Source organism: Dasypus novemcinctus, chromosome 3, assembly GCF_030445035.2.
Source record: "Dasypus novemcinctus isolate mDasNov1 chromosome 3, mDasNov1.1.hap2, whole genome shotgun sequence".
NCBI lineage: Eukaryota > Metazoa > Chordata > Mammalia > Cingulata > Dasypodidae > Dasypus > Dasypus novemcinctus.
In genome coordinates, this window is record NC_080675.1 from 103457861 (window position 1) to 104471437 (window position 1013577).

The following is a 1013577-nucleotide window of genomic DNA, read 5'->3' on the forward strand; positions in this document are numbered from 1 at the left end:
CCCCACTCTAAATTCCTTGAGGGCCGAAGCTATATGTTAATCATCTTTGATTCCACAGTGTTTAGCCTATTATTAAATAAATGTTTAGTGAATGAAAGAGTAAATTAAATTGAAAGTAAATATTGTAGTGTGAGTATGACAGATTCCAGTTATGTAAAAACAGTAAGAATACACAAGCTATATTAATGTTCTAATCAAGTAGTGATTTTCATGAAATTTTGTTTGATTTTCAAACTACTCAGGTTTCTTTAATAAGTATTATACTTGTTAATAAACACTTTTGAAAATGCTAAGTTGATCATTGGAGTCATATATTCCTTTTTTTTTTTTTAGGTGCCGGGCGGGGATTGAACCCGGGGCCTCCTTTGTGGGTAGGAAGTCAGTGCTCAACCACTGAGCCACATCCGCCCCCTCCTTTTTTAAAGTACTCCCTTACTTGCCATAAATTTTTTTAAAGTATAATCCAAATTAAAGTAGTTTTGGCCTCAGTGGGGTTTAGCTCACTTATTCCTTTATCCTGGGAATCCTTATAGTGGTATTTTCTGAAATATGTTCCAAAGAACATGAGGATATTGGGATTAAACTAAGGAAGGGTTCCAAAGTTAAATGAGTTTGAAAAAGTCAGCGTGTTATATTCTGCACATACACCCTGGAGATTTTCAGTGCGATCAGTATAACATATTAACCCTTAGAAATGGTGCAGTAAATCATTTCATTTTGTTTTCCCATAAGGAGTCCCACCCCCTTCCCCATATTTTTTCTTATCACAGCCTTTAAATCCAATGGAATCAGGGTTCCATGGAGGACAGTATGTGCATCTGTTTTTTGAATGTTAGAATTCTTCAGAAGAAAGAAGCTCCCTGTAAAGTTCTGTTTACTATACTTTTTAAAAAGATTATTACAGGAAGCGGACTTGGCCCAGTGGTTAGGGCATCCGTCTACCACATAGGAGGTCCATGGGTCAAACCCAAGGCCTCCTTGACCCCTGTGGAGCTGGCCCATGTGCAGTGCTGATGCGTGCAAGGAGGGCCGTGCCATGCGGGGGTGTCCCCGGAGTAGGGGAGCCCCATGCTCAAGGAGTGCACCCCGTAAGGAGAGCTGCCCAGCAGGAAAGAAAGTGCAGCCTACCCAGGAATGGTGCCGCACACATGGAGAGGAACTGAACCAACAAGATGACACAACAGAAGGAAACACAGATTCCAGTGCCGCTTTCAACAACAGAAGTGGACAAAGAAGAACACGCAGCAAAAATGGACACAGAAAAGACAACTGGGGGGTGGGTGGGGGGAAGGGGAGAGAAATAAATAAATAATCTTTTTAAAAAAAGATTATTAGATCTTTAGATATAATAAATACTTTTTGGAAATGTAGTTGCAAGTTGAAATTAAGCTTTTGAGGATTCAAATTTTCGCACAGATTGTGTTTTGCAAGATAAAGATTTTTCTGGAAGTCAATGTAGAAAATTATTTTACAGTGGGTCAAGAACTGGTTCTGGAGTTAGGAAACCTGGATTTTAATCCTAACACCATATGTACTACCTGAATCACTTTGAGTCAGGGACTCTCTTAGCCTTAATTTCTTCATCTATAAAATAAAGGAATTATACTAGATGATTTCTAGAGAGTACCTTGTACTTCTAAAATGTATTATACTCATTTTGTTTTTCTTTAAAAATATTTTGCATATTTATCTTATGCAGATCTATTCATAGAACAAAAACTCATGATATAGACAAGGAGACATGGATTTTCTTTTTTTTTTTTTTTTTTTTTTTTGTACTTTTCCACACTTTGCCTGGTTTGCTGCGTTGTACAGGTAATATTTTTAGAGTTAGAAAATTTAGAGGTACTCTGTTCTGGATACCAATGAGAGTCACCTTGGGAGCACTTAAAAAAATACTGATGCCTGGGTCATACCTCCAAAGATTCTGATTCATTTGTTTAGGGTGGGGTATAGGCACCAGTACTTTAAGGCTCACCAGGTGATTCTCCTATGCAGCAGGTTGAGAGCCACTGGTCTTAAACATTCTGTTGCTCTAAAATACACGGTTTGAATGTACACAAACTAATTTAAGCAAGCAATCAGTTTTTGAGAGCCTCCTGTGTGCCTTCACCTGGACTAAACAAGATTTGGAAGGTGATAGAAATACATACATTGTAAAATAAATATTAAATTTCTCTTAGTTTGTCTTTGAGTAAATATTATTTTAATTAAAGAAACTAAGAAAGCAAACTGATTCCATTGGTCATATGCATTGGCTTGTCTTTTACAATTTATGCCACCTGCAGTTTTTGTATTTGTTTTTTTAAAATACGTTTTTATTGAAATATACATGAACATACATAAATAAGTGTATAGTAAAAATTGTGAACATATAAAATTAACATGCATAACATCATACAGGGGTCCCATACAGCACCCCCCACCAACACCTTGAATTGTTGTGAAACTTGTTACAAACAAGAATCGTCAAAATATTACAACTATAGTCCATATCTTATATTTGGTGTATTTTTCCCCGAACCCACCTGTATTAGTCAGCCAAAGGGATGCTGATGCAAAATACCAGAAGCCTATTGCTTTTATAAAGGGTTTTTATTTGGGGTAGGAGCTTACAGATGCCAGGCCATAAAGCATAGCTTACTTCCCTCATCAAAATCTATTTCCATGCATTGGTGCAAGATGGCAGCCATGTCTGCCAGGGTTCAGGCTTCCTGGGTTCCTCTCTTTCCAGGTCTTGCTTCTCTCTGGGCTCAGGTTTTTCTTCCCAGGGCTTGCTTCTCTTTCCACTGTGTGCTTACTTCCTGGGGCTCCAGCTTAAGACTTAAACATCAAACTCCAACATTAAAAAACCTCCAACTCTGTCCTTTGCCATACCTTTTATCTGTGAGTCCCCACCCACCAAGCGGTCAACACCCTACTGATGTAGCCCAATCAAAACCCTAATCATAATTTAATCACATCCAGGTACAGACCAGTTTACAAACATAATCCAATATCTATTTTTGGAATTCATAACTATATCAAACTGCTACACCGTCCTATTTTTTAAAATGTATTTTTATTACAGAGGTTGTGAATTTACAACAATCATGCACGTGTAGAATTCCCATACAACACCCTTCACCAACACACCACACATGGTGGAATATTTGTTACAAATTATGAGATAATATCATCAGACTGTTACCACCAACCATGGTCTATAGCGTACATTTGGCACATTTTTTCCATAGCTCCCTGTTATCAACGCAATATATCTTGGGCATTAATGCAAGAATATTACAGTATTGTTGTTAACCACAGTCCATAGGTTATACCAGTTGTATTTCTCCCATGCTTCTCCACATTCCCAGCACCCTGCAATAGTGTTGTACATCCACTCTAGGTTATAGAAGACACTCTTGCATCTGTACCATCAACCACAATTCTCATCCACCTCTGGGTTCACTTTGTTATTCAGTGCCTAGATTTTTCTCCAGCTTTCTTTCAATTGACATTTATATCCCCAAACTACCCTTTTCAGCCACAATCCCATTTATTATAAACCAGCTGCTACTCACTATAATGTGCTACCATCAACTATCCATTTCCACAGTTTTACAGTCAAGTTAATTAAAACTTTTATATACATTAAGCATCAGTAGTTCTTCTCAACCCTCCCATTATCTCCTAATAACCTATACTCTAAGTTTTAACTCCATGGGTTTATTCTTCATATTTAGTTCATATTAATGAGACCATGCAATATTTGTCCATTTGTGTCTGGCTTATTTCATTAGCATAATGTCTTCAAGATTCATCCATGTTTTCATATGTGCCCCAATTTCATTTCTTCTTACTGCAGCATAGTATTCCATTGTATGTATATACCACATTTTGTTTATCCATTGATTGGTTGATGGACACTTGGGTTGTTTTCTTCTTTTGGCTATTGTGAATAATGCCATTATGAATATTTGTGTACAGGTGTCTGTTCACATCACAGTTTTTATTCTTCTGGATATATTCCTAGTAGAGGAATTGCTGTATCATATAACAGTTCTATATTTAGTGTCCTGAGGAATAGCCAAACTGTCTTCCACAGAGGCAGCACCATTTTAAAACCCACCAACAGTGAAGGAGTGTTTCTGTATCTCCACACACTCTCCAGCACTTGGCTGTTTTCTGTTTTTATAATAATGGTCATTCTATGTGGTGAAAAATATCTCGTTGTTTTGATTTGCATTTCCCTAATAGTAGTGATACTGAACATTTTTTCACGTGTTTTTTTTGGCCATTTGTATGTCCTCATTAAGGAAATGTCTAAGTCTTTTGCCTAGTTTTAAATGGGATTGCTTGCTCTTTTATTGTTGAGTTGTATGATCTCTATATAGAATGGAAATCAAACTCTTGTTGGATATGTGGTTTCCAAATATTTTCTCCTATTAATGGGCTGCCTTTTCACCTTCTTGTTGAAGTCTTTTGGGTCAAGAAGTGTTTAAGTGTGCGGAGGTCCCATTTATCCATGTTTTCTTTAATTGCTCATGCTTTCAATGTAAGGTTCAAAAATCCACCACCTACCACCAGGTCTTGCAGATGGTTTATTTAAGGAGATTTATGGCTCTAGCTTTTATATTTAGGTCTTTGATCCATTAAGTGAATTTTTGTATATGCTGTGAGATAGGGGTCCTCTTCCTTTCTTTTAGATATGGACATCTAGTTCTCCAGCACCATTTGTTAAATAGACTGTTCTGCCCCAGCTGGGTGGGTTTGAAAGGCTTGTCAAATATCCCTTGACCATAGATGTGAGGGTCTGTTTCTGAACCATCAATTCAGTTCCATTGATGTATGTGTCTGTCTTTATGCCAGTACCATGCTGTTTTTACCATTGTAGCAGGTAATATGATTTAAAGTCCGAAGTGAGAGTCCTCCAAGTTTGCTTTTCCTTTTTAAGATGTTTCTGGCTGTTCAGGTCCCCTTACCCTTCCAAATAAGTTTGATAATTGTGTTTTCCATTTGTTTTAAAAATGTTGGTGAAATTTTTATGGGGATTGTATTGAATCTGTATCTCAATTTGGGTAGTGTGGCAGTTTGGTATTGTTTATGAACTGCAAAGATAGATATTAGATTGTGTTTGTAAACTGGTCTGTTCCTGTGGGTGTATTAGATTGTTATAGATTCTGAGGTTTCATGTTTACTTTATTAAATAAGATTAGGGCTTTTATATGATCTTATCATTAGGGTGTGAAAGGTTGAGTCCCCATCCCCTTGGTGAGAATAAAACAGACTTTCACACAGAAGTAGATGCATAGAAAAGACACACAGAGGATCCTGCCCCTGAGAAGAGAAGAGCCTGATAGTTTACAGCTGACCTTGTGAAGAGACCAGAGCAGCTGAGCCTGGAAAGAAACGAGCCCTTGGAAGAGAGACAAGCCTTATGCCAGCCTATAGCTGAGAGAGGAAGAAGCTGGGACCATGGAGCCTTAAAATGAAGAAGGAAAGCTTAACCCTTGCAGACACAAATGACTTTGGGTGAGACTGTACCTCTTATGGTACCTTGAGTTGGATGCTTTAGGGCCTTGTGACTGTAAGCTTATACCCTAAATAATATCCTTTATAAAAGCCAACAGATTTCTGGTACTTTTTATCAGCACCCCTTAAGGCTGACTAATACAAGTAGAATTGAAATCTTAATGATATTTAGTCTTCCAATCCATGAGCATGTAATGTTCTTCCAATTATTTACGTCTTTTAATTTAACAACGTATTGTAGTTTTCTGAATACAAGTACTTTACATCCTTGGTTAAGTTTATTCCTAAATATTTGATTCTTTAGTTGCTGTTGTAAATGGAATTTTTTCCTGAATTCATCCTCAGGTTGCACATTACAATTGTATAGAAACACCACTGATTTTTGTATGTTGATCTTGTATCCTGATACTCAACTGGAATCATTTATTAGCTCTAGCAGCTTTGTTGTAGATTTGGGGGGACTTACTAGACATAGGATCATATCACCTGTTGTACTTCTTCCTTTCTGATTTGGATGCATTTTATTTCTTTTTCTTTCCTGATTGTTCTAGCTAGAACCTCTAGCACTATATTGAACAACAGTGGTGACAGTGGGCATCCTTGTCTTGTTCCTGATCTCAGTGGGAAAGCTGTCAATCTCTCACCATTGAGTACAATGTTAGCTGTGGATTTTTCACGTATGGCCTTTATCATGTTGAGAAAGTTTCCTTCAATTCCTTTTTTTTTTTTTTTAAGATTTATTTATTTATTTAATTTCCCCCCCTCCCCTGGTTGTCTGTTCTTGGTGTCTATTTGCTGCGTCTTGTTTCTTTGTCCGCTTCTGTTGTCGTCAGCGGCACGGGAAGTGTGGGCGGCGCCATTCCTGGGCGGGCTGCTCTTTCTTTTCACGCTGGGTGGCTTTCCTCACGGGCGCACTCCTTGCGCGTGGGGCTCCCCCACGTGGGGACACCCTTGCGTGGCACGGCACTCCTTGCGCTCATCAGCACTGCGCATGCCCAGCTCCACACGGGTCAAGGAGGCCCGGGGTTTGAACCGCGGACCTCCCATATGGTAGACGGACGCCCTAACCACTGGGCCAAAGTCCGTTTCCCTTTATAGTATTTTTATCAAGGAGGGGTGCTGTATTTTTTCAAATGCCTTTTCTGTGGCAATAGATAATATCATGTGATTTTCTTCTTTGATTTATTATATGGTGTATTATGCTGATTGATTTTCTTGCATACCTGGTATAAAACCCACTTGAACATGATGAATAATTATGTTAATATGTTGTTGGATTTGATTAGCAAGGATTTTCTTGAGGATATTTGCATCTGTATTCATTAGTGAAATGGGTCTGTGTATTAGTCAGCCAAAGGGGTGCTGATGCAAAGTAACAGAAATCCATTGGCTTTTATAAAGTGTATTTATTTGGGGTAGAAGCTTATAGTTACAAGGCCCTGAAGAGTCCAGCTCAAAGTTACTTTTCTAATCAAAGTCTGTTGCCACATGTTGAAGCAAGATGGCAGGCAATGTGTGCAAGGGTTGCCTTCTTCTCTCTCTTAAGGCTCCGTGGGCCCAATTTCTTCCATTCTTAGCTGTAGGCTAGAGGCTTATTTCTTTCCAGGTCTTCTTTGGTGTTCAGGGCTCTGGTCTCTTCAGCTGCAAAAGCATCAGGCAAATGGCTCATCTCTTTCCTGTGCTCCAGGACCAAGTTCTCTCCCCTGCCATGTCTATGGAATGCTCTCCATTCCCATATATCTTCTGTGTTCTTGATGGTCCATTTATATAGTCATCAGCAGGTGGGGACTCAACCCCACATACCCTATGATGTGGTCGAATCAAAGCCCTAATCTTGATTTAATCAAGTAAATATAAAACCTTTGAATTTAAATCAATCAAAGGGTATCATGCCCAGAGGAACAGATCAGTTTACGTAGTCAATATCTCTTTTTGGAATTCATAAATAATGTCAAACTGCCAGTCTGTAATTTTCTTTTTTTGTAATATCTTTATCTGTCTTTGGTATTAGGGTGCTATTGGTTTCATAGAATGAATGTGAGGGAAGCGGACTTAGCCAATGGATGGGGCATTCACCTACCACATGGGAGGTCCGTGGTTCAAATCCTAGGGCTCCATGACCCGTGTGGAGCTTGCCCATGTGCAGTGCTGATGCGCGCAAGGGGTGCCATGCCATGCAGGAGTGTCCCCCGCATAGGGGAGCCCCACGTGCAAGGAGTGTGCCTCATAGGGAGAGCTGCCTAGCGCAAAAGAAAAGTGCAATCTACCCAAGAATGGTGCCGCACACACGGAGAGCTGACACAACAAGATGACGCAACAAAAAGAAACACAGATTCCTGGTGCTGCTGACAAGAATAGAAGTGGTCACAGAAGAACACACAGCGAATGGACACAGAGAGAAGATAACTGGGGGAGACAAATAAATACATAATAAATCTTAAAAAAAAAAAAAGAATGAGTGTGATAGCATTCCCTCTTGTTCAAATTCTTAGAAGCACTTGAGTAAGATTGGTATTAAATCTTTGAATTTGAATGCTTGATAGAACTCACCTGTGACATCATCTGGTCCTAGACTTTTCATGTGAGGAGTTATTTGATAACTGTTTCAATCTCTTTATTGTTATTAGTTTGTTGAGGTCTTCTATTTCCTCTAGGGGTCAATGTAGATTGTTTATACATTCCTAGGAATTTTTCCATTTCCTCTGCATTGTCTAGGTTTTTGGCATACAGTTGTTCATAGTATTCTCTTATCTCTTTTATTTCTGCGAGGTCAGTAATAATGTCCTCATTTTCATTTTTTATTTTATTTATTTGCATCTTCTCTCTGTCAGTCTAGCTAAGGGTTTGTCAATTTTGTTAATATTCTCTAAGAACCAACTTTTGTTTTTGTTAATTATCTCTATTGGTTTTGTGTTCTCAGTTGCATCTATTTTTGCTCTAGTCTTTGTTATTTTATTCCTTCTACTTGCTCTGGGATTGGTTTGCTGTTCTTTTTCTAGTTCTTCCAGCTGTGTAGCTATGTTATTGATTTTAGCTCTTTCTTCTTTTTTAATGTAAGCATTGAGAGCTCTAAATTTCCCTTTCACCACTGTCTTTGCTGCATTCCATAGGTTCTGATATATTGTATACTCATTTTCATTCATTTCAAGATATCTATTAATTTCTCTCAAAATTTCTTCCATGACCCACTGATTATTCAAGAGTGTGTTGTTTAATCTCCATATATTTGTGAATTTTCCCTTTTTCTGCCTCTTGTTGATTTCCAGCCTTACTCCTTTAATATCAGAGGAGGTGCCTTGTATAATTTTGATCTTGTTAAATTTATTGAGATCTGCTTTGTGACCCAGTATATGGTCTATCCTGGAGAAAGATCCATGAGCACTTGAAAAGAATGTATATCCTGCTGTTTTGAGGTGCAATGTTCTGTATGTGCTATTAGGTTTACTCCATTTATCATATTATTCAAGCTATCTGTTTATTGATCCTCTGCCCAAATGTTCTAGCCAATGTTGAGAGTGGTGTATTGAAGTCTCCAACTGTTATTGTAAAGATATCTGTTTCTCCCTTGAGTTTTGTCAGTGCCTGCCTCATGTATCTTGGGGCATCTGGGTTAGGTGAATATATATTTAAGATTGTTATTTCTTTCTGGTGAATTGCCCCTTTTATTATTATATAATATCCTTCCTTGTCTCTAATAACAATTTTGCTTTTAAAGTATTTTTCATCTGATATAAGTATAGCTACTCAGCTTTTTTGTTTGTTTGTTTGGTTGGTTTTTTGTTACTGCATGTGTGGAATATCTTTCAGTCTATTGGTATCCTTGGATCTAAAGTGAGTCTCTTGCAAACAGCATACAGATAGCTCACATTTTCTTATCCATTCCACCAGTCTGTGTCTTTTATTTGGGAAGTTTAATCCATTAGCATTCAATGTCACTACTGTAAAGGCAGTTCTTATTTCATCCATTTTGAGCTTTAAGTTTTATCTGTCATATTTTATTATCACCACTTGTTTGAGACTTTTAGTTACTGTTATTGATACAATCTTCATTTCCAGACTCCCTTCCAAATCTCTCTCTTGTCTTGTCTTTTCAGGCTGCAACACTCCTTTTAGTATTTCTTGCAAAACTGGTCTCTTTGTTAGAAATTCTCTCAGTTTCTGTTTATCTGTGAATAATCTAAACTCACCCTCATTTTTTAAAAAAGATTTATTTATTTATTTATTTCTCTCCCCTTCCCCCCCCCACCCCGGTTGTCTGTTCTCTGTGTCTATTTGCTGCGTCTTCTTCTGTTGTTGTCAGCAGCATGGGAATCTATGTTTCTTTTGGTTTCGTTATCTTGTGTCAGCTTTCTGTGTGGGTGGTGCCATTCTTAGGCAGGCTGCACTTTCTTTCCCGCTGGGCGGCTCTCCTTATGGGGCGCACTGCTTGCGCGTGGGGCTCCCCTACGCGCGGGACACCCCTGCGTGGCAGGGCACTCCTTGCGCACATCAGCACTGCGCATGGGCCAGCTCCACATGGGTCAAGGAGGCCCGGGGTTTGAACCACGGACCTCCCATGTGGTAGACGGACACCCTAACCACTGGGCCAAGTCCGTTTCCCCCTCATTTTCAAAAGACAATCTTGTTGGATATAAGATGTATGACTGGTAGTTTTTCTCTTTCAATACCTTAACTATATTATACCAATGCTTTCTTGTCTCCATGGTTTCTGATGTGAAATTGGCCCTTAATCTTATTGGGTATCCCTTAAATGTTATGCATCACTTTTCTCTTGCTGCTCTCAGAATTCTTTCTCTTTGGCATTTGACATTCTAATTAGTATGTGTCTCATAGTTGGTCTGTTTAGCTTTATTCAGATGGAGTCTGTGTGCTTCTTTTATATGGGTATCTATGTCCTTCAATAGGGTTGGGAAATTTTATACCATTTGTGGCAGTTTGATATTGTTTATGAATTCCAAAAATAGATATTGGATTATATTTGGACTGGATTATTGGATTCAGAGGTTTTATTTTTACTTGATTAAATAATGATTAAGGCTTTGATTAGGCCTTAATCCCCACCTTCCTGGTGGGCAGGGACTCAAAGAGACAATGACAAGGTACAGGGTTTAGTTGGAGTTTTGAGCTGGAGCCCAGGAAGCAAGCTCAAAGAGAAGCAGAGCAGCTGAGCCTGGAAAGATTGGAGCTCCAGGGAGAGAGACGGAGCTTTTTGCCTGATAGTCTACAGCTGGCCTTGTGGAGACAGCAGGGCAGCTGAGCCCAGAGAGAAACAAGCTCTGGGAAGAGAGGATCTCAGGAAGCCTGAACTCTTGGCACATGTTGGCAGCCATCTTGCGCCAACATGTGGCAACAGACTTTGGTGAGAGAAATAATTTATGCTTTTGGCCTGGTAACTATAAGCATCTACCCCCAAATAAATACCCTTTATAAAATTCAGCAGATTTCTGGTATTTTGCATCAGCATCCCTTTAGCTGACTAATACACCATTACTTCTTCAAATATTCCTTCTGCCCCCTTTTCCTTCTCTTCACTTTCTGGAACACCCATGACACATAGGTTTGCATGTCTGTTGCTGTCATTTATTTCCCTGAGACCTGTTCAATTTTTTCCATTCTTTTCTTCATCTGTTCTTTCATATGTTCACTTTTGGAGGCCTGTCTTCAAGCACACCAGTCATTTCTTCTGCCTCCTCAAACCTTCTATTATATGCCTCCAGTGTATTTTTAGTTTCATTTACCGCACCTTTCATTACCATAAGATCTGCTATTTTTCTTTGTATGTTTTCACATTCTTCCATGTGCTCACCTACTGTCTTCTTAATATCCTTAATCTCTTTAGCCATCTCATTGACTTTATTAAGGAGATTTGTTTGAACATCTATGATTCATTGTCTCAACTCCTTTATGTCCTCTGTAGGCTTAGCATGTTCCTTTAACAGGGCCATATCTTCTTGTTTCTTGGTATGGATTGTAGTGTTTTTGTTGGTGTCTTGGCATCAGCTTACTAGATGTATTTATTCTGGGTGCAGTTTCTCTCTTTAGTGTAGGACTTTCTTGCCTTTTCTCCCTTGCTGGTGATGTAGTAGGAGCTGAGGATGTAGTTGGAGCTGTAAGCTGTGGAGGTTGAAGCTACCCATGTTGCCCCAGGAACTGATGAAGGCTCTCCCACCTTTCTCCTCTGCGAGGGGTAGGGACAGAGCTGCAGCCAAGTGTAATAATCTAAGTTGTGCAGAATGTAAGAGACCAATGAAACTTCACACCCTGTCCTCCCCTACCTGGGGCAGGGATGGAGCTGCACCTGTGGGTAGCATAGCAGTCTGTGCCATGTGGGTCTAAGATGACTGCAGTTGCCCAGGTAGACTGATGTAGCACTACACCCCCACTCCCTGCTAGGGGTGGGGATGTACCCTCTGGAGTGCTCAACAGTCTAATCCATGTGGGCTGACTACTTCTGCCTTTTGGGGGCTGCGAATGGAAACACCAGAGGTCAACATTTCAGTCCCTGTAGGCCAAAAGTGCCTGCCATTGCCTAGAGAGGCTGAGGAAACACCGGACCCCTCCTGTCCTATTAGGGGGTGGGGTTTGATCCACAGGCACCCAATAGTTCAGTTCCTGTAAGCCAAAAGTACCCACTCTTGCCCAGAAAGGCTGTGGAGACTTTGAACCTCTCCTCTCCTGAACCTCTCTGCCTGCTGTTGCCCAGAAAGACTGTGGAAACACCAACACCCTCCTTTCTTATTGGGGGGTGATTGGTAGATCCACCAATCCAGGACCTGCAAGCTGAAAGTGTCTCTCATTGCCAGGAAAGGCTTCCCCTCCTATCCTACTTGGGAGTGGGGATGGTGCTACAGGTGTCCAACTATTCAGTCTGTGTGGGCCAAAAGCACCTGCCCCAGAGAGGCTAGGGAAACACAATCCCTCTCTTGTCCTATTGGGGGTGGGGGTTGAGCCATAGGCTCCCAACAGTCAAGTTTGTGCAGGCCAAAAGCACCTGTAGATGCCCTGAGAAGCTGAGGAGACACCAGCCCCCTCCTGCCCTATAGGGGTGGAGGGATGGAGATGGAATAGAAGGTACTCAACAAATAAGTTCATGTGGGGTGAAAACGCCTTCAGTTGCCAGTCCCTTAACTTCATTGTGATTTTAGTCAGCCCTACTTCCCCTCATGCTGGGGGCAGTTAAAATAGTAGCTGCCGGCCTCTTTCTGACTTGGACAGGTTCAAACTTTAGCTCTTCTTAGCCAGCTGAGTCTACTAATCAGTAGCTGAAGTCAGTGCCCAACTGTCTCTTCCTCCCCTGTTTTTGGGAAATGGGAGCTTATAACTCCAGTCACGGAATAGCTCCTGAGGCAGCTTATATCACAGGCACTGGCCTCAGTGGCATGGAGTGCTCTACTTATGAATCTTCTCTGCAGATGGACAGTCTCCTCCTTCCATACTTTCAAGGATGTTGCAGGATACTCTTCTGGTCTTCTAGAGCCCCCAAACATGTGCTTTAGACAGCTCTGGGTGATTACTAACTGCCCTGTAGGAATAGCTTACTCTAGGAGCTCCTTACTCTGCCATGATCTTGTCCCTCCTTCTTTGTATTTGATTTTGTATCTCACCCTCCTCCTTTTCCAGGGACTAAAAAACTAACTATTTCTCATACTACATCATTCTATTCTGAGCTGTTGGATTTGGATTGGCACCTAAACAAGGACATTTTCTGTTCAAACAAGCAGATTTGCAAGAATAGATCCTTCCAGAAAAAACTTTTCCAGATGTGTTAAGTTTTTGGTCTATGCCATTTAACAATGTCTCTAAATAATTCTATTTGGCTATCCTTCCTGGTCCAATCATTTTCTGAAGTGTGCTCGAAAAAGCCTTTATGCAACTTCAAGGAGGGCTTCCATTGCAAATCCCCAGTTATTTGTATTCTTTTAATTCTACTATTACCTTCTGAATAGGACCATGTCATATTATTTTATTCATGACACTTTATTCTGTGTCGGTAGAGAGGTCTTAACAAGAGGAAACTCCATTTCCTCTTTATTTCCATTTCCAAGCCCCTTTAGTGGGAAAAATTTTTTTGGTAAGATCCTACCTTGCTGGTAATGGTGGGTTATTGCATCATTTCCATGTGGATTAGTTTTTTTCAATTTTGATTCATGGCTCAGGAGTGTCATAAAGTATCCCTGTCAGCAGTGACATGAATGAGTAGTATAATACCAGGAGAAGATATTGGTTAGTGAAATCTTTCTTCCTGTTTTTCATTAGTGAATCATTTCCTTACCCTTTCTTCATTTCAGGAGGGTTGTTGTGTAATTCACAGTTTCACAAATTTCCTTTATAGTGCTTCCCTCCAGTACTTGCTTAGGAAACTCTGAAGGTTATCATTCCCACAGATGTCATTAAAAGATAAGAATGACAATTACCATAAGTCATAATCATAAGTTACTGATGGCCTAACAGGTCTCTCCAAGCTTGGTTACTCTAAATTCATTCTGATGAGTAATTTCAGCTATCTTGGAAGATGTAAACTTTCTCCATCAATTGTCTGAATAACCAAACCAAATCCTTTGGGCATTTTTTCCTGTGTGCTAATTTTGAAAAGCCTCAATCTGATCTGATTAAAGCACTGTTTTATAACTTGAGCTTTGTGTAAGGATAATGAAGTGGGATTGAGAAAAGCTGAAAAGAGTAATAGGTACCTTTTAGTACTTGAAAGGCAAACTAAAGTTATTCCTTAAAGCACATACATCAGTGTAGGGTTGTTTGATTTGTAGGAATGTTCATACAATTAGGATTGCTTACCCACAAAGGGTACAGAGTTAAAATGTTGATAAGTTAAAATAGGCCCTATTTACACTTCTAAGTGTTAGGGTTTATGAAGTAAATTATTTCTAGGGTCTCTTTCTAAAAGAGAATCCATTCAAATGAATTAGTAGGGTTGGCCAATTTATTATTATTATTTTTAAATTAATTAATTTATTTTTATTTATTTCTCTCCCATTCCCCGTCCCCCCAGTTGTCTGCTTTTCTGTGTCCATTTGCTGTGTGTTCTTCTGTGTCCTTTTTAATTCTTGTCAGTGGTACAGGGAATCTGTGTCTCTTTTTGTTGCATCATCTTGCTGCGTCACCTCTCCATGTGTGCGGCGCCACTCCTTGGCAGGCTGCACTTTTTTTGCACTGGGTGACTCTCCTTACGGAGTGCACTCCTTGCGCGTGGGGCTCCCCTATGCGGGGGACACCCCTGAGTGGCTCGGCACACCTTGCACACATCAGCACTGCGCATGGGTCAGCTCACTACATGGGTCAGAAGGCCCAGGGTTTGAACCTTGGACCTCCCATGTGGTAGGTGGACGCCCTATCCATTGAGCCAAATTCACTTCCCCAATTTCTCTTAAATAAAATGATCTTTTAAAATAACTTTAATTAAAAAATAAAATTAATTGTAAAACTAAGCATTTATTATAGAAAATGGAAAATATAAATAGGCAAAAGAAGATAATCAACAAATCCTACTGTGAAAAAAAAACATGAATTTTTAATTTATACTTCAAGACTTTTCTTGGTTTATATTTAGACTTATTTAACATACATTTTAATAACCTATTTCATGAGGAGCCTTTTATGTCTTTTTGAAGAGAAAGAGGGGTGCAAAATGTGATTAATTCTCAATTTCAGTTTTAGAAAAAATGTCTCTTATAGTTCTGTTAGATTTTCAGGCTGCTTCATCAAGTGCTGGCCAAAATCATGAGATATCATCTTCATCCCAACTTCCATACTCTTTGCCCATCTCTGCCTGCAGCTGGAGTCACATGCCTTTCCCCAAGACCCCAACTGTCCTGAATGTCTTGTTAGATAAGAGTACTTCATAATTCACAATACTCATGTTCTCTTAAAAAGACTCCCAGAGTTCAAGTAAGTTTCAAAAGCACTGCTTATATCTTTCTTTAAGAGCTTCAGAAGTATTTCAAAGCTCTGTAAAGAAATTTTTGTTTAACCCAGCAGTTCCCAAACTTTTCTGATAAAAGAAGCCTTCTTTTTCTTTCTCCTTTTTTTTCCTTTCTTTAAATATTAACATCTTGTAGAACTAGTGTTCTGAAGAGCACCAGTTCTTTGGCCTTCTAACCAATTTAGGTTCAGATTAAATTTTGTTACTACAAGAGTGGTTCTGCCTTTCTATCCAGTGCCAAGAGATGAATTCCAGTCTTGGTCATCTCAGTGCTCTGATTTCTTGAAACTGGACATTTGCTTTGCACTTTCAAGTCCCCTCCTAAGGACATTACCCTGTTTCTCATGATTGTTGCCTTCCAACCTGCTGGCCTACTTCATTTCTTGCCTACCTGCTTACCCCTGGATTACTCTTCACAATACCTTTTATATGAAGCCCAGATGTATTTAAGGCCTCTATCAGCTGATGATTGGACTTATCTTGTTTATAGAGATAACCTGCTCTGACTAGCAGGACATCAGCTCCATAGTAGGATCTGTTCCCCCAGCACTCACTTCCTTCTGGGAGCTAGACTAATTATCCATGGCAGCAGTAACCATGTTACAATCTTCTCTGTCTTGAAAAATTACTTGAACAGGTAAAGTTAGGGGAAGGAGTGTCTTTGCAGAGAGAGACACAATCATACTGTGCTAAGCACTCTTGTAGGTGTTTTATAAATTAGCCTATTTCACAACATCCCCTGAGAAGTATTATTAAATTATGCAGATAAGGTAAAAATGGTACAGAAAAGAGCACAAAGGCAATGATCTAGGCTCTCAGTAGAAATGAGCATTGCTCTAAAGCTAGTGTTCTTTCTCCTTGGACATGCTGCTCCCTACCACTTACCACTTGGTGACAGTATACCTTAATTGCAGGAAATGTACTTGGGAGAGGAGAGAGATGGTCTCTTGGGATTCAAATTTGAAAGTCTACAAATGTCAAATATTGTCATCATCATAAATGTTTTTGGTTCACCTGCCTCCCAGGTATAGTGGTATAACAGTTCATATCAGAAAGAAACTATCTTAACAGGAGTAGGGTGCACTACTCAACTCGCCTCTACCACTTCTCCTTCTAAACATATCCCCCTCCAAAAACCAAACAAACAAAAAAAGCCCTGCATATGCCATGAGGAATGAGACTGGCTCATTTCTGCTTCTACTATTTTATACGATATGTTCCCTACTGTCATTACTTCCTTCCACAATCTGCACAGAAGATGGGGGGGAAGGAATTCAAGGCACTGACATCTCACATTGACTGCCAGAGTTACTTCGATGGAATTTTCCAAAGGTAATGAGGTTGAGCAATGTCTGTATTAACATATGGAAGAGCTATTAATGTCTTTAGGTCTCTTCAAGCATTGCCCTCTATTGGCTCAGCACCTCCAGCCTGAAATAATTCAACACTTTCATAGCTGAGGATCTTGCCGTCAATCCTTCCTCCCTCTTCCTAGCCACCCTGCATCCTGGTGACAGAATAATCCTTCCAAAATACTGATTTAATCCTGTCAATTTCCTACTCAAACCTTTACTGTTTCAATACCTACAGGATAAACTCCAAATTATTTTGATTGATAATCTGAGATCTTTACAAACTCAGTCTTAGGTTTTCAGCCTTGGATCCTGGATACTCTTCAAAGCTCTCTCCACTGCAGTCTAAATCAAAGTAAACAGTGGTGTTGAAACTCACATTGTGATTCCCCCTCTCTGCATTGAACACCTGCTTGGCAATATTCTGTTTAGCTTATTAGGCCCATCTCAAACTTTCCTCCCTGGTATCTCCCCTGATTCACCACTTGGAGGTGGTTTGCATGAGGGTTCTTTTTTATGTGTTGTTTATGGATCAGGGTTACTCTGCACATTGTCCCTGAATGATGGCCCTTACAAAAGTGGTGTGGGCAGAAAGAGTAAGTCAGCTCCTCTTCACTTAGAAGAAATATTTAAGGTAGTCCAAAGGAAGGAACTGGCCAGAGTGGTAGACACCTTACGAGGCTGCCTACTGTGAAGGCTAGTGGTGAACATCTTTTTGTGGACAGGGATAACAAAAATATGTGTGGGCTGCAAAATTATTTAAAACATTTTTTAAAAATTTATTGAACACCAAAGGAAAAATATTCAACATTATTGATTAGAATAGTGTCAACAAAGAAAACTGACCTTAATTTTCATCACTACAATGGCAATTCTTGTACATATATTTAAAGTACCGATATGAAGGCAGTTTTTAATTTTTATCTTTTTCAACTTAAAGCTCATTAACATTTGGCAGCCACATGAGGTCTGCAGGCTGCTCATCAATGGTGTAAGCCTCAAAATGGTTCTAGAGACAAACCTGTCTGAGACCCTGTGCATAGAGAAGCTCCAGAACATTGAGGTTCTGCTTTGGCCTTTGGCAACCTGAGGCCTGTGTTAACCGAGATTCTTCTATGTTAAAAGCAAATTGCCATTAAAAAAAAAAAAGAAATAAAAAGCACATTCCTTATCACAAAGTAGAGAAGGACTACTGGCTTAAGAGTTACCTTTCTGCCAATGCAAAGACATTACTCCAGCCACACACACACACACACACACACACACACACACACGGACAAAAAGAAAATTCCCTAAAAATCCCAGAACTTCATTCATTACTTGTATATCTTCAACACCCAGCCTCCCTTGAGGGTAAGTACCGTGTCTTACACTCTTTTCTTCCTCTTCTAATGAGAGCCCAAGACAATGCCTTTTGCACAGTGGATCACCAAGAAATTCTTGTATATGACAATAATAATGAAGAAATTATTTAAGAGAAAGTGACTTCACCCAGGTGAGTTTTTATTATCTTTAAAACAACACACCTACTTAGGGGAAGTCATTGAGTTATACTCAAGGAATATCTTACATTGCACACTCCTGTGTAAGGCTCCTACTCCCTCCACACACTCACTCCACTGGACACTCTTCAACAGTTCTACCTGTTAACAGGTAGGGGCTTGTGTTTGGCACAATCTGAGAGGCTCTCAAAGGCATTACTTATGCAAAATACATCCTAAAAATATTTCTCCTACCAGTCCAAAGTGCTGCCCAAAGTTTCCACCATTACTTAATAGTTTAGATTAATTAAGGACTTTGTTAGGGGAAAAAATACATTACGTTATTATCGCCTAATAACACCCTCTGATTAGTTTATCTGATAGGCCTTCCCATTGCTTTGAACACCCATAGCGTCTAGGATGTACCTTTTTTCATTGAACTCACTACAGTATGTTGGGATGATGTCTTTCCCTGTTTATCCAAGCCACTTGTGAGCTCCTTCAAACTATCACCTGCACCTGGCACAATGTCCTAGCACAGCATAGCCTCCCAAAAATATTGAACCAAACTTAGGTAAGCCCTGTAGAGTTCTGAAAGGAGTTCTGAAAAAGTCAGGGGACACAGAGTTTTGCAATGAGAAAGAGTTACATTAAATGCACTGCTTGTTTGGCTTCTACAAGGGTTTAGAGGTCCACAAAAGACAAATTTGCTCCCATCGTAATTTGGTTAATCTTGACTGGTGTCTTAGCTCTGAAAATGGGTAGTCTCTGGTTCCACAAAGATGAAGAGAATTACCCTTAGTAATTACAAAAGCATGTCAGGGACAGACCCAACCCTAACCTCATAGTCTTATTAGTGTTCCCCTTACCAAAGAGACTAAGCCTGCTTCTTGAGGACAGGGACTGTGTCTCATACATCTCTTATGTTCTTCAAAGTTTAGTGCAGAGTCTAGCACCAAAAAAAAAAATAATAACTAACAATTATGTAGTGTTTACCATATGCCAGATAGTCTTCAAAGCATTTTATAAGTATTAACTCATTTAATCCTCACAACAACCCTATGAGGCAGAGACTTTTTTATTATTGTTCTATTTTACAAACCAAAGGAGTTTGTGTGACTTGTCCAAGGTCATGTAAGTCCAGAGTCCATCCTTTTAAATAATATGCTTTACTGCATCTACATTGGAGTATGGATAAATCTCTCCCTAGACCATATTTTTATAGTAGATTGTTTGCACCTCCTAGGTCAACAACAAGGCACGATCTCGCCACTAGAATGGGTCATCCATTTGACTTTTATGCATCCTCAATTCCTACAGCACAGTATTACTTGCCGCGCCGTAGCAAGGCTGCCTTGCGCACCTGTGACCACCAGGGGGCACGGTAGCCACGCGTCTTCTTCCCCCGCCGCCGGCCCGTCCCCTGTAGGATGACGTTGGGCGGAGCCTGCGAGGCGCCCTGAGGGGAGGTATCCCGGCGGGCCGCGCGTGCGGCCGTATTTGAATGGCTCTGAGTGGGGCCCGGCTCGGAATCCAAGGACTCCAGGCTGCGGGGCGCGGTTCCTCAGCTGAAGGGCTGAGCTGAGGGCCGCCGTACCATGAGGCGCCGGTAAGTGACGGCCGGGTCTGTGCTGTCCTGCGCCCGCCGCCGCGCCGGCGGGCAGGGCCCCTCCAGCCGGGCCTAGACGGCCCTGGGCCCACCGGCAGGCCCGCGGCGGCTTCCGCTCGGGCGGGCCCGCGGCGCGGCGGCCGGGCTTGGGAGTCGCCCGGGCGGCGGGGCGGCAAAGCCGCCGTCTCCGGAGTGGGGGCCCCAGGTCTCTGCGGAGCCCCCTCCCTGGCCGCCGTGGGGAAGGGCCGAGTCGCGGGCGCTGGAGGCCGTCGGGACGGGTTCGAGGGGTCGGGACCCGGCGCGGCGCGGACAGAACCCGCTGCCACTTACTTGTCGTCGGGTAGAGCCGACGTCTGCCCCCGGAGCAGGGAAGGACGATCGCGCTGAGGCAGGTTTCCCCGAGACCTTGTAGGCCCGGCGGCGGCATTTCCTTATTTTCTGACGGGTCCTTGGTTTCCTGACAGATGAGCATTTGTTTAGTTGGATAAAAACTTAATATAACAGCATAAGAATTGCTGTTTGCAACTTTTAAAAACTTCATTGTGTTTTCTAGAAAGTTGTTCTCTAACAGTACCTAGGCTTTTACTACGCTCTTAAACTGGCTTTAATATGGAGATAAAGAGTTGATTTGTTTTCTTGTGGTTTATAAAGTTCCTTGAAAACAGAGGTGTCTGTCAAGTTTTTGTGTTTTTTTTTGTGCAAATTTAAGAATACTTGCAAGAGAAATTATTTCTGTAAACCAGTTTAACTCTTCCAAAAATTCTGAGAAACTAGTTTACCTAATAGCTTACACTATGTAAAATAGCTTATCCTGCTTATTTTTAAAACAGCTTCAGGCTCGAATCGGAACTTTATACATTGAGGCTTTTACTAGTCTAATAACTAGTATTGCGATCATAATAATGGTTACTATTTCTTGTGTGCCTTCTATGTGCTAAGTGCTGTTTTGAAAGCTTTGCTTTGAGACAGATGCTATTATTATCAACAAAGAAACTGAAGCATAGGAAAGTTAACTTACCCAAGGCTGCACCGCTGACAACCATGGGACTCAAGCAGTGTGGCTCCTGGCCTTCAACGACGCTGCTCTTCTCCCTCCATAATATGCAACTTTTTAGTTTACAAAGAGCTTTCATTTCATTTACTTCTCTCAACCCTGCTGATATAGTATGTGTAAGAGTGTGCTTTTTGTGTGCACATACATACACACACTATTTAAATTTTCTACTCTTGTTGACCATACTTAAGTTTTATGCACTGAGCAATAAAATCCATTGAGTATTATAAGATAAATGAGTTCAGAAGGTTGGTACTTGTGTAGTAGAATATAGTCTAAATAACTTTGTATCATTTTTAAAGTGTAGAAAATAGAAACCTATGTATTTCTTAAAATATACATTTATTTATTAAAATGTCATTCTAAAAATTTATTGAATGGTTACTTTGTACTCAGAATGGTTATACCTAATAGCTCCAAGACAAGAAATAAAATTCAAGAGCAAAATCACTTCATAAGAAATCAGCATTTTACACTTATTTTACCACAGAGTGTTTATAAATTTCTTTCATCAGTTATCTAGTTTTAGATTGCCTGTGTTCCGTGCTTTTGTTTATCTTTATGTCCAGCAGAGTTAGGCCCTGTTAGTTTTACAAAAGAAATGTGCCAGGGCATCAAACCTGAAGGTTAACCTAGTGAAATATAAGGTTAACCAAAAATCTATATAGTCTTCTTCATTAGGATATTCGGTGTATGTGGGACTGACTGGAGTGAATCAGTAAAGCGTCTGCAAGGAGCTGACAAGGAGCTGATAGTTGAAAAATCCATATGGAAAATTTAATGGAGAAGTGGAAGGGAAGTTTAAACGAGGGAACAGTGTGTTCTAAGATTTGGAATTGGGAATGAAAATGATGTTTCTAGGGAATAGTAAGTCTGGTGTATTTGGAAAGTTTCTGTTAAGGAAAAAATAGATTATATGCGGCAAGACTATGAGGAATGTTGTGTAAGACTTGCGCTTCCATGAGGTTTAGGGCTGATGCATGTAAGTAGAAAGAAATAATTTTAGGCCTTTTAAAACTTTTAAGTCAATGGTTCTCAACTGGGGACTATTTTGCTACCCTCTTCTCTTCCTCCCTCCTTCCTCCCCATACCCATCATTGGGCAATATCTAGAGACATTTTTTGTTGTCACAACTGGGCTAGGGAGTGCTAGTGACATCTAATGGATGCAGGCCGGGAATACTACTAACATCTTAGTAGGACAGCGCCCCATAAGAAAAAACTACCCCAAATGTCAGTGCTGCTGAGATTGAGAAACCTTGTTTTAAGTTGCTTGTTTATATGGCTAGCCTTTGCTTTCTTCTGTTGTCTTAGGAAAATAAGTATGAGTAATTAATTTTGGCAGCATAAGTACAGGCAGTATTAAAGTTTGGGAGAAGTTGGTTTAAAGACCTCAGGAATGAGGCTGTTTGGAATCCAGGAAGAGGGAAAAGGCAGCATGGAGATAGAATGGGATCAGTGAGAGTGAACAAGTAGTGGTAAAACATTTATTTAAATAACATTTTTTCTAAATTTAAAAATAGTTTATTGTAGGAAATTTAGGAAATGTAGAGAAAGTGTGAGGAAAATAAAAATCGCTTATAATCCCTTAAGCAGAGAGAACAACTTAACATTTTTCTGCTCTGGTTCTTTTCAAATCTTTTTTATGCTGACAGCTACTTTCCTTTTTATAAAACTGAGATTATACATTTTTCTCAGTTTTGTTTTGTTTTTTTGACTCAGCATATCATGAGTGTTTTCCATTCTTTGAAAAATGTTCTTTTAATGGTCATTGTATTCTTCTGAAATTGGAAATGTTTTATGCTCTGTTATTCAAAGGAGACATTTTGAAGGAAGATATATTAGAACACGATGACTGATTATAATAAACAGTGGAGGTAAAAGTCTATGGTATCTCTGAGGTTTTAAATCTGGAAGCTGAAAGAATGGTGGAAATGAATTGAGTTCTCATGATAATTTTCACCGTAAGTGTGTAAACTGCCATTCACAGAACTACACAAGATTCCCCCCCTCCCCCCCACCCCCCTCCCCACAGGATAACTAGCTTTAGGTGTTTTAGAAATCTAACTTGTTATACACATCCCAGGGTAGTTGGCAGGGCTTTTGCACATTTAAGCTTTAAAGCTTAATCATATTTCACACACAGGTGGAAAGCCTAACTCTTTTAGAGTGGATCCTCCCTACCATTCCAGTCTTCACCCCAGCTAGTATAATTTCTAGCTGGAATGTGGGGGGAAAATAGAAATAAAACAAACCTACCCTAGGTTGGAAATATTAAGGCAGTAGAATGTGGGTATTTTGCTATATATATATGTTATTGACATCTCACAGATTCTTTGGATAAACAGATGCACTGATCAGAAAAGGCCCATTCTTATAAACACTAAAAAGAATTTGGTTCTTGTGTGTCAGAGAACACAAATACAGTTTTTTGTTTCTAATGCAGGGTTTTCTTCCTGGTTTAGCTGGATCCCTTAAAATATATATGTGTGTGTGTGTGTGTGTGTGTATACATACATATATATATATATATATATATATTTTTTTTTTTTTTTTTTTTTTTTTTTGAGTTACTAGGGCTGGGGATCAAACTTGCAATCTCCTGTATTGGAAGCTGGCGCTCAACCACTGAGCCACATTGTCTACCCTGAGTTGGTTTTTTCGTTTGTTGTTTGTTTTTTTTTTGTTTTTTGGAGGCACCAGGAACCAAATCTGGGACCTCCCAGCTGGGAAGCAAGTATTCTACTCCTTAAACCACATTCACTCCCCTCACTCCCTTAAAATAACTAAATCATTATGTTTTACAAATGTGGAACAGGATGCAATTTCTGATCTTGGACTGTAGGCACTTAACCAAACTATCAAGCTAGCTAAGTTGATGGTATATTTGGAATAGTTTTCTAGAGTGTGAGGGTTCTTGCAAACATGAGTGAGTACTTAAATGGGGGAGGTAAAAAAAAAAAAAAGAACTTGTCAGTTTGAAAATCACACAGTTTAGCTTTCTGTAATTAAAGTAGGGGAAAAATTAAGAACCCACCAATAGCAGGAAAAAGCAAGAATCTCCTTGGGTCTGGCATTTGATGAGATAGATATTTATTTACTATATATTTCCATTATTTTTCTATGGCAAAGACCTAGGAGCATGCATATCTGAAGCTAGGTAACTGCTGTCTGCAGGGCTGTTGGCCGTGCCCCAGACGTATGTGGTATTGGTCTGTTCCCACAAATCTTTATCCCAGTCTTCATCTCAAGGAGGGCACTGTCATGTGCTCTCAGCCTGATCTTTTGTCCAAGATTCCTGGTTTGGTTGACAATATCCTGCTCAATACAGCTTTTATCACCATAGCTTGAGATATGATGGCTGATTTCAGCCTGACGAAGCTGGTAGTGGGCATTGAAGAGTCAAGTAGTCAATTTGTTTGCAACATCAGGATGATTTTTTTTCTGCACTTGATATGATAAGGAAACCTGCAGGCCCTGATCTGATGGTTTTTTTCATAGGGGCATTGCAATAACTTTTCGGGGTCCCGGGAATTGATGTATGTTTCTTCCATGTTGGAAATGAAGGAGCCAAATCCAACTACATTTCCCTAGTACAAAATAGCAGTGAAATGGACACATTATGCAAAGCAGTCAGATTTGGGGGCTGAATTTGTTGGAAGCAACTGGTTAAACACAACAGAGCTTGAGGCCCTTGTAAAAGAAGTGGTTCCTTCATGGTTTTTTCCTTGGTTGAGACTCTTCCCATAGTCACCTTCGTCCCACATCAGCACCCCAACAACCCACAATATGAGGACCCTTCATGTCTGTTAACTTACATTCTTCCTAAAATGCTTACAATTACTCTTCCTATGATTTTTTTTTTACACCCCCCAGCTTTTTTTTTTTTTTTTTTTTTGCGTGCTGTCTGCTCTGTGTCCATTCGCTGTGCATTCTTCTGTGTCTGTATTTATTTTTATTTATCCCCTCCCCGCCTTGCGGCTTGCTTTGCTGTCTGCTCTCTGTGTCTGTTCACTGCACACTCTTCTGCATTTTTGCTTGTCTCCTTTTTCTGTTGTGTCACCTTGCTGAGTTAGATCTCTGTGGCACTTGAGGGCTGGGCGGCATGCTGTGGCACCCGGGCCAGCGGTGGGCAAGCCTGCCTTCACAAGGAGGCCCCAGGACACGAACCCAGGGCCTCCCATATGGTAGGCAGGAGCCCAACTGATTGAGCCACAGCCACTTACACTTCCTATGATTTTTAAAAACTGTCTTTGTTTTTCAGTACTGAACTTATTTTTCAGTTCTTCCTTAGGAAGCCTTTCCCGTTTTGAAAAGGTTTTTAAAAATATATTTTCTATTAAAATATTAAATATGATTCATTTGTTGCTAATGAATCTTTACTGAGAGATTAGTTTTGGTTTTTTAAATGTATAGATTGTTGTATTTTTACAAGCAAGATGTGGTTATAACTCTTTTGGGGGGGGAAGAGGAATTATCTTTAAAGCTGCTTGTCCAGTGACAGGATGGCTTATAACATCACCCCAGTCACTATTGCATTTTATCAGTCATCATGCTTATTGACCTTTTTTAGTTAATTTGCACTTTCTGAGAAATATATTTAGAGATGGAAATTTTTTTAAGGAGCCTTAAACCTACAAATGATTCTTTTACTGGGAGCAAACACTTTTCAAATAGGATAGGGTCTAATTTACTTTCATTGCTGGCTCCAGTTGCTTTGTTTACTATTTGTATCTCATCTCCAGGTATCTCATTAACAGCTTATATCCAGCAACCTTGGAGAAGTTTTTTATCAAATTTCCCATGCTTGTTTTTGGGGTATGATGAGGGTAGAGATGGGAGAAAGGGTATTCTGATAGGTTCCCTCTAACCATCTCCCTTTTCTTCAGTTTTTTTTTTTTAAAGAAATTATTTATTTCTCCCTCTCCCCCTTCCCATTTTTTGCACTTGCTCTCTGTTCTCTGTGTCTGTTGTGTTTCCATCTTCTTTTTTTTTAGGAGGCACCAGGAAACGTACTCAGGACTGCCCATGTGGGAGGCAGGTACCCAATGGCTTGAGCCATCGCTGCTCCCACTTGTGTCTTTCATTGTGTTTCCTCATTATATCTCTTCATTCTATCATCTCATTGCATCATCTTGTGGCGTCAGCTTGCCACGCCAGCCTGTCACATCAACTCACTCTCTTGTTCGTCTTCTTTAAGAGGCACCAGACACCAAACCCAGAACCTACTGTGTGGTAGGTGGGTGCCCAACTGCTTGAGCCACATCTGCTTCCCTCTTCAGTTTTACACATTGCTGCAATTTCTTTTAGCTTAAAGAAGTCACTCAGGAACCTACCACATATGTATGAGTCATGCTTATTCTAGCATCTCCTCCTCTTCCTAGTATCTTAAAATGGGCACCTTGTTAAAGTGGGAAAGGCACTAAAACTAGAAGTCACAGTTCTAAGCCTGGCTTTCCTCTTTGTAATTGATTCTTCTTGGACATGTCCCTTAACTTTATCTGTAAATTGAAATGATCTCCAGAGTCCTTTCCAGCTCTCAAATTCTATGAACCTGTGAAGTATTTGCTTTTCAAGAGTGATTACCTCTGGGAAATCTATTAGTCTTTCATATCTCAGTGTCCACCACAAATAGATTACTTTAAGGCTTTTGTAAAAGCTATTTCCATATGGTAGGATTAGGGAAAGGACTGTAGAGAGGAATTTAAATGCCATTAGAATATAAACTGCAACAGGGCAGGAATCTTTGTTTTGTTTTGTTTTCCCAATGCCTTGAAGAGTAATTAGCGTTTTTTTTTTTTTTAGAGATTTATATATTTATTTTACTTCATTTTATTTAATCCTCCCCCCCTTGTTTGCGCTTGCTGTCTGCTGTCAGCTCTCTGTGGTGCCACGGGCCATTGGACCAGCTTGCCTTCACCAGGAGGCCCTAGGAATCAAACCCAGGGCCTCCCATATGGTAGATGGGAGCTCAGTTTCCTGAGCCACATCCACCTCCAGTAATTAACTTATAACAGGTACTTAGTATTTGTTGAATGAGTAAAGGAATGAAGAATTGGGTTGTTGATGGAGAAAGACAAGCTCATTGGATAACTGCACAAATGCTCTGAGTACTTTGAAAGAACTCAGACTATTAACCAACTAGGTTGCAACGCAGTCACTCCCACAATATAAAAATACCTCATAGTGGTAATAAAGCATCCATTACTTATTTGGTTGCCTTTCAGAAGTATTAAGCAATTACTGCCTTGACTACTCATAGTCAAAGTAGTTTTGTCCATCACCCAATTTTGTTTTAGAGCCAGCTTGACACTCTAGTATGCCTTTTACTGTTATTTACAGTAACCTATTCCCTGCCATTTTCCTATGCAAACCACAAAAATCCTACTAACCCCTGATGAAGACAATCACAAGATATTCAACATATGTGTTATGACAACATAGTAATCAGAATGTCAAGTTCTCAACATAACTTACAAAACACAAAAAGAAACAGGAACAAATGTCTCATTCATAGGAAAAAATATTTGGCAGAAATCATTCTTGAGAATGGTCATATACGAAGCTATTACTCAAAGACTTTAAATCAACTCTGTTAAATATGTTCAATGAGTTAAAGGAATCCATAAACAAAGAACTAGAAGAAATTAGAAGAACATTGCCTGAATAAAACAAAGATATGGACATCATGAACAAAGATTCAAACAAATTTTGGAGATGTAAAGTACAGTCATTGAAATAAAAAAACTCATTAGCCAATTCAGCTGTAAGAAGAAATGATATTGGGATGCATATGACAATATGGATGAACCTTGAGGACGTTATATTGAGTGAAATAAGCCAGGCAAGGACAAATACTGCCTCACAGAGATAAACTCTAGCATATAGGTTACTAGGAGATAGAATGTGGGTTGAGAATGGGAGCTGATACTTATTGTGTATAGAATTTTTAATAAAATTTATTGTAAAAGTGTGGAAATGAATAGAGTTGATGGCAACACATAATGAGTATAACTAGCACTGCTGATTTATAAATGTGAGTGTGGCTGAAAAGGGTAGTCTATGGATGTGTCAATTGAAAGGAAGCTAGAGGATAATCTAGGGACACTAACTGATTTTGGTGGTGGATGAAGATTGTGGTTAATAGTATAAATATAACAACATTCTCCTTTCACAAAGTGATAAAAACATGGTGATACATGGGGAAATTACAACCAATATAACTTGTGGATGATAGTTAACAGTAATATTGTTGTATTTTTGCAGCAATGGCAAAGGATATATATCATTTCTAAGGGACAAAAATAGGAGGGTATAGGAGCAGAAAGAAGACTGAAGCAAAATGAACATAGCTTGAAGGACCTGTGGGGTACCATCAAGTATACCAACATATGAATCTTTGGAAAGAGGCAGAGAAAGGGATAGAAAAAGTATTTGAAAAATAATGGCCCAAAACTTCCCAAATGTGAATGTAATGAAAATAAAACTTAGATGGAAAAAAAAATGTACATGTATTGGTTAAAATTTGATTTTTTTATTTATTGAAGATTCATGGCACAGCAGTTGACATCTAGCGCTCTTGGCCTTCCTCTTTTGATCATTCTAATTCCACATCTGCCATATAAATAATCTTCAAGAGCAGTTTTAAATCATGTGATTCCTTGGGAGCAGGTGTAGCTTAGTGATTGAGTGATTCACATGTATGAGGTCTATGGTTCAATCACTGATACCTCCTGAAAAAAAGAAACTTAAAAAAAAATCATGGGATTCCTATACAAAGCTTCTTATAAGCCTGTTTTGTCTACAAATTGAAGTCTGCATTCCTGATCAGCATTCCGGGACTTCTACAGTTTAGCCAATCTACCTTTCTAAGTCAAGTTTCCTCTGCAGTGACTCGAAGTCAATAATTATCTATTTATTTATTGAAAATTGGTACAGAAAATAAGAAAAGAAAAAGCACAGTTACTCTCACCTAGAAAGTTCGTTTCTAGATGAGGAAAGGCTGGCAATGTATTTCTCAAGAATTCTATATAGGGAGCATTCATTGTTTGAGAGAATTATTAATTTATTGAAAAATAACAGGGATGAGAATCCTTAAAATGTCATGTAGCAGTTTTGTTTTGTGTTTTTTTTTTCCTCACTCTGTTGGCAGACCTATTTGGGAAACATAAGTAATAATCACAAGACTGTTACAAGAAGAATTGAGGAAATTAAGGATATATATTAAGTACCATCATTTTATATTGCAAGTGACTAGTACTGGGACTAAATCATTCTGTGCCCACAACATTGCTGGTATGTTTATCAGTCTGGATAGGCTACATTATGCTGCAATAACAACAACAACAAAAAACAAATGTCAGTGGCTTAACGGTTTATTTCTTCTCAATTCATGTTACTTGTTAGTTGACTGGAAGTTCTACTCTAGGTTATCCTTGTTCAGGGATGTGGATAGACAGAGCCTTAACTTTCTGGCTTCTAGCTGTCTACCATGATAGAGTGGGGTGAATCACACAAACTGGGTCTTTAAAGGCTTCTGTTTATATTTCATTGACCAGAGCAAGTCAAATGACTTCAGGGTGGTGGGGAAGTGTGAACTTACCATGTACGTGAAAGTAGAACTGAAATATCAGCACAGTTCTAATGTCCACCATAGTTGGAATTTAAATGCCTCTAGAATATAAACTCTTTGGGCACTCTCAATTGATATTTTTGTATATTTTGTTACTGTTATCTCCTAGCTGCCCGTTATCTTTTATGGTTGACATAGTCTTTCTTTCGCTATGCTCCTTCGTTCAGCATTTATTAAGCACCTACCATATTGCCAGCCACTATTTTAGGAACAGTGATCATGGCCTGTGCTCTTCAGGAGCTTACATTCTGTTGGGAGGACACAGACAATAAGCAAATAAGCTAATTTCAGGTAGTAATAGGAAGAGAGAAAGGGAACAAAAAGCTGCTATACAAAATGATTAGAGGTGAGAATGGGGTTACTCTTGATTAAGTAGTCATGGAAGGCCTTTTGGGAAGGTAACATTTGGACTGAGAAGCAGCAGCCCTGTGAGTTGTGGGGGGACTATTTTTAGCAGGAAAAAAATGGCCATAAAATGTAAATAAACTTGGTGTATTAAGGACAGAAGCTCAGTGTGGCTCGAACATTTAGGAAATTGATAAACTCTAGAGCAGAGAAGGTGGTGGATTGGTCTAGGATGATGGTATTGGAAATAGACATAAATTGTTTAGAAATATTTTATGGAGGGAGAGAATTGAGATAAAAAAGGAGAACCAAAGATGCATCCTTTGTTTTGGGCTTAAACAACTGTGAGGATGATGGTTCTATTTACTGTGTGAGGGACAGTTGGGAGGAGCACATTTGAGAGAGTGGATATCAAGAGTTCCAATTTCAATATGTTAAATTCAAGTATAGATGACTAGTAGGCTGTGGGAGATGTAGGTCCAGAGTTTAAGGTCAACACTGAAGCTAGGGATTTAAAAATTTGGAATTACAGTTAAGTCTTGGAGCTAGGAATCCTTTTATCTCCTTAAGGCAGTGTATGATTTCTCTGCTGGAGAAGGAGGTGTTCCCTAAGAGAGGGGCATTTTCAAACGTCAGCATACACTTTGATTTCAGCCCAAGAGAGAGTGCACTGTAACTGATAAGGATTTGCTATAATCCTCACGTGTTGGAGAATAAGAAGAGTTAAGAACCATTGAGGGGAAACGGACTTGGCCCAGTGGTTAGGGCATCCGTCTACCACATGGGAGGTCCAAGGTTCAAACACGAGGCCTCCTTGACCCGTGTGCAGCTGGCCCATGTGCAGTGCTGATGCGCACAAGGAGTCCCGTGCCACGCAGGGCATGGGAAGCAGATGCTCAACCACTTGAGTTATATCCACTCCCTGATGGTGAGAATTTTACAAGAGAAAAATCTAGAAATCATAGATGATGCATTATTTTTAATTTTAGGTTAAAATGTTTAAGCTATGTGTGTAAAAATTTTTTTAATGGATCCTCAATTTAGATTATTTTGACCAAACACCACTCTCAATCGCATTGTGTGATATATTTCATACAATGCATATATTTCAAGAGCTTTGTGGTCATATATATATATTTTTGCCTAGTAATAGTTTTATCTAATGGAAATAATCAAGATATATATAAATATTTATATATATGGATGTTCATCACAGTGTTTTCTGTAATAGCAAATATAATAAGGAGTATCCATGTGATAAAATACTATCTGTGCATTTAAAACACATTTTCAAAGTCTCTTTAATATGTATGAGAATATTTTACAATGTTAAGTGACCAAACAAACCTATAAGACACATAGGAGGAGAAGCACCAGAATATAATTGGTGGTAGAATTACTGGTGATTTTTAAGTTTAATTTTAATTTATTTTAAAGTAAGTAATACTTGTGTGATACACAAAATTTGATATAAAGGGGACATAAACTAAATTTAAAAATTCTCCGCTACCTTGGTGTCCCAGCTTCATGGTTCACATCCATGGAAACATTCATTGTTTGTTCAGGGTAATTTTTAATGACAGAGATAATTTTTTTTCCATGTTTATTTTGATTTTTTTTCCCCTTTCATGCAGCCCACTTTATCCTGTCCCAAATCCAAGGATATAAAATGAGAGAGGAAGGGACAGGACGTAGTTTTTCTGCACATATTTGTTTTTGGTTCTCTTTGTGATTTCCCTTTTCCCTGACCTTAATTACTTTGTTGAGAGAAAGTTGACTACCTCTACAATCGTTAAAGGAAAAACCACCTCCAACTCAAAGGAGAGAGGAGCTATTTTCCCTATATTGTTGTAGAACATTGCTGTAAATAGCCCATAAATTAGCTTTACTTATTGAAATAGTCTGATATCCTATCTTTTTTTTTTAATGTATAGAAAAACAGAGGATAGTATAATAAACCTCCCATACACCTGATACCTAACTTCCAACAATTATACATGGCCAGCCTTGTTTCATCCATTCCCTCTATTTTAGTGCAAACCCCAAATGCCGTCTCATTTCATCCACAAGATGTATGCATCTCTAAAAGAATCTCCTTTTAAAAAAAAACAAAAAAAACCGTTTGTATTAATCAGCCAAAGGGGTGCTGGTGCAAAGTAACAGAAATCTGTTGGATTTTATAAAGGGTATTTATTGGGGTAGCAACTTAAAGTTACAAGGCCCTGAAGAGTCCAATTTAAGGTTACTTCCTCAATGAAGTCTGTTGCCATGTGTTGAAACAAGGTGGCAGGCGATATCCCTGAGAGTTCAGCCTTCCTTTTTCCTGTTAAAGCTTCATGGTCCCACCTCCTTCTGATCTCAGCTATAGGCTGGAGGGCTTGTTTCTTTCCAAGCTCATCTGCTCTGTTCTCTTCACAGGGTCAGCTATAAACTGTCAGGTGAATGGCTTATCTCTTTTTCCTGGGGTGGCAGGATTCTCTTCCTTGTCTCTGAAACTCCTTTCCTCTGTGTATCTACTTCTATGTTCTTGATTGAGTGTCCCTTTATATAGCCCACAAAGGGCTATAAAACTTAAACTGAGTCACACCCTACTTACATGGTCAAATCAAAGCCTTAATCTTAACATAATTTAATCAAAGACATCTCAGCTGAATCTAATACAGTCAAAGGGTAACATGCCCAGAGGAACAGACCAGTTTCCAAACATAATCAAATACCCTTTTATAAAATTCATAAATGATATCAAACTGCCACACCATTCAATTAAAAATATTTAACAATGATTACTATTAATTCCTTTACTCTCAAGCAGAGCCAGTGGGAATATAAAATGGTAGTCACTCCCCCCCCTCCCCCCATGGCTCTCTCATTTGTTTGCACATTGTTTTTGCCCGTTGTCACTGCATTGTTGTTGTTGTTTTTTTAATTGTTTTTACTTTAGGAGGCACTATGAACTGAACCTAGGACCTCCTGTTGGGAGGTGGGTCCTTAACTGCTTGACCACATCTGCTCTGTGCTCATTTTTGTTTTTGCTCATTGTCTGCTAGTTGTTTGCTCATTGTCTGCTCATTTTTTCATTGTCTTCTTTAGGAGGCACCATGAACTGAACCTGGGACCTCCCACGTTGGAGACAGGCGCTCAACTGCTTGAGCCACCTATGCTATCCGCTACCCCAGTACAGCCACTTTAAAAACAGCTTGGCAATTTTCTATTTATAAAGTTAAACATACACCTACCAGATAACCTAGCCATTTCACTCCTAGGTATTTACCCAAGAGAAATGAAGCATGTGTTCATGCAAAGACTTGTACATGACTGTTCGTAGTAGCTTTATTATAGCAGCTTTAGTAGTAAGAGACAAAAAGGGGGAATAACCCAAATGTTTAGATAAACGAATTGTGGTATATCCATACAATAGAATACTGTTCAGCAATAAGAGGGAATGGACTATTGATATATGCAACAACATAGACAATTCTCAAAATAATTATGCTGTTCGCAAGAAGCCAGACCTCTCCTCCCAAAAAGAATACATACTATATGATTGATTCAATTTATATAAAATTCTAGAAAATGCAAATTAATCAATAATGATAGAAAGCAGATCAGGTGGTACCTGGGGCTGTGTAGGACTTGGGAAGAGAAGGAGAAGGGACTACAAAGTGGGACAGGAAACTTGTGGAGATAATTGTGGTAACGTTTTTTTTTTTTTAAGATTTATTTTTTATTTATTTCTCCCCTCCCCCAAGTTGTCTGCTCTCTGTGTCCATTCGCTGTGTGTTCTTCTGTGACCACTTTTGTCCTTATCAGCGGCACCAGGAATCTGTGTTTCTTTTTGTTGCGTCGTCTTGTTGCATCAGCTCTCTGCGTGTATGGCATCATCCTTGGGCAGGCTGCATTTTCTTTTGCACTGGGCGGCTCTCCTTACGGGGCGCGCTCCTTGCGCGTGGGGCTTCCCTACACGGGGGACACCCCTGCATGGCAGGGCACTCCTTGCATGCATCAGCACTGTGCGTGGGCCAGCTCCACACAGGTCAAGGAGGCCCAGGGTTTGAACTGCAGACCTCCCATGTGGTAGGTGGGTGACCTGTCCATTGGGCCAAGTCCGCTTCCCTGTGGTAATGGTTTTATGGCTGTACATGTATGTCAGACTCATCAATCTGTATGCTATAGATGTGTAGTTTATTGTATGTCATTTATACCTCAGTGCAGAAAAAAAATTTATTCCTTGATATCATCATATGTCCAGTCAGTATTCAAAATTTCCATGATTCTTAGACATTTCATACAGTTTTTCTTTTTTAAATTAGGATCTAAGCAATGTCCACACATTTCATTTAGTTCATCTATTTTTTGTCTCCTTTAATATATAGGTTCCTCTTTCTTTTTTTTTTCCTGCAAAGTATTTGTTGAAGAAACAATCATATATCCCAAAGAATTTTTCACTTTCTAGGCTTTTCTAATTGCATCCCCATGGTGGTATTTAACAGCTTCTTCTATCTTCCTTATTTCTTTTAAATTGGTAGTTGATGCTTGATTATGTTTAGGTTAGATTTTTTTTTTAACTTTTTACTTTGAAATATATTCAAATTTACAGGACAGTTGCAAAAGTAATACAAATTTCATAGAAAACACCAACATATCCCTCACCCAGGTACCCAAATCCACCAGCTTTCTACATTTGTCATATTTTCCATATTTCTCTATTTTCTAAACATTTAAGAGTAGGTTGTATGTATCATGCTATTTGAACTCATAATACTTCCATGTACATTTCCTATGAACAGAATATATTCACTTATGTAACACCTCAAATACATTTATCAAGTTCAAGAAATTTAACATTGATAACAAAGCTCACAATTTATATTCCAATTTTTTCAAGTCTCAATAATAATCCTTCTGGGCATTTTCTCCTCCATTATGAGATCCAGTCCAGGAGTATATATTGCATTTGTCATTTTCTCTTTAATATTGCTCTCTTTTTAAATTATGGTAATATATAACATAAATTTTCCCTTCTCATCCACTCCCAAGCATACAATTCAATAATATTAATCACATATCATTTTACTGCTAAATAATATCTCATTGTATATATATTCTGTATTTTGTTTATTCATTAATGAGTTGATGGACACTTGGGTTCCTTCCAATTTTTGGCTGTTGTGAATAATGCTGCTATAAACATTGGTGTACAATATCTGTTCAAACACCTGCTTTCAGTTCTTTGGAGTAGAATCCCTAGATTACTAGATCAGGTTAGATTTTGGGCCAAGAATATTTAATAGTAGGGTTGTGTAGTAGTTCTTATTGTATCACATCAGTAGGCAAAAATGAAATAATGGATGGTTGTCTCCTTTTTTTATGGTATGAAGATTGATCCATGAGTTAGGAAGGTATCAACATGATCTATCCATTTAAACTTCACCAAAAGTTTCTGTATCTGTTTATACTTTCTATTCATGACCAAATTGAACAACCTTTTCTGATAGAAACACTGAAAATATGGAAATAAGGAAAATTCTATATTCCATTTCATAAGTACTTAGGAGTTGTTGCTCCTAAATAGAGAGCTTTCCTTCATTTTATTCTAACTATTTACTCTTTGTCCTTCAGGGATCAGATATAGTGTGACCTGATCTATATTCCCAGATGCTCCTTTACCCTTCAAATTAGATGCACTGCTTCTGCTTTTCCAATAACTTGTTCTATCTGGTCCCCTTTTTACCACTGAATGTACTCTTTTATATTTATTGGCTTTCTTGTCATGCTTCCCCACTAGTTATTAACTTTTTAATTAAAAAATTTTTTTTAATTAGAGCAGTTGTAAGTTTACAGAAAAATCATATAGAAAATACAGCATTCTCTTATATCTTCTGCCCCCATTATTAACACTTTGCATGAGTGTGGTACCATTGTACCATTGATGAAAGACTATTATAATTGCACTGTCAACTATAGTCCAGAGTTTACATTAAGGTAAATTTTTTCCCATGTACTACCTGTATTAGTCAGCCAAAGGGGTGCTGATGCAAAGTACCAGAATCTGTTGGTTTTTTTTAAGGGTATTTATTTGGGGTAGAAGCTTACAGTTACAAGGCTCTAAAGATTCCAGCTCAAGGTTTACTTCCTTACCGAACTCTGTTGCCATGTATTGAAGCAAGATAGTCGACAACGTCTGTGAGGGTTTGGTCTTCCTCTTCCCTCTTAAGCTCCGTGGGTCCACCTTCTTCCATTCTCAGCTGTAGGCTGGCAAAGGGCTCCTCTCTCTTCCTGGGGCTTATTTCTTTCTGGGTTCAGCTGCTCCATTTTTTTCACAAGGTCAGATGTAAACTATCAGGTGAACCGCTAATCTCTTCCTGGGCCTCCTGGACCCTCTTCCATGTCTGTGGAGCTCCCTTCCTCTGTGTATCTCCTCTTTTGTATCTATTTCTGTGTTCTTCATTGAGCATCCGTTTATATAGTCTACCAAGGGGGTGGGGACTGAACCTTGCAAGCCCTAATGATGTGGTTGAATCAAAGCCCTAATGCTGATTTAATCAAGTAAACATAAAGCCTTTGCATTTAACACAATCAAAGGGTATCATGCCCAGAGAAACGGAACAGTTTGCAAGCATAATATCTCTTTTTGAAATTCATAAATAATATCAAACTGCCACACTACCCTATTAACACCTTGCATAAGTGTGGTACACTTATAATTTGTGAAAGAATATTTTTATAATTTTACTATTTGTTGTAGTCCATTGTTTACCAGTAGGGTTCACTATGTTGAATAGTCTTGTTTTATCTTTCAATTTTTATTTTAGTAACATACATATGACCTAAAACTTCCCTTTTAACTGCATTCATATATATATATATATTTTGCAGTGCTGTTAATTACATTCACAAATGTTGTACTACCATCACTACCATTCATTTCCAAAACTTTCCAGTCAACCCAAATAGAAATTCTGTGCAATTAAAGCATTAACTTCCCATTCCCCACCCCTAACCCAGCCCCTGATAACCTATATTCTAGATTCTAAACTTATGAATTTGCTTATTCTAATTATTTCATGCCAGTGAAATCATACAATATTTCTCTTTTTTGTCTGGCATATTTCACTCAGCATAATGTGTTCCATAATGTTGTCACATGTATCTATTTTATGCCTGAATAACATTCCATTATATATATATACCACATTTTGTTTATCCATTTATCAGTTCATGGATGCTTGGGTTGCTTCCATCTTTTGACAATTGTGAATAATGCTGCTGTGAACATCAGTGTGCAAATATCTGTTCAAGTCTCTGCTTTAAATTCTTTTGGGTATATTCCTAGTAGTCTATACTTAGCTTTTTGAGGAACTACCACATTGTCTTCCACAGCAGCTACACTATTTCACATTGCCACCAGCAATGAATGAATATAAACTATTTCTTCACATCCTCTCCAGTACTTGTAAGTTTCTGTTTTTTTTTTTTTTTAATAGTAGCTATTTTACTGGATGTGAAATGGTATCTCACTGTGGTTTTGGTTTGTATTTCCCTAGTAGCTAATGATGTTGAGAATCTTTTCATTTACTTTCTAGCCATTTTTTTTATCCACTTGGAGAAATGTCTATTCATGTCTTTGCTCATTTTTTAATTGAGTTGTCTTTTTATTGTTGATTGTAGGATTTCTTTACATATTCTGGATATTAAACACATAACAGGTATGTGGTTTCTAAAATATCTTCTCCCATTGTATAGTTCATCTTTTCATTTTCATGATAAAGTCCTTTGATGGACAAAAATGTTCTCATTTAATTTTTCTCTTGTTGCTTATGCTTTATGAGTAAAGTCTAAGAAACCATTGCCTAACAAAAGATCCTGAAGATGCTTCCCTACATTTTCTTCTAAGAATTTTATAGTTCTTGTTCTTACATAGTCTTGGTTCTCAAAATGCTCTTTGATTCATTTTGAGTTAATTTTTCTTTGTGATTTGAGATAGGGTTCCTCCTTCATTCTGTTGCATGTGGATATCCAGTTCTCCCAGTACCATTTGTTGAAGAGACTATTCTTTCCTAAAGGACTTAGATCCTTGTCAAAATCTATTTGCCAGGTTCACAACTATTATATACTTATTGTTTATGTATGTTTATGTATGAGTGATATATTTCAATAAATTTTAAAAAAAATCAGTTGGCCATGGGAGTAGGTGTAGCTCTGTGGTTGTGTGCCTGCTTCACATGTATAAGGTCTCCATTTCAATCCCTGGTACCTCATAAAAAAATAAAAATCAATTGGCCATAGATGTGAGAGTCTTTTTCTGAGTTCTCAGTTGGATTCCATTGGTCTTTCTATCCTTATTTCTGTACTGCTGTTTTGACCATAGCAGCTCTGTAATAACTTTAAAGTCAGGAGGTGTGGGTACTCCAACTTTTTTCTTTTTTCAAGATGTTTTTGGCTACTTGGGGTCCTCATACCCTTCCAAATAAGTTTTATAATAGCCTTTTCTATTTCTACAAAGTAGGCTTTTTGAATTTTGATAGGGATCTTGTTGAATGCATCCTTTTTGGTAGAATTTGACATCTATCTTAACAATATTTAGTCTTCCAATCCATGAGACTGGAATGTCCTTCAATTTATTTAAGTCTCCTTTTTTTAAAAAAAAATTCTTTTTTTCTTTCTTTCTTTTTTCAATGTTACATTAAAAAAATATGAGGTCCCCATATACCCCCCACCCCCCTCACCCCATTCCTCCCCCCATAACAACAACCTCCTCCATCATTCTTGATTTAGCAGTGTTTTATAGTTTTCCATCTATAAGTCCTTTACATCTTTGGTTAATTTATTCCTAGTTATTTCTTTTTTTTTTTTTAATTTTTTATTGTCTGTTTTTTAAAGATATATCACACAAAGTGTTACATTAAAAAATATAAGAGGTTCCCATATACCCCACTCTCCATCCCCCACTCCCACTCCTCCCACATAACAACCTCTTTCATCATTGTGGCACATTCATTACATTTGATGAATACATTTTGGAGCACTCCTGCACTGCATAGATTATAGTTTATATTGTAGTTTACACTCTCCCCCAGTCCATTCAGTGGGTTATAGCAGGATATGTAATGTCCTACATCTGTCCCTGCAGTATCATTCAGGACTACTCCTGAATGATAGTTGCTTTTGTAAATGGAATTTTTTTCTTGATATCCTCCTCAGATTTTTCATTAAACACTACTGATTTTTGAATTTTATTCTTGTACCCCTCATCTTTGCTGAACTCCTTTATTAGCTCTAGTAACATTGTCGTTTTTTTGTACTTTATATAGGATCATGTCATCTGCAAAGAGTGAAAATTTTACTATTCCCTTTCCAGTTTGTATTCCTTTTAACTGCTCTGGCTAGAACTTCCAGTACAATGTTGAATAACATTGGTGACAGTTGGCGTACTTGCCTTGTTCCAGATCCTAGAGGGAAAGCTTTCAGTATTTCACCATTGAGTATGATGTTAACTCTGGGTTTTTTCATATATGCCCTTTATCATGTTGAAGAAGTTTCCTTCTAATTCCTAGTTTTCCAAGTGTGGGGTTTTTGTTTTTGTTTTTGTTTTATCAAGAAAGGATGCTGGATTTTGTCAAATGCCTTTCTGCATCTATTGAGATACATGGCTTTTTTCCCTCTGTTTTGTTAATGTGATATACTAAATTAATTGATTTCTTATCTTGAAACATCCTGCATACCTGGGATGAAACTGACTTAATCACGATATGTAATTCTTTTAATATGCTGTTGGATTCAATTTCCTAGTATTTTGTTGAGGATTTTTGCGTCTATATTCATAAGAGAAATTGGTATGTAATTTTCTATTTTTGTAGTATCTTTGTCTGGTTTTGGTAGTAGGGTAATGTTGGCCTCATAAAATAAGTTAGGTAGTGTTTCCTCCTGTTCAATATTTTGGAAAAATTTGAGCAGGATTGGTATTAATTCTTCTTGAAATGTTTGGTAGTATTCGCCTATAAAGCCATCTGGTCCTGGCTTTTCTTTGTTGAGTGTTTTTGATGACTGATTCAATCTCTTTCCTTGTAATTGGTCTGCTTAGATCTTCTATTTTTGATAGAGTCACTGTAGGTTGTTTATGTGTTTCTAGGAGTTTGTCTACTTCATCATGGTTGTTGAATTTGTTGGCTTACACTTGTTAATAGTATCTTCTTCTGGTCCTTTTTATTTCTCTGGGGTCGGTAATAATGTCCCCCTTCTCATTTCTGATTTTATTTATTCACGTCTTCTCTCTTTTTTCCTTTGTCAGTCTATTATCTATGAACTTTTTGAGAAATTAGACATACAACTTCTTGTTCATCTCAGCACATAGAAGGTGTGCGATAAATGTGTGTTGAATTGAATACATATACTTTCCTTTTAATATTTTTTAAATGGACCTTAATATATTACTTTGTGATAATACTCATTTGCTTACTGGATGGAAAATATATATTTTTTTAATTTAATATTTGAATTACCTTTTAGTTTGTGTATTTAAAGGTATGAAATGCAGTCCCTGCCTATTAAAAGTTTTGCAGCCTTGTTGGCAAAAGGAGACACACCTGAATCCGTGAGTGCCCAGTGGTGTCTTGCATTTAAATATGCCCTCAATTATTTGTTGGTTGTTCCAGTCCTAAACTGTGTGATATCAATTAAGTATAAAAGAGATGGTGAAAGAAGAGATCAGTGAAGACAAGAATCAGCCAGAAATGCTTCAGAGAGGAAGATTTGTACTCAGTCATTATGGACACAGAAAATGTAACTCATTGGAAAGTAGGAAAATGTAGAAATATTGCATTTCCTTAAAATTGAACATCAAGAAAGGCAGAAAATACTAATAGTAAAAGCATCAAAAACGAGACCTAATTTTATGGTTATGCTTTTTATGTTAAAGATGCTATAATGAGCATAGGAGCCCCTACCCTTTTGTCTTCCTTTCCTTTTGTGAAAGTTTTAATGTGATTTAATTTTTTAAGTTTTTGCCACCTTTTCATAAACTGGGTTCCTTGATCTCTTTGTGAAGTTCAAATATTGGTGCAGTTTTCTTTCCCCAAACTTAGCCTATCACTTTGAAATACTTTGATCACTCAAAACATTTTCTCTTGGTGGCAGACTTGGCCCAGTGGTTAGGGCGTCCGTCTACCACACGGGAGGTCCGAGGTTTGAATCCTAGGCCTCCTTGACCCAGGTGGAGCTGGCCCATGCACAGTGCTGATGCGTGCAAGGAGTGCCCTTCCACGCAGGGGTGTCCCTGCGTAGGAGAGCCCTACGCGCAAGGAGTGCGCCCCGTAAGGAGAGCTGCCCAGCGCAAAAGAAAGGGCAGCCTGCCTAAGAATGGTGCCGCCCACACGGAGAAATGACACAACAAGATGATGCAGCAGAAAGAAACACAGATTCCCGTGCTGCTGACAACAGAAGCAGACAAAGAAGACGCAGCAAATAGACACAGTGTGAACAGACAACCGGGGTGGGGGGGGAAGGGGAGAGAAATAAATAATAAATAAATCTTTGAAAAAACCAAACCAACACAAAACATTTTCTCCTTAAGCATTAACAGTAATTGATCTCTTTATCACCTTTTCTCTTTATCCTACTTTCCTTCAGTTAAAACAAACAAACAAAAAAGCCTATTCCTTGTCTACAGTTTTCCTCATTCTTTTGAGTGAGGCAGGGTAAATATAGAAATATCTTCACTTTTATAGATAAGGAATGTGAGGGCCAGCCATGGCCAGGGCCTAATAAGTGGGGAAGCAAAAAATTCAAGGATAGGTCTGTTTGAACGGATCATTTAGCTACACCAGACTTTACAGTTGCATGAGTCTTAAATTTTTCACGGAGGTAGTGATTTGTGATACCTACTCCATAGTGAGCAGAAAGCTTTCTGGATTGCTGGAAGGGGGCAGGAGAATCCTGGAGGCTTTTGTAGATTCAGTTTCTGACTCCTACTGACCTCTAAGTGAGAGCTCTCACCTTCCTGTAAGTGTGTACAGAGGGTATCCTGTCCTCAGAACCAGGCCCAGCCTGCCATATAGCTAAACAGAGCAAACAAAACCGTCAGGGCTGGCCTTGGTAATCACCAGTTGAAACAAATAAATATTCCAGGTGCTTTGAGGAATGTTTCTGGAACCTCCAGGATGGAAGGATAGACTAATTTCCTGTAGACAAAGCAATTGTTGTGGGCCAAAGGTAATTGTATTTCTAACCTCTGGCAAGTAAGTACAAGGTAAGTGTCCATGGAGCCTAGTGAAAGGTCCTGGATGACCCAGTTATTTTAAGCCAGGTTATCTGAGTTTGAACATGCACATAGTCACATAACCGCGTCCCCAATGAAGATATAGAATGTGTCCATCAATCCAAGAAGTTCCCTCTTGACTCTATTTGTAGACAACTTTTTATCATCCCCCAGACTCTGCCATCCATTGATTTTTCTTTCCCTATAGTTTTGCCTTTTCTAGAATATCATAAAAATGAAAGCGTGTAGTGTATAGCCTTTTGAGTCTGGCTTCTTTCACTTAGCACTTAAGATGTATCCATGTTGTCCTGAATATTTTTAATTTGATACTTTTTGTTGCTGATCAGCTGACAATTTTTATAGAAAAAGCAATCTAGGAAAATAAACATTTTGACTGAGAGGGAGTGATCATACATCCCAGTTTGCTTGATATAAACCTGTTTTATGCCTGTTGACTCAACATCATTTTTTAACAAGTCAATTTTATTGATACATATTATTAAAGCATATAGTTCATCAGAGTGTACAGTCAGTGGTATTTGGTATAAATACATGTGCATTTACTACTTCAGTCATTATTAGAGCGTTTTCATTATTTCAATAATAATAATAAAAACAAACAAGAAAAATCTTCACCTCTCAGTCTCTCTATGCTTCCCCTGCTATACATAGCTGCTGTTTCTGGCTTTATTCTTGTGCATTTACTTATTCATTAAGCAGTTTTATTAGATATATTCACATACCATATGATTTATCAAAAGTGTGTAATCAGTGGCTATTAATATAATCACAATATTGTGCATTTATCACCACAAAAAATTTTAGAACAATTACTCCAAAAAGAAAAACTCCACACCCCTTAGCAGTACTTCCCTAGACCAACATAACCACTAATCTAATTTCATCTTATAAATTGGTTTAAATTTACCTTTCATATAAATGGAATCATACAATATGTAGTAGTTTGTGTCTTGTTTCTTTCCCTTAGCATAATCAACATAATTTTTAATAATACCTTCATTCACCCTCACAAGTGTTCTATTTAGATAATAAATTATATGGTTACTCTAAACTGAGACATGGTCATACCAAGACATTATTCTACAATGTTGCCAAGTTGTGCCTTCCATTATGCACCAGAATTGTATGTGTTTATATTTTATATAAATGTTATGGGTGGTAATAGCAATAATGACTTACATGTTAGCTCATTTTGATCTTCAAAACAATATTCTCATTTAACATTTGAGAAAACAGAGTCAGAATAGATTAAATGACCTACTGAAAATCATGAGCCAGAAAGTGATTTAAAAAAACAAACAAACCTGGCATCATCTGTCTGTACATTTAACTGTTAACCTATTAGTTGGGAGGCAGTATAGTGTATTGGTTAAGAGTACAGGCAATGGAGACAATACTGACTCTTACCACTTTTTTTGTCTTTTTTTTTTTTTTTTTTTTAAACATGGACAAGTTATTTAAATCTTTCTATGTCTCAGTTTCCTCACCAGTGAGAAAGGGATACTATGACATAATCTACAATGCCTATATTTGATATATGATAAGCTTTCAATAAAGGCTTGCTATTATTTTTATGATATTATTGTTATTTGATTTACACCATTACAATGGAAATCCATGCCCCCATCCCTCAAAAAAATAAAAACCTCCCTTCCCCCCTGTATTAGCCAAAGGGGTGCTGTTGCAAAATACCAGAAATTTGTTGGCTTTTTTAAAGGGTATGTATTTGGGGTGGAAGCTTACAGTTACCAGGCCATAAAGCATAAGTTACTTCCCTCACCAAAGTCTTGTCATGAGCTTGAACAAGATGGCTGCTAATGTTCAGCCTTCCTCTTCTTCTTAAGGCTCTGTGGTCCCAGCTTCTTCCAATATCAGTGGTAGGCTGGGATAAGTCTTGTCTCTCTCCTGAGGCTTGTTTTTCTCTGGGCTCAGCTGCTTTGTTCTCTCCAAAGGTCAGCTCTATCAGGGTCTCTAGGCTTTGTCTCTCAACCTGGGGCTCGATTTTCTCCTGGCTCAGCTGCTTTGCCAGCTCTACAGGGTTAGTTGTGAACCATTAGGCAAGTGGCTCATCTCTCTTCCTGGGGCCTCTACTGTGTCTGTGGGGCTATCTCTGTGTTCTGTGTGTATACCTCCTGCGCTCTAGATCAAAACTGCCAACTTCCTTCTCTGTGGTGTCCTTTCTCTGTGATACCCTACCCACCAAAGGGGTGAGGACTCAATGTCCTACTGACTGGCCCAATCAAAGCCTCAATCATTATTTAATCAAATAAAAGTGAAACCTCTGAATCCAATATAATCTAATATGCCCAGAGGAACAAACCAGTTTAAAAACATAACCCAATATCTATTTTTGGAAGTCATAACCAATATCAAACTGCTATATCCTGAAATAAAAATAGTGGGGAATGTTGCATGTTTTCTTTCTGATTACTAATGATTAATTATTAATCTCTATTAGTATGGGGTCTGATAATGAGCCTTTGACATTTAGGTAATAGTTTAGAATTGTAGTAAATCAGTTCAGCAAATTCTGTTCCTTGGAACATCTGAGAAGGCATACCTCAGATATATTGCAGGTTTGGTACGAGACCACTGCAATAAAGCAGATATCACAATAAAATGAGTCATACGATTTTTTTCATTTCCCAGTGCATATAAAAGTTAAGTTTACCCCTATACTGTAGTCTATTAGCTATGCAACAGCATTATGTCTAAAAAAACAATGTCCATACCTTAATTTAAAAATACTTTATTGTTAAAATATGCTAAACATCATCTGAGCCTTCTGCGAAATGTAATCTTTTTGGTGGTGGATGGTCTTGCCTTAGTGTTGATGATTGCTTACTGACCAGGGTGGTGGTTGCTGAAGGTTGGAACGGCTATGGCCACTTCCTACAACAAGACGACAGTGAAGTTTGCCACATCAATCGACTCTTCCTTTCATGAGTGATTTCTCAGTAGCATGTAAAGCTGTTAGATTGCATTTAGCCACCTTAGAAGTTCTTTCAAAATTGGAGTTAATGGTTTTAAAGCCTGCTGCTGCTTTATCACCTAAGTTTAGGTAATATTCTAAATCTTTTGTTGCCATTTCAAAATTGTTCACAGACTCTTCACCAGGACTAGATTCTCAAGAAACCACTTTCTTTGCCTGTCCATAAGAATCGGCTACTTATCTGTTCAAGTTTTATCATGAGATTGCAGCAATTCAGTCACATCTTCAGGCTTCATAATGGTAAATGAACATTGGCTTCAACTTAAAGTCACCACCTTCATTGGCCCCTAACAAGAGAGTCAGCCTGTCCTTTGAAGTTTGAAGCAAGACACTGATTTTTTATTTCTGGCTATGGAGTCCTAGATGGTATCTTCTTCCAGTAGAAGTATATTTTGTCTATATTGAAAATCTTTTGTTTAGTGTAGCCACCTTCATCAGTTATCTTAACTAGATCTTCTGGATAACTTGCTGCAGCTTCTACATCAGCAGTTGCTGCTGCACCTTGCTCTTTTATGTTATAGAGATGGCTTCTTTACTTCAACCTCATGAATCACCCTCTGCTGGTTTCAGACGTTTCTTCTGCCACTTCCTTACTTCTTTCAGCCTTCATAGAATTGAAGAGTTAGAGCCTTGCTCTGGATTAGGTTTTGGCTTAAGGGAACGTTGTGACTGGTTTGATCTTCTATTCAGACCACTAAAACTTTCTCCATATCAGCAATAAGGCTGTTTCACTTTCTAATCATTCCTGTGTTCACTGGAGTAGCAATTTTAATTTTCTTCAAGAACTTTTCCTTTGCATTCAGAACTTCTTTACTGTTTAGCACAAGATGCCTAGCTTTTGGCCTGCCTTGGCTTTTGATATGTCTTCTTCATCAAGTTTTATAATTTCTACCTTTTGATTTAAAGTGCGAGTCATGTGATTCTTCCTTTCACTTGAACACTTAGATGCCATTGTAGAGTTATTAATTGGCCTAATTTCAATATTGTTGTGTCTCAGGAAATAGGGAAGCCTGAGGAGAGGAAGAGAGACAGGGAATGATCAGTCAGTGGATCAGTCAGAACATACAGAACATTTATCAGTTAAGTTGGTGTCTTATATGGGCATGGTTCATGGTGCCTCAAAAGAATTGCAATAGTAACATCAAAGATCATAGATCACTGATCATAGTAACAGAGTAACAGATATAAAATGAAAAAGTTTGAAATATCGCATGAATTACCAAAATGTGAGCACATGCTGTTGGAAAAAAATGGTGCTGATAGATTTGCTTGACACAGGGTTATCACAAATCTTCAATTTGTAAAAAGCACAGTATCTACGAAGTGCAATAAAGTAAACTGTGGTAAAACGAGTTATGCTTGTTTTTTTCAAATTGTTCTTATTGCTCTGTCAAAAAAAATAGTAGGGCGGTGACTTAGAGTTCGGGCATCACAGAGTTAAATAAAATTATGCAGGCTTTTCAGAACCTTTTTAATGTATTTAATTAATTTTCAAGAAATTGTTTGACATGTAGCATATCCAAACTTATTTGAGCAGAGTGAAGCATCCATTAAAATCTATGTGGAAACTCCAAAGGGCTTGGAAGACTGTAAAAAAACAGTAGGGAACTTTTGGAGATTCAGTGATGTTGCTATGTACACTACAGGCAGTGATTATACAGGAGTCTGGTCAAATAATTCTTACAGTAATTTAGGTTTGAAATGATACGGGTAGGGTTCTGATAGTGGAAAACGAAAGGTCAGGATAGAGCCAAGGAAGATTTAAGAAGACTAGTGATTGGTTGAAAGAAAGGGTTGAGGAATCAAAATACTCCCAGGTTTCTAGTCTGGGGGAAATGTGTTGCCAGTAGTTTAAAATATATTAGCTAGGAAGGGGCAGCTAATTGGTTTGAAGTTGGAGGAGACTGAAGAGATTTGTTTTAAATTTGCTGATTTGATCTAGCAGTGGCATACATAGAAGTTAGGGGAGAGGCTGGGTGTAGATAAATAGCTGAAGCCCTGAAAGAATATTTTCCTATTTTTATTTCAAAGAAGAGTTACTAAAGGGAAAGGAACCAAAAGAATGGTAAAGGAACAAGGAGAGTCAGGATAATGCTGTCATGTGAACAAAAAGATTCAGGGAGGGACCAATGAAGTGATAAAAGATCTTAAGTGGTGAGGAGATTGAGAAGTCTTCAGAGTTAGCTTGCTTCAACCTTGATGAACATCCTCAGTGGTATAATCTCCCTCATAGCTTCAAGTGACCTTGAAGATGCAATTTTTAATTTTCAGATGAGATTGCAGAATTAAATCAAGATTGCAACAGGTTAAAGAGAAAATGGAAGCTGAAAAGCACTCATTGTGGAAATTTGGCAGGAAAGGGAGGCCGAGAAAGAATATAGGAGTTGATAGGAGAAACCTGAGTATGTTTTAAAGCAGAAGGGGAGGAATCAGTTCAAAGGGAGAAACTGAAGATACAAAAAAGTATGTGTGGGAGCAAAGTCCCAGTGGAGATGAGAAAGCAATAATTGAGATGGAGTTGCCCTAATTTGGAAAGAGTTAAAATAGATTCATCCTATGAAGTGTTTCCTCTGTGTATTGGCATTTATACCTTTTTCACCTTTTATCTATAAGAGAGTTACACAATTTAGCCATAGTAATCTCATTAAATTATTTATATTTTCAGATTATGGAAATAGTCCATGTTCATTGTAGAAAATATAGAAATATACAAATGAAGGATTAAAAAAATCACCTGTAACGCCATCAACAATAAATAACTTCTGTTAAATTTTTTTTTTGGAGCCTTTTTAAATATCTTTTGAAAAACCAAGATCATTCTATGCATATAGTTTTTTATTCTGCTTTTTAAACATTCCATTATTTTATGAGCCTTCTTCCACTTCATAATACATTATTTGAAAAACTGCGTTTTTAAATATTCCATTGTGATATTGTAATACTGCAATATTTTTGTAGCAGAGACAAAGAAGGTACTATATCAAAGCTAAAGTTAAAAAAAAGAATATGGGTTTAGTTTTATGAGATATGAATATGACCAAGCATTTTTTTTCTTCACTTCTATTTTTTTAAAGATTTTTTATTTTTTAATTTTTAAATTATTTATTTCTATCTCCCCCCAGTTGTCTGTTCTCTGTGTCCATTTGCTATGTGCTCTTCTCTGTCCGCTTCTATTCTTGTCGGCGGCACTGGAATCCATGTCTCTTTTTGTTGTGTCATCTTGCTGTGTCAGCTCTCTGTGTGTGCGGCGCCACTCCTGGGTAGGCTGTACTTTTTTCACATAGGGTGGCCCTCCTTTTGGGGTGCACTCCTTGCACGGGGGGCTCCCCTATGCGGGGGACACCGCTGTGTGGCATAGCACTCCTTGTGTGCATCAACACTGTGTGTGGGCCAGCCCAGGTGGTAGGCGGATGCTGTATCAGTTGAGCCAAATCCACTCCCCTCTTCACTTCCTTTTTAACAAGGAGACCTTGGTCATATCATTTAACCCCTCTATGCTCATTTATTTATCTTTCTGAACACTGGAGAAACAATTGAGTTTGTTTTTAGGATTAAACAAATAAATGTGCCTGGATGAAATATTTTAAAATAATGCTTCCATAATTTGTTAAGCTGCTTTTTTTTTTTGTCTGTTATTTTATTTTTTGAAGTTGAAATGAAGTTTACTTAAAAAAAATTCCATTTGTGAATACCGATACCATTTGTACCAGCCTTGGCTTTTTCAACTCCCTTTTTTTATAAAAAGATTTATTTTTTTATTTTTCTCCCTTCCCTCCATTGTTTGCTCTTTGTGTCCATTCGCCGTGTGTTCTTCTGTGTCTGCTTGTATTCTCATTAGGCAACTCCAGGAACCTTCTGGAGTGGGAGAGAGGCGATCGATCATTCTCTTGTGCCACTTCAGCTCCCTAGTCTGTTGCATCTCTTATTGTTTCTCCTCTGTGTCTCTTTGTTGTGTCATCTTGCTGTATCAGCTCTCCTCGTGGACCAGCCCTTTTGCGTGGGGCAGCCCTCCTGTGTGGGGCAGCCCTCCTGCGCGAGGCAGCACTCCTTGCATGGGGCAGCACTCCGTGTGAGCCAGCTTACCACACGGGCCAGCTTGCCTTCACCAGGAGGCCCTGGGTATTGAACCCTGGACTCCTATATGGTAGATGGGAGTCCAGTAGCTTGAGCCACATCCGTTTCCCTCACCTCCCTTTTTATCACCTTGTTTTTTAACTTGATGTAAATCACATTACTAAAAATATAAACATATTATTAAGTACAGCAGTTACTGAGAATCTGGCAGCTGAATTCAGGAGGAAGGAATCAGTATTTGTAGGCCCTAAAGATGGTCCCAGAAAATGCTTTTATATTTGAAAATCTCATCTTTACCTTCTCTTCCTCTTTGCTTTACTGAAATTCTTGCTTGGAAGTAAAAGTACATGTTCACTTCTTGAATGGCATCTGCCTCAAGGGGAAACCTGTGAAGAAATGTCTTTAAGCCCTATAGATGCCGAAATGGGCCTTTAGAAGAAAGGAATGAGGGAAGGATATAGAGTAGAGGGCTCCCTTATGTCCATCTATTATCATCTGAGAAAAATTAGTACTCTCACTGCTTTGGCTAGAATAGGCTTCATAAAGTTTGTTTATTCAGGACTGAAAATACTGATTCTAACTGTAAATAAATTGGATTCAATTAATGAAAGCAAAGATGTGGTAGAAAGGCATGGATTCCAAGCATTAGCTCTGCTACTACATAACAAAGTGACTGAGCAAGTTACTTGATCTCTCTGGGTTTAAAAAAAAATGAGGCTGACACTTTAAACCCTAATGCCTCTTTATTTCTTATTATGTGTTTTATTATTATAAGACAGTGGTAGTGATTGGTGGAGAATCATTAATACAAGGAATATTAGTCATCATGATTCTTTGACACAGCCATGCTTTGTTTTTCAAGAAGAGGAATGAAATTGCCTGGAAAAATTGCAGAGTTAAATACAATGTACATCATCAATATACTATAATAAATTATAACTTAAGAAAGCTTAAGTTAATGTGGTATTGAGATGTAACTTAAATTGTTAGAGACAAAAGTCTAGACATGTTTCATTCCTGTATGATGAGTTTTTCTTACAGTTGTGAATAGAACTGTTAGAAATATTTAATCTGTTGATTTGGCAGCTATCCCTTTCATCTTTCTGGTAGGAGATAGCTATTCTGTAAAGAGAATTCATCCCTCCAATTCCTTTAAATGCCACTGTTTTTTCTACCTTTTCAAGAAAATACCCATAGCAATCACTGTATTGTCTTTATTTAAGAAAATATTGTACTATATGCAATGTTCAGGATAGTTAAAAGTAAAGTTAGTATTTTACTCCCTTCTCAATGTCTCCTAGCCACTGCTTTTATTCTATTAAGGCCTATTTCCTTTATTCTTTTTTTTATTGAAAGCTTATCTTTTCTACTTTCTGTAATCTTTGTTTCCATCCTCTCTTAATCCTATTTATGATGAATGAATTTTGAGTGTTATCAAATGCTTTTTCTACATCAGTTGATATGATCATGTAATTTTTCTTCTTTTGAACTTGTTAAATATGATGGATTACACTGGTTGATTTTCACAATTGAGCCAGTGTTACATCCCTGAAATAAGCCCCACTTGATCACTCTGTATAATATTTTCTTAATTGCTGAATTTCATTTGTTAATATTTTTTCAAGGATTTTTGCATCTGTATTCTTGAGCAATATTGCTCTGTAGTTTTCTTCTTTTGTGTACTTTTTCTGTCTTGTTTTGGTATCGGTAATAATATCTTCATAAGATGAATTGAGAATTGTTCTATTTTCTTGAAAAGATTATGTAGAATTGGTGTCCATTCTTCTTTAAACATTTGCTAGATTTTTCCATGAAACCTCTACATTTGGAGATTTCTGTTTTGGGATATTTTAAATTATGATTTGAATGTCCTTAATAGTTGTAGGGCTAGTCAAACTATTTCATATTGAATAAATTGTGATAGTTTGTGTTTTTGTTTTTTGTTTCTTTTTGAAGAGTTGGTCAGTTTTATTTAACTTGTCAAATTTATGTGTGTTTAGTTGCTTTTAGTATTCTCTTATTGTTCTTTCAGTGCCTGTAGTCTGTAGTGACTACAGACTGTTCATTCCTGTTATTTATAATTATTTTGTCTTGTTAAAGGTTTATTTTATTGATCTTTCCAAAAAACTAGTTCTTTGAAACCATAAACTCTGTATGTTTTTTAATCTAATCTACCTATCCCTGTCTTTTTTTTGTGTAGTTAGACCATTTATATTTAATAATTTGGCTGGATATAGAATTTCTCTATTGGGTAGTTCGTCTTTGAGTTGTAAGCGTTCTTTTTATATTCTAGATACTAGACCATTACCAAATATGTGACTTGCAAATATTTTCTCTCATTCTGTAGGTATCCTTTTTACTTTCTTAGTAATGTCCTTTTATGCACAAAAGCTTTTATTTTGAATACATCTACATTGCCATATTAATCAAGGTCATGAAGATTTACCCCTGTGTTTCCAGTCTAGGACTATGGTCTTAGCTCTTACATTTAGGTAGTTGATCCATTTTAATATGGTATGAGATAAGGATCCACCTTCATTCTTCTGTATCTCGATAGCCAGTTATACCAGCACCATTTGTTCAAGAGACTACTTTTTCTCCACTGAATGGTCTTCGCACTCCTGTCAAAAGTCAGTTGGCTGTGGATGTATAGGTTTATTTCTGAACTTTCAGTTCTATTCCATTGACCTATAAGTCTATCCTTCTACTTAATACTATACAATTTTGATTACTGTAACTTTGCAGAAAGTTTTGAAATTAGGAAGTGTGAGACCTTCAACTTTGTTCTTCTTTTTCAAGATTGTTTTGACTATTTGAGACCTCTTGCAATGCTATATTAATTTAAGGACTGTCCTTTCTTTTTCTGCAAAAAAAAAAAAAGGTTATTTTGATAGGGATTTTTTGTGTTGAATCTGTAGATAACATTGAGTAGTATTGAATAATACTAATCCTCCAATCCATGAACATAGCATACTTCTCATTTCTCTAGGTTTTCTTTAATTTCTTCTCAAGTGTTTTAGAGTTTTTAGTATAAAAGTCTTCCAACTTGCTTAAATTTATACCTAGGTGTCTTATTCTTTTGGATTGCATTGTAAATGAGATTGTTTTCTTAATTTCATTTTTCTTTACTGGTGTATAGAAATAGATTTTTGTGTATTGATCTTGTACCCTGCAACTTTGCTGAATTGGTTTATTAGCCCTAGTAGCTTTCTTGTGGATTCTTTGAGATTTTCTGTATATAGTAGCCTGTCACCTGCAAAGAGAGATAGTTTTATTCTTCCTTTACAATTTTGATGCTTTTTTTTTCTTTTCCTTGTTTAATTGCTTTGGCTAGAACTTCAATACAGTGACATCATAATAATAGTAAGTCTTCCTACCAATGAACATGGCATGTCTTGTCATTTATTTTGGTCTTCTTTTATTTCTTTCAGCAGGGTTTTGTAGTTTTTAGTGTACAGTTTCTTCACCTGCTTGGTTAAATTTATTTTTAGGAGGTAACTATTGTGGATAGGATTGTTGTTTATTGTTTTTTGTTTGTTTATTTTTAGGAGGGGGCATTGAACCTGGGACCTCGTACATGGGAAGCAGGTGCTCAACCATTGAACAACTCCCACTCCCTGGGATTTTTTTAAAATTTCCATTTCAGAATACTCTTTGCTGGTGTATAGAAATGCATTTGATTTTTGCATGTTAATCTTGTAGCCTGGAATTTTGCTGAATTCGTTTATCAGTTCTACTACTTTTTTTTCGGATTCTTCAGGGGTCTTCCAATCGAGATAGTTTTACTTCCTTCTTTACAATTTGGATGTCTTTTATTTCTTTTTCTTGTCTAATTACTCTTGCAAGGACCTCTAATATAACGTTGAATAGCAGTGATAAGGGTGGGCGTCCTTGTCTTGTGCCTAACTTTTGGTGGGGAAAACATGTCACCTATGAGTTTTTCCAAATATGCCCTTCATCATGTTAAGGATTTTAATTCCTGTTTGAAATTCCTATTTTAAAAACTCCTATTTTTCTGAGTGATTTTTATCATGAAAGGGTTTTATCATAAAAGGGTTTCAGAGAAGGTTAGAAGTATTTGCATATGTTCAATCCATTATCTTCAACTAAAGTCCCCCCTCCACCCTGCCTTTTTTCACAATATACACACACACAAAGGGACTTACTTGACCCCTTATGATGTAGCTTCTTCCTATCTCTCCAGCATCATTTCATTCCTTTGCAACTTGCCTCCAGCCTAAAAATTTCCCAAACGAACCATGTTAAGTCATGCCTTTCAGTTCTGTACATGCTGTTTTCTCAATGTGTTGTCCTTCAAGACTTTCCTCACTGAAGCTTTGCCAACTCACCTGGCTTCTCCTCTGTCAGAGTGCTTATTAGTATTATTGCTATTATTATTTTTTTTAGTCACACTCTAGAGCAGGGGTTCTTAACCTTTTTTGTTCCACGGACCCCTTTGCCATTTAAGTGAAAACCACAGACCCCTTCTTAGAATGTAGTGGCAGATAGTTTTATGACATTCAACATTGGCATGTCTTTAAATTAAATTTTAGGATTCTTCAAAATTATGTTTTACAACTTTCCCATAATTTCAATACCTGATAAGCTAATGCAGTTCAACATCTGTTCAAATGGTCATTTTTGGCAAACATTTAGAAATTTGAGTTTTCCCACAGCGTCATAAAACCATCTCTGCCATCCTTATCAACCTTTTGGCAGACAGTTATCCACTGTACTCAGAACATGCTATACCAAAATAAAAGTCATACTAAGTCCACACTCTATTATTTAATAAATGTATCACACCTGCACCAATACGTCCCCACAAGATTAATGTTTTTAGATGCATAAAATAAAATTACAAATGAAATTATATATATTGAAATACAGATACTAAAATAAGAAACGTGATGTAATACTATACATATGTGCTTCTTTCTTAACACATTGAGTAATAATCCAGTACATCAAAAATATAGGAAAGTTAAATTTTACTTTTTAAAGACATATCAGTGTGCAGGCTGTTGTTGTTTATCTTGAATAAGAACATTCAAGATAAACATTGTTTATCTTGAATAAGAACAATGTAGTATTTGATAAGGCAACACGCATATCATGTTGGACATCTAATTGAGTTGATTTTTTTCAATTCAAGCTCACGGACCCCCTGAAATCTTTCCACAGACTCCTGGCTAAGAACCCCTGCTTTAGAGGTTTCTTAGCCTGTGGGTGCAGGTGGAAGCACTGTCAGTGTATTCACCTCAGGAAATCTTAGAAAATTCTAATATTAGCTGTAAAATTTTGCATGTATGTGCATATTTTTAGAGAATTATTTAAGGCAGGTTACCAAGGGTATGCATCAGAAGTACTTGTGCAACTTTTAAAAAATATTGCTGTGGGCTCCCTACTGAATTATTCTTTAAAGTTAGGGATAGGGAAACGGACTTTGGCCCGGTGGTTAGGGCGTCCGTCTACCACATGGGAGGCCCGCGGTTCAAACCCCCGGCCTCCTTGACCCGTGTGGGGCTGGCCCATGCGCAGTGCTGGTGCGCGCGGGGAGTGCCGTGCCACACAGGGGTGTCCCCCGCGTAGGGGAGCCCCACGCGAAGGAGTGCACCCATAAGGAGAGCCGCCCAGCGCGAAGGAGGGAGCAGCCTGCTGAGGAATGGCGCCGCCCACACTTCCCGTGCCGCTGACGACAACAGAAGCAGACAAAGAAACAAGACGAAGCAAAAAGACACAGAAAACAGACAACCGGGGGAGGGGAGGGGAATTAAATAAATAAAAATAAATCTTTAAAAAAAATAAAATAAAATAAAGTTAGGGATAGATAGATTTATATATACATTAACTTCAGGGCCTGACATATATTGAACATAAGTAAACATTAAAGAAATAATAAAGGAGGAACTTGTGTTTAGGGCATAATCTAAAATCTCCTATGTGGTATCAGAGTGCAAGTGAGGAAATCACTGATTTCCTCTCTTATATAAATGAAGGCATAGCATCTATTTTTCCTTCTTTGGATATAATAGGGAGAATCAGAGAGAGGATTATTTTTTCAAGGTAGACAAAAGCTTTGGCGAACTAGCTGAAGAATGAAAGAAAAATGTATTAAGCTAAGAAAAGTTAGATGTATATAGTTCAATTTTGGTTCCTCTGGCTGCTTAGGGTTGTGTTTGACCAGTAATTTGGTTCCAAATTTTTAATCTTCTATAAATTTGGAAATCAGATATCACTATTATATAGTAATGATTTCTTAACCTGGAAATTTAATGCATGGTTATTGATATGGCAAATGGGGGGAATGACATGTGACTATGCCAAAAACTATATGCAATATTATTATAACTGGTTGAGACTAAAGAAAGAACAAAAAAAGCCTTGATTCCCTAGAATGCCCTGTCTTGGTGTTTCCTGAATATTTAAGATTTTAAATTTCAAAAATTAGAACTATATATTGTGCTTCACTGTAAGCCTCTTACTTAGAGTGAAGCTTCTGTTTATGTATTTGTAAGGAAACGATCGGACTCTTGCTTTTTGTGTTTTCTATTTGTTACTTTTGTTTTTTTTTTTAGATATTTAAGAGATTATGGCATCTGAAACCCACAATGTTAAAAAACGTAACTTTTGTAATAATATTGAGGATCATTCCGTTGATCTTCCTAGAAAAAGGATCTCTAATTTCACTATTAAGAACATGAAGGAGGTAAGTTCATGATTTCTAGGTAACAACCAGTAAGATAATTTAAACCTGTCATGGCTATGAAAGTTCTGGCTAAATTATCTAAACATTGGGAAAGTAATATTCTGCTTTATCTCTTAGAGTTAAGTAGAATTAATAAAATATTAAACTACTTATATTCTTAAAGTTCTAAAAATTATTTTGATAGGACATAATTTTGGTATTTTACTTTAATAAAAACACAGAGGTGCTTTATGTTGAGCATTGCAAGGCTAATTAGCACTGATAGAATTTCTTTTAAACCATATTAAAATTCAAATCAATTTTTAAGCACCCTGTAAGTATGTGACTAATGGCATGGAAAATAGGGAAATAGATATGTTGCTTTGCCAAAATACTTAAATAAAATGTTACTATTATGATGGAAACTACAGATTAGAACAGAAAAGACTTTTATCTGAAAATTTTAACTGTTGAATTTTAGATTTATCACTATCAATCACAGAGTTTGCATAACTACATTTAATAATATAAATATATTGCAACTATCTCTTTTCATTTTCAGGTTAAGAAATCTCCAAAACAGTTGGCTGCTTATATAAATAGGTAAGAATTACTTTAAAGTTTGTGGGAAACAGCAAATATTGAAACATTAGTAAGGGTAAAAGGGGAAAAACTAAATATTCTCTTTTATTGTAACAGTTGCTTTATAATGAAACCGCTCCTGTGTGCCAGGCACTGTGCTAAAAAACACATTATTTATATTATTTGTAATCCTTACAGCAATCCTCCTAGGGTAGGTATCATTACCCCTAATACTTGATGAGAAAAGTAAAACTCAGAGAAGTTAAGTGATTTTAATGGTCTTAGAGCTAGAAAGTAGTTAAAAATGCTTATGTCATATGACCATTGACTGAATAACAACTTTTGATCGTTGATGTTGGTAAATAATATTCAATTTAAGCCCAGCTATAAATTACTTGACTGTATCAAGACCTTTTATAGGCCATAGCTGAGTTGCAGCAATTTCCCCACTTAAAAATTTAAAAATACCAAATATATGACACCACAGTTATATGTGATCATGGGCTGATTAGTCATTAATTCCTAGCGATGTCTTATTTAAGAGGAATGAATGGGCCAATTTAGGTGAGATGGCCCTGAAGAAGGAGCCAGATACCATTTATAGTTTCAGTTTAGAAATCTGCCACAGTTAATGGTCCCGGAGATAGAAGGACAGAACCCTAGCAGGTTGCTGGTTTCTCAAAGGTTGGTGATTATGGAAAGATAAAAGATGTGGTTAGCATGTTGACAAGGACTTCGCATAAGAAAGGTGCTATGTACGATAAGGATTTCTTGTCTTATATAATATTGATAATATATAATACATAAAAATATTCATGGGGAATATAAATGTATGCTCAGTAAAACATATACTGTCTTGTGTGATATTAATGTACACACTCATGTATAATGTAGTTTCGTGTAATCAGCAGTGTACATGTATAATTTAAGACATTGTTTTACTGTACATGTTTATATTCCTCATGAATATTCTCTATATACTACATACTTATATGCTTATATAAGACATTATAAATTTTACTGTGCATACATTTATATTCCCCATGAATATTCTCAGGTCTGCGAAACTCCAAAGCCAAGGTGATTTTTACTAAACCACTGGTTTTCAAAGTGGTCTTAGGACTTCCTGAGATCCTTTTAGGATATTTGTGGGGTCAAAAGTATTTTCATAATAATACTAAGGCATTATTCACTTTACACATTTTCATTCTCTTTTTTTCAAAGGCTACATGACATTTGATATCACAGTAGACCAAATGCAGAAGCATATATAAGAATCTGGTTATCTTCTGTTCAGCCAGATATTAGAGGTTTGCAAAAATGTAAAATAGTGCCATTCTTCTCACTTTTTTTTTTTTCATTTTGGAAAATACAGATTTAAAACAATATTTTATATACATATGTAATAAGTCTATTATTTTTTAAATCAATATAATTTTTAATTTTCTCAGTTTTAGTCTCTAATGCAGTGTATTTTAACAGCTAATACCCACATAAAAAAAGTTCTTCATTGGCGTTCTCAAAAACCTTTATGAGTACAAAGGATACTGAGACCAAAAAGTCAAAACAGCTATATTAAACCATGAAAGTTGCTATATTGTGTTTTATCTTACTCAAACAAAAATTAAATGTTTCAGTTTAATAAAAATAAATATATTCATACTTATGTAGTTTATGTATCATTTTGTTAAAAAAAGATTAGGTCGTTAGAAATTGTTACAATATTCTTACTCCTGAAATGGCCTTTAATATTTCAATTTAAAAGCATCTAGTTATTGTGTCTCTCTTCATTTTCATTTGCTGTAAAGCATCATCATTTTCATTGTTTTCCAGATAGTTTCTAATTTCCCTTTTGCTTTCCTCTTTGATCTAAGAGTTAAAATTTTAAAAAATTATTCTGTTTGCTTCTAATTTTAGTGGATTATGATCGCAAAATTCAGCCTGTTGAATCTGTTTGAAAACTTTTAATGGTTTTCATGTGTTTCCTTTTAATCTAAGAAAAATTAATTCTTTTTACAGAACAGTTGGACAAGCTGTGAAAAGTACAGATAAACTGTATAAGGTGATCTATCGCAGAAAGAAAGTTCATCATCCTTCTCCAAATCCTTATTACAGAAGAAAACAGTCCCCAAGAAGTGGGGGCTGTGACATGGCAAATAAAGAAAATGAAGTGGCTTGTGCCAGCCACCTACCTGAAAAATTACGCCATGATAGTCGAACATATTTGGTTAACTCCAGTGATTCTGGTTCTTCACAGACAGAAAGCCCATCATCAAAATATAGTGGGTTTTTTTCTGAGGTAAATGATTTCTATAAGTTTAACTTTATTCCTTTACACTTATTGTTTGCTCTTTGCTATTTTCTGAGTCCATGGAATATAGATTCATTTAAGTGATTATTACTCCCTGGGACAATTTTCTAGATTTATTACATTTGAAGCAGTAACTTATTCTGTTTCTCTAAGTTATTCATATCTAAGGTAGAATGAAATGGTTGGCAAACTACTGTAAGTATCCAGAATAGCAAGTTGGCTAATAGAGATTTAAAGAAAGAAGGAAAGAAGAAAAAAAGGAAAAATCGTAACTAAAAAGTAGACTAAAGGCCAATTTTCTTGGTACAATTTTCTAGGCTCCCAAAGTTGTTTAGTTAAAGTTTGGTCAGGTATACCTAGTAAGGCTTACTGTTCTCCTGGCACAGGCAAAACTGATACTTGAAACAGATTCAAGAGAATTTTTGTCAGTGATAGAAATATTCTAAGACTGAATTGTGATGATAGTTGTATAACTCTCTAAATTTACTAGAAATCATTAACTAAAAGTAATACCTTCAGTGGGTGAATTTTATGGTATATAAATTATACCCCAGTAAAGCTGTTTTAAAAATTTTGATAATTTGAAGGAATGGTTTGATAATTTACAAACACTCACATGAGTTTATAATTATCATTATTACAACATGTTAATTGTATATGTTTTAAAACCAAGAGAAAAAAATTATCCATTATCTCAACATATGGAAATAACAATATTAAATTCTTAATGTCCTTTTTTTGGTATACTGTGCATATTATAAGATAACTTGATTTTTGTATTTAAAAAATTGTAGGTGTTTTTCCATGTGATTAAATAATTCTACAATTATTTTAAATGGATATATGGCATTACATTAAATGAATATACCTTAAATTTTTTACACTGATTTGGTAAACTTAGTGTTGTTTGTATCTGGTGTGACAGCTTGAAAAGCATTTTCTGTGACCTAAAAGCAGAAAAAAAAAGTCTTTGTTATTTAAAGTATTTTGTGAGTGAATGAAAATGAGCATCATATTTAGGATAATAATTACTGATAAATAAGATGAAAGAAAGGTAGAAAAGAAACTTTGTAACTAAAACATAATGAAATGATGTGAAGAAAGATTCCAGTTCCAATTGAAAATATTCTTTCTTAACCAACACTTTCATGTAGTTACAGAAATGATGAGGTGAACACAAATGAAATAATTGTAGAAACTAGAGGCCTGCCATTCTTATTTGCTGTAGTTATGTTCTATAAAGTTTCTGTGAACAATGAATTAGTGATTAATTTCCCTAGGGAAAATAAAGGACTAGGTTCCCGTGCGTCTCTGGTCACATTTTGTCATCCAGTCAATATATATCTTTTGCGTCTTTTTTAAATTTGTGTACAGTGATTCCTTAGGAATTTATTTTACCAACCTTTTAGAGACTCCTCCATTTAACCCCATCTAGAAATAGTATCACTGTCTTTAGAACATTTTAGAGCAACATTTAAACATTAAACAAAACCTCCAAATATAAGTGTAAGGAAGTTTAATCATAAATCATGTTTAAACAGTGAAATCACTAACAAAAAGCACAAAAAAATGTGAAAAATGTGTTACTAAATATCTTACAAAAAAGGATACTTGTTTGCCTTCAACTGGGAGCATGCATGTCAGGCAACTCAATTTTATCACTGTTTTGTGTACATTTATAAAAGACCATTGAAAGCATAATAAGTACTGATTTGGGGGTTACAAATAAATTCTAGTGAGTAGATAAATTCACAAATACAAATCCATGAATAATAAGGATTGACTGTAGAATGTACATTATTAGAAAGAAAAGATGACGATATAACCCAGAAATCCAACCTAGATTGGGACCTATGTTGGTTCTTCAGTTGAACTGAGGGAATAAACCTGAGAATAAATGCTTAAAGAAATAGTATCAGTTACGCATTTGAATCACTGTCATACTGAGACATTTTTTTCAGGGCCCTCTTTTACTTTGATCTCTCATTTTCATATCCTTTCAAAAAACCTTCCTTAATCTCTCATTTAAGTTACAAGTTTATTGATAATTCCTTTTTTGTTTCAAACCCTTTTTTTCCTGGTTCTCAGCAAAAAAGTTATAGTATACACAGAGAAACAGGAAAAGAAGAATGTGCCAGAAACTATCCCTGAGGAAATTCATACGTTGAAACTATTAGTCAGAGACTTTAAATCAACTGTCTTAAATATTTCAGTGAGCTAAAACAATCCATATACAAAGAACTAAAGGAAATTAGAAAACTTGGTCTTGAACAAAATGAAGAGATAGCACAATTTTGAAGTTGCAAAGTCCAGTAATTGAAATGGAAAACACATAAATGAATTCAACAATGATTTGAATAGATGGAAAAAAAGGATCAGTAAACCTGAAGGCAAGACAATTGCCATTATCCAGTGTGAGGAGCAGGAAAAAAAAAAAATGAAGAAAATTGAACAGAGCCTGAGAGACCTGTGAGGCACCTTCAAGCCTACCATACATACATAGCATTGGAGTCAGAAAGAGGAGAGAGAGAAAAGGCCAGAAAAGTATTTAAAGAAATAATGGCCAGGAATTTCCCTAATCTGATGAAAGACATGGATATATACATCCAGGATGCTCAAAATACTCCAAGCAAGATAAACTAAGAGATTTACATCAAGACACATTAGAGTGAAATTGTCACAGTCCAAAGACAGAGGGTTTTGGAAGCATCAATAGAGAAGCAATTTGTCACATACCAGGGATCATGAGCAAGGTTAACAGCAGATTTCTCATCAAAAACCATGGAGTAGGAAGTGGATGTGGCTCAAGTGATTGAGTTCCTGCCTACCACACAGGAGGTCCCTGGTTTGGTTCCCGGTGCCTCCGAAAGAAGACAGCTGGCACAGCGGGCACGGTAAGCTGATACAACAATAAACACAAAAAGAAAAACATAAGAGACACAGCAGAAACAGGGAGCAGAAGTTCCCAGTGCTGCCTAAATAAAACAGTGAGCTGATGCAATGGCAGGCATGGCGAGCTGACACAACATGATTACACAACAAGAGATATGGGGAGGAAAAACATAATGAGAGTCTCAAAAAAGCAGGGAGCAGGAGTGGCTCAAGCAATTAGGTACCTCACTCCCACATCGGAGGTCCTGGGTTTGGGTCCTGGTGCCTCCTAAAGAATCAAGGAAGATGAACAGACACAGCAAGTGCAAACAATGAGAGGGGTGGGGTGAAATAAATAAATAAATCTTTAAAAAACAAAACAAGAAATAGAAGGTAACTTCCTCAATACAGTAAAGGGCATTTATGAACAATCCACAGCAAATATACTCAGTGGTAAAAGACTGAAAGCTTTTCCCCTAAGATCAGGAGTAAGACACGGATACCCACTGTCACCACTGTTATCCCACATTGTACTGGAAGTTCTAGCCAGAGCAAACAGGCAAAGACTAAAAGGCATCCAAATTGGAAAAGAAGTCATCACTTCTTTTTTTCTATTTGCAGATGACTTAATCCTATATATAGTAATTCCCGAAAAATCCTCAAGAAAGGTACTAGGACCAATAAACTAATTCAGCAAAGTTGCAGGGTATAAAATGAATACACAAAAGTCACTTGGATGTGTATAGACCAAGAGTGAATAATCAGAAGAGGAAAATTAAGAAAACAATTTCATTTAAAATAACATCTAAAAGAATAAAATAGGAATAAATTTACCCAAGGAGGTGGAGAACTTGTACATTGAAAACTATAAAACATCATTGAAAGAAATAAAAGAAGGCCTAAATAAATGGAAATACATCCCATGTTCATAAATTGGAAGATTTAATACTGTTAAAGTGGCAACACTGCCAAAGCAATCTATAAATCCAGTGTAATCCTGTCAAAATTCCAGCAGCCTCTTTGCAGAAATGGAAAAGCTGATCTTCACATTCATATGGAGTTGCAAAGGGCCCAAGAGCCAAAGCAACCTTGAAAATGAAACATAATCTCTTCCTGATTTTGAAACTTACTATAAGGCTACAGTAATTAAAACAATTTGGTACTGAGACAAGGATAGACATAGAAACCAGTAGAATAGAATTTAGAGTCCAGAGATAAATCCACACATCTATGGCCAGTTGATTTTTGACAAGGGTGCTAAGTCCATTCAATGGGAAAATAGTAGTCTCTTCAACAAATGTTTCTGGGACAATTGGAAATCCACATGCAAAAGAATGAATGTGGACCCCTCCCTTTCACCATATAGAAAAGTTAATTCTATATAACCCAGCAGTTCCACTCCTGGGTATATACCCAAAAGAAACAATGAAGGCAGGGATTCAGACAGATATTTATAAACCAGTGTTAATCGCAGCATTATTCACTATAGTCAAAAGGTATAAACAAGTCAAGTGTCCATTAACAGGTGAATGGATAAACAAATTGTGACATATCCATACAATGGAATATTATTCAGCCATAAAAAGAAGTGAAATTCTGGTACATGCTACAACACGGATGAAGACATCACAATGAGTAAAATAAGCCAGTCATAAAAGTACAAATATTGTATGATTTTGCTCATTTGGAATACTTAGAATAAGCAAATTCAAAGAGACAGAAAGCAGAAGAGTTGTTACCAGGGATAGGAGAGGGGATGGGAATTATTTAAAAAGTATGACTTTTAGTTTGGAATGATGAAAATTGTCTGGAAATAGTGGTGAAAATTAAACAGTATCGTCAGTGTACCTAATGTCAAAGAATTGTCCACTTGAAATGGTTAAAATGACTTTTGTTATGTATATTTTACCACAATTTAAAATAAATTTAAGTTAAATAAATAAATTTAAGTTAAATAAAAAAATATTAGGATTTAAAAAGAGAAATTGTACCAAATTAGAAAAAAGCATTGGGAAAAAATAAACAGGTCCTAAATGTGTTCAGATCATGATTATTTTTTTACTGTTTTCGTTTGCAGTAATCTTTTTTGTGGTTCAGAAAGAGGAGTAACTTCTACGTAATTGAAATGTCTGCAGGGATGAGTTGATTGAGGAAAAAAAATGTCTTCATATAATGTTTCAGTGCTTTTGAACTAATTAGATTTTTCACCTTGTAGGTTTCTCAGGACCATGAAACAATGGCACAGGTTTTGTTCAGCAGGAATTTGAGACTGAATGTAGCTTTAACTTTCTGGAGGAAGAGAAATATAAGTGAACTTGTAGCCTATTTGGTGAGGCAAGTGTTACCTTTTATACTTTCTGTTCAATAAAACTAATTTTCAGTGTGATGTCTAGAAGTGCCTTTTCTTTTTTATGTTTTTATTGGCTAATATTTTAAGCTCCCTATTTTAACTTCAGTTGAGACAGTATGGTTTAAATTATATTCACCAGTCTGAGAGTAACCAAAATACAGAAACCCATCTGTTTTATCCTCATTTTCGGTTTTAGATTATATAAAGCTGTTACCTTCTCTAATTAAGATTCTTACTTGTAAAACTAACAGATACCAGTATGGGAAAACAAATCTTAAAAAACAAACAAACATGGGATTTATGAAAATTACCTTCTTCATCTTATTCAATCTCTGCCTAAATGTTACTTTATTGGAGAGGCCTTCCTGGACCATCTTATTTATAAAAAACATTTCTTCACTCCCTGTTTGCCTTTCTTGCTTTATTTTTTTCTCTATACCATCTACCACCACCAATATACTCTGTTTTCTTGTTTATTTGTTTATTGTCTATCTCCACCCTTCCACATACCTTACGCTCACATACACACTGGAATGCAAGTTCTATGAGGCATGCATTTTTGTCTCTTCATTCACTAGTATATTACTAGCACCTGGCTCATCATAGGCACTCTAATTATTTGTTGAATGAATGAATTTCTTAAAAGCAGTGTGAAGATCATAATATGAAAGTAAATAAGGAAATGAGCTTTTTAGGTAATGCTGTTCTTTTTGTACTCACAGGATAGAAGATCTTGGAGTTGTGGTAGATTGCCTTCCTGTGCTCACTAATAGGTAAGAAGAATATTTTTCAGGAAAAAGTCAGTTTGTAGAAGGAAAAATTGTGGCCTGTTCATATTGTTATAATTTAGTATTTCTTTATTTTAGTTTACAGGAAGGAAAACAATACATCTCACTTGGCTGCTGCGTAGACTTGTTGCCTCTAGTCAAATCACTACTTAAAAGCAAATTTGAAGAGTAAGTGCTAATCTGAATTTCAGTTCATTTTCTCTTTCAATACCCTTGATTTTGTGCCTTGGGCTCCAAGAATCATACATAGTTTCTGTTTTCAAGGAATTTAGTCTGACTAGGAAAGCAATGGGAAAAATCTAAAGAACTGTTTCAAAAAACATTTATAAACACATTTATTAAAACATTTTGGTGAAGTTGATCATGAAAGTAATGAAGTAAATTTTTAAGAAGGGGAAAGATCAGAGTGTATGTGTGTGTGTGTGTGTTTTAAAGGGGATTTGGGAATATTGTTTTTAAAGTCTTCATGGATAAAAGCACTTGAATTTTGTAACAAAATATCATTCCAGATATGTAATAGTTGGTTTAAACTGGCTTCAAGCAGTCATAAAAAGGTGGTGGTCAGAACTATCATCCAAAACAGAAATTAAAAATGATGGGTGAGTATACCTTTGAAAATAAAACTTTTTTCAGTAAAGCAGCTTGAGGGTAATGGAAAAGTTTTAGTAATGATGGATGGTGGTGATGGTAGTACAACATTGTAATGTAATTAACACCACTGAATTATACATTTGAATTATATACTTAAAATGGGTTGTTTATGTTGTATATGTGTTACCACAATCAAAATTTTTTTAAAAACCACCCATTCCCCCCGAAAAGAAAAGCAGCTTGATTAAACTAGGTGGTAAGTTATTTTACTCCATAATCATCAGTATATAAAATATTTACTCTGTTGATTTTCATAGAAATGTAAAATTGGGTCACTGTTCATATATGAGAATCACACATGAAAATTGAATTTCAGACCCCAGTAACTCCGTGTATCTCTTCTGATAGAACTATACCTCTTTATTTCAAAAGGAAAGCATGACAGTAGTTTAACCTTCATATCCATTTTAATCAGTAGGAGACAAGAGATGGCCCTTAATGAAATAAGAGTTGAGGCGCAAGAATAAAGGCATCCTGCAGGGTTCTTTGGCCGCCTAGACATTTACCTGAGAGTCCATTATTAATGATTACAGTTTTAAAAACTGTATTATAATCATCATAATTTGAGTACTGCCATAGTGTGAAAATGTGATTTAGAACAGCCAGATTATCATGAGGCCACAAAAAAAATCTCAACAGTTTCCTTAAAATCCATAATTTCCATTCTAGCTCTAAAAATTACCCACCTCAAAAACAATAAGAAATTAATTTTAAAAAAAGAAAAAAAAAATTTACCCACGTCATACCCAAGAACAGGTTGTCCAAATTCCTAGTTGTTTTCTTACAAGCTTTGACAACTAAAGTAACATTTAGTTACCATGATTGACATGTACTATCTTATCTTAATTGATTTTCATAGTATATTTTTCTCCTGATAAATACTTGAAAATTTAAAAGCTGTTTTCATGTACTACCAAAGTCTATGTCCTAATATAGTTACATTCTTTTTTTTCCTCCTAGAAATATTCAGATTTTAAAACAACAATTAAGTGGATTGTGGGATCAGGAAAACCATCTTACTTTGGTTCCAGGATATACCGGCAATATAGCTAAGGTAATCTATATTTAAACTTAAAAATTATGCATTAAAAATTAGAAATAGTACATTACTATTATGTATCTATAAATGAACTATTTCACATCTCTAGACAAAATAATTCAATACTATTCTAATATAGTAAATAAGAGATGAAAATCAATTTCATATGTGCAAATGCTTACAGTTCTCTGGGTATGAGTATGACCTAGGCAGAGAGCACATTGAGTATTTTTCAGATACAACCCTAGAAATGCTGTGATAGAGGGTATGTAATGACTCCTAATTCCAAATAGAGAAAAATATTTGAAAACAAAGTTGAAAATCAGAGTATGAAAGGCATCAGGAAGGAACAGTTGAAGGACACAATAAAATGGTTTTGGAGTATTCATTTCGGCTTTACTTTTACTCATGTTATGCTTTTTGAGAAGGTAAACTATTTATATCACAGTATCAAAATAACATTGGTTTTTATTGATTTATATATCTCTTAAAGGAAAAGGTACATTACTATTTTGGATTTTAATATTTAAACTCCAGAAAACTTCGATAGTTAAATTATAATTGTTGGAGGAAAAAATGGTTGCTAAGAAATATTTCCTTCCTGTTTGGGGCATACTGTTATCATAAAAGGGCTTTTGCCAGAAATAAGCATTTTTCATTTTAAAAATATATATTCTAATAAAAGGAATTATGTCCTATACTTGTAATACAAGGAGATATGCCTGGATACTTCAAGAAAAGAAACAAAATGTTATATCAAGCAAGTGTGTTATACTGTGTAATTTTACTTTTGTAGAATTCGTGTGAATAGAAGTCAATTCTATTCTGGAAGATTGTTGTTTTAGTTATTTTTGTTCTTTTTGATAGTAAAAAAAATGAAATAAAATTGAAAATAGAATATTTTTAGAGCATGCAAAATATATAACCTTACTTTAAAGAGACTTTGTATTCTGGGTAAAAGACCTGAAAAATTATTTCCTTAGTAATTAGCCTTCAACTATAATTTTTTACAAAGGGAGAAGCTATATTGTGAATATGACCTTAAGATACTATGTTTATTAATGAAGACTGTATTGAGTGATTAAGTTTTATGTGAAATTTTATAAGCTATAATAAAGCCTCTACATTAAATTCTTAATTAACATAGTTTTTTGGAAGGTAGAAAACAGAAAGACAGGCTATGATAAGATTAGATAGAGTTATTATAGCTCTGAAGGAATTGCTGTGATTGATCTAATGATGTTAACTATGAAAACAGAATAATTGAGCACAGAATCAAAGTATCCACTCAGCACTTAGCTGCTATTTATTTGGACCTGCTTTGTGCTAAACAAATGCAGATTAAATGAGTAAAACACATCTTTTACCTTCAAAAAGGTCAAAAAAGGAAACTAAAACAAGTTTTAAATCAAGTGATAAAAAGGAAAATGGGTTACATATATGTATATTACTGTACTAGCTAATGAAATGTTTCTGTTTTATTCTCTAAGGATGTAGATGCTTATTTATTACAGTTGCATTGAGAGATTTCATCTTTTAAAGGAATGCTTGGTTATTCAAAATATCCCTGGACTATCTGATTTCCAAAAAAATGTCTCATCTGAGAACTGTGAACTGTGAAAGAAATCAAAATCATTTTTTTTCTTTTAAAAAGCTACGTAATGAAACCACTAACGAAACCCTAACAATCTACTTCACATTGAAGTGGAAAATATCCAACAGCAGCAGCTTCAACTTCAATGAGGTGAAAGTGCACTAAGAAGAGTGTTCGCCTTTGCTGCATTTGGGATTTATATGGTTATTTGGTAACATTGTTTAAGAACTACTGAGTCTTAATGCAGTCCTGCATATTGCATAAGAATATAATTTATACTATGTGAAAAAAATAAGACAGTGGAACTACAAAGACCAATCATCATTAATTTTTTTAAAGGTTGTGTTTTATAAGAAAACACATGTGTGCAGCTATTTTCTTATGTTGAAAAGACTGAAAGTTTAAAACTTCATAGCAAATCAATATTAAACATTTTTTTGTTCACACTGAGATACTGTGTTTGCAAAATGCCTTAATTATGAGTAAGCCAATGTGTTATATACCAGTAAATGTTCAAAAATTTAAAACCAACCATGTTTCTGGCATGAGAAAATCATGGAATTAAATCAGGAGTTTACATTCACGTAGGATGTTGATGTTTGAAACCTATTCCACACCATTTTTAAAACTTTAGAATATTTTTAGTATCTCTGATTTTTTTTTTGCCAGAATCATCATGTTATGTATGTATGTGTTATGCCTATATAAAATTTTAAAAGGTGAATATATATTTGTATGAATGCTTAACTGGAAATGTCCATGAAGTTGGCTAATTTATGTTCACTTTTTATTGTATATAGATTTCTAATATTTTCTGTTCTGTATCATTTAAGCTTCCTTCATTTAAGTAAATCACTAAATGTTTCTTTTTGCTTTTTTAAATTCTGATTTTATATGAATTCTAATTCTTTTTCACTACATATGTTTTAAGAATTACATACAATGCTTTAGAAATGTTTACAGTTAGTGCTGACCTGTATTTTAAATTCCAATGCTTTACTACCTCCTTCAATGGTTGGTATGAAATGCCAGCAGACTGTATGAGGTCTTTAAAAAAAATACAATTTTTAGTATCAATGAAACCAATTCTGAAATGTCTTAACAGCTGTATATCTTGCCTGTTTTGAAAGTGATTGGGGTTTAATACCACTACTGGGTGGTTTGTATATCATTTCATTTTTAATAAGCCTGACAGGCATCTGAGCAAAGATTATTAATAATCAAATTTCTTGACAGTAATTCTTCAGGCACTTGAATGTAAATCCTTAGCATTTGCCCATTTAGTGACTACTGATGTGATACCAACAAGCATCTTTGCTGCTTTAAAAATGTTATATTTAACTCAGTTCTATTTTTGTGTGGCTGTGCTTCATATAGCTAAGTATTCCCTGCAGTGAAAACCAGTTGTAGTAGTTGGTTATTTTCTTAAGTCTTTAGATTAGAATCATTTCAGGTTAATGCACTTCTGTGATTCTAGAGATTTTTCAGTAGGTGGGAATTTGAATCGGGAACCTGCATTATCTCTTGTGAGACCTCAAGCTGATGAAATATAACCTTTCTTTTTTCCTATTCCTTTAGTTATTGCTATTTTATCTAACAGTTTGAACCAGATAACTTGGTTGGAGCATGGTGCTAATGAAACTAAGGACAAGAGTTTGATCTTTTTACGGGTTTATTAACTTTAGACACACATACAAACTTTATTCCATACCTATGAATGGCACCTTTCCTCAAATACCCATCTCACAAATTCAGTTCTTGGTCACAAGGAAGATGTTTTGTGTAACTTAGCATAAACCCTTCACCCAAATGGAAAAATGACTCTAACTGATATGTATAATACTATTTACTTTTTTGTTTTTGTTTTGAGTACCAGGTTAAACACCTTGTATGTGGGGAGCCTGTGCTCAACCACTGAGCCACATCAGCTCCCCTGAGTTACTTTTTTCATTTGTTTGTTTGTTGTCTGTTCTTCCTTCTTTTTTTTTTTTTTTTGCTCTTGTTTTTGTTTTTTTAGGAGGCTCCAGGGACCAAACCTGAGATCTCCCATGTGGGAACCATGGTCTCAACTACTTGAGCCACATCTGCTCCCCTACTTTTTAATATAATACTTAATATACTATTTAAATTCTCTTGTCAGTATAATTTCATCTAGGTCAGATCATTGACTAAACAGTATCCTATTAAATCAAAACAAATTTCACTAAAAAGTACATACAACTACAAATGAAACATAATAAGAAAAGGTATTATCCTGTTAACACTAAGTTCTTGTGCCTAAGTTTGGGTTTGTTGAAAGAGGGAATATAACACTCCATTTTATATACTCTTAGCTATGTAAGGCTGCAGTCTTTAGTTCATGAAGATTATTCAATAGCACACACTCCAAATTTCTATTCTCAGCCTTTGCAGTTGTTTCCCTCAGTACCTACCTATCAGTTACTGAGTTAGTCTAGTGTTAGGCAATTTTAACATTCTTGGATGGAAATTGTAAAGGTAAGTATTGTTGAACACTTTTGTTGCTACTGAACTTTTCTTATACTACATTTTAATCAGCACATTGTTGATCTTCAGACAAAGCCAAAGAAAGTGTTTACAAAGTATTCTGGCTAACATATCGACCTAGATTAGAACAATTGCTGTCTGTTCATGCTCATATTTTGCTGTGCTGCTAAACTATAAAGAACTGAAAGATTACATAAGATCTCTATGCCTTTTAACTCCTCTACTTTCTTAGATTTTCTGTACTTGACTTTGCTAACTTTGCAAGTCCTAGAAACAGGTAGTTTATTGAGATGATAGAGAGCTATAATTATTTTGCTTCTACTAGGGATAAATGGAAAGAATTTTTAAATGAATGGTCAAGAATAACAGTTAAAAGTTAGGGTTCAAGTATTATTATCTGGCGGCTTTTAAAAAATTAACCTTATGGCAGTAATTTCAAAGGTAATTGGAACAGACTATTTACATGAATCCTGAGGTGGGAGAATTTAGGTACATGTCTCTATCCACTTCAGGGAATCATTACTATCTACACTGAACTTTAAGGACTATATTTGGTAATCTAGTGTTACAGTTAACATTAATGGATAGTGAATTCAAAAAAAGTCTTATTTAAATGTTTATTTAAATTAGTCAAGGAGCCTAACAGGGCAAGATTTAATTAGCATTTTATCTGGCATTAATAGAATAAAATAAACCCATTTAGCTTTTTTTCCTCTTTAAAAACATGATAAATGTTTTAAATTGATAATGTCAGTTGCTGTTGTTGGTTTTTTTAAAAATTAGAATCATAAGCAACTGATTGAACTGGAGTGATCCATTTGGATGCCCTACTTCTAATATTTCAATACAGACTTTTGTTTTTTTGGTTTACTTCAGATGGAAACAGTATTGCTGGACAATCTGTTGGTAGGCATTTATTCTTATGGTATTCTTTCTCCCTTAACTACTAATTCTTCTGGCTATGATTATTGTCATATGTCTTTGTGACACTCTTCCCCCTTTTTTATTCTCTAACAGGAGTATAAAACGAAAAAGTTCATCCCTAAACACTGTATGCTTCTAATTTGTAAAGCAAATTTATTGGTTCAGTAACAGAACCAACTATTATAATTAAAAAAATGAATCTGCACATCACATAACCCAGACACTAAGTATATTTTCCAATGATGTATTTAAAGTAATTTAATATTTAATATAATACTTTAAATATTTTTATTATAAATTTCTTTGGGTCAGTATCTTCTAAAATCACCCTTCAGTAAATAAAACTTCTGTAAAAATAAGTTACATCTACAAATGAAACATAGTATATCTACAGTATTTTCTCTTATCAAGTATAATTAAGCATAAAACACAAAAAGATGGTTACTCTGTACCAGTAATTGCATGAGAGGGCAGTTCCATGTCTGCCAATATATATATTTTTTATTAATTTTTTATATAAATGTTACATAGTACTAGTTAATGCAAGATAATAACTACAATAACAAAAACCACTAGTCACGGGTTATACTACCACCCCGTATTTTTTGTTCATTCCTTAATTTCAAGAAATTTGGGATGATGTCCTCTCTGTCTCATACTGAGAAGGGATGTAGATATTATGGGGCAGAGAAATGAAATTGTTTTGCTTGCAGTTGAAGATTCTCCTTGCTTTTGGGATCAGGCTGGTCTATCATCATTGTTTTATTCGTCATCTAGGACAGGCCCAAAGAACTGGAGAGTGCAAATTGACCAGTACCTGCTGGGCTTTAGGGTTCGACCAGCATAGGAATAATCCAGAGGCTTTAAGTTTCTGAGAAATAAACTTAACAAGTAAATTAAAAATTATGGGTTCAAATAAAAGAAGTAGAAGAATCATGATTAGGGGATTTATAAATGATTATAACTATATTATATTGGGGAAATAGCTTTTCATATATTCCCTGATAGAGCCCGACAAGAGGGTGTTGATTTCATGTAGCCTTGACGCTTGCCTATGGTGTCTGAACGTCCCTAGGTCCCTCACGAGCACTTTTGTTTGAGGCTTTGTTTACTGTGGCAGTTTATGAAATCTGACTGAGACCTGCATAAGCGTAACCTCCAGAATGACCTCCTGACTCTTTGAAATCTCTTAACCATAAGAACTCTATTTTATTTAATATTTCCCCCCTTTTGATCAAGTTCTTTCTTCAAATGCTTTGCTGATTAATGCTTGATAATAATTCTTCAGCACTAGGAGGGCTTATCCCTGGCTGGCCAATGTTTGTTTTTGTTTTTGTTTTTTCTTTTTTTTCCCTAGGGCTAATGTATTTTTGACAGCATAGCTTGTTATATATTATTTCCTTGGTATACAGAATTATTATTCTCTGCACAAGGAAGGTTTTTTAAAAAATTATTGTCTAAGATGGGGGTTGGGTACCAGGTATCTTGATGAGGATTGAGCCCCAAAATACATTGAAACTATTGTTGATTCTTACACGTTATATTATTCTGCCTTTTCATTCAAGTCTAAATCAGGATTTATTTTTTTTTAATGTCCTGAAACTGGCCAGATCTATTATGACACTGTGAATTTACACCAAAACAAGGAAGTATTGTTCTAGAGTTTTTTTCTAGAGTAAGAAAGAATTGTCCTAGGAGTCCTAGAATGCACTGAATCACCAGAATTACTTGCCTCTAGAATAACTGTACTTCATTTCTTATCCAATTTATAATGTGGACCCTGGATTGGAATTAGATCCAATCCAGGACTCAGGAACAGAGTTAGCATCCATTTACTTTCCTACTTCCATTTAAATAAAAAAGAAAGAGAGAAAGGTTTCTTAGCCTGTTGTATAAAATTAGTCTGTGGGAATAAGAACCTAGCTCCCCTCTCACTTGCTTGCAGTACACTCACCAGCCCTACTCTGTACAGTTGCAGCTTGACCTCAACAAGAGCAGGCAAAATGAGGATTGATACCTTTCTTTTTGTTTGTTTTTAAAGATTTATTTCTTTCTCCTCCTCCCTTCCCCCCATTGTTTGGGCTCGCTCTCGGCTTGTTGTGTGCTCTCTGTGTCTGTTCGTCTTCTTTTTCAGGAGGCACTAGAACCAAACCCTGGACCTCCTATGTGGGAGGGAGGCACCCAATCACTTGAGCCACCTCTGCTCCTGATAAACTTTCTTGTAGGCAGATTCTAAGACTTACAGGAGGCTTAGAGGAGGCTTATCCTTTTGCCTTAGTGATCCAGATTTCTTTTCCTCTATGTAGAATTGGAATAAGAAATCAGCATCCTCCAAATGCTTCTTATCCTATAGAGAGTATTCCCCAGTTTAAAAATCTCAAGTCTTCTGTAGCCTATTTCAAGTGGAAATTTTATTCAAAGACTTTGTATGGTTGGTCAGCTTATCTGTGTTTTCACTTGATAAGAAATGTTTTCCATTCTATATTCAGCTTGGCTGCCCATCATATGTCCTCTGCCTTTTCTTTCAGTTTTAGGTGTTGGTGCTCTTCACAGTTCTGTTTTAAGGTCCCTTCTCACTCTACCATTTCCCTGAAAATGTCATGTATTTCCATGGCTTCCTTTATCATCTAGTAATGGTTCTGATTTTGGGGTTGGAGGGAAGGCCAGCTTTTTGTTGGTCAAATGGACATGGGTTTGAAAGGATGAGAAAAACATTGAATACATATCCTGCTATAAGCCTAGCTCTTGGATCTAAAATTAAATATATAATTGCCTACCAGAAATATCCACTGGGATATACTGTAGACATCCTAAGTTCAAAATAATACAGATTTTACCTCATTTTTGCCACTTCCATCCCTCCCCTACCCCTACACACATATGGACACCCCCCAAAAAACAAAACTATATATATATATATTCATTCTAGATCCTGGATTACAGTTCTCATTAAATAGCTCTAATATCGGCAGTTGTCAAGCCACAAACCTGTGAATCGTCTCTGAATCATCTCTGAATCAGCAAATCCTGTTCATGCAACCCCCTAAGTTTCTCTCATCTTTCTTTTTAAAATTTTTTAAATTTTTAAATTTTTTCATTAAATTCTCTTTTTTTTAAAAAAAAGATACATAGATCACAAAAAATGTTACATTAAAAAATATAAGAGGTTCCCACATAACCTCCACACCACCCCACTCCTCCCACATCAACAACCTCTTTCATCATTGTGGCACATTCATTGCATTTCGTAAATACATTTTGAGGCACTGCTGCACTGCATGGATTATAGTTTACATTGTAGTTTACACTCTCCCCAGTTCATTCAGTGGGTTATGGAAGGATATATAATGTCCAGCATCTGTCCCTGCAATATCATTTACGACAACTCCAAGTCCCGAAAATGCCCCACATCTCATCTCTTCTTCCCTCTCTCTGCCCTCAGCAACTACCGTGGCCTTTATCCACATCAATGCTACAGTTTCTTCCATTACTAGTCACAGTAGTTCTATATTAGAATACCAGTAAGTTCACTCTAATCCATATTTTATTCATCCTGTGGCCCCTGGGTTGGTGATGTCCACTCTGCCACCTCTCCTGCCATTTCCTTAGTCCAGGCCATTGCCTAGTTATTCCAACAGCCTCCTGACTAGCCACTCTAGCATTGGTTCTACATCCCTCTACTCATTCTTCATATATACTGTCCAGAATAATCATTGTAAAGCACATATCTTACTGTGTCATTTCTGAGCCCTCTTAGGAAAGTCTAAAATATGGCTAAAAATCTCTCAACACCTTCCCCCAATACTCCAGCTAGAATGCATTTGTTTCAGTTTCAAAAACATTACACTTTATCTGCAATTGTTTCCTTCTCATCACACTCCTCTCCCCCAGTTAATCTTTTTCTTAACCTTCAGCTCTTAACTTTAACACCAGTTCCTCTGGGAAGCTTTCCCTGAAGTCTCTGACTCTTTAGAGGTTTCTGCATACATTCTCATCTCAATCCTGTTCTCTAACATCACTGGTCACTGTTTGGTCACTGCTGATTACCTGTCTTTCCAGTTAGATTGATAGCTCCATGAGACCAGACACCATGTTATCTGTCACTTGCAGTACTTAGCACAAAGCCTGGTAAGTAAGCATTTAATATTAATACATTCTTATTGAATGAATACGAGGTTGTGACATCTTTGAGCACATATTGTATGAGGAAGTAATTTAGTAATCCAGAGAGATGTTTCTATAGTGTAGCAGCTAAAATTGAGTAGCTCTGGAATAAAAATCTCCAGATTTTTTTGTTTTGTTTTGGAGTTTTTTTGTTTTTGTTTTTGTTTTGCATTGCTTTTTCTTGTTGTAGAAACTTGGTTTATAATATTCATCCCATAATAAAAACCTAGCTAAAATGTGTTTGATCCTTAAAGGTGGTTGTCTTTGTTTGCTAGCTGCCAAAACAAATACCATGCAATGGGTTGCATTAAACAATGGAAGTTTATTGGCTCATGGTTTTAAGGCTAGGAGAAGTCCAAAATAAAGGTGTCTGTCTTCAAGGTGATGCATTCTCTCAGAAGAATGTGGCATTCTGGGACTGGCTGCTGGCACTCCTAGTCCTTAACTTTTCTAGCACATAGCAATGCATGTGGTACCTTCCTTTGGTTTCATGGTTCTGTTGACTTCCAGCTTCTGGCTGTTCCCTGTGGCTTTCATTCTGTATGTCTGAATTTTATTCTTACAAAGGACTCCAGAAATGGTAAAAAGACCTGTCATTCAGTTGAGCCACACCTTTGCTGAAGTAACCTCATCAAATGGTCCTGTTTACAAGTTCATATCCACATGAATGGATTACTTTTAAGAACTTGTTCTCCTGAGGTACATAGTTCTAAGCCCCCAAGTTTGGTATATTTGTTTTTCTATTGTATGGTTTCTTTATTCCACATAAGATCCCTACAAATAAGGACCATCTATAAAGTGAAAAAGTAATTTCATGTAATATGTGAAATACATATATTTTCTTGAAATTGAAGGCATCCCCTGGGTGTTCTGTTTCTCTTCTGCTTTCATCTTAAAATGATTGAAAGTCATGTGAGATAGTGTGGGTTTTTTCCCCTACGAGTTCCTTTTTTAAAATTTAAGAAAGTAATGCATAATTATTTCTGAAAACAGTAACAAAAAGAAGAAAATTAAGCACACACAATCTCACCCACCCAGAAGGAATTATTTTGTCTATCTTACCAGACTTTCTTCTATGTATATGTTTGGTTTTAATCTAAATGGATTCCTATTTAATCAAAATATTCTCCACATATTTATATTTGGCGTATTGAATCCTATTTCGCATACACTGAAAAACCTTGAAAGGTAACTGAAAAACATTTTTGCTGATTAAAGCTGTATGTTCTGAGCAATTACTGTTAATTTCTTTGTAGAAAAAATATTTGAGAATTACTTTTGAAGCATTCTTAATAAGGTGTCTGTTTTCTTTGACCATTGCTAAATACTACCTTTTTTTTTTTAATGGCCGAGAAAGGGCTTATCAGAAAAAAACAACATAATTCTGTATTTGAAAAGAAACACCCTGTAGGATGGTTTAAATTATCTTAAGTACTGGAAATAGAATTTCAACTTATACTATTGTGTATTTCTTTTAGCCATCAAACATAATTTTTAAATTATGTATAAGACTGATGTAACATTAAGTAGTACTATGGATATTCAGTTGATATAGAACTAAGTTGATTTTAAGGTTGAGCCTTATTCAAATAAATCAATTCTCAATAACCTGACTCTTAAACATTTTCTACAGTTCATTTTAGTGAAGCATTTCCTCTGCCTATATGTTGTCCTTGAGATTATATGTTCTTAATTTTAAAATAATTGTATTCTGTCCTGGAGGAAAACCACTTGATGCTAGAAATGGAAAAAAATTAATGGTAATAAAAAAAACAGAATTAAGTAAAACTAATAATGATCTATATTTTATATGTATGTATACACATACTCGTGTATTAATAGATGAAAAAGTATCTCAATGTTAACCTATGCCTAGATATTTGCCTTAAAATTTATATCTTTATGTGGAGTAAAGGGAGGAATGCTACTGCTAATAACTCCTACTGAAGGATCATTCTCCTATAGCATATTAGTGTTTTTACTATACTAACTAGGCAGAATTCCTTAGCCTTTGTCAAAGATCAGACTTTACTGTCACACAGCATGTATTTAAATGTTATTAAAACTTGCAATAAAACTTCATTCTCCACATTATTTGTAATGTTATTGGTAATTTTAACCTGGTAGAGTTTTGTTTTCTTTGACTCACATGTATTAGACCAATTAGCAAAACAGGGCAACAGAAAGTTGTTAGCACCCTTCTAATTATCTTTCAATTAATAATTTTTAAAATCCAAATATTTTGTGTTTATTTTTGTTTCGTCATTTATGAGCTTTAAAAAAAAAAAAAGATAAAATTAGTTTGTTAAAGCTGTCTTTGTACAAGCATAGCAGTTGAACCCAGTAAAATATACCTAACATGTTCAGCTTTTAAGAATGTATCCTAACATTGATTCAGGGCCATGTCTAATTTAATCAATCATTTCTGCTTTTCCAGACTCCATGTAGTTAGTTTTCATATTTCTTCAGTGAATGTGACAACTTCATTCTATACATCTGCAAAATGTGAAAGAGCAAAAGTTTGTTTTGTTTCTGATAACTAAAAAATTATACTTTGGAAAATTAAACTCGGTTATTTTCTATAAATTCCATCAATTATCTAAATATTGACAGGTTGGAATTAAATAATCAGACTATAGATATTATGATTGGCATTTTTCTGGTATAATCTTTGAGTAGCTAATATTTTAGAATAGTATTACATGATATATCCTTTTATAGGTTTCTTTTGTAATTGGAACTAAATGAAAATAACATGACTTACTTTTTCCGTATCTTTTTTGGGCCATGAGTCCTGCTAATTCCTTGAAAATATAAGTTGATATGTATGGGAGGGCTCAGTTATACATTTTGTCTTTGACAAGAAACTTAGCACTTTTAATTGCTAAAACAGCTGTTCATCAATGTTATATTTGTGTACCTGCTTTATATCTTTGAAATCAAATACTTAAAAGATATTTATACTATATGAACAGCTTCCATGAGCTCCTTGTAGCAGCTGGCACAATCCCATTTGCCATATTACTAGTGGTGTGAATTTCATGTCTGCTACTTTTATCTCTTGATCAATCTTTTGTTCTCTCTTTTAAGAAAAAGCAACAGCTGACATTATTGAAGTCAAATGCTTCCTCAAGTAAACATTTTAGTAATGTTTACCATCAGCAATCTGAGTAAATTGTAACACTGCAATAGTTTAGAAATATATATACACAGCCAATGTAAGCCACATATTTAAATATACTGTGATGGTTAGTCTTATGTATCAACTTGACTAGGCTGTATTACTCAGTTATTTATTAAACACTAATCTAGGTGTTGCTTTAAAGATATTTTGTATATGTAGTTAACATCTACAATCAGTTGATGTTAAGTAAAGGAGATTACCTTCAATCAATTGAAGGCCTTAAGAGCAAAAACTGAGGTCTGGAGAAGAAATTCTGCTGCCAGACTACATCACTGCCTTTATGAGTTTCAGTCTGCGAGTTGGCCCTACAAATTTCAGACTTGCCAGTCCACCTACAATCATGTGAGCCAATTCCTTAAAATAAATTTCCTAATATATGTAAGTGTATTATATGTAAATGCATATACAAATGTATATATGTAAATATGCACACACACATATCCTATTGGTTCTGACTGATACAGATACCAAAGGAACATGTTTGTGTAAACATTAAGCAATTAAGTTGTTAATAAGTATTTAAATTTATATATAAAGAACAGATCTCCAAAATTAAAATGGGATTTATGGGATTTTTCTTCTTCAAGTTAGACTGGAGTAAATCTTTTCTCCTTTGGTCGTTCTAAATATACAGCTCACTAAAATACATATTTCAAATAAGTTTCCTGAAACACTTACTGGAAAATTAACAAGGTGGTTTTATGTCCCAGTTGATGCTAACAGGTATTTACAAAGATAGGTCTAAAATTTCTCTGTTTACAGCATGTCATTGTTCCAGGATGCTGAGCAGAGGCACTGAGCTCCCCTACAGTGGGAAATAAGGTATCAACTGGTAGAGGAATCAAGGCTGTCCATAGTCAGCAGATTACTTGCTATGTGTTTGTTTATGTTAAACTAAAGACTAAGTAGAGTCCCTGCCCTAAAACTTTGTTCCAAAATTGTAAATTTATCATGACTTTAAAATCATACCACTGAAAAAGTACTTGAAAGCTTAGGTAGTTACCTACACTTTTAAGATCCAGAGCTAAGCAATTTCGTACTCAAATGCATAAGGTGGTATATTGAACATTTTAAAACCAGTTTTTTGTTACTCTTTACTAGATAACTGGCTGCAGAAGGAAGCTATTTGTCCTAGTGCCAATAGCTCCTCACATCTTTATAATCAAAACTCTAGTAATTAAGTTTAATAGGAAATTTTGTATGGCATGGCCATCCCAGTTTATTTCTGATTAGATAGATGATACTCATATTAGTTCATTATCCATACTGTGACGTCTTTTGAGAATAGTCACTTTAGTGATTAAGACACAAGTTTCTCAGGGAAAAAAAAAAATATTTTTCCTTTAGGAAGTATAGGGGATTGAGCCTGGGACCTTGTACATGGGGAAGCAGACACTCAACCACAGAGCTACATTCAAGGAAATTTTGTCATGAGTTCTTTCCACTCTTCCCTGCATAATGTAAGTTGTAGAATGGGTAGCTGCTGGGAAGATTTTCTCATGAGAATGTGAGACAGAAGAATTCTGATTACAACATTTCCAGATCAACTTTTTTCCTTTTTGGGCTAGGAATTTCAAAAGTTACAAATATCTTAATGTTCTTTGATGTCACACTGTTACTGATTACACTGAAATAATTACTATATTATGTAGACATTGATACCTTTGAAAGCAGAAACAAATGTTCTGTTATAGTTTGTTTTGCTAAAAATAAAGTTGGTTTTATGATGCTTTGCTTTCTTAATTTCCTTCTGTATGCCATGTATATCCTTGCTCCTGTTTAATTTAGATTGTAAAACTGCTAGACTGTACATCAGTTCTTGTGTCCTGCATCATACTGAGTAAATGGCTTCTTGGTAAATTCTAAGAGTCTGTTTTTACTTTTCCTTTTGTGAATTGTTATAGCAGCATTCATTACCAGTTGTTACTTTTGGCTCTTCATGAAAAAAGTTGCATTTTAATTATTAATAACATGCAAAAGCAAAACTGTAGATATCCTTTCAGTTTGTGTTGCCATCATCTTGTATAGAAAAATAAATAATATGTAAATTATGTAAAATAATAGCCTTTAAATATACCTACTCCTTACCACCTCCTCCCCATGAAACCATTTTAGCTAAAATAACATTACTTGGTATAATTGGCATTGTATGGTGGTTAGGCAATGATTGCATTCCTAATGCACAAGAAAAACCCATATGCATATGCCCAAAGTACTCCCTTTGTAGGGGTGTGGTTAGCCTAAAATAAACACATTCCTTGAACTGTGTCAAATGAAGTTTCTGAATTTTTAGCTCCAGACAAGTTGCTTAGATCCAGGATGATTTTAGTTTTTCCTTTTAAGAATTCAGAAGAAACCTATTTCTTAGCACAAGCAGGGTAACAGGTGTGGGAAAAAAACAGGGGAAAGAGCAGTGGACTAGGATCAGGGACCCTGTGTTTTCAACACATAAGAAAACTAATATATTACCTGGTACAGTCGGTTTTATTTACTTGGATCCTGAGAAATAAAACCTGTCTTCAGTTTAACACCACAGAATAATAATTAGCTCTGGCTCATGATGATGATAAGTCCTCGGCATACTGTTCAACTTCTGCTTTGGCACTGCAGCAGAAGGCTGTGTTAATAAAGCTGCATAAAATTAGGCTTGGACAGATAGACTATTTTATGTCAACTGAAACCCTATTTGAATATTCCTGAAGGCTGGGCCAGAAGTATAGGTGAGCTAAATCCTTAATAAGCTTAAATCCTTCACTAACGCCTGACCTGCCCTTTTTTCTGTATACTTAAAATATTAAAAAGATCTCAATAAATATACAACAACTAGGTGATTATAAGTTTTGAATTTCTGTTTTTATAAAAATTTTGCAACAGTTTGGAAGAGCATTCAATAAATGCATTGCCTCTATTAACAAGACTTGCTGAGTCACTTGATGGTTTGTGATAGATGAAACTTACTATTTGTATGAGGGGTACCAAAAAACTAATAGTGCCCCACAAGCACATTTTGGACTTCTTTACTCAAATCTTGATTTCCATTCATGAGCTCTTCCAACATTTTATACCAATTTACCAAAGACAACTTGCCTAAATCAGAGCTTTTTAATCAGGTGCTTTTTTCCCTCCTCTCTCCTCCCAACAACCCCCACCTTTATTTTTCTCCCAAATTGTTGATTGCAGTGTTATATTAAACATTTTTCTAATCATTTGGCTTCTTTGTTGATATTGTGTATATATATATGTTATTACAGATCAACAATAATGCTAAGGCACATAAACATTTCACCCTTTCTAGAAGCTCATGAAGTCCTCAGAAGAATGTTACTGGAGATGATAATGGCTAACACTTATTTAATACTAACTGGTCAGGCAGTGATCTGAGAACTTTACGTATATTAACTCATTTCATCCTCACAACAATGATACAATTGCCTTTTTGAGGAAATGAAAGTACAGCGAGTTTAACTGATTTGACCAAGGTTCCACAGCTAGTAAGTGGCAAAGCAGACAGCCTGACTCCAGAGCCTGTGCTCCTAACCATTAAGCTATGTTCCTGTCCCAGAATAGTAACAGAAAGGAAGTAGGAAACGGGGATAGGAGTGCAGCAGTCTCAGCAATTTGCCCTTTGAATTTCGGCATTTAACTAAACAGATACTACCATTACCTTGACATATTTCTGAATTTTGGTTGTTCAAAGAATCTCTCAGGATATAAATGTCTTTTTTTTTCTTTGTATAATACATATTTACTCTTAACTGGATGCTTTGTTCAGTTTTTACCAACTCTCAGGTATCCTTAATAGCAATCATTTCTCTCTAAGATGTAAAATATATCTTACATGTTGATACCTGTTATATAAATACTTAGAACTATATGTCTTTGCTGCTACAGCCCCACACAAATTTGTTCCCATCGTGTGGCACCTTTCCAGTTACAGGTGGATCAGGAAAGTTAAAAGTTCCATTTAAATTATTTTTCCAAATTTGTAAGAAATCAAAGGTGTTTTCACTTACATTTTTCCTTAACTGTGGATGATTAAGTTTTTAGATGATAAAATCAGGTCTAATATGAGCTAAATTATAATCCACTGATACCCTAATAAGATAAGCAAAGCTGTTTAAGAATATTTTTGCTAAAGTAACCCCAATAAGCTTGTGTTTTCCAATATTAGAGAAAAGAAACAATTATACAATTATACCTAAAGCAGCATTATTCATAATAGTTAAAAAGTGAATACAATCCAAACATTTATCAACTGATGAGTGAATTAATAAAATGTGATATATCCATGTAATGAAATATTTGGCAATAAAAAATGAAATACTGATAAGTGTAATAACATAGATGAGCCTTGAAAAAATTATGCTAAGTGAAACAAGCTGAGCACAAAGGACCACACATTGTATGATTCAATTTATATGAAATATAAGGCAAATCTCCAAAGTAGGCAAACAAAAGAGACAAAATAGATTATTGATTGCCTAGAACTGGGATGAGGAAGTGTTGGGGGTGACAACGAATGGGTATGGGTTTGGATGAGGGATAATGAAAATGTCCTAAAAGTGATTATGATCATGTATATACAACTGTATGAACACACTAAAAAACACTGAATTGTACACACAATGAATTGTATGGTATGTGAGTTCCATGTCAATGTTGGAGATTGAACCATGTCCCCCCAAAAAGGGGATTATGAACCCATTTGTAGATAGGGCCTTCGAAGACATTATTAGTTAAGGTGTGCCCAAACTGAATGAGGGTGGACCTTACTCCAACATGGCTGAAGTCCTTATAAGCAAAGGAAACGGAACATGGAAACTACAGGGAGCAGCCAGAAGTTGGTAGTTAACAAAACCCAGAAGAGAAAAAAAGGTGCTGCCATATGCCCTGTCATGTGATGGAAAAGCCAAGGAACTGCAAACATGGCTGGTCAGCCAGAGATACCAACCCCAGAAGGAAGCAAGTCTTTTACTCTCTGAACCAGTGAGCCAATAAACTCCTGTTGTTAAGCCAACCCATTGTATGGTATTTGTTTTAGTAGCTGCTGAACTTGTAAAGTGGCTGTCTGACAAATTTGGCATTTGATATGCAGCATTCTGTCTCAAGTTGCTAGACTGAGGGTAGAAACCATGTTTTCCCAGATTCCTCCAGATTAAAGTAATCAGTCCTACCCAGATACACTCAACAAAATGAAGAACATAAACAAAACCCATAAAAACACATAACCACACCCCTCACGCCACATGCTCTATGCCCCTTATTTCTCTTCTTTTTTCGTGTCTACTACCTTGGGGAGTGACAAAACTGTACACATAGTGGGTATATAATGGCCTTTTTTTTTCATTGAAGATATGGTTTTAACAATAAAGCTGTTTAAAAACAGCAACAATTTAGAGACGTGAAACAACCACCATTTTCTTATGCTCACAATTTTCAGAGTCTGGAATTTGGGTGGGGCACAGCAGGGACAGCTCATTTCTACCCAGTCATGAATGAATCCTCAGCTAGGGTGACTCCACTGGCTAGAGTTGTCTTGTTTGGCTCAACTATGGCCATATGTATTGATGTGCTGGAATCAACTCTTTGAAATTTAAAAGAGCTGATTGTGCATATCTGCTCCTAATTCTGAATTTAGTGACATTACATTGGTAGTTGAAATTGGTCATAATGGGAATATTTATACCATGGAAACTGGAAAGGGCTGCAAATCAGGGTTTCCTGATTTGAGTAGTATAGCAAAATAAAAAGATGAAATGGAAAGCTATCAGAACCTTCTCTAAAAGAGGCCTGCAATCATTTGTTCGTGTGTGTGTTTAAACTGAGGTTTTGACCAAAAAAAAGCTGTTGGGATGTGTCTTTCCCTGAGATAGCAGAATAAAAATACTAGAACATTCTCAGGCTGCAGTAAGGCAGCCTTCCACCAGCCTGTATCCTTAGGCTTTTCATGTGATTATTATCTCTTGCTCTGTCAGAGAAGTGGAGTACAAGAGAGTGCCATGAAAAGCCCAGGAATCTGTCATTTATCCTGCAAGGACAATAATTACACCTTCAATTATTTTAAATGATGTTTTTGGAAGGGAGGAGGCACATGAAAAGAGCATAATTAGGGTCCATCTGGTGACCCTTTTTTGTCCATCTTTAGAAAAGGAACAGAATGAAACACTTTGAGTTGATGTGTTTTAAAAACTCTTCATTTTTCTCATCTGTCTCAATTTAAAAAGTTTGGGAAAGTAAGAACCCTTGAATTAATCAAATTTTCAAATGTATTGTGATTGTATGCACATAAATGCATATCTTCACTGGGGGAAAAAAGGCCCTGTTGTATACCCACTATGTGTACAGTTTTGTGACTCCCCAAGGTGGTAGACACGATAAAAAGAAAAATAAGGGGCATAGAGCATGTGACGTAAGGGGTGTGGTTATGTGTTTTTATGGGTTTTGTTTATGTTTTTCATTTTGTTGAGTGTATCTGGGTAGGACTGATTACTTTAATCTGGAGGAATCTGGAAAAACATGGTTTCTACCCTCAGTCTAGCAACTTGAGACAGAATGCTGCATATCAAATGCCAAATTTGTCAGACAGCCACTTTATAAGTTTACTGTGAGGGAGAACTCCTTTATCTTTGCCTTATAATTGGAATAGTTTTATTAATGATATTGAACCAAATTGCTGTGTTCCTTCTATTTTATTGTTATTTGGGAATAGATACTTGCTGGGAAAATAAGGAGTAAAAGTACCAATACCTAGAGTAGAAACAAAAAAGAGCTTAACCTTCTTCACCTTGGCTCAGAATCTGCTCAGATTTAATGACTTTGACTCATTGCTGTTGGTGACCTAACTGAAGCTTCCTGACACCTTAATCTGGTTTTAATAAATTTAGGAAATACTATGTATAAGCTTCTATTTTTGGATGATTAAACTTTATGAACCTATTGGTAGGCTATCTTTGAGGCTAGAGTTTAAGAGAATTACTATGTTTTCTTCCTTTTGTGAAAAAAGGTCACATCATTTCACAATTTAAAACACTTGTGCAAGAAAAGCATGTCATTTCACAATTCAGAACACTTGAGTAGTTGTCCATTGCCTTGGGATGAAGTTGAAATTACTCACCTCTGCTTACTGGGCCTTTCATATTTTTGGCCTTGCTTTTCTTTCTGTTCTCATCTAATCTCAGTGTCATACACACACACACACACACACACTCACACACTCACCCCACAGCTCACAGGGTACCAGTGTACTCTTCAACCAATTTGTCTGACAAACTCTGTGATGTCAATTCCAAGCTTTCAAATTTGCTATTCCCTCTGTTGTGAGCACTCCTTCCTCCCTTCCTACCTTTTCTCTCCAACCATCCACCTTACTTCCTCCTAATTTAATTCTTCCTTGAATCTTTAATCTCAGCTTATTCTTCACTTCCAATTTTTGTTTGGGTCAGGTGCCCTACTTTGGAACCCTGAGGATATCTTGTATTTCCCCCCATCACAGTACATTGGTATAATTAACTGGACTGCATTGTACCTGTTTACTTGTCAGTAGCCATGGGTAGGTTGGCTGTTTATCCAACTCACCATTATATCCTCTGCTCCCAGTTCCATGCATCCTAAACCAAGAAGTGTTTGACATAAATTTGTTGAATATGTGCGTAAGCAAAGGAAGAGCTACGAGAATTTTCAGACCAGAGCTAGGTGCCTGTACTTATCAGTCATCCATCCTTCTTGGCTATAGCCACTAACTAGCACCTGTTTTTCTACCAGGTGGAGATGCAGTCAGTGATAGAACTCCCTGTAACAGGACCCTTCTGTGCTGTCAATGAGCACATCTGCAACTCGCTGTTACTGTCATTGGGATTCTCTGCCTTACACATGGATCATTCATTCTAAGAGTAAATATTGTGTTACAGAATTAATGTAAGGCTCTCACTCACTAAAGGTACCCAACATGGTACTCTTGACAATTTCCTTGTTTTGTAGATGTGTTGATAATTATGATACAACCCAGGGGAGCTCCAGCAGTGATCTCTACCAGTGGATCTGGCATGAACTTTGTTACCCCTACCATTTGGCTGCTCTTCTGCCCACTTTCTAGAGAGGGATGTGAGTAGGGAGTTCAGCAACTCTATTGTCAACACTGCCTACCTCTATTCAGGAAGTTCACGGCTAGCCTCTGAGCCGCCTTCTGCCCTGACCACCCCTATCCATGCCCATGTGAACTTATAAACTGTCTGGGAAATAAAAATTTGTTCTTATAGAAAGAGATTTGGAACCTGTGAGAACCAGAGTTAGGTCAGTCTGGGATAAGGGGATTGAACTGCTCTATTAGAAATATAGTTGCTGAAGATTCTTTATGTGAAAAATTGTTCAAATTCATTTTAATGTAATATGTCAGAGCGCTCCATCTAAAATAACTATGATTAATGTTTGCTGATTACTGTTATAACTTTTTTTGTCTGGAATTAGTATATATGCTTTCACCACTGTAAGACTAATTTGTTTTTTATTTTAGAAAAGCATTGTGGTTTTGGCCTGGGATATAAAATCAGCTCCCACATCTTGGATTGTCATAGCTTGTGCCTGCTATTTGGCCTAGAGTATGACACAGGTGACCATTTGAAACCATTATTTTCTTCTGTAAAATGGTCTATGTCATTATAGGAGAGTTTATTTCTGGTTGAATGACAAACAAATGAGGAACAGAAGAGACTAGATATTAATAAAAGCTTTAGGAGCAGATGTGGCTCAATCAGTTAAGTGCCCACCTCTCACATGGGAGGTCCCAGGTTCGGTTCCTGGTACCTCCTGAAAAAAAACAAAAACAAGAAAACAAATGAAAAAAACAACTCAAGGAAGCTGATGTGGCTCAGTGGTGGAGCACTGGCTTCCCACATACAAGATCCCAGGTCTAATCTCCGGCTCCCAGTACCTAAAAAAAAAAAAAATTACAGTAGCTGAAACATTTGAAGGTAGTACATGTAATAGAAACACAGGTATGTTTCACCCTCCCCTGGAACTAATATATAGTCATAGAAAGCTCAACTAAATTGTTCCTATTTCTAATCCTGCATTAATCACAGCAAGGTCATGCTGAAATCAATCTAGTGATTAATAACCATATTAGTAAGGTAGTTTCCTTTATTAAGGGCTTCCCACATGTCTGAAGCTGGCTAGGTGCTTCACTCACTGAATCCTCACAAGAACCATGTGAGATAAGTACTCTAATTCCTGTTAAATTTTTCCACGTGAGGCAACTGAGGCTCAGCAAGGTGAAGCAACTCTGCCAAAGTCGTAAGGTTAATAATTGGAACAGCCAGGATTCAAACCCTGATTTGATCCCAAAGCATGTGTGTGTGTGCTGAGCCTCTACACTGTTTTAAGTGTAGAATTGAAGCTAAAGAGAAAATTGTTAGTATACTTATTGTGGTGGCTTGAAGCTGTAGGTACCTCAGAAAAACATGTTCTTAAATTTAATCTGTTCCTGTGGTATAAACCCATCATAAGCGGACCTTTTGATGAGGCTACTTCAAGTAAGGTGTGACCCACTTCATTTAGGATGGGTCTTAATCCTTTTACTGGAGTCCTTTATAAAAAGAATAAAGAGAGAGGAAGAGAGGAAAATAGGGAGAGGGAGAAAGGGGGAGGGAGAGCGAGAGAAAGAGAAAGGCTTGGAGGCAAGACTGAAACCGCCAAGCGCCTTGCCATGTGACAGAGGAGCAAGGATGGCCAGCCAGTCTTTGGGAAAAAGGCATCACCTTTATGATGCCTTGATTTGGACATTTTCCTGGCCTCATAACTGTGAGCAAATAAATTCCTACTGTTTAACATGACTCATTTAATGATATTTGCTTTGAGCATCCTAGTAAACTTAAAACACTGATATAAAGACATAATAATTTTTGGTTCTGGAATATTGCTAATGATTAACAGCCATACAGGGAATACTGTGCTTAGAGATAAAGCTCAGCATTTATGTTATGCTTTGTTTTCTAAGAACTTTATTAGGCTATTTATTTTATGCAAATTGCTATTCTCATGAGATAGGTCAATAGCACTCAAACTTGGAGCATATCAGAGTTACATCAGGGAAGCGGATTTGGCTCAATGGATAGAGCGTCCGCCTACCACATGGGAGGTCCAGGGTTCAAATCCGAGGCTTCCTGACCCGTGTGGTGAGCTGGTCCACAAGCACTGCTGATGTGCGCAAGGAGTGCCATGCCTTACAGGAGTGTCCCCCGTGTAAGGAAGCCCCACAGGCAAGGAGTGTGCCCTGTAAGGAGAGCTGCCCTGTGCGAAAAAAGTGCAGCCTGCCCAGGAGTGGCGCCACACACACACAGAGCTGATGCAGCAAGGTGACCCCACAAAAAGAAATACAGATTCCTGGTGCTGCTGACAAGAATGCAAGTGGACACAGAAGCACATGCAGCGAATGGACACAGAGAGCAGGTAACTGGGGGGGGTGGGGTGGGAAGGGGAGATAAATAAAAATAAAAAACCTTTCTGATATCAATTGAAAAAAGAAAAGAATTACATCAGAATAGCTTATAAACATATAAATGCCCAGGGCCCCATCCCAGCTTCACTGAGTCAGTCTTTGTGGTTGGGAGCCAGGCATCTGCTGTTTAATAAGCTTCAGGTGATTCTTACGCGCAGACGTTTGAGAATCACTGGGGTCTGTGAATGGCAATAGATTTATTTTAGGAATGATAATTCTCAAGTTTATAGATTTTCTCATGGCCTCACAGGCTAAATTATAACTCATAAATTCTGAATCATTTTCCTTTTTAAATTTATAGCACAATTATTAACCGGCAAATCTGTGGTATGACGAATCCTAGTGGAACTGATTTTCATTTTCTTTTTTCCTGTATTAATGATAATAGCTAATGCTTTGCTTTGTATGTGTTCAGTCTGTTTCACTTGGTATCTGAGACATGATGGTTGTTTTTCCTTTAAACGCTATTAATACAATCTCAAGCAGTTTAAAGCAACAACTGTTCAGACTCCAAATAAAGAATCACAAAATCCCAAGATTAAAGTCATATGGACAGCCATATGTTACTTAAATTCACTCCACCAAGTGGCTAAGTGGCTTATTCCTGTTAGGTAGCTCCTCTGGGAACAGTCTATTCTTCTTCCTTATAATAAGGTAAAATCTATTGGTGATAGTTCTAACTCCCTTAACAGAACTTCTTACTCATGGGAAATGGACTTGGCCCAGTGGTTAGGGCATCGTCTACCACATGGGAGGTTCGCAGTTCAAAACCCCGGGTCTGCTTGACCCGTGTGGAGCTGGCACATGCCCAGTGCTGATGCGCGCAAGGAGTGCCGTGCCACGCAGGGGTGTCCTTGCTTAGGGGAGCCCCACGCACAAGGAGTGTGCCCCGTAAGGAGAGCCACCCAGCGCAAAAGAAAGTGCAGCCTGCCCAGGAATGGCACCACACACATGGAGAGCTGACACTACAGGATGACACAACAAGAAGAAACACAGATTCCCGTGCCGCTGACAACAATGGAAGCGGACAAAGAACATGCAGCAAATAGAACAGACAACTGGGGTGGGGGGGAAGGGAAGAGAAATAAATAAATCTTAAAAAAAAAAAAAGCCACTCCTTACAGAGCTAACATTCTAAGAAAGGAAAAAAAAAGAAGTTCTTACTCATATCGTCCAAAACCTTTGCTTAGAAAAGTGACCTCCTGATTACTGTTCTCTTACACTGTTTGCTATAAGCTGTACTGTTCCATGGCCAGGTTACCTGTCAAGTTATTTTCTGCACAGATGCACATACAATTATAGGACTAAAACAATTCCATGATTTGTATTGCTTTTTTTTTTAATTTATGTTTTGTTTATTTTCTCCCCTCCCCCCGTTGTCTGCTCTCTGTGTCCATTCGCTGTATGTTCTTCTATGTCTGCTTGCATTCTTGTCAGCGGCACTGGGAACCTGTGTCTCTTTTTGTTGCATCATCTTGCTCCATCAGCTCTCCATGTGTGCAGTGCCATTCCTGGGCGGGCTATGCTTTTTTCACGTGGGGCGGCTCTCCTTGCAGGACGTTCTCCTTGTACGTGGGGCTCCCCTATGCAGGGGACACCCCTGCACGGCATGGCACTCCTTGTGTGCATCAGCACTGCGCTTGGGCCAGCTCACCACACAGATCAGGGAACCCTGGGTTGGAACCCTGGACCTGCCATATGGTAGGTGGATGCTCTATCAGTTGAGCCAAATCTGCTTCCCCCATATTGTTTCTTCATAAATTTTAGTAATGCTATATAGGGAGATCTGTTATGGTGAATTTAAATACAGAGACCAAAATGATAGAAAAAGGAATATGATCTTGAGTTCTGCCAAAGCATTCTGAAGTGAGTGTTCCATTTCTATTAATAGCAATAGCATGACATACTGTTAACTGTAACAACCAGATTTAAAGTTTAAGAAGTTGTTTGCCTTCCCTGTAAGTTGTTCAGGATCTTCTAAAAACCAAGTGGTTGTTAATAGATCCCCTCCAAATGATTACTCTATTGTACAACAGGTTCTTTTAAATTCATTTGTTCTTTTGAAGCTCATTAAGTGAAAAAGAGCACTGTGTCCTCACCGCCTGAGAACTTGTGGTTCCAACACTCTGTCTTGTTAGGGATATAACTTCCCACAGACAGAGCTTAATCTGGAGCCCAAAAGAGAAACACACGCATCACCACCAGATAGTTCAGCAATCATCAATGTTAATTTTCAAAGCTCTGGATCCAGTTAGAGTCATAAACCAACAGCAGCTAAGAAAACAGGTCAGGTCGGTGTTGGGAAGAGGCCTTTCATGGTAGGTCTTCTTTAGTGTCAGTACTTTTGGGTATAGGGTCCAACTATTAGAGGATAAGACATTTCTCACAAAGGCTCTCTTTAGTTAATAACTTACTGCTTCCATTCCCTTTCCTTTCTTGATCTCCTTATGGTCTAATCATCAATTAACTTCTGTATAAAAAACATCTTTTCTTAGAATTTGAAAAGCAAAATAAGAAAACTAAAATTATAATAAAAAATTGAGAATACACAATTTCTTAGGTTTCTGAGTGTGCCATGTGGCACAGTTTCCTTCATGTTGATCTCCCTGATTCCTAACTCACTAAACTAAACTTCATTTTTCTGGTATTTAATTGGGTTGTTTGATGATAACATTACTTGAAAAGTAAGACAACATAGCCACAGATGCCTGGGTCTGTAATAATATTGAGTCTTGGTTTCTATGTTATCTTGTCCGAATCATTGTGCCCCTTTCTCTCCTTTAAAAAATAGGAATGACTCTGCCACATCTACTGAGAGAATGAAAACCATTTGCAGCAACCAGACTGTTAACATTCCAGAAAATGTCAGCATCACGCTGAAGGAAAGCACAGTTATTGTGAAAGGCCCCAAAGGAACCCTTTGGGGTTCAGTAACATCAGTATAGAACTCAGTCTACTTAGGAAGAAAAGGAAGAGGTTTTAGGTTGACACATGGTTGGGGAAATAGGAAATGGCTACAGTTTGCACTATCTGATAGTCATGTATAGAACATGATTAAGGACCACTTCAATAATAGCTGACGCTTTCTAATTTCACTTAAGGGTTTAATATTATTAATATATTGCCTCCCTCCCCGCAAAAAAAGTGGTCACTATCTCTTCCACATGGTTGCTCCTAATGTCCTATGCTACTTATCTGCTAAAGAGTGAATTAGAGAAATAATAGGTCTAATCGCATGGCAATAAATATCATCTAAACAAAATATTTATATGAGAAAAGGATGCCCAAAGACAGAAAAGTCAGGAAAAGTTTCTATGCAATCCAGTGTAATGTCTACAAGCTTCTCCAACAGCATAGAAGCTTCATGGGCACTGGTAACTTCAGTTCCTGTTTTTAAAAACAGTAGCCCCATGAATGGAGAAAATAACCCCACTCTTGAAGGATTGTTGACTATCTATCTATCTATCTATCTATCTATCATCTATATCTATCTTACAAGAAAAGAATATGAATTTACAGATATGTTCTGACAACTACAAATTACCCACAGGGGGGGAAATTATGCATACATCTGCTTTAGCAATAAGCAGATGAATGATTGATATTGGAACTGCAATAATACATAGCTTTTAAAAATAACAATGCATGTCTTTAGACTAGATTTTGGAAAATTGTAGGCAAAACTATGTCAGTTTATATCACTAAATTTCCTAGGATTAAACCCACACCTAAACTAAACAATAAGGCACACAAACAGTAATTTATAATTAAAAAGCAAGAATAGCAGCAGTTAAAAACCTATGACCAACTCATAATACTGCTGATTCAGATAGTGTTTCAGATAGTATCCTGTAATGTTGTAGGAATTCTGACTATCTGCCTCCGCTTGTTAATTGTGGGAGTTTGGCAACCTGCCAGTCTTCTTCATGGAATGCTAAATTAAGAGTCCTCAGTAAACCAAGGCCTATTTATTTATCAGACAAGACAGACACAGTGCTAGAGCCCACAATACTTTTAGCGGGCCACAAAAATGTTTTAATTTTAATTTAAAACAAAAAAAAAGTGAATATAATAATATGTATATACAATAATGAATCAGCCTGGATTATATTAATTTTTATGCCAATATAACCATAAAATGTAATTTTTAAAACTTTTTTTATGTTGGAAGGAGTCCACAACAACAAAAGTACCTAGGGCACATGAGAATAACAATGCTATTAGTGGTAAACTTAATACTGTGTTAATTTAGCTCATGAATACCAAATTCTGATGGTCCTTAACTTCTCTTGTGAATCATAAGAACTAAAGAAAGTACTTGTATTTCAGCATCTGGACTGAAGGATTCTCATTGCCTATCCATGAACAAGGGACCATACGTTGGTGATCACAGCTGTGTACTTTTCTTATGCACATTGTAGCCCGTGGGCCAGCAACATATGGGAGCATGTTCGAAATGCAGACTCTTAGGCCCTACCCCAGACTTTCCTAGTCAGAATGCATTTTTTGTAGAATCCCCAAGTGATACATATACATATGAAAGTTGAGAGGCACTGTCAGTTTTAGAAGAATCTGTGCTTGAGGAAATACTGTATATTCTAACAGGAAGGGCTGCCACAGAAGTGATATGATTGAGGAAAAAGAAAAAATTCTTGATCAACAATTCTAGTCCTATAAAAGGAGTATTCCAGATTCCACGAGAAGTAGAGGAATTTCCCAACGAATGTGGAAAAAGTTGTGATGAAAAGACAGTAAGATTGAAATCAAGACATGAAGAAGAGCTAGCTGTCATACTTATTATGCACAGATGTAAATAAAGGGCAATACTTCATAAGGGCTGGCCACACCCAACAAATAACATAAGGATTGCATAAGAAGGGAAAGAGTGAGGTCTGGGGGAGCCTTGTGTGAAGATGGAGTTCAACTATTATACTTCTCAGGTTCTGTGGCTTATCCTGGGGCCTAGGGCCCTAAAGTGCCTTTAACATTTCTATACCACAGTTAACAACAGGTGAGAAGCTGGGTCAGAAGTAGGCCCAAAGAGCCTGAAAGCTTAACGCAGCATAGTGTAACATAACTTCTTCATTCCAACTCTTTAGCTTCTTATTCACTATTGTTCACATACAGTGACTAAAAATAGTTATATTTTAGCATTTACAAAGTACTTTTGCTAGACAATCCCAGAGATGTTTAGAGTTTTGCACCATTTTTTAATATCAGTGATGATTGTTTCCCCTTTATGTTTGTAAGTTATATCTTCATGCTTCCCTCAATTTATTTTACTTAAGTTTTTTACAGAATTTGATGGAAGTGATGAGAATTTAAAAGCAAAATGAACAAACTGAAATCTTTCCATTGTAATTTATTTTTGCACGACATTGAGGCTAGTTAGGTAGCCTCTTGACTCCCTGAGAGAGCTGTGGATAACACATCCCACTTCAGAGGACATCCACAGGAAACTTCAGAAAGCCAAAAGCAGGGTCCTAACAGATGACTGGCATTTTTGAATATTAAGGGAGTTGACTCTGGTTTACTTCAGTGAAACAATTAGCTCATCTACTTGAAGCATATGAGATTTGAAAACTCACAGGGCAAAAATCACAATGTAAATAGCATATATTTGGGTATTTGGGGATTAGATCAGCTGAAATTTCTCAAACATTCTGCTAGTGTTATTTTAAAAAAAACATGGACTTAAATATAAAAGAGATGTATGATTATCATTATTTTGTAGTTACAATGTATAATCTACTACTGCTTTTTAAATAGAGAGCTGATGAGTGAAGAATAGTTTGAGAGATGCTTACAGGCAGAATACTGAGATGTGGGTTGGGGGGTGGGGGTGGGCAATGAGACCAAAACCATCATCAGTGCTTCCACTAAAAGTGATTATAAAAACTATAGGTAGGGGGATGACAACTGTTTGTTTTGTTGATTCAAATTTTAACAGTTCAAAGTAATTTCTATGATTTATTTGAGCAGTTTCAGCTTCTCTATTTTAAAAAATAACTTTATTGATTTTTCTGATTATAAAAGCTATTGCAAAAAATCAGAAACATAGAGAAGAATTACTTTAAAAAGATAATCATTACAAGTAAAACTCAGAGTTAACCTCTGTTGGTTTAATCCAACATTTAATTCCTGAAGGGTGGGGGTTTCAGTTTTGTCTCTGTCTCTATCCTTGTTCACCCCCTTGTGGCCATGATATGAAGAAGCCAAGAACCAGGCAGAAAAAAAAGGAAGAGGAAGAAAGCAAAGGGCCTGGATTGAAAAATAAAATAATAATAAAAACACCTGATCTGTTTTCACTTTAACGTTATTTGCCATAATTAAAATAAGTAGATCTGCTTGAATTCTTAGGGGTCAGGGTATTGGCAGGAAGCAGATGGAACACTTGAAAGGGGTGATTATTAATTATTCCCTCATCAAACTTTCTTCAAGTATGGGCAGTGTTAAGGGAAACTGAATAGGATAGCCAACTTGACACCTCCAATTGGTTGAACCCAACTGGAAGTCAGAAGGCAAGAAATCCAAGTCCTTAGGCGTCCAGCTTTCTAGGGAACAAATCAGAGAGGAGGAAGGTAGAAAATGGATCTGGCTGAACAGAGAGAGCAAGTCCAAATATTTCATTATAATTATTGTTTCTGTTATAAAGTATAAATTCAAAGGCTTCCTTATGGAATAACTCTTTTACAATTTAGAGTTGAGTATCTATGTAATACCTGTGTACCTCTTGGAAAACGGTAGAGATAACAGAATTGTACATTGCCTAAAAACATTATTTAGGCATCTCTCCTCCATCTAATGCCCATGAAGTTATAAGCTTAGCATTTAAGGGGTTCAAATAATTGGATACTTCAGTAATTGAGTAACAATAAGATAGGATAAGAAAAGAGGAAGGCAGAAATGGGGATCCAGAGAACTCAGTTGCTGTATGCTGCTGGTCCTCTTCCACCACCCTTTTCCCTGACAAAAAGAGTAAACGTCCCAATTTCTACGTGGGGTATTAGAATCAACATTAATTACCTATTAGTCAAACTGAACATCTGCCTAAGACATCAGCAAAGCTGGAACCCTAAAAATTTATGAAGAAAAAACCTTGAAGGTATTTTTAAGCATGGGTATACATTTTAAAAATCATTTTAGGAAAATGAAATCTTATTTCATAGTTTAGCATAGTTTTTGATAGTTGGTAGTGGCAGGGAGGGTTGCAGCATATCATCTTTTTTTTTTTCTAAGATTTATTTTTTATTTATTTCTCCCCCCTTCCTCCTCCCCTCCCTCCGTTGTCTGCTCTCTATGTCCATTTGCTGTGTGTGTGCTTCTGTGTCCACTTGGATTCTTGTTAGTGGCACCGGGAATCTGTGTCTCTTTTTGTTGCATCATCTTGCTGTGTCAGCTCTCCGTGTGTGTGGTGCCACTCCTGGGCAGGCTGCACTTTTTTTGCACAGGGGGGGCTCTCCTACGGGGTGCAGTCCTTGCACATGGGCTCCCCTATGTGGGGGACACCCCTATGTGGCACGGCACTCCTTGCACGCAACAGCACTGCACAAGGGCCAGCTCCCCACATGGGCCAGGAGGCCCTGGGTTTGAACCCTGGACCTCCCATGTGGTAGGCAGATGCTCTATCAGTTGAGCCAAATCTACTTCCCTCATTATCTTTTTATGATGGTTTCAAAAGTGCTTAATCCTCCCAAGATTGGTACTGAAACAAGGGCTTGTCTCAGAGATCAGCCCAATATTTCCTGTGGAATGAACATACTAGGCAGAGACTTATATTTTAAAATCAGCATTTTAAGGCTTGTGTCCTTCATGAAAAATGTCTTTGGTGAGTGCAAGGCTTTATCCCCTTTAAGTTGGTCTCCACTATTCTCATTGTACATCTTAGATCCAATTCTCTGTGTGCCAAGAAATGGATGAAAAAATGGGGAGGGAGACCTTTTCCAATGATTCAGTCATTAAATATGTGGGAGGTAGAGGCAGGAGAGATCAAAGAAGCACTCTCACAATGAGGACTAACAAACATGTGGAATATAAAAGCCTCCAACGACACATTTCTAATTCTAGACTAAACCCATAAAGAGAGCTCCTCTTTTTTCCCAGCTTCTGTTTATTTTTAGTTATGTTATAATTCTATTAGAAAGTGAAAGATGAAAAGGGGGATAAAAATTGGAGACCAGCAGTCAAAATACAAAGAATAAACTAGTAGAAAATATTTGCCACTCATTTTACAAATATTTAATTCCTCTAATGTTTAAGAGCTCCTCCAAATCATTAAGACCAACAATTCAAAAGAAAATGGACAAAGAATACAAATTAGGCATGTCACAGAAAGGAAATATAAATGGCTCTTAAACATTTGAAACAATGCTCCATCTCACAGTAAGAAAAATACAAATTAAAATTGAGATGTCATGTTAACCCATTCATTTGGAAAAGATAGATTTTGATAATACACTGTTGGTGAAGGTATAAGGAAACAAGGCATTCCCATTGCTAGTGAGAGAGAAAGTTGGAACAAATTTTGTGGAAGGAAATTTGACAATATTTTCAAAATTAATAAATTCACATACTCTTTGATCCAGCAATTCTACTAGGAATTAACTAGATATATGTGGAAATCACACATGGAAAAGAAATTCACTTCAGCAATATTTGTAGTAACAAGACTGGAAACAATCTTGATTTTCCTCAGTAGGGAATCGGTTAATTGATATGGCATATCCCTTATACTGGAACACTGTGAGTCATAAACAGGAATGAAGCAGTTCTTTATGTCCTGATACAGGATGATTTCCAATATACATTAAATAAAAAGAACAAAGTGCAGAGTAGCATTTATAGTATGTTATCAATTGTGAATAAAAGGTGCAGAAATTATATATATTGTATATAAAGAACATTTATATGTATACATAGTGTATTATGTATTATCTAGTAGGATTATATATTAAGTTATGCTTTTCATTTATGTATATTACATATTACTAGATTATGTTCAATATATACTTTTAAGTATATAAAATAATATAATTTTATATAATTATGTAAATATATATTTATAGATATATATTCTCACTCCCTTTTTATACAATTGGTAACATACAAGATGCATATATATTTAAATGTATGTATTTGCTTGTATATTATTGACTTTCTGGGATAAGACTCAGGAAACTGTTAATACTGATTGTATTTGAAGATAATTGCCTAGGTGGGTATGCTGTTTGGAGCTTTGTACCCGCAGAAAAACATGTTCTTAAAATTAATACATTCCTGTGAGTGTGAACCCATCGTAAATAGGAACTTTTGATGAGGTTACTTCAGTTGAGGTGTGGCCCAAACCAATCAGGATACAGCTTAATCCTAATACTTGAGTCCTTTACAAGCAGAGTGAAATTGAGACTGATAAGGAGAAAGCTATGGGAAGCAAGAAGCTGAAGGACAACAGAAACCAGGAGAAAAAGGAAAGGCCAGGAGAGGCCACCCATATGACTGAAGAGTCCAGGATCAAGGATCACTGGCAGCCAGCTCCAGAATACCATTCTTTGGGAAGAAAACATTACTTTGGTGACACGTTAATTTGGAATTTTTCCTAGCCTCAAAACTATGTGTTAATAAAATTCCTCTTGTATAAGTCAATCCATTGCTTGGTATTTGCTTGAGCAGCCAAGGAAACTAAATCAAAGAGTCGAATGCTGCTTTTGCAAATAGCTGAAAATGTAGAAAGAGCTTTGGAATTGGTAATGAGTAGAGGCTGAAGAACTGTGAGGTGCTTGACTGAAAAAGCCTAGATTTCTCTGAAGAGATTGTTGGTAGAAATATGGAAGCTAAAGCTGTCTCTGATGAGAATTTAGAAGGAAATTATGAATGTGTTATTAAAAACTGGCGGACAGGCAATTCTTGTTTGAAAGCATCAAAAACTTGGCAAGGGAAAGAGATGTGGCTCAAACAGTTGAGTGCCTTTCTACCTCAAGACAGGTCTGGGGTTAAGTTCCTGGTGCCTGCTAAAGAAGACAAGTAAGACAGCAAGCTGATACAACAGGCTGGCGAGGTGAGCTGACTCAATGAGATGATGCAACAAAGAGACACAACAAGGAAACACAATGAGAGATACAACAATCAGGGAGCGTAAGTGGCTCAAGTTTTGGGTACCTCCCTCCCATATGGGAGGTCCCAGGTTTGGTTCCCCAGTGTTTCCTAAAAAGAAGATGAACACATAATGAACAGACCTAGAGCAGACAGTTAGTGCAAACAGTGGGGTGGGAGAGGAGGGGAATAGATCAATAGATCTTAAATAAAATTAAAAATTAACTTGGCAAAATTGAATTCTGATGTCTGGTAGAAGGCAGAACTTGAAAACATGATCTTGGAATATTTAGCTGAGGAATTTCCAAGCTAAGTGTGGAAGGTGCAGCCTGGTTTTATAGTGAAATGAGAAAGGAAAGGGAAAAGCTTAGATCTGAACTCCTGGGCACAAACCAGAAATTGATGGGTTTAGAAAATTCTAAGCCTAATCATATAGTGTGCTCTGAGACTTGGGTTCGAAGTGGCTATATCAGTAATTTACCTGAGCTTCCAGAAAGCAAGTGCCCAGAGAATAGGGATCCATGTGGGAATTTCATTGAACATGGCTCTGATCAGCCATTCCAGTGGATATCAGGATTGGAAAGCAGTTACCCAGGAAGGATCTGTGGTAAAGTCCTTTTGTGTAAAGGTTTAGATCTGTGTAAACTACAAGCAAAGTTGGAAGTATTTTTTGCAAAATTTATATGAGAAGAACCACTGCCAGTCTGGTCTGAAAGGGACAGAGAAGGGACAAATTGAAGGAAGAATGACTTCAAGGGCAGAACCATGGATGTCAAGGTCTGGACTGAAGGTATCTCCTTGTGCCAAGACAGTGGGCTCACCCATGTGTGTAGAAAGAGTGGGTCTGCCCCAGTGCTTGGAGAGTGTGCCCTACTGTTCAGGAAGAGTGTTGCCACCCCAATGCTTGGAGATGGTGGGGACTGCATTCCACATTTGCTGAGAGACTGGCCTCTAACCTGATGCTTAAAGAGGTTAGAGCATTTACTTCAGTGTTTGGGGAGAGCTTGGCCACTGCACAAACACTTGAAAGGGGTGGGGCTACTGCTCCATCTGGCATGTAGGATAAAACACCCATCCATAGATGACTATCAGACCTTGAATTCTGATGGAGTTTGCCTGGCTGGCTTTCAGAATTGTTTGGGACCCGTGACCCTTGTTTTCCTTCCAATTTCTTGTTATTAGATTAGGAATGTTTCTCTTATGCCTGAAACTCCATAATATATTGGAAGCAGATAACTTGTTTTCTAGATTTTACAGGTCCACAGAGGGAAATTGTGCCCCAGAACAGACCACACCCATGACCAACTTAGATGAAACTTTCTTCTTATCGTTGTTACTGAAATGACTTAAGGCTTTTGTGATGGAATGAATGTATTTTGCATGAAGAAACATGTCTTTTGAAGTCCAAAGAGCAGAGCATGGTGGTTTGGAGCTATGTACCCCCAAAAACCTGTTCTTAAACTTAATCCACTCCTATGGGCACCCAGTATAAGTATGACCTTTTGATGAGGTTACTTCAGTTAACGTGTGAGGTTAGGAAAACAGTCGGGTCAAGGTATCATCAAGGTGTTGTTTCTTCCCAAAGACTGGCGTTCTGGGCCTGATCCTTGGTCCCAATCAGGATGGGTTTTTTTTTTTTTCTCTCCCCTTCCTCCCCTGTTGTCTGCTCTGTGTCCATTTTGCTGTGTGTTCTTCTGAGTCCACTGGCATTGTCAGGTGGCACTTGGAAACTGCATCTCTTTTGTTGCATCAACTTGCTGCGTTAGTTCTCTGTGTGTGCAGTGCCACTCCTAGGCAGGCTGCACTTCTTTTCATGCGGGACATCTCTCCTTGCAGGACGCACTCCTTGAGCAAGGCACCCCTATGCAGGGGCGCCCCTGCGTGGCACAGCATTCCTTGCATGGGGCAGCACTGCTTATGGGCCAGCTCACCACATGGGTCAGGAGGCCCTGGGTATCGAACTCTGTACCCTCCATATGGTATGCGGATGCTCTATCAGCGGACTCTATACGTCCGCTTCCCTAGGATGGGTCTTAATCCTACTACTGGAGTTCTTTATAAGCTGAATGAAATCCAAAAAAAGAGAGAGAAAACCACAGGAAAGAAGACACTGAAGTTCTATGGAACCGGGAAGAGAAGGGAGAGGCCAAGAGAGGCCACCAAGGGCATAGCCATGTGGAGGAGCCCAGGACCAAGGATCAGGCCCAGAATGCCAGTCTTTGGGAAGAAACAACACTTTGATGATACCTTGACTTAATGTTTTCCTAACCTCAAAACCATGAGCTAATAAAATTCCTATTATTTAAGCCATCCTATTGCATGAGGGAAATTGGAATGACAAATAATTTTACTAATCATCTTCATTTGCTTGAGCTGCCATTTTATTCAGGGAATTACAAAGAAAAAATAGAGGCTCAATGAAGCAGGCTGATACCAACGATCCTTTTTTTAAATTTTAAAAAAAGATTTATTTATTTATTTCTCTCCCCTTCCTCCCCCACCCCAGTTATCTGTTCTCTGTGTCTATTTGCTCTCTGTTCTTTGTCCGCTTCTGTTGTTGTGAGTGGCACAGGAATCTGTGTTTCTTTTTGTTGTGTAATCTTGTTGTGTCAGCTCTCCGTATGTGCGGCACCATTCCTGGGCAGGCTGTACTTTCTTTCGCGCTGGGTGGCTCTCCTTAAGGGGCGCACTCCTTGCGCGTGGGGCTCCCTCTGCATGGCAGGGCACTCCTTGTGCGCATCAGCACTGTGCATGGGCCAGCTCCACACGGGTCAAGGAGGCCCGGGGTTTGAACCACGGACCTCCCGTGTGGTAGACGGATGCCCTAACCACTGGGCCAAGTCCGCCACCCCAATGGTCCTTTGTGGTGCTAATAAAGACCTCTGCCCCTTGAAAAAAAAGGGGCTGTAATAAAGCTGCTGTCTGAAAATCTGCTGACCCTCACCAGATGGCAACAATCTTGCAAAAATACTCTGCTGGAGGAGCTTGCTGATTAAGGAGCTGTGCTGTGACACTCCTGCATGTGCCAGTTAACTGATTAACAAACTGTTGCCCAAAGACACCCTGCCCACTCACCCCTTCCCATCTCCCCTAATCCCTTCTTTGTTCAAACAGACATAGAAGCTGCTCCTCCAGCTCAACCTTTTGAGCGGAAACCCCTTCTGGTACTGTTCTGTATCAATGCTACTTTAACTCAATAAACTTGTACGGTGCCCTTTTTTTCTTTCTTTTTTTTTAAATTTTAGAATAAGGTCTGTCTGATTTGGTCTGTCATCTATTTTTTAAAATATTTTATTTTATGAGGTCCCTGGTTTGATACATGGGAAGCAAGTGCTCAATCACTGAACAATACCTGCTCCCCATGTTCTGTGCCTTATTAAGTCTGTTCATTCTGTTTTCAGTACAACACATGGTATTTGCTTAAGCAGTCAAGGAAACTAAAACAGTGGATTAGGGAGAGAAGTGGGAAGGAGACTTTAACTCTATATATTCTTTTGTACCATTTGAATTTTCCACCACATGATAAGATAATATCCAACAGATGAAGAGCGCCAGAAACATATCTGTTGTCAAACAAAGTTAGGTTTACTAGCTTGCTGCAGCTAGGACTGCATACTGGAGAAAACATGGCTGTTTCAGTAAGAGAGATATTATATAGAATTTAGGCCTGTGCTGAAAAATTCTGAGGAAGGTCTAGGAGAATCAAGGATCCACTCTGGACTGAATATATCAATATCTTTATTCAGGAGGCAAGTGGGCAAAGCTGGGCTGGGGAAGTCATTGGTAAGAAAGCAGAAATGACTGAAAAAATAATGTTGTTAGTCATTTTGTAGCTGTGGTACGGCTTTGGAGAAACATTGTTTTCTGATGGCCTACCTACTGGCCCTGTGTGTTAGGTATATCACAAACTGATTATGAGTAGCGCTCCTTTCTACTCTCTCACATTTGAATGTGTTATTCATTCAAATGTTAAACAGATTTTAAAGTAAATCTAAAATCTAATAAATTTTAAATTTAAATAAATTTAAAAATAAACATTTTAAAAGAAGAAATCCTACAGGTAATTGTGACCTTCCTGAACCTGGTTTACCAAATGAGAGATTTATCTAGCAGACAAGCAGTCAATTTTGTTTTGTTTTTTCCTTCTTAGCAGCCCTGGTTTTTCCAAAGATCAATAAACAATAGTTTTCAAAAGATGAGGTAAAGTACTCCTAAGAGGCAGTTGCTGATACTTGGGAGAACAGAGTATGGGGTGGTTCCAGGCGCCTCTTCCTCTGCCTTCTCCTGGTGCTTAGCTTGCAACACTTCTTGACATTTTTGTTACTCTTTCCTAGAAGGCTAAAGCTAAGACTGAGCAGAGCAAACACTTCAATAGGGATTTGCAGTAGAGAGGGCAATGTTTAAGGCCAGCAGAAACCTTAGGCAAGTCACTACCACCCCCTCCGTTATAAAAAATAAAGAACTGGAAAAGATGATCTACGAAATCTTGGCTTTAGCCCCTGCCATCAACGTCGGCGGGTTTCTCCCCTAACGCTGTTATGCTCACTGTAAAGCATTAAAAACAGTACGAGTGGTGTAAAGTGTCAGGTAAGTGTTCCCTAACCCTCCTCTCTTTTCACCAGAGGCAACAGTTAACTGTTAATATATTTTTTCATATATTTTCTGTGGTGAGACAAGAATATCTCCTTTAAATACATACAAACTGGAGCATTCTATACCCTTATCTGCAACTTGCTTTTTCCTTTAATACGTCTTGGAGAAGCTCTATAAGCTTTTAAAACGCTGTCTCTGAACCTGTTACTCTCGAAACCAGAGTCTCATTTGCAGACACTTCAGATCCTTGTCCCTCTCAGTCCTTTACTCTTGAGGTCCTTGGTCTCCGTGGCCGCCACAACACCACCTATTCACCACTTTCACCATTTGGGCGGCCCCTTTCAGCAACACTTGACAGACTGGTCGCACAGCCTGGCAAGCCGCAGCCGGGGAAATTCGACCCAGTACTACAGCTTCACTTCCGCCTCGCAAGCCCATTGGCCAAGACTTCTTTCACTCCGGATGGAGCTCACCACTCGCGCCAGGATCGGGCGCTCAGTGATGACGACGGCAGGTTGGCGGCTGCGGCTGCGGAGGCAGCAACGGAGCAGAGTCTCGGAGACCGGGAGGGCTTCCGGGGCTGCCGGCCTGACCGCTGATAGCTGCTGTCATGGCGGTTGCTCCGTCACGTTTCATTTTCGTCCTGATGCTGGTGCTGCTATCGCGGGATGCGCAGAGTTCGGAGGTGCCCGGAGCTAGCGCCGAGGGGTCTGGAGGGAGCGGAGTCGGCGTAGGAGAGCGCTTCAAGATCGAAGGTCGTGCAGTTGTTCCGGGGGTGAAGCCCCAGGACTGGATCTCGGCCGCCCGAGTACTCGTAGACGGAGAAGAGCACGTAGGCTTCCTTAAGTGAGCATCCTGAACGCAGTGGGAAAGCGGGCGGGATGGGAAGCCCCGAGGGGGATTCCCCTAGGATTGCTAAGTGTCAGGATGTAACCAAGTCGCTGTCGGAGGATGAAGGGGCGGGGGTCGCTAGCGGTCTATGCGCCTTCCTCCTCCTGACCCTGTACTTCAGAAAAGAGAAGAGCCAGACAAGTGTCAGTTGTTTTCACCCCCGTTTTGGCTCTTTATGGGTACGACTGCGGTTGGGTCTTGAGACAGGTAGACCCCCTTATTTGTCTCTTGCTGGATTCTTACCTTGACCTCTCGTTTCCCAGGAACCTGGCAGCCTTTTGCGTTCACTTCGGGCTTTGAGTAGCTTGGTGTTGCGTAGAAAGGCTAATAAACAAGTGGGAATTCTAAAAGCCCAAAGGGCTTCTAGTGATTACATAGTCTTGGAGACTAATGCTGCTGCTTCTAAAATTAATGGGCCCTGAAGTCCTTAATCAAAGCTTTCTGTGTGTGTGTGTGCTGGAGGTGGGATTGTTGTCCTTTTTTTTTTTTTTTTTTTTTTTTACATTGGAATTCATTGAGGGATTTGCAGCCTCACACTTGGCATTTATGGGTTTCTCTGCATTGCTGCTGTCCTTCACCTCTTAGTAGAAATGGTATTTTAACCAATTTTAAAAGACGTGGTGAATTTTTTTATCACTCTAGTTTTTGCAGCAGACTGTTTTCAGATGTCTGAGTTCAAATATGATGTTTTAAATCTTGTCACTGCTGCTTGGAAAGTGAAATTGCTAATTGAAAGAGATTTAAGAAAGGAACATTTTTGGGTGAGCTTGTCCACCAGTAAGTGGCACGTAAAAGCCATGCAACTTAAATGCAGACACTTAAGTCTTTTTATTTACACATTTGTTCAGATCATCCAAGTGCCCTTGAATGAGAATACCAACCTAAAATGAATAATTACAAGAAATTTACAACCATTATCTTATGCTCTGACATTAGTAATCTAGCATTAGGGTATTCATTAGGATCCACCTTCATTAATGATACTTTAATGGTAAAACTCTTATTAAGCTTTGGAAAATTAGCCTTAATTAACAATTTGGCTTTTTTTCTGTAGTATACAGTTATTTTAATAAGCACTTATTGTTTATATTTTGAAATAATGTATAATACTATATATGCTTATTGAAGAGGAGATAAAAAAAGTAAAGATAATAACCTTTAACATCTTATGGTATCTTTCCCCAGTCTTTTAAAAAAATCATATGAACAAAGATTTTTTAAAACCCGTTTTATTGGTACATATAATAAAGCATATTATCTATCCAAAGTGTACAATCAGTGTTATTTGATATAATCACATAGTTGAGTATTCATTAATTCAATCATTATTAGTTTCATTATTCCAATATTAATAGTAATAATAAAAAAACAAACAAAAACCTGTACCCTTTAATATTCACCTCTCAATCTCTCTAAGCCTCCTCTGCCATACATAGCTGCTATTTCATTGTCTCTCCAATTTATTTTGTACACTCATATTTTTCTTAAGCTTTTTTTTACAGTTTTATTGGTACGTATTAATAAAGCATAAATCCATCCAAAAAGTACAATCAGTGGTATTTGGTGTAATCACATGTTTGTGCATTCATCACTGCAATAACTCCCAGAGCACTTTCATTATTCCATAATAATAATAAACACAAAACAAACAAAACTCATCACCTTTCAATCTTTCTGCGCCTCACCTGGCGTACATAGATGCTATTAACAAGAATTTTTAATGGTAAAATACAGTGTACAGTACTTTGTAAACTGCTCTTTTCACTTTTTGTAAATAAACCTCTTTTCATATTTTGTAAATAGCTTTGATACCATTTAATGTTCTTCCATTTGTATGTAAAAAGGCTGATTGAAAATTAATATGAGGAGCTTATGGTGGCAGTCTTGTTGGAAGGAAGTACGTAATTTGTCTTGTATCTGGTTTTAAATAACTAGCACAAGATTTTACTTCTGTTTATACTTATTGGAGGTAGCTTGGGGAGTTGGCTAATGTAGATGCAGGGAGTTGTGGCTAAGGATTCCCCATGCCACTTCTTGCTATCATCACTGTGCACATAAATCTCTATTCATCCAGGCCTCTGTTATTGGACATTTACGTAGTTCTTAGTTTTTTTGATTATATTAAGATTATGCCTTGTACTTTTTGGCAACTTCTTATGATGGAAATGTCCAGATATACACTAAACAGAATTACTTAAATACGTGTCACAATCTCTTGTTTTCTTTCATGTCTCCTCTGCACATCAATTTTTTTCTGGAAAATTTTAAAATATTATAATAGTAAATGATAAAACGAGATATATAAATTAAATATCTCTTCATCCGTAAAAGCATTATTACATATCTCTGACAGATAAGAGCTTTTTAAAAATATACCCACTTTACCATATTGGTTAAATTAAATAATTCCTTAATATCTAATACCCAGTCCATTTTTATGTTTTCCCAATTATCTCAAAATGCTTTTATATCTTTGTTCTTTCAAATCAGTATCCAACAAGGTTTTTACATTGTAGAGTACATTATGGTAATAAAATATATATCATAAAATGCCATTTTAGCTATTTTTAAGTATAATTCATTAGTATTTTACAATGTTCTGCTACCATCACCACCTTTGTTGCTGAAACTTTCCCTCACCCAAATTAGAAACTTTACTCTTTAAGCAATAACTCTTACTCCCCCTTCTCCTAGACCCTGGTCATCCACTTCTGCATCTGTGAATTTTCTTATTCTAGATATTTCATATAAGCGGAGTCATACAGTATATGTTCTTTTTTTCTAGCTTAATTCACTTAGCATAATGTTTTTTCTTTTTTTTTTTTTTTTTTAAGAATTTATTTCTTTCCCCCTCCCCCCCTCCCACTGTCTGCTCTCTCTGTCCATTCGCTGTGTGTTCCTCTGTGACCTATCCTTAGCAGCAGCACCAGGAGTCTGTGTTTCTTTTTGTTGTGTCATCTTGCTGTGTCAGCTCTCTGTGTGTGCAGTGCCATTCTTGGGCAGGCTACACTTACTTTCGTGCTGGGTGGCTCTCCTTCTGGTGCACACTTCTTGCGCGTGGGGCTCCCCTATGTGGGGGACACCCCTGCATGGCAGGGCACTCCTTGTGCGCATCAGCACTGCACATGGGCTAGTTCCACACGGGTCAAGGAGGTTCAAACCCCGGACTTCCCATGTGGTAGGCAGATGCCCTATCCATTGGGCCAAGTCCGCTTCCCTTTCTCTTTTTTTTTTTTTTAAACCCAGGACCTCGCACATGGGAAGCAGGCACTCAACTGCTTGAGCTGCATCCACTCCCCAGCATAATGTTCTTAAGGATCATCCATGTTGTAGCATGCATCAGAACTTCATTTGTTTTTATGGCTGAATAGTATTCCATTATATGAATGTACTGCATTTTGTTTATCCATTCATCTTTCAATGGACATTTGGATTGTTTCCGTCCTTTGGCTATTGTGAATAATGCTGCTGTCAATATTTATATATAATTATCTGTATGAGTCCCTGCTTTCAGTTCTTCGGGGGTATATACCTAAGAGTGGAATTGCTGGGTCATATGGTAAATCTATGTTTAAATTTTTGAGGAATTGCCAAGCTGTTTTCAATAGCATCTGCACCATTCTAAAGTGCCACCTGCAACTTATATGGGTTCCTATTTCTCTGCATGCTCACAAGCATTTATTATTTTCTGTATTTAATAATAGCCATGGTATGGAGTGATTATTCATTGGGGTTTGTTTTGTTTTGTTTTGAGAAATTGTGAGTTTATAATACAGTCATGCATACTATATAGGATTGCCATGGATTGCCCTACCATCAACACCTTCTGTTGTTGTGACACATTTATTACAATTGATGAAAGGACATATTACTGCTAGCTATAGTCCATATAGATTATATTTGGTGTATTATTTCCACAAACCATCTTATTTTTAATTCTATGTGTGGCAGTTTGAGATTATTTGTGAATCCCAAAAAGAGAAAGATTATGTTTGTAAACTTATCTGTTCCTCTTGGTGTGATACCCTTTGAATGCATTAGATTCAGCTGACATGCCTTGATTAAATTACCTGTTAAGATTAGGGCTTTGATTTGACCACATCAGTAGGCATAATTCAGATTGAGTCCTTGGCCCCTTGGTTTGGCTGGTATGTACAGACTCAAGAAGAAACAAGGAGGATAGAGAGCTCTGTCGTTTTTTATCCTGGGGCCCCAGAGGGAGATGATCCATTTGCCTGTTAGTTTGCAGCTGATATAGAAAGCCTGGAAAGACACAAGTCCTATGCCGAGAGGACTGGAAGCCTGGAGGGAAAGGAGAGACCAGGCAGAGATCAGCAACCATCTTGCTTCAACATGTAGCAGCTGACTTTGGTGAGAGAGCAACCTTGAGTTGGACTCTTTGGCACCTTATAACTATAAACTTTTACCCCAAATAAATACTCTTTATAAGAGCCAACAGATTTTTGGTACTTTGCATCAGCACCCTTATGGCTGACTAATACAGAATTTGGTACCGTGAGTGGCGTACAGTCTGTTGCAATTACCAAAAATGCTGGAATGGTTTTATAAATGGAGAAGGGTATTTTTTGGAGTTATTGTGAGATACTTGATTGAAAAGGCCTAGATTGTGTTGAAGAGACTGTTGGTAAAAATATGGACATTAAAGAGACTTTTGATGAGGCATTAGAAAAAAATGATGAAATTATTATTGGAATCTGGAGGGAAGGTGATCTGTGCTTTAAAGTTGCAGAGAATTTAGCAAGTTTGACTCCTGTTTTATATGGAGGCAGAATTTGAAAACTGCAAGCCGGGACATTTAGCTGAAGAACTTTTCAAAGTAAACTTGGAGAATACGGTGTGGCTTCTCCTTGCATCTTATAGCAAAATGCTAGATAAAAGAGATAAGCTGAGAACTGAATTGTTGGGCACAAAGAAACCAGAAAAGCTGATTCTGGAAATTCCAAGCCTCTGGAAATCAAGTCCCCAGACGATAGTGCCCCATTTGAGGAATTAATTAAACTTGGAACTTGTAAACCTGGATGGAAAATACAGTTATCCATGAAAGACTTGTGGAACATGTTACTGCCTGATGCATGGACCCTTGCTTCCTGCATGCTAAACCAACAACCTTTTTGTGAGATCTGTATGAACAAAACTGTCAGCCTGGACTAAAAGGGACATGGAGGAAAGAGATGGAAAGGGAAATGACTTTAAGAGAAAAATCATGGAAGCTGAGGTCTGGAATTAAAACATCTCCTTGCGCCAAGGGAGGGACCCAATCCATATGTACAGAGAGGGTGAGTTTGCCCCAGCATTTGAAGAGGGTGGGTATTCCAGCCTTCTGTTCAGGGAGAGTTTTTGCCACCTCAGGCTACAGAGAGGGTGGAGCACATTTCCCAAGGGTTGGGGAGAATCAGGTCACCACCCCATTGCTCTGAGAGGGATGGGCCTGTTCCCCATAGATTAGGGAAGGTCAGGTTATCACCTCACTGTTCTGAGGAGATTAGGCCCGTATGTCAGAGATTAGGGAGAATGTTGCTTCTGCCTCACTCTACTAAGGGGGTTGGGACTCTACCCCAGAGATTGGGTAAAGTGTGGCCATCACCTCAGTGTTCTTGGAGGGTGAGGTCTGGAGCTTGGTAGCCACCCAGATGCTTGATGATGGTGGAACCAAGAACATAGCCATTGGGTCAGCCTGTGGGAAGGGTGGCCCCCATGAGGCCCCAAGGAGGAGAAGAAACCACCAGTTGATGAATGCTTTTGGACTTTGAAATCTACTGGAGTATGCCCTGCAGGTTTTCAGAACTCTTAGGGACCTGTGACTTATGTTTCCTTCCCAATTTCCCCTCATGGTAATGCAAATATTCATCCTGTATCTGTCCCTCTATGTGCTGGAAGCAGATAACATGTATTGTAAGTTTCACAGGTTTACAGCCAGAGGGACTTCACACCAAGAGGAACTAAGTTTCTATAACTGATTGTGATGTGATTTTATATCTAACATTGCTAGCTGAAAGGTTTTAAGGTTTTTTGAATATTGTAATGTCTTTTTGGGATTCATAGTGTGGAGTGTGGCAGTTTGAGTTTATTTATGAATCCCAAAAAAGAGAATCTATTCCACTGGGTATGATACCCTTTGAATTCATTAGATTCAGTTGACATGTCTTGATTAAATTACCTTGGTGGACCGATATAAATGGACACTCACTTGAGAAGGCACAAGGAAGAGAAAGAGCTCTGTCTTTTTTATCCTGGGGCCCCAGAGAGGGATGAGCCATTTGCCTGACAGTTTGCAGCTGATATAGAAAGCCTGGAAAGACACGAGTCCTGTGCCAAGAGGACTGGAAACCTGGAGGGAAAGGAGAGATCATGCAGAGATCAGCAACCATCTTACTTCAACATGTGGCAAGTGACTTTGGAGAGATAGCAACCTTGAGATGGACTCTTTAGGGCTTTGTAACTGTAAGCTTTTACCCCAAATAAATACCCTTTAAAAAAGCTAACAGATTTCTGGTACTTTACATCAGCACCCCTTTGGCTGGCTAATACACCATGTATTAGTACTGTATATTTATTGTAGTTGATGAGAGCATGTACTAATATTTGTACTGTTAAACACAGTCCATCATTCACCATTGGGTTCTCTGTGTTATAGAGTCCCCTGCTTTGTACATTCCATCCAAAGTGTACCCTCTTTGGCTCTCAGTTTCATCACAGAGATATGTGGTCATCAACTCAGTCCACTTCAGAATGTTTTCATTACTCCAAAAGGAAAGATAAACCCCCTTCTATACAGCCATTATTGACACTTAGCATTGATATTGTACCTTCTTTGCCATTGCTGTAAAATATTACAATGTTATTGTTAACTATTGTATATGTTATATTAGTTACATTTTCCCATGTATCTCTATATTCTTAACACCTTGTAGGAGAGGAACATTCTTGTGTTTGTATTATCAACCACAATCATCATCTACCACTGAAATCACCATGTTAAAATAGTCTCTGGATTATCTTCTAGCTTTTTTTCAATTGATATTAACTTCCCTAGACTATCCCATTATATCACTATAATCTATTACCGTTAACTTTCCCCCTTATTATTTTTTTTAAAGATTTATTTTATTTATTTCTCTCTCCCCTTCCCCCCCTGCCGTTGTCTGTTCTCTGTGTCCATTCTCTATGTTCTTCTGCATCTGCTTGTATTATCAGACGGCACTGGGAAACTGTCTCTTTTCTGTTGCATCATCTTGCTGTGTCAGCTCTCCATGTGTGCGGTGCCACTCCTGGGCGAGCTGTGCTTTTTTCACGTGGGGTGGCTCTCCTTGTGGGACACACTCCTTATGTGTGGGGCTCCCCTACACAGGGACACCCCTGCGTGGCATGGCACTCCTTGCGTGCGGCAGCACTAGCCATGGGCCAGCTGACCACATGAACTTTCCCCCTTATTAAACAGCCTGCATATTTAGCATCAGCTTCCCCTTTCTTTCTTTTTTTTTTAATATTTGTTTTATTTATTTCTCTCCGCTTCCCTCCTTTTGTCTGCTCTTTGTGTCCATTCGCTGTGTGTTCTACTGTGTCCACTTGCATTCTTGCTTTGTGGCACTGGGAAACTGTCACTTTTTTGTTGTGTCATCTTGCTGCATCAGCTCTGTGTGTGTGTGTGTGGCGCTACTCCTGAGCGGGCTGCACTTTTTTTGCACGGGTTGGCTCTCCTTGTGGGGCACATTCCTTCCATGTGGGGCTCGCCTACATGGGGGATACCCCTGAGTGGCACATTACTCCTTGCATGCGGCAGCGCTGCGTTTGGGCCAGCTCACCACACAGGTCAGGAGGCCCTGGGTATAGAACCCTGGACCCTCCATATGGTAGGCAGATGCTCTGTCAGTTGAGCCACAACTGCTTCTCAAGCTTCCCCTTTCAACCCACATTCTATTTCCTCATAACCTATACACTAGAGATTACTTCTGTGCATTTACTCATTTTATTTAATTAATATTAATGAGACCATACAATATTTGTCCTTTTGTGTCTGGTTTATTTCACTCAACTTAATATCCTCAAGGTTAATCTGTGTTGTTGTATACATTCTGATTTCATTTTTTCTTACAGCTGTATAGTATTCCATTGTATGTACGTACCATACTTTGTTGATCCATTCATCGGTTGATGGACACTTGGGATGGTTGTTTTTTAGCAACTGTGAGTATGAACATCAGTGTGCAATTGTTACTTTGCATTTGTATTAGTCAGCCAAAGGGGTGCTGATGCAAAATACCAGAAAACGGTTGATTTTTATAAAGGGTGTTTATTTGGGGTAGAAGCTTACAGTTACCAGGCCGTAAAGCATAAGTTACTTCCCTCCCCAAACTCTTTGCCATGTGTTGGAGCAAGATGGCTGCTGATGTCTTCCAGGGTTCAGACTTCCTGGAATCCTTTCTCCCTGGGGCTTGCTTCTCTCTAGGCTCAGGGTTTCTCTCTTTCTAGGCCTTCCTTCACACTGCTCTTTTCCCAGGGCTTGCTTTTTCCTCACAACCAAGCTCCTCTGTGTGCTTACTTCCTTGGGGATCCAGCTCAAGACTCCCTTCCCTTCCCTTCTCTGCAGTGCAGTTTCCTGTGAGTCTCCACCCACCAAGGGGGCAGGGACTGAACATCCTACTGATGTAGCCCAATCAAAACCTTAATCATCATTTACTCTCTGAATCCCATACACTCTAATATGCCAGAGGAAAAGACCAGTTTACAAACATAATCCAGTATTTCTTTTTGGAATTTATCAATGATATCAAACTGCTGCACTCCACCCTCTGAATTCTAAAAAGACATTACAATGTTTTTAAAAATCCTTAAATCAGTAACAATACTAAGTATAAAATTACCATATTTGGTTTAAAGAAATACAGTTTGTCTTGGGGCAAAGTCCTGTCTTCTGTAGACATCTGAAACTTACAAAACCATTTATCTGCTTCCACTATACAAATGGACAGACAAGGATAAACATTTTCATTACAATAAGGAGAAATTGGGAGAATAACATGAGTTATGGGTCCAGAACAGTTTAATAAACCTGTAGGGTATCCTCCATTCGATTTCAAAGTCTGAGAGTAATTCTTAAGAGGATAGGTTTCTTTTCCTTGGGCCTTATGGGAACCCACCCTTTCCACAGGCTTGCCCAATGGCCATTTTCTTGGTTTCATCCTCATCAAGCATCTGGGTGGTGACCAAGTTCCAGACCTCACCCTCGAAGAGCATTGGGGTGATTGCCATACCTTACCCAATCTTTGGGTTAGAAACTTAACCCCCCTAGTACAATAAGATGCAGGCAACATCCTCCCTAACCTTTGGCATAAAGGCTCAACTCTCTCAGAACAACAAGTTGACCACCTGGCCTTCCCTAATCCATGGGGGACAGGTGAACCCCTCTCAGACCTACTGTGTGCTGACCTTAACCGCCTTAACCTTGGAGGAATGTGCTCCACCCTTTCTGTACCCTGGGATGGCAAAACTCTCCCCTAACATTGGGTGGGAATATCCATCCTCTTCAACTGCTAGGGCAAACTCACCCTCTCTGTGCACATGGGTGGGGTTCCTCTCTTGGCCCAGGGCAAAGTCTTAATTCCAGATCTCAGCTTCCATGGTTTTCCTATTAAAGCTATTTCTCCTTCAGTCTCTCCTTTCCATGTCCCTTTTAGTCCAAGCTGACAGTGGTTTTATTTAGACAGCTCTCAAAAACTTTGTTGGTTTAGCAGTAAGAAGCAGGGATCAAAGCCATCAGACAATAAGACTTTCCACAAATCTTTCCTAGATAACTACATCTTCAATCCTGATTTCAAGTTCCAAGTAGTCTTCAAATAGTGCCTTGTCTTCTGGGAGCTTGATTTCCAGAGACTGGGAATTTCCATAACCACTTTCTGTTTTCTTTGTGCCCAGCAATTCAATTCTCAGCGTATTTCTCTCATCTAGCATTTTGCTGTAAGCTACAAGGAGAAGCTAAGCCGCATTCTCCAGGTTTACTTTGGAAAGTTCTTTACCTAAATGCCCAGGTTCGCCGGTTTCAAATTCTGCCTTCCATAAAACATTAGGAGTCAATTTTGCTAAGTTCTCTGTGACTTTAAAACAGATTGCCTTTCCTCCAGTTTCCAATAATAGTTTCATCATTTATTTCTAAGGCATCCATATTGTTATCAAGTCTTCAGAGTGATCTAGGCCTTTTCCATCAAGCATTTCACAATTCCTCCAAAAAATACTCATTACACATTTATAAAACCATTCCAGCATTTTGGTAATATATGCCAAAGCACTTCCCTACTTCTTGGTACCAAATCCCGTATTTGTCAGCCAAAGGGGTGCTGGTGCAAGATACCAGAAATTGGCTGGTTTTTATAAAGGGTATTTATTTGGGGTAGAAACTTACAGTTACCAGGCCATAAAGCATAAGTTAAGTCCCTCACCAATGTCTTGCCACGTGTTGGAGCAAGATGACTGCCAATGTCTGCCAGGGTTCAGGCTTCCTGGGTTCCTCTCTTCCTGGGACTTGGTTCTCTCCAGGCTCAGAGTTTCTCTCTTTCCAGGCCTTGCTTCTTTCTGGGCTCAGGGTTCCTCTCTTCCTGGGGCTTGTATCTCTTTCCTCACAGCCAAGCTCTTCCATGTGCTTACTTCCCAGGGCTCCAGTTCAAGACTCCAACCTCCCTTCTCTGCAGTGCTTTTTTCTGTGATTCCCACCTACCAAATGGGCAGAGACTGAACATCCTACTGATGTGGCCCAATCAAAGCCTTAATCACTATTTAATCAAGTAAAGTAAAACCTCTGAATCCGATACACTCTAATATGCACAGAGGAAAAGACCAGTTTACAAACATAATCCAATATTTCTTTTTGCAGTTCATCAATGATTAATATTAAACTGCTACAGCATCCTTGCTTTTAGTTCTTCCAAATATATTCCTAGTAATGGGATTGCTGGATCATAAGGCAGTTCTATATTCAGCTTCTTACGGTACTAGCAAATTCTTCCACAGAGACTGCACCAACATTTCTACCAACAGTGAAGGAGTGTTCCTAATTTTCCACATCCTCTCCAGCACTGGTAGTTTTCTGTTTTCTTGATGATGTCCATTCTGTAAGGTGTGAAATAGTATCTCATTGCAGTTTTGATCTGCATTTCCCTAATAGCTAGTGATGTTGAACATTTTTTCATGTACTTTTAGGCCATTTATATTTCCTCTTCGGAGAAATGTCTATTCAAGTCTTTTTCTCATTTTTTAATTGGGTTGCTTGTCTTTTTTATTGTTGAGTTGTACAATCTTTTAATATAACATGGATAGCAAACCCTTATCGGATATGTAGTTTCCAAATATTTCTGAATTCTCAATTTAGTTCCATTGCCAATATTTATATTTTTATGTCATGCTTTTTTTACCACTGTAGCTAAGTAATATGCTTTAAAGATAGGAAGTGAAGAGTACTCCATCTTCATTCTTTGCTTTAAAGACATTTTTTGCTATTCGGGTCCCTTGCCTATTCAAATAAATTTGATCATTGCCTTTTCCGTTTTTGCATAAAAGGCTGTTGGGATTTTTATTGGGATTGTGTTGAATCTTTAAATCAATTTGGGTAGAATTGACATCTTAATAGTATTTTGTCTTCCAATCCATGAACATGGAATGTACGTCCATTTATTTAGGTCTTTTTGTTTTCCTTTAGCAATTTTTTTGTAGTTTTCTGAATATAGTTCTTTTATGTCTTTGGTTAAGTGTATTCCAAATATTTTATTCTTTTCATCACTATTACAAATGGAATTTTTTTATAACTTCCTCTTCAGATTGCTCAGCAGTAGTGTATAGAAATGCTACTGATTTTTGCATATTAATCTTGCAGCCCACCACTTTGCTGAACTCATCTGTTAGTTACAGTAGCTTTTTTGTAAATTTTTTCAGGATCTTCCAGATGGAGAATCATATCATCAGTGAGTAGCAACAGTTTTACTTCTTTCCTATTTGGGTGCCTTTTATTTATTTTCCTTGCCTAATTGTTCTAGCTAGAACTTCTAGCACAATGCCGAATACCATTGTTGAGAGTGGGTATCCTTGTCTTGTGTCTGATCTCAGTGAGAAAGCTTTCGGTCTTTTGGCATTGAATACACTGCTAGCTGTGGGTTTTTCATATATGCACTTCATCATGTTGAGAAAGCTTCCTCCTATTACTGTCTTTTGGTGTGTTGTTATCAAGTAAGGATGCTGTCTTTTGTCAGATGGCTTTTCTTTGTCAATTGAGAGGATCATGTGATTTTTCTTCTTCAATTTATTAATGTGATTTATTACAGTAATTTATTTTCTTATGTTAAACCACTGTTGCATACTCGGATAAAATCCATGTGATCATGGTGTTTAAGTCTTTTAATGTGCTTTTGCATTCAGTTTGCAAGTATTTTGTTGAGGATTTTTGCATCTATATTAATTAGAGATATTCGTCTGTAGTTTTTTCTTTTTTCTTAGTATCTTTATCTGGTTTGGGTATTAGGGTGATGTTGATGCCATAAAATGAGTTTGGTAGCATTCCTTCCTGTTCACTTTTTTGGAAGAACCTGAGCAAGATTGGTTTTAGATCAGGGGTTCTTAACCTTTTTTGTTCCACAGATCAGGTGAAAACCACGGATCCCTTACTAAGTCCACACTATACCATGTATTATTTAATAAACATATCACACCCACACCAGCTGTCCCCACGAAATAATATTTTTTTGAATTTCAGTTCAAGCTCATGGGCCCCTTGTTAAGAACCCCTGTTTTAGATAGTCTTTGAATGATTGGTAGAATTCACCTGTGAAGCCTGGGCTTTTCATTGTTGGGAGGTTTTTGATGACTGTTTCAATCTCTTGTGATTGCTTTGTTGAAGTCTGTTTCTTCTGGGATCATTGTAAGTTGTTTAGGTATTTCTAGGAATTTTTCCATTTTGTCTAAACTGTCTAATTTGTCATATAGTTGTTCATATTATCCTTTTACTATCATATCTATGGGGTCAATGGTATTATCTTACCTCTCATTTTTTATTTATTTGCATCTTCTCTTTTTCTCTGTTGTCTAGCTAAGGGTTGTCTATATTGTTGAACTTCTTGAAGAACCAACTTTTACTTTTGATAATTCTCTGTATTTTTGTGGTTGTTGTTATTGTTGTTCTCAATTTCATATATTTCTGCTCTGATCTTTGTTATTTCTTTCCTTTAGCTTGGTTTGGGATTAGTTTTTTGTTGTCCTTCTAGTTCCTTTAGATGTGCTGTTAGGTCTTCAGTTTTAGCTTTTCTTTTTTAATCTAAGTATTTGGGCTATAAATTTCCCTCTCAGCACTGCCTTCCTTGTGTCCCATAGATTTTGATATGTTGTGTCCTTGTTTTCTGATATTTATTGATTTCTCTTGGAATTTCTTCTTTAACCCACTAATTATTTAAGAGTGTTTTGTTTAATCTTCACATATTTCTGAATTTTGCCTTTTTCCATTTGTTATTGATTTCCAGCTTCATTCCACTATGATCAGAGTGTTTTATATAATTTCAGTCTTTACAAATTTATTTGAGACCTGTGTTGTAACCCAATATGTGGTCTGTCCTGGAGAAGGATCCATGGGCACTTGAGAGAAAAATGTATAGTCTTCTGTTTTGGGGTGTTATGCTCTATAAATATCTGTTAAGTCTAGTTTATTTATCATATTATTAGTCTTTCTGTCCAGATATTTTATTCAGTGCTGAGAGTGGTGTACTGAAGTCTCCAATTATTATTGTAAAAATATCTATTTCTACCTTCAGTTTTGCCAGTGTGTGCATCATGCATCTTGGGGCACCTAGGTTAGGTGCATAGATATTTATTACAGGTATGTCTTCTTGGTGAAGTGCCCTTTTATTAATATTTAATGACCTTCTTTAAACCCTTTTAACATCCTTACATTTAAAATCTATTTTGTCTGATACCAGTATCACTACTCCATATCATTTTTGGTTACTATTTGCATGGAATATATTTTTCCAGCCTTTCACTTTCAACCTGGTTGTGTCCTTACATCTAAGGTGTGTCTCTTGTAGGCAGCATAAGATGGCTCAACTTTTTTCATCCATTCTGTCAGTCTGTGTATTTTATTTGGGGAATTCAATCCATTAACATTCAGTGTTATTATTGTAAAGGCATTACTTACTTTGTCCATTTTATCTTTTGACTTTCCATTGTCATATCTTGCTGTTGTCTGTCTTTTTACCCTTTAAGTTACCCTTACTAATAATCTTCATTCTACACTCATCTTCATTCTCTTGTCCTTGTTTTTTCCTTTCATGCTGTAGCACTCCCTTTAGTATCTCTTATAAATCTGGTCTTTGGTGACATACTCTCTCAGTTTTTGTTTGTGAAGACTTTAAACTCATGATCATTTTTGAAGGACATTTTTGCCAGATAAAGAATTCTTGGTTGGCAGGTTTTTTCTTTTCTTATCTTAAATACATCTTACCACTTTTTTCTGATGAGAGATTGGTACTTAGTCTTATTGAGGTTCCCTTGTATGTAATGCATTGCTTTTCTCTTGGTGCTTTCAGAATCTTCTCTTTAACTCTGGTATCTGTCATTCTGAATTGTAGGTTTCTCAGAGAGGTCTATTCAGATTTATTCAATTTGGCATACATTATCCTTCTTAGATATTTACATTTATTTCTTTCATAAGAGTTGAAAGTCTTGGGGCATTATTTCCTCAAATAGTCTTTATGTCCCCTTTCTGTTCTCTTCTCCTTTTGGGACACCAGTAATGTGAATGTTTGTACATTTCATGTTGTCATTCAATTCCCTAAGACTCTGTTCAATTTTTTGCATTCTTTTCTGTTTGGTCTCTCTTTTCAAGTTCACACGTTCTGTTCTCAAATTTACTTATTCATTCTTCTGCCATTTCAAATCTGTTGTTTTATGCCTCTAATGTATTTTTAGTCTCATCCTTTGTGTCTTTCATTCCTATAAGTTCTGTTACTCTTATTTGTGGTCTTTCAATTGTTCTTTATGCTCTCCTAGTATCTTCTAATATCTTTTATCGCTAGTCATATTCAACTCCTTGAATTGATTTTGTGAGATTTATTAGTTGTCTTAAATTCTGTATCTTGTCAAGATTTTCGTTTTTTAACTTTGGCTGGACCATTCTTCCTGTTTCATAGTATGGCTTATAAGTTTTTGCTGATGTCTAGACATCTCATGTGGGTGAATTTACTCTGATGCCCAATTTCTCTCTCTTGCCTCATGGCTTCTTTTATTTTTGATTCAACTTTTTCAGAGCCTTTAACATTGCTCAGCTTAAGTTATCAAAATGGGCCACAGACCCACTAATTGGGCACAGACCAGATCCAATGGGCCTGGGACAAGAGATTCCAAAAAACGTTTTTTTCTTCCTGCAGTTCCTCAGTCTGCAAGCAGATGGCACTCTTCAGCAATCTTATTGTGGAGCTGTCTTTTTCAGCCTCCACTTGCCTATCATTCTGGTCTGGCCAGTGCCGAGATTCAAATGGGGCTCTGTGGCCAAACTCACTGAAAAGAAATCACTCTTTGCACTGTGCAGCACCAGGAACTTCTGTTCCCATCTTAGTTGGCTGCAGTGAGCCATGGGTTTTATCCAGGCTGTTTGCTTTGAGTGTGGGGGATGGGTACCATTCTTGGTTGTGGGGGCTGGTAATGCTTGGTTTTTGTTTTGGCTTTTTTGTCTCTTTGCCCCTTACCTTACCATCTTGGATGATGCACAGTACTCTCCTGGTCTGCACGTATCCAAAGCAGCTTCGTTAGACAGCTTTTTGCCCTTCCTCCATTGTTTTGTAAAAGAGTTGAACCCTGTATTACCTACTACAATACCATCTTCCTGGGAGGCCTTTCATTGGGTTTATTTAGTTAGTTAGTTATGCACCCCAACCCCCCCACCCCTTGTTTTGCACTTGCTATCTGGTGACTGTGTCCATTCGCTGTATGCCTGCTTGTCTTCTCTTTAAGCAGCACTGGAAACTGATCCTGGGACCTTCTGGAGTGGGAGAGAGGTGCTCAATCACTTGCGCCACCTCAGTTCCCTGGCCTGCTGCATCTCTTATTGTCTTTCCTTTGTGTCTCTTTTTGTTGTGTCATCTTACTGCACCAGCTCTCCACGTGGGCCAGAAGCCCATGCAGGCCAGCACTTTTGTATGGGCCAGCACTCCATGTGGGCCTGCTTGCCACACGGGCCAGCACTCACATGCAGGCCAGCACTCTGCACAGGCCAGCTTGCCTTCACCAGGAGGCCCTGGGAATTGAACCCTGGAACTCTCATATGGTAGACGGGAGCCTAATCCTTTGAACCACATCTGCTTCCCTGTTCATTAGGGATTTTTGGTTTTTTTTTTTTTTTAGAAATCTCATGAGCTTTTAATTTCTCATTTACCTTTCATTAGGGATCCTTTTATTTTAGTATGCCAAGGCTGCCAATACAAGAGCACAGAAGTCTGTTGGTATTTATAATGGGAATTTACTAGTGTAAAAGCTTACAGTTCCAGAGCCACTAAAATGTCCAAATCAAGGCATCATCAGAGATGCTTTCTCATCAATTCCTTGGGTTTTTGATTTGCATTTTGCTAATGTCTAATGACGGAGCATTTTTCTTGTGCTTAGTGGCCATTTGTATATCTTCTTTGGAAAAATATCTAGTCAAATCCTTTGCCTCTCTCCTCCCCCCCCCTTTTTTTTTTTTTTTTTTTTTTTGAGGAACTGGGACTGGGCATTAAATCTGGGAGTGGGAAGCCAGTGCTCAATCACTGAGCTACATTGGCTGCACTGAACTGGATTTTTTTATTTTTAGTTTGTTTTTGTTGATTTTAGGAGGTAGCAGGGATTGAATCTGGGACCTCTTATATGGGAAGCAGACATTCAAGTGCTTGAGCTTCATCTGCTCCCTGCCCATTTTTTAAAGGAAGTCTTTGAGTTTAGAAGTTCTTTATATATTCTGGATTTTAAATCCTTATCAATATATGATTTCCAAATATTTCCCCCCTTTGTTCTCTTCTGTTTTTGTTTTTGTTTTTGTAGGTACTAGAGCTGAGGATTGAACCCAGGACTTCATATGTGGGAAACCAGCACTCAATCATTGAGCCATGTAGCTTCCCTGAGTTGGTTTTTTTTCTTATTTGCTTGTTGTTTGTTTTTGTTTTTTTTAGGAGGCATCAGGAACCGAACCCCAGTATCTTCCATGTGGGAAGCAGGCACTTAACTGCTTGAGCCATATCTGCCCCCTCCCCTTCTGTTCTTGATAATGTCCTTTGATGCATAAAAATTTTTAATTTTTATGAAGTTGAATTTATCTATTTTATCTTTTGTTGCTTGTGCTTTTGGTGTCATATCTAAGAATCTGTTGCCTAATACAAGCTCTTGAAGATTTTCCTCTATGTTTCTTCTAAGAGTTTAGTAGTTCTAGCTCTTATGTTTAGGTCTTTCATCCATTTTGAGTTAAATTTTGTAGATAGTGTGAGGATATGGTCCAGTTTCCTTCTTTTGCATGTATGTATCCAGTTGTCCCAGAAACATTTGTTAGAGATTATTCTTTCTCCATTGAGTGGACTTGGTATTCCTATCGAAATCAATTGGCCATGATGTGTGGATTTAGAAAACATTTTTAAAACCAAGAGATAAACATCATTTATGGATTTTCATTATAAAATTTGTGTTATCTTTCTAAAGTAAAAGTATTTACCTTGGAGTAAAACATGTATTTGCATTTTCTTTAGGCACTTAGGCCTGGGTTCTTAACCTTTTTTTCCCTGAACCCCTTTGCCAGTTAGGTGAAAACCACAGACCCCTTACTATAATAAGTCCACACTATTCTGTGTATTATTTAATAAATATACTACACCTGTACCAACATGTCCCCATAAGAATGATTTTTTTTAAACAAATCAACTTTATTGATACATATTAATAAATGTACAATTCATCCAAAATGTACAATCAATGGTATTTGCTATAATCACATATTTAGGTGTTCAACACTTCAATTATTATTAGATCATTTTCATTATTTTAGTAATAATAACAATAAACAAAAAACAGACAAACAATAACATTCTTCACCTCTCAATCTCTCTATGCTTCCCCCACTGTACATAGCTGCCGTGTCTGGCTATTCTGTCCAAAGTGTATAATCGGTGGCTTTTAGTCCAATCACAATGTTGTACATTCATTAGAATAATTTGTTTTGAATATCAGTTCAAGCTCGTGAATTCCTTGTTAAGAACCCCTGCACTTAGATTTTTTTTTCTTTCCATTTGAAAAGTTTTGAGTTTATAAAACAATTATGTATACCATGTAAGATTCCCATACGTTGCCCCACCACCAACACCTTACATTGTTGTGACACATTTGATACAGTTGTTGAAAGAATCTTTATTACTGTTTAGACAGTTAGTTTTGATATCATTTGTGTTGCGTAATCATCAGTTTAATTCTTTTTTCCCCTGGACCTAGAAAAATGTTTTGATTTAACTTTATTCAGGGTCCCAGTAGCAAGCAGATGGCATACTCAAATTAGAATAATTCTAGGAGAGTTTAAGAAAAAAGATTTAAACATTGTGGTCAGGGTATAGAGAAACAACCAGATTGTACAGTACCTTGGTGCTTACAGCCTAAGGATTATACCTCTGAGTCTGAAGGGAAGAAAAGTAGAGGTTAATAGAACCTAGAGAGAAATGGACTTGGCCCGGTGGATAGGGCGTCCATCTACCACATGGGAGGTCCGCGGTTCAAACCCCGGGGCCTCCTTGACCCATGTGGATCTGGCCCATGCGCAGTGCTGATGTGTGCAAGGAGTGCCCTGCCACGCAGGGTGTCCCGCGCGTAGGGGAGCCCCACGCGCAAGGAGTGCGCCCGGTAAGGAGAGCCACCCAGCGCGAAAGAAAGTGCAGCCTGCGCAGGAATGGAACCGCACACACAGAGGGCTGACACAGCAACAAAGAGACACAGATTCCCATGCCGCTGACAACAGACGCGGACAAAGAAGACACAGCAAATAGACAACCACGGTGGCGGGGAGAAGGGGAGAGAAATAAATAAATCTTTAAAAAAAAAAATAGAACCTAGAAAGGAAGAAAAGGCTGCTTGGAGAGGAGCTGTCCCCCAGTGCAGCCAGCCAGAGATGACCCCCCTGGGAAAGAGCTAAGGGGAAAATATATTTACCTCATTTTCTTCCTTCCCTCCAGTCTGCAGAGGTTCCCCATTAGCCAAACCTAACTGGAAGCTACAGTGCAAAGGAGCCTATTTATATATCCAAACAATCCAGTTTTCTTGGGCAAAAAACAGGGTGGATGTCTGCGGAGAGTGGGTCTGGAGGGCCAAAGGAAGACATTCAGCCTAGGACTAAGTGAATTTGATGTTTACATTTCATTTGTTTAGTGTGAACTTTGAACTAGCAAGGAGTAACTTTTCCTCTTTTTAGTAAATACTGTGGATGTGATCATTATCAGTTCCTTTAAGTGTGAAAGTCTAATGATCTAAGAAGCATGATTTACTTTAAAATTTTATAATCAATTTTATTGAAGCATATTCATAAACCATACAATTCATTTAAAGTGTATAACCAGTGGTATTTGGTATAATCAGAGTTATGCATTCATCACTTCAGTCAATATTAGATCATTTTTATTACTCCAACATACACATGCAACCCTACCTCTTTTTAGTCACCTCTCAATCTTGCTAGGAGGCATGATTTTTAACATATTATTATAATGCTAGGGATTCTTTAATGAAGTTGAGCCTTTACACTACTTTGTTTTCTTAAAACTGAAACTTCTTTTTCCTCAGAGTAGCAATTTCTTATTTTCAAAACTAATTAAGATCTGTGAGTTTTTTTAAATGAAGGGTACATTTTTAAAACTTAGAATAAAATGAAATTATCAGCTTTTGATGAGATGGTTTTCTAAGTTTAGAAGGTTTAAAAGAAATCAGAAAGGAAAAGATGGATGGTTTTAACTACATAAAATTTTAAAACTTCAGTGTACTGTGAGAAGAAGTAACCAAAGTTAGGTGGGAACTATTTGTAACAAGTGGAACAAAAGGTTCTTAAATACCTTTTATTATTTCTATTTAAAAAAAGGAAAACAAAATGCAAATTAAAACTAGAACAAAATGCCTATTTTAGTAGTAAATTGCTAAATGGAATTGGTAAAATTAGAACCCTAATAGTGTAGTAGTAATGTATATTGATATTTTCCTTTCATAGGAAATGAAAACATGGCTTCATAATTGAAACTGTGCTCCTGTCACTGGTCATCTCTATTGCAGAGAAGGAATAGAAGTACTTTCTATGTCAAGGGGTTTTTGGTGCTCTGGAGTGGTCTGTGTTATTTTCAGAACAAATGTGGGACAACTCTTGCCAATGACTTTTTTTTTCCTTCATATGATAAACTTTATTTTTTTTTAATTTTTAGATTACAGAAAAGTTACATTGAAAATATGGAGGATTCCCATACTTTCCCTTCCCCCTCCCACATTTCCCCTTATTAATAACATCTTACATTAATGTGGTACATTTGTTAAAATTGATGAACAAATATTGAACCATTGCTACTCACCAAAGTCTATAGTTCACATTATTGTTTACATTTTGCACCATACAATTTTATAAGTTTGACATAACATGCATAATGGTCTGTATCTGTCATTGCAATATCATGCAGAACAATTCCAGTGCCCTAAAAATGTCTTATGTTTCACCTATTCTTCCCTCCTCCTTCCCTCAGAACTTCTGATAACAACTATCTTTATATCAATGTTACAAGTTCTTCTGTTACTACAATAATAAGTCTATTCTGACATGGTTACATTCCCCCCCTTATGTTTGTTTATTCCTCAATATTGAGGATTTGGGGATGGTGATTCCCACTCTGCTTCCAATTGAGAGGGAGCTTAGGGCCCATGAGGCCAATGGAAGGTTCTGTTTTGCTTTCAGTTGTAGATTCTTTGTTTTTGGGGATGGGGATTGCTCATCAATATCATTTCCTTAGTTGTCCTGGGCAAGTCCAATGAACTGGAGAGTAGGTGTTGACCACATCTCTGCTGAGATTCGGGGCTCAACCGGCATACGAACAGACCAAAATTTAAGTCTCTGGAAATATGTTTAACGGGTATAGTGATAATTATAGGTCCAAATAAAAGGGATAGGAGAATTATATGTAGGGAAATTATAAATTAGTCTAATCCTGTTTCTTTGGGAAGATAGGTTATCATATAATTCCAAGGTAAGGCCCACCAATGGGGTGCTGATTTCATAGGGTTGTTTGCCTTGCTTATAGTGTCTGTATATCTCTAGACCCCCTGTTTGAGAGTCTGCTTGCTGTGGCAGATAGTGAGATCTGCCTGAGACATGCATAAGGGTAACCTCTGGAATGAACTCCTGACTCACTTTGAAATCTCTTAGCTGTAAAAACTCTTTTGTATTTAATGTTTTCCCCTTTTGGTCAAGGTCTTTTCCCAAAATCGTTGGTTAGCTCATCCTTGGGAGTCATGTCCATGCAGGGGTTGGGAGGTGGGAAGAAGGTAGTGAGTTTATTTGCTGAGTTTGGCTTAGAAAGGGGTCACATTTGAGTAACAAGGAGATTTTCAGGAGGTAACTCTTAGGCTATAGATATTATTAGGCTAACTTTCAATTTTACAAGAATGAGTTTCATTAGTATAAGTATTAATATCGAGGGCTTGGCATATTGGTCTGTTTTCTTTTATTAGGCATTGCCTATATATATACTCTAGAGATTCTTGTTCCTCTCTTTGAGCACATAGCAGGACTTTCCAGGATGATTTAATATTTTGTTAATTATTGTGTGGGTCTCAACCCACTTTTTAAAAAAACAACTTTCAGATGTTCAATTGAATTATATTAATTACATTAGTAATATTGTCCTACTTTCCCCAATATCCAGAACTTTTTTATCACTTCAAGTAGAAGCTCTGCACTCATTGAGTAATAACTCCTTCTCCCCCTTCCCCCATCTCCAGTTCCTGGTAGCCTGTAATCTACTTTAGAAATTTGCTAAAACCTTATATTGCGTATATGACTTTTTTTTTTTTTGAGGTACTGGAGCTGGGTATTGAACCCAGGACCTTGTATGTGGGAAGCCATTGCTCAAACACTGATCCATATTGGCCCCCCTAAGTTTCTTCATTTGTTTGCTTGTTGTTTGTTTGTTTGTTTGTTTGTTTTTCTTCAGGAGGCACTTGGAACTGAACCTGGGACCTCCCATGTGGGAGGTGGACACTCTACCACTTGAGCCACATTCACTCCCCACTATATGACTTTTAATGTCATTTTTATTGGAATTGATTTGGGAATTAACCAGTTGTGATTTAAAACATAAGTGAAGAATAAACTGTTGATCAGAAGTGCCTAAATATGATTTTCATTCTTCTAGGACAGATGGGAGTTTTGTGGTTCATGATATACCTTCTGGATCTTATGTAGTGGAAGTTGTATCTCCAGCTTACAAGTTTGATCCTGTCCGAGTGGACATCACTTCAAAAGGAAAAATGAGGTGAGGAGGGTGCCTGATTTAATTTTTATCAGAGGCTAGGCTGCTAAATACCTCATTATATATTTCTTTTAGAATTTATAGTTCAAATTCAAAAAATTCTTATTTAAACTACACATATTCCTTAAAACATATAAAACACCCCTATGTTGTTTTATTTCTGAACATTGATAAAATTGTAAAGCTGAGCTTCCTCCTGCTCTGGTTAAAAATGTGTTTTGAAACTTCAAATAAAATTGGAAGAGGTAAGATTATTTACTATGGGAGCAAAAGCACTATAAAAGTTCTAGTTGAAATGTGATTGTGTTTTTCTGTAACATCAGTCCTTTTTTTATTATTCTAATTGGTTTAATTTATTCCATAAATATTGATTGAGCAATTATTTTGGCCAGGGGTTGTGTTAGACTCTGAGGACATAATAGCAGGCAGGACTTACATGATTCTGTCCTGAAAAATGCTTAAGATATAGCAGAAGAGAGGCTAAAGCAGTTGCAATAGCATGTGTAAGTGCTTAAATACAAGAAGTAAAGGTTTTATGACTTGGACTCCACATTTTTATAGCCTTTTAAATTAAAGTTGGGGATATTTAACCTTTTCTAAATTGGAAACACTATTCATCACCTGTTTTTCACTGGGATATTTTGATACTATCTCTTAGCATATATTTGATACTTCTTTGACCAAGACATTTCTATACTTCTTTTCTGAAATATTTAGTGAGAAATGGAAATTTAGGATTTCTGGGAAATTTAGGATTCCAGGTAACATAATGGAGTTTAATCTCCAAGTGAGTATCATGATACAATGAAGAAAAACATAGTATTAGAGCCTGGCAGAAGATGAAAGAAGTTCAGAATTCCTAAGTTGATACACACATGCTTTGAAGTGAAAAGAACTTTGGACTAATTTAGGCTGTAAGTATGTAATTGTACAATCCCTCTTGAAGTTGGAATCCATTATGTAGATATCACAGTCTGTTGGATAATTTATTTATTTTTTTGTTTCATGCCAATTACTATTGGTCTTACCTGACCCGAAGTATGAAGCAATTTTAAATGGGTATGTTCTTTGTTTGAACTAATACAGTATAACTGTATGTTGCAGTTAATAAAGCACAAGTTGTGCAACTACATAAAAAAGCGTTGGGAGTGGTGGAGCTCTTCATTAGTGACCTTTTTGGTATATATCAAGCATTTTTAGGTTGATTGGTTTAGACCCCAAATTCAGCAGATATAAAGAGATATATTCAGCTAATACCATAATATTTACATTTGAGTTAGTGTTTACTCCTAAAAATTTTCCTTTTCTTGATTTTTTTTACATTGAAAGTTTTAAAAATGTATAAAATGTTTTAAAAATGTATAAATGTGCTACAATTCAAATAAGAGTATGCCATGAGTAGCGCATGGAGCTGTCTCATCCATTTATCAGTAGCATATTAGTACATTGGTGGATTTGCTGTCATTGTTATAACTGTCTCCTGTTGAAGGACAACTATGATTTTCTTTCCCGTCCTTTAGCATGTGTGATGATTCCTTTTTTTTTTTTAAGATTTATTTTTTATTAATTTCTCTCCCCTTCCCCCCCGCCCAGTCCCAGGTGTCTGTTCTCTGCGTCCATTCGCTGTGTGTTCTTCTGTGTCCACTTCTGTTCTTGTCAGTGGCACCAGGAATCTGTGTCTCTTTTTGTTGTGTCATCTTGCTGCCTCAGCTCTCCGTGTATGCAGCGCCACGCCAGTCTGAACTTTCTTTCACGCTGGGCGGCTCTCCTTATGGGGTGCACTCCTTGCGCATGGGGCTCCCTATGCGGGGGTTACCCCTGCGTGGCACAGCACTCCTTGCATGCATAAGCATTGCACGTGGGCCAGCTCCACACGGGTCAAGGAGGCCCTGGGTTTGAATCTTGGACCTCCCATGTGGTAGGTGGACACTCTAACCATTGAGCCAAGTCCTCTTCTCTGATGATTACTTTTTTTGTGCCAACTTTGCAAGGTTACAGTGACCAGTTGTTTGGTCAAACACTGGCCTAGATGGAGGTGAAAAGGCAATTCGTAGATAGGATTAGCATCTATAATCAGTTGACTTTAAGTAAAGGAGATTACCCTCAATAATGTTGCCAGGCCTCATCCAATCAGTTAGAGGCCTTAAGATCAAAGAACTGAGGGTTCCAAAGAGAAGAAGAAATTCTGTCTCACCTTCCCTTTGAATTTCCAGCCTGCTAGCCTCCCTTTCAGATTTTGAACTTGCCATTCCTACGATTGTGTGAGCCACTTCCTTAAAATAAATCTCTTAATACAATACACATACACGCATATCCTGTTGGTTGTGTTTCTCTGGAAAACCACGACTGATATACAAGGTTAATTTACAAAAATCAACTGCTTTCCTACAGCTAGCAATGAACATTTGGAGTTTGAAAGTAAAAACAAAACACCATTTACATTATTAGCACCAAAGAAAGAAAAGGAAAGAAGAAATCCTTAGGTATAAATCTAAAAATAAGTATAAGAGCTATATGAGAAAAACTATAAATTCTAATGTAAGAAATTGAAGATATAAATAGAGAGATTTCATATGGTTTGGAAGATGATACATTGTTAAGATGTCATTCATTTTTCCCCACTTTGATCAGTGGATTCAGTGCAAGTGAAAATCAAAATCCCAGCAAATTATTTTGTGTATATCAGCATACTGATTCTAAAGTTTAAATGGTAAGGCAGAAGACCTAGAATAGCCAACACAGTACTGAAGAACAAAATCAGAGGACTTAAAATCTCCAACTTTGTGACTTTTTAGTAATCAAGGCATATGGTATTGGTGAAAGAATAGACAAATAGATCAGTGGAACAGATTAGAGAGCACACAAATTGACCCACACAAATATAGTCAACTGATCTTTTACAAAGGTGGAACAGTAATTCAGTAGAAAGAATAGTCTTTTTCAACAGATGGTGCTGGAACAACTGGACATCTCATTTGCAAAAAAAAAAAATGCCTTGGGCTTACTTGAGGTCTGAATTAGATCTAAAACTTTGTTCCCTTTTGACCCTTGGCACTAAAATCCAAAAGGTCAGAACTCCCAGGCTGGACCTTTAGAAAGAAAAATCTCCCCTAAAAATTGATAGTCACCATCTGCCTTCTTAGAAACTTATTACTGTGTACATGATCCAGGAACTTCCAAGCTGATCAATTAACAGGATGCTCCCTGGTCATAATCCCTCAACTCCTGGCATAGCCAAATGCATCACTTCTCTGGAGGACCTATGCATAAATAAAGTCTACTTCACTTATAAATTAACCCAGGAAAATAATCTATATTGAGTCATAGATGAAACAGACCTCCAAGAACTTTAGGCTGTAGACTTATTTGGTAAAGACTGTAAAATAAGTTTAAAAAGACTTAAAATGCTTTAAAAAATGAAAGAAAGATGCCATAAGAAGTGAGATAGTACCAAAATATACCATAGACATTTGAAAGAAGGATAAAACAGAACTTCTCTCATAAATATAGACACTAAAATATAAAACTAAATGTATGTGTTGAGCAACTGAAGAGAGAAATGATGAACTGGCAAATAGATCAGAAAAAAATCACCCAGAATATAACACAGAGAAATAGACAATGTGAAAAAGAGAATTTAAGAGATGTGGAATAAAGAATCAAAAGGTTTTATACATCTAATAGGAGTTCTAGAAGGAAATAATAGAAAAGAGAGGCAGTTTTCAAAAAGTAATGGAATATGTGTACACATGACTGTGTTTTGATTAAAATTAGTGGCATCTCTGGTTGAAAATATAGCATTAATGGCACTCTTTTTTTTCCCCCCCCATTCTTAAGCTTTTTATTTTGAAATAATTTCAAACTTACAGGACAATTGCAAAAATAATACATCCCCATCCAAAGAACTCTAGCATACCCCTATCTCCCCCACCCCCTGCACCGATATCCACCAACTTTTAATATTTTGCTACATTTGTACGTACAGCATTCTTGTAGGATTCCCTCCCTCCCTCCCTTACTTTCTCCTCCCTTCTTTTTTTCCTACATATCTTCCTCTTTTTCTTTCATTCAAAATTTTTATGATGGAAACATATACAACACTAAATTTTCTATTTTAAGTACTTTCATTTCTTCCCAATTTGATCCATAAAATCACTAGTTGTACACTTTCATGTGATTTTAAATACATTCATGATATTATGCTAGTTACCGCCATTCGTTACCAAAACTTTTTTATCACCTCAAACATAAATTCTGTTTCCATTAAGCAATAACTCCCCTCCCTCTTCCCCCTCCCTCATCACCCTCCACTGCAGTGCTTTCTTGAATCATAAATTTTTCCTTTAGTATATAGCCTTGAAAACTAGTTGCCCAACAACACGTCTCACCATCAATAAAGTAAAATCCATATTTTTGTATGCTTATAATAAAATGATTCATTATTAAATATAATCAAATAATTTTAGCAGTGGAAGGATTTTTAAAGAACTTGATATAATGAGAAGAATATATAAGGAACTTGCCTAACTCTACAGGACTGGTGATAATAGAGCTACAATAGGAACTAAGTCTCTTGACTTATATTCTTTTTCTTATATTCTTATATTATTTTTCTCTACATTTTGCCAAATATTTTAGACATACAGATAAAGCTACTTTGATTAGATTTTCAGGGTCAGAAGTTTAAATGCCAAAGCATTTTGGAAAAACCTCTTTTAATTACTAACATTTTTAATAGAATTATTGATGCCTTTTTTTTGTTGTTGCTTCATCAGAGCAAGATATGTGAATTACATCAAAACATCAGAAGTGGTCAGACTGCCCTATCCTCTCCAAATGAAATCATCAGGTCCACCTTCTTACTTTATTAAAAGGGAATCATGGGGCTGGACAGACTTTCTCATGAACCCAATGGTATGTATCAGGGAAAAATAAAACATCTCTGCTAATTCCTAATTTGCTCCCCAGTATTTAAAATTTTCTATCCCTATGACATAGAAAGCCAAGGTCAGATTGTGTGATGAAGGGATAATGTGAGTAATTTATGGATTTTGGGAAAATAGTGGCTTTGGGAAAATATAATGAAAAGAATATATTGAGAATTGCATTGCAGATTTGATGTTGAAATGTGCAATAGATGTTGGATAAATACTTATTTAAGATGAAATGTTTTAAGATTCAAGTAGACTAATAGTATACAATGAGTCCCATCCCTTATACCACCTACATATTAATAGTCTATTGATGAGTGTGCCATCATTTATTTAACTGGCCTTTTTTGATGGCATGAGTAAGGTTTCTTTTTTTTAGCATGTGTAATAAGAAAAGATATTCTGTGGTGATTTAAATACTTGGTGTTATCATGAAACCAAAGTTATGATGCCTACTAATAAACCACTAATATAATATTGCTTAGAAACAAATTGGCCCTTTCTTCCTTCCTCCATCTCTCCTTCTCTCTCTCCCTTATTTCATTCATTCATTCTTTCTGCTGTTTTTGAGAGTTGAATTATTGTCTTAGAATTGCCTAAGTTTTTATCGCATTCCTTACTGATAGCTATTTAGATTGCTAACAGGAATGGTCAGATGGCTGTACATCCTCTGGAAAGGAATCAGTTAGAATCTAGAACCTATTATAAGGGATAACGAAGCAGGAGGGTAGATTGGATGGGAACAATGAGACTCCAAAGTTTATTGAGAACTATCTTCCATGTTGTCATGTTTGTAATTCCATGGAAATGTATCTAGATCTAGAGGCTTCTAGATCATTTTTCAAAACAGATCTGCTAACGTAATTGCTTGGTAGTATACTGAAGACTCTAAAGGGTGTACATTATTGAAACGGGTGATGTAGAATATTTTAGAATATTTTGATAGGAATCCTACCTCCATCACTTCATGTGACTTGGGCAAATCTTCCACTCTGCCTCAGTTTCCTCATCTGTAAAGTGGTGTATATTATCTATCTGATAGGGTTGTTGAGAACGTTAAATGAGTTTGTTCCTGACACACAGGAAGTGCTATATGAACGTTAGCTATTATTATCATTATATATTCACTAGCCTAATCATGGTAGATAGAAATAACTTCATTCATACTGTTTATGTCTACACATAGTAGGAAAATAAAGATTTTTAAAAAGCCAGAATGTAAAAAATTGGAACATTGGTTATGGTAACAGAAAGAAAACAAAAGTATATGTTCCCCAGAAACTTTTGGAAGTTTCTGCTATCCATTTTCAAGGAGCTGGAAGTGCTGCTGATGTGCAGTGAATCTTAGCATGCTAGGATTGCTCTAAGAATGTTTTCTCTAGGAATCACAAAGTAATCTGGAAGGTGCAGCTCAGATGACCATCAGGACCACCAGTCCCAGTGCCAGGCTGCAAATTGAAGAACATCAGTAGTTAAGCTGTGTTTGCAAATTTGCTTGTGTTGAATCAATGAACTCTGCAAAATGATAGATGGTGCCAGTAAGAAGTGAGGTGTTTCTGAAGTCCAAACACGCTTAGATAAGGCTCTTACATTCTAGGAATACTTTGCTATCAACAGAACTTGTTTCAGTACAGTTGAGTTGGTTGCTGCTGATTTTATTCTGTATATAATATTTGAGTCTGTAATTTCACTATTGGTTGTTAATAATGTGCAATTTTTGTTCTGTTAACTGTAAGTGGGAAAAAATATTTTCTAAGATGTTTATTTCTCCCACAGGTCATGATGATGGTTCTTCCATTATTGATATTTGTGCTTTTGCCCAAAGTGGTCAACACAAGTGACCCTGACATGAGACGGGTAAGCTGATTGCTCAGCTTTTGGTCTTTAAACCATATCCTTAAGCCTGTGTTTTAATCCTGGTGTACCTAATCCAAAGATTTTGTGAAATGATAATCATATAATCTGTCTTTACTTTAAAAAACTTGTTTCATAGTACTTGTTCAGTTTATGTGTTTATATACACAAAAGAAATTCAGATAGATGAGGAAGTAAAAATTAGAATAGTGGTTTTCAAACTCTGTACCACAATCCCGTACTGGTTCTGCAAGTGGAAGTGGGATTGTCAAGTAGAAGCTTCAAATTTAGTGCCACCATTTTGCCCCTTTTAAATATTAGTGTCTATATAAGAATCTTTAGACTTTTTTTTAAACCCTTGTCCATTCTTCCATCCAGCAACCATCAACAGACATTTTCTGAGTTCCAATTTCCTCCATTACATTTCGTATAATTGATGTGTTGACATCTTTTTCATGACTCAATGAACACTTACTAATCAATACAATGCCTAGGTTTGGGATATTGTGACTACAAAATTGAATTATAGACCATCCCTGCCACCAGCAAGCTCATGGTCCAGTTAAATATAGGACATAGATTCATAAAATTCTCTTCTTACCATCAGGAGTTTTTTTTAATAGAAAAATAATATGTACATTAAATGACTACCTGAAATAGTAAATGTTTGCTAAGGTAGTAGTAGGTGATTAATTTCTGTAGAAGATATACCCAAGCTGTAATGTCAGAGAAAGCTTAAAAAAAAAAGAAAACTTTATGATATTTCAGAAAGTTTTATTGCTAAATTTTGGCATCATTGCTTCTGGATTAGTCAGTAACATAACCTATGCAATCCTTGTATCTGTTAAGCCAATTAACAGTTGGTGAAATTAATAGACGAAAACACCAGAAGTCACATTGGATTAAAAGTCCATTCCTTGAAAAGTGTTTTTAATATTGTAAGTTCTCTATAAAGAGTTGTTGATTGAAGAGCTTTAAAATAGAATGGATTAAAAAATAGAGTTGATGTATTTCTGCAGAGGCTTAAGACCTATTACCATATTTATTTAATTCTTGATTATCAGAGCACATTAGCACATTTGATTTAATTATAGTTTTGGCAGTCTAGAATCTTAAATGCTCTACTCCCTAGCAGATACTCTACAATCTGCAATTATTGATTAGCAGTTACAAGCCTGAAGAGGGAAACAGCTGAGCTTTGAAACAGGATGGGGTGGGAGAGAAGAAAGAAGCAACAGACTATCCAAGTCACTTTGATTGAATCCAGAGGGGTGCAGAGAGCCAACTGTTCAGTGCCTTCGTGCCTTGGCAGACTTTTCTCCCCTCACTTTGACTGGTACTTTCAGTAAGCAGTAATTATTCCCTTACTACTGGGCTTGCCTGGGAAGATTATGAAGTCCCAGGTTCCTTCAGGGCCTTATCTTTTGATAATAACTAGGGGTATGTTTTTATTGAGATTTGGGGACGTTATTTGTGATTCTTCTCTACCTCCTCACCTCCTATAATAAAAGGGAACCACTTTAAATGTTACTGTAAATTATTTTTATCTTAATTATCATTTAAAATTAACAATTACAATTACCCCTAGCCCTTAGCATTTGACAGGTAATAATTCAATTTATTGACAGGTAATAATTCAATAATTCAATTTATTGAATAAATTTATGTGGCTATCTTAAAGAATAGCTATTTTGTTTGATTGCTTTGAGTTTGAGTGAGAGAGGTTGGTAGGTGAGAGCACGGGACTGGAATTTCATCTGAATGAATGGCATCCAGGATAAAAATGGAAAGAGTTCAGAAAAATGTTTTGTTTCACACAATGGACTATTGACTCAGAAAAGTTTGGCATTAAAAAAAAAGTTATTTATTTATTGCTTGTTGTTTGCGCTTGCTGTCTGCTCCCTGTGTCTGTCTGTTGTGTGCTGTGTCTGCTCATCTTTTTTTTTTTTTTTAAGGAGGCATTGGGAACCGAACCTGGGATCTCTCATGTGGGAGGGAGGTCCCCAATCACTTGAGCCATGCTTGCTGCCTGCTTATTGGGTCTCTCACTGTGTTTTCCTCATTGTGTCTCTTCATTGTGTCTCCTTGTTGCGTTGTCTTGTCATCTTATCATACTGGCCCATCATGTCAGCTTGCTTTCTTACTCATCTTCTTTAGGAGGCACCAGAAACTGAACGCAGAACCTCCCATATAGTAGGTGGGCACCCAATTGCTGGAGCCACATCTGCTTCCTGGCATTTTTAATTATATCTAGATGGTTTGATTTTTAGCTTAGTCTTAGGGAAAGAACTAAAGTGAGTCCTGATCTGAAGACCTTAGAGATTTGATGAGGCAGTTTTTCTTTTTAGGGCAATTGTAGGATAATTTTACATTCATCTAAATTATTAGGGACCCTGAGTTGATTCATAATTATTCATGATCTTAAGGTTATGGATAATAAGCCTGGTTTAGACTAAGTATCAGAGTAAGAATTTGAAATTTACACCAGCTTATTATTTGCTTCTCTGTAGTGGGCTAAGGTGCATCCCTGCTTCTAATCTTCCCAATTACCGGCATCTTGAATTTTGACAAATCACTTAACTTTTTTCCTCTTGTTCTTAAAGTAATATTGGCATGCTATATGGCATGCTTATGTTTATGTCTAAAGTTTTTGAGAGAGTGGATTTGGAGGTTGGGAAGTTCCTTTGGTCTTGTTTTTTAAAACTCTAAACATTGTTATATGACCATGCACTGATTTTAAGATGGGAAAAAATTAAGTATTATCTCTCAGCTATTGGGTCATATATTAAGTTTGTATGGGTGTATTATATAAATTTTTAAAAATCGTTATAAATTTTCTCCTTTATTAACAAAGATGATGATCATGAAGTATATTCTTATTACTCTTCAGTTTGCATTTTAAGTAAAAACTGTTTCAGTATTCTTTCTTGTATGCAAAATGAAACAGAAGTCACAATGGCAGTTTTAAGAGACACTGTTATTTAATAAAAATTATTGGGAAGAAAAAATACATAGATACACCTAATTTTTTGCCCTTTGCTATATTGCATTTCTCAAATACTGCTTTTTTTTTTTTTTTAAACTTGAGGTTTGTGGAACCCTTCATTGAGCAGGTCTGTCAGTGCCATTTTTCCAACAGCATGCGCTCACTCCATGTCTCTGTGTCACATTTTGGTAATTTTGGTAAACTTTTTCATTATTATATCTGTTATGGTGGTCTGTGATCAGTGATCTTTGATATTTCTATTGCAATTGTTTTGGGATGCCACAAACCGTGCCCATATAAGATGGTGAACGTAATCAATAAATGTTCTCTGTGTCCTGACTGCTCTACCAAGTGGCTGCTCCCTGTCTCTCTCCCTCTTCTTGGACCTCCCTATTCCCTGAGACACAACTATATTGAAATTAGGCCAGTTAATAATCCTTCAAAGGCCTCTAAGTGTTCAAGTAACAGGAAGAATCACATGTCTGGCACTTTAAATCAAAAGTTAAAGCTAGAAATGATAAAGCTTCATGAGAAAGGCATGTCAAAAGGCAAGATAGGCCAAAAGTTAGGCCCCTGGTGCCAAGTTAGTCAAGTTGTGAATGCAAAGGAAAAGTTCTTGAAGAAAATTAAATTTGCTACTCCAGTGAACACATGAATGATAAGAAAATGAAACAGCCTTATTGCTGATATGGAGAAAGTTTTAGTGGTCTGAATAGAAGATCAAACCAGTCACAACATTCCCTTAAGCCAAAGCCTAATCCAGAGCAAGACCCTAACTCTCTTCAATTCTTTGAAGGTTGAGAGTGGTGAGGAGGCTGTAGAAGAAAAGTTTATAGCTAGCAGAGGTTGGTTCATGAGATTTAAGGAAAGAAGTTGTCTTCGTAACAAAAGTGCTACGTGAAGCAGTAAGTGCTGATGTAGAGCTGCAGCAAGTTATCCAGAAGATCTAGGTAAGAAAATTGATGAAGAACACTATACTAAACAACAGATTTTCAATGTAGAGGAGACATCCTTCTGTTGGAAGAAGATGCCATCTGGGTCTTTCATAACTAGACAGGCTGACTCTCGTGTTAGGGTCTAATGTAACTGGTGACTTTTAAGTTAAAGTCCGTGCTCATTTACCATTGTGAAAATTCTAGAGTCCTTAAGAGTTATGCTAAATCTATTCTGCCTGTACTTTATAAATGGAACAAAAAAACCTGGATGACAGCACATCTCTTTACAATATGATTTACTGAATATTCTAAGCCCACTCTTGAAGCCTTACTCCTAAGAAAGAAAGTTTCCTTTCAAAATATTATAGCTCATTGACAATGCACCTGGTCATCCAAGTTCTTAAGGAGATGTGCATGAGATGAATGTTGTTTTCATGCCTGCTACCTCAACATCCATTCTGCAGCCTGTGGATCAAGGAATCATGTTGACTTTCAAGTTTTATTATTTAAGAAATACATTTCATAAGGCTGTTGCTGCCATGACAGTGATTTCTTTGATGGATATTGGCAAAGTAAATTGAAAACCTTTTGGAAAGGATTCACCATTCTAGATGCCATTAAAAACATTTGTGATTCATGAGAAGAGGTCAGAATATCAACATTAACAGGAGTTTGGAAGAAGTTGATTCCAACCCACATGGATGACTTTGAGGACTTCAAGACTTAAATGGAGAAGTAGCTGCAGATATGGTAGAAATAGCAAGAGAACTAGAATTACCAGTGGAACCTGATGATGTGACTAAATTGCTGCAATTTCATTATGAAATTTGAGTGGATGAGTAATTGCTTCTTATGAATGAGCAAAGAAAGTGATTTTTTTTTAAAGATTTATTTATTTATTTTAATTCCTCCCTCCTCCCCCAGTTGTCTGTTCTCTGTGTCTATTCGCTGCGTCTTGTAAGAAAGTGATTTTTTGAGAGAGAATTTAATCCTGGTGAAGATACTGTGAACATTGTTGAAATGACAACAAAAGATTTAGAATATTACCTAAACTTAGTTGATAAAGCAGCTGCAGTGTTTGAGAGGATTGACTCCAATTTTGAAAGAACTTCTGCAGTGGACAAAATGATGTCCAACGGTATCACATGTTACAGAGAAATCATTTGTGAAAGGAAGAGTCAACTGATGTAGCAAACTTCATTGTTGTCTTATTTTAAGAAATTGCCATAGCCACTCCCGCCTTCAGCAACCACACCCTGACCAGCAACCACCCCCTGGTCAGTCAGCAACCAATAACACCGAAGCAAGACCCTCCACCAGCAAAGCCATTACAACTCACTGAAAGCTCAGATAATTCTTAGTATTTTTTAGCAAGAAAGTATGTTTTTTAAATTAAGATATAGACATTTTTTTAAGACATAATGCTTTTGCACACTTAATAGACTATAGTACAATGTAAACATAACTCCAAATGCACTGGAAAACCAAAACATTTGTATGACTTGCTTTACTGTGATATTTGCTTTATTGCAATGGTCTGGAACTGAACCCACAATATCTATGAGTTATGCCTGTATTGAGTTAGTTTAATGACTCATATTGGGTTACCAGTTGATTATTAAATTTTCAGGAATTTTTGTAAGTTGGTTTCATTGATAAGTTGAAATCAGCTATGACCAGAGTTTACACATGGAAACTGGCAACTGGTACAAATCAGTGCTTTTTTTCCCCCTTAGAAAAATGTTTTCTATTTGTTAAATGTTTATCAGTACATCACTGATTAGGTTCAAAAACATGTGTTTCATAATAGAAAGGTGGTTGGTTTGTAACCAAAGCTCATTATTTTTCACAAACATTTGTAGTCATTTGGTACTTTTAAAAATTTCTAAGGTTTATAATGTTCCTTTTCTGGGACTTATCTGTAAAAGCATGTTCTCTTTAAAAACCTTTGTATAAATTCTATCTTTGGGGAGAAAGCCCAAGCTAATACCCTAATTATGTTCATTTTAAAATGACATATAATAATGTTCGCTGTTTTCTTTTATATTTGAATTAATATCAATTTTAAGTACACCTTTGGAAGGTCACATAAAATTCAAATGAAACAGATATTGCATTAATATAGTGGAAAGTGGAACAGTGCTTTCAGATTGTTGGCTCAATAAGGGGGAGGACAAACACTCAAAATTAAAATCCCAAATCCTGTCCTGCCAGTAACTTGGTAACATTTGTGTTGGTTACTTTATTTATTTATTTATTTTTAAAGATTTATTTATTTATTTAATCCCCCCTTCCCCCCCCCCCCCCCCCCCGTTGTCTGTCTGTTCTCTGTGTCTATTTGCTGCGTCTTGTTTCTTTGTCCGCTTCTGTTGTCAACGGCACGGGAAGTGTGGGCGGTGCACTTTCTTTTGCGCTGGGCGGCTCTCCTTATGGGGCGCACTCCTTGCGCGTGGGGCTCCCCTACGCGGGGGACACCCCTGCGTGGCAGGGCACTCCTTGTGCGCATCAGCACTGCGCGTGGGCCAGCTCCACACGGGTCAAGGAGGCCTGGGGTTTGAACCGGCGGACCTCTCATGTGGTAGACGGACACCCTAACCACTGGGCCAAGTCCGTTTCCCATGTGTTGATTACTTTAAATAGTGTCATTGGGGTCATCCAAGACTACGTTATTCAAAGATTTAGTACTAAGGGACTTAGAAATCAATTCTTGGAGATACAACATAGTTATGATATGTTGTAAGGGTGACATGAGCTCATTGTCAGACCCAGTACCTTTTACTTGTTCTACTCCCCTCCTTTTTCCTATAATGAGAATTGTTAAAAAGTTAAATTACTTGAAGGATCCCAGTGCATTTCATATCGTTGTGCTTTGTCTCTCTCTGCAGGAGATGGAACAGTCAATGAATATGCTGAATTCCAATCATGAATTGCCTGATGTTTCTGAGTTCATGACAAGACTCTTCTCTTCAAAATCATCTGGCAAATCCAGCAGTGGCAGCAGTAAAACAGGCAAAAGTGGTTCTGGCAAAAGGAGGTAGTTGGGCAGTTCAATGCTGGCATTTGCACAGACACGGCAGCGCTGGGTGGCAGCCAAGTCTTGAGGGAAAACCATGTGAAGCAACTACTGTAAACTTGAGTCAACCTGAAAGTTGATCTCCTGTAACTATTGTATGTGATAAGTTTTTAGCACATGTTTTGTACTTGGTACACAAGAAAACCCAGTTGTCATCCTTTATCTTTATGAGGTCAATATCGATGTCACTGAATTAATTACAGTGTCCTATAAGAAATGACATTAATAAATTATATGAAGTACTATACATTATGTATATTAAAATAAGTCTTAATTCAGAGATAAAATTATCTTCTGTCATTTTTTTTCTCTATTTCTTTTTTTCCTGATAGTTGTCATCTTTCATTTATTTAAGGTTTGGAGTTGATCTTTTCTGTTTAAAAAGAAATGGTTGGTATTCTTAAATCAGCATGCACCAGTATTTTTTTTTTCCACTAGAGGTGTGATCTTTTTTTTTTTAACAAATAAATTTTATTGATATATATTAATAAAGCATAATTTCATCCTAAGTGTCAATGTGTACAATCAGTAGTATTTGGTATAATCATATAGTTATGCATTTATCAATTCAATCATTATTAGAGCATTTTCATTATCTCAATAATAAACAGAAAATAGACAAACAATCAAGAAAATTCTTCACGACTCTAACTTTCTTTGCTTCCCCTTCCATACATAGCTGCTATTTCTGGCTATTCTTGCACATTTATTTTTAAGCAATTTTATTGAGATACATTCACATATCCTACAGTTTCTCCAAAGTGTATAATCAGTAGCTTTTTTTTAATCCTTTTTTATCTTTATAAATTGATTTATATTTACATTTTATATAAATGGAGTCATACAATAAGTTACACAGTCATACAGTATTTGTCCTTTTGTGTCAGGCTTGCTTCACTCAACCTACTGTCCTCCAGGTTCATCCATGTTGTCATATACGCCACAACTTCATTTCTTCTTACAGCTGCATAATATTCTATCATATGTATAAACCACAATTTGTTTATTCATCAGTTGATGGACACCTAGGTTGCTTCCTTCTTTTGGCAATCATGAATAATTCTGCTATGAATATTGGTGTGCAGGTGTCTGTTCATGTCACTGCTTTCAGTTTTTCTAGGTATATACCTGGTAGTGGTATTGTTGGGCCATATTTCAACTTCCTTGAGAACTGCCAAACAGTCCTCCACAGTGGCTGTACCGTTCTACATTCCTACCAACAGTGAGTGAGTGTTCCTGTTTCTCCACATCCTTTTCAACACTTGTAGTTCTATACCTTCTTAATAGTGGCCATTCTGATAGGTGTGAAATGATATATCATTTTAGTTTTGATTTGCATTTTCTTAATCAGTGATTTGAACATTTTTCCATGTGGGTTTTTTTTTTCTGCCATTTGTATTTCTTCTTTGGACAAATGTCTATTCAAGCCTTTTGCCCATTTTTAAAATCAGGTTTTTCGTCTTTTTATTGTTGAGTTGTAACATCTCTTTATAGATCATAAACCCTTACCGGATATGTGATTTCCAAGTATTTTCTCCCATTGAGTCAGCTGTCTTTTCACCCTTTGACAGTCCTTTGAGGTGTAAAAGTGTTTACTTTTCAGGAGGTCCCATTTATCTATTTTTTCTTTTGTTGTGCATGCTTTGGGTATAAGGTCCAAGAAACCATCACCTACCACAAGGCCTTTAAGATGTTTCCCTACATTTTCTTATAGTAGGTTCATGGTCCTAGCTTTTCCATTTAGGTCTTTGATCCATTTTGAATTGATTCTTGTATAGGAAGTCAGATAGGGTCCTTTTTCATTTTTTGGTTATGGATATCTTGTTCTCCCAGCACCAATTGTTGAAGAGTCTGTTTTGTCCCATTAACATGGACTTGGTAGGTTTGTCAAAAACCAGTTGGCCATAGAGGTGAGGGTTTATTTCTGGATTCTCAATTCTATTCCACTGATCAATAGGTCTTTGTTCATGCCAGTACAATGCTGTTTTGACCACTGTAGCTTTGTATTATGTTTCAAGATCAGATGCTGAATTCTTCCCATGTCACTCTTGTTTTTTAGAATGCTTTTGGCTATTCAGGTGCACTTTCCCTTCCAAATGAATTTGGTAATTGCCTTTTTTATTTCTATAAAATAGGCTATTGAAATTTGATTGGTATTGCAAATCAATCAGTATGGGTAGGATTGACATCTTCACTATATTCAGTTTTTTAATCCATTAACACAATGTCTTTCCACTTGTTTAGGTCTTCATTGATTTCTTTTAGCATTGTTTTATAGTTTTCTGCATTTAGGTCCTGTACTTCTTAATTGCTTCCTAGGTATTTGAGTCTTTTTGTTGCTATTGTAAATGGAATTTTTCCCCCTTATTTCCTCCTCAGATTGCTCAATATTAGTGTACAAAAATGTTACTGATTTTTGCATGTTGATCTTGTATCCTGCCACTTTGCTGAAGTAATTTATTAGCTCAAGACATTTGTTTGTAGACATTTCAGAATTTTCTAAATATAGGATCATGTCATCCACAAATAGAGTTTCACTTTTTTCATATTTGGATCCCTTTAATTTTTTTTTTATCCAATTGCTCTATCTAGAACTTGTAGTACAATGTTGAATAACAGTGGTGACAGTGGTCATCTTTTGTCTTGTTCCTGACCTTAGAAGGAAAGCTTTCAACATTTCCCCATTGAGTACGATGTTGGCTTTGGGTTTTTAAATATATGCCTTTTGGGAAACGGACTTGGCCCAGTGGTTAGGGCGTCTGTCTACCACATGGGAGGCCCGTGTGGAGCTGGCCCATGCGCAGTGCTGATGCGCTCAAGGAGTGTTGCCCCACGCAGGGGTGTCCCTCACGTAGGGGAGCCCCACGCGCAAGGAGTGCACCCATAAGGAGAGCCGCCCAGCGCGAAAGAAAGTGCAGCCTGCCCAGGAATGACGCTGCCCACACTTCCTGTGCCGCTGAGGACAACAGAAGCGGACAAAGAAACAAGACGCAGCAAATAGACACAGAGAACAGACAACCGGGGTGTGGGGGGATTAAATAAATAAATAAATCTTTAAAAATAAATAAATAAATATATGCCTTTTATCATATTGAGGAATTCTCCTATTTCTGTCTTTCAAAGTGTTTTTATCAAGAAAGAATGCTGGATTTTGTCAGATGCCTTTTCTGCATTGATTGAAGTGATCATGTGTTTTCTTTCCTTCAGTTTGTTAATGTGATGTGTTCCATTGATTGATTTTCTTATGTTGAACCAATCTTGCATAGCAGGAATAAATCCCATTTGGTTATGATGTATAAGTTTTTTGATATGCTGTTGGATTTGATTTTCAAGTATTTTGTTGAGAATTTTTCAATCTATCTTCATTGGAGAGATTGGTCTGTAATTTTCTTTACTTGTAGTGTCTTTTTTTTTTAAGATTTATTTATCCCCCACCCCCACCCCGGTTGTCCTTTCTCTGTGTCTGTTTGCTGTGTCTTGTTTCTTTGTCTGCTTCTGTTGTTGTCAGCGGCACGGGAATCTGTGTTTCTTTTTTTTGCGTCATCTTGTTGTGTCAGCTCTCCCTGTGGGTGGCGCCATTCCTGGGCAGGCTGCACTCTCTTTGGCGCTGGATGGCTCTCCTTATGGGGCGCACTCCTGTACGTGGGGGACACCCCTGCGTGGCACAGCACTCCTTCGCGCATCAGCACTGCGCATGGGGCAGCTGCACACAGGTCGAGGCGGCCCGGGGTTTGAATTGTGGACCTCTCATGTGGTAGACGGATGCCCTAACCACTGGGCCAAGTCCATTTCCCTGTGGTGTCTTTATTTGACATTGGTATTAGCATGATGTTGGCTTACTAAAATATATTGGGTAATTCTCCATCCTCTTCAATTTTTTGATAAAGTTTAAACAGGATTGGTATAAATTCTTTTCAAAATGCATGGTAGACATGTTGAGCTGGCCCATGAGCAGTGCTGATTCACACAGGGAGTGCCGTGCCACATGGGTATCTCCCGTGTGAAGGAGCCCCACGCACAAGGAGTGCGTGCGCCCCGTAAGGAGAGCCACCCAGCGCGAAAGAAAGTGCAGCCTGCCCAGGAATGGTGCCGCACACATGGAGAGCTGACACAACAAGATGATGCAACAAAAAGAAACACAGCTTCCCGGTGCTGCTGATAAGGATAGAAGCGGTCACAGAAGAACACACAGCGAATGGACACAGCAGATAACAGGGGTGGGGGAGAGGGGAGAGAAATAAAAAATAAATCTTTAAAAAAAAAATGCGTGGTAGAATTACCCTATGCAGCCATCTGGTTCTGGACTTTTCTTTGTTGGGAGATTTTGGATGATGGATTCAGTCTCTTTAAATGTGATTGTTTTATTACGTTCTTTTATTTAGGAATTTGTCCAAGACATCTAGGTTGTCTAATTTGTTGGCATACAGTTTCTCATATTAACCTCTTATGACCCTCTTTATTTCTGTGGGTTAGTCTTAACTTCCCCCCTTTCATTTCTGATTGTATTTATTTGCATCTTCTCTCTTTTATTCTTTGTTAGTTTAGGGGTTTGCCAATTTTATTGATCTTAACAGAGAACCAGCTTTTGGTTTTATTCATTTTCTCTATTTTTTTAATGAATTTATTGAAGTCTATCACTCATACATAAACATACATAAACAATAAGTGTATAATAGTAGTTGTGAACTTACAAAACAAACATACATAACATCATACTGGGATTCTCATAACTCAACACCAATAACTTGCATTGTTATTAAACCTTTTTAACTAATGATTAAAGAACATTATCAAAATATTACTACTAACCAAAGTATTTTTCCCCCAACAACCCTCTTATTATCTTTATATCATGAACACACATAAACAATAAGTGTATAGTAAAAGTTGTGAACTTACAAAGCGAACATGCATTACATTATATAGGGGTCGCATACCTCAACCCTCCACCAACAACTTGCATTGTCGTGAGACATTTATTACAAATTATGAAAGAATATTGTCAAAATCTTACTACTAATCATAGTCCTTATGTTACATTTGGTATGTTTTTCTCCCAACCCATCCTATTATTTTTTAATTATATTTTTTATGACAAGTTGTAAACTTATGAAACAATCATGCACATGTGCAGAATTCCCAAACAATACTCCTCCATCACATGGAGGAACATTTGCTATATCTGATTTTCACCATGTCCATAGTGTACATTTGGCTCACGTTTTCCATACTGCCTCAGTATCAATACAGTACATCTTTTGCATAGATGCAAGAATATTATATTATTACTACTAACCACAATCCATAGGTCACTCCAGCTGTATTTTTCCCATGCTTTTCCACATTCCCAACATTCTGCAGTAGTGATGTACATTTACTCTAGCTCACAAAGGACACTCTTGCATCTGTATCATCACAATTCTCACCCACCTCTTGGTTTCCTGTGCTATTCAGTTTCTAGGTTATTCTCTAGCATTCTGTCAATTGGCATTTACATCCCTAGACTACCATTTTCAGCCACATCCCCATTTATAAACTAGCTATTACTATTTGTGAGTAATAGTGTTATACATTTCCACACTTTTACAGTAAAGCTATTTAAAACTACATACATTCAACATCAGTAGACCATCTTAGTCCTCCTATCACCTTTAAGAATCCATCACCTACCACCAGGTCTTGAAGATATTTTCCTACAATTTCTTCTAGGATTTTTATGGTTCTTGCTTTTATTTTTAGGTTTTGATCCATTTGGAGTTAATTTTTGGATGAGGTGTGAGATAGGGGGGCCTCTTTCCTTCTTTTAGCTATAGATATCCAATTCTTTCAGCACCATTTGTTGGATGGACTGCTCTGCTGAGCTGTGTGGGTTTGACAGGCTAGTCAAAAACCACTTGACCATACATGTGAGGGTCTGTTTCTGACCATCAATTTGGTTCCATTGGTCTTTGTGTTTGTCTTTATGCCAGTATCATGCTGTTTTTACAACTATAGCTAGGTGATATGATTTAAAGTCTGGAGATGAGGGTTCGCTTTTCCTTTTTATGATGTTTCTGGCTATTCAGGACCCTAACCCTTCCAAATAAATTTGATCATCGTGTTTTCAATTTTTTTTTTTAATGCTGGTGGAATTTTTATCAGGATTGCATTAAATCTGTATATCAATTTGAGTAGAATTGACATCTTAATGATATTTAGTCTTCCAATCCATGAGCATGAAATGTTCTTTCAGTTATTTAGTGCTTTTTTGATTTCATTTAACAATGACTTGCAGTTTTCTGAATACAAGAACTGTACATCATTGGTTAAGTTTATTCCTGACTATTTGAGTTTTATCTGTCATATTTTATTTTCACCACACTTTTGACATGTTTAGTTACTTTTATTGATATAATCTTCATTTCTAGACTCTCTTCCAGGCCTCTCTCCTGTGTTTTTTTTTTTTCAGGCTCTAGCTCACCCTTTAGCATTTCCTGAAACTCTGGTCTCTTGCTTAGAAATTCTCTCAGTTTCTCTTTATTTGTGAATATTCTCATCTCACCCTCAATTTTGAAAGACAGTCTTGCTGGATACAAGATTCTTGGCTGGAAGTTTTTCTCTTGTAGTAACTTAAATATATCAGACCATTGTCTCCTTGCCTCCATGGTTTCTGGTGAGAAATCAGCACTTAATTTTATTGAGTATCCATTATATGTTATGCATTGCTTTTTCCTTGCTGTTCTCAGAATTCTCTCTTTGTCTTTGGTGTTTGACATTCTGATGAGTATGTGTCTTGGAGTTGGTCTATTTTGATTTTTTTGGATGGAGTACGTTGTACTTTTTGGACATGGATATCTATGTCCTTCAATAGGGTTGGGAAATTTTCTACCATTATTTCTTCAAATATTCCTTCTGCCCCTTTACCCTTCTCTTCTTCTGGGACACCCAAAACATGTGTGTTTACATGCCTTTTGCTGACATTTAGTTCCCTGAGACCTTGTTCAATTTTTTCCATTCTTTTCTTCATCTGTTCTTTTGTATGTTCACTTTCAGAGGCCATTTCTTGAAGCTCACCAATCCTTTCTTCTATCTCCTTTAATCTGCTATTATATGATTCCAATTTTTAAAAAATTTCATTTATTACACCTTTCATTCCCATAAGATCTGCTATTTTTCTATATAGCTTTCAAATTCTTCTTTGTGCTCATCCAGTGTTTTCTTTTTTAAAAAAAAAAAAAAGATTTATTTATTTCTCTCCTCTTCACCCCCCCACCCTGGTTGTCTGTTCTCTGTGTCTATTTGCTGCATCATCGTCTTTGTCCGCTTCTGTTGTTGTCAGCGGCACAGGAATCTATATTTCTTTTTGTGCGTCATCGTGTTGTGTTAGCTCTCCGTGTGTGTGGCGCCATTCTTGGGCAGGCTGCACTTTCTTTCACGCTGGGCAGCTCTCCTTACAGGGCGCACTCTTGCGCATGGAGCTCCCCTATGCAGAGGACACCTCTACGTGACACAGCACTCCTAGCGCACATCAGCACTGCGCATGGGCCAGCTGCACACAGGTCAAGGGGGCCTGGGGTATGAACCGTGGACCTCCCATGTGGTAGGTGGATGCTCTATCCATTGAGACAAGTCTGCTTCCCTCTCCTATAGTTTTTTTACATTTAAAGTCTGTTTTGTCTTAAGCTAGTATTGCTACCCTCTACTCTTCTTTGGGTGCTCTTTGCATGGAGTACCTTTTTTCCAACCTTTCAGTTTCAGTTAGTTTGTGTCCCTGGGTCTAAGCAGCATATTGATGGCTCATGTCTTTTTAACCAATCTGTCAGCCCTCTTATTTTGATTGGGAAGTTTAATCCATTCACATTCACTGATAGTACTGTAAATGCATTATTTACTTCCACCATTTTATTCTTTAGTTTTCATATGTCATATCTTATTTTTGTCTTTTTATTCTTTTGATTATCCTTTCTGTTATCCTTCCATACTTTCCTCCAAGCCTCTCTCTCCTGTCTTTTTCTTTCAGCCTCTAATTTTCCTTTAATATTTTCTACAAAGTTAGATTCTTTTTACAAACTCTCACAGTTTCTCAGTTTTGTGTGTGTGTGTGAATATTTTAAACTCACCTTCATATTTGAAGGGCAATTTTACTGGATAAAGAACTCTGCTGGCAGTTTTTCTCTTTCAGTAGCCTCATTGTATCATACCACTGTCTTCTTACCTCCATAGTTTCTGATGAGAAGTCTGTGCTAGGTCTTACTGGGCATCCCCTGTATGTGATGGTTTGCTTCCCCCTTGCTACTCTTAGAATTTTCTCTTTATCTTTGGCATTTGACATTCTGAGTAGTTTGTGTCTTGGAGTATTATTCTGACTGGGCTATGCTGTGCTTTTTGGACATGTAATTTCATTTTTTCTGTGAGAGTTGGGAAATTTTCAGCTATTATTTCCTCAAACACTCTTTCTGTCCCCTTTCCCTTCTCTTTTCTTTCTGGAACTCCCATGACAAATATGTTGTTGTGTTTCATGTTGTCAAATTCCCTGAGCCCCTGCTCAAGTTTTTCCACACTTCTTTCTTCAATTTCAGCCATTCTGTCCTCAGTATCATTTATTCTTTCTTCTCTTATTTTGAGTCTGCTGTTGTAGGCCTCTAATTTGTATGTACTTTTTAAAAGATTTATTTATTTTTCCCTCCCCCCCAATGTCTGCTCCCCGTGTCCCTTTGCTATGTGTTCTGTGTCTGCTTGTATTCTCACTAGGCTGCTCTGGGATCTGATCCTGGGACCTTCAAGAGTGGGAGAGAGGTGATCATTCTCTTGCATCACCTCAGCTCCCTGGTCTGCTGTGTCTCTTATTATCTCTCCTCTGTTTTGTTGCATCATCTTGCTGCACCAACTCCCCATGTGGGCCAGCACTCCTGCATGGGGCAGTACTCTGCGCAGGCCAGCACTTCATGAAGCCCAGCACTCTGCATGGGCCAGCTTGCCACGTGGGCCAGCTTGCCTTCACCAGGAGGCCCTGGGCATCAAACTCTGAACCTCTTATATGGTCTTATATGGTAGATGGGAACCCAATTGCTTGAGCCACATCTGCTTCCCTCTTCTGTGTGTTTTTAAAAGATTTATTTATTTCTCTTCCCTCCCCCTCCCCCCAGTTGTCTGCTCTCTGTGTCCATTCGCTGTGTGTTCTTCTGTGACTGCTTCTATCCTTAGCAGCAGCACCGGGAATCTGTGTTTCTTTTTGTTGCGTAATCTTGTTGTGTCAGCTCTCTGTGTGTGCAGCACCATTCCTGGGCAGGCTGCACTTTCTTTCGCGCTGGGTAGCTCTCCTTACGGGGTGCACTCCTTGTGCGTGGGGATCCTCCACACGGGAGACACCCCTGCGTGGCACAGCACTCCTTGCGTGCATCAGCACTGCACATGAGCCAGCTCCACACGGGTCAAGGAGGCCCGGGATTTGAACCGCAGACCTCCCATGTGATTGGTGGATGCCCTATCCATTGGGCCAAGTCCTCTTCACTCTTACATGTTTTTCATCTCACCAATTGTGTCTTTCATTTCCATGAGCTTTGTTACTTTTCAGATTTTTCTTTGTGCTCTCCCAGTGTCTTTTTGTTTTTTAAAGATTTTTTAAAAACTTTATTTCCTTCCCTTCCCCCGCCCCAGTTGTCTGTTCTCTGTGTCTATTTGCTGTGTGTTCTTTTGAATGCTTCTGTTGTTGTCAGCGGTAAGGGAATCTGTGTTTCTTTTCATTGCGTCATCTTGTTGTGTCAGCTCTCCGTGTGTGCGGCGCCATTCCTGGGCAGGCTGCACTTTCTTTTGCGCTGGGTGGCTCTCCTTACGGGGTGGACTCCTTGCACGTGGGGCCCCGCTATGTGGGGGACACCCCTGCGTGGCATGGCACTCCTTGTGCACATCAGCACTGCACATGAGCCAGCTCCACACGGGTCAAGGAGGCCCGGGGTTTGAACCGCGGACCTCCCATGTGGTAGACGGCGCTCTATCCACTGGGCCAAGTCCACTTCCCTCTCAGTGTCTTCATGACGTCCTTTTTCTCTTTAGCCATATTGTCTTTCAACTCATTAATTTGGTTTTGGAAATTTGTATGAGTCTCATTAATTAGTTGTCTCAAATCCTGTGTCTCATCTGGGACTTTGACATAATCCTTTTCTTGGGCCATGTCTTCCATTTTCTTAGTATGGATCATAATTTTTTGCTGATGTCAATGCATCTGATTAGGATGGTGCATGTACTCAGATGCTGAATTTCTCTTTCATAGGGATTTAGAGGTGGGTAGCGTGTGTTACTGCTGTTCTTTGAATCTTGATTCACCCTTATCTTAAGGATTGTCCCAGTTGGTTGCTGAAAACCCAGTAATGGGTTGCAGACCTACTTCCTAAGGCCTTGGAGAGGGAGGCTATAAAGACTGGACAAAGCCTTTCTTAACTTATTTACTTTAATTTCCTTATGTGCACTTCCTTGGTCTGCCAGCAGATGGCATTCTTTGGCAGCCAACTCTGTTCAATGCCTGTTTGGCATGTGTTTGCTGCAACATGGACTGGATCAATGTGACAGAGGTTTCTGGCTGGGAGACTAAGAGTGTTGTAATTCAAACTTTCTCAGACAGTTCTCTGTCCTTCACTGGCAGTCCACTACCATCCCGGGTAGGAAATAATTCCCCTCCCCTTCTGCATCCTCAAGAATCAGTCCCAGTTAGTAGAGAAGGAGATTGAGAGGGTCAGATTTCTCTAGTCCTGAATCTCTTAAGTCCCAGCTGGCTCCCAAGGCAAACAATGGCATGGCTGCATCGGCCTCCACAGAAGACCAAATTTTTGGGTCAAAAGGTGAGTTAGCCTTAGGCTGTGTTCTTCTTTCACCCCTTTGCTGGGAAAGTGGATTTGTGGGTTTCCTTTGTCTGTAGGGATGACCAGTAAGACTTAGTGCATATTTCTCATCAGAAACCATGGCGGTGAGAAGACAGTGGTATGATACAATCAGGATACCGAAAGAGAAAAACTGCCAGCCGAGAATTCTTTACCCAGCAAAATTGTCCTTTAAATATAAAGGTGAGTTTAAAATATTCACAAACAGGGAAGCGGACTTGGCCCAGTGGTTAGGGCGTCCGTCTACTACATGGGAGGTCCGCGGTTCAAACCCCGGGCCTCCTTGACCTGTGTGGAGCTGGCTCATGCACAGTGCTGATGTGTGCAAGGAGTGCTGTGCCACGCAGGGGTGTCCCCCACATAAGGGGCCCCACGTGTAAGGAGTGCATCCCGTAAGGAGAGCCGCCCAGTGCAAAAGAAAGTGCAGCCTGCCCAGAAATGGCGCCGCACACACGGAGAGCTGACCCAACAAGATGACGCAACAAAAAGAAACACAGATTCCCGGTGCCGCTGATAAGGATAGAAGCAGTCACAGAAAAACACACAGCAAATGGACACAGAGAGCAGACAACTGGGGGGAGGGGGGGAGGGCGCAGGAAAGGGAGAGAAATAAATAAAAAATAAATCTTTGAAAAACAAATAGAAACAAATAGAAACCAAGAGAGTTTGTAAAAAAGCATCCACCTTTACAGGATGTATTAAAGGAAGCCTTAGAGGCTGAAAGAAAAAGACAGGAGAAGAGAAATAGAGGAAAATATAGAAGAAAGAGTAGCGGAAAGGATAACTGAAAGAGTAAAAAGACAGACAAAAATAAGATATGGCATATGAAAACCAAAAGAATAAAATTGTGAAAGAAAATAATGCATTTACAATAATATTAAATGTGAATAGATTAAACTCCCAAATCTAAAGATGCAGTTTGACAGAATGGAGAAAGAAAATATGAGCCATCCAAGTGCTGCCCACATTAGACTTACCTTAGATCCAGGGATACAAACTAGTTGAAAATGAAAGGTTGAAAAAAGATACTCCATGCAAATAGTAACCAAAAAAGAGCAGTAGTAGCTATACTATCAGACCAAACAGACTTTAAATGCAAAAATGTTATAAAAGATCCAGTTGGCCATTATACATTAATAAAAGGGACAATCCACCTGGAAGATACAATAGTCATAAATATCTATGCACCTTACCAGGGTGCCCCAAAATACACGAGGCAAACTCTGGCAAAACTGAAGGGAGAAATAGACATCTCTACAATAATAGTTGGAGACTTCAATATACCACTCACATTATTAGATAGAACAACTACATACGAGATCAACAGGGAAACAGAGAACCTGAACAATATGATAAGTGAGCTAAACCTAACAGACATATACAGAAGAACATTGCATCCAATTTCAGGAGTTATACACTCTTCTCAAGTGCTCATGGATCTTTTTCTGGATAGAACACATGTTTGGTCACAAGGCAGGTCTCAATAAATACAAATCTAATGAATCTGGCCAGTGAGAAAAGTACAGCAGATTGTCCAGAACAGAGAGCATATTGACTCCAGAGAATGAAGAAGTAACTGCCTGATAACCTTCCAGTTCTGAGCAGGTTCAGCTACTCATTTTGCAGTTGGATTTTGTGAAAACCTCTTAAGTGCCTTCACCACCACCTCTACCCTAACCCCTTATCATCTTTACTGACTGGAAGGTCTGGAGAAAATCTGACAGTTTTTATTATTCATGTTCTCTAAGAAATGATTCTATATGACTCATAACTATAGAACTTTAATTAGATCTAACTTAGGAGGAAGAACTAAAGAGTCTTAAGATTTTTACAGTTTGGTAAAGAGAAGGCTAAAGGAATTTTTCAAATGCTTGATAATCCCTATAGAGCAAATTTTGATCAACATACACCTGCTCCATGAAGTCTAAGGAAGAGAAAATGGACTTAAATTGCAGCAGAAGAAATTAAGGTTTGTTGTGAAGAGGAATTTCTTGGCATAGTAGAAAGATTGTGAAATGGAAGGTGACTATGAGATTTACTTTTCTTGGAGATCTTGGGATGGCTTTTATATGGACCTCAAATTTCCTGCCACCCCCAAAATATCAATTATTTTTATTCCCAGAATATAAGAGATGGTAGGATATATCCTTTATGGAAGAGAAAAATGACGTTTATCATTGAAACTGGACTCTGGAGGGGAGATGATCTAAACTCTGAGGATGATGGATCCTTCCTTGAATGTGTATCTGTTGAATTGTCACCCAAGCTCTTCCCTTGTGACTAGTCCTCTCCTAGGTGTAGGTGCAATGCAAAGGTGTGTTTTCCCAGAAGTCATATTTGTGGTATGTCACCCTGCCCCTGTTGCCACAGCTGATCATCCCAGAAGTGTAGACATCTAACCCAGGTTATACAACAGGCTGTTCCTTGTGAATTTGGAATTAAAATTAGGAAATGGAGGAGTACATTGCAAAATGTAAACTTGAAAGATGTTGATGTCTATATAGTCTATCATGTGGACTACGAAAAAGGAGAAAACAGACTTCCAGAGAGAAAATCGAATAAGGCAAATGCATAAAGAAGAGCTGAAATGAGAGAGGAAAGAGATTTGAGGATTGTTCCTTTGTTCAGGTCTTTTCTGAGATGGCTGCATTCCTACCCTTGGGTTTCACGGGACATTGTATTATGTTTATAAAGTATACATGTTTTATTTAAGCTGGCTCCAGTAGGTTTTCCTTTTCATCCAAGTGTCCTTACTTATATGCTTCTCCAGAAGTGACCAAAATGATCTCCAACCTGCTGAAACTTCCTCCTTGTTACTCAGTCAATTCAGTAGTGGCCCTATTACCTCCATTTCTGTCAGGAGTGACTAGGTGAGATAGATTTGGGTAAACACACATACCTGGGGTAGAGATCAGCATTTACATATAACTCCAACCTCACAATTCTCTTTTAGAAATGTCCCTTGGCCTGGCTTCCCCAGGGAAGGCAGAAAGTCTCTTACAAGGCTTCTGGCCATAGCCATAGAAAAGGACAGTTCATTTCAGAGGCGGCATTAATATTCAGGAATATGGAACTGAAGTCTTCCTACCATCTTTTCATCCACAGCCCAAGCTTCCCTCTAATCTGATGGAGGGGTGATAAAAATAATATTGCTAGCAGTAGCTAACCCTTATTGAGTTTTCAGGTTCCAGGTTCCATGCTAAGAACTTTACATAGAATAGCTCAGTTTTCCTTAGACCTGCCATGTAAGGAGTTGCTTTGTACGTTAGCTACAATAGTTCAGAATTGTGGCTCAGAAGTCAGATTGCCTTGGTTCAATTGACTGCATGGGCTTACTTGTGTGTTGGAAAAGTTACTTAATCTCTCTAAACCTCAGTTTCATCTTGTATAAAATGAATCAAAATTTTCATCTGTAAAATGGGGCAACTATTTACCTCATAGGGTTAGTATAAAGATTTAATGAGGTGGCGGACTTGGCCCAGTGGTTAATGCATCCGTCTACCACACGGGAGGTCCGTGGTTCAAACCCCGGGCCTCCTTGACCCGTGTGGAGCTGGCCCATGCGCAGCGCTGATGCGCTCAAGGAGTGCCCTGCCACCCAGGGGTGTCCCCCGAATAGGGAGCTCCACGTGCAAGGAGTGTGCCCCGTAAGGAGAGCCACCCAGCGTGAAAGAAAGTGCAGCCTGCCCAAGAATGGTGCTGCACACATGGAGAGCTGACACAACAAGATGATGCAACAAAAAGAAACACAGATTCCTGTGCCACTGACAACAACAGAAGCAGACAAAGAAGAAGACGCAGCAAATAGACACAGAGAAAAGACAACAGGGTGGGGGGGAAGGGGAGAGAAATAAATATTTTTTTAAAAAAGATTAAATGAGATAATACATGTATATGTTGCTCAGTATATATGTGTTAAATAAATGTTTGGAATTATTAAAATCCTTACTTTTCAATTGCAGATATAAGAGGTTAAAAAATTCCCAAGCTCACCAGCTGGTGAACAATCTTAACCTAGAGCAAACCTTGCTAACTGTTTCCCTCACAAACACTAAAAAACTAAGCATTCATAGACACTGTGTATGTAATGTGAGTAATCCTAAAGATTTCCCTAAAAGGCACATCATATCTGGTGGGATTACTCTTCTATTAAAACCATTTTTTGACTCTCCATGAACTTTAAGGTAAATATCTTTGACCCCAGACAACAGACCCTCCAGACTCACTTCCAGCCACCTCTTTCCCACATACATCTTGAGTTACTGGAGTTCCCCACTCAGAGTTCTACGTGCTCTCTCAGCTCTAGGCCTTTCTGAATATTTCTTTCTCTCAACTTTCCACTCTACCCCATCTCTTGCCTTAGTTTACTTCTTACATCTCCAGGACTTAGCTTAGAAATCACTTTCTATAGAAATCTTTCATATACCCTCAAATCTTGGTTAAGAGTTTTCTCGTTGTCCTCCTTCATGCCTGTGTTTACTCCACTATTGCATTTCATTTTATCAAATTAACTGTTTATTTCTCTGGCTTCCCCCTCTGGACAAACTCCTTGGACAGCAAGGCATTAGTAATATAACAGTCCTGACTTTAAAAGGGATAGGGTGAATCTTAGGTCTCTGCTCTAAAATCAGTTCTCGGGTGATTGCCACATGCAGATTGCTTCATGATGTATGGTCAGGATCCCAACTCTAAATTACTAGTCCTGGATAGAGATATCAGAGACCCATGGTGAATTAAGCTTATACTTCTTATAGGTCACAGTGGGAGAAAAAAATCCCACAAAACCGAGGACACTTGACTTGTAACCATTCCCTCTCTCAGGGCAGCACCTACTCATTTAGTGAAGAACACATTGAGAAGCACCTATATTATGTATGTGCTATTAGGTGAGGGGATACAACGATGAACAAAATAGACATGAACTCTATCTTCAGAGCTTAGCGTTTAATGGAAGATACACACGTTGATCAATCAAACACATAACTACCTACATGTAAGAAAACCTTTGATAAGTGCTACCAAGGAGAAGTCCAAGGTGCTATGAAAGTCTCCTAACAGAGAAACCTGGGAGGGAGGTGAGAGGGCAAATTTAGGACTACTTCCCTGAGAAAGTGGCCTATGAGATAAGATTGAAAGATAATATAGGAATTAACTAACCTGAGTCTGAGTATAAGGGGGATAAGAATGAGGAGCTTCCCTGACTGGGCTGAAGTGGGAGGAAGGTTGGTTCTTGAAGGAAATAAAAGAAATGACATGGGGAACTGAAGTAGTGCCAAGTGGTTGAGCACCTGCTTCCCATATGTGAGGTCCTGGTTTTAATCCCTGGTACCTCCTATAAAAAGGAAAAGAAATGAAAGAAAGAAATGGCATAGATGGAACACTTTCAAAAGAGGGGAGAGTACCTGGAGAGGTGACAGAGGCTGCCTGGACATGTTGCAGGTCTGAGTTTGCCTTATTTTTCAGAGGACACACCTTGCCTCACTCAGGACAAATCCTAAGGGAAAGTCCTAGGTGTGGAGTTTCAGGAGACTTGAGAAAATGAGTAGAACACAGACAGGCATATGAGGCATAGGGTACTTAATACAACTCTGGAAGGACTCTTATTTAGTAAAGTCAGGTGCACTTCTTATGGAGACCTGCACAAGGCTGTGACTTATTACTGATAATAGGTCTCTGAAGAAACTGTGGTATATAAAAATCATTGCCAAAAGCTTAGGATCTTTCATAGACGTCTCAGAGCCTCAGGAACTTTGAGATAATATGTTAATTGGGAAAAAGTTAGCCTTTCCTTTGCTCCTGCCTTGCTCCTTACCTACTGTTGGCCCATCCTCAAATCTTTAAATGACATGGCCCAAGAGAAACTTGGAGATGGTGGGACGCTGGAAAGGAGGTTCCTGCTTTTCAAAGCCTCTCAGCAGGCCCCTAGCTCCTGATAGTCTCTCAGTGCTCCCACTCTGAACTGGCTGCTCTTATCTTGAATATGAGGCCCTTTTCTGGACACAGGGCTTCACGTTATATGTATATAAATATGTGTGATTGCATGTATTTATTTTTTAAGTTTTCCTCTGGCTTCTGCATTTCTACCTGTCTTTTATTCTTGAGAAGGAGTTGGATTATGGAATTAGGAAGGTTAGGGTTTTTCCTGACAGGACAAGACTTATTTATGAAAGACATATTATCAGTCATGGAACCCAGTGATCTGGGAACCAAGATGCAAGGTGTCTTTGAAAGCTTCTAACTCAGGGATTCTTAACTTTTTTTGTTCCACAGACCCCTTTGCTAGTCAGGTGAAAACCATGGACCCCTTACTAAGTCCATACTATACTGCGTATTATTTAATAAATATATCACACCCACACCAACACGTCCCCACAAGAATAAAGTATTTGAATTTTGATTCAAGTGCATAGACCCCTTGTTAAGAACCCCTGTTCTAACTGAATATTGGATGCAATCCACATTGATTTTGTCACTCTCCCTGAACTCTTCCTTTTCAATTGTATATACATTTTGTAGTTCAGGCTTCAGTGCTAGTTTCCCTCCTATGCCAAAATGCAGGGGAACGTATCTGGAAAAAAGAGGCCCAGGGTAGGGAGCAGTGGGGTGGAGGAGCGCCTTCAACTAAACAAATGAGTAACCAAAGAAAAGGGTAATCAGGTTCCTGAATGGTAGTTCTTGGATCTAAAAAAGATGGTGAAAGAGAAAGATGTAAAGGTCTGAGGCATTTGGAAAAGATGGCTTTAGTGACAAGTATTCAAAAATGAAATAATTGTGAGTAAAAATGAAATAAGGATTGTTTGAATAGTGCCTATTTTCTGTGGCGATAAAAACCCAAACACTTTAATTAACTCTTTTAAGAAAATGGTCAGGGGAGACTGATCCAAGATGCCACTGGAGTAGCTCAGGCAGAGTGCAGCTCTCTTGCAAAATAGGGGAGAAGGCATAGAAGTAGCCCAAAGGCGCCCCTCTGCAGGCTGGGAAAGTGCCATATGCACCATCCACGAGGGACTCGGGACTCAGAGACCAGAGGCCAAAAGGAAAACTGTGAGTTGTTACCCCTGCTCCTGGGAATGCCACCCATACCCCACCCCTAAGCAAACAGCCTCAGTAAAACCTGTGGCTGAGTGGCCAATGGAGAGGAGAAAGGACAGATTCCTCCCTGGGAAGAGGGAGGAGGTGGGGGAGTGCTGCGTGTGGTTTCCCTTTGGCAAACGTAACTACCATAATTTGCTAGCTCAGAAGAGGTAATGGAAATTGAAGGATTTATCTCTGTGGGAGGGTTAGCTGAGGAGTGTCATTTGCTGGGCAACCAGGAAAATGATGGAAGACAGACTGGTTTCTACTGTTCTTTCCCAGGCATGGTAGACCTGGTCAGGCCCCATCAGCATCTCCCTGCCACTGTTTGGACTACTTAAACAGGGTACTATTAATGTTCTAGAAAAAAATAAAACTAAAAATCAAAGAAGGGCTGTGAAATAAAACCACTAGGTTAGAGAAACTGATCAACAGAGCAAAATCATATATAAGCAGGTACCTAGGTATCAACAAAAAATAACAACCCATATTAAGAAACAGCAAGATATGGCCAGGTCAAAGGAACAAGTCAAGACTCTAGATGAGACTCAGGATTTTAGACAACTAATAAATAATGCTTGAACAAACCTCCTTAATTAATTAAAGGAGATGAAGGAAAGTGTGACTAAAGAGATAAAGGATTTTAAGATACACTGTGTGAGCATAAAGAACAAATTGAAAGCTGTAAAAAAAAAAGTAAGAACTTACTGGAATGAAAGACAAAATAGAAGAAATAAAAAATACTTATAACAGCAGATTTAAAATGTTACAAGAATGAATAAGTCAATTCAACGACAGGACATTTGAAATTGAAAAGATAGGAGAAGAGAAAGAAAAGAATGCAAAAAATTGAACAGGGCCTAAGGGGACTAAATGACAACATGAAATGCACAAACATACACATTATATGTGTCCCAGAAGGAGAAGAGAATGGAAAGGGGGTAGAAAGAATATTTGAGGAAACACTGAGAATTTTCCAACTCTTGTGAAAGACATAAATATATAATATCCAGGAAGGACAAAACACCCCAAACAAAATAAATCAGAATAGACCTACTCAGAGACACCTACTATTCACAATGACAAATATCAGAGGTAAAGAGAGGATTCTGAAAGCAGTAAGAGAAAAACAAAGCATCATACAAGGGAACCTCAATAAGATTAAGTGGCAACGAACTTCTCGTCAGAAATCATGGGGCAAGAAAACAATGATATAATGTATTTAAGATAATGAAAGAGAAAAACTGCCAGCCAACGATTCTTTAGAAGGTGATTTATAGTCTTCACAGAAAAGCAAAAACTGAGAGTATGTTGCCAAGAGACTGAATCTACAAGAGATACTAAAGGGTGTGTTACAGCCTAATAGGAAGACAAGGGAGAGAGACCTAGAGAAAAGTGTAGACATGAAGAATGTAAGTAAGAGAAATTGAAAGGTTTAAGACAACAGTAAGATATGACAATGGAAAGCCAAAGACGAAGTAATACCTTATAGTAGTAACACTAAATGTTAATGGATTGAACTCCTCAATTGAAAGACATGGACTGGTAGATTGGGTAATAAACATGAGCCCTCTATTTGTTGTTTACAAGAGACTCACCTTAGACACAAGGACACAATCAGGCTGAAAGTGAAAGGTTGGAAAAAGATATTTCACACTAATAGCAACCAAAAAAGAGCAGATGTAGAGATACTAATATCAGATAAAATAGATTTTAAATGCAAATTTTTTATAAGACATGAAGTAGGTTACTATATATTAATTAAAGGGACAAATTCCCAAGAAGAAATAACAATAATAAATATTTATGCACCTAACATAGGTGCTCAACAATACATGAGACACATACTGGCAAAACTGAAGGGAGAAATAAATGTCTAAAAATAATAGTTGGAGACTTCAACACATCACTCTCAATATTAGACATATCTGGACAGAAGATAAATAAGAAAACCGAGAACTTGAATAATATAATGAATGAACTAGATCTAAGATATTTATAGAACATTACACCCCAAAACAACAGATATACATTCTTCTCAAGTGTTCATGGATCTTTCTCCAGGATAGATCATAAGTTGGGACATAAATCAGACCTCAAAAATTTTTTAAACATTGAAATTATATAAAACACTTTCTCTGATCATAATGGAATTAAGTTGGAAATTAATAATAAGTAGAAAAAGGGAAAATTCACAAATGTATGGAGATTAAACAATATACTCTTAAATAATCAGTGGGTTAAAGAATTACAAGATAAATCAGTAAATGCCTCAAGACAAACAGAAATAAGAACACAACATACCAAAACTTATGAAATATAGAAAGTCAGTGCGGAGAGGGAAATTTATAGCCCTCAATGCTTATATTAAAAAAGAAAGAAGATTTGGGGAAGATGGTGATGACTAACAGGCGGAGCTGAGTAATCTCACAAAAACAATGGAGAAAGAGCCAAAAGCTGTCCAAAGGACCTGCTCTGGGGGTCAACAGACCAGGACAGTGCTACACAACTTCCAAGAGAGTGAGGGACAGAAAGATGAAGAAACCCAAACAACAAATGTGAGTTACCAAACTCCCATGGCAGCTGGGAAGGGCTCTCCTCCCCCACCCCAAGATATTAAGCTGGGGTAAAACACCTGGCTCACTGTAGCCAACCAAGAGGGGAACAGATGTATGCCAAAAAAACTAGACAACATTGATGAAATGGACAAATTTCTGGAAACACATGAAGAAACCACACTGATCCTAGAAGAAATAGACTATCTCACCAAACCAATTACAAGTAAAGAAATTGAAATGGTCATCAAAAACCTCCCCAGAATGAAAAGTCCAGGACCAGAGGGCTTCACAGGTGAATTCTATGATCATTTAAAGATCTAATACCAATCTTGTTCAAATTCTTCCAAAAAATTGAACAGGAAGGAACACTACCAAACACATTCTATGAAGGTATCATCACCCTATAATACTAAAGCCAAATAAAGATTTTTTTTTTAAAACAAGGAAACCACAGACCAATTTTAAAAATACATATGGATACAAAAATCCTCAACAAAATACTTGCTAACTGAATCCAAAAACACATAAAAAATTCTACATCACAATCAAGTAGGCTTTATATTAGGTATGCAAGGGTGGTTCAACAAGAAAATCAGTCAGTGTAATATACCACATTAATAAATTATACAAGAAAAATCACATAATCATTTCAGTTGATGCAGAAAAAGCATTTGATAAAATACAACGTGCTTTCTTGATAAAAACACCCCATAAGATAGGAATAGAAGAAAACTTTCTCAATATTGTAAAGTGCATATGCGAAAACCCACAGCTAATATTGTACTTAATGGTGAAAATTTTCCCACTGAGATCAGGAACAAGACAAGGATGTCCACTCTCCTCACCTTGTTACTCAATATTGTGCTAGAAATTCTAGCTACAGCAATTAGGCAAGGAAAAGAAATAAAATGTACCAAGTAGGAAAGGGAGAAATAAAGCAGCTTTCATTATGATGTAATACTGTTCTTAGAAAATCCCCAAAAATCCATGATAAAATTATTAGAATTTATAGATGATTTCAGCAAAGTGCCAGGATACAAGATTAATACTCAAAAATCAATAGTGTTTCTATATACTACTAATGAGCAATTTGAGGAGAAAGTTTAAAAAAAATCCATTTACAATAGTGACTAAAAGAATAAAATATTTAGGAATAAATTTAACCAAGGACATAAAGGACCAATATTCAGAAAACTATAAAATGTTGCTAAAAGAAATGAATGATGATATAAATAAATGGAAGGATATTCCATGTTCATGGTCTGGAAGACTAAATGCCATTAAGATGTCAATTCTACTCAAACTAATCTACAGATTTAAAACAATCTCAATAAAAATTCCAACATTCTTCTTTGTAGAATTGGAAAAGCTGATTATTAAATTTATCTGGAAGGGTAAGAGCCCTCCAATAGCCAAAAATATCTTTAAAAAGAAGAACAAAGTTGGAGGACACTCACTCCAGACATTAAAGCATATTATCTAGCTATATTGGTAAAATAGCATGTTACTTGCATAAAGATAGACAGTTTCATACTAATGGAAGCAAATCAAGAGTTTGGAAATAGACCCTCACATCTATGGTCAAGTGATTTTTGACAAGGTGGTCAAACTCACTCACCTGGATTAGAATAACTTATTCAACAAATGGTGTTGGGAAAACTGGATATCCATATCTAAAAGAAAGAGAACCCTTATCTTACATGTTATACAAAAATTAATTGAAAATGGATCAAAGACCTAAATACAAAAACTAGAACCAGGAAACTCTTAGAAGAAAATGTAGGGAAACATCTTCAAGATCTTATTGTTGGTGGTGGTTTCTTGAGCCTTACACTCAAAGCACAAGCAACAAAAGAAAAAAATAGATAAATGGGACTTGCCCTTAAAAGTAAATACTTTTGTTCTTAAAAGATTTTGCCAAGAAAGTAAAAAGCCAGACTACTCAATGGGAAACAATCTTCAGAAACCACATATCTCATAAGGGATTGATGTCCATGTTATCTAAAGAGATCACACAACTTGAAGATAAAATGACAAGCAATCCTATTTTAAAAATGGGCAAAAGAATTGAACAGACAATTTTCTGAAGTAGAAACACGAATGGCCAAGACACACATGAAAAGTTGTTCAACATCACTAGCTATTAGGGAAATGTAGACCAAAACTACAATGAGATGTCATCTCAAACCACATAGAATGACCAGTAATAAAAGGACATTATTAAAAGAGCAGAAAACTTCAAGTGCTGGAGAAGATATGGAGAAATAGGAACACTTCTTCACTGTTGGTGGAAGTGTAAAATGGTGCCACCTCTGTGGAAGATGATCTGGTGGTTCCTCAGGAAACTAAATGCAGAACTGCCATATGATCCAGCAATCCTACGACTAGAAATATATCCAGAAGAACTGAAAGCAAGAATGCAAACTGATATTTGCACACCAATGTTCACAGTGACATTATTCACAATTGCTAAAAGATGGAAACAATCTAAGTGTCCATCAACCAATGAATGGATAAACAAGATGTGGTATATTCATACAATACAATATTATTCAGCTGTAAGAAGAAATCAGTTGGGGAAGCACATGACAACATGAAGGGAACTTGAGGATATCAGGTTGAGTGAAATAAGTCGGACAAAAAGAATGAATAGGGAAGAGGACTTGGCCCAATGGATAGGACATCCGCCTACCACATGGGAGGTCCATGGTTCAATCCCCGGGCTTCCTTGACCCGTGTGGAGCTGGCTCATGTGCAGTACTGATGCGCGCAAGGAGTGCCATGCCATGCAGGGGTGTCCCCCATGTAGGGGAGCCCCACGTGCAAGGAGTGCACCCCGTAAGGAGAGCCACCCAGCGCGAAAGAAAGAGCCGCCCAGCACCCAAGAATGGCGCCGCACACACAGATAGCTGACACAATAAGATGATGCAACAAAAGGAAACACAGATTCCCGGTGCCACTGATAAGGATAGAAGTGGTCACAGAAGAACACACAGCGAATGGACACAGAGAGCAGACAACTGGAGTGGGGTGCGCAATAAGTCTTTAAAAAAAAAAAATGAATAGTACATGGTCTCATGATATGAGCTAAATACAATGAGTAGCTTTATGGAGTTGGACTGTGAAGTGTAGGTTGGTGGAGAAGGAATGTGGGATGAGAAGGGGGGAGAAGATAATGGATGTATATAGAATGTTTAATAATGTCAAATGTAAATATGTGGTAATGGTTGGGCTTAATGGTAACACATTATACTGAATGTAACAAATACTGTTGAACTGAGACGGTTTCTGAAATCTGGGAAGATTAATGTTTGTTGAAGGACAGCTGAAAGATAATACTGGGAATGTATAACAATGTTTTTGGAAATATATGAGGATTGCGGTTAATAATATAAATACAGGAATGTTCTACTAGCGGGTGTTAAGAATGTGGTGATGCATGGGAACAATATTACTATTGTAATTTATGGACTATAGTTAACAACAACATTGTAATGTTTTGTAGCAAAAGCAAAGTTGGTATTATATTCGTTCTGAAGGGAAAAAAGAATATGGGGTTTGGTTTTGTGAGCTATGAATACAATTAAGCATTTTTCCTCTTCATTTTTTTTCAGTAATAAGGAGACCTTAATTATGTCATTTAATCTGTGTTCATCTGTGTATCTTTCTGAATACTAGAGACACTACTGAATTAGCAGTTGGAATTAGATAAAAGTGCCTGAAAAAGAACGTTTTAGGTGTAATACTTTCATAAATTGTTGAACTGCCTTTTTCTGTTTTATTTTTGTGAATTTGAAATAAAGTTGTTAATAATAATAATTAAAAAAGAATTGGTCAGGATCAAATTAATTGTCTATTCATCCTAGTTAATAGATAATAAGTGGCCCTTAAGTTCTTTACTTTGTCCTATTCTGAGATTTAAACTCTGAGGGTACCAGCCAAAAATGAAACAAATAACCAAAAAATTAAACTGAATCTAATGAGGAAACATCAGGTAACCTTAAATTGAGAGAAATTCTAAAAAATGACTACTGTAAGTACTCATAAAAAATGGCAACATCATGAAAGACAGAGAAAAGCTAAGTCTCTCGTCCAGATTAAAGGAGCCTGAAAAGACACGGCAACTAAATGCAATATGTGATCCTGAAGTAGATCCTGAACTGAAAAAAAAATTCCAATAATGGACATTATTTGGGCTCTTGGTAAAATTTGAATATAGACTGTAGATTACAAAATAATACTGTAGCCATGTTAAATTTCTGGGTTTTTATATTCGTATTGTGGTGATGTGTTCTTAGGAAATATGTAGAGGTATTTAAAGATAGGGGCATGATGTCTGCAACTTACTCTCAAAAGGGTGAGAAAAAAGCATGTGTATGAGAGAGAGAGAGAGGAGTTGGAAGGGAGAGAAAATGTGGCAAAAAGGGGAAACTGGGTGAAGGATAGAGTTCTTTGTACTATACTTGAAACTTTTCTGTAAAGTTTATTTCGAAAGAAAAATGAGGTTTTTAAAAAAATTTATTTATTTTCTCCAAGTTTGCTTCTGGCTTTTTCTATGACACTTAAAAAAACACATACAACACATTTCCCTTTCTCCTCCCATTCTCAATCTGGTGTTCTTATTGGGCAAGGTAAGAGTTTACATGACCCTAAACTTGACTGGTTAAATGGTGTGGGGGTGGCAGATAGTACCATTTACAAGGGGCACCAGCTCTTTGAGCAACTGAAGAGGAAATGCGTCCATTCTGTTTTGTCAGAGTCCTTGCCCTCAAAGCGGCTGTGGTTTGAGGTCTGCTCCTCTTTCCTTATCTTAGTAAGGAAAAGAAGAATTTCAGCCACATAAATCATGTCATCATAAAGGGAGAAATCACAAAAGTTTGCAAGGGGAACATGTATCCCCATTGTGTACCAACCCCTCCCTTCTTAAAAGCCCATGCTAAGAGAATGTGTGTAGGAACCCTAATAGAGACAGATTTGTCACGGTAACCTGGGACCATTTTCTTTTTTAAACACTTGGCTTTGGATTACCGTGTGGTTTAATTTCTTTAATATCCAGAGCAATGTTCGTACAATACAGGAAAGCGCAGTCCCCACAGTCCCCACGTCCTTACTGTATCCCAGTATTTACAGTAGACTTCAAGATCTGTCAAGTGGATATTTCAGTCCATAGGTTTAGGGACAGATTTCACAATTACACAAAGGCAAACATCAGCATGGCCCTCAGAGGCCATTCACCATAGGAGCAAAACAGAGGCCAAGAATATTGGCAAAATGCTTTGTTTAACCAAAAATTGTAAGGAAAACAAAGATTCCTCAACCAGCCATCAAATGCACAGCCAAGGAGAAACAAACCACAATATTAACAACATTACAATATCCAATAGGCAACAAGTCAATGCTGTACATGGTTTACCGTAGAGCTTGAGAGCTAGGTCTAAGATCTGTAGTCAGCCTGTGCCCCACCCACCCACTGACCACATCCCTATAGTTTACAATTGGGTCTGCTCATTCTGAGGACCCCACTAGAGATCCTATTCAAGAGAAATCTAGTTTCCATAGTATTCTGGGAAATTTGTTTCATCTATGTCAAAGGTCCTAGGGAGTGTGAAAACAGTGCTGTCTCCCAGTGCCAATAATAAAGAAGGCATAGGCCTTGCAATTTCATAAAACAATGAACAAAAAGGGCTAAATCCTAGGTGATTGTGGAGTGTGCAAATGTGTTCTCAGTAACCCTGGGATTCTGGGTTCTTTTGTTCAAATTAGCTTGTTCTCTTCTCTACTGTGAGCAATGAATGCCCCAAATGGGCTTCAAGTGATATTCTCACAGAGGGATCTTGTTTTTGACAAGAATCAGTCTTTACCTACAAAAGAAGCAGCTGTTTTTCTGGATCTGGTGGAGCAGGTTTGCTCATGGAGTCACACCCTGTTGATAGGTCTGGGAGTCTCTGTTCTGGAGAACTGAGCCAATTAATTAATATTCTCTACTTGGCTAGCATCAACTTGCCCTTCACAGAGGCCTCAGCAGCTGCATTGCTTCTAAGATGTTTAATTGCAATGTCAAGTCCCTACAGGGTTGGAGGAGAAGCCTGGGATGACCAGCTTTTTCATGCATGGGTTTTTACTGCCTGGAAGCCTCCTTGGGATTTCATGTAAGGAGCTGATTATGCTCTTCAGTGGTGGGTTGTACCTCTTTTGTACTGAGGTTCGTACCTTATAACTAGGCAACTAAACTAGACATTTTTACGCTTAGCAAATGATGCTGAGTAAGAACTGGCCTGAGTTAAGTAAAATGAAATCTGCAGATTTTTTTTTAAAAGGACATGTCTTTGTGTGTGTGTGTGCTTTTAAAGATTTCTTTCTTTCTTTCTCTTCCCCCCTGGCTCCTCCCCCCATTGTCTCCTCTCTCTGTCCATTTGCTGTGCGTTCTTCTGTGTCTACTTATATTCTAATAAGGCAGCTCCTGGAATCTGTGTCTCTTTTTTTTGCGTCGTCTTGCTGCTCCATGTGGGTGGCACCATTCCTGGGTGGGCTGCACTCCTTGCACAGGGGCACGCCTGCGTGGGGCCGCACTCCTTGTGTGTGGCAGCACTCTGAGTGGGCCAGCTTACCAGGAGGACCTAGGTATCAAACCCTGGACCTCCCATATGGTAGGTGGAAGCTCTATCTGTTGAGCCACATCCACTTCCCCATATCTGCAGATTTTTAAACACAGCCGAGGACATAATCAGGTCAAATAATGAACTTACGTTTGACCGGAGGGCTTCAGCATTAAAATCCTGATTATAAACTACAATATTGCTTTTTAAAAATCTTTATTAACTGTATGCACTAGTTTATATTTTTTATTTCTTGCATGTTGGTTTATTTTCAGAATTATCAATGAAACACTTTAGAACCACTCTGTTTATATGCAGAATTTTCAATTGAATTTTATTTTTTAAAAATAATTTTGGTATTCTAATGCATGTTGAGAGCTTTTATTTTTATGTGTTACTATGATCTACACTTTGATTTTAAAGATGAATCTTTCATTTTTAATGATTGCAGTCAGCTTACCGGACCCTCAACTGTACTTTTGTGGGCTTTCATCTTTGAGAATTTGAAGAGGAATAAGTAAGTCAGTTCTGGGCCCTTACTTAAAAGTTGAATCTATTTAAAAAATGAAAGACTCTTTCCCCCTCAGTCCTCACCCTGCCTAAATATTACTTCTGGTTTGAGGCAGTACAGTAACTTGCTTATACCTGGGTGTGAATTAGGGACCTGGGTGAGTGAAAGCCCTGTAAAAGGGCCCTAGAAGAAGTTCAAAAGTATGCAATGGAACCACATTTTGTTTTCCATAGTTTGTCTTAGGCTTGCCCTGTGAAGAAATTAGAAAATAAGAACTCTGAAAATTGTTTAAGAGAATAGCCTAGAGGAATCTTTACCTAGTGAACAGAACATGAAGAAATGGGTTCAAATGGGCTTAAGATATAATAAGCTATATTTGTTTAGACAAAATGATAAAGATACTGGTGGTAAAAACTAAAATAAATGACTGAGCAGACTTGATCAGTTTTACTAGCAGAAAAGAGGCCCCTCTAAAGGGCGGGGTAAGATCAGGTTTCAGTGTCCTTCCAGTCCCAGGATTCTGAGAGGAAGGGTGGTTCCTTGGGGTTCAGCATAGAGTTGCAGGTCCTAGGAATTGGCACTGGTTGTGAAAGGCAAGAACAAGACTTTCACTCAGAGGTAGGAACACAAAAACATACTACAGTACAGACCACACATTAGCTGCTTAATAAACACTGATGAGTTGATGAAAAAATATAGTCTTAGAAGCCAGTTGAATATCATTCTCCTAACAGGTGACACTGACTTATATTCTTCTCATTCTCACTGGTATGAGTTGATTTCAGAGACACATACATATTGCACAAACCCTGTGACATGTTTCCACAAGGGAAGGCTTCCACCTGGTTCCTGCTCTTCCCCACAGATGGTTAGAACAAGATTCCCTAAGTCATTATTCATTGTGACCTAGAAGGCCTCTTCTCATGAAGAATCATGGGTATGTCTTCTTACTTCAATAGCAAACTGCATTGGCATCGGTGACCTTGGTCATAAACAGGAATCATTCCATATGGCAGCAAATGCTACAGCTCCTACTTTTCTGGCAACAGAACTCAAGTCTTTGCAAAGTCCTCAGGAACACAGAATGAGAGACGTCTTTTTGAAAATAAACAAGCCAGAATGAGCTCACTCATCCTCAGAGGAAGTTGACTGCAGCCACTCTTTTGAGGGGAGTTAATTTTTCATGGTAGCTTGCTATTGCCCTGCCAGTACAACTTTTCTTCCACTTTTTTCCTTTTCCATCTGCAGAGAAGCAGCATCTTAAAAGTCTTCCTGAAGGTTCTGTTGCAGAGAGCATAGCAGATAGGGTTGATAGTGCTGTTGACATAGCACAGCCAGTAGCCCAAGTGCCACAGGGTGACTGGGACACACTTTTCACAGAAGGTGGAAACCAGGACCATGATATTATAAGGGGTCCATGTGATGATGAAAGCCAGAAGAATGGCACTCAAGGTCTGGGCTGCTTTCCTCTCTTTGACAAGAACCATTCTCTTTCGTTTGGTCATTTGATGGCTGAAGGTGAGATCAAGACCTTTTGTTGAAGGGTCCTTGGGCACTGGGAAGGAACAGGGCATGATTTTCACCTTGTGACAACCATTGTTGGTGTCCTGGGTTCCATCAGCTTTTACCACCAATCTGAACTTATAGGCCACACATTTCTGACTCTTGGGTCTATGAGCAGCAGCTGGAGACAGGAAGTATTTTTTGGTGTCACAGTCATTTTCTTCAGTTTGTGCTTTCACAAACGTTTCCTTGGTTTGATCATCACTGAATTCTTCCTTTGGGCTTTCCTTCATTTGACTCTTATAGACCACTTGGAAGACAGGGTTAGTGTTGGACTTGTCCTCATCCTCTGAGGAAGGGTAGCTGCTGCAGGTAGTGAGCTGCTCAGCTTTGGCCCAGTCGGTGCTTGGGTCAGTGGGTTTGGATGGCTTCCCGGTGGTGGAGGTGCTCCTGCGGGAGGATGACCAGGAGGCCTGGTTCCTTTCCCTCTGGGCCAGAGTGGGCTGAGGGCAGCTAAAGCAGGACCTGAGCAGAGCCTGGTGAGCTGGTTTTCTCTTTTCAGCTTCTGCCACAGAGTCAGAGCCCTGGAGGTCAGCCAGGTCCTTGGTTCGCTTTTCTGTTTCCCGGTAGATTCTGCAGTAGAGGATAGTCATAACAGAAACCGGAATGTAGAAGGCAGCAATGGCAGTGCCAAATGTGATGGTGGGCTCAGAGAGGAACTGGATCTGGCACTCATCTGGGGGCACTGTCCGCTCTCCAACCAAATATTGCCAGCAGAGGATTGCAGGAGCCCAGAGGATGAAGGAGATCAGCCAGGCCAAGCCAATCATGATGCCAGCCCTCTTTGGAGTACGTTTGGCTCGATATGTCAGGGGTCTTGTGATGGAAAAGTAACGGTCAAAACTGATCACCAGAAGGTTCATAACAGAAGCATTGCTGGCCACGTAGTCCAGTGCAAGCCATAGGTCACAAGCCAGACTCCCCAGAGCCCAGCGTCCCATGAGAATGTAGGTTGTGTACAGGTTCATGGAGAAGATCCCAATGATGAGGTCTGCACAGGCTAAGCTGAGCAGGTAATAGTTGTTAACTGTCTTTAGCTGACTGTTGACTTTGAAGGAGATCATGACCAAGACATTACCCACAATGGTAATCAGGCTTACCACAGCTGTCACGGATGCTATGGTGATTACTTCCCACAGTCCATGGTGTTCCAAAGACTGGTGATTTACTGGGGTATCGTTGACTTTGGTTATATTGTAGTAAGATTCTCCTTCCATTCTGGTGCAACAATTTACGTTAGGATTAAGTCTTAGGTACAAGGCTGTTTTCTTTTCTCTCTTACCTCTTCCCGGCCAGTAGCTGGAAGAGAGGGAAAAACAATAATAGCTTCATTTACCACCATGAATTTCTTTCCATCCATTGCTTACCATTTATAGCGGATTATTAATCATGGCCCAAGCATTTTCAGAGCAAGATGATAACACTTCTAAGGTTGTAAGGACAATTTTATCACCCCTTTGAGCATTATGGTTAGCAATTTCTCAACACCCTTCTTTTATGTGTGGTTGCTGCCCTCTTGTGCTTCCAATAGGAGATTTTTTAAAAGAAGGGCTGGGAAGATAAAGAGGGCAAAGGAAAGGGGGAAAAAAAGGAACTGGGGTTGTTGGGCAGCAGAAAAGAGGAGAGAGCAGATGCTGTTAAGTTACTTTAGATTGCAATGACCTCAAGGGCAAAAACCTGGTTTTTTACACTCCTGGTATAAATAACCTAGACTGTTATGCACTGAGCAAAAGACAAGTTTTGTCTACTCTATAGTAAACTTGTTTCAATGATGAAACAATATTGAGACTCTGTTATAAATTAAGCCTATACTACACCAGTTCTCCCTGTCCCAGTGTCCCAACTCCAGGTATATACCTCGTTTTCATCAAAGGTATGGGGTGGGGTCTGAAATTTTCCCCAGGTGTGGAAGATATTGCCCCTCCCAACATTGTCCCTCTCCCTTTCTCTTTCCTCTTGGACTATTTGCAATTTATTAGCATTTTTTGAATTATTTTTTCAGATTATAAAATAATATGCTCCTTGTAAAGTTCAAGCAAAGTGAAAATGCATAACTTAGAAAACAAAAGCCTCCTCTAATTTCACCCTGAAGAGGTAATCAATGTTAAGAATTGAGTATATATTTTGGCAGTTTTTCCCCTAGGCATATAACAAACATTTAAATACAATTATTAAATTAAAAAATGGATGCATTTTTATGTACACGCTCCGTACTTCGTTTTTTGCTTAATAATACAGCATGGAAGCATTTTTGTGTCTACATCAAGAGCTACCATTTTTCATTTTAATGGCTACACATTATCCCACTGTACTATAATTTATTCGCTCCATCTCCTGTTAATAAATATCAACTTTTAAAAATAGAGGCTTCTTTTTCTTGTTCAAAAATACATGCATATGATAAAAACATTCAATGTGCTAAAAAAGTATGTGGTAGAAACAGGTCTCCTTCCCACTCATGTCCAGTCTTCTGAGCCCTCTTTTCCAGAGGCAAGCAATGTTACCATATCTTATCTTTCTTTTCAGAGATATAATATTGTGTGTGTGTATATACATATATATGAGAGCGTGTATATATATATATATATATATATGTGATATCATATATATGATTGTATAGAAGATATTATCCTAATAGCAAAATTCCAAGCACCTTGACATGATGTTAGATAGTGAAGGGAAAAGAGGGCTTTAAAATTTTAATTTTGAAATGCTTTCAAACTTACAGAATAGTTACAACAATAATACAAACCCCACACAGAGAACTCCAACATACTCCTATCCCTCAGATATGCAGAGCCACCAATTCCAACATTTTGCCACATTTGCTGTATCATTCTATCTTTCCATCAATCTATTCATCAGTTTGTCTATCTGAATATCTATTTATCAATTCACTTTCTGAACACGTGAGTGTAAGTTGTGTACATCATGATCCTTGAATACTCAATACTGCCATGTACATTTCGTAAAAACAAGGATATTCACTTACTTAACCACATTAAGTGCTGTATAAGGTTCCAGAAATTTAACATTGATATTAAGCTTAGTCTGTATTCCAATTTTTTCATATGTTCCAAAAATATCCTTTTGGGCCTTTTTTCTTCCATTATGAGATCCTATCCAGGGTCATACATTGTATTTAATTGTCATTGTCTCTTTTGTTGCTCATACTTTTTCTTTTAGTTGTAAGAATATATGTACAACATAAACTTTTCCAAATCAACCTCTCCCAAGCATACCATTGAGTGAGAGTACTCATATTTACACTGATGGTATACACTCACCATCTTCAATTACTAAAACTTTTCCATTCTCCAAACAGAAACCCTATACCTGCTATACATTAACTCCTCATTCCCCCTGATCCCAACTCCTAGCAACGTGTATTCTAATTTTTGTCTCTGTGAGATTTCATATTCTGTGATATTGTCTTTGATCCTGTAGGAAGTAAAAAGTAGAGTTACAAACCAGAAATAAATAGTATTGGCACTTATATTTACCCATGTTGTTACCCTTACTGGAGATCTCTATTTTTTCATGTGGTTTTAATTTATTGTCTAGTGTCTTTTCCTTTAAACCTGCAGAACTCTCTTTAGAATCTCTTGTAAGGCAGGTCTAGTGGTGACAAAGTCTCTCAGCTTTTGTTTACCTGGGAATGTCTTAATTTCTCCTTCAATTTTAGAAGACAGTTTTGTTGGATATAGAATTTTTGGTAGGCAATTTTTCATTTTCAATACTTTAAATATGTTATGCCCTGCTGTCTTGCCTCCATGGTTTCCTATGATGATACAATTCTTCTAGGATTTTTATGGTTCTTGCTTTTATTTTTAGGTTTTTGATCCATTCTGAGTTAATTTTTGGATGAGGTGTGAGATAGGGGGGCCTCTTTCCTTCTTTTGGCTATGGATATCCAATTCTTTAAGCACCATTTGTTGGATGGACTGCTCTGCTGAGCTGTGTGGGTTTGACAGGCTAGTCAAAAACCACTTGACCATACATGTGAGGGTTTGTTTCTGACCATCAGTTTGGTTCCATTGGTCTGTGTGTCTGTATTTATGCCAGTACTATGCTGTTTTTGCCACTATAGCTAGGTAATATAATTTAAAGTCTGGAGATGAGAGTTTGCTTTTTCTTTTTAAGATGTTACTGATTATTCAGGACCCCTTGCCCTTTCAAATAAATTTGATAATCATGTTTTCAATCTTTAAAGAAAATGCTGGTGTAATTTTTATCAGGATTGCATGGAATCTGTATATCAATTTGAGTAGAATTGATGTCTTTATGATATTTAGTCTTCTAATCCATGAACATGGAATGCTCTTCGAATTATTTAGGCCTTTTTTGATTTCTTTTGAATTGCAGTTTTCTGAATACAAGTGCTTTACATCATTGGTTAAGTTTATTTCTATTTGAGTTTAATCTGTCATATTTTATTTTCACCACTCTTTTGACACTTTTGGTTACTTTTATTGATATAATCTTCATTTCTAGACTCTCTTCCAGGCCTCTCTCTCTTGTCTTTTCTTTTCAGGTTCTAGCATACCCTTTAGCATTTCCTGAAAATCTGGTCTCTAGGTTAGAAATTCTCTCAGCTTCTGTTTATCTGTGAATATTCTAATCATCCTCATTTTTGAAGGACAATCTTGCTGGATATAAGATTCTTGACTGGAAGTTTCTCTCTTGTAGTATCTTGAATATGTCATACTACTGTCTTCTTGCCTCCATGGTTTGTGGTGAGAAGTCAGCACTTAATCTTATTGGCTATCCCTTATATGTTATGCATTGCTTTTCTCTTGCTGTCCTCAGAATTCTCTGTCTTTGATGTTAACATTCTGAGTAGGTGTCTCAGAGTTGGTCTATTCAAATTTTTTTCAAATGGGAGTATGTTGTACTTCTTGGACATGGATATCTATGCCCTTCAATAAGGTTGGGAAATTTTCTACCATTATTTCTTCAAATATTCCTTCTGCCCCTTTGCCCTTCTCTTCTTCTGGGACACCCATGACATGTATGCTTACACATCTTTTGCTGTCTTTAAGTTCCCTGAGACCTTGTTCAATTTTTTCCATTCTTTTCTTCATCTGTTCTTTTGTATATTCACTTTCAGAGGCCATTTCTTCAAGCTCACCAATCCTTTCTTCTGTCTCCTCAAATCTACTATTATATGATTCCAATGTTTTTTAAAATTTCATTTATTGTGCTTTTCATTCCCATAAGATCTGCTATTTTTCTATGTATGTTTTCAAATTCTTCTTTATGCTCATCCAATGTCTTCTTAATATCCTTAATCTCTTTAGCCATCTAATTGAATTTATTAAGGAGATTTGTTTGAACATCTATGATGTCTCAACTCCTTTATGTCATCTGGAGGCTTATCTTATTCCTTTAACTGGGCCATAGCTACCTGTTTCTTGGTATGTATTGTAAATTTTTTTGGTGTCTTGGCATCTGGCCTACTAGAGTATTTATTCTGGGTGTAGTTTTTCTCTTTAGTTTAGGACTTCTTGCCCTTTCTCCCTTACTGGTTGTGCAGTAGGCTTCAAGGATGTAGTTGGTGCTATAAGCTGTGAAGTTCAGCTGCCCTCATTGTGCCAGGAACCAATGAAACTTCTCCCAACTTTCTCCTTTGCCAGGGGTAGGGACAGAGTCGCAGCTGTGTGGAATAATCCAAGCCATGTAGGCCTAGACTGTAGTTGCCCAGAGAGACTGATGAAGCCTCATAGTTCTTTCTCCCCTGCCTGGGGCAGGGATGGAACTGCAGGTGTGGGCAGCAATCTATGCAGTGCAGGTCTAAGATGATTGCAGTTTCCCCAGTAGACATGATTATTCGGTCTGTGCCAATCAAAGATACCTGCAGTTATCTGGATAGGCTAGTGCAGGGTCTGCCAGCCTCCTTTCTGCCAGAGGTGGGGCTGAAGCCTAGGCTAGGGCTGCAGGTCAATCTGGGTGAAAGAAACTGGTTCCTACCATCACTGTGCTCTTTGGTCCTGGGTTCCCCTCAGGCTGGGAGTGGAGTCAAAATGGGGCCACTGGTTTCCCTCTGACCTGGACAGATTCACACCCTAGCTGTTCCTAAGGTTAAACCTTAGACAGCTGAGTCCACCAATCAGTAGCCAAAATCAGTGGCCAACCATTTCCTCCCCTGTCTTTGGGAAATGGGGCTTCCAATTCCAGCCACAGAATAGCTCCTGAGGCAGCGTGTATTGGCATGGAGTGCTCTACTTACGAATCTTCTCTGCAGATGGGCAGTCTCTTCCTTCCATTCCTTCAAGGATGTTGTGGGATGCTCTTCTAGTCTCCTGGACCCCCAAACAGATGCTTCAGCTAGCTCCAATAGCCCTGGGTATTTACTAACTGTCCTGTAGCAGGAGGTGATTCTAGGAGCTCCTTTCTCTGCTGCCATCTTGCTCGTTGTCTCCCCTCCTGCCTTTTTGTTTTTTTTAGGAGGTACCAGTGATTGAACCCAGGACCTTGTACATGGGAAGCAAATACTCAACCACTGAGCTACACCCACTCCCCAATCCTACTGCTTTTAACTAGACTTTTTCTCGATCCAGTGCTTATCATGTTACTGCAGTCCTTCAACTTTTCTGAATCTTTGAGAAAGATGTTTCTACTAGTTCTTACTGGTTGTTCAAGGCTTCTGTGGGTGTTTTTAAAAAAAGATTTATTTTATTTATTTATTTCTCTTCTCCCCCCCCCCCTTGTTTGATGCTCACCATCTGCTCTCTGTGTCTGTTCGTTGTGTGCTCATCTTCTTTATTGGAAGCTCCAGAACCGAACCTGGGACCTCCCATGTGGGAGCGAAGCACCCAATGGCTTGACCCACCTCTGTTCCCTATGGGAACACCATATGGGCAATATCTGCTCTGCCTCTTGGTTAGTCTTGATACATCTTCAATAATAGTAATTGATATAAAGATGACAAATTCACGAAGGACTATATTGATTTCCTTGTTCTATATTTTCAACTGTATTTTTGCATGAATTTTATAACATTTCAAATTCAAGGTGGTACTGAATTGATGATATAGTCTTGTACCAGGAACCAGATTTTCCCTCCAGACTTCCTGGTCTTGTTTACTTCTTCAGTTCCAAAACCATATTCTTCTTTTAGGTGCCTTTTCATTCTTGCTGTTACTGCCCTTGACTAGTCTTGTTACTTCATATCTACAACCCTGCCCCCCCTCCTACAGTGCTATCAATGTCCTAAGAGCCAACAAGGCAAATCCCAAGGATACCAGGTTACTAGGCAGAGACTGTCCTGCACCTAAAAAGAAGCAAAGTTACTTTTTACCCTACAATTCTCTGGGCAAATGCCATCACAGATTGTCTTCTTTTCCTTTCTTTTTTTTTTCAAAGATTTATTTTATTTATTTATTTCTCCCCACCTCCTCACTGTTTGCATTTGCTGTATCTGCTTGTTGTCACAGATTGTCTTCTAGTTGTCAGATCTAAGCAGCACAGTGTAGGAAAGGACCCACAGTAATTACTTCCTCCTTTGTTCTTCCTTCCTTCCTCCCTCCCTCCTTCCCTCTTTCCCTCTTTCCCTCCCTCCATCTCTCCCTCCTTTCCTTCCACAATGTTTATTGAATGTCTATTATATGACAGCCTCTAATGCTGGGGATGCCATAGGAACAAAATGTGGTCTCTGCTTTCAAGATGGTAGTTGGGTTCTAGATAATTAGGCAGGAAAAAATAGCAATGGGTCAGTACAGGGTGGCATGAGGTACATGTGAAGTAATCTAACCCAGTTTAGTGGGAGTGGGGGAGCACTGAGCACCTAAGGAACAGGTGTCTAAGATGAGACTTGAAGAGTGAATGGGCCTTAGCTAAGCAAAAGGGGTTGGGAAAAATATGTGTCAGGCTCAGCAGGGAAGAGCTTGTTTATGAGCACAGGGACAAAAGAGGAGGAATGGAAATAAATACAACAGAGCTGGATCATCAGTTAGGAGGAAGTGTGAGAAGTGCAGTGAGACTGGAGAGGTTGGCAGGAGTAGGAGGGGCAGGAAAGAACTTGAGATAAAAATTCACTTTCTGGAAGGACTGTGTCAGCTTATTCCAGACTCCCCATCTACTCTGAAGGTAGTCCCAACATCCAGAGTGTCGTGGGCATTCTGGGGAGTAGTAATAAAATGAACCGACTACTTGCTGAATTTTTCTAGTCAATTCTTCAAAATAGAAATAAATCATATTCCAGAAGAATTTGATTTTCAATTTGATTTTGTTAGAAGGTTGTGAGCAGTTTATGAAAAGTTCTGGGACTTTGGGCATGTACATACTCCTGTGAAAATGCATTGTTTTAGTTTACCAAAGGGGTCTCAATGCAAAGTACCAAAAATGGGATAGCTTTTATAAAAGGAATTTATTTTGGATAATAGCTTGCAGTTCCAAGGTCATGGAAAGTCCAAATCAGGGCACCTTAAGTGGTGCTTTCTCACCATAGTCAGCTACTGTTCATTCTGTTGTGTGGGCACATGGCAAAGCAAGATGGCTGCTGATATCTGCAGAGGTCTCAGCCTTCTGCTCCAGGCTCACCATCTCCTTTTGAGCTACTTTGTGAGCCCAGTTTCTCTGTGCCTCTTGAGGTTTCTGTTTTCCTGAAGTACTCTCTCTCTCACACTGCAGAATCAAATATGCCAGCTTCCCTCTCCTGTGTCTGTCTGTGTTTGTTTGTATCAGACCTATCAAGGGGGCAGAGATTCAACCAGAGTCAGACTGCACTGATGTAGTCCAATTAAAAGCCCTAAAGTAATGTTATCAAGTAATCTAATCAGAAGACCCTCAACCAAATTTAATGTAATCAAATGGTATCACACCCAGAGGAATAGATTAGTTTACAAACACAATCTTTCTTTTTTTTAGGATTCATAAAGTAATCTCAAATTGCCACACAGATGTATAACCTGGCTACATCCTTTCTCTGGCCTATTTTTTCATACAAGAAACAATACAGAAATTGAAGTATGGGACTTAAGATACTTAAATTTCTATGATTTTGTATATTACAGAGGTATCATTTATACTAATGGATACACAATTTTACAATAGACACTTAGATAAATGGAAAAGGGAATCATTTGCAGTGACAACATCATGTCATAATTACATAACTGAATCTGGCATTAGGCAGTCTCAGCTTCAAAACCTAGTTCCATTATTTACTGTTTGACTTTGGGTATATTACCTAAGTCTCAGATTTTTTTTTTTAATCTTAATAGTCCTTACCTCATAGGATTGCTTTAAGGATTAAATGAGACAACCACATTGTGATAAGCAGTGTCTGACTCATAAAGACTGTTCGTTATGAAGTAGCCATCCAGCAAGGTGGACATAAAATGACTCTGGGGAGCAGAGTTATAGCTTATGTGGTTAAATGCCTGCTTTCCATGTATGAGGTCTCAGGTTCAATCCCCAGTACCTCCTAAAAACAAAAAACAAATGAAAAAACCAACTCTTATTGGCTGAGTGTCTGATTCCCACATACAAGTTCCTGGGTTCAATCCCTCATACCTCCTGAAAATAAGATGATTCTTCCTACTGTAGGAAAGGGTCTGAGGCATGGTATAGTATATGATGGGGTAGAATAAAATGCCTAAACCATACTGTTTTACAGTTCATGGACTAAATTGGCTGTTTTAGATGCTTCATGGTCCTAATGATACTTTTTCCTTTAGGTTTGTTTAAAACTTTATTTAAAAAAATTTTAAAGGTAATACTGGGGAATGAACCCAGGACCTCATACATGCAAAGCAGGTACTCAACTACTGAACCACACCCACTCTACCCCTTTAGTTTTTGTTGTTGTTTTTTTAAAGATTTATTTTATTTATTTATCTCCCCTTCCCCACCCCCCCTTGTCTGCGCTCTGTGTCCATTCGCTGTGTGTTCCTCTATGTCTGCTTGCATTCTTGTCATCTGGCACTGGGAAATTTTGTCGCTTTTTTGTTGTGTCATCTTGCTGCATCAGTTCTCTGTATGTGTGGTGTCACTCCTGGGCAGGTGGCCATTTTATCGCGGGGGACGGCTTTCCTTGCAGGGCACACTCCTTGTGTGCAGGGCACCCCTACGTGGGGGACACCTCTGCATGGCACGGCACTCCTTGCGTGGTAGCACTGCACATGGGCCAGCTCACCACAGGGGTCAGGAAGCCCTGGGTATTGAACCCTGGACTCTCCATATGATAGGTGGACACTCTATCAGTTGAGCCACAACCGCTTCCCCTCCTTTAGTTTTTATAGCTGGCGCTATATAGTATCTTTACCTCTAGGATCATGTATTAGTCAGCCAAAGGGGTGCTGATGCAAAATACTAGAAATGGGTTGGTTTTTATAAAGGGTATTTATTCGGGGTAGGAGCTTACAGATAGCAGGCCAAAAAACATGAGTTACTTCCCTCACCAAAGTCTATTTTTACATGTTGGAACAAGATGGTTGTTGACGTCAGCCAGGGTTCAGGCTTCCTGGGTTCCTCTGGGCTCAGCTCCTTTCGTTTCTCCACAGGGTCAGCTGTAGACTATCAGGTGAATGGTCTGTCTCTCACCCTGGGGTTTCTGCTGTGTCTAAGGGGCCTTCTCTATTCCTCTGTATTCTTCTCCTGGCTCAGGTCTTCTCTTCCCAGGGCTTGCTTCTCTTTCTCTTTCCTCTGTGTGCTGATTTCCTGGGGCTCCAGCTTAAGACTTCAGCATCAAACTCCAACATCAAAACTCCAACGTCAGAAAACCCCAACTCTGTCCTTTGTCATGCCTTTTATCTGTGAGTTCCCACCCATCAAGGGGTGGGGACACAATGCTGTCATGTCGTGGTGCAATCAAAGCTCCAGTCATAATTCAATTATGCCCAGGTACAGACCAGATTACAAACATAATCCAATATCTATTTTTGGAATTCATACCCATATCAAACTGCTACAGAACATAACAAATTGTTTCTAACCATTAAAACAGGATAACCTTGAAGAGAGGCCAGACTGTTGACCCAATCTTCCTTAAAGTCTGTTCATTAGTATAGGACAATTTCAAGATGCTTGATTGAAAAAAGAAAAATAGTTCTATAGTCAAATAAGCTTGAGAAAATACCATATATTTTACAGAGCTCTCAGAAATACAAGACATATGTCCAAGAGGTCCTACAGTAAAGAACAATATTTAATTTAGTTTAACCTAGAGGCAGGTTAGCTTATCCATCTTTTCCCAGAGGAATATCTGTTAATATCCCATAGACTACATGGCACACATTTGGGAACACACACTGAAGTAGGAAAATGGTGATCTGAGTTCTCCTTCCAGTTGAAATCTTGTGATATGATATGTCACATATCTTCTCTGGGCCTCAGTTTCCTTATAAATAAACTTAGAATTGATGATTTATCCTTTAAAATGCTTTCAGGCTTTTCCTACAAACTCACAATTGAAAAACATTGGACTATGCATTCATTTTAGACCTCAGATCTTTTCTCTTGTTCTCAGCTAGGTAAATAGCAGTTACATAGCTGCTCTGGAAGGTAAGTATAATGAAAACAGCTCCAGGCTAATTTTGAATCCTCAATTTTTCCATTTGTTAAATGGGTATAACAATACTTTACAGGGTTGTTTTGAAGATCCTAAATGAGATAACATAGGGAAACCACCAAGTCCTACACAAATGTCAGTTTTTGGTTTTAATTATTACAAAATGAAGGGTTAGTTTAGGGCAGGTCAATGGATTTCATCCTAAGCTGCTCATTAGAGTCATGAAATATTTTTATGAAAAATATTCATGTTTGTGACCCACCACAGGCCAATTAACTCAGAATCTATGCAGAAGGGATTTGGATATCCTTTCATTTTGAAATTTCTCCAGTGATGCTAATGTGAAGTCAGGATGGAAAACCAGTGACTTTTCTAGACCCTTATTACTCAAAGGGCAATCAGTAAACAGGTAACATTGGCATCACCTGGAAGGTTGGTTGAATTGAAGAATCTCCAGGTCTAGAATCAGTGCTTCTCAAAATTTAATGTGCATATGAATTACCTGCTAGATCTTATTAAATTGAAGATGGGTGAGGTTTGCAATTCTGCATTTCTAAAATGCTCCCAAGTGCTCCCAATGCAGTTGGACCATGAACCACCCTTTAAGTAGCAAGGTTGAGGATAATTTATGAACTTCCTAAGAAAAGGGAAGCTTAAGAGATGCTGTTAAATTGGAATTTTCCTTGAAATGGGCAATAACTTTTGGATCTCCCTCTGCCTTCCAAAGACATTTGAATATTTTTCATTTCTCCTATTTGAAATCAATTCAACCTTCCTTGCCAGCTTTAGCTCTCCTTATTCTTTTATTTTTTCTTTTTTGGAGAAAGATTTTTCCTCATTCCTAAACTATTGGGAGTGGACAGATCTTTGCACAGACAGATGTTTGGAATATGAAACAGATTCCATGGCAGAAGAACTAATTTCTCTTTGTTGATGATAGTTGAGTGTGAAAACTGAGTTTCAGGCATGATAGCTTTCCACAATAAAATTTTTGAATCCTTAAAAGGTTTTTGAGTAAAAGATTTTGTTTTACCATGGGATATATCTATGGATTTTTTTGGTTGTGGAAGCAATTAAAATATGAAGTGGGGGTGGAAATCCTTCTGAACTCTTATTTGGTTATTCATACTTTAAAAAGTTTTCATTTTTCATCCACACTATCAAAACTGTGTTTATTTCTAAGATACCAATATTAGCAGAGAGCAGTAATCTCTGAGGTTTATTTTCCACTACTAAACAGAGCCAAAGAATCCTAGAATGATACAAGTCGCTGAGTTCCCAATCTTGGCAGATTCTTCTTTGTTCTTTGTTGTCAATAAATTACAAACTAAGCAAAATAACATTTTTTTTTAAAAAAGGGGAACACTGATTATCAAGTGAATTTCTTTCCTTGTCAAGTGGCCTTGATGATTTCTGGAACTTTACATTAGGTGAGCTTAGACCTTGCTTCATTGAAATATATTTTCTTTGAGAAACTTTGTGCCTTAACTGCTCCAAGCTGCTCTTCATTGTTTCTATAGCAACCACAGTAGAATACTTTAATAGAACCTACTGTTCAATGACATCATCATAACCAGCCATGTTATTATCATGCAGAGAGTATTGATAAGCAGCTCATCCCCCTCCTTTCCTTTTAAGAACAAATCAAAGCTTAAAATACATGTGGTGAAGAATTAATACCAGTCCTTCTCAAACTTTTCCAAAGAATTCAAGAGGAGGGAACACTTCCTAATTCATTCTTTGAGGCAAGCCTTACTCTGATACCAAAGCCTACTAAAGATATCACAAGAAAAGAAAATTACAGACCAATTTCCCTTAATAATATAGATGCAAAAATTCTTGGGGATGGATGAGCCTCAAGCAGCTGAGCACATGCTTCCCACATGGGAGTTCCCAGGTTTGGTCCCTGGTGCCTCCTAAAAAAAACCCAAAACAAACAAAAACAAGCAAAAATACTAACTCAGGGGAGCTGATGTGACTCAGTGATTGAGAGACGACTTCCCACATACAAAGTTCAGGATTCAATCCCCAGCCCCTGGTACCTCAAAAAACAAGCAAACAAACTTCTGAGCTGTCTGCCCTGCCATAACGTCTGGGTATCTCTTAGGAGCTCCACTATTTGAGGTAGGATCTACTTTGGCAGTCAATGAGATCCTGCTGAGACATGCATAAGCATAACCTCTGGAATGACCTCCTGACTCACTTTGAAGTCTTTTAGCCATATAAACTCATTTGTCTTTACCTTATACCCCTATTGGTCAAGGTCTTTTTTCCAGTTGCATTGCTAGTTGGTGCTTGGTAGTAATCCTTTGGTACCAGGGCATCTCATCCCCGGGAGTCATGCCCATGCTGAGGGGAAGGTAATGCATTTATATGTTGAGTTTGGGTTAAAGAGAGGTCACATTTGAGCAAAAGGGATGCTCTCAGGAGGTAACTGGGGGCAATGGAATTGTACTAAATGATCTTGCAATGATGATACAAGCCATGTTAAATTTCACCAAAACTTATAAAAGTGTATGGTCCAAAATGTAAACCATAATGTAAATCAGTGACCATGGTTAGTAACAATGTTGCAATATTTGTACATCAATTGTAACAAATGTATCATCTACATGTAAAATATTATTAATAGGGGAAAGGGGAAAAGGGGAGAGGATGCTGAGTGTATAGGAATCCCCTATATTCTGTACATCACTTTTTTGTAAACTAAAACTTCTTTGAAGACAAAATGAAAAAAATAAGACACTGGGGAAATAAGCAAAGAAAATGTCACTGTATATACAAGACAACAGATCTTACAGTCACAAAAGACAAAATGTCAAAAAAATTTTTGAAAAATATTTTTTCATTATTTTTTATTCTAAATTTAAAAATTTTTTGTATTTTATTTCTTTTTTGTTTATTTTTTAAAGATGTATTTTATTTATTTCTCCCCACTCCCTTGTTGTTTTTCACTTGCTGTGTCTGTTTGTCTTCCCTGTTCCTTTAGGAGGCACTCTGGAGAACTCTGATGTGGGAGGGAGGTGCCTAATTGCTTGAGTCACCTCTGCTCCTTGCTTTGGTGTGTCTCTCATTATGCTTTGTCCTGCCTGCATCTCTTGTTGTGTCATATTGTTGCATCAGCTCACCGTGCCTGCCCATCACATCAGTTCACTGTCTTCTTTAGGAGGCCCTGGGAACCTCTGCTCCCTGCTCTATTGTGTCTCTTGTTGGTTTTTTTCTTCTTGTATCTCTTGTTTCAGTTTGCTGTGCCTGCCTGTTGCAATAGTTCACTGTCTTCTTTAGGAGGTACCAGGATCCGAACCAGGGACCTCCCATGTGGTAGCCCAGGGGCCTGAGCCACATCTGCTCCCCTATTTCTTATTTTTAAAACTATAATTATTATTTCATTTTCTTATTAATTATATTTGGTTATTTTGTTGGCTTCATTTTTGAAGTAGTTTTGGATCACAGACGGGTTACAACTATGACAGGGGCGGATCATTTGTGTGGGGTGTCAGTGATGGGGGATACATGGGAGGAGATTCACCTGGGGCATATCTATAAGGCATATAAATGTGTTTAAGTATTCATGGGGCATTGTCATGGTGACTGGAGCTCTACACAATAACCCTAAGAATATCTAATTCCCGTCCTGGGGAGCTCTGCCACATTCTCTAATGGAATAGAAAGAATCCCCTGAGTTGAGAGCCAGTGACTAGTGAAAGAGGATGAGTCTTTGATGGGCCCTTGATATTGATTACTGTACTTAGGAACCTTTACTTTTGACATTGAAACTTAGCCTAGTATTATAAGGTGCCTATATAGGTTTTTGAACGATCATATTTTCTTATTTTTCTACTCTTTAACCAATTATAATTGATATATATACACATGCATATATAAATTCTGAGATATTTGAATAGTTTAGGGTCCATTTACTATAGTTTTAATGAATTGTAGTTTGGGAGCTTAAAGTGTTATGAATTAAACAAACAAACAAAACAACCACTCAGAATACTAGGAATAGAAGGGAACTTTCTCAGTATGATGAAGGTCATATTTAGTGGTGAAAGACTTAAAACTTTCCCCAAAAGATCAGGACAAAGACAAAGATGTCTGTCTTCACCACTCTTGTTCAATATTGTACTAGAAGTTCTTGACAGAGAAATTAGTCAAGAAAAAGAAATACATGGCATCCAAATTTAAAAGGAAGAAGTAAAACTATCTATTCTAGATGACATGTTCTTATATATAGAAAACCCAAAAGAATCCATAAAAATCCTATTAGAGCTAATAAATGAATTCAACAAAGTGGCAGGATATATGACCAACACCCAAAAAACAATTGTGTTCCTATATACTAGCATTGAACAATCTGAAGAGAAAATTAGGAGCACAATTCCATTTACAACAGTATGTAAAGCAGTTTTAAAAATATAGGAATAGATTTAACTAAGGATACAAAAAACTTGTATATTGAAAACTACCAAACACTGCTGAAAGAAAGTAAAGAATTAAATAAATGGCAAAACATCCTATATTCATGAACTGGAAGAATTAGCATTATTAATATATCAATATTACCCAAAGCAATAAACAAATCTAATGCAACCCTCATGAAAAATCTAGCAGCCTTTTCTCTTCTTTTGCAGAAGTTGAAAAACTTATCCTTAAATTTATGTGGAACTGCAAGAGGTCCAAATAGCCAGAACACTTTTGAAAAAGAGGATTGGAGGACTTGCACTTCCCAATTTCAAATTGTATTACAAAGTAACATAATGAAAACTGTAGAACTGGTACAAAGATAGACAAATAGATATATGGAACAGAATTGAAAGTCCACAATTGATTTTTGTTGTTGTTCGTTTTTTTTCTACACTTTTTAAAAATTAAAGTTAATACATCATGAAGAACGTTACATTAAAAAACATAAGAGGTTCCCATATAACCCACTCCCCACGCCCCACTCCCATCATTTTTGTAAATCCTAATTTTTGGAAGATATATACATCACAAAAAATGTTACATTAAAAAACATAAGGGAAGCAGACTTGGCTCAACTGATAGAGTGTCCGTCTACCACATAGGAGGTCTGGGGTTCAAACCCAGGGCCTCCTGGCCTGTGTAGTGAGCTGGCCCATGCTCAGCACTGATGAGCACAAGGAGTGCCATGCCATGCAGGGGAGTCCCCCACATAGGGGAGCCCCATGTGCAAGGAGTGTGCCCTGCAAGGAGAGCTGCCCTACACAAAAAAAGTGAGTGGTGCCGCACACACGGAGAGCTGATGCAGCAAGATGACGCAACAAAAAAGAGATGCAGTTTCCCAGTGCCATCGGATAACGCAAGCAGACACAGAAGAACACACAGTGAATGGACACAGAAAGCAGACAACTGGAGGAAGGGGAAATAAATAAAGAAAGAAAGAAAGAAATCTTTAAAAAAAACAAAACATAAGTGGTACCTGGGGTTGTATCTACTTCGGCTATCTCTGGGGTCCTGCTGAGGTGTGTGTAAGCGCAACTCCTCTGATGACCTCCCAAATTTCTTTTGGAAACTCATAGCGATATAAACTCATTTGTTCTTCCCATTTCCCCCTTTTATTCAAGGTCAAAAAGCAGTTTTTAACACTTGATCCTACATGTACGCTGAGATATTCTGCTGGTCTGAGTTGACCCTTTTATTCAAGGTCTCTTTCTAGTTGCATCACCAGTTAGTGATTGGTAGTAATCCCTCAGCACCAGGGAAGCTCATCCCTGGGAGTCATCTCCCACACTGGGGGGAAGGTAATGCATTTACATGCTGAGTTCGGCTTAGAAAGTGGCCACATTTGAGCAACTGGAGGCTCTCAGGAGCTAACTCTTAGGCACCCTGCAGCTCTAGGCCTAGTTCATGTTTCAGGCACACAGGCTCATAAGCATAGTCATCAGAATCAAGAGTTCATTATTGGACCATCCTTCCTTGTTGTCTTTGCCATTGCACTTGGGGGCACAATTGATTTTTGACAACAGTGCTGAGTTCATGCAGTGAAGAAAGAATATTTTCTGCAATAAGTGGTGATGGGAAAAATGGATATCTACATGTAAAATATAAAAACTAATGTAAAAATCCATGATAAACAAAATATCACAATTTAAAATAAAAATTATCAGTATGACTGTTATTTCCCTTTGTGCCAAATTTCAGTATGGCTCTGCATGGCACTGCTGGGACTGCTTGTTCCCAAATGCTTTTCTTGGTGGTCTGGTGGTTTGGAACTGTGTACCCCAGAAAAACATGTTCTTAAGCTTAATTTATTCCTGTGGGTGAGAGCCCAATGTAGGTAGGATCTTTTGAAGAGGTTACTTCAGTTAAGGTATGGCCCAACTCGTTCAGGATGGGTCTTAATCCTATTCCTTTATAGGCAGAATGAAATTCACAGAGAGAAAAAGCCACAGAAAGCAAGAAAGACAGAATTTAAAAGAGTAGAGGCCAGAAGAGGCTTCCATGTATATTGCCATTTGACAGAGGAGACAAGGGCCAAGGATCACCAACGCCAGCCCAGAATGCCGGTCTTTGGGAAGAAAGCATCGCCTTGACTATGCCTCAATTTGGACTTTCTCCTAGACTCAAAACCATGAGCTAAGAAATTCCATGGTTCAAGCTAATGCATGGTATTTGCTTGAGCAGCCAAAGAACTAACAGTGGGAGAGGTGGTAATATGCTTCTTGTGGCCCTACAGAAGGCCCTCGTTCTCAGAGCATTCCAGATCCTTCATGGGCATGCCATCAAGATATGGACCTTACCTTTCATGTAACTGAACAGACACCATTAGGTCATGTGTGTTGGGCCCAGAACCCAGAACTCTTGAGTAGGAAGTGGGAGGCATGGGTGATGTCATATTGGTTTTTTTTTTAAATGAAAAGAAAAAAACATGTGGCAATGTTAGATTAGGCATCAGGAAGAAATTCAGCACAATGAAGGAATGTGTGAGTAAGGGAGATTTTTTTTTTACTTGCCTTTTTATTCTGAATACATACTTTAAAGTAAGGTATATCTTTTTTGACTGGTAGAGTAGAAATACTGCCCAAAGGTGATATAAAAGACTTCTCAATGCCTCCATAGCAATAATACCTGGAGCAGAATTTTAAAGCAACATATTTATTAGAATATCTTCTGTGTTCACCACTGTGCTAGATGTTGTGGGGGCATATAAAAGAGATAGAAAATAGTCCTTGAACTAAAGTAGTTCATCTTTTACAATTCTAGGAAAAGAAGACATAAGAATAAAGTTGAGTCTTCGGGTGAAATTTATGTAATAGGCATATTACTGAAGACATCAAATGCTTGTATTGTAGGACAGGAAAACAGGTAGGACTGCTTTACATGAAGGCATAAACTGGAGCCATTCAATGTGTGCACTGTGCCCCATCAGTCCTTAGGGTTAGCAGCAGCATTGGCTTGTTGTCCCAGAGTACTGCACAGATATTACCATATTATAAGTGTGATGTGACAAGAGAAATTTTGGGAAGTACAGCCACAAACTGAGTTATGTGAGAATCTGGAAGTCTAGAGCACTTTACTTTATTTTCCAGCTCTCCTGATAGATTTAGGACAAGGATCATCTATTCATCTTTGAATTCCCAAGGATTAGTCAAGGATAACATGTTCAGGAAGCAATAACAAGAAAACATTTCAGGGAAGATGAAGTGATTAAACTCTATCAATATAAGGCTGATAAATCATGTAAGATTAGGATTGAAACCTGTCTATTGGATTTAGTTACGATGATTGATTGTAGGTAAACTTGATAAGTCATTTTAGTGAAGTAGTGGGTATCGAAGCCTTATGGAGTGGATTAAGGAGTAAACGGGAGGAGAAGAATTAGAAATAACACTACAGATAACTTGAGCTTTGCATTAAAAGGGAGTAGATAAATGGGATAGAAAAATGAATTAGGATGTGTGGCCAAAACAAATTTTTTTTAAAAAGAAGGGCAAAAATATAGCATTTCTGTATGTTAATCTGAATGATCCTTTAGAGGGTGAAAACTGATGTGTAGAAGAGAGTAGGGCCAGTAGCTGGAGGGATGTTCCCATGTAGGCAAGCAGGGATGGGACCTGGTATAGTAGTGGGGGACTTAGCCTTGGACTGAAGCAGAGAGTCCCTTACCAGTAACAGGATGGAAGGCAGTGTATAGGTAGATCCTTAGGTGGACTGGGAGTTGTAGTGATGGCAGTGGTGGAAATTGTCGTCTGGTTGCTTCCATTTCTACGTGAAACAGAAAGCAAGGTCAGCAGCTGTGAGTGAGATTGAAGGAGAGAGAAGTTATCAAGTCCTGAATTCTAGTATTTTAGGAGTTTGCTCCATTCATTTTCTGGAGGTCTCTTACCCTAACCACAGTCCTTGAAGTCAAAGCATTATCATGACCTGACATGCTGTTTACAGTCTTTCATCTTCACCAGAATAAATGTGTGTATTCTGGGCCAAAAGAGTAGCATCTACCAAAATCCCTACCTTTGTAGCCTGTATTCTTCAATAGTGGATGCAGCTGTTGAAAAACATGTAAATAAAAGGACATCTTTTTGAGAAACCTTATTAGCGTTTCCCAGTTTGCACTGTTCATACACTAAGCACCAGAAGTCAGCTAAACTACAGAAACTCTGCATTCCTATGAGGAGAAGGAGAATCAGAAGGATGCAATTGTTTCACAAAAATTGCATTTCGAAGGGGACAGTACATTTTTTTAATCCTATTATAACATCTACTTTTCATCAAACACTGAAAGCCTGTAATATCCAAGGTCTTGGACTAGGAATTATGGTGTTGTGTTGACTGAAGACTTGACTATTATCTTGAGATAGTGATTCTCAAACTTAAACATGCATCAGCATCATCTGGTAGGTTTGTTAGAAGAGAGATTGCTGGGACCCGCTAACAGAGTTTCTGATTCGGGAGATCTGGGGTGAGGCCTGAGAATTTGCATTTCTAACAAGTTCCCAGGTAATGCCAATTCTGCTAGTCCAGGGACCAATTTTAAGAACCATTGCCTTAAGGAATTGGCTTCCTTTTATCCTGTAGTAAATTAGGTCATATATATTTAAAAATATGCAAAAAGTATAGTTTATTTTCTTAAGGAGCTACATATATATACAATTCTATACTTTGATATCTCATAAATTCTCATGAATATTACTCAAGGGAAAACTGAATTTTTTATTCATGCAAAGGCATACATTTACAATTAGGACTATTTAAATATAAGCAACACCAGAAAATCCTCCTTTTCTTTGTTATTTATGAAACGAAATGGTCTCTGGATTTCTTGCAAGGCAGGAGCTACTTGTGTGGTATTTGCATCCTTGGTAACAGACTTTTTTTTCGTGTGGATCAGAGCCACATGAGTAAAGCATATTCAACATCCTGGGTAAAAATACTTCAGCAGGTGGTATCCTCCAATTAAGAAGTGTTAGCAAGGGACCTCAGAATCCTCCATACTCTAAACAATCCTGGTTGAATGGAATAAGTGCAAATTAATAGATGGGGTTGGGTGGGTAATACAGTGGACTTCTGATGACATCTGCAGCAGAGATTTAAGAACACATGTATGTGTTCTGCAGTCAGACTGTCTGGGTTTGAATCTCAGTCCTGTTACTTAAGAGCTTGAGGAGATTATTTGACTTCTTTGGATTCAGTTTCTTCACTGTAAAATAAGAATATAGTATGTACTCCATTGGAATATAATGATGATTAAATTAGTATGTGTAAAGTGCTTAGAATATTGCCAGGCACAAAATAAATGTTAAATAATTGTTAGCTATCCACAAAGATGAACTGCAAAACAATCATAATAATACCTTTCTGTAGTGTTATTGTCTTAAATCAGTGCCTGTAAGTCAAAGTATCAAGCATAGTGAATGTGTCCCAATGTAATTTGCTTAATCTGAAAGCCACTTATCTTTTCAGGCTCCTAATTTTGGAGATTTTTGGGGGGCATAGTTAGATCAATTTGTGCAGTCCTCAACCAGGGCTGATTTTGCCCATCAGAGGACATGTGGCAGTGTCTGGAGTAATTTTTGGTTGTGACAACCAAGAGGAGGAGGGTTACTACCAGCATTTAGTAGTGAAGGCCAGGGATGCTCCTAAACATTTTGCAAGACACAAGACAGCTTCCCACATCAAAAAAAAATATCCAGCCCAAATTTGTCAAGGTTGAGAAATCCTAACTTGGGCTAATGTCTGGTAAAAGATTAAGATATGGATCTTGATCTTGATGAAAGCCAAACTCCCCCCATTCCCCTCAAAAAAGCCCTAGTTGGCAGTATTTGGCCACTTCTGTGGTGTAAATAATCTTACTAAAGCCCATTTAAAAGTACCACTTGATGTCAACAAATCACAGCATTGGGAAGAGGTGTTAAAAATCTCTCGAGCCAGTACAAGGTGGCTCTAGCAAACCACTGCAAATCTCATAAAATCTAGGTTCAGAATAGGTTTTGGTAGCAAAGAGGAAGAGAAGATGGGTATAGTGGAAGATGGGTATGGTGGTTTGAAGCTGTATGGACCCCAGAAAAGTATGTTCTTAAAATTAATCTATTCCTGTGAGTGTGGACCCATTACAAGTAGGATCTTATGGTGAGTGGTGAGTGGGATCTTAACTTAAGGTATGACCCACCTCATTCAGGGTGGGTCTTAATCCTCTTACTGGAGTCCTTTATAAGAAAATGAAATCTAGACAAAGAAAGAGAAAACCAGGGAAGCAAGAAGCTGGAAGCAATGAAACCTGGATGAGAAGGGAGAGATCAGCCGAGGCCGTGATGTGCCTTGCCATGTGACAGAGGAATCCAGGATCACCAGCAACCAGACTTCAGAAGAAGGTATCATCTTGATGATGCCTAGATTTGGACATTTTAACAGCCTCAGAACTGTAAGTCTGTAAGCAAATAAATTCCCATTGTAAAAGCCAGTGCATTTCATGGTGTCTACTTTGAGCAGCTTTGCAAACTAGAACAACGTTTACTGTTTCACTTCCCTTTACTTTGAAAATGAGTGAATCTCTTATTTGTGGACCATGTTGACCCTAGTTCACTGGAGTGGAAACTAAGAAGCCTTACCTCATGTTAGGTTTCCAGCTTTCACACATTATGTTGGGCTTTAGCAATACTCGGAGAGAAGTTTAGATTTCACCTTGTCATGTGTTTTAGTTTTTTAGGTGCTAAAACAAGTGCCGTACACTGGGATGGCTTTAACTGTGGGAATTTATTGGCTCATGGTTTTGAGGCTGGAAGTCCAAAATCAAGTCATCATGAGGGCGATGCTTTCTCCCTGAAGACTGTGGCATTCTGTAGCTGACAGCCTGCAATCCTTTAAGATGCTTGACTTTTCCATCACATGGCACTGGATATGGTACCTCTTATTTTGCTTCTGGGTTCCTGTTGACTTGCAGCTTCTGGTTGATCCCCTACCTTCTCTTTCTGTGGCCTTCTCTATAAGGCCTCCAGTAACAAGTAAAGAACCATCCTGGGGAGCAGATTTGGCTCAACGGATAGAGTGTCCACCTACCACATGGGAGGTCCAAGGTTCAAACCCAAGGCCTCCTGACCCATGTGATGAGCTGGCCCATGTGCAGGGCTGATGTGTCCAAGGAGTGCCATGTCATGCAGGAGGTCCCCCGCATAGGGGAGCCCCACACACAAGGAGTGTGCCGTGTAAGGAGAGCCACCCAGCATGAAGAAAGTGCAGCCTGCTCAGGGTGGCACTACGCACATGGAGAGCTGATGCATCAAGATGATGCAACAAAAAGATACAGATTTCCAGTACCACTGACAAGAATACAAATGGACATGGAAGAACACACAGTGAATGGACACAGAGAGCAGACAACTGGGGGGTGCAGGAAAGGGGAACTAAATAAATAAAAAATAAATCTTAAAAAAAAAAAAGAACCATCCTGATTCAGATGCACCATACCCTAACCCAAGAAACCTCATCCAAAGGGCCTATTTACACAGGAATGTATTAAGATTAAGAACATATGTTGCTGGAGTACATAACTCCAAGCCACCATGCCTCCTATTTTGGTGTCTCATTAGTTGAGCTATAAAAATATTCTTGATAAAGCCAGTGTAAACAATTTGAACATGCAATTCACAACTTATTGCTTTATGGGAGATAAATATAAAATTTTTCAGAGCTGGTCTGATAATATTTTCTTATTTTTCTTGGTTTACATTTGACTGGTCTGTGTCTTTCTATAATACTTTTACCCAGTACTTTTTTTTTTTTTTTTACTGCTTTGCACCAATTTATGTAAGTCCTTGTTTCACTTGCCAAGTCCAATCTACCACTGTTTCAAATCTTATTAAAAATGTTCTTTAGCCCATGCTTCATTCCTATGAGTTTATATGGGAAGGACTTAATTCTACTTTTATTTTTAAAAAATAAAGACCCATATCTTTATACATAAATAATTACAAATATATAATTTCTATTCTAGTAACATAGAACCAGTTCAAATATACAATTCAGTGGTGTCAATCACATTCACAATACTGTCATCACTATCCATTACCGAAATCTTTCCATGACTCCAAACAGAAATTCTGTACCAATGAAACATTAACTCTCCATTCCCTATCCCCTCCCCAGCCCCAGTAATGAGTATCCTAGTTTCTATGAATTTGCTTATTCTAATTATTTCATATCAGTGAAATCATACAATATTTGTCCTTTTGTGTCTGGCTTATTTTTCTCAACATGATGTCTTCAAGGTTCATCCTTATTTTCTCATGTATCAGACCTTCATTCCCTTTTTTGGCTGAATAATATTTCATTGTTTGTATATACATTTAATTTATCCATTGATCTGTTGTGGACACTTGGGTTGCTTCCATCTTTTGGGAATTGTGAATAATGCTACTATGAATATCAGTGTGCACATATCTGTTTGAGTCCCTGCTTTCAATTCTTTTGGGCATATACCTAGAAATGGGATTGCCAGATCATATGGTAATTCTATACAAAACATTTTGAAGAACTGGCATGCTGTTTTCCATGTCAGCAGCACCATTTTATATTTCTACCAACAATGAACAAGTTCCTAGTTCCCCAAATCCTCTCCAACTCTTGTTCATTTTCAATTTTTTGAATAGTAGACATTTGAATGGTTGTGAAATTGTATCTCAATGTGTTTTTTAAAAAAGATTTATTTTATTTATTCCCACCCCCCATTGTTTGAACTCACTGTCTGCTCTCTGTGTCTGTTTGTGTTCTTGTCTTCTTTTTTTCAGGAGGCACCAGGAACCAAACCCAGGACCTCCCATGTGGAAGGGAGGCACCCAATCACTTGAGCCAACTCTGCTCCCTGCTTGTTGTATCTCTCCTGAATCTGTCATTGCAACATTGTTCAGGTCAATTCCAAGGCCTGAAAATGTCCCCATATTACACCATTGATGTGCATATATCTGTTCGTGTCCTTGCTTTCAATTCTTCTGGGTATATACCCAGCAGTGAAATTGCTGGGTCATATGACTGATCAATGTTTTTTTGAGGAAGCACCAAACTGTCCTCCACAAGGGCTCGACCAGTCACCATTCTACATTCCCATTAGCAGTGGATGAGGGTTCCCATTTCTCCACATCCTCTCAACACTTGTAGTCCTCTGTTTTTTAATGGCTGCCAGTCTAATGGGTGTATGGTGGTGTATTAGTCAGGGTTCTCCAAGGAAATAGAGTCAAAAAGAGATATCTGTCAATAGTATGTGATTTTATAAGAGTCGTTCATGCAGCCAGGGGATGCACAAGTCCAGATTCTGCAGGCAGGCTGCAACCAGGGCCTACTGATGCAAGAATATTTTACAGTATTGCTATTAACTATAGTCCACAGGTTACATTAATTGTATTTTTCCCATGCTTCTCCACATTCTTACCACCTTGCAGTAGTGATGTAGATTTGTTCTAGTTCATAGGATATTCTTGTATTTGTATTATTAACCACATTTATCATCCATCTCTGGAGTCACTGTTATTCAGTACCTAAATTATTCTCTAGCTTTCTTTCAATTGACATTTTATATCCCTAGACTACCCTGTTTAAGCCACAATCCCATTAATAAACCAGCTGTGTTAGTTCTACTCACTATAATGTGTTACTATCAGCTCTATACATTTCCACACATTTACAGTCCAGTTAATTAAAACTTCTACATACATTAAGTACCAGTACACTTTCTCAGCCCTCCTCTTATCTTGTAATAACCTATACTTTAGGTTTTCACTCCATTTATTTATTCTTCATATTTAGTTCATATTAGTGACACTATGCAATATTTGTCTTTTTGTGTCTGGCTTATTTCACTTAGCCTAATGTCTTCAAGGTTCATCTATGTTATCATATGTGTCCCAATTTCATTTCTTCTTACAGCTGCATAGTATTCCATTTTATTTATATACTATATTTTGTTTAAACATTCATCAGTTTATGGATACTTGGGTCATTTCCATCTTTTGAATATTGTGAATAATGCTGCTATGAACATTAGTATGAAAAGGTTTGCATCACAGTTTTCAGTTCTTCTGGATATAGTCCCAGTGGAGGAATTGCTGGATCATATGGACATTCTATATTTAGTTTCCTGAGGAACTGCCAGTCTTCGGTAGAGGCTGCACCATTTTACATTCCCACCAACAGTGAAGCAGTGTTCCTATTTCTCACATTTTCTCCAGGACTTATTGCTTTCTATTTTTTCAATAATGGCCATTCTATCCAGTATAAAATCCTATCTCATTGTCATTTTGATTTGTGTTTCCCTAATAGCTACTGATATCGAACATTTTTCATGTGCTTTTTGGCCATTTGTATTTCCTCTTTGGAGAAATGTCTAAGTCTTTTGCCCATTTTTAAATTGGATTGCTTGCTCTTTTATTGTTGAATTTTATGGTCTCTTTATTTAGAATGGAAATCAAACCCTTATCGGATATGTGATTACCAAATTTTTTCTCCCTTTGAGTGGGCTGCCTTTTCACCTTCTTGTTGAAGTCCTCTGAATCACAAAAGTGTTTGAGGAGGTCCCATCTATCCATGTTTTCTTTCATTGCTAGTGCTTTCGATGTATGATTTAAGAATCTACCACCGGGAGCATGGGGGAGTCGGAGTCCTGCAGCGGACAGGGCGCTCGGCCCGGCTGCTTGGCGGCTTTCCCCGCCTGCCCCGCCCCGCAAGGGGCGCCAGGGACAAGGCCGAGGGCGCCAAGCGCGTCCTGAGGCTGGGCGGCCGGCACGAGGGCGCGAGCGCAGCCCCTGGGGCGCTGGGGCACCGCGGGGCCGCGCGCCCGGTCCTGGGGCCTGGGCTGGCCCGGCTGCGGCCCCGGAGCCCTCCGCCCCACGCGCCGGAGGAGGAGGCGCCAAGGAGCCCGCGGGCAGCGGGCCACCGCCTGAGGACTGAGACCTTCCCCTTGCTGGAAACCCAAACCAGGATGTCCTGACCACAGTACTGCGGAGCTCTGGGCCCCAGGAATCATTGGTGATCAGGGATATGACTGAGGCGCTCACCGGTAGGGGCAGCTGAACCCTCCTCAGGGAGATCTGCCCGAGAAGCTAGGAATCTGGTCTTGCTGGGGCTTCCGATTTCCAAGCCTGATGTAATATCTCAGTTGGAACAAGGAGAGGAGCTGGAGAGAGAAGACCTAAAAGCAACCAGTCCAGACTGGGAGACAAGTCTAGAAAGTAAGGCGCTAACTCAAAAGCAAGACATTTCTGAAGAGGAATCAGCTCCTAGGGTGTTTATAGAAAGATTTCCAAAGGAAGATTCCAGGGACTGCAAAGATTCCTTAGAAAGTCAGCAGGAAAATCATGAGAAACATTTAATACAAGTGGTCATCTCACAGAAGAGGTCTTCTGGGGAGAGAGGTTACCAGTGTGATGAATTTGGAAGAAATTTTAGTCGAAGGTCATTACTTTTTCAGCACCAAGAGAGACTAAATAATTGTGATTCACTTGAAAATAATTTAAAACAAAATTCAGATCTAATTAGGCATGAGAGAATTTACGTAGGAAAGAAACCTTGGAAGTGTAACCAGTGTGGGAAAGCATTCAGTTACTACTCAGTTTTTATCTTGCACCAGAGAATTTACACAGGAGAAAAACCTTATGAATATAATGAGTGGGGTAAAGCTTTTAGCCAGAGCATACATCTTACTCTACATCAGAGGGTTCATACTGGAAAGAAACCCTACGAGTGTCATGAATGTGGGAAAGCCTTCACCACCGCTCAGCCCTTATTCGGCATCATATAATTCATACTGGAGAGAAGCCCTATGAATGCAACCAATGTGGGAAGGCCTTTAACCAGAGCTCATACCACACTCAACATCAGCGAATTCATACTGGTGAGAAACCTTATGAATGTAACGAATGTGGGAAGGCCTTCAGCCAAAGCACGTTTCTTACCCAGCATCAGGTCATTCACACGGGAGAGAAACCTTATAAATGTAACGTGTGTGGGAAGGCCTTTAGTGGTTGCTCAGGCCTCATTCAGCACCAGAGGACTCACACTGGAGAGAGGCCTTACGAATGTAATGAATGTGGGAAAGCCTTTTGTTACTGTTCAGCCCTGATTCAGCACCAGAGAACTCACACTGGCGAGAAGCCCTATAAATGCATTGACTGTGCCAAAGCCTTCAGTGACCGCTCAGCCCTTATTTGTCATCCAAGAACACACATTGGAGAGAAACCTTACAAGTGCAAGGATTGTGGAAAAGCTTTCGACCAGAGCTCATCTCTTACAAAACATCAGAAAACTCATACTGGAGAAAAACCCTATAAGTGCAAAGAATGTGGGAAAGCCTTCAGCCAGAGTTCATCCATTTCTCAACATCAGAAAACTCATGCTGGAGGGAGAACCAAGAAATATGGGAAAGCATTTAGTGAGCATGCAGCCTTTGGCCAACAAAAGAGAATTCATACTGGATAAAGACCAAGTAAATGTAGTACAATCAGAACATATTTATTAAACATTTACTGTAACTATATATTAACTGGGACATCATTATTGGTATGGGACATAGCTTGCTTAGAATGTGAAAGGGGTTTTTACATTTTTTGAAATGTCCTAATGGAGTGCATATTGAATTTCCTTGGGGCAAAAGGAAAATTATTTCCAACACACTTATGTGTATGTAAGCTGCCAAATCTTTGAGAGAGAAATAGCGTGTGGTGGAAAGAGGACATCTTGAACCTCATAATACTACAGAGATAAAGTTTTAAAGAGATAAGGGGTTCTTTTAGGTGTACTGCAGAGGTAGAAATAAGAGATTGAGAGTTCACAGTTTGTCCAGTGTTGGGAGCGGTGATGGAAGGGAAATTGTCTTTTAGTCTTTAAGTATAAGAGTACAAGGGACGTAGATGGAAAGCTTAGTGAAAAAGAGTGGGGAGAATGAACCCACAAAATATTGATTGTCATAACTACACTGAGTACGCACTACCAAGAAAAATATTAGTTGAACATGTTACTGGGAAGAGTTGGTCAATCACAAAGTTGCCACGTAGGCAGCTTTACCTCAAAGCCAAGTTGGTCCACTTCTCTACTTTTTGTCTTTTGGATCTTGCTTAAGAATCTCATTTAACTCCAAGGGTCAAGACCTAAAGCCTAGAAAGGGAGAATATAGAAGGAACCTTTTAATGTTTTAAATCGTTTTAAGCTATCCAGTTCACTTTTGAAGGTGCTAATTTATAATTACCTCAGCTGAATGAAGTTTATACTATAGAATTGTTCATATCACAATGGAATTTAGTTGTAGACCTGAACTGACACTGCATATTAGATTGTGAAAAACTTGAAAAGACTGAAATACTTGCCTTTCACCGTTTTACTCTTGGGGAGAGGCAGATGACATCTTTGCTTATATATATGTATATATATTTATTGAAATCTTGATTATTACTGAAAACTTTTTGAGTGCAGTGTTTTTAGTTTTCAGAAGTTTTACTTTGACATGAATTGCTTTGAGTTTACTCTGGAGTTTGCTCAACTCCTTGAATCTATAAGTTTATGTCTCTTGCCAGGTTTGGGAAATTTTCAGCCATCAGGTCTTTGAATATCTTTTCAGTGCTCTGCCCCCACCCCCATCCCCTCCACTTCTTCCCTCACTCCAGTGATGCAAATGTTAGATCTTTGGTCATAGTCCCATAGGCTCCAAAGGCTTCATTCATTATTTTCCCAGCTTGCTTTCTTTCTGTTGTTCAGGTTGTATATTTCCTATTGGGTCTATCTTCACGTTCATGGATTCTTCTTTCTGTACCCTCCACTCTGCTGTTGGACCTATCATTAGGTTTTGATTTATTGTGTAAATCAATATTTTATTTCCCTAACTGTATTTTTCAGCTCCATTTGATTCTTTACATCATTTCTTTACTGAGGCTTTCTGTTTCTTTGCTGAGACTCTTATTTTTTTCATTTGTGGGAAGTGTGTTTGTAATTGTTCATGGAGGCATTTTTATAATAGTGCTTTCCTTTCCTGGATGTTGACAAAGCAAGTAATATGCAATGGGTTGGCTTAAACAGTGGGAATTTATTGGCTCACAGGTTTGAGGCCAGGACAAGTTCAAAATCAAGGTATCATCAAGATAGTGTTTTCCCCCATAGTGTGGTGTTCGGGGGCTGCTGGTGATCCTTGGTCTTTGGCTTTTCTGTTCCGTGGCAGTGCACTCAGCGACCTCCCCTGACTTCTCTTCCAGGCTCCATTGACTTTCAGCTTCTGCCTGCCACCTCTGGCTTCTTCGTGACCTTCCCCGCAGGGCTTTCAGAAATAGGATTAAGACCTGTTTCAGGTGAGCCATACCTTACCTGAAATAATTTCACCAAAAAGTCCTATTTACAAGAGAGCACACCCACAGGAATGGGTTAAATTAAGAACGTTTCTCTGGGTACCAGCTCCAAACCAGCACAAGTGACTGCTTTAAAGTCCCTGTCAGGTAATTCTAGCACCTGTAATCTCAGTGTTGGCATCTGGATTATTTTCTCATTCAAATTGAGGTTTCCCTGATTCTTGGTATAAGTAATTTTTGATTGAAACATGGATGTTTTGGGTATTATAAGACTCTGGATCTATTGACATCTTCTGTTGCAGCAGGCCTCCTCTGACACTGCTCTGGCAGGGTGGGGTGATGGCACCACCTTGTTACTTTCAGTTGGCAATATAAGTTCAGGTTTGCTCTCGGGCCTGTATTGGCATCTGGGCTGGGAAGGAGGATTCCTTGATACTGAGCAGGGGTGTCTCGTTCCTGCTCCCCAAGTGGCCTCCACTGACAGGGGAGTGGTCTCATTGCTGCTGGGCAGTGGTGGAAGTCCTGACTCTTCTCTAGGCCTCCACTGATATCACAGCTTTGGGGGGGGGGGGCTGTATTTTGTCATCTCTTGGGGTTGGAAGCCCAGTCCCCTTGTGCTCTAACCTGAAACTGTGAGTGGGGGTTGGTTAGAGGGGGAATTTTGTTACTGCCTGATGGATGAAAAGCCTGACTGCCCATTTACCTTCTCTGATACCACCCCAGTGGGGAGGGGGCTAGCAGCCCCCTTAAGCCTGGTGAGGAGTCTTTGTGGTGGGGAGGGGCTGCTGTGTTTTCTGCAGTCTTTGCCTAGAGCGGCAATTGTCTAAACATTCTGTGCCTCGCTAGGCTGCCCCTTTCCTGGTCTTTCCGTTGGAGATAGCAGGCATGCCTTGGACCTTTCCTGGCCTGTCGTTATTGGTATTCCTGTGTTGCTGGCTTTTCCAGCATGACCTCAGAAGGCCCAAGGAACCCACGTTCCAAAGTCTCGAGCTGGACTGCCTTCTCCCCCACCTTTCTGAGACTTATGTTTGTTTTATACATTATGTCCCGAATTTTTAGCTGTACTTAGTGGGAGAGTAGTGAAAAAGTATTTCCTCTTTTTCACAACGTCCTTGCATTTGACACCAGAAGGGCACATTGGGGTGAGTCAGTTGTAGCCCAGAGGTTTGTGGCATGATAGGTCATCTGTAACCAGTTAGTGCTGAGTATAAAGAGCTGTGTCCACTGGTTCCCAAAGATAAGCTGCTGGGTTGGCAGGTGGAAAGCGCCAAGCTGTGGGCTTCATAAAACTTTGAGAGAACCAGCATTTTAAGTTGAGAAAACATCAGTATTTAGTTGTAGATTACAAATGTGCAAATGGAAGACAGATATGACTGAGAATAAGGTTAAAATAGTTTCTTTGTATCTCTGTTTCAAGAGTGTGTGAGAACCCTGGAGAACTGGATTGAGAATTTTGTTTGATTCAGTGTGTATTGTCTATGTGAATATCTTCATTAATTTTTTAAATTTGAGAAGTGAATTTACTAAACAATCAGCATAACGTACAGGATTCCCATACATCACTCCACCACTCACACCTTGCATTGTTGTGGAACATTTATTACAAATGTGGATTTCTTTATCTTAATTTGATATATGACACATGATACCATAGAGAACTAACAAAATAAAAATGAAAATAATTGGGATTTAGAACAAGTCACTTTGTCCTTTTAAGTCTGTTTCCTCATTTATATATTTTAAAAATATAACTACTTGAGAGGGATTAGAATTAGATAGATAATGGATGCAACAGTGATTTGTAAGCTGTCGAGTGCTGTATAATATTAGGTACGGTTGACATATCACTTATAGGAATTGTCCATCATGTGTGTCTTATGATGGTGTAGCCTAATAAAAATGACTTTGATTAAAAAAAAAAAAAAAGAATCTACCACCTACCACCAGGTCTTGAAGATGTTTCCCTACATTTTCTTCTAGGAGCTTTACGGTTGTAGATTTTATAGTTAGGACTTTGATCCATTTTGAGTTAATTTCTGTATATGGTGTGAGATAGTGGTCCTCTTTCTTTCTTCTGGATATGGATATGTAGTTCTCCCAGCACCATTTGTGAAATAGTCTGTTCTGTCCCAAATGGTTGGGTTTGACTGGCTTGTCAAAAATCACTTGACCATAGTTGTGAGGGTCTGTTTCTGAACCACAAGTTTAGTTCCATTGATCTATGGTCTATCTTTATACCAGTACTATGCTTTTACCAGTGTAGATAGGTAATAAGATTTAAATTCCAGAAATGAAATTCCTCTACTTCACTCTTCCTTTTGAAGATGTTTCTGGCTTTTTGGGGCCCCTTACCCTTCCAAATAAAGTTGATAATGATGTTTTCTATTTCTTTAAAATTGCTAGTGGAATTTATTGGGGTTGCATTGAATTTGTAAATCAGTTTGGGTAGAATTGACACCTTAATGATATTTAGTCTTCCAATCCATGAACATGAAATGTTCTTCCATTTATTCAGGTCTTTCACAATTTCTTTTAGCAATGAATTGTTGTTTTCTGAATACAAGTGCTTTACATCCTTGGTTTATTCCTAAATATTTGATTTTTTCAGTTGCTATTGTAAATGGATTTTTTCGCCCTGACTTTGTCCTCAGATTGCACATTACTAGTGTATAGAAGTACTACTTATTTTTGCATATTAATCTTGTATTCCTCCAATCTGCTGAAATTGCTTATTAGCTCTAACAGTTTTGTTGTAGATTTTTCAGGACTTTCTAGGTATAGGATCATATCACTTGCAAATAGTGAAAATTTTACTTCTTCCTTTCTGATTTGGATGCCTTTTCTTTCTTTTTCTTGCCTGATTGCTCTGGCTAGACCCTCTAGCACTATATTGAACAAGTGTGATGACAGTGGTCATCGTTGTCTTGTTCCCAATCTCAATGGGAAAGCATTCATTCTTTCATCATTGAGTACACTGTTAGCTGTGGGTTTTTCATATACGGTCTTAATCATGTTGAGGATGTTTTCCTTCAATTCCTATCTTTTGCAGTATTTTTATCAAGAAAGGATGCTATATTTTGACAAACGCCTTTACTGTATCAATTGATATTACCATGTGATTTTTCTTTTTAAATTTTTAAATGTGGTTTATTAGCTGATTTTCTTGCATTGAACCACCCTTGCATTCTGGTATAAAACCCACTTGATCATGATAATAATTATTTTAATGTGTTGTCGGATTTGATTAGCAAGTATTTTTTTAAGGATTTTTGCATCAGTATTCATTAGGGAAATGGGCCTGTAATTTTCTTTTCTCATAATATTGTTATGTGGCTTTGGTATTTGGGTGATATTGGCTTTATAGAATGAGTTTGATAGTGTTCCTTCTTGTTCAATTTTTTGGAAGAGTTTGAATAAGATCAGTATTAAATCTTTGAATGCTTGGTAGAACTCACTTGTGAAAAATCTGGTCCTGGGCTTTTCATTTTGGGGAGTTGTTTGATGACTATTTCAGTCTCTTGTGATTGGTTTGTTGAGGTCTTCTGTATCTTTTAGGGTCAGTGTAAGTTGTTCGTATGTTCCTAGGAATTTTTCCATTTCCTCTACATTGTCTAGTTTTTTGGCATACAGTTGTTCATAGCATCCTCTTATGATCTTTTTTATTTCCATGGAGTCAGTAGTAATGTCCCTGTTTCCTTTTTTTTGGGGGGGGGGGGTACCAAGGATTGAACTCAGGACTTCATACATGGGAGGTAGGCACTCAACCACTGAGAAACGTCCACTCCCTTTTTTATTTTACTTATCTGCATCTTCTTTTTTTCTTTGTCACTCTAGCTAAGGGATTGTCAATTTCGTTAACCTTCTCAAAGAACCAACTTTTGGTTTTGTTAATTCTCTCTATTCTTTTTTCATTTTCTAGATCATTTATTTCTGCTCTGATCTTTGTTATTTCATTCCTTCTACTTGCTTTAGGATTAGTTTGCTGTTCTTTTTCTAGTTCTTCCAGCTGTGCCATTAGGTCACTGATTTTAGCTCTTTCTTCTTTTTTTAATGTAAGCATTAGGGACTATAAATTTCTCTCTCAGCACTGCTTTTCCTGCATCCCATAATTTCTGAAATGTTGTGTTCTCATTTTCATCATCTTGTGATATTTATAGCTTTCTTTCACAATTTCTTCTTTTACCCACTGATTTAAGAGTCTGTTGTTTAACCTCCATATATTTGTGAATTTTACCTTTTTCTGTCTATTGTTGATTTTCAGTTTTATTCCATATGATCAGAGAAAAGTGCTTTGTATAATTTTGATCTTGCTGAATTTATTGATATCTGCTTCATGACCCAACATTTGGTCTATCCTGGAGAAAGATCTATGAGCACTAGAGAAGAAAGTATATCCTGCTGTTTTGGGGAGCAATGTTCTATATATGCCTATTAGGTTTATTCCATTTATCATATTATTCACAGTTTCTGTTTCTTCTTTTTTTTTTTTTTAAAGATTTATTTATTTATTTAATTTCCCCCCCTCCCCTGGTTGTCTGTTCTTGGTGTCTATTTGCTGCGTCTTGTTTCTTTGTCCGCTTCTGTTGTGGTCAGCGGCATGGAAAGTGTGGGCGGCGCCATTCCTGGACAGGCTGCTCTTTCTTTTCACGCTGGGCGGCTTTCCTCATGGGTGCACTCCTTGCGCATGGGGCTCCCGCACGCGGGGGACACCCTTGCGTGGCAAGGCACTCCTTGCGCGGATCAGCACTCCTTGCACGGATCAGCACTGTGCATGGCCAGCTCCACACGGGTCAAGGAGGCCCGGGGTTTGAACCGCGGACCTCCCATATGGTAGACGGACGCCCTAACCACTGGGCCAAAGTCCGTTTCCCTCTGTTTCTTTATTGACCCTCTGCCCAGATGTTCTATCCAATGCTGAGAAGAATATATTGAAATCTCCAACTATAATTGTAGAGACATCTATTTTTCCCGTCAGTTTTGCCAATGTTTTCCTTATGTAATTTGGGGCATCCTGGTTTGGTGCATATACACTGATGGTTGTTATTTCTTCCTGGTGAATTGCCCCTTTTATTAATAATGTCCATTCTTGTCTCAATAACAGTTTTTTTTTAAAAGTCTATTTCATCTGATATAAGTATAGCTATTCTAACTTTGTTTGTTTGGTTTGGTTTGGTTATTGCATGCATGGAAGATCTTTTTCCAGCCTTTCATTTTCAATCTACTAGTATCCTTGGGTCTAAGGTGCATCTCTTGTAATAGTTTATAGATAACTCATAATTTCTTATCCATTACACCAATCCGTGACTTTTGATTGGGGCGTTTAATCCATTAACATTCAACATTTTTACTGTACAGGCAGTTATTACTTCAACCATTTTGACTTTTGGGTTTTATCTGTCATACTTTATTTTTATCATTCTTTTGAGATTTTTGGTTGTTATTGATATAATTTCAGACTTACAGAAAAGTTGCAAGAACAGTACAAAGAAACGTATGTATCTTTTATTCAGAGTCCCTAAATGCTAAAGTTTTACATTTTCTTGATCTCTCTCTGCTTATATAATTTCCCCTGATCTATATGACAGTAAGCCTTTCCTTTTATTTAAAGGCAAGCTGCTTCATGTACCTTAGCAGCTGGTCAATTCCAACTCCTTTGTACTAGTAACCTTTGTAGCATGCCATCATGGTTAGTAGGAATTATCAGGTTCAGTTCCCTCTTCCTTCATACTTAGTATTATATCCTTCTACTGCATGGTTCTTGCAAGAATTCCTATGGGATGGCTTAGCAGGAAAATGAGAATTTGGACCAAGAGATGATATTTCTGATGATAAAATTTGTAAAAGATAAAAAGCCAGGAGGAACATATCAAAGTGAATCCTCATAGAACCCTGAGATGTCCATCAGGAATTCCCAACAGGAACTGCTTCATGTTAGCCATTATGTTAGCAACTGTTTCTTATATTTAAAGGCACTGCTTTTCTAAACTAAAGGGTTAAAATTTGGATTTGTAAATTGGGTATTATAAAAGGAATCACCTCATCCTGTGGTGTAGAACAGGGATTTTTAAAAAAGTTTTTTCTTTCCCCCATCGCTGTCTGCTCCCTGTTGTATGCTCTCTGTATCTGCTCATCTTCTTTTTTAGGAGGTACCAGAAACTGAACCCAGGACCTCCCTTGTGGGAGGGAGATGCCTAATCACTTGAGCCACATCTGCTCCCTGCTTGTTGTGTCTCTCATTGTTTCATTTTGTCTCCTCGTTCCATCAGCTTGCTGTCTTGCTCATCTTCTTTATGAGGCAATTGGGGGGGGAAGTGGATTTGGCTCAATGGATAGAGCATCTGCCTACCACATGGGAGGTCCAGGGTTCAAACCCAGGGCCTAGTGATCCGTGTGATGAGCTGGTTCACATGCAGTACTGATGTGCACAAGGAGTGTCATGCCATGCAGTGGTGTCCCCCGTGTAGGGGAGACCCAAACACAAGGAGTGTGCCCTGTAAGGAGAGTCACCCAGTGCAAACAAAGTGCAGCCTGCCCAGGAATGGCACCGCACACATGGAGAGCTGACACAGCAAGATGATGCAGCAAAAAGAGACACAGATTCCCAGTGCCACTGACAAGAATGCAAGACGACACAGAAGAACCCATAATGAATGGACACAGAGAGCAGACAACTGGGGGTGGGGGTGGGGGGGGGAGGGAAAGGGAGAGAAATGAAAAATAAATCTTAAAAAAAAAAAGAGGCAATGGGAAAGGAATCTGTGAACTCTCATGTGGTAGGCAGGTTCCCAACTGCTTGAGCCACATCAGCTTCCCTAGTACAATGATTTTTAAAGTGTGGTCCCTGCAACTACAGTAATGGCATCACCTAGGAACTTGGTGGAAATGTAAATTCTGGGGCCATCCAGGTTTATTGAATTAGAGGGAATAGAGTTTCTTTTCTATTCCAGTTTCTTCTGATTGATGCATGTTAAATTTGAGAACCACTGGTCTAGAAAGAGCTTGAATTTTAAGACTAAAGGCCATGGGTTCAAGACTAGAACTGGTTATGTTTCAGAAGCTGTTCCTCATCTATTAGATAAGGATGTTGAACCTGAAGACCATTAAGACCTCTTCCAGTTCTAAGAGTCTGTGGTTAGATTCTTTCACAAATTCTATAACTCTGCTCATTCCAGCACATATTTCTAAATACCTGCATTTTTTACTGATCTTAATAAGGAGTATACTCACTCAGAGAATGAGACAGTCATGGGAAACCACCTTCTGGCAGGGAGGTCTATTTATGTTTATAAACTACTGCCCTTTTGTGGAGATACCTCTCAGTAAGACTGTGATCAAGCAAAATTTGTTTTTATAGACACCAATTTCCTAGTTCTGAGTGAGGGAAGCGATCTTGTCAAAATACTAACATTTCTAATGATGAGTAAGTGGTATAGCATTATTTATTTTTATTCATGGAGAGAACAAATGATAATTCTCTTATTATGAGCCTAATCATCACAAACAAAACCACTCAGCTCATGAAATCTGTACCAAACCATGACCATTCTTGGCCAAAAGGGGGATGGGGTCCAGGTTGTCCAGTATCTGTCTATGTTTCCTGTAAGTTCCTTGATGATGTGAAGGAAAAAGGATCAACCTCTTGTTCCTATTCTCATTCTCTAGGGGTGAGGCTATTCATTTTGAGAGTTTAACATGGGGATGAATAACTTAATCCTGAGTGCCACTAACAGTCTTAATTTTATACAGACCAGGGCACAAAAGGGAGAAAAATAGGGCATGGAGGAATAAAAAACAGGAAAGCCTGGGAAGGAGTAGAGGAAAAAGAGGAAAAAAAAAAAAAGCAGATGTACTGTGAGAAATAATAGCATCTACTGACAAAAATGTTTAGACAATGAAGTAACAGAAAATAGAGAATATTTGAATAATTCTGTTATCTTGAACACCTCCCTTGATACTCCTTCCCCTGTCCCCATATTCCCCTCTCATACTTACTGGCATCATAACTTTGTCACTCAAGCTAAAAAATCTTGGCATCATTCCCAGTTCTTTCTGACTCCCTGACCGTCTGTCCCACTTAAAATTGGACAATAAGTCCTATCAATTCTCCCATCTCATATACATTCCACCCTCTTTTTCCTTGGCTCTCACTTTAATTCAGGCTCTAATTATCTGTATCCTGGGTTATGACAGTGGTTTCCTGATGGCTCTGCTTAGCATTCTAATTCTCCTCCACCAAAAGTTTCTTGTCACAATAGTTAAGATTATTAACTCTGAAGCCAGACTGCCTGGGTTTGAATCACTCCATTACTTACCATGTGATCTTGATAAAGTTACTTAACATATCTGTGTCTTAGATTTTAGGATTGCTGTGAGATTTAAATGAAGTGATACATGGGAAGTACTTAGAAGAATGGTACATAATGAGTCCAGGTGTTAGTATATTTATGATGATCTCTCCAGCTTACAGTCCCTTAGTGGTTCACTGCATGGAAAACTCCTCCTCTTCCATTTATCAACCAAACTCCTGCTTAACCATCAGGCCTTGCTTTGGGGGTCTTTTTCTCATAAAGCCTTAGGAACCCATTTAAGCTGAGCCTAACTTTTCTTCCTGTGAGCCTTCACCTAGAACCTCTCTCTACACTCTGTAAACACTTCAATGAAATCAACTGTTCAAGGACTATCTCCTCCTGTGGGCCATGAGCTACTTGAGAGCAGGGAGTGTCCTTTTTTTTTTTTTTTCTATCTCCAAGACCTAGCCCAATCTGAATAATATGTGATATAGGAAAGGGCCAGAAAGGACTGGGGAGAAAGAAAACAGTTGTTTTTCTAGACTGATGCTGGTGGGCATTTTAGCCCTAGGTTTTATTATTTTAATGTAGTTTCTGTAATACAAAGTTTAAAATGACTCCATGCACCTGTACAACCAGCACCCTCCCTTCCTTCCAGTTAAAAGAATGGACTGGAGTGAGACTGAGTTAGTCTCTAAATGAGTCACTTTTGGCAATTGTTTAAATTCTCGAGGGCTGTTCCCTCATCTGTGAAATAAGGATACACAAGGACTGTTATGAGAAATAAATGCTTATGTGCTTAACATGTGTGAGATACAGTAGTCATTCCTATGAAAATCCTCATGAGGACCTCCGCCTCTTATCCATCTATCAATTCTGCACTGCTCTCTAGACTCTTAGAGCTGCACTTCACACCTCTCACCTGAGCAGCCCACCCCTTCCACTTCATCCATACCTCCTCCAGAGACCCCACTAAACTTAACACTTTAAAATGATACAGGGGAAACGGACTTTGGCCCAGTGGTTAGGGCGTCCGTCTACCATATGGGAGGTCCGTGGTTCAAACCCCGGGCCTCCTTGACCCGTGTGGAGCTGGCCATGCGCAGTGCTGATGCGCGCAAGGAGTGCCGTGCCACGCAAGGGTGTCCCCCGCGTGGGGGAGCCCCACGCGCAAGGAGTGCGCCCGTGAGGAAAGCCGCCCAGCGTGAAAAGAGAGAGCAGCCTGCCCAGGAATGGCGCTGCCCACACTTCCCGTGCCGCTGACGACAACAGAAGCAAAGAAACAAGACGCAGCAAATAGACACCAAGAACAGACAACAAGGGGAGGGGGGGAAATTAAATAAATAAATAAATCTTTAAAAAAAAAATAAAATAAAATGATACATATCCATATTTGGAAAATTAGAGCTATAGCCGAAGAAAAAAGAAAAATTAACTCACTGGGTGATGTACCATCACAGTTAACTACTGAAAACATTTCGGTACATAGTCTTTCAGATTTTTTTCCTAAGCAAGAAAAAAACATATTAGTTTTTCTATATTAATTTTTTCTTTTTCATTTTTACAAATATGGGTTTATATTGTCATACAAAGCGTTTTTGTTTTATAACTTGTCTTTTTACTTAACCATGGTCCTTCCTCACATCCGTCTCTGATACCTAGAGGCCCCTCCAGGGCCTTCCAGACCACCTGCAGCTCGCACGGGTCTGTCCTTTCCTGTGAAGCCCCAGCCTTTCCCGGATTCGTCCCCACCTGCCAGGACCACGGGCCGCCCCGCCCCCGCCGGCTGCGTTCCGGGTCCCGCACCCACACGCCTCGCGGGCGCCGAGCTCGGGCGCTTGCTGCTTCTCCGTGCGGCCCGTTTCCGGCGGGGCAGGGGCGTCTCTGCGGCGGCCCGGCCCCGGCGCGCTCCGCACCGCCGGCAGCGGCGAGATGCAGGCGGAACGAGGGGCCCGGGGCGGCCGCGGGCGGCGGCCCTACCGCGACCGGCCCGGCGGGGATCGCGACCGGGATCGGGCGGGAGCCGCTGCGACGGTGGCGAGAGGGGGTGGCGGGGACGGAGGCGGCCGCCGAGGCCGCGGCCGGGGCTTTCGCAGTGGCCGCGGAGGCCGAGGAGGAGGCGCCCCGCGAGGTGGCCGCCGGGAGCCGAGAGGCCGGGGAGCCTGGCCCAGCGCGCCGGTAAGAAGCGAGGGCCTGTGGGGCGGGGGACGCGTGGAACGTGAGCGCGTAGGGCCGGGGCCGTAGCTGGGGCCGCGAGGGAGCGTGCGGGGCGCGCGCGGGACGGGCGGCGGGAGGCGAGGGCGCGCGCCCGCTGTGCACGTCGCCCGTTTCCTGCCTGTGTGGGTGACGGCGGACGGCTGGTCTTCGGGCTTTCCCAGCGTGCCCCGGCGTTCGTGGCAGCGGAAAGTTCAAAACCCGGGGCCGAGGCTGTGTGTCTTGGCCGCAGGTCCTGGGGGCTCGTCGGGGCTAGGTGGGGTGCCTGTGGGATTAACCCTTATGGGGACGCGAACCGGTTTGTCTCAGGTGCCAAGACCGGGACAGCCTCACCCTGCGGTGGAACATGTCTGTATTAAGAGGGAAGGGTGTTTTTGGTCTGTTTTGTTCACTGCCTGTGCAATACCTAGCACACGGTAGGGGCATTAAAAAAACAGTAATGAAAGTATGCCCCCTACAGGTGTTCAGCTTTACACCTGATAGGTATCTTATGGGGACTTAGGATTTGTGGGCGGTTCTCATTTATTACACCTATGTTTAGAAATCAGGCGTCTCTTGGCCCTCATATTTTTGAATTTTCGACTTCTGAATGTTAGCACCAGGTCTGAATTTTAATAACAAAATGATTGATCTGATTTACACATTCACAGAAGGAAATTTCTTAAAGGTCAGAGCAAACACTCATATCCCTGCTATAGGAGCTAGCTTTCTGTGTAGATTTGTCTTTTTATCACCTGTTCTGTTATTTTAACATTTTCAGTACAAAACTACATTTATATGTAGAATCCTTATGTGCATAAATAAACCTTTTAAAATTTTTGATTGAAGCAAATTTTCCTGACTTATGTGCAGTGTCTTAAGGATATTAAAATGCCCCTAAAGATAGTTGTATACAGATATACAGAACTGGAAAAAATAATTTATGTAAAGCTAAAAGTTAAGTGTAATATACTCAACCTTGTTAAGGTTAAGGCAGGCAATAAAAATGGAGTGAGGTATAAAGGAATGCTTAGGGTCAGCTTCTTTGCCAGTTTGAGGAAGGTAAAGAAGGAAGCTAAGCCCAATCTAGTGTCCACATTTTGACCTTAGAAAAACTCTATAATATATATACTTGGTCATTTTTACAGGTTAACCAACTTGCCTAAACTTATATAGCTAGTGGTGGAGGTGGGATTTACACATAGAATTCACTGACTAGGTATGCCATGCTGCCTTTATTTTCTTTTGTTTTGTTTTCAAACTGCCTTTGAATAGTTGTGTATTATCTCATATTTATGAATCAATCACCAATTTACTGAGAACAAAGTAGGTACCCCTGGGATGCAGGGATAATGTTGTAATAATAATTGTAATAACAGTACCCTCATTACCTATTACAATGTCTGGCACACAGGTTACTAATAACAAGGGGCTTTAACTTGTTGAATTGAGTGAATGAAGGTGTTCTTGTCTTATTCATCTCTGTTGAACTGATTTGAATAAATTGATGGTAGATCATTTAGAAAGAATAAGACTTTTTTGGTTTATGGTAATATTGTAACCCATTCTACCAAAATTTTATGCTTTAATCCCTTGTGAGATGTTCGTAAAATTCCATTTTCTACTTTCTTGTAGGATTTTCTCACATCACAGTTTAATGATTAAATGTGTCAGCATCCATAAAATGCTTGGCACAGTGCTTGGGGAATAAATGGTAGCAGCATAGCAGCAGCCACCACCATTACTACCCCTGCAACCACCACCAGCATGGTTTCCACCAAAGCTGGAAGATGGGATGGTGGAAAGATTATTCCTTCATTTTTGTTTGGGTTGGTGATGGCTGGGAATTGAATCATGTCCCTCACAAAAGGTATGTTCCTGTCCCAACCCCTGATCCTGTGGGTGTGAACCCATTTCTAAATAGGGTCTTTCAAGATGCTATTAGTTAAGGTGTGTCCACACTGAATGAGGGTGGTCCTTAATCCAATATGGCTGAAATCCTTATGAGCAGAGAAATTGGACACAGTAGAAGAAGCCACAGAGAGCAGCCAGAAGCTGGAAGGTAATGGAACCCAGAAGAGAAAATAGAGATGCTGCCATGTGCATTGCCATGTGATGTGAAAGTCAAGCAACTCTAAAGACTGTCAGGCAGCCATACTGGGAGGAAGAAAGTCTTCTCGCCTCTGAATCCATGAGCCAGTAAATTCCTGCTGTAATGTCAACCCATTTTATGGTATTTGTTTTAGCAATTGAGAACTGAAACAGTGACCTCTAAGGTCTCTTCTACTTTTCAGAATCTGAAATACTGTTTATGTTTAGTTTTGGAATAACATTCTTATGCCTAAAGAGACAAGATTGATTGAACTTCCCAAAGCCTCTTTGTTCTCAAATCTAGTGAGACATGTATGCCCCAAATGGAAATTAATTGAAATGATCTTGAAGAAATTTGTAATAAGAGTTCTAGTTGTGTAAGAACCAGCTGTCCACTTATAGGATTCAATAATGTTTGCACATCTCTGTAGTTCTCTATGATGGAAACTGCTAGGTAAGAAGCCTGTATGAATGATGAAAAATTATGTCTTTTAAAGTTATCTCAGTCTATTTTTTTCTGTCTTTTGTCTTCCTCTTTAGACTACTCTTTAGACATTTTGTAACAGTTGAGCCATTTTCTTTCTCCTTTAGATCACTACATTTATGTTGTTTATCAGTGGAAAACAAAATAAAATAAAACTAAACAAAGTGAATTTTAGTTCTTAATGTGTCAAGGTAACTTAGTTAAGTACACTGCATTTTCTAGTTTCTTGCTTTTAAATTGGTTCTTAACAAGGGGTCTGTGAGCTTGAATTGAAATTTTAAAAAAGTTGTACTTGTGGGGACATGTTGGTGTGGATGTGATATATTTATTAAATAATACACATTACGGAGTGGACTAAATAAGGGGGCTGTGGGACAAAAAAGGTTAAGAACCCCTGTCTTAAGTCATCCCCTCTGTAGATGGCATAAGCCCTAAGCTCATGGGTATGCTCTCATAAGCGCAGTTATCTTCATTGAACATCTGCTAGAAGTATGATATTGTGCTTGATGCATTCATTAAAAATTTTTTTAGCAAATACTAGGATTAATCAGGTTTATATATATATTTTTATGAAATATTAACAGAGGAAAACAAGGCTTATTGGCAGCCCTTGGAATTTTTTTGTTTTTCTTCTCTGTAGTAATAATAGTAACTCATTATTATCAGAATAGAAAACTGAGGCACAGTTAAATAGCTTAGGAAAGGTTCAGTAAGGCCACTCAAATAACAAATTGCAGAGCCTGGATTCCACAAAGGCCTTTTGGCTCAGAACATATTCTTTCAACTATTACTCTTTAGTACTTTTGGGGTGACTTTGAAATTTGAAAAGGAGATATAGGTATGGACAAGTGTTGAATGATCTTTTTATATACCTTCTTTTTCCAGATATTTCAATATAAGGTATTAATGATGCTATATTCATTTATGATAGTAGATCCTTGCTTTCTGCTGTATGTTTATATGGCAGCTGTTTATATTCATTTTTTGATTATATCCAATAAAAGATAAGACAGCTGTTTATAGCTGTATTAGGAGAGTAGAATTTGGAGGCACTTTTTTTTTCTGACCAAATTTTTGTTTTGCAAACAAAAATATAAGCCCCTTGCTTGAGTTATAAGTAATACTAAGTGCCTTTGACATTTTCATTGTTACCATTTAACAAAGGAAATCTCTGACTCTGATGTTCAAGTTTAATGGGAACCTGGAAGAAGAAACTGTAAATTAAGTTGCTGACAAGTTTCTAAGGCACTTGCTCCTTTGGTATTGATGAAAAGAGTCACTCTCATCATGTTAGGCAGATAGATTGCAGGCCTATTAAACCTTCAGAATCAAATGACAGCCTCTAGACTATATTTTCCCTTTTTCCAGAAAGCCTGAAGCAAATTGGGTGAGAACGCAAACGTGCTTAAGTGTCCCAACAGAAAATTGCTTTAAAATTAGCTCTTGGTAATCCATGGAATTAGCTTCTCCCCTGATGCTCCAAACTGTTGTTTAAACATAATAACTTTTTTGGCATTCTTGTCCTTATTCACATATACTGTTGTGATTTCAGCTTTTCAGATGGATCATTATTTCACTTACACATTTCTGTTATTGACACAGACCACTGATCTTCTAAATTTTGCTTATTTTCTGCCTAAATTTTTTTTGAGAAACCATGTATCATGTTGTACTTTAAAGCTTATATCTAACATTTTATTTTTTATATTTTTAAATTTTTAATTTTTTTTCTAATTTTTATTTTTGTTTTTTGAAAGATGCTTAGATTATACAAATGTCACATAAAAAATGTAGGGGATTCCCTTATGCCCTACTCCCCGCACTTCCAACATTTTCCCACATTAACAACACCCTTCAATAGTGAGGTGTGTTCATTGCTATTGATGAGCACATTTTGGAGCATTGCCACTTAGCTTGGATTAAAGTTTACATTGTAGTTTAGACTCTCTCCCACCCATTTCTGTAGATGATGGCAGATATCTAACATTTTAAATCAGTGATTCAGATAATTGCAAAAGATATAATTTCCAGCATATGTATATATTCACAGTTTAGATAAAACTGTTACATCATTCTTATAAATGTCCCTGATGGATTCTAAATATTATAGTGATTTGATATTCACCATCATCCATTTAAGAAATACATTAAAAATCTCTTCAGCAGTCAAATTTATGTTGTTGCATATTCTCTATTTTTCCCTTATTCTCTTTAATTTGTATTTTTGTTTATATTTCCCACAGAACTTTATCCAATGTAATATACTTCTATTAGTTTTGTTTTGTTTTTTCCTAAGGAGGTTTTTTCCTAAGGAGATTGAACCAGGGACCTGTACATGCAAAGTAGATGCTTAACCGCTGAGCTACACCTGTTCTACCCAATGTAATATACTTTTGTTTTTCTAATGCTTTTAGTAAGTTTATTGAAATCAATTCTGATATGATATGCTTTGTTTATTCTACTTTACTTGACTGCTATAAGCAGTAGTTATATATATCAAGAAATTGTGTTATAGGCAAGAATGCACATTTAGTGTCATCAAGGATGATGTAGTTTTGGTAGAGGTTAATATACAACATTGGATTATTTTTCACAATAATTAATTGAGTTAAATTGAAAATAAATACAGCAAGGAAAAGAGAAGGGTGATTAAATGCACATTTCCAATCCATATATCTAAAAAAGCACCACATTATAATAGACTGGGACTGATATGCAATACAGTTTTCATATAAAGGTAACATACTTTTGTACTTCAAAATTTTTTAGTGATCACTCTTTCATGCTTCCCTGTAACAAATTTTGATTAAAAAAAATGACTTGTAACCGTAAAGCTTGGGTATATAATTTTTTGTTCTAGATTGAATTATGACATTTATTAATATATAATTGATTTTGATTAGCAATTATTAAACATAAAAGTAAAATTTTATTATAAATGCCTCTCATTTTCCCTAATAATTTCAGGTATCTATGGATTAGTATTGCTGCCTGAATGAGACAGGATTCTGCATCAATTTTTGTTCCTAATCTTTGTTTTTACAGTTGTAAGCACTGAGAAACATAGGCCACTTAAGTAGGTAGATTTCATTATATAAACGACAACTCTTTGAATAATTTTCTAAATATATGCCCAAATCACCAATATAAAAAAATTGTAATGATTTATCAGCTGACAAATGGATTAGGTCCTCCTTCAATTTTGTTGAAAGTAAGGAACTGGGCAGTACCTGATTTACAAAATTACTTGGCTACCTAGTCTTTAGAGTTATACTTTCTCAATATCGACATCTATATTTAAGATTGTCCCTTTGGATGGCGTCCAGGGCACCACAGTCAGATAGGGAATGCCTGGGAAGGGGTTGCCCTGTCTTCAGGTACCTTCTTTGGTAGACTGCTTTTAGAAAAGAGTATGGAAGTTGAGTACCTGGAACTTACTCCTTTAAAAACATCCTTGCTTATGTACTCCTTAGAAAATCCTCAAGAACCCACAAATGTATGCATACTCCATTTTGAAGACTGCTAAGAGTGCATTATCTTTCAAAAAATATTATTATTCAGATAGTTTATTGTATGTATTTATCCAGAATTTTTAATTTTGTTTTTTTTTTGGCTATGTGCCAGTTGGAGCATAGCCAAATAGTTTTCAATTTTTGCCATTCTTAGTAGTGTCTGATGTTTTAATTTTAAACTCTTCCTAGGACAGAATATAGCTAGCTCATAATTCAAACCACTGGACTTTTTGATGTGGCATTAGGCCCCAAGCCCCTGATGCTTTTTTTCTATTTTCTCCAGAAAAAGTGATTACTTTTCACAGCACTGGGCAAGTGACCTCTAGAGTGGTTGTATAGGTCATTTGAGCCTACCCATACTCACAGGTTTACTTACTAGCCTTTTTCTATTAAAATTAATTTAAAGTGGTTCTAAAGACATTTTCAATTCAGATGTTTCTTTCATGAAAGGGAGAAATAAAGACCATAATGACATAATTATTTGTTTTACAGAAGCAACTGGTAACTTATTAGGGCCCTGGATTCATTATCTTTTAACTTTGATTTTCCTTTCTTAGAAGCCATTTATGTATTTTTGCTAAGGTGCCAAGAGTCAATGCTTTAATAAATAAAAATTAATTCTTTTCTCTTTTGGGTGGAAATAATCAACACCTTTGTTTCTCTGAAGGCATCGTGGGGGCAGTGCATTTTGTTATCGTTATTTCTCTTTTGAGTGGGTTTTATCAAAAGATGTTGAAAGGACTACAAATTGATGTGCTCAATTTTATCCTGGTGTTTTTGCTAGGATGGCATTATTAGAATTTGATCAACTGATGTCCATTAGCTTTAATTTGTTAGAAAGGCAATTTCCATGAAGAGCCATGCATCCCAAGGATGATGTTTTTCTACCATCCACATAACATTATTGGTATCTGCATAAAGCATGAAAATTAAAATATATGTAGGAGATTAGTAGAATGAATTTCCTTTATAAAAATTTAATCCTACGTTCGTGCTCTCTTGCCATTAAGGAACACCACATATGTCTGATCCATATTTCTTTTCTAAGTCAAACCAATGTTGAAGGATAGAAAACAAGTTTACTATTAACTGAAGCAAGGGAAGATAGGCTTGTTGCAAAATATTCGTATATGCTCTTTTAGATTATTGGGGCTGTGATTCCTCCATTTCTGTATTTAAGTGTGGTAAGTTACTAAAGCTGAGAGACTTTGTTATTGAATGTGTCTATGAAACAAACATGTAATTACCATATTTAGACTCCTGTAATCTCTAAATTGGAAAGGACCATTCACAGCTACATTTTGTGAAAATTTAAAATATTTTGCAAGTATTCCTTCCCAAAGTCTAAATTGCAGTGGTGAATTTGGAAGGCAATCTAGAGTTCACATCCCATTGAGCTGAATTCATGATATTGAGGACTCACCATCATTTTGTTTTTCCTTTTACTACATGATAATAAAAATCATATGTTTGGTTTAATATTTGGACTAATTTAAGCCTAGTCTTGAGACTTATATTTTTGAAGAAGTCTTAATCTTTGCTAAAGAGGTACAGACTTCAAGTCCTTCCAAAGAAATGATCATTTTTCTGGGAGCAAAACTTGATCAACAATGGGGATATTCTAAAGACAAAGCTTGACCCCTGTTTTCCCTTACAGTTTTCTCCTCCTCTGCTGTGTTCTATTTGGTGTCTGGCGGGGTTGGGTGGGGTGGGGTGGGGGCAGTGCTCAGGTCTGTGCTGTTGAAGCCTGAAGATGAGTGTCCACTCTGATGAATGTCCTACAGCGAATTTATGCAGATGGATCCTTGAAAGTTTAAGGATTAGAGTTAAAGAATTATAGACAAAGTCATTGTTATTTGAAGGTAGGGGATTACATAAGTTTCAGACAAATTAATCATTAGGTTATAACCTCTAAAAACTACTAAACATTCTACCTTTTGTGTGTCTATCTCCCTTTCTTTCCTGCTCTTATTTTTCCTTGCCCCCATCGGTGTTTCTCTTTCAGGGGGAGATATAATAGAGCAGTCATTAATGAGTGTTTTGGAGTCTAGCAGGCTGGTTAGAATCCTACCTCCAACCCCTCAAAACTAGTTGTAAAATATTGGGAAAGTTACTTTACCTTCTAGAACCTCAGGTTTCTCAATTATAAAAGATGATTAAGGGTGTTTACCTAAAAGGGTTGTGAAGATTGAAATTAGGTGAATGCAATAAAAGGTAGTTCTTAGGGGAGTGGATGTAACTCAGTGGTTGAGCGCCTTCTTCCCATGTATGAGGTCCTGGGTTCAATCCCTCATACCTCCTAAAAAAAATGGTAGTTCTTAGGTTTTTAGTCACCTTGCCACCCTGCTGTCCTCCTGCCTCCAGATATCTTTTCTTTTAGGGTGTAGGTCAAAGACAACACCATACACTTATTCTCATATACACATGAACACACATGTAGACTATTCAGAATTTTTACTACTTATTGAATAAGGTACTATCTTTTTTCATTTAAAATAGGTGAATATAATGTTTTATGTTTTCTTAAAAAATGGGAATGATTCAAATTTAGCAAAGAAAGCCCACTACTTTTATTTTTTAACCATTTCCTCTTTCAGAAAAAATTTTCCTTTATTTTCTACCTAAGTAACTATAATTCATATCAAAGTTTGCTTTTGTTAAGTTTTCAAACAGGTTATATATATATATGTATGTATTTTTTGCCAGTTGACAAGTGATTTTTGTCATTTCTTTTGATGTAGAAAGTACCTGACCAATTTTACTTGGCTTTGATAAATGAGAAATTTGAAATAAGACAAATATGTTGATTTGAAAGTTACTGAGTAGAATATCAGATGAGATAAAATGAGATAAAGTCAATCAGTTCTCACTATTCTAAAAGTAACTTTTAAAAAAAGTGATATATTTTTATTATAGAAAATAAAAATATAAGCAAATTGATAAAATTGCTTGTAATCTATCAACTAGATAGTATCAATAACTACAGTTTGTAGTTATTTGGTATATTTATTTTACTTAATTTTTTGTGTATGTGTTATTATATACTACTTATAAAATTTAGATCATACCATGCTTTCTATTTTAAAACTTGCTTTTTATCCTATTAGTAGATAACAAACAGTTCACAGCCATGGAATATTTTTTCTATAACATCTTTTTTTTAACTTTTAATTTTGAAATAATTGCAAACATGCAGGACAGTTGTAAACATAATAAACACTCAATACAGAGAACTTTAACATACACCCACTGTTCAATCCACCCCAATTTTAACATTTTACTACCTTTGCTATATTTTATCTATCTCTTACCTATATCTATCTATCTATCTATCTATCTATCTATCTATCTATCTATCTATCTATCTATCTTCTGAGCATTTGAGAGCAGGTTGCACACATCATGCGCCCTAAACACATAATACTTCCATGTACATTTCCTATGAACAAGAATATTCACTTATGTAATTGTCTTAAGTGCAGCTATCAAGTTCAAGCAATTTATTGTTGATATAAAGCTTATATTCTATATTCCATCTTTTTCTTCTTATGTACCAATTCAGTCCTTTTGAGCTTTCCCCCTCCATTCTTAGATCCCATCTAGTATCATGTATTGCATTTACTTGTCACTATCTCTTTAATTTTTTTTCTTTAATTTTTAATTGTGGAAACATATATACAACATAAATCATCCAATCCCATCCCCTTCCAAGCATACCATTTAGTGAGATTAATCACATTCACAGTGTTTCAGTACTCTCACCACCATCCATTACTATCACTTTCCCTTTACCCCAAGCAGAAACCCAGCACTCATTTTGCATTAACTTCTTATTGCCCTGCCCTGCACCCCTGGTAACCAGTCCTCTACTATCTGTATCTATGAGTTTGCATATTCTCTGATTTTCTTTGTAATAGCTTTATTGAGATATAATTCATATATCATAAAATTCACCCATTTAAAATATAAAATTGTTTTTTTAATATATCCACCAAATACCACTATAATTTTAAAACGTTTATATCATCCCAAAAGAAACCTCATACTTAGCATCAGTCACCCCATTCCTTCCTGACCCAGGCACTGGCACACATTAATCTACCTTTTGTCACAGTGAATTTGCATTTTCTGGACATTTCATATACATGGGATGATACAATATGAGGCATCTTTTAATGTGCCTATTAGCTATTTGTGTATCTTTTTTTGGGGAGAATGTCTATTCAAATCCTTTGCTTATTTTTGAATGGGGTTATTTGTCTTTTGTTGAGTTGTAAGATTTCTGTGTATTCTGGATACTAGACCCTTATCAGAGATAGGATTTGCAAATATTTTATCTCATTCTGTAGGTTGTCTTTTCACTTCCTTGACAGTGGTTTTTGGAGTATAAAATTTTTAAATTTTGATGAAGTTCAATTTATGTCTTTTCTTTTTGTCACTTTTACTTTTGATGTCACATCTAAGAGAAGCCATTGCCTAATCTGAGGTAATAAAGATTTACTGCTATGTTACCTTGTAAGAGTTTTATAGTTTTAGCTCTTACATTTAGGGCTATGATCCATTTTGAGTACACATTTTTTTTGGGGGGGCGGTATATGGTATGAGGTAGGGGTCCAAGTTCATTCTTTTGCAGGTGCATGTACAGTTGTCCCAACACCATTTGTTGGAAAGACTGTTCTTTTCCCATTAACTGTCCTGGCACCCTTGTTGAAAATCATTTAACAATAAACATGACGGTTAATTTCTGAACTGTCAATTCTATTCCATTAATATGTATGGCTCTCCTTATGCCTCACTATTTTGATTACTGTAGCTTTGTAATAAGTTTTGGAATTGGGATGTGTGAGTCCTTCACCTTTGCTCTTCTTTGTTAAGATTATTTTGACTACTCTGGGTTTGCTGCATTTCCATAAAAATTTTACTATCAGCTTGTCAATTTCCGTGAAAGAAGGTAGCTGGGATTTTGATACGGTTGCTTTGAATCTGTAGGTCAATATGAGAAGTACTGAAATATTGATGATATTATGTCTTCTGATCCATGAACATGGGTTTGCTCCATTTATTTCGTACTTTAATGTCTTTCAAAAAAATTTTTTAGTGTACAAGTTTGAACTTGTTTTGTTAAATTTATTCCTATGTATTTTATTCTTCTTAGTGTGATTGGTTCTCTTAATTTCATTTTCAGATTGTTCATTTTTAATGTATAGAAATACAATAGATTTTTGTATATTGATCTTGTATCCTGCAACCTTGCTGAACTTCTTTATTCGTTCTAATAAGTTTTTTTAGTGGCATTCTTAGAATTCTCTCTATTCAAGATCATCTCATCCCCAACTAGAGACAGTTTTACTTCTTCCTTTTCAATCTGGACACCTTTTATTTCTTTTTCTTGTCTAGTGGCACTGGTAAAACATTTAGTATAGGCAGGGAACATGCAACCTAGGCCTTACTTTTAAAAAAAAATTAATTTTGACATAATATCAGATTTAAAGAAGAAAAGTATACTCTGTACCCCAGATCCCCAAATGTTAACACATTACTTTGTTTGCTTTATTCTCAACTTTCCCCTTCTCTCTCCCTCTCTCTTGTTCTTGCTCTCTATTTCTATATATGTAAATGCTATTTTTTTCTGAACCATTCAGAATAAGTGGCTGACATGATCCCTCTTCACCCCCACATACTTCAATGTGTATTTTCTAAAAACAAGGAAATACAGAACCATAGCACAGTTATCAAAATCAGGAAATTAACATTGATATAACCTTACTGAGATTTTGCCAACTGATCCAACAATGTTTTAATTAGGATTTGAATTTTGAGGCAATGACATATAGATTCAGGGCAACTAGAGATTATTCACTCTGGTGGTTGCATCCTAACTAGTGTATTTCACTTATATTACTGTCACTGAATTCTCAACTGCTTGTTTCCTGCTTATATTTTTAGCATGGTTCTATAGACTTCTCATTGATTTTATGAGCTACCTGAAATTCTTTTGGTAAATTCCTTGTCTGCCTAAATTAGCAAGAATTGGTTACTATAGTTTGTAACCAAGAACCCCAATTGCTATATTATAGTTTTCACACTTTCCATTTTTCAAAATCCTATTTATCTTCATGTCGTCATCTCAAATGCCACTTATCTTTGTGATACTTCTTCCTGGATTTCCTCAGTTAACAATTTTCTACTCTGTAAATATAGCACTGCTTTGTATTATAGTTAATTATTTACTTGTATAATTCCTTCTTTAATTGTAAGCTACTTGAAGGTTATGTACTATACATGATCAGCGCTGTGATTTTCTAAAAGAGCTCAATAAATGTCTGTTGAATGAGTAATAGAACCTGGAAGGTAATTTAGAAGGTAAATGGGGCAAGCTAGAGAGTGCTTTTAGGCAGAGTGTCATTTTGGGAGTACAGGTCAGGAAAGCCTTTATTTCATTAACTTTGTTGGACTATCTGAAGTACCCTTCTTTTGGTGATGACAGCTCAGTTAAATGAAGCTATTGCTTTCCTAAGGGCCAGATTTAAAGATGAGATTTAAGTTGTATTGGATTTTACATTCTCCTTGTTCCAGGTCTATTAGTTTTCCAATTTAATGTATACAAAATAGTTTTTAAACTGTGAGAATAAAATGGAAATGATAGTTTCCAGAGGTCTTACATCTATAGAACCCTTTTTCACTATTTTGTTTTCTTTTATGTTTTAAACTAATTTGTTTTATGTATTATTCAAGCTTGATTCTTACTTTGTCTGTACTTTGGATTCCTTGTCACTTTTACCTCTGTCATTTTTTTTTTTTAAAAGATTTATTTATTTATTTAATTTCCCCCCCTTCCCTGATTGTCTGTTCTTGGTGTCTATTTGCTGCGTCTTGTTTCTTTGTCTGCTTCTGTTGTCGTCAGTGGCACGGGAAGTGTGGGCTGCGCCATTCCTGGGCAGGCTGCTCTTTCTTTTCACGCTGGGTGGCTTTCCTCACGGGCGCACTCCTTGCGTGTGGGGCTCCCCCACGTGGGGGACACCCTTGCGTGGCACGGCACTCCTTGCGCGCATCAGCACTGCGCATGGCCAGCTCCACACGGGTCAAGGAGGCCCGGGGTTTGAACCGCGGACCTCCCATGTGGTAGACGGACGCCCTAACCACTGGGCCAAGTCCGTTTCCTGTCATTTTTTTTTTTAATCAACTATTAAACAGCAAAGCTTTTTTGGTTATCTGAATATATAATTCTATCTTAAATATGCTATTTGATTTGTAGTTTCCATAAGAATTTTTTGTGTTTATTATTTTTTCTTAACTATTTCCTAAGCTATTAGTGATATATTGGCAAGAGTACATGTTTGTTAAATTTAGACAGGAATTTAGTTATAAATATGTGCTGTGTTCGCTCTATGTATAGAATAAGGAAGCTAGGGAAATCTTTTTTTCCCCTTCTTCATCCTAGCAGGGAAAGTGCACCAGCTCTTTAGGAGAGTTCTCTGATAGCTACAGAATTAGATAGGAACTTAGTTAACCTAAGATTGAACATTTCTTGTACCTCAACTTAATAATAATTATTAAGTGAATCCAAATAAAATCCAAAGTGATTTTATTTGCTTCAAAGAGATGCTGGAAACATAAATTAGGTTGCTTGCAAATATTTAGAAATCTGTGTTAATTTCTTTGGAGGCAGACTTCTTATACAGAAGTGTATTCAGAATAACCTTTAAAACTTTTTAGAAAACATTGTTCATATTCATTATTGGTGAAACTTAGATACCCTTGTATTCTTTTCATGGGAATTGGTACAACCCATAAGTGAGGCAGTTAACATCAAAATCAAGCGTGGCCCTGCAGTTCTATATCTAGCAAGCTGTCTTGTCTGAACAAGTTAGCAAATAAATAAGTAGATGATTGTTCATTGTAGCATTGTTTAAAATTGGAAAACTTGGAAGCAACTCATAAATCTCTATTAAAAAGGATTGGCTAAATAAATTATGGTATGTCTATGTAGAGGAATACCATGTAACTGACAAAGAGTTGTGTAGGTAAGGAAAAATATCCAAAATAGAGGGAAAAAGTTACTTCAGAAAAGTTCGTATAGTATTATTCTATTTGCATAAGGAAAAGATATTCATATATATGCATAGAAAGTTTCTGGAAGGCTGTATAGGAAACAAAGTGGTTACTTTGGGGGAATAAGGCTAAGATAAGGAAGATTTGGGGAACTTTTCCTTTTTCCTTTATATTTTCTGTATTACTTGAATTTTTATTTTGTTGCTATGAGCATGTATTACTTACGATTAAACATAAAAGTTAATAAAAGTGAAATCAACTGAAATCAATTGCTTCTTCAGAGTATGTGCTAAAAGAACTCACATTTAGATGATTATTAGAACCTACCTGTGAAGGAGACAGTAGACAGTGTTAAATGTAGTTTTGCAGATGAAGATGTAGTAGTTGGGTAGATTTGGGTAAGGATTCAGCCTAGTAATTGATGGTGAAATCTGAGATTTCAGAATTCTAGGAGGAGATTTAGTTTTTCATGTATGAGTGATCAAAACAACTCATTATGGATTGTTTTTTCCCTCTTAAAACTTATTTGTGAACAGTTTTTCAAATTCGTATTAAAGTATCTTTTCTAAGATAGCAAATAAATTAAATTGTAGTTCATCCTAAAGATTTGTTGACTTTGCAGTATGATCAATATGTATCTTATAATCCTTAGTAACAGTAGAAGATGGAATAGTAAAATGTGGATAAAAAAAAAATAAAAAAACAAAAAAAACAAAAAAAAATGTGGAAATGAGGATTTAAAGTTTCTTACAAATAACTTAGAAATTAAGGTCTTTGGTGAGGATCCTAACTTTGGGGGTGCTACCCAAGCCATAAAACCACACCCCATCCTCAAACTTCTAGTTCCTTAAACATAAGAGTTTCTAAGTGGGCTCCTGTGATAGGTGAAATTAGAAAGGCTGGGAAACTTTTGCATCCTATTTGTCTTCCCTTCTCAATATTTTTTTTCTTTCTAAATCTGGCATTTCTTTAGTAAGTAAATATTAATTCAGTCTCACTTTTTCTCTCATGTAATAAAACATTTAAATGTGAAAAGCCTTTAAAAGACCCTTCAGTGTTAAAATGCTGTCATTATAATTTATAATCAATTAAATCATCCTTTATCCTTATAGTTTTTAAAAATTAAGTGTTAGATTCAATATTGCTCTGTAAGTATACATTCTAGGAGTGCAAATTGCTTAAAAGTGACTAAAAATGGTGATGATTCATTTTTTCTTTATAGAAGTTCTGATTAAAGGATTACTTTTTAAAACAAATGAATAGTGGAGTTGAATGCAAATGTGTAAATGCTATTTGGCCCTAATCAAATAAAGAACAACCGAGCCATCTGTCAAATGAAGGTTGAACTACATGTATTAACTCCAAGGCCCTTTCCCAGCTCCAAAATAACAATGAAAAGAAAACTTCATCCTATTTCCTGGAGTCATCTGCATAAACTACCTGTATAATCACAGGTAAAGTGAGACCAGCAACCAAAGCACAGTTTTAGCAGTGAACAGCAGGTGGGGCAAGTAGTCCAACATTTTCCACATGGGCATAACATTCATTTCTACTTTAATCACTTACTGAAGATTTAATTTTTGCAAAGATGATTGTGTCTAAACCTTAGCTGAGTACATTAAAACAACAATAGCAACAAAATCTTGTTAGCGATTATAAGTCTTTGCTCCTCAGTTTAGGCCGATTTCTGGATTGTTATTTCAAACCAGATGGAAAATCTGAGAAACGATGTACATGTACCATTCTCTCTTGTGCTTCTCCTCCCCTTCTTTTACTAGAACAATACAGTCTTCCCATAGGAATAAAAAAGGTGGGAACCAGAAAATTACAGGGGAAAATATACTTTTGATGGTGGGGTTTCTTTTGGATTTGTGAGGCATTTTCTCTTGATTGATCACCAAAGTGGGTATCATGGCCAAGAAGGGTTCAGCATGGATAATTAGCAACTATGTGAGTTGAATGTGTGACTTAATATTTTATCCTTAACATAGGTATTTCTAGATGAGCATGCCAACTGAAATTGGCTTGTAGTATAAACTCCAGGCCTGGTATGTACTAACATTTGTGGGATTGCAATATAATTTCATTTATTAGTGAGCATTAATGATTTAGGGTCAAGGCAGAGATCATGTCGATGGAATACATTTTGAGGAATAAACAGCAGATTTTGGGAGTTGTTCTTTTCTTTCGGGTTATTAGCTCTACTGATACACTGACTTAAGTCTACTCTGTTAGTCTTATGGGTGGTAGAAATAGAGTTGACAGTTGCAGTTTACATAAGTGGTGACTTCTCGGTTCCACAGTCACCTGCATTCCTCCCCCTACCCTTGCAAGAGGCATCTTTCTTTTTTAGTGCTGATAACTGGGAGCTGATTTTATATGTTATATTAACACCTACAATTGGCCATGGCCTCCTCCATAATAAATCTACACAATTATTAGTGTATTCATGAAGACCCAGTTTGGAAGTGCTTTACATACCAGTTTAATTTTTTCCTTTTTGTTAATGGTAATTTATGTGATTTTATAGTTTTTCTTAGTTGGTATTCTCTGGGCAAAATAGCTTCCCTTTTTCGTTTTGTTTTCTGATCTAAATAATGAATGTTGATGGCTTTCTAACCATAAGTAAACAGGTATTTTTTTTTTTTACCATCATTTATGTGAAGACTTATAATGAAGTGGCAGAAGAAATTGACAGGACTTTTAATGCTAACTAAAACTACCTGACTGTAAACGAAATGAATAGCTGAGCCTTTTTTGCTGTAGTTACTGAGATCACAATTCTTTTATAGTTCTTGATCTTTTGATTCTCTTCTTATTTATGATTGTTTACATCACATTTATGGGTGACATTTTTATTTTTCCTTTTCTTTCTTGGCATTTGGTAAAACACCACCTGATCCTGGGATAAAAGGGCTCTTCTGCTTGAAGCAATATTCTGTGTATAAGGCAGTGTAGTAGTTTTTTATTGCTGCTGTAACAAATTACCACAAATTTAGTGGCTTAAAACAAATTTATTATCTTATAGTTCTGGAGTTCAGAAGTCTGATTTGAGTCTCAGTGGGCTAAATTCAAGGTGTTGGCGGGGCTCCATTTCTTCCTTGGCTTTTCCAGCATCTGGGGGCTGCCCACATTCCTTGTTTCTTGACTCCTTCTTCCATCTTTGGAACTAACACAATAGCATCTTCTTGATCCTGCTTCTGTCCTTGCATCTCTTTCCTTGACTTTCCTTTCTGATTTCCTCTTTCACTTTTTTTTTTCAATCTTGTATTTTTATCCAATCTTGTATTTTTATCCTTTTTTTAAAAAAGGAGGTATGGGGGGTTGAACCTGGGACCATGTACATGTGAGGCAGGTGCCCAACCTCTGAGCTACACCTGCTCTTCCTCTTCTACTTTTAAGGACCTTTGTGATTACCTTGGGTCTACCTGGATATTCAGGAGACACTTGCTTTTTTAAAGTCAGTCAGTTAGCAACCTTAATTCCATCTGTAACCTTAATTCATCTTTGCTATATAACCTAACATATTCAGACATCTGGGGATTAGGACATGGGCATCTTTGGGATGCCATTATTCTGCTTATCATAGGCAGAAGGTGATACATTTAATAAACTATAAGAAAAGGTTTTTTGAAAATATTGGCATTCTTGTCTTTCTTTCAGCCTATCCTTTCATGGAGTAGTCATGTCTGGTCAGTGTTTCTCAATCTTCTGAACTCATGCCCTGTTTTGATAAACATAAACTCATTCTTTTAGGTTTTTTTTTCTCCTTAAAATATTACATAAGCACCCTACCTCATATCCCTACTCCAAGTGTCTGATTTACGTAAGGTTTGTCCCAGCCACACCTAGCCCATATCTGGACCATTGTTTTCGACTTTTGGATTATTTTAGATTTTGGAATATAGTATTCACACTTTAGTTTAGATTAAAATATGTGTAATATTTGTTTCATTCTTATCACCTGCTCCATTTCCCCCATAATAATAATTATGATATTGCTATTGTGAACCTATTTAAAGAAGTGAGCATGTCTAACAAATATTTCCTAAACATGTCCATATTTTAAGAGGTAGGTAGAATGTGGATAGTTTAGAAATAGTAAAAGACCTAGAACCTCACTTGCTTAGTTAATTAGAAGCTAATTGTCAATCTCGTTGTATAAACTGAAACAACTCATAGCAATAGGATAAGGTGATTGCTCTAGTTGTTCCATGGTCTTAGAACATGTATCCTGCAGATATATATATATATATATAAACACATACACACCCCCCCACACGTCTGTATGTATATATGTCTATACCTATCTATTTATATATAAGTAGACTTTATTTTATAGAACAGTTTTAGGTTTACAGAAAAATTGAGGAGACAGCATAGAGTTCCCATTTCCCTGTTTCTCCAATTATTGACATCTTACATTCATATGGTATATTTGCTGCAATTAATGAACCAAAATTGAGACATTATTATTAACTAAAGTCCATACTTTACTCAGATTTCCTGAGTTTTTACCTAATGTCCTTTTTCTGTGCTGGGATTCCATCCAAGATACCACATTACATTTATGTACTATGTCCCTTTGGGCTTCTCTTAGCTGTGGGTTTCTCAGACTTCCATTGTTTCGGATGACCTTGACAGTTCTGAGGACTACCAGTCAGGTATAATGTAGGATGCTTCACTCTTGAAATTTGTCTGATGTTTTTCTCAAGATAATGGTAAATTACTCTTTTGTTCCCTTTCCATACTATCTATACTCTTTGGAAGGAAGTCATTAAGCACAATCCACACTTAAGAAGGGGCAAGTTGTGTTCCCCTCTTTGAGGGAGGAGTAGCTATCTAAATTATTTGGAATTCTTCTGCATGGAAGATTTGTCTCTTCTCCCCCATTTACTTATTTACACAATTATTTACTTATACTAATATGGACTCATGGATATTTATTAACTACTTTAATCAAATATGACTTGAAATTGAAAGCAAAACAAAACAACAAAACACAAATGGATATATCTGTACTTGATAGATATATCAAGTATGGCTTACTTAAACAGAGAAAAATCATTTCAAGTAATTCTAAAATGGTAGTGGGACTGTGTATCCCTACTTGGATATATCCTAAAAACAAAAAGAACTGCAAAGAAATTTTAAACTGCAATCAGATTCCCTTCTGAATTAATAGTGATATTGCTATTATTATTTTGAAATTATTAAATGTATATTGTAGGGTAAAGCAATAAGTTATGTTAATGTTAGTAATTAAGGTTTTCAGAGTAGGAAAAGAGATACAATATAAATATCACTAAGTAATATAAAATATTAAACATGATTAAGTATATTTTATCTAATATATATTTATACTAAAGTATAAAAGATATTACAAAAATGTGAAAATTAAATAAGTAAAAATCCTGTAATTTTCAATTTGAATAGAAAACGTCCTTATAGACTCATGATTTACTTTTATCTTTCTTAAAAAATATGTATTCCACTGAAAAGACATAGAAGCAAAATAACCCAGGTACAGTGAGCACTCCTAGCACTAAGATTATAGTTTCTAAATACCATTTCTCATTTAAAGGAACTAGGCTTATTGGAGAAAAGGCTGATTCCAGGTGTGGGGCAGAAAGCAAGGATACCATCAAAGGTTACTGAAGCTTCCACTGGGTGAGACTATTTCAGCATCAATAAGAATAATAAGTGCAATGACTCAAAATACAAAAAAATGTGAGTTCTTAATTATACTAAAAAAAAAACCCTCACTGGTTATCTTTGGAGACTGAGTAATGATGCACAGTTCAGAACATTGAAAAATTAAGGAAAATAATTAAGCAATTATCCTTTCCTAAATGAACTGTACTTCAAGATAACCAAGTAGTTGAAAATTTCTAAAAAAGAGAATATTTGCACCTTATCAAATGCAGAAGAAATGATAGGATTAGAAAATTACCATATTTTCAACCCTTGATGAAATAATAGATGTGGGCAATCAGCATCAGTAGATGCTAAACTGGGGGGTAACCAACCCACTGGATCTAACTAGATGTTTGTGGAGATATGAGAGATAGAGGAACAAGTTAAAGGACGCTACAAAGAAGCAGTTAGTGAAATCCAGAATGTGGGATATTCTACAGGACAAATGTTTCTTTGACAAATAAATGGTGGGGGTAAAAAAGAAAGGAGAACTGTTACGGATTAAAAGAAATTTATTAGACATATCAACTACGTGTAAGATAATGGCTTTGTTTAGATCCTGATTTTTACAAACCCAAATAAAAAAAGGAAAGATTTGAGAAATTTGGAGGAAATTTGAACATGGACTAGGTGGTAGATAATGTCAAGGGATTATTGTTTGTCAGGCATGATAACGACGTATTTACATTTAAGAAAATTTTTATATTAGAGGTACATAATGAAGTATTATGGGTGAAGTGATAGATGTGTGAGATTAAAAAATATTTTAGAACAAAATACATTAAAAAGAATATGAGTTTGTGTGTTGGGGAAGGGAGGAAGGAAGAAGATAGATAAAAACAGGATTAGCAAAATTTCCATAATTGTCATAGCTCAGTTATGGGTAAGTGGGGGATTCAATGTAATGTATTTGAAAATTTTTATAATCAAACTACAAATAAGAAAACTAAATAGGGAAGCGAACTTGGCCCAATGGATAGGACATCCACCTACCACATGGGAGGTCCGCGGTTCAAACCCTGGGCCTCCTTGACCCGTTTGGAGCTGGCCCACGTGCAGTGCTGATACGCGCAAGGAGTGCCGTGCCACGCAGGGGTGTCCCCCACGTAGGGGAGCCCCACGCGCAAGGAGTGCGCTCTGTAAGGAGAGCCACCCAGAGCAAAAGAAAGTGCCCAAGACTGGCGCTGCACACACGGAGAGCTGACACAACAAGAAGACGCAACAAAAAGAAACACAGATTTCCGTTGCCGCTGATAAGGATAGAAGTGGTCACAGAAGAACACACAGTGAATGGACACAGAGAGCAGACAACTGGGGGGGAAGGGGGGGGAAGGGGGGGAAAGGAAGAGGAAAAAAAATCTTTAAAAAAATATTTTTCTTCTTTACTAGAAAAGGAATAATTTAGTGTTTGGGACTATTAGTTATGAAATATCAATAATGTTTTTTTTTCAATGGGTTAATTATGTTTTATTCATCTTTAAATTTGTATTTTGACTTTTGTATTGAATCTGCCTCAATTCGCAGAGTATGAAGTGGGTTTGAACATTAGTTTTAGCTCTGAATTTATTTTATTTTTTAATTTTTAAAAAGAATTGAGATTTTACAATTAAAAAAAATTATTTAATTTATTTATTTCTCCCCAACCCCTCGATGTTTTGCACTTGCTGTGTCTGTTCATCTTCCTTTTTTCTTTAGGAGTCTCTGGGAGATGAACCCAGGACCTCTGATGTGGGAGGGAGGAGCCTAATCACTTGAGCCACCTCCACTCCCTGCTTTTTTGTGTGTCATTATGTTTTTCTTCTTCTTGTGTCTCTTGTTGCATCATCTGGTTGTGTCAGCTTGCCATGCCTGCCTGTGGCACCAGCTTGCTGTCTTCATTAGGAGGCACTGGGAACCAAACCGAACCAGGGACCTCCCATGTGGTAGGCAGGAACTCAGTTGCTTGAGCCACATCTGCTTCCCTTAGCTCTGAATTTAAAAGTTAACTTTTTGGTCTGGGATTGAGGGTGAGAGAGATGATCAGATTAAAGCTTGCATCCTTCATGTCTCTATAGGTCTGGTTTCTTATGCTTTTAGACTAAAATTCAATTTCTTACCATGGCCCATAAGGCCCTTCATGATCTTAGCTCTTAGACTTCATTACCCTGCTCTCTCCAAGATTAATTCATTGTACCCATAATAGTGGCTTAATTCCTGAGCTGTGAATGTCACAGGATTGTTCTGTCTTGAGGGCCTGCACACTTGTTTCCTGGGATGTTTTCCTCAGGGCTAGGCCCTTGCATGGCTCCTTCCCTTATTTCATCTGTGTCTCTGCTTAAATGTTTTCTCCTCAGGGCTTTTTATGACTATTCTAACTAAGGGTGCCCCCCCTCCATTATACTCCATCCACATACCTTTATAGTACTTACCATTACTTGAAAATTACTGTATTTTAGGTTTTTATAAAAAACACTATTGTTCATTTGTTTGTTGTTTGGCTCCTCTTAGCTCCTCTGGAGAATGTAAGCTCTGCGAGGATGGGTAATTTGTTTTGTTCACTACTATGTTGCAGGCACCTTAAACTATTTCTGGTGTAGAATAGCTTCTTAATAGATAATTGTTATGTGACTGAATAATGAATTCTGTATTTAAGCAAGGCATTATTTCCAATCTTCTGGAAACATTCATATTCATTTTCTGATAGCAGGTTTTATGCTTTTCTTATTACAACTAAAAGCAGTGAAGGAAGGAGAGATTTAGCTGTATGTATATCTGAAAACCAAATTCACTCTCTGGTTTCCTCTCTGGATACACATCTATTTTGCCATCAATGAAAAGAGCCAGAATGAGTTTAAATGCCTCTGCCAAAGAAAGAAGCATCTGTCGGATTTCTTACATAAGCTTTCATTATTTGATGCCCTTACCAGCCTGAACATATATAGATTAGGTTTTCTCAGTCTTAATCAACATATCTAGTGAACAGCTGTTTACATGGAAATAGTTACCCATCTGGTCCTTAAGGGTGGTGAGATCCAGAGGGAAGGCAACAGACAAAACAAGGACTAGCACAGTGTTCCAGAGGTTGTATGTGCTTGTTTTTTCTTTCTCTTCCATTGTTTTTAAAAGGTACAAATGAATAGTGACAGCTATAAGGAGGATAAAAAATGAGTGCTGGATATCCTGGTTTGATAAGAATCAGTGAGGAAGTTTACTCTGGCAATATCATCAAGCTCTAAGGTAAGAAATGGGCTGGCACCTCATTACGGTGATGCTGCCTCAGCTGGTAACATTAAAATTATTGGGGAAGGTGAGACCAAGATGAAGTAAGTGACCTATGGCTGATTTCTCCTGCTGATTGCAACCAAAAACCATGGACAGAGTACCTGAGGACTTCGAAAAGTAAAGCAAAGCAGGCAGATTGGGAAGGAAATCAAACCTGTGAGATTGACCTCTATGGAGGATGGGTGGGATTAGTTTCTCATTTTTCCTTTTCTCTCAGGCCTTGAGCCAAAGGCAGGTTCTCAGCAGAGTTGCAGTGGTGATGCTATGGTAGCTAAAATCCAAGAGAAATCCCTATTTCTGGGCAGAATACTAGGAAAATGCAAGCCTGAGTATGTGGGGGAGAATCCCTCTCTTTTTTGAATTACAGTAGGCAGACCTCTTGAAGAGCCAGGCGTTGGGCAGCAATGGGAGCTAAAACAATATAGAAATCTGTCTTTTTGGCCAGAGGAACCAGAAAACAAACAGAAAAAAAAATGGGCCAGAGGATCAGGGAATGCAGGAATACTAGAGATAAGAGAGCTGGACAGTGGTGGTGTACAGCTGTCCTCTATTTGTATGAATTGGCCTAAGTTCTGTTATGCATGTGTGAAACAGACCCAAATCAGCTTTACAAAAACTCTGAGAACTGATGTTGAAACTCTTGCCCACAGAAGGTGAGGCAGAACTTTATGGTCTGAACCTAACCAGACCGATTGCCTGATAAAATGAACCAAACAAAAAAACCACGATACCCTCCAGAGGGGTTTTTTTTTAAACAGGACCCAGCATCTAAACAACATAATATTTAGAATATTATTCTGAAACTAAAATTTTTCAACATACCAGGAAAATGTGACCAGTTCATGAAGGAAAAGATAATCAACAGATGTCAACCCCAAGATGGCTAGATGTTGGGATTATCAGAGACTTTAAAGCAGCAATTATAACTGGGTTTCATGAGTTAAAAGTCAGTGGTCTTGAAATTAATGAAAGGATAGCAGTTCTTCTTTTAGAAAATAGGAAAAGGTTCATGATCTTGGCATAGGCAAAGATTTCTTAGATCTGGCACCAAAAAAGCATGATCAGTAAAAGAAAGAATTGATAAGTTGGACTTTGTGAAAATTAAAAACTTGTGCTCTGGGAAGGAAGAAACTGTTGAGCAAATGAAAAGACAAGCCACAGATTGGAAGAAAATATTTTCAAATCACTTATCCAACAAAGGACTTGTATCAAGAATATATAAAAAACTCTTAAAAGTCAGTAATTAGATAAGCAGTCCATTAGAAAATGGGAAAAAGATTTGAAAACAAATTCACTAGAGAAAATATACTGATGGCAAATAAATGAAAAGATGCTCAACATTATTTGTTATTAGGGAAATGCAAATTAAAACCACAATAAGAGAACATTGTATACCTACTCTGAACTCTCCGTTCAATTCCATTAGTGGTTCCTTGTGCCAGTACCATGCTGTTTTGATTACTGAGACTTTGTAATAAGTATAAAATCAGGAAGCCCGAGTCTTACAACTTGGTTCTTTATTAAGAAGAAAATTTATCCTTCCATATAAATTGATGATTGGCTTTTCCATTTCTGTAAAGAAGGCTGTTGAAATTTAGGTTGGATTGTGTTGAATCTGTAAATTGCTTTGGGTAGAACTGATACGAATATTTAGTCTTCCAATACATGAATGTCCTTCCATTTATTTAGGTTTTCTTTGATTTCTTTTAACAAAGTCCAAATTAAGGCACCATAAGAGGTGCTTTCTCACCAAAGTCCACTGCCACGTGTTGGAGCATGATGGTGGGCATCTCTGCCTTGGTCTCTGCCTTCCCCTCTGGGCTGTACCCTCTCCCAGAGCTCAGCTGTAGACAACTAAGCGTAGGACTTGTCTTTTTTTAGGCCTCCTTGCAGGCTCGGCTACTCCACTTTCTTCCTGAGTTCAGCTGCAAGCTGTCAGGCATATGGCTCATCTCTCCCTGGGTCTCAGCTCTTCGAGCCTCTCCTTTCGCTCACATGGCAGGATCAAATATGGTAGAGCTCCTTTTTCCTGTGTATCTCCGTTTATATCAGACCCAGCAAGAGGTGGAGACTCAACCTTAGTCATGCCTCACTGATTAGTCCAATTTGAAAGGTTCTCAAACCCACAGGAATGAATTTGGTTCACAAACATAATCTTTCTCTTTTGGGGATTCATCAAAAAATTTCATACTGCCATAGTCCCATGGAATGAATTATGGAGAGTTCCCTTCTCTTCAGTTTTTTGGAAGTGTTTGAGCAGGATTCTTCTGTGAAGACATCTGGTCCTGAATTTTTCTTCATTTGGAGGTTTTTGATTACTTAGTCTCTTTACTAGTAATTGGTTTGTTGAGATATTTTTATTTCTTCTTCAGTCAGTGTAGGTAGTTTGTGTGTTTCTAGGACTTTGTCCATTTCATTTAGGTTATCTAATTTGTTGGTGTACACTTTTTCATAGTATTCTCTTATGATCATTTTTGTTTCTGTGGGGTCAGTACAAATGTCTCCCCTTTCATTTCTGATTTTAGTTATCTGTATTGCATCCTCTTTTTTTTCTTTGCTAGTCTAGTTAACTGTAATTTTACTTTTCTAAGAACCAACTTTTAGTTTTCTACTCTCTTTATTCTATTTTATTTTTCTCTCATTTATCTCCACTCTCATCTTTGCTGTTTCCTTCTTTTGACTCACTTTGGGTTTTGCTTCTCTTCTTCTTTTTTTTTTTAAGATTTATTTTTTAAAATTTGTTTCTCTCCCCTTTCCCCATTCCTCATCCCTCCCAGTTGTATGCTCTCTGTGTCCATTCACTGTGTGTTCTTCTGTGACTGCTTCTGTCCTTATCAGTGGCACTGGGAAGCTGTGTTTCTTTTTTTTTTGTTGCATCATCTTGTTGTGTCAGCTCTCCGTGTGTGTGACACCATTCTTGGGCAGGCTGTACTTTCTATCGCGCTGAGCACCTCTCCTTCGGGGCACACTCCTTACGCTGGGGCTCCCCTACGCGGGGGATACCCCTGCAGGACAGGGCACTCCTTGCGCACATCAGCACTGCGCATGGCCCAGCTCCACACGGTTCAAGGAGGCCTGGGGTTTGAACTGCGGACCTTCCATGTGGTAGGCAGATGCCCTGTCCATTGGGCCAAGTCTCCTTCCCTGCTTCTCTTCTTTCTCTAGATCCTTCAGTTGTGAGGTTAGGTTTCTGATTTATGATCTTTTTTCTTTTTTTAAGGTAAACATTTAGAGCTACAAGTTTTCCTTTCAGCACTGCCTTTGTTGCATCCAATAAGTTTTGGTATGTTGTGTTTTTGTTTTCATTTGCCTTAAGATATTCCTAATGTTCCTTGTGATTTCTTCTTTGACTCATTGGTTGTTTAAGAATGTGTTGTTTGATTTCCACTTATTTTCGGATTTTTGAGTTGTGACTATTCATTGATTTCTAGCTCCATTCCATTGTGATCAGAGGAGATTTCAGTATTTTTGAATTTGCTGGGACTTATTAAATGACCTAGATATGGTCTATCTGGAGAAAGAGTCATGTGCACTAGAGAAAAAACTATTTTCTGCTGCTGTTGAGGGAAATTTCTATATATGTCTCTTAGGTCTAGTTGGCTTATAGTATCATTCAGGTCTTCTTTTTTTGTTTTTTTAAAGCTTTACTTTATTTATTTTTCTCCCCTTCCCCCCATTTTCTGCTCCCTGTGTCCATTCGCTGTGTGTTCTTCTGTGTCTGCTTGCATTATCTGGCGGCACTGGGAAACTATGTCTCTTTTTTGTTGCGTCATCTTGCTGCATCACATCTGTGTGTGTGCAGCACCACTCCTGGGCGGGCTGTGCTTTTTTCACATGGGGTGACTTTCCTTGTGGGGTGTACACCTTGCACGTGGGGCACAGTACTCCTTGTGTGCAGCAGCACTGTGCGTGGGCCAGCTTACCACATGGGTCAGGAGGCCCTGGTGATTGAACCCTGGACCCTTCATATGGTAGATGGACGCTCTATCAGTTGTGCTGTGTCCGCTTCCCCATTCAAGTCTTCTTTTTCCTTATTAATCTTCTGTCTAGATATTTTATTCATCATTGAAAGTGATGTATTGAAGTCTCTTCCTACTGATATATATAACCATCTATTTCTCCCTTCAAATATGTTGATATTTGCTTCATATATTTTGTGACTCTGCCTTTAGCTGCATATATATTTACTGACCCCTTTATCAGTATACAGTGACCTTTTTTGTGTCTTGTAACGTTTTTAACCTAAAGTTGATGTTTTTTGTTTTAGGCGGTACCAAGGATTGACCCAAGACCTTGTATATGGGAAGCAGATGCTCAAACACTGAGCTACAACTGCTCCCTTATGTTATCTTATATTAGTATAGCTGCCCTAGCTCTCTTTTGGTTACTATTGTTATAGTAGTTATTTTTTTTCATCCTTTCACTTTTCACCCTAGTGTCTTTGAATTTAAGTTGTCTCTTTTACTTTTTATAGTTCGGTCATGTTTTTTTAATCCATTCTACCAATCTCTGTCTTTTGATTGGAGAATTTAGTCATTTACATTTAAAGCTACTACTAATAATACAGGGCTTTCTTTTGCCATTTTGCTCTTTGGTCTTTGTAAGTCTTCTTTTTTGTGCCTTGATTTTTCTGTTAATACCAACCTTATTTTTTATTTGATATTTTTGTATTGTAGCATTTTGAGTTCCTTCTCCTTTCTTTCTGTGTCCCCCCCCCCAATATATTTTCTTTGTACTTATCATGGATCTTGTATTGAACAACCTAAATCTCTAACAATTATGTTTGATTTATTTTTAACAACTTAACTTCAAAAACATACACCTACGCTGTCTTCTCTACTACCACCTTTTTTTGTACTTGTTACACTTTATAACTTTATATTGTATATCCAAAATCATGGATTTATTGTTAATTTTTATGGATTTGCATCTTAAACCTGTAAGAAGTAAAATGTGGAGTTACATGCTATAATATACAATACAATAATGCTGGCACTTGTAATTGCCCATATGGTTACCTTTACTGGAGGTCTCTATTTATGCCACCTTGATACACTCTCTAATATCTTTTCCTTCAGTCTAAAGAACTCCCTTTAGTATTGTTCGTAGGGCAGGTTTAGTGGTGACAAACTGTCTTAGCTTTTGTTTATCTGGGTATGCCTTAAATCTGTTCATCATTTTTGAAAGACAGTTTTGCTGAATATAAAATTCTTGGCCAATGATTGTTTTCTTTAGCACTTTAAATATTTTGTCCCCCTGCCTTCTTGTCTCCATGATTTCTGATGAGAAATTGGCATTTGATTTTGTTGGGACTCCCTTGTATACAACATACTGCTTTTCTCCTGTAGTTTTTAGAACTCTCTTGTCCTTGGCTTTTGACTACTTGACTACTATGTATCTGGGCATGGTTCTCTTCTAGTTTGGCCTTTTTTGGGGTTTGCTGGGCTTATTGAATCTACATAATCATGTCTTTGGTTAAATTTGGGAAATTTTCTGCCATTATTTCTCTGAATATTCCTTTTGTACTTTTCTCTCTTTCTTTTCCTCTGGGACTCCCATAATGTATATCTTGATATACTTGATGGTGTCACACAGGTTTCCAAGGCTCTGTGCACTTTTTAAAAATTATTTTTTCTCTCTGCTTCTTAGCTCGAGTCATTTCAATTGTGTTGTCTTTGAGATCAATGATTTTTTTTCTCTTCCAGCTCCAATCTACTGTTGAAACCCTCTAGGGAATTTTTCATTTCAGTTATTATATTTGTATTAGTCTGCCAAAGCTCTGCCAATACAAAGTACCAGAAATCTGTTGTCTTTTTATAAAGGGTATTTATTTGGGGTAAAAACTTAACAGTTCTAAGGCTGTAAAAAGTCTGACTCAAGGCACCATAAGAGGTGCTTTCTCACCAAAGTTAGTTGCCAGTGTTAAAGCAAGATGGTCACTGATCTCTGGCTTGTCTCTTTTCCCTCCAGGCCCACCTTTTCCTCTTGAGCTCTGTGGGCCCAGCCTCCTGAGGCTTCGTCCTTAAGTGATTCTCTTGTCCTCTCTCTCCTGGCATAGGGCTTGTTTATTTCTGGGCCTCCTCTATCAGTCTTGGCAGTTCTGCTCTTTTCCTGATTTCAGCTGTAAGCTTTCGGGCAAAATGGCTCATGTGTCCCTGGGGCCACAACTGTTGAGTCTTCTTTCTGTCACATGGCAGGGTAAAAATGACAGAACTCTCTCTTCTTGTGTCTGTCTCTGTGAGTGTCCATTTATACCAGACCCAGCAAGGGAGCGGGACTCAGCCTGAATCAGGCCCATTGACATAGTTGAATCGAAAGCCCTCAATCAATCTTAACAGGTAATCTAATCAAACTGAATTTAATGCAATGAAAGGATATCATACCCAGAGGAATAAATTAGTTTACAAACATAATCTTTCTCTTTTTCGGATTCATAAAATAATCTCAAACTGCCACAATGGTCTTCAATTCCAGTAATACTGCTTGCTTGCCTTCTAAAATTTCTCTTTTAAATTGAGAGTCTCATATTGTTCATTCATTTTTTTCTCTCATTAGTTTTTCTCCATGTTTTCCTTTATCTCCTTAAGCATGTTGAGAATCATTTAAAAAAAATGTTCAGCATTCCAACGTCTGGTCTTTTTTTTTTTTGTTGCAAGCAAATGCCCTTTTTTAAAAAATTTTTATTTATTTCTCTCCCCTTTCCCCCCCCTCCCCCAGTTGTCTGCTCTCTGTGTCCATTTGCTGTGTGTTCTTCTATGACTGCTTCTATCCTTATCACCAGCACCAGGAATCTATGTTTCTTTTTTTTTGTTGCATCATCTTGTTATGTCAGCTGTCTGCAGGCTGCACTTTCTTTCACGCTGGGCGGCTCTCCTTACGGGGCGCACTCCTTGCCTGTGGGCTCCTCTACATGGGGGACACCCCTCCATGGCACGGCACTCCTTGCGCACATCAGCACTGTGCATGGGCCAGCTCCACATGGGTCAAGGAGGCCCGGGTTTTGAACCGCAGACCTCCCATGTGGTAGGTGGACGCCCTATCCATTGGGCCAAATCTGCTCCCCCAAAGTCTGGTCTTCTTTAATGATGATTTAAAAATTTTTTTCTTGTTCTTGGATGGGCCATCTTTTCCTCTTTCTTTGTCTTGTAATTTTTTGTTGCACAATGTACATTTTAATATTTGAAAGTATTAACTCTGAGATTTAGTCCTGGAACTGTTTCTTAAGTTTGTATACAATTAGTGATATGCATACATTTCTTGAGTGCCAAACAAACCAAGGCAAAAAACACCTTTTACAGTCTTTGCAAATTGATTCTTCATTGGATGGAGCTTAGCTCTCCTATCAAGATCAGCCAAATGTGAATGTGATGTCCAGGGTCCTTTTCTGAGCCTGTTTTTTGTCCAGGGCCGGTGATTGCTTATGACCTTAGGAACACTCTCATTTACAGGAATTTGAATGTGCCCTCTACTTCCTAAGAAATAGATTTTCTCCCGGTCTTGTTGCTCTGTTGCATCACTTAAAGCAGGCAATCCTGTGCCACAGGTCTCTTTGACTTAATTTTTTCTCACACTGCTTTATCTTTCTATAAGCAGCAGGAAGATAGGGCAGAGATGAGTTTCCTGGTTTAATCTTTCAGACTGCCACTGCCACCCAATAGATTGGAATTGACGTACAGGCACTGAAGTATGAACATAAGAGTGACTCTGCTGGTTCTCAATCAGGGCCAGGGAGCCATGATGGGAATGCAGGCTGGCTCTGGAATGAGGCTGGAGAGGGTCCAGCTAGTGCACCAGGAGCTTCTGCTACTGTCTTAAAACTCTATTTTCTTGATTTGGCACTCTCCCAGTTATTGTAACCCTTTAACTGTTTTGAGGAAAATGGCTCTGCCAGTTTTTGCTCAAAGATTCTGTTGGGGAACGGCATCCTAGTGTGTTACAGAGCTGTCTTGGTCTACTGCCTTTTTTCTCATTTTATACTCTAGGGCTACCTCTGAGATAGCCCATTCGAAACTATCTTTTTGACATTTTATGATTCAGACATTTTCTCTTTTTCTTTCCTTATCAATACTGTGAGAATGATAGGGTGTTACTCTCAGGGAAGGATTTTGAATTTCAAGTACTTGTCTAGTCAATATTGGCTCTCTGTAGAAAATTCCAGTGGGAGTGCTGTTTTGGGGCTGGTGAGTCTTTTTGGATTATATATATCACAGGAAGATACTACATCCTTGTTCTGAAAAAATGAACAAAGATTATGAACAAGCAATCTATAGAATGGAAAGTCCAAAAGGCTAATGAATATAAGAAGAGATGTTCAATTTTATTAGATATTATAGAAATACAAATTAAAACAACAATGAAATATTACTTCATATCCTTGTTCTACCGAAGCTGTAACTTTTGTCCTGATTGGGTTTAGCTCTTTCACTTTCATTCTTCTGGAGAGTTTTGATCACACCTTTAAATTCAAAGGCCTCCTTACTAGAGGAAAGCAGTGTTATAGTTTAATTTGTTATAGTTAATTTCTTCCACAAAAGAGTGCTTGTAGGCTACTAGTGGGGATCTAGAGAAGGTGAAATGAAGGGTTGCTTTAAATTTCTGTGAGGCAGAGATAAGTATCCTCACGCTTGTGCAAGGTAAGGCACACATGATATTAGTATTGCTAACCCCAGGGGAATTTTACCAACTTGCAGTTATTCAAGCCTAGACATCCCTTGGCCCAACTTTAAGGCCCTTAGCCTGTGTGTTCTATATAATCCAGGTCCTGGGATTTACATATTATTTTTGTGGATTGGGAGCTTTGAGAAAATCCACTTTTTAATGCAAGATAAGAGCTTTCTCCCTTCCTCAGGCGTCTTTGCTGCCCTTTCTTTAATTAAAGGTTTTTCCTCCCTAATGTTGGAAGAGCTTCCTAAAGGTCACACTTGAAAAGAGCTGCAGAAGGAAAGTGCAGATTATGATCTTCTGTCCTTTTGTGGGGGAAATTGTCTCTTGAATCTCTCTGACTCTGAAAAGTGAATTTTCTTTTTCTTATTTCTTAATTTTGGTTAAAGCAGTAATTGTTTGAAGGGAGAGGTTTTTGCTAATATGTAGCCATGATGTCATTCAGTTGATGGCTGAGGAGGATGAGAACACAGTTCAGCTGGGAAAGAAAAGTGTGCCAGCCGGATGAAGGCCTTTCATATGTCCTGTATTTTGTGGTCAAAGTAGGTTTCAGCTATAATGCACACACTGTCTTTATTGCAAACGATGCTATCTTATTTTATCTATAAAGTATTTGCATTTGATATCTCTATTAATTCTGCTGTAGTTGTCATTTAATTTTTACCGAGTTTCAAGGAGCCTGCTTATGAGAGTGCTATGAATGTTTACTAGCTTTTCTCTTCATGTTAATGTTGTTGTGTGTAAGTGCTTTTGAAGATAAAGAAAAGGTTTTAATATCAAAAAGAAATTCAGCCAGCCCACAAGAGATTCTCTTCATCAGGAAATAAATGAAAAGGAGAATAATTCAAAAAAGGAGCTTCAACTGCTGTAAAGCTAGAGAAGGTGGAAGTATACATTAAATTGTTTTATAAGTGTCAGATAAAATAAGTGCACAAAGAAAGACTTTTCCAGATATTTGGTTCCAGTGATTCACTTCTCTTCATTTGGTAAAATGTATATAGGGGCTGTCCTAGATAGGGTAGGAGTGTAAAAGGAGGAGAATTCTGGAAGGTCCCTTCATTTTTTTATTCGAAATGGCAAATCAAATGGCTTTTACTAGTTAGTGCTTGTGTTTGGCCCTTGTCTAAAAATACAGAACCACTAAAACCGTCTGTGGGGATAATATTTTAAGTCTTAGGAAATTTTGCCTAGATAATTAAATATATAGCTTTCTACTACAAGTATGAGAGTGAAATTGTAATTCAATCAAGGGATCTGAAGAATTTAATGTGAGGGCCTTTTATGTATCTTTTGTCTATAAATATGAAGGCAGAAAAATTTCTAGCTGCATATCTAACTTAGAGCAGTTATTAATGAAATCGCAGTGAAAATTGCAGTCCATTTTAGGGAGTTGTGAAGATGAGTGAGAAGAGCAGTATTTTACCAGCCATGAAGCCTTCCACTAAGAAGAACAAGTAAAGTTTAGAATGCACCTGTTCTGTATAGTTTCCTATTTTCTTTTTTCCTCACATTTGTCAGTTTGTAACCAGCTGACCTCTTCTCTGTCTAGACACTTGTTTTCATTAGGCTCTGAGGTACTTTAGACAATTTTTGCAAATGCTCACCAGCTCTTGGTTAATTGTATATTATTTCCTCATTGTCAATGGTTATGTCCGCCCCCTGTCTTTGATCATATTTATTACTTTTAAGTGTAAGTGGTTTCCTATTATCAAGCCATTTCCCTGTAGAGTAAACCTTGTTGTTTGAATTAGCTTCATTAATTATTATGGCTAGGTTGTGCTGAGTAAGTATTTGAGTCAGAGGTTTGTTCTTTTGCATGGTTGGTAAACTTTTGGAGAATGTGTGTGGATGAGAATGAGTTTTGAAGGGATATAAGATGGTGTCATTGATGTCGGGAAGATAGTTTCACAAATCAGCAAAGATTCTTGAATCATCAGTTTCTGGCTTGCTACACCTTTTTTGCCAGTTTAAACTTAAGCCTAATTTTTTTCCCATTGGTCACCAGAAGTTTTGAGTAAAACCTTCATAAATCTTTTAAAAGAGATTTATGACTAAGAGATGTATTTAGTGAGAATAACTTTATTTTTCTATTTTTCTCAGTGAAGAGACATTATTTCCAAAAGCACTGGATTGCATTTTCGGAGATTTTCATCCTACCTCCACTGTAAAGTAAGACCTTGGGCAAGTCCTTCTGTGACCTCAGTTGTCTCATCTCATCTAGGAGCTTAAACTAGATTACAAGGATCCTTTTAAGAGAAATGTGTTTGAACTGCCGCCTTAGATTTATATTTTGGAACAAGCTTGTATAGGCATCATTAAGAAGGTCTGTTCTAAAGGCAGAAAAGAATATTATTTAGTAGTAAACCCTCTATTTTGAGGCACAGAAAAGGGTTGATGATGTCATTAAAAAATCAAGAGCTTTTTGAAGTTATTATGTGTATTGAATATACTACATGAGTATACAAAAGAAATGTATAAGACAATGAAATTCCTTTTTTTTTTCATGGAATAACTAGTTGCCAGGTTACACTTCTTTTTAATCCTTTTAGAATCCCTGAATAAGGCTTAGTGAAATCACTTTTCTAGGGAAGTGGCACCAAGAGCAATACACCGTGACAGTGATAGTACATGAAAAATCTCAAATGATGGACATTTGAAAATAACTGGTGAGAAAGGACTTCTCTGAGGACACTGCTTTACTTTACTGGAAAAAGAATGAGATCTCTATTCTGTTTAAAATGGCATGTGGTGGAGTTTGTGCTTTGCCACACTTTGTAGGAATTGTTGAGCACTCAATTCTAGCCTTTCTGGTAAACTTAATAGAGGTGGGATGAGTTGGATTTGGGAAGTTAGGCTGGCTCATTGTAGGTGAAAAGATACTTAGAAAATTATATTATTTTGATAAACCCAAGAGATTATTTAGAAAGCAGTGGTCTAGAATTCTGTATTTAAAATAGAGAAACCTTTTTTTCTTTGACAAAACGTCTATGCTGTTTTAAAATGGAGCAACTCACCAGAGGAAGGAGTTCTCTAAGTATTTAAATTGTTTCTTCCTTATTTGATCCTCCATAGCATACAAACACTCAGAAACCCCATAGGTTTAGCTAACATTGGATTCACAGATTTGATGGAGAAAAAATTTGACTGAATCAAAAACTCTTCTTGGAAATATTTTATAAAAAATTCAGGATTAAAAAAAAAATTCAGGGTATATGTTGCAGCCCAGGTTGTAAATATTGCTGAGATACCTTTGACCTAAGTATTGTATGAAAGGAAAGGGAGAAACATAGAAAAGAGAATGCCACATGCAGAGACTATTAAGTCATAGGAGGGAGATAAGTCAACATATGAGACAGATAAAAGCTCATCAGAAACTGTCTCGGTGACCACCATAATGAGATTATTGCATAATATATATATATTTTTAAAGATTTATTTATTTGTTTTTTTTCCTCCCTTTCCCTCCCCTCCCCCCGCCCTGCTATATTTGCTGTCTGTACCCATTCGCTGTGTGATCTTCTGTATCTATTTCTCTTTTATTCTTTTCTTCTCATTTTTTCTCCTCTAGGATTCACCGGGATTTGATCCTGGGGACCTCCGATGTGAGAGAGGTTCCCTGTCAGCTGTGCCACCTCAGTTCCTGGTTTCTGGTGTGCTTCACCTTTACTTTCCTCTTCATCTCTCTTTTGTTGCATCATTATCTTGCCGTGTGACTCACTTGTGCAGGCACTGGTTCACGACGCGGACACTCGGCTTGCCACACAGTCAGTCACACAGGCACTTGGCTCTCCGCGCGGGCATGCTTTCTCTTATTTTTCACCAGGAGGCTCCAGGGATCAAACTGCCTCCATATGGTAGGCAGAAGCCCTGTCACTTGAGCCACATCTGCTTCCCGTAATAAGTTTTTTAAACCTCTTGTGTTTGATTGATCTGATAGTATTGTGATCTTCATTTTGATAAAGAACCTAGGAAATAGAAAATTTCCCCCCGTTTTTGTCCACATCATATTCACTGTTCAGCTCTGAGAGTGTATTGTTTGAAGGAAAGTTAAACAGTATGTGAGGTGGAGGGTCTGGAGAGAACAGCTGTACTGTCCCAGATTCTCGATTCTGCTCAGAAATGGTAATTACTTTTTTATGCCTCTCATTTTTATCAAACTCTCTGAAACAAAATAACATGTGAGAATGATATAAGAACTTGGAGAAGGAAAAGGATGGAGTGAAGATCCCGTTGAGATGTGTCATAGACCAGCTGCTTCGTGGGTTGCTTTGCTTTTTTTCTCTGTTTTCAGAGTCTCTTTACCCTACTTCTGTTCGTGTATTGATCATTCCGAGCTAGAGTGGGTCTGGACAGCTGCTTTTTTTCATCTGAAGACTGAGTGGTTTTCCGGTTAGTTGCTTAAAACGGTGAAACTGTATTATGATAAAACATTTTTAGATGTTTTGTGGAATTTATTACAAAAAATATACCTATTTTTCCTTATAACTTTATAGGGATTTGACCTTGACCCTTTGTTGTTGCTCATTTCCATGTGAAATAGATTTTCTGAAACTCTTAGAAGGGAGACAGTGTTTCAGATAGCTTTTCTAACTTCATGCCTCTAGAAGTTGAAAATATGGACCTTACTTCTCAAATCTTCTAGTACTGTTCCCCTAACCCATTTTATCCAACCTTTCTTTTACCTTAGTCTTTACTGTCCATGTTCTGTTCACTGTGATTTCTATCCCCAACAGTTTTTCTTCAGAAAAACTCCTCCTGCAGAGAAGCTTTGACCAGTTTGTTTTGAGATACCATTGAACTCAAACTTTCAATGTGTAGATTTTGCTGCAAATTCCTTGTGCTCACCTCTGTTGGAGTGTGTAAAACTCTACATTTCTAAATACATTTTCAAATTGGCATGCAAACCTTTCTAGTTAGTAGTGCTGTTAATTTTGGGATTCTTTGGTCTGTCAGATGCTCCATTGCATCACTCTGCTTCCTCTCACAGATGCTAGTACCCTGAAGGTCTTGTGACCATCAGTATTGTTTCTATCTACTCATATTTGGGGGTTTCCTGGAGATACCTGGTTACGGAGGTTTTTGTAGATGTTTTTCATGGATTTTTGACTTTGTTATCCCAGTTGCTTGGCATGTTTTTATGGGAAGATAAAAAACCATGCCAGTACTGCTACCATCTTCTCAGAATTCTCAAACATGTTTTTCATTTTTCAAATGTTCCCATTGTTAGCCTCCCTGGGTTTTGTTTTGAACAGCTGTTATTTCTTGGTCAGAAGTAAGTTCTTTGCTAATACCTGATAGGGGGACAATGAGGATTCTCTTTGTTCTCCTTGAGCCTGGGACCTGCTTTCATTAAGAGAGAGCAACTGATTACTCCTAGACTAATCTTAGGCTACTCATCAATAGCAAGAGCTGAATTTTTCCTAGACTCCATATTTTAGTTTCCTATACTGCTGAAGCAAATACCATGAAATGGTTTGGCTTAAACAATGAGAATTTATTAGCTTATGAGTTTGAGGCCAGGAAAATGTCCAAATAAAGGCATCAAGGTGATGCTTTCTTCCCAAGACTTGACATTCTGGGGCTGGCTGCTGGTGACCCTTGGTCCTTAGCTTGTCACATGGCAGCATCTCCTGGTCTCCCTTCTCTTCAGGATCCTGTTAATTTCAGTTTTTGGCTGCTCCGTTTGCTGTTATCTCTCTCTCTCTGTCTGAATTTCATTCTTTTATAAAAGACTCCAGTGATAGGATTAAGACCTGTCCTGATTGAGGTCCGTCACAGCTTAACTGAAGTAACCTCATCAAAAGGTCTTACCACACTGACCCTCTGGACTCCAAAAAGACATGTTCTGTTTTGTTCTCTTCTCTTTTACATCTGCTCCCAAACATGTTCTTTCTACATGCAAAATACATTCATTCCATCACAATATCCCAAAAGCCTTAAGTCATTTCAATAACAATACTTAGTACAGAGCCTCATCAAAATCCATTATAGGTTTATTCTGTCCTGGGGCATGATTCTACTGTCTGTGGACCCGTGAAACCTTAGAGAACATGTTATCTGCTTCTAATACATAGTGGAGGGACAGGTATAGGATAAATCTTCCCATTCCATAGGGAGAAATTGAAGGAAAACATGGGTCATGGGTCCCAAATAATTCTGAAACCCTGCAGGGCATACTCCATTAGATTTCAGGGTCTGCGAGTCATCATTGAAACAATTTTTTGTCTTCTGGGCCTGATGGGGTGGCATCCCCAATCTTTCCAAGTGTTTATGCAGTGGCTATGTTCTCCCCAAACACTGGGGTGAAGGCTCCATCCTTTTCAAATATTGGGATTGTAGCGAGGTTCTCCACAGTCCCAAGGGCACAGTCTCCATCCTCTGAGAACACTGGGGTGTTCTCTGGTGAGAACTCTTCCAGAAGAGTGGGGCCAAAGGCCTGCCCTCTCCAAGCACTGGGGCAGACTCACCCTTTCTACACACATGGGTGGGCCCACTCTCTTGGCCCAAGATGTCTCCAGAGACTTCAGTTACCATGATTCTTCCCTTGAAGGAGTTTTTCCTTCAGTTTGTCCCTTCTCTTCCCTTTTAGGCCAGGCCAACAATGGTTCTGTTCATACAAATTATGCAAGAAACTTGTCGGTTTTGCATGCACCACAGGGGGCTCCAAATGATCAGACAGTAGGACTTTCCACAGATCCTTCCTGTACCACTGCACCTCCAGTCCTGACTTGCACTAAAATGGCTGACAAGGTCCATGTTCAGTTAAATCCTCACATGGAACACTCTGGGGACTCACTTTCTGAAAGCCAGAATTTTCAAAACATCAATTTCTGGTTTCTTTGGGTCCAGAAGTTCAGTATTCAGCTTATCCCTTTTCTCTTGCATTTTACTATAAGCTGCAAGGAGAAACCAGGCTGCACTTTCAATACTTAGCTTGGAAGTCTCCTCAGCTAAATGTACAAGTTCATCACTCTCAAGTTCTACCTTCCATTTGCTATCAGAACTCAATTTTGCCATGTTCTTGACCACTTTATTTTTTTAAAAGATTTATTTTTTCTTTGTTTCTCTCCTCTTCCCCATGCCCACCCCTCCCCCCAGTTGTCTGCTCTCTGTCCATTTGCTGTGTGTTCTTCTGTGTCCGCTTGTATTCTTGTCAGTGGCATCTGGAATCCTTCTCTTTTTGTTGCATCATCTTGCTGTGTCAGCTCTCTGTGTGTGCTGCACCTCTCCTGGGTAGGCTGCATTTTTTTCGTACTGCGCGGCTCTCCTTACGGGGTGTACTGCTTGCACATGGGGCTCCCCTACATGGGGACACCCCTACGTGGCACGGTATTCCTTGTGTGCATCAGCACTGCATGTGGGCCAGCTCCGCGTGGGTCAGGAGGCCCTGGGTTTGAACCTTGGACCTCCCATGTAGTAGGCAGATGAGCCAAATCTGCTTCCCATCGACCACTTTAAAACAAGCATCATTTTTCTTCCTCTCCGTACAATGGGTTCACATCCATAGGAATGGGTTAAATTTAAGATCATGTTTTTCTGGGGTATCTGCAGCTCCAAATCACTACACACCAGATCATAATACAGCCCCTCTTGCTTTTGGTGTATGTATCTGCTGTTCCCTCAGCCTGGAATGCCTTCCTCCTTCTTCTCCCTGGCTCAAAAGCCTGGTTATTTTTTTTTTTTTTTTTAAAGATTTATTTATTTATTTATTTAATTCTCCTCCCCTCCCCTGGTTGTCTGTTTTCTGTGTCTTTTTGCTGCGTCTTGTTTTCTTTTGTCCGCTTCTGTTGTCGTCAGCGGCACGGGAAGTGTGGGCGGCGCCATTCCTCGGCAGGCTGCTCCCTCCTTCGCTGGGCGGCTCTCCTTATGGGTGCACTCCTTGCGCGTGGGGCTCCCCTACGCGGGGGACACCCCTGTGGGGCACGGCACTCCTTGCGCGCATCAGCACTGCGCATGGGCCAGCTCCACACGGGTCAAGGAGGCCCGGGGCTTGAACCGCGGACCTCCCATGTGGTAGACGGACGCCCTAACCACTGGGCCAAAGTCCGTTTCCCAAAAAGCCTGGTTATTACGACTGTCCTCCACGCTCTCTTTTCTCCTATTGGTGTCTTTTTTTTTATGCTTCCATAAGATCTTATGACTATTTCATCATAGTACATATCTGTTTTGTTTTTAAATTAAATTAAATTAAATTTTTTTCTTCCCCTCCCCCTCCCTGCTGTTTTTTGCTGTCTCTGTCAATTCGCTGTGTGATCTTCTGTATCTGTTTCTCTTTTTGTCTTCTCTTCTCATCTTTCTTCTCTAGGATTCACCAAGTTAGATCCTGGGGACCTCTGATGTGGAGAGAGGTTCCCTGTCAGTTGTGCCACCTCAGTTCCTGGTCTCTGTTGCACTTCACCTTGACTCTCCCCTTTGTTTCTCTTTTTTTGTTGCATTATCATATTGCTGCATGACTCACTCTTGCAGGCAGTTGGCTTGCTGCGCAGCACTCAGCTTACTGCGTGGCACTTGGCTCGCCATGTGGGCACCGGCTCACCACACAGGCAATGACTCACCATGTGGGCACTCACGTGGGCGCTGGCTTCCCACGTGGGCACTCATGTGGGCACTTGGCTTGCCACATGGTCACTCGGCTTGCCACATGGGCACTTGGCTTGCCATGTGGGCACTGGCTCACTGCACCAGGTATGCTTTCTCTTCTTCTTTTTCACCAGGAGGCCCCAAGGATTGAACCTGGGTCCTCCCATATGGTAGGTGGAGGCCCTATCACTTGAGCCACATCCGCTTCCCTGTTTGTTTTTTATTGAGGTACTAGGGGCCAGGAATTGAACCTGGGACCTCATATGTGGAAAGCCAGTTTTCAATCACTGAGCGACATCAGTTTCCCTGAGTTGGTTTTTTGTCTGTTGTTTGTTTTTGGTTTTTTCAGGAGGCACCAGAAACTGAACCCAGGATCTCCCATGTGGGAGGTGGGAGTTCAACCACTTGAGCCACATTTGCTCCCCTCACACTATTTTATAAATATGTTTACTTCTCTGATTCTTCTATGAGACTGTGAATTCTTAAAGTTAGAGATCTTAACTTACTTGTTTTTGTACTGCTAGAGCCTGAACAGTGGCCAGCCCTCAGTAACTTCTCAAAAGATGCTTGTTGAATGAATGTTGTCAGGGAACAAAAGTAGGTCTCTTTGGATATATTGCAGGATAGACAGATGGAAGGATAGTGTCACTTAGAGTTATATTTAAAGAAAAGAGCTTGTCCTGAAAAGGAACTGTAAAGATGACTGTTTTTATTTTTACTTATTTTTAAAACTTTGTTAATAAAAAGTAGGGAGAGATTAGTCAAGTCCTTAGTATACTAAGTTCATTTTGGTTGTGACGACTAAAAAAAGTATGGGAAATTTAAGACATTTGGAACTAACAATGGTAATATTTAAAAAATTGGAAGTTTGTGCTTATGAGGGAAGAAATATGATTAATTTTGGTGGAGAAGAGTAAACATAACCACAGAACCTGGGAATAGGGTAGACTGTGTGATTTCTACATGATCTTGCTTAAGGGCAGACAGCTGGACCAGCATTATCTAGGTTCCTTCTAGTTTAATAACTCCTCTTCCTCTAGTGCCTTGAGGGTTTTGGGAGTATCTTAAAAGTTGACCAGATAAACAACAACTTGTAACCTCTAAACTACTTTCTGTCTCAATGAACTCTCCTTACTTTTTGTTACTTTCTTTTCTTTCATATCTAATTATTTAATGCTATCACCCGAAGGTGGATCTGGAAATAGTAAGACAGAAAAATTCTGCATTCTGCTTGCTATATTGGTAAACAGTTTGATAAGGAAGGAGGGTGTTATTATTGAACGTGATGGCATTTTATCTGTGGATTTAAATGGGTTTGAATTTCATTTACCTAGTTAATTGAATGTAGGCTGTAGTTCCTTATGGTAAACTATAGTGCTTTCTTTAATAGAATTTTTAGAATACTCTTTTAATATCTGGAACATGGGTATAAACATGATGTATTTTACATTTGGGAAGGAAACTCACAGTCTCACATATCAGTCGCATCTGCATGTGAATGGTATAGATGCTCAAGTCCATGGTAGTTTTTTTTTTTTTCCCTTGCTCTCCTTGGAGAGTGTTCTGTTGTTGTCAGCTTTGAGTAGTCATCCACAGAATCATTTTTCTCCTTTAATTCTGCAAGGTAGGCAAAGTCAAATTGACCATTTCCTATTGGAAGAACGACAAAACATGAATCTGCTCTTCCTTTTGGGAGTCTCAGTTTGTTTTAAGTGTATATGTATATTTTTTAGTACCATTGAACAAGAAATAGCAATAATTTGATTATATCAGTCTTTAGCTAGTTCAACTGAGTTCCTGTTACTTTATGAACACTGCAACCAATGATCAGTATTCAAGAATGAAATATTACAGTGATAATCATCATATTTATTTATTTTTTAAAGATTTATTTTTATTTCTCTCCCTGCTCTCCCCATTGTCTGTTCTCTATGTCCATCCACTGTGTGTTCTTCTCTGTTCCCTTGCATTCTCAGTGGCACTGGGAATCTATGTCTCTTTTTGTGCATCATCTTGCTGCGTCAGCTTTCCGTGTGTGCAGTGCCACTCTTGGGTAGGCTATGCTTTTTTCATGTGGGGCAGCTCTCCTTGTGGGGTGCACTCCTTGCACATGGGGTTCCCCTACTTGGGGGACTCCCTTCGAGACACAGCACTCCTTGCACGTGGCAGCACTGTGTGTAGGCCAGCTCACCACACGAGTCAGGAGACCTTGGGTTTGAACCCTGGACCTCCTGTATGGTGGGTGAACCCTCTATCAGTTGAGCCACGTCTGCTTCCCCATACTAATTAAAAAAAAAAATTATGCCTTTACATTTACAATTTTCACATTGCTTTCATCTGTATTTTCTTATTTGCTCACTTGCTTCTTTTTATCTTGGTGCTTTGCATTTTTAAAATTTTGTCCCAGATCTTTGCAGAATGAAAACATAAAATCTCTAGGAATTTTAAAGATATATCTTTCTGTAAATTATATCAAGATTTGTTTTTCTTTAAACTTTATTACTTCTTACTACCCTCTTGTGATAGAGACTAATAACAGTTCTTATCTGGGCAGTTGGATGGGAGTAATAAGATCCTTGTTCAGTGATTCTTCCAAGTTGGGGATTAGTGAGTCATTCTGCTGTGTGAGGCCCAGCCTAGTATAGATACTTGGTAAGTACTAAATGATGGAAATGGCAGGGCCATTAATTCTCTCTAGATCTCCTGCTTCCCATTCCAGTGTTTCTTACTGTATTAATAGTTCCTCAGCTGTTTCAGGTGCATAATCCCCTTTTGCATCAAGATAATTATTTTCACCAGGATTATATTTCTTCTGTGTATTATAGCTATGTTCAGAGATTGTGTACTAATTGGAGAAGCTTCTCTGAACTCTCTTTACCTAGTGAGCCAATAAAAGAATATTGAATTTGCCCAGATTGTAGCCTGCTATTATTTCAGCCCTAGTTCTGTCCCTCAACTTCTCATAATTTGCAAAACTATTTTATTTAGAATGTTCCTGGTATTTGTTGTTATTTATATAGCAGACCTCATTTTATCAGATCTCATTTTTTTGATACCTTTAATCTGTCAGCATCTTTTGGTTTGGAGAAACTTGCAGGAGTGGCAGGAAACATATAGGCTTCCAGCAATCTTTGCAATCCTTAGATTATAATGTAGATTGCCAATTTTTTGTCCTGTCAGGACTGCTTAATGTACTATTCAAGGGCTGAAAGTAATCTTGAAAGGTCAATTTCTTCATTATTTCATAAACTCTTAGGAAGTTGTGATTCAGGTAAGGATCATTCAATTGTGTTAAGTTTGTTAGGTTAATGGTTGATGGAGAACTAGAAATTTGTAGTGGACAAAAGTAATACCCAGACAGACAGACAAGACCAGACTTCATCACCCATACCCATTGGTCAAGCTTATTGTTACTTATCATTATCATTATTGTTTGTTTTTTCAGGAGGCACTGGGAACCAAACCCGGGACCTCCCATGTAGGAGGTGGGCACTCAACTACTTGAGTCACATCCACTCCCTGTAAGGAATCCTAGCCACAAAACATTTAACTTGAATCCATCAGGCATTTACACCTTTTGGATTTGTTAATAGAAAGTATCAGAAATAAAAAGACTATAAATAATACCAAGAGGAGTCAGTCAGACAGAAGATTGTCCATTCTGCCCAATACCTGGCCTGGTCTCTTCAATAGATCAATATCAAAGGGAGTGTGCTAGATTAAAAGAGACTTATAGAACAAAGCTATCAGATAAAATGACCTGAATTGAATACTAGTTTGGACAAATCAGTTGTGAAGAACATTTTTTGGATCAGTTAGGGAAATTTGAAAATAGTCTAGGTATTAGATGAAATAACAATTTGCTGAAATGGAAAGGTGGAGAATATTGATGAAAAGAAGCCAGGTACCAGAAAAAAGTATATATAAATATATACATTAAAAAGGTTAGTAGTGATCCTGTCCCTGTGATGGGAATGTGAAGTTTTTCTTTCTTCTTTTTTTTGCTTGCCTTCCTCTCTGCCCCCTCCTTCAATTTTAATAAAAGTGTTACTAAAATGAACACTTTATTATAAATATTATAAATGTAAAAATATAAACAGTAAACTCCATACTAACTCATTCTGTGCAGATGGGTTTTAAAAATACAATTCACTAGTTTTTTTCTTGATGAGGATTTAATAATCTTTGGGATGCTTCTTTGAACCCTGACTTTAGATTCTGTATACCTCCTTGTAGCAATTTAATATTATTTATAAATTCCAAAAAGAGATATAGAGTATATGTGTAAACTGGTAGGTTCCACTAGTGTAATAACCCTTTGGCTGCATTAGATTCAGCTGAGACATCTGATTAAATTATTTTAATTAAGATTAGGGCTCTGATCCAATCACATCATTAGAGTGCAGCTCATTGTCGAGTCCCAGCCCCCTTGGGGATAAAACAAATGCTCACATGGAGAAGGAGAACATGGAAATAGATCATAGGAGAGGAACACAGAGGAAGAGGGGCAGCTCATTAGCCATGGCAGAGGCCTGGGAAACAGAGCTGAGCCTGATGGTCTATGGCTAACCTTGTGGAGAGACCAGAGCAGCTGAGCCAGGAAAGAGAGGAGACTCAGGAAAAATGACAAGCCTTATGACATGGCTGAGGTGGAAGAAGCTGGGACCATGGAGCCTTAAGAGGAAAGAGGAATGCTGAAATCTTGCAGACATTGCCTGCTATCTTGCTCCAACATGTGGCCAATGACTTTGAGTGAGAAAGTACCTCTTATGGTACCTTGAGTTGCACTCTTTAGGGCCTTGTGACTGTAAGCTTCTACCCCAAACCCCAACTAAATACCCTTTATAAAAGCCAACACCCCCCATCGTGGGACATGACTCCCGGGGATGAGCCTCCCTGGTGCCGAGGGATTACTACCAAGTACCAGCTGATGATGTAACTAGAAAATGACCTTGAATAAAAGGGTCAACTCAGACCAGCAGAATATCTCAGTCTACGTATAATACTGGAGTTAAAAATGCTTTTTGACCTGAACAAAAGGGGGAAATGGAAAGGACAAATGAGTTTATTTAGCTGTGAGTCTCCAAAAAGAGCAGGGAGGTTATCAGAGGGGTCGCCCTTATGCACACCTCAGCAGAGTCCCAGAGACAGATAAAGTAGATACGACCTCAGTATTGGTTCTTCTGAGGGTTACAGAGACCCACAGGTTCTACGGTCATGGCAGATGGACTTCAGTGCCATGTCAGTTGGCCCTACTTTGGAGTTTGTGTTTCTGTGTGATGGAGCTGGATTCAGATGTGATCTTTGTTCACAAGCCTCTCTTGTTACTTTTACCGGATCTGTAGTTGGCGCTGCGGTTTAGTGTATACCCAGGGAACCTGAATCTCTGTACTGACCATGTGATAGCCAGGCCCTGAGCTTCAACAGACTTGCAACTCCTACACTCTTGTTTATTGGACTTACCCCACTCAGCTAACATGGAAGTGAAGAAGGTCACCCACCACACCAGGGAGCCAAGAGTGCCTACAACTTAAAGCAGGAGAATTGCATCCAGCATCCATGTGGAATCTAAGACCCCTCTTGATATAGATGTGGAGTGGACACAACCATTCCAGGGTCCACAGGATGGAGGAATAGATATGGATTAGAGTGGACTTACTGATATTCTATTCATGAACTATTGTGATTAGTAATTGAAGAAAATGTGGTATTGGTGTGGAGAAAGTGGCCATGGCGGCTGCTGGGGGCAGGGAGTGGGAGGAAGAGATGTGATGTTGGGGCATTTTCGGGACTTGGAATTGTCCTGGGTGGTGCTGTGGGGACAGTTACCGGACATTGTATGTTCTCTCATGGCCCACTGGGTAGACTATGGGTGAGTGTGGGCTACGGTGTGGGCCATTGACCATGAGGTGCAGTGGTGCTCAGAGATGTATTCACCAAGCGCAATGAATGTCTCATGATGATGGAGGAGGTTGTTGTTATGGGGGGAGGAGTGGGGTGAGGGGGGTGGGGGGTATATGGGGACCTCATATTTTTTGAATGTAACATTAAAAAAAAAAGCCAACAGAGTTCTGGTACTTTGCCTCAGCACCCCTTTGGCTGACTAATATACTCCTTCATTTTTAAAATATAACTTTTTATTCTGGAAAATTTCAAATATATACAAAAGTAGAGAAAATAATATAATGGATTCCATGTATCCGTCATCTCGCTTCAGCAGTTATCACATATGCCCAGTCTTTTTTCATTGAAACCCAGTGTTGCTCCTCCAGCATTATTTTGAAGCAAATCCCTGAAGTCATATTTTTTCACTGATAATTACTTCAGTATTTATTTGTAAAAAATAAGGATGTTTAAGTAAATCACATTACTAGTATCACACCAAAGAATAAATAAATAAAAATAACAGGATTTCTTTAATAATCACATATCTAGTCTTTGTTCGTATTTCCCCATTGCCTCTCTTGTTAGATTGCTTGAATTATAATAGAATACAAATGTTTCCGTACATTACAACTGGTTATCTATCCCTTATGATCTTTTAATCTATAGGCTTCTTTCCCTGCCACATCACCAATTTTTTTCCCATTGCAATTTATTTGTTGAAGAAACTGACTCTTTAGAATTTCTTACAGTCTGCATTTTTGTGCATGCTGCTTTAACCTTTATAGATCCAAGGGCTGGGAACTGTATTCTGGAGTGCATCTGAACAGGGGCCCCTTTAAAGTTTATAAAGCATCTTTGTGAAGTATGTTTGTTAATCTGCAAACTGAAAGGGAGGGTTTATTTCTGTCCTAAAGTCCTCTGAGTTGAAGACTCTTAGAGCCTTGATTATTTCAACCAGATGAAACAACTATTAAAATAGACTGTTTTGGGAAGCAGATTTGGCCCAGTGGTTAGGGCATCCGTTTACCACATGGGAGGTTCGCGGTTCAAACCCCGGGCCTCTCTGACCCGTGTGGAGCTGGCCCATGTGTAGTGCTGATGCGTACAAGGAGTGCCCTGTCACGCAGGGGTGTCCCCCGCGTAGGGGAGCCCCACGCGCAAGGAGTGTGCCCTGTAAGGAGAGCTGCCCGGTGTGAAAGAAAGTGCAGCCTGCCCAGGAATGGTGCCACACACACGGAGAGCTGACACAAGATGACGCAACAAAAAGAAACACAGATTCCTGTGCCGCTGACAACAACAGAAGCAGACAAAGAAGAAGACGCAGCAAATAGACACAGAGAACAGAGAACTGGGGTGGGGGGGTGGAGGGGAAGGGGAGAGAAATAAATAAATAAATAAATCTTTAAAAAAAGAAATGGATTTCTCTTGAAATATTATTTAATATCCTCAGGCGACTTAGTCTATACATTTGCTCTTTATTGTTATACCTATATATACTGTTTTGCCTTGTTTTACTGCTAATGTCACTGAGGTCAAAATTTCCACTGCCTGCTTACTGATTTATCTCTAATGATTACAGCCTGAAGATGACAGTGATGCAGAGAACTGTGGAGAAGAGAATGATGAGCAGGGAAATTATTCTAAAAGGAAGATCGTCTCTAACTGGGATCGATATCAAGATACTGAAAAAGAGGTCAATAATGAAAGTGGAGAATCACAGAGGGGGACAGATTTCAGTGTCCTCCTTAGCTCTGCAGGTATGAGTTTCAGTTGCATGCATACTGCTTAGTGCTATGCAAATTGCATAGACATTTTATTGACAGTACTTTTAATTTGCTTTTTTATAACAGTTCATTCCTTTGGTCTTTGGATTTTAAATCCAAGTAAAGGACAAGGATTCTAAAGGTTTATAAGGGAAAAAAATGGTTGAATCTGTGCAAGGAAATATGTAAACATGACTCTAGTGATTGGAACAAAATTAAAAGATTCCTCAGGAAAAATTGCTCCTTTAATTTAACAAATGTACCTCAGCAACATCCAAGGCTCATGGGAAGCAAATCGATTATTTTAGGTTAAAGCCAAATGAATGTGCGTTCTCCATATTTTGTCTTTTTGTCGTTCAGCTAAAGTGAATTTTAAATATAGAAAGAATAAAAAGACAGAAAAATTTGTTTTAAAAAAGGCCATATGTATTTGAACACCAAACTTTGCTTTTTTTTCTTTTTTTCTTTGGAACACAGTATTACCAATAAAGTGAAAAACCCATTCCTTATATGACCAGCTGGTATCTTAGATAGATAGACTCTGCTTTGAGTGATGTGCAGCTGTGTGAATCTGGAGAGTAGTAACAGGAAATAATGGAGTAAGAATGGGTGTGCAAGTGAAATCTTTCTATATTATTTCTTAGAGCTGCATGTGAATGTACAATTATCTCAATAAAAAACATATTGCCAGGTTAAAAAATTTTAAGGCTGAAGATGTGAAGAGCAGGGAAATGAAACTAAATTAATTATTTTTTTGGATTGTTTATTTTGAACTCCCTCCTGCTCCCCACTTTTATGCTGTTATTGAGTTCTACCTTTCTTCTTTCTCATCTGTCTGTATTCTTGAATGCCTGTTGCAGACTGAGAATCCAAAGTGATCACTTTTCTTCCAAATTAATAAAATAAACCTCTGAGTAGCAAAGAAGGAGGTAATTGGAGATAGTATGAGATTCTGAGTCAGAATACCAAGATCCAGCCTGTTTCATTAAACCCATGAGGCATATAGCATAATTTAGCTTTGCTGACAGTATTCAGCTCAGTGACTGTTCAGGCCTTATAATACAAAATGATTTTGCTGGCCCACTGTCTGTTTTCTCTCTTCTTACCTGTATTTGGGCCACTTATGGCTTTATAATGTCTTTTCTTCAATATGGGAAGAAAGGAATAAAGAAAAAGTATCAGCCGGTCAGTGTCAGTTCTTATCAACTATTCTGCTAAAAGTTTAGGGCAGAAAATTGAAGTAGTACAATAATATCAATGCATGGAGTATGTGTGTATAAAGTTATGAGTCCAGTATTTGGCAAGTAAGAGATACTGTATAAATATTTAAAAATGACTCAAACTTCTAGCATAACTTGGCAGTCATATCTACTGGCTTATAGTTTAGAAAATTATTTCTATTTTAAAATCTGTCATGGTTTAGGTCTCATGTGTTTTTCTTATAGTCTGCCTTTGTTTAAAAAGCTCATTATCACTGACTACTCAAGTGGCTGGTTTATCTGTGATTGGTTTCTTGGAAAAATGAGACTATCACATCTTTCTGAAATCATGTTTACCTTTCTTCCCCACCCTGCTCATAACTGATCCTTTTCTTCTCACTGTACTACATGTGCTTGAGAAGAGTGGCTTTGTTTTCTTCATACAGGTTGGAGTAGAGCAATATTGGTTTACTTTTGAGAAGAGGTATTGATTCTGTGATCATAAAATCTTCAGAGGAAAAAAAAATCTTGCATACCTTATAGATAGTCTGACCATACTCCCTGAAATGATTTGGATTTTGGTATGCTGTCCTTTTTTGTATACATAAATTCAGAAAAATTATGGCTGTTAGATATGTGTCTTAAACTTTTCTAGATAGTGCCAAATTACTCTCCAAAGTAGAGATAAGCCATGGTTCCTAGTCTTCCAATCCTTGCCAGCATGTAGTGGTCAATCTGTTGAATGTGAAATGGTATCAACTGCCAGGTACTGTTCCAGGGGATGGGCAGTGAACAGAATTGACAAAATCATTGCCTCATGGAGTTGACATTCCAAGGGGTGGAGACAAACAATAAAACAGACAAACAGAAAAACAAAGGAAAGCATGTAAAATGTCAAGTGATATCTGCTTAGGATAAAAATAAAGCAGGGAGACCAGTGTGGTTGAAGCAAAGTGAGCAAGGAGAGGAGGCCAGAGGCACAGGTGGTCAGAGTTTGTGGATCCTTATAGACCAACATAAAGATGTTAGCCTTTACCCTGAATGAGATGGGAAGCCTTGAAGAGAGGAGTGATAATAGCTAACTAATGTTTTAACACGCTCACTCTGGCTGCTGTATTGGAATGAATTGAAAACTGGCAGGAGAGGGAGCAGTTAGAAAGTTATTGCAATAATCCAGGCAAGCAATGATGGTGGTTGGGGCCAGGGTAGTAGCAGCAGAGGTGGTGAAACATGGTTAGGTTCTGAATCTGTTTTGTGGTGTATCAGATAGAAATGATGTATGGGGGTGATCCCAGATATTTGGACTGAACAGCTGAAAAAGGGAGTTGCTGTTAACAGAGATGGGTATAGGAGGAACTCAGTTTTGAACATGTTAAAATCGAAATGCCAGTTAGGCATTTATATTACTCAGGGTTACTGTAGGAACTGGATTGCACATCCAATATAATTGGAAGGAAACTTTAAAAGGAACTGTTTACAAATGTTTGGGTAGGATATAGAGGAAGCACAGAGAGAGTACAGTATTAGGAGGGCAGGGAACAGCAGAGATGTTATCACACCTAGATACTAGACACCTGAATGAGAGATTCATGTAGAGAAGGCCAGCTTAAGAGGATGAGTCACATTTGGTTAAGAGCCAGTGAAGGCGACTTTGTAAGGAGAGAGACAAGGGGAAAAATTCTCTGGTCTTATACTTTTTCCTCCCCTCCAGTCTCCTGCCAGGGTTTCCCATAAGCCTAACTTACCGGAAGCCAGAAGGCAAGAGAAGCCTGTGCTGCAGTCCAGGCAGGATAGCCTCCTAGGACAGAGCAGGGTGGAGAATAAATTTAGAGTGGCAAGTGGAAGAGACCCAGCACAACATCCAATGGAGATGTTGTGTGGGCTATTGATAAAGGCATCTGGAGTTTGGGAGACAGATCTGGGCTGGAGATATACAATTGGGTGATATCAGCCTATAGATAATATTTAAAGTCATGAGACTGTATTTGATGACCAAGGAACTGATTATAGCTAGAAGAGCACTGAGCCCTGTATTTAGAGCTTAGGAAGATGAAAAGAAACCAGCCCAGGAGAGTGGACATGAGTGGTAGAAGGAAAAACCAGGATCGTGTTGAAGAATTTCCAGGAAGAAGTGGTTTACTGTGTTAAAATGCAGCTAAAAATAATTGACCATTGAAATGAACAACATGAAGTTACTGGTGACCTTGACAAGAACAGTTGTTTTTGGAATTGTGGAATAAATTATTATTATTATTTTTGGATTTAAAAAAGAATATGGAAAGAGACATATTTGAGACAGCAAATATAAACAACTTTTAATTTTAAAGTGGGAAGGAAAATAATGGGCTTGTGGGGAAAGTGAGTCAAGACAATTTTTTAAGATGGGGAAATAACTCCATATTTATTTTTATTTATTTATTTATTTATTTATTTATTTTAAAGATTTTTATTTATTTATTTAATTTCCCCCCCTCCCCTGGTTGTCTGTTCTTGGTGTCTATTTGTTGCGTATTGTTTCTTTGTCGCTTTTTTGTTTCTTTGTCCGCTTCTGTTGTCGTCAGCGGCACAGGAAGTGTGGGCGGCGCCATTCCTGGGCAGGCTGCACTTTCTTTTCACGCTGGGCGGCTCTCCTCACGGGCGCACTCCTTGCGCGTGGGGGCTCCCCCGCGGGGGACACCCTTGCGTGGTACGGCACTCCTTGCGCGCATCAGCACTGCGCATGGCCAGCTCCACACGGGTCGAGGAGGCCCGGGGTTTGAACCACGGACCTCCCATATGGTAGACGGACGCCCTAACCACTGGGCCAAAGTCCGTTTCCCTATTTTTATTTTTTTTACCTGTTTATTTATTGATAGAAAGATCCAGCAAAGAGGGCAAAAAATAATGTCAAAAGGAGTGAGAATTTCTGGATCTATGTTCTTTGGTAGACCTGAGTTGATGGGGTCTAGTTTAAGGTAGAGAGATTGTCCATTGTGAGGGGCTTGCAGAGCTTCTCAACTGTCATTCTAGGGATGGCAGACTACATGGGCATAAATATAGGTAGGTAGATAGATGTGATGCTGGAGGCTTGAAGAAGTACCCTTCTAATTGCTTCTATTTTCTTACTGAAATAAGAAAGCTGTGAATGAGGTTGTGGGAGGAGGTGTTAAAAGTATGAGGAGATAGTAGATAGTTGTTTGTCTAGGGCGTGGAAGAGTGAATGAAAGAAAAATATGGTATGGTTGCTGGGTCGTAATAGGGGCCCATTTGAGGTTAGTGGTCATGAGTTTAAGGTGAGAACAGGTGTGTTTTTGGTCCATTTGCCTTCTGCTGGCAAAGAGGGATACAGGCATAGAGGGATGCAGAATTGGATTTAATTATGATTATGTTTTAGCCAAGAAAATGCGGTAAAATGAGAGACAGAAAAGGCAATGATTATGATTGACCTAGAATTTAAGCTGAGTAAGGAGGGAAGTGAAGGCATGAGAGTGGTGAGGTGCAATGGAAAGGTGGTGGGATCAATGGGCCATAGATTCCTTTAGGCTTGAAGAAATTGTTGAAGTGCTTAGAGGGAGTGTGAGTTGGAAAGTTGGGAATGGTGGCTGTAGAGTAGGATGTTTGATGTTGAGATTATGGGGAGGAAGATTGTAGCTGATATAGTGATCTGGTGATCTCAGTGTCATAACAGTGAATTTTTGAAAACCAGTAATTAATTCAAAGAATGAACTTCTTCTCTCACACACAGTTGGTATATGTGTATGTCGATATATTCACTTTGGGCGACAGTTTGTTATTTTTCAGTGAAGTTGAAGCTTCAACATTTTCACTCTTGGAAGAATCTGTAGACAAATGCTAGCATATGTGCACCAGAAGACATGAGCAGGAATGTTAATGGCAGTATTGTTCAGAAGAGACTCCGATAGAAGCAACTGAAATGTCCATTAATAGAGGAATGAATACGTAAATAAGTGGGTGAATCTCTCAGACATGATGTGGGGTAAAAGAAACAATACACGCACACACACAATACCTCAAAACCTCGATATGATTCAATTTATATAAAGTTCAAACCCAAAAATAAGCTGTGTTATTAAGAGATGCACATGGAGATAGTAAAATGAAAGTCAAGGAAATGATTATTACAAAAATCAGGATTGTGGTCATCTCTAGTGAGGTAGTCTTTAGGGGTTGCTATTGGGAGTGGCACACGGTGGGTATTGGGGGCAGGAGTGGACCTCTGTGATTTTGTGTATTCTGTATTTTGACTTGGGTGATGGTTAGTAATGTTTGCTTAATGATTATTTAAATTGAACATATGCATTATCCCTTCTTTTACTTGACCTTTCTATAAAAGGAAAAAGGTTTTTAAAAATGGATTTGGAATGGTGGAATTTCAGTTATCACAGTAGACTGTTGGTGGTATGTTTGGAGCTGTAGTGCTTTTGGGAACCGCTCCACTTGTGCCACACAGTTGCTGCCATTCTGTTTGGGTTTCTGGCTGTGTGTAGTGGCCGCCTTACTTTTAGAAGTGGAGGATATGGGGAGGGGAATGGTTTGTTCGAAGTCATACCTTTTCTAGTAGGACTGGTAGTCTTCAAAAGTCTTTTTTTTTTAAATACACTTTATTTTTAGAGAAGTCTTGGATTACAGAAAAGTTAAATAGAAAATATAGGGGATTCACATATAACCTACTGACTACTCCTCCCACATTTTCCCCTATTAATAACCATCAGATGTCTTTTTAGGACGTTTCCTGTAAGACAGATAATCATGCCTTCAGCTTCTCTTTTTGAATGTTATTTCAGGAGTTCTGAGTTAGGTTGCATGAGCTTTGAAAATGATGCCATACTCTCACTAACCTTTAGGCCTAAAAAGTTAGGTCTTTAAGCAATTTTTTTTGCTCCCACTTTTTTCAAATAGTGAGTCATTGGAATGATGCCATATGCTATATCTAATCCTTTCAAGATGCCACAGATAACCAGAGTTAGAAAAATGTTTACAGTGTAAACAGAGTGCACTGGAGCAATAGTGAAGATAAACATGGAGTAATTTTTTTTATGTGCAAGTCTATAAGCTCTGTTCATTTTGAGTGAAATACATACAAGTGAAATGATTAGATGATGGGTTGGTAATATAGTTATCAATGCATATTTTCATTTAAGGCTATTACATATCTTCCTCAATGTACTTTAATGTTACATTTCTGTAACTTAATTGTAATTTTTTTTTTTGTTTTTGAGTTACTGGGGCCAGGGTTAGAACCGGGGACCTTATGTGCAGGAAGCCAGTGCTTAACACTGAGCCACATCAGCAAAGCAAGCATATTACTTTAGCAGCCACTGCTTTTTAATTAAACCTTTCATACATACAGCTCCAAACCACCATATTCCCCATTCTCTATCCCTACCCTGGCCCCTAGTAACCTGTATTCTAGTTTCTGATTCTATGAATTTGCTCTTCATAGAGCTTCGTATCAGTGAGATCATACAATATTTATCCTTTTGTGTCTGGCTTATTCCATCAATATGATGTCTTCAGGGTTTATTTATGTTGTCTCATGTATCAGAACTTCTTTCCTTTTTATGGCTGAATAATATTCCATTATATATATATATATATATATTTATATATATATATACATACCACAATTTGTTTATCCATTCATTGGTTGATGGGTACTTGGGTTGCTCCCATTTTTTGGCAGTTGGAATAATGCCACTATGAACATCAGTATGAAAGTCTATTTAAGTCCTTGCTTTCAGTTCTTTTGGGTATATACTTACAAGTGAGATTGCCAAGTTTGGTGGTTTAGAGATATGTACCCCAGAAAAACATGTTCTTAAACTTAATCTATTCCTTAGGTTGTAAACCCATTGTAAGTAGGACATTTTGATGAAGTTACTTCAGTTAACATGTAGTTCAACTCAATCAGGATGGGTCTTAATCCTGTTATTTGGAGTCCTTTATTAGTGGAATGAAATTCAGACACCTAGAGAGAAAGTCATGGGAAGCAAAAAGTTGAAGGTCAATAGAACACAGAAGAGAGAGGAGAGAACAGAGAGGCTGCCATGTGTATTGCCATGTGACAGAGGAGCCCAGGACCAAGGATCACCAGCAGCCAACCCCAGGATACTAGTCTTTGTGAAGGAAACATCACCTTAGTGATGCCTTGATTTGGACTTTCTTCTAGCCTCAAAACTGATGGGGGTTGGCTTAAACAATGAATTGCCTTTGTTTAAGCCAACCCATTGTATAGTATTTCCTTGAGCAGCCAAGGAAACTAAAATACCAAGTCACATGGTAATTCTTTGTTTAGCTTGCTGAGGAACTTCTAAACTGTCATTTACAGAGGCGGTACCATTTTATATTCCTACCACAATGAATGATTTTACCTGTTTCTTCACATCATTTCCAACACTTATATTCTCTCTCTTTTTAAAATAGTAGTCATTCTGGTGAGGGTGAAATTGTATCTCATTGTGGTTTTGATTTGCATTTCCCTAATGGCTAATGATGTTGAGCATCTTTTCATATACTGTTTGGCCATTTATATATCTTCTTTGGAGAACTATCTATTCAAGTCTTTTGCCAGTTTTTAATTGGTGTGTTTGTCTTTTTGTTGTAGAGTTGCAGGATTTCTTTATATATTCGGTATGTTAAACCCTTCTCAGATATATGGTTTCCAAATATTTTCTCCCATTGTGTAGGTTGTCTTTTTACTTTCATTATGAAGTCCTTTGATGTACAGAAGTGATACCATTTTTAGGATAGGTTAGATTTAGCTATATGAGAGCTATATATTTTTGTCCCAGAATAGTATTGTAAGTTAGTAATTTTCATACTATTCTTGATTAATTAATTAGCGTATGGTATAAGTGGGACTTGGGAACCAGCTACATTACTTGCTTAAACCTCCACTTAGAGCAAGAAGTAATTTTGGTTACTCTCTGTATAGATAATGATAAATGGGCCAAGTTGTGGCACAAATTTATATTTAGCTTCTAGCTTCTTTCTCTGTGACATTCCCTTTCCTTTCCTCTCCTTGGGCATCTGACTACCTAATGTAGTACTCATTACATACTCACTTATGCTGTGCCTTCTCCCAGGATACCTCTTTCAGGAAACCTGTACATGTATGTTTAATATCTATAGTTTGTGTTTGTGTCATATATGGTCATCAACCCACAACTGGAGAAATCCAAGAGACTATTGTTAGGGGCATTTGGAGTATTTGCAGTACATTTGGAGTATTTATGACTATTAGAGTACTCTTATGTAAGTAAAATAACAGGTAAAGGGAAATTATTTTAGAGCAGGCTATCTCTATGTAGTCTTGTCATGTTAAGACATTCCCAGTGCACTTGTATGTGAAAGGTATGCTGCTAATAAAAAGATATTCAATCTGTGTGGGAGTGTATATGTCTGTCAACTATACAGTATAATTTCCAAATAAGAATTTTGCTGCTTCTGGGGTAATTTAAAAATAATGTATCCTCAGCTTTACATGTTTGATTTTCTTGTACCTCGTTTTCACTCTGCCTGATTGCTGTGAACTACACTGGTTTACTATGGGATAGTTTTAAAAAATAGTGCTGATTCAACCAGAATATCTTAATTCTTGACCTTTGCTTTCCTTGTCCTTTTTTTCTTTAAAATTCAAACCATAGTGAAAAAGTGAGTTGATTCTTGTTTTGAAAACTAGAGAATAAAAAATTGAGAACTATCATTATGTAATAAATTCATAGTTAAAACTAATTGGTATTTCCTCTAAAACCAATCTTAAATGTTGGAGATTGTTCCTGCTATTATCCAACAGTTGATGTAAGAAAAATATACAACCACATTTAAATTGCTTTTTTCTTGACCACTTGAGTTCTTCCCTATTGTTTCTTTGTATGTGCCCTTTAAGATTCCTGAGGGTTACATAATAACTATCCTTAGTTGGGTGAAGTTGATGTGTTCTGAACCACTGGTATATTTTTCCTCATTCTGGGGCATCACAGGATGTTCACCTGAAAAAGATCTTAGTTTGATCCAAATCTTTAACTTTTTAGATGAGCAAACCGAGGGCCAGGTAGGTTGAGGTTTAACCTAAGGCCATGTAGATATTTGTTGGAAATGAATTGCTCAGATCAGAATATTTTCTGTTGGTTTATCAACTGTACAGTCTAGACACACATTCGAAATCTAAGTTTTATTTTGGAGGTGGGTTTAAGGGTTGATTCCTTTGGGATAGTGCTCTGTGGGGTAAGCTATAATCAGATTGGTATACAAAATGAAAGTAGAGAGTTATTTTTAAAAGAAGAGGAGATAATGTGTTTCAGAGTTAGAATTCTGAATATTCTCAAATATATAAACCTTCCTAAACAGGTCCATACAGGATCTGAAAAAGAAATCTGGAGTATTATATAAGCCTCTAGGTCCCATCTATTGACTGTTTTGTTCCACCACCCCTACTCTCTACTCTTTCTTGGCATGGACATATACCTCTTTTTCCTATCCATTTTTTATGTTTTGTTTTGTTAGACTTGGGACTTAAGTATAAAAATGAGTTTATGGTTTCCCTATTTGTAATTTGTATCCTTTTAATGTTTCTTAGGTATGGAAACCATAGGAAAGGGAAAACTGATTTCTATTTTTCTCAGACCTTTTAGGGAACAGTTTTTATAATTTAATTTTCATTTAGTATTATTGTTACAATTTTTTAACATGCTTTTCCCCACCCTCTTCCCCCCTTACCCTTGAGAGACCTCCTTTGTCTATAATATTTTGCCATAATCTAGTACCACAAGATATTCAGAGGGTGCTCAGGAAGTATTAATAATATACAAGTTCCACTTTGTTCAGGTTGACCAATCTGCAGTGGGTCTCTGCCTAGAGAGGGATTTTCTTTTTCCGTCTTCATCTACTCTGACCTATAAGTTTTGCTGGGCCAATTCATTTGTAGTTTAAATAAGAACAGAGAATTTTGAAATAGTTCTTTTTGATTTAAGATTGGCTGCTCTAACAGGAGAACTAGTTTACCATAAGACAAGAGTATAATTATACTTAATATATAATAGAACATGTGATTCTCCATTTGCAGAAAGAGCCAAACAATTCCAAGGTTCAGAATTTTGCAGATATAGATACAGGGTGTAATGAGTAGAAAAATATGCAAAGGTCATCCTTTCTTTCAAAGGTATTCTTGAAGGAGAGCATATGAACTGTGGGCTGGGATCTAATACACTGTCATAGCCTCCTGACAAGAGAGAATGTGAATATATACAGTCACTATGTTTTGTGATGTACATTTTTTTTTAAATGCTTGTGAATAAAGGCAAGGGAGGGGAGGAGGAGGAGGTGAGGAAAGGGGATTTGTCTGAATCTAATCTTCAACATTTATTGAAAGGTTAATCTGATGATCTTCATGTGGTAGCAATAGATGAGCTGCAGAATCTTTTCAGGTGAGAGTGTTGGAGCTCATTCTCCGAGCTCATTCTCGATTGTTTTCTGAAAGCCAGTACTTGTTTGATTGTAAGAAGCCCAGCCTTCTGTGTTCTCTTTAAATGTAGTTGCTGTGTTTTTTGTTTACTTCGTTTTGAAAAAGGGTAGTGGGTGGGTTTTCTCACTGTTGTTTGTCATTAAAGTGATGCAGTGGACACTCAATCTTCCCTAGCTCCTTGGTACTATCACCAGTCAAAAATACCTTTTGTTTGTTTTCACAGGACATTCACCTTGCTATAACTAATTCATGCCTTTGTGACTATGTGGATCAGTAACTGTTTTTACATAATAAATTACTGTTGAGAGTTGGTTTCCTTCCCAAGGGACACTGTGATATTGATTACTTTACCTCTATCTAGGATGTTGCTCCACCAAAGGAGGTTGACTCAGGGTGGCAGAAGAGGGAAGAGGGTACTGAAAAGGAAAGTAGTTTGAGACTCTGAAGTTTTATTTATCTTCAAAAATGGCTTTTTCTCTGTCTTGTTATTTACATTTATTTGAAGTATTTGTAACGAAGACAGTTGTATAATTATGGCTATAAAAGGTCCTTCTCATGATACCTTAAAAACCTTAACAAACACCTATAAATGAGAACAGCTCCTATGCTATATCATAGAATAAAGTTATGTTGCATACTGGAGTCTTGCTTTCCAGACCTGTTTATGGAGGGGCCATAATAATTTTAATGAAGAAATGGCAAAATTGATTTCTTACATCAGGGTGGTAAGTGTGTCAGTGTTGGCTGTGTTAGAACTAAATCATAAGAAAATATTTTCAAATAAATATAATCTCAAGAATACATTTCAAAAATTTTAAAAATATTTCAAAGGAGAAGAGACAGTTTTCACTTGGGAGATTGGCTTCAAATCAGGAATCATTTGAAATTTAGCAATAATCTAAGAATTCCTTAGTAAACAGGAAACAGTCCTGGAGGTGATTACTGAATAGAAATGAAGAAATTATTACATAACCAGTATGTCACCATAATTCAAACATGATTTTTGGATGAAAGAGAATATTTCTTCTTTTTATAAGGAAGAGTTGATTTGATCCAAAATATTCTGCTAGAGAAAATATTTGGTAATATATGGAGTCTGGTCTAAGTGCTTCAGCTCTGTCTCACTTTCAAAGTCAAATAAATTGCAAAGCCCACAAACCTGGTATCAACTAAAATGTTGCCATAAAGTATGTGCTTCGGGAGAATGTTATAAGTGAAAGAATATTATAAAGGGGACCTCTTGTTACTTCCAATTAAATTCTATTGATTTCTCACACTCAGTTCTGAGTCTTCTTATGACAGGTTCTCACTGTTTCTTTTCTATACTTATTTCTTATTGCAAATGATATTATTTTTTGAGATTTTGTTAATTTCAGTTACTTTTGGTACTTTCCAACCCAAATTATATTTAGACCTTGTCAACTTGTAATTTTATTGGAGTCTTGGGTCTTAGTTGCGTGATCATTATTGAGGCAAACAAATATTTGAGTAGTACTCTGAAGGTCTGAGCAGCTCTGTTTGTAACCGTTGCCCAGTTGGGCTAGAGAAAACTGTTGTTTGACCTAACTCATACTAGGACTTTTAGATTAAGGTATTTGCTAGTGTTTGTACTGAATCAAAAGCAAGTGTTAGAATGGAGAAGAATAGCATTGTGGGTCTTCTAGATGGTAGAACAATTATAACAAATATACTTTAGGAGGCTGTGGTGGGTTGAATTTTATTCTCTCACTCTTGGTACCAAAAACTGTTTTAGTTTCATGGCTGATAAAACAGATATTATACAGTGGGCTGGCTTAACAATGGGAATGTATAGGCTGTGGTTTCAGAGGTTAGGTAGCTTGCTTCCTCCTGGGGTCAGTATCTTCCGGTCGGCCAGCAATCTCCAGGATTCCTTGGCTTTTCTGTCACATGGCAGTGCACATGGCCTTTAACCCAGAATACTGGGGTCATTTATAAAAAGAGTGAAAGTCAGACAGATAGAGAAGCCATGGGGAGCAGCCAGAAGCTGGAAGTCAACAGAATCTGAATGAGAAAGGAGAATATGCCATCTTGTGCATTGCCATGTGATGGAAAAGCCAAGAAACCCTGGAGATTGCCAGTCAGCCAGAAGATACCGACCTGGGAGGAAGCCAGCCTTCTAGACTCTGAACCCATGAGCCAATAAATCCCTGTTGTTAAGCCAACCCATTTATTTTAGCAGCTAGGAAACTAAAACAGAGATGTTCTCAGATATGTGGTGAGGGGAGAGCCTGGGATAAATAGAGTGAGAAGGAGGCCTCTAGTTAGTAGGGCTTTAGGTTTCCTATCCCAATACAACCAGGGCAGATTTGCTTTTATGTGCTTTTTATCATAACATTTCGTCTAAGATCTTCTTTGAAAGAATGTTCCACTGCCAAAAAATGATGGGATATCAAAACAAAAGGTCCAGATTTGTGCACACCATCAAACCACAGATTGCTGGTGAGTACTTGTGAATGCACTCATCTAATTACCTTGAACAATTTTAGAGTCTATAATTGACTCCACCTGATCCGATGTGGAGATGAATTCTAGAGTGATGCCTGACATACTTCAGTATGCTTCTTACCATTAATTTCTAATATAGAGGATGAGCTGCAGCATAGAGTTTATGTAGCCTTTGTCCTATGTTTTAAATATTTATTTACTTAGGAATACAGAGTTTAGTAGGCAAGACAGTTATATAAGTAGATTTTCAATGCAATCTAATGAGATGTTATAATAGAGGCATTATCAAAGTGCAGTGGAAGTTCCTAGGTATGGAAAACTCTTGCAGATATTAAAAAAAGTTATACAGAAATTGCTGCATGTAGAGGACCATGTCCTTGCAACATATATGGAGAAAGATATGCAGTTGATGAGGTACTAAGTATTTAGAGTAGCATCATGTATGTATTGATATATCTAAACTAGATATATAGGTATATTTTAAATCTATATCTAGATAAATCTATAGATTTAGATTATGCACCAGCCAGCACACACCAAGAAAGTTCTATAAACAAAGATTTTTATTATGACAGCCACACTGGAAACTGTCTCTGACTTTTGTTACTCAATGAGCACGTTAGTTAATGCTACATTTATATAGTGAAAATCAATAAATAAGAAGGTCAACATATTCTGATGATGCTAACACTGTGATACCAAAGAATGGGTCTATGAAAGTGGTAATATTTTCTGAGTGGTCTGAATCACTTCACTAATACCTCCAATGCCATGTGAAAAATGGAGGATGGCAGGATCTTCAAACAATGTTGAGTAATAAAGTGGTAGTAATTAGCTATTATACTTCATAGGACTAGATAAATGCTTTAAGAATTCTCTAACACATCATCATTGTAAGCAAACAGTGTAACTACACTTAATAAGACTTTAGCTTGGCTTGTAGTTATGCATGGAATTATTATTGTTTTTTATATACAGCTTTATAAAGGCCCTGAGTCTAGGACGCTGAATCACAAATCGTTGATAGTTTGGATTGGAGCTACCATCATTGATCAAAGGATAAACTGCACTTGTGTTCATTGTGTGATGGATTGATTATTCTGCTTTCTCCTTTGCAGCTATAGCTGCATACCAACATTATACAAAGAAACCAGATATATGTGTATGTGCTTGTAAGAGGAACTCTAATTTTGCCTCCTTCATTAAGCTATCTACCAACTTAGTTTTATTATTTTTGCAGACTTCTTGTTGAAGACTTTCATAGAACACAGTAGTTTTACTTATTAGAGAGCTTCTTCTCTCATGAATTCATGTTTTATTAAAAAGATGTTCACTCACCCCCTCATGTTACAATATTATACGGTATACCATATATTTATCTATGTTATGGAATCACCTATGATTTCTATTTGGGAATCTCCTTCTCATCAGAGAAATTGACTTTCCCATTCTAAGTATATTGATAATTTTTCTTAATTTCCTGAATAGCATCAGTATTTTCATTTGAATCAAGGTGAAATTTTGCACTGATTCCTCAGTTCTCTAGGTTTATTGTCCATTATTTTCTGCTTGTTTACTGGTATTTTCCTCATTTTATTATCATCTCTGAATTTAATGAACATGATATTTACTGTCCTTTTCAAATTATTAATGAAGTAAACTGTGAAATGGTACTTTTATCTTTAATCATTGATGCTGAAAATCAAGTGCTATGAAAGCATCTTTCTTGGATTCGGTTCTTGTCATGCATCTCTTTAGTGTCTCTGTGGTATGGCTTGAAATGATAGTGCTCATATCTCTTTTGCTGCTAGTTCACACTGAAAGGATGTAATCATCTGTTTTCTATCACAGCCACTTTTCCAGACGCAGATTGCGATGTCACAAACCAAAGATTATTCTCTCACAGCAGGAAAAAGCTGGAGAGGAGATGAATCTTCACGATGCACTGTCGTCCTTATTCAAATTTAATTCAACTTGAATACAGAAAATTAAGAATAAATAAACTGGCTAATTGAAATGCCCTGTTGAATTAAGCTTTAAAAACTTTATTAAACTGGAATGAAAAAAATTCTTTCAAAAACGTAAATAAAATTTTAGAAGTTATGCAGATAAAAGTAAATACACATTTGCTGTATTTATATTTATTTTGTTTTGTCAGTCTCTTTAAGTGTTAACACTTAAAATTAATTTTAGGTATATTTCTAATTTTATATATCAAAATTACATTGCCTGCTATTTCAGACAAAGTTTGTTTTTATTTTTTTAGATTGGCATCTAGACAGAACTCTTTAGAGTATGTACTTTATTTTGACCTATCTAATGACTTTTATTTTCTCATGGTTAAATGAAAAGTTTATAGCTTTGGATGATTTAGAGTGAGCAGAGTCTAAAGCTGTGGATTAGCTTTCATTGCAAGGATATGTTAGCCAAACTGTTCACTCTGTTTATATGAAAGAAATGATCATATTACTTTACTAATCTGAGATGAATATGTGTGAACACAAGTACATAAAACACATTCTAAATTATAGAAACAATTAGGTAGTTATTGAGTACTTCCCAAGAACATCCAAAACCCCTTTAATTGTTAAATCTATCTACCAGGAAAAAAATCCTGTAAATAAGCCAGTTTTTCAGATACTATCATAAAATCTTCTACCTATTGTTATCCATGAGATGCTAAAGTTGAAGCAATCATTGATAAATGATACATTTAAAAATTAATATTTTTTATTCTTACACTTTCCACCTAAATGAAGAGGAAAAACATACAATACAATATGCCAAATTATGATAGGGTTTTGTTTTTTTTTAAATTGTTATTAAAACCTCAATGATCACTATTTAGAATGGATTTTTATAGAGAAAAGTATGATTTGCGTAGGAAAGCAAATAAAGATTAACTGGGACTGATGTTGATATAGATAGTGTCTGTTTACCTATCCATCCTCATAGAAGATAAGTCAAAGAAGCAAAGTTCCTGAACTGGTGGGATTTGAGTGTGTGCTTACATAACAATAAGTAAATAAAATCCAGAAAACTCAAGAAATATAATTGTATGCCTCCTTCAGTTCTGTTTATTGGAAGCAAATTGTTTGAGTGTAATATTATTAACTTCAGATTTTGCCCAAGTTGATTATAATAACGCTTTATGATTTGGAATATTGGTTAGTATTTCTCACTTACAGTTGTATATACATGTTTCAAAGCATGTTATTTTACAAAGTGTAATATTATCATAACAAGGAAAAAACAAATGAAAAGAACTCTTAAGGGTTCTGGTAAGTCTCAAAATAGATAAAAAGCAATACTGTACTTTTAGTTAGGGCTGATATAAGAATGAGGTGTTTTGAAATTTCTAAAACATTTTTCTTTAAACCAATTGATACATTATACAATTACTGCTTGTATTTAAATTGCTGTTCTCCTTTGATACTGGAAATTGATAGTGAATTTCTATAATGAATTCAGATGCGATAGATTTGTGACATTTAGGGTTATTTGTTCACTCCTTTTTCAAAAGAGTAAAGGAATCATATGATTCACTCTCAGAGTTTGAAATAATGAAAGAATTAATTGAAATGAAAGAGAAGAATTTCAAATTTGACTGGTTTGTAGACAAGTACTGAGTATTTCTGATAGCTTTTTGAATATTAGCAAAAGATCTCTATAGTTAGGTGTGATTTGCTTTTATTGTTTCCCTTATCCCTCATCTTCTAAGATAATAGGAATGTGATTATATTGTATGAAAAGATTCTTTATGAAAACATTAAGCTTTGAACTTAACTCTTCCAATTGAAGTTATATGAAAACTGAATTTTTGGTAAAAATTTATGTAGAGAATTAAAATTTGTCATGTGAAGAGGTCTGACAATACCTTTCTATTGTTTTTACAAAAGATCTGTCTAGAAGTCTCGTTATGGATTTCTAGGGAATTTCTAAAAGGCACTGTATTCTTTGATAGCTCAGTAGGTCTTTGCATTTTATAGTTTGATCCGAGTTAAAGCTTTTGAGGTAGTAAGGTACCAGACATCCTTTTTGTTTTGTTGCTAAATCAGAAAAATGTCTTCATTTAGTATGTTACAGCAATAGACCCCGTATCATTAGGGTACATTACCTCCATTCTACTAGAGTAATATACCTTCTTCTACTAGAGATTGGTTTTCTTTAGTGTGATTAAAAGTGACATCACAACTTTGTTGTTGTTAGAGACACAAATCAGTCATTGAGTTTTGTTCTTTTGCATTAATAGAAATTTTAAAAACTTATTAATTTTTCTTTGTTTTACCAAGTGCCTGGGGTAACAAAGTTCATTTGAATATCTTTAGTAAATAGCATCTGTGAGTGGCTCTTGTGTACCATTCAGGGCTCTCTTCACATATTTTTTTCAGGCTATTAAATTTTTTTAAAAAGGGGGATTTTTATTATGAAAGATGGGACAAATCCAATGAAAACTGAATGTTTTTTTGGGGGGAATGTTTTATGATCCAGTAACGGTTTATACAGCATAAGTAAAAACAAGTGTTTATCTCAGAAGGTTTAAATCTGATAAGGCATGAGGCAAGATCACATGAAATTAAAATCTACTGGCTTATTCATAACATCAGCAGGCTCACTTTCAGTAGTTAAGATATAAATTAATGTTATAAAATTAAATCTTACCTGGAAATGGTTTGTTTGAAGCTCAGTAATTTCAACACTGGCTGGAAATAATAAGCTTCGATACCTGAAATGCCTTCTATACTTTCCTTTTGTGTTTCCTTTTACCACTGTGTTGTATTTCTTGCAGTATCTTTATATCTGTATTCCTGGTAATCTGTGGTATTAGTTAGGATAGCACACAATAGGTGAAGATTCCATTTCGAAGGGATTATAGAAATAGAAGGGTGAATTTTGCCTTTCTCTATTTGATAACAGCAGTTGAACTGACCACAGGCAATTTGAGTGTTCAGAACTTATTAAAAATTCATTGAATGTTTCAGCAGTGAGAAATCCTGGTCATATCTATAGATGTTTTACCTTCTGGAAAAGTTCTGCTATCCATATTTCAGAAATACATAAGTTTCCAAATTAAGTTGCTGTAAAAAAAAAAAATCACCTGGACTGGAAGCATAGATGTTCCCTTGTACTCTCTTGCTTCCTCTATTAGTTTTTCTCTTTACCAACTTTTCAGTCCATTAGCTTCCTTTCTATAGAGGATGAAGTGATTTCTTCTGTCCTTATACTTCTGTAACACATAGTTCTGGCACACAGTTTTTTTAAAAGTGAGAGAAAAATCCGAAAGGAGGTACGGCTTTATCATATCTCTGGACAGTGAACACACTTGGCATGAATGAAGAGCTGATATGAGCTATTCAAACCAGACAGCAAACTGATGGGATGACGCTTTCATACATAATAAACCCATTAATTACTTCTCCTGATGGACAGCAGTATTCCCTGAAAGGAGGAAAGAAAGGAGCAGATGATCATTTTCGGTTTGATAGGTGCTCTCTGTTTAAGCAGCTTGTCATCGAGAAGTGAATCCAGGAAAAGCTGCAGCTTGGGAGTGTGATCAGGTAGAATGGGCAAGAGTTGTTTTGGCAGACGGTTAAGTGACGTATTTTGGGAGGAAAAAGAGAGCTTAGCACAGAGGTAGCTGGAATAAGCTTCCAAAATGCTTTTGAAAATGTTCATTTTTCCCTGTTAGTCCTTTTGGCTGGAAGAAAATGCACTGTACTTAAGCTATGCTATGCATTATTTGCAGAAATTTTGCTGAGCAGTTTTCTTATCCCTAAAAAGGGAAAATAATTTTTAAAAAGTATTTGAGATAGAAAGAGTATATCATGGGTTTTAAAAATTTATAGTGGAGAAAAGTTGCTTTTTTATGAATGGCATCTTTTCACATTATACATCTTTTGGGCACATGCATTTTGTTGGTTAGGCATAAAGCATTATGACTCATCATTCGGTATACCATTTTAATGTTTAAAATTTTTCTTAAATAGAATTCTAAGTGGATATGTAACAGAATGCATCTAATAAGTCAATTTCATAATCTTTGTACTTTAACTTTTAAATACCACATGGATTTTTTTTTTCCATAGACTCCTTCAAGAGTGTATCTGGGGGGAGCAGGTGTAGGTCAGTGGTTGAACACCTGCTTCCCATTACAAGGTCCTGGGTTCAATCCCCTGTAACAACAACAACAAGAACAAAAGAAGTGTATCTGGGCAATAGAATGTTTTAATAAAATTATGAAAAAATTCGAATGTCACAAACTATGGAAAATAATACATGAATGTCTATGAACTTGTTACCCAGATTAGTAACTATCAAGATTTTTGCCACATTAGCCTCATCTAGCTCTTTTCTTTGTAGAAGTATTTTAAAGCAATGTCATTTCACATCTTCATACTTCAGTATGCATATTTTAAGGTATGGCTGTTGTGCTATTATCACACCTAATAAAATGAACAATAATTCTTTGGTGTCATATAATATCCAGTACATTTCAAATTTGCCATGTCCCAGAAACTATTTCTTTCTTTTCTTTCTTTTTTTTTAAGGAGGTCCTGGGGATTGAACCCGGGACCTGGCACATGTGACGCATCACTGAGATACACCCACTCTCCAGAAACTATTTCTTTCTAGGCTTTTTTGAATTAGGATCCAGACAAAGACTACACATTACATTTCGTTGTTAGACATTAGAATTTCAAACACTGACTTAGATCATGACATATGAGAAAGAATTAAATTTTCATTTTATAATTGTCTTTTTAAAAATTTTTAAAATTTTATCTGCCCCCCCCCACTTGCGGCCTGTTGCATGTTGTCTGCTCTCTGTGTCCATTCGCTGTGCATTTTTCTGTGTGTGTATTTTTATTAATTCCAACCCCCCGCCCCCGCCATGGCTTATTTGCTGTCTGCTCTCTGTGTCCGTTTGCTGTGCACTCTTCTGTGTTTTTGCTTGTCCCCCTTTTTGTGGCGTCACCTTGCTGAGTCGGCTCTCCGCAGCACTTGTGGGCTGGGTGGCTCTCTGTTGCGTGTGGGTGAGCCTGCCCTCATAAGGAGGACCCGGGACATGAGCCCAGGGCCTCCTATATGGTAGATGGGAGCCAAACTGATTGAGCCACAGCCACTTCCCATAATAGTCTTTTAAAACATTTGTAATATGACAGTTTTATCCTCTAGGATATTTCGTTTAAACTTTTTTCCCACTTAACATTATGTATGATACTAAAAAGAAATGTAATTTTGTATAATGATGATTGACCATTAGTTTGGTTCATTGCTTTCTATAGGTTTTCTTTGACGTGTTCTGGAGTATGTCGTTCAGGTGCTGTCCCAAGGTACTGCAGCCAACTTTTGGTCTGGGAAAACTCAAATACATTTAAGAGTCAGTTGTCTTACTTTATTGCTGAAAAAGACCACCTTACTTGTTTAGCTTATCAAATAAAATAGACCACTTTTGTAATCAATTATCCCTTTTAACCCATTGATTAATAAGCCACTTTTCAACATTCGAATGTGACATAAAGCCCTGTGAAGATCTGAGGAGAGAGAATTATAAATCTATCACATGGAGCCATTGTGTTCATGAGGACCAATGACTGTAATTTTATATATATATATATTTCATTAATGTCAGGGTTTAAAAAAATTTTTTTTATCCTGTGGATCTGTTTTCCTATAAGGTTATGTACTCCCAGCTCCTTTCTGAGAAATCAAAGCATTTGATTGTCCACTTAACCTTCCCAGGGATGCAATAACAGGATGTCTTGAAATAGCTTGAAATAACTGCCTCCTCCCTTGCTGAAATTCCTCTCATGTGTCTCTTTCTCTTCCTCATTCTTTGTCTTTCCTCTCCTGTCTTCTTCCAAAATGGCTAGATGAATGAGAATGGTGAAGGTGAAAATATGGGGAGCCATTTGAAGGGGATGGATGGAAATTACATTATATTGTGGCTTCCATTTCTATGGAGGGCCATAGACTATTGCCCTCTCTAGGTACTCACAGATCTTTGGCTGTGTCTCCTGTCATATGGCATGGTATGGCATGAAAGCTTGGTAGCTCTGTGTGGCACTTTTTATGTTCCCTAATTATGTCTGCCTTATTTGTTACCTCTTGCCACACAGGTAGTATTTGTGTTATTACTTATATTCTAGTCACTTAGGAAAGCTCAGTAAGTGATTACTGACTATGATTATTATTTATAGATAAGATGAATGGTAAAAGGTGAACCAGAAACACTTCATTTTCCTTTTCAAGTTGTCTCTGTAATTTTTCTACTCTATTATTTCTAATGTGATGTCAACATCAGGAAACATGAGGATTCTCCAGGGGAATTTTGTATGACTCGTGATAGAGTGGTTACATAGGGAACTCGAATGACAGAGTGTGAGGAATTTTGGGTGTAAGACCCTACTGTATTCCAAATCATTATCTCTCAGTGCAGTAGCTATAGCCCAAAATTAATAGAAAAACATTGAGCAGTGACCTATAGAGTTAAAACCAAAAACAGATGCACCTCAGCTGTTGTTTTTTTTTTAATTTTTTATTGATTTTGTAAAAATATTACATTAAGCACCTCAGCTATTGTGAGAATTACTTTTTGCCAAGACTTGTTCTTGATATCTCTGACTTTGATCTTGTTTTTAAAAGGCTACATTTATTTTTACTTTCAATAGGATGGTCTTTCCACTTTGAAGCAAGGAGTTGACTGTGTGAATAATATTGCTCAGAGACTAATTGGTTAAGTGGCTAGTTGGGTAGATGGCATTCTACCCCTCTCCACCCATATGAGGTGAAGGAGAGAAAGTCACAGGGAAATGAGCTTTTATGTTCTCTTTGATGTTCGTAATAAAGCATAGTTTTCTTTTGTTCAGATGTCTCAACTCCCATCTCTCATATTTTGCAACTCCCTTTATTCTCATATTTAATATGAACTTCCTCATTGCCACTATAAAGTTGCTCAGACACCTTCACAAGCTTCATAGACTTCATAGGTTTTTAAAGAGCTTTATGTATAATAAGAGAAATGATTTTTTACAATTTCACAAGATTCTTTCTCATGTTAGGTTTATACCTAGAGGTGTGCTCACAGGTGTTTCTAAGTCTTTGTAAAATTGTAACTGCTTTTATAAAGAAAAAATAATTTCCTCTGTATGTTCTCCAGTTCTTAGATCAATAGGATTTGTGACTGAGAATTTTTTCTGTGGCAACTACTTATTTTTACGGCATTCCAAATATTCATACTCTCATTTGAGTGTGGTTATTTTTCAGTATTAAACAAAGAGAAAAAGTTGCATTTTTTTTAATTTTTATTTTTTTTATTTTTTTTGTAAAAATATTACATTATAAAAATATGAGGTCCCATTCGACCCCACCACCCCCACCGTACCCCTCCCCCCCCCCAGCAACACTCACTCCCATCATCATGACACATCCATTGCATTTGGTAAGTACATCTCTGGGTATCTCTGCACCTCATGGTCATTGGTCCACATCATGGCCCACACTCTCCCCCATTCCATCCAGTGAGCCCTGGGAGGATTTACAATGTCCGGTGATTGCCCCTGAAGCACCATCCAGGGCAACTCCAAGTCCCAAAGGCGCCTCCACATCTCATCTCTTCCTGCCATTCCCCATACCCATCAGCCACCATGTCCACTTTTCCCACTCCATTGCCACCAAAAAGTTGCATTTTTTAAGGGTGTATTGTTGTAGAATTATTTAAACTCTTTATAGGATAAATGCCTTTCTTACTGTTACCAACATCAAATCTTTGTTGTCTTACTTGCATAATGTTGGGTTACTTTTGGTACATCAATTGTAATCGCTAACAAATGTTTATTGACACCTTATTAGGTACGAACACTGTTCTTTGCATGTGTGACACGTTTATTCTTAATAGCTTTGAGGCAGAGACGATAGCATTTTTATCTCTTATTTGGACCTTTTTTTTATCTTCATTTTTAAGCTTCTTTTCTTACTCCTCAAACATGCCATCCGCTCATTTCACTCATCTCACTCATTCTGGTGTTTCCTTTCCATTTCATCCTTCTGATTTTAAGAATTCTCAGTAAACTGCAGTTGACCACTAGAGGTCCCCTGAACATACTTCAGGAAGGTCTGGTTTTACAGTTAAATCTCATAGGTGAAATAGATATGTTCCCAAGGAGATTGCCTACTTATATTTCCTCTCATTAAATATATATTAAGTACATTTGTGTTCCAGACCCTGGTACCATGTTATGTTCTATGGAATAGACTTAAAAAACGAAAAAAAAGGGTAAGATCTCTGTCCCTAAGAGCCCTCAGTCTAGTGGGGACACTAACATGTTAGCACATGGTCACAAGAAGACATGTTAGCATGTCCACATCACATCCACGCCCCGTACTTTCATATTTCAATTACTGGGGTCCTTCAGACTTCCAGGATTGTTAGAGCTCCACTAATACTCTTGAATTTTTCTGTAGCTTTTCTCCTGTAGTGAGAGCACTTCTGATGATACTGCATCCTCATCCGTATGGCAAATAGCTGCTCTCTCGGGACAGATAGGATTATTTGTATGGTTTCTGGGTTTTGTTTTCTAATATCCTCATCAGCAGAAGCTCTAGGCATCTAATCTATAGGAAAGCACTTCATACAAAAGCCAGGGTCTTGATCCCAAGGCAGGCCCTACAGAGTTTGCACCTTCTAAATCCATTTTGCTTTATACTAAAGAATATTTCAGAAAGGGTTTCTTGTATCTCCCATCTTTTTTTATGGTGGGGGTGTTTAAAAGGAGAAGTGTTTCCTAGTAATGTGCTTACAAACCTCTTTAGAGTAATTTATGAAAAGTACCTAGCACAATGTCTGGCACATGGAGGCTAAATGCTCAATAAATGTCAGCAGTTATCATTATGATTGGAGATAATAATTTAATTTTAGTGATGGAAGGAACCTCAGAGATTATTTAGTGCAAATACTCATTTTTCACAATGAATCTTAGTACTCTTTTCTTATTCCGTAACTGTTTGGAGTTTTAAATATATAGAAGATATTTAATGCTGGCTGTTCAATATTAGTAAGACCAAAATTTTGATTTTGTCATTATCAGATGAATGGTTATATTATTTCATAGGAATTTTTATGATGATAAATATTTGGAACTAAATGGTAATTGATAGTTTTAAAAGCATTTAAGAGTAATATTTGGGAAAGCATTAGATACAATATGTAAACTTTCAACATAAACAGAGACTGATGTAGGAAGCCTAGCAATTCATTAGACTCAACTGTAACAAAAGTTCCACAGGAATTTCTGAAGATTATACATTAGTGACTTTCTGGTGGGGCAGTCAGGATCTATTTTAAAAAATGTGTACCCCTTGACTTGGGTGAACAATAATTGGGAAAAAAGTTCCTTGGTTTCTAGAGGGTAAAATCATCCTTACTGATTTTCTAAATTGCTTGCGAAAGAAATAACTGAGGATAAATAGAAATTAGTGGGTCATATTTTAGATTAAAAAATGTTTTCACAAAGTTTTATCTTAAGGTCTGTTTGAAGAACAGAGTCACGATAGCCTTGGATGCTTTTTGGTAAATAACTGATTTGTCTGGGACAGCAAGAGAACTGGAGGAATAGGTATCAGTTATCAGAATGGAAGTGCTCTGGGGATAGGGATTAATGTTGGGGCAGTTTTAAAATAAATGACTTGAAAAACAGATAAGAGAAAACCCCAAGATTATGTAGTGATATATAAAGGCATTAGGGATAAAATCTCGGGTTAAGCTCTTTGAGAAATAATAGATGGTAGTATAAGCAGAATGGCAGTATGGGCATGAACAAGTGAAATTAATCAATTATAATTATGTGATGAGATGCAGTAGGATGAGGGAGTATCTATAGTAAGGTTTTATGCAGGGTAGTAATATGAACTGGTATATTTTTAAAAGATTGCTCAGAGTCCTGTGTAGCATGGTAAGAAAAGAAATTGGTAGACCAGTAAGGAGTTTGTTGTAATGATCCAGGCAAAATCTGGTGGTTCCTTAGGTTAATGTAAAAACAGTAAAATGGGAAAGATTTAGGGAATGTTTTGGTGGTAGAAATGATAGAACTTGACTTGCTGGTAAATTGGATGTTTGAGAATGATCAAGAATGAATTGTTGAGAATGGCTCCCAGAAGTCTGGCTTATTTATGTGAGTGGAGATTCTCTTTGCTGAAATTGGGGAAGCAAGATGTGGGCAGATAAAGAGACAGAATATCGAACAAGATAAGCTGTAGGTTCTGCTAATTCTCACCTTCTTAAATACTTGAGGATATGAAAGAATTTTTTGCTATCTTTATATGTGAGAATTAGTATACGCTGTTATCTTTGTAATCAAAGGTCTTTTCTCCCCCATTCCTATGTCTTAAATGATGGTTTTAAACTTCGCTTTGGTTTTTCTTGTCTCTCTCACTTACACGCAACACAAATCCATAATGAATTTTCTCTTTGTAGATATTCCAGGGAGGTTGGAAAGGAATTGATAAATCAAACCTCCTCTATGGGCTGTGGCTTGAAAAAGCCATTCTACTCTCCCCCAAACCTGGTTGAGAATCACTTTTTAAAATTTTCTGTGTGTATGTATCATATTTTTTATACTGTTTTCTCAGATTCCTTGGTCACACTGGCTTGTAGGCAGGAAGGAATCTCCTCAGATGATCCAGACACCTAATTTTCTAGTTGAGGATCTAGATCATCTGGGAAGTTGGCCTTTACTCAAGGATGTAGCTCTTATAACTGGATAACAGCAGATATGTGACTGGAAACCCAAGAATTGGAATCTCAAACTATTTTTCCTTTCATGTAACATAGCATTTATTTCTCAATTTCTCTTTATTTATAAGAAGAGAAATTCTTATAAATAATAAGACAAATGGAATAGAATGTTTAGAAAGAAATACTTGATAAGGTAAAACAACTATATAACTTCCTGTAGAGATATTTCATATTTATAATTTGAGAAGAGTGATACTTTAGAAGATAAAATGGGACTCATATTAAGGAGAAAATCATTTAACCTGGAGAGCTCAGGGATGTTTTCTAGAGGAAGTGACATTAAGCTGAGTAGGCAGTATACATTGATTAGGCACTCTTTGAACCCTTCTGAAAGTGTCAGTTTTAAGAAGTCCATTCCATTTTATTTTTCTTGTTTATCCCGAGGAGTTACCAAGAGGCTTGTTGTGTTCTAAATGATCAGTGTAGTTCTGAATTGTATGTTAAACTTTTAATATTTCTGATCAGAGTGACAATAAAATCTGTGACACAGAAACACATTTACACACTCACTTGCACACAAGCTCACTCTCCTTTTAAACCCAAGTATTCTTGTTGCCATAACAACCTGATTATGGTAGTGCATTTGCTACTATGGTTGAGGTTGTGTCAGCAGTTCCATTATAAGCTGCAATTTTCAGGATTTTAAAATTCAATGTTACATTCATGGGCATGACATCTAAAATTTCATCTATTGATTTGATTTTCCTTTATAGTTAAATGTCAAGAAGTTGGTCTTCATCTCTCATTTTGAAAAAGATTCCTATATCCACTGTCTAGGATTCTGCTTTTGTTAATTTGTGAATATTTTATTGCTAAATGAAACCTCAATATCTGATCAAGTTCCTTTATTTTATTATGAGGAAACAGAAGCTCTGAAGGACTAAATGACTTGCCTAGGACAAATAATTCAAGAGGATGATGGAGTTCAGCAGCCTCTTCTGCTTAGTGACCTCTTTGGTCTTCAGTTAAATCTCACAATGATATGCCTTTATTTATTTGATTATGTATCTTTTTGTATATTTGATGAGTCTTATGTCTTGTAATCACATTGTTTTTACATATTGTGTTATAGAAATTTGTTTATATGTCCAATCTCTACTGAACTGAGCTTCTCAAGAGAGACCCCATGCTTTATTCATTATGCTTTCCCCATCATTTGTTGAGAATGATCAGCTTAGCCTCTTCTTCCTTCTTACTCTGACTGCCATTTACCTGGCTTTTGATCCTCTTTGTTGCCTTCCCCGCTCTTGGACCTCATCTGCTACTGGTTTGTTCTAGTTTGACTCTTAGCACTATACATTCACCACCAGAGAAGGGGAGAGGAAAGATGGAGTGGGGAGGGGAAAGGTGGGAATTCTAGGCAGAGGGAGAAGCTCATGGAAAAGATGGGGGCATAGGGAGAAGCTCATGGAAAAGTTTGGGGGCATAAGAGAGCTTGGTACTTTGAAGTCTGTGGCTATGGCTAGAGTATAGGGCATAGTAAGAGATGATGTTAAAGAGTTATTTCTGGGCCAGAAGACGGATTTGTATTGGACTTCTTGCTAAGAAATTTGACCTTTTTTAAAAAGTTATTGTTTTTATTGAGCTATCTCTCTTTTTTTCTTCCCCATCCCATCCCTCCCCCCTCCCCCGCCCTGCTGTTTTTGTTGTCTGTGTCCATTTGCTGTGTGATCTTCTGTATCTATTTCTCTTTTTGTCTTCTCTTAGTCTTCTTCCTCTAGGATTCACTGGGATTCGATCCCTGGGACCTCTGATGGGAAGAGAGGTTCCCTGTCAATTGTGCCACCTCATTTCCTGGTCTCTGCTGTGCTTTGCCTTGACTCTCCCTTCATCTCTCTTTTGTTGCGTCATCTTCTTTCTGCGTGACTCACTTGCGCGGGCACTGGCTCACCATGCGGGTACTTGGCTTGCTGTGTGGGCACTCAGCTCACCATGTGGGCATTCGGCTTGCTGCATGGGCTCTGGCTCACCATGTGGGCACTTATGTGAGCACTCGGCTTGCCACGTGGGCACTCAGCTCACCGTGTGGGTACTCAGCACACCACGTGAACACTGGCTTTCTGCGCAGGCATGCTTTCTCTTCTTTTTCACCAGGAGGCCCCAGGGATCGAGCTGGGTCCTCCCATATGGTAGGCAGAGGCCTTATCACTTGTGCCACATCCGCTTCCTATGAAATTTGAACTTTATCTAGTAGGTAATAGGGAGACATTGAAAAGTCATAAGCAGGAGAATGATATGAAGAGATTACCTAAAACTTCTATATCTTCATGTTCTTGAATACTGAAATTTTCTGGGAAAGAGTGAGCGTAGGTAGATATAAATTCTCAGAACAAAATATAAGCACAGAAAAGGGAGCAATTAGTTCTGCCTAAGGTATGGTGATAGGGAGGTGATGGCAGGATTTTAAAGGGTGGTGAGGATTGCATGAGGGTGTGAGAGAGACACATTTTAAGCATGAGAAACAGCTTGAACTAAGGATTGGAGGGAAGAACTTTCTTGGCCTATCAGGGGAACATTGTGCCTGTGTTTGTGGAGTGAATGTCTGAGGTACCACCAGCTTGGAGATGGGATATGTAGGCCAAGACCAGGTTGCCACAGGTTGTTTAGTGCCCTGCTAAGGAGTGTAAACTGTATGCTCTAGACAAGGTGTTCTTACCAAGGGGTTCCTGAGCTGAATTGAAATTCAAAATAACCATTATTCTTATGGGGACATATTGGTACAGGTATGATGTACTTATTAAATAATACACTGTGTAGTGTGGACTCAGTAAGGGGTCTGTGGTTTTTCACATGACTGGCAGAGGAGTCCGTGGAACAAAAAAGATTAAGAACTCCTACTCTAGATAGATAGGAGGGAGTATGGCTTTCAAAAAGCAGCAGAAAGACATTGAGTGGACTTGTGCCGTAGTGAAATAGCCTGGCATTCTAGAGGAAGATGGAGAAAGGAGGAAGAGAGATGGATGCTCTTCTAGTAGAACCAGGTAAACAATGAAGGTATCTAATCTGATTAGAAAGATTAGAAATAGAGAGGAGAGACTGAAGAGGAGAGACATTTCAGAGGTAAATTTGTCAGATCTGGCAATTGACTGTATAGAGCAAAGGAGGTAAAAGAATGGAAGAGGGACACTTTCTCATTCAAGCTTCTAAGCCGATATTTTTTGCCATTTATCAAGATAAGGAGAACAGGAGAAGGAGATGAATGTGGATTAAAGATATTATTTTTAAAAATCATACCAAATTTTAAAAATTGAGGTATAATTTACATGTAAAATGCTAAGCACTTAAGCAACAATTAGATATTTTGACAATTGTGTACACCTGTGTAACAGCTATCACAAACAAGATATATAATAGTGGTTCTCAACCTTTAGCATGCATCCAAACACCTGGAGGGCTTGTTAAAACAGAGATTGCTGCACCCTCTCCCAGAGTTTCAGATGCACTACATCCGGGGAGGAGACTGAGAATTTCCATTTCTCACAGGTTCCCAGATGCCGTTGGTGCTGCTGGTTCAGGGACCATGCTTTAAAAAGCACAGATTTAAACATTACCGTCACTCTAGAAAGATCCTTCTCCCTCCTCCCCCTTCCTCAGGCCACCACAGTTCTGACTTCTTTCGCTATGATTTGTTTGTCTGTTCTAAGACTGCAATATGAATGGAGTTATACAGAATGTTTTCTTTCACACAAAATGGAATTATACAGAATGTTTTCTTTCATACAACATAATAATTTTGAACTTTACCCATGTTATATGTTGTTTATTCCTTTTTATTGCTGACTAGTATTTCATCATTATGAATATAGCACAGTTTGTTTATTTACTTGTGGGACATTTGTGTTCATTGTGATTTTTGGCTATTATGAGGAAAACTGCTATCAACATTTATGTATAAGTCTTTTTCTGGTCACATATTTTCATTTCTTTTGAGTAAATACCTGGGAGTGGAACTGCTAAGTCATAAGGTAGATATATGTTTAATTTTATAAGAAATTGCCCAGCTGTTTTCCAGAGTGATTGTAATAGAACGCCTTAAATTGTGATTACATTTTCATTGACCCTAGTGAGGCTGCTAGGTACTGACTAGACTTAAGAATTTTCACTGGTAAAGAAAAATATTCTATGGTGGACAAAGAAAGTTGGCAAAATTACCCTTTTGGACATATATATTATCAACAGTGGTGCAGTTCTTTCCCAAGCCCTAAGAAAATTTTAAATCTATGCTTGGGCTTAAAAATTGCAGTTCACTATTTAGTCAAAGAACATTTATTAAGCATTTGCTGTGTTCTAGGCAGATTAAGGGTATATGGGTCCCTGGCCCTCAGATGCTCACAGATCAAGTAAATTCTTAAAGTACTTTAAGAAGGTTTAAGGCGATGTCTTAAGTCTAAACTGCTTTCGAACTTAGTTTATCTGAATGCCATCCTTCCAAAGAATCAGGGCATAAAGAAACAAAAACCAAAATCTCCAGAGAATTTCATTGGGAAAATGATGGATTTGTTAATAAATGATGTTGGTTCAAGTAGAATCATCATCCAGGGAAAAAACCTTGATTCAAATCTCATACCCCCAGATTACAGTCTAAGTCATTCAAGTTAAAGATTCAGATGTACAATGACAAATAAAAAACCTGTATTAGTATTAGATCAATCGTGGACAAATTATTTTCTAATGTCAGAATGGCGCAGGCCTTTCTATATATGATACAAAATCCAGAAACCATGAAAGAAGAGACTGTTAATTTTGATTATATAAAAATTAAGAATTTACGTGTGACAGAACTACCATAACCAAAGACAAAAAACAAGTGAGTGTGTGTGTGTGTGTGGTGGGGTGGCTGGAGGTGGAACTCATTACAGAGGACTAATTTTCAATATATATAATGAGTTTTTACAGCCTTATTAAAAATGGGCAAAGGCTACGAACAAATTGTTCACAGAAAATGAAATGCAAATGAAAAGATGCTCAACCCACTCATGATAAGAGAAATGCAAATTAAAATTAAGCTGGAATACATATTTTCAGCTATCAGACTGACAAGAGATCAGAAAGTTTGATGAGACACATGTTGGCAAGGGTGAGGCTGCATAGGGTAGGAGAAAAAGGGCATTTCAGGCTGAGGGATTAGTGGGAGCAGAGAAATGGAGGCTGAAAAGGAGAGGCAGCAAACTGGGACCGGGCAGGTCAAGTAAAGACAAACACTTTGAGATAGCAAAGAGTGACAGCTGGCACTCTAGTATCAAAAGAGAAGACAAAACAGACACATCAAAAGCAGTGACTGAAAATGCTGATTATTGTGAAGACAAACAGTTCTACAGAGATTAGTAGCCCAAGGGGGTCACTTGATAATGAGTGATCAGAGGTTACCACCAAAAGTTATATTATGCTCAGCATTTCTATTTAACAAGGAATTAAAGTAGAATTTTAAATTAAATGAAATCAAATACAGCTAATAATAATTGGAAGATGTACTCTATGGTTATCTCAAATTTAATTTTTGGAGCTTATGTTCTGTTATTTGGTGATACTGAAAAATGAAATAAATTTCTATTAATTTGTTACTTGTTGCCATTCTTAGCTTGTTTTGTGTGTGGTGAGTTATGTTATACCACCGAATGTTTAGGACTATTGTGGCCAGTCACCTCTCTGTCTCCTTTGGTTGCAAAGAATTAGGTAACAAGGTGATGGGAAGAGAGATGAACTACTAGTGTTTGATTTGAAAAAGCAAGTAATATGTGGTTTTGGGTAGAATGGTGCTTTTATATTTCATTTCCATTCCTTTTTTTCATATTCCTTCTATTTCATTACTTATTTTACTGTCAGAATTCTAAAATTTATGAAACACTTTAGAAAAGAAGTTACTATATTATTTTACATGATATTGGAGTCAAAGAGTTAGCTCAGATAACTGCTTGAGATACCTTTCTGGTCTAGAATGTTATTCTCTGCAGAGCACTGTAGTTTTAAGTAATGTACACTGTGGGATATGCCTTTGATTTTATTATTATTAGGGGCAAATAGGGCATGAAATATTAAGGAGATTTTTGTCTACTTATATTCTTAATAAAGAATGTAATTATATGCTCAAACTGAAAAGTTTACTTAGTTTACATTTTCCTTCTCATTTACAATGTGGCTGATATCTAGATTAAAAAAAAATCCCATGCCCAAGCACATTTCAATAGTTCCTTCTAGTCAGGATGGCAAAAACATTAACAATAGGGCAAACCTAATAGAGTACTTTGAATGCTGGCCAGTGTAGACTGATGGGATTTTCTCATAGGTAAGGCCATGGAGGCTGTATTAAAAAAAAAAAAAAAAAAAAAATATATATATATATATATATATATATATATATATATATATAAAATGATGTTGAATAATTAGTATCCTCTGTTGTATATGAAAATCAAATTTATATTTTGTATTGAGTTCATGGACAGGCAGTCACTGCCCAAGATGTCCTGTGACACTTTTTGAGGTAGAAAATCTAATGATTGACAAAATGTTGATACTAATAACTCATCTATCATTCATTTCAGTTAAGAAAAGTTAAGTCTGTGGGACTAGAAACAGATGGGAAAATTTTGCTTTCTCATAATAACACTGGGATACTTCGGAATTTATATGTCTTTGAGTTGATTTTTTCCCCCCAGGTCCCTGTGGCCAAGGATCATGGCATACTTGCTGCTCTTGTGTAAATATGTACATGTGTTTCTATAGTGGTCTATTAGGCACTAAAATATAGTTATTGGTTGGTTGACAAATTCTCATCTACATTGTTTTCCTCATTTGGATAGTTTCATTTCCATATCTAGTTCATTCATCTCAGAAAAATGAGGTAAAATTGAGTTTTTATGCAAAAACCTAATACATGTTTAATCTCTGCCTATTTCCCATTCCTGCTGCTTTGGGAGCCATTTTTAAGAGTTAAGTTTAATATTGTTGCATCATTTATGTAATTTTATATCTTTTCAGGAGTTCATTGTAATTTTCAGCCATTAAATGTACTGGTGTCTGACTCAGAAACAAAGAATACTGAAATTGCAGTGAATGAGACTTACTTTTTCATTTTCCTCTAACCCAGGGGTTCCTAAGCTTTTTTGTTCCATGGCCCCCTCTGCCAGTCAGGTGAAAACCATGGACCTCTTACTAAGTCCACACCATACTATGTATTATTTAATAAATATATCATACCCACACAAACACATCATCACAAGAATAATGTTTTATTTTTTTTACTTCAGTTCAAGCTCATGGACTCCTTATTAAGAATCCCTTCTCTAGCCAATGAATACTACAAATGTTACCAATTATGGCTAAGCATTTGGTAATATCTAAATAGGCAAAGTAGGATAAATTTAGGAGTCTTTTTCTAATGGCTGTTGGAATAGGTTTCTGTCTTTTCCAGTGCTTGCCTCTTTCAAAAACCTCCACCTATACCCCTGAAACCTGGAGTGAATTTTTTTTTAATATGGAAAACAGAACTGACTTATTTTGCTAATTGAAGATATTAATCCCTTTCCTCTCTTTGTGAGCTGCTATTATCTATCTAGCCATCTTAATACAGGCTCTTATTTCTAAAGCTACGCTAGGCAGAGAGAATTTGGTTATAAAATAGATCTTTTGCTATTGTAGACAAATAAACCTTGGGTGATCTAGAGATATTGCTATTGAATAGAATGGATTTTTGAGCTCTAGAGCCGTGTTTACTTGGTTAGAGTTAGTGAATTGTGTGTGGTTGGTATTTTAGAAAATTAATGTTTGGCGTTGGTCTTATCCAGCTTTTTGGGTGCAGTTGAGAGTGATTTCTCTGAGCAATGGAAGCATTCTTCTCAGTTAAGATACATTTTTACTTTGAAGTCTGTCTTTCACACTTTCTTCCTGTGCTATCATGGGCTTTCCTAAAAGTTTTCCTCTTACAATTATTTGATATTTATTATATGGTTAATGTGTATAATATTGTACTAATAGACATGGTCCTAGAACTTAGGAAGTAGCCTTTATCTCCACTTTTTTTCTACCTTATTTGTTTTCTTGTCTTGATCTAGTTTGGTAGGTATCTTTTATTTCCTAGCTAGGAGTAAGGAAATAATAAAATTTTCATTATTCCTACTATGGAAGATAGAAGAAATGCTTATTATATAGCATGAAGCAAACTTAGCTTTTGAGGTTACCCTGGCTAATTTGGCTAAAGGAGTTACCTTGAAACTTTTTATAGCCTTTAAGACTGGATGAACTGGATGCCATGGAGGTAGCAATATTGAAGAGATGTGATAAACTTTCAGTGTTTGGTTAAATAGTTAAAATAAATTACATTTGTAGGAAATATTAACAGAATTATCTTAATATACTTTTGTATATTCTAAAAACACAAATAATTTATATTAACTTCTTGTTACTAATTTATCATTCATTCTAGAAATATTTATTGAGCACTTTTGGTGCTAGGTCTTTGGGGGGAGATTTGTGGAAGTACAAAGAGGAACAACTCATGGTTCCAGTCTTTGCAGGAGCTTACAGGTAAGTAGGGTGGATAGATATGTGAATATGTGACCTATACCTAATAGAGGTATATAGAATGTGTATGAGAGGAAGTGACTGTTCTGCTTGGGGAAATCTGTACAGAGAGGCATTCCTGGGGAGCATCAATATTTAAGTATTGTGTGGAGGAAGAGAAACCAGAGAGAGAGAAACTGGAAAAGAGTGTGGTGGAACGGAGAGAGGCAAAGATTTCAAGGAGAAAGTGATGAACAATTTTAAATGCCACAGAGAAATCAAGGAGGATGAGGATTTTAAAATGCTATTGGTTTTTGCACAGGAGTCACCTTAGTGAGGACAGCTCCAGTGTGCAATAAGCGCAGACGAATGAACGAGAAGAGAATGGGCAGAAGGTATATGTAGCTTGTTTTTAAAAGTTTGTTGGAGAAGAGACAGAGTTTGAGGGTGAGACAAATTTGAGTGAAAGTTGTTCATGAATGTGTGATCTGTTTGAAACATTTTAATGCTTGGGAGACTTCAGCTTCTTGGTGGGTATATTAATCAGCCAAAGGAGTGCTGATGCAAAGTACCAGAAATCTGTTAGCTTTTATAAAGGATATTTCTAATTATAAGGCCCTAAAGAGTCCAACTCAAGGTTACTTCCTTACCAAATTCTGTTGCCACGTGTTGAAGCAAAATGGCGGGCAATATCTGCAAGGGTTTAGCCTTCCTCTTTCCTTTTAAGGTCCCACAGGTTCAACTTCTTCTGATTTCAGCAGTAGGTTGACACAGGGCTCGTCTCACTTCCTGGGGCTCATTTCTTTCCAGGCTCAGCCGCTTTGGTCTCTTCACAAGGTCAGCTGTAAACTCTCAGGTGAATGGCTCATCTCTCATCCTGGGGCCTCTGCTTTGTCTATGGAGCTGTCTCTCTTCCTCTGTGTCTCTTCTCTATGTATCTACTTCTGAGTGTCTCCTTGCTTGAGTGGCCATTTGTATAGCCTACAAAGTGGGTGGGGACTCAAACTGAGTCGCCCTAATGATGTGGTCAAATTAATGCCCTAATCTTAACATAATTTAATCAAGGCATCCAGCTGACTCAAAGGGTTTCATGCCCAGAGGAACAGACCAGCTTACAAACATAAGCAAGTATCTTTTTTGGAATTCATAAATAATATGAAACTGCTACAGCAGGTTGAGGAAAAGAAGCCATAGAGGGTGAGAAAGAAGATAAAGAAAAAGGAATCTATAGATGAAAGTCTGGAAAGAAGTAGGAGAAAATGTGTAATCTATATAATTAATGCCTTAGGTCCTTTGTTTTATTTTAATCTTTACTCTTTATTCTGTGGGAACCCTAAAGTACAATGTTATGTTCCCCATCAAACCAGAAATATGGAAGACATAGAATCAGTAGCACAATTCCTGGCAAGGATCCACTATTACATTCATTATAAGAAAGGTGAATTAAGCAAAAGAATGCCTTAGAAACTGCATGGAGGTTATAGAATTATTGGGGTTTTGAGGAGAAAAATATGCTGAAGGAGGTGGATGCAGAGCTGCTATTTGAGGATTTGTGCCCAGAAGATATATTGAGAAGGAAATTTATTTAATATTTATGTGGAACTACGTGGGCAGAGTGTCAGTGGTTGAAGGGAAAGGCCTTAAGGAGACAGGACTGATAAGAATGGAAGAGTGTGGGCTCAGGTATAATGAGATTTGAGTGCATGAAGGGAGTGCAAGGGGAATTAATGAAGGGATTCAAAGGCTTTTCTTAGATCTTTGTTTTGGTTCAGGGAATAATGGCTCTAAATATTAAATTGACAATATTAAAGATTAGTTGTGAAGAACTTATTTTAGAAAACATGGTAAAGAATGCTTTAAAGCAAGAGGAGCCTGGGAGACTAAAAATATTTATCTTCCTCTCAGATGAAGGCTTTTATAAAGGTTTTGGTACTGGTCATAGTACAGGCGCTTTAAGACCTGACCTCTGCGAAGTCTGCTGCCTCCTCTCTAACAGGGTCACCCTTGTTTTAATGATAGCAAATTTGTTACAGTTTCCTGAACACATAATGTTCTTTCATGGCTTTGTGCTCTTTTGCTGGTGGTTTTATCTGCTTTTCCCCTAGTCAGCTTCCCTCTTTTCCTTCAAAACACTCATCAGTCCTCAGCCTTTCCCTGAAACATCCCTGATACCCCAGAGCAGTTAATCAGTCCTTTCTTTCTCTATGCCATCCCTCTAACTTGACCCGTGTTATTATACTGATTGTAATTGCTTGTTTAGGTGTCTGACTCACCCACAGCTCTTGAGCTCCTGGAGGAAAGTGGGGGGGAGTGCCTTTCATACTTGAGGTCCTGGCACCTGGCAGGAAACTTGGCCAATAGTTGGATATCAGTACATGTTGGTTGAAATGAGTTGCATTGAATAGTCATATTGAAACAACTTCCAGAAACCATCCTTTGCTTTTGATGCATCCTTGGGTTCTCAAACTCCTGGATTAGAGTCTGTGAGCATAGGGATGGCCTTTTCCCTCACATTAACAGTGTCTTTGATAAAAGATACTGAAAAAATATATTTTTTCTAGTGCCTCTTACATCAGGGACATCTTTACTGATGCTCTTCAGACATTTAGGTATTTGATTTTTAATTTAAAATGTGCAAAATAAATTATTGATGTTTGATTCTTCATATCAGTTTGTGTAGCAACTAGGGCAGCCGATATGGGCAATTAAGAGACATTATTTGATATTCTTAGACATTGGAGGTATTTAGAGATAGCTTGTGGTCTCGCATTAATATCTAAGTGTATATATGCTGTACCCTTAGAGTTTCAAAAAATTTCTTATACGTCATTCTTAAAAATGAAAAACTTTATAACAGTGGAATTGTTCATGTCTTTTTACCTAGTAGAAACCCATTGCTGCAATATTTTCTGAGCACCGCAGACAAAGCATAGCTAACATTTTTGTGCCAAACGATTGCTTCCAAGGGAGTCTGAATGATGATATCCCTTGGTCAAATTGTTTATATAATTACCTAGTCCCCAGTTGTGTCTACATATTACAGATGTGTATTTTTCTTTGCTTTTTGTTTCTACCTTTTCTGACACTTTTTTACTTTTCCAATTTTATTAGCTCTTGGAGCACCCCAGCTGTTTGTCATGAGGGGAGCAATCATCACTTGTTTTCCCCACAAGTGCCTCACGGTCTCCCAGCTGATGCATATGACAGTCTGGCCAGTATTTTCTGAGTGAGGTGGGAAAGGAGGCTGGAGGGGCTGGAAGTCTAACTTTGAGTGTGTCACCTTTTACTTTACCTTCCTGTTTTCAGTGGCGCCCCTCCTCCCCCCACCTCCCCAGCTATTCCTGGGTTCCCTGGATCCAGAATCTCTTTAATGGGAGGAGGGGGAAGGTTTGTGTCTAACCATGGCTACACATTAGAATCACCTGGGGAGATTTTGAAACTCCTGAAAGCCAGCCACACCCCATACCAATCAAAATTCAAATGAGAAAATCTGGGGTGGGATGCTGACTCAGGGTTTTTAAAGCTTTCCAGGAGATTCCAATATGCAGCCAAGGTGAAGAATCTTTGCTCAGACTGAATTTATATAGGCCTTCTAGGATCTGGCCCCTCATTACATCTCAGAGCTTTCTTCTGTTCCCTTTGTTCTCTCCCGACCCTGTTGCCTCAGCTACCTGGCTGTTCACCCACCAAGTAGGTCTCCACCTCCAGATCTGTCGTCTTGCCGCCTTTTGTCTGGAATGCGCCTTCCCTGGACATCAGTTTGGCTCACTTCTTTCAGGTTTCTGCCCTGTAGCAAGAAATACACCACACTCCCCATACCCTTATCTGCTTTCCTTTCCTCTACCTCAGTCTTCTTATCTGATCTCTCTCAGATTTACCGGCGTGTTTCTCTCCACTGAATGTAAGCTCCATGAGGGGAGGACTTTGCTTTGCTCCCTCCAAAATTTCTGAACATCTCGGACTGGCACCATGTAGGTGCTTGCTATTAGTTGAATGGATTTTTCAAGGGAAAGTTATTCTGCTGGTGTTGGGGGAGGGGTGATTGCATAGATTGTGTTGGGTTGGGCGGGGATCTGGGAGATGTAGTTGCTCACACTAAGATTTTTCTGTCAGCCTTTCTCTTTTCAGTTCTGCCTGCACCCACACATTCAGAGGTACCTGATGCCCCCTATTCCTAAGCCTTCTTCTGGGTTGCCCTGGCTTAGGGTCGCAGTGCTAGGGCTGCAGGTCAATTACCTTCCAAAGTTTGGCTGCTGTGTCTCTTCTCTGTTTTTTTTTGTCCTACGTACCAAGCGTGTTTAAAAAATCTCTTTGTTATTTAAGTGAGATTTCAGGATAGAGTAGAGGTAACATTTGTATTCATTCCGTTCTGTTTAACCAGACATTGGGCCATTCATGAACTCTTCTTCATTCACTTACAGATTAATTTCTTCCATGAACTCAGTGAGTATCAACTGTGTGCCAGACTCTGTGAACATATTGCACAGTTCCTGCTCTCAGTGAGGTTATGTCCATGGGTTAGTGAAAGGTGAATTTGGATGAAGAGGATTGGGAGTTCTTTTTACTTTTTCTCTAAGTTTGAAATTATTTAAAAATATGGGAAGTGGATGTGGTTCAACTGATCCAGCATCTGTCTACTATATGGAAGGTCCCAGGTTCAATCCCCAGGGCCTCCTGACCTGTGTGATGAACTGGCCCATGCACAGTGCTGCCACACACAAGGAGCACCATGTCATGCAGGGGCACCCCCATGTAGGGATGCTCCATGTGCAAGGTGTGCACTTCACAAGGAGAGCCGCGCTGTGTGACAAAAGCATAGCCTGCCCAGGAGTGGCGCCACACACATGGAGAGCTGAAGCAGCATAGTGACGCAACAAAAAAGAGATGCAGTTTCCCAGTGCCGGCTGATTATGCAAGCGGATGCAGATGAACACACAGCAAGTGGACACAGAGAGCAGACAATGGGGGGGTGGGGAGAGGGATAAAAATAAAATAAATAAAAAAAAATAAAAACATCATGCAGAGACTAAATAAAAAAGTATTTCCTATGCCATATCAGAGAGTTTGTGTTTTATTGTGAGGGCTTTGTGAATCACTAAAGATTTTAAGCAGGGGAGTACCATGATAAATTTTGAAATTTGGAAAGATTAGCTCTGAGCATAAACTAGGATGGGTTTGAGGCATGCAAGACTGGAGGAAGAGAGACAGATCAGGTTAGGAAGCTTTTGCAATAATCCAGAAATGATGAAGGCCTAAGATGAAACATTGAGGATAGGAAAAAGCGGCTTTTCCCTTAATGCCCATTTTATCAGACTCTCTTGGAGGTAAAGCTGTTTCTGTGGTAACATAACCAGCTGATATACCATTATTAAAGAAAGTAAGCTTGTTCTTACAAACTAAGTGTCCCTTGTGATTGTGCCCAGAGACAAAGTATAGGATTTATGACAAAATTGACATTGCAGTATACAAAAAGTCCCACCAGAAAGTAAATTATTATTACTGTTCAGGGAACATGTGCTGTGATTACAGAGATATTGCTCAGAACAGAATTCAACTGCTCGGATGGCTAAATCATTGGAATTTGTAAGAACAAATGTCTTCAGAATTATTTCAGCCATGAATTTTCTATTCCATTGCGTTGCATATTTAGCAGTTTGGACAGCTTTTGCTCACTCTTGTTGCTATGGAGATTCTGCCTCTTCTTTGTTAGACTAATATGTACCCTAAGGATTCTTTATATGTTGGCTTTCATGGAAGGCCATGTCTATCATTTTTTCTTGAAGTTTTTCTCATCAAAAGAACTTTTTGGTTAAACTAGCTTTTTTATTTTTTATTTATATTGACTTCTGTCCCAAAGTACTGCATATGGCTGTGTTGACTGTGCTCCTTGTATTTACAGTTGTAGAAGCTTTGCCCAGAGAAACTTTAGTCCAGAGAAATCCCTTTTTCCTCCCACAATTTTGCAGGCAGTTGAAGAGAACTGCTCAACTCACTGCACACACAATAGGTTCCTAGCACTGAGCTAGGTGCTGTGGGTTTCTCTGATCTGCTCAAAGCAGGAATCATGGCCTAATTAATTTTTAAATTCCCATTCAGTTACCACAGTGTGGTTGCTTATTTGTTTGCTAAATGTTCATTGAATTGAGAAGGGGATCTGAGAGAATTAGAAGGCTTTGTTTTGTGAGCCACATTCAGAGCTGCATTGAGCTTTTAGGCAGTTTCACTCAGGAGATAACCTGTTGTGTATTGGGTATATATGGTAAACATCAATTTGACTTGAAGATTTGGGACAAATAAAGTGATTAAAATATTTTTATTTTATTTTTTATTTCTCTCCCCTTCCCCTCAGTTGTCTTTTCTCTCTGTGTTTATTTGCTGCGTGTTCTTCTTTGTCCACTTCTGTTGTTGTCAGCGACATGGGAATCTGTGTTTCTTTTTGTTGTGTCATCTTGCTGCGTCAACTCTCCGTGTGTGGCGCCATTCTTGGGCAGGCTGAACTTTCTTTCGCGCTGGGTGGCTCTCCATACGGGGTGCACCCCTTGCGCGTGGGGCTCCCCTACGTGGGGACACCCCTGAGTGGCACGGCACTCCCTGCGCGCATCAGTACTGCGCGTGGGCCAGCTCCATACGGGTCAAGGAGGCCTGGGGTTTGAACTGCGGACCTCCCATTTGGTAGATGGATGCCCTAACCACTGGTCCAAGTCCGCTTCCCTATTTTTAGTTTAAACATTATGATGTTGAATGTTACATTTTGAATGAATTTTTTAAAGTAAAACAGAAGACTTCATGTAAATTTTTATTTTGCTTTAAATCCTCTAACAAAAGCTGTACTTTTCGTGCAGACTTTTGAGAAACTCTGTATAAAAGAAATCCTCAGGATAATCTAGTTTAGAAGAATCCGTGCACATATATGAAGATAAAGAATATTTTCCAAAGCAACATTTCACCAAACTCAACTTAATTAAAAAACTTAGTACCATGGGCATTGAGTAGATAAGTCTAAGTCAATAACAGAAGACTTTTTGAAAGGGGTTAGTTTTATGTGGGGACTTGAAGGAAGAAAGGGGGAGTGATAAATGGGAATTGACAGCAAGAAGAGTATGCATTAATAAAGAAAAATGGGATCTTATAATTATACAAATTTAGAATTTGATGTTGGGAACTAATATTCAATGCTTTTTTCACTCTTCTCTGTATTTAGAAATAGTCATAGCAAGAGGTAGTAATGGTGAATTTATTTAATGAGGGCAGGTTCAGTATTTTTCTTGTGATTTTGACCAAGATATGCCAGTATGACTTCAAATGCCATAATGATTTGTGTCACAAAATTCCTAGAGTGGATTAAACACCATTTTGTTTTCCAGTCTCCTCAGACCAAGTGTTTTGATAATCCTGATTTAGAGTAGGCTGTCCCTTTATTTTCTTCAACATGTCTAGGAGAAATAAAGAACATTTACTGTTAAGAAAGTACTTGCTGAAAATGGAAGTGTATAGATGCTAACAAAGTTTTCTACTCTTGCAAGCACTGTCCCATCATGTGTGAATCTAAGTAAATCTTAATTCAAATGACAACTTCTGTTCTCATTATGAATACCAAGGATAAGCCTGTTATCCCTTAAGTCTTATGTTGTTTTTTAAAAATAGGTTTTCTTCTTTCATGTGATGTATCTTAAGACTTGTCCATATTGCGCTTTAAAAAACCTCCTTCTTCTGCTGGTGATTTAAATTGTTCTCATTCTGCCTCTATTTTAATTACCTTTTGCTTAAAGGCTGTTTTGTTTTGTTTTTAGTGTGAACTGTATGGTTACCAAAAGTACCAAAACTAAAACAACTTGAGAAGAATGAATTAAAGAATAAATTAAGTTACTCAGTGAGAGGAGAATAGTGATTTACATTTATATACTTGAGCCAGGGAGCTGGTATGATTTGTATTACAGTTTACCATATTATTTCTTATTCGGTTAGTAGATTTCAGTTGCCTTTTGGGATGGTGAGTGCAGGGATGGGAGAGCCTTAGTGTTTGTTTAACCTTGAATAGTGTAGGTGTTAGAAAATTATATTTAGAAACTGGTAAATGATTCTTTGAGTGATACAGAATCTCCGAAACAAAAAAACAAAATGAAACAACAAAGTCAGAGTTTCAGGTTATCAATATCAATTTTATCTCAACGTGTCTAATTATAAGGAGGTATGGGCGGTGGACTTGGCCCAGTGGTTAGGGTGTACGTCTACCTCATGGGAGGTCCGTGGTTCAAACCCCAGGCTTCCTTGACCCGTGTGGAGCTGGCCCATGCACAGTGCTGATGCATGCAAGGAGTGCCATGCCACACAGGGGTGTCGCCCGCGTAGGGGAGCCCCATGTGCAAGGAGTGCGCCCTGTAAGGAGAGCCGCCCAGCGCGAAAGAAAGTGCGGCCTGCCCAGGAATGGTGCCGCACACACAGAGAGCTGACACAACAAGATGACGCAACAAAAAGAAACACAGATTCCCGTGCCGCTGACAACAACAGAAGCAGACAAGATGCAGCAAATAGACACAGAGAACAAACAACTGGGGTGGGGGGGTGGGGGGAAGGGAGATAAATAAATAAATAAAATCTTTAAAAAAAAAAAAAAAGTATGTTTAAACAAGTATCTTCCAAAGTGGGTTCCTGGGATACTAATTTTATAGGATATTAATATATTTTCTGAAGAAAGTTTTGTAGTCCCTTGGGTCTAGGAACTCTGGATTGAACAATATAAATCAGATTTCTTCACTCTAGGGCTTCTCAGAGCCTTAAAAAATTTGAATGTTCATTGTGGGTTGCTAAAGCATGGGGTTATAACATTTAGCATTTCTGAAACATTTGTGGAATCCTTTTTTCTTAGAGCATCTTGTAAAACTAATATTTTGTAGACCAAACTGTGGAATAATGAATTAGAAATGATTAGAGCCAGAGGCTCATTGGAGCAGTTGGGAGGTTTGTACAGTCCAAGTGAGGTTGATTTCAGTAGAGAGGCTAAGAGATGAGATTCCTGCAGTTCACAAAGACTTCTCAAATCTATTTTATATGTGCATCCTGTTCCCCAGTTTTATAGGTATGACTGAAGTCGTTCTTGGTGACACAGAGGCCTGAGGGCAAGCTGTCCTACCAGCCAATAACTTATCCATTATATTTGCACTTCAAAACAGGGAGGGCAAAAATTGAGAGGAAATGAAAGGTTGATTGATAAGAGGAAAAGTGAAAGGAAGTTGTTTTGTTGAAATATGTGGTAAGATTTGATTTTGAAAAAAGCTAAGTACCTTAAAATTGGGTCTTCAAGGTGGTTAAAAGAAAACATGCTAATATACATTACCTGTAAATTATCCATTCAGTCCATTTTCAACATTTCTAGTTCACTGTACCCCATTTTCCCTATGTGTGAAAGAGAGTCTGTGAAATCATAGCATGTAAAGCTATAAGGACTTAACAATGATTTCATTCTATTTTTAAGGATGAAATTTTAAGGATGAGAAAGCTGACAATTAGGGATATTATGTCACTTTTTAATTCACAGCTAGTTTCTGGAAGGGTTTAAACTAGAATCCAGATCTCCTGATTCCTAGTTAATATTCTTTCCACTACATTTTACAACTTCATAGTGTGGCAGTGACGTGTTTCTTTTGGTGGTTTGTTTTTTGGTTGTTCCTTTAGAGTTTACCTCTATAGGGAACTTTGTCTTTAGCATATTTTGTTCACTTGTACATGTTAGTCCATAAATAACAATTTTTTTTCCTCTCCCCTTCCCTGCCCTCCTCCCTACCCCCCAGTTGTCTGCTCTCTGTATCCATTCGCTGTGTGTTCTTCTGTGTCCACTTGTATTTTTGTCAGCAGCACCCGGAATCTGTGTCTCTTTTTGTTGCGTCATCTTGCTGCGTCACCTCTCCATGTGTGCGGTGCCATTCCTGGGCAGGCTGCACTTTCTTTCGCGCTGGGCAGCTCTCCTTACGGGGTGCACTTCTTGCGTGTGGGGCTCCCCTACGCGGGGGGACACCACTGCATGGCCTGGCACTCCTTGCGCGCATCAGCACTGCATGTGGGCCAGCTCATTACATGGGTCAGGAGGCCCTGGGTTTGAACCTTGGACCTCCCATGTGGTAGGCGGATGCCCTATCTGTTGGGCCAAATCTGCTTCCCCATAAATAACAATTGATAATGATTTCTACCACAGGTCCTATATCTTCTGAAATATAGACATTTTATACTTTGACAATATTTGTGAATTATAATTGATTATTAAAATTTAACTAAATTCTGTTGACCATATGGTAAATTCAGTGATACTTTCTGTGGAAGTCAAGAAGGGGGAAGAGTAAAAGATTGCTGTGAGGTTCTTGGTCTTTAATGACTGGGAGTGTGATAGTACCATTTAAAGAAATAGGTATATTCCTGACACTTGGTTTGGCAGAAAATGTTTGGAGTTTGACATCTAGGGTTTTAAAAACTATAGTGTTTTAATTTATTCTGATTATATAATTAATGCATACTCGGTTTAAAATGTGTGAACAATATGGCATGTGGATTCATAAGGTGCTGCTAAGATGTAAGTTATAAATGTCCAGGAAGTTGTTTAGATCTGTAGTTCTTTTATATAGTCTAGGTGTTAATTCTTCGCTGGTTACATGTTTCCAAATATCACCTCCCAGTTTGTGGCTTGTTTTTGTTTTTTTTTTAACCTTAGTTATGATGTCTTCTATAGAATACAGGTTTTAAATTTTACAGTAAATCATATTTATCTGCCTTCCTTTATTGTTTCAGGTAGGTAATCTGCTCAAGGTTACACAATCAGAAATGGTAGAGCTGAAGTTTGGAACTACATCTGCCTGATTCTAGAGCAAATGTTCTTTTTACTAAGTTACTTCCTTTCTGAAAGACCATGTAACCAGGACATTAGGTAAATATATTATGCTCATATTGTTTCTTTTTAAATATTTTTTATTATTTATTTATTTCTCTCCCATTCCCTCGCCCCTGCCCCAGTTGTCTGTTCTCTGGGTCCATTTGCTGTATGTTCTTCTGTGCTGGCTTCTGTTCTTGTCAGTGGCACTGCGAATCTGTGTTTCTTTTTGTTGCGTCATCTTGCTGCGTCAGCTCTTCATGTGTGCAGCACCACTCCTGTGCAGGCTGAACTTTCTTTCGCACTGGGCGGCTCTCCTTATGGGGCGCACTCCTTGTGCTTAGGGCTCTCCTATGCAGGGGATACCACTGCGTGGCACAGCACTCCTTGTGCACATCAGCACTGTGCATGGGCCAGCTCCACACAGGTCAAGGAGGCCCTGGGTTTGAACCGTGGCCCTCCCCTGTGGTAGGTGGGCACTGTAACCGTTAAGCCAAGTCTGCTTCTCTATTGTTTCTATAGGACATTGATTTCACAAGGCAAAGAGTTAAACATATTCATCATTTACTATTTAGTCATTCTCTTTACTGAGATGATTTATGTGTTGTTGAGAGAATCCACAAAGACGTCACAGTAAAGGGAATCAGCTGACATTGTGTTGCTTGGAATGGCTGTCCAAGGTTTTTAAAATTTTTTATTTATTTTTAAAAGATACTTAGATTACATAAAATGTATGTAAAAAAATATAAGGGATTCCCATATGCCCCATTCCCCACACCTCCCACTTTCCCCCACATTAACACTTTCTTTCATTAGTGTGGTACATTCATTGCAATTGATGCACACATTTTGGAGCATTTGCCACTAAGCATGGATTGTAATTTACATTGTAGTTTACAATCTCTCCCACTCAATTCTGTAGGTTATGGCAGGATATATAATGACCTCTATCTGTTGTTGCAGTGTCGTTCAGGACAATTCCAAGTCTGAAAATGCCACCATATCACACCTCTTTTTCCCTCTCCCTGACTTCAGTACCTCTACTGGCCATTGTCTCCACATCAATGATATAATTTCTTCCATTGCTAGAATCACAATAAGTGTATAGTAGAATACCAGTAAGTCCATGTTAGTCCATATTTTATTTCCCAATCCTGAGGATTATGGGATGGTGCCCATTCCACCTCTGAGAGGGGACTTTGATCCCATGTGGCTGAAAGATGGGAATCTTGCTTGTAGTTGTAGACACTCTCAGTTCCTTGGTGTGGTGGTTGTCTATCCTCACTCCCTTGTTAGTTGTCTTGGGTGGAGTCCAGTGAACTGAATCCAATGAACTGGAGAGTAGGTGTTGCAACTCTGCTGAGGCTCAGGACCCAGCTGGCAAATGGACAGCCCAGAGATTCAGATCTCTTGAACGTACACCTACCAACTCCAGCACCAAGTATGGGTTCAAATAAAAGGGACAGAAGAGACATGTGTAGAGAAGTTACATCTGAGTCCAACTCTTTTACACTCGGGGGAACAAACTCCAAAGTAGGGCCCTCTGGCAAGGCACCAAACTCCAGCGCTGTCTGCTACGGCTGTAGGACCTGGGTGTCTCCAAAGCCCTCAGGAGCCCTACTATTTGGGGTAGTATCTACTTTGGCAGTCTGTGAGATCCTACTGAGGCATGCGTAAGCATTACTTCTCTGATGACCTCCTGGCTCACTTTGAACGAGGTTATTTTGATATAGATCAATATAAAGAAAACAAAAATCAAAACAAAACAAAACTGTGATAGGTAATGCCTCATGATTATTTTTCTTTCTTTTATGTTCTTTGGATTCCTGAAAGAATTGCTTAGAATCCAGTTCCTAAAGATCTTTTAAATCATGTTACCTTAATTTCATTAGATATCTTTTCTAAGTAATTGATTAACCCTCAGCAATAAGAAAACAGGAATTTCTTTAGCAGAGAAAAATTATTTTATTCAGAACACTTTTTACTACTATGGGTTTGTGCCCTCTATCAGTCACTTACCTGTCTTTTGATGCTTCTTTTTAATTTTAAACATGTTTGATAGGTGGACTCCAAGCTGACTTATCTCATTTAATAACTTGTGATCCAAACCTTTGCTGTAAGTAGAAATCATTATTGCTATATAATGATTAACTGACTTGGTTTTTTTTTTTCAAATTCAAATAACATATTGAATAAGTATTCTCTACACAATTTTCTTTTTCAAATACTTTTAGGACCTTTTCTGACATTGTGAAGGAATATATTTAAAGTTATTTGTATAAAAAGTGTGTTGGCCATGCACAATTGATGGATTTGCACAATTATTATTTTATCTGTTTTATAATCAGAAATCATGTCTCATAAATGTCTGAGCAGGTTTGGCAATTTGAGGTTATTTTTGAGGCAGCCATTTGATTTCCCCAGAACAAAGACTTCCCCTTTCTTAGATGCTGAAACTCTAAGAAATGTAGTATTGTGACTACATGATTTAGTTGTGGTGATCCTTTTCTTGATTTTTTGCTTTTGGTGAAAATGAAATAATTTTTTTTAATGCATGCAGTGTACTTTGACATAGTCTATTTTTATTTCATTTGAAAATGTTGATACCTACTACATTGATTTAATTAATGTTTCACAACCTGTAGTTTAACTCTAGCCTAAGGAGAACATTTCTCATTTTCTTTACTGTTACCCAGGGAGGGGGGCTTTGCATATTATTCCTGCTACAGTTTAAAATTCTCATAGATGTAATCTTCCAAAACAGTGATCCTTGTAATGTCAATGTTGGTAAAGTTGCATCCTGGGAAGTACATTTGTCTTCATGGCTTGTCTTCTGTGTGTACACATGTAACTGACGAGTTTATTGTATGACTTTTCAGCGTGTGTATCCACTGGTGGGAAGGAGACTCCAAACTATTTTATTGACTTGGAAGTAGTCATTATGAACTTGCCAAATTGGGTACATTATTAAATAGTGTGTATTTAAAAAGGGCCAAACACTCTCTGAACTTGTTTTTATTCTTCAGACTTCTCATTTGTGTCAGTACATGTAGTATGTTTGGAACATCTGATGCTATTTATTTATTTATTCATTCATTCATTCATTTATTTATTATTTATTTATTTATTTTTGAGGTACCAGGACCAGGGATTAAACCTGGGACCTTATGAGTGGAAAGCTGACACTCAACCACTGAGCCACATCTGTTCCATTGAGCTGGTTTTTTTGTTTGTTTGCTTGTTGTTCATCTTTGTTTTTTCAGAAGGCACCAGAAACTGACACCGGAAACTGAACCCAGGACCTCCCATGTGGGAAGCAGGCAATCAACTGCTTGAACCCCTCCTGCTTATGCTATTTGTGGTCTGCATCTTGACCTCATAAGACTTTTGACATTTCGTAATTTTTACATGCTGGAAGTTTTTTCAAACTAACCATGTAGGATTCTGGATAATAATTCTCCTTGTGATTTATTCCCTGGAGATCAATATAGCCTCAGAATCAAGCCTTTCTAAGTGAGTGTGAAGTCTCTGGATGCGTCATGCTTTCTTTGATTTCTGTTTCTCTCTTCTCTCAGGGGGATGATTTTTGCTATGAGGAACTATTTTCACTGTTGCAAATTAACTAAACTCCCAGCCATGAGAATGGGATCTTTCTAACCCTTGGGATCCTGCATTCTGGTTACTACCTGACTTCCGAAGACAAAGCTTTTTAGTGAGGGAAAAAAAAATAGATGAAATAAAAGAATTTAAAATGAAGTACTTGGGTTTGTCCTAACAGTGTTTGCTTTAAGGAATTTAATGAAGATATTCAGTACAGTCTCTAATGGAAAATGAATTAAAAGGTTTTAATAAGTCCCTTAATTGGATGGTTATGTGCTGACCAAAATAACTGTAACTTACGATCCTACAAATTTAAAAATTTCAGTTTTTGAAAGCTGTCTTTCTTTAAGCGAAGAGGGATAATGAAGTGGTTCTTTGTCACAGATGGACTCAAGAACAGTATTAGTGTAATGCGTCACATTCTTAAATGTTTGGGTGTTAAGATGCTGTCCAGAAAGAATCAGGTCTTTATTTCAAGTTTGGAACATGTTTCTGCTCACTTAAGAGATTAGGAAATTGTAGACAGAGGGAATGAGAAAGCTGGTGAAAGATGATTTGTAAAATGATTGGGAGATATTTGTCAATCTTTTTCTATTGTTTTTGAGACTGACCATATTATTGTAGGACAATTTCCTAATCTTCTAATCAAGACACTGGTGTATTTACTGGATCCCATTGGTATGTTCCAAGTGGACGATTAATTTACAGCATTTATGAGGAAAAGATGGGATGGATATTTTTAAGCAACAGTTATGCCAATTATAACAGAGCATACTTTTATTCCATCAGTCTGTTAGCATATACTTTTGATTTTGTTCCCTAGTAGTTTAATGCCTTATGCTTCTATTTGTTCTGAATTAATTTCCCTCTTAGAGATTAAACTGATCTGCTTCCCTGTGTATTTAGGGACACTGTGTCTCCCATTTATCACCTGCTTTAGCAGTAAAATTAAATTGACATTTGTTAAAGGATGTTTTGATCTATCTTTGAAAAGGGTAGTAAAGAGTAATTAGTCAAAGTAATGACTTTTTTTTTTCCATTTTGTGTGCAAATTTAGGTTGCTTGCTGAAACATTCTAAATTTGGAATGGTGATAGAGAATTCTTGCTTTTTTTATGGTTTGTTTAAATAATTAAAAAACCTGATGAATCTTTGTGGCATTTGTAAATGATGAGCCTTGAGAACTAGACTCTTTTACTTAGATAGTTCTCAAACCTGGCACTGCACCAGTCCTAAAAGTGTTTTTATTTTCCTTGGTCCAGAGATTGCTCCCAATTCTGTCAGTTGAAAGATTGCCTCTCTATGAGGTGTGATTTGCTTGAAATTTCAAAACTATGAAATCAGGAAGTATGCCTTTCGACTTCCTGGGTGGCTGGGGTTAACATATCTGTGCCTCAGCACCTAACAGTAAACATAAAGATCTGGGAGGGAACCAAATGAGTGTGGGAAGCAGAAGGTGTCAAAGAATATCAAAGGCTCAGGTGCTACAGTGATAAAACATATAAACTTTAGATGCTGAGCATAACTGATAGAAGCCTGACACCCCATTCTCTAATCCCATGTCTTATAAAATCTCACCAGGAAAAATTTTTCTATTAGCAGGAATCTTTTATTATAATCATTGTGGAACTTTTACTTTTCATTCTGTTCCATGTGGTGGTCTCTGAGTTAAAACACTTTCTTGAGCCTTTATTACTAAATGGGTACTATCTGGCCAGAGGCTTTTCTAGATTAGGAGCATTTTAAGTAGTATTCCACAGAGATTACTATTACTTAAAACCACATCAGGGAAAACAAGGAACAAATTCTGCTTCATTGGGTTCTATTTTGATCCTTGTCTATATGGGCAGATGCTCTTTGAAGACTCATCTGGACCTCTTTTAGAGCATCAAAGGCCTGGGATCACCTCCCAATAAACCAGTACAATCTCTCTGGCAAGGTTGGTCTAGCCCCTTCAGGCACCAATTTCAAGTTTCATGAACAGTCAGTATGGCCTACTCCTCACATCCCTCCCATCCCGACACAGCCCTATTTCCTCCTCTCTTCTGATTGGTTGATTTTTGGATAGTACCCAGCTTGTTTTACTGTTCCCTATCATTCAGTTTCAAACTCCCATACTTTTTATTAGCCCTCATTATACATCTTCCAGCCTTAGAGCTGGCAGCAGTATCTCCTTACCTCCCATTTTTTCCAGGGCCATCTTCCCATCCAACTCTACCCTAGATCTCCTGCATTTACCTTGTGAGCCTGCTTTTTGTTGTCAAATTTAGGAAAACCTTTCTCAAATTTGGTTCATATATGAGATGTAAGATTTCAGACTTTTCAAATTGTCTTATATAGGAACTAATCTTTGAATTTTATTTATTTAACTTATTTCATTTAATTTATTTCTTGCCCCCCCCCCCCACCCAGTTGTCTGCTCTCTGTGTCCATTTGCTGTGTGTTCTTCTGTGTCTGCTTCCATTTTTGTCAGCGGCACCTGGAATCTGTGTCTCTTTTTGTTGTGTCATCTTGCTGCGTCAGCTCTCCGTGTGTGCGGTGCCACTCCTGGGCAGGCTGCGCTTTTTTCACACGGGGTGGCTCTCCTTGCAGGGTGCAATCCTTGCATACATCAGCACTGCATGTGGGCCAGCTCACCACATGGGTCAGGAGGCCCTGGGTTTGAACCCTGGACCTCCCATATGGTAGATGGATGATCTATCAGTTGAGCCAAATCCACTTCCCCTAATCTTTGAATTGACAACACTCAGCAAGCAATTTGTTCATGTCCTTGTAGTGGCTTATGAGTTTTCTCTAATATTCTTTAATATTAGTACTTTGTGGCATTATTGAACAGTGAAAACATTCCTTTTGATTACTCGTTGAAGAGAACCAAATCCTTAACTTACAATTTTATACATTTGATTGTTGGAAGAATTTTGCCTGCACTAGCTTCTAACTTCATACATCTCAAACTTTGTTTCTTCTCTACTACCTACGTATTACTTTGCCAGGCTCTCCAGCTCTGTACACGTGTGTCCTGGTATTGGTGGAGTTGGCACATGGGAATATTCTTGGAAGCTATTTCTATACCAAGATGGCTAGCAATACATAAGTGACTACAAACCACATCAGTATATTCTATTAAACCCAAACTAAATATGTCCCTCACTCAAATTCCTTTACCTAGATCCCCTAAAGACCCAGGGCCACGCCAAAGACACCCTTTTCATGGGAAAGTATGACTTGGAATGAAAAGAAACAGTGGTCCTAATAAAGTTAAAGTATCTTGCTTTGCAAATTCTGCATAATCATATGACCTTGTGAAGACGTCCCTAGGGCCTCCCAGGGCCTCAGAAGGGGCCTGGGCCAGTAGGGGCCCTGCAATTTAAATTTCACTAGCTTTATTGTAAACTGCCTCTGATTAATCACTGTCCTCTGTGGTAGAAGAAGATCCATCAAATCGGCAGATGGTTAGGAGCCTTTAGAGTGTCTGATGCGTAGAGTTGGCATTAGAGAAGTCACTGGAAGTGAATAGTTGTCAGTGCATGTAGTGGTGTTGATAATAAGGTCAAACATTTGGTTAGCACCTCCCTGTGTGAGGCACTGTTAGGAGACCACGTATATTAAGTAGTTTAATCGTCATTACAACCCTAGAAATTGGGTTCCATTATCATTTTCATTTCAAAGAGGAGAAACTTGAGGCACAAGACTTAAAACAATCTGCCATAGTCAGTAGGTGGTGGTAGAGCTTGAATGAAGACTCGGGCACCACAGTCCAGGCCTTAACCCACCCCGCACTGCCTCTCAGGTTCCAGTAGAGCTAAGCGACAGGATGGGGAAGTAGTCTTTCCATTTTACCATTATGGATGCATTCTGTTTTTCATATTTTAGGAAAGTTGTGAAGAAAGAAAAAGGTTCATGGAAATGTGGCTAAAATGAAAGAAGTGATAAATAGGTTTCCGCTAAATCACAGGAGTTAAGTGTCTTTAGTCAGGGAGAAAGCAGGTTATGGAATTATTACTTAATTGTAATGTCTTCTAGATTCTGAAAAATACTTCTTTTCACAATTTAATGTTTTTAGTTAGTATGTGTCTTAGGGGTATATATTAAGAATGTATAAGTTTTCTTTCTTTTCATCTGAAAAGGTAATTAAAAAAATTTTGTGCTTTTTATTGAAATTTTGTATACATTAAAGAAATACACAGACATTTTACCATTTACAGATTACAGATATAGGTACTCTAACAGCATTCACTCTGCTTTGTTTTTTATGATACTTCTTGCCTCTGATCTAACAAATATTCCAGTCTTGTTGATATCAGCTTAGAAAGAGAGGCATGGGGGCACGGCCTGCGATGTAGTCAGTGAAGAGAAAAACAAATTGTTCAATTATATGTTTTTTTAATCTTCTGTACATTATTGCATTAGGGAGCCACAAAATTATGTAGCATCATTACAAATGAAAACATTAAAAATGAAGAAGATAATTACATGGAAATACATGGATTCATTGTCTTCTTGCAGAATGCACATGAGGTATACAAATATACAATTTAGGAAGTTCTTTTTCTGTTTGTATATATTTGCTTAGCAACTCAAACTGGTGAGGAGACAAATTAAACACAATTAGCAAAAAGTTAGTAATTTAGCTATGTTATATGGTTTTCTGTTTCTTTTAAATAATTCCAAATAAAATGTGAAATAAAGAAAATATCTTTTATTTTCTTAAAGAGAAAATTCAAAGCTACTTTGCTTCCTAACATTTATACAGCAACTGAAAAGGTTTAATTCAAATAAGAGATACAGATCTAGTATCACACATGATACAATAGTACTTAGGTCTAAAACTGTACACAATCACTGTCAACAATAGTACAGCAGAAAGAAAATGTTGTGGTTCGTTGCTAAGATGATAGAGAATGATTTTTTTTTTCTGACTAATACATTTTCAAGAAAACAAGTATCCCAGCTACACAAATTGAATGGGGGTAGAATGAGGGGAGAGAGTAGGAGGATCAAAGCTATCTGTTCACAGATTCCTAAGTTATAGGAGTGGTCCTATAATTCTTGATTTATGGGTTCTTGAATCTAGTGATTTGTTTTCTTCTTTGGAGTTGGAGGGAAGGCTGCTATGCTACATTTTGTGGGTAGGTGGGGCCACTGCAATGCAAAATGCTTAAATTGCTGAATCTTTTTGGCTTTCCATCTCAGCTTTCCTACTGGCCTCACACTGTCTTGGAGCTTGCAGACATTAGTATGGAGTGAAGAGGATGGAGGCATGAGTGACCTGGGTGGGCCCATGCCTGGGCTCAGGGGAACTGGAGGTACCACTGGAGCCTGGAAGAGTGAGATAGATAACTGGGGTGGAAGTGATAGCACAGAGGATGCTGTTGTGGCTGCTGTCAAGGGTGAAGACAGGAAGTGGGGCCAAAGGCTTCATCATATTTTTCTGGAATGCAAGTTTTAATTGCTAAAATACTTGGGCCCTGCTGGAGTTTGTTGTAAGGGCTATATTTCAACTTCAGTGATTTCCCTTCAACTTGATCCTTATGTCTTCGGCTAGAAATGTGCTGAGTTGAATTTCTGAATTAATATGAACATCACAGATTTCACAATAAAATGTCTTGTTCTGTAGTCCTGATCCCTCATTGCCATTCTGCATCTCTGATCTTGATCCCAGTCTAGGATAGGACTTAGTTGGACCAGCCCCATTACAAGCTTCAGCCATCACCTTGTGTGACAAGCTGTGACAGGGAGTTCACAGCCACTTGGCATAGTGAACAGGAAGGTAATTTTCTTCTTCTGATTCACAAACAGTACCAGGAGCTCCATTTGTGCTCTTGGAGGGAGAAGTGGCTGATTCAGGTGGCAGGGCTGTTGTGCCAGATCTGAGCAGAAACTGGCTGCTTTCTGAGCTTGGTGGTTGACTGGTGCTGATGGCTTTTAACTTCCCTTTTATCTTCTGATTTGTCAGAGCTGTTGCCTGTGATGGTATGATGTTGCAGCTGTGATTAACATTTGCACTGTCCTTTGGAAGAAACCTTTTTTGGCTTATTTTCTGTTGCTTCTAATGCTTTGCCCTTCCTGGCGTATTTATTTCCCTTGTAGTCAGCATCAGCCTTACTATCCAAGTTAAAGCTGACAGACATTACAAGAGCTAATTTTTGGCTCCTTTGGGGAATTGGGCACTCCAGATGTATGGCTTATGATTATTTTTTTGCACAGGATCTGTTTTGAAATTTATAAAGAGTCCAATAGCAGAACTACTGCCTACTGGAAAAGAAATGGTTTGGCATCCAATGAAGGCTAAGTTATCAGGGAAGGTGTGCACACAAGAGCTGGAAGGTAGTGGTATGGCATATGTGCCTTCTCAGACCCTCACACGAATCACCTTCCAGATGATTTAAAGAGAACATCATTTGGTGAGCACTTACTTTGTTTGAGGAACTGCTCCAGGTGTTCGTAGCAGCATTGCTAGCTGACCCACTGATACCTATGCTCTGAAAAGCTATTTTCAAACCAATGGTTCAATGTTCAAATGAGAATGGTGCCTTCGGCACAACTCTGTGATGAAACTGAGGGGCACTGAGTGTATACTTTGGATGGATTGTAAAAGGCATGGGACTGTATATAACATAGAGAACCCTGTGGTGGATGATGGACATAGTTAACAGTTCAAACATGAGAACATTCTCTCATGAACTGTAACAAATGAACAGTACTAATACATGGTGTTAATAAAAGGGTGGTTTATGAGAAAAATACACCAAATGTAGGCAGTAAACTATAGGTAGCAGTAATATAATAAATCAGTAGAGACAGAAATAGATTAGTAGTTATGTAGGGCTGGGGATGGATGGAGAGATTAAAGGTAGTTCTTAAGGGTTTTGGGACTTTTTGGAGTAATGAAATAGTTCTAAAATTGGTGGTGGTGATGAATGCACAACTCTGTGATTATATGAAAAGGTACTGAATGTAAACTTTGGGTAGGTTGTATGGTATGTGAATATTTATATATCAGTAAAATTGCATTAAAAATAAGGATGCTGTCTTCTCAAGGCATATAAAGGATTGCAACACAAAAGAATATAGTATAATATCTTCATTTGCCAAAATTAAAGAAATTAATTAAGATAATAGGTTAAATAATATAGTGAGAATTTGATGAGACACAAGGAATGCTTTCTTCTCCTTTTTCCTTTTAAAAAAGTAATTTTGTAATAATTTCAAATTTACAGGACAGTTGCAAAAATAATATAAAACTCATACAGAGAACTCCAGCTTACTCTCCACCCAGATACCCATATCTACCATCTTTTAATATTTTGCCTCATTTGCCATATTATTCCATCTATTTACCCATCTACGCATCTGTCCATCTATTTTCTAAGCATTTGAGAATAGGTTGAATAAATCGTGGTCCTTAAATACTTAAGACTTCCATGTAGATTTCCTAAGAACAAGGATGTTCACTTATGTAACCACCTTAAGAACAGTTATCAAGTTAAGAAATGTAACATTGATAGAAAGCTCACAGACTGTATTCCAGTTTCTTCATATGAGCCATATGGTTTGGTTTTTTTTTTTGGCGTTTTCTCCTCCATTCTAGGATCACGTATAATATTTAATTGTCATTGTCTCTTTAGTCTCCCTTTCTCCTTCTCTCCCTTTCTCTCTCTCTATTTTCTTTTTTTCGTTATGGAAACATGCATACAACATGAAATTTCCCATTGCAACCCCTTCCAAGCATGCAATTCAACAGGATTAATCATATTCACAATACTGTACCCTCACCACCATCCATCACCAGAACTTTCCTATCACTCCAAACAGAAACCTCACATCCATTAGACATTAACTTCCTCTTCTCCAACCACTGCCATCACCTGTACTCTATTTTCTGTCTCTGAATTCTAGTTATTTCATATAAGTGGAATCATGTAATATCTGTCACTTTGTGTTTGATTTCTTTCACTCAACATGTTTTCAAGTTCATTCATGTAAGGAATATTTCTTAATGATAATTTTAGAACAGAACGTCATAAGGCAGTATAGAATTTCAGTCTCTGAAGGTATATAAAATATGATGAAACATATTTCATCTAAAAAAGTTAGGGGTGAATTCTAGCCATGATTCAGAATTTTCCTCTCACTAAAGAGAGACTCAGATATAAATTAACTTAGCTATGGTATCTTGCTTGATAAAAATCTCTTTAATTATGCACCTCATTCAGTGTAATCTTATTAGTTAATATGATCAGTCCTCACCCAACCTTATGGATAGAAATTGCTTTCAAGTATCTTATGCAATTAAGAGCCATTAATCTACACACCTATCTTAAGAGCACTGCCTTAGATTCTGATAGCTAGTCGTATCACTACAGTGATATCAGTGCATTGACTGGAGACAAGGGAAATAAATGACAGTGGAACTGTCACCTTTATAGAAACCATTTCTTCAACCACAGGTGTCATCAATGGCCCTGACTTTCATCTTTGATTGCTAATTTCACCTTAATCCTGTTGGGTTCAGGTGAGTAGCCCTGGCTTATTCTACAGAGAAGCAAGTATGCATGCTTACACCTGAATGCTTACACTTATGTAACTTTAATACTTCAAAATGCTTTGAAAAATTCCATAAGCATATTCAATAAAATAGTGCAAGACAATCATAGTAAAGTATTTAAAATGACATACTATGGTAAGCATTATTTGAGGTATGATTTAATATAAGTAGGCATGTATGAAAACCTTTACTTGGCTATTTAAAGACCCTAAAGAAATCCACCAAACTCTGCTGATTGAATCCTGGACAGTGCTGATGTGTAAATCTTTCCATAGGTACAGAAAATTTTACTGGACAGTGCTACTCTGTACAGAGCTAAGCCAAATCTAACAACCATCTTTTAATTTGGCTTTTATTGACTACCTAATCATTTATAGGTCTCTAGGGTTTTGAAAATGACCTTGTTCCCTATTCCACAGAGATCTGGGTATCTAACCAAACTCTCATCAATCCTGCATTCTCTCAAACCTTTTGATGTATGTTCATGATCACTTTAAAACTTTTCCGTGTTTTTCACTCTACTTCTTTCTCAGAAAAAGCAAATATTTCATTCTTTCTAAGGCTGATTGCTTCACCTTGTGTCCTTTATTCTGTCCTTTTATTCCCTGTTCAGCTCCATTATTCCTTGTCTTGAGTTCCATCTCTACTTTCTCTTTCCCTATAGCCTGCGCTGTCACTACTTTTTTTCCCCATTTTTTATTATCTTTCCTTTAAAAGATACATAGATCAGACAAAATGTTGCATTAAAAAAATATAAGAGGTTCCCATATACCCCACTCCCCACACCCCCCACTCCTCCCATATCAACAAGTTCTTTCATTAGTGCGATACATTCATTGCATTTGGTGAGTACATTTTGGAGCACTGCTGCACAGCATGGATTATAGTTTACATTGTAGTTTACACTCTTACAGTCCATTCAGTGGGTTATGGCAGGATATATAATGTCCTACATCTGTCCTTGCAATAACATTGAGGACAACTTCAAGTCCTGAAAATGCCCCAATATCACACCTCTTTTTCCCTCTCCCTGCCTTCAGCAACTCCCATGGCCACTGCCTCCACATCAGTGATATAATTTCTTCCTTTGCTAGAGTCATAGTAATTCTATAGTAGAGTACCAGTAAGTCCACTCTAATCCATATTTTATTCCTCCATCCTGAGGACCCTGGGATGGTGATGCCCACTCCACCTCTAAATTGAGAGGGGACTTAGACCCACATGGCTGATGGATGGGATTTTCCTGCTTGCGGTTGTAGACTCTCTCAGTTCCTTGGTGTGATGGTTGACCATCCTTAACTCCTTGTTGGTTAACCTGGGTAAGTCCAATGAACTGAGAGTAGGTGTTGCAACTCTGCTGAGGCTCAGAGCCCAGATGGCACATTGACTGACCAGAGATTCAAGTCTCCTGAGCATATACCAACCCCAGTGCCAGCCATACGCTCAGAAAAGTGACAGAAGAGGCTGTCACTACTTCTTAGCATGAATTCATTAACTACTTGCATTGAGATTCCTACTTTCACATAATATATAGGTATTTGTATATATTATATAATTATATATATACCACACACATAAATACATATATATGAACTCCTGCAGTATACATTTTCCTGATTATATACATTTTCCAATATATTCAATAAGAGTATGCAGTTTCCAGTAAAACCCTTTGCTCAAATACCTTCATCATGAAACCTATACTTTGTAAATATAACCCCTAAAACTTCTCCCACCTTCTCCTTTTCTTGCTTATTAAGGATACCCACTTCTTGTCCTCAAGACATTGGGTATCTTCCTGACTCCTTAATTTTTTTTCACATGGTTTTCTCAACATGGAAGCTCCCTGTTTCCTCAGCTCCCTTTCCAATTATCTAAACCCTAATTTTATTTCAACTACTCAGTGTTCAGTTTGTGCTGGAGTTTTTTGTTACTTTTTTGAGGATGGGACTAGGTCTTATCACTGGTACTGTATGCTTGAGGCATTACCATTAAATAAGTGAATAAGTAGAGATGGAGATGTTCTACTCCAAACTTCGTGTGTTGGCATACTACCACCTGAGGGCCATATCTATTCCATTGCCTAGTTCTGTAAATAACATATTATTGGACCACAGCCTCTTACTTCCTTATTTTGTATGATTGCTTTTGCACTGTAATAGAGAATTGAGAAGTTGCATTAGAAACTATGTAATCCACAGAGCCTAAAATATTTACTATTTGGCCCTTTACCAAAAAAGTTTACTGACCTCTGTTCTACATTTGTAACTGCAAGCTCTCAAAATTGCATATCTTAAAATTCATCAGTCACAGAACATATCAATTAATATGCCTAGATGAAGTAACTGTGATTACTCTTCATTAATGCATTTCCTTGACTATAATTGTAAGGTTACATATAATTATCTTTAAAATGATGGGAGTTAAACACATGCTGCAGGGATAGAATAAATTCCCAAGTACTCATTCCTTCAATTAGTAAAACAATGTTTAACTAAGGCTTACATTGCTAATTCTTTTTTTTTTTTTATCTAGTAAGGTTGTTTCATTGAAATGGAATAAAAGCATGATAATTACCAAGCTTATCCCCATATTTTTTAGCCTTTTTCTTTTTAAATATAGTTTACTTAGTCTTATAAGAATGTGTAATTATAGTATAAAAATTCCTCCTTTAAAATGTGTTCTTAGGTTACTCAAGAAGCATAAGATTTATTTTAAATTGGCATTTTTAAAACATATTTGTATGGTACTAATTAGAATATCTGTAAAGTAGGTATAAATTTAACATTCATTCATGAACTTTGTACAGGGAATTGTGAGTGTCCTAAGAATTTGATCACAGGAAGAAAATAAAGAAGAAATGTAGAAGTATCAGAAGTAATGCAAAAACACATTTCATGAAATAAGCTGTAAGAGGAGATCTCTGAGATAACTGAGAGGATTAGATCGTTAAATAAGATCACAAGAAACAGATCCTACCCAGCAGCAATATTTACTAATGATGCTCACAGCTACAAATAGTCCTAAATAGGGCAAAGTCTAAAATGGCCATCCCTTCTCCCCAGGTCCTGTCTGCCTGCATTAACATGCTCTGGTCTAGAGTTAAGGTACAAAGTCTCTTAAGTGATACCTGTGGTATGTTACTGACACAGAGGGAGCTGTTTCCATTAGGAAGCATTTCTGTTTCATATTCTGAGATGATACAATTAATTTTTTCCAAGCAGCTATATCCCATAAATTCAAAGTTACCAGTTTTGTTAACCATAAGCAATTCTAAACAAGCAGGTACATCCTGCTAAAATGGTTCCATAGATAAGATATTTAGGTACTATGAATTACTCTGGCATAAGAGTGTAGTCAACATCTCTTTAAGGCAGAACTAGTTTCCCCATGTAACTCAACAACTTCTTTCAGATAGACTTTAGGATACCTAAAGACACATTGTTGACTTTTATTTATTTTTATTTATTTTTAAAAACATGTTCTGGGCTCACTTTTTTTTTTTTTTAAGATTTATTTTTTATTTGTTTCTCTCCCTTTCCCCTGTGCAACCCTCCCCCCCTCCCCCTGTTGTCTGCTCTCTGTGTCTATTCACTGTGTTCTTCTGTGTCTGCTTGTATTCTTGTCAGCGGTACTGGCAATCTCTGTATCTTTTTGTTGCAGTGTCTTGCTGCGTCAGTTCTCTGTTTGTGCTCTGTTTGTTGCTCTGTCTCTTTTTGTTGTTGCATCTTGCTGCGTCAGTTCTCTGTTTGTGCAGTGCCACTCTGGGCAAGCTGCACTTTTTTGTGTGCTGGGAGGCTCTCCTTATAGGACACACTCCTTGTGGGTGGGACTCCCCTACTTGGGGGACACCCCTGCGTGGCCCAGTACTCCTTGTGTACATCAGCACTGTGCGTGGGCCAGCTCATCACATGGGTCAGGAGGCCCTGGGTTTGAACCTTGGACCTCCCATGTGGTAGGTCTGAGCCAAAGCCGTTTCCATGTTGGCTTTTATTTTGAAGAAAGAGGAAGAAGAGGAAGAGGAAGAAGAAAAAGAAGCAGTTGGTGGCACTATGTACCAGATACTGCTCCAAGCACTTTACACATTATTTAGTTGTCACAACAACCACATACAGTTAGTACTAGTATCCCCGATTTTACAGATAAGATTATGTTACCTGCCCAAGATCAGGTAGGTAGTAAGTGTTGCTGCCAGGATAACCGCCACACCATGCTGCCTCCAGAGCATTGGCCTCATGGAGTGGATTGATATGTGTGATTTAAAACAAATAAAAACACAACTTAGAAAAAGAAAAATAATCCACCAGCCTGAAAACTATGGCTCTGCCAACCTTTATCACTATTAATATTCACATAATCTCTCAACACATTTATCAAGCCCTAGTAGATGTAGATTATTTTTCCCATTGCTGGGAAGGACACAGGAGTACCTACCTAGGATAGTGCCCATCCTAAAGTGTGGATGTTAAGAATAGAGATGGCAATTAATTATGAGATTACATGTTATTGTCATATAGTTTTCAGAAGAATACAGAGTAAGATAATGTATTTAAAGAGAAATACATTTTCCCTATCCAATTGACAAATATAAATGAGAAAATAATGTTCAGTATTGAACATATGGTTTAAGAGGTAATCTCATTACAAAGATAGTAGGAATGTGAAATTGATATAACTTTAGGGGAAATAATTTTAGCAGTATGTTTTGAGACATAAAAGAAGTTTATATTTTCTAATAATTCTGTTTGAAATCTCTTGTAAGGAAGTAGAGAATTAGATAAAAATTTATGCATAAAAAAGTTTATTGCAGTTTTACTTATAATGAGAACTGGGAAACCATCTAAATTTACACCAATATTGGAGTGGTTACAAGAGAATATTACACAGGTATTAGGTTTGTGTTTTAGAAAATATATATGATAACACTGGAATATCTGTGATTTGATATTAATTTTAAATGGTGTACTAGAATGTGTACAATTATACATTGTATACATGAATGTATAAAATTATAAGCACAGAACACGACAGAATATAAATAATAATGAGTTCTTTCTGGATGGTTAAATAATGGTTAATTTTAGGTTTCTGTGTATATTTTTTTGTATTGAAATTTTTAAAAATAGTCTTATTAATTTCATAATTAGAGAAGAATGTTGTTAAAAATGAACAGCTATTCTCCCTTCTAATGTGAGTCCCACTTCATAGTGGTAGGTAATAGCCCAATGCCAGTGTTAAGCTAACAAATGATTTGCTAGCACAAAGTCGGTGCTCCCAAATATTTTTTTTTTAAGGATTTATTTAATTATTTATTTCTCTCCTCTTCCCTTCCTCACCCCCCCAGTTGTCTGTTCTCAGTGTCTATTTGCTGCATCTTCTTCTTTGTCCACTTCTGTTGTTGTCAGCGGCACAGGAATCTGTGTTTCTTTTTGTTGCATCATCTTGTTGTGTCAACTCTCTGTGTGGGTGGGGCTATTCTTAGGCAGGCTGCACTTTCTTTCGTGCTGGGCGGCTCTCCTTATGGGGCGCACTCCTTGCGCGTGGGGCTCCCCTACGCGGGGACACCCCTGTGTGGCAGGGCACTCCTTGCGCGCATCAGCACTGCGCATGGGCCAGCTCCACACGGGTCAAGGGGCCCGGGGTTTGAACCTAGGACCTCCCATGTGGTAGACGGATGCCCTAACCACTGGGCCAAGTCCGTTTCCCCCAAATATTTCTTGATGTAAAATTAATCTCCAGTGAGTTTTGACCTAATTTTTTCCCCTCCTTGGACAGCAGCCTAGAGAAATAATATGGAGAGCTTTACTTTTTTTTTTAAAGAAACAAAACACTAAAAGTCAGTGGGAGAAATTACAACCTCAGTAAGTGATTGAAGCACAATAAGTGCTAGAAAAGTACAAAGAAATTACCAAGGGTAAACAAATTCTGCTATGCTACTGAAAACTGAAGAATGAGTAGTCTTATAGAAAAAAATTGAACAGTCTTTGCTTGTCCTCTTTGTACTTACCATTGTGTTGAGGATCCAGGGATGAATCAGATGTGGCTCCTGCCCTGAAGCTCACAGACTAGTGGTAACATATACATCCACATACACGAGTGACCAGGAAACCATCTGCTAAGTCCAGTCACAGATGCCCAGGCTGTCACGGTGATCAGAGGTGTGCACTAATTCAGCCTGGGGTGGGAATCAGGAACTCTTTCTGGAGGGTGATGCTGGTTAATTTTAAAATTAGTTAAAAAAAAATGACTAGGAGTTAGCTAGATGAAGAATAGGGAGTACTTATTTCAGAAAGAAGGAACAGCAAGAGCCAAGGCATGGAGGAGAGGCATATCCCAGTATCGGGGGGACAGTTCCTGGAGTATAAAATGCCAGAGAGGTCGTGGTGGAGATCAGGATGAAAAGGGAGGCCGGCAGCAGATGGCAGTTTCCTCTGTGGGATCCTGAGGACCTTACACTTTGTTTGTATGGCTTAAGAGGTACCAGTTTAAAGTCAGGAAAAGCAACCTGTTACTGGCTTTTGAAGGAGTGGATGTAAAACATCAAGGGAATTAGACAGGGAGAGGAACAGATAAAATGTGTAGGATGGATAAAAGTAGGAAAGAAAAATGCAGTATGTATGTTTTGGTAGCAGTTTGTTAAAAAGTTTTTTTTTTATATTCATATATACATAGAAATGGAGACAGACAGGAATGACTCTAGTGACCTTATTAATTCAGCACTGCTCACATTAATGGTGATTATGTTTAAGTAGTAGGAATTCAGGAACCAATGCCATTTTTCTGTTTTTCTGTGGTTTTCAAGTGGTTTGCTTTGAGCATGGATTACTTTTATAATCAGAAAAAGAGCTAATACGTGTCCTTTTAAAAATTTGAGCAAAAAGATAAAGGAGTACTGGAGTGAAGATATAACCAGATTTAGAAACTACTACCATTAAAAAGGATTACCATAAAGTATTGACAAGGAATAATAGGACCAATCTGTATCGTAGATTGTCTCTCGTATCCTGTTACATATAGAAGCAGATATCATGAACCCAGAGTTGGCGTTTTGCTGAGCTAATGTAGAAGGTAATTGGGGATGCTAGTGAGAGTAGGTGTCTGTGGTAGGTTATCCCAGACTGGGATAGGGAATGAGTAGAGAAGGAATAAGAGGTTAGGAAGGGCTAGTAAAGAGCTGGTATATTGGGAGTAAGATTCTGAAAATCCTGAAGAGAGAGGAGATTACAATTAGAGAAGAGGAATAGAAGTAGGAGCCGTACTTATCTATATAGGTAGATAAAGCCAGTTCTGTTAGATGGGAAGTTTCTTAAAGATTTATGCCTTGTAATATTTTAGGGATGGAATCATATACCTAGAATGTGCTCAATTAAATTATTTATCAGCTGAAAAATCTGTGTCTATCAAATCTCACATATTTAGAAGTACCATTCTACACAGAGAAAATGTTTTTGCTTGCCCCTCCCTTTCTCTTGTGCTCTTATTCTGAGCCACAGGTTTATGAGGTGTTTGCCAAGTAGAAGTCAATTCATGCCCTTCTTGTTTGCTGTCTTGGGGCAATTAACATTCCATAGAGAGCTGGCAGGGGAGGGTTTGGGAGTATAGATGCCCTGACTACCTCTGTAAACTGTAATTTAAATGATTTTGAATATGATCTGAGCATTTATATTTTTAATAAATAAACCAGGGGACTATGATATGTCAAAGTTGGAGGACTAATGTTTGAGATGTATTAATTTTGTCTTTCAAAATTTTGCCTTTGGTATGTAACATTACCCTTACTTAATGTTTTAAGACATTATTGAAGTTTGAGGTAGAATCTGAAATTTTCTGCTTTTGCTAAGAAAATATTTGTCAGCTACATGCCAATATTTATCTTTTTCTTAAAAAGGAAAAACGGGCATGGGCTGTTTCATTTATTTGATAAGTACTCAACAGCATTAATCTCTATTAAAATAAGTAGGTTAATTTTCTCCACGTTGAGGAAATCCTGTTTGGTCATTCAAAATCATATAATTTAGTGGAAAAATTTTAATTACAAAAAAGGATGCTGTAATTTAATAGACTAAGAAGATATAACATGCCTCATTAAATTTTATAAAATCTTCTGTTTTTTTGACATACAAATTATAGCAATGTTCAACTTGTGTTGTCTGAATTATTTAGTAAGGCAAGATTTTTTAAAGTGTCAGATTTATATCATCAATTTGATTTTTTTATTTTTAAAGATATATTTTATTTATTTCTTCCTACCTCCTCATTGTTTGTATTTGCTGTGTCCGTTTGTTGTGTGCTGATCTTCTCTTCCTAGAAGGCAATGGAACCGAACCCAGACCTCCCAGGTAGTAGGTGGGAACTCAGTTATCTGAGCCACATCTGCTTCCCATCTTCAATTTGATTTTTAAAGTACATAAGAGGAGGTAAATTTTATGGTTATTTGAAAGAGGCTTCAAGTAGTTTCTTTTTTAAAAAACAGTTCTTTTTTTTTTTAATAACCCTCCCCCCCCCCCATGACTCCCTCGTCTGTTTGCTCATTGTTTTTGCACGTTTGCACTCATCTGCCTGTTTTCTTTAGGAGGTAACGGGAACCCAACCTGGGACCTCCCATGTGAGAGGTGGGTGCTCAACTCCTTGAGCCACATCTACTCCCCCCTTCAAACAGCTTTAAAAAATTGGTTAATTTTTTCCAGGACTGTCAATAGCATTTGCTTTTCTTTTCTTAGATATATGTAAGAATCTGCTTTTATGCCAGAAAGCCCAAAATGGAATATTTTCTCTTTTGTAGAATTTTTTTGTAAAATAAAGCACAGATATAGAAAACCACACAAAACAAATTTATAGCTTAATGAAGGCAAGTACCAGAGTCAAGAAATAAAACTTTGCCAGCTACACAAGGTTACTACTTATGCCCCATCCCAATCACAGTCTTTTCCCTCTCCCATTAATAACTACTATGCTCACTTTGTAGTAATTACTTCCTTGTGTTTAAAAAAAAAAACATTTTTGTCACCCAAGTATAGCTCTAGATACTATAGTGTAGCTCATTTTTGAAAAGCTGATTTGTCTTTTAAGCCTCTTTTACTCTATAGCAGCATTGTTGAATAGAAATACAATGGAAGCCACATATGTACTTTCAAATTTTCTAGTAACATATTAAAAAATGTAAAAAGTATGTGATAATTTGATGTTTTTATGGACCCCAGAAAATTCATGTCCTTAGAGCTAATCCATTCCTGTGGGTGTAAACCTATTGTGGATGGGATCTTTTGATTAGATTTCTTTAGTAAGGCATGACCCAGGGTGGGTCTTAATCCTCTTACTGGAGTCCTTTATAAATTGGATGAATATGGAAGCAGAGAGAGAGTGAGAGCGAGAGCGAGAGCGAGAGAGAGTCAGAGGAAGCCAGAAGCCGAAGCAATGAAACCTGGAATAGAAGGGAGACCATCAGACACCACCATTTGCCTTGCCATGTGACAGAGGAGTCCAGGATCACCAGCTGCCAGCCTTTGGGAAGAAAAGCATTGCCTGATGAAGCCTGATTTGAACATTTTCACATCCTCAGAACTGTAGGCTTGTAAGTTAATAATAAATGCCCATTGTAAAAGCCAACCCATTTCTGATATATTATATTCCAGCAGCCTCACAAACTAAAAAAAAAAAGTGAAATCCTTGTTAATAATTTATTTTATTTAACTGAATATATCCCAAATAAGATATTTTAAACATTATCAATATAAAAATTAAGATATATATATATATACACACACACACACATGTATACTCTTTGTACTAAGTCTTTGAAATCTGGTGTGGATTTTATACTTAGAAATATAATTCAATCGGGTTAGCAATGTTTCAATGTTTCAAGCACATAATTTTCCTTATAATTTACCTGCTGATGAACTCGGGCCATAGGACCTATGGTTTCATAAATTTTGGATTTACTTTTGCAGATTATGTATTCATTGTGAAGTTCAACATGCTTCTTTGTGTTCTTTCTTCCCTGTAAATTGGCATCTGGACCCAGAGACTGAATCAGACTTGGGGTCTATACTTTGGAAAGATTATAAGAAGGCACATAATTTCTGGTTGTCTCTCTATCTGTGATATTAGCAGCCATTGGTGCTTGATGCCTATATCATTGGGCTTTGTAAAAAGATGATTTTCTAGTTGTTGTTTATTTTTTTTGTTAATTAGTTGAGTATTTTTAGGGACACTTCCCTATACTTTCTGTTTGATTAGAGAGAGCAGGCTTTTGTTGTTTTTTTCTTTCTCTCTTTTTCAATTGTCTGTATCCATTAACATTTCTGGACTGCCAGCTTCTTTGGCCCCAATAATGTGAGGCAAAAAGAAAACGTGGGAAACTTACCACTTCGTCATTCCTGGGCCCCAAGTCTGCCTTCCTTTCTCCATCTTTCACAGTCTTATATTTGTTTTATATGTAATGCTCAGGGCTTTTAGTTGTACTTAGTGGGAGAAATAGGAAAAAGTACATTTCCATTTTGGAAGCAGAAGTCCTCATCTCCTTTTAAAAATAGAACGTTCCTCAATTTGGGTTTTTCTGATGTTTCCCCACAATTAGATTCAAGTTATGCATTCCCAGCTCGAATACTATATAAATGATATTGTCATCATTTCTTAGACATGCAATGCCTGTTTGTTCCTCATTGTTAATATTAATTTTGATCACATAATCAAGGTATTTTTTGTTTTCTCTATTGTGTAGTTACCGTTTTCTCTTTTGCAATTTAAAAGCACTCTTTAAGACCATGTACCTATCCCACTCTTCATCAAAAGTTTCCCCTCGAATTAATATCCTTTGATGCTTCTTTCCTGAGCCATCTTTAGTATAAATGATTACAAAATGTAGGTTATCCAATGCCAGCACTTCTTCACATTTATAGCACCCCTGCAATTAACAGTTGGTGCTTGGAATTGTTACTGTAAGCACGCATCCCCTCTTCTTACCTATATGTTTATTCATTATCCATCCATGAGTAGGGACTCATGGAGTCCTGTTTTTTCAGCTGTTTATAATTCATTATTGTCCATTATTTTTGGTGCTCAAGTTGTCCCAGATCTGGCCAATTGGAAGCTCCTTTAATTAAAATGGCTCCTGTATACTTGTGACATGTCCCATTGCTTTTGTTTTTTTTAAATGGTAATGGAACTTTATTTGAAAAATTAAAAATTCTTCTCTGTGGAAGACACTGTTAACTGAATGAAAATACCTCAGTCCTGCCCTGGAAGAAAGTTTTGTAAAACACATACATCGAAAAAGGACATGTACCAAAATATGCACAAGGTCTGTAAAGCTCAATAAAAAGAAAACAAACCACACAATTAAAACATTGGAAAATATACTTCCTTGGATTTCTGGTATTCAAGATGTACCAAACTCATCTTGTACCTAACCTATCCCAATTCTGGAAATCAACCATTTGTCTCAGGGCCCTGGTTCCTTTTAATGGGAAATGGTTTTAAAGACCAAGATGTGAAAGCTAGGTGTGTGGATTTCTCCTGGGGTGCTCTGCTAGGTTATGTACGTAGATGTATATGTGTATACATATATTTATACATATTTATATACACATGTTTGTACATACACTTCTCCCACTTTTCACTACAAAAGACAAACCAACTAGCAAGCATTCAGGATTTATTTGCAGTTTTCTCCTATAATTGAGACTATACAGTTAAATATGGTGTTCATAAGTTTCTTAAATTAAATATTTGTTCATCCCCCTTTCCCCTTCTAATTCCACATTTTACATTTAGGCTCTCTGATCCACTTTAAGTTGATTCTTCTGTATGGTGCACAGAATAGATCTAACTTGGTCTTTTTTCAAATTGTTATCTGGTTTTAACTTTCCTACTTATTCCTATTAAGAAGACCATGTTTGCCTCAATGATTTGAGATATATCTTTATCATATGTTAGATTTCTACGTAGTTAGGTCTCTGGAATTTCTATTCCATTCCATAGATGTCTTTGTACATGTGCTGCTACTACACTGTTAATCAAAGTCTTTTTTTGTGTGTGTGTTTTAATCTCTCTCAAAGCTCTTCCTTTTCAGTGTATTCTTAGCTATTCTTGTGTTTTTATATTTGAACTTTATAAAATGACTATAAAACTATTAAAGCTCATTGAAGTTTTGGGGGGAGTACATTAAATTTATACATTAACTTACGGAGAATCGACATTTCACCCTCACACCCCTCAAATGTAAGCCCCTTAAGACAATATAATACCATTCCCCTGCCCCTTCTCACTCTGTGCTGTTTATTTTTACATATGCTATAAAACCTATCTAGCAATATTTTTATTTGTGCTTTAAACGGTCAGTATATTTTAAGGAAATTGAGAGAAGAAGAAATATAGTTTTTGATTTTTATCCACGTATTTACCATTTCCATCTGTTATCAAGTGGTGATGTTGAGATGTCCTTACCAAGAACAATGGGTATCTTTTCATTTGTTCAAGTCCACATTTGTGTTCCAGGATAATGAAAAAAAAAGAAACACAGGGAGAGGGCATAATTGCCTTGTTTCTGATTTTAGAGAAACAGTGCTTAGTATCCCGATTATATTCTTTATTGTTTTATTATGACTCAGTGGGCTGCTTTTGAGTTTACAGGAAATGTATAACTTTAATAAGTTCAGGTACTTTGTATATACAAGAGCTACCAGCATTAGATCTCATCCCAAGCTGGCTGCACTTGCCACTCAGGATATTGCTAGTCGTTCCCACCATGAGGCTTAGGAAATACTGCAAAGTAATTTTAATATTAGATTATGCAAAACATAATTAAGAATGTAAATCTGCTCAAAGCGCCTTATATTCTGTAATGTGCCCTATTCCCAAATTAATGATGCTTTCATTGTCTCTATTATCCTCTTCATTAATAGAACAAATTAAGTGTTGACAGTGTTTGAGAATTAGTATTATTTTGGATTCTGTGTGTGTGTATCTAATCCCTTTAAGCCCAGTTTAAAAGTTTAACATTTGGTTTCAACCTTTGTTTAAAATAGACATGACCACTAGGTTTAAATTGAAGCCTTGTTGTATTATGTAGTTCCTCTGCTTTCTTATTTTCTATTCTACCTTTTGTTTGATAACCTCTAAACAATATAGCCAGCCTATAAAGAAGTGTTGGATCAGTTTTTGCTAGTGAATTTTTAGAAAGTTCTAACCCCATTTGGATTTTGGTTGTTGGACTCTAAGGACTCAGTTTTTCCCCTTTGCCATCAGTGGGAGTGTCATGCATGTGAGTGTCATATGTCCCACTGGTCTGGTTGTGATGATTGATTTATTCAATTAGCAGTGAAAGACAAGCTCATCCCTTAAAAGAGAACATGCCAGAGCTAAGATTAGAAAACCTTGACATTTCAAATGGGCAGTGCTTCAACTAATGTGCCCTCTTTGAAGGGGATTAGGTTGCACATTGATGGAAATCTGTACTTGGTGTTGTTTTGTATTGTCCTTTTGTCCTTTTAGCAAGAGTTGTCCTTAATGTTATAGACATTAACTTTGTGAGGAATTTCATTTAGAAACCTGTATTTAAATAATTTTTCCTATGAGCATTTTATATAGTTGAGATTATTTCATACTCATTTCCTCTTATAACGTGAACATGTCACCATTTTTAAAAAAAACTCCTCAAAAACACTATTTTAATAATTTTTCCATAACTGAAAAAATTTTAATATTAAACTAATTTATATAAGATAACTTCCAGCTATGGTTGGTTATCCATTATCTTTGCAAAATAGTGAATAGAGTGAACATGTAGAAAGTACTAATACTTACTATGCCTCTTCTAAATGGTTTACCTATGTTATTTCACTTAAACCTAACAATAGCTTTGTGAAGTTGATAGTATTAAATCTTGTTTTACAAGTGAGGAAGATAAGAGAGTTTCATAACTTTCCTAAGCTCACAGAGCCAGTGAGTTGTAGAGCTGGGTTTTAAACTCAGATTTCTTTGATTTATATCACCTCGAGATGTGTCCGAAGGATCCACAGAAAATTTATATAATGCAAGGAAGATATAAATAGCACAAATCTTCTTTGAAGCCTGGGGTTCCCCCTTCCCCCTTATCAAATCCTATTATTGGGAGATCCAATTTATAAAATAGTAACCTGAGTTGCATTTCATATCCTTTCTCTTCCTCTCTTTGTAAATTTTTGTGCACACTGACCTTCTATCTCTACATATTTAACGGAGAAGAAGCTAAGGACTCTGTAAGTTAACACCTAGTTGTCAGTCACTAAGTAACAGAAAGTTTGCTGAGATGATTCTTAATTGTTATTCCAATTTTCTATATAGTTTATAATAAATTTTCACCTTTTCATATTGCCAATTAGATGTATAAACAATGACTTTTTAAAATTAGAAGTTTTAGGTTTAAGGAAAAATCATGCATGAAATGCAGAGTTCCTATATACCACTCTATTATTTTTTTTAATTTTTTTTTTTAAAGATTTATTTATTTTTATTTATTTAATTCCCCTCCCCTCCCCCGATTGTCTGTTTTCTGTGTCTTTTTGCTGCGTCTTGTTTCTTTGTCCGCGTCTGTTGTCAGCGGCACGGGAAGTGTGGGCGGCGCCATTCCTGGGCAGGCTGCTCCCTCCTTTGCGCTGGGCGGCTCTCCCTATGGGTGCACTCCTTGCGCGTCGGGCTCCCCTATGCGGGGGACACCCCTGTGTGGCATGGCACTCCTTGCACGCATCAGCACTGCACATGGGCCAGCTCCACATGGGTCAAGGAGGCCCGGGGCTTGAACCGCGGACCTCCCATGTGGTAGATCGACGCCCTAACCACTGGGCCAAAGTCGGTTTCCCATACCACTCTATTATTAACACTTTGTGTAAGTGTAATACTTTTGTTGCAATTGGTGAAAGAATATTTTTTAAATGTATTAATTTTAGTCCCTGGTTTACTTTAAGGCTCATTGTTTGTGTTTTATAGTTCTATGGATTTTTTAAAAAAGCTCAATTCTAGCAACATACATGCAATCTAAAATTTCCCCTTTTAACCGCATTCAAATATATATATTTACATACTGTTAGTTATGTTTACAGTGTTGTGCTACCATCATCACCATCCATTACTAAATCTTTTCTAACATTCCACTTTGAAACTTTGTACAATTTAAGCAATAACTCCCCATTCTCTAATTCCCCTTCCCCCCAGGTCCTGGTAACCTCTGTTCTAGTTTCTGACTGTATGAATTTGCTTATTCTAATTATTTCATATCAGTGATATTGTGCAATATTTATTATTTGTTTCTGGCTTATTTCACTAACATGATGTCTTCAAGTATCATCCATGTTGTTGCATGTATCAAAACTTCATTCCTTTTTATGTCTGAATAATATTCTATTATGTATATATACCATATTTTCTTTATCCAGTCATCAGTTGATGGACACTTGGGTTGCTTCTACCTTTTCGCAATTGGTAATGCTTCTGTGAAAATCAGTGTGCAAATACCTGGTTGAGTCCCTGCTTTCCATTTTTTTTTGGTTATATAACTAGAAATGGAGTTGGTAAATTTTATGGTAATTCTGTATTTGACTTTCTGAGGAACTGCCAAACTGTTATATCTCCCTACACCATTTTATATTCCTACCAACAATGAATGACTGTTCCTATTTCTTCATATCCTTTCAAACACTTGGAATTCTCTGTTTTGTTTTTTTTAATAGCCATTTTAGCGGGTATGAAATGGTATCTCATTGTGGTTTGATTTGCATTTCCCTAATGCTAATGATATTGAAAATATTTTCATGTCCTTTTTGGTCATTTGTATGTCTTCTTTGGAGAAATGTAACTTAAGTCTTTTTCCCACTCTTCAGTTGGATTTTTTTTTCTTTTTGTTGTTAACTTGTAGGATTTCTTTATATATTCTGGATATTCAACCCTCATTGGCTATGTGGTTTCCAAATATTTTCTCCTGTTGTGTGGGTTATCTTTATTGTTTTCATGATCAAGTCCTTAGCACAGAAGTTTTTAATTTTGTACACAGTGACTTTTAATGTTTAAATAATACTATGCTTTTATTTCCAGAGCTCAATATTAATAACTATGGATTTAGCTCTTTAAACTATCTCAACTGATGACCCAGAAATTCATATTTTAACATTCTTGCCTGGGAGTGCCTTACATTTGAAATCTAATTTATGCCTCAAACAAAACCGTTTCTCCATTTGGTATTGCACTACTGAATGAAAAATATACCTTTTTCCAGGCATCACATTATTTCTAAAAGTCACTTTAAAAGAAAGGTTTAGAGTGTCATAGGCTGTTACATATTTTTATCATTTAAATGTGCTTAGTCAAAAACAAAATGAACAATTAAACAAGGCAAACATTGCTGGTTACTCTATTGATTTTGTGCATATTGTGGATGCCTTCCTCCCTTGTTCCTCAAAAGATAAGCAGCTCTAGCTTTTGTCTGCTGCTTTGGTGGTGATGTCTAGTCAGTAGAGCAAGTTTAAGTAGGTATTTTCCTTGATCTCTAATTCTGATACTGGTAATGATGAGAAAAGGTAGCAATGCTGGGGTTGGTCTTGAGAGGAATAAAGAACATTAATGTAACATTTATAATAATTTGTGGAGAAGAGTTTAGTGAATTGTATTCTGCGGTTTAGTTATAATGATTCTCACTGTTTTAACCTGTCCCCCAACCCAGTATTGAGTCATAATAATTCATTGGTTTAGTGTTACTTTTCTTCCAGAGAGCTCAAAGCACTTTAATAAAGAATATTTATAATCTTGCTATCTCTTAAAATATTATTGGTTCCATTTTATATGTGGAGAAATGGACAAATGGCAAGTTAAAGTGATTTGCTCAAAGTGATAATTAGAAGTGGAAGTGAATTTAGAATGTCTCTCCTACCTCTTGGTATATAACTGCCTTTACTATTAGCTAGGCTTCAGGAAATTACAGTTTCTTTTCAGGTCTGTTCCTACAGGAGTAAATACCCTGGCCCATCTTCAGAATGTTCCTGTTATTCCAGCCTCACCGTGTCCTCTCAATCAGGTCTTGTCCTGGCATAATGAATGAGGCTTCTTGGACAAGTTGAGGAATTTTGTGAGGTGCATCATTTCTCCCTGTAATTTTTTGAAATCCTAAAGCAGAAATGACTTCAGTGCTCTGTGAGAATGGAAGTCTATGTACAATAATATTGTAGTCATGGGATAATTAAGCTTATGTGAATAATGTTGAGACAAGCTTCAAGCCCCAACTCTTTCCATCTTTTTCTTCCCTTTGCCTCCAGAGTTCTAATAGCACTAGGTATAATGCCTTGCACATATTGGGTATGTAGTAAATGTGTTTGCTTTGTATTATTTTTGTTTCTCTCTCTCTTTCTTTTTCCTGCTGTATTTCCAAAAAAGATATCCTATCAGTTGTCTGGCAAAGTTCACAGCTTCCTACCTTGTTTTTTTTTTTTTTTAACACACCCCCTTTATCTTCCACAGACAGATCTCAGGGAAGGGAAAAGAATGTGTGCTTTATGCTGATGCCAAGGGGAGCCCTAAGAAAGACTCATTTTACCAGGCAGGAGCTTGCTCACTAAGCAAGTGTTTTGAATGCTTTAAAAAAAAAAACCTAGATAATTACAAAGTAGTGGTGTTTATAATTTTATGTTGATACACTATAACAAAGTTATTATTAGGATCGTGAGTTCATAATCTTTGTAATCAATAATGTCTACTGTTTTAGCCTAGAGTTGTGAGTGACTAACTTGTCCATTGTCCTTTGGAATATTGTAATGCTGCTATGCAGGTAAACCCCTCACCTATTAACCAAAAAAACAAATGTTTAAAAGGAACACATTACCAGATGTGGCATTTGCATGTCCTGATTGTATTCCCTGTAAAACTAAAAGCTGTTCCTGTTCAGTGTACCTTGAATAGAATAAAACAAAGATCCCTTGAGACACCTCATCTCTCCTGTGGAGGGCTGGCCACCCCCCTCCCCTACTGGATGGATTCGATTACTTTCAATGAGATCATTCCTCACAAGTTGTAAGACTCATTAGGGTTCTGAGGTTTGGCACCCCTTAAAAGGGATGGTCTCCAAGCTGTCAGTTGAAGTTTCACCTGGGAGAGGATGCTTTGCCTGGGACCGTTTTTCCAATTGGGACTCTGATTGGCCGCAAAGGGACTTGCTGGCCTTGTGTGAGATCAGATGTGTTTTTCCCCAGTTTGGTGAGTGGTTATATATTCTTCCATTCGTTCCTATGATTATTCTTCTTTTCTGTGATTGCTCAATTGTTATAATCATTTGATATAACCTGAAACTCATTTGATTGAATAAAGTTGCCTTTGCATAGCATTTACAGTTTCTGCCTCTTCCTTAGCAGGCCATTTTGGCCTAGTCAGCGGGATTCATTAGATATTAAGCTTCCATTATTGTTAACCTTTGTTTAGCAGAACATATGTATCTGATAGATTACAGTAAATTTAGTAATTCTAAGATTGCTTTGATTTTAAACTTTTGAAAAATTGCTCAGGTGGTTTTAATTTTTTTATTTTTTAGGAGGTATCTGGGATTGAACCCAGGACCTCACACATGGATAGCAGGTGCTCAACCACTTGAGCTATATCCACTCTCCATTTTTTTTTCTAGGTGATTTTTAACTGGCAGCTGCAGTGGTAGTAGGAATGTAGCTAACACCTTTAGCATCTAACCAAAATTCTTTTACTTCTAAAGCTAAATTGCTAACTCTAAGAAAGAGTATACTGACAGTGCCCTACAATTAAGAAGCTCTCACTTTTGTATTATGACAATTTTGTTTTGTAACTGGAAGAAAACTTTCCTGTTTTCTTGTTCAACTGTGAATTAGTAACATATGAGTTTTTATCCATGTCAATACTAGTACATTAATATAGAATAAAATAACTTCGTAATTGAATGGGCAATTCATTTATTCGTGACAATACAGCTCTTAATTTTTTTCTTCTCCTCCGCATATTTTACTTTTGTTTTTTTCTCTAAATCTCTAGCGTATTACCTAGCCTTTTCTTCTCTCTTGGGAAACAGGCACAAAATATCTTCTTTGTTCCAGGGAGTATAAGTAAAAGCATTTCTGTTTTATGCCTTCCTGAGAAATCTGAGTTCTTGCAAAATCGCATACTAAAATTAACAGGGCATAGGAAAAAAATAAGGTTAGGAGCTGACCACTCAGAACCCATGTCACTTTGCAGCCTAAGCACTAACAAACTCAAGTATGAAAAAATATTAATAATTAATTTGGGGAGATGATATAAGGGACAGTACAGGCAGGCAGAGCTGAGTGGCTGAAACCTGCTTCAGGGGATATTAAAAATGTACAAACACATTGTAGCCTCCAAAGCAGATTTAGAATTCAGTAAAAATCATGTAAGGGAAACTGGTCATGCTTTGGAGACCCCTCAAATCTCCAGTTTTGTTACTTCAGCCCCATGTGACTACTAAAATCTTTGCTGGTTTCTCTTTTCCTCAACAGAGCCCTCTGTGTAAATTAAGCCCAGACCTCCTGTAGTTTGTTCATCGACTGGATTATTATTATTTATGATTTATAAGTATACAGTACAGATGAAGAACATTACCCCTTTATCTGTAATATTTCTCCTACTTTGTCATTTGTCTTTATACTTTCATAGTTTTCTGTTGTACAGAAGCTTTATATTTATGTAGTAATAGGCATTCTGTATTGTGTTTTAAAGGTCATTCACATGCCAAGATTATAAAAATAAAATCCGTGTTTTCTTCCAGCACTTTAAACTTTTTTTTTTTTTTTAAATGTTTAAACTTCTGGTCCATGTTGAGTTTATTTTGGTGTTGGGAATTTTATAGTTTAGGAAAGTCCAGTAGAGGTATTTTATAGTGCTTCATTTTTTTCTGGGATTATTGGAAATTTAGGGAACCAACCTTCCCTCTCTGTTTGATTCTTACAAACTGCTGAATTTTAATTTGTCTACAATTGTTGGAATGAAGAGGTAAGGGAAATCAAAGGCAGATAGTAACGTAAAATCTGTGCTTCCAAGGCAGCTATGTGGTAAATTATGAGGACTTTGCACAAGGCTGGCATCAAGCAAAGTCACATTTCTTTCTTCCTTAATGAGCATACTTTAGAAATTTTTTCTTTTTTTAGTATGCGGGAAAAGAAGGAGTAGAAAACTTGTAGTGTCTCTTCAGAAGAAATGCCTGCCTTTAGAAACAATCCAGTTTGGAGGTAAAATAACTGACTTCAATACTCTATTCTTTCCTCTGATACACCTTGTAGCAGTTTGATACTATTCATGAATTCCAAAAAAAGATACTTGATTATGTTTGTAAACTGGTCCATTCCTCTAGGTATAATACCCTTTAACTGATTTAAATTCAAAGGTTTTACATTTACTTGATTAAATCAAGGTTAGGGCTTTGATTCTACCATTTCATGAGGACGTGCAGGGTTGAGTACTTGCCCCCTTGGTGGGCTGTATAAACAGATAATCAAGAACATAGAAGTAGATACACAGAGAAGATATGCTGAGAGAAAAATAAAGACAGCAGAGGAGAGAGATTTCATCCTGGAGAGATGAGCCATTTGCCTGATTTGTAGTTTACAGCTGACCCTGTGAAGAGAACAGAGCAGACATGGAAAGAAATGAGCCCTCCAGCTTACAGCTGAGATAGGAAGAAGCTGGACCCACGGATCCTTGAGAGAGAGAAGAAGGCTGAAACGTTGCAGACATCATGTGCCATCTTGCTTCAACATTTGGCAACAGACTTTGGGGAAAGAAGTAACCATGATTTTGACTGTATAGGGCCTTGTAACTGTAAGCTTCTACCCCAAAGAAATACCCTTTATATAAGCCAGCAGAGTTCTGGTACTTTGCATCAGCACTCCTTTGGCTGACTGATACATACCACTTAAAATTTCTGGAGCACACTGTAACAGTTTACCTCCTCTTGTTGTTCCTGACACGGAGCAGTGTCTGAGTCGGAAGGAAAGGGGATGGCCTCAATTCCCATCTTTGTAGTCTCAGCTGTAAAGAAAGTCACAGTTAACTTAGTCCTGATAGGTATCAGTAGAAAACTGGAATATGGTGAGCTGGGGCATATCCTGGTGAAATCTGGAATATTGTAACATGGAACCACCGGTGGTCCAGATATGAGTCCATAATCATTTTCCTTTTCTTTCATGGTTTAGTGGCAAAAGATACTTGAAGAACTTGGTCTTAATCCCTGCTTTACCACTAGCTAGTTGGTTTACATTGGAAAGTCATATACCTAATTTGGGCGTCATTTTTTAATATAATATCTGTACAATGAGGCAGTTGAACCAGATAATTGCTAAACCTCCTCTAATATGTCTAATATTCTGTGTAATATATTCATATAGAGGACTTCTACCTCCTTTGAGCATACCCCTTTCCTTTTTAGTTTTCTTTGCCTACTTCTCCTACCCTAACCTCACATACAGAGGGCCTCATGCGCACATGTGCATTTGACTCTAGCTTTGGTCAAGACTGGTTGCCAATTTCTAACAGCTTAGCTCCTGTCTATCTAGGACTGCAGACAATATAAGTAGAAAATCTTCTGCTTCATTTTTTACCCTTAGTCAATTATCCTTCACATGAGAGTTTCTAAATTATGTGTAGCAGTCAATGGTGGATTTACAGTGGCTAAAAATTGATAATATCAATCAAATTTAATAAAGATGGAAAGAATACTGGTAATATGACTGAAAAAAGAAGTCAAGGAAAACTTGTATCTATTCATAACGAACTCTATAGTTTTAAACTTGATCTTATTCATTTTCTTTTTGTTAGGACAATGGTATTAATAAAACTGAATTTAACAACTTTTAATGCATGGCTTTGTGGCTATATGGACAGCAATTCATGTATAAGAGGTCTTGAAAAAATCTAGAAATATGGGAAAGGTAATATGCTAACTGGAATACTAAACATAAAGAAGGGTGGTAGTGTTTTACTCTGGGGTCAGTACATTTGGTTGGTCCAGGAGTGAATTTTCCTTTCCCTTGTTTGGAAGAAAGAATTCCTAGAAACATTAGTTTTGAATTTGACATTGAGGAATAGGTAGTGTGTAAGGAGAAGACTAGAAAATTTTATTTATTATTTAATATGTGCCAGATACTAGGGTAGGTGTTGTACATCTATTATCTTCCATCCTGGAAATAGCTCTACAGAATGAGTGCTATTATCCTCATTTTTTCAGTGAAAAAGTGAGGCCTGTTGTTTAAGGAACTTCTCCAAAGTTTCCAACAAGAAAGTGATGAAGTAATTTAGACTGAAGTCTTTTTTACCTTAACATCCATACTCTTTTACATGTGCTGTGCTGTCTTGTTTTCCATTCTTTTTGAATTAATGGGGGTCTATACAATGCAAAATATTAATATTACATATACTTTTCTCTAATATGTCTCCTTGTATGGGGTTTCATCTGTGTTTTGAGGAAACTTACAGTTATTTAGACTATATAATGCCAATAATGTGTAAACTTGCTCTAAGTTAACCAAGGTACTGTATCTATTAGGGCTTTAGTTGTAAACAACAGAAGCTGACTTAGGCTAATTTATTATTAAAAGTGAAATGGAAGTTTCTGGGCATATATGAAAAACCCATAGCTAACATCTTACTTAATGGTGAAAGACTGAAACCTTTCTCTCTAAGATCAGGAAGAAAACAAGGATGCCTACTGTCACCATCTTTATTCAACATTGTCCTGGAAGTTCTAGCTAAAGCAATTAGGCAAGAAAAATAAATAAAAGTCATCCAAATTAGAAAGGAAGAAGTAAAACTTTCCCTGTTTGCAAGTGACTTGATCTTTATAAAGAAAATCATGAAAAATCCACAACAAATTTCCTAGAGCTAATAAATGAATTCAGCAAAGTGATAAGGTATGAGACCAACACCCCCAAATCAGTAGTTTTCTATACACAAGCAATAAACCATTGGAAGAAGAAATTTTAAAAATTCCATTCACAATAGAGCCTAAAAGAATCAAATAGCTAGGAATTAATCTAACCAAGGATATGAAGGACTTGTACAAAGAAAACTATAAAACATTGCTAAAAGAAGGCAAAGAATACCTAAATAAATGGAAGGATGGTCCATGTTCTTGGATTGGGAGTCTAAATATTGTTAAGATGTATTAATACCCAAAGCAATTTACAGAGTCAACACAGTCCCAATAAAAATTCCAACAACTTTCTTTGCAGATATGGAAAAGCCAATCATCAAATTTATATGGAAGGGGAAGGGACCCTGAATAGTTTAAGACATATTGAAAAAAAGAGTGAAGTTGGAGGACTCACACTTCCTGGTCGTAAACCTTGTTACAAAGCCACAGTAATTAAAACAGGTACTGGCACAAGGACAGACATATAGACCAGTGGAATGGAATTGAGAGCTCAGATATCAATCAAGCTCAGATATGGCCACCTGATTCTTAACAAGGGGCAAAGACCACTCAATAGGGAAATAATAGTCTCATCAACAAATGGTGCTGGGAAAACTGGATCTCCATTTGCAAAAAAAGGAGGATCCTTACCTCACACCTTATACAGAAATCTACTCAAAATGGATCTATGGTCTAAATGTAAGAGCTGGAACTATCAAAATCATAGAAGAAAATGTAGGGAAACTTCTTCAGAACCTTGTGTTAGTCAGTAACTTCTGAGACTTTACATAAGCAAAATTAACAAGCATAAGTAACAAAAGAAAAGAACATAGACAAATGGGACTGAATCAAATTTAAACATTTGAGTACTTCAAGGACTTTATCACGAAAATAAAATGACAGCCTATATAATGGGGGAAAATATTTGGAAACCACATAGCTGATAAGAGTTTAATATCTAGACTATAAAAAGAAATCCTTCAACTTAACAAAAAGACAACTCAATTTTAAAAAGGGCAAAAAACTTAAGACGTCTTTTGGATGAAGATATGCAAATAGCCAGAAAGCATGTGAAAAGATTCTTAACCTGATGAGCCATTAGGGAAATGCAAATAAAAACCACAATGAGGTACCATTTCATACCCATTAGAATTGCTGCTATTAAAAAATACAAACAGAATCTAAATGTTGAGAGGATGTGGAGAAATAGGAACACTCATTCATTGTTGGTGGGAATGTAAGATGGTGTAGCCTCAGTGGAAGACAATTTGATGGTTCCTCAGAAAGCTAAGTGTAGAACTACTGTATGACCTGACAATCCTACTACTACTTATATACCCAAAAGAATTGAAAGCAGGGACTCCCACAGATATTTGCACATTGTTGTTCATTCACAATTGCCAAAAGATGGCAGCAACCCAAGTGTCCATCAGTTGATGAAAGGATAAATACATATATATGATGGAATATTATTCAACCATAAAAAAGAATGGATGATCTGGAAGACATGTTGAGTGAAATAAGCCAGACGAAAAAAGACAAACATTGTATGATCTCACTTAGATGAAATAATTAGAATAAGCAAACTCATAGAGTCAGAATCTAGAATATAGGTGATCAGGGGACAGAGTGGGGATAGAGAATGGGAATCTAAGGCTTAAAAAATACAGGATTTCTATTTGGAATGATGGAAATATTTTGTAATGGATGATGGTTATAGCACAACATTGTAAATATAATTAACAGCACTATTATATATAACATATATATGTAAATGTATCTGAATGTGATTAAAAGAGAAAATGTTGGATTGTATATATGTAAATGTTGGATTGTATATATGTAACAATAAAAAGAAAAACAATAAACCATGTAACTGTATAACACAACCCAAATTTAAACAATTGTAAAAATGTACTATCATCGTTGTAACAGATGTCCCACACCAATACAATAGGGTATATTTGGGAATCCTGTATTTTACATATGATTGCTCTATAAACCCACAAGTTCTCTAATAAAGAAGGAAAATATGTACTGGGAAGTTCATAACTTCTCTGGGAGGTCCTGAGACCCAGGAACAGAGGCTAGAGGGCCATGTACAGTGATTACACGAAGACCTGCTGCTGCTGCTGCTAAACCCAAACACTGTAGCTTGCACCAGCCACACCAGTATTAGACATAGGGCAGTGGATGTGGCCACCTCTCCTGCCCCTTTAGAAACTGCTTGTAGTTGCTGCTCCCCAACACTATAATGGATTCTGTAGGTTCCTTATTCCCATTATTAGTTTTTAATTCAAAGACTGGGATGAGTACTTACACCAGCATGTCCTAGAGCAAGAGAAGCTGGAATGAGTAGCTGGCATTTTCTCTTTTTTTTTTTTTAGTAGAATATTTCTGTTTCATAAAGTAAAGGATCCCCCAGAATTTGGAAGGGAGTTCAAGTCCTGATGGCTAAAGGATAAATGGCTCTAGCAGTTGCTTTAGCAAATTTTGGGTTGGGAGTGGGGCAATTTGATCATAAAATAGTAGTAGAAACCACAAAACTAAACATACATTTAAAGCAGAAATGAACAATTCCAATTAAAATAGAAAAGAGCAAAATCTGGATTCAAAAAAAATGATGCCATATCACCTAATAAATGGATAAATAAAATGTGGTCTATCCATACAAGGTAATATCATTGGACAATGAAAGGAAGGGAAGTACTGTGACATGCCACAACATGGATGAACTGTGAAAAACTTTATGCTAAGTGAAAGAAGTCAACCACAAGGACTACCATATTGTATGATTCCATTTATACAAACTATTTAGAATAGCCAAATCCATATAGAAAGTAGATTAGTTGGAGGGTTGAGGAGGAATGGGAAATTATATTAATAGAAGTGAAGTTTCTTTTTTGGGGTAATGAAATGTTTTAAAATTGATTATTGTGATAGTTGTACAACTCTCAACTCTGAATATGCTAAAATCATTGAATTGTACATTTAAATGAGTGAATTATGTGTCTAATTGCTAAGCTGTCAAAAGCCAATACCATAAAATGTGTTGACTTTAACCATAAGAATTTATTAGCTTACAAGCTTGCACTTTTGAAGCCATGACAATGTCAAATCAAGGCATCATCAGACAATCCTTTCTTGCCAAAGACTGGCTGCTGCCAATATTCAACTTCTCTGTCACATGGCAAGTTATATGGCAGCATCTGCTGGTCTTTCCCTTCTCTTCTAGGTTTACTTGCTTTCAGCTACTTGCTTCCATGACTTTCTGTTGGTCTGAATTTCATTCTGTTATAAAGGACTCCAGTCAGAATTAAGGGTGGGTCACATCTTAACTTAAGATCCTACTAACCAAAAGATCCTACTTAAATGGGTTTGCACCCACAGGAATGGATTAACTTTAAAACATACTTTTCTTGGGGTACATACACCTTCAAACCACCATAAATGATATGCTAATTTTATAGCAATAAAGCTAGTATAAAAATCAAATGAAAGTGAAGCAGGGAAATTTAGAAAACAAGGCTCTCAATTAATTGAGGGCAAGGGAAGAACTGAAAATACACATCAGTGGGTTACCCCTAAATGATTTGTATTTGCTTTTGAAATGTAGTTAGAGGAACAGCACTCAGTCTTGCTTCTCACCAATTCTTTTTTCTTACTCCACCCCAGGGAATTTGTGTGGGAAAGGGAGGAGAAATATCTCATGGTTTATCACTGATGGAAAAATGATAAACTTTGCTGGTAATTAAGAGCTTGATATTGTCATTTATGAAATTGAACAATGAGATCTGAGAAATATAATTTCATTGAAACTTGTTACCTAAATCTCAATGCCAAGTTTTAGACCTTGAGGTAATTGTTGTGTGGTTGAACAGAAATATAGCACCAAAATTATATTTTATGTGACCTATCTAGCTAAGCAATCTGATTTTTTTTGTATTTAAAATGAAAATTTTTTTTTCTGAAGTTCTATTCACTTTTCCACATTAGAATTGCTGTAATCTTTAGACAGTTGAAAACAGTCAGATGTAGTGTGGCTTTGTGAGAGAAGTGACCTTTTAGATTCTAAAGGGTTTCAAGGACTCATTTGCAATAGAGCAATTATAATTGCTTAGTCCTAGAAAACGGCTTAGAAGAAAAGGGGAAAAAAGTTCTTAAATGCATACTAGGTATATAGATGCTAGAACAAGAATACGTGCAGGAATTGTGACCTTGGCATTCTTGCTTGTAAATTTCAGAAGAATTGCAATCGTTTAGATTCTGTGTTCTGTGTTAATTGCACATGACTTTCTACATGTATATAAGAAGTAACTTGATTGTGGTTGGAGGAGCCTCAGCTTTGTAACCCTAAAAGAATGAGTTGGTATACTCTCTGGAAACAATTTTGTATGCAAATCAACAATAGAAAAGGCTTTTACTGAAGCAAATAAGCAAAAACACTTGAATCTATGTTGTATATTCAAGAGGGAACTATTTCAGTAGATGAAAGAAATGGATTAAACATAGTAGCAAAGTCTTTGGGGCCTTCCAGCTTTTTTTAGTTCCTGTAACTGGATTAATTAGGGAAAATTCATAGTTTGAGCATGAGTAATTGCTACCTGGGTGATATGAACAGTCCCAAGAACTATATTTGAAAAAATGCCCTGTCAAGTTATGTGAACTTCATCTCTGTGTTACAGGGGCAAGAGCGTTCTTACCACTGCTCCCCTTCAGTGGCCTATAAATGTCTATGGAAGTAGACTATTTATTTAGGCACTTAACCACCTGCTACCTTTCTGATATAGTATACTTAGAGGTAATGCCAAACTCAAATTAGACCCTTTTTTTTCCCCTATCATACACACTTTTCTGCCTCTGCCTATAACATTTCTTCCTTTTACTTGAAGTGTCCTAGTCTTCATATCTCCTGGCCCAAACCATACTCTTCTATTCAGGACCATTTCAAATACTGTAAAGTTCTCTTTTTACAGGAAGCGGGTTTGGCTCAATGGATAGAGCATCTGCCTACCACATGGGAGGCCCAAGGTTCAAACCCAGGTCCTCCTGACCCATGGGGTTAGCTGGCCCACGTGCAATGCTGATGCACACAAGGAGTGCCATGCCAAACAGGGTTGTCCCCTGTGTGGGGGAGTCCCAAGTGCAAGGAGTGTGCCCCATAAGGAGAGCCGCCCTGTGCAAAAAAAGTGCAGCCTGCCCAGGAGTGGGGCCGTTACACATGGAGAGCTGATACAGCTAGATGATGCAACAAAGAGAGACACAGATTGCTGGTGCCACTGACAAGAATACAGGTGGACACAGAAGAACACACAGCAAATGGACAGAGAGCAGACAACTGGGGGGAGGGGGAAGGCAAGAGAAATAAATTTTTAAAAAGAAATCTTTAAAAAAAAAAAGTTCTCTTTACCACCCTAAAACTTAGCAACTTTTGTACTTTATACTTCTTATGGTATTTGTTATTTCTTGCCTTGTTTAATAACTATTTCTGTCCTTATCTAATCTCTACCCCTCCTCTCTGTAAGGTGCTGTAAGTTCATTAAGAATTCAGGCTGTTTTTTTTTTAAGCAGTTTTATTAAGATAAATTCACACATCATATAATCCATCCAAAGTATACAATCAATGGCTTTCAGTGTAATTACAAAGAGTTGTGTATTCATCGCCACAATAAATTTTAGGACATTTTCTTTACCCCAAAAAGGAAAACCCAAAGCCCCTTAGCAGTCACTTCTCAATCCCTCTAACCTTCCTTAGCCCTACATAACCACTAATCTAATTCTGTCTTTGTAAATTTATTTATGTTTGCATAGTATATAAATGGAATAATACCATATGTAGTACTTTGTGTCTGGTTTCTTTCTTTTTTAAAAATTATTGTAATTTTTTTTTTAAATTGGAGAAGTTGTAGGTTTACATAAAAGTCATGTGAAAAACACAACAGTCCTATGTACACCCCTCATCACTGACATTTGGCATTGGTGTGATACCTTTGTTACAATTGATGATAGAATATTAAAATATTACTATTAACTATAGTCCACAGTTTGCATTAGTTATATTTTTTCCTATATAACCCCCTATTTCTTTTTTTTAAGATTAGGCACTGCCTATGTTCTTGAGAGATTCTTGCCCCTGTAATAGGGAACATAGTATAAACTCCCAGGATGGGAGTTTAATATTTTCTTGTTTATTGTGTGGATCTTTACCCACTGAGATAATAAACTGACAGGATGAACACTTTCATATGCCATAGAAGCATAACCCAGGTATACTCTTTCCTGCATATCTCCCCACCCCCAACGCCCTACATCCCTATTATTAATATCTTATAAAAGTGATCTACATTTGTTATAGTCCATGAAAGAACATTTTATACTTGTACTATTAACCGCAGTCACCATCCATAGCAGGATTCACCATGTTATACAATCCCAAGTTTTAGTCCTCTAGTTTTCCTTCTGGTAATATACACAACCCAAAACTTCCCCTTTAATCACATTTGCGAACATAATTCAGCACTATTAATTACACTCACAAACAATGAGTTACCATCACCTCTATTAATTTCCAAACATTTGCAATCACCCTAATTAGAAATTCTGGAAAAATTATGCAGCAGTTCCTTATTCTCTATCCCCAGTCTATCTGTAGGTTATCTATCTTCTAGATTCTAACTCAGAGTTTGATTATTATAATTAATTCAATATTAGTGAGATCATACAATATTTGTCCTTTTGTGTCTCGCTTATTTCACTCAGCGTAATGTCCTCAAGGTTCATACCTCAAGATATTCTTTCATACAGCTGAATAATAGTCAATTTTATGTATATACCACACTTTGTTTATCCATTCGTTAGTTGATGGACACTTGAGTTGCTTCCATCTTTTGGCAATTGTGAATAATGCCAGTATGAACATTGATGTGCAAATGTCTGTTTGCATCCCTGCTTTCAGTTCTTCTGAGTATCGCACCTTGTAGTGGGATTGCCAGATTATACCACAATTCCAAGTTTACCTTCCTGTGGAACTACCAAACTATCTTCCACAGTAGCTGCGCCATTTTACATACCCACCAGCAGTGAATGGGTTTTCTTTCTCCGATGCTCTCCAACACTTGTAGTTTTCTGTTTTTTTAATAGTGGACATTCTAGTACGTGAGATATATCTTGTGGTTTTGATATGCATTTCCCTAATAGCTTGTGATGTTGAACATCTTTTCATGCGCTTTTTAGCCACTGTATTTCCTCTTTGGAAAAAATGTCAAGTCTTTTGTGCATTTTTAAATTGTGTTGTCTTTTTACTGTGGCATTTCTTTATATATTGTGGATATTAAACCCTTATTGGATATGTGGTTTCCAATATTTTCTCCTATTGCATAGGCAGCCTTTTTACTTTCTTGAAAAAGCCCTTTGAAACACAAAAGTTTTTAAGTTTGAGGAGGTCCCATTTATCTATTTTTTCTTTCATTTTTCATGCTTTGGGTATAAAATCTAAGAAACCATTGCCTACCACAAGGTCCAAAAGATGCTTTCCTATGTTTTCTTCTAGGAATTTTATGGTCTTGACTCCTATATTTAGCTCAGATTCATTTTGATTTAATTTTTGTGTAAGGCATGAGGTAGGGGTTCTGTTTCATTCTTTTGGATATGACTGTCCAGTTCTCTTAGCACCATTTTTTGAAGAGACTATCCTGTCCCATTTGAGTATACTTGGTAGCCTTGTCAAATATCAATTGGCAAGTGTTAGGGTCTGTTTCTGAGCTCTCAATTAGATTCTATTGGTCAATATATCTATCTTTATGCCAGTACTTTGCTGTTTTTACCACGATAGCTTTGTAATATGCTTTAAAGTCAGGAAGTGTGAATCCTCTAATTTCCTTCTTTTCCAAGATGTTTTGGCTGTTTGGGGCTTCTTATCCTTCCAAATAAATTTGATAATTGACTTTTCCATTTCTGTAAAGTTGGCTGTTGGAATTTTGGTTGGGATTGCATTGAATCTGTAAATCAGTTTAGGTAGAGCTGACATCTTAGTGATATTTAGTCTTCCAATCCATGTACATGTGATGTCTTTCCATCTATTTAGGTATTTTCTGATTTCTTTTAGCAATGTTTTATAGTTTTCTATGTACAGGTCATTTATATCCTTGGTTAAATTTATTCTTAGATATTTGATTCCTCTAGATGCTATTGTAAATGGAATTTTTTCTTCATTTCCTCCTTAGATTGCTCATTACTAGTGTAGAAATGACTGATTTTTGCTTGTTGATGTTGTATCCTGCCACTTTGCTGAGCTGGTTTATATTAGCTCTTGTAGCTTTGTTGTAGATTTTTTGGGACTTTCTGTATATAGGATCATGTCCTCTCCAACGAATGAAAGTTTTACCTCTTCCTTTCTGTTTTGGATGCTTTTTATATCTTTTCCTTGCCTAACCACTCTAGCTAGAACTTGTAGCACAATGTTGAATAATAGCTATGACACTAGGCATCCTGTCTTGTATCAGATCATAGAGGGAAAGCTTTCAGTCTTTCACCATTGAGTATGATGTTAGCTGTGGGTTTTTCATATATGCCTTTTATCATGTTGAGGAAGTTTCCTTCTATTCCTATCTTTCAAAGTGTTTTTTAATCAAGAAAGGATGCTGCATTTTATCAAATGCCTTTTCTTTATCAATTAAGATGATCATGTGGTTTTTCCCCTTCAATCTGTTAATGTGGTGTGTTACATTAATTGATTTTCTTGTGTTGAACCTCCTTTGTATATCTAGGATAAAACCCATTTCATCATGGTGTATAATTCTTTTGATGTGCTGTCGAATTTGATTTGCAATTTTTTGTTGTTGAGGGTTTTGCATCTATATTCATTAGAGAATGGGTCTATCATTTTCTTTTTTGTAGTATCTTTATCTGCCTTTGGTTTTAGAGTAAAGTTGGCTTTATAGAATGAGTTAGGTAGTGTTCTCTTTTCTTAAAAATTTTGGAAGAGTTTGAGTGGTATTGGTATTAATTCTTCTTGGAATGATTGGTAGAATTTACCTGTGAATCAATCTGGTCCTGGGCTTTTTCTTTTTGGGAGGTTTTTGATGACTGATTCAATCTTTTTAGTTGTAATTAGTACCTGTGGTCTTCTCTTTCTTCTAGAATCAGTATAGATTGTTCCTGTGTTTCTAGGAATTTGTCCATTTCATCTAAATTTTCTAATTTGTTGGCATACTGTTCATCATATCTTAATGTGATCCTTTTTATATCTGTGGGATCAGTAGCAATGTCCCCACTTTCATTTCTGATTTTATTAATGTTTGTATCTTGTGACAGTTTGAAATTATTGTATGAATCCCAAAAGGAGAAAGATTGTGGTTTTTTTTTAAGGAGGTACCAGAGATTGAACCCAGGACCTCTTACCTGGGAAGCAGGTGCTCAACCATTAAGCTATATCTGCTCCCCAATGAGAGTTGCTTTTTTCATTTGTTTTGTTTTTAGGAGGTATGACGGATCGGACCTAGGACCTCATCCATGGGAAGCAGATGCTCAACCACTTGAGCTACATCTGCTCCCTAGGTTATGTTTTTAAACTAATCTATTCCTGTGGGTATGAGACCCTTTGATTGCATTAAATGTAGTTGAAGGTCCTTCCTGTGATTAGATTACTTGATAAGATCTATTTAGGGCTTTGGATTGGATTACATTAGCGGGGTGTGATTCACGTTGAGTCTCTGCCCATTTGTCTCAGATACAGAGAGAGAGACACACAGACACAGGAAAAGGAAGCCACCATTTTTTACCCTGCCTTCTGAGAGAGGGCTAGAGGATCACTTAAGCACAAAGTCCCCTAAAGGCTGGACTCACAGAGCAACTCAAAAGGAGAAAAGTCCCTGAGAGGCTCAACGAGCTGAGGCCCAGGGAGAGACAAGCCATGTGCCCAATAGGGTGCAGCTGAACTTGGGAAGAACGAAGCAGTCAAGACTTGATAGAGGAGGCCTGGAAAGAGACAAGACCTAAACCTGGTTACCCTCAGCTGATCTTAAACCATGCTGGAGATTGGCAGCCATCTTGCTGCACTATATGGTAGCTGACGTCCATGAAGAAGCACCTCTTATGGTGCCTTTTTTTTTTTTTCCTTCCCCTCCCACTTCCCTGCCCTGCTGTTTTTGCTGTCTGTGTCTATTCGTTCTGTAATCTCCTGTATCTATTTCTTTTTGTCTTCTCATCTTTCTCCTCTAGGATTTAATCCTGGGGGCCTCTGATGTGGAGAGAGGTTCTCTGTCAATTGTGTCACCTCAGTTCCTGGCGTCTGCTGCACTTCACCTTGACTCTCCCCTTTGTCTCTTGTTGTGTCATCATCTTGCTGCCTGACTCATTTGTGCAGGCACTGGCTCACTGCACAGGCACTTGGCTCACCACACCGGCACTGGCTCATTGTGTGGGCTCGACACATGGACACTCGTGTGGGCGCTAGGCTCTCTGCGTGGGCACCCACGTAGGTACTCTACTCGTCGTGCAGGCATGGTTTCTCGTCTTCTTTTTCACCAGGAGGCCCCAGGGATAGAACCTGGGTCCTCCCGTGTGGTAGGTGGAGGCCCTAACACTGAGCCACATTCGCTTCACTCTTATGGTGCCTTGATTTGGACTTTTCATAGCCTTGGAATTATAAGCTTTTACCACAAATAAATCTTCGTAAAAGCTAATCCATTTCTGGTACTTTGTATCAGCAGCTCTTTGGCAAACTAATACACATCTTATTTTTCGCCTTCAATTTAGCTAAGGGTTCATCAGTTTTATTGATCTTCTCAAAGAACCAACTTTTGGTTTTTATTTTGTTTTTGTTTTTGTTTTTTTAATTCTCCATTTCATTTATTCTAATCTTTGTAATTTCTTTCCATCTGCTTGCTTTGGGATTAGTTTGCTGTTCTTTTTCTGGGTCCTCCAGCTGTGCTATTTAGGTCTTTGGTTTTATCTCTTTCTTTTTTTTAATGTAGGCATCAGCACTTTCTTCACTGCATCCCATAAGTTTTGATATGTTGTGTTTTCATTTTCATTCATCTCTAGTTATTTTCTGATTTCTCGTGCGATTTCTTTGACCCACTGATAATTTAAGAATGTGTTGTTTAATCTCCATATATTTGTGAATTTTCCACTTCTTTGCCTGTTATTGATTTTCAGCTTCATTCCATTATGATCAGAGAATATGCTTTGTATAATTTCAATCTTCTAAAATTTATTGAGACTTGTTTTGTGACCTGTTTTAGTTCATTAAATGCTGCCAAGGCAATATGCAAGAAATGGATTGGTGTTTATAATGGGAATTTATTAACTTATAAGTTTACAGTTCTGAGTCTCAGAAAAATGTCCAATCGAGGCATCATCAGGAGATACTTTTTTTTCCCTGAAAATTGGCTGCTGGTAACCCTGGACTTTTCTCTTACATGGCAGTCACATGGTGGTATTTCCCTTCTCCTCCGGGTCTTGTCACTCCCAGCTTCTGATTGCTTTCTTTGTGACTTTCTCTCTCCTAGATTCCAATGGTCTCAGATTCTGGCTTCCAGGAATTTCCCTGTTAACTTCTGGGAGTTTTGCTCTGTCTCTGTGGGCCCCTTCTCCCTGTATTCATCTGTTTATAAAGGACTCCAGTAAGAAGATTAAGACCCATCCTGGGTCATTCCTTACTAAAGTATTCTTATCAAGTCACCCTTAACTTAATAATCTAATTGAAGGTTCAAGATACTTCATACCCACAGGAATGGATTAGCTTTAAGGACTTGCTCTTCTGGGGTCCACCCAGCTTCAAACTGTCACATGACCCAATATGTATTCCCTCCTAGAGAATGGTCAATGGTCACTTGAGACAAATGTAAATCCGTCTGTGTTGGGGTACAGTGTTCTTTATTTGTTTTGTTAGGTCCAGTTCATTTATCATATTATTCAAGTTCTTTGTTTCCTTATTGATCCTGTGTGTAGATGTTCTATCTATTGATGATCTATTGAAGTCTCTTAACTATGATTGTAGTAACATCTATTTCTCCTTTCAGTTTTGCCAGTCTTTGCCTCATGTATTTTGGGGCACTCATAGTTAGGTACATACATATTTATGATTATTATTTGTTCTTGGTGTTTTGCCCCTTTTATTTATATATATAGTGTTCTTTTTTTTTTATTCCTCAATATTCTTTAATTTTAGATGCTTTATAGGAAACATGATGAATTATTTCATTCCTTCTTTGTGACACTGTCCATAAAATTATATTTGATTTAAATGCAAGTGTATATCTTTTTTTTTTTTATTTAAAAAAAAATACTACATTCAAAAAATATGAGGTCCCCATTCACCCCCACCACCCCCACCCCACCACTCCCCCCACAGTAATACTCTCTCCCATCATCATGACACATCCATTGCATTTGCTGAGTACATCTCTGGGCATCACTGCACCCCATGGCCAGTGGTCCACACCATAGCCCACACTCTCCCACGTTCCATCCAGTGGGCCATGGGAGGATATACAATGTCCGGTAATTGTCCCTGCAGCACCACCCAGGACAACTCCAAGTCTCGAAAATGCCTGCACATCTCATCTCCTCCTCCCATTCCCCATACCCATCAGCCATCATGGCCACTTTTTCCACACCAATGCCACTTTTTCTCAATTATTAACCACAATAGTTCATGAATAGAATATCATTAAGTCCACTCTAATCCTTACTGTATTTCTCCTTCCTGTGGACCTTGGCTTGGTTGTCTCCATTCCACATCTATGTCAAGAGGGGGCTTAATTCCACATGGATACTGGATGCAATCCTCCTGCTTTCAGTTGTAGGCACTCTAGGCTCCATGGTATGGTGGTTGACATTCTTCAACTCCATGTTAGCTGAGTGGGGTAAGTCCACTAAATCAAGTGTAGGAGCTGAAGTCTGTTGAGGCTCAGGACCTGGCTATCATATTGTCAGTCCAGGGATTCAGATCCCCTAGATATATCTTAAACCCCAGCACCAACTACAATTCCAGTAAAGTAGCAGGAAAGGCTCGTGAAAAGAGATCACATCTGAGTCCAGCTCCATCACGCAGAAACACCAACTCCAAAGAAGGGCCAACTGACATGGCAGTGAACTCCATCTGCCATGACCATAAAACCTGTGGGTCTCTTTAGCCCTCAAAAGAACCAATACCTGGGGTTGTATCTACTTTATCTGTCTCTGAGACTCAGAGGACAATCCTTCTGACAACCTCCAGACTCTTTTTTAGAGACTCACAGCCATATAAATTCATTTGTCCTTTCCATTTCCCCCTTAATTTAGGTCAAACAGCATTTTTAACTCCTGTTATTATATGTAGACAGGGATATTCTGCTGGTCCACGTTGAGCCTTTAATTCAAGGTCATTTTCTAGTTACATCATCAGCTGGTACTTGGTAGTGATCCCTCAGTGCCAGGGAGGCTCATCCCCGGGTGTCGTGTCCCACCCTGGGGGGAAGGCAGTGCATTTACATGCTGAGTTTGGCTTTGAGACTGGCCACATTTGAGTAACATGGAGGCTGTCAGGAGGGAACTCTTAGGCACAGTGCTGCTCTAGGCCTTGTTCTTATTTCAGGTGTATAGGCTCACAAGCGTAGTCATTAGTATCAGGGGCTCACTGTTGGACCCTCATTTCTTCCTGGTCCTTGCCATTGCTCCCGGGGAACTGCTGCTGCTCCCCTAGGGACCACGACAGAGCCCCCCCCTGGCCAGGAACCCAGTACCCCCCCAGCTGTTGTTTTTAATTGTTTCCACTATGAATATATCCAAACATTTCCATGCACCCTGGACACATGCCCTGTGTAACTCCCTGTCAACCATATGTCCCCTGTCAATAACATCCCATACCAGTATTCCTCTGCTGCCATTGTTGAACCATTCTGTGATCCAAAACTTCCTGAAAAGTGAAGCCCAATATAATGTCAGGTTCCCTTAATAGTAAAATGTAATATAGCGATGAGTTTAAAGGTTAGATATAGAATACGTATTGATTTGGAAAAACTCTACATCCTATCTTTTTCTTTTATTTTTTTCCTAATTATTGAGCTTCTCTTCACAAGAGCCATAGATCACAGTAATTCATATATACAATATACAGTACTCCCACATATCCAATGTAAACCTATATAGTGTTCTTGTCTCATATAGCAGTATTACATTTAAAGTCTATTTTGTCCATTATTAGTATAGCTACCTCAGCTCTTTTTTTGGTTACTTTTTGCACGGAATATATTTTTCTAACCTTTCAATTGAATCTATTTGTGTTCTTTGGTCTAAGGTGAGTCTGTTATAGACAGTATATATCATATGGACCATATTTTTTTAATCCATTCTGCCAATCTGTGTCTTTTGATTCAAGTGTTTAATCCATTAAGATTCAATTTTATTACTGTAAGGGCAGTACTTACTGCAACCATATTATCTTTTGATTTTTATATATCATATCTTATTTTTGTCTCTCTTTTTACCCTTTTAATTGCTCTTACTGACAGTCTTCATTTCTACACTCTCCTCCAAGCCTCTCTGTCTTCTGTCTTTTCCTTTCAGCCTTCAAAACAACTTTTAGTATTTCTTATAGGGCAGATCTCTTGTTGTTGAACTCTCTTTTACTGTTTCTCCATGTCTATTTTATACTCGTCCCTCATTTATGAAGGGCACTTTTTTCTGGGTAGAGAATTCTTGACTGGCAGTTTTTCTCTTTCTGTACCTCAAGTATATTATATCATTGACTTCTTGCCTCTTTGGTTTCTGGTGAGAAATTGTCGCTTAATCTTATTACCATTCCCTTGTATGTGATGAATCATTTTTCCCTTGCTGCTTCCAGGATCTTCTCTTTATCTTTGGCATTTGACATTCTGATTAGTATGTGCCCTGGAATAGGCCTATTAGGATTTATTCTGTTTGGAATACAGTGTGCTTCTTGGATATGCATATTTATGTCTTTCTTAAGAGTTGGAAAATTTTCAGGCCTTAATTCCTCAGATATTCTTTCTACACCTTTTCCCTTCTCTTCTCCTTCTGGGACATCCATTACATGAAGTTGTATGCTTCATGCTGTCATTCAGTTCCTTGAGACCCTGCTCAATTTTTCCCATTCTATTTTCTGTCTGTTCTTCGGTTTGTAAGATTTTGAATGTCCTGTCTTCTAGTTCACTGATTTTCTTTCTTCTGCCTGTTCAAATCTGCTGTAGTATGCTGCTAGTGTATTTTTAACCTCTTCTATTGTGCCTTTCATTCCCAAAAGTTCAGTTATGTTTCTTTTCTTGCTTTTAGATTCTTCTTTATGCTTCTTAATATGCATTATCTCTTTAGCCTTATTTTCCTTCATCTCCTTGAATTGATTTAAGAGATTTGTATGAACATCTTTGATTAGTTGTTCCAAATTCTGAGTCTCCTCTGACTTTTTAATTTGTTCCTTTGACTGGACCATATCTTCTTGTATCTTAGTATGGCTTGTAATTTATTGCTGATGACTAGGCATCTGATTATCTTGTTGAGTATACTCTGAAGGCCTCTTTCTCTTTTTTGCCTAGGTTTTTATTGTTGACCTGCTTTGTGTTAAGGCTCTTCTTTGACACTTGCCTCAACTTATTTTAGAACTTTAGAAATGCCCTGTTTATTTAATCTGATTTATTTAAGATTCTTTTATATCAGATTCTTTCTGTGGGTATGTGGTATATTTTTAAGATTGTTCTCTTGGTGCAAATGTTTCACCCCTGGGAGAAAGCTTCCTTTCCTCTGTTCCTTCTCTGAGAATCTTAATCTGTTCTGTTTGTTTTGCCTCTATAGTTGTATTTTTTTGTTTGTTTGTTAACTCTTCTTTCATTGCCCATAGCTGCTTTTGCCTAGAGAACAAATTTTTGGAGGAGTGTCATGCTGGAGAGGACTTTTCCAAGTCAGTATTCCCCAGTCAAAACAGGGCCAGGGACCCATGAAGGTGGCGCAGACCAGTTCCATAGAGCAGTAGAGAGAGGGGCAGGAAAGATGCCAAAAAAACTTTATGTTGGCTCCCCTAAGTTGCACTTTCCTAACCTGCCCAGCAGATGGTGCTCTTCAGGAAACTGTTCCTCACTGCCCTAAGGAAGCTCTGTTTTTTCAACTCCACTGTTTCCACCCATGTCAGGGACCATGATGAAATGGTCGGGTGATCCCTGCCTGGGAGAGGCTGAAACAGCAGTGATTCAGATCCAGGACCTAGTATCCAAACCTACTGATCAGAAGCTGTGATCAACACTCATTTATGCCCCCCACCCCTTCCCAGGGAAGAAGACCTCCTAGTTTTCCTCTGTCTGCAGCAGTCAGTCATGGACTGGATCTGAAGTGGCTTGCCTTGAAGGTGGGGGATGTGTACCATCCGCTGCTGCTGAGCAAGTCACTTTTTTTTTTTTTTTTACCACACCTTCTCAGGTTCCCTGTCCTGCTCCTTTTTGGATGCTGTTTCAGACAGTTTCTGCCTGTTCACTAGCTGTTTTTGTAGGAGGAGTGAGTCCTGCAGTATCTTACTCTGACATCTTCCCCCTAAACTGTATTTTACTCATTTGGCCTAACTCCATTATCTCCTCAGCATTGATTAATTTATTCAGGTATTTTTTAAAAATAATAAATTCATGTTTTTTGAGGTATAATTTATATACAGCGAAATTCACCCATATAGTTCCATGAATTTTCAAAAATGTATATGGAATGAGGCAATGACAATCAAGATGTAGAATACTTCCATTAACCAAAAAGTCTCCCTTTGCAGTCTTCTCTCCATACCTCCAACCCCTAGCAACCATAATTTAATTTTTGTCACTGTGGTTTTGCTATTTTTAGGATGTCTCACAAAAGGAGATGCCTTTCGTATCTGGCTTCTTTCCATTTGCATAATTGATTTGAGATTAATATCTGTTGTTGCATGTATTAGTGGTTTGTTCTTTTTTACTTTACTCATTTATCTAATTCCTATTAAGTACCATTATGGCTAGCTACTGTGCTAGGTGATACAGTAATGAATAAGGTGGACACAGTGTCTACCGACTTGGAGTTTATGTATTATAAAGTTCTATGAGTTGAAAGTATGATGTATTATGGGAGCATGGAGGAGGGACATTTAACTCAGCTTTCAAGGACCATGGAAGGCTTTCCAAAGGAACTGATATTTAACATGAGGATGGATGATTAGGCTCCAGGCAAGTGATGGAAAAGGTGGTCATGCACTGGTACTAGCTCATGAAAGCTGGTTGTTAAAAATTCAGGAACTTTGTAAGCTGGTTTTTAAACCATTCGTACCTTGAAACTGGCCATGGTTGTAGTGTCTAAACCATAGATATTGATAAATAGTACAAACCAGGGCTCCCCCCCACACCCCCAGAGTTCTTTACCCATACACCACTTGATAAACAAGTATTATAGCCAGAGGAAATAGTTAACATGAAAGCAAGAAAGAGCATGGCATTTTTGAAGAATTAAATTAAATTAAATTAAATTAAAATAAATTCAGTAGAATTGAAATATAGAGTGCAAAAGGGGTAGAGTAGAGGTATGGTTCTCAGATATATGATTTGTAAATATTTTCTCCTTATTTGTGATCTCTGGGCAGTTTCTTTAGACAAAGTAGTTTTTAATTTTGATGAAGTCTAATTTACTGATTTGTTCTTTTATGGACATTCTTTTGTTGTCATGTCTAAGAAATCTTTAACACAAGATCACAATGATTTTCTTTATATTTTCTTCTAAAAGTTTTATAATTTTAGGTTTTTCATTTAGGCTTGATCTGTTTTGAGTTTTTTTTTTTTTAAGAGTTATTTATTTATTTTCCCCCCTTCCCTTCTCCTCCTGTCCTGCTGTTTTTGCTGTCTGTGTTGTCTTCTCTTCTCATTTTCTCTCCTCTAGGATTAACTGGAATTTGATTCTGGGGAACCTCTGATGTGGAGATAGGTTCCCTGTCAATTGTTCCACCTCAGTTCCTGGTTTCTGCTGCACTTCACTTTGACTCTCCCCTTTTCTCTCTTTTGATGCATCATCATCTTGCTGCATGACTCACTTGTGCGGGCACAGGCTTACCACATAGGCAGTCGCATGGGCACTGGCTCACCATGCGGGCATTTGTGCTCACCATGCGGCCACTGGCTCACCATGTGGGCATGCTTTCTCTTCTTTTTCACCAGGAGGCCCCAGGGATTGAACCCAGGTCCTCCCATATGGTAGGCAGAAGTACTATCACTTGAGCCACATCTGCTTCCCTTGAGTTCATTTTTAATATAATGCATTGAATCAGGTATGGAACAAAGTTTTTTTGGGGGGTGGGGTGGGGAGGGTGCAGAGCATCAGATATCCTATTGTTCCAGTATCATTTGTTGAAAAGACCTTTTTGAATACTCTATTGCCCCATGAATTATGAAATTTTCCAGTCTGACCAGTTGGAACAGCCTTCATTCTTGGCCCTGTTTGAGTACTGGCTACTGTTCCCTGTAATCCTTTTGGATGATTGTTTTCCTGGCCTTGGGTAGTAGTTTGCTGAATGCTTGAGGGAGACCCTCTTTGGATCTTTGGAGTTCTCTCTCTGTTTAGCTCTCTCCTCTGATATTCTTTCTTGCAAGCTCTACCTACCTTTTTCTCACTGGACTCTTAGTTTCATCTTCTGAACTCAGAGAGGCTGCTGCATTCTGCCTTGTTTCCTTCTCCCTGCACCCTAGCATAGAAATTCTCTGCAGACCATATGGTGGGATAATCCTTACTTGTCCTATGTCCAATATATGAGAACTGCAGTTTCATATATTTTGTTGTCTATTTTTCGGTTATTTCAAATGAGAAGATAAATTTGGCTGAAAGTAGAAATTGTTAAGTACTTTTAAACTTTTAAAAAATGTGTAGGGCAATTAAAGAGAGATTTAAATAATGGACTTGCATTTTTAAAAGGTAACTTTGAATATGATATAGAGAGTGGATCGGTCTGCTTAGCTGGTGGAGTTGCTGGGGATCTGAGAAAACTTTACAGGCAATAAGTGAGCCAATTCAGAGGCTATTGCAATAATCTGGTTAAGAGATGGTGGAGTTGTCACTATGGCTTGACAACAGTATATATGTTTAAGAGCTATCTGTGATGTAGAAAATATAAACCGAAGAAGAAAAATGAGAAAACAGATAAAGCTTTAAAGATGCAAATCTATTAAAACCCAAGTCTGATTTAAAAAATAAAAAAAATTTGTTGCCATATTAGTGATTAAGACTAAATTAGCATGACTTGAAAGAAGATGCCCACCAGAGGCAAAATCTGTAAACTTGATGACTATGAGAAAAGTATGGCACTAAGTACTTGAGGAAAGTTAAAGAAGAAAAAAAAAATACTTTCAGCATATTCTATAGAACCAGGGGATCCAAAATGTTGCCCAAGCCTAGTTCCCAGATATCACCTTTTAATTACATAGTTTGCTTACGACAATGAACAGATAAGGAAATACAAGTTAGGAAAATATTATGTGGAAAAATATAGAGCCTTATAGGCAATTGATAAATATAAATTAAGACAGCATTGTTGCCTTATACTTTTATTATAATTGTAAATATAAATGCAAAAGTGATAGGATTTCAGAAAATAAGTAAATTTATTTAAATACTTGTCTCTTATAGACATATAAGTGATATATAAGTAGTAGAATATAAGTTCCATGAGACCAAGGACTTTATTTAACTTTCTACATATTCAGCTTCTGTTTTTGTACATAATGGGCACTTAATAAATACCTGTTGTAAAAGCGAATGAACATGTTGCAGCTGGAATTGCAAATTGGGGCTTTCAGTAAAACAAAAGAGCAAGGGGTAAAATAGCATCAGTATATTTTATCCTTGGACCCAATAATTCCAAGTTTGGAAATGCATCTTAAGAATTAAAAATGTGGGAAACGGACTTTGGCCCAGTGGTTAGGGCGTCCATCTACCACATGGGAGGTCCGCGGTTCAAGCCCCGGGCCTCCTTGACCCGTGTGGAGCTGGCCCATGCGCAGTGCTGATGCGCGCAAGGAGTGCCGTGCCCCACAGGGGTGTCCCCCGCGTAGGGGAGCCCCACGCGCAAGGAGTGCACCCATAAGGAGAGCCGCCCAGCGTGAAGGAGGGAGCAGCCTGCCGAGGAATGGCGCCGCCCACACTTCCCGTGCGGCTGACGACAACAGAAGCGGACAAAGAAACAAGACAACAAGACGCAGCAAAAAGACACAGAAAACAGACAACCGGGGGAGGGGAGGGGAATTAAATAAATAAAATAAAAAAAAAATAAATAAATAAATATGCTAAAAAAAAAAAAAAGAATTAAAAATGTGAAAACCTTAGCCTTATGCTGACATGTGAATCTTGAAGGATCAGCTCTAGGGAAGGAATATGCATTTGATAGATTTGGAGATTTTTTTTTTCCCCCAAAGGGGAAAAAACTCTTTATGTGTTCTTTCCGTTTTTACATTTGTATCTTGAATTTTGATACTGGCTGTTAATGAAAGTAAAGTTGGATCAGTTGTTTACCTGAGTCTTTGGCATATATTTGAGTGGAGCCCCTGTAGAAGTGAAATCCTGGTAAAGGCGTTAGTGCCTTCATGTGTTATAACCAAACTATCCAGAGTAGGTGCCTTCTGAAGATTTGAGAGGATTCAGTGGCTGCTTCCCAGTTCTCCATTTTTAGAAGCTAGTTAAGAGCTATTTAAAGTTCTTGGCATTAGAGTTGTTCCTTTTCCCCACTCTTTTCTGCTTTAGAAACCTTCAGAAGGAACTTGGTATCACTGATGGAACACTATGACCACACTCTCTTCCAACTGGTTCTCTGCACATTTGGTCTGATCCAGAAGTAGCTAATTGAAGGTGCTGCTGTAAGCAAAGAAAAGAAGCCATAGAGTACATGCCCCTGCTGCTCTAATACTTAACTCCAAAATATCTCAGGTAGTTTTCATTTTCCTGGTAGTAGCAACCGCAATTTTTATTTAGGAAAGATGAAATAAAGTATAAAAAAGAGCAAAAGTGAGTTTCTGCAGAATTTATGTTAGATCATTATACTTTTTTTTTAAAATATTTAATCAACATTACCTTTTTTTTAAAGATTTATTTATTTATTTTAATTCCCTCCCTCCTCCGGTTGTCTGTTCTCTGTGTCTATTTGCTGCGTCTTGTTTCTTTGTCCGCTTCTGTTGTCCTCAGCGGCAGGGGAAGTGTGGGCGGCGCCATTCCTGGGCAGGCTGCACCTTCTTTTGCGCTGGGTGGCTCTCCTTACGGGGCGCACTCCTTGTGCGTGGGGCTCCCCTACGCGGGGGACACCCCTGTGTGGGGCGGCACTCCTTGTGTGCATCAGCACTGTGCATGGGCCAGGTCCACATGGGTCAAGGAGGCCCAGGGTTTGAACCGCTGACCTCCCATGTGGTAGACGGACGCCCTAACCACTGGGCCAAGTCCGTTTCCCTAGATCATTATACTTTGTAAAAAATCATTAAAAAAACAAGATCCTCAGGAAAAATACTACTCTCTAATCCAGGGGTTCTTAACAAGGGGTCCGTGAGCTTGAACTGAAATTCAGAAAAAAATACTATTCTTGTGGGGACGTATGGTGCAGGTGTGATATATTTATTAAAAAATATACAGTGTAGTGTGGACATAGTAAGGGGTCTGGGGAACAAAAAAGGTTAAGAACTCCTGCAAAAGTCAAAGCAAGGTCAGTTTATTTATATGAGTCTTTTCCTATATATAAAAATTTCCCTGGGGATGAATTTCTAAAACTTGCTTATTAGTAACGAGGGAAGCATTTTAAAACCATGTGTTCTAGTAAATATTTTAGGAATTTCTCCTTTTTTAATGATCATGTTCATAGTTTGCCCGCTTATGAGTTTGTACTATTCACTTGTCTGAGATAGTGGTAATTGTTAGAATATTTACATTTTGAGATCCATCTTTAGTTTCTTATCTTTTTCCAGCTTTGAAAGCAGTTTAAGATAAATTCCAATTAAAGATTTCTGGCATCTTTTCCTTCTTCCTACTTGTTCTTATTTGAGGTCTTTGACTTACCAGAAAATTTCTTACTGCAAATGTAATTCTGTATTTTATATTTCTGCCCTGGCAAGTTTCCTGAAAATAATAGATTTAACTTTTTTTCCCCCATATTCCCCATCCCCTTTTTAGCATGTAGATCACTCATACTCATTTGTTGATTTATTCTTATATTCTTATTTACTTAGAATCTTTGATTTATTTTTTGATTCATTCACATGCCTGATTACTCCTGCATGCATAGATTTATGCATTATTTGTACATTAAACACACACTGTCTATTGTGTGCCAGGCACTGTACTAGTCCCAGGAGAATGCAATAATGAAAAGCATTGCTCTGCTTCTAGAGATTTCTTAGTATACCTACAAGAGAGACAGGCATGCTGATAGTTGGAATACTTGAGAAGATTGCTTTAGAGAGGTTGTGTACGAAGTACAGAAACCATCTTGACTTTGCAGGGTACAGTTTTCCCAAGCCCTGACAAAGATCAGGTCACCATGTACCTCATTCAAGCAAAGGAGTTGTGTCACCCCTTTTCCCTGGAAGAAATAAGTATCAAGTAACAAAAACCTAGCCACTGTCAGTGATGCATGAACATCACCACAGTATGATTAGTTTTGCACACCGTGAGAAGAACTTGCCTTGACACCTTGTGGCAAATTGGTTTCATGTAGAGTTGGTATCACAATATTGGGTTTGTATCCAGCTGGCCATGCCTCCATCCTGCTGGTTGAAAGCACATTTGTTTGCACATCATTTTCACAGCCTGGAGTTGTGAACTCCCTCAGATTGTATGCCAGATTTTCTATGTGTATACTGGGAGAGCAACCACAGCTGCTTTGTTAGTCTCAAAGGACCAGATCTGAAGAAGATTAAAAACCACATTATTTGCTCTAAGTTTTGACCAGAAGTATGCACATTATTTGCTCCAAGTTTTGACAAGAAGGCTAAATAAAAAACTTTTGAAATTCAACCTATTCTGAATATTATTTGCCCATTTAAATCATAGCTTAATAGAATAGTGTTTTTCAAATTAAAAATAAAAGTAAAGAAAATCTAATGGAATGAAAAGGAAAGTTGAATGCTAATTTTTCTTCTTCCATGCAGAAACATAATTCACACCCATTTGGGTTGAATAGAATGGGGGAATAGAGAAACAGATCATTTAAGATTTACTTTAGTATGGGAGGGAATAAATTCAAAGGACAGTATGAACTTCATAATGAACCTAATATTATCTTAGAGTTTTTAGCTAAGCTCATGATGTACACAAAAACCACAAAGCAAAGCAAAATAAGACTTCACAAGCCATCAGTTGGGAGGGTAATAAAAGCCAGAAATCTGCTGGTTGTTAACAGAAGTGATCTTGCCATTGATTGGAAAAGATTTCATAATACTGACTTAGATTAAAAGGTCATCATTATTGGTTAGTGTGGTCTTAGAGTTTTTATATTTAATCTACATGTCATTTGAAGTCTTTGTAATGCAAAGTCAAAAGATGACCATTTTTATGGTTTTGTTAATTTTTTTCAAGTATATATGAATTAAAAGAATCTTTTTATGCTTATCTGTAAGAAGTGCATCCTACTGGAGTTATATCAAAATGGGAAAAAAGTAGACTTCTAGAACTATTTTCTGTAGACAATATCTCTTACTCCCCAAGATTAAAGCTATTTAATAAAAAGGCCAAATTGGTTTATAAATCACATTTACACATTGTGAAGAAAGGTAATGACCCCCCTCTCAGCTACCCTGTCCTCCTTGCTGGACCTCAGATATACTAGGCACCATCTCAAGGCCTTTGAACAGGTTCACTCCTCTCGAATGCTCTTCCCCCATCAATCTGCAGGGCTTCCTTTCTTGCTCTTTGTAGGTCTCTGTGCACTGTTACCCATTAGGGAGACCTTCCCTGGCCACACCACAGGAAAACAGCAGTCTCCTCCTCCCTCCTGTCCCCAGTTCCAGCTATTAGTACACTACTTACCACACTTACTACCTACCACTTGGCACACTACGTATTTCTCTTTTATAGAGGAAATGTAATTTCCAAGAGGACAGGGACTTTATTTTTATTCACCACCATATCCTCAGCATTTGAAACTGTGTGCAATAGGTGCTCAACCAATGTTGTTGAAATCAGTGTATGAAAAAATGATTTAATTTTACAGATGAGAAAGTGGAGCTATGTAAGGTGGAACTAGAACCTACCCTAGAACTAGGGCTTCCAATGCTAAAGGCAGCTTCTTTCCGTTATATAGTTTGCTTTGTTTGCTTTTATTCTTCATGGTTGTACAGGGAAGAGCTAGCATAGCAGACCTGAGACTGCTTATCCTTGTAAAGGCCTGTTTGCAAGGGTGGTCCTTGGCTGATGTCTAGTAACTTGAATTTGGGGAGGGTTCCCACCATTTCCAGAATTGATCAGAGTGACTCACTGTACTTAAGTTGTTTGTATAAATGATGTGGTTTATGCTGCTTTCCTTCTGGGAGTCTGGAATTTTGGTATGTGTTAGGCAGAAGATGCTTACATGACCAGACTTCACTAAAAATCCTGGGCACTGAGACACTATTGAACTTCTCTGGTAGATGACATTTCACCTGTGTTGCCACAACTCATTGCTGGAGGAATTAAGTGTGTGCTGTGTGACTCTCACTAAGAGACCACTCTTGGGAGCTTGTGTCTGGTTTCCTTTGGCCTTCTATGTGCCTTTTCCCTTCCCTGACTTTGTTTTGTATTATTTCTCTGTAATAAATCAGATTCATGAGTATAACCATATGTCAAGTCCTGTGAGTCCTCCTAATTAATCATTGAAATTGGGGGAGGGAGAGGTCTGGGGACCCCTAACACAATGGTGTTCTTTAACTTTTTTTTTTAAAATAACTCATCACTTTATCACAGGCATCCTTCAATGTTATACAAATCTACCTCATTCTTTTTAATGGCTAAGTAGTCTTCTAAATTATGAATATGCTCTTTAACCATTTTTCTGGTAATGGACATACAGAATGTTTCCAGTTTTTCATTTTTGTAAACAATGCTTGCACATATATAGAGAGTCCTAGAAGTAGATCATCTACAGTCAATTTTGATAGTTGCTACCCAATTATCCTCCCAAAAAAGCTGTCCTAATTTATATTCCTACCAGCAAATGTATGAATGCACCATTTCTCCATATTCTCATTAACACTGGATTTTTACCAGTCTGATAAATTTTTGCTGGTTTTGTGGTCAAAAAGTGGAGTAATATACTATGATCATTTAAATTCGACTTTTCTGACCACTTATAAGTTTGAGCATCTTTTCCTATGTTAGGTTAATTTACCTATTGTTCTTCTCATATTTGGCCTGTGCAGAAAAGAGATGGATCTTGGAGGATGACAGTGGATTATTATAAAGAAAACCAGATGGTGACTCCAGTTGCAGCCACTGTTCCAGATGTGTTATCAATGTTCGGGGAAATCACCACATCCCCTGGTAGGCAGTTGTTGATCTGGCTTTTTCCTCAATTCCTATTAGTAAGACCACCAGAAACAGTTTGCTTTCAGCTTGCGGGACCAGCAGTACACCTTCACAGTCCTACTTCAGGGGTATACCAACTTTCCAGCCCTATGTCATAGCCTAGTCCTCAGGGACCTTGATCATCTCTCTCTCCCACAAGATATCACACTTGTCCATTATATTGATGACATCATGCTGATTGGATCTAGGTGAGCAAGAAGTAGCAACTACTCTAGACTTATTGGTAAAGCATCTTTATATCAGAGGGTGGGAGATAAATCCAACAAAAATTCAGGGACTTTCTACCTTAGTGAAATTTCTAGGCATCCAGTGTTGTGGGCATGTTGAGGTAACCCTTCTGAGGTGAAGGATAAGCTGTTACATCTGGCCCCTCCCACAACCAATAAAGAGCCACCATGCCTAATTGGATTTTGGTGGCAACATTTTCCTCATTTAAGGGTACTACTCCTGTCCATTTACTGAATGACCTGAAAAGCTGTTAGTTTTGAGTGGGGATTGGAACAAGAGGAGGCTCTGCACTACGTCCTGTTTTGCTGTGCAAAGTGCTTTGCCAGTTGGGCCATATGATCTAGCATATCCAATGGTGCTAGAAGTCTCAGTGGTAAACAGAGATGCTGTTTAGAGTCTTTGGCAGGCCCCTATAGGGGAATCACAATGCAGACCCTTAGGATTTTGGAGCAAAGCATGGCCATCCTCTACAGATCACCACTTTCATTCTGAGAAACAGCTTTTGCCCTATTACTGGGCCTTGGAAGAAACAACGTTAACCATAGGCTACCAAGCTACCATGATACCTGAGTTGCCAATCACGAACTGGGTGTTGTCTGACACATAAAGCCATAACATTGGGCATGCACAGCAGAGCTCCATGATCAGATGGAAGCAGAAGGCACAAGTAAGTTGCATGAGGTAGTGACCCAAATGTCTATGGCCCCTACTCCTGCCACATTACCTTCTTTTTCCCGAGACTGCAGCTATGGCCTTATGAGTTCCTATGATCAGTTGACCAAAGAAAAGAAAACTTGGGCCTAGTTTACAAATGGTTCTGCATGATATACAAGTACCATCTGAAAGTGGACAGCTGGTAGCACTATAGCTCCTTTGTGGGACAACCCTGAAGGACATTGAAGTTCCAATGAGTGGAACTTCAAGCAATGCACCTGGTTGTTCATTTTGTTTGGAAGGAGAAATGGCCAGAGGTGTATTTGTACACTGACTAATGGACTGTGGCCAGTGGTTTGGCTGGATGGTCAGTGACTTGGAAGGAACATGATTGGAAAATTGGTGACAAAGAGGTCTTGGGGAGAGGTATGTAGATAGCCCTTTCTGAATGGGTGGAAAACATGAAGATATTTGTGTACCATGTGAATGTTCACCAGAAAGCGACTTCAGCAGAGGAAGAATTTGATAATCAAGTGGATAGGATGACCCATATTATGGATACCTGTTGGCCTCTTGTTCCAGCCATTCCTGTCATTGTCCGATGGGCTCATGAACAAAGGTGCTTGCTAAGGGAAGGGAATATGAAATGGGCAGTGGAAGAAGGTAGTTACAAATTTGAATTATAAATATGACCACATTACTAGTTAAGAAATGAGGACTGTAATGGTTCAGTATTTCTTCCTTATTTTTTTGTGAATATGTTTGTTTGTACACATAAAGCATATGTCTGTTTTCTTCCCTTTCTTTTCACCTTATATAACATAAATTGTATTAATTTTATTTCATAGTATTTAAGTGTCAAGTTTAAAAGTGAGTATTACCCAAGGACTTCTTTCCTCTTCTAGGGAAAGAGTGTGTTTCAGTTGAATTATCTTAGGTGAAAATATGATTGTTGTTGTTTTTATGTAGAGATTAAATATGGTTTAAGGAGCTATTTTTGCATGCCAAGTTGACAATGGTTGGATTTTGATGGTAAAATTCATGTGTCAGTTTGGCTAGGCTATGGTATACAGTTATTTGGTGAAGCAAACACTGGATTGGTTGTTACTCTGAGGATATTTCATGGATTTATTAATCATCAGTCCGTTGATTGCATTTATGACTGATTACATCTATAATCAACAAAGGAGATTGGATAAGATTTCTCACATTGCCAAAGGCTGTCAGTTGAAGGCCTTAAAGGGAGAACTACTGATTTCAGCAGTCATAAAGAAGAAATTTTATCTCTACTTCAGCCAGCTAGCTTCTCCTGAAGAATTCTTTCAGACCTTTGTAGGAGTTTCCAATTCGTGGCCTGCCCTAGAGAACTTGGATTTGCCCGATCCTATAATAAATCTCAAAATATTTACTTAATATATATATTTATTGTATATATTTTTATATATCTCCTGTCAGTTGTTTCCCTGGTGTATGCTAATAACCGATCAAACTGTAATACTAAGAGTGTACCCTTATGTACACCATGAACTGTTCTTACAGTTTTTTGTTTTTATTTTATTTTTTCATTTCTCTCCCCTTCCCCACCCCCCCACCCCCAGTTGTCTGCTTTCTGTGTCCATTCTCTGTGTGCTCTTCTGTGACCGCTTCTAACCTTATCAGCAGCAATGGGAATCTGTGTTTCTTTTTATTGCATCATCTTGTTTTAAGTCCATTTTGTTTTCAAAGAAAAGGGGTGGCAAGTAGAAGAGATGAGATTCCCATTCCATATCCCTTTTCTGTCAGGGTAATTTAGAGGTAGAAGACAAAGAGAAGCAGAATCATGATGAGGTAAATCCAGAGGGTTTCTCTTCTAGGAAATTTCAGAAATGGTGTGTAATTAAATTTGGATTTTTAATGGAGGGATTATACTATATCTGAGGTTCTTCAGCCCACGCACTGGGCTGGTTCTTTTGTGGGACTCTTATTCCTGAAGAGTTCCTATGCTGAAGGGAAAGAAAGGGTACACGCACCCACTGCACACAAGGCAGCACCCTTGCTTCCCCTCCTCCCCCCACCAATGGCTACAAAAAGTTCCCTCCTTTTATTTCCTCTGCTTAACTGAATATGGACGGTTCTGTTTTTCCCCTTTAATTCAGGGTTTCCAGTGCTAAGGGAGGGAATCCTAAACTCCTTCCTTCTACTCCTCAGGCCTATTTTCAATGAATTATAGAAAGCATTATTTTGTATTCCCAAGTTAAATTTTAGTCAGTAACAAATATTAAGCTCATTTATTTGTAACTGTCATTATGAAAGATAATAGTGCTAAAATGGTCTTTTTGTAAGAATAGTTATTGAATTGTAGAGTCATATATTTTTTTAAAGGTTTATTTTTTTAAAAATGTATTTCTCTCCCCTTCCCCCTTCCCACCCCGCCCCGCAGTTGTCTGGTCTGTGTCCATTTGCTGTGTGTTCTTCTGTGACTGCTTCTATCCTTATCAGCAGCACCGGGAATCTGTGTTTCTTTTTGTTGCATCATCTTGTTGGGTCAGCTCTCCGTGTGTGCGGTGCCATTCTTGGGCAGGCTGCACTTTCTTTCGCACTGGGCAGCTCTCCTTACCGGGTGCACTCCTTGCGCGTGGGGCTCCCCTATGTGAGGGATACCCCTGCGTGGCACAGCACTCCTTGTGCGCATCAGCACTGTGCATGGGCCAGCTCCACATGGGTCAAGGAGGCCCGGGATTTGAACCGTAGACCTCCCATGTGGTAGGTGGATGCCCTATCCATTGGTCCAAGTCTGCTTCCCATAGAGTTGTATTTTGTTACAAAATAAAATTTCAATTTTTATCAACCTTTTCCAGGAAAGATTGTTAATATTTTCTTTTTTACTGGTGGAGAATGAGAGAAAAATAGCTATTTGAAATGTCATCGTTTCTAAACCAAATATACAGTTTAAAAAATTTAAATGTAATAGATCCTGGCACTGCTTTCCATTTCTTTTCTTATCTGCAGAGTTTCACCATCCTCCTGCCAAAGGGAAGTAGATGCTTTTTTTTTTTTAAACAGTTGAATATGACCTTTAAAAGCTACTAATTCTTTTTTATAGATATAAAGTTCTTCAAGGTAACTTACTGTCTTTACAGAAAAAATAGACTATGTAGTTTATACATATATTTTTATTTAAACTCTCTAAATTTTTTTGATAATTTGTATGGTTACATGGTTAATGAAGCCAGCTAGTAAGATAGGGAATCAGTAGATGGATCTGGAACCTGGCAAGAAGTCCATGTGGACAGCAATAACCCCAAGATGGCTGCTGGAAGACCCTCCCCATGATTCTGCCATTCAGAAAAAGACTTCCTCCAGAAGCCAGGAGAAGCCCTGGATATTCCCCAAGGAGTTTATCATTGGGCCCTCAGGGGAGATTGATGGGGGAGCTAATCAATCAAAATGGTAAACAGCTCTCTCTCTCTTTCTCTTTCTCTTTCTCTCTCTCTCTTTCTCTCTCTCTCTCTCTCCCTCTCCCTCTCCCCCTCCACGCTCTCCCCCCCCCCATTCTCTCTCCCCCCACCTCACATTCTCACCCGTGGACCCCTAGCCTGCCCTCTGCACACTGCTCTCACCATTTTTCCTCTTCCTTGTGGCTGTGCAAGTAAAACTTGGGCATTTATAACCTATAATGAGGAATTGTAGCCTGTAAATCAGCCCTCTTTACACTTTTCAGCCCCTTCCTCTCCACCTGGGACCCCGATCTGTTATTTTCTCCCATTTCTCATCCTTCCCTATCTGAATAAGTTATTGGCCTAACTCACCTGACATGCTCTTGAAATTCATTTCTGCAGCATAGTCAAGAACCTAGACAAAATAAGGTAGCAGTTAATTTCCCATTTCTTGAGTTGGTTGCTGGATCTGTGATCGCCTGAAGACCTGATTGGCTGGGATTTAAAGGTGGTCATAACAGAGGCCAAGATTCGTATTTTGGGATTGGATCAGGAAAGGTGCTCTTAATAATAACCGTGACCTTAAGTAGCTAAATCCAGGAGACAGTGTTCAGTAGTCAGGTCCAGAGACCAGCGTTAGCATCCCTGGATAGTTCTGAGAAGGAACAGAAGCTGGATTATGAGCACAAAGAACTGGAGGCTGCATGCTACCTCTGGAGCAGGCAGCAGGGATTTCATGTGCTGTTAGAATCATGTGTGAACTTTCTCCCCAGTTTCATCCTTCTCTCATCACATTCCCTCTCCCTTCTCATGCTGACTATTTGAGGGTCTGTTGCTTTTGAAATTTGAAATTAATGACTCTGGATTCCAATTAGGGAAATCATGTATTCTTAGTGGCAGAAATTTTTCTGTATCTGAGTCTCTCAGCAGGGTCCCCATGAACACTTTCCCTGAGCTAATGGTCAGGGTAGCTTCCCAAATTCCTTAGTTTCATATTCTGATTCCAGGTTCCCAAGAATGTCTTGGGGTGGGGTGAGGGGTGGCATGGGATATATAGCACAACAATGTTAGAATGAGCCACTACCCTATGCTGATAGAGAACTTTTGTATCCTCTACACTTTTTGTTTTCAGGGTGACGATTTATTTGACATCCACTGTTCTACTGTTTTTTGTTTGTTTTTCTCTCTTAACTCTTTTATGTTGTCTAATCTGTAAAATGTTTAAGGATAATAGTCACTTGAGAGTTACTGTGTATTTATGTATGCATTTAGCAGTTAAGAACTGTGGCCAGTTGTGTTTCATTAAGTCAGAATTTTATTGTGGAACACAGTGTTAAGCTGTGAAACTTTATAACTTGTTGAAGAATGCTGAGTTGCCTGAAGAACATGACCTGGCCTTCTCTTTAGTCTCATCTTACCTCTTTACCCCTCCCCAGGTTCCAGCCACACTGGTTTTCCTTCAGCAGCTTGAATAGTCAAACTCCTTTCTATCTTGAGAATGTTGTTCCTTTGGGGGACAGTCTGGTAGAGCTGCTATCACAAATACAACGAACTGGTTTGGCCTAAACATCGTGAATTTATTGGCTCATGGTTTGAGGCAGACGTCAAAACCAAGACATCAAGGCTTGCCTTTTCCCTGAAGACTCCAGTGCTGTTGTGCTGCCTGCTGGCAATGCTTGAGTTTCCTTGACTTTCCCATCACATGACGAGTCCTTTCCTTTCTCACTTCTGTGCCTTCCAGGTCCTCTTTATAAGGCTTCAAGTAATCCAGGTTAAGATCCACCCTCATCCAGCAGGGCCACACTTTAACTAAAAAATAACATTTTCAAGGGGGCCTCCTTAGAATGGGTTACCCTCCATGGGAATGCAGATTAAGATTCAGAACAGGTCTCTGTTGGGGTACCTAATTCAATATACCACAATTCCAGGTGTACTCAAGAGCTGTAAGTATGAGAATTTTTTAAAAAGGAAAAACAAAGAACTGAGGACACAAAGAAGTTAATTAAATTCATTCCCACAGGTTCTGTGGTGCCTGTGTCACTTAACCTCGGTAATGGATTACTCTCTTCAGCTTAAGTATTACTAATACTGGAGTTACTCAGTTGGAGGTTTTGTAAAGAATATTGTGTTTATGAGCAGCGAATTCTATTTTTAAAATCCCTATGTGATTTTTAAAAGAGGCTTTATAGAATCACGAATCATAGTGGAAGTTAAAAAGAAGAAATGTCAGCAGCTAAAGGTGTGGATATGAATAAGAACTGAGGTAAATAAGAAACAATCAGACAAATCTAAGATAAGACTGTGAGTAAGGCTTTTCCATTTCTTTAATTTACAAGACTCTCGTATATGTTTAGTCAGTAAACGAGATCAAAAGCAACCCCATATTCCTGACAGCAAGGGGTTCAGCCACTTCCACTAGCAAAGTAAAGTAGTCTCTCAGGTAATGCTTTGTGCTATCTGATCATGAGACTTTAGTGTTTGGGGATTTTAATTTTTAAGGCGAAATCTTGATTGAGCTTTTCTTGTAAGAGATTGGGGTAGATTAAGGTAGACTGCACCATGTTTGAGGGACATAGGTAGTAAGAGACACTGATTGCCTTTCAAAAAAGTATTTAAGTGCTTTGTGAAAAGATGGATCAAAGAGAAAACAATGAAATAAGGAGTAAATGAAAGAGCAGGACATTCAGGCAAGGATTGATTCCTGCTGTGGGACCAAGTTATTGAGCCTTGCAGTCATGTTTGGAAGGGAAAATGTAATTGTACTGGTGGGACTGTGTGTTTTCTGTAGAATTACATTGTCCTTGTACAGGCATACCTCGATATATTATGGTTTCAGTTCAGACCACTGCAATAAAACAGATATCGCAATAAAGTGAGTCATAGGAATTTTTTGGTTTCCTAGTGCATATGAAAGTTATGATTATACTATACTGTAGTCTATTAAGAGTGCAACATCATTATGTCTAAAAATGTATATACCTTAATTAAAAATAGTGTTTTTGCTGAAACATGCTAACCATCATCTGAATCTTCAGCGAACCATAATCTTTTTGCTAGTGGAGGGTCTTGCTTCAGTGTTGATCTCTGCTGACTGATTAGCGTGGTGGTTGCTGAAAGCAGGAGTGGGTGAGGCAATTTCTTAAACTAAGCCAACAATTAAGTTTGCTGCATCAATTGAATCTTCCTTGCAGGAAAGATTTCTCTGTAGTAGGTGATGCTGTTTGATAACATTTTTACCCATAGTAGAACTTCTTTCAATGTTGGAGTCAGTATAAAAATAAAAAAAATTAGAGATAATCCTTTCCAACTCTGCCACTGCTTTATCAACTAAGTTTAGTTAATATTCTGAATCCCTTGTTGACATTTCAACAGTGTTCATAAGCGCCTTCACAGAGAGTAGATTCCATCTCAAGAAACCACTTTTGTTGCTCATCCATAAGAAGCAGCTTCTCATCTGTTCAAGTTTTAACATGAGTTTGCAGCAATTCAGTTACATCTTCAGGGTCCATTTCAAATTCTAGTCTTCTTGCTGTGTCCACCACATCTGCAGTTATTTCCTTCACTGAAGTCTCGAATCCTTCAAAGTAAACTGTAAGGGTTGGAATCAGCTTCCTCCAAACTCCTGTTAATGTTGATGTTTTGACCTCCTCTCATGAATCAAGAATGCTCTTAGTGGATCAAGAATGGTGAATTCTTTCTAGAAGGATTTCAGTGGACTTTACCCAGATCCATCAGAGGATTCACTCTGTGCCAGCTACCCTTAGAAAATGTATTTCTTAACTAATAAGACTTGAAAGTTGGAAATACTCTTTGATCCATGGGTGGCAGAATGGATGTTGTATTAGCAAGCATGAAAACAACATTAATCTCATTATACATCTCCACCAGAGTTTTGGATGACCATGTGCCTTGTCAATGAGCAGTAATATTTTGAAAGTAATCTTTTTTTTCTGAGTAGTAGGTCCCAACAGTGAACCTAAAATATGTTATAAACCATGTTATAAACAGATGTGATGTTATCTAGGCTTTGTTCCACTTATAGAGCACAGACAATAGATTTAGCATAATTCTTAAGGGCCCTAGGATTTTCAGAATGTAAAAGGAGTATTGGCTTCAACTTAGATTTCAGCTGCATTAGACCCTAACAAGAGTCAACTTGTCCTTTGAAGTTTGAAACTACACTTTGACTTCTCTTTAGCTATGAAAGCCCTAGGTCCCATCTTCTTCCAAATACGGGTGTTTCACCTACATTGAAAATCTCTTGTTCAGTGTAGCCACCTTAATCGATGACCTTAATTAGCTTTTCTGGATAACTTACTGCTGCTTCTACATTATTAGCACTTTTGCTTTACCTTGCACTTTTATGTTATGAGGATGGCTTCTTTCCTTCAACCTAACTGACCAACCTCTGCTGGCTTCAAACGTTTTTTCTGCAGCTACCTCACCTATCAGCCTTCATAGAATTGAAGAGTTTGGGCTTTGCTCTGAATTAGGCTTTGGCTTAAGGAAATGTTATGGCTGGTTGATCTTCTGTCCAAACCACCAAATTTCTCTCCATATCAACAACAGTCCTGTTTTACTTTCTTATCATTCATGTGTTCACTTTTAATTTCCTTCAAGAACTTTTCCTTTGCATTCGCAACTTGACTAACTTGGTGCAAGAGGCTTACCTTTCAGCCTGTCTTGGCTTTCTACATGCTTTCTTCACTAAACTTAATCATTTTATTTAAACTGAGAGAAATGCAAATCTTCCCTTCACTTGAACACTTAGTAGACAATGTAGGGTTATTAATATGCCTAATTTTAATATTGTTGTTTCTTAGGGAATAGGGAGTCCCTGATCAGAGAGATCAGGAAAATGGCTGGTCCGTGGAGCAGTCAAAACACACTCAACATTTATCCTTTATCATCTTCTATGGGATGGTTTGTGGTGCCCCAAAACAATTACAGTAGCAACATCACAGATTACAGATCCCTATAACAGATACAGTAATAATGAAAATGTTTTAAGTATTGCAAAAGGTACCAAAATGTGACACAAAACCACAAAGTGAGCACACGCTGTTGGAAAAATGGTACCGATAGACTTGCTAAATGAAGGGTTGCCACAAACCTTCAATTTTTAAAAAAAACTGCAATATCTGCAAAGTTCAATAAAGTGAAGTACAATAAAATTAGGTATGCTTGTAAATGCATTTGAATCTGAACCTCACCCTAACTATTTTTCAAATAATGGTGGTTTTGCATTGATATAGCTATTTTTCATCTCTTCTCTCTGGGAATAAATTATATGTAGTTTTGCAAGATTACAGATGGGATTGGTGTACAGTTCGCTTCAACAGGGACTCAGAACCTTGGATTATTTGTGTGATGATTTTTAACAAGCAAGATAACCAATGTAGTCTACATTTTGGATATTGAAAATTTATAAATGAAATACAAGTGTGCTTTCAGGTCAACTAAATCTCTTAGTAAATTAACAAGACAAGCATAACTTTGTGTGTGTATGTATGTATAAAACAAAAGGGAGAGAGTGCAACTCCTTCTAAGGATTTTGGGAAGGAATTAAATTTTTTTTAAATTTCATATTTTTCTTTTTAATATAGTCCCCTTTTTCTAAAGTGTAATGAAGCAATTTCTAATCAAAATTTGAGATTCAGTTAGCCACCATGGAAAAGCCTTTAACTCAAAGAAAGCGGTTCTCTTGAAATTATGTAGGCAAGGGATATGTCTGTCTTGGGTTTTGTCTATCTTGGGTTTTCCTTTCTGCAGGAATTCAGTTGGAGTAGTTTTGATTAACGGATTCCAAAAACAAATTTTTGTTTAAACACAGCAGCCATTGATACCTTTCATTTATTTCCAGTAGAATTTGGGTTTTAAGGGAACGTGGTACCATTTTTCTTCTGTCTCAGGCCTGAGGAAAGGGGGAATGTTAATTTAAAATGAACCTAGAATAAATTATATTATGCTCGCTGGGGATTATTTTAAAAATACTCCATATCAAAGTGTAATAAAATAAAAATGAGTGGCAAAATAGTGATGCCAGTGAGCTACATCTGTTCCCCAATGAGAGTTGGTTTTTTCATTGTTTGTTTGTATTTAGGAGGTACTGGGGATCAAACCTGGTACTTTGTACTTGGGAAGCAGGCACTCAACCACTTGAGGTACATCTCCTTCCCAGTAGTTGATTCTAAGTGATGGGTATATGAGATTCATTTTACTGTTTTCTCAAATTTTATGAATGCCTAAATTTTCTTAATGAAAAGTTTTAAAATACAGGGAAGTGGATGTGGCTTCATGCATTTGAGCTCCTATCTACCATACGGAAGGTCCAGGGTTCAGTTTCTGGGTCCTCCTAGTGAAGGCAAGCTGGCCTGCGCAGTGAGCTGGCCCGAGTGGACTGGCCCACATGGAGTGCTTACCTGTGTGGTGTGCTGGCCTGCACAGGAGTGCTCGCCCGCATGGAGAACTGGCACAGCAAGATGATGCAATGAAAAGAGAAACAGGAGAGACAGTAAGAGATGCTGTAGACAGGGAGCTGACGTGGCACTCCACTCCAGAAGATCCCAGGATTGGTTTCCAATGCTGCCTAAAGAGAAGACAAGCAGACACAGAGGAACACACAGCAAATGGACACAGAGAACAGACAATGGGAGAGGGCAGGTGGATAAATATATAAATCTTTTTAAAAAAGAATACACACTCATTTTTGAAAAATATATAAAAGAAATGAAAAATTACCTGGGATCCTATTCTCCAAAAATTCTAAAGAACTTGATCTAGAGACTTTTTTGTACAAATAAAAGCTGTTTTTCCACATTGTAATACAAGAAAACTATTGTCTGCAGTCACTGCAAAAGGATTGTAAAAGTTACCATGTGCCTACAGCATGGCAGACACCCTGCTGAGAGCCAGGGCTCCGCAGGGAGTTCAGTCAAGTGGAAGTCGTCCACAGTACAGGCATGACGCGTGTGCACTGAGACCTCAGCAGGTGCTGACAGGATTCTGTGTTGACACTGGAACTGGGCTTTACAGAACCACAGGATTTCACCATCCAGAGAAAGGTGTAATGGGCATTCCAGACTTGAGCAAAGGTCAAGAAGCAAGTCTGGTTTTTTTTCTCCCCGTCTGGTTGCATTGTCTTTTTGGTGCATTGCTTTGCTGCCCAGGGCCCTGCACCTCTCCGCACAGGTCTAGGATACTTCCTCCCTCCCTCCTTCCCTCCTTCCCTCCTTCCCACCTCCCTCCTTCCCACCTCCCTCCTTCCCTTCCCTTCCCTTCCCTTCCTCCCTTCCTTCCCTTTTTTTTTTTTTTTTAACCAGGAGGTCCCAGGGATCAAACCCGAGTCCTCCGTATGGTCAGTGGGAGCTCAATTTCTTGAGCACCGCTGCTTCCTGCAAGTCTGTCTTTATAGCACAGGGAATGGTGCGCACTGCAGTCATGTCCATTGTGGAGAGGCTGAAAATGAGACCAGAAAGGAAATTGAGACTGAATTTTTTTTTTAAAGATTTATTTATTTATTTTATTTCCCCCCCCTCCCCCGGTTGTCTGTTCTCTGTGTCTATTTGCTGCGTCTTGTTTCTTTGTCCGCTTTCTGTTGTCGTCAGCGGGACGGCAAGTGTGGGCGGCGCCATTCCTGGGCAGGCTGCACTCTCCTCCACACTGGGCGGCTCTCCTCATGGGCGCACTCCTTGCGCGTGGGGCTCCTCTATGCGGGGGACACCCCTGCATGGCAGGGCACTCCTTGCGCGCATCAGCACTGCGCATGGCCAGCTCCACACGGGTCGAGGAGGTCCCGGGTTTGAGCCGCGGACCTCCCAAGTGGTAGACGGATGCCCTAACCACTGGGCCAAGTCCGCCGCCGAGACTGAATTTTGATGCTTATACCAACCTGAGAGTTTGGTAAGCACTGGGAAACTGAAGATGTCTAAGGAGGGGGAAAGGGGTAAAAATGAGACAGAAAGGGTAAGCATAGACTCCATTGTTGAGATGTCAGTATCCCAGAGAACCTCAATTAGTCTGAAGAATTAGTAGAAACAAATTTCTTAGAGATTTATACAGCTTTAAAATTTGATAGACTTGATTAATTTTTCTGCTCTTATATTATAAACCTTTCGTATATTTTGACAGCACAAGATGGTGCATTTTGATTCTTGTAGTGAATAGAAGAGCTTAATCTATGAAAAAAGATTATTTTCATCTCATAAAGTTATTTGGAACACTAAATATGCTATTTATGGGTGCTTTGAATTTTTCCTTTAGTCTCTTCAGAGCACCAGAGAAAACAAGAAAAAATAATATTTGCCACATACCTTCCTTCAAGAATGCTGTGAGCTGTGAGCTTTTAGAGTCTTAACTGAGAAATTCTAGAGAAATTCACATTAGAGGTGACTACTGGGTTACATTTCACCTCCCACAATGTTTATTATGGTATTCTATACATTATCATAGTCCTCCATTCCTAATGTCTTTTCAGCTAGTCATATCATCTGTAAACCTTTACTCTTCCACCCTTGTTTTTAGCCCTCCATTCTCTGAGGGCCATTCTGCTTGTCTACATCATCTTCTTGATTGCTACTGTCATTCATTGAGGCCTTTGATCCCTCATTTACAGTTGTCCTAAGACCTAAATTCTACCATTTTCCAGGCAGATTTTAGGGATTTCATTAATGACATAGGTAACATCCTGGCCCACATTCTTTCACCTTAATTCCAGTGACTTTTACCACCACTCCATTTTGCCATTCATACCCACTGCAGTGCTCTGGGCTGTGTCATCAGTTGAATACAATTAAAATCATTAAGAAAAATTCTTTGTTATTATAGACAATTACAGTGACAGAAAAGTAGATAAAATAATATGATATTTCTATGCATTCATCATCCAGGTTTGATAATTATCAATATCTTGCCTATCTTATTTCATCTATTATTCCTACCCTCAAAATGCATACACTTCCATCTCCTCCATCCCGTCTGTAACATTTCAAATCAAATCCCACGTATAATGTCATATTATGGCATTATGCATTATGCTGGAAACTCTAGAAATTTCATATCACACTTACCCCATATCAGAATTGAGAACAATGCTGAAAGGCATATATATATATATATAATATATATATATATATATATATTACAATTTGAGAAGTTTGGATAAGTGTACTGAAAATGATTGAACTAAGAAATTTTACTAGCTTATCTTCAGTGGTGCAGGGTTAACACAGAATATCCACCAGTTATTATTGGGAAAACAGCTAGATTCTAAATTCCAGAATGTTAGCATCATCTTTCTCTCACAAAGCCTAGAACTTTTATGGCACGTGTGTTTATTTGGCATTTCCTTCAACATAATCCATGCAGATGAGGAAACAGCTTTTTAGGGTCATTGGGAAGATAGGCACATTCCATTTTGTAGTGCTCAATGTGGATATTTGATGCTCAGTGGTTTTTTGGTCACCACAGCTGGTGAGAAAGCTAATTATAAGTCACTATTGTGCAGGAGGGGAGATTTTTCTTACCTGCCTTGTTCTCTGGGCTCAGCGTGTTTTAGTAATCACTGTAGTGGCTTCATAGTCTTCCTCACCAAGATATGTGTTAGCTGTTGCTTTGTTTTAGAATAACTATTGAAGTGGATGACATTTGCACCTAGAGAGTCTTATCCATGAAAGCTAGAAATTGGGGGTTGTGAGGAATTTTTTGTCCTATGCACTGAGCAGTAGATTTTCTCTGTATTGATCTGGGTTAGCCTGTAGCCTGAGGAACTTCCTTGATCTTCCTAATATATTTACCATCTTTCATAACTGAGACTAGAGAAGTTCAGAGAAAGAATAGGGAACATTTTATTGTGGTGACTGTTGTACTGGTACATATTCTCTCTTTCTAAAGATTGTGAACTTTTAGCCTATAGAGCTTATTTGTCATTTCCCAGAGACTTGGTGTCCTGATTGAGGACACCAATCAGGAAACCAAAGGAAAATGACCATGATGAAGAAGAGCCAGTAAAATGAAGCTTAAAATGAAATACTCATCCAGAGTTGGTGATCCATTCCTTTTCCTTTCTGGAGTTGGTTTCCTAAAGGAGGTAACACATTACACTGGGATCATTTTTATGAGAAAAAAGATCCTAATAGCTAGGACAAATGTTACTTATGGGAATTGCCACTACTAAATTATTGGAACCAGATGTTACTAGGCTTGGGTAAATCTTTCATCTTTCACACTCATTATTCATATTCCCCTGATATGTGGTGTTGAGACTTATACAAGTCTTCACAGGTTTCTTTCTGCTGGGGTGAAGATGGTTTCTTGTAATCCCAGCCTACCTTCCACCTGAGGTCTTTATTTTAAGTAGTTTTGCTTGGATAAAGGCCCTTTATGCTGAAGGGGCTGAAAAGGGTCAGTTTAGAATTCAATGCTATATTATTTATGACTGGATGGTAAGCCTTTAGAAAACATATTGGTACTATGGACTTCTAGCAAGTTTATTGTCCACATTGCCACTGATATAAGATGTGTGTTAGACCAGTTTGTGAAATTAGGCAGAATGGCATCCTGGGTATTATAAATATAATGATGGAGTTGGTACGTCTCACCTTTATTTCACTGACATTAGAGTTCTATAAAAACTCTTATTTTAAAAGGTAGCCTAGGAGTTATTTAAAGGAACTCTTGAGGTGTGATTCCTTTCCTAAAATGAAGAATTCTTTTCTCTTACAAATAACCTGTCCTTAGTTTAATTGATTTCCTAGTTTGATTTTTCATATCTTCAAACATTGACAATATATCAAATATTAGTATATCAAATATCATAAAATACTGAGCATTTATTTTTGTTCTAGGGAGCTCAAAGATAGCCAAGAAACTTAGTGGAAGGAGTAGAAAGAGCTTTATTAGTCATAGGTGTAATAATCAATGCTAGGAGCCAAGAGGTCTTGGTGACCAGCAATTACCAGGCTATGATGTGGCCTTGGTCAGGGCCCTTCATTCTCTGTAGTCCTAAGGCTTTTCCTAGTTTCATAAAGTTAGGGCAAATGAAATCTATGGTTCCACCTTTTGAGATCTATGGATATTCTTTACTAAATGCATTGTGAGAAGGTGATGACCTTCAAGAAACATTAGTGTTTTTCTAGATTTCTTAGTTTTTCTTTGGTTCACTTCCAAAATAAAAATTTCTTGTTGCTTACAAGAGAAAATTCAACTGGTAGCTGTATCATGCAGAAAGGAAACGTCTTCTTCAATTCCACCTTCTGAGAGATAGTCATTCTTAAAATAGGTATAGAATATTAAGACTTATTTGTGTGCATATTTTGGTGATGTGTATATATGTAATTCATACTGTACTGAAATTTGCTTTATTCATCTAACAGTTGAAATAATGGGTATCTTGTTGTGTCAATTAATATACAACCACCTAATTTTTTAAATGACCCCATAGCATGTCATTAATTGAATATGACAGGTATACCAAATACATATTGGCCAAATACATTTGGCCAAATGGTAAGTGTTAAATCACAGTTTGGCTGAAGCCAAAATTAAATATCACTGTCATAGAATGAACTTCTAGGCTGCAAGAAAAAAATCTGAAGTTTCAACTAAATTATAGAAATTTTATTATAAAAGGTTTTAGTAGTTGGATTTAATTTTGACTTTATAAACTAATTTCTCACCACTGTCAGCTGTTAGATTCCTCCTGTAGTCACTGTACTAAATAAGCTGTACATTTGCAATACTAAATGGAAGCTAACTTGCAACTGTAGCATATAGGGGTGCAAGATACTGTTCATCTAGTTCTGCCAGAATAGAGAACTGCTGATGATTATGTTGCCAATCAACAGTTAAACTCGTCAATCTCTCTAATAGTATCTGACTAGACTTAACCTCGTAGTATTAGATTTGGAGATTTATTTTATGGTGATGAGTTTTACTGAAGCAGTCCCCAAAATTGAGGCATTATATACTACTTGAAACTTTATTTCTGAATATTTTCAAAAGCACGCTTAAGAGTGCTGACATCTCTTATCTTTTTTATTTCTAGCTTTCTAGCATTTCCACTGCCTCACACAATTATTTGATTTTTAAAATCTGACATTACTTTTAACTCTAGAAATTTGGCACTAGAGCAATATAGTTGACTTTTAAGGTATAACAAAATTGTCTCAGTATCACCTATATCTCAGCTTTCATTTAATGCATATCAATTACAGCATTGTTGCTGGAATAGCATGTTTGGTGCATTGGTTTCCCCTCACCCCATTTCTTTTTTTTTCTTTTTAATTGATTAATTTATTTATTACCCCCTGCCCCCATTTGTCTGCTCTCTGTGTCCATTCGCTGTGTGTTCTCCTCTGTCCACGTCTATTCTTGTCAGCAGCCCGGGAATCTGTGTCTCTTCTTTTGTTGTTGTTGTTGTTGTTGTGTCATCTTGCTGAATCAGCTCTCCGTGTGTGTGGCGCCACTCCTGGGCAGGCTGGACTTTCTTTCGCGCTGGGTGGTTCTCCTTACAGGGCGTACTCCTTGTGCATGGGGCTCCCCTACACGGGGAACACCCTTGTATGGAAGGGCACTCCTTATGCACATCAGCACTGTGCGTGGGCCAGCTCCACAAGGGTCAAGGAGGTCCTGAGTTTGAACTGCGGACGTCCCATGTGGTAGGCATCCATTGAGCCAAGTCCACTTCCCCCCATTTCTTTTTATTAGAACAGTTGTAGGTTTATATGGAAAAATCCTGCAGAGAGTACAGAGTACCTATATGACCCCCTTACACAGTTGTCCCTGTTACTAACATTTTGTAACTTTGTTACAGTCGATGGAACAATATTATTATAATTATACTATTAACTATAGTTCATCGTTTACATTAGGGTTCACTCTTTGTGTTGTACAATTTCATGGTGTTTTTTGTTTTTATCCTGGTAACATATATACAACCTAAAATTTCTCATATTAACCACCTTCAAATATGCACTTCAGTGGATTTAATTGCACAATGTTTTGCTACCATTGCCATCATCCACTACCAAAATTTTTGTCATCCCAAACAGAAACTCTACCAATTAAGCATTAACTCCCCATTCACCACCCCAACTCTGGTACCTGGTAACCTGTGTTCTAGTTTCTGACTCTATGAATTTGCATATTCTAATTATTTCATGTAAGTGAGATCATACAATATTTGCCCTTTTAGGTCTGGCTTATTTCGCTCAGCATGATGTCTTCAAGATTCATTTGTGTTGGGGCATGTATCAGAACCTCATTCTTTTTTTACAGCCTACTGTTTAATTGAATGTATATACTACCTTTTGCTTATCCATTCATCAGTTGATGGACACTTGGGTTGCTTCCATCTTTTGGCAATTGTGAATAATGCTTCTGTGAACATTGTTGTGCACATAGCTCCTGCTTTCCATTCTTTTGGGTATATACCTAATAGAGAGATTGTCTGGTCATATGGTAATTCTATACTTTCTGATGAACTGCCAAACTGTCTTCTACAGCAGCTGCACCATTTTATATTGAGTGTTTTCTCCATATCCTCTCCAACACGTAGTTTTCTGTTTGTTTGTTTTTTAATACTAACCGAATAGTGAGTGTGAAATATCTCATTGTGATTTTGATTGTATTTCCCTAATGGCTAATGATGGTGAGCAGTTTTTTCATGTCTTTTTTGGTCATTTGTGTATCTTCTTTGGAGAATTGTCTGTTCAAGTCTTTTGCCTATTTTTGAATTGGGGTTTGTCTTTTTCTTATTGAATTGTAGGATTTCTTAATATACTCTGGATATTAAACGCTTATTGTATATGTGGTTCCAAATATTTTCTCTCATTGTATGTTGGGCATTTTATTTTGGTGATAAAGTCCTTTGGAGCTCAAAAGTTTTTAATTTTGATGAGGTCCCATGTATCTATTTTTCTTTTGTTGCTTGTGCTGTGGGTGTAAAGTCTAAGAAGCCATTGCCTAACACAAGGTCCTGAAGATGTTTCCCTATGTTCTTTTCTGAGAGTTTGGCACTTTGGGCTCTTGTCTTTAGGTCTTTGATCCATTTTGAGTAGCTTTCTATATAAAGTGTGAGGTAGGAGCTTTCCTGATTATACCATATAGTAATCTACATAATCATGTAATCATTTATAATGTAGAGGTCACAGATGAAGGAGGCATTTAGCTCTTTGGCCAACTTTTAAAAACTGAATTTTAAAATTTATTCATCTATTACTTATTTCACAGGTATATTATCCACTCATATTTCTTCTTCTTTTCCCTTTTCCTGTTTTTCTATAGAGTTGTTTTGTTTGATTTGTCAAAGCTTTTTGTATTAATACATTTGAGACATTAACTCTTTTCCTATAATATGTAACACAAATGTTTCTCTACTGTGTCATCTTTTGAGTATATATGTGTTTTTTTAAACAATTTTTAATTGACGTATGGTTCATGAACTTTGTAATTCACACATTTTAAGCATACAATTCAATGTTTTTTAGTATTTTATTTCTTTTGCTTGTTGTTTTTGCTCGTTGTCTGTTTGTTTTTCTTTAGGAGACACTGGGAATCAAACCCGGGGCCTTCCCTATGGGAGGTGGGTGCTCAACTGCTTGAGCCACATCTGCTTCCTGCTTGTTTGTTTTTGCTTGTTGTTTGCTCATTGTTTTTGCTTGTCTGCTCATTGTTTGTGCATTGATTTTGTTGTCTGTTCACTGATCATTTATCCCCCTCATTGTCTGTTCATTGTTTTTTCAGGGGGTACCGGAACTGAACCTGGGACTTCCCATGTGGGAGGGAGGTGCTCAACTGCTTGAGCCACATCCACTCCCCAATTTTTTTTATTATTATTTTTTAAAGATACATAAATCACACAATGTTACATAAAAAATATGAGAGGTTCCCATATACCCCACTCCCCACACCCCCGCCACTCCTCCCACATCAACAATTTCTTTCATTAGTGTGGTACCTTCATTGCGCTTGTTGAGTGCATTTTGGAGCATTGCTACACAGCATGTATTATAGTTTCTGTTGTAGTTTACACTCTCTCCAAGTCCATTCAGTGGGTTATGGCAGATATGTAACATCCTGCATCTGTCCCAGCAATATTATTGAGGACAACTTAAAGTCCTGAAAATGCCCCTATATCACACCTCTTTTTCCCTCTCCCTGCCTTCAGCAACTCCCACAGCCACTGTCTCCACATCAATGATATAATTTCTTCCTTTGCTAGAGTCACAATAATTCTATAGTAGAATACCAGTAAGTCCATTCTAATCTATATTTTATTTCTCCATCCTGAGGACCCTGGGATGGCGATGTCCACTCCACCTCTAAATTGAGAGGGGACTTAGATCCCACATGGCTGATGGATGGAATTCTCCTGCTTGCAGCCATAGACTCTCTTGATTCCCTGGTGTGGTGGTTGACCATTGTCACCTCCCTGTTAAGTCCAACGAACTGGAGAGTAGGTGTTGCAACTCTGCTGAGGCTCAGGGCCCAGCTGGCACATAGACAGTCCAGAGATTCAAGTCTCCTGAGCATATACCAACCCCAGCACCAACCACAGGTTCAGTAAAAGTGACAGAAGAGGCATGCTTAGAGAGGTCACATCTGAGTCCAACTCCATCATACTCCAGAGCACAAATTCCATAGTGGGGTCCACTGGCACGGTACCAAACTTCTAGTCATCTGTCATGACCGTAGGACCTGGTTGTCTCCCTAGCCCTCAGGAGCACTAGTACCAGGGGTTGTATCTACTTTGGCTGTCTTTGAGATCCTGCTGAGATATGTGTAAGCACGACCCCTCTGATGACTTCCTGACTCATTTTCAAGTCTCTTAGCCATATAATCTCATTTGTCTTTTCCATTTCCCATTTTTATTCAAGGTCTTTTTCTAGTTGCATCCCAGCCTGTGCTCGGCAGTAATCCCTCAGCACCAGAGAGTCATGTTCCAAATTGGGGACATGCTGAGTGGCTTAGAGAGTGGCCACATTTGAGCATCATGGAGCCTCTCAGGAGGTAGCTCTTAGGCACCCTGCAGTTCTAGGCCTAGTTGAGATTTCAAACGTACAGTCTCATATGCATAGTCATCAGTATCAAGGGCCCATCATTGGACCATCCTTCTCTGGTCTTTGCCCTTGTACTTGGGGGATTATGCTGCTCCATTGGGGAGTGCAGCAGAGTTTCCTAGAATGGGAACTCCGCACTCCTTCATTGCCGTCTGATACTCTACCCTCTATGTCAATACCCAATGAACATCTGAACATATCTATATACCCTATATGCATGATGCATGCCCTGGAGAAGCCCCTCCCACCCATGCATCCCCCGTCAATGACACCCCACACCAGTGCTCCTCCCCTGCCATAGTTGAACCCGTCTGTGATACAAAACTTCTTCAAAAATGAAGTCTAATATATTGGCAAATTCAATTAATAGGAAAATGAGATAGTAATGATAGGTTTAAAGATTATAAATGGAATACATAATAATTTAGAAAAACTAAAATAAAGTAAAAAATAAATTGGGGTATTAAAAAAATGAAAAATATTATAAAAATTTTTTTGACGTTTTGCCTCTCATCACTGTAGTAGGTGTTGCCCTGAATGTAAGTGGCAAGGCAGTCTTCCATTTCTTCCTCAGTGTCTACAATCTTTTTTAAAAAATGCTTATTTTGCTTCAAAAAAATTTTAGATCACAGTAAAGTCACATATAGAATGTAGGGAACTCCCATATATCCAACATCAAACCCTTTTCCCTCTTCCCCAGCAATGATCTTTTTACAAGTAGATGTTACATTTGCTGCAACTGATATACAGGTATTGAAACATAGCTACTAATCATGGTTACATTGTGGTTTACATTATGATTTACATTTTAGACTATACACCTTTATAAATTTTGGTGATATTTAATATGGCCTGTATCCATCATTGCAGGATCATGCAGAACACTTCCATTGCCCCCCAGTTACCCCCTCTTCCAACTATTCTATTCAGGGCCCACAGTGACAACTAAGTTTCACTGCTTGAAGGATAAGATTCATAGATATTTGCAATACTGAGGGCTTGACATACTAGTCTGTCCTCCCTCGTGGGAGCCACCCATGCTCTTGAGGGACACCCACCCCTCTGGTTTGAGAACATCGGGCCTCCCCAGAATGGGGGCATAACACTCTCCCACTCTTTGTATGGTGTTCACCCACTGATATAACACACTGACAAGATGAGCACTCACAAACTCCCTGGAAGCCTGCCCCAGGTGCACCTTGTGCCAGATGCTCCACAATCCCGCCCCCCCCCCCCCCCCATCAAACACCTTAAGCCAGTAACCCTTCCTTTTATTTTCTAAAGAGTTTTCTCAACTTTGTAGTTTCAATTTATGTATTAAAATTTTTTTTGTGATTGTTAAAATATGCTTTCCCTACTCCAAGGTCATGAAGAATTTCAGCCCTGCTTTTTTTTTTGCACCGATGTCATGGTTCCCCCCCCCCTTTTTTTTTAATGTCTAAATTGTAGATCTGTTTGGAATTATTGTATGAGAAGTGAAGTACTCCTAGGAATCTAGCTTAATGTTCCATATGATTGACCAGGTGCTTTAACACTATTAATCAATCTATTATTTCTCTATAGATAGGATATTCCATTCTTACTATACACTAAATATCCAAATACTGTGTCTATTTCTAGATTCTCTTCTGTTTTGACTATTGTATTTTTTTTTACCAGTTGCTATTCATTTTATTCATCGAGGCTTTTGAATACAATTTTATGTTCAATAGGACAAGTTCTTCACCATTTTCAAGTGCGGTTTGAATAGTTTTGACAAGTGAAATCTCTTGTAATTCGGATTGATATTGAATTTATAGTTTTTATAGGTAAAATTGGTATCTTTATACTATTGTGACTTTCTTAAACATAAGGCATGTTTCATCTCCCTTAGTAAATTTTATTTTAAAAATATTAAATGAGCATTTATTCCTCTTCATTTCTGGGAATTTTTTGTGTTATTGCTACTATGAATGCAATATTTTTTTCCATTTTGTTTTGGATTTTATTTGTGTATGAGAAAGCCGTTTATTTGCCTGTACAATTTTGTAATTGAGTGAACTTTCTGAACCCTTTATTGTTTTTAGTCAATTTTCTTCTCATTCCTTTGGGTCTTCCAGGCATACAACTATATTTCCTTCACATAATCATATTTTTGTTTCCTGCTTTCCAGTATTGACATCTTTTAATTCAGTCTCTTCCTAATTGCACTAGTTGCCCTTTCAAAAAATAAAAAAACTAGGCAGTTGTATTAGTTTATACTTTTAAACAGTACCCTGTCTTTCAGTTAGGTAACAGTATAGGTGTATTTATTTCTTAAATTTTAAAAAAATTCTTTTGGTTTCTTTTACTAACCAGCTTTTCTTCTTTTTTACTTATTTTATAAACTACTTGACTGCTTTATTTTCATTCTTTGTTTAGTAATGAAAGTGTTTAAGACTAACTTTTATTTGATACCAAGTTTAGTCATATCTTATGGGTTGTTTTGTATTAACTTATTTTTTTCTATATCCTAATTCTACAGTTTGTGTTTTGATTTGTGATTATAAAAAACCCTGTGGCCATGGAACCCAGTGCTTACCCTCCACTGGTGGCAGAAATGCCTTGGGAGCTATTCCGTGGCTGGACTTAGAAGCTCTATTTCCTAAAAATGGGGAAGGAAGAGACAGTTGTCTACTGACTTCAGCAACTGATTAGTATATTCAGCAGGCTACATATAATCCTAAGAACAACTAAAGTTTGAACCTGTCCAAGTCAGAAAGAGGCAGGTAGCTGCCATTTTAACTCCACCCACAGCATGAGGGGAAGCCGGGCTGACTGAAAATCACAGTGACAATAGGGACCGGCTTCTTTCCACCCAGATCAGACTGTCCAGTCCCACCTCTGGGAGGAAGCTGGCAGGACCTGCACCAGGCTCTCCAGGTAACTGTGGGCACTTTTGGCTGGCACAGAATGAATAGTTGGATACCTGGGGCTCCATCCCCATCCCCAGTAGGAAAGGAGAGGAGCTGTTTCCTCAGCTCTCTGAACAACTGCAGATGCTTTCAGTCCACACAAACTGGTTTGTTGAATGCCTTTGAGTCTATCTTCAACCCTTCACCCCCATGGGATAGGTGGGCGTTGGTGTTTCTTCAGCCTCTCTGGGCTCCTGCAGGTGCTCTCAGCCTGCACAGATTGGATACTTGGACAGCTGTAGCTCCATCCCACCCCCCCAATCAGATAGGAGGGAAGCTTTGTTTCCTCAGCCTCTCTGGGCAATGGCAGGCACTTTTGACCCACATGAGCTGGTTTGTTGAGCATCTTAGATTCCATCTCCACCCTTCCCTTCCTCCCCATGGGATAGGAGGGGCCTCAACTTATCTGGGCAACTGCAGGTGCTTTTGGCATGCACATACTCCTGTGGCTCCACTTCCACCCCTGATAGAACAAGAGGGGGGTGGTGTTTCCCTAGCCTTTCTGAGTAACTGCAGGTGCTTTTGCCCACAAAGACTGACTTGTTGGGCACCTGTAGCTCCATCTGTGCCCCCAAGTAGGATAGGAGGGGACCTGTGTTTCCTCAACCTTTCTGGGCAATGGCAAGCACCTTCAGCCTGCAGGGATTTCACCATGGGTACTTGTGGATCCCTTCTACCCCCCAATAGGATAGGAGGGGGCTGGTGTTTCCTCAGCCTTTCCAGGCAATGGCTGGTACTTTCAGCCTGCATGGACTGAACTGTTGGGTGCCTGTGGATCCACCCCCACCCCCTAATAGGATAGGAGGAGGCTGATGTTTTCTCAGCCTCTCAGGGCAGTTACAGTCATATTTGACCCACAAGGATTAGATTGTTGAATACTCCAGAGGGTTCATTCCCTCCCCTGGTAGGGGAGGAGAGGAGCTGGTGCTACATCAATCTACCTGGGCAGCCACAGTAATTTTGGACATGTGTGGCATATTGTTGCCCTCATATGCAGCTCCATCCCTACCCTAGGCAGGAGAGGAAAGGGCAGGAGAGTTGTCCAGACAGCTACAGGTGGTCTTGGCCTGCATGACTTGGATTATTACACAAGGCTGTGGCTCTGTCCATACCCCTGGCAGAGGAGAAAGGCGGGAGAAGTGCTATCAGGTCCTGGGTCAACATGGGCAGCTTTGATCTCCACAGCTTGTAGCACTAACTACATCTTCAGCTCCTACTACACAACCAGTAAGGGAGAAAAGGCAAGATAGCCCTAAACTAAAGAGAGAAACTGCCTTAGAATAAATACATCTAGCAAGTCATATGCCAAGACACCAACAAAAGAATTAAAATCCATACCAAGCAACAGGAATGTACAGCCCAAAGGAGCAAGATAAGCCTCCACATGACAAAGGAGTTGAGACAACTAATCATCGATGTTCAAACAAATCTCCTTAATAAATTCAATGAGGCAGATAAAGAGATTAAGGATATTAAGAAGACACTGGGTGAGCACAAAGGAGAATTTGAAAGCATACATAGAAAAATAGCAGATCTTATGGGAATGAAAGTTGCAGTAAATGAAATAAAAAACACACTGGAGGCATATAACAGCAGATTTGAGGAGTCAGAAGAAAGGATTGGTGAGCTTGAAGACACGTTTCCAATAGTGAACGTATAAAAGAATAGATGAAGAAAATATTGGAAATAATTGAACAGGGTCTCAGGGAACTAAATAGCAGCAATAGACCTTCAAACCTACACTGACCCTAGAAGAAATAGACCTCAACAAACCAATCATAAGAGATTGAAACAGTCATCAAACAAATCCCCTAAATGAAAAGCCCAGGAACAGATAGCTTCAGAAGTGTGTTCTACTAAGCATCCAAAGAAGATTACCAATCTTACTCAACATTCTATGAAGCCAGTACCACCCTAATACCAAAGCCAGGTGAAGGTATTGTGAAGAAAGAAAATTACAGACCCATTTCCCTAATGAATACAGATGCAAAAATCCTCACAAAATACTTGCTAATTGAATCCAGCAATTAGCTGGATTCTTTTAATTAATGAATAATTAAAAGAATTATTCATCATGAATCAAGTGGGTTTTATACCAGGCATGCAAGGGTGGTTCAACACAAGACAATCAGTTAACTAATAAACCACTTTAATAAATCAAAAGAAGAAAAATCACATAATATCAACTGACACAGAAAAGGCATTTGTCAAAATATAGCATCCTTGGGAAGCGGGCTTGGCTCAATGGATAAAGTGTCTGCCTACCACATGGGAGGTCCATGGTTCAAATCCAGGGCCTCCTTGATCCATGTGGAGCTGGCCCACATGCAGTGCTGATGCACACAAGGAGTGCCATGCCACACAGACATGTACCCCTCGTAGGGGAGCCCCATGCGCAAGGAAAGCGCCCCGTAAGGAGAGCCACCCAGAGTGAAAGAAAGTTCAGCCTGCCCTGTAGTGGTACCGCACACATGGAGAGATGACACAGCAAAAAGAGACACAGATTCTCGGTGCTGCTGACAAGAATAGAAGTGGACACAGAAGAACACACAGCAAATGGACACAGAGAACACACAACTGGGGCGAGGAGAGGGGGAAAGGGAGGAAAAAAATATAGCATCCTTTCTTGATAAAAATACTACAAAAGATAGGAACTGAAGGAAACTTTTTCAGCATGATAAAGGCCATATATAAAAAACCCACAGCTAACATTTTACTCAATGGTGGAAAAATGAATGCTTTTCTGTTAAGATCAGGGGCAAGACAAGGATGCCCACTATCACCACTGTTGTTCAATGTAGTGCTAGAGGGTCTAGCTAAAGCGATCAGGCAAGAAAAAGAAATAAATGCATCCAAAGTGGAAAGGAAGAAGTGATACTTCTGCTAATCACAGATGATATGATCCTATATCTAGAAAGTCCCAAAAAATCTACAACAAAGCTGCTAAAGCTAATAAACGATTTCAGTAGAGCATCAAAACACAAATATCAGTGGTGTTTCTATATGCTAGTAATGCACAATCTGAGGAGGAAGTCAGGGGAAAAAATTCCATTTACAATAGCAAATAAAAGAATCAAATATTTGGGAATAATCTTCACCAAAGATGTAAAGCAATTGCATTTAGAAAACTACAATGCATTTCTAAAGGAAATTTTAAAAGTTCTGAATAATTGGATGAACACTCCATGCTCATGAATTGGGAGAATAAATACCATTAAGATGTCAATTCTACCCAAACTGATACACAAATTCAATGCAATACTGATAAAAATTCCACCAGCAACTTTAAACAAATGGAAAACACAATTATCTCATTTACTTGGAAGGGTAAAGGACCCCAAAGACCCAGAAACATCTTAAAAAGGAAAAGCGAAGTTGGAGGACTTTCACTTCCGGCCTTTAAATCATACTGCATAGCTACAGTGGTAAAAACGGCATCGTACTGGCATAAAGATAGACACATAGACCAATGGAACCAAATTGATGGTTCAGAAACAGATCCTCACTTCTATGGTCAAGTGATTTTTGACAAGCCTTGCAAAACTATCCAGCTGGGTGAAAACAGACTATGGAACATATAGCACTGGGAGAACTGGATATCCATAGCCAAAAGATAGAGGACCCCTATCACACCTTGAATTAGTCAGCCAAAGGAGTGCCAATGCAAAATACCAGAAATCTGCTCGGTGTTATAGAGGGTAATTATTTGGGGTAGGAGCTTACAGATACCAGGCCATAAAGCATAAGTTACTTCCCTCACCAAAATCTATTTGGACAGTGAGTGTCCCATGATGTTGGAGGAGGTTGTTGTTGTGGGAGGAGTGGGGTGAGGGGGGTGGGGGAGTATATGGGGACCTCATATTTTTTTAATGTACCATTAAAAAATAAATAAATAAAGACAAAAAAAAAATCTATTTGGAGCAAGATGGCTGATGACATCTGCTAGGGTTCAGGCTTCCTGGGTTTCTACGTTCCTGGGGCTTGCTTTTCACTGGGTTTAAGGTTCCTTCCTTCCTGGTGCTGGCTTCTCTTTTCTCTGGGTGCTGACTTCCTGGGTCTTCAGCATAAAACTCTAACATGAGAAATTCCCGCATCAAAAGCTCTAATTCTGTCCTTTGCCATGTCTTTTATCCGTGAGTCTCCACCCACCAAGGGGTAGGGACTGGGTCAGGACTCCATGCCCTAATGATAATCAATCATGCCCAGGTACAGATCAGATTACAAACATAATCCAATATTTCTTTTTGGAATTCATCAATTATATCAAACTGCTACACACCTTATATAAAAATTCACTCAGAATACATCAAAGTCCTAAATATAAAAACAAGAACCATAAAGCTCCTAGAAGAAAATGTAGGAAAACATCTTCAAGACCTGGTGGTAGGATGTGCATTCTTAAACCTTACACTGAAAACATGAGCAATTAAAGAAAACATGGATAAATCGTACTTCCTCAAACGTAAACACTTGTGATTCAAAGGACTTCACCAAGAAGGTGAAAATGCAGCCCACTCAATGAGAGAAAATATTTCAAAACCACATATCCAGAAAGAGTTTGATTTCCATTCTATATAAAGAGATCATACAACTCAACAAAGAGCAAGCAATCCAATTAAAAAATGGGCAAAAGACTTAAATAGACATTTTTCCAGAGAGGAAATACAAGTGGCCAAAAAGCATGTGAAAAATAATTTTCAATATCACTGCTATTAGGGAAATGCTAATCAAAATGACAATGAGATGTCATCTCACACTGCATAGAATGGCTATCATTTAAAAAATAGAAAACAGTACTGGAGAGGATGTGGAGAAATAGGAACACTCCTTCATTGTTGATGGGAGTGTAAAATGGTGCAGCCTCTGTGGAAGACAGTTTGGTGGTTCCTCAGGAAGCTAAATATAGAACTGCTATATGATCCAGCAATTCCTCTACTAGGAATATATCGAGAAGAACTGAAAACTGTGAATCAAACAGATATTTACACACCGATGTTCATAGCAGCATTATTCACATTAGTCAAAAGACAGAAACAACCTAAGTGTCCATATATATATAAGATAGATACTTTGTGTCTGTAAGAAGAAATGGAATTGGGACACATTTAATAACATAGATGAACCTTGAAGACATTATGCACACTTAAGTGAAGTAAGCCAGACACGAAAGGACAAGTATTGCATGGTGTCACTAATTTGATCTAAATATGAAGAATAATCACATGTAATTAAAACCTAGAATATAAGTTATTAGGAGATAAGAGTAGGACTGAGAAAGTGTACTGATGCTTAATGTATGTAGAAGTTTTAATTAACTTGACTAAATATGTAGAAATAGAGTTGATGATAACACATTATAGTGAGTAGCAGTTGGTTTATTAATGGGATTATGGCTGAAAATGGGGAAGCAGACTTGGCCCAATGGATAGGACGTTCACTTACCACATGGGAGGTCCGTGGTTCAAACCCCGGGCCTCCTTGGCCCGTGTGGAGCTGGCCCACGCGCAGTGTTGATACGCGCAAGGAGTGCCGTGCAACGCAGGGGTGTTCCCTGCATAGGGGAGCCCCATGCTCAAGGAGTGCACCCTGTAAGGAGAGCTGCCCAGCGCGAAAGAAAGTGCAGCCTGCCCAAGAATGGCACTGCACACGCGGCGAGCTGACACAACAAGATGACGCAACTAAAAGAAACACAGATTCCCAGTGCCGCTGATATGGATAGAAGCGGTCATGGAAGAACACACAGCGAATGGGCACAGAGAGCAGACCACCAGGAGTGGGGTGGGGTGGGCTAAATATAAAATAAATCTTAAAAAAATATATGGCTGAAAATGATAGTCTAGGGATGTAAATGTCAATTGAAAGAAAGCTAGAGAATAATCTAGGGACTGAATTAACACAGTGAACCCAGAGGTGAATGAGAATTGTGATTAATAATACTAATGCAAGAATGTCTTTCTGTGAACTAGAACAGATATATGTCACTATTGCAGTATGGTGGGAATGTGAGCAGCATGGGAAGTATACAATTAATGTAACCTATGGACTATAGTTAACAGCAATACTGTTAAATTCTTGCATCAATGCCAAAGATGTATTGTGTTAATAATAGGCGGGTATGGAAAAAATATGCCAAATGTACACTGTGGACCAAAGTTAGTGGTAATAGTCTGATGATATTACCTCATAATCTGTAACAAATGTTCCACAACAGTGTAGTGTGTTGTTGAAGGGTTGTCGTACGGGAATTCTACACATGTACTTGATTGTTTTATAAGATCACAACTTCTGTCTGTAATAAAAATATATTTTAAAAAGCTATATGAGACAATTTTTAAATCTCCAAATATTTTTATTTTTTGGTCATGTTTACTTTTGTGATTAATTTCTGTTTATTTGCATTATCATAAGCAAATATGGTTTGTATGATGGCTACATTTTAGAATTGATTGATTCTTTTGTAACCTTATAGTTCTTTTAAAAAATGAGCAAGGCATGTATGTTTATAAAGAAAGTACATACACATATCTTAATAAATACATGTACATATATACTTTCACATATATATACTCACATGCACATTCAAGCCATCCTTAAATTCAGATCCTTTATGTCATAATTTTTGATTTGCCAATGACTAAGAGAGGTGATTGTAGTCTTTCTCATGTTAAAAAGTGTTCTTCTTGGTCCTTTTGAATTTGATCTTGTCAGATGTTAATACTGTGAGCCCTGAGTATTGGAAATGGTTGAGGTCATGGTAGGTTCTAATTTTACTGCTGTGTCTTCATTGTTTAATTCTTTACCCCTTAGCACCCTTTGTTAATTTAGATGTAGAAAATAGATTTAGAAATAGAGAATAGATTTTGAAAATTATCAGAGTTGAGGAAGTGGGCCTGTACCTGATCTTGAAATAGAAATAGAATCTGAATACGTGGAGGTAGGTGGGTCTGCTAGACAAGAAGAAAGGGTAATGAAGGAATGAACACAGGATGGGGTATGAAATATGTAAGGAAGATGAAAAAAGGCTAACTCTATTAGTGGAAAGTCTATGAAGTAAATATGGGTTAATGAGATGGGATCAAATTTTGGAGGATCCTGAAAGCTAACTAGGCAAAGAGTAATTCTTTACTTCAAATTAAATAATCTTAAAGCAAATAATCAGATATATACACATTTACAAAATAAGCCTTGTGACTTAAGCTTGAGGCACAGTATCATCTTCCCTGCTAGTTTATTTTCACCTAACATACTCAAGTTCCCGTATCCCAAGAGCTCAGAGCAGTGCAACATGATTCACATTAACTAATCTAATGCACATTCCTTGAGTTTTATTTTGCATTTGACAATTCTGATTAGGTGATTTTTGAGTGATGCTAGAGATTGATCACCTCTCCTCAAAGAGCTATTTTAAGTCTGTTGTACTGTTGATCAGTCTAGAACCCATTCTTTCCTTATGTTCCATTTCTTCTCTTCCCTCTTTTGCCTTTCCCACCCCCAAAATCATAAATATAAGTTTCTGAATTCCGTTGCCAACAATATTTTCAAATGCTTACCATGCACAGATCCCTATGTAAAGTTGTGGAAGCCGTGACCTTCTTTTGAATGATAGCACTGACTTTGGGAAATTTTGTTCTTCAGAACTGGCACTTTTGCTTTTGGAGGCAGGGAAATTTAGAGAACTGAGAGTTTTGGCTTTTACATAAAACTGTATGTTCTTCCTGTTCTCAGGGGACTCCTTCTCACAGTTCCGGTTTGCTGAGGAGAAAGAGTGGGATGGTGGAGTTTCGTATCCAAAACAGGTAAAGCTAAAATTGTCTAGAATATTCATTGGCTCTTCTCAAGCCTGTATGCTAACACCTTTTTCATTATTGCTAAGATAGAGTTGTCACAATAAAAAGAGTATAATAATTCATGTACATTTTATTCTCAGTTACCAAAATTGTTTTGGAAAATTTTCAAGGGGCTTAGTTTATTCAGTTCCTTTAATCTAGAGTTCATCTTTATACCTGGCTGTGTAAGTCAGCCAAAGGAGTGCTATAATGCAAGGTACCAGAAATCTGTTGGATTTTATAAAGGATATTTATTTGGGGTAGCAGCTTACAGTTAAAAGGTCCTTGAGTCCAACTCAAGGGAAGCGGACTTGGCCCAGTGGTTAGGGCATCCACCTACCACATGGGAGGTCTGCGGTTCAAACCCTGGGCCTCCTTGACCCGTGTGGAGCTGGCCCATGCTAAGTGCTGATGTGTGCAAGGAGTGCCCTGCCACACAGGGGTGTCCCCCGTGTCGGGGAGCCCCACGCTCAAGGAGTGCACCCCATAAGGAGAGCTACCCAGCATGAGAGAAAGTGCAGCCTGCCCAAGAATGGTGCTGCACACACTGAGAGCTGACACAACCAGATGACACAATAAAAAGAAACACAGATTCCCAGTGCCACTGATAAGGATAGAAGCGGTCACAGAAGAACACACAGCGAATGGGCATAGAGAGCAGACAACTGGGGATGGGGGGGAGGGGTGGAATAAATTTAAAAAAAAAAAAAGAGTCCAACTCAAGATTACATCCTCACCAAAATATGTTGCCAAATGTTGAAACAAGATAGCAGACGATGTCTATGATGGTTGAGCCTTCCTCCTTACACTTAAGGCTCCATGGGCCCAGCGCCTTTTCATCTCAGTTATGTAGACTGGAGGGCTCTTTTCTTTTGGGCTTTCTCAGCCCTTTAGGGCCCTGGTCTCTTCAGCTACAAACTATCAGGCAAACAGCTTGACTCTCTGTGGGCCTCCAGCATCCAAAACTAAACTTTCTGTGTTCTCCTTCTCCGTGTATTTATCTTTGATCTATCATCTGTTTATATTGCACACAAAGAGGGGTGTAGGGGGGTGTATTATCTTTGATCTATCATCTGTTTATATTGCACACAAGGAGGGGTGTAGGGACTTAAACTGAGTTGCCCTAATGACGTGGTCAAATAAAATCCCTAATCTTGATTTAATAAAGTGAAAGTGAAACCTCTAAATCTAATACAATCTAGATTTAGAGAAACAGACCAGTTTACAAACACAATCCAGTATCTATTTTTAGAATTCATGAACAATACTAAACTGCCATAATCCATAAACCCCAAACACTTTGCTTTGTGTCATATTTTCTTCCCAAGGAGTTCTGATTGTTTTCCAAGCAGGATTTCATGAATTGTTTCCATATAAGAGATGACAGGCATTCTTACCCTTTTAAAACCCCCAAAGAATTAGTGGTGGCTTGTCATATGGCTCTGAATCTAGAGCCAGAGCATGCTATTTGATAAAATGATTAGAGAATCTGCCCACAGATTCAGAGAGGTGGCTGAGCAACAGAACAGAAGCCCAAAGTTCAGAAGGTATCCTGTTCCCTATTCTGCTCCCAGTTCAGTATAATGGTATAGATTTTACCGCTGGATTGGTTTTATGCTTAGTTGTTTGGGATGGATATTGATTTACCATACAGACCACAGGGTGGGCGGTTGCTTGTAAAAGGACTGCTTGGCACCTTAGAGAGAGTATGTTATATAATATAGCCAACAAGATGGGAATTTAAAACATTTATCTTTACTTGAATCTGTTTGGCCATATACCTGAGGTACAGTTTAGAATTCTAGGACAAACTGAAAACATACTAACTGGGATCCTCTAGGAATAAAATGAAAGCCAAACTTGAATTTGTACTTCAATTCCCTTTGAACCAGGTTGGCTATCAGGAAATATTTCACAAATTCTGAGAGTTTCAAATAATTCCAAGCTTCTTCACCAAAACACCAATCACTTTTTATGCACTAGATATTTTATTAGGGGTAACTTATACTTAGATGACTAAGGTAGAGACCGTGTTTACTTACTGTTCTAGATCCATTACCTTAGTGTGGCTGGCATGTAGTAGTTGGTCAGTAAATATTTACATAATAAATGAAAAAGAATGCAACCTGAAGTAAGTGATGTGATGAATGAATTAATACTGAGGGAGACAGCTATTTGGGGCTGGATGTGATTAAGAATGGCACCACGGGAGAGAAATTTCTCTGTAGGTCTTGGTAGGATGACCATCATTCAGGTAGGTCCTGTCTGAAGAAACAGCACAGGCACAATGAGGCTGTACTCCAAGTGGAGAGGGTGGTTGGAGTGTAGCATTTCCAGAGGAAGAGATTTAAGAGGCAGACCTGGGCTGGCGAACGGGGTTCTTGAGTACCAGCAGTTTGATCTCCATTCTCTTCAGGAGGTGACTTCACGTATGGGTAAGAGTGCAGACTTTGGGAGGCACAAATCTGAGTGTGAATCCTGTTTCTACTACTTAGGCAAATTTCTTCCTTCTCTGATTTCCCATCTGTTAAATGGAGCTAATAATAGAACTCAGAGATGTAATGAAGAGTAAGATAGATAATAAAAATAAGGCACATTAGTGCAGTTTCTGTTACATATAAGATGCTCAAAATTAGCTCTTATTACTAATTTTACTATTTTTTAGCAAGTTTTGTTTTAGCAAGAAAATGAAAATGGCTAGCTTTGACCTTGGTAATATTGGGAGGGAGAGATTGAACAGATGAGAGCTTGGAGACAGGGAAACCAGGTAGGCAGCTGTTATGTTGGACAAATGGGAAAGGATGGTGGCCTGACTTAGAGTGGTTCAGTATGTGTGGAAAAAAAGGTTACAGAGAGACAGGACTTCAGCAGAGGACTAAGTGGATTGTGGTCACTGGCCAGATGGGAGGCATGAGGACAGCAAAGCTTTTCAGTGGCTCTAAGCTTTCTAGCGTAAGTAACAAGAAAGAGGTGATGCCATTAATTGAACAAAAGAAGAGCAGGGGGGAAGTTTGCTTTTGAACATTTTGAGTTTGAGGTATTGGTAGGATGCATCCAACACTGAATTCATCATTTCCCCATCACAGCTGTTTTTTGTCTCACTTAACTCATCAATAGCTTCTCTTTCTTCTTGTTTGCTTGAAAGAAATGTATGTATGTATTGCTCATGCCCTCGCTGTTCTCTATATACCCAATGACACAAGACAGTAAAGAGAGAGGAAAAAGTAGGGAGTATGAAGGGAATAGGAGTTTGCTAGTGGAACACGTTCACAGTCCCCAGAGAGAATCCTGACAAGAAGGACTCAGTGTCACCCCTATTTCATGTCTTTGTGGCTGCTGTGCAGGGTGAAGAGGATATAGCCTGCAGTGGGGGTGCTCAGCGTTTGCCATGGGGGCAGCATCTCTGAGTTGTTTTATTATTAGCTCCATTTAACAGATGGGAAATCAGAGAAGGAAAGAAATAACCATAAAGGGAGTTGGTCCCTAAGATCCTCAAGTGGAATTTTTGAAAGACCACCATTCATTTATTTAAACAGGATTTTTCACGTCTTTCCTTTGGGCATTGTGGAGGCTATGTTAGGAGGAAAATTTTGAGTAAAAAAAGAGATGTTTTAAACTTACCTGAAACTTCTTTCATTACATTTTTAATCTTTGTTGACATAGTGACTTCTTTGTTCAGTAGGCCTTCCTTGAGTAATTACTGAGTTCTGAGTGATATGCAGTTGTTCCTGCATGCCTGGCTTTGTAAGGTCCAGACTTCCAGACCACTCTCCCCATTGAGTCCAGTTCTGGGTGAGGTGTGAGCATCTGTGTCTTATAAAGCTTCCCAACTTATTCTGAAGTGCTGCCAAGTTTGGATGCTTCTACTGCAAGATGTCTGTGTGGGCCTTGAGTGAGTGCTGTAACTGCTAAGGGAATGACAATGATCTGATTAAAGGCTACTTTCTAAGCTGTAAAGCCGGGTTTATAGCTGGTTCTTTTCTCACCAGATAGTGTACCTTTACACAAAGGCTGAGACTCAGAGTTTATTAAGGTTCCTAGCCAGAGAGGACTCTTAAGGATTATAGATTCTTATCATCCACATGGGTTCTATGTGTGCTGATAGCAGAGAAGTGGGATGAAGAGACTCTGTTCCCTCTTCCAGCCTCAGAGCATACAGGAGAGAAGCCCTCTCTATTTTCAGAATTCATACTTTTGTATTATAAGCAAGTCATTTCACCTAGCTTTATATCTAAGGTTTTTAGCTTTAACCCTTTAGAGGAAGTACTGGTGGCCAAAAGAAATTTTCTTACAAAGTAGCATTAGCACAACAGCTTCTAGGGTTCAGGGGATTCCTACAAGGAGATGAGAAGAAATCACTAACTGAAGGATCTGGGAAGGCATTGTAGAGGTGGGACGGTGTCAGCTGGGCCTTGGGTGATGGGTGGGTATTAGAAATATGGGGGAAGAAGACATTCCAGTAGAAGACTGAGTCAAATATAATTCTTCTAGAACATGGCTCATAGGCACAGGCCATTTCCTGTTTCTTCATGCGGTCTCATAAACTTTTCCTTGGTTATAATATACCTTGTAGTCATGTTGTATGTGTTGCAGAATAGAGGAGGTTAGACACTTCTATGTAGACCGTACATCTCTTTCCCTAGAGAGCTAAGGGAGCAGTGTGTGAATGGTTGGCAGGAATTTCAGAGGTGATGTTCTCACTCTTAGAGGCTCAAAGAAAAGAGTAGCAACACAATGAAACTTTACAAACACCTTGGCAGGGTTGATGTGGGAAGAGTAAGATTTCCAATTTGTAATGTGATGACTTCCCTGTGTGTTAAGTATTCAAGACCACACTTTCTAGTGAGCCAAGAGGGCTTTTCCAAACTTGGGAAAACAGATTTAGTAATGCTACGTTCAGAACTGTCTTAGCTTCCTGGCTGTGATCACAAATACCCAAAATGAGTTGCCTTATACAACAGGAGTTTACTGGCTCACAGTTTTGAGGCTAGGAGATCCTAGGCGATCCTTGCTCCCTCAAGACTGTGTTCTCATATTGGCCGCAGGCAATACTTGGGTCCTCGGCTTTTCCATTACATGGAAACTCATACGGTGGTGTCTTCTCCTTTCTCTTCTGGGTCCCCTTGATTTCCAGCTTCTGCTCCTTCTCATGGCTTTCACTTCATAAAGTCTGCAATAATAGGATTAAGGCCCAGCCTCATTCAGTTGGGCCATGCCCTAACTAAAAATAACACCTTCAAAAGGTCCTGTTTACATTGGGTTCACACCCACAGGAATGGATTAAGAACATGTTTTTTCCTGGGGTACATAATTCAGCCTACCACAAAGACTAAGAAAAAGCATGCATATGTACGGAGTGTCCCACTTTCATATCAGGACTTTTGTTTCTTACCTGCCTCTGTCCTGCTCCTTAAGTACACTATTTCTTAGAGGTAAGTTTCTTTTTCCAGAGACAGGGGCCACACTTGGTGCTACCAGTGTTGCTTCCCTAAGAGCTAGCCATCTCAGGAAAATTTCAGAATGGAAGTTGCAAAGCCAGCTCATTTCTTTCAAACCCCATATACTGCCTTTGTGAGGATTAGGGGTCAGAAGAGCAGATTTAATGGCAGAGCTCTTCTTGAGCTGACCAGGAATGACTCTTCATCTAGGGTCATAACTCCATCTACCAGAGATATTCTTACATTGGAGTGGAGACTAGTTGGCCACTGGGTTTTTGTTTTGTTTTGCTTTTTGACTTCAGATCTGTGATTGTAGGATAAACTGTGATCCTAGCTGGGGCTTGTGATAGTCCTTGGTAGATGTTAGATGGTTGGTGGTATTTGCCTTTGTATATGAGGTCACTGTGACTACCTTTTAGATTCTTCCTTCTCTTGGGTGGCCAGGGCACTTAGAAGAAGCAGTCAGGGACCATGGGGTAATCTGTAATGTTTTGCCAAATAAACTCCAATTTGTCAGGTTGGTGCATTGATATGACATTACTTTATAAATGGGAAAGGAGTCAAAGGAAGCTTTTAGTGTTGGCCTCCATGGAGACATACTAGGGAGCAGATAAGTTTCCATCTCAGCTTTCTGGTCAGAAGTGAAAAAGCAGACCTCACCAGCTCCTTTGGCTCTGCCAGTCAGCCCCATTTCCCTGCCTAAATGTCTCTTCCTTCTTCTTTTTAAGGGCAGCCATCTAAATTTGTGGGAGGTGTTCATTCAGAGTCCATTAATTGCTTATGTTTCTTTCAAAAACCTTCACAGCTTGAGGGTCTGTGAACATGCAGTCTTGTTAGGCAGTCCTGACCCTGCTGCTGTGCCGATGGTGTGATCTGCGGGCCGATCCTAATGTGGGGACGAGAGCCATCATAGCCGTGTCAAGTGTGGTTTATGAATCTGAATTACTCACAGCTAAAAGTAATGCCAGTGTTTGATTTATTTACCATTACTTTCTATCAACTTCAACTCTTATTTTCTGAAAGGTCATATTTAACCATCACATGTGCTTGTTCATTTTTTTTTTTTTTTTTAATATAGAATTCGGCCTTTTACGTGAACTGTGAGTCATTGGTTCAAGCCCTTCAAGAACTGCCTCTTTCACTCCGGCTCAATGTTGCTGCTGAATTGATCCAGGTAAAAACCCTGAAAAACCCTAAGCTAGTGTGGATTAGGGCAGGGAAAGAAAAAGAGGAAAAAGCATCCTGCTGCCGAATGTTGCAGACTCTGCTTTTCTTTTCATAAAGGGTATAGTATTTGTAAAGTTTTAAGAGAATGAAATCATTTTTTAAAGTTTTTCTTTTATATTTATATCTGAAACATGTCAAAGGAACACATGTAATGCAAGTGATTGAAATGTCAAAGCATAAATTCTGTATTTTTTTACTCAAACTATTTAGGTGCCATGTTCTGTGTGGGGCACTAGGGATACAGTGGTGAGTAGACAGATGTATTTCCTTCCTTTGTTGATGGAGCTTAATCTTTTGGGAAAGATGGATATTAATCAAATAATCATACAGATATACAAATTGTCATAAGTACCATGAAGGAAAATTATACTCTTCATGAGGGTATATAAAAGCTGAACTGCTCTCCTTTGGGGTGGTTAGGAATGGCTTTCCTGAAGAAGTGACACATAAACTGAGATCTCAAGTTTGAGAATATTTGAGCAGGAATTTAAAGGAGAGTGACCCAATCAGATTGCATGAATAACGATGATATTGACAATAATAAAGAACCTACTGGCTGCCAAGTGGAGAATGGATTGTGGGATCAGTGTGTATATGAGTATGCAGGCATGAGTGTGCCCAGGCAAGAGTAGGGTAGATGAGGGGAGGCAAATTAGGAGATTATGGCATGGTCCACGTGAGCAATACTGACCCTCAGACTGCAGTGATGACAATGAGATGCAGAGAAATAGATTTTACCCGAGACGTATTTCAGAGGTAAAATTACAGGACTTGGTGATATATTGGAAATGGAGAAAAAGGGGTCCAGGAAGAATTCTAGGTTTCTGGCTTATGCAATCCACTGTTAGGTAGGGTCAGAAAGGGTGAGGTTTGGATGGTTTAAGTTTGTGCCTCTGAGCAAAGTGGAAATATGAGTCAGCTGGATGTAGAAATTTATAGCTCAGAATAAAGAGTGAGAAATATAAATTTTGGGAGATAGTGTAAGCTGGCAATTGTTGAATTAACTAGGAGAAGAGGCATCCAAGGACTAGACCTTGAAGAATTTTAAAATATAATTGTGGTTTGATTGAATGAAAAAAAAAATTTTTAAGAGTAAAATGCTGGACAGTAGTAATTTTAAATACCATCCTAGCAACTGAAAATTACCAACTTTCCTCTGCAGCTGAATGTAATGCTGAGCTTGAGCTTAGCAATGAATTGGTTACTTCTATTGCACTTACCAGTCCAAAAGCTGGGGAAACAGGCAGAAGTCAGAGTTGGGGGGCAAGCTCAGGGCAGTGAACTGGAGAGGCTTTCCGTAGCCTCTATTGGGAAATCACCCTGGGTGTTCTTTGGAAGTGTTTGAGGGCATTTGAAGTCTTAGTGATTGGGAAAGTGCCGCTGGCTTTTCATGTTGGGGGTCAGGGTTGGGGAATTCTAGTGGTGGTTAAGGTCTAAAGTGCTTAATTTTCCCACACAGTGAGGACCTGTTCATAGAGAATCTTCGGGAACATTGACCTAAAGGTGGGGGGGACCAGGACTCAGGAGAGATAAAGAAATCCTTGAGAGCATTTGAGAGTGAGGATGTTGTTTCAGTGGTAGACATTAAAGGTACAAAATAATTGCAGTGACTTTGAAAACCTGGCTAAACTGTTTTAAAAGCACCCCTCTCTCCACCCCACTCCCACATTATAGAGCAGTATGTTTAGCCTTATTTACACTTGGAACCACCTGGGAAATTAAACAACACACACACACCCTGACTAATTATTCCTGGATTAGGATAGAGTATCACATCCCAGCTTTGTCCTGCACACTGATGAGCTGGATGTTTATTCAGGTTTATATATAAAGCCATACCATTTTAAATCGTTAAAAACCTGAGGTGTCATTTGCAAACTGGATCTGTTCAGCATGCTCAAATATAAAAGTAAGGAGGCAATGCCCCAAATAAAAACTGAACATCATTCTGATCTAGTCACTATAATGCCACGCTAATTGCTAGTCGTTCATCATGGGCTTCCCTCTAGAGCAGTATTCTCAATTTTAGCTGCAAGTTACAGTCACTTGGGGAGTGTTTAACTTCTGTTGAAGTATGACATATATACGGAAACATGCACTAATAAATCTTCACAACCATGGAATCAGCGTCCAGACTGAGAATCAAAATGTTACCAGCACCCCAGAAGCACTGCTCCTACCTACCCCCTCCCCAAAGGGTAACTGCTAGCCTGATTTCTAATACAATATATGTAGTTTTACCCATTTTAGAACTCTTTACTGATATAATCAAATATTATATTTTCTTTTGTCTCTGGCTTTTTATACTCAATTATGTTACTGAGAGTCATACCTTTTTTTTTTGCCTGGTGAATTTGTCCCTACCCCCTTCATATTAGTGCATTTCAGTCCACTGAGCAGATCTGATTTGCTAATTACTTCTGTAGTGACTTTTTACAGATTGTCAAGTCTCATTAGAGATTTAAATATAAATCCAAATAGACCTGTGGTACTGTCAGTTTTCAGCCAGTGACAGGAAGGACATGGCCCTTTTTATTTCAACTCTGGAAGAGTTAACACATAACTGATGTGGGTAGAATGGGAGGCACAAGCCAGTTCTTTCAGTGAGGTCTCCCACATTGCTTATAATACTAAAGTATGAATTCTTTCAGTGAGGTCTCCCACATCTACCCCCAGTCAGTAAGGAAGGATGCTGGGGCAAGGCATTTTGTGACCTTCCTATCTGAACTGAGTTTCCTATCCTACAAAGTGTCATGGATTCCTTCACCTCCTGTTTTGTTTCTACTTAAGCAAATATGGCAAGACTCATATTTTAAACTCTATTATGCTTCTCTTTCAGACCACAGTTCCTTTAGAGCTTCCGCAGGTGAAACCAAAGAGAAATGATGACCATAAAAGCCTAGGAATGCAGTTAAAAGGGCCATTGGAGTCTGGAGGGAAGGGGCCTGCCTCTGAGCTCATGATGTACTTGGGTAAAGATAGCTCAAGACTGGGTCCTCCAAATGATTCTCAGAAACCTGCTTCTCCCCTGCAATCGGCAGCAGACCATTTGGAAGAAGAACTAGATCTGCTGCTTAATTTAGATGCACCTGCAAAGGAGGACGCTAACATCCTACCCGATCAGACATTTCAAGACCTGAAATCTGAGGATGGGAAGGTGGCCCGAGAGGAAAAAGGTATGGCTTTCAGTTTATTCGCATCCATCTTCTTGATGCTGGTGTTTTGTGAGAACAGCCCCACCCTTATCACATCCGTGCACATCTTTCTTGGTGTCTGCCATTGATCCACCTTTGTCCACCAACATCTATTTCTGTGCTCACGTCTCTGCTTCCCCCTGAGCTGACCTTTCTGATATTCTTCTCACTCGATATACTGAGTTTCCAACACTGCCACCTGCCTGATTGCAATATTAAACCTGGGGCTGGAAATTGAACTTCTGCTATAAAAAGTGCATTAAGATACTTGTAGCACCCTGCTTTCCAGCAGCAGATCTTTTAATCGACTGCCTGAAGAGGCTTGTTCACCAAATGTTCATACTTCTTGCTCTATTGATCTTATTGCTTAAAAAGAATACCACTTCCTAACTTTTGTGATATGGTGGTCCATTGGCTATGGAGAGGCCTAGGGTGGTTGCCACTTCCATCTACCACATTTGGTAACCTTTAAGAACTTTCCAGGATTGCTACAATAATAAGAAAACTGAGCAGTTGGTCTTTTTAAAAGAACCAGTGAACTGTAAAATTCCACTTCAGAATAAATACCAGAGCAAATTTCTACCCTATTTATTAATTTCTTTAGATATCATTGTATCTTCTTAGGGAACAGGAGTGATAATGAGAATGTTTCCCCCTTGTTGAAAGGAAAATAATAATTATAGCTGAATTATATTGTAGAACAAGCCCTGGGGAAGTTCTATCCCTTAATTCTTGGGACTAATATGAGGTTAACATTTCTTTTATTTCCCCAGCTCCTGCAAAGCCGTCTGTTACTGAAGAAAAGAATGTGGAATCTGAGCAACCAAGTACATCGAAAAATGTTACTGAGGAAGAGCTTGAAGACTGGTTGGACAGCATGATTTCCTAAAAAATGTGCCTGAAGCAATTTCAGTTGCCTTGTAAGTAGTAGGCTACACTTCAAGAACAGCTAGTTTACAAGCATGCCCTAAACCAGTATGTGCCATTATGCTTCCCGCAGTAAAGGCTGAACACTATGTTTGACATCTGAAATAATACATTTGTTTTCTGGCTTAGAAGTTAGGTTTCCTTAAGGGCAGGGGATGTTACCTTTAGAGTAATGGCCTTTGTTTCCAGCTCCCCTCCTTCCCCACCAATGTTTACAGCATATCCGGTGCTGCTGATTAAGAGAATATATGCAAGCAACAAGGCAAGCAATGGGCAAAATAAATGCTGGTCTATGGACTTTTTTATTCTTTGTTTGGGGCCCTTAGGCTGTCTCATGTCCCCTTTCCCCGCAGTCACAGCGTGGTGGTAGGAAATGGTGAATTAAAAGCCAGACTATGGATTGGTTGTATATAACTTTATTGCAGTGGGCACTTCGTTTTATTTGAGAATTTCACCTAAACAGTAGCAGCTTCACTACTTACAAGGGGACCATAAAGCATTACTCAATTTTGGCATAAGATTTTTCTGAATTTTCAGTATGGTACTCTTCGTCTAATAACAGCACTTGACAAGCTGCTATTGAAAAAAATATATGCATAACCTTCAAGTGCAGTTTCATAAAATAAGACAAAAGATCAACACAACTAATTAATGACACAAACATAAAAAAAACTTGCATAGCTATATCTAAAGAAGTTTTAAGGCACTTAATCGATATTTCCGTGTCGACAAAGTGGTTTTGTTTTTGTTTTTTTTCTAATTCTTTAACTGCTTAAAGCTTTCAAGCTGATTCTGGATACATTCACTAGCAAGAACCATGAGAAAAATTTGACTGCAGTTAAAATATTTTTGTAGTTCAGAACATGAAGTCACTAGTACAACAGTGTCATGACATTCAGGTATTTAAAATTTCAGGTATTGTGCATTCTACACTTCATACTTCCCTACCTCTTTCCTCAATCCTGCAATCCCAATATACTAGTTACATTAGAATGGTAAAACTTGAAGGCGTTCAACTAGACTCGTCAGTTTTTGGTTTTTTGTTTTTTTTTTTACATTTGACAGATTATCTCCCACAGTGTATTCCCATTAGGCATAAAAAAGCCAAATCAATTTCAAAATATCACAGGTTTTAACAAACACTTTCTTGTAAGTCAGGCATTTAGAAAATGGCACATTTCAAAGATGTTGCAGTACTACAAAAACAGGATTTTATTTCACTGGAAGTTGAGTGTCCAGAATTGTGGAGCTTCTTTCAGATTTATCCAAGCTGATCTTCATATTGTTTCCGGAAGCAGTCACCAGCTGGGAAGAAATCCCAACACCTTTCTTGGTACATCTTCCAGACATAAGATTCCTGAAATAATGTGAACAAAAGGTACTTCTTTTTAAAACACAGTAAGCTAAAAACCCAGTTGGATTTTTCTTTTCTCTAGATGGTTCACTTTAGGAATATCAGTGTGCATTTATATGAGGCCAAACTGGCAAATTCTTTTTTTTTTTTTTTTATAAGAGAAGTTGTAGATTTAGAACAAAAATCATGCAAAAAATAAAATTCCTATATACCCCCTCTATTATTACCCCTTTGTTAGAATTGATGAAAGAATGTTATTATAATTGTACAATTAACCAAAGTCAATACTTTACATTAGGGTTCACTCTTCGGGTTGTACAATCTGATGAGGCAAGTTCTTTCTTGCTCTATCCCCAGCCCAAGCTATCCTGACAGTGCTGGCAGGAGAATAATCCCCTCCAAAACTGAATTGTCCCCCCAACTGAGATAAACTCACTGCTTGTCTCTAAAAATACTTAGCAATAGGATGATTCCATGTTATTTGTAATTGGTAGAAGGATGCACGGTGAGGGAACTTTTAGTGTTAGCCTAGGCAGATGCGAGTTAAAGCCAGGTCTAGAAGCCAACTGCCTCTTCCTTTAGTTACATACTTGAGCTGTGAAGTTTTGCCACAGATCCAATGCTGTATGAATATTTGATGATGTACTTTTTCCTCCCTTGTTTTCTATCTTTACATTTCTTTCTTTCATACTTAATCACGGAGTCCCTTTTGACACACACTTTCACTCACACACACATAATATCCCACGCCTTTGCCACCCCGCACAGTGGTTCTCTTGCTTGTGCTTTCACGTGCTGTTTTTCTGATTCTCCTGCTCTTTGTTACAGCCACCCACTCCCTTTCTCATTGTCTTTTTCTCTATAATGTTCTCCCCACCTCCAGCTAATCTACTTCGAGGCAGAAACCATAAGAGTTTAGAACATGTCAGTTTGTTGGAAAGATAACTAGGAGGACTTTGGGAATAAGTTGGGGTTTCTATGGCTGCTGCTTAATTCACAAAGAGGTACTAGAATAAGGCAGAAAGGAAAATGCATAGGAGATCATTAGGGTCATGTTACCTATTTCAGAAAACCTCTGCTAAGTCTCAAGGTTGTACTCATTCTTATATAAAATAATACCCCAAGAATGACTAGGGAGAGAGTCTCTTAGTCTTTAGGTTGCGACTTGAGGTAACCAGGGAAGACAACACAGAGTCTTAATTAAAAAGTTTTCTTTCTCACCTGACCCGTGTGTTCTGTTTCATCTTTATTAATTAAATACATCAGAAAGAACCTAGAACAAGGATAAAGAAAAGGTATAATAAATGAGAAAAAGACAGTATTAGATACTTTGGCTAGAAAAATCTAAGTTCATTACTCAATCAGGTAAATGGGAGAGAGGAGTTAAAAATGTTTCTTAGCATCATACTATCTTTCATACTTGTTAGAACTGGGGAAATGTAGCATAATGACACAAACTATTACTTTCTAATAATAATGAAATTGATCACAGAATTAGCCTTTTTATGAGAAGAGATCTTTTTACTTTTACTGTCCCCAAACTTAAGATCATTTATGTGGGAAGTATTTAATCTCAATAAGATACTCTGATTATTTTGTTTTTATTATAGACAACTGGAAAATAACAGCATAGTTTCACTGGCTATAGCTGTGCTAAGTGTATAAGGTTTGAGTCTGTGATATATAAGTACCCCAGGGAACTGGAGCTGATCTCTCAGCTTATGTTACTTGATCTCAGAGACAACTTCCAAAGTAGCCAGTCTCATGCCCTTTAAGCAAAGGATTGTGAGGCTGCTGGTAAGGAAATGAAAGTAGAAATAACATCCTTGGGGTAGGAAGTGCCTGAACCCCAGATTTTGAGTATGTTTACATTTATGGCTTTGGTTCTGATGCATAGTAGAGCATCTACATATTCCTTCTTCCCTTTTCCTTTAAACTCCAAGAAAGAAGGCATGGCCTGTATCTTTATCATGTTTGAGACTTGGGCACATAGGACATGTCTTCTCTTAGCACATATGTACATGATTGACAGAGTGTCAATGTAGGTGGGAAGTTCAAATGTGAATAAGATGGGTTCTCTCCCCTTCAAGCTCACTGCTTGTGAGGGACACAGAAACAAAACAGTTAATTATAATCCAGAGTTTGAGAATGGGAAGACATAAAAGGGTTCCTGACCCAAATAACAGCCTTTCACTCTTCTGTGATCACTAGAAATGACATAGAGGCCATATACTCACCTTCTATAGGAGGACATGCATCCTGATCACCTCCATTAAGAGGTGAATACTCGCCCAATGAAAATTAACAATGACACTCTGGATGTGAGTATAAAAATTTTTGGGGGGTCTTAAACTTATATTCTAACAAAAACACAGAGCTTTGTCACTTCTCTTTGAAAAGGACCTGTTCCATCCTAAACAATAAAATGTAGAGCTAGAAAAGAAGAGCTAGGCTGAGGTGCAGAGCTCAGCATTTTTTTTTTTCTTGAAAATGATCACTTATGGAATCTGAATTACCAGCTATTATAATCTATAAACTTGTAAGTTAAATGTTTCATAAGAAGCCCGTGGCACATAGTAGGCTCTGAATCACTCATTCTTTAGTGAATGCTTTACCTTGGAAAGAGTGACATTGGGCATCACTCTAAATACTGGGATAGAGCAGTGTCAAAATAGATATAGCAGGGCCTGAAATTAACCACTGAATTCAGCAACAGGCAGGTCACTGGTGACCTTGACAAGAGCAGACCTTGTGACCTGGTGGGGAAGAAAGCCTGACTGGCACAGGTTCACAGGAGATTGGGAAGAAAGAAATCAGGGACAGTTTTCAAATTTTCCTGAAAGGGAAAGAGAGAAGAAGCAGGGCAGTAGCTGGAATAAATAACAACATATTTGCATGGTGGTGGGAAAAGTCCAGTAGGGAGAAAGAAATTGCTGGAGGTATCTGTCTTGAGAATGTGAATAAGGGATGGGATCTAATTCACACATAGAGAGGCTGGCTTTTGCTAAGGTCAGGAATAGACTATACAAATAGCAAAATGGGAGAGGCAGAGTATATGGACAAAGATGAGAGGTGATGGGAAGTTCTTTTCTGATTGCTTCCACAATGTCAGAGAAATGGGAAGGAATACCCTTGACAGAGACCAAGCAATATGACATAATTGCTTTTTCACTCTACTCCTGTCACCCCTATCCCCACCACACCTATTGACCAAGCATACTCACAAGTAGTTAGCTAAGTTGTGCTCTTGTAATGTATGTGTTTCAAAACCATGAGGGGTTGTGTCAAAGTAGTCATTGCCAATCCCACAGATGAAACATTTAGTCTAAGAAAAAGAACAGAGGCAGTAAAGGCATTAATAGGTGTGATATTACAGACAGGTAGGGAAAGGGTGACCAATCTCTACTGAATTGAGGGAAAAAATTTTCTCTCTTTAACACTTTCTCTGAATTGAGGGACAATGAAAAATATTTCTCTCCTTAATGCTTTGGGCTATCATTCACTCCATAGTGTCACATAACTAGCTCCTGGCTAGCATGGAATCATGGTGTAGGCGACAGCCCTGGGAGGAGCATGGAAGTGTGCAGAGCACAGAATGTGGGGAAGTGCCCAGGCTGATAGATAGGTATGAAGAAGAGAAGTGTACGACTTTTTTTTTTAAAGATTTATTTATTTATTTCTCCCCTCTTCCCCCACCCTGCCCCAGTTGTCTGTTCTCTGTGTCTATTCGCTGCATGTTCTTTGTCCGCTTCTGTTGTCAGCAGCATGGGAATCTGTGTTTCTTTTTGTTGCATCATCTTGTTGTGTCAGCTCTCCGTGTGTGTGGTGCCATTCTTGGGCAGGCTGAACTTTCTTTTGTGCTGGGTGGCTCTCATGGGGTGCACTCCTTGCGCATGGGGCTCCCCTACACGGGGACACCCCTGCGTGGCATGGCACTCCTTGTGCGCACCCAGCACTGCGTGTGGGCCAGCTCCATATGGGTCAAGGAGGCCCGGGGTTTGAACCATGTACCTCCCATGTGGTAGACGAATGCACTAACCACTGGGCCAAGTCCGCTTCCCAACTAACTTTATATGTAGTTTTGCCTGGGACTGGCCCTAAACGAGAGCAGAACCTATTATTTTTTTAAAAACTGATTTGTTGTGAGGATATAAACATAAACTTGGAATATTAGTAGTCAGTAGGACATTACCTCCATATCTTCTCGCACTTGTTCCTGCTGGTCTCTTAATTCTCCAAAAGCATCAATAATAAGACCTGAGAGTTTAAATACAAAGATATACAAAGCATCTTAAATAATCTGTCTAGTGGCTAGAGTAATGACAGAGGGAATGGCAGAGGCCACTTGAATAAATATTTTTAAAGTTAATAATTAGGTTGAATTATTCAGTTAATGCTTGTATTTAAAAATACTTCATCCTGATTAACCATTTCTCATTGTCCCTCTTATACTACTTTTCTGCAATATCTGATGCTGTTAACTACTTGCTCTCCCCCTTGGAATTCTTTTCTCCCATCACTACTCCGTTGACATTCTATTTCACTTGGCCATTCATTTTCAGTCTTCCTTCTGAGTTCTTCCTCATCTCCTATCTCTTAAACACTGATGTGTATCAGGGATTTCTCCTCAATTTTTTTGCTTCTCTTTCTGAAAAATCCAACCACACCTACTTCTTTGACCACCACCACTGATGGATCTTGTTTCTCTTATCTCTGGTACTACCTTGTCTCTTGAAAAACTCATTACAGTTAGTGACTTAATAGATCTCAACACCTGATGTCTTCCATATGTACCTCAACCCAGGATGATGCACACTAAATTCATCATCTTTCCTTCTGCAATTCCTGATGAGCTATTGACTAAAATATCACTGCTCCCCACCATTCTAAATAAGGAGGGGAGAAAAAACATATCACACTCTCATAGCTCTTCTTTTTGCTCCTTTCCCACTTGAACTGCCTGGGAGAAAAGCGATGAGGGCAAGAATCCTGAGGCAGGATGCAAGCCCAGACTCAGGAGACATCCAGAAAACAGAACATGATCACTTCAGAGTAGGGAATGGAGGAGGGGAGGTCGTTTTTAAGGATTCTCAAGTTTCTTGTATCAGCACCAGAGTTTATCTATGGCTATAAGTATACCCATATAGTAGATCTTCAATAAATGTTGAGTTAACATGCTTTTAAATAAAACAGTCATAGATGCAGTAAGGGAGGAAGAGCTAGACTAATTGAACCCTGTTCATCCTTAAAATAATTGGCAGGAAGTGGATGTAGCTTAAGGTCCGGGGTTCAATCCCTGGGACTGCTTAAAAATAAAATTTAAAAGTTGGTAACCATACCTTGAATAATGGCCAGCAAGATGACAATGACAAAGAAGAAGAAGGTAATGTCAAAGACAATGCGGTACATTTCATAAGGATCACCAGCAGGGTCTTCTATTTCATCGCCAATGCCACCCCCAGCTCTCACTCCCACATACATGTGGAAAAGGTAACACTAGAGAAGAAAAATAATGGCAATTTGGGTAAAAGTAGTAGTTTTTGTTGTTGTTTGTTTTTGGCAAGATGGTTAGATCAGTCATATGATTAGTTCAAAGCATGGCAGCCCTGAGCCAGGGGAAGGGTATTTGTCAATGCTGTCATCTTCATGTTGCTAGCACACACTGCTTTAGCATGCATGCAAACTGCTGTCTACTACATGAAAGATGGAAAAATTGCGGTTACATTTAGGCCTTAAAATATAATTTTTTGCTTATCTTTAAACTTTTGAACTGAATCATACAAAAGAATTTATATAAGGTCTGTTTAAGTAAAAGACCTCTAAGCTCTGATGAGTATGGCAGATGCCAGATACTAGTTTTCCCTCATTTAATTTTAAGAGTGCTGGCCTGGGCCTCAGGCAGAGTTAAAGACCCCAGGAAAAGGCTCCCTTCGCCTCCTACATCGTTTCAATACCTGATGAGGCATGGATTACTACAGCATCTTAGAAAATAGACATTTTCTCTGTTCTCATGAGGCATGTTTGATCCAATATAGGCATCTGGGCAGTGGCTCAGAGAGCAGATTGTGACCCCACTACAGTGTGCCCTTTCTCTCAGAGCAGGACTTAATGAGTTGGATTCAGAAGGGAAGAACAGTCTTCCTGCTGGTAAGTCAAAAGCCAGAGGCAGCTTGAAGATGGGTACTTATCATAGTGATGCTTCAGCAACTATAGTGTAGGTGTCCCCTAAGGGTGCTTGCTCCAAGAAAGCATAAAGAGTTTTTAGCCAAGAAGTATTACCATTTGTATAGAGAAATGACCACAAGCTGGACAGATGCTCTTTTTAAAAAATCTGGTCATTGTGACCGTCGACGTGATACCGCAGCTATGTTGGGCTCACCCTGAGCTGTGCCTTTCTGTCCTGTTTGGGTTTTGACCTGACATGAACTTCCTAATCTGATCCTGCTGCTGTAAATTCTCCAGCCCATGGTGAATATTCTGAAAGAACCCCTCATGGCTTGCTGAAATAAACTGAGTACCAGATTCATGAGACTCTGCATCCAGTTCTGAGAGACAAAGATCCAAAGCTTGACCTCCATGAAATTTAGATACAGGTCCATTTACAAAACTGTTTTGTCTTTACCTCAGACAAATTTAGGTGAATGGTGACTCCAGTCTGTGTGTGTGCTTCCCTTGCCACTTAAGAGACCAGTAGTAATGAAACATATTTCCATCATTTCTTTATTACCAGGATACATCTCCTTTTTTTATTAGACCACAGTATTCCAATCTCTATTCAACTCTAACTCTATAGCTCTGGTTTAGTTCTGCCCACCCACAACCCTTCTTTCCCAATTAGACAACCCAGAGGTAGGTTCTCACCGTCATCATGTCATCACACTTCATATCCGGCTCATCATCATCCTCACTTTTGTTGTAGAACTTGCGAAAGAAGTTGAAAGCCACCACGGTATAGAGATAAACCACCACAGCCAGGAGACCTACAGTCAGAACCAACTGGGGATGGGAGAAGAGAGCAAAGGAAAAGGAAGTGGGGTTTTCTTTACCTTGAAGAGGCTGTTTGAGACTGAAGTAAAACAGAGGAAAGGTGAAGCCAAACATGGAGAGGAGGAGGAGAAAGATGAGACCATAAAGAGAAACAGGCTTTCAGGGAGAAAAGAGTAATGATGGGGTATTGGTTTGGACATATGTGAACTCCAAAGGGATTTGAGGATTGAATAGTGAAGGTGCTTTGGGGAGCGTTAACTCAGTTTTTATAGCCACAGCTGTTATCTGAGGAGCCATAGTACAGCTTCTTTGCTAAAGCTACTTCTAAATAAAGCAGTTTCATCTGACTTGTGGTTGTCCCTACAGTCCAGGATTTCATAAGTAACCATGGGCTAGATAATTGTCACAGCTTTGAGTTACCCTATGAAGTTACCCTAAAAGCAAAGTGACTTTTCATAATTAAGAAATCTGCCTAGGACCATTTCAGGGGTCATAGAACATGTTTATTTCCAAGTTTTTCGAGGTGAGTGGTTGACACCATGAATGAGGAGGTACACGGACCTGCTCATCTCGCCTACACTATGGACTCGGTAGTGAGCTGGGAGATTATGATCAACAAATAAATTCCTTGCCCCTCTAGGAACTATACAAAACGGGCTGGGCATAAGCTCTGAGATAAGTACTAGAATAGAGGTATTCAGTGGCTTCTTGAGGCATGAACAGTAATTTGCCCAAACCTTAAACAACAGTCCCTCACAGAAAGCAATTGATTGAGAAAAGCGAAAGAACCTGGCTTTGCACCAAGGAACAAACAGGTTAGAATCTAAGCTCTGCCCATTTACCACTGTGTGCTCTCAGGTGGGATTCGTAACCTCTTGGCACCTCAGTTCCCTATCTGGAGCCTAAGCATAGATGCTGTGCTCTACTCTGCCAGGGAGCCTGACACATTTTAACTTTTAATTTTAAACTTACTTCTTTTCCCCCTCTTACACACAGGCCTAGAAATGACAGGGAGCAGATTTCCATCATGGGATTGTATTTAGGATTGAAATGGTAAAGAGTTTGAATTTCTAGGCAAAGAAGGGGCCATTGATAGATTTTAATCAAGGGAGTGACCCTGACAATATTGTGGCAGACAGACTAGATACTGATAAGGCTGAAGATGGGAGTGGCTCTCAAATGGCCTAAAGCAGTGGATCTTAATTGGAGACACAAAACAGTTACCTGGGGAGTTTTCTAACTGCAGTTGCCTCCTTAGTAACCCCATGGAGGAGGAGATAGACCTAAAAATGGTCTCCAAGGTGATTCTGAGATGTTCATCACCTTCCTTATCACTTGCTCTCTCCACTCTCTATCCTCTCCCCTCCCCTCTTCCCTGAATGAAAACTGCTGATCTAAATGTTACGGGTTCTTATGCTTCACAAGTGATGACTAAAATTCTGCAAAAATGAAGAGTAGTTCAAATGTTTTGAACAAGAAAGGTGTACTGCATGCATTCCTTCTCATCAGACACTAGCAGACTACCTATTTTTTTCTGTTCACATCTAGGTACACACTGTTGCATATCAGTATAAATCCAATACCTGTTTGCCATTGTGAGTGACAGATGACAGAATAGTCCGCAATGTCTTGAAACCCATTGCGATATCCAGCAGATGAGCCGCAAAGAAGAAGTTATTGTAGTGGCCCAGAATTGACATGGTTGTGTACCAGGCAAGGTAGAGAAAGGACTGTGGAAATGGAAGAAACCCAGTAGAGCAGTTTTAAAACCATTTCCCCCCCTCATCTTTGGGGATAAGAGTGAGGACAGGGGGTTTAGGTGCTATAGCCTGGTTGGAAACCCAAGTGTGAAGATGTTAGGGGCTACCTTACCCCACCGGCCTTACACTATTGTATAAGAAAGGATTTGTATCCTCCAGGACCTTCCAGGCTTTTGTCTTTCATAAGTAAACCCTGAATCTCTCTGAGCATCCTAACTTGTTTTCCTGTGGCATCTAAAGTCATCCCTGAATCTGGGGTGCAGAAACTTGTTTTTCCAGGTAAGATACTCACATTGTCAGTAAAAACAACCCCCAGCTTCCAGATATGGTACTTCATGTCAATGGAACTTAGCCTAAAAAGGAACAAATAATTTCAAAACTTAAAAATGTCAAGAGTTAGTTAGGTGTTTAGTAAGTGAAAAAATTAAGATTTTCTCTCTCTCAGGTTTCATAATCTAAATCCAGCTCTGTGTTTTAGTGAGTTGTATGTGTTCTCCATGAGACAGAGAGTGGTTGAATCACACATCTTAAAATTTTAATTAGCCTTTCTCTTTCAGCTGTATCAGGCATCAAAACTGATTGATCTTTATATTTTTAAAGCAGTGTTCTCCCAATATGTTAGAACCTAAGCCATACCAGAGTCTGAGCAAACAAAGACCATGGTTGTTATATTTTCTCCTAGCACACTCAAGAGGGCTGGAAAAACAAAGGATCTATTTTGGCCAGACTTTTTATTTTAACTCCTAAGCTCTGTACCATGATACCAGAGAAGCCTCCTCTGCCTTTGTCTCTTCTACAGGGCTAAAGTCAAGGGCATTTTTGTCCAAACCCAGGAGTTCAGCAATCCGTTCTGCTCCATAGAGATCTCCATACTTGTTGATCACCTACAGCAGAGAGGATAAAGGGTTGAGGTTGGGGCCACAAGCCATCATCAGTTTTTTCTCTTGTTATGGGATCTTCAGGGCTTTCTTAAGTGCTTGGCATTTCTAAGGGGTTGGTTAAGATATGATTCAAAGTGCAACTGGAAAATAGAGGGGGAAAAAAAAAACCCAAGGGAAAACAGAGTGAGTAAGACAGTCAGGTGAGAATTCCTTCTGTAGGGTGATCTTTTATCTTTTCGGAGAGGAGAAAGCTTAGTATACAGAAAATGACAGTTATTGTCTTTAAGACAGGTAAGTCTAGGAATGAAGCCAAAAACTTACACACATTTATATATAAACCCTTCTGTGACTCACTCTTCTTGAGATAGCATCAGAAAAGCAATATCAAATTTTTCATGTTTGCATATGGAGAACTTTAAAAAAATCCATTACAGTTGTGATAGAACTCACCCCCACTGACAAGGCATACCTTTCTCTTTACAAACTTGTCCCAATAATTATTAGGAAAGGATCTGAAACAGAAAATGAAAAAGGGAGGTTCTTAACATCAAGGTAAGTACAACAGATTTCCCAGTTTGAGTGTCTGGACCCCAGTTCTTTTTTGTTCTTGGCCTGCCCACTGAAGAATTCAAGACTTGATTGAAATTGAGTCGCCACAGGTCTACTAATTTTTGCTTTAATTACATTATGTTGACTTCTGGAAATACTAGGAAACCACTCTTCATTTTCTACCTCAGAATTATGGTTCAGAGCTAGGATTTGTGATGAAATTCTCTGATCCTTGCTTTGATCGCAAAATAATATTTAATCTTCTTTTACTAGAACTTACCTCATGTTAGTCACTAGAGTAGGTGCTGGGGATACAGTGGTGGGAAGTACAGTCAAGACCCCAACTTACAGAAAGCGGACTTGGCCCAGTTGTTAGGGCGTCCATCTACCACATGGGAGGTCCGCGGTTCAAATCCTGGGCCTCCTTGACCCGTATGGAGCTGGCCCATGGGCAGTGCTGATGCGTGCAAGGAGTGCCATGCCACGCAAGGGTGTCCCCTGCATAGGTAAGCCCCATGCACAAGGAGTGCTCCCCGTAAGGAGAGCAGCCCAGCGTGAAAGAAAGTGCAGCCTGCCCAGGAATGGTGCTGTACACACAGAGAGCTGACACAGCAAGATGACACAACAAGAAGAAACACAGATTCTCATGCCGCTGACAACAACGGAAGCGGACAAAGAAGAAGCACAGCAAATAGACACAGAGAAGGGGGTGGGGGGGAGGGGGAGAGAAATAAATAAGTCTTAAAAAAAAAAAAGACCCCCAACTTTATGGAGTTTCCAACTGGGAATCACCTTTAATTTGTATAGGATTTTTCTTAGCCCAGGTGCTCTTCAACACCATTTCCCATTTCCATATTACTCCTCTGGGACCTTCTTCAGGGAGTTAGATCCCTTTCTCATTTGGAAATGTTTTTTTTCTATGATACTATCCGTAATTACAGAGAGAACTTTTTCCTTCTGCCTTGTAGCTTCCACACCAGCTCCAATGCAAACAGTTTATTGTTGTTAACATAAAAAAGAACTGTCACTTTCAGGTATGTTGGTAAGATGTATATAAAATATTTTGTTCGTCTTCAGAATGATTCAATCCATCCTGGGAGCATTCTTCCCCAGTCTAGGTAGTTTGAGGCTAAAGAACCTCTGCCCTTTGTACATGCATTTTTATTTTTGTTTCCTTTTATTTGCATCATTTTGTTGACTTTGAAACACAACAATCTACTATTCTATAGGGACCATGCAAGTTGGTGATGAGGAAGTATGGGATTGGGGGTGGCTCCCTTTATTCACAGACCTCTCAGAGGAATAACCCTAAGCAAAAGCTTCCTCTCCCCCCAGCAGGGTGGCTACCTTTAAAACAATTTTTTTTTCATTGTTAGGTAAAGCAGTTTCTTTGTCTTTAAACATCTAAATTCCCCTTAAAAGCAAATCCAAATGCTGGTGTTTCAGAGTAAACAGCTAAAAGACTTTTATAACAATTATTTTGACCTTCTTTATATATTTCTTGGCTACCGGATTTTTTTCATGTATTGCTTTTAGATTCTAAAGTAAACACTTCTATAAATAAAAATCAAACTAGGATTTCTCCATCCACACTGATATCTCCTTTCTCTTAAATCTTTAAACAAATGTTGTGTAACATATAACTCATCCTTGGTCATATTCTGGGGTAAATGAAAATTCCACAAGCAATTCTGGAGGGTCACTAACTACAGGCTTTAGGCAAGGCCCTTTCAGAGACATGATCTTGCCTTGGTCTTTGACTATTTTGAATTCCTTGAATACCCTGATGAGATATTAACCTTTCTGAGGGTAGAAAATATTATTTTACTTCGTAATAGTCTTTAAAGTATGGAGTAGGAAACAGACCTTCAGAAGGGAAAAGCATAAATAAATGCCGTGTCTATATAAGAATGGTCAAGAGAAACAATGCAAGATGCCCAACCTGTAGTAACTAGGGAAATGCACAATGAGATGCCAGTACATACTAACAGATTGGCAAACTTAACTGATGATGGCAGGAGTTACAAGAAGGTAGAGAAACAGAAACTCTCATACAGTGCTGGTTGGGATATAAATTGGAACAAATATTGTGCTTATCCTTTCACTTAACAAATTCCCATCATAGGTCTATACTCTAGAGAAACTCTTAGACTTGTGCATCAGGTATAAGAATGTTTCCTGCAGCATTGTTTTGTAACAGTCAGAAACTGGAAACAGCTGAAATATCCACTGTCAGGAGTCTGAATACACAAAAATATACTTATAACGGAAAACTCTATAGCTTTGAAAATGAACCAGCTATAGTAGCACATATCAACATAGGTAAGTTCCCAAACATAATGAAGATTTAAGTGCGAGTACAATGCATATAGTATGATTCATTTATATAAAGTTCAAAATGTGTGAAATGAACCAATATATTGTTTGGAGACATAAATCTAGGGGGTAAAATGATAAACCAAAGCAAGGGAATATTACTAAAGTCAGGGGAATAGCTAGGGGAGGAATTAAGGGGATCTGGTTAGGAAAGATAATAAGGAGAAATGCTAAGCTTTCAGCAATGTTCTATTTTTAACCTTTGTGGTTTGTTATACTTTAAAATGCACACCTATTTTTATATATTCTTCCATATATATGTTTAATATAAAAATAAAAAGAAAGCTGTCCATGACATGCAGTTAATAGCAATAGCAGGTTACAAAGCACCATACATAATATAATGCCATTTTTGTGGAAAAAATAAAGGTTAGCATACCTAAACTTTTAAAAGTTGTTTATTTATGTATTTTGCAATTTACAGATATTTAAGCCACATCAAACTTTTTGCTACAATTTTTTTGTTTAGCACATATTCTTGTTAGGACCCTTTAGTGTATGTACTTTTCTCATTATCTCCTTAGAATAAATTTTTAGAATGAGCTGCCTTTTTTACTGGGACTTTTAGGCCATATCAGCTTGTGCCACCGACACAGGTATTATTGACTGTGATGGTTAAGTTCATTTGTCATCTTGACCAGGTAATGGTGCCCAGCTGCTTGGTCAAACAAGCACTGGCCTAATTGTTACTGTGGAGACATTTCGTGAACTAAAATCATCAGAGTTGATTGCATGTTTGGCTGATTACATCTACAATCAACTGAGTAGATTGCCTTTAGCAATGAGAAACATCTCATCCAATCAGTTAATAGCCTTCAAAGGAGAAGTGATGATTTCAGCTGGCAGAAGAGAGAAATTCTCTCTTCCTGGGGAACTCATTGAGGACCTTCATCAGAGTTCCTGGCACAGCCTGCCCTACAGAATTTGGACTTGTGCATCCCCAGGCATGAGAGACAGTTTTATAAAATCTCATAATATTTACAGCTATTTCCTATCAGTTCTAATTCCCTAAAGAACCCTGACTAATATACTGATCATTGCGGAAAGCTTACCAATGAGTTAAAATTACATACATGGTGGCTGATATGGGTATGGGGAATGGCAGGAAGAGATGAGATGTGGAGGCGCCTTTGGGACTTGGAGTTGCCCTGGATGGTGCTGCAGGGGCAATCACCGGACATTGTAAATCCTCCCAGGGCCCACTGGATGGAATGTGGGAGAGTATGGGCCATGATGTGGACCATTGACCATGAGGTGCAGAGATGCCCAGAGAGGTACTTACCAAATGCAATGGATGTATCATGATGATGGGAGTGAGTGTTGCTGGGGGGTGGGGGGAGTGGTGGGGTGGGGATGGTAGGGCTGAATGGGACCTCATATTGTTTTTTTAATGTAATATTTTTACAAAATCAATAAAAAAAAATTACATACTAATATCCAAAGTTTCTGTAATGTAATGACCAAGGGTCTGAAATAAGGCTGAATCCACATCTTTCCTTATGTAAGGAGGTTGGAAGGGACCTGCAGACAGGGAAAGGCTTTTGATTTGCATGCTTGCTTTTTACATTTTTACTTTGTAACAGAAGAAGGGCCTTTCCTTTCTAGAGATTGTTAAAAAAAATAAAAGCTTCCTTGTGCCTTTGGATAGCTGCCATTCTGAGTATGCCTGATCATTTTTGGATAAGTAGTAATTTTGTTCCCCCAGAGGTGAGGGTTGTTGTTTCTAGACCTACATGCCTTAACTGGCAGAGCCAAAAGTTTCAGTACAGTACCCTTATTTAAATATTCAGTCCTATTTCTCGACTTTTTTTTTTTCCACCACAATTTATCTTGCAACTCTCATGTTCATAATTGTGAATAAGCTGGTATTAAAGCATTTCCTTCACAAATGGTGATGGCCTTTTTTTTGAGCAGTTAGGGAAAAGGAGAGGACTAACAGCGTGAGGCCCGGGGCCAAGAACTTATACATTCATTCATGCTCTCAGAAAGTGTAGGAGGTAGTATTTGCATCCCTCTCTTCCTGGTTAAGGAAAGTGAAGCTTAAAAAGCTTGATCACCTTACCCAAGTTGACAACAGAGCTGACCTGGTCCTCCATTCAGTGCCCTTTCCACTGTAGTGGTCATTACACCACATGCCTAGGAAGAAGGCTTAACTCTACGGTCTTAACATGGATCTGCCTTTCAGCACATTCATCCACCTGAACTAGGAAGTGGATCGTTTTTTCAATTTTATGTTGGGAGTTCTTTTGCCTCCCAGGCTAGTTGTTGAAGGAGAAGACTTCAGAGATGGTACAGTCCCAGCCTGCTGTGCCACATGGGGACTCTGGAGAAGCTGATATGCTTGATCACTGAAGCCCTGAGCCAGTTAAATCCTGGATATTTTCTGTATGATTCAAACATGGAAAACTATTTTAGGTAATATCGGACTGGACTCTCTAGTCTTAATTCCCCTGCCTCCATTAAATCCACATAGATATATACACGTTTTCTAGGGGCAACTGGCTAGTTTATTGAGTAGATAGAGGAGAAAACAATTTTGAGATACCAAAGGAATATTTATGCTACCCAGTTTCCAAGGTTCATGAGGAAAGTTTTTTTATTTTCAGTAGAATCTTCTTTTTGGGGTTGGGAAGGGATACTTACGGTGTGTTGATTACAAGGCGATCCCATTGTCCTTTGATGTCATCTTCAGATGGCTGTTCTGTGATATATAGCCCATCAAACTCTAGTTTCCTGGCAATTTCTTTTTCTCTTTTGAATACCACCAATGGGACCTAGGAGTGGGAAAACCATATACTCAGAAAGGCTTTCTGATTAAAGCCTCCTCTCCAAGGCATTTGTCACAAATTACCCTTCCAAATTCAGAGCAGGAGTCTCTTTGTAGTGGGGTTTTTAGAATGAGTTTTTCTTTGGGATCTAATATGTGAGACCAAAGACAAATAAGTCTCTTCTCCCTCCTGTGGCCAATATACCCACTCCCTAAAGGCTGATCTGATTTGGGCCATTCTTTAAGGTTTGGGTTTAACAGCTGATAATAATACAAACTGCCTCTTTGACCCATCCTGGTGAGGCAGGCATATTTAGATGACTCTCAGAGCCAAAGAAATTAGGTCTCCTAAGACTCATCGGCTACAACTGAATCAAGGTTTAGAAAGGACAACAAACTATTCTAGGATAGATGTCAGCCACAGGAACATAGTGAAATGTGTCAGCCTCCTTCAGTGGCTTGGGTTGTAGTTATTTCATGGCTTTTGAGGTTTGGTTAATCAAATATGATTTTATAAAATGAAAAGATTCAGTGGACTCTATATAGTCTCTTGGTATTCAAATTTCCTCCCTAAGATTCTTTCCCAGAAGAGTTCCTGCCAGGCAGCAGAACATTTACCTGTGCCCTATTATCACCCCATTCTCCTGTAGGTTTGATTTTAGACTAGCTGTGCTAGCATTACTCTAAAGACCTTAGGTTTGATTTTAGACTAGCTGTGCTAGCATTACTCTAAAGACCTATCACCCAAGAAAATAACCCACCCTTCATAACCATCACCAAACACACAATTCAAATATGGCACAGAGTTATTGAGATCAGAGGATATGCTAAAATCCTAGGAGATGAGAAATCAACACCAGAGATCCTTTCACTCAAAAAACTTAATTCAGACAGAGTCAGAGCTTCCATTCAGCTGGAAAGCCACTAGTGGCTTGGTGACATCATTGAGAGGTTGGTGCCCAAACTGTTTCTTTTAATACTCTTTCTGAAAGCTCATAGTATCTACAGGCCCCACATTGCTCCTTTATTTCCAAATCAGAAAGGGAAAATTCAGATACTGACTCAAAGAGAATTCTCTCTTGTCCTTTTTTTTTTCTTCTTTAATACAAGGAAACAACACTGGGAGAATAAAAGGCAAATGCTAATACAGGTATTGCCCACTGTGAGGGATCAATGATTACTGCTGGCTAATGGATGATGTGGAATGAGAGGTAAAGCTATGCTGGCTGATACTAATCCACTGTATTATGAAATGACTCTGAATAACAAGGATAATTATATTAAGTTTTGGAGCAGTACTGCTATCTCTGGGACTCCCAACATTCTCCTTCAATTTTCTAGGAGTTTGTATTCCCAGTAAGTAAAGCTTCCACACTTTTATTCCCTAGGGTAGGGTTTCTCTTTTATTTTCTCTAGGTCAGCATAACTTCACCTCATCCAACAAGCTTGAGCTCTAGGATGGCGAATTAAGGAATAATAGTGAATACACTCTGGTGTTTACTATGTCTAGTGTTCTATGTACTTTTTACATATATTCATTTAATCCTCCTGGCAACCTAATGGGGTTGGTGCTAATATTATTATACTACTCATCTTGACAGATGAGGAAACAGAAGTACTACCAGATTAAGCAGCAGAGCTGTTAGTCCAACCCAGCTGGCCTGGCTCCAGAATCTGTGCTTTAATAATCATCAAGGAGTCCTAGTCCAGGGCACCTGGTCTCTCCTGTGGGGTAATGGGACTTCCTGCAGGTGAAAGTGATGTCCACAAGGATAGGAACATATTTCAAGGTCTCCTCTCAAGAAGATGGCTCGAATGAATAGTATATACAACAAGGAGATATTTTACTTAAGAGAAGTAAGAAAAGCTGTAGTAAAAAAACATGTATTGAGAAAAGTAATGAGAAAAATGTGTGGTGTAGTAGAAAGAGAGCTGGACATAGAACAGCAAGAGTTGGATGAAGACTGACATAACCACAGTCTTGAAAGATGGTGTGTATGAACCTTGGCTTCTGGAATTCATGACCTTGGATAGCCCTGCTCACTCCCTATGTAACAGTGAATCAGGGCTGGCCCTGTGACTAACCAACAGAATGCAGCAGAAGTGACACTATGCCAGTTCTGGGCCTAAGTCTTTAGAAGGGCTGGTACCTTCTATTTTTGTGTTTTTTTGTTGTTGTTTTTTTAAACTCTAAGCTGCCATGTGAAAATTCCAGCAATCCTGCTAGAGAGACTCTGCAGAGGGGCCACACAGAGAGGGAAATGTCCTGATTTTACATTATGGGGAGGGAGAAAGGAGGAGGGAGGGTACCCAGATGCCCCAGCTGAGTCCAGACTTCCAGTCATCCCCTACCAACCAGCCAGGGGACATTCCAGCCCAACTGAGCTTCTAGACAACTGCAGAGCCAGCTGCCTTCCCACGGAGCAGAAGAGCTGCCCAAATTGCCCATATCAACATGCAGAATCAGAGAAAATGATTGTTGTTTTAAGCCACTGAATGTTGGCGTGGTTTGTTATGCAGCAAAAAGATAACCACAAGAATACTTCATCCATAAGTTTTCTTCTATATCTCAAATAGTTACAACTTGATTTTTGAAAGTGGAAAAAAGTATTTTTATAAAAATCAACTTAAATTCAAAGATCAGAAGAACTTCTCGTTACTAGTGACATATGTGACTTAGCCTAATTATTCTAATTCTGTAAAATAAATAAGAGGTACCTGAAATGTGATACCCAGAGCAATGCTTCTCAAACTTGACTGTGTATACCAATCACCTGGAGATCACATTAAATTATAGACTCAGATTGCAAAGGTCTGTGGTGGGCCCAAGATTCTGCATTTCTAACCAGCTCCCAGATAATGCCAATGCTGCTGCTCCATGAATCTTACTTTGTTAGTAAGGTTTTAGAGAACAGAGGGCTGGCTGGGCTCAGATATGATGCTTCTTCCTCAAAGAATCAGGTTCAAGGAAGAGTGGCTGGCAAGCAACTCACCTTCAGACAGTAGTAGCCCACCACACAGACCAAGGAGATGATGGTGTGGACAACGGCCAGGGCCCGCAGTGTCGGTGCCATATAGCCGGTGCTTTCCTGCAGGACAAAGAACACCATCGCTTCTTCCTCTTCCTCATCATTGAAGGAATTCCACAGGTTTGCGACATCCTCTGTCTCTTCTTCTAAAGGTTCCTCAGTGACCTGACCCAAGACATATACTTACTTATAAACAGCAGAAAGAACCTGCCGCCATTGGGCTCTCCCCAAATATTTTATTTTTCTAGTATGTACTGTGCAGATCTCAGTGACTTGACATTACTTTCCAATTGAATGCAGTTTTAGGTAACATATTATTGGGCACCCCCCATTATCTCTATTAATTACAAATAAAAATATTCAAAAGAGACATGAAAAACCTATCCTTTGAAAAGAAAGCAAAATTTAAAAGTTGAAAAGTTTTACTATAATCCCTATGCTACAGTCCTATGTTGAGGGAGGTAATCTCTGTGATACTGTAGCCTGGGAGGAGGCTAAGATAGACAGACAAACACATATGACCAACATTTTCTATTCTTTCTAAGCTACCATTTATACTCATGGTTTCATCTGCCATTCTCACACAGATGACTCCCAAATCTACACCATGGAGGTGTCCTGCAGCTCCGACTGCTTGCTGGCTATCTCCACCTGGATGGCTGTCCTGCCATCATCTCAACCTCAATATGTTTAAAACCAAACTTTGCCACACCCCTCTATAGATTTCCATTTTTCTCCGATGGGCAAAAAGAAGCCATTAGTTTGTTGAGTAGGAGGTGGCTGTGCATAAAAGAATGTTTTATAAAAATGAGATTGGTGGTTTTAGAAGGTAGGTAGAGAGCCAAGAGTTAGGAAAGCCAATTAAAGACTATTTCAAGAATCTAGGACCTACTATTCATTAACGTAACATTTATTATGTGTGTCCAGCATATAACACCCAGTTATCAACATTCACAATCTTCATTTATCTTGACTAGCTCCTCTCTGCTCATATCCAGTAACCAACTCTGTTAATTCTTCCTTCATAATGATTCTAGCATTTGTGCCAACAATAATGGCTCTCAGTTACTTCATTCCTCAAGGACAGAACTGTATTTATTATTCATTTTGATATACCTCATACTTCCTAATATAGGGCATAGCCCATAGCACATACTCAACAGATATTTGAAGAGTAAATTAAGAAATAACTAGAATAAGTCTGAACTATTGAAATAGTCTTCTAACTGGCTTCCTTTACCAGCAGACTTTCCAGTCTTCTCATTGCTAGAGATTATATCCTTTTTTAGAAGCCAAGGTCTTAGAAATTTCCCTAGACATTATAATTATTGCTAGAATTAAGGGCTTAACTCATGATATGGCTTTATATATTAAGCAAATAACCGCTGAAAGAAGTATCACCTTGTAAAAGAGCAGGATGAAGTTGATAGCGAAGGCTACAAACAGAGCAAGGAACCTCAGGTTGTAGAAATTCCTGGCCAGGTAATGCTGTAAAGAGAAGGACAGGCAGAAGTAGAAGAGCTTTGAAAGGGAGAGAAAACCTCCTCTCTCACATAGAAGATGTATTCTGGATAGCTTACACAGAACTAGTCCTACTCTCTGGAAACTACTCTTCTTGGAGGAATCAAAAATGCTCATTTTTTAAAAAATGCTTAGAATGATGCTCAAAAGACTTGCTTTGGCTTATTTCTCAGGGAATTCAAATGTCTAAACATGCCACCAGCAGAGGACTCAAATACTGCTATGATGTTGCTCTGTGTGTGTGTGTGAGAAAGAGTGTGTGTGTTTTAATGATTGCTCCAGCAGGAGCTAGTCTATTTGGAAATTATAAGTGATTTAGGCTCACAAATAGCCCTGCAACTTCCACCCTAGATGCAGCTAGACTGTGGCCTAGAGTCCTTGTCCCTTGAAGTCATAGCCCCAGAGTCTCTGACTGCCCTCTTGGGCGGCACCATTGCCATTCTCACTGCTGTCATTCTTAGAGAAGTTCACACCTGAAGACTGGAATGGTAGCTTCTTGGAGAAAGTTCCCAATCTCTCTGTGGAAGACGCTCTCACTAACAGTGGGATCAGGAAAGTAGTTTTGTCACTAGCAACTGTACCTCAGTGAACAATTGATCAGAGAAGGAATATCAAAGTTGGACTGAGGTTTGTTTGCATGTAGAATAATAAGGCTTTTGAGGAGTAGTGTGGGAAACTAACCTAACAGAAAAATTCTTTCTGTATCCCAAATGATCAAATTACTATTGAATTTTTAGCCCAGAATCAGCTAAGGCCCCACGTAATACACATAAAGAATCCATTAGAAAGTGGTGTTCCTGCTCTCTTGGAGAAAAAACAGGTCAGAGAGGATGTCCTGCTGCTGGGCTAGAGGACTAGGAAGGCTGTGACTTAAATTTTTGTTCTCCCCTTTTCTTTTCTCCAACATAAAAGGAAAGGCAGATATACAGGAAGAGGAAAGGAGTAGAATTAGAAGAGGAAGCATAATTAATCAAATTGTGAAATGAACTTATCAGCCTCTGGGATAACACCAACACCATGAAGGGGGCCCAGGCCAGAGCACTTACCAATAACTTGGTCTGATAGATTTCCAGCCCTTTAAAGAAATTAGCCATGAAGGCTTCAGGCTTTTCAACTCTCTGGCCATGCCGTCGCTTCTTCTTTTTTGTCACTTCTGTCCACAGGTACTCGACTTGCTCTTCTTCTTTGGCTTTGTCTTCCTTTTCTCCATCTTCCATGCTGCAGGAATGAGAAACCCACTCAGTAGGTTAAACTAAAGGGAGATTAAATTAAAGAGAAATTTGGGTTGAGAGGGATGGGAGATATAATTATTCAAAATCAGGGTGGGGACCTCTGGTCTTCATTATCCCATAGTGCCTGGAAGTCCAAATAGGATTTGATGAGTGGTGACCATTTTGATGAGCCATGGTAAGAGGTGTACATAAATTATATACAAGTTTAATTCGCCTAATGTCAGGCCTGACAATTATTTTCCTTTTAGAAAAGGTATTCTTTATTTTCTAAGCCTTCATGGGAATTAGCAATAGTACCTATTCTTTGAGACTTGTATGAGAACTAATTAAATGAAATATTGTATAAAAGAGCTTTGTACAAGGCCTGGCATGTAACAGTGTACGTTCATCAACATTATATGAGGTTGCTAACTAAGTATGAGTGTTTGATAATTTGGCCAGATGGTAAAACTCTGACCTACTATTGGAATTATAAAATTTACAAGATTAATAGAATATATTTATTACATAGCTGTGGTTAAAAAAAGGTATGTGCCCAGGAATTGCACAATTATATTTATTAGTGGAAATCAAATTTTCCATTTACCATAGCAATAGGAGAATAGATGCTATCAAGTACATTAGATCCTATCAGGAACATAGAAATTAGAATACAAAACACAAGAACTTACTCTGCCTTCTCAGATTCTACTTTTCCTTCTGCTTCATGTGCTGCTTTCATCTCTGCTGCCTAAACAAAAATAACAATTGGTAAAGATTTCCTCAGAGAAGTGAGATCATGATAATGTGCCATGTCATTGGCCATTTTCCTCTCTTTGGTCACAAGTCCCAGTGGTTCTCTCTGTTTGTGCTTCTGCTCCTTTCAAGAACACAGAATGTTAATGTCCTGCTATCTCAAGTGACTGTGGAGAGGTGCCAACACAGAGATGACAAACTTGACAATTCAGTTGCCTTGTTATTCCGCAACTCAAAGATAAAGTTTGTGCTAGGATACTGTCAGAGCCCAGTGATGGTGCTCCTACAGCTCCATGGGGCCAGAGAGAGGCAGAACACAGATTTCATCAAATTCAATCTAGCACCTGCTTGTCTTCAATCCTCCTACCACCACTCAAACTCCTCTGGCAGATGATCACTGCACTCAGAATAAATTTCAGATTCTTTACCAAGACCGACAAGTTTGACATGATCTGGTCCCAGCCTTTCTCTCCATCGTCATCATATCACTTGACTGATTGTTTCCTGCACTCAAATGCCCAGACCTCATTTCCTTTCCTGGAACATGCCAAATCCTTCACTGCCATTGGGCCTCTGCACTGGCCATATCCTCTGCCTGGAGCGTAACTGCTCTGGATTTCCACAGGCCTGCCATCTTTTCATCCTTCAGAACTTGGCTTGGGTGACCTCTTCAGAAGTCTCCTTGACCACTCCATTAATAGCAGGGCCCAACTCCACTCTGTCACACATTACCTTGCTCATTTATGTTAATATGCATCATAAGTGGTAATTATCTTGTTTATTTGTTAGATACTTCACTAGAAGTTGTACTCCATGAAAGCAAAAATGTTGTTTCTCTTATTCATCAATGTATTCCTATATCCTGGAACATGGCCTGGTACATAGCAGTGCCTGAATGAATCCCTACTATGCATTCAACTCTGTTGAAGGCCCTGGAGCTACATCAGGGAGCAAAACAATAAATAAATTAATATTCTAAGAATGCCTACGATTCTGATGCTTCTTTCCCTGATTCTCCAGACCTGATGAGAGTTCCTTCCTTTACATGCCTATAGTACCTGACATTTCTCCTTTATAACATTCTACATGCTTGTATTGACTTGTCCAATGCCTATCTTATCCACTAAACTGTAGGGAAAAAGCATTTCTCATTCAGCAATGAATTCCCAGAGGCTAAAAAAAGTGATAAGTGCATATTCACTATTCAATAAATAGTAACAGAATGAAGTTGTCTTTGAACTCTACTCTCCTCCTCATTCGTCTCTCCACACTCTTCTTGATGCTAGAATGATGCTGTGAGTGGGATGCCACAAAGAAGGGGAACATCCAGAGCCTTCTGTGGCTAAAGAACTCTGAACTACTGCTTCTTATTCACTCAATCTAGTTGAGTGACTCAAAGTGCAAATTGGATGGTGGAAGCATCCAAGGATAAAAATGACCCAAGCATGATAAAATTCACTGGGAGACTGGGCTAAATTGTATGAATTCACCTGGACTTTTTAAGACATTGCAGAAGTATTGTCTCACAAGAAAGGTCTCCTCTTGTGTTATACTTGGTTTTCTGTGCTTTCACTGAACAAACCTATGCACCATAACCATCATGTCTGAACACTTCAGTATAAACTGGAAGAAAATTCATCTATGAGACACTATCTGAGTCTTGCTCTCCCTGGACAAGGGAATGATAAGATCAGGGTACTCAGTGCATGGCCAGTATCTAATATGATGTTGGCCCCTGGGCAAGTAGTGCCAGCACTGGTTGCAAGATACAGTGGCAAGTCTTTTTCTGGGGATAAAGAGATATGATAGGAACAGATTGTGCTTACCTGTGCTTTTCTTTTCTTCTGTACAGTACTCTCTAATGTAGGTGGTTCATCCTTGCCAATAATCTCAGAGAGGTCACCTAATCCCACTTCAGGTCCATGCTTTAAGTTACCTTCTTTCTTTGGGTGAAGTCCAAAGAGATCTGACATAATGTCCATATTTCCCTTCTCACCTTGTACAAAGTGTACTAGTTCACTTGCAGTGCCTGGCTCAATCACTTCTGCCCTCTCAGTCTCTAGAGCATCATCATGGATACCAAATTGGGTTGGGTCAGGCATGTCACCCAGGATCTTGATCACTCTGATATTCTTTGCACCTTCTACCAGGCCCCCGCCAAACACTGTGCTCCAGAGGATCTGAAATATTCCTCCCAGTATGGTAAAGAACAACTGGAAGAGCCCTACAAACAACATCCAGAAAAAAGAGAAGAACACCTTCACCAGCTCCTTCGCTGTCATCTTTTTCACCTTCCTGTACTGCTTTCTGAGGTTCTTCAGGGTTGCCCTCTTTAGAAAGTTGGCAGCATTTCTCTTCACTGAGACACAGGCATTGGCAAAGGCAGAGGCAGACTCGAAACACTTCTCTTCTTCCTCTTCACTCTCAATTTCTAACATGTAAGAAGACTCTTCATCTTCTTCCTCCTCCTCCTCTGGCCTGTCAGCTGAATCAGACTCAGAGATCTGAGATGCTAACTGCATTTCAAAGATTGTATCCTCACAGAAGTTCACAAACAATTCCATCTTTTCTTGTTCCCCACCTTCATTGACAACATCAAAGATGAACTGTCGCTTAGATTCCTTCACCTGGGGCTTCTCCCATTGAGTTCTACTGGATTCACTGATCTCAAAGTAAACACGCTCTATTTTCTTGGCCCCACCCATAATCTCAATGCGTCCTAAGTATGGTTCAAAGTAATTCAGCACACTTTCTGCTGGGTCCAACAGACACTTCAGGCGAGAGTCATTTGGCATGTGTTCAGAAAGATTCGTCAGTAACACTGCCACATTAAACCCTATGTCCTTGGCTGGCTCATGGAACCGGTCTACAAAATCAATATAATTAAACATGTCATTCTCATCAGCTTCAGCACACGAAAGGAGAAAGTCAATCTCTGACTGTGTGTACTGCTTTTGCCCTTCCATGGCCTTTTGGAATTCTTTTTTGGAGATGATTCCTTTACCATCTGGGTCATATTCTTTGAAGGTGTCTGAGCTTGTTAACTCTTTAAGTTTCAAGAACATGTCAAAGAATTTCAAGATCATTTCTACATTGGTAGATGATTCTACCAGTGTGTCAACCATTTGCTTGCCAATAGTTCCATTTACCACGTTCCCTGTGAGGCAGGTTCAAAAAAGACATACAAATATATAAATAAACCCAAGTCATCATGTAACTGGTCAGGCAGCTATTCTTAATGTGTGTGCCAAAATCAGTCAGCTCTTTTTTGACTGTGATAATTTTGAAATGGGTAGGAGGGAGTAGCAAGCCATAAAGACTACACCACTAGGAGTCAAGAGGGTTTGGGAAAGAAACAAAGTGAAGAAGGTGATGGCCACGCCACTGCATTTTATCTGGCAAGGGGCCTGGGAAATAGTTTCATTACCAGATTATTGGGGACATATAGGGATAAGTGGTAGTCCTCTTGTCCCCTTAGACCTAGGAGGGTACCTAACTAGATGGCTGGCATACACACTGGCAGCCAGATGTATTGAAAAAGCAATGGGGAGAGGGAGAGGATAGGGAAGAGCAAAGCTTGGAGGTTTTCCCCAGTTCATTCTGGCTTTCCTATAGATATAAAATGAGTTGGTTTCAGGCTTTGTCCATCAGACCATGTGCCCCTCACTCATTTTTTTTTTTTCAGAAAATTTGGCTTTCTAATCAATGTCATAGGGTTCAAATGATCTGCCAGAAAGATAATCTACATGATTGGTAAGGTTAGTGCTCAGACCAATTACAGTTGTGTGAATGCCTAGTTATACCAAACAGCCCAACCTTCCAGGAGGGACAGAAGCATCACCACCATGTCCTGAAGGAGATCCAAGAGTTCCTTCAGCAGCTCGATCTGACTGGAATCCTAGAACAGAAACAGGAGATACCCCTGAGCTATCTGATGGCTCAGCAAAATACAGGGCAGTGAGCAAAGAAGAGCCTGCTCTGGAAAGGTTAGAGGAAGGCTGCGCCAATCTCAGGAATGAGCTCCCTTCTCATTGTGAATGAGAATGTCCTATCATCCACTGTCTAGAGCATCAGGAGACTCATTCAATAGACTCATACATTAGCGCTCCCTTACATTCTTTCCTATTATTGCTACAATGAAGCAGATAAAACAATTGTTGTCCAAACTACTGAACAACCCAGTCCACCAAAGAGCCTTTAGGGGTCTCTAGTAGTTTATGTTATTGTTTTCTACACTGGAGAATTACTAGAGAGCTTTATGGGAATATGAATGAAATCCAATTAAGATACCAAGATTGTCATCACCAAGTGGGTTCTCCTTGCTTTCTGGATTAATTTAGGTTCTTTTGCTCCTAGCTGGTGGTGATCGGGGAGCCACTGGTCCCTTAAAATGTTACATAGTTGAGGCTATTCCTCCGGATGGTTTTGATACTAGTCTGTTTGGTTTTAATTTTAGCAACACAGTTAGCTCTATGCTTTTTATCTTGTGTCATAAAAGGAAAATGATCCCATGACAATCTGAGGTGGGCAATCTGAAGGTGAGATTAAAAAATGCATTCTGGGTCACACTTTTTTAACAGACTCTCAAAAAAAAAAACCTTCCAATTTCAGAGAGATTTCCCTTTACCTGTGGTTTGTGTCATAGATATATAGAATATTAAATCAGGAAGAAACTTTAGAGATTATTTATTCTAATTCCCTATATTTTATAGGTGATGAAACAAAAAACCAGAAAGGGGATGTGACTTTCCAAAAGTCACCAGTGAGGAGGTGGCAACCTGAAAGGGTTCCGGCTTCCCTAGACTCACACTGCATTGTCCTGGCTGACATGGGAGTGGACATATTATTGCCAGATTTGCAGCCCTCACAAGAACTCTCTCTTCCCATAAGGCCAGAGTCAAAAGGGGAAAAATGGAAGGGTTAAGTAGCACATTCCAGAAGAGAGGAGGCAGATGTGACAGCCTTGAAAATTTTATATATACATTATTTAAATTAATGCTGCACATGTTATTCTAATCAGCCTGAAACACATCCTGAAGTTCCCCCTCATGTGTTGCCATGGAGAGAGGCGATTGACTACTACATATGCTACATTTATTTTTTCATAATAAATGCTCTGAGCGATTCTGATTCATCTTGCCAGAGAGATGGGGAGAGAGAAGGAGAGCAGAAATGCAAGGTGAGAGAAGAATGGATATGTGAATTACAGAGACATGCAGACATTTGACCGCTCAGACTGGGCTGGTATATAGTTTTTATAAATGTCAAAACAGTGACATGGAAGCAAAAAAGGATTGGCATTATAAAAAGCAAGTGTTGAGGCAATTATGAAAAGGATAGGTTGGTGGGACACAAGGAAAGAAGCTGCATCCATGCAAAAGCCTGACTGGAATCCCCTGGAGGCATTCATTCCTCACTGCACATTTTAGTCCTCAGTTTTAAAAGATGAGACCTAGTCTGCATGGCTATTCCAGCCAATTGATCAAGCAGCCACATCCAATGGGAAGTGGGGGTGGACTTAGCATTTACACCAGTGAAGTGTGGGGAATGGGCCACAGTACCTGAGAGAGTTTCATCTGCATGTTAGCAAATACATGGAGGAAGCCGACCACTGCGTCCCACAGCCTACTGTGAGCCAGGCTCTGCTGGTTCCCAATGCAGGGGCCCTATGGAGAAGAGGACATCCTTATTTCACTTAAACAACCCGAGTTGTTCTGAAACCTGCCCTAATAAGGGCATTTAACATCTGCTTATTTGAGTAGCTAGCACTCTCCAAAGGTTGCATATCTTGTATCTCATTCCCTACCCCCCCAAGATATTACTTTTTCTCCCCATGCCTAGGAAGGACTACTAAGCATTTCACAGTTCAGTGATTTTCAAAGATTTTCTTTTGGCTTCAGAGTGCATCCTTCAAATAAGCCTGACATGGAAGAACAATACTTAGAAGAACTATGATGAAGGGCACCCCTGCCCCGCATCCCCCCCGCCCCTGCCCCATACCTTGGACTATAAGGAGTTCTAAGGAACTCAGGGATTCCAAGAGGCACAATTTGAAAACCATGATCTAGTACACTTATTGCTTTCAGGAAAAGCTACACACAAAGGCTATGACCATGTGACTACTCAGTTAAATAAATTTGTGTAATAGTCTAGTGTTCAACCGCTTCTAAGATTTTCTCATCAATAACCTAACTTCAGATGTAAAATCATCTCTATCGTTTTTGAAAGTCAAACAAAAGAGTTGCCTTAATTACCAATTTCCATTTTCCACGTTCATAACCCTATTTTTGAAGATCATCATTGAATCAACACGTATTATCCATAGCTCTTCCCTAGAGCTTATTTTTCTAAGCTTTAGTCAATCTCCAAATCGCTTGAAAAAGAAAGATCTAAATAGGAAACCAATACTATCTTAAATTTTTGAAAAGGCTTGGCAGAATGCCCAGGGAATAGGGACACAGTAGAAATGGGGCCTGCACCCCCAAGTTATGTAAGCTTGTCTCAAAATCATTGCTCATGTATACTCAGTGTCTGGTCCCAAGAATCTACTGGATTCTATTTGGGAAAAAAACAGTTGTTGAATGAAACTCCCATTTACCAAAAAAGAAACTCCTTTACTTTTGGATTAAATGTTCTATGGGAAATTCTGAAGATTGGATGGGTTCTGCAGAGAGCAAATCAGATGCTTGTCAAATGTGTTCAAACATTTCGTTGGATATTTCTCTTTCTGTGAAACTTTAGATCAGTCACCTGTTTCTAGATTTTTCTCTCTGTATCCTTTCAGTGCTCAACTGACCAAGACTTTCCCCCTTTAAGCCCTAACTTTCAAATTGATATTTTAGCTTTGTGTTTATTTTAATGAGCAATTATGATCTGAGTGAGCCACTTGGCTCATCATAAGGCCTTTTAATTAGATAAGAATTTAATGCCTTTCATAGAACAAACTTAAGGTCAATCATATCACCTGTAAAAACAACCACTAAAAACTCTTGGACTCTTGGAATAGAAAATGTTCTTTGTGAAAAAAAATGAAGGTACACACAAAAAGATGAGATATCCCCCACTTTTGTCCTTGTTTTTCTCTTCTGTTTCAGTAGATTGACACATTGCTAAGATTCTTCAAAACCATGAGCCCATCTATGGCTTTTCTAAATGACTGACCTTAAGTGTACCTCCTCCTCTGTATCCATTCCCTCTTACATGTCCCCAGAAAGACACTGAGTGCCTCTGCTCATAAGGACCTTGCCTTTCTCTGAACTCATACTGTTTATTGTCAATGTTAGAGCTGGATGCACAGTCCACCATGTGCATCTAAATTTTCTAAAATATAGATGACATATAAAATATGGGGATATTAAAAATGTTCTATGAGGGAATTAAAAAAAAAAAACTCTTTGTTTGCAGGCATGCAACCTTTGTAGCACATACCTGAATGTACTCTGTAAGGGAATTGAAAATCTGCTTGGTGACCGCCAGAGCTTTGGAAAAGTTGTGTTGTCCAGATTCATCGATGATGTCCTTTCCTGAATAATACCAGTAGAAATCACTGATTGATTCCTAAGAACAAACAAGTAGATTTTAGTATTTCTCAGACTTTGGTTGGTGAAGTTAAACTCAGTGTTCAGGAAGAGTATAAGAGAATCCTATATCTCTCTGACCTCTTTGCTAGGACAGGAGCTAGATATTCTGTAAAAACATACACAGGTATCTGAATCCTAGCATCTTCCAAGTACAAATATCCCTCCACGGGAAGAACAGATAGGAAAGAGGAACTGGGTGACTCTGATATAGGACAGTTTATTTAAAATGAAAAATTAAGTTAAAGATAGTGATTATCATCCAAATAATTATAAAAGCAGCAACATAATAGCTAATGAGCATTATTCTGAGCACATTACATATATTTAAATCATTCAAACTTTATTACCACTCTATGAGACCAGTCCTACCCATTTATGGATGAGAAATTGGAACATGGGGAGGTTAAATAGATTGTTCCAGGTCACAAACAGGTAAGTGACAGAACCAGGGTGATGAACCAGCAAAGAGGAAAGAGAATCCTTTTTAATTCATGTGGATTTTCTCATTATAATTTGTATTTTCCTTCAAATAATTAAACCAAGTGACTCCTCAACACTAAGAACTTGTGAACCTAATTTATTCCCATCAAATTACTTAACTCCTTTTCCTAGTGAAAAAGAAAATGTTTTCATTCATGGGTTGCTTTATAGGTCTTGGTCACTACGGCTAGGGTTTCACTGGCAAAACTAAAGTAAACAGGGTTTTATAATTGCTAATTTGTTACTTAACTACATTCTCTCCCCACCCATTCCCTTCTGGTCTTCAAACACACTTTGTAGTCATTTGACTCACTGTAAATGTGTGGACATAGCTCTTACAGTGCCTTCCTTACTGGGGCTTACCTGTATCTTGTGACTTCCCTGACCTGATAAAACCGTCTTCAGCTATTGGAAGAGTAGGTGGGGAGCCGGCCCTCTGCGGCCCTGGCCAAGGCCTGCCCCACTCACCTGCAGACGCAGAAGGTAGTCCACGGTGCTGATGATGACATTCACAGTGGTGGTGTTGCCCATCTGAGTCCTCAGGAAATTCTGAAAGTCTGAGAGCACCAGTGTGAGGTCAGTGCCATCCCCACCATGCTGAGGGAGCTGGTACGCCCTCTCAGCTGAGCTCAGGAGAGACGCACTACGTGCACAGCCTCACAAGGCACATGTTCAGGTCCTGGCAGATCCTGCAGGTCACAGCTTTGCCCTGGGCACTCCCATTCCAATGATGCCAGAAATTGGACTGTAATGAGCCCTTAGGGACCTGACAGGAAGGGCTGGGTGTTTAGATTCACCATCTGAAGATCCTGGAAGCAGCTTAGTCTTGGTGGCACTTAATAACATTAGCCATGAAGTTAAAGGTCATTGTTAAGTAAGATTTCCTCTTGAGGAGTGGATTAACTGATGTTTTTGAAAAGGTCATTGCTAAGTGAGATTTCCTTTTGAGGAGTGGATTAACTGATGTTTTTGAGTTAGCAACTGGTTTTATTAAGTAGGGCATCCTGAACTCAATTACAGTTTTGCACTTCAGTGTTGCTTTCCCTTGATAAATCAGTATGTTTCACTTACCATTATTATGTCCTTCACAAAGTAACTGTAGGAATCTAAAGAGATCTCTTGTAAACTCGTCATTCTGGAGTACTTTTTCACCTTGAAAACATAGAATATTGGTAAGTATTTGCTTGGCTTCTCAACAGAGAACACCTTCCAATGCATATGGCTACAAAAATGAACTGTGTCAGATGGTTTAGAATAGGACTTTTAGATGAGTGGTGATAAATCCAATTAAACTGGAGCTGGGGCGGCAGAGTACAATACCCAACGAAGTTAAAGTATTTAGCCCCAGGATGCATTTCTAATGAAACAACTAGGCTAATGGAAGTAAATGGTTCACAGCCCAAAACCAATGCTTTACAGATGGAAAACACTTCTTTAATTAAGCATCAAACTGCTGAATTAAACTCAACATGGAACCACCCGGCCTAAAATGTATCTGCATAGAGGCAATTAAATAAGGTCTCTTAGGATATACAGCACATGATAGAAACTCAGGCCAGAAACTCAAACTTACCACGCTCACGAACAATGACTGGTGATGAGAGAGAGAGAGAGAAAAAATACAAGGTAAGAAAACCGTAAACAACATGATAAACTGTCTTTAGTTAAAACCAGCTCAAGAACACATCCAGCCTGGGTGCCTGCTTTATCAAAAGCTATTAATGGAGACATTTTGCTGAAATGGAACAAGTCCTGGAAGATTAAGAAGCAAAAAGCAGGGGCTCTAACCAAAAACAGTTAACATAAATTTAAATCAGCAAGAGAGTGGCCTTCATACTCATTAATTACTTACGTGTTCCTTCTTCAGTAACCATCCCCAGGCCTTCAGCTTTATTCTGCCTTTCAAATGCATTCAAATCAAGGACACTTTTAATAGACAAAGAGAAAACAAGGTTCAGGGCTATGCATGCAGGGAGCCTGGATTTCTAATGTTTATACCTGTTGAATAAGAATATCTTGTCCTTGTATTATCCATAAATGGACTAATGAATTACAGTGTGGTTGAAAGTCTGATGGTTCCTTGGCTTTGTGGTCAACATTTTTGTCTAAAGATGCCTGTTACTCCTGGACTTTGTCTCATGCTTGGAGAGGGATCATAAACACTTATGAGGATGATGATTGTTTTTGCACTTCAAATCATTTCTTATGGATAAAAATTTATAAGGGCTTCACAGATAAATAAGAAATAATCTGTTTCTAAGATTTCTCAAGGGACAGTTTACTTTAAAAATGCACTAATGAACATTCACTTTACCTACTTTCACTGAGAACCACAAAGGATTGTGGTTTTAGTGTTTAGGATGAATACCGATGGAGAGAGCTATAAGCTTTCAGATTTCAAAAGGCCAGACCATTTTAAGATCCCTGCATCGTTCAGAAGCCCTGTGTGGCCAAGATGAAGTTTTCCACCAGCATGGGTGTCACTGGATGTCTTGGGTCTGTGACAAGTTAGCTTTCATTTTTGTCCCCACCCTTTCTACAGTCACTGCCAAATCCTACGTATCATCCCCAGTGCAACCACAGAATGTGAAAATTAAGGCACTGTAGAATCATATTATTTCCCATTGGGGCTTACTCTATTTTTCTGACAGAGACTAACTCCTTCCCCAATCTGAAACTCTCATAGAATATGTTCCTGTGAGTACAAATTCTCGTAGAAACATGGCTCCTAGGGAGCTTATGGTTGAGTCCAGTGAGACGCTGCAAAATCTTGTCTTCCTTCTATATTTGGGCAAAGGAAATGATCGTTGGATTGGAAAGACTGGGGAAAAACCCAGCATCCCTTTCCCCTTTAGGGAGTCACACACATTCTGCAATTTAGAGAAACTTGAAAGAAAAAAACAGTGATAATTCCTATTGCCCTCTTTGTTGGTTTTCTCAGATCCTGCTGTAATAAGGACCTGCTCAACAACACAAAGTTATCCTTCTATTTTGGTTTTGCTGTCAGAGAGGATAACATGGAAATAAGACATGTGGACATAGCTGTTTTTGAGCAGCTGTTTTGATTCAGGAGACAATCTGTACAACAGACATTCTGACCTTTGATTTTGAATGTCTTAATTTCTCTACTGCTTAAATATTTTATAAGTAGGTGTTATTTTTATAATCAGGGAAAAACCCATTATGATATCTTAAAACTTCTGTTAGAATGAGGTTGGCCTCTCAGTGTATGCCACCTGTCCCCACAAACCATCAGAAGAAAGGAGTTTAGCAATATTAAGTATTACAGACTACTGGTGAACTCTTAGAAATTTAATTGAGAATTTCATGCACAATATACAGCTGAGAACAAGGGATCATAATGCAGCTCAAATATGCTCCCTACAACTGCGGGGCACAATATTTTCCTAATCAAATAAGGTTAGAAAAATTATGAAGTCTACCAAAAGAAAGGATGCCCATCCTCCAAATTTTTCATGGAAAGCATAATGCTCCATTTTTAAGTATATTAACTGGAGGCAAATGAGCTTGATAACTGTAATTTGGATTTCTTTTAGAATGAACTGCAGACTATTCAAAATACACATGATTTCTCAGGGAATAATCTGATACTTTTCTTAGAAAGATTGTTGGCTTCTTCTGAAATGAACAAAGAATGGTAAACTTATAACTTCTGGTTATATGTGCTTCATCTGCCAGAGGTTCCTTTAGCCATGACGTGAGGCTTACACAACTTGGCAATAAAAACTAAGCATTTAATGCTTTGTTTTTACAGCAGTGTCAAAATGTTCTCATGTCAAAATGTACCTCTGACAAAATGTACGTATGTCAAAATACCCATCAAACATGTACGTGGGCTCAAAAAATCATTAAGGATACAGATTAATAAATTATCTAAAGGGTCTAATGAAAACATAGCCCTGAGTCATGGTGAGATATTTCCTTTTTTCCTTTCTGTTTGACTTTTACGAAAATGTATGTCTGAGGAGAAACTGTGTGCACTCTTGGTCTCTGAGGAAAGAACATTAAAAAATGGGAGGTAAGGATGATAGAAAAACAAGGGGGGAGGTGTGTGTGCGTGCGTGCGCTAACAGATTGTATTTGTTACTTTGAATGCTATGCCAATATGGTCTTGAAGTCTCGAGGAACAATCCCCACATTCCTAGCATTCAAAGGTAGGTTTCTCCTCTCCCAGTAAGTCCATGATAAGCCCGCTTGTCTTGCGATACATACTCTCTCTTTTCCCTTCAATACTGATAAGTTTTTTAAAATGCTATGGGTGGCTTTCCCATGTTTACCTGCAAGACTGCATAAGACCAGAAAGGCTCTGAAAGAATCCAGCATCCTTTTTCTCCTTTAGGTAATCTAGCATTTTCTGCAAGAGAAAAGCAATGAAAACTATGCGACAATTGCTGACTGTCCTAAATCCCGATTGAGAAATGGCAAATCCCCAACCACACAGGCACACTGAGTCAGCCTCAGGGGAGTGGGTCACAACCCTGGCTAAGCATCAGAATCACCTGTGGATTTTAAAAACTGCCTACACCTGAGCCCTGCCCTCTACTTACTGAATCAGAATCTCCTGGGGCAGACCATGTTTTTTTCTGATAGAGCAGTACAGTAGATATTTGGCATTCATGGGTTTACTGTTTGAAGCCTGCTCTCCTGTTTGCCGAGAGTTCATCTGAATGGCCCGTGCTATGAGCCTGGCACACAGGAGCCAGGATTTAGTCAGCAAAGAGCCTAGCTGACAGCTCAGTATCTCTTTCACAATGAGACTTTGTTTCCTCTGTTACTGCAAAGGCAGGAACTTTACATTATAATTTTCTTCTGTTAAAAAAAAAAACAAAACCTGCAAGAAAGCCAGCCCATAGGGATGGTGATAGAATTGAAGAGCAAGGTAGGAGTGTCTTAAACAATGATAGTTCTTAATGAGAAATTTGTTTGGGATGAATTAAAGGCTGGGAAAATATTATGCTATAGTAGTCATGAAGCTGGAGCTTCTCAAAGGCCCTGGGCTATGACCCTCCTGTGTCAAGGGTCTGTTTGAGGTTTCGCTTTCCTGTGTTCACAGACACCTTTTAGCAAGAGCCTGGAACACCCAGGAGATACCGGGGCACCCCTGACATCTGCAGCCAGTTTCAGTTCAGGCTGTTGAGCAAATACCAGGTGCCAAGCACTCGACCGTATGCTGCTATGTGTTTTCTCATTTAATCCTGACTACATCCTGCATGATGATGGGGGTTTTTATTTGTGTTATTCACTGCTACAGCCCCACTTCCTGGAACATAGCCGGGCCCTTGTGCAGAGTAAACAGGCAAATGAGTAAATAGGTGAATGAATGAATGAATAAACAATAGTGCCATGTAGTGGGTGAGATCACCAACCCCACTTAACAGATGAGGTTCCTTGCTCATGGTAATGCAGTTAATAAATGCTAACATAGGGTTGAAATAAAAACCTAAGACTGAGGGCTCCAATTACACAGTCCCATGCTGCCTGGCATGAAAAATCATCTTTTAGATGAAAAAACTAAATGTTTTTCTTCTATCCCTGGGCAAAACTTCTTTATCAACTACACATAGATCTGGGAACTCCCAGCCTGGCTTTATCTATCTATTTTCCCAGCTACTCTGATATAATTGGCCACCAAGGACCAAAGCCAGCAAAGGTGATTCTGGGTGGCCCTCTCCGCAGCATGACATTTGCCGAATGGAAATACCCCCAGGAACTCTGCCCAACCTCTCCAAGCCCTCATTACCTGCTGCACACCAGCGTTGCCGCCATTCAAAATGGCAATGCCCAGCTTCAGAGTCTCAACAACCATGGGGCTCATCTGACCTGCCATGGAGAAGACTCAGTTGAATCACCAAGGAAACAGAGGGTAAATTATGCCTACTGAGCTTTAATCAAGATTACTTGATAATGACTTATGTCAGAGCATGAAACATCTGTGGGAGTTGCATGAGCCCAACCTGGAATTTTAAAAATCACCTTTGCTGGCACTTATCATCTGAAGGACCATCTCGGCAGCGCCGCGCTCATGCAGCCGAGCTTGCTGATAGAGGGTTTTCTGCTTCTCCATCTCTTTCTCCTGGGAAAAAATCAGAGTGGGGGGCGGGGGGGATCTGAACACTTCCCCTCCTCCTCCAGGAATTTGCTGTGGTGAAGTGAGTTGTGGGAGAGAATCTTTAGTTGCCTAAGGGAGGCAACATATAATTTTGGATAAAGCAGACCTCTGCAGTCAATTTCCTGACATTATCCAGCTTTCCCAAACAGACCAAAATTCACTCCTTTTTGATGATCAAGTTTCCACTTTTTGTAACAGTCCAGGCCTCTTTGAGAGTTATAGGAAGTGACCTAAGATCAAAATGCGTTTGTTTTCAATGCTTTGTCATACAGGGAAACAGGGAAATGCCTAAGGGTCAACTTGAATATATCTCTCTGAATATAGGAAACTCCTGTTTATCTAGAATGCTCAGACCAGAATTAAAAGAGACTGTCTACCAGACATGGGCTACCTGAAGGACAAGGCTTACATTCCTTTACCTTTACTATTGTGTGCTTTTATATAAAACAATAAAAGTAAACAAATACAGTTTAATCTTAGGAGACTTAGTGCTTCGGCATTGCCTCAAACACAAAATGGCTATAAATTTTCATTTATAGAAAGATAGTACAAAAATCATCTCAATACTTCCATTGCTCTGATTTTTAATTTTAGGATAAATTGGAATTTGTCCATCAGTGGCCCATTTTGCTACAATTCTTAGATGGAAGTATAAAGTTTCCCACAAGAACAAAGTTAGTGGGGTGGTTTACTGACTGACTGGCCTCCTGCTGCCTCTTATTATATAGAGAGACAACAGGAGCATAGGGTGCTTCTTCAAGGCAACTGTGCCAACGTGGATACCCACGGCAGGTGAGCCACGTGCCCTAGGTCGGCACCCACCTCTCCAGGCCCATGGGGCCTGTTGGCCCTGCTGCATGGCCCAGGCTTCAGTCTTAGTGAAAACTTACTTCAAATGTTTTCTCTTTGTCTTCCTCTTCCTCTTCATCCTCACCACTCTGACAACTCTGGATTCCATGGAGCAGGGAAGGAGAAAACACCCATCCAAATTAAAGGTGAATCTAATAAACAAAACTCTGTTCTGCTGTGCAAGAACAGTATACTGCAGGGCAACGTTATACCCTAAATGCCTTCTGCGCAGCTACAAAAGTATTTGGAAAAGGGAACACCAAGATCACATTCTCATTGGGGAACAGTCTACCCAGTAACATCTACCTAGTAAAGATCTCATGTAAATGAGAGACAGGAGGGAAGGGAGACACAGAATTGGGGCTTTGCAACAGGGTTGGAAGCTCACAGGGTGTGCATCTTAAACTGCTCCTTTCAACAGTGGCCTGAGGGGCAGCTGAGGAAAGAAGGCAGCACCTCTGTGCCCCAACATAACCTCCCTCCACATTGAAACATGAAAGTTTTCCACTTGAGAAAGAACACTTCCCCCATTCACTCAGCATTCCATTCCAGAGGTCACTGTCCCCCTGCTTGACATAGAAATATCATCTCTGGTCACTCTGCCTCTTCCCAAACACTGGGGTTGCCCTTTAGTTTTAACCCTGTTTGCACGTGAACTGTATGACATGTGCTGAACCTTCAGTGAAGACCTAAGGAGAGGCTATATGCCTAAGCCTCAGTTACCTGACCTGAGGATTGTCATCCAAACCTAAACCCTGGCACCCTCTGTTTCTACAAAGATTCCAAGTTTCTTTAGGAGGATGGAAGAATGGATTCCTAAAGTCACTGTTATGGCACATGAATCGTGCAACGGCTGGAGCTTAGATCTCAACCCTTCTCTGCATGACAGTTTCCATGGGCCTGAAGAGGTCTAAAAGAAGACAGAAAGACTGAAACGATGGGGAGAAAGCCCAGGCATACCTTGGCCATCATGCTGGAATAGGATGTATACAAAGGATCATCTTCCAATTTGCTAGAAAATGAAGGAAATATTTAGCAGGCTACTTTTTTGGAACTAACAGAAATTGTAAATTACATTTACTAGTGAATTATTCAGAAACTTCCACCCCCTACCCCACCCTCGATTCTTAGAGGCCACTCTGAAAATCTGAATCTTCATTAACTTAACATATAATTCAGGGATGAAGGTAACAATTTCAGGCTGCTTCATCTTCAGACTCAGTGTCTGGTATTATGATGAGCGGGCTGTGGCTTGATGTATTTTCCCCAGATGTTTTTTGACAGCAAATTATAGGGCAGCAAGGAGGACATCCCCTTTATTTGCCTGCCACCTTCTGCAAAGGAAGGTTTGGGGTAGATACAATCATCCCCAGCGCCTGGGAGAAACAGAACACTCTACCGTGCTGACCTCCTCTCAGTGAGAGCATTGCGACTAAAATGGAGAATGATCTGATGAAGTGGGTCTGGTTGCTTTTCTGTCTCTTCTTCCTCCTCCTCTTCCATCTTGGCAGATTTCTACAGAAACCAACACAGACAGGCTTTAGGCATGTAGCTCAGTATGTGCTACATAACTGCATGCGAATAAAGAGAAGGTAAAGCACAAAGCACTGTGCACACCAGACTAAAAAGCGCAAAAAGAAACCAGCACATCATATTTATTTTAGGACAGAAGGCCTAAGGATGCAAGGTTTGGGGATATACATATACATTTTTTCAGCCAGTCAAAGAAACTTTCCAATTTTAGGTTAAAACAAAAAGAAAGAAAAAGAAAAAGTCTGACCACTGGGGAGCGCTAAAGACCCCCATCAGCAGAACTCCCAAGCAAGCTCTGGGCACCTGAGTTCAGGAGGGAAACCCTGGTGAGTCACCTGAGAGACTAGATTCCTCTGGCCAATATCTGCAGCTTCTCTTGGACAGTTGGGCTGGAGAGAGTGGAGGGGACAGGAGCTCCAAAGCACCTGGTGCCACCTGGGGCCTTAATACTGTTCTGGACTCCACCCAGCAAAATGTGTCTCTTTCTGAACATTACTCTCAACACTGAAAATTCTGTTGTTCCTGAGAGATGCCACTCTAAAGCGACACACCTTGCAGTTTTCTTTTATCAGTCTTTTCTCTATTTTGTTTTACGGAAAGGGAGATAGCACCTATTGTCTGAGGTCAACTGAATTTTCTAGTAAGTGGCAGAGCCAGCAGGGTGGACCTTAGTCAGTAAATTGGTGAGAACTTCGGAGGTCTGTGTGAATGGTTCAGAAGAAGTGGTTCACATGAATCAAGGAATTAAGAAAACTAAGGAATTGTCTTTTTTACCAACAGGTATATATGAAAAGAATTAAAAGCATAAAGATAAATGGAAGGAAGATGGGGGGGAAAGGATTAAAAGAGAAAAGGGAGGGAAAGAAAAGAAACAGGGAGATAGGGAAAGATGGAAAGAGAGGAATGTGAGAAAGACAGTATGAGAAACAGGACAAGACAAATGGAGAAAGTAAGTGAAAAGAGAAAAAGATAAGTAGGGGAGAAATAAGGAGGAGAAAAAAGAACCATGGGTTGGCCAAAGGAGAGGAGGCTTAAAATGTATTCTGAACCAGGATGAGGCTCTGTGGAGCTTCTGCAATGAGTTCCCACCCCTCACTCCATACCTTGCATATTGTTATAAGTGTTTAGAGCATGAAGTCTGTTAGAGACCAAGGCACATCACATTTGCTGAAGAGTCAGTTACAGAAATGTGAGATGCAGGAAGGAAATAGAGATGTGCCTTCCCTAAAGCAGAGTTATTGACTAGGAATGCAGGGCCTTGGCTGGGGTGGGGTGGCCTCCTGTAACCAACGGTGCTCAAAACTTAACTTAGCATGAAATCCCCATGGCATGTTTGTGCATCCCAAGAAATATTAGTTGTTAATGATGACGATGATGAAGTTGATAATAGTACTAGCACCTCCAAGTGAAAATTCATCCTCTGGCTCTTATGACCATCAGCAGGACCTTCCCCTGAGAGTTTATACAGTCAGTTTGCTTCCAATGTATACACTTGGTTCTTTTGTGAATGTTTAAACTGTTAAAATGCACACACATGAATCCAAAAATCAAATTCATTCACATTTATATCTGTTCCCAGTTGAGTAAGTACTTACAGCCAAATCCTGTACTAGTTTCTCTTCAAAGGAATACTCCTCTGTTTCTATCCAAAATCTCTGATAGCCATGGAGGAAGAGGTTAATAGAGCGGTGCCTGAGCGGAAGGGGTGAGAGTGAGATCAAGAAGGATTCATGGAACACCTTATTTTAGTTTGGGCGATTAATGGTTAGTAAGCAGGGCAGTCTTTTGTACAATTCTTATCTTCTGATTGGTCAGGGTGGCCAGTAGCAAACCATAATCATTAATTAAAAAACCAGATCAAACCAGAACCCTCTAACATGGCAGTTCCTATGTATCTGGAGCATCTTCTGAAAATAACAATGGTGAGTGGAAAATGTGGCTATAATTGTAATCCTGCTCTGGTCAAATAGGGTATTTATTATATTTCCCCTCTAAATGAGAAATAATTCACCAGGCCAAGGAACAGTTCTGAAGTATTTGCCAGTTTGGCTACTCCTTTTTTTTGGCTGATCCCCTGTCCAGGTAATCCAATGCAAATCATGTTTCTGGTGACTCGTTTAGTTCTGGATATATTGAAAACAGCAAAGCAGGGCTTCTTTACCTTACAGGGCCTCCAAGGAACCACACCGGCAAAGTGCTCCAGCTTTTGCTTAGGAAGGCAAGACATTTTCTGTGTGCCTCATGGATTCCAGCTGTGCCCTTGGGGTTTGGGAACACTGAAAAACTGGTACAAGCCACTCATTCTTTATAAGCCAGGACTGACTTCTGAGAATATTAGTCACCGAATGGTAGTTAAGTGTTTACCAAATGTGGGGAGAGTGGTGAGGCGGGAAGGAGAGAAAAGGAAGAAAAAGACCAAGAGCAGAGCCATCAAGAGCATGTCTTGGCTTCCAATAGAAAATGGCCCTTGTCATCTTCAAAATCTGACCAATCAGAGTTCTTTTCAGAAAAATTGTACAAATGTGTTTTTATGGTAACGTTAAATCATGGTCAAGAAGGGAGGGGTGTGCAGAGAATAAGCAGATCTCTCCCCAGGTTACATTACCATTAAAATGAGTATAAGCCTGTCATACTGAGTTTTTTCATTAACCTTTTCCAGCCAAACCCGTTGAAAGGTGCTCAGGAAGAAATTGTTAATTTTGTGTCTGGAGAAAAGCATACAGGTTTTCTTTTAAAAAACTAACATCAGAGAAACAGTTTTCACATAATAAAATAAAACCCCTTGGAAGACTCCAAGCAGTTTTGGCCACCACAAGATGGCAAAGAGACACGGTCTCCACCATGAGCTTATTAATTTTTTGTTGTTATTTTAAAATCTACTTACAGTCCTCCATACTAGGGAGACTGGCCAGAGTGACCCCTCTAAAACAACTGGATTAGGAGTGAGTCAACATACTGAATTCCTGTACCTACTATTACTCACATGGGGGTAGGGAGGTGCTGAAGGAGCAGTCCAAATATGAAAGGATGGTCCTAACATTTTCAGTGGATTTAGGAAAAATGTTTGTTTTTGAGAGACGTAATTTCTGCTAGGTGGCCTGGCCGTGGAGACCAGGGTTTAAAGCTGAATCTTTCTGGAGACCAAATTAGCATGGCATCAGGCACAGATCTCCACCAGAGAGGAAAATGAATGCTTTCTGCTGTTTCACAACTTCTAGAAAACAAAAATCCTATGCATTTTTACTTCTTCTACTGGGTTATGAATTTCACTATTTTTCTGCCAGGGCTTCAGCAGCCTTAATGCTCATGATTGCTTGACTTAATATTTTAGCTTAATATTCATGAATTCTACTTGATTTCATGGTGCCTCATCCCCTTCCAAAAGCACTAATCTGTTTTCTTGAGAGACTGGTAGGAGCAGGTATGTATCTCAGAGATCATGATTCTCACTATCTTCAAGGACCCTAACCAGAAAGTCTCAATGGCCAGTTACAGGACAGTCTGGTTAAAGGATGGCTAAAGTACACAATCCAATGAATGGGAAATGTCAAGCATAGAAATGGTCCTTTCTCTGATAGTTCAAAGAAACACATTTATTTATGTGGGATTCAGAATATACTTGTCCAAACCAGTTTATTTATCCTGACTGATAAGGATGGGCCTATTGATTTGAAAGTTGATGAAGCAGAAGCTGATATTCAATCACCAGCTTTGTTTATTGATCAAGGGCCAGCCTTACCCACTCTATAATCACTCTGAAGATGGGAATATTGCCACAAAACCAAAGACACTGAGTTAGTCTCAATTGGGGTGGCCCAATATGTCACCCATATCCTTCCTATGTTGACACAGGCAGTTTGTTTAGATACATTTGGGAACAAACTTCACATGTTTTTTACTTCAAAGCATAGGCTAAAACACTCAGGTAAAGGTATCATGCCCCTGATTGACCTCTTGGGATATCCCTAGCCAATGACTATTCTTTGCCTCAACGACAAATATACTGTGCTAAAGGATTCTAAAGTTACACATTTCTGTCTGCTGAGGGAACACTATAATTTTGGTGTCAGCTAAGTGCCTAAGCAGAGAAATACTGTTTGACCTGTTTATAGAATTTGGGATAAGTGTTTTAGACAACAGATCTCTATTCAACCCAGAAGCCTTTACAGCCTCACAAAGAATCCCACCTCAGCAAAAGTAATAAGCCTCCTTATGTGGCTGACTTTATGGTACAAAATGGTGAGCTGAGGCAGGCAAGGGGCACTTGGGAATCTCATCTGGCTTCAGTTTTTATGCTTACCTTGATTGTGTTAGCAGGCCATTATGCTATATGCAGACTGTACTGGCACCACAGGCCAATGACTCCAATTTCTACCTCTTGGTTTAGGAGTGTCAGGGACAGAAGAGAATACAGCTGTGGAAGGATACCTTATTTTCCATCACTGGCTATATGGCAGAAGAAAATGACAGCATACTTACCTGGGCAGGTTGTAGAGAGGGGCCATCCTGAAACAGGCCACAACTGCCCGTTTCCGTTGCTTTGACAACAGTTTGTGCCAGACTGCCTTCTTGGACCTCAAAGGTTGTTCCACCTGCAAAGAAATCACAGGGATAGGTGCACACTAGGCAGATCTTTCAGGTGGCAGATAATAGTCACCTGCAGCCCAGACTTCTCAACTCTGGGAGAATTTTGGTTTCTTAACTGTAGTCAGCAAAATGTACCCAGAAGATGATTCAGTTTTTGTAGGTCTTAAGTTTTCTTCCTTCTCCCAAGTGCTCTGAGTCAATTATTGCTTACTGGCAGCTTTAAAAACGGGTAGACAACTCCACAGGTCATTTGAGCTAATGTCAAGAATTCATATAGCACTAGGAGGGAAAGAATAGATACCAAGATGGTGCTTGGGGATGATCTGGAATGATCCAGAATGATCCTTTTTTCTGGTTTTCTCAACTTAACAAGGAAACTTAGAGCTGACAGCTTACTTTGGAGAGGAGTTTTGTATTCTCCAGGTTACACTTGCTTCCTCACTGCTCAGGGCAGATACTCCTTACCTGCTCTAGGTGGAAAACAGCTGCTGAAATTCTCTGCACACGCTCTACTGTCTTTTCTGGACTGGAAGGTTCTTCACTTTTTAGAACATCCTTGTAAAGATTCAGTTGCCATTTTACAGCAGGATCATCAGACTGAAAATCAAAGCACACCCATGAGCAACCTCCTGTACCACTTCTACTGAAAAAAAAAAAAAAGCTTTTAACTCATAGCATGGTTCAGGAGTAACCAAGTATCTCTTATTACTATTACCTCTCTTTCATTTTCTCTATTTTCTTCTTCTGGAACACCTATAGATGTTTCATAGGAACTTCTCGTTCAAGCCTGCATGTCTCTTAATTCATTGGCCATATTTTCCATCCCTTTAGTCTCTGCGCTACATTCTGAATCATTTCCTTAAATCAAATTTCTAATTTTTAAAGTATCTTTTCAGCTGTGTCTAGCCTAAGTTTTTAACACATAAACTGGGTTTTTAATTTCAATGACTATTTTTTATTTTTAGAATTACTATGAAGTCTTTTTCAAACCACTCTCTCCCTTCCTTAAAAAAAATAACACCTGGGAAGCAGACTTGGCCCAGTAGATAGGGCATCTGTCTAACACTTGGGAGGTCCGTAGTTCAAACCCCAGGCCTCCTTGACCCATGTGGAGCTGGCCCATGCGCAGTGCTGATACGCGCAAGGAGTGCCGTGCCATGCAGGGGTGCCTCCCGCATAGGGGAGCCCCATGCACAAGGAGTGCACCCCGTAAGGAGAACTGCCCAGCGCGAAAGAAAGTGCAGCCTGCCCAAGAATGGCACGTCATGCACACGGACAGCTGATGCAGAAAGATGACGCAACAAAAAGAAACACAGATTCCCATGTCACTGACAACAGAAGTGGACAAAAAGAAGAACATGCAGCAAATGGACACAGAGAACAGACAACTGGGGTGGGAGGTGGGGGAAAGGTGAGAGAAATAAATAAAATAAAATCTTTAAAAAAAAATAACATCCAGGGAAGCAGATGTGGCTCAAGTAGTTGAGTGCCTGTTTCCCACATGGGAAGTCCTGGGTTCAGTTCCCAGTGCCCCCTAAAAAGAAAAACAAAACAACAAGCAAACAATGAAAAAACCAATGCAGGGGAACCAAGGTGGCTCAGTGGTTCAGCTCTGGCTTCTCAAAAATGAGGTCCCAGTTTTAATCCCCAGCCCAGTACCTTAAAAAAATTTAAGGAAAAACAACCCAGTTCTTGTTTTAGAGATTCTATTGTTATCTTTATCTCTTTACATATTTCAACCATACATACTTCTGGACTTTTTATTGTAATAATGTGTATAAAATTTCCCATTGTAACTACTTTTTAAAAAAATATTTTTATTTTATTTCTCTCCCCTTCCCTGCCCCCTCCCCCCCAGTTGTCTGCTTTCTGTGCCCATTTGCTGTGTGTTCTTCTGTGTCCATGTATATTCTTGTCAGTGGCACCAGGAATCTGTGTCTTTTTGTTGCATCATCTTGCTGCGTCAGTTCTCTGTGTGTGCAGCACCACTCCTGGGCAGGCTGCACCTTTTCGCGCTGGGTGGCTCTCCTTATGGGGTGCACTCCTTGCGCATGGAGCTCCCCTACATGGGGGACACCCATGTGACATGGTGCTCCTTGCGTACATCAGCCCTGCATGTGGGCCAGCTCATCACATGGGTCAAGAGGCCCTGGGTTTGAACCCTGGACCTCCCATGTGGTAGGCAGACGCTCTGTCCATTGAGCCAAATCTGATTCTCTAACCACTTTCAAGTATACAATCTAGTGATATTAGTTACATTCAAAATATTGTGCTACCACCACCAACATTCATTACTCCAACTTTTTCAGCACATACTTATTTTTAAATCCTTTTCAGTACTTTTTAAGCTTGAATTCTCTCCTTTATTGCATTTGCTGACTCTAATAGTGGGGGATTTTCTTATACATGTCATACTTTTTTCACGTGAACTTATGTTCAGGAGTTTTATCTAGTAGCATCCCAAACCATATACTCCAGGGTACTCTCCATGTGGTTTCATGGTTGTCTCTATCAGAGGTTCATGGGTTTCATTGGTTCTAATGAGTTTTGTGTAAGTATCTTGTTCTACTTTTTCCACAGCATGGGTAATTAGGTCCAGTATTCCTCCTTCTTTAAAGTTACTAAAAAACCAAGGCTTCTCTCCCATTGAGTTCAGGGAAAAGACAAGGATGCCCACTGTTACCACTGTTGTTCAATATAGTGCTAGAGGTTCTAGCTAGAGCAATAAGACAAGACAAAAAAATAAAAGGCATCCAAATCAGAAAGAAAGAAGTAAAACTTTCACTATTCACAGATGATATGATCTTATATCTAGAAAGTCCCCAAAAATCTACAACAAAGCTGCTAGAGTTAATAAACCTTTTCAGTAGAGTGAGAGTGTCAGGATACAAGATCAATATGCAAAAATCAGTGTAACGAGCAATCTGAGGAGGAAGTCAGGAAAAAAATTCCATTTACAATAGCAAATAAAAAAATCAAATATTTAGGAATAAACTTAACCAAGGATGTAAAGCACTTATATTCAGAAAACTACAATGCATTGCTAAAAAGAAATTAAAAAAAAAGACTTAATTGGAATAACATTCCTTGCTGATGGACTGGAAGCTGATGGATGGTCATTAAGATGTCAATTCTACCCAAATTGATATACAGATTCAATTCAATGCAATAAAAATTCCACCAGCACTTTTTAAACAAATGGAAAACACAAAAGAGTAAGAGGCCCAAATAGCCAGAAACATCTTAAAAAGGAAAAGCGAAGTTGGAGGACTTTTGCTTCTGACCTTTAAATCATATTACCTAGCTACAGTGGTAAAAACAGCATGGTATTAGCATAAAGATAGACACAAAGACAAGTGGAATCAAACTGATGGTTCAGAAACAGAATCTTACATCTTTGGTCAAGTGATTTTTGACAAGCCTGTCAATTCCACCCGGCTGGGGCAGAACAGTCTATTTAACAAATGGTGTTGGAAGAACTAGATAGCCAAGGCCAAAAGAAAGAAAGAAGACCCCTATCTCACACCTTACACAAAAATTAACTCAAAATACATCAAAGACCTAAATATAAAAGAAAGAACCATAAGATTGCTAGAAGAAAATTTAGAGAAATACCTTCAAGACCTGGTGGAAGGTAGTGGATTTTTAAACCGTACACCTAAAGTATGAGCAACAGAAGAAAACATGGATAAATGGGACCTCCTCAAAGCTAAACATTTCTGTGATCCAAAGAACTTCATCAAGGTGAAAAGGCAACCCACTTAGTGGGAATAAATATTTGGAAACCACATATCTAATAAGGGTTTGCTTTCCATTCTATATAAAAATTATACAACTCAACAATAAAAGAGCAAGCAATCCAATTAAAAATGGGCAAAAGACTTAGATATTTTTCCAAAGAGGAAATACAAATGGCCAAAAAGCACATGAAAAGAAAGTCAGTATCACTAGCTATTAAGGAAATGCTGGAAAACGGACTTTTGCCCAGTGGTTAGGGCATCCGTCTACCACATGGGAGGTTCGCGGTTCAAGCCCCGGGCCTCCTTGACCCATGTGGAGCTGGCCCATGCGCAGTGCTGATGCGCGCAAGGAGTGCCGTGCCACACAGGGGTGTCCCCCGCGTAGGGGAGCCCCACGCGCAAGGAGTGCACCCATAAGGAGAGCCGCCCAGCGCAAAGGAGGGAGCAGCCTGCCGAGGAATGGCGCCGCCCACACTTCCTGTGCCGCTGATGACAACAGAAGCGGACAAAGAAACAAGACGCAGCAAAAAGACACAGAAGACAGACAACCGGGGGAGGGGAGGGGAATTAAATAAATAAATAAATAAATCTTTAAAAAAAAAAAAAGAATGTATTTAAAAAAAAAAGGAAATGCTAATCAAAATGACAATGAGATATCATCTAACACTGCATAGACTGGCCATTATATAAAAACCAGAAAGCAGTAAGTGCTGGAGAGGAGGTAGAGAAATAGGAATATCCCTTCACTGTTGGTGGGATTGTAAAATGGTTTAGCCTCTGTGGAAGACAATTTAGCAGTTCCTCAGGAAGCTAAATATAGAACTACCATATGATCCAGCAATTCCTCTACTAGGAATATATCTAGAAAAACTAAGAACTATGACACGAACAGACATCTGCACACTGATGTTGATAGTGGTATTACTCACAATTGCCAAAAGTTGGAAACAACTCAAGTGTCCATCGTCCAATAAATGGATAAACAAAATGTGGTTTATATGTACGATGGAATACTATGCTTCAATAAGAAGAAATGAAATTGGAGCACATATCAAAACATGGATGAATCTTGAAGACATTATACTAAGTGAAGCAAGCCAGACACAAAAGAACAAATATTACATGGCCTCATTAAATTGAACTAAATATGGAGAATAAATGCATGGAGTTAAAACCTAGAGTATAGGTTATTAGGAGATAAGAGGAGGGTTGAGAAGAACTACTGATGCTTAACGTATGTAGAAGTTTTAATTAACTGTAAAAGCATGGAAATGGATAGAGTTGATTGTAACACATTATCATGAGTAGCAGCTGGTTTATAAAAGGGATTGTGGCTGAAAAGGGTAGTCTGAGGAAGTAAATGTCAATTGAAAGAAAGCTAGAGAATAATCTAGGGACGGAATAACACAGTGAACCCAGAGGTGGATGAAAATTGTCGTTGATGGTAGAGATGAAATAGTGTTCTTCTGTGAGCTAGTGAGGATGTACATCACTATATTGCAGGGTAGTGGGGATGTGGGGATGTGGAGAAGCATGGGAGAAATACAATTGGTGGAGCCTATGGACTGTTGTTTAACAGCAATACTGTAATTTTTTTAAAAAAGATTTATTTATTTATTTCTCTCCCCTTCGCCCCCTCCCCAGTTGTCTGTTCTCTGTGTCTATTTGCTGTGTGTTCTTCTTTGTCCGCTTCTGTTGTCAGCGGCATGAGAATCTGTGTTTCTTTTTGTTCTCTCTACTTGCTGCGTCAGCTCTCCATGTGTATGGCTACCATTCTTGGGCAGGCTGCACTTTCTTTTGCACTGGGCGGCTCTCCTTACAGGGCGCACTCCTTGCATGTGGGGCTCCACTACGCGGGGACACCCCTGCGTGGGACAGCACTCCTTGTGCGCATCAGCACTGCGCATGGGCCAGCTCCACATGGGTCAAGGAGGCCCAGGGTTTGAACCGTGGACCTCCCATTTGGTAGACGGACGCCCTAACCACTGGGCTAAGTCCGCTTTCCCTGTAATATTCTTGCATTAATGCCAAAGATGTACTGTGTTGATAATGGGGGGGAGTATGGAAAAAGTGTGCCAAATGTATGCTATGGACCATGGTTGGTGGTAATAGTCTGTGTTTTCTCATAATCTGTAACAAATATTCCACCACAGCATGGTGTATTGGTGAAGGGGTATCATATGGGAAAATGTCCATGATTTTAAGTTCACAACCTCTGTAATAAAAAAATAGGGTTGGGGGAAAAATACACCAAATGTTAAGATATGGACTGTAATTAGTAGTAATATTTGGTGATGCTCTTGTATAGTGTGTAACAAATGTGTCACAATAATGCAAGTATTGGTGGAGGGATGATATATGGGACCCCTGTATGATGTCATGCAGCTTTATTTTGTAAGTTACCATACATTCCTTGTTTTTATGTATGTTCATGTATAGATGATATACTTCAATAAAAAATATATTAAAACAAACAAAACAATCCAATCTTTGAGATATAGATCTGGTCTACAAAACCCTATGTGATCCAATGGTATTGACTTGTCTTCATTACTATGATTTAGAGTGTCTTTTTGAAATGGCACCTGGGATTTCTTTTTAACGCCTTTTGTGTGGTATATTTTATCCACCATTCCTGTATGCTTGGGTCGAAAGCAGAGGCTTTTTGTGTCAGCTTAGTGCTCCATCTTAAGGATCAATGTATCTGAGGGAAGAGTTGTTCAGATTCACAGGTATGGAATACTCTCAAATAGCCTTTAAAAATAAAACTCTCTTATTTTTTAGATTAAACCTACTCAGACATGAAATTATTTTGTTTCGAAGTATCTCTAGAGTAGGAGGTGCTAAAACATCCCCTAGATATGTTTCATTGTTTCACAAGCCTCACTTACACTTAATCTAAATACCCCCCACTTTGGCTTGATGTTCATATGGTGGGAGGTGGACACAATACTTCATTGCATGTCTCTGCATTCTCTTTGTGATAGCAAAGGAAAGGACAAACATTAAGGGTAGAGAGCTAGTCCTGCCAATTAAACACAAGCACATTTAGTCTGTTTTCAGGGTACATTTTAAAAGCATGAGTAACTAAGTGTGTGGATGATTTCCTACAGCAGAAGTAGAGCCTGCATCAGATGTCCTCCTGTTGCATTACCTTTTCCTGCAAGTGCAAGTTATTGCGCAGATGTTCCTTTACCTCTTCATCTGTGTCCCTCTGTGAAAAGAGATATTATAGTTTATTCCTAGAGGTCATTTTGGAAGTGAGAAGTAGGATAGAGGGATGTATGAACAGTATATGAACAGTTTTGCTGGGATTTTTATTATAAGAATAAAAGAGAAATTTGAGACTTGTCCCTAAGGGCATGACTGACTCCCCAACCAGCTTTAAAAAATGAGGTTATGTTTCTTCTATGTACCTTGGTCTCCATCCATTTTCCCCTGGGAAGGAGAACTAACCCTTTAGGGGCTGAATGACTATCACTACCGTCCCCTGTATTACATGCTCAGCCAGTGCAGATGGGGGGCTTACATAGCTGTATCGTGATTTTGCGAGAGAGATCAGCTCCTGATCGCCGGGAGTGCACATATTCAAACCAATGGGCAGCATTTTCTTGAGTGCAGCCACGATGAGGGAGGTCTGGATGGAATACAAGTCTCCCCTCCGCTTTGTTTTCTTCCGTTCTTGGTCCTGTCCTCCAGACTAGGAGATGATGTTAAAATAAACAGAGATGTGGCTCAGTGATTCTCTGAAAAGAACCGTCTCACCTGAGAGGCCTCCTTGAGGCCATGTCAGTACAAGTAGGGCATTACTACATGTCAAAGGTAGTAAAAGTAATGCATTAAACAAAGATGTACCAAGTGGCCATAGAAGACCAGCATTCACCCTGAGCCTTCTCCTTGTGTGCATGCACACAGAACCACATAACTGGACACACACCACAAACACCTACACAGTCTTTGCTCACACACTTCACACTTTTGGACCAAACAAAATAAACAGGTGTTTTTCAAAAGGAATGATTTGATCACTAATTAAAAATGACCCCAGAAAAAAACCTGAGATCCTAATGCTGGGGATTCAGTAAAATGTGAAAGAGCATCCACCACAGAACTACAATCACTCTGTTTCTCGGGCTGAAGTTAGTGTTTTTGAACACTGGCATCCCACTCAGCCTCCCCACCACCAGGCAATGTGATCCCTTGCAGGAAAAGGAGAACCCTAAAGTAGAGCTGCTTTGCGGTCTGCCTGGTGGAGGGTTAGGGGAAAAACTGAAGACAGAAATGAATTCCCCAAGTCTGTGGAAGTGCTGCCCCTCTTTTGTTCATACTTTCTCATGCCTTTCAGAGAGAGAGTTCATCCACAGAAGCAGTAGGTTTAAGTGAGGAATTCAATGCACTGGGCTAAAGTGGCCCCAAATAACCAAATGAGAGCCCTCAACAATCATAATGGTGGGAACCAGCAGGCTGAAGGATCAATGCTGCAGTGACCAGATTTTCATGATGTGAGGCTCTGGAAGAACACAGCTGACGATGTGGTACCTTGCTTGAAGGACTTTGCCTCTTAGTTGGGTGGGCATTTGCTGGGAGTGGCAAGGGCAGGACAACCAGAATCTGTGAGAATGAACTAAGGACCACAGGGGAGGGGAACTGGTGCTCATTAAAGCTTTGCTTTCTGAAGTGTCCGTGAAGCGTTTGCAGCAATCAGGTGGATGACATATGCTCTGGAAGTGGTACAGAGGCCAGATGTCCCCCAGAACCAGCAAAGGGGCAAAGTTCATTTTTTGAAGGATCAGCTTTCTATGGAGAACAGTTTGGCCAGGATTAACACTGCCTCGGGACTGATCTCTTTAAATGACTTTGCAAAACGTAAAAGAAGTTCTTAATCACTAACGGACACCCTTAAAAAGGATGTGATTCCTTTCACCAAACTTGAGACAACTGCACCTTTAGGTGATTATGTCACAGAAATTACAGCAAAGCCTCTGAGTGTTGGCCAGCCCAACATGCTAGACAACTCTACTGGTTGCAGGGACACTTTGTGCCCAGTGCTCCCAAAGAGCAGGTCAGCCCCCAGGACAGCAGGGGGTGGGGCAGCGAGAAATAAGAACATGGGGGTAAGAAGTGGGGCTAAGAAGAGGCTTCCTGTGTTCCAGAACACAGTGAAAGCAACAGCTCTACACAGACCGTGAGAGGTGTAAGGATTGTTTACTGAGCTCTTACTCAGTACCTTACATGCTCTACAACCAGGTGTAGAATTCTAAAGATTGTACTTCAGGGCAAAACTCAACTGTAGTCTAAATTACCCTTGAAAATCCTTCACATTATCCACAAAGGATACCTGTTTTTGTGTATATAAACTTTTGTGTTATCCTCTATGTATAAAAGGTAATATGCAATATGCAAGAGAAAAAATATGCAGAATGTAACTATGTGAATTTGATCACACAACTTAAATTTTTTCTTGCTCACTCTTTCTGATTTCATGTTGTTCTATGCTGCACATGTCACATGACTCCAATATGCTTGGTACTTAAATATATCATTTCTAATCCTCCCAATGACCCTGAGATACTGTCAGCTTTATAAATGAGAACATGATGCTCAGAGAAGTTAAATAATGCCCTAGGTCACACAGCAAGTAATAATCTGAGCCAACATCCAGTCTCTCTTACCATGGCTCCATTTCCCCTTCTAACAAAGGGATGTTTGTGACCTGGTTCCTGCACATCTCCCTTTTCTCTGCCACGTACTTTGGGACAGAGGGCTTAAAACAGTAGCAGCAAAAACATGTTAATTTAATTAGAGAGAAAAATGTCCAAATGAAAACCTGTAGGGGTAACTAAAAAATTGTCCCATGGTTTATTCCACCATATGCACATTTTATGTGAAAACTTATGGTCATCTCTGATTTCAAATCCCTGAATTTAGTAGTCAGAACACTGACTTGAACCAAGGAAGCCTGTATAAGAGGCAGAATGTATATAGTATTAAAGGACTGAGGCCACTGAGAGAAAATAGGACTTCTGGCCCTGGCATGGCATAGTGGAGGAGTGAGTTTCCCAGGCTCTCCAGCCCTGTCATTTGTCCCTGTCTTTACAAAGGAGGCAGCTGGGGAATGGAGCAGAGATAGCAAGGAGACCTCGGATAGGGTGAGGCTGGGCTGGCTTCCCCGGCTTCCCTGGCTTCCCCATTCCAAGGGTGGGTAGGCCTACATTCATTCTGTGACAGGCAGTTGTCTTCCCTGGAGCAGGTCTGGGGACCTCCAGGTGGGAAATCCATTCTGTACCACCCTCATGGTGATCACGGTGCAGAGTGGCAAGAGCCTGGCACCTCTAATACTAGGACAGAAAAGACACATCATGCATTTGACCTGTACCTTAACTTGCATGGCCTGTGTGGAAAGACAAAAGAAAAGAAACAGGGAGAAGAGTCAGTCAGGGAAAGCGGGGTCCAAGGCATAAGTTACCGCATGTTAGTCATAGCTTCTCAGCCCCAATTTTTCAGTCACCACAACAGAAACTCAACTGTTCTGAAAGTCAGTTGAGCATGGCTTGAAGAGTGAATGGGAGGTTAGGATGGAAGTTAATATGGTCATTAAGGACTTATGCCAAGACCAAGCAACCCACCCTGGGCTTAGGTCATCTCAGAGACAGCCTCCCAGAGTGCAGAGAACTCAGACCCAGGGTGTCTTCAGATGTGGTTGCCCACATGAATTCTTTAGATCTATAATAACATCTCCCCCCCCCCCCAACTCCTTCCTTTTCATCTGGGTGGGCAAAAGACAATCTGTCATGTAACCAATGATCCCCTCAGGGTGGTATACTGTCCTGAGACAACCCAGGGAGAGTTTACTTTAGACTTCTGAACGTTCCTGCATGAAGTTCTTAACCCCACTGAGTGAAGTAAAGACAAGTCAAGCCAACATTAGATTGTAGAGTAAAAGATGAATTTTCAGAAGATAGTTTGAGAAGAAGAAAACAAGAGAGAGAATGCAAGAGAAGGAGGGAAGGTGAGAGAAGAGGGAAAAGGTGGGGAGGGAGGGAGGAAGGGAAGGAGGGAGAAAGAGAGAGACATACAGAGATAGAGAAAGACACAGAGACAGAAGGAGCTCTACAGAAGTAAAAGAGCAAAGGGACTAAAATAAAAGGGTAGGGGAAGATGCAAGAAAGGAGACTGAGCACCAGGGGAGGTTAGAGCAGGATGAAAATTCATGCATGTAATTTTGAACCCTTGCAAAATTCAAATGAGAGACATTTTTAAAAATATTCCCTGTCCTTTCCAATCGACTGAAATCATGTTTCATGGTGCAGAGTGGCTTTAAACAACAAGACACTCTAATATTTCCTGCATCACAAATCTTTTTATTTTATTGTTTTCAATTTTGGAAAAGGAACTGGCATTTCTTGGGCTAAACATGTTCTAACTTACCATTCCCCTCCGAGGAAGCTGCTGCCATTTTTCCAGAAAACAAAACAAGTTTAAAAACAAAACAAAACAAAAAACACTTGCTCAGCTTGTTACATTTAGCTTAACATATTTGCAAACTGGTGTTATATAAACAAAATATACAATGAGCTCTCCAACAAATATGCTTTAGCTGCCAGACAAATAACATATTTTGAATGTCAGTTAATCAAGAATGAATAGCTTGGCCCACTGTATATTTTCTCTGCTTTCTTTCCATTTGCAATGGCATATGCAGTGTGTGTGGGCATGCAGCATTCACGTACACATGCCTCTACAAAGGCCGCTGTATGCACTGATGCCACGTTCATTTATACAACACCAGAATTCAATTAAGGGTGGAGATAAAAGCAAGCACAGTGCAGGTGACCATTCAGATCAGGTAGTAGAGAGAATATCTAATTACAGAGGCAAAGACAAGGGGGATTCAACTGATATTAAAGGAAGAATACCCCTTTCTGGCCCCTCAATATGTAGTTCTACATCCAAAAAATATACCAATAATGGCTCTGAGAGTTGATGATTATTGGAAGCTTTGTATCTCTCCATCTGAAATAATATGCTACATTTATGTAATATTATTCTGTCCTAGAGATGATGTTGAAAACTGCCTTTTAAACAGAGCACCCTAGTAAAGTGGGAGGAGTCAACCCCATTCTACAGAGAGGGAAATTGGGGCACAGAGGAGTTAAGTGAAGAAGGCAAGGTCATACCTCCAGTCAAAAGCTGGGATATGGGTAAGACTGTTCATTCTCCAGTCTTATTACCATTACACTTTGTGTCTCAAATGAGGCAACAGGAAAAATATGAATACTTGCAACCCTGGGTATCATGGAAAATATTATTTAACATCTAGGGGGTGCCCTTACATTCATTGCACTGTAACTTTGACCCTATCCCATATGGTTTAGAAATAATTGGCATATGGAAATGAAAATCAAATAGTTTGTTCCTATACACTGATCTTACCAAGAGGGAAGATACAAAGATCTTGAATATGACCATCCTCTGACAAGACAAGCATCACCTTTTCCTCATTCAGTTATGTGAATGAACAAAATATCATTAGTTTTCTAGTTGATTAGTTTTGAAATATCATTATCTATCACCTCATCTCTTTCCAAATGTAAACCCAAAGAGTATCCATTCATTTAGCAGAGGGTTGAGATGGCTTTGCCATTTCTGCTCATCACTGATCCAAATCCTCTACCATAGTCATTTCCACTGTTTTGGTGCTATCCCCTGACAATAACAATGGAATCTGCTTGATAGGTATTGACTTTCTGTCCTTAGAATGGGTCAAAAGAGAGCCTCTGATGGTTTAGGAAGACCCTGCAGAGGGAACTTAAGATAAGCTGGATATCCCAGGGAGCAGGAGTTTGAAAAATTCTACCTCAAGTATGGCATAGAAGCAGCAGGTATGTTTGGCAAAAGTTGAATACAAAATGAATTTTAGGAACTCAAGAATTAGCTAAAACACAAAACGTTCTACCATAAGTTGCCTTTGCAACAAAGATTCTTCTTCAATGTGAATATATACTCCTGATCTCTCTGTTTTCTGTGTGTGCAATTTTATTGCTCAAACTGTATTAAGCAGTGCATACAGATTCTAAACTCTATCAATTTTTGGATGCTGGAAGAAGTGTCAGTGTTGACATAGCCAAAAGATGAAAGGAATGGAAAGTTCAGAGTGAATGCAGTAGACCACAGCTAGCCACACTTTGTGAAGTTTCAGGTGCTGACGTTTTCATTTTTGGTGTCATACCAGCCCCTTGTCTGCAGCTCCACATACACAGGTGTTCCATCACAAATGGTTCTTCGGAAAGATGTCAATAAAGGCTTTGCCAAAAACCCATGATTCTCATCTTTCCAGAACTGATTTTCACCTCTAAGGGGTCCCCATGCACACTCCACCTTCGTGTTCCTCAAAGGCAGCACTGTACCAGCAATGAGAGAGATGCACATCTCAGGTATTACATGTCACGCATACTTGACATATACAGTCAACCCTCATTGAGGCACACTTCTCAAAAGAAAAGAGTCAAGGGTAAGCCATAACAGCTGGTAACAACACATCACATTTAAGTAGGCTTTGCTTTTTGTATGTACACCTGAAGGAGTATCTGAGAATTCTCTTCAATCAAAAGAATGCAGAGCTGATTCAGCAAGAGCCGGGAAGCCAATTTTCCCCTCCTGTATCCTGCTCGTGCTCCTTCCTATGGACTACTTTTTTTTTTTTTTTTCAGACAGATGTCTGATGTATACCCTCTTTCAAACATTTCCTGCAGGGAGATTGATGAATGTTTGGGTTTCTGAGGGCAACTCACATGGAAAATAAACAGAAGGCATTAAGAGGTCAACACAGCCAAAATAAAGCAGCTATTGAATATTCCAGATAGGAGGAAAACAAACATAATGCAAGACTATATGCTATCATAACCAGATAATTTCCCCATAGTTAATCAAAAGGTGGCTCTAGGCATGTGTACTTTGAAAGCTACACCGGAAGTGGTTCTACTTTAGAACCACTAACAGCAGCTTTTGTTTGGGAGACCTCTCAAATGCCTTAGGCAAGTCTTGAAACAAACTTTTTGACATACAAGCAGCTATTTATTCATAAAATGTGATGACCATGCTTATTGGAGAGCAGTTTCTTCCATCTCATTCTCAAGAATCAATAGTAGACACCGCTGGTTACTGTGGTCTGACCTAAATGCAGTAAAGAGCTAATCCCTCAAATAGTGAGATACAACCAAGTCACAGCTGAGGTCAAAGTTGAAGAGTCTGTGGAATTGATTTGTAAGGACTTACTTTTGACATCTTGCTTTTGCTGTCTCCAGTTAAAAATGCCAAATTATTAATTTCATTCTGAATCACAAAATTTTGCTCTTCCCTCTTGAAGTTCTAAGAGGAGGTAAGTAAAACAAGCATGCATTACAAGAAAGCTTTCCAAGGTCTGTACCTTTCCCACTTGTCTCTAAGGGTAGGGCTAACATGTGTCCTTACATGAGATTTACACCACAGGATGAAGACCTCTGCCACCATGCGGAAGAGCTGGTCAGAATCAGCATCGGGGCTTTTGAGCCAGTTAGATCTGAATCGAAAAGTAAATATATGAAATTTGGTAAGATTAAAATATTTATACCCTAAAAATTATACTGACATAGGCTGCAATCATTTATCCAGACAAAACTCCATTCCCATTCAAAGGCAATCATCAGGGAGACAATAGCAATACATTCTTTACATGCTTAGAAATGGGCATGTAATTGGTGGAGATTGTTTCTGAAGGACCTAAAATAGTTATTTCCATTTTGCCAAAGGGTTCAAGGATTATCTTAGCAAGCAGGTGTCAGAAATCAACTATTTCCAAGTTTTCAAAGGTAGGGCTTTTTCTTCTGTAGGCTGATGAGCTGATTAAGGATAAACTCTAAGTTTGGGGACAGGCAGAGGCTTGCAAGACTAGGGAAGTCTTGGTCACTGTGATATCTAATCTTGTCACAGACACAAATTTAAGCCTCTGAAATCATGAGCACTGTAAACAGCTCATGTCCTACCACTTTTCCTTTCGAAGCCAGTCTTATGAATAAAATTTGGAAGACAATATATTTCTCATTGTGATTTCAAGTATATGAGCAAAGAAATCAAATACTGATATCTCCCCTATGATCTCTGAAATGGTTTGGACATTCCCTATAAACAGGCATTTATCTTTTTTTTTTTTAACCAGGCTAGATTGAGAAATTTGACAGTAGCAACTTCAAGGCTAAATTGTGTTAGTCATTCAATTTATAAAAGTTGTCTTGCCCCTAAGTGTCTTAAACATTTGACTATTCAACATTAGATTACATTTCAAAATGCCTGGGAGAGTTGTCATTTTCAAATATCTGCATAGCGTGATACAGAAATTAAATTGTGTATCATCTTTCTTAGATTAAAGAACAATATGGCTTTCACAAATATGGTCTGAAAAACCAGAAATCCTTGGTGCATGCAGGATAATAACTATCAAAAGCCACCACTCCCAGCCCCTCATAAAAGCCACTCCCCTATGCCCTGGGACATCAGAAAGAATTGCCCTGGACAGCCTGTATCTCCTACCCATTTATGGAGAGTATGCTAGGCTAAGGAAGGAAAGTAAAAGTCTCATAAGGCAAAGACCACTTTTGGATACTTTCTCAAATCCTGAATTCTTTATTGTCCTGGGTTCCAGTCTCAGGTACCTTCTTGTCTAACCTTTTTTATTTTCCACCTCAACTAGCCTCTCCTTCATATGATAGACACTGCTGGTTGTCTACCCTCTACTCATTTTCTTCTTCTTTCTTAGAAAAAGAACCCCATTTTATTCAGGGTGGCATTGTGCCTTTGTAAAGATCACATTACTCAGTCTCCCCTGATGCTAGGTAAAGCCATGGAATTAAGTTCTGGATAGTGAGATGATAGTAGAAGTTGTTGGGTGAAACTTCTGGGGAAGCTCTCTAAAAGTACCCTTTTCCTTTTTCCCTGACACTTTCCTACTTCTGCCTGGAAATGAAGGCGGCTGGAATTCTAGTTACCATACTGTACCATAAGGTAACTTTGAAGATGGAAGCCCATGTTAAGGATGGAAAGACTAAAGAAGTAAGTGTTTCTAATGAAGAGGAACCATATTGGCCCTGGAAGGCTTTCTTTGGATTTCTTCTTTGTATGAAACTAAACTTAAAATTTGTTTAAGCCACTATAATCAGGTCTACATTACCAGCAGCTGAATGCAATCTCAATTTGAGGTTTGAAATTAGGAACGCTTTTTGATTTCTTTCATAATGATTTTTCAGGAGTATCTTTCAGGGTCAGTTGCCAAGTTTTATCAGGACATCCAGCTGCTCATTCTTTAGTTTTCAGTTAAAATGAGCTTTGCAGATTTGTACTATGCCTTGACTGGGAAGGGGTGAGTCGTCATATCATATCTTATCCCACCACGGGAAAGTACAGTCACAGGGAGTGCATGTAGCAACGGGACTGAGAACAAAATCTTAAGCATCCGATACTTTGTGGGAGGAAGAAGGTGATTTTGATCCCTTTGTATTCATATGGAATGCAGTTTGAGCTGGACAAATTTTGCTTTGGCCACCCATCTTCTTCTAAGAGGCATAGCTTCACTATTAATCTCCAGCAAGATTCTTTCTGCAGATTCAGAGGGTTTGTGGGGAGCACCACAGAAATATTCTCCCCCATGCATGCCTCTCTGTTAAGCCACACTGAGATGGTATTTGCAAGTGAATAGAAGATCCTGACTCCATCTCTCCTATTTGCTCACATGCTCTCTAGCCCTCAAATGATGCATCCAGGCTCATCTTTTCCCTATCTCCAGTTTCCCATAGAATTCAATGCCTGTCGATATTAAGGCCCTCAATCCCTTTGTAGGTTTAACTGACCTGTGGATCTCTTTTATCATTTGTACTACATACTTACCAAAAGGCAGTTGGAAAAAGCAAGCCTGTAAGTGGGGAAGAAGGTTGGGTTTAGAGATAATGATTTGGGAACCTGCCATGTGGAGGCGATAGTGGGAGCAGCACAAGTAGATGAAGTGAATGAGCATATTAGCAGAGAAAACAAGATGCACGAGAATATAATCTTAGGTGATGGCAAAAGTAATGAGAGAATGGGAAGCGGCTGTGGTTCAACTCATAGAGTATCTGCCTACCATATGGAGGGTCCAGGGTTCTATACCCAGGTCCTCCTAACCCGTGTGGTGAGCTGGCCCACATGCAGTGCTGCCACGCGCAAAGAGTGCCATATCACGCAGGGATGCCCCCGTGTAGGGGAGCCCCACATGCAAGGAGTGCGCCCTGCAAGGAGAGCTGCCCCCCACACAAAAAAGCACAGCCTACCCAGGAGCGGTGACACAGCAAGATGATGCAACAACAAAAACATGAGCTGAAGAGTCAGAGAGACAGATAAAGCAGATACAACCCCCAGATATTGGTTCCTTTGAAGGCTAAAGAGACCCATGAGAGTTATGGTCATGGCCGATGGGGTTAACTACCAGGGCAGATGGCCCCTCTTTGGAAATGGTGTTTATGTATGATGAATCTGGACTCAGATGGGATCGCCCTTCATAAGACTTTCATGCTAATGTGCTGGAGGTGCAGTTAACGTTGGGGTTTAAGATATATTTAGGGGATTTGAATCTCTGGACTGACAATGTGATAGCCAGGTCCTGAGCCTCAACAGACTCCAGCACCTACAATCTGATTTATTGGACTTACCACACTCAGCTAAGATGGAGTTGAAGAAGGACAACCACCACACCATGGAGCCTAGAGTGATTACAACTGAAAATGGGAGGATTGCATCCAGCATCCATGTGGAATCTGAGCCTCCTCTTGACTTAGAGGTGCAATGGACACAACCAATCCAATGTCCACATAGAAGAGGTGGCATTGGATTGGGAAAAGTGGACATGGTAGACGATGGGTATGGGGAAAGGCAGGAAGAGATGAGAGGTGGAGGCGTCTTTGGGACATGGAGCTGCCCTGGATGGTGCTTCAGAGGTAATCACCGGACATTGTAAATCCTCACAGGGCCCACTGGATGGAATGGAGGAGAGTATGGGCCATGATGTGGACCATTGTCTATGAGGTGCAGAGATGTCCAAAGATGTACTTACCAAATCCAATGGATGTGTCATGATGATGGGAAAGAGTGTTGTTGGGGGGGGAGAGGGGGGGTGGGGGGGTGGGGTTGAATGGGACCTCACATATATATTTTTAATGTAATATTATTACAAAGTCAATAAAAAAAAAAAGACAAAAAAAAAAAAAACATGAGCTGACGCAGCAAGATGATGCAACAACAAAAAAAGCAACACAGTTTCCCGGTCCCACATGACAAGAGTGCAAGTGGACACAGAAGAACACACAGCAAATGGACACAAAGAGCAGACTATGTAGGGAAGGGGAGAGAAATAAATGAAATAAATCTTAAAAAAAAAAGTAAAGAGAGAGATTTCCATTTTCAAAAGGCTATGTAATCAGGTTTTGAAAGACAATAAAGCTATGCTCCCATGTTCATAGTCAGGTTGTCTGACTCGAAGTAAGAGCTTTTCTCAGCTTTGCTTCAAAGCCTGTACAGGACCCAGCCTGAGGCAGTCATCACATTGGATTTACTCATTCCCTTCAGTTCGAGAGATGAGTGGTATTACACCATACACTATTTGACATTGTTCTTTTCTATGTTCAGAGTGCTGATTCTCAGAAGGGAAGCAGAGAAGCTGCTGCCTCTTACAGAGAAATTGATAAACCTCTCTTATCTCCTGGCACAAGGAGTGGATTTGCCCTGCTCTGATCACACCACAGCTAGAGTTCTTGGTCATTTTCAATCAGCTTCAGACTGAACCCTGACCAATGGAAACTTCTCTTCAGAACAGTGCTCCAGATGATGAAGAAACTTGAGACATTGCCGTGACAGGGCTAGAGGAAGCACAAAAGTTTAACATGAAGAGCAAAAACAGGAAGATAGGAAACGTGGCACTCTTCAACATTTAAAGAGCTGCCACAGGAAAGATTAGTTTTGTGTGACTCAAGAGAACAAAATTAGAGCCAATGAGTAGGAGTTCAAAATGGTTTGAACTGTCTGAACCTGGAACAGGAGTGCACACATGGCAATGTTGTACTTGTATCCCCCTTCTTTCCCTCCTACAAACATGGGGGACAATCAGAGATAGGAAAAAGGAAGGAGGTATATATTCATCCAAGTGGAAGTCAGATGAGGTGATGTCAAAGATCCCTGCCAACTCGCAAGTCCATAATTCCAAGCCAGGTAACTCTTTTGGATGAAGAGAGGACCTGAAGAAAGCAAAGGGACACATGCAGGAAGGATGTATTTCGGAGCAGGCTCCCTGATGCTCAGGCAAGATGGGTTGAAAGTGGGGATGAATGAATTAATGATGATCTCAAAGACTCTCTGACATTGCCATTTTTAGCAACCGTCAAACATTGTGTAAGTAGAACATGGTCTGTCTTGAGTCTTGATCGCCAATGGTGACAAATGCAATTAAAGAGCTATTCCAGGAGCAACCTTACTTGACTTTTATTTTTGTTTTCACCTCTAACTCTGACAAATTCCTTTTCTAAACTGCTAATATAATCATGTTATCAGAAATGAGTAAAAAGATGACCCTCAAAAGAAGGGTTTCTTTTGAGAAAGTGAATATAATGTATAACTTCCTGTAGATAAGTAAGGAATTACATAATTTATATACTTAAAACATATATAATATACATATAATTTATGTAATTTATAATATATAACTTTATAGTTTAATATATAACATATATCATGTGTACTTACATATAGTACATATTTATATAAATGCATATATGTATATGATGTGTACTTTAAAAAGTGCTAAATATAAGAAATCTTAAATAAATTATTCTGAATAATACAATTTACCTTCTAAAAGAAATGCTCAGAAAATTAGTAATGTTCCCCCCAATATTCCTAGGTCCCCTCAATATCTACAATGGGATATCTGAAAACCTAACTTTTTCAAATTTATATTTTAGGCCTTGAAATTTTAAGACAGGAAATGTCCTTCATCTTATATTTTAAGAATCAATGAAAAGGTCAGTGACTACCCTATAAATACCCTTTATGACATTATAGACTTATCATCCCCAAGTCTGCAAATATCTTAAATAATAATAATTTAATTATTTAATGTGGCCCAATTAAATTTCATGGACCAAATGAACATACTGGATTTGGGGAAAGGGTGAATTATATAGAGTGTTTCTGGCATTCCATGAATGAACTTGTCTAATTAAACATTAGAGCCTTTCAGCCTTTGAAGTTCTGTGGAATAGGAGGGATGATGGTGAGCAGATGGTCATGACCTGTGTAAAGTGACTGAAGAAAGAAGTTCTTGAGGGAAGGGAGCAGCAGGTTTGGGTAAGTTCATTATGCTATGTTCTCTTTTCCCACCTTTTCTCTCTAAATGAGGCTCATGTGTTAGAACAGACACATATACCATGAGGTGTCTCCTAAAGCCTCCTAGCTTTGAATTTCATGTCATCAGACTACACCAAGTTGTGTACTAATCTTGACTCAACCCCTCATTTATCCATGCTTTTAGCTCCTTGATCACTGGCATTCTCCATAACTTGGCACCAATCTTAATTCTTAGTGCTTTCAATATACATGTAGAAGATCCTTCCGACCCCATGGCCTCTCAGCTCATTGACCTTGCCTCTGAGGATCTTGACCTCCCTGCCTGCCTCAAAACTCAATTCTACAGTCATTACCAATAACTGCAACCTCTTCTCACCCCATACTCTCAACTTCATGCATCTCATTCTCTGACCACCACCTCCTATCTGGTACCCAGGCTCCAACAGTCCCTCAATCCTACTGGAACCAACAATCCTTTGTTCCTTTGCCTTTTCACTGCCTTTAGCCCCCTATGTCCTCACTCCCTCCATCTTCTAGCTCAAATTCTAAGACCGATCTTTATAATTACCCTCTTACCTACACCTTCAAAATCCTAACTCATTTTGTTTTGCCACATTCACTTTGTAAAACCCCATTCCTGGTTAAATTCAACTTTCCTCCTATTTTGAGCCTGTACCTGGCAGCTGAATTTGGCGAGAAAAGGATTACCAGTTGATGAGTCTCATTTTAAATTCATGCCCACAGAACAAGTTGTCTGTATTACTGTCTTCAAGTCCTTTTCTCTCATTCTCTTAACCTACTCCAAAGAGGCTTTCATTTCCACTACTCCACTGAAACTGCTTGTCAAGGTCACCAAGAACCTCCATGCTGCTTAATCTAATAACCCATTCTCAGTTCTCATCTAATAGCATTTGAAACAGGTGGTCATTCTTAACTCCTGGAAACAAATGCAGGTGGCCCCCAGGACAGGACACTCTGTTGGTTTTCCTCCTACCTCTTTGGCTGCTTCCTCTCAGTCTTGTTTGCTCATCCCCCTCTTCTCCCTGACCTCTTAGTGTTGGAGTGTCCTACAGCTCAAGAGATATCATCTCTCTCTTTCTCAGTCCTCTGTTTATCTCATCCAGTGCATGACATATCAGTATGTTGATGACTCTCTAATCCGTAAGTCCACATTAGAGCTCTACCCTGAATTCTCGATTCATACATTCAACTGCCCACTCAACATTTTCATTTTTATATCTAACATGCAGCTCAAATTTAACATGTCCAAAAGTGATCTCCTGATCTTCCCCTCAGAAAAACTGGCCCTACCACATTCTTGCTCAAAATCTCTAATGGCTTCCCATCTCATTCAGAGTAAAAGCCAGAGTCCTCACAATGGCTTCCAAGGCCCTGCACTGTTGCCTGTGCTACCACTGTGACCTCATCACCTACAGCTCTTCTCACCCCTCATTCTGCTCAGCCTCACCAGATGGTTCCTTGATCATCTCAACCATACTCCTTCCTCAGAGCCTGCACCAGATGTTCCTTTTCCTAGAATGCTCTTACCTGAGATAGCAATGTTTCCCCACCTTACCTCCTTCAGATCTTTGCTCAACTGTGACTCCACCCCTCTCTGGTATTCCTAAATCCCCTTACCTGTTCTGTGTAATTTACTCCTATATTTTGTTTATTGTCTGTATTCATTCCCACTAGGATGAAAGCTCCCTAGGGCAGAGATCTTTGTTTTGTGCACTCTTGGTCCCTCACATACCTAGCACCATGCCAGTCATTATCTATCGAATGAATGAGTGAATGAACAACAGCAGAGGGACAGATGTGGACCACTGCTGCCCTTATTCAACCAACTCCTTCTCACCTGTAGTAGCCTGAGAATGGAGGAGGCTGGCCCTGCCACCGACTGTACAGAATCACTGTACTACACCAGGGATGTTGCGGGGAGTGGGGTGGCCAGTGGCGGCAGCTGCGATCTCCCCTATAAGACTAACCAACACTGTCTTTCCATCCTATTCTCTTGTCCTAATTATCCCTGGAAGGGGGGCAGACAGACTTCCACAGGTCTCCTCCATACCTGTTGTTGTCTACATAGCGAATCAGCATCGGGTAGAAGGCATAGAGGTCTCTGCAGAGGACTGCGAACTCATCCAGGATGAGGAGCTCTGCCTCCTGAGTGTCGCTTTTGCTGTCAGCTTTCAGCTGCTCCTCCTCCTGCACAATCTTGATGGCCTTTTTCTTCAGCTTCTCCAGAGTTGGGATGAAATGGCTCTTCAGCAGGTCAGGTCTGGCTTTGCTGATGATCGGCTGGGCATATACTGCATTTGGAAACAGAGGGCCTTAGCATCATTTTACACATTGTGATAATTGATAAGAATGAGAGAAATTGTACTGAAAACTGAGACTGTGAAACCCATCAAGGCAGGAGGGCACTGGCCCCTTGTTCCCTTTCTTAATATTCACCTTGGCATTTTCATCATAAGCCACAGCTGGGAGACCACAAGAGGAGCTCCTCATTCCTGCTCTGCTTCTCTGGACCTTGGGGAGCCCCTACTCCCCTTGAGCTCCTCATGCATACAGGAGGTATACCACACCTCTTAGTGCTTCATAACAGATTACCTGTTTCATTTCAGAATACTTTCATGTTGGTTTTGACTCCTTAACCTGATGATAAACTCCTTGAGGGAAGCCTTTTATTCCACAATAACCAGCACTGTGCTGAGTCAAGTGTAGGTACTCCACATATGCTTTCTGGTTATTTTACTCTGTTTTTAAAAACACAGTAACCCAACACATCTCTGAGCTCCCACTTGAGACTGTCAACCTGATGCCTGGGAGCTCCTCTGGGCCCTGAGGCAGACAAACCCTAAATGAATAGAGAGGCTTTAGAAACTGTCTTAGAAAGCATAAAGTGAAATACAAATGCAGAGTGGCATTAAGGAATTTACAGCCTAGATGGAAGGGAGTTTTACATACATACAGGTCATTTATCAAGGAAACTATGGACAATTTTTGCTATAAGAGCAAACGGGGTTTCCTAAGTACCAAAAGGAAATAAGGGAATCATCATGAACGTTGGGAGGAGGTTATCGAGAAATGCTTCCTGGAGATCTAATGGGCCTGGATTGGTGGGGCATGGGGCATGAGGGTTTGCCCAAGGAAGTTCTATAAAGGACTAGGTACATTTTCTTTACTCTCAAGAAACTAAGAAATAGAAAAATATTTAAAGATAGAGCTTGCTCAAAACCATTATGGAATCAATCAGAGATGAAAATAGAATCCACCTTGGGCCCTGGGTGAGAAACGGCATTTGTGTTACCTGCAATGCGCTTCATCCAGGAGGCCTCATCGATGCCCAGGTTGTTGTTGATGATTTTCAGAATATTGCCCAGGATGACACTGAGGTGTTCAGAGGTAACCTTGGTGCAGCAAGGCCCTGCACTGGGGGGCAGATTCTCAGGCCCCCGCTCCCACCAGTAGGACAGGTAGTTGCAGAGCATGGGCAAGATCACCTCGATGACGTGCGGCATCTCCGTGTAACGGGCCCCCGACTCGGCCAGGTCGTTGATTTCCTTCATCAGGCCTTCCAGTTGGGGGATGTCAGGACACATCTCTTCCACTGTGTCTGGCATTCCCAGAACTGAACAAGAGGGTACAGGAAGAATAATAGGACAGTAATTCAGAAGCACAATTGGTGCAACCTTCTTGCCCTTGTCCTGCTCTTCCTTTGGTCCTCAGATAGACACATCCACCCCATATCTGTGAGCCCTAGATAAGGAGTAGCTTTTGTCCTCTAATTGTCTAAAGAGTGCAGCTTCCAGAGGATGCTTATCATCCTAGATGTCATATTTGGGTTAAAACAATTAAACATATAGTTAAAGGAGTATAACAAAGACATGACTGAGGACCATTTCATAAGACTTCTCTATGAGAAAACCAGTTCCATTTCTCCCTCATGTCCTGCCTGCTTGGGCAATAGCATGTCCATTGCAGGAAAAGATGTAATAGGAGGAGAAAAACAATTCATCACTTTTTACCTGTCTAGTCATGGTTCAATTACCTAAATCACTGGATCATATCTGTACTCTCTAGAAAAGGAACAAGAAAACTGTCTCATCAAATACTCCTTCACCTGGATTAGAAACAATACTTTCCATCTGGTTGAAATTTTGAAAAAAAATTCGCATGAGTTCATTTCTGAATTTACAACAGAAGTTACTGACAACCTGAGTTGACCTCTGCCAAGCCTTCCTGTCAATCACTTAAATCTTTTTGTTTCTGAAGGTTTATTTAAAAGGAATAGTGATTTAGCTCTATCTTTTCCTCAGACTAAATAATTCAGGTCATTTTGCTGAACAAGAACAGACAGGATGAAGTGGCAACAGATGGAATTCAAGAAGTTGTCAGATACAAGCATCAGAGACAGAAGAAGCCAGGGGGATTAGCTGTCCTGCTTCCCTTAAGGTAAAGGACACTCTTTCTTGCAAGACAGAGGAAGAGACCAGAAGCATCTTGAGGTTTCTGACATGTGAGATTTCTGTCTTCCACTCTGAAGATAGTAAGGGCTCTCAGTGGAGGGACTTGGGAGTTTTTCATGGAGGCATAGCATATACAGACTTCACCCTTGAACCTAACTTCTCAAATGTGGCAAAAGCATCAGGCACCACAGGATCAGACATCCAAGAAACCACAGGAAAAATGTGGAACATTTTCCTGAAACATCAATTTCACCAGGAGATTTGGGAAAATATTCTTTTTTATATTAGAAGTAAAATGCAAAGCTCTCATGAATTTTAAGGACAGAGCAGATTTCAGATAAAATTTTGTTTAATGAGTTGGGTTACACTCACAGGTCCTTTGTCATTGGGGTTGCTGCTGGCTTGAGGTGTCCATCTTCTCTAGATTTTAGGTCCAAAGAAATTGAAGAGTTAATAAATAAGAAAGGCCACACCAAACTCTGGCATTGGGGAACACTGGCCAGTTGAAAGGAATTGTTGTGATTTCTGCCATGGAACAGAGATACAGAAAAATGCTATCCTGGCTATCTTTGAGAGAATGAATCTTCAGCTGGGATAAGCAGTTCTACTGGGTTTGTGCAGTTGCAAAGAAATGAGCCCAGAGAAACCTCACTGCTATGGAGCAGGACCAGCGAAGCCCTAATATCCTTTGCATAATAATGACATTCTGTTTTATTTTGGTGGGCGTAATGTCTAAAAGATCTCTCTCTATTGGATGTCAGAAATGGACCAATGTCTTTCAAAAACCAGACAATTTAAAAGGACTAGTAGCATGAAAGCCAAAGAACTCTGAGTCCCTGTGATTTACAGTGAAAAGGGATTACATGGACCAGACATAGTCCACTGCCAGTGCCGATCATTTACAAAGGACAAGTCTGTCCTGTGCCTTGCAACAGAGCAACAACAGTCATGGGTGAAATCAATATGGGAGTCTGGGGAGACTCTTGCATGCACAAAAATTTTAAACATATACTCTCAGAATAAATAGGTAAGGACAGAGAAGGAAACTTTTCTGCCTTAAGGCTCTGCACACAGAACAATGTCAACAGCCACAGATAAAATTTAAGTCTGCAGTTATTTGCTGTAAGACTATACATGAGACAGGTCAGGTGTATGAGCATGTGTGTGTTTAAATGTCACATAGACAATACATTATCATGGGCACTTTTCCCCCACCTAAGAAAAACACAGAACTGCTTGAAGTTGATGCGCTTGAGTCATTGTAATGACCTTTAAAAGTTATTTATGTGTAATTGGTTGTTGAGTGGAACAAACACTTGTGATTCTGAAGATGTTTTGTACTTCAAATGCCACATAATAAACCCACAGAATGAACTCTGCTGAGTTATCTACCTGAAAGAACAGCCTTGGCTGGATTCTATTAGAAACAGATACAAGACCATTAGGGGGAAACCATTAGAACACACTGTCCTTCCATATTTTAGATCAATGGTTCTCAAAAGTGTGGTCCTGGGACCAACAGCATCAGCATCACCTGGCAACATGTTTGGAATGCAATTTCTTGGGACCTTCTTCAGACTTACTGAATTAGAAACTGGGGGTTGGCACCTAGCCATTTTTATTTCAATAAGTCCTTAAAGTGATTCTTACGTGCATTTCAGTCTGAGAAGCAATGAGGTGGATTCTAAATTCCTATTTTCTTCATTGGGCAGCTCTTCACTCAAGAAGACAGCATCACAGGGCATCACCATTCTGCAATACAGGCAGATGGCTAACATTGGAATTGTACCTCCCTTTTTGGTTGACTATTTCCATATAGGGTATGGAAAGTAAATTGGCTAGTAACCAGGATGTTCTGGTCAACCCAATATTCTGATTAATAGACCACTGCAATACATAACTCTGATAGCTGAAGGCTGGATGGACCCCTGAAAATCATGTTCTTAAAGCCTATCTGATTCCTGTGGATATAAATGTATTGTAAGTGGGGCCTTTGGATTAGGCTACTTCAGTAGGTTGTGGCCCAGGACAGGTCTTAATCCTCTTACTGGACTCCTTTATAAATGGGATGACTATGGAGACAGAAAGAGAAAGAGAAAGCCAAAGAAAGCCAGAAGCTGAAGCAACAAAACCCAGCAGAGAACGGAGACCAGCAGACACCACCATTTGCTTTGCTGTATGACAAAGGAGTCCAGGATCACCGGCAGCCAGTTTTTGAGGAGAAAGCATTGCCTTGATGGCACCCTGATTTGGACATTTTCACAGCCTCAGAACTGTAAACTTGCAAGCTAATAAATACCCCTTATAAAAGTCAACCCATTTCTGGTATATTACAATCACCAAAGATTTTTTTAATAACTGGCATATATGACAGCATTAAACTTATTCTAGGCATACCATAATCTTTTTTTGAATTTGTCAAAAATTCCTTAAGCTCTTATAAGGTCATTGGAGTTACAATATGAATAACTCTCCTGGCAAAGAACCAAGTGCCACTTAATGGAGACATCCAATTGACTTAAGTCTTGATAAATCAGTTCATACTATATTTCCAAACAAGAGGACCACATCATTTGTCACCTTTTACATCTCTCCTTCTCCTGTATCCTGCAGGTCACCCACTAAGTATAATGAATGAAGCCTACCTTCTTTAGAGCACATTAAGACATCAGTCATCTCTGGCTCCAGGAAGGCCTGGTTATTACAGAATAAACATTCATGTGCACACTACTTTTCAAGAGCCATATACATGGTCAGCATTCATTCTTTGATGATCAATCAAATGATGAAAAACATGGGCTCAGAGAACTTGAGCACTGAGTTATACCCATGTGCCTATGATGACTGAAGGACTGTGTCATTTCTAATCACAACCTTGTCTCTTTTCTTCCTCATGGAGTATGCAATGATGATACTTATTTTTTTTATTTCTGAAGGTGTTGTGTTAAACCAAGGCAAAGGCGTATCAGATAAGAAGAAGCATTTTTCAAATAGTGCTTGAGAAGAACAATAAAGGAGAATGATCCCCTCTCCCCTGCAGCAGCCATAACAAAGATGGAGGTTACCTTCATTTATGTCAAGTTCTCATTTTCCCCTGCTACTTGTACCTCTATGAACTGAAGAGGTATAGGTCTACAGACTGCTTATAGAGGGACAGAGATACACTATTTCTCAAGTCACAGTTGGAACAGAATAAATGCTTAAGTACCCAGAACTGTAATGAGTGGGCCCCAGGTTCCTTTGGAATTGAGGATCCATACTTGGGCTGGCATTTGTTGCAGATGTTACAGCCGTATTTCAAATAACCGAGTGCTCAGTCACTCGGTTCCCAGAGAAAGCAGAGAAAAACAGATTGGAAATATATTTTCCTACTACCACTAAAAGTGAGAAAGGATAAGATGAGGTTAAAGAGGTTGGGAGAAATTTACCTCAGCAGATTTCACATGGGGCTTTGGAAAGTTGACACATCTTGGCCATGTTTCTGTCTTGGCTAACTCTGAGAACACTAGTCATCACTGAATCCCAGCTCAGGAATAGAATTCTATTAAGTGGTCTTGTCTAAGTCATCTTGGCAATCATTTCTGGGTACAATGTGCTCCTTCTATCTGAAGTAATGAGTGTTAAGTGGGAATAAAGCTGCCATGGGTTGACACACTGTATTCTCAGGTGGAAGGAACAGCGATGACAAAGAAAAGTATGGCATAAACCCTGAGAATTGCTGAAAGAGTCTTCTTCCTGGTTTATCTGGCTTGTCAACTCTTATAGGTGGTAGCAATGAATAGAAAATAATGTTTCTATCCTCCCCACTTCACTGCACGTGTTCTCATGAGAAAACCTCTCTTTTTCTATTAGAAATCTTTTCCATTAGGGTCAGTTTGGAAAATGGGGTTTGAGCTAAATGTGCTACTCACTCCGGCCATCCAATGGTATTACATATCACTATTTTAGGAAAATTGGTTTCCTAATTTTGGCTGTGGATAGGATGGGTTCTTGTTTGACATGGTTTACCATGGTTTGTTCTTTTTTCTTTAGTTGATTAGGCCCATGGTTTGCTAAGGTTTGCCTCAGGTTACAATAAATCATTGTAGTTTCTTCTAATTGGAGTTCAAACTTGATTCAACTCCTTGAAAGCGCCTCGATTCCAGTCCATTGTCCTTAGCAGGATCACAACTAATCCAGATATGAAAACCTTTTACTCCACCCTGCAGAAGCAGGTTTACAACCTGCTGTGGATTCCAGTTCTAGGTTATTCCAGAACAGAAGTTGGTAAACATTTTCTGAAAAGGGCCAAATGGAAAATATTTTAGGCATTGCAGGCCAGAGAGTCTCTATTGCTACTACTGACCTCTGCTTTTGTAGTGCTAAAGTAGCCATAGAGAATATGTAAGTGAATAGGTATGGCTGAGTTCCAATAACACTTTATTTACAAAAATAGGAAGTAGGCCAGATTTGGCCCATGGGTCAAAGTTTGCCAACGCTGGTTCTAGAAGTTAGTGTGTTGATGCTCCTGTTAAGAAATCATCTTTTCAATATAATTTCTAATCCGTGTGGTGCTTTTCTATGTTTAATTTTCCATGGGGATGAAGATAATGTGATCAGCACCCTTGAATTTGAAGAGTAAAATAAAGGTATTAGTGCACATTTCTGATGACACTCTGGATAGGAAGGCTGCAGAAAAGTAGTCGCATTTCCAGGTAGACGGGGAAGAGAGATCCAGGGCAGACAGGAAAACCCAACGTCTTGGGATGGAAGGGATTTTGAAATCAATTACATTGTCTCCTCATTTTACAGAAGAGGGAAGTAAAGCCCAACAGTACTTGCCCTTGTCTATTTCTCCAATAAGATGGAAACATGCAACTTAGTCCCTAATTCTGACCTCCTGGCCCCTCTCAAACCATGTAAAACAACAGTGCGACAGGGCTGCTGCTCCCTGCCCGCCTGCCCTTCCCAGCAACTGCTCTCAGCAGAGGAATGAGCTGATGTGCAGGGATACTTACTAGACCTCTCCCTGGGGGTTTTGGTGTTGAAGACAGAGAGTGGATTGTGGCGGTTAAGAGTGGGCTCCAGGAATGCCACTGGTATGGCCGCTGCCAGGGAGGCCAGACATTCTCCAAGGGCAGGCCGCTGCCTGGAAACAAAGAAGTCTGTTTAGAAGCGGTGCCACCCACAAGCTGGCCCTGTGCACTGGTGGGCCAGGCCCCTTTACCAGAATGCCATGGGCCCCTTCCCGACAGATTGGACATTGGACGCCCCTGGGCCCTGGGCTCAGTGAGGTTGCATGCACTCCCCTCACTCCTGCTGCCACCTTGCTCTGGACAATAGACCAATGGTTTACAGTGACACTTAGTTCTTCACCACTTGGCACCCAATCTTCACCGGCTCATGTACTCTGCCCTTCTCTCCCAGCAAGTTCTGCAGGCATCCAAATTAAGACTGATTCTCCTAGCTCTTAAAATGGTTTGAAAATATTCTGTGTATTTTCTCTGTGTCTATTCTCTGCTATAGATGGAGATCTGTGCCCACTAGCAGGAACAGTGGACAACAGGCCAAAAACATCAATAATACAAAATAGAAAACCTGCCTTGCAACAGAAGCAAAGATCAAGAGGTCTATTGCTTAATTTAAAGGAAGGAACTATGTAGCACTCCTCTCCTTCCCCTTCCACAAACATTTGAGGGTCTCCCAGGTATAAAGTCCTGGGTTTTAAGCCTTTCTGTGAAACAAGCAAACAAACGAGCACAAAAAAAAAAAAAAAAAAAAAAAGTGCTTGGGATTCCTAGAAGAGTTCTTTCCAACAGAGAGGATCTAAGTTTGCTTGCAGGGTAACTGAGCCTCTGCAAATGAAAGTGGTGGGAAGCATCCACTTGGCAGGTTAAAGGAGAGCTAAAACTGAAATACTGTTTTCTCTACACAGGTTGGGGGTTAGCCTTGGTGTTATACTGTCTAATCAAACCAGTCCTTTCTGCTAGTGGAACAAAACTGACATCTGTTGCTTACTGATGAATAAGAGATCAGAGCCATCTGTTTTAAACCAACATCTTCTCTCAGTCACTCAAATGGCATCCAATCACAGAGAGACTACAGACCTGTCCTGTGAGTTACACAAGTGATGTCATCCCCAAATAAAGGGAAATTTTTCTTCAGATAAACCAGTAATATGAGTTCTTTGTTAGAATAAGATACAAAGTTAATGAGTGGCAAATGAAGACAACAGGTCTACAATTAAGAACTGAATTGGGTTTTCCAATGTTCAAGCTCATCTTGTGCCTTGTTTTGCCTTCCTCTATGACTTATCCATTCAAATAGATGGCAGCTCCTGTGCATATGAAGCCCACAAGAAGAATCCTTGGGAGCCAAGAGTGTCAGGTCACCCCTGGGGCAACTCCGCTGCTAGAGATGGGGATCTCACAGCCAAGAGTCAGTGCTTAGCCCACAACAGCAACTGTGTGGAACTGTGTGGAACTAAAGGGCTTCCTTTAGTTCTGTAATGAACCCTGTACCTAAGACTTTGTGTTAATTGCCCTTGACTATGACTGCCAACAATTCCAGTGGCAGCACCCAGAAAACAGAATGTCAAAAGCATAGAGCCTCTGGAAACGGGCAGCAAACATTTACTCAGGAGTGTGCTTGATTTTGTGTGCTTGACCTTGGTCTTTGCCTTCCAGATGATGAAAGACTTTTCTCACTGAGCGCAGAGCAGACATAAAACCTGGTTCGACACAAAATCCTAAAGCAATTGATCAAAGAGCAAATCTTTATGGACTAATTACAGGAGTTAGAATCAACCTGTACTTTGTCACAGCACAAAAGAGACACATTCGAGATGGATTAAAAATATGATCTTAACTGGTATTGAGAAAATGACTTGACAAGAGTAACTGGGGTAAAATCAGAATCTGCATGGGCCTAAACTGAAGGTAAACATAACTGTTCTGCTTGAGATACAGGACACACCTGGTGGTTACTCTTAGGAGAGTCAGATTAAAGAGAGAAAGGAGGAAGAGGGTAGGTAAGCGCATTGGTAGAAAGCTGCATATTTCTTGGAACCACCATCCAATCTTCAGTCAAGTTACCAAATTATGAAAAAAGTGATCTTTTCACTGCTTTAAAGAAAAATTAATATACGTGGCTCTCTTTCTTTATCTTAGCCTTGGCTTTTAGGACTGACAACTTATATGGCTATGAAATACTTGTGCAGATTCCTTTAAACACAGCTCTCCGCAACAGTAGACTGACAGTCCTTGTCGGACGATCCTTTCTTGGTTAACGGTCCAGCCCTGTCCTTTCCGTGAACATCTGATTGCTACTCCCCACTTAACCCCCCATCCAGGACTGCAACAGAGGCAGAGCAGTAGCCCTCGGACAAAACAAATTCAACCATGCCCTGAATTCCAAATCTGCCATGGGCTCCATTTTGAGGCTGCATCAGTGGTAGGAGGAAATAGGGGAGACACAGTGACTCCATGGAAAGCTTTTAGAGGCTGCCGTACTTCCAAGAAGGCCTCAGTCTAGTCCTGCTCCTTCACTTTTCCTGTCCTGACTATTTCCCTTCATTGCCAAGAACAAGGTCGTAGACAGGTTTGAGGAGAGAGGGATCATTTTAACTTCAGACCTGAATGGCCTATACCCTCAAGGACAACTGAGGAGAGTAAGAGTCAGAGGGTGAGAGTCAGACTTGAGGATCCAAAAGAGGACATTTTTTCTAGTTCATAGTTTTACCATTTTTACCCACTACATTGGCTACTGAGCAGAAAAATTATATTTCTTCTTGCTTTTAGAGATGGAGGAAATAAGGAGATACTTTGTGAAGGAAAAGAAATGTCATTAGAAGGGCCTTGTTGAAAGACAGTCTGGGGGAAAGGAGAGATGACATGGGGTAAGAGCTCAAAGCTGAGAGCAAATTCAGGGTGCTGAACCTAGAAAACAATTGGTTGAATTGCTTTGGTGGTAAATTGGTCCATAATTCTCTCTTTACCAAAATAAAGTCGTAAGCTCATAGAAGTGGACTTTGGAAATTTAGTCAGATGCAAAGTAATCCTTTGGGCAAAAGACAGTTGAGAAGTCTCAGTCCTGCAGCACTGCACTGACCCTGTCCAATCTGATACATATATATATATATATTTTTCTTTAATATAATAATGTTTTACATTACAGAAAAGTTACATTGAAGATATAAGGGTTTCCCATATACACCACACCCTCCCCCTCCCACATCTTCCCCAATTAATAACTTTGGAAAACTACTCAGCTGTAAGAAGGAATACAGTACTAACACATGGGATAACATGGATGAATCTTGAGGACCTTATGTTGAGTGAAGTAAGCCAGGCACTGAAGGACAAATACTACATGAGTTCTCTGATATGAATTAAGCAAATCAAGTTGCATCAGAGAGCTAGAGACTGGAAGATAGACTTACAGAAAATAGGGGGGTGGAGAGGAAGGTTGTGACCCAATCTGATATTAATGACTGACAAACCTGAGCCATGACAAGCTCAAAACAGGGCACTTTCTAGTCTGGAGTGTGTAATGATGCTATTAACTGTGTGGCCAAATGGAGATGAACAACAGCTCTCTTGACCTGGCTGTCAAAAGTTTTGTAAAAGTAAAGCCCAGATGCCTGCCAATTAATGTCTCTGGCTATGAAATATTGGTATGAATGACCTTGGCCTCCAGGCAGGGCCAGCTGGATCCACAGGCCAGACAAGCAGCCTCGGGAAGGGATGGAGCCCTGCAAAGGCCTGCTGTTGTACTGCTTCTCTGGTCATTAGCGCCCCCCAGTGGGCTAGTGTGGGTAGGGATCAAGCTTCCAGGCAGGGAAGGGACTGCAGGAACAGCTCCATATCAGTCAAAAGATTGAGGATGAAGAGTTTATCACTGGATATGGAAACATTCCTGTTGTCCTCAGTTCTTACTGCCTACTATTGTATTTTTCATGCACTATATACTTGGTCAATAATGACAGATTGAGGACATTGTATGTCCTCCCATGGCCCACTGGGTGGAACGTGGGAGAGTGTGGGCTATGGTGTGGACCATTGACCATGAGGTGCAGTGGTGCTCAGAGATGTATTCACCAAATGCAATGAATGTCCCAAGATGATGGAGGAGGTGGTTGTTATGGGGGGAGGAGTGGGGTGAGGGGGGTGGGGAGTATATGGGGACTTCATATCTTTTGAATGTAACATTAAAAAAAACAAATAAAGACAAAAAAATCAATTAACCAAAAAAAAAAAAAATGACAGATTGAAACGGGTTTAATTTTTAGTTTCCTTTTGGTTACTTCCTAATTTGGAGCAGGCTTTCTTCGCTGATCTCTCAGTTTTATTTCCCTGGATCTCACATGTTTATTGTCATGGACACAAGCAGGGCAAAGCCATAATATTAATAATAATAATGTTTTATATGTACTAGTGCTTTGCAATTTTTAGTTCTTCCATCTATACTGACAGGGAAAGCTAAGGAGCGGTAAATAACGTGTAGTAGAGATAAAGCAGAGTGTAGGCTGGATAGGGTAGGGTTATAGAGAGAGCAGTGATTTAGAGAACATATGCAATGTTTGATTAGAAACACCTGGCCAACAGGGCAGGGAAGAATGTAAAGGATGGCTATCTCTGAAGTATGACGGGAGAGACACTGCTTTCATTTGAAATAAAGCTGAGATTCCACACTTAACATAATCAAATTCCAAGCTTAATTTTTTGGGCCCCCACCAAATGCTCTACCAATTAATTTAAGTATCTCAATGTTAAAGAATGCAAGTATTCTGCATGGTTTAATGCACAAAATTTTTACCCTTCTCTGAAATTTTGTACCTGGAAACTCCATAAGTCAGTGGCATTCTCAATGTCTACATTAGAAAATATTCCAAAAGAAATGTCTCTCTCTTAATGAGCCCCCCTCAGTCAACCTCACCACTTTGGCATCTGGAATTTTTAATCTACAAATAACACAATACTTCAGGTATAGCTGTAAACTAAATATTTAGTGATTTCCTTCTAGCTCTATAGACTTTAATTAGACATGGAAACATGAGTAAAAGATGGTAGAGAAATGGTAGCTTTATTTTACTTTCCTTCATATATGCCACCAGAAATGGAAGAAAAGTTAGAAAGAAATTTGGCTCTATGCTGAAATTAGAAAGTGTGGTAACTTCAAACCACAAACTATGGACCAATCAAGTAACGATGCTGCAGTGGAAACATACCTTTTTAGGCCTAGAGCAGAGTATAGACATCTTTGGAAGAAAATAAGAGGATTTTGAGGGACTCATTGAAACAATGAGGATTAGGGTGTGAGTAGGCCTTGGGAGAACTGGTGGATGACATACGTGTGGATGGCACAGTGGCAGACGGGCCAGTGAGGCAAGGGGTATGTATACATGCCATCTCCCATGCTTATGACCTGCACTCCTGACCTGGAGAAACATCTAGAGGTGAGGTGGAGGGAAGACAGAGAAGCAACTTGTTTTATAGCTGTTGATCTGAGTCCTCTAAAGGAAACATGCACTGAATCACTAAACAAAGGTTCTAGGACCATAGAATGTACTGAGAGTTTCCCTAGTGCTTGCTTTTGTGAGAGAGGGCACCAAAGGCTGATGGTAGATGCACACCTAGGGCTAAAGTCACCTCTGATTTTGTGAGAAAGAGTTAGTCCTGAGCCAGCATCCCAGATTTGAAGCTGCCTGCTCTTTCTTCCCAATTCACTCTGCTCTGCCCCACCCCCCCATTCTTGAGAACCAACAAGATACCTAACAACCAAGGAATAGACGAGAAACACACTTTAGAGGAAGAATAACCTAAAAAAAAAAAAAGAATACAGCTAAACACTTCTCTATAAACTCACAGAAAATAAAGAAAGCAAAAACAGAGTCAGTGACATGGATGGAGTTTGAGTAAAACCATAAAAACACAAAACAGCAAGTAACAATTAGTTGAATATAATTAGAGAGAAAATGAGCAATGTGGAAGATAAAAAAAGCCAACAAACAATTATTCTTCTTGAACAACAGATAAGGAAAAACAAATCAATAAACACGTATTTAATAAAATGAAGGTTTTGTAAGATAAAGGAAGAAAGACCCAATACTAAAGATGGAGGGTCATTTTATGTTCTGGAGGGGAGTGATATGGGATAAGCAACACTGGGAGATATCCTAGTGAAGTTAATGAGCTTCAAGTAAAGAGTCCAGGGAAGCGGATGTGGCAACTGGTAGAGCATCCGTCTACCATGAGGAGGGTCCAGGGTTTGATCCCCAGGGCCTCCTGACCTGTGTGGTAAGCTGGCCCACGTGCAGTGCTGTCATGTACAAGGAGTGCTGTGCCACACAGGGGTGTCCCCTGCATACGGGTGCCCCATGAGCAAGGAGAGCCGCCCGGCGTGAAAAAGAAAAAAGCGCAGCCCACCCAGGAGTGGTGCTGCACACACAGAGAGCTGACACAGTAAGATGATGCAACAACAAAAAAAGAGATGCAGTTTCCCAGTGCTGCAGAAAAATGCAAGCAGACAAAAAAGAACACATAGCGAATGGACACAGAGAGCAGACAATGGGGGAGGAGGGGAGAGAAATAAATAAAATAAATCTTAAAAAAAAAAGAAAAGATTAAAGAGTTCTATGAACAGCCAGCTTCTTTCTTCCCACTGCAAAGTCATGTGCAAGTTTGGGTCTGGGCAACATAGTTCATCAGAATATAAACAATGTCTATACCCTTCTTAGGGAAAAAAATATGATCCAAGGATTTCATACTATAGAAATTGTTCACGTAGAAAGTCATGTCATGATATTCTGAAATATACAAAGATCAACAGTATCTAAGTGCTCTTGAAGAAAAAAAATATATAATATGAATCCAGCTGACAAAGTGATAAATCGAAATTTAAAAATTAGGAATGGGAAAGTCATGGTTTATAAAAGGACTGGTGATTTTCATGGGGTCATTTAAATATAAACTAAACAACTCAGGTAATATTGGTTATAGGACAGAATGTATATAGCAAAATTAGGAAGGTATAAAGTACAGGATATGGATAGGAATATAATGTACTGATCTGCTCACCTTTTAAAATAGGGGATTAATGAATATTGTATCTAATTGATAAGTTTTAAAATATGAGTTATATGATAAAGAAATTTAGCTTTCAGGTTCATTCAACAAGACAGAGTTCCAAAGCAATATGGATATTATGATGTCACGTGTAAAAATATGTGTGTAGAAAACACCTGGAATGAAGCTTACCAAATTGCTAAAATTGGCTTGATTTGGGAATTGGATTCAGATGGGGAGTAGTCTAGGGTGAGGAAAACAGTAGATAGACTTTTAACTTTATATACTTCCATACTGTTTGAATTTTTTTGAACAAGTAAGCCTCGTTTTCACAACACAAAAGAAAATAAACAAATAAATAAAAGTCATTAATAATGTTAGCATCACAACTCTAGGATGTAAAAGCTCCAATTTCCTATGCTTGATGAACTAACACAATGGCAATGGGGGCAGCCTTCACTTAGGCGCTTCTTTAAACCTGCCTTCTACCAGCATGAAGGAAAAAACGACAAGGAAAACATAGGCACCAATATTCACAGTGCTGTGGAGAGCAGATACATAATTAAACCAAGAATGAATATATGAATAGAGTATAAAAAGTCATGTGATGAACAGTTTTTCCCTGGTCTGACATTTCAGAGTTGACCTTTCTTTGACTTTTTTTCCAAAAAAAGTGTAAGACTTACAAAAGAATTGTACAAAGAAACACCCATATCTATGTATATACAGACATATAATCTAAGAGGGCAAGAAAAGATATTGAGAAAATATTCACAAATACTTGATGGAAGAAATGGCTTAAAGACATCTCTAAGTGAAATTCAATATTAAACAGAAAAAACTGTTTCTCTTGTTGACTTTGTATAAAATATGATTAAGACTTTTGTCTGCCCAGTGTCTATTCCTAAATGACAAAACTACTCACACTGAATATAAAACAATAAGGAAAGTTAGGCAATTGTAAGGGATTAAAATCATAATCAAAAAGAAATTTGTTATATACTGTTCTTGAAAGAGCCAGTCTTTTTTTGCTTTATTGAGAAACTGCAGTCAGAATGGAAAGTAAACCCGGTAAATTATGTGAAACAAGGGCTTGTGATTGGTTTGTTTTATTAAAGGCATCATAATTAGAGGAAGCACATACATGCCAAGGGGGTGTTTAGGTGAAATAATTTTAAAGTACATATCAAATTCCTTCTAGTTTCCTTTTTTGAAAGTGAAAAATAAAAAGAAAAAGAAAAAAGATCTTCCAAGAATAAGACCAAGTCCAGAGTTTGGCCAATACTGTTTCTATGCTTCTGACCTTCCCGGTGAATTTTAGCAAAACAACACAACATATGGCATTTGATGTTTAACAACAGGGGAGTCAGCAAAGGCCTCTACTAGTTCCAGCAGATAAGATGGAAAAGCTGGAACCTGAGTAACTCTTCCAATAAGCTTGCTCAGATTCCTGAGGAACACTTCTGCTACTAAAGTGTGTACCTGTTTGAAACTGTAGCTAATCTGACAGCCAGGAATGGCAAAGGTCCAGAGTTGTATCACACAAAAACTCATTAAACACTACAGCAACTGCCTCATGTCCCTTGAGCTTCTCAGAAACTTTAGCCATAGGAACTCTGGAAGCTATTTGGAATCTGTGATTATGAAGATAAAGACACTTCTGCCACACTTTTTAGCTTGGCTATATTGTTGTTCCAGCTACACACACTCACCAGCTATCTCCACAGAAGTCATAAATCTTTCTAGCCTCATTAAACTTAATAGTGGCATGAACATTTCATAGCCTAGACTCAAACTCACCATCCCATCTCACTGAGCATTTTGTTGAATTGAAATATGTTATTAAATGTTTTTTTAAAGTAATATTTTTCTGAGCTCGAATGTGTTAGCCTCTTTTGTTCACTAATTACCTTTCAACATAGATGTTCTTTCCTGTCCCAAGGGAGTAGAGGCTGCACAGTACGTGGTAGCATGAAATTTGCACGTCACTCACTGAAACAAAGAAGAGCTGTCATCAGTGTACATCAGTCCCAGCTCTACTTCCTGCTTGCTGAATTGGCCCATGAATAGGAAAAAACCTATCCTGTGTCAAAGCATCAGCCAAGAGCGAAAGATCCTTTTTTTTTTTTTTTTTTTTTTTTAATACAAATACAGTCCCTTTCTACCCAGATGTTAGTTGCTGAACTGGGAGAGAAAACACTGATAGGAAAACATATTCCACTGAGCTACCTCATTTCAGAACCATAATAATATTCAAGTACAGAACCAGGACAGGCATATAGAGCTTATGATGGAGATCATATTGATTCACAGGGAGAGGAAAAATTTGACCAATGGGCCCTTCTATAATGGGATTTTTTTCCTAATAGAGGGAGACACTGTATCAGATTTTATTCAGGGCAATTCCTTCCCTTGCAAGGGAGAGGAGGAGGGGGTGGGGGACGGGGAGGGAGAGGGAGAGGGAGAGGAAGAGGGAGAGGGAGAGAGGGAGGGAGGGAGAGAGAGAGAGATGTGTTTTCAACAGACAGTTTATCTGTGCCAGGCTCAGTGGCAACTTCCTTTATGACCTGATGGACAGAAAAAAAGTCAAAGCAAACTCATTGTTACTTTTTATGTTTTCTTGTGGCTTTTATGGTCTCTGCAACCTGGTTTATTTGCTGGAAGGGCAAGATGAAGAAAGGGCAGCAAGCCCTGTTTTGGTAAATACAGTGGGACCAGGGGAGATAAAGGGGCACATAGACAAGTTACTTAGGCTTGCTTATGTTGTGACTTTTTGTTGTCAACCAAAGAAATCTGTAAATATTAAATAAGGTGGGAAAATTATTTCTTGTAGCTATTTAAAATGTATGAAAATAGAGTGGAAAGTTTTTTTGTTTAAAAAAGACAGCTTAATCATATTAGGAATTTACCATGTTTCCTTAGGGAACAGCATGTTCCACTTAGGAACTCAGCTGCAGGCTACCTGCTCCTAATAATGTCTGGAATTCATAGGAAGGCTGTAAATACTTTAACATCATGAAAACTAATTTAATGTTTTATTTTTCAACCAAGGAAATACATTGTTTCCATAACAAAAAATAATGGCTTTGGGTGTCCCCTTACTCCAAGCCCCAGTTTTTAAGGGATATGGAAGACACAACCTGAGCTATGGACAATTGGTTAAATTAAATCATGGGCCAAAATTTAAAGTGTGAAACTGAAGCTTAGTTACAGATTATTTGTACAGGTTAGCTGGGCATGGTGCTAAATGCAAAGTGAAATAAAACTGACTATTCTTCAGAAAGCACAGATTTTGAAAATGTTAGCATCTTTCCTTTGTTCCTGGTATACAGTGAATACATTAGGGCTTAACAGGAAAACTGGTGTCTGGAAAACCCTGGGAGAAAACCTTTATCTCCTGCTATATTACTCCAATAAGCTTTTCAAATTAAGCGGGAGCACAACTGCAGGTAGTTAGCCTAATTGGGTGGGGAATTCCAGTCCAGGATAAAAGTGGGAAAAGATATTACTATCATATATTCATGTTTGGGGATCTCTTCCCCTCCAAGAGTCTATTACTTCGTTTTTTACACCTAAGAAGGAAAAAGCAGGGGATAATTACCTCTCCACTCTACCTTCCAGGTTAACATAAGAGAATGAGCCACACCTCTTCTGTCTGTGGCCCTGTGCATATAAATCTATGACAAATAACAGCATGACTCACAGAGTAAATCCACCCCAAACTGATGCTGAGCGACGTGCTCAAAGATGGACGTCAGAATGGGTAGCAGAGCTGCCGTGGTGTAGTTAATATTCTGAGAAACGCCTTTAATCTGCGTTCTGGAATGGGTAAACTTTCCAAGCTTCAGGTTTTCGGAAGTCTTCTCTAAGTCTTCTGCAGCATTTTCAAAGAATGCGCGTAACCCAGCCTTCACCAGCTCTGAGCCTGATTTCATGACAGTCCTGTAGGCAAAACAACATTCAAAACCAGAAGCATAATCCAAGCCTTTGGCCAACTCCTTTCTTGAAAGTGGTGACTTGCAGTCACCTGATGACACAGCATCAGAAGAGGAGGGAGTGGTCAGCATCCTGGAAGAAATCTGAACCATACACCCCCAAGGGCGGAGGAAGGGAGGAGTGGGCAGAGAGGAGACAGCCAGCCCTTTTAAAACAGCAGCACCATCAGACCAACGAAAAGACCCTGGCATGTGCCCTGCTGGAATGGAGATCATGGAATCTAAGACCTTCCCTCAAGGCTATTTTCTAAAACTTAGAATTGAAACAAAGCCTATGAGTCATCTATAATCTACCATATTTCTTCAATTTATTCAGAAGAATGTTACGACAGAGTTGGTTCAATGACAGATGCTTTTTATCTACAGCATTTTCTGGATAATCATCCAACCAATCAGGAAAATAAAAACAAGATGATAAAGTCAGAGAGGCTTGTGCCTATTCTATAAGAATTCACGAAATTATCTGAGTCTCAGGTTTCCTCAGGAATAATTATCAAATACATTAGCCTGTGTTGTTGTCTAAGCAGACTCTCTCCTGAGGGTTCTGGCATGCCTCTTGGAGTAATGAGTAATGGTTCCTCATCCCAACTGCAAGGGATTTTGGTACCTGGGATGCTCTGGTCTGGTACTCTGTATACTTAGTATAGTCTTTTGTGTGTGAGTGTGTGTGTGTGTGTGAGAGAGAGAGTTCTTTGCATATTTTCTTTTCCTTTTTTTGATTTCCAACTTACACACATCTGGCATATTTTACATCTTTGAAATAAAACATGGTTATAATAGCTTAAGGAATTTATATATCCAAAATATTTCACCCATATAGTCTTTTAATAGCTCTACAACATGTTGGTTTTTCTCAAAACCCATAAAATCCCATTTAATTATCCTTAACTTAAAAAAAATACAAAACATTTCAGTTTGCTGTGGCCCATCATCTTCTAGCAGCTCTTTCATTGTTGTCTCTCACCACCATTGGGTATTGGGGTATGTGTCCTGCTCTCCCGCGTTCACCAAGAGCCCCTCTTAATGAGTGTGTTAAATAATGCTCTCCTTCAGTTCCTTTCAGTATTTCTCTCTTTTTCACCTCCTCAGATAATTTATGCTTATATTATCAGAACTTGTTTATTTATTTTTTAAGACTTCCTTCCCTATTGGGCCATCTTTCCACCCAGAACCTCAGCCCATGAACTCAAATCTTTTTCTCTGATCTTCTTGAAAATGAGTCTCCCTGTTCCTTTGTCAGCCATTTTGTATTCTGAATGCTACGGGTCACCTCTCCCAGGATGCTTATGACCTCTCTGCCCATCAGGCAGCTCTTTTTGGGTGAGAATTAGGTATAAAGTGACTCTTTGACGCATCATCTATTTTATCTTCTGCAAGAAGAACTTCTCAGTAAGAGAAGACAAGAATTGATCAAATGCTCAGTTTTTAGCATTCAGGATATACTAGACAGTGGCTCTCCATCATGTGAACTGAGAAACAGGGAGTGCCAGTTTCCAGGGTGAGATTCATCTCCCTGTCAACCCTCCTCTTCCTGGCTCCTGCAGGGAAGTTGTTTGTCTTCTTTTCAGCACAATAGTAAGTGAGAAGAGGGGGTCAGAGAGGGAGTCTTGAGGAACTATGAGAAAAAGCTGGGCAGACTTACCTTGTGTCAAGTGTCTGAGCTAAGATGTGAAGACAGCTCACCATTGTAGTGGAATCACTTCCTAGAACCAAAAGTATCACCTGTGAGTGTCAAAACCATTCAGCCTGCCTTTTGAATGCCATCTTTTCAATACGTACACACGACAGCCAGCATAACTGACCACCAATACACAAAGTGCCCGGCCTGTGCTCCAGGCCAATGCATTTATCTCTGACCTGACATAGCCTCTGCTTTCTGACGGATGTTAGATGCAGAGCTTAAAACATTCACTGGTGTGGAAAATCTGAGCTGCTAAAAGGCTAAAGAGGTCATTTATCATACTTCAGGCCAATTTTCTATGGCAAATTTAGGTGACACCTTAGTCCCAAGGCTCAGATTGTCTGAGGGAGCCACAAATAAAGGAAAAATACAAGTTCGGGATAATTACAGAGGGAAATGCAGCCTTTGCAAAACTTCTCTTCACTTACCAAAGAGGGAAATTCTGTGTCTAACGAGAGCAGCAAGTTTACAGAACAGGCTGAAGAGAAAAGAACGCAAGTTGGAAAAGCATGAAATTTGAGGACTAATCATCTCCCCTGCCCTGCCCATTCCCACCTCCTTGCAGTAAAATAGAGTGTATAGACTGTGTCCTACAAAGATGACCTGGGTCCCTCTCAAAGAATCCTCTAGATCACACTTGGGAAAATGTGTGGTTCACTACATCTTTTTCAGAGAATCATGAAAGGTACCTTACAAGCAACTACAACCAAACTGAAAGCAATGCTTCTGTGATGCAGTATTTTGCAGTGATCTGGCTGCACACCATGCCTTGCTATAGAATACTAAGTGTTTAAATGTTCATATGTATGACATTCAGGAATACATGATGATTCTGGGAGAAAGCATGTTTCCATTGTTGGAATGGATTGCGAACCATTTTGCAACCTTCCTGGGGCTGTGGAGCTTTAGTTAGGAGGTATTAAGAAGTTGGGATGGGTAGGATGTTAATGGTCCAGTTATGGGGAGATTGTATTAAACAAAAGCATTCCAATAAATTGTTTTTCTCCTGTTGTCTCTCCATAGTCTGAACAGGGTGCCATCCTAGCTGTGTCCCTGGAAAACAGGAGAGTCTATCCAGTACACTTTTGTGATTTTTGTCCCTTCTCCACATTTTCTCCTATATTTTCCATCATTGAACCCTTGGAGTTCTGGCTGTGTCTCATTGTGTTACCGTCCACGCTTCCTTACAGAGGGCCTTCTACAGTGAGAAAGGGGCCCCATAAATGTTTTTGAACAAATCTAGGGGGCCTGTGGTCATCATTTGATCTGTGTTCCTAATGCTCTTGGGAAGGAGATTCCTCAGAATTCCAGCATTATCTGACATTGGCAAAACTAGCCAAGGACTTTGCAATCCCTTTAGAAAGAAGTACTTTCTGATGGAACAGAAAGGAGAAATGCGGAATAAAAGCACCTGGCACAGACTACGGGGTTCCAAGGTGAGACGGAGTTGAAATCATTCCCAGTCTCTCGTTTATGACCCATCACGGGGCTTCCTGCCCCTCATGGGGCAGACATCTTCTGAAGGACAGCTCAAACGGAGAAGACATATATCCTGTGTGCTGATGGGGAAGGAAACTTTCTCAGCTTTAAGTATTTTTAAATGAATGCCATGGCTCTTTCTTGGCTGTCTACTAGAAAAATCAGTCAGAGTCTCCTGTGGCTAGTCATTTGGTTTTGCTGTAGAACTAACTTGGAACCCTTTGGCCTAGAGCTCAGAATAAGTTAACAGAAATTCAGCAGCCAGCTAGTGTGAACTTAAATAAAGACTGGTGCTTTTTTCCTCTTCCTATGGTGTATGTTTTTTGTGTTTTGTTTTTTGTTTTTGTTTAGAGATAGGTGTTTGGCGAAAGCTCATGGATTTGGGGAAAGGGACAACCCAGAGGAATGTGGATTCTGTGGCTCTGCCTAGGATTGGCTGGGCCATCTAGGTGAAGCCACATAACCTCTCTGTGTATTGGTTTTCTCATCTGTAAATAGAGGGTAATCAAAAGACCCTCTCAGTTTTCAGAATTAGAGGTGGGTAAATACAGACATTCCTGGGAAAAATGCTTCAAGTGGATACATGCTCTGGATACTTGCAAAAGGATATTTTTCTTGATAAGCTGGTGGATGGGTTACTTGATCCTAATGCTAACATTGTCCCCAGGCCCACCCCTGCCCCCTGCCCTCCCACTGTTAGAAGCACTTTCTCAGGCTTGCCAAGGCCAGGATCTGAATCTTCTAAAGGTTCCTTTTCATCCCCTGTGGAGTCCATGTTTTAAATAGAAGCATGTCCTAGGCCCAGAGTTATGAGGGGCCAGAGTCCCCAGGAACCCCACCCCCATTTCAGAATTTGAAGGTGATGCATTAAAGGAATCCCAGGGGAGAGAGTCTGGGAACCATGGGTAAATGACATTGGTTACAGAAGAGCTGGGGCAAGGGCAAAGGATGCAAACAAAAGGGCTCTGGAAATGTGAACAAATTCAGTGCAAACATGACCACTTCTGCAGGAGGGCATCAAGCACAGTGATGGATTTGAAAGCTATTTGCAAGGCTGATCAACTCTACGGTGTACTCCAGCCACAACAAATGGTGCCTGGCTGAACAAATGTTACATTTCCATGTATTAATAATCAAAGAAAAATAGATGACAAAAACAGACACACCTGCCCTCTGTTGGATTATCTGAATATCTCACTTTATTCCTCATTTCTCTAGCTTCCTACACAATATATTGATGCATCCTGAAAATATTTAGGAAATCTTCAGTTACTAACTGACTCTAAGAGTACCTCATTTTTATAGCAGAGGATTCTCTCTTCTTAATAAATGAGATTAAATAATTACAGTGTAGAAGAAATGGCACAGAAGAGAGAGAGAAGAGACTAGAATTTCACTCTGGACATCACCTAGTATCTGGGTCATTTGGGGCACTGGAGTGAACTTGACCAAACCACTGTTTCCTCCTCTGCAAAAATGAAGATCATAATACGTAGTTACTAGAATTTAAAACACTGAATGTTTCACAGTGATACTTACACAAATTGGCAACAAATACTTGCCAATGAAAAACTGAGTTCATTGCTTAGCCATGATCAGTGTTTAATAAATGCTAACTAAATCTTAAAGTGATATTTAAGGCTGGGGCCTTAGAAAGCATAATGTAGGGAAACGGACTTTGGCCCAGTGGTTAGGGCGTCCGTCTACCATATGGGAGGTCCGCGGTTCAAACCCCGGGCCTCCTTGACCCGTGTGGAGCTGGCCATGCGCAGTGCTGATGCGCGCAAGGAGTGCCCTGCCACGCAAGGGTGTCCCCCGCGTGGGGAAGCCCCACGTGCAAGGAGTGCGCCCGTGAGGAAAGCCGCCCAGCGTGAAAAGAAAGAGCAGCCTGTCCAGGAATGGTGCCGCCCACACTTCCCGTGCCGCTGACGACAACAGGAGCGGACAAAGAAACAAGACGCAGCAAATAGACACCAAGAACAGACAACCAAGGGAGGGGGGAAATTAAATAAATAAATAAATCTTTAAAAAAAAAGAAAGCATAATGTACACTGTCCACCCTCAGTGGATACTATAATAGCAAAGACTTGATGGACCACTGTCATTAGGGTCTTCAGTCCTTGTTATTTAGAGGCCTAATCCATTCCTTGTCTTTTATAAATCAAATAGAGATATACTCTGAGCCATAGTGGAATCAGTCTGTTAGTCTGATCATTAACATTTTTTCCTTATCTCTGTTGAGGTATCCATGTGTTATGCCTAGTTGAATGAGAGGTAAAGCTGCTTTTGATGAAAAAAAATCTTTTTTTTCTGATTAGGAATGTAAATTGAACTATGTTCTCTAGATTTCAAATCTAAAGCCATCCATACTGACACTACATAATATCTGATTTTTTAAAATTTTTCTTTTATTACTTGAAAAGTCTGATAAGAATGGGGTTGAAAGTAGTGTCAGCTTGATTTTTTCTCACTGTTCTACATTCCTTTTCCCCAAACTTCAGTGTTATATTAGCCTTTTTCTAAATGTTATTTCAGGATAGAGGGTGACCTGAGTAGCCCTACTAATTCCCCCAAACAGTATACTTATCTTAATTGCAAAACAGTACATAGTTAAGTATATTTTCTTTCAAAACCTCGGCAATAACCAAAAACCTCTAAGTCACCAATCATCAGGCTATACTTCGTTTCTCCAAAAGACTCACTGCTTAGTCCCAGGAATCTGAGGGTTTAAATAAATCACATTGGCACCATGACCTCTCTTTATTTTGGGCACTCACCTGGCCACCATTTCCTTCTCCTTATGGGAGGCATACCCGCTGCTGCTCAGGGGCTTCAGAGGGGAGGACAGGAAGTAGAGGCAGTGATTGGTGAAGTACTGGTCAACCAATGGGAGGAGAACCTGGAAAACCCACCAGGAATTAACTTCTAGGAAGCTAGCCAAAGCCCGTCCTTTGGTTCCTTTTAAAAAGCACATTTTCAGTGAGCAAGGAGCCTCTGGACTCTAGTTGTGGCATTTCCAGGAGACTCCACCCTGTGAGCCCAGGTTTTCTTCATATCTTACTCTTCTGTATCTCAAACCAGAGGCCCTGAGGATATAAGAAAGGAGAAGGCTAACAGCTAAGGGCCCAAAGAGCTACGCGGGCAGCCCTGAGTCAGCATTCGCAGGGGAGGCAGGCCCAAGGGACACCTGCTTAGACACAGCTTCTTGGGCTTGGCATCCAGCAGGCACATCTGGGACAGGGCTTAGCAATCCTAGCCTCAAGAGAACCAAGGCAACAATGCACGTAAAGATGCCCCTCACTAGTCCTCTGAGCGGGGCTGTGTGGCAGAGACTGCTCAGTGCACACACGTTCACTCTCCGCTCTTCCTTTTAGCAATAGAATCTCCCCGTGCTAGCAGGGTACAAGGCAGCCTAGCTAGAGAATGCATTACGCAGTCTCCACTGCAGCGAGGTGAGGCTGGAGTGACCAAGTTCTAGTCCCCGGGATAGAGGCAGCTTGCCTATCCTTCTCCTTTTCACCTGTCCCACGGATGTGACGCAGGTGAGCCTGCTTGGCCTGTGCTGACAGGAAACACACCTAAGGGGACAGTGGGCCAACAAGAGAGAGGAAGAACCTGGTCCCTGGATGCTGGTGTGGGACACAGCAGAGCAGAGCAGAGCAGAGCAGGCTGCCCCCCCACCCCCACCCAGCGCCTGCTTTCCTGGGGACTGTTACGAGAGAGACAGAGACGAGCAGGGCTGTCTCATCGGAGCAGTTGGTGCTTTGGGTCCCTCTGTTGGAGCAGCTTAACCTGAATTCTAAATAGTAGAGATTGTGAAATAAAAAGAAAAAAATGATTTGGTTAAGTGCAGAGAGTCACTTACTTTGGCAAAGAATTTGATTTCCTGATCGTGGGGAGACTTTTCTGTTTTCCCACTGCTGACAATGGCTTCTACAAAGACAGTTAACACCAAGTTGACCAGAGTTAAAAACAACAGTCACAGCCCTTTAGAAACAGAGCAGTTTTTTTAAAAAAGGCCACTAAAAGGTTGTTTGAGTTTTACAGAACATTTTATATTTTTACAAGGTACTTTACAACTGTGCTGGCTAGTTATTTCTAGCGTTCTGTTTCACTACCGTGTTCTCCATTTTATCCATGAGAAAGCAGTTTTGGAGAGGTTGGATCATATGCCCACAGTCACTAAGCAAAGCAACAGGAAAGTTAAAATGGAGTGAGTAGTTTGAAAAACAACAAAAGAGTTAATCAAACCCAGGAGGGAAGCCAAGAGCCAATCTGATTTTTTTTAAGTGGGAAAATTATTATTATTATTTTTATAACTGCTGGGGGCTGTAGAGGGAAAGGGGGGCAAGGGTGGGGAGACAGAGGCTTTCCCTCCCGGCCTGTTCACCTGCCTGGCGGCCCCCCCCAATGACAAAAAGCCCTTGGTGGGCTGGAATGACTGGTGGTAGGGGAGGGCACGGCAGGTAGAGTCCTGGGTCTCTCCTTTTCTGTATGGCTCTGAGGGTGCACACAGGCTGGGGTGGACAGCTGAGGCCCCACCTCTGAACCTCTGAATCCCCAGAGGTGGCCCCCCCCCAATCCCCCATGGATCTGTCTGCTAGGATGAAGGTCTATGTGCTACAGGCTTGGCTGCCTCCCTTGCGAGTCAATGCATGCCCCAGAAAAGTGGGTACAGGCCAAGTACCCGAAGCTTGTCTCCTACTCTTACATGCCCTGTAGGGGGTCACTTCGCAGCCTTCGAGGAGCCGGAGCTGCTCACCCCAGACCTGCTCCGGCTTCTTGGCCGATGAATGGCAGTGCCGCCCCACGCCCCAGGCAGCCCCCTCCCTCCCAGGAGGCCATTGTTTCCCAGATCAGACTCTACATGAATCATGAACAGCTACGATATGAAAGAATTATCGAGGTACTAAATAATTCTTTTGGTGCTGTTTCCCAATGTTACTTACCTAAATGGGCAATAAACTCTTGAGCAGAATCAACATATTTAAGAATCTTCTTCAGAAATTTATAGGCAAACCTCTTTTCCATGGAGGAGGAATCCAGCTCCATATCCTTTATTCCCCTAAATTGTTGGAAATAGGTAAACCCCAGGAAAAAACAGAGAAAATGATCTGACTTTGGTACATTCTCAATCCTATCTGAGTCCTTTATTTTCCAAATGTTAATGGTCATTCTGGTTTGGTGACGTGACTCATGATCTGACTGATTTCCCCTTGCAACTTGCCTCTGTGAGCACTCAACATCTGTGTTTAAGAATTTCTGAAAAGATCATCCATACAAATTTCATTATTTCAAGAAAAGAAAAATGAAAGCCAGGTGAAAGGGCCCACGAGTGCTGAGTGTAGGGATGAGCTGACTGCGGTTTTAAATACAGTGGTTGGGGCTGGCCTCAGCGAGAGGATGACGATGGAGCGCGGGCTTGCAGGAGGTGAGGGAGTGAGCCATATGCACAGGAGGGGAGGCTCTACCCAGGCATAGGGAGCAGGTGGTACAAAGGTCCTGAGCAGGAGCCTGCCTCCTCAGTTGGAGGGATATAGCAAAGACGCCAGCGTGGAGGGAATGGAAGTGAGCATTGGTCAGAGGTGTGAGGTGTGGGTAAAGGGTCAAATCATTTAGGGCCCTGTGCACCATTCTTAGAATTCTGTCTTTGTTATGAGTGAGACTGAAAGCTGCTGGATGATATGAATACAGGAGTGACATAATATGACTTACAGAATCACATGGTTGTTATGTTTAAAATAGATGGGGGGGGCAGGGTTTGAAGTAGGGAGCTCAGGTAGGAGGCAATTTCAGCAATGATGGTGAGAGGAGGGAGGGATGAAAAGTGGTTAGACTCTGGGTATATTTTTAAAGTAGAACCATTAGGATCTCCTGAAGGATTGGATGTGGGTTGTAAGAAAAAGACGAGTCAAAGTTTTGGCTTGAGCAACTGGAAGAATGAGCTGTCAATGAGAGATGGGGGACAGTGAGGACGGAGAGGTCTGAGACAGGGGTAGGAGAAACTAGGAATTCTGGTGGCCAGGACCTTGCCTCTTTATCTAAAATCCAGGCTCCTACCATGGAGTCTCGTACCATGTAAATAAATACTCAGGATATGTCTGAAGAATTCAGTTATCTTTAGTCCCCTATTTCCTTGATTTCCATTTTTGTTACAGTAAAGAGGGATTTTTCATTTCTGTGAGCAAGCTATTTGTCAGCAAATCACAGCACGCATTCATCTTGGTGTTAAGGACAGTATTAAAGTGATGATGGGAATCTTCCTCGAAGGTTTCCCTAGAGCTGCCTCCTGCTGTCTGACCTGTCCTGCTCGACAATATGGCACATAAGTTTTGTTATTTTTTGATTTGAGATATAATAGGACTGACTGTATAGATTTTTATTTGGGTTTTTGCCATTATGTGACAAAAATGCTGTAGGGAACTAAAAACAAACAGCAGCTTGCTCAGTAAATATTGCTTTTAGGAGGAATGGCTATATCATAACAGAAACCTTTTGTCCAAAGTCTGCTTATATGAGTTATGCTTGCTATTGCCATTATGTAATTAAGTATCATATAAAACAACAAGAGTGTGAAAAGAACTGTGATTTCATGAAACTAATGCAAGTAGTTTTTGAATTAACTGTGGGTGAGACAGCTGTAAAGGATAGGGGAAGAAATGAAAAAAAACCTAAAATACTACTATATGTACATTGTTTTGTATGTGCCTCAAATTCTCACTGCTCTTTAAAGAAACCCAAATTCCAAAACTTTGAGGATGCATTTTGGATACGGTTTATAATTCCAATCCACAGAAACATTTACAAAGAAAAGGCTTTGGCCTATTGCACAATATTTGTGAATGAATGCACGTTTATAAGTTTTAAGTTAAAATTAAATGTTTGAGATGTGTTTGTATAATTTGTCATGATCCTTTGCTGCAACTGATCTTTTGAAAATGGTATCTACAAGTCTCATTTATGTCAGGAAACAGGGTTTCATGGTCCAAAATAAAATTTTTTGCATTTCAAGACTTCACTATTATTATTATCCTTATTCTGATCAGCTTTGCAGGCAGGCAATTAAATAACATGGAGAGGGAGGGACCACATCCGCAACCCCACCCCTGCCTCCCTAACATCACGTGAAGGATGACTTACCTAGAAACTATAATGCCGTTGACTTGGAGGAATTTAAACAGGTCCTGGGCCTTCTCCCGGTCCCTGAACTTCTCTTTGGCCGTCAAGGTGTCATATGGTACTAAGAGAGGATGACTGCCACCACCTGAGGGCAGGGAGGCAAGAGGCAGCAACATACATGGCTCTTCCTCTGCATTTCCGGGAAAATATACCCACCCATGCTCGGCTCACGTGGGGCATGGCGTGAACCAGGCTTACCTTTGCTCTCCAGCTCCAGCTTCTTCTTCTTGGCCCAGATATTGTGATAGTTCTCAGCCACGACCTCCACCATTCCCTGTGCCCCACCAAGGAGGCAAAGTCAAAGAGAAAGCAGGCAAGAAAAATGAGTCCCTATCTATCAAGCTATTTCAGGCAGCCTGGGAAACAGAGCACGACCAAATGCTAGCAGCACATTGCCGAATCCCATCATTAATTAGTCTGTGCTTACGCACCTCATTAGTTTTATATCTTCCCATACGCATAGAAAACAATTTCTAATTCTGTCCTTCCCTTGTAACTTATTATCCTGGCAGTTTGGCAGTTTGATGCATTTATGAGAAGCACACATTTCCATTTGAAAATGCATTCTGGCAGCACTGCATCTGTCACTGAGTTCAGTATCTGAGGGTGGAGGGGAGGGCAGGGGAGGTCATCAGGCTCGTTCTCCTAACCTAACATGGGGGTTGGAAGTGGGGATCAAATGGCTAGAGAGGAGCAAAATCCAGAACCCCTGAAAGCCTTTGGCTTGACAAACTAAAAGTAACCATATCTTGGAGAAAATCATTGTGAATATGGTTTCTCAAATAGAATTCAAATTTATGAGGCCCATAAAAGAATGACTGGGAATGAAGGGTGTACTCTGGAAAGATACATTCTCTAGGGCCCAAGACCTTGGTCTGAGGGTCTCTCAGCGGATCAACTGCTCAAGGCCAGGCAGGCCACAGCCCTTATGTGCAGGGGTAACAGGAGGGGAGGACAGGCAGGAGGCAGCTTAGGGCTTTTCAAAGCATCCCTTTGGCTGTCCGTCCCCATGTCACGCATCACCACGGGAACCTGAGAGAATTCGCTGTGGGATATGCAGCCTGTCCTTAGGTTGGAGGGGCTTACAGGGAGCGGTCAAGCACCTCCATCCAGGGTTTAGTTTCACAGATTCTTCTTATGGATGTTATATTAGTGTGTTTTTCTGTTGTTGCCGCTGTTGTTGTTTTTAGGATTTCGATAAAGTAATTTGCTGTTTAGTCTTCCCTTGCTTGAGTCACCAAATCTTACATTGTTTTTGGAAGAAGTGCTAAACCTCAGTTTCTTGGATAATCGGTTAAATCTGCTAAGACTTTCCCTGTGACCTTTGCATGATGTGGCCATTTCATTTTTGCTATTTTAATGGAGGTATCTTCTGGGCATTCCTTTCCTTTCTTCCTCTTCTCCTTTAGCTCTTTGGAGGGTAATATGCCCTGCACTTGAGGGGGCTTAGAAAACATGTTATGATGTTCTGGAGAACACATGGGTAGGATCAACACTGACCTGGAGCTCTCTGGAGAGCACAACATTTGAGAGGTCGAGGGGAGCAGGGCTGTAGCTGTTGCCCTAGGAAAGCAAAGGCAGAATCACTGGGTTTGCCATCATTTCCCTTTTCCTCATCAGCACCCCCAACTTTGGCTGTCAAAGAAATGTGCTATACTGAATGATCCCCTAAGTTCATCTTAGGTCGTCCTGGCCAATGATGCTCCAGGAGTAGCTATCCCAGATTGCCACCGTGGCTGCTGACCCAGAGTCAGCCTCTTGGCATGGCTGTCTTACCTGGCTGGCCTGGGACATGCTTCGAAGCTTTTCATTTTCCCGCTGTTGAACCAGGGCTTCTCCCTCTTTGGTCCTCTCCACAGTCCAGCCCACAGCCAGCATGGTTTTCAGGGACTCTCTGGCAGGCCAGCGATAGATTTCCTTCTCCTGGAAGAACATTTGAGCAGAAGAGCTTTGCAGAGCACACGCCAGCCTTCTGTCTGCCTGTCTCCCTGTGGAGGTCAGATCCCACGATGGACAGGGAGGTGCCGGCCTCCTTCACTAGGTCAAATACCCTTTCAGCATCCCACCTGAACTCATCATCAGTCTTTTAAGTACAAGATGCAACTGTCTCTTGCCTTCAGAAGGAATGTACCAAACTTAATGACACTGTTCACATTTTGTGCAAAAAGAGGAGCCAGCACAGAAGAGTGACTCCTCTCGGTCTTGTAGCTATTTAAAGTGGGGCATTACTGAAATGCATCTGCAAAAATTTCTCATTTGAGCTTGGGAAATAAGATTTCTTAGATTTAGATTTCTCTTTTATATTATGCACAATTTTATAAATGGTCAAAATACGTTCAAGATATACAGATCATCCTTTAAATGTGACACTAGGACTAAAGGTTACAAAGAACTCTTCCTAATTATAGGATAGGAATTCAGAGTTGAGTTCAACCAAATTTCTTAGTAACTAAAACAAGAGACCTGTCCACATGTCTGTGAGGACTCTTTTTTCTACTCCCTTTATTGTCTATGTCCTTGGAAATCATTTCTAATTGAATTTTATCCAGCAATACTTCCCTCCTCTCCAATCACCAAACAAAACCCCTTCCTAGTTCAGTTGCAAGAGAGTCACAAATGCATTTTGGCTCAGCTTGGACTCTTAGAGCCAAGAACACAACGTGAGGCTGGGCTCTTGGGAATTGGCATTGGGTTGTTACCCACTGGCACGCTTATGAGCCATTTACTGAGTCCTAGAAAGTTTCTGAGAAACTGGAGGGTGACTGTGTCTTGAACTCTTTCCACTGAAACAGTTCCCAAGGATGGGGATTCAGCACAGCCACACAGAGGTCCGTTCCTTACCTTCTCTGTTAACGTCTTGAAAGGCCTTATCAATGGGTGGGTCTTCACATTTTCATCCAGGGAAATTCCATATTTCCATCCATTCTGACTCTGTAGAAAGGTTCTCAGTTTGAACATCCTTGGCATGGAAAGAGCCCTGCTCTATGACCCCAATCCCTGCTTCTATTTTCACTGAATAAAAGTGATATAATGGACAGTGACAGAGCTTGAAAATCCATCTCCAAAATGTCTAATTGATCCTTTAAAGTTGTCAGGCTCCCTGGCCCCTGAATCTTGAACTCTGCTCCTTTAGTCCTTCTTGTTTTAGTTGCTGTCTTCTCCATTAATTCACTTGTGTTTCAGACCTACTTAAGTGAGAAGGATGTTTCAAATGATACAGAAACAATGCTTCTCAGGCCAGTGTGCCACATTCACAGGAAAGAACAGAATTAAGGGCTAAAAGGCTTGCAAGGATTGAACCCACTGCCTGCCACATGGAGAGCTGATTGGACTTACACCCCTTGCCCACCAACTTCAAAGCAAAACTGCAGTAGTCCAAGTCTCCTAGAGTCATAGAAGTTAATGAACTTCAAAAGTCATTCAACAAATATTGATTGAATGCCTGCTTTCATATGTGCCAGATTCTCTTCCAGGCACGATTTTATAAATGGCCAAAATGCTTTCTCTGATTTTAACCACATCACAGCCCAGTTCAAAGGCTCCTGGCTGCATTTCTCAATATCTGCCCTGGCTCATTTGTTAAATACATATGCTTCTTGAGTTTCTGTCTCTTCTTTAGAGACACATTTTTCTGGGGATGGTCTAATCTAGGCCACAATTTTAGTTATCAATGTTAAGTGGATTAATCTCAAATCGGTATTTCCAGCCCAGATCTCTTCATAATTTCCAAAAACATTTAAGCTCAAAACAGAACCTGGCATCATACTCCTCCAACTGGCCCCGCCTCTTGTGCTCTCCGTATCTCAGTGAACGCTACAGCTTACACCCACCTTCCAAGTGAGAAATAGGGGAGCCTTCCCTGACTCCGCTTCCCCTCTACATCCTCTCACACTTGTCCGGCCTTCCAGACTTACTCATTTGTCGGCCTCTCTCTCTCTTCCCTGCCAGTATTTTAGTCCAGGCCATCACTGGCTCCCACCTAGATTACTGCAGCAGCTTCCTAACTGCTCTCCCTGATTCTAGTCCTGTCATGTCTCCACCTTCTACATTACTGTCAGGTGATCAGGGCACTCTACTGCTTTAAGTTTTTTTTTTTTTAAGATTTATTTATTTATTTCTCTCCCCTTGCCCCCCCCCACCCCAGTTGTCTGTTCTCTGTGTCTATTTGCTGCGTCATCTTCTTTGTCTGCTTCTGTAGTTGTCAGCCATGGGAATCTGGGTTTTTTTGTTGCTTCATCTTGTGTCAGCTCACCGTGAGGGCAGCACCATTCTTGGGCAGGCTGCACTTTCTTTTGGGCTGGGCGGCTCTCCTTACGGGGCACACTCCTTGCGCGTGGGGCTCCCCTACGCGGGGGACACCCTTGCGTGGCATGGCACTCCTTGCGCGCATCAGCACTGCGCATGGGCCAGCTCCACACGGGTCAAGGAGGCCCGGGGTTTGAACCGCGGACCTCCCATGTGGTAGACAGACGCCCTAACCACTGGGCCAAGTCTGCTTCCCTGCTTTAAGTTTTTCTACGGCTCCCTGCTATCATGATGGTAAAATACAGTCTCTTTGCTGTGCCTTCAAAGCTATAGGGATGATCTTGTTTGCCTCTCCAAATGCCAGCATTGCTGCTTCTGCCCTACTCCGTGATCCAGTGACATTGATCTGTGCTCCTCTAACCCGCCAAGCTCTCCCTTGCCTCTGGGTCCGCACATGTTGCTCCCACAGACTGTCATGCACTCGCTTCCTGGTGCTGAATGGCTCCTACTCCTCCATGAACATATGCTGTGAATGTCACCAGTCCTAAGATGCCTTTCTGCACCCAGATACTGGCATAGGTACTGCCCATGTCCTCTACCTGCGCTCGTGTCCGTCACAGCACCTGTGCCACAATGGCTGCATGATTTTTTGCTCCCCTGAGACTGTGAGGTTCTTGAGGGTAGGGAAAATACTGGCTAGGGTGAGCAAACGTGTATCCTTGCTCTCATGAAGCTTACAGTTCAGTGGTAGAGAGAGAAAGATCAATTGAATTATCACACTGGTAAAGGTATAACTGAAAATTCTTACACAAAATGGTTACAAAAACATTACAAAGGAACAAAACAAGGTGCTAAGAGGGCCTATGCCTGAAAAATCTAGGAAAGAGGTATCCTAGGAATTCACACTTGGATGGTTACTTGAAGGATGAGTAGGTGTGCATGAGTGTGAGAGCAGAATGGGTGCCTCACACTCAAAGGACTGTTTTAGGCACACGTATTGTGTGAGAGTAGGTCAAAAGAGGGTGGGAGGGCAGAGGGCAAAGAAAGGCTGGAGATGATAGCAGGGGTCCAATTAGGCAGTGCCTATCAGGCTGCATTTAGGGATTTGGCCTTTATATTAAAAACGGTTGGAAGATATTAAAGGATTTAAACAAGGAGAAGAGGCAGGGTAGGAGGAAAGTAGAAGAAAGTGACAATATTTTCAGTTTGAAAATATTACTGGCTTATAGTGTAAAGAGCAGACTGAAGAAAATATATGTGGGGAGACGAGTTAGGAGGTTTCCACGATTGCTATGTAAGAGAGGATAGTATCTTGGATGGTAGCTCAGACTAAGCTGTGGCATGGGGATAGAGAGCAAGATACTAATTCACCAAAGCCTTGGGAGGCGAAATCTACACTGTTTAGTGATGGCTTGGGTATGGTATGGATTCACAGAGGTGTCCCTTCTACTTGACCCATAAGCTCATCAAATGGTCATACATAAAGATTCCTTAGAAAACACAGATGGTCTGGAGTAAGGGGCAGCAAACTATGTCCTGTGATCCCAATGCAGCTGGGCCCCTGGTTTTTAAAACTACAGTCTTAACAGAACATGGGCATGCTCCTTGGTTTACAGATTGTCTATGGTGACTCTTGGGCTCCAATGGCAGAGGTGAGCAGTTGTGAAAGAGACTGTACGGGCTGCAAAGCCTAAAGTGTTTACCATCTGTCCTGTTACAGGAAAAGACTGCCAACCCCTGCTCTTGAATCATAAAGTATTAGCTTATTCTATAGTTACAATGATGGCTGTTATCATCAGTCCCAAATAGGGTTTATGAAAGGATAAGAACTGCTCCAGATCAATACAGACACCGAGCCAGAGGTTAAAGGGGTCCCCTATCTGTGGGTATATTGCATCGTGGTGGTTTTTTGGTTTTGCTATGGAGATGGGCCCGCTGTGATGTGCTGTAAGCTGCAGCTCAGCTAAGCAAAGGCCACAGGTCTTAACTGGCTGCCCACAGGAATCCTGGATGTCTTTGGCACTATCCTCCCACTTTGCCTGCCAGCATTAAAGGGCTGACAGAGCAATTAAACTTATTAAGCAGCCTGACCTCATGGGGTGAGGAATTTTAAACACCAGATGGACAGGCTTATTAATAAGGGAGTGTCTGGAATTTCTACTGCTGTCTACCATAGAAGACGATCATGTGTCCTCCCCTAGAATAAAATTCTGCCTCCTGGAGAACTGCAAGTGTGAGGCTTTCCATTTCATTTTCTCTCTTCTAATGAGAAACATTCAATAAAATATTAATCCAGTATGGATTTATGGCAGGCACACATGAACATGTACTTGGGCACAAACTCTAGGAAAAGCAATGTTAAGAAGTTACCACTTGTAGAATTGATCATTTTTCTTGAGAAGTATAAAAAGCAGCACCAACAGCTGCCATTGCCTATTTCACTCACCTCCACCAACCTCGAGAAATTGCTGCTCAGAAATAATGAATTCTCTTGGAATGGCAAGTCTGGCACTTAGACAAATCAGGCAATTTCCAGGATTCGGCCCTTTCTGATCTTGGGCTGTTTTGTTTTTTTTCCCCTGACAACTCTCTGTTGGATGATGATCCCTACCTTGTCACAGGCCCATCTATCATGCGAATGCTCAGCATACTTGGTGACGACATATTCCAATTTTTCAGGCAAGGAGAAACTGTGAAAAGAGGGGTAAAAAATTACAACCCCCACAACATTTCAGCCAGACAGGGTAGAAAATGGCCAGAACCAGCCGTCAGTTGTCAGAAATTGAATGTGATCCACTAGCTAATCCCAAACCTGGGCCCGGGCTCCAGGCATAGAGGCACAGCGCCATAGCCAGGGCTGGGTCATACACTTAACCTGAGTCAGAAGATGTCTCCACAGAAGTCCCTGCTGAATGGGTGGCCTTCCTCCAGAGGCTCTGGGTTCTCTGGGCTCCTGACAAACCACTTTGTTGAGGCTAGACAGTGAGATGAAGGGAATCCCTTCATCCTGTGAAACTGTCCTACTGTTCCAATTTGGGAGGGGCAGGAATGGGTAGCTAGAAGACCAACACTTATAAAGTAGTGGTTGTCTACCTTTTTGGGTTCTGTGGCACATGTTTAAATACTGGCATTTTGGAACTACAGTAGACACCTGTTGTTTCTCTTGGCCAAGTAACTCTTGGTTCTTCTATTAGTCCCAGCACCTCCATTTTTCCAGAACAGAACTTGTTTTCCTGCATTCTGCAGTCTTATGTGAACTGTCACCAAGGGATGGGCATGTGACCAGGTCAACCAGTCTCATTCTCCCTAGCATTTGAAGCTTGAGTTGGGTGAAACAAGGACAGAAAACTCTTTAAAATAATTCATCCAACGTAGGGATACCTGAAGATTTGTCCACCCAGCCCTTCTGCCTTGATGCCACTCCTTCTCTGGCCCCTGTCCTTCCCGGGTCTGGTCAGCCTTTCACTGGATTCTGATAACCCCCTATCCTTTCATTAAGGTCCTTTTCTGATTAAGTCAGCCAGAATTAGCCTCCACTCCTCATATTACTCACGGAACCAAAGCAAGACCAGAGGTATATTTGAGAAAAGTAGAACTCAAAATAACACAGAACCCCTCATCATTAGTACATAATTGCCATATACTGCAGTAAAACTTTGTCTCATAATGTTTATAAAAGTATCTAAGTCATTACACATTACTTTTACTTTTACTTTGTTGTCTTTGGCACACACATTCTCATAGGACAAAATTATCCAAAGTCAACATCTGTCTTCTCTTTGGCCCCAACTTACTTGATGGTTTTTCATGCCCTTTACCTCTTCCTTACAGCAGGCTGAGTTATGTTTCCTGCTCTCTACTCAGCTTAAGGCTCTGTCTAATGGAAGAAGTACTTAATTATCCCGAAGAAGGAATTTATACGTTATTGAACCTGACACCCCTGCTTATACTAGACCAAAGCATAGCTGAGGCTATGCTTCTGTGCCATGGTATGCCAAGTGAGAAACACCATCACAAAACTCAAGGCCAAAAGGCAGCCTTACTTTTCCTGCTCATTTTAACTGAGCAGGAGCTCTTGACTTCAAATTAACTTAGAGACAAAAGACTGCAAGCCCCATGACACATATTCTTACCTGGAACAAAACTACCTCAAGCCCAAAGTAAGCAATATTTTGTGCAAAGGACAAATACACTTCCATGGCCTAATCAGCACCAGCAAGGAATGCTGGAAAATCAAAGGAAGAAATCAAAAGGCACTATTACAGATTTTCTCCAAAGCTCAAGTATCCTTTGCCATGGCAAAGAGCAAGTCCTCTCAAACAAGGACCCTACATTGTTCTACCATCTCCCTACCTGTTCCTGGAGCTCAGCTGAGTGTTATTTATGGGGTTGTTTTGATGTACGATATTATTAGAACTGTACATGCTTAATTCACAAAGAGTGAAGATTTTGTCAAAAAACTCATTAATAAATTAATTGTATCATTTGTTAGGGTGGTTCTCTTGATGCCTTGACATTTATTCTGTGGAGGGTGTCCATCTTTTATAAAACATAAACCAAACCTCCCCTCCCCTCCAAAAAAGCCCAGAGTATAATAATGCAGAATATAATCAGATATGGGTGGATTAAACCTTCAAACACTGGAGACAGAATCCAACGCCTGATGTGCCTTACAGCATCAGGGGAAATGATGAATAGGGTTCCAGGAGGAAGGAGGGGAAGCTTTGTTTTTTTTTTTGCTACCTTCTGAAGGAGAATCACTGGCTACTGGGCAAAAAATAGGACCAAAGTAGGGATGATTCTGGACTCACTTCATGGTATTGATAGGTTTGGGGTCAAAGTTCCCATCTGCATCCACTGAGACCTGTTTCTCCAGTGTGGCTGTGATTCTGGTATCTAAATAATCTGGTGGCAAGGCCCCAGCTATAGCACTGAGACAAGGCAAGGCCATTCGGAAAAGATCTGGGTCAAACTTCTGTGAGGAAAAAACAAAGATCACGTTAGTAGAGAAACCAAAACCATAGCCACTAGGCAGAACCATTCAAACATTAGCTGAAAATAAAAACCAAATGTATGTATTGGCCCATGTTAACCAGAGAACATGTAACCCATTCAATGCTTTCTGGTGGAAACTGAGGTCTCATTGGAGATGAAATGATAATCTTCAAAACCCTCAGGTTCCCGTTTTCTTTAAGCTGAAACACCTAAATTCTAGCAATATCTCCCAAATAGTTCATTTCAAGACTATCTAAGGTTAAGTAGTTCTCACTAGACTGTAAAAGTCTAAAACTTTTCTACTATCTATAGTTACGGAAAATGGCCCAACCTACAACTGGAGAGGGCATGGTAAGTTTGCCAAGCATTGCAGCAGCTGGTATGGGTTATATATTGACCTATCCTCAGCAGACTGCTCAACATCATATGCATTCTCTCATGGACTTGGCCAGGAATGAATTTCAGTCAAATAGCATGGAGTCACAAACAACCTTTGATCTACTTATACTAGACCAAAGGAATCCAGGGCTAATGGGAATTTAAGTCAGGTGGACAAGCTATACACATGCTCCAGACCTCACTAAGAAAAACTAGGTCTATTCATTTTCTACCTCTAAAGCTAGTGACCTCATGAATCTAAATAAAATGGGTTAAGAGAGGTGGTGCAAAGTCTGACAGTTAGAACTGCCTTTCAATCAGACTGTTCAGTAAGGCTTGGGAGTTGGAGGTCATGAGTTCTCATTCAACCTCCCTCACATCAAACAAGGGGCTGTGAAGACCCCCCACCAGAACGGCCTTCAAACCTGCAAATCCCACATCCCAACATCAGAGGAGAGCCAAGGACTTTTCTTCTTGGCTTGTGCCTAATCAAGGCTGGTTAACTGGAGCCATACTGAGAGCGGGGTGGGGAGGGAGGAAAGAAGAGGAGCAAGTCATCCACATTGACCCGGGAAATAATTCTGTAATTCCCTCTTGTCCTGGCTCTCCCATTACTAGCTCAGTGAGTTTGGCAAGTTATTCAACTGCTCTGAGACTTTTGCTCACCTGTGAAATAAGGATTATCAGAGTTCCTGTTTCAGAGTTGGGATATGGATGAATGTAGTGGGCTTGTAAAGTACTTTGGACAGTGCCTAGCACATGATAAATGCTGAATTAAACTTGGTTATTATTTCCTGTAGGTATTCAGGTCATGCAGATTCTCTCCTGTTTGCTCAGGAACAACTGTCATTACCTTATGGGAGAGGGAGTCAAAAATGCCCCAGAAGAGCTTCTCTGTTAGGTGCAGTTCTTCCTCCACAGCCTGACCATAGCTCCCCTGTCCTGAGGGCAGACAGTAATACTTCCAGCATTGCTCGTAGTGGTTCGTCAGAAGCTTGAGAGTTCAAAGCAGGATCGTGCCAGGGAGGTGGGGCAGAGAAAACCCAGACGCATCCAGGACAGGCCAGGGAGAACAAAGAGTAAACAGAGATGATGAGAAGGAAACCAGCATTCAAAACAGTTGGGTTGTGGACAAAGAGGCCTTCAGACACCACTGGGAACATTCTGCTTTCATGCCTAATGAACGCTAGCCTGGCGGAATCTGCCTGATTAATCTAGTGTCTCCTAGTGTACCCCGAACAGCTTGGAAAATGGAGAGGAGCTGTTTCTACTACAAATATGAAAAGTACTCCCTGCAAGTAATCACTGTGTGTGCTGTTCCAGCCAGTCAGGGGTTGGAAGATTTTCTTCTGAGTTCTCTGCTCCTAATTATGGAAGATCCTAGGGGGTGATGATATAGGAAAAGGGATGGTAGGCAGCAAGTTGTAGGTCTTACGATTTTCTCTGCATTGATGACTGTCTATGGCTTCCTTGCATTTGAATAGAGTTCTGGGATGGCCCACAATACGCAACAGCAGCTCCACATATGTCCAGTAGAGGGCAGAAGTGTACTGCTAATTTTCCTGTCCCACCAGGAGCAGCCATATCCTCTAAGAAAAATCCCACTGACATAAGAGGTGAAAGTGAGCTGATTAAATGATATCGATAAGGCCTCTTCTGGAGCCAGAGTCTGGTTGACAGCAGAGGCCTGCCAAGGAACAATGAATGCCAGGTTAAGTTGCAAAATGTGGTTTTCAACCAGAGCACTTTTTGAGATTAAAACAGCGACTGTTAGGATTAGAGAAAAGAATGAGTCCTTGGAGGGCTGTGAAATCTGAGAACATACAAGCTGTTTTCTGCTTCACATGGAGATAGGGGATTGAACTAAAGGCCTCTGGGAATTTTGGTTATCCCAGAAAATGCTTCTTGGAATCCTTGCTTGGGCTATTTCTGTAAAGAAGGAAAAGTTCTGCAGGCAGAACTTTAAAAATCTGTAGGCAGAATTTTCAGGAGTGGCTTGCCATTGCTGACACTTTTGAATATGCAAATATGGCAGGTGCTTCAGAGGTAGAAAGTAAAGAAAACCACCTTCTTGGGTAGGTTGCTGGTAGGGGTGCCCTCTCACGCAAGACACGATGTCAGATGCTCCCAGTGCCACTGATGAAAAGTTCATGAGAAATTCAGAAATGAGGCAACACATAATGAGAGCGCTTTGTGGCCTTACTTTTCTTAAAAAAAGTAAAAGAAGTAGAAAAGAAACAAACAAAAAGAGGATCTGTTAAAAACAATAACAGCAACCAAAAAAAAAAAAAAGGGACAAAGCGGTATGGAATAGGAAAGAGACATTTTAGTTTCTGTACTTAAATGAAAGATCACAGGGCCTTCAGAGCCTTTTGAGACTGAAAATATTCTGAAAACCTAATGATGGCAGGAGAACGCAATATCTTAGTTCCCTTCCTAACCCCTGCTAAATAACAAGTAGTCAGTGGGACACAATTAAGGAGAAATGGAGCAGTTAATGAATCTAGCAAATCTACTCTCTTCATCCTGGACATTCAGAAAGGGGTTTGATTTTGTGGGCTCTGTCTTGCTGGTTAACCATTACTTTAAAGGAGTAAAACACATTTAGTGTGTATTTTGCACCTCAAATTGTCAAGACATCATGTTTCACAAAGCACATTTCCTTTGACATGTACTGCATTTCTGTAACAAAGTTGTTTACCTTAAGAGGCATTTTGCAGTATTCATTAAGGAGTGGTACATCAAAAACAAGACGTCGCAGGAGTTGCTGCAACATGGAAGGCCTCAAGTGACTGCAGCATGGAATAAGAAAAAAAAAGAAAGTGAAAGAGAAGACAGACAGGCAGAAAGAAAGAGACTCAACAATAACCATATATTAGAGCTAAGTCTCAAAACAATTAGCTCCTAAAGCACAAGGTCTTGGATAAACCACCAATAATGATAAAATGTTTTAAAAACCGAGCATAAAAAAACCCCAAAAAACAAAAAACTGAGCATAGTTAAATTACAGAAAGATGGACAAATGCAAATCATTTGGAACACCTAAGATTAAGTTCTAATCACCACGGACCAGATGTTCTATGCTTTGCGCATACTCAAAATATATACATTGATTATGTGCAAAGAATAGAATGGAAAGAAGGGGCAGTTGATTTCATAGCCATCTCTAAGGACTGATGAGTCTCTTGAACTTTGCAAAGGGAGAAAGGAAGGTTGGCGGGCTGCATAAGTGGAATTTGAGGCCATCTACTGGTGTGATTTGAAGAAAACTTTCAGGGCCTCTGGGTTGCTGCTGGTCCATGAAATTCTCACTATGGAAATCACTTCTTTGGGTTAAGGCTTTGTCCTCAAACAAAACTAAACAAAAACCAAGGAAAAAACTTCCTTTAAAAAGGTTACTACAATGCAGGAACTAATTAAAGTAAGATTTATCAACTTACAGAGTTTAAGGTCCTGTAAGCAAATCTTTAGGGCAAGCAAATCTTGATATAAAGGAGAGTTAAACAATATTTATTTACTCTTTTTCAGGTTACTAAAATTTTTTTAAACCCAGGAACTTATGGACTCTTGCCACAGCAAAGTGTGCATGTGCACACGTGCAGTTTGGCATGTAAGTTCTGTTCATGAAGCCCCTGAATTCCTTGCACAGACCTCTAAGGAGCCAAGGAGGTAAAACAAATAATGATGTTTAATGTCAGAGTGCAGGGAAGAACGCCTTGGGGCTTCTACAACAAGGAGGATGGATGCAAAAGAAGATGAAAAACAAAACTCGTTTATTACACAACTTTTCCTAAAACTGGCCTTGTGACAAAAAGCCCTGGGATAAAAAGCACAGTCCAAATATACAGTAAGCAAATAGCCTTGTCTCTGAAGCGAATGATTTTATTATAAAATTTCTCAATTTTCACATTACTGTTTAGCTAATTAGCAATATCACCTAAGATTGATTGACCTGAATAAAATTAAGGAGTGAAATAAACCTCTAATTCCATTAATGCCTAACTTTTTATTAAGAATGAAAAATCTAAGTATGGGTTTGTCTGCTATGTCTAGAGCTCATGAGGCCAAGAAGAGGAATGATGGAAGACCCCAAAAGTTTAGTAAAAGAGTTATGAGCTATATTTTTGGCTTGATGTAAAATTCTAATTTCTCCATGGTCTGATTCTCTACAAATCTCTGCAGTTAAGATTAGTCTCACCAGCATGGCTTTCTTACTAGGCAATGGTTTATGCTGGGAGACAGGTTCCTTGGTTGATTTCATTCCTGAGATACATGTTGCGTTCAGACCTAGCAAAAAGGTAGAACAAGAGCTGCAGGTGTTACTGATACAGTTACCAGCCAATTACAGAATTGATTCTGATAAAGATTTCTTTCTGTGTAAACTCATTATTTATCCCCTTTGCCATCACTGGGAAGAAAATACATACAAACAAGGAATGGAGTCATTCCTTTTTCCTTTAGAAAGGGCAGAGTGGAAATCCTAGGTTCCTTATTATTCCTAGAAACCTTGAAATGTGTCTACCAAGTATACCTCTCTTTCAAGACCAAAAACTTTGTAATTAGTTTAATTCTCTGCCAGTTATTACAATAACCTTAGAATGAAGCAGTGTCAGAGTACTGGGCCTGATTTTTGGTAAAGGATCTCAGGGAGAAACCCCTTTTGTGGGCCTGGACCCCCCCTTCTGCCTTCCACTCCCCACCCCTCTACCTCTCCACCTTCCAACTCAGATAAATAGTACTCTGCAATGAGATTCTCCTTCTTTGGACAGTTTGTTCCCTACATAGTTAAAGGCTGCCAGTCTTAGAAAAACAGCAGATAAAAATTAATTTTCATAAAACATTTTAAATGCAGTAACATATACTATGTTTGAAATTATGTGTGAGGTTGCCTTCAAGCTTGATGTTCTAAAAGGACTGAGGAGCTGTTTTTATTCTAGGAAGTCCTAGCCCCAGAATGCATAGTTATCTCTTCTGTGTGATTAGGAAATCCAACTCATTCAACTAGAATCAGGACCACACAGCTGGCCCCTAAGGGGGAAGCCTGCTGATCCTCTCTCTAGGACAGCCTAAGGCAGGGGTTCTCAGCCTCAGCGTGAATCCCCTGGAAAGCTTCAGAAACTGAGGCCTGGGTCTATCCCTAAAGGTCTTGATATACTGGTCTGGAGGGTAGCCTGAGTACTGGAATATTTAGCAGCTGACCAGGTGATTCTAATGTGCAGCTGAACCAGAAAACCACAGCCTTAAAACAATAGATCCTGGGCTTTGATGTGCTGCCCAGACCTACCATTGCAGGGTCCTTCTTCCTGTGACCCTATGAAACTTGATACAGTTTCCCGAGGATCTGAGGCGCATGGGATTCTCAACTGTTTGCCCTTAGAAAGGTCTGCTTCCCATCTGCAGTGGTGAAAACTATTGCCTTTAATATTCCACTGTGGCTGGGGATTCTTCTTTCCTTTGTCCCAGGTCTTGGGGGACTGGCCGGGGAATGCTTTGGGCCATGCTCTTACAGTCTGGTCTCTGTGTAAAGGAATACCTGCCCAGTTAGAAGGGAAAAACTTCTGCTTTGGGGTTTATCTTGGGAATGAAAATATTAGTTCTTCATCAGAATACTTGAGGCCTGAAACAGTCTCATCTCCTGGTCTACTTACTCCAAGGGTTAAAGTCAGCCACTGTGCCCTGCACTCCCCAGGAGGGGGAGATAAACTTCAGGGAAGAGGCCAATAGCAAATAGCGTGAGAAAGCTAGCCTGGAAGCGTCCTCAGACTGAGTTCACCACTGCTAGGATCACGCAGTTCAATGCCACTGACAGGGATGCACACACAGAAGGGAAAAACAAGGGAGGGGGTACTCACTTGCAAATGGAAAGCAAACATTCTTCTATGGTGTCCCTCTGGGCTTTGGTGAGAGAACGCCCCTTGGAAAGCCTGTATATTGTTTGTAGTGTAGAATCGATCAAAGAGGTATAGTGCTCTGTTCCGGCAAAAAGGGGGGCACATCTTGTGAGGAGCGGGAGCACAGCTGAACATATGTATCTATTCAGTGCCAACGCAGCCTCCGTGGTGCTTAGCGATACCTAGGGAAAGGGGTTGGGCCATTGGTCAGTCTCCTCGGGATGGACACAACAAAGCTTTCCCCAGGTACTTAGCTCTCATGTAGCAGGTCAGGGGAGCTTACACATATCAATGTTTCACAGCATTCAAAGCAACAAGGGACAACTTTCCACCTTGTCAGCACAGTTATTTCTCTTTTTTAAATGGAAAAAATTAAATTAAATAAAAGGAAAAAACCCCACAAAAACAAAAGAAAAACAAAGACTGGTTGTCTGGATCTAACTCATCCCAAATGACCCTAAAAACATCTGTTCCCCTTAAAGAATAACTCTGAGCCCTTATTAAAATCAGCAGATATAAAGTCTAACCCAACATCCCTGATGATTTCAAAGGTTCAATTGCCATGCTACTGTAACATTTATACTCTGCATTTAGCTCTCTTTTCTTACCTTGTGGGGACTCACAAATTACCCTCTGGTGATTTTAAAATTAGTAAATTCATAATGGTTATAGGCCAGGGAATCTCTCAAACTCACTGGTTTTGGTGCAGCTTTACAGGAAGTGCAGCTCTGACCTCCATCAATTAATTTAGGATCACTGTGAGCATTTCACAATCTGCTAAATAAGAGGGTAGGCAGTCTCTAAAGGGTACCTAACTCTACATGGGAAAAAACGTAAAGGGAATAGAATTCAATGGAAATCCCTAAAACTCTGGTGTAATTCTCATTCACAATATTTTATTTTGTTCATTTAGGCAGACAGGCTAAGTTCAAAGAAGACTCATTTAGGGGCACTAAATATAGCCAAAGCATACTTAAACTCTCTTTGAAAACTGAAGAACTTCAAAACAAACCTTGAGATTCCATGGAGATTTAATAATGCCATCATTTCCTCTGATTATCACTAGCCATTGTATCAGTAACACATTACCTATAACTTACGATTTGAAAGCCCGTTTTTGTTGAACTGTAAACAGTCCTGAGGGCTCCTATTAATGGCCAAAAATTTGTCATCTGGAAGCTTTTGCAATTATACTGGAAGAAACAGCTAATCTTTTAACATTTATCACTTTAACAGAGAGAGTAGCTAAAATGCTTTGTTTGCAGTGGCTGGAAACTTTTCAAAAGTGAATGCAAGAATGTCTGTTTGTTGAGGTATGTATTGAATTTATTTCTGTTGTTGATGCTGCCTGGATAAGCATGTGGTTTGGACAGCAAATGCCAGAACAGCATTTGCTATTTATTTGATCAATAGAAATGAAATGCTTTTACCAGCAATCTTGGGGACGTACCACAGATTAAAATGTTATTATTATTTTTTTAAACCAGAAATTTATAGACAGGCCCCAAAGCTAGCTGTGAGGCACAGTATTAATTAACCAAAAGGGATCCTATGCCTCTAACACATTCATGGATATATCATTTCACATCCCCATGCAGGGCTGTACTCCCATCCAACTTGGGCTCAAACCGCTTTTTATTTCTGGGTAACCCAATCAAATCTCAGTTAAGGTCTTAGCCAGGTAACCACCCATCACTGAGCTCAGATTTCTACCTCTATGGGACATGAGGTTGATCCTTTGAGAGACCTCATAACAGACCAAGAAGACATGCTTCTAGTTCTTTAAAAACAACCTGTGTGGCAAGGTATTTTTCAGACTTAAGATGATCTAGTTTAGTTTGTCTTTTCTTCTTAGACTTGGGACTCCAGCAGTATTGTCTTTCTGCTGAGTCCTGACCTGGGGCATCTGTCACCTATGCTCTTTAACTCCTGAGATTGCCTATCTTGATGCTTTTTGACGTTCGATTACTTCACTTCACTGTTGCCTTCCAAACCTATGTTTGCCCTTGGCCTCTTGGGTACTTGGCCTTTGTCATGCCCTCCTGGCTTGAGACATTTTCCTCCTGATGGTCAGTCATGAACCTATGGAGAGTGGGAAGACTATGTCTAGGTGCTAAGGCTGTCGGCCAGCCATTTTCATATGTGGTAGAGCCGTGGTTCTCATTTGATGGTGACTTTGTCCCCCAGGGGACATTTGTTGATGTCTGGAGTTAGTTATCACAACTAGGGGATGGGGGAGTGCTACTGTGATCTAGGGTGTAGAGCCCAGGGATGCCACTAAGCATCCTACAATGCACAGGAAAGCCCCACACAACAAGAAGTTATCCAGCTCGAAAGGTCAATCATGCTGAGATTGAGAAACTTGGCAACAGAAAGAGCCGGACTGGATATTTGAGGTCAGGTGTACCTGCATCTAAGTCTGTGACCCAATAAAGGAAGATGCTCCATTTCTTGGTGCCTCAGTTTTTTCATCCTTGAAAGCAGGCTATTAACATGTCATCCATTCGTATTTAGAAAATACCTGCTTCTAATTCCAATCCTGTTACTAATTTTACAACAACGATGGGAAAAATAACTTATTTTAGTAACTTACTGTGTCTAGAGAGGCAGAGGCTCTTAAATCAGGTAAAAATCCAACCTCCAACAAGTGGAGCAGAAAAGTTTGGTCTTTAATGCCATAGACGCGGTCCAAGAACAGCACCATGGGTGCCTTGTGGTCAGGGCAGAAGTTGGCCACCATGTCTGGCTCGCTGACTGACCCATCTGAAAAACACACAGAAAATATCATTTCCACACAATTCTCAAGAGGAAACACATGGCTTGTATGTCTGGTTTGTTCTCCTAAGAATGCACAGGAATATTTAGATTATTCTGGAGGTGTGCTGGGTCCAGCTTATATTGGCTAAGAAGAGCCAATTGTTAAAACGTCAGGAATTTTGTGAGCCAGTTGTTAAACATTATTAAAAATTAAAACTTATAATTAAATTATTTTTAAAAGTTAATAGTCATGACTTCCTATTTTTAGGCAGTACTGGGGACTGAACCTGGGACCTTGCACATGCAAAGCAAGCACTCAACCACTGAGCTACATCTGCTCCCAACTTCCTAATTATTTACTCTACTTCACCATAAAGTATCTTCATGAGGTTATTTTTATCTATTATATCTGGATGGTAGAAACAGAATATAGTGGTATGTTACATGTATTCCCTTCTCAACTCTGTATTCAGGACATCATTTTGATAGCTTGAACTCGTCAGGGTGGGAGTATTTATACCACAGAAATGGGAAAATGCTAAGAATCAGAGCTTGATTAATTGTTCTGTGGATTTCAGACATAAGAAAGCAAAGGAGAAAATGTTAACACAAATTATACTTAAAAGTGTGTTATATCTGTAGCCATTACACCTCAAAAGCATAAAAATTGAGAAAATATTCTTACAGTATTTGAAAAAATTATCTGATTTAGCAAAGAAGTTGCTCATATCACACTATTGCTGAATGAGTAGAGTTGGTTTGTTGTTTCATTTTCATCTTGTCAATGTAAATGAAAATATTGTGTCAGAATTACACTCATTCATTGATTACAACTAAAGATCAGTTATGGATACAGAAGTCTGGAAAAACCAAAGAAACCAGACTGTGAAAATCAATGGGCCATAAGAATTTGGAATAAAGAGTATTGTATATTTTATTATTATTTGTAAGCTAAGTGCCACACACCCTTTATATCAATACATTTTAAAATAAACTTGTATATATGTGTGTGTGTGTGCATATGTCTGTACATATACAATTACTTTTCCTCCTAAAGAATGTATTGTTTAACTTTTACCATCACACCACTGATATTGCAGCTCCTCCCAAGAGGCTCAGATTTTGTGGAAAGTTATCTAGATGGCCTTTGCCTTGGATTGGAATGAGAATAAATGGAGAGAGAGATGAGAAGGAAGAAGTGGCGGAAGATTGGCTTTTTAGCTTCTAGTTGGTAGGTAGGGAATATGAAGCACTGTGCTGTTAACTGATTTGCCCCATACCATGTAGCAAATCATGAAAAGTAGATTTTTCTGACTAGTAGAAAATGCTGTGGCCTATATGCTGAGAATAAATATAATTGTGGAGCATTCTAAAACTGCTGCTAAATCTGTGACAGAGAGTTATATGTGTTCATTTAGAGAGGTTAACCTTAGATCACGCAAGAACTCCAGTCTTATTTAAATACAGAGGTTCAAAGGCAAAGTGGAGAAGATTATTTGGTATGGAGAATAAAGCGTTTCATGAGAGGGTTAAAGGGAGAAATGCATTCCTTCTTCTCCATCCATTCATTCATTCATTCAATCATTTTTCTCCCCCCTGCCGTTGTCTGCTCTCTGTGTCCATTTGCTGTGTGTTCCTCTGTGACCATTTCTATCCTCATCAGCAGCACTGGGAATCTGTGTTTCTTTTTGTTGCGTCATCTTGCTGTGTCAGCTTTCCATGTGTGCAGTGCCATTCCTGGGCAGGCTGCACTTTCTTTCACGCTGAGCAACTTTCCCTACGGGGCGTACTCCTTGTGCGTGGGGCTCCCCTACACGAGGGACACCCCTGCGTGGCAGGGCACTCCTTGTGCGCATCAGCACTGTGCATGGGCCAGCTGCACACAGGTCAAGGAGGCCCTGGGTTTGAACTGCGGACCTCCCATGTGGTAGACGGATGCCCTAACCACTGGGCCAAGTCCACTTCCCTCCTATTTTGTTATGTACCAAAAAACTAGGAAAAGAGTTGCTAAATGATCACACTATACTTGAAGCTATTTAAAAACTACCTTACAAGCATGGAACTTTACAAGGCAGCCTGAAAGCTGCAAAGGTGAAGTGCTCTTGAGCCCAGACAGAGCCTCATTCTGCCCAGGAAGCAGTGCAGGGCTCCAGCAGAGCACGGAGGGAAAGGAGCCTTCAGACAGGAGACTTCTCCCCTCTGCTCCATGCCCTCTCCCTTCCTCTCCAAAGCATCTCAGTGACTGAGGCTGAATTAATCTCTCAGACATAGTGGGTGTTCCCAGGCATATTGTTTTTGCTGGATATTATTAAGTGTTCTGTGAAAAAAAAAAGTCTGGGAAACACTGGGTTTGGCATTTATTTTCTATATCATAAGTTTCCTCAGAGCTTTTATAATTTTAAAGATTCATAAAATAAAAATGTGATACATTCCACATCATTTTCTAAAGTTTTTTTTGACCCAAGTTCCTTATGAATAGGAATGCCTATTAATATCCCTACAAAAATGTTCCATGGAACACCGTTTGGGAAACACTCTAACAGTCAAAGTCAAGCCACCATCCAATTCCTCCATCTGCTTGGAAGAAGCAGCCTGAAGAGCAGGTGGACTGACTCTTTGAAACAGAATGCTTTTGGGAGAGAGAGGTTTTGCAAAGTTAATTCTGACTGGTGTCAAGTGTCAAGTATGGCAAAATAACTCTTTTAGTTTTTGTCCATGAGGGGCTGGGGACTCTGGCAGAAGGGAGCCTGTGCTAGGTCTAGCCATCTGTTGCCCCAGCTGGATACTCCTTCTTGGGGACAGAGAGGCAAAGGAAAAGGAATGCAAAAGCTTTCATTTGTCCCATTCCATCGGCCTCCTTCCAGAGCATTCACGTATTCAGAGGACTGGACTGTGTGCAGGCTTTGGGTATGGGTTACGGTGGCCCTGACACGGGATCAGAGGCCACAGTAGCCGGCGGCACGGGGAGGAGAGGCAGATCCCCCATCACCAGAAAAGGAGCAAGACAATCCCCCTGCCCAGCTTCCTCGCAAATAAGAGGCTGGTGGCATCGCTGCCGGGGAGAGCCTGGGGCTGTTTCCCTCACCTTTGTTCAGGGAGGGCAGTTTCAAGGGGATGCTGATGATGCCAACCAAGTCTTCTGTGGGGACGAGGGAACGTAGGATCGACCTGATTCGGATGGCTTCCCCTTTTCCTGTCTGGATAAGCTGAAATACAGGATTGGAGAACAAAACATAGATAAATGAAGTTCCCAGACCCTTACCCCAGCCACATCTCCAGACCTCCGGCATTAAAATGGTTCTTTTTAAGAGGGGCACACTGCTATGTTTCCCTAATTGCCATAGACACTTAAGGCACAGGGAGAGAAGCTTTCTCCTGATGTCCCAGAAAAGGGGCTACTGAGGGAAGAACTCTGAAAAACCATCATGTAGTTCCAATTCCAAGTCTCGGCAGTGAATTTGTAGCCCACCGGGGGCTTTCAGTGTGAGCAATGCAGGAAGCTCTCAGTGGCCATGACGGATGCATTGACAGCGTAGACTCAGTTCCATAGTCTAGAATTCTGCTAAATGTAGAAATGGCATATGAATGTCAATTTCCCAGGAGTGTGATTAATGTTGGGGATGGGAGAGGGCAAGGGGGATGAAGAGAATGTCAGAGAGAATGCGAGTGTCTCCAGGCAGAGGGCCTGCTCCTTACTGCCATGAATGGTGCATGAGCCTTACAGATGCATGGCCTCCTGCCTGTGCAGGCTCGATGGTGGGGGCTGCAGGGGGGCTTCCCGGCACAAGTGTTAGCCAGAACCCGCATGTCAGGAGCTCAGGCAGGATCTACCCTAGCTGGCTGGATGGCATGCTGGGGCATTTTGTCCATTTGAAGTTATTTTATGAATCCCAAAAAGAGAAAGTTTGTGCTTGTGATCTAATCAGTTCCCGTGTTTGTGAGACCTCTTTTGATTGGACTACAGCAATGAGGAGGGACTCAGGTAAAGTCTCTGAATTTTGCAGGGTCAGATAAAAACAGAGACACAGATAAAGGAAGCCACCATATTATATTGATCCTGCCATGTGAGAGAGGACTGCAGGGCAACAGAAGCCCCTGAGAAGATCAAAGAGCTGAGGCCCAGGGAGAGACAAGCCCTATGCCTGATAGCTGGCGACTGAACTCAGGAAGAGAGCAGAGCAGCCGAGACTGACAGAGGAGGCCTGGAAAGAGTCAAGCCCTATGCCTGATAGCTGACAGCTGAACTCCAGGAGCTGGGCTGAGAGAGATGGTAGATTCTGGAGGGAAATGCAGAGATCTCAGCAGAGATTGGTGGCCGTCCTTGCCAAGGTGCAGCTGACTTTAGTGAGAAAGCATCTCTGATGGTGCCTTGGTTTGGATATTTCACAGCCTTGGAACTGCAAGTTTTACCCCAAATAAATTCCCTTTATAAAAGCCAACACATTTCTGGTACTTTGCATTGGCAGCCCTTTGGCAAACTAAACAAGTATGATGCATAGGAAAGGAGAAAGCCTGTCCAACCCTGGCTGTCCCCTCTCATTTCTCCCTCACAGGGTAGAGGCCCATGCCAGGAGTCTGAGAAGGATGTGTGCGTGCACACGTGTATGTGTGTGGGGTTGGAGGAGCAGTAAGGAAGAAACTCCTCCCTGGATGGGGCTCTCATGGCTTAGATATCTCATGCTTCCTGTCTTCTTAAGAACAGGCAACTTTCTAACTTGCTTTCTCAAGTGAAGAGAGGTCCTCAGGGGAGCGGAAGCACGAACCTGCTGAGGTCTCTAATCTTCCCATTACCGAAAACTGCAGAACACCCTAGTCTTTCCCTGGCTCCCTTTCAAAGATTCCTTTATTTGTCTCAAGGCACAGGAAGGGAAAGATGGGGTTGGGTAAGGCTGGGTTGATCACAGTAGGGCTGGAATCCTGATCAGCCTCCCTCATCCAGATTTAGACTTTCTTTTGTCCATAGATTCCTCAACATTGGATTGGTTTTCCTAAACACTTGGGAATGGCTTTGGAAATAAACTAGATTGTGTATTAGACAAATGACACACTGGCAAAAAGATAAGAGTGGATGCTTCAATGCAGTGTTTTTCAAACTACAGGCCATGACCCATTAATGGGTTGTAAAATCAAGTTAATGGGTCATGACCAACACTAAAAAGCATGAAATAGATTAGTATAAAATGGAAAAGCATGAATTACCCATGGTAGGGGTAAGCGTTGTTTCTGGAACACAGTTATAACATATATTCCACTTTTTATTATGAATATTGGTCAAAAAAGTTTAAAAGCCACTACTTGAATGGGTTCTGTCTTTCATTACCATTAAAAAAACACAGCATACCTAGAGTTAGCTTGGTAGTGACTAAATACACATTCTCATTGAAACCAACATTTAAAGCAGACATAATCTGCATTCTAAAGTGCCTTTAGGAGATGTTGGGAATAATCCAAATGCAGTGAGCACTACAGAGAGACAGGCAGGCAACTGAGCCCTGAATGACAACAATTCTTTTAAAAAATTACCATATTTTCTAATTTAAAAGGCTATCATTTCTTTTCTGTTTTTGTGCAAAAATAAATTATTTCTGCTTTCATGTTTCTTCATTCTCCATGATGCTCAAAGGCTATGAATGAGGTTCCTAATAAGAATTTATTTTTAAGAGCCTGGGATAAGATTGCTCTTTTATAGAAATAACAGCAAAACCTTCAAAATTTCATGTGCTTTAATCTTATTAGCTCAAGGATCAAGGTAATTTTGCCTAAATAATACTCTCTCTTTACCTAAATAATGAAAGTAGTATAGGAAGTTACTCTCTGCTTTTGAATCCTAGGTTCCCTGAAATGATAGATACACATCTTGTCTTTCCCCTTTACTAACATGGTGAATATGTATGTGGAGGTTGACTCTCTTTGAAGTATTTATAATTTTAATACCATGGGCAGTATTTAGTGGCATATATAATTAGAGTTTACATGTAGGCAAAGGCAAATGAGACTTAGATTTCCTCTAGAGATGCGAATGTTAACAAAAGTTAAATACTTTCTTGGGGCTTCAGAAATGGGAGCACGGAGGGAATTAAATGAGCAAACGATAAAGTAAAATGTCCTAAAAATGAGGCAAGTGACCTCCTATTCCCACAGACTGTTGTTGTGAGAAGGCCTTGGTTTAATAACAAAAGAAAAATTTTGGAAGCACAAGGTTGCATTAAGCTAGAAGGACAGCAACCGATAAAACAATCAAAATCCTCTCAAAGTTATCTACAAAAATAAATAACTTGTTCTCCAGAAGTGTCAAGGTCAGGAAAGTCAAAAGAAAGACTATTCTAGATTAAAGGAGACACTGGACTAGATTTTGGATGAGTAAAAGTCTATTAGTGTGATTACTGGTGAAATTTGAGTAAGTTAAAAAATCTAGATTATTTTGAATATGTCAGACTAAAGAAAATCTCTTATTAAAATTAAAGAATAAAAGACAGAAGCGTGTTTCCCCATCCCAAAATAAAATTCCCTCAAAGAACTGTTAGGCAATTTCCTTACAGTAAAAGGCCAATTTCTATTTTTAATGTGAAATAATACATTTGTCTCTTATTCCAAACTCCATAGAGCCATAAGCTCAAGACCCATGCTTTCATCTAATGAGGTGGAGATGCTTTGGAGACTAAGAACACTGTTTCATGCAACCTGTCCTGCAGAGCTTTACCACAGCATCCCTGTGTGTTGGCTGGTCCAACAAATCTCCCACTGAAGACCAATCTCAGTACTCCAAGCCCTCCAGAGCCTGACCACTGAGCCTTCTTGAACTTGGCCATTCTCCATAAGCCCCCGGCTTAATGAGGCATTACACAAAATGAGGTCAATCTCTCTCAGACCCCAACAGGGTTGAAGAAGGGAAGGGGAGGAACATAACTTTTTAGTTCAAAACTGGAAATTTGAGAAGATAACCCTTAAAAATAAAATGATCCTTTTCAAAGAATCCTAAGCTCTGCTTCTAGGAAATGATCAAATGGGAAGAGATTGTCTTCTGAGGCTTAATACCATGGCCACCAAGAAATGAGGATTTCTACCTGGAGCTGTCCTGCTGGCCATATTTCAGAATCAAGTTGGTCCAATTTGGGACAAATTGAGGCATATGGAAACATAACTTTGGGAGGTTTTTGAAAAGCAATGTTAGAGGATATGCCCAACTTGTGACACTGAAGAAATCATACAACATAAGGATTCATCCAGGAGTCATTCTCCAGAAAACTGCAGAATCAGACATCGGAGATGGAAACTACTTTAGATGTTAGCTAAAAAGAGCTGTCAGAAAGGATGTTAGCAAATTCCATGCTCTTTGCTGAAGTTCTGAAAGTTGTTCTCTGTGTCACTTACATGCATTTCAGGAGCACAGCGGCCAAGCAGATCTATCAGAGCCGAATAAAATGACATAATTGCATTGCCCATGTGCACAATCTCTTCCTCCTCTTCATCGTCCTCTGTGCTGCTGAAAGAGAATCAACACAGGGGAGGTGTAAGGAAGGTTGGCAATACTGGGCTAAATTTGTTCTGCCATCTATTAGACATTAGCTGCTTGGTTTGGAAACACTTACTCTGTTCATATTGGGTATCAGATATTTTTTCTCTTGGATACCTCCCTCCCTCCAGAAGTCAAAGAGGTGGGCTTGTTCATTAAGCTCAAAGGGCCCAAATATTTGTGCATGGCCTTCCTATGGTCCCACAAGCTTTAAGATATGTGTTCTGAAAGGAGCTGATTGTGCAGACCACTATACTCACAGAGTGGCACGTAATACTCAAAGCTCCTACTGACCATTCATTCCATTCTCCTTGCTAAACACTCCATGGACAGCCCATTGGGAGTCATGAGGGCTGAGTCCACATCCTGGCTCTGCTGCTAACAAAGCTATATAGCCTTGGGCTCAGTTTCCTCTCATGTTACATGAGGGAGTTGGGATATCTTATGTTTTGGGTTTGTTCCAGCTCTACCAGGTCACCTACCAGAACTGATGACAAAGAAAAAAGCCAGCTGGCTGGAGAGTTACCTCTGCTGGGTTATACCCATTCTCTAGATTCTGGGGGGCTAATCTAGAGGCTGTGATAAAAGGAAAGGAAATGGTCACAAGGGCAACTCACAAGGAAATCAGGTAACCCACCGACTACATTTTAAATACCAAGATTATTAATGCTGTGTTCTTTCACATTCTGCAACTCTATTTTTCCCTAAGACATCAAAACACTTTTCTAATTAGTCCTCAGACTTTCAGATGAGGAAGTGGAGGGCACTATTCCTTTTTAGAGGTGAAGTGTGAGATGACCCTGAAGGAATCGTGCTGGAGTTAGACAATGACCATGACTTTGGACCTGGCCTTTTCATCTCCACACAGCTCCCTCCTGTGATGATGCTGTTGGGGGAGGCTCATTGTTGGCCCAAAAGTTTGCCTATTGTGGGATTTTCCATGCCATGCTGCCAGTTGGTCTGAATGGCATAGGAGGAATGGAAGGGGGTAAAGATGGTACTGATCGCTAGTGTTTACTGGGAGAGTCAAGACAACAATGTGTTTAACAGAGTGATTTTAAATGTTTTAACCACACCTGTTAAGATCTTGTACTTTCTCTATCAGAGGATAACTGACATCTCCTAATTATCTGCATGCTGACATCATTTGGCAGTTCACCAACCATATCATGTGCCAGAAGGCAATTCCATTCACTTACGCTTCTCTCTTATATCCCTGAGAGGGGAGGTCGAGGGCTGGGTTCTCAGAGATCTTAATGGCACCTTGCATGGCTGCCAACAGACCATTTCCTCCTTCACCCCGCAGGGCTGGGCCGAAGCACTCTGGGCGTCTGATTAGCAGCTTGACAACAACACTAGCATTTTCTTCCACACTTTCACCTAAGGAAAAAGAAGCATCATTTCCTTCTTTGTGGAAAGGACAACCCTGGAAATTATTTTTAATTGATCAGTATTTAACTGAGCTTATTACTCCTAAGATTAGGAGGTGTGATGTATGGAAAGAAAGACGAGCTTTGATAAATTAGGTCAGGATCTGTTTAAGGTATTAAGATTAAATAAAGGTTATAGAATAGAATCTTACTCAGTTTCCTCAGTTATAGTGAGATTATTTCACTATATTTAAGTTGTCAGAGGGCAAAAAATACATCACTGAGTCTGTTACTGATTATTCCATTCATTAACAAGTGACTTAGAGAACAAAAGAACTTTCCATCTTTATTAAATCCTTGGGGCACAATTAAAAGGTATTTGCTTCCTTTCTTGAGAGGAGGTAAAACTTTAACTTGCTAGTATGCCTCAACTAACATCTGGAGAAATGACATCTTAGCCCTGGAGCTGTATTCTCACAGATTCCATGACACTCCCCAGGATGACCAGGTTTGCATGATAGACCTCAAGGCAGTTCTAAAATCACATATCTAAGATGCAGAATCTACTTTATGGTAAAGTTGTCTTGGTTTTCACTAAAATGGCTCTATGGGAAATGAAAGGTTTGAGAATTGTATTTTGTTTGTATTTTTCTTTGGCAACTAAAAAGTCCTATTTCCTAAAAAAGTGATTAAGCAGTGGAACTGAGAAACCAAAGCTTCTTGGAGCCAATGCTTATATTCAAAAGCAGTCCTACCGTGGGTTCAAACAAACACCATAAAATGTGCTTTCTCTCTTTGATGAAACCTTAATTTGTCCCTGAGAATTTATTCCTGTGAGAAAATGCAAAGACAAGACTTTTTTTTTTTTTTTTTTTGACATTGTAGATTGCACAAAGCTAGAGAAAACTTCTCTATAAAATCATTAGATTTTTCTTGGAAGATTGAGCTATATTAACAGAGATTGCATCCTGATAGGCTGTTGTATTATTTACTGCTGTGTGAAAATTACCTTAAAATTTAGTAAGTTAAAACAAGAAACATTCAGTTTCTGTGGGCCAGGAATTTGGGAGTGACTTGGCTTGGTGATTACGGCTTGGGATCTTTCAGGAGGTTGCAGTCACCTGAAGGCTTCAGTACCAAGATGGTTCATTCACAAGGCAGTTGGCAGGTCCTCCCTGGATGGTAGATGGAGACCTCAATTCCTCACCACACGGTCTACTCCATAGGGTTTCTTGAGTGTCTTCATGACATGGTACTTGGATTCCCATAGAGCATGTGATCTGAGAGAGGGCAAGGTAGAAGCCTACATGACTTTTAAAATGAAACACTAACTCACACTCAAGGGGAGTAGAGTTAGGTTTCACCTTTTGAAGAGAGGAGCATCAAAGAATTTGTGCATTAGAATGGGAACCTAGAAAACATGGCTTCCTGCTCCAGATGTTTAGCTAATCACTGTGTGAATATGCACACTGCACAATTTCAATTGGTCCTATTTGCCTTGCTGAGATGCTCATGCCTCTTCTAGTTTTAGAGTGAGCCTATCAGTCTCACCCATACTCAGAGACTTCTCCTATCACATCAGAGGGAGTAGAAGGGCTGAGCTTGATGTCAGACTGCTTGAAATTAACATGTGTTCATCTCTCACAAAAGTCATACTCGAACTTGTCTGAAGTGTCTTGCAGCTCTAGGAGCACCTACTTTAAGTCATAACTGTAGTTTCATCCTACAGCTTAACTTGCTGACATCCTCTTTTATAACTTAACCGTCTGTACTTCAAGTAAAATTCAAGGTTGCAAGTACATATCACTGTAAGTTTTTAAAATTGTGTAATTGAATCAAGAAAATATTCATTAAATTGAATTTAAACTGCCTGTAATTAAGCAATCACTATTTTATAGTTCAATCCTTCAAGAAGAATCTAAAACTTTTGTGAAGTTACTCCAATTCACAACATCAAAAAGAATTATTATTATTTTTTTTACTAAACTAGAATACATGTAAAGAAAATTCTCAGGATATACTAAAAAGGTAAAGTAATACAATAATGGAATGGTGGGGAAAACCAATATGTTCTTGAAGGAGAGAAACCAAGGAGAGAGAGGCTGAGTGACATTGCTAACTCCCAATCCGATGCTATCTGTTAGTTGAACCTAAGATTTATAGCTGATGTGGTAGTTTACTAGGATAATCAGCATATTAAAAAGCATACATTCTTAGTCATCAATGTAACTCATAATTCACCATTTTCAAATGTTGTTGGCTTCCAACATTTATCAGGTAGCACACATATCAGCCTTTCTAGTTGTTCATTTTCTATTTGCAAGAATAATAACTAGAAGTTAGAAATTTCAAATGTCAAAAAATGAGGGAAAATCTATTAGTTATTCAAACTTATTGAAATACTGTACTCCAATTATTTTCAGCTCTCAGGGTGGACATACATGTGGGTCAGCCACAATTTTTACCAGCAGGCTAAATTCAGCTTAGTTCTTTCTACAGTGATTGGCATCATGGGGTTGATGGGATATGGAATCACAAAGTACATCAGAAGTTGAAAAATCAGACTAAGAGTTCTCTATTCAGTTTGTTATTGAAATTCATTTTTCAAATTAGCCTTATTTTATCTGAGTCCTAGGTCTTAGTTTGGTCCCTACACACTGATCTAGGAAGCCATCCCTTAATTACTAAAATGTGAACAACTGTGTTGGATGCAGAAGACACCCTACAATATGAATGAACTGAAGTGCAACCTTTGCTGCTAATAGAGAAGGGTCCACATAAAAGGAAATTTCAAAGGCTTCACTAAATAGAAAGGATGGCATGATTAAAAGAGTGAAAATATTTTCTTCCTAATGACCAGTAGCAGTGAGCTTAACTGCTAACCAAATCCACTATGGGGAAGCTGAATATTGACCTTGCAGGCATTTACAAGGGGAACAGAGATTTAAGGTAAACTAATTTTTCCCTAGGGCTTACAACAATGTTTTTGCTTGAGCTCCAAAATGAGTAATGAGCTTAATAACAGTGTGAATGTTCGCAGAGCCTTTCTTCAAGGGCTCTCAAGACTGTCTTCACTTTACTGCCCTCTTTTCAAGGCTCCTGAGCAGCTGGATGGAAAGGGAAATGATTCTCCCTATTTTACTTCTTGGAAAGCAGTCATTCTCAGCACAAAGACAATTAACTGGGATGCAGTGGTTTTATCTTCAGCCCACTGCTTTTCTCACCCTCTGTGTTCTAACTACAGACCCTATAAAGAGGTATCTGTTTTTACATTCCTCTGCCTGGAATGCTTTCTTCCTTCCCACCATTCCATTGGTAAGAACTATGCAACTCCTCCTCATCCTTCAGGACCAGCTTAAATATGGAAGCTCCAGAGGACTTGGTTCTGTCAAACAACTTGTACTTTTCCTTCAAAGACTGAACACAAGTGTAATTAATGAGTTGTTTGTATCTGTTTATTATTCTCACTTGACTGTATATTCCACAAGCACAGGACCTATGTTTGAATTATCTAAAGCTGCATGTTCAAGGATCTTGCCAATATCTGACAAATAACAGCATTCAAAAATATTTCTTGAATGAACAGACTTCATTGAAACAGAAAGTAGAGACTTAAAATGACTGTTTCTGTTTCCTCATCTGTAAAATGCAGAAAATAAATAGTATTATCTCAAATATTTGAGGATTAAATGAAATAACACTCTTAAAGCACAAATCCCAGCTCCTAGTACATAGTAAGAATGCAATAAATGTTAGCCAACGCCCAATGCAGTAAGGGAGAGTGCTGGGAGCCCAGCAGGAATGAGTTTGGAGAGAGTCTCATTTAGTTCACTTAGAGAAGGACAAGACAGGGGTGGTGGCCAGGGACTAGTACTTTTTTTGGTAAGTTCCAACTCTGATATAGTGTTAGGCAAGTTGTATGAACCAGGTCATTGCAAGTGGTGAGGACACATGATCTCCTTAGAGCTTTCCAGCCTGGGACGGGAGGACCTGGGGATGTTTCCATAAACTACTGTGATAGCACAGAGAGCAAACCAGGTACTTTTGCCATTTGCTCATTAATTCAACAATTCATTGAACCCATACCATATCTTCATCACTTACCCAGACATGGTAGAGAGGTGGTGGTGAAGAAGACAGTCATGACTGGACCCCAGAATGAGACGAGTGGAACAGGGCCACCCCAGCTGACCCACAGAGCTTTAGCAGAGCTTTCCAACTACTTTGCTGATGTGTGAACAAGAAATAAATTCTTATAAGTCTATGACATTATGAAGCTATTTGTTATGCAGCAAATGCTGACCTCTACAGGTGTGAAAGTAGAAGTTGGGAAACCAGTTGCAATGCTACTGGAGTGATCAAGTGGAAGGCGGTAGTAGAAGGATTTCAGTTACACATAGAATCAACAGAATTTACTGATGAATTGTGAGGATACAGGAAAAGGCTGAATCAAGGATGCCACCTAAGATTTGGATTGAGTATCTGAAAGGTTAGTGGTGCTAATTAGGGAGATGGGGAACTAACTCCAGGGGAATTAGAGGTTTGGGGGAGAAAATTACAAATTCAATCTGTAACATGTACCAAAATTTGAGTTGCCTAATAGATCTGCAAGTGGAAATATCAAGTAGGCCACTGGCTATACAAGTTTGGGACTTAGGGAAGAGGGGACAGCTGGAAATGTACATTTGGAGGTCATCAACATATATGTGTAATTTAAAGTCAGGAGACTAAATGAAATCACACAAGATGGACTGGTATAGTAGTAGCCCAGTACTTTTGGAGACCAATATTTAATGCCAGAAGTTTGCTAAAATGTTGTCCATGGGTCTAGAGTTTGGGCCCATTTTTGTTTTTTGTTTTTTTTTTTAGCTACCAGGGGCTGGGAGTTGAATCTGGGACTTTGTGTGTGGGAAACTGGCATGCAACCACTGAGCCACATTGGTTTCATGAGTTGGCTTTCTCATGGAAAGCCATGCTTTTTTTTTTTTTTTTTTTTTTTTTTTTAAAGTACCAGGAACCAAACCCAAGACTCTCCATATGGAAGGTGGGCACTCAACTACTTGAGCCATATCTGCTCCCTTGGCCCATATGTTTTTTTTTTTTTTAATGAAATATGTGGACTAAAACTTGAGAGAGATGAATATTTGGAGTAAGACTTGAGCTGTGCGCTAATAGAACAGCCCCCCCTGATAAATATGATCATGCTACTTTAATAGTTCAGCTAAAATTATAGTTTTATTTATTATTGAGCATCCTTAAATATTCTTATCAATAAAATTATTGATGAAGCCCACATACATGTAGATTTCTGACATTTGGGCCCACTGCCAAAATGCTTAGCCAGATCTGCAGTGTGGGATCACACAAGGAGCTGACGAGCTATTCAGTTAGCGTGGAAGGAACAGAGTCAAACATTCTTTTACCACAGCCAGGAGTTTCCTTATTTGGTGATCTAGGGTTTGGTTTGCCAATTGGCTTCTTTATTTGAGGAGGTTATTTTCTATTACTTGTGTTGTTTTTAACATATTTTGGGGGTTTGATACGTTTTATTTTTGTTTTTTACCGATGGAGTCACAATTCCTTGCTTTTACCTCCATAAGTCCTTTTCCTGTCCTCATTGACTGATTTTCTTACCCATCTCAAGTATAGAGATTAGAGAAGGCCCAGTGGGAGAAAAAGGAAACAGGCTAGGAGAGATCGTACTTGCATTAAAATGAGTAAGAAGGTATTACGCAGATGTTAAGTACCCAATTCCCCACAAGCTGTATCTCAAAATGTACCACATATTCTGCCTTCTCCTGGAAACCACCTCTCACCACTCTAGTGTGAAGTGTCTCCTGAGTATAACACTGTGATATTGTTGATATCGGTCTTAAAATGTTATTTAAATATTTTACTGTTTTTTAAGTTTGTTGAATCTTCCCAACAGTATTGCAAATTTGAGAATAAGAGCTCTAACTGTCCCCAGTCTTTAGTGCTAAGAAGAATGAAAAATGGCCATTATGTCCTTTCTGACCCTAAAAACGTGAACCCACAAACAGAAATGAATCAGCTGATTTTTAGAAGCATTTACACCATCTATGTGCTTCACACCTAAGATGCAAGTTTGTACTCTGGTCCTCAAAGATTTGTGTTCCCCAGCTCAAGTGCTCCATTGGTATGTTCTCCCCAAACTACTTGGTTAAATCATGTCCATTTCTTTCTTCAAAAGGTTATTCAACAGTTGCCGCTTTCCCCCACACAATCCTAGACTTAACTTTACTAGATACCAATAAGCACCTTCATCCTTGGATCACTAGTAGTCACATGCATCACTAGGTAGGTAGGTGTGGTTGATTATATAGTTTTTTGGTCATTATTCTGTAACATTTGTTATTATTTCTGAAAATTCTATTTGGGCTTACTCTATTTTCTGCTGTCAGTTGTAAGTAACTTGAGGGCAGAACTTTCAGAGCATGTCTGTTGTCACTTTTCATGGCCTCTCATATACTTTTCACATGACAGATGCTCAAGTTTTGGCCAAAGGTGATAAATATATTTAGGAAAACAGATTTAGCTAAGCTAGGAGATGTTGTGTTCCTCACAACCAAGTTTATACCCTGGGCAAGATATCACTGAAACACAAATATCAAGAACTCTAGCAAAGAATGGAGTAACTTTTCCTTTCTTCTGGTGGACTGGTAAGAAATATTTTCCTTCTCTGAATCTACATCAGGAAAGGATTAATCACAGACACCCAAATAGAGTTACAGAGTTTGCAACTGCTGGTTAAATAAAAGCTTCTCAACTTCATTACTCCCAGAGTTGAATGAAACCTAAGGCTTCCCAGCAAACTAATAAAAATCAAGTGGAGAAAATTATATGCTTTCAGAAGTACTTTTAAAGCAAAATCTTATTTAAGAAGATTTAAGATGAACATTAAGATAAGAAATACTAGTAAAAATAATACATAAGAAAGAATTATCCAAGTCTATCATTTTAAACCACAAAGGCTTCACTTTCGGAGTCCTAATAGAATATTTATAAAACATACAACATTAGCTCCAAACAGTAAATATATTATGCCACAATTTTGACAAGCTCAAAGGGGAAAACACTTTTTCTCCTTATTCATTAGCTAGATATTGCTAGGAAGGCAATGCTGCGTAATGTTTCAAGTATAGTTTGGCCTTTGGAGGCAAATTATTTGGGTTCAGATCCTGGCTTTACTTCTAGCTGTGTAGGTAAGGTACTTAATTTCTCTAACCTTCAGGGACTCAGTCTCTAAAATGACAAGATAAAAAGACAAGTTTCTACTTCATTGGATTCATTTAGAATTTAAGTAAGTTAATAGATGTAAAACTTCTTAGGATAGTGCTTGGCATATGGTAAATTCTCAATAAGTGTTAGCTGTTATCATCACTGCCTTGCTCACCACCATCCACCACGATCACTCCCACAATCTTCTATGACCATCTGCCACCCAACCATCATACCTCACCATCATTCACCTCCACCCACCATGATCATCCCTCAAACCTGTCATGCCCAGCCACCACCCAATCATCATTACCCACCATTACCGTATATTCATCATTGAACACCCACTTCTGCCTACCCCACCATCACTCACCATCACCATCCACTCTACCGTTTCCACCATCACTCACTATCATCCAACACCATCCACCATGAACACCCCTATTATCCACCATAACTACCCACTCACCTTCATCTTTTACTACTGAGCAGGAGATCTGGATTCAAGAACTATTTCTGGAAATTTCAAGCCACAAAATTGGCCTTTTAATCACCCCTGAGCCATTGAGAATTATAAAGTGCTTTGAGATTCCAAGTAATAAACAGAGTCTTCCCATTTCAAATAACCTAGTACTCTTGTAAAGACCAAAAGCAATAATATGTAACATTTGCTGTGAGATAACTATGTTTCTAGTACTCTGCTAAAATACATTTTTCAGGGATTATTTAATCTAAAGCTCCCCCAAACCCCATGAGGTATATATTATTATCTCTAATATACATAAGAAAAACTGAGGCTAGGAGGGTTTAAGGGCCCAAGGTCACACAATTGATACATGACAGAGCCAGATTTGAATCCAAAATACTCCACTCTACAGCCCGAAGTCTTTCATATCACTCTGTTGTGCTTGAACTACTCTTCCTCTTCCTATAAAATTTAAAAATATTCTTTCTGTTCTCCATCTCTCTTTCATTCTTTCCTCCATGATAATCTTGTTCTACCATTTTAGCCACAAATAATCTGCAAATATATTCAGTCCCAATCTACTGACTGATCGATCTCCATTCCATACACTAGTTGGGGGTGTCCCTATTCAGATATCACACACTGCAGGCTCAAACCAAGCTTATTATTTTCCATTCCAAACTATTTTCTCCTTTTTGACATTCTTACTATTTCTATCCTCTCTTCCTTCAAATCTCTAAGCTTCAATGTGACCTCAATGTAGCCATATTCAGCCACCATCACAATCATCACCATCTAGGCCCACAAATTGTCTCCATAATTTTTTTCAAATGCATCTCCTCCATTCCATCCCCACTACTACCATTATAATTCAGAAACTCATTCCTACACACTGAGCACAGCCCTTGCCCTTCAGGTACCCACTTCTCTCACTAACTGGCCCTTTCATCAGCATGGCACTCATCATGTCTTTCTTCTGTTAAAAAGTTTTCTTAGTTCTCCACACACTGAATCAAACTAAACATTTCCGCTTGGCATGTATGTCTTCCTCAGTATAACCCCCTTCTGACTTTTAAGCCTCATCTCTTACCACTCCATCCATGCAACCACCTTCCAGACCAACAGATCACTATTTCTTGGCACAGCATGTTTCAGCCTCAGGCTATAGCTCATGCTGCTCCCCAACTTGAACACCCCTTCTGCATATCTGTATCTGGAAACTTAGCTTTCAAAGTTCATCTCTAAAGTCACTTCTTCAGGGAGGCCTTTTCTGATCTTCTCATCAGGAGGAGTTCCCCCTTCCAGAAGCCCTGCAGCACTCTCTATCCTCTCTTACTCTACTTATTTTTTTTTTTATTATAGTGATCTCTGTACAGTCTTGTCCCCTTACTAGACTATAAGTTCTTTGAAAGCACAGGCTGACATCCTTTGCCAAAAACAAATGTGACCTTTGTATTATGGGGAAACAACGAACATTAAATTAAAATGCATCTCTATCTGCTCATGGGCCAATATGCCTGAGCTTGTTTCTTTAAGTTGTTGTACTGAAGAGAATGTTATGTTAAAGAAAAATAAAATCATTTGAAAGCAAATGGGATTGAGCAAACATTTTAGTCTAGAGTTTAGTTCAATATGGTTATACCTAGCCAGCATAAATCAGTGAGGGAATTTGGGCAATCTAGATAAGAACATAGCCATTGGTTCTTTACTCTCATAATACATACAGATAATTTTACTAGTGACTCATGAAGCTCCTGATTTTGGCTGAGTAGGTGACCAAGATGAATACACTGGTCCTGCCTTGATCTGGTTTGCCCATCTATAGTATATTTACATAGACTATGATGAGCCTTATGAATCATTAATGCTATTTTAAAATTTTCTCTTTACTACTACAGTAACTCTGTGTTAATTCTGGCATAGGAAGTAGAACAAATTATTAGAGTATGTTATGAAACTGCCCTCAAGAGGAGAAAATGAAATTTAGCGATGTTGGTGATGAACAGAAAGAGGAAGGGCAATAAAGAATATGTAGAGAGAAGCGGAAGATAGTTAATTAGAAATCTGACTGGGTGGGTCCCAGGGGAACAAAACACAGACATCTCAAGGTCCTTGTCTGGTAGGATAGGGGAGAAAAGAGAATTCATTTAAATATTAAAAATACAGCATAGGACAGTGTTGGAAAGCAAACAGGTGGGGTGGGGTAAAGAGAGACAAGAAAAGCACATGGGAATATGATGGTCACATCCATGTCAATATATTTTGAGATAAATTCTCATACCTAGAATGATGGGAAAGATTGCTTATTAGCTGCAATTCCCCTTTGAGATCACTTACCTGGCTGATGGGAATTGAATCACACCCCCCACCAAAATCATATTCATACCCTAACCCCTAGTCCTCTGAGCATGAATCCATTTTTAACTAGGACCTTTGAAGATGTTATTAGTTAAGATGTTGTCACACTGAATGAGGATAAGACTTAATCTAATATGGCTGAAGTCCTAATAAGCAAATGGAAATCAGTCACAGAAGTAGAGACCAGAGGGAGAGACAGACAGACAGATCTCCATGTAATGGAAGCAGAGAGTCAACCATCACCAGAATGCAATAGACTTCAGAGACAACAACGTCTGCTGATACCTTGATGTTGGACTTGTAGCCTCAAAAACCATGAGACAATAACTTCCTGTTGTTTAAGCCAACCAATTTTATTATATTTGTCATAGAAGCCCTAGCAAACTAACACAGCAGTCCAGTTGGATTTATTAGCTTGGCACCCCAATCTGGGAGAAAGGAGAGGGATCAAAACTATAATGTATAAATAGTGGGAGGCTAAAATCCATTGGGAGACTAGATCCATTCTCAAGAAAGCAGTTCACTTATTTTATACAATATTCACCACATTAAACTAGGCAGCTAAAATATTTGGGGAGACTTGGAAGTCACTATAAATGGGAGGCTATGTGTATTAATAATAATATATAGGGTTGCTCTACCAATTTTTTTCTCCTGGGAGTTTAGTTACCTTTTATAGCTATTCAGTTATTCTTGATTTTATCCATCCATCCATCCATCCATCAAGTTACTCACCCACCTAATCAAATAAACAATCTAAGCATCTAGAGCAGGGGTTCATAACAAGGGGTCCATGAGCTTGAATTTAAATTTAAAAAAATTATTCTTGTGGGGACATGTTGGTGCAGGTATGATATATTTATTAAATACACAGTATACTGTGGACTTAGTAAAGGATCTGTGGTTTTTACCTGATTAGCAAAGGGGTCTGTGGAACAAAAAAGATTAAGAACCCCTGATCTAGAGGCCTATTTGTATCTAGCTCTGTGAAATAGGTGACATAAAGATATTAATAAGCTCCCTTTTTGCTATTAGAAGAAAAGGCATGAGAGGTGACAAGTCCACACCCACGCAGCAAGTCTTTTGCTGGAACTGGGACTAGAGCTCAGCGTTCTGTACATTGGCCTTATTCTTCCTAGGATTTTCCTGCCAACTGCCAAGTAGCTGTAGAATCTATGATATTTATGGAAGGGAAAAAATAGAAAGAATCCCCTTTTCCTTGTTTGTACCATGATTATGCTATCCTGGCTCAGAAATGCACAGAAAACTTGGGACTCACTGTTCACGAAGACAGCAAACCTCAGGAAGGACAGGTAGCGCTCCCCTTCAATGGGGTTCCAGCCAACGTCAGGGTATCCTTTGGCCAGAAGCATGGGGCAGCTCTGTAGGCCACAGCCTGCCAAGTAGGTCACCACCTGCCAAGAGCAGTATAAAAGTAAGTGCCTTTTTTTTTTTTTTTTTTTTTGATACCAGGGAATGAACCTGGCCCCTGGTAGGAGGAAGCCGGCACTCCAACACTAAGCCACATTGGCTTCCCTAAGTTGTTTTTCTTTTCTCATTTGTTTTGTGTGTTGTTTTTGATCCTTCAGGAGGAACTGGGAACAGAACCCGGGATCTCCCATGTGGGGAGTTGGCATTCAGTTGCTTAAGCCACATTCGCTTCCCAGTGCCCAATTTTTTAAAGAGATAGTTGTGGGACCTGTAAAATTCTGAAATGGAAAGACTTTTCATACCCCTGGAAGCTAGAGAGAGCCCAGTAATGCAGGAGATTTATAATGAGAGCCACCAATCTATTTTTGTTTCCAAGTAACCAACAAGACTGATTATCACTGTTTTATAGGAATACACTATTATGGCCTCTCCCCAGGTTTCCCCAGTTCTGGTAAAAGGGAGCAGCCATTTACAAATAGGTCTAAGAAGCAATTAGGTTGCTTTGGGGAGGTAACGGTGGAGAGAGAACCATTGTGGGATCTATTTGGCCATGATATTGCAAGACCAGAATACCAAGTTACTGGTTGACTCTGAGTGGACTCTTGAGTATTCAGCATCAACAATGGTCATCCAAAGTCAAAAGCTAAGAATCTAAGATGGGGTCAGGTAGTGAAGGGGCCATGGACAGTTAACGACCAGGATGGCTAGTGTTCCCTTTGCTTCCAGGTTACCAGACACTTAACACAAGATCACAGCCCTGGGATCATGTAGAGGATTTTAGATTTGCATAGGTATGAAGCACAAAACCTGGCAAACAGAACTTTGCTTGAAATGAAGTTGTTATTCCAATTTAGTGTTTGATATTTTATGTGTATGAGGAAAAGAGGAAAACTGCAAAATTCTCAGTGAAAGAGATGGTTTTTTTAGTTTTTAATCCTTAGGTCCTGGCACATAATAGGTGCTCAATAACATTTGTTAAATGAACTCATGTACTTGCTGATGTTTAATTCTCTATATCATTTTGCAATAATAATGATTCTAAAGCAAAACTCAGAAAGAAACTGTCACAACACCTTAAAAATGTCAAGAGTAGGAATTAGGTAGAATAATTAGGGCTACAGGTGGCATTTCACTGGCCACTAAACAAATGCCTGCATGAAATGGGGTGAAGTAGGGGTAAAAGGGATTTCTGTTTAACTTTCATTGATCTATTTTCTGTAGTGATCTATAGAAGAAATAGAAGCATTTACAAGTTCTTTGCAACTTTCTCCTGCAAACCAAACTTGGGTAATTAACTGGCACAGCTCTGAAAGAAATCTGAACCGCTATGCTGAGCTATTCAAACCACTTGAAAAGGGGGCAGAAAACCTCATCATCCCCCTTTCCAGATTCCCCTAAGTTTCCTATTGCTCACTGTTCCCAACTTGCTAGTCTCCACTCATCATATCTCACATCTTCCAAGGAGTCTTGGTGGTGGAGTCAAACAATGTCATCTCAAAAGACAAACTAAAGATGAGAACTAAAATGACCACAAAATCATGTGACACTGTCTTGCTGTAGGAGGACTATTAGTTGCTTCTTTACCCAGGTGTCGGCTATCATTTCATTACCCCAAACACTGAGTTATTTATTGATTACCAAATGTATGAACTATAGAGTTTGAAATAGGTCCTACTAGCAGGAAAGAGACAACGAATATAGATGGTATTTGCAGAACAGCTGTCATGCAATGTACTGTGTGTGTGTTTAGGGGAGGCTGGCCCTTCACCACAGACCTATAGGGCCTGGAAGATTGACCTCTAAGATTTCCTTAGTATAAAGTCCCATTCCTTACATTTTTCCTCTTGTATTAATAGCTGGGAGGAAATGTCGATTAAAATTAATCCTAAATTATATTTTATTAGGACTTTTAAAAAAAGAATTTTAAAAAGCAGGACTTCTCCATTAGGGTACTAGGCTGTTTGGTAAATATCATGTCTGACAATTTTAGTAAATAGATTCTTTTCCTGACTTCTGCTTCTGACTTAACGACATTTTAGGTACCCAGTGAGGTTCAACGCAATGCTTATTAAATCTGACAAAATAAAAATATTTTTACTTACATTTTCTCCTGAAAAAGAACCTATCATTTAAAAAGTATCTTTTTAATATTGTGTAAGACCATAAAGAGCAAAATAAGGTGAACAAATAGAGGACAAATGTCTCTCACTACATCATAATCTCCTTCTACTAAAAACAAGCTCCACAAAGGTAGGCATTTTGTCAAGTTCATTAGAGGTCCTCAGTTAGTATTTGTTGAATGAATTTGAAGCAGAATTTACTAACTCAAAAACTTAATCAAATTTTATTAAATGGTCAATTATCTTCTCACATTAACGGATCAGACATGGTTCTTCAGCTTGGACAATGATTCCCTGCTATGGTGGAAATAACAAATCTTTATGAGTATTCTTATTGTAACTATTATCTTGTGTTAACTGAGAAATGTGACACTGATATTAAAAAATAAATTTTTAAAAAGGAAAAAACCATCTTTATGAGTAGTAATGTTTTATAAGTAGCTATCCTTTGTTGTTAATTGTTAAATCAAGAGATATTTTCTTCCTTCCTCTCTCCTCCCTTTCATCCATCTTCTTTTAGTCTTTCTACATTCACTATGTGGGGATGGATATATACACACACACACATATTTATAATTTACCCCCCCTACGATTACCCCTCTTTGGCTGTTCCTCCTCATCTCTTCTGCTGGTGTTAATTGCTCGGTGGCTCCCTTAAATGTGAGTGGTCCTCAGGGCACCACCCTGCCTGCTTCTCCTCTTGCCCTAGGCAAGTCCCTGGAGTGATCTCAGGTGATCCCCTCTACCTTCTTGACATTGCCATGGGGGAGCCTCAAGACACCTCAAACTCAATACAAAACAAGGCAAACTCAAAGCCTGCCTCCTTGAATCTGCTCTACTTCCTGTACTGCTTAGAGGAAGAAGTGGCACCAGCAGTCATCCAGCTGTCGAAGCCAGAAAGGCGGGAGTCATTCCTGACTCCTCTTTCTCTACCACCCATCTTGCCCCCACAGTGAGAATAGTGAGAACAGTATTCTTGTAATTCAAATACTTCTTGCACCCACTGACCCAATATTAACCGAAGCCAGCACCCTTTTGTTCCTGGATTATTGCAGAAATCTCTTTTTTAATTCTTATCTGCACTTCTCAAGTCTTGTTTCTATTCCAATCAGTTCTTCTTGCTGGATGTGTTTTCTAAAATACAAATCATATCATGTCACTCCCCTGTGTAAAGACCTCCAGTGGTTCCCACGGCTCTAGGCTGTACCATGACATTATATAACAAAACGGGTAAGAGCATGGTCTCTGGAGCCAAACTCTATTATATTGTGACTCTGCCCACTAACCCCATGACAGTGAGGACAGTACCTACTCTATGACTAAGCTTCCTTCCCTGTAACTTGGGGATAATAACCAAAAGGCTTGTTCTTAGGGTCACATGAGTTAATCCATGGAAAGGTGGCATAAAGTCCCATTCCTTATTGCTCTTGCCTCATTTCTCACCTTTCCTTCCAATCACTCTGTGCTCCAGTCATACCAAACTTTCCAGTACTCAAATTCAAGTCTATGAACCTCAGACATCCTGGCACGCTCTTCCCTACCGGTGGGGTTCATGAGCTTCTACTCATTGTTCAGTCGTCACTTCCAAGAAGCCTTCCTGACCCCTCTTGCTGCGGTTAGATGCTCTCTCTCATGGGCTCCCCAAACCCGCTATATGTGATTGCCCTTTTACGTGTATACTTTCCACCCCCACCCCCACTAGAAGGGACATACAGTGCATACAGGGACTGTGTCGGTCGGTGTTCTGTGCTTAGCACAGCAGGAACACACAATAAAATGTGGTAACTATGAAAAATAACAATGTTAAGTGATGTTCTCAATTGCTGCCTATATAGCCCCAGAGATCAGAGAAAAATGTGGTATAACGGAAGCCCTGGTTGCAGACTGGCTCCCGCATAGCCAGGCAGCTTTGCTCATACCCAGGCTCAGAAAATACATTTGGTTACCTCATCAGTCTACAGTCAAGGTGGGATAGGGAAAAAATGTAGGCGAATCAGCCCCAAACCACCACCACCACCAGGCATGCAATTCACAACCCCACTTTGGGCAACTCAGTTTTGTCTTATCTGTACATGGTAGAACATGAATGGGCATTCTTTACTTTTATACTGATTATACAATTCTATATCATGTCTTTCTTTAGTATGTAAACTTAAAAATTAGGTGGGAAAGCAGTTTATTAAGAACCACAAATGTCCGATAATATTCCAAATAGACCAATGAGGCTCAACCTCCACAGAGAAAGAACAGAAAGATCTACAAACTCATGTCTGTGAAGTTGGCTACCCCAGCCAATAGAAAATGCATTCATCATAATTATTGTGCTCCTACCATTTAGTTACATTTTACCATGTTATCATCTTAAGTCCATCGAGATGTAGATATTCTGATGATAACCCACTTTTGGCCAGCTTTTCCTTTTGCCTGTGTTGTGGTCAGAGGAAAACAAACACATTGTCTGCCAGGGGACAGTTACCTTCTCGAGGTCTGGTTCCTCCAAGCCCAGTGCTAACTCATTGTTGTCCATGACGGAGGAAGCTGCCACATCCAGTGGGGTGGACCCTCTCATTGATGGGGAGGCTGAGGAAGGAGAGAAGGGGCCAAGAAGATACAAAGAGTTCATCCAGTGCTAAGCTAAGCTTGCAGTGCATGGAAATAGACAGGCGAGGGCAGCAAACACACAGAAACCTACATCACATTGCTGTTCTCAAAGGGGGCAGATGCCCAATTTAACCCAAGAACAGCTCTCTTTGCTATCCTTCCTCTCTACACTCATTACTGAGTGTGTATGGATTAAGGCAAGAAATCAGCTCATGGGGTCAGGTGGGACCATGTATTTTCAAGTACTTTTCTAACATGAGACTGCTTAACTTCTCCCTCTGATAGCCACTCGACAGACTCAGGTATTACTTAACGAACTAAGATAGAATGACTTGGCCATTGCTGGGGCCACTGCATACAGCTTAAAAATAGCCTCAAACCACATTAGATCAGATAGTTACATCAGGTCACCAATATTTTCTTTGATTTTTCCGGTTTGGCTCTTAGACTGTAATAAAGAAAAAGTTTAGGTGGCATTTTATTGAACAGTTGAGAACTTGAGGTTGCATATGATAAATGAAAAGAAAACCAGATTTCAGATTTCACGTGCATGTGTTTTCCACAAATTCATTCAGTTTGTATTCAGAACAGGGAGTGGGTAAGGCATATGTGTTGAGCTGCTTTTCTAGCGGCGGTGATGGATTTACACTGTTTATCCATAGTTGTCCTTGGCCATTCTGCCTAGCAGAGAAGGAAACATTTGCTGGTTGGCTGCTGAGAGCAGGCATGCGGCCTGCAGCCCGCCTGCCAAGAAGAAATTGGACCCATGACCTTGGTCTCATTAGCAGTGCTCCCTGGTCTGCTGAGTGGGCTGGGAAGAGTCCTCGTCCCTAGCCTATATCTGTAACCCCAGGCAGCATTTCACAAACCATGAGCCACTGGTCCCAAGAGAGATGAGGTAAAATTGCATGAATACACCAACACAAAATTGTCACCAATCCTGGTTGGTAGGAACATCTCTACTTATTTTAGGAGTATAGACATGTTATCATTATTTCACTTGTTTGTAGATCAGGCAGGGTTTCTTCTTGTATTTAAAAATACTAAAGCATGCACATGGCTTCTTTTCTTATATCTCCTAAGTAGAGGGAGTATAACCCCTGAGTCTGACCCTGGAGGTTATAACAGGACATACCTAGGCCAACACTGCTATTCTCCAGCAGGTAGCTTAGATGTTCAAACATGGCCTTCTGATTTTGCCGGCTAATTCGACAGAAATAGCAAAGGAAGCGGCAACAACTAGCAACCATTTTTGGAAAGGCAATCTGTAAAGGTAAAGGAGGAAGTGTCAGCAAAGGTATCATGAGGACTTTTCCAAAAGCCTGATTTAGAAGAGTTTTAGGTTGGTGAGGTCTCACAAGCTGTAACTGGCTCAGAAAATGAATGAGTTTTCTCCTTATCTCCAGTTTATCCCATGACTTACTCACAGAAGGAAAGTCTTCCAGAAACACTAAGAGCTAATTATAGTTCTTAAGGGAATGGACATCAAACAGGAATCTTAATCATTCCTAGTGGTCACGCGAAATGGCATATGATCCCATACCAGATGATCGTTGTTTTCAGCTTGGAAGGGAGTGGACAGAACTCGGATGGGAAATGTCAGAAAGGTATGCTGGGAGATCAGAGAAAAATAAGGCCTTCCACCATATCACATCTGAGTCTTGTGGGTAAAGGCTGGCCTCCGTGCTGGTGGGAGCCTAAAGAGCGTCACCCAATTTGACTCTGAAATTTCCCCAACTACTTTTGTCACTGATGATTGATCTCTTATGGGTTCTTGTAACACTTCTAATCTGATTTGTACGATTTAGCACTGAGGTGCCATCTTATATAACTGTTGACCCTACTTGGCTTATCTGCTTAACAAAGTAATGAGCATCTACAGAGAAGGGCTACATCTTACTTTGATCCTACAATGCTTAATGCATTATGTCAGTGTTAACTTTGCTCAGGATCCCAGAAAGGCCTTGGTGCCCCCCTTTCGAGTCAGGGAGGATGCTCTAGATTCTGAAACATACAGCTATTCTACTTGCTGAGGCATCCAGACATTTGTTCAGGGATCTTATGGTAGGTTTCACTTTCCTAAGAGAGCAGAGCAAGCAAACAAGAAGGAAGGCAAATTTGGCATCTATTCTGTCTTCACACTTTCAACCCCAATACTGGTGAAGCTGCATTGGGAATTAATTCCTAGGTAATTCCTAGGGCGCTGGCACTCTGGAATTTTCAACATTTGAAAACACACCCCACGTGTTGCCTTCAGAATCCATTTACCTCTGAGGAGGACCCCAGATGAGTTGGGATAAGTGCCTGGTTATGCCCTATCCCTGTTTCTTTCACCCTTGCTAACAGGAGTTCCCACTGACTGCAGACCTCAAACGGGGAAACTGTGAAGGAAACCTAATTTAATCACAGCGGGAACATGCACATTCAGGAGGGAGCACTGCCAGGATCATCAGGATCATTAAGATCTCCCTCTCTTTCTCTCTCTCTCCCCGTGCCTTTAGAACAGCCTTCTCCTGATTCAGCATAAAACGTATCAGGCTCCTGAGTGGAACCCAGAGGAATTTCATCTTGAAAGAGACAGGGCTTCAGAGGATGGGAAGAAAACTTAGCAGCTGAATGGACAAGTGAGGTGAGGGAGAAGAGCCCCAAGCTTTAAGAGTTGGAGTGCTTACACTGGCTGTGTTCCATTCAGCAGCAGCATCCCATCTCTTGGCTCCTTCTTGAGAAAGCTCCCTCTCCCAAAGAAGAAGTGATGCAATAGACCCTTGCCATGTGACTCTGAACCAGTCACCTCACGGGCCCTTGTCCTAGGGGACAAGTATGGCTAAGTTCTCCTTACAGCATTACCTGCAATTTCTCTGCACCCAACACGTTCACCATCACCTCCATCACCGTCTCATGCATGCCAAGGACCCTCATGAGGTTGGGATGCTGGTAAAACACCTTGTTGTTCATTATGTCTCTAGGGTAAGGATCAGAGAAAGACTTCAGCACTTCCTTTTTCCTATGCTGTGAAAAGTCAGGAATGAAAACACTAATGTACAAATTTGGGGTGAAGAAATATAAATGTGACAGGCCAAAGAGATAATAAGGCACCAGGTCAGTTGGAATATAAGTGGAGTGTCTTTTTTGCCAAAGGAATTGTTTCATGTTCCTTTACTTGTAAGTGTTTGAATGTTCTGAACATCTCCTTCTAATGACTATTCAAAAGCTGTGCTTTTGTCTCTTTGACTTGTAATATTTGTGAGACCACCCAAACCATCAAATCATTGAATTTTTCTTCCTGTATATACTCATCGTCTTTTCTTTTTTACCTTTTTGTCATTAAAGCTATGCTTCTATCTACTTCAGTTTTCTTAATGATAGGCCTGTACTGTTTCTTAAGACAACTGTATATTAGACACCAACGACTTTTTGTACATCTGTCTTTAAAAAAACAAAGAAATTTATATGTTAAGTGTTATTCTTTTAAGTCATTCAATACATATCCACATAACAAAACTGCAAGTAGATACAGAAAGAGCCTATTAATTGGCTGTGAAACCCCTTACAAGGTGATTTACTTTCTACTAACCCCCACGGATTCCTCTTCCTCCAATATTGTGGCTACTAAGAGGAGACACCACCAGTTTTAACTCCTGCTACATCTACTGCAAGGGTTGGGGGAGAGGGCAATTCTGTAGCTTTTCTCTCTTCTAATGAAAGCTTCTTTATTTCTATTAGAAGATTCTTGTTTGGAAATGAGTTTGAGGAATTCATGCATCTTTCCCCCTGAGGGTCCTCAAAATTCCATTCCTGGGCCTTGGTGGTGATGTTTCTTTGGTTTGCTGGTTCAAGGATTGTGGGATGGAATGTTGAAGGAAGGAAGTCTATGGTTCTAGTCCTTCATTCTAATCAAGTAAAACTGTGGGCTGGTCAAGGAATCTTTTTGAGTCTCAGCTCTCTCATCTGCAAAATGGAAGTGCTGGATTATGTGTAAGGAAAATCATTCAAGTGCCTAAAATGTCATGAATCTTTTTGACTACATGGCTTCCAAGGGAAAGCCACAACTACCGCCTATGGGTCAAGGTATCTCACAGAACTAACTCCATAGGCTAGTCTCAAGAAAAGGGGGAGATTTTAGGCAGAAATCTTAGATTTCCAAAGCATCAAAAGCTCAAGTGCTCTCGTGTTGAGGTGTTGTCCCTTTCTCAAATTTTTTTCATTGCGTCCCTGGAGTTATTTAACCAAATCACCCGGCCCTTCCCCAAGATTCCTCCACACTTCTTTTGCAATGGCCCTTCACCATGAATAAAAGGTAGTCTGGTCTCTCAGGTTATTAGAGATGACTGATTTGGCAAAGAGATCATCCCATGAGGGGTGCAGTTAGGATCACCAACTCCTTTCCTGGGTACATGAAGATTTAATACAATTGATTCTGGAACATCCCTATATGGACATAAACCTGTTTTTCCCACTTGCAGCTCTCTTGGCAGAAACACTCTTAACTACGAAAGACCTACCCCAGTCCATTGATCATGAGCAGCTCCTCTTCCTTGCCCATTCTGACACTAAGAAGGGAGCGAATCTGGCCAAGAGCAGCCAGCAGGTTGATGGTGTCACTCACGGAGACCTGGCTGATAGTATAGGTCTTCCGCAGGGCTTGCAGAAGCTCCCCAATGCTGTCATACTGCCTCTGGAGGAGGTTGAACATCATCCGGACCAGCTCTGCATCCTGGATCTGGTCCTCCTGGGCCCAGCGGATCATTGTCTGTGAGATGAGCTCCTTCAGTGTCGCTGGAGGGACAGTAAGAAGGTCCATTATTGGGACTGTCACTGCTCAGGGAGAGCTGAGTATCTCAGTCACTTCAGTAAACATCATCAGTTGGCTGGGTTAAAAAACTCATGAATGGGGTAGGGCATGCAATAAATACTAACAGGGTACATGTAAATGCCATGGGATACCGAGTGGGAAGTGATTGATTCTGTGTAGGGGAAAGCATGAGAGGAAGACTGTGGCCATGGCCTCTTAAGAGTATAAAGCACTGGGATTTCTCCAAGAATTTAAAAGACACCACTTATCACAGAACCATTAAGCCATGCCATTGATTCACGAACTGTAAAAGTTATTTTAGATGTTATAAACATGAGCATATAGTAACAGATAGAGAGAAGTAGACTGAGAATACTCTATCAGGCCTAAAAACCTGATACCTATTTGGATATATATGTGATTATCATCCACTGAACTCACTTCATTTGCCTGGATCTCTGATAGGAGTCAATCGAAATTGTATTTTGTGCTGCTTTCATAAGCATCAAAAGAAAGAAACCACTTCAACTTAGAATTCAGAATTTGTTATGGCTTATACTGGTTGCACAGAAATACCACTGACTAAACAAGTAAAGGAAAGATTAATGAAATGGGACTTGAACCAGTTGTGGAACCTTCAGCTCTGGATGAAATGGCTCCTGAAAATTGCTGATTAGAGTTGGTTTTGGCAGATGAGAAGGGAGAGAGAGATCTGAGCAGGAGGATGGAGAGGTGGACCCTGTTGGAATAGCTGGAAGGGCACCGCACTGTCCACCTCTGTTCATGCCATACACATGCCCAGAAGATGCTGTGATGGAGGCAAGAGACGCTGCTCTTAAGTCATAATTACATCTATGTCTGGCTCTGTTTATCCCATTCTTGTGAGGTAGGAATGGCACTAAGATCCTTTATTCAGACCTGGTGGTAAAAGTAGAACTAAGGAGGTGATGAAGGTCACACAGTGAATCAGTGACAGAGCTAGGAATATACTCAAGTCAATGCTCTTGGTACCCTGAGATGTCTCCAATAGTCTAGTTTTCTACCGACATATGACTATATATGGCAGATATCCACTTTTGACACAGTCTTGGCTCATCAGGATATAAAAATAGAACTTAGTTAACAAAGCTCCAAAGGTTTCTATATGTAAAGGATTAATTTAACTATCTGCTGTGCCCATCAACCCTGTGGGTGTTTTAGGTTCAGATGGAGACATAAACTGAGTAACTTTAAAAAGGATACCCAAGTCAGAGAGCAGCACCTAGTCAAATGGTGTTCCTAGATCTCTCGCTAGGCAGAGATTTAATGCCTGTTAGGTTAGATAATATCTGTACCCTTTGGGGAAAACTGTTATTTGCGGGCTGGGCTGGGCTTCTCTCATGAAACTTGCTTCCTCAGTAGCCAAATGTAAAAGTTCTTCTTTTCTTCTAGTTAATATTCATGGTAAGGAATGAAAACAAGACAATAATATACAGACCCTTGGGCCCAGCATAAGGTTCTTTAGTCCTATAAAGTACAATTTGCTCTTGAGCCTATACCTTGGCTTGAAAGAATGACATTCTCACCACTAACAATCAAATTCTCTGCAGAGATGACACACATCATGGCAATCCCTGATGTGCATGGAAAAGCAACCATCTGAAAGAATTGTTAACCAGCTCAAGGGCCATCTTTTTTCAGGAGGGAATTTCACAACTACATATTAGCTTTCTCTTAGCCCAACTTTTTTTTTTTTTTTTTTTTTTTAAAGATTTATTTATTTTATTTAATTTCCCCCCCTCCCCCGGTTGTCTGTTCTTGGTGTCGATTTGCTGCATCTTGTTTCTTTGTCGGCTTCTGTTGTCCGCTTCTGTTGTCGTCAGCGGCACGGGAAGTGTGGGCGGCGCCATTCCTGGGCAGGCTGCTCTTTCTTTTCACGCTGGGCGGCTTTCCTCACGGGCGCACTCCTTGCGCGTGGGGCTCCCCAACGCGGGGGACACCCTTGCGTGGCACGGCACTCCTTGCGCGCATCAGCACTGCGCATGGCCAGCTCCACACGGGTCAAGGAGGCCCGGGGTTTGAACCGCGGACCTCCCATATGGTAGACGGACGCCCTAACCACTGGGCCAAAGTCCGTTTCCCTCTTAGCCCAACTTGAGATTAATTCAGGATTTGGGTGAGCTCTCAGCCTCACACTGACTCAAAAATCTAAATCAACACTCATGACCTAGAGTACAACAAAGCATCTCACTAGAGGGTGGAGGGGAAAGGAAACTGCCTGTTAGCCTGAAAGGATTGAGCAGGAACCATCCCATGCTGTTTTGTCCAACTTACCGAGCCTTCATGGTAAATATTGGAGAATAGGATAACTACATTGTATGTGTGAGACCAAACTAAAGCACAGTTAAAATATAGTGGTCCCAGATTTGGACAGCAAGATAGCAGCAGAGTAAGGTAAGTAAGAGTTGACCCAGAGTCAATTCCTGCTATAGGGTAGTTAGTAAACACCCAGAGCTCTCTGACACTAGCTGAAGCACCTGTTTTGGGGCTTCAGGAGGCCAGAAAGGCATCCTGCAACATCCTTGAAGGAATGGAAGAAGGAGGCTGCCATCTGCAAAGAAGGCTTGCCAGTAGAGGGTTCCACAACCTGGAGGCCAGTGCCCATCCTCCACTGGAGGCACAAGCTGCCTTGGGAGCTGCTCCGTGGCTGGAATTGAAAGCTTCATTTCCCAAAAATGAGGGAGGAAGAGACGGATGGCTGCCGATTTCAGCTACTGATTGGTAGACTCGGATGGCTAAGGAATAATAACCCTAGGAACAGCTGGTGTGTGAATTTGTCCAAGCCGGAAAAAGGCTGGTGGCCACCATTTTGACTCCACCCCCAGCCTGAGGGGAAGCCAGCCTGACAGTGATGGTAGGAACTGGTTTCTGTCACCTGGATCAGCCTGCAGCCCTGGCCTAGGCTTCAGTCCCTCCTCTGGCAGGGAGGAGGCTGGCTAGCTCAGCATCAGTCTATCCAGGTAACTGAGGGCACCTTTGGCTAGCACAAACTGAATAATTAAAAGTCTCCTGGGGCAACTGTGGTCATCTTGGACCTGCAGTGCACAGACTGCTGCCCACACCTGCAGCTCCATCCCTGCCCCAGGCAGGGGAGAAAGGGGCGTGAAGCTTCATCAGTCTCTCTGGGCAACTACAGTCTAGGCCTGCACAACTTGGATTATTCCACACAGCTGTGAGTCTGTCCCTACCTCTGGGAAAGGAGAAAGTTGGGAGAAGCTTCATCCATCTGTGGGACAATGAGGGCAGCTTAAGTCTCCACAGTCTATAGCACCAATTATATCCTTGGCTCCCACTGCACAACCAGCAAGGGAGAAAGGGCAGGAAGCCCTAAACTAAAGAGAAAAACTGCACTCAGAATAAATACTCTAGGAAGCCAGATGCCAGGACACCAACCAAAAATTATAATCCACACCAAGAAACAGGAAGCTATGGCCCAGTTAAAGGAACACGATAAGCCTCCAAATGACATAAAGGAGTTGAACAAATAATCATAGATGTTCAAACAAATCTCCTTAATAAATTCAATGAGATGGCTAAAGAGATTAAGGATATTAAGAAGACACTGGATGAGCACAAAGAAGAATTTGAAAGCATGCGTAGAAAAATAGCAGATCTTATGGGAATGAAAGGTGCAATAAATGAAATTTAAAAAACATTGGAATCATATAATAGCATATTTGAAGAGGCAGAAGAAAGGATTGGCGAGTTTGAAGAAATGGCCTGTGAAAGTGAACACACAAAAGAACAGATGAAGAAAACAATGGAAAAAATTGAACAAGGTCTCAGGGAACTAAATGACAGCCAGAGATGTGCAAACATATGTGTCATGGGTGTCCCAGAAAGAGAAGAGAAGGGAAAAGGTGCAGAAAGAATATTTAAAGAAATAATATTAGAAAATTTTCCAACCCTATTGAAGGACATAGATATCCCTGTCCAAGAAGCACAACGTACTCCCATCCAAAAAAATCCAAACAGACCAACACTGAGATACATTCCAATCAGAATGTCAAATGCCAACAACAAAGAGAAAATTCTGAGAACAGCAAGAGAAAAGCAATGCATAACATATAAGGGATATCCAATAAGATTAAGTGCTGATTTCTCACCAGAAACCATGGAGGCAAGAAGACAGTGGTATGATATATTTAAGATACTATGAGAGAAAAACTTCCAGCCAAGAATCTTATATCCAGCAAGAATGTCTTTCAAAAATGAGGGCAAGATTAGAATATTCACAGAAAAACAGAAACTGAGAGAATTTCTAAGCAAGAGACCAGATTTTTCAGGAAATACTGAAGGGTGTGCTAGAGCCTGAAAAGAAAAGACACGGGAGAGAGTGTAGAAATGAAGATTATATCAATAAAAGTAACTAAAAGTGTCAAAAGAGCGGTGAAAATAAAAAATGACAGATAAAACTCAAAATAAACTTAATCAAATATGTAAAGCACTTGTATTCAGAAAACTGCAACCCAATGTTAAAAGAAATAAAAAAAGCCCTAAATAACTGGAAGAACATGCCATGCTGATGGATTGGAAGACTAAATATCATTAAGATGTCACTTCTACTCAAATTGATATACAGATTCAATGCAACCCTGATAAAAATCCCACCAGCATTTTAAAAAAAATTGAAAACACAATTAGCAAATTTATTTGGAAAAGTAAGGGGTCCTGAATAGCCAGAAACATCATAAAAGGAAAAGTGAACACTTATTTCCAACTTTAAATCATACTACCAACCTATAGTGGTAAAAACATCATGGTATTGGCATAAAGACAGATACATAGACAATGGAATCAAACTGATGGCTCAGTAACAGACCCTCACATGTATGGTCAAGTGATTTTTGACTAGCCTGTCAAACGCACACAGCTCAGGCAGAATAGTCCATTCAGCAAAATGGTGCTGAAAGAACTGGATATTTATAGCCAAAAGAAGGAAAAAGGACCTCTATCTCACACCTTATCCAAAAACTAACTCAAAAGGGATCAAAACCCTAAAAGTAAAAGCAAGAACCATAAAACTTCTAGAAGAAAGTATAGGAAAATATCTTCAAGACCTGGTGGTAGGTGGTGGATTCTTAAAGGAGAAAAAAGGAAGACTGAGATGGACAACTGATGTTTAATGTATATAGAAGTTTTAATTAGCTTTACTGTAAAAGTGTGGAAATGTATAGAATGGATGGTAAAAATAGTAAAAGTTAGTTTATAAATAGGGATGTGGCTGAAAATGGTAGTTTAGGGACATAAATGTCAATTGACAGGATGCTAGAGAATAATCTAGGAACTGAATAGCACAGTAAACCAAGAGGTGGATGAAAATTGTGGTTGATGGTACAGATGAAAGTGTCTTTTGTGAGCTAGAGCAAATATCACTACTGCAGGTGTTGGGAATGCATGGGAAAATACAACTGGAATGACCTATAGACTGTGGTTAGCAGTAATAATATAATATTCTTGCATCTATGCCAAAGATGTATGTGTTGATAAAGGGGCAGTATGGAAAATGTGAGCCAAATGTATACTATGGACATGGTAACAATCAGATGATATCATCTTATCTGTAACAAATGTTCCACCACAGTGTGGTGTTTTGATAGAGGGGTGTTGTTTGGGAATTCTGCATATGTGTAAGATTGTTTTATAAGTTTACAACTTCTGTCATAAAAAATATATTTAAAAAATAATAATACAGTGGGTTGGGGGGAAAACACACCAACTATAACATAAGGACTATAATTACTAGTAAGATTTTTACAATATTCTTTCATAATTTGTAACAAACATCTCATGACAATGCACGGTGTTGGTGGAAGATTGATGTATGGGACCCCTGTATGATGTTACTCATGTTTGCTTTGTAAGTTCACAAATTTTAGTATACAGTTAATTGTTTATGTATGTTCATATATAAATGACATAAAGATAATAATAGGGAGGGTTGGGGGAAAATACTTTGTTTGGTAGTAATGTTTTGACAATGTTCTTTAATCATTAGTTAAAAAGGTTTAACAACAATGTAAGGTGTTGGTGTAGGGTGAGTTATGAGATCCTGTATGATGTTATATGTGTTTGTTCTGTAAAAGTTTACAACTATTACTATACATGTATTGCATATGTATGTTTATGTGTGGATGATATATTTCAATAAATTAATTAAAAAAATATATATATAGTGGTCCCAGATCCTGATGGAAAAGGAAAAAGCAATATTCATTATAATTCTGTGGCTGACAGGCAGAAGCAGTGCAGCAGAAGGCATGACATTTCAGGTCATTCTTGTTGGACAGAGTTTCAAAATGTGAGACCAAGGTCCACCAAGAGAGGGAAACAACAGCTATGAGGAGAAAGACTAAGAGGAAGAAAAAAAACCTCAAGAGCTCTGAAAAGCACAGCATATATTTATGTGGTCTGACATATACTAGAGACTCAGCACTCACCAAGCAAGGTTGGGTTGAACCAATGAACAGTTCTAAGGGTCTGAACAGTTCTGGGACTGAGATAATGGAGCTTTCCCCCTGACAACAGTGCTACTGAAAATTCCCCGATTGTAATTAGTTCCCAAGCACAAGCAGGAGAGCAGCCAAAGTGTTGGGAGGGTAAAAAGAGTACACTGTTTAAAATGTGTTTATCTGTCCGTATATCTGACATTTGAGGAGTGAAAGAATTAATGCACAAACCACGTCTGGCACATTATTATGAGCTTTAAAAAGGTTTAACTATAATGACCATCAATACCAGCAGTTGTAAAAGTCTGGTTACACCGCTGGCACACTCTCAGGAATTTGAGTGTACATGGATAAACTGGGTGAATGTCCCATGAAGTCTCATAGTCTCGAACCCTGATCAAGAGATGCAACATTTGAAAAGCCGGAGTTGTGGGAGGAGGGGGATAGAAACTGCTGGAATATCAGAGAAGGCTACTGTCTGACTGACCAACCACACATGCATTTTGATACTTCTTGTCAGTGTTTATTTCCACCTAGTGGACAAAGGAGTTTTAAAACCTTTTTAACAATGAAGATAAGATTGCTTTTTAATTTTCCTTTTTCTTTATTGTTCTTCCTCCTTCTGTCCTTTTTCCTTCTTTAATATTTGCTTTACTGTTTTATTATTATTCTTTCTTTTCATATCAAATAACCATCATTAACGAAATGGACTGAGACATCAAATAAAATACTGACATTTTGACTGATGAGAAAAAAAGTCTGGTTACAAATCTTGGGGTCTTACGACTCTTTATGCAGTCTGCAAAGCCAAAAGTATTTTCATAATTCTGATATTTTATTTGCCCTTTTCATGGCTATGACAGTTGCACTGATGGGTAAAATTGTTGGCGCCTTAGCATGAATCAAGTTAAGGGGCACCAAACTGTACAGGCGGTCATTGTATTCTTTACTGCCACATCACCAGAAAAACGCCCAGTTTCATAGAAGAATGTCCTTAGTAAGAAATAAAAATTATTAGTTTTATTAGTAAACTCTTGAGTAGACTTTTTTTTTTGAGAAATTGTAAGAAAATCATGTTCCTAAACACCTCCTGTTATTAACACATTGCCATTAGTGTGGCACCTTTGTTACCACTGATGAGTATTATTATAATTGTACTAATAGCTATAGTCCATGGCTTATATTAGGGTTTCCTGTTTGTGTTGTACAGTCTTATGCTTCTTTTTTCTTTTTATTCTTGTAACAGATATACAACTTAAAACTTCCCATTTAGCCAGGTTCACATATATAATTCAGTGCTGTCAGTGATGTTCACAATGTTGACTACCACCACCACCATCCACAGCAAAACTTCATCACCCCAAATAGAAACTACGTATAATTTTAAGCATTAATTCCCCATTCCCTACCCCAACCCTGGCCGCTGGTAAACTGTATTCTACTTTCTGACTCTATAAGTTTGCTTATTCTATTTCCTAACAGGGAGATCGTATAATATCTGTCCTTTTGTGTCTGGCTTATTTCACTCAACATGATATTTTCAAGGTTCATCCATGTTGTTGCATGTATCAGAACTTCATTCCTTTTTATGGCTGAATAATATTCCATCATGTACACATCTTTTTAATACCCTGTGCTAATAGGAAAGTTCAGAGGTTATCTTGAGGAAAAGTACTCGTGCAATTGTCCAAGTTATGGGACAACCTGTTTCATGGAAACAGGTTGCAGAGACTTGGGTAACTGATAGACATTTTCTTTAAAAAATGAATAAAGTAAATCTGCCACTTAAAGGAATATAACTGACAATATTTGCTGCCACTAATAAAATATGAAAGATAGACTGCTAGATTTTTATGCAACCAAGTATAAAATGTTCCTAATATAGTTTCAGATTTGATACTGCAATGAACTTTTGAGCAACTACCACTTGAGTTTTTACACAGAATCAAAGAAGAATATTCACAATTACATGACAAGGCTGTTAAAGTACTTCTCCTTTTTCCCATTAATTTATCTGAAGCCAGATTTTCTTCATATTTAACCACATATATTAAGCTTATGCTTATAAAAGATTTATTAAAAATAGGAAGCAATACCACTGTTCTCACTAATTTTTTTTGAAAATATAGTTGTTTTTCATGAAAACATGTTATTTATGAAACATACAAGGGGATTATTATTTTTAAATGATCTGTAAATATTTTAAAATTTCTAATACAGTAAGTATGAACAGATAAAACCACACAGAAACTCAAGCTTTTTGAGATCTTCCAAATTTTAAGAGTGTAAAAGGTTCAGAGACAAAAGTTTGAGAATCACCGATCTATATAAAAGCCCCTCTATTGCAGTGATGGCTGTGATCAACAAGCAAAGTTTTCTCTCCAGCTAAGATAACACCCTGTTTCATTAGGTTGTATCATTCTAATCAAGTAGCTGGGACCTGAACCTAGAAAGTTGCAGTTTAGAAGGCTTTCTATGTATGTTTCTGGGTGGAAGGTCAATTAAATGTGAGTGTAAGAAGAGTGGAACACTTTGCATTGAGAAATGAAGTAAGCATTAAAGAACCATTATTTTGAAAATTGCATTCCAGCAGGCAGCAAGAGCCCTGGCCATTATTCATTCACCACTGAAGGGCTCCCTGCTTGCCTGAAGGGTCCCAAATGCTTCCCTCCTCCTTAATTTGGTCTTAAGATCAGTCATCTTCAGAGCAAGGAGGGAGCTGGGGCTGCGTGGCCTTCTGTGGCCTGCCCTATAGCCAGTACAGAGAAAAGGTGGTCTGCAGACTGGAGCAGCCTGTTCTTAACATTAACTGACCATTTAATGGAGACTTTGTTCTGGTTAACACTGGAAACCAAGGTTGTCAACTACACAAGGTTTTGCAGTGGTGCTGATGTGTATCTAGACCTCAGGACATATCTCATCTACAAGTTGCTCCCTCTCTTCACTGGAGTAGCTGAGTTACCTATATGTCACTCCCAAATTAGCTTATTAATCAAATGGTATTTTCTGGGTACCTCTTAAATACCCAAGATGGAGTTAAGTACTTGTAGCAGTTTGATATTTATGATGAATTCCAAAAATAGCTATTGGATTATGTTTGTAAATGGGTTTGTTCTTCTGGGCATATTAGATTATATTGGATTCAGAGGTTTCACTTTATTTGATTAAATAATGATTGAGGCTTTGATTGGGCCACGTCAGTAGGATGTTGTGTCCCTGCCCTTGGTGGGCAGGCACTCACAAAGAAATCACACCACAGAGAAGGGAGTTTGAAGTTTTGAGCTGGAGCCACAGGAAGTAAACACACAGAAAAGCAGATATGGCAAAGGCCTCGAGAAGAGAGACAAGTTGTTCTCCTGACAATTTATAGTTGACCTTGTGGAGTGGGCCCAGCAGCTAAGTCTGGAGAGCAATGAGTCCTGGGAAGAGAGGAACTCAGGAAGCCTGAATCCTTGCAGATACCAGCAGCCATCTTGCTCCAACATGTGGCAACAGACATTTTGGTGAGGGAAGGAACTTATGCTTTATGGCCTGGTAACTGTAAGCTTCTACCCCTAATAAATATCTTTTATAAAAACCAACCAATTTCTGGTATTTTGCATCAGCACCCATTTGGCTAATACAGTACTCTATATGAAAACGTAATTATTACCCACAACAGCTAAGTTGGGAAATGAAATATGTACAAGTGAAGCATTTAATGAGAAAAAAAGTGTAGAATGATGTTAAAATTGTGCTAAGACACTTAGGAAAAAAGAATTCATAAGATGGTACAACTTCCATAGTAATATATACATTCAAAAGAAATTAGAGAAGAGAAACAATAAGATCTTATTGTGTTAACTTTATTTTTGAATGTTATTTTGTCTAAAGTTCTTTATATTTTTAGGATAGGCCCATAGTACATAGAGGAAAGAAGAAACTCTATCATTAAGTTAAGAGGAGTCTTCCAAGGGATATTTGAAATGATCTGGTGGAGAGACATTACTCTCTTTTTTTCTCTATTTTTTAAAATGTTACATTAAAAAAATATGGGGTCCCCATATACCCCCCACCCCCTCACCCCACTCCTCCCACATCAACAACCTCTTTCATTGCTGTGGGACATTACTCTTTGCTGTGACTATTTTGGAATGCCGTTTTCCTTCAATAAAAGATTCACACAAGGAATCTGTGTACTGAATATGCCCCACCATCTGGTATCAACAGGCGAATGCTGGCAATTTTGGTATGATTTTCAAAGAGCAACAGGGAAGTTACTTCTGGAAATATATTTGAACTTCTTTCTTAACAAAGAGAGACAGATACATTAAAAAGTTACCAGTTGGTAACAATTGTTGCTTTCCTAAACTCATCTTTGGAAATGCTGTTCTTTACCACTTTTACCTCTTAACACTTCAGTCATTATGAGGAACACAAGGGGAAGACTGCAGAGTAAGGTAACAGTGAGGCAGCCAGATTAAATCTGTTTGCCACAACCTATGGCTCCATCTTTCCCTCTCTCTCCCCTACACGTATGCCATATTATTCAATTGAGAACCTTCACCACGTATAATGAAGATGCTTTGGCAGAAATTATTACCATTCTAGGATTTTCATCGACTGATTTAGCTGACTTTCAAGAGGGCCTTGTCAAGTGCACTAGACGGTTCAGCACATGGGATTTTTAAAAAGCTATAGTGTTCTTTTCAAAAAGCAAGGAATAAGGAAGAAAGATATATAATCAAGAATGTGTTTTTCTGATTAAAACACAGCAAATTCCCATAAGAAACAGAATGTCTTAGAGAAGCTAGTCAGGTGCATGTGATATCCTTGATAATTATAAATGGCTTCATTTATGAGATTATTATTAACAGTCTAAGTCTCTCTACTTCTGAAATTAGCGTAATTAGGGATAGTCACATTTCAGCAATTATATTGAATATATGATCTATAATGATTATTCAGGCTCTTTTAGAATGGAAATATTTCTAAGGCATTATATTGCTTTAGGGAAACTTAATGCCTGAAACATACTTTAAAATCACTTCCATTGCATAACTCTTTTTTTAAAGGGTCAAATTACCAGCTTTGCAATACCAACAATGATAAGAGAAAAGTCATTAATTCTCATAGAGTCAATTTAAATATTTAGGCTGAAGGAGTGTGGAAATTTTCTTTTCTCTTCTAAATTTAGGTTATAGTCCAAGTGGCCATGATGTAACAAAGTACATGCTTATTATCAAAGAGCAGATGTTGGTCACTGGTGAAGCAAATCCTTGCAGCTTACAGATCCAAAACTCATGCTGGTGTTGTATTCCTGTGACTGTACTCTTAAATATGGGTCAGTTTTGAAAAGGACTTAGAAGCTCTCTAGTTACATTAAAAAGAGAGAGCAAACCAAATTGCTCTGCACTTAGGTTAAACTTAGAAAGTAATTTATAATGCTCACACTTACAATGGAAAAAGAAAAATAATTATGTGCATCTAAATTACATACACTATTTTTTAAATTCTAGGTGATTAAAAAGTCAGCTTGTGGCATGCTGTAAATGCTCTAGAGACATTAACAGGTGGTAGGCCATTTCCAAGTATGATGAGCAAGTGTGTTTTGACCTGTTTTTCCCCTCCCTGTGGTTAAGCTGAAAAATGGCCCCCCAGAGATGTCCACATTCAAATCCCTGGAACTGGTGAATGTGTCACCTTACGTGGCAAACAGATTTTGCAGATGTTATTAAATTAAGGATCTTGAGATGAGAGGCTATTCTGGATTATCCAGGTGGGCCCAATGGACTCCTAAAGGTCCTTATAAGAGGGAGGCAGGAGGGTCAGAGTCAGAGGAGAACATGTGATGATGGAGGCAGAGGTGGGAGTGAGGCTGTTGTTAGAAGGGAGCCATTAGTCCAGGAATGCAGGAGGCCCCTAGAAGATGGGAAAGGTGAGGAATGGATTCTCTCCTGGAGCCTCCAGAAGGCCTGCTGATCCATTTTAGTCTCTGACTTCCAGAACTATAAGAGAATAAATCTGTGTTGTTTTGAGTCATGAGATTTGTGGTGATTTAATATAGCAGCAATAGGAAACAAATGCACTCCCACTGATAGAAAGACTTGGTCGGGTTGAGGAAAACTGACTCTTCTCCTGATGCTACAAATCAGACTGCAGAGTGCCTACTAAGTGCCCACAGAAGCCAGCACCTGAGAGAGATTGTTTTTAAGTTCATGCTGAAACATTTGGTAGGGCTGCTAACGCATTGGCTTGGATATGGCCCAGAGCTTCTGCCAAACCAGAACCAACCTTAAGCACAGAAAGTACCTACCGTAGAACTGCTATGGCACATTAGATAAAGTGCAAAGATCACAGACCATGTATTCTCCAGCTTCCACAACACAGGTTTCTTGCCTCAACTCTCCCATTTGAACATCAAGGGCTAGAACTGCCTACATCTCAACACAACTATTGAGTAAATTAAAGATGCTGAGGATTGTAACCGTAATGACATGATAAATATTACTGGCCATATACCCAGCATCCATTTGTTCCCTCCTCCTCCTTAACAGAACCCTGATTTTGTACAGGTACCCTCAGGGAAAGCTGACCTAACTCTGCTCCAAATGTGGGCCTCTGTTTATTTAAGTCAATCAGCTCGTTCCATTTTCATTGGTTCATGAGTTGACATGTAACCCAACTTCTCCAAATAAAGGGGCTCTCAAGATATTTGTTTGGAATGCTAGGGCAGGAGAAACTTCCTTAACTTTTCCCTTGGACACTGTGGTACATGGATGTGAAGCCCAAAACTGTGGCCACCACTTTCCTCACAATCATCAGCTATAACATGGAGGGAAGATGATTGTGGGGAAAGTGAACAAAGCCACTGCCCTGACTCAGCCCCAAGAGGGCTCTATCTCTAAACTTTCAGCTAGGTAGACAATGAAGCCCTTCATTGGCTACTTCTCTATCTGAGCTGGGTTTTCTGAAACGATAAACTGGAGATAAAGTTCTTATGACCTATACTTTGGGAACTCAGTTCAGAAGCTGAGTATATATGTACTGCTAAGTAGGTACCAGAATGTTAAAATGAGAATGGATGAATTGAATCCAAATACCACTACCTTTACCCCTACCCCAAGAGGTAGGGACTATCATCATTTTCATTTTGCGGACAAGGGAACTGAAACAAATAGAGGTCAAGAAACTTACCCAAGGTCACAATTAGTAAATGACAGAACCAGAGTTCAAACCAAGGCTGCTGGAATATAAACCTATCTACTTTAAAAGCTGCCAACTTTTGTAGCATTGATGTGGAGAAAGGGGCAATGGTAGTTGCTGAGGGCAGTGAGAGGGAAGAAGAGATGTGATATGGGGGCATTTTCGAGACTTGGAGTTGTCCTAAATGATATTGCAGGGACAGATGCTGCACATTATACATCCTGCCATAACCCACTGAATGTACTGGGGGAGAGTGTAAACTAGAATGTGAACTATAATCCATGTGGTGCAGCAGTGCTCCAAGAGGTATTCACCAAATGCAATGGATATGCCACAATGATGAAGGAGGTTGTTGATGTGGGAGGAGTGGTGTGTGTGTGTGTTGGGGGGGTGTGGGGTATGTAGGAAACTCTTACATGTTTTAATGTAACATTTTTTGTGATCTACGTATCTTCAAAAAATACAAAAAAATAAATGCTCAAAAAAGCTGCCAATTTTCAATAGCTTCATAAAATTCAGAGAAATAGCCGTTTTGATGCCTTAAATTTATCTTATACCTTCTAGATACTCTCTGAACAAACTGTAAAATAGATTCAGAAATAGAGTCCTGTAACTCATATAGCTTTAGTTCTTTTTCTGACTGACTCTGGGCTGGGCAGATTACGCACTACTGCAGAGTCTCAATTTCTTACCAATAAATGAAGTTAGTAATATAAACTTACTCTTGAAGAAAATGTATGCAAGTGTGGTGTAGTGACAAGAGTAAGAGTTCTTCATTCCAGCTCTGGCTGTGTGACCTTGGCATTTATTTACCTTTCTGTGTCTCTGTTTCATTTCTATGAAGTTGAGTCATATGTGGCTTTACCATTGTAGGATTCTATGTCCATTCAACCCACTGAGTTCCTGAAAGAGTGTACTAATTTATTGAAGTGAAACAGGCTTTTATTTAGTCTAGTCAAATTGAGGAGACTGTGACAGTTGGAGATTATTTATGAATCTCAAAAAGAGAAAGATTATGTTTATAAACTATTCTTCTGGATGTGACACCCTTTGATTATATTGGATTCAATTGAGGGGCTCTGATTAAATTACCTACTAAGAGTAGGGCTTTCCCCTCTCCATTTAGAGGTTGAGTGGACATCACCATCCCAGGGTTCTCAGGATGGAGAAATAAAATATGGATTAGAGTGGATGTACTGTTATCCTACTATAAAATTATTGTGACTCTAGCAACAGAAAAAACTGTATCATTGATGTAGAGACAGTGGCCACGGGAGTTGCTGAGGGCAGGGAGAGGGAAGAAGAGATGTGATGTGGGGGCATTTTCGGGCCTTAGAGTTTTCCTGAATGATACTGTAGGGAGAGATGCAGGACATTATATATCCTGCCATAACCCACTGAATGGACTCGGGGAGAGTGTAAACTACAATGTAAACTATAATCTATGCTGTGTTGATGTGTTTCAAAATATATTCATCAAATGCAATGAATGTGCCACACTGATGAAAGAGGTTGGTGATGTGCGAGGAGTGGGGGTGTGGTGGGGAGTGGGGGTATACAAGAACCTCTTACAGTTTTTAATGTAACATTTTGTGTGATCTATGTATCTTTAAAAAAAAGACAATAAAAAATAAGAGTAGGGCTTTGGTTCAACCATATCAGTAAGGTGTGACTCAAGTTGAGTCCTCATCCCCTTTGTGGACCCATATAAATGGTCACTCACTCAAGAAGACACAAGCGAAGAAAGAGAGCTCTGTCATTTTTGATCCTGGAACCCCAGGGAGAGAAGAGCCATTCACCTGATAATTTGCAGCTGATCTTGGGAAGAAAGCAGAACAATATAGAAGGCCTGGAAAGAAATGAGCACTATGCCAGGAGAGAGAGGAAGCCTTGACAGACAATTCCTATGCCAGCCTGCAGCTGAGAGAGGGAGCTCAGAGGGGAAGGCTGAACCCTCCAGAGATCAGCAACCATTGTACTTCAACACATGGCAAATGACTTTGGTGAGAAAGTAACTTTGAGTTGGACTCTTTAGGGTCTTATACCTATAAGCTTTTACCCCCAATACATACACTTATAAAATCAACAGATTTCTGGTACTTTGCATCAGTACCCCTTTGGCAGACTAATACAAGCATCAAAAATTTTTGTACCACATCTTTTTTTGCTCCTTAAATAATTTTTTTGGTCTTTATTCATTTTTTAAAATATTACATTAAAAAAATATGAGGTCCCCATATACCCCCCACTCCCCTCACCCCACTACTCCCCCCACAGTAACATTCTCCTCCATCATCATGACAATTCATTGCATTTGGCAAATACATCTCTGAGCATCGCTGCACTTCATGGTCAATGGTCCACATCATAGCCCACTCTCCCCCACATTCCATCCAGTCTGCACCACATTTTAATGCCAACTTGCCCTAAGCTAACATTACCCAACTTGTACTACTCTAATAGTAAAACCTGAGTTCACAGAAATAAAACCTCAAAACTTCAGAGGTTTTGAACCACAGTGAGTAAACGGCCATTATCAAGGTATCAATGCACATCGCTCATCATTTACATCAAGGAGCTAAGCTGTGGCAACTTGATGGCCTTTGCAACGACTGTCCTGACTGCTGGTGGAGAAAGGAGCCCTCCTACATCACGGGTCAGATGGTACAATAACACCTTCTAGATTTAGTTGGGAAGATTGACTGGTGAAAAAGCCTCATCCCCAATGTGACCATGCCCCTAGAGCTTCCCTAGTCTGAAAGTCTGGTTTGTATTGCAAAGCAGTCAAATATCTGCTACTTATTAGCAGAGTAGGACAGGGAGGAAGTTAAAACCATCCACCGCAAGGAGACCTTGGGAAAATTGATCATGTTAATTTCTCAGTGCTTTCCCTGTGCCTCTTTGATCCACCCTGCACCATCAGGGCCATTTCTTCCTCATTTCTCTGGAATAAGGATGCTGTCAGGATCACAGGGAACATGATTCTCAGGCTCTTGGAACACAGGAAAGGAAAGGAAAGCAAAGGCCTGTGAAGACTGCCTGGGTGACAAGAAGGACCTGCCTCCCTTTACTAGGCATCATCAGGGCATGGTGAACAAGACAGTAGCTGTCAGAGCCCCAGAGGCATGGGAATGGTGTGAGGCCAGCCCTGGGCTCTTTAGCAAACAGCAGAGTCCTAAGGAAGTGCCCAGGTCTCATTCATCCTGGCTCTGTATCTACTTTCTGGACATACATATTTATTTGCTCCTCCAATGGCTTCCTTGGCAAGGGGATGAGGGTGTAAGTTTGAGCTGCCCTTCTAGGACATCGTGCTCTTCATCATAATCACTACAGCTAAAATTGACTAAGAGCTTTTGTTGTGTCAGACCCTGTACTGAACACTTTACCTGAATTATCATGTAATGCTCACAACAACTGTGTAAAAACAGAAAAGATATACATGGCAGGGGCTGCATTTACTCCACAGTGAGGGACAAGATTAGCGTAATCCTCACTTTATTTTTTTACTGGCAAAAAGACATTTCCTCTTAATAAAGCAAGTTCTTGTAACTAGGTGGTCTGCTGAGGCAGTCGTGGGAGTGAGCAATGAACAGGAGAAGGAGCACTGGATACAGAGTCTCCTGACTTTCCTCGCAACTGGCGGTGGGCCTCAGTACAGCACAGAACTGTGCCAGCTGTGCAGACCCAGTAGGCCTTGGTTCTCAGGGTAGACTGTGCGCAGACAGCCACATGGTGCCTGGTATATCTGATAAATCATGGCGGTTGTCTACCTTGGTCAGAGCCTCCCAACTTGTGATGCTGGCGGGAGCGGAATGTAAAAGCCAACTGCTTCACCCCAGGATCGTGTCCTGGTGGACTGAGCATCCCCTACCTGTCAGAGGGAACCCTGCAAAGCCACAAGGAAACGGCACTTCAGTATTTGTGGCTGATGTGACCAGTTCTTCTCTACAGCCCCCCCAGGTTCTCATCCATCACATGGAGATAATTAGCCTGCTGTTTTTGAAATCAGTCAACCATCCTCATAATTACTTTCTCAAAAACATTCGGGGATTAAATGACCAATGATGATGATGGAGCAAAGAGCACAGAAAAAACAGATGATGTTAACTGATGTGGCAGGAGGGATATCCTTGAAGGGGAGGTTGAGCAGAGACAGGACAACAGAAGGACACAGGCCTGTGGTGTCTGCCTTTGCTGGGAAAGTAATCAAATTGCTCCATTTTAGTTTCTATGTCTATGCATTATGGGAGATAAAATGAATATGAGGCAGGCTATACATATGGTATGTGGTATTTGTGTTGGTGAGTTATGACTTATTTTGCTGGTGAACAGTAGGTTTTTTCCCTCCTTAACACTAAATATGTAACTTTGAGGTGGGGGAGAATTGTAAGCTATTCAGTGATGGAGCAAGAGCTGATGTGAGTAGCAGGTTTGGAGCCTGGTGGGTTTAGGGTTGCCTCCAGGGTCAACTCTAGCTCTGCTCTTCATCAGAGCAGGTCCTGGTGACCTTCAGTAAATAACAGGGGAGAGCAGGTGCTATCCAAGGTCAAGACTGCCAAATCTCAATTCTTTGAGACGTAGTGTTGTATGGCAAACAGTGTAAGGTTAGCAACAGAAGAGTGATGTTCACTTCCTTCAGACAGTTTCAACCATGCTCACCTAGAATTGAATTCTTAACTAATGTCACCCAAAGCTGAAATGCATTGGTCACCACGAGGTCTTTAATCATATGGACCAGATACCAGCAGGGAGGTTACTTCTCTCCTCACATTTTTCAAGAGTATAAAATCCCTTGGGTCATTTTTTTTCATAGACAGAAGAATAAAAACACTCCCATGGGGGAAAGCATTCAGTGAATGACAGAAATCAGGTATCAGATTTGATCTGCAAAGTGGCAGGTATTTTCATTCTGCTAATTTTAGAGTTTAGCTTTAAAAGGGGATGGTTCTCTTCAGAAGGAATAATTCAGTGGCTACACATTTATATTCAAGGAAACTGCTTAAACTGCAGCATGTGGGAAACACTAGCCTAGAATTAATAGGTAAAATATTTTCTATATCTATGCCTAGGGAATTTTCTGGTTTGGTTTATGAAAAAAAAAAAGAAAAAGAAACTTAGTATGGCGGCCTGCTACTATGAGGTTGTTTTATTTTTTTTTAAAGATTTATTTTATTTATTTCTCTCCCCTTCCCCCCCCCCCCCCCCGTTGTCTCCTCTCTGTGTCCATTCACTATGTGTTCTTCTGTGTCTGCTTGCATTATCAGGCAGCACAGGGAAACTGTGTTATTTTTTTGTTGTTGTTGCGTCATCTTGCTATGTCAGCTCTCTGTGTGTGCGGTGCCACTCCTGGGCAGGCTGCACTTTCTTCACGTGGGGTGCACTCCTTGTGCATGGGTCACCCCTATGCAGGGGACACCCCTGCATTGGTCACAGCACTCATTGTGCATGGAAGCACTGCGCGTGGGCCAGCTCACCACACAGGTCGGGAGGTCCTAGGTATGGAACACTGGCCCCTCCACATGGTAGGGGGATGCTCTATCAGTTGAGCCACACCACTTCTCTACTATGAGATTTTTACTTTTTCATTATCATGTGGTCTTTTGATAATCTTGTAACAGCTTTCACTGACAATGTCACTTGAAGTTAGTGTAGACAGACATGCAAATCCCTGCAAATACTGAGCTGTCTAGCAGAATTCTTACTCATTTCAGGATGCTATTCCTCCCCCTTTCCTAGAATAGCTGAGGTTTCCCTGAAGGTCATCTGACCAATACAAACTGCTCAGAGAAGAACTAGCAGAGTGGACTTAACACCACTTTCTCTGAAAATGCTGAGTCCAGATCTTTACTTGGTAGACTATTATTAATAGATGTCAGGGGAAACGGACTTGGCCCAGTGGTTAGGGCGTCCGTCTACCACATGGGAGGTCCACGGTTCAAACCCCGGGCCTCCTTGACCCGTGTGGAGCTGGCCCATGCGCAGTGCTGATGCGCACAAGGAGTGCCGTGCCACGCAGGGGTGTCCCCCACATAGGGGAGCCCCACGCGCAAGGAGTGCGCCCCATAAGGAAAGCTGCCCAGGGAGAAAAGAAAGTGCAGCCTGCCCAGGAATGGCGCCGCCCACACTTCCCCTGCCGCTGAAGACAACAGAAGCAGACAAAGAAACAAGATGCAGACAACCGTGGGGGGGGGGGGGGGGGGGGTGTGGATTAAATAAATAAATACATAAATAAATCTTAAAAAAAAAATAGATGTCAGATTTTTGACCTCTGTTTAGTTCAGATTTCCTACATACAACAATGAGTCACAATAATGAATTACTTCACAGATGTAGTAAGCTAGATAAAAAGACAATATGAGAGAAATGCTGAAGTTTTTTGTTTTTTTTTTCTTTTTGCCAAGCATCTTGGTACAATGGAAAGAGCATGGAATTAGTCTGAAGACCTGAGATCAAGTCATAGCTTTGCTCATTTTAGTGTTGTTTTAGGCTAGTCACCCGGAAATTTTTCTGGTGGAATGAATGAATGAACAAATAGCCCTTAATTCTTCTGAGATTTTCCTCTACACATGGAAGAGTGAAAAAAAAAAAACACAAAACACAAAATCAATAGCAGTGAATTAATATACACAGAAATATTTGGTAAAATGTCAATTCACAATAGAATGTTATCATTATCTACATTTTTTAATATCTTATTGAATGTAAGGGTAAGAGAAAATGGATAAACAATAACATGAACAAAGTTACCTATAATTTAAAGGAGTTTTGACTCCTTCATTGCAAGCTGATGTGCATTCAGAAAAGTTGTCTCCATTTGATCAAATTTAAAACAAGTGGGGTGGGGTGAGGGGATTAAACCATTCCCAAGACTTGCTCTTATAATGTCAGTCCTGAGTGAGGAGACCATTGTTTCTGGAAGATTTGTCAGGGAGTCCATATGCTGACAACCAGGCATACTTGACCACTTTGGCCATTTCCTCTTTTTCAGGGACCCTAGGACAGAATACTTATGACACAAAGCTTGATGCTCTCAAAATTCTACTTCAGGAAGTGGAAGCATCACAGGGTGAAGACATGGAGTCTCCTACTGGGACGGCCTCTCCGTATTGCACATCCTATCAGACCTCTGATCTAATACCCTGAGGTTTGATGGAGCAGTGCTGACAGGTACAATCTTTGGAGCCCAGACACTATTCTTAGGGTTAGGGAGACCTCACAGAGCCAGATTGTAGGTGATTTCATCTGCTAACTACATTTACTTAAAGTGAAATGGTCCCCTTGAAAGATACCCAAGTTTCATGACATATTGTGGGCATTAGTCAGTCAAAGGGGTGCTGATGCAAAATACCAGAAATTGGTTAGTTTTTATAACGGGTATTTATTTGGGGTAAGAGCTTCCAGATACCAGGTCACAGAGCATAAGTTACTTCCCTCACCAAAGTCTATTTTCACGTGTTGGAGCAAGATGGCTGCTGACGGCTGTGAGGGTCCAGGCTTCCTGGGTTCCTCAATTTCAGGGTTTTGCTTCTCTCTAGATTCAAGGTTCCTTCCTTCCCAGGGCTTGCTTCTTCCTGGGCTCAGGGTTCCTCTCTTCCTGGGGCTGGCTTATCTTTCCTCTGTGAGCTTACTTCCCAGGGTTTCAGCTTAAGGCACCAGCATCAAACTCCAACATCAAAACTCCAACATCAAAAACCCTTGCATCAAAAGCTCCAACTCTGTCCTTTGCCTTGTCTTTTATCTGTGAGTCCCCACCCACCAAGGGGTAAGGCCTCAATGCCCTAATGACATGACCCAATCAAAGCCCTAATCATAACTCAGTCATACCCAGTAATAGACCAGATTACAAACATAATCCAATATCTATTTTTGGAATTCATAACTACATCAAACTGCTACACTGTGTCAGAAAGAAGCATCTACTTCAAAATAGATTCTTGGCAGGTAATATAAGAGACATATGGGTAAGCATGCTCTATTTTTAGTTCTGCTTTGGCAGTAACCACAAAAGGAGTTTAAACTAATTTCTTTGTGTCTTTAGAATCCTGCTGGCATGTTCTCACCAAAGACCCATCCTTTCCATGTTGATGTATAAGACTGATCAAGGGTTGCCAGGGAAACTGCTGCCAAATACCCCTTCTACTTTACTAGAGGCTTCAACACATCTGCTGATTAATGGTGAGGATTCTTTCCCTTTAGAGATATTCTGATGAAGAGGAAAGGTCAATATAAAGGACAGTAAGATGCAAGAACCCCAAAATAGTATTTTCAGACAAACTGATCATATCTTGACAATCTATTGTTCTAATCGATGATTTATTCTAAGATAAATGTTCTAAGATTAGTAGGAACAGGGAACAAAATTAAAACAGGGACATTCCTTCTTCTTTAGACACATGAGAAATTCGCTGAATCTGTACTAAATACCAAAATGATTGTATATAATATTCAGAAAACCATCCTCTTGAAATGTTAATGGTTTAGAGTCAGTCACTGTTCTGCAGAGCAAATTATGATCTTGTTTCAACATGGGTCAAAATGGTAGGAGTCATCTATACTTTAAGGATTTGAGAAATGAATTTGGAGGAGGCTTGGCATTGGTGAAAAACAGAAAGTCAAATCCTCTAGGTTGCTGTTATCAAAATCACAGCCAAGACCAAAACAAAAACCTACATCCTACTTCCTTACCCCCATTTTACTATTATTTTACTTCCTCAATGGTGCAGCTTTCAAGGCTAAGCAGCTACCAAAAGAAGTGACAGAAACAACAACGGTTAGAAGAGGAAGACTACAGAAACACAAAGGAAGGAAGAAAGGAAATCTACTTAGAGGCCTTTTTGATTAGACAGATAAGAGCAGACCCACCAAGCAATCACTCCCTTAAGGTTCAGAAGACTGATATCAGGTTTCTTAAATCAGAGGAAGGTCTTAGCCTAAATATAAAACACAAACTATCATCAATTATGACATAATGAGATGCTTCCTTTGAAGCTAAATAACCCATTGTCCCCTTAAGGAATCTGTTAGACAGCCAATTACCTTAATTAATTCCTCAAAGAGCACAGTGTTGGGGTGCTGTGATTGAAAGGCACTGTCACTTACTAGGGCACCTCTCCTCCTCTTCTGGTGGCTGCTCCTTCTCTGGCTTGGGGGGACCTTTGATTTTATACACCAAGGCCCGGAGTTTTCCAGTCCAGGTGGTGTCCTCCGCCTCCTCTTCCTCCTCTTCTAGGGGAACCCCTATCAAGTCACAGAACAGAGTGAAAACCTTGACCAGCATAGAAAATCACTGTGGGGTAGAAAGAACACACAGAGACAGCTTCTTAGCCTTCTGGAACTCTTCTTTCTGAAGATATTATAGGCAGTGGCCTCCCATAAATATTCACATACATAATACCTTCGGGAAACTTTAAAAAAAAAAATTATTTCCTGTATACAAGAATACTAAGTAATTTCAATGCTGAGACTTAACGTTTTCTAACTCACACCCAGAGTGTCTAAAAGAGAGTGTTAACATTCAGTTATTTCAAATGAAAAGATAATCTATTATACATATATTACTTACTCTGCCCATGTACAAACAGTGCAAATGCTGACAGCCACTTAAAATCAGCAAAATTGGGATTACTGGCTTAGAATTCTTGAGGGCAGAAGTTAAAACACTTTTATCATTCTCATAGTGAATAAGCAAAGGGGATGAAAATCTTGGCATGGCTGGGAGCAGAATCCCAACTACCTTATTTCAAGTAAACTGGGCAAGGCTTATACAAGGATTAGTTAAGTTCTTTCCTTCTCCAGATACCTGTCTCCTTCCCCTAAAATTCAGCGAAATCTCTTCTGGGTAGAAGGCAGTTAAGTTGTATATTCTGTCAGAATTATTGGTTTCCCCTCTGATTGTGCAAGCAGTTTGTATAGTATCACTTCTGGAGAAATTAGTATTCTAGTTATTTCAAATACAAAAATAACTTTCCAACTTCCTTCTAGCTACTAACAAAGGAATGAGCAACAGTCTTCTCCTTGATAAAGCCTTCTCTGGGGAGCTTACCGCAGTGAAGGAGAAGATCCTCATGGAAGTCGTAGAGCTCCTCCCGAATCTCGTAAGGGCAGGGGCAGTTCTCTCCCAGTTGAAAGTTAAGAAGCATATTGATCTTGGCAAGACAAAAGAAGAAATGTGTAGTTGGTTCTCACTATCCATCAAGAGATCTCAGATCTCGCCTTGGCTATTTACCTAACATTGTTTGCAAATTTTATTTAATTCAAATGAAAAATTTTTTTTGTAAAGATGGCCAACATTTAAAAGTAGCATTCACTGTTTTTCCTGGTTACAAAACTAATTTATTAATTGTGCAAAATTTGGAGGATACATAAAGAAAAGTTACTGTGATCCTACCAAAAACAGTATTTTAGGTAATAACTTTCAATTTTTTATGTACACACATACAGATTAGAATCTTAAAATAATTTTTATACCAGATTTTTCTACTTTATTTTGAGCATTTTCTCATTGTTCTAACCTAATTTTTAATACTTACATTATATTCATCATACATATGAATAATAATTTATAGAAAATTTATATAAAATTAACCTCCTGGTATATCTAAACTCTTTCCATTTTTTAAATCATTATGAATAAACTTCCTTTTATATTATTTTTGTTCACATCTCTGATTATTTTCTTAGGATAAATGCCTAGAAATCAAATGTCTGGATCAAGGGGATTGTACATTTTAATGGCTTTTGATATAAATTGCCAAACTGCTCTCCAGAAATCTCACAATTTGCATTATTACTAGATTTATATGAATGTGTATTGTCTTGCCATAGCCATTAATGAGTTAACACATTTCCAAATATTTTTCAGTTTAATGGGTGAAAAATGTCATGTAATAGTTCCCCCTAAATTTGCTTTAACTGACAAAGCTGAACTTTGATTTTTCTACACATAAAGATGATTTTCACTTCTTTTATGAATTTCTTGTATATATTTTTCCTCCATTTTCCTACTAGGCAATTATACTTTTAAAATTAATCAGTGAGTGATTGGCATACTTCTAGATTATTGACATTTTGTAATAAATACTGCAAATATATTTCTCAATTTTCAGTGAGATTTTAATTTGTTTACAGACTTTTTTTTTTTTCATTTTTGTTTCATGTTTATGCAGTTAATCTCGTTCTTTTCCTTTAGTGTCTTGTCCCAGGGATTCTTAATTGTTTCTGTGCCATGGGCTCTTCTAATGGTTTGATGAAATCCATGGATTGCTTCTCAGATAAATATTTTAAATCCATAAAATGAGGTAATTAGGATTATAAAGGGAAACATTGAAATCCAGTTATCAAAATCATAAAACAATTGTGATATAGTAACATATATACTTCTTTATTAATTCCTTAGATAAAAAGATCTGGTGACAGGTCTCATATCCTCTAGGGTCTTAGATATATTATTACCATTATAGTGTGATATGAAAACCTGTGTGATTTCTGTTAGTGACAGTCAGGTCCTTGGTTTATTGAGTTTACTAATAACTGAAGGAAATACTATCAGATTAGTGGAAAGTTGGTGAAAAGAAAGCTGTAATTCTTTTTCCACCCAGGTTTCTAGACCTCTGAATTCCTTCCACAGACCCACAATCCCAGGTCAGTGAGTATCTGGAAGGACTGAGGAAGTAACTAGAGGTAATTGTGTCCATTTTGCTGTCTCAGAAAGGGTAACCCAAACACCAGACAAATAAGCATTTTCTTTCCTGTTTAGGATTTTTAGGCAAAAAAGTTATAATCTCTTCTGTTAAACCATGAACATTATTTAACATTGTTAGGAAGAACCTTACTCAAAGCTCCTACTGTAAATTAATTTTTAAAAGAAGGTAGAAATATTGTTTATAATAAAAAACCATAAAACAATTTAGGAAAGTAATTGCTGTGGCTTGTATCACAATATGAAATTATGGTAACCATATCCACACCATACACTGATAACATTGTTTATTAAATAAAAATAAGATCCAAAGATCTGGTTTCAGATACTGAAAACAAATTTCTTTACTGACAGGTTTTGTCTTTTGGTGAAAAAATTTCAGAAGCAGTGACCAACCCAGACTGCAGGGCATAAAATGGAAAGAAAAGCTAGCTGACTTGTCAGCTGCAAGTCATGCCCTTTAATGAAGCCCTTTTGGAAGTGAATGGCTGGCTGATTCTGCTTGGCTCATCGACCAGCAACCAGGGGAATAATCTTAGTTTTATCTTCTTTTGCTCTCAGTTACATTCCCCAAGTAGGCTTTTTATCTATCTGAATACTCTGTGGATATAGGGTAAAAGTTCTATTTTCTCTTCAATGGATATGGAGCAATGAGATAATCATAGCATCTTTTTTAAACTGTAATTTCCATGTATCCTATTTTTGAAGTTATTTTTGCATTGCTGCCCTCTGAAATTGATCTCTCTTCCTTATATCCTTTGATTATATCAAATTGTAATAATGTATTGAACTCTATGAGTAGGTTCCTATTAGAAGTGATTTAATACTCTGGGAGAGGTAGTTGATGGGAACAGCTACCTTTCATAGCAGTTAGCATCCCTTCTTTCATTTTATCTCTGGATCAGCACCACCTGGAAACTTTCTGTGATAGTTTGATATTACTAATGAATTCCAAAAGGAGATATAGATTATGTTTATAAACTGGTCTATTCCTCTGGGCATGATATCCTTTGACTGTATTTGATTCAGCTGAGATGCCTTTGATTAAATTATGTTAAGATTAGGGCTTTGATTCAACCACATTATTAGGGTGACTCAGTTTGAGTCCCTGCCCCCCTTCGTGGGCTATATAAACAGGACACTCAATCAAGGAGACAGATAGAAGGAGATAAATGGAGAAGAAGAGAGGAAGAGAGACAGCTCTACAGACATGGCAGAGGCCCCAGGAAGAGAGATGAGCCATTTGCCTGACAGTTTGCTGCAGAAGAGACCAGAGCCCTGAGCAGCTGAGCAGGTCTAGAAAGAAATGAGCCCTCCAGCCTATAGCTGAGATCAGAAGCAGCTGGGCCCATGGAGACTTAAGAGGAAAGAGGAAGGTCAAACCCTTGCAGAAGGTGCCTGCCATCTTGCTTCAACATGTGGCAACAGACTTTGGCGAGTAACTAAACTTGAGGTGAACTCTTAAGGGCCTTATAACTGTAAGCATTTACCCCAAATAAATACCCTTTACAAAAGTCCACAGATTTCTGGTACTTTGCATTAATACCGCCTTTGGCTGACAACACGGTTGCTAATAGTGCAAATTCTTGGATCCCACTCTGTTGGTGTGAAGCTGGGCAATCTGCATTTTATTAAGCCTTTCAGATAATTCTGATGACTGCTCAAGTTTGAGAATCACTGGTCTAATACACTTGGACAGAATTTCTTGACTTATTCTGAAATGAGTCTGAAAAGATTGGCCAGAGGATTGTTGAGAAGATTAAATGAGGAAGTGAAAGCAGACGCTGGGAATGGCAGAAGAGGAGGAAATGAGGCAGGATGGGGAAAGTAAGGGCAGGAGTCAAGATTGTCCTTTTGGGAGCAAGGAACATGAGACACATCCATGGGGACTAGTGGTAGAAGAACAACTTGAGGGAAACGGACTTTGGCCCAGTGGTTAGGGCGTCCATCTACCAAATGGGAGGTCCGCGGTTCAAACCCCGGGCCTCCTTGACCCGTGTGGAGTTGGCCCATGCGCAGTGCTGATTCGCGCAAAGGAGTGCCCTGCCACACAGGGGTGTCCCCCGCGTAGGGGAGCCCCACGCGCAAGGAGTGCACCCATAAGAAGATACGCCCAGCGCGAAGGAGGGAGCAGCCTGCCAAGGAATGGCGCCGCCCACACTTCCCGTGCCGCTGTCGACAACAGAAGTGGACAAAGAAACAAGACGCAGCAAAAAGACACAGAAAACAGACAACTGGGGGAGGGGAGGGGAATTAAATAAAAATAAATCTTTAAAAAAAAACAAAAAAAAACCAACTTGAATCTTAGCTGGATTAAGGTCATGCCAGAAAACATGTAAACTCCATTCACTGGGTCACTGACAGAAGCTCAGAGAACATGAAATGGGGCAAATGTGCATACTTCTAACACTACTACCAAAGCCAGCTCTTACTGCTTGCAGAATCAAATGCTTTCTATGTTACAGGCATTGTTCTAAGCACCCTAAAGGAATTCTCCCATGTGATCTTCACAAAAACCCTGGCAGACAACCAGGGGAGGGGGGGAAATTAAATAAATAAATAAATCTAAAAAAAAAAAAAAAAAAAAAAAACCCTGGCAGAGATATAAACATTAACCATATTTTACAGATAAAGAAACTGAGACCCACGTCCCGAAAACGCCTTCACATCTCATCTCTTCCTCCCGTTCCCTCATGGCAGAAGGGGTTCACTGCCATGACAGATGGCCCTTCTTTGGAGCTGGTGTCTCTGCGTGATGGAATTGGACTCAGAGGGGATCTCTTTTCACAAGACTTGCATGCTACTTTATTGGAATTGTAGTTGGTGCTGGGTTTAAGATATATGTAGGGGATTTGAATCTCTGGACTGATAATATGACACCCAGGCCCAGAGCCTCAACAGACTTCAGCTCCTACACTTTGATTTATTGGACTTACTCCACTCAGATAACATGGAGTTGAAGAAGGTCAACCACCACAACATGGAGCCTAGAGTGTCTACAACTAGAAGCGGGAGGAGTGCATCCAGTATCCATGTGGAATCTAAGCCCTCACTTGACATAGGTGTGCAATGGACACAACCAATGCAATGTCCACAGAGAAAATGTGGAATGGGTGTGGGAACAGTAGCCATGGGGGCTGCTGGGTGTAGGGAACGGGAGGAAGAGATGAGATGTGGAACCCGTGGAGTGGGGGGCGGGGGCGGTGGGGTTGAATGGGACCTCATATTTTTTTTTAATGTAATAATGTAATAAATAATTTAAAAAAAAAAAGAAACTGAGACCCAAGACCATACGGCGAATCATGGGGGCCCAGAATCTAAAACTAAAGCCGGGGCTGTAATCACCACACCATTCTGCCTTCCCATTATTCATAAATAAAAGAGCCAGCATTGGCCCAGTGAAATGGGGAAGAGGACATTCCCACCTGATACATTCTAAAAGCAGCCTGATAACACTTGTAAAGCCTTCAAGAGTAATACTTGGAAGGCGATTGTGGAAAAAGCATACTCACGGGTTTTCCTTGGCACTGCAAAATGATCTACTCCCATCAATCCAAAGGGCTTTCTCATTTTGCCTCTAGCAAAAAGATAATACTCTTTGCCTACTCTTTAGCGAGGCCAGTATCATTCAAGTGAATCTTTTCAAAGTCGAGATATGTGGCACATTTTCAAGCCAATATAAATATCTAGGTCCTATAAAATAGGGTAGGAAGTAATTGGAACTAGGTGGTTGTACCATTAATATAAAATAGTGGTAATTATACTTACAACAAATTATGGACAGGCTGTTTATTAAATATATATAAGATCCAAAGAACTGCTTTCAGAGACAAAAAACTAATTTCTTCACTGAACGATCTATCTTCTCTTTTGAATACCTAGGCCAACCAGCCCGCAGGTTGTAAGTGAGCAGCAGGGATAAATGGAAACCATTCTTCAACAAGATGCCTCTTTTCAAAGCAGCCATTCCAAATAGGCAAAAGTCACTATAAAGTCAGGAGTGCAAAGAACTAATACCACACATCACAAAAGATGGCTCACTTGCTGAATCTGGCTCTCCAAGCTTCAGAGTTGGGATAGCTTTGGGGGTGGGGGTGGGGGGATTCAGCAACAACGTTTGGACACCTGAGATGAGGAAGGCTGTGGAGTAATCCTTGTAAATAGGGTAGGTTGACTAGTATCTGTTGAACTCTGATAGAGACGTAGTAACTTTTGCAAGGGCTGAATTCTTAGAAGAATTTAAGTAGTGGATCCTTGCTGAGGTGAAAACTGAATTCCAACAGGGATCTCGACTTTGGCTCTGTGAAAGGCGATAGGTAGGAGTGGGCTAGAAAAGGAAGGAATCCCTGGCCTATGTGCAATTCAGAAAGGGTTATTTCCCCACCCGCCACACTTGGCTGATATTCCTCACTGGTTATTAGCATAGTGACAGATCCATAGGCGACTAGACCTGCCCCCGCTGTGGAGGTGGTGGTGATGTTTTAATTCTCCACAGCTCTTGTGGCTAGACTAGACATTATACTGGTTTCTCAGGTCCTGGCTCTGTGGGTCTCAAGTTCTTCCACAGCAGGGGGATGGGGCTCTCACCTGCTCCTGTGGGGGCGAGCGGAACTCCCTGGTCTTCCGGGCAGTCAGGGCGGCAGACATGTTCAGGGCCTGCATGAGCTCGTTGTAGCGGAACTTCTGGTTGGCCTGCAGCTTGGAGACATAGATGTCACCAAATGCCACAATGGCCTCTACTCGGTGCTGCAGCTCACAGTCGCAGAGATAGCTGAGGAGCTCACACATCTGCAATGCAAACATGTATGTGTGTTTATATATTCACACTTCATGCGTGTTGGTGAAGCAGCGATCGTCCTCATTTTACAGATAGTAGCACTGAGACTTAGACAATTTAAGTAACTTGTCCAGTGTCACACAGTTAGTAACCCCAGAGACCAGCTCTTAACACTAAGGCCAGGGTACAACAGGAAAAGGAATTCACTAAAGACAGAATAAATCTACCCATGGAAAGTGTACAGCATTTCCAAGAGAGTGTTTTCCTGGGGCTCCAAGGTCAGTACAAAAAGCAACCAAATGGAGCGCTTGCTCCTTCCTGAAATCTTCCAAGCTTTGGATAATGGAAATCAGAGACTTTGGTTCCCCTCCCCATCTTTCATTGTCTTTTATTTACCTGCACTGTTTTCTGTGATCAGGTCTAGTCTTATTTCTATTACAACTTATACCAACAGCAACAACAACCCTAACTTATGGAACCCTAGTTCTTTGTGAGACACTTGTGGAACTTTATCTCCTTTAATCCTCAGAGTATCCTTGATATTTTCATTAAAGCAGAAGTCCTATTAAACCATCTCCACCTAAGCACCACATGTGGTTAACGGACACTCCCTGGCCCATTCATCTGTGCCTGTGAACACTGTCCCCTTGCAGGATAATCTTTGGTCTATCTGTACACCTGCGTTCCTTCCAGGCAAATGAGGACCCAGAGCTTTATGCCTGACATTTGTTATAATAACTATACAATTTAATTAAATAATATGTGCACCAATGAAATATGAAAACTAAGTGGAACATCTGTGAAACACCTATAAAAGGCAGGTTGTTCTAAAAAAAATCATGATGATTGCATGTGAGTTAAATACAAAAAATTATGAGAAAAATCATAAACATCTAGAAGCATTTTTCACTTCAGCCACTTTCCAAGTAACTTTAAATCCACAGACTAAAAACACCCGAAGTACCAGTCGCAGATGGGGTTATCTATGCAAAAACAAAAAAAGTACCAGCCAGTGGACCTGCATTAAAGAAGAGATCTTGTGCTCAATATCATTAGCCATTGGGGAAATGCAGACCAAAACCACAGTGAGATACCACTTCACCTGTGTCCAAGTCCCAAAAATGTAGGATGTCTATTATTAAAAATAAGGAAAATAACATGTGTTGCTGAGATTACAGAGAAATAGGAGCCTTGAAATTGTTGGTGGGAGTGAAAAGTGGTCAGTCACTATGAATAACAGTTTGGTGGTTCCTCAGAAAGTTAAACAAAGAATTACCTTATGACCCAGCAATTCCACATTTAGCTATATACCCCAAAAGAATTGAAAACAGGGATTCAAACAAATATTTGTACACCAAGGCTCATGGTAGCATTAGTCACAGTTGCCAAATGTGGAAGCAACCCGAATGTCCATTAATAGATGAATGAATAAAATGTGGTCTATACATACAAATGGAATATTAGTCAGCCATAAAAGGGAATGAAGTTCTGATACATGTGACAATATAATGAATCCTGAAGATATCATGATGAGTAAAATAAACAAAATTATAGATATTGTATGATTTCACTTACATGAAATATCTAGAATAAGCAAACTGAAAGAGACAATGTAGATTACAGGATTCTAGGGGCTGGGAGTAGGGTGGGGAGAATGGGAGTTATTGTTAATAGGTATGGAGCTTCTGTTTGGGATGATGAAAAAGTTTCGGTAATGGATAATGGTGATGGTAGCACAAAATTGTGAATGTAATTAATATCACTGAATTGTACATATGAACATGGCTAAAATGGGAAATTTTATGCCGTACATAAGTTACCACAATAAAAATTACAGAAAAAAGAGAAAAAAGGTATTGGCTCTATCTCAACAGAAGACTTCCTTATGTTTTAATGAAATATTTAAAGTAGATACATAAAATTTGTTGCGCTTCTCTTGTAGACGCTATAAACTCTATATAGTTTGATGAACTAAACATCTACCAATTCTAGCACATTAGAGAAGAGCTTCTACTATAGATTACTTGTTATATTTTATAAATATATTTCATATTGTATTTTATGTAAACATACTTTAATATTATGCTCTATTATATTTTCATCCATGTTTTATAAATAATAAAGCTCAGGCTCTGATAGGCCACTGACTTGGCACCAAATGAGGGCAGCTGACGAGTGGGACCACCCGTGAGCCAGTTCCTGCTGGCTTACTCCTCAGCCTAAGGCTCCTCCCCGTGTCCAGACAGCTATCTCACAAGGGAGCCCTCTGGTCCCAAAGGGTACGAGATAAGATCTGGTGCCAGAAAAACAATGCCAAAGCATGTGCTTTACTGGTGAGGGTCAGTATTTTAATTTTGGTTTGGGGAGTAGGAGGGAGTGTATTCCATGTTAGAAACAAGCGCAGTAGTAGGTGCCTCTCTCTGAGCACCTCTGTGCAGTCTCTTAGCATTAGGTTTAGGCCAGAGTCCATGGTCCCCTCCTCACCACCAGGCTGCACTAGCTCCCTCCCAGGCCCTTTCCAAGGGCATGATCTTTGCCCCTGTGAGTTACCTGCAGCTTGACGGACTCGGGTAATCGGGTCTGCAATAAGCCTTTGACTGGAGCCTTTGACTCCTTGCTCGCCTTTTCCCCAGCCTCCACCGCCTTTTCCTCCACCTGGCTCACTTCCTCCTTTTCAGCTCCCTCCTCCGTCTCTCCCCCTTGCTCCCCAAACACAGAGGGATCAACCAAGAGAAGGATCTGCCGAACGTCATCATCATCAAACACCCCCATGACCATCAGGGTTCCAATGAGTTTCAGCACGGGCACAAACTGGAACTCCACAGACCCCCCAACAGGGTCTCGGATGTGAGCCCCACTGCACTGCACTGCCTCGGTCAGCATGCTCAATGCCTTCATCTTCAGAATCTCCAAGGGAATCTCAGGACTCTGCTTCTGGTGCTCCTCACTAGTCACCACAAAGCAAGGGGTAGAGAACCGGAATCCTGGCTTGAGGCATGTTCTCAGGCCCACTCCAGGCAGCCCATGCCTCTTGGACTCATCTGGGTACAAGCGGATTTTCCTGGTGGTGCTGGTAATGGGGATGATGTACTCATTCTTCATCATCAGCTTCCTCTCCTTAGCATGGGCCAGGTGGATGCTGATGAGCAGGTCATAGAAGCCAGATCGGAGGAGGCCAGGGAGGTACTTGTTGTCAATGGCATAGAAGAGCTGGGAGAGGTCCACATGGCTGCACAAGGCATAGGCTACTCGGTTGTTTCCCAGGGCGCACACGGCGCTGTAGAGTCTCAGTGTGTGGTAATGGAACTGCATCAAGTCCTCCTGCTCACAGAGCTCCAGGATATCCACACACCTGAGGATGGACAAGGAATCAAGCACTCCATGGGGAGAAGAATGCGCTAGAATTCAGTGCAGTTCTCTCTCTGCATCCCCTGGGATTTCACCCAACCCAACAAGGACAGAGGGGATGAAAGGAAGGAGGAGTCTCTGGCACACTTGCTCTTATAGGTTATCATTCCTCTCTCAGCTCTGGTCCATATCCCAGCACTGAAAATCTACCAATTCTAATGACAAGTCTCTCAACTGACTTACAATATCTGGAAGTCCCTGCTTATTAGGGAAAATACCAAAACTCCCAAACTGAAAACATCTGTATGTATATGGCACAGGTAAGCTGGTCCTCTGATTTGTAGGTTCAAGTGAATCCTCTGTTCCCTGATGTAAGAGTCCCTCAGAAGATGTAGCCCCAGGTATCTGTCAGCCTACTGTCTACCTTATCTGAATAATCTCCAATTTTCCATCATCCATGGGGCTTTCCCTTCCCTGAAAGCAAACACACTTGCACTTTTCCATCAAGGGAGGAAACACTTTGCATCCTGTGATCAGCAGCATAATCCATTTTGCTTTTTCTTCCCTGACTTTAGAGCTCTATTTGGCTGTGCTGCTTGTTTGCAGGTGCCCAGGACTGTGTAGTTCCTGAATTTGCCTTACTCTCCCTGATTTTTACCCATCCTGGATCTGAGCAACTTCAGGACAGGCTTACTCCACTGGGCTTCTGGTCTTCCCTGCTCCTTTCCTGCACCAGTCTGTCCTGCTGCTGCCCATATTTAGTGGAACATCTAAAGGGGATGCATACCTCCATTCTCCCCTTCATTACTCTGCTGTGTTAGTCAGAGAGATGATGGCAAAATAATATCCACAAAAAGAACATTCATTTAATTCTTACTGTATACAGAAACTGTACTAAATGTTTACCTCCTCCATCTCAGCTTTTCTTCCCAGCAACTCTCTGGGTGGGCATTTCTCTCATTGTATAGATAAGGAGACTGAGGCTCTGGGTGAATGAGCAAATCACCCAAGGCCACAGAGCCAGGAAGCAATAGAGCTTGGATCAAACTCAGGCCATAATCCAAGGGTACCTCTTAACAGGAGCCTGATTCTTGGTTCTCCAAGTCAAGCTAGGCATGCCTTATTCTTTTCCTCTTTGTCATAAATAATGTATATTGCTTTGCCATTACATTTTCCATTAAAGGTATAGAAATATTCCCTGAGCCCTGGAATTAGGAGCTATAAATGAAGGTCCTGTGGCAGGCACATCACAGTGAAATTCCTTGCTATTTCTAAGTGAATAATGAATGTGGGGAAGGAAAAGGATAGAAAGAGGCTTTGGGACAAATCAACAGTAGTCTTGGGACTAAGTAGGGCTTTGGGACAATGAGGATGCTTCTACTACTCTTCTGGGCTTGTTGGCCCCACCTCACCTGCCCCTCAGATCTGCCCTTTCCTTTCTGGGGTCCCTCCAGTACCTGTTCTCCTCTGGGATATGGAGCGCCATCATCTGCAGGGGCTCCAGGCACTGCACCACCCAGCCATGGCGCTCGCTCACCCGCTCCGTCTCCACCTTCAGGAAGCTGCTGGGCATGCGGCTCCACAGCACTGGTTGGATGGTTTGGACATCCAACCGAGGTGGACACTGGGGGACTGGGTTCTTCTCTTCACTCTTAAATATGGCCGCTGACAGGGGCATGGCATTCTAGGGCAAGGCAGAAAGGCATTAGGGAGGAAAACACATGCAATAGAGATGGTCAGTCATTGAACAATGTACCTGATTATCACTAGAGGCAGACATGCATCCAGGGGATCTCTAAGAGCTTTACCAGTATTACTTAAGACTTTGCATAGTGGTTTGTATGAATGTTATGGAATTCTTTCAGCACCCACTAGAGGAGGAGGGAGGAAGGAGAGATGAGAGCACAGGATTAGAGAGCATTTCATAGGCAAGTGTAGGGTACAGGGACACTAAAGCTGATTATGAGAAGGAATAGGACTTTTTTTCCCCCTCTTTTCCTTCTAATGGTCAATGCTGCCTTCTGTTGTCTGTTCAATGAGGAGACAGAAAAATACCTTCAGCTTCCCAAGTTCAAACTGAAACAAAGAAGTGCTTGTGGGTTGCAGAAAGACTGCTGGAAACACTTTGGTATTGGGCTCCACCTGGAAACCAAAACAAATCGAGAGGTTTGCCCAGAGTTATAAAACCATAGCTGGCTAAGTCACTGGGTGTTTTAGTCAACAACCTCATTCTAACCTGGGCTGAAACTGGACAGCTAGCTGGCTGGTCATTCTCCACTGCTCAAGAATCCTCCAAGACCTGGTGCCTATTAGTAGGTATTGTCACTGCTCCCCATCTTAAATTCTCTCTCCTTGGGGAGTACACTCTCACCACCTTTGGCTTTCTCTCTCAGGTAACTGCAGCCAACAGTTTTCTCCAGTGCTTAGGAGGACTGTCACAGGTGGGGAACTACTAAGTCACCACCCAAGGCAATGCCTGCTTAAGGTCACTGAACAATGGGATGTGCTTGCATTTCACAGAGCACTGGCATAAGTAGTGCCAACTGGCACAACTGGCACAACTAGGAGGCTGGCATCACCATCATTCCTGCCCAAAGAAGATGAATACAATCAAAGGTGGTCAGGTGACTCAGAATTATTTCTGAGGGCAAATGGACATCAGTCAGACAAGCACATGGAGAATGAACAACAGGATTTCTCAGGTTTGACACTACTGACATTTGGGGCCAGGTAATTCTTCATTATTGGAGGCTGTCCTATGCACTGTAGGATTTTCAGGTGCATCCCTGGCCTCTTCCCACTAAATGTCAAAAGCAGCACCCCCATCATCACAGTCATGGTTTCCAAAATGTCTCTAGACATTGCCAAATGTCCCCTGGGGGACCCCAAAATTGTCTCCAGCTGCTGTTCTATAAAGAGAGAATGAATTTCTCTGGGACTTTCCCTACACCCTTCTCTCTCTTTATAATTCCAGTTCTTGTGATAAATGATTCTGGAGTCACAGATTGTCTTCTAACTGCCATTTACATGGACCATTTGATTTAGTAAATTGTGACAACAGGGGCTCCACTTACCACTTTCTCACTATGCGGTAGGATTAAAAAAACTTTATTTTGAAATAATTTCAAATTTGTAGGACATTTGTAAATGTAATACAAAATCCATACAGAGAACTGCAACATACCCCTACCTCCTTATACTCATATCTACCAACTTTTAATATTTTGTCACATTTGCCATTTCTTTCTATAAATCTAACCACCTATCCAACCCATCCAACCATCCATCCATCCATCCTGCTGCAAGGCTTTATTCAGAATCAAAGCAGACTCTGGGTTATCTGCTATTACAGTGCTTGAAAGGGAAAGTGTTTCTTCATGGAAGAAAACATTTAGTCCACCCACACACTGGAACTTTGTCTTTAAGCGAATTCAAACATTAGGAAATGTTTGCAATTCTCTTTACCTCCCAAATTAGGGTGGATGCAGGATGCAGTTGCCCTAAGGTGACTCCCAATGAGCCACACTTGTGTATAATCCCCTTCCCTGGAAACTGTGACTTATTTCTAGCTGATGGCAAAGTGATGGGATAGCCACTTCTCTGATTGCGTTGCATTATATAAGCCACTTCTCTGATTGCGTTGCATTATATAAGACTCCACCTTAGCAGACTGAAGAGAGGGCTTCTCCTGCAGGCCTAGGAGAAGTAAGCTGTCATGTCATGATAGAGCCCTATGGAAAGGAACTGCGGGTGGCCTCAAAGATCTAACAGTGGCCCCTGATTGATGTTCAGCAAGAACATGGGGTTCAGTGTCACAACTGTAAGGAAAGGATTTCTGCCAACAATCATGTGAGCTCGAGAGAGGACCCCAAGCTCCCAAATAAGAATGCAGCCTAGCTGACACCTTGACTCAGCCTAGTGAGAACCTGAGCAGAGGACCCAGTTAAACTGTACACAGACTCCTGACCTACAGAAACTGAGAAAATAAACTCGTGTCATTTTAAGCCACCAGGTCTGTGGAAATTTTTTAGATGCAATAAAAATAGATATAGCAGATTTTCTTTTTGTAAGAGTGTTTTGTTACAGGCTTCCTTTAAATTATGAATTTCTTAAAAGTATTTAGATGTATGATTTATAAAAAAAAATTTTAGGCTCTAAATGGTTTTAAAGATTGCAGGACTAGAGTAATCATTAGCTCAGGATGATACATGGCAGACTGGTTAAAACCTACCTGCACCCAGTATATGGGTCTTAGTACATGGCATAGGGCTCCTATTTTGGGTATAAACATTTGGTGCTGTAACTGTCTGGCTATGCCTGACATAAGATTTGTAAGAGAAACCCAACAAATAATTATTTAGTACCTCTTAGATGCCTGCTTTGTGCCAGACCCCGGGTTTAAAGCAGTGAAAGACACAAATATGAAAATCTGATTTGGTGCTGTTCTGGGTCTTTGGCCATAAGGCAGGAGTCATCCCTGGTCTAGCCCCCAGATTTTCCCAACTGTCACTGTGTGACATCTAGAAGAGCCTGTGGCCCTCAAGTCACTGCAGCCTTCAGCAGAGGTCTGAGCTGAGGAAACTTCAGCAGGAAGCCCACGAGTGCTCAGTTGGGACTGACAAAAGTACTCATCTGAGGGTGGAGCCATTGCCTGAAAGGGGTGGTATCTTGTTTTTAGGTCCTTCATGACTGGTCCCTGCAAGTTTCATAAACCACCCAGCCAAACTCAAGGGTCCTCCTCGAGCCTCCCTACAGAAAGTAGGTGCTTTGAAGGCATCTGGGATTTCTAGGCTGGGTTTATTTATACCATGCAGCATACACTCCCACTGTGCTGAACCATGGGAATTTCTCTTTGATCGCTAAAATAAGAAGGAAACACAAAGTGTGGGCTCCTGAGGATGTCCATGTACACAGGGTAAAAGCAGCAGTTGGCAGTGTGGTAGGCAAAATTCTAGATACCCACACACCCGTTGCCCCTGGTGGTACTCTTGTGGGCATGTGTCATGTTACTTGGCAAAAGGGATTCTGCAGATGTAAGAAAGGTTACTAATCAGTTGACCTTAAGGTAAATTATCTGGATGAGCCTAATCTAAACTCATGAGCCCTTTAAAAGCACAACATTTTCTCTGGTTGAGGACAGAAGGGAAAGTCAAAGAGTATGTGAAGCATGAGGAGGAGTGGCCACATCCTTGCTGACTTTGACTATGGAGGCGTGACGTGAGAATGAAGGCGAAGGCCTCTAGGAGCAGAAAGTGGCCCCCAACTGACAGCCAGCAAGGAAACAAGGACTCAGAACTTGAGACTTATACAACTACAAGGAAATTGATTCTGCCAACAACCTGAATGAGTTGAGAAGGGGATTCTTCTCAAGCTTCCAAATAAGAGCCCAGCTGGACCAACACCTTGACTTTGGCCTTAGAAGAACCGAGTCAAGCCCCCATGGGCTTCTGACCTACAGAACTGCAAGATCATAAATGAATACTGTGTGTGGTAACTTGTTATGCAGCAATAAGAAAACTATTGCAGGTATTGCCTCAGTGCAGTCAGCCAGTCTGACAACAAATACTGAGCACTCAATACTCCATGCACTGTGCCAGACACTGCTCCATGCACAGGAATGTACCAGTGAACATGAGAGACAAGCTCTGCCCTCAAGGAGAGTACATTTTAGAAGGGAAGACTGCATGCTAACAGCATGTTCAGTGAGCCTAGATTTGGGGCTACAGTGATGGGCCATTTTTTCCTATTTTTTTCTTACAGTATCTTTCATAAAAGGCTGATCTCTTTTGTCCCTAAAATAATAGACATTTTATTTCTAATCATGCGTGAAGGTCAGGACATGAGTATTGGCCTGCACTGAAAGCCAACCCTTCTTGTAAATCTGTATCTCCTAGCTGGCTCAGTTTGCTGAGTGGTATGACAGGGGTAGCAATCACCAAAGAGTATCTTTTGATTATACATTTTATTTCTTATTTCTCCACTGATTACATTAAGTGAGACAGAAAAACAGTTTTCAAATTGCATAGTGGTATTTAATGGGGAGGTCTAGAAATATGGCTTGAGAGAATCCTCCTCTCATTATTTTGGTTGCTGGTCCTTTCTGAATAGAAAGCCAGTGTATAAATATTGCTGCCCTGCTCCTCTCAAGATAATTGAAAAATGAAAATGTCTACAGCTTCAGAATAACAATTATCCCACTGCCAGGAGCCCAGACGCCCAGCATGGACATGCTAATGTTTCCCATGGAATGAGAAGGGGGCTGGCTGGGTGTGTGCTTTCTGAGTGTCCATGGCATGGAAACCTGATACTCTCCCATTATGGCAATGTTCCCCAGGGCTGGTCCTGTGACTGGGTAGGTTGAGAAAAGTAATCAGGATTTATACACATAGGGGAGAGGAAGGTACCCTGGGAAGTAGGTGTCAATATGCAGCTCAGATAAGACAACTGACCAGCTCAATGTCACTCAGGAATTGGTCTGAAAGATGGGATGAAAATTGTTTGCAATGTCTTCATCTTTGTGGTAACATCTCTTCCACACTGCTGGCTCTTCCCGGAGGCAGACAACTCACTACTGCTGTGAATGCCATTTTTTTCTCTTAAAGTTTTTTTTTTGGACCTCCAAAGCCCAACTAGGCTTAAACGTTATTAGATGCTTTTGAGCTCTCTGCAGCTCAGGGAGGACCCTTCAGTCTAATTCATTTCAAAAGTTAATGGGAAAAGTTAATGGATTCTGAAGGACAGCAGCAATGTGTATAAACATTTTCTCAGGGGGCTGGGGGAAAATGGAATCAGGAGAAAGTACTGGAGGAATATACTTTACTTTCTTCCTCAAAGCCTGGTTTCTCAAAGACCTTTTACAGAAAATGGCTGTTTGAGCCCTAGCTGCTGGAGCAAACTTGCTGGGTAGCATCGATGATTGGTTAGACAGGCATGATGCTTGGTTAGACAGGCAGGCTTCTTCCTGAAGTATTTCTCAAACTCTTTCATGTATTAAATGTTACTAATATCACTGTAAAACTCTAAGAGGATGACATAATGTGACATTTTCCAAACTTACTTGACCACAGAATGTGCTTTTAAGGAGGAATATCTTGAAGATTTGTGTTCTAAGATACTCAGCCACGTAAACATTGGCTTTAATAGACTGGAATTATCTTTGTATCATCACATCATCTGGAAGAGCACTTTGCAAATAATTGGTTTGTGTTGACTGATGAGAAGTTTTGGGGGTTCTGAGTGGAAAGTCATAGCCAGTGTTTACTGGTCATTGTTTCCTCAGGGTCCCATGAATCATTTGGATTGCCACAATTCACACACCACTGTTTAAATGAGCAAGGCTCTTGACAAAGGTTTCCCATGGTTCCCTTCCTCCCAATTCTCCTTTCTCAATGGAAAAAGTAGGGACTCTTTGACTTGGTCTTTGACTATGGTCAAGAGCGGGCCTTCTAGTTTCAAATATAATCTACAAAACACTTTTCAGCCATAAGTTATTGACTTTAAGTCTTTACAAGTTAGGCAAGGATGGCAGCCTTGATTTTATAGATGGGGCAACAGAGTTCTGGAGCAGGGAAGAGATAAGAAATGGACCATGCTGAACGGTGGGCTTGAAGACTCGGTAGCTCTCTAGGCTACCAACCTAGGTTAGCAGCCTTCCCAGGGAGCTCTTTTTTGAGCAAATTGCCCTTCTCTGAGCCCACTTTCCTTCCCTATGGTCACAGAAACCAATGCTACCAAAGTACACATTTCCTGATGGAGTAAATCCCAAGTGCAAGCAATGGGCCACAGCCTGCTTTTCAGCAGCCCAATAATGGCTTTGGCATCCAGCAGAAGCAGAGTGATCGTGGTAGAAGAACCTTGGCCTCTGACCTGCCTGTCTATCTTAGTGGCCTGTTCCCTCCTTCTCACCAGCCTATTTCTAAACCATTTAATTGCCAGCCTGTTTTTGTCAGGGATGTAATTCTGAAAGTCACACATAATCAGCCTACCATGGGGGCTTTAGAAGATAAAAACCAAATTAAGGCACTTCTAAGACTCCGACTGGAAGGCCTAAACAAGGCAGAATAAAGAAGGGAAGATTGAAATTTTTCATCTCTAGAAGAAATGTTATTTTGTTTGTGTAGACACGAGATATCTATCATGGATGGAAATGCTGCTTAAAGGAGATCTGGCATCTCATGGTTAATTACAAGTAAATCTACCTACATATAATTGATGGGTTTCCTCAGTGTTTATATAGAATTTCACAGTCAATGAAGTAAACACCTTATTTACATAAACACAGTTTTTAAAAGATCTTGTAAAGGATTCCTAGGGAAATGTGAATAATATTTCTGCAAAAAGAATACCTCTGGAAAATTCACCAGTTTGTATAGAGCTATATTTTTTAATATATAAGTTACTTTAATGTGGGGAGTCTCTTTACCTTTCAAACCATAGCACTTTGTATAGTGCCGGCCACATGAAAGTTACACAAGAAATATTTATCACATAAATAAATGACCTTTCAGAGCCCACCACCAAGGAAAAGATTTTTCATCCTCTAGAATGATCACCTGCATATCTGATCAACCAATACAAATATGTTTTCCATTTTTTTCTTCTTTCTACAGTGTGAAGTCACATTCTTCCTTTCCCTTTTTGTTTTCCTTAATTGTTCTATGGACTCATCAACTTGATATGCCAACATGAGGATGTTGCATATGGAGAATAAGGAGCACAGCTGTAAACGTTCAGACCTGAGACTTTACTGCCTCTGCCCCAGAAGCTGCCCTACCTGGTAGCAGGTGCCGAGCTCCTTCCCATTGGCCGAGAAGGACAACATGCCCATTGCCAGGTCCACGAGGCAGCCAATTTCCAGGTCCACATTACTCCGACTGGATCTTTGGGAATTGGCCACAATGTCCCCACCCCAGACCATGTAGCAGTTGCTGCGTTTCACACTAGAAGCCAAAGAGAAAAGAAAAGGCATAGAATCTGGACTGGGGCAGTTTGGAATCAGTCTAAGGAATGAAATGTCCCAGAGACCTTCTGGAGCTTTCTGACACCCTCAATATATATATATATATATATATATATATTTTTTTTTTAAGATTTTTATTTATTTAATTCCCCTCCCCTCCCCCGGTTGTCTGTTTTCTGTGTCTTTTTGCTGCGTCTTGTTTCTTTGTCTGCTTCTGTTGTCGTCAGCGGCATGGGAAGTGTGGGTGGCGCCATTCCTCGGCAGGCTGCTCCCTCCTTCGCGCTGGGCGGCTCTCCTTATGGGTGCACTCCTTACACGTGGGGCTCCCTTACGCGGGGGACACCCCTGTGTGGCACGGCACTCCTTGCGCGCATCAGCACTGCGCATGGGCCAGCTCCACATGGGTCAAGGAGGCCCGGGGCTTGAACCGTGGGCCTCCCATGTGGTAGATGGACGCCCTAACCACTGGGCCAAAGTCTGTTTCCCTCAGTATATACTTTATCTTAAATGAATTCAGTCAGCTTCAACACAGCTTACCCAGGCATGAACCACTATTCAATTTAGTGATGTGGCAATCTATAAGACTACCTATCTTCAAAGAGTCCAATTCAGATAATAGGTCCCTGGCTCAATGTCAATTCACCTTTGTGAAACAGTTCATAGGGATGTTGTTATTCCCACTTTAAAGGTAGAAAATTGAGGCACAGGGAAGGTGACCACCTTAGGCAGAGTTATATAGCAATTTGGTATAAGAGGCAAGGATAAAAATCAATCTGGGTTTAGAGTCCCAGTCGAGTGTTGAGGGCAAAGCTATAAAATGCTTGAAAAAAAAAAAAACCACGTCCATATTCCCTAAGATGGCAGGCCTGGGTCCAGAAAGACTTGCAAAATAGACAAAGTTTGTCTCTGATACCCTCCCACATTCCTATCTATACCACTGTTTCCGTTCCAGCTCCCTAGAGTTCTGATCCTTGTATTTTTAGCTAATTACCACCTTGATGCTTCTCTCAGTTAGCTGTCTACCAACCTTCAGAATATAGAATTTGGTTATAGGCATTTATGTTTGAGAGCAAACCACTAAAACTCAAAAAGCCTTTAAGGCTCCCAAGTCTGCTCCTTAGCTGTAGGATTACAAACCCTGGGCAGGTTTTGAAGAAGATATGTAGGTAGCAGAGGTGATTCCTAGAGCCCCTCACCATGGGCTGTGGGTAAGGGGCTTCGGGTCTCCTCCTAAGCCTGGTCCTGGTGTACATCATCTGAGGGCTGGGTTTCTTGATTTAACAGTATGTGATTTTTCTCAGGGTGAAATGAGAGCATGATACTATGCCTAATCCTAGAGCAGCTCCTTTAAATTCTGAAGTCAATCTGACTAGATTCCACTTGGTTTCCTGCTGTGACTCTGTGTGGAGGGCATTCAGCACTGTTCAGTGGACAGAACCTGGAACTGACTCTGCCAACTCTCAAAGTTGCTTTACTTCTCTGGAGTGTTTTCTTATTTGGGGAGCAAAGGGATTGATTAGGATTCTCTAAGGTTCTTTGGGATCTGGAAGTCCATCACTTCCCCATGACTGAAAATCCTGTTTGTAAAGGTACATTTATCTCCTCACTTCTCTTTTCCTCTGGGGGCACTAATTGGGCTGTTTTCTCAGTATGAATAACCTCAAGCAGGGGCCAGTGCAAATTGCCTCTCCCAAAGAGTTATGGCCATTGTGAAATTTCCTTAAAGGTTAAACTCAGCTATACTACTGTTGCTTTTCCAGTGATTAAAGTACTAAACACATTTATGACTAATACAGAACCCAATTAATAATGCATTGAAACTGTGGGAGTGTGAAGTGGCATGCTTTGGTAATGTTTTAAAGGCTGGAATTAAAAATGCCCTAAAACATTTGAGGACAAAGACCTAAGAATTACTGGCCACCTATTGTATACTGGTCTTACTCGAGGTATTAATGGATTGGTTAATTTTCACAATAAATGCAATCACTAAGGCTTGGATATATCAAATTGTGTGTCCAGGGTTGTAGAGTCAGTAACTAGGGCAATAATCCCAGCTGGCACAATCACTTCTGGCTGAAGAGCAAATTCTGGATTGGTCAATTGCTTTTCCATGCTTTCCTTTACAACCTAACCCAGATATTGCTTACAGCATCTACTCTGGGTCTCTTAACACAATGGGCAAGCAATAATAACAATAACAGTAAAAGCTAATAGTGCTTGAGTCCTGTCAATTTTTTCCAGGCACTTTCCAAGCCATTTTCCACGTAGTATCTTATTTAATCCTCACATCCTCTGGTATTATGATCCTTATTTTATAGATGAGGAGACTGAAACCCAGGGAGGTCAAGCAACTGGTCCAAGTTCACACCCCTAGGAAGTACTGGAACCTCATTAAAAACCCAGGCAGGATGCTTCCAGAGCCTGCTCTTAACCACCTCCCTAGACCAGCCCCTCTGTAATGACTATGACTGACCCCTGGCTACTAGTCTTTGATGGGCGAGTAAAATCTCAAAAGCACTCTGATGGTTTGGAACTGTATGGACCCCTGAAAAGAATATTCTTAACACTAATCCATTCCTTTGGTTGTAAACCTATTTCAAGTAGGGCCTTTTGATGAGATTACTTCATTAAAGGTATGGCCCAGAGTGGGTCTTGATCCTCTAATGGGAGCCCTTTATAAGAGAATGTAATTCAGAGAAAAGAGAGAGAAAGCCACAGAAGCAATAAGCTGAAAGCAAGGAAGTCCAGAAGAGAAGGGAGAGACCAGTAGATGCTGCCCTGTGCCTTGTCATGTGACAGAGGTGTCCTGGATTGCCACTAGTCAATATTCAGGGAGAAAGCATTGCCTGACAATGCCTTGTTTTGGACATTTTTCTAAGAGGCAAGACTGTAAGCTTATAAGTTAATAAAATCCTATTGCTAAAAGTTGTCCCCTGTTATGGTATCTGCATTGTGGCAGCCCAGGCAAACCAAAACAAGCACTGATAACAAAACATTCCTAACTTTGCTGGGAGGAGAGGCCAGCTTGAGAAACAACTTATTACATCTCTCTTCATGTCTCTATAGGGAAAAGACTCTTTCATACCACATAGGTGGAAATCGTAGATGAAGATTTTTAGGCATGGTCTCCATGGTCACCACTGGGATACATCTGGCCTAGTATTCTCTCTCTGCGCAGTACCAGTGGACGAGTGGGAGGGTGGGTGTGCCTAAAACATGCTTCTAAAGATCCCTCATTTCTAATCAGTGATCATTATTCATGAATCTACCATGACTCTTTTATGTTCTTTTATTTTTAGCCATTAAGAACCCGTGGGATGAGGAGTTCTAAGGTTGCCAGTTGCTGGGTGATGCAGTACATCTTTATTTTTTATTATGAATCAACTGCTCTAAAGTATGCAGGAATTCTCTTGGTCTCGTCCTGATGTTGTAGAATTGAGGGCTTGCCAGATATCATGGAGAAAAGTCAGACAGGTGTCAGATGAGCCCTGGTCATGCTTTGTACACTGGATGAAATTACCCTCTTTTATTCACTAATAACACTCCTTCTCACTGATATAACATCCCTGTTGACCTAAGGATTTTAGCCTGTGCTTCATTTTCCCCATTTCAGACAGGTTGAGGTGTTTCCTTTCCTGAGGTAAGGGACAGTAGGGAAAAAGAGTGCTGTGGGAGGGAGTGGGGAGCCCCATGAGCAACGCTGCCTCTCTGGGGGCCCCTTACCTTTCGTGGACTCGGCCTCTCTCATCCCCCAGGGTCACGGTCACCGTACAGTTTTTACTCAGGTCAAACTTTTTATTGTACAAGTGATAGTCCGGGGTTACCCATCCAACCCAGACGCAGGAGGGGTCCTGGCCAGCGAAGATGCGGATGGCATAGTAGCACTGCTGTGGACAAAATAGACAGGGGTGAGCAGCCGTCAGTCGGAAGGAGAAATAACGCAGCCACTGACGAGGCCCTTATCTCTTAAAAAGACGCACTCTTTGAGAGAGGTCATGGTCACTCTAGACTTCATGGGCGGGCTGAACTGAGATTTTGGCTTCTTAATGTCCTTTTCTGTTTTGCTTCAGGACCTGAAGAAACAAGCATTCAATCCACCACTTTTGCTCAGAAGAGACTATGATGAAATCACTGGCGACCTTTGAGAATGGCCAGTGCAGAGTGCTAACTCTCTCCTGGGCACCAAGGCAGACGTGGTGTACAGGGAAGAGGTGGGTATTGTCCCTGCCCTCAGAGGGAACAATCAAGGGGCAGGGACTCCCTGTTACACTTTCTGCTTTTGTAGGAAAGTCTGAGGTATTTTGAGAAGTTCTTGAAAAAGAAGCTGCAACAGGAAAACCCCATGTAGGAGCCAAACATGCTTAGTGTGGCTGCCATGCCCAATGACAGGCAGTGCTGAAAGCATGGCCATTCTTGGCCGGTGTCACTGTGATTTGTCAGGTGTATTAGAAATACCATGCTAAAATAAAGTTGGTGAACGTGTCATCATTTTCTCTATGAAACTGGGAGAATTTATTCTTAGTGAGGTAAATCTTTTCTGTCTTCTGTCATATTTTCTTGCCCAGAGGTAAAAAGGGCAAGCCAGATAAATTTGGGCTTGAATCTTGGCACTTGCAGTTATTAATTGTGTGACCTTAGAGGACACATTTGACCGCTCTGTTTCTCAGAGTGAAGAATACCATCCATCTAATGGGGTTGCAGTGGGGCTTTAGTGGGAAAGTCACAAAGTGTTAATCACTGTGCCCTGCATGGACTATGCATGTGATATGCTGCAGTAAGTATCTTATTTCCCATGAGGGTTAACCTACAAGTTTGGGGTTGCAGGATGACTTTATAAAAGGGCTGACATGTATTTTTTTCCAAAGAAGTATTTTGCCAGGTGCTAAAGAAGGATGAGCGAAAGAAGTTAAAGATGGCTGACTAATATTTAGCTATGGAAAAGGGACCCAAAGCAGCTCCGATCTTCTGGGCTGGCTTCCTGCTCCTTCTTTTCATTCTAATTGCTTTCAGCATTATTCCTAGCACTACAGGGAGAGATGGGAGAACTGACTCATAGAAGTTTACATAAAAGAGTAAACAAAAGGATGAAATTAATTACACCCCCAACTGTTGTTAGTTCAAATGAGAAAGGCAGTAGTGGCTCCCTGGTGGTAAATGGGCAACAAGTATACAATGATGTCCAATTAGTAGCTCCAGGTAGAGCTGCCTTTTTTTTGCACTGAAAACTATTTCTTTCCCCCATTTGAGATATGCCATAGATGTGTTTTGGAAGCATCGAGATAGATATTAAAAGACAGAGTAATTGGCAATTAAAGAGGATCTCTGGACAGATCTTTGCTGGAAGGGGCATATTACCAGCCACAGCAAAGAATCAAATAATTAAAACCATAATTGAGCACATTTACTTACTGTTGTTGCATGAGAGAGTATTTCTTGCATCTGTTTCCTGAGGGAAAAATAACAAAGATTTTATTATTTGTTATTTAGCTGTATAGAGAACCCACAATTCTTACAGCAGCTGATGGACCTTTAATGATCAAGGAACATGTAGGAAACTGGATACTTCCTATACATGATCGACCCAAGTAGTCCTGGAGCTTGTTCATTTGTAAGCTGCTACCACAAGGCAAGGCTGTGGCTTACAACTCTTGTCCCACAGTGCAGATGGTAGTGGGTGGGGGGCAATTGTAATAAAATAGGCAGGGATAACTATGAATAGATAGATTATCCTGTTCTCTCAACCTGCTATGCTTGTTTAGGAAGCTTGATAGATAGTAAAACCAGAGGAAACCTGGACAAAACAGCTCCGGACAGGCTGACATACATCACTGATTATAAAAATAGACATCAAAGAAAAGACAGACATCAAGGTATGTAAGCCTTATCAGGAAGAAGACACATTATTTATGATTTACATAGCTGCTGGGCTGGACTTTGCCCATTATTAGGCAAAGATGGCATATTTGTAACTTTGTAGGAAGGCAATGACAACTGCGTACTTCTATGCACTCACATTCATTTTACTCCCAAAACATAGGAATTGTGGGTGGCAAGCAGGATAGAGTCTAAGAGCTCAAGAAGAGTGGAAAATTTTCCACTTGATGTGACTCTGTTTAATGCATTAGTCCCTTAATTATGCATCACAAATGCACATGCACGTTTGTGTACATGCACATCCTCATTTATTTACCTGACTGAAAGCAGAGAGAAACCCATCCACCTGAGTTCTTGTGATGAGGCAGAGTTAAAAAAAAAAAAAAAAAAAAAGAAGAAGCCAAAAGCCAACTTTACAAAAGACTCACCTTTTCTGGAAAGCATCGCTGTCCAGGCAGGGGCTGTGGCTGAAGGAGGAGTGGCACTCAACGGGCATGCTTAGGCGACAGTAGATCATGCTGGCGTTGCTGTTCTGTGTGCCAAATGTCCTGTGGGTCACCTTGAGGCATGGGGGGCTGTCCATGGTGCCGTCAATCCTCACGACCTGGAAATACCAGCCCTTATCCTGACATACCTGAGGGTCTGACCCCATCCCTCTATCTCTCTCTGACATAACCTATGGTAGGGCATTCCGGGAACCACAGCAGGAAGATGTCACCAATGAGAGCCCAAACTAGTTTTCTTTATTCTCATTATCACTTGGACCCTGCCCTACAGGAAACAACAGATGTGCTTCTAGCTAGAGAAATTAGAGATTTAAAAACACAGCCCACTGGGTTCTCTGCAAGGCCATGGGGTGGAGAAGGGTGCCCGTATTTGGGGGATGCAGTGCAGTATTCACAAAGACTGACCTTTATGGTCAGGGGGCAAGTAGCTAAAGAAGTCATTTCAAAGCTCTTCCTTGACACTGGGCATGAGATATCTAAGGGAAAGTGTCCAGAAAGCCCAAAGCTCGAAAGAGACATCAGAGCTCTCAGGGAAGGAGCCCTCCCCCCACCCAGATAATTTCCCATCTCTACAACACAGGCACAGCTCAAGGGCTGAGGCTCCCAGAGCCTCCTTTCAAAACACTGGGGAAAATTACAGACTCAGGACATGAGTGTTGCAAGGGGGTTAGGGAAGGAAAGACCAAAACTGGATTTTTAAGTGTGTGTGTATGTGTGTATTTGTGTGTGTATTAGGGGTGGAGGGAATAAACTGAGACTTTACTTATAAACTTTACTTATAACCTGAGCATTTCCCTTATTCTCAAAAGAAGAGTGCTTATCCTGGGATCCGTGAGCATGCTTAAGTATTTCTGCATGGTTCTAGATTCCATTAGTTTGTAAAAGGGTTCAGGACCTCCAAAACTTTAGGAACCACTTTATAGAGTAACAAGCAGCAAGGATTCAGGGAAATAAAACCTCTACTTTTTAAGAATGTAGGGGAAGTGGAGGATTCTTAGTTGATGCTTGTGGAATTCAGTTTGGGGCAGGGGGTGAGTTAAGGGAAGTTATAGTCAGGTTGAAGCAAGCTAATTTGTCTGGGGCCAATTTGTCTGCCACTAGCCCTCCCCTGCCCTTGAAAACACTGTGGTTGGCATGGGCAAAATAGAGGTGAGTAGATGTAGAACCACACACCAACTTAGCTTGCCTACAGTCTTTGGCTCCTCTCAGTTCCCCCTATAAGGTAAATGTTTCATAACCAACTATTGCATATCGGCTTAAAATACTGGAAATGGCATCAAATAAATTAAACAGGACACCAAAGACATTGTGTTATGAGCATATAAAATTCCAGAACATATCTTAAGTACAGGGACTGAACTTTTTAAGAAACAATGTTTAAAGACTCTGGAAAATGTATTGTTATATACCAGTATACAAAGGTCTGACAAAATACAGTAGCTTTTTTCTGGGGCTCTATCTGCAAAATTATTGTCCCTTGTTAGATGCAACTAAGCTGCCGCAGTCAGCTAAGGTGCTGCAATGACAACTCCGAGGACCAGTGGGAGGTGGCTAGCAGGCAGCCAGAGCATGGACTTAGGTGAGCAGCTGCCCATTGACAGAGAATTAGCAGGAGCTTTGTGTCTCAGCCCACCTCCCCTGCCAGGGCCACCCATGACATGTAACATTACCTCTATGTGTGGATGATCCTTTGGCACATTGACAAACGTTGGGAGGCGCTTGCTGAACCACATCGCAACATCACGGTTCATGTTGACAGCAAAAGGTTCAAAGCCCTCTTGGAGGCCACACATGGTGTAATACTTGAAGGTGCTGGCATCCATCCCAAGGTTCATTCGGCCTATCTGGGACAGCCCCAGGCAGCAGATGGGCACAAAGCCTGCAGGATGGTTCAAGAGGCCCTGCTTCAGCCAGCAGGTACCAGTCCCAGGAAGCTGCGAGGAAGCCAAAACTTTGCTTCCTTAAGGGTTTGAGCCCCAAAGATGGGCCATCACCCTTTGTCTTTCTTCCTTGCACATAAGCTCAACAATAGGAGGATACATGGAAATTGGAATCTATGGCTGCCCTTGGTATATGGAGAAGAAAATTGAGCTTGGTTTGAAAACAATCATCTAGATAAGGTTATTTTAAAGATGTAAATGAATACAAAATGGAAAAGTAAAACCAGTTAGAGAAAAAGGGAAACTCTTTATACCTTAGTTAAAACTTACATTAGGCCTGGGAAATTTTAAACACTACCAAAAGCAAAACAAAAACTCTAAAGAACAACTTTATATAAAAATCACTTAATTTTTCTGAGCCTCAGCATCTTTACTAGTGAAGGATAGACCAAAAGAGTCATGGTCCTGCCAGTTTTGAGAGTGTGGTTCTAAGAAGTTGTTTTTGAGTGCTAGCACTATGACTCCCCTCACTTATAAAATACAATTGACAAACTCCCACACTCCTGGCCTACTCTTCACCTCCCCACCTAAGCAGAAGGGAGAGTTAGGAATAGGAGTGGTAGAAAACTCCCCTTTTTCTTCCTACAATGATAGTCTCTTTGGACAAGCATCTGTATCCTGATCATGTTAAAAATTATCATTTGGAAGAGACTAAAGTGAATTCAAACTGTTTGGCATTGTTGTGTGTGGGCTATTTATAAGTCATAATTGTGAACCAACAAATTGGCAAAGCAGGGAAAGCACTAATTATCATGCAGTTGGGAGGATATGGAAAGTGGTAGCACTTGGGAGGATATGGAAAGTGGTAGCTGGCGGGCAACTGAGACTGCAAAGAACACTTAGAAGGGGAAGTACTGCTCCTTGGCCAATTGTTCACCACAAGGAGAACTGGTGACACTCCTAGGAAGGAGTGTTAATGTAAGAGGAAATTTAAAGAACAATTTTGGGAGAACTGACATTCAACAGCTGCATTTTCCTGCATAAAGACTGTGACAGTTTGAAGCTGGGTGAATTCTTGAAAATCATGCCCTTAGGACTAATCCATTCCTGTGGGTGTAGGACCCTTTTGATGGGATCACTTCAGTAGAGGCCCTTTGATTGGATTGCAGGACCCGGGGTGGGTCTTGGTCCTCTTGTTGGAGACCTTTATAAACAGCAAACTCAGAAAAAAGGGGTAGCAGCAGAGAAACCCTGAGAGACTGAGGAAGAGGTCTTGGAGGAGATGGCACAGATGAGCCATATGCCTGATACCCCACAGCTGAGTTTGGGGAGGAACCAAGCCTGGAGAAGAAGGCAGAGACCCAGACTAGGAAACCACCACTGTGTCTTGCCATGTGCCACGAGTCTAAGATCACGAGCAGCCAACCTTTGGTGAGACAGCATCTCCGATGATGCCTTGATTTGGACATTTTCACAGCCTCAGAACTGTAAGCTTTTAACTTAATAAATTCCCATTATAAAAACCAATCCATTTCTGGTATGTTGCTCCCAACTGCTGTTAGCAAACTAAAACAGAGGCCAAGCCCAAAGTGCTCTCTTCCTAGAGTAGGCTATGCTTCTGGCATGTTTGTGCTAGGGACTGTGATAGATGATACCATTTCAATTCTGTAAATGGAGATTTTTTAAAGTAATAAAGGATTGCTTGTCAGAAAAATTTCTTTGGTCTCTATGGGGGGCAGAGGGTTCTGCTATGTGCTGTGAGAAGATGTGAAAGGAGAAGAAATTCTCCAGGTCCTAAGTTGCTTATGGAAATGGGGAATGATGGGTAGAGTAGGAAAGAGAGAGTTCTGAGCTATAGACCATCCCCACTCTCCAGACAGTATTTTGGTTCCTCCTAAGCTAGAGTAACCTAACCCAGAAAACCACCACTATGGTAGTTTTTTCTTGCAGCCATGATTATGAAACCTGTCAGCCTTGACGTGAGCACATAAATGGGAGCCTAAAGGAAATCTCTTTCCTGGTTCTCTCCATGAACTTGGATAGTTGGATAAGTGAGTAGCAGGTGGAAAAGCATAAGTGCAAAGCAGGAGCAACTTTAACCTCAGGGCATATGTATAACTCCCTTGTTACAGTCTCACTGACAAGGTAAGATATACATGGAAGGAAAAAAAAAAAAGTGAAGCCCTTTTTATCTAAAGAACTTGGGCCCCTTGATATTCCTAAGCTATTAGCAGGAGAGACAGCATTTTCTAAGGATGAAACTGAGCATCTGAAGAGTAATGGACATGTCCAAGGTCATGAGAAAGCCTGGTGACAACATGGGACTAGATCCCAGACTGTCTGACTCAGACACCAGTTGCCAATCAGTGTGCAAGAGAGGGCGTGAACATTACAGAGGATGAGTGCCCCTGATTTAAATAGCATTTGGGTCCCAGGGCAGAAGACTGCACTTATGATAGAATAAAGTACTGTTCCTATGGGGACAGAGGCCCTCTCTGCAGGGGAGAGCTAAAGACAGCAGAGGAAAAGGCACAACATTGGAAGTCACAGATGTGAACCAACAGGAGATAAAGTGTGGAAGGACCTCCTGGGGCTGAGAGGGCATGGCTGGGGCCACTCTGTGAGGCAGAAGAGATGCTAAAACCATGCTTGAGTTAGGGAAGAGAAAACCCAGGAAGGACAGAGAGGCAAGATGCATCCTCCCGAGGCACTAGCACTTTCCTCCTGGGGAAGAACACTTGATGACTGGACACATCCCATTAGCTCCCTCCCCATGGCTAAGTGGCAGGAAGCTAAGGATTTCTGAAGCTTCTTTACTTGAGGCATTTACTCTTGATGCAACTTTATAACTTTGCTTGATGGATAGATGGAACAACAATAACACGAAAGCCCACAATAGCTGATGTTTATATTTGCGAAGTGCCAGGTTTAGGGCTATTTCACTATTATGTCCATTTTACAGATGAGGAAATCAAGGCTTAGAAAGGTGAGTGACCTGCTCAAGGCCTGTCACAGTGAACTGCTTAAGGAGCAGTGGGTCAAAGCCAGGTGGCCTATCTTCTAATTCTTACCTATACTGACTCGCTTAATGACAAAGTCTTCCTTTACTTTTTCAAATGATTTTCCCAAGTGCCATGTAGTTGATGGGTTTGCCTCCGGATCAGGCAAACAGAGACCCATGGCATAAAGCTATCAGGGCTCTTGGAGGAAAAGGGCTACCTGTACACATGCCTTCCCTTCAGGAAGGCTGCATGGCACTATGGTGAGCAGTGGCCCTTGTAATCAAGGATTTGCACTTTGGCACACAACTCAGCTGGTAGATTCTAATGAGATTGGAAAACTCAGAAGAAAGAAAAGTAAAGGGGAAGAGTAATACCCTTCTCTCTACATGCAGCCTAAGACATGCAATTATGCCAACATCTTTGAAGAGGGTTGAGGAGAAAATTTACAAATGGCATTGTCCTAAACCAAGATGTACATAAACAGAAAACTTGTCCCAGGAAAGGAATAACAAGAACACATGCATTTAAATTTTGTCGAAGGGCCCAGGTTCTGATGAGTTTTGTAGCCCAAAGTCTCATAACTGGTTTTATGATCAGGAAGAAGAAAAGCAGGGATGTCACATTTCTATACCTCAGGAGCTTGGCAAGAAACCAGTTTTCTCTAGAATCAATGGTTCAATAGATCAAACAATGGGTCTACTTTCAATCCATTTCAAAGCCATGAATAAAGCCATGAGAGAGAATCACGACCAGCACTGCAGATGGAAAAGCAGAGATCTCTGAGAGAAGTGGTTGGACAATTGTCCCCATACGATTTCTGGGGAGTTTTTGAGAGTCTCAATCCAGCAGCATGTGTTTTTACTCCTTAATTCTAATTTTCTGCTAAGCCTCATGAAGATGGGCCACACTGAGGCATTCACCAGCCTGGTAGAAAACACAGGAAACAAAAGGCCAAGCTCCCCAGCGGTAGCCACTTTGCGAAGCACACCACCCGTGGCAGAGGGTTCCTGCATACCAATGTCTCTGTGTGCAGATGGCAGAGATGCTTCTTGCAAATAAGTTTCATCTGCTGCCTACTGAGGAAGAACTGCCAGCAGAGTTGGGGCTCTGGCGAACCCCGAACCAAAGGGCAGAAAGAGCCTGGAAGATTGTCCCAGCAGACCCCAAAGCTGGAGCGGGGGCAGGCCGTCCCTCAGGGGTGTGCCCAGCAGAGGGGCAGCACGAGAGGACAGCACCTGGCTGTTGAATTCTGAAGGTCTAACGGGATGTTCAGGATTTCAACTGTCTTTCCTATAAATGGAATAAAAGGGAAGGCTAAAAGCAAAGGTTTCACCTTCGAGGCTTCTGAGCTTCCAGATGAGACAACATGGAGGGCTGCAATGGTCCAGGCCAGGGAGCAGGGTAGGGAACAGGGATTAGAACAAATTCTAATGAGGCAGGTGACAGTCTATTGTCTAAGATGCAGAGAGGTTAGAGATAAGAATTTATACATAATCCAGGGGGGAAAACTAGCCATGAATTGTAATGTGTACTCTCATTTCTCTTCCCCAAGGGCAAAACACTTCTCCAACGCACAACAACCCCCACTGGGTAAAGGCCGCAATTAGGGCTGGCCAGCTAGCAACAAGAACACCACAATCACATAGGGGAGTTTACTTTATGGGGGTGCTGCAAAGCATCAAATGTTTTATTTTCAACAGATGCTTTTCTTAACAGCTAAGGGCAAGAACTGTTGCCTCTTTCTACTTTATGCAAAGAGTAGAGGGATACTATATGGTTATCTGGGCCTTTGAGCTATTGTTATCAAAGAATGGCATACTGATTTCCTTTCAACTGTCCCTTCCACCAATTCCTAAAGCCATCACAGAACTGTAGGAGCTTTCCAATGATTTAGCCTGTGTTATTAAAGTGTGATACGATACTGAAGTATAATTATGAACGTATTGCAAAGCAATTCTATTATAACACAGCTTCCTAACAGACTTTGTTTCTCTGAAGGTCAAATCACAGTTATCCTAAAACATTCCTCTCCTTTAAAGCATTCCTCTGCTCAAACCCTTAACCAGAGTCCATTTCCTAAAGGGTGAAGTCCAAAGGCACTTGACCCAGAGTAGACAATAAAAGTTTCTCGAATGAATGGGTGTAGACCTGATATCAGAGTCTATAATCTATACCTAATCTATCTTTTAGTGTCTTTTCCCATAAATTCCCCCCACAAATCTTCCAGCCAAACAGTTCCAGCCTATCCTACAGTTTCCCAATTCCACACAATTAGTCCAGTAATACCCCTAACTGGAGTGCCCCTCTCCATAGCCAGTGGACATCTTGAGTTATTTATTTGACATCTAGCTCATATCCCATTCTTGTAGAATTTCCATTCCATATTAGTCATTTGCAATTTATAACTTACTGCTTTGCATTATTATTCACCTTTTCATGTTTTCAGCTTATTTAATATGGCTACTCCTTTGCATTTGTACATGCTTTTGACCACTTCTTCTCAAACTTTACAGTGCATACAAATTAAATCACCAGAGGATCTTGTTAAAAGGCAGTCAGATTCAGCAGTTCTGGTGTGAGGCCTGAGAGTCTGTATTTCTACCAAGTGGGCCACACTTAGAGCAGCAAGGCTTTGGATTTTGCAAAGCTCTCATAACTCTGCAAGTAGTACAAGATTCTTATCTCCTCCTTACAGACTCAGTTTGTAGATGAGTCTAGAACTCTTTCCTCCACATGCCAACAAACTTGTGGACCTATGAAGTTATGTAAACAGGAAATCATAAACACAAATTGCTCCTTTGTGTAGCAGAAAGCACTGCCCTGCTTGCAGTCCAGTCATGGCCATTCATAAGTGCAACTGTGCTTGGATCTCACAATTGTAAGTAATTGCAAAATAAATTATATTTCTTTCAAGGGAACAGCTAAGTCACAGTTTTGTGTTTCAATGTTTCTGATCAAAGCATCAAATTTAATTACACAAATATGGAGACTGATTATTCAAATCAGAACAAAGGATAATTCTTTAATTCACTGATTTTCTTTTCTGCCAAGGACATTAGTCCACGTATAATTAGTATTTCCTTTGTAATGCTAGGAAACCTGGAGAACTTTAAAATGCTAAGGTGCAGGGCAGGGAATTAGAGGAGAGACTCTTGGTTAATCAATCTAGAAGGTGAGAATTTATATTTATGCTGCATGCATGAACTACCGCTATTGTCTGTCTTGATTCTTCTAAATCATACTAGAAGGGCTAGTCTTCACTACTAGAGTTTCAGATACGCAAAGGGAAATAGTCTTAAATAAGGAGGTAGAACAGCTCATCCAGCTCTTTCTGGATTTTCCTTCAGCCTCATGGATTTTGGATGCAGGGAAGGTGGTAGATTTACCATTCTCAATCTCGTAGTCAGCGAAGGCCAGTTCAGAGCCTTTGCTAGTGATCAGCAACTCCCCATTCAGTGTGAAGATCATCGAAGCATCATCCAGGTTAATCATACATCCAACCACGTCTCCTGGCTGCCAGGTACGTCCAAAATACCCACTCCCTTGATGCCAGCGCTGGCCCTAGAAAGCAAGGTCCTAGGGCTTAGAAATATAGAAATCCTGAAAACTCCCTTGCAACTGGAGAAATGACCACATGAGCAATTTTTCCTAACTGGAGGTGGTACATCATTTCTATAGGACACTTACTTCTCCACCAGTGATGATTCACAGAGAGAACTGGTTTGTTTTACAGATGAATGAAACTGAGACATATAAGGCTCATCAGAAAAGGTGGCCCAAGTCTTCTGATTCCTAGTCTGCCATGAAAACAAACAGGATTCCTTCTAGGGTAGGGGTTCTTAACCAGGGGGCCATGAGCTTGAATTGGAATTTAAAAAAACCCCATTATTCTTGTGGGGATGTGTTGGTGTGGGTGTGATATATTTACAGTATAGTGTGGACTTAATAAGGGGCCCATGGTCTTCACCTGACTGGCAAAGGGATCCATGGAACAAAAAAGGTTAAGGACCCCTGCTCTAGGGCAAATTGGTAGGATTTCCCAACCTGTTGGCTCTATGTTGTTCTATGAACCTCCTCTGGCATGGAGGCAATGGGCTCAGAGGCAAGAGAAGATATGGAGATGACTTTCAACAGCACTCGTCTGTAGAGTCCTCCCATTCACCAGAGTAAAATAACAGCCATGAGAAGGTATTCATTCAATGATCTAAATTAGCCAGTGGTGGTGGCCACTCACTTTTGAAACCAGAGCTCCAGACACTCCACACACTGCTAGCTTCCTGAGAAATGCCTGGAGAAGAAAAGACTTGGTCTGAAGATGTGTAGACACTATCCAGACTCACCCTGCTGCCTTCAAACACAAAGGCTTGGTCATCGGCCCCCAGCTCAATGTCCGGCCGGCAGCCTGGCCTGGCCCAGCCGACCCGCATGTCTCCTCCGGTCACCACCTCAAACTCAAAATACCACTTTCCAGATCTCACTGCATAAGACCGCTCCACCCGGAAAAATCGGATCTTGTCTATACTGACTTTCTCCACAGTTGGGTCAGCTATTGTGAGAAGGAAGGGGAGTAAAGGGAAAGAGAGAACAGAGACCTTAAACGATTAGGTGGCATTCCTCCAAAGAATGAAGCTTGACAACACAGACTGACCATATCTTTCCCACCATCTAATATAGCATGTGTTCATAATATAACATTCATCATCATCCTCTTACCATCATAACAATACAAGCTATCACTTGCTGAGGGATTACTTTGTAGTAGATCTTTTAGATGTAACCACCTTGTAACAACACTCTGAGGTCAGTAACATTGTTTCTTTTTAAAAGAGAAGGAAACTGAGGCTCAGAGAGTTAAATCACTTGTTACAGCACTTGAACAAAGGTGACATATCCAATAAATTGAGGAGCAAGGATTTGAAACCAGGTGTATCTCACTCCAAAGCCATCCCCTTAACCACTCTATAAAACTGTTTCAGTGGCCTATGATACCTCCTAGATTATAGGATAAAAATGGCACATTCATCAGTTGTAAGTTGGTCATTTAAATCAATGCTAGAATTTTATTTGGAGAATTGTTTACCTGGTCCAAAAGTAAGACAATATTCACATGCTTGGAAAATAATAAACGTGTCCTGGTTTTGGGATCAGGTATTTCCAAAAAGGTTCAGTTACCCTGAGGATAACTTAATTCCTGTGGGGTGGATCACAGAAATGCTCACCATAGAAACACCTATCAATGGGACAAGGTTTTATATCCAACATGGTCCCCTTTTATTTTTAATAAATCATTTATTCTTTTAGTACTTATCATTATTGGCAGTATTTCAAACAGTACAAGTTAGACCAATTTAAAGTTAGTAGTCCCAGACATAAATTGGGACTGGGACCAGAATGAACAGTCTCAGCTCATTACCTAGTTCTTGGTCTGATGGCTCAATGTTATACCCATAACCAACAAATGTTCGAACAGCTTCACGAAGACTGTCCCTGTTTGACTTCTTGGTACGCTCATCCAGTAATGTATAGGGCACCAGACGGGGATTTCTTTTGTTCTTCAAATCCTATGTAAAGCCAGAGAAAAGAAGTGCTGAAAAAATATATTTTAACTTTACAAATAGCTTGTTCCACTCACATATTCCCCAGCACCAGTTCTAGCTTCCTGGCTGGCTCATACCAGTCTATTAAGTCTGTCCCCAGTGACTTGATATTTAGCAGTGTACATATTTGCTATTTTTCTTCAGGATCAAATGAGTATAAATGGAAAATTCTTACTAATGTTCAAAGCTAGCATTAAAATAAACCTATTTTAATAACACCAGCCTGTGAATAAAATGAATTGTCACAAAATTGGTTGGAGACCTCCTTTCCCAAGGCAAGGCAGATGGGGATTTGCATTACTATTCCCCTATGGAAGATCATGGCATGACTTAAATTGTTATTGCCTTTTCACAACAGCCTCTTAACAGGTCTTCTTAGTAAAACATCAGAAAAGGTGGCAGAGCCAGGGTGAGTCCATTTAATGGCACTGGGCACACATTCATGATAAAGCCTTCTCAGTTCCTTAGGGGAGACCAGGACAATAATGGCAATAACAGTGATAAGTCACCATAAACTGATATGTACAATATGGTCCTTTAACCCTCACCCCACCAGCCATGGTCTCCATAGTTACAGTTTTCTTGGCTTCCAGACACATGCAAGTTTGGAGGCTAAGGTATGAACTAACATATAGGCATACATACACCTAAACTTCCCTGATACTAAACCTCCCACTGGTGATCACAGACATGAGGGAAGCTTTTCAAAGAAAGAGGTGCATCAGATGTTTTAGGCACCTGACCCTGCCCAAATCCTTTTTGTGCTCTGGCTTCCAGGAGGCCTCTTGCTCAAGCCAAGAATCCTACTCTGTAATCCTTGGCCTGATGGACTGAAGTAAAGGGGCTGTTTTACCCCAAGCCAGCTTCCCCTTCTTTTCACCCTCACTGGTATATTTAGGACCATCCCAGAAACACTGCCAACCCGTGATGCTGATTTGTGTAAGCTTTACATTAGCTTTTGGTACAAAAGCACAACTCCACCATGTAAGAAAGATGACAGAGGATAAAACATAGGTAGTGAGAACAATATGAAGGTTAATACATGTGATGAACAAATCAGACTAATAAAGGTAAAGGTAAGTCTACCCTCTCTGTAAAATTGGAATTGTGCCTAGAGTCAATGCCAATGAGACCATTACAAATTCTGTTTAGTCCCATGATTCTATGAAGGTACTGAGGTGTGAGAGACAGAGTAAAAGGGCAACCTCCATCTTCCACTCTAATACCCACCTTAACAAAATGGCATTTTGATGGATGATCACATTTCCTAACTTTTCCAGCATGCCTGATGCAGCATTTCTCACCTGCTGAATGCCATAGGTCCATCCTTGTTTTATTCTGTCCTTTGCCCAAACATTATGTGCATTCTCTGCAAGCTTATCCACTAAAATTTCTTGAGGTGGTAATAGCTTCACATCAGATAAATCCAAAGGGGCTGGCTTATAGCCATTAGACATCATGTAGCTATAAGTAAATGGAAAAATACATATTTTGAACTGATCTGTACGACTCCCCAGTGATAGATTTTAGACCAATAGCACATTGTAAGAATGTTGTATAAATGAGGCTATAGTCATAGGTTCCAACTTTGAACAGAATGGATAATTCAGCTCTATTTCAAGTCCACACATAAAGTCCCTAATCTACCATCTTTCTTGTTAACGTGTGACCCAGATTTCAAGGGAGACTGTTGGAGAGTATGGGTGGACAGTATAAATCCATGCTTATCTTCAAGAAAACGATTTATGTGCCAGACAAACAAGTATATTTAGAGGGCTGCAACTTTACCAGGAGCTTCTTCAGCCCACCAAAGAAGTTATAACCAATTGGCAAGGACAGGACTTTGAGCTGGTGAGCCTGGAGCTGGATGGTTTTTTATAAATCAGTGTAGAAGAATCACTCAGTTTTAGAAAGCTAAAGCTTTATTTTTGGAATTAAAAAATCCCATCATGACATCAGAGCGCTTGTGAGCTTGCACGACCTTAGTGACTAGCTGCCCAGGCCAGGCATCACAGCCTCAAATGCCTTTAATTTGATAGATAATTTGGAGAGGTGTGAGTTTAGGGACAAGTATCATGTGAGTGGAGAAGACTGGGGCATGCTGTGGAATGATTCTCAGGAGAGCAGCAGATACTCAGCCTCTGCTGACGAGAGCCACAGGCAGTGTGCTTCCAGAGGTGCCCATGGTCACTGAGTCTTGGACTCAGAGCAAGACCAAAGTGATGATTCTTAGACCATGGCTCATTTCCCCAGGACCTCTGAGTGGCAAGAGATGTAGGATCTATGGTAGGACTTAAAACCTCCGATCCTGGGCAGAATCTACTGGGAATCTTGGACCCTAGGGCCAAGCGACTTCGGCCAGCAGTCTGCCACTCCAGCTGCTGCCTCTCAGATGTGCTTCCATCGGCACCCAAGATTGCATTTGAGAGTGGAACTTGGCAGCCTGGGAGTTACAGGAAAGAAGGGAAAGATAAAGCCGGCATTGCTGTGGGCTCCTAAGTAATTACTACACCGGTGTGTGAATGAATGTGCAGTGAAGGATGGAGCACAAGAGAGAGAGCGCTGAGCAAGGTGGTACCAGAGAGGGGTCTGAGTGAACCTGAAGGTGTGGGGGCATGTGACTCTATGTATATGGGAAGGAGAGTAGGACACATGTAGCTTTAGGGGGCCAAATTACATCTTGGCAGGTACATCTATTTCCACAAAGGATGTATTAGGTTGGCCTGATGCCCAAGCAGTGAAATCTTATCTGTGGCATTTTCAGGACCAAAGACAGTGCACCCATTTGAGGGCTCTGCACCTTCAGCCTCAGGATCACCTGAATAGTAACATGAGGCCCAGGCAGCAGGAAGAGAAAACTCCAAAATACTTCTATTACACACAGTGTAAGTAACCGGAGCCCCCCTGAACTGGTCCTAGTGAGTATCGAACTGGGGCCTTTTTTTTTTTTTTCACTCTTGTACATGGGTCTCCCACCCCCTTCCAGTGTGAAAGTTCAGGCTGAAGCATTAAAGCCTTGAATCATTAAAAAGATCACCTACTTTTTGGGCAGTTTGACCTTCTTGAGATCCTCCTCGGCAGCAGGATTAACGTGCGCAATGTGGCACCCCAGGGCCAGAAGGGTTCTGTGGTGGAACAGAGGGATAGGACTGAGGTCAAGAGCAGGAGGACGGCAAGCACCCCAACCCCATCAGAGGAGAGCGAGATGGCAGCCATTCGTCTAGACCAGGGACCGGCACACAGTTTTACTCAGGGACAGGCAGAAAGTATTTTAGGCTTCGCGGGTCGTATGGTTTCTGTCACAACTACTCAACTTTGCCATCATAGAGTGAAAGCAGCCAGAGACAATTCATAACCAATGAGCTTGGCTGTGTTCCAGTAAAACTTCACAACAGGTAGCCGGCCAGGTTGGTCTGTAGGACACCATTAGCCGATCCCTTGTTTAGACGACAGCACGCATAAGAACACACATGAGGGCATTTATTAGTAGCCCTTCTGGGAAAGATTTTCCAACTTATACATTCTCATGAGGATTGCATCCTGCTTCTCTGATTCCATGGAATAGATAGGATCCTAAAATCAAACCTGTGTGCCTTAAGTTGCACTTGACATTATGAGGTACCAAAGCTGTACCCTTGAGAGACATTTGGTATAACTGAATCATCACCTCTATGAGCCTATGAGAGAAGCCACTATTACTGAGCATTATTATACCAACAAAACCCAGTATTAAAATATTCTGCGCTGACAAGTAGGGAATAGAAAAATACAAAGCAGAGAGCTTATTGTCTGGAACAGGCAACAATCACAAAAGGAATTCAACCTGGAGAAAGAATTTGGGCCAGAAAAGTTAGGGTCTGAATTAGGCTGTTAATTATAGGTGGGATCATAGAGAAACTGAAAGTTGCTTTTTTTTTTTTTAGATTTATTTTATTTATTCCTCTCCCTTTCCCCCTCGTTGTCTGCTCTTGTGTCCATTCACTGTGTGTTCTTCTGTGTCTGCTTGCATTATCCTGCGGCACTGGGAAACTCTGTCTCTTTTTTGTTGCATCATCTTGCTGTGTCAGCTCTCCATGTGTGTGGTGCTACTCCTGGGCAGGTGGTGCTTTTTTCACACAGGGTGGCTCTCCTTTGCGGGGTGCACTCCTTGCACACGGGGGATCCCTAAGCGGGGACGCCCCCGTGTGGCACAGCACTCCTTGCCTGTGGCAGCAACACTGAGTGTGGGCCAGCTCACCACACAGGTCAGGAGGCCCTGGGGATCGAACCCTGGACCCTTCATATGGTGGATGGACGCTCTATCAGTTGAGCCACGTCTGCTTCCCTGAAAGTTGTTTTAAAATCGAATTTTAGTGACTCAAACCATAGTTTGAATTGGTTTTAGATATGAAATGCCTTCTTTTCTTGATTTAACTTGAATGTAAGAGGCACATGGCCTGTTGATTCTGTTTCTCTTCTTTTTCTTCTGCCTCCTACCTTTTCCCTGCCCTGGCAAATAGTGGATGGTCTCTACAAAATAAACACAATAAATAATAATGGTGGATTGGTTATTCACTGTGAAAATCCTTTGTGGGATGAATAATCACCATCCCTTCTAATTTATCAGAATGTGTCAGATTTTCAAGGTGAGAGACATACCTTTGCAGTTTAGTTAAAATGGACTAAATCATCCCCTCACTGTTTAGTCCAAATTCAACTCAATTAAACACTCACTTTAAGGTTTCAGTTGACATTTGCAGGTTATAATTCTTCTCAGTTTCAGGGAGCTTTGAAAATTCCACAAGACAGGGGTGTTGTCTTTTATTGTCATCCCGTATCTAGGTGACAGCATAAGAAATAATATAATTTAAGTTTAGACAGCTGGCACCGTCTTGAAAAACAAAAAAGAGCACATATTGAAACACAGCCCAGGCAATCCATACCAGCAAGACAAAGACAGCTATTTGCTGAAAGGCAAATAGACAGTCTCCTGTCTAGTAAATGAAAAATACAGTCCCTAAGTTACCAATGGCTTGTGCTCTGTGGTTTGTTTTTAGTTCAGTGCCTGCATTCGGAACATACTTTCCCAAACAATTTTACACGTGGTAGCCAATGCCCTTGCTCTTCCAAAACTGATGTAATGCTACTAAAGAATAGCTACACTTAAAGGACTACTGAATTTGGATCAGCATAGTCTAATAGAAATATGTGAACCACATTTGTAATTTTAAATTTTCTAGTGGCCACATTAAAAAAGCACACACAACAGCAGAAATTACTTTCAAAAATGAATTTTATTTAACCCCAACTATCCAAAATATTTTAACATATAATCAATATAACATTTATGAGCTATTTTACATTGTTTTTTCATACTAAGTCTTTGAAATTCAGTGTGCATTTTACTCTTAAAGCATATCTAAGTTCAAATGAGTCAAATTTCAAGTGCTCAGTGGCCACGTGTGGCTAGTGGCTGTCATAGTGGACAGAACAGATCTAGACCTTAACTCATTCATTCAATAGGTATTTGTTCAGTGTCTTCTATGTGGTAGGCACTGAGTTAGACATTAGGAGTTCACTGGTGAGCCTGGAGAGACAAAGTTCCCACTGTAATGAAGTGTACAGTCTAAGTGGGTGGGGTGGGATGATGTAGCCATAACATAATTATAGAAATATTAAATTGCAGTTGTGGTCCTATGGAGGTACTCTGTGGATGGGATTAGGACCTACAATCTGTTGACTTTAAATAAAGGAGATTACCCTTGGCAATGGACTTCATCCGATCAGTTGGAGGACTTAGGGTAAACATTAAGGGTTCCAGGAATCAGAAGAATTTCTGCCTCAAGTCTTCAACATTAATATTTCATTGGAATTTCTATCCTGCCAGCTTCCACTAAGGATTTCAGACTCAAGACTGCAACAACAAACCATTGCCAGAATTTGTCTGTTGGCCTGCCCTATAGAAATCAGGCTTGCCAGCTCTCACAACTGCATTATCCAATTCTTTACAATAAATAATATATATGTCCTGTTGGTTCTATTTCTCTGGAGAGTCCTGACTAATAATACATATACCTTGCCGAAAGTCCAACCAAGCTCTATTTTATTCATTCCCCAAAGCTCGTGTATATTTTCAGCCAGTCTGTCTCGGATCTTCTCTAGGTGAGGTGGCAAAACAACCTAAAAGGAAAAGAAAGAAGGGAAAAGTTAGAACTACATGTCACAATTGTGTTGAAAAGCTACCATAAAATCTATACCGGTCAAGGCCTCCAGTCGCATCACTGGCATGTCACCTGGGAGTGGCTGTACCTGTTCTGACCTCACCCTATTTGGTCCAGGTGCTTCTAGTCTCCTCTTACTCCAAACTCCTTTCCCACCTTGGCTTCCCCTCTGCTCCTTTCTGCCTCTCCGATGGTCCCTTCTGGTTCTGTTGCATGTTCTTCACATGTGAATGCTTCCTGGCCCTCATCTCTTCACTCCACGCTCTCTTCTTGGGGGGCCTCACCCACCAAGCCTGTGTACCTCTAGCCATGGTCTCCCCTGAACTTCAGACCCACAGTTCCAACTGCCTGTGGGATGTTCCCACCAAAATAAACTCTATGTCCAAAGCTGAATTTATCTTTCCTTCAAAACCTTTTTTTCTTCCTGTTTTGATTTTCTCTTTTTGCTGAATGGCCCCATCATTGCTTCAAGCCTGGAAGTCATCTTTGTGTTTTCACTTTCTCTCAGCAACAATCCCCCCCACTCCCAAGCCACAATCTAATCAGTCATGAAGTTTGTCATGTTTATTTCTTAAGCACCTCCAAAGTGTCCCCTCATTGATATCATTTAATCTCATCTTTTTTTTTTTAACCTGGATCATTGTGTACAACCGGTCTCCCTAACTCCCTACCAATCCATCCTTGACACAATGGACAAAATAATGAGTCTATAGCAAAAAAAAAATCACATCTAAACACTCTTCTGCTGAATGACCTCCCAGTGTTCCCTAACACCTCTAAGATACAGACTAGGTGTATTAACCAGGTATAGAGTGCCCTTCTTCAGTGTTCTCATCATGGTTCCTCCATAGACACCTTCTCCAAACTTCTTAAAACTCTCCAAAAGGATGTTTTGCAGCTTTGTGCCCCTGCTTATGTTCTCTTTACCCTTACTAACACCCCCTCCTTTATACACTTTATACAACAGACACAAACATACAACTCCATGCCACCTGGAAAGCAGCTTCATATGTATCCTTGTGAATTTAGTTCAAACACTACGTTTGGGAAACCTTCCAAGATTACCTCAAGGGAGCATCAAGAGCTTCATACTTTTAATTCTGGCACATTTTCCTATCTCTCCATGGAGGTCACAAACACAAAAGTTCCTCTCTTCTTTCTTCCTGTATTTATTATTTTCACACTTTTTAGTTACTTGAGCACTTCTAAGAAATGGGAGGGTTCATATAGAAATCCAGTTTCTTTAGACTCCTTGGAAGATCACCAGCCTGGACCCACACTTTTGCCTGGCAGCTATCCACTAAGCTGAGGGGCAGCTACCGCGTTAGAAGGGCCGAGCACTTGGCCATTTCATTTCTGCATCACCTGTCTGACTCCTGCGATTCTTAACCTATAGTAATGACTATTAACTTTCCCACTAATAAAATTCATTACCTGATTACACTTCTGGGTATACATACAAAAGAACTGATAATAGAGACTTGAATATACACCATTGTTACATCAATGTTCCTAGCAGCCTTATTTATAATAGCCTAAAGGCAGAAGCACCCCAGTGTTTATCAACTGATTAATGGTAAATGAAATGTGGTATATCCACACAATGGAATATTATTCAGTGATATAAAGGAACGAAGTTATGATACACACTATAGCATGCATGAAACTTGAAGATATAAAATTGAATGACATGAGCCAGACACAAAAGAACAGATATTGTATGCTTTCTCTTCATATGAAATAACTAGAATACGCACATTCTTAGAGACAGAAAGTAGACTAAATGTTACTGGGGGCTGGGGGTGGGGAGGAGATGGGAAGTTACTGCCACAACATGGATGAACTTCAAAAATATCACATTATAGGTCAGTCAGCTGCAAAAGGACAAATATTGCATCTACTTAAATGAAATATCCAGAATATGAACATTCACAGGGACAGAAAGCAGATTAGAGGTTATCAGGGCCTGGGAGCAGAGGAGGGAAGGGATGGGGAGTTATTAGTTAATGATACAGAGTTTCTATTTGGGATGATAAAAAAATTTTTGCTAACAGATGGTGGTGATAGTAGCACAACTTTTTTTTTTTTTAGGAGGTACCTGGATTGAACCCAGGACCTCTTACATGTGAAGTACTTAATCACTGAGCTACACCTGCTCCCTAGCACATTTTGAAAGCAATTAATACTAATTGAATTGTTCACTTAAAATGGTTAAAATGGGAAATTTTGTCTTTTATATATGTTACCACAGTAAATATTTTAAAAAATCATTCCCTGATTTTTGGCACATAAAAAAAATATTTTTGGAGAAAAAGTGTATCTCAAGTCATGTTAGGAGATCATAGAGAAAATTAGCAATAAAATATTTAAAGTATGTTATAATCACTACCTTTCAATTAAAAAAACTTAAGCCCATTTAATCTGATTATTAAAAAGCCAGTGTTAAGCACCAGCATGATGTTTTGATAAGGGACAAAATGGGGAAAATTATTAGCAAACAAGTTACACCTGTATTTGAACTTCAGGTCTCCTTAGTTGATTACAGCCTTGCGGCGAATTCGCATGTCCCAGTAACCACAAACAGTGAAAGGGGAAAATGCTGGTGCTAAGGAAAGAGACATCCACAGATAGCTCCAATTCATCATTTCAATGGCCTCAATTTGTGATTACCTGGAAGAGACTAAGTATGGCTTGATAAGTGGCCCCTGTGTGTCTGGGTTGGCCTTGGAGTCCAGAGGGAAGGCTGCTAGGAGCCGGGCTCCTTCTCCCAGCGCTCAGCAGGTTAAGCCTTCAGCACTCAGCTGCTGCTTAATGGCAGGGCCCTGGCTGGGCTAGGCATTAAGTGCATGCCAGGCCTCCGCTGTGCCTTAACAATACTTAATCTGCAAACTGGTTAGTGTGTCTCAGAGCAGATGGAGAGGTGACTTTGTGTATCTTAGATTAAACTTTTCCTTTCACAATAATTTCACAGAATGATACTGACTGAAAATTTACAAGATCTCATTCAAGACAATAAATTGCACCTTTCCAACAGGAAATTCCTCACTGTTTATTTCCCCAATAACATTTCTCCAATTACAGAGTCCAGATGAATTCAGCCTTTGATTCAGACAGTTTTCTGGCTTGTGGCTTTATCTCTGCTCTTTCACTTCCGGATCTTCAATTCTGAATGTTTAGAAAACCCTTTTCATCCTTTATCTATCCCTCCTTTCTTTCCTCATCAAAATTCCCCTCATTCTTTTTGAACTCTTTTTGAGGCCAGCTTCTCCAAGAAGACCTTCCAGAGTAAACACACACGTTTCTGATTATTAGTAAGGTGAGGCAGCAGAGAGAAACAGAAATCACCCTTGAGGAGGCAGGAGGACAGCTTGTCCTCTCCCTCCTCGGGTATAGCAGCCCTGTGTTCAGAGAGAAGCTGCTTTGGTTTTGGTTTTGTGGCCCTCAGGCTTCTTGTCTGGAACATATAGGAACCAGATGACCCAATTCCTAGGATCACTTCCATTTCACAAACTCCACCCTGGTTTCCTAGTAACATTCTCAACTCATACTATGTACAAGGTGCTAAACTAGACCCTGCAAAGAGGGCAAAGAAATGCCACCGTTTCTACTTGATGGGAATTCATCATCAACTACAGGGGGTATGAAGAAACTCATCCTCTTTCTTCCTCTCTCTCTTACCCTCTCTCCCCCTCTCCCTCCCTCCCTTTCCCATTCTGGCTCTTCTCCCCCCCACCCCCCAACACACACATACAGCTGAATGGGAGAAGGTCAAACGATATCATGGGCAAATATGTTGGAGACATTCTACAGACTGAAAGAGCTATATCCCTACACACTATTATCCCAAGTGCCTCAGTCACCTCGAATAGTGATTTGAATAGAACTGGTGCATAGGAAATGCTGAAAGTTGTTGTATTCCCTTTGTCACATCATATGAATGAGTTTTCCTCAGAATATAGGCCACAGAAAGGGAAAGAATGTGCATTTACCAGCACTTCCAAGGCCCTCTATGAAAGACGGTTTCTCCTTCCAGTTTTATCTCCAACATATCTAAATGTTTCTCCTCCTCCAGGCATCAAGCCATGGGAGAATATTCATTGTCACCTGCCTAGCTGTATGCTTCTACCTCTAGGTCCCATTCATCCCTTCCTGCTGTCACTCCTGGGCTCCCTTCCCCATTTAAGCTTATAGGTCCTATCTGAATTCCAGCCTTTCTACACAGATGTCCAGGTATATTCAAGCCTAAAGGATAGCACTAGCATTTATTTGTGCATAATATTCATTTTGTAGTCATCACATTTGGCCTTTTAAAAAATGATATATTTGCTTATCTCCTCAACTTAGTAGTGGATTTCCAGAGAATAACAACTGAAATAATTCTGCCTAGGCTTCTCAGAGCCTAGCACAGTGCCTTGAACATGGCAGGTCCTCAACACATTCATTGGTTAAGTAATCAATAAAGAACACTGTCTCTGAGGATGGTGGAAACATGAGGAATAGTAGTTGTTGACATTACATGACAAACCTATAGTACATAGGAATTGTTCAAAGGCAGCACAGAAATTAGGAAGAGTTAACACCCTATCGTTTCATCTACATGGGTGGCCTCTGGTTGGTGATTTGAACATACCTGACTGGTGTCTATGGGGAGTGGGATGAAAGAGGCTTGGGAGATAAACTGAGTAGTACCCAACAGATCTCTAACGCCTTCTGCATCGCGTTTATACTCTTTGACAGGCTCCAATTTCATCTTCTCTTTTGGAAGTAAGGCTTCATAGCAAGGGGCATAGCCCGAGGGAGGAAGGAACTTAAATTCTCCATGACGTCCACCCATCAGGAAACGTACTCTGTCATTTGGAGAGATCAGGCATAGAGAGGTTAAAAAATATATCAGCCCAAATAAGTGAAATTTAAAGATTGTCCCTTCCCCCCAATAGTTTTGTTAGGAATTGATTGAATTTAGATTCAGCACAGCAAACATCTTAAAGTATGCAATAAAGCAGTGGAGAGACAACCAGGTGTCAATGCATGTTCCTCAGCTGACCCCAATATTTGTCAGCTAAAAGACCTTAAAAATTAATTTATACATAAATATCAGATTTTTAAAATCAAGGTTATTCTTACTCTAGCAGGTAAATTAATACTACAGATATCATTACTACAGTATTGAAAAGGTAAAAGGGTAACAGTGATAATGATGATGAGGTTATTCTTTGTAAAGATTATATTATTGAAATTATAGCACGAGCTCTTCAAGTCTTACATGAGAAAGATTACGCACAGGTCAATTAAAAGAAATCATGATATAACTATATGGGGAATATAGAAAATTCTTATCTTAAGATGCAGGCAAAGATTAAGGGAAGCAATAGAATTAAACATAAATGGTATACATGTCACGGTGACAATATTTAACAGAAACGATACAGAGCGGAGGCTGCAGTTCCCCCGGGAGGCCATTTGAAGGCGACCCTGAGGAGCCACCTGCAGGGCAGGTGGCCACAGCCACAGAGTGCCAGATGGGTACTAGGGTTTGCTTACTAAGAGGCCAAAACCTTTCTCAGGGGCAGCATCCCCTGTTGGCATCCAGGCCTGACTCCCTGGCCCAGCAATGCTTGCCAGGACCTCCTAAAAAGAGGGAAAAATACTTGGGGGTTCACAGTAATGGTAGATATTATCTGCCACCATGCAGAAGTCTTCCAATATTTTAATTCATCATTTGGCTGTATATGTGCATCCCTGAAGCTCCCTCTGCTTCAAAGATTGCTGCCAGAGAGAGTGAAAGTGGAATATTTCCAAACAATACTTCAGATGATCATAAGTTTTAAAATTAGATATATAGCTTTAACAAATCAATGGCAACTACATTAAGTTGATGAGGAAAAATGAGCGCAATTTCAAGTAATTAAAACATGGCAGGATATGTAGCCTGTTCAACAATCATTTCAACCAGAAAAAATCAATACATTCACAAAATATCTACATACATTCATTCATTTGCTCCCTCCCTCCCTCCGTTTAACAAATATTTACTAAGCCCCTGCAGCTTTCATTGTTCTCTGGACTGGGGATTCAGCAATGGACAAGGTACACAGCATTCCTGGTCTCACAGGGGGGGACATTCTACTAAATAGGCATATGAATGAAACAGAGTATTATCAGTTGTGAGACATCTGAGGAAGGAATAAAGGAGATGTGAAATAACTTGGTAAAGTGGGTGGCTCTTAGAGATGGTGTCAAGGAAGGTTTCTGAGGAGGAGACATGTGAGTTAAAACCTGAGGGGTAGGACGAGCCAGTGAACTTAAAATCTGGAGAAAGAGCATTCTGGGCAGAGGAATACCAAGTGCAAGGGCCCTGAGGTGAAGAAGAGCTTGGGCAGATCAGGTAACAGGAAAGAGGGTAGCTTGGGTGAGAACACAGGAGCCAGAAGGGTAGGAGATGAAGTGAGAAAGAGAAGGGTCAAATTAGGAAGAGCCTGTGAGTCATGGACAAGGGACTGGGATTTTATTCCAGGTGGGAGCTTCTGGTGGGCTTTAAAGGGAAGACAAGATTCCTCTATCTTCTCTATGTGGATGGATCTGAGGATCAATTAGCAGGCTCTTGGGGTAGTTGCAGTGAGAGGTGATGGTGGGTTTAAAAAAGGTGATGACCACAGAGGTGGAAAGAAGCAACCAAATCCCAGTTTTTTGTTTGGATAGTGTTGTTAGGAACTGCTGATAGACTGGGTCAATGTGGGGAATGAGGTCCTTGGAGGAAGGGTTATGAATTAGCAAGCTCTCACAGCAGGACATCTTTCAAAAGGCCTTGCTCCACTCCTTTAACTGGTGGGGCAGCCCTGCAAGACAGTCTCATTGTTGACTACATAATTGTGATTGTGGAAATATACTAATTATGAAACTGGAAATAAAAATCTCTCCAAGTGAGAGACATTAGGGCTTTTTCCCCTCCAATCGGAACAAATACTTTTTCCAAACACCATTTTATATGTTTTAAAGTTGTAGAAATCATATGAAACCTCCCACTTTCCCATTTTAAACTACTAAACAATGACATAGAATTAGAAGCACAATTGTCCCTTGTGAATGTTCCCACATTAAGTGTTATGTAATAGGGCATGATCTATGTGTATTAAGAATATGAACAATGAGATTAAAACAAAATTAAGTCATTAGCCTGCAATGCTACTAATTTAGTGAAACTTCAGGAACTAATGACTAACCCTTGAAATTATTTGTTGAGAAGTTTCCAATTCAATTGCAACATAGCAGATTGTGTTACTGACATGTTGAAACTACGGAATAAAATTAGATCTTTTCAAGGAAAGAATTAGAGTGGGAAGCGTTTTATCTCTCTTCATTGAGCACCTTCCTGTGAGCAGCTGAATGTCCAGGAGCTTGGGGAGAGAGTGCATTCTGTGTTACTCACTAGTGTACGGATTCCAAGGACAAGTAAATGATCTCTTACGAGCACTTCTTGATGTACTTACTTATTTGAGTGCTCTCTTGCCAGTTCTGTTTAATTTTTAAACTTTCTTAAGTTTTAAAATCTGTGGTTGTCTTTTAGAAAGCTAAATCAAGAAAGGTGGAGTTATGTGCAGCTTTCTATTTTTATGTTCAGCTATTAAAAGGACAGTGATAATTTGGCTGTATATCCTAAACTTTTCTCATCTACTGGCCACAAAAACTGTAAAATGAAAAATTAACAAAGCCAGAAATCAGTGTTTATTGCTTCCTGAGGTATTCGTCTTCAAACACTCTTACACTGTGCTTCAGTGGATAGAAGAAAAGATCCTGGATTATTTCCAAAGCCCCTGCTCCTCAGCAGGTGGGACTGGCTGAGAGCTGATGCCACACACCTCCACCATCGGAGGCTCCTTCCCTCACTTTCCATGAAGAAACTGCCCAAAGAATCTTGGAAAAGGAACCAACAAACCACCATCAATATTGGTGGTTACCCGCATCACTTTCACTGGGCAATCCAGATGGATGAGGTCAAAGGAAATAAGTAGGGATAAAACATATGTTTTAATCAATAGAAGGAAATAAAATACCCCAAACCTACTTTAATTACATCAGGATATTAAAATGGGATCCCCTGTCTCAGTCTGTGCAGACATCCCAAGGACAGATAATTCATAGGATGCCAACTATTTCAACATCCTATAGTGAGATGGTGGCTCACCCACGCAGAATATACCAAAAAATTGTGAGACCAGTTCTAATAGCCTTAGCCTACCACACACTTCCAGACTGATAAGGAAAGGTAAAAATGATTTTGGAGAGACCTGCCAGGAAGAAAGGAAGGGAGGCGTGATTCTTTACCATCTGAAGTCAAATTATATGGGCTTCAAGGAACTACTCAGAAGCTTGACCAGTGTCCCCTGCAGTTCAGTGAGGGACAGGTTTTGTCTGATGACAAAGTAGAGAGAGATAAAGTTACATGGAAATAAGCTGCACTTCCACTGAGTAGGGCCAAGGACTGAGCTCCCTGGAGGAACAGAAAAAGGATCCAGGGAATAAGCCAGCTGTCACAGCAACAAGGGGCAGTTTTCACACAATTGTACAAACCGCACAAGGATGTGCTTGCCCCCACATCTCTCTCCCTCCTGGCCCAAGTCTAGAGGGGTCCAAAACAGAAGCTGGCTAACGCAGGAGGAGAGGCCAACCTCATACAGCAGACCAGAGCTGGGGGAGGGCTCAAACTTTAAATTAGAAACCAATGTGGAATTTTAATGTTCAAATAGATGGAATTTTACATCACTGACATGATTGTTGTTATTCCTAAAGAGTGCATTAAAAGCTACGGGATTTGCACAAGGACTTATCCAGGGGTCAGAAGTCCAGAGTATGGATTTGAAGGAATAAAAGGTGGAACTAGAGTTGCACCTACCTAGTCTACTATAAATAACTCCGTTATCTGACATTTAAAGTTTATCTTTTAAATCATTTGCCTCATTCATAAGTGAGAAATTTCCAATTAGAATGTAAATCTCTCTTTTCTGGTGTTTTCTTTCCTGCTCCTTGGGTTCCACTCAATCTTCCAGCAACAGAAAAATGTTGAATTTAAGAATTGGGTTCACTAAAATTAGTTCTTCTGTCTCCTGATATTTCCCTACATTAATGGATTTTAAAAATCAATTTCATTAATCTATTCAATCTCTTTCACTAAAGCACTTGTATTATCTTCTGGGGTTCTTCCTATAACTCAAACATTTCATCGTTCTCAAAGAAAGTTTTTTTTCTTCCTACAGTGTTTACAGAAAGTGACTGTGTGCTTAGATTCTTCCACCTCTGAGATGAGCAAAAGCTTCAGTCATAGCCACCGGGGAGTAAGTGAGGTTTGGGGATGTATAGGGGGATTTTTTATTTACTGGACTAATTTTGAGAGCACAGAGCAAATTATATTGAAAACTTCCCACTAGCATTTTCAATTTCATCTTTTGAGACTGCACATTTTTGCTTGCTGTATTTGCAGAAAAGATGAGAATATTTATTGCAAGTTCCCATATTTTAAAGACTGACCCAAGAAAAAAAAACACAGTGAAGATCAAAACAAAGCTTTACTGTGCTCAAAAAGGGTTACTAGTTTTCCTTTCATTGGGCTACAATATTATTATTCATAGCTTACTAGCAAAAACACGTGGAATCACTTTTGCACTACTCACTAGAGGTCTCATCACTTTTATCTGGTTGAATTCCTCTCAGGGAGCTAGGATAGTGTTCCAAAGAAGAAAAGGAAACAGGCAGTGGTTAAGAGGAAAATGAATTGGCAAGCCTTTTGCTGACCTGAACTCAACTCAGATGTCATGATTCATAATTGCATCTTTAGTCCATACCACTAAGACCAGAGAACAATCTGAGTTATGTACATTCCCACATTCATATTTCTTTCTGGCCAGGGTTTGATGAAAGCCCAGGGCAATCCAACCAGCGCTCATCATGTTCTCCACAGAAGTATATTTATCTCAGCAATAATTTCCACAGCATTGACCACAGCAAGCTGGAAATAGCTAAGTTGGTTACCTGAATTTTGGCTGAGTCTGGGGATACCAGCAGAACATAAACAGCAACCACAAATACCAACTGTCTTTGGATATTGTTGTTTTTATAAATTAGAAAGGGCTGGTAAAAGAGTTATGTAAGATGAAGAAATAGATCTATGGGGAGTTTAATGATTGCTATAAAACATATTCTTCTACAGTGAGTAGCTCATCAGTCTTCTGCAACATAGAAATTAGCACCCAGGTTTCACTATGTACTGTAATAATGCTTTTGATCATGCTGTGCGTGTGGTTCATGTTATGTTGCCATTTTGGGGGGTAGCCACCCTTTAACACAGGGCCTCCTGGCATCCTTTGGGTGGGCTCCACGGTGCATTTGTCTCATACCAATTCTGTTCTACAATGAAAAGGAATGTTATGCTGAGGGCTTACCGTACTGTGAATACAGTCCTTTAACAAACCACTCTGAGAAGAAAAGGAAAGAGGCACATTGCTAATAGAGAAGAGAGTACATATTGATTTGCATATTTTGTTAGTAATTACTCGTGTTGCCTTTGACTTCACGTGGATAGATCTAATTGAAAAAAAGCTTCGCTCTTCATGAGGCTTTGCTCTTGATGACTGCTGGCCATAACATTTTAATCAAGTATTATTAATAATTTGTAATTTTAAAAATATCTGTGGGGCCACAAATTCAGAACTATGACCAAAGTAAAGACCAGTACAGACAAGGGAATGAGGCTGTTAAAGCAAAATCTAATTTAGAAACCACAGAGAAGTAAAAAAAAAAAAAAGACACAATTCCAAACATCTTCTATGATGGGACAAGAAGAGCCACTGTTTATGATGCACACAGCTATGAGAGGCACTATTAAATCAGGTAAATATTCTGTAGTATTGGGTAAAACCAATGATATCTATTCAATTTCATTAGTAAACATTTATTTCCAAGGAAATAGTTTAACTTGGAATTATTATGAAAGCTTTTCTAGCTTTTTGTGCAACTGAGTAGTTCAAAGAGGAACTACTGAGTTTCAGCACGAAATCATACCTTACATCTGACTAAAAAATAAGCACTATATATTGATCACATGTGCTCATAAGTGAAAACAGCTGGTTGCTCTCCAACACAGGATCAGCAACAACCCCCCCAAGGATACCATGTGATGGACAGGGTGAATTTCAGTAAAATGTATTTGCCACCTAGGCAGGCAACTGTGAGTGCACCTCTCCTCAGATCACGTCACATTCTGAGAACCAAAGAGAGGAATATGTCAGAGCAGATATTTTCCTGAAAGGAGACACCAAACCCCATGGATTTGCTCTTTAGCGTACCACCTGCTGTTCAGCTACTTTAAGCAAGACATTCTTAGATCTAAGCTATTGACAATTTAAGTCCACATACCTGGGCCATTCAGTTTCTTAAATTCTCTCAGCAGTTTGTGCCTGATAAATGGCTTAGACATCTCATTTTTCTTATCATGCAATTTTGCTTTTCCTTCAGCTGTGTTCTCAGAAGACTGCATGATCTATTGACCTAGACACAAGATGCTTAGAAACACCTTTTACATGTGGCTATCTTTCAGACACTTACTTCTTCACCTGCTAGTTGCAGTTCTTTGTAAAGACTCCAAAACATCCTCACAATAAAGATTCACACACTGAAAAATCCTATTTCATTGCTCTGAGTTAATGATTAAAAATCACTATGTGACATCCGAGGGTGTATGTACTATTCTCTTAACACAGAATACATGGAGCAGTCCAATAGAACTTTCTCCAGAAATCAGAATTCTGAGTAGTTTACTCAGATGAGATGTTTGGGAAGTAGGTATAGTTTCTTTGAAAGAACGCAAACCCAGTGAAAACAAAACAAAGAAGGGATGGGCACTGATGCTGCTGACTAAAATCATTAACCACCCAGTTTCCAGGCAGATGCAGTCCTGGGAACTGATTGCTCAGAATGATCCTGTTTCTCTAGAGAAGGTACTGAGTTCAAGTGTAGATGATCCAATTGCTGTTATGTTGTATTTAGATTCCTACTCATTCTCTTTACTTCTGGAGAATGCAGCAGGGAATATGTACAATGGGCTTATGCTGTTTCCCCCTTGACTGCCAGAGGGTCTTTGCTCCAACCAGTTTTCTCTGTGCTTACAGTGCCCAGTGTCCTGTTTTTCATGATACCCCTTGTTTTCTACAGGTCCCTTATGGATATAAGTGAGGAATATGTTAGACTACACTTAAAATGGGATGTTTGGGATGAGATCATCCTTAAAACAGAGAAGCACAGGTAAAGAACTCTTAATCTTAAGAATATAGTCACTGGGAACTGACAAAGTTTCTCTAGCTTAGATTCTTGACAAGTTGATTTTTCAACCCTAGTAAAGTTTTACTGTCAAGGGTTTCCATTTGCCAGAATCTCAGATAATATTCATGTTTAATTTCTATATATTCTATTTGCTTACACGAGTGCACTCATAAATACGCATGTGTATATATACAAATACACACACACATCTGTCTCTAAATCCAAAGGTAGGGTATCATTTCCAGAGAATAATTTTTTTGAGCCTTCACAAGTCTGATATCTTTATTACTATTCTTAGCATTTTCCTTTACACTTAATTCATGGTTTGGTTCTATACACAATTCTAGCTGAAAATTATTTTCCCTCAGAATTTTGAAGCCATTTTTCCATTTCTTCTAATCTCCAGTGTTGGTGCTGAGTATCCCAATGATATTCTGATTTTTTTTATCTTCTGAGATCAACCATTTTTTTCTGTTTGGAAAAAAAAATATGTATGAACTTAATTTTGTCTACATAGTATTCTGATTTCTTCTTAATCATGTTTTGGGGTAGGTCTTCCTGTTTTTTGTTTTTTTTTTTATTTATTTTTTATTTATTTCTCTCCCCTTCCAAACCCGCCCCTTCCCCCCTCCCCCCCACCCAGTTGTCTGCTCTCTGTGTCCATTCGCTGTGTTCTTCTGTGTCCACTTGGATTCTTGTCAGCAGCACCAGGAATCTGTGCCTCTTTTTGTTGCATCATCTTGCTGCATCAGCTCTCTGTGTAGCGCCACTCCTAGGCAGGCTGCACTTTTTTTGTGTGGGGCAGCTCTCCTTATGGGGAACACCCCTTGCGTGTGGGGCTCCCCTAGGTGGGGGACACCCCTGTGTGGGACAGCACTCCTTGTGTGCATCAGCACTGCACGTGGGCCAGCTCACCACATGGGCCAGGAGGCCCTGGGTTTGAACCCTGGACCTCCCATGTGGTAGGTGGATGCTCTATCAGTTGAGCCAAATCTACTTCCCTCCTATTTTTTTTTAACAAATTTTATTGTATATATTAATAAAACATAAATCCCTCCAATCTGTACAATCAATGGTATTTGGTATAATCACATAATTGTGCATTCATCACTTCAATCATTATTAGAGCATTTTTATCATTCCAATAATAATAATAAAAAACAGACAAAAAAAAAGTCATCACCTCTCAATCTCTCTGCTTCCTCTGTCATACATAGTTGTTATTGTTTCTCTTTCTCCGGTTTATTTGTATTTGTTTTGTAAAATCAGTCTTATATATGAAATATTACCCATATTTGTATTTCACATGAGGTTTCATTATGTTATACTATGTTATATAGTCCCATGTAATATTTTTTAACTTTCCTTCAAGGAATATACATGTCCTTAGACTTTCCCTTTCAGCCACTGTCATACCCATAAAATAGCTCTACTAGTTACACACACTGATATACTTTCAACATTTCTATTTATTTCCAAAGATTTACATTCAACCTTTTTACCAATTCTGTATAGATTAACTCTCAGCTTTCCTTCTCCACCCTCATTCTATTTTCTGGTGAGCTATATTCTAATTATTAATTTCATGAATTTATACAATATATTTAGCTCATAATAGTGCAACCATACAGTATTTGTCCTTTTGTGCCTGGCTTGCTTCACTTAACATATGTCCTCCAAGGTTCATCTATTGTTGTCATATGCTTCAGGTCTTCATTTCTTCTTACAGCTGCATAATATTCCATTGTATATATACACTACAATTTGTTTATCTATTCATTGGTTGATGGACACCTGGGTTGTTCCCATCTTTTTGGCAGTCATGAATACTGCTGCTATGAACATGGGTATACAGATGTCTGCTTATGTCACTGCTCTGTTTTTCTGGATACATACCTAGTAGTGGTATTGTTGGGTAACATGGCAAGTCTATACTCAGCTTCCTTAGGAACTGCTAAACAGTCCTCCATATTCACTATACCATTCTACCTTCCCATCAACAGTGAATAAGCATTCTTATCTCTCCACGTCCTCTCCAACACTTACAGTTTTCTGACAATAGGTGTGAAATGCTATCTCTCTGTAGTTCTGGTTTGCATTTCCATAATCACTAGTGATGAACAATTTTTCATGTGTCTTTTCACCATTTGTACTTCTTTGGACAATCATCTATTCAGGTCTTTTGCTCATTTTTTAATTGGGCAGTTTGTCTTTTTATTGTTGAGTTGTATGATCTCTTCATATATCATGGATATTAAGCCCTTTCTGGATATGTGGTTTCCAAATATTTTCTCCCAGTGAGTCAGCTGCCTTTTTCACCCCTTTTCACAAAGTCCTTTGAGGAATAAAAGTGTTTAGTGTTGAGAAGATCCCATTTATCTGTTTTTCTTTTGTTGCTCATGCTTTGGGTATAAGGTTTAAGAAACTACCATCCACCACAAGAACTTGAAGATATTTTCCTATGTTTTCTTCTAGGAGCTTTACGGTTCTAGCTTTTATATTTAGGTTCTTGATCTATTTTTAGTCAACTTTTGTATAAAGTGTGATATAGGATTTCTTTCTTTCTTTTGGATATGTACACTGAATTCTTCCAGCACCATTTGTTGAATAGACTATTCTGGCACAGCTGGGAGTGCTTGATAGCATTGTTAAAAATGTGAGGGTCTCTTTCTGAGTTCTTGATTTGGTTCCATTGGTCAATCTGTCTGTCTTTATGCCAGTGCCATGCTGGGTTTGTTTTTTTCCTATTTATTTATTTATTTCCACAATAGTTAAATAAATTCAGGAAGTGAGAGTCTTCCAACTTGGTTCTTCTTTTTTAAGGTATTTTTGGCTATTTGGGCCCCTTTACCCTTACAGATAAATTTGATAACTGGCTTTTCCATTTCTGAAAAATTGGGATTTTTACTGGGATTGCATGGACTCTGTAAATCGGTATGGGTAGAATTGACATATAAATGTTACTTAGTCTTCCAATCTGTAAACATGGAATATTGTTCCATTTATATAAGTTTTCTCCAGTTTCTTTTAGCAATGGTTTTGTAGTTTTCTGAATACAGGTCCTTTATGTCCTTGATAAAGTTTATTCCTAAATATTTGATTCTTTTAGCTGCTATTATAAATGGAATGTTTTTCTGATTTTCTCCTCAGATTGCTCATCAGTAGTGAATAGAAATGTTATTGATTTTTGCATATTAATCTTGTATCCTACCACTTTGCTGAATTCTATTAATTCTAGTAGCTTTTTGTGGATTTTTCAGGAGGTTCCAGATATAGGATCATATCATCAGTAAACAGTGAAAGTTTTACTTCTTCCTTTCCTATTTGGGTCCCTTTTATTTCTTTGTCTAGCCTAACTGCTCTAGCTAGAACTTCTACCACAATATTGAATAACAGTGGTGACAGTGGATCCCTTGCCTTGTTCCCAATCTCAGTGGGAAAGCTTTCAGTCATTCATCATTGAGTACAATGCTAGCTGTAGGTTTTTCATACATGCATTTTACCATTTGAGAAAGCTTCATTCTATTCCTATCTTTTGGAGTGTTTTTTTTTTTTTCTTCAAGAAAGGATGCTGTATTTTGTCAAATGCCTTTTCTGAATCAATCAAGAGAGTAATGTGATTTTTCTTCAATTTATTTATGTGGTTTTACATTAATTGATTTTCTTGTGTTAAATCACCCTTACATACATGGGATAAAACCGACTTGGTGTGGTATATAATTCTTTTAATGTTCCTTTGGGTTTTGTTTGCAAATATTTTGTTGAGGATTTTTGCCGCTATATTCATTAGAGACATCGGTCTGTAATTTTCTTTTTTCGTTGTATCTTTATTTGGTTTTTGCATTAGGGTGATGTTGGCGTCACAGAATTAGTACGGTAGCATTCCTTTCCTGTTCAATTTTTTGGAAGAGCTTGAGCAAGATTGGTATTAGATTGTCTTTAAATGATTCATAGAATTCACCTGTGAAGTCATCTGGTCCTGGGCTTCTCATCTTTGGGAGGTTTTTGATGACTGTTTCAAACTCTTTACTTGTAATTGGTTTGTTAAGGTCTTCTATTTCTTCTAGGGCCAGCATAGGTTGTTTGCATGTTTCTAGGAATTTGTCCATCTCATTTACATTGTCTAGTTTTTGGTGTAAAGTTGTTCATAGTATCCTCTTATGATTTCTTATTTCTGTGAGGTCACTGGTAATGTACCCCATCTCATTTCTGATTTTTTTAATTTGCATCATCTTTTTACTTTGTCTGTCTCTCTAAGAGTTGATTTTGTTGATCTTCTCAAAGAACTACCTTTTGGTTTGGTTGATCTTTTTTTTTGTTCTTGATTTCATTTATTTCTGCTATGGTCTTTACCATTTCTTTCCTTTGGCTTGCTTTGGGATTAGTTTGTTGTTTTTCCAATTCCTCCAGGTGTGCAGTTAGATCTTCAACTTTAGCTGTCTGCTTTTTTAATGTAAGCATTGAGGGCTATATATTTCTTTCTCACCCCTGCCTTTGCGGTATCCCATGGGTTTTCATATGTTGTGTCCATTTTCATTCATCTCAAGGCATTTACTGAATTTTCTTGCATTTTTTTCCTTCAATCCACTGATTATTTAAGACCGTGTTGTTTCATCTCCAGGTATTTATGAATTTTTCCCTTTTTCATTTGTTATTGATTTCCAGCTTCATTCCACTGTGATCAGAGGAAGTGTTTTGTATAACTTCAATATTTTTAAATTTATTGGGACCTGTCTTATGACCTAACATATGGTCTACCCTGGAGAAGGATCCATGAGTGTTTGAAAAGAATGTATATCTTGCCGTTTGGGGCTGCAATGCTCTTAGATGTCTGTTATGCCAAGTTCATTTATCGTTTTATTCAAGCTCTCTGTTTCTCTTCTGATCAGATATTCGAGCCAATACTGAAAGTGATGTATTGAAGTCTCCAACTATTATTGCAGAGACATCTACTTCTTAGGTGAATAAATGTTTATTGTAGGTATTTCTTCTTGGTGAATTGTCCCTTTTATTAATATAGAATGGCCTTCATCCCTTACAACCATTTTGCATTTAAAATCTATTTTGTCCAATATTAATATCAACACTTTAGCTCTTTTTTGGTTACTATTTGTGTGGAATATTTTTTCCAAACTTTTACTTTCAACCTGGCTGTGTCCTTAAATGTGAGATGAGTCTCTTGCAGGCAGCCTATAGATGGCTCATTTTTTTATCCATTCTATCAGTCTATGTCTTTTGATTTCAGTGTTCAAGCCATTAACATTCAATATTATGATTGTAAAGGCATTACTTATTTCATCCATTTTGTCCTTTGGCTTTCCATTGTCATATCTTACTATTGTCTGCCTTTTCACCCTTTACTTTACCCTTCATAATAATTTTCATTTCTATGCTCTTCTCCAAGTCTCTCATTTTTTCATTTTATTTTATTTTTTAAAGATTTATTTATTTCTCTACCCTTCTCCCCTCCCACCCCAGTTATCTGTTCTTTGTGTCTATTTGCTGTGTGTTCTTCTTTGTCTGCTTCTGTTGTTGTCAGCAGCACGGGAATCTGTGTCTCTTTTTGTTGCGTCATCTTGCTGTGTCAGCTCTGTGTGTGTGCGGCACCATTCCCGGGCAGGCTGTACTTTCTTTCGTGCTGGGCAGTTCTCCTTATGGGGTGCACTCCTTGCATGTGGGGTTCCCCTACGCAGGGACACCCCTGCGTGGCATGGCACTCCTTGTGCGCATCAGCACTGTGCATGGGCCAGCTCCACATGGGTCAAGGACACCCAGGGTTTGAACCATGGACCTCCCGTGTGGTAGACGGATGCCATAACCACTGGGCCAAGTCTGCTTCCCACATTTTTTCATTTTAGGCTGTAGCACTCCTTTTAGTATCTCTTGTGATTCTAGTCTTTTGGTAACATACTGTCAGTTTTTGTTTGTGAAGACGTTAAACTATCACTTCTGAAGGACAATTTTTCTGGATACTGAATTCTTGGCTGGAAGTTTTTCTCTTTCAGTACTGTAAATATATCATACCACTTTCTTCTCACCTTCGTGATTTCTGATGAGAGATCAGCACTTAATCTTATTGAGGTTCCCTTGTGATACTTTGCTTATCTCTTGTTGCTTTAAGAATCTTCCCTTTATCTCTGATATTTGTCATTCTGCATGGTAGGTGTCTCAGAGTAGGTCTATTTAGATTTATTCTATTTCAGGTACATTGTCCTTCTTTCATATTGTTATTTATGTCTTCCATAATGTTTGGGAAATTATCAGTCATTATTTCCTCAAATACTCTTCCTACTGTTTCCATTTTTTTCTCCTTCTGGGACATTGATAGTACGTTTGTGTCTTTTGTATTATCATTCAATTCCTTGAGACCTTGTTCCATTTTTCCATTCTTTCCTCTTTCTGTTTTTCTGTCTTTTCCTGTTCCTTAATATGGGCTTGTAATTTTTTGCTGATGTCTAGGCATCTGAATACATTGGTGAATTCACTTTGATGGTCTATTTCTCACTCTTGCCTAGTATTTTTTTCCACAGCTCTTTGATTTTTAGTTCAACGTATTCTATGTCTTTAAAGTTTCCCAGCTTAAGTTATCAAAATTAGGTCATGGACTCACTCTCAGGGATGGGGCTAAAGAGAGAAGTAAAATCAATCTTTCTCCTTGTAAGTTCCAGGCCAGACAGCAGACAGTGCTCATCGGTGAACCTTTCCATGGAGGTGCTTCTGTCAACCTCTGCTTTCCTGTGCTTCTGGTCTGACCAGGGCCATGATTCGAAGGGGGCTCTGCTGGCTCCATTCACTGAAGAAAATCCCTCTGATTTACCCTTCATCTTCCCTTGTAACAACTGACAGGGAAGAAGACATCTGTTCCCCTCTCAGTAGGTTACAGTGAGCCAAGGTTTTACCCGAGCTTAATATCTTGGGGGGTGTATGAGCCATTACTGGCCACTGTGGGAGCTTGGCAACTCATGTTTGTTGTTTCAGGTTGTTCATCTCTTTGTCCCTCATCCTCCTGGGAGTTGTGCAGCACTGTCCTGGTTTGCTAACCCCCAAAGCAGGAGCCCTGGAAAGCTTTAGGCCCTTTCTATGTTGCTTTCATGAGACAGTTGATCCCTGCCTGTTTACTCTGACACCATCTTCCTGGAATTCCCCCAGAGAATAATTCTTTATCCCTAAACAGTTTAATTGATTGAAAAAAAAATTTTTTTTTAATCCCGTTTTGTAAATACATAAACATGTCTTGGTTTACCAAAGCACATTAGTGCTAATGGCTATCACAGTGATTTCACTCTGGAAACTCCATCATTTGGACACTTGGTCCTCTGAGATGGCTTCTTTGTGACCCAGCTCTAAGTCCTGCTTCACAAAAACTGTGTCACTACCAACTCTCTTCCTTCCATGGTCTTTTTCAATGGCTTATACGAAAACTAGCATGATATGACCGTGTTGGCTCATCTCCCCTGCTCACTTAACTGTGATCCCATTAAAAAACAGTGATGGAGAACGGCTTAGAACATTTTGGGAAAGAACACTAATAGTGGGATCTTGCCTTACAGATGTTAAAATATATTGCAAGGTTAAAATAATTAGAACAGCATTGAACTGGTGCAAGGAAAGAGGGGCAGAGCAATGGACAGAATAGTTGGCTGGATTATGTTTAAAACAAGAATGCATAGTGCATGCCCAATTTAATATAAAAATATTTATATGTACAGGTGAAAAGTTAACATGATAATCTCTGAGTGGTATGCTTAAGAGTTCCTTGGTATTTTCTTTGACTTGCTATGGTTTGGAGCTATGTACCCCAGAAAAATATGTTCTTAAACTTAATCCATTCCTGTGAACCTATTTTAAACAGGACCTTTTGATGAGGTTACTTCAGTTAAGGTGTGGTCCACCTCATTCCGGATGGGCCTAAATCCTATTACTGGAGTCCGTTATAAGCAGAATGAAACTCAGACAGATAAAGAGAAACACAGAGGGAGCAGCCAGAGGCTGAAAGTCAATGGAACCTGGGAGAAAATGGGAAGGCCAGGAGAGGCCACCATGTGCACTGCCATGGGACAGAGGAGCCCAGGATCAAGGATCACCAGCCACCAGCCCCAGAACACCAGTCTACAGGAAAGAAGCATTATCTTGCTGGAAACCTGACTTTGAACTTCTCCTAACCTCAAAACCATGGGCTCATAAGTTCCCATTGTTTAAGTCAACCTATTTGCTCTAAGAATGAGGAAACTAAAACACTTGCATTATTTTTGTAAAAGGGAAAAACAAAACAATAGAAAGAAAGCAAAAGTAAAAAAGTAAGTCACTGAGGAAAAAATTTTGACAGAAGCCTAACAGCTTTAACATATAATATTGTTTCCAAACAAATAAAAATTAATATTAGAAAAGCTGAGAACATAAAATTGACAAAAATATTAGATTGAATAAACATACAAAAATATTTCACAATATTGGGAATCAAAGAAATAGAAAATAAAAACTTTAAGATATAATTTTCTCAAATTGGCAAAAATTAAAAACAACTAGTAACAATAGAAGTTAATGGGGCACTATCTGGTTGGACAGTTCTATATATTGCTTTAATGGTTACTACTGGCCCACATCCTTTGTCTGATATTGTTGGAACAGATATGTTTCAGACTCCAGAATTCTTCAGATTTTAAAGAAGAAATAAGGTTATAGGTACTGTATATTAAACAGGGTGATGGGCAATACCCCATAACCAAATACATTAATATTCTGTACTTAATTATATAAATATTCACAGGAAATAGAATAAATGAAAGACTTAAAAGAGCCTCACATCTGTTAACATTAGTTTTTGTCACAAAATGAGTTCAGGTCAGATTTTGTGCTAAATTAATTATAAAAAATGCATGGTTTTCAAAGCTTTTGAGATTTTAGAATTCTTGATAGGGAATTATTTTGTTTTGTTTTGCTTTGAATTTTTTTATTAGAGAAGTTGTGGGTTTAAAAACAATCAGTAGAGTGGGTATAGCTCAGTGGTTGAGTACCTGCTTCACATGTATGAGGTTCCAGGTTCAATCCCCAGTATCTCCTGGGGTGGGGAAAGGTGGGGGGAAGAGAAAACAATCATGCATAAAATATAGGATTCCCATACACAGCCCTATTATTAACACCCTGCATTGGTGTGGAACATTTGTTATAATCGATGATAGCACATTTTTGTTATTGTACTATTGAAGAGGAATTAGCGCCTTACACATTCTTCCTTAAAATCAATGTGGCCACCTGATTATAAAGATGGACTTTTAAAAGTTCATATCCTTTGACCTACATCTAGGAAGAAGTAATGGGGAGGATTACTTAATGTCTGGGGAAAAGACTCATGACTTATGGCTGAATGAAAATTAATCAAGATATAAAACTTCATATTCAGTGTGATGCCAATTTTTAAAAATATATGTATAGACACATTTGTCAAAAAAAATGAAGAAAATACATCAAAATATCAATACAGGTTATAGCTAAATTTCAGGAACACATGATTTTTATCATGTTGATTGTAACTATATCTTAAATTTTATAATAAGCATGTACTTTTATAATTATTCTATATACAGTACTTATTTATCTTAATATTTATCTGAGTACATTATATAATGCCAGCAAGAGATAAATGTCTGGCAAATATTTATGGAACGAATGGCTCTGGATTGCTCTCCATCCTTCAGTATAACTTTCCTGGGGAAGTCTGACTTGTGGTGCTAGAGCCCTGAAGGAGATTCTCATGCTCCTCAGTTCAGACAGAAGGTGGGGAGGGGTGGGGTAATGGCTACTCTCCGTGAACTCACAGCCATAACTTACTTGACACCTGCTGAAAAGCTCACCGCAGGGAAGAAGAGCCCATCTGTGTTGAAGTTCTCAAACATCCCCTGTACAGGCTGCCCGTTGATGCGGAAGGAGATGCTGGGGACTCCGAGGTCGAGGCAGCAGCTGACCACGTCATCGGATTTCAGGAGGTGCTGGTTGACGGAGGCCACGGCTCTGGGTATCCGGCCTGGTGGGCAAAGGTCAGTAAGGAGGAGTGTGGGACTCCAGAGGGACTCGCCAGGCTGGAGGGGCACACTGAGAAATGATACTCTAGGGAGCTGGGAGCTAGAGGAAATGCTCACAGGCCCCCCATGAGAGGCTGGCTAGGTATGATGGGCACACAGGAGGTCTGCGTATGCTACTGCATTTGAAATACAGCTTTGCTTTCCCTGTGTGAGAAGAGCACTGAGAAATGATTTCCTAAGTGCTGGCGAGTGGGAAGACACCATGCCTGAGATGAGGTGAGTCTCACGGGAAAGTATAAAGCTGTCACGAGAACAAAGAATTCAACCTACTCAATGTGCGCTCAGACTCTGGCTGGTGCTTGAAGTAATGGACAAATTGTCTTTGCTAGGTGTAGGTTCTCTGAAGTATATGTGTTTAAGTATTTATAGGTGCCCAAGAAGTTGTTTTCCCCTTAACTTACTCTAAAAGATACAGCCACTGTAGCATTTGATACAGAAGCCATCAAAGGGAAGAACAAAGATCACCTAACCATTCAACTGGGCAGCTTATTTTTTGCTTTGATTTTAAGAATTCTACTGTTTCAGAGAGGCAGGGAAACACATTGTTAGTTATATACTGTATTGGTGATTTTTACACAACTCTTTCATAATATGATTTGTCATTTCCTGACCTAACTTAAAGTAGTGAGAAAATCACTTTTCTGCTTTTGTATCTCACACTACCCAATTCTGAACATTCTAAAAATAAATTATTGTAATCACTCCATCTATCCCCCTACAGGTTTGTAGTTCTAAATTTGGAGGCAAGCTGCAAAGGGGCAGAAGTCAGGTATTAAAATAGGATTTCAGGCCAAAAAAATTTTATAAAGAAATAAATCTTTTATGCTGAGAAAAAAATCTACCTCAATAAAAACATTTAAAAATAATCATCATTAACATTTTGATGTAAATACTTCTGGTTTTCCATATATATGTGTACCTATATATACCTTTCATCTATATCTGAGATTATTGTAGGTGTTATAATTTTTTTCCATTCATCATACTGCAAATGTTTTAATGTATAATATCATGTATATTTTTAGAAACTGAATTTTTAAACATCTTTGTAATACATCATCAAAAAAGTATTTTTTGAAAATCCCCCTCTAATGGATATGTGGGTTATTTACAAATTTTGTACATATATCTTCATGTAATATTTCCAATCTCAGCTTAGAAATATTTAATATTTTTAGTGCTTACTGCTATTCTAATAATGGAGTCTAAAACTAGGTGGTGGATTTTTAAAATAGTGAAACTGCTATAGTCTTAATAAAAGATTATTATTTTGGGTCACTGATAAAGCCATATTGTATTCCCTCTCATTCTTCTATAAACAATAATTAGGATGCCGTCCATTGCAAAAACTGTGCTTGAGGACCAGGGATCAAAGACAGCAGATCCAATCCTTAAGAAGTTCACAATCTGGTGTGAAATGAGCACTCAAATAAATTATTTCAGTACAGAATAGTATTGGAATGCAGGGGAACACTAGATGCCCGAAGAGAGAGGAGGAGGAGCCACATCTGCCTGGAAGCATGAGACAAGCTGATACTGGCTGAACGTAAAGTCTACTAGACAAATGAGAAAGCAACAAGCAGTACAGATAGAAAGCATAGCTTATGCAAAAGGAGTATATGGCATATTTGCATAATACCTAGTGTTTAGTAAGGCTGGAACTTCGGGATCAGATGGGGCTTCATGAGAGAGAGGAGGTAGAAGAATAAAGTTGGACAGGAATGTAGAACATGGACTACCTGAACTTCAGGAGTACAATAGCATGTAATACATTCAATGTATATAGGCAAATTAGTCTGGGGTAGCCTCGGGCTCTGTTTTTGCAACTTTGATACTGTCCTTCACTGATAAAAATGAAAATAAGTTCTTCATTGCTGGGTCTATACTCAAAAACATATTAAAAATTTTTTTGTCTATTTTTTCTAAAAGATAAATAGATCACACAAAACATTATGTTAAAAAACATAAGAGGTAAAAATACATTAAAAAAAAAAAAAACCCAAACTAAGTCAAGCCTGAAGGGCATGCTGGTTTGACATGTCAAATTTCTCCATTTGGAGAATGAGTGCTCCCAGCTCATTGTCTGGAGTTTAGATATCCCAAAACCCAGAACTTTTTTCTTCCTAACATTATTCAAGTCTGTTATGAATAATATGATATTCAAACTCAGCAAAGCTTGCTATAATTGCCTCACTTTTAAAGATTGTCTTATCTTCCCATTCTTATTTAAAATGTTTCTGTTTTCATTTGTTTGACTTCTGGAAAAGATCACTCTAGTCCTTGAAACAAATCCCAAGAGATTTCTGTGAACGTGAAAAAAAAAGAAACAGGAAATAACTGAAATGTATAGTTGGACAAATACCTTTTAAAGCATCCAGATTCTCATTGGATAAAAACACAAAGTATATCTTTACCTATCTGAGAATCATATAAACTAGGACAAAACTGACAGTGTTGAATTTTTTCTCCAGCACTGTCTTCCCATCCTCTCAGAGTTCCCTGTTGGTTTCTGTGCTGGCCTGAGCTTCACTAGTAATGATCAAGAAGAGCTTTCATGGGGGAGGCTCTTCATCTACAGTAGATCTTTGATGCCATCAGCAGCTCAGATCTTGACTTTATTTAGCCTTTAACATGCCATAGTTGCCAATTTGCCTTCCAGAGGAAAGGTGGCGGGGAGAAGTCCTGGTGTCTGGCCTGCTCTCTTGGTTAATAACAACCAGGACAAGCAATTACCTCCTTGTGGTGAACAACTCTCTTACCTCCCCTATTCTAATAGTTTAGGCTCTATGTAGGCATTCCTTTTGGAAAACTCACTAAAGATCATTTATAGGCAAATTGAAATGATAGGCTGAGCCTATTTTAAAACACATACAGTAGAGAATAGGGAATTGGGGCCAATATTATCTGGAAACGAAACGGGAGACCTGATAATCACTGGATGTATAGCATAGAGTTAGCAAGTGCTTAGAGCAATGTAATGGGAAGTCTATTTGAATAGAAGAGTCCATTTGTGTAATAGTCAAGTCATAAAAGGTCATCTGATAAAGTCTATCTAATTTTAAAATGTGAGTAGTAAGATTTTGGAATTGGAAAATGAAGAAGATATGTAGGTGCCTTTGTACATTCTTTTTTTTAAGATTTTAGTTATTTCTCTCCCTAGCCCCAACCCCCCGTTGTCTGTTCTCTATTTGCTGCGTCTTCTTTGTCCACTTCTGTTGTCAGTGGCACAGGAATCTGTGTTTCTTTTGGTCGTGTCATCTTGTTGTGTCAGCTCTCCATGTGGGACAGCTGTGTGTGTGTGTGTGGCGCCATTCTTAGGCAGGCTGAACTTTCTTTTGCACTGGGCGGCTTTCCTTAGGGGCGCAATCCTTGCGCATGGGGCTCCCCTACACAGGGGATACCCCTGCGTGGCACGGCACTCCTTGCGCGCATTAGCACTGCGCATGGGCCAGCTCCACACGGGTTGGAGGCCCGGGGTTTGAACCGCGGACCTCCCATGTGGTAGACGGATGCCCTAATCACTGGGCCAAATCTGCTTCCCATACATTCTGTTTAATAAATCAGTTCCTATCTAGAGAAAGCATTCTCTACTCCAGTGAGGGCTTTCATGGCTCCAAATGATTTGGAAGGGCCCTATACCCCACATCTAACCAAGATGCTGGTCCTTCCAATTACTTTGTAATGAGGTGGCCTGGGGGTGGAAAGGTGCCTTATATTCACAAGGCCTGGGTTCACGCCCCAACTCTTTACCTGCTCCATGAACCTGGGCATCTGATTTTAGCAGAAGATCAGCTTTACCACATATAAAATGGGCACAGTGAAGCCCACAGTGATGCTGTGAAGAGAGTTGTTACATCTAAGATTTTGATGAAATGAATGATGGATATCCTGTATAACACTCATGGGGCAGTAGAGTGTAGCAGTTAAGGGCAGTTTCTAGAACCAGTCTACCTGGGCCTGAATGTGGCTCTGCCATTTACTAACTCTGTGACCGTGGGCAAGTCACTCACCTTTCTAGACTCAAGGTTCTTCATCTGTCAAATAGGAATAATAGTAATATCTACCTCATAGTGTTGCTGTGAGTTTTAAATGAATTATTCCATGTACAGTGATAAGAATGCCCGAAACACTGTGAACCACCCTAAATGCCATTACTATTATTATTTTTCTAAAGAATCGTGAGTACTTCAAAAACCTTAATTACTGGCTAACAGTAGATAAACTTCCAAGAACATCACAGGAATATTATATTACTTGTGATATTAGGAATAAATAATATGGAAAATTGTTGCAGTGAGGGCCGAATCTAAAAATCTTTTATTAATAAGTAGTGCTTGCAAATAGCTGCTTCAAGTGTTTTTAACATATCTTGGCCCTTTTAGAACAATCAAGAGATGGAGAAAGGAAAAGGAAACTTGCTTCAGAGATTTTTTTCCAAAAGCTTCTGCAACTGCTTTTTAAGGTCTTGGGGACTCTGTCACTCTAGAGACCATCCACTAAGAGGGTGGGGAGTCCCATTGCCTCTGTTAGTCTGAATAAGAGAAGAAGCCTCCCCTGATTTAGAAGCTCAGGCCTATCTGAAAAGAAAGGGCATTCTAAATCTGGCACTTTAAGATAAAGGAAAAAAGCACTTAATCATATGCTACACGTCTTCAAATTAACCCAAGGATGTATCACTGTGGGATTTTGTCTCCTCTGATGAGTAATGCAGGCAACAGGAAATACTAACAGTCAGCATTCCCTAAGCCCCAGGCACTGCAGAGTTTGACATTATCATATAAAAACAAACATTTAGGCAGTTGGAAAGTGATAGGAGCCAGAGACTCAAAAACGCTATTCTGTAGTTACTCCTTAGATCCTCTCCATATAGACCTGGGTTGGAAAGGTCTGCGCCACACAGTGGCCACACACAGTGGAGCTTGTTTTTGATAGATAAACTTATCTTGGAGGGGAGATAGGTATCAAGACTCCTCATGCAAATTTGACTGTGGAGCTAAATTACCTTGATGGGTTAGAAGTCTTCATAAATGAGGGAACATGATTTTTTACTCCATTCATTTCCTTATCACTGCTCTCTTGGGAAGGTAGAGTTCTCTGCTTATTCCAATTGTTCAGGGGAAAAAGCTGTTAAAGGGAAGGGGAGGTATGATTTCCTCCTGTGAAACTGCCCCCCTAAGCAGTAATAGACTGTAGGTAAGAAATCTCTGCTGCTGCAGGCTTAGTAGGATGTTGTCTATTGCAGCTGGGACGGGAGAGTGGGCTGGTCTGGTCTGTTTGTGCTCTGAGCACTGTTCTTCCCCAAATGGAGGCTAGTCAGGGGAGGGAAAGAGACGTGATCACAAGAAAAGAGCCATTCTTCCAGAAAGGGATCGCAGGGGCCGAGCTCATGCAGGAGGGGTTGGGTAGGGTTGAAGTGGGGGATGTTTCTGTGGTTGATGCCTGAAAGTGACTCATAGGCTTCCATGGCTAAAAAACAGACCTATTAGGGATGTTCTCCTCCAATACAGAAAAGCAAAACTCATTCATACTCCCAGGACGTTACTTTGAAACTTCTTTTCTTTTTCAGGATGGAACTAGGTTTCTTTATTCCCTTAGGGATTACCAACATGGCTCTAACTGGGCTGCTATCATGCTCTTTACAATTACAACTGACTTCACAGACAATGAGAGAAGGAAAATCATATTTACTGGGTATCTAATGTGTGTTAGGAACTTCACGGTCCTTTTTTCACTTAAATTTCCCAAAAGCCTTACATCATGTCCATTTTGCCTGAGGAAACTGAGGCTCAGAAAGGTTAAATAATTTGCCCAGTAAGTGGCAGAGGTGGGATTCAAACCCAAGCATAATTCCAAAACTCTCCCTTTTTGACTCTTTGCAGTGACAAAGTATCAGGGCCACTGCAATTCTTTCCAATTACTGCAAAATCAACTGTACTCTAGTAAGTTATTAAAGACCAGTGCAAGGCAGTTGCTTAATTTGTGTGCACAGACAAGTTTAAAATTAATGGACCTGGGCATTTAAATCTCAAGGAAAGAGAGAAAACTTGTCATGACCGGTTTCCAATATCACTCCCTAACCACCTTCCTTTTACTCCCTTGGTAAAGTTGGGTTGGAGTGTCATTTCCATTGTATTCATCAGACAGTTACTTCGCATTTCATCAGATAGTTGGAAATTCACTGTGGTCTTGCTGAGGGTCATTAGCAGAAATATTTTCTCTTCAGTTGGAGCACATGCTGACATATATCCCTGCAGTGCCTTCTGCAAGATATATGTTCCTCATGTGCTTGCCAGTACAGAATGAAGCCCAGACCCAAAGAAGCCTTGGTTTTAGTGAGGATGAAAGGTATAAATCTTAACGACATTGATTTCTCCATCTCTCATGAGACACTTGAGACTAAGCGGGTCAACTCGCCTGAGTCAATCTGCTTTGGGCAGAACCAAGTGTTCCGTTAGCCACAATCAGCTTTTTAAAAGGTGAGTCACAGAGCCCCTTCCCCCAGTTCCAACCACAGGAGTCATTGCTAGTGGCGACCAGAATGGGCTTGAAACCCCCACCTTCCCTTCAGAGGAAGCAGGGGAGGAGGGATGCTGGGGAGGATGGTGCACTGGACACGCTTGTAACCATGCACAGTCAACCGTGATGTTCAGGTCCTGAACCTCGCAGAAAGCAGCCCTTTCAGGATCTACGAGTGGATTCTCTGCCTACTGACTTACTCATGTGTTCATTTACAAAGGGGTGTACCAAGTACCCCTGCCATGTTGTAAAGTCTGGAAAAGGCAAAGTGAATTTTTGTTATATTCTGTAGAGAATGGTTAATTTTTCTTTGAAATGAGGGTTGAATTTACTCCATCCAAAGGTCCAGGTAAGTTTCATAACCAATTCCCGTGGGCAGTACTGTACAGGTGTAACCTGTGCTCCAGAGAACACTGCCAGGTTATAGTGAAGGGATGGTGGGAGACGGGCAGTCATTAGCAGGCAGTGGGCTAATGGTTTTCACTGTCAATTTTGTTCATTCCCTCATGGATTCAACAAACGCCTAACAAACTCAGGAGGTAGAGATATACATAAGCATAACTCTTTATTCCTGAATCACATCCCCAGAGACAGCTTCCTGTGAATGATACGATATCTGATGATAACCAGAGAAGCATCTGGACCAGCTAAAGGCTGCTACTGCATAGCCACAGACTCGGTGGTTCCATGATGAGGCTCTAAGTACCAAGAAGGGCCGATCCACCCCACACAAAGACTGAACTAGAGAAGTTTAAGTTGACAGGATAAGAGAAAAATAAGACAAGACTAACTTCACGCTAACCCATGAGCCTGCCATTTTATGTCTGCTTTTGTCTATACCGTGCTGTCCCTTGGGACACACAGAATATGGACAGAGAGATTTTCTCATTCATTCCCTGAATGATTCAGGTTAAATAAATCAGTACGTTTACACCATTCCCAAAAGTTTCAAAATGTTTAAAATGAATGTAAACCAGCACAAAAATAAAAGAAATATATTGGCCAATTAAAAATAAAGACCACCAGCTAAACTAGCATTCAAAAATGATGGAGAGTTCAAAATATTCACAGATAAAGAGAAACTGAAAGAGTATATCAACAAGAAACCTCCCCTTCAAGAAATTCTTAAGGGAGTTCTGCAGGAAGAAAGGAAAAAACAGGACAGTCAGAGATGGAGGAGAGTGTAAGAGCAACAAAAAGGGGAAAATAAAATAATACAAACAAAATATAACAAACACAAATCCAACCAAAATATGGCTACCACAAATAATTCTCTGAACGTAATAACACTGAACGTCAACGGATTAAAATCACCAATCAAAAGATTCAGACTGGGACAATGGATAAGGAAATATGACCCATCTATATGCTGTCTACAAGAGACACATCTTAGACCCAGAGACTCATGGAGGTTGAAAGTGAATGGCTGGAAAACAATCATACAAGCAAACAACAACCAAAAAAAGGCAGGAGTAGCTATATTAATATCAGACAAAATAGACTTTAAATGCAAAACAATTGTGAGAGACAAAGAAGGATACTACATTTTAGTGAAAGGGACAATCTGCCAAGAAGATCGAACGATCATAAATATTTATGCTCCTAACAAGGGTGCCTCTAAATACGTGAGACAAACGCTGGGAAAACTAAGTGAAAAAATAGATACATCTACAATTATAGTGGGAGATTTTAATACACCACTATCAACTCTAGACAGAACATCTCAAAAGAGAATCACTAAAGAAACAAAACAATTGAACAGTATATTAGAAGAGCTGGATATAATAGACATATATAGATCATTACACCCAAACACAGCAGGATATACATTTTTCTCAAGCGCACATGGATCATTCTCCAAGTTAGACCATATGCTAGGCCACAAAGAAAGGCTTAATGAATTCAGAAAGATCGAAATCATACAAAACAATATCTCTGACCACAGTGGAGTGAAGCTGGAAATTTGCAAGGGACAGAGGCCCAGACTTCACACTACAATTTGGAAATTAAACAGCACACTCTTAGAAAAACAGTGGGTCAAAGAGGAAATCTCAAAAGAAATCAATGACTACCTTGAAACAAATGATAATGATAACACAACATACCAAAATTTATGGGATGCAGCAAAAGCAGTACTGAGAGGGAAATTTATAGCCATAAATTCATACATCAAAAAAGAAGAAAGAGCAAAAATTGAAGAACTAACTGCACTTTTGACGGAATTAGAAAAATAACAACAAAGTAACCCAACAGGAAGAAGAAGGAAGGAAATAACAAAGATAAGAGCAGAACTAAATAAAATAGAAAATAAGAAAGCACTTGAAAAAATAAACAAGACCGAGAGCTGGTTTTTTGAGAAGATCAACAAAATTGACAAAACTTTAGCGAGACTAATAAAGAAAAAAAGAGAAAAGATGCAAATACACAAAATAAGAAATGAGGAAGGTGATATCACCACTGACCCCACAGAAATAAAGACTATCATAAGAGGATACTTTGAAAAACTATATTCCAACAAAAATGACAATTTAGAGGAAATGGACAAATTCCTAGAAACACATAAGCAGCCCATATTGATGAAAGAAGAAATTGACGATCTTAACAAACCAATCACAAGCAAAGAGATAGAATCAGTCATTAAAAATCTCCCAACTAAGAAGAGCCCAGGGCCAGACGGTTTCACAGGTGAATTCTACAAAACATTCTGGAAAGAACTAACACCAATCCTGTTGAAACTATTCCAAAAAATCGAAACAGAAGGAACATTGCCTAACTCCTTCTATGATGCCAACATTACCCTAGTACCAAAGCCAAACAAAGACACCACAAGAAAGGAAAATTACAGACCAATTTCTCTAATGAACCTAGACGCAAAAATACTTAACAAAATACTTGCTAATCGTATTCAACAACACATTAAACGAATTATATACCATGACCAAGTGGGATTTATTCCAGGTATGCAAGCATGGTTCAACATAAGAAAATCAATGTGATACACCATATAAACAGATTGAGAGAGAAAAACCACATGACTATATCTATAGATGCAGAAAAGGCATTTGACAAAATACACCACCCCTTCCTGATAAAAACACTCCAAAAGATTGGAATACAAGGAAACTTTTTGAACATGATAAAGAGTATATATGAAAAACCTAAAGCCAACATTGTTTACAATGGTGAAATCCTGAAATCCTTCCCTCTAAACTCAGGAACAAGACAAGGATGCCCATTGTCTCCGTTCCTATTTAACATTGTCTTGGAAGTACTTGCTCGAGCACTGAGACAAGAACCAGATATAAAAGGCATTCAAATTGGAAGGGAAGAAGTCAAAATTTCATTATTTGCAGATGACATGATCCTATATATAGAAAACCCTGAGAGATCTACAACAAAGCTCCTAGAACTCATAAATGAGTTTAGCAAAGTCGCAGGTTATAAGATCAATGCACAAAAATCAGTAGCATTTCTGTACACCAATAATGAGCAAGATCAGGAGGAAATCAAGAAACAAATACCATACACAATAGTAAATAAAAAAATCAAATACTTAGGAATAAATTTAAATAAAGAGGTAAAAAACTTATACATCGAGAACTATACAAGACTGTTCAAGGAAATCAAAGAAGACCTAAATAAATGAAAGAATATTCCCTGTTCATGGGTAGGAAGACTGAATATTATTAAGATGTCTATCCTACCAAAACTGATCTACACATTCAATGCAATCCCAATAAAAATCAACACAGCCTTCTTTAAGGAACTAGAAAAACTAACTATGAAATTTATTTGGAATAGAAAGAGGCCCTGAATAGCCAAAGACATATTGAAAAAGAAAAACGAAATAGGAGGAATCACACTTCCTGACTTCAAAACATACTACAAAGCTACAGTAGTGAAAACAGCATGATATTGGCATAAGGAGAGACACACAGACCAATGGAATCGAATTGAAAGTTCAGATATAGAACCTCATGTATATAGCCATATAATATTCGATAAAGCCACCAAACCCTCTCAACTGGGAGAGAATGGCCTATTCAACAAATGGTGCCTGGAGAACTGGATAGCCATATGTAGAAGAATGAAAGAGGATTACCATCTCACACCTTATACAAAGATCAACTCAAGATGGATCAAAGACCTAAATATAAGAGCCAAGACCATAAAGACCTTAGAAAGCAGTGTAAGGAAACATCTACAGGACCTTGTAATAGGAAATGGCTTCATGAATATCACACCAAAAGCACGAGCAGCAAAAGAACAAATAGATAAATGGGACTACCTCAAAACTAAAGCCTTCTGCACCTCAAAGGAGTTTGTCAAGAAAGTAAAAAGGGAACCCACACAATGGGAGAAAATATTTGGCAACCATATATCTGATAAGAGACTTATAACTTGCATATATAAAGAACTCATATATCTTGAAAACAAAAAGATAAACAACCCATTTAAAAAATGGGAAAAAAATTTAAACAGACACTTCTCCAAAGAAGAAATACAAATGGCTAAAAAGCACATGAAAAAATGCTCCAAATCTCTAGCTATCAGGGAAATGCAAATCAAAACTACAATGAGATACCATCTTACTCCCATAAGATTGGCAGCCATGAAAAAACAGTAGAATACAAATGCTGGAGAGGATGTGAAGAAAGGGGAACACTCATCCATTGCTGGTGGGAATGCAGAAGGATCCAACCATTCTGGAGGACAGTTTGGCGGTTTCTCAAAAAACTATCCATAGATTTGCCATATGACCCAGCAATACCACTGCTGGGTATATACCCATCAGATCTGAAAACAAGGACACAAACCGATATATGTACACCAATGTTCATAGCAGCATTGTTCACTATCGCCAAAAGTTGGAATCAATCCAAATGTCCATCAACAGATGAGTGGATCAATAAAATGTGGTATATACACACAATAGAATACTACTCAGCTGTAAGAACCAATACACTACAATCGCACGTGATAACATGGATGAACCTTGAGAATCTTATGTTGAGTGAAGCAACCCAGGCATTGAAGGACAAATACTACATGACCTCAATGATATGAAATAAGTTAACTGCCTCAGAGAGCTAGAGTCTGGAAAAGTGGCTTACAGGAAATCGGGGGGTGGAGGAAGGGTGTGAGTTAATGTCTGCAGGGGTGGAATCTGTGATGAGCTGGCGGTAAGTATGAGCACAAAGAAGGGACAAAATGGGGGCAAGGGGTTACCTTCCAGTGGGGTTTTCTGGGTTTGAGGGGGGCTGGGGATGGGCAGAGGGGTAATATTGTCCAAGAAATAGGGGGGAGGGAGGGGCAACATACGAACATGGGAGAGTGTCAGATATTCGTTGAGAACAAAATGTTGAGTAAAACGTATCAAAGTATAAGTAGGAGGGTTACCTGGTTAGGATGCTCAGGGGGTATGGTCTGATGCGGGATGGAATCCAGAGGGAATAGTTGAAGGCTCATTTTGCCAAGGTGGGTTCTACCATTGGGTGGGGTGGACCCATATCCTGGGGAAGACTAATGCCATCGAATAGAGAGAACTGTATCTCTCGTGAGAAAGGACGGCTCCCAAGGCATTAGATTGGCAGGCATTGTGGGCTCTAAGGGGAGGGGAAAATGGATGTGGAATGGATGGAACAAAGGTAAAAACGGGGGCAAGAGAGGAGTTATGTGAGAGTACACGAGGATGAATATAAAACAGCTAATATTACACCAAAAACATATAGGGGACGACAGACTAATAATGAAAACCATAAGACAAAACATAGGATAACTAAAAAATTTAGAAAACTGTACAACCTAAAGTATGGACCACATAGTAAGCACAGATGTCACCTTGTTTGAAAACTATTGTTTCGGAATTCGTTCATCAGTTTCAGGAAATATGATATAAGTTACAAGATTATTGCTGTGGAAGGGAAAAGGTTTTATGGTGGATCTGGGGAAGTACTGTATATTGTATATATGAATTTCGGTGATCTAAGACTCTTCTGAAGCTGACATTTTGTTGGGATTCACTTTACAGGAAGTTTTGGATCACAGAGTAGTTCAATAATGGCAGCGGAGGAATACTGATCTGGGATGTTATTGACAGGATATATATGGTTGACAGGGAGTTATACAGGGCATATGCCCAGGGTATATGGTAATGTCTATATATACTCATAGTGGAAACAATTAAAAACAACAGCTGGGGGGGTACTGGGCTCCTGGCCAGGGAGTCACTGTTGTGGGCCCTGGGAGAGCAGCGGCAATCCTCCAGGTGCAACGGCAAGAACCAGGAAGGAAGGAGGGCCCAACAGTGGGCTCTTGATACTAATGGCTACACTTTTGAGCCTATACACCTGCAATAAGAACAAGGCCTAGAGTAGCATTGTGCCTGGGGGTTTCCTCCTGACAGCCTTCATGTTACTCAAATGTGGCCACTCTCACAGCCAAACTCAGCATGTAGATGCAGTGCATTCCCCCCAGCGTGGGACATGACACCCGGGGACGAGCCTCCCTGGCACTGAGGGATCACTACTACATACCAGCTGAAGATGCAACTAGAAAATGACCTTGAATTAAAGGTTCAATGCGGATCAGCAGAATATCCCTGTCTACATATAATAACATGACTTTGGGAAGCTGTTTGACCTAATGTAAGGGGGAAATGGAAAGGAGAAATGAGATTATAAGGCTGTGAGTCTCTAAAAAAGAGTCTGGAGGTTGTCAGAAGGAATACCCCTATGTACAACTGAACAGAGTCTAAGAGACAGATAAGGTAGATACAACCCCAGGTATTGGTTCTTTTGAGGGATAAAGAGACCCATGGGTTCTATGGTCATGGCAGAAGGGGTTCACTGCCATGACAGATGGCCCTTCTTTGGAGCTGGTGTTTCTGCGTGATGGAATTGGACTCAGAGGGGATCTCTTTTCACAAGACTTGCATGCTACTTTATTGGAATTGTAGTTGGTGCTGGGTTTAAGATATATGTAGGGGATTTGAATCTCTGGACTGATAATATGACACCCAGGCCCAGAGCCTCAACAGACTTCAGCTCCTACACTTTGATTTATTGGACTTACTCCACTCAGTTAACATGGAGTTGAAGAAGGTCAACCACCACAACATGGAGCCTAGAGTGTCTACAACTGGAAGCGGGAGGAGTGCATCCAATACCCATGTGGAATCTAAGCCCTCACTTGACATAGGTGTGCAGTGGACACAACCAATCCAATGTCCACAGAGAAAATGTGGAATGGGTGTGGGAAGAGTAGCCATGGTGGCTGCTGGGTGTGGGGAACGGGAGGAAGAGATGAGATGTGGAGGCGTTTTCGGGATGTGGAGTTGTCCTGGATGGTGCTTCATGGACAATTACGGGACATTGTAGATCCCCCCAGGGCCCACTGGATGGAACGTGAGAGAGTCTGGGCTATGATGTGGACCATTGACTATGGGGTGCAGTGATGCTCAGAGATGAACTTACCAGGTGCAATGGATGTGTCATGATGATGGGAGAGAGAGTTGCTGTGGGGGGAGTGGGGGGCGGGGGCAGTGGGGTTGAAAGGGACCTCATATTTTTTTAATGTAATTTTTAAAAAAATAAATAATTAAAAATAATAATAATAAGATGAAAAATATACCAAATGGGATGAAGATCAGATTAAAAGTGGCTAAAGAAAATATTAGTGAACTTGAAAACAATCCAGTGTAAACCATCCAAAATTAATCACTGAGAAACAAGAAATCAACAGAGCAGCAGTGAATTTGGGACAACTTCATCTGATTTAATAAAAATATAACCAGGGTCCTTGATGCTTCAGGAGATGAGAGTGAAGCAAAAATATTTTAATAATGCCTGAAGGAGTGCATCCAGTATCCATGTGGAATCTGAGCCTCCTCCTGACATAGAGGTGCAACGGACACAACCAATCCAAGGCCCACAGAGAAAAGGTGGCATTGGAGTGGGAAAAGTAGACATGGTGGCTGATGGATATGGGGAGTGGCAGGAAGAGATGAGATGTGGAGGCACCTTTGGGACTTGGAGTTGCCCTGGATGGTGCTTCAGGGGCAATCACCGGACATTGTAAATCCTCCCAGGGCCCACTGGATGGAATGTGGGAGAGTATGGGCCATGATGTGGACCATTGACCATGAGGTGCAGAGATGCCCAGAGATGTACTTGCCGGGTGCAATGGATGTGTCATGATGAGGGGAGTGAGTGTTGCTGGGGGGGGGGGGGGCGTCGTGGGGTGGGGGTGGTGGGGCTGAATGGGACCTCATATATATATACATTTTTTTTATTGTAACATTTTTACAAAATCAATTAAAAAAAATTAACAATGAAAAAAAATAAAAATAAAATAAAAATAAAGACCAAATCCAAGAAGCATGTCATAAGGACCTGCGCTGACTTAATTGGTGATTAGGTTTTAACTTGAAAGCTAAGGGATGGAGGAAAATGCGTTAAGTTACATAGTTCCCAATCACAAAAGAAAATACATAAATTTGTCTTACAGAGACACACTTCTCCCTCACACTGGATTTAAGGAAGAATATATGTCGAGGTTCCTTAAATAAGAGACACACAGTTCAGTAATTACATAAAGATCATTAACAGGACACAATATCTCCAATTGGAGTTTTGCAAAAACACACAGAAAAGATGTTTTAGAGAACAGACAGTAAAGTAAAGCTTTTTTCTTGTGTGAAAGCCCGAGTGTGTTGTACATTTCTCTCAGGCAGAAGTGAACTCATTCTTCTATGGATATGGATGGCTACAAACTTGATTGAGAAAAGCTTTGAGGCTTATCTTTAAAAAGGAAGCTTTGACTTCTTTTAAAGGGATTAGCACCTACTGTGAGTCAGGCACTGATCCAGCACTTTATAATTATTATCTTGAGCTAGCACGTTGAACTGATAAGATTATAGACTTGTAGTCTGATCTTGATGCCTCCCAATATGAGGTTGAATAAATTACTTATATGTTTTTCTGCCTCAGTTTCTACATCTATAACACAAGGTCAATATTATCTACCTCGAGGAGTTATTATGAGGATAAAATGAGAAAAAAAATGTATAAAAACATGTACCTTACTGCCAAGTAAATAAATGTTGAGTTTTTTCTCCTTCCCTGTTTGCTCATTTAAATCTAATCCTGCAGAATAAAGATGGTGCAGATACTGATACTAAGCTTGAGAACAGTGATCGGTACCAGATCATATAGCGAAGATGTGCCAGAGCCATGATTTAAACCCAGAACAGTCTCATTTCAGACCTGATACTCTTCTCACCGAACCATGTAATTAGTTGAGACTCTTGGGTCCATATAATGTCACATGAAAATGACAATTTCATTTTGAATAATTTGAGCTTTAATCACTCTAAGTGATAAGGGACCAAAGCTTTGACAAGGTACTCACCTGACCAAAGGTGAAGTCCATCAAAGCCATAGGAGTACAGGTCATCACCAACACCATTGCCTCCCCATCCTTCTCCACCTCCAGGGTACGGGGCATAGCCTGAGGAAGAGGCCCAGCCCACGCGGAGGTGCGTGGGCTCTGCTGTTAGGAAGGGGTCCACCTGGTCAATAATTAGCTCGAAGTACCACTTCTTGTACTGGGCTGAGCCCTCAGCAACTCCCAGGAAGATGTTTGGCCGGATACTGAAATTGAACATGGGGACAGGTGGCATCTATAGTCTCAAGAATGAAGAAAGCAAGTTGGGCCAGAGGACAGGAGATATTGGTCCAATTAAGCCTGAGGCAAGAGCAATCTCACATTTTTCATATTGTTCTAAAGTGGAAAAAGCTTTGAGCCTCTAATACCTGATCAAATTCTTAGTGGGAATCCTCTGAACAACACTGATCCCATTATAAAATATCAAGGGTATCTATCTATTCCATTCAATGCAATGAACATTTACTGAGTACAAACCATGGATAACTGAAGCTGAAAATACTATACAGAGTTGCCAGGATTACAAACCCTTGTTTCTTTCTATGAGTGAAAAAAATGACTTGCTCAAGTTCCATCTTCTGTTTCATTGGCCTAAGCAACCCCATTTTCATAACAACTTTGTCACTTAAACATCATTAATGAAAACAGCATCTTAAAAACATTGTTTCTATTAGGCAACTTCGGAAAGGGTTAGCTTTTAATTATCCAGTAGAGTGGTTAAACACTTGGGACACACCACTTGGCATTTTCCTGTTTGGATTCAGACTCTTACAGATCTGTTGTTACTGGGCTGGGTCTATGTCCCATTTGGGGTAGGTGAGGGAAAACCAGCTGGCACTGAGAAGAAAGGAAGCCTGTATGGATGGCACAGGTCTGCAGGCTTTCTAGACTAGTGAGGCTCTTTTCTCACTACTGTAGATTAGGGTGTGGGTCTAGGAGCAAGTGGCCAAAGAACCTTAGGCCTGCCTAGTCCAGGATTAGGAAATTCACTTGACTCTTGTGGCCACAAATATTGACCAGCAGGACAGGGCTTCCTGTTCTTCATAGTGGCTTTCACAGATAGTCCTGGGGACTTGTGGCCGTGTGCCAGAGGATACCAGAAACCACAGTATCAACAGGGAACATTCATCCTCTTAAAATATTTTAGAAAAAAGGTGTATCAAAATAAATATATTAGTATATTAAAAGGGTATAAGATCTGCCTTAATGCTTAGGATAAAACATGGTAAATCACTTCAGGCCAAAATCTCAAGCCCCTAGGTAGATGGTACTTATACTTCATCCTCGGCCCCCTCAGAGGAGGAGTTTGAGAAACTGCTGAGGAGCATAAGGCCTAGTCATAAAAACTGCATTTGCCTGGTTTCAACCTATGTGCCTGTATCTCTACAGAAACTATGAGTGGTCAGCTTTGGAGTTCAGATCAGCCCCCTCTCTTTTCTGTCTGGATACATGATAGGCAGAATGATGCTCAGTACTTGGGACAATGGTGGTGGCCTTACCTTGTCACATCATTAATCAGCCGTGTCTGTAGGAGCAGGTTTCTCTGGGGTAGCAAGTTGTCACAGATCAGATTCTGGTTGGCTCTCACTGCGACCCCATTGCACAAACAGAGGGAGCACAGCACATCCAGAACCTGCAGCAGGACACACCCGGCCAGACCTTAGGACCCCAGGAGGGCACAGCGGGCAGGGCCTGATTGCCATGGTACATGAAGGAAGTAAGAGTTGTGAAGAATAGGAGCTGGGTGATAGGCAAAAGACCAGCTCAGAGTCAAGGAAGCCAGACCTACCTTACCAGGTATTCTTGAGTGATGCTCTAGATCCTGCTGCCTCCTGAGGAAATATGAGACTGGTGCTTTCTTTAAATCCCCTTGCCCTAGTCTTGAACCCATCTTCCAAACTTTGCCTGCCACCTTGGTCACTGTTCTAGTAAAGTAAGAATTTAAGCTATGAAATAGTCTAGGTTCAAATTCCAGCCAGGGCCAGAACTAGGGTAAAGCAAGTGAGGTATCTAGGACACAAAATCCAGGGAGGGACGCACTCAGGATCATGAAAGTGGGGGGTGGGTAGAAGGCTCTGCTCAGGCTCACACCTAAGCACCATGCTCCTACTCAGCCTTTATGGTTCTCTGCATGAAGGACTAAAAGGCACCCATTCAGCTCTTCATGAAAGGGCATATGGATTCCCACTTGGCTAAGTGTCCCTTGTCTATATATTTCTAGAAAGATTTTGTGAGTGGGGTAGGGGTGAATGCAAGGCAGATTCTAGTTTTTGGGTCTTTTGCTGTCATATCATTAAAATTCATTAAGACACCTCTTACTCCTAGAAATCCATATTCAAACAATGTCATCTGCTTTTTTCTTCCTATCTAGAGTGAGTACAAACCTGCAAGGACACACATGGCCTTTAATGCTATCAGATCGGCCTCCAAACCTGCTCCCCTTTGTTTTACAGCTGCTTGAGAAGTGGGAACACTTCTGGCTGCCTTCACTGGTGGACTGGCCTTTCGTCTGCCCCCTCTCATTGTACTGCCTTCTCTTTCATTCATATTTTGTGTTCCTTTCATAGCAGAGCAAGCTGTGCTGGGCCAGGCACTGTGTCTGCCTCTCCCCTATAGGGAAGAATGTAAACAGACCTCAATAAATAACAGCAACGGCTTTGCAGGCTCCCAGGTGGGGAGGTAGGCAGCCCATGTTTCAGTCTTTCTAAGGGGCCACCGAAGACTTAAGGCTTAGTGAGGTTGGATGGCTTCGGGTTGTTGATGGCATTTGTATCCATAATTCTCACAAACCAATTTTCTACCTGACTCCCTGAATGTCATTTTTGTTCCAGATATATACAAAGCACATTTATGGGACAAGCAGAAAAGAATCCCAAAGGCAGTTTTATGGAGGACTCTTACTATTACCATGCCGTGAAACATATCAACTGTGAAAACTTGAAATCCTGAGGATGATTTCTCACTCTAAGAATGGAACCTTAGATGGCCAGGAAATTAAATACTTGTCATGTGGCCAATCAAACACTGTCAACCCTTTTGCCTTGGAGTGATGGCCACAGAAGCTTTGCTGCCACAGTCAGAGGGAAAGCAGAGCTTAATCCACACACAACAGCAATGAGAAAAGAAGGCTCTGTAAAAAGCACATGGCCTACTAGAGCAGTACCTCACCTATAAATAATTGATGACACCAAGAATCATGGTTAGTATTGTTTTGGCTTCGTTTTAAAGGCATTTCTTTGAGTAAAACTGGAGAATGGGGGCAAACTTCTGTTTTTGGAAATGCTTAAATGGATTCTTCTCTTTTAAGAGAAGGCAATATAGACAGGACTAGTCTGCAACAGAGGGCACAGCACATCATGCCCAGAGGTCATCTGTACTTCTGAACAGAGGGGGAGCATCTGCGACCTCTGAACACACAGCTGGGCCATTAGCAGACAGTGCCACGTGCTCACCAGATCCATTTCCTTCTCCTCTGCAGCAGGCAGAGGGTCTACATTTCCAAGCTTCCCTTGCAGCTTTGTGGGGTCATGTGACTGCATTCTGGCTCTGGGAAAATGGATGGACATGATATACATCACTGTCTGGCCTGGCTCCTAAAAACTCCCTGCACAGACCTCTACACATTCTCTCTCCTTCCAGCTGGACGTAGAGATCCAGTGAAGGACCCCAATGCCCAAGAGTGTCCTTACTCAGTTGTGAGCCCTGGACCAGCAGCCTTGGCATCACCTGGGAGCTTGCTAGGAATACAGATGTGCAGGCCCTAACCCTGAATTGCTGAATCAGAACCTGCACTTTAACAAGCTCCCCAGGGATTTGTAAGTCTGCAAAGCCTGGCCCTAGGGGAAGATGGAGCCATGTCTCTGAATGACTACGCAGATTGGAGCCCTCCCTCCTGACAGGTCTTGGACTGTGATGTGAGCAAAAAGAAACATACCTGTGCTAAGCCACCGAGAATTTGGGCTGGCCTATTACAGGAGTTAGGTTTCCCTAATCTATACACAGGTCCGACAGGAGAGTTTCCCTGGCCCATTTCGTGGAGTTCATTTGCTTCTGATTGTAATAGTTTTCAATCCTTTTACTACAATTTCATTTAAGCTCCTCTCATTTTACTTTAATCTCCTCTAGTCGACCCCAAACACAGGCTTAAGTGGGTATTCTACTTTAAAATAAGAAATTATTGTATACCATTTGGCGTTCGCAATTTGTCCTTGGTGTTTATAAAAGCAGCTTCATATATATATATATAAAACTATCTATATTTACTCTGTGACCTTTATATCAAACCCTATATTTAAGAAACAAGTGATCTACAGACCCCGAGAAATGGATTTTGTTTGCCCTAAGTAGGAGAAGTGGGTGTTCAGGATGCCTCTTCATGGCGTTGGCTGTTGGAAAACTCAGAGTTGATTTTATGGAGCTATTGTAGCAGCTGTGTGGGAGTTAATAGTCTACTGACCTGTGTTCTACTTCTTTACCTAACCCAGGCTCAACCTTTGATTGTGATTTATATTTTATAGTGACCAATGATATTACCATTATAACTACATTTTTTTTTCCACAATGGCACAAGGTCCTTTGTGAGACAAAGAGGTAATAAAAAGTATTTATCTGTTTCTACCATGAGAAGATTGGAGTGAAGTAGGTTGTGGGGCATGTAAAAAGGTTTTTATTTTATCTTATTTATTTTTTTGAGGTACCAGGGTTGGGGAATGAGCTCAGAATCTCATATGTGGGAAGTCGGAGCTCAACCACTGAGCCATATCGGCTCCCCCAAATTTTTCATTTTTGTTTTGCTTGTTGTTCACTTATGTTTTTAGGAGGCACCAGGGACCGAACCCAGGACCTCTCATGTGGGAAGCAGGTGCTCAACTGCTTGAGCCACATCTGTTCCCTATATTTTATTTTAATAGAAACACACTCCATTGGAAAATTATAGGATGACTATTATAATTTTCAGCAATTGTTCTTTTAACCAAACAGTGATATTATTGTTACTGACACAGTGTTTTTCTTATCACAGATAAGCTATCTGTTGGATGAGATGAGGCCTGTACATTTATAGAAGTCACCTTCAATTCAAGGTGGAGTGGATTGTGGCTTTACTCATTCATTCTTTCTAGGATCTATTAAACCTTCAAAAACATGCATTAAATTCTTAGTGTATAATATATGAACTTGGAACTATGGGAGTTATGAAGACTGTCCCTACTGTGAAGATATTCACTGTCTGTGAGAGAACACTGCAACAGAGGGCAAACTGAACACGGGTAGAGGAGAGGAGACAAGTTCCAACTGGAATCAGAAAAGGCTCCATGGAGGGGTGACATTGAATTAAAGTTCAGCAGTAGGATTTTATGGGTCCTGGAAACCTAAGAAGTGAAAGGATGCTCAGGGGTCAGCAAGAGCTACATTACTGAACGTTCAAGGGGCAAAGGGCATTCAGAAAATTGGGAGTGAGCTCAACAACTCCTGCCTTTCACTACAAAGATTACATTCTCCTATAACTTTTAACCTCAAATTTGATTTTCCTTTAGATAACTTGCAAAGCTTACCAAATAAGGGCAACAACTGACAGCTAAATTCTATAGAGGCAGAAGGGTACATTAATTGCCCCTTGTATATACCTGCTATTCTAAGCATGTGAATGGAGGTGGCAAACTACAGAAAGGGGCTTCTCAAACCCAAGAAATGCATAAATTCTTTTTAAAAGAAAAATGTCATGAACCCCAAAGACCATCTTTATGGACCCATAGGGGCCCTTAAACTCCAGTCTTAGAAATGCTAACTTAACTAACACTCTAAAAATGTCTTTTAATTTTGAATTTTTCACTGTGAAGGTTTAATAAAAATAAAAACACAAAATTAAACATATTCATAAAGAATGGGTAGACACTGAAGATGATGTTCACAGATCATGATTTGAGAAACCCTGGAGAGAACATTAAACCTGGAGTTGGGGGACCTAAATTTTGGTTAATGAGCATATGGCCCCTGGCAAGGTGCTTAATATCACGAGCCCATATCCAGGCTTTGTTTCTGCCTCTGGGAAATGGAGATAATAATAATGCTACTTCCTAGAACCATGATGAAGACTAAAAGAGGTACACATGAACACTTAGGCAATATCTGGCATGCAAGTACAAAATTAATATTAGCTATTGTTTTTTTTTTTTTTTAAAGATTTATTTATTTTAATTTCCCCCCCTCCCCTGGTTGTCTGTTCTCGGTGTCTATTTGCTGCGTCTTGTTTCTTTGTCTGCTTCTGTTGTCTATTGCTGCGTCTTGTTTCTTTGTCCGCTTCTGTTGTCGTCAGCGGCAGGGGAAGTGTGGGCGGCGCCATTCCTGGGCAGGCTGCTCTTTCTTTTCACGCTGGGCGGCTCTCCTCACGGGCGCACTCCTTGCGCGTGGGGCTCCCCCACGCGGGGGACACCCTTGCGTGGCACGGCACTCCTTGCGCGCATCAGCACTGCACATGGCCAGCTCCACATGGGTCAAGGAGGCCCGGGGTTTGAACCGCGGACCTCCCATGTGGTAGACGGATGCCCTAACCACTGGGCCAAAGTCTGTTTCCCATTAGCTATTGTTAATATTATTGTTTTTATTGTTGCAGCATTTCTAAGGTCTCTTGGGGCTAATAGATTCTACATATTTTGTGTCACTGTCATTATGAAAAACTAGGAGATTTCTGACAACCTAAAGCAGAGCAACCTGCATAGGAAAACATTACCTTGGCATTTTTCAACCAAAGGGAAAGCATTTCAATGAAACTCTGGCCTGCACATTCTTCGAGAAGCTACCACAAATACAACTGGTGATGATTTGAGACCAGGTTTCTCTTTGGAAACAAAAACTGTCCAACTGAATAATTTCTAAGGGAGGACTTCAATTCTTGGCAAGACAGCCTTTACCCCCAAATCTATCAGAAGACTAAAAGGAGCATCCTCGACGAAACAGGTACGTACTAAGATCACATTGCCTGAATTTTAACTACTTTGTCAGAATTTCCAAATCAGTGACTTGGGCTTTAAAATCTTAAAAGACTACTCTGCTAGTACACTTGGGCAAGAGATTTGGTGTTGATTTCCTGGAGAGTATGTCAGATTATTAGGCCTCAGTTTTCTCAACTGAGGAATGGGCTGGATAATCAACAACTTCCCACTAAACGGCATCTATTAAATGCTTTTGGCTTTTGGCTTTAAGAAGTCATAACGAAGATGGTTATTTATTAAGTGCATTATGTGGTATCATCATAAAGAAGCCTCTAGAGTAATCAATCGAGAGTCACTTTCCAGTTAAAATGCTCCTCTGACATCTGCACATAGCTTATGACTCAGGTACTTATCAATTATTCTCATTATGCATTGCAGACAGGATGGAATGTGTTGGAACATAGAGAAGCTGGACTGAACCTGGAGCCTCATGTCTGCTTTGATTTACCACATCGGGAAAGCAATTACAGACCCAACATATTTCTTTCTATTCTCTGCCAAGCAATTTCACAGGTGCTGAAGACCATGCCTTTTCTGCTTCCTAAGGGTAATGCATATGAATAAGCAATACTATGGAAGCTCATTCTCCTGGATTCCCCAAGATGCATCTCAAATCAATAGTACTCCCAAATATAGGTGGGTCACAAAAGCCAATAACCAAGCTGAGGTCCCTCCTTTGAGAAGTCAGGAGTGCAGCTGCTGTCCTTCATGTCTGCTTGTGCCATTTGCTCATGGAATACACTTCCTCAACATTTGATTACTTTGCCTGCCCAGTGCACTAGTCCCCACTATGGTGCAAATGTTGAAGGATCAGGCTGAGGCTTACCATACTTGAATAGATTTTGCCATAGGTCATTGAGTTTCTGAGACATAATCTCATAAAAAGATATTTTAGAATAAGAAACCACAAAAATTGATAAAGTATTCTGCCTTTAATAAGTAAGATAGTGTTATCTCTATTTTACAGAAGGAATAACTGAGGCCCTAAGTCACACAGCTATTTTGTATCAAAGGGAATGACCAGCAGCTTCAGTCCTCTTGCTTGCCTGGTACATTTGACTCATGGTACATCAGATTTCACTTAATAAGCTATGTAACCAAGACTTTCTACTTTTTTTTAAAAAATCTGATTCCTATATATCTTCTATACACAGGTTTCACTACTGTATAGCTGTTTCACTTCTAACCTAGTAGTCAATAAGTTGGAAGCCAGCTCTGTGCAGCTGACCTTGTACAAAGTGTAGAGCCTAGCAGAGAGCCCCACACCGTAAGCCAGGTGTTCATGGCCAATGACGGTGAGTAGAGATTGGGAAGCTGAGTGGAATCCGAGGGAGACATTCCTAGCCCAGTTGGCTGTCTAGTTTGGAGTGTCCTAGGCAAGGAAGGGTCTTTCAGAACCCCAGCTTCCAAGATATTTATCAAAGCCCAGAAGACACAAGCCAACAAGCTTTCAGTAATACAGAGTGAACTACTAAGTGTCAGGGAGGGAAAAGCCATATACAGTCAATTACTGCTTGGGTTTGTCTTTCCATACCCACCTTGTGATTCCGCCCATGCTTATCCAACAGTGAAATGATAGACTTGATGTGGCCTTCTGCTATCAGATTTAAGGCTTCTGGGCTTTCAATCAAGATGCAGTGCAAAACCTCCAAGATACCTACATGAATGCCACAAAAATCATTTGAACATTAAATAACATGAAGAACTGACCATAATTTAGGAAGTGGAAAAGAAAACACCATCCTGAGGGGATAGAAATATCATCAATTCTTTGAATCTGTTAAATATTTTCAGACAGATTAAAGATGCAGTCATCTCTGGTAGGCTTCAGGAGCCCCTGGGGAACCACCAGTCTATAATTTTGAGCTGTGATTAATTTAGCACTAACCTCATCTCCTTCCTCCTGGACAAAGAAACAAACCTTCTAATGGCACAATATAGAGATGCAGCCGGGAAACAGAATTCTTAATCAAACCTAACAATACTTAATTTAAAAAGAGTTACAAAAGCAGATGCAGTTTATTATAAACTGTGAAGGTAACTCAAGAATTTAGATAGTATTGTGTGTCCCCTGAACAAGAATTTTTCTAGAAACCTCTCCAGAGATCACTTTTATTTTAGCTGTGCTGGCATATCAAACAAATAACAAACTGACTCATGAAAAAAGATTTGGCATTGCCACCTATTTTTAGCAAGTTGGATGGTTTTCAGTTGTGAGTGAAAGCATAAGAAATTCTACCTGGTGACCAGCTTGGTACATAGAAAGGCTACACCATGATGAAAATCCAGGAGAATTAGCAGCAAACTATTGAGCCTTGTTGCATGGTCAGTTACCAATGATAACCACTCTCTTGGCTCAGATAGGATGTAAAGGGTGGATTTGGGGGATGAGAGGGGATCACAGTTTCCTTGTATTCTATGGTTGTCCTTCAGCCCTACTTCTAACCAAAATATTTAGGTGGGCAATGTCAAGAGAGGATTTAAAAATCCAGAGCATGACTAGAAGCAGCAGTTAGGAGGAGACTAGACTGAGGCAGGGGGTGTAGGGAACGATTAAAGGACCCAGGAACCAGGCAGTGAAGATGAAGGCACAGACTGAAAAATTAAACAGAAAAGGAAGGCTTGTTAAAGTCTGGGTTAGTGTTGTTAAATAAAGCTGAAGCCATGCCAGTCAGTTTTAGGACTTTATTTCTTTTTGCTGAATAATTATTTGAGGATTACTTGCAATCTAGTGGACAAGAATTCTTAAAATAGTTGACTTTTTTAAAGAATGGGCAAAAGGAAACACTTCACTTTCTCTAGTTATGTTTCCTATTAATTCTTACCTGAGGAAGATTCTAGTCTGTCCAATTTGCTGATTAGCCAATCAAGATTATTAGAGAATTGAGCACAATTGTTTCTGTTACCACGAATGAGAGCAGCTGAAAACAAGGAAACATTTGATCATGTAGGTTAAAGGACATAGCACTTAGGTCATAAGCACTTAGGAAGCTATTCAATACATCACTGCTTAGGAAGGAAAAGCATCAAACGACAATCTTTCCCTCCCTCACCCTTTGATACAATTCTGTCTTCAGAAGAGTATACATCTAGCATTCTCTCACTCACTCAAAAATTATCACTTCCAGAGAATCTGCTGTGTATGTACCAGGCATCCATCCTGTTGCTGGGACTAGAGCAGTGGGAAAGACGATGGGCAGATTCCCTGCCTTCATGAAACTTAGACCCAAGTCGGGGACAGAAACAATAAAAACATCAAATTGTAAAATTACTTTGGATAGTGATAAGCAAGGGAATAATACCTGTTTGATTACTGACTTAAGAACTCACCATCTCACAATGTTTTGTTAAATCGAGGCAGTGCTTTGCTATCCTTCAGTGCTAAAAGGAGGCATCTGAATGAACACAGCTGGAAAGGTTGGTTAAATTAGGTAAATAGCAGCTAAACATGCAACTCTGAAGTATCTGAAACATGAGTAGATGGCAGTGGTTCTCAAAGCATGGCCCCTGGACTGGAAACCTCAGTATCACCTGAGAACTTGTTAGAAATGCAAATTCTCAGCCTCATCCCAGATCTACCATATCAGAAACTCTGGAGCCCCACATCTGTGCTTTAACCAGTCCTCCAGCTGATTCTGATGCTTATGTTTGAGAACCACTGGGGACAATATGCTGTTATTAAATTTTCACCAATCTAGCCCAAGTTCCTTCCCTACACAGGACAAAATAGAGGCAACTCTGGAAAAAGTCCATGTATATTGATTGGCCCTAAGAAGCTTGCCCTTATGCTGTTGGTTTTTAGGGACTGGAGTGTAAAAGAGGCTAGGAAAGTATTTAGGATAAGGAAAGGTCTTCCCGGGGGCTTCTTCTTTCTATGTCAGCAGTGGAGGGCAGAATTCAGCCTGAACTCCTAAGCTGCTTTTTGGGTGGGCTGCAGCAAGGTATTGAAGTTCTGGAGTCAGACTGCCTGGGCCCAAACCACAGCTCCATCACTCACTGCATGCGTGAGACCTTGGGCAAGTTAGGAGCTTCTCTGTGCATCAATTGCTTCATCAATAAAATGGGGATAATAACAGTAGCTACACCTCAAAGTATTGCTCTGAGCATCAAAAAGATATTATCCTCTTTGGTACACAGAGCTCAATGAATGTTAGCCATTATTGCATTATACCAGTAATTAACATATTGCTTTGAATATGAGTCTTATCATTACCAAATATTAGAATTGGAAGAGACTTAACAAGATCACACACTGCAATTGTAGTCCGATCACTGAGGATGGATTCAGACTGATTTCTCTGGAGTCCCCTCTGGCCTGCTCAAGTTTCTATGGGTTTCCTCTCAACGGGACATACACATCAGAGCAAAGCCCTAAAGGGCTGCCTTTTCAGAGTGTCTGAGCAACTATGGTGGCCACATTCCAACACAGGCTGATACTGTCTTCACACTGTCTACCTCCCAACAAAGCAACTGTTTACAGCAGGCACGAAAACATCATCACACACTCAGTGTTGTGAGAAGAAAGACTGGGGGCTGAAATATTCTTACTTCCCCCTGCTTTCTTCTTTCCAACAAAATGGAATATCTGTCTGGCAAGTGAAAAGCAAAAGGGCACAGGTTTAAAATAGTAATCACCCTTCAAGCACAGGTGATATCTTCTCAGAAATTTAGAACTGAAGACTCCATAGACATGTTATTGTTCTGTCCTTCATTTTAAAGATAAGGACATTGAGGTTCAGAAAGCTTAAGTAACTGTCCAGGGCTTCACAGGGAGCTATGGCAAAATTGATTTCCATCTGCTTCCACTCACTGCCAGCTGACTTCTTGCTCCAAGTTTGGAAAGTACAATTAGCTACTAGTTAACAGAATGAATAGCTGAGTTAGAATCAAATGGTTAAGAAAAGGCTTCCAAGAAATGAGTCTAGTTGGTAACTTTGGTTTCCCATGATTCTGTACATATCACCCTCAGAAATCTTCCTAGGGAGAGGGTACCACGTGTACTTACCCAGCAATTTGTACAGGAGGTTCAGAATTTCTTTCCAAGCCATGCCACTTTCTTCCCTTGCAATTCCTGCAAAGTGCGCTACGCTATTGTAGATATTTAAGCGATCAATGCAATTTAACACAAGGGCCAACATTCCCTGAGAAGGAGAGTTAGGAAAAAGTAAAATTTCCTGATTAAGAAAGTAGGGTCCCTTTTTCTCTTTCCCCTCCCAAACCATTCACCTTTTAAAGCTGATAATGGTAACATGTAAATAGATCTTCATGTGCCATTTGTGCTTTGTTTTTGATTCTTAAAAACAAAATATGCATTTTTATGCCTCAGGACCATTTTGGGAGTGAGTCAGCAATCTCTTCCCATGGGTTTGCCTCCATGAGTTTAACTCAAACCAAGGACATACTAAGGAAGAGGATTTGTGAATGAGTTTCACAAAGCCTACTTTTGGTCTGGTGTGAATAATTCTGACTCATTTGGAAATAGTCCTGAATGTACTACCTATTTTTCTTTTAAATCTCAAATAAGCTCAAGAAATTCCATTCAGACATAGAAGACCACCAAGCTTGCTTCCCCCCTTCCCAAAAAAAGAAGGGTGGGGGTTTGGAGCTAAGACTCAAAGAGCATTACCAACTACCTTTCCAGCTAATTTACAATACTATGTCTGTGTTGAGCTGTTTTTAAACAGCAGCAGGGAGAAGATAAATGTAGTTTCAGTAACCTGTAAGGCATACAGAATGTCCCTGAGTCAAAGTTTACTTAGATCAGAAGACTGAACAGTGGGGGCCTGCATCCCACATCGCTAACTCTGCAAAGGCCCAAAGACAAGCCCTCTCCCCAGGCTTGGAGAATTGCAGAACCACCACCATGGCCTGTCAATGCCAGATCAACACATCCAAATCTGGAGGCGGCTTGTGACTCATCTCAGGTCACAGACAGCTAGGGATGGTGCCAAAACTAGGACCCAGTTAGTACTTCCTCCATGTCCAGGCTCCAACCCCAGCAACTAAAGAGTTCAAGGTCTAGCGTAAGACCTCACTGATGTGGAGATAGTGGCCACAGGAGCTGCTGAAGGCAGGGAGAGGGAAAAAGAGGTGTGATATTGGGGCATTTTCAGGACTTTGTGTTCTCCTGAATGATATCGCAGGGACAGATGCAGGACATTATATATCCTGCCCACTGAATGGACTGTGAAAGTGTGCAAACTACAACATAAACTATAATCCATGCTGTGTAGCAATGCTTCAAAATGTACTCATCAAATGCAATGAATGTACCACACTAACAAAAGAAGTTGTTGATATGGGAGGAGTGGGGGGTGTGGAGAGTGGGGTATATGGGAACCTCTTATACTTTTTATTGTAACAGTTTGTGTGATTTCTCTCTCTCTCTAAAAAAAAAAAAAAGATAATAAAAAAAGGCAAGGAAAAAAAAAAGGCCTAGTGTGATGTGTATATTTCAAACCCACATCCCAGGTATTTTAGATTTGGTGGAAACTGGGCTTTTGTATTTTTCTAATAGGTTTCCTAAGTAATTCTGATGTTTCCCAAAATTTGAGAACCACAGCCAATGACATGCTCTAATAGTTGAAATTTATTGGAACCATATTTTGGATAACACCCATGGCACCAAAGCTTTAAGATGTAACCTCGTTCAAATGTGCTAATCATTGCTAACATAAGCAGGGACCAATGACAGAGAAGGTCAGCTTCTAATTTATCCTTTTCTTCACAGCTTCCTCTCTCTCTCTTTCTCTGGCTCTTCCATAAACATGTGTATACATAGAAATGAAGATAAATTGCAGCTAAATTTTGACTCTGGACACACAGAGAATCTCAACTTTTAAATTTTTTCACTTACTTCTTCCTTGAAAAGATTCTGTCTGTTTTTGAGTGAGCGGAGCTTGTTCTGCTTATCTTCATGTTGCATTTCTTCCTCTGGAGGCTGGAAGTAGGCAATCAGGTCCTGTAGGGTCTGGAGGACCTCTTCTATTGGCAGGGTGACGGGGGCAGCTGTGCGATTGTTTCCACTAAAACCCAGGAAATTAACATGGTTCAGGCACAGAGCCTCCAGTAGGGGCCCTAAAAAGTATCCACTGTGTCCTGGTGCCTAGTTAACCACACTGGACACATGCACTGCTTCCCAGTAGTTGTGTGAATAGCTACAAAATGAAATTTGCCAACCAATGGAGCAATAGAAAAGACTATTCAGGTTTCATTTTAAAGCCGTTTTATAAGAAAAATTACTCTTTTCAGTTCTATTTTCAAGCAAATTAAAACCCAACCTTTGATATTTCAGCACTAGTGCCCAACAGACCCCTATTAAATGTCAAATGATGGCTTCTATGTAGCCCAAAGAGAGAATTTGAACTGTGATTAAGACACTGACTTTTTTATCTTTGGCAGATGCTTCTCTTGCATTTACCCTCAATATCTGCCACACACTATCACATCTTTCTTGGAATAAGTTAAACATAAGGCTGGGAAGCTTTCTGTAAGTCAGTCTTTCCTTCCATTTATATCTTTGTCTTCTCTCTGCCTCTCTTCACATGTTTTTCATATCCCTGCATGGACTTTTGCTTAACATTTCTATGTGTGCTCATGCACACACTTGCTTTCCCCCATCCCATTTTGTCAATGCCTCCTTCACCCTCTGTATCCACGTCCCTCCTTCTGACCCGTCTCTCCATGGGTGCCCTTCCCAAAGTCTGTTCCCTTCTGTTCTTTCTCATTGACTGCCATCTCTCAAATTCCTTATTCTCTGCCTCAATATTTCTTTTTCTTTGCCTTGGTGTTATCTGCTTTTCCATCTCTATGCCTCTCTGTTGTGTTCTTCCTATTCTGTAGCTCTTTCTCTCCAATTTCCCAGTCTTGTGATTAATACCTTTGATATCAAGAAACTGCAAACTCCCACAGATAGCAAAGTGAGCTTCATCTTCTCATTCACTTGAGGGGTACAATAGTGAGAACTCTCAGAGGGCAAGCACTAAAGACTAGGAGGAGGAAACAGACCAGGTCCCTGTGGAACTGCATTTTCAGGCCCTGAGTGATTGAGAATTGGATGAATGTGTAAATAACATTAAAGCTTTTCCTTAGTGGTGCTAAGAAAAAAATCACCATCTTGTCCTAAACCAAAAACTCAGTAAGCTCAGAAAACACCCAGGCTATGAGGAGAAAATAATTCCAATTTTGAAAAAAAAAAAAATGCCAGGTGCATGCAATGAGGGCAAAAGAGTACTGAATTATAAATTTATTATAGGCAGGAGTATATGTCTCTCATCAGTATGCATTCAACTTCTGGCAGTACCTGGCCCAGGTAGGTGCTCAGTAAGTGTCTGTGAATGATTATCTGGGATATTATCAGGCACAAAGATGGTGGGGAAGAGAATGATATGAGGCCATGAGGTGAAGGTTTATGAAGTACAAAATCCAATCAGATATGACTTTCAAATTCTAGATTCATGAATGAATGAATGCATTTTTCCACAATATTTTTATTTTGGGTTCAGGACCAGAATTTAACTTTTTTTTTTTTTTTTTTAAACATTTTTGAGTTTACTGGAAATACTAAATTTGGTTAAGTAAAGAAGTGTTTCTTCATGTGGTGGGAGAAGATGAATGCTTTATGGAAGAGCATAAGTGCTATACAAGGGGTTGGAAAACCCAGGTTTTAGTTTTGTCACTGCCATTAACCATGTGACATCTGGAGTGTCTCTCAGCTTCCTGTGTTTCAGTTTCACACCTAGAAAATAGGTAAGATATACTCTGATTGCCAGGGTCCTTCTGGGTCTAATTTCATGTTTGGTGAGTTCTCAGTGCTGGATCACTTCATCTTGACTCTTGTAGAAATATCAATATAATTGTCCTCTACTGTACTGAGGCAGATTTCTTGTTCCTTCAAAGCAGAGCACATACTACAAGCCTGACACTGGGGACAGTGGTGAAAATAGAGAGGACCTCGCAACAGCCTGATAGTGCTCACATTCTACTCTAATACCTTGGGGAGGAGACCTAACTGGCAGAGATAGAGAACGCCTCAGTTCTAAAATAACTAGTTCCTATCTCATCCCAGTCTTCTTCCACTCTATACAGTCATTGTCCCACTGTATTCTTAAAACTATCCTAGGGATTCCTTTTGTTAAATTCAAGTAAGATCCAGGATGATCCTGAATATTTACTGTAACCCCTTATTTATATATCATTTCCATCCTATGGGTAAACTCAGAGGGCAGCTAACAGTACCTTTTTTTTTTTTTTTTTTTTTTTTAAGTAGGATTGTTAAGATTCCTTGCTCTATCATTGTGTTCACTGGGACTATTGGACAGTTCCCAGCAATTGTACAGAAGATGATGAGACAATATAAGGAAACATTAACTTTTTCTTTTCCATTGTTCTTTTTTGTTCTTTCTATCTTCCTTCAACCTTAATTTTCTCTCCTGGAAGGCCATCCTCGACCCTTCTGGTTTCCATTTGTATGTAACATGCACTGTTTGTTTCTCTAAAGTAAGGGGAAAGAAAATTCTATATCTAGTTTCCTTTTTCTTCTTTCCCTTCTCAGTTCTTGCAAAATCCAGGTACTATGACTTTTGCAGCCCCTACCCATCACATTTATTTATTATTCATTAGCCCTCGTTTCATCTAAAATTTCCCTGTGGCTGGAAGAATTGAAGATTTTCCCTTCAAAGGAGGGACTTCGGAGTAGCTGAGTGAGGAGTTCAGCAAATCCCCTCTTCCAAGAAACAATGATAAAATTGGACAAATTATTTAAAAAAAACGATTTTAGGACTCTGAAAATTGACCAAAGTTATATAACAAATTGAGAAATATTTTTAAAAATGACTGAACCTTGGTAAGAACAGTGGGAATCTATGGTGTTTCAGTCTGGGTCCTATTCCTATCCCCTCTACCCCTACCTTAGTGGCACAGAAATTCCAACAGAGTGGGCAGGCCTTGTGTAAGACCACACACAGGCTCAGGAGGGATTGAAGAGCTTTCTTTTCACCTCTGGGTGAACATGAGTCCTTGTGCAAGCAGAAAGTAAAATCCAGGACAGACTTATAAACTGTGTAAACTTTGAATATGTTATTCAACTGTCATGTAGGTCCTTTGGCAAAAGGTAGAAACCTTAGTGGTTCACAGTGTTTAGGCACAACCACTGACCAAATACCGGCTGACCGCTATAGATCCAGGGGGAATTGAAAAATAAAACGAAAAGCCTCAGCAGCTTCACATTGTAGGAGAGAGAAAATTAGTCCAGGTAAGTTACTAAACCAGCCAAATAACCAACAAAAACAAAAACTCAGCAACAACGATACCTCATGGTGTGTTGCTAAAATATTTTATCTAAAAGGTGAAGATTCCAACATAAAATTTAAAAATGATTTCACCCTTACACAGGGAAAATAGTAGTCAATATAATATACCCCTGATGGTGCCAGATGTTGGACTTGGTAAATAAATACCTCAAATTGGCTATTATAAATATGTGCAAAGAACTAAAGGAAATCATATTAAAGGGAAGGCTATGATGTGGACCATTGACTATGGGGTGCAGTGATGCTCAGAGATGAACTTACCAGGTGCAATGGATGTGTCATGATGATGGGAGAGAGTGTTGCTGTGCGGGGAGTGGGGGGCGGGGGTGGTGGGGTTGAATGGGACCTCATATTTTTTTTAATGTAATTCAAAAAAAAAATAATTAAAAAAAAAGGGATTAAATACAACATGACAACAATGACTCAAAAAATAGAGAATATCAATAAAGAAGTTAAGGAACCAAATTGAAATTTGGAGTTGAAAAATATAATTATAATAGAAAAAATCACCAGAGGGACTGAACAGAAAATTTGAGTTGGCAGAAGAAAAAAATGTGTGAACTTGTAGATCAATAGTGACAATCCAATGTGAAGAACAGAAAAAGAAAAAAAGAATAAAAAACAATAACAGAGACTCAAGAGACTTGTGAGACACCATGAAACAGTCCAATATACATGTAATGGGGGTCCTAGCAAGTGAGAAGAGAGAAAAAGGACAGAAAACTTATTTAAAGGAAAATGGTTGAAAAATTTCATAAAATGTATTAACATACACATTCAAGAAGCTTGACAAATTCCTAGTAGGAAAAACACAAAATGATTTATGCCTAGACATATCATAGTCAAAATGTTTAAAAGGCAAAGAAGAGAGAAAATCTTGAAAGGAACAAGAGAAAACCAATGTATACAAGGGAACTTCAGTAAGATAAACAGCTGATTTTCCATCAGAAACAATAGAGACCAAAGGAAAATAACTGCCAGCCAAGAATTCTACGTCCCTCAAAACTATACTTCTATTCTTTAAAAGGAAGGGGCTAGCAGACTTGCCTTACAAAAGCTATTATATTCAGGAAGCACACTTGGCCCAGTGGATAAGGTGTCTGCCTACCACATGAGAGGTCCAAGGTTCAAACCCTGGGCTTCCTTGACCTGTGTGGAGCTGGCCCATGTGCAGTGCTGATGCGTGCAAGTAGTGCCATGCCACGCAGGGGTGCCCCCCACATAGGGGAGCCCCACACGCAAGGAGTGCTCCCCATAAGGAAAACCACCCAGCGTGAAAGAAAGTGCAGCCTGCCCAAGAATGGCGCCGCATACACAGAGAGCTGATGCATCAAGGTGATGCAACAAAAAGAAACACAGATTCCCAGTGCCACGATAAGGATAGAAGTGGTCACAGAAGAACACGCAGCAAGTGGACAACAGGGGATGGGGGGAAGGAAAAATAAATAAAAATAAATAAATCTTTTTTTTTAAAAGCTATTATACTAAAGAAAATCCTTGAGGCTAAAGAAAGTGACACCAGACAGTAACTTGAATCCACATGAAGAAATAAAGAGTAAAGGTAATTGAGAAGGTAAATATAAAAGATAATGTGTGTGTGTTTATCTTTTGTTCTTATAACTGATTCAAAAGAATGCATAAAACAGTAATTATAAACGAGTAATATAAAATACATGACAATATTAACATAAAGGAGGAAGAGAGGAATTAAACATTATTGAAGCAAAGTTGCTTTATTTTACTTGTTAAATTAGTATTAATTTGAAGTAGATCATTTTAAGTTAAATACTGAATTCCCTTAAGCAATCACTAAGAAAATAATTCAAAAAAGTAGTAAAAAAAAAAAAAAAAGCAAAAAGGAAATTAAAATGGTACATTGGAAAATATCCAATACAAAAGCAGCAGTAAAGGAGGAAGAGAAGAACAAAATGTACATGAGACATAGAACACAAATAGCAAAATGGTGAATATATCTAACCATATGATTAACTGCATTAAATGTAAATGGATTAAACATGCCAATAAAAAGGGAGATTGTCAGACTAGATAAAAACCAAACAGATTCAATACATGCTATCTACGAAAGATATACTTTAGAGTCAAAGACACAAATAGGTTGGAAATAAAAGGATTGAAAAAGATACATGATACAAATTAATAATAAATCTACACATAAGAGATCTGGAATGATTATAAAAAGATTTTAAGGAAAAAAATGTTCCAGAGAAGAACTTTTTATAATTGTAAAAGGGCCAATTAACCAGGAAGCTATAATTATTTAAAACATATACAAACCCAAAATAGAGCTCCAAATTATGTGAAGCAAAATCTGACAGAATTGAGTGGAAAATAAACAATTCAACAAAAACAGAGACCTCAGTTCCCCATTCTCAAGCAACTAATACACAAAACCAACTCAGAATTGATCACAGACCTAAATGTAAAAACTAAAATAATAAAAGCATTGAGAAGAAAACACAAAAGGAAATCCTTGTGACTTGAGTTTGGGCAAAGAATTCTTAGATATGACACCAAAAGCATAATACATAACAAAAATAATGTTAATTGGATTTCCTCAAAATTAAAAAAAAAATTTATGCCTCAAAAAACACCACTGAGAAAATGAAAAAATCCACAGACTAGGATAAAATATTTGCAAATCATAAATTGGATAAACGACTTGTAACTAGAAGATACAAACAACTCTCAAATGACTTGTAACTAGAAGATACAAACTCTCAAATCTCAACTAGAAGACAGACAACACTACTAAAAAATGTACAAAAGTCTTGACATTTTATCAAAGAAGATATATAAATGGTCAGTAAGAACAAGAAAAGATGCTGAACACTATTAATCATTTTGAATACGCAAATTTGACCCACAATGTGATACTATTTCATATCCATTAGAATGGCTATCATAAAAAAGTGAGACAATAACAATGTAGGAATGGAAGCAGATAAACTAGAACTTATACATTTCTGAGAGGAATATAAAATGATTCATCCACTTCGGAAAATAATTTTTCATTTCTTAAAAAATTAAACATGGATTTACACACAACTCAGTAATTCTACTAAGTATACACCCGAGAGAACTGAAAATGTCCAAAGACTTTTAAACTAATATTTATATCAGCACTATTCATAGTAGCCAAAATGGAAACATCTCAAATGTTCATCAATTAATGAGTAGATAAACCAAATGTGGTGTGTGCATGAGTATATACAAAGGCAGAATATGCTTCAGTAATGAAAAGGGACAGAATACTTGTGTGGGCTGCAATATGGATGAACCTTAATAGTAAGTGGAAAAGCGAAACTCAAAACCTCATATATAATGTGATTTAATTTACATGAAATATCCTGAAAAGGCAAATCTATTGAGAAAGTAGATTAGTAGTTTCCGAGGGCTGGGATAAATTACAATGGGCATAAAATCTTTTTGGGGGTGATGTAAATTTCTAAACCCGAATTGTAAAGATCATTGTAAAGATCTGTAAATATCATTGAATCTTACACCGAACAAGGTGAATTTTATGATATGTAAATTATACCTCAATAAACCTGTTAAATAATTTCCCCATTGTAAGGTATGTAACACCCACTGCCATTTTATTTTAATAACAGATTTATTGGGATATAATTCTCATACCATATAATTCACCATGTAAAATGTATAATTTAATGACTTTTAGCATATTCATGGAGTCGTGCAGTATCACCTCAATAAATTTTAGAACTTTCTTATCACCTCTCCAAAAAAGCCTCATACCCATTAGCAGTCACTCCCATTTCCCCCCACAACCAACCCAGGCCACCACTATGTTCTGTATTTCTAGATTTGCCTATTTTTGAAATTTTATATAAATGGAATCATACAATAAGAGGTATTTTGTGACTGGCTCTTTCACTTAGCATAATGTTTTCAAGGTTCATCTATGTTGTAATGTGTATCAGCACTTCATTTCTTTTTAAACAAATATTCTTAATTTCAATATGGTAATATATATAACAAAATTTACCATTTTAACCATTTTTACTTTAGTGGCATTAATTATATTTATATACTAGCATTCATCACCAAGCCTTTTTCATCACCCAGAGACGCTGTACCCATTAAGCAGTAACTCCCCATTCTCCCCTCCCCGCAGGCCCTGGAAAACTATCCCCTACTTTTTGTTCTCTAGAATTTGCTTAATCTGGATAGTTCATATAAGTGGCTCTTCACTCCTTTTATTGTCAAAAAATTTTCTATTATATGGACAAATACCATTTTATTTATTCATAAGCTGATGGACATTTGGATTGTTTACACTTTTGGCTATTATGAAAAATGTTGCTATAAACATTCATATGCAAGTTCTTTGTGTGGAATAATTTTATTTCTCTTGGGTATATACCTAGAAGAATTACTGGATCATATGGTAACTCTATATTTAACCTTTTGAAGAATTTTCAAAGTGGCTACGGCATTTTACATTCCCATCAACAGAATATGAGGGTTCCAATTTTTCCACATTCTCACCAACAATTTTATAAACTCTTTTTAAAAATTATTATTATAACCATCCTATTAAGTGTGAAGTGGTTTTGATTTGCATTTTCCTGATGGCTAATTATGTTGAACATCCTTTCAGGTGCATATGTTGAACATCCTTTCAGGTGCATATTGGTAATATGTATGTCTTCTTTGGAGGAATTTCAGGTATTGTTCCCATTTTTGAACTTTTGAGTTGTCTTTTTATTGTTGAGTTGTAAGAGTTCTTTATATATTCTAGATACAAATCCCTTATCCGATAGATGTTTCGCAAATATTTTCTCCCATTATGTAGGCGGTTCTTTCCCTTTCTTGGTGGAGTCCTTTGCAGCAAAAAAGTTCCTATTTTCTATTTTTTTTAAGGAGGTATCAGGGATTGAACCCAGGACATGGGAAGCAGGCTGTCAACCACTGAGCTACATCTACTCCCCAATGAGAGCTGTTCTTTCGTTTGTTTGTTTTTAAGAGGTACCAGGGATAGAAACCAGAACTCATACATGGGAAGCAGGCACTCAACCACTGAGCTACATGTGCTCCCCAATGAGAGAGTTGGTTTTTTCATGTTTGTTTGTTTTTTTAGGAGGTACCAGGGATCGAACCTGGGACCTTGTATGTGGGAAGTTGGCACTCAAATACTTGAGCTACATTTGCTCCCCTGGTCTTTGATCAATCTTGATTTAACTTTTGTATATGTACGAGGTAGGGGTCACTGACTTTTAAGAAAGGTGTAAGGGCAGAGGCTGAGAGATCTGGGGGCCAGATAAATCCTCCAGCTCTAGAGTGATGATGATGGTGCTAGGTCAGACCACATGAAGACTCGTGATTGCATACAGCCATGTTTTTCTGCCTATACTGAATCATTCATTCTGATTGTTTTTCTGTAAAGAAGGGGAGAAGGTTCTGGATGAGGCTGAGAAAGGAGAAAATATATTGCTTAGGGGTCATAGGAAACCAACGGCCATGTCAAAAGTAGAGACAAGATCATTGACTTGCAGGTCTGTAGCAGGAATACCTTCGCTATCTGATATAGCCAATCAGCCAGAGATTTATTTGGCAGCCTCTCTGCAGCTAAGTATGGCCAAGTGACTAAATTTTAGCTGATGGAACCCAGGAGAAATTGAGCTATGCCACTTCTGGATCATATCCTTTAGAAAAGCAGTTGCTTGTGCATCATTTCTTCTTTCTTCCCCTTCTTGCAGGACAGACCTTAGACATAGTGATAGTAAGCTATTTTTGAACACATGGGTGAAAAAAACATAGGGGGCCAGTAATACTCAACCAAGGGTGAAAGTACTATCACCTGGGGAGTTTTAATAAAATGCTGGCATCTGGATCCCACCCCCAGAAATTCTGATGTACTTGGTTTGAGATGTTAACCTGAGCATCAGGGTATTTTTTAAAAAAAGGTCCTCAGATGATTTTTACGATATGGTCACAATTAAGGCCTCTATCTATTCCAGAGAAGTGGTCATTAAATTTCAGCATTTATCAGAATCACCTGGAGATCTTTATTAAAGCAATTTTGGGCCCCATTTCCAGGTGTCCGACTAATAGGTCTGGGTGAAACCTGAGAATGTGCATTTTTAACAACTTCCAAAGTGATGGTGATGTACTAGTCCAGGGAATCACTTTAAGAACTACTGCTGTGGGAGATGACAAAGCAGTAAGATAGAAGGAACCTGAGCCACTTTAGCAGAGCTGTCTCTTTTCCCTAAACCACTGCCTACTATGTACTATGAATTAAAAGAAAAAAATTTATCCTGAACTGTATCCCAATTAATACACGTTGCTTGGATCAGTGTTTCAACAGCAAAAGGATATGGAAAAAATCTCATTTCATGCAAATTCACACATGCAATTTAAACCACTTGGCTTTAGGGATATTTTCTTACAAGAGAAGAATGACTTGGAACACTGCACTACTGCACTGTTTAAAACAGAATTTGTTCCCCATGGTAACTGGTGAGCACAATCCTATTTTGGCAGCATTGTTTAGGCTGGAGGGATTTTGATCCAAGCAGGGAGTTCAGCTACTTTTCTCATTAAGTCTCAGCCATAGTTGGGTAACCCAAGACTTCCAAAGGAAAACCTACTTTGATATAAGCCACGGCAGCACTTCTGAATGATGTAAAAGCCCTTTTAAAATAGTTCAGAGATAGTGGCTCCGTTTCTCCCCACTCCTGCCCTCCTTGCACAGCAATGCAAAAGGGAATTCAATCGCGTAGCTTTTAGTCACTTAATTTGCATGGGAAGACCTTGGGTATTCATTATACCAGTCTGAATAAACAATGGGGCTCGGACATTTGTATGTACAAAGTGATGACAGTAGATGTTCTGAAATACAGGAATTAAGTTTCAGTTCCAAACTCTCTCTGTAAAACTCTTTGCTGCTGTTTGATTGTTCCTAAAAAAACTCATAGTATTAGAAGGGGGTGATGTGGGGTTGGAAGGTCACAGAGAAGCAGACAGGTAGAGAAAGGGAAGGAGCTAGCTTACCTGACAAACTGACTGAACAAAGCTGTTGTGTTCCGGATGATACGTGCAGCCTGGGACTCCTCACGCTGGCATCTCTGGAGTGTTAGCCCATCATCCATGTGCCCTTCCTGATGGAGTATGACCTATCCACAGGGCAACAGACACAGGTCCAGGTTACACATTTCCTGGCGACTGGGCAGTCAATTCCCTACAGTATTCCTCTCATTCCTCTTCCTCTTTCCCCAATTCCTCTGGGGCCATTTTGAAAACAGAATGTTAACAAAGCTATTTTGCCCATATGCCCCATTACTACACAAGAATCATTCCTGAGATACATAATTCAATGAAATTGAAATTTTACATGTCCCAATGGTATAAGTTACAATAAATTCCTTGGGCCTAGATGGTTAATTTGAAATGGTGAAAACATTTTATAGTAGACTTTTCTCTTAACATGAACACAAAAATCTTACCCTCAGAGATGAGAAATATCATTCTGTTCAGACACGTTTTCTCCAGAGTTAAGTTTAAAGACAATTTAAAACAAAACCTACTAGGATCAGGCTTGGATTTCTCTACTAAAAGACATCTACATTGGTTTAATCATAAAACTGGGGAAACAGTTCAGGATGGTGGATGGCATATTTCTCATGGAGACTAGAGAGGGGACTTAAGAGCACAGGCTCTGGTATCAGCTGGCCTTACTTCCAGCCCTACTTTGCCACTTAGCAGCTGTGTGACATTGAGCAAGTTATTTACCCCCTCTTTGCCTCACCTTTACCGTCTGCTAAGGGACTTAACTCAGAGTAGTTTGGAGAATTAGATTATTTATATCTAAACCATTTAACATGGTTCCAAGAACGTGTTAGGTGCTCAATGAATTTTTAAATTTTATTATTTTTTGATGAGACAATATATTACTGACCTCACACGGATCAGTTTTCTGGAAGCTAAATATACTTAACTGATTCCCAAGGACATCATGACTCAAATTTGGGGTGGGGCTAGATTTGGTATGGAGGTCCGCAGCTTTTTCCCCTGAAAAAATCTAGCGTGTACAGATTTTAACTGGGATTATTTGAACCTGGTACTGATTGAAATTCTCTGGGATTGGGGTAAACAGAGAACATTTGTAGGGTTCAAGAGTTGGTCTCTCAGTGAAAATGGAACACATGTCTTCAAAAATATCTCCAGAATAAGGATCTTTGGTTGCTTTCATTTTTAGTACAGTTTAGTTTCCTTTCCATGACTTTACAGTTTGATTCATCAACTGTTACAAAACATTACTTTGTCAGAACTTGCCAGCAACTGGTTAACAGTGCTACATTTAGGCCGCAATACAATGCCACTTGGTTTGCTCTGACCTCAGTCCTAGATTTCTGGCCCCTAAAGACCAAAATTTTAGATTGTGCTTACTCAGATAACACAATCAAACTGCCAACAGACCAAGAAAGTAATGAGAACTGGGGAAATGCAGCTGTTAGAACTTTGTTATTATGCAGCCTATTGATCCCACAACCCAATTCCTAAGCTCTCCCTCCCTCTCCCCACTCTGGGAGGAATCCCACACTCCAAGCTCAAGGAAGCTCGAGAGTGGAGAGAAGCAGCCCAAGTGGGATAGGAAAGGGGGTGCTTCCTGTAAGGCAAATTACCACTCATGGGGATTTTTCCTTGTGTAGTTTTTCACTGGTTTTTCTAGGTTCCTGTTGTGTTTGTTTAAAAAAAAAACAAAACCCTTCCCAAAGATACGGTCATAGATTGTATCTTTAGGGAGGGAATTTAACTGCTGGAGCAGTACAATCCTGTTCTGAGCATTGTAATGTCATTTAGACAAGAGTCAGTCTCTGAAAGCACCTCCCCAATTCACACGCATTCCTGGAGTCCTGGAAGAGGAGGCAGGACCTGCATCATCAGCCACTGATGCCAGATGGATCTCTCCAAGCAAGCAGGATTCTCTGAGTGGCCCCTCCCCAAGTCAGAGCCAGACCTACAGATTCCACTCTCCTTAAACGTCATTATTACCTTGGTGACTCAGGCCCTGTGACATTTCACTTAGAATACAGTCTCCCAATGATCAGCTGCCCACACCCTCCTGACTCACATGGTGTCCTCAGACTTACCTTCATGGAGCAAGAGTTTATCATCATGACCACTCCCCACCCCATCCCCCCAAAGTCACCAAAAACTCCCCCTGGCATGGATTATATTTATTATAGCATTCAAAGATGTCTCATAACTTCCCTTGCTATCACGTAGAAAAACGGGACTATCTCTGCTTTCTTGCCTTTTTATCTTTGCTCCTGCTGTTTTGTCTTCACATAAAACCTTTCCCTGCCACCTCTGTCAAAATTCCTCCCACTTCAAGGCCCTCTTATAATGCCTCACCCTTCCTCTTCTGCACTTCTCCAGGAGGTCTGAGCTCCCCTCCAGTGCTGTGTAGGCCCCTGTATATTGCTAAATAAAAGCTGCTATGAATATTTATGCACATGGATTTTGATGCTCCTAGACAATCTTCTGTTGGGTATATACCTGGAAGTCAAAATGCTAGGTTAAATGATGATGAATATATTTGGCTTGATTGTTCTGTTTAAGTAATCCATTTGTCCAAAGGACAACAAATGTTATACTTGAAAAGCCTTATTTTATTGTTCATAGTCAGATGTTTAGTCAATCCGGAATTTATTTTTCTGGATGCACAGTAGGGCTTAAAATGATTTTTCTCTCTATGAGAATCCAATTGATCCAGCACCATTTATTGGAAAGGTCATTCTTTGCCTATTGGCATTATTTGTGAAAAATCAGGTGACTATATTTGCGCAGGTCTGTTTCTAGACACTTTTTTCTGTAAGATCTGTTTGTCTCTCACTGTATCAATATGACATTATTTTATAACTCATAGTGTAAGTTCTCTAATTCTTCAAAGTGATCTTGCTATTTCAAGATTATCTTCTGGAACAGTAGTTAATCTGTATTGTTCTCTATAGCCATGAGGAAGCTTTAAATATTTCACCATTGTATATAAGGTTTGCTATAGATATTTTTATAAAATTTTTTATTAAATTAAGGAAGTTCCTTTCTAGTCCTAGCTTAAACATGTTCATCATGAAAGTTCACTGAATTTTATCAAATGTCTTTTTTATAGTACAGCTATTGGGATTTTTCTGTTCACTTTCAATGTGGTGGGTGAACAACACTGAATTTTAAATGTTAACCCAAATTTGCTTTCCTTGGGGTGGGAAGGCTTGATTCAATTCAATTTTCTAATGTTTAGTTTAGAATTGTGCATGTATGCTCATGAGTGAGACTGACCGTAAGTTTTCTTTTTATGTCCTTACCAGGTTATGGTGTCACGATTATGCTGGCCTCATAAAATAGAGAAAAAAAAGAAACATTTTTCTAATTTATCTTCCAGAAATGTGTAAAATTAGTGTTATTTCTTCCTTAAACAAATGGAAGAGTTGGCTTGTAATGCCTTCTGATCCTATGGTTTTCTTTATTGGAGAGTTTTTAGTTACTAATTGGATTTATTTATTAAATATAAGGCTTTTATATTATCTATTTTTCATGTGTGAGTTTTGATCAATTTTGATATTTTTTCCAAATAAATTTGACAATTTCATTTAAATTGTTAAACTTACAGGCAAGAAGTTATTTATAATACCTCTTACTATATTTCTGATATTTTAAAGATCTGTAACAATAGTCTCTTTCCTGGCAATGATAATTTGTGTTCTCTTTTTGTTTCATCAATTTTGCCAAGTTTGCAAATTTTATTAGTTCTATCAAAGACCCAATTATTGACATGGTTGATTTTCTCTTATGTGTTATTAATCCATTTTATTTCCTTGATTTATGCTATTTGATATTCCTTTTCCAAGCTTCCTAAGTAATTTATTTTTCAGCTTTTCTAATATATGTGTTTTAGTTTACAAACCTCCCTCTAAGACTAAAAGCCTAAACTTAGGTATTTAATGCTATAAATTTCCCTCTAATATTTTAGTTGCATTCCTCAAGTTTTGACGGTATTGCATTTTCATTATCATTCAGTTCAAAAGTTTAAATTGCTTCTCTGCCCCACGAGTTATTGAAAAGTGAACTGTTTAATTTCTATGCATTTGAGTGTTTACTAGTTATCTTTGTTATTTATTTGCAGGTTAATTACACTGGAGTCAGAAAACACACTCTGGACCATTTCTATTATTTGAAATTTGTTGAGGTGTTTCTATTTTAGCAATTGATCCAGGTATACTTGAAAACCTTATTCTGGGACTCCTTGACTACCTCAACCCTTACTTCATAAAGGCTCTTCAAGAAAATGCCCCAAATTATCTTGTTCCTATTCAAAAGAAACAGTACTGAGGCAATCGACTTTCTCATAAAAAGACAATGTACGTATCTAGGCCAGTTTCACAATGTAGCAGGCTAGGATGGACCACTCAAATTTTGAAAAATTCTCTGTGGATACAGTGTCATTCCACAGGATCTCATCTTTCTGCATGCCGGCTCCTGTGAGCTTGTTATTATGCAATCTGCAGTTTCTCTGTAGAGAGTCTTATTAGGCTGTTATGAAAATTGCACAATAACTCAATTGTTCACCTAACTGAAGAGAGCAATGATATGGATAATCCCAAAACAGCATATTCAGTAAAACTCATTTAGATCAGATTTTAGAGTGCATTGTATGAATTTCCCCCCAAAGTTACAGTTTTTTGAAGTATTCAACTGTGTTTTGCACTGAGTACAGGGCCAAAGTAACCACATTGGGTTGATATCCCAGAGGAACTATGTTCACACTGCCACAGAACTCTTTAAGTAATAAGTACTTCATGTCCACCTAATTCTCAGTATCATTTCTACTGCCTAGTTGCTTCTAACTCAGCATAAAACGATTCTCAACAGACTTTCTGACTCCTTGCCTTTCTTCTCAGTGGTCCAAGTCGTGATGTTTTGGCATCTTGTGCTTTGTAGGTCACCCACAAGCCACTGGCTATATGCTGGACAAAGCAGATGGAATCTCCGTACTTGATTTCTGGAACTCCCATGCCTTCTATATCTCGCTTGTGACTTGAATCCAATTTCTCTTTGATTTCCTATTTCATAAAAAAAGAAACAAACATGGGCATGTCTGATTAAATAGATACTAGACCCAAAAATCAAATTACTTATATAGAATTTTTAAGACAGGATAACAGTTCCCAAAATAATTATGTGCCTGTCCAAGATAGGCTTTCAGAAAGGATTGCTTTTATCTGTTTTTATTTTTAAAAATGAATAGGCTACTTGTGATTATTTAAATCTATGGGAAAAGGAGATAGCTGGTAGATTCTCTCTTCTTTTCTGATTTTATGTCATTCTCCATTACATTTTCTACTTTCACATCCTGACCTGGACACCTTACTAATTAGCCAATTTATCTATCTTCAGCCAGTGGTTATCATGCATAAAAACCAGTTTAATGTTTAATACATATAAATCTTCTTCTTCAGTGACTTTACATATATCTGTTGATATCATATAAATATCTTTAGATATTTTATGTAACATTTTATGTAATCTAAGTATCTTTTCAAAATAAAAAACATAATAAATATATATCTCTGGAAATCAGCAGACTCTTTGAGCACACAGGGATTATTGTGCCTTAAGTCTAGTGCAGTAATTTGCATATTAGTCTCTTTGGACCTCCTCAATTGTGTGTTGCAGTAAATGGATTTCATTGTTCAGTTACCACTGTTTCACTAATCTATTCCCCAGTGTGGAAAAGAACAAGTTACCATGCATCAGGTGTCCACTTGGGGACAAACTCAAGTTCCTGTCACAGAGTGTGTCATGTAGTAGACTCCTAGTGCATGTTGTCCATTATTCTTCAATCAGGGCCCCTGCAGCTCTATTTTGAACTCTTCTGCTCTATTTCCATTTCTTCTCTACATCTTGCATTAAATTGCTCATTTATAAAAGCCATTAGCTAGGCATCACTTTGAATATTTTTGCAGAATAAAAAAATGTAGCCTGCTGTTCCCTCTGCTTGTAATACATTCCTTCCATTCTTAATGATGGAACAGCAACAGCACATGTACTGAGCCCTTGCCAGGCACATGGCAGTGTTCTAAGTTCTTTAACATATTAACTCTTCACAACCGCCTACAACGTACTGAAATATAGTATCTCTACTTTTACGGATGAGAAAATGACCACAGGGCAGTCACTTTGCCCAGGATCATTCAAGAAGTTAATGAGAGAGCCAGGATTTAAACCTGTGAATCTTGGCTCCAGAATCTGCTCTTCCCCACAATTTTAAGCTCCTACTCACCCCTCAAAGCCCTGCTCAGATGTCACCTTCTCTGTGTTAGTCTTTCCTGCTATATTTCCCCAGCAGTCTCATTCATTTATTGAGTACTTATCACATTAGAATATAAATGGGCCTGTTTATACAATATTTTTTAATAGACTATGAAAGAATCAAGGGCATGGGCCTGATTTCAATTAATTTTGGATTCCTAATACAGAGAATCCCGCACACAGAAGTTACTTAATAAACAAGTATTGAAGTTAATCAAGAGATATAGCTGAGGAATTTTTTTCTTCCAAATGTATTGTTTCATTTCATCTCTTCTTTTTCCTCAATCCTTCATAAAAACAAAATTAGTTATTTTGTGCTTAGAGAATTTTGATCACTTTAAAAAATGTGTTGAAAAATTGGCTGGTTCTTAAATATGATTTACTTCTCAAAATGAACATTGATAGAGTAACATTTCTGATTTTATAAGAAAACTCTTCAGGAAAACAGAATTTGATATATTAGGATTTTCTTAATAGGTGATTGATGAAGAATGCATTTATTCTATAAAATACTGGCTATTACACTTTCATTTCAGAAATATCCATAGATATGTAGATATGTAGATGCTGAATCCAGTAACAGGACTTAAAAGACGTCTTAATTTCCACCTCTAAACTGTTCTTAAACACAGCCAATACAGTGAAATAAAAATAATATACCCAACTGTAAAATATGAATAATATCACTAGGAACTTGATTCAAATAACACGTTCCCAAACTATCAGTGAGTTATGATCACTTCATTTTTCTCACTTTTCACTTACTTAACCATGGCTTTACCAACGAAAACAAATGCGGGATCTGCTTTTCTAGAGTAACTGAAATAAATGGATCATTAGTCTCTACAGAATGGAGTACATGTCTATGTCTTTGCTTCTACAAAGTGACATGTGTTATATACACCACTTTATAAACATTTTCTCTAAACCTTTCAATGGCCCTGTTTTTATCTCTTCTGCTTTATAGACCAAACTGAGGCTTACAGAGATTAAGCAATTTGATCAAAGCTACATAGTTAGGAAGCAATAGAATCCAAAATTAAGTGTAATTTCAAAACCCATTTGTCATTTGAATATAAGTAGTTCAATTTTTATATTACCATTACCATAATTAAGTAATTAAATGATTCAATGTTTTAGCTGTTTAAAGGCTATTTTCAAGATGAAGTTGAAAATGCTATTACTTTATGAAAAAAATGGCTCTGGGTTCATATACATTTTAAGAGTCATACTTACTGGCCAGTAATATTATTCAAGGTGCAATTGTGGTATGGAAGAGAGACCAACTTACTCTGCCTAGGGAATTAGGGACAGCTTTATACAAGATTGACACCTGATTTGAGCTTAGCTAGTAAGTGGAGGAGAGAAGTGGAGCATGAGAGGGCATTCTAGTAAGAAGGGCAGAGTATGGCAAGCAGAGCGGTGGAAGTCTAGAAAGGGACTTAAAACACCAGATTAAGGAATCTGAACTTTATTCTACAGAGTCATGTCTCTCAAACTCACAATGTTAGCAGACTTTCTGCGGGAAAAGAGGACTTTGTTTAAGAGTCAGAGTGAACATTAGGATAGCATAAGCTCTCACGAGTCCTAAAGTGAAAAGGAAGCAAGGAAGCAAGCAAGCAAAAAAAAAAAAAGGGAAGGAAAACCTGTTGAATTCTGTTTGATGCAGCATTTTGCCTCTTTTTTCTTTTCACGGAAATATTTTTTTAATATCTTTGGGAAAAAGCTAGTGTAGGTAATGGAAAACCACTGAGAAGTTCAAGCAGGGAGGTGACACAGGGATGTATCTTAGATCATTCTGGCAGCCATGTAAATGATGGATGGAAAAGCAGCAAGACCAGAGATGGGAAGTTGCAGGTTGTGGCATTAGTATGCAACATGATATCTGAAGTAGAGTAGGTCCTAATTAAAATTTATTGAGTAGAGAGAAATTTGTGGTTATTTAACATAATTAAACCCCATGTGCTCAGGGGTTAAGTACCTTTCCAACATGACCCAGATAACTTATCAGAGAAAAAGTAGATGTGTGAGAAGATGAGGGCCATTCATGAATACTGGGGTGAACCAGTAAGGAAGTCCTGGTCAGTCCATTCCTTACTAGGTGTCTTTTGAGAGACTGCCTTTGGTTTAATTTCTACACCAGAATTCCCTTGTGAATTTCTGATCTAGAATGAAAAGTCTTCGGAAGCCTTAAAAACACACACACCGCAAGACAGGGCTAGGAGCCTGGATGGCCCGGAGGCTGGCTGCAAGATCTCTACTGGGTGAGGGGAAAGAAGGTCCTCCAGGGCTTACAGTGTGCTGGGGACAGCTTTCTCAACTGCTTTGCTAGGGCAGGCACATTTCTTGAGTAGAAGTCGCTATGCAGGGTGAGCTCATTTCTGGATCTTTCTTACTTGATCCCTAAAACATGACCTTAGGTAGGCAATACTACCTACCTCAGGTTATTTTCCTTGTCTAATTTAATCCCCACAACAATCCTTCAATATACATATTCTTCATCTTCATTTTTACAAAAAGAGACATTGTGAGTGAACAGCAAATGGCAGAGCCAAGATTCAAACCCAAAGCCCAACTTCAAACATTGAACTTCAAAGTCCATGGTCTCCCTAGATTGCCTCTCTATTTTGTCTATTTTTAAACAATATAGACTTGGGAAAGCATGTGTATTTAAACTTTAAAAATACTTCACAGATTTTATTTAAAAAGAAATTGTAATGAATAGTCTCTACATATTTGAAACAATGTACATTTTTTTCTCCTCTCCCCTTCCTTTGCTTGCTCCAATCCATCTCTTTCCCCAAATGATAACTTGGTGAGGAAATGGTAATAGCAAGGAAAGCTACTGTCATAAATGGCACTACTTCAGTGCCAGTGTTTTCATAGAAGTGATACACCATGAACCCAGCTGCCATCTTGTTTAGGGATGCTGGGGGAGAGGCTGTGGTTGGAGAATCCCAGGCAACAGGGAAGCTCTCTACACACAGCAGAAAGGAGTTGGAGATTTCTGAAATGTAGGAAAAGAATTCACGTTTGGTCATGAACACAGTGCTTAGCATACAGTAGATGTTTGATAGATGTTTACTAAGTAGAACATAATAATTTCATGTGTTGAGGAAAATTTTCCTCTCTTTAGGAATAATGATAGTTCTACACACTTCTGCAGAGGCAAAATTTGAGATTCTATTTCAACCATCCAAAATTATTTTGTCATTAAAAATAGGCTATAAACTAAATTACTACATGTAATAAAGTTTGCTTTAATATGTTAATTCACTCTTTCCTAATGGAATTCAATCTGATAAAGTGACATTGAAACATGATTATCTAAACAGACAGCACTCCCATGCCAGAGCAAACATTAAATCACATTATCTGGCAATCCTTGGGGAATGGCCTCGCAATGTCAAGATCATGGGGAAATTACGTGAAATCAAGTTCATACAAATTTGACTTAACTGTTCAAAATAAAATGAATCTCCCAATGTTTGCAGAGATATTATGATAGCAAAATGATTCCACAATTATAATGGAATATTCCTATGAAGATGATGGGGGTGCTTTAGTTTCCTAGGCTGCTCAAGCAAATACCAATGGAATGGGTCAGCTTAAACAATGGGAATTTATTGGCTCGTGGTTTTGAAGCTAAAAAAAAAAATCCAGATCAAGGTGTCATCAATGTGAATCTTTTCCCCCAAAGAATGTGGCATTCAAGGGCTGGCTGCTGGCAATCCTTGGTCCTTAGCATGTGCCGAGGGACACAGTGGTATCTCCTGGTCTCTCTCTTCACTTCTGGATTCCATTGATGTTCAGCTTCTGTCTGCTCCCTCTGTGACTTTCTCTAAATTTCATTCTGATTATAAAGGACTCCAGTAATAGGATTAAGACCCATTCTGTTTGAGATGGGTCATATCTTAGCTAAAGAAACCTCATCAAAAGGCCCTATGGGGAAGAGACTCGGCCCAGTGAATAGGGCATCCGCCTACCACATGGGAGGTCCACGGTTCAAACCCTGGGCCTCCTTGACCCATGTGGAACTGGCCCATGTGTAGTGCTGATGCGCGCAAGGAATGCCGTGCCATGCAGGGGTGTCCCCCACGCAGGGGTGTCCTCCACATAGGGGAGCCCCACATGCAAGGAGTGTACCCCGTAAGGAGAGCCGCGTGAAAGTGCAGCCTGCCCAAGAATGGTGTTGCACACACAGAGAGCTGACATAACAAGGTGACACAACAAAAAGAAACAGATTCCCGGTGCCGCTGATAAGGATAGAAGCAGTCACAGAAGAACACGCAGCGAATGGACATAGAGCAGACAATGCAGGGCAGGGACGGGGAGAGAAATAAAAAATAAATCTTAAAAAAAAAAAAAAAAAGGTCCTATGTACAATGAGCTTACAACCACAAGAATGAATTATGTTTAAGAACATGTTTCCCTGGTGTACACCCAGCTCAAATCCACCACAATGGTTAAAGTGAAATGGATTTCACTCTTTTAGTATATGACCACATTTATGTATCCCTTCAACAAGCAATTTTCAGATTTACTATTTGCTAAATAGTATGGAAAGTGAAGGAGTGCAAATAAGGGGGGTTGTGGGTCCTTGTCACAGGAGTTCCTGGTTTAGTGAGAGTGAGAGTTGTATCAGAAGCATTAATAGGGACTACTAGAGCACTGAAACTGAGGGGTTTCATCCTGGATTATCATTTCCTGGCTACTAAATCAAATACCATGCAGTAGGTTAGCTTAAACAATTGGGATTTATTGGCTCATGGTTTTGAGGCTAGGAGAAATCCAAAATCAAGGCATCATTAAGGCAATGCTTTCTCCCAGAAGACTGAGGCATTCTGGGGCTGGATGCCAGTGATCCTAGGCCTTTGGCTTTTCTGCCACATGTCAATGCACATAGCAGCCCTTCCTGGTTTCTTTCTCTTCCAGGTTCCACTGACCTCCACCTCCTGGCTGCTCCCTGTGGCCTTCTCTATTAGGATTAAAAGCCATTCTCATTCCTTTGGGTCACACCTTAGGTGAAGTAACCTCAAAAGGTTCTATTCACAAGGGTTCAAATCCACAGGAGGGGATGAAGTTTAAGAAAATGTTTTTCTGGGGGTATATAGTTCTAGATACCATATCCTGTATGAGAAATTTGAAACTTATCTGGAAGAATAAGGGGTTCATTAGTGGAAATGAATGGGGACAAGGGGAAAAGGAATTCTAGGCAAAGGTTTGGTCGTGAAAATGAAAATAGCATGTACAAAGACTAATATTTAGTTAACTGGAGCTCAAGACAATGTGCCAGTGAGAATAGATATGGTAGAAGGGCAGGTAGGGGTCAGATCTTAAAATCTTTTATAACAGATTCAAATGAGGTACACCAAGATTAATAAGTGTGTTCAAGGTCTCAAAGAGAATGGATGGAACTCAAGGCAAGGTCTAGAAGACCTCAAGGCCATGCTCTATCTTATACCACATTGCTTCCAGAATAAAGGAATAAGGATGTGATATTGTGGTTTAGAGACAACAATACATCCCAAACCTCCAATTTGATTTGGATCATCCTGAAGGAAAAAACCTTGACCAAGATCACATTCTGCTCATTACTGTACACATTTTCATGAAGCTGGCTCCAAGACTTCAGTATGATTCCATCTGAGCCAGGCCAATAACTTGGCCCCCTTTCAGCAAGGCTCACTCATGCTCTTAATCTATCAGGTATATAGGAGTGGCACCTGCTATCTTCCTTGGGAGGGCAGCTTGCTAAGGCTGTTAACACACACCTGCAACTGTTCCATGGTCCCTGATTTAGTAGTCATAGCTGTCACAGGCTAATACAACTTGATGGAAAACATGGGGTGGGAAGACCATCATTATCAAGTAACTCACAGCTGAATTAACCCAGTGTCCTCCAGAACATGTGACTAAAACCCAAACAGTGCTCCTTTCTGGAGGCTCTTTTTCTTTTTTCCAGGTTCTCTAAGATACAGAGAGAATCAGATGAACCCTCCTTCCATGGCCCGTTCACAAGGGACAACTACTGGTCTCTCTACCTTCCCGCCAAGTCCTTCCAACTCCTGTGCCACCACCCAGGTACCTGAAACACTTTCTTGGGGGCCAGTGTCTGCCATTTACTCTATTACATGACACCTATAATGGATGAGAGCTGGCAAGATAATGCTTGCCTCATGTAACTGAAAAAAAGAGAGCCATAAGCCTCTTTCCACTGGAGAACATCACTACTTCCCAATGAAGGAAAGTACACTGGAGAGTGCATTTAAAAAGAGCCTGCACCAAGCAAGGCAAGAATGTTTATTAAAGAGGAGTCAGGGGGTGTTCTTCCTTCAATAGCTGTGTATGGTAGAGGTGTTTGCCCCATACATTCCTCCTTTTATGTAGCTTCACTGTCTAAGATGCCAAATATCCTGCCCTCACAACCTCTTAAGGGAGGCTCAATTTCCTGTGGGAAAACAGTCATAAGTTGGCCTGCCAAGGGGCCTAGGGTCATTTTAATTTCAGCTCCATTAAAATTAAAATGGATATGGCTGGGCTGAATACTACTGCACAGAGGGTATTTAAAACCTCTAACAGTGACTCCAGTGAAATGTAACCATGCTGCCAAATGCACTGGGACAATGTGACTCATGGGTGACTTTAACAATCAGCTCTGTTACACCAGTGGCCCCTATGGAATCACTATGACTTTCCAGCCATCAGCTGTTTATCTCCATGTACATGGACATGGAAAGACTTGGTGAGATAAGAAATGAGCCTTTTGGGGCTAAAACGTATTTGCAGGCCAGAACTGGTGCCAAGTGAAAGGAGGGTCTTGAGAATTCTCTGTGGTGCGCTGAGCTTTCTGGCTTTCCCCAGAGACCATGGCACAGTGCTGAGCCATGCTCACAAGGCTGAGCCAAGAAAGGAAGGGAATGGAAGAGTCTCCCTGGAACAGGATTCTGCCAGCTGCCTGTAAGCCCATTTGATTCCCCTCTTGTCATAAGAGAAGCCCCTTTCTGAGATGGTGAAGATCTCAGCATCACTGGTGTCCCCATGCAGCACATCTGGAGTGGGCAGAAGAAAAGGGGTAGAGAGTGTACAAATAAGGAAAGGGTCATGCTGGCATTCTTAGAAGGGTACTTGGTGTTCAACCATGATGAGTCTCTTCTTATTTCCCACCTCCTCTCCTGTCTCCCCACCCACTCCCCTCCACCTCCTGTCTCAGGTCCAAGTTGCCTCTTAAGGAAGAATGGGATCTTGTCTGTCATATTCTTAGGACTTTTTTGTTACTTTGGTTTATGCTTTTAGTTGAGTTGCACTGCCCTTAGCTACTTCTTGGAGGCCAAAATGTTTTACTCAATGGAAGTAAATTTGAATTTAAACTCCCTTTGTGGTGCTAAGAATCTCATGAACAGAATGGGGTAACAAGAAGAAGATGAGCTCAGAAAACCAGAACGAAGACAATGAGCCAACATGCCAGTTGAAGAAAAAAGGACGAGCTTATCAGGAAGCTACTGGTGGGGAGCACATTTCGTATTTTTAATGTTTACGAAAAGGTGTGGGAGAAGTCTCATTTTGACATAGGGCAATCTGGGGGAGAAAACCTATATATTAAAGCAATTCTATGCCTAAAAAGACCACCAACCATAAAAAGAGGGAACAAGAGATGCAGAGACCCCTGCGTCAAAGAGGGAACAGGGCTGAAAGACTGTTCTCTTACGAATTAGGATGCAGAATTGCCCCACGTAAAATTCAGCTGTCAGCTTCACACCTCGTCCTACATGAACAGAATCTTCAATAACCCTTCACTGAAATCATCCTGATAATATCAAGATCCATTTCTGGAAATGAACAAAGAATAATGCAACTAGAGATGAAACTCCCAAAGGAGTTGCCGAAATGTCCTTCAGAGGTGCAGACTTCTTGATAACTATGCAGATGTCTACGCAGAACCTTTCTTAGGCTTCAATGATCTTTTCAGAAAAATCAAGAAGTAACAGAGCATCCAATTATCTGTCAGAACTTAGTTCAGCATACAATTCTGATCATCCAAGTAGATCCAGCTCTGACTTATACAGTGTCAACAATGGGCTGAACTTCGAAGATGGAAGTTTTCAAAAAATTAGTTGTCTGTACACAAATTAAGTGGCAAAGTTATGTTTGGAGTTAACCTAACTACCATAAGAATCCACTTTTTTTTTTTTTTTTTTTTGAGGTACCAGGAGCCAGGGATTGAACTCAGGACCTCATATGTGGGAAGCTAGCACTCAACCACTGAACCACAATGGTTTCCCTGAGTTAGTTTTTCCATGTGTTTTGCTTATTGTTTGTTTTTCTCAGGAGGCACCGGGAACCAAACCTGGTACCTTCCACTTGAGCCACATCCACTTGCCAGGATCCACTCTTAATGAAGATTGTGGATGGATAGGTGAGAACTGTGAGGCCTAGGAATAAGAGATGGTCAACGAGAAGGACTAGTCACTAGTAACTTCGTGTAATACAAATTACTGCAAAATAGCACCAAGCCCACAAGTAGAATTTCAACTTTACTCTGCAGCTTTTTCAAAGAAATTAGTTCCTTGCTTTAAACGGCATTGACACTCATGCTTCCATGTTGCACCAATGCTTTATAGGAGTGAAACATGTAGTTTGCCTCCAGTTGAGCTTAGTTTCATGCAACTTACAAGTTGTGGAGAAAACAACAACAGCATTTTCCATTAGCCTCTGAAATAACAATACCTATTCCAGTGATCCTTTTGTTTTCTAGGGCTTTCCTCTTACTCAAGTCTTCAACCTTTATCCAAGGTACACATTCCTCTATGAACTCAGCTCAAAAATGAAAGAAGAAAGTATTTATCATAGGTCCAATTCCATTTTCTCCCACTTAATTTCTTTGCAGTCATAGTTCCTCCTAGAGGTTTCAGAGCTTTCACTTTTAGAACAAGGTCAAGGACTACTTCATCACATCTTACCTTTGATACCCGGAAACAGAAGGCTGTGGAGTTGGTGTCTGACTTTCCCCGGTCCTCTAGTATGAGGCCTTGGTCCTCTGTCAAGGCCAAGTAGTGGCCTGTGGTAAGATGCCGGAGTCGGAAGGCCTGGCCCCATCTGATGTTGCTGCCACTCCAGCTGGGCAAATAAAACAGACAAAAAAATGGTATTTACACAACAATAAGTGGCTTTCAATATGTATTCTGTGCTTTTTTTTGTTTCTTCCACATGTTACCATTCCTAACATTTATGCTACCATTCTGGGGCTCACTGTTTAAGAGATGATGTACCAGTCTTCTGGCTTGCTCTAAGATTTCATGCATGACTACAACTCAGCATGCATATGACATAGGGCACTCTCTTTTGGCTCCTTTTAAGGATAGCAACAAGAAGCAGATTCTGAGGGCAGGTCAATGTTCGCAATATAACTGGAAGTCCCAAGTTTCCAATTCTTCCTTCACTTCACTGAAGAGTCTTGATGCAAATAACCACAAAATGAATGGGGAACTTGCCTTTTATGGGTAAATATCTTTCTGGGAAAGCAATGCCTTTCCCAATGTGCAATCTGAATGAGAACATTTTACAACCACAGAGAATCCTAACTGAAAAATAGCAAAAATACTGTGCAGCTTACGTTTTGCAGAGAGAAGCAGATAATAAATGGAATAAATAAGTAAATATTACGGTATATAAGGTTGAGAAATTCTATGGGGAAAAAGGTAAAGCAGGATGAGAGGATTGGGAAAAGGGGGATCCCATGTTGAATGCCAATCTTTTTATGATCCTGTATGAATAGATTGGCATTCAATAAAAGTTATGGTAAGTATTAGAGGGTAAATTATCCACTGAATAATCTGGAACTCAAAATTTAACTTTTGTTTATAAGATGAATGTATCAAGTTTTTAAGTGATTCTGCACCTTATCCAACTCTTCAGATCACCAACAAACCCAAATCACATGGATAAAAGACTTAAATTCTTCATACTTAGGTCTCTGGGGAAATGCCCAACCAACCATAATTACTATTATGCATGCATACATATTTTGACTTTTTAAAAAGACCATTCAGCAAGCATCAAGGCCTAATACTATGAGAAAAAAGTATATTACTTTCAGAACTTTAACGGGGCTGTAATGAGAATGTAAATGCCCCAAGTCAGCTAACAAGGGAGTGCTCCTTAAAAGCACTGTTCTTTAAACAATCAGCCTCCAGTTTCCTTAGTAAAAGATTTGCATGCACCAGTGTTGTGTGTGTTGTGTACAAGAAAAGTTCTAATATTTTCCTCTGAATGCCATGGGGTTATCTATTTTAGGGACCTCCTTGGGGACAAACATTCTGCACGAGAGAGGTTTTTTATCTTGAACACGTGTTCAGGGAGCTCAGGGAGTGATGAGCAGAGAGAGCTGGGGGAAAGCAGAGAAGAAAAACCAAAGGTGGTTACATTTAATCCTCATCTCTGATCCCAAGCAACTGAACTCCCACCTAACTTGCAAATCCTCTCAGCAAAACAAAGTTCTTGCACGTAACTGGCCCCACCTTCCTTAGTTTGAAGTCAAGTGGTCACATCCTGTTATGACACCTCAGCCTTCTATTTCAACACTGCCTTTGAAACATTCTAATATTGCTTTCTTCACTGCTATATTTCCAGAGATGCTATAGTCTTCCCCACCCTGTGCCATCACAACCACCTGCTTGTGCCACTTAACACTGACTCATAAGATGACAGAGTAGGGAGAAAACTTATTTGGGTTCTAGAAACTCTATCTAAGAAAACAAATGGGACACCGACTTTGATGGCTCTCAGAAGTCAGGCCCAAGCTGACTTTATAACTCACACTGAGGGCAATAGAAGCCTAAGGATGGGCTCAGGATAGCAGACAAATCTGGCTTCAAGCTCAAAATAAAGGTCTTAGAAGTCATATGTGTGTGTGTGTGTGTGTGTGTGTTGCTATTTAAAAAACACAGAATTTTCATAGGATAATTCAGAAGATTTGTTGGTTTTGGGCTGAAGAACTTTTGAGTTTGCCAGATGATAGAGAATAAAGCCATTTCAGAGAACGGACTGTACTGGGAAAGAAAGTAACAGTCTTGAAAAGAACACCACTTGGACCCCATTACCTTATTCGAAGGGGTTCTACTCTCCACAGAGACCTGGCTCGAGTTCCAGCTCCCCCAGCTTCATAGAATATCCTCCTGTGAGTAGAGTTGGAGATTAGTGCCTACCATGATCAGCACCAGGCAAGGAACAGCTCCCCCGTAGAAGCTGCTCGAATCCTTCTGTTCTTCCAAGACAGTGTCAGCAAAAAGCAAAGCAACAGACAGGGAAGCAATTTCCCAGTCTCACTTTTTTATGATGGAAAAAAGATTTTAAAGGAATTGGACCTGCTTGTCATATGTGAACACATATCATGGACATTCTTGTACCATCAGGTAGTACAAGAATATCTCCATTTCCACATCAGAAGTCAAAATAGCAGTCACACACCAAGAGACAAGATACAGAAGGCTCCATTTCCTTCAGTTTAAGCTCCTTGATGTAGGTTTATATCTTTTAAAAGTTTATTTGTAGCTTTACAAAAGGTACCAGTACAATGCAAACTCTTTTCCATTGTTCTAGGAAGCTTGCAACAATGCTTTATGCCCAGTTGCTATATGTTTGATTTTATTATTCTACTTTGCCTTCTTTTCTGCATTGATATTTTAATGTGTTTTAAAATAAACTTTTAATTGTAGAACAATTTTAGATTTACACAAAAGTGTAAAAGATAATAGAGAGAGTTCCCATATCCTCTCACTCAGTTTCCCCTAATGTTATCTTCTTATATTATCCATGATGCATTGGTCAAAACTAAGAAACCAACAGTGGCACTTTTTTTTTTTTTTTTACTAACTATACTCTACACTATATTTGGATATCACCAGTTTTCACGTTGGTTTTTTTTTTCTCTCGTGTTCCAGGATCCAGTCCACAGTACCACATTGCATTTAGTTGTTACTCTCTCTAGTCTCCTCTGATCTGAGACGGTTTTCCAGTATTTCTTCGTTTTTCATGGTTTTGAGAGTCTTGAGGAATACTGGTCAGGTATTTTGTAAAATGCCTCAAACTTAGATTTGTTTGATATTTTTCTAATGACTAGCAAAATCCCAGTTTTTCAAATCTATAAAATGGTACCAACATACCTACATCACAGGTTTCATGGAATTAAATGGGACTGTCATAGTTTGAGTATATCTTGCCAGATGTCCTGATACACCAAATCCAGCCACTTTTTGAGAATCCCCTGACCTTGATTAAATCTGATCATTTAACTACATTTAATTTCACAAATTTAAAATCCTACCTCCTCCACAGAGGGATTTAAATATACCACAATTGAATAACTCAAGTCCCATAGAATCTTGATCTCGATTTTGAGATAGCAGGTCATCAATAGAGGTGAAAAGGAAACGTATACTCACTTGTTCCTTTGGAGAAGTAGTCTAATTGTAAATTAGTTGAAAATATGGGCATGGGAGTCAGACCTGAGTTTGAATCTGTTAGCTGAGTGCCCTTGGGAAAGTCCCTCCAACTCTCTGTGCCTTAGATTCCTCATCTATAAAATGGGTCTAATAAGGATACTTATATCACAGAACGGTTGTAAGAATTAAATATGTTTTTTAAAGTAATATGCAGAGAAATGTTTATGGTTATAAACCATAATGTGTATTACAGATTTATCCAAATTTTGTTTAAAGATGAATGTTTATAAACATGCATAGAAAAAAATATACTAAATGGCACAGAAATACACTGAAACATTAGCAGTCATTATCTCTGAGTGATGGAATTATAGAGGACATTTGTAGAACTACTTAAAATGTACATGTTATCAGTAAATACTCAGTCGAGATTACAGGAAAAACATCCTGCATTATTTTAGAGTTCTGATGCCCAGGTGTCTCTAGGCCTAGAATGAGAAAGAGATTGCACTGACCTCACCACGCGGGAAAATTTGTTGAGATTTTCACTGATGCTTCTCCCCCTTCAGTGAGGGCTGGAAGCATCTTTCAGGTGGAGAGGATGAAGCAGCTCAAATTAAGTCACAGGGGAAACAGCTCTGAAGCTGAGACCAGAGCACTCCCTACTTCTGGACATCTGAAGGATTCTTGAAGATTAGTCTTTCCTATCCAGGATGTTCTGGTGGCTTGTTCTGTTTAACCTCACAGGGTTAGAGAGGTTGAAACAAGCTGTTCCCATTCTCTAAAACAACTGCTCAAGGAAAGGGAGCAGAGTGGGTGGAGAGTTAAGGTGCTTCTGAAAGCTTGGCCGACAGCTTAGCCTTGGTTTCAATAGGTGAAGTGACTTTTCCTAGGGTGCTTGACAAGCCAGAAGCAGAGCCAAGAATCAGAGCTCAGAATGTTAGATTGTTGATCTTGGGTTTCCACCCGAGAAAAGTCAGCCTCTATACCCAGCCTGGCTTGCTGTCAGGCTTTGGAAGAATGAAAAAAAATATTTCCTCCAGAAAATCAATGCCATCACAATTGAATCACTTGCATGCCTTAGCAGCTGCTGAGACTTTTTAATATGTTCTCTATTTCCTATTCCCTCATGCTCCTCCAGATTTCAGTCTTCCTGGCCAGTTCTGAGGACTTACCTGATGACAGAAGACAATGATGAGGTTTATCACACCTTACCATACATGATATAACACCAAGACACCACTCTTTAAGATTGAGAGAACAAATGATGCAAAAATTCAGGGTATCAAATAGCTTCTTATTCACTCCAGCCTCATCCTATTTATTCTTCCTTATAAAGAAAAGGAGTAAGACCTCCTAATTTATCTGTGAATTTCTAAACAAAAATTAGAGTCCATGGACTTCTCAGTCATAAAAAGGTCACTTTCCCTCTCTTATTTCAATGATGGCATGCATACCTGCTTTGGTGTGCCTATTTCTGGAATTCTCCCTCTTTCAACTCCCCAGTACCTCCCTTCAAATGCTTTCCTGTCCAGGCTTTCCTTAAGCAGAATCTAGTTGAACAAGTCAACAGAAGGCCCATGAAATGCAAGCCTCTCCAAGCAGCACAGTTTCTGCCAGGCTGCTGTTAATTTGGCTCTAATTTTAATGACAAGTGAGGGGGTCATGTGCAGAGGCCATGGTTAGTATTTTAGCTTTTCCAAATTCCCACCCTTAAAAGAATAAGTTAGGATGAAAGAATTAGACATATTCTTGCGTGTGCCATCTTAGATGTAGATAATTCATCTTAGATGTAGTTTTCTGTAAAAACTTCTGTTTTTATCCACCAGGAACTTGATGGCTACAGATATTCCCCTTGATGCAGCAGAGAAAGATATTAAAGAGACGGTACAGGGGCAGCTTGTAGTTTTAGTGTAGGAAAGAAAGGAAAAGAAATACTACTGAATAGAATCACATGATATTCTTTAGGGTAAGAAATCTTTAGTTCTATGGGAAATCAGGACAGCCTAACTTCCCTGCTCAACATTGGACTGGGGCCAGGGAAACGAGTGAGCTCGTCATTGAACTTGCTTTGTGTGTCCCAGACACTGTTCTGGGTCACATTTGCTTCCCATGAAGGGTTATTCAGAGAACACAGCAGGAAGGAAGAAACTCAGAGCTATAAGGAAGCATGTTGCCAAGGATGGTTTCTAAGATGCACAATCATATTTAAGCACATTGCACATTAAATAGGGAACGTGCCCAAGATAGAGAGTCAGCAGCCCAGCTTCTAGGCTCCGGTCTGAAACACCCAGTTGTCTGACCTTTGGCAGGAGCCTGACCAGGATGATCTTTCTCCAACTGGTGAAGACATATGATCCCATGCTTCTAATGAAGTCATAGAAATGCATTTGACAAGTTTCCCATAAGCATAACTCAGAAAGGAAGTATAAACAACACTGCCCTCCCAAATTCAGTCTAGTTTGGATTTGAGGTTTGAGATTTTTATACTAGACTTCTATAGTTATTGGGGTCATAATTTTGAAATGATAAACAGACTAGAGGACTCTTTACTATTACTTTAAACCCTGGATTAATATCTTCCATCTTGTGGTGTTGACTGGAAAACATTTATTGAGAAGTCAACTAGAGGGCCAAAGAATGCATCAGCTTCAGCTACGCTCTCTAGTGTAGCCCTTGGCATGTCCCCTGTTAAACCAAGCTCCTGTTGGATATCCTGATGTTTGACTTTTCTATCCATTATTTGGTTTATCCAGCCCTATATATTAATAAGCAAAACCAAATCACCAAATTCTACCTTAATCACTTAGCATATGAAATAAGAATAGCTATGTTCTTCCTCTGAAGAGTATAGTGAATATTTGTGTAAGTGTACAGGTTCATTAGAATGATTAACATGATTTCCAGGACTAAAATGGGTGCTTCAGTCTACAGTTAATATTGCCAGAAACTCCTGAAGGAATTGAGAGGCATAGAACTACTTGCCTAAAAGAAGCACCTGCTTTTAGCTATTATATGAGAAAACTACCGAACTGCCACTCTTATTTTACAAACCGGAACCCATGGCTGGGAGGAAGATTTGCCAATTGACTAATATAGATTTCATCTGTGGCCAAATCCAAACTCTTTTGTCTGAGGTAAATGAGACTGAAGACAGCTAGGAGAAGGCTATTGCTATTGGCTTACCTGTGCTGGGAGTCATTCTGGTCTGTAGATGGTATCGTCAAACACTCATCATGACCATGGAAAAGACGTACTACATGCCCACCAAGTAGATATCCTACAAGAGAGTTATATTCTACAATTCACAATGGGAACTTTTATATGGAAAACAGCGCATATGTTAAAAAAAAGGTAAATGCATGCTGGTCTGAGCCAGTTATGGAGAATTCCAGTAGAGGCACATTTGGAAAAATACAGATTCATGAATTCAGGCATCTGGCAGAAAAGACAAAAAAGCAAAAATGATTCTAACATTACAAGTCTTATTCAAAGATGATAAGTCCAATATCAACAGGTAAGGTGAAAATATTGTCCATGACTATCATTAGAGGCCAAAGGAAAATCAAATTGCTACTCTTAGGAAGATAAGGGTTTTCTAATTGCTTAGGTTGTACCTACACAACACCAAATTCTTGGGTAAGCTACTATCCCGACACATATACTTTGTAACAAAATTCAAATTGAATAGCAGTCATGGAAAAAAGAGATAGTGCTGGGAAGACAGAAAACAAACTTCACAGTTCCTATCTTAGGAGAAGTTAGCTTCCAAATCCATTTAGCAAACAGGTCAAGCCTAGATGTTATTCCTACAGCACCAAAGGGAAGAGAGTGACTCTCCAGTATCCCTGAGTGGACAGTGCACATACCACTAACAACAGGCTCTTTGCTTTCAGGTAAGGAAAAACATAGTTATGAGTTCAGAAATGGAGAGAAGACTATAAATTTCAAGGACATGATGACCAATTAGTCGTCAAATAAATTCTGAGCCTTAACTCAAGGCTTGCAGTAGGAGAGGGGTCCTAGTCTGAGCTTTACCTTGCACAAAGAAACGGGATTTGCTATCCTTCCGAATTAAAAAATTCTCTAGGCTAGTCTGTACTCAGGAGACATAGACTTAATATGCTGTCTGTATTAGGATTTTTTTTGAAAAAAAAAATCACATAATTAGATCACATTAGGGACTCTCTTATACTATTTTGGTACTGGATTAAAACAGTGAGAATAAGTCATGCCAGAGGAGAAGAGTGTTATCAGCACACCTTGTACCGTGACAGTCTAATATTTCCTAGCTCATTTTTTTCTTCTAGGCAAATTTTTCTTAAACTTTTCTCAAATATTCAGAAGGCTTTGTCCAACTTTATCCTATTTTGCTGTACATCATTTGGATTGTATATTTTTGTTTTGCATTAAGTAATTCATGATCCATGTGACAAAATGGATAAACCTTGAAGACATCATGTTGAGTGAAATCAGCCAGATGCAAAAGGACAAATACTGTATGATTTCACTGATATAATTAGAGTAAGCAAACTCAGAGTCAGAATCTAGAATGCAGATTACCAGGAGATGGGTGGGGATAATGAATGGGGAGTTAAGGCTTAACATGTACAGAGTTTCTATTTGAAATAATGAATGTTTTGGGTAAAGGTTGGTGGTGAAGGGAGCACAACATTGTGAATGTAATGAAAAGTGTTGAAATATATACCTGAATGTGGCTAAAAGAAGAAATGTTAGATTGTATATTTGGTATTAGAATAAAAATGTAAAAGTTCATGGAATTGCACAGTGGACCTTAAGTTAAAACATGGACTCTAGTTAGTAGTACAATTATAAATATGTGCTTTCATCCATTGTAACAAATGTATTACACCAATGTAGGGTATTAATAGGGTAGTATATGGGAATCCTGGATTTTATGAACATTGTTCTGTAAAATCCACAATGCCTCTAATTAAGAAAAAATTCATGATATAATTCAGAGGAATTCTTAACAGACGACTATTTTAGAAAATCTAAACCCTCCATTTTCATTCTTTTGATTAAACACTCCATCATTTCATGACAGTGAAACTATGTCCTGTTTGGAGCCAATCATTTACAGTCCTCGGTCTCCTTCAATCAATATTCTCTTTGCACAGAGAAACTGCCGAGTGCTGGTACATCATAACTTTTCCTAATTGACTACATTGGGGAATTGAAAGGATAGAAGGATCATGATGAAGATCACTTACACTCTCAAGGCTGAAGTGGGTTTCTCACCAGTGAATGAGGAAGGGTATTTCCTACCGGGCCAGATGACTCAAGTGGTGAACTATCCAGGCTTTATTACAACAAGGGCTCTCAACACAAGGATCCTTCTGATGTGATTTGCAAACACTCCTTAAATATTCCCCACACAAGCTTTCTGTTGGGACTGGGAAATGCATTATTCCTATGGTGAAAATGAAAATTTTAACAAGGATAATATTGAGTCAAAACTTTCTTTGGGGAAGATTTAAACCCAAAGCTTTTTGATTCCTGATAGAGAGGGAATAAATGGCAATTGATTTATGGTGATAAGCTAATTTTGGCACAAAGGAAGAGGACAAAACAAATCTTGCCTTTTTAAAGCCTTCTACATGCTGCTGAAAGAGTTAAGAATTTGTCATTTCCTGATTATTCAGTTTAGTTATGGTGCCTTCTATAACTGGTGTATCACCTTGACAACCCTCTGTTTTCCTTCTATTTTCAAATATCATACCATAGAAGGGCACTCTCAATTCTAAACTACTAGGGTTGGGATTGAAAATAGATATAAAGCCTCTGATGAGTATTTCTGAAAATCCTGATTTGCTATAAAGTGCTAGATCATATTGTAATAATCCACTGGTCCTTGACATTTGATTATTTTACTCACCTGTGATTACCTATAAGGGAGGTAGGCCAGTATGTTTATTATTTAACCTGAAAGAGTGGATTGACTTTGCATGGCTCTAAGAAATGGTATATGTTGAACAAAGTTTGATGATCTTATTTCCAAGGGAAAATACAATACTTAAACTTCATTTATTATTTTTAAATGGCCTCCCATAAATACAACTACAACACAAATGGCCCAACACACTTTCAACATAAAGGAAGTCCTTCCCTACCTGTATGGAAAGAGGCATTGGGGAGAAATAGAAACAATGTCACCTTCTTGGCAAATAACCTCTGCAAACTGAAGTTGCTGAGGTCTGTACACTTGTAACTAATAACCATAAATAAAAATGAAGACTCAGCAGGCAAGGAAAGCTACATTTCCATGTCCTGAATGTATACAGTGCTAAACTAACAGTAGTAGGCTCTACAGGATTATAAAAATAAAGTGAGGGAGGCCCATGTAACCAGAATTCAGGGCAGAAAATAATCCATACCAACATCAGAGAAAGAAATTTGGGTAAACTAAAACCATGGTACCTATGTACCATGACATTCAGGTGGGAGCTGAGAAGTAGGAGAAAATGTCAATATATATGGCACAAGACAAACTGGGAGACTGAGAGCTGAATGCAGATTTAAGAAGCACACCTTCTTCAATGCTACTTCCTGAGCACGTAGGATGTACATTCCAGAGTGTTTGCATAAAGGAGGCGTCCACTTGTATGTTACCATTTGATACTGAGAGATGCTGCGGCAGAAAGAGAAACGAGACAATCTTTAAATCACCAGTCCAGTGATTAAATTAAGCATTCTTACTGTTTCAGGGATCAGAATTTCAGGGATTAAATGAAACAGTTTTACTGTCATCTGGTTCTTTCTACATAGCCTGTGGGTGATTTCTTTACCCAATCTAGCAGCAGCTTCAAAGTGGGACACTGTATTCAGTGAAGAGGAAGTATTCAGCCACAGAGGTGGCAGACATGTGTTGACTTCGTTCCCTCAGCGGGATCTCTGAGTCAACACAGTGTTATAAAACGTCTGTTCTTTGTAGGATAAAGGAACTCACAAACAGGAAAATTTACTCCAGCATTTGAATTAGGCAAAGTAAAACCTGTCAACAGGGTCAGCTATATGAGAAGCTGTTGAGAAACTTAAAAACGCCAACAACTTCTCTTTGACATTTCTCTGATCTTCAGGCACACCTACTCTTACCCCACCAGAGGTTCAGTGTCATTGATGTTTGTCTAGTACCCATCTCTCAGCTACAAAATGTCACCTGCATCTTCCAACCTCTGCAACACCTGTTACACTGAAACATTTTAAATTCTCTTTCTTTCCCAAACATAAATTTACTTTTCCTGCATCCCATTCTCTCAGGCTTGTTCTTTACTGGACAACAGTTAAGCACTGTGATAAATTCACAGTAATGGTAGCTAATGTGTAAATAGTGGTCCCTCTCATATAGTGTCTGGGGCACTTTAGTGGAGTTTTCTGAACACAGCATCATAATCCCAAAGAATAACTACTGAATTCCAAGTACCATAATCTGGCAGGGGAAGGAGTTAATCAGCTTTCAGATATATAGTATAGAAGCATACTAGCCTCCAGAACTGTTGTGGCTCAGCTCTCTTCGGCCATCTATTCCTCAAGGAAAAAATTATGGAAAGTTTTTGAAAAATGCATAAAGATGCCTACATTAGGAGGTACTTACAAGGTATCTTTCAGAGGATACACTGACAAGAATGAGGTCATCGCCAATTCGAACTTTCTCTCCCTCTGACCTCTGTTTGGAAGCAGGATGTATGGTCCACCAGCAGGCTTCTCCTACACAAAGATCCCTTTAGTTAGTCAGTGCTTCATACAAGCCCGTGTCCCTATTCTGCTTCTTGTTTTCTTCTTCCTGATAACAACCTTAAAATAAATACTCACACGTGCTCCAGACCTCAACTTCAGTCTAAAACCATTTCAATTGGGCCCACATTTTCTTTCTTCCTAGGGACAGAATGACAGTATTTGGAAAAGCCTGTTGGAGGCCTCAAAGACTAGAGAAACCTTTGAGTGTTCTTAAAACATAGAGAAAAATGCTTTATTCATAGTGTCAAATCTTTAAGAATTGACTTCATTGGTCAACTGAACACACATTTATCTTTGCTCCCCTCTTCCCTGTAAATTCTACTAAAATAACAGTCAAGGGATTTTTAAAAGGCCTAATCCCACAGGATTAAGACAACAGGGAAGACACTGACAAGAGAGAAGAGAAATCAATATTTTGAGATAAGGAAAGCAGATGGATACTTTCCTCTGGGAAAAGAGATGGGTGACAAGAAGAAACCACCAAAAAATAAATCCATTCCTCCTTCAGATTCCAAGCCTCTGAAATTGGAGGGGCAGTTACTTCTGAAGGCAGTGCTAGAAGACGGGGTTGAAAAGGTTACGCTGAAAGCTTTAAAGAAAGATTTAGCCCCGCCTCAGACCCTTTTCCCTATCTTGCACAGCCAGGTGACTCTTCTTCCCCCACCCTACAGCAGTTAGAAGTTTAATCCTCAGAATGGCAAACCACCAAGAGTCTGGTTCTGAAGATACCAGGCACTGTCATACAAGGAAGTAAAGCATCTTTCTGACAACAGAGAATCAAGAAAAGTTTACACCTGAGTAGTAAAACTCCCTCTGATTTCCCTCTGATTCCACCCCTCAGTTACCAGAGTGAACTCACCCCTCCTCCCAAATTTCAGGATTACTCTTTAGGGAATAGCTATCTTCCCTAAAGATAAGAGATATTTCCAGTTAGGGACACCCAGTGCAATACTTATGTCCATGCCAGATTATTCCAAGGAGAGGCTTATTAACAGATGACAAGGGACATCCATACCCTCAGGACTTCCAGATGGCTCTCCTGTCTTGCTCTTAAACATGAGTGGAGACCAAGATCACCTACATCTGAGGTGAGGAAGGACTCTAGCATGAATGAGTAAAGCAAAACAAAAAGGGGGAAAGGGACTTGAAGAAAACAAAGATCACAAAGAACAAAAAAAAAAAGAAACTTAAATAGTTAATAGTCGAGATAAGACAAAAGCATTACAGTCATGAAACAGTTAAGAAAGCATCCATGGAGCAACCCTTCAGAAGGAAAAAAACCCTTTTTGAACCTAAACATAAAGAAACAAGCGAGATGTGAGGTGAAGTTGAAGAATTCTCCAAGAAGAATGAAGAAAAACATTAGAAAGAGAAAAGAAAATTAGAAAATCAATCTAAAAGAATTCCAGAAAGGACAGAAGGAAAAAAAATAATATTAAAACTTTCCCAAAGCTGAAAGACACGCATTTCCAGATTGAAAGAGCCTACAGAGTGCCTAACACACTGAAAAATAAAGATCCATGCCATGGCCCATTCCTGTGAGACTTTAGAACAGGAGTTCTTAACTTTTTTTGTTCCATGGACCCCTTTGCCAGTGAGGTGAAAACCACAGACACCTTACTAAGGCTACACTATACTGTGTATTATCTAATATATATATCACATCCGCACAAACACATCCCCAAAAGAATTTTTTGAATTTCAATTCAAGTTCACAAACTCCTTATTAAAAACCCCTGCTTTAGAACAAAAAGAATCCAAGACAACACTGTGGAGTTTCAGAACCCCGGGGCAAAAGATTTTAGCAGCTTTCAGAAAATAAAAACAGGTCTTACACAAGGGATCAAGGATTAGACTGTAGAATTCTCATCAGACAGACCATAAACTAGGAAAAAAAATAGAAGAAAGCTGTCAGAGTGATGAGGGAAAAGTGTATTTTCAATGTAGAATTCAACTTAATGATTAATTACTTGTGAAGCTAGAATTAAGAAACTCTCAGATAACTATTTACCTGCATGTATCTTTTCTGTAAGAGGTATTGGATAATGTGCTCCAAAGTGACAAGATAGACCAAGAAGGAAGAAACATGAGATCCTGGAAAAATGGAACCTTAAAGAGAAGTAAAAGGAATTCCCTAGATGACAGTGATGGGAAATTCCAGGAGGCAGAATCCAGTACTGACTGAAACAAAGGAAATGAAACTGACAAAACTGCTGATGTGATAGAACCTCATCAGCAGAGATTTTCAACTCTGTGGGACAGTTTAAAAATGAACGAATGATTGGGTCAAAGAAATCTAAGTAAACCAGGCAATTTACAGGAAAACTCAAAAGTAACACAATAAAGTAAACCTGATCATAATCCATTATGTGGCTCATTTGCAAATAAGAGTTACAGTTATAGCAATGCAAGTAGTGAATATTGATAGTCACATAAAAAAGACAAATACATTGAGAAGGTAGGAAGAAAAGACAGGGAACAGCAAAATGACAGAGCTAAATTTTCATCACTTACTTAGGACATCAATAGATAACATGTATTTTGGAAAGAACAATGAAATAGCACTATACGTACATTATTCACATACAAGGAGTAAACAGTAATAACAGAGCAGAAGAGGGACAGGGATTTAGAAATGGAAAGGAGTAGGGCAGGAGACTGCCCTGTTTAATAAGCCAAGGAGCACTATTTCTCTCTTTAAAAGATTGATCACTTTGATTAAGTTTAAATGACAAAAGAAGTTGACCTTCACATTTCAGAGGGGAAATGATATGTATATTCCCTATGTACTCTGGGGCCACTGAAGCCGTCTGGGATAAAGAGGTCCTGAAGAGGTACACATGAGAGGAGTATATTTGTTCTCCTCTCATGTCCTGGTAATGGATCCATGGTCTGGAGCTCAGGGATGGAGCTGTTCCCCAAATCAACAGGATGGGCCAATCAGTGGCCCTAAAATGCACGATAGCACTTTTAGGGGTTTCTTCTTCTTCCATATTTCTTTCTTAAGTCTAAATTCTAAAACTCTGTCTAAATGCTTAAAACAAAACAACAAAAAACCTTTAAGAAGAGAATACAAAGAATTTGGTAACCAAAGTCAAGGTCAAAATGATAACTAGTTATGTTTAGTAAGTCTAATCATTTATTAGCCCATACATACGGGGAAAAAATAATTTAAGAACTCGCCCACTCCCCCAATTTCTTCTCTCACATTCTCCAGGAGATTCAATTCAATTATTGAGCATTTTACCTGTTCATAACTCTGAAGAAGTTTCTGAGCCAAAAGTGCATTTAGAGCATTACCTGGGGATGGTAGAAGGGGTGGGGCACAGGATGCTTGCAGCTGGAATCTGTGTGATTCTCCACCAGAGGTTAGCAGGCTTACCCTATGTAATATTGAAACCTTAGCTAAGCTGTATGTGCACTCTCCTCCACCCTAATATCAAGATAGCCTTCTTTTAGAAAAACATGAAATGGATTAGGGGTGAGGGAGGTAAAATAAAAGTAAACTATTTTGGGCTCTAGGTTTCCATGCATAGCTGGTCAACCTCATTCCACCAGTCTTCTGCCAAAGTCAGCTTTTGATTACTCAATTTGAACCTGGGTTGAGGTTGATGTGTTTGCCTGGTCAGCTAGCAGAATTCACACCAGGGAATTTAAAAAGTAGTGCTGGAGAGAGTAGTATTCTCTGCTGCTAGCTTTCCTTTATTTTTATTGGAGTCCCCCAAAATTAAAATAGATTTCCTGCACACTTGACTGGAAAATGGTATTGCTCAATTTCTTTCCAACTCTCAAAAAGTCTAAAGTCATATTACTGATATAAATAGAATGACCATATATATGACTTTTCTGATTATATGCTCAAAGACTGACAGCTGGTGTATATTTAGAGGCCAACTTACATTCAGAGAGTGTGGCACTTCACTCATTTTGTAATTTTCAGCAAAGGTTGACAAAACTTTAGAGGAAATTATATTTTAAGAATAACACTTTAGATAAAAACAAAGCAGCCTTAAATCAAATTCAAATATAATCTTATTTTAGAGAATATAAAAATGCAATGGGCAGAGACAGACCCATTGTTTTGCTTTGTAGGAAAAAAATGAGAAGAGGAAGGAGTGAAAAAGGGGTTCCCCTCAGGCCCTATTAGGATACCACACTGCAAAATGCAGGTGCAGGTGGCGCAGACTAGATTTTTTTCTAGATCATCTGCAAAATCAGACAATCTGGATCCAAGAGTAGTTGTAAAATAACACAGTCTTTTGTCCTCCTTTGGCTACCCAACACAAGGACCTCCTTCCAATTTGGAGGAAATGTTATGATATGAGAGACTGCATCCAAGCTGGACTGTTCTTGCAGTGAGCATCAGCTGTTTTCTCTTCCCTAGCCTCTGTTTCTGCCCATTTTCCAAGCCTGGGGGGCTCCAGCTTTAGAGCAGGTTATACCCAATATCATCCTGGTCACCACCTTCCTTAGGATCTACCTCTTTATGTCAATATTTTGTCTTACTTTTTTAATATTACATTTAAAAAAATATGAGGTCCCCATATACCCCCCACCCCCCCTCATCCCATTCCTCTGCCAATAACAACAACCTCCTCCATCATCATGAGACATTCATTGCATTTGGTGAATACATCTCTGAGCCCCGCTGCACCTCATGGTCAATGGTCCATATCATAGCCCACACTCTCCCACAGTCCACCCAGTGGGTCATGAGAGGACATACAATGTCCGGTAACTGTCCCTGCAGCACCTCCCAGGACATATTTTTGACAACACACATGGAAAAAAAGCCAGTGTTTCCCAAAATATATGATGTATACCACCAGTAGGAGAAAACAATGAAATGACACTGAATCAGAGTGAGAAATTTATTTTTCCTTTTTTTCTATTCTAAGCTTTCCAATTTCATCAGAGAAAGGTTTAATTTGGAACTAGTATATCTTTAACACTTTTCTAATATTTGTTAGTATCTCCTCAGTTATTTAACGACATGGTTGATATTCTTTTCATATTTACTTTTATGGAAAGTAATGCCAGTTTTCTACTTACAGCAGTGATATAAATTTTGTCTACAGAATTAAGTAAAAAAGTAAGTTTAAAGAATAATATAAAGTAAATGATAATAAAGCAGATATATTGGAATGACAAAAACCATGAAGGTGGACATCACTGACTAAAGTTTGGGAACTCCTATTGTAGAAAGAGCTGGTCTGTTACAGAATAACATTCCTTTGATCTAGGCACTAAATTTTATTCCCTGAGCCCTTATTATGTTACCTTTATTATTTAGCAGTCATTTAGTACATTGGTCTTTATCAGGAGCAATGACTTATCTACTAATTTTCCATACCAGATCCCTAACATATTGTTTTACTTTGACACAGCAGCAGACTGTTATTAAAGCATATCTTTCTCATTCTTAGCCCCTATGCTTCCATCACACATTCTTTCTTTACTTCATTATTCTCCAAAATTTTACCAGACCCATTTCCTGATCAGGTTTGTTTGGTCTCAAACTTTTTTCAGATGATTAATATACTCAGTGTCTTTCTCAATAGTCCGCAGGTCCAAGACCCCACTAACGAGGAGATCTGGAAATGCTTACTTACCTGTGGCATGTTCGCGCAGACCTACATCAAAGGCAAGTTTATCTGTCTGGGATCTTGATGTAGTCAAACATGTTAGATACTGTGAAACAAGAGCAGAAGCTAGTGAAGGCACAATCTTCCTCTGGGTCTCAGGGTCTCACCACTAATTGACTTCCAGTTGTCAATTTGAACACTGAGCTACTAGGAAAAGGGCTTGTTACTTACCTTACTCATTGGAAAATTAATTGGTACAACACTTTCAGAAAATGTAATATATTTAAAACCTCAACAATATACTTATCTGATGACCCAATAATTTAACTTAGAGTACTATATGTTAAGGAAATATGTTTGAAATTTTAAAGATGCTTTAGTGCAAAGATACTCCAAGAAACTTGAAAACTGAAAGCAATATAAATAGAACATAAATGGCCAAAAATAATGGACAGGCAAGATGAACTTTGGCACTTCAATTTGATGAAATATTATGTGACCATAGAAGGCATTTATCAAGACTGTGTAATAGTATGGGACATAATTTACAATACATTGAGCTAATAGGCTACATAAAAATAGTATAATTGTATAGTTAACATGAACACAAAAATTTAAATGCCTAGTAACTAGACTGTAAGGAATGATACCAAAATAATAACAGAAGTTGTTTTTGGATATGGGGACCATGGTTGATTCCCTCACTTCTATTATTTTCCATTTTACAACTATTTTATAACTATTCAAATAATTTACTTAATTATAAAATACATATGCACATAAAACTTAAATAATTTTACCATAACTCCAAAAACAAAGAAACCCCACAGCTTTTCCCCTGAGTGCCTGACATGGCAGGGCTTAGCCTTAGCCTGGGAGGCAGACAGGCACTGGGCATGCTTTTTGAGTTATCCTCCAGGTTCTCGGCACCAGGAAAACAGCAGATTATTTGCACTGTACAAAGTCATATCTCATAGGTGTTATGCCCAGAGCTGCTCTTAAAAGGAACTAGCTACTCTAGAGCTTAAGTGTGATTTGGTCTTGTTTTTATTTTTATTTTATTTTTTTGTATGGGGGAGGGTTTAAATCTAATCAATAGTATAAGGCTTCATATCTCTACTATGATGCTAGACCAAGATTTCAAAGCCCTGAGATGTATGCTGCTTGAGGTTTTGTTTATTCTATTTATGTAAAAAACAAGAGGTATTAGGATTTTATTTATGCTATGGATAAACACCATATTCCAAAAGACAAATTATTACCTTTAAATCCTAGAGGTTGTCAGAGTATAAAGTTTTCCCGTTTCCTAAACATTCCCATCACCTACTCTGATAATCTCACATTTGGTCATTTTTTTCTCTGTCTTTTACCATCAAGGACTACAACAGATGAATGATCAGGTTTAAAAGGTCAACTTCTTACCATAGCCCATGGGGGAAAAAAAGCTGTGATAAATTATTTAAAAAGCAACTGCTGCTCTTGCTGCCAAATTGATATTTCAAGCATTGAGATAAACTTTGCAGCAAGCTGCAGGTGTAAATATGTGAAAATAAAGTTTGAGTTAATGTAACAGTTTAGCAGGAGGAATAGAGAAAGAAGACAAATCTTCCTTACACTGATAGCAAATAAGGGATACACTTAGGACCTGGCAGTGAAAAGTATGGGGTTGGCACATATTATACTTAAGTTACATGTAATAGTCATCGTAATACCCGCCCCCACCCCCCCGACAAAAGATCTGTAAGTCTATATTTTATAAATTATTTTTAAAAGTTGAAATTTCTTTTTCAAGTTATATTGAGTTTTCACCATTCTGCTTAATTCTGCCCCTAGGTCCATGATTAGTTATAGCCTGATCAGTTTTTTGTGGCACCTTGCATCTTACATTCTCCTGTCTCTGGGTTAAAATAATACCTTCAAATGCCATCAAGACTGAAGGCAACGGATATCATTTCATTTTGTTTAGCTAGGCAAAAAGGAGACATTTCACAAAAATCCCATTTAATGGATTTTTCTTTTAAGCTGGTTATGCTTGTATACTAAAGAAATCGGTCACTCCCTGGTCCATTTGATCCTTCATCAGCTCGGCATCTAATACGTCTAGGTACTTCGCTTAGTGAGGTTAGGTTTGGTGGAGAAAAAGAAAGATAGGGTCTTTTTCCTCACAGGATGTGTGGGTCAGACATTCAGCAGCCACAAATACATAATTACAAATTATAATATAATGGTATGAAGGAAATGCTAAGACAACAATGCCCTATAGTTATTTATATTTACTCCCCCTGCTTTAACTTGGACTTGCTGTTTCCTTCCTCTCCCCCCCGCCCCCCCCAGCCCATCCTTCCCTCCTCCTCCAGTGGTGAGAGAGGGCCTCTGGGATGTGCTCACCATTCCACTGAAAGAGTGCCGCAGGAGAATCGCGTGGCCATAGAGCAGGGTCCTGTGGCCACCCCCTTGTGCCGCCTGTGAGGAATGAGGAAGAAAAACATGAGCATGTGCCAGCTGTGTCCCAAGAGCAAAGCAGCCCAAGAATTCTGGGACATAGGCTATGAGGAGAAAACCCATTGGAATTCATTCTAGAAACAAGTGACCCATCTATGGGTGGGAGAAGGCTTGTGGCCACAGCCATGCACCATCCTTGGGAGAAGGTTTGTCGGGGCCAAACCTCTTCTCAGACATGGCCCCTGCCAGGTGTCAAGAGATTCCCAGAGCTGTTCTACCACAGACGCCAGAAAATGAGATAGGTACTGCTTACCTTCCTTTGAAACTTCTCAGAAGCGTTCAGAGAGAGAGAAACAAATGTGAAGTAACTACAGCCTGGCAACAGAGGCAGCAGAGCAGGCGGGTATACGGCTATGTCCTGAGCTTTGTAGGTCTTTTCCCTTCAGACACTTGTGCTTTCCGCCCACTCCCTTAAATGGATCCTGTTTACACAGATCTTGCCAACAAGTGACTGCTCTAGATCCAGGACTTTGAAAGGGTAAGTAGTTATGCAGAAACAGATCCTCAGTTGAGAGATTACCTAGCTCTCTTCTCTGCCTCACCATGCAGCCCAATTTTGGCTACTCCCAGCTCAGTGGCAGTGCAAAAAGTGGGAACATGGGGCACAAGAAGGAGATACTACTCTACCTAAAGCCCCTTGGTGTCTGCTCCTTACTTTTTTCCTTAATCTGATTCACACATCATGACTCTGAACTCCTTAGTACATGATAGGAGGCAAAACAAATTTATTCTAGTTATAGGTGAGTATACAGCATGGATAGCTGAAATCTACAGAAATTTCTAGAAATGTCTGTAATCAACATCTTCATTCTCTTTCCCGTGTTGCTCCCCAAGGTGCTAACCTGTCCTCAGACAAAGTAATTGAACTCTTATTTTTAAAGGAGGTACTGGGGATTGAACCCCGGACTTCATTCATGGGAAGCAGGCACTCAATCACTGAGCTACATCTGCTCCCTAGCAGTCAAATTTTTTTATTGCACATTTTAGAAAAATTCTTTGAGCACAGACCCCTTTCCCCAAACATGCACAAAAAAGGAATTCAAAGCTTGAGACAAAAATTATAAATAGTAATTCTAATTTTTTTCTTCCATATGCCAAGGGTGTGTCTCTTACACACCCCATTTTATCCAGAGCTATAGAACAGCAGGCCAAGGGATTCGTTTGATGTCCTGCTCCTCCACCCGTCTACCCTCCAATTAGGACAACAAGCAATGAAGAGGAAGGAGACACCAGGTGGTGTGAGGAGAAGGCAGAGTTCTGGATAATCAGTCATGGAGTAATTTTATTTAAACTCTATTTGGATTAATAGAAAAATTTTTGTCACAGGGATGGTTTTTCATGTCATACAATAAGCCTAAAGAAAAGAAAAAAGATTAAATGTCGTATCATGTTAAAAAAAAAAGATAACTGTATGTCTATATGGCTGTTTTTTCCATTGCTAAAGAGATTTAAGTATTCTCCAGAGTATAATACTATGAAGAAATTACATTATTCACCATATTTCCAAATTTCTTGAAATCAATTGCACTAACTTTAGTTTCTGTATTTTCAAATGTATGTCAACAGCTTAATCAAAACTAGTCCTATTAAATAATTTTCACATATTGTCAGTCTAACTGAAATTCTTTATAAATCTAAGTCAACTCTTCAATTGATGGCTGCATATGACTTTTGTGTGGGTTTATACACCCAAACTACTTTTTTTTTTTAAGATTTATTTTATTTATTTCTCTCCCCTCCCTCCTTCCCCCCTTCCCCCAGGTGTCTGTTCTCTGTGTCCACTTGCTGTGTGTTCTTCTTTTTGTCTACTTCTGTTGTTGTCAGCGGCATGGGAATCTGTGTTACTCTTTGTTGCATCATCTTGCTGTGTCAACTCTACATGTGTGCAGCGCCACTCCTGGGCAGGCTGCACTTTCTTTCGTGCTAGGTGGCTCTCCTTACGGGACCCACTCCCTGCAGGTGGGGCTCCCCTACGCAGGGGACACCCCTGCGTGGCATGGCACTCCTTGCGTGCATCAGCACTGCACATGGGCCACCTCCACACGGGTCAAGGAGGCCCAGGGTTTGAACCACAGACCTCCCATGTGGTAGACGGACAACCCGTCCACTGGGCCAAGTCCGCTTCCCCCAAACTACTCTTATTTCAGATTGAACTACTGGCCAAATTTTATTTCCATAGGCCACACCTTCTTCCATTTCTTCTTTGTCCCTATCACTTCCATGGTTAGTCATATGATATAAAGAGTCAAGAGATGCTGTTGCCATTCCCCCCTCAGTCCCCACCCCACCCCAAAAAAAACCCTGGCACTTGTGGTCCTCTTATTCTCTGACCCTTCTGGAAACATCTTAGCCTTCATATCCCTAAGTGATAGCACCATTGGAAAGCAGAGGGACTTAAGTACCTCACTGGGATTGAAGTCACTATGTAGAACTCAGGAGCCTTTGCTGCCAGCCTTTACACCTTAATATACCTCCCTCCTCTAGGGCAGATGTTCTTAGATGTTAGTTACTTCAGAATCACCTGGAGGGCTTGTTAAACCACAGATTGCTGGACCCTCCTCCAGAGATTCTGCTTCAGTAGGTCTGGGAGTTTGAATTTTTAACAAGTTCCAGGAGATAATCACACTTCAGTGCTAGAACAGTAGATGAGCTTTCTGTGCAGAAATCTTTGATAATTATCATGGTGGTAGCTGCCATTTGGTATATCCTCTGTGTCAGGTGATTTATATATATACCATCCTAGCTTATCCTCATAACCACCTTTCAAGGCAGGAATTTTTTCCCCTTGTTTTGTGTTTGAGGAAGGTGAAGCTCAAAGAGGAGAAGTATCTTGCCCTGTGTCACACAGCTGGATGTGGTAGGGTTAGAATTGGTATTTGAGGTTACCTCCAAAACCTGTGCTTATTCTGTTCAACTTTTTATAATGCATTCATTTGCCTACAGAGTGCAAAAGAGTACATAAAGCACCCATACGAACAGGATAGAAAGACATTTCCTCATCTCCTTTGTAGAGGTGAACTCTAGGACTTACAGAGCTCTAACCTTATGGCAGGCACAGAACTAGTCTAAGCATTGTACATGAATCATCTCATTTTATCTTCTCAATTAATGGTGTGAAGTAATTATGGCTATCATCCCCATTTTACAGCTGTGGTCACTGAGGCTGAGAGAGGTTAAGTAACCTGCTCAAAGTCATACAGTTTCCAAGCGCAGAGTCAGGATTTAAGACAAAGGTGCTTAACCATTTATTATACTGTCTCCCTCCGCAGTCCAGTAGAGGAGACAAGATTTGTACATAAAATTATGTAATAAATACAAACAGCATATCCATTAAAGAGCTCTGGAACGGAAGGGTAAAAAGGCGATTGGGTATTAAGGAATGGTTTCATTGAAAAGGTTGATCATAACATGCTGATAAGGCTGTTACCCGTAACAGTGAGAGAGGAATGCACAGGAGCAAAGGCTGGGAGGAGGACAGCATAGACCAGTACACATGGGGACTAGCAGGTGAGTCACTGCTTAGTGTGTGTGGAGGGCTCAAGAAAGGGAGCAGGTGGAAGTTAGAAGTAGGTATAGGCCAACGGTTCATGGAGGTTTGTGACTCCCTGACTGGGTGGATGGACATTGTGCCACGGCTCATGGGATATTGGTACAACTTACGAAAGGAGTGTCATAATCGAAACTTACCTTAGGAAGGTAAACTTGACTGCAAAATGGAGGAAGGACCAGAGGGGTCAAACCCTAGAGCCAGGCAAGACCATTAGCTGTCAATTTCTACAATGGCGCGAGAAGAGCTCTCAGGCCAAAAATTGTAGAGTCATCTTTACATCGTATTTTTCTCCCTTTGCACCCTACATTCAATCCAAAGCAACTCTTGGCTCTACCTTCAAGATATATTCTGTCTCCAACTACTCAGCACCCCACTGTTGCCACTATGGTCTGATCAACTGCCATGTCTCACCTAGCCTAGAATTATGGTCTCCTAACTGTGCTCCCTGCTCACCCTCCCCCTTTACAGTCTGAGCAGGCACACAGCCAAAGCCATCCTTTAAACATAAACCACCCCAGGTGGCTTCCTTGCCCAAAAGCTCCAATGGTGACCTATCACATAAAATAGCAAAGTTCACACCATGACCTTTAAGGCCCTATGTTGGGAAACGTCTTTGCAGGTACATGTGGTCTCTGTCGTGTACATTTTTTAAGCTTTAAAAATTTTGAAAACCGTTCTTAACATGAGGGCTTTTCATAAACAGACCACAGGCTGGGTTTAGCCAGCTGGCTGAAGTGTGCCAATCCCTGCCTTACAGGACCTGGTTTCCTTCCACCTTTATGATTTCCTCACTTTCCTTCATGTGGTAGTATGAGGCTTTTATGGACTTCAGAAAAGATCATGTCCTTAGAGCTAATCCATTCCTGTGGATGGGACCTTCCTTGTGACTAGCTTACTTCAGTGGGGCATGATACAGGGTGGATCTTACTCTTCTTACTGGAGTCCTTTATGAATGGGACAAATAGGGAGAGAGGGAGCTGCAGAGACAGAAAGTCCCAGAAGCCATATACTGAAATCAACAGAATCTGGGAGAGGGGAAGCCAGAAGCTGAAGCAATGAAACCCAGAAGAGAAGCAGATACCTCCATGTGCTGTTCTTCAGGGAGAAAGCATCGCCTGATGATGCCTTGATTTGGACACTTTCATGGCCTTAGAATTGTAAGCTTGCAACCTAATAAATTTCCATTGAAAGAGCCAACCTATTTTTGGTGTATTGCCTTGGCAGCGTGTAGGAAATTAAAACACACTACAACTCTCCCCACCACCACCTCTGCTCCAGCCATACTGGTCTTCTCCCATTCTTTAGGAAAGCATGCTCCTACCACTAGCCTTTGCACTTATGTTTTCTTCTGCCTGCAGTGCTCTTCCTCCAATACTTTCAATGATCATTCCTGCCTTTCATTCAATGTTTGTTTGTGCTAAAACATCTCATTAGGCAAGCCTTCTCTGATCACACCCTGTAAAACAGGGGTTCTTAACAAGGGGTCAATGAGCTTGTATTTAAATTTTAAAAAAACATTCTTGTGGGGATGTGTTGGTACAGGTGTGATATGTTTATTAAATAATACATACTATAGTGTGGACTTAGTAAGTGGCCCATGTTTTCACCTGACAGGCAAAGGGGGGGGGTCTGTGGAACAAAAAAGGTTAAGAACTTCTGCTCTAAAAGAAAAATCACCCTCCATCACATTTTCTTCATTTATTATTTTTCATGACATTATTAGCTAATATGAATTCATACATTATTTCGTATATGATCTACCTTCTACCTAGGAGCCTACCTCCTAGGCTCCATGTGTAAGGGTCTTTGTTGTATTCTCTGCCATATCAACATGACTTATCAATGCCTGGCACATAGGAGGCACTCATTAAATATTTCCTGAAAAAATAAATGAATAAATAATTGCATAAGATGGTCTTTTGTCTCCATTTTATATGAAAAGAAAGAATTTGGGGAACTTTCCCAAAGTTAACTTGAAAATGGTGAGCTTGCATTTGAACTTGAATCTTACTACAAACCCTCTTTTCACTATTTGATGTTAATTCTAGAACATTCCAGGAAAGATGTGACAGGCTACAGAAAAAGGGGATCCAGACTTTTGAGACTTCAAGGCTTCATCAGGATGGCAGCCCTGTGCCTTCCACGAGTGACCCTGACATTCATCATTGGCAGGAGAAGATTCAGTACCATCGCACAGGATGGGCGTGGGGCAGGACAAAATTGGTAAAGGTCCTGATGTTGTGACCACAAGATCATTTGTTCAATTATTTCCCTATAATTTCAAAATTAATCTCCATCACTCACATTTCTTTTGGTGGTGTCCCAAAAGAAACTGCCACACAGTAAGAGAAACCAGATACAGCATTTGAGGAGAACCTCTGATTCTACCTGACATGCAAAAATATTTAAGCTTGTTAGATCTCTAAGCCATCTCCTTTTGTACACTGTAACCCAAAATTCCACTTTGGGGGTCCTGAGCGCTAAGAAATCTTCCAAAGCTCCAGGAAGGTTCCTTACTGAATCTAACATAACCTAAGAAATCTTTAGGGGCCACCTTCTTGGGAGGGCTTTTAGGGCATGAAGTCATTGATTTTCTACATGCACACGTGTACTTTAATTTTGCCCTTCCTTTCACACCCCACCTCTGGTCCACTCTTTTTTAAAAAAAATTTATTATTTAATTGTATTTTTTTGAAGATATATAGATCACAAAAAAATGTTACATTAAAAAAATAAGAGGTTCCCATATACCCCCCAAACACACACCCACTCCTTCCACATCAACAACCTCTTTCATCATTGTGGCATATTCATTACATTTTGGAGCACTGCTGCACCGTATGTATAATAGTTAACATTGTAGTTTACACTCTCCCCGAGTACATTCAGTGGGTTATGGCAGGATATATAATGTCCAGCATCTATCCCTGAAATGGGGGGAGAGAGGAATAGAATAGATGGAAGCAGGGTAACTAGGGGGCACTGGAAGTGTTCCACAAGATCGTGCAATGATGGATATAGAACATGTTAAATTTCAACAAAAATGTATAAAAGTTTATAGGCTAAAATGTGAACCATAATATAAAGCATAATGTAACTAAAAATTTAGAAAAATTGTACAGTCTAAAATATAAACCATATTGTAAACTAAAATGGAACCATGTTTGACAGCTATATTTCAATATCTGTATATCAGCTATAGCAAATATAACATGAACATGTGAAAAGGTCCACTCTTATTGGTTATCAAAGAGAAAGTTCTTTCTAGAAGGTTACAGAGCAATACTTCCTCAACATGCTGGAGATGCCTTTACATTGCCCAGGAAGTTTACATTTCCTTTGATACAGGTGATAACTAAATAACAAATATACCTTATAAGTAAAATAATAATAATAATACCTAACAAATAGACAAAACCAAGTAACACTAGTGTATTCAGTTAGAAACATAGTGAAAGATCACACTCACAATTGCTACAAAATATTAAATTTTTAGGAATTTGCTTAGGAAAGTGAAACCTTTAAAACAAACACACAAAACCTTATTCTATAATATAAAATTTGATTTGATGAAATGAAAATATATACTTTGTTACTAAGAATACTAATATTTTTAAATGCTTATTCTTCTAAATGTAACCTACAGACTTAAGGTAGTTTTAATTAAAATTCTGATAGCGTATTTTGGAACTCATCAGAAGTGCTATAAAACTAACCTGGAAATATAAACAGGTTAAAAAAACACTATTCAAATAGGAACCAAACTTTAATAAATGTCATGAAGCAAATAATTAATCTACTTTGGTGTTTATTCAAAAAAGAGAATGTAGCAAAATATAGGCAGCCCATAAACAGATCCAACTGCAAGAAAATGTAGAATGAGATAAAGCAGATTTTTAGTATAAGGGGGAAAGGCAGGATTATTAAGCAAATGTCTCTGTGATATCTGGAGAACAAAGCAGAAAAGCATCCAGTTAGACCCACAGGAAACATAAAAGATAAATTCTGGATGGATAATAGAGTTGAATATTTCATTTTAAAATTAATTTCTAGAACTATCATGTAACAGAATAAACAGTCCATGTTCTTTATAGACCTAATACTTATCCATGCTTTGAAGCAATAGATGCACTCAAAGGAAATAAAAGACATGATGTACCAAGATTACTGAAGTTCAGGACAATGGAAACACCAACATTTAATAGACTGCAGAAATGCTTTGTATCATTATGACAAAAGGGTTAATATCTTATTGAAGTGCAAGGGGCAAAAGACTCAAAGAAATAGGCAAAGGATATGAATAAATGATTCATATCATGAATAAAATGAAAACATATGGAAGATATTTTATCTTCTCTAGTAATGAAAGGAAAGACAATTAAAGCAACTTTGATATATCATTTTGTACCTACTAAATTTTCAAAAATGGGCAAACAAACTTAATGCTGTCAGAGCTGCAGCTTAGCTGGTATGATCATATGCAAGATGATACTATATACAACCCATCTGGAAAGCAACTAGGTAATATATAAAAACTGATGTAAAGTCGTCTATAACCTTTGCTGTAGTAGTTCTATTTCTGGGAATAATTCAAGAAAGGCAAAACAAATATGCACAGAGTTGTGACAAAAGCCTATAATAGGGAAAACAAAACAAAACCTGGAAAGAGCTAAAATACATGAAAGAAAAATATTGTCTAGTAGGTCATGCAATGTCTTCAGAATGTTCTGTCCTACAACCATTAAAGACGACAATATCAGAGGCTATGTGAAAACACAGAAAAAATATAAGGTGCCCACTTTGAGAAAAGAAAACAAAACACCTTCAACTATTACATATATGCAAGAATGATAAATCTATAAAAATGAAATAGCCATTTGGTTTGTTGCATAATCAGTGGGTTTTCCCTTTTCTCCCAATTTTTTTTCTTTAATACCTTACCACATCATTTAAATTAAAAGTGTGTGTGTAGGGGTGATAGCATATTGGGCGTCTAAAGAAATGGAGTGTTATGAAAAGGTTTCACCTGTTCACTAAACCTTCAAGGGTGTAATTGATTTTCCAGGAATCCACAGCAATCCACCTGCCTGAAAGGTGCTCCCTGCCCCATGAAATTTCAGGCCAGATGGCGACAAAGGTCGAGCATGCTTGCTTTTAGGCCAAACTGCAGAGGCCAGCCCTACCCTGGTGTTGGATGGAAACCAGAGAGAGGCAGCCTTTATCAATATAATCCTGGGCCCCTCAACACCCTCCTCCCAGGGTCAGCTCCAGACTCCATAGGGAAAACCTCTTGCCATAAGGATTCCTTTCCACTTAGGTCCCAAACTGAATGGTTCTTTTGACTGCCCCTTGCGGACTCTTCACTTTGGATCCTGTTCTTGTTCTTGGGGACTCAGTGTCTACACCATTCCACGCTTCTCGAGGCTGCCCTCGACCAGCCATCGGACTCTGGGTCTACGTGCCCTGCTGCTGCAGGCTAACCAATCGCCCTCTGCCCGAATGCCCTCAAGTCTGCTCAGGCATCCCACTTTTCTAGGAGGGGTACTCTGATAGCTGGGAAATACCCCTTCCACTCAGAATGATACCTGAGGAATCGATGTGGCATTTTCCAAACAGGTCTTGGATTGTAAACTCCCAATAACAGGGACATTAGTGCACAGGAACTGAGAAAGTGTGATGCAGGGGTGGGAGGCGCATGGACACAGATTAGATTGACCTGTGATTTGGAGTGAGAGCTGGAGAATAAGACAACAGGAATGCCATAAGCACACTAAAGCCATCCAAATCCTTTACTATGTGTGAAACTAGGAGAGCACAATGCAGGGCACTTCTTCCCTAGCTTTTCTGGGTCAGATACACCATTTTTTAACTAGGTAATTACCAAATTCTGCTTTTCTTGGGCTAAACAAAGATACCTCTTATATCCTATGGTTCCCAACCTTGGATGTAAAACACCACACAAATAGAAGGTATTGTTCTTTTAATTTGGCACTTTGACTATTTACAATGGCACGATTATTACGGATGTAAAACCTATAGTCAGAAGTGCCAGAGCCATTGGTTACAGAAAGGCATGACCTCATGACAGTGTACCCTAAAGAGGTTTCCCCTCTAAGGGGATTTCTTTAAGTGCATTCCCGGACAACTCAGCCAGGACAGTGCAAGCCCTTAAGATAAATGCACTTAGGGGGAGGCCATGTGGTTCTTGGCGTCTTTCATAGGCTTCTGGGGATATCATTAAAAACCAGACTCATGAAATGGACTTTTAATGAAGGGCAGAAAAGCAGAAGAAGGTGCAGTGTCCCACAGCCCTATGGCCCAAGTTCAGTGATCAGTGTCGTTTCTCCAGGTACCTTACTGAGGGATGTCAGAAACAGCGAGGCACGATAGGATATGCTGCATCTTGAGAAAAAGTGGCTGAAGAACTTACGGAAGTCACTGCATCTGCTGCTCTGCCTTGTAGCAACATCAGCAGGATGGCTACGACTCCAGGCAGTCCCATTTCACACACTCACTGCCATGGTCCTCATCTCCCCATATCACAGGGCAGAAGACAGGAAAGCCCCAAAAGCACTGTGCAAAGATGGAATATTCTCCTTTTCTTTCTTTTGTTTTTTAAGCATGTAAACTTTGCCACTGAACAAGGAAAATACACACAAAAACAAACATCCCATCCTCTAGCCCCAGCCACCCAATGTCAAATTTGCCATTTCCCTGGGTTATAATTTATTGATTCCAGTCAACTCTCGGAAGCTCCTAGAATTAATTTTCCTGGGAAAGAAGGTTTTGGCAATCTTTTTGCTCTTGTCATTAATTCTTCATGGAATTATTTCAAGACAAGAGGATGAAAGGCCAGGGCCTAATTTGAGAAACTTTAAATTCTGGGCCATGAGCATCATTTACAGCAAGCACCTTCACAGCAATGAGGCTTTCTTTCCCAGGAAAATACCTACTTGGTTTCTGTTTTAGAGATTTGACCCACTTGGGTAAGTCAAATCAGAGCGGTGCCTTGGCTGAGTCAGGGCCTGCAGGGGAGCTGCTCTGGAGACTCCAAGTGGATTCTTCCCTGTGGGCACTCACAGACGTAAGAAGTAAGAGCCCTGGACAGTGCACGACTACAGACAAGTGAGAAAATTCTTGCTTTGCATGTCTTAAAAAATAAGAGTTTTCAACCTAGGAGAATATATTTAAATATGTGCAACCACCCTCACCTCCACGCCAATCCACAAAGGTAAGGGAACTAAATGACTTCTTGAGGTTTCCATTAGCCCAGGAATTTTACAAACACTGATTCTGAAACAGAAAAACGAACATTTTATATTCAGGGATAAAAGATGGCTGTTGAGATGTTTCCAAATTGGGCAAGGGGTCATCCTGGATCCATCTGTGCTTTTCTTTGAACATAGAAGCTATGGGAAAACCAGACGGCTAAAATGGCAGTTCCAACACACATTTATTACAGTGCCTTCTAAAACAGCACATTGATAGGAGGCATTTTTCAAGGTATTAATGACATTTAGATTGATGACAAGTATACTTTGGAAAGAGGTAGTGATTTTTTCTTCTCTGAATTAGTTTTACTTCTTTCTCCTATAGTTAACAGATTTTTAAGGATCTGACATTGCCGAGTTCATTCTTTACATAAAAGGATCTTGTCAGCCCAATTTATTTTCCAGTCACTTGCTTTGGTTTTTATTTGAACCATCCACATACCCTCATCATTCATTAGCTCCTCCAATGAACTGATGTACCAGGGCTACTTAGCATCCAGACCAAGTACCACGCCCAACCATTTCCCTTCAGCCAATAAAACAAATTATTTTTCTATGAAGAATTTAACATTTGAAAGATCAGATTACCTTTGCATGAAACAGTGAACATTACTATTATTTCCTTAAAAAAATAAATCACTGGGATTTACAGAATACAAAATAGGAGTATCAACTACCTCTTAAGCAAACACTGTAACCAAATTAATTATATCGTGTTGTCTAATCCTCCTCCCTCTCTCTTACACTCCTTAATCCTATGTGCTTTCTCTAGGATGTCTTAGTTCCACACACCGTTTCTCTATTTCTTTCATGTCTCCATCCCCCTTGCACTGGTCTTGATTATGATCTCGCTGGATAGAGGTGGACTCATTCTGTTTGCTCTGCACTCACATAATAAGCCTGAGGGCCAAGTCACTACTTTGAAGCACAAAAACAGGCTGATTTTTCTTGAACTAAATGAAGTGTTCTTGATCCTCAAGGGTCTGTGTATGGGCAAAAGAACAGATGCTCCCTAAACCCTAATACCTACTACCTGTTCGTGGACCGTAAGTTTCTCGAGGGTAACAACATGATACTTCTAAACCAGGTGTTCTTAACCAGGGGTCTACGGACCCCCAAGGGGTCTGTGGAAAGATTTCAGGGGGTCTGTGAGCTTGAATTGAAAATTCAAAAAAATGTTATTCTTTGGGGATGTGTTGGTGCAGGTGTGATATATTTATTAAATAATATGCAGTATATTTTCGGGACTTGGAGCTGTGCTGGGTGGTGCTGCAGGGACAATTACCGGACACTGTATGTCCTCCCATGGCCCACTAAATGGAATGTGGGAAAGCGTGGGCTATGATGTGGACCATTGGCCATGAGGTGCAATGATGCTCAGAGATGTATTCACCAAATGCAATGAATGTCTCATGATGACGGAGGAGAATGTTGCTATTGGGGGAGGAGTGGGTGAGGAGGGTGGGGAGTATATAGGGTCCTCATATTTCTTGAATGTAATATTTAAAAAATGAATAAAGACAAAAAAAATAATATGCAGTATAGTGTGGACTTCGTAAGGGGTCTGTGGTTTTCACCTGACTGGCAAACGGGTCTGTGGAACAAAAGAGGTTAAGAACTCTTGGTCTAAATCTTTCACAGATTCATTCTAGAGAAGTGGCCTCCAATCCTAGCTACATACCAGAATTACCAGTGGAACTTTAAGAATGAAACAAACTAGCAATAACAACAAAAACAGCTCAGAGGCTCAGGGTGTTTCCTGAAAATTCCAATTTGGTGGGTCTATGGTTGGGCCCAAGGGAATTCTGACACAAAGGCAGGCTTGAGAGCCAATAGGATGGCCCTGTCACATGGGAACTGTACACTCAAATAATTTGCATGATGCTTGCTGTCAGGAAGTACTTCTGTTTAGATTGCCCTTTTTTCATTTCTCCAGAATGCCACAGAACAACAAACATCAAGGTTCAGTTCTATCTCCCAGCTTGGCTCCCATGAATGTGACACATGGTAAGCCGAAACTCCCTATTGCAAAAACTGCATATGGGAGGGACTCTAGATAAGTCGGTCTCAACAAAGGAAGAGTTCCTGGCCCTGGACTTACCTATCTTTACAACACTGACCCTTCATGAGCTGCCTCCTATGCAATCCTGACATTTCTGGACTCTGCAGGACCCAGGAAAGATGTTGTTAGTGGCAAGTAGCATAGCAGGTCAAGAGGAAAGGGACTTTCCTTATTTCTCCTCTTCTTGGTCACCTCCCTCCCCAGTGGGTCACCTGATATCCTATTTTTTCACCTAGGTCCTAGGTCCCCGGACCTTACAGGTGCACTGCAGCATATTACATTCTTATTTAGAGTGTTCTGCTTTTTTCTGTCTGCTGTGTTTGCGTGTCTGAGAGGTGTTTTGAATCGTCTAACACTCAGGTGGTGCTATTCACACCACTGTTTCTTAAAGTCCACCTTTCAGAGGCTTGGGTCCAAGTGTTCCTCCCGCCAACTATTTTTTATTTTAAAGAGCTCTTCCCTTAAACATAAAAATAAAAAGTCTCCTCTGCTGATCCATGAATGGAAGATGGGACCTGGATAGAGCAATCATCCACTGATCTATTTTTTCTCCATTGTACAGCGAGCAAATTCATCACACTGACAACAGGAAGATAACCTACTAGGGCTGATGGTAAAGCCTGACTTCCCCTCAGCTACAAGAAACCATGACAGGTTTTTTGGGAAGGGTAAGAATACATGTTAAAATTAGCAACTTCTATCTGTGAGAGGAGGAAAAGGCTGGTTCAAAAACAGACTATGGGTCATAATTTAGAGAAAAAAATTAACAAAAAACCCACAAAACTGCAATGTCATTTGTGCTGATGCTTGGGTTACAGTGCGTGAAAAGGTCACGAACGTACACTGAGCAGCGATTAGTTTGAATTATGATAGTCCTATGGTGATGCTATATATCAATCAATGGATTGTAAAATAAGGACATACATTAGAAAGACGGTTTGAAGGTGAGAGAATACTGGTAGTGTGATTCACCTCTGCCATCCAGTTTGTTAGTATAGTTACTAGGTTCCTGCTTATTGGAGAACTATCATCAGGACCACTTTTTTTTTTTTTTTTTTTTACCCTGTGTGAAAAACTGCAGGGGTTCCAGAAGGGTGCTGTGCAAGGCCTCGGGGGTTACACACTAGATTGTCGGGAGCCACTGGGACCTAGTCTGGAAAAAGTGCACCCACGCTTCAGGGAGGTCTGCAGCCTGGCTGTGTATCTTCCTTAGCTGGAACCTGCTGGGATTTGTAAGGGAAAGTCAGATTTAGATTTAGACATTTCCCCCAGATCAAGTGAGCACAGTTAAGGTAGATCTTACAGCTATGGATGCCTCTTGGTTTGGAGGGATACACACATGCATGTGTGTTAAAAACAAGATACTTCTAGGATGAGTATGCCTCATGTTCAAGCTAGAACCTGACAATAAATTAAGGTGGCCCTTATTAGATGGAACAGGGGGTAGTGTGGAATACGGAAATGTTTAATTTCATACAGTTTGCAAGAAACAGCAATTGGAATAGTCTTCAGAAGAAAGGACTGTGACAATCGATTTCTCTACATAATTTAATGCAAGAGATTAAAATAGAAGCTGATTTTCTAGAATGACATTTTAGTAGCGAAGTACAGGGGGGAAAAGAAATAGGATAAACACAAATAGATCCTTTTTTTTTTTTCTTATGGGGGATAAGTTTGGATAGACAAGGATAAATGTGGGAGAATGTTGAATGATATGTACAAGAAAATACCAAGTTAGTGAAGTGAATTAAAATGAAGTTAGTATATTTAGATAAAAATGCACATGTGAATGAGTCCTTAAGGACAGACAGACAAAATGAGGGAAGGGACAGGCAGAACTGTGGAATGCTTTCCCTTCCTGCCTGCACAATTAGGTTAAAAATAAGAACACAGTGGAAATTGACTTCATCAAGACCAGATTTCAGCAGATGAATTTACTGTTCTTGCTTACCCTGGTGACAGCCTGATCTAGCACAAGCTATGTAAAAACTGCAAATAAATAGTGTGAGAGGTAGAGCAACCACAGCTGGCAAGGTATCTACACTTGGGGAGAGATACATAAGGAGGGTACACACCAGAGAAAAAGACTGAGGTTATGAGAGGAGGAATGGAGTTCCATAGAAAAGGATTAGTTGAAGGCTGTATTTTTGTGAGCACCTGGGAACTGCAGACCTCTTGTTTCCCCACCAACTTTGAACCCAGCATAGTAAATAAACGATGGATTCGTAAGTCCGGGGCTGCTTCACTGCCCTACACACTGACGCGGGTGCCTTGAAGGGAGGCTCGACTAGGAAGCAGCAGTTGCTCATTTCCCTGGGAACCCAAGTCTGTTGCCTGGAGCCAGAGAATTGAGTCTCCTACCCCTTAGATGGCTCCCCAGGCCCTCAGCATCGCTGAGCAGAACAGGGAGTTGAGACTGTACTGAGGCGATATACCACAACATTTACAACCCTGGGAGGAGCAAGAAGTTCTGAAATGCCAGCATTTTGTTAAATATCCACCCTCCATTTTCCCCCATGTTGGAAATTTCTGTGTTGTAGTAGACACATGATATTGGAAATACTTAAAGGCTGAGAAAGAAAATATGAATTTGAGGTATATTACATCAGGGCATTATCACCAGACTGTCTGAATCTTAAAATCGGATCGGGGTTTGCTAACCATCCCTTTACCAAGCTGGCATGGGAAAATCCCCATGGGGAAGGGCACAAGGCTAAGGGGCAGGCAGTAGAGTATCGATGGGAAAGAGGCCTACGGACCCTGGGGCGAAAGGCTCCCTTATCTTTGGTGGCTGTGTCCTGAGGCACAGAGCACAAGGTCATGTTTTAGAGGAGCAGCACCACAACTCTCTGCTTGGATTCACTAAAGATGCCCCAGTAATTATAGTTCACTTATCACTACCCATTGATAAGAGAAAATCTGGAGATTTTTGTGTCCTAGGAGTAATTCTGAAAATTCCTGAAGCTGAGTCTTAAACTTTAGAAAAATAAACAGCTACTTAAAAATATACTCATTAAAAAAAAATTAATGAATTCAACTTACCTTTCTACCACCTCACCAAAGACATGGAAACAAGTATTTCCAGGAAAAGTGTCATCGTGAATGTCCATCACCCGCCCCAGCCCCATCCAGAGAGCAGGACTCAGGGGAGTTGACCAAGGGAAAGCAATTTTTAAAACACATTCCCAAAGGTTGTTCTTCAGAAGAAATCTTGCCCGTTTAGCACTGAAACATCTCTCAATCCATTCTTTCGAAAGAACAGCCTATTTCTCCTGCCCACTGCCCTCTACCTTATAAAACACATGAGCAGCAGATAAATTGGGTGAGGGACATACCCCTAGCTAAGCTTCATTAGCAAGACAGCAGCAGGTGGCTTTTATTAATGGGCTGCATCCAGGTTCTATCCATAACGAGAACAAAAGGAGGCCCAACTGGTGCCTATAAAATCATATAGCGTCCTTGACTGTCCAGCTTCCATTTAAAAATTTTTTTAAAGTAACAGCCCTTAAACAAAAGTGTCTGGTAACTTGTATAATTACTTAGATAATATGGATTCCAAGAGCTGTCCCACTAGACAAGGCCTTGGAGGTTAAAAACTTCAAGAACCAGCACAGTTTTAAGAACAGCAGCGAGAATAATAAAGAACAGAGGTGCCAATTCTACATTTTGCCCCAGAAGAGCATTAAAGAAAGAAAGGGGGGAAAAAGCTATTACCTACTATCACTATCGTTTCCAAAAAGAAAACAGACCAACTTTATAATTATTGTATCTTAGAATAGTAAGATGGATATAATCTCAGAAAAAAGACAGTCTTTTCTATTTATAAAGCTAGCTTAATCAAACAATTCTGACAATATCTTTCTTTTCCTGATTTTCCTACTGACTTGCAAATCCTTTATCATGGGTACATTTTGGTTAAGGCACAGATGTTTGGGGACCACTAATTTAGTTCAAAGCCCACATATTGAGAGAACAAGATCCAGAAAGTGACGGAATGAAGGCCGGAGTATCCAGGCCCTTCCTTACAGCCTGGCCCTTTCCTCTCACAGTGGAGTGACAGTTTGAGAGCAAAGGTCAGAGCCTTCCCTACCCCCACCTCAACCTAGGTACTAGCCACAGCTGAGAGAAGCCACCTGCCTTCAGCTGTCCTCCTCTTACTTTGCAGGAGGCCCCTGGAGCCCCACAGGTCCCCCCCTAAATCTTCTTGTTCTTATTTCCTGCTTTCTTCCCATTGATGTCACTCCATTATTCCAGCTCCTTCTATTCTAAAATCAGACATCAGTAATCAGAGGGTTGAGGCATTGATCATTGGGTTTTTACTCAGTTGAGGATTAAATGCCACTGAGATCAGGGTTTCTCTGGTACCAAGTTAACTCCCTCCACCCCAGAATATCCAAATAAAATCATGAAATCGAAATAAGTTGGCGTTTTCTCTAGTTCTTTGAATTCTCTCCTCAAATGTATAATTTAAACCTGGCGGCTATTAAAAGTAAGTTACATGATCAAAAAAGTCTAATAAATAAGCCTATAATGAAGGGTTTCTAATCTCCCAGGATTTCTTGAATTAGAGATGCTACTTTTTATTAAAAGGTAAGCAAGTATCTTCAAACAAGAGGCTTTCCCTAAATCCAAATGTCTTACAATTTAGGATTAAAGCATGTTCCTAGAAATGCAGCTGAAATCCATTATTATAGCCCCATCTGCACCCTGCCCCCACAAGTAAACGGTTATTTCTCACACCCCAAAAAAAAACCTTTTTTTCTTCAGCAAAATCTCTTGTCAAAACATCCTCCTTAAGAATATAACTAACTACATATTATGTGCTAGAGAAAGTTTAGACTCCTTGATCCTTCCTCACACTTTTATGAAAATCTTTAAATAAATTTAAAGAAAGATCTTTAAGCTTTTTGCAATTAAAACTAATTTAAAAATAACCGATTTTAGTCTAGCCATGGGGAAGAAGCTCAAGCTTTCTAAAATGACTGAAATCATGACAAAACTATTCTTGCAGCACATTCAGATGTCCACCAGCAAGAATGAAAAAGAATCCAGGATTTGTGTGACATTAGCAAAGCTAAGTGTTACCACAGTTGCAAAACACCAACCACAATCACACAGACATGTTTATTTTAAACATGAGGCACTGACTTCCAAATGAGCCAATTTCACCCAAGAAAAGGCAACTCCACTAAAGCTGAAGCTCTATATTAAAAAAGTGGAAAATTTGATAGAGTCTGGAGCTTTAAACATTAATTCTGTGGGTTCTTTCACTTGAAAATGCTTCTATTCAGCTATGAAGAAATGTAAAAAGCTAGTTAACCTTAATGGTTATTCTGAACTGTTGAAATCATCATTGGATTTTTCTGCTGTTTCACATATAGGACAAGGCCTGAGAACAGGATAATATTGAACTAGCTTTTTTCATTTTTATTATGAACTCCAGACTTATGGCAGATTAGAGGTGGAGTTGCATAATAGGACTGACATGATCTAGCTTGGATTAGGCAAGGCTGCACACTTCTGTCATGTCACCATTTGAGACTTATGTCCTCAGGCCATCTAGAACATATTCTGAGGAAAACAGATTTTAAAAATGATTTTCAGTGTCTTGAAGGGAAAAAAAAACAAGAGTCCACAGGCAAGTTATTTTCCCAATTACAGAGCAGTAGTTTAACAAGCTGCTTTGCAATGTGTTTCCAAGTGTGCAGCCACCTCTAATTCCACAAGATTGAAGTGTGAGGAGCAGTGGTGGTTTTTTAAATTGCAGAGGCACAAAAAATGGAAATTGCCCTGAACACTTACAAGTGAAAGGCCCAGTTCATAACAAATACAGCTGGAGTCAGTTGTCCATGCAAAGTACATGAATATTAAAGGAGTGAAAAACATACCCATTCGGAGAGGTCACTGAGCTAGCAAAGTCAAGAACAAAACAGTAAATGGATATTTTAGTATGCGCAAGTCTTGCTGAAAGCTTTCAACTAATTTAAGGAATCTACTGATGCTTACCATAGAGGAAAAAAAAAAAAAAAACCCAGCGAGAATGAAGGGTATGGATTTCCTACCTGGTGAATATTTGTTATTTTAGCTAGAAGTTGGCAGTGGCAATAGACTTGAAAGTTTGTTTTTATTTTTCAGTACGGTGCTGATATCATCAAGAAACTGGCAAGTAAGCAACATGCTATAGCCTAAATTCGGTTGCAGCACTTTTTCATAATTACATTTATACAAGAAAATCCACCTAAGGAAAATGGTCAGTACCTATGTCAGGCAATTTGGGATTTCTTTTGTTCTTAGAAATATTGCAAATAATTAATCATATTTTTCTTACACAAAGGAAGGCGCTTTCTTACCATAAAGGTCTTTGGGATGGCATATTTCATCTAAAAACTACATTATAAAAAGGCCACTGCAATAGTTGAATGTAGTTTAAAAGGGCGAATTTTAGATTGTATACATGTTACCAGAATAAATTTGTTTTTTAAAAAACTGATAGAACTGTACAACACAAACAGTGAACCCTAATGTAAACTAGGGACTATAGATAACAGTATAACCATAAAAATACTGTTTCATTAATTGTAACAAAGGTATCACACTTAAAATCTTAAAAAGAAAGCTGTGTATGGGTGAGGGGGTGCATATATGGGAACTCTGTATTTTCTACATGATTTTTCTACATACCTACAACTCCTCTCAAAAAAAGGCCAGTGCAAAATTTCATTTTAAATATGAGTTTATTTGCACACATTTTCCTAAATATCAACTTATCAGAAAAACATTAAAATACACAAGAACAGCATAAAAACCTAAAACCATGGCATAGGATGAGAAAGAACAATCAGGAAGGGAAAGGAACATGGGAATAGGAGAAATATGTTAAATGGTCATTTGACCTATGAAGAAACACATTAAAAACTTTGATTTGGAGGTCTTATGTTATTATTTAATTTCTCAAAGTAATCTGCCTGGCTCTTTAAGAAAAGAATCCTGTCAAAACTGTGGAATATATCCCATGTTCTTCTACAAGAAAATTTACAGGAGGGGAATCATGCCTCAAAAAAAATTTAATTTTACATAGTCAACACTTATTGCTTTAGGGTCTGGGATCTATGTTGGAAATTTCTTGTCTCTGACCACACCAAAGCAGAAAGAAAATAAGTCTATTATTCTGCCTAAAAATATGGATAGCCAAGATGTCAGGAATAATAGCTCACACAGACTAAAACTTCCACAGCAAATCAGTGATGGTGACAGCCAGTAGGTCACATCAGAGGAAGTGAGGTGGTGATACTTTTCCATTTTAACTTGGTGCATTACAACCATCACAGACAGGAGAAAGTGCTTTTGCATCTAAATGATATCATCATTTAGAAATGGGGAAACCAAAGCCCAGAGGCAGTGAGAGATGTGCCCAAGGTCAGATTTCCCGGTAATAGCTGAGCTAGGACTAAGTCTAACCCTGATTTCCAGCTTCCTCACAAAAACATGCTGCCTCCCATGAGTAAATGGGTAAAGTAAACTCTCACACAGGGCAGATTTAAAGAGTAATTTTTGACATATTAAACCATCCAGAGCTTTTGCAAATCAGGGCAGTTTTACTGAACAGATTTGGTTATTATTTTGTTACTACAAAATATAGCCAGGTGTGGATGATTAGACTTAGATTGAAAAAAGAGAATGAAGCATCCAAAATAGGAACATTTTTCTCCCTTTCAAAAGAAAGTAGGGTTAAGTCAAGCAAGTTGAGAATTTAATTTAATGGCATTCCATTCTTACCAGTTAGGCAATAGCAGATATAACAGTTCCAAGATGAACAGCTTGAAAGACACTGGCACTGGGGTGGGCAGGTCTTGGGTAAGGGCACCAGGGAGGTATTGCAGAGCTTGAGACAGTAGTTTGTTTGCCAACCAGTACAAAGGAATTCAGAATTTTAATGCCAAGCAAGGTTAACCTGGTGCATCCTGGGTTTTTCAAACATGAAATGTTTATTTTCTCACAGAAAACTGTTACCCGAGTCCCTTTCAGCAAAGGTGTGGCACTCAGGCCTGCTCCAGTCACGGGGCCCAATGCGGCCAGAAGCTTGGGCTCTCCTCACACTAAGTTCTGAGCAATGGCCAGCTCCTTGGAATACTCACGTTCCCTCTGGTGGATGCAGGTGGGAATGGGTGTCTTAATGTGCGTCACAACAAGGTCCTCATTGAGGAACACATTGCTGGAGTTGAAGCTGGGATGTATCGGTGCACCAGGAATGTGATTGCCCACAGTTGCTTGTGTCCTGGCTACACTGTCTTCAGGACCTTGATGAGTGTATGCGCACGGCCTGGGGCTCACATCACCATATGTGCAGCTGTGACTTTATCCCTTTTCTCCAAAGGAAAACATATGTACTATTCTAAAGGTATAATGCTTATTGTTAGACTTGCTCCATTAAGTGCTTTATTTAACTATCTTTAAAAAATGTAAATGGATATGCAATTATTTAGATTTATGTACATTCCTTCCATCAGTCTTATCTCCTCCCCACCAAAATCAATTCTCATCCTGGCTTTTTCTGACACTATGCAGGGAAGGTGAAAAGCTCAGATTGACAGGCTAAGACTGGATGATGGGGGCACTCCTTCTCTTCAATGATAAAGAAATGAAGGTGGGAACTCAGGGACCAGGAAGAAAGAGGAAAAGATCCCATTCGGCTTCCTCATGCTGGATAGGTTTGCAAAGACCTTCAAATCTGGGCACAGCCAGAGCTCAGACATCAGAGGAGGGGTTTCAAAGTCCCTTCATCAGTGTCTGTTTTGATGTGTTGAACACCTTAACAGTGTTCAGGGTAGATGTGTCTTTAGCAGATTCTTTGTAGTGATACCACCTTTCTGTGACTGGATTTTCTGTGACTTTACAAAGTGGATGAATGAACTTGGATGCAAGTTAAGTATCTTACAACATGTACTTGAATGACCATTACAAGGAAGAAAAGAGCAGCAATGTAAGATTATGGTTCACTGGCCATTTGTAAGGTCATGTAATGCCAGGAGACAACCCCTAATATCTCAGCTGGCAGGGCCACACCATCCTCAGGAAGCAGTAACACATGACAAATACACCATACCACACACACACATTTCTCTAGCAGTTGTGCTGTATGTGTTCTCCACTCTAAAGGCAAGGGCAAATGAAAGGAGCCTGAAGCTCCTTTTAGAGTTAATGAGATTATCATCTAAGTAATACCGGTAAGCAAAGAACCACTCAGTGAAGATATCTGTGATAAAGGTTCTTGCAGAAATAAAATCTGTCCAGGTCACATTTCCCAATCAGCATTAGAAGGCTGTGTCCTGGCAATCCAGATATTTTAACATCGAAATGCAAGCACATTCTTATGTTTTCTGGCAACCATAACTTTAGTTCATTTTATGTGAATATTTCATCTCTCTTTTTAGTTGTAAAGGTCTGAAGACAATTAAGTCAACTTCTAGAGAACAACCAAAGTCCTTTTCAGAAGGAATGGAGTTGGTAATTGTGTTCATCAAGGCTTTTCATTTTTAGAAGCAGTATACTAGTTCACTTCAAAACCCATGTGGAGTCATGCAGTCCTAGATTAAACATAAGCATAGAGCACAGAGCTCTCCTTCCTCTGGGGGAGCTGTAATATGCCTGAAGGATCTAAGACTGGAGGAAGCGGACTAGAGATTAAGAAAGGGAGCAATATTCATTTCTGCACCCATAGGCACTTGTTAAATTTTCATCATTTTAAAGATGTGGAAAGTAAAGTACAGAAAGGAGAAATCATTTGCCCCAGAGGCCAACTACCTAGTGAGCAATAGAGCCTGAATTGAAAAATCATGTCTCACTCCAAAGACTGAACTATTCTCAGTACAAATGCTGCTTTCTCTAAACTGGAAGTCATTTTTATAGGATGATGGGAATTGAGGGCTAAGAGGGAGATGATGATATCTCTCTTAGCCCCATGTCCTGCTCATGATTGCTGGACGTTCCATTTACCATATATGTCTTGACAAGCCTAGTCAATCAAAAATGTAAAAATACTCTAATATTTGGATATGAGGATTTTACTTTAAGCTCCAGCTGTCAACTGGTCACAGTGCCAAGCATCTGTACCTTGGTAATTTCCCCCGATGAAAATCAGATAGGGTTAGATCAGAGAGAAAGTGATCCAAGGATGAGCTTATCTAGGGTAGACTCTATGAGAGGCACCAAAATATTATCTGCCTCAGGTCCTACTGATCAATTTATTCTCCCTTTCAAAACAAAGCTGGCTCCTACATACTACTAGCTGTAGCTAAGGACATTTCAAGAATAAAAATCTCTGCTGCTAAACCTGGCTGGACACTTTTGTTTTCCTTGTTAGCAGAAGAAATTGCTGCAGAATTGTAAATCCTTTCTAAAACATTCCTGTACACTCATCCCATGAATGAACATTGAAGTCATTTTTAAAAAAAATGTCTAGTTGCTGCACAATAGTGAGCAGACATAGCATGTAAGGACCTATTTATGACTAGAAGGAAAAATTACACTCTTCAAAGCATCCTGTTGGGTAACAGTTGTGATCATTAGTGAAAGTAATATCTATTTAAAAACAGTAAATGCCTATTTCCAAACGGAATGGAATGGCATGCAAAAGAGGTGACAGCTCACTCAAACATCTACAAGCTCTCCAGAGAATCATTATGATTTATCATGTTAACTCACTTCTTTATTTTTCTTCTTTTTCTTTTTCTTCCTTGCTGACTACTATCTTCTAAAATCAAATTCAGTATCGATAATACATGTGTACTGCCATCACTTCAGAAACTCTAAATAATCAGACTTAAGAGGTTACATATAATTAGTATTTCTCATACTAAAGACTGAGAGCCCAGTCAGAACTGTGAGAGCATTAGAAAGGGGTTATAGTGACTGAAGTTGTTGTCTAAGTAACAGTGGAATCAGCAATGAATAGTAAAATAATAATAAATTTAAAAGAGTACCCTCTTCCATCTGTACTCCGTTTCTCACTGCAAATCCCTTCCTTGTAGCTCCAAGAGCTCTGTGAGTAATTATAATAACAATCACCATCAATAATAAGTCAAGATGGGGATTAACTCTCAGATCTCTCTTCTTTTTTTGATAAAATAAGACAGACACAAAGACAATATGATATGTGGGAAGTTTCATAGTCCAACCTGACATGGTGATGGTTATTACACAATGAATACACTATCATGGATCATTCATTTTGGATTCTAGTTTACAAAGAGAGTGGACACAGAAGATTTAATTTATTGGCATTTAAATACTATAAATTAAAGAAGCCCCTTGGAACATATATCTAGATTAAGTAAACTTTTGTAGTTACATGACTGGTCCTTAAGGTAGGTCTTATTCATATGTTTCAAAAGCAAAAGTTCCATTTTACTTCCCATTTCATTTGGAAGATAATTAATACTTATTCTTCTTTTAGACAAAGTTAAGAATATTATTTAAGTTCTGGACAATAAAGAAAAAGGATTATAATCAGAACTTTTGGATTTGCTTCCCCATCTATAGGACTCCCTATAGTCCTCAAGCTAAATGAAAACGAAAAAGAAATATGCTTTTTTAACAAAACAGGGTAAAAGAATGCCCAAGAGATGACTATCTAGTTAAGACAGCTTTTCCCTATCCTCCCAATTTCTATGTAGGGCCATACTAATTTTGTCTAACTAATCTTGTTTGACTCTGAAAAGCAGTGATATTTCAAATCACCCATGTCCCCCATCAAGTTTTCTATAATAATGAATTATTAGTCCTGAAGAAAGGATGATCACTTTTTAAAAATGTGTACCACTGAACTGAAAGTGTTTGAGGGTATACGCCTGTGGAGTATAAGTGTGGGGTAATAAGGTCAATGCAAGGGAAAACTGAACACAGACTTACGTAAACATCAAACAAAGGAACACAAATCTCATCTGGGTTAAGACTCTAAGGATCAAAGTAAAGCTATTCTCCGGGGACTGAATAAAGCATGGTGTTCTAAACCAAAAGAGCAAAGATTCACATACATTGGTGTTAGGGACACAAGAGATCTAATTAATCCACCTAATTTTTTAAATCAAGAGATTAGAAAATTTGCCTAAAATCACACTAGTTGGATGATGACCTAAATGAAAAATATTGGTTCTCTTGATTCTATGGCCATTGTCTCTTCTACAACAAAAGAGACACATCTATATTATGTATGAGTTTGTTCAAGTCAAGTAAGAACATTATGACAGCCGAGTGAAAAAATGGGAAATGGGGATAAGTATGGAAGAAAGCAAACCAGGAGGCTGCTGAAGTAACCCAGAAGATAGAGGATAGTCATTTAAAAGAGTATCTATGGGGGATGGAGAGAAGTGGTTGGATTTGTGATTTTCAGGCAGCAGAATAAAGTATTTGATGATAATAGATGTGGGTGTGGCCTAAGTCTGGCTTGGGAGACTTTCTGTCCATAAATATGGAGCATCGTTCCTCAGTTAAACATTTAGGGACCATTTTAATAACAATAGGAACAGAAGACAGATCTGCATTTGCTCATCATGAGTGAAATTGAGGGGTTTTAAGCTCCAAACTGCTATAACAAGGTTTTGTTTCATTGAGGCCATCAGGATTCCCCTCAGAGATTTCCCCAAGAAAGAAGAACCTGCCCAGCAGGCACCCTTAAATTCAAAGCCTTATCAGGCTCTCCACATTTCCTGGAGGATTAAAAGGTTGAGGAAGGGAAGAAGGTTGGGGCTTCTCAGGCAGCATTAATAGTGGCCTTTTCTATTTTCTAGTGGAAGCTGGTCCATCCAAAGGAATAGAGATTATGGTTACCGAGTAAGAGGAATCTATACCCAGGGAGAAAGTTTTACCAATTCAAGGGTTCTAAGGTTTTCCAGTTCAAAATTGAAGGAATGAACTATAGCGTGTGATTTGGGACTGTGGTGTCCCCCAATGCCCACCTAGGACAAAATTCAGGTACTCACCCCTTCACCGCCATTTTCACCCGTGTTGGCAAGCATTTCCTGCAGGGCTCTGACAGAGAGGGACTGTTCCAACACAAAATTGCAGACGCAGAGATCCGGAGGAACATACTGTGGAAATAAAACCAGAATGAGAATACCTCCTTATATCAGTCAGGGATAAGCTATGCAAAACAAACAAACAAAAACCAAAAACACATCTCAAGGGCAAAGAGCCTATGAATCAAAACGAAAGCTGGATGGATGAATAGGAATGTAAAAGGTGGATTTCCCATTTTCAAGTTGATAGTTTAAGCTGGATTCTTAGGAATTGGAAGAAGAAAAGCCCCAAGTTTAAAGAGTACCATGATGTCAGGATCAATTTGAGTGAGGGTTGATGACATGCACGGGAAAAGGACACACACAAAAAGCTTGCTGAAGAAGGGAAAGGAAGGGTAGGCTGACCTACATGGATATCTGGGCAGGACCAAAGGAAGAAGAGCACTGGGAGCTTACCCACAACAATTTGTAAGAGGGCAGTAGGCAGACCAGAAAGAGGCTCTAGACAACAGTGACCAAAATAGGGAAGTCATTTACTCATTAAGGAAACCTAGGTACCACCCTAGAGAAAGAGGCAATAGAGGGGTTAAGAACTATTTAAATAAAGTGAGCAAGGGAGTACCTATAACTTTAAGAATTGATGATCCTCTACAGCAATCATTCTTATCTATTACATGCTCACTTAACATCCTGAAATCCATGCCTATTTTGGAACATTTCAACAGTTAAAGACGGCCTTCTCTGCCTCCTGTCTACAGTAATAGCTAATACTCACTGAGCACTCTCTCTACGCCAGGAGCTGTTCTAAGTGCTCTGCAGGTGTTAACTCATTTAATCCTCAGAACAACCCTAGAGGATAGGGTCTATTACTAACCCAGTTTACAGACAAGGAAATTAAGGCACAGAGAAATTATGTCATCTGCTGAAGGTCTTGACTTATATTTGACTGAGTCAGGATTCAAATCTAGTCTGTCTAGAGTCAAATCAAATCAGTGTGTCTTCAAAGTCCATGCAATTAACACACATTAAATAATAGAGATTTTTTTCACAAATAGAACATTTTTATCAGTAAATGTTTAAGTATTACATTAATGTAAAACATGGTGCTTGGTATCGGATATGAAGATATGAAAAAAAGCAAAACATAATCATTGCTCTTCAGAACCTTCCAATTCAGTTTCATGACACACCGTTTTCCTTGGGAATACAGCTTGAAATCCCGTAGTATTCCAATCCTTTGTTTCCTACATGCTATTGGCAGAACACTGACACCATGAGAATAACAGGAAAGAAATAACAGGGAAGTTACTGACAGATATGTCTAACACTCTGAGATGGGTGAAGCTGTTTCCATGGTACTCCAATTGAAAATCAAAAGCAAACCTTCTACAAAGGAACAGATGACTTCTATGATATCAGCATTTTCTTTTTTAAAATAAAGATGGTGGAATTGGGTTTCTAATTTCCAAGTGTTTGTACATTTTCATCCATCTCCCCAACTTCAATGTTCTCAAAAATAAGATGAGATGCCACCTGCTGGATCTATTAATACCTACTTTAAGGCAGATAATTTCCCCTTTTGAAAAGTTTTAGGTCCCTGTATTAGTTTCTCAGCTACTAAAACAAATACCATCTAATGGGCTGGCTCAACCAGAGTAATCGATGGGCTCACAGTTTCAGATCCTCGAAGGCTGGATTGCTCCTGGGGTGTCTTATGGCTGGCTGGCTGGCAGTCTTTGGGGTTCCTTGGCTTTTCTGTCACATGGTAGTGCACATAGCAGCATCTTCGCCTTTGTCTTCCAGGTTCTATTGTACTTCCAGCTTCTTACTTCCGCCATGGCTTCTTTCTATATATCCAATTTCCTTTGTAAGGACTTCAGCCATACTGGACTAAGGCTCACCCCCATTCATTTTGAGCATATCTTAACTAATAACATTTTCAAAGGTATATTTACAAATGGGTTCACACCCACAGGACCAGAGGTTGGGACCTAAATATGCCTTTTGTGAGGGGCATGATTAAGTCTCCAACAACCCCTACCCCAGGAATTGATGATCCTATCCCTAAAAGTTACTTGCCTATGGATGACTTACATTGCAAGTACTTTTCTAGTAAGGGTTTGAGTACTTTTCTACTTAAATGGATTTCTACTCATGGTATCTATGGTCAGCAGACCTAAAAACCTAGTTTGCATAGAAGTCTGGCATTATAGGAATTTGCCCAGTTCTTTTTATGCAAATAATTTAATGGAGAAGAAACTGTAAAATGAGAAGAATACATGTAGCTTTTAGTTTATATGTTTTCTTGCATTGTTTTCAAATCCCATTCCTGCTGCAGGTAATTAACTTATTTGTATGGGGCTTGAAAGGCCAGGCAGCTGGTAATGAAGGGCAGAGTATCACATTGTTTTTAGAGTACATATAGCATCATTACAAGTAGCATACAATTATACGATAAAACATTTCCCTAAAGATTTTAGGCTGTAAACACATATCCTCCAACTCTGTCTTCCAAACTATGATATCATTATACCGTTTCAGATGATTTCGCAGAGATTTTTCCACTACTCCTAACCTAGTCCAGATCTCATGTCCCTAGAATAGAGAGCATAAAAACCAGAATTTAATCTTTTCCTCCTTCTCCAATTTATTTGGGGATTTTCTATTCAAGAATATCTGCAAAGTTGTGGTTGGTAATTTAAAGGGTGCATTTGGGCTCATCAATTGTATGTGCTCAACATTGGTGCCCACCTTTACAATAACCCTATTTAGCCTATTCTCTTTAAGACAGAAATCTTCACAGCTCCAGAGCCCTGCCCCTGCATGGAGTTGTGTGATTCTAAGTCAGATTTCTTTCCTCTCTGTGGGACAGGAAATCTCCCATCATTGCCATCCATCCACCCTGATGCGTTACCCAACAGCACAGGCACTAGGCATGCTACAGCTATATTTGTCCCTTCCCTCTAGGTACTAAAAGCCCCAAGGTGGTCAAGATTTAATTACTGGTATAAATGGGTACACTTAGGGAGATAGTGGGCATGGGGAGAAGGCAATTCAAATGTGAGCATTAAATCTGTCACTGGTTTATGTAGTTTCTTTCTAGGATAGTTTCTCTAACTGTGGCAGGTTGGTCCTTGCCTAAACTTTCTATATTGGAGATAAGATCAAGCCAAACCAGTAGTAGCACACAAAACAATATGTGGGCAGTGGCAAGGGAGGGAAAAGGCAACAGGAATATTTGGAGAAAAACAAAACATCTAGCAACTTCTGACAGGAATGGAGTGCAGAGCACAGAGCCATCTGACCTGCTATGCCAGCTGCCATCCTTAATTAAACTCCAAACAGGCCTGAGATCCCACCTCCACACTCCCTAAGAATGAGTAAAGGCCACTCGTCCATCAAAGCTAATTTGTTTGCCACCGTGAGAGTCCCCCAGGAGGCCATCTCATTGTTCCTGTGTTCGGGAGCCTGTGCCTCTGTCACTCTGCCTGGCAGGCAAGGGGCATGTGTTTGATGATTCTCAGCATGAAGAAGGGCTCTGTTAACATCTGGTCTAAAATGGCTCTTCATCCCTCTCCCCAGCACTGTCCTTTGCCTAGAGAAGCACCATGCTTCCATGTGTCCTTCAGAAAACCTTGAGATGCCAGGGCCCTGGAAAAGTCAGGAACTAGGTATTCATTTAGCCCCACTAGGTGGAAAAAGTGGGGTGGAAGGCTTATGCATCTTCCATGCTCCATCAATCTACACAATACCTTCTTCACTGCACTAAAAGTATTTTTCTGAGGCTTCCTATATCCAAGACGGTGGGAATTTCATGCCCCTATAATTGTAGTTATTTAACAATTCCTATTTAATACCTACAATGTGCACCCAGCACTGCACTAGCTTGTACTTGCCAAGCCCTTGGGGAAATAAAGTGGGTAGTTAGCTAAAAGGAGGATTGTTAATGCTCATGTATTACAGCATTAAATACAGTCTGGTTTATGTAGTTCTTCAAGCACTGAAGTCTGTCAGTCTCATTAGATTGCCGATTCCTTGAAAAATCTGTGTCTTATTCTACTTTTGGATACTTTATGCACAGAACAGTGAGTGCCCTGTCAAGGAGTTTGACTTTATCTTCAGAGCAATAGAGTGCCACTGGAGGATTTGAAACTGAAAGTGATATAATGAAATTTGCATCTTTGAAAGATCATTCCAGCTGCACTGGAATGCAGTATGTGCACTGCCCACTGTTTCTACTGAATGGGTCTGGGTGCAGAAAAGATAAGACTCAGCAGGAACAAGTCACACCTATAACAAAAATCATGTAGAGAGCAATTCCACTTGGCCATCACCCACCGGAGTCTCCCATTTGGGCCAGTAGGAAGGTGACTGGAGAGTGGAGAACTCTCTATGGCTATGTACAGGTATCCCTGCAAGGACAGCAAGGGCTCATCAGGGAGAAGAGGAAGAACCTGGGACTCAGCTATATATTCTCCACAGAGGGAGACTTCCTGGAGCCCTGGTCGCCAAAGAGCTCAATTAACCTCACTTTCCTTTCCCATGTCCATCAACCAGTCAGCACTGTGCTAGTTGCTGTGAGAAAAAAGAAGAAAAGTAAGGCATAGTTTCTATTGTTTAATTAATTTATAATCTATTTAGAGAGACAGCTCTACTATGCATGAGACTGTATAAAAGAATACGAAAGAGTACATTTAATGCTACACGGAGGGTTATGGGCTAGAAGTGCAGCAGGACCTGGAGCCCTTTCAGGGACATGGTTAGGGAAGGCCACCCCTGGCAGGAACTTGGCTTGAAAAGATGAGGAGGGTTTATGCAGGCAAGGAGGAGTCACTGGCACATAGTAAGAACTCAATTTTTTTGTTTTATAGATGAGCAAGAAGGGAAGAGTTAGTCTCTCCATTTTTTGCGTTGTATGTTTTCTTCTCTTCTTTTTAAAATTCCACTAATAGAAGGAGCATTTTTAAGTTATGAGTTTTACAGAACTTCTATCCCTTTGCTTTTCCACCCAACTCTCCCAGAGAAAAAGGTCACATGCATGGGGATGTCATGAATGGGTAAAGGAAGGAAAAAGTAGTGAATGAATCCTGCTTATTGGTTTTTCTACCTACTCTTTCCACTCCATTCCCAGAATCGAGGTGTTGTATGAATGCTATTAATGTTGTATCATACTATTATATGCTGATGGGTTTACACGGATTCAGTGCTACTGCCAGGGGTAGGATTCAGGTGAAGTAATTTCTAATATCAATTACATGGGGGAAAGGAGCGATTATGAGAATAGAGGACCAAACTGAGAAAGTAGAGCTGGGGTAGCTGGGAGACATGAATCACATGTTCTTGGATCCAGTTTATGCTGTTTCTGGAAATTCAGGACAGCCAGCCAGGTATTCTTGGCCAGTAAATGTTAGTCCAGAGACAGATTTGAAGCTAGGAAGTAAGGAACTTGCAGGTTTTTATTCCCTAGGGTTCCATGTAAATAGGGGCAAGACCAGTAAGCAAGTTAGTTGGGATAGAATTAGAAACTTTAAGCCAGCATGTTGGAATATATTGGAGATTCCAACTTTATTATTCTTGTGTAATCCCTTAGGGTTTAATAAAATCATTTTGGATAGTCTACACTGTTTCACTGGGGTTACAATAAATCAAGAGAAAAGTTTTGCCAAGACCTTAAAGAAAGCAAGTTGCTTTCCTATGGCCAAGAGGATGGTACGGGGGTAATCAAAGCAGGAGGACCACAAAAAGGCAGCAAATTCGAGGGCTGGGGTGGGGGAGAACAAAGCTGGGGAGCTTGTGTTCACTGTCATGCCTCTGGATTTTGAATTGAGTAGACAAAGGGAATCAATTTGTCCAGGGACAAATTGTCTGCTGGTAACAGGCATAGCTGGACCCAGTTCCCAGGTGGCCTGGCTTCCATATGCATTGTGTTGGTTCCAAATCACCACACTGCCTACCCAGAACTGATAACCATCTCCCTGTGATGACTCCATGCATTCTTTCTCAAAGACCATGGATGAGATTTCCCAAGTCCTCCTGGGCAGAAACCGATCTCTCTTCTAGAAAATGTTCGGGTCAGGTAAAGTACATTGGGTACAGTGGCATTGGATGAGTACACCTTCTCATGGGATACTATCAGGATAGCCAGAAGACAAATGTAGTTTGTATTTAAGCTTTACAGACATTATCTCATCCACTGCAGCAGACATGAGCTCATTTATAGACTTCCAATCTATTATTGATAAAATATAATTATTTGTATTGTGTTTATACTGCAAAGGCAGAGCCGGTCATTAACTAATCTAACACCTCCCCACCCCAACCACATTTTATTTAAGTATTTATATGCAGTTAAAGTGCTTTTTAAACCTATTTTTGTCCTCTCTGGATAGTTTACAGTGAATGCTGTCATATAGTGAATGTTAAACTTATCTGAAGCTGTAGCCAACTTCCAAGAAAAATAGATGGTTTTATAACCATTTTAGAGGAGAGTCAATTGAGACAAAAAAAGGAATAGGTGAAATTTACACTGGCAAATGTATCAGAATCCATATATATGTATCTATGTACTTATTGATACAATTAGACCAGGCATTGTGCTAAATGCTCATTTAATTCTTACTTCAGTCCTATTAGGAAGGTTATTATAGTCATTTCACAAATGTGGAAACTGAAACTCAGAAAGGCTGAATCACTTCCCCATGACTGTGCTGCTGGAAAGAACATTTAAATCCTGAGATTTAAACCCAACTCTTTCTGACTCCAATGCCCATATTGCACCAGCATCCCTGAACAGAGGGTTCCCATCCTAATTCCACCAGGCTACCTCCCTCCCAACTCCTGAATTTTAATATGAAACTAAGGATAGATTCCTCTTGACTATCTCAGAAGCAGTTCTATTTTGGAATTGCCACTGGAATGTAAAGACTAAGAACTGAAGTTTGTGGGACTGTCAGTGCTAAAGAACTTTAGAAAATCTTGATACCTGGCACTTATATCTTTATACAGCTCCAAAATCTGAGACAATTCACCACGTAAGCATTCTCTTCCCAAATGCAATTCCACTCTGGAAATGGTGGCACAAGTTTCCACCACAGACTACACATGTAGGAAACACGGATCCATAGTTTAAGCGTTTGAGGGAGGACACTGTCTCTTTGTGCAAAAGGCTATTATGGAACAAAGTTAAAATGCATAAAGACTTGCACACTTTTTTCAATTTAATATTTAGAGGTTTTTTCTGAAAACATATTTTGAAATTATTCCAAAGAGATACGCTATAATTTTTGCTTGGATATCATTGCTAACGAAAGCCTTAAACATCAAAGCACATGACATTTAAACTTTGAGATAGAAAACTTGCTTTCTGGAGGGAGGGGGAAGATGTCATATTCTTTTATAAGAATAAAATTTAAAAGATCCCTTCTAATGCCTGAGGAATCAACCATAGGAATGTAATGCTCTCAGCATACAGATAGCCTCTAGGTCCTTCAATCTAGCGTGAGTGAAATCCAGAGAGAACTGACAACAGCTGTGGAAAAACACTCCTGCAGTGCCAGGGGACTTACTAAACAGAAGTACTCAGTCACCAGCAGAGTGACTGCAGCATCTGACACCCTGCTGGCCTTAGAGTTTACTTCACAAGGTAAAGGAAAAGGATGAAATACATTGATCATGGGTAAGGAAAAGGGAGAAAGTTATCCACATATGGAAAAGTGTTGATTCTTTTCAAAGCAATAAATACAAAGCTTGAAGTTGGGAACTTAATTATTTACTGTATAAGGACACTTGCTGAATCTTTTCCTTTGTATGGGAGGCACCACTGTCACCTAGAAGCAGGAAACCCAAAATCCAGACAAATACCCTTTGACCAAAGTCTTGCTAAGAAATGCCAACTCAGAGTGATGAAGAGCTAAAAAACACCTGCAATCGCTGTTTCTTTGCCCCATCCCTTGAGTTTCCAGACATACTGGCTGTTTAATCAATACTAAGCCATAAATCCATTAAAGTCTAGCCTCTCCTAGGGAGACTGTTTATTAATTCAAATGAGATCAACACTGGCAACATCAATTATTCTTCTGATGTTGCTCAGACATTTCTCACAAGAGCTAACACATATGTCTTACAGGATTTAATGGAGAACTATGGTGGGTCCAAGAATCTTCTGCAGAAGACTGTTGAAACTTCAGATTCTAGACATCCTTCTCCAGGTGGGTATTTTAAGAGTATCCCATGAATGGATCGAGGGAAGGATATGTGATAAAATGATGAAGTAATTGTTAATGGTGGAATCTAGGTGGTAGATATATGGGCATTCTCCATACAATTCTTTCAATTTTCTAAATGTTTAAAAATGTTCATAAAATATGTGGGGGGCAAAAAAACCAGAGTGAATGCAGAAATAGAATCAAGCCTTCTGCTAAGTCAGAAATGGAAGATATTTGGGAAAACAAAATAAAATAAGGCCATTCTTTGTGCTAATTTTTCTTTTGGAGAATAAATTTTTCATAAAAAGTTGTTACATATGTGAACATTTAATTGGGTTATTATTGTTGTTTTAAAGTTGATTAGTAAACAACTATTTTTAAATATTAAAAAAGTATCCCAGGTGATCCCAGGTGATTTTGAAACAGGAGATCTCTGAGCCCTCTTTGAGAGGTACTGCAGAGCAATTAAACCAAACAAGCAAAATCAGGTCCCTGGAGACCTGGTTCTCACTCCAGATTTTTATTTAAAGAGCCCAATTCATCAAAATATGAGAATTGTTTCCATATGAATAACCTGATAATTTGAGAACTACATGATTGTTGTTTTTTATGAACTTGCCTGATATGGCCCAAACCATATCAGTAATGCTGACACCTCTATTCTGCTAAGCATCAGTTGCTTCTGGCATGGTTGTCAATGTTATCGAGAGCCTGGTAATACTCAGCACTGTGATGCTTGTATTCTTTAAAATAAGGAAGGGAGGGGAGGGGGGCAGCCAAAGGAGCAGAGACAAAGTGCTGGGCAGCTGGCTTGCAAAACTGCCTGTTGGGAAAAGGCATAACTGACAGGTTGGATGGTTGATTTGGTTCTCGACTGAGCCAAGTTTTTCTCCCTGCTTGGCAGTGTGCTGCTGGCATATTAAATAACTAAGGTGCCAATAGGTGGAAACTTGTCACACTCACACCTGGAAAAACAAACTGTGTTGATGAGCAGCAACTAAAACCTACTGCTTATGGGCAGAGATACCAGAAACACTGGCTCTTTATATGGTCCTAAAAAATATGGCCATAAATAAAAGCTTAGTGAGCAGTACAAGCACTACAAGGTGCTGTGGACATTTAATGGGAGCCTAGAATCTCTGGAACTGTAGCTTTCATTGGAAGCTATGATGAGAAACTGTGAAAATATTATTCTGAAGAGCCTGCGCAAGAAAAATAGCAGAGATGGGAGAAGAAAGGCAGAATGTCAAATAGGAGGTGAAACCAACCTAAGGGTTTCAGGAACGTGAGTGGTCTAAGTTGTCTGCTAGAGGAAGAACACGGGGTAAAGTACGGAGTCTAAAGGAGATGAGTTAGTCAGAAATAGGGTGAGATGGGCAAATACTGATGGTTGTGAGGGGAGGAAATCTACTCTCAAGTTAATGCTTATGTTTTAGTCTCAAGTTTGATTTCCTTTCATTTGTGTATGAGGCATGGATCAGCATTGCCCCTTCCACGTGTTCCTCTGCTGTTTCACTTACCCTTTCCTCCCTCTCCAGTGATACTGTGGTTGTTGTCACAAAATTTAGAGGTGAGACTCTTCTCTACTACCAAGGCAATGGTACCCAGAAGCTGCATGGTGGGAAAATTTGTGTGTCTTGGTCTTTTCATTGTGTAACTAGGGTAAGATTGGAGGAAGCATTATGAGGAACCCTCAAGTGCTGAAAAAATGCCAAGCTTGACCAGAAGGCCAAGAACAGAGATACTGGGTGCTAAAGGTGGTGATCTCCCCTTAAGTGCATTGTCATCAGCATCACTTAACCCTCTGTGAGCACTGCCAGTATAGTGGGCCCTACTCCGGCTACATTATTAGTTAAGTGGACACAAAGCTTGGGGATATGAAGGGCAAGGGCAACAGCTTGGCTTCTAAACTTCTTGAAATTTTTTCCCACTCTCACAATGAATTCAAATTCAAATGTGGAAGTGCAGTTTTTTTTTTCTTTCTTTTTTTTTTTATTTACTTTGTAATAATATTACATTAAAAATATATATATATGAGGTCCCATTGAACCCTACCTCCCCCACCCCACCTCTCCCCACCCTCAGCAACACTCCCTCCCATCATCATGACACAGCCATTGCATTTGGCAAGTATATCTCTGGGCACCCCCGCACCCCATGGTCAACGGTTCACACCATGGCCCACACTCTCCCCCATTCCATCCAGTGGGCCCTGTGAGGATTTACAATGTCCCGTGATTGCCCCTGAAGCACCATCCAGGGCAGCTCCATGTCCCAAAGACGCCTCCACCTCTCATCTCTTCCTGCCTTTCCCCATACCCATCAGCCATCATGTCCACTTTTCTCAATCCAATGCCACCTTTTCTATATGGACATTGGATTGGTTGTGTCCATTGCTCCTCTATGTCAAGAGGAGGCTCAGATTCCACCTGGATGCTGGATGCAATCCTCCCACTTTCAGTTGTAATCACTCTAGGCTCCATGGTGTGGTGGTTGTCCTTCTTCAACTCCATCTTAGCTGAGTGTGGTGAGCCCAATAAGTCAGACTGTAGGTGCTGGAGTCTGTTGAGGCTCAGGACCTGGCTATCACATTGTCAGTCCAGAGATTCAAATCCCCTAAATATATCTTAAATCCCGACACTAACTGCACCTCTAGCACATTAGCATGAAAGTCTTATGAAGAGAGATCCCATCTGAGTCCAGATTCGTCACACATAAACACCAGTTCCAAAGAGGGGCCATCTGACCTGGTAGTTAACCCCATCGGCCATGACCATAACTCCCATGGGTCTCTTTAGCCCTCGAAGGAACCGATATCTGGGGGTTGTATCTGCTTTATCTGTCTCTCTGACTCTGCTCAGTTGTGCATAAGGGCAATCCTTCTGACAGCCTCCAGACTCTTTTTTAGAGACTCGTAGCCATATAAACTCATTTCTCCTTTCCATTTCCCCCTTACATTAGGTCAAACAGCATTTTAAAGGTCATGTTATTTTATGTAGACAGGGATATTCCACTGATCCGCGTTGAACCTTCCGTATGAGGTCATTTTCCAGTTGCATCATCAGTTGGTAGTTGATAGTGGTCCCTCGGTGCCAGGGAGGCTCATCCCCGGGTGTCATGTCCCACGCTGGGGGGAAGGCATTGCATTTACATGCTGAGTTTGGCTTCGAGACTGGCCACATTTGAGTAACATGAAGGCTGACAGGAGGAAATTCCCAGGCACAATGCTGCTCTAGGCCTTGTTCTTATTTTAGGCTTATCAGCTCCCAAGCATAGTCATTAGCATCATGGGCTCACTGTTGAACCCTCACTCCCTCCCGGTCCCCGCCGCTGCACCTGGGAGACTGTCGCTGCTCCCCTAGGGACCACGACAGAGCACCACTGGCCAGGAACCCAGTACCCCCCCTGCTGTGGTTTTTAATTGTTGCCACTATGAGTATATCCAAACATTGCCATGCACCCTGGACATATGTTCTGTACAGCTCCCTGTCAGCCATATATCCCCTGTCAATGGTATCCCATACCAGTATTCCTCCATTGCCTTTGTTGAACCACTCTGTGGTCCAGAACTCCCTGAAATTTGAAGCCCAATATAATGTCAGGGTCCCTTACTAGGAAATGGCATATAGCTATGGGTTTAAAGGTTATATAAAGAATACGTGTTGACTTGGAAAAAATTCTACATCCTATCTTCCCCCCCCCCCCCCCCCTAATTATTGAGCTTCTCTTCACAGGAGCCCTAGACCACAGCAATGCATATATATAGTATACAGCAGTTTTAATTTTTAACTCCTACATGGAGTTTTGCTTTGATAAAAACAAGTACATCATTGCAAACTAAGTTCTGGATTTTTAAAGCTTGGCAGGAGTGCATGGACAGATGTTTATAAAGTTTGCAGATTTAAAAAGGACTTTGTGGAAATAAAGTTATGAATATTTTTTCTTCAAGAGGAAAGACATATTCCTTTCCCCCATAGAAAACTAGACTCTGTCTGCCCCAACTGCTTCATAGTATTTGAGCTACAGTACCAAGGATTAGTACTACATGGTCCCATTTGTTAGGGATTTTAAAACATGTATGGTGGGCAGGGATTTACTACTGCTGGTCAGTGGCTGTGAGAGATTTTTAAAATGTTCATCTAATAGTAAGCACCGCTCGAGTGGAGTGCTAATGGAGAGACACATCATCTCCTCAGGCCATAACGTCTTCAAAAGTGTCATCATTACCAGGTGATACTGTGAGCATAGAGAGGACAGAAATTAAAAAGCTCACTGAACTGTGGAGAGCTGTAGGACCCCCTGTTTCCCAATGCCTCCCTATTGAAGTCACTGATGCTTCACTCAGTGCATGAACTGGCTCTGACAAATACAAGGAAACATTAGGAGACTCAGTTTCTTTCTAATACTCAGTTTCTGTTGGGGGCAGCCAGGAACTACCATGTCAAATATGACCTCTGCCCAACCACCCACGAGCACATGTCTGGGTCTTTACCTTGCCTTCTCTTCCTCAGCTCTGCTAAGTAACTAACCTAGGATGGCTGAGGTTCCCCTCAACCATGAAGAGGGAGGGGTGTTTTACCTTTTCTTTCCCCTCCCAGATAACCAGAAGTTATCTCCAATACATAATGGTTGAATTGACATGGCACCACCAAAAGGAATGAACCCAAATAACAATTGACAGAGCAATGCCACACCTCCAAAAACAAAGCCCTTGGTCATGGTGACCTCAACAAAGTCTGTCAGACACTATGAAGATAAATGCTTCAAGTTAGCCAGTTGCTCTCCTGTGGCCTTCATCCTTATGTTCTCAGGGAGCAAGATGGGCACGAAAGCCACGTTTAGCTGCCTATTAAATGTGAACTTCTTTTTGGAAAAGGTAAGTTCATTCATTACTATAGCTACTGGAAACTTTCCATGGCAGGCTGTAGATAAGTTTGAATATGATACTACTGAAGTCAAGGTCATAGCTTTGCTCCATTTGGGGATGATACCTGAACACCTAAACTGACAAGCTACTTTCTCCATTAAGGTATCAGTCAGGCATCTCATTCCACAGCACACCCAGGGTCCATGTTTCGGACCATGTACTTTTCTTGTTTTCTTGTTTCTTAATGAATCCTTTACTGTCTTGCTGTAAACACACACACACACACACACACAGATATATATCTCACAACACACACACACACACACATATCTCTCACAAATGTAGGGCTGTTGACCGCAAATTTAGCCTTAACGCAATTTCTTCAAGTGTGGTCTGTGGGTCACCTGTGTAAGGATTTTGGGAGAGTCTGTTTAAAAAAATATATGTAGATTTCTGGGCCCCAACCAAGATGAGGATGGGGATTGAAGGCATGTTCGGTCGAAGTTTAAGAATTACTGGCCTTCTGGAGCTCCGTGTGCCAACTCCCATTTGGCCCATGAACACCAGGCAGGCCAGACTTAACCTTCTTTAGAGGTAAAGCATTCTTGACATAATTTACCTGGACATTCAGAGGTAAGCAAAACCACAGTGCTCATTTTTCAACGTGAAATGTGATCCGAGGAGGTTGTGGAAACATCTTATGAACATCAAAAAGTACTAATTTTTCTTGGCTACATTTTTAAAAATGTAACTCTTTCAGCTGTGTACGGGAAGTTTTGCTGAAGGATAATATTAAACCTTATGTTCTCTCAGTCTCACAGCTTCTATTAAATTCCAAAAACTCTTCCCATCTTTAGGTAAAAAAAAGTGAAGCTGTCTGAAACTGGTTTCCACAGCTTATGAGGGTAATAATTCAAATTTCAAGTCTGAAGTGACTTCTCTTGGGATTGAAGAGGTGGGGAAGAGATCAATTATTCCACCCTCTGTATTCTTGGTGCACCTGAACCACCACAAAGAAATGAAAATCTGTTCTATTTTGAAGTAGAAATAACTTGGGATGTATAGTAAAGCGTTAAAGTAGGGTTTAAGGAAAAATTCCTTGATGAAAGTACTCCAATAAAAAAAGGATCATTAGGTGAAGGGTTTTTATATTTTACCAATCACTAAGTAGCTGAAAAATAGTGTTTGAAGGAAGTGTGCAAACAGCCTTCTTGTACCGATTGTTCATATCTTCAGAAAGGCTGTGGATAAGCTCAGCTGTGTTTCAGTGGAAAGGAAGAAAAATGTTTTGAAAACCTCCCAGTAGAGAAAACAGTTAAATCCTGGGATGACTGAGTTACAAATACTTTATAATCATTCCCTGAAATAACTTGGATAAAGAAAAATAAGAAAATAAATTAAAAGAAAAATAAATTGATTTTGAATTATTTAAAACCACCAATTTGCTGTGCCATGAAATTATGAATAAAAAAGATAATGTTTGTAAATTATTCAGAAACAGTTTGAATTCATATAGTTTGTTCAGGTCATTATTAAAAAGAATGAAACTTTAAGGAAAGAAGGTAGCACATTATTGAAAAGGAGAAATTAAGGTATCAACTTAAAACAGTTTAAAATATTTCCTTTACAAAATGCTATTCACATGACAGACTTAGACTGCAGAGATTATTTTGCATCACATTTTATAGCAAGTTGGAGAGGGAGAAAAGCGAGATTTCTCACATCACCATCCAGAACACTTCACAGGCAGTAGTTTGATTAGTGAATTACGGATATGCATGGAATTTGAAGAGTTCACACAGAAGACTGTAATCATGACTTAAATTTTATCCCCCAGATTTTAGAAATTCCATGAAGACTAAACGTGATAGATATAACATGACTTGAATTCTTCAGAATCAAATGCTAACATAATGGCAAGGCATAATTTTTCTTCTATGTAAAAGCAACGACTGGAAAAGAGATGTTCTAATCGCAAAAAAAAAAAAAAAAAAAGTGAGTCTTTGTGATCTAATTAGTAAGTTCAGGAGTTGATGGAGGAAGAAAATAATACTGCTAATCGGGACCAAAATAGCAGCTATTAGGTCTGAAGAGCAAAGTACTAAGTGCGGCAAAGCAGCCCCTGTATGAATAATGCCTGCTCAGAATTCACCTGGGGCCACTTGCCTGCTGCGCACAAGTAAATGACAAATGAACAGCAGAACTTTGGTGCTACTTTACACACTGAATAAATTCCTTGTGAAGATTCCCACCACTAAGGTACAGACTATCTTTAAATAAAAAGCGGGGGCCAGTACTACTTCAAGCACATAAGTTATCACAACAGTATTAATAACTCAAATGGAAAGGAGGACAATATGGATGAGGAAAGATCTCAGGGTTAAAAGGTTAGACTTTTCTTTCTTTTTAGAGTATATGAGGTTTAAAGGAGATCCGGCAAATGACAAGGCCTTAATAAACTTGCCATAGGTCGCACTTGACTTTTATTCTACTTCTTTGCATATCTCTTTCCCTTCTCCATTTCTTGACTATTAGAAATAGCAGTGCATGGGGCTTGATATGCATATAGAAATTATAAGAAAACGTCCTGAAAGTAAACTTCTTAGCTGCTAATTGGGAAGAACTGGGATGTGGAACCAGGTTTTTCAGAATCTGAACATAGTTAGGATGGTGTCCCATCCCTTGGACTTGATGGATTCACATAAGAATCAATATGGAAATGAGCCTTTTTGTTCTGCCTGAAAATGACAAAAATAGTCCCTGCCCCAATTTGAACAATGCCTCAATGTAGAAGAGTTGCTCAATGCAGAGTACCTTTATTGGTTCCATAGGACCAAACCCACCTATGCACACAGAACCCACCTATGCACACAGAACCACACAGAATAATCCCAGCCACCTCTGTTAAGCCCCACATGTTGGGCAACAAGGCTTGGACTTGCAAACAGCTAACCACCACTGCCAGGGAGTCTGGCAACCAAGAGACAAAGAACATCTGGTCTTACAGCTTTACCTCCCAGCCTTCTTTTTTGGCTCAGTTGAAGTCTGCAAGACCTCCATATGCCCACTGACTTCCAGAAAACTGCAGGACTCAACCCATGAAGGCTTGTATCTTTGTTTCTGCTATATCAGTTTCTCTCTTCTGCTGTCTCATCTACTTAATGCTCGCCCCTGGCCCCTGGTTGTCGTTTGCCCTCCAAACCTGCTGGAACACCTATTCCATGACCAAGCCTCCCCATCATCCATCCCCTGCCTTCCCCCTGACACCCCCCCCCCCCCACTGCTAGCCTGAACAATGTAACCTGATTCTTCCCAGAGGACTCAGCTCCTTACCTAGTACAGGACATTTATTCTCTCACACCTCAAGCACTTCAGGCATAGGAGGTGGGTTCTGTGACCATCTCATGCCCAGGTATTAACCCCTTCTCCTGCAGGCCTCCTATACCACTCCCCTCCTCTTTGCTGGTTACACACTTCCTGGACATTCCCTTCCTTCACTGAACTTTCTGACCACTCCTCATAACTGCCCTTACGGTTTGAAGTTCATATGACAAACCCATCTCCTATTATGGGCTCTCGGTTATTTTGCTTCCTTGTCAATGATGTCCCTCACTCCACTTCAGCCACTCTCTCTTGTGGTCATGCACCCAGGGCTTGTCTGCTGAACCCTGGCACATCTGACTGAGGCACCCTCTAACCATCGACTCATTTTCCAGCCTGCACTTGCCACTCTACTACTCTCATTACTATTTATATCCCTTAAACCTTTTCACTCTCAGTCCTCTCCAATCTTTATTTCTTTCTTCATTCAGCTTAATTTCCATTGGAATCACTCTTGCCAGCATCCCAAACTGATTTTCCCCTTTATTGCTTCATCACACTTACCTGGTAACTCTTTGAACTCTGGCTGAATTTAACTATTTGCTTTCTTCATGCCTGGACTGCTGAGTGCTGCTATAAAAAAATGACACAATCTAGACATTATTAGGACTAAAACTCCAGGCACCAACCTCAGCTAGGCTCTCACACTGATCCACACCTTAGTGGTCTTCTCTAGGCAGCTCACTCTCCACACTTCCTGTATGAAATCTATAGAGCTACCACTAGCCTTTCCTTCTTTCTTCCCACTCAATGAAATTTGGCTTCCTCCTTTATTTGAAGGCCACCTTCTCAACTCTCTTCTTAATATCAGCCTTTTCTGCCATATTGGCAATTTTTCATGCTCAGTTATTCTTTCCCTTTCCCATACCTTCTCCCTTTTCTTCTCTATGTGCACCTTCCCATCTGCATTTAAACACTCTTAAGTCTTCTCTATTACAAGAATCCCTCCATCCTGAGACCCTCTCCAGACATCACAGTCTTTCAGAAATGTCTGCACAGGTTGTCTCTATTTTCTTGCTTTCCTCTTATTCTTCACCTATTCTAAGTTGGCCTCTGCCCTTATCACTCTTTTGAAAGAGCTCTCGCCAAGAGCACCATTGACTTTCATGCCACTACATCTAATGGACACATTCCAGTACTCTTGTTACTTGACCTCCAAGTAGCATTCTGCACTATTGACTATGTATCTCCTTAACACCCTCTGCTCAGTTCCTGTCTCTTCTGTGACACTACACTTGCCTGTTTCTCCTCTGACCTCAGGATGCTCTTCCTCATTCTCTGTGGTATGTTCCTCTTGCGCCACACCTCTTTAATGTTGAAATTTTCCAGGTCTTACATTCTTCTCCTTTTAATCCACATTTTTTCACTCACTCTCACAGCTTGTTTTACTGTCCTTAAGTCCATAACTCCTATATATTTTCTCTACCCTAGACCTTTCTACTTAATTCCTGATCCATTTTACTAAGTACCCATCAAAATTTCCATTCAGATACAGAAGGTCTTTGAATTTAATAACATTCAAAACTGAATTAATCAGATCCTTAACCACCCTCTGGACTAACTTAATTCTTCTCTTATATTGCCTATTTCACTAAATGATATGCCTCTTACAGGCAGCCAATGACTGTAACTCTAAAGTTATAATTTGATTCTTCCTTCCTTGGTCAATTTCTACCCTGTGAATTTCATTACACAGACATGAATTTACCTTAATTTCAGTTAATGCCTTTCCTTTTTTTTTTTTTCCCACAAATGAGGAATCTAAACAATTTTCCAAAGTACATGATTTCCTTCAACAATAGGCTCCTCTTCAAGTCTAATTCTCACCTTTGCTACTTCAAAATCTGTACGCTCAACTCTGCCCTTTTCTTTTCCAACTACCAAAGCTATACTCAATTTGATCCCCTCACCAGTAGTCCTATCTACTGGTTTTATCTCTTTTGCAACCACAATCTCTCCTTTTCTAGAGACTCTTTCCTCTCTGCTTAAAAATGTGCTTGTGTAGCTCTTATCATAAACCTAGATTTTAATAAACCTAGATTGTTTCAGCTACTATTCTGCTTACTTTCTTTTAATGTTTGATTTCTCCAAAAAGTATGAACACTCACTGATGAGGTTCTGGTTCAAGTAATGGAGATAATCCTATTTGTAACAATTATACATTTTGGACAGATATAAAAATAACTGCTTGAAGGCACTGGAGAGCAACTTAAGCAGACACAACCTAGAAGGAATATGACTCTTGAAAGAAGGGAATCCAACTAGGTGATATCCACATTTAATTGGAATTTCCCCTGAGGGTACTCCCAAGTTCATGGGATCCATTGGGCATAAAGCACAAACAAAAATATGCTGTAGAGTCAGAGGTTTGATTTTGGGACTGTCAGAATGGCTGGAAATTGAAGTGGAGAATGCTAAAAAAGAAGGAACCACTGTAGATAAGAAAAGCCCAAAAGCAGCATACAATGTCACCTCAAATTTTTGGCTTACTAATAAATGGTGCAGGTCAACATTCTAAGGAACCCAATGAAAAGCAGTAACTGTAATGCTAAATGACTGAGCAAAGGTATCAGCAGCTATGCAGTTCTGGAGTGACAGAATTTGGTGTGCAAGTCTTGTTTAGAAGGGTATGGACCACCTCTGGCTTTTCATTGAAACCCAGAAGGACAACATCCAAAGGCTAAGGACAAGCTCTAGAACTAAGATAAAAGTTAAAACAGAGAAACCCTCTATGAGATCAGTAATTTACTTGCCTGCTAGAAAAAATGATGCAAAACCCATCCAAAGATAATAGAAACCAGAATAGCTAAAAAATAACTCATAATGTCCAATATACAATTAAAAAAATAGTAGATATGCGAAAAAATAGGAAAATGTGATTCATAACCTAGGAAAAAATCAGTCATTAGAAACAGACCCACAGACAATCCAGATACTGGCATTCATAGCCAAGGACTTTAAAATAACTATTATAAATATACTAATGAATTTGGGAGAAGAGAATGAGAATTTCAAGACAATAAGTAAGCCAAACAAACCAACTAGTAGAAATTTTAGAATTGAAAAATACAATATCTGAAATAAAAAATTCATCAGAGGGGATTAATAGCACATTGACATTAAAGAATCAGTAAACATGAAAACAGGTGAATATAAAGTATTCAAATGGTAGAATAAGGAGAAAAGTAAGTTGATTAAAAAATGAACACAGTGACAGTGACCTGGAACAATATAAAGTAATCTAACACATAGGCAATTGGAGTTCCAGAAGGAGAAAAAGAATATGGCAGAAAAAAATGTATTTGAAGAAATAATGGCAAATATTTTCTAAACTTGATGAAAAACAATGACCAAGAGAACTAAGACATTGAAAAGAACTCAGGTGGTATAAATGCAGAGAAACCTACCCTAAAACACATCATTCACAGTACTAACAGACATAAAAAAAAAAATCTTAAGATCTTCTAGAGGGGAAAAAAAAAAAGGCTTGTTGCTTACAGGGAAATGATGATAAGAAGGAAGGCTAACTTTTAATCAGAAACAATGGAGGCCAGAAGATAATAAAATGACATCCTTAAAGTTATGAGAGAAAAATAAAAATGACAAGAAAAAAACAGCCTTCAAAAATAGGGACAAAGTAAAGACATTCTCAGTAAAGAGATGCTGAGAGGGTATGTCTCCAGCAGACCTGCACTGTAAGAAATGCTAAAGGATTTTTTGTTAAAAGCTGAAGAAAAATGCTACTAGATGGAAATCAGGATATAAAGGTAGGAATGAAGAGTACTAGAAAATGTAAATATGTGAGTAGTATAAAAGACATTTTTTTCCTTTTCTTGATTTTTTAAATGACAATTGACTAAACAAAAATAAGAATATACTGCACAGTTTATAACATGTAGAAGATACATGACAATAATTACACAAAAGATAAAAGTACAGTTGTATAATATTAATTCAAGGAAGACTGTTACATGAATTTATATTATAATTCCTAAAAGAACTACTAAAAATAATACAAAGATGTGTAGCTAGAAAACCAATAGGAGATAAAATAGAATACTAAACAAAATAGTTGAGATATCCAAAAGAATGCAGAAAAAAGAGAAATATAGGAATGCAAAACAGAGAGGTCAAGAAGAAAAACAGTAAGATGGTAGATAAAAACCCAAGAGTATCAACTATTAACAGCAAATACAAAAGAAATACTCCAATCACATAGCAGAGTGTATAAGATGGAGGAAAAAGTTATGCAGTTTATAAAGGGCATACTTTAAACATAAAGATAAAACAAGTTGAAAATAGAAGTATGAAAAAGGTATACAATGCGAACAGTAGGCATAAGAAAGCTTATAGTTATATTTATATCAGTTAAACTATAAAACGAAAGGATCAATTCAACAAGAAAAATTAAGTTTAAATGCATCTAATACCAGAGCTTCAAAATATTTGAAGCAAAAACTTATAGAACTTATGAGAGTCTTATGAGTCTGGATGTTAAGTTGAACCAAAGAAAACATTCCCTTCCCTGGGTAGGCAATGAAAATAGAAAATAGATGAGGTAAAATATTAGGGACCAGAGGAAGCATAGTAAAAGTCCAGGTGACTGGGAACAAATTATCCACTCAAAATTCACAGTGAATGAACATTTGCTGCTATTGATAAAATGAAGAAATGTTTCTTCTCCAGCTTATTGGTTTCTGATTATAGTTCCGAGTCTTTTCCATAAAACGAGGTAGATTTGTTTTTAAATGGATGGGGGCCATTTTTAAATTTAAGAAGTGATTCTATTTTGGGGGGGGGGGGGATATTTTTACATCCTAAATAGAATTTTTACCTTTTAGAAGACATATTAGAACTTTGGGGGAATATTTATTTACTTATTTATTTTAAAATCTATTTTATTGAAACATATTAATAAAGCATACAATCCAAAGTGTACAATTGATGATATCTGGTATATTCACATGGTTGTACATTCATCACTTCAGTCATTATTAGAGCATTTTCATTATTCCAATAATAATAACAGAAATCAGACAAAAAATTTCTACCCCTTAATAATCACCTCTCAGTCTCTCTATGGTAGCTTTTAATTCCTGGGCCTGTGCTCACATGAAAGAGAAGATGAGTGATGGTGCTTCCACAACTAATTTCAAGCATAGTATCAGGAGACAAAGGAAGAATGAACCATGGCATGCAGGAATCAGCCTCAGGAGCTCTCCCAAGTGCTGAACAGCCTCAGTGTTTACATCACATGTGGATATTCTAATGCTTTTCCCGTATATATTTTTTTAATTTCTCTCCCCTTCCTCCCCTCCCTCCCCCAGTTGTCTGCTCTCTGTGTCCATTCACTGTGTGTTCTTCTGTGACTGCTTCTATCCTTAACAGCAGCACTGGGAATCTGTTTCTTTTTGTTGTATCATCTTGCTGTGTCAGCTCTCTGTGTGTGCAGCACCATTCTTGGGCAGGCTGCACTTTCTTTCACACTGGGTGGCTCTCCTCATGGGACGCACTCCTTATGCGTGGGGCTCCCCTACGTGGGGGACACCCCTGCAGACACGGCACTCCTTGTGCACATCAGCATTGCGCATGGGCCAGCTCCACACCGGTCAAGGAGGCCCAGGGTTTGAACCTTGGACCTCCCATGTGGTAGGCGGATGCCCTATCCATTGAGCCAAGTCCACTTCCCTGTCCCTTATTTTTACCCTCTAACTTCTTGCTTCCTTTTGTGTTCCTTATCTAATTCTCTGAGGTCTTTCTTCTCCCTAGGTTTATCTCAATTTTATCTGAGTCTCAACAGGCTTGAAATACCCTTGGGTTATAGCAAGAGCACATCTGGTTCTCCACACTGTTCTGAGTTCCTACCTCAATGTCTCTCAGATTGGGGGAGAGTTATGTGTTAAACCTGTCCTGCTTTCCATTTAAAAAAATCTTTTCAAACATCTTTCTTATCACCCTCATTGCCCTCTCCCGGCAACTCCATCCCTTAAATGTGTGTTTAAAATGCCAAGGGAGGAAGGAGCAGGGTAGGCCATCTATCTCACCTTGGCTTCTGAAGTTGGTTCCAAGAAACACAGGCGATTCCCAAGTCCCTCAGCTGCCAGGCAGAACTTCCTCTGTTCCTTGTGAATGTTCGCAATGCACTGAAGTACCACTTCATCCTCCTACCAGGAGAACAGAGACACAGTGTCAGTGGTAGGGAACTACCTCCCCAGGATTAACCCACCTGCTGTACTTGAATCAGGTAAGCTGGCAATTTCTAATGACAGGCACATGCTCTTAAATATCATTAAGGAAGGAGAATTTTTTACTTTTTTATTTTTTACTTTTCTCCCTAACTTCACGTGGCATAGCCATGCATCTACCGTAAGAACTCTTCTGAATTCAGTGATGGGGTGAGTGCAGGTGAGTACATTAAATGAATATAATACATATATATATATAGCATAGGTCTCACTTGTGAGATGTATACAATGTATACAATCTAGGTGAGCAGATAATTTTAATAGTTGAACAAGTATAAAATCTAAGCAACTTCTCCAAATACAAAATAAAATACGTGATTGACAGGATGGGAGACTAGAGAAGAGGTAAGAGCGAGAAAGGATTAGTAGAAGGAAAGTGTATATTGCGTTGCTGTGGAGAGGCAATAAGCATGTTTTTTCTGCAGGGAGGGTAACATACATATTTTCCAGAGAACAGGAGAAAGATGTGGAAGGTAACAAGAGATGAGTTTTAGACATATGTGAAAGGAAGATTGAAAGAAGTCTTGAAGTTCAAAGAGGAGAACTGGTTGGGGCTTTCTCCTTAGCAAGCTCATCTGTTCCTCTGTCTCACCCACGCCCCTGAATGTTAATGCATGCCCTGGAGTGCTGTAAATGCAGATTCAATAGAAATGATTTCTCTTAAATTGAATCTTTCATGTGCCTTGTCAAATGGAAAAATTAAAATCCTACCACCTGTTGGGAGAGGGAAGAAATTCACTAATAACAGACCACCACAGAGATGTCTGTCTGGTGGTGCCCACAGACAGATGAGGGGCTAGAGATAAGTGCAAGAAGCCACAACTCATGGATGCAGGAAAAGAGGATTGAGAAAAAAACATAGGGCTACAGTTTCACTAGCACTGAAATGTCACTGTTCATCAAATCAAACTGAGTCACTCATAAATTCAGGAGCCTCTGCTTACCATGAAGTCAGAACTCATGACTCTGTATTTGAATTGAGACAGAAGTAAAGCCCAGAATATCACTGCTCTCAAAATGTGAGTTCAGTGAAGTCTCTGAAGAGAGTGAAGATTTTCCTCAGGTGGAGTTTCCTCCTAGATATGGGGTGATGTGTTCCCCCTAAAGGGCATTCAATGTCAGTATGGGGGCACTCAGTTGTCAAAATGACTAAGAGATGCTTGGAAGCAGAGGCCATGGGAGTTAAATGACCTATAAAGCAAGAGACAGTCCTAAAAGCACACAATTTTTCTGACTAAAATGCCAAGAGCACCCCCTTCTCACACTGAGAACTAGTTATTTAAATAACTCCCACCTACCCAAAGTTCACTGGGAAAATACAAAGGAGTGTGATCATGGACCACTTTTCACAAACCTGTGAAAGCTGAAGTATTCCTTCCGTGTGTGTTTCTTAAGGGTTTCTTTCCATGAAGTCCTTTTCCATTCTCTTTCCCCTCCATAGAGCCCAAACCACCCTAACTAGCTGCCTTAGAGTCCCTCTACTTGTTTTCTGAAATTTACTTGTCCTATAATTCACATTCTTCTAATTCATGCTGCCAATCAACTAATCTAATAAACTAACCTGTCTCAATTCAATAAACATTTGCTGAATAGCAGCCCTGGATGAGCACTTCCTTAGTTCGGCACTCTGGATGACACACAGATGAGTGTGGGAGTCTGGGCGAGAGATACCCTTCTCCAAACATGCTTCACTTTTTTCCACATTCTGCCTAGAACCTTATGCTCAGCGTTGACCTGGATGCAGACACCAACTGGCCCTGACAGCCTGTACCTGCCTTAGCTCCAGACAACAGCTAATTATCTCCAAAAACCTTGAATAGACAGACATCTGGAGCCCTCGAGTGCTTGACACTGAAATCTGTCTACCAAAGTTCCATTCAGAAACATGAGATGAGTTAATTCAACCCATCTCTCATGAATTCTCTCACTCTAATAAAACAAGAACACAAGCCCCCTAGCTGCTTGCCCTCCCCAGTTTATTCCTTCCTGTTCTGCTCTGCACTTTCTCACCTCTGACTTTCTCTCTTTACCCTGTTGCTTTAAATGAAACCTGGGATTGCCTGAGGATACCACTTTTAAGGAAGCCCCCTCAATTGGAAGTTGCAAATTCTTGTACACTTTTTATCTCCTTTCCCATGAGCTAACATTCTCCTAACATCCTCCAGTGCCCAATTCAGACTCTCTTCTGCTTGTGTGCAAAAACTCTCCTATTTTGAGGTATGTGATAGCCAAGCTCCACATCTTCTTTGGCAATCTACCAACATCCTACTTATTTCTCCCGTCATTTATCTGACTCTTAATGACAATCAGAAAACCTGATTTTAAAATGTTATACTAATTCAAAAAACATTTATTTACTACTTTCAAAATGACAAAGCATTCTGCTAGGATACTATGGGATACCACGTTTTTATAGGGCAAAATCCCATTAACACTGAAATAATGGAGCCAAGGGCTAAAAGGCAGGCTAACTGCTTTTCTCCACTCCACTTTAGCCATCATCTGAAGAAACTTCAAGGTTTATGTGGACAATCTATTCAAAATGAACACCTTGACCCAATTATTTCCACTCTGTTTTAGTGACCCACTTTGATGATCATTTGTTGGCATAACTTAGAATAGTTTCATTTCTAAAATCCATACCTAATCTATTCCACTCTATGAACCTAATCTTTTCTCCTTCTTGCTTTCTCATTCTCTTACTTTTCACAATACTTGCTCTGCTTCATCAAGATTTCTGGTTCCTAGAGGGCACCCCCACCTCCATTATTTCATCTACTCCAGGAAGGAGAGAGGTTGATTTTCTTGGAAGAAAAATATTTCAGCTATGGAAGTTTGTGTTACCATAAGTTTATGGTTTCCTAATAACCTATTTTCGGTCTGATTTCACTGGAACAAAACTATAAAATTTTCCCTTTTTTTTTTTTTTTTGTAATGAGCTTAGGTAAAGGTTGTGAATCTCTTAAGACTCTAGGAACAAGTATCTTTAAGATGGCATAAAGGTTCCTTGATATGTACAAAAAAAAAAAAAAAAAGGAAAATGTCTCTGCCTAGCTCTTAAGGTTTCCCACGGTTGAGTTCTACCTTCCACTTCTAGCCTTATCTCCTATTCATTCTTATCGTCTTACTTTCTCCAAAATAAGTAATGCCCAGGCCTCCATAAAATGTTCTTTTTTTGAAAACTTTCCATTTCCATACTCAGCTCTGTATTCCCTAGTTTCCTATCTTTCTGCTGGATCCTTTCCATTTTCTCTTTCTCTTGATACCCCCTAAATACAGGGGTCACCCATCAATTGGTCTTTGTCATTTTTCCTTGGCAATCTCATCCATTCTTCAGATTTCCAGGGTTAACTTTTAAAGAGTTGTTACGCAAATTTGAATCCACCTGGTAACAGTCTCAGGTTCCAAACTTCTACCAATTCCTAACTTTATCTGTAGACTTACCAACATCTTAAACTAAAGTTTAAGGCTTCCTTTACAATCTACTCCTCCTTCTATGTTCCCCAAATTTGTTAAATGCATCTCCAACCTCTGCGAAACTCTGGCTCCAACTTCATTATCTCATATCTCTGAGTCTTCCCTCTCTTCTGTTAAATGGTCAGACGAAGGAAAGACTGGAGGTCTAGAGACCAAGATTTGGCTTTTGCAACATCCAGTACTCATTTCCTCTGTTCTGTTACCAGACATAAGGCTCTCACTTTATCATTTTCCTACTGAGAAATCCTCGATGGCTCTCACTGTCCACAAAACTAAGCATTTCTAACCTATTTTTCCAACTTCTTCCTGTGGAGCTCCTGGAACTTTTCTACCTCCATGCCCTTGCTTATGCTTTCTCTAATAATAAAGCTGCCCTGATATGCCCTATTTTTCCACATTCATTTCCTACCTATTCTCCAAAATGTAACTCAAATACCATTCTTCTATGAAGTCCAAATAATTCTTCCTCTCTCTGAACCTCCATAGAAATATCACCATACTCCTTGCATTATGATTATTTTCCTGCATTTCTTATCCCCAACTATATTAAATATTTGTAATAGCAAATATTTATTGACCTCTGACTATGTGTCATATACTGTGTTTTATCCACAACTACCCCTTTAATGTTCACACCAACATTATGATGTATGTACTATTTTTTTTATGTTGAAGTTGTTTTTATTTTTTTTCCTTTTTATTATTATTTTTTTAATGACAGTGATGTATGTACTATTGTTATCTCAGTTTTACAAAGAGGAAAACCATGATTAGAGAACCTAAGTAACTAGCCTAAGGGATAGAGCCAAGTATCCAATCTGGACAGTGTCTATCTGTGATCCCAGCTGACTGTGCCCCTTGAAGGAAAGATCCTCATTTGATTCGTTTATACCTATAATGATACTCACTAGCATGGTACCATATGTATATTATGCACCCAAATATAATTTATTGAATGGGTGTTTTTTAACCTTGTATGCCCACTTAATGGTAAATTCTGTTAGGGAAGAAACTTCTGCTTCTCCATCTAAGCTGGAAACACAATCTGTATGGTAAAAACGTGTTGCTCCATTGGGATATACCACAAGATTAGAAGCAGAGAATTCCGTACTCCCAACCATGTAACAGTAGTTATTGTTGAAAGGATCACTTTTTCACTGATGAATCTAATGGAAAGGGAAGAGATGCTGACATAAAAACTAATAGGAAAAATAATGAGATTGTTGGGTTTATTTGCAAAGTTTTAAATTTGTTTTTTAATTATTTTGTTTGGTAATCTCAACTCTTCATTCAGCACTTCTATACCAGGCACCATGCTAAGATTTTCCCCTACATTAATTTAATCTGCATAACAAGCCAATCACTTTAAAATGAGAAAACTGAGGCTCAGAGGAGTTAGGTAACAGTAAATATTGAATGAACAGTTTTTATGTCACCACATGATGTAGGATCTCAATTTAATCCTTACAACTACCCTATAAAGCAGCTACTAATATCTCTATCTTATAGACAAAGAGGTTGAAGCATAGAGAGATTAAGAAACTTGCCTAATGTCACACAGCTTGTCAGTAACAGAGTAATAGAGACCTTGAAACTAGGACTTCTTATGTCCTCTTCATCATGGTGCCATACTGGCTCCCTTACCCTAAGAGAGTGACCTTGGCAATAGGTTTGAATTCATGTCTGCCTGACTGTAAGGATCATGATGATGGTGACTATAAAAATAGATATTTCCCAGCTCTCTCACATGGTTCAACAACATTGAAAAGTAACCAAATCACACAGCACAATGCCAAAGAGAATAACCAGAGGGCGAAAAAAGCAAAACAAAAAACAAACAAAATTTCTCTATGCCCGATAACAACAACACGGGAGGGAGTGAATATCAGCACAGAATTTGCAGCAGAGGGGGAAAATGATTAAAATCCCAGATATATCATATGTCACGATCCCTCTAAGCTATGAGGTTCACACTCACTAGCTATTCCTGTCAAGGATTCAGCTTGCGGTGGTGTTGAGTGATTGTTCCTGAACAAGGATATGCAGCCTTCAGTTTTTCTTTGCTTAGATTTCATATTTTCACAGGTCACCACTGACAAAGTAAAGTTCTTTCTATAGTCCTCTGACTAAAGAGTGTTGAACTTGAAAATGAATGGGACTTGCCTCTTCTATCCTTTTTGCTTCTTTCTTACACCCTGGCTCACAGCCCAAGGGCCAGAACAATAAAGTGCCACGTTTGCCATCTCCGAGTTGATGGCTGGGGGCACCTTGGCTCTCCCTCTTCTCTCTGGGTCATTTGCAGAGGACTCTTTGGGACAAAACAAAATGTCTGACAGCCCTATTTAAGGTAGATCATTAGGCAGCTGATGACAGACCTATAGTTAGACCTGCACATCACTGGTACCAAGAAGCTCGTGAGCAGAGAACATGTGGGACAGAGTGCAGGCCAGCAAATTTCATGGTCTCCATTTAAGTGCAGATTTTATTGCAGAGGAAAATCCATAAACATTTATTGCTTTAAAAAGGATGCTGTGTCCTATCCATTCAGCTTGAACATCAGACACTATTTTAGGGAACTAGAGCTACCTGCTAAATATATGCAAAGACATAAGTGAGAGCTCCTTCTACGGCTTTACCCAAAAGCATCTCTTAAATGGAAAATAAATAGGTTTTTGAATGGCAAGATTATCCGCAAATTATTTTATAAGGCTTAATGGCACATCTCTCTGTATGTTATAAATAGCTATCATGTTGACTATTTCTTTCCCTAGATGCTAAGCTCCTTGGGGGTAAGAGTCTCTCAATTACTCATGAATATTCAATTCCTAGCATAGTGCCTGGCATTGAGTAGAAAACACAAATATTTGTGAATTTAATAGAGTCATAAATTCTGAAAACAACTGATATTTAAAAAAGTGCTTACGCACAAAACTACATAATAAAGACCTTTCAGCATTTTCTTACTCTTGGTGCCTGGGATGCTAACACAGAAATAGTTGGAATTCTATACATTGACCTATGATACCCTGTTTGCTCTGGCAATGGTCCAATGAGGCATACATATATTCTTGATGCCATTTTACAAATTATGAAACTAGAGGCTATAGACTGAGGTCATACTAGATCTCTACAACGTATCTAGGGGGATTTTTGTTGTTGCTGCCTGGTTTTGGTTTTTGGTTTTTGGTGTTTTTTTTTTTTGTGTGTGTGTGTGGGGGGGTTGTTTGTTTGTTTTGTTTTATTTCTTGGATACTTTTTATTATTTTAGAATCTGCCAAACATTAAGGACAGCTCCTGTCTATTTCCTTAATACTTGATTGTTGCAACTGCAATAAAATGGAAATTTCAGGGTACCAGGAAATAAAGTTGTCCCTTTATTACTCATTCTGTCTTTAAACACATTCCTCATTTGGCTTCTTGGCTACACTTGCTCTTTTTCCTCCTGCTTCTAGACCCCCTGGCTGGCTTTGCCTCATAAACTGCTCCCTATTGGTAGAGTAGTGTTTCAGGAATATTCCTCAGAGTTTCTCCTCTACCTGTACTCTCCCCCTTGGTAATCTCATTTGTCTCATGAATTTAAAAAATATGTGTATCTTAATGACTCCCAAATTTGTACTATCAGCTTGAAACTCTCCTCTGAACTCCAGACTTATACATCCAACTGCCTATTCAGCATCTCATCTGGATATCCCATAGGCATGTGAAGCATAATTTATCCAAAATCTGACTCCTGATTTTCTTCCCCAAGCATTCTCCTCCTGTATTCTTCTCTGTCTCAGGGTGTGGCAACTCTATTCTTCAGGTTGCTCAGGACAAAAATAATCCTGGAGCCATATTGATTCCTTTCTTTCTTTCACCTCACATCCACACCATCCACAAATCCGCCCACTCTACCTTCAAATACATCCAACTGGACCACCTTGCATTCTCTTCTCTGCCACCACGTAACTCAAGCCAGCATTTCTTGTTCAAAGATTGCAATCGCTTCCTAACTTGTTTCCCATTCAAGGTCTTCTCTACACAGTAGCCAGAGATAGTCCTGTAAAATGTGAAAGCATGTTATTTCATCCTGAAAACTCTCCAGTGGCTTTCCAGTGAACTCAGAAAAAATCCAGAGTTCTTCCTGTGATCTACAAGGCCCTAGAAATATGCCCACTTCCCTATGATCTCTCTTCTTTTGCTTGCTTAGCTCTAGCTACAGTATTCTCCTTAGAAGGGCTCAAATTTTTTAAGCCTGATCCTGCTCTTTGTGCTTGCCATTCCCTCTGCCTGGAATGCTCTCTGCTAGTTACCTGCATGATTTTCTCCCTCCCTTTCTTTAGGTTTTGCTCAAATGTCGCCTTTTAGAGAGGTGTTCCTTGGCTACCCAAAATAAAGGAAAAACCTCATTCCCACTCTGCACTTCTCATCTTGCTTCATCTGTCTTTTTTCCCAACTAGTACATAATTATTTCTTTCTTATCTCTCTCCTTCATTATAATATAACCTTCATGGATATTGTTTTGTTCACCACTGTATCCCTGGCACAATGATAGGCACTCAAAGAGTCACTGAAAGAAAGATTAGTCATCTAGTACAGGGTCCACAAAAACTCAGGTGTTCATTACACTCTTTTATTCCCCTCTGGAAGTGTCCAAACAGCCCTTGGTCTCAGCTGGAATAATCTGCTTATGTTAGGGACTGAAACAAAGGGGGCAGCAACAAGCCTACAAGGTCCTTTTTGCTCCTGCAACTGGAAAGAGAGTTCTGTTCCCCTTTTACTTTTCCCAGTTCTGAGAAGGCAGAGTTTGGAGCTTGATTATAAAATCCATTCAGCTTCCCTCATGGCTTAGTCCCTGTGGAATCTGTAGGGGTGAGGGCAAAGGGGAAAGCCTTTCCCTAAATCAATCAGGGAGACACACAGGCAGTAGGGTTTATATGTGCAATTAATCTTCCCTTCGACAGAGTGTGATGCTGTCCAACATAGAAGAATGCAGTGACCTCGGCCATACCTTCCTAGGAATAATGGTCATCAATTTATTATGATTTTCTATTCTCACAGGATATAGAAGTAATGATCTAGCTGGTCCCGAGGGAACTTCAGAATGTTTTCTATAACATTCTTCATTGATATTTTGAGTACTGCGCTCCCACTCAATCAGAATGCTCCAGGGTGAGAGACCACACACAGGTGCATACACCTACTCCTTGGGATTCTTTCTGCTTTAGGCACATTAGCCAAGGAGAACAATGGCAGGAAAAAAGCCAGAAAACTAAAGCAAATCATGGTGTTCATTCGCCAACATCAGAATTAGCAAGGGCCAAGTACAAATTTACAGCAGGAACATGTAGGTTTCTCTATCCAACATTGCTCTGATTCTAATTTAAAAAGGGGATTGGACCAGGACACTTCAACTTTCCATGTTCACATCATAAATGCCTTTGCCCTCCCAGCTGTGTCTCCATCTTGGTGTACTCTAAGCACTGGGACCCCAGAGATACAAGAGCACATCCAATTCCTGCATTTGTATTAGACCTATTCCTTATTTATGATCCAATTTCCTTTGCTTTTATCATTGATTTTGAGATCCTTCACTTCTGGGCTGGGGCATAACACGCTCCTTGGGCCATACAGTTCACCTGCAAGAGCCCACCATCCACTTTTAGCCAGATCTTTTACTTACATAGCAATATCTATGCTCAGGGGAGTGGGCCACCATACCACCCACTTTTTATTTCTGGGAAATAAAATAAGTTATTTAAATTCTTTCTACTTGCATAAGGCAGTGCCTTACACAGAGTACTTTCTGGAATTTTCCACATTATGTTTTGCAGGAAAAATAAAACTAACATACCCAACATGTAGGACACATTCTTAACACTCTCTGTCTGTGCATAATCATGCTAATTTACTGAAAGATGTAAAATCTAAAAGCAAGAACAAAGCACCCAGTAATTTCCATACACAATCTAAAAGCTAAGGAACACTGTGCCTCTTCAGAAAAGATGCCTGATAAAGTTACTGGATTTTAATCAAGTTTATGGGCTGACATTTGGATGGGTACATCTTTGAAAACAGGTCATTTAAAAGGCAAAAAATTTAATTCATAATTTAATGGTGCATACAATCCTATGAACTATCCTATCCCGGACTAGCTACTAAAATAATCATCCATTTCTTTCAGCTCTATTTCGAACTAAGGCATACATTCATTCAAGAAATATTTGCATTCCTACTTATGTCCCAGACACTGTCTTATGGCTTGCATATAGTGGTGAACAAGGCAGGCAGCCCTCCCCACCATAACTCACATTCTAAGTAGTTAAATGTCTCATACTTTGACTCGAATAGGCTTTGGGTAACAGTAATTGACAGAGATGATGACATAATTCAGCACCGGAAGTATCTGAGTAATACAGAGACAAGAATACAGGAATGTTTGAGCTACTTCTCTCCTCTCCCGAACAATTTTTCTGCCCTAGGCTGAACTCCTGTGTGAATATGTCTCTCTTGGAGAACTTATCCCTTTGTGTTTTAACTAATGGGTTTCTTATCTATCTCCCCTCTCACCAGAATTTTTCTGCTTAGGAGGCAAGGATTACATCCTGCTCATTTCCATCTTATCTCTCATACCCCTAATACCTACCATACAGCAAATATGTCACAAATGTTTGTGAGGAAAATGAAGTTAAGAAGAAATAGATAGAGGATCAGAATGGTGGGTCGAATTTAAGTAAACTGTTATAGACAAAGAGTATTCAAAAGTCAGGAACTGAAACCAGACACTGTCAAGGATTGGAAGACTCCCCTTGCGAAGAGACTAAGCACCCAGGAAACTAAAGCACAGTCTGTTTCTGCTGACCCAAATTCTCTTTAACTCATTCTCCTGCAGCAGGACTTAGTCGCTGGTTCCCAGAACCTAGTCTGGGGTTCAAAGTCAGCTGCTGAGTAAAAAGTCCCCACCCCCTGGAAGATTTCAATACAGTGAGGCTCTTACTGTAAGGCAAGGGGTGAGCCAGTAGGTAAGCAGAATTTAATGAGATCCCTCTTTGCACCAGGCTCTGGATTAAGCACTCTATATTACATAAAATCCTTAAGGCCCCTTCAAATCAGTTATCATTATGCCCCTTTAACAGGTAAAGCCACTTAGACTTAGGCTCAGATGTGCTAAGTGACTGTCCAGAGTCAGATGGCTATTTCTTTTGTTCATTCATTATTCATTAAAGTATTAAGTATTTATTGAGTGTCTATTATGTGCTATGCCTTGCTAGGTCTGGTGAATTCAAAATGGAGTCAAAGCTAGTAAGTGATGATTTAAAGCCAGTTCTGTGTGACTCCAAAACCCAATCTCCTCCCACTATACCAAGGCTCCTTTGTGATGAAAGCATTTCAGAACCTTGCATGATTGACACTCATCACTTCCATGATGATTTTTTATGGAAAAAGATGCTTTTTCACTTTCTTACCTTATTGTGGTGGGAGTATGTATGCAGCAGGAATGCTTAAGTTGAACAGGCATATTCCCCTTTCTTGAATAAAATATGAATAACAGTTTCTCAATCTTATACCAAGTGAAAATACAACATCAAGCCACAGGGCCATTCTCTTCATCACCCTCCCCTTACACTCCCAATTCACCCAGTGAGCAAGCACATAGCTGCCCGTCAGCCCTACCATAAAACATTCTGGAGCAACCACTACATTCTTATCTACAGAAAATGCAAGTGTCCTCCTCAGAGTTCTTGGCAAAACAAAAATTCTAATAAAAAAACAATAAAACTAAAAGCATATGAGATGGGGTTATTCAATTTTTTAAAGCTTCACTGCTTGATTCCTTTTGTAAAAGGCTAGAATTTGCTCCACATCCCTCAGATGAGAGAGATACTATATTGCCTTCTTTTCTAAATATAGTGAAGTCCAGTTTTGAATCTTTACTTGCAAGAATCTCAGTCTCAGTCATGTTTGAGGAAGCTACCCCCAAGGCTATTTAATAATCCCAGGAGATGAATATAGTCCACAAAATTTGGAGAAAGGCAGCTGGTCTTCAGTCGATCACCACTGCTGTAGAGGGACCCATTGTCCAAGCCCGTGTGGCTCATTTGATGGAAGGTGTCCCCTGCATCTTTACCCATCATTCCACAGAGACTATGGCCCCCATGATCTCAGTGCTCCAGGTTCAGCATCCAAGCCTCCATGCCTCTTGGCCATTACAAGCCCTACCAATTCCCAGGTAGAGTGTATGGGCAGGACTGCAGGTCTCTGCCACCTAGGAAGCCCTCTACCACGTGCTTCCCTCTAATCTCCAGGAAGCAAGGGTCTCCCAGATTTAGCCACGTGGCTTCACCCTATCTAAGCCATAGGACCCCTGCTCCTGCCTAACATTTTATGTCCAAGAGGTTTTGGGAAATAAAAGCCTCAGTTCCAGATTAGCACAAAAAGAAGCCCCAGATCTCCAGGACACAAAGCCCTGCTTGTCCTGATGATAAAGGGAAGGAAGAAATAACTCCTTTTTATTCTACTTTTTTTTCATGAATTTTTCTCACTTTGATGACTCTATAGGAAAAAACCCCACAAAACACTGGCTCGGTGGAAAAACTGGGTCTCAACCCAGGTGAACATGAAAATCACTTGCAGCATTTTTAAAAATATACCAATGCCTGAGCCCTACTGTCCCCAGTCCAAAGGAATGGAAATCTCTGAAGAAGGGTGCTGGGCACAAGTACCTAGGAGCTCCCCAGGTGATACTGAGGCACAGTGAGAATGAAGAACTATGCCTCTACCACCTCAAGTCAGAGTGATAGCTGGGGAAGTTAGATGCAGTTGGCAGATATTCTGCTACAGGTGTAGAATCATAGGGGGAAATAAATGAGGTCTGGATGTGATAAAAGAAAAACAGTGGGAGTATGATCACATATTAGGTCCTCATTTCATTTCAAACAAGCATCTAAAGGTTAAGTCACTATTGATCCCAGACTCACTAATCACCAAAGGCTATCATTTGCGGATCCCTCATCAGGCGTGTTCATTTGAACAGAGTCTGATCCTCTTTTCTCTTTTTCTCCAGGTCTTTATAATATTGCCTCAAAGTACTTCTTCTTTAGATAAAGGAACAAGGAGATAATCTGTCAGCTTTAAGTGAATCACCAGGAGAAACCAATACTTCATGGGCTCTTCCAGAAGTAGGGAATCATAAATTTACAATGGAGTTTAAAACAGAAAACTAGCTGACCAACCAGCAAGTCTTTAATGAATTGTTTCAGTACATCTGCACTATTCATGCCATGATATTTCCTGATCCTTCTTCTCTCCCCAGTTGACTCCCAAACCCCACCCTTGACAAGTGTGAAGATTTTCTGGTATCTCCAAAGGAGAATGAGTAAAACTATTTTGAATAAATAACACTTTCCATTCCTATAGTTTGGAATAACTGAGCCTCAAAATGTGGACGTGCACTAGTCACAGTTGCAAAGTGGTAGATTTTGTATGACAATCGAGGTCTCTTGATATATCCACAATAACACATTTCCTTCTCAGTGGCAGGAGTCAGAATACCTAAACAACATTCTAAATTGAATATGGTTCCAGATAACTTTTCCTTTGGCACATTTTTCCACTTGGAAAGAGGGAAAACAATTTTAGTCTTCCTCTCAAAATGTGGGGAATATGTACAGTTGTATCATGTAAAACTAATTAATATTTGTGACTTAGAAGCAAATGTATTTTCTAAACATATTTTTGAAATATCTCATCTATTGGTAGCTATTGATGTGTTAAATACAAAATGCTAGTAATGATGTAAAATTTATTGTCCTAGGGGATTGAGACCCTTTCATTTCATAACTTTAGATTTTAAATCCTTGAGCAGGTTTATGATTAAGCATCGATGTCTACTCTTTTTTATATAAGGCAGATCAATGAAACAGAGAAGCCCCTATTTTATCCTACAGCTCCAACTAACTGTTGGTCTGATGATTGCTGATTCAGCTTCACCCAACTGAAACAAAATAAAGCAGGAAACCCCACCAGTAACAGCCCCAAACAATACTCATCTCTACCAGCAAAACCCTAAGAAGCATTAGTTCACGTGCTTTGTACTTATCAGGTTCCCCTGTGCCTTCAAACCAAGATAAGAGAAAGCAAAATTGTCTATGAAGAATCATAGGATGTTTAGAGGTGAAGCACTTCAGGAGTCATTGAGTCCAAACCTCCCCAGAGTTTATTCATACAAATGTCAAGACAGAAGCTCAAACCACCCTAGAGAGGACATTTTACACAAAGCTTCAAAAGATAACATATAAAAACCAACAGAAAGTTGTAATATTTTGCACACTTCTCTTTCTGATTAAAAACCTCCTATGTCACGAGCATGCCTGTTCTGCCTACAAATAGCGTGTCCATTAACTGGTTAATTCTCTTGACATTCAGGGAGATTGGTTCTTTAGGCTTCATTAGAATGACTTAGCCTAAGGAATTCCAAACAGAAAGGAAATTTATTATTGGTCTCTGCTAGTATGGAAAGGATTGATATATGAAAAATGGGAACCATTTGTTTTATTCATGGAGGTATGAATGGAATAGACTATTCCAAAAAGTATAGCAGAAGAGATTGAAATAAGATACGAGAAAGGATTTACTGCAAGTGAGGGTTAAACATTGCTGCAAATTATCAAGATTGGATTACAATTATTTACGAACAGAATACATAATGACCTTCTCTAGGATATTTAAAGTGTCTTGTAATTGGTATTCTGTAAGAACCCACTCAATGGAAAAAGATATTTTAAAAGATTATTTTTGGTCAATTTACCCAATTTTAGAGTCTTGGTACTCATGCACTAAAGGATTTGAGTTATGTGACTGTATAAACTGTGTTTAAACTTCCTTCTGGAGTTATGTGCAAATAAGTAGGTAATAAAGAGCTTTTGCTGCTATTTGTTTATCAATGAAAACTTCTTGCCTAACACTTTTTTCACTAGGACCAATATCCAGAAACCAGGATTCCTGTACTCTGTCCCTTGTGGCAATGTGACAAAGCCTCGCCCATTTGTTCAGCCCTGTAAGACAGTGTCTCTGTTCCTCACCTCCCTATCCAATTCTCAGCTCACTTCAACCAACTGCTTTCACCATGGCTGCCAGTAGCCTCCAGTTTTATCAAATCTAAGGGAAATCTCTCATTATCTTACTTGACTTCTCAATGTGCCACGAACACTAATGTCTTCATTCTTCCAGAAAGAAGGTTCTCCTTTGGCTTCTAAGACAATGCGCTACTATCCCAGTAGTCTTCTCTCTAACCTTTTAGTCAGCGTCTCTCATTCCTTGAGAGTTGGAGTTCCTCTGGCTCTGTCCTCACTCTTCTTAAAATATGTAGCGCTAGACTCCATCCAAATCAATGGTTTTAACTCACACTTAGTATAAATCCCAAATCTCTCTTACCTGAGCTCCAAACCTCTATGTTTAAATGAAGGATGCTAGCCATTGTCTGATGTATGAAGTCAGTTCATCCAAAATTCATCTCATTATCTTTTCTTCCCCAGACCAGTTCCTTCTGCACTCCTCAAATTGGTGACTGGTATCATCATTCACCCACATCCCTATGGCAGAAATCTGGAAGTCATCCACAGCTCCTCTCTTTGACACATGCAATTAGAATTTTCCTTACTCCCCTCTGCCACAGCCTTAGTTTAGGCCCCTGGTTTATTACAATTACTTTCCTACTGAGTTTTGACTTCTGTTTCACTCCTCTCCATCAACCCTTCATGCTCCTGATGAAATTATATCTCTAGAAGACAAATCTGAACAGTTCCCCCCATTGCTAAAAATTCTTCAGTAGTTTCTCCATAAAGAAGTTCAGGTTCTTTCTCACTGTCTCCTGCCTGCTTCTCTATAGCCTCAGTTTCTCTCCCTCCCCTACCAACTGTCACCCAAATGCTACACTTCAGCCTTGTGGAGCTACTCAGTGGAGTACCATGCCTTTTCTCACTTCTGAACCTTTGTACATACTGTTCTTTGGCCTAGAATGCCTATCTCTATTGCACTTATTTTTTAAGACTTATATGTGCATGGTCTAATGAGGAAAGATCCACAATTGTGAATCCACAGCAGCCTGCAGTTTATTATGCTGTACCCTAACTTCTGTGTTACTTGTCTGTCTCACACTTCAGCTATAAGATCCTTGAAGATGGAGTCTACGTCTGATTCACTTTTGTGTATAGGACAAGGCCTAGTACAGAGGAGGTGCTCAGTAAATGCCTAATGAGTGGATGACTGGACCAAGTTACTCAGCATATTACACCAATATAGTCACAGTTTAATTGCCTTTTTTTTTTTTAGTTCGGATCATTGGAATGGGAAGGAGGATGGAAAGAAAAGGTTAATATTAAGTGCAACGGAATAACAGGCTGGTTAAAGCAAAGTCATACATGCAAGTGTTTTGCCTGTCTTCTCTGGCCAGTTACTTTGATTTGAGGGTGTTCAGCAGAAGTGCAACTCCTCGTTTCTTAGCCTTCACGTTTTCTCTTTACTGCCAGCTCCTTGATGTCAGGAGCCGTGTTTCACAGTACTCTAGAATCTTCACGGTGCTTTGTCAGGCGAGCCCCCACCTCGGGAAGCACTGAAGGAACAGACTTGAGAGGATGTTCTCTGGTTGAGGGGAATTTCCACTATGTCTGTTCAGATAGGAGCTATTACCAATTATCAGGGGAAATTCCATCTCCCAAGCCTCAGCCTGGCAAGAACCCAAAAGCTCCTAATTCAAAATGATTCAATCATTTATCCACTGGATCCCAAGAAAGGACTCAATGAAAAGGAAAGTCTTCGTTTGACTCACTGTCCCTCTCCTACTGAGTCAAAGGGTTAATCATTCATTATGCAGTCTGGGTTCCTTTATTGTGATTGGCCATATGTTTTCCCCTCTGATGCTAACACTTCCCTCAGACACAGCTTTTTTTCTTTTTTTCTTTTAATAGAAAATCACAAACCAAAGCCTGTGTGCTGCCTATTGTAGAACCACAAAGACAATGCAACACCACCTGCTCGTTTTCTAAGTATAGCACAGTTTGTGGTATAATAATGTCATAGTCAACATTTGCATATAGATATACATTCTTGGGGAGGTGAAATTGTCACTATTTATACTATACCAATTGGTCTTTTTGCATTAAACCTACAGAATTGCTGTGTGTTCTACTTATATTTCTACCTTTTCATGGACATACAATTGATATATAGGACTTTCTCACCCTGGTAATTGTGGAAGCAGATGTTATCTCCTTCCATCAAGTGCAATGCCGAGCTTTATATGAAGAGATTGCTCTAGAGTATGAATATACAAAAACCTCCAAAAAGCCTAAGGGAACCACAGTCAAACCTGGAAAACTCTTGTGAAATCAGCTACCTCTGGACCAGCACCAGAAATTGATAGATAGAGAATGTTTAAAAGTTGTGTGAATAGTAATTAAGGTTTTCTTTTCCTAAAAATCTTGCAGTAGGATAGACTTACCCTTCTAACCTTTCTAAAATGTAAGTTGACAAATGGTTATTTTAATAAAGGTCTTAGTTCAGGTAGAGCTTAGAGCTAGAACTCAATGCCTGGCTCTATTCCCATTTGAAGCTAGGGCCCTCAATTCAGGTCACTGCTGCCTAGGGAAGGAAACCCTAGTTTCGGTAACAGCAAGTATTGCTGGAGTCCTGAAAGAGGGAGGAAGGGAGAGCCAGGGTGCTGTTGGCAGTGCTGCTATGGATATTTTCTCTCTGACAAGTTAAACATTCAGAGATATAAAAACTCCACTGGCACTAACATATTGCTGTAGGTTTTGTGTAATTATGGTTAAAATATTAAGATGTTCTTTAAGTCTGTCTTGTGCATTGATTGATTTTGTTACTTCAATTTTCATATAAAATCCATTACAGTGGAGTGGTGAAGAGTACCAGGCACTGAAATCAGACTGGCTGGCTTAGAATCTCATCTTGGAATCTAGCCATGCAGGCTTTGGCAAATTTTATGAACCTCTCACATCAATTTCCCAGTTGGAAAATGAGGATAATAATAGTAATCTCTTGATGCACTGTTTGAGGATTAAATGAGTTAGTAAATATAAAATCCCTAGAACAGTACTTGCACATAGCAAGCACTCCATAGATATTGGTATTTTATTAACATTGCTATTAGCATTATATTTAAGAAACCTAACATTCTGTGGCCCATGTCTCCTTATAAGTTCAGTATATAGATATATCATTGATGTTTCTAAAGTTACCTTCATGATTTAAGAGGATGAAGGATTTTTTTTTCCTTTTGCTGCTTTTCTAGCAACTGAAATGCTGCTTTAAATCTTAATAATTTAAAATCCTATCAACAGATCACTGATGCAAATGCACACTATTAGTCCTGCTTTTGGAAATGAGAGGTTAAAGGAGAAACATCTTCTTTCTGTTCCGGAATTAACTGCCAAAAGGAAACAGATTGTTCCATTCTCTACTTCATAATCAAGTTGACTATTTACTCCACAATAAAGGTTGGATCCTTCTCATTCTCAGAGATCAATTTTAATACCAGGAAAGAGGGAAGAAGCCATGACTTTGACCACAAAGTCTTGCCCACCTTCAAGAACTAACTTGCTGTTGGAGCATGGAGTCCCTTTCCTGTCTTTCAACCAGATTTTTGGTGCCCCAGACAGTTTGATTAAGTCTGTGATATAGGATTTAATAGAAAAAGCACCAAAATGAAATCCCAAAGTCCTAGGTTTGAGGTCTGATTAAATTACTCCCTGACTACATGGCCTTGGGCAAGTTCCTAACTTCTCTGAGCCTCATTTACAAAACAAATTGAACTGAATGCCCAAGTAAAAGACTAGGGTGGGAAAACTTGGTCCTCCAAGCAGATGTATTCCATAAACCAAAACAACACAGTATGAGCATAACAAATATTGATGACCCAAATTCTTGGCCTTTACTGTAATCTACCAAATTGCCTGGGACTTTATCTTCCCTTCTGTAAAACTCCTAGGCCCCTCTCTGGACTTGGCCTCTGGCCTCTAGATCTTCCAGGCCCTGCCATCCTGCCAAATTCTGGCAGGCTATGAAGATGTCATAGATGCATTAATAATCCTGGAATTAACGTAACATGCCTGGCTGCCTTACTGACAAGATAGCAGAGTATGTTTTCCCCAGTTTTGCTTTTTTGTTGGTGGTTGTTGTTGAGCTCCTCCAGGGCCCAGGTGATACCGTCTCTCTTTCCTGAAAATCCTGACAGCTTCTAACAGAGCTATGCAGGCAATCTCTTCCATTCAGTTTATACCTTTGAGCCTCTCCCAGGCAAATGGGGCAGTTAGTACCTGAGTGGCATATGGTAGGGGCAGGGGCAGGGAGGGAGAGGAGAATAGTGTGCAGGCTGGAGCAGCCATAAAGGCAAATATTGCTGTTCCTGGGGAGAAGGGAAAGGAAGCTACCATTTATTAAGTCCTGTTAGGTGCCAGCTCTGTGCTAAGCACTTTATAAAAACTATTTCATTAGGGAAGCAGACTTGGCCCAGTGGTTACGGCATCCGTCTACCACATGGGAGGTCCGTGGTTCAAACCCCGGGCCTCCTTGACCCGTGTGGAGCTGGCCCATGCGCAGTGCTGATGCGCGCAGGGAGTGCCCTGCCACGCAGGAATGCCCTGCCATGCAGGAGTGTCCCCCACGAAGGAGAGCTCCACGTGCAAGGAGTGCGCCCCATAAGGAGAGCCGCCCAGTGTGAAAGAAAGTGCAGTCTGCCCAGGAATGGCGCCGCACACACAGAGAGCTGACACAACAAGATGACGCAATAAAAAGAAACACAGATTCCTGTGCCACTGGCAACAACAGAAGCGGACAAAGAACATGCAGCAAATGGACACAGAGATCAGACAACCGGGGCAGGGGTGGGAAGGGGAGAGAAATAAATAAATAAATAAATAAATAAATCTTTTTTTTGAAAAAAGACTATTTCATTAAATGCTGACAATCCCTAATATCCATTTTATGGATGAGAAAACTGATAAGGCTCAGAGTCTATGCCATTTACCCAAAGCCACACGAGGGTAGAGATGAACTCAGAGTCCAGGTCTGCCAGAACGGATCATGGGAAAAGTCACTGCTTAGGTTTACTCTGCCGACACGGGGTTGCCTCAGACATGAAGGAAGCCTCAGGAAGTGTGGCAGGGTATCCTTTTTCTGCCTGGTTCAGTGGTTCAGTGATGGCAGTAGAGTTCAGAGGGGAAACGAGTAGAGCCTGGAACCTGTAAGTCAGAACATCACTAAACATGTCTCCTACCTCGGGCTGTGAAGAGCCACTGAGTGCAAGACACAAGAAACTGCTCTCTTTCCTGTGGTTCAGGCATGCCTTCCAGATGTCTTTTCTTTCCTGGCTTCCATCTACATGTGCACACTAGGGATGACCAAAATCTGTTTACTCGATATGAAGATCAGGGAGCCAGAACTTATCTGCAAAGATAAAGATCCTGCAGGACCTGCAGTCTAAATAAAGGCTACATACATAGTCTATAAGCTGACATGGTATGCCCCCAAGAAGAAGAAAGAAAAGGCTCTTCCAAATCTGATCTAAAGATTTAGCAGGGAGTGCAGGAGCTCTGCCCTAGAACAGACAATGCCGCTCTGCTCCCAACAGTTCTGTCTCAGAGCGCCCTGTGTGCTAACATTCAGGCTGTCCTAAGTACAATGTTAGCATTTACTCTAGCTCTGCTACTTTCTAATTTGGGGATCCTGGGCAAGTTAAGTAGTTCTCTGATGCTCCAATTCCATATCCTTAAAATGAGATTTTATAGAGCTGTACACATGGTAAGTGCACACTAAATGGTCCTTATTACTATTATCATTTACTGAGTAAATGACTAAAAGTTGCCATCTAAGCATTTGAACACTGCTGAACAACAGAACTTTCTGCAAAGAAAGAAACGTCCTCTAATCTATGCTATTTAATATGGTAACTATTAGCCACATTGGCTATCGAATATTTAAAATATGGCTGACCTAACTGAGGAACTGAATTTTTAATTATATTTATTTTAGTTAACTTAATTTACAATAACTACATGTGGCTAGTGGCTCCTCTACTGGACAAAGCAGCTTTAGAGGGATATCTTATCCCAGAAGAAGCCTGGCATTTTCACATCCTCCCCATAGGGAGCATAAGTAGCCTGCCTGGCCTGACCAGCTAGAATTGCGAACTACAACCTTGACCTTTTGAGGAGTCAAAAGCCCCATACTGCTCAGAGGAAAGCACTCTGCAAATGCGAATGGGAAGGGGAGGGAAATACTTTCAGGCAAAAGGAGCACTTCTGACCTACCATTAACAGGATGTTCAATTCCAGCTGTTCTGAGTAATGTGATCATTTTGTAACCAGTTATCATCATTCTCATCTAGTCACTCGAACGGCTATTGACTGGGTGAAGTCAGAGGTTTTCTGTGTGAAAAGTAATGAGAGTCTGGGAATTTACAATAATTAATAAATTCTAAGCAATGAACAATTGATTACCTTTACTGGCACTACAAGAAATGTAAGCTGTCTCCAAGCTATTATTAAGACATGTATATATTCATTTTCTCATTTATTAAAGGCTTCATATATGCCAGGGTATACTCTAGAATTACAAAGTTAAGCACAGCCCCTGACCCTGGTTCTCCCATTTTAATCAGGGTTAGAGATGTAAATAAAGAATTGGACAGCAGTGTACGAAATATAATAAATGACATAAAGGAGTCTGCAATCAACTGTATTTGTTGAAGGCAACAGAGAAAAGTTTTCTCAGAGTAGAAGGCAATTCAGCAAGATCATGAAACACTGTAAAACTTTCCACAGTGCGTAAGGGAAAGAAGGGTGTTCCTAGCAGAGGAGAGGCATGTGCAAAGCCTGGCGATTGAGATGCATCAATAGCTCATGATCGGTGCTTAGGTGGCAAATCTGGGAGAGAGTTGGAAAAGAAAGTGGAGTTAAATTATAAAAGGCCACTGAGTAGAGGCTATATCATAGAAGGAATTTAGACCTTTTCTCCTCAGAAATGGGAAACCACAGAAGGCTATCAAATAGGGTAGTGACATTGAGATGTGTGTTAGACCACTTTGAATATTGTATGGAAGATGGATTAGCAGGAGGGCAGGATTGGAGGTATGGTGATCTGTCAGAAGACATCTGTACTAATGCAGGAAAGAGGAGAGGGTGTGGCTGTAGTGGACAAGACTATGGATGGAGGGAAGGAACAGAGAGGATGAATTGACAACTCTTCATTCTGAGTTGCTAAAAGAAAGACTGTATGTTTCTACACAAGAGTTTTGTTGGGGTTAAATAAGGTTGAAGCACATAAAGTCAATTTGCACACCAATTTTCATCCAGTTGAAGAGATGCTGGTGTTTATTTTAAAGCCTCCATATTTGGGAGGGAAAAATCCCAGCTGACCTAAGTCTCAATTTAAAGAGAAAAAAAAAATGTTACCCCATCCTTTTTGTCTAGTTCTCATGAGGAGAGCACTAATTTGAACAAGAGAATCAGGAAAACAGAAGCTAATGAGGCCAATAGTACTTAAAGTAATTTTCCTTAGGTCATAGAAAATGTTAAGTTCCTACTTCCCATTCCAGAACTTTCCCATGCAGAAAATAAATATTAGGGGCAGGAATACTCTTAAGAAATTGCTTCAACTATCTTTAGGACTCTAATATGGACAACACACTTAAGCCACTCCTGAGAGCTCATTTAAAGGCAAGTCTACAGTATCTCACACAAAGATTCCAAAAACCTTTGGAATCTTAATGCTCATCTCTATTATCTGACTTGAAGCACTTTCTACTGCTATTTACAACAGAACGAAAGATTTTATGTGTACAAATCCACTATTCCAGTACCAAATAAGAATGAAGGATGAACTATGCTGACCTTTAACTTTCATCAAAACAACACTCATTGAATTCCTCCTTTACAGTTCTTTTTTGAGACACACACACGCATTTTTGTGGCAGAATGGTGACACAAAGAAGGTAAGAAATTAACATTCCCCATTTGAGATTGAAATGCTGACAGACAGATTTCCACAATGTCACAATATTTACTAAATCCAAGACCTACTTTGTGTTTGCCACCTTCTCTAGATGGGACCTTGATCAGGAAAAATAACTCACTTAAATGGCTGAGAAACATTTCCATGTAAATATAACAAAACAACAGATCTGTTCATCTCCTTCCTGGTATTCCCCATATCTATAAATACCACCATTGGCTCTTTTGTTCAAAGCCCAAACCTAAGAATCAATTTTGATTCCTCTCTCTCCCTTACCCCTGTATTCAAGCCATCAGCTTTCCCAGTCATTGCTACCTCTAAAACACATCTCATCTGTCCATTTGATGTCACCCTCCCTGACTCTCTAACCCAAACTTCTATCATTTCTGCTCAGACCACAACAGCATCTTACCTCATCTTCCTGTATCTCCAGCCCAGATTTGACACAGAAATCAAATGGAATCTTTTCAATACAAAAATCAGATCATTCCACTCTGCTGCTAGAAACTCTTCAACAGTTGTTTGTTTTTTTCCTAAGGATAAACCCAAATGTCTTATTGTGTCCCAAAGGTCCTCCATGAGTTGTCCATTGCCTTCCTCTCCACCACAACTACCACCCTTTGCCTCCAGTTCACTGGGACTCACACTGGTCTTATTTCAGTTCCTTGAATGTGACAAGCCTTTTCTCCCTCATGGCTTCAGAAGTCCCTATTCTCTCCACCAGTAATGCTCTCCCCCTACCTTTTGTTTGTGGCTCATTCTCCCACCCCTCCAGTTTAAACTCAAAGGCAATTGCCCCAACTGAGATAGCCCTTCAGCCTTACTCTTTTTCATATGTCTGTGAATATCAGAGCATTGATCACAATCCTTACTTACTCATATGCTTATTTGCCCTTCCCTATGAGTATATATCTAAGCTCTGTGAGGGAAGGAAGGTTCTGTCTTCTCTGTTACTGTCTCTCCAACACCAAAGTACTGGGCTATGTATGCACAGGGTGAGCGAGCAGTAAAGAGCTGCTGAACGCATGTGCCAATGGAGTAAGAAGAGTGGCTATTTCACGTTGAATCTAGCCTACTGAGGCACTTACATTTTCCTATCATTCAGAAGGTAGTAAGTGAAATTAGCAAAATAAGAAATGCTTTTTAAACCTTCCATTTTTCAGAAATCAAATTAAAATGCAATTTGCCATAACTTGAATGGATGCTACTAAGAAAACTTCCTTTACTAACAAGCTTGCTCCCAGAGCTATTTAGTGTCATTTGCCCATCTACGTTGAGTCTGTGATAGCCTCCTGTCCTAGTTTTGAGCTTGGACCCTGTTAAAAGCCCTGAAAACCGAGTAAAAGCCCACTCAAATTCCATTAATGGGTCCCAACTTAGTGCTCCTGAGTTAAAATTTAGTTTCAGAAGTTGCTAACCACATAGGCCTCACATTTGTTTCAGGCATACTGGCATCTGGCAATTATCACTCCAATATAAGTGATACTGTGTGAGATAACTAGACTTCATTCAATGGCTGCCTCTTCCAGAAATGGGTATGTTGGAATGGAACAGACTTTCAAGCTGTCTTACATGGAACCCCAAATAAATTGTCAACAACAGAGTCTGAAATTACCAAAGATGATAACAGGAGATAGAATGAAGGCAGAAAACAAGAGAGAATTATAAGGAAAATGTAATAATAGAGCATCCCACTGCTGTGTGCCTGTGGTGGAGGCATAGCCAGAACATTTCTGAATGAATGAGTAAGGAGGAAACATTTATTTTATGTCTGCTCCATTATTTCCAGGCTCCGGGGTCCCTGCATCTTGAAAAACAATAAAGGACTCAACAAATGGACTTGACAATTCCTGCTCTGAACAATGTCAAAGAAACATCCTCTTTGATATTTCAGATAAGTAACACTTTTAATGTAATACTGTCGCATTATTAAGGGCTTTCTAATTTCTTGGAAAATCTTGGGTTACTCTCTTTTTAAGTGATTTATAAATTTTTGCTTTATGATACTGCCTGTATTGAACATAATACATAGCCCATTGTTAATAACTAGGCTCATCTCAATAAAGTTAAATAATTACAGTGTGCTCTAGAACACTGATGCCCCTATAGGGTCTGGCGGTTTATGCTCGATGGCACCAGGGCACATTGCTGTTTGGATTTTTCTGATTTCCAGAGTTCAGTTCAATTTTTAGCTGTCAGCAAGAAAGGTTTTGCTGCTGTTTGTGCAATTTGTAACCCTGCCTTGTAATGTACTGTGGTCTAGAAATCCTAATTACCAAAACAATTAGAACTATTCTAATATAAGAATAAATACACTTTATGGCCCTTTTTGGTGAATAATTTCATGGATTTATTGTACTGGCTTTCTGACATCTATTTTGCCTGTTCAGAGGTCTTTGCTTATTATTAGACTACCAATTATATTTTAAATGTGCACAGATATTGTGTAAGTGACCTCCAGAAAAACAGAAGATTGCTATGATTGAGGTTTCTGTCTAAAGCCTACTTGGAATGAAGGCAGATATAAACAAACAAAATGTGACATTTTGAAGCCATGTGCAATCTGCTGATATGGTTAGTGGTCATAACCTGTAGAGTTAATTGTCATCGTTATCAGCATCACCATTATTGAATGTCACCTCCTTACAAAATCACTTCCCTTTTAGCAAACCATTTCACACCAAAATCCTCAAATCTAAGCTTCTTTAAAACTATTTTTGTTTCAGAAGCAAAGTAAAGAGACATTAAATACCTTTAAAAATTTAAACTACCTAATGTTAAGTCAAAACTAATGCTCAAAGGTAAGTTGCATGGAAATTACTAGCTTGGTTCTCAAAGAATATACAAATGAGATAGCACAGAACAATGTAATTCATTCAAGGTAGAAATGCCAACTACTTGGTGTCATATTGCTTTCACAACCCCTTTTAGTTACATTTTCTCTCTTGGATGAAAAAACAAATTAAGTAAAGGTTATCTATTACATTGATTGCCTTATCATTATAATTCAACTTTGAAATACAAAAGTTAATAAAAGGGACAGATAATACCCAGTTGAGAAATAAAAATTGTTTCTATTTGGTCATGGCATAATCAGAAGTCACTTAATAACACTAACACCAGTCTCTGGCTCTGACCTCTCTATGGCTTCATTGTACAGTCAACGATCTATGACCCAGCTGAGTGGCAGAGAAAATGATACTGAGAAATTCCTATAGATAATTCAAAAAGTCATAACTGAGAATTAATTTACTGAACGATATTCCAATCATCTGACAGCTACTTCCATTCTCCCCACCCCTTCCTTCCCCTCCCCTCTTCTTTCTTCTTTCTCTTTCAGGAAATAACAATCCAGTCTCCAGCAAGAGGTTCTCTGTGGATTCCAACATAGTGATCATGTAAGGATCTAAGCCAGGTGGTTCATATTCCACAGCGGTAAATTCCTTAGGGCATTTGTAGAAATAAAGTAGAAAAAAAATCTGAATGTATAAACTAGAGCATTCACTTAAAAGCATCTGATACAGATATCTTTAAACAATGAACTCCTAGGGTATGAGAATTTAGAAACTTAAAATTCTATGATCACAGAGTTTTGAGAAAACATCCCTGAGAGTCGGTTTGGCCAAGTGGCTGAGAGCATGGTTTCTGGAACCAGAATGTCTGAGTTTGAGTCCCTGCTTGTACTAGCCATGTAACCATGAGAAAATTGCTCATCCTCTTCTGCCTCAGTTTCCGCATTTAACAAATGGGGATAGGACTAGCACCTACCTCATTGGGTTGTTGTAAAAATTAAATCATCTAATATCTAAATACTTAAAACAATTCCTAGAAAACTGTAAATGCTACATAGGTATTGGCTAAAAAACACCTATTATAGAAAGATGGTCCCTACAAAAATGGCATTAGTTAATGCTGTTGCTGCACTAGATGGCCAGAAAACCAGGCTGAACAATTTGGCAAACAGAGGATAAAATTTGATGTGCAATTTCCTCTAAGTATTCCTAATCCTAACTGTAACTAGCAGCACAACAAATGAGTTTCTGTGAATAGTGCCATAAATTTAAGCCTTAGCGCTCAGCCTTGTTTGCAGCCTGCCTAGAATGATGGCAGATTTGCACCAATGAAGTGACCCTGAAGATGTGGCTGAATGCACACAAAGTGCTTGATAATGACAGAAGCCATTCAGCTGTGCTGTGCCTATAACTAGGGTAAGAGGCACTGCCACACAAGGGCAAGTGACTTGAGAAATCCTTGTCACCACCACAAGGATGAGTGGGGAGAGTCTGGCTTTAAGTACAAACAGTGCTGCTATTGCCCTACCATTCTTTCTTTTGGCCCTTTGTGTAACTGGCAAGAGCATTTAAAAAAAACGCTTTTACTACTTGTCTGTGTCATTTCTTGAGGTGAACTTCCTGGGCCACCTGTATTAGACTCATCTGGATGTTTAAAGAGGCTGGTTTTAGGGATCTACCAAGCGGAAATAGAATCTCTGCAGGTGGAGCCTGGAACTGTGGAATGTTAAACAAGGAACCCAATGCCATGTTGGAGAATCACTTTTCTACCTCCATGCAGGCTTTGAAGTTAGCACTCAGTAGTGCTAACTTGGATCTTTTCCTTTGGTGCCTTCCCTGGGGACTGATTGATACTCAGCAGCTTCTCTTTCACAAGATGCCAATAGTAACATGACTGCAACTCAGCTGAATGTGTAGCTAGGCATTGCCCTCGGGGGCACTATTCAGGTGGGGAACCAATGAACTAGTCTGTCCCTAAACACCTGTGGGATCGCGGAGGCGATGACTGCATTAGTGAAGCTATGTGGTCCATTCGTACTTATGTGCTCCCTAGTTTAAGTGAATTCAAGCCAGCAGTCCACATACCAGATCTCACACTTATTTGTATTTCCCATTGAACCTTCCATAGGGGTAGATTCAACTTGTTCTATGTTGAATTAAAATTGGATTACTTAAAGGGGCTTTGTTTTGATCTGCCTTTTGCTAGCTGCTTTGACATCCTACCAGAACAATGAGTTTTAAGCCAAGTAGAAAGCCCCTGTTTCTCTAGACCTGGTTTCTGATAATTCTCTGGTTATACTAACTGAGCTTTAGGAGAACAAATATGCATTTCATGGTTTTAAATACTAAGCTCATGTAATTACAACACAAAAAATTTCAATCAGTTTTCCAGAAGGAAAAGAGCAAGCTTATAGGTTTATGGATGAAAAGGGTCTAAAGATAATATTGTAATGTCTAGCATTCTTGTGTACTTACTATATGTCAGCCAATGAGCTAAAGTGCTTCATATGGATTATTTCAATTAATCCTCTCAAAAACTCTAGGTCATATGTTGTTATTACCCCATTTTATGTATATAAAGTAAAGTGAAGGATTAATGAAGTTGTACAACTTGCCAATAAGCACACAACTATTTTATCAATATAGTCAAATTAGTCTTAAAAACTTTTGAATAAAGGTAAGAAATAGGGAATACTCCCCAACTCATTTTATGAGATTTAAACAACACTAAGACCATATAAGAAATGATGACTAAAGACTAATCTCACTCATGAACATAAATTAAAAAATAACAAACTGAACCCAATAGTGTAAGAAAAAGATACTATACAGCATTATCTCAGAAATTTTAAGACTGATTCAACATTAGAAAATAATTACATATTTCATAGAAAATATATTCATGTAATCAACCATGTTAAAGGAATAAAGTAGAAAAACCATATGATGATATTAATGGTCAGAAAAGAACTTGGAGATATCCATTCACATGCACACATACATACAGAAACACACCAAACTTAGCAAATTAGGAAATGAAAAGAACTTCCTTAAGTCATATTCAATGATGAAACATTAGAAGTAGTCTCTTCAAAAATGAAAGCAAGTTCAAGTATGCCCACTAGTTGTTAGTTCTAGTCAATACTAGTACTATGCAATAGGGAAAGAGGAAAAAGAAAACTGCCATTATTTACAGACTATATAATTTGATGCACTGAAATTCCTAAATGAACACAAAGACAAATAGTTAGAAATATTAAGAATTTTACCAAGTGACTAGTTCTAAGATCAACATCCAAGAAAGCAAAAGTATTTCTATATCATGGCAGTGAAAAACTACAAATAAAAATTTAAAAATAAAAAGATTTAAATGCAATAAAATAATAAGGAAACCATTATAAATATTAACTTATATTAATATATAACATAGTAAACAAAAATTACAGGAACTTTTTTATTTTATTTTGTTCTTTAAGGTAATAATACTTGACAACTTTTGACCCATAAATGAACATGGGTACATTCCCTTCCATTTCTATTTTCATTCCACAGCACTCACAGAAAAACATCATAATGTGTATGATATGTATCCTTTTGTTTGTATGAGTTCTGTAAATGGTATATTACTGTTTTATATGCATGTGTATTTACATGACATAAATAGTAATGTGCCACGATTCCATTCTTTCTGTCATCATTTTATTTTTAAATCAATCAATTTAAAGAGAAAAATCACAAAGTTTACTAAAAGACACTAAAGAAGACCTGAATAAATAGATGACCAAAGATAAAAATAAAATACTGTGATGGCACCAAGTATTCTTAAATTAATCTATAACTCAGGAACAATGCCAATGAAAATACCCTAAGTGTGTAACTAGGTAAGGTAATTCTAAATATTATATGGAATACAAAAGGGCCAAGAATAAATTAAGACACCTGAAGGAAGAATAAGAATAGGGAATGGGACATGGGAGCTGGGGGAAGGGGATTACCCTAGCACACAAAAACCACACTTTTAAAGTTATAATAAGTAAGATAATACGGTCTTGGTGTAGAGAAAACATATAGACCAATGGAAAAGTATAGCCCAGAAACAGTCCACTGTGGCAGATGCTGTACTTTGGCTCATTCTCATTCAATATTCATTCCAACCCCATTCTCTTTGCTTTCCTCTCTAGAAGAGGCTACGTAATTAAATACTCTATTTTACTTCCCAGTCTTTCTCTAGCTATGAGTGGCACATTTCACAGTTTTACTGAATACGATTTAGGCAGAAGAGCTTGAGGGAAAAATCCCCTTGCTGAAAAAGTAAAAGTCAAAGCATCACAAAAAGCAGGCCTTTGTCCTTCTTCCTGCCTTGAAAACAGACATAATGTCTGGAGGTGAGACAGCCACTTTGCAGCTATGAGGAAAATGTTAAAGGTGGCAAAGAGAGCCATAACGTAAAAGGAACTTGGGTCCTTGATGATACTCTTGAACTGCTGTCCTACCCTGAACCACTTTACCATAGAATACTTATAGCATAAGACAAATACACTCCATACTAGTTTAATGAGTCTTTATAGTAATATTTTCTCTTTTTTGCAATCAAATGGAATCTTAACTGATAAACACACACAAACATATAAAATATGGATATTAAAAGAGGTAAAATTATAAATCATTGTGATAAATGATGCTAAGACAACTGGTTCACCACATGGGTAAATAATAAAGCTGTATTCCTATTTCACAACTCACACAACAATCAATTCCAGTGGATTAAATATTTAAATGTAAAAGGAAAAATTTTCAAAATTTTAGAAGAAGAAAAGATTATATTTTATATTGGAGTAGATAAGGATTACTTAAACAAAAAAATTGTGCATATTGGGAGAAAGATACTAATAAAATTTAAAAATGCAGTTTCATTAAAAGATAAAGTAAAAAGACAAGCCAAAAACTGAGAAATCTTTGTAATATAGAACAAACATTTTAACAGCTATAATGTTCAAAGAACTCATAAATTAATTAGGAAAGAAAGTAACCCAATAAAAAAGTGAGAAAAAGGCTTGACAGGGCACTTTCTACAGAAAAAGAGAAAACACCAATGTCTGAAAAATATATGAAAAAATACAATTTCCCATTGTATGAAAAGGCTGAAGACACACATGCCCCATTTGACAATCAATGCCACTTCTAAGTATAAACCCTGCAGAAATTCTTACACAAGGACAAGAAAGTTGATAAACAGTATAGTTGAAATAACATACATATACCCATATACATACACAAAAACCTAAATTATGCACTGAAAGGATTAAAACATTGCAATAAAAATTTACAACAGGACACCATAAGACAGTTAAAAATAAATTGACAAGAGCTACATGCTTCAACATAAATGAAACTTAGAATGTTAAATTATAAAAGAAATTCCAGAAGAACATATAAAATGTGATACCATATAAATAAAATTTTCAATAACAAGCAAAACCAAACTAATATTGTTTAGTAGTGTTCATGGATGCAACCATAGGTAAAGCAAATGCTAAAGAGAAGCAAAAGAATGATAAATAAAAAATCTTGTTCAAAATTTATCTCTGGGCAGGAAGGAGAAGAATGCAATCATGGAGAGATAAATGGTATTGATAAGGCCTTGTGGTTTAAGCTGAATGATAAGCATACAAGTGTTCATTTTATTTTTATTGTTTGTATCTTGCATACAAATGCTATTTATTTTATATATGTAAAATATTTTATATTAATTTTTTAACTTGACCAAGGTTCCACATCGAACTATTTTCAAAAAAGTTGCCATGAAATTGGTCGAAATTAGTATGAATTATAAAGAGGAGATAGTTGTAGAGACATGGCAATATGGGGAAGAATAAATGGATTCAACTTAGTTTGACACCTTCTGGAGGATAAAGTACATTTTGGCAACTTTAAGTGCACAGATGCCATGAAGCTCTTGAAGGTAATATTAACCATAAGCACTACAACTACCAGCACATCGGGGGTGATTTGCAGAGCAATTTTCTGAAGTTGTCTGGCAAATAATAAAAAAAGAGGGCTGTTGAATTTTACTGTGGGGAAGTACAAGACAATATTTTTTGCTCAAAAAAAAAAGACCCACACGACCTGTTGCCTGAAGAGCTTTCTCAGGCACAGCTTAGAAGAGAGGACTTGAGGTATTTGAGGCCTCACACGCTACTTTTGTCGACGCTGGCCCAGTGTACTACCGCCTAGAACAATGGCCAACAAAACGTCAACTACCATTAGAAAAGGACTGTAAGGCAAGAAAAAACATTATCCTAGGATTTTGGAAAATGAGGAAGTTTCTGCACCTGGAACATTGCGTGCAGTTTAAATTGCTGTACTTCAAGACCAATGATTGGAGCTGGAGAATAGCCACAAAGCCTTAGGTATAATGAACAGGGGGGTGAGTTTGTGCCAATGAGGTCAAACAAAAATACGAGATTTTGCTAATCTGGAAGATCGGGTTTGAATGGGAAAGTAAATGAAATGCATTAACTCATCGAGAGATTTGGACAAGGTAACCACTAACTTTCAGAATGAGACATCTCAAAGCTTGAGAGGAGGACAGGGAAACTAATATGTATAGAAATTCTGCAATGTACTACCTACTTACTAAGTGCTTTCATACATATTCATTTTTATTTTAAAATGCTAATTTTTAGAGATGACATTTTAAATTCATTACTCCAAAAGATACTAAAGAATCAACATATGAATTAGCTACTTGTCATTTTCACCTTTCCTTACTCATTTAGACTTCTGCTGCATTTATTTATTTACACATGTATCTTCACTAAAGTTCTTTAAACTCTTGAGAGTATCATTACTTCGTATCCATGTTATATTCCCAGCACACAGTACTTGGCAAATTTTTGGCACATAAGGTATGTTTACGAAATGAAAAGATGAGTGAACAAAATTACTTTGGATAAATCTAAAGCTACTCATGCCTCACCTTTAAAATTAATGTCTAAAAAAACACATAAATGTATTTTTGTAACAGCTCATTCTCCTGTGGGTTATAGCAAGCTGAGTAGTGTCAGTACAACCCCAGGTAGCAGTTGTATGCTCCCGACAAACTAACCAAAAACCGATATCTGAGCATATAAAAATAAAATACATTGCTATAGGCAAATATCAAGGATTTGTAGGGCCCCACTTCATCATCTACCAGAATGTTGGCATGAGTCAAAGAATGATGATGGAAAAGATTAACATAGGTTTCAGGCAATGGGAAAACCGGTTAAAGGTTTGATTAATGAACTAATTTGATGCAGCCTACACAATGGGCATTACTTCCAGAGTTGCAAACAGTTGTATTCTATCAATTTTTCCATCTTTACTTCATATAAACCAGACATTGGAAATATAAACTGAGGTAGAATTACAGGACTAGAAAAAAACTTTACATCTGGTGGAATATAAGTGGTTTACATAGGCAAAAAAAAGTTCTGGATAAATGGTTGACCCTGTCTCAAGACTATTTCCACAGTCACCTGAAAACACAATTTAAATGCATCATTGTTGCAAAGCTCAAGAAGGAGAATCTTAAGAGACAGGGAGCTTTCACAGACTAGAGGGAAGAAAAAGTCTTGGAACAGCATTTTTTCTTCAAGCAGAAGATAAAACTAGGATGAGGACTGGCAGGTTAAATGTAGGTGCACTGTTTTAAAAATTACATTTTGCAGTTCAGTAATATCCTTTGTGCTCTCAAGATATCAAGCTGTTTTTCCTTTTATCTCAAAGCAGACACTTAGCTCTTTTCTGCTTGTCCTAGTCATCTTTTACATCACTACCTATGATTTTTATGATCCTCATAAGCTCCTGCTCATGACATTCATCCCGGCTTTCTCCAAAAACTCACTCAGCCATAAAGGGAGCATGACCTTATTCTCACATGAACTTAGTTTCATCAGAAACAGAATAATTAATATTGAGATGCATCTATGAATTAAACAGGCAATAGCTGTTATAGTAGCATTTTGTAAGTGATCACAGCTGAAGTGACAGGTGGGTAAGCAACATGAGTGGAGGTAACCAGAGACTCCTCTCAGCAATAAGCAAGTAGTTGTTATCTAAAATATATTCACATGTCATTCGATGATGCAAAAACCTCTCCAGGTCCACAGACAACTATGTCCCACCACAAAAGGGACAATGCTCTCCCTTTTGTTTTTAAAAATTTGATAAGCAATATATGACTACATACTGTGGTAGATTGAATCATGTCCTCCACAAAGATAAGTTCAAGTTCTAACCCCTGGTCCTGTATGTATGAACTCTTTTGTAAGAAGGATCTTCAATTTGGATGAGTCCAAACTGAATCAGAGTGGGCCTTAATGCAATATGGCTGAAGTTCTTATAAGCAGAGGAAATTCAGATACAGTCAATTAAGAGAAACCAGAGGAGGAGACACAAGGACACAGATCACATGACAGAGGACTGCTGGAAAGCCAACATCAGAATGTGACAGACTTTGGAAAAATCATGGCTTGCCAACACTTTGATTTTGGACTTCTAGCCTCCAAAACTGTGAGACAATAAATTCTTGTGGTTAAAGTCAAGCCATAGTGTGGTATTTGTCACTGCAGCACTGGCAAACTAAGACACATACTCATTAAACATTTTGAAGTATTTGAAAAAAAAGGCTAAATCCTCTATAAATCACCCTCTGTCCCTGGCTTCTCCTTTCCTCCCCAGAGGTAACAATCAGGCTTGTCTCCTTTTCCAGACCATGTACACATGTGCATATGTGTGTGCATTATATGAAATGTAGTCACAGAAACTATACAGTATCACAAAAGGGATAAATATGTTTACTTTTTTTTTTTTTTTAATACAATGTGTCTTAGAAATTCCTCTGTGATGAGCTGGATACAGATCTAGCTCATTTCCTTTAACTGCTTCATAGTTTCCTGTAGTATGGAAATGGACATTCTTATGCTTACCTCCTGCTAGATACACTGCAGCAGAAATGCTAGGTTTGACAGAAACTTCCAAGTCACCTTCTAAATTGTTGGCACCAATTTATAGTCCCACCAGCAGCATGTGAGAGACCTAGTCACCCCACATCCTCGCCTACTTCTAATAGTGTCAACATTTTTAAGACATTTTTTTTCAACCCCACTCACATTAGTCATTGGACTCCTGACTCTAGTTATTCCTCAAGGCAGGGATAGGAAAGATGGGCCTAAACAATGGATAAGAAAGCAATTTAGATCTTCTTCTCTGAGGCTACCAGCAGTTGGTGAGTTCATTAGCAGTCACATTTCTCAATAAAAATAGTATACACCTCTTCCTCCCTGGTGCTCTCTTATGCTGGAGAGAAATCGCACTCGTTTACCTGTCCATGTGCTCTCTCATCTTAGACCAACTCCTGGGCCACAAAGCCGGATAACCCTGCGTGCCTGGAGAACCTCTGGCTGAAGGGATATTAGTGAGCCAAAGTAATGCCTTTATACTGTTGTTGCTATTCCTATTTCCAAAAGAAACACTAATAACAACCTATCCTTTGAAAAGAAATCTTGTTTATGTCATATAATATTTAACAGAGTTTTGCTTTTCCAAAAGCCAACTGTCAGAACTACCCAGTCATTTTAAGTAGCTTCCTAAATTATTCATTGGATTTTTGTGATTTTCATACACATGTTCAAAGAGTTCTCAATAAATCTATTTATGTAAAATGCACAAAGGAAGAAGTCCCTTTAAAATAGTGTTTTGGGAGGGGATGTAGAGGAGTGTTGGTAGGGAAGCATTCAGAATTTTGAACTTCCTCTCTTCAAAGAACTTCATTAAAGCCCAGTAAAAACCTTAGCAACATCAATGGCACATTTTAACCAGTAAATTAGAGCACCATTAAAAAGGTTCTCTGATAATCAGGGTCTGCCTTTTAGAAGTTAAGAGAAAAAAAGACAGGAATCCTGTGGCAAGCACTATATGTGAAATTTATTATCTCAGATTTTTTGCCTTTTTCAGAAAAGGCGACTATTGCTGCAAGGAAGGCAGTTTATAAGAAAAAATTAAATCTCTTTCAGTGTAGTGATTCTTACATTTTGCTAATGGAAAAAAATGTCTTCTAACTTCCTGACAAATTTCCATGCCAACTCATAATAACTGAGTGGAAACAATGATAATTTCTCTGAGAACCCTGGTGGTGAGACTCTTAAAAACACTTAATACACAGTGAAAGACTTGCCTCCTTCATCACCTGTTTCAAAGATTATTCTAAGGGAGTGTCAGAAAACTTGGTGGGTCAGAGTGGGTGAAAAAGAGAAACAAATTCTTACAGTGAATTGTCACTAAATCTAAAGTATCTGTGATGGTTAAGCTGAGGTGTCTGCTTGGCCGGGTTATGGTGTCCAGTTGTTTGGTCAATAAAGAACTGACCTGATAGTTATTGTGATAAGATTTTGTGGACTTAAGTCACTAGTAAGTTGGTCACATCTATGGCTGATTACATCTACAATCAACTGAGATTGCTTTCAGCAATGAGAGATGTCTCATCCAATCAGTTGAAGGCCTTAAAAGGAGAAGTGATTATTTCAGCCGTCAGAAGGGAGAATTTCCACCTCAAATTCAGCCAGGCAGTTTCTCCTGGAGGAATTCATCAAAAACCTTCATCAAAGTTCCTACCTTGTGGCCTGCCCTGTGGAATTTGGACTTGACCATCCCCACAGTCCTATGATCCAATTCCCATAAAGAATCTCATAATATTTACATTATGTATATCATGTCAGTTCTGTTTCCCTAGAGAACTCTGACTAATACAGATTCAATTCTCTCCCAGGATGTCCAAGTCACTGGCCCTTTGGATGGTTTAAGGACTAGGTTCTTTTGGAGGTGCTGCTTTTTGGAATTCTCAGGCTTAAACGTTAAAGATTTTTGGCAGCTTGAGAGAAAAGAAAGGATAGGATGTCCAAATTGCACCACAGGTATAGGGTCGCATTATCTCAGGTGTTTGAAAATCTTTAGTGAAAAACCTAACATGGCACCCTGTAGAATCAGGTTACCAACTTTGGCTTTTCTGTTTCATTAAAATGTTTTTTCTAAACTACATTTGATTTTTCATTACTCAACTAACAAAATCAAATCACAAAAAAAGTTGACTAACTTAACTGTATGTAAGTGGATGCTAGAAAATAACAAGGAATCAGGAATCTTAGAATTGGAAGGGACCTGAGAAGTTATCTCATTCAGCTTCCTCTTCAAAGAGCGGAGAAAAAACCTGAATAAACTTAAATTAAGTTTTTGCTTCCACACGAGCATTTATGTTGTCTTAAATGGAAAGAGGAAGACCCAGAAACATGGGTCTGAGGTATTTGGGGTTTTTTTTTTTTGTTGTTGTTAACAAGGTAGAGGATTTTGTTTATCCAAGATATTTGGGTGAGCATTATTAAAATCTTCAAAGTACAGATCTTAATATCTGCACACAAAGACAACTTTCATAAAGGAAATTAAGGGAGGAAAAGATAAATCCTTTGAGTTGAGCTTGCTAACCTTGAGATAAGCACCCATTATTATTAATAATGAGTGCTCCTACATTAAGTATCATTGTGTGATTTGATACGGAATCGGTTTATCAACTAGAATACAATACAAAAGGGAAGGAAGAACCTGTACCATTGTACTACCTGTATGATGGGAAACAGGCTTACCTAGAAATTCTAGATGGTTCAGGAGTTTCAGGCTGGCCTTCTACTACTACAAGCCAAATGTGGTGAGGAATACAAAGACATGAACCTTTCCCCGGCGATGTTTACTATACACCAGGGTTTCTTAACTTTTTTGGTTACACAGATGCCTCTGCCTGTCAGGTGGAAACCACGGACCTCTTACTAAGTCTGCACTATACTGTGTATTATTTATAAATATATCACACCTGCACTAAATGTCCCCACAAGAATAATGTTTTTTTGAATTTCAATTCAAGCTCACATACCCTTTGTTAAGAACCCTGTTTTACACAGATAACAGACAACACAAGAGAGCTTTCTATACTGGATGAGTGGGATAGTCAAGGGGAGGAGCTGACAGAGAGAGATCTCTGTGACTAGGGAAAGAATGGATTTCAGAAAGGCTTCCCAAGACATTTCCTAAATGAGCACGTCTAGTTTACTCTAGACTGGCACTTTGCTTTTCCCTTTGGATCAGAGCTCCCTATCCAGAACGATACTGCCCAGGAACAGGGAGAGGAATACGCAGCCATTGTTACTTATTTAATTTAAATGTTAGATCTCAGTTTCATGTTTTATATTAGACCTTTTCATTGTGATGGCACTGATTGTGGCCTGGGGCTGCTTGGAGATGTGAGGGGAGCTTTGCACAGATGCACACACATTCACTTCAGGGAGAGCCACAAATAAACTTGCAGTGACATACTAGAATACAACATCTAGTCCAGAAAATAAAGCCAGTTGTTTTTTTATAAAGTCTTTACCTCAGAAAGTATTATCCAGGGAGGAGGGACTCCTAGTCTCATAAATGCACCAAGGAGAATACTCATAAGATGCAAAATTGCAGCTGTGAGTAGAGTTTTTTATTATTAACTACCAATCATCAAAGTTTCCATCTTTTTTGACTCTTTATCAGAAACATCTTATAACATCTTCCCTATAAAAGGAGGTTGGGGCCAAATCCAAGAAAAAGTAGAACATTAAATTTTGATATTACTATAGTTGTATAGAACCATTCACACATACCAGGAACTTGCTGTGTATTTTCCTCTGAATCCTTGCATCCGTCAGAGACGCTATCAATTAATGACTATGGTATCCAGCAAATAATTGTTTGAGCATGAAGGAATGACAAAAACTAGGCCTGAGAATCCCACCCTGGTTTCTAATCTTGGTTCTGCTACCAACCAGCTGATAATTTACTTAATTTCTATGAGCCTTTGTTTTATCCTTCTAAAACATGGTTGCTAATAATATCTTAGAGGGTTATTGTAAGGTTTAAATAAATTTATTTGTGTGCAAAAATATTCTATAAATGTAACTTTTGTATAGTTTTGTACCTACCACACTGCCTCTTGTACAAAAATATTACATAAGAAGAGGATGGCAAGGTGCCACTTTCAGGGACAATATCTTTAATGATTACCTAAAAAACTTGATAGTGACTATAGCCTGCTATCTTTCAAACTGAGGAATAAATGCCCCTCCTCAGTTCCAAGACTAAAGTATATTTTTTGGATGCAACATCATTTCAAATCTGGAAAATATAGCTAAAGCACATGAGTGACCACGGTGGATGCCTTCATTTGTCACATTTTCTTAAAAAAAAAGGAAGAAAAATTGTCAACTAAGCAATTTCAAAGTATTGACATCAAAGGATTTCAAAGTATTAATTCACTTCCTGATATTTACTTTATTATTCTCTTTTGCCTTGACAGTTAAGAAGCTCAGAACTAAGTTTGATGAAGGTTTTAACAAGAATACTTGGCCTATGCTTTTTGCTAGAACTTTTCCCCTGACACACGCTTGCTTCCCCTTTCATTAATATCTTTTCAAAAGATGCTCCTGAATTTGTAGCTTTCATATTAAGATCAGAGAGTCAGCGAGGCAGGTTATAAAAATATGAAGGAACATATCAACACATTTTATTTAAAAATAAAAATTGACAAAAATGGTGAGTCACAACCTAGTAGAAGCTTTAAACCAAACAGTGGGCACCATGTAACACACTATGAACCACATAGGGTTATTTTGACTGTTTGTTTGCATTTCAACCTATTGAAATCATTCTTTTGATTTTTTTGCAAACAGTTGGATTTCTCTTGTCTCTCTCATTTCAGATTTCACCAGAAATTCAGGAACTAATTCAGGACTATGAGTAGTCACATCTGCCAATCATTAAAAGCATTTTGGAAATACAGTGATGACAGAGGTTGGAATTTCCCAAGACCTCTCCAGAAAAAGGATAGGGATTATACAATTTCTCTTACTAGTTTCATATTCCTCAAGGTCATAGGAAATGCAGGGCATTTATGTTGAGAAGTCTCATAAACAGAAACAAAGCATTCAATTCTGTGTCTCTCTTAGGGGGGAGATTAAGTGATTTACTCAAAATAGGTATTCAACAGAGTTGTTGAATAAATAAAATGCTGTCAAGATCAACGTCAGCAAATAGGATTCATCTGAGGCTCACTTTTAAGAGGTCTAATGTTCATCAGTGTATGGCAACATAAAAAGACAGACAGGTTTCAAGATGAGGAAACTTTACCCACAATTCTAATCAACCATATCAAGCTTGACAACAATGGAGTGGGACTGGTTTCTATAAATGACTTGCGTAGGTAAAATAACTCTCATATTCTCATCTTGAGTTTGCCCCTATAGTATGCATAATAAAAATAAATAAGACATGGAACTGTCCAACACAGAAACATCCATATGACAAAAGATAATCACAGTCTTGGAGGTAAGGGAGCTATAACCCAGACTAGTATGTCAGATAAGGCTTCAGAGAGAAGGGGACTTTTTTTTTTTGCCTTTATTTTTTTAAGGTTACATTAAAAAATATGAGGTCCCCATATACCCCTCACCCCCCTCACCCCACTCCTTCCCCCATAACAACAACCTCCTTCATCATCATGAGACATTCATTGCATTTGGTGAATACATCTCTGAGCACTGCTGCTCTTCATGGTCAGTGGTCCATACCATAGCCCACACTCTCCCACAGTCTACCCAGTGAGCCATGGGAAGACATACAAAGTAGAAGGGGACTTTTTACAGGCTTGAAAGTCAATGACAAATTCCTTATTTACTGCTCAATGACACAGAGGGAAGAGTAGAACAAACACTCCATTATGGTTACATAAATGTGCCTGGCCTGTACTGGTCAGTAGATCAGGAAAGCAGAGGGAGAATGGGCCAAGTAGCAGATAAGGTTAGTCAACCTAGGCTGCAAAGGGCTTTGTATGGTCTGCCAAACAATTTGAACTTTATTTTGTAAAAAAGAAGAAATTCAAAGTGATCCAGAGAAGCCCCATAACCAGGTGTTTAGAAAGATAAGTCTGAGGGCAATGTAACAAGACCCCAGACAATTACTAAGCATGCCCTATGTACCAAGAGTATACCAAAGGCTTGGCATGCATTGTCCTCCCAATGGTCCTATGCTTTTCCCCAGTTTTTTTTTTTTTTTTCCGGCATGAGAATGGGGGTTTAGAGAGTTTAAGGGGCTTGTTCAAGGTGTTAGGCCTAGTAGTGGCAGAGCTGGGATGCAGACCAGGGTCTGATTCTGGTGCTCACGCCCCTACCTGCTATGTTCTGTCCTAGGCAGGAGAGGAAATCATAGGCAAGAAGAACTGTGGGAAAGCCACTGCTGCTGTCCAGCCCAGAGCCGAGGATGGTCTGTACCACGGCAAGAAAGAGGAACTTGTACAGCTAAGCATATTGGCATGGCCAAGAGATGCAGTTTAGCAAATGAATCCTGAACGCATTAGAGGGCATTGCTGAGCAATGGATTTTCTTGCTTAAAATTTTTTTTTTAAAGAGTGATCCAACTATAAGCCTTCACTTAGAAACACAATTCTGCAATTGAACATCAATTTTCCATCGCAAAAAAAGGAAGCCTCACGCTCTTAAGACACCTCATTAGCAAATATGTCTTCAAGCTTGGTAGTATTCACTAGAAAACATCTTTGTATCTTTGTGTATCCCCAAAGAAATGTGCAGTGTTGCCTCAGTTACTGCCAGATATATAAATGTAGCCCTCCTTGTCTATAGGTTTATGTTAAGCTTGGTCCCTGCTAGGTGAGAATGACAATATATGCAAATGAACCCGTTACTGTATGCCATCAAAATATGCTATTTGAAATTATTCAATGACTTCCAACCACCTACAGGCTAACATTTAAAGTATTTGAGGGCAGAATACAAACGCTTCCATGACATGGTTTTTATTTACCCATTTGAGTCCAAGTTCATCTTCCAAAATGCCTTTGCCTTCTAAAACTTCATGCTTCAGCATTACTGAAGACTCCCTGGATAGGTCAGCTTTTCTCATACTTCTCTGCTTGCCCATACTATACTGTGTGCCTAGAAAGGCCTCACTCCCTACCTTCATCATATGGCAAATGCCTAATTCATCAAGTTTCAGTGCAATGAAGCCTTTCCCTATGAGGCTTTACCTGAGTTTATTTATCCCTTCATTATAGAAATTGTAATATTCTAGTCGTTTATTTGTGTATCTAATGTCTACTCTACCTAGACTGTTATTTTATTAAGAAAAGGAAATAAGCAATTTTATTTCTCTCTGCATGGCCTAGTATTCTAAAAATGGTTTTAAAATAAATGGACAAAAGAGTAAGGCCCAGCCTTCATCTAGGGAGGGAAAAAGACTCTAATCATCCAAATTCCAAGAAATCACTCATCGGTGTTTCCTTGATATCTTTCAGTGGACACTGAATTTCAGGCATTAAGTAAAAGGTAAAACGAAGTCCAAAAGGCTGGAAAAGATCATCTACATTGATGAGATTATAAGAAATCCATATACTTCGGAACCTGAGGACATTGTCTGAGAAAGCAGGTAAGAAGTAGTTTATTGAAAATGTCTTCTAAGTGAAGTAGAATGATGCAATTATAAAGATGACAAGTTGAATTGCAATGAAGGGAAGCAAAATCTGAAGTAAAAATGCTAGTAATCATCAAATATTACCAACCTTATATGGATAATCTGATTATTCTTGTCACTAAAGATATTTGTCCACATTTTATGCGACTAAATTGACCTTATTTATTTAAAATCTACTGACTTTCTTTGTTCTGCTTCAAAATGTATGTGATAATTGGATTTTGAAACTCTACCTAACAGATGGAAGTAATATACAAATAGGGGATTTTCTAGTCATCAGAAAGATATGCTTATGAATAAGAATTAACAAACTGATACTCTGATTGATAAGCAGCCATGAATTTGTCAGCATAAATTAGTTCAGGTCAAATCAACCTTCATGAGCATAGTTAAAAGTGAGAATTTAGTCCTTAGGGTTGAGAATTTTAGGGTTGGGAATTTGGGGTGCCTCATTATGACTCTAGCATGGAGTTCTATGAATCCTACCCCCCTTCCAAGACAACGCCCTTCTTTGTCCCCTTTAGAAGTCTGCACGGTTGTGATGCTCTCTAGATTTCTTTTTTCATCATTTAGGTAATTTCAGCTCTACTCAGTTTTGTTTATTTTATACAACCCCCATTTATGTCATCACTTCTTTTAGAAAACTCATTCTATATCCCCAACTGGCAACTTTAAAATAAACTATTGACCACTTATAAATTGGAAACTACTTAGTATCCATGATCTGAGTGGACAGGAATCACCACTGAAGACAAGCTTATTGAATTTCTACCTCCCCTGTGCTTCTCTGGTCCTTCTAAAAGACTTACACTTACCAGCATACTAGATCCTATCCGGAACAGAGAATTAGGCATGACGATCAAAGTTCCATTCTGCTTCTTCAGTGCTGCTTATAACCAGTCAAGGGTAAGCCTGAGCCATTGCTCCACTCTGGCAGCCACAGCCCTTCCTACTCTTGGAAGTGCCTGGTGTTCTGTGTCTGCTTAATGGAGGAACCACCTGATACCACCAGAGCAGGCACCTAGCTGGTCTTCAGAGGCATTCCAAAGACAGATGAGCTGGACTCTGTCATGATCCAGTCCCCAAAGGCCAAGCTGAGGAGTTTACCTAAAGGTCATGCCACATTTCATCACAACCTCACAGAGGCTTTTAAGGTGTGCATTTCAGAAGGACATGGCTTGGCCTAGTCCTAAATGCCCAGGGATTGAGAAGGCTCACATATGCCCTTCAGCAAGTACAAATTCTAAATCCTCACTCAGATGCTCCCCATTTCTCACACACCAGCAGGCCAGACCATGTTGCAGCCAATGCTGAAGCAGGATAAGGTGGTGGGGTCCACAGGAGGCCGAAGCCCTACGCTTCACCTCCTAAACTATCACCCTGACTTGATACAATGTGCGCACCTGGGAGAGTTAGTCCCTCCTCTGAGTCCCTGCATTCCCAGCTTTAATATATGCACATAAATCATTTGTATTTGAAAAGCGGGCCCCAAAACTAGTATTATTAAGAACTGATCATTACACCATAAGGGCCAGAAACTCGTACTTTATTAATGACTAAGATCGGCTCATGAGCCTGGCCTCCCTAATAAGCTGCCCACACCTGTTCTCACTACTGGCAGGGCTGGGCTGAGCAGCCTAAGTCCTGGGGCGTGGTCCCCTTGCTTCTCTTCCATTTGAACTCCCTGGGTAGTTCATGAGAATTGAGCACCAAAGAGACAGCAGCACAGCAGGGTCCTGAAGAGATTGAGGGCTGAGGCCAAGCCCACAGAAACAATAATGGGAAAACACACTCGTGGTTGAAGTTAAAAGATTTTAAATTGCCTTTTTTTTTTTCAAGAATAGGTTCTGTTTATTCTGTGGTAAATTGGAATGAAAAAAAAAAAAAAGATAACACTTCACTCAGGAGCAATGTGTAAACTAATGGTAAGTCAAAGCCCTGAATGTCTGTCTCCAAGTCTTTTTACACTCTGGCTGCTATCTGTCCATTGTAGCAAGGAAAATACTTTTCACAGTCTTGTGGTTTTGAAATGCCATGTCCTCCTCATGTATGTTTTTTGTTTAATTTACAGTATTGTAAGCATAAACCTTTAAGCACCACCAATTCTGTGAGAAGGGATGGGCTCAGCCTGACTACTAAAGGACTTAAAATCAGGAAAAAGTTGAAAACCAACGTACAATTTCCCTGCTGCCCTCCCCCATTCTGCATTAACCTTGCCCCTCTCCTAATTAAGGAAGTTCCTTTTTTATAGGGCATCTTTACTGAGACATACGTCACATGACCACATATTCCACCCTTTAAAAAGTGTACAATTCAGTAATTTGCAATATGTTCACATAGTTGTGCAACATCTACCACTGTCTAATTTTAAAATACTTTCATCACCTCCAAAAGAAACCCCATACCTATTAGCAGTGACTTGCCCCTCTACCTTCTCCCTAGCCTCTTGACAACTAATCTACCTTCTGTCTCTATGGATATGCCTATTCTGGACTTTTCATATAAATGGACATAAAATCTGGAGCCTTTTTGACTATTGCCGCTCCTTTTCCATCTTGCCTGCACACTCTTCTTCCTCTCGCCTTCCCTTATATGGAGCATGCTTTGGGGTTCTCTCCCTAGGCCCTCTGCTCATTCCACTCTACATTTCTTGCCTAGATAATCTCATCTGCCCAAATGGATTTGAACCTTCTGCTGGAGATTCTAATCTTTATCACCAGCCTCGATCTCTCAATTGGGCTTCTGACCCATATATCTAACTGCCTATTGGGCATCTTTTTTTTGAGTTTCTCACAGATATTTAAAGTTGAAGGTCTCTAAGAGCATGCTCATTGTCTCCTGCCCATCCCTCAAAGCCTCTTCCATTGTTCCTTTTCTCACCATTGACCTGGGTTTCAGAACCAGATATCATCCTTGCAGCCTCTCTGCTTTGCTTTTTTCTCCCATCAAATTATCACCAAGCCCTTCTAACTCTTTCCCAAACAATCTAGATGATCTCCATTCTCAATGTCATCCTAGTCCAGGCCATGGTTTTAAAATTAGCTCACTATTAGACACTTCCAGTCAGTTTCTCTGCATTCAGTCTTGTCTTCTTCCAGTCTATCACTATCTGATCAGATCAGCTCACTTGTGTAAAGCCCTTCTAAATACCTGGCACAGTCTACAAGATCTTCAAATATCTGGCCTCTGCTTCTCTTTCCAATGCCATCAACTCTAAGATTCAGCTTTCGTTCAGTTCCTCCTCTAACTCATTATGATCTCTCTTACCTCCAGGCCTTTGTTCCAGATAGAATGAACAACATGCATAATCACTCCTCTCAACATGCCAAATTGTTTGACCTTTATCCTGACTAACCCACACAGGTCTCACACATCTTTTCTTTGCAAAATTTTCCCCAACTAAGCACCATACCAAGAAAAGATTTGGTCTTCTGTGTTACTATGACACCTTTTGCTGTCATAGCATTTTTCAGATTATTTGAATCATCTTGTTTTCTTGCTTCTATTTTCCACCAGACTGTGAGCTCTGGGAGGTCACTCACTGTGTATCCCCAGTCTCTAGCACACTGCCTGGTACAATTCATGTGTTCAAAAAGCACCTTTATTATAGAATCACAACTTATCATTTGCAACACACAGGCAATGGGCATGGTGGAATTTCATCTTGCCAACAGTAGGTACTGATCCAGAATATGTTGCTTTTTCATTTCTCTTATCTGAGTGTATTTCATCATAGGTCATTACCAGAAGTGAATAGCTTCCTTTCTTAGGCAAAGAACTAGGCAAATAACTCAAGACATCAGTTCGATTTTAAAAATTTAATTCCTTTCTTATTTCTGAAGAGAAGGAAAAGAACATGCTGCAAATTGAGAGATCTGATTCCAGTGCTCCATCTGTCCCTGACATTGCTTTGCTTTGCTGAAACCGACTTCTTTGTGCCTTAACTTCCTTATCTGTAAATTGAAGACTATAAACCCTATCTTCTCAAGATGTTGCAAGAACTAATAAGAAGAGATAAGAAGGTACCACAACTCTGAAAGGAGTGCCTTACAAGAAATTCAATGGATCCACCTAGCTCTTCCATGTCGCTATAAAAATATTAGTCAAATTTAACTACCAATACAAGTAATGTCACAAGCACGAATTGCATGGACATATAAACATCATAGATGTGAAAGCCCAAGGTTGCTTGCTGAATGCCCAACCTCCTGAAACTTTGATTCTTTTATCTCTTGGTTGCTCAGCTGCATGAACGGAGGAAACCAATTCGATTTTTTTTTCAGACTTGTTAGATGAGCAACACAGCCATTTCCCCTCTTCCGCCCCTCCATGAAACCCAAATTCTTGAAAGCAAGGCTCTTTTCTAAAGGAGAAAGTGTGATTATAGTAACACGTTAAGGACTGCTGTGGAAAGTCACCTATTGTCTGATAAATTCATAATTACAGGTTGCATCTCCGTTCTCTTAGAAGCACCATAACAGTCTCTTAGTTTTTAATTCTGCTGGTGGAGAGGAAGACTTTAAATCATTTAGAAGGCCAGCTGTGTTGTACTTCGGCTGGGAAATATGAAAGTTCTCAAGTGTGCTTGGCATATATTCTGGGCTGAAGCATACGCTGCTTATGCAGGCAAAATGTCCTTGTACTGCAGATGCCTGGGGAAAGTTCCATGGGGATTTTATACATATATAATACATCAGCACCAGCTCCCTCACTGATGTATCACTTTTTCTTTCTGTTTCACATCTTGTAAATGGGCACCAATTCAACTTAAAATCATACCACCATAGAATTTTAGAATTAAAAGGAGCCTTAGCCATATTCAGATCTAATGCCCAAGTATTAGAGGTAAAAAAAATGAAGCCCAGAAAGCGTAAGAGAATTTTACATGTGCATGTTGTCAGGTAAAGATACTATTTGTCTTAAGTTTTCAAGAGTTCTGTACCAGGAAGATAATTTCTTCCTTTACATCTTTTCAGACTAAAGTCCAAATAAAAGCATATATATATTTTTTAAGAAGGACAAGTGCCTAAATACTTACTATTGCATGTGATTAGAGACAGTAGAGTCCCACTGATTGCTTCATAGCACAGAGCCCACCTCCAAGAGCTAGTACCAACCTTCCTACTTGGAAATGATTCCCTGCCTCTTCCAGGAAAGCTGACAGCAAGTAGAAATAGGACTGACAGCACTATGCTGCTCATTGCATGTTAAAGAACTGATGACCTGCTGTGGCCCTGTTACTCACCGAAAGAAATCCAGAACTGAGAGTTTCGGCAAACTTTAACTTTACAGAGCTTTTTCTAATTTAACTTCCCTCCTTTGCCTAATTCTTGGTTCCTGCCCCTGCCCATGCCTTCTTAGTAACCTTTCTCTGTTAATTATTCCCTTACTGTCATATCTTGTTTCTCTGCTTCTACTTTGTCCTTCACTCCTGCTCACCAAAGGTTTAAGCCTCCCTTATCTTAAAACACAGGGCAGAATGGCTGTGTGCCAGTTCCATGCCCTTCCACCAAAAACTACTGACCTTTCTGCCTTTTCCTGCACCTTCAAGCTTCTAGAAATCAGGAGTCATCTTTTCTCATTGCTGACTATGCCTTATATCCATTTCCTCCCTAACTAACTGCATTCAGGCTTCTTCTCTCACCATGCCCACCGGTGGCCCAGAGCCTTGAAGCAAGTCAGTTTCCAAATTCTGTTTTCTATACCACCTAAACAATTACTGAATGTGTCATTTTGTCTTCATCCTTATTCCCAGGCATGAGAAGTTCAGGGTCTCATACCTCTTGACAGTGCCTTCTGCTTGGCCTTCCTGCTCCTTCTAACTCTTACCTTTCAGAGTCAATTATACTGCTTCCAGAGTTCATTTTCTTAAAATACAAATCTGATGTTGCTTCCTGTTCAAACACCATCAGTGAGTTTAGGCTAACTTTATTCTCAAAATTATATTCTTTTGGATAAAGTCCAGTTTCCCCACTAATTTTCCAGTATCATCTTTCTCCACTCCCTCCCTACCTCCTCTCCCCTCAAAACTCTGGCTGGAACCCACTTTGCCCAGGCCTTCCATGATTTGGTTTCCCTTATGTTTCTTCTCTCCTTGGAATATTTTCCCCCATTTCCTCCCCTGGTATATTTCCACTCTTCCTTTAAAGTTGTAGTTCAAATAACTCTTTTCTGAAGCCTCTTCACTCCCTGGCTTACAGTAGTCATTCCCTCTCGCTCTCCATTCTCTGTACTCCTAAAGTTCTGGTATACTTCTCTATCACAGATAGTACTTAACATACTGAATTTCATTTATTTTCTTTTAAAAGAAGATTATCTCATCTACCAAATGGCAAGCTGCTGAATGTAGAGAACATACTGAAATTTTATTCATCTCTGTAACTTGGATACCCAAGGACACACAAATATTAAATGAAAGAGAAAACAAAAAAATAGAAATGTTTTAAAATATTTTACAAATGTATACACACATGAATATCTAGATTAGCTTTGTCTTACAGAAATCTAACGCCAACCACATATGTAATTTTAAATTTTCTAGTGGCCACATTAAAAAAGGTAAAAAGGAACAGTGGAATTATTTCAATAGTATATTTTATTTAAGCCAATATTTCCAAAATATTATCGTTTCAACTTGTAATCAATAAAATGTTATTACTGAGCTATTTTTCTTGCTATCTTTGAACTAAGTCTCTGAAATCCAGTGTGCATTTAAACTAACCACATATCTCAATTTAGACTGGTCACATTCCAAGTGCTCAACAGCCACATGTGGCTAGTGGCTACCATATTGGACAAGGCAGATAACCATGTGCATGCACATATTCGAGTGAGTGCCTGCATATTGGGCTGAAATTACCAAAGCACAAAATTGTTTGCAGGTATATTGGTAAACCACAGAAAACTGGTTATTAAAACTTTTAAGTACCTCTCAAGATATGGAAGTCCTATCACTGATTCTGAGTCGGTATTCAAATATAATCCATCTAATTTCACCCTTACTCAAAGTATTAGGTAAACTGTCTTCCTTAGTCTGAGCCAGAACTATTTTGTTAGTGATTTTGAATTTTAAGCAAAATATCTATGGGGATCTCCAGATCCTAAATACTTTGGGAATCACAGTCTTCCTTGTTCTCTTTCATCTCCAAGACTTTAGCTAAATGGACCCTGGACATAATGCAACTTTCTACCTCTAGCTTATCATAGCACTTTCCAAACCACTTTAAAAATCACAGCTCAAAGGCAGTATTTTAGGAAATCTTCAGTTGGTCAACCCCTTTAAGAACCCACTTTTTCTCTTTGGTAAGATTTTTGCAAATTTGTCATGTAATACTTTTAAATTAATGAAAATTTTTATAATTTTTTACTGTAATCCATTAATTTCTGTTGATTAGTGTAGGAGTAGAAAGAAATCTTGAAGATATCAATAATATATTTATGTATGGCAAATAGGTGATAGAGAGGCTCATTAGGCAAATTGGGTATTCATTTTAATACTAAACAAATATGGTAGAGTCCACCTTCAATACATATGAGAGAGGTATAAATGTGTAAATCTTCCCCAAAAGCTCCCCAATGGCCTATCCTGGTACTTGGAATTCCCTCTCCTGACTTTGCAAGAATAGCCAGTAAGAACCTTTTCAAGCATAAATATGACAACACTCTAAGTTATTAACACATTATTAACCACAGCATAAGTACAGGTGGAGAATCAATCCCAGACATATGGGGAACAAGACAAGTAAGTTTTGATGGGGATGTTGGCTGGAAACTTATCAGGACATCAGGAGAGGGAGGGTCTCATGGGGAGCGGGACACGAGATGGGAATCTTGGTCATCAGTGGAGAGGCACTTAAACACATTTTGCCTTTTTCATCATGTTGTGTGGGGCTGGCTCTGAAACAGACTGGAAAAGGATCTCTGGCCTGTCCAAAATCAAAGGTCTGTAGACCATCCTCTCTTTTCATCAGGACTATGGCCTCTGCCAGCTGCCCTCCTCCTGCCCCTAAATGAGGAGAGCAGTGTCTTCTGACCCTCAAGCCTGCCAAGAAGGCTCTGGGGGCAGTGCACAAGCTTAGAGGCATCGAGGGCTGTACTATCCGCTCTCCCCACTTTTCCACACATGGCTCTTCCACTAGGAATAAAACTGTTCTCTGCTTTGGTTTCAGAGTTCTTTCATATACTTTTGGAAATCACACTTGTTATAGTATCACTTTGTAATGTCAGCCTTTGAAAAAGTTGCTAAAACACAATGAACTCCTGCCCAAGACATCAGTCTTTTGAGAATCATCTAAATTAGCAAGAAGAGTTTCTAGACTATACAAGTGTGTTTTTACCAGATTTCCTGGGAAAATGTGTTAGTGCCTTTTCCCAAAGGGCACAAGACCCTTCCTAAAAACACAAATGCCAGAACTCAGGAGGTTACAAGAACACCTTATTTTTTCCCTTCAAAACAGGGGAATCATTTTATATATGAAACAATATCCTCAGTATTAAAAAAATCTTAATTGTCAAGATGTTACACATGTCTTCTAGGCCCAGAAATGGGTAGGCCATTCCTATGCTCTAGAAGAGCACAGCAACAGAAAGGTGAAAAAGCCAAGCTATGCAATCTTATTTTCTCATAGAGAATCCTTTTCTCATTATCAACACTCAACCCAGCTGCCATCCCCCAGGAAGACTGGCTTTCCTCCTCCTTTCTGCGACATAAATGCATACAAATGTGGTTTTTCCATTTAACGAGCAAATCTGTTTGCAAACAGGAAGCTGCAGAAGTGGGAGGGTGTGAAAAAGGCAAAGGAGAGGACAGTTCTGAAAAATTCAGCAGTGGAGTGAGAGCCTGATTTAGCCACACTACTCAGCTTCAGAGAGTTACAACCAAACCACTCCATCTCGAGGAGTGCAGGAAAAGCCTGAGTCCCATCCTCCTGAGCCCTCCTTACAACTTCTAGCCCTGACGGGAAAGCATGGGGCTTTCCTCTCCTCTCCCCAGAAGGCAGGAGACCTCTGCCAACAAACATGATTAGGGTAGCTGCAAAGTGATCCTACTGGTGACAACCAAGTTATTTGATGGAAATTCACACACCACCACCTGCTGCTTCTCTAAAGGCCTTAAATAGAGCCGGGGTTTCCGTTGTCAGCTCACTCCCCTGGGAAGAGAGGCATCAAAGCCCAGATCCAGATTGGGAACATAACTCTGGCACCCATAAGAGGTCACCAGCAAGTCAGTGCCCAGAACAGTCCGTGGCCTTCCGAGCCTCAGGCCAAAGGGGTTATTACATTCAAAAGCTGCATTCCGTTATCAGAAATTTCTAAATCTACTCAAACTACAAACACATAACCGTATCGGAGGGAGAAAAGTCACTTCCTTTCCATGATCATATTTATTATCTTTAATTTGCCTAAGTCACTATTTTCCTGAACAAAAAGTCTAGTGAATGGCAACAACAGGTGAAACTGACACATAAGAAACATAAATTTGATATTACATTCACAGTAATATGAGATTCCTTGACACACAACTGTGACAAATTCTTTCACAGGGGTTCATTTGGCCCTAAAATGTCTTCATAGAGATGATCAGTACAGAAAATATCCAAACGATAGGAAAGAAAACCTGGAAATTCATAAGGTATCTGACATATACTCCTTACTTTTTGAGAAGGGATGGCCACCAGCTCAGTACCTGAAAGCCATCACTATCTCACCACAGGGAAGAGATCTGTTCAGAGACACGATTTTCTAACAAAAACATAGGTGCCCTGAAAGCTCTAAAACCTCCCAAGTCTTCATGACCCTTTGTGTTTGAGCAGCAATAAAAATTAACTCTTAAATGAAAGTTGATGTTGTGGTAAGTTTTATAATTCAGATTTTGGCAGCTTTGCTGCTAATTAACTGGAAATTTAAAAAACCGTCTTCAGAGGACTTCAACAATAGAGCAGGTACTGAGAACAGGCAGCACTGCTTCTTCACCATGCCTACACTCTATTTAAACCAACACATCTTATTCTTTCTCATGTCCACATGTGGTCACATAAACTTTTCTCAGTATAGTGTAAATTTGAACAGAATTTATATATTTGTTTGCTTTAATACTTGCAATTACATATGCTTGCCTTCAGACTTCTTAAAGGTGGGGAGCACATTTGCCTGTGTCATTTAATACCCACAAGATCCCAAGACGGCAGCCAAGTGTTATGTAGACAGAAGAAATGTATTATTGAAAAATTAGTCTGGAAATCTCAGCACTTTTCTCAGGGGCTATGATAGTTTGGAGCTGTATGTACCCCAGAAAAATATGTTCTTAAACCTAATACATTGCTGTGGGTGTGAACTCATTGTAAATAGGACCTTTCCATGAGGCTACTTAAGGTAAGATGTGAACCAGCTGAATCAGAATGGGTCTTAAGCCTATTACTGGAGTCCTTTATAAGCAGAATGAAATTCAGAGAAACAGAGAGAAAGTCAGAGAGGGAACAGCCAGTAGCTGAACATCAATAAAACCTGGAAGAAAAGCGAAAGACCAGGAGATGCCACCATGTCCTTGCCATATGACAAGCTAAGGACCAAGGATCTCCAGCAGCCAGACACAGAATATCATAGTCTTTGGGGAGCATACATCTCCTTGATGATGCCTTGATTTGGACTTTTTCCTAACTTCAAAACCATGAACCATTAAATTCCTATTGTTTTAGCCAGACTACTGCATGGTATTTGCTTGAGCAGCCAATGAAACTAAAACAGGGCTGTTTTAGTTTGCTAGGTTGCCAAAAGCAGATACCATGAAATGGATTGGCTTTTAACAGAGGGGATTTAATTAGTACAGTTTCAAGGCTGAGAAGAATGTCTAAATCAAGGCATCATCAGACAATGCTTTCCGCTGAAGACCAAATGCCAGTGATCTTGGCTTCTTCTGTCACATGGCAAGTCGCATTTGCTAGTTTCTCCCTTGTCTTATGGAGCTCATTGTTTTCAGCTTTGTGCTTCCACAACTTTCTCTCTCTGTGTCTAAATTTAATTTTCTTATAAAGGACTCCAGTAAGAGGATTAAGGCCTACCTTGGGTCATGCCGTAACTGAAGTAACCTAACCAAAATGCTCTACTTACCATAGGTTTACACCCACAGGAATGGATTAGCTTGAAGAACATGATTTGCTCAGGGTACATATAGTTTCAAAATACTACAAGGGGTTTAGTAAAATAACCTCAGGTGTAGGTAAGCAGACTTTCAAACAGCTGAAAATACAAGAAATCCAGGCATGATTTGCTGAGAAGTCAGGTGCCAGCAGGAAGCCAGCTTCTAAGCCAGTGACCAAGGGTGGCAACAGTACCCTGCTGGCTCCCCACACACTGCAGTGCTGTTTGGGAGCCCAAAGACCACTCATATCACTTCGAGTGACTGAAACAACCTACAATGGGACAACAAACTTTTCTGAGAATGTTTACATCTCAATTCCAACTTACCCCCACATTTCAATTACAGCAAGACAACCAAACGCTCAACACTATTCATTGCTTTCTGAAAAATGGCTTTCTTCACCTGACAAGCTTTTCTTCTTGAATCTATTATGGATGGCTGGTCCTATGTTTGAATAATGAGGATGAACTTTAGTGACAAAAAAATTTTGTGTAAACCTGTAACAAATAATTTGCAACATCTTGACATGCAGGGAATAATTAATTTCTACTATGAAGGCTACCTGCTTTTTTATTCCAGTTCATCTTAACTGATTCCAAATTAGGGATCCCTGGGCCTGTCAAGCCAACTATTCTGAAGAAGCAAAGTCTCAAGTTCAGTTTTTTTAAAATACATAAGGAGCAATAATGTCAACGAGTCTGATGAACTGGTAGACCAGGACCAAATATCTTCTGCTTAATCAATACTGTGACACAGAATCCCTAAACTGTATTCTATTGGCCAGTTATACAATTCCTCCCACTCTCACTTATCACTTTACACAGTCCCAAGTCATGTGATACTTAGTTTTTCTATGTTCAAAATCAGACAATGAATAAAGGAAATAATCTCTTTGAACTTGAACTTCCACATTCTTTGGGGTTTATACCTACTTTGGACTGCCCTACTCTAAGGAGATGTTTTAAATCCTGGATCACTGATTACTGGACCCTGGTTCTTTCAAGAGTCTCCCAAGTTATGGGGAAGAGCCCAGTAATCATGTGGGCAGGCAAGGGTGAAGAATTCCCTCCCCATCCCAGGCCAGAAGATGAATGACGAGTAGCATTTACTGACACACTTGAACATCTTGTGCATTTTTAGTCTACAAGAGAAGTTTTTGTTTCCCTCTAGAAGGTGGGTCTTAAATGCAGGTATTTTTCAGGCTTAGCTAGAACACAAAGAACGAGAAATTCCCCACATAGTGTCTCTTGTACTTCACCTCTGGTCTAGATGGAATGAAAGGCCAGATTTACCCTCTCGTCTCAAACAACTAAAACAATCAAAAGGATAAAACACTTTATGAAACAATGATTTTCAAAATGCCAAACAGCTGACAATGAAGGAGAGTGAGACCCAAGAAATAAGAAACCAATGAGGTGAGCCCTACAATTATCCCAGCTTTCTGCCTTGCAAGGATTCTAGGCTGTGGCATGGGGAGCTTGAGTAGAGGCGGCAAGCTGAGGAGACCAAGGCAGCTAGTATTCACAGGACAGAGTACCAGAGAGGAGAGAGCTGCACAGAGAGAGGACTCTAATAGCATTTCTGTAACAAGAGAGCCTGTCTGATATTTCTAAGGAGACTATTGTTACCTAGGCCATTGGCCAAACCAACTGGGTAATGAGTGTTTGGATATTCTCTGACCATTAGTGGTCTCTGATAGAAAGGCCATTGGTAAGCAACCAAAAATTGAAACTTTCCTGCATTTTCAAAAGTCTTGTATTATGAAATTTAGGATCCATTTGAATGGCACACTGCATAGGAAGTTGTTTTTTCTTGATAACTTATCTCTGGATATGCGAAGGGTACCTTTCTAGTCATGACTCACTTTGAGTATGTAGATGACTATATATTTTAAAGATCCTTTTCTCTATTCTACAAGAGCAGCAACTAAGGTTGAGATCAGAAATGTTCCAAGTTTAAGTACTATGCTCCTAAGGAGGGTAGCCAGGACAGAAGAGTCAAGCAAGGGAAGGAGAGCGCAGTCCAGATGATATTGTCTAAATCCTCAGATCAAATGGGTCTGAAGCCAGCAGCATCACTTATACTACCCAGTTACTCGTTAGCAAGTAAGTTACCCTTTTTGCAAGCTCATTTGCGTCGGGTTTCTGACTGTTGTTACTGAAGGAACCTTGGTTAATCTACACCATTACTCTTTACTGGTAGGATCCACTTACTTATAAGGACCAGGGGTTTATCAGATGAACTGACTACTATGCTTTCTACCAGAGAAAGTATTTATTGAACACTCATTATACACTGGTTAAAGGAAAAGGTCAGCATAAAAGAGAGGCTTCATGGTTCTCAGAATTTGCTCAAGCCTTTTTTGTTCTACTATGAAGGCCAAGACTAAACCTCCCACAGTCCTAGAAACTTCTATAGCAGACTAGAATCTTGGCCAAATACCTCAGCAAAAAGTCCTAGGGAACTTCTCTGGAGAGGAGACATAAAAGACAATCTATAAGGTCACATCTTACCCAGGCAAACTTCAAATAGATCAAGACAGTGGTTTAGAGCCTTAATCTGATGCCAGGATCATGGCCTTAAGGAATGAAAACTAGGTATGGTTGCTGGCTCCTATCACAAAGCTGCCTCCTGCACTAAAAATACTGACCCAAGCAGACCAAAGTTTTCTTTTATATGTTTGACTATATGTATTTATATATCTCACCACCTTTGATTCAGAGAACATTTTAAATAGTTTACAATATTTTCTTAAACATTATTTCACAGGGCTCTCATGCTGGGAAGTAAGAGTTATCATTCCTATTTTCGAAATGACAATACCAAGGCTTTCCAAGGTTGCCATTTGCCTGGGGTCACACAGCTCCTTAGTGGAAGAACCATCACTTAAACTCAGGTCATCTGACTTCAGGATTCATGCTCTTTGTGTTATGCTTCTGAGTTTCTCCAGGAGATATCCCCCAGGATACATGACACCTGATAGCCCCCCCCCCCAAAAAAAAAATCTGTATTTTAAACATACAAATTATGTGTTTAGATTAATTGTATACATTCTATCTTAACAAAAATTAGTCCATAGCTTTCAAAAGGCAAATTAAATTCCATAGTTAGTTTTTCCAATTCAGTAAAAATGCTGTGGTTAACTTTTATTGGGATTGTGTTAAATCTGTAAAAATTTGGGTAGGATAGACATCTTAATGATATTTAGTCTTCCTATCTATGAACAGGGAATATTCTTCCATTTATTTAGGTCTTCTTTGATTTGCTTTAACAGTGTAGCTTTCTGCATATGAGTTGTTTACATCTTTAGTGAAATTTATCCCTAGGTATTTGATTTTTTTTAGTTGCTATTGTAAATGGGATTTTTTTCTTGATTTCCTCAATTTGCTCATTATTGGTGTACAGAAATGCTACTGAATTTTGCACATTGATCTTATAACCTGCCACTTAACTGAACTCATTTATAAGCTCAGGATTTATTGTAGATTTCTCAGGGCAAATAGTGAAATTTTTACTTCTTCCTTTCCAATGTGGATGCCTTTTATATCTTTTTCTTGCCTAAGTGCTTGAGCAAGTACAATGTTAAATAAGAGCGATTACAGTGGGCATCCTTGTCTTGTTTCAGATCTTAGAGGGAAAGCTTTTAGGATTTCATCATTGAATATGATGTTAACTGTGGGTTTTTCATATATACCCTTTACCGTGTTGAGGAAGTTTCCTTCTATTCCTATTTTTTGAAGTGTTTTTATCAAGAAAAGGTGCTGTATTTTGTCAAATTCTTTTTCCGCATCTATAGAGAAGATCAAGTGATTTTTTTCTTTTGATCTGTTTATGTGATATAGTTCATTGACTGCTTTTCTTATGTTGAACTATCCTTGCATATCAGGGATGAAGCCCACTTGATCATCATATATAATTCATTTGATGTGTTGTTGGATATGATTAGCAAGCATTTTATTAAGGACTTTAGCATCTAGGTTCATTAGAGAGATTGGTCAATAGTTTTCCTTTCTTGTGACATCTTCTTTGGCTTTGATCTTAAGGTGATGTTGGCATCATAGAATGAGTTAGGCAATGTTCCTTCCACTTCAATTTTTTGGAAGAGTTTAAGAATGTTAATAAGAAAGATGGGAAAGGGGAGAGGATGTTAGATGTATGGGAGTCATCTGTATTCTGTACGTGACTTTTCTATAACCTAAAGCTTCTTTGAAGACAAAATGAAAAAAAATAAGACACTGGGGGAATAAATGGAAGAAAATGTCACTGAACATACAAGACAACAGATCTTATAGTGATGAAAGACATAATGTAAATTTTCTAAAATTTTATATTTTTTTATTTTAAATATTTTACTTATTATTTTTAAAACTATCATTATTATATCATCTTCCTATTCATTTTATTCATTTATTTTGAAACTTCTATTTTGAAGAAGTTTTGAATCACAGAAGGGTTACAACTGTGGCAAGGGAAGATCATTGGTGCAGGGTGTTAGAGATGGGGGATACATGGGAAGAGGTTCACCTGGGGCATACCTATAAGGCATATGAATGTGTTCACATGTTCATGGGAGTTTCACACAATGACCAAAAGAATACTGAATTCCCACCCTGGTGAGCTCTACCACAATCTCTAATGGGAGAGCAAGAATCCCCTGAGTATAGGGGCAGTGACTAGTAAAAGAGAATGGACCATCGATGGGCCATTATTAGTGATGACTGTACTTACAAACATTTACTTTTGAAATTGAAACTTAGCCTAGTATTACAGGGTACCTAAGAGTTACCTCCTGAGAGCCTCCTTGTTGCTTAAATGTGGCCTCTCTCTAAACCAAACTCAGCATATAAATGTATTACCTTCCCTCTGGTGAGGGACATGACTCCCAGTTTGAGCCTCCCTGGCACCAAGGGATTACTGCCAACCACCAATTAGCAATGCAACTGGAAAAAGACCTTGACTAAAAGGGGGAAAAGATAAAGACAAATGAGTTTATATGGCTAAGAGACTTCAAAGTGAGTCAAGAGATCATTCCAGAGGTAATGCTTATGCACATCTCAGCAGGATCTCATGGACTGCTGAAGTAAATATTGCCTCAAATAGTGGGGCTCCTGAGAACTCTGGAGACATCCAGACCTTATAGGCAGGGCAGACAGCTCAGGAGTTTGGTGCCCTGCCAGTGGGCCCTATTTTGTAATTTATGCTCTCCAGTGTGACAGAGTTGGACTCAGCTGTGGTTTCCCTACATATGACTTTTCTGTTCCATCTATTTGAACCTATAGTTAGTACTAAAATGTATGGAGAGTGTAAACTACAATGTAAACTATAATCCATACTTAGTGGCAAAGCTCCAAAATGTGTTAATCAATTGTAACAAATGTACCACACTAATGAAGGATGTTGTTAATGTGGGAAAATGTGGGAGGGCTAAGGAGTGGGGCATATGGGAATCCCCTACATCTTTTATGTAATCTAAGTATCTTTTAAAAATAAAAATGTAAACAGTATATAAATTGAAAAAAAAAAAACAGGAAGAAAAAGCAAATTAAGTAGATGGAACTTTGTTTGTACTTTTCTTATGAACTTTACTTTCCAGTTGCATTAGAACTTTGCTATAGTGGTTAATGTCTGTCAGTATTTTATGATATCCTTGACTTGTACTTTTAACAGTGACTCAAGCATAGTGATTTTCAAATTTGACAGTTAAAAGTAACAAACAGTAGTAAATAGTCATCATTCATTAGAAATCATAAAGAGGTTCCCATTTCAATGATTTTTTTTATTACATGGATTGTCTATTTCAGTGATACTAGTTGTGCTATGAACAACCAGCATGTTAAAGAGAATGATAGAGTCCAAAGAACCTGAGCTTTAAGATCAGACAAGCCTGGTTTCCAATCACAGCCATCCCCAACCCATATGAACTTGGCCAAGTTACGAAGCAGCTCAGAAGTCCCAGTTTTCTCATTGGTAAAGCAGGAATCCTCTTAGGAATGGTGTGAAAATCAAATGAGCACACACATGCTTGGCACAGTAAGTGTCCAATAAAAGTGAACTTCTTTTCCTCTAACAGTCGCCAATGTGTTTCACCACTTACAGTCAATACTATAAGCTAAAAAACAATAGTAAAGCAATATTTTTATTTTACAGCCTGTCATCATTTCTACTAATAATAGGCGACTTTCCAGATGCATGCTAACTATTATTTTACTACTACATCCATCCCAGAAAGCAAGAAGCAAAGCACTTCTAAAAGAACGGGAACATATGGCATGCCATTATAAGAGAGAACTATCCATACAAAACAACTGTTTATCTCTGAGTTGACAAGGTATTCCATATGCTTTTTGGTAACTACATTTAATTTTTAAAACTCCTCTAAAATTATGGCTGGCTAAGAATCTCTTTCCTGGTCTTAAATTTGGAAACCATCCAGGATTACTTTTAAGGGACAAACTCATCCAAACCCAACTAGGACTATTTGAAGGAATTGGAGGAATCATAGATAATTTCACTTAGTAACCATTTAAAATCAGCATTTTGTGTCAGGTACACATAGAAATACTTAAATACAATCAAGAGCCATGAAACTAATGGGAGACAAAATCATGGCTACTTATTTACTTCACTGGAAAAGGAAACAATTCATTTTATGTTTTCTAAAATTACACTAATTTAAATCAATGTGTCATACTTTTATACTGAGAATTTTGTTACATCATTATTAACCTAAGTAAAACTTAGAATTTGACCTAGGAGAATCTTCAGAGATTTCTATTAACATTGAAAAGACTCATGTCTACATTTCTTGCATATGTGTGTGTATATATATATTTAAATAATAAGGCGGTTTATATTTAATATGTATCAGGCACAGACATTACTGGATAAAATGTACTACTGACACTTCACAAATATTTCAATCCATTTCTGTTTGATTACCAAAAACGTGTTAGCCACCAGCAGAGAAAACAAATTTCAGCATTTCTTATTATAGTCTTCATAGCTTAACTGTTTTAAGCACATATCTTATCTTTTGGGACCTAGATTTGCTTATCTTCACAAAACTCAAATATTTTATTTAACTGAAGATTTAGACTTAGAGTTTAAAAAAAAACCTGCATCATCATAAACTGGTTTAATATACTAGTTATTACATATGGTTAAAAAGTAAATATCAACCATAGATAAAGACATGCTAAAGAGAACTTCCATAATTTACTGAGTTTCAAACCTCTTTATAGAGTCCTGGTTCAGAAATGAAGTCTTTAAAATTCTCCATGTTCAATGCAGCTGTCCCGGCCACTCATTTATTTCTACACAGCTTCATATTAAAGACACAAACTAAAATAAAATACCAAAGTGAAATGCCATTAAATGCCTATTTAAATTATTCTGTATCCAGTCATTTGTGGGTGGGCTTGGCCACTCAAGAGAGGCCAACCCCACCCCCAACACCCACGTGTGGTAAACTCACTCACCCTACCACATCCCTGCAGCTGACACCATGTACAGCCTTATTAGTCCCAGCTCTTACAGGCATAGGATTTCACGACAACAAATAGCACCAAGTCCCACCAAGACTCAACAAAACACAAATTTGATCTCCGATCAGCAAGTCCTTCAAGTCCATGAGTAGTAGTCCCTGGGGCCTCCAGGCCTAGATGTAGTTCAGACTGATAAGCCCTTTGCTTAGGAAGGATTTGCCCCAAGTGACTCATCTTTACAGCTGGGGGCCTCTGTCTGGCAAAGCTGTTTAATATGTAAAGTTCAGGATAGTATTAACAAAATCAACAGCAGCCTAACTGTCTATGTTTCCATTGTAAATTAGGCTCTAAAACAGAGGGCTGGGTTAAGCTGATGAATAAAGAATATTTAAACAAGGCAGATTGTGCATCTACATGACAAATATTACAGAAACACCAAGCACCTGGTTAATGCCTTCCACATTTTGATTCAGTGGTTTATGAAAGCCTCATCTGTACTTTAAATATTTGGGGAGAAATAATCAAATTAGGACATGTAAATTCCATTGTCATTTACTAATCACACCACTTCAGCTGTGCTATCCTCATCTAAAATTCTGAAATTGTTATAGTCTCCCTGTTTCATTAAGAAGGCTCTTGTGAATGAATCAACCACAGATTCAAGTCTGAATTTATTAGTGTCCAATAATTCCATTCATATCTGATATTCTTACATTGTACAGAATTATATATGTGACCAAGAAAAAGCTCTTGAAGCATATCTAAACTGATTTCTATTTCCTTCCCCAAACTAACCTCTCCCTAAGCACTTCTGATAATTTCTGAACAAGATATGGGTAGATGCTTTGGTTCTCCACCCACTCACTACTTTGTAACAATTGTGGGGAATAATCACTTCATCTTTCTCTGTGAGAGTGTACGTCCCTGATTAAGGAGTCCTTGGGCACTGAATATTATTTTTAAAGTCCTTTTTAAAGTTAATATGTATTCATTTAGAATATTTGGAAAACACAAAGGAGGAAAAAAAAAAAGAAAGAAAATTAAATCATCTATGGTCCCCAAGACCCACAGATAATCATTGTTAACACTGTGGTGGGTATACTTGAAGTTATTTATGTAGACATCAGTTTGAGAGGGATGAAGAGAGAGATCATATTAATTGATTCCACGTTGCAATCAAATATAAAATTTACCATTTTATTATTATTTATCATAATAAATACCTTCAAGGGGCTCACACTGTAAGATGTAGCCTTAGTTCAAAATGTAAAATGATAGAAAAGAATTCATTTTAGTCTTAAGGAAATAGGACATTTTTTTCCATGTCCTCACACTGACATACTGTTTTGTAACCCATTTTCCCCAAGTAATATATTTTCATGTGAACATTCTTCTATGGAAAAAAAAAAAACCACTCTACAGTTCAGAACTTCCAGATTTCTACAGCATCATTTTAGCGGGTACATATTATCCAACTTGGGAAGGCCACAGAGCTGAATGGAATCTTTGGGGAGATTTTGTCTGGTTGCTTAAGTTCATTACATATTTATAGTTTGTGAAATTTGTGAAATTAGACACTGAGATAACAAGAAAATTAGCACCTATCCTGGCCAAGGCTATTGCAAGGATAAACTTAATCATTTTAAATGTTTTGAGACATTAAAGATGCTATCTAAGTGTAACTCAGTGTTTCTGTCATCACCTGAAGAAAAGCATCCGGGAATGACTTTTTTTTCCCCAGGGACTTCTTGACTCTATTTGCGTTCAGGATGATTGGCCTCCACAAGTCAGTACTGTTTTTAAGACCTCGTAATAGCTGAACAGGAGACACTCAGCTATTATAACGAGACTTTCTGGTGGCCACACCTCCCATGGTGCAGATAAGGGCATTTTTTCATATTTAGTTCAAGGTTGCTAAAAACTTTAACATGTCCTGTAACCAGAAATATCTATTACAGAACCAGCAGCTTGTTTCAGGTTGATGGGATCACAGTGGGTGACTGCGACACACTGCTGGCCTCCTAACAGGTAATTTAAAGTTCACCTGTCCAGACTGCCTTGACCTAAAGGTCAGGGTGACTGGCCCGAGCAGGAGTTTAGCGAGCAGAGGTAAGAAAAGAGTACTAAAAATGTACAGAAGAGGGTCCCCAGAGTACTCTCCTTGTTCAGTCACAGCTTTAATGTGTTTAGATTATGAAAAGGGGGAGGAAAGGTAAAGTGTGATGGCCCCCCACCTCCTAATGGAGACCAGCTCAAGCACCCTATTAAAATAGCCATATTTTAAAGTCTCTAAAAAAGCACTTACACTTATGCCACCATTCTATGAATTTGCCCCTTTTCCATCCCTTGTTCTGGACAGCTCAATATGAAGGATGTCAGAATTAGCGACAGAACTCCACCCTCTGCAGCTTTCACAGCCCTCTGAGCAGGGCAGTCTCTCAGGGCCTCAGGGCTCCCCCAGCACCTGCCTACAAAGAGTCAGCTTCAACCCATCATCCTCACCAGAGGGAGTGGGTGGAAGGAAAAGTCTTTACAAAAGGGCAGCCTACAGCGTGTGTGGGAGGAAGGATTTCAGCTCTCATCTTGGTGGTAAAGGAAGTTGACTGTTCAATTTAGTATACAAACTAGGATAGTCTGGAGAGTGAAAGGTACCCTATCAATAATTATTATCAATAATTACACCAAGTCAGGATGGTCCCAGTTTACAGAGGATTGCCTTACATTAGGGCATGCAATAATGTACTTGATTAGCACAAATAAAACACTGAGTCAAAGAATCCGGACACAAAGAGCATATAATGCATGATTCTATTTAAATAAATTTAAAAACACACAGAACTGTCCAAAAGGTTAGAAAATCAGGTTAGAGTTTTTCTTTGGGGAAAGATGGTGAGAAGGGGAGGGGATGACAGTGGAAAGGCAAGACAAAGGCTGTAGAGAATCCTATCACATTCAATTTCTTGACCTTAGTGTTGTATGGATTTTGTGTTAATTCACTAGACTGTACTTTTCTTCACAGTGTTTCAATTAAAAGTTTATTACAAAAGGATCTGATTGTTGAATCTATATATCTATTACCTATCTATCTAATCTTTATAGCTACAACTATAAATATACTTGGTAGATACATCAATCTTTCAGGTTTATTTTAGTATAAGCTACTCTATGACTTTTCTCCCTGCCATGGGGTTGGGAGGTAAAGCAGCTGTGCCCCAGGAAAAATTCAGGGTCTATTTTTTAATAAAATGAAAGAGTTTTGGTCCTGGCTCAGCCAGTTTATTAAATTGTAACAGTACAGAACTTAATAGTACTATAAATGCTGTCCTTAAATTGACTAGCAAGCAAACATAAGTTATGTCATACAACTCGCACCACAATTTCACTCTCTTTCACAGATGAAGAAACAGAGGCTTAGAAGATTAAGTCATATCCAAAGGTGATGTCAGGATTTAGCACCAGGTGGATGGATTCTAAAGCCTGTGCTCCTTACCACCAAGTCTGTATGCTGTGATGTCTCTTATTTCTTCATTCCGTCTAAATCCCATCCGTGGTACAAATCCAGGAATTGCATAATGATTTGCCTCGGTTTGGGAAAACAAATCCATTCAGGGAGGCAGGAAATGTCAGCATAACCCAGAGGCCCATGATTAGCATAATGGGACCTTGCTCTTCTCAAAGGAGCCAGGGTCCGGGTTCATCTCTGCCCCCGTGAGTCTGTGCTGCACCACCCACGGCCCCCTAAGCTGCCAGTCCCTTCCCACCTCTGCTGCTTCACCGTGCTCCTGACAACACGACGTCACTCCTGCAGGAGGCAATAAAATCTCCACCCACCTAGGTAAGAAGAACATGGCAAAAATCTCTCAGAAAATGAATTCCCTGAAATCCCATGCACAGAGCAATTTCTTGTTTTATGCAAAATGAAACTATTATAGACCCACACGTTCTGTCAGGATAGCACATTTTTGTACAAGCAAGCTTTTCAGGGACCTAATTGTTAACCCCTTTGACTCAAACCCCAAATTTTCTGACAGTGAGATTGCAAAACACCATTCAATAGCCCCAAACTGATTTCACTGCTTATGTTCTTGAGGGTAAAGACAGTACAAAATCAGAAACTCCTCCCTGCTGCTACTACAGGCATGTGCCTGAATCCCACCGGCCCTGTGGATGAATGGCCCTCTGACAAGTCTTACAGTTAAAACATAGCAAGTTTGCTTTGGCACTGGTACATTATAGGATCTATATAACTGAAAAAAATCTGAAAAAAAAAAAAGGTCGTTCCTTACTAGTTTCCATAAACAGTGCATGTTCATCACACATTTTATTTAGAGCTACTTTCAATGTATCCAGTGAGCCTCAAGTTGAATAGTTTATCTTGAAGGGATGATAAAGAAAGAGTTGAAATACACACACACACACACACATACACACTGTATTTCATATGTCAGGCTTTTGATATATAACAAAATTCAAATGTTTTACGTTCCCTTGTCTGGGTCATATCAACACCAATTTTTCTGCAAACATTATTCCTTGCCTGTTTACAGTAATATTAACAAAAAGTGTCTGGCTTAGTTTTTTCAACAAGAAGATAAAGGTGTAAGCGTTCCTCTTCTGGGTTTAATAGCTATAGAGGGGGTAGAATGGGGAAGGTGCCGACGTTTCCTTCCCTGTGGCGTGAGGCATCTATGGGTGAGAGGTAAGATTCTCTCTGGCGCTAGACCCAGTCACCTGTTATCGTGTTGATGTTGGTAATATCAAGGCTAGTCCATCACAGGTATTAATCTGTAGTTTTGAGGGTGGGGAGACAGGAGGGGGTGGGGGCCTAGAGAGACGCCAATGCACAGAAAGAGGTTCCTTCTGAGCAGAGGTCAGAAACGGCAGCCTGGGCCCTGTCTGGTTCACATAAATACGTGTCTGAAACAGAGTTTTAAAAACATGAATTTGTTGACAACAGGAAAAAATCAGGAAATGTCATATAAAACTCTAGATTTACAGTTTCTTAAAAGATTGAAGATCTGGCAATGTTGATCACAAGTTCCTCCTGCGTAACAACTGGCTGGAGCTGAGCAGTGGCTGTCCTCTTCAGAGGGTCACCTGTCCTCCAGTTCACCACCGTCCCAGCACCCCTTGCTGCATACACTGGCCTGGTCCACTCACATGTAATCTGGCTGTAATCTGGCTACTGAGATCATCTGGGTTGGAGAACTCTGATAAAGTCCCACTGCCATACCAAAGAGCAGGGAAAGCGGCTGTCAGGTAGCACAAACAAGAGGAAGACCGTGCAATGAGGACCTGACTGTCACTGTGGGGCACAAGTAGGACATGCCCCCCAGGGCGTCAGCCTCAGACCACAGAAGGGAAGGATGCCCCACTCCTCATCTGCAGAGGTTGGACACATTTCATGACTCTCAATGTAAATTAATGAGTCTTAAGGAAGGCCTGTGCAAGGTATGATGTTCCAGACCAGAATAAGTCCAGCTTACAGGAACGACTCGAGTGGGCCTACAGCTGGATCTGAGATCACTTTAGACAGCACCTGCATCCTTTCCGGCACCGTGGAAAAGTCACCAGTATACATCCAAAATGCCTGCATCCCTAAAAGACAACTGATTGTTGACTAAGACTCTCTTCCACTCGCTTGGGGCAGAGATTCAAAGGCACAGGAACAGCACGGCATATAAGAACGCCATTTCAGGGCAAGCAGCCCCCAAGATAAATCACTCAGCTAACCACAGAAGACTTAACAAGCAGGATCCTCAGAGTGAGCCATGTCTGCGTTCACCACGGCACTGAGCAGCCAGATATGATTTCTAGGATGTCTGACAAACTTGGGGCTCCAGCCACACTGGAAGGACTTAGCAGGGCTCCTGCCTCTGTCGCTGGCAGGCTGTCACTCACTAGGGTTGGCCCAGATTCTATCACCAGCTCAAATTTTATGTCCTGCCTCTCTCTCGGGTTTGCCTGTCACTCAACTGATAGCCTAGCCCGATGTTCAGAAATGCCCAGTGTCCAACTACTTCTGTGCATTGCATTCCATAGAAGGTGTTGGAGATAAAAGGGCCTTGAATGGGTTCCAATTTTTTTTTTTTTAAATTTGGTAAAGTAGAAACTATCACAAACATAGCAGTGTTCCAGGAGCTGTGAGTGAGAAAAAACAAAATAGGAAAATATCATCTCTGCATTTGAAGTGCCTATTTCCCATAATCTGTCCACTGATTAAAAGCAGTGCTCTAGCTAGAGCCCCAGTTTGTTACTAATAAAAAAAGTCACACCTTAATGTGCACACAGCTATCAGGGAGGGCACGAGTTTCTCACAATTGGGCCTTGAAACCTCTCATTGCGGTTGAACAAATTTTCTCATTTTTCCTCTAAAACTTACCTTGATATCACAATCCTTGGAAAAGTTAATTTCTAGGCCAGGAGTCTTCCACCTCTGAAGAACTTATAAAACCCCAATGCTCAGCCTGCACCCCACTCCGTACCAATTCAATCGGAATCTCTGGAACTGGAACCCAGGCATCGGTATTTTTAAAACTTCTCATGACTAGTGGCATACTATAAATCAGTCTGGTTCTCCCTACCATTCAAATTCCCAATTTATTTCCAATCATCTCTTAGAACTGGCTTTCAAAATCAATTTCCCTCCCTCGTGTTATTGCCCTAAATGATTGCTGCATTGTTTGGAAATTAGCTTAATTTGTGAAAAACAGAAGCACCAGAGATTTGAAGATGAGCTTTTCTCTACAGCATTATTTCAGAATCAAATCAGTTTGAGGCTTCAGCCAAGAGTCTTGTGGGAAGGAAGAAAAAACTCTTCCACTGAAATAACAGTTCTCTTCACAGGTTAACACCCCAAAGAGAGACTGAGGAGAAAATCAGCTCAGCAGCCAAAGTGACAACTTGTGACTCAACAGGATAGAAGAGCAGGGTGTCTCATACTCTCTGCCCCGAGGCCTGAAAACAAAAGATCAGTAGTAATTTACAGGGCCAGCCTAAACCACAAGGAATGTTAGAACATAAAATGTAAAATCTCTCTCGTTCTCATTCCCTAAATCCAGATGACCACATTCTCAGGTTTTCTGATTTTTCCCTCTCTCTTTTGGGTTCTGCAGAAAATATTTTAAACAATGTTGAACTTCACTGCAAAGCTTGTGCACCCTGTAATAGCTTCCTTTTTTCCACTGCCTCAGGCTTTGTTAGGATTGGCACCATGCTAACACTGAGGGTTATTTTGCTCTCGGAAGTAGACAATGCCATACAGGGTAAAACATATGGCCTTTGGGGTGGAATCCTGGCTGCGGGGTCTTCCACAGTCCCCAACACAGAAAACAAGAATAATAACAGTTCAACTGATTTCCAAGGTCATGGGAAACTGCAGAGATAACCTGTGTCACAGGGGACAGTACAAAGAACACAAACTTCAAACCAGATGGATCTGAGTTTAGCTCTGCCACTTACTAGCTGAGTGATCTTGGGAAAGTCGCTTGACTTCTTTAGGCTTCAGTGCCCTGATCTGAAAAGAAGATTATAGCATCTTATAGGTCTGCTGGATGCTTTCAGTGAGATCATCTGTTGAAACATCTAACAGTCTGGCACATGTCCTTGCTCAGTAGCTGCTTGTTTTATTTCCCTGGGATATATCTGGAAAGCCAACAGGAAATATGCATTGTGGTCCAAGGAACCAATCCTGTGATTGCCTGGCTTGGAATTCAAGCTTATCGTCCTGCATCATCACCCAATAGAGGCTCTGAGAAATTACCAAACTGGCAACATACCAAACATAAAATACCTCATGGAGACAGTTCCAGTCCTGAGTCTGACCAATCATCCTATATAGTTGAATTTTCCTCACCTTTCTCATAATGGGCTCGATTGGGTTCATTATCAAGGTTCACAGAACATACAACTGCTTCCCTCCCTATAAATAATTAACTTCTTAATTCCTGCCCTATTTTTAAATAGTTTCTTCTCCCATCCTTCCCAGAAATAGCTTAATGTTACATTTTCATACACGTCATTCAGTTCTCAGCATGGTTCCTGTGGTCTTTATAGCAACTTTGCTATAGAAACATCACCACCACACCGAGAGGAAGGTCATTCGGTGTGGAGAAAGTTCACTTGATATGTACACTTAAATTCTAAAAACAGGTCATGCTAATGGGACAATAATCACCAAGTTTCTCTAGTCCGGAGATGTTTCAGTTCCTCATTTAAGTCAGGTCCGCAGTTAGACAGATTCTACCTGTTGACTTCCACCTAACAACTGTTTCCTGAAAATGTTTAAGCAATTACAAAACCTGCTCAAAGACAAATGCTGTCAACAATAACCCTCTTGAGAGAGATGACACTTTAGGACAGAGGTGAGGTGGTACAAGCCATTCTTTCACAGTTTTTAGAAAAGCCTGTTTTTAGGACTTCTAACTCTATAGCCACTATTAGCTTTCTTACTGTCAAAGCTATATATCTACAGTGTTCTAGCCTCTCATGCATGTCCTTGTATGCTTCCTAAAATATACTTGAATAACAACTGCATATATATTTATAGGGATTTTTCTTTTTGTTTTCAACATATAACCCAATTATAAATTATCTTTGCTTCAGTTTCATCAAGCTGGGTTTCTGACAGTAGGAGATGCCCTTCGTGACCCACTCATATACTCTCAACACCATTCCAGTAGAGGATGACTTGCTATCATAAGCATTTTCTACTCTTTGCCCAAAGGGCTTCTTTGACCACAGGAGCCTGCTGGGCCCCCAAAGGGAAAGGCAGGAAGTGTCAGGGACTTAATGACTCAAGAATTAGCCTTCAAATAAGATAGAAGGGAATTGGCAAATAAATATCCAATTCCTCACCCTTCAGAACAACTCTGAGGCATGTTCTGTAGAGCCCAGAGGCTCTCAGCAAGACTGAGCCCCAGCTGCCCACAGGAGTAACCTGCTATTTACTCACCCTGGTTTGGCTTCTTCCCTTCCCTACCTACCTCCCTACTTCCCTACCAGTGTTTCCCGGGATCACCTTCCAGATAAACTTACCTGTACTCAAACTTTATCTCAAGATATGTTCCTGAGACAGCCCAAACTAAGACACTCACATGTGCAACAAGACCAGAAATGTTCACCATTTTGCCAAGACAGGTTTGTTTGTTTTTTTATTCAATTATTCAACATTGATTTAGTGAGGGCTTACTAGGTGCCAGGCACTGTGCTAGGCTCTAGGGCTGCAATAAGTTACAAAACAGATAACATTCCTTTTTCATTGAATTTATAGTCTAATGGCAGAGCCAGACATGAAGCAAGCAAGTATTCAATGGATGGGCACTATGACGACAAAATACAGAACACAGCTAGAGTATATAGGAGACCTGGCCCTAGGATCTCCCTTTCAAAGTGGCTTTTCAGCTAAGGCTAGGATAAGTAAGACTTTGCAAGGTAGACAGGGGTGGAATAGTGACCCAGGCAGAGGAAAGAGCAGGCATGAAAGCACTGGGGCTTAAGTAGCAGCACTGCAGAGAAGGAAAATGTGGCTGAAGCATCACAGAAGAGCTCTACACCCTTTTCCAATGTCCCATTAATTGTAAAATTGGTCAAAGGATCCTAAAGAAATTAAAAGGACTATCTAATTTCATTTGGAGTTTTGGGTTTTTTTTAAAGAACTCAACACACTATTATTTTACTTCTCTGATGAGTCAATAATTCTTCCTGTTTGGTCCAGCCCTCAAAACTTTGGTTACTTTTTTTTGCAAGCACATGAAGTTTTGAAGTTGTTCAAAAGTACAGTTTTTTACTACAAAGAAATGGAAACTTCAGTTGTGGCACACTGGTTCAAATTGTTGGAAAAAGATGTTTGTCAGATTCCCCAATGGAAGTGTATTAGTCAGCCAAAGGGGTGCTGATGCAAAACACCAGAAATCTGCTGGGTGTTATAAAGGGTATTTAGGGTAGGAACTTACGGTTACCAGGCCATAAAGCATAAGTTACTACCCTCACCAAAATCTATTGTCATGTGTTGGAGAGAGATGGCTGCTGACATCTGTGAGGGTTCAGGCTTTCTGGGTTCCTCTTGGCTCAGCGTCTCTGTTTCCTCCACAAGGTCAGCTGTAGATTATAAGGCACTCTAGGCTTTCCCTCTCTCCACAAAGTCAGCTGTAGACTATCAGGTGAATGGCTCTGTCTCTTTCCCTATATAGACTGGCAACTATGCTTATGAGCCTGTGTGCCTAAAATGTGAACTAGGCCTAGAGCTGCAGGGTGCCTAAGCATTACCTCCTGAGAGCCTCCATGTTGCTCAAATGTGGCCACTCTCTAAGCCAAACTCAGCATGTAAATGTATTACCTTCCCCCCAGCATGGGACATGACTCCTGGGATGAGCCTCTCTGGCACTGAGAGATTACTACCAATCACTAGGTGGTGATGCAACTAGAAAGAGACCTTGAATAAAAGGGTCAACTCAGACCAGCAGAATATCTCAGCCTACAAGTAGGATTGTGTGTTAAAAACTGCTTTTTGACTTTGAATAAAAGGGGGAAATGGCAAAGACAAATGAGTTTATAAGGCTAAGAGGCTTCAAAAAAGAGTTGGGAGGTCATCAGAGGGGTCACGCTTATGCACACCTCATCAGGACCCCAGAAAAAGCCAAACTAGATACAACCCCAGGTACTGGTGCTCCTGAGGGATACAGAGACCCACAGGTTCTATGGTCATGGCAGATGGCTCTGGAGTTCAGTGCCATGTCAGTGGGCCCTACTTTGGAATTTGTATTCCTGAGTGTGATAGAGTTGGTCTCGATGTGACCTTTCTACACACACCTCTTCCGTCACTTTTACTGAACCTGTGGTTGGTGGTAGGGTTGGTGCATACTCAGGAGACTTGAATCTCTGGACTGTCCATGTGCCATCTGAGCCCTGAGCCTCAACAGAGTTGCAACTTCTACTCTCTGGTTCGTTGGACCCAGGTCAGCTAACAGAGAGGTGAAGATCGTTAACCACCAGCACCAGGGAACTGAGAATGCCTACAACTAACTGCAAGAAGGAGAATTGCATCCATCATCCATGTGGGATCTAAGCCCCATCTCGATATAGAGGTGGAGTGGACATCACCATCCCAGGGTACACAGAATGGAGCAATAAAAAATGGATTAGAGTGGACTTACTGATATTCTACTATAGAACTATTGTGACTTGTAATGGAAGAAATTGTAGCATTGATGTGGAGAAAGTGGCCCGTAGTTGCTGAGGGCAGGGAGAGGGAAGAAGAGATGTGATGTGGGGGAATTTTTGGGACTTTGAGTTGTCCTAAATGATACTGCAGGGACAGATGCTGGACATTATATATCCTTCCATAACCCAATGAATGTACTGGGGGAGAGTGTAAACTATTACCATGCAGTGCAGAGTGCTCGAAAATGTATTCATCAAGTGCAATGAATGTGCCACAATGATGAAACAGGTTGTTGCTGTGGGAGGAGTGGGGTGGAGAGGGTGTGGGGTATACGGGAACCTCTTATATTTTTTAATTAACATTTTTTGTGATCTATGTATCTTCAAAAAAATGCAATAAAAAAAAGATGGGGTGGGGGTGGGGAGCGGCATATATGGAACATCATGCTTTTTAATGTAACATTTTGTGTGATCTATTACCTTTAAAAAAGATAATTAAGAAATAAATTGAAATTAAAAAAAGAAAAAGATGTCTGTGTTTGAGAGTTACTTTTAAATCTTCGATCTTCTAGAGCAGGGGTTCTTAAAACTTTTTTGTTCCATGGACCCCTTTGCCAGTCAGGTGAAAACCACAGACCCCTTACTAAGTCCATAGTGTATTATTTAATAAATATATCACCTGCACCAACAGGTCCCCACAAGAATAATGTTATTTTGAATTTCACTTCCAGTTCACAGACCCCTTGTTAAAAAACCCTGTTCTAGGGGATGGAGGCATGAAAGGAAGGGATCGTGATTAATACATTTCTTCCTGTTTCGGGTTCCCAAAGATCACCCCACAATTGGAAATTCACTAGAAGAATTCATAGGATTCAGCATATAGCTGTACTCATGACTAGGGTTGATTACAGTCTTGTAAAAAGGATACAGCTGGATCATAAGAAGAAAAGATATAGCTGGAGTCCATAGACATCTATACACAGGTTCCTTATGCTCCCTCTCTCTCCAGTAAGGGCCAAGCTTGAGCATGTTTCTTTCTCCAGCAACTAGAAACACATTAACATTGTGTACAACATTTCTGCTCAGGGAATCCCTTTAGAGACTCAGAACCTAAGGCTTTTATTGGGGATAGTCATAGAGGCACCCTCTGTCTACATGTATGTAACAAAATCCTAGACTCCCAGCAGGAAAGCAGGTGTTCAGCATAAATCGCATTGTCTGCACAAATGATCTAGGCATAGTGGAGTATCCTCACCTCTAAGAGAAGGGGATGAGTGCCAAGTTCCCGGATGTCAGCCAAGGGCCAACCTCAAGAGCAGACCCTTTTATTTTTTATTTTTTTTTTTAAAGATTTATTTATTTATTATTTATTTAATTCCCCTCCCCTCCCCTGGGGGTCTGTTTTCTGTGTCTTTTTGCTGCGTCTTGTTTCTTTGTCCGCTCCTGTTGTCGTCAGCGGCACGGGAAGTGTGGGCGGCGCCATTCCTCGGCAGGCTGCTCCCTCCTTCGCGCTGGGCGGCTCTCCCTATGGGTGCACTCCTTGCGCATGGGGCTCCCCTACGCGGGGGACACCCCTGTGTGGCAGGGCACTCCTTGCGCGCATCAGCACTGCGCATGGGCCAGCTCCACATGGGTCAAGGAGGCCCGGGGCTTGAACCGCGGACCTCCCATGTGGTAGACGGACGCCCTAACCACTGGGCCAAAGTCCGCAGACCCTTTTAAAGATAGCAGCCTCAGGCCTCTTGGGGTTAACCCTTTTCTGCTCTGTGAATGAGTTGAAAAACAAATGGACCAAAATTTCCCCTACTTTTAGCATGATAAGGACAACAGATAAAGATAGGCAATTTAGTAGGAAGTTTATTGGACTCTATCCTGGAGTGTCTTGGTCATGAGCAGTTTGGAAATGTCGCTTTCAATAGCTCAGCAGAAGTTTAAGCAGCCCCAGACATACAGGTATTGAAGCCCATCTGGACCCAGGCAAGAGTATAGACCAACTGAAAAAGCTCTTATTTAATAAATCTAGAACACATAATAGAAATAGTCTATATATAAATGACTGCTTTTGTTTGGAAAGCATATTAAAAACCAACACTTCATCCTGACTGCTGTCTCCCAACAGCAAGACTCCGCTTGGAATGAAAAGTACAGATTTTCTGCTGATGAAGACGACTCATCCAGTGACATAAAATCCATTTACCACAATCACAAACCATGTTTTCAGTAATAATTTACAAATTTGAAATGAGAAAACTTGGAAACTGATTAGCATACCTAGACTAGTGCTCCTCTTCACTGTAACTCTTTTATATCCAAAGTGACCTTACTTGGTGCCAAGGCAATAAATTTATAGGATGCTATTTTCTCATGTAATTCACTATCACATCACATTTTCATAAATATTCCTGAAAGGTAAAACAGCTGCATGTAATAACCCATAAATGTTGAACTGCATCCTTGAAAAAAGCAATGTAAAAAATATTAAATAGAAATCACAATTTTGCAAAAAGAAAATCATTCACAATTTCTCACAAAATAACTATTTATCCACATTTTACTTTTTAGCGTCTGTCCACATGCATATATATTTTATGAAGTTATTTATGATACTTTATATATCTATTTTCACAGCTTTTTTTCAACATCTGACAAATATTTTCCATGTTTTACCACAGATACTATAATTATCATTCCATTCCATTATTTGCTGTATTAGGATAGCAGTTTACTTTTATTTTTTTAAGGATTTATTTATTTATTTATTTCTCTCCCCTTTCCCCCACCCCCCAGTTGTCTGCTCTCTGTGTCCATTCGCTGTGTGTTCTTCTGTGTCAGCTTCTATTCTTGTCAGTGGCCCGGGAATCTGTGGCTCTTTTTGTTACATCATCTTGATGCATCAGTTCTCCATTTGTGTGGCACCACTCCTGGGCAGGCTGCATTTTCTTTTGCACTGGGCAGCTGTCCTTATGGGGCACACTCCTTGCTCATGGGGCTCCCCTATGCGGGGGACACCCTTGCATGGCAGGGCATTCCTTGTGCACATCAGCACTGAGCATGGGCCAGCACCACACGGGTCAAGGAGACCCGGGGTTTGAACCATGGACCTCCCATGTGGTAGGCAGGTGCTCTATCCATTGAGCCAAGTCCACTTTCCAGCATTTACTTTTAATATTTTTCTATTAAATACATTCTTAATCTTTAATCAAAGTAATCTACATGTGTTTAAAATCAAACAGTCATTTTCCAGTAGTGACTGCTTTTATTTAAATATTTCTGGTTTTAGTTTTCCTGCTGATTACCTCCATTTACCTAAATAACATAGTAGTATAATCATTCTTTTATTATTTTAGACAATATCATTTATTATTTTTAGTTTCTTTGCTGATTTTCTTTGTAATTAGGTGTCATACTTATCCCTTAATTTCTTCTTCCATCTACTACTAGTATTTTAACTCCCTTTCTGTAAGAATGGGTAGTTATGATTAACCTTACCTCCCTTTTATTTCTTCTCCTCAACTTCTAACTGAACACCTGTCATTGATACTTAAACTTTTATAAAGTAAAGGTTGGTGGCATTTGTACGCTTTCTATATTAACCTTTGTCTACAGATGAATTCTAAAAGTTTGAAATCAGTAAACAACGTCTATATAATGATAATTCTATTACTATTCTTCACTCAGAGCCAAATGGTACAGCATGTTTATATTTCCTTTCTGTATAGCTTTTTATTTTTCCTGGAGTTTCTCATTTCCTTTGTTTTTGTTTTTGCAATGGTTGTCTATATCATCTCCTTATATTATCTAAAGAATTAAGGTTAACAATGAATCTGTGGAATTTTTTTCCCCCATCCATTCCTACTCTCAGATACCTCCCTCCTGAAGTATCTTTTTTTCCTGCTCTAATCATGATTAACTGCTACCAATCATCATTACAAACCTGCTGTCATCATTTTGGGACTCTTCATTACTCTCCTGGGTTGAAATCATTTTTTCAAGGATTCCACCGTTCCTCTTTGTTAATTTTTTTTCTCTCTTCCGTTTGGAATATATCTAAAATATCTATATTCTTCCCTTAACCTGTGCCAGTAGTTTTCTGGGCACAGAATTCTAATTAGAAGAAGAAAATCTCTCAGAACATTAACAATTCTCTCCCTTAACATTTTGGATTCTTTGTTTCTATGGTTCTTGTTTCTTTGTCAGTGGCCTGTTTTTTGTTTGTTTGTTTGTTTTGCTGTTTTCTTCCTCAAGAAACACATAAAAGCTTCCATTTATTCTAGGTATTCAGAATTTTCAGAATGGTGTGTTTTCTCTATAGATTATGTGTTATTAAAGTGTGCTGGACATTCGATGAATTTTTCATTCTTGTGCTTCCATTCTAGGAAATTATTTTTAAAATATTTCTTTGATTATTTTCTTCTCTCTCTTTTCTCTGCTTTCTTTCTTGACCTCCTAGGTTGGTCCCCTATGACTTACCATTTCTCTCATATTTTCCATTTCAACTCTTTATTCTACCTTCTAAGAGACAGCCTCAACAATATCTTTCACTTCCATTATATTTCAGCTGATTTTTAAAATTTCAACAGTCATTTTATTTTATTTTTTATTTTTAAAAGGGTATTTATTTGGGCAGAAGCTTAAAAACAGTGGTTAGATGCCACAAAATAGGTGGTAATGCCTTAACCAGATATGTCTTGTACAGGCCCAAGGACATTTGAATTCTTGTCAAGGGTAGGATAACCTTCTCTCCTTGATCAGCAGTCAAATTTTAAATGTTTTGTCCTTTGTTCCTTTTTTAGAGCATTTTGTTTTATGGATGCAATATCTACTTAAATTTTTCTGAGAATAATAAGAAACAATCTGCTTTTCTGTTCTCTGTTTTATCTGGTTTTTTTTTTTTTAAGATTTATTTTATTTATTTCTCCTCATCCCCCATTTCCCCCATTGTCTGCTCTCTCTGTCCATTAGCTATGTATTTTTCTGTGTCTGCTTGTATTCCCATCAGGCAGCTCTGGGAGCTGATCCTGGGACCTTCCCGAGTGAGAGGGAAGTGATTACTCTCTTCTGCTACCTCAACTCCCTGTTATGCTACGTCTTCTTATTTTCTCTCCTCTGTGTCTCTTGTTGTGTCATCTTGCTGCACCAACTCTCAGCATTGGCCGGCACTCCTGTGCGGGGCAGCTTTCGCGTGCTGGGCGGCATTCCCACGCATGGCGGCACTCCTGCACAGGGCCGCATTCCAGCGTGGGCCGGCACTCCACATGGGCCAGCTCGCCACATGGGCCAGCTTGCCCTCACCAGGAGGCCCTGGGCATCAAACCTGGACCTCCTATATGGTAGACAGGAGCCCAGTTGGTTGAGCCACATCTGTTTCCCTTATCTGTTTTCTGAGGCCATATTTTTTCTGTCCAGTCATCTTGGTTTCTCTTTTTAAGTTTTCAGACTTTCTTCCACTACCTGGTGACCTTTAGTGTTCTTCATATTTAAGAATCAGGCAATGAGAAGCTGGCAGGTAGTTGTAGCAGAAGTGTTGAGGTTCTGCCCATTTTCTTCTCAGCAATTATTTCAGCACATGTTGACATGATTCTAATTGGATTGAAATGTACCAGTTTGTGGCAATTTTTTTCAATGTAGGGTACGGCAGTATTCAATATTATTACTGTACAGTTATGTAAGCATTTATCTCTAAGATGATAGGTCCCTGACACCTTAGAAGTTGTTCTGTTTTGGGAATTGGTCTGTAATTATGATAAAACTGAAGCATCTAAGAATGAAAGGCCTGTGGGTTGAAGAAACTGCTCAGAATTCAGGAATTCTAATTCTTGGTTTGCATCATCTGTCTAGGAAGATACAAAGCAAAAGAGAGATGGTGATGGAAGGGAGAGAGTTTAAGGCTATATGAATGAAATAAAATGAGAAAAAATGACAGAAGGAAAAAAAGATTTTTCTGAAGATTTCAGGTTTTTTTTTTAAACTCTCTTTTCCTGAAGAAGGATTGTCTCTATTTTACAATGGTAGGCATTTTTAGAGAAAAGAAAAGAGAATATTGTTGTCAGCTCATTTTATAAAAATCTTTGATATGGAGGAACGTCATTCCTGCCCAAGTCAGTAACAACATAGAGGAAGAATATTTGGCTTTGCCAGTCAGATTTTAAGGTCACTCTGAGTGTTTTTAATGTTGGAAGAGAGATAGGTGCTTTATAACTTTGGGGTCTCCTAATTCTTCATAAAAGCAATAGTAGTGGGAACTCCAGAAAATAAAAAAACAAGACTTGAATCATACTGCTCATCACTTAGCTAAAAATAATCAGTAGAGCTTAAGCATCCTAGCATTTACAGGAATAAAAATGAAAATTTCCTTTGTCACTGTTCTTAGAAGAGAACATAATTCTCCACTTTCTTCAAGAAAAAAAAAAACCATCACAGAGTACAAAGGAGAGCACCTGGCTCTAATTCAATTCTGCCAAGAGGCTCAGAAGTAATCAATAAACACTTATTAACTACTCACACAGTATCTGTGAGTGAAATGGTGAGTGCTGCACAAATTCAGAAAATAAACAACTCTAATATACATGAACAAGTAGGAGAATAAGGAAAAGGCCAAGGTGAATGGCTGGTTTTACACCAAATTTCCCAGGGAATTGTTCAGCTTTCTTCTTTCTTTACCTCATTGGGACCATCTAAGTAGGCAAGGGAAAAACATCACCATCATGTTTTATCATTCCCTCAGTGGTCACCCTTTACATTTGATTGTCTATGATATAGCCTTGGGAATTTCACACTATCCCCAATTAACCTTTGGGAAATCACTAGTCAAAAACAAGTGCAAAGTACCCAACTTGTGGCCACAAAACTAAGTTACAATCAGAGGATCAAAGAAATCATCCATATAATCTACACAAAGCCCTGTTTCCGAAGGCCTATGTTATTTAGTAAACTGCCCCTTCCTTCGCTTTATCCTTTCAAGTGCCTAGAGAGAGGCAGATGATCTAGGGAGCTAGACTCATTGAAAGTTTAAAAAGGAGCATGAGCTGTGAAGGCATCTTTTCTCAGGCTAGATCCCAAAACTCTGTATGTCACAATAACAAGATTCCCAGAGGAAGACCCAGGTATAAGACTTAGTGGATAGATGTTACCTCTTCCCTGTGCATAGTCAGACTAATTAGAGACTTGGGTGGACTCTGGTAAAACTTAGGTATTGTGGGCTCATGAAAATACTGAATGTTAGTGCAGGTTATTGAGTATGAAATCCAGAATCCTGGAGGACATCAAAAAGGACCAGCAGTCCTTTAAGTCAGAGAATACTAACTGCCTAAGAGAGGCATCTCAAATGTGACATATCCTAAAACTCCATTCATTATTTTTAAAAATACCTTCTTCCTCTGTTTCCTCTCTAGCTGATGGCAACAACAGAGAGCCAGTTGCTACAATAACACAAAGCTGGCCGCTATGCTACTCTCCTCCTTCCCTTTCCTTAGACTCTTGACCTGGACTTTGGCTGCTCCTACTTCACTTTTCCATTTCCATTTGTTCTTGATCCTCACTGTCATGTCCCCATCACGCCTCCCTGGCATTCCTGCATTAGCCCTTAATCACAGGGTGTTCTCCCTGCTTCCATCAGGCTCTTCCTCCATCTCCTATATCTCACTATTGCCTGATGAACTTTTTGAAACATGATCACATCACTTGCTATTTAAAATCCTTCAGGTTGCCCAGTTGTTCTAAATACAGAGATTTGTTCATTTTTTTACCAAGATTTTTTTTTTTTTAGTTATGGAAATACAGAATCTGGGTGCTGCCTACACACTTTATTTCCTCCACTTCCTCATATGCACTCTTGCCTCTGGCTACACCAAGCTACTTGCAGTTCCCCCAACACCACCCTGCTAGTTTAAACCTGCCTGTAACACCCTCTCTGATCTTTTCTGTTCGGCCAGCTCTTGCTGATCTTTTTAAAATACTCAAATTCTAGTCTAATGTTGATGCCTCTCTTCTGAGCTCCCTTGATTCCTGTGCTATATTTTGCTCCATAGGTTCTAGGAATCATTATTGTACCTATCACTGCCCCAGCACTCAAGGCAGGGATGCATGAAGGCAGGCATATAATTAAAAGACTTAGAGGATTGAAAAGAAGACAGGATGAGGCCTGTAATAGTCTGAATGACAATGAGCATAACACTTCCAGCATTGCCATGGTCGCTGCCAATATGCAGAAGCACCTGCGGAAGCCGACGTGGGCACACAATGCAACGTGCTCATGGGAGGAGAGTGCCCATGCAAGGCGGCATGGGTTCAATGAGTCGTGTGTTGAGAATACCACAGGAGACCCATTGAGGGAGAGAATGACGAGATCAGGGCTTTCAGAAACGATTTCAAGGAAGAGTAGGATTGGACTGAGCCTGGAAGGAAGAAATAAAATGAGAGGCGCTCTCAGGGTACGGAGAAGTCTAGAAGCAAACACCTGAGGGACACAATGTTGGCCAATTAGGTGAGGGCAGCAGAAGTTGTAGAGAACAGGAAGGTGGAAAGAGGGCTGAGTTGAGGGCTGGGTCTGGGGACTGGTGTCCTAGGCATGGTTCCTCAATGAATTAATTCAATAAATACATATTGAGCACCTACTATTCTGGGCACTGGAGACCAGTGAAGAAGATAAAAATCCCTGGCCTCACAAGGCTTCTCTCCTGTGGGTTCTGCTGTTAGTTTCCATGGCAACTGTGTAGATCACTACACTGCTGTGGAGCTGCCCCCTTCTCTGAAATGTAAGGGCCTTAAGCATTTCTAAAATTACTTTTTTCCCTCCAATATTCTAAGATTAATAAGAACAGTTTAGAAATGTTGGTGGAACCAGATGATAGCAAGCTAAGGAACCTGGTCTCCTTCACCTGGGCAATATGGAGCCTCTATATCTGTGAACAGAGAAACTTTCCATGTGGAGCTTTAGAAAGATATTTCTGATAGACTGAAGGCATAGGAGAGAGAGCTAGACGTCAGAAAAATTTATGGGATTTTTGATCCTTATAAGATGATGGAGGCCCAGACAGACATCCTAAAGGTCAAAAATCAAGGATGAATAGCACAGATTTAATAAACTGTAAATAAGTCACTTCTTCCTAAAAATACGAGCTCAATTTAAAAGCCTGTGAGAAAGGCTCATTGCCATGATAATGACCAAGATAGGCAGAACTGTGGGGAGTTTTGCAGGCTAAAGACACTTCTGGATCTCTGTATAAGGCTGGCTCAGTGTACGCACGCTGCTTCATGGGCTCCACGTGTGAGAGGGAGAGCATACAGCCCGTACCAGCTGAAAAAACGACCTTGGGTATGACTCGGCAACATGTGTACATAAATGCGACTGGCTACATTTTGTAAGATAAACGAAGCCCATGTAATGGGAATTGTCTCCCCTGGCATTCTGATAAGTTCTGCATGTGGAATTTGCTATCTTTAGCCCTCTCCCTAGAAAATTCTAGAGTACTTATCGTAGAAGTTAATTGCTCAGCCATCTCTAGTTCAGCCTTCCCCATGGTTAAAAGACCTTTAGAAGTCACTCAAAGATAAATGTTCCCTGCCAGAAAATGCTTTAAAATAGAAAGCTGAAGGGTTTCCTGGGGTGGCTAATAAACACCTACTTCACTATTCCCATCCCTAGCCCCACTGCCTGCCTCCAAGAGCAGGCTTTCTGGTCAGTCCCCTTTGCTAAGCCTCTTTCAGGTCCTCAGGGAGAGAAGTCACCAATTTAGAAATTGGAGCAGGGTTCAATGACTCAACCTCAGTTTCATTCTTTTTGACTTATGGAGTCCATGATTTGCTTCCAATGGGGCAAAAACAAAGTGGAGGACAATAAAATCTAGGGTGGTGGGACAGTTTGCTAACAGAATAATGACAAAGGGCAGTAAAGACATTAAACCAGAAGCAAATGTTCATCTACAGTGTCTATTCAGTTCCAATCCGCCCAGCATGGCCTTCACTCCACTCCCTCTACAGAGTACTAAGGAACAGCTATGTGACCAGTGTCACTTGTATCCTCATTTCAGATATTACATCAGGCTCCTCTCAAATCCTAGATAATCACAGTGTTTTATGATGTAATACAAAAGCATTCCTTCAATTTATCAATCAGTAACCAGAACCACTTATCATCCTTATGTTTTTCCTGATCAGAAGACTATCAGAATTTGTGGCCTTTTACCACATCCATCTTATGTGGGTGTGAAGAGACTGACATCTTGAGCGGTGAAGTGATTTTTCCACATCACTTAGAAGGAGGAAGGCAGGACCTTTGGTAACCAGAAAAGTCTTCCACTTGGATTAAATATAATATTAAAACATATTTTCCCTCTCCATTCTTTCCTAATATTGACTTCATGCAAGCTAAACAGATATCAGGTCACAAATACCTTTCTAGTTTATTCCATAAAGAAACACAGATTACTATCTTCAGTTGCTTCCCATTTAAACAACTTGGGTTTCATGGACTATAATTGTAAACTACACATTATTTTCTGTCGAAGATTAAAGGAAAGCCTCAAATATCTACAGTCCAAGAAGTTTGGAATTAGAAACCTTTAAAAAATTCTATGTATGGGCTCTGACCACTCAGCAACCTTCTTCCAGAAAGCACTACTGTAAATTTAAAAAGTGGTATGAGGGACTAATACAAAGTATTAACAGTAGGGAAAACGGTGTGTGAGGGAGGGTATAAGGGAACTGTATACTTTCTGCATGATTTTTCTGTAAACCTACAACTTATCTAATTTAAAAAACTGGTGTGAGGCTCAGAGACAGGCAAATGGGCAAAGAGTTATTTCTTTTCTCATATTCTGGTCCCCACAAGAAGTTACTAGAATCTCTGGAAGAAAACATTGACTAGAGTGGGAGGAGATGGGGCTAGACTTGCCCCAAACCCTGGTTCCTTCTTCACTGATCTTATTTAAATAGTACATGTGGACCTCTATGGCGGAACATGATAAAAACTACTATTTATAAATCTTTATTTTATTTTGTATTAGGGTTCTCCAGAGAAAAAGAACTAACTAACTAACTAACTAACTAACTAACTAACTATATGTGCACACACACATACACAAGAAGAGATTACTATAGGGAATTGTCTCACAACCATGGAGGCTGGCAAGTCTGAATTCCATACAACAGGCAGAAAGGTGGAAACTGAGATAAAGGTGATACTGGTGTCCTTGGTCTACTTCCCCAGGGGAAGTGACTGGCTGAAAATTCCAGCAAGAGCCAATGTTGAAGTTGAGGAGGAAATTCTTCTGACCTCTGAAACCCTCCATTCTGGCTTTAAGACCCCCAACTGATTGGCTGAGATTACCCACATTGCTGAGGACAATCTACTTTGTGGATTTTTGATGCAATTAACTGAATATAGATGCAAATTACATCTAAGAAATAGTCGCACAGTAACAAGCAGGCCAGTGCTTGTCTAAACAACTGGACACCATAACCTAGCCAAGTTGACACATGAAATTAACTGTCACATGGTATAATTCTTTAAATTCTCAAAGCAAACCTTCAGATAAAGATTATCAATAGCATTTTACGGATAAATAATCTGAGTTACCAGAAAATTTAGGTGGCACGCTCAAGTCACCCAGGTTTTAAGTGGCAGAACCAGAACATATGCATTTAACAGCTGTGCTATCCCATCTCCCACAAGTTCTAAAGTTATCAAATTCTTGCTTACCCCCAGTCACACTTCTTCCCAGGCTCAGTTGTAGCAAAGACAAAGTTTACATTTACCAAGACTACATTTCCCAACCTTCCTTGCAGTTAGGTTGAGTCATGTGACTGGGTTCTGGGTAGTTATGACTGGGTAGAAGTGATGTGAAGATGTCTAGGCTGGACACTTAAAAAGATCTTGTGCAATCATCTAGCTCCCTCTTCCCCATCCATGGGGCCTTCACACAGCTACGAGATTGAGGAAACTTGGGATTCTGACCCCTTGTTTGGAGACAAGCTGCTGAGGAGAGCCACCAACTCACATCAAGCAGCAATGTAGCAAGAAATAAACTTCTGCATTTAGCCACTGAACTGTCAGAACTTGTTTGTGACTATGGCATAGCCTAGCCAATTCTGAGCACTTATTACCCAATTTACTTCGGTCTTAACTACTAGGGTCCATTAATGTCTATATCTGCCTAAACAAATCTGTACGATATATGCTGTTTTCCTTGCTTCCTTAGCTACCAACTCACCTTCCTGATTAAAAAGGATTATATTGTTTCTGCCAGATTTCTTTCAAAACATCACTTCATGTAAGGATACATAAATAGATCAATGAAACAAAATAAAAAGTCCAAAAGCAGGCCCACACATACATGGTCAGTTGATTTTCAGCAAAGGCACCTGGGCAATTCAATAGGGAATGGAAAGTCTTTTCAACAAATGGTGCTAAAAACAACTGGGTATCTGCATGTTTTTAAAAAAACAAAATGTATCTCAACCCCTATCTCACTCCATTGGCAAAAGGTTAGAACCATAAACTTCTAGAAGAAAACACAGGAGAAAATGTGACCTTGGTTGGGGAGAAATTTCTCAGACAGGTGAAGCGGTTGCTGTGATAGCCACCAGGATCCTCTTCCTTTCAGGTAAAGGGCTGGCTCTTGATTGCTCACAGCTGAGTCTCTTCCGAGGTGTTTCCATCAGCAAAAAAAGGTGTCTGCCTCAGCCAAGGTTACACTGCCTCCCAGAGGCAGCCCCCTAGTGACTGGGCAAAGGGGGCTATAAACACATGGCCACCTGTCTCAATTTGGGACAACTCTGAAGTGTTATCCCATGAAAAATGAAATATACATGCAAAAAAAAATCATGAATGCCTGTAGTAGCCTTATTAATCACAGGCACCAAAATGGAAACCCAGAGGAAAATTAATTGACAAATTGTGGGAGATTCATACAAGGAATACTACTCAGCAATAAAAAATAAACTGATGCACCCACCATCATAGATATTTAAAAACAGGTTGAGTGAAAGAAGCCAGACACACAAAAAATACATATGGTATCATTCCATCTATATAAAGCACCAGATCAATAAAACTATGGTGCAAATTAGAAAGTGGTTGCCTCTTGAGATAAGAAAGGAGGCTGACTAACAAGGGGCAAAAAGGAATTTTCTGATGGAAATGTTCTATACCTTAATTAGGGTGGTAGTTACACAGATGTATGCAAGTGTCAAAGCTCATCAAACTGTCAATCTGTGCATTTTATTGTCTGAAAAATTATACCTCATTTAAAAAATATTGTCTCACACCTGTGCTTTGCTCTCTCACCCCCACACAAGGGTAAGGCTCCCTTGTCTACCTCACCACAGAATTATTTAATTCTTTAAATAATTAAAGAATTATTTACAATATAACCATGTTCGAGTTAGGAACCCTGAAACTTCCCCTATCTGGCTTCACTCCTCTCCTTTCATTCTCTTCTTTATTTTATCTAGCTAAATTTGTCTCTTTTCAGGAGTTTCAAGATTTTTTTGAGGACTGTTAGAACTTCCTTCCCATCATCTCCTCACCTCTGATTCTGCTCATTCCTGACAGCTAGGACCACTATTTTGCCAGTTTCAGAACTGACCTCAGGCCAGTCTCCAGATGAGTGGGGGATTAATAACAATAACAACAATAAAGACAGCAATAATAGTAATTGCCTTTTCTTGGGCACTTACCATGGTCAAGCAGTGTTCTAAGTGCTCTGTATACATTATCTTTAAAAATTAGGACAACACTTTAAGGTACATATCCCCATTTTGCAGTTAAGGAAACTGAGAGAAACTTTGTAACTTATCTATATTCATATAGAGAATAAGTAGGAAAACAGGACTCAAAGGCTGGATCATCACCAAACACTATTTGCTTTCTAGTACATGTTTAATAAAATATATATTGCTTGAATTTAAAATAGCTATACTATTAATGATGTAATAATTATAATACTCAACAAAGTTAAAAAAAAAAAAAGTAACAGCACTTTTTTGGTTTAGAGACAAGGAGCAATCAAATTGCAAGCTCCGAATAAAGCCCGCGGGGCTACAGTCATGGAGCAGCTGAACACAACTGCTGAGTGTCCTGGAGGCTCTGGGAGACTTCCAAATTGCCACAAACACATGCTATTACAATTACTTTTCTAGTCATTGAATTTTTAGTGCACTATATTTCACCTGTTCTCAATTATGACATTACCATTCCATTACCATTCAGAACACAAATTTGCTGTGGATGGAAATGTATGGTATGGAAGGATTTTGCTGACCTCAGTGAGATTCAATGTAGGCGACCAGATACAACTGCAACCTGTCCCAAAGGGACATGTTGGATCTCATGGGTTTTAAAAATCTTTCTTGATCCCATTTAGCCATGGATATATCCCACTTCTCTTTGTTGGGGATTCTCAGAGCAAAGAAGACAGCGATGTTGCTGGCCATGAATGAGAAAAGAGGGGATTTGGCTGGAATGTGTGTATGAGTGAGTGTGTGTGTGTGTGTGTGTGTGTGTGTGCAGGAGCTACAAAAAGAGACCCAGAGACCAAGAAAGCATAAGACCAGGATGCTAGGAAGGCCACTGTATAATAAGAGATAAGCTCAGAAGTGGTTTTACATCAGTCAAACTGGAAAGATAACCACAGTTAAGAGAATTATTTATTCAGATTGCCAAGGACCTGTTGTCTGAAATTGGTACTTTCTTCTTTTTATTTATTTATTTTTTTGCTATTCATCTTCCCCCATGTAGCTGCCTATCTTTTCAACATTTCACTACTGATTAGCTGCTTCACTAGAGATTGATGGGGAAAATAAAAAGATACCAACTTAAAACCAGCCAATTTTATTTTCTGACAGCAACTCTGATTCAAGGCATACTAAAATAAGATTTCTTTTCCTTAATTACCTGTAAATTTCAATTACCCATTATAGCTCCTGGCCCCTTATTCTCTATTCCTACAGCAACATACTAAAAATTGGTTTTACCTTCCTTTTTATCTGTCTTGTATTTTTACAACAAAACCATAAATGCTGGCAGTTTATGGAGAAAAGGCCTGAGTCAGGTCTTAAACTTGATTTTGGGAGTCAGAACTGTTACCATATAGGAGCAAATCCCTTGCCATGAAATAGCTGTTTGCTCAATACCTCGAGATGTATATTATACTTGAGAGGTTGTAATGGCAGAACTCTCAGCTATCTTTTTAATGAAATGATGCGTTTTCAGCCTCACATACCATTTAAGCTGCTTATAAATTAAGTCATTAGGGTACTTCAAAACATGCTCTCTGGCCCAATGCTGTTGATGTAGCACCCCCTAACTCACAGATGTGGGTCACGCTTATCCTGAAGAGCACACTTCCCAGCTCTGCCTGTCTCATTCTCCACGTAAGCCCTGGGGATTAACTGCATTTCTGTGCTGCCACAATGACTGTGAGACAAATGAGAAAACATGCTGTCTTTTTCTTATCCATGTTTACTACTTCCAATAGCCCTCAGTTTAATCACTTTGGAGCTATTAGAGGACACCGGATTAATTTGTTGTAGGTCTGCATCAGAACTAAGCATTATGATGACTTTTACTGAGATCATATGCAATTTGAAACATGCCATAATATGGAAATCAAGTCACTTACTGGAAGTTATCCTGGACAAAAACAAACACAGAGCAGCTTTTTGTTCATACCTAAAAAATCCCTACAAACACGTACTGATTTTCCACTGTGTATCACCAGCAACCATAGTTTTTCCTAAAAGTAGGTTGATCACCCATTATGCCAGGCCCTTTGAATACATTCTTTCATTTAGACCTCACAACAGGAAGTAGGCGTTACTCAACCCATTTACAGATACAGAAGTATGGTTTGAAGAAATTAAGTAACTTGTTTGGAAGTCTGTCATATGGTAGGTAAAGTAGGCATGCATCACACAATCTGATCTGTGCTGGCATTTATATCCAGAAGGTAGTTAAGTCAAGCAAAAACAAGTAGGGAATATAGGAATATTCTCGGGAGGTGTATCCTGAGTAAGGATGGAGTTGATGCATATTGGTGAATTCAAGGAAGTCCAGAAAAAAGAAGACCTGACCCACATAAATCCACCATCACGGAAAACTAACTCAAGTGAACAGATCACTCAGTAAATTCATTGATAGGAGCAATGGAGAGAGACATGGTGAGTATGAGACTGTATCCCTGCCTGTGAGCATGTGTAGCATAAACACAGGTGCCAACATAAACATGGAGACAAGAAACAATGCCAGGGTATCTATTGTTTTGTGCTAAATCAAAAGTCTTCTGGGAAACAGATGTGGCTCAAACAATTGGGCTCCCATCTACCATACAGGAGGTCCAGGGTTCAATGTCCAGGGCCTCCTGGGGAGGGTAAGCTGGCCCACGCAGAGAGCTGGCCTGCACGGAGTGCCGGCCCATGCAGGAATACCACCCAGTGCAGGAGTGCCAGCTGACACGGAGAGCTGGTGCAGCAAGATGATGCAAAAAGAGACACAGAGGAGAGAAAATAAGAAGATGTAGCAGAACAGGGAGTTGAGGTGGCACAAGAGAGTAATCACCTCTCTCCCACTCCAGAAGGTCCCAAGATCAGTTCCTGGAGCCACCTAATGAGAATACAAGCAGACACAGAAGAACACACAGCGAATGGACACAGAGAGCAGACAACAGGCAGAATGAGACAGGGGGAAGAAATAATAAATAAAAATAAATCTTTAAAAAAAAAAAGTCTTCTGACTGGAGAAGGCAAAGGTTAGCATACATTGCAGTAGTCGGGAAGGCTGAAGAAGGAATTGAAACCCTAGCAGAGCTTGAAAAGTGAGAAGAGACAAAAAAGAGAGGGACTTGGAGGTAGGAGGCTAGCAAAGGTGTGGTGATGAGAAAGGCAGAGAGAGAAAGGCTGCCCTTAGCCTCTCACCTGGGTCTGCCAGTGCACAGGGAGTGAGTGGCAGGAGGTCCTTGTCAAAGGTGGTTGTCCTTTATAACTGGGGGAGAGGGGTTAAAGGCCATACCTTTAAGCAATTTAAACTTAGTGTTTAGTGAAGAGCCATCAAATATTCCTGAGTCAGGCAGTGACAACATTAAAGCCTGAGTCTCCTCATCTATAAATTGGGAATAGCACTAGCACTTACTACTCCACAGTGTCACTGCGAGGATTAAGTAAATCAGCACATAGAACAGTAAGCACCATGCCTAACACATGGTGAGGACCACCAAGCATCAGCCATCATTTGCAAAGAAGATAACTGTTTCATGAAAGCAGACACCTAGTTGGCTAGGGTGATGTACAAGTCAGCCAAAGTGCTGATGCAAAATACCAGACTTCTATTGGGTTTTACAAAGGTTATTTATTTGAGGTAGAAGCTTACATTTACCAGGCTAGAAAGCATAAGTCACTTCTGTCACCAAAGCCCATTGCCATGTGTTGACACAAGAAGGTGGGCAATGTCTGTGAGGGTTCAGTCTTCCTCCTCCCAAGTTTCTGTGGTCCCAGCTTCTTCCAATCTCAGCTCCAGGCTGGGACAAGTCTCGTCTCTCTCCTAGGGCTTGTTTCTCTCAGCTGCTCTGTTTTCTCCACAAGGCCAGTTGTAAACTGTCAGGCAAGTAGCGCATCTCTCTTCCTGGGGCCTCTGCCATGTCTAATGGAGCCTTCTCTCTTTCCTCACATATCTGCTTCTCTGTGTGCTTACTTCCCAGGCTCCAGGATCAAAAACTCTGTCTACTCTGCCAAGTCATTCTCTCTGTGAGTCCCTGCCCACCAAGGCAGCAGAGACTCGACGTCCTCTAATATGGCCCAAACAAAGCCTTAATCATTATCTAATCAAGTAAAAGTGAAACCTCTGAATCCATTCCAGTCTGATATGCCCAGAAGAACAGACCAGTTTACAAACATAATCTAATATCTATTTTTGGAATTCATAAACAATATCAAACTGCTACAGGTGAATAACCTTCAACTGAAGCCCTCTAGTTCTCAGCACCTTAGCTGAAATGCCCAGTAAATCAACTGGCCAACGCTCAGGAGGGCTCCAGAAAAGGCAGCCCTGACTGCTGGCTCAGCCCACCAGGCCTCTGCAAACTCATCTCCCGGCAGACCCAGGGCTCGTGGGCAGCAGTCTGGCACCTCGGCAATGCTTGTTGTAGCCTGCAAGGCAAAAAAGAGTTGTAGCATTTCCAGCCTTGGATTGCCACAGTTGGAGAATCACTCACAAGTTCCCAGAAAAAGGAATCGAGTCTTCGTGCTCTGTGCCCATCTTCCCTACCTCCAGGCTGTCCTTCCCTGTGGCCTGTCTGCTGAGCGGCAACTCCAAGTAGTGAAAGGGACTCCAGACTTGAGGCAGAAGCCCCTTGATGCCATTTTCCAGCTGAGCAACCCTTAGCCCCTTTACCTCCATTCCTATTCCTTCACTTATAAACAAGATAATTCACTCCCTCCCTCAGAGTACTTATCATTAAGATCACAGGAGGGAAGTGGATGTGGCTCAACCTGTTGGGTGCCCGCCTACCACATGGGAGGTTGGGAGGTCCCGGGTTGAGTACAGGTGCCTCCTAAACAAGGCAAGCAGATGCTGCCCCTGCCACAGCCGCACAAGCAAGATGCCACCCACACTGCAACGAGCAGATGCCACAAACCAGCAGATGCCACAGCCCATGAGGAGTGGATATGGATCAGACTGCCCTCTCATGTGGGAGGTCCTGGGTTTGGTTCCCAGTGCCACCTGGAGAAGGTTAGCAAACAATGAGCAGACAGATGAAAGAACTATCTGGAGGAGGGGGGAGGATAAATAATGAAAAATAAAGTAAATAAACAAAATCTTAAAAAAAAAAACAAACAATCACATGAGGCAGGAGTGGATGTGGCTCGAGTGGTTGAGTGCCTGCTTCCCGCATAGGAGGTCCCAGGTTTGATCCCTGGTGCCTCCAAAAAGACAAACAAGAAAAAAAAACAATTCAGGGGAGCCAATGTGGTTCAATGGTTGAGTGCCATCTTCCTATATATGAGGTCTCAGGCTCAATCCTCAAGAAAAAAAAAAGATCACAAGGTAATGTGTATGAATATTGCTGCTAAACTGTAAGTTACCAAATATCCGTTGAGTACCAGATACTCTTCTTGGAACTGAGCATCAGGAGGGTACAAAGGAGGCCAAAACGCTATATTAAATTCTAGGGTCTATATCTCCCAGCATGTAGACTGTAGCCCGTGTGGCAATGCACTCTTCTCCAGCAGCTACTGCTCTAGCTAGGAGTATCTCCATTTCTAGTGTCTCATATCTATCTTCCCTACCTGCCTAAAGTGACCCTGAACTCTATTTTGCCTTGAGCCCTGCCTTGGTTCCTGTTTCCCCTCTAGTTCCTCTGGATGGCTTTACTTGATCTTCTCCATCCTGGCTCACAGCCTTACTTGTCTTGCACCGAAGCTGCCAACATCCTGGCATGACAAAATCCACTAACTGCCCAGCTGGAAGGTGGAAAACCATGTATATATAACAACTCCAAAAAGTTCATTTTGCTTTGGGGCCACAATAGTGATTACCTACGTGAAGATGAGAAACACTGCCAAGAATGAAGAGTCAGCAATCTTTTATGTCCAGCTATGTCCAGTCCGTAAGCAGCGCAACTTGCCAGCTGCTTGCTTTTCACAGCACACCTGGCTTAGGAGTTCTGAACCTGGAACTCTGAGCCAATAAGAGCACCGAGGGAATGATCACTGTTGATTTTCTGACGTCATGACTACAGATTTCAAAATAATTCACCATTAACTGGTTGAGAGGTAGAGATGGGGAAGGCCAGGTGGAAAATGTGACAAAGGGTGGAACGTGAAGGGTTCTACTTCTTCAAATTTGCTAAAATGGAAACGATAGCCTTTTGTTTTAGAAAATGTCTAAGTGCACGGTTTTAATAGTAGCAGGTAGAAGGAAAAGCCTTCAGCTTCTAGGACATGCTTCCAGATCAAATCAATTTGGTTGCCATGGTACCAAGGCTCCCACAGGAGGAAAAAAGGATACATTTTCAAATACTTGTTGGTAACAAAGAAACACTTGAATAAGAGGCGTGTGATGGCAGAAAGTGCGGAGAGGTTCCTTCAATTCAATGAATAAACATACATCGATGAGCACTTTCTATATGTTAGGTATATTATATTATGTATTGGATGGAAGCTAGGATGAATAAGATACTGTCCATTCTCTAAGCCCTAGAGCCTAAGGGGTTTATAATAAAGTCTTGCAAAGAAGCATTTTACAACAGAGAACTAAAACACAAGGCAGAGTGTGATAACTACTAGAGGAAAGGTACAAATGTCCATTTATTTACTCATTCATTCAAAAATTATTTGATCCCCTCCTATGAACCAAGCTTTGTGCTTGGGTATGCAGTGATGAGAAAAACAAACAAGATGCCTGTCTTTGTGGAGCTTACAGTTTAGTGCCAGGAGAGGCACAAGTAATAGATGATTAGTTAGACAGATAGATAGATGATGGATGATATAGATAGATAGATGACAGATGACAGATGATCAGATAGATAGAAATGGAAATATAAACTGAGTACTTGTCATGAAGTTAACAGATATGAGCCTATGATAAAAGGTTATTTGAGCACAGAGGTGGAGGAATTTTTATAGCTAGGAGAAGGAAAGGCTTCATGGAGGAAGCAGTATATAAGCTCAGCCATGGACAATAAGTAGGTTTGTAAGAAACGGAGAAACTGAACAAAGGCACAGAGATGGAACAGGTGAGTGGTTTGATCTGGATAAAAAAAAAGGAGACTGCTTTCATTACCACCAACATTGTGAACATAAATAACAGCAATGAATTAGATATTTGAATGTGCTTCAAAGGGGACATTTAGTCTGTACACGTTAGAATAAAAATTAAAAAAAAACAGGACTGAACAACATAAACAGTGAACCCTAATATAAACAATCGACTACAGTTAATAGTACAATTAAAAAAATGTTCTTTCATGAATTGTAACAAATGTACTGCACTAATGCAAGGTGTTAACAATAGGATACATATTGAAACTCTGTATTTCATGCCTTATTTTCTGTAATGGTACAACCTCTTTAATAAAAAAAATAAATTTTTTTTTTTAAAAGGAGAGTGTTTGAAGGGGGAATAAATAACTAGAAAGAAGATCGACTGAGGCCAAATCATGAATTCTTTGAATACCATTTCCAGGAATTTGAGCTTTACCCTGTGGCATACGGTAAGGAAGCCAATGGGCTCACACTGGGACAAAAGAGCACAGTGATTAGGACCTGGTTCTGGAACCAGCCTGCTGGGCTCTACCACTCCCTGGATGTGCAGCTTCCAGCAAATGACTTATCAGTGATTCTTTTCTGCAACCTGGGGATTATAGGGTTTTAAAGGATTAAATGATTTAATATAATTCAAATGTGTAAAGTAGTACCTGGTACACAGTAAGAAATGTTATTACTGAGCAGGGAACTAACGCCCTTTGCAAAGCACTTCTAACAGTGCTGGTGCAAAGCAAGGGCTCACTGAAGGCCCTCCCCAAAGTTTGGGGAATGTTACGAAGATGGCTAAAAAGCCCCACTATTCTGATCACTATTCTGATGTAGATTCAGGTAGGGAAAACTTGCAGGACACTGCCTTCTTTCAGATTTAAATCTTTTTCTTCTGGACCTTGCTGTAAATTTGGGTCTTACAGCTTGTTTCTCACATCCCAAGTCCATAGAAGCTGCCACAAGAAAGGCTCTCTCACATTGTCCCCATGCTGAAAGAACGACCACTGAGGACAGAGTGCCACAGAGGCAGCAGGCCAAGGGTCTCCTGGGTACCGACAAGGGGGCAAAAGGAGACCAGCCACTGCATTTCTTTTGGGAGCGATGTGCCTCACCTAGGAGGGGTGCAAGCATTTTGTATTGAACGTAATCACTAAATTGAACACAACTAAGACCAGCCACTGCATTTCTTTTGGGAGCGATGTGCCTCACCTAGGAGGGGTGCAAGCATTTTGTATTGAACGTAATCACTAAATTGAACACAACTAAGAACAGGCCCAGGAGGCCCATCCATTCATCTCACCCCACCCTCTACTCTCATCTTCAGCTGCCTCAGGAAGACCCTAATGGCCAGGGCAGCCTTAGACGCAGGCCACACAGACCTTTGTGCGAGCCGCTGAAAACTGCCCTGCTGACCGTAAAAGAAGAGAAACGATGCAGTTAGCCAGTCCTCAGGGTAAGGAATCAGCAAAGGGGAAAGAGACAGAAAGAATGACTTTAACACGGAAACAAAACTCTCATTCTCAAGCTGCAAAACCAGACTATGACCCAAAATCTAGTGCAGCTGCTACATATTTGGATGAGCCGAGGTGATTCAAACTCATCGGCATTTGTTTCTTCCTTACACTGAGTCCTTAGAGACTTTTGTGAGTTACCTTTCAGAATTGGTAGCTAAGTTGGTTAAAAAAAAAAAAGCGCATTATTAGGAGGCATGAGAGGAAAGGAAAAGGGGTTTTGCAACTTAGTGGCAGAATAACAAAATATGAATAAAACTAGAGTTCAGTGTAAGCCTCCTTTCTTCCTTCTCACATACACTGCTAACAATAACTAATCAGATATTTTCATTACAGAAAATATTTGTCACATAAGCAAGGTATAGGAGAAGTTCTGCTGTAAAAGATTATTGGTTGCAGAGAAACCACACAACTCAAATGTCAATTATCTCCGTGGGCCTCAATTTTTACACCTTCAGATAGGTGGGGCTAGACCCGGAGTTCTCCTAGGTTCCTTGCAAACTCCCAGAGCCTGCGAACTTTGGGGAATGTGCTGTCCACCAGATCAAGCAACAGGTGCTGCTGGTTTATTTTCAGGGATACGGAAGAAGTTCTGAAAGTTGTAAAAATTCTTCACTTATGTATATAAAATAGGCTTAGTTGTTTCATTTGTAACCACGGTGCACACAAGGCATTTTTAACTTTTGAAGCACAGACTCCTTTACTGGCAATCCTGGCAAACCCAACTAATAACTGTGCTTGTTAGAAATGATCCTCACCAGGACTAAACCTGGGGAGAGGTCTTAGGCTGTTTTCTCCTTCTCCTCCTACAGGGTTACTATATATGTGTGTGTGTGTGTTTGTATGTTCTTACAATGGAAAAGCTGAGTTTATTATAGAAAGCCATATTCAGACTTTTTTCATTAATTCAGTCTGATTTCTCCACTTATTGGATTAAATCAATTGCATCTCAAAACCTGTGAAGACTACAACAGAGTCAAGGAAGGATTATCTGAGAAAAGGGCAAAAGCAGGGAGGTACAGAGTAAAAAAGGAAGAAAGGTAAAGAGGGAAAAAAAGGGGGGAAAAAGAAATAAAAAGAATGAAAAGGAAATAAGGGTGAGGCCTCTCTATTTTTTCTTTGTTATTTATTTTCTTTATGCTTTCTGAACTTTTTCCAGAAAAGCAATGTGATAAAATGTAACATTTGGTAATAAACTGTATATTTGGTGACTTGATAACATAAGCACTAGGAGGTATCATAGCCTTTGGTAACTGATATTTATTTATAAAATTAAAGATAATGTTTTGTCATTTATTTCTCATAGTTCTTAAACATTTGCAATGCCTGTAGTAGCATTCAAATGAATGAACGAGGGAAGTGCATTTGGTTCACCTGAAAGAGCATCTGCCTACCACATGGGAGGTCCAGGGTTCAAACCCAGAGCCTCCTGACCCGTGTGGTGAGCCGGCCCACGTGCAGTGCTCATGCACGCAAAGAGTGCCCTGCCACACAGGGGAGTCCCCCGTGTAGGGGAGTCCCATGTGCAAGGAGTGCACCCCATAAGGAGAGATGCCCTGCATGAAAAAAGTGTAGCCTGCCCAGGAGTGGCGCCGCACACGTGGAAAGCTGATGCAGCAAGATGATGCAACAGAAAGAGATAGATTCCCAGTGCCACTGACAAGATTATACGTGGACACAGAAGAACACACAGTGGATGGACACAGAGAGCAGACAACTGGCCGGGGGGGGGGGGGGGGGGGCGAGGGAAGGGGAGACAAATAAATAAAAAATAAATCTTAAAAAACAAAAAACGAATGAATAAAATATTACACTCCAAATGCTAGAATGTCTTCTCTGATATTAATGTACTTCCAAAGTCATCCAGACATCCTTGTATCCTCTAGAGATGGAGGGCTTATTTGCTTCTGTGATATTCCATTTTATCTTAGCTGTTTAAAAATGCATCCTTTTGTTGGGCTTAACTCAGTTTTCCTTCTTTTCTACTAATTGGTTCTCTTTATCCCCATTTGGGCTATGTATAGCAAGACTATTTCTTTCATATTTCAAGTAGTAAAAGCCATCTACATACCCTCCAGGTTTCAAGCTTTCCGAGGCACCAACGGTTCTTTCTGGTACATGGTTCTCAGGCTTCTTACCACTGCAGTCCTTTTCCCACCCAACCTCTTGTCTATCTCAGTGTAGTCCAAATTTACATTTGTTCTTTTGCAGGTACCTTTCTGTTGACTCATATTGAGTCTACTGCCAAAGCACAACCCCTATTTCTTATTTGCATGCACCACTGCTACTGGTTCTCTCAGCTTTTTGGAAATAAATGCAGGGCCTCACATTTATTCCTATTAAAACTCATCATTTTAGATTAGGCCACCGTTCTTAAACGTCAAGTTCTTTTTTTATTCTGCCATTCAATATGTTAGCTATTCCTGAAAGCTTCATGGCATCTGCAAATTGATAAACATATTTTTATTACCTAAATCATTCATAAAATTGTTAAATGAAGACCACGAAGAAAACAAATGAAAAGTGACTAGAAAATGAATAATCTATGATAATCAATGGCAGACAATCAACCTATATTTTTCAAATTAACGAACTCACTAAAAAACATTTATTGATCATCTGCTCTGTGAAAGCACATACGTTGCAGAAATTGTAGAAACAAAAGATTCTGCTTTCATGGAACATACATACTAGTTAATAATAAATGATCAGTACTCTTTGAGTATGGTTCATAACCAAAATGCTGGTATTATCAGTTTGAATTTCTCAATTTGATCCACAACACTTTCATGAAAGACCTTCTAAGTGTCTTATGAACTGCAGGTGTATACATAAAATACTATCTTGAATTTCCCATATTTCTTTTTGTATCCTTAATAATACACTTAATTCTTTAAAATATTATCTTTTAAATCTTAATAGCTGCTCTGAGATGACTTATTTTTTGTGAGCCCAGACTGGCTCCTAGTGATAACTGATAGTTTTTTCTGACATTCACAGCCACCTTCTTAAGCTGTACTGCAGTCTTGCCTGGGATTGATATTGAGCTCACTCTACTAGTCTTTACAATCTACTTTCTTTCTTTTTAAATCTGGAAACTCTAAATGCCTTTTTAAATTCCACATCATTGACCTTTCTTGTCCTCCCAATTACTTAAAGATTCTGTCAGAAGTTGCAGTGATCTTATTGCTGGTTTTAGGCCAGGAGCCATAAACTCTCAATTCCCAGTTATTATTATGGTTCATTCTTCCAGTTTCAGGACACAGAGATAAACTCTGTGGTCCCAAGGAGAGGGTCTACCCAGATTGACTCTTCTTCTTACTTTTTGGCACCAACCTAACTAAAAAGGCTTCCAGTGTTGCCATTATTTTTCACAAGCACCAGCCGACCTGAACCCTCAGCCATCTGGGCACAGTTCTTACATGTTGCTGCCACTCTGCCAAGCTCCACTCAGTTATATGTCCTTTTATCCATCTTTGGTACATGTCCTATTTACCTCTGAACTCCGTGACAGCAGTGACAGCATCAGTTTATTTTGGAGACCTCCCAAACATTAACGGATATTCTTTCCTGTTGGGATTGTGTGCAATGGAATAACATCTACCACTCTTCCCCAGAGTTTCTGAAGCCTGCCTTGCTGAAGTCTAGGGTCTCTCTGCCTAGTCTCCGCCAATTTTGATCTAATGAACACCAAGGGCAGAATCACCTTCTAAGACTCCTTTCTTCTCCAGCTCATCAGCCTGGAAATTTTTTTTGTTGGGACAGAATTCAGTCCACTTTGTCAATTCCTCTACATCTTAGGAGATGACCTTTTAAACAAAGCATGTCAATCCATTGTCTGACACTCTGCTTTTTAACTGAACAAGTCTGTCTATAAAGGCCCAACTATTTGAAGTCACCCACCATTATTCTATCTTGCATTTCTGCCAATATTGTGCTCATGAATTTATAAACTGCTCACAAAAATCCTGATGTGGCTAAAACAAGAATTGAGAGCAAAGGTATCAATGGGGAGCAGAGGAGTGCTGCTCATGAGGTGCACATGGAAGGCAGCAATTTCACTTAATGAACCATTTATTTTAAGACAATTATAGGAATGCTTTGTTGCATATGGAACTCAAGGAATAGGGAAATTGAGCTGGTTTGTGCTGAGAAAATCAGTTAACCCATGAGAGACATTGCTTAGAGCAAAAATGCCCAAAAGAAATATCATGTGAACCACATATGTAATGTAAATTTTCTAGTAGCCACATATTTAAAAATGTGAAATTAAAAACATAATATAGTTCATTGAATTCATGGCATCCAAATTATCAATTCAACATGTAATCAATATGAAAAAATTCTAATGAGATATTATATATTTTTATACTAAGTCTTTAAAACCTGATGGATATTTTATCCTTATAGCACACCTCAATTTGGATGTTAAATTTTCCTTGGAAATACTTAATCTACATTTAGATTTCATAAAACTTATATTTGAACAAGCAGATTCACATATTCAAGTTGTTCCAAATGTACTTAAAAAGTTTTCCAATAGCGCAATCCAGTATCAGTTTTCAAATCTAAGTTCATTAAAACTAGATAACACTTAAAATTCAGTCCCTCAGTCACATCAGCTGCCTTTCAAGTGCTCAGTAGCCACAGGTGGCTGGTGGCTACTATACTGGTCATCATAGTCCACAGACACAGGGAACAAGTTTTTAAGGGTGAGAAACCCACCTTCATAGAAAATTCCTGGGTTCAACACAGAATAGTCACATTTTACATAAGCATCCTGTATTAGTCAGGGTTCTCTCGGGAAACAGAATCAACAAGGGATATCCATTGATAGTAAGAGATTTATCAGAGTCTCTCATGCAGCCGTGGGATGCACAAGTCAAGGTTCCGCAGGCCAGCTTCAACCAGGAACTCCGATGAAAGTCCAATGAAGATTCTTGATGAGTTCTGGGAGATACTGGCTGTTCAAAGACGAGCTGGGAAATTCTCTCACAATGCTGGAATCACTTCCCCTTTTGGGATTCAACTGATTGGGTTAAGCATCACTCACTGCTGATGGTAATCTCCCTGAATGATGTAATTATAACCAGCTATCTATGATTTACCTCTGCAGAGAAGTCAATGGTGACTGAAGTCCATAAATGCCCTTGCATTACAGTTAGTCCAGTGCTTGCTTGACCAAACAACTAGGCACAATTACCTGGCCGAGTTGACACACTAGCCTAACCATCACACATCTCATAATTGAGAAAATGTAAATCAACCAAAAGTATGTGCTCAGTAACCTTTAAATAATTTCAGTTTACTCATCACAACAAAATCTATAAATATTTGGAAAAAAACAACCTACCAATACTCCTATCTCAAGACTGTATTTTTTTAGTCAGCACGTACTTCTTAGTACATATGTGGATTTGAAAATCCACTGTAGAAACTCCTACCATACCCCACTGGTCAAATACCTCAAGCCACAGGCCAGAATCCAATGGCCAAAGGAGCCCCTGCTTCTCCACACAGAGCATTAGAAATCTGTACTGATTAAAATGGAAGATAAGGCCCTCGAATTATTTATCAACATTTAGCCTACTCACAAAATTGAGGTGTCAAGTGGTAGCAAGCCAAATATCTATCACAGAACCAAGATGTTTTAGATGGAGTGAGGGAAGATTTGGAGCATAGGCTACACTCACAATGTGAGTCCCAGCAAAAGATGAGGTGAAAGGAGGGCATTAAATACATAATTCACTCATTTTCTTTCTTTTGCCTAAGGCTGACAAGTGCACATGCTCATTGCAATGTTCATTGGTTTTTTTTTTTCCATTTAACCAATGTGCACAGAGAGGCCACTGTTGAACTGGGGAAGGGGCATTTAGGACAGGGTGAGGATACAAAGAAGTGTGTAAACCAGGTACATCCTAGAGCCACGGCCGTTATTCTCCAACAGGGAAGAGAAGAACCAAGAGCCGTAGATTCTATCACAAGATAGAAAGTGTTAGGTGCCATACGGCAAGGGCAGGCAAATTATACAGGTAACCCCATGTGATTTCAGAGGACAATATGTTAATACTGTCTGCGAGGGCTGGGGAAACTTTGGGAGATGACTTTTGTGTCTTGTCCTAGACAATGAAAGAAAAGTCATGGCGTATAATGTTCAGAGAAGGGCTTTCCAAGCACAGTGTCTGGTGTGAGAAGACAGGTGGTAAAGCATGAGAGGGAACAGTGAGCAATTCAACTCCATGCAAACCCTGTTGAAGAGAAAGCTGAAGCTGACAGGGAAGGCTGAGGTTGGCCTTGGCTGCTGGGCTATGGAGTGGGGTCCTACCAAGTCGAACAGCGGGAGCCACTAGAGGCATTTGAGCAGACGGTTTAAACATACGTATGTACTTATACAAACAGATGTTTATGCATGATGATGATGAAGACAATGATAACAATGACAATTAACATTTACTGAAGGATTACTATGTGTCAGACTCTGTTCTAAATGCTTTACATGCAGTAACTCATTTAATTCTCCCAACAGCCCTATGATGTAGGGAAGAGGAAGGAAATATCAGGCTGTTCACTTTGGAAAAGAGAGGGGCAAAGATAATAGGAAACAGAAATACCAAACAATAAATGCAAGCCCAAAAGAGAGTTCTTATTTCCAAGAGCTGCAGAGCCTTCAGTACAAAAAACAAGAGGCATCACACTGCAAGAGGCAAGGGTGATGTGTTATAAATAACACTGTTGGATTTACTCTCGAGGGATACAGTGAAGACAGTTCTGAAGAGGTCTGTACCTGGCCATGGCAGGCCATCTGCCAGGAGGCACATGGGAAGCCTCAGGTGGCCTCTAGTAAGTTAGCTGCACAGAGCTCCCACAGAGTCCTGCTAAGAGAGGAAGACTGGATTAGAGCTCCGCTTCTCTAAGCGGTTCCCTTACGACAAGCACCAGAATTATCTGGGTACTGCTAAAATGCAGATTTCTGGGTCCCCTCCCCTCTCTATTAGCTCTGAACCACTGGAAGTAGGTGCTGGAGATCTGTGTTTTTAACATACCACCAGATTATTACTCCCACACTAAGAATGGATACCACTGGGTCAGACACTGGCCAAGTTGCGACTACTTCACATGGGAGTGACATAAAATAAAGTGTCTCCTCTCAGCTGGGGAGCTGTTAGTGTCACACTGGAGCAAGTCCTCTCTGCTGCTTAGTTAGCCCATACTTTACATTTAGGATGTTGCCCGAGGCCTGTGCACCTGCAGTCCTTGAAGTTTCTTTAGGCTGTCACCGCTCTGACTCCTTCTAGAGGTAAGCTAACCTCCTTCAAATGCCCTCTTCCTCACCCTCTTCCATGAAGCCTATCCTACTGACACAAAATGTTTTTCACCGCCATGTGATCCCAACACAGACAGTACAGAGAAAGCCTTGTATGGGCAGGTAGCTTTTTTTTATTTTAATTTTAATTTTTACGAACACTCCTCTTTTCACCCTCCCCTTTCCCTAATAACCTCTAATCTACTGTCTATATCTGTAAATACGCTACTTCTAGTCATCTCTTTTAAGTGACATCAACAATATTTGTTCTCATGTACCTTGATTATTTCATGGAGTACAATGTTTTCACATTTCTTCCATGTTGTAGCATGTCTCACAACTTCATTCTTTCTTTTGGCCAAATAAATGTGTGTACATACCACATTTTGTTTATTCATTCTTTTGTTGATGGATACTTGGGTTCGTTCCACTTTTGGACTATTGTGAATGATGCTGTTATAAATATTGGTTTACAAGTATTTGTTTGAGGCCCTTTTTTCATTGGTATATACCTAGAAGCAGAATTGCTGGGTCAAAGGCTAATTCTACTTTAACTTTTTGAGGACCTGCCATATTGCTTTCCATAGTAGCTACACCATTTTACATTCCCACCTACCACGCACGAGAATTCCAGGCAGGTAATTTTTATACCTTTGATGTTTTTATAAAAACTGCATTAGTGTATATTTGTTTATCAGCCTTCCAATTAGTTCTGTGAGCTTGCTGATGAATTCCGTCCTTTGTAATAGTTCTCTACCTCACAGTTAGCAAGGACTCAGTGGGGAGTCCCAGGTGATATAAAAACGGGCTTCTTTATCAGTCAGGAGAACTGAGATCTAATAGCTACTTCTTGCCATATATATCACAGACGAAGTAGTGAAGCTATGCCAGCCCAGTTGATGAGCTGTATCCAGGCCCATGTGTTCAGCTGTGTTCAGGTTGAGACGCCTCTAGTTAGAGGAGAGCATGCCATGTGCTCCAATTGCAACAGGAGCTGAGGCAGCAGCTTTTCCCTCAATCCAGCCACTACTGCTCTGTGCCCAGAGAAGAAAGCTGGGAAAGACGAGCAGGAAGGGGAGCAGAGAGAGAAGGGAATCAAGGTGGATGTAGGTGTCCAATCTCTCCTCAAAACGCCAAGCTACTGTCCTGTCTCCTACAGCCCATTCCAGATTCTTAAACTGCACTGGGTTAATGAAACAAATTTATCTGCATGAAGATACCAAGTTCAGGCACTTTCCAGTTCAACCACTCAGGTTCAAATCCCAGCTCCACCACATATTGGTGGTGTTTCTCGGGAAGGTCACTTACCCTCTCTAAGGCTCCAATTTCTCATTTGAAAAATGTATTTAAGCCACTCCTCGGTATTTTCTAAAGAGAACTGAAAACATACATCCTTAAAAATATTTATACAAGAATATTCATAACAACTTTATTCAACAGAGCTAAAGACGGTAAACAATCCAAATAACCACCAACAGATGAGCTGACAAACTGTGACATATCCATACAAAGGAATACTACTCAGCCATAAAGAAGAACAGATTACCACGTGCAAAAACATAGATGAATCGCAAAAACACGCCAAGCAACAGACGCCAGCCACAAAAGAGTACGTATTGCCTGATTCCATTTATATGAAATTCCAGAAAATACAAATCTAATCCATAGTGGTAGAAAGCAGATCAGTGATTGCTTGGGGCTGGAGACATGGAATGGACAGGGATCAGTGGCAAAGGGGCAGGAGGAAACCTTTTGGAGAACCATCCTATATCATGATTGTGGTAGTAGATCCACGGGTGCATACATGTTTCAACATTAATCAACCCATTCATTTAAAGGGGTGTCTTTTATTGTATTTAAATAATATCTCAATAAAGTTTATTAATATATATAGCACTGTTCTAGGCACTGGGATACAGTAATGAACAAAATTAAGTCCCTGCCCCCACAAAGTGTACATTCTTAAAAGGGGAAACAGATAATAAATGCATTAAACTAGATGCATACTCTAATGCCACATAGTGATAAACACCATAATAAAAATAAAGCAGGGGGAAGCAGATGTAGCTCAAGCAGTTGGGCAGCCACCTACCACATGGGAGGTCCCAGGGTTCAGTTCCTGTTGCCTCCTAAAGAAAATGAGCAAGATAGCAAGCTGATGCTACAGGCTGGCATGGCAAGCTGATGCAACAAAATGGCACAATGCAGAGACACGAGGAGGAAAACACAATGAGAGAAACAACAAGCAGGGAGCGGATTTGGCTTAAGTGATTAAGCATCTCCCTCTCTCATGGAAAGTCCCAAGTTCAGTTCCTGATGCCTCCTAAAAAGACGACGAGCACACAACGAACAGATACCACGAGCAGACAGCAAGCACAAACAACAGTGGGGTGGGGGAAATAAATAAATAAATAAAAATCAATCTTAAAAAGAAATAAAGCAGGCTAAGGGGATAGAGAGTGATAGAGGTACTATTTTAGATAGGGTATCAGGTATGGTCTTTCTGAAGAGATTACATTTGAGTGGAGACCCCATTAAAAATGAGAGAGAGAAAGAGCAAGTACCATGAGGATATGTGGGAAAGAGAATTCCAAGTATAGGGAATAGCAAAGGCCCTAAGGCAGACTGTGTCTGGTGTGGTTGAGAAACATTAGGAGATTACTGGGGCTGAAGTGGAGTGAGCAAGATTGAGAGTGGGAGGCTAAAGACTAGTTCCTGTAGGAGTTTTGAAGACTGTGTAAGGAATTTGTAATTTACTCTCAGTATGTTGGAAAGGTATCGTAAGTTTTTATTTGTTTACGGTGTTGGGGTTATATCCTTTTTTTTTCAGAATTCATGTGCAACTAAAAATTTTTTTTAATTATTCAAGTATATCATTCATACATGAATATACATAAACAAACAATAAGTGTATAGTAAAAGTTGTGAACTTACAAAACAAACATACATATGTTCATACAAGGCTCCCATACATCATCCTACTACCAACACCTTGCATTTGTTACAAATTATGAAAGAGCATCATCAAAATATTACTACTACCTATAGCCCTTCTCATAATTTGCTGTATTTTCCCCCATCCTGCCCAATTATTAACACCCTTAGTATTATATATTTGTTATAGATATTGAGAGAATGTTCTAATATTTGTTCTTTTTTTAAAAGAAAGACTATTTATATATTTATTTCCCCCCTCTTGTGGCTTGTTTTGCTGACTGCTCTCTGTGGGATGCGAATCCAGGGCCTCCCATATGGTAGACGGGAGCCCAATTGATTGAGCCACAGCTGCTTTCCTAACATTTGTTCTTTTAATCACAATCTATCTTCCACCACAGGACTCCCTGTGTTATACAGTCCCATGTTTTGTACAAGCCATTCCAAGTGTATACTCAGAGGCTCTCATTTTCATCACAGGGGGTGATATCTTTTTTAATGAGAAAAAAAATGACTTGATACAAGCTGATTTATGTTTTGAATGCATCATGCTGCCTGCTGTGTAGAGAAGAGATGGCAGTGGGTAAAGATAGAGGCAACAGTTATGAGTCTACAGCAACATCCAAGCAAGGGATGACGGCATCCTGGACGAGGCAGTAGTAGTGGAAGTTGGGTTATGTGGTCAGGGTAGAGTTTGGAAATAAAAGAGTACCTGCCTCATAGGGTGTCTCTGAGGAAAAAATGAAAAGTACTTGGAATATTCTAAGCATCTGAAATAGTGCTTAGGATAGTATTTAGAATATTCTAAAGAAAATGGAATAGAAAGGTGCTTACTGTACTGCCTGGCAGAGTAGCACTCAGCTGTGTGAGCTATGGTTATCATTCCTCTTTGGTAAAAGAACACTCAGCACCTCTCAGGAGAAGGAAGCATTTTGGGGTTTTGTGTTTTTTTGTGTTTTTTTTTTTGCTCAAAGAGTAATGAGCGGGCCTCAGTTTTACAAGTCGAATGACTGCTAAGATATATGGCAAAATTTAAGAATGTGGGGTCAAGTTGAAAGGACTCCTGTTATTGCTACAATCCTATTACCCTTGTTTTATCAGTTGTTACAAGGAGGCTAATTCAGAACGTTTGTGAATGTTAGATTCAGGGCAGGGGTTAGGGACCTCAGCTCCACTGTGGTGCTGGGCTGAATCATGGCAAGTCAAGGACCATGTTTCTGCAGCCTCTTTCGCAGAAGCACATCAAAGTCGGTGCATGGGTGAGTAGACAGGCCTGAATTTGACGTGTTTTAAACTTGTCAAAATCCCTCTCTTTATGGGTCAGCTAGAGATGCTGTCAACCAATTTCCAAGTGAGCTGAATAGAGGCAGAGAGACTCTGTCAGTGGAAAAAGACTGTGGGCATGTTTACCATATTGTTGCTGGAGTCTGAGGTTTGAGATGGAAAGCTGTGCCCCAGGGGATGGTGCACCAACGGGGGATGGAGGACGAGCTCACAACCCACTGAGCACTTCCTGGGGCCCAGCAGCTTGACGCTGCCACTGTGGTGAATCTGAAAACACGGCTATGAAGTGGGCATTAGCTATTCTCACTTTCCAGAGGTGGCTCAGAGAGGATATGTAACTTGCCAACAGTCACACAGTCAAGATATGGATCCAACCCAACTCCAGACTCTTCTATTACCCTAACCTGCCAGCATAAAAGGAGGTAAGAAGAGATGTCCTCTGACACATGCTAATGGAAAAGGTGGTGATGTATTCTTTTGCCCCTGGCAATTTCAAATATCATTACTGACTATATTGGTATGAAAAAAGCTTGGACACCATCCTTCTTCTTGGTGAAGTTTTATTATTTGGTCCAACACAAGTTTGCTATTCAGGTAAAACAGTTCTCTTAAAAAAGACCCCACACATTATCAGGGCCAATGGAGAGAGGAGCTGTATGCTTATTTTTAAATGATAATTAAAAATTAGTGAAAGAAGAGGTTATTTATTTAAATATTCATAAACAAATTCTAAATTTTCCAGTGTATTTATAAAGAGTAGTGCCCATTTTAAAGCAGGCATTATAAGATTCAGCAAACTGGAAAATCAAAATGGTTTGGCCTGGACAACTAGATCCTTATTTTTAAATTGGAAGGTTTTTTAAAACTGGAATTCTTAAATGTAGGAAGGTCTTTTCTTCAAAATTTTCTCAGATTCATTCAAGAACAGAGCTGAGATTATGTTAAGGGAATCCAATAATACGTAAATAATTTTCAGACTTCTGTGTCCTGCAACCACCATGCACGTCCACTACCAGGCTGTGTGGGAGAAAGCAAAAACAGGTGGCACTCAGGCAGTTAAAGGCAAAAGGATGGCGCAGCACACTGTCTACATTGTAAAGACATTTCCAAGAGAGTCAGAGGACAAGCCACGGACCACAAGGAATCACTCCTTTGCAAAGAAGCATCAGGCTAGATTACTTAAAAGCAATACTGCACAAACTGTGGCCCCCAAAGTCGTCATTTTCCATGTCGTAACTATCACTATCTACCATTAACTGAATGCTAAAGATGTGCCATGTTAGAGGGAAGTTAAATGATACATTGGTCCCCAGCAAACAAACCCCAATCTTACCCACCTGGGTGACTTAACTCTGCCTTGGAAGAAATTCTTGCATTTTGGATGTCAGAGTTTGGGTGGAGGCTTACAGATATTACCTAAGATGCACCCGAGACTTCACCGCAGAAGCCCGGAGGCATTCTTCCCCCTTCCTTCTCTATCCTTTGATCTGACCTGTGTCTCTGGCCTCCATCCTGCATCTTGGTCCTCTCTCAGAAGCCTCTTGAGAGGGGCTGCCTGGCTTTTGGTTTCCACTGCACTCCCAGATCTTCCTAGTTTGCCTGGCCCCCTATTTTGTAGTCAGCCCTGCCTGGACCTGCCCCCAGCCCAGGACCTCAGGAGCCAAGGCTGGGCCCATGGCACTGTGATTCTGCTTGTCTAGGAGGAATGTTCTGCCAGCACTGAGAAAACAGAATCACAGAGGTCAGTGCTCAGCATTACAAAGAAAGCCTATGCTGCTATTATTAAATTCAATTTTAAAGTGACTCTCCTTTCTGTTAAGGCTAAACTAGAGCAAATAATCTAGTCCAAGGTGGCACTTCTTAGAAACAGATTAGGGTTTCAGTGTTGATACTTTCATCCTTTATTCAAGTCAATTCCAATGGCCTATTTCATACACTTAAATTTCAGAAGTCATCAAATCATCAGCTTTTAACAAAAACATTCTCAGATCTGCTAATAGCAGGCCCCCCAAAAGATCATCTTAGTGCTTCTAAAATAATGTATACCACTGAAGACTCTTTATAAAAACTTCTAACAATAGCTTTTGCAAATTGTTTTTGATGAACTGTGACTTACCGTAGATAGTCATCATTTTAATTACTGTTTTGGAGTTAACGGCTTTTGCTTTTGATAGCCTATGATGCTTACTGAAGTTAATGAATCCATAAGCCCATACATTTAATATTTTATTTGGCCATATTATTTCAAGTGAATGAAATGAACTAATCTCTCCTTTTCCCAACATAATTTTGGGCAGTAAATTCAACTGATTTTTGCTTCTACTTCTGGTTCTTATCTTTACCTATAAATATCTCACCCGTGCTAATTTCAGGTTCACTTGTCTTTTCTAGGTCCTTTGTCTCTAGCTCTGTTAAATACTGGAATGGAGAGAACCAGACCCTAAACCCTATCAGTCCAGACAACTGGCCCTAACTAATAGAAAAAAACAGATGGAAAATTCCCATTTGGTCTCATCTGCCTAAATATTTAGCTTTCATGGATTTCAAGTCCACCAACTAACTCATTATATAACCTCTCTGTTAATAATGCCTACCATTAATGGGAGGCTTGCTTATATGCTTGGCACTGTTATGATAAGCCCAGCTACAGAGAGGGAACAGAAAACCTGAGCAAGTGGTCAGAGCAAGAGACAGAGCTTATTCACTCTAACACTGGGCTGCTTCTAAACAGTAATGGGCCCAATTATCCAGGGCTTATTGTGTGCCAGAAACTATCATAGGAGCTTGGTGTGTATCTTGTAAGTTATTTAATCCTCACAATAAATATATGACATGTACATAATCATTCCCATTTTCCTAAGGAAGAAACTGAGATTCAGAGAAATTAATTGACTTAACCTTTGTCTATACATATTTTATTTATTCTAATATGTTCTTAATTATTGCTGTTTCTTCTGTCCTACCGCATCTGTCTCACACTGACAGGTCTACAAAGGCAATTCAAATTCAGATTTCTAAGCCCATCTCCAAAGTGACAGACTCTAGCCAGGGGGCCAGCTCCATGTGAGTCCATCCCCACTTTCTTTTGTTTTTCTCACTTGTATATAGTAGTAATAATAATACTAATAACCACTGAAATTTTGATAGCACATTACAAAGCATGTCAGCAGGCTTTATTGCTATCACTGTAACAATGCTATGAAATAGGAATAAAAATTACTCTGCTTTAAGAGATAGAGGGAACTTGAGTTTAGATGAGGTTAAGTAGCTTGCCAGAGATCATGCATCTACTACGGGACAGAAATGAGACTCCAACACAGATCTTCTCACCCCAAATTCTGGGCTCTTTCCAAAACACTCTACTGCTTCACTTAGATTCAGTGACCCTCATGATCTGCATGCCTCACAAATTTATACTCATCATCCTTACCTATCTCCCAAGTTCAGGTACAACTCCAATATCCATCTGTTGGATATCTCCATCTGGATGTCCCAGGTGAAGTTCTTGTTTCCCCATAGTGTCTACTACAAGGTCCTACATGAAATAACTTAAGAACTACACTTGAAGAAACAAATGAAGGATTTCAAAGGGAAAAAGTAAAAAAGGTCAAATAACTGAGCTAAGAGGTATGGTAGGCACATGTAGAGTGCAGGGAACAGGGATCCCTACCTTTCCTTCTCTCCATCCGAGAGGAGTACCATTGGCATCAGGGCTACCAGCCCAGAAGACCAGGTGAGGGGTAGCCATTTCCTTCTGGCAACCTGAGTGGCTAAAGGGCCCCCAGAGAGCCAGCTGCAGCAAGAGAAACACCACCATGGGAAGTTTAGACTTTCTGAATGTCATAGAGCCGGATTAAAGAGTTGTTTGAGATTCCATGAGAAAACATGGCAGAAGAGAAGCCTGAAGATAAACACCATGACTTTGACTGTCTTAAGGTATCTACAGCAGTAGCAAATCCATCTCTAATGCTACCAGCAGTATGATATTGCATATACACCTTTGTTTCCTCATTTGTTCAGTGAGGATAATAATAAACTCCTCAGAGGGCTAGTGGGGAAGGTGCTGAATGAGGTATTGTATGATGCTAAATATTATCTATTATTATAACAATGAGTCTTCTTTTCCTTACCATTATATAATGTTTGCAAGTTAGAAATCGTCACAATTAAATAGTGAAAAAACAATCTTTCCTAATCCCACACCTCACTTGAAAAAAATATATAAGGGTGACAAACCTGGTCAAAGCAGCTAATGACATGGTTTTAGTTTTTAGGGTATGTGGTGAATGCTGCCATCAGGTGGTTTTAAACTAGCCCTGTCATAGATGGGTCAATAAAGTACAACTACTTCTCTTGCAAATTGCCAAGGAAATTAAGGATCACAAAAAATGGTAAGTTCCTAGATCAGTCTTGCCATACTATTTCCTGAAAGAAAGAACTACTTATTTTATAAAAAATATAAAATAAGTATAATGAGTTAGCAAGAAACTACCCCCTACCCCCACAACTCAAATTCCCACCATGCACAAAAAGCTGATTAAATCAATACCAGAGAAGGCTTGCAAAATAGATGAAAGACCTAGCATTCCTGAATAATAAGTCAAGAGCTGCATTATGAAGTGATACTTGACACTTAACAGTTTTTCTTTTTTTTGTAAAGATGTTCTCATTTACAAGATTTTGAAAAGACTCTTGATATTTCCCCATGGGTAGATTCAAGGCTTTATAGATGTAGCTTTAGTCAAAATGTTTACACATGTGTGTGCAGTTTGCAGGAAAAAGAGGCCAAATAGAAGGCAATACTATATCAGGAGACGGGGAGTGGGATGGAGGGAGGCAGAGCAGATTCCAAAGAGGGAAATACAACTGAGTGGATAGGAACACTAACAGACACCTTACTATATGGCTCCTTTATGAGTGATTTCTTTTTTTTTTTTTTTTTAAAGATTTATTTTTATTTATTTAATTCCCCTCCCCTCCCCCCCGGTTGTCTGTTTTCTGTGTCTTTTTGCTGCGTCTTGTTTCTTTGTCCGCTTCTGTTGTCATCAGCGGCACGGGAAATGTGGGCGGCACCATTCCTCAGCAGGCTGCTCCCTCCTTCGCGCTGGGCGGCTCTCCTTATGGGTGCACTCCTTGCGCGTGGGGCTCCCCTACGCGGGGGACACCCCTGTGTGGCACTGCACTCCTTGCGCGCATCAGCACTGCGCATGGGCCAGCTCCACACGGGTCAAGGAGGCCCGGGGCTTGAACCGCGGACCTCCCATGTGGTAGACGGACGCCCTAACCACTGGGCCAAAGTCCGTTTCCCATATGAGTGATTTCTTTACGAGAGGTCAAATGCATTTCTAAAGGTATCTCATCAATGCTGCCTGTATCTGAGAAAATGGAATGTTAAACATTTATCTTGAGTAGTAACAATAAATATTATATTTCCCATTTGCTAACTTCTTTTGCTGTAGAACTCAAAGCATTTGCCAAAGAGTCACAAAAGTGACCTCAGGAGGTTATAGCAACCTTTCTTTTCATTCTGGGCAGCCTTCAGATGAGTGGAAGTCCAGTCTGCTCTTCAAAGTTCTTTCCAAAGGGAGGATTCACAGCCTTCCTTTTACCAGGGATAACTGGTTAGAATATTCTTTCTTTTACAGAAACGAAATCTCTCCTACAGGGAAAGTACTTACTCTCACACAGATGTTATAAAGATGGGAGCTGTTATTCTTATAGAGGATGCCATCTTCTGAAGTGTCTGCTTAGGCCCTGGCATTAAAAAATACTAAGATCACCATTAGAACTTCTGTCAGTTATGGAAAATTACTCTGCAGGACTGACTCACAGATTCATAGCAACATAGAAATTTAGGAATGAGCAGAACCTTCATGATCTGTAAATCCAATCCCTAATTTTAAAGAGTGGGTAATCACCCACTTGGGAGACCCATCCATCCCAGGTAGGGTTTCTGGGATGTGAGACTTTCAGTGCTAAAATCAAAACTGTCTTGGGCAAACCAGAACGGCTACTCAACCACCCTTTCCCCTACTCAGGTTCATCTAGCAGCAAGTATTGTTAGCTCTACCTCCCAAACACATTTCAAATCTGATGCCCTTGCTCCAGTTTCACTGCTACCACCTGGTCCAAGTAGACCAAGTGCACCTAGCTTTGCTTATTGCAACAGCTCCTTAATGGGTTTCTCTGCTTCCACTTTTCCTCTCCTTAAATCTCTTCTCTCCATACCATCAAGAGTAATCTCTTCAAAAAAAGAAATCAAATCACATCAATATCCTACTTAAAATCTTTATTGCTTCCCTTCGCAAACTGAATAACAGAAATGTCTTACCAAGGCAAAAATCAGAGTTGGCTGTACCTTACTACTTTCTCCACAGCTGACTTAAGCTGTTCTCATTGGAATCCAAAGTAAATATAAATAGTGCACTCATAAAACTCCTTACATGAGGGAAGAAGAAGAGGAAACAATACTGGGTTTGCTGCTAAACATTTTTACTTGATCTAATACATGTCAGAAGAAGACCTCATAGAGTAGGTCCACCATTTGGGAAGCACTTTAAAGAGTCCATGCTAGAAGTAGTGTAGATTTCAAAGCCTACAGTAAATACAGTATACAAAAAGAAGAGCAAATAGGGCCACGAAGTCTTCATTGTGTTGAGAGAGACATTTGGAATTGCTTGGACCTATTTTCCAGAAATGGTCCAGTTACAGCCTTAACAGTGACTCTAAATGACCACGTGAGTGAACAGAAGTGGGAATAGGCCTCTGCTTTCAAAAGTTCTTTGCAGTAGGAAACATTAAACCTTAGTGAGAGTAATCAAATGCTCTGACACTAAACTTTTGCTGGTGAATATTATGTCATATACTACTAGCTTTAAGAGTTATCAGATACAAAGTACCTGAAGCTCAGATAAATCTCATTATCTGTTTTAAAGCCACACAACTAGGAATGAGCAGAGCCAGAACTAAACACCAGGTCTCCTAAGGACCTATCTCCCCTTTGCTTCAACCTACTTTAATCAATAAGGGGAGGCTCCAAAGAAAGGTGGTCTTGGCCCAGCAGTAAGAGTCCAGACCAGTGGCTGTCAAGGTAGGCATGGGAGGAGGAAGACACTGGCTGCATCAGAATAACTGATCTCTTCTACACCCCAGAAGGCTTCAACTGTATAGCTACTATCTGACAGTAAAGAAAGGACAAAAAAAAAAATTCAGCAATAGAGGAAGATTGTTAAGAGAATGAAATGACAAGTCACAGACTGAGGAAAAAATATTTGCAAAACACATATCTGCGGTCACCCCTCGGGCTGAAGTGTGGTTTGTTGGCCTGGCAGGGGAGCGGCCGCGGTAGGCCTAATTCCGCTGCCCCCATAATAGGGTGGTTGGTCGGGCCCACCGCCACCCCTGAAGGAAGCTCGGCATGGGCGCAGAGTGCCCTCGGGTCTCCCCTTCTCGGCAGCCATGCTTCCGCGGCCGCCCCTCCTCCCGGATGGCGCCACCCGATGCCTTGTGGGGCGGCACCCTTCTTCCTTCTCCCTGCGCAGGCGCAGGGCAGAAAATTCCAGCCCGCCCTTTTCCCCTCCCCCGTCAGCAGCAACAGCCAGGCGTGGGCGGGAAACTCAAGTCTGCCCTCCACCCCAGCAACAGCAGCCACCAATCCCTAAACCCTGCCCCTTCCCCCAGCAACAGCGACAGCCAATCCCTAACCACCACCCCTCCCCCGTCCAGTACCGCCCACTGACCTTTCACCAGCAACCAATCAGAACAGGGCGTGGCTTGGACCAATCAGCCTTCCCCAGCCCCTATAAAACTGTTGCCTCTCCCTCAAAAAAGTTGGACTTGTGTGTTTACCTTGTCTCTGTGGTAGTTCTTCTGCCGTGCGCCCTCCAGTCCTGAGAGCCCCCGACAAGGGCCTGGCCTCCCTTGTCCCCAGTTCGTCGCCTGCTTCTCCGGGCGACCCCTTCGTCGCCGGCTTCGCCGGGCGACCCCGTCAGCCGAACCGCGCAACCCCTTGTGAGACTGATCCCTCGTCTGCTGCCGGACCGACCCCTCGTCCCAAGTGGGACCGACCCCTCGTCCCAAGCGGGACCGACCCCTCGTCCAGAGCTGGACCGACCCCTTGTCCGCAGCCAGACCCCACCTCTACCGACCGAGCAAGCCGCCGCACATATCCACTAAAAGATTTATATCCAAAACATACTAAAAAATCTTAGAACTCAACAATAAGAAAACAGCCCAATTATAAATTGGGCAAAAGATTTAGACACCTCACCAAAGAGGATATACAGATGGTAAATAAGTGTATGTAAAGATGTTCAACATTATTTGTCATTAGGGAACTGCAAATTAAAACAACAATGAAATACCATGACACACTTATTAGAATGGCTAAAATCCAGAAAACTGACTATACCAAATGCTAACAAGGATGCTGAGCAACAGGAATCCTCATTCATTGCCGGTGGGAATGCAAAATCATACAGTCGCTTTGGAAGACTGCATGGCAGTATCATACAAAGCTAAACATAGTCTAACCATATGAGCCAGCATTCACACTCCTAGGTATTTATACAATTGAGTTAAAAACCTATGTTCACACAAAAACCTGTACATGAATATTATAGCAACTTTATTCATTATTGCCAAGAACTAGAAGCACCAAGATGTCCTTCATTCAGTAAATGGATAAACAAATTCATGGTAGAGTGGAATATTATTCCATACAATTGAATATTATTCAGCAATAAAAAGAAATGCACTACATGAAACCAGGAAAAGACATGAAGGAACCTTAAATGCGTGTTGCTAATTGAAAGAAGCCTGACTGAAAAAGCTACATACTATATGACTCCAATTTTATTACCTTCTACAAAAGGCAAAATTATAGAAACAGTAAAGGGCCAGTGGTTTCCAGAAATTTGGGGGAGGGGGAGAGGGATGAATAGGTGAAGCACAGGGGATTTTTAGGATGATGAAACCATTCTGTAATAATGGATTCATGATACCATACATCTGTCAAAATATACTGAATTTTACAGCACAAAGAGTGAACCTTATTATATGCACATTAAAAAAAAATCATTTAGGCTGTCAGGGAATCCCAGGGCAGAATCAAGAGTGATAAGAGAATCTAACTTTATTGCAAATGTATGAAACACTCTTACGGAAGGGAATGGAGAAAAGGTGCTGACCTATATAACTATGGCAATGACTAGAACCTGCAAGAATAAAGGCACATAAGCACTGTACTCTAGATAATAAAGCTGTTTCCCACCAGGGCATGGGTTAAAATTTCTGTTACCACTATATATGTATACTGGAATTGAACAGTTAAGTAAATGGATGCCAAATTTCTTACTGAAGGAGTAGGACTTTATGATAAGCAGGGGTAGGAAGCTACAATGACCCATGTGGAAAGGATTAGTGTTGGAGACATCAGTAAGAACTCATATTTAATTTAATATAGATACAAATGGTTACATATAGAAATATTCATAAATATGTGTAACCCCTGTGGGTAAGTATGCACACATATACTTTTTTGCTCTATCAGCTAGAAGGGCATAACAGAAATATGCCCTAAGAGCAACAAGTACACCTAGCACTTGGAACTTCGTTTCTAATACCATTTTCCAATATAAGGAATCAGGGTTCTTTGGAGAAATGGCTAGTTCTAAGACTGGGGCAGGAAATATACAAGATGAGCCTGAAGCATCATATAATGTCAAAAAGTAAATAGTAAAGAAAAAAATTGATGGGGCCAACTGAAAGAGTTCCAAATGACCAAAGTAGGAACAATGTGAGAAGCAAAATACATAAACTGATATTGCATTATAACCAATTGTTTTATATAAGTATAAAATAAATATGTACGAGTCCATACTGATATAAATGGTGAAGAAGAGTCAAATCTCCCATGGAGAAGAATTCTAAATAGTTTGTGTAGATACCCCACCCTTAAGAAGGTGGAGTGTAACCCCCCACTTCTTAAGTGTGGGCTGTGCATAGTGATTTCCTTCTAAAGAGTACCGTATGGAAAGGGGAGGGCAGGGAGAGAGTAACTTCACAATAGTGAAAGCAGACAAACACTGTGTCAGCCAGGTGGTCAAGGTCAGCAACAACAGTCATAGATCATACTTCTAGTAAATATGCTTGTGATGACGTGATGAAAGTGGCCCTCTTTACATCTGTGATCTGCCTCCCCAAAACCCATAACCCCCAGTCTAATCATGAGAAAAATATCGAAAATATCCCAATAGAGGAATATTTCTACAAGATACATGACTAATACTCCTAGAAACAGTCAAGGTAAAAAAAAAAAAAAAAGTCTGAGAAATTGTCACAACCAAGAGGAACCTATGGAGACATGAGGACTAAATGCAACTTGGGATCCTGGGACAGAAAAAGGACATCAGGTAAAAATGAAGGAAACCTGAATTAACTATGGACTTTAGTTAATAATAATGTATTGGTATTGTTTCATAAATTATAACATATATACCATCCTAATGTAAGACATGAATAATAGGGGAATCTATGTCCCAGGGTAGGAGAGAGTAAGATATACTATCTGCTCACTTTTTTTTTTTTTGAAATCTAGAACTGTTTTAAAAACTAAAGCGTATTGGTAAAAAAATTCAACACTAATTTATATTATAATGTGTTTTCAGGACCTTTACAAATTAAGCAAACACAATTATACTTGATGTCTCTTACTCTTTCTGGTGTCTTCAAAAGAGGCTGGGTTGGGGAGAATCTTGCACACCATTTTTTAAATAAGTTCAAGAAGGTTTTCTCATCTGATAAGATACTCTGAAAAATAGACCACCTTGAAGAATTTTGAACTTCTGCTATGACTAGGACAGAACCATGCGCAAGACAGAGTTTGAATCTGAGAATATCTTAGTCCTGTGATTGGTCTAGAGATACACAATAGCTATCCTATAATGCGCCTATATCTGAAACACTGTCATGTAAACATTTATAGAAGCTTTTCCAGGAACCACAGGACTTTAGAGCTGTAAAGAACCTTAGAGTCCATCTCACTCAAAACCCCATTCATTGTAGAAATCCTCTCTGCGGAATCCCTGCCTGGTGGTTATCCAGTGACTGACTGGGTGTAGGGACCTCACAACTCACAAGATAGCCATTAAATCCCCAGGAGTTGTTTATATATAAAAACAAAACAAACAAAACCACATTTTAAATGGCTCTTTGAAATGATGTAATGTTTAATGGCATTCTATGTAGCCATTTTTAATGCCATACCTAACACAATGCATGGCATAATGGGTACTCAGGAAATATTTATTGAATGTATACATTAGTCATTTGAAAGTAGGCAGGCTTACTCTTTGCTCTATTCTTATTTTACCTGAGTTTGCATTATATATTTTGGCAACTACATTGCACAGTTATTTCATACTGAACTTGTAAAAGGGAAATGGATTAGAAACCAGGAAACGTGAGTTCTTGTTCTGGTTGTGCTATTTATCAGCTGAGCAAATTTGGAGAAGTCATTTCATGTTTGTGAACTCCCCTTTCCCACTGTCAAATGTAGAGAGAATCAGAGAGGTGGATTTGAGCAATAAAATTCTGAAAATATGATACAGCCTTGGGAATTTCACCATCCTATATGAGCAGTCACGCACAAGCCCATGGCATTTCAATTATATTTATTAAATAAGATCTTGTTGATTTGGTCTCTTACTTTTGTATATTAAATCGCACTCCTTATTCCACCACTTCAGCTTCGTACTGACTAGAGATTTGATAAGCTAACCTTGTATGAATTGAAAGTAGATCTTGGTTGTTTAAGGAAACAATCCTTAAAATGTTAGTAGCATTAAACTCATCAAGACTCTTTCACTTAGAACCAATCTTTGAAGTTAGAGTCAAGAGGAAACATTTGAAAAGTTTTGAAGGGGGTAATCTTAAGAACCAACCTAGAAAAACACTCTTCCTGGGAAAATAAACTCTTTTTCTATATGAACTGACTGATTTCAAAACTTCTTTTAGGAAAAAAAATTGTCCACTAAGAATTAATATATAAAAAATGTAAATGGGAACTAAAAGCATTATTAGGACATAGTGACTCCAGTGGTGGATGAAGACTGTGGTTAATAGTATAAATAAAAGAATGCTCTTCTTTTACAACGTGCTAAGATTATGGTGATACACAGGAAAATTACAACTAATGTAACTTATGGATGATAGTTAACAGAATCTTGTAATATTTTCAACAATGGTAAGAAAATATTTTTCAATACTAAGGGACAACAATAGGGGGTGAAGAGGGTATGGGATTTTTCCTTTTGGAGTAATAAAAATGTTCTAAAACTGAGGTGATGACAACATAATTCTGTGATGGAAATGAGAGTCACTGAGTATACAGTTTGAATGGGCTGTACAAAGTATGGGGCTATATAACAGGGAATCTGGTGGTAGATGATGGACTGTGGTTAATAGGGCAAATGTGAGAACATTTTCTTCTGAACAATAACAAATACATAATTCTAATGTAGAGTGTTAATCATTGGGTGGATTGGGGGAAATACACCAAATGTAAGACATGGGCTATAGTAGTAATGTTCTGGAGATGCTCTCTCACAGTTTGTAAGAAATGCTTCAAAATAATGGAAGGTGTTGGTGGCAGGGAGACATATGGGAGCCTAATATTTGTGTTGTAAATTCACAAATTTTACTCTACATTTATGGTTTACGTATGTTCATGTATGAATGATATACTTCAATAAAATTTAATTTAAAAAACATCATTAAGAAACACTTGCCATAGTGCATACAGCCATACTGAAGTCTAATTTTCCTAATTTTAGCTTGAATTTTGGTAAGGGGTCAATAACAGGAAATATTTTCTAGGAAGAAATTACCTTGCATTATTCCACTCCACATTACCAAAACACATATATTTCAGTACTTGTTAAGCTCATTAACAAAGTCAACAGGGGAGTTTCCATATACAGTGCAGATAGACTTGTATGGGTTGAAACCTCACCTTCGCTAAGGGCAAATAATGTTCATTTTCTTTGGCTGGTACTTACAGGTAGCTTCTCATAAATCTGCAGTTATACTGCTTTGCAAAACAACAACAATAAAAATTCCAAGTGAATGCACGTTTTTGAATTTAAGTTTGTGACAGACAATACATCAGGGTGCTTCCACTGGCAGGGAATTTTCTCAATCTTAAAATAAGATTGCTAGAAGCTGCCAGCTTTAGAAATCTCCTGAACCTTTCTCCAGTCAGTAATCGCTGCTCCAAAGCCAGAAGATATCAAGCATTACTACTTTATAGAAAAAATTCAAATGCCCAAGGCATCTTTTTGAATCATGAAGTAGTCAAGGACAGATAATCAGAAACTGAAGTAAAAGCCTGCTTCTATTCCTGGGACAGGACTACTATCACTTTGTTCTTCACTTCCTTCATCTGATAAATAGAAATGGAACGAAAGGAACTGAGTGTAATAATAAACGGCAAACCATTTTGAAAATATCAAGATGTGTAGACAGGAAAGGAAAATAAATGTTTTTCTACTGATGGGAACAATCTCTTACCCTGAGAGAGTGAAAAACAGGAGAGAGGACAAAACACTCTGAAAATGGAAAGGGCAAGAAAATTCAAAAGACAGTGAAGTGAGAACATCTGTGAAGTCAAACAGGATGGAAGGGGACACACAAAAGAGTGACAAAATAACCCAAAATAAATTCTCTTGTGTGATTCAGCAGGAGGATCCATTAAGAAAACAGTATAGAGAGAAACACAAAGGGAGGTTTGTCAGACTGCAAAAGTGAAAGAGAATCAAAGATGAGGGTTTTTTTTTTAACTTTCCATTTGACAATGAAGGACAAGTTAGGGAAATCAGGAGCTTGTGGGGGAAGGTCAGGTGAACAAACCCGGGCGCAAAGAGCCACCCACAAGCTTTTAAAGAACTCAGAACTTTTAGAATCTGTAAATACAGATTCTCTTTCCTTACCATAACAATGTTGTAAAATACTGTACTTGTGGTAAAGAGACCTCCATGCATTAGCTCCTTGGCTGCTTAATTTTTTATGATGGGCAGGTGGAAACGTATGAAAATCTTGTTCCCTGACTCCAGTTTCTCATTTCCATTTTTAAAGGTAGATTTGGAGATGTTCATTTCTGTTTTAAACAACTGCAGCAAGACAGAACATTGAAAACAATCACCTCTGCAATTCTTTTAAACCTTACACTTCTGCCCCTCTAGGACCTTGTGAAAGACTGATATTGAGATACCCTGACACATATCACAATTTGCCCACTAATACTGCCCTTGAGGAGGGACCCGGAGGACAGGGTTTGAACAGAACTTCTGAGCTGTAACAAAGTACCACAAACTGAGTGGCATACAACAAGAGATTTATTGCCTCACAGTCTGGAGGCTCAGAGTCTGAGATCAAGGTGTTGGCAGGGACGTGCTCCCTCTGAAATCTGTAAAGGAGGATCCTTCTTTGCCTCGTCTAGCTTTCATGTCTTCCAGCATTCCTTGGCTTTCCTTGGCTTGTTGATGCAGCTCTTCATTCTCCCCTCTATGCCTGTCTGTCTGTCGCTTATTTTCTCCTAAGGACACCAGTCAGATGGATTAGGTGCCTGCCCTACTGCAGTATGACCTCCTCTTAATTTATCTAATTTCACCTGCAAGGATTCTATTACCAAAAAAGGTCACCTTCTGAGGTACTGGGGATTTTCAACACCTCTCTTTAGGGGGACACAATTCTACCCATAACAGTCTGCTCTCTGTACCGCTAACCCCAAAATTCATGGCCTTCCCACATGCAAGATACATTCACATCATCCTTTAAAATCTTAATATCTCTGCACGTTTAGTCCAAAATCTTATCTAAATCAATCATGGGTGAGACTTAGAGCATGGTTTGGGGCAAAATTTCTTTCCATCTGAGGATGTGTAAAACCAGAAAACAAGTTATTTGCTTCCAGAATACAGTGGTGGGACAGGCATAGGATAGACATTCCCTTTTCAAAAGAGAGAACTGGAAAGGGAAAAAGGGGTCATGGGTCCCAAGTGTCTGAAACCTAGCAGGGTACTTCCATCAATTAAAAATGTCTTTTTTCTCCCTTTGGAATGGTTTTGAGGTTGTCTCTGGGGTATGGCAGGGAAATTTATAGTTTGATTACAGGAGCAATATAAACCAGAAATCTGAGATGTAGATTCATATAGCTGGAGTAAATTGTTTTTAAAAAATGAAAACCATGCAATTTCAAAGAGAAGTATCTTGTTTCTGATTTAAAGTTTGAGGGGTGGGAGAAGGATCTCAAACAATGATATTGACTGCTAGAAATTCGTGTCATCTGTATTAAAAAAAGACGATTGGATAACATTCTGTATATGAAACTGGAGACCTACTTTCCTTGAAATTGAAAATAATTTCTTAGTCAAACTATTCCAGGTAATGGAAATCCCACTTATTAATATGTTTTCAGTAATTATTTAATGGATATCAACTCATCAAGCAGATATGTAAAGGAAAACTGCCAGTAAGGATTTGTGATCTTAGCATAAAAAATTAACAACTAAAGTCCAATTCTTTTGAGAAATAGACATATCTCAACTTTCAACAGCTATAAATTAATTTTATCAGCACAACTTCCATCATGCATTTTATTCCTAAATTGCAAAAATCGAGTTTTGAGGCAATGCAAAACTGTCAGTTTTCTAAACCCCACACTATGGAAATCTGCAGATGGCAGGGGCCAGAAGTCAATGAAAGGCTTCCAGCAGGAGTGCTTATGTAACATATGCCGGCATCCTAAATGCTGAAATAATCCACCCCATCACATCTGCAAGGGCAAGACCTGCTGCTCCTGCGGGAAAGCAGAAATCCTGCCCATCCACTCCCATGCTGATTCCCTACTTCCCCTGCTGTATCATTCATTTATCATGCAAGAGTCAGTACGGAGCACCTGGACTGCCCAGGGGATCATTAAGGCCTAAATTCTAGTTCTTGCCCTGCTGTGCTGTGTGGCTTTGGGTAGGTCATCCTTGAACCTTACCGTCCTCCTCTGAAAAATTACAAAACTGGTCTAGAAATTACTTGCAATCTCTTTGAGTGCTAACATCTTTTGATGTTTTTTTTTTTAACCTATTTGTCAAAAGAAAGTGACAGGTAAGATAGGGTTTCTGCCCCCAGCTGCAGACTGTGGTCACCAACTTGTAGGAAAATAAATTTCAATACCGGAGTCCACTCAGCATGCTTGGGCCTCTAAAATCATTCTTGTTCCAAAAGGAACCCACAAAAGAACTGAGCTTCAATGTGACAGGACATCCAATATCTGATGGTGAATTAACATCCCTCCAATGCATCTAATTGGCACTGCTTATGTACTATCCTTGGGAGAACTGAGAAAGAAAGCCGTGAGCCCAGTCATTTTCTGTCTTGGGTATACATATGAGGAACCACATATGTATTGTTGAAAAAGGCTGCAAGGTATTACTTCCCAGAGAGTCATTATAGAATGCTAAAGTTAAAAAGACTGTGATTCCAGTGGTTCTTAATATGTGGTCCCTGAACCATCACACTCCGGAACACAAACTCCAAAGTAGGGCCAGCTGACATGGCCCTGAACTCCAGAGCCATCTAATATGACCATTGAACCTGTGGGTCCCTTAGCCCTCAGGAGAACCAGCACCTGGGTTTCCATCTACCTTGGTTGTCTCTGGTACCCTGCAGAGGCGAGCATAAGCATCACCCCTCTGATGACCTCCCGACTCTTTTTTGAAGACTCATAGCCATATAAACTCACTTGTCCTTTCCATTTCCCCCTTTTATCCAAAGTCAAAAGCAATTTTTAACACCTGATATTACCCGTAGGCTGAGATATTCTGCCAGTCTGAGTTGACCCCTTTATTCAAAGTCTTTTTCTAGTTACACCATCAGCTGGTGCTTGGTGGTAATCCCTCAGCACCAGGGAGGCTCATCCCTGGGAGTCAAGTCCCACACTGGGGGGAAGGCAATGCACCTACATGCTGACTTTGGCTTAGAGAGTGGCCACATTTGAGCAACATGGAGGCTCTCAGGAGGTAACTCTTAGACACCCCACAGCTCTAGGTCTAGTTCATATTTTAGGCACACAGGCTCCTAATCAGAGCCATCAGTATCAAGGGCTCATCATTGGACCATCCATCTTTGCTGGTCTTTGCCATTGCATTTCGGGGATTCCTTCCTCACTCTTGATGACTTTGAGATTGTGATGCCCACTCTGCTTCAGATTGAGAGGGGGCTTAGATCTTATGGGGCAGATAAAAGGAACTGTCTTGCCTATGGTTGTAGATACTGTTTTTTGGAATGGGCATTGTCCATCATCATCATTTTGTTAGTTGTCCTGGGCAAGTCCAATGAACTGTAGAATAGGTGTTGGCTGCAACTCTACTGGGATTCAGGGCTCATATTTGGTATATGAATAGACAGAAGACTTAAGTCTGGGGTATATATGTAAAGGGTTAGTTATAGGTTCAAATAAAAGGGGTAGAAGAATCATGTGTAGGGAAATTACATTGGGGAAATAGTTAACATATATTCCAAGGTAAGGCCCACTGACAGGGTGCTGATTTCATGGGGTTCTGTGCCTTGCCTATAGTGTCCAGATGTCTCTAGAGCCCTTGGGAACACCCTGTTTGAGGCTTTGTTTACTGTGGCAGTTAGTAAGATCCTTCTGAAACGTGTAACCTCTGGAATGACCTACCAACTCACTTTGAAATCTCTTAGCCATAATAATTCCTTTGTATTTAATATTTCCCCTTTTGGTCAAGGTTTTTTTTCAAGTGCATCACTAGTTGGTACTTGGCAATAATCCCTCGGCATGTGTAATTGTACCACATGAGCCAAGGGGGTGGGGGTGGGAGGGTAGAATGTAGTGTGTGTGTGTGTGTGTGTGTGTGTGTGTGTTTTTATTTATTTATTTATTGGTAGTGTGTTTATATGCTGCATTTGGCTCAGAGAGAGGCCACCTTTGAGTAAAAAGAAGATTTTTAGGAGGTAACTCTTAGGCAATAGATATTACTAGGCTAAGTTTCAATTTTACAAGAATAAGGTTGATAAGTATAGGCATTAATATCTAGGCTTGGTGTATTGGTCTTCTTTTATTAAGCACTGCCTATGTACTCTCTAAGGTGCTTGCCATTCTATTAGAGAATGCAGCAGGAATCTCCAGGATGGGAATTTAATATTTTGTTGGATACTGTGTGGGTCTCCACCCACTAAGATTACCTCCTGTGAGCACATGAACACATTCATATACCATAGAGGCATGCCCCAGGTGCACTCTTCCCCACACATCCCTCCACCACTGACACCATGCACCAGTGATCTTCCCCTACTATAGATGTAACTTTTCTGTAATCTAAAACTTCCCCCCAAACAAAGCTAAGTATGATTAAATAACAAGGTTAATTTTATTTTCTTTCAAAGAAAAGCAGACAATAATACCGGGAGAGTATTCTAGGAAGGACAGTGATCAAAAGACCTTTGGACAGTCCAACCCTGGAAAAAAGTGCCCATGAATATCCAAGCTCCATCTGTCATCTTTTCCTCTCCTCTCTTACATCATGCAAGCATTCCTCCTATGGTGTTCCACAACTCAGGTGATGGCATTTTTAGCTCTTTGATTATGTCAAATGGAATCCTTGAGGTCACCTTCAACTCTTTTCATTTCTTCATCTCCCATGTCCAACAAGGATCTAACCCTGTTGATTCCACCTCTGAAATTCCTTTCAAATCCTTCTTCTCTCCTTTATACAGTCTGTCACTACTTTTGATGACACACTTGCCATCTCTTGCCTGAAATCTTGTAATTGTTCCCCTAGTCACTGGTCTTACTCTCTCAATGACCTCTCCAAACTATTGTCAGAAGTCTTCCATCTAAAACACTGTCAAGCAAGGCTCTTCCTAATCCTAGCTATGCTTAATCTCACCTTTACCTCTGCAACCTGCAGCAGGAGTCATGTCTCTGCATTCCTAGAACCTGTGGGTCTGAATATGTGGAATCCTTCTGCCCCCTGTCGCAAAATACCTATTATCTATTTTTTTTTATGAAATTTCATATTTGATATAGTAATAACTCCCACCACTAATTCAAGGAACAGAATATTACCAGTCTTTGGAAGCCCTCTAACTACCCACCTCTTCTATCTAACAGAGGCAATTATCATTCTTAATTTGAGGTTTATCATCTCTTGCTTTCCTTTATATTTTTACTATATGTGTATTTACCCATGAATAATACCTCATTTAATTTTGTTTGTTTATAAGAGAAGACTATTGTTTATATTTTTTAGGACTTATTTTTTTCACCATTATTTTTGTGAAATTTACCCACATTGTTGCAGTAAACTTAGTTGATTTATTTTCACCACTTTCTCTATATAACTATATGTAAATATACATACAAAATGCACGCTACATCCATTTTATTATTGATAGGCATGTGTGTTGTTACCAGTTATTTGAGCTTTTGAACATACTTGAACATAGACCTGATATAGCTGTGCACGAGTTTAGAGGCTATATCAAGAAGAGGAATTCCTGAACTATAGGATATTTGTATGTTCATCTTTATCACATTATCAAGTGATGTCAGATTGTTTCCCAAAGTGACTGTACAATCTGATTGTCAGAATGTATTAACTTTTTCCTCCATTGAAAAATTCAATCTGATAATATTTTATTTGGAATTTATATACCTATGTTCAAAAGTGTACTTGGCCTCTAATTTGCTTTTTTTAAATAATCCTTGATTAATTTAAATATAAGGGCTGTTTTTGCCTCATACATTAATTTGGGAGTTTTTCTTCTTTTCATACTTTCTTTAAAAAATCAATTTTATTGATACAATATTGTTCGAAAAGGTTTTGCAAAATTGGAATTATCAGTTGCTTATTTCCTTTTTTTTTTTTTTTTTTGGTAGAATTTGCCTACAGTAATATCTAAGCCCTGTTTTAGGGAAAAGTTTTATTTATAATCCACTGATTCATTTTATTTATTTAACTGTTTATAGGAGCATCCCAATTTTCTTTTTCTTCATAAGTCAATTTTTATACTTTAAAAAAATATATATTTAGATTACATAAATGTTACATAAAAAATATAGGCAATCCCATATGCCCCGCTATGTACCCCTCCTACATTTTCCCATATTAACAACATCCTTCATTAGTGCAGTACATTTGTTACAACTGATGAACACATTTTGGAGCATATGTAAACTCTAGTTTATACTCTCTCTGGCACAATTTTGTGAGTTATGACAAGATATGCAATGATCTGTATCTGTCTTTGCACTGTCATTCAGGACAATTCCCAAGTTGTGAAAATGCCCCCTTATTACACCTATTTTTCCCTCTCCCTACCCCCACAATCTCCAGTGGCTACTGCCTCCATATCAATGTCATAAGTCAATTTTAATCATTTATAATCTTCTAGGAATTTGACTGAACACCTAAGTTTTCAAAACAGCATAAAGTGGTTTGTAATATTCTCTTCTCTTTCAAATCTCTGATGCATTAATTATGTACTCTTTTCATTACAAATATTGTTTACAATGTGTTCTTTAGGTCAGTCTTTCCCGTGTTTCAAAAGCTTCATTGGTCATTATATTGCAACACAAACCTTAAATGCACCCTCAGATTCCCTTGACTGCTTCTTTCTTTCTCTCTCTTGCACCTCTGCAGGATCCCTCCTTGAATAGCAGCCCCCCAAAACATATGTTCATGTCCTAACCCCTGAAACCTGTGAATGTGACTTATTTTGGGAAAAAAAGGGGTCTTTGCAGATGTAACTAAGTTAAGAATCTCAAGAAGATTGTCATGGATTATCTAGGTGGGCCCTGAATCCAATGACAAGTGTCCCTATAAAAGAAAGGCAGGGAAGCAGATGTGGCTCAAGCAATTGGGCTATCGTCTACCAAATGGGAGTCCTCAGGTTCGATTCCCAAAGTCTTCTGGTGAAGGCAAACTGGACTATGGAGGGAGCTGGGAGCAGACAGCAAGTGCAAACAAGAGAGAGGGGGAATAAAGAAATAAAGTAAAATAAATAAATCTTTTAAAAAAAAAGAGAGAGAGAAAGGCAGAGGGAAATCTGAAGCTAGAGGAGGCAATGAAGGATTCTCTCCTAGAGCCTTGGGAGAGAACACAGTCCTGCTGACACCTTACTTTGGACGTTGGCTCCAGAACTGTAAGAGCATACACTTCCGTTCTGTTAAGCCACCCGTTGTGTGGTACTTTGTTACAGCTCCCTAGGAGACTAATACACACCTCCACTTTTAAACTAGAATTGTGGATCATACTGCTGAGTGAAAGTACTTGCTGGGCAACATGCTGTGCCTCTTGACAGTTAATTGGGCAGCTCTTTACTCTCACTCTTATGGCCCTGTGCTTGTATCTCCCAAACAAAAATATCAGAAACCTTAATCCTTGGCTGGGCTCTTCTTTCTGGAAGACCGAGGCTAACTCAGTCTTTTAGAATAATGAGACTTGGGCTTTAAATCTTTTATTTTTACTCTTGACTTTCTTTCCTCTTCCTTTCTTCAGGTTTATTCTGTTCTTTTTCTAAGTTCTTGCCTTGAATGACTCATTCTCTTATTTCAACCTTTCTCTTTTTCTAATATAAGCCTTTAAGGCAGTAGTCACAAACCAAGACCCATGGGCCAAAACTAGCTTGCTAATTGTTTACACAAAGTTTTATAGGAACACAACTACATCCTTTCATTTATATATTGTCAATGGCTGCTTCTGTGCTACAACAGCCAAGTTGAGCAGTTGTGACAGAGAACATAAGGCCAAAAATATTTATCTGTCCCTTTACAAACAAATGCCAACTACTGCTTTAAACGTATAGATTTTCCTCGAAATATTGCGTTAGTTGTGTCACACAAGTTATGTTGTGTAGTATTTTCACGACTTTTCTTATCAGTGTTTTCTAATATCTATTATGATTTTTTTGACTTGTGGGTCCCTTAGACAGTTTTTAAAGGTATCTTTTTGTTATTTATTTCTAATTTAATTTTTTCTCTAATGAGAATATGGTTTGCATGATACTAATTCTCTAAAATTTGTAGAAATTTGATTCATAGCCTAGTGTATGATTACTATTTATAATTTTTATGTGTGCTTAAAATTACTATGTATTCTACAATTGTTGGGTACAATATCTATAAATTTTCATTCAATCAAACGTTGTTTTTGTATCTTTCACATCTTTAATATCTTTACTGATTGCTTAATCAATGAATTACTGAGAAAAGTGTGAAAAATCTCCCACTAAAGAGCAGATTTATCTCTCCTATAGCATTGAGCATTTTGCTTTATGTTTTCACATATATACCAATATATACCAATGTTTTATAGGGAAGCAGACTTGGCCCAGTAGTTAGGGCATCTGTCTACCACATGGGAGGTCAACAGTTCAAACCCGGGGCCTCCCTGACCTGTGTGGAGCTGGCCCATGTGCAGTACTGATGCGTGCAAGGAGTGCCGTGCCACACAGGGGTGTCCCTATGTAGGGGAGCCCCACGTGCAAGGAGTGCACTCCATAAGGAGAGCCGCCCAGTGCGAAAGAAAGTGCAGCCTATCCAGGAATGGCGCTGCACACACGGAGAGCTGACACAGCAAAATGACGTAACAAAAAAGAGACACAGATTCCGGTGCCGCTGACAACAACAGAAGCAGACAAAGAACACGCAGCAAATGAACACAGAGAACAAACAACGGGGGTGTGGGGGGGGGGGGTAGGGAGAGGGGAGAGAAATAAATAAAATAAATCTTTAAAAATAAAAACAAAAAAACTTTTATAGCTTCCTGGTGACCTGAATCTCTTATGAAGATCAGTGTTGCTATTCATTTATAATAATAAATTTTCATTTCTCCTAATGTCTTAAGTTTGTCTCCCATAAATAGCATATCATAGGATTTTGTAATTTATCCAACCTGAGAATTATAGTCCATTTAAGTAATTATAATTTATTGTTATTTCTGAAGTATTTCAACCACCTGATTTTATACTTTGCATTTTTCCCAGATTTTTCTCTTTCTGCTTCCTTTGTTTGTTTGTTTTTTGTCTTCTTCTGGATTGATTGAATCTTACCCCACTATATTTTTTCTCCTTTACTTGCTTTCAAGTTATACACACTCTTTTTTTTTTTAACAAACTACTCGAGAATTTTAGCTTGCACATTTAACTTAAAGTCTGAAGTTAATCAATATCTTTACCTCTTCTTACGATAAAAGGACCTAAGAATTCTTTATCATCAATCACCTCACTCCTAATTTATATATTATTATTGTTCAGAGTTTTGGATATATATAGATTTTTTTAATCCTACAATTTAAACTTATTGTTACCATTTCATGTAGATGTTATCATTTTATTTATGTTTTAGTTGAAATTTTGTTTTGTTTTTCTTACCATTTCTTGATTCTTCTCAGACCCTCTTTCTGGGATCTTTTTTTATTTTTTTTTCTCCTGAAGTACATCTTCTGGTTAGTTCTACTAGTGGCAAACTGTCTTGGGTTTGTTTTTCTGAAAATGTCTTTATTTAGTCTTTATTCTTAAAAGATAATTTCACTGGATGTGTTATTTTCCCTTGGCACTTTGACAGTATTGTACCCCCTTTGATTTCATTTGCTACTGAAATGCCTTGGAGTGGATTTCTTTTAATTTAGTCTACTTCAATATTAATAACTAATTCTGAGGACTGGTATATATAACTAATTCTGGAAAACTGTCTGCCTTTTTTTTTCTTCAAATATAGCCTCCTTCCTATATGCTATTCTCTCATTTTTAAATTCTGACTAGACATGTACTGACATTCTCACTCTATCCTCTCTGTCTTTCTTTGATAGTTTTCTTTTCTTTATTTTCTGTGCTGCATCCTGGATAATTTCTTTGGCACTATCTTCTACTTCATAAATTCTTTCTTTAGCTGTCTAGTCTGCTGTTTAATCCATTCATTGGATTTTAACCTTAATATAGTTTTAACTTCTAGACATATATGGAAATATATTTAAAGTGCATGTCTTCAGAAAAATAGGACACCACCAAACTAAGACCACTTTAAACTAAAAATGTCCCTCTTAGAGTTTTCTGGTCATACAAGGAGTGTGAATTTTGTCCCTAAATCCAGATAAGTGTAGGCTTATAGTTAGACTCCTCAGGAAACATCTTTTTCATATATATATGAAAAGAATATATATATATATATATATATATATATATATATATATATATAAAGAATATACATAAGAAAAAATATCTTTTTCATATATATATATCCAGAGCCAAAGGTGATAAAGGAATCTACCCCTGTTTGGTGGGTTCTAGTTCACCAAATGAAGTTGTCACTATTTGGGAAAAACAGATTTTCACAGGAGTCTCTGATTTGACTGCCCACCTTATTTTGGGTCCTAGGCTCTGTCTCAGATTCCAAAGTTCTAGGCCACTAGTATAGGCAGATACCTCCAGGCAAATCCAGTTGTAGGGCTAGATTGAAGCTCTAAGTCTGGATTGTGGTTTGGAGCTTGCTTATGATGTCAGCCTCAAAGAAAATCTCATACTTTCCTGACAGGTGAACCCTCCATGAAAGAAGATTCTTAAAAAAGATCTTACGTAGTATTTTTAGTGTCCTCTATCTATTAGCAGAGGGAAGGAGAATGTTAATTCTTACTATCTAGATAGTGCTCTACTTTATCAGAATATGAACAAATTAAACAGCTATAAAGTAATAGGTAGAAATCACAGAGATGTTTTCTAGAAATTTCATATTCATTTTTCAAAATACTTAAAAATAATATTTACTATTAAGCCTTCCCCTACCATGCTTATTAAAACACTGCTCTCTCTTCATTGTGTGCCCTGAACTTTATACCTCTCTTCATTATTGTACCTACAGCCAGGTATCATAAGTATCCTCTCCATCTCTAGGCTATGAACTTCTTGAAGGCATGAACTATAGATTAGCTATCTTGGATTTCCCCTTATTCTCCATACTTCTAATGCCTTGTCATTCCTGACTCATAATATGTTCTCAATAAATGTTGAATGAGGGAAGGAAGGAAGGATGGATGGATGGATGAATAGAATAAAGAATAAAGATAAAATTACAGTGATTCCTCATGTTGTACTAGTAGTCCCAAGTTTGAAAAAAGTAGTCTTGTTTCCATATCTAAAGCCATGGTACACTTTCTTTAATCTATAATCTTAAAATTTTATTATATATAATTATACTATACATCAGGTATAATATAATCGTGTTAACAATATGTATTATTGATCAATATATAATTGTATGTTAATATACTTTATATTAATACATAATGCATAATATGTAAATACATGTTGTATGTATATATATTTTTGCCACAGGAGAATAGCTAGAAGTATTGTCATTACCAAGCTAAACAAGGAAACTAAGAGTCTATTCCTAGTTAAACAACTTAATTTGCTATCAGAAATTACTTAAGACTATGCTTTAGTATATCTTCCTAAAATTTGGAATTAGCTATTGATCAACTTTACAAGAACAGCAACAAATTAAACAGTTATAATAAGTGGAACGAATTTAAAAACAGGTTATTTTGCCTTCTTCACTATATAAATGTACCTTTATGTGCTGAGGCACCAAGAACATTTTAAAATTAATATTTAAAAGAGAAAAATCTACTGTAAAAGATTATTCTTCCAAAGTATGTTTTTCTAGAAAGAATTTAACTCTAACATATTTTTAAAATATACAGTAGGATAAAGAAGTTATATTCTGAAAACCAACCTTAAAATAGTTTCTCTCAAGTCTGCTCATAAAACTGTAAGAAGGGCTCTGTCACTTGAGCACATGGCTCCAGAGGAAACAGCTACCTGGAATGGAGGCGAGGTCTTCTGCATTTACAAAGTGCTGATGAGTGTGACTGTGCTTTATCCATCAAACATAACCTGCTATACCCCAAATAAAGACAAAGCCAAAACAGACACATTAAGCACAAAAATACATAAGCAAATCACTACATGGACCCGTCTCTGACATAGCTCAGTGTTCCACTGACCCTTGGTCTAACCACCACCATCTCTCACCTGGACTACTACAATCACCTTCCAACTAATCTACTTCCACTTTCCCCGTTCTACCCGGAAGCTGGAGTTCTTGACCATGATCCTCCATCTTAACACCTCCCAACAGCTTCCCTTCAGAATATCCTAACTCCCTAGTACTTAAAGACAGTAGAATACAGTAGTCAAGGGTGCAGTCTCAGGAGCCAAACTGCCTGGCTCTGGCTTGTCCAGAGTGTGTGAACTTTAACTAGTTAACCTTTCTGGGCCTTAGTTTTCTTAGAGTAAATCAGGGATAATAACAATGCCCACATCATAGGGTGATGTGAGGATAAATGAGTTAATGTGTAAAACACTTCAAATAGTGCCTGCCACATGAGAGCATCTACATGGTTACAAGACCCCATTAGATTTGACCCCTGCCTACTTTTAACTTTATGTCCTGCAGTCTTCCTCTTGCTCATTCCACACCAACCTCTCCAGCCTCATGGTTTCTAACTTGTTCTCTCTCTCTCTCTCTCTCTTTTTTGCTCCTTACATTTTTTCTGTGACTTCTGCCTCATATCATGCAGAGCTTGACTCAAATGTAACCTCCTGATCTGACTTAAATGCACAGATCTCCACTGGTACTCTCCATCCCCTAATTATGCTTCATTTTCCTTCACAGCTTGTATTGCTCTATGAAACTAAATGTAACCATTGTGTATATGTTTATCATCTGTCTCCCTGACGGGAATAGAAGCTTCATGAGGGAAGGATTCATGTTCACCACAGTATGCCTAGTGCCTAGCACACTCCCTAATACATAGTATGCACTCAAAAAATATTTATTGAATACAAGAAAAAGTGAAATACTTAATAGAGTATCCTGTTCTCCACAAATGAAATGTTCAGTTACTGTTATTGTGAGGGATTATTGGAACTGGAACTGAACTAAAAAATAATCTAGTCCCATTCGTTCATTTTAGAGATGAGTGAGCAAGAGCCCAAGACTGCAGAAGTAACAGCAGAGTTGAGACTACAATGCAAATACTAAGCTTTCTGAAAAAAAGAGTTCTGAGAAACCAAATATCTCACTTCTCTTAAGCTTAAAGTTTAATTCTATGCAACTATATCCATAAGTCTGACAAAGGGGGTCAGATAACCTTGAAGCCAGGGTGGCTCTGAGTAGCTATTCTTATCATAGGTACAATATACACCATCCCATTGAAAACGGAGGGAAAAATACTTAAGGTAGCAAAAGTAAGAAAGAGGGGAAGCAGAGTTGGCCCAGTGGTTAGGGCATCCGTCTACCACATGGGAGGTTCACGGTTCAAACCCCGGGTCTCCTTAACCCGTGTGGAGCTGGCCCATGCGCAGTGCTGATGCGCTCAAGGTGTGCCCTGCCACGCAGGGGTGTGCCCCGCATAGGGGAGCCCCACAAACAAGGAGTGTGCCCTGTAAGGAGAGCCACCCAGCGCGAAAGACAGTGCAGCCTACCAAGGAGTGGTGCCGCACACACAGAGAGCTGACACAATAAGATGACACAACGAAAAGATACACAGACTCCTGGTGCCTCTGATAAGGACAGAAGCGGTCACAGAAGACCACACAGCGAATGGACACAGAGAGCAGACAACTGGGGGGTGGGGAGTGGGGGGAAGGGAAGAGAAATAAATAAAAAATAAAAATCTTTAAAAACAAAAGTGAGCAAAAGATGAAAGAAGAGAAATAAATAGGAATAAGAAGAAAGAGAAAGAAGTCTTACAGATTTAGAAATATTTGACTAAATGCCAAGTCCGGGTTTATTAAAAGGGATTCAGGCATTTGAATGAAAATATTAGGCCAACAACCCAAAAAGCAAGACAACAATTACAACTCAGTCACATCTGGAAAGGAAGGTTGCAGATCAATCTTACCTAAAACATGGGATTTCTTAATCATAAGATATGCATTTGTAGTTGCTTATATGTAATATCCCCCAAGCTACAATGAAGTTCTTGATGGAAGCAAGAGCATTACCCAGGGCACTCACTTTAATGACACCATGCAGATTAGTGATAGGGAAGGGGCTCACCTGACAATTTAGCTTAGGTCCTTAGACCTGAAGAAAGGAATCGGAGAAGGACTAACTGAGAGTTGGAGAAAGAAAGAAGTTATGATGGCTAGTCCTCTTAAACACATCTGTAAAAGAGCAATGGGAATACGAAAAGAGCCAGGCAGAGCACTCAGAGATACAAGGATGCTTGCAAACAGAGCTGTAATAACAGCTCACACCAGGGAGTCGATGATACTGCATAGGTGAGCACCAGAGATAGAGTTATGGTTGGGATGTAAGGTATCAGATTTTTTAAAAAGGCTTATGTTTCCTTTCACTTCTCCATTTCATTTATTTAGTTGTTTTCCACATGTTTATTCAGCACATGCAATAGGCTACAGCATTGTGTGGGCCACTGGAGATACAGCAGAAACAACAAAAAAGCCAGAGTCCCTGATTTAATCGTAGTCATAAACATGTACTTCTTAAAATTTACGGGAAAAAAAAGTCAATTCCCATTAGAAGTTCACATTGTCTAATTCAGAATGGATCCTGTGATTTATTTCTGAATGCCAAGTATCTTTTTCTAAGTAATTAAGAAAGAGCATACCATTTGGAAGGATCTGATGTAATACTTGCTGTATACTCTAAGATATGAGGTCTGGCAGAAGCAATGAGTGAAAACTTATTCAAGTAATCACTGAGCCACTGTGTACCCAAATAGGAACACTGATATGAACACTGTAAGAAATAAAACTAAATAAAGAAGACTTTGCCCCCAGGAAGCTATTCAGTCCTGTGTGTCCCAAGGATTAGAGATGGCCCTCTGGCAAAGGTGGGGGAGGCCATACAAGCTTATGAGGAATGAGGTATAAGACCTATAGTTGATACTTAACTTTTAACAGCCAGAGTCCTTGATGGGGTCTATAAGAGGGCTACAGACCTTCAGTGCTAATTAGTTTCTATTTTCTACACCTTCTGGAAGTACTGACTTCACTTTCAGTCACCTCAAACCCCTTGTCCTGAGCCAAGGTGAATAAGAATAATCTTCTACAGTGATAGAACAGCTCTCATTCCATATCTCTTCTTTCATTTCCATTTAAGAGGCAAGACCAATTTCCTGTCAGTGGAGGTTATTTCTATTAGTTTAAGACCTCTAGAGTTCAGTCTTTACAGATGCAGTTGCTCAAATGATCTATTATTTGTCCTTAAAAGGCCAACTAGGTTTTTAAAGCACCAGATATACAACTGTGAATTGAAGAAACCAATATAAAAGCATCTTAATATAATCTATATTTTCTACTTTATCAAAACCATGCACTAGTGAACTAACAGCATGTATTTTGAATCATTTAGACTTAATTGTATTTATGTTAGCTAGTTCTCAATTACCTAAAGAATAAAGCCAGATCATCTTTTTTTTAAAATGTTTTTAAAAATTTTTTTATTTTTAAAGAAGTGTTAAATATATAAATGTTACATCAAAAATATAAGGGATTGCCATATGCCCTACCCACTCCTTTTCCCACACTTTCCCACATTAACAACATCTTTCATTAACGTGGTACATTTGTTACCATATTGATGAACACATATTGAAGCATTGCTACCAACCATGGAATTTAGTTTACAATAAAGTTTACACTCTGGCCCACATGATTTTATAGGTTTTGACAAAATGAATAATGGCCTGTATCCGTTATTGCAAAGTCATCCAGGACAATTCTTATGTCCTGAAAATGCCCCCACGTTACACCTATTCTTTCCTCTCCATCCCCTCAGAACCTCTGGTGGCCACTGCCTTTATATCAGTGCTACAAGTTGGAAGAATAGCAATAAGTCTATAATAGAATAATAATAAATCTACTTTAGTCTATTGTTTATTCCCCAATCTTGAGGATATTGGGATGGTGATGACCACTCTGTTTTTATTTGAAAAGGAGCTTAGATCCCATGGGGCAGATGGATGCAACTATCTTGCTTGCAATTGCAGACACTCTTGATTTGCTTTCAAAACATCTCCCAATACACTCTTTCATGCACCCCTTATGCCTTAGATTTTATATTTCCTTAAACAAGGCACATACTTTCACACCTCTGGATTTTTCTTTATGATGATCCCTCTGTTTCGAATGTCCTTTTAACTCTATTTCTATCTACCAACACCGTACGGCATTCATCTAGTTCAAATGTTCCCTCTCTTTTCAAATCTTCCTTTATTCCCTAGTTGAAATTAACTATTCCTTCTATAGTGCATAACCCTTATCATTATTTAATAAGTCCTTTGTCCTGCTTTATAATTAGAGTCCTTTAGATGTCTAACTCTCCTGCTATACTTTAAGATACTTGAGAATGGGGCACATATCTTACCAATCTTTCATTAATCCCTAGATGGTAGTATATGCCTTTTACATAGTAAGTACTCAACAAATGCTTGTTGAATGGATGGATAGATAAGGGGTAGCATCTCAGTTTCCTCAAACAAAAATAAAGAGATGATGGCCAAGGACCTTTATCTATCTCTAATGGTCTTAGGATTCTTTGAGAACGAGCTTTGGTTTGCTCAATGACACCGAAAAAAAGAAGTCCTTAACAGAATCATACAAGAAAGTAAGACCTCCTCACAGTCCCACAGGAATTCAGGACCCTACAGGAGGAAATATCAGAAGAAGGGACATCAACAGGATACCTCCAGGTTCCACAGTGGGCCTAGGACAAGGAGGAAATAGGGCTAAAAATGGAAACAACCCAAAAAAGTAAAGTATATCTCAAAGTTAAACAAAAATCAATTTTAGATTATTCAATAACTTGAACTATCAATCCCTTCAACTGTAGAGATAAATGATGGCTGAATTTATGCTCTAAATCTGCATGTTCACAGGCCAAGGGAGGATGCTGGTATCTGCTGTCAGTAGTGCTCAAGAATCTCATAGACTAAAAGGTCCATACAAGTTGGTTATTTGTTTGTGTCTGGTAGAGACGGATATTTTTAAAGCAAACAAAAATCTTTTCCATGTAGACTGACATCAAAATAGCTTGCGATATTTTTCAAATAAGGATTAGTTTGCAAACACATGGAATCACAAAAGCTACAAAAATATCAATAGTCATCAAACTGGTATCAATAAAACCCAGAGCAGATGTATGTCTTATGCATATGGAATTGTCCCATATCCATTTCCCAATACCCTATGGAACTACAAATGTCTCATATATGTGCTTTATCCTGAGACTCGGGCACATATATATGTGATGTCAGAGACATTCTCATTTTTCAGTCTTCACAATTGGCTTTCTATGACTCAGAGATTAGAAATTGAGATATTGGTCCCCTTATTCACCTGGATGATTATATGATATGCCTGGGTTTTTTCTTCCTGGAATCATGTGTTTCACTTACATTAGTCTTACCATCCATGAGGGCACAGAGTGCGGGGACTAAGAGAGAGCTCAGTTAAGTAAGGACCTGAGCTACAAGGCCAGCATATGAAAATTTATTCATTCATTCAATAAATATTTACAGAGACTACTATGTGCAAGCACCATCCTTAGTACAGAGAACAAAATAGACAAAATATTGGCCCTTGAGTTGTGGGAGAGAGACAAACAAGACAAACAAGTAAAATAGGTAGTATGTTAGATGGCAATAAGTGCCACGGATGAAGAAAAGAAAAGCAGTGAAGAAAGAGACATTTAACAACAGAGTCACTATTCTATTAATGGAAAGCACTGATGTCCACCTAAGAGCTTGGCATCTACAAAATAAGACTAGGGGGAAATTGTGAAATTGGTGCTGCTTCTTGTCGTCTCTGCTACTTGTCCTTACCCTTTAGGTGCCACCTTTTTTTTTAAGCACCCTCTTCCCACCCCCATTACCCCCAGGGGATCTACTATGGAATCTTACCTGCACGGCCGCTTATCTTTCAATCTCTAAATCCCACAATACCAGACCAAAGTCTTATTCCTAGATAATCTGATAATCCAACAGGAGGTATATCAATATCTAACTCCACTCACAAGGTAATACAATTGTTTAGAGATAATGCCTTAATCCAAAGGACTGACTATCTTGAATAGCAGGAATTTCACACACCTTGTCATATGGTAAGAGAAAAGTTTGGGGTTAAGATGCTATATCTTCCCCAATGATGCATATACCTAACCTACTGGCCCTGGAGAGAGTAATATCTTTTACCTTTACACCCCAACAAACCTGCTTTTTAAATTATCATTTAATTTGGGGAGTGTATATTAGATCTGGGAGCCCCTTCTGGTTTTCTGTGATATTTGCCTTCTTACCAATATTCTGGAGGCTTCACCAGGACTTGAACTTAAGTGACATGCAAAGCCCTGGGGTCAGTCAGTGTATTTATTGTCACCTACCAAACAACTGGGAGTCAGGCATAGGTTGCTGTTGTTTGTTAAAAGCATGACTTGGGACCACAATCTTCATGTGTTCAGAAAATCAAGCAGGAATGCATGTACACCCACAGGTTTTTCATTTGGCTAAGCCTTCTGGGGAGCAGGTGGGAGAGTTATTTAGATTTTTTTCAATTAACTGAATAAGGAATTATAGTAAATAAACAGCTTAAGTACATCTTCTACCCCCAAAACAGTTCCCGTATCACTGGAGAGCAGCTGCTTCAGGATCCCAGGTGGCTTGTAGAAGTATGGGCTGAGCATGGCATTGGAGCTGTGACAAAGGGAATCCCCAGCCATTGGGGAACAGGAGCTAGCATTATTAAAATATGATACTATCATATCACATACTAAACAAGAAAATATGCATACTATGAGCCAGGCACTGTATTCATTACAGCTTTACAAGGAGTATCACATTTAATTATCTCAATAGCCACATGAAAAGTTATGAGGAAACTTTGTAGGTCTCATAACTAGCAAATGACAAAGCCATAATTTGCACCCAAGTCTGTCATACTTCTATGATTTTTAACTATTAACACCCTCTTATCAGAGACGGCCCATGATAGCAGTGTTGATGCTGATGACAATGGTGATAATGGTGAAAAATACCAGAAAAATACCAATTTTAAGGTTGATAATAGGAGAAACCTAGGACAATCAATGAAAAAATAATTAGTCTGGCTGGCTAGTAAAATTAATACTAACTATAGTCATCTATGTGAATCATGTACAATTATGTCTAACTATGAGTCAGTCCAATATTTGGGTATAAAAATAAAGACATCAGAATAACTTTGATGAAAGTTTTATTTGATTAGAACAGTGAGTCGTACATGTATAATCAGACTTAATTGTTGCCCAGATTCTACTGTGCGTGTCCATCATCTTTATACCATTTTATACTTTATAAAGTATGTATTTTGAGGACTTCCTAAGTAACAGGAACTGTCAGATGCTTGGAGCAAAGGGGCAACTACCAATAATAAATTAGGTTCTTGCTCTGGAGACTCTCAGGGCTGGTCATTTCATCTTGACCCCTCCCTAAAATTATTTACAATTCTCATCATTTTATAGCTTAGGAAACTGAGACCAGAAAAAGTGAACAAGATTATCCAGATAGTCTAGTTTTCTATTCACAACTTGAAAAGTGAAATGAATTGCTAGCTAGTGAAAAATCCAATTTCAGGGCCAGAGGAAATCTCTTTTTTTTAAAGGAAATAAAAAGCCCACCCATTCTCCATTATTTGGGGAAGCTTGTTTTAATTTTTTATTATGATTAATTATTATGATTTCATTAAATTTTCCACCTACTCAATGCAATTAAGCTCTAGGTGTTGGGGCCAAGTTTATGTATGAGGAAGAATAGCTAATTAGGGTGATACAACCTAATCAGAAACACAATGCCACCAGCATGCCTATGTACTTAGACTTTTTATACACCTGCCACTCTTAAGAAGCAGAGCATTTAAACTAGGAGACATCTACTCTCATCCAGGAATATTCTTAAATGGCTTAGTCAACATTATCCAATTTAATTCTATGGAAAACAGAGAGAAAAAAGATGACAGAGGAGGAGCAACAATCAGAACCTTGGTCTCCTCAGCAGAGAGGAACTGAAGTATGTTACAAGAATCAAGCATTAATTTAGGTTCATCATTTGCATCCTTGGAGATAAGTGATCAGAGAAGGTGCATAACTGAACCCTTACAGGGAGGTGACCCTGTGTTATTGGGAAGACAGTGAATTCCTAGAAAGATGAATCTCCATACTTAATAGGTTTTAAAAAATCTTCCCAACTGAATGAATTGTTTGTGGTTTAGGATTCTCCAAATCACATTGTCCATCCAATGACAAGGGTAATCAAAATTGCCAGTAGGAAAAGCCAATCAGCATTTGCAAAGTAGACCATCTGAGAACTGACCTGCCTGTGTATCTTTCTGAGGTCACATCATTCCGGGCTCGTTTGCATCCACAAGGTCAGGTCATATTTGTAGGTAAGCAGAATATCATGACTCAGGACCATGAAATAATCACAAGGTATTTGTCCCTTTTTACTTTTCAACTATAAAACACATGTCTGGTGACATTTGGAGCAATTAGTGTAAACAATGTCAATGTCCACACTGTTATTGAGATAAATATTAATAGCTAATATTTCCTGAGCACTTACTATGTGTTGGGTACTGTTCCAAGTACCTTACATGGATGAACTCATTTAATCCTCACTACAAACCTATGAGATTGGTAGTATTATTATCCTCATTTAACACATGAGGAAACAGGCACAGAAGCCAATAAATTCCCCCCAGGTTACATATTTTAATAAGAAAATGTTTGCACCATAGCAACACACAAAATTTTGATCAATTGCTATAAATATATCTGAAATGACTGATATCCTTGCTAACTCAAAACAAGACTGTGAGCTACATCTTGACATACAACAAGGAGATATCTTGGTCATCTGCAGAACTCTCAATACTTTGTTTAGGGCCAGGCATACAGTAGTTGGTCAATAAATGTATACTGGATACTCTGTGTGGTGGTTTGAAAATGTATGCACCCCAGGGAAGCAGACTTGGTCCAGTGGATAGGGCGTCCGCATACCACATGGAAGGTCCACGATTCAAACCCCGGGCCTCCTTGACCCATGTGGAGCTGGCCTATGCACAGTGCTGATGCACACAAGGAGTGCCTTACCACGCAGGGGTGTCCCCCGCATAGGGGAGCCCCACGTGCAAGGAGTGCACCCCATAAGGAGAGCCGCCCAGTGCGAAAGAAAGTGCAGCCTGCCCAAGAATGGTGCCACACACATGGAGAGCTGATACAACAAGATGACACAACAAAAAGAAACATGCAACGAATGGACATAGAGAGCAGACAACTGGGGGGGGGGGGGGCGACAAATAAATAAATAAATAAATCTTTAAAAAAAAAATACAGATAAGTTCATTTAAATAAAAATAAAAGAAAAGAAAATGTATGCACCCCAGGAAAATATGTTCTTAAATCTACTCCATTCCGTGGGTGTGAACCCATTATAAGTAGGGCCTTGGGTGAGGCTACTTCAGTTAATAAGGTGTGGCTCAGCCCAATCAGTATCGGACTTAATCCGACCACAGGAGTCCTTTATAAGGGAATGAAACCCAGAAAGAGAGAGAAAGCCACAGGAAGCAAGAAGCTGAAACAGAACATGGAAAAAAGGAAGAGACCAGCAGATACCATCAAGTGCTCTGCAATGTGACCAAGGGTCACCAGCAGCCAGCTCCAGAATGCCAGTCCTGGGCATTGCCTTGATGATGCCTTGATTTGGATATTTTCCTGGCCTCAAAACCCTGAGTGAATAAATTCCCATTGGTTTACCTGACCCATTTCATGGTATTTGCATAAGCAGCCTACGAAACTAGAATACCCTGCTTATTTTAAATTTCGTGATATCTTTACCTATAGGACAATTTTAAAGGGTGTTTAAAGGCTAGCACAATCTGAATTCATTTTGATGGTAGAGTCTATCATTTTTTAAGCTCTTTCTATCTGTCTGCCCGCCAATCTCCCTCTAATACACAGTGATAAATGATATCTCGTCTTTTATGTTGACATTTTCATCCAAGGACCTTGATGTGTATTATAAGCCTCATCCTACTCATAAAAATACATGCACATTCTAGGGAGTGAATTCATTCAAACAGAATTGGAGGGTTCATCCACGGCTACAACTGGCAGGCAGCTCAGAATTCTGCTGCAGATGTGTTTTGCTTGGCTGGCAGTGTTTAAGAATTTTTTATTTAAATGTATAGACCAGGCCTGTCTCTTTTTTACTGCCAAGCAAATAAAACCCAATTTACGTGTGTACTTACTTGCCTGATCCCAATATTGATCCCTCTGATCTACAGGTGCCTAGGCTCTTCGAGTAGATGAAATGTAAGACCCTTGTATTCCTGGACTCATGCTATAGGTTGATAGAAACCTTTTCAGGCAAAACAGGTTAACAACTATTATCTCAAGATACTCCATACATCCATATCTAGTTCTCCTGTAGGAGATTCAGGATCCCTTCACTTCTATTTTCAAGACAATATAGTCATCATTACCATGCCTTTATAAGTAGATGAACTAAAACCCAGGAAATGGCCAACAACCCTACAGGTATCTGGTAATAGAAATCCTACACAAATAGAACAAACACTTTAGTTCTGCCTTTTCCCACTAGAATAGTATATTCTCTGTTAGGTTCTCTCAAACCAAAAACGTCTCACAAAGAAAGGAGATTTGTTCAAGACATGATTTATGGTTTATTCTGAGATTCTTCTCTTTTGGCCAGCCTGGACAGAAGAGAGGACAACTTGGAAGTCAGCCATTGCTTTAGTTCAGAACTATATATCCTAAATGAAGGAGATGCAGGGGCTTACACAGGGCTTATACTCCTCTGGGATTAGCTCCGATTTTGATTTTCTACTTGGACAGATGGAGCTTTCAGTTCAATGTGGGGGTGTGGTCAATTGGATCCCTCTTACTGTTTCACTATTATTTACAGTCTGGATCTAGTCCATGGCATAGAGTGCAACAGTTCTAATCAATACCTCTTACACTGTGGACATTTATGTGCCACTGATGGAGAACTTTCCATTTCTTCCTGTAGTCCCTCTGACAAGCTCTCTCTGCTCAGGCCCATTAGAGAACTCAGCTGTGAAATTATCAGAGTTAATGCAAGACTCTGTCACTGGGCTATCTAGATGCCTGTACATTCCAGTAAGTCTCTTTCTGATTTGCTACATTGAGGGAAGACAGCTCCCCTGGGCACTCTCCTCTTTTTGCAGTAGGATCTGTTCTAAATTGGTTTTGGGGACTCTGGAGCATTTGTTGGGGATTATAATAAGTACTCTATCAACAAATGTAATAACTGATAATAGACCCTTGTCACTTTGACACTTTCCTATTTCAGGAAGGGGGCACCTTAGTTCTCACTTTGATGTACAGCCTTCCTGTCTTATGAAAAGCTGAGACTTCCTTTTTCTTCGTGTTGTCTCTGATTTGGAATTATCTAAAACAAAGTCTTTATTAGCAGCAGTACTGGCTGCAAAGAGTATTCTTCCCAGTGCCTGAAATGAGCTTGGCCACTTTCTTCCATGCAGCTCAAGGTTCCTCTGATCAAAGGCCATAGGTAGGTAAAGATAGAGTTTCCTCTGCTACCGCCCAGGCCTCTGTTCCCTGATGCTGCTTCTGCCTACTCAGGGCTCTGCAAGCACCAATGCAGGGCCCACTCAACCTTGCCCCTCTCAGTAATGCTCCCAAGTCCTCATCATTCTCCAATCCAATCCCTACACCTTCAGGAACTGACTGCTCAGCTGTTAATGATGATAATCATTAATAGTACCCACTTAGCTAACCATTTTGCATTTTAATACTTTGATACAAGGAATTTCTTGAGGCAATGTCTTCTCTCAAAAGCAGACCAGGTGCAATGCCTGGGACCTCCTGATCCCTGAAGCCATTTCCTCTATTTGACTAACTGCAGACCAACTGGACAAGGGATTTGTCTTTAGTGAAAAGGCATAGTTCATCTCAAGGGTGAATTAGTTTCCACCTCCTCCTTCTGAGAGCAAATTAGGATAAAGGGGAATGTCAGTGCAAGAGATATGGAGGCTACCAGGTAAAAAAAGAATATGGGAAGGTAATCCTACAAGACTAGAGACTCCAAAAGGTTTTGTACACCATGTTCTGCCATCACCTACATGCTCCAATGGCTTTTATAGCGAACAGTAGCATAAATTCCAGAATAAAGTACTTAAAACCATTGCTAAATCAGTGGATTTTAATACCTTCTCCTCCACCATCCCCATCTTCTCCCATCAAAGCTGAGTAGTAAAGGATATGGCTCTCAAGTTATATGATCTAGGTTCTTTAATTTATCAGCTCTGTGACTCTAGGAAAGTTATTAACCCTTCTGCCTTCTTGCTTTATATCAGTAAAATTGAGATTATAGTGGCTATCTCAAGTACTAAAAAATGACCCATGCAAAACTAATCTCTGCTATTGGAAATCAGGATGATGGTTACTCTTGGTGAGGAGGTAGTGATTAGAAAGGGCCTTAGGGAAACTTCTGGAATGCTGATTGCATTCTATTTCTTTATCTGGATGCTGTCTCCATGTATGTATTCAGTTTGTGAAAACTCATCAAGCTATATTATATGTGCACTTTTACTTTACGAAAATAATTTATTTAAATATTTTAGAAAAGCAAACCAGGGAGAAAGATAACCCTCCTTGTCACAATGACACACACACCAACCCAGATTTTCATCTCTAAAGTTTCCTTAAAGCTGACTGGTTCCTACAGCTTAAAACCACATACAAACTGAACTCAGCAGAAAAGCTGATGGTGTCCTGTAAGATTCTGCACAGGCAGCAGAGGCACTGTCTCCAACAAGCATCTGTCACCCTGGAGGCGAGTACTCCACACTCAGGGAAATTTCTCAATCTCTCTAATCTGTGTTGAATCCAATAAAAATAAGACCTCTTCAAGTAGACAAGTCTGCCTGTGATCCGGGAGACCTTAAATCAATAAGGAAGGAGTTCACTGTCTGGGGAGGTGGAAGGGAAAAAGAAATGAAACAAGACTTGGTGCCTCAGCATCTCCTTCCTGTAATGCTATGTCCCACCTCAAAGGACAAGAGCCCAATAGGTTACTATAGAGTCAGCAAAGTGTTCTGAGTTAGAAGATGGAGGAAGAGCGTGTGAGGAGGAGTCACGGCTCTTTTATTTTTGAATACTGCATCATCAGTCTCTGAGAAAAAAAAAAAAGTCTTGGCACCTCAGGAGGCTCATCCCTGTAGCAGGATCAGGGCTGAGGTGCCAGCACTTTTTCTTCCCTCTCTCTGAATTGAAGAGGTGCCATGACAGCAAACTCACTGACCCAAAGGAAACTGCAGAGGCTGGAAATGTCTTTGTCCCTAAACTACCCATTGGCTCCCAAATAAGAAGATGGCTCAGTGGACACCAGCCTGAGGCCTGTCCAGAAGACCTAACCTGGCTCCCTGGAAAGAACTGTTGTCCTGCAGTGTCAGCATTGGCTGTGCTCTCCACCACAGCAGGATCTGCTTCATCCAGGTGCTTTCAAAGGCTTCAACTCCCCAAACAGACGGACCTAAACAGCAAAATCCCTGGGAGGAAAAAACTGGGCTGGTTTCACAGGAAAGCCACTTTCCATTGTTCTAGGGAAAAGGAAAAAGGGGTTCACAAAGGAAACTCATGGTAGGGAAAAGGAGGGATAGCTTTGAAAGGAAGAGATATGGGATTTAGTAAAAAAAGATTTTTTAAAAAATTATTTATTTACTTAATTTCCCCCCCTCCCCTGGTTGTCTGTTTTTGGTGTCTATTTGCTGCGTCTTGTTTCTTTGTCCGCTTCTGTTGTTGTCAGCGGCATGGGAAGTGTGGGCGGCGCCATTCCTGGGCAGGCTGCTCTTTCTTTTCACGCTGGGCGGCTTTCCTCACGGGCGCACTCCTTGCGCGTGGGGCTCCCCTACGCGGGGGACACCCCTGCGTGGCACGGCACTCCTTGCGCGCATCAGCACTGCGCATGGCCAGCTCCACACGGGTCAAGGAGGCCCGGGGTTTGAACCGCGGACCTCCCATATGGTAGATGGATGCCCTAACCACTGGGCCAAAGTCCATTTCCCGAAAAGGTGTTTCTATGGGAAAGAGTAACTTTGTTCATTTTCTGAGAAGGGAGAAAAACAGCTGAAATCTCTATTTGGTGGCTGACATCCTGGACACCTACCTGGCCTTTTGAAGGCCAGTTCACCAACTGAATTGTCTCAAGACTTTTAATCAAGTATTTTGAGAAAAGCTGGGTATTGCTTTAGTCAGGTAAGGACCCAGATATACTGGGGCTAGACCAATACTGAAAACAGTCCAACAACTCTGGGAGGGAAGTGAGCTGTGGCAGAGACAAAGGGGGCAACTCAGGTGCTTTTTCATCAACAAGAAGATCCAGTCACAAGCAGAACTGATTTCCCAGTGTGGGAAATACACACAGTGATAATACCTTAAGCTGTACGCTTCTTCTCTCATTTGGAGTATTGTTGGATTTACTGTTGTCTCCTTCCGTGAAGCTGCAAAGGCAGCATCTAGCTCCATATGACGGGAGAAATGGAACTTCCACTTTCTTAGTGACTTGTTCAAGGTTACAGCGTGGTCTAGAAATGAGAATTTCTGCCTCTAAGTTAATTTTATTTTTATTACATCATTCCACTCCTACTGGATAAATCTTGTATTAAGGGTAGCTCTAAGGACAGAGCTAATTTAGAAGGGTTTATCTGGGTATGGAACTGCGGGAAGTGAGCTAAAGCTCTGAGTTCTTAGGTCACAAGAACTCCTGGCCTACATAAGAGATTGGTAAAAATCGTTCAGAAGGACACCAAGTCAATTTGAACATGATGAAGCATGGCTTCTAAATTTATGAACCCATTAAATAGTAAAAGGGAAAGGCAAATTAGTAAGGAAAAGTCAAATTATGAACTAATATGAAAAAAAAAAGCTTCCCAAGAAGTGAAAACAACTTATCACAAAACAAGAAAAAGAGGCCAAATAAACATAGATACAAGACCTATTTAAATACAAATCTTCCAAAAATAATTAGCAGTGTAACTTTCTCTCAAGATAAATTTTTCCCATCCTTTTGTTTTTTCAACGTTTTATTTCTCAGATCAACCCTAAGGAACCAGAGAAACATATTTGTTTTTCCTTTAAACCAATGGTAGAAAAGGAATTAAAAGTTGTTTAACATGTATTTCACTTACGTGTCCCCATCCTGGCTTAATAATCATATCAGCATGAGAAAAAACTAGGCACAGACATCAGACACACCTCCTTCGACTGCAGACCTGGTCTTGCTGTACTTAGGGGCTATGCTACAACACATTGCAAATATTTCCAAGTTTGTAACCATGCTCACCTCCTTCCTCTGCAGCTCAGAAGCTTGAAACCTCTCATGAGGTCCCCTGTCACGGGCAATCTGTGCCTCCGCATAGGTCTGAGCTGCCACCTCAAGCGCTGATGAGACTTCCCCAAAGCAGGTTAATTCCTTTGCGAGAAGGACCCAGCTCCCTTCTCCCATTCACCTCAGATATTTCCTTGGGAAAGAGGCTATATTGGGCATCCAGCTGGGCCAATATAGGTCATTAATCAGATCAACTCTGTGAAGCCAAGGGTGAAGAGACTGAGAAGTGGGAAGCCCTGAAGTGACCTTGGGAGGCACAGAGTGTAGGAATATTCTGAGCTTTGTGGTTTTAACCATCAAACATAATTGAGCAAGAGTATGTCAAGCCCACCTCCTGCAACTCCACACACCTGGGTGTCTGGGGTCTCCTTTCTCACACTTGCTTTAATTTCTACTCATAGGTCCTGAGCCACTGTGACCTGAGCAAGAAGGTGCTCGAATCCACCTCCTCCTCCTTACTTCCTCAAGGAAAAGCTACCAAAAGCATGACACGGGCACCATGCAGCTGCTATGTAAATGGATTCTGCTGAGGGGAAAAGCAGGAAGGAATCTGTAAAATACCAAGTGCAAGTTCACTTGGTTCAACCTAGGACAGCATGCTCTGGAGGGACATGTGCTCACTCACATTCAGGGATTGGTCCTGGTCACTCTGTGGAAGGGAACCCAGGACAATGGGAGCAGTCCTTGATTGCCATCCCAGTACCCTTATGCCTAGAGAGCTGCAAATTTAGATGAAGGGGTGCCACTTTCTACAAGGAGGACTAAATTACGAGTCTATGACCAATCTTTAATTGAAACTAATGTAAACTCATGTCTATCTCCACTTGATTAATTTCAATTAACTGTGGTAGAGAGGGGGTTGGCAAGGAGAAGCCTGTGCTATTTAAAAAACAATAGGCTAAGGCTTCAATTTTTTTAAAAAAATGGACACTGTAGTTTCAGGGGGAACAAATAAGGGTAGGAAACATCTTCTGCTCCTTGGCACTCTCAAAACATGACGCAGTGCCAACTGCTCAACCAACTGTCTGGGGGATAGGGTAATTGTCACTCTTCTCACCACAACTTCTGGCTTTCAGATCAGCGGTTGGCAGGTTTATCTGCTTCTGAGCAGCCTCAGAGCCACGTCAGTGACACTGGCTATGTCAGCAAGAACAATCGGAAGGAAGGATGATGCCACTGCCAACGGCAGTAGAAGGAAAAATGTCAGCCTTGAAGACAATTCTTAGGTTTCTTTGTCTCACTGATTCTCTCATCAGCACAAATGAGTGTTAATGATGTTAGAAGGCCAGAAGAGGGCATGCCCCTTTATGGAGCCATCTGAAGGGTTGGGGTACAGGAGAATTTAGTTAATGTGATGGGCTTAAGCCTCCAAACCCCTTGTTTAGGGCCCATCCCAACTTAGGAGGGGGTGGCCTTCAAGTGTGCCAGAGGACACAGGATGAACACCACCACCTAGCAGTTGTCTAAAGCCCACCACACATACCTGTAGTGATTACTGCAGTAATCCTGGCCCATTTCACATCATGGCTCATTCTAGCTGTGCTCATTATTGTCATTATAATAAACATCACATCATAACCATCAACAGTTTGATGTAGGATCCTTGATATCATGCTTCTGCAGTTTATTTTAAAAGGAGGTTTAAAGGCACCTGCACTATGATGGCAATTCTCTAAAAGTTCACAGTTTCAGAGATTGGATTCTATTCCCTCATCATTTATCAGCCACCTTCTGGTCCAGGACAATGCTGAGGAAAGGAGGCATTATACGATGAACATAAAGCTAAAACGATTTTTAAAATATTGTTTGGGGAAAAGAGAAAAGCCCTAAGGAAAGAGAGGTGAGGGAATTCAAATGAAATACCCTCTCAAACCCAGGTATATTCAAAGGTGAAAACAATATCACTACTGGCACACCTCACTGACTGACTCCCTTAAACCATCAGGATAAAGTAAAAAATTCATGCAGAGGCCAAAAGGTTATGGTAGTTGGGTTCCAAGAAATTGCATTGTCTAATTCACAAATATAGAGGGAGGGTGTCAGAGTTCAGCCTTAAGATGATAACCCTTGGAATAATGCTCAGTGCCAGGGAATTTAATTTAATATTATGTCATTGCAATTACCAGTAACTTACTGAACAAACATGGCCAAGTCTTTTCATTTCCTATGTCTGGGTTTCATTAGCTATTTTCTCCCCAGTAAGCCAAAGATGAAGTTAAGCTGCTTCACAGGGTAAGTGAGGAACACATCTAAAAAGTACTTAAGGTGATCACTAGAAGGGAAAGAATCAATAATGCCACATTTGGAGTCAATCACCCCCTTAGCCACTTACACCTCTCCAGCCAGGGGTTCTTAGCAAGGGGTCTGTGAGCTTGAATTGAAATTTTAAAAAACATTATTCTTGTGGGGGCCTGTTGGTGATGTATTTATTAAATAATACCCTGTAGTGTGGACTTAGTAAGGGGTACGTGGTTTTCACCTGACTGGCAAAGGGGTCTGTGGAGCAAAAAAAGGTTAGGAACCTCTGCTCTAAGCCATAACATACACAATATCCAGCAGCAGGGGTTCCTAATCTGAGTCCTTGAATCCCACAAGGGTACATGGACGAGCTTCAGAAGGAGTCCACCTGCTCTGATCTTGGAGGCAGGAAGCCCAGGACCCAAATAATGTTTAAGAACTATTGCTCTTCCAGTAAGCCTTAGCTACAGGTGTGTGCCAAAAAAAGTTTCAGTGCCTGGTGGAGAGGGAAAGTCAGGTGCCAAGAGAAACACATAAGATGGGAATCTCAAGAAAACCAGCAGGATCCTAAGCCTTTGCCTCCTGAACCTCCTACTCAAAACTGGCCCTGTCTGTGAGAAGGGACTCTCCTCAATCAGTGGTGCCTAGAAGGTCACTAGTAATAAACAGAAGAACCCACTGACTGGAGAGGGTACAAGCTGCCTCCATCCACTACTGAGGACACCTGTTGGAGGGAAAGTCACAGGCTTCCCCAGGGCTTTTGGGAGGGGGGTCGCGTTGGGGAGACAGTTTTATATCACAAAGGCTGAAATGAGTTCCAACTATGTTCTGAAAGCAGGACCGTCTTGTGTACAGTATAAGAAATGAAAATGGGGTCCATGTCTATAGATCACACTCACAAGAAACAGATGAATCCTCTGGGCCCTCAGTAGTATCAAGTGGAATTTCGGTCCTTTTCCTATTCCCCAGATATGACCCAGGTCCTATCCCTGACAGTGGAACCATGTTTGGAAGAGCAGCTGAAGGGAATTCAAAGGAAGCACCTCAAGAACGAGAAGGAATGGCCCAAAAGATGGACAATAACAAAGAGGTGACCTTCACCAGGTCAGTATGTATGGTGTTTGTATGGGGGCGGGGAGGGGGGGGTGTTACTTAAAAAGAAGTGAGGGAGAACGAGAGAAAGAATTTCATTTTAATTCCTGAGAGCTAGACAGTACAAGTAAAAATTATCTAACACTTATAGAGCAATTTGCAGTATACAAAGCACGACTTTCACTATCTCATTTAATCCTTCTCACCCTGAAATGCCAATTATATTTTCTCCATTTTGCACATAAAGAAACTGAGACTAGGGGAGGTTGATTATGCGACTTGCTCAAGGTCATATGGCCCAAATCAGAGGTAGAACTCATCTCAAGTCTCCCCTGCTCCCAGCCCTTCCTCCCCTCCCTCCCCCCTCCCTCCTCCTCCCCATTTCCGCACCGCAAAATGTTGTCCACCTTTAATAACAGGCTTCACACCAGCTCCTAAGGGGACAAGGTTGATGTGGCTGCAACAGTCTTCGCCCCCCTCCCTTCCCTAAATCTGGGGCGGAGCAGCGCCCCCCGGTGCCAGAGAGCACCTGAGTGACGCGGAACCTCAGTCAGGGGTTTCCCGGTCCAGCTAGGAGAAGCGGAGCCGGCAGCTGAAGAAGTCACGGCTCTTGCACTCAGAGCAGTCAAGTAACGCCCCAGCAGCAGCTGATGGCTTGGGGCTTAAGGTGCGAGGGGTAGCGCTGGGTGAATCCCCTCCCAAGCGATCCCAAAACTGGAACCCGGCGCCCGCTTCTCCGACTCGGCTGCCTAACTAGCACCAGCGCCTCCCCGGCCCCGACCCCTGCCCCACCGGCTCCTTCTCTCAGGTTCCCCAGTGCGTGAGGCGCCTGGAGGAGGAAAGGGGCTGGGGCGGGGTTTGGAGATGTCAGAGAGGACAGACTGTGGGTATCTTCCACCTCTGATCCTCTGGATCAGTACAAGCACTAGCAAACCCGGCTGCAACTTTGGGTATCAGAGATTTCAAATCAAGTAGCAAGTTGCCTGGAGAGCAAGCAGCCTGGGGTGGGTGTCTGGGGGTAGGGATAGCAGTGGAGGAAGAATTGAGAGGCAGGAGAAGGTGCCCCTTTCTGCACAGCCCCCCAACTCCGCGGGAAGGGGGTCCTTGCGCAGCCCGCCGGGTGCGGAGAACGTCTGGGCACCGGTACCCCGGAGCGCGGCTCCGCACAGTTGCTCCTCACGGTGCTCCGCGCTCCTCCCCACCTGCCCACCGCCTCACCCACGCCGCGGAGACTCACAGTCCGCAGAAACTGGATCTCGTCTTCGCCTCCTTCTCCCCCTTCAGCCATGGTTCCCGAGGCGTCGGCGGTGCCCTAGCCTCCGGCGCTTCTCCTTCCCCCCGCAGCCGCCCCGCGTGCGCTGACTGCTGCTGCGCTTTCTTTCTCCTCCTCCTCCTCCTCCTCTTCTTCCTCCTCCTCCTCCTCCCGCTCCTGGCCCAGTCTCAGCAGCGCCGAGCTAATCCCCGACCATATAGGGAGCTGGGCTAACACTCCACTGCACTGCAGAGCGCCAACGCCAACCAAGCAGCCCGCCCACCCCTCGCGCCTCTCCCCGAAGCCAAGTGCTCCGCGGCCGCGGACTCGGCGGAGAGCGCAGCACTGGGTGCGCCCAGCGGGCGGGGGCGCGGTAGGGCCTCCCCCGCGCTGCACCGCACCGCACTCAGGAGGCGTGTGCTCCCCGGCGACAGAAGGATGCCCCCTACCCTGCCCAGATTCACAAACAAAGCCCAGTTGCTTAGCTCCAGCGCGCCAAGACTGGACACCAACCGCCCGCTCTGCCCACGTGTGTGTGTGTGTGTGTGCGCGCGCGCGCGCGCGCATCCGGCTCTATTCTTGCTCAAACCCGAAAGTCTTGCTCGGACTCAAATGCCTTGTTCGGACACCAGTCGTGGAAGGGTGAGCTGGGTGTGCCTGCAGGTCTTCCAATAGGCAGGGAAGGAGCGGTGTAGTGAGGGTGACAGTCCATTCATAAGAAAGTTTGCAACTCCCTGGATAGTCTTTTCTGCACTTTAAGAAAGACCCTTCCCCTCGTCAAAACCCAGCAAATAAAATTTACCAAAACCCTGGATTGTCAAGCGTTGCAATAACATCCACAATTAGGAGGTCAAATGACGTCAGAATCTTTCCTCTGCCCACCCCTCACAGCTTCCCAAACTTACTCTGCATCTTCAGGTGCCAGCGTTCTCTACTCTAAAAAGGGAAGTGGGGACTATATGCAGTGACCTGTCAGGACCCGGGGCTGCTGATATTCCACCCTGCCTTGCAGCTTACCGGGGTGTGGGGTCAGTCGGATTGGTCCTCACTGAGGCTGAGGATGCAGGGTGCCCCCTTCTGTCTGCTGACCGGGAAGCTCTGGGGCAACAGAAGCATTCAAGAGAAGAGGCAGTAGGAAGGCATGTGATCTAGGATGCAGAGCGACCTAGAAGGGGGGAGGGGGCGGGGGGGAGGCAATCCTGGGCTGATGGTAGCTGAGGACACTGAAAACCCCGACCATTTTCACAGTTTCAAATATGGCCTCACTGTGGATGAACTTCAAATATGGCCTCACTGTGGATGAACTCCAGCTCCTAATTCTGCCCTAAGACTTTTTTCCTTAGCTCTAGGCTCATTTTCTGTTGGACATCAAAAATGCTAACAAAAAGTGTTAGTTCTCAAATTGGACCAAAACTGCCTCCCTGCAGAGTCTGCACCTTAGGCCCTGTGCTCCTTTCTGAAGTCTGCCCTAAACCAATGTGGTCCTTCACACAAGGGAAAGCACCTGTGATGTTCACCTGCCACCCACTTCCACTCTTCTCTTCCTGGCTAGAGATTCCTCTTCACGCCACTCTTTCCGGTAGGGCCTCCATCATCTTTGATGCTCTTATTTATAAGCATTCCAGTTTACTTGTTTCCTCCTAAATTGTGTTATTCTCCTTGTTTTGGACAGTTTTCACTTGCAGCCTGATACTGGGTTGACTTTGGAGGCAGCACTAGTGACACCTATTGTTTTCCACTTAACCAGAATTCTAAGGTTGTTTCCCCTCCCCCCACACCCACCATGAACTGCTAATATCAAGCCATCCCCATTTGGACCATGGACAAGTACTTAAGTATCAGCTTTTAAAAATGTTTCTTCCTGTTATATTTCATTGTATTTATTTCTGTCTCTAGATGGTACTTTAAGATATTGTTGACTATATTTAACCATCAAAGTGCTAATTATCACTAAACTATGGCATACCTTTGGCCTAGAGGCCTTTTCAGATTAATTTTTCTGCTCTTTTGTTATGGTTGTTTAATAAGTTAAGAACCTGCCTAAGTTTTCACAAGGAAAGGGTCATAAATACAATCATCAGCATCAAAGGCCTGGAGTAATGGTCTGTCTTCCTTCCCTAGGCACTGCCCTTGTACTTGGGGGATTCTTGCTCTCCTATTTGAGAATGTAGCAGAACTCCTCAGGATGAGATTTCAATATCCTGTCGTTTATTGTGTGGCTCTCCACCCACCCAGACAATGCCCCATGAGCATATGCTTTAGAGTCATGCCCCAGGTAAGCCCCTCCCCATGTATCCCCCTATCACGGACACCCGGTACCAGTGACCATCCCCTGCCACAGCTGTGACCCTTCTGTGATCTAAAACCTCTCCAAAAAGGAAGCCAACAAAATAACCAAATAAAATTAATAGGAAAATGAAATAATAATAGTTTTTAAAATAAATAAAATACAAACAAAATTTTAAATAAATTGAAATAATAAATTTAGACATTGTATCTTTCATCACTGTAAGATCTGTTATCTTATATGTACAGTGACATTTTCTTCATTGTATTCCCCCAGTGTCTTTTTTTTCCTTTCATTTTATGTTCAAAGAAGCTTTAGGTTACAGAAAAGTCACACAGAAAATATAGGGTATCCCATATACCCAACACCCTCCCCCCTTTCCCCCTCCCCTATTAATAACATTTTATATACAGATGGCACATTTGTTACAATTCATGTATAAATATTGAAACATTGCTACTAACCATAGTCAATGGTTTACATTTGGACTGCACACTTTCATAGGCATTGATGAAATTTTAAATGGCCTGTATCTGTTATTGCAAGATTATGCAGAACAATTCTAATGCCCTAAAATGCCCTATGTTCCATCTATTCTATTTTTTCCTGCCCCTCCCCTCAGAACCTATGATAACCACTAAATTTCAATTTTTGAAGAGTAAGATTCATAGTTACTTGTAATAACATTGATGGCTTGATATATTGGGGCAGTCATCTCCTGAGAGTCGATTACTGCTACATATGGCACAAGAATTCTTGAAATGGACTAGATGCTTTATTGGTCTGCTTATTGTGTCTGAAGGGTATCGGGAATGAAACATATTGGTCTTTTTTCTTTTATTAGGCACTACCTACATTCTCAAGGGATTCTTGTCTCTCTAATTGAGAACATAACAGGACTCCCCAGGATGGGAGTTTAATATATTCTTGATTATTGTGTGTGTCTCCACCCACTGATATAACACACTATGACAAGATGAACACTTACATATTCCACAAAAGCCTACCCCACATGCATCCTGGCCCTTATGCCCCACCCCCCATATCCAACACCCTACACCAGAACCTTACCCTGCCATATTTGCCAAAAAAACTTTCCCAACATTGTAGTTTTAACCAGACCTGCAAATCCCCAGAGTTTACCTGCTTCTTCCCCTGACCCTTCCCCCAGTTCCATGGATGATAGTCCAACCCAACCCTCCCCACTCTCCCTCAAAGACCAGCAGCACTGAACCCAATCACATCACTGCACCACTGTCATGCCCATCCACTGCACAATAACACCCTATCTATTGCCTAAGAGTTACCTCCTGAAAGCCTCCTTGTTGCTCGAATGTGGCCTCTCTCTAAGCCAAACTCAGCATATAAATGCACTACATTCCTCTCCCTGCCCCAGCCCCCCTCCCCATGACGTGGGACACAAATCCTGGGGATGAGCCTCCCTGGCACCGAGAGATATTACCAAAGTGCCAACTAGGAATGCATCTGGAAAAAGATATTGACCAAAAGGGGGAAATGGTAAAGACAAAAGAGTTTTTATGGCTAAGAGATTTCAAAGTGAGTTGGGAGGTTATTCCAGAGGTTGCCCTTATGCACATCTCAACAGGATCTCTTTGACTGCCACCGTAAACAGTGCCTCAAATAGCAGGGCTCCTGAGGGCTCTAGAGACATCCAGACACTCTAAGCAGGGCAGACAGCTCAAGAATTCAGCACTCTGTCAGTGGGCCTTACTTTGGAATTTATGCCCCCCAGAGTAACAGAGTTATATTCATTTATAGTTTCCCTACACATGGCTCTTCTGCCCCTTTTATGTGAACATATAATTAGCACTATACTTAATAAATATATGTCCCAGAAACCTAAATCTTTGATCCATCCATGTGCTAGTTGAGCCCTGAATCACATTATAGTTGCAAAACCTACTCTCCAGTTCATTGGACTCACCCAGTACAACTAAAAAGGAGATGACAATGGACAACATCCATCCCAAGGACCAGAGAGTGTATGTGTATACAACTACAAGAAAGATAGTTCCATCCATCTGCCCTATTGGATCGAAGTCCCCGCTCAATTGGAAGGAGAGTGGGCATCAACATCCCAAAATTCTCAAGATTGGGGAATGAACAATGAACTAAAGTAGACTTATTATTATTCTACTATAGTCTTCTTATTATTCTAGCAATGGAAGAACTCTTATCATGGATATAAAGGCAGAGGTTCTGAAGGGAGGGAGAGGGAAGAATAAGTGTAATATGGGAGTATTTTTGGGACATTGAAATTGTCCTGCATGACAGTGCAATGACAGATGCAGGCCATTATATATTTTCTTATAACCTACAAAATTGTGCAGGACAGAATATAAACTATAGCGTAAACTACAGTCCATGCTCAGTAGTAATGCTTCAATATATGTTCATCAACTGTAACAAATATACCACATAATGAAGGATGTTCTTAATGTGGGAAAGTGGGGGAGTGGGAGGAGGGTATATATTTATGTAAAATTTATGTAATCTAAAGCTTCTTTAAAAATAAAAAAAAATTTAAAAAAAAGCAAAGCCCACAGAGCTAGAACTATACAACACAAAGAGTGAACCCCAATGTAAACTATAGACTTTTATTGCTTATATCAATGTTGTTTCATCAATTGCAATAAATGTAGCTCATTGTTGATGGGAATGTAGCAAGCTGTTAATGGGAAAACTTTGTGTTGGCGGAAAAGGGGAGGGTTAATTTTCAAACTCTGAAATGTTTCTGTAAACCTAAAATTGCTCTAAAAACTAAGTTTGTTATTAAAATTAAGAATCTCTTTCTGCTTGGGGGAAAAAAAAGAATCTTCCTAAATATACTATGTTGCAACCCAAGAAATGTCTTGTCCGTGGGGAGACCATGAGTGCCTTTTTCATAAACTTTACTGAAATCAAGATATGTGAGGGGGTTCACACCTGCTTCTCTTTCAATCCAACCACAAAAGGAAGGGAGAAAAAAGGACCAAGACTCACTATTTGTGGATCTACTCGGACTCCTGGTGATCCTTGTGTTCCTGTAGAGGTGCTAAAACATGTTTAATAACCTGATCTAAGATTATTCTGGGGTTCAGCCAATAGTTTCTTTTTTAAAGATTTATTTATTTCTCTCCCCTTCCCATTCCCAGTTGTCTACTTTCTGTGTCCATTCCCTGTGTGTTCTTCTGTGACCGCTTCTATCCTTATCAGTGGCACCGGGAATCTGTGTTTCTTTTTGTTGCGTCATCTTGCTGTGTCAGCTCTCCGTGTGTGCAGCACCATTCCTGGGCAGGCTGCACTTTCTTTCACGCTGGGCGGCTCTCCTTACGGGGCACGCTCCTTGTGTGTGGGGCTCCCCTACGTGGGGGACACCCCTGCGTGGCACGGCACTCCTTGTGCACATCAGCACTGCGCCCGGGCCAGCTGCACACAGGTCAAGGAGGCCCGGAGTTTGAACCGCAGACCTCCCATGTGGTAGGCGGACACCCTAACCACTGGGCCAAGTCCACTTCCCCAGCCTATAGTTCCTTAGAGTGTAGTTTCAGACTGAGTTTTGGAAAAAGTGGAAACTTTATTTCTCCATCTAAAAGTTACGGGTATCTAATTCATTCTCTAAGAGTTCCCAAAAATCATCAATAATAATGCTCTAACCATGTGATCAAATTATTTCACCACTTTAGGGTTTAATCTATCCAGGTCAGCAGACAGAAGTTTGAACATGACAGCCTAGATCCTTGTCCTCAGGGGTGATGGAAAGAGTGAGAGGAAAGGAAAAAGACCATTTTTAAAACATATATATATTTCAGGCATTGTACTTTGATGTATATTTTGCCATTAATCCTCTCATCATCTGGAAGAGAATAAACTAAGATCAAGGTATTTATTTAAGGTTATATAGCTAGTATGCGGCAAAGCTGGGATTCAGAATTACATTGTCTGAATGAGTCCAAGTCCAGTACTTTTCAGCACTTTCTATACTACACCTTGCTTCTGGAACAGCAAAGTGGAAAATGTCAGGTTCAGCTTTCTTTCTCTCTTCTCCCACCCCCCATCAGATTTGCTCCCCCATACCCTGTATTTTAAACTAATTCTCTCCCATAACTAGTTACTTTTAGTAGAGAGAGAGCCTGAGGACTTGGGCTTTAGGTCTTAGACAATATAATTGCTACTATATTCTGGAATTAATAAACATTCTCCCAGGCTTCCAAACCCCTGGAGAGAGCTATTAGCCATTATTAGGACTTCAATGATGTGCCCGCAGAACAATAAAATACCCACGGGACTTTCAAAGCCAGCCCTAAAAACATTTGCAGCATTCAAATATTGAAGCTCCGTGCACTGATATCAACAGCAGCTGTAATACCTGTAGCAGCAACCATAAGCCTGTGAGGCCAAATTACAAAATTTTCTTTTTTTTTCCCTTTCACCATCTCTATGCTGTGATAGTTTGAAATTCTTTTATGAATCCCCAAAAGAGAAAGATTATGTCTTTAATCCAATCATGTGGATGTGAGACACTTCTGATTGGACTGTGTCAGTGAGGTGTGACTCAGATTGATTTTCCACCCTCCTGCTGGGTCTGATATAAATGGAGATACAGAGAAAGACATAGGAAAAGGGACCTCTGCCATTTTTTATCAGCCACTTGAGAGAGACTTGGGGATTACTAGCAGCCAAAACTTAAATGTGAAGTCCCCAAGAGGCTGGGGCCACGGAGGTGGTGAGCCCGGAGGGGAAGGCAGAGACCTCGGAAGAGATCACCTGCCCTCTTGCTTCACCACATGGCAGCACGCCAGGATCACCAGCACTGATTTTGGTGAGAAAGCATTTTTGATGGTACCTTCATTTGGCCATTTCAAAGCCTCAGAACTGTAAGTTTTCACCCTAAATAAAATTACCATTTTAAAGTCAATCCATTTCTCTTAGTTTGCATTGGCAGCCCTTTTACATATGTATCTTAAAAGGCCGGGCAAAACCCCAATTCTGATCATTGAAACAAAATTCATGTATTTATTTTATCCTCTGGCAGATTATCAAATCAAGTATTGGACTTGAGAACTTTCTCACTTAACAGGGTCTCTTGTATGTATTTTATCAACAAGATCGATATATGTTTTAAAATACTATTGAAAAATAGTTATAGTCACATGATTCAGCATCTTATTTGCTGTGCTTTATTATTCATGGTAGCCAATTACCAAAGTAGTATTAATTTGACCAGAGTTGTGAATTCAGCTCCAAGAGGGCCAGTTAGCTTCACTCTGTTTGCTGGCCAAAGACCCTGGCCCATTTCATTCTGGCAGAGAGCCTTGTAAATCTGTGCTTGTTTAGCCTTGGGAGAGGCAGGTCCAAGCTTGGTGACTAACTAGGACCTATCATGCTTGGGGACATAGAAGCTAGGAAAATACATGATACAACTAGCTTACACCCATAATATTGGAGATACCCTGTATTCTACACAACACTGAATCTGTCTTCAATATCCATTTCAGCCTTCCTTCCTAACTACAAGCCATCCATTTGTTGAAAATGCATTTCTCCAGTTAATTGCACTCATGACTTTAGTCTGTATTAACTTGGATTCCACCTAGGGAAAATATAAAAGGCAATGATGGAAGTACTATAGAGTTGAGGGAGCTGACCTCTCCTAGCTACCATCCTTTTGAATATCTCTTCGTATACATAAGTACGATCCATATATTGACTCAAGATTTACTTATTTTACAATTAGCAAATAGGAAATAAAACAAAACACCTTTCTATACTTTTTGTTCAGGTGTTAAAATGATGAAACTCTTTTATTTGTGGTAGGAAAAGAAGATATTCTCACTAATTAAGCCTACGGACAGAAATAACTCCCAGAAGTACATATGCTTTTGATTTGGTACCAATAGGAAGAATGTTATGCACATTTTGAAGTCTTTTATTAATTTTAAGAAATTGATATTAGTTTCCAAGATCTTCACAATAAATTGTTAGGTTGATGTATCCCTTTGGTCAAAGATTGGGAAGCCATGCTAAAAAGCCTTTACTCAAATTCCTTTCTTCATTTGGGAGGGGGCAGATGCAAGGAAAACATACATGTTTTCAAATAATGTCTGCTTTATCTTTCTCATAAAAGCCACAGCCATGGCAACTGCTAACACAGGCAAGGATCCAAACTTATCAATACCTCCTGCAGCTGAACACATGGAAAAGTCATTCTTGTTTGTTTTTCTGACACTACGATCAGATGATTACTTTAAAATGTGAAAGTTAGCAGGCCATGTCTGGTGATAGTCTCCTGAAATTAAACCATTCATAGACAGGCCTCTGTGCCAAGGAGGTTGTGGCAGCCTCTGAGCCTTAGCAGAGAGGGAGACAAGCTGGGTATACCTGCAGAAGCTTGGGAGGTGGCTCACCGTGGCCATGTGCTGCTTCATCTTCAGGGAGTTTCTAGCAGGAACCCTTTGTTAAAGCAGTCGATTAAGGTACCAGTGGTATCACAGCTCACTTACATTTGCCTCCAGATTTACTTAACCCACAACTTTCATTCCCTTTAACTGAGAACTTTCACTCTCGCTAATGTAACTTTGATATTGGACAGACATGGGTTTAAGTGCTGGGACAGACTCTACAGTTAGAGTTCGTGTGATCTTGAACAAGTAATTTAAACTCTCAGAGCCTGCTTCATCATCTGGAAAATGGAACTGGAAATACCTACTTCTCAAGGTCATATTAAGGATTAAATGACTTAGTACATAGAAAATGTTTAGCAGAGTGCCTTGTATAAAGTGCTCAGTATAAAATCCTGAGTTATGGCTTACAGAGCTATCTCCCTCCTCTCCTCCTTTTATTGGTTTCCAATGCCTGCCCTTCAGTTCTGTTTGTGTTCTTGTCTCCAAGTTCCATTTTCATTTGACTTTTGTAAGGCCTTTATTCACAAAAAAAGACATGCCTCTACTTTTAGGAAACAATTTCCTGCCCCAATAAGCAAAACATTTTCGGCAGATTCAAGCATTGCAAGTTGAACGGATGAAACCAATACCATTTTTTGGTGCTTTTTCCTAGGGAATTTTGTTCTGAGCTATGTTATGTTTGCATCTTTAATGAGAAATGTATTCTGTTGCTATGGTGTATTGAAATTAACGGTTTCCTTGGAAAGGCGGAATTTGTCAGCCTGCCCCCTCCCCCATGTTTTCCCCTGGTCTTTATGAGATTGAGATCTATCTGTTTATGAAACTAAACTTAATCAGATAAATCTCACTTACACTAAACCCAATGCCTTTGATTTCTAATTTCTGCATCTTAATTCTTCCTGCAGTTCAGTGGCACAGATTTATTAGGGCTGCTGCCAGCGACAATTTGCTCTGACTCGCTGCACTTTTAATAGTCCCCACTGTAATAGGAGGGTACACAGTGGGAAGGAGGCAAATGGAGTTTTGTGCCATTTATTTCAGGGGACAGGGTCAGGTCCACATTTAAGTAGGTGAAAATATAGGCAAATGACTTTTGTTCTGATTCTAGGGTAGCTATTCTATGGCCAATCCCCAGGCTCAATTTGTCTCTACAGCAAGATCTGTAGACCTCACTTCTGATATACCTGAGCTGGTGAAATTTCCTTTAAAATGATCCAAGGAATTAAACAAAGCAAATCTTTCTCTCTAACCTACAAGGATGCACAGTTTTCTGTTGGCCTTCAGGGTTTCCATGTCCTGGGATGTGAGTGCTGCTTTGAAATTTCTTCTCAGTAAGTCCAGTCACTGTTGGCAGACAGAATGGCAGAATGTTTCTAGACTAAGAGTTTGGGAGACGTGCAGTGTGACTGGGTGACAACTGTTGCTCTCACCTGAAGTCCAAATAAAAGTTGGAGATTTTAAAGTCTACCTGCTACATTTGTACCTTATCTTACAATCTAGAATTGAAGAGGAAATAAGTATTCTCATCCAGTGGGTCCATAGACCTTTAAAAATTTACAGAAATTTTTCAACAGAATCATGGGGTTGCCAACATTTTATGTTGCCAATTTAAGCACACTAAAAATCCAACTGCTAACAAATATTACCATGGTTTTGTGTAAAGAAGGAAACATTTTAACACAAAATGGTAGAAAGGACAAATCTCAGAATGAAAAATAAATTTTACTTTATGAATAACATATTATTATATTCTCTCTTTCCCTCTTCCCACCCTCCCCCTTGCTCCCCCTTCCTTTGCTACAAAGGTAAGGAAATCATCATCAGAGACCAGCACTAATCTGGGAATCACAGATCAAGTCAGCCTGCCTCATTTCAAGATGAGGAAACCAAGGCCCTGTAAGGTGAACTCAATTGATGGAGGCTGGGACTAGAGCCCAGATCTCCTGGCTCCTCATCTAATATTTATTTTCTCTGCCTTCTTTGTAATCGACTTCATGCCAATGGCCAAGAGGTACAGCAAGATCCTGGAATGTCATCCTAATCATCAAATAAAATGATTTTGTCTTCTATAAAGATGTAATGGTAAGTGAATTTATTATGGTCTAATCCTTTAAAATTGGTAACCAGTGGAAATTCTCTAGTGTAACAATATTGAATTATCCAGAGAGTTTGTTCCTTTTGGGGTTATTTACTAACCTTTAAAACCAATAACAATAATAATTTAAAAAGCCACCAAATTAAGATTTTAGTGAATCTTAAAATTTTCTAACTTGAAGACCTATTACACATTAAAACAGTATGTTGAAGAGATTTGGGGGTATGTTAGGGTAGTTCTAGGATAGCCCTATCACAAAAGCCAAAGATTAATTTACTAAATTGCATGAAATAAGCATTGACATTCACTTTTCACATTTTATATACCCTTCCTCTTCTTGGTTTCTACCTCAACATTATAGGCTATGGCCTCAAAACTAACAGATACTTCCTAAGAACCCCATTTTAATTTTGATCTTTATTCTCTTTGACCCATGCAGTATTCAATGCTGCTGATTTGTTACTATTCCTTAAAACTACTCTCCCGCTTTGGGGTCCATGTTGTGGCACTACCCTGGCTCTCCTTTTACCTCTCTGACTGTTTCTTCTTCCTCTCTTTTGATGTCTGCTCTTATGACATCAGAACTAGGTATTCCCCTAGATTCCATCTTTGAATCTCCTTCATTCTCTGTAAACTCAGATCTTTTCCTCTCCTATGACTTCAGCCACCAACTCCAGCTTTTCTAAGTTTCAATCTCACTCTTCTACCTGCTTACTGTATGTTTCCCACTGTATGTTTCACCATTTCTTCAAACACTACATGACCATATTGAATCTATCCCATAAGAAAAGGCCCTCACACAGAGGAGAACAGAGTTTAGTTTTGGATGCTGGAGCATAGGAGAAAGACAAACTGTTTGTCTGATAGTTTGCAGCTGAAAAGACCAGTGCGCTGAACAACTGATAAAGTCCAGAAAGAAACGAGCCCCTGGGAAAGAGACAAGCCTTATGCTAACCTCCAGCTGAGAGCAGAAGTTGTTGAGACCATGGAGCCTTAGGAGGAAGAGGAAGGCTGAACCCTCACTGAGACCAGCAGCCATCTTGCTCCAACACATGGCAACAGACTTTGGCGAGGAAAGTAATTTACTCCTTATGGTCCTGTTACTGTAAGTTTCTACCCCAAATAAATTCCCTTTATAAATACCAACTGATTTCTGGTACTTTGCATCAGCATTCCTTTGGCTGACTAATACGTAGGTCTCTGTGAGCATTTAAAAAAAAAAAAGCAAGAAAGGGCCCTCCCCACTAACTCTCCTTTTCCATACATACTGACGTCTCCTTCCTTCCAACATCTCTATCTCTCTTATTGGCCCCACCACCTTGGAGGAATGATGGTTAGAGCCAAGGCCATAACTCATCCTGTGACAGTGGCAAAAGAACCAGCAGGAATAGTGAGCACCTTATGCTTATATGGCATATGCATGTTTATTTTGGTGAAGTATCTGTTCATATCTTTTGCCTTATTATTAATTGGATGTTTTGGGTTGTTATAGTTTTTATATTTCTTTACATATTTTTGATATAAGTTTTTATCATATATGTTCTACAACTATTTTCTCCCAACATTGGAGAAATTAAAATTGCCTTTCACAGAGCAGACATTTTTAATTTTAATAAAATCCAACTTATCTTTAAAACAAAGAAATAATGAGCACCAATCCATCAAGATATCAGGACTCCCTGTTCCACAGCCTCTTCTCTGGCCTCCACAACTGAGTTTGGTTTATAAGAGACAAAACTAACACTTTTAATCAGGGTCCCTTTCAAATATCAGACCAAGGTCATCTAGACTTAAAACATTTAAAAGCAGAGATTCAGGAGTTGAGAGAAAATGAGCTTTGTCAAAGATTTCTGAAGGAAGTTGTGATCCTTATACAAACAGGCAGGGCATCTTCCTGGATCAGCAGTTTCCAAAGTCTCTTTATGGGGCCCTATGCTTCAACTCCTGGCACCAACACATTTTAGCTCTGTGAACTCAGTTAGGATGTTTAAGTTTTCCTTGCCTCACTGTCCTTACTTTCAAAATGAAAATAACATAAAGCATTTTAATGGGGTGATTGAAGAATCAGAGGAGTCATAATCTATAAAGATTTTAGAACGTGGACTGGTGGTGAACAGGTGCTGGCTCAATTTCTGGTTTCCCCAGAAGCAGACCCTGAGGCAAGGATTTGGGAGGTGACCCAGGAAATACCAGTAGGAGAGCAAAGAAGTGAGGAAGGGAAAGGGGGAAACCAGTAATGGGGTAAGTTATCACGCCAATTGCCCCTGTTTGTAAGTGGAAGCAAATCTCACTGGGAAACTCTGAGTGTAGGGAGGAACACCCAGCTCAGAGACACCCAAAAGGAGGGCAAGGAAGCAGGAGCATTTATATAATAACTCCGGTCAGTCAGGGACTGAAGCCTCCTCCTAGGGGTGTTAATTCTCTGGCACTTTCAGCCTGCTCCAGCTGCCAGAGAAAGCCCTCAAGCAATTGGAAACTGGTCTGGCAAATACCTTAAATGGCAGGGCCCAAGGGCATATGGTAGGGGAATAGTTTCCTGCTGCAGTGCTCAATAAATATGTATCATCATCTCCACCACCAAAGCCCAAATGCAGAACAGGTGGGAACAGCCATCCTGGCTGAAGCTGGTAGAAGAGAGTGGGATTGGTGAGTCTAAGATTTGGCCTGGGGGCACAGTCCTCTCCTCGCAGTGACCTAGGGAGCCACAGAGCAGTTTGTGGGACACAGTCGAAGGTCTTACTCCTCTGAGCGATTCAATGAAGTTAAAAATCCACTTCCTGCCCTCATGGAACTGCAGCTTAGTTTCGGAGGCAAAATATAAACAGCACAATACTGCAAGCAGCAATGGAAGTTAGGATTTGCAACCAACCGTCAGGTGAGGGGAGAAGACAGGAAGTACACAAGTCGTTTGGAGGAATAAAATTGCCACATGTTGGGATGGCCAGAATGGGTTCCATTGAGTAAGAAGGATGATGTTTACCCAAGAGTTTCTCTGATTCAGAAGTTGGCTGTCAATGTGGAAGGCCTGCGGCCTAGAACTGCTATTCTGGTTATTCGAGAATATGCTAAATGCTTTATGCTAGTGGCTATGTCCATCCTCCTAAAGCCACCACTCCTGGGGGCAGACCCGGTTTTCACTGTCTCTCTTGACCCTTGTGTTATGGGTTAAGTTGTGTTCCCCAAAAAGGTACACTGAAATCCTAATTGACAGTACCTCAAAATGTGACCTTATTTGGAGATAGGGTGGCTGCAGATATCATTAGTTAAGATATAGGGTGGGACCTTAATCCAATACGATTGGTCTTGATAAGAAGGAGAGAAGAGACACACAGCAGGGAAGGCCCTGTTAAGATGGAGGCAGAGACTGGAGCTATGCAGCTACCAGCCATGGAATGCCAAAGTTTACCAGCAACTACCAGAAGGCAGAAAGAGGCAAGGAAGCGTTCTCCCCTAGAGCCACTGGAGATAGCATGGCCCTGCAGACACCTTGGTTTCTGATTTCTAGCCTCCAGAACTGTGAGGGAACAATTTCCCTAGTTTGTTATGGTAGTCCCAAGAAACTGATACACCCTGCATGGACATTCCACCTTAAACATCCTCTCTCATATCAAAATAATAGGTTATCATCACCTGTAAAGTAGGTATTTTACCCCATTTTACAGATGAGGAGACTGAGAGTTAGATATTAAATAGTTAAGGGTAACTGCAAAGTTTCATATCTCAGCTAGGATTTGAATCCTGGTCTATCTGATTTCAAAGCCAAACCAAATCACTATGCTTTGATGCCTCCAGTTCTAGCAAAGAAAAGAAAAGGAGCTCTTTTAATTACTTTAAATTTGAGATTATCCAATTAGATTCTACAGGTTGATCCAAAGCACTCATTTAAAGAATATTTAGACTCTCTCAATATCAACACAGCTAAGGGGACTATTTCGAAGGTTACTTCTATCCCAGCAGCTGCTGCAAGCTTATGAAAAACAAACTGGGAAGGGACAACGGAGAATGGATTGAAATTCCCTTGAGTGACAGCTTCCTGGCCTTGGTCAACAGATGGTGCATTTGTGGCATTTGTGGCATTTGTGGCTCTCTGAAAGAATTCCTTAAGATCTTGAGTTCAGCTCCATTTCTTCAAAATGGCAAGGCTCATTCAGCTAGTACTTAACATTCCATCTGTTACCTTTTGAGAGTTAGTTTTTTAAATCAGAAGTGCTCATTACCTGAAGCTTCCTTTCACTGTAACAGATGTGTTAGAGATACCATTCATTCACTCATTCATTCCTTCATAATAAGATAGCTTAGAGAAGTAGAGAGGGTAAAATATTAGCTTTGCTCTATCGCTAAGGAAAGGGAGATGATCAATAATGCCCCTTTAATTTGGTCTTTCCCATTTGCAGACAATCCTCTTTCCACATGTAGTCAGAGTCATGATGGAAAAGTTTCAGCAAGATTCTGAAGCAGATTGCAGCAGGGGGTGTGTAGGCTTTGCTCAGTGTTCCATCCTAGTGATGGCTCACCCATTCTAAGGCCAGAGGTGCTCTGCATTTCATCAGCAAGGAACTCCATAACTGGAGGACTGAAAATTCTTGGGTAAAATAATAACACAACAAAAAGAATAAAAATAAGAAAAGATGTCTGTGGAGGATGTTTTTCAAATACTTCAGAAATCTTTTTGGATATTCTGTGCTCAGTGAGGCACTGGCCTCTATGAGGCCCCCTGTGTTTGTGGACAATCCATTCCAAGTTTAGAACCACATCAGCTGGCAGGAGCTTGGGAAGCTAATGTTGAAAATTTAAAGCTAACTCCCAAGGGACAGCATTTAGCTTTAACTGCCTGGTGATGACATGGTGCTTTTTTCCAGAAGGCTATACACAGTGATCATTCCCTGAACTTTCAATGAGAATAATAACAATAACAATTACTGTACATTCGCTGTGTGCTAGTCAGTGTTCTGTTTTTTGTTTGTTTTACATGCATTAAATCATTTAGTACCACAATAGCCTTTTTTTTTTTTTAAGATTTATTTTATTTATTTCTCTCCCCTTTCCCCCATGGTCTGCTCTCTGTGTCCATTCATTGTGTGTTCTTCTGTGTCTGCTTGCATTATCCTGCAGCACTGGGAAACTCTCTTTTTGTTGCATCATCTTGCTGCATCAGCTCTCTGTGTGTGCAGTGCCACGCCTGGGTGGGCTGTGCTTTTTTTTCACACAGGGCAGCTCTCCTTGCGGGGTGCACTCCTTGTGCGTGGTGTACCGCTACGTGGGGGCATCCCTGCATGGCATAGCTCTCCTTGTACATGGCAGCACTGCGTGTGGGCCAGCTCACCACACACATCAGGAGGCCCTGGGGATCGAACACTGGACCCTCCATATGGTAGATGGATGCTCTATCAGGAGAGCCACTCCACTTCCCAACAATAGCCTTATATAGTCATTATTATTATTATTATTGACATTTTACAAATGAGTTAGCTGAGGCATAGAATTCAAATTAGTTGCCCAAGATCATGCAGCTAATAAGGGGTAGGATTTATATTCAGGCAGTTTGGATTGGTTATCTATTGCTCTATAACAAATTATCCCACAATGCAGTGACTTAAAACAACTGTATTAACTCACAATTTCTGTGGCTCAGGAAGAATTCAGATGTGGCATAACTGAGTTCTCTGTCTCAGAGTCTCTCATGAGGCTGCTAGTTTCCTGGGGCTGGTCATCTCAAGGCTCAATGGAGTAAGGATCTAGGGCCAGCTACACTCTGGCTGTTGGACTGAGACTACTCTCAGTTCCTTGCCACATGGGCCTCTCCATAGGGCAGCTCACAACATGGCAGCTTGCAATGTCAGAACAAGCAAGACAGAAGGTTGAGAGGGGAAGAGAGCTCTCAAGATGGAAGTCACAGATTTTATACTCTAATCTCAGGAGCAATAGCCCATCACTTTGCCATCATCCTTTAGAAGTGAGTCACTAGGCCAGGCCCACACCTACAGGGAGGAGGTTACACAAAGGGTGTGAACACTGGGAGGCATAGATCACTGGAAGCCATCGTAGAGGATGCCTAACTTATGGTCTGACTGCAGATTCCCGGCCTTGACCGGGAGAGGGACATGTCACACATTTTCCCTATGGTCAAATTTGGAAGAATCAAACCCAGCTCAACAAAGAGTGCAGGGATGGGGAAGCTCTAGCCCCAACAACAGCTCCAGTCAGGACCTGAAGTTTCAGGACATTTGAACTTGAAGAATTACATTGCCCTGCCTGGCAAACTGTGATAGCTTCACCATTCAGCTCTAAGGATAAGAAAATGAAGAGTTCTGAGTAATAATTGTTCCTGTAATTAATATATTAAAAATAGTGATAGGAGCAGTTTAACTCTTGAACAGTTACTCTTCCTTCTTCCTCTCTCTTCCTGTCCCTTGCTTTTCCCCTCATAATTGTATGTATCTTTCTGTGGCCATCTCTGCTTTTATTCTGTGACTCTCCTCCATTTTCTCATCTACCCATCCAACATACTCTTCCTACCTTCTTCTTAGTTGGTACTTTTCCTTAGTCTTTCTCAGCCCCTTGGTTGCCTTTTAAATTTTAATCTATAAAAGTTTTTAGGAAGAAAAAAGTCGATCAGCCAAATTTGCAAAAAGGCAGTGTGATGGTCAGTTTTATATGTCGACTTGGCCAGACTGTAATATCCAGTTATTCAATGAAACACTAATCTTGGTGTTGCTTTGAAGGTATTTTTTGTAGATATGGTTAATGTCTACAATAGTTGACTTTATAAGAAGGAGATTATCCTGGAAAATCGGGGGTGGGGTGGGGAGCACTTTATCTAATCAGTTGAAAGTCCTTAAGAACAGAACTGAGGTTTCCTTGATGAAGGTATCTGCTGTGGTCTAGAGCTACTACCTGAGAGTCTCCAGCCTGCCCTTCCTGACAGCCTACTCTACAAATTTCACTTGTGCCTAGCCAGCCCTCACAATTGCACAAGCCAAATTCCTTGCATTAAATCTATATATATATCCTACTTGTTCCATTTCCCTGGTAGAACCATGACTGATATAGGTGGAAATATCCAGTAGTTCTGATAGTAGTATTTATGGTGGATGGGAGTGAAAGGAATTATTTTCATTTTAAAAGATCAATTGAATAGCTAAAAAAAAAAATGAGTTTTCAGAGGCATTTTCTTTTCCAGGTAAGAATTCCAGATGTCCATCGAGTTGTGCCATGCTGGCCACCTCTACTTTGGACTGAATCAGGCCTTGATAAAATTTCTTTGTCTTTTTCTGGCATTCTTCTCTGTCCCATCAAACTTGTCCCAGTTTCCACTCACTTAGGGAACTGCTCACTAATAGATTGCTCTATTATTCTGTTTTATTTGTATTTATGGTCCTAGTTCTAGGTCTTGTACATTTATGCCACTTAATGAAGTTTTGTGTAAATGATGATTGATACATTTTTATGTTAACAGGAACACTCAATGTGTTAACTCAAAACTAAGACTAAGGATCAGGTTAATGCCCCAAGTGGGATCAGAGAAAGACCTCTTCATGCTTTTCTCTTCTCCTACCACTTGATTGCTGCCTACTTGGCCACTCATAGTCATATTACATTTCCATATTTGTACCAGTACTTGGTCATAGAAGGCTATTAAGTCATGCAAGACTGCCTGCATCCAAGCCTTAAACAGATCAGTGGTCTCAGAATGTGGTCTGAGGACCTCTAGACAATTTTAAGGGTCTTCCATGCCCCCCTGTATGAGGCTGAATTTTCTTCCTATACTTCAATCAAAACAGTATATTACAGTGCTAATTACAACATGGATGAACCTTGAATATGTCATAGTGAGTGAAACAAGTCAGACACATAGGATAAATATTGTATAATCTCACTTATATGAAATAAGCACAATATGCAAAATCTGAGTCAGAAACCAGAATATAGGTTACCAGGAGCCAGCTAGGGTTGGGGAATGGGGAGTTGATGTGTTGATTGCATGGAGTTTCTGACTGGGGTGATGGAAAAGTTTTGGCAATGGATAATGATGATGGAATCACACTTTGTGAATATAATTAATATCACTGATTAAATGGGGAATATTAGATTGTAGGTAAGTTACTAGGGGGAAAAAGCCATGGAACTGTACAACACAAAGAGTAAACTCTAATGTAAACTATGGACTACAGTTAACATAACATGATCATAATATTATTGTTACATCAATTGCAACAAAGATATCACTCATCTAAAACATTAATACTAGGGAAAAATGTGTGTGTGACAGGGGTATATGGGAACTCTGTACTTGCTGAATGATTTTTCTGTAAACTTACAACCACTCCAATAAAAAAAAATCACAACAGATTGAATGAAGACTCAGATATGAGACCTCAGCTGTATTTTACTAAATAACCTATTAAACAGATTAGAAACAGATTAGCCACTTTCCTCACTAACTTTAAAAGAAACATATTTTTCTTTAAAAATACTACATGCAATGGGTTTATTTTTAAAATATTAATATTTAACTTATCTATGATTTATAATATGGTAAATAATGTTTCTGAATAACCTCAGACCAAGAGTTTGAAAAATCGCTCCTATTAGTCATTGGTTTTGTTCCAGCCAGAACAGGAACAGTGTGCTCCTAGGGGTGACTGGCTGTCCCCAGGAACTGGGAACAATTGAGAAGGGCCATGGAAATCCAAGTCCTGTCCCTTTTGCTAATGGGCAAATCCAGATTAGAGGCCCTGTTTCACATTCCTTCTTAATCTTCTACAGAGCCCAGTGAGTCTGTGCACATACTGTACACACTCTATAAATATAAATTGACTGATTTTTATCTGTAATTGCGCCAAAATGTATTAATTTAGAAAAAGGACCATACATCTCAAGAAGCTTAATGTCAAACTCAAAAGCTAACATCTGAGTCATTTGGGAGACACACACTCGCTCTGACCTGGCACTGCCCTGTTACAGCTGCTGTGAGAGTCCAAGGCATGAGTATAGAAACAGGAGAAAGGTCCATTCACTACTCAGGAAGCCAGAACCGGATCTCTTGAGCCCGAAGACTTTCCTTGCAGCCACAAAGTCCAGCAGATTCTGAAGCTTTCCATTGGTCAGAGGAATTGGCAAGCAATAACTATTTTTACAGCACAAGATTTTAAATGACCTATAGATTAGTGATATTACAGAACTCTTGGCCCACGACTGTATACATGCTGTATTCTAGCCGACTTCTTAAGACCAGACTCCAGGGTGGTTATGAGCACAGGCACAAAGCTCGTCTCTGTCGCTTACTGGCTGTGAGATCTTAAGCAAATTTCTTAAGCCCTCCCAACCTGTTTCCCTACTATAAAATTGGAATAACAGTAATACAGACCTGAAAAGGTTGTAGTGGAAACTAAACGCTAAAATGTATGCCAAGTGCTTAGCACAGGTATCTGTCATAGCAAAAGATTTGGAAAAAAAAAGGGTTTACTGCTCTTCTTATATATCTAATACTTGCTTGAGGCAGGCAGAACAGAGGGCCTGGAAAATGGATTTTCCATCTTATTTGGTAATTAATATTTAATACGCTAAGCTCTAGAGAAACCAGTTCTCACAGTCTTTCCTGAGAATGTAAGGGAGTAACAGATTTTGTATTGCTTCTTTTTCATTCTCACCAAAGTCCAAAGATAGAGGAAAAGGAAGGGGAAAGAGGAAAATGAGGAAGAGAGGAAGGGAGGAGGGGGGAAAGGACAGAAGGAGGAAAACAACTTCCTTGACTAAAGAAAATGTAGTTGCACTTTGACCTTCTGCTGAGTGTGAGTTTGGGACAATCCCCTTCAATCCAACATGATCCTCCTTGTGTTTGAACAGGAGCTTCTCTTGCTAGAGCAGAAAGGACACTGCATGGCCCAGGCAGCATGTTTGTTTGCCATGGGTCTTTGGGGCGACTGGTTAAGTCTCAGCAGAGTTGGTTTTTAGGTCTGGAGCCAGGAAAACATGCTCCTTAATGCCCACATATTTTTAGTGTGGCACATGGTTTGGAGGCTCCTCATACCGATTGCTGAGGCTGCCTGATTTATCTCCCTGGAAAGGTTGTCTTCATGAGATATTATTAGGGATGAATGCCATGGGCAAAGTGCACCACTGAGGACAGCAGCCACCTAACCTCCAAGACTCCTCCCTTCACCGGCCCCTGCAAGCTGGGCTGTATCAGCTGCCTCCAGAGGAAAGAGCCTTTCTCAGGAAGAACACTGTGACTTGCCTGGTGGATGCATCTGAGAATCAAAAGGCTGATTTCAGGCAATGCTATGTTGCTTGTCTGAAGACAGGCTTGGGTGCTGCTTTTATGTTCTGCTAAAGGAGTAGAAAGCAGCATGAAATCAGACTGTATGGCTAGTTCTAGTATGTATTTAAATTGAAACCAAGCAAACAAGAAAACACCCACCACATCACCAATGGCCCACAGATGGACTGGGACATTAGAGCAGGGACTTGGGGTAGGGGGTGCTGAAAATGACATCAATGAGAATAATATTTTTCTTCTGCTTATTTAGAAGAGGGTGGTAAATAAGAGGAAAGTTAGAAAGTAGGAGTGCCATGTCATGACTGAAAAGAACCAGAGAAGGAATCCATGTTATTTCATTAGAAAAGTAAAAGTCCAAGGAAAGGATATCACAAAACTTCCTGTCTATGTAACAAACTGTTTTAGATTTCTATGGAAGACAAGAGAAGGAAATGAATTCTCCAGTGTTAGGAATTTGGGTTAGACCATGAGAACTATGTTGCTGTAATTACACTGGGCAGAGGAACAGGGAAGATATTGAATGGAACAAATGCTTCAATGAATCTTTAAAACAGGAGGGGTCCCTATGTGTTAGGGATGGCTCAGGGCCACCTTTCCATTTTAGGCAATGAGTTGCAAATATCGTGATGCACTGTTTTCTACATTAGCTTTGAACCTAATGAAGCACTTCGGTTATTGCCTCAGACAGCAATGAGGCAATAACAGGGATTAAAAATAGCTAGGGAAACCCATAAAAATATAGAGAACAGTAAATATGCCCTTGATGAATGAAAGAGGTCTTTTCAGAAGCAAGGAATTATGGATAGGAAAACTTGGAAGATTGTGGACTCGTGTGCGCTCATTTTATTTTTCCAGGTATATTTCTTTTTTGTAATGTTTTTCTCCTCAGTTTTAGGGTTCATGCCAAATTGTAATTCACCCTTCCTGAGACTCACATATCCACATAACTAGGTTAGGTCGCCCTCTGGTGGCATGAAGCTAATCTAGCTTCAGATAAAGCATAACTATCCTCTGGGGTCCTTCAGATTGGAGTGAATTAAATACTCAGGTAAATAGAGTTTTCATATTATAGCAAATCCAAACACACAATTTCTTTTTACATAATTAAAAAACAATAAATACCTAACTATAGTTCCTGTTTAATTTCTTTTAAAGAATCAGAAAGCAATTTGGGATCTTAGAAAACTTAAGTAATATTCACTGTACTATTACATCAAAAGAGGCACCATTTTGTTACCGAGTTTAATAGAATGGCTGATGAATAAATTTTTGCTGTTGACAGAAAAGGAAGCACTCTGATTTATAAATATACGATCTCAATGAGGACAATCTTCATAAACCTACTTGAAATGGACCTGAAAGAAATAAGAATAGAAATTACTGAAAATATCCAGCAGAAGATAAGAAAAATGAATCATTGAATTTACTGTCACTATCTTGTTCTTGGATTTCATTACTTACTACTGATATACTAAAATAAATTTCCTATTTTTTTCTAAAGCTCTATCTAGTTTACTTGCAACCCAAAGAGTCTCGACTAATACTTGTCAGGAGACTGCAATCAGCAAAGACCCCATAATATGTGCATCCACATAATAGAGAAAATTAAAAACAATGAACACATATTGACAAATACTTCTGCAGATTATTTGGAACACCCTGGCAAATATGGCAGAATCGAGCATCAAGGTTTAGTAAGTTATGTGTGCAGCTTCCAGGAGAGAGACCGACATCTAAACTTCAAGATTGGACTCCAGGCTGGGGCTATGACAGATCCATCTTTGGTCAGGGACACACCCATCTCTTTATAGCTGTATTTGTGAATAGGATTAATAAGGGGCTATTGGGGTTTGGCCATATAACCCAATAGATATCTACTGCAAGGGCAAACTCTAAATTTGCTTTATTAGTCTAATAAAGTAAATAATCTCATGCTCTGAGTCTCACTAAGTGTATTTTTAGCCTGCTGTTTCTGTTGCTATTGTTGATAATTTTTATTTATCACATTGAATTTAGGTGGCATGACTAAAGTCATATTATTCAGTTGATGTATTCTAACCAATGCTGCAGAAAGATTTTATGGCTCTGTAAAGATTTCTTAGGAGGACTATGACATAATAAAAAATATTAATCTCTTAGATAAAAATACAATTGAGCCTTAAAAGTTTGCTATAAACCTCAATAATTAGAAAAAAGTCAAGATATAATAGAAGGACTTGAAACAGGAGCAAAGATCATTGAAGAAGTACTCTTTTACTGTATTTTTATATAAAATATTACTGTTTTACCAAATGTTTTAATGTTTCCAGTGTCTTTAAATTAATATTTATCTCCTCCAACATTTCAGGTTACAGCATCATTAGTTAATGTCCATTTTATTAATTTGGGGGAAATGATTAATTTCTCAAAATCATAGAAAATCTCCTGGAGGAACCCACAGCATTTTTGCTTGATCCATCTATTCATCCATCCATCCATCCATTTATCAGATATATATTGAGCAGTTCTGTTTATTGTGTATACAGTGTAGCAAAGTATATAAGATACAATATCCCTGTATTCAAGGAGCTTTAATTTATTAGGGTCAATAAAATAACTATATGGATAAATACTATAGAGAATAGCTGGAATGGGTGCTTTAGAAGTTCATAGGATCAAAATTTCAGATGTTGAAAGGACCTTGGAAATATGTAGTCCAACTTCTCTTGCAGTACATGAATAGCCTACGGAATATCTGGTATCCAGGGCCTTTTCTTAACACTTTTTTAAAGGTATGAATGTATATAACAGTGTCTACCACCTAAGAGAACAGGCCAGTCTTCATTTGAATAGTTCTAGTTGAAAGGAAGTTTCTCCTGATGTTGAACAAAATTCTTCCTTTAATTCTTAACTTAGAAATATATGCAGACTGTTTCTAAAATCTTTTTTTTCCCATGACAAGTATTCTGATACTGAACCCCTGACATCTAGGTTGTATATTTTCTAGGAGAGTGCCTGGAAATCCTTCTGCATTCTGATTTGCTTCATCTGGAGGGATTAAATTTGTATTGTCTTTGTTAAACAGGATGCACAGATAGAACCTTAGAGTTCAGATTGGATCTGGGCTATTCAGAGTGTAATGGGTCCACTCTATTTCTTAATATTTGTTATACTTCTACTGAATTGTACAAAAGCAGATGCTTTTGTAACAGCTGTGGCACATTGGTGACTTGTATTATACTCTTAATCATCTAAAGCCCCAGATTTTGCTGCTCTAGCATTATCCTACCAAGGAAAGTATGGTGTTGGGGAGGGGGGATGGCAAGAGCTAGTTAAGGAAATGCCTCTTGTAATTACTGGAGCTCAGAACAGAAACTGGACATGTGGAAAGAGGAATCAACTAGGCTGGTCCTGGTGCTGGGCTTAGGAGCCCAAGATAAGAAAATCAAGGGAAACGGACTTTGGCCCAGTGGTTAGGGCGTCCGTCTACACATGGGAGGCCCGCGGTTCAAGCCCCGGGCCTCCTTGACCCGTGTGGAGCTGGCCCATGCGCAGTGCTGATGCGCGGAAGGAGTGCCCTGCCACGCAGGGGTGTCCCCTGCGTAGGGGAGCCCCACGCGCAAGGAGTGCACCCATAAGGAGAGCCGCCCAGCGCGAAGGAGGGAGCAGCCTGCCGAGGAATGGCGCCGCCCACACTTCCCGTGCCGCTGACGACAACAGGAGCGGACAAAGAAACAAGACACAGCAAAAAGACACAGAAAACAGACAACCGGGGGAGGGGAGGGGAGGGGAGGGGGGGGAGGGGAGGGGAGGGGGGGGAGGGGAATTAAATAAAATTAAAAAAATAAAAAAAGGTGTTCTGGCTGAGGTCAGTCTAGAACACCAGGAAAATTAGAAACAACATCCCAGAAATGACTTCAGGAAGGGACAGGCAAGAATGAAAAACAGGTTTCAGGCAAGAATGAAAAACAGGTTTCAAAAGTAGAACCCAGAAAGATATCTTGAAACAACTTTAATTCTTCTAGGGTGAGCCCAAAGGAGAAGTGGGAGCTGTTAAGAGTACCAAGACTGTTCCAGCATATTCATCTTCCCACATTTATTGTTGAATGCCCTGAACTAAACACTAGGTATAAAAGATGACTCAGTCTCAGACCTCAGAGTTCTCACAGCTTCCTGTAGGAGATAGAGGACATTTATCTATATCACATATAAACCTAAAGTGTTCAGTACAATGATGGAGAAATGCAGACAGTCCACAGAGAAGGAGCAAATAACACAGGACAGGTGGTCCAGAAAGGCCTTTGGAGAGGAGATTACCCAGGTAGAGTCTTCAAGAATGTGGAAAAGCAAGGCAGATGAAAGGGGAGGGGAAAGACTCTCTAGATGGAAGAGACAAGTTAAGGCCCAGAGAATGTGAAGCAGCATGATATAAAAAGATGCTGCATGTAGGTCAGTGTTGCTGGATTGTCTAATGTGAATCACTTATGGGAAGTCAGATCTTTCCTTTCCTGTAGTCAAAGAACTACAAATACAAATACAAAGGGCTTTGCGCTTATTAATTTTAGTTTTTATCTTATTTGTTTCATCCCTTCATAGGGGTTTTCAAATATTCTCAAAGTTAGAATTATATTCACTCTCTCTCCAAGCTAAAGATTATCTGAAAATTTGATAAACTATCTTTTTCTTGCTTCCTTTCAGGCCTTGATTTTTTTTAAAAAAGGTTGAACAGCACAGAGCCAAGTCCAGAGCATTCCATCTTCTCTAGAGAGCTCTTGCTGAATTGACATTGATCCAGCCATCAACAGCCCACAGTATGGCTATTTAATTAACTAACCCTCTGCAGTAATGGGAGCTAGTCTGGCCAGAAATGGCAGCTTAGGACAATTTGGAAGGGATCTGGAGATGAAGCCAAAGGGGAGGCCAGGCATTAGGAAGGAATACAGATTCCCATGGATATAAAAAAGATGAGCACCAGGGCATAGAAGACAAATAAGCAACCAGGTCTTGTTATCTGAATTCGGATGCCAAGTGGGCATTTGGTTTCAGGAGCAAGAAAGCAGATTAGAAATGGAGCAGAGTCAGACCTGGCCTGGCCACAGGTGTGACCTGGGCTAAAATGCCTGATAGTCTCCTACCTGGAGACAGAGGGAGGCTGAGCCTGAGCCTGCAGGTGGGGGAGTTGGGGCTCAGGTGGGAAGATGAGAGCTCCAGAAGTCAGGAATCTATTTGTCAGTAGTAACAAGTAGCGCACATTCCTGCACCTGGTCCACACTGCAAGTCTTAGTCACATGCCTTGTTCCCTTGGAGCTGTTATTTCCCTGATCCCTCAATCTTACAAGGAATCACAAAAGGAAATGAGATTACGCTGATGTAGCTTGCCCTCACTGTGGGAGGCTGCCTGCCAGTGATTGAAGCTTCTTTTTAAGTGCCCCTATATAGCCTTTTGTTTCACCATCCATTCTAATTGTGCTGGGGATCAACATATAATTCGAAACAAAGCTGAAAAAGGCTTAGCAAAGGGAGAGATGATTTCAAGGTTCGGGAGGAAATATGGGTAGTTTCAGTGGTATTTGCATTTGTCCTTGAGGAATGATGTGTAGATTTCAACTAGTGAAGATGCAAGTGGTGAGAACAATCCAGTGTGAAGAAGTCAGAGATGATGTTAGACTGTGGAGTCCAATCAGGCTGGGGTATTAAAAATTAGGTTGGGAAGAAAGGCAGGGTGAGATCCTTGAAGCCAGTGATTATGAACTTTGCTTGGGAGGTGGTAGGCAGTCACTGAAGGTATTTTCTGACCATAGTGAGCTTTAAAATGAGTGATGTTAATTGTGAAAAGCTTCAGACAAGCCCAAAATGAGGAACACAATTAAATAACTGGCCTGTACTCTAAATATATCAATGTCATGAAAGATAAACTAAGAAATTGTTCCAAATTAAAGGATGGCAGTTAAGCTCATGTGTCAACTTGGCCAGGTGATGGTGCCCAGGTGTTTGGTCAAGCAACTACTGGCCTGATTGTTCCTGTGAGAACATTTCATGAACTTAAATCATCAGTAAGTGGTTGTTTCATCTATGGCTGATTACATCTACAATCAACTGAGGAGATGGTACAAAGTTTCGTACCATCAATGGAAGCCGTTAAAAGGACAAGTAATGATTTCAGCAGTCAAAAGAGACTTTCTGTCTCTGCTTTAGCCAGCCAGCTTCTCCTGGGGAGTTCATCATAAACCTTCTTCAGAGTTCCCATCTTGTGGTGTGCCATATGGAATTTGGATTTTCCCATCCCCACAGCTGTGTGAAACAATTCTTACTAAAATCTCATAATATTTACAGTTACCTCATGTCAGTTCTGTTTACCTACAAAATCCAAGTATACTTCCTCACTCCATTGGACTCTAGACTGGGGTATGCAGAGAAAATGACAAGTATGAGTCTGGACAGAGGACTTGCCTGTTTCTGCTTGTTCGTCTGTACTCCTGTCCTTGGGCTCAAGAACCGCATGATCTAGCTAATGGCTGTTCCTTCAGTCTGGCCCATGTGGACCCAAACCCTGGAGCCAAGCCTAGACAAGCCCAGCCAAGTTCAGGCCAGCCAAGCAGAGCCACAGCTGATCTAACAGATTTCGGATGAGGAGATGGGTTCTGGGGTTGTTTGCCACACAGTGATATCAGAGCAAAAAGTGATGAAAAATGACAGACCTCTTGGTTTACAGCTTTTCACTCATCACTGGGGACGGATGCTTATGAAGCCTTCTTCAGAACTGACCTCTGGCTTTTCAGACCTTCTATAAAACACCCTTGTGCTGAGGATCATATGGTTTCTGGTAACCTCACCTGCAATTTTGAACAAGCAGGTCTATATACTCGTACTTACACCCCCTTTGGATGTTTACAAACCCACAGAACAGGAAATAGATATGAGGTGGGTAGTGTTCAGAGTGCAAAGGTACTCACCTATGTGAAATTCAATGATTTAGAAAGCAAATCTCTTTAGAACACAACAGAAGAGGAGTGAAAAAATCTGAGAATAGTCAAAATCATAAATGCCCCAAACTTCATGCCCAAGAGCAAAATTACAGCAGTCAGATGAAAGTTCCCAACTCAAAAATTATATGCTTTCAATGAGTTTATATGGCTACAAGTCTCTAAAAAAGAGTCTGGAGGCTGTCAGAAGGATTGCCCTTATGCACAACTGAGCCCAAGAGCAAAATTACAGCAGTCAGATGAGAGTTCCCAACTCAAAAATTATATGCTTTCAGACTATGGTCTTATAACAAACCTTATAACAAACATGGTTATAAGGTTTCCACACCTGTATCTAAATGGGAGAGAAGAAAAGGAGTGCTATAGTCAGGAACACCAATTAGTGAGAAGGGACAACTGGCATTCTGACAGCAAGAAAGGAGACAAAAATCTATTAAAATGGGACAGTAGAAAGCAAACAAGGCAGACACAAAATAATGGTAGTGTAAGAAGTTTTACACATTGCTTCCTCTACAGAAAAATAAATGAATCGCAAAAGAAGACTAGAATTAACTGGGTGATAATCCTGGAACCAGACTGGACATTTAGAACAACCATGGGCATTCTGGATGAAGGGAAAGGCTGCCAAGATTTCAGCTTGTGTAAGTGACTAGCCCTCATTCCTCAGCCTGCAGCTATGGATGTGAAAATGCAGTGACTGTGGAAATATAACCCAGATTCTGGGAGCAGGTGGCTAGGATCAGGGCAGGCAGAGGAAACTGCATCATCCAAAAGTTAGAGTTGGAAGTCAAGGTTGGTCTGGGGAATCCCTGAGGAACAAGCTCATATGTAAGCCTTGGTTCTGGCCCTCTGGGCAGCAGCAACTTCCAGTTTTCCACTAGCGAACAATGGGACATAAAGAGTCAGTGCACTTTTTTTCCGTTGGCTTTCTTCCTTTTTTATGTGGGTGTTTCTTGCTCTGGAGGATCCCTGAGGGTCCAGTGTGGATGCTAGCCTTGGTTTTAGCTCTCTGAATAGCAGTGGCTTCTGGTTTCACATTTGTACCTACTATGGCATAAAGGATCAGTGTATCTCTTTATGAAAGGGCTTTCTTTTTGTCTTTCTTGCATTTTTTTCCTCACCTGGCATAGACACTAGCCTTAGTTTTAGCCCATTTGCCAGCACAGGTTCTGACTTCCCACCAGCATCTACCAGGATATTCCCTTCCCTTCCCCTTCCCCTTCCCCTTCCCCTTCCCCTTCCCCTCCCTTCCCTTCTTCTTTCCTTCTTTCTTTCCTTCTTTCTTTCCTTCTTCTTTCTCTCTCTTTTTCTTTCTTTCTTCTTTTTTTCAAAAAAATGTGTTTTTTGTTGTATGTGAGTATATTTCTTAGTCTGGAAGGTGCTTGAAGGACCCACACCGACACTAGCCTCAGATTCAGCCACCTTGGCAGCAAAGGCTTCTGTTTTCATACCAGCATCTACCAGCATGTAAAGAACCAGCAAGCCAGTACACTCCTATTTTGGTTGGTTTTCTTTTTTTTCCCTCTATTTTAAAAAAGAGATTTATTTACTTTCTTTTTCACCCCCTCCTCCAGATGGTTCTCTTGTCTATCTGCTCACTGTTTGCTCACCTTCTTCAGGAGGCACTGGGAACTGAACCCAGGACCTCCCACATGAGAGGTGAGTGCCTAACTGCCTGAGCCACATCTGCTTCCCATGGGCTGTGGCGTCTGGGGCTTGTGGCATCTGCTGGGTTATGGTGGGGGTGGCAACTAGCTTGTTGCAGTGGGGACAGCATCTGCTCATCTTTTTAAGGAGGCACCGGGACCTGAACCCCAGCAACTCCCATGTGGTAGGTGGACACCCAACTGATTGAGCCACATCTTCTTCCCTTCTTTATATATATATATTTGACATTGTTTTTTAATTTATTGAAGTATATCACTCATACATAACAGATATAAACAATAAGTGTATAGTAATATTTGTGAACTTACAAAACAAGCATACAAAACATCATACATGGGTCTCATACCTCACCCTACCACCAATACCTTGTATTGCTGTGAAACATTTTTAACTAATGATGAAAGAGTATCCTCCAAATATTACAACTAACCAAAGCATCCTACATTTAGTGTATTTTCCCCAACCCACCCTGTTATTATTTTTCATATTGTTTATACATGAACATACATAAACACTAAGTGTATAGTAAAAGTTGTGAACTTACAAAGTAAACATGCATAACATCTTACAGGGGTTCCATATGTCAGTCCACCAACACTTTGAATTGTGGTGAGATATCTGTTACAAATTATGAAAGAATATTGTCAAAATCTTACTACTAACTTTAGTCCATATCTTACATTTGGTGTATTTTTTCCCCAACCCCTCTATTATTATTCTTAAAAATATACTTTTATTATAGAAGGTATGAACTTATGAAAGAATCATGCACCTGTGCAGAATTCCCATACAACACCCTTCTATCAACATACCACACTGTGGTAGAAAATCTGTTACAGATTATGAGAATATCATCAGACTACTACCATTAACTTGGCCCATTGTGTACATTTGGCACACTTTTTCCATACTCCCCCATTATCAACACAGTACGTCTTTGGCCTAGATGCATGAATATTACAGTATTGCTCCATGAATATTACAAAATACTCCAACTGTATTTTTCCTATGCTTCTCCACATTACCACCACTTTGTAATAAATATGTACACCTCCTCCAGCTCACAAAGGACACTTGCATCTGTACCATCAGCCACAATTCTTATCTTCCTCTGGGTTTACTGTGTTATTCAGACTCTAGATTATTCTCTAGATTTCTTTCAATTGACATTTACATCCCTAGACTACCCTTTCCAGCTACTTTCCCATTTATAAACCAGATGTTACTCACTATAATGTATTACCATGAACTCTTTATACTTCCACACTTTTACTTTTAATTAAAACTTCTTCATATGTTAAGCATCAGTAGTCCATCTCAGTTCTCCTCTTATCTCCTTTAAGAATCCATCACCTACCACCAGTTCTTGAAGATGTCTTCCTACATTTTCTTCTAGAAGCTTTATGATTCCTGCTTTTATATTAGGTTTTTGATCCATTTTGAGTTAATTTTTGTATAAGGTGTGGATAGGGGTTCTCTTTCTTTCTTTTGGCTATGGATATCCAGTTCTCCCAGCACCACTTGTTGAATGGTCTGTTCTACCCAACCTGGATGGGTTTGACATACTTGTCAGAAGTCACTTGGCCATAGATGTGAGGGTCTGTTTCTGAACCATTAATTTGGTTCTATTGGTTTATGTGTCTGTCTTTATGCTAGTATCATGCTATTTTTACCACTGTAGTTAGGTAATATGATTTAAAGTATAGAAGTGAGAGTCCTCCAACTTTGCTTTTCCTTTTTAAGATGTTTCTGGCTGTTCAGGACCCCTTATCCTTTCAAATAAATTTGATAATCATGTTTTCCATTTATTTTTAAAATACTGGTGGGATTTTTATTGGGATTGCATTGAATCTGTTTATCAATTTGGGTAGAATTGACATCTTAATGATATTTAGTCTTCCAATCCACAAGTCAGGAATGTTCTTCCAATTATTTAGATCTTTCTTAATTTCTTTTAAATATGCATTGTAGTTTTCTGAGTACAAGTGCTTTACCTCCTTGGTTAAGTTTATTCTTAAATATTTGATTGTTTTAGTCACTATTGTAAATGGAATTTTTCCCCTGACTTTCTCCTCAGATTGCACATTACTAGTGTCTTTTAAGTCTATTTCATCTAATATAAGTGTAGCTACTCTAACGTTTTTTCTTGTTGTTGTTACTGCATGTGTGGAATATCTTTTTCCAGCCTTTACATTTCAATCTATTGGTATCCTTGAGTCTAAGGTGAGTCTCCTGCAGACAGCATATAGATAGCTCATATTTTCTGATCCATTCCACCAGTCTGTGTCATTTGATTGGGAGTTTAATCTATTAACATTCAATGTTATTACTGTAAAGGCAGTTCTTAATTCACCCATTTTGACTTTGGGGTTTTATCTGTCATATTTTATTTTTGCCACTCTTTTGAGAATTTTAATTACTTTTACTGATATAATTGTCATTTCTAGACTTTCTTCCAAGCCTCTCTCTCCTGTCTTTTCTTTTTAGATTATAGCACATCCTTTAAATTTCCTGCAAAGCTGGTGTCTTGGTTATAAACTCTCTCAGTTTCTGTTTATCTGTAAATACTCTAAATTCACCTTCATTTTTGAAAGACAATCTTGCTAGATATAAGATTCTTGGCTAAAAGTTTTTCTCTTGCAGTATCTTAAATATATCATACCACTATCTTCTTTCCTCCATGATTTCTGATGAGAAATTGGCACTTAATCTTATTGGGTATCCCTCATATGTGATGCATTGCTTTTCTCTTGCTGCTATAAGAGTTCTAGTTCTGTCTTTGCATTTGACATTCTGTTTAGTGTGTGTCTCAGAGTTGGTCTATTTGGATTTATTCAGATGGGAGTACATTGTGCTTCTTGGACATGGATATCTATGTACTTCAATAGGGTTGGGAAATTTTTTTACCATTATTTCTTCAAATATTCCTTCTGCCCTTTTCCCTTCTCTTCTTCTTCTGGGACACCCATGACACATATGTTTGCATGTCTCTTACTGTTGTTTAGTTCCCTAAGACCTTGTTCAATTTTATTCCATTCTTTTCTTCATCTGTTCTTTTGTATGTTTACTTTCAGAAGCCTTTTCTTCAAGATCACTAATCCTTTCTTCTGCTTACTAAAATCTTCTGTTACAGGATTCCAGTGTTTTTAAGTTTCATTTACTGCATCTTTCATTCCTGTAAGATCTGCTATTTTTCTATGTATGCTTTCAAATTCTTCTTTGTGCTTATCCAATGTCTTCTTAATATCCTTAATCTCTTTAGCCATCTCATTGAATTTATTGAGGAGATTTGTTTGAACATCTATGATTATTTGTCTCAACTCCTTAAAGTCATCTGGAGGCTTAACCTGTTCCTTTAACTGCGCCATATCTTCTTGTTTCTTGGTATGGACTGTAATTTTTTATTGGTGGCTTGGAATCTGGCTTACTAGGTGTATTTATTCTGGGTGCAGTTTCTCTCTTTAGTTTAGGGCTTTCTTGCCCTTTCTTCCAGTCTCATTATGTCGTAGGGGCCAAGGATGTAGTTGGTGATGTAAGCTGTGGAGGTTTAAACTGCCCACATTGCTGTGTGTAATAATCCAAGTCATTCAGACCTAGACTGTAGTTGCCCAGTGAGACTCATGAAGCCTCATGTCCTTTCATCCCCTCCCTGGGGCAGGGATGGAGCTGCAGGTGTGGGCAGCAATCTATGCTGTGCAGCTCCAAAATGACCACAGTTGCCCTGGTAGACTTCTGACTATTCAGTCTGTGCCAGCTGAATGTACCTGCAGTTACCCAGAGAGGCTGGTGCATTTCCTGCCAGCTTCCTCCCTGCAAGAGGTGGGACTGAAGCCTAGACTAGGGCTGCAGTCTGATCTGGGTGGGAAGAAGCCAGTCCCTACCATCATTGACAATGACCACTGGCCTCTGTGGCATGGTCTGTAGTTTCCCAGAGAGGCTTGTGCAGGTCCTGCCAGCTTCCTCCCTGCCAGAGGTGGGGCTGGGTCTTAGGCTAGAGCTTCAATCCAATCTGGATGGAAAGAAGCTGGTCCCTACAAGCTCTGTGATTTTTAGTCTGCCCCACTTCCTCTCATACTGAGGGCAGAGTTAAAATGGTGGCTACTAACCTCTTTCTGATTTGGACAGGTTCAAACTGTATCTGTTCTTAGGATTATACTTTAGCCCACTGAATTTACTAATCAGTACCTGAAGTTGGTGACCACCCATCTCTTCCTCCCATTTTGGGAAATGGAACTTCCAATTCCAGCCATGGAATAGCCCCTGAGGTGACTTGTGCTGCCAGTGTAGGAGGGATACCAGCTTTTACAGCATAGAGAGCTCTACTCATGAATCTTCTCTGCAGATGGACAGTCTCCTCCTTCCATTCTTTCAAGGATGTTGCAGGATGCTCTTCTGATCTCCTGGAGGCTCCAAACAGGTGCTTTAGATAGCTCTGGGTGATTACTAATTGCCCTATAGAATGAACTGGAGGTCCTTACTCTCCTTACTCTGCCACCATCTTGCTAATTGTCCCTCCTTTTTTTAAATTTTCAAGTCTGGCAGATCCATGAAGGACCAATGTGGATGTTGGACTCAGTTTTGGTCTCAAAAGGAGCAGCTTCTAGTTTCCCACCAATGTATGCTGAGAGACTTGGAAAGAGGCAGTGCACTTTTTGTGTGTATGGGAGGGGATATATTTTGCTTGTTAGTATTGTAGTTTTCTTTTTCTTTCTTGCTTGCTTCCTTATGTTTTTCCTCTATATTGCCTTTCCTTTATTTTTTCTTTCTTAATGACCATAACATAATACTCAGCATGCCCAGTTCTTGAAATATACAAAATGGCCAACTCATAGGATAAATAGTATCACAGAAACTATCCAAGAGGACGCCCAATTGCTGAAATTACTAACCAAAGTTCTTGGGTCAACTCTCTTAAATAGAATAAATGAACTAATGGAAAATATAGACAAAGAATTAAAGAAAATTAGGAAAACAGTATATGAACAAATAAGAATTTCAAAATGAGATAGAAATTATAAAGAGGAACCAAAAAGAAATTCCCAGTAACCTTATGAAAAACTCAATAGATTGTAACAGGCAGAAGAAAGGATCAGTGGACATGAGAATCAGACTACTGAAATTATTCAGTCTGAGGAGAAGAAAGAAAATAGAATGAAAAAAAATTAACATAGCCTGAGGAACCTATGGAGCATCATCAAACATAACATTATATCTATCATAGGAGCTCCAGGAGAAGAGAGAGTTAAAGGGGCAGAAAAATATTTGAATAAATAATGGCCAAGAACTTGCCAAATCTGATGAAAGATATGAATATACAAATACAAGAAGCTCAACAAACTCCAAGCGGATAAACTCAGAGAGTTACACATCCGAATTTCAAAACAGCAAATCTTGAAAACAGCAAGAAGGAAGCAACCTATCACACAAGAGATCCTTGATTAGATTTACATCTGATTTCTCATTAGAAATCATGGAAGCCAGAAGAAAGTGGGAGGACATATTTAAAGTGCTGATTAAAAAAAAAAAAAAGTTGGCCAAGAATATTAAGGCCAGCAAAACTATCCTTCATAAATGAGGGAGAAATTAAGACTTTTCTGGATAAACAAAAGCTGAGGTAGCTCATTACCACTAGAACTGCCTTAAAGAATATTAAAGGAATTCCTTCACATTGAAAGGAAAAAACACTAAAAATAAATCAAAGCTGTGTGAAGAAATAGAGACTTCCAGTATAGGTAACTATATGGGTAAATACAAATGCCAGTTTTATTGAAATTTTATTTGTAATGCTGTGATGGTTTGGAGCTCTATGTACCCCAGAAGAAAACATGATATTAAGCTTAATCCATCCCTGTGGGAGTAAGTAGGACCTTCAGTTAAGGTGTAACCTACCTCAGTCAGGATGGGATGGGATCTTATTGCTGGAGTCCTTTACAAACAGAAATGAAACTTAGACAGGGAAAGAAAGCAATAGAAAGCAAGAAGCTGAAATTGAATAGAACTGGGAAGAGAATGAAGAGGCCATAAGAGACTGCCATATGCATTGCAATGTGACAGAGGAGCCAAGAACCAAGGATCTCCAGAAGCCAACCCCGGAACACCAGAGTCTTTGAGGAAAAAGCATCTCTTTGATGATGACTTGATTTAGAGAATTTTTCTTAGCCTCAAAACCATGGGCTGGGAAACGGACTTGGCCCAGTGGTTAGAGCGTCCGTCTACCACATGGAAGGTCCGCGGTTCAAACCCCAGGCCTCCTTGACCCATGTGGAGCTGGCCCATGTGCAGTGCTGATGCGCGCAAGGAGTGCCTGTGCCACACAGGGGTGTCCCCCGCGAGGGGAGCCCCACGCGCAAGGAGTGCGCCCCATAAGGAGAGCCGCCCAGTGTGAAAGAAAGTACAGCCTGCCCAGGAATGGCACCGCCCACACTTCCCGTGCCGCTGACAACAACAGAAGCGGACAAAGACAGAAGATGCAGCAAATAGACACAGAGAACAGACAACTGGGGGGGGGGGGGGGGGGAATTAAATAAAATAAATAAATCTTTAAAAAAACAAAACAAAACCATGAGCTAATAAATTCCCATTGTTTAAGTTGAATTATTACATTGTATTTGCTTGAGCAGCCTAGGAAACTAAAATAAATGTCAGCTCTTACTTCTTATATGGCTTAAAATAAAAATGGACCAACAAAAATATAAACCTTGGTTACTAGGTATGTAATGTATAAAAATGTAATTCGTGATAAGAACAACATAAAGAAAGGGATGGAGGGATATAGGAGCAGAGTGTGTATAGGCTATGGAAGTTAAGTTGGTGTCATAAAGTATAATAGATTTAGAAGTTAAATATAATCCAACAAAGGAAATTATTTAAAAATCTAGGCAAAAAGTAATGAAAAGTGATTCAAAATGGCTCTATATAAAAGATCATTTAATAAAAAAGGAAGGTAGCATTGGAGGAAATGAGAAACAAAAAAGGTAAAGACAAACAAAAAGCCAAAGCAAATGGTAGAAGCAAGTCTTGTCTTATCAGTTAATATCTTAAATGTAAATTGATGAAACTCTGCAATCAAAAGGCAGAGATGGGCAAATAAAGAAGCATGATACAACTATACGCTGTTTATAAGTGATTCATCTTAGATCTGTAGACACAAATAGGTGGAAAGTGAAAGGATGGGAAAAACGATTCCATGTAAATACTAACTTAAAGTTAGCTGGTTGGCTATACTAATATCAGACAAAGTAGACTTTAAGTCAAAAACTGTTATGAGACAAGGTCAATATATATTGATGAAAGGGCCAATTTAACAAAAACATATGATGATTATAAATGTATATGCACCTAAAAACAGAAACCCAAGATATATGAAGCAAACATTGACAGAATTGAAGGGAGAAATAGTTCTACAAGGAAAGTTGGAAATTTTAATACACCACTTTCAAAAACAATGGATAGAACAACAAAACTTAAGATCAGCAAGGAAATAGTGGACTTGAACAACCTATTAACTGACTATAACTAATAGCTCTTTATAGAACACTTCACCCAACAAACAGTAGAATACATACTCTTTTGAAATGCTCATGGATCATTCTCTAGGATAGACCATATGTGAGGGCATAAGACAAGTCTCAATAATAAAATTTAACAATATTGAAATTATATAATGGAATGAAGCTAAAATCAATAACAAAAGGAAAACTAGAAAATTTACAAATATGTGGAAGTTAAACAGTACACTCTAAAACAACCAATAGGTCAAAGAAGAAATCACAAGGGAAATTAGAAAATACTTGGACATAAATGAAAATAAAAACACCAAGGTGTAAAATGGTGCAGCCACTGTGAAAAACAAAATGGCAGTTCCTCAAAAAGTTAAATATAGAATTGCCATATTACCCGGCATTTCCACCCTTAGGCATATACACCAAGAAAGTGGAAATGGGAACTCATACAGATATTTGAGAAGAAATAACCCAAGTATCCACCAGCAAATGAATGGATAAACAAAATGTGGTACATACACACAAAGCAATATTATTTGGCTGTAAGAAGGAATGAAGTTCTGAGACATGACCAGTTATGCTCAGTGAAATAAGCAAGGCACATAAGGACAAATATTGTATGATGTCCCTTGTGTATGAGATTTCTAGAAAGAGCAAATTCACAGAGACAGAAAGTAGATTAGAGGTTACCAGGGAATGGAAAGGAGGAAAAGGGAAGTTTTTGCTTGGTGGGTATAGAGTATTTGTAAATAAATATTAATTTTAAAAAATCTTTAAAAAACCACAAACGAAACAAAAAAAGCCCAGTGGCAAATATCCCAATATACCATATTTCTTAGTAGATCAAAGTAATTGCTGGGATTTTCTTTTAAACAAACATGTAGTTATCTGAACTGTTTTATGAAAAAAGAAAACAACTCAAGTTAGCAGTGTTGTATTTGTCAGCCAAAGGGTGCTGATGCAAAGTACCAGAAATCTGTTGGCTTTTATAAAGACTATTTATTTGGGGTAAAAGCTTACACTTACAAGGCCCTAAAAAGCCCAACTCAAGGTTGCTTTCTCACCAAAAATGATTGCCAATCTCTGCGAGGGTGAATCCTTCCTCTCTCTCAGCTGCAGGGCTGGCATAGGGCTCGTCTTTCAGGATTTCCTCATCCTCTTGAGGCTCTGTGGGCCCAGCTTCTTCCCAATCTCAATCTCAAGTAGAGATGGCAAATGGTTCATTTCTCTTCCCAGAGCCACAGGATCAAATTTCTCTTTTCTGTTGTGTCTGTGGAAATCTCTCTCTTCTTGTGTCTTCTGTGTGTCTTCTTGGGTCTGTTTCTATCAGCCCACCATGGGCGCAGGGACTCGACCCTGAGTCATGCCCTACTGACAAGGTCAAATCAAAGTCCTAATCTTAATATAATTTAATCAAAAACATCTCAGCTGAATCCAAAACAATCAAAGAGTATCACACCCAGAAAAACAGACCAGTTTACAAACATAACCCTTTTTTTTTTTTTAATTCGTAAATAATTTCAAACTGCTACAGGTATCAACATGTGAATGTACAGTTAAACTTATAAGGAGTGTTATAGGGAAAACCTTTCAGAAATAAAGTTCAGTCAAATGCCTACTAAGTGACAAGCACTGCATGCTTTATTTCCTGATTTAAATGGCAAGGGGTAGACTAGGTAAACATTTGTAAATACAAAACCAGAAATATATAGTTTTATTAAATAAAGGAAACTCTGAATTATTATCATCTTTCTCACATGCCAATCCCTCCACTGTAATATCTGCCCCCAGTACCTCCACCCCCTGTTTTTTTCTCTGGTCAACCTCTAATCATTCTATTATGAGCCTATCCACAATACTCTGGGGCACTTTCTCTGACCACCTCCCCATGCCCAATTTGGATTAAGTGTCTTCCCTGTTACTCACACAGCACCTTCTCCTCACTCCTGCCATGGTATTTATCATGCTACATTGTTTTCACTTGTTTAGATGTGTGCTCCTAGAGGCAGGTACCATGTCTGTCTGGTGTACTACTGGTTCCTTCAGACCTGACAATCAGCAAACTCTCAGTATATACTCACTAAATGAATAAGGCACCCACACAGATGGTTGTCAGCATCAAGGAATCTGCATTACAACCTTTATAACAAAATTAAATACCCATGGAGTATTATTCTGACCGAAAGAACATTGAGCTACATTAGATCAGCTGGTTGGCAGTTCTTCATGGTTCTAGAATCAGTTCCAGAATACAGCTCTGTTCTGTTCCAGGGCCACAGACCTCACCTCAGGATCTCTGAAGGTCCTTCTCACTCATATCACTGATCTCAAGGAGGGCTATTTATGTATACAGTTTTGCATTTACTACTGGGTAGGCAGGACTGGATTGGGCAGGAAGAAAGGAGGATGAAGATGATGCAATCTGGCAGAAAGGGGCCTGTGTACACACAGAAGATATAATGACCCTAAAGGGACAAGGAAACACTATTAAGCCAAAATAATCACCAAAAAGGAAGGTTTGTGTAGAGTAATCCTCTTTCAGTCCTGGATCACTGGACATTTTTCTGGACAATCAAAATGGTTTATGACCATTGCTGATCACAAGTCAAGTAGTTCTGTAACTATGTGATTGGGATTAAAATGATAGTTGACCATCAATAACTATATTGGTGCTTTGAAGCAATAAAGTGAGCTATAGTTTGTGTAAGTAAAATGCAAATCATTTCCTATTCTATTCCAAATTGTTAGGGTTCAGGAACCCATAAGATTTTGAGGCAAGCCACACACAGTCTGAAGTTTAGTGACTCTGCACAGACTTTAGAAAGGGGATTGCTCTCCTCTCTCTTCCAGAGAGCTGATGTCTATGGTGCTTATTTGTAAACAGATCCCTCTTCTTCCCTGTCCATTGTTTTATCCTTTATATTTCCCACTCCTGTAAATACTTAACAGTTAGCATGACAGTTTGATCCCAACACCAACCAGCTTCAATCAAGCTGGTAAGTACCTTTGATTCTCTTCTTTTTCTCACAAACCTAAAGATTTTGAAAAATTCAGGCTTCTCAATTATTTCACAAGTCTCTAAGGTCTTGACTCTTAAGATCAAGGCATTGATATGATAAAATAGGGAGCTTTGGAATTTAGAAATCTCTCTTCTATCTCCATAAAGTTTTGCTATTAAGACTTCCATATTTACTAAATTGCATCAGCATCCCTTTGGTTGACTAATACAGCTCCATTGCAAAAGGATTAGGGATAGAACAACCCCTCTCCATCTGCTCATTTGGGCATCGGATGTTTAGCCTGGATGAATGGTAGGGAATGAACGGAAACCCTTGCTGGGGAGGTTATCCCACCACTAACCACTACTCAGTCCTTCTCATCTGCCACAGCCCCATTGCCAAGATGAGAAATGCAGGTTCTCAGGTCCTAAAATGGTCAGCTCTAAATCCCTCTTGAATGAGCTAGTGAATAGCAACAATTAGTGTAGGTTTCTATTTCTCTCCTCTGTACTCCTCCCTCCTATGAGATTAAAAATGTTACCTATAATCCTTGATTAAATACTACTTAAATGAAAAGGGGTCTGTAACCCTCCTAGTTAAATCTCAAATCAAGTCTAGAAAATAAGGAATGCCATGGTTATCAGAGAATTGCAACAGAGCAGATCCAATGTCAGAATCACCACCATAGGAACAAACGACATGCTTCCTGAACTTGAGATACTGTTGGCCCAGTACAGTGTATGATCATAAGAAAGATAGGGAAAAAGCAAGTACTTTTCCAGAGTGGAAAGCAAAATCAGCATGTGGCAATGAATATTCATGTTACTGTTTCCTGATTCTATCCCTTAAATCAGTCTTTTTTTTTTTTAATTTCATCCCATAGTAAGAGGTACTTTTCATTTCCTGTGATGCCTTCTAACCTATTACATTTCGTTCTAGTCTGTTCTGTTTAAAAATTACTGGTGGTGAACCACTAAAGTTATTTCATGGGCTGCTTATGGTTTATGACGTATAGTTTGAAAAAACTCATACTACCTTAACAAATGTTTCTCAAAATGTTTCTTCCCTATGTCATAATCTCCTAGATTGCTTTTAAGTGTAGATTTTGAGGCCTTTACTTCTCTCTTGAACTCTGAGTGAATACATTTCCTTATGGCAATGACTCCTAATCATTCTGTAACTGCTACAGTTCTAGGATCAGGATGGGGATGATCACAAAGTGTGTGCTCCAAGGACTAAGGGTGGATGAAAGGACACCAGAGCTCAGTGCTAATGAAGTCTTAATACCCATCAGATCCAGGGGGTGCACAGGAGGCTGCAAACGAAATGGGCCTGAGATCAGTTAGAGAAGAGAAGAAATGTACTGAGAGAAGCAGAGCATGGGGAATGGAGCTGAGCCTTGCTGGATTTGAACTTGCTGAGCAGAGAAGACAAAAAAGGTTGGGTCAAGGCCACTCTTTGGCTACTGGCCAGAATCCTGGGGTCTGACCATAGGGCCAGGATTCCAATTTAAATAAGCTCCCCCAGGTGATTTTCATGCAAATACAGTTGTAGAGACACTGCCTGCTATAAATTTGTCATTTACTCTTCATGAAGGAGAAGATTAAAATTTGTGGCTGCAGGCATGAAAAAATTGTTTAACATGCAGCCCTTCACCAAAGTGAGGTTTAGTTAATTCACTATCCTTATAAGGCATGCTTGCTTCTTTCAGTGGCCTCTTCCTTTTATTCTCTCCCATAGTTTCAACAAACTTTGGATTTCTGCTAGGACCCAATCATTGCTTACAAGTGTATAACTGAAATTCAGATCCCATTCTCATCACCAGGTGGGAAGCAGAGGTCCCACGGCCACCCCTGGACATACTAGGGCAAACACTTCAGCTGGATCGGAAACAGAGTTTTTGAATGGGATTGTTTTGAGGGTAGGTTATTCTCAACTGAGATCTTTTTTTTTTTTTTTAAAGCCATCATCTTAAAACCAAAGCCAAAAATAAGTGGGGGTGAGGAAAGAAGGAGACAGAGAATCCAGAAAGCTAATATATTAATCTTTAATGAAAAACATGTAGCTCTTAGGAGGACAGATGCTCACGGTGAGTGTACACTCTCCCTGTAAGCAATTTTCCTGGGACACTAAATTATTACTAAAAGGTTGCATTGTGAGCATAACACACCATCAAGTGGACCCCAATTGCCAGAGATCCCAATGTCCATTGTCACTGGGATGGATGGGTCCCGCTCCTGGGTCAAGCACTCTCTATGCTTGAGGTTTTAGAGACACACTGCTGGCATAAAAATCTCAGAATCTAATTTTTCTTGCTTATATTAAACACAGTTTTCAAACGTTTTCAATCCCTTTGTTTATTACAAAGAACAATAAGACAAGCAAAGTACACAAACTAAAAAATGCCCTTTCAGAGACAACCACCGCTATTAACATCCTGGTGATTAATCCTTCCAGACTTTTTTGTTTTTACCAATTGTTGTTCTGATCTTTCGTGAGCTCACTCCACTGTCCCCGAAGCCTGGCCCTCACCACAGAATGAGTCCCAGTTCTATGTAAGGCACTGGGGACAGGGCAGAGGGGCCAAGCTGAGTACACAGTTCAATCCCTTCTCAGGGCTGGATTTCAGATGTGCTAAATATGACAGCAGCAGTGTGCTGCCCAAAGGAACACAGTTTGCTTTGTCCATGTTCCCCTTACAGCTGAAATTGTCCTGCTCAGGGAAGAACTGTTCTGTTCCTTGCACAAGGAGGAGGGGAAAGGACTGATTAGGTCAGGATGGGCAACTGCCCCAAGGGTAGCCATTTATGGGATGGTTGACAATAAGAAATGTCTGCTGGAATGAGTCTGCCCACAGGAGATATAGTGGTAAAGCCAGTTAAACCAACTCCCTCCATGATTTAGACGTGAATATAGAGAAGATTGCCAGCTGAGAAAAGGGTAATAATAATTTTTATTGGTATTTGTCAGGTACTTACCATGTACCAATGATAGCCCAAATATCGTTTGAGTGCCTACTTTGTCAAGAATTGGAGATAGAGGATTATTACACAAAAATACTTGTTTCTGTGAAATTTCAATTCTCATGTGGGAAGGCAAGCACTTTTTAAACAAATAAAAAAACAGAAAATTAAGTAGTGATAACTGCTTGGAGAATAAGGCTGGAAGGGGGAACAGGCTGGAGGAGAGTACAATTTTAAGTCTAATGGCCAGAGAAGTTCTCACAGGGAAGGTGGCATTTGAACGAGCACCTGAAGGAGTTGAGGGGCTGAGCCATGTGTCCACCTCGGAGACAACCATCCTAGGCAAAGGGGACAGCAAATTCCAAGGCCCCGCTTAGCCAGAATGGCTGGATTGGAGTGAGCAGGAAGCTGGAAGACAGGAAGTGGGAGGTTAGGTAGTGGAGGGAGGAAGGAGCCAGTTTGTGTTGGGCCTGGTTTATAGGCTGCTATGAGGAATTCAGCTCCTGGGAATTAAGAAGGAAAAGAGCAACATTTTCTGGCGTCCCTTTTAACACGCTTCCTCTGGCTGCTATATTAAGAGTAGGCTGTTGGGAGCAGGGTAGATGGGAAAAGAAAACATATCCTCTTAAAAGAGAAAGGCGGCCTTGGGAAACGGACTTTGGCCCAGTGGTTAGGGCGTCCGTCTACCATATGGGAGGTCCGCGGTTCAAACCCCGGGCCTCCTTGACCCATGTGGAACTGGCCATGCACAGCGCTGATGCGCGCAAGGAGTGCCGTGCCACGCAAGGGTGTCCCCCGCGTGGGGGAGCCCCACGCGCTCCTTGCGCCCATGAGGAGAGCCGCCCAGCGTGAAAAGAAAGAGCAGCCTGCCCAGGAATGGCGCCGCCCACACTTCCCGTGCCGCTGACGACAACAGAAGCGGACAAAGAAACAAGACGCAGCAAATAGACACCAAGAACAGACAACCAGGGGAGGGGGGGAAATTAAATAAATAAATAAATCTTTAAAAAAAAAAAAAAGGGAAAGGCGGCCTTGATCAATGCGGTCGTAATGGAAGTGATGAGAGTGTTTGATAGGTTTTGGATATTTTTTGTAACAGTCAGGATTTGCTAACATTGGAAGTGGGGCTAAGAGAAAGAGAGGAGGCAAGGGTAGCTGGGCAACTGGAAGGAAAGAGATGCCAATTCCTATGGTGAGGAAGACAATGGAAGAACCAGCTTATGTGAGGAAGATGTGTTAAGTGAGAAATGCCTAATAGACATAAAAGAGGAGCTACCTGGCCTGAAGGTGTGTATTTGAGAATTGCCAGTGTGTGAGCTGGCAGGAGATCACATGGGGGTGATTAGGTAGAAAAGATCTAAAGAGCCTTTAGACTCTGGGTCATTTATCATTTAGAGATGAGGGAGATGAAGAGAAACCAGGATAGTAGACTGAGCTGAGAACCTAGTGAGGAGGTAGGAGGAAAACTAGGAGCAGAAGGTGTCCTGGAAGCCAAAGTGAAGGAGGACAGAGCAGCCAAATACCACATGGTAAGTGGTCTCAAAAATAGCAGTGTTGGTGGTGTGGTGGGGATGACAGCCTGACGGGAATGGTTTCAAGATAAAATGAGAGAAGAGGAATTGGAATAATTCTTGCTGTAAATTTTGCTGTAAAGGTAAAGAGAGAAATGGATGGTAGCCAGAGGTGGACCTGAGGAGTTGAAAGAGAGGACTTTTTTTCTTTTTCTCATTAAAGGAGAAATTGCAGCATGCACATGTGCTAATGGAATGATCTACTGGGGGGGGGGGGGGAGGAGCAAGGAGAGATACAGGAAGGAGAGGAACATGCTTGGCGTGGTGACTTTGTGTACAAGACAGAGGAGGGGGCCTGGAGTATGAGCAGGGGGGTTGGCACAGACAGTTAGCCATGGTTTAAAGAGGTGGGCAGAGTACCTGGACACAGAGGACAGTCATTGCATTGAAGTTGTGGAGAGAGCACGTGGAAATTCTCTTTTGATGCTTTTGTATTCTCAGCAAAATACAAAAGAAGTCATAGGCTGAGAGTATAGGGCAGGAAGGGTGGGAGGTTTCAAGAAAGAGAAGCACTTTGAGGAGAGTTAAAGAAATGCAGACTTGCTCTAAGTGCTTTGCATTAATTCATTCATTAATACTTAAAATAAGCTTATGCAGTAGGAACTAGTCTTCCCATTTATAAGTGAATAAATGGGATGGTGAAATGGATACACCCAGTAGAGCAAGACCTCATGCGAAGGACCCCACCAGCCAAGTGCAGGAGCAAGTAGTACATGGTCCAAAACCCTGCCCTATATCCTGAAGGCTTTCAACTGTTGGTTTCTGTGTATCTTTATGATTCGACTTTTCTTCTTAACTCATTGACTGAGCCTTCATTCTGTTTAAGAAAGATTCTAACACTGAGTTATAATTAAAATTTGAAAATTGACCCAGGCCTCTCTCTGCTGGTGAGAGGGTGGCAGGATGCAAAAGTTCCACCTGCAACTCACAGATAACGTCTGAGCCTTGCTGCCTCTGGTCTGAATCTAGTTAGGCTTCCCATGAACTACCACACTTCTGGTTGTAGCTCAAGAACTGGTTTTTCCTTAGAGTCACTACACAAAATCTTTGCATGAGAATGACAAATATGATCTCTTAAAGACTGGAACCTTTTCTAAGGGATGAAATAAGCTATTTTAATGAAATTAGAGAGAATTGGGATAGTTAGCATTTTGGTCCTTCAAGCTAATTGTGTTTCCATGAACTACGTCTCTGACTCTAAATTTTGGAAAGTGGTTGCTCAGTACAACTCAATTTACCAATCAACAAAAGTATTTTCCTAACTGTCACTATTCTTTTGTGACTCTTTCTTGATCCCAGAAGAATAATTTTACCTTGATGTGTTAATAAAAATGACAACAACTGCTGGTTTTGTTGGCATTCTGTCTGGTTCCAATTACTTTAATCATAAATATGTGCAGCCACATGTATCTGCCAAGTGTTAATTAAAATAATTTTTTTACAACATACCCCATTTCAATTACCAATTATGACTTTGGCTTATGTCTTCATCATAAAAAGAAATATTTAGTTTCTTGTTTTTGGAGGACTACATGAAGAAAGATAGCATGTTGTAGCTTAAAGCAAACTCACTAAAATTTGACACCGTAAACCCCATTCAGATTCTAGTTTTAAGACGTTGACCCAAGTCATCCAAATTTAGTTCGGAAGACCTTTTCCTGGCTCACTTTGGTCTAGAGATACAGAATCTGAAGGTTTATAAATAATGTGTGAAAACTTGACCTGACATGCTCTTTTGCGTGAACTGAAAATCCTCTTCCTTTCTCTTCATTATCATCTATTTTCTGGATTCCAAAGTTAAACCGACAGTAAGAAAATGATATCTCAGCGTTTTAGCTGACTTCTTTTGGATCCATGGTCTTCATCTCTCCTGCAAGAACATGTTTTCTTTTAATTAAAAAAAAAACCCTAGTCACTGTTTAAAAAAAAAGAAAGAAACGTCAGCAAACATAATATGCTGTGTAATGATATGAAGACACAAGCCAAAAAAAAAAAAAAACAAAACTAGTTTTATTTAATGGGTGTCATTGCTGCACAAATAGTTTTATTATGTAATTTTTATTATTGCTTTAGTTCCCTAGGGTTGCAGTACAAAGTATCACAAACTAAGTGGCTTAAAACAGTAGTCATTTATTCTCTCACAGTTCTGGAGGCTAGAAGTCTAAAATTTTGCAGGACCATGCTCTCTCCGAAATCTGTAGGGGAGCATCCTTCCTCACCTCTTCCTAGCTTCTGAAGGTTTGCTGGCAATCTGTGATGTTCCTTGGTTTATAGCTTTAGCACTTCGGTCTCTGCCTCAGTTGTCACGTGGCATTGCCCCTGTGTGAGTCTGTGTCTCATCTGCCCTTCTGCTAAGAACACCTGTCATGATAAATTCAGGACATACCCTACTATGGTATGACCTCACTTTAATTTAATTCCATTTGCAATAACCTTATTTCCAAATGAGGTCACAATCATACGTACTTGGGATTAGGACTTCAACAAGTCTTTCGGGGGAACATAATTCAAACCACAACAATTATCAGCAAGATGGATTATGGACCCATCATTTTAAAAAAATACTACTTCACTTTGGGGATTTAGCTGAAAGGAGCTATAGCCAACCTGTATTCACTTATTCCTACAACAAATATTTATGAAATGTCTTACTATGTATCGGTCACGATACTAATAACTGAAAATACAAAAATTAGTGAGAAAGAGTGTTTGGGGAGGATATAACATACTCAGAAATATACCTTGTTAAGGAAAAATTATATAAGGAAAAATTATTACCTGCTAAATTCGTTCTGTGCACTCAAATCTTGATTGCATTTGCAACTTTGGATAGAGTTGAATTGATTCAGGTTGAATTGATCCAGCTATCTATGATATGCTAACACTTGGGAGATTATTTCTACTTTTTGTAAATTAATTCCCAGGGATTGGAGGGTTCATAGCAGGCTTCAAGAGGTGGCAAGGTATATGCTAAACCTGACAAAAAGACTAGTTTACCAGTGAAAAAAGTGTAGAAGGACTTTCAGGAAAAGAGGAAAGACATGGAGGGAATAAACTTTCATTATTTTTTGTTCATGAATTATTTTTAAGTAATTGCAATCTACTTTACCCTGAGTTGTACTACCACAGAAGGAAGTGATGGAAGATTGTCCTTCCACTTCGACTTTATACATCTATTTCATCCCACACAAAACAGTCTCCTGAAAAGCTACTGAGCTCCTTTTCCTACCACACAGTCTATCCATCCTGCATCTTCATTCACTCATGGTTTTTCCCTTAGCTGTTCAAGGCAACAATTCTTTATTCCAAAGGTCCAAGATAAAATTTTAATAACTGATTATAATTGATATAGAACTCTTTCCAGTAATAATATTATTTTACATTATTAAAATAATGCCAATATATTAAATAATATCTATTTTAGCATAATCTTAACTGAAAAATACTTTATTGCAAATTAATAAATTTTTACTTGTAGAATTTTAGTCATTTTAGTAGATTGGTGGGGATATATTAATATAATATTTATTATATTTGATATAATAACTTTAATGTCTATTTTCACAATATGGAGAGAACTGTGTAAAATAGTACACCTTCTCTGAGTAATCAGAAGTTAATGTCGTTACCTTAAAAATTGCCTCTTAGCCAAGACACTTTTAGTTCCATTTGCTCCTTATAATCAAGATAGTATTTCTTCCAATCTATGACAAACTGTTTTCATTGGAAGCGGAATATCCTTTTGAGTCTTACTTTGTTTAAAACTAGGAAGAGGAGTGGAAAATTTAAAAAGTGCAAAGAAGCAGTTTTACTCATTTAGCTGAGCAAAATTGCATTAAAAGATTTTTTTCTTTTATAATGAGGCTTAAAAAATGGTGCTATGCCTAACTTTTTTCATTTCCATGAAAAGCCTTTCATCACCTCCAGCCCCAGTAAGTAAAAGTGTAATGGAAACACATTAATTAAACTCTCTAATAAGATTCTGTAGCTCTTGGTACTAAACTCTAGGGAAACCTAAGTCCCTAATTACAGTTTATCAATTGCAATTAATTCTTCAGACTATTCCCTAGTTGTACTTGAGAAAACGAAAAAGAGTTGTTAATAAATTTTAGAGAAGATTGAAAGCTCTTTTTATAGCTGTCAAGGGACTGCTATCAACGTAGGAGAAAAAACCCTAACCCACATTTGGGGAGTCTTTACCATAGAGCAGCTTTTATTTTCCTGAGACAGTCTCAGGGCTTAGGTTTCTCAGACAACTAGTCACATCCTCTGGAGCTGGGATGCTTTTGGGAAGAATGACTGTGACCGTGACTGTGTCTTTGTTGAGGTTAGGTCTGTCCCATGGAAGTTCCTGCTGAGGGTTTCATATTTTCAAGTGTGCCGGTTTCCATTACCTGGAGTTAAGAACTGAGGACAAGGCACAGAGAGGCCAGAAGATTGCCGCTATAAAATGAGAGAAGCAGGACAAAGATGAGATGTAGTCTGTAGTGTGAAGGATCATCCAGGATAGTATGCAAAAGGTGGAAGGGCTAATCCAGTTAAGCTCGTTGGCGCCAATTGTCTGAGCCTGCACTGACAGTCAGGAGCCTTTCAGGTATGACTGTTCTTTCTTGCTCAGGAAGACCAGTAGATGCAAAGGGCCCTCTTTAACTACTGATCAGGAGCATCTTGAGTTGTAGTATCCTCTAAAGGGAACACATTTTCCTTTTTGACAGACAAGAGTGCCTGAAAGGATTTTGAGCACTTTTCTCCTGGCTTCCTTGCCTCTTCAGTCTGTGGCCCTGAGGACTGGACAACATTCTCATTGTCTACTGCTATGTAACAGCAAACCACATGCAAAACATAGAGGCTTAAAACAATTATAATCTCTCCCCATCCTACTCCACATACACACACACACCTCACAAATATGCAGTATAGGCAGGGCTCAGTGGGGACAGTTACACTCTTCTTCATATATTGTTGCCTGGGGCTGTTCTATGGGGGCCAGGCGGACCTAACTTGGAGACTTTTCACTCACGTGGCTGTTGACAAGGAGCTCAGCTGGGCCTACACTGCTAGCGTTTTGATTCCCCTCCGCATGGTCCTCTCCACTGACTGCTGGAGTGTCCTTTAAGTATGGTGGCTCAGTCCCAAAAGAAGCTGTGTGGTCTTTCCTAACCTAGCCTCCGAAGTCACTCAGTGTCATTTCCACCATAATCTATTTGTGGAAATAGACACATTTTGCCCAAATTCAAGAGGAAGGGATTTGGAAACCTCATCTTAATAAGGGAGTGTATGTAAAATAGGCATTGTTATTGTGGCTGTCTTTGGAAAATGTAGTCCACTAAAGGTAGGGACCCTGTGCAACTGTGCATAGGGAACCAGGCACTGTACTCTGTCTCTCCCAGATCTATCCAGGCTTCGGTCTCCATCCTTCACGGAACCTTCGGAATATACTACAACCCTCGCCAAAACTTCCTTGATTTGCTAACTTCTTAATGAAGACTTAGTGCTTGAATTACTCTTTTTAAATTAATTTTAAATTACTTTGTAGACTAGTTTTCTCATCTGCACAATTAAGCAACATGGGATAATTTCACATGTCCCTTGAGCACAATGACTTTTTTTTCCTTCTTCCTTTTCTTTCCTTTTCCTTTCCTCTGTGCATGTGTGTGTGTATCTTTTTCAGTATTAAAAAGCATATATATATACAGCAGGGGTTCTTAACCTTTTTTGTTCCACAGACCCCTTTGCCAGTCAGGTGGAAATCATGGACCCCCTTATTAAGTCCACACCATACTGTGTATTTGTGTGTTACTTAATAAATATATCATACCTGCACCAACATGTCATCACAAGAATAATGGTTTTTGAATTTCAGTTCAAGCTCATGGGCCCCTTGTTAAGAATCCCTGATATAGAGTGTATATTATGTACTATGAGGTACATTCCATGAAAGAACAGGCTTGTACAGTTCTAAAATATCAGTGTCATGAAAGACACTGAGAAGGCACTAAGAAGACACTAATAAGACACTGGAAGGCAGAGGAACTGGTCCTTATAAAAGGGGACAAAAGAGACAGAGCTGAATGTAATGTGTTAAGTTGTGTCTGAATATGGGGGGAAATTGCTATATAAAACATTATTGGCACAGTTGGCAAATTAAAATACATTATAAACAATAGTCATTCTATAAGTATGTATTGAATTCAAATGAGCTAATTTGAATATATTTGCATTAATATAATCAAATATATTTGCATTACTGCTTAGAGTACTATGATTGACTTTATGGCAATCATAAAAATCAACACTTACATTCCAAATAAATGAGTGCACATTGGTCAGCAGTGGGGCATGGTCAGGTCACCATTAGACAAATAAGTGGAAAGTGTTTAACCAAATAATCTGCTTAACGCAGTGAGGACCTTTCCTTGATTCTAGTAGCAACTAAGCTCAGGATTGGCCTGCTTTCATCCGACATCCTTCCTTCCCATGTAGGTAGTAGGGAAGGGAGCAAGCGTGCACCCAACCTCTGCTTTAGCTCTGATTGCTCACACCACTGCTTGCAGGGTCTTTGCTGACTCCCTTTGGATTCAGGAGTTGGCCTGATTATTCACTACATACTCTCAAGTCTTATCTGTTGCTTTGAGATTTAACCCTTTGTCTGCCCAGTTCTAAAGTTGGACAGGTCCATTCCTCTTAATTAAAAGCCCGCTCTTTCACTACAGAGTCTGAATTTGTTGGATTCCATACTATGGGGTAACTTTTATGAATCCCAGACCCTCATTATCTTGTTTCTGTAAGCATCTGGATCAAAGAAACACAATTTAACCAATATCCCCTGACAAACAGCAATTCTAATTTTTAACATGTGTTTGTCAAAAATATTAAGGGGGTCCTACTTAATTCTTGACAAAGTGACCCTTGTATTCCTCTTTCTGTCCCCAACAACACTCTTACTCACCATCTAACTCCAGAGGCACTTCATCTTTCGACAGCCTCCCAGCATCTTTGTGCCCATCTACTTTCCTCTCCCCTCCCCTCTTTCTCTGCTCTGTATTATATGGTTCCATTTGGCATTTTACCTAAATCTTGCCCCTCTTCCTCAAGCTATAGGGAGCTTTTTTCCCTGCCCATTTCCGATCCTGCTTTGGCATCTGCAAGTACAGGACTGTTCTGGCAGTGATCCATTAAATATGGGAAAGAGAAAGAAGAAAAACTGGCAAAGACAGTATTCACCTTTTTGGCTGGGAGGAGAAAAAGAGACTGAAAAGACATATATATTAATCTTTTTTTTTTAAAACTCTCATCAAACTGGTAATAGTAAAACACCACATAACAGGTCTGAATTTTTCCACCACAATCAAGGTGTCAAAAAGATAGTATTTTTTTTCCTCTCTCCATCAAATCAAATCTGTTTCTGAGCCCCCCTTTTCAATATGGGCTGATATGCCCACTTTCAGTATGTTTCTATGACACCTTCTCTCACCACTGACTGCTTCCTTTCTGTTATAACAGGACCCATTCAGTAAAAATGGGAGAGAAGAGTTAGCCATCTATCATGGACTCTGCTGACATTCTAACTGTCCACCTCGATGGGCAGCTGTGTCGCTCCACTGCCACATCCACCCCACTACTCTTTCCATGCCGCTCTAGGCCAGGCCAGCCCCAGGGGCCCTCACTGCTGCCTCAGAGACCACGTCACTTGGTGTTCTTCCTCCATGAGCAGGCCCTTGGGCTCTTTCATTCACACTATTGCTTCTGAAGCACCAGATGCAATGCAGCCACATTTTGTGCCACTCACAGAACCCACAAAACAGGTGCTGCGTAAGTCTTCAGAGATCAGTCCATTAATGTAAATTAGTATCTTGGGTATTAGCCAATAGGGATTGATGGGGACTGTGCTAAACAGAAGACTGAATATTCCATCTAAATATGGGTCAAAGGCTGGTCAGAGTTAATTTTTCAGGAGAGACTGAAATTCAAGTTTTCACATAAAATCTCCTATTTTTAAATTCCTGCCAAGTAACTTAAAAAATTATAAACATGTGCAGGTCAAGCCTATCATGTCTATCGCCAATTTGCACTCCACACTGCACCCCCACCTGGCAGTTTGCAAACTCTGAACCCCAGAACTGAGTCTCCCTCTTTGGAAATGATCTCCTTCCTACTTCAGCTTAGAGCCACAGCTGCCATTACTTTCCCATCTTGGCAAATCCGGAGTGATTGTTTCAACAGGATTAGATTAGACTTGGACTAAGGGAAAAGTCTGTTTGGGGTTGTCTCTTATAGTTAACTGTGAACTGCCCTCCTACAGTCCCTACAGCCCCTGGGGTATATGGAATTCAGAACCTGGGTACCTTTCCTCTCTCATGAAAAGAGAAAAGCACTACCATCTTAATTAGTTTAAATTGTATGTTTTATTATGAAGTATAGCATAAACTGTACAGGAAAAGGTTAATTTGGCAGCCTGGGTTGCTCAAAGGAAGTTTCTAGGACTGGCCCTTGGTGGACTCTGGGAGATGAGCTCTGAACTCTTAGAATATTCTGCCTGATAAGAGTGTTTTTGTACACCTGAGACCTTGGGTCATGCAGTACTAGTTTGATCAGATCATTTATGGTCACAGGTGGGCTCTGGCGGACTGCTCCAGGAAACTGGAGTCTAAGTAGCTGAGGTTAGTCTGATAGGCGCTGCATGCCTACATGACTGATGCCCAATAAAATTGAGGCTTGGGCAGGCTTCCCTGGTTCACAACACTGTGACGTTTTGTCATATATTGTTTGCAGGAGAATTAAGCATGTCTTTGTGACTCCATTGGTAGAGGATATTTGGAAGCTTGTGCTTGGTTTTCTCCTGGACTTCACCCCATATGCCTTCTCCTTTTGCTCATTTTAATCTATTTCTTTTTGATGTAATAAACCATTACAGTGACTATATCAGCTTTGCTGAGTCATGTGATTCCTTCTAGTAAATCATCCAACCTGAGAGTGATTTCTGGGGCGTCTGACACACAAATGTAGTATAAAAACATGTGTTTGGTGTTCCACAAATAATAATTAAGTCAATAATCATGTACTCTGTTCAGAAACAAAATATAATCCAGACCTTTCCTATAACCTACCCTGGTCTCATCCCCTTTCTCCTCCAGAATATTAACTATTAGTATGAATTATGATAATCATTTTCTTGCTTTCCTCTATCACCAACACCTGTACCTGAAAATATATTGTTTATTTTTGCCTATTTTGTCCTTTGTGTTTAGTGAATTAGGATGCATACATTCTTCTAATTGCCCTTTTTGGTCAACATTATGTTCAGGGATTTATCCAAGTTTTCTTGTTTAATTGAAAATGGTTTCTTCTGCTGTATAATAGTCCATTGTCTGAATTTATCACAACTTAGTTCTCCATTCTGCTGTTGACAGACATTGAGTTGCTTCCAATGTTAACAATTATTAACAACAATGTGTAAAAATCATTGTATATCCTCTCCTGGGGTTCATGTGCAAGAGTTTCTTTAGGATATATTGTATAATAAGATTGCAAGCCTGTGGGATAGATGCATGTTCTATTTTCCCAATTATTGTTTTCTAAAAGTGTTTTTTGCCAAGTGGTTGTTTTCTTTAACTTGTTTTCCACAGTTTTTTTCCAACTACCTGCTACTGGCAGTTTATGAAATTTCTTGTTGCTTCACATGCAATATTAAGACATACCTAATATTGTCCAACTGAAATTTTAAGTTTTCAATGGGTCCAAGCTCATATGAAGGAAGGACACCAACTAACTTTTTAAATAACTCATTCTATTTTAGGTGGCATTACAGAGGAGGAAGCAGATCTTGGAGTTTTCAAAAACCCAATGTTGTCTTAATTTTTATCTTTGTTGATTCCATTGCCCTAATAATAATCCTGGGTTCTTAGAGTGTACGTCCTTACCAGGTATTAAGAATACCATGAGAAGAGCTTTTTATCATTATGGATTAGGAGATTTTTTTCTTTTTTGGAATGAAGCCATTCATTATATTTTCCTCCTGGTAATATAAACTTTGATTATAAATTGTACGATTCAACTATTACCTTTTGAACAACCCTCTCCTAATGATAATTGATTTTATTCTATCACATTTGATAATTTAGTCTAAATGTGTGAAGAACTATAGAAAATGCAAATAAGTAGATCTTTTCTAAAATCTCAAAAGATTTAGTTATTCACTTATTTTCACTTATTTGTTAAGTGGAGAATGCAAGGTATTTTGCAACATGGATTAAATCTTCATTTTTAATCTTCTTTCATCTTCTTCAACCTAATAACTGAAAATTAATTCTCCTTAATCAGAAGATAGAGTTAATTCCTAATACTGCAACAATTTGTCTTGCTATAATGTGATATTTGTAGAGAACTAAAATAGCATGACACAGATGCTTCTGACTTGTGGGAGTTCTAATAAAAAGGTTAAAACTGCATTCTGAAGCAGTTTTGCACCACAAAGAACAGAGATCTCTATAGCCTCAGGTGTTGGAACAAAACAGGATCAGTTCTACATAAAACTAAGCTGTTGAAAATAAAATATCAGAACTTAAAACAGTAAACGGGAGCCTTCAATTCTGTTTCTCTAAGCTGCAGAGGTTGAGTTCCTTGATGCATCATTACAAATATGCAAATATATTGGTGGGGTGGGCATGGAAAGTCCAGAGGACTGATTGTTTTTAGACTCCTCTAAAAAAATTGAGATGTTAGTTGAACTTTGTCATCTCAATATAGAAGGAACTGTTCTTTCCATTTGCTTGGATGACATGAATGGAACTATATTAAGCATATGAAATATATATTTCTTCTACTATTGAAAAAAATTCTACTTACAACATCATTTGCTTAGGAAATATAGAAACTAAATGCTGTATCACTTCAATTAATCCTAACCAGCTGAAGCTGTTAAAAGACAGTGACTTGACCAATTGACTTTTGACAAAGGTGCAGAAGTAATTCAATAGAGGAATGACAGACTTTCAGCGAATGGCGCTGGAACAATTGGACTTCCATAGGCATAAAAAAAAAAAAAAAAAGAACCTAGCACCTAACATAAAAATTAACACAAACTTGATTATGAATTCAAATGTAAACTATAAAACTTTTAGAGGGAAATAGAAGAGAAAATTTCCTAATCCTAGGAACTTGTTGAATTGTTCTAGTATGACTCCAAAAGTGTTATAAAAAAAATTCTATAAATTGGACTTAAATATTTAAAGATTTTACTAATGTATATTCTGTTTAGAGGATGAAGAAACAAGTTACAGACTGAGAGAAAACATTTGCAAACCACATATCTGACAGAGGATTCATATCTAGAATATATAAAGAACCTCAAAATTCATCAATAAAAAAAATTCAGTTAGAAAATAGGCACTCAAGATGAAGAAGTGTTTCACTGAAGAAGATATATGGATGGCAATAAGCAAATGAAAAATGTTCAATATCTGTAGCCATTATAGAAATGCAAATTAATACTATGATGAGATATTATTAAAAATTTACCAGAACAGCTAAAATAAAAACCTAGTGACTGTACCAAATGCTAGCAAAGATATGGTAAAATTAGGTCTTTCATACATTGCTGGAGGGATTGTAAGATGGAATGTAGCTGAGCGAGAGGGTTTCATCCTCGCTCAGGCCCAAGAGTCGGGGGCGCTTGCTCCTGCCGAACCACCGGCGGGGGGGTGCCCCAAGAGGGAGCACCGGTTCTCCAGGCGTGGGGGACGCGCGGTTGGGGAAAAACCACGGAGACCGCTTGAGCGCAAGAACAGGTCTGCTTTATTACGGAAGTACACTTAGCTATATAGGGTTGGGTAGAGGGAGGGGCATGATGAAGGGAGGGCTGGCTAAGGGGCGGCTGTGGACAGGCTGAAGCTGATGGATAGACCTGAGGTAAGCAGTTACTGGGGAAGAGGGCAGATTGTGGGTTGGCAATATGGGCGGGACTGGCAGGAAGGACGGCGGGGGCTGGAAGGGGAGGAGGGGTGGAGAAAGGCGGCAACAATTGCTCCTTTTGTTTTTAAAGGGAAATAGAGGCAACAAGTTTTGGTGCGCACTGTGGGTGTGAATAACTCGGCGTGCGCAGCAACAAAAGACAAGGATTATGAGGAGGAGGAGGAAAAGGAGGTTATAAGGACGGGTACTGGAATAGGACGAGGGGTAGGGGGAGACCACGAGGACCGGCTGGCCGTGAGCGGACGACGTAGCATCTGGCCAGGACACATGTGCCCGCCATTAGGGTCGGCGCACGCCGGCGCCTGGCGCGCGCTGAGCCTTGCCAGCGAAACGGGCTCGTGATGTCCCCGGACCCCCCGCCCGAGGGGGAGGAACAGTTGGGGAGAAGTGAGGGGAGGAAGACAAGAAGCTATAGGCGTGTGGTCTGGAGTAGGTGGTGCAGGCAGAAGGGGCGAGGTGGACGGCTGGGGGGGGACTCAGCGGTGGCGAGGCGTTGGTGGTGGACTTGTACAAAGGAGCTGAACACTGCATTGGCTTGATCTTTGGCAAGGTGGACTATCCTTCTGATGGCCCAGGGGCCCACAGTGAGGGCTAAGAGGATAATGATAAGGGGGCCTAGGAATGGGAGCAGGTACGGGAGGAGAGAGATAGGTAATATCTTGATCGACCGCCTGCCGGAGGGCAAGGGCGGCGATCCCCGTGCCTGCTCCAGCGAGACCTAAAAGGGTGGTGACGGGAGGGGGCTGGGGTACAGAGTAGGGGGTAAGCGAGGCTTGGGGTTGTGGGAGCTGAGGGAGGCAGTGGCGAGGGGGGTGCCGGGCGAAGGAGCGGGCGAGGTGGAGCGGGGCAGAGAAGGGGGCTGTGCCTTTGGAGGATTGAAAATCTGATTTGGGCCCACTGGGGTGGAATGTGTGGGAATTGGCTCCTTTTTTATAGTGATAATGGTGCCGTAATCGTAGCCTACTGCATACAGGCAGGCTCCCCACATGCGGCCTCGTAACCAGAGGTCAGAGTTGGGGTCTTTGACTGTGAGTGTGATGGTGTTCCATCGAGTAGCATTACGCTGGAGAGTGAGGTATGGGTCTTTGTTAGGGGCGCCGGACCATCCGTGGGCGATGGTTTCGCACCCCCAGGAAGGACAGTAATAGTGCGTTGGGTCATGGCATCCTCTGGCCGAGGATGGGCACATGTAGAAACCTGTGGCAGCGGGGTTGTGTCCCCCCCACTCATAAGACGGAAGGTTCGTGCGTCCAGTGAGGTTGGCGACATCAGTAGTGAAAGAGGGGGCGGAGGCGGTTACGTTCGAGGCGAGGAGCCTTTTTTGTTGCCAGAGGGAGAGGGTCCAATTGAAGGGCTGGTGACTCGGGTTGGCAGCGGCTGGGAGAGCGAGGGAAACCAGGACGAAGAGAATGGCTGCGAGGCTGTGTAGAGGCATCATCTGACGGTGCGGCATCTTGATGATGGCTGGTGCTGGATCCGGGTGAACGGGGCGACCTCTGGGCCATATCCACTGTCAATGTTATCTCTCACCGAAGGCATAGGGTGCTGATCGTTCGGTGGAACTAGTGGGTCAGTGGCAGGCCGGATGCAGCGCCCAGGAATCCAGAGTGGCTGCAGCTCAGACTCTGGAAAGACACAAGCAAAGCCCCTCCCCTGTGCTAGGAGGGGAGCTGGATCTTGCCAACGATTTGTGGCAGGGTCTTTCCAATGGACAAGGGGAACTTGCGAGGGCTGCCACATGGGTCCCCAGTGCTTATGGGTAGGGGAGAATCCATTGTCATAGAAGGTCAGGAGATTGTGGTGAATGAGGCAGGCAGTCACGACGTTGGCTGGGGCCTTGTGGGGAGAAGAGGCCCTTTCTTTTTTAATAAGTAGCTTGAGCTGTTGGTGAGTGTGCTCGACGATTCCTTGCCCCTGTGGATTGTATGGAATGCCAAAATGATGCGTGATGTGATACATTTGCACGAAGCTGGCGAAGGCGGCACTGCGATATGCTGGTCCGTTGTCTGTCTTGAGATCCCATGGAATTCCCATGAACAAAATAGCTTGGCGAAGCGCCTGGACGCAGTGTTTAGCACTTTCTCCCGCAAGAGGGACTGCATAGCACAGATGCGAAAAGGTGTCAATTGCCACATGAAGATATTTGAGGCGGCCGAATGCGCTGACATGAGTGACATCTAATTGCCACCTTGAGTTCGGGCGGAGGCCGCGGGGGTTAACACCCTGAGGCTGCAAAGGCCCAAGTGGCAACAATGGCGCGCAAGTCCGGCACATGCGCACAAGGTGTTTGCAAGTTTCAATGGGAAGGTCTGGGAAGAGCTTCCGGATGGACCGCGCAGAGAAGTGGAATTGGGAATGCAGGAGCTTGGCTTGATTAAGAAAGTCTCCAAGCCGCGGCCCGTCGGCAGGGTTTTCATGTAGGAGGACCGGGTTTACCTGGCGGCTTGACACAGAAGCATCAGCGAGGTCATTCCCTTGAGCCAGCGGTCCTGGTAGGCCAGAGTGGCTTCTGATATGAGCAATGAACCAAGGCTGCTGCCTCGCCTCAAGCAGTCGCTGTATGAAGGCGAGCGCCCGATCGATGTTTGAGTCACCTGGTAGGAAAGTAGCAAGTGGGAGGCTGCGACACACCTGAAGAGTGTATAGGCTGTCAGTAAAGATGTTGAGAGGCTGGTCTGGGTGGAGATTGAGGACTGTAGCGACAGCTAGAAGCTCGCCCACTTGAACAGAAGAGTCATTTGCGAACAGCAGTTGCCGTGGCTCAGGATTCTCAGGAGTGTATATGATGGCAGCAAACGCCGTTTTTGAGGCATCCATGAAGGCAGTGATAGCAGAAGGGATCGTGTTCCATGCGGGCAATGGACGGAATGGGTTGGAAAACGCCAATTGAGACATTCCCTGCAGCAATCGGTGATGAGGATAGTGGTTGTCAAAGGAGCCGCGAAAGAGCTCTACCAGGCTCTGCATTTGGGCATTGTTCATGATGAGGGAGGTAACTTCCTTGGCATCTAAAGGCCAAACAATAGTGTGTGGCAGGATGCCATACGTTTGTATGGAGAGAAGTACTAAGTCAGTGGCCAACGTGATCCAGGCTCTTATGAAAGGGCAGATTTTCGGGAGTTTGCTCTTTGACGTATGCAGAAAAAGGAGAGGGCCATCTTGCCACAAGAGACGTGTGGGAGTGATTGGCGTTGGCAGAACTAAAGCCAAGATTGGAAGGGTGGGAGAGAACCGCTCCAGGCGACACTGTTGCAGGGCGGCGCTGACTTGTTGGACGGCTTCTCGAGCCTCTAGAGTGATGATGATGCTGCGAGTGGTCGCCGTTGGAGGGCTGTCCCTTGTCTGCAAAAGCTCAAAGAGAGGCTGCATTTGCGCTGTTGTGATGGGAAGCGCCGAGCGAAGCCAATTGATTTGCCCGCAGAGCTGTTGGAGCTCAGTTAATGTCATCCTCCGAGAAAGGTGGATTTTTGGGCTTGTGGGCTGGATAAACCGATGAAAATGAAAGCCTAGGAATTGAAAAGGAGGCTGGAGGTTTATTTTGTCAGACTGCACAGTAAGCCCGAGGCTGGAGAGGTTCGTTATTCTTGCCGAGAGCAGATCATTGAGGAGCGCACTGGAGCTCGCTGCTAAAAGGAGGTCGTCCATGTAGTGGAGGATGTATGTGTGCTCCGGATTGAACTTGGAGCGCAGCGGCTCAACAGCATGGTTGACATACAGTTGGCACATAGTCGGGCTGTTGCGCATGCCTTGAGGCAATACTCGCCATTGAAATCGCTGAGCTGCGCCTTGGTTGTTGATGCGTGGAACCGTGAACGCGAATCGTGGACAGTCCCGGGGGTGAAGAGGAATAGAGAAAAAGCAGTCCTTGATGTCAATGGTTGCCGCATGAAAATGCTGGGGGACTGCGGTGGGATGCGGGCATCCTGGTTGAGGTGATCCCATTGGCTTAATATGTTTGTTGATCTCACGGAGGTCGTGGAGAAGGCAGTATTTGCTGGTGTTCTTTTTGCTAATGACAAAGACTGGTGAATTGTAGGGACTAGTGGACGGCTCTATATGCCCTGCTTGTAGCTGCTCTTTGACGAGGGCAGAGAGAGCCTGCAATTTGTGAGCTGGCAAGGGCCACTGCTCGACCAAGATGGGCTCCTCTGTGTCCCATTCCAGAGGGATAGGGTCAGGTTTTGAGATGGGAGCAATGGCCCCTAGAAGGGGGGGGGCAGCGCAGCTGAGAAGGCTTCTGTGGTGATTCGGGCCTTTAGCTGGCTGAGGACATCTCTCCCCCATAAGATGGTCTGGACTGATGAGAGGACGAGTGGACGAATTTGGCCTTCGTGGCCTTCTCGGTCGCTCCAATGCAGAGGCTGGGATGTTTTCCAGGAGGCAGCGGCTCCTGTGGCGCCGATGACTTGAGGGCCGGTTTCGAGGGGCCAGTGATTGAATGCGGCGATTTCGAAGGGAACACAGGAGACTTCAGCGCCAGAATCCAGAAGCCCATCAAGCCATTGCCCATTAATCTTAAGCTCTAATGAGGGTTTCTGGCGGCGTGTGATGGGCATTGTCCACATTATGGCTTGGGAATTTTTCTGGGGGCCTCTTGGGGGTGGGGCTGAGGCCTGCCCCGCTGGAAGTTTAAAGGCTGCTGGGAACCTTGGGCGGAACGGCAGTCGCAGGCCCAGTGATAACCTTTCCCACAACGCGGACACGGCATAGAAGGGCCCCTTGGCCATCGCATCGGCGGGTCTGAGCGAGGCGCTGGGCCTGGCTGGGAGCACTCGCGGACGAAGTGGCCAGGCTGGCCGCACCGAAAGCAGACGGAAGTGGGGCTGGATGAAACAGCCATGGCAGAGGCAAAGGCAGCGGTGAGTATTTTGACTTGTGGGTCGACGTCACGGCAAGCAAGGACCCATTCGTGCAGAGCTTTGTCGCGTATGGGAAGGATTACAGCCCGGAACGGAGCAAGGCACCCGTCAATGACTAACTCTTTGGCTAACGCAAATCGGGCATCCTCGCTGGAAATTTTCCGCTGACAAGCTTCCAGGACGCGGGCGACAAATGCTGGGAAGGTCTCATTGGAGTCCTGAAGCAGCTACGTGAGCTTGGTGGGCTGCTTGGTGGAAACTAGAGAGAATGACCGCTGGACGAGGACCTTTACCCGGTGCCAAAACCCTGGGTCAATTTCGAGATAAGAACGAGGGTTTGCATAATTGTTGGTGCCCGTGTATGCATCGGAGGGATCGAGGACGCCAGCCTGGGCATTCTCCACGATTTGCCGGTCAACAGCCGCTTGGTAATGGGCACACCATTCGATAAATTGACCGGGCGTCAGGATGGCACGTGTTAATGCAATCCAGTCATATGGGAGAACGAGTTGGGTCCCCAACTCCTCAAGTAGTTGCTGCGCATAAGGGCTGCCAATTCCGTCTTCCTTTACAGCTTTGCGGAGGGTCCTGACCTCTTCCGCTGTAAAGGGTAGCCAAGTTTGGGGTCGCTGCGGCGTGGGCTGCGGATTCAGCGGATACAGCTGAGGGGTTTGAGGAGGCGTGGCACCGGGGACCGATGGAGCAGCCAAGGCAGGTGAAGGGCTATTGCCGTACGGCGGCGGCAAGGGATAAGCAGAACATGGGTGAGAAAATGGCGGCTTAGCGGCTTCCGGGCGACAACAAAATGGCGGCAGGACCCTTCCGGGCGCCGCCCAAGATGGCGGAGCAGCTACATCCGGCGGCGGACAAAATGGCGCGGGGGGCGCTTCTGGTTTAGCGGAAGATGGCGACCCTGCAGTTTCCGGGCCCGAACCGGATGCTGACTGGGCAGGAAGAGGCGGGTAGAGGCGGGAGGAGGAGGATACTGGCGGAGAAGAAGCCGGATGCGCGCCATCTTGGGCAGAAGTGGGGGAAGAAGGCGGAAGTCCGCCATCTTGGGGAGTGGCAGGAGTGGTTTCTGTCTGCTGCAGGGAGCTCGGGCGGGGAGGTTCGCGCTCGAGAGCAGCAGCAAGTTGGTTAGACAGAGAGTCAGTGTCGGCGGACTCATCGGGATCACAGTCTAGAGGCCGTTTGGGAGAAGCTTCATAAATGGCTTCGGTCGGAGCGCCAAGGAGACAAGCGCGAATGGCCACGAGAACAGGTAAGAGGCCTGCTGGGAAGGTGCGTTTCTCGTGCTCCATGGCAGAGGTGACTCGATCTATGAGTCGCGAGTATGTGTCCGGGCTCCAGAGTTGGCAGGTGGCGAGCCACGGATTAAAAGGGAGCAAGAGATCCCAGTACTTTTGGAGCTGCCGCAAGGAGACGCGGACTCCATTGGCATCGAGCAGGGCAGCGAGGGCCCTGACTTGCGGTGCCTGACGCAATGACAAAGAGGCGCCCATGACGGGATAGGGACGGGACGACGGCGAGGGGTCCCTTGGGGCTTGTCCGGGCGAGGGGTCCCTACCTGGAGAGGAGGACGATCACAGCAGCAGCAGCAGCAGAGAGGGGCCGGGGGAGGAGCTGCCACGTTGGGCGCCAGTTGTAGCTGAGCGAGAGGGTTTCATCCTCGCTCAGGCCCAAGAGTCGGGGGGGCTTGCTCCTGCCGAACCACCGGCGGGGGGTGCCCCAAGAGGGAGCACCAGTTCTCCAGGCGTGGGGGACACGCGGTTGGGGAAAAACCACGGAGACCGCTTGAGCACAAGAACAGGTCTGCTTTATTACGGAAGTACACTTAGCTATATAGGGTTGGGTAGAGGGAGGGGCGTGATGAAGGGAGGGTTGGCTAAGGGGCGGCTGTGGACAGGCTGAAGCTGATGGATAGACCTGAGGTAAGCAGTTACTGGGGAAGAGGGCAGATTGTGGGTTGGCAATATGGGCGGGACTGGCGGGAAGGATGGCGGGGGCTGGAAGGGGAGGAGGGGTGGAGAAAGGCAGCAACAATGGAACAGCTATTTTGGAAAATAATTTGGCAGTTTCTTTAAAAATAAACATATATTTATGATACAATCCAGCAATTGTATCCTGGGTATTTATTCCAGAAACATGAAAATATATGTCCACACAATATCTTGAACCCAAATGTTCACAGCAGCTTTATTTGTAATAGCCAAACCTGGAAACCTCCAAAATGACCTTCAGTAGGTGAATGGTTAAACAAACTGTGGTACATCCATGCCATGGAATACTTCTCAGCAACAAAGAGGAATAAACTACAACAGCTTGGATGGATTTCAAGGATGTAGAATACCTCTTCTGATAAAGGGCATAAAATGAGTCATTTATTCATTTATTTATTCTAAAAATATTTAGCATATGTCATGTTTAAACCTCATTATGAGGCACTATTAAATGGAATATTAAACATGTATTGTGAGAAGAAAAAGTTGAGAACTTGGCACCACAGTACTGCATTAGTAATATGGCCTGTGCATAAATTCAAACTTATTCTATATCCAAGTATGTCTAGTTCCCTGGAAAGCCAACTGAGAGGTATAAACTCTATAGGCTTTGGACATTCAGGGAGGATGCAGACTAAATGTGTTAATTCAAGCTTATGTGGAGGATATAACCTGTCTGATACTCAGATAAAACACTTGAAGAAACTGACAAAAAAGTCCTTTTGTATATAAGCACCATTTAACTCTCCACTCCTACATCCTCTGTATAAAAGGGACCCAAAAATCCTATTCAGGGCTCAGTTTTTATTAGGACAGGAGTCTTCCAAGTCCAGCTGGTCATAATAAATCTTCCTTCTCAGCTTCCCATGTCCTGGCCTTCGATACTGCATACACTCAACTTCTCACTGCTACAACGTCTCTGGGGGCTTGTCTGGGATACTCTGAGAAGGCCAGTGGCGGCAATAGTTGATTGCCCCTCCTGGATGTCTCCAAGAAGGCTGGAAGGGTCTGGGTGAATCCCAGCCCTGGGATTCCAGAAAGAGGTTGTGGACTCTGCCAGAGCCCTCCTGGAGAAACTGGAGGCACCAGAGGGTTCAAGAGACCCTGAGAATGAAGCAAGGATCTCCACACACCAGATGGGTAAGAACCCCCAGGGGCATAGGGCAGAAAAAGCCTAATTCTGAAAAATAAGGAGGGGAGCCTGATCAGCTCTCAAAGGAGACCTCAGGACTCCTGAGGAGAAGGGAGGAAGCCATCTTCTCTAGGTCTGAGAAAGAAAAGAGGGCGGTTGTGTGCATGTGATTGTGGAGACTGAGTGAGATGCAGAAACATACTTCTGCGGGGTGAGTGTGGAGTCCCAATCTGCAGTTCTGGGGTGACCTCATCTGGTCAAGGGCAGCCTGGGGGGGCCTCCCTGCAAAGGGGCTCTCTTCTGAGTCAGGGAGTTATACTGACCTGCTAAGGCTAAGAGGTGCTGTAAGCTCCCATGAGGGACGTGGCCAGAAGTGGATGAAGTGAAAGGCTGAGTGAATGTTGTGCAGTGTTGACACAGAGTGGAAACATGGGAAACATACAAAGTAAGACCCCGTTAGGTTGTATGCTGAAAAACTTTCCCCGAGCAATCTGTGGGGATGTTTACAGCATAAAGTTCCAGCCAGGAAAGCTTAGAATGTTTTGTGAATTAGAATAGCCAACTTTCAGTGTGGGCTGGCCCCAGGAGGGCACCTTTGACCCCCGGATCATTCGTAAAGTCCACAACATAGTAACCAGAAAAACCAGGGCACCCTGACCAGTTCTCCTACATCAATGCCTGGCAAGACACTATAAGTCAAAGTTTGCCCTGGTTAGGGAAATGTACGACTAAAGAAGTCAGGATTTGCCTGATACAAAAGCCCAGAAGTGCTGTCCCAGGAACCAGGCCAAATAAGTACCATGCAAAGAGTCCAGAGGAAGTGAGCCCCAAATCCATTGTTGACCCACCCATTCTAGAAGGACCAGAAGAAAATGACCTTCAGCCACCCTATGTGATTGCTCCTCCTGTGCCAGTGCTGAGGAATGGGGATGAGCCAATTTCCCTAAGCAGTGCTGCCCCGTCACCAGTCGTGCTGGGAAGTGCATCCGCACTGTCCCAGCAGCTGTCTTTGTCACCATCCACAGCAGGAAGTCCATCCACACCATCCCAACAGCTGTCTTTGTCACCATCCACACCAGGAAGTGCATGCACACCATCCCAGCAGCTGTCTTTGCAGCCATCCGCACTGGGAAGTGCATCCCAGCCACCCCTGCAGCTGTTTGCCCCTGGCAGCATAGTCCCAACCATCAGTCAGGAAGGAGTCCCTGAAAAACAATAACTCGGATCACAGGGAGCCCTGGAAGCAGGTGGAGCAAGGAGAAGGGCCACCCTACAGTTACCTCTCCGTGAAGCCTGAGGTCCAATTTATTATGATGCAGATGACCAGATTCAAGTAGGAAATGGAACATTCATGTACCAGCCCTTCACTACAACCAACCTTTCTTTAACTGGAAAAGCCACACCCCACCATACTTGGAGAAGCCTCAGGCCATCATGGACTTCTTCCAGTCCATTGTACAGACCCACAAACCCACCTGGGCTGATTGTAAACAACTCATCATGACCTTACTCAACTTTGAGGAGAGGATGCAAGTCACACAGGGGCTCTAACCTGGCTCAAAGAGCACCTACCTGAGGGAACCCTGGACAGTGACCAACATGCCCACACACAGTTCCCAGTCGAGGACCCCAATAACACAGTGGGATCCCAATAACACAAACAGGCTTAACCGACTAGGAACTTTCCATAGGGCCTTAATCGAAGGGTTCAGAGCTGGGAGCTGAAAAGCAGTAAACATGGCAAAAAAAAACATCCAAATCCTACAAACTCTCAAAGGAAGTCCAGCTCAGTCCTATGAGAGGCTGTGCAAGGCATTTTGTGTATACACACCCTTTAACCCAGACACTCCTGAAAGCCAAACAATGGTCAATGCAGCATTCATTGCCCAATCACAGGCTGACATCTGAAGAAAGCTACAGAAATTAGATGGGTTTGCTGGTATGAGATTTCTCAGGTCATGGAGGTAGCCACCAAGGTTTGTGTCAACCGCGATGTAGAAACTAGGAGGGAGGAAAACTGCAAGATGGAAGAAAAAAGGAGAACTTCTTGCAGCAGCAATAGTCGAAAAAAGCAATCCTGTGTCAGGAAAAGTAAAATGGGAAAACCCTGCCCCAAGGAGGGGGAGGGGCCCACCCGTAGGGCGAAATCAGTGCATATACTGCAAGGAGGAAGGACACTGGAAGCAGGAGTGCCTCAACAGGGCACTTGACCGCTTCACCACCAAAAAAGCAGCCAAAACATTAGCCAGGAGAGTAAGCAGTGTGTCACAACCTAAACCCTGGGTTCGCAGAAATTCAGAAGGAAAACATGCAAATCAGCTCATCAGACTTGCGGGAATAGAAGACTCTGATGGAGATTATTAGAACAGACCAGGCTCCTATTCTCTTGGCCTCATGGAGCCTATGGTCGGAGTCCAAACTGGGGGCTGCACCAAACATATGATGGTCGACACTGAGGCTCAACACTCTGTAATGACCAAGCCAGTCAGGCTATTATCAAAAAGACAAGCCACTGTCGTAGGGGCAACTGGTAAAAGCACATAGCAGCCCTCCCTCCAAGCCAGGACCTGTAACATTGGGAGTAAGGAAGTCACTCATGAATTCCTGTATCTCCCAGAATGCCCAGTCCCCCTCCTGGGTCAAGACCTGCTGTTTAAACTATAGGCTCAAATGACCTTTAACACCACGGGGCAATCCACATTAACGCTGGGACCACCAAACCCTCCAAATATAGTACTAACCCTCCCTCTGCAGGAGGAATGGAGACTGTTCTGCCTCAGCGAAGCCGGCCAATCTATGGCCACAAAGCTCCCCTTTGAAGTATGGGCAGAGGGCAACCCAACGGGGATGGCACATGACATTCCTCCAATTATTATTGAAATAAAGCCCACAGCCAGCCCAGTGAGCATAAAGCAATATCCAGTTCCATGGGAAGTACGAGAAAAAATCTGGCTACATATGCAGAGATTGCTGAATGAAGGCATACTAAAGGCATGCCAGTCTCCATGGACTACCCCACTCTTCCCAGTTAAAAAGGCTGATGGGGATTACTGCCTGATCCAGGATTTGCAAACAGTCAACTCAGCAGTAGTAACCCTCCACCTGGCGGCCCTTAATCCTTACACTCTCCTCAGCTTGATACCCTCATCCTTGATACTCTCATCCACAATCTACTTTTCATGCCTGGATCTTAAAGACACTTTCTTCTGCATTTGGATAGTGCCCCAGAGTCAACTGATTTTTGCCTTTATGTGGAACAATCCAAGCTCCGGCAAAAAGCAACAACCTACACACAGTTCCCTCAGGGATTTAAAAATGTGCCCACTATTTTTGGGCAAGCCCTGGCCAGTGATCTCAAATCCGTTAAACCAGAAAGCCATAACTGTTTTCTTCTCCAATATGTGCATGACCTCATCCTTGGAAGTCCCACCTACCAGGACTGTACTAGTGGAACCCATGGCCTCTTAAAATATCTGCAACAAAGGGCTATCGGGTGTCCAAGAAAAAAGCCCAAATCTGCCTACCTCAGGTCAAATATCTTGGTTATAAAATAGCACAAGGGCTCTGTGAATTGGGACCTGAAAGAAAGGAGGTAATCTCTAGCCACCCTGAACCCAGCACTTGCCAAAAGTTGCGAGAATTCCTGGGAGCGGCTGGATTCTTCTGCATTTGGATCCCCAATTTTGGGGTACTCACGTGCCCTTTATATGAAGCCACAAAGTGGGAAGATCATGATCCCCTGCTCTGGGAAAGCCCACAGAAAGACACTTTCACTGCTCTCAAGCAGGCTCTGATGGAAGCACTGAGCCTTGGTCTTCCAGATCTCAGGAAACTATTCTACCTATACGTTCATAATCACCAAAGCATCGCAGCAGGAGTACTCACTCAATACCTGGGTTCCTGGCAAAGACCTATGGCCTATCTATCTAAACAACTGGACACTGTAGTCCAGGGATGACCCTCATGCCTGCAACCTAGAGCAGCTGCAGCAATGCTAACACTTGAAGTCATAAAATTAACTCTTGGGCAGCCTATAATTGTTCAGGTTCCACATGCAATAATCACAATCTTAGAAGCCAAAGGAACACATTGACCCCCATCAAGTTGGGGGTTCGACCCCAAAACTGCCTGGAAACTTCGCAAGAAGTACATCCCAGCCAGCTGGACCTGTAAGACCAGCCACTACCAAATCCCGACATGGAGTTCTTCATGGATGGAAGTAGCTTTATTCAGGACAGTGACTGGTGAGTGGGATATGCTGTATTAACCTCTGAAACCACAGTGAAGGCCCAGCACCTCCTGGATAACATGTCAGCACAAAAAGCTGAATGCATTGTCCTCACCTGAGCCCTATAACTTGTGACTGGGGCCAAGGTTAACATCTACATAGACTCCAAATATGCCTTCCTTTCCCTGCATGCAATGGAGCCTTATACAAACAAAAAGCACCCATCAACTCAAGAGGAAAGAGCATTAAATATGGCACACAAATTCTGGAGATATTAGAAGCAGTTTGGAAATCTATCAAAGTGGCCATGATGTACTGCAAGGGACACCAGACAAGCCACAGCCCCATTGCTCAGGGAAATCAGAGGGCAGACACTGAAGCAAAAAAGAGTGGCACAGGAAGGAGCCCTATCTGTAAACCTGGCCACTGCCCTCATTCCTCAACCTCTTAATTATCAAAAACTCCAGTATACACTGCCTGCTCTCAACCCACAGCCTCTGAATCACCGGGAACCACAATATATTCAAGCCAAGAGAGAGAGTGTATACTTTCTGAGAGCGGGACACAAGGAGCAAATGGGTGGTGGACATTGCCTGAACACAGAATAGTCATGCCTCAAATATTAGCCACAACCGTAGTTCAAGACTACCATGAAAACACACACTTGGGAAAAACCCATCTCAAAGAAGTGTTAGAAAGATTCTTCTACATCCCAAGACTAGCTGCTATCACCCATGCCATATGCCAGTGGTGCATGATATGTGCAAAGAATAACCCTCACCAGGGACCCACGGGAGCCCCAGGAGTCCAAAGAATTGGCAATATTCTTCTCAGATCTAGTAGTTGATGTCACTGGAATGTCACTATTCGGAAGCTATAAATACCTCCTAGTCCTCGTTTGCACCTTTTCCAGGTGGGTGGAAGCCTTCCCCACTTGAACAGAAAAGGCTGAAGAAATGGCCAAAGTTCTCCTCAGGGAAAGCATTCCTCAATATGGGCTACCCCTCTCAATCGGCTCTGACAACGGACCTGCCTTTGTCTCCAAAATCGCTCAAAAGATTGCCAAAGCACTGCGCATACAATGGAAAATGCACACTGCTTACCGTCCTCAAAGCTCAGGAAAAGTAGAGCGAATGAACCATACAATAAAAACTTATATTGCCAAGATTTGCCAATAAACTGGGCTGACATGGGTTGCCAATAAACTGACTGTGCCCTCCTCCAAGCTGAAAGCTAAACCCAATCCCTTATGAAATCCTTTTTGGGAGCCCCCCCCCTCCCGTTAATCTGAAATACAGAAGGGGATCTCAGAGAAAGAAGAAACTTATCAATAACTCAGCAAATGATCAGCTTTGGAAAAACCCTACAAAACCTGCATCACTGGGTCCAAGAAAGGGCCCCCATTAGCTTAACATCTCCATATACCCATACAAGCTGGGAGATACAGTCTGGGTCAAAGACTGGAAATCAGCTCCACTAACCCCTCAATGGTGAGGACCCTACATTGTCATTTTGTCCATCCCCAGTGCAATTAAAGTAGCTGAAATCACCCCATGGATACACCATAGCTGGGTCAAGCGAGCTGCCCCAGAGTCCTGGACCTATATTTCAGATACCCACAACTCAACCAAACTCACCTTGTGAGAGAACAAAACACTGAACTCTGCTCCAATGACACCCCGGAAGCTGATTGGTCTACCCATAGCTGAAGAATGGGAATCTGGTTTAATCCCAGTTACAATGCCCCTTTGATTATTTTCCCTACTCCTAACCCTGACCCTTCCTTGGTCCCAGGTCAGCACCACAGAGTGTAAGCCATGTATCCAAGAAGTGCAAACGGGGGCCCATGTCAATACTACTTTACTATATTATAGTATTACACCTGCAAGGGCCATATAACCACCTGCCAGTTTCAGGGAATCTCCTATAGTGTCTGTAATATATCTGAGCAAATAACCTGCTATGACCCCAAGCCCTCAATAGTCCCCCGTAGATGAGAAACAAGAGTGTTTAATCAAAACTCCATCCCAGTCACTAGCCAGAAGCAACAAGTGTCCCTCCTATCTGATGCATGTTAAGTTATAGACTCCGGGATACTATGGAACACCAAATGTGAAGGGCTCAGTTGGGAGCAGAAATAAACTCATAACAATAAGTATATGTGTGCTCCAGAAATGAAAAGTGTAGCCCAAGGAAGGAGCTTCTGGTGCAAATACATAGGAGCATACTACTGCCCCTCCTGGTCCTGCACCACCTGGGCCACCTGGAACACAGACACAACTAAACAAACAGCCATCCTCACCAAAGGAATGGCCCCGGTTAACTGTCCATGTGGTCAATGTAATTCCTTAAACCTCACTATCCTTAACCCTGAATCCTGGCAGACTTGGGGAGTCCAAATGGCCTCCACATTGATGGTAGAGGAATAGACCCAGGAACCTACATCTGGGCTGGGTATCGGGAACACCCACTCACAAGTAAAGCCCACTCTGTGTTCCACTCCTTCTATGAAGAAATGGAAAAGCCCTTTTCCATTCTGCAAGCAGCAAAACACCTCTTTATAAACCTAGCTGATGGAGTAGGGGCAGCCTTAAATGTTTCCTCATGCTATGTATGTGGAGGTACTAATATGGGAGACCAATGGCCCTGGGAAACTAGAGAATACAATTACAGCCAACCATATAATGAAACTGGCCTCCTGGCCATCCCCTGATATAGTACGTGGCCCTTGCAAACTTGTCTTAGGAAAATATTGTGCTTCTTCAAGGATCTACCTAAACTCCTTCACATTTGTTGGAAACCTAACATGTACAAGGGAAAATTCCAAAAGTACACCACCAATACAATAGAGCCTTTGGGAACATGGAATGAATCTGACCTCATTCTCATAAATCCTACTTTCCCCAAATTAATCACAGTGTGGAATTCCACCGCAAAGGGCCCCTTTACTGCCGCAAACAGTCTGTACTGGATTTGTGGAAAAGTCGCATTCCGAGGACTTCCCTGAAACTGGTGTGGTACTTATATGCTCGATACAATAAAACCCTCCTTCCTCATTCCCTTAGCAGAAGAGAAAGAGCTAAGCCAGTCAGTATATCAAAACATAAGAGAAAAAAGGGCTCTTATTACCTGGGGAGGTGAAGAATGGCTCCCTGAGCATATAATCCAGTACTATGAACCAACAACTTGGGCAGAGGATGGCAAGTGGGGTTTTTGAACCCCTATCTGTATGCTAAACTGAATCATCCACTTACAAGCCATGGTAGAAATAATAACTAATGAAACTGCCCATGCTCTAAACTTACCAGCCCAACAGCAAACTAAATTCAAAAACTTTATCTATCAAAACCATCCTGCCCTAGACTATGTCCTGGCAGCTGGAGGGGGAATTTGCAGAAAATTCACTCTCTCTAATTGCTGCCTTGAACTAGACAGCACTGGAAAGGCTATCAATGAAATTACAAGCAAAATGGTAAAAATTGCTCATGTTCCAGTGCAGAACTGGAATGGTTGGATTTAAATAATACCTTTGGAAACTGGCAGTCAATAGCAGACAATTTCAAGCTTCTAGTGGGAATAATTAATTGCCTTCCTCAAAGGAGGATATACCATTCTTCCTTGCCTCCTCCCTTTAATCATAAACAGGATATGTTCCCTAATAAATGGTAGAGTAAAAATGCTGACAGCTGCCCATCTCCTGGCTCTATATACATACCAGTCAATCCAGAGAGACTCTGACAAAAGTGATGCCAAAGCTTAATAACCTTAAGCAGTCATCAAAGTGGGGAATATGGCCTGCGCATAAATTCAAACTTATTCTATATCCAAGTATGCCTGGAAAGCCAATTGAGAGGTTTAAACTCTATAGGCTTTGGATATTCAGGGAGGATGCAAACTAAATGTGTTAATTCAAGCTTACCTGGAGGATATAACCTACCTGATACTCAGATAAAACACTTGCAGAAATTAACAAAAACACTGGAAGAAACTAACAAAAATATCCTTTTGCATATAAGCACCATTTAACTCCTCACTCCTACATCCTCTGTATAAAAGGAACCCAAAAATCCTATTCGGGGCTTGGTTTTTATTAGGACAGGAGTCTGCCAAGTCTGGCCAGTCATAATAAATCTTCCTTCTCAGCTTCTCATGTCCTGGCCTTCAATACTGTGTACACCTGACTTCTCTCTGCTACAACATTAGAAACTTAACATGTATTATTTCTTCTATTTTCCAAGAGAAATTTGTGAAGTAAATGTAAAGTCCATTTCATAGCTTAGGTGCTCAGAGAAATTAAGTAACTTGCCCAAGGTAACCAACAACAAAGTACCAGGGTAGAATAAAATTCATAGGTTTCTATATTTAACTCGGACTGCTTCTACCCTCCATTTTCAGGGTCATCCCCTCTTAAGTCACTCCCAGGAGCACCATTCCCATTGCATTCTATGAAAATGATGTCCCTGGAGCACATCTGAGGGTGGGAATTGAAATGGCTTTGATTAAAACACACTTTCTGAAAGGACTTATGGTCTAACTCTGGAATGAAGACCAGTGTGCACATATTCCTAAAAATTATATAAGATTCCAAGAGAGGAACACAGCGGCTGGAAGGATTAGTTCTGCTCTAGTTGGAGGCTTGGTATCTGGGAAGGTATAGAAGAGGCAGCATTTGAGCTGAGCTGAGAATGATGGATATGCTTACAGCAGATATTGCTGCATGCAGAGACATTCCAGGAACAGTAGTGTGTTCTACAAGGCTGTCTTAGTGTGCCAAAGACTGCTATTACAAAAATACAAGAAATGGGTGGGCTTTTATAAAGGGAATTAATTTGAGGAAAATCTTAAGTTCTGAGGCCATGAAATGTCCAAATCAAGGCAACAGCAGAGATATTTTCTTACCAAAGTCAGCTAATGGTGATCCTGGCATCTCATCACATGGCAAGGCAAGATGGCAGCTGATCTCTGCTGAGATCCCTAACTTCCGCTCAGGGCTCACAGGCTCCCTGAGTCTAACTATGGGCTACCAGGCATATGGCAGGGCTGTCTCCTCAGTCTTGAGCTGCTCAATGGCCCAGCCTCTTGGGGACTTTGTGCCTCAACTTCAGCTGCTAGCAATCCTTGAGTCCTCTCTGACATGGCAGCATCAAAATGTTGGCTTCCTATTCTGTGTGTCTCTGTGTGTTCTCAGTTTATATAAGACCCAGTGAGAAGGTAGAGACCCAACCTGAATCATGTCTCACTGAAGTAGTCCAATCAAAGTCAATCTAATAAAGTGATCTAATCAAGGTTTCTTAACAGAATCTAATACAATCAAAGGGTCTCACTCCCACAGGAATGGATTAATTCAAAAACAGTCTTTTCTGGGATTCACCAAAGAACTTCAAACCATCAGAAAGCCTTTTTCAGGGACTCCAGAGTAGTAAAATTTAGCTGATTAAGGTCAGACTTAGATCATGGAGGAGTGCATTAAGTGTAGAGAACACAAATGGACAGATTTGCAAATCCAAGCACACACCTTTATTGACTTCTTTCCAATTTTCTGTATTGCCTCATCTTCTTAGTCATCACTTAGAAGATTCCAGAACTGTTTAGTAAAGTGCATTGACATATAAAAGTTCCATCTATCATTCTAGTAATTTAAGACCTCTAAAAATGAAGGGAAATTCTGAAGAAGTGAGCAGAACTGGGTCTCTGGGCCTTACCCTCCTCTTTTCTCCCTCCTGCTCCACCTCCACATACTTCTTCCATCTTTGAAATATTAATGCTTTCCTTCCCAAAGATTTGGCTGTACCAACTCACGGAAGATAAAGTATTCCATTTTGAAGCTTTGAGAATCCAACTTGGTAAGAGTGATTGCTTGCTTGGCTCATGGATAAAATATTCCTCATGGCCTCAAGCATTCATACCCCATACCCCTGGATGCACTGAAGAGAGAGGCATGGTTTAGATTTGGAGTACAGCAGCTTACACACATGCCACACAGATACCATGGAAGAGAAATTAAAGTGACCTCAACTACCCCCAGGTCTAGAGACTTGGAAAAATCAAGAAATATGTTCTGTAGGTCTGATTGCTGCTTTAGAAGAAATTTAAAACATGTTCAGAAATTTGATCCATAGATTTTAATGCTGTTTCAGAAGTGAGCTAGATTGTCCAAAAGTCCTGAACTCTGCTTCCACTCTGTCTATAGGTCTGACTGTAAGTTGTTGCTGCCCCACCCACCCCTTCCCACTATGACATGCCACCACACCCAGACAGAGAAGACAACTCTGTCTGTAGAGGACTCAGTAGTAAGAAGATGACCTTTCTGCAACTTCTGAGGTTCAGTAGGAAATCTTGATCTTGATTGGCAGCAGTACCAAGGAAGAGAAGGGTGAACTCAGACAGTCTCAACATAGGCGGGAGCTAGTTGTGTGTAAAGAGAGTAAGTAGAAAAGGAAAAGGAAAGTAGGAGACAGGGGAGGGAATTGAGAAGGGAATGAAAACAGAAAAAAAAGCTTCAAAAGGAAAGGAAAAGAAGAGGTGGTAAAATGTAAAGGAGAAGGAGTTTGGGGATTCCATTTTTCTTAAATTGGATTTGGTCCTAGACCTTCACTTTTGGTGCAGTTGTTAGATACCATTCCTGAGGAAAAGTTGTTGCTTCCTATCAGGGTTGTATCCCATCGCCCATGCTGCTGATTTCTGCTGCTATGTTAGGATCAACTCAGCCTGTAACATCTAGAGTTCGTTGGAGAGTAGGATGGCAATAGAAGAATAGGCATCAGGCAGCCAACCTTTTTGGTACCCTCTGCCTGTTCCTTCTTCTTCTCCTTCTCCTTCTCCCTCCTAAGTTTGCCTAGGGATTTCCACTGGTAATGAACTTCCCAATAGAAATACACTTGAGTACCCTTAACACTTTACCTATGACCAGGCAAAGAGAGACAAGGAAGGGGAAAGGTGGTCATAGTGTGAAAACCATCACAATTTGAAAATGAATAAGTTAGGGAAAAATCATTCATATCAAAAATGATTCCTTATGCTTCATATATATTTCAATATTTTAGTGGGTTGTTTTTATGATATCTTAAAATACGATTTGGCCTGCTTAAATTTAATTTATGCAAAATATTACAACTGATCTTGAAAAGTGAGAGAATATAGGAAGCATAGGTTTTTTTCTTGGCTTTGTCTAGCCTAAAGAGTAAGTCCAACTTTTGCCTGCTCCTTCTTTGGCCAAATGCTTTATTGGGCATTAGGGGCCTCATTTCCCTAACAAATGTTTGTATTAATATTTTAGGAAATCTACAATGGAAGCTACACAGGTCCCATTGGATGATGTGTAAGTAATGGGAATATTAAGACAGTTCAGTAGACAAACTACTATGGTATTTACAGCCAGTCCACTCAGGAAGAAGACATTAATTTTGTAGGACATCACCTCCTCAAGCCTAGGAGGATTCCTGGAGAGAAAAGTCTTTGGTTTCAGTTCTGTGTATCTCATCAAACTAATGGTGAAGTTTTTGGAGATAGCTAAAGTTGTAAACAGCAGATCAATGTTGTTAGGGAAAAAGATATACCTGGCCTCCCTTGCATCTACCTAACTGGGTTAGCAGATAATAAAGCAGATATCAGAAAGAGGCTGAAGAAATTTCCCTCCCTTGAAGATCTTTAAATGATTTACAAATGTGGCTTGGATTATACACACTCCATATAAAATTTTTTTTTTGAAAATTAGTAAGAGTATAATTATTCACATGAAAAATATTCTTTGCTTCATAAAAAATGTTAGTGTTTTAGCAGGGTCTGCTTATAATATTTAAAATTAAAACATGATTTGGCTCTAGAAATTTAGTTTATGCAAAATACTGTAGAAATCAATGTATCACAGAAAGTGAGAAAGTTCAGCCTGGTTAGGCACAGTAGCAACAGAAGTGGGGGAATAATGAAATTACGGGGGGAAATCTTCTTAGAACTCGTATGTTTTCCTGTTTTGATGTGATATTCCTGTAGGTATGATAAGATGGAAATACGAAAATTAGAAGTCACAAAACAAAACCTTGACTACTTGAACTCAGACCTTGAAAATGACCTGCAGAGACTTGATGAAGCAAATCAGGTTCTTCTTAGAAAAATTCAAGAGAAAGAAGAAACTATTCAAAGGTCAGACTTTGGAGTTGGGAAGGGAGGGGCTTCTCCTCATCTGAAGGTTCCTTGGGGTGGAGAAAAGGTGGGAAGATGGTTCACTTGTTGCTACATCTTTGTATATTATTTAAATCTTGAAACAGGGAACTGCAGTGCCCTTGAAAAGCTTTATTTACAGAGGTTTGCCTTAACTTTCCATGCTAGGTCAATACTTTCTTGCGTTTTTCACTGAGACTTTGGCAGCAGCATGTCAAGCTGGGGCCCTGGTGCTGGTGCAGCTTCTTTAGGACTGATCCATACCTGGGTGACTTTGTTTTTCAGTCTGGAAAGAGAGATCACACTGTCACTGGGCCTAGTTAAGGAGGAGGCGGAGATGAACCACACCATATCTGCGAAGGAAGGAGCCCTGAGGAACCTGGAATTAGAGTCAGCAAAGTTGGTAAGGAGGCAGCTAGAAAAGGACCATCTGATGCCTTTTGCTTGTGTTCTGCCATGCTTTCTTCCCCAGGGACTCATCAGTTTTGTAACTGTAGACATTATAGCTGTTTAGGAGAATGTTCTGGGAATGAAGTGCTCAGCATGGGGACCCCAAGGCCTGGGCTCTGTTCCCAGATCTGCTGTGTGGGGCTGGAGTGCACTTTCTTCATTATCCACTTATACCCAGATATAATTTCAGTGGCCCAGTGAGGGGAAGGGTGTGAGATCAGAGCTGGTGTGCCCCCTTCCTTCTTTCTGCAGGAAAAAAGTAATAATATTCTAAGCAGGAATGTGGTGGAACTTCAGAAAAAGGTAAGATGGGCCTGTTTTTTATTAAAATTCTCTGGATTGCCAGAACATTCCCTTCACCAGAGAATGGCTGGTGGGGTGGGCTGAGAGCGTGAGAGAGACTAATCATATTAGAATGAAGACATTTATGTACACTTGTGGGAGGGCTGTTTTTTACACCACAAAGTCCACTCTTGAAATGAGGTTCATTTCCTAGGAACCTCATAGACTTAGTATCTTCCTCAACTCAACACTCAGAAAGACTGGAGAGGAAGCATCCAGCAAAGTTTGTCTTCTTCTTCTGCTACTGTTGCCTTCCAAATCTTTTAGTACAGACTCTGACTAATACCACCATTTGTTCTCTGAGAATTACAGATCTGTGGTGAGAGTGTTTAGGAACTGTAGAAGGAGAACAGAACTGTCCCTCCCATCCTCAGCTACTCTGCTCCATTCTCTTTTTCTTCCTTGTTCTATTATTCTTCTTGCCTCATTGGGCTGCAGTTTCCATGGGCTATGGGAACAAAAAGGTCTGTCCAGCTAGCATGGAGACAGGCAGTTTACGTGTGCATCAAGCTACCATCCAGGACCTGAATAAAATAGCCCCATTTCTGCATTCCTGTGACCCCCACGCCAGCCATTATCCCGGGTTTCCATGTCTGTGTGCCTTACTAAGTTCATGACTTTTGGAATGGAATTTTAGATTTCAAGGAGAGTTAAGAATGTTGGCCTTGATAAAGGAACCCTAGAGCAGCTGTTGGCAGAATCAAAGGTGAGTAGAAAAGCAAACCTAGAGATATTCTGGAAGATATTGTGTCAATTCTAGATTCCCAGGAGAATAGCTAGATATGTTTTCATGTTTCTCAGAGGTAGCTCATGTCCTTTTTTCCCTTGAATTGTGGGGCATTCATAACATTCCTAGTCACACTGGTAACAGAGATGGCTACATTGGCCTCAAAGCAGAGGGAACTGCTCTAGAGACTTTGTCATCCATTAGTCAGTAAACCTAACATGTGGTTCTGAATGCCAAAGGAACCTTCCCTCAAGGAGCTTATGATCTAAATGAGAAGAGCATATAAATAGAGATAAGCTAGCACAAAGAAAATCCAAACCTCCATGAAATATGGGAATGTGTCCACGATTGTATCTGATTTTCTATCCTATGACTCACAGGTCAAGGAAGTTTTGTTTGTCTTTATTATCTACTAGAAGGTAAATCCAAAAAGGGCAGAATTTTTGTCAATGTTGTTCACTATTATTTCGCTACTTTCAGGCACTTTGTAGATGCCCAATAAATAATGAATTAATTAATGGATGCCAAATAAGGGACAAAAATGCTTTTGGGAAGCCCTCTGCAGGGGTATGTGAATAACATGGCAGTTTGGCTGAGCTTGGCATGCAAGAGCGCCAACATTCTATTTTTTCTCTTTGAGAAAGAGGAGCAAGGCTTATCTTTTGCTGCCGGTTATTTAGCAATAACAGTGCATCCCATGGAATGTGAATGGGAGGAAAGCGCTGGTGAGCTTTGGTCAGTAGGATAGGAGAAGGGAAGACAGTTAGGCCCAGGGACGGAGCGGGGGTGGGGTGGGGTGGGGTGTCAGGTTTAAATCTGAGCTCTGCCACTTTGTGACTTTTAAACAAATCACTTTACTTCCCCATGCCTTTACTTGCCTGTGAAATGGGGATAAGCATAGTGCCCGCCTAATAAGGTTGTTATGAAGATAAAATCAGATTGCTATTTTCATACAGTCTCCATATTCGAAAGCCACTACTTTCATGCTCCCTACTTGTCTGAAGAGAGTGATAACTGCCCATTTATCTTCCACAAAAGATTGCTACTAACTTCCCAGCTGTCATCACTGTCTTCCTTAGGTGAGACTACAAAGGACAGCAGAGTCCTGTGAAAAGCAAGAGAAAGAACTGGTCAAGGTAGGGCAATGTCTCTTCCACCAAGGGTCTATCTTGGGGTGTACATGAGAGAGCGTCCCAAAGGTTTTAGAACTGAACCGCTTGAGGAATGGGAGGGGAAGGAGCAAGACTATCTGGCAAATAAATCTCTGATTCACATGCAGGTGAAGGAAAAGAAATTTTATCTTAAAAGTACTGGCCTTATCATTTTGTAAACACTCCCTACCTCAACTACTACTGTTGAATCCCCAAATCCTAGGGTCCTGAAACCTCCCTGGTGTTTCACCTGAGAGCTATATGGTAACCTGGCCAAACAATTGCCCGTTGCCACAAATTAGGCTCTGCACTTGCATAATGAGATCAGTGCTTTGTGATGTGGTTGCTTTCCCTTCAAGTTAGGAGTTGCTAGGTAACCAGCCAACATCCAGTGTACCAGATAGGGGCCCACAGAGTTCAGTCTTGGCTTGGGCAGAAGCAAATGCTTTCATAGTTCAGATTTAACTCGTGAGATTTGTTAATTTTCTACTCTTTCTAGATAGAGGGTGACTACCAATCTGTGTATCAGCTCTGTGAGGACCAGGCCCACTACATAAAGGTACAAAGTCTTTGGGGGAGAAGTTATAGTAGAGGGACAATTTTACAAGGCCATGGATTGGGCAAGGGGTTCCTTGGTTTCTCCTTAGGCTGAAATCTGCCACTGAGAGGACATACCTTTTACACAACAGCAACAAAAACAGAACAGATGCCAGTTAAGCTTTTACTTTGTGCCAGGCACTATGCTAAGCACTCTACATATAGTAGTTTTTCCCAATTTGCCCAGCCACTCTATGAGGACAATACTGTTATAATCATGAGAAAACGGAGACTCTGAGGAGTTAGGTAATGTGATGTGGGTTGCACAGCTAATAAGTGGCAGAGCTGGGATTTCAATACACGGAGGGGCCAGAGTGACACTGCCTAATTTTTTTTCCATATAAAAATCCATTCTGGTGGCTAATATCTCCTAAATTTTTATTAGAAACTTCCCTACCTCTTTTTGCACATCCATGCTTTTGTGCATGCACACAGACACCGTTCAGAATTTTAGGAGTTGAAAAGAAATTTGTTACATTTTAAAAAATCAATGTCATTGTAATGAAATAGATGGAAATTCTTGATTATGACTATACTTTTTAATCCCATGAGAAGAAATACCAGGAAATTCTGAGGCAGATGGAAAAGGAAAAGGAGATTCTGTTTCTTGAAAAAGAAGCGTAAGTTTTAAAAAATGACCTCCCTCCTGGGCTGAAGTGACAGTCTTGGGACAGTCTTAGAAGGGCAGAGCACTTGACAGAAGAGTTTCTATCGCTGTGGGAACAGCCCCCAACAAGTCATCCCTGTCAGCCTCCACTCCATGTTCCAGTCCGAAATATCAACATTCAGGCTTCCCTCTTGCCTTTCTCAGCAGGCAGTGTTTAAAAGATCTCTTTGTATGTTCTTTTCATGTGTCCTCAGGTGGAGTGTCATTCCCTGAAATGGACTAGGATTATGTTCAGAGACTTAGAATCCTGGCGAAAAGAGGCCCAGGGTGGTTCCTCCATATGCACATGATGGCCCATTCCTCAGGAGACTGTGGCCCTCCAGAGTGACTGGAGCCCGGGAGGCCCCTTTATACTCTGTGCCTTCATAGACTTGTGTGCCTCAGAAATCGATACACATTCCTCCATTTATTAATGCTTTTAAAGTTTTTTTGTATTATATAATATGGAGAGAGTGCACAAATCATGAGGGCATAGCTTGATGGATTTTTGTTCATGTTAACACTACCCAAATCAGGATAGAAATATTTTGAGCACATCAGAAAGCTCCCTTGTGTCCCTCTTCAAGTTAACTCTCCATACAAAGGTAGTCATTATTATGACTTCTATCATTTTTTATTAGCTTTGTTTATTTTTGAACTTTATGTAAATGGAATTATTCAGTATATTTTCTTGGTGTCTGACTTCTTTTGCTGTGAGATTGATCATGTTACATGCAGCTGTAGTTTCTTTTTTATAGCCATATAGTATTCCATTATATGAATATGGTATAATATCTACTTTGTTGATGAATATTTAGATATTCACAGTTTGGGACTATTAAGAATAAATCTGGTATGAATTTTCTTGTTCATTTCTTTTGTTGGGCAGATGCACTCACATCTCTTAGGTAAACGCTTATGCCTGGAATTACTGGGTCATAGGGTTTATGTATCTTTAGCTTTACTGAATAAAGCTAGTTTTCCAAAGTTATTGTACCAGTGTCCTCTCCCACGGGCAATATTTGAGAGTTGTAGTTGCTCTATATCCTTACTAACACTTGATATTTTAGTCTTTTTAATTTTAACCGTTCTGGCGGGGGTATAGTGGTGTCTGATTTTGGCTTTAATAATGCATTTCACTGATTACTAATGCTGATGTATATCTTTGGAAATGCCTATTGGGAATTTGAATATTCTCTTTTGTGACATGTCTTTTGCTTATATTTGAGAGGTTGTTAGACGTATTTGTTTGTAGGAGTTCCTTAGGTTTTCTTGATAGGGTCCATGAACAGGTCTATATTTTGTAGTCTATGCTGTGAATGGCCTTCTCTTAATGCCATCTTTTGATAAATAACTGTTCTTAATTTTAAGGAAACCTAATTCATCAGGTGTATCAATATTTTCCTTTTTGGTTAGTGATTTTTTTAGATTGTAAAACTATTCTCCTGTTTCCTTATCGAATTTTTAAATTTTTGCCTTTTACTCTTAGATAAAACTCTGTTCAGTTTTTATAGCTGCTTTTGGAAGTGGGCTACTCCATCATAACCAGAACCCAAAGTCTCTTCCACTTTTGCCTTTTCTTCTTCTTTTGATGAGTACAAAACAAGACTTCAAGGAAAGGGCTGAGGGAGATTTTTATTGGATCTGACCATCTAGCAGAAAACATAAAATCTGGACAAGAAAACAAAATAAATGAACAAATAACTATCATAAAGCCCTGGAGAGTGAATAAAAGCAGGCAGGTTCCGGAGGGGAGTTTATCGCTGGAAGAAGGTAATAGCAAGAGAGTGAATTCCCCATTTTTATTGCTTTTTGACTAGGGCAGGTCAAACTTGGTGCTGTGAGGTATGGTTAACACACTGATAGAAACACCTGTAGTGTTTCTGGGCTGAAATAAACAGAGCACAGAGTTCAGGGCAACGAAAACTGCTAGAAAGAAAGGAGGGAGCCAGAGATGGAGAATCCCAAATTCTGTATCTAAACTCTGCCCAAATCTCTAGCTGAGCCTTGACCCCTAAACCACACATGCACAAGACATTCTGTAAGCAGCTCAGCTGAAGAAATAAGACATGAACTGAGATTTGAGCTGCCACAAAGAGACAGTCTTTACAATTTGAATCACGGGTTGGTCTCCATAATTGTCTTTTCTCTTGGGAATGGGTTATATTTTCCTGGTTCTTTGTCTTTGATTTTTGAATATTGAGCACTGTGAATATTACAAAAATCTAGGCAATAAATGGTGGCTGTTGCATGACTTAGGAAGGCACCTTTCATCAGCCTCTCAGATTATGTTACATGATTCTTGACTTTGATCTTTTTTACCCAGATCTAAAACTCAGAACAACTCCTCCCCAACAGTGAAATCTGGATTAATTCTGGTAGAGACCATCCAGAGGAAAATGGTAAGTATTCCCTGTTCCAATCTAGGGTCTTCCTCTACCCCTTCCCTTCCCGGAATTCTCTGTCTCTCTCTCTGAATACTAATGATAATCCTAAAGCTAGGGAACAATGCAGTTCAATCACTTGCTCTATATCATGGCAGCTAGGAAGTTGCAGAGCCAAGATTTAAACCCAGGCACCCAGCTCTAGGGTCAATGTTCTATACTGCCTCTCTGCGAGCACGCAAACAGGCAAATTGTGGCTTTTATTGTCTCCCACAGGAGAAGACCATCATTAAGAAACAGAGGAAAATCTTTTGGTACAGGTAAGTAGTATAAACTGTAGGAGAAGGTAACCTGATGCAGAAGGATAGAAGAAATAATGATAAACACATCCACCAACCAGAAAACATCAGTAGTCCCAGATTTCCCCAACCCTTCCTTCCTTTCTCAGTACCAGTTATACAGGACTTGGTGGCTGGAGAGAGTGGTGGCTATTTTTGAGAAGTTCAGGATGAAGGCTTTAGACTGCATTTCACTTTCAATTTTCATTTGGAGGACGCTTGGTGTGGTCTCTCTATTTTTCAGATTCTGAACTTAATAGTCTTTTTTAAGGGATAGTTTAGACTGCATTGATTTTCTCAGTTCTTTGACTACAGGCTAAGACATTTTAGAAAAAATGCTTCAACTCTCCACACATTTCCTTTTTTAATTTTTGAAACTCTGATGTGCTCCATGTAGCACTTTAATGAGAACCTTCAATTTACTGCATTTCAATATAGTTGAAGACTGAAGGTCTTATCAGGTGCCAAGAAGGGGTTTTCTTGAGGGTACACAAGAAAATACACTTCTGTACCCACTCACCCACTCATATACATACATACTCATCTTTTATTGTACGGGTTGGCCTCTCTTGGCCTTTGATGTTTAGAAAAAGCCAATCCTATTCATTTTACCTGGATCTTAATATTAATATTAGAGATGGTATGATCTTGTTTCAAATTCTATGGCTGCTTGCTACAGAGGCTCTAAAGATGAACACTGGTCATGAAGCACATGAGTGTAATGATCCTGAATATTTTCAGATAACTCTCCAAAGGCCTACACCATATATCATACTCAGAAAAGCTTTCTCCTCCTGCATCTTCAAACTTCTATATGGAGGTCTATTCTGTTGTATGACTTAAACATTATAAGGGCCGAATTCAATTTCTGATCACTACATCATTTTTTCCCCTGTCTTCTACCCTCACCCTCTGTGTCCCCAACCCCTATTTCCCATCAGTTTTGTCTGAAGAAATCTGGAGACCATGGCAATTCACCAGCCATGCCCAAGTGTGACATCTGCCTCTTATTCTATGATGCTAGGCTCTCTTTCCCCTGTGCTAATGAATATCCCTTTGCAGGCATTTCCGGTGTCTTGTCTTCATGGTCATGATCTTCATCAGGCTGCTGGGTTATGTGCTTTTTCATCTGCAGTACATAAACCCAGACCTTCTCGTGGATGCTCTGCCCGTGGTCATGAGTAGGAGCACCTTGAAGAGGCTGAGGGAATTCCTTTTCCCCTTCCTCACTCTGGAGGTGGAGGAAATTCTGCCACACTAGTTCGGGTGACCTGGGGGCCTGGTCATACTGCATGTGTGGAGGGGGCCCAGGGCAGGAGGGGAGCTGGAGCCTTTGATTCAGAGCTGCTACCCTGACATCATTCTTTTGTTTTATTTTGTTTTCCCACTGGAATGTCTCTCTTTCAAATAAAGAATACTTGGCAGGAGACTGTTATTTTGGTTTGAGTGTCCTGGGGTCCAGACAAATGAATGGGCTTAGAGACTAAGCACCCACACATGAGAAATCTACATTTAAGGTGAGATAATAAATCCCCCCCCTGAGAACTTCCATCCAAAGCTCTATATTAAAGAAAGATAAGAAAAAACTGTGTTCATTTAATAGATACTCCAGTGACTTTATGGGCCATAAGGGGCATTTAATTGAGGAACTGGTCAGGTAGATTTAAAGCTTGTTCCCTTCTACTATTTTCATGACACATTATTCCTCCTTCAGCTCTTTTAATTTACGTTATGCTGTGTTTCATAGGCATAGGATGTCCTGAAAAGCTGACATTTTTCATGTATACAGGTAGTTACTCATTCTCAATGGTGAAGCAACTCAACGACCTTAAAATTCAAGTGCCATGTAAAAGGCAGTGAGTGAAATCAGAAAGTGTTTTAGATCTAGCTGAATAAAATTACGCATCTTATTTATTGTTCAAATCGCAATTAAAATGTCATCTCTTCTAATCCCTCATGAGTGGAGACAGCCTCTCTCACCTTCACCTAGTACATTCTATGGGCTTCCTTTACCTTATTTCTGTGTCCTCACTCTTGGCCCCCCAGCACAATGTCTTTCAGAAATAGGTACTTAATAAAAGAGGGAATGATTCCTTGAATAGTTTGTGATTCTTTTCCAGAGTATTTTGAGGGTGACAAAGTGGCTCAGGGACAAGGAGCCATGACCCTCTATTGTGAGAGCTCACACTTTTGCAGGTACAACCAAATGGACATTGGTGGAGAAGGAAAGGGGATATAGAGATGTGCCACAAAATACAAGGTCATCTGGCCAGCTGGTGGCATCTCCATGGCTACCAGAGCTAAATGGTGGTGGTGACTTTCTTTGGCAGTTCCTTCCTCCTACACATTCCTCAGGCTTTCTGGTGACTTTTTCTCAGACTAGTTTCTTTTTATTTTATTTTTCCAAATTCTACTCAATTTATTCATTTTTTAAAAAGATATTACATTTAAAAAAATGAGGTACCCATTTGCCCCCACCGCCCCCACCCCACCACTCCCCCCACAATAACACTCTCCCCCATCATCATGTCACATCCATTGCATCTGGTGAGTACATCTCCGGGCATCGCTGCACCCCATGTCCCATGTTCCACACCATAGCCCACACTCTCCCACGTTCCATCCAATGGGCCATGGGAGGACATACAACATCCGGCAATTGTCCCTGGGACACCACCCAGGACAAATCCAAGTCCCGAAAATGCCTCCACATCTCTTCTCTTCCTCCCATTCCCCACACCCAGCAGCCACCATGGCCACTTTTTCCACACCAATGCCACATTTTCTCGATTATTAACCACAATAGTTCATGAATAGAATATCATTAAGTCCACTCTGATCCTTACTGTATTCCTCCTTCCTGTGGACCTTGGCTTGGTTGTGTCCATTCCACATCTATGTCAAGAGGGGTTTAGATTCCACATGGATATTGGATGCAGTCCTCCTGCTTTCAGTTGTAGGCACTCTAGGCTCCATGGTGTGGTGGTTGACATTCTTCAACTCCATGTTAGCTGAGTGGGGTAAGTCCAATAAATCAGAGTTAGGAGCTGAAGTCTGTTGAGGTTAGGGCCTGGCTATCATATTGTCAGTCCAGAGATTCAAATCCCCTAGATATATCTTAAGCCCCAGCACCAACTACAATTCCAGTAAAGTAGCATGAAAGTCTTGTGCAAAGAGATCCCATCTGAGTCCAGCTCCATCACGCAGAAACACCAGCTCCAAAGAAGGGCCAACTGGCATGGCAGTGAACCCCATCTGCCATGACCATAGAACCTGTGGTTCTCTTTAGCCCTCAAAAGGACCAATATCTGGGGTTGTATATACTTTATCTGTTTCCATATTGGTTTTAGCTGAATTTCACCAAGACAACAATGTTGGGATGGAAGGGACACAATCGTTGTTTACCTTGGCCCCAGACATGACCCTGCCCCACCTTTTCTTTTTGAGGTAGCCAGGAGAGAGTGAAGGGTTGCTGAACAAGTCTTGAAAAAGTGAAAAACTGATCAATACCACCCTCTTGTGGCCAAATGAAAGCTCCATGTGTTTCATCTGGCTTCACTCAGAAGGGAGAACATGCTACTCCTGGACAATTTTCCCTATGAGCTTTAATAAATTCAGCTAGTCTTCATTCTTTCAACAAATATATATTGAGCACCTTCCTTGGTCATGCAGTGTTTTAACTGCTGGGATTACAACAACAAACAAAACAAAAATCTCTGCCCACATTCTAGAGAGTAGAGACAGACAATAAAGAAATAATTGGAAAATACAAATATCAGATGATACTAAGTGATATAAAGAAGCAAGGAACAGTCCAGAGAGTCAAGTCTCCTGAGCATACATCAACCCCAGCACCAACCACAGGTTCAGTAAAAGTGACAGAAGAGGCATGTGTAGAGAGGTCACATCTGAGTCCAACTCCATCACACTCAGGAGCACAAATTCCAAAGTAGGGCCTGCTGGCAAGGCAGTGAACTCCAGAGCCATCTGTCATGACCATAGGACCTGGGTGTCTCCATAGCCCTCAGGAGCACCATTACTTGGGGTTGTATCTACTTTAGCTGTCTCTGAGATCCTGCTGAGACATGCATAAGTGCAACCCCTCTGATGACCTCCTGACTCATTTTGAAGCCTCTTAGGCATAAAAACTGATTTGTCTTTACCATTTCTCCCTTTTATTCAAGGTCTTTTTCTAGCACCATCAGCTGGTGCTTGGTAATAATCCCTCAGCACCAGGGAGGTGCATGCCTGGGAGTCATGTCTCACGCTGGGGGGAAGGTAATACATTTACATGGTGGGCCCTGAGCCTCAGCAGAGTTGCAACACCTACTCCTTGGTTCATTGGACTTACCCAGGTCAGCTAACAGGGAGGTGAAGATGGTCAACCACCACACCAGGGAACTGAGAGCATCTACAACTGCAAGCAGGAGAATCCCATCCATCACCCATGTGGGATTTAAGCTCCCTCTTGCTTTAGAGGTGAAGTGGACATCATTATCCCAGGGTCATCAGGATGGAGGAATAAAATATGTATTAGAGTGGACTTCCTGCTATTCTACTATAGAATTATTGTGACTCTAGCAATAGAAGAAACTGTATCATTGATGTGGAGACAGTGGCCATGGGAGTTGCTGAGGGCAGGGAGAGGGAAGAAGAGGTGTAATATGGGACTTGGAGTTGCCCTTAATGATATTTCAGGGACAGATGCAGGACATTATATATCCTGCTCTAACCCACTGAATGGATTGGGAGAAAGTATAAACTACAATGTAAACTATAATCCATGCTGTGTGGCAGTGCTCCAAAATATATTCATCAAGTGCAATGAATGTGCCACACTGATGAAAGAGGTTGTTGATGTGGGAGGAGTGGGGGTGGGTTGGGGAGTGGGGACATATGGGAACCTCTTATATTTTTAATGTAATATTTTTTTTGTGATCTATGTATCTTAAAAAAAGATAATTTTAAAAAATGAAGGCATCATCTTGCTGCATCAGCTCTACATGTGTATCACCCCACTCCTGGTCAGGCTGCACTTTTTTCACGCTGGGTGACTCTCCTTAGGAGGCACACTCCTTGTGCATGGGGTTCCCCTATGTGGGGGATACCCCTGTATGGCACAGCACTCCTTGTGTGCATCAGCACTGCACGTGGGCCAGCTCACCACACGGGTCAGGAGGACCGGGGTTTGAACCTTGGACCTCCCATGTGGTAGGCAGATGCTCAATCCATTGAGCCAAATCCACTTCCCTTCCAAGTCCTTTAATCAGCCCTCACATGACATGGCTTCTAGATCTTGTGTTATCTTGGTTACCCTCCCCTTTATACCCCCAGAGCTGAATAGAGCACTACAGATGAGGTCTGAAAGGCAAAGTACAGTCAGTCTATTTTATTCAGAACACTATGCCTTTATTAATGCTGCCTGAAATTGTATTAGCGGTTTTGGCAGATGTACCATACAAATATACTGTGCTTGGAATGAACCAAGATTCCCAACCCATTTGAACATGAATTGTTCTTTTTTTTTTTTTAAAGATTTATTTTTATTTATTTAATTCCCCTCCCCTCCCCCAGTTGTCTATTTTCTGTGTCTTTTTGCTGCGTCTTGTTTCTTTGTCCGCTTCTGTTGTCGTCAGCGGCACGGGAAGTGTGGGCGGCGCCATTCCTCGGCAGGCTGCTCCCTCCTTCGCGCTGGGCGGCTCTCCTTATGGGTGCACTCCTTGCGCGTGGGGCTCCCCTATGCGGGGGACACCCCGTGTGGCACGTCACTCCTTGCGCGCATCAGCACTGCGCATGGGCCAGCTCCACACGGGTCAAGGAGGCCCGGGGCTTGAACCGCGGACCTCCCATGTGGTAGACGGACGCCCTAACCACTGGGCCAAAGTCCGTTTCCCATGAATTGTTCTTAAGCTACATCTTCTTTGTTTTGTATTTGTACACAGGTTTTTAAATATACTAAAGGCAGGACTTTTCTCTTGCTCTGTTAAATTTCATTTTTTTGGTTTGGGGTTCTTCATTTGAATCTGTTGTATTCTTTCAAAACCTGATTCTGTTGAGGGAATTAACTAGACCACTCCATGACCAGAGACACCTGGTAAAGTAGAAACTGCTGAACTTTGGAAGTACAGGGCTGGGTGTGAAATCTCCTGTGGCCTTGTAGTAGTTGTGTGAGCTCAGGTAGCCAGTTAACCCTTCTTTTAAAGTGGTTAATAATACTGTCCCCCAGGGAGTCTGTTATAACCTCAGCAAGTTGTCAGTATTCTGAAGTGGAATTTCCTTGGGTATGCAGACTTGAATTCAATTAAATGGATTAGGCACTGCCTATCTTCTCACCTATTTTAAAACTTAATTACCTGCTAACTATTTAAAGCTATCTTTTTAATTGTTCTGAAGGTCAATTTCCTTGATAGAGAAAGCTGGTGTGAAATTGAACTCTTATCTATTAACATTATACCCTGTGCCCTAAGGAGTAGCCTATCCCTTTCATTTTTCCTTGTTTCAAACACAGCCTTTGTTGGTTTGTTTTTTTTTTCAATTGTACACAATCCTTGGATCCTGGTCCCAGCTCTTTTGTGATTTATCTGATTTTATGTAAGCCACATCCCTTTTCTGAGTCTGGGTTTGATTTCTGAGTGGTTTCTAAGATCATTCATGCTGACATTCTTTGATTCTATGAACTAGTCCGTTCAGGTTCTCCATTGAGTGAAAACAGCCCTCTTCCTAAGGTTTTCCAAGAACGTCAGGCTTCAGCCTTCCCAGAAATCTTAGCCTTGACCTGGCCTCTATTTCCCAGAGGATTCCTCTGGAAGGACTAGAAGTGCTGCGACCACTTCTTTTCAGGAGTCTCAATGTGTGATGCATATATAATTACTCTTTTCTTGAGAAGAAATAGCATTTCTTAAGAATGGGCCAAGCAGACCAGTTTAAAAGCTTAGTTCAACAACATTTATTGAGTTCCTGCTGTGCCGGGCACTGCACAATGAATGTACATGCATGGAGTGGGAGGGGAGCATTGCTCAAGTAATAAACAGTCTTCCTCTCAAACACTTACAGTTTTGTGGTAGATCTCAGCTCTCAATATCAAGGTTAGAAGCTTCTCTGAGATATAAATGCTCACATAATGGGGACTCAGAAATCTCAGTAGTCACACATTTATTGATCAGATACTGTGTTGCAGACATTTTGTTAGCTATTTTCATATGTTGTGTTTTTCAGACTCCAGAACATTGGGTATTTTGGTCTCCATATTATAGCTGAGTGAACTGCTTAAGAATTCCCAGCTAATAAAACTAGGGCTCAGAGGTGTCCCACCTCTAGAATCCCACCCGTACACATAATTTTCATGTTTCTGATGTAATAAAGACCTTAGAAGACATCTTCAAATCCAATATATTCTGCAACCTAGTAGAACTAATTGAATCAGTAATTTTAGTTACTTTTCTAACACTTATTTCCCTCTCTATAATTTACATTTAAAGTGAGTATACAGATTCAAAATCATTCCACTTGCTGTTTTAAATTTGGAGCTTAATTATTCCTCTAGTTTACTGATTATCATTAAAATAAAAAATGCCTTGGATAAATGTTTTACTAAGGCCTTACAGGCCATTTACACTTTAGTTATGAATGAAAGGGGAGCGCTGAATTTTATAGAGGACCTGAAGGGCTTTTTTTTTTTTTTTAAATTTATCCCCTCTCTCCCAGATGGTTCTTTCATTTGTCTGCTCATTGATTTTGCTTGCCTCCTCCAGGAGGCACTGAGACCTGAACCCAGGATCTCCCACATGGGAGGCAAGTGCCCCATGTCCTCAGTCACATCCGCTCCCTGAGGGCCGTGGCATCTGCTGGCTTGTGGCATCTGCTCGTTTAGGCGTCTGCTTGCTGTGGTAGGTATGGCATCTGCTCATCTTCTTTAGGAGACACTGGGACCTGAACCTGTGATCTTCCATATGGTAGGTGGGTACCCAACTGGTTGAGCCACATCCACTTCTCCTGAAGGACATTTAAAGTCATATGAAGGTCAGTAATGGGTGTTGAGTTCAAGGCATAACAGAGAAGCTGATGTAATTGTTAAGATAATGAATCCAAGAGAAGTTTTGCTTGAGTTAACTCTAGGGAACCCATGTAAAAACTTTAGTTCTCACACAAAACCATGTCCCTCTAATGCTTCTAGTATAAAATAATTAGACTTGAATGGATTCCAACCCATCCCAGGGTGATTTCATTCCCTTCATGTTGCTCTCTACCAAGGCCCAGTTGAAATGTTTATGGTAGGTCTTTCTTTCACATTCTATATATGCTCACCACTTACTTTTTCACTAGCTTCTCTGAAACCCTTGCCTTGGTCCTCACTCTTGTATGGGTGTCAGATTGAAAAAATATCAGTTGCTCCATCTGAAGGTTCAGTGAGTTTGAAACTTGAAGGGCTCTGTGGTCCTGCTAGCTCAAGAGCCACTAGCTCTGTAGCAGGGACCATGAATGGGTAGGTGGTGCTCCCTCCATTTGCTTAGGCTGACAGAAAGCTTCTGGGATGCCATCCTCATGGCTTCAGCTGGCACAGCTGCCTCATGTGGGGTCATCTATCCTTTGCCAGCAGAGGGATGATTTACCAGAATTCTGGGGAAGCTTGGCCCCCTCCTTGGAGCTTAGGATTTGTGGGTTTTTAAAAAAAAATTTTATTGAAGTTAGATTTGTTTTTCATCATCAGGTGCAGCCTGGATCCAAAATGTGGCTTTTCAGATGTTTGATTTCTCAACCCCACCGAATAAGTTACAGAAGAGTGAAGGAACTATGTCAGCAGCTGTCAGGAATGTAGGAGAAATAATACACGGAATTGGGAACTACAGTGAGGGTGAGGGCTAGGGCAGCATGGGTGATAGGGAAAGTCCAAAAGGGTCTGATGGTAAAGGGAATGGGTTTCCTGGATATGGGTTCTTCCCTTTGCAAGAATGTTTCTTCTGCAAATATAGGTGGTTAGGAGATTCCTACTTTCCAGGTTAGCTAAACCTGGAACTGCATTTTCAGTAATCTTTAAACAGAGGCACTTGATAGTTTAAACTCTCTACAGTCCATATTCAGTATTGCAGTCTGGAAAGAACAGAGAATTCTGAGACTAGATGTTGAAAGATCTGGACTGAGACTCTCAGGTCTAGAAAACTGATGAGACAACACAGGCTTAGTCTACCAGCGACTTCCTTTGTAATGGGCAACCCAACCTCTCCCTAAGGTTTAGTGCTACTGGGAAAGTCACCATTTACTGGTCTCACAGAGGGGAAAAAAGTCAACTCAAAGACTTCATGTCCCTCCTACTTGAAAACTACTAAGCTAGGAAAAATAGGGATAACAGAATTGTATACTTTATTATATAATCCCTACCATGAAAGAGTTTAAAATCTACTAGTAACTAGTAAAGTGTAATAACTATAATGCAAGGAAGGGTAAGGGAATTACCATTAAGAGAATACAAAGTGCCAAGGAGTCTCAAAGCAAAAAAGAAACCTCACATCTAGAACAGCAAAGAGCTAATGGAGGAGGCGTCATTCCATACAGTCATTGAAAGAGCGATAGGATTTCGACCCATGGAGATGGATGAGGAACAGACTGCTGAGGGAACCTGAGGGATGGACATCTAAATACTCCCCCAGGCCTTTAAATAAACTAATCTAAAAATTGCCCCAGGGGAGATCAGAGATAACACTAATCCTTTGGATTTTAACAGAAAATTCTCCCAGCAGAGAAAATCAGACCTAAAGAAACCCTTTTAACAGCTAACTTGATCACTAAATGTTCAAAAGACTTCATTAATTATTCACTTACATTTGGTATGCAAGAAAGATTTCAAATGGAATCAATAAACTTTTTTCCTAAATGGATTAGGTATTGAAACAAAAGACAATAAAGTGAATGTACCAGATAATCTTGAGGGTCCTTCCAGGTTGAACTTTCTTCTAAATTCTTAAACGTCCATGGCCAATGATTCTCAGAGACACTGAGACCAAAGTGCATCCTTATTTAGTAAATAAAAGAAATGAGAAGAGACGAAAAGGAATGGAAAGGGGAAAGAACAGTTTGAGGGCTGAGGACGAAAAATCCAGTTACTTGCCATATACGAGAGATTCTCAGCACAGCACTAGCAGCACATTAGAACCACCTGAGGATATCTTAAAATATTGGCAGCTTGGCTTCAAACCCAGATAACCTGATTTCATTAGGGGACATTGGTATTTTCAAAAAGCAACCCCTTCCCAGCCCAGGTGATTTGAAAGTATAGACAAAGTTGAGAACTGCTGCTCTAAAAGCATTTACGGTAACTTCCAAATCATTTATGCATAGATTTGAAAGAGATGGGAAGAGCTAATTCCAAATGGAGACAAGTAAGGGAGAAGATGCAGGTATGGTCTGTATGGTGGAAGAGAACTTTGACCTCATTATGAAGCCACCCTCCCTGATTACTCTCCTTTCATTTCTACAAATGCTTTGGCATCCTTGGTCTTGAATTCCAGCTGGGTCCACATTTGCTCCTACCTACTTCACATTGATAAGAATAGGCTCTAATGAATTGGGTCCATTTCCAGTCTATGGGGAAAGTATATGGAAATCATGGTAAAGCAATGACTTACCTCCTTTCATATGTAATGGGCTGAATAATGGACCCCAACGATGTGTCCACATCCTAATCCCTGGAACCTGTGAAAATGTTATTGTACATAGCAAAAGGGACTTTGCAGATGTGATTAAGTAAAGGATTTTGAGATGAGTTATAAAGGTAGGCCCAATGAAATCACCATGGTCCTTAGAGAGGAAAGAGAAAGGCGAAGAGTCAGAAATGGAGATGTAACCACAGAAGTAGAGGTCAGAGTGAGGTGAGTACTGGCTTTGAAGATAGAACAGAGCCACAAGCCAAGGAATTTAGGCACCTCTAGAAGATGGAAATGGCAAGGAAATGGATTTTACCTTAGAGCTTCCAGAAGAAATGCAAGCATTAGTTTTAGCCCAGTAAAAATAATTTCATACTCTGACTTCCAGAAATATAAGATAATAAATTTGTGTTGTTTTAAGCTACTAATTTTATGGTAATTTATTCCAGGAGCAGTAGAGAACTAATATACCAGAGGTTAGAGTTAGTTTCTAAATGAATATAAAAATAGTAATTTATTTTTTATTTTTCTACTTTAAAAATTTTCTCATTGTTTGGAGACTTCAAAGTCATGCTCTCCAGTATAATAGCCCCTAGCCTCATGTGGCTAGGCCAAAATGAGATGAGTAGCAATACATCAGATTTTAAAGATAGAGTGATAAAAAGAATGTTAAGGGCGGCGGACTTGGCCCAGTGGTTAGGGCGTCCGTCTACCACATGGGAGGTCCGCGGTTCAAACCCTGGGCCTCCTTGACCCGTGTGGAGCTGGCCCATGTGCAGTGCTGATGCACGCAAGGAGTGCCCTGCCACGTGTGCAAGGAGTGCGCCCCATAAGGAGAGCTGCCCAGTGCAAAAGAAAGTGCAGCCTGCCCAAGAATGGCGCCGCACACACGGAGAGCTGATGCAACAAGGTGATGCAACAAAAAGAAACACAGATTCCCGTGCCACGGACAAAGAAGACAGCAAATAGACACAGAACAGACAACCAGGGTTGGGGGGGGAAGGGGAGAGAAATAAATAAATGAATAAATCTTAAAAAAAAAAAGAAATTCCAAGGGAGGATAGTTTAAAAAAAAAAAGTTAAATATCTCATTACTAAACTGCTATATTAATTACATGCTGAGATGATAATATTTTGGATTTTAGGATTAAAGTGTATTGTTAAAATTCATTCGTTTCTCCTGTTTCTTTTAAGTGTGGCTTAGAGAATTTTAAATTATATATGTGGCTTGAATTATATTTCTGTTAGCACTACTTCAAAGTATGTGGTAATTTGTGTATTAGGTAAAACAGCACAATTCTGGAGTTAGGGTCTATTTGTGGCTTTTTTTTTCAGAGGAAAACAAGAATCATCCTCAATCTACAGAATTCAGGGAGAGTTGGCGGGAGGGATGTGGGGAGTATTGTAAGTGGAAGGGATCATCTGACAAAATGTCCATTTTGGTATTCATTTTAGAATCTGTCACTTTGCACTTGTTTTGTTGCTTTATTTATCTCCTTTTCATTTATAGTGTCTACTGGAAAGCTTATTGCATAGAAATGCTTGATAAATCGCTCTGCGATGAATTGGTCTCAGAGCTATTTACAAATTGCACTATTTTTTTCAAAGAGCCAGGTATACAAATTCTCTACGCCAATGTCACTAAGTTTGGACAAGTTAGAAGAAATTTGTTAACAAATTATTTGGTAACAAGTCACCCATATAACCATACAAGACAGTCCTATTGAGTTACTAGGTTCTTTTTTTTAATATTAAGACTAGGAACACATTTGTTATTCCACCATAATATTTATCCAGTGCCATCTGATTAACAGCCATGGAATAGTTAGACATTTTATAAGGTCACCTGACTCTAGAAAATCTGTGTGCTCAAAAATTTTAAAGACTTAATTTTGAGACAGTTTGTTGCCGACTTTTAGCTCAGCTACTTTTAAAATCATTACTAGAAAAGGAGACCAAAATAGGAAAAAAAAAAAGGGAAAATCTATGGTTTGGATTCAGCTAATATGTACTGAAAGTTAAGTCCTAAAACATATTACTTCTTTTATCCCTTACACTCAAATTTTTGTATTATTATCCCTGTTTTAATGACAGGGAATCTAAGACTCAGAGAAATAAAATAAATGCTCAAGGAAAAACATAACTGGAAAGACCAGAATTACAGCCCACTTTTTCTCATTCTAAGCTTAATGATCTTAATGATCTTTCTTTTACCTCTTTTTTTTTAACTTTAAGAAATAATTTGACAAATAGAAAATTGTCAAAATAGAAAAAAACCCTGAATATCCATCAGCTAGATTCCCTAAATGTTGTTTCCCTACATTTATTTTATCATTCTCATATATATTATATACAGTATATATGTATATTTCTCTCTAAGCCATTAGAATAAGTTACAGATGTGAAGCCTCTTTATTCCCAAATACTTCAGGGTATTAACAAGTGTAAAATATTATTATGTAATCTATAACCCTCATTTTAAAATCCACCAATTCTTCCACTAAAGACTCTTACTTTAAAAGGAAAAAAAATTTTTTTCTTTTCCAAGATCCAATAAATGACCACGTTAATATACATTTAGTAGCCATATCCCTAAATCTCCTTTAATCTGGGACAGTTACTCAGACATTTTTATGTCTTTTATACCCTTGAAACTTTTGAAGTAATTATGTAGAAGAAGATCCTTTAATTTGAGATTGTCTGATGTTCTTTCTTGATTATTTTCAGGTTATGGATTTTTGGTAGAAACAGCACAGAAGTGATTTTGTATCCTTCTCAGTGCATTGAATCTGGAGGCACTTAATATCTATTTGACCCACTGCAGTTAATGATAATGGTAGTTGACATGATATCTGCCTGGTTTCCTTAATGTATACTTACTGTTTTCCTCTTTGTATTATAATTGAGTATGATAGGGGGGAGATTTGAGACTGTGTAATATCTTACTTCTCATCAAACTTCTGTTTACTAGTGTTAACATTCAATGATGATTCTCACCTGAAAGAATATTACATTGATGTTTGCCAAAAAATGAGCCTGGTGCTTTTCCACTGCACCACACTGAGTGACATGTCAAAGTATCAATCTGAGTCCAATCAGGAAAGAGAAACCACACAGTGGTTTAAAAAGTAAAATTCAATGTGAAGACTCTAAAAAGATATTGGAATAATGAATTTGGCTAGCATATTAATTTTCTTTTGCTATGTAGAAAATTATCACCCATTTAGTGATTGAAAACAATGCAAATTTATCATCTCACAATTTCTGTGCATCAGGAGTCTGGATGCAAGTAAGTCAGATCCTCTGCTCAAAATGACTCCAGGCTGACGTCAAGGTGTCAGTAGCATGCCGTTCTCATCTGAGACTTGGGGTTCTCTGCCAAGTTCATTAGTTTGTTGGCAGAATTCAGTTCCTGCTAGACATCAGCCATGGGCCCTTCTCAGCTATGTAGATATTGCCAACGGTTCCTGGCACATGGCTCCCATAGGAAGTTCACAGTGTGGAGTTTGCATCTTCTTTGAGGCCATACAGCACCCATTTCCCTGACTTCTTTTAAAGATCCCTCTTTTTAGGGAAGGTCTGGACCACCCAGGATAATCTCCCTTTTGGTAAACTCAAAGACAATTAGTTGGTAACCTAATAATGGGAGTGATATCCTAACATACTCACAGGTTCCATCCACACTCAAGGATTGCACATGATGAATACAGCAAGGGGCAGGAGTCTTGAGGGCACTTTAGAATCCTGCCTAGCATAGCTAGTCAAAAGTAAAGAGAATTCTAAAGAGTAATAGGAATAGCAGCTATAATATATAATAGCAGAGATGTAAGTGGGCTTAACAAACTTTTTCTGAAAAGTAATTATTTTACTTTTCTGAAAAGTAAATTATTTTAGATTTTGCACACCAAGATGGCACATACACTGCCATTGTGGCAGGTGAGTAATGAATGAGCTAGGCAGTGTGCATGTATACAAAAAGTCAGCTGGTTGGATTTGGCCCTGGGCCATAGTTTGCTGATCTCTGTGATTATAATACAATGCAACGCAATGCAACACAACGCAGCACAGCACCACACCACACCACGTAACATAACCGTAACATAATATAATATAATGTATAATATAAAATGGCCGCTACCTCTAGGGCTCACATAGGATTCCCAAGGAAAAGGCAGCTCCCAGGACTGAGATCCAGACCTTGGTGGAGCGCGTATGGCTATGACTCACCAGGTGGCAGAAAAGTGGTACAGCACCAGCAGAATTTGCTGGATACATATCCTCTGGAATTTTCCAGATACATGTCCTCTAGGGTGCCAAGGAAATTTGTTCATCGGGAGGTGTCTCACCCGAAGCATTCTGCAGCAAAACCACTTGAGTGGGTGCTGGGGGAAGTTGCTGGCTGCCAGACAAGCTGGCCACTGTGCACTGCAGGAGCCAAGCTAGGGTGCCTAACCAGGAAGCAAAACCCTTTCTTGCAATGTCTCTCCAGCGCCCTCTAATGACAAAGATTAACACCATGCTAGCTGGCAAAGAAATCATTTTCACAGAGCAGACAGAAAGGTTGAATTTGAAGCTTAAAGACAATAAATCAGTATCTGGCACAACAACTAGATGAACGGAGGGCGGGGCGGAGGGGTGGAATTTACAAGCCACAAAGGGATAGGCTGAGCAATCCTGCTCTTACAGAGTTTGTTGGGAGTGAAGGATAAAAGAGCAGGTAGTGGAATATTTGTGTGAAAGTATAATTGTTTTTTTAAAGACCTCAGAGATGACTTGGTGAACTGGAATGAATAAACAGGAAATCCCTGGCTGCTATAAGCAAAAGAGGTGTTTAACAGCATCACATAAGAAGGATCATAGAATCATATTTCCTGCCCTATAAGTGGGACCATGTATGTACTTTTAGCAAATATTTAATGAGCACCCACCAGGTACAAGTACTATCCTAGTTACTGAGGGGACCATAGTAAACAAGATAGGTGTGGTAACTGACCTTTTGGCCCTTAAAATAAACTAGATAATAACGAGAAACAAAACAACAAAATATGTACAGTTTGTGAAAGGTGATACATAGGAAACAATCTGGATGCTATCATAAAAAAGTAACTGAGGGAACAGGGCAGCTGACTTAGGTTCAACTCGAAAGACTGCCTGATGAGGTGACATTTGAGATGGGAACAGAAGAATGAGGGGAGTTAGGCAAGTGAGGACCCAGGAGAAAAGCACTCCAAGAAGAGGGAATAGCAATGACCAAGGCCTTGATTGAGAGAAAAACAGGCTGGGTGGGAGGAGCAGTGAGGCTATGACTAAAGGAGAGAGGAGTAGACACTGAGGTTGAAAGGAGGGAGAGGGAGTTCTTGTAAAGAGAAGGAGTGTGTAAAGGCCAATTCACATCTTTGCGACAGATGGGTCCTGATAGAAAGAATAAAATATCTAGGGCCTCTTCAAGGAAAAGAGAAATCATGTAGTTACAACGTCTGTAGATTTCCTTGTGATTTTTCAGCATAGACTATGTGATATTTGTGTCCATAGGATTAGGTTAAACTATAACCCAGCTTAGCTGGTATTCTAATCTTGAATGCAGCTGGCCAAGATGGTCAACCAGCATCCGAATAAGAAGCCCATAGTCTAAAGGCAAACACTACATGTGTTTCTCTTATCCATAACTCAATCAATACTTGTGCTAATAAAATGAATCTCAAAAATGAGTTTTATCTGTAAAATTAATGGCTAATTATATTTGGATGTTAGAAATTTGACTCACTGGTGAAAGTAAAAGTATGAAATTTTATGTATTGACAAAAATATTTTAAATTCACTTCTCACTCAAGCATGAACA

The 1013577-nt window shown here is 39.6% G+C and overlaps 7 protein-coding genes, 1 non-coding gene and 1 pseudogene across 11 annotated transcripts; 5 read left to right on the plus strand and 4 right to left on the minus strand.

The window, feature by feature from the left end:
* Positions 1-19719: 19719 nt before the first annotated feature.
* Positions 19720-69706, plus strand: KATNBL1 (katanin regulatory subunit B1 like 1). Its single transcript, XM_004455348.5, has 10 exons — positions 19720-19893; positions 55842-55972; positions 56514-56554; positions 58553-58832; positions 63931-64049; positions 64788-64838; positions 64932-65021; positions 65363-65452; positions 66465-66558; positions 68034-69706. The coding sequence occupies exons 2-10, from the start codon at positions 55856-55858 to the stop codon at positions 68064-68066; spliced, it is 915 nt and encodes a 304-aa protein (XP_004455405.1). The 5' UTR covers positions 19720-19893; positions 55842-55855; the 3' UTR covers positions 68067-69706.
* A 34865-nt stretch (positions 69707-104571) lies between these two features.
* On the plus strand, positions 104572-144601 carry EMC7 (ER membrane protein complex subunit 7). Its single transcript, XM_004455349.5, has 5 exons — positions 104572-104934; positions 127410-127529; positions 132302-132440; positions 134234-134314; positions 141118-144601. Exons 1-5 carry the CDS (start codon positions 104699-104701, stop codon positions 141268-141270), a joined length of 729 nt encoding a protein of 242 aa, XP_004455406.1. The 5' UTR covers positions 104572-104698; the 3' UTR covers positions 141271-144601.
* Positions 144602-166820: 22219 nt separating this feature from the next.
* Positions 166821-278191, minus strand: CHRM5 (cholinergic receptor muscarinic 5). 2 transcript variants are annotated; one of them, XM_058293856.1, is made up of 3 exons: positions 277007-277928; positions 190103-190201; positions 166821-171759 (listed from the first exon to the last, which is right to left on the minus strand). In XM_058293856.1, exon 3 carries the CDS (start codon positions 171675-171677, stop codon positions 170079-170081), a length of 1599 nt encoding a protein of 532 aa, XP_058149839.1. In that variant the 5' UTR covers positions 171678-171759; positions 190103-190201; positions 277007-277928; the 3' UTR covers positions 166821-170078. The 2 variants fall into 2 exon arrangements, with proteins under 2 accessions (XP_058149839.1, XP_058149840.1); XM_058293857.1 differs by lacking the exon at positions 190103-190201 and having other exon boundaries at positions 277007-278191.
* LOC139437756 (zinc finger protein 892-like) lies at positions 190163-198895 on the plus strand. Its single transcript, XM_071212394.1, is given in 5 exon segments — positions 190163-190222; positions 197048-197477; positions 197480-197518; positions 197521-198183; positions 198186-198895. Coding segments are annotated over 5 exon segments (1902 nt in total).
* On the plus strand, positions 209658-407059 carry AVEN (apoptosis and caspase activation inhibitor). Its single transcript, XM_071212397.1, has 7 exons — positions 209658-209712; positions 210796-211214; positions 259033-259210; positions 396077-396147; positions 402694-402789; positions 405682-406018; positions 406810-407059. Exons 1-7 carry the CDS (start codon positions 209658-209660, stop codon positions 406923-406925), a joined length of 1272 nt encoding a protein of 423 aa, XP_071068498.1. The 3' UTR covers positions 406926-407059.
* On the minus strand, positions 313324-314432 carry LOC139438177 (zinc finger protein 385B pseudogene; annotated as a pseudogene).
* Positions 407060-407363: 304 nt separating the features above from the next.
* RYR3 (ryanodine receptor 3) lies at positions 407364-913727 on the minus strand. 3 transcript variants are annotated; one of them, XM_058293854.2, is made up of 103 exons: positions 913376-913727; positions 761655-761774; positions 739123-739230; positions 713149-713223; positions 710788-710866; positions 705033-705145; positions 703970-704069; positions 700604-700697; positions 696077-696151; positions 693938-694094; positions 683555-683728; positions 678660-678781; positions 668168-668336; positions 666317-666452; positions 664137-664232; positions 662850-662968; positions 655822-655955; positions 654287-654528; positions 638109-638301; positions 620602-620818; positions 615826-615930; positions 614485-614588; positions 612813-612896; positions 611076-611235; positions 609588-609735; positions 608515-608720; positions 607561-607735; positions 600963-601171; positions 599215-599390; positions 598322-598358; positions 596636-596799; positions 592727-592892; positions 586009-586095; positions 585411-585637; positions 583156-583957; positions 580416-580616; positions 574173-574275; positions 573230-573367; positions 550168-550441; positions 548513-548627; positions 546801-546930; positions 545541-545644; positions 540793-540928; positions 529280-529460; positions 527939-528050; positions 523653-523773; positions 520404-520573; positions 517772-517992; positions 514621-514711; positions 512773-512913; positions 511358-511521; positions 509158-509236; positions 505143-505232; positions 504078-504224; positions 503802-503864; positions 502500-502575; positions 502263-502386; positions 500072-500187; positions 498988-499055; positions 497900-498021; positions 494072-494121; positions 493605-493665; positions 491671-491909; positions 489878-489959; positions 480921-481051; positions 474765-475085; positions 473523-473763; positions 465524-465611; positions 465329-465421; positions 458583-458753; positions 458208-458267; positions 451779-451910; positions 451206-451318; positions 448322-448418; positions 446602-446708; positions 446154-446205; positions 445235-445291; positions 444209-444308; positions 443976-444055; positions 442513-442589; positions 440067-440140; positions 439788-439805; positions 439286-439366; positions 438683-438771; positions 437583-437711; positions 435716-435820; positions 433971-434052; positions 431981-433311; positions 430091-430149; positions 429234-429405; positions 428068-428154; positions 426631-426831; positions 423514-423644; positions 418415-418457; positions 417821-417948; positions 417357-417417; positions 416888-417034; positions 415179-415313; positions 413657-413813; positions 412510-412574; positions 411542-411642; positions 409539-409590; positions 407364-408320 (listed from the first exon to the last, which is right to left on the minus strand). In XM_058293854.2, exons 1-103 carry the CDS (start codon positions 913424-913426, stop codon positions 408225-408227), a joined length of 14607 nt encoding a protein of 4868 aa, XP_058149837.1. In that variant the 5' UTR covers positions 913427-913727; the 3' UTR covers positions 407364-408224. The 3 variants fall into 3 exon arrangements, with proteins under 3 accessions (XP_058149837.1, XP_071070191.1, XP_071070192.1); XM_071214090.1 differs by lacking the exon at positions 913376-913727 and adding an exon at positions 804544-804673; XM_071214091.1 differs by lacking the exon at positions 416888-417034.
* On the minus strand, positions 838142-838264 carry LOC131278136 (U6atac minor spliceosomal RNA). The gene has a single exon (XR_009185392.1). It is a non-coding gene; the product is annotated as a U6atac minor spliceosomal RNA (small nuclear RNA).
* Positions 913728-988615: 74888 nt separating the features above from the next.
* LOC101438107 (transmembrane and coiled-coil domain-containing protein 5B-like) lies at positions 988616-998530 on the plus strand. The gene is made up of 12 exons (XM_058289940.1): positions 988616-988733; positions 989586-989627; positions 990299-990448; positions 990752-990869; positions 991133-991219; positions 991896-991964; positions 993065-993121; positions 993636-993695; positions 994289-994353; positions 996706-996781; positions 997040-997083; positions 998164-998530. The coding sequence occupies exons 2-12, from the start codon at positions 989596-989598 to the stop codon at positions 998360-998362; spliced, it is 957 nt and encodes a 318-aa protein (XP_058145923.1). The 5' UTR covers positions 988616-988733; positions 989586-989595; the 3' UTR covers positions 998363-998530.
* The last annotated feature ends 15047 nt before the right edge of the window (positions 998531-1013577 follow it).

Bases quoted from the DNA above. Each gene is read 5' to 3' on its own strand.
- KATNBL1 (XM_004455348.5), top strand. From the start codon at position 55,856: ATGGCATCTGAAACCCACAATGTTAAAAAACGTAACTTTTGTAATAAT. The intron at 58,833-63,930 runs GTAAATGATTTC...TTCACCTTGTAG, and splicing joins ATAGTGGGTTTTTTTCTGAG to GTTTCTCAGGACCATGAAAC. The intron at 64,050-64,787 runs GCAAGTGTTACC...TTGTACTCACAG, and splicing joins CTTGTAGCCTATTTGGTGAG to GATAGAAGATCTTGGAGTTG.
- RYR3 (XM_058293854.2), bottom strand. From the start codon at position 913,426: ATGGCTGAAGGGGGAGAAGGAGGCGAAGACGAGATCCAGTTTCTGCGG. The intron at 435,821-437,582 runs GTATGTGCTACA...TCTTCTCCATAG, and splicing joins CCCTTACAGAGTACATTCAG to GGCCCCTGCATTGGGAACCA. The intron at 426,832-428,067 runs GTGATACTTCTT...GTCTTGGGTCAG, and splicing joins TCATCCTGCTCTTTTACAAG to GTCACTGAGGAACCTTTAGA.
- CHRM5 (XM_058293857.1), bottom strand. From the start codon at position 171,677: ATGGAAGGAGAATCTTACTACAATATAACCAAAGTCAACGATACCCCA.
- EMC7 (XM_004455349.5), top strand. From the start codon at position 104,699: ATGGCGGTTGCTCCGTCACGTTTCATTTTCGTCCTGATGCTGGTGCTG. The intron at 104,935-127,409 runs GTGAGCATCCTG...TCATTCTTCTAG, and splicing joins GAGCACGTAGGCTTCCTTAA to GACAGATGGGAGTTTTGTGG. The intron at 127,530-132,301 runs GTGAGGAGGGTG...TTGCTTCATCAG, and splicing joins ACTTCAAAAGGAAAAATGAG to AGCAAGATATGTGAATTACA.
- AVEN (XM_071212397.1), top strand. From the start codon at position 209,658: ATGCACCTGTACAACCAGCACCCTCCCTTCCTTCCAGTTAAAAGAATG. The intron at 211,215-259,032 runs GTAAGAAGCGAG...TAATGATTACAG, and splicing joins GAGCCTGGCCCAGCGCGCCG to CCTGAAGATGACAGTGATGC. The intron at 259,211-396,076 runs GTATGAGTTTCA...TCCTGTTCTCAG, and splicing joins TGTCCTCCTTAGCTCTGCAG to GGGACTCCTTCTCACAGTTC.
- LOC101438107 (XM_058289940.1), top strand. From the start codon at position 989,596: ATGGAAGCTACACAGGTCCCATTGGATGATGT. The intron at 993,696-994,288 runs GTACAAAGTCTT...TCCCATGAGAAG, and splicing joins ACCAGGCCCACTACATAAAG to AAATACCAGGAAATTCTGAG. The intron at 997,084-998,163 runs GTAAGTAGTATA...ATCCCTTTGCAG, and splicing joins AGGAAAATCTTTTGGTACAG to GCATTTCCGGTGTCTTGTCT.